Source organism: Plecotus auritus, assembly GCF_963455305.1.
Source record: "Plecotus auritus genome assembly, chromosome: 10".
Lineage (NCBI taxonomy): Eukaryota > Metazoa > Chordata > Mammalia > Chiroptera > Vespertilionidae > Plecotus > Plecotus auritus.
The window spans coordinates 20,260,607-21,252,564 of record NC_137785.1 but is presented as its reverse complement, the minus strand read 5'-3'; the positions used below and the strand labels follow the sequence as shown (position 1 = coordinate 21,252,564).

The 991,958-nt window shown below is 49.7% G+C and overlaps 25 protein-coding genes and 4 pseudogenes across 76 annotated transcripts; 13 read left to right on the top strand and 16 right to left on the bottom strand.

The window, feature by feature from the left end:
- Positions 1-29,159: 29,159 nt before the first annotated feature.
- LOC308235945 (eukaryotic translation initiation factor 1-like) lies at positions 29,160-29,489 on the top strand (annotated as a pseudogene). The gene has a single exon. The product of its transcript is annotated as a eukaryotic translation initiation factor 1-like (transcript).
- Positions 29,490-43,365: 13,876 nt separating this feature from the next.
- On the bottom strand, positions 43,366-280,963 carry CMIP (c-Maf inducing protein). Its single transcript, XM_080645754.1, has 21 exons — positions 280,518-280,963; positions 129,899-130,024; positions 120,347-120,397; positions 95,828-95,989; positions 91,224-91,265; positions 85,664-85,726; positions 83,243-83,323; positions 76,798-76,901; positions 75,197-75,301; positions 68,772-69,125; positions 60,638-60,703; positions 59,392-59,418; positions 59,079-59,127; positions 57,012-57,119; positions 54,693-54,809; positions 52,861-53,001; positions 52,037-52,084; positions 50,621-50,767; positions 48,934-49,039; positions 47,490-47,560; positions 43,366-45,249 (listed from the first exon to the last, which is right to left on the bottom strand). The coding sequence occupies exons 1-21, from the start codon at positions 280,815-280,817 to the stop codon at positions 45,196-45,198; spliced, it is 2,322 nt and encodes a 773-aa protein (XP_080501880.1). The 5' UTR covers positions 280,818-280,963; the 3' UTR covers positions 43,366-45,195.
- On the top strand, positions 208,677-960,862 carry SNRPA (small nuclear ribonucleoprotein polypeptide A). 5 transcript variants are annotated; one of them, XM_080645760.1, is made up of 8 exons: positions 208,677-208,945; positions 950,632-950,672; positions 951,086-951,180; positions 952,111-952,283; positions 955,370-955,549; positions 957,370-957,543; positions 958,156-958,244; positions 960,496-960,862. In XM_080645760.1, exons 3-8 carry the CDS (start codon positions 951,108-951,110, stop codon positions 960,653-960,655), a joined length of 849 nt encoding a protein of 282 aa, XP_080501886.1. In that variant the 5' UTR covers positions 208,677-208,945; positions 950,632-950,672; positions 951,086-951,107; the 3' UTR covers positions 960,656-960,862. The 5 variants fall into 5 exon arrangements, with proteins under 5 accessions (XP_080501886.1, XP_080501888.1, XP_080501887.1 ...); XM_080645762.1 differs by lacking the exons at positions 208,677-208,945; positions 950,632-950,672 and adding an exon at positions 950,705-950,953 and having other exon boundaries at positions 952,146-952,283; XM_080645761.1 differs by lacking the exons at positions 208,677-208,945; positions 950,632-950,672 and adding an exon at positions 950,898-950,953.
- Positions 332,154-392,223, bottom strand: GAN (gigaxonin). Its single transcript, XM_080645755.1, has 11 exons — positions 391,840-392,223; positions 358,300-358,414; positions 355,602-355,952; positions 353,704-353,921; positions 353,371-353,492; positions 349,855-349,967; positions 348,490-348,639; positions 347,502-347,638; positions 347,122-347,250; positions 334,938-335,047; positions 332,154-334,850 (listed from the first exon to the last, which is right to left on the bottom strand). The coding sequence occupies exons 1-11, from the start codon at positions 392,004-392,006 to the stop codon at positions 334,669-334,671; spliced, it is 1,794 nt and encodes a 597-aa protein (XP_080501881.1). The 5' UTR covers positions 392,007-392,223; the 3' UTR covers positions 332,154-334,668.
- Positions 379,882-380,356, top strand: LOC308236276 (large ribosomal subunit protein eL21-like; annotated as a pseudogene). The gene has a single exon. The product of its transcript is annotated as a large ribosomal subunit protein eL21-like (transcript).
- On the bottom strand, positions 417,195-459,664 carry BCO1 (beta-carotene oxygenase 1). Of its 2 annotated transcripts, XM_080644367.1 has the most exons (11): positions 459,393-459,664; positions 453,997-454,125; positions 446,984-447,113; positions 444,384-444,531; positions 442,377-442,524; positions 438,716-438,936; positions 435,667-435,924; positions 428,122-428,227; positions 421,474-421,568; positions 420,162-420,273; positions 417,195-418,278 (listed from the first exon to the last, which is right to left on the bottom strand). In XM_080644367.1, exons 1-11 carry the CDS (start codon positions 459,481-459,483, stop codon positions 418,040-418,042), a joined length of 1,677 nt encoding a protein of 558 aa, XP_080500493.1. In that variant the 5' UTR covers positions 459,484-459,664; the 3' UTR covers positions 417,195-418,039. The 2 variants fall into 2 exon arrangements, with proteins under 2 accessions (XP_080500493.1, XP_080500494.1); XM_080644368.1 differs by lacking the exon at positions 453,997-454,125 and having other exon boundaries at positions 417,200-418,278; positions 459,393-459,624.
- Positions 499,962-516,589, top strand: MAP3K10 (mitogen-activated protein kinase kinase kinase 10). Of its 3 annotated transcripts, none has more exons than XR_013959168.1 (10): positions 499,962-501,001; positions 505,101-505,281; positions 508,029-508,177; positions 508,613-508,788; positions 509,347-509,593; positions 511,851-511,967; positions 513,959-514,130; positions 514,224-514,336; positions 514,610-515,352; positions 516,010-516,589. XR_013959168.1 is itself a non-coding variant. In XM_080643879.1 (10 exons), exons 1-10 carry the CDS (start codon positions 500,317-500,319, stop codon positions 516,330-516,332), a joined length of 2,844 nt encoding a protein of 947 aa, XP_080500005.1. In that variant the 5' UTR covers positions 499,962-500,316; the 3' UTR covers positions 516,333-516,589. The 3 variants fall into 3 exon arrangements, 2 of the variants coding, with proteins under 2 accessions (XP_080500005.1, XP_080500004.1); XM_080643879.1 differs by having other exon boundaries at positions 514,672-515,352; XM_080643878.1 differs by having other exon boundaries at positions 514,594-515,352.
- On the bottom strand, positions 516,971-519,380 carry TTC9B (tetratricopeptide repeat domain 9B). The gene is made up of 3 exons (XM_080643779.1): positions 518,723-519,380; positions 517,982-518,164; positions 516,971-517,166 (listed from the first exon to the last, which is right to left on the bottom strand). The coding sequence occupies exons 1-3, from the start codon at positions 519,135-519,137 to the stop codon at positions 517,063-517,065; spliced, it is 702 nt and encodes a 233-aa protein (XP_080499905.1). The 5' UTR covers positions 519,138-519,380; the 3' UTR covers positions 516,971-517,062.
- CCNP (cyclin P) lies at positions 521,663-525,498 on the bottom strand (the record flags this gene model as incomplete). Its single annotated transcript, XM_080645186.1, has 7 exons — positions 525,466-525,498; positions 525,192-525,389; positions 523,764-523,853; positions 523,535-523,690; positions 522,801-522,959; positions 522,524-522,675; positions 521,663-521,828 (listed from the first exon to the last, which is right to left on the bottom strand). The coding sequence occupies exons 1-7, from the start codon at positions 525,469-525,471 to the stop codon at positions 521,663-521,665; spliced, it is 927 nt and encodes a 308-aa protein (XP_080501312.1). The 5' UTR covers positions 525,472-525,498.
- AKT2 (AKT serine/threonine kinase 2) lies at positions 529,527-581,938 on the bottom strand. Its single transcript, XM_080643548.1, has 14 exons — positions 581,709-581,938; positions 561,442-561,561; positions 552,416-552,544; positions 550,463-550,574; positions 540,072-540,225; positions 539,208-539,339; positions 537,663-537,728; positions 536,503-536,571; positions 535,665-535,787; positions 534,487-534,615; positions 534,078-534,292; positions 533,464-533,551; positions 533,254-533,356; positions 529,527-532,211 (listed from the first exon to the last, which is right to left on the bottom strand). The coding sequence occupies exons 2-14, from the start codon at positions 561,485-561,487 to the stop codon at positions 532,132-532,134; spliced, it is 1,446 nt and encodes a 481-aa protein (XP_080499674.1). The 5' UTR covers positions 561,488-561,561; positions 581,709-581,938; the 3' UTR covers positions 529,527-532,131.
- On the bottom strand, positions 600,259-619,301 carry LOC308235200 (uncharacterized protein C19orf47). Of its 4 annotated transcripts, XM_080643975.1 has the most exons (11): positions 619,148-619,301; positions 617,348-617,449; positions 614,737-614,788; positions 611,862-611,949; positions 611,633-611,747; positions 609,696-609,777; positions 606,695-606,832; positions 605,033-605,185; positions 603,220-603,290; positions 601,294-601,624; positions 600,338-600,635 (listed from the first exon to the last, which is right to left on the bottom strand). In XM_080643975.1, exons 3-11 carry the CDS (start codon positions 614,753-614,755, stop codon positions 600,547-600,549), a joined length of 1,086 nt encoding a protein of 361 aa, XP_080500101.1. In that variant the 5' UTR covers positions 614,756-614,788; positions 617,348-617,449; positions 619,148-619,301; the 3' UTR covers positions 600,338-600,546. The 4 variants fall into 4 exon arrangements, with proteins under 4 accessions (XP_080500102.1, XP_080500101.1, XP_080500099.1 ...); XM_080643973.1 differs by lacking the exon at positions 600,338-600,635 and having other exon boundaries at positions 600,671-601,624; XM_080643976.1 differs by lacking the exons at positions 617,348-617,449; positions 619,148-619,301 and having other exon boundaries at positions 600,259-600,635; positions 614,737-614,911.
- PLD3 (phospholipase D family member 3) lies at positions 619,388-639,477 on the top strand. 5 transcript variants are annotated; one of them, XM_080644779.1, is made up of 13 exons: positions 619,388-619,538; positions 624,553-624,676; positions 630,711-630,801; positions 630,894-630,968; positions 631,051-631,193; positions 631,638-631,821; positions 633,181-633,301; positions 633,374-633,501; positions 635,148-635,348; positions 637,010-637,149; positions 637,753-637,918; positions 638,799-638,898; positions 638,980-639,477. In XM_080644779.1, exons 3-13 carry the CDS (start codon positions 630,775-630,777, stop codon positions 639,165-639,167), a joined length of 1,473 nt encoding a protein of 490 aa, XP_080500905.1. In that variant the 5' UTR covers positions 619,388-619,538; positions 624,553-624,676; positions 630,711-630,774; the 3' UTR covers positions 639,168-639,477. The 5 variants fall into 5 exon arrangements, with proteins under 5 accessions (XP_080500905.1, XP_080500903.1, XP_080500906.1 ...); XM_080644780.1 differs by having other exon boundaries at positions 619,458-619,538; positions 624,471-624,676; XM_080644777.1 differs by lacking the exon at positions 624,553-624,676 and having other exon boundaries at positions 619,394-619,538.
- HIPK4 (homeodomain interacting protein kinase 4) lies at positions 640,388-646,397 on the bottom strand. The gene is made up of 4 exons (XM_080644776.1): positions 645,918-646,397; positions 643,459-643,815; positions 641,217-642,044; positions 640,388-640,694 (listed from the first exon to the last, which is right to left on the bottom strand). Exons 1-4 carry the CDS (start codon positions 646,380-646,382, stop codon positions 640,515-640,517), a joined length of 1,830 nt encoding a protein of 609 aa, XP_080500902.1. The 5' UTR covers positions 646,383-646,397; the 3' UTR covers positions 640,388-640,514.
- Positions 648,616-663,812, bottom strand: PRX (periaxin; the record flags this gene model as incomplete). Its single annotated transcript, XM_080645185.1, has 5 exons — positions 648,616-652,776; positions 653,414-653,610; positions 658,095-658,290; positions 660,474-660,599; positions 663,750-663,812. 5 exons carry the CDS (start codon positions 663,810-663,812, stop codon positions 649,072-649,074), a joined length of 4,287 nt encoding a protein of 1,428 aa, XP_080501311.1. The 3' UTR covers positions 648,616-649,071.
- SERTAD1 (SERTA domain containing 1) lies at positions 671,481-674,698 on the bottom strand. Of its 2 annotated transcripts, none has more exons than XM_080645026.1 (2): positions 674,573-674,698; positions 671,481-672,765 (listed from the first exon to the last, which is right to left on the bottom strand). In XM_080645026.1, the coding sequence occupies exon 2, from the start codon at positions 672,760-672,762 to the stop codon at positions 672,034-672,036; it is 729 nt and encodes a 242-aa protein (XP_080501152.1). In that variant the 5' UTR covers positions 672,763-672,765; positions 674,573-674,698; the 3' UTR covers positions 671,481-672,033. The 2 variants fall into 2 exon arrangements, with proteins under 2 accessions (XP_080501152.1, XP_080501153.1); XM_080645027.1 differs by having other exon boundaries at positions 674,582-674,698.
- Positions 687,532-690,921, bottom strand: SERTAD3 (SERTA domain containing 3). Its single transcript, XM_080644386.1, has 2 exons — positions 690,825-690,921; positions 687,532-688,761 (listed from the first exon to the last, which is right to left on the bottom strand). The coding sequence occupies exon 2, from the start codon at positions 688,753-688,755 to the stop codon at positions 688,159-688,161; it is 597 nt and encodes a 198-aa protein (XP_080500512.1). The 5' UTR covers positions 688,756-688,761; positions 690,825-690,921; the 3' UTR covers positions 687,532-688,158.
- On the bottom strand, positions 693,600-707,845 carry BLVRB (biliverdin reductase B). Its single transcript, XM_080644671.1, has 5 exons — positions 707,564-707,845; positions 699,132-699,296; positions 698,906-698,995; positions 697,533-697,661; positions 693,600-693,846 (listed from the first exon to the last, which is right to left on the bottom strand). Exons 1-5 carry the CDS (start codon positions 707,640-707,642, stop codon positions 693,689-693,691), a joined length of 621 nt encoding a protein of 206 aa, XP_080500797.1. The 5' UTR covers positions 707,643-707,845; the 3' UTR covers positions 693,600-693,688.
- Positions 709,179-792,929, top strand: SPTBN4 (spectrin beta, non-erythrocytic 4). Of its 4 annotated transcripts, XM_080645555.1 has the most exons (36): positions 709,179-709,303; positions 711,355-711,529; positions 724,774-724,925; positions 725,903-726,076; positions 729,819-729,910; positions 731,920-732,000; positions 733,140-733,255; positions 737,551-737,663; positions 737,758-737,945; positions 738,019-738,136; positions 739,009-739,167; positions 740,563-740,865; positions 741,674-741,824; positions 744,805-745,741; positions 747,033-747,170; positions 749,986-750,736; positions 752,162-752,364; positions 756,501-756,591; positions 759,994-760,140; positions 761,603-761,866; positions 775,485-775,709; positions 776,591-776,680; positions 779,049-779,327; positions 779,418-779,548; positions 780,020-780,224; positions 781,122-781,502; positions 782,702-782,946; positions 785,256-785,394; positions 785,488-785,572; positions 785,933-786,129; positions 786,719-787,329; positions 788,371-788,440; positions 789,039-789,337; positions 790,378-790,551; positions 790,703-790,745; positions 791,860-792,929. In XM_080645555.1, the coding sequence occupies exons 2-36, from the start codon at positions 711,370-711,372 to the stop codon at positions 792,016-792,018; spliced, it is 7,671 nt and encodes a 2,556-aa protein (XP_080501681.1). In that variant the 5' UTR covers positions 709,179-709,303; positions 711,355-711,369; the 3' UTR covers positions 792,019-792,929. The 4 variants fall into 4 exon arrangements, with proteins under 4 accessions (XP_080501681.1, XP_080501682.1, XP_080501683.1 ...); XM_080645556.1 differs by lacking the exons at positions 779,049-779,327; positions 779,418-779,548; positions 780,020-780,224; XM_080645557.1 differs by lacking the exons at positions 709,179-709,303; positions 711,355-711,529; positions 724,774-724,925; ... (13 more) ...; positions 752,162-752,364; positions 756,501-756,591 and adding an exon at positions 757,864-758,019.
- On the top strand, positions 793,295-804,298 carry SHKBP1 (SH3KBP1 binding protein 1). 2 transcript variants are annotated; one of them, XM_080644942.1, is made up of 18 exons: positions 793,295-793,432; positions 793,662-793,715; positions 793,822-793,867; positions 793,974-794,047; positions 794,327-794,385; positions 794,611-794,691; positions 795,652-795,813; positions 795,898-795,988; positions 796,078-796,268; positions 796,781-796,896; positions 797,725-797,812; positions 797,914-798,030; positions 799,926-800,096; positions 801,147-801,302; positions 801,634-801,730; positions 803,197-803,375; positions 803,668-803,782; positions 803,885-804,298. In XM_080644942.1, the coding sequence occupies exons 1-18, from the start codon at positions 793,347-793,349 to the stop codon at positions 804,114-804,116; spliced, it is 2,115 nt and encodes a 704-aa protein (XP_080501068.1). In that variant the 5' UTR covers positions 793,295-793,346; the 3' UTR covers positions 804,117-804,298. The 2 variants fall into 2 exon arrangements, with proteins under 2 accessions (XP_080501068.1, XP_080501069.1); XM_080644943.1 differs by having other exon boundaries at positions 793,298-793,432; positions 803,671-803,782.
- On the top strand, positions 812,849-836,654 carry LTBP4 (latent transforming growth factor beta binding protein 4). Its single transcript, XM_080643406.1, has 30 exons — positions 812,849-813,125; positions 816,538-816,729; positions 816,900-817,147; positions 817,254-817,356; positions 817,738-817,812; positions 817,912-818,034; positions 818,499-818,663; positions 819,541-819,690; positions 819,809-819,916; positions 820,510-820,641; positions 820,725-820,850; positions 821,679-821,804; positions 822,301-822,543; positions 823,240-823,365; positions 823,454-823,573; positions 824,591-824,719; positions 824,941-825,066; positions 825,422-825,544; positions 825,734-825,865; positions 828,234-828,365; positions 828,445-828,570; positions 829,852-829,998; positions 831,226-831,492; positions 831,701-831,772; positions 832,078-832,206; positions 832,392-832,538; positions 833,412-833,564; positions 834,490-834,870; positions 835,224-835,376; positions 836,322-836,654. Exons 1-30 carry the CDS (start codon positions 812,876-812,878, stop codon positions 836,474-836,476), a joined length of 4,659 nt encoding a protein of 1,552 aa, XP_080499532.1. The 5' UTR covers positions 812,849-812,875; the 3' UTR covers positions 836,477-836,654.
- Positions 863,820-900,365, bottom strand: NUMBL (NUMB like endocytic adaptor protein). Of its 3 annotated transcripts, none has more exons than XM_080643390.1 (10): positions 900,158-900,365; positions 896,639-896,723; positions 894,627-894,766; positions 893,494-893,568; positions 893,331-893,405; positions 891,095-891,235; positions 875,095-875,284; positions 870,442-870,747; positions 867,079-867,201; positions 863,820-865,434 (listed from the first exon to the last, which is right to left on the bottom strand). In XM_080643390.1, the coding sequence occupies exons 1-10, from the start codon at positions 900,179-900,181 to the stop codon at positions 864,803-864,805; spliced, it is 1,791 nt and encodes a 596-aa protein (XP_080499516.1). In that variant the 5' UTR covers positions 900,182-900,365; the 3' UTR covers positions 863,820-864,802. The 3 variants fall into 3 exon arrangements, with proteins under 3 accessions (XP_080499516.1, XP_080499517.1, XP_080499518.1); XM_080643391.1 differs by having other exon boundaries at positions 870,442-870,744; XM_080643392.1 differs by having other exon boundaries at positions 896,639-896,718; positions 900,158-900,360.
- LOC308235242 (protein FAM133B-like) lies at positions 875,995-877,192 on the top strand (annotated as a pseudogene). Its single transcript has 3 exons — positions 875,995-876,458; positions 876,694-876,844; positions 877,116-877,192. The product of its transcript is annotated as a protein FAM133B-like (transcript).
- On the bottom strand, positions 901,186-920,446 carry COQ8B (coenzyme Q8B). 13 transcript variants are annotated; one of them, XM_080643395.1, is made up of 15 exons: positions 920,358-920,446; positions 919,843-919,947; positions 919,588-919,707; positions 919,376-919,442; positions 917,920-917,997; positions 913,934-914,056; positions 913,707-913,792; positions 912,618-912,758; positions 912,452-912,533; positions 911,620-911,713; positions 909,223-909,364; positions 908,966-909,073; positions 906,188-906,253; positions 902,465-902,551; positions 901,186-902,039 (listed from the first exon to the last, which is right to left on the bottom strand). In XM_080643395.1, exons 2-15 carry the CDS (start codon positions 919,942-919,944, stop codon positions 901,737-901,739), a joined length of 1,599 nt encoding a protein of 532 aa, XP_080499521.1. In that variant the 5' UTR covers positions 919,945-919,947; positions 920,358-920,446; the 3' UTR covers positions 901,186-901,736. The 13 variants fall into 13 exon arrangements, with proteins under 13 accessions (XP_080499521.1, XP_080499531.1, XP_080499520.1 ...); XM_080643405.1 differs by having other exon boundaries at positions 920,340-920,438; XM_080643394.1 differs by having other exon boundaries at positions 920,382-920,438.
- Positions 925,201-941,790, top strand: ITPKC (inositol-trisphosphate 3-kinase C). The gene is made up of 7 exons (XM_080644159.1): positions 925,201-926,431; positions 931,376-931,475; positions 933,199-933,412; positions 934,871-935,075; positions 937,255-937,356; positions 937,951-938,022; positions 940,315-941,790. Exons 1-7 carry the CDS (start codon positions 925,301-925,303, stop codon positions 940,516-940,518), a joined length of 2,028 nt encoding a protein of 675 aa, XP_080500285.1. The 5' UTR covers positions 925,201-925,300; the 3' UTR covers positions 940,519-941,790.
- ACTMAP (actin maturation protease) lies at positions 943,817-950,797 on the bottom strand. 3 transcript variants are annotated; one of them, XM_080645757.1, is made up of 7 exons: positions 950,537-950,797; positions 949,231-949,814; positions 947,564-947,632; positions 946,934-947,058; positions 946,474-946,603; positions 946,314-946,384; positions 943,817-945,528 (listed from the first exon to the last, which is right to left on the bottom strand). In XM_080645757.1, exons 2-7 carry the CDS (start codon positions 949,560-949,562, stop codon positions 945,206-945,208), a joined length of 1,050 nt encoding a protein of 349 aa, XP_080501883.1. In that variant the 5' UTR covers positions 949,563-949,814; positions 950,537-950,797; the 3' UTR covers positions 943,817-945,205. The 3 variants fall into 3 exon arrangements, with proteins under 3 accessions (XP_080501883.1, XP_080501882.1, XP_080501884.1); XM_080645756.1 differs by lacking the exon at positions 950,537-950,797 and adding an exon at positions 950,011-950,366; XM_080645758.1 differs by lacking the exons at positions 946,314-946,384; positions 946,474-946,603; positions 950,537-950,797 and adding an exon at positions 950,011-950,213 and having other exon boundaries at positions 943,823-945,528.
- Positions 960,863-963,475: 2,613 nt separating the features above from the next.
- Positions 963,476-966,034, top strand: MIA (MIA SH3 domain containing). 2 transcript variants are annotated; one of them, XM_080645765.1, is made up of 4 exons: positions 963,476-963,866; positions 963,951-964,084; positions 965,463-965,573; positions 965,905-966,034. In XM_080645765.1, exons 1-4 carry the CDS (start codon positions 963,740-963,742, stop codon positions 965,926-965,928), a joined length of 396 nt encoding a protein of 131 aa, XP_080501891.1. In that variant the 5' UTR covers positions 963,476-963,739; the 3' UTR covers positions 965,929-966,034. The 2 variants fall into 2 exon arrangements, with proteins under 2 accessions (XP_080501891.1, XP_080501890.1); XM_080645764.1 differs by having other exon boundaries at positions 963,609-964,084.
- Positions 966,035-966,667: 633 nt separating this feature from the next.
- Positions 966,668-976,270, top strand: RAB4B (RAB4B, member RAS oncogene family). 3 transcript variants are annotated; one of them, XM_080645792.1, is made up of 8 exons: positions 966,689-966,877; positions 968,050-968,130; positions 968,402-968,516; positions 969,606-969,668; positions 969,748-969,902; positions 971,476-971,571; positions 971,657-971,787; positions 975,906-976,270. In XM_080645792.1, exons 1-7 carry the CDS (start codon positions 966,862-966,864, stop codon positions 971,770-971,772), a joined length of 642 nt encoding a protein of 213 aa, XP_080501918.1. In that variant the 5' UTR covers positions 966,689-966,861; the 3' UTR covers positions 971,773-971,787; positions 975,906-976,270. The 3 variants fall into 3 exon arrangements, with proteins under 3 accessions (XP_080501919.1, XP_080501918.1, XP_080501920.1); XM_080645793.1 differs by lacking the exon at positions 968,402-968,516 and having other exon boundaries at positions 966,668-966,877; XM_080645794.1 differs by lacking the exons at positions 966,689-966,877; positions 968,402-968,516 and adding an exon at positions 967,145-967,269.
- Positions 976,271-978,095: 1,825 nt separating this feature from the next.
- Positions 978,096-987,434, top strand: EGLN2 (egl-9 family hypoxia inducible factor 2). Of its 10 annotated transcripts, none has more exons than XM_080645901.1 (7): positions 978,243-978,317; positions 978,679-978,823; positions 979,379-980,469; positions 985,595-985,714; positions 986,133-986,269; positions 986,458-986,525; positions 986,789-987,434. In XM_080645901.1, the coding sequence occupies exons 3-7, from the start codon at positions 979,627-979,629 to the stop codon at positions 986,842-986,844; spliced, it is 1,224 nt and encodes a 407-aa protein (XP_080502027.1). In that variant the 5' UTR covers positions 978,243-978,317; positions 978,679-978,823; positions 979,379-979,626; the 3' UTR covers positions 986,845-987,434. The 10 variants fall into 10 exon arrangements, with proteins under 10 accessions (XP_080502033.1, XP_080502034.1, XP_080502029.1 ...); XM_080645902.1 differs by having other exon boundaries at positions 978,244-978,317; positions 978,763-978,823; XM_080645899.1 differs by having other exon boundaries at positions 978,246-978,317; positions 978,658-978,823.
- Positions 987,435-987,496: 62 nt separating this feature from the next.
- LOC308235942 (cytochrome P450 2F5-like) lies at positions 987,497-990,251 on the bottom strand (annotated as a pseudogene). Its single transcript has 5 exons — positions 990,200-990,251; positions 988,327-988,456; positions 988,067-988,142; positions 987,800-987,895; positions 987,497-987,748 (listed from the first exon to the last, which is right to left on the bottom strand). The product of its transcript is annotated as a cytochrome P450 2F5-like (transcript).
- Between the last annotated feature and the right edge of the window lie 1,707 nt (positions 990,252-991,958).

Genomic DNA, 991,958 nt, shown 5'->3' with positions numbered 1-991,958 from the left:
GGTTGGGAGCTTAATCCTTGGTAGGGATCATGCAGGAGGCAGCCCCTCAATGTTTCTCTTTCTCTTCCTCTCTCCCTCTCTCTAAAAAAAAATCACTGCACCGTCCACTTACATTAAGTGCACTTTTCTGTATTTTGTTATGCATCAATAACTACATTACGATGTAAGGCAGTTAGCTAAGGGGGGAGGAAGCATTTAAAATCTTATCATTTACCAGAATCGCTAACATGTATTGAATACCTACCTTGCACCAGGACCCTTCCTGTAGCAAACACATTTAATCAAGTTGGGAAGCTTGATTATTTTCATGTCTGTTTTACAGATGAGGAAACTGAAGCTCAGGGGCATTAAGTGACTCTCAGAGGTAACCCTGCAGTTGGCGGCACAGCTGGAATCGGAAGCCTGGAGCTTTCTTCTAGATCCGGAGTTATTTCCACTCCCACCGAGGACTCCCGCCTCTCCTGGGGGCTCTTGGGGAGGGCTGAGAGGCACACAGAGGTGCTGCACCTGCCAGCTGAACCAGAACCTCGGGGTGGGTCTTGGGGACCTGCGTTTTAAACACTCCCACCTTTACCCCGGGATTCCTTTGCAACTTCTAGTATGGGCACGAGTGCCTTCCGCTGAAACACACATGGTGAGCCTTCTCAGAAGTGACAAGCATTCTGGGCACTTTGGGCAGACGCAGGAAGGTATTAGCCATAAAGATAAGGAGGTTTTGCCTGGTAGCTTCCAGAAAGACCACCTCATAATGAATTCCTTTGGGGGAGTGGGCATTGATTAACTCTCCCCCATGGAATCTGAGACAAATTCTCCCTCAACACCAATTAAATAGATCACACAGTCACTCAACCCACCAGTATTTACCAAGTACCTACTATGTGTAAGTTGATACTCTAGGCTCTGAGGATAAGGGAAGATTCATTTTCTATCAGGAGGTCACAGCTGATGGGAGATGCTAACAAGTAAAAAAAAAATAAATAAAATGATTACATACCTGTTAAAACGGCTAAATCAAAAACTGTCAATGCCCAGTGCTGGGGAAGATGGGGATCAACTGATGGAAATGTGTGCAGTCACTTCAGGAAACAACTGGGCGGTTTCTTAGAAAGTTAAACATGCAGCCCTAGCTGGGATGGCTCGGGTGGTTGGAGCACTGTCCCGCACACCCAAAGTTCCTGGGTTTCATTCCTCGTCAGGGCACATACCCGGGATGCGGGTTTAGTCCCTAGTCGGGGCACATAGGGAGGCAACCATCAACATTTCTCTCACATCAATGTTTCTCTCTTTCTCTCTCTCCTTCCCTCCCTCTAAAATCAATTATGTAAATAAATAAACAGACACTTACTGCATGCCCCAGCAACATCTAGGCATTTATCCAGGAAAACACGTGTCCATGCAAAAATCTGGGCACAAATGTTGACAGTAGCTTGATTCATCATCACTGGAAATTGGAAGCAACCCAAAATGTCTTTCACCGGGTGAGTGATCAACATACACAGGAAGAGCACTCAGCAGGAAAAGGGGATGATCTCCTGACAGGCACACAGCAAGCGTGAACCTCAAGCGCATCGTGCTAAGTGAAAGATGCCTGACTCCGAAGGCTGCACAGGTGTGACGCTCCTGTGACATTCTGGAAACGGCAAAGCCATAGGGACAGAAAAGAGCCCACTGGTTGCCCGGGCTGCAGGCGGGAAGGGGGTTGACTGCACACGAGCATAAAGGAATTGGTGGGGGTGGAACTGTTAATAGTTGTGATTGTTGTGGAAATCATACAACTCCGTTCATTTGCCAAAACTCATAGCACTGTATATCAAAAGGACGGATTTTATTGAGAGTAAATCATATTTTACTTTAAAAAATAGGTGATTACTCTATAGGTGATAAGGCAAAGGGGGCTGAGAGAAAAGGAATAATTAATGCAGGTGTGGGAAAAGAAGGCGTTGACCCTTACACTGAGACCAGTGAAAGGATGAGAGTTGTCATGGGATGGGGGGGAAGAGGAGGGCAGGATTTCAGGCAGCGGGAACGGCATGCATGACACACGCTCTGGGCAGGACTCGCTTCTGCAAGAGCAAAGGGTGTATGTGCCCAGAAGGAAAGCAGGGCTTGGCTCATGCAGGGCCCGTTGGGTCTTGCAGAGTCATCGGAACTTTACCTGGGGGCAATGGGGAGCTACCGAAGGTCTTAGAGCGGAAGCAGGATCTGGACAGATTTCTGGTTTGGAAAAATTATTTCGTGGGCAGTGGGCGAGCAGGATGAGGGAGCCACGCCGGAAGCAGGAAGAATGGTCAAACCGTTCTTTCCCAATGGTGGTGCATCCTTGGCTGAGACATTTTGTCCCTCAACAGACATTAAGCAAACACTTGCCATGTGCCAGGTGCTGTTATAGAAACTGCGGATACCAAAATGGGCCAAGACTCTCTGTGGCTCTTATGTTCTATTTGGAAGACAGACCACAAATAAGGAAATACATGCCCAAGGTCGTTTTAGGTGGGGGTGAGTGCCCTGAAAAAGCAGATGACTGTAATGGGGGAGGGGAGGGAGGTATTTAGATACGGCAGCAAGAAGGCCTCTTGGAGTCCTGGCTGGTGTGCTCAGTGGTTAGAGCACTGGCCTGCCCACCAAAGAGTCAGAGGTTCCACTCCTGGTCAGGGCACATACCTGGGTTACTTGTTTGATTCCCAGCTCCAGTTGGGGCACATTCGGGAGGCAACTAATTGCTGTGTCTCTCTCACATCAATGTTTCGTTCTCTCTCCTACTCCCTTTCTCTCCTTCCCCTCCACTCTCTAAAAAAAAAAGTCAGTGGTGCCTGGCTGGTGTGGTCAGTGGTTGAGCATCGACCTATGAACCAGGAAGTCACAGTTCGATTCCCGGTCAGGGCACATGCCCATGTTGCAGGCTCAATCCCCAGTAGGGGGCATGCAGGAGGCAGCCCATCCATGATTCTTTCTCATCATTGATGTTTCTATCTCTCTCTCTCTCTCCCACTCTCTTCCTCTCTAAAATCAATAAAAATGTGTTTTTTTTAAAGAAGACATTACTTTAAAAATAAATAAATAAAGTCAGTGGGGAAAATACACTGGGGTGAGGATTAACAACAACAAATAACAGACGGCCTCCTGGAGGCGGTGACATCTGAGCAGGACCTGAGCAGGAAGAGGAGGGCTAAGTGAGGGCTGGAGCAGGAACTACTCCGGCAGCTGCAAAACCCCAGAGAGAAACCTGATTGCTTCTGAGGACCACCCAGTGGGTGCAGAACCAGAGCCCCTGAAATCCCCGGGGTGGGGCAGCTACACCCTCCCCGAGGTCTCCCCCAGCAGAGGGCGGAGCCTTCCCGTAGGAGGGCTGTGTCCACCTCCCGCACCCTCCCTGTTTGCGTGAATCATCATTTATGGCCCCCAGTGGAGAGAAGGCCTGAGTGCATAAACGCAGCTTTCCCCTTGGTTCCAAAGGTCACAGCTGTTGTCACTGTAAACAGTGCCCATGTTGACAAAATCACAGCAGCTCCAGACAGGGGCACTTAGGACACACCTGGGAAAGCCCATTTGGATTTTCAAATTAAAAAAAAAAACACACAATAAAAATTCTAAGAAGACCGGAGCAAGCAAACGCACATCAGTGTCTGATAACTCATCTGCTACCCGAGTCCTCCCTGCCGAGAGAGCTGGCCCTGCCCAGCCTGCTGGCGAGTCACTTCCCAGCCACACAGCCGTGTCCTCGGGAGCCGTTCTTTCACAGGTTGAACCTTTGCATCAAGTTTGCATTCAGCTGCCAACCAGCCAGCTGGACCACCAATTTGTAAGGGGCCAACATGTCACTGACGAGGTACATTCGTTTCCAGATGACCCTACCAAGTACCACTAGCTGGGTAGCTTAAAACAACTGAAACTTACTGATAGTTCAGGAGGCCAGAAGTCCAAGATCAAGGTGTCTGCAGGGTTGGTTCCTCCTGGAGGCTCTGTCCCATGCCTCTTGCTCACTCTGGAAGCTGCCAGCAGCCCTTGGAGGCCCTTGGTATGTAGCTGCAGGACTCCAGTCTGTGCCTGTGGGTCACCGGGCATCTCCCCATGCGTCTCTGTGTCTTCACACCATCTTCCCTCCAGGTCTGTCTGTGTCCTCTCTTCTTTTTGTAAGAACAACAGGCACTGGATTTAGGGCCCACCCTAACCCAGTATGATCTCATCTAAACTACATCGCCAAGGCCCCTATGTCCAAGTATGGTGACATTCTGAGGTTCTGAGTAGACATGAATATGGGTTGACTCTACTCAATCTGGTATACAAGGTAACGAACAAGATGGAGAAAGCTGGGCTACCACGGGCCTCTGAGAGAATAGGAATGGCCAGCTGGCCCAGCTTGCAGCTAAAAAGTTTACTGCCAAGGGTGAGGGTGAGACCTTCCCAGGATGTGTTTGGGTAAGAGTGGGTGGTGGCTACACTGCCTTCTGAGGAGGGCGAGTCTATTCAAAAGCCAGCTGTGGGCAACTGGATTTTCCAAGACACCTGTCCATCCCATCTGCTCTCTCACAGTGTGACATGACATTCCTCCTTTGGGAGATGGGTCCAGTTCCCCACCCTGGAATCTGTCCGGTCCTTGTCACTTTTCATAACTGACTCACTAGAATGAGGCAAAGGGGACAATGCGTGACAGCTTCCACCTGGCTCAGGACACATACCTCGGCAGCCCCAAGTTGACTGAAGAAGACCAGCTACCCTGAACTCACCATGTTGGAGAGACTGCATAGAGAGACTGCACAGAGAGATGCCTAGAGAGCCTCAACTGCTCCAGCCCTCTCGGGTCCATTTGTAAGGGGCCAACGTGTCACTAACAAGGTACATTCTGACGGTGGGAACAGCCTGTGCATAGGAGTGCCACAACCCAAGCACCACCAATGATAGTGAAGAAGCCTTTGACCCCTAGCTAGTTTGACTCAGTGGATAGAGCGTCGGCCTGCAAACTGAAGGGTCCTGGGGATTGAGCCTGCCAGGATTGCAGGCTCAATCCTCAGTGTAAGGCATGCAGAAGACAGCCAATCAATGATTCTCTTTCATCATTGATGTTTCTATCTGTCTCCCCCTCTCCCTTCCTCTCAGAAATTAATAAAAATATATTTAAAGAAAAAGAAGAAGCCTTTGAGATGACCCTAACCCTAAGTCAGCACCCACTTGCAACTGCTTAAGAGAGCCAGAGCCAGACTGCCCCACCATTCCCGAATTCCTGGCCCATAGAAACCATTAGAGAAAATCAATGTGTACTGTGGTTTTAAGCCAATAAGTTTGGGAATGGTTAGTTTTATAGCAAGCTAACCAATACAAGGGGTTTGCTTTGCTGAGTGGGTCTTGCAAGTTCGGGGCAGAGCAGAATTGTCCAGGGCAGCAGAAGAGAGGCTTTCCTGGGACCTCTTCTTCTGCTTCTCCTCTAAATAAAATCTGAACAAGAACTTTTAAATGTTCATTTGAAGGGACACTGTATGATCAAAACGCCTTGGAGGGGCCCATATTCCAGTGTGGCACTCCTATGCATAGGCCCTTCCCACCGTCAGGAAGTCTCTGCTTTCTCACTCTTTCTTCTGCCTGATGAATTCTGCTTCATCCCATAGGATTCAAATCATGATATTAAGGGGGAGAACAGGACAAATTCTACACATGCTATTTAAACTAACAGTTGAGAGTTGCTTTAAAGAAATAATGGAAACATGCGTATACATTTGCCATTAAATCTGAAATACATTAAAATTAAGATATGTTAATGATTGGAAAGAGACACAGATGGATAGAGATGTGATCAAACAAACACAGGAAAAAGGTCCTGGTGGCACATATGTAACACAATAATCAATAAAGAAATTTTTAAAAAAATGGTCCTGGTGGATTCATAGGTGGTAGTTATAAGGAGGGGTCCTGTACAGTTTGTTTATTTTTAATGTGTGTTCCAAAATGTTCATAATAAAATGTTGGGAAAATAATGAGAGCTAACAAAACACAGCAAGTACAATGGGCCAGGTATGCTTGTAAACTTAACCTCTGGGAACTCATTCAATCTTCAGTCCAACCCCGTGAGGGAGGCTCTATTATTATCCCCATTTTATTCATGAGAAAGCCGGGCAAAAAGAAGTTCAAACCAAGCCTAAGGTCACAAGGCTGGTAAGGGATACCGGTGGGACTTGAACCCAGGCTGTCAGCCCCAACGTTGTAGCCACTTAACCATGACAACACGTCACCTCTCACACAAGTACTGCTTTTCTAATCAGAAGAATTAATAAAATACACTTAAAGTTTTATGTCGTGGGCTTCTGCCATTCTTTGTCACTGCCCAGTGAAATTTGCCCTCCTATGTCTGTAGCATCCCCCCTGTGAGGCCCACCTTGCCAAGGTGGAATTCAGATCCTTGCTTTCCCAGGCTCCCTTGCAGCTAGGACATTTCCTATCAGTCAGGTGCTCCAGCACCAGGTTTGTGTTCAGAAGTTGGAGAAGCAGGTGACAGAGGGCACATGACTAGCGAAGGAAGTGGCAAAGACACTGGGTGTGCAGCAGCAGCAGGACAAAGGCTGAAGCCTCTGAGCCCAGCAGAACTCGGGGCACAGCTCCACTGGAGCCACCCCAGGCCTGGTTTTGCTTTGAGCCATGTAGACTAGACCTGGGTCTCTGCTGTCCTGGGGTCTGCAGGCCAGCTAACATCCTTCAGTAAATTGGTTTTTGCTAACACTAGAATGGGTTCCTGCTCCACCTCCTACAACTGATGAAGGTACACTGCCTCGTCAGGGTGTCCCAGCTGATAATGAAACTACACGGAGCTAAAAGGCTGGAAAGGAGCTGTTGACAACCGCTGAGTAGAATGGTAATATCCTACAAGGTAAGAGGAAATGGACACATGTCTATACATATCAACTATCTCTGAAAAATCACTAAGACAATGGTAACAGTGGCTGTCCTTCAGGAGGAGTTTGGGCAGCTGGGGCTCAGGGCAGATTTATTGTAAACCTTTAGAATGCTGTACCTTTATAAATATTACATGTCAATAAAATAAATTCATAATTGAATTAATTAAAAAGGAAAAAGAGCACAGGCTGGTGTGGCTCAGTTGGTTGGGCATGGTTCCTTGTACCAAAAGGTTGCTGGTTCGATTCCCAGCAGGGGGCGTGCAGGAGACAGCCAATCGACATTCTGCGCTAACATTGATGTTTCTCTTTGTCTCTCCCTCTTCCTCTCTCGCTAAAAATCAATAAAAATGTTTTTAAATAAATAATTAAAAGGACAAATAAGTAGGAAACAGGATTAAATACTAATCGTGGTGGTCTCTGGGTGGCTATTTTTCGACCTCTTTATACATTTCTGCATTTTTTCAAATATCTCAGCATGAGGCTGTATATGCTCTAATAATCAGGGGGAAAATGATACAATGAAAAAGAATTGGAGCCCACAGAATGGGAGAAGATATTTGAAAATTCTATATCTGATAAGAGACTTGTATCTAGAATATATAAAGAAGGCCTATAACTCAATAATAAGATGAATAACCCAATTTAAAAGTGAGCAAAAATCCAAACAGCCATTTTTCCAAAGAAGGTATCCCACTGGGCAATAAGCACATGGAAAGAGGCTCTGTGCCGATTGCCCGTCATCAGCCGTCTGGGAAATGCAAACTGAAATCACATGAGATCCCACGTCACACCCACCGGGGTGGCGAAGACACAGACAGACCACGACGAGCGTTCGCAGGACGAACGGGAAACGGGCCCTCGTGCGCTGCTGGTGGGGATGTAAGATGGGGCAGCTGCTTTGGAACACAACGGGGCGGTTCCTCAAAAAGTTAAACATAGAGTTACTATCTGACTCAGCAATTCCACTCCCAGGTGTACACCCAAGAGAGTTAAAAACATGTGTCCACACAAAAACTTGTACATTAATAGGGGCATTATTCATAGGGGCATTATTCATAAGAGCCAAAAGGTGGAAACAACCCAGATGCACATCAACTGATGGGTACATGAGCAAAATGTGCTCCCTCCATCCAATGGGATACAGTCAGCAACGAAAAGGAACGAGGAATGACACACGCTACAACATGGATGAGTCTTGAAAACACGAAGCCAGTCACGGAAAGCCACGTAGTGTCTCATTCTACTTACATAAAAGGTCCAGCCAAAACCGGTTTGGCTCAGTGGATAGAGCGTCGGCCTGCGGACTGAAGGGTCCCGGGTTCGATTCCGGTCAAGGGCATGTACCTTGGTTGTGGGCACATCCCCAGTGGGAGGTGTGCAGGAGGCAGCTGATCGCTGTTTCTAGCTTTCTATCCCTCTCCTTTCCTCTCTGTGAAATATCAATAAAATATATTTAAAAAAAAAAAAAGGGTCCAGAACGAGCAAATCTGTATAGACCGGAGATAAATTTGTGATTAAAGGTAGTTAGGGAAATGGGGAGTGACTGCTTATTGGGTACGGACGGGGTTTCTGTCTGGAGAGACAAAACATTTTAAAATTGATTGTGGTGATGGTTTCCCAATTCTGTGAATACACCTAAAAACCACTGAATTGCATTAAATGGGTGAATAGTGTGTAAATTCTATCTCAATAAAGATATTAAAATTTAAAAAAAAGAACTAGAGGAAAATGTCAAACAATGCCTTCCCCTGAGACTTCCTCTTTCTGTTTGAGGTGTATCTGTGTGTGAGTGTGTGTGTGTGAGAGATTTGTTTTCAGGGCCAGGCACAAAATGAGCCCAGCAAATGTGTGTTGAATGACCAGATGCGCAGATGACAAGCACTGGCTGGCTGCAGGTGACCCACCTCCCAGGTGGCCCCCGGTGGTCCTCATCTCTGGGTAGTTATGCCTCTGTGTCGCCTCCTCCAACCAAACAGGGGCTGACTCTGCGACTGACAGAATCCTGGAGAAGGGCCAGTGTGTGCTGTGCACGGCCAGGTTATAAGAGGCATTGCAGCTTCTGCTCTGGTTCCTTGGGCAGTTCTGGGGGAAGTCAGCCACCACGTGTGAGGGCCCGAGCAGCCCTTGGAGAGCTCGCGTGGAGGGGGCTGAGACTGCTCCTGAGTTCCTGACCCGCAGGAACCATGAGATGATAAATTGTTGTTGTTCAAACCATAAGTCTGGGGTCAGGAAGCAACAGATCCCTAATAGAGATTTCTAAAGGGAGGAATGGATGGATGGATGGATGATAGGTGGGTAGGTAGATGGGTGGATGAAAGGGAGAATGGAAAGGAGGGAGGGAGGGAGGGAGGGAGGGAGGGAGGGAGGGAAGGAGGGAGGGAGGGACGGAGGGAGGGAGGGAAGGAGGGAAGAAGGAGGGAGGGAAGAAGGAGGGAAGAAGGAGGGAGGGATGAAAGGAAGAATGGAAAGGAGGGAGGAGGGAGGGGGGAGGGAGGGAGGGAGGGAGGGAGGGAGGGAGGGAGGGAGGGAGGGAGGGAGGGAGGGAGGGAGGGAGGGAAAATGGATGGATAATAGAATTTTTCAATTTGGGTCCCTCTTAGAACTTTCTCTTTTCAGTCACCCAAAGAAAAGAGATGCAACTATGCCAACGTGACTCTTTTCCGAACTCTCCATTTGAGCATGGTTCAGGCTTAGCAACCGGCCATGCACAAAAGATGCGAGGTCCCTACACTTCCTACCACACTTCCTCTCCCGCGCCCCAAGTAGCAGCAAGTGGGGACGACTGGGATGTCTCCCAGGAGTCAGCAAACATGTGTAGAGGCCTGTGTGTCTGACCCAGGTCCCAGGGTTCCCGAGACGGACCAGACTTGGAAGCAAGACAAGGTGCCGGCTGCTGAGAGAACGACACTCTGCAGTAGACGCAGCTGGTCCGCTCCCTCGCCTGGGCCGCTCCCCTCATCTCTGTGCCCCCGGGTCCCCACCTATAAAGGGGGCCCGTGGCACCCTCCTCACGAAGTCCCACTTTTCAACCCCAACGTTAGTGCCAGTTTCACGGGAGCCTGGGACTCGGCTTCCTTGCCCCTACCTGGCTCCCTGTCCTCCGCCGCTCGTGACAGGGTATGGCGTGGGCACCAGCACAGGCTCTGGCTTCAGAGTCCCTGGGCTGAAGTCTAGGCTTGGCTCCTTCACTGGGTGACCTTGGGCAAAATACTGAACCTCTCCGTGCCTCAGTTTCCTCAGCTATAAAAAGCGAATGCTAACCATAGTAGCTGCCTCATAAGTTGGTTGTGAGGATTAAAGGCGATAACTTTACAAGTCACTTAGGCGAGTGACTGGCACGTAGTAAGCTCTCCCCCAATGCTGGCAATGATAACACCAAGCAACACACATCACTGGAATCCCGTCAGGCTCTGCCTGAAAGGCAGAGGGGCCGTGGCAAGTTGTCCGGGTGGCTAAGACTGACCACACATTTTATCTTATCTGACCCCCTCACCCAACAAAGCGGGGAGGAGGATTTCTAGCCTCACTTTACAGATCAGGGAACAGGGGCTCAGAGAGGCCAGGCAATTTTCCTAAGGACACACAGCTGATTCTTCTTCCTCCTACAGTTCCCTCACTTTGTGCTGTCGCCTGGTGACCTTTGTGAGGGTCACCCTTCTGATCGGGGCTGAGGAAGTCCGCTGGACTCCCGGGGAGGAATTCCCACCCTGCAGGCCTGGGACACAGAGGTGTTCAGTGAGTGTTTTTTAAAATGGAGTCCTCCCTTTTTCCATAATAATTATTTTTTAAATAAAAAGTAACAATGGAAAGAATTTTTTTCACAAGTACAAGGGGCCAGGCATTTTTGATATGTGATTCTCCTTGACCCCCAGGCCACACCCAGAGCAGGTGTTAGTGCTCCCGGGGCATCTCTGCAGATAGGTCAGACGGGCCTGGCCTGGACGGTGCTGGGAGAAGGAGGGTCCCCATCAGTGAGCTCCGCCGAGGGCCATGCCAAGCCCTTCACTACAGCAGGACCGATGCCTACCCTTACCAGGTCCTCAGGTGACGAGCTGTGAAGGGATGTGCATTACTTTGTGAATTTCCACTCACCTACCACCTGGTCTGAGGTGAAAGCGGAGGAATCACTAATGGGAAAGGAATAGAAAAGGAAGGGGGGGGGGGGGTTCCGGAGGCTTCCCTGTCCCCTCCTGTCACAGGTGGAGATGGCAACCGTAGAAGTGGGTCCCAAGGCCCGGGACTCCCGGGTCCGCCCCCAGGCATGGTCCCCAAGGACCGGTGTCCTCACCTGCCGGCTCAGCCCCCGCTGTCCTCTGGGATCGCCGCAGGCCAGCACCCTCACACCTGCCTACCTACCTCCAGAGGTGGCCCAGCCTGGAGCGCTGGCTGCTGCTCCAGGGACCAGGGTCATCTCATCTCGGCAGCCACCTCTCCTACCCGAGCCCTCCAGCTAACTCTCCTCAAGGTGAGCGCCAGCGCCAGCCCCTTTCATCCTGGCCCAGAGTGCCTCTTCCCGCCCTGCCATCAAGGCTGTGGCCTGTCCTCAGTCATCCACCCCCTCATCCCTCCATCACTGGGCCCCGACTGGCCCAGTCATCAAGGACAGTGTGATCAGGTCCTAGGAAAGAACTGGGTTCCTCCTGCCTGTGCCGGCCTGTGCCGGCCAGCCTGCTAGTCCGCATCCTCAGTTTCTCCTGTGGCCCTGGCTCCAGCCCTCCTACAGTTGGTCTAAGGCCGTGGTGGGCAAACTGCGGCTCGCGAGCCACATGCGGCTCTTTGGCCCCTTGAGTGTGGCTCTTCCACTAAATACCACGGCCTGGGTGAGTCTATTTTGAAGAAGTGGCGTTAGAAGAAGTTTAAGTTTAAAAAATTTGGCTCTCAAAAGAAATTTCAGTCGTTGTACTGTTGATATTTGGCTCTGTTGACTAACGAGTTTGCCGACCACTGGATAAGGCATCACTTCCTGGATTTTGTGGTCAAAAGCTTAAGCCATGGACGGGGCAAGAGGAACTCCCTCCAGATGGAGAGAGATTCCCAGAGAACCAAAGCGGGGGAAGAGACCTGAGTCCTGGGGAGGGACTGGGGTGGCTCCAAAGGGATGCTCCATGGAGGGGCCGGGGTGGTGATTTCGGGATCAGAGCGCAGCAAGAACACAGGTGCAACCAGTTACCAGCACTTCCTGGTGCCGGGCGCCAGCTCCGTAAATACTCTGCTCACCGCCACAGCCCAAGGCGGGCACCGCTCGGGGAACTGAAGCACAGAGAAGGTAAGCGACTTGCCACGGTCACACCACGGGGCTCCGCCGGGATCTGAACCCACAATGTCTGGCTCCTGACCCATACCTCGCTGTCTATGGCCAGAGGGGCTTCCCCCATGCTTGGGTCTCACTTCAAACCTCAGGACCCCGGGGCAATTCCTCAACATCAAACAAGTGATCCAGCAATCCCGCTTCTGGGTACACACCCAACACATGGAGAGCAGGGATGCGAATAGATTTCTGCACCCCCGTGCACACAGCAGCATTATTCACAAAAGCTGAGCTGTGGGAGTCCCCACATGTCCACTGACAAATGGATGGACAAGCACAGTGTGGTCCATACGTACAATGGACTGTTGTTACTCAACCATAAAAAGGAAGGAAATTCTGACATCTGCTACGGCATGGATAAACCTTGAGGACATTATGCTAAATGAGCCCATCACATAAAGACCAGTCCTGTATGATTCCGCTTATATAAGGCAGGTAGAGTAGCCGGATTCATAGAGACAGACAGGGTGGTGGGTGGCAGGAGCTGGGGGTGGGGGAGGGGGAGTTAGTGTTCAATGGGGCCAGAGTTTCAGTTTGGGAAGATGAGAAAATTCTGGAGATGGTGGTGGTGGTTGCACAACCATGTGAATGTACACTTAACTGTACACGTCCACACGGCCGAGATGGTTCCTTTCACGTTATGTGTATCTTACAACAAAAGCCACGCCGGGGCTTGGGCACAGCACTGGCTGGGCACACCCCACCAGTGACGGACACTGATATTGTCCCAACGGGCCAGCCAGAGCTGAGAGGCTGTACACGAAAGAAAGAAAGTGGTGTTACTTGTCAGCCCGAGCTCGAGGGCCATACCTGCGGCAGGCAGGAAGCCGGGGCTGCTGGGACAGGTGCGGGCGGAGACAGGACAGAGGCTGGGAGCAGACCTGGTGACTGTGAGTGGCTTTCCTCAGAGGGGCTGGGGTGGGGCGATCCTGAGTGGCTCAGGTCACTGCAGGCTCTGCCTGTTAATAGCTGACGCTGGTATTAAGCAGGTGCTCTGTACCAGCTCTGTGCTTAGGACAGTGCATGTAGCACCTCATTTATTTTTTTACCATAACTCTTAGAGATGTTATTACTTATGTCCATTGCACAGATGAGAAAACTGAGGCCCCGGGAAGAAAAGCAACCTGCCAAAGGCCCCCAGCTGACAAGTGGCAGAGCCAGGCCTGGAACCTGCATCTTTCAATGCACATCCTCTTCCCAGGCCTCACAGGCATTCATTGTTGAGGTGCCCAGGGCTGGGCTAGGGCTCCCGCCCAGAGCTGGGGTTCCTGCCTCCCTGGGCGTCCTGAGGGGTCCAGCTGTTTGGGCAGAGGTCCTGGACTTGGGCCACATCCTCCGTGGAAGTTGCTGGAAGCAGATTCAGCCCATGTGGAGCCCCAGGGTCAGTGTTTGCTGTTTGGCTGAGAGAGAGTTGGAGGAGCCTGCGAGCCCCACCCCACCCCACCCCGCTCTGGCTCTGGCTCTGGGAGGCCCTTGGGAGGAGGGGATGGGAGCTGAGGTGGAGGAGTGCCTTGGGCCCAGCTGGGAGCCCTTTCAGGAGCATCCGAGGCCTCCTCAGCCTCGGCCTGGACGGCTGCCATGAGTGCGGCCACAGCTGCCTCCACCCCAGGGAAAAGAGGAAGTGGTCAGAAGCAGCGAGAGAGAACCTTAAAAGAGGACGTGTCCCAACCCACACTGCCCGCCCCCCCTTGGGGGAAACGGGGACGACTGGCCCTGTGCTTCTTGGAACCTCCCACCGGGGAAGACGGAACCTACTTGAACCTCACAGGGACGTCCTGAAAACACTCTAGAATTCTGAGGCCTCCGCCCTGGGGAACCCCAAGGTCCAGGGGCCGGCACTCAGCAGGCCCAGAGGCCATGAGGTACCAGGAGTGGGGCCTCATGGTAAGGAGGCCCTCTGGTCTTGGGTTCAAATCCTGGCCCTGCTGCGTATTAGCTCGGTGGTCAGGGACAGGCTGCTTCCCTCCTCTGGGCCCCGTTTCCTCATCTGCAACCTCTAAAGGCTGCGGTGAGAATTCAGTGTGGTGTTGGATGCACAGTGCTAAGTGCCATGCCTGGTGTGCAATAGGAGTTTAAAAAATAGCAGCTGCCCAGCCGGTGTGGCTCCGTGGTTGAGCATCGACCTATGAACCAGGAGGTCACGGTTCGATTCCCAGGAGGTCAGGGCACTTGGCCGGGTTGCAGGCTCGATCCCCAGTGTGGGGTGTGCAGGAGGCAGTCGATCCATGATCCTCTCACTCATCATTGATGTTTCTATCTCCCTCCCTCTCCCTTCCTCTCTAAAATCAATAAAAATATTTTTTTAAAAAGTAACAGCTATTATTATTTTAGGGGCATCTCTGAGGACCCGGGGCCCACTGGCTGCCTCTCTTCTCTGGGAGGCGGGACCCGGCTGGCAGGTCCCACGGGGAAGGGCTTAGCCGCAGGAGGGAGCCAGGCGCAGGCTATGTCCAGAGATAAGCAGCCACGCTGCTGCCACAAATGGAGAGAGAATCAGAAAAATCTTCCAGACAAACGTGGAGGATCCCCATCTCTCCCGGGGTCCGCCCTGAACCCTCTCCGCTGGCACAGCCCAGTCCCCAAACACGTCCAGAGGAGGCACCGCCAACAGGCCACACTGCACAGCACAGGAGTCGGGACACTGGCTCAGGGGCTGAGCTCTAAGTCCGCTGCCTTGCCCTGGATGCAGAATTTCTGTGTCTGCTGCCGCCACCGTCCTGAGTCTAGTTCTGCAGAAATATCCATCGCACTCCAGCGTACGGTGCAGGAGCTGTTTACAGATCTTCTGTCAGTAAGAAGCAGGCAACAGGGCTGGGCCCCCAGTGAGGTGAGGTAAATGCCTGGGGCGGGGCCCTGTGAGGGGGTGCCCCCTGGAATCCTGTGTCCTTGAATTGGTGGTCAATCCCCAGTTCCCATCACTCCCCCCTCTTCCACACATCCATCTCCACTTTCAAGCTGTTCGCCGAGAACCAAACAATATACTTTACTAGAGGCCTGGTGCACAACATTCATGCACTGGGTTGGGGGGTCCCTCAGCCTGGCCTGCGCCCTCTTGCAGTCTGGGACCCCTTGAGGGATGTCCATGAGCCCGACTTCTGGCTGAGTGTGCTCCCCCTGTGGAGTGCACTGACCACCAGGGGGCAGCTCCTGCATTGAGCATCTGCCCCCTGGTGGTCAGTGTGCGTCATAGTGACCAGTTGTTCTGCTGTTTGGTCGATTTGCATATTAGGGTTTAATGATATAGGACTAGAGGCCTGGTGCACGAAATTCGTGCTCGGCCTGCATCCTCTCCATCCCCTCGGGGGATGTCCATGGGCCTAAACCGGCAGTCAGACATCCCTCCCTCAATCCGGGACCACTCACTCCTAACCACTTGCCTGCCTACCAGCTTGATCGCTGCCTAACCACTCCCCTGCCAGCCTCATGGCCCCCAACTGCCCTCCCCAGCCGGCCTCATGGCTCCCAACTGCCCTCCCCAGCCGGCCTCATGGCTCCCAACTGCCCTCCCCTGCTGGCCTGATCGCCCCTAACCGCCTCTGCCTCAGCCCCCACCACCATGGCTTTGTCTGGAAGGAAGTCAGATGGTAGGAAGATGTCTGGTCTCCCGGTCTAATTAGCATATTACCCTTTTATTAGTATAGATAAGAACATCCTAGATTTAAAAGAAGGGAAGGAATGGGAGTGATGCTTTTAGCAGGAAACTTCCTTACTTTTCAGAGCCCTTCATCTCACAGGATAATTCATTGCATTAAGTCTGAGGTGTTCTCTGCTTTATGTTCAGAAACCTCTTTTCCTAAATACCCTCATAAAGGAAGCATCAGAAATCTAAATAGAAATTCTTATTGTGAGAGACGATGCCAGGATTTTACATCACTTATGTGTGACAAAAGACCAAGGATCAGCAAATATTTCAGCAATTCACACATTGGCCAACTTAAAAGAAAAATGGTCAGCCTCAGTAATCTTCAGAGAAATGCAAATAAAACACTATTTTGACATTCTAGTCAAATAATTTGCTATCTAACTTCAGAAATAGTTTTCTAAGTTTGCTCAAACATATGTCTCTATGTGAATATATGCTTATAGCTAATTTTTAATGGGATCTTTTTTCTTAATTGGTACATTAAAAATATACACTGAGTAGCCAGATTATTATGATCTCTGAACGCATAATAATCTGGCCAGTCAGTGTATATCCTATATAATAAAAGGCTAATATGCAAATTGTCCCCTTGACCAGGAGTTCAACCAGCAGGCAGGCCGGCCAACCGCCCATGTCCCCTCCCCCTGGCCAGGCTGGCTGGACCCCACCCATGCATGAATTCATGCACCGGCCCTCATATATATATGTATGTATGTATGTGTGTGTGTGTGTGTGTATACACACACACATACATACACACACATACACACACTGAGGGGCCAGATTATTATACGTTCAGAGATCATAATAATCTGGCCACTTAGTGTAGACTAAAGGCCCTGTGCTTAAATGTTGTTGTGGTTGTGTGCTGGCTTCCGAAAAACACAACTAATCATAGGCGCACTTCAACGAATACACTCCAGACAGAAGTCAAAAGGTCAACAGAAATGACCGACAAGACAGGGCCACTGCAGACATAATTCCCTTATGTCATTCACACTTGCTGGAAAATGGAGTTTGAGATTATTTACAATGACACCAGTGCTCATGGAGGCTGAGTATCAAAGGCCTAAGAATCGTCTCTCATGTTTCCCAAGTAGTTTTCTGTGTCAGCTCTGAAGGTCAGTTACCACGACCAAACTCGTTCTTAACAAGTGGGAGTTTTATGTCCACTCAATCAGAGTCTCTTCCATCCTCTGGGCCTATCCCTTTGCGGAGTAGACACTGTACCTGGGTTCTTCATACCCTGCACGCACAGGTGAGGTCCCATCTGTCTATGCTGTCCAGTTTCTTCAGGGTGAAAGGAGTGACTTGAGGTAGGGCCACATGGATGAGGAAGTTCCGTACGGAGGAGAGCACGTCCTCGTGCATCTTCTGTGTCATCTCCTCGCGGTCCATCTAAGGCCCTCGATACCGAACATCGTGGCTCTGCCCCACCAGCTTCCAACTGCCGCTTTCTGGTCTTCTTGGTATTTTTGTTTTTTTACTTAACATACTGTGGACATCCCTCCAGGTCAGCAAATCCAACAAACATATACGTATCGGCCATAGCACCTTGTGTGGATGGAGCCCAGAGCGTGAACCATTGCTCTACTGATCTGTGTCTTTCTCTTACAAGCCACGCGTCTTTGCGCATGCATCTTTGAAAACTTGGGTGAGTGTATTCACAGAAAAAAAAAAAAAGTATGTGTCATTGTAAATGCTGAATCACATACCAAAACATATATGTGTAATTTAAATGTTGACAGAAATATCGAATTGCCCTCTAAATACTTTCCTGTTTGAATTGGAAACAACATCCATCTAAGAGTTTAATTTTTTTTAATTAAAAGAGCACTTTAAGATGTAAGGTTAGAGAGCTGCTACAAAGCAGCCCAGCTGAGCTGAGGGAAGAGGTTCTTTGGCTGAGTTAGCTCCTGGCCCCCCAAGTAAACCCCAAACCAGTTGTGCATGAGCCTGTAAATCAAAGCCGTGCTCCGGGCGCCCAGCTGACTTCTGTTTCCTGCCCGGAGAGGCCCGTAAAAGCAGCAGCAGGAAGACGGCAGGGCTGAAGGTCCGTGGGCACCAGAACCTGGAGGTCAGCCCCACCCTGGCCCTCCCCCCTGGCCCTCTCCTGCCACCTCCAGCCCTCAGCACTGGGGGAAGTCACCTGCGGGGTGGAAGGGCCAGGCTGGGTCACTAGGGAGGACTCACTTTTAATCCCAGCTCTGACTGTGTCTCACTGTGACTTCAGACAGGCTGCCAAGACTCCCTGAGCCGTTTTCCTGATCCGTGAAATGGGCCCGATCAAACCTGCCTGCTCGCTGGGCTGTGATGAGGATCAGATGTGGGAAAGGATGTGAAAGTAACTGGTTTTCCTTCCTTCTGTTTTGGGTTTGCTGTCCGGCCTACAGCTGGGGAATCGGGGAGCCCAGTCTGGGGTTTTCTGACCACAAGTGCTTTCCCCAAAATAGTCTTCTTTAAAGTTATTATTTTCTTATCTGAGTAGGTTATACATGCACATGATACAAAATTCAAAAGGTCTAAAAGAGTGTGAGAAGTGAGCCTCCTTCCCACCACACACACACACACACACACACACACACACACACACACACACACACACACACACTTGGCCACCCAGTTCCCCTCCCCAGAGGCAGCCTTAGTCACCTATTTCTTGTGTTTTCTTCCTAGGTCAGTCTTTTGTGCATTTCCACAAAAATGCAGCATTCTATGCATTTGGCTCTGCACTGTGTTTTTTGGTGTTATTTTTTAATTACCACTGTTTTTGAAGCTTTTCCCTTATAGCTACACTAGAGGCCTGGTGCATAGATTTGTGCACCGGTGGGGTCCCTCGGCCTGGCCTGTGGGGATTGGGCTGAAACCGGCTCTTTGACATCCCCCAAGGGGTCCCGGATTGCAAGAGGGTGGTTCTTGGGTGACGTAACCCAGAATCGGGCTCCCTCCTCTCTGGTTCCGGGTGCATCACCTGAGAACCGCAGCTGCCAAGTCAACACAGCTCAGCAGCTCCTGCATTGAGCATCTGCCCCCTGGTGGTCATTGAGCATCATAGCTGCCAGTTGGACGGTCAGTCACTTAGGCTTTTATATATATAGATATGGAGCCCATTCCTTTTACTTTGAAAATTTTCAGTATTAGTAAAGAATTGCAAGAATAGGAAAATGAACAACCACATTTTAAAACTTCGATTCACCAATTATTACTACATGCCACATTTGCTTTATCTGCTTCTCTCTCTTTTTTTCTAAATAACGTAATAAGCGTTAATATTTCAATCCTATATACTTCAGCAGGTAAGTCCTAGGAAGAAGGGTATTCTCCTACATGGCCACAATACAGTGATCACATTCAGGAAACTCAATAGTAGTACAATACTATTATCTAATACTAGAGGCCCAGTGCACAAAATTTGTGCACGGGGGGGGGGGGTCCCTCAGCCCAGCCTGCACCCTCTCTAATCTAGGACCCCTCGAGGGATGTCCAACTGCCCGTTTAGTCCTCACAATCCAGGACTGCTGGCTCCCAACCGCTCGCCTGCCTGCCTTCCTGATTGCCCCTAACCCCTTCTGCCTGCCAGCCTGATCACCCCCTAACCTCTCCCCTGCCAGCCTAATTAATGCCTAACTGCTCCCCTGCCAGCCTGTTTGCCCCTAACTGCCCTCCCCTGCAGGCCTGGGTCCCCCCCACAACTGCCCTTCCCTGCAGGCCCAGTCGCCCCCAACTTACCTCCTTTGCCGGCCTGGTCACCCCTAACTGCCCTCCCCTGCAGGCTTGATCGCCCCTAACTGCCCTCCCTTGCAGGCCTGGTCCCTCCCAACTGCCCTCTCCTGCTGGCCTGATCGCCCACAACTGCCCTCCCTTGCAGGCCTGGTCCCTCCCAACTGCCCTCCCCTGCTGGCCATCTTGTGGTGGCCATCTTGTGTCCACATGGGGACAGGATCATTGTCTACATGGGGGCAGCCATCTTGTGTGTTGGAGTGATGGTCAATCTGCATATTACTCTTTTATTAGATAGGATAGAGGCCTGGTGCATGGATGGGGGCCGGCTGGTTTGCCCTGAAGGGTGTCCCGAATCAGGGTGGGGGTTCCCTTGGGGCGTGGGGTGGCCTGGGCGAGGGGCCTGTGATGGTTTGCAGGCCGGCCACGCCCCCTGGCGACCCAAGCGGAGGCCCTGGTATCTGGGGTTTATTTATCTTCTACAATTGAAACTTTGTAGCCTGGAGCAGAGCCAAGCCTTCTGCTTGCTCCGTGGTGGCAGCCATTTTTGGGGGGATTTATGTATCTTCTATAATTGAAACTTTGTAGCCTTAAGCGGAGGCCAAAGCAGGCCAGGGTGTGCGGAAAGCTTGGCTTCCTCCATCGCCATGGGCAACCCTAGCCTCCTGCTCTTTCCAGCTCCATGGCTGCCGCTGCCATTTCTGTTTGGGTTTATGTATCTTCTATCATTGAAACTTTGTAGCCTTGAGTGGAGGCCGGCAAAGGCAGGCGGAAAGCTTGGCTTCCTCCATCGTCGGGGAAACCCAAGCCTCCCTCCTGCTCTCTGTGGCCGTAGCCACCTTGGTTGGGTTTATTTGCATATTTGCTCCTGATTGGCTGATGGGCGTGGCTTGTGGGCATGGCTTGTGGGTGTAGTGGAGTGATGGTTAATTTGCATATTACTCTTTTATTATATAGGATATATTGCCCATAGTCAAATTTCTCCTACTATCTACTTAAAAAGTCCTTTATAAAAAATCAGGCTCCAATTAAGGCTCACCCCTTGCATTTACTGATCATGTCTCTTTAGTCTCCTTTAATCAAGAACAGTTCCAAGCCTATTTTCTCTTCTATGATCTTGACATTTTTTGAGTGTCTATACCAGTTTTGCAAAATAACCCTCAATTTGGATTTCTCTGAAATGTTCCTCACAGATTTAGGTTAAACATGTTTTACAGGAATGTTGCATAGGTAATATCACACCTCACTATTTAGGTAATGTTACACCTCATTATTTTTCATGGCAACACAGTATCCCAGCGTATGGATATACCACAAGTTATGTTACTTATCCTCTATCCATAGATGTCTAGATGATTTCCAATCATATATTTTACAAACAGTGCTACAATAAATATTCATCTTTTGTCATCTTGAAGATCTAGTGCAGCCGTGGGCAAACTACAGCCCGTGGGCCGGATCTGGCCCGTTTGGCTGTTCTATCCGGCCCACGGAGCCGAAAGAGCGGAGGGTTCTCTTGCTCTCCCCTCTGCTCCTTTACTTTGAATTTATATTAGTTCACACAAACACTCCATCCATGCTTTTGTTCCGGCCCTCCGGTCCAGTTTAAGAACCCATTGTGGCCCTCGAGTCAAAAAGTTTGCCCACCCCTGATAGTGTGTCTGAAGGATAAATGCCAATAAGTGGAGGCACTGCACCTCCAGAAACTGCCCTTTCTACAGGATATCCATTCTTACTAATACTGTATGAGGACCGTGGCCGCAACAGCTTGTCTTACTTTAACTTCGATTCACTATGTCCTAGTCAGCAAGGTCGTACATTTTTGCTGAGCCTGTATGACAAGACTTCCTTACATTTTCCCCTGTGAGTTTTGGCTGGAATTGGAGAGAAATCCTATCTTCCAAAGACAACCTGCTCTTCCGGAGCAGAATTCTTGTTCTTTGTCACAAAACACATCTGTTTGCTCTGTAAGGTGCCACGATTCAAAAAGAGATTGGTTACGCAGTTAGGTGCGTTAAGCACTCGCTAGTTGCTTGATAGTTGTTACCAAGACTGTGAAGTGTGAATTACTAATATGCCCATTTTACAGGGAGATAAAGTGGCCAGTTTAAGTTGACCTTGAGTGAGGGATACCAATTCAGATCTTCTTGCCACCACAGAATGTGTATAGCTTTTATTTCCCTCTCTTTGGGTGCTGGGCGTCCAGAGAGACAAAAGCAAACCCTACACATTAACTATAATCCAAAAACTGTTACTCCCCTGCCTTGGCGTTAGGCACCCAGCTCACCAACACCTGGGTCTCAGACTACTTGAAAAGTACCTTCCTCAGAATGCACCACTCACATGCTCTCCCGGCTTCTGTGGACTACACCTCCCAGAATGCAGCATGTCCACATCCGCCAGTGAACTTCTGCTTCCGGCCTCGGTGTCTTCTGGGAGTTATGGTTTGGTGCTGGGGAGGAGGAGGCAAGGCCAGAAGGGGCCTGGGGCTTTCCAGGCCACAGCCCTCACGTGGTACAAGGGTGTCTCCTAGGACTGTGATCGGCAAACTGCGGCTCGCGAGCCACATGCGGCTCTTTGGCCCCTTGAGTGTGGCTCTTCCACAAAATACCACAGCCTGGGCGAGTCTATTTTGAAGAAGTGGCGTTAGAAGAAGTTTAAAAAATTTGGCTCTCAAAAGAAATTTCAATCGTTGTACTGTTGATATTTGGCTCTGGTGACCAATGAGTTTGCCGACCCCTGTCCTAGGAGCAGATGCCGCATTTCTAAGGGGCCTGAAAGAACTTTCTACCTCCCGTTAGCCAGAAGGCTGGCTTTGTCTGTGACCACACTTCCCCAAGGAGCCATTAATTGCGACTTTCTCTGACCGACTTTAGCAGTTAGCAGAAGTTTCTTTAGGATCCTGTCATTCACTTTACTGCTACAGTTTCGAGGGGTCATGAGGTCCTTTATTTTGGGACATTGTGTCGCCTCAGAAGCATACTCATGTTTCTCCTTGAGACACCTGCACCCTTCTAAGCAGTAAAGAAGAAAAAGGAAGGAAGCACCTTTTAATAGGCTATCTTATTCCGACAGACAGTCAAATCGTATTGCATGCAGGAAGCTCAAGAGTAAGGTCTGGCGGCTAAAGTCAGCTTCCAAATGAATGGCTGAAAGCAGAGCTTCTCAACCTATGGCTCTTTGTTAAGACCCACACCCCCATGCTAACCGGGATTCCCTGAATCAGAGTCCACACAAAGACCCCCCCCCCCCCGCTCCCCCCACCTGATTCTAACCTGAAGCCAAGGTCAGAGCCTCAGGGACACTGTGAAACCCTTGTATTCTAGATGTACCTACATTTTCCTATAGGACCTGCCCGACTGCCTACACTGCAAGCAATAGGTGTGCATCGTTTTCTCTGTATCCCATGAAGCAGTCCATACCGTCCACAACAGGGCGTGTACATGGGGTTGATAGCCACCTGGTATTTACCGTATGGTCAGTTGTCTGTGGCCAGTAGCCATTCACTGGTCAGTGCCCATGTCATCCTGGTTGTTAAATATTTTGAATACATTATTGGCTTTTCGTGTTTTGTTTTTGGGTGGAATTCAGCAAAATTTAAGCTGGGAGAGACAGAAGGTCAAAGGCAGAGATATTTAGGGGCAGCACTGAGGGTTACTGGAACTTAGGGGAAGAAAGATTCGTGTGGCTACCGGCCATCATGGGAGGTTTCTGGCAACCCCTTTCTTCTAGGTCAGCACCAAGTCGCATGCCCTTCCTGTCCAATCAGCGGGAAGAGGACGAGGAATGCCAGACCACAGATGGGCACCTTGGCGTTGGGTCAGGGAGGACAAAAAGGAACCCACACCACCACCTGTAGCTGGACACACCTCTTCTAGTTCAGCCCTGCAGTGGCCCAGATACAAAACCCAGCCCCTCCGCTAGGGTTCGTTAACAGCACGCATGTCAAACTCGCGGCCCACAGGCTGCATGCAGCCCACAACGAGTATTTTTGCGGCCCAGTCAATATAACAGTATGTAAGAAATGTTTTAATAAAAACTTCGTAACTTAATTTTTACAATATCCTGTTATACATAATTATTAACGAACTACAACGTTCGCTAATGACTGATTACTATAATCGCGTTGCATTCATTTCCCTTATGTGCCTTATGCACAGACGCACCATTTCTCTCCACTAATACTAACAGCGGATATTTTAGCAGCCGATGGCCACGTCATTAGTCTTGTACTGACTTGTTTGGTGTGAGCAACAGGAAATATTTCGCTTTCGGAGAACAAGAAAAAATAGGTTTATTTGTGTTACACTTATTAATTTGTGCAGTTATTCAGTGTCTGGTAAGTTAATGTTCAAGAAAAAATATTAATTTTTATTAAAATGTTCTATTATTCCATGTTAACGATTACTCATTTATTTCAGCCCTTTGTATTCAGCATGTTGCTATCTAAAGAAACCTATGTTTCTATGAAAATTGAAGCTTTTGTTTTTTTGTGGCCCACGTAAACTGAAACCTGGTTTGTTTGGCCCATGTTAGCCTTTGAGTTTGACAGGTTGATTCACAACAAGCGTTTAATGATTCCTGTACCCTTTACTGAACATTCATGGAACAATAGGGAAAAGGTTCCACCACACAGCATTCTTCCTGAAATTCATAACTAGTGTTGGGGTTACGATCAGACACTTTTGCTGTGGAAGAAGCAGCCCTTCCATCTTCCCTTCCTTCACACAGTGCCCAGTCTCGGCTCCTCCTTCCTCCGCTCAAAATTCAAATGCCGCTTCCTGCCGTTATTCACAGCGATCCAGTTCTTTCCCCGCTCCTGTTCCAGACTTGCCTCCTGGTTGTCACCCTCATCACCCTCCTTACTGCTGTGGGTGGAGTCTGTTGCCGTGAAATTGGAATCTTTTGGTTGCAAGTGAGAGGACAGTCAACTCAAACGGGCTTCAACCAAAAGGGAAATGGTCAGCTCGTGTAATTCAAAGTCCAGGGCTGCAGTCACGGCTGCATCCAGGTTCTCGCTGTCGTCAGGGCTTCGCTTCTCCATCTCACCCCTCTGTTTTTGGGGGGCTTGCCTTCAGGCAGCCTTTCTCTCACAAAAGCTTCACATTTCCTTTCTCCCAGCTTCCCATCCAAAAGGAGATAAGAGCTCCCAGTTCCATGAAAGCCCCGAGCCCAAGTTCGCATCAGCTCAATGTACAGGGTGTCCCCCAAATGCATGCAAAAGTCAACACCGATAGCTCGATTTTGAAAATGAAATGTATTTTAATAAACACTGCCTTTCTGATGATTCCAAGTGTGTGTATACATTTTTGGGGGACACCCTATATCTGTGGTGCCTATTCCCAAGCCCCGGTGGGAATGGAGATGGAATCTAGGCACTGGCTTAGGTGGGATTGAGGGACCACCCCTAGAGCTGTGGGGGTCAGGGACAGTCAGGAGTGGGTCCTCACCAGGCACCTTGGTCTTGGGCTTCCAGAACTGAGAAAGAAATGCCTGTTGTTCTAGACACACAGCCTGTGGGGTTTGCTATGGCAGCCTGAGCTGATTAATACAGCTGGGGGGCGAAGGGGTGGGAATTATGCCTTTTCCCCCTTCAAATTTGCTTGTTGATGTACTGAACATGAAAAAGTACAAAGGCTCCAAACACAAAAGAAAACAAGTATAGCCCCTTAAATACTCAACAGAATAGATTTTCTATCCCCACAGATATGAACTAAGTCACCCTGTACAGCTCCAGGTCAACACGAGCCTCGCGTTTCCTAAGTGCTCTGACCAACCCGGGAAGGGAGGCCCCATCCGCACGCCCTCCTCAGCGGCCAGCTCTGGGCACTAGTCCAGGAGACAAGCATGCAGCTGTGGGGTTCCCAACAGGGAACCCTTATTTTTTACAAGTATGACCATGTATTTTTTAAATTCTTTTAATTTTCTTTTAAAGATGTTTTCTTTATTGATTTTTAGAGAGAGAGGAAGGGAGAGGGAGAGAGAAACATCCACTGCCTCCTGCACAGCCCATCCTGAGCCCACAACCCGTGCATGTGTTCTGACCAGGAATCAAACTGGCAACTGTTAGGTGCATGGGACAGCACCCACATTTGGTTCTGATTGGTCAGTTCCTATGCCAGTCAGCATCTCTGGGCCTATCAACGGGGCCTGATCAGAAAGGCAGGGCAGATCAGCAGCCCCGGTGGAGGCCTGGAGAGAAATGGAGGCCCAGCTGCTGGCCAGACTGGGAGAGAAAGAGAGAAGCAAGTGCTGATCAAAAGCTGCCACAGAGGCAACAGATCAGTCCCTGCTTCTCTCTTCAGGCCTCTCTCTGGCCCTGATTTGCAGTCCCCTCAGCAGTCAGTGCTGGGGCACTGCTGACTTCCGGTTGGTCGAGCCTCAGTCTTTACTGGTTGTTTCGACCCAGGGTTTTTATATATTAGGATTTAACGCAGATGGTTAACTCTGACACATGCGTCCCCGTAAAACAGGCACTATGCTCTGCATAACAGTTGTACATTATCTTTGCAACTGTGTTGTTTTACTTTTTATTTAAAACTAGAGGCCTGGTGCATGAAATTCATGCATGGGGGGGGGGGGGTCCCCTCAGCCCAGCCTGCACCCTCTCCAATCCAGGACCCCTCTCACAATCCTGGACTGCTGGCTCCTAATCGCTTATCTGCATGCCTGCCTGGTCGCCCCTAACTGTCCCCCCCTGCCGGCCTGATCGCCCTTCACTGCCTCTGCATGCTGGCATGATCGCCCCTAACTGCTCCCCCCGCCCCCCGCCAGCCTGGTCACCCCACGCAGCCTGCTGTTCAGTCATTTGGTTGTCTCTCACTAACCCCCCTGCCGGCCTGGTTGCTCCACACAGCCTGCTGTTCAGTTGTTTGGTCATCCCTCACTAACCCTCCCTGCTGGCCTGGTCATAGGCAGCCATATTGTGAGGGTGTGAGGGTTAATTTGCATATCACATCTTTATTATATAGGATTGTAGTTATAAAATTTTTCAATATAACACAGTACACATACTGCAAGGCATGTGCTACAGTGAATGGTGAGTTTTCATGCTGACCCTCTCTTGCTATTCAGAACTCAATTGGCTGAGCAACATTACACCTTTATTTGCACTTTTAACTGAAATTTAGCATTTCCTTCCATTGTAACTGTAGGCAACTAAATGCAGGCGTGTCAGCGGGGCCTATGGCTTCCCCACCACAGGAGTCTCAGATGTGTCCACATCACATTGCGGTCCTAGCCGATATCTCAACACATCACTGACTCTCATCACTACTCGGAAAGTCTAATGTTATCAGACTTCCTGTCAGCTCTGAAGATCGAATGTGCTGATAACAAGCACAGGTATGTATCACAAATTTGGATTTTTATATCTTGATAACGGTATTCAATATAACTGGCTTACTCAAGACTTTTCTGATTTTTTAAAATGTACTTAAAAATATTATTTGGATGCCTGGCTGGTGTGGCTCAGTGGTTGAGTGTCTACCTAGGAACCAGGAGGTCACGGTTCAATTTCCAGTTGGGGCACATGCCTGGGTTACGGGCTTGATCCCTAGTAGGGGGCGTGCAGGAGGCAGCTGATCAATGATTCCATCTTATTGTTGATGTTTCTATCTCTCTCTTTCCTTCTCCTTTCACCTCTGAAATCATTAAAAATACGTTGGTTAAAAATATACATTATCTGGAGAAGAATGGCACAAGAACAGGCCCAGGGGAAGCCTGGGGGCAAACAGTTCTCTTTCTTGTCGCGGGTCTCAATGAAAAATCCCGAAAGGACCCCAAGGTCCTGCTCAGAGCAGGTAAGACTCACGCGGGGAACTGCAGGAATGCTGCTCCGGGGTTCCCACACACAGGCTGTGCCTCACGGCCTGAGGGGCCCCACCTGTGTGAGCTGCTCTGTGAGGTCATCAGCCCCCCAACACTAGTCTCCTTCTCATTGCCCCCACATCTTCCCAACACCTGCTCCTGTCCCCTCCAACGAGCTGGGCTCCCTGGAGCCAAGGCAACCTTTAGGAACATAAAACCAGATCGCTTCCCTCAGTCACTCTACATCCTGAGGCTCCCGTGGCCCTCGGGAGCCCTTTCCGACTCCCCCGTGGCTGACAGCGCTGACCTGCCGGCCTCGCCTTATTCCACCTGCCACCCATTCCGTCCCTGCAGCTCCACTGGCCCGGCTCCTGGAACACGCCTCGCTCCCTCCAGCCTCTGCCTGGGCGGTGCTGCCTGCTGCTCTTTGCCCGGCTGACCACCGGTCATCTGTGTCAGGAGCCCCGCCAGGAGACAGGCGCAGGCTGGTTCTTAGAGAGAATGCGATGTAAAAAACTGTTGACCAGGTACTGAGAACCAAAAAGATGACATGGAGTCACTAAGGCATCCTGGGCTAATAATGACACAGAGCAGCCGCGCCCCCCCCGCCCCCCGCCCGCCACCTCCCCTCCCCGAGAACTTAAGGAACAAGGGAAGCCGGTGGATTGTGGCAATTTAGAAGCTTGCGGAGGCCCCAGGCCTCTGAGGAGGGGCTGGCCTGCTTGTTAACATCACTTCCCTGGAAAGGCAGCCATCCTGGGAACGCCCCCCACCGGGGCACCTGTCCCCTCCCTCAGAACCTTGTCTGTAGCAGTGTTTGTGTGTGCCGGCTTCTGTCTGACCTCAGTCTGCCTCCCTGCCCTCTTCCCCCCGCCCCAACCACCAAGAGAAGTAATTATGCCACATTGTACGTCACTGTGCTAAGTACCACTGCTGAGAGAACCATCTCTTCCTGCCCTGACTGGGACTCTGCCAAGCTATCTCACTTCTCCTTGACCTTGAACCTGGGCTGGGCCAAGGCTCCTGGGGTGCAGGACTTAAGGTGGCACTCCCGCTCGGCCATGCAGGTGTGGGGTCAACCTGAGAGTGAGCACCACCTTAAGTGCTGCGCCCTGGGCCCTCACTGTCCCACCTTGACACTAGGCCCTGCCTTGAACACCAGTAAGATGTGCTTAGGATGAGTGAGCCCTAGCGTCTCTATCTTGCAGTGGCACCAGCCCACTTGGAGTAATGAATTCTCTAGGAGAAAGGCTAGTCTGCCTTTAAAAATCTAGCCCCACCCCTTCATGGTAAATTTTATGGTTTTTTTCTTTTTCAATTAAAAAACTTTTTTAATTGAAAAAAAATCCTGCCGGCAATAAGCCACTTGGTACAGTGAGAAGTGCCCCTGCTTTGGAATCAGGCTGCCTGAGTTCAAACGGAAGTGATTCCACTTCTGGCTGTGTGGCCGTGGGCAAGTCACTTTCCCTCTCCGAACTGGAGTTTCCTCACCTATAAACTGCAGCTAGGATCCCAGCAAAGCCCCAGCACCATACCTGGCACACAGTAGGTACTTTATACACGTTTGTTTCCTCTTGTTGTGAGACCTAATCACGCTCGAACACAGAGGACCTGCCCTGTGAGCGAGTGGGCCATGGACCCAGTGTGGGGCTGCGTCAAAACCAAAGCTGAGCCCCCGTGACTGAGCCGCCGCCACAGACTCAGCAACCTCCCCACTGAGCCCCCCTCGCTGCCGACGCTCCACCGCCCCTGCCCGCCTTCTCCCACCGAGGAAAAGGGAGAAAAGGGATTGTATGGTATGTCCGCTATCCAGAACCTCCACTCTTCTGAGCCCTTTGCTGATGCAAGAAAGGGTGATGACCTGCTTCCCGCTGGCACTGAGGATTGTATCCATATAAGAATTCAACAGAGAAACGGCAGGAAGACCCTCACGACTGTCCAAGGGCTCGTACGACAAAGGGAAGCTAGTGACGGCCTCTAAGAAGGAATTTGCCTGCAATGGGACTGTCACTGAGCTTCCAGAACATGGAGGAGTAATTCAGCTGCAGGGCGACCAGCACAAGAACATACGCCAGTTCCTCGTCGAGACCAGACTAAGGACGACCAGCTGAAGGCTCACGGCTTGTAAGTGCTTTGGGCTCACGGAAGCGTAAGTGAGGATTTCTTTGCAATGAGTAGAATTTCCCTTCTGTTCCTTGTCACAAGTCTGAAAACCTCACCGCTGGTATAATGTAACCACTTGGGGTCTGCTTGTAACTTGGACGCGTGTAACTCCTTCAGGCCATAAACTGAAGGGCCATGCTGTCTAGTCTTGAAGTCCCTCATTGAAACAGAGGTCAAGCCGTAGGCGCCTGGCAGAGTCCAGCCTGAAACAGAGCATCAACGTGATGTTCCAGCCAAGCCCATGTCGGCCAGGAGCAGCCTCCCCTGAAGCCGCGGAGGGCGGGGAGGCAGCAGCGGCGTGGGCACCACTAGGGGGAGCCGTCCGCAGTCAGAGATCTACAAACGGACCGGGTGGGTGGAGCCAAGGGCAGCTCGCCGTTCCCTCTGGTGAGGAGTAAGGACTTCCGGCTTGCCACCAAGGTCTTTTTGACCAGACATACCCTAGCTAATTGTTGTCCAAACACCACAATTTGAGGCCAACCTTCTATCAGAGTTAAACTTTTGACAGGGAACAAATTTCAAAGTGATGTGTCCGTCACGTAGTCACTAGCTTAGAGCTTGCTACTTACCAGCAACCGCTGCCCAATGCCATGTGCAGTAACAAAACGATCTCTGGGGTGTTCCCTCCCTCCTCCTTCAATTTCCAATGTTATGTTATGTATTTAAACCCTTATTTAAATAAAACTTGTTTTCAAGAAAAAAAAAAGCCAAAAACCCAAGCGGAGGGCCATGGGGGAACGGGCCTGCCTTAGGGGCATCGCTCGTGCTCCATGGGGCGAAGGGAGTATACGATCAGAGCTCTATTCAGACTTGCTTAGGCAAAATGGGAGACTTACCGTCTCACATAGTGAGAATCCCAGGCAGGAAACTGGCTCCAGGCTAGGCTGGGTCCAGGGACTCAACAAGACCTTCACCAGGTTGGTCTCGCCAACACAGTGCCTGGCCTTGCCTGACACGCATGCCACTTAGGGGAGGGCAGGGTTGGTGGCTGTGATTGACAGCCCCACTGCACAGGCTCCCAGAGGGAGACGGCTCGATGGCACCAGAGAAAAGGGAAATAAGACTAATAGTCACCTCACTACCTGCCACATGCTGTCCTAAGCACACACCCTTGTTAAGTCATTGAATCATTGTAACAACCCTGCAAGGCAGGTATCACTCTCATCACTGCCTTTTACAGATGAAGAAACTGAGGCACAGCATGCCTTAGGTCAGTTAGGGAGGGGCAGGGCCAGTATTCAGCCCCAGACAGCCTAGCTCCAAGTCTAAGAGCTTCCCCACTTCCCCACATGGCCTCCCCTCATCAAAGAGAAACAAGAGAAGGTTGTCACAGGGGCAGCCCCAGAAGAAGGGGTCCCAGCTCTCCCCTGGAGCTGTAGGGAGCAGCTGGGACCCAGGAGGCCCAGCCTCAGCATGAAGCCTGCCTTAAGTGCCTCTGTCTAGACAATGCTAGCGTCTCCCAGAGAACTTTCCAGAAATTGAGGACACTCCCAGGCTCTGCCTCAGGGGCAGAAGTCCTGGCCTGAAGACCCAGACAAACCAGCTGTGTGACTCAGGGCCCGTCACTCCCCCTCTCTGGGCCTGTTTCTTCCTCTTGCAAATGAGCAAGTTGGGCCAAATCCCCGTCACTCAGGGCCTGCGTTCTCTCTGGGGAAAAGCTGGGGGTGAACTGCTCCAGCTTGTGGTCACCCACAAACTGCTCTGTCTCCAACAGCCCCAGGTGCTAGGAAAACAAGGTGGGCCCCTCCCCGAGCCTGGCCCGAGCACATCACCGAGAAGGCCCAACTGTGAACCCCGCTTCCTCCCGACAGCTGCCCCCGTCCAGTGCCCCAGCCAGCACCTTGGGGCGGTGCCCACTCGGCTGCAATGCCCCCATCTGGCATCTTAGCCTCTTCAACGGGCATCAAACGCACCAGCTCTCTGCGGGGGTAATTTTGTCCCCAGGGAGCATTTCCAATTTAGCAAATAAAAATGCAGTCTCTTGGACTAATTAAAAAGTGAAGCATTGCTAACCTGGAATGCACATTTTAACTGAAATCTGTATTTTATCTGGTAACCTTCCACCAGGAGACATCTGTCCATGTCTGGAGAACTTTTATTTTTGAGACATTTTTGATTGTCATAACTGAGGGGTTCTATGGGTAGCTAGCAGGTCACAGGGACAAACACCCTACAATGCACAGGCCGGCTCTAGAACAAAGAACGACCCAGCCCCAAATGTCAACGGGGCCTGAGGGGGGAAAAGACCCTGACTGAGGTCCTTCCCAAGATGGACACACATACTCATTTGCAGTTGGAGGGAGCAGTGGTTATATTTATGTGAAAGCCAGGGAACAGGCACGGGTTAAGTGGCTTGTTCAAGGTCACACAACTGGTGCGAAGCAAAGTGGTCTCCCACCTGTCTGTGCCTTCTCCTCACTAATAAACTCATGTTCTTCTAGACCAGTGGTCGGCAAACTGCGGCTCACGAGCCACATGCAGCTCAGAAGCCGCGGTTTGCTGCTCTGTTGACTAATGAGTTTGCCGACCACTGCTAAGGCATTACCCTTACCCAGAAGTTTTGACTTCAGGTTAAAGACATTTAGTACATTATTAAAATGTTTTTCCCTAAGGCAGTGGTCGGCAAACTCATTAGTCAACATAGTGGCAAACCGCGGCTCGCGAGCCGCAGTTTGCCGACCACTGTTCTAGACACGTAAGCCATTCAAGGTCATCCAGGAGGTACAGTGGGGAAGGGGAGACAGGTGGAGCATTGCAGGGTCCACAGATCCCCAGGAGCAACTGTTCTGGGATCCCTGTGGGCAGACAAGCCAATTCTAGAGAGAAGATCCCGGGAGTTGCTAGCTGTGCTGTTGTCAGTTTTGCCACAAGGGGGCAGCAGAGTCTTTGAAATAAGTCAGCACGCCCAGGTCTCCAGGTCCCTCCCTGCTACACCCCCTCCACAGGAATTCTAATTCAGTGGGTCTGCAGTAGGCACCAGGCATTGTTTTTGTTTGTTTGTGTATTTTTATTGCTATCAGAGAGGAAGGAAGAGGGAGAGATAGAAACATCAATGATGAGAATTATTAATCGGCCACCTCCTGCCGCCCCCAACTGGGAATCGAGCTCGCAACCCAGGCATGTGTCCTGACTGGGAATCGAACCCTTACCTCCTGGTTCATAGGTCGACACTCAATCACTGAGCCAGGACGGCTGAGCGTGTTTTTTATTTTTTGTTTTAAACAGCTCCTGTGTGATTCTAATGTGCAGCCAGGATTGAGAACCACTGGTCTAAGGCTGCTGTTTTCATCCCTGACTGCACATCAGAATCACCTGGGAGCTTTGAAAATACTAATGTGAGACACCCAAATGCCCATCGACGACAAGTGGATAAACAAAATGTGGTATATGCAGGCAGTATTACTAGCCATGGAGGAATGAACTTTTGGCACATGCTACAACATGGATGGATCTTACGCTTCCACTTCTGTGAGGTACCCAGAAAGCTGAATAGAGGATATCAGGAGCTGGGGGAGAGAGGGATGGGGAGAACTTAGTATTTCGTGGGTCTCGAGTTTCCGTTTTTAATGATGTCAGAGATTTAGAGGTGAAGGCTGCGTCACAGTGTGAATGTACTTAATGCCACTGAATTGTACACTCAAAAATGGTTAATGGTATCATCAACAAATCAACAAATGACAAGTGCTGGCGAGGATGCGGAGAAAAAGGAACCCTCGTGCACTGCTGGTGGGAATGCAGACTGGTGCAGCCACTGTGGAAACAGTATGGAGTTTCCTCAAAAAACTAAAAATGGAACTCACATTTGACCCAGTAATCCCACTTCTAGGAATATATCCCAAGGAACCAGAAACACCAATCAGAAAGGATATATGCACCCCCATGTTCATAGCAGCTCAATTTACAATAGCTAAGATTTGGAAACAGCCTAAGTGCCCATCAGCAGAGGAGTGAATTAAAAAACTGTGGTACATCTACACAATGGAATACTATGCTGCTGTAAAAAGGAAGGAACTCCTACCATTTGCAACAGTATGGATGGAACTGGAGAGCATTATGCTAAGCGAAATAAGTTAGTTGGAGAAAGATAAATATCACATGATCTCACTCATTTGTGGAATATAATGAACAACATAAACTGATGAACAAGAATAGATCCAGAGACGGAGAAGCATCGATCAGACCGTCAAACCTCAGAGGGAAGGCAGGGGAGGGGGGGGGCAAGGAGGAGAGATCAACCAAAGGACTTGTACGCATGCATATAAGCCTAACCAATGGACACAGACACTAGGGGGGTGAGGGCATGAGCAGGGTGGGGGGTGGAGGACAATGAGGGGCTAAGGACACATATGTAATACCTTAATAAAGAAAAAGAAAAATTTTAAAAAATAGTTAATGGTAAATTTTATGTTATGTATATTTTACCACTATAAAAAAAAAGGTAGTAAAAACAAATGCTACAATTTATGATGAAAGTTTAAGATCTTCCACAAAACAAAACACAAATGTCCAAAGGTCTCCCAGACCAATCAGATAAGGCTGCCTGGGGTGGAGCCCTGGGCACTGGCATCCTGTAAAAGTGTCCGCGGCATTTAACATGCGGTCATGACCGGGACCTGCTCTGCGATTATCCTGACTCCAGCCTCCCGGGGGAGGAGCGAGTGCTCCATTCACTTCTCGACTGTGATGGTTTTTAATTCTGCTCCCAAATTCTCTGCTGCTCTTCCTCCAAGAGGTGGAGCCTAACTCCCCTCCCGCTGCGTGCGAGCTGGACGGAGCGCAGGCCTGTGCGCTGTAGGGTGTTCGTCCCGTGACACACAGATGCCCGTGGAACCGCTCAGTGTGCTTCCAACAAACAGGAAAAAAACCCTCAAGTGTCCACCGAGGCCTCCCACCGACTGGGGCCCCAGCCCCAACTGACATCTGATTGCAACAGAGCGAGACCTTGAGCCGGAACTACCCAGCGAACTCACTCCCAACTCCTGTTCCACATAATCAGTGTTTGCTGTTTTAAGCCACTGAACTTGGGGTTTACACAGCAATAGAAAGTTAATGCATCCATTGCTGAGTCATTGAACCATGCAATCATCCCTGTACACACCCACCCACCCACCCACCATTCATCCACCCATCCACTCACCCACCTACCCGTTCACTTATCCACCCATCTACCCACTGACCCACCCACCTAGCCAGCCAGCCATCCGCCCCAGAACACAGGCCCAGCACAGAGTAGACCCATGTAAATATTTGTCAAATGAATAAACAAACATTTTCCAAATGTCTCCGCTATGTCAGTGGCTGAGACAGCCAGGGGACTTACTGAGAAACAGGGCCCAGAGCAGTGTGGGCTGGGCCTGGGGCCTGGTCCTGCTGGATATGCCTGGACAGCTCAGGAACACACTCCGGGCTACAGACTGTTGGCCCCCAGGCAACAGCTTCCCCACCTGAGCCCATCCAGCTTCACTTCCTGCTGAGAACCACGCCCTTCCTCCCCACAAGTCCCTCCGCCTGCCTGATAGAAGACACCTGGTTTGCCCAGCCGGCGTGACTCAGTGGTAGATCACTGATTCCGGGTCAGGGCACATGCCCAGGTTTCGGGCTCGATCCCCAGTAGGGAGCGTGCAGGAGGCAGCCGATCAATGATTCTCTCTCATCATTGATGTTTCTATCTCTCTCTCTCCCTCTCCCTTCCTCTCTGAAATCAATAAAAATGTATTTTAAAAAAGAAAACACCTGGTTCTGTCTCTTCATCTTCCCTCCATCCTCCCAACCCAGGGTCTGCAGTGGTCGGCAAACTGCGGCTCGCGAGCCACATGCGCCTCTTTGGCCCCTTGAGTGTGGCTCTTCCACAAAATACCACGGCCTGGGCGAGTCTATTTTGAAGAAGTGGTGTTAGAAGAAGTTTAAGTTTAAAAAATTTGGCTCTCAAAAGAAATTTCAATCGTTGTACTGTTGATATTTGGCTCTGTTGACTCATGATGAAAGTTTAAGATCTTCCACAAAACAAAACACAAATGTCCAAAGGTCTCCCAGACCAATCAGATAAGGCTGCCTGGGGTGGAGCCCTGGGCACTGGCATCCTGTAAAAGTGTCCGCGGCACTTTGCTAAGGCCGACCACTGTGCTAAGGCCGCTAAGGCCACTGGCTGTGATTCTGGAGGGCCAGGCTGTCAGCCTGGAGAAAGGCAGACTGGGGGACAGCAGAGGCCTCACTGTCTCTTCGCTGAGAACATGAGAGGCCTGGGACCCCCCTGCCTCCAACACACACTCATATCCATCCTTCTCGTCCCTAAGTGCTAGGGCCACCGTTTTCTCATCTATACAATGGGAATAATGAGGGCAAGGGCGGGGGCAAACGCAGGTTTACAGTTGTGAGTACACGGAACACAGAGTTTATGCTTATGTCATTATTTATTAATCATTGTATTACTTTCCATATGAACAACTGTAAACCTGCTCCCCACGCCCCCCCCTCCCTTATTTTGGAGGTGAGACGACAGGGTGCCAGGAGGACCCTCAGCAAAGGGCAAGTGGCAGTGAATACTGCAGTGTGCCCGCTGAGCCGCCGTGAAAAGAGCGGAGAGTGACAGTAAAACCAAAGTCCTCCCAGCAGCTGGCAGGACCAGAGGTGACCAGCCCTCCGCCCTCCCAGCTTTGCTCACTCTGTTCCAGTGCAGCGTCTCCTTCGTTTCCCTACCATCCACGCCTGCTCCTACCTCAGCCTTCCCAGCGAGGCCTTCCCCGGCCCCCTTCCTTCTCAGTCTCCGTCTCTTATGGATTCAGGGGGCTGGTCTTGTTTGTTCACTTCTAGATCCCCACACCTACCAGGGGGACCAGCACACAATAGGCTTACAGATGGTTGGATAGATGATGGAGAAATGGATGATGGTGGGTGACAGATGGATGAGGTGGATGGATGGGTGATGAGGGGCCGATGGATGGATGAATACATGGTTAAAGTAAGAGGCTCTTCAGTGTTACTTCTCCAGCAGTCTTGAAATCAGCCTCTAGGCGAGTTCCCCACATTCTAGGCCAGGGGTGGGGAATCTTCTTTCTGCCAAGGGCCATTTGGGTATTTATAACATCATTCGAGGGCCATACAAAATGATCGACTTAAAATTAGCCCGCTGTATTGGGTCAGACATTTCATTAACTCACCCCTAATCCCTTGGCAGGGCCAGACCCAGCGATGTGGTGGGCCTTCTACAGCCTGAGGGCCCGATGTTCGCCACCCGTTCTAGAGGAAGCCAGAAAAGTGGGGCCAGACCCCAGGGCTTTTTAACGAAAGGTGCCAGGAAAGGCCCAGTTCTCCAGATAAAGCGTCCCAGCGCCAACCACAGGCTGGGGTGGGATAAGGGTGGAGAGAGGAGGGGAAACTCCCCTCCTGAGGCCCCAAGGTCAGCCCTGCCCTGCACCCACCCCCAGGTTAAGGCATTCGGTGCCAGTCTTCACGCTGCACTTGCCAGAACTAGGAAAGAGAGCTGGGAGAGGTGGCCGCGGCTTGTCAGGGCGCTGGGACTTTCTGGCGCTCCATGGGCCCCGGGAAGGAGGCAGGGCCTCAGCCAGCGTCCCAGTATCCCACCCAGAAGGCCTGGGCTCCAGGGTGAGGAGATCGCAGCAGGTTGCAGTGGGAGCTGTGAGGTGAGCCACCGGGGGAACATGCCACGGAGACTTCACCTCTGCCCCCACCCCACACGGTCCCCCCAGATCACACACCTGGGTTAACGTGTGGACACACCCATGGCAGCCAGAGACGCAACAAAGGCCAAACCAGGACAAAGACAACGCCAGTGAGCTCGGGACAGACCCTTCACTCTCCACCTTCCGGGGCGTGGGTGGGGGTGGGGGTGGGGGTGGGGGCGGGGGGGGGAAGGGACTCGGAAAAGGGAGGGGGCATGAAATGAACCTGAAATTGGGTGTGGGCTGAAGTTTTGGACTAGCCTGGACATTTCGCTACTGCAGGTGTCTCTCTTAAACATGTAAAGAAAGATTTCAGAGAACAAGGTTTAGAAACAAAGAAAGCGCCATTTCCTACGTGGGCTCCACCGAGTCCTGCCCCCCGGGGAGGCCAGCTAGGGTGCTGGGTCGCTGAGGATTACCTGAGCTTGGCAAAGCCTTTGAGACACTGCCTGGCACCAGGAGGTCTCAGTAAATGTTCCTAGAATGTAAGGGCATTGAAACAAAACAATGGAGCAAGGGGTGAGGGGTGGGAGGAGTCCCTCAGAGGGAGCCTGTCCGCCCTGGTGCTGCTGTGGGGAGGGCCAGGGCGGGCACCAGGCCTGTGCATGACAAGGATCTCCCAGGCTGCAAGAAAGGAGCTGGGGACAGGGGCAGAGGCCGGCTGGAGGGCGACGGGGGGCCCTGGAGCAGAGCCGCAGACCGGCAGGGCCCAGGTCAGTGCTTTGTGCTTCCCTCCACCCTGCGGAGCCTTCCCAGCCCGGGGGTCTCCAGCAGCTGCAATACGTGCTGCGGGAAGCCAGGTCTCCATGGCAACGTTGACGTCAAAGACCCGCTGCCTCCCGCCCCCACCCGCCGGCCTGGCGCAGTCCCAGCTGGGATCTGCGGCGGCTGGGACAGAAGGGGCATTGGAGCGGCCGCCCTGCCCTTCAATCTGCCCCGGCCACCAGGAGCAGACAGGTGTCGCCCAGGCCAGCCAGGCCTCACCTGCTTGCCACCTCCCGATTCCTGCTTCCTCCAGCCCCTAGTCCTCAAATTGCTCTCACCTGGCTGCTTGCTAAAGCTTTCTTCCTGTTTTGTTCACAGGAAGCCCCCTCCCAAGGAGAATGCACATTTTAATAGGAACGTGGGAGGTCACCCGCTGACCACTCTCTCCTACCCTCTGTTTCATTCCACAGTGAAGCCAGGGCATTATCACAGCTCCCACCACCACCACCACCCTGCCTCCGCCCCTGCAGAGCCGCCCTCCGCCCCTTCAGGGCCGCCCTCCCCCTCCGATAGACTCCACCCCTGCAGGGCCGCCCTCCGCCCCTTCAGGGCCGCCCTCCCCCTCCGATAGACTCCGCCCCTGCAGAGCCGCCCTCCGCCCCTTCAGGGCCGCCCTCCCCCTCCGATAGACTCCGCCCCTGCAGAGCCGCCCTCCGCCCCTTCAGGGCCGCCCTCCCCCTCCGATAGACTCCACCCCTGCAGGGCCGCCCTCCGCCCCTTCAGGGCCGCCCTCCCCCTCCGATAGACTTAAGGGCCTTGCCTCTCTCTGCGGATGCTGTTGCCCCACACCTCCTCCTCCTCCTCCTCCTCCTAGTAGTCTTACACCCAAGTGCGAGGCTCTGCCTCCGGGTCCCCGCACCTGCTTTTCCCCCTGCCTGGAAGGCTGTTCCCTTCTCCCTCCCCCCCTCAGGCTGTTCATGAAGGGCTCCTTCGCCAGATCTGGGCCCTGAGCTCAGGGATCCCCTCTTGGAGGCTGCACTCCAGCCTACAAACCCTTAGCTCTCTCCTCCGCCCTCATGAAAGATGGTGTGGGATTATGTTAAAGACTGCCTCCTCCCTCGGATGGTATGTGATGGAGGATGGCATTTATTTCATTCACTCCCGAGTCTCCTGTAGGTACTCAATACAGTTTTTGTTGTTGTTAATCCTCACCTGAGGATATTTTTTCCCATTGATTGTTTTAGAGAGAGTGTAAGGCTGGGAGGGAGATAGAGAGGGAGGGAGAGAGAGAGAGAAGAGAAAGAAACATCTATGTGTCTGTCTCACATCCATTGGTTGCCTCCTGCACACGACCTAGGCTTGAAACCACAGACCAGAAAGTGCCCTTGAATGGGAATCAAACCCGCAATCCTTCAGTGCTCGGACGGCACCCTAACCACTGAGCCACAGTGGCCAGGGCTCAGCGCATTTTTAAAAAGCAGCCTATTAGGATGTAGTTCACATACCCTACCATCCACCCGAGTGTACAATTGCGTGGTTTTTAGTATGCTGACAGAGTTGTGCAGACAGCACCAGTCACTTTTAGAACATTTCACTCACTCCCAAAGGAAACCAATGCCCTTTAGCTATCACCTGCATATTCTCCCGCCCCGCCTCAGCCCTAAGCAACAATTGATCAATTTTCTGTCTCCAAAGAGTTCCCTTTCATCTGAATGGAATAATATGTGGGCTGATGTGACTGCTTCTTTCACTTAGCACAGTGTTTTCAAGGTTCATCCATCACATTTTTGCTCTGTGAATGAATGAACGGATGATTTAATGAGTGCAAGGCCATGGGAAGTAAAGGAAGGCGCTTTCCTGGTAAGATGGCAGGCAGCAGGACCATGGACCCTGGGCCCACTGCGGGACCCAAATCCAACAAGGGACAAAGCTCCGAGTGCCTGTAGCCTGGTGGCCTCAGGTAAACACTTGATTGTCTTCAGTTCAAAGTCAAGAATCCAGTCTCGCTGCCCAAGTCCTGATGTTAGATGTAGGTCCAATGCCCAACCCACAGCCCTCATTTCATCAGCAATGCTGCTTTCCTTTCTCCACATCTGTTTTTCATTCATTCATTCATTCATTCATTCATTCATTCAGATTCCACAGAAATGCATGGTGATGATCTACAAGTCTTTCTCTAGTAAATGAATACAGGGTGTGGCAAAAGTAGCTTTCCAGCCCCCGGAGCCCATGCCCACGATGGATACTGCTGGAACTCCGGGGCTGTGAGGGTTTAAACTGCATTACTGCAGCCAGTGGGAGGGGGCCCAGAACGAAGCTGCTGTGACGAGTATCCTGTGCCCTGGGAGCTGCTGAGACTCCAGCACCCCATTTTCTGAGCCTCCTTCCCACTGGATCTGACAGCCTTCTCCCTGGCAAATCAGAGAGGAGACAAGCCTGGTGTTTGAGAATATCTGGCGGCCCCTACCATTACATTCAGAGGAAAAACTAACAGCCAAGAGGTCTGCGGCCAGGAACATGGTGGGGGCCTTCCAGGCCATCCTCAGCCCCCTGCCGCTGTGAGATGACCAGCAGTGCTTCGGTGAAGGTTTCATTGTTGGAAGTGGTTCCGAAGGGCAGGTTGAAATGTACTGGTGAGTAGAGCAGGGACCAGGTGGATTTCATCTCCCTGACAAATCTGAGCCAGGCCAGCCCAGGCTAGCCATACTCACATCAGAATGAGAACAGGTCCTAGCCGGTTTGGCTCAGTGGATAGAGCATCGGCCTGTGGACTGAAGGGTCCTGGGTTTGATTTGGTCATGGGCACATGCCCGGGTTGCGGGCGGGGAGTGCAGGAGGCAGCTGATCAATGATTCTCTCTCACCATTGATGTTTCTATCTCTCTCTCTCCCTTCCTCTCTGAAATCAATAAAAAGTATATATAAAAAAAATGATTTGAGGAAGTTTTTTTTTTTTTTTTAAAGAATGAAACCAAGAGGGAAGGTCAGCATTAAGTTTTTCAAGGCCCATCCCACCGAAAATAAAGCAAAGTCCCACATCCCACCACATACAGCCATGCAAGTTGAGCCAGGGCACCACATTTAAGGGAGTTTGTCTATTTATTATACAACCTTGTGTGTTTGTGTCAATGTTCCAGCAGATGGCAATGTAGTGTTTAGAGGAGGGGACACTTTAAAAAAACATTCACCAAGTCTTCATGACGCTGGACAAGAATGGCTGTGATCGAAGTCCTGGTGACATGGCACCACACCCTTCCAAGCCCAGACAGACAGGAGCAGCAACCAACTTCTCATTTAAAACATTGTTTTTTGATGCCACTTAAAAAAAAAAAAAAGAGAGAGAGAAAAAATTGCACCTTAGAAGAAACCAATTTAAAGTGGCATTTAGAACACTCACGATATTGTGCAATCACCACCTCTATCTAGTTCTAAAATATTTTCATCATTCTAACATAAAACCCCATTTTCATTAAGCAGTTACTCCCCGGCCCCTGGTAAACACCAATCTGTTTCCCCCCTCCCCCCGCTCTTGTTTTGCCTATTCTGGACATTTTATATAAATGACATCACTTACTATAGGGTTTTCAAGGTTCATCCATGTAGGAGCGTATCCATACTTTATTCCTTTTTATGGACGGATAACAGTCCATTGTCTGTTTCTGCCACTTTTAACGGCTGGGGCCGTTCGTTGATGGACATGTGGGTTGTTATGTGTCAACATGAGCCGTACATGGCACCAGTGTTCCGTGTGGGGCTCTAGGATGTGTACAGAGCACTGCACCACCAGAGGCTCCCTCCCACCTTCCCGTCGTTCACACACCCCCTCGCAGGTAACCACTGCTGTGGCCTCTGTGATCACAGACCGCTGTGCCTGCTCCTCCACTTCACATAAATGGAATCAGACAGCAAACCCTCATCTTGTCTGGCTCCTTTCACACAACGTAATGTCTACCCAGTGAACCCACGTCACTGCACACCAGCCGGTCCCTTCTCTCTGCAGGATCCCCTCATGTGGGCGTGGCGCCGTGCGTGTCTTCATGCTCCTGTTGACGGAGACACTTGCGTTGCTCCGCTGTATGACTAGCCCGCGGTCTGTTTATTCATTCTCTTCTCAGTGGACTTCTGGGCTGTTTCCACTCTTCGGCTGCTATGAATAATGCTGCTATAAACATTCCTGTGTCTTTTGGTGGCCGTGTGAGCTCCGTTCCCTCGGGCACACGCTCGGGAGTGGATATGCAGGGTCACAGGGTGGGCGGAGGCTTCGCTTTAGGGGATACGCTTTCCAAAGCAATTGAACCAATTTCTACTGCCACCGGGAGTCAGCCGCCACCCCCACCTCTGACAGTGTGTGCAAGCTGATTCTCGGGGCCCAGGTGCAGAGCCCTTTCAGCTCAGCGGGGTGCTGTCTCTGTGGCTGAGGCCCGGCAGGAATACCCGCCTTGGGAGGGTTATCCCAGCCTGTCAGGAAAGCTTGGCAGCATCAGCCACTGTCTTCCCCCGAGGCAGGCAGCTTAGGTGGAAAGTGGTCCCAGGAAACAGGAAAGTGTGCGTGTGTGTGTGTGAGGGGGGGGGGGGGGGGGCGGGGGGACAGGAAGTCCAACAAGCAAGTGGGCTCTGGGGGCAGCTGGAGGTCAGTCCCAGGGAGGGACTCCAGGAGCCAGAGCTCTCTGCCCTCATGAGGAATCAGGGAGGCAGCATTCCCACACCAGCCCTGCCTGCCGGGTGGAGAGGCTCATTCTAGGTGACCGCAGCCCGCCTCAGCGAGGAAGCCGAGACCCTGCATGTCACCCTGCCTCCTGTCGTCCCAAGCTCCATGTTCTGCAGTTCTGACTCCTAGGCTTTTCTTGAATCTTTGTCTGTGCAACTGGTCCCTGCCCTGGTCGCAGCCCCGCCCCAGCCATTCACCCAGCTTTGGGGAGACCTTCCCATAGGCCTGGTTATCAGCTTGTCCTGGTCCCCTTGTTGACCTTGACCAAGAGACCCAGCCTCTCCTGCCTCCCTCCCCATTCTTTTTGGGCACATCGAGTTTGCCTCTTGGGAACATCTGGGGGAGGGAGCTAGACGGATGAAACTTGGCGAGCCCTCCAGGAACCAGTCTGGAGCTCCTAGGAGATGCTGAGTCTCGGGCCCACAGAGACCTCAAGAACCAGAACCTGCATGTTTGAGTCCCCAGGTGGAGAGAAGGTGCGTCCATCTGACAGTGGGCAACATCTGGGGACATTTTCAGTTGTTTCTACTGGGGGCGGGTACCACTGGCATCAAGTGGCCGAGGCCAGGGATGCTGCTCAGTATCCCACGGTGCCCAGGACGCCCCCCACAAATGTCAGCAGTGCTGAGGATGAGGAGCCCTGGACACCCAGGCAGGTGACTGGACTCTGCTGTGAGCCCTGACTCCGGCCTGGGCTGTGCCCCGTCCCCCCGGCAAGACCCTCGGGAAGCCACACAGAAAGGCCAGAGGTCAATGAGTCACTTACAGTTTATTTTTGCCTGAAAGTATTTCACATCTCTGAACACAGCTACGTGACAGTAGTATAACCATCAGGAAAAGCAACAGTGCGAAGGGAAAAGGTGGCATGTCTCAGTTCTTTTTTTTTCCTTTTTAATTTTTTTTTTTTTTTTTTTTTTTTTTTGCTTCTGCTTCTTCCTGCACGAGAGTGCTATAAAGTATGGGACCACGGGGAGAGAATAAAACCAAACAACAGAAAACAACAACAACAAAACAAAACACAAAACAGAACACTCACACGCACACGAAATAAAACCTGGCACGTAAAATGAATTAAGACTGAAACCCAATTTCTTTTTTTTCCTTTTTTAAAAAAATGAGGGCATAGTCGGGGGGTAATAAAGTCTACCTAGCAAAGTATAAAACGACAAAAGCATGGTTTCCATTGAATAAGATTAAATATATATAAAACAATTACATTGACTGGGGGTTAGGTCTGGAGGTGCCGGAGGGGGCGTATTTGTGCTAAAACAACAGAAAAGGGGGCTTTGGGGAGGGGGGACCCCAAGTACTCTGTAAAGGGGCTGTTCTGTACAGTGAAGGCTTGTTAAGAAAAAGCCGCCTGTTTATAAAAGAAAGGAGGTTGGCTGTCCGGGCGGGTGAAACAAGGGTCTGTGCAGTGGTCACATTCATGGGGGCTGGGCAGTCAGGCTGGTGGAGGCGATGTCTCGCTCTCCTCCCGAGACCATGCAGGGAGGCGCATGCACGAGGAGACCACGGGCACGGGAGGGAGGCCACAGGTGCAGAGTCTTAGTCAGGGACAGGACAGCGGAGGCACGGGGACGGGCGCTCTCCAGGGAGAGGGAGAGGGAGAGGGTGGGCAGGTCCTCTCCGGGGGTGGGGGGACGACAGGTTAGCACCCCCCTCCAAATGTGTAAAAGGGGCTGAGAGAAAGCCAGAGCCTTGGAGGAGCAAGACCACAATGTGGGGACCCCACTTTCCTCCCCCAGCCTGACCCCCACCCCGTGAGGAAGTTGGAGACATCGGGGAAACGCACAGGGAGAGGTGGGCAGACAGACAGACGGACGGAGGAGAGAGCATTAGCATACAGAATCCATTACTACAAAGCAATTAATTTTCCAAGAAGGTTCTTTTTTTTTTGTTTCCTTTAAAAAAATAACAATAACACTACCACTCCCCTGACAGCCAACTGGTCTGTACAGTACTGCACGCCAGGGCAGGTGGGCGGCGGCAGGTGGGCGGGCGGGACAGACTTCATAAATAAGAGGCAGGTCCCAGACCTGCAGTTTGTCACGTTTCTTAAATAGGCGCATTATTTAAATCTTATGTACAACGAGAACCACTTTGCATAGCGATGGCGAGGACACAGGACGGGGTGGTGGGACTGGGCCTTCTGGGCCAGTGGCAGGTGAGCTCTCCACGGGACTTCTGAGGAGAAGCCTCCTTCTCGGCCCGGAGGCCCGCTGGATACGTGGTGGCGGCCTCAGAGTGGACTGTTCCCACACGGCATTAAACACAAAGGCAAAGAAATCCACAAAGGGCCCCCAGCCCCCCCCCCCACGCCCTCCCCCACCCGCTGATGCTCCTCTGGTTACTACAAAGTCCGTTTAGATCAGGTCAAGGTTCCAATTACGAAGCTAAGAGAATTAGACGGGGGCTGGGCGTGCTCATGACCCCCCCCCTCCCCCAGCGCCCTCTGCCCCCAGAAAGACCCCCATCTATCGCACAGCCAGGAGGCTGGGTGGGACCCAGGCCTGGCGCTCTACGGCTATTCGTCAAGAGTTGTGTGTTGCGGCTGCAGACTCCTTCCTGCGCGGAGCTTCACCAGGCCTCCGTGTAGCGGACGTCCACCTCCTTCAGGTTGGGGAGCTTGGCCTGTGGAGGAGCAAGAAGGATCCGGTCCCTTCCAGAACCTGGCCCTGCCCTCCCCATCCTGCTGCTCCCTGGAGGTCAGAGCGGGGTGACTTCAGAGAGAACAGAGCAGGTGGGGTGTCCCTGGCCCCAGAGAAAATGGCCTCAGAGGGGCTGTGGATCCCCTGCTGGCCGCATGGCCTTGGACAACCCCCTCCCAAACCTCCCGGAGCCTCCGTTTCCTCATCTGTGAGGCCAATCTGAATCCAGTCCCAGTCCCAGGCTCACGGGACGATGCCAGGGATCAAACACCTAACGCATGAGGCCCAGAGCCCCGTCCCACAGGGCCCTGTGCTCCGCGGAAGGTATGTCTCGCTTTACCACTGCTCACAGCCCCATCCCTCTCAGAAACCGGCAGGTGAACGAAGCGCGGTCACCTAAGCTGCTGGTACCAGGGGCCTGGTGGATGGCCCCCACCTGCCGTTCCTCAGGCAGCTCCCTCTCTCCATCCCTGCCACCCGGACGCCGCCTCTCTTCCTCCTTTAGGAACAGTTGGCTCCTTCCTGACAAGCCTGCACTGCATGGAGGCTGCCGACCCGTCTCCTGCCTTTACTCCCCCTTCCCAGCTCTCCTGGGCACCGGCCAGGGAGCTCTTCTACCACACAGACACCTCCTCACGGCTCCTCTCCTGTGCTCAGCAGCCCTCAATGGCTCCCAATGCAGAGGCCACACGCTAGGGCCTGCAGTCACAGGACAGCACTGTAAACAATACTTAAGCCAACCTTCCAAAATTAGCAGACTGCTCAGGACAAACTAGATTTCCAGGTTTTCTTGAAAAACGGGGAGATCTGGAGGCACTGGGTTGTGCACTTCATGGCCCCCCGAGTCCCCGAAACACGGAGGCTGGGAGGCACGGGCCAGTGCCATCCAGCTGGCACCAGGTGTCTCCCGAGTGTTTGAAAATGGAAGTGACTTCTTCCCACGGCTTACTACAGCCCCTGCAACTCGATCTGGGAGACCCTAAAACACCGCAGGTCTGAGGGCCCTGGAGTTGGCATTCCTGACAAGTGCCCGAGTGAGGCTGACGGTGCTGAGGTCTGAGTCCTGTGGGTGGGACCCAGGCTGGCTCCGCCCTGGCCCACCCTGCACCCCACTCCCCTCCCTGCATGCCCCTCAGGACCCTGTGGACGACTCTCTCTTCCGGCCAGCCTGGCAAACTGGCTTCTCAAGACTCCCTTTTGTGAAAGTTCTTCTGCCCCCGTGACTGGAGCTGCCTGTCCCCTCCCTAATGCCCCCAAGCCCTGTCCTGTCTGTTAGCTGTGCTTCCTCCTGCCACACTCAGTGTCCCCATCCCCAGTATGGGTCTGGCACACAGTAGGTACACCAAAGGCGTCTGGAGGCAAGGCCAGTGATAAAGCCCAGCTGCAGGTCTGGCTGAGCCGGAGGTGGGAGATGACAGGGGAGGCCTCGCTGAAGGGGGCCTCAGCCAAGAGCTGCTGGAGGATCTGTCCCAGCAGCCTCCTGCCAGCGCCCTGGCTCTCTCGGTGGCCCTGCCTGCTCTTTCTGGGGTAGCTGGTACTGAGCCCGGGATAACGGGGTGGCAGGAGGCTGCTGAAGGCCCAGTGCCTCCAACTCCCTACTCCCTACTCCCAATCAAAATGCCACTACTCCGATTCTCTTCCTTTCCCCAGTTTCATCTCTCCTATCTGGCTGCCGCCAGCTCTTACTGTGTGGCTGCACCAGCCTGTGAATGTTCTCCCTGCTTCTACTCTTGCTCATACTCCCTCTCAAAAATATCTATTTTCCACGTAGCAGCCAGAACAAGCTTTAAGCAGCTCACGGCCCTGTCGGAGCCTCTGAAGCTGTCTCCTGCATGTGGATGGGATCCAGAGTCCTCCCGTGACCTACGTGGGCTTACTCGGTCTGTTCTCTTTCTCACTCTCTAGTCACGTTTGCTACAAAGTCAGCTCCTGTGACCTTTCCGCCGTAGGACCTTCGCATGAGGCTTCCTCTTGCCCCCGCACTCCTGGCGCCTGCCCTCTGGGGTCTCAGCTCAAGGACTGTCCCCATCATCCCATGCCACACAGGCCCTCCCTTTTCCACTCCACCAGTTCACTGCTGGCCTGCTCTTTATCAGTTCTTTCCATCAGCCATTCTTTTCTTTCCTGGCTTATCGGCTGGGCCATACCCTTTTTCCTCCATGAGGGCAAAGCACCGCTATCTAGATGCTGGCCGGAGGGAGGAGGACGGAAGGAAGGAATTACCTTCAGATCTTCATAAGTGTCCGCTGAGAGCTTGGTGCTGTTCATGTTTAAACTGCAGAGACTCTTCATGGCTGTACAAGAACAGACAGACAGAGAGACAGTCATTAGGTCAGTGAGACCCCACAGGGGCAGCTGCAGGTAAGAGATGGTCAAGCTGGGGGACTGACTGCAGATGCCAAGGTCCCTGCTTAGGAGACGGGGAGGGAGCACAGCTGGGGGCTGCGTGGGACAGAATGCCTGTTTCAGGCACGTGCTGGTCGGAATTAGGCCCATGTTCTCTCCCTGCCCTCTGAACTGCCATCCCTTCTGGTCCCTCGTCTTGTCCTTCTTCTGCCTGGACCAGAGCTCGAGTTGTTTTGCCCCAGACAAGCCCCGATGGAATGTGGCTGGCTCTCCCCAAGGGAACCCCAGAAGCTGACCCAAGCCCTTGGTTCTCCAGAGCAGCCCTCAAGCTTCGGTTTGCGTCATGAGGTCCACAGGGAGCCTGTCAAAGACCTGAATGTCCTGTCCACTTCCAGAGATGTGAGGCGAGGGGCCAGAGCAGGGCCAGGGATCTGCACTGCTACCCAGGCCCCATCAACACTGATATCCAGCAATAATGCCATTTGCGGAGTGGCGCCAAATCTCCTCTGCCTCCCATTGACCCTGCCACTTGCCCCACCCCCTCCCTCCTAAGCACCTCGACAACAACCTTGTAGAAGTCATGGCCACTGTCTAGCACGCCTCCCTCTTGGCCAATTCCTACCTATGTCTTTCACACCCAGATCCAGTCACCTCCCAGGGAAGCCTTCCTTGGTTCCTCCCTTCTGAGGTGCAGGACCTCTCACCTACACCAATGGGACTAAAATGGGAAATGCAGGTCCCCAGGCTCAGCACCCCCCAGGATCTTCATTCAGTAGATGAGGGCTGGGCTCAGAAAATGCCATTGTGAGGTTCCCTGAGTATTGTGTGGCTCTTTGCATGAGGGCAGCGCTTCTCAAACTTCAATGTGCCAGGACTCTCGTAGGCATTTATAAAAGTACAGTTTCTGAGCCAGCAGGGCTGGGGCGGGGCCCAAGAATCTGCCTTTCTAACCAGCTCACAGGTGATGACTCAGGTGGACTGGGAGCACAGTAGCAATGCCCTGGAGCACTTCCTTGAACCTAACCCCCTGAGGCTATGACAGCATCCAGAGGGTAAGGGCTGGGCCTTACTCATTTTACTTTTTCCTCTAAAATTTAAATTCATGAGGGCAGGGAAATTTTCCCCCCTTTTGTTCCTAGCACCTAGAATGGTGCCTGGCACATAGTAGGTGCTCAATAAATGCTTGTGCTGGGGAGACATGTGCTGGGGAGACATGCTTGTGCTACATAGCACAGTGCATGGTGTCAAGTGGAATGAATGAATGAATGAATGAGTGAATGGAAGGGTGCTCCTCCCACCCTGGCAGCCCCTCAGTACTCACAGCTGAGGGCCAACAGGCCAGCATCGGTGACAGGCGTCTCGCACAGGTTCAGCACCTGGAGCATGGTGAGGTGTTCCGACAGGAGGCGCAGGCCGGCGTCTCCAAACTGTGGGGCACAGAACCTTTCAGCCCTGGAGACCAACTCTGGCCCCCCAAGGCAGCCCAGGAAATAACCCCGAGGTTGGGGCAGCTGTGGAGGGAGGTGACAGGGACAGAGCCCAGCTCTGAGGCCCACAGCCCTCCCAGCCTCGGGGTCTGGGCTGTTCTCACTTTTCTCCAAAGACTCAAATGCCTCTTCTGACCTCGGTTCCAATCCAGCTTTTGCTGGTGCGATGGGTCTGGCAAGGGCCCTCCCTGAAAACTGGTTTGGCCATCCGTCAATGGGGGGCTGTGAGTGGGAGGTGAGGTGGCCTTTTCCTGGGCAGGACAGGGGATGGGCTAAGGAGTGGAATATTGGGCCTGGAAGGCAAACGGATGGGTATGCCGATTTTCATTCTGTACAATGTGGCGATGGTGGGGCTGACAGGTCACAGGTGTGGACTGGAGACCGCTGTGCTGATCCATGCTAAGTGCTTAATAGTGCCATTGATCCTGAGCACCGGCAGCAAGCGTCGCTGTGCTGTGGCCATTATTACAAGGAAAAGGCCCACAGCTACCCACAGGCACAGGAGACCCTGCCTCTCAGCTCTGCCTGGCATGCCCTTGCCATGGACCTCAGCAACTCCAACTGTGAAATGGGCCACTAGGCTTCATGAGGTCCTACACCTCCTCTGCCTCTGGGAAGTGGCTGCTGAGTCAGGGAGGGGGTATGGTAATCAAGTGACTGGGCCATGGGCTCTGGGCAGAAAGGCCAGCCATGGAGGAGGGTACAGGGTATGGAGGAGGGTGTAGGGGGCAGAGAACAGAGGGCACAAAAGCAGGGTGCAGAGTGCATGGAGGAGAATGCAGGGCGTGGGCACAGGGTGCATGGAAGAGAACGCAGGGTGCAGGCGCAGGGTGCATGGAGGAGAGCGCAGGGTGCAGGGTGCATGGAGGAGAACGCAGGGCGCAGGGTGCATGGAGGAGAACGCAGGGCGCAGGGTGCATGGAGGAGAACGCAGGGCGCAGGGTGCATGGAGGAGAATGCAGGGTGCAGGGTGCATGGAGGAGAACGCAGGGCGCAGGGTGCATGGAGGAGAACGCAGGGCGCAGGCACAGGGTGCATGGAGGAGAATGCAGGGCGCAGGTACAGGGCACATGGAGGAGAATGCAGGGCGCAGGCACAGGGTGCAGGGTGCATGGAGGAGAATGCAGGGCGCAGGTACAGGGCACATGGAGGAGAATGCAGGGCGCAGGCACAGGGTGCAGGGTGCATGGAGGAGAATGCAGGGCGCAGGCACAGGGCACATGGAGGAGAACGCAGGGCGCAGGCACAGGGTGCTTGGAGGAGAACGCAGGGCGCAGGCACAGGGTGCAGGGTGCATGGAGGAGAATGCAGGGCGCAGGTACAGGGCACATGGAGGAGAATGCAGGGCGCAGGCACAGGGTGCAGGGTGCATGGAGGAGAATGCAGGGCGCAGGCACAGGGCACATGGAGGAGAACGCAGGGCACAGGCGCAGGGTGCAGGGTGCATGGAGGAGAATGCAGGGCACAGGCGCAGGGTGCATGGAGGAGAACGCAGGCGTGGGCACAGGTGGCCGTGTGTACCTGAGTGGACCACAGGTTCAGCTGCTTGAGAGAAGGCAGTTTGATGAGGTGCTCAGCGCAGGCACTGGTGACATTGGTGAAGGCCAAGCTGAGGTTCTCCAGGTTCCCGAAGGAGCCAGAGCTCAGCAACCGAGCCAAGTCTGCGTCCTGCAAACAGATGGGCAGGTGGGGTCTTAGGGGCGGCCGGGAACTCCCTGCGGCCCTGAGCCATCCACCTCCTGCCCCCAGCTCCTTTCCCCTGCTCCACAGAGAGCTGTTTTGGGGGGCAGCAAATCCCCAGGAGCGGAGGTGAGAGCATGGCCTGGCGGGCTGGGAGTGTCAGGGAGGGAGGGCTGTCCCTGTGGGTGGCGGTTGCCAGACGGAGGAAAGAGCCTTCAGTGCTGTGACTCACACCTGAGTCAGCAACTGGGGTGCTCTAAGGCCAAGTCCTCCCCACAGCGTGTATGTGTGCAGACACACCTCCCCTCCCATACCCACTTGCCACGTGCTAACACGAAGGCCCCCTCTCAACTCTCAGGACTGTGGAGGTTGACAAATATCTGAGGCCCAGGCTATGAGGTTGCTGAGGATAATATCCATTCTCCCTTCCATGTTTGTGATAGAATTCTTGAGTTTTAGCTGCCACCTGGCTGTCCTGAATTAAAGCTAATTTTTCAGCTGCTGGGGCCATGTGCTAAACCCGGACAATGATATACAAGTTGATGTGTCAAGTGGAACTTCTATGAAGGGTCATGTTCATCTTTGACCCTTCCTTCTTCCTGCTGGCCAGAATGCAGACAAGATGGCTGGAGCTGGAGCAGCCTTCTTTGGACCATGAGGAAGAAACCATGTGCTAAGAATGGTGGGGCAACGGGACATAAGAAACTAAGATCCCTTGCAAAATGGGGATGGTAAGAGGACCAACTAAGTGGATTGTTGTGAGGATAAAATAACACAGTATCCATAATAATAAAAGCATAATATGCTAATTAGACCGGACATCCTTCCAGACCACCTTCCAGACAAAGCTGGGGCTGTGAGGGCAGCCTGGGTCCCATGTGCCTGCCAGAGGGAAGCCCCGATCCCCGGTGCCAGAGGGAAGCCGGTGCCAGCAGCCAGGGGAAGGAAGGCTTACTCTTGCATGAATTTAGTGCATCAGGCCTCTAGTCTGGTATAAAAATGCTCAATGTACATTAGCTAATACCATTATTATTTGTAATAACGTAACACGTTTACATAAATAAGCAATCATCTTTTTCAAAATGTTTGGTTTCCTGTAACCTGGGTTCCCCCTAAAAAAGCTGGCTGTTAAAGTCCTATGGGTCCTGGTTCACCTCCCCCCACCACGTCCAACAGACACTCCCTGCCATCCCAGCAGGGAGGACCAGCGGCCTCTTCCCCCCGCCCGGCCCCACAGAGAGAACAAAACCAACTCACTGTGGACTTGGAGGGCAGTGTTAGCCTGGTGGGCCCGCCTTTCCTTTGCTGCAACAGAAACCACGCTGATTATGACCCATTCTTTCCCGAGTTTCCTCCCTGTGTCCCGCCTCTCTTAACACTCAGGGCACCTATTTCTTGGTTATAGAAGCACATGATGGTTGTGATCCCAAGGGCAGACCCAAGACAAGGTTTGAGCAAAGGCCGTTTATTCAAGAGGTGCTCCCAGAATCAGGGAGTAGGGAAGGGAGTCCATTAAGGCCCCTAATGGAAGGTGCTGCTATCAACCCAGCTGCCCCGGGGACCTCTGGGAAGTGGTGGAGGAGCCACGCCCCAGAACCACCCCTCCTGAGCAGTGAGAGAAGGGCTTTGCATACCCTCTCCCACCAGTCACTGGCTGAGGGCTCCTCCAGGGGACAGGGGGTGTGAACGCCCCGCCACTTCTGCTCTGCTATGCAAGCATGTGGACAGAGAGTTGTTTGGCCAAGAGATGTGCTGGCATTTAAAAGTCAAGGCCCAGGCACTGAAATGGGAGGTGGAGATGGGGGGCGGGGGGAAGTGGTGAGCAGATAGTAACTGCCTTGTATGGCTCTAGGGATGAGACAGGAGGTCGTCGGGCCAGGACCTGAATATGCTGTGTGACTTTGGGCACTGGCTTGACCTCTCTGTGCCTCTGAGAATCTGGAGAGTGGTGGGTGCTAATCATGATCTTTGGGTCTAGAGGGGGATCAGATGAGACAAGAGGTCCCCACTGGTGCAGAGGTCCCTGGGCTCTGCCCCGCTGCACCCCGTGCTCTTGCTGGCTGGCCTAGCCGTGGGCTCACCAGCTCCTTCAGCTCCCGCTGCCGGTCGCACAGCTGCTCGTACATGCGCTTCCCCACACCGGTACTCTCCAGGGTTGAGATGATCTGCAGCTGGGTGTCGTTGTTGTCGATGATGTTGTACTCCAGCATCAAGCACAGGATCTGCCGAGAGATGGGGAGCATGTTACCACTGGCTGCAACTCCGGATGGGCCCTCCCTGAAGGGGCAGAGGCAAGCTGCGAATCCCAACAGCCCCACGTGCCCTGAAAAGGGGGCATCTCTCAGTAAACTCAATACACCCCTTCTACCCTAAGGGCCTTATTTTGAAAATCAGCAGCCCGCTCTCCCGCTGTGTGACACTGTAAATCGCCTGCCCCAGCTTCCCACCTGCACAGGGGAGTGTTGGTGTATGCCCAGCTGAGTGCACAGCAAGCAGGCTTTTAGTAAATGCCCACGAAACGATGCACACCAGGCCCATGGACAGGACACCTCTTTCTATCCCTGGTTCCTGTCCCCGTGCTGAGTACACAGCAGGTGCTCAGACATGCTCCCGGAGCTGGAGCCTGGGGACCTGTGCCTCGGGCAGCCGCACACGCACTTTCCCTCCCAGGCCCCCCTGCCCGGACCCACAGGCTGACAGTCCTGCCTCTGAGACCCCCTTTCCCTTCTCACTCGCCCAGGAGAGCCAGCCCGGCCCTCACTCCATGGCTCCTGCTCTCCCCTCTCTCCCTGCCCCACACAAGGCACTCAGGACTAAGCTCCAAGCTCCTCACCAGGACCTGCGGGCACCAGGCTCTTCTCGCATGTCCGCCCGTATCCCGAGCCTCTTGCCCTGGACTCATTATGTTCTAGGGCAGCCGTAGGCAAACTACGGCCCGCGGGCCGGATCCGGCTGTTCTATCCGGTTCTCTTGCTCTCCCCTCCGCTCCTTTACTTTGAATTTATATTAGTTCACACAAACACTCCATCCATGCTTTTGTTCCGGCCCTCCGGTCCAGTTTAAGAACCCATTGTGGCCCTCGAGTCAAAAAGTTTGCCCACCCCTGTTCTAGGGCCTGGCCTCGCCTCTTCGCCCACCAAGCCTCCTGCTGCGGGCCTTGGTGGGTTCAGTCCCACAGCCTGGAAGGCTCCGCTCCTGCCTCTTGCTAACTCTTCTTTGTTCCTCAAGTCTCACCATCCCTCCCACTTGCTTGGGACACTCTTCCTGCTCAGAGAAGTCTAACCCTGTCCCCTTGACTGCAGCCCTGCCTTGGGGACTGACTTCCAGCGGGTGTGAGTGGCAGTGATGCCGCCTGCCTAACTTCTGAGGCTGAGCTGGGAAGCGGTATGGCTCTGGCTGGCCTCTCTGTGCAGTGGCTCTGGGGACTTTGGGGGAGACAGAGGAGCAGGGAGGTGACATGGGGGCTGCGACTGGTGTGTGCTCCTTGGTGAGTGGGAGCCCTCCTACCCCAGGCTGCTGCGTGGAGAGAGGCCCGGGAGCTCGGCCGGTGGAGTCCTCTTAGGCCAGAAGCCTTGGAGGTGAGCCAGCCCTCGATCTGACTGTGACCCCCTGAGAGATACAGAGTGAGAATTGGTCAGCTGAGTCCAGTCACCCCAAGCTCCGTGAGCAATAGAAAGGTAATTATTGTTCGAGCCCCATTTGGGTTGGTCTGTTACGGAGCAGACACTCCTGAGCCTTTGGGCGATGCCCATCACAGGTGAAAGGAAGAAACTGGTGGGCCAAGGCCTCCTGCCCGCTGAGCTCCGAAGGCTGGGACTGCCCCTGCCGGGCCCGCCGCTGTGTCCCCAGCTCCTGGAATAGCTCTGTGCTCAGAGCTCCAGCCGCAAGGACAGGGACTGGGATGGCTCCTCACCTCCACCATGGTCTGGTTGCCCCTCAGCGCCAGGAGCATGCAGGGTCCCAGCTTGTTTTCCGCCAGGGAGAGCAGGAATTTTTTGGTCTTGTAACAGGAGCCCATGAGGATGTGCACCTGTGAGGAGAGACGGCCCAGGTGAAGGGGCTGTGGCCTGTGGTGCCTGCTTCCGTGTGTGGAAGGTGTGTGAAACGAGAAGACACTGATCAGAACATGTCCTGTCTGGACAGAGAGATCCAACCTGATCACCAGCCCCCGCAGGGGCATTCAAAGGACCCCTCCCTGACACGTGCTCCCACGTGGGTGAACCTCGAGGACACACAGGACAATCCGAGGATTCCTCTCCCAGGAGGGACCCAGAGCAGTTAGAGACAGAAAGTGGATGGCGGGGCCAGGACTGGATGGGGCAGCAGCCCAGTGGGAAGATGAAAGTTCTGGAGAAGGATGGTGGTGATAGCTGCAGAACAGTGTGAATGTCCTTAATGCCACTGAACTGTGCTCCTAAACATGGTCAAGACAGTCAACTTCCTACCACATATTCTCTGCTGACGTTCGGCCCTCTGGGTCAGCACTGGTGAACCTGGCAGAAACCCCCGGGCAGCCCTCGCTCAGGGTGCCCGGCCTCACGGGACAGGGGATGGCACGGAGCCGCGCCTCCGCTTCCTAAGCCCTCTGTAAGCCCCGAAGGTATTGTGCGTGATCACCTGGCCCAGGAATGCAATAGGCAAATTCTGCTCCATCCTGGGTTAGAGGTGGAGCAGCCATTAAGGAAACTGCTTCTTTCTGGTTCCTGGAGACGGGGCCGAAGGGCAGGGGACCCAACCGACAGGGCTGGGCCCCAACACCTCGTTTGCTCTCCCCGACTTCACACAATAGCCAGTGCCCATCATGGTTGGAAACGGTGGCCTAATCAAGGGGACAACCTTCTTTGCCTGCATATCCGTGGAAATGACGCCTTGCCATCCCAGGGGCTGCCTGCTTCCTTCCTTCCCAAGTATATTTTTTCCGCTCCATCATTAACAGCTCTGCCAGCTCCCTGAAGTCTCTCTCACACAGGGGTGGGGACCACAGGGTGTTGCCATGGTGAAGCTGTGACGTCAGAGGAGCCGCAGGGAGAGGTGAGAGGAGGTGCAGGCAGGCAGGGCCAGCACTTCCAGGATACACAGGGCACTCCAAAGGGATGTGAGGAGTGGAGAGAGTGCATAAGAAAAACGACTAAAAATAAGCCCCTTTCTAGAAAGTTCCAGGGCAGCACCTGGCGGAGTCATCACTGCAGGATCTCAGCTGGGCTCACTGTGAGCCTCATGAGCGCTCGCCTGCGGAACCGCCGCCCAGCAGAGATGGGACTAACCACAGCCGTCCCTTCCGAGCACTGCTGTGCGCTGCGCTGCGCCCTGTCCTTGCTATCACACGTGATCCCCCGGGACCCCCCAAAAGACTACACTACACTCCCTGTTTCACAGACGAGGAAGCTGAAGCCCAGAGAGGCAGGTTAGCAGCCCAAGGTCATCACGCTAGTGAGTAGCAGCGCTGCCATCTGACCCGGCCTGGCTGACACTCTCGCTGTCTCAGGCTTGGGAACAGGTGTGATCTCAGAACTGAGTTGGTTTTGTCAACAAGTGGGACAACTGAGGTGGCCAGTCACCTGGAAGAGCATCTGGCCTGGGAGATGGAGTCTGTGCTCCTCTCAGGAGACAGACACTCTGTCACTGGAAGGAGGGGCCGGCTCTGGACAGCCTGGGCCTGGGTCAAGGGAGGACGAGAAGTCGGAAGGCCTGTGTGACCTCTGTGCCTCTGGGCCTACCTCCACACGGATGTGATTAAGGGATAGGGTTGCTGTGAGGACTAAGAGAGAGTGCACGTGAGGTGTCCGACACAGTGCACAAAGGCACCAAAGTCACCCCCGGTGCCGTTCATGGTCTGGTGATCTCACACCCTGAGTCTCCTTCAGCTCCCGACCTGGGCCTCCACTGCAGGATGCGACGAGCTGGCGGACCTGCGGTGCCTCCTACAGTCCCCATGTGCTCAGTCCCTGGACTTAACATGGCAACCACGATGAACTGTGTGAGCCTGGGCTGCTAACCTCGTCTTCAGCCTCCTCGTCTGTAAATGGGTTAACAGCGTCACCTCACACTGCTGAGTGAGACTGAGTGGGGCAGAGTTCAAGCCCCTAGCTGGGTGCCGGCTCGGGCAGGAGAGGAGAAAGTGACATGTGCTCTCACCGCCATCTTCACCAGCCTCACGCTAGCCTGGAAACCCCCGGGGGGCCCACGTGGCTCGGGCAGCTCTCCTTCACCGTGAGAGGTGACCCCCACGTACCATGCTGGCGAACAGCTCCCCATCGTCATCGCAGGCCACCCCTCCGGGGCTGTAGAGCTGAAACCAGCCGTCCTTGCCAGCCCGCACGCTCAGCAGGCAGGAGTGCACCTGCGGGAGGGAAGGCACAGGGTCAGTGCCACGCAGACCCACCCTAACGTTGAACCGCAATCTACACGCACGGGAAGGGCTTGGGCAAGTCCCGCAGTGAAACCGTCACGTATGTTCAGTCAGTGACCTGGCCTTCAACTAAATCCCAACTGTGGGTCCTGACCCTGGGGACTCCAGCACCAGCATCAGCCCGCGGGAGAGAGGCCGGCCCAGCGTGGTTAGTGGCCCTGAGTAACCCTGTGGCCAAACCAGGAGAGAGAGGCTCGACGCAGCTGCTCAGACGCAGCCCCCCTTTCCCCTGTGCCTTTTGGGGGACGAAGGAGCATTTCCCCCCCTTTTCTCTTTCTGGGTCTCTGTCCTTCTCTCTGCGTCTCTAACCCCTCAGACTTCCCCCTCTCGCTGCCCCATCACTGATCCTCACCCCTGGGTACCTGCCCCCCTGCCTCTGAGTGTCTGCCCTGACTTTCCTACTTCACCCTCAGGGGTGCTGTCCTCTCTGGGTCCCCGCCCTGCGCATCCCTCTCTCTCGCTGGGACTCTGCCACCCCCTCAGTAGGTCCCATCTGCACCCCCTTCTGATCTCTGTGCCTCTCCCTAGAAGGGTCTCTTTCCAAGGTGAGGGACAGTTTTAATGGCTGTCAACCTCCTTCCCAGGGTGGGTGGGCCGGGTGTGCACAGGTGCAAATACGGGTGCGTGTTTGGGCGGAACAAGTCCACTTCCACCCTGGCCACCACTGTGCTCGCACAGCGAGAGAAACAGTATGTCCTCCCCTCCTCCCGGCCTCCGAAGAAAGCGGAGAGAAGCGCCCAGTGTTTCCTTCAGGAGGGAAGGACAGTTTGCGGCCAAGAGTCCCTGACTCACAGATATTCAATAAAGCACAAGTAAACAAAACACAGAGGCAGTGGGCTCTGATTTTCCCTCTGCGTCGGGAGGACATCGAATGTTAACTTATCAGCTTCAAAGAACCACGGAATCAAGAGCATGAAACCTTATTCGACAAATACAGCAAAGAATTTGTAAGAAAACAACCCTGGCTTCATTTAGGAGGGAGAAAGCAGGAGTGGAGAGTGAAGGGAGAGGGAGGAAGAGAAACAGGAGAGAAAATCAAAGGAGGCCACAGGAGAAGGCGGGCGAGGCCCTCCCAGCACTTGGCTCTGCCTCTCTGCTCTGGGGCGCAGCTGGTACCACTTTTATTCTCCAAACTTCAAAGTTTGAAATAAAGGATCATTTTTCAGGGGATTCTGAGAATCCTAGAAACAAGGGAGGCCATCACTGGTCCCAGCCAGGTAGATGCTTCCTATCTGCCAGTCCTGCTTCTTCCCATCAGGCTCAGGACTGCTTTTGGATCAGGGTTTAGAATCATGGTGTTTTGGAACTAGATCTTTTTGGATCCTTCTGGAACTAGGCTTTACAGCATGGCCTGAGGAGAGTACATTTAGGCTCCATCAATAACTTGCTCTCTCCTTTGCATCCCAGAACCCAGGTGCACAGAGGAGACAGACCACCCCACATTCGGGAACCCATGTGCACAGACGAGGGGCCTCAGCTCCTCCGGGCAGGGCCAGCACCCTGCTGTCTCCGCAGCTCTTCCTGGCCCAGTGTGCCCACTGCAGTGCTGGTTACTGCACAGGCTCTGCAGCCAGACTCCCTGGGTTCGAATCCTGCCTCAGCCTGTACCAACTGCATGACCTTGGGGATGGAACTCAACCTCAGTTTTCTCACCTCCAAAAGAGGGTAATTTTGATGTAAAATGGGGATAAATAGAACCTACTGGTAGGATTATGAGGATTAAATGAGAACACGTGTGTCTGAGACAGGGTGAGCATGTTTATGCACACGGCAAGGAGCCTCTGTCAACTGCTCTGAATGCCCACGGGTGACAAGGAGGCCCTGACAGGGCCACAGACGGCGCCTGCTGGAGCCCTGATGGCCGGGCTGGGAGGAGAAAGCAGGCCTCACCTCTTGTCGTGGGTCCTCGGCGAACCTCTGAATCACGTACTTCAGTTCCCTGAAAGAGACAGGTGGGGACAGTCATGCCCAGGGTCCGAGCTTAGGTGGACGAGGACGGGGTCTGAGGGGAGCCAGCCCAGGGGAGCTGGCGGGATGAGGAAACTCCTGGATGGGCCTGGACGGGTGTGGAAGAACTTCCCAGAGGAGCCTGGCTGCCTCCCAGAATGCACGTGACGGAGGGAGGGCTGGCCGCTGGGATGACCTTGGGACAGAGGGCACTCGCACTAGAAGAAGGTAACGAGGGCACTGCCCAAATACTCACTTGGTGAACTTCTCGTGCGCGAGGGCTCTGCAACGAAAACAAAGGGGAGAGTGCGGTTAGCAGGGAGCTTCTGGAACAGGGCAACCATCCAGAGTTCTCTGGGGACGCTAGGCTCTATGGCTGACTCGAAGAATGGACAGGAAGCTGGGATGAAGCACCGACATTTTGTTCCTACTTGAAGCTGCAAAACAAAGCCTCCTTTGATGAGTGAGCAGACTGAGCCCCACGCCCCTCAGCCGCCCAGACCCACCCTGTAAGCAGGAGGGTGCTCGCTGGATGCGTGTGGTTTGTGTGTTTGCACGTGGACACCAGGACCCAGGGGTGTTCGTTAGGTGTTCGCACTAATTAAGGTGCGCACCAGGGCAGCATTCGGGGATGTTCTCCAAGCTAATTGCATCATGGGTCCACTGTCAAGTGTGTCCCTTGGGCTGTGGGGACGGTGGCTGCAGCCAATGACGCCACTGCTCTTGGAGACCAGCGGCTCTCAGGAGTCAGATTTCTCTGGTCTCGGGTCCTGGGGGCTCCTGGGGACCAGCCCAGCCAGCAAATGGGGCAATTACTGAGTGTAATGTCCCCCTCAGAGAGCCACATTTCATAAACACGGGCTTGCTAATCGGCTCCAGAGAGCCCAGCTGCCTCCAGAGGCCTGGCTCCTCCATGCCGATTGAAAGAGACCTGGAGGCATTTCAGAGCCTGGTTATTCAACACGACTTCTCTCAGGCCATCACCCTCAGCAGTTTTCTCCCTATTTTGTTGTGATAAATTCAATACAAGGAGTGGGGTAAGGGCCGGCTAGAGAGGCAGAGGGTCCATTTCTGGCCAACTCACTGTGGAGCATGAGCTAATGCTCATAATGGACATAAGAGAGCTTTCGGCATGTCGCTGTATGACATGTAAAGTGACTCCACATGCTTTTTTATGTTTTTACCATGGCCTCGGAGAGAGGAGGCAGGTATTACTGTTCCCATCTGATGCATAATCAAGATCATTAACTTTACTGCTTGAAGGCACGGTGGGGACAGCTGTTTGCACTCTCAACTCAGTGAATCCTAACAATGCAATGGAGTGATCTCCCCATTTCCCAGGGGGGCCTCTCTGAGGGTCTCGAAGCTGAGAACCACATCTCCATCTCCTGCTATCATCCACAATGTTCCCAGCGGGCCCATGGGAACAGGACTGGCCCCCTTAGGGACTCAGTGGATGGCTCAGGTTTTCCTCACAGGTGGGCGGTGGGCGTGGGACTTACTCTTTGGGGAATGGAATGGGTTGAAGCAAGCTGGCCAGAGACGGTCTCCAGTCATCGTAGTCCGACCTAAAATGAGAAGGAGTGAGGTCAGGCTTGGTCTGGAAGGGTGAGGTTTGCAGCGTGCTGTCACGGATGGCCACAGGCCGGGTGAGAGTCTGGCAGAGGCTCAGGTGGCACCAACTCTGCTCTGACATATCAGTGAGCAGGGAGCTGGGACAGCAGCTGGTGGCTACAGCATGGCTGCGAGACCTGGTGGACAGAACTGGCCCAGGGGCCTCCTTATGGCAGCCGAAGGGGCTGGCCATCCGCTCCCCAGAATCTCCTCCCTCCTGGCCTTGGAACTCAGGCCACGGGGTCACTGTACCATCTTTTGAACTATCAGGGGTGTTAGGGCTGAAATGTACCCCCCACACATTCATGTTGAAGTCCTAATACCCCAGCTCCTCAGAATCCAACTGTATTGGGAGACAGGGCCCTTAAAGAGATGACTAAGGTAAATGAGGTCACAGGGTAGGTCCCTTATAAGAGGAGGTGAGGACATAGACACTTGGGACAACCATCGACAGGCCAAGGAAAGAGGTCTCAGAGGAAACCAACCCTGCCCACACCTGGATTTCATAGCTCCAGCCTCCAGAACTGGGAGAAAATAAATGCCTGTTGTTTAAGCCGCCAGTCTGTGTAATTTTGTTATGGAAGCTTGGGCAGACTAATACAGACTAATACAAGGGGGATTAGGTTGGGAATACAAAGTCATTCTCATCTTTGATTAACCAGAACTGACTGATTCACAAAAAATAAAAATTATAGGCTATTTATTTGTTGTTTGGGTCAACCCTCCTGATATATTGGATACTGCTAGTGTATGTCCAGATAACAGCTTAAAAAACAAACAGTTACTGCTAATAGCAATAATAACACCAATGGTAGTAGTAATAATAATACTGAAAAAATAATAACAGCTACGACTTTGTCAACACATTGGACATGCACTCTGTATATGCCAAAAGCTTTACTCTGTTCATTTACTCTTCACAATGAAGATTATGATACTGTTAATTATGATACTGTTATTATAGAGTATGATTATACGAGTAGCCTCACTTAACAGATGGGGAAACTGAGGCTAACACAGCAGTGGCTGATGAAAAATCGAGTCCAGGCTGCCCTGACAGACCTCATTTGAGGTCTCAGGCGAGACCGAGTGCAGGAGGTCCCATCCCATTTGTGCGACAGCAGGAACAGCATCCGCCTGAAGGATAACCGCAGCTGCAGTTTGCTGAGCACGCACCACGTCGGGACTTAGCTCATGGAATCGGCCCCACGAGAGTCCCTGTCCCAGGTGAGAAGTGGTAAGGAACTGCCAGGTGACTGCAGAGCTGGGCCGTTCAAAGGGCCCGGAACGGCAGCAACGGCTTCCGGAGGCAGCTGTGCAGCCAGCAGGGCGGCTCCCCTCCCACCAGCACAGCTTCTTAAAGAAGCAGCTCTTTCTGCCAACTCCCCAGAGAAGCCAGGAGGGGCAGGAAACTTGGGGAACGGCAGCGCCTCAGCCTGAGGACCGACAGGCCTCCCCAGGCCCCGGAGCATTTGCACACAGCCAGGTTAGTGCACACACCTGATTCTTGGTCCTATGGCCCCATAACTCCTTCATGTTAAATTCAGTGTTTCTCAGCCTTCTTTTCATCTGGTACCCTCTGTCCCCTGTCCCAGGGCCCCCGCCCCAAGGAGCTCTCTCCTTTTTTTTTTCTTAATCTTGACCTGAGGACATAATTTTATTGAAGTGAGAGAGAGAAACATCTATGTGAGAGAGATACATCGATTGGTTGCTTCTGTACTTGACCAGACAAGGAACCGAATCGGTAACCCTTTGGTGTACGGGACAACGCTCCAATCAACTGAACCACCCGGCCAGGGCCCAAGGAGCTTTCTTAATGAATTCTCCTCATTGTTCTCCCAACATACTGTGTATGTTTATGTGCTCTATGTCCACCTGTGCTTTAGACCAAAAAAGAGTGAGAACTAGTATTTGCCCCCACCACCAAGGGATGGTTTCGCTAACTCCTGAGAGCTTTCCCACCCCACCTTCTCTAAACACATGGTGATCAAGTGTCCGCCTTCGGAACCCAGCCCACACCCTGCAGGGCTCGGAGGAAAGACTCAAACGCCGGACACGTAGGGGAAAATTCCTCCAAAAGCCTGGTTGCCTGAGCTGAGTCCTACAGTGCTGCTGGCTGAGGGTTACTGAGCACCTACCGGGCTGTGTGCTGGGCATGAACTTGCTTGCTTAATCCTCAGAACAGGCACTAAAGGACGAGGGAGAATCACACCTGCTTTACAGGTGAGAGAGCGAGACCCTGAGCACCTCGGTGACCATCTGAGTTCAGGCAGATAGGAAGCACGGAGCAAGGGCTCCGTGGATCCCAGTGCCCAAGGCTGGGCACACGCTCTGTGCCGTCCATGGGTGGCTGGGCACAGGTGCTCAGAGGCCTGTCAGACGCACATCAGGACATACAGCCCCCTTCTGACGGATACCTGTGTGCTTCTCTCCGGGGGAAGGGTCACCTTTTTGCAGGAATCCCTTCCCTCGCAACACCCATCTGCCACTGACTGACTCTTGGTTTCCAGAAAACCTAAAAGTAATAGCAAACATTGTGGATACACACATGGGTCAGGCCAGGTGTCCCTCCCACAGACTTGGCCCCATGCCTCAGACAAGAAAACTGAGTCCCAGTGAGGACACATGCTGGCCCAAGCTCAAGACCCTAGTTCCTGCGTCTGTGTTCCTCCCCACTGAGCTACATGGCACCGCGTATCCCCTGCATCTACCTGTGAAGGCCATTTCCCTTTATCAAAAAAGGCACTTACTAGTTTTCCTTTTGCTTTGAAATAATAAAATATGTTCTTTGTAAAAATGCCATCAATGCAGAAAACTCGAAGGCGACTTTAATCTCCCGTAATCAGTGTGGGTGTTGTCCCAGTGTGTGGGCACACGCTGGGCTCCATCCAGGGCGATGACACAGCCCGGCCCAGGTCTCACTCCTGAATGGAAAGGGATGTTGACAAGCCTGTCCCCTGTTCCCAGGTGCTAAGCTCAGTGGGAGGCGGAGGCCAGGGGTCTGGAAAGAAGCCCTCTCCCTCCTTCGTCTCTCCAGCCTGGAGCTTGGCCTCCCCATGGCTCACCCGGGATCAGGAAAGAGAAAAAGGGGGGAAAGAAAGGAAGAGGCAGACATTTTCTTCCTTGCCCCAGCCCAGCCCAGCTCCAAGTCTGCTCTAAACTCCGGGTCCGACCAGCTTGAGCATGTGCAATGGGTGTGCTGGGCAGAGGCTGGAAGGCTAGGTGCCCAGGGGCTGGCCAGGCCCAAGGAATGGAGAGCAGAGCACCTGCCATGAGCATCTGGAGAGCAGCGCCAGCCTCAGGGTTGGCGAGTCGGGCAGGCCGGGAGGGGAGGGAGAGCGGCAGGCCTGACTATGAGCAGCCTGACCACCCACCCCCATGAAGTAGACAAGACAGCAAGGCTTTCCCTGGCTCAGGGAGGAAAGGGAGAGGTGCCTCGAGCAATGTGAGGACCTCCGACAGCTTCAGGCTCCAGGCACCCAACATTCACTCCTCACGTTAATGGGGCCAGGCTAGCTCTAGATCCCCACTTACAGATGAGACAGGATTTCCAAGCTCCCAATCAATCCCCCTTCCCTGCCCTGAACTCCTGGTGTCTCTTTTCAGCGGAGCTGCGGCATCTGGCTGGGGCGGTTCACGGAGCGGACTATGCTGGGTGATGTACCATGTTTCCCATGTCCCCTCCTGGCACCTGCCTTCTACTTCTAGTTACACCTCCCTGCCATTAGGACAAGCCCCCCTTCATCCACATTTTCCCCAATAGCCCCCGATGGCTGGGGCATCTTCCAGCTAACCTCCAGACTGCCAGGCCTCTTTTAAAACCCAGGTTTTTGCAAAAATAACTATCCCGAGTTGAGCTGATAAAAAAGCGCCGAACTGTGCCCCTCTCCCTCACAATGGCTGCTCCCTGCTCTTCCTGTCTATGGCCTCCGTGTGGCCACCGGCTTCCCACTCCTTCCCATCGGCGGGCGGTGTCACTGCCTTCAGCAGTTGCTGCTACTAGATTCAGAGGGAGCAGCTGGGACCTCGGCATCTAGCAGAGCCTGGCCAGCTGAGGTGCGCAGTAAATGCCCAATAAAGGAGTGCATAAACAGATGGATAAATACGCGAATCGCATGCAGGTGCCCAGCCGGACTCCAAACCACCACAGACCCAGCTGCTCTGTCTAGCTCCCGAGTCCATGTTCTCCGTCAGACCACCCAGCCTGGGCCTCACAAGGGGATGTTTTCAGGGGCAACCTTGACCTGCATCTGGAATAGTCCTCCTTTTCAAGGGTCTCCAGGGAACTTTTTGAGGCTTACGTTCCTTTCAGAGGTGTGAAATTCTAACGATGTGTGGGCTTTCCTACACATAACCAAGGCCAGGGCCTTTTAGGGCCCAGGCTGTGTGTGTGTGTGTGTGTGTGTGGGGGGGGGGGGGGGCGTGATACTCACACTTGGGGACCAGCAGTGCCTGGTCTGATGAATAGGGCTGACAAGCTAGGCCAAGGTGCTAAGCCTGGCTTCCTTTGCCCCCCACAATGCCCTCTTAAGACCCCTCAGTTCCAATTAGAGCCTCCTCTTTCATTCCTTACACATAACTCTCATTCAGGGAGCACTCCTATTGATAACAGCAGTCCTCTCTTATCAAGAACCAGCCCGGTAAGGTCCCATGCCACTAAATTCTTAGAGCAGCTCCCTGAGAAAGATACCCATTTCACAGCCCAGAACACTGAGGGCGGGAGGAGCCAAGAATGCTGCACGATTACCAGCGGACTGCCATATACGCACTCCCTAAGTCCCCAGATGCATGTTTCTGGCCATCAGTGTGCTTTGAATGCCATATTGGTATTTTTTCCCTCTCAAAGTGTCCTTAAATCAACGGTGCATCTTACTCTCAACAGTGTCTTCAAAGAGAGGAAGCACAGCTGTACTCAGGAAGTGTAGTGACTCCCATCTGCCTGGTGTCTACACCTGCAAGGCGCCCAGAGCCATGCCCTCCACCCGTCCACTGCCCCGAGGCAGCTGTGACTCAGAGAAGAAGAGTAACTTGCCCAGGTCACAAGCGAATTCTGATATCTCTGTGGTCCTGAGCCCAGCAGACTGGCTCTGAACCTGCGCTCTTTCCCATGTTTCCCATGCCGTCGTGCTCTGAGGTGCTAGGGCTTGGGGGGCCCAGCGTGTCCGAGGCCCTCCAGTGGGCCAGTGACTCAAGCAGGCAGTGGAGATGGAGAAGGCAAGTTGCTCGGAAAAGAAGTTAGCAAGCCCACACTGTGTTCTGAAGCCCCCCTCCGCGCCCCCATGGTAACCCTGCCTTGTGGAGACACCAAACGGAGGTAAGGCTGCTCTGCGCATCCGTCAGAACACCTCCGGCTCCCAGTGGGTAGCCCCTGACCGGGCCCCTGACCCCCGTCGCGCCTTGGCAGCTGGGCCATGCGGGCAGGCAGGAGGTCTGGAAACAGATCAGGAAGAACAGAGTCTTCATTCATGAGCATGTTTATGAAGAAGAAAAAAAAAAATGTGTGTGAACTGCATGATGAAACTCAAACCCTTAGTGCTTAATGTGAGTCAGGGCCCGAGCCAGCAGAAGGCCTGGGAGTCCAGGTGCATGTGGCAGCCAGCCAGAGGCAGGCCGGGGTGGAGAGCAGGGCCATTTCTGGCCTGGGGGCCCTGCCTCAACCGGGCGAGGAGGATATGAGGGCTGTGGCCAGCGCGTCTCTCGGAGGGCGGACCACACTCCTGGGAGAAAGTGGGGCATGTTCTAGGACAGTGGTCGGCAAACTCATTAGTCAACAGAGCCAAATATCAACAGTACAACGATTGAAATTTCTTTTGAGAGCCAAATTTTTTAAACTTAAACTTCTTCTAACGCCACTTCTTCAAAATAGACTAGCCCAGACCGTGGTATTTTGTGGAAGAGCCACACTCAAGGGGCCAAAGAGCTGCATGTGCCTCGCGAGCCGCGGTTTGCCGACCACTGTTCTAGGAGATCTCTGAGCAGAATCTGCAATTTCCTTCGACCAGTGTGTGTGTGTGTGTGTGTGGGGGGGGGGGGGTGTTGGCGGAGGCGGGGGCGGGAGGGTGGAGTGTCGCTAGATGTGGCTGTGCCCTCACTGGCCTCTGCGGCTAGGACCAGGTGAGGCTGGAGCTGACCCCCAGGAGGCCTCACTCTCCTCTCTCAGGGCCTAGATAGGAGAAGAAGTGTCTGTGGATGTAGCATTTACAGTCTCCTTTCCAACCACACGAAGCCACTGCCTGATGTGTGTAGGTATGTGTATGTGTGTGTGCATGTGTATGTGCTTGTGTGCGCGTGTTCACCTTCACAGACACAACAAGCTCTGCTTGGAGAGCTCGGGGCACCTCCTAGGCCCCCCAGACTAGCTCTTGGCTCAGCAGGCATGGCAGGCTGCCTCCATCCTCCGGGCCCTGTGCACCCTCCAGACAGCAACACGTTCACCACAGAGGCTGAACCTGTGCTGCAGAGCCTGTAGCTGCCTTGGAGACCCCGTCAGCCCTGACGAGCCCCCGGAGCCAGGCCTCCCCTTGATCCAGGGGCCTGGTGCCCAGACTTCAGACAGGTGCCATACGCCCTCCCCCAACCCCTCTGAAAAGCCCACCACCCCACTGACTGCACCTGGCAATGCCAACCTCTGGACTTGGCCCTGAGGGGCCGAGCTCTGTTCTGAGGGTCAGGGCAGTGGGAGTGAGCAGCGAGGCATCTGCTGGATTCTCCCGCCAAGCTGGCCGTGGGACCACGGAGCCAGGCCAGGTCCCTCCACCTGGGGACCGAGGAACCAGGTGCATGAATTTGGGAGGAGTCTGTGTGGTACAAGTGTGAGTGGTGGAACTAGAAAGACTCATGAGGGTCAAAGATGCAGATCCCCACATTGTAGAGTCACACTGCTGAGGCTCAGGGAGGGTAGGGAGAGACCTGAAACACCCAGCGTAGACCTGGTCCCTGGCTCCCTCTGAGCTTTTCCCACCAGCCAGGACTGCAAGGGCCTGACCCGCAGGCGCCTCCCTGCCTGCCCATGAGAGCTCACAAGGAAGTGTCGTCCTCAGCACAACCCCGGGGGGCGCTTTCCAAAGATACACCCTTTACAGGAGACTGCTATATATGCACACACACAACCACACCGACACCCACAGGCACACACCCCAAAATAAAGCAGACCACCACACTGAGCACACAAGGCATGCACAGGTCACACAACACAAACACTCACACGCTGGCTCATGGACACACCTGCTTTCACACACAGAGAAACACACACACTGTACCTCTGTGTACAAATGCTCATACCCACATGTGTGCACTCATAGCCACTCATGCATAAAAGCAGCACAGTGACTACCAGCTGTGGGCAAACTACGGCCCGCGGGCCGGATACGGCCCGTTCGGCTGTTCTATCCGGCCTGCGGAGCCGAAAGAGCGGAGGGTTCTCTTGCTCTCCCCTCCGCTCCTTTACTTTGAATTTATATTAGTTCACACAAACACTCCATCCATGCTTTTGTTCCGGCCCTCCGGTCCAGTTTAAGAACCCATTGTGGCCCTCGAGTCAAAAAGTTTGCCCACACCTGGACTAGACACACCCACACTTGTGCACTTAAACACACATGGTCAGGGCAATCACACACATGCCATCACACCACACACCCAAAGCCATTCCCATATATAAAGACACTCACAAACTCAGAATGAGCCCACACCTTACACAATGTGCAGAGGTTCAGACTCACAGTCACACTTGGCACCCATGTGCTCATGCACACACTCACGCACACATATTCTCAAACTCATGCATACATGTATGTTTGTGTACATCCCTGTGCCCAGACACTCCAGCATACATGCATACACACCTAAAATGTGTGCCTCATACTCTGCATATGTGCACCCACACTCATGCGTACCCACACCCCAACTCAAGCGTGCACACTAAGCATGCCCACCCTTGCACACCTCGAGCCAGTGAATACGGACTACAAAGCCAAGTCCCCTCCCTCATCCCACTGGTGACAGGCACATAGAAGGGACACTCACAGCAGCTTGAGGATTTCCACGTAGCAGCCGAGCGTGCGGTCAGCCTGGGGACCCAGCTCGATGCTCATGGTGCTGCAGGCAGGGCTGACCATGAGGCAGTCGATGAGGTTGGGCTCACTGTCGTTGCCCGCGCTGGCCGTCAGCGCCGGCTTGGCAGTGCTGGTGTGCTCCACCTCCACGTGGATCTCACTGGAGGCCACGACCACCGACTTGAGCCGTGCCTCGGACAGCGTGGCTTCCTGAGACACCAGGTCCGGGCTGGGGTGCAGAAGGCGCAGAGGTAAGGTGGGCTTCCGGTCGCAGGGCTGCTGGCAGCCGTTCCGGATCTCCTTCAGGCTTGGGGAATTGTCGCGGCTGGGGGGAGAGACGGAGAGGGCATGAGAGTGCAGGCGGTGCCACGTGGCCCTGGAGTCCTAACAGCTGTGAGCTACAAGACCCAGTGAGCACTTCTGACCAGACAGGCTCCACCATGCTCAATGCTCCCTGAGCCCCCACGGCCCCATCACGGGCCAGTGAGAAAGCTTAGCCTCCACTCCTCACCTGGAAATCCACTTCAAGGGGATCTCAAACCCCAGAATCCCAAACTCCTGGGGCCTGCAGGTCCCTCCTGTCTGCAGCAGTCTCCATTACAGCACCCCCAAACACCAGGTGCAAGGTGTTAACAGGTGTTAACTGAGAAAGGGCTCTATGCATCACTGATGTCATTTGTTTGGAAAATGCTGGGCCAAACACAATGAAATTGGTGCCTTGAAGCTGGGTGAAGAACCTCCTCCCTGGGAGCTTCCAAGCATGACCAGGAGGCACACCTGCTGGAAAGTAACTCCAGCAACGGGTTTTCCGTTGGTTCCCCTGGGCTGGCACAGTGCTAAGTGCAACCACATAGACTTCTCAGACGTCTGTGTCTGGCAATACTACCATCTCCATGTTACGGGTGAAAAAAGCGCCAGAGGTCAAATGACCTACGCTTGATCACAGGGCTCCTAAGTGGAAGGGGCTGGGATTTGACACCATGGTGGCTTCCAAGATCCCATATGGTCCCATGCAGGTCCTCCTCCTCCATGAAGTTTTCTCTGATTTCTTCCACCTGCCACACTCACCCTGTCTTTGAATTAGACTGCAGTGGTTCTCAACCTTCCTAATGCCGCGACCCTTTAATACAGTTCCTCATGTTGTGGTGACCCCCAACCAACCATAAAATTATTTTCGTTGCTACTTCATAACTGTAATTTTGCTACTGTTATGAATCGTAATGTAAATATCTGTGTTTCCCGATGGTCTTAGGCTCTACAGCAGCGGTTCTCAACCTGTCGCGACCCACAGGTTGAGAACCGCTAGGAGGGTTGCCTAAGACCATCAGAAAACACAGATATTTACATTACAATTCATAACAGTAGCAAAATTACAGTTACGAAGTAGCAACGAAAATAATTTTATGGTTGGGGGTCACCACAACATGAGGAACTGTATTAAAGGGTCGCGGCATTAGGAAGGTTGAGAACCACTGAATTAGAGCTTTCCATCCCTGGCTGGACACCAGTGTCCCCTGAGGCACATCTAAACATCCCGAAGCCCAATCCGATCAGAACTCCTTGAGGAGCTTTTAGGGAGACTCAGAGCACAATGGTATGGTCACAAACAGCTCGTGCAGTCCCTCCCTAAATGTGCCATGCACATGTGCCCTGTACTTCCAAAGATGCACGTCCTCTTCGTGCACAAGGACTGGACTGAGCGCAGAACTCGGACCCGACGCACACAGAGGGCCTGCATTTATCCAGCACGTGCCATGAACCAGGCCTGAGCTGAGCCCACCAAGGATGCTTGATAAATGCATGTAAACTTTGCTGGGGAAAAACAAACGCCATGGGCTGAAGTCCGAAAATTCTATGGTTGTTGAAAAATTGTGTGTGGTCTGTGGGGGGAGGGCAGCGTAACTATCTCTATGGGTTCAGAGCTAATTTGCTGCTCAGATGCTCAACACTCCATTTCCCTTGGTTTGCCTTTGCTGGGATTTAGGAGTGGATTTCAAGGCTGTTGGCTCAGAGGGTGATTTTCCAGTGAGCCATTCTAACCTGGGTCAAGCTGTCTGCTCTGTGTGAGTACATCACGTACCAGTGGGAGCACCACGGATGGGCCCTGAGGACATCACGGAGTTTTATCTTCCAGGGACTGACCAACAGGGTGGGATGGACCTGAGCCCGGGAAAGGTCTCCCAGGATTGTGGCCCTTGGGTGATTTTCTGGAGGAACTAATGACATCACTTGGAACCCAAACCACTGTGGGCTCTGAGCGGGTACGTGCGCTTTAATAACCCTGTGCCTCCATCCTGGGCACTTGGTTATAACCACCGTTCGTGACTCCCCCAAGGTCATGCTTGCCCTCTCTCGTCCACCCTCCATGCAGCTGCTGCCAGAGGGGAATTTGGAAACTGACATCTCATCAAGTCCCTTCTTAACTGAAAGCCCATTAGCAATGCTAATGCTCTCTGACTAAAAACTCTGCAACTGAAACACAGGCACAGCTCTGCCACTCAACGCGTGGTCCCCGGCCAGCAGCATACGCATTACTGGGCGTCTGTTAGACAAGCAGAGTCTCAGGCCTGCCCTACACCTGCTGCGTCTGCACCTGCACTTAACACACAACCCCCAGGAGCAGCTCAGCACAGAAGGTTTGAGCAGCCAGCAGTCCATGGCCAGCCCCCTTCTCCAACATCATCTTTTGCTTCTCTTCCTTTCCGTTTCTCTGCTGCAGTCACAGTTCCCTTCACTGCCTCCTCTGCTGTGGCCCTTCATCTTTAGGATGCAGCAGGTCACCGGAGGAGCTTGCCAAGAATGCAGATTCCTGGGCTCGAGCCCAAAGTGGGACATCGAGGAGTCTGCTTTTTAAAGAAGCAGTTCAGGGGATCCTGAAGCAGGTGGTTAACCATAGGTAGAAAATGTGACTATAGGCGACTTCACCTGCCTTGCCAGGCCTTTGCACGTTCTGTTCTCTCTGCCTGCATCACCTCACCCTGCCCCTTACCTAGTTAACAGCTAGGAGGTCTCAACTTAAATATCACCCGCTGAAGGATCCCTTCCTCACCTCTCCCGGGAGAAGGGGTTCTCAACTCTGGCCATGAACTTGACTTGCCTTTGGAACAATCCAATGCTAGGGCCATCCCAATTCAATCAGAATTGTAGTGGGTGGGGCTCAGGCACCACTTTCCCCCCTTTTTTATGAAGCTATAACCAGCAGAATGCTGGTAAATGTCTAACAACTTAGTCTCTGGAAAAAGGGAAAAAAGGAAGCCCTGTTTTGTAGTGTTTGCCAATTTCCTTAGTGTAAATACTCCCACTGTGACTAAATTCAAGCCACCAATGTGCCATCACTGACTGTGGAACTGAGAAGAGGTGTGCTTCCAAGTGTAACAGGGCTCCAGCATACCCGGGTGTAACTTACACAGAACAGTCAGTGCATAAATCTGAGGTGCAGAGCTTCGTGCGTTTTTACACATTCCCATGTAATTGCCAGCCACCAGAACAGGACTTTTTGGCACCATGGACGTTTTGGCCGGATAATTCCGGGTTCTCTGAGGGGGTCTGCATGCTCAGCAGCATCCTTGACTTCCACCCACTGGATGCCAGCAGCACCCTGCCCTCCGCCCAAGTTGTGGCAACCCAAAATGTCTCCAGACCTTGCCACATATCCCCTGGAGGCCAACACTGTCCCCAGCTGAGCACCACCGGCCAAGATGTAAAACATTCCAGGAGCTCAGAAGTTTCTCTCATGCTTTTCCACCTAGCTCTGGCCCCCAAAGGTGACAACTATTCAGGTTCTATCACCATAGATTCATTTTGCCTGTTCTTGAACTTGAAGGAAAAATAATCACACCATATGTATCGCTTAGGTCTGACTTCTTTCACTCAATGTTACATCTGTGAGACTTGTTCATGGCTGCACGAGTTCATTCATTCCTGCTGCTTCATAGTCTAGCTTCTGAGAACAGACCACAGCTTAGTTATCCATTCTACTGTCAGAGGACATTGGAGTCGAGGCAGGTTCCAGTTTGGGGCTATCTATATATATAAAAGCCAAGCAATCGGAACGACGGAATGGCCCCTTACTATGACATGCACTACGGCAGCCAACCAGCCCAAAAGGGGCCCCAATTGAACCCCCCAACCTCCCGTGGCCCCTCCCCCTGGTTGGCCTCACCCCCAACTGCCCCCCCCCCCCACTCAGGCTGGCCCAGCCCTGATCACCCACCCCCCCACCCCAATCGGGGGCAGGGCCAGCTGGCCAACCTCCTGCGTCCCCTCCCCCCGCTGGCCTGGCACCAATGACCACCATCAGGGCGGGCCAGCCAGACCCTACCCGTGCACAAATTTGTGCACCGGGCCTCTAGTTAAAAATAATGGTGCTGTAAACATCCTTGTACAAGTCTTCAGATAAATATACCGGAAGCTGAGGAGCTGGGTCACAGAGCAGGTGTATGCTCAGGTTTACCTTCTGATTTTGTAAAGCCTCCCAGGTGACTGGTATGCAGCCAGGGTTGAGACTCCCTGCTGGAGACCATGCTAATGCCACCTCTGGCTTCTGCCATCTCAACCCTGACCTAACTGTACTGTACCCACTTACTTGCTCAATCCCTACCCCTCCATCTGCTGGTGTACCCTCTGCTCTGGAAGGGCAGGGGTCCCATCCGCTGGCTCACTTGGTGCCTTCCATACCTGGCACTTAATGGGCCCTCACTAACCGAGTACTGAGTGAATGAGGGAAGGAGGAAACCTGGTTGTTGCCGTCCCCAGCCCCTAACTGTGACAGTGTGCACGGTTCCTAACCCTGGCGCTTTCCACCTCCCCCCCCACCCCCCCGCCCCACCCCGGGACGGGAACTGGGGGAGAGTTCAAGCACCCTTGTCTTTCTGCCTCCTGCTCCCAGGTCAGGGAAGCCCTTCAGGGCATGCTGGAAATGCAGAGGGAAAACTCTTAGATGTGTGGGTTCCTGCTCCTGCCCCAACCCCACCTGAGTCCTAGCTTAGGTGTTCTGGGAGAGTGCCCAAGGAGGCTGAGATGAGTCAGAGGCTTCAGGAGGAAAAGGAGCCTGAGAATGAGTGTGTGTGTGTGTGTGTGTGTTTGTCTGTGTGCACGCGTGTACAAGTGACCACCTCATGCTCTTCCTGCTTCCTGAGGTGGCCTGAGTTTGAAAAACAAGCAGATCAGATTGGGTCCAGAGCTATGGCAGCGAGGTCAAGGGCAAGTACCACTGTGTACATAGGGATGCTGGGACGTGCACTACCCTCTGACCCTCTTCTTTACTTGATAGAACATGTTGCAGGGTATACATAGGCACTTGGGAACGGTCAGCATGGCATCTTCATGTTCGGGTCTCAAGGGCACTGTCACCTCTTTCTGAACAAGGTGGACATGGTCCCCTTTAAATGTCAGGACCTGGGGCTGAGGACATTAAAAATAGCCGTCCTCCCTTCTTAAGCCCTGTCATACAACACACCCCCTTACTGAGGCTCATTTGTGGCCCCTTCCCCAAGAACTCCAGTGCAGTGTTTGTTTAGAAGCCCCATGGGCAGGTTTTCAGGGACGCAGGGTCTCCACCGCCTTTTCCTTAAGGGCTGAAATATATTCCTGCTGGATCCCGACACATTTAGTGCCCCTGGAGTGGTGCTGTGTGCCACCTGATCAACTAGACCAGGTGGCGGCAGCCAATGCCACGTCTGCCCTGCACATCGTACCCTCTCCAGTGACCTCAGAGGTCACTGTTGAAAGTTCTACACAAATGGATGGCATTTGCGTCACTGCACCCCAGAAGCAATCCTCACTTACGGGAGCCTGGGAGCTGGTAAATAACTACAGTGGTGGCGTCACCCCCAGAGTAGTAACTCTGAGACTGTTCCCCGAAGTCTCCCAGGATGTCCAGGGGGGATGCACAGGTGCCCGCAGGCATCACCTGCTTACTAACACAGGTCTGGTTTCTTCTATCTGTCCTCGCGCCAGTGCTCCCTGGGGTTCACAAACACTTGCACACGCTCGCACAGTGCACACACAACTCCCATGCACACACCCACATGTGTGCACAAATTCTCCCTCACACACATACATGCATACACACTCATGCTCCAATGTGTCATACATGCCAGGTGGTGAGAAATATTCAGAATAAAACACTCGCTCCCAATTCCCAGTCAACACAACAGCCTTCAGATGCCGGGACTGAATCTCAGTGTTTGTTTTCCCAGCAAATCCTGGTTCTGGGCTCTGGAATCAGTGAGCACACGGGATCTGGCAAACACCCGGAGGCTGGCCTGGTGAAAGCCACTCCACCTCCCTGGCTGGTCAGGTATGTACAGGCCACCGTCCTTGGTGACCCGCCCTCTCACTGTCCCCAGCTTGGGGTGGTAACCCCAGCTCTTCCCGGTGGCGACGGTGACTGACCTGTTGATGAACTCTTCATAGCAGGAGTAGATGGCAGCCAGGCACACGGCCACCAGGTTGGGCAGGACCCGGGGGTGAGGGCAGTGCCCTGTGGGGCCGTGCATGCTGGAAGAGAGCAGAAGGCAGGGTGAGAGGCAGCTGCAGGAGTGCCACCATGGCCTGGAGGCAGGGGGAGGCCGGGCACAGCTTGAGGTGGTCATGGGGGCGCACACTGAGCCTTTTGTTGGGGAGTTGGCAATACCGGGATTGGGTCCTGGCTCTGCCATGTGCAGGCAGCAGAGAACCAAGGTCCAGCTGTGAGCTCCAAATCCTGGTGCCTGGGTTCAAGTCCAGCTGAGCGGTCTTGGCATACTGCTTACCTCTCCACTCTTAGTTTACTTAGCTATAGAATGGGGACTACGGTCCCCTTCTTACTGGGTAACAACAAGAATCCACTTTTCTAAGTCATGAGAAGACCTAGCATAAAGTGGCCATGCGGCCTGGGCAGACACATATATGCCTGGGAGGTTCTGAAATCTTTATTCACAACACCTCACTGTACTTTCAGAAGTGCCCTGCTTTGGAAGAAAAATTAACATGGTCACCCTGACCTAGCATGGGGTCTGAAACACAGTTGCTAAGGCCTCGGTAGATGCAGCAATTGTTATTAATCATGGCTATCTCTATGCCTCAGTTTTTTAACCTGTAAAATGGGACAGTTTGGGGCCTGGAGATAATACCTATAACATTCCTGGAAAATCACTGTGGCCACTGGGACTAACCTAAAAAACTCTGCAAATCTTAGCTGGATGCTTTAAAGGGACCCTGGAGTCACCCAAACTCTGGCAGAAGGACATGTCATTTGCATTTGGAAATGCTTTGTTGATGGCAGGTGAGTGTATCAGGAAGAATGTAACTTCAGAACTGGCTTACCCAGGATATTGTGATTTTCTTAAAAAATAATAAGAGTCATGACAGTGGCCACAAATCACATTCATGCCTTGTTCTTAGTGTTTGTGTCTTAGGTCACCAAAGCCCTCAACTGGATGAAGTGGGTATTGCGATTCTTACTTACAGATTAGGAAACTGAGGCACAGAGAGAAATATTTAAGAATCAAAGCAAAAGTAACTCCCCACTCAAACCCCAGGAGGGAGTAAGAACCAGAATACCTGGCTTCCTTTGAGCCAAGTTTGGGAGGAAGCTGTTAAAGTCCCCCGTGGTGACCCTCCGGGCCGCAGGGGGTCGTTTCCTACACGCCGGGCACCACAGCCCAGGGATGGGACCCGTGGAAATGCTCCTATTGCTCAGGACATTCCCACTTCCTGAGTTCCCACTGAGCATCAGGCATGCTAGGGGCTTCCTCATGTATCATCTTATTTGATCACACACCCCCCGTGTGGAGGACACAGGAGCAGAGAGGTACAGCACTTGGCTCAATGCCACGCAGTAAGTGCCTGAGACCACAGGTGGTCAGGAGGATCCAGGAGACCCTCGCAGAAGAGGAGACGCTCCTGGCCCCTGAACACGTGGCTGCTCTCCGGGCACCCAGGGAGGGCCTGGTTCTGGGCTGAAGGACAGCTGGCTCACAGGCCGGGGGGGAGGGGTCGGCTGGGAGACCCACCTCTGAATGAACTTCTTCACCACTTCCATCCCCGCGTTGAGTTCGTTCAAGGCAAGGATGTACTCCTGAGTAAACAGCCTCAGTCGCGGGCACTTCCCAAAGTCCTGCGGAGGGAACGGAGGGTAGGATTGGGACACGCTGCAGAAGAGGCAGGAGACCAGCAGGGGCGGTGGGAGCCGCTCTGCCCGGAGCCACTGGTGCGGAAGGCAGCGAGGAAACACCAGCCACCACCCCTTTCTAGAAAGCACACACATTCACATTTTCTTTTCAATAACTTGGCACTGTGACACTCATGCTTACACCCTGTGATGGCTGACAATAGAGAACATGGCCTGTCCTGTCACAGGCAGGTTTCTGGCATGTGAGTCACCCCTGTGTGGTCGGCGGGGTCAGCATGCCACAACGACATGGTCGGAAAACACTAACAGGGCCTCCCTCTGCACGGCCACGGGGGACTGCAGACATGGAGACAGGCCTCCCACCACACTCGGGGAGGCAGCAGACGTCTCTTCCGCAGCCACCTGATGGGCTCTGTGCCCGCTTTCCATGGGCTCTCACCTGCGCCACTCAGAACAGCAGAGTCAGAAGATGCCCCAATCTGGGGCCATCCATTCGGGGGTTGCTCTGGGACTCCTTGGGGTTACGAAGGAGGCAAATGCAGTGTCCAGACATCCTCAGTGAGGAGACAGCTTCTCCTGAGTGAGAGGACCGAGGCGGCCCGAACACCAGGTGTGGCCCCCAGTGGGGAGGGTTGCAGTCCAGGGCTCCGCAGGGGCTCCCCCTCCTCTTGGCTGACCCTAGCCACCCACTGTGCTCCACACTAGACTTAAGAGCGTCGATGACTCTGGCTATAAAAAAGCCACCCTCAAAAGGCACACAGGATCAGGTCACCCAGAGGATGAGCTCAAAAAGGCTGATGGAACAAGTAAGGGTGTGTTTGTGTGAAGAATGTGCAATGTGAGAGGAGTTGTGTGTGAAAAATGTGGGTATGAGAGGAGGTGTGTGTGAGAGACGTGGGGTGGGAGAGGAGGTGTGTGTGAGAGACGTGAAGTGTAGGAGTGGTATGTGTGTGTGCGAGAGAGGTGGCCTGGTAGGAAGGTCTGTGCGCTGGGTGGTGAGTGGGAGCGGAGGGAAGGTGGCTGATTTGTGGCTGCTGGTAGTGACGGGGCACAAACTGGAAGGAAGAGGAGGGAGAGGAGGAGGAAGAGGAGGAGGAAGAGAAGGAGGGAGAGGAGGAGGAGGAGGAAGAAGAGAAGGAGGGAGAGGAGGAGGAGGAGGAGGAAGAAGAGAAGGAGGGAGAGGAGGAGGAAGAGGAGGAAGAAGAGAAGGAGGGAGAGGAGGAGGAAGAGGAGGAAGAAGAGAAGGAGGGAGAGGAGGAGGAAGAGGAGGAAGAAGAGAAGGAGGGAGAGGAGGATGGGGAGGAGGAGGAGGAGGAAGAAGAGAAGGAGGGAGAGGAGGAGGAGGAGGAAGAAGAGAAGGAGGGAGAGGAGGATGGGGAGGAGGAGGAGGAGGAAGAAGAGAAGGAGGGAGAGGAGGAGGAGGAGAAGGGAGAGGAGGATGGGGAGGAGGAATAATCTGTTCAAGCTCAGCCCTGGGGGGAAGACTCTGTCTTCACCAACCAGCTCAGGCCAGGGTGCCTGTCCTACCTCAGCTGAAGCCTAATTAAGGGGCACTGAGCACAGACACCTTCTCAGCTCCCCCAGGGCAGCACGTCAACGTGGCGGGTGACAGGGGTCAGCTTGGAGAGAAAAGGCTGTCGGCTCCCGGACTCGTCAGAAGAGACAGCGGGAGAGAGGAGCGTCAGCCAGGAGTGGGCCTGGGGGTCTGCAGTTAGGGACCCGGAGGCTTCATTACTCCACGTCTAAAGCTGTGAGCTGGGTTTTGAACAGTCGGGAGGGGTAACCTGTGGTCACGAGGTTGACCACAAGACAGAGAGCAACCTGTGGTCTCCAAATGCATCTGTCCCTCCTACTGCCCCGTTCTGTGAAGCCCATTTAATAGAAAGCAACCTGAATCAGGACTCTAATCTTAAAGCCAGGAGACTTTCCTTAAGGACCCAATTGATCCCCCGGGCCATCACGTGAGCTGAGTAAAACGTCCCCCAGCGCCCACCGGCCAGGAGCATCTCCAGAGCTGCGGCTGCTTCACCTGAGTCAGGGTCCTCAGGACAACCTAGGGCTCATCTGATGACATCCTGTCCACCAGGATTGTGCCTTTACTTCAGTAAGCAGCAGAAGCCATGGAGAAATACACATGTGTACGCATACACTCATCCCTAACACGCATAGACACGCACACATATGGACACACATATATACACAAATGCACGTCCACATGCATGCACACACACAAAGCACTGAGCTGGAAGATGAGGTCCTTGCATGACTACAACACTGAAGCTTGATTGTGCTTTCAAGGTGAGAAAGATGCCCCGAATCCCTGAGTCCCTGGAAATGGGTGGCAGGAAAGCTTGTGGCCTTGGGCTGCCGGTCCTCTTTGTGTCCCCACCGTAAAATAAGGGTTGAAAGAACTGATTTCTAAACGCTTCTACCTCTAAGGTTTTATGATGCTATGAACCCTGCTAAAGTAACTACTGTTATCTTTGCTATTAGATTTCTGGATAGCCAAGGCCATTTCCTTGGAAATGAACACTACATATGGGCCTGGTGGCCTTTTGAAATGTGGATGCAGGCCCTGGTCTGTGTGGCTCAGTTGGTTGGGTATCATCCCATGCACTAAAAGGTTGCCGGTTCGATTCCCAATCAGGGCACATGCCTAGGTTTTGGGCTTGATCCGGGTGGTGGGTGTGCAGGAGGCAGCCAATTGATGTTATACTCTCACATCGATGTTTCTCTCTCTCTTTCTAAAAAAAAAAAAAATAATAATAAATAAATAAATAAATAAATAAATAAACTATTATTTAAAAAAAAAAAAAGAAAGAAAGTGAAGGATATTTTTCCTCTTTGGAAAAGTCAAATATGCTCCCCTTGGAAAGTAGGTCTGATCACTCAGTGGTCCACTGGGAACCACAGTCACATCTTCTTGCCTCTTGTGCCAAAACAAGAACACTCCAATGAGCAGTGTGTGCACACAGGGACCATGGTCATTCTAGGAGATACAGTTTAACAAACTGTTCAGAACCTACAAGGGAATATACCAAAGGACTGCTTCCATTGGAATCGAGTGTTCATTTCTGCCCCATGAGTAACACTCTTTGAGACTCTTAACCTCTCTAAGATTCAGTTTGCTTATCTATGAAATTGGGGCACATGATATATTTGCAGAAGATGCACTCCGAGAACAGGGGAAGCTCTGAAATCCCAGAACACCACTGTGCTGTATGATTTCCCCCATTTCCCCAAATGCCTCCTTAATGAGAAACACTGTACACAGGTGAAGAGAAGTCACACTTTACTGACAGGTATGTGGCTGGTGGCAGGCTAGGCATACTCACTAACTAACCAGTGACTAGACTCCCCACATCAGCTCAGAGGCCCAGCTCCAAAATGGTGCATCGGCCTAGGGCCAATTACCACTGAAGGAGAGTTAAATGGTGACATGGATGGTCTGCTCCGCTCTCTGCACCCGGTACCAGTGGCAATCACTGCTTCTCACACATCTGTGCTGCAGGAAGAGGGGCTCCCCTGTTCCGTCCACAGTTCTCTTACGACTTAGTGTGTAATGAGTAGTCGCTTTATAGCAGCTCCAGACTCCAGAGTCTCTTAGGGAAGTTCTTTAAAAGTGAAGTGAGAATTCGTGCCTGAGGGCTCCTGATGTCTGCCAGGCCACAACAGAGCTATAAATTCTGGATCTGCCCTGTAGCTGTTCTGATTTTTATCCAGAAAATTATTACATGGTCAACACTCCAGGCCCATAAAATTAGCCAAATATAAGGAAGATGTTGTATGGTTAAGCTATGGGAGGCTGCCTGAATTTTGAAATTTTTCCCTTTGAAATTAGATGTCCTAAAAAAACCCTTATTAGAGTCTATTGACTACCATGAAATAGGCAAAAGTGTTTATGTGCCTGGGGAGGCCTGGGCTGGGCCAAGTATGCCCTCGGTAAGGCTCTGTCCCTGGTAAATTGTGATGGGAAGTCCTTTGCAAAAGAAACTGCAGAACCTTTGCTTTGGACTCTGAAAGGATGCTGCCCCCTCCTCACACCACATCCAGTGACTTTAAAATCAACAATCAGAGACCCTTTCCTCCCGAGATAGCTAAGCCAGAGGGCCTTTGAAACTATTAAAGCCCAAATCAAGGCAGAACCTCCTTGACACCAAAAGATGGCAAGTTTCTTTAGTCCTGGAGAAAGAGTCAAATGGACCATCCCTCTCCTCTGTGCTCAGAAAATAAGAAATGCACTTATCTTAAACCAAGAAAGATCTCAGAAACAAGCAACAATTTAATTATGGAGTGTGATCACTCAGAATCACCAGATTCAAACAGAATTCGTATGGGACCAACACGGTTCAACTGGCAGCCGCTGGGTAGAGAGTCTTAAGCCACCTCTGGGCTCTGCGGGAAGAGTGCTGCACTTGATTAATGACTTCCACCACCATGCATTTCCATTCCTGACTGGGGGAGGGGGGTCATGTAATCTCCCTTAGGGGCATGTTGTGGAGACGGAAAGCTACTTCACAAAGTAAACTGTTGGCAGGTCACCCTTTTGCAGAGTCGTTTTCAACATGCTAAATCCCGACAGGGCCAGGGCAGCAGTCACGGGCACCTCACAATGTGGCCGACCTGCGCGGTGATGACAGAGATGCCTCCGGGTCACTGAGGTGAACCTCAGTCTGGGCTGGGAGCTGGCTTGGCAGCGCACGCTGGACACGGGCCCTCACTTTAGTCTGCCTGCTCCTCAGCGCCAGGAGCCCTCACGGCTGCTCACAGGTTCCCTAAGGGACCTTCTGGTCTCAGCCCTTCATCTGTAAAGGGAGGTCATGGACCGTCACAGGTGTGAATGACAATACACTTGAGGGTCACACTCTAAGGCTCTAAGGAGGTGTGACAGATGTGAGTCATGCTTCTGCCTCAGTTCCCCAGGTGTCATGTGGAGGAGATAATGATACCTGCTGTTCTCACTGGACCGCTCAGAGATGAATGGGGCCACACAGACTGCGAGCGCCTGGTCCACTGTAAGTGTGCAATTCTGCCACTGTTTTGTTTGTTTAAATATATTTTAAGTGATTCAGAGAGAAAGGGAGAGGGAGAGAGAGATAGAAACATCAATGACGAGAATCATTGATCAGCTGCTTCCTGCACGCCCCCCACTGGGGGATCGAGCCCACAACCCAGGCATGTGCCCTTGACCAGAATCAAACCTGGGACCCTTCAGTTCACAGGCTAATGCTCTATCCACTGAGCAAAACCGGCTATGGCTGGGCTGCCACTGTTTTTTTTTTTTTAATCCTCACCAGAGGATATTTTTTCACATTGATTTTCAGACAGTATGAAAGAGAGAGAAGAAGGGGGAGAGAGAAACATCAGTGTGAGAGAGACATATTGATTGGTTGCCTCCCACACGTGCCCTGACCAAGCCCAGAGATTGAACTTGCAACTGAAGTACATGCCCTTGATTGGGAATTGAACCCACTACCCTTTGGTCTGCGGGCCAGTGCTCTACCCACTGAGCCAAACCAGCCAGGGTGTGTTTTTTTTAAACTAACTAAAGCTCATACTTTATTCCAAGTTCCTCCGTTTTTCCCTAATGTCTTTTCTGTTTCAGGGTCCCATGCAGGGCACCACATTACACGTAGTTGTCGTGTCTCCTTGGATCCTCTGCACGGGACAGTTTCTCCGCCTGTCCTGTTTGTACTGACCTGCACAGTTTTGAGGAGCAGTGTCAGGGGTTTGCAGTATGTCCCTCAACTGGGACTGGGCTGACATTTTCCTCTTGACCAGACTGGGGCTGTGGGTTTGAGGCAGACCCCAGAGGTAAAGGCACAACCACAGTTGGCTGCTGACCTCCATCACCTGTGGGGACTGGTGATGGCTGCTGACACAGTTGGCTGCTGACCTCCATCACCTGTGGGGACTGTCAGGTTTCTCCCCGGGACAGTCACTCTGTCCCCCTCTCCATCCTGTACACTCTGGAGGGTCCTCACTAGGAACAGCCCCCAGCGAAGGAGGGAGGAGTTCCGCTCCCTCCTTGGGGGTAGAGTATCTCACAGACACCATGTGGGACTGTACACGGGAGACCATCTCTTCTCCCGGAGCCATCCCATTTCTGTAATTCTTACCTCCTGTGAAGAGATTCTTCCTGTCGCCGGAACAGAAAAACAAAGAACCAAAGGGGACAGGCCACACGCAAACCCACTTCAACAGAATCCCAGCCCCAGTCCCTGGCTGTCAGGGTGGCCAATCTCAACCCAAAATCTTTGTAAAAGTGAAAGGCCGGGAAGGTGTGCCCACCTCCCCGGCTTTGTGGTCGGTGCTGGGAGACTCACCATGTTATGCTTGAGGATTCTCTGGACCACGGGCGTGAACACCTCGATGACCACCATGGACCGGGGCCGCTCTCTGCAGTGCTGGGGAAACAGGAGGACATGGTCGGCACTGAGCCTGCGGCCTCTCGCCCAGGGAGCTCAGCACGGGGCCTGGGCTCCCTGCTGAACAGTGTTGCACAGCTCTTTGTTCATATTTTTGGAGGAAGAAAAGTGGGTGAGGAAGGAAGTTTAGTTTGCTTTTTATTCTGATCTTAAAGTCTGAGCGTGTATCTTGCGGTGCGGGAAGGCGCGGTTCTGACACGGCCCTTGCTTAGCGCGGTGAGACTGCAGCACTAAGACCCGGCGCAGGGCCTGGCACAGGAGCTCCACGTAACCACTGCAAGAACACCAGGGGTTTGATGTCTGGACACCAGTCTGGAAAACTGTGGCTTTTCCACTGCCGGCTTTGATAACCTGCAGCAGTCTGCAGGCCAAATGCAGCTCTGAGTGTTTCATCTCACGGGCATGGTGCTTTGATTTCCAACTGAAACTGAAGGCCTTCAGGTGGAGCAGACAAGAGCCCACCACGGCAGCACATGCACCGCCTGCCCGGGCCTGAAGGTGCTGTTTCCCAGCCCTGGAGGAGGACGCCGTACTTGGGATATTAGAAATCAGGGCTTTCCTGGGAAATTAGGATATATTAACTTTCCTCAGCTCTTGGGGTCCCAGTTTTGAAGTCTGGCAGGAGAGACTGCCCAGCGTGTCCAGAGCTGGTCCAGAGTGGATCTGGTGGGGCGGCTCTGTTCCCCTCAGCTCTCTTCTCTGGAGGGCTGCCTGGTAGGTGAGGCACTGAGGCTGTGGCTTTGGCCCCCTCATCCCCCAGGGGAAAACAGCCAGAAGGCTTACAGGCCCCCCTGGCTGGGACCCCTCGCTCCAGGTGGCAGGACAGCCTTCTGTTTTAGAATCAATGGAGAGTCCTACCAGGTGGTGCCCAAAAGGATGTTTTGGTCTCATCACTGTTTTTAAACTGCGCTACCATTTACTCCGAACAGCGGTCCATTGTGCTAGAACAAGTCTGTAAACCATGAGATCTGGGAGAAACCATACAGCTGAAAGCAGACAAAAGGCAGATCTGGATTAAACTCGACCAAATATCAAGAGAAGAGAGGACACCTGCTGTGACAGGTGAGAAGCCCACGCACTGGGTTATCTGACCCATCCTCTCAGGGGCAGGGAGGCCCATCTTGTCTGCAGTCTCACCAAGCTGTTGCTTCTTCCCCTCGTGTGCCCCGAGGGCGGGGCCTGGATACAGCACAGGAGCCTGACACCTGTGTGCAAGCACGCTCTTGCATACACACACACACACACACACACACACACACACACACACGTACAACTGTAGAGTTGGGCACTCATCCACTTGGACCACCTTACCTGCTTGGACTGGAGGGCACACACTGGCACGTGCCCACATTAAGAAATGTACCCTGGGCATTTCGGGCCAGCAGGCTGGCCCACCCTCTGCTCTGTGGGTCGCTGAAAAAGGTCTCCTGGTGGAGAGATAGGGCCAAAGAGGATGACACAATCCTGTCTCCCTAAACCTCGTGTCACCTGACAAACACAGAGAGAGCGCACTCTCCCTGGGTGAAGGGCCCAGGGATGAAGGGCAGGGATGGGGCAGTAGGTGAACCCCAGTGTCCTTTCCTTCAGAACCATCAGGCCTCCCAAGTGCCGCTTTGCCAGGCCACGTGGGAGGAAAGGAACGCAGCGAGGTGAGTCACCAGGAGAGACCAGGGTAGCACTGGGAAGCAGCAGACCTAGGCCCTCGCCTTTCCAAGGACATTAAATTATGACACAAAAAAATCACACTGCAAAGAACAAAAGCAGATTGTGTTCAGCCCCAGGCCACTGTAGTGAGCTGGCAGAATGAGGGATGCCTGGTCCCCGACGTGCCCTGGACATGTTCCGGGTAAATCCCACTGCGAGGCTGGCGCTGTGTCCCTGGGAGCGGGTGTCCCGTTCCGTGGCTCCTCCCAGCTAACCTGGCATCCCCTGACTGCTTTCCCTGCTCAGGAAAGCCCCACGGCCATGCCCCCACTGTGGGCCAGCTGGTGCTCAGAGGAGCCCTGGCTAAAAATAACCCAGCTGACGTCAGGAGCCCAGAAAATCTGCTGCAAACTTCTCCCAAGACAGCCACAAAGACATTCCAAGGAAAAGCTGGACACTCCTCCCTGACCCACTGGTTTGGACCCTGTGCCTCGATTATCACCTGTGTGACCGAGAGGGGGCTGCAATCCTAAGAACAGGGTACCTGGCTTGCCTTCCAGCTGTGTCCAGGGCGGGGCCCTGGGTTTTTAACAAATTGTGCCAAGCCAACCCGCAGCACGCACACAGGGAGGCAAGCTGGTCCTGCAGACGCAGGCCACTTCTGCCATGCCATACCTTGCAAAAGAATTCACAGAGATCTGGTGGTGGATGGTTGTTTTCCAGCAAAGGGGCGATTGCCTGAAAGACAATGAACCCAGCGTCAGTCGGAATCTCTAGAAGGAAACGTAAGGCGGGTGTGTCTACACAAGAGGGATGACTCATGATGGAAAGCACAACCTCCCTGTCACCCTCTCGGCAAAAAACGCCCATTCTCTAACCTGCATGCCGGGACTCTTAAACTGGGGGGCACATGGTTCCCTTAGAGAAGGTGATACAAACTCTGAGCTGCCCCCCCGAAACATGCACATACAATGATGCATGTATCTTTAGGGTTTCATGACCTGCTGGCATCCCCTCGGATTACAGTCCCTGACTCTGAGGCAGGATCGTGGCTTCGAGCCAGGCTTTGGGGGCAGAGTCCTGGGTGCGAGTCCTAATCCTGGTGCTCACTGCAGTGTAACCATTAGAGCAAGTTATTTCCTGTCTCTGAGCTCCCGGGCTCCAACCTGCAAAGTGGAGCAGAGTTGCTGTGAGGGTGAGAGAGGTCACATGTGCAGAGGCGTTGCTCAGCCTCGCCCTGCTGACATTTGGGCTGGTTGTTCCTATGGTGGCAGCTGCCCTGTGCACTGTGGGATGTCTAGCAGCATCCTTGTTCTCGACCCACTAGATGCCAGGAATGACTCCTCATGCAGCGGTGACAGTAAAAAATACCTCCAGAGACCTTTGCTTTATATTCAGGAAGGTTGCGATATTTACTGCCCCTTGAATTCATTTCTCAGGAGCCTTTGTAAGCCAGCTGGACAGTAATTACTGGTTCCACTGCCATTCCTATGCAAGGGTCCGCTGGAATGCATGGTGTTTGATTCTCCATTTTTCTGTCTCTTTCATAATTCGTTTTAATGAGTTTGCTAAACTTCACATTCAAATAAAATTTCTGAACAATTAAAAGGTGTGTCCTGATATTGCCAAATGCCCCGAGGGACAGAACTGGTCCCGGCTGAGAACCCCTGGTGCAAGTGCCTCTCGCAGAGCCTGCAACAGGCCAGCTCTCAGGAAATGTAGTTACTAATGGTTAATAGCCACGTGAAGTCCACTCTTCATCCTGTTTGCCACACTGGGCACGTTAGGAAACAGGAGACCCTGGACCCAGCAATGAGATTGCCAGGTTGTGTGACAACTCAACTCAACCTCACTGGGCATTAGACTCTAGTCCAGGTGTGGGCAAACTTTTTGACTCGAGGGCCACAATGGGTTCTTAAACTGGACCGGAGGGCCAGAACAAAAGCATGGATGGAGTGTTTGTGTGAACTAATATAAATTCAAAGTAAAGGAGCGGAGGGGAGAGCAAGAGAACCGGATAGAACAGCCGGATCTGGCCCGCGGGCCGTAGTTTGCCCCCGGCTGCTCTAGTCCATAAAATGGGAAAACTAGAGACACTGATTCACAGGTTGTTGTGGGAATTTGATGAGAGAAAACTCTAGAAGCTTTGGAGTCTCAGGGCTGGTATAAGCCCACTGCCTGGAGCACAGCATGTCACTGACACCATCGCACAGCAGCAAGGGGTGACGATTTTGCCCAACTCCCCAGGAAAGCTCCGTGATGACATGGCCTGTCCACAGCCCAGACTCTGCCTCCTTGTTTCAGGGGGTCTCCCTGATCTGCCCCCTACAGCGATGCCCTTGGATATGGGTAGGGACCTTGAAGTAAGGCCTTCTGCTTGTCTGGGACCATTAGGGAAAGAAAAGTATAACTGGACCCAAGTAGAAGGTGACCGTTGCCCAGTTACATAGGTGAGAGCCCCTGGGTGAAGAAGGAAGCCCCTGACATGGAGGTCATGTCCTGCAGCACCAACGATCAGGCCCATAAGAGCTGAAGACGAGGCCCGAATCTTGTTTATCCAGGGCTGTGCATGCACCTATTCAGATTTAACTGCTATGAAATAAACTATTTTAACTGAAATAAAATGTAGAATGCATTCCTCAGTCGCACTAACCACACTTCAGTAGCCACATGAAGCTGGTGGCTGCCATTCTTGATGGTGTAGACAGAGAACATTTCCACACTGAACATTTTCCTGGACAGTGAGTCAGTGTCGGACACCTTGGGGGCGGGGCCGGATTCTGCTGTCCCCCCCATGTGCTGGCCTGAGAGGAGTGAGGTCACAGCAGAAGACAGTGGGGCAGGGAGCCGCTGCCTGGCCCATGGCTCTGCCACATGCAGGGTGCATCCCCTGGGTTGAACCCCTTTAATCACATGAGCCCCTCTTTCATGGGAATGAGTTAAGGAACAGAGGAGTGGGAACAAATTGAACGTCCACAGGTGTGGGTTCTGTGCTTCCATAGCAATTCTCTCATTTGACTGCCAAACTCAGTGAGGTCAAGCAGTAGTTACTTCCATTTACACAGATGAAGAGACAAATGGTCAGGGAAGCTACAAAGCCTGCCCTAATCACAGAATGATAATTTTACAACATATAATTAATAAAAACGCTTATTTTTGTGTAGAATCTTTCTATGAGCTAAGCATAATAGGTGTATATTAGCTCATTTAACTCTTTCAGCAGGCCTATGTAGGAAAGGCCCTGTTGTCATACCCATTTCATAGACGAGAAGACTAAGGCGTCAAGTTAACCGAATGCTATCTGAATGGCTGCCTGGTTAAATAACAATATTCTTGAGCCTGTAGAAAGAATGGGGGTAGGCCAGTGGTCCTCAACTAGTGTGACTTTGCCCCCCAGGGGACATCAGCACGTGGTGACATTTTTTATTGTCACCACACCCCTGTGCTACTGGCATCTAGAGGGCAGTGGCCAGGGGTGCTGCTCAGCATCCTACAGTGCACACAGGACAGTCCTCACCACAAAGGATGACCCATCCCCAATGTCGCCACTGCCAAGGGTGAGAAACCCTGGGGTAGTTATGCACGAAAAGACTTGAGAGAATTTCCAGGATATTCGTTAAGTAAAAAAAACAAAACACAAAAATGCAGAACAACACACTCAACATGACATCATCGATGTTAAAAACAAAAAGCAAAAACACAACCATGTCTGTCTGTGTGACTTTGTCACCACTGGAAACCTCTAGGGCTACCTCTGAAGAGGGTGCTGGGATGGGGTAAATTTTTTCTTTTTACAATTAAAATACACTCATGAAATACTTGCAAAATCAAAGATAATTTTAATGAAATTAAATAAAATTTCAAGTTCTTCCATTACTCGCCCAAGGTCAGAGCTAGTATGGGGTGGTCCCAAGGTCTGCACTTGGCTCTGAACTTGAACCCACATTCGGCTTTAAAACCACTTTCTTCACCAGCATGGGGGAAGGCAGCTGGCATTTGGCCTCCAGGTCCACATTCACCCAGTGACACTCCAGCTGTTACCAACCAACAGTTACCTATTGCACGGATGCCTGACTGACGGATTGAATAAAGCCAACTCAAGTTACTTGTAAAAGTACTCATAAAAAATAAGTCCATAAAAAAAATACCAGCCCCGTTGGGAGAAGACTAATTGCCAATAGGCCAAATCAGATACTGTAATTGCTGAAATGAAAGGAGGCTGCAGAAGGCTTCATGGTAATGGACACAGCATTGGGAATAAAGAATGCTGAAAGGAGGGCTGAGGGCCAGACCCTCAGATCAAATTCTTCCCTGTTCTCAGGCATCCCCGCTGAGCAGGGAAGCTCAGCCAGGCCCAATTAAGGGGTCAGCCCAGCCAAATTAGCTGGCTAAATGCAGCCTGCATTTCTCGGACCAAAATGTCTTTCCCAGGCTTGTCCTAAGTCCAAAGCCCTTGCCCCTCCTTTCCAGGGCCGAGGCGCACAGTGAGACCCACAGGTGTTGTCAGAAGAGAGGAAGATGCCAACTCCTTGCCCGGCATATACTAGTACATTCCCACCTGCTTCTCCACTAGCCAGTCTCATCACTTTGCCTTTGCATGGACTGGGCCCCCTGCCTGGACTGCCTTTCCTGGGAGCACGCCTGCCCATCTGTTAAGACTCCGTTTGCTCACCTCCTCCGGGAAGCCCTCTGCCATCTTCCTCCCAGCACCCTCCCTGTCCTCTGTGCTCCTCTAACACCCGAACAAATTTGAACCTCTGACCATTACGTGATTATCTGTTGACCTGCCAGGTCCTCCCAGCTCATAATAAATCCCTCAATGGTAGCTTCATATCTATGGATTAGAGACTAGTGTCTGGCACATACTTGTATTCACATATCAACAAATGTTTGTTAAATTATATTGTTAATTAACAGTATACCAGAGAAAGGTGGTGGTGGGTGACTGGGGGTGCCCAGGAGGATGCTCCCTGGTCTGGCCAGAGATGGCTATGGGTGGTCACGCTGGAACACGGGAGAAACCTCTGTATTTTTAGCAAATACTCACTGAGTACCTACTATGTGCCAGACACTGTATCGGTGCTCCACAGAAATTGCTGCTTTTACTCTCAGCAATAAAAGGCCTAGGGCTTATCTCCTTTGGTGTCGATAGGACCCAGCTGGGGCCAAGAGGGTGACTGTCCAGACTGGGCTCATGAGGGCCAAGTAGTTGGGCATCCAAAGTCCTAATTCAGCTCAGAGGGGCATGGTGCTGGGATGTTGCCCTTGTTTCAGCGCTGGGACCTCTTGGGCAGGTGAGTGTTCCAGGTCCTGTCCCAGGTACACAAACCTCTGCCCCTCACTTCCATTTCAAGTTCTGCCTCCCTCCCTGCTTTCCACTTCCTTATGCTTTATGCTCCAGCGATGTTGATGTTTCAAAAAGATACTATGTTGTTTTAAATCTCCGTTTACATTTTATTTCCTCTCTCTGGAATGCCTTTACTCTGTTTTGCCACCTGGCAAACTCCTATTGATCCTTCAAAACCCAGCTCAGACACCAGGAAGTTCTCTGGCTTCTTTCCCAGGTGATTTTGTCACTCTACTCTCTACACAACATGCCTCTATTTTTGCAGTGATCTCATTTGTCTTCCTACAATAGATGGTGAATCCTTGGGAGCTGGGGCTGTCTTAGTTATCTGTGGATTCAAGTACCCAGCACAGTATTTTGTACCCAGTAGGTGCAATTTCATTTCTTTCTTCTCTCTAGTGAGAGTCATGCTTCATAGCTTAAAATCATCAAGGAAGATATTTTACCCCAGAGATGCTTACATCATAGTCAAGTCCCAGAAAATATCATCTCACTTTGCGTATCAGAGGAAATTAAAAGTTTCTATTTGTGGGTTAATTAGGAGACATGGCGTGGGCAAGAAAGAGACCGGCTACATTTCCACTAAGGGTTTTGCCTCTGAATAAGTTATATGGTCTCTGCTATCTCCTGCCTTCAACCCCCTCTGCAGACTCAGGCCAGAGGAGGCGATTAAGACACATTTGCTACAAACCTCAAAGACTGATAATTATATCCCCCCAAAATCAATTGGACTCTGAAATGTGCAAAAGCAGGAGCGAGACATGTCTGGCTTGATAAAGAGACAGCCGAGCCAGGTCGCTGTGTTAGTGGATGATGCTGGCGCCTCCAGAATTAACTCAAACTGGGCAAGAATTGTGGGCACTGGAAGAGGGATGGCGAGAGACTTACCACAATGATGTTTTCATGCTCCTGGGTCGTCAAGTTTGTGTTCTAAAGGATGGAACGCAGAAAGCAGGAGGAAGAAAAGGAAAACAAACAAACATTAATAAAGTGGAAGGTCCACAGTTTCAACTGCTTCCAGCCTCTCAGTGCACTGCTGTTGCCTGTTCTTAATTACACAGATCAGAAGCCCCTCAGAGGCAGGGTCGGGACAGGAGGAAAGTACACCCTGGGACAGGGGAATCAGGTTCCGAGTCCCTGTTCGCAGCCTGTGAGTCCTGTGATGCGGACAGACCACTTTTGAGTAAGACTCAGTTTCTTCTGCTGTACATGGGATCCTCTTTAGGCTGCAGGAACAGGATATATGCCACTTGGAAGCCAGAAGACAGGTTCATAATAAACACGTGAAGAACACTCTTCAGTCTTGACTCTCTGCTGGAGTCTACTAGGAGTGGCATATATATATTATCTCAGTGGTTCTCAAACTAGGTTCCTAGGGAACATTAGTGTTCCATGAGTTGGCCCAAGATGTGTTAGCTAAATTTCAATTCTAACAGTTAATTTTCAAAAAATAATATTAAGTTGAAGGGATTAAACTTGCTTCATTTTTAGGTTTTCCCCTCAATCTGGATATTTCTTTCACAATTGGTACCTGTACTGCCATCCTGTGAGTATGCGAATAAGGAAAGGAATGAATATGCAATAAATGAGAAACCATGGGAAAACTCAGAAACGGCCACTATTGTCTTTTTTGCTAGATTCAGGGCACGTTCTGCTTTGTCTGTCTTGGTAGACTCAGGCTCTCTTGGGTGTTAATTCGCATTTTTTAACAGAGTCACGTATGCTGCTCATAAGATGCCTCATCACTGGACAGGAATGGCAAGATCGACTGGTCTGGGTTCTAGAAAGAGCCCACGACACCCACCACCTGGACAGGTCTAAGGAGCGCTGGGATATCTAATGAGCTTACACCCGCTGAAGCAAAAGAAAAGCTAGCGCACTGTGAATCTGCTTTTGTCCAGCTGCCTAGGAATGAAGGCGGACACAGAACCAGGGTCAGTGTCTGAGCTCCACGAGGCTCCAGGTTCCCATGGAGACAGCCTGATCCGCGATGCTTAGAACCAGGGGACATTTGGGAGGATGTTTTATGGGTTCCAACGCCTTTTTCTTTTTGTGGCTGCTGGAGTTTGAGCAGCCCATTGAGGGCAGATGATTAAACTTCAGTCATTGTTCAGCTCAGGGTGGATGAAAGCCCCGCTTTGGTCTGGGCTTTGTTCTTGCTTCCCTGTGACTGACTGACTGTCAGTTCGCTATGCCTCAGGCACTGTGTGAGAGCTTTGTAATACGCATGCCACCCATTTCTCTTTCTCATGACCATTCTCCTACTATTTCCTACTATCCCAACAAATGAGCTACCTGAGTGAGACTCAAAGAGGTATGGCTGCTCACCAGGAACACAGCTAATAGTTGGTGGAGTGGGGATTGGACCCATCTGTCTTGATTCCAAAGCCTTTATCTCCCAGCACCGAGTAAGGGTGCTCAGCCCACGCAAACGGCAGTTCCCCCTTTCAGCTGCCATGGGACCAGCCTGTCCCTCACCACGCCCGCCACCTTTCCAGCAAGGGCCTTGGGCCAGCACAGCGGCTGTTTCCTTTGTCCATCACCGATGGCAGCCCATGCCACTCTGCAGGGACACTTTTCTGCATCAAGGTCATTTTCAACCCCGGGGGCAGAGCACTTACCAAGAGCCACTGCTTAGAGGGGCACTAAGCTGAGTGGCCACTCCACACACTCAACTCAACAAAGGCCTGGGAGGTAGGGGACACCGGCTTCACTTGGCCGGTGGGTGGATGGATGGTTCTTTCTCAGAATTGTTTGGCTACCCAACAGCCTCCTCTTTCCCCTCCATCCCGCGGGCTACTACGCACTTTCTGGTTGCTTAGGTGAGGGCTGGTGCCTCTTAGCAGTAGGCCTCAGGGACACTTGAGTAAAGAGAACAAAGAATCTAGCCCCATATATTCTAAGCTAAAAAGGGCAAGGAGGAGGGTGGATCTGTTTGCTTTTCCATTCATGCCACCTAGACAAGGAGCTGTCGGTACTGAGGCCAATGTCACAGACATCTCCCAGGACAGTAAAGTGTGACCATGTATCCAACGCCCCTGCCTGAGAGGCACGATGCTAGGCAGTGCTTACTTATTAGAGCATCGGCCCTCAAGGCTGTGAAACGGGTGCTAACCTTAGCCCTGTTCACTGATGAAAACTGGGTACTGAGAAGCCTAGGAACCTGCCCAAGGTCAGTTAGCGCCTGAGGGTGGCACTAGGCCTTTCTGACTCCACACATCTGCTCTTAACCACTGCCCCACACAAGGGGATCTCCCCCTCACTGAAAAAGGCTCCACCCAGGCCAGTTCATGCCACACCTAGGCATAAGAGCATGAGCTTCGCCATCCGGCAGGCCTGGGCGTGGGTCCTGGCCCACCACTTCTCCGAGTGACCTGGGTGGGCATCTTAACCTCTTAGAGCTTCTGGTGACCCTTCTGCACATTTTAATACTTACCTTGCAGGGTCTCTGGGAGAAACGTAAAAGTGAGCTATAAATGCCCGATAGTGATTGTCACAGAGCGTGTGCTGAAAAGGTGCTAGTGTCACTCGCAGAGGTGGAAGCCTTACTGGAGGAGGTGCCACCTGGGCTGCAGTCCTAGCTCTGTCCCTTACCAATGGCCGCGCCCCCTGGGCACGTAAGCACATGAAACATATCTGAGATGGGAAAGAAATCCCACCAAGCGGGTGGCCACAGTGTCATCAGCCACCTCTGCCATCCTCTTGACAATGAGCCTGACTTTATGTTGGTGGACAAGACTGGTGGGGTGGAAGGGGTGGGCCATGTGGTCTTGCAGTAAGAACTACACAGCCCCAAGCTGGAATGGAATGTCCAGCCCCACTGCATGCTTGGCAGGCTGGTGTCTCTGGGCCTCAGTTTCCTCATCTGTGAATGGAGACCGCAGGCTCACCGCTCAGGGAGAATGCGTTAAAGGAGATGTTGAGGCTGGCGCCTGGTGCCTGCCTAGCACAGAGCAGCTGCTTCCGAAAGATGAGCTGCCTTCCCTTCCCTACTAGGAAGCAGCCCCTGGACTGCTACCCTTCTCTTGCTCAGGACCGAAGCCTGGACTTGCAGTTGGGCACATGGCACCTGGCCTCCAGTTCCAGACCTTGACCCTCAATCCTTTCAGAGCCTGAGTCTTTAGGCCTCTGTGGAACACAGCTGGTGTCCCACCCGACGACACATCCTCTGCTCTTCTGCTTGCGACCGTCACTTCCCCTCGCCCCTACGTCCTCCCAGAGTGAGGGACCCTCTCAAGGCAGTAGATAGATAAGGCCTGGTCCAGTGTCCTGGACTGGCAGGCAGTGACCAGGCCAGGCCTGCAGAAAGAAGGCCAGTCTAGGCAGCAGGGAGCTTGTGTGCAAGTCAAGAGGTGTGTAGGAGTTGCCCAGGGAACCAGGGTGTCAGAAGACAGGGGCCACCCTGAAGGGGGAGGGGAGACAGAAAGAAGGGGACAGAAGCATCACTCTGGTGGCCATGCATAGTTTAAATCAGGAGTCATCAACTCTATAGTGTCCCCAGGGGACCAGGCAGGCAAATAAACAGGAGTATTTAATATTTGTGAAGTGCTTAGAATAGTGCCTAGACAGAGTAAACAGAAGTGTGTTTCCTAGCGGCCCTTGCCTTCTAACGAACAGTGTGCCTAGCTTCCTGACTGAGTCTCCCGTGTCTGTCCCCTGCCAGGATGTAAGCTCCAGGAGGGCAGGGGCTTGTCTTCACTCAAATGCCCAGAATGGCGCCTGGCCCACAGCAACACTCAGAGCGCTGGCCGACTGGCAAAGCAGACGGCTCAGGTGGGTGGCGCTAAGCATCACCAGCTGTAAATTGCTGCCGAATTTCCTGATTGTTTTTAAAGAAAACTTAAAAATTCTCATTTTGGTGTGTAATCTCCTGATTTTAAAAATCCTGTGCACGTTAAACAAAGTATAGCTATAGGCTGTGGGGGTGATTAGAGCAGAAAGCCATTTGCCTGGACCACTGGAGCTGAGGTGGGCCAGTGCTGGGGGAGATGGAGACAGGCCAGGACTTACCAGCCCAGCACCACGGGAGCAGGAAGCAAGGAGAGTGTGTGTGTGTGTGTGTGCGGGGGGGGGGGGGGGGGGAGGCGAGGGGAGGGGGCGCGCTTCCCGATGTGCTCTCTTGGGAATGAACTAGAGAATTCTGAAGTCAGCTATTACCACCACCACCACCAGCCCGGCCTCAGGACCACGACCATACCACCCTCTCTCCCTGCCATGTCCCATCCCCAGTTCGGTCATGGGGCATGGCAGGGGAGTGACAACTGTCCCTTCATCCCTGCCACAAGCCTGGGACAGCTTAGCTGGAAGCACTGGGCAAACCTTCTCAATACCCTTGGATGGCTGGGGGGAACCCCTCACTTCCTTAAAGCAACAGGAAGATAAACTCAAATCCAATCCTGGTTGAGGGTTGGTGTGCAGGCAAGTAAAAAGAAACAAAATCATTTAAATGGGGGTTCGGGAGGCGCACAATCCAGCAGGGGGAAGTGTCTTACCTCTGAGAGCAGTTTTGAGACAATTTCCAGTGGGGCTTGGTTGATGGAGTCATCTTGCAGGGGGGATGTCAGGGCCATGTCCACCAGAGTTCGGATCTCCTTTAAGACAACCTCCCAGCGGCTTGGGTTACTCAGGACTTTCTTATATTTGTAAATCTTTTTCTGGTCAGGAGAAAAAGATACAAACCTGTTATTGATATACTGAGGGCAGAAGATACAAGACGATCAAAGAATCAGACAGTTAGGATGCAAAAGGCCCCAAAAAACTGTAGTGTGGGCCACGCTCTGCCCATGAGAAAGTGACACCGGAAACAGGAAGAGTCTTGCCCTAAGTCACCGGTGCATTTGCAGACGTCCAGGCCTCCGGAACACAGAAGAGTAATTTCTATACCATTTCCAGTGACTTTAAAAAAGAAAAAGAGATTTCTCTTTGGATAATATCTTCTGCCAAACTTATTCCCCAAGTATTCAAACGCAATAGGAGTGGAAACATTCGCGGGTCCACAAAGGGACTTTATTTGAGTCAGAAGCACTGCTTCTGCTCATCCGATCCCAAGGGGTGCCCCTGAGGAGTGGGGTTCAGCTAAGAAACAAGACGGATAGGGTGGGGGCAAGGAATTCCACTCCAGCCAAGTGGGCAGGCAGCCCACAATGCCCCCCAGGAAATGAAGGCCATCTTCAGCTCCCACCTGGTGAGGAAGAGGGAGACAGGAGGGAGCATTCTCACCTTCCCTCAGGCGCTAATTGGAAGCTGGAGCCAAGGGCTGCTGCCTCCCTGGACTTGAGGCAGTTAGTTCCGCCTCTCTGACATCATGGAAACAGGAGCCCTCCCTCTGAAGGCGGAGGTCCCAGCCAAATCCCACCCCTTCCCTGCCCCAGCTTGCTGGGGAGCCTCTTTCTAACTGGATGAACTCCTTCATTAGAAGCCCTGCTCCATGGGGAAAACCTAGTTTAGTGTCACTGTGCCAGCAGCCAGCTGGGTGACATGCCCCAATCTCTGAGCCAAAGTCTGAGTGAGGAAAGGAAGGAGAAGAGGTCAGGGTCCTCCACTGGCCCCCGAAGCTGACCACTTAGCTTCTGAGTTAAGAATGACAAGGTGAGCCCTAGCCCTAGCCGGTTTGGCTCAGTGGATAGAGTGTCAGCCTGCGAACTGAAGGGTTCTGGGTTCGGTTCTGGTCAAGGGCACATGCCCAGGTTGCGGGCTTGATCCCCAGTGCAGGAGGCAGCCAATCAATGATTCTTTTTCATCATTGATGTTTCTGTCTCTCTCTCCCTTCCTCTCTGGAAAAAAAAGAAGAAGAAGAAGAAGAAGAAGAAGAAGAAAAGAATGACAAGGTAATTTTGGAACCCAATGCCTTAAAGAAAGTATTTGGGAACACAGTCCATATCAAACTGAGTAGTAACTTGTGCTGAGCACTGTGGTGGAACCACAGGTCCAGTCCGGAGTCGGGCACACCTGACTCTTTCTATAAAGTACTTCACTCACTGAGCCTCAGCTTCCTCTTTTGTAAGTTAGGCATGAAAATACCTTGCAGCCCCTTGAACTACGCAATCTTAATAAATCCTGGACCCACACGGTCCGCTCTCCGTATGCAGTTACATTAGAGAGCACTGTCCAAATAGGACAGCACCAGAAACAAAAAGGGGAATCCGGATACTTAACCAGTCTCTTTTGTAAAACTTTAAAAGGATGAAACATACAACCCACAGCAACACAGAAAGTATCCCATTTTCTTTCTCCCCTTTTCTTCACACTCCACGATTTTCTGGAGCCTCTCACTTGCTAATCATATCCCTATCACCGCCAGCATCACCCACACAGTTAACTCACAAAGTTTACTTCCCCCTCATCACCCAGATCTTTCCTGTGTAAACCAGCTTAGCTTGTCTCTCCTACACACAGCATTCATCCCCTCTTTCCCCATCTCCTTCGCTCTGTCTCTGTCTTACCATTCTCTGCCCGGTCACCCATTCCCCATCAAGCACTAGAAAGGGCCAGAGGGCCAGAAGGGCAGAGGAAGACAGCATAGTTTTCACCAGGTGGGGAGAGGAAAAGTCCAGGAACATTTCCTTGCCAGTCATTTTGGACCCGAAGAGGCGGGGCGGGTGTTTGGTGAGCAGTACATTCGTCCTTGATGAGGATGGTGAAATCCATGACGTTAATACAAGACGCACCACTTTTCGAGGCTTTCCTGGACTGTAACCAGCTCAGTCCTAGTTTCCATCAGCCGAGCCTCCCTGACTGATCTAAGCAAACACAGTGCCTGAAGCCTAATGCAGTGGAGACACTTCCCAAGGCAGAACCCAATCCATCCCAGGAGACAAATGCTCCTTTGAGTCCGGGACATTGCGGTTTCGCTCTGTAGCCAGAGAACTGCTTAATTTTTAAATGACCATTTAAACATGCCATATATTAAGCCCCAAAGAAAACCACAATGATGCACACCCGTGTCTTTCCACAGTAGATTCTAGGTTTAAACATGGTCTGAGCTTTAAGTGCATTCTCTTCTGATCACCTGCAAGTTATTTACTTTTGAAAGAATAAGGACTTCATCATTTTTTGAAAATGATGAATGCTTATTGTAAGAAATTTAAACCATGCTGAAAGCACAAAGGGAAGGATAAGTGAAAAAAGCCTCAAAAATCCCACATCTTAGAAATAACCACCATTAATCTTTGGTGAGCATTATTCCAGCCAACCCTCATTTAAATTTAACTGCCTACAGCCAGCCTGTGAGGTGGGTGGTCGTGAGTACAGTCCCCCACTGGCCACTCAGACATCACTGAGATGCAGGAGCAGCAAGACCCTGGCAGAAGGGTTCAGTGGGCGCCACCAGCCCCAATGCAGTTTCCAAGGAGCCCCTCGTGGCTGCACTCAGCCCCAGTGCTCACTGACAGCCCCTCCTTACAGCGGGGAGGACGACAGCTCTCCCACGAGTGTCTCTGGAACCCGAACCCTTGCTTAAGAGGCACCCCCAGAACAGTGGTCACAGAAGCTATCTTCAAAACTAGAAGGTCCCAGGGGCTTTAACCAGGGCTAAGATTTAATGAGCACGTACTATACACCAGGCACTGTGCTGGGCACTTATAGGCATCATCTCGTTCCATCCTCACAGTAACCCCAGGAGCTGGGGGCTTGCCACAGGCAGAGCAGCCCTGAGAGCAAACTCTAAGACAAGGCCCAGGTGCAAATAATTTATTTATCTGAGAGGCACTGAAAGATACATCAGTGCTTGGTGGGGTAGAGAGACTGGGAAGAGAAGGCAGTAAATTAGCAGGGCATCATCAAGCATTATGATGGGACAATTGGCAACGTTACCCACTGTGGGAAGGATGCTGAATCCACCGGGATCCCTAGGAGACGGTTAGATCATGCATTAGAGCTATCCACCTAAGGAGCAAGGAAGCTGCAGCATTTATCCACTAGTTTCCTGGACACCCCAGTGGCTGCCCTGTGCCCTGTGCCCCGGCCAAAGTGCTTCCACAGCCAGAAACACACATGCCCCTGGTAGAGTTCACAGTGAGCATGCTTCAGAGCAGTGATGCTGAGGGGGGTGAGGGGGAGCGCCTGCAGCTTCTGCTACAGGACTCTAGTATCCTGCTTACACACAAGGGTACTATCATGCCAGAGAGGTGACATGACTTGACTAGGGTCACGCAGCTAGAAAGGGCAATTCGAGAGTCAAAACCGGCTTTGGTAGACTTCAGATGCCCCCTCTTTCTAGCACATCAGCCAGGGCCGGCACAGATGGTGGAAAGGGACAGATTCGTCCAGAGACACTGTGAAGAAGGGGTCAAGAATGATGGTGGCATGGGGTGAGTGCCAGGAAGTCCATGAGGCTCTGAGAGCCAGGGCCCAGGTGACCAGGGAGCGGAGGAGCTGCAGGAGGGGCTGGTGGGAAAGCGGGTGGACAGTGAGGCTGTGATGTCATGGTCATGGGTATGGGCAGGCCACTGGTCCCCATAAGAGGCTTTGAACTTCAGGACAGGCTGCCACAGGCAGAGGGAGGCCTGTCCAGGACCACAGGGGCCCAGTCACTGCCTTGGGTGACAAATTAGTTCATCTCAGGAACTCTGGTGAGCTCATCTGGTAATGAATCACGGGGCTGGGGTGGGGACACCTCTGAATGCTGGCTTCCAGGCTCTCAGGAGCCTAGCCCTCAGCTTTGCAGGATGTTCCTCCCACTGAGCCCGCTTCCCCAAGGGGTGGGTTATCTCTTGCCACATCCAAAGTGAATGGGCTGCCGGAATCCTTTGACAGGGGACTTCAAACTGTCTCCCTACTTGTTTTTGTACTAAGAAGCCAAGAATGATCTTAAATTATTTAAGGGTTATGAAAAAAAAATGCAATAGGAACCAAATGTGGCCCACAAAGCCCCAAATATTTACTATCTGGCCCTTCAGAGAAAACGTTTGCTAAGCCCCAGCTGAAAAGGTCAAACCCCAGCCTAGCGGTAAATGCATAGTGCTGCTCAACATTATGAGCCATTGGGGGAACACAGGTCCAAACCATAAAGAGACACTACTTCACTTCCAGCAGGCTGTTATTAACCAGAAAGACAGACGATACCAAGTGCTGGCGAGGAGGTGGAGAGACCAGGATCCTTGTGTAGTGCTGGTGGGAATGTAAATTAGCTCAGCATCACGGGAAAAAAAGTTTGACAGCTGCTTAAATCATTAATCATGAATTTATCATGTGACCCAGCAATTCTGTTCCTAGAAATCTACTCAAAAGAAGTAGAAACAGACTTTATATAAAAGACAAGCATGAGTGTACACAGCAGCATTATTCCCAAGCTGGAAACGACCCGCATGTCCATCAACTGATGAATGGATAAGCCAGATGTGGTCTATCCAGACAATGGAATAGTATTTGGTAGTAAAAAGGATGGAACTACTCATTCCTGCTATAATATGGATGAACCTCACAAATGTCATGCTAAGTGAAAGAAGCCAGATACAAAGACATACATAGATTCCTTTTATATGAAATGTAAGACAAATTTATAGAGACAGAAAGTGGAATGGTCATTGCTGGGGAAAGGTGGATGGCAATGGAGATTAGGCTGCAAACAGACTTGAGGCACCTTCCAGGAGGATGGAGATGCTCTAAAACTGGATTGTAGTGATGGCTGCACACCTCCATAAGTTTGCTAAAATCACTGAATCACACACTTAAACCAGGTGAATTCTATTGTATGTAAATCAGACTTCAATTAAAGTATGTAAAGAAAATCCCAGCCTAGGAAGGCAGAGGAGGACACCAGACAAAGCCAGGGGCAGTATGGTTTAGTGGTTGAGTACACAGGTTTTGCCATCAGCAGACTTCAATTCAATTCCTCACTTTACTTCATCCATCCATCCATCCACCCACCCACCCATCCATCCACTCACCTACCTAACCATTCATCCATCCATTCACTTATCCATTCACTCATCCACCCACCTACCTACCCACCCATCCATCCACACATCTACCCATCCATCCATCCACTTACCTACCCATCCACCCATCCACCCATCCATTCATCCATCATTCATGCATACATCACCCATCCATCCATCTGTCCAACCAATCAAACAACAAAAATTATAGGGAACCATCGACTATAATGTACCAAGCACTGTGTTAAGTACTACAGTGAACAAAACAGGCCGGTACTCAGGGATTTTAGTCTATTATTTGTACCTACTTTCCTCATCTGCAAAGTGGGATGAGAATAACCAACATCAAAGGCATGCCATTCTACTCCATGAAATAATATATATAAAGCACCCAGTACCAATCCTGGCTAAACAGCAGCTCTCATTGTTATAACGTACCATGTCCTGGGAATGAATGGTCTAACGCAGGCAGGACTCAGGAGGGCTCCCGGCATCTGTGACTAAGCCCTACCAGCTCCTGAGACAACAGCCAGCAGAAGAGCCTGCTGCCTCCCAGGAGGAAGAGTCACTCCATTGCAGTTCTCACCCTCTTGTCAGGGAGGGGATGTTACCTTGGCAACATCCGCCATCTCTCCGGCAACAGCTTCTACAGCAGGCAACCAGACACCCGGGTTCTTTGGCCTGGGAGGGCAGAGCCTGCTGGCTCCTCCAGAGGAGACGAGCTGTCACTAGGAATGTGTCCCCCACCAGGGAAGGCGTGACTCAGAATGTGCTGGAAGCATGCCCCCCAATGACGGGCTGCTGCTCCGCTGCTTGCCGCAGCCTCCCAGGCTCAGCTCACACCAGCACGCATGCTCCCACCCCGTCATTAAAGGAAGGGCTGCATGGCGCTCCTGGAGCTGCAGAGAAAAACGAGCCAGGAAGGACCGACTGGCTTTCAGAATTTCTTTTCATTGAGATCCCAAAGCTTTGCTGCCACCATCCCCATGTGGTTACTTGCATTTAACTTAATTAAAGTGACCTACGACTAAACAATTAGTGCCTCGGTCCAACCAGCCACATTTTAGCTGCTCAACAGCCACATGTGGCCAGGAGCTGCCATGGTGGACGGTGCAGAGAGAGGACACTTTCATCACCACAGAAGTTCTCTGGGGCGGTGCTGTCCTCAAGTGTCTGAGTGCCCTCTGTCACCTCACCCCCAGAGGACCAGCAATATGCTGGTTGCTTCCTCCCATTGCTCAGGCAATGCTATTTGCTGGGGCCAGTATGTGAGCTGCACCCTGTCCTCCAGGTGTACAGGCTGCTGTCCCAAATGTCCCTTGCTCAATTAGGAAGAATGACTGGTTGGCGACTTCTCTGGGCTTCCCTGATTCCTGGACACCTTTGACCTGCTCACATCTTCAAGGCTCTGATGTTGCCAGGTAACTCACCATCCCACCAAGTCAGGGTGGGGGCGACATTTTTGGCCTTCTCTTTAGTCCTCCAGAAGGGCTTCCCCTAAATCCTTTTGGCATCAAAGATCATCCCTTTGTCTTCAGATACAACCCAGGCCTGTGAGCAGTCCATGTGTGTCAGCCCCAAATTGCCCATCTGGCCCTCAGGTCTTAATCATCAACCTCAGACTAGCTCAGAGCCTCTCAGCTTACCTTGTGGCCTCCCCAAAGAACCCCTAATTTACCCAGTACAATTTCTCAACTATTACCTGCTGGCCTAACCAATGGACAGAGGCACTAATCAATGATTACCCTCTGGGGACTTGGAGTTTTCAAGATAAGCATAGGGACACCTGCTCTGGGCATTGACTCTATGGAGGGAAAAGAAGTGGAGGAAACAACACAAAATGAGACCCAGCCCACCTGTCAACTGGAGCATATGGCACAGCTCAATTCACTCTAAGAAAGCCACTAATTACAGTAACACTGACGACCACTCATCCAGTGCTTACCGTGGTCCAGGCACAACCATAATGGATGCTGACAAGTGACATAAGAGCATAATTGTTAACACTTTTGGAGGGCTCTCCATAAGCCGGGCCCAATGCTAAGCACTTTGTATGAAATAATTTTCTTAATCCTCACAATGTGACTCACAATATGAATGGTATAGTTAGCCCCATTTTACAGAAAAGAAAACTGAGGCTCAGAGAGTTTAAGTCATGTAGCAAGAGCCAGAGCTATAATGAGGACCCAGATCTAGTTTTCAATCCTGAGCACCCAACTACCATGCCACTCTGATAGGCACACCGGAGTGCTTTCTCTGCCCTGAGGGATGCTGCTGCCTCCTGCTGAAACAACAAGAAGTCCTTTAATTGGAAAGTTGAACTCCAAAAATGTATATGGAACCAAAAAAGACCCCAAATAGCCACAGCAATCTTAAGAAAGAAGAACAAAGTTGGAGGAATCAGAATACTAGATATCAAGTTATACTACAAAAAAGCCATTGTACTCAAAACAGCCTGGTCCTGGCACAAGAACAGGCATATAGATAAATGGAACAGAATAGAGAACCCAGAAATTGACCCAGGCCATTATGCTCACTTAATATTTGACAAAGGAGGCAAGAGCATACAATGGAGTAAAGACAATCTTTTCAATAAATGATGTTGGGAAAACTGGACAGGTGCATGAAAAAAATGAAACTAGACCACCAACTTACACCATACACAAGAATAAACTCAAAATGGATAAAAGACTTAAATGTAAGTCATGAAACCTTAAAAAATCTTAGAAGAAACTATAGGCAGCAAAATCTGAGACATCTCTCATAGTAACATGTTTACTGATACATCTCCTAGGGCAAAGGAAACTAAGGAGAAAATAAATGGGATACATCAAAATAAAAAGCTTCTGCACAGTAAAAGAAACCTTCAGCAAAATGAAAAGGGAGCCCACAGAATGGAGAACATATTTGCCTATGATACATCTGATAAGAGGTTAATTTCCAAAATATACAGGGAGCTCATACAACTTAACAAAAGGAAGACAAACAATCCAATTAAAAAACGGGCAAAGGACCTAAATAGACACTTCTCCAAAGTGGACATACAGAAGGCCAAGAGACATATGAAAAAATGCTCAAAGTCACTAATCATCTGAGAGATACAAATCAAAACGACAATGAGGTACCATCTCACACCTGTCAGAATGGCTACTATCAACAAAACAACAAATGACAAGTGCTGGCGAGGATGTGGAGAAAAAGGAACCCTTGTGCACTGCTGGTGGGAATGCAGACTGTTGCAGCCACTGTGGAGAACAGTATGGAGTTTCCTCAAAAAAATTAAATATGAAACTCCCATTTGACCCAGTGATCCCACTTCTAGGAATATATCCTAAGAAACCAGAAACACCAATCAGAAAGAATGTATGCACCTGTATGTTCATAGCAGCACAATTTACAATAGCTAAGATCTGGAAACAGCCCAAGTGCCCATCAGCAGATGAGTGGCTAAAAAAGCTGTGGCACATTTACATAATGGAATACTACGCAGCTGTAAAAAGAACTCTTACCATTTGCAACAGCATGGATGGACCTGGAGAGCATTATGCTAAGTGAAATAAGCCAGTCAGAGAAAGGTAAGTATCACATTATTTCACTCACATGCAGAATCTAATGAACAAAATAAACTGATAAACAAAATAGATCCAGAGATACATAAGTATGGAACAGACTTTCAAACCCTAGAGGGAAGATGTGGGAGGGTGGGTGGGAACAGATCAACCAAAGAACTTGTATGCATATATGCATAATCCATGGACACAGGCAATAGGGTGGTGAAGGCCTGGGGTGGAGCAGGCTAGAAGAGGTAATGGGGGAAAAAGAGGGACATAGTAATACTTTCAACAATAAAGATTACTAGGAAAACAAACAAACAAACAAATTGAAGAGCTGAGCTTTGCCTCCCTGGCTGCCCAGTGACAGTTCCAGACTGGCTGCAGCTGGGTGTCCAGATGACATCTACCTGGAGAGCTGGGTCCTGGGGAGACAGGCAATTTGTTTGAAAGGGGAAAGTGCCTGAGCACTCAGCTCTCCAAGTGCCCACTAGAGGTGATGTCGCTGCAGTCATTACCACTTCCAAGGAAACAGCAGGAACTCAGCAGTGTCCATCTCTGGGCATCAGCTGGTTGCCCAGGCAACTGTGCATCTGGCTGGTAAGATGAACTGGCCTTGGTACCAGTCCCTCAGCTGGGTGCCACATCCTACCTGGCACTTAGGGCCTGCTGCACCCTTGGCAAAATCGAATCACCACATGGTTCTGTTAGACTACATTTAAAAATTGTATGTGACTGTTTTCCTCACTGACTCTCTGGGCTCCTTGGGGCCTTGTCTGTTTCTTTACTGTTTTGTGCAGTGACTGGAACTACTTAGGGCATAAGGAAGGTGCTTCCAGTGTTTGTAAAAGGGAGGAGGATAAAAATCAATAATAATGACTAACATGTATGAAGTACTTATGCTGTGTTAGGCACTGCACTAAGTCCTTTAGCCCTCCCAGTGCTCCTCAAAAGCTCCTGTGGGCAGGAACCATAGTGGGGAGATGGGGGAAAGAGGAGCCAGATTCCAGCTCAGAGTCGGTGGGGGGGTGGGGGTGGCTGGGAGTCTGCACTTATAAGTAGTGTCCAGATAAGAACGATTGGTCAGAATCCCATCTTCTTAGAAAGAGCTGGAGGGCAGCTGAGATCTTATTATTTTTGACTTTTCAGTGTTCTAGTAGATTATCTGGTTTTTGAAATAATACATGTTCATTGATAAACGAGGATCATACAGAACAGGGGTAGGGAAGAGATAAAGGGCACAGGAACTGTCATGTGAGCTTACAACCTGCACATTTGTATGCTGGTGGCGCCCCCCTCCCCCCACACACACACCAGTATAAAAGTGTACATATATTTAGCCCCTCTCATACATGTTGGCTTTCTTTAACTGCACCCCCGAATCCATGCTAACACTATGACATATATTGGGGTTCCACAACTTTTTCTCTGAAGGGCTAGGTAATAAATATTACAGGCTTTTCCAGCCACAACCTGCTGCTGTGGTGTGAATGGGTGGGGCCAGGTCCCCATAAAACCCTTTTTTAGAAAAGCAGGTGGTGGGCTCGACAGTTAGCTGACCCCTGGTACCTACCAGTTCAGATCTTTCTCCGCAAATATAATCAAACACAAGTGGACAGATTGATTTTGTCCTCAGCTTTGTGGCTTTGTTCCTCTTGTTTAACAAAACGGCCTCACATTATACCCAGGTCTCTGAATCTTTTTTTTCTCTAAACCTGGTAGAAGTCGATCTGTAGCAATTAATGTAGATTTTCCCATGCTGTGTTTCTGTAAACCACCTTAAATACCGCCTGGGAAAAAGGAGCATATACATTTAGAAAATGAAAACAAAGCAAAGAGAAAACCTACCCCCTGCCCTCAGCCTCTGTGCAAACCCTCGCAAAGGTCTTCCTGGCAGTCAGACGCTGAGGCCTTCAGACGCTGTGACCACGATACCTCAGTGACCGGGCACTCCCCTCTTTCTCAGGAGCCATGTCTGCTCTGAGTTAGCCCCATCAGTCCAGCACATACCTCCAGGGTCCCCAAGGACACGCACAGCCCACATGTCCTCCCCAGTCTTTCAAACATCCAGAGACTTGCCCTGCCTTGCCTTAATGATCAATGCGACACTGTCACTCCACACCCAAGGCGTGGTGGAGATCCCACATTCAAAGCATCCTGTTTAAGAAGATCCTGTTATTTTCCAGTGACGTACAGGGCTGGGAGCCCCGTGCAGAAACCAAACCCAATACTGAAGACTGCAGTGCAGACCTCTCATTAATCATTAATAGGAAATGCCATTTTCTGAAGAATCGCCCCCTTCCTAGTCCCCGAGTCATAGCAACCCACCAAATAAATTAAAAACACACCAATACTGTACCAGGGGCTGCTCTTCCTCTGCCATGTGGGAGACATCAGCCCCTAGTGAGCTCCGCTGTCCTGAGCTGCAGACACCAGCACAGGGCTGTCTCTTCCGGGCCAGATAAAAGGAAATCTGTATCCCAAATAAGGAGTTCCCGCTCGGCCTCAAGACGGTAGCGCAGTATATCAACGGGAGCCTCGGCTGTTTATTTGACTAAGAACTTTATCTAGTGCTTCCAGTACTTCCAAGGACATCCGACCTGCTCATCCCTGTGCTAGGGGAGCCTCCATTCCTCCTTGGGCTGTCTCCTCGCGGCTGCAGCCACGGTTCCTCTACAAAGGGCCTTAGTTTATGAGCGCCCTGGAAGAGGATCCAGTCCTCTGACAAATTCATTTACGGCTAATCCCCAATGTGAGTGTTAGCATGGATTCGGGGTGCAGTTAAAGAAAGCCAACATGTATGAGAGGGGCTAATCTAGGGTAAGGCATACACCGCCTTCCCGGGTGGGACCGGGGAGAGGCAGGGTTTGCAGGGGCTGCTCCTTCCTTGCTGAGGAAGGTCTCTCAGGCACACAGAGAACTCTACTTGCCCAGGGGAAGTCCAAGGTGGAGCCTGGGAGTAGGACTTGGAGGGTGTTCATCGTGGCGGTCTGTTACCTGCATAAATGGAGGAGATGCTCGCAGAGTAATCCAAAAGCTACAGGTGCAACCAGCCACTTATGCTTGACCACAGGTCCAGAGGGACCCAGCAACAGGGCCCGCTGGATACAGAAGGAGGCTCAGGCCTGGGTTTGAGTTCTGGCTCAGACACATGGGAAAATTTAGTCTAAGAGTCAGTTTTCTCATCTGTAAAATGGGGATATAATCGCCACCTCTCAGGGACATTGTATGGCCTAAATAAGATAACACAGATGAAAACCAGTAGGAGCCCAATGAATGTCTATTGCTCTTTCTTCAAACTATTACAGTGGTTCTTCATCTGGGCTATGTATCAGAATCACCCCAGGGGCATGTAAAACACAGCTTGCTGTACTCTCCTGCCCTACCTTTAAGTTTATGAAACTAAGATTTGTGTTTCTAGTAGGTTCCCAGATCCTACAGATGCTGCTGTTCTGAGAACCCACTTTGGGAACCACTGAACTGTCAGTTCAAAATCCCTGGGTCTATTATGGCGGGAGGCCTTGGAGAAGATGGGGACCATCCTGGATTGAAAGCTTAATGCAGACGTTGACAAAGCTTCAAGAGTCAATAGATAGATGCCAAAGGGCAGCTCAGGCTGAGTTGGCCCCTGACCTCCCACATGTGCTTTCTGGATTCCATGTGCTCACACCTGGACATCTGCTCCAGCCCAGAAATCAGATTTAGCTCATTCTGCCAAAGGGTCTTTTCCAAGCACCTGCCTGACCCAGCCAGCCCCTACCCAAAACAAACCACCTGGCCTTCCTGCCACCATAGTCAGAAGGCTCAGTCAGGGGGAGCGTCAGGTCCCTCTAGAGGGGCTCTCTGTCCATTTCAGGGTTTTCTGCAAAAGTATCAATTGGTTCTAAGAAGGCACCAGGGTCCCCTGGGAAGCAAGACTATGGTGGTTCTGCCTTTGTCTCCTGGTCAATTAGCGTCTCTCCCAAATACCTTTCCACCCGGAGACTTGAGCTGGCTGCCCCACTGGGGATTTTCTCATCACTGGGTGCGGCGAGGACCTAACTCCTCTGTGGGGACAGGCACTGCTCTTTTTGGAGTCTCTGTTTGGCTTCGTCGCCAAGCCAACAGGAGGCAGGAGCCTCAGGACAAACACAGAAGGGCAGGCCACCTTCCCCTCCAAGGCTGGATCCCTGCCATGGCCGCACCCTAACACCGACTGCACCCCCATCCTAGGGGTGCACTGCCCACCGCCCAGCTCCAAAAGGGACCCATTGCAGACTTCTGTAGAAGAACAAAAGGTCTTGCTAGTCAAGATGCTGCCTCATATTTATGTTTTAAAGACTTCTTTAAAGAGAAAGAGAGAAAAAAATTCTGCCTTAAAGGGCAGAAAACAAGTTCACCCACAAACTGTTTACGTGAAAAAACTTCCTTGTATGGTTCGTGACTCATCAGCCCCCATCAAGGCATGCGTGGGATGACATGCGAAAGCTCTGTCCCCCCCTTCCTTGTCTGGAAAAAAAGCAACTACCCACAATGCACTTCTCTCCTGGCCGTTTGAAGAGCCGGCTGTCATGCACCACTCCTGAGGCCCAGGAAGACCTTCACACAGGAGATGTGGGGGTGTCTGGGATATCCCTGAGCCCAACACTGGCTTTCTGGTGGGGGCTGGAGAAGCCCTGGCTGGGGCAGGGTGGTGCAGGGAAAGGTTTGGGTCCCAGTAACAGGGCACAGGCCCAGTTCCTCCACTGTGTCTTGAGGCAGCTCATTTAACCCTCCACTCCTGGCACCCTGGCTTCAAGTTCTTGACCTTTCAAATGGGGATGGTTAGAGGGACCCAAAGGGTGAGGATAAGGCAGCAAGGTGCCCCTTGTTGCCTGTAATCCATTGACGGTAGGTGTTCGATAAACGCCTGTCCTTTTTCTCAGAAACTTAGTTTCCCCATCGGGACAACAGTTGTTGTTGTTTTTTTTTTTATTGATTTCAGAGAGGAAGGGGAAAGAGAGAGAGATAGAAACACCAATGATGAGAGAGAATCATTGATCGGCTGCCTCCTGCACACCCTACACTGGGAATCGAGCCCAAAACCTGGAATGTGCCCTGACCGGGAATCGAACCATGACCTCCTGGTTCATAGGTCGATGCTCAACCACTGAGCCGTGCTGGATGGATTGGACAACAGTTTTACTGAAAGATCTAAAGTCCCATCCAGCTCGACCCCTGTCTGAATGGAACACTACAAAAGTGTGAAAAAGAAAGAAGGAGCTCTGGCCAGTGTGGCTGCGTTGGTTGCTGGTTTGATTCCTGGTCAGGGCACATGCCTGGGTTGCACACTCAATCCCCGGTAGGGGGCGTGCAGGAGGCAGCCGATCAATGTTTCGCACTCACAGCATGTTTTTCTCTCTCCCTCTCCTTTCCTCTCTCTCTAAAAATCAATAAAAAATCTTTTTTTTTTAAAGGAACAAAGGAGACCTGTACAGGTTGTTATGGAAAGCTCGCCACCATATGTAATTAAAGGGTGAAGAAGCAAAAACCGCAACAGTGTGGGAAATAAAACCTTAGGGGCCCCATGGGATGCTAACAGGTCTGCCTTTGGGAAAATGGACTTGGGGGAGGAGAAGACTGTGCTTTGTACATCTTTCTGTACTTCTCAGAATTACCACATACATGCATAACTTTTTGACTTAAATGTTAACAGAGGAGGCCTGGAGGAGGGAGGAGTGGTGACTGGAATGGGGGTATGAGGGAATTTTCTGGGGTGATGGGAATTTGGGTGGTGGTTACCCAGGTGAATACAATAGTCAAAACTCACCAGACCCAACAGTTAAGATGTGTGCATGTTGTTACATGTAAATTATAGATCGATGTTTTAACGCTAAAGTGTTAACAGAGGTTTATGGACAGTGGGAATTTTTTAAGTTCTCTTTGTCCTTTACAGTATTAAAAGAAAACCTTAATAAATGTGATTTTTTAAATACCCGTGCCTTGCGATTCTAATATACAGCTGGCTGGTGTGTAAATTAGGATCATCACTTTGGAAAACCACTGGGCAGCATCCATTAAAGGGGATCCTTTGCCGGCCCAAGGGTCTATGCTCAGGAGGATGTGGACATATGTTCGCCAAAAGGCATGTTTCTAATGGTTCTATTGGTAATAGCCAACTAGAAATATCTATCCATAACAGAATGAACAAATTAACAACCTAACCTATTCATTCAACAGAACACGGTACAGCGAAGTGAATGAATAAATGTTTGCTACACACAACAGCACGGATAAACATTATAAACTTAATTTTGAGCCAAAGGAGTCCAGCATAAGAGTTCAGCCTGTATTATTTTATTTGTACAAGGTTCAGATACATGAACACTAATCTATGTTCTAGAGGCAGGATTGTGGTTTCCTGTGGTGGGGGCTGGGTCGGGGCATAGGGACCAGAGGGGTGAGGGGACTCCTTGGAAGTGCTCTGTGTCTTGATCTGGGTGTCAGTTATCAATTCTGTGAGAATTCACCTATTGTGAGTGCACTATTCTTTTGATCTGTGCACTCTTCTCTATGTATGTTATCCTTTAATGAAAATTTATTTAAGAAAAACACAGATAAAAATGTTCCATGTGTATTGCAGAGCAGGGAAAGTGGCGATTGCTGCAAAGGCTTGATGCTTGCCTCTGCCTCTGTGGGGACTCCATGCCTACACCCCCACCCTCTCCAGGTCCACGGTGGTGCCACCTCCCATCAGCAGAAGGAGGCTGGGTTCAGAGACCCACCTCGCTGGTTCTAGCTGTGCACTGTGGACAAGCCCTTTGCCTCTCTGCTCCTCCTTCAAGATGAGTATAACTAAACTTTGACAAGGTTGCAAGAGACCACACATGAGAGCCCCCAGCAGAGCAGCTGGTGTTAGCAGTAATAACTGTTCTCTTCATCTGCAGTAAAGTGAGCCCACGAGAGCGTGAGCTCTGCTCCCCGGGCTGCCTGGCCCTCTGCCACTTGTTAGTTTCAATCCCTGAAGCCTGCCTTGTTATTAGTTACAGGGTCCCCGATGATGTACGGAAGGCCATGAGCTGTGCTGGGAGTGGCTGAAGACTGTGGCCGGCAGCCTGGGCCCCCGTGGCCGCCCCTGGGTCCCATGAGCATCAGTGCTGATGGGGCCTGGCTGGACTCGCCTCTGTAAGGCCTCTGCTTTCGGGCTCAGCGCCACCACCGGCTATACCTCCCGCTGAGGCCCCTCCAGAAGTCTTGGACTGAGGTGGGCCCCCTGCCTCTGGGGTAAGCCCCTTCTTTCATAGGGCTCCACAGAATCCCTTGATCCCCTCTGAGGGGGTCACAAAGCCGTCTTTCACCAAGCACCAGAAATTAATCTCAATGGGATTCCTGCCTTTCGACCTGGATGAAGCCGACCTGTGGCTGGGCCACCAAGAGCACTGAGGCCGCCTCTCCTCCGTCCATCCTTTCTTGCCTCCCTGCTTTACCCTCCTCCTCAGAGGCAGGACAGCTGACACTCATGACCACAGGACCAGGAGGTCACGAAAGCAGGGATGGTGGCAACTTTCACTCCCTCTATCAACTTCCTCTATCGAGTGTTGTGCTGAGAAAAGCTCTGTCTCAGGGGAAAGGAGTACAGTGATTGATTAGTGATGCCTGCCATGGGTGCCCTGGGGGGTGGGTGACACGGATGCTATGCACGTGCCCTTTCTCTAGAGCTGTTTCTGGAACCTTTCTACACAAAGGGAAACAGGGTCCTTAATAGTTAAAGAAGAATAGGATTAATTAACATTGATCTAATACTTACATGGCAGGTGATGTCCTAAGTTCTTTACAACTATTAACCCATTTAATTGTCACAGGAACATAATGAGCTTGGTCTTACTGTGAACCCCATTTTATTTTACTGGTCCAGGGTCACACCACCAGTAGTGGTGGTGGAGCTGGGATTTGAACCCAGGCAGTGTGGTCCAGAGCCCTCACCCTTAGGCATTACAAAAATTATTCTTTGGGAGCAAACTGGCACTATGTGGTAAGAGCCACCAGAAACTACCCCACCTCTGCCCACTGTTCTGGAAATCTGCCCTAAAAAATCTTCCAAAAGCCCTCACTGGTTCGGCTCAGTGGATAGAGCGTCAGCCTGCGGACTGAAGGGTCCTGGGTTTGATTTTGGTCAGGGGCACATGCCCGGGTTGTGGGTTTGATCCCCAGTGGGGGGCATGCAGGAGGCAACCGATCAATAATTCTCTCTCATTGATGTTTCTATTTCTATCTCTCCCTCTTCCTTCCTCTCTGAAATCAATAAAATATATACATATATGTGTGTGTGTGTGTGTGTATATGTGTGTGTGTGTGTGTGTGTGTGTGTATATATATATATATTAAATCTTCCAAAATAGGTAAAAGCTTTGATACAGGGTGGGGATAGTCATGTCTGCATTATGTATAATGAGAAAAATGGGAACAGCCCAAGTGCTCAACAAGAGCGAGTCCATGGAGGCTTGTGCTAAGGTGGACGAAACCTGGAAGGACATCTGCAAGAGTGAAGTCAAGTCATCGGGTGGGGACTGGCAGGAACAGAGCGGTGTTGCCCTTGATGTGGTTGTAAAGATGTCTTCATGACCAGTGTAAAAGGCAGCAAGAGAGCGGGAGACAGACAGAGGAGGGCTGTGGGGCAGAGAGGGGCGAGGCCACCACGGAAGTGGTAGAAGGGGCCACCGTCTTCCTTCCAGGCAAAGGGACATCCTGGCCCCACGCTGAGCCCAGCCAGGAGCTGCATGGGAGGGCGGCAACCCAGGGCCAAGGGAAGTTAGAAGAAAGGCTAGGTCCGGCACACAGAGCCTTGATGTGGAATCTGGGGACACCAGTGACATGGCGTGTTTGGGGCAGATGTGGAAGCAGGGTGGTGAGCTTGACCCTCTCAGGTGGGGGGCAGGTGGTCTGACAGTGTGCCACATGCACGATGGGTTAGGGCAATCAGCCCTTATCCAGGACAAGCAGGGGATCGCCAAGTCAGAGGTTAATTCACATAATCCCGAAGATGACATCTGTGAGACTTAGAGAAAAAATGTAAAGCCCTCCTGTAATGTCTCCTCAAGCAAAAATGCCCAGGCCCTAAACACGCAAGTCACAAGAAAGGAAAGGCGCCGAGGGGCTGGTCAGGGTATAAGGAACATCTGGTGTGTGCACATGTGGGTGCTCACACACATGTGCAGGTGGGAGCCATGTTCCCAGAGGTTAAGATCCCAGGTTCTGAAATCAGTTGAACTTGTATTCAAACCCATGCTCTGTCTGGCTGGTGTGGCTCAGTGGTTGAGTCTCAACCCATGAACCAGGAGGTCACTGTTGGATTCCTGGTCAAGGTACAATGCCTGGGTTGTGGGCTAGATCCCCAGTAGGGGGCGAGCAGGAGGCAGCCGATCAATGATTCTTTCTCATCACTGATGTTTCTATCTCTCCCTCTCCCTTCCTCTTTCTGAAATAAATAAAAACATATTTAAAAAACAAACCCAAGCTCTGCCATGTAAGAGTTGTGTGGCCTTTGGGTGCCTGGCTTAACCTCTCAGCTTGTCTCCACATCTGGGAAATGGGGAAATGGGAGGACGTGGTCCCTCTTTAGGGTTTTGAGGATTCAACAGGGAGGCACCTGCTTGGCACACGAGTGAGCGTCCGTCGAGGCTGGTGATGGCCACCTGCTGGCTTGTGTTGAGGGAGGGCTGCCTGCAGTTGCAGACTCAGGGCACGCGCCGGGGGACATGCGCTCAGAGGGGTTTGCAGTTGGGTAGAGAAAAGTTATCTGGGGGCCACAGTTACAGGACTAGAAGGAAAGGCCTTGGCCCAAGAAGGGATAGAGGGATGGGCCCAGGAGGAAGGTAGGAGTTGGGGATGACAGTACCCAGAGGGTCCCACCCTTCTCCCATTCGCTCCCCCTCAGGGGAGGGCATCAGCTCAAGGGCCTTTTGCTCTCTGCCCTGTTCCCTAGGAATCCTGGCCTTTTGCTCTCTGCCCTGTTCCCTAGGAATCCTGGCACCTGCATGAATGGGGGTGAGGGGTCCAGCCCTCCCGAGGGGGTGGCCCGATGAGAGAGAAGCTAGGCTGCCAGGCCCATGGTCTTCGCCTCTGAGCGCCTGGCTCTTCACCTGCCCACTGGGGATGCTGATGGTTTCTGTGCCTCAGTGGGGGCTCTGGGTACAGGATGGGCTCATCCAGGGCCCAATGTGGGAGCTAGATTGAGACATCCTGAGGAGCCAGCTGTCCTTGGCAATGTCCTCTGTCTCCTTAGATTCTTGGTCCCCTCATCTACGAGATGGGGTAGCAAAGACATTGTAGAGCTGTTACAAGACTGAGGTAGCTGACATGCCCGAAGTGCCAGGCACAGCAGTGCTCAAACCTGGTGAAACCCATGGCCCGCCCTGGGCAGGGTCTCCTCAGGGTAGACTTCACCTTCCTCAGTTCTTACAGATGCCACAGGGGGCACAGGAGGGGCTGGGAAGGGGCTGGTCCCACCCACCAATGCCACATAGGAGACACACCAATAAGGGTGCCTTCGATGCTCCCACAGCGGGGCTCCTTTCAAAATGCTTCACAAGTAACAAAGCATCCATCCTCACAACGACTCAATGAGCAAGGTACTAGTATTATCCCCATTTCACAGAGGAGAAAACCGAGGCCCAAATAAACACACTCCATACCCGATGCACTCTTAAAACAGTCTCTCTCTCTCTGTGTCTCTCTGTCTCTCTCTCTCTCTCTCTGTCTCTCTCTCTCTCACACACACACACACACACACACACACACACACACACGCACCCCACATTCTTTCACCCTCCTACTGGGTACAGAGGAAGGACGGAGCTGGACTAGGGGAGGGGGAACAACACGGGAGGCTGTGCTGCCCCAGGGACTTGGGAAACCCTGTGGGGAGGAAGAGGCAGTGTGGCCCAGGCAGATGGCCAGGAGGGATGCAAACCTGGCTGGGATTTTCCCAGAACTAAGGGCATTCCTCTGCCGGCAGCCTTGGGCCAGCCTTGCCTCACATAGTCTGCTCCTCTGCCCCCAGCACCCAGCCTCAGCCCCTGGGGCTGTTCTCTGTGATCCAGCTCCCCCAGGAGATGAGATCTGTTTAGTTTTCAAGACTTCTGGGCAATGGCTGAAGAAGCCCTTGACCAGGACAAGGCTGTTTTTCAGAGCTGGAGGCACCAGAGGTGCTGAGGCGGCAGGCTATCAAAGCAGGTGCATTTGCTACTTGGGGTTCCTCCATGGGCCTGGTACTGTCTCCTCCCAGCTGGTAATCTGGGCCTGTGGCCTCAAATCTTGGACATAGAAACAGGACAGTCTTCCCACAGCTTTGTACACACACACCCAGCTCTCACAGCCTGGCACTCACTCTTGGTCTCATCACACAAACCAGGCTGTTCCCTCACCGTCTTTACACATGGATAGGCCTGCCCTTCATGGCCTTGCACACAGACAGGCCTGTCCCCTCATGGCCCTGTGTACACATAGACATGCCTGCCCCTCATGGCCTTGTATACAGACAGGCCTGTCCCCTCGTGACCCTGTGTACACATAAGCCTGTCCCCTCGTGGTCCTGTGTACATACAGACAGACCTGCCTCTCATGGCCTTGTTCACAGACAGGCCTGTCCCCTCACAGCCCTGCGTACACATAGGCCTGTCCGCTTATGGCCTTGCACACAGACAGGCCTGTCTCCACAGGACCTGGCCTCTAAGGTACATCTCTGAGTCAGAAATAAGGCCTCATTAACGCTGTACAACTGTTTATGCTTCCATACCCTCAGGAATTGGCCTCAGGGGCTAAACCACCCAAACCAAACAGGGCTGGCCTCCCCAAGGAGCCTCGGGACACTGTGCCCTGCTCCACTGCATGCTGGGAGGGCTGGAGCTGCCATCACGCTGCCCAGAGTAACCTCGTCCCACCCTCCTTCCTTGTACCAGAGATGGTGGTTACCCTGCAGAGCTTTGAGGTGGGAGGGCGGAAGGCTAAGAGGAAGAAAAGAGCTGCTCAGAAGGTGGGGGGTGGGGGGTGCAGAGAAGGGGGTTTGGGGGGCTGGGACGTTGTGGGTCACATACCACTTCCTCTTCAGGCTGGCCTTGGGCAAGTGACACAAATGCCCTCACACTGAGACAAGATGATGCTCAAAGCATAGTGCCCCAAGCTGAGAAAACGCCCCGAATGGCCTGTGATGGCCTGTGACTATAGGTGAAGGTAGGTGACGGCAGGTGAACACACTGGAATTCAGAGCTGCAGCCATTAAGACAGAGGGGTTACCAGGACAGGGCAAGAATATTATAAGGCTATTTTTCTTTATTCCCAACACAGTGTGAGGTAGATGCCACAGCAGTGTTTCTCAACCTTTTTATGTTATTGTCCCTTTAAGGAGCCCTTTTAGACATTCCCATATCCCATATGCCCTCCTGCCTTTGAAATTAAATACTAAAAAATAAGACTTGTTGAACAGAGCTGAACTTCGGAGAGCCTCATGCTACTGTAGTAACTTAAGGTTTTTAAAGCCCCAAACAACCAGTTCTGGCCTCCTTGGGGGCAATGCCACCCCTTGTTGAGAATGCCCTAGAGACACCAGTACTTCTTGATAAAAACTAACCAATGGGAACACAGTATTTAAGAAGTAACATTCTTTACAAATGGAAGAATATATGCTCTATGTGAACTGCAGCTACAACATGTAAATACATATTGGTATAGGGAGAAAAAGACAAAACAACCTTTGGGAAATTTAAAAACTCAAGCTGAAGTTGTAGGATTTCTAAAGTCCTTAATTTTGATGTTCTATTGATTTTATTTTTTAGTTAAAGATATAGAAAAGGAAGAAAAAACCCCAAAAACGGTTGATGGTGAAAACGAAGGAGGGTGGCTGCATGCAAAAAGCAGATCACATCCTAAGTGGCTGCAGAGTCCAAAGCTCAGAATCAGCCCCACTGGATTAAACAGAAGGCTGGACAGACTGACAGATCTGCACTGAAATCTGCTGTGTGACTATGGGCAGATCACTACACCTCTCTGAGCCTTGGCTCCTTCATTTGCTAAATGACAACAGCACCCAGAAAAGCACCCAGCCATGCTTGGCACATCGTAGGAACTCAGTAACTGCATCTGAATTAATGAATACTTGCTAGAAACTATGCAGACCACAAGGCAAGTATGCTACAGAACCTGGATTTGAATCCAGGTCTCTAAGTTCATTTGGTTAGCCAGCAGTGCCTCCAAAACACCTGTTTCTTTGCCATTTTAAAAGGAAAGAGAACATGCCTCTTCCAATCTCATCAAAACTGGTGGCAAAGAGCCACAGGAATGAAATCAAGTTGCTGACACTGAGATACACTGCCACCTGGTGGCAGCATACCTAAAGTTTTGGAGGGAGGGGAGATGGGGTGGAGCAGGGGCAACTGTCAAGGGGAACAACCAGTATCTTACACATGCCCAAGACACACTCAGACACTTACACAGTGAGAACAGAAGTCATCATCTACCACCACCTGGCAGGAGGGGCCACAATGCCAGATGCTTGCTGGTTCCTTGACACTTTGACTTGGGTTTCCTGGATACTTTCTTCCCTTTTTTTTTTTTTTTAAATAAATTTAACTGATTAAATTTAACAACCATAAATAAACCAAGCACCATTAATTGAGTGCAGAACTTCATGGGAACTGCTAGAAGCCTGTACTACTTCAATCAATTATCTGAACCTCACATGCCATCCTTGACGGTTGAATGTGTCCATTTCAAGCTGCCACTTTCAGATCATCTTTCTAGCCAGTCAGTCTCCTGAAATCCGGCTTTCTATGCCCACCACCTCATTCATCTCTTGTAGCTGCATAACATTCACAAATTTCACAAGCTCTGCCCTTTAGATGTTGACATAAATCACTGTTGAAAAATATGCTGAGCAGGGCAGGGCAGAAAGCAGAGCTCTGTGGAATACACTAAAGACAGCCTCTCCCTCAACATTGATCTTGGCTACCTTTTCAATGAGGTGTTTTCCCAGCCTGTCAGGTAGGCTGTCTGTCTCTAAGTACTCTATGCCCTGTCCTGAGCTAACAAAAAGTAAGGCAACCACTCAGTGAGGGGCTCACATGGAAAACATGCATAGAGAATAAAGAAGGGGAGACTGGCCGTTTAATGGCTTCCTCCTTCAGGGAACCCCCCAACCCCAACCCCCATCATCATCCCTGTTATCTTCCCTCCCTCTCACCTGCTCTGGCAATTAACTCCCCCCCCCCCCCCCCCCACACACACACCAGCATGCCCTGCCTGTCCTGGGACACAGCCGCGAAGAGCCAGGCCTTAGAGACACTCTCCCTGGGAAGTTGAGCTCTCAGCAGTACCTGTTGACTCTGTGAGCAGGCATGTACCACCTTTCCTTTTCAGCTGCCACCCAGTGCTTTCCACCTATATTCAGACACCTACAGGTATGGGAAAATGTGGGCTTGAGCCCTGCCTCACGGCCCCTAACTATGGGAGCTGGCTCCAGTCTAGCCTCACCTTTCCCAGACATGAAATGGAAGCAGTGATAGTAACTAGCCATATAAGGCTGAGGCAAGGGTGAAATGGACAGGATGGGCTTAGCTGCAAGTTCCTGGCACACAGTTGGCGCTCAATAAATGCTGGTCCTTTCCCTAAGCAGCCCCAACGTGAAGATATGCTCAGCCTCTGAGACTGCCCTATAGGCAACCAGGCGAGAGGACCTGCAGCTGTCTGGGGAACCGAGAGGAGGGGCCCTCTTTGGGAACAGGAATGTAATTTTCCGGGGTTGTATTTCCGTCCTCAGCCTAGCTGTGACGACAGCCCCTCAGAGGCACGAGAGGAATTCTGAGTGTTCGTTCCCTTGGTCATTCCAAGATGGCATATGGCCTTCAACCCTGCACCAGGCCAGCCACTCACCCTTGTGGCTCTCCAGCTTACAGTACAACTGAAGCTCAGGGCATGCGCCGGTCATTCCAGCCATTCCCTGCTGCCTCCGCCCTTGTGGCCATCACAGCTTGTTCTAAACTAAAAGATCAGAAGACGGGAGGGCCAGGGAGGCGGGGCACGAGGGGAAGCTGCCTGAGCCAATGCAGGACGGCAGGGCGGCAGGGCGTGGACTCCCCAGAGCGTTGGGAGGACCCTCCTCAGCAGCTCAGGTCCCTGGGTCTTGAAAGTGACCAGGAGAGGAGGAATTTCCCTTATGTGCTAAAAGGTTCTGGGCCACCCTATGCAGAGCTCGAAATGGGAAATCAGGCCAAAGAACCAGGCAACTGAAGAATTCCTTATGGAAACGCAATTGGGCTTCTGAATCTCTGATAAATTTCATTTGGTGCCATTTTTGGAAGTTACTTTCAAGACAGAATCTTGAGGCCGAAGTCCCGCCTTCCCCAGCCCTGTTCTGAGAGCAGGAGGTCCTGCATCCCTTTGTAGGCAATGAGCAAAGCCAGGGCCCAAGGGGCAGGGCTGCTGCTCCGGTGCTGCAGGGGGAAAGGTATCAGAGGACAGCGGGGCGGGGGAGAGCAAGAGATCTCCGCCTTCATGCCTCTGGGTACAGACCAACGTTGAGCCAGGCCCAGTATGGAGGCGGCCGCCCTAAACAAGCAGCTGCTCCAGAACTTACCTTCCACTGCAGAGAATGGAACCACTGGTCCCGCAGGTAGCTGTTGGCAGCCTGCAACGACAAGAACAGGACAGCAAGGTCCGGTCACACACTTGTAGCATTTCAGAGCGTTTTACAGGCCAGCACACAAGCCCAGCCTGTCTGTCCAACAGTGTCTGCTCTGTGGTCCTAACAACCTTTAGAGGGATTCGCCAAGCTGAACCCTTTGGGTACAAGACCACAATAGAAGTGATAAGCAGGGTGACTTTTCTGAAATAAGACCTCACTTCCATTGTATGCTATTTTACTGGGTAGGAGTGACCTCAGACACTGGTGGCTGGGAAAGCTTTAACTGTACATGTATCCTGACTTATTTAGGATCATGGGAGGGGCCCAGATGAAGGGGAAAGCAGCATGGTCGTGGGATGATGGTGGGAGCTGTTTGGGTACTTCCTTTGTATCAAGCACTGCTCAGGCACCTGGAGGTTATTATCCACATATTCCGTCCTCAGCCTGCACAACAGCTCTGCAAGGTGAGTAACACATGCCCATTTCACAGAGGGAAAACTGAGACCCTAAGATCTTACATCAGCTAAGTACCTTCAAACCCAAGCAGCCTGTCTTCCAAGCCTGTGAGCTGAACCACTGTACCTCCTGCCACCTGTAAAAAGTCACGGGAGAAAGCAGCCAGCCAGCTTTGAACTCGGGCAGACCTGAGTTAGAAATCACTGTGTGGAAAGCAAAACCTTCTTTTATCCACACCACCCTAGTCCAGAGAACCTAGGCAGCTCAGCCTCGATTTTCTCATCTGTAAAGACCCATGGACCCACAGAAATGTCAGGAGCACTGGGACCGATTCTTGTAAAGCATCTAGAACAGCCGTGGGCAAACTACGGCCCGCGGGCCGGATCCGGCCCGTTTGGCTGTTCTATCCGGCCCGCGGAGCCGAAAGAGCGGAGGGTTCTCTTGCTCTCCCCTCCGCTCCTTTACTTTGATTTATATTAGTTCACACAAACACTCCATCCATGCTTTTGTTCCGGCCCTCCGGTCCAGTTTAAGAACCCATTGTGGCCCTTGAGTCAAAAAGTTTGCCCACCCCTGATCTAGAAGCATGCTGGGCACACAGCAGGTGGTCAAACAGAAATGCAGCTACTGTTATTATTATCATCACCATCACAGACTCCTCTCAAATTAAATGCGGCCTGAGGATGGCCCTGTGAACTCTAGGACGTGCTGCTGCTGCTTTCAAACCCGGTTCCAGCAGGTTTGCTAATGGTGAAAGCAGCAGTTGCGACATAGTTAACGCACGCCAGACCCAGACTAAACCCTATGTGTGGACTGGCTCATTCAGTCCTTGCAAGTCTATCCCGAGAAACTGGTACTGTCAGCAGTTCATTCCTACGGTACAGATGAGGAGACTGAGGCTCGGAAGCCTACAGACTCTCCCACGAGCTCACAGGCAGCCAGTGTGGGGCCAGGACTAGAAGTCAGGTGGTTGGATTCATGCTGTGAATCACAATATTATGGCAGTCTAAGTTCTCCACTGACCACCCCCAAGGACAGAAAGGCAGCATCCAGTCCCACGCGACCCCACGGCCCTGCACCAAGTGACCCTGACCCTGATGGTTAAGGGACTCTCACAAAGGCCAGGGCCTCCCTCTAAACCTGAAAGTCCACCTTTTGCCCGTCCCACTCCCGGGTGCATGCACAGCGTGTACAACTTTGGGTCTCTCTCTGTCAAGGAGTTCCAGGTCTCCCCACCTCCTCACCCTAATCACCATAGAAACATCAGCTCTCTGTCAGGACAGAATTTGGGGAAATCTCTGGGCTTGAATAAATGAACCAGTTCAGTGAGGAATCAGGCTCAGAGACTCATTCATACCACACCTGGAGGCAAGGTGAGTTGAATCTGCCCTGCATGGGGAGCAGACTGGGGCTCACCTGTGTGAGTGATGCAGGGACTTGTGCAGTAATGAGTCTCCAACAGACCTGGGTCAAGTCTGGAATCTACCACGGTCTATTGGTGTGACTGGAGCAAGTCCCCTGATGACACAGAGGCTGTGACAAAGGCGAGTCGGCTGCAGGGACCAGCAGTATCCCGAAGGGTCTGTGCTGGGTCACTTCCTCTCAGTGCTGACCTAGCTCTGTGGTCTCATGACAACTCTTGTTCATTAGGATGATAGAATACATCCCATGCTCAGGGACAGCAGCGCCAAGATCCCACGCATGAGAAAATCTATGTAAAACACTTACTTAGTGCAGTGCCCAGCATGTGCAAACACGCTACAGAGAGCAGCGATCAGTATCAGTGACAGCTGTGGCCATTGGTGTGCTGATAAATGTGTAACAACAGGCTCCCCGGGATAAAAAACAAAACACACCACAGTGATCACAGCATCTGCCGACTTCCATGCTGTGAGTGATGCCACCGTGGCTGATTCTGTCCCAGACCAGAACTGGAAAGAGAGGCACACGATGGGCTCTCAGGAGCCGGTATCAGATGGTACAAGTGGCTCCAGCATGTTCCTGGTCCAGTCATTTCTCTGCTTTTTAACACACCACAGTGGCCAGAGAAGGGAGCAGAGAAGGTGAGGAAGGCCAAATAAAGAATCCCCAAAGACTGTCTGCATCCTAATCCCCTATGAATATGACATCTTAGGGGGCCAAGGAGCTTTGCAAATGTGATTTAGTTAAGGATCTTGAGATGGGGAGGACGTTCTGATTATCTGAGTGAGCCACAAGGGTCCTTATGAGAGGGAGGCAGAAGGTCAGAGAGTCACAGATGGAAGGAGAGGTTGGAGTGATGTGGCCACGAACCAAGGGATGCAGGTGGCCACTAGAAGCTGGAAATGGCAAAGGAATGGATTCTCCTCTAGAGCTTTCAGAAGCAACCAGCCCTGCCAACACCTTGATTTTAGCCCAGTGGGACACATGTTGGACTTCTGGCCTCCAGAACTGTGGACAATAAATTTGTGTTACTTTATCTACTAAATTTGTGGTCATCTGTCACAGCAGCAGTAGGAAATGAACCTGGGAGGTATGGCCAAGCTGGTTTAGTGTTGATGTGGGTCATTCCATTGGTTCTGAGGGTCCACAGAAGGCCAGGGCAATGCCCAGAAGGTGTCACTGGTTGGACTAAATGACCAAGTGAAGACAAAAAGAGGGAATTAGAGAGGAAGATGGAGGAGAGGAAGAAGGAAAGGGACCCTCATCCCTCCCTCTTCTGTGCCACTGGCCCCACCCTCTAGCACCTGCCACTGCCTGCACTGTGCTCCTGTTTGTTACACGGTTTGTGTGCAACCAGCCCTGATGGTACCTGGCACTGCTAATCAGTGCTGGGAATTTGGGAGCTCATAGTCCACTCCTCAGTCATTCATTCAGCAGGTCTCGCTTGGTCACCTGATAATCAGACGCTGTGTGCTCTACCAGCCAAGCTCTCAGCTGACCCACCAGGGACAGGCAGCATGAGTGAGAAATAATTCTTTGCCGTCTTAAGCCACTTAGAGTTTGGGGCTGCTTGTCCCTGTAGCATAACCTGGCTTGTTTTGTTTTGTTGTATGGCTTTCACACAGAGTGTACATCCCACCAACATTCTGCCTTCACCCCTCCCTCACTGCCTACTGAATTATTTACACTTCAGGCCTCACCTGAAATGTCACTCTCCAGAATACCTGTCTTTATGGTGACTTGCCCCTCCCCATCCTTGACCCATCAGGTGATGGCACCTCATCTAACATATCGCACTATCCTGCGGTTGCTTGTTTCTTTCTTCTTCCTCTCCAGGCTGTGGGCTCTGTGAGGTCAAGGGCCATGTCTGACTTATTCACCACGATGTCCACAAAACCCAGAGAAACCTTTGTTAAATGAAAGGATGGTTAGATAGATAGATACATGGGTGGGTGGATGAGTGGATGGATGGATGGATGGATGAATAAATGGATGGGTGGGTGGATGGATGAATGAATGGATAAATCACCACTATACCCATTCTGCTCATTTAAAAAATGTCACATGTAATAGAATTTCAAACAAACTATTCATTCTTGATATCCCAAGCCAAATTTGACTAAGGCTCTAGAAATAATCATGGCAGCCTTTTCTCTGCACACCTGCTGTGTATCAGGTACAGTGCTAAGTATTTCCCATGTAGTATTGCTAATCCTCATGACATCCAGGGTCCAGTTCACAGACAATTTAGATGCCCAGAGAGGTAATTCCTGTTGCCCAAGGTTACACAGGTAGAGCATGTAGAGCTGGGCTGGGACTCAGGTCTGTCTGACCCCATAGCCCACTCTTTCTACTGTTCACCCCAACGTGAGAGACAGTGCCACACCTCGGCTCCATTGGGCTCCAGGAATTGGGCTGGGAAATCTGAATCTATTATGCTGATGACGAGGGAGGAAGAAGGATTTGGCACCTGATCCAATCAACAGGAGGCCCCACCTGGCAAACAAGAGGGTGGGGCCATAACTTTCCTCCAGACGGTAGCTATCGTGGGGTGCAGCCACTGCATCCTCACGCTACTTCCCCTCTCTTCAAAGGAGTCAGAGGTTGCAAAAGGGTGGGCTGTGAACTGCTTCTTCCTTCGGGTTGTCTAGTTTTAAAGAGACAGAGGCTGCTGGGGGACGTCTGGAACTGCTGTGCCGGCATAAGTGCCTGCCAAGGACAGGGAGAGAGGACTGGGCTGTGCCCGGCCTGGAGGAGCGGGCGCGTTTCTGCACAGAGTCCCAATACTGCAGTGTGGGCGGGTGAGCTGGGACGACCCAGACCTCTGGAACCCGAGGCTCCGCTCAGAGTCCTGAGGGTCACTCAGGGGAGACCGACTTAAGCATGGGAAAAAGGTCCTAGGAGAGGCAGGCCTGCTCAGGCCGGTGCCAGCTGCTCCCAGTGATAAATCTTTCGAATACTGAAAGGGCCCCGTTCCAGGCAAATTCTGCTTAATTTCCTCTTCGAAAGTTGCCAAGTTCTCTCTTATTGTTGCATTGTCTCAAGAGGTGAGAAAAACAGCCAAGGGTGCATGGGGTGGCTGTTGCCAAGTCCTCCTTCCCCGGCCCAACTTCTTAGGGAAAAAACAGCACGTGATCGCCAGACCGGAAAGGTCTTTCTCTCCAGCTTCCAGTAAGAAGGGAACCGCCCTGTCCCTGCCCCTGCCCCTGCTGCCAGTGTTTGGGGTAAACAGTTGCCCGGCCTCCTGGGGACTTTCCGGAAAGTCTGTGAGAGGAGCGGGTCTTGGAAACCCTCCGGGAAGGAAGCAGACACTCTCGGGGAAGAAGGTTCTCCTTGGTCTTGGCCACCCGCAGCCTTGTTTTCAGAGCAGTGGGCCCCGGCCACTACTCACGGATACGCGGAAACCCAACTGCGAGGCAGAAGTCCCCAAAGATGGTCTGCCCCACACGGCTCTTTAACGCCGGCCACCCTGCCTCGTGGGCCGCACCCCACGGGCGCTGTCACGGCACCTGTTATGTGCTTAAGCAGCTCCCTCCTCACAGTGGAAAGCAGCAGAAAGGGCACAGAGGAGAGAAGATAAACAGGTGCCTTCTGCACCGGGGATCCTAATGACATGGCATTAGGGAGCTCACGCTGAAAATCAGAGCATCCAGAAACACACCGACTGGACCCAGGCAGGAAGGCTGGCGCCTTTGTGTGGGACTCAGCCTGCTGGCAGACAGCTTAGCATCTCCGAGCTGGGGAGGAGGCACATTTGCCTAAGAGCGTCTCTTAACCTTCCTTGAACTCAGATAGGTCAGCTCCGAGTGAGACACGGATTCAAATTCCGACAAAGCAGCTTTGTAAGGAGGTCCCGTGGGAGAGGGACAGAGAGCAGAGGGAGGAATGGAGAGAGGAGAGAGATACAAAGAGAGTTAAGTCAAGATGCCCAGAGAAAAGGGCTGGAGTAGAGAGAGGTGTCTGGGGAAAGATACCAGAAAAAAAGAAACTGCAAGGTGGTGAAATGGAGCAAGTGATAAAGAACGAGAGAAGGGGTAGGAGGGAGACATGGAGAAAAGTATCAGAGAGACAGACAGGAAAAACGGACACACATGGATATGAAGAGCCTGAGAAAGGGGAGCGGGGAGAGATGCCAGGTAGGCGAGGGTAGGGACCCTACGAGCCCCTGACATCGCCGCTATGCAGAGCTGCTGTACCACATGTAGCAGGAGGGACCCTGCTCAGGGGTGCAGGGGTGCTGCGACCCTGCAGACCCGCCTGCATGCTGAGGCTAGTCCCCCCCTGGGAGCGGCCCGGTGCATGGAGCATGAGTCCAAAGGAAAAGTTCTACGGGCCAGCCTGCCACCAAAACTGTGGGTGGCAATGGCAACGTTCTTGATCTGCCCTGTCCCATACAGTAGCCACTGACTCCATGTGGCTATTGAGCACTCAAAATGTGTCTAGTGGATCAAGGAGCTGCATTCTTAATTTGATTTAATTAAGTTTAAAGGCAGAGGATCCTGTGTGGTGAGTGGCATCTGAAGGGACAGCGCTGCTCAGGGCATTGTCATCCTCTGACGACCCGAGCACTCCATGAAGCTCTCCAGGCCAGCCTTGCCCTGAGCACCCCTGGCTGCTTCTGGGCATCCCTTCCACCCGGAGCAGGGAAGACTGCTTGGTCACACCACGGCTCTGGCCCTGTCACCTGAATGGACCCACGGACGCTACAACGCAGGTGAGGAGGGCCCGGCCCGTACCTCGGGCCAACCACCCTGGGGCTCCCGGGCTCCCAGCCTCCCCATAACCACTTGGACCGCTCCACCTGAAGCCTATCTTCAAGATGACTCAGAACCCATTTATATAACATGACGGCCACATACCACCCGTGAATCACGGAAGGGAGGGCAGGAGGGTGGCAATAAGAAGGAAGCAAGGTAGCAGCCGATGGAAATGACAGCGAGAGAGACCAAGGCAGGCAATGGCGAGGTGCACCCACCTGGGCTCCCCTGGGTGACGGGGTGGAGGCTGTGTCTGCTTCCCTGTCCTAGCCGAGTCCAGCTCTGGATCCCAGGAGCTGCCGGCCGCCTCCTCCTCCTCCCTCTGCTCTCCTGCTCTAGCCTCTGGCCACTGGGCTGCACGGACTGTACTGTCCACTGCAGCAGGGGGCAGTGAGCAAGGGGCAGTGAGCAGCCACAGGCCCGCCCGTCTGTCAGCACAGTGGGAGAGCTCTGCGTGAGGCCACTGCCGGGTGCAGCCTCAGCCAGGCAAGTCATCACAGCCAGCCTGCAGCCACGACTTCAGTTAAAGGGATATTCCAGGCACTGCACAGTGACCCATACCCCTACAGACCTCACTGCCCCTCTACGCCCAGGGCAGGTGACACTCAGGGTACTTCCTTGAGGGGGTACTGTTGCCCCCTCCAGCTCCAGAAGTGATGATGCCCCCGCTGCTCCTACTGGCATAGAGACCACTACACCCAGGGCACTGGGGCTCAGGGCCTCCTTTCTCCAGCTGGACTATTTAAAGGTTTTCCCTTCTCCAGCCTCCCTCTTACACTCACATATCCAGCCCCCGCTGCCATGCAACAGGACTGATCCCTCTATTGGCCCCTTACTCCTTAGGAGCTTGCAATGGCTCCCTATTGCCCCCAGAATATAGCCACAGCTTCTTCATTCAGTTAGTAAGACTTATATGATCTGGCTGTGACCAAACAGCTGTAGACGCATCCATAAGGCTCTGAACCCTATTCCTCCCCTCTCTTGCAAAGCAGCTAATACCCCCTTGCCCTAAATTCATGCTTTGCTGAGTTCCCTCTGCCCAGCGCATATACCCCCCACCCTGGCACACTCTTACTCATCCCTCAGTGCCCAGTTCTAACGTCACCATCCAGGAAGCTTTCTCTGGTACCCCTAGGCTGAGTGAGTCACTCCCTGCTCCGGGATCCTAGTCCTCTGGGAAGTGCCTCTATTTTAGCTGTTATCTCTACAGTCATTTGTTTATGGCTCGGTCTCCCCAGAGGACCTCAGAGTTCTTCAAGGATGGGGCCAAGAGGCTTACTGGCCTTCCTCTCCCTCCCCTAGCACAGGGGACAGGCCAGCTCAGTGCTCTGTGATTCAAATGGGATTTTCAGCACCCATCTTCTCCCAGCTTTCCATGGAACCCTGCTGTGGCCTCCCTCCGCTGCCACCGCTGCTCTTCCCAGCCAAGGGGGCTGGAACTGACCCCTCTTTCCTAGACTCAACAGAAAGGCAGGCATGGCTTTGGTGTCCGTGAAGAGATAATAGTAAAGAACAGAATTTTTCTAAGGATGTTCAACTGTTCACTCATCTTGTTGAGTTCAGCATTCCTCAGGGGCCTAACTGCATTGTGCCTTTTGGCTCCACTACTGTTACACAACCCAGTGGCCGCTCATGAATCGGGTTTTAGGAAGCATCTCTTTAGGCTCAGAGCTGGTCTCCTCACTGGAGTGACAGAGTTAGAAAGAAAACGCCCCTAAAAGAAAGGCCGAGGCAGACTGTTCTCCCAAAGAAGAGAGAGTGCCCTCTCTCTCTAAATGAGGGGCTGCTGACTTGGAAACTGGGTATAGCTCTCTCTGAAATGATATAGAACACATCACATGTATGTCACATGTATGTATGGCAGCAGCCATGTTATCTTTTTTTGGTGGACCCACCTCTCCCGGTCCACGAGGTCCTGTAAGGCTTTCAGAGTGCACAGCTGCCTGCGGTCAAGGGTGGGTGTGTAATCCAGGCAGGGCCTTCCCTGGGGAGCATGGGGCTACAGCAGAACCAATCAGAACCATCCCTGAGCTTTTGCAGAAAGATGCTGGAGGGAAATGGGCTTGCACATTTTTAAGGATGACAAGCTCCAAGAATGTAACTTGAGACTGCCAGAATTCCACCTTTCCCACCACATGGAGAGACGCTGCCTGACAATGAAGCCAACAGAATGAGGCAGAGCCAGGAGATGGACAGACGGAGACATGGAGTATTAATGATATCATTTAACCCCTGGATGCAGCTACGCCTGAAGTCCTCTCTTAGACATCCAGTTACTTTAAAACAGTTACAGCATCATCAACTTCTCTTTTTCCTCAGATAGTTTGAATACTGTTTGCATCATTTCCAACCAACAGTCCTGACCAACACACACAAAATGCTCACTTTTCCAAGGGCACGGCTTATACTTCCATTGGAGTCTCAGAATATTCAGGTCAACAAGAAACAAGAAACCACCTCAGTCAAAGTAGAACAAAAGGTGACATCTGCTGCTCACTTGCTTCTTATCGCCTTTTAAGGCCTAACAACTGCCCGTATGCCTCAGTTTCCTCATCTGTAAAGTGGAGATCAGCAAACCTATGTTTCAGGTTTGTTAAGAGAAATAAAAGTAAGTACAATGCATAAAGCTTCTAGATCGTGGCAAGCATGTAGCTGGAGCTCAAACTGCGTGTATTCCCGCTCTCATCCCCCAGTAAGCCCTGGTTTATAATTTTCTTTACTTGGAGAAAAAAAAAAACAACAAAAAAAAACGCCTTAAATTAAACAACCTTCCCTTCTGATAGTTGGCCGTCTCCCTCCAAGGGAAAAGAGGAGGGCGAGTGAGTGGGGCTGGGAGAGGAAAGTGCTTGTTCATGTTTATTTCTCCTACCTGCAGTAAGACAGTTCCCCCAGGAATTGTGAGCTGTAAACAGTACTTCGGGGCATTCTCCCAGGACAGCAGCTGAACGTCTTCAATAGCGCTGTAGGAGACGGAGTTTTCCATGTACCCAGTTGGCTGCAGCAAAAACAAAAGAGAAAGACATGCATTGGTTACAGATCAGGCACAACGTCTGTGCCTCAGAAGAAGGTTCTGGAAAACATCCCCACTGTGGCAAGAAGCAAACCTAGCTGGAACAGACACCTGGAACCTCTAGGGACAAAGGAACTCCGTCTTTCCTCGCAGGCAGCGTCCAGCTGAAGGGCAGGAGCCATAGGGGAAACTTGCTCGTGTGTTTGTTTGGGTGTAGTTGGGACTAGACTGGGGGCACCTTGGGGGCAAGGCCTGTGCATTGTTCCTCTTGGCACAGCAGGGCGCAGCACAGCGGAGCCACCACCCTCTCCTGCCCAGAGAGCAGTCACAGCCCACCACTGGTCTCCCTGCCTCCTCTTTTCCCACAAATATGCCTTCTCCACTCAGTACCCAGGGCCACGTGCCACGTGGGCAAATCAACCCCCTTACTCTCCTGCTCAGCATATTTCCAACGGCTCCCAGTGGTCCGACCACGAAATCGATGTTCCCATCCTCCACTGACAAGCCCGCAGGTCTGGTCTCACTTCCTCCTCCAGACCCACCCTGCTTCTCTCCCTTTCCTGGCTCCTACATAGGCCTGCTGCCAGCACCACACTCTTACCCGCTCTTTGTCCCAGAAAGGCCGCGGCCCCACCCTGTCACTCTCCTCTTCTACTCGCCAGGTCTCAGCTCAACAGGCTTCTGGGGAGAGCCTGCGATCCTCCGGACCCCAGAACCGACCCGATCACACCCTGGCCTGAGCCCTCCATGCTCACCAGCCGGGTTAACTACTGTGGACTGATATTGTCTGTTATCGAGTTGATGTCTGCCTCCTGGCCAGCCTGCAGTTCAGGCCCGAGTCTGTCTTTGTGCCTGCTCTCTCTCCCCAGTGCCTGGCACATGGCAAGCATGCAACAACTTGTGTTTATAGAAAGAATGATAAAGGGCATCATCAGTCCTGGCGTGAGGGTGGGACAAGAGAAAGTCACAGTCACTCACTGCTCTCTGAGTTCTGCTATCACAGAGAGAAGGCACCCGGGGTCAGGTGGATGAACTAGCACTGGGTCCTCGCGATATTCTTGTTCCTCTGGCCCCTAGGAAGCCAGACTTCAGCACAGTCAGAGGTGAGTATAGCACAGCTGAGAATAACAGCTCACAGCTCCCAAACGCTGACATGCACCAAGCACCCCTGGGCACATGGCAAGTGCTGTCTCCTTTAATCCTCACAACTGTCCCATGGAGCAGGTGCAGGGCCATCCCCATTGCACAGATGAGAAAGCTGAGGCTGAGGCAGACACATGACTTGCCAAAGGCCACCCAGCTGGGGAGGGGCATGGCCAGCTTTGAACTAAGCTGCTGACTTGGAATTGGCACCCTGCCTACTAAGCCATACTGCAACAAAGGGTCAGATGCAATTTAAAATGTGTGACTTCCATTTGTTTGTTCATTTGACAGATTTGAGCACCTATGATGTTTCAGGCCCCAAACAAGGTGCTGGGAATACAGCAGTGAATGAGACAGGAGCCCAATGGGGCAAAGAGACAACAAACAAACAAAATTCCCAAATAATTAAACTAATGAGGAGCAACAGTGCTGCACCAAGAATCAAAATAGGGTATGGTGAGAACTGGAGCACTGTGGAAAGATGGAGGGCAAGTACATCCCAGAGCCCACGGCCAGTGCAAAGGGCCCAGAGGCAGCCAGAGGCTGGGAGAGTTCAGGGGGGAGCCAAAAGGCAAAGGGAGGGAGGGCTGGGTAAGGAGTGCCCTGGAGAGATGGCAGGCCACGGCAGGAGGCCTGGAAAGTGAAGCTGGGGTCCGGGATCACTCCCCTGGGGTGGAGTGCTGCAGGCGCTTTAGGCACGGTTCATAGCATCGCTGGGACTGCTGCAGAGCAGACACAGGAGCAGTGGGCAGAACCGCCTGGAGGCTCTGCACAGGCCCAGTGAGTGTCCGGGCTGCTCAGACCCCACGGGGAGACGGCCAAGTTCATCCTGTGGTTCTCACCAGCACATGGCCCACCCTGGGGCAGCAATCCAGGGGCCACCGTGGCTGCACACCCCAAAGGCAAACGTGGGATTGCCCCTCACCCTCTGCCCTATTCCAGCATTCCCTGCATGATGATGTTTTCAATATTCTGCAGTAAATGATTCAGCCCACAGCACATCTTGTCCTGAGAGTATCAGTGAAACCAGGGTGTGGGGTTGGCTACATGCTCACTTCCAAACCCACATTCCAATATTTATTGTTTGTTGCTGTCTGCCTCCCCTGCCAGTGTTTCAGCACCACGAGAGCAGGACTTCTCACCTGTTCCAAGTACTGAAACAGAGCCTGACGCTGAGGAGGTGATCACTTTCTTAGTAAATGAAGGAATAGTTTCCTAAATAAAAAAGTTCATCCAAGTATTACTTACAATCACTACACATAACACAGTTGAGAAGATGCTTTTTGGGTTATTATTTTTTTAAATTAAAAATAATTAATAATCCTTTTAAAAGTCAGCTTTAGGAAGCAATGACACCTGTGTGCCCGGATACGTCAAAGGCCTTTCCACCTTCCTCCCATCTCCACGTCTCTCCCTCTTGAAGGTCCAGTCGGCCTTCAAAGCCCGCTCGCTGACCCCTCGAAATGCACAGAGGCCAGAGGACATGGGCTAAGACATGGCCCTGGTGCATCTGGAAAATCGCTGCACCATGTCGAACAACACAGAGAAATAAAAACCCATTCCAAAAATCCCAGCAAGGGGATAGCGTGATCATACCGAGTTGGACTTGATTATCCAAACCAAGTGAATGGCCAGCTTCATTTCTTCAGAATCCCACCTTGGACACTAAGCAAAAGGCCTCGAGACTTCTATTTCCCACCACAGCCTCCTCAGAGACCCTGAGGCACGAGGAGACACTTCCCAGGGCCCACACCACGCCTGTGGAACACACTCCAGATGACCACTACTGACATGTGTGATCTTAGAGGAGGGAGGGCTTACTCACCACCTGTGTGTGCCTTTCCTATGTCCCTGCTTTAGCTGTCTCAATGTGGCCTTGATTTGAAGTTGCAACATAGGCAGGTTCTGGGGGGAAAGGTTGGGTATAAATGAATACATACTGTTTTTAATAGATGTATTGTTTTTCCATTGTTTGAAGAAGTCCTGGCTAAAAGCAAGATTTGCATAATCAACGAGACCTACGTTTGAGCCACTTACTGTGTGTCTTTACATAAGATACTGTACCTCTCTGAGCCTGTTTCCTATAATGGTAAAACGAAAATTTAATAGAATTATCAGGAGCCTTAAAGGAGATCCAATTTATCAGGGGCTTAGCATAGCATATGGAACATACAGAAAAGCTCAATAAAATCAATTATGATGAGAAGACTACATTTTATCTCTTGGGGTCTTTTTCCTCCAAACCCATAATTCTGATTGAACCATTAGAAAAACATCAGACAAAACCCAAATGAGGGACATTCCTCAAAACACCTGACCAGTACTCATCAAACACAAGGAAAGTCTGAGCAACTTTCCCAGCCAAGAAAAGTACACAGAGACCCAATGACTAAGTGTACTGAGGGATCCCGGATGGGATCTTGGGATAGAAATAGGACATTACGTAAAAACTAAGGAAATCGAATAAAATATAAGGGTTCACAATAGCATATGAAAACTGCTTCATTAGTTGTGACAAATGTCTCATGCTATTGTAAGATGTTCACAACAGAGAAAACGGGGTGCTGGTATATACGGGAACTCTCTGTACTGTCTTTGTAACTTTTTAAAATATTTTAAACTGTTCTAAAATAAAATGTTTAGTAAGAAAAATTAACTGCCGTCACTACCTCTGTTGTCACTATCATCATTATCATCATCATTGACAGAGCCTAGACAGAGCCCACGAGGTCTCCCAGGGCAATGGGACAGAGCGGGATCCAAAGCCCCCACACATGGCTCTCTGGTGGAGGCACGAGCTGCTGCTGACCAATGATGCCCTTCATCGGAGGTACTTTCACACTCTTGGGAGGACTTCACAGGTAACTGGTAATCCCCTGGTAATCTGAACACTGTGGTCAGAGCCGCAGTGGACTGGATTCCTGTGCGGGGCGAAGGCTGAATTAGACCAAAAAATAAAAATAAAAAATAAAAAATTCAATTCTCTTGGGGAAGCTGGGAAATGCAGTTCTAAGAGGTACTTTGAGGCGAACAATAAGCAGATTAAAAGTTATTTCTACATGTAAAAGCAATGCAAGACGTACTGGGGTTCCGTTGAAGGACATCCCAGAATTAGCAAAACTACAGGGATGGAAATCAAACCTGCAGTCGCCTGTGGCTGTGACAGTGGAGGAGACTTTACAGAGGGGCATGAGGGAATGTTTGGGGGTGACTGAAATATTCTAGATCTCAATTGTGGTGGTGGTTACTTGACTGTATATGTTTGTCAAAACTCACAGATCTGCGCACTAAAATGGTAAATTTCCCTGAATGTAAATCACAACTAAGAAAGGCAATGAGTGAATATTCAAGATAATTTGTAAGATGATGAATAGAATGAAATCTTTCAGATAAAATCTTACTAAAATCACTCATTAGCACTTTGGTATATTACCTTCCCGGTTATTTTTCATATGTAATTTTTTTTACAGAGCCCAAGTCATGTAGTATATATAATTTTGCACATCCCATATTCTGAATAATCTCCAGAACCGTCACCTCAGTGGCTATAAAATATTCGGCCACCATTTATTTATCACCGCTCCCCCTCCTCCCCTATGGGAAGTGTGGTGATTTCATTTTCTGCTGCTCTAAACAACTCCACAGTGAACATCCTTATGAAACATGTTTTTCTACCCTATATTTAGGATTTTTTTTTTAGGCCAGATTCCCAGAAATGGAATTAATGGGACAAAGGGTAAGAGCATATTTTAGATCATTGCCAAATTGCTCTCATTAAAGAGATATTAACGAGAACTGGGTGCCCTGGCGAAGACTGGGGGCTTCATCCTGGGCCCCCAGCTTGAGTGGGCCCTGCCAGCGCTATGCCTTGACGGGCTGCGTTCAGTGTGACCACCTGGTAGCTGAGTGCCTGCAACGTGACCACACTGCCAGGGTGCTGGAGTGGCAGGACTCTGCAAGTCAGGGTCCTGGCTCCTGGGGACACTGCTCTCCACAAGAGCCGGGAACAGGTCGGGGTGCCTTTGTCCTTTTGCTCTCAGGAATTGATGAGGGACATTTGGGGGTCTTGATATCTGTCAGACCAGGAAGAGAATACTCTCCCTCTGCTTTAGTTTCTGAGATGAGCTTCTTCCCTGGTATCCCCTCAATCACTGGATCTGGGCTACAGAAAGCAGGACCTAGAGGGGCTTCATCAGGTCCCCCAACAACCCCACAAAGCCTTCAGAGTTGATATTCCAACCTTCTTGGACATCCCATGAGTCAGACGGACATGGAGTGGGGTCACCAAATGCCCCTGAAACTGCCCCCTCCCCCAGTCTTCACTTCCCCTGCCTTTCTGGGGAGCCAGCTCCTCCTGCCCAAACCCGCCTGCTGGTTTCCATGGGGATTTCTCTAAAAGTGAATATGAATCGTGACGTCAGAGGCCCCCAAGCCGAGGCTGCAGGCTGACTCAAGGCACATGCAAACAAGATGCTGGCATGCTTCCTAGGGAGGAGGCTCTGGACCCCAAAAGGAAAAGCTGGTCTGGAAACACCCTCGAAGTGCTCGCTCTGGGGCGGGCGGCTGGGAAACCTTGGTCAGCTGGGGACCTGGGCTGAGACCAGCGGGCTGTGTGTCATGGGAGGGTTGCCACCCCGGCAGCCTGCTGAGTGTGCCTCACTGTGGACACGTCTCCTCTCTCCACAAGTGGAAGTCACCTGAGTCATCACACAGGGGGACCCACACTGCACAGCCTGATTCCATGGGGCCCGGCCCCACATGCAAGAGAAAGGATGTGCTCCTGGCCCCACACGTGAGGCCCCACACGTGATCCCCGGCCTCAAAGGAGAAATGTCAGTCAGGTCAGAGGGCAGGGAGCCCCTGCCAGCCCCACCTTAGACAGTCAACAGCAGCAATGACAGGAATAACAATGACGATGCCATGACCTCGGTGATGGTACAAGGGTGTGGCTCGTACTGGGGGAGTGGGCTTCAGCTCTCACCTCCCCCTGCTGCTTTTTAAAAAGCTGAGATAAAAGTCACAGGACATAAAATTAACCATTAACCATTTAAAAATTCAGAGGCATTTAGTGCATTCACAATGCTGTGCAACCTTTGCCTCAATTTAGTTCTCAGACACTTTCATCACCCCGAAAGGAAACCCATATCCATGAAGGGACCTCTCCCTGTGACCCCTGCCCCATCACCAGTCCCTGGTAGCCACAGTCCGCTGTTTGTCTCTCTGGATTTGCCTGTTCTGGAAATTTCCTTTCTACAGAATCAATCAAAACGTGGTCCTTTCTATCTGACACCTTTCATTCAGTGTTTTTGAGATTCATCTGCATGGCCACACGTACTTCATTTCTTCTCAGGGCTGAATAATGTTCCGCTGAGTGGCCATCATGCTGTTTTACTTACCCATCCATCAGTTGATGGACACGTGGGTTGTTTCTACCCTTTGGTGATTGTGAACAGCCTGCTGCATACTTTTTCAATGACAAGGAAGGACAGGGCTCTTCAAACACCCTTCATGAAGCCCCTCCCACACAGAAAGGCACAGGTGCCCTGGTTAACATTTACCAAGCAGTTACCATGTGGCCAGCACCACGCTGAGGCTGAGGGACTTGTAGTAAGTATTACCTCCTTTAACTGTACAACGCGCGGGGGGCACTGTATTTACCGTTTATTCACATGCTACAGAAGAAGACAGGGCTCCACGGAGAGGTGCTGGCATGTCACAGGCCTTGCTTTTTAGAGATAGATCTGGGGTTCAATCTGACAATCCTGAGCCTGGGATCTCCATCCCCACGTTCTGCCAATCTCCAATGTGCGTACCTGTGCGCATGCACACCACAAGTGCATTACAGGCAACAGAGGAGCCGGGATCAGAGAGGACAGAGCCAGACCTGACACAGTGTGGGGATGCAGGGGTGGGGGGGGGGTCCTCAGAATCTGCCAGTCCACTGCCACTCAGCCATAGGTGACCCCAGGCCACCTACGACTCCATTCGGCTTCAAGGGCAGAAACCCACACATCCTCATTTGGGAAAGGCCTGTCAAAATACTTTGGTGTTCTCTTTAATCCCCCAAAAGAAAGCCATACAGCAAAAGCAAGGTAGCAGGTAACCATCTGCCACGAGATGGGCCAGTCTGGGCCCGGTCCCAGAGCAAATCTCCTCGGATGCCTTTCGCACTCCTCTTCCCCTGGTTTCCGTAAGCCAAAGACTCCGAGCATAAGTCCACCTTCTCTGGTTGCCCCAGGGCCCTGGCTGTCATTGCCACTCTCCACTGGTGAGTGGTGCAGCCCAGCAATGCTCCTGGTGCCGCCAGGACAGAAAGCTGCTCGCTGCTGCACTTACTGGTCTCTGGTGAGGAGACCGTTCTGTACAGCGTCTCCAATCATTCTCTTGAGGCCAAGTGGCTGCTCCCTATGCTGCCAACGCACCTTCTCCTCAAAAGGTCACTGCTCCCTGTTGTGGCCTGTGACACCAGAGTGCCACGCTTGTGAGAATTATGTGTCAAGTAAAAGTAACTTGGGTTTTGAGCAAGAAAAACCTCTTAGGATAAAAATATGTGCATCTTGCGTTTTATGTTTGGTTTGAGCTTATCTTGGTGGTGGGGTGATTACTCTAAGTTCTTCATAGCATAAATCAGTCTCAGCAACCCACAGGCAGCTACTGAGCACTTGACATGTGGCTAGTGCAACGGTCCCTCGGGACTGAATTCATGCAGTCACTCAACAAGAGGAACCTCTCCCATGTGCAGCCAATGCCAGGGCCTGGGGACAAGACAGGGAAGGGGAGGGACACATCTGTATAGTCCAGGGGCTGACGAGTGGAGGAGGAGACAGATGACCCAGGAAGACAGAAGGTTAGAGGACAGAGGCTGTGTCCTCAGGGCATGGCACTTTCACCTGTGTCACTGGGCACCTCTGACAGCTGGGCAACTGATCAAGGCTCAGAAGGGGACCTGGAAGGGGCCTGGATGGAGGCCCACTGGAGCACCTGCTGGCTCCCTTCACCCACCCCCCGCCTCTGCATGGCCAGTCCCACCTCCACTAGCCCCCCGCCCCCTCACCCACAGCCCACCCGGAGGCAGGTATTGCTATCAACCCTCAACAGACCAGAAATGGAGGCTCTGAGCTGATAGCACCTTGACCAACTGCACAGAGAGCTTTTCAGGACAGACTGGGAAGTGAAGCCAGACCCTCAGACCTCATGCCCTGGCTCTGTCTATAACAGCCCAGAGGGTTGAAAGTCAGGGGGTCTGCATCTGTGTGATGTCACCACACCATCCTCCAGCAGAACTGCTGACCCTGCTGGTGAACCCTGGGCGGGACAGTGCTGAGAGATGCAGCAGGAGCTTCTGGAGGCCTGCTGCTGTCCTAGGTCTTGATTCCGATGGTAGTGGCATAGGGTGTTCTTGCTGTTAGGATGCATCAGGTGTGCACTTTCCAGTGTGTAAGTTAGGCTTCAATAAAAAGATGTTAAAACCATCAGAAGTTCTAGAGTCAAATCCAGCTCCACCACTTGCTGGCTGTGTGGCCTTAGGAATCACTTGGCCTCTGAGTCCATTTTCTCCCGTGTAAAAGTGAGATCATATTCACACTCACTAGGGTGGGCGTTATTTTTAAAAAGACATTACCAAGTGTTGGAAAAGATTGGAATCCTCGCCCTGGCTAGTGTGGCTCAGTTGGCTGAGCATTGACCCATGCACCGAAAGGTCACCTGTTTGATTCCCAGTCAGGGCACATGCCCAGGTTGCAGGTTCAGTCCCCAGTACAGGCAGCGTGTAGGAGGCAGCCAATGGATGGTTTTGTTTTGTTTTCTCTCTCTCTCTCCCTCTCCCTTCTGCTTTCTCTAAAATCAAATAAATGTTTTAAAAAAGAAATTGGAGCCCAGCCAGTGTTGCTCAGTGGTTGAGCATCAACCTATGAACCAGGAGGTCACGGTTCGATTCCAGTCAGGGTGCATGCCTGGGTTGCGAGCCCAGTACCCAATAGATGATTCTCTCTCATCATTGATGTTTCTATCTCTCTCTCCCTCTCCCTTCCTCTCTGAAATCAATAAAAATATATATTTTTTAAAAAACTTTACATCATCATTAAAAAAAAAAAAAATTGGAATCCTATACACTGCTGGTGGGAATGTGAAATGCAACCACTTGGGAAGACAGCCTGGCAGTTCTTCAAAAAGTCAAACAGTTTCCACATGACCCATGTGGGGAACTTTACAGTATGTGAATTAGATGCAATTAAAAAAGGTAACAGTATACCTATCTTAAGCGTGTTTGTGGAGAGTACTTAAGTATGTAAGGCTCAGCACCTCGTAAGAACTTGGTAATAAGTAACTACTCCTGCGGTCACCCCAAGAGAGTGGGTGGCCTGGAAGAAGGCCAGGAGAGGGCTGCCTGCGGGCAGGGACGCGATGCAAGAGTTCAAATCCCAGCACGAAGCCAGGTGCTAAGTAGGAGCTCATTATATGCAGGTGATTATTTTGAAAAAGCCACAACAAGAAGGAAGAAGGGGCTTTACACACGCTCTTGACATTCCTCCATCACCCACAGATGACTCTGAAAAGTCAGGACAGAGAGGACTGCACCGGTTCGGAGTCATCCCAGGAGGTGATCGCCCAGCTCTGGATGACCGATGACAAGCAGGTGTAGGGCCAAGCATTCCAGGAGCTTGGGGCCACACAGCATGGCCTGCTCTGGCTTGCCCACCTCCTCTTGTCCCATCTCAACCAAGCCCTGCCACAGACCAGCTGGGCCATGAGGTTAGGGCCAGTGCCTGGGGCAGGCCAAGGCTGTTCTGAGATGGTCAGGAGGCAAGTTCTGGCTCATTAATCATGAGTCCAGCCATGGCAGCTGCCCCCTTTTATGGCCAAATGGCTCAAGAGGTTTAATAATAGAGCGAAGGGCTGATATTTCCACATGCAGATCCTTCCAACCCCAGTCACCATCGCGGGCATGGGAAGATGAAACTCTGGGTCCCCAGTGTGCGGCGCTCGGCATCTGTGCCATCAGGCACTTCCACCATCGGGGCAGCTGATTGGGGCTCTAAGAGCCATGACACAAAGTCAGTACACTCCACCCACTGAGTCAGCAAACATTTTTAAGGACCCCAGCAGCCCACACGGATCAGGCAAATCCCACGTGCCAGGCCCTCGGGTAAGCAGTCCACAGGCACCATCTCACTGCTTCCTCATAAGGATCCAGGAGGCCCCGAACTAGCCGAGGAAGAAAGGGAGGCTCGGGGCAGTTAAACAGTGAATCCAGCTACAGCTGGTCAGCAGAAAGACCACGCCATTGACGTAGAAGCCAAGTCCGTACCCACTGCACCCTGTCCCCCACCTGTTCTATAAGACACTGGCCTGGGAGCCCCAAGACGACCAGGGCCTCAGGGGCCAGTGTGGTCCTGGCAAGGGTGTGGGGAGGAAACAGAAACTTACAAATGAAAGAACAGCATGATGTAACACTGAGGTGTGGGTACAAAGGGCAAGCACACTGGTGTGAGAACAGGGTGTTGCTAGATGAGACTGGGGTGCAAAGACTCTCCAGGAAGGCCTCAGACCTGGGCAAAGCCCTCAACTGCCCAACCTTCTCAAATTCTTGGATTCTCTCTCTCCTTTCCTACTTTTTTTTTTTAAATTGAGATATACTATATAAACATACGGTACATAACATGCAGATGTCTTAAGCGTTCAGCTGGGTTTATCTTTGCATACGCACAGACCTGTGTAACCACTACCAGGTCAAGAGTGGACCGTCTCCAACACCACAGACGGCTCCCTTGTGCCCCTCCCCAGTCCATGCTGCCTGGAGGTGCCTGCTGTTCTGACGTCCATCACGACGGGTCGGGTCTTGACCTCTTTACAAGTGGAAGCACACAGCAGACATGCCTTTGTGTCTGGCTCTTTTGTTTGGCACAGTATCTGCGAGGTGCATATGTCTGTAGCTCATTCTTCTTTTAATTTTAGAGCAGTGTTCCTTCCTATCTACCACTGTTGTTTATGGACCTTTGGTTGCTTCCAGTTTGGGGTCATTGTGTATAAAGCTGCTGTGAACATTTTTGTACTTATTTTGGGGGAGGGAGGACCAAGTACTCTTTTGGTAAGTACCCAGGAGTAGGATTTTCCTGGGCCACAGGGTGAAATGCTTACATTTAAGCCCAAGAGACACACATTTGTAAGAAATGCCAGGGAACTTTTATATAAAAATGAGCTCCTTTTTAGGGCCCACTCGTTCTCAGATACCTAGGCCTTTGGGAGAGCAAGGATTTCTGAGTTTGGGGGAAGGAATCAGACCAGCGGTAGAGCTCAATTTTCTCAAAAGGTGGGGTGAATTTTTCACATAAGGGGGCGTTTGAGACCCACAGGAGCGGCAGTACCGTTCTCAAAACTGGACTGAGAGAAGAGGTGGTGGCAAAACAGAAACTTTTTTCCTGGCTAATTGGCAGAAAGGGACATCTCTGCTCCCCTTCATGTTCAGCCTCCTTGCCATGCTCAGTACAGACGCTTCTACAAAAGGAAAGGGCATGTTTGCTCAAGATTAGAGCTCCGAGTTAAAGGCTAGGAACAGCAACTATATTTTTGTTAATATTAGTACTAATTAACTCCAAGATCACATGCCAATGTCATGCGGGCCTGCATCCATTAGGCGTTCCAGATGTAAGGACACCAGCAGGGATCTAATGGCACATTTTCAGGTCTTCAAAAACAGATGCTAGTCAATGGTGTAATTCAGCTGGAGGAAAACTGTGGCCTATGACAGCCTGCAAACAGCAGCACCTGCCTCTGGGGGCTCATTGGTCAAGGTACACCTCAACCCTGGACCTTCCCGGGCACTGTTGTCAGCTGCCTGTGTGCCACGAACTCCTGAAACAGGGACTGTGTGTTTTAGTCTATCACCTCAGCCCATGTCCAGAGTACCTGTCTTTTTTTTTTTTTTTAATCTTCACCCGAGGATATTTTTCCATTGATTTTTAGAGAGAGTGAAAGAGAGAGGGAAAGACAGAGAGAAATATCAATGTGAGAGAAACACATCTATTGGTTGCCTCCTGCAGGCGCCCCCAACCAGGGCCTATGCCGGGAAGGAGCCTACAACTGAGGTACGTGCCCTTGACTGTAATCGAACCCAGGACCCTTCAGTCCACAGGCTTACACTCTATCCACTGAGCCAAATGAGCTAGGGCCAGAGTATATGTCTTGATTAAGGTCCATCCATGTGCCTCTAATGAGGGTCAACTGCTTGCAGACATCTTCCCACTGACTCCCTAGAATGACCCCTGAGATGGATGCCACTGTGATTCCATTTTACAGATGAGAAAACCAAGGCCCAGGCAAGAGAAATAACTGACCCTAAATCATGCTCCCTGTTATTAATGAAGCCAGGATTGGAATGCTAGCCCTTTGATCAAAACCAGAGGTCAGCAAACGTTTTCTGTAAAGGGCCAGATAGTAAATCCTTTAGGCCTTATGATCACATGGTCTCTGTCATAATTCAACAGCGCTGTTGTGGTGTGAAAGCAGCCACAGACACACAAGTAACCCTGGCTGTGTTCCAATAAAACTTTATTTACAAAGACAGGCAGCAGGCTGGGTTTGGCCTGGGGGCCATAGCTTTCCAACTGCTGATTTAAACCATTCAAGAGGAATATAAATATGTGAAGGATGAATGGATGAACAGATGGATGAGAAAAAAATAAGTGGACTGTTTCCTTGTTTTCTTTCTAAGGAGTTATTAGCATAGAGCATTCAAAAGAAGTTTCAACGGATGGGTAGGTGAATGGATAAATTTGTTACTGTGTCCACCAGGGCTGGGTCCTACTTAGACGTCCTGAGATTGGCTCCATCAATGTCCCCTCTACGGACTGACCTTAGCCCTAATCCTAACTTCTGTGGACCCATCAGACAGGTCCCGCAGAATTTTCCTAGAAATTTGGTGAGAAACCCGTGGAGCCATCCTTGAATGACAGCAACTGACCCAGAAGCCAGGAGAGGTGGGTATTCTCTCCCAGAGCAACCCACACCCACTGGAGACATAAGGCTGCTAGAGATGACCGGAAGTGAGCTGACGAAACTCAGGCAGGGCAACCCCCCTCTTGCTCTTGTTCCTGAAACAATGGGAGTGAGATAGGCTGCAGGACTGGAGTCTCACTCAGAGAACCTCTCTGGCAGTGTAAAGAAAGCTGGGGACAGTGCCTTGCATCAACACGGCCTTCTAGGAAATACCAGGAGAAGGAGGGAGGGAGGAAAAGAACGAGAACGCTGTTTCGGTCCAACATGCATAAGGAAACAGGTTCAGAGAGGCGTGGTGACTCCCCAGGGTCACCCAGCTAGGTGTGGCAGACAGGAGATGGGACCCCAGAACTCTCCGAGATCGGAAGCCCAGCTTTAATCCTTCCTGAGGTGGGAACTAGACCTCAGGGTGGCTGAGTATCGCTGGTGGTGAGTAAACAAGAGCTTTGGACTAATCACCCACCAGACCCTGTGCTCCAAGGATGCTCTCTGCAACAGGTCCCTCCGTGTCCATCCAGCCTTCACCAACCACTTCTCCCCGCAGCCCCAAGTAGGATTCAGCACCTCATGAGATCACAGAAGACCCAGGCAAATGCCTACCTATCATCACATAAGCCGTCACATGTGGCAATTGTCTTTTCACTTACATTTTTCATTGAATAGATTCACTCGGTGCCTGGAGTTCACTCTACTCTCCAAGACAGACTGAGGGAGGAAAGGAGGAAGGGAGGAGGGCTATTTTCATGAAGCCCAAATAAGCATCAGTTCCTCTTCATTAGAACACGCTAAGGTGTGCAGCACTGCTCCTCCCATTTTACCGATGAGTCGATGAGACACCAAGGAGCACAGTCACTTACAAAGAAGCAGTGGAGCCCAGCCTGGAATTCTGCTTGTCCGACTCTCATTCTTACTGCTAACCCTGCAGTGATGGTAACAACAGTGCTGGCAACAACGAAAACCACTGAGCAAGCACTTGGCTGCGGAAAAGGGAGGAAGAAGGAAGAACGCAGAAAGGGGAAGGAGAGCTCTGGGGAATGCAGAGTGCAAGGCGTCACCAGGTTTTCCTGGACCGGAACCAGCCTCTGGCATTGGCCCGGCCGCCCCAGAGCTCACTCGGGAATCTGCTGAGGCCGCCCAGAGTCTGCGTCTGTCAGCACAATGAACAAGTAGAGGAACAAAAAATCCGTAATTAAAAGTCAGTACACAGTAAAAATGCGTAGCTGGCTGCTGGCCTGAACACGCTGCGAGACCAAAGTGGCCACAGACAACGCTGTGCTGGGAGCATGAACCCTGCGGCACAGGCCTGGCCCAGCCCAGACACAGGTCCAGCTCTGTTGAGCCCTCCTCTCCCCGTTGATTCATTATTTCCAGAAGGTGCCGCCCTGCACTAATTACACCAAATGGATGTGGCCATATATGGTCAGAGCGTCAAGGCTGGCCTTTCATAAGCCATTTAGGAGGGGATGTGGTCAGTTCAAGGCTCCAGGGCCACGTGGAGGTCACAGACGGCAGCAGTTTGTGCCCTGAGCCTGTTTTCAGCTACTGCCATCTCTTCTATGAGACACAGAATTGGGGCTTTTGATCTGATACGGGACAGGAACTTGGGAAGGTGAACTTTCTTCTTGCAAAGAAATACCAGTGTCCCTGTAGGCCTGGGCTGCAGGGAGCGCCAGCCTCTGTCGAGGCAGGTATATGTCTTAAGTTTCCTCAATCCAAGGATGTCCTTTCTCCTCTAGAATCCCCGTACACAGCAGTCACTCCCATCAGTAACTTAATTCAACTCAACAAGCATGTACTGAGCGCCTACTGTGTACTAGCAGCACCACAATGATTAGAAGAGACACTGCTGGAGATCCAGCCTCACCTAAAACCTAGATAAAATAGCCAATATCTAGGGCAGATATCCAGACAAACTCACTAAAACTGCGTTCTCCTGAAGTCAAATTAAAACCATCATGTAATCATTACCAGAATGGTTTAAAAACATAAATATAAATGTATATATTAAATCGACACCTTACACACATTAGGGTAGCCACAATCTGAACAAAAACAAAGGTCACAAAATAACAAGGAATGAAGAATTTGGAACCCTTGTGCACTGCTGGTCAGAATAAAAATGTTGCAACTGTTATGGAAAACCAATGGAGATGCCTCAATAAATTAAACATAGAACTGCCATATGATCCAGCAATTCCATTTCCATATATCCCAAAGGAATGGAAAGTAGTGACTTGTGCAGATATCTGTACACCTGTGTTCATAGCAGCATTATTCATAATAGCCAAAGTATCCATCGATGGGTGAATAAACAAAATGTGGCACATACGGACAGTGGAGTATCGTTCAGTCATTAAAAAAGAGGGGAAGTCTGACGCATGCTACAATATGGGTGAACCATGAGGACATCGTGCTAACTGAAATAAAAAGAGGCACATACTGCATGATTCCATTTATATGAGGTACTCAAAGTAGTCAGATTCATGAAGACAAAGTAGAATGGTGGATGCCAGGGGCTGGGAGGAAGGGGGGGATGGGGAGTTATTATTTAATGGGGTCAGTTTCATTTTGGAAGGTGAAAAGAGTTCTGGAGATGGATGTCTGGGGATGGTTGCACAATAATGTGTAGTATTTAATGCCACTGAACTGTTCATTAAAATTATGGAAATGGTAAATTCTATGCTATGTGTATTTTACCACAATAAAAAAACAAAACACTGGAGAAAAAAATAGCAGTATCCAGTGATGCACAGACGTGGAGAAAGCCGAGAGTTCCTGCATTGCTAGCGGGCGTGTGGACTGGTGCAGCACTCGGGAGAGTGACCCAGGCAGCATCCGCTGAAGCTGACTCCACCCCTGCCCTCTACAACCCAGCATCTCCACTGCTAGACGTCCCCAACAGGAATGTGTACACTTAGTCACCACGTCCCAAGATTCACAGCAGACTCCACACTGCCCATTGACGGTAAGATGCATAAATTATGGTGTATTCACCCAATGGGAAACTACATAGCAGGGAGAGTAAACAAACTACAAGTCTACATAGCAATATGAGTTTCACTGACAAAAGATTGCATACTCGTGGGCCCATTTATTTATTTATTTATTTATTCATTCATTCATTTATTTAATAATTTTGTTGTTGTTAATCCTCATCCGAGGATATTTCTTTCCCATTGATTTTTTTTTAAAAATATCTTTTATTGACTTTTTACAGAGAGGAAGGGAGAGGGAGAGAGAGTTAGAAACATCGATGAGAGAGAAACACCAATCAGCTGCCTCCTGCACATCCCCCACTGGGGATGTGCCCGCAACCAAGGTACATGCCCTTAACCGGAATCGAACCCGGGACCCTTGAGTCCACAGGCAGACGCTCTATCCACTGAGCCACACCAGCCAGGGCTCCCACTGATTTTTTAGAGAGTGGAAGGGAGCGAGGGAGTGGGGAGGAGGGATGAGAGGAGAGAGAGAAACATCAATGTGAGAGAGACATATTGTACCCTGACTGGGGCCAGAGACTGAACCTGCAACCCAGGTGAAGTGATGGCTGGAAGGGGATCAAGGAAGTTCTTGGGGTCTTAATCTGGGTAAAGGTTACAAGGACATATTGAATTTGCAAATTCACCGAAGCATATACTGAGGATGTGTGCATTTCTGTAGGTGTTTTATTCAATTCAACCAAGTTTTCTTTGAAAAGATGACATTCCTCAGGATCAATGGTCACAGATCTACAGATACAGACCATGGTGGGTGCTCGCAGAATCATGCAGTGATTTTTTGCACTTTGCATGCCTGCATCATCCGATTGACAGAGCTCACATGTGCCAGGCACAGGCCAGGCTGTGGGTATGCCAGGGTGTGTGAGACCCATCCCTGCCCACAAGCACAGCCTGTAAACAGAAAATACAGTATGTCTGTATATACATGTAGGAAGATGCTATTGCTATGAATATAAATTTGTTGAAAAGCAAGACTGAGTTCAGAATATCTTTATGGCATTTTACATATTTCTCAAAGTGTCATGGTGAAGAACCCAGGCTTGGGAGTCAGAAACCCTGAATTCATGCCCCAGCTCTGCCTCTTACAGGCTATGGGCCCCAGGCTAGACAGCAAGTTAGGTTTCTGGAACCTCAGTTTCCTCATCTGTGAAATGGGGATGGTAACAGAATCCAACTGGTGGGGTCACTCTGACAACGGAATGAGAGGATGCATATAGTTCACTCAGTATAGTGTCTAGCACATGGTGACTAATGTCAGTACATGCAGCACTGAGGACCTACTGTGTGCCATGAATGAACAACATCCCCGCTTCTCATGGAATTTCCTTTGTAGTAGGGGAGACAAACAGAAAACAGGATAAATAAGAAAAATACATAGAAAGTGAAATGATAAGTGCAAGTAAAATAAATAAGAGGGCATAGAGCAAAGGGATGTTGGGTTTTGGTATGGCCCTGTAACTTCACGGGAAAGTGGAGTATAATTTAACCATCACACAGAGCTAATAGTGGGGAAATATAGGTGATACTCCCCAAGGTAAATTAACCCTGGCCTGAAATGAGACCAGCAGTGGTGACATAATGGGACCAAGTTAACAAGCCCCTCAGAGCAAAGGATCTGCATTCATAGAAGCAGCTGTGATTGACAACTCTACCTAAAATCTCTTAAAGAGGTTTAATCCGGAGTGAGGAAGAAGAGAGAGAGAGAGAGAAGAAAGGCAGGGACAGGAAGGGATCTCTCCTGAAAGATAAAACTTGTGTGCTTTTCCTGGTCAGAAAACAAACACCATGCAAACTGTGTTTCCCTCCTGCCTTCTTCACAGAGAGCTCTGAGCCGCCAAACAAAGCCTAGGGTATACGCCCGTCTCTGGGGACCCAGAGGGGCTGCTCCATGAGATCCTAATCGCCTCATTCCACAGGGTATCTCAGCTCTGAAAGCCACAGTCCTCTCGGAGGCAGGCGGGGTATAATCTTAGACAAATAAACACAATAGTTCTTGGGAAGCAAGAGCTGGCAGCCATCACCAGGGCCTTTCAAATAAGAAGTGGGAAATCCCTGATTGTTCTTGGCTCAGATGTTGCCTGGGGGCTGTAGGCTTCCGAGGAGAGTTCCAGAACAAGGGAATTCTTACAGGCTGGCTGCTCACACACAGACCACAGGCCTGGTGATCTTTCTCCAAGGATGCTGGGCTGAAGGACCAGAACCATCCTTAAGGCCCATGCAAGCTCTTGCTCACCCTCCAGAGGCGGGACATCTAGAATCGCCATTAAAAATCTGCTCCTGAAAACACTCCACACAAAAACCCACGGGTGAATGTTTAGAGCCGCTTCATTTCTAACTGCCAATAACTGGGAGGAAGCAACCAAGATGTCCTTTAGTGGGTAAATGGATAGATAACAGTTGTTACCTCCAGACAATGGAATATTATTTAGTGCTAAAAAGAAATGAGCAATGAAACCATGAAAAACTGGAGAAACCTTAAATGCATATTACTAAGCAAAGAAGCCAATCTGAAAAGGCTACTGTGTGATTCAAACTATGACATTCTGAAAAATGCAAACCTATGGAGAGAGTGAAAGAGCAATGGTTGCCAGGGGTTAGCGGGTGGGAGAGATGAACAGGTGGAGCACAGAGGGTTTTTGGGGCAGTGAAGCTATTCTGTACGTGACTGTAATGGTGGGTACATGCCATTATACATTTGCCCAAACCTATGGGATGTACAATACCAAGAGTGAAGTCTCAGCTAAGCGGTGGGCGTTGGGAGATAATGATGAATCCTTGTAGTGCATCGATTGTAATGAATGTACCACATGCTTGGTGAGGATGTTGTTATGGGAGCGGCTATGAATGGTGGGGATTAAGGGCATATGGAAAGCTCTGTGCTTTCCCCTCAATTTTGATGTGAACCTAAAACTGCTCTAAAAAAATAAAGTTAACAAAAACAAACATCTGTTCCCCCAAGGCAGGAGAGGAGGCACACAGGCTCAATCACTTCAGGAAGCCAGGCAGGATAAAGGAAAGTTCTGGAATATCCCAGCTCTGCACCTCACTAATCAGTCAGCCGTGGGCGGCTGCCCCACCTCTGGGCGCCTCAGTGTTGTCACGGTCAAACAGACGATAATTGTGATGGCTATGACAATCTTTGTGGAAGCTTGGGTGGGAAGCCAAGGACTTTCTAAGTAGAGGCTCTGGGCACCCAGAGGCGAAGCAAGCCTCCGTGTCCAGGTGCCCACATGTGCACGGTGACATACATTAACCACCTCACTGCTCCTACCCACAGGCATCCCACTTTTTGAAATTCTGCCTACCAAACAAAATCCACCCATGACGTAATAAGCAGAAGTGAGAGTAAAAATATTTAGTATCTAATACAGCCTAGGAGCAGGCAGATCAGAATGGACGCCCGTTGTACAGAGCTGGTCCAACCCTCCAGGTGCATCCCACAGGGCCCTGCTCATGGCAACGAGTCACGCACGTCCCCTTTTCCACGAACAAAAGACTCTCTGTCCCTGTCCACCAGCATTCCAGATCAGTGCCACGTAAATGGTATTGCCAAAAGGAACTGAAGAGATCGCACTGAAAACAAAAAACAACCAACCAACCCCACAGAATTTACCTCACGCAGCTGTTCTTTATACTTTTCAAAATTAGGAAAATAGCTCATGGGTCCCAGTAGTTTTATGTGAAACCCAAGAATTGTGGAAACCCCCAGATTTGAATCCAGAGATCTCTCCTGTTTGACTTCTCTACCAGCTTGCTTCCTTTACCCAGCTTTACTAGTACATACCTACACAGATACCTCCTCACTCACTTGTCAAGCATGTGATCCAAGAAAAAACATAGTCCAGAATCTCTTCCCTAAAGGACCTCGTAGTTAAATGGGGAGTCAGAATGTTAGAATTTCAAATGTATGATTCCTACAAATGTGGAGACATGGAAGCCCTGGGGAAGGTGGACTGCTGTTGGGTCATTTAGGAAGCTTTCAGAGAGTATGTGATGATTGAGTTGGGTTTTGAAGGGTGAATAGGAGTTTACCAAGCAGAGATACAGAGGTTGAGGGACATTAATCAGAAAAACTGTTTAGATCCAAATAATGGAGAACCTTCAATGCAACACTGTAATCTTAGATTTCCATTGGATAACTGAGGGCAGTGCGGGCTCACAGGGATTCAGTTCCCCCAGTACACAAGACATCGTAAGCAAGCCAATGTGTGTGAGCAGGCCTTATAAGAGGGACTCAGGGACTGCCCCCAAGGGTCACTGTTGCTCTGCGTCTCTACAACGAGGGGAGCCTAGAACAACCATCCCTTTCCATTACCAATATTGCTATTATCAGATGCACAACAAGCCATCATCTCAAGCAACGAAAAGCCACATTACAGCTCCATTGGGTCTTACTTCTCAGGGACACTGGCCACAGTGTGATTTCTGCCATGTCTATAGCAAGCATTTCTAAACCTGTGTTATCAAAATGGAGGTATAAACGTTGCTTTTTCCACTTCAGCATCCATTTGGGTTCCAATGGGCCCAAAATCCCACCTCTAAGCAAGCCTGGCTGAGTTAGGACCTGAAGCTGGAAGGCTGGGTGTGAGGCGACACCATTCTCTACAAGTAGCTGTTCAGACCCAAACACACCCAAATCCCTTCTGGGAAAAAGATAGGAGCACACATAATGACATGACAAAGCACAGTAGGCCGGCAAGAGCAAGCAATGAAGTCTGAATGTGAGCATGCCACTCGTTTATTCAGCGGATCACTTATTCACTCAACACTCGCTCCCTGGCAGTGCCCTGTACTCTGTCCTCGTCTCTCATGGGGAATGGGGGACATGGAAGGCCCGAGACAAGGCAAAGGGCTGCAAGAGGATTACTGGCTCTCTCCTGGGGATAAAGAAGAGAAACACTGATTCTGCTCCAAATGGGTTCTGGAGAAACGGGTAGGAGTTTGCTGGGCCAAGGAAATGGAAAGGCATCCAGGGCAAGAGGAAAAACATGTTTGGGGAATGGTGGGAAGTGGGTGTGCACGGGGGAGAAGGTTGGGCGATGAGATCAGAGGGCTAGACTGGTTTGGGAAGAGCTGGGAAGGCCAAACTACAGGTGTGGGTTTTATCCTGTGGCTTTGGTCAGGCCGAGGGCGGGCTGGGGATCTGGGCACAGGAAGAGGATGGGAGGGGTGCTCCTCCAGTCGGGGCCTTGCAAAGGAACTGCCAAAGTCCAGGGAAGAAGACTGAGAGGTGCTATGTCATGGGGCGATCACAAATTCTGTGGTTTGACTTCTCTGAAAACTGGGATGAATTTGTACTGAACATGGATGAACCTCAAAAACATGCCAGACACAAAGGACTTCAAATTGTATGATTACATTTACATGAAACATTCAGAATAGGTAAATCCATATGAACAGAAAGCAGGTTAGTGGGCTGGGGCACAGGGACAGGGAATGACTATTAATGGGCATGGGGTGGTCCCTAGAAGTGATGAGAATATTTTGCAACTAGAGGTCACAGTTGTACAACTCTGTAAAAGTACTAAAGTATACTAATTGTAGACTTTAAAATGGCTAAGTCTCCATTAGGTGAATTTCATCTCAATAAAGAAAAAGTTCAAAATAAATGTAATGAATTCTGAGAATTCCACAGACTCGGGGACAGTGGTAGATGGAGTAGCTGGCTTGAAGTGTCTGTTCTTCCTTAACCAGGGGCCAGGGCTGTGAGAGATCACCCTCCTGTGCAGTGTCCAGGCCCAACAAGACTCCACCACAGCCAGCAAATGGCAGCATCCCTTCCCTGGACAGGGCGGGGGAGAGGAACCAGTGTCTCAGGGGACTCCTTCAGAGGCCATTTCAAGAGCTGAAAATCATCTCCTGGCATCTAGTCATGTGTTGATAAATCAGATGATGGATGATACTGGGCTGGTCTGTACAGAATACAACAGTTTATTTCCAAGATCACTGGCCTCCCCTGTAGGATAAGCCATGCCATTGTGTGTTGCTGCAATCAATCGATGTTGACATGCTCTTAACACCCGATCTATGGCCTCATCAATTTCCATGGAAAACTCTATGACCACTTCAGGTAAAAACAGCGTCATTCTTCTGGCAGAGAGAAGGATGATTTTACACACACACACACACACACACACACACACACACACACCCTGGTACTCAGCTTGAAATAAATAATCTAAAACCTAGATTAAGAGTCTGTTTCCTGAACTTCAAAACTCACAGTTTATTCATTCATCAAATATTTATTGAGCGCTTCCTGTACACTATGAAAGGGCTCCCAGCATGTTCTAGGTGTTGGGGACACATCATCAAACAAAACAAAGCTCCTCACCTTCGTGGAGGGCTTACACTCTGGTGACTGCCTGCTGGGCACCACCACCTTGATGCCCTCCAGGTTCCTCAGATCACCACCCCAGCTGAACCCACCTAATGGGTTCTCCCTGCTGTCTTCCCAAGTCTGGTTTGTGGCCACCACATCTACCAGTTGGCTGCATGCAAAGCCTCACTGTTTAGTCGTATTCAACAGCCTTAACCCCTGAATTCAGTTAGTCACTAGGGTCAGATCCAGTTGCTACTTGCCTCTTCAATGCACCTATGCTTTGCTACGCCCTCTGTTCTAGTTTCAACTCCTCTCATTTTCCTTCTAGAATATTGCAGAGGCCTCCTGTCTGGATTTCCTGCTTCCAGTCTTACTCTCTTCCCCTCTCTCTTAACCAAAACACTGCCATCAGAGTTTTCTTCCTGGAACACAACTCACTTGTCTAGTTCCTCTGCTCAATGACTACTTTGCCTTCAGAGGAAAATCCAGCCCCTGTGCCCTGTATTCAGGCTTCCATGAGGGTTCTCAGAGGCTCTGGTCTTCTCCAGAGCCCATGTGGGCACTACCTGTGCAAAGACAGAGGGGAGAGAGGAGCGTGGGTCCAAAGAAGAAGTACCCCCGGTAAGCTTAAATTGGGGGTAACAGTGAAAGGAAGGGATGCTGAGACAATGGGCCTTCTCTGGGGACTCTACTGCTCCCCTCCATATCTCTGACCTAACTGGCAAGCTCTCCTGACAACTTCCATTGAGTGCCCGACCCTCTCTCTGCCCAGAGACAAGTATTCCCAATGATTTATTTTAAAAAGCAAAATTGGGCACTGATTGAGAAAGAATTCAGATTTAGCTCAGGACAGTTGCTCCACAAACAACAAGAATAGACTGGTGGCCGATCGCAGTCAGGGTCAAAGAACAGAGCCTCCTTTGCTGCCCGCCTGGGACCACAGCTGTATGAGAGGCCCACAGCCCGACCTCGGGGCCGTACTCGTGACATGGGGGGACATTCACACAGACATGAGGCCCAGGCCTCTCCCAACGCTGCCTGCCGTCAGTGGGGAGACAAAGGGTCCAGGCAGCCCAGATGTTGGCAGGATCCCATTTGCAGCCCCAGCAACAATCCCCTCTTTCACTGCCTGGTCAGGCAGCCAAGGTCAGAGGCAACGCCAGCCAGAGCTTACCCTCTGAGCGCCAAGACTCTTTAGAAAATTTTTAATAATTTTAGATAGAAATGTCTCCTTTTTTTCTTGCTTTAAACAGACCATTCAGAATATCTGCCTTTTTCTGGATGGCACAATCATCATTCGAAGCATCCGTTACTGCACACTGCCACCATCAGGAGCTCCTGCGGCAGTGGCAAGCCACTGGCCCTGCAGGAATTGTCCCCAACGGCTGTGCATTTTGTATCTTTACTTCCTTTCCATCATTTCCCCTCTTCCCCTCCAGGCTGCCAGGTGTCCCTGCTCGCCAAGGATAGCATGTCAGTCCAGGAAAGCCCCCTCCCTCTTCCTGATTCGCTGCTCCTAATTGCCTGGTCTTGGGAACCCAAGCAGCACACCTGCCAGGGCTGTGCCCTGGTGCGAATGAATAAAGCCAGGAGCTTAGTGTGTGGCAGCTGCCACCTCTCAGAACGCTTCCTCCTGGGGTTCTAGGCTGTTTGGGATCGGTTGGAAAGTGGCCTCGAAGTAAGTGGGGTGTCCTGTTTACCGGCAACAAGGTCCACCACTAACTCCAAGAGCAGAGGCCCCTGCAACTGACAAGCATTTCCCCTGGATGCCAGGGCAGGCCTTTGATTCTAAGAGGAACACTTCTTGGTCCCCACCTCTCTGGCCCAGCCTGCCCTTCTCAAGCCCAGTCTGATAAGTGTCCTTATTTCTCATTATTATTTTTAATCCTCCCCCCAGGATATGTTTTATTGATTTTTTTTTTTTTAAAGAGAGAAAGAGAGGAGAGGAGAGTGAGACAGTGAGAGAGAAACTGATCAGTTGCCTCCCGCATACCCCCCAACCTGGGATCAAATTTGCATCCTAGGCATGAGCCCTGACCAGGAATCGAATCCATAACCTTTTGGTGTATGGGACAACGCTCCAACCAACTAAGTCACCTGGCCAAGGATGATAAGTGACTTTTCAAAGAATCACCTTGGCCCTGTCAGGCTCAGAGAGATGGTGCTGAGCTAGCAAGCTGGTAAACAAACTTCCAGGAGGGAATTCTGAGGGCACTGCGCCGAGTGCTCCACATACCCGTACGTGGGGAACGGCCCCTCGGTTTCCAGGCCCTCCAGGCAGGAGGCAGAGAACTGGAACGAAAGGCCCTGGGCTGTGGTGACCAGATTCCCTGGGTTCAAACCCAGCTATGCCACTTTGGAACTGCTTGATGTGAGGCAAGTGGTTCCATCACTCTATGCCTCAGTTTCCCCATCTGTATCTACTTCAGGGTGTTATGGTGAGGATTAAAGAAGACACTGTTCCTAAATATGCTAAGCTCAGCAATTCCCCTGCTAGGTATTTAGGCAAAAAAAATTGGAAACAGAGACTCAAACATAAATGTTCACAGCAGCTTACTCACAGTAGTCAAAAGGTGGAAACAACCTAAACATCCATCGATAAGACACCAAATGTGGTCTAGCCATTATCCAGCCATAAAAAGGAATGAGGCACTGACACACGCTACAACACAGATGAATCCGGAAGACATGCTGAGTAAAAGAAGCAGTCACAAAGACCACACAGTGTAGGACTCCATCTGTATGAAGTGTCATGAATAGGTATCATCATTGGGACAGAGCACAGACTGGTGGACACAGACTGGCTGGAGGCAGGGAACAAGGGAAGATGAGGAGTGGCTGCTAATAGCCACCAATTTCCTTTCAGGCTGGGTGAAAATGTTCCGGAACTAGATACAGGTGGTGGTGGCACAACATTGTGAATATATTAAATACCACTGAAATCTTCACTTAACATGGTTAATTTCTTATGTGAATTTTATCTGAATTTATGGCCAGTGTGCTCAATGGTTAAGCATTTGGCCTGCACACCAAAGGTTGCAGGTTTGATTCCTGGTCAAGGGCACATACCTGGGTTGCACGTTCTATTCCCGGCTCTGATAGGGGCACCTGCGGGAGACAACCAATTGATGTATCTCTCTCACATCAATGTTCCTCTCTCTCTCCCCCTCCTTCCCTCCCATCCACTCTTTCTAATGGAAAACTCAAGGGGAAAAAATATCCTCAGGTGAGGATTAACAACAACAACGAAAGGTCTTAACTCAGTACCCAGCACACAGACTCTGATGCCAGCAAACCTGGGCACCTCCCTTCACTGAGCCTCAGCTTCCTTATCTGTGCATGAATGGATTTGATGATGGTCATGCCCTCATGGGGTTGCTGAGGTGATGAAATGCATATGCTTAACACGATGTCTGGGGCATGATGATGAGGGTAGAGGTGAGAACCCCCACCTGCTAGTGGGTCTGGACAGGTGGGAGGGGGTGGAGAGAGGTGCGGCAGCTGCAAAGACTGGGTGTGGGAGCTGAAAAAGCAGGTGTGTCTGGAGGCAGGTGAGGAGGCCCCTCCCAGATCCCCACTCTTCCTTGATTTATAAGGATCCTAAGAAAAGGAACTCTTTGGAGCTCAGACACTGGTTCACTTCTACCAGAAACATCTGTTCCTTAGCAAGACAACCTGGGCATAGCTATGCTAACTTAGTGCTTTGCAAACCTGTCGTATCTTCTTTTCTTTTTTTTTTTTTTTAAGTGGCAACACATTATGCTAAGTGAAATAAGCCAGTCAGAGAAAGATAAATATCACATGATCTCACTCATTTGTGGAATATAATGAACAACATAAACTGATGAACAAAAATAGATGCAGAGACAGAGAAACATCAATCAGAACGTCAAACCTCAGGGAAGGTAGGGGACAGTGGGGGTAAGGGGGAGAGATCAACCAAAGGACTTACATGCATGCATATAAGCCTAATCAATGGACACAGACAACAGGGGGTTGGGGGCATGAATGGGAGGTGGGGGGTAATGGGGGAATAAGGACACATATGTAATATCTTAATCAATAAAGAAATTAAAAAAAAAATAAAGTGGCAAAACACTTTTTTCAAATGAAATCTTTGTTTGGAGTCCCAACAGATAAAACCTAAGGCTGGTGCCACTCAGGGAGAAGTGGTGCTTAGGAGGGCCTGGGCCAAGACCCTCAACCTCTCAGTGCCCTGCTCTGGTTCAGGAACAATTTCCTTCCATCTTCCTTGTGAGACCCAAGAACTAGCAGGTTTCTGCTGACTCCTCTAAGTAGGAGACTCAAGGTGAATCATCTTCACGAAGGGACTGAATTGCTTTTGAGTTAGAAACTGCCTTCCAACGACTAGAGGGCTGCTGGGAGGCAAGGAGCAGGGAAGGGGTCAGTGGGTGGCTCAAGTGAGCAGAGCGCGGTCCAAAGGGTGCAAGGTAGAGGGTGGATGTGAAGGTCTCTGGGCCCCTGAGAGCTGCCTGGTGGGCAAGGAGGCCCAGAAGGCCCAGCCACTGCCCTCATCTCGTTTGCCCTCCACCAGCCCTTCATCCGTGTTAAGAGGTGACCCCTGCAATAGCCGTATGAGACAGGTGGTACCATCCCCATTTCCGGGCAGAGAAAATGGAGGCACAGAGAGGTGAGGGTGCTTGCCCCCATGGGCAGCTAGAATTCCTATCTAGGGATTCTAGCAAGGGAAAAACAGGCTCAGGAGAGGGATGCTGCTTTCCTGAGCTGAAGGGGCTGAGCAAATCCGGAACAGTTGTCTACTAACTCTTAACCAAGAGCTCCTTCTACCTATCCCACCATCCAGCACAGAGGAGAAAAAGACGCAACTGCAGAGGTCAGCTGACACCAAGTGATGGGGCCTCGCAGGCCAGGGCAAGCGTGGATGACTCCAGGGCAGCAGGTGGCTTGAGCTTGCCTCAGCTATCATCCCTCCCTGAGGACCAGTGGGGAGGGAGGTCTGGCTTGCATGCAACGGCACCTCCCTACAGCCAGTGCAGGCAAGGAGCAGGTATTGCTGCTTCCAGGTCATGGTCCCCAGGGATGACAACCAACCATGCCTGCACACAGCCTTTTGTGACGTCTCCCACATGGAAAAGCCCAAGGTGTCCACATCCAACTGGTCAGGAAAAATACCCTGAACATCAGCCCATCCATGAAGATTTCATACCTTCCGGGCTAAAGGGATCAGGAGAAGGAAGGGGGAAATCCACAAGATCTAATGTGGGTTCCAAGATGAGATCATTTTTTGGACAAAAGAAGAAGGAAGAGAGGAAAGCAGGAAGGTAAGGAAGGAAGAAGGGGCAGACAAATACATCTGGAGAACTGTCTCTCTTTTATTCCCCTCACTGAGGTTTCCAATTCACAGTAATATATTAGAGGCACTGAAAAATCCTGCAACCAAGAAACCTACCTATACCTTTTCTACATCTACATCACAGAACCTTTGGTTTTTGTTTTGTCATTGTGACTATTGTTATTCTTCCTTCTTGCTAGTGTACCTATTAACATCACAGAAAAACTCATCTTAGGAAATGCCAGGCTAAGACATTTCTGGCACCATCAGGAAGGCAGAGGCTGAGGTGAGTGTGACCAGTTTCTTTATTTGGGAAGAAGGCCTTCTCAACTGCAAGGAAAAGGTCACTGCCCCTCTTAAGGAATTCTGGTGACAGCACCTTAGTTCTTGAGAAAAGTCCGAATCCCTCAGGGTGGCATTTGAGGCTCTCAACAACTGGGTGCTGGGCTCTCTTTCAATCTCACCTCCTGCGCCTCTCCTCTCCCTTCACAGGGGAGGACTTGACTGGTCTCTTAGCACTCCAAGCTCAGGATCCATCGTGCCTCTCACATCCCTTCAGAAAATGCCCTGGTAACAATCATCTAAGCTCACCAGGCCGAGGAAAGTTTTCGGAGAAGAAAAATCACATATTTATTCCCCAAAAGCGTACAAGAAAGAGGTGTAGTGAAGGAGGGAGGACAGCATGGGAATTGTGAGCTCAGTGTCATGGTGCTCGGTTCACAAATGAAAAATAGAGGCTGATACCCCATCTCAGAACTCTCTTGAACTGTCCTGGCCCATGAAAGCAACCCACAAGCTTGTTGTCAGGTCGGACTGAAGGCGCATGCTGCATTCTATCTTGGTGCTCTGCAAAGAGTCCATCGAGTGGCTTCTGCTCCTTCTCTGCACTCACGTAACTCTAAACACTATGGCCTGTTATTCCCAGCATGGGGTTTGAGCACTTAAAACATTCCCTTCCTTTCCTTTCTGAAGACAGGCATGGCCACGGCACTGTATGGACAATGTGAAGGCTACATGCTAAGGAAGACCCAGAACTCACAGGACTCAGAGCTGAGATAGTCACTGAAGAGATGGGACTCAAGTAAGCTGTACCCACTGTGACAGAGTCCCCAAGGAGAGCAGGGAAAAGACCTTACCAGTGATGTCTTTCACGCTGAATGAAGTGGTGGCGGTGGTGGTGGTGAGAGTGGTGATGGTGATGGTGACAGTAGTGATGATGAGGTGATGATGATGGTGGTGATAATGATGGTGCTGATGATGACAGCAGTGATGATGGTAGTACTGGTGGTGGTGGTGATGACGACGGTGGTATGATGGTAGTGATAATGATGGTGGCAGTGGTGATAATGTGGTGTGATGATGGTCATGGTGATGATGGTCATGGTGATGGTGGTGATGATGATCACAGCCTCAGTGGAGAACAGCCTCCACTGTGGCCAAGTGCTTCTTAAACTTCACCAAACTTAACCCCTGCTATGACCTTTCCGTTTTACAGCTGAGAATGCCAAAGCCGAGAGGTGTTGGGACATCTCAAAGCCCATGGCTAGTAAGTCATGGGAGTGGGATCCACAACTTGATCTGTTTACATATACACCTGTGCTCTTACCCACTGTCCCACACTAGGCTTACTTCACATGACTCTGCAGCACACTGCACTGGCTATGACATCAGGCTCTGGTAACAGGCTGCTGGGGTTTGAATCCTGCCACTGCCTCTCACTAGCTGTGTGTCCCTGAGCAAGTTACTGAACTTCTCTGTGCCTTGATTTCCTCATCCAGAATGAGCCTAATAATAATGCATTTCATCAATTCAAAGATGCACAGTTCAACCTCTCAAAGTTGACTAGGATACTAAACCTCTGGCCACATTCTTTTCTCTCTAGAGGTACATAAGAAAATGGAGTATCTTACAAGCAATGGGGGTCTCAGATCTGATGAAAGACGGTAGGGTTGTTTATGGAGACTAGGTGAGATAATATATACGGAGTGCCCCAGGCATGAAGTAGGCTTTTACAAGCATTTCTTCTTCTTTCAAAACATTTTAGAGTTCAGCCAGTCCACAAAATTTATGCAAGTGTTCATTAAGGGATCAATATGTTCAAACCTTGAACCAGACCCTGTGCCAGAAACACGCCCCTCCCCTGAGAGACCATTACAGACCCCTGCCCACACACATCCCTGTGAGAACCCAGGCTAACATGGCTAGGAAGGGCCAGAGGCAGGGCTTCAGCTCAGAACTGCTAACTGCCCTCACACGGCTCCAAACACGCTCTCATGCTGGCAGCAATTCAAGTATCCCGGGGGGGCAGGGAAGTAAAGGAGGGAGCAGGGTGGCATGTGCCGGCCCAGGCTGCAGCCTCTAGGGTGTCATCTCGGTGTTTACTCTGCACTAATGGATGAAGTCAGCCTCCACGTGGGACCTTCTTTCCTGGGGCCCAGATCATCACTCTGGAGACCCGCTGGCTATGACTATGGGGAGAGTTTTCTGTTCCCGGCAGCCTTGCATCGCCCCTGCTCTAAGCCTCCTAGAGTAGTTGGGCCAGCAATAGCTTTGGGCAAGGGCAAGGGAGTCAGTGCCAGGGTCAACTCAGTCCAAACTGGCTTCTCGGGAATGTTCTGAGCCTGGCACAGCTTCAGAGGTGGCCTGGAGACCCCCGTTCCATCACTGCACAACTTGGGCTCAACTGCCTGAATTTTCTGTGCCTCAGTTTCCACTTCCATAAAATGCGATGATATAACAGGCCTCTCAGTATCTTTGTTGTGAAGGTTAAATGAGATAATCAGGGTAAAGTGTTTAGCAAGTGGCTGGCATGTAGTAAGTGCTCAGTTAGTCTTAGTTATTATACTAGAGAACCAGTGCACGAATTCATGCACCAGTGGAGTCCCTCAGCCTGGCCTGCGGGATCAGGCCAAAACCAGCTCTCTGGCATCCCTCGAAGGGTCCCAGATTGTGAGAGGGTGCAGGCCAGGCCGAGGGACCCCACCGGTGCACCATCAGGGCTGGGGAGGGACGTGGGAGGTTGGCCAACTGGGGAGGGACCGTGGGAGGGCTCCAGGGCATATCTGGCCCGTCTCCCTCAGTCCCAATTGGCTGGACTCCAGCAGCAAGCTAACCTACTGGTCGGAGCATCTGCCCCCTGGTGGTCAGTGCATGTCATAGCGACTGGTCGACCAGTCAACTGTCTGCCCCCTGGTGGTCAGTGCATGTCATAGCGAGTGGTTGAGTGGCCTTAGGATATCATTAGCATATTATGCTTTGATTGATTAAATGGACGACCGGACAACCAGAAACTTAGCATATTAGGCTTTTGTTATATAGGATTATAAACAACTCTTCTCCAGTACATTCCAGAGGACTATGAATACCCCTCTCTAAGGACAAAATGAGGCAGAAATGGGAAAGATCCCAGAGATGACAACACCCTATACAACTGTTCCTCCAGCAACCACTTAATGGGCACCTACTGTGTGCTGGGCCCTGAGGACAACCAGGGCACAGCACAGTCCTTGCCCACATGACCTCACATTTGGTCCTTTCTAATACGCAGTATTGGTGGCCTAAGTGCCACTGAAGTGTGACTGTTTACTCATGTGTCTGTCTCTCCCCTGGCTCTATGAACTCGAGAGCAGGACGGTGACCTGTCCCCAGAGGTCACCCATGTACCACTGGCACCAAGCACAGCCTCTGGCATATCAAACCCATTCACAGATGGGGGAAAAAAATGAGCAAAGGTGAGGGACTATTTCAGGTCAAAATCAAAGCCTCTTTCTTACAGAACCACCACAGTCTTTCCCTGCCCCTACATTTTAGTGACTGAGAATTTCCCAATTTGTCCCATTCGAAAGTCTCCAGCAGCTCCGCAGTTTTTGCCAAACCACCACCTTTTCCTGATGGATTACGCAGACACCATGAGCCCAGGACAGGGCCCACCCAGTTCATCTGGGCCAGCAGCGCCTGGGGCCAAGCCTGGCAACCCCCCCACCCAGGTCCTCCTGCTGCCAGTGGGAAGACTCGGGAGCTGAGAAGGTTGTCGGGGCCAGGAGATGGGCAGCCTGGGATGGGACAGAAGGTGGCAGGCTGGAGTGGAGAGGGCGTCGAGGGGACAGCTGGCAGTCTGGACAAAGGGGTGAGTGGTTACCAGAAGACCTGCAGACAAAGGAAGATTTGAAGCCTGCAGCAGGACGCTGAGCAGCGGAAGTAAGGCAGGTGGGCTCCCCGGGCTCTCGGCTGGGCAGCCCAGCGGTGTCAACCCTCTAGACCAGCGGGGTCCGACCAACTTTCTGTGATGATAGAAATGCTTTCTACCTGCGCCATCCAATACGTGAGCCCCATGTGGCTACTCAGCCCTTGAAATGTAGCTATGACTGAGGAGCTGAATTTTTAAGTGGACTTAATTTTTATGTAAAATAGCCACATGTGGCTAGTAACTACTGTACTGGACAGCACAGATGTAGACCCTAGAGGTCTAACCTAGGATGTGGAGGTGAAGCTGCAGCCAGGGAGTTTGCAGAGAATGGAGGGAGAAGAAAAGCCTGTCAGGGTCCTGCTCTCAGACACATGGTCTCCTGTTTTCTCAAGAGGCTCAGAACACTCGGCCCGATTCACAGCCCTGAACTCTGGGCCAAGCACTACATCAAGTGCTTCACTTACATTAACGCACTTTAGCTGGCACAACCCGCAGGGAGGTGAGCACGATTAGAGTGACAACTTTGCAGAAGAGCAGACTGAGTTGGTGTTGCTTGAGGGGCACAGGATTTGAACTTGGGCCCGAGTATTTCAGAGCTTCAACCACTATCTTGTATTGCCCCAGTCTCTGCCCCCAGCACCGCCATCAGACACACACACCTGCTCCCGGGGCAGGGCTGCCTGCCTGCCTCCCTCCTACAGCAGGAGGGGTAGGCAAGTTCCTGTCTATGCATCTGAAAAATGGGGTGCAGAGTAATTGGGGGGGGTGCTGGGTGGTGAAGGCCTCTGGGGGTATCCACGGTTCCTCTCGGATAGCCCATTAGCTGCTTGGCCAAAACAGGAGAGAAATTCCATCCACAGTATGCTTCCTTCAACTTAAAGTGAATTTCTGATTCCTCATCTCCCCTCCGAGTCCTCACTCCTGCCAGGAGAAGAAAGGCTCGGCCTCCCATTGGGTGTGGGCTGCAGGTCTGTTTCTCTGACTTCTGGGAGCTAACCCCACTGAACCTCCTCATCTCCCTCCTCCCACTCCTGGAGCTCCCAACCCACAAAGCTATTTTCAATAAAATTAACAAATATATTATGCTTACTTAAAGAAACACACCCTCTTTTCAATTACGAAATTTGAGTCCTGGCATCCCCATTCAGACGCCTAAGCCAACACTCAGATTCCTCACTGCTGCTTCCCCACACCTGGGAGGATGAAGTAGCAGGTGCAGCTTCCCAAGAAAGCGCTTGCCCTGTGGCTTCATTCTAAGTCCTGGCTGTTCCTAGGGAGTGAAAAGACACTTTTTTTTACTTCTCTTTATAGCTCTGACATGAGGACAAGAGATCATTTCATTTTATTATTTTTTATGTCTGACTCTTGAAACTTGGATGGGAGGTGGGGTCACTGGCCATGCTGGTTCGCCCAGGACTTGGGGCTTTCCAGAGAGAGAGCCTCCCGGTGCTGGAAGAGGGGAGTCCCAGGCAGATGAGGACAAGCTGGTCACCAACCTCCATCAATGGTGAGGCTGATTCTCTGAGCAGTATCTCACTTTCCATGAGAAACCAGGTCGATTTAACAACCACCACCAGGGACCTTGGGCACCTCTGGCTGTGGGACTGTTAACCACCAGGCAAGGCAAGCAAGGGCCACCAAGGAAGAAGTGTAGATCTGAAATCAGACAGAATCGGGTTTGAGATACCAACCTGAACACTGCACGCTGGCACCCTGAGCACGTTTTTTTCCTGGAGCCTCTGTTTCCCTATCTGTAAAATAAGGACAGCAAGACTCCCCTCCCAGAGCTGTTGTGGGCAGAACAAAGACGTAAAAATGCCTGCACACAATACGTGTTCAACCAACACTGGCTCCTGCCTCTTCTTTGCTGCCACTATTAAAGGACCTGAAGACCAAGCAACTGTTCTGAATAATTCCAAGAAAGAACTCAAAATACCTTTTAATTAACATTCCACACTCTCACCCCACCCCATGAAACTTCTGGAGGGGGGTGGGGGGCTCTTCCAGGACTGGTCTCCCAAATCCCACCTTGAAATGGGGTTCATCCCATGGCCCAACATCCACAGGAAGAGTGGATGAGGGCTGCGTGCTGCTCCAAGCAGGGTCAGGGCAGACACCGCAGCCCAGTGAGAGGCCGATTTGATGGACAGAAATGGGAAGTTCAAATGGTGAGCTCAAGGTCTACGGAGCCTTGGGAAGAACATGCAATAAAGCCCCGGGCAGAGAAGGAGGAGAACTGGCCCAAGGACTGGCCAGAGCACTACATCAAAGTGTCCTGGGCTGGTGCCCAGGGTCAGGGCCAAGGACGTCCTGGTGAGTGAGTCCACCAAGGGTCTGATGGTGGAATGCTCTTCCCAACACCCTTCCTCCCACAAGATGAAGGCTGAGGGGGACTGGGGCGCAGAGTACCAGAGAAAAGGTCTTCCAAGTTCAGGTCCACCTGCTGGTAAGAAGAGGCTGGGAATTTTCCTGGGCATCGAGGGAAGGCTCAAGCCTCGGGAAGCACTCCTGGCTTGGGGGGCAAGGGGGGAAGGGGGGGCAGGGCTGCCATGCAGTCACCAGTTGAGGCAGGGTGTGACCAGCCAAGGCGACGAATGGGGCCCGTGCCAGCCTAAGTTCTGCTCCCTAAGTTCTGTGGTTTTCCAAGGAGGGGCCTAGGTGAGCCCACACCTCTCTGGATGGCTTTTTCTTTCTTTAATGGATCCTATTTTATAGAACAGTTTCAGATTTATAGGAAAATGAGGATGATAGCACAGAATTCCCATTGACCCCACACTCAGTTTCCTCTGTTTACATTATTGTGGTCATTTATTATAGCCAATGAAATAATACTGATATGTTATTATAACCAACATCCATGCTTTGTTCTGATGTTCCTTTTCTGCACCAGGATCCCACCCAGGATCCCACAGTGCATTTAGCCGTCGTGTCTCATTAAGCTGCCTCTGACTCTGAGTTTCCCAGGCATTCCTTGTACCTGAAGACCTTGACAGTGTTGAGCAGTGCTGTCAGCTGTTTGTCCTACGTTTTTCTCATGATTAGACGGGGGTCATGGGTTTTGGGAGGAAGACCCCGAAGCTAAAGCGCCCTTCTCATCCCATCATATCAAGGGCACATGCCTTCGCCCTGACTTACGTTGGTGTTGACCTTGATCACCTGGCAGAGAGATGTCTGTCAGGTTTCTCCACTGTAGTTACTCCTTTCCTTTCCATACTGTGCTCCTTGGCAGGAGGCCACTACCAGAGGCCCCTTAAGGTAAAGGCAATACCATCCCTAGCTCTTTACCAAACAAACTGCACCAAGGCTGGGCTGAAAGGTGGGGGGAGGTGAGGGGAACTCAGCATCTGGTTCAACTCCTGTAAGCAGGAGTGACCTCATCATGTGATCTCTGCTGCCATGCCCACGACAGGAAACCATTATGAGCTTGTTTTCTCATCTGCAAAATAGAGCAAAGTGGTTGCAGGGCAGCAGGGACCAGCAGTCTCACCTAAGCACCTGGCCCAGGGTAGGGCTCAGCAAATGTGTCCTGCTTGCTGGTGGCTGTGGTGGGGGGCTGATGACCGGAAGGCCTGAAAGTGGGTGCAAGGGAACTGGGACTCAGGGACATCCAGAAATGGGGAGCATGTGTTCTTCCTGCACCACATTTAGAGGACCCAGTCCAAACAGGTATTTTCACCAGGGAAAGCCCTTCCCTCATCCCTCCTCGCTTCTCCTCCGGCGCCTGCTGGAGCCTAAAGGAAGAAGGGGGTCCAGCTAGAGACTCTCCAAGTCCCCTGCACAGGGTCCAGTGCCTGGCCAGCCCAGGCCTGAGGCAGCAGTTTGACTGAATCCCTGAGAACACAATAAACCGTGAAAAAATTTCAGCATTGGCCCCTTTAACACCCCCAATTTAAGATGAGGAAACTGAGGCTCAGAACAAACATCACCAGCAAGTAGCCAGGCTGGGCTCAAGCCCAAGCTCTCACACCACACTTGCCCAAACAACAGTCGCACCGGAAGCACCAAGCCATGTCCTCTGACCAACACTGTGGGACACTAAGATCAGCTGTTGGAATGTAGGAGGCTCGGTGACACACCTGGGCATCATGGGCCTTCTCAAAGCCACCAGCCACCAGGTCAGGTGGACACACAAACAGATTCCTAACCAGGTGAAAAACCTGGCTGCCCTTGCCTCAAATCGTAGCAAATGAGGGTCAGGCCAAACCCCTCTGCAGAAGGGGCTCAGTTCCTCCCCAACCCCCCGCTAATTCTCTATGGAAGATTCCAGCACGGGCCTGGCACACAGCAGGCCCTCCAAGAGCAGATACTGATGGACCAAAGGACCGAGTGACTGAAAGCTGAATGAAAGAAATGCTGTGTGCACACAATACACTTTATAGCACCAACTAAGTGCAGGCACCATACCAAGCCCTTTACATGTATTCACCCATTTACTCCTCACAGCAACCCTATAAAGTGATATTATTCCCATTTCACAGATGAGAGCACTGAGTCTGAGAAGTGATTTGACCAAGATCACCCACCTGGAACATGATGGAGCTGTGGTGGTGAGAGGTGGGGTCGGCTCTTCCTGGCTCGTAGGAGCCAGCTATGCACATCTCTTCCCAATCTGCCCTTGGTGGTCTTGCTTTGGCCACAGTGGGAGAATTTACACTGCAGAAAGTGGCAAACACTACAAATCAAGGCTTCCCCCAAGAAAATTCATCACTCCCCAGAAAGCAGATTCACATGCATACCACTGATTCTAACCCAGGTAGTCTGACTTTCATCCGGGTTCTCCACCACCAGGCCACACTGCTCTGAGTGTATATACGGTGTGTGTGTGTGTGTGTGTGTGTGTGTGTGTGTGTGTGTGTGTGTGTGTGTTATTATAATGCAGGGCTCCCAGGCTTCAAGAGAAACCCACACTCCCACACTGAGGGTTTAGATATTTATGAGATGATTTTCGTCCCAATGAGCAAAAACACCAACCACCACCTGGTCAAGATATGGATATGCTTCTGTAACCCACTGGCCTACTTGGCAGGACTGTCCTGTCCAATCAGCCCATGCAGGCCACAGGTGCTGAAGGTCAATGTGAAGACCGGTGACGCCAGGACCACCTGGGACCCTGCCAGTGTCGTCTCCCTCAGAGAGCCGGCAAACAGTGGCCATAAGGGAGGTAGAAACATGGGGAGCATGCTCTTTGGGACTAGTTACCTCTGGTTCAAACTCCAGCTCTACTATCCACTGGGGGACCTCACCAAGTCACTTAACCATTATGAGCCTGTTTTCTCATCTGCAAAACAGAGCAATAAGCCATTCCACATAAGTTATTCAGAATGAGACAATATGTGCAGAATGCCTGATACACAGTAGGTGCTCATAAGTGGTGGCTACTAACATTCTCAGTGGATAGAGTACGAGGTTGGGAGATCACAGAATGAGGTCACCCAAAGAGTAACAATTTAGAGGAGGGGAATTATAGGCCCAGAAAGAGAGGGGCCACAATAGTGCTACAGGCACACCTCTTTCTTGAAAAATGCATTATCATATCTAAATCTTCGCTAGTTTTCCAGGTGAAAAATTGTATAACATGTTCTTGTGAATTTGTCTCCTTTTGATAACTGGGAGGTTGGGGTGCTTTTCATACCACTATTGACCATTGCACTTTCCCTTTTGTTCTTTGTACATTTTCCCGCTGAGGTGGTTTCAGTTTCTTATTGATTTACATACACTTCTTTGCATATTAACATTATTTAGCCCTTTATTTGTTAAATATGTTGCAACTGCGTTTTTCCAGATAATCATTTGCCTTTCAAATTGGTTTAAGGTGAAGCTGATTTGTTTGTCTATTTTCACGCTCGAGGGTCACATTTTATACAGCCAAATTCAGTTCTCCTTTTCCTTTGTGGTTTCTTGAACAAGAAAGAGCCAAAGTTCAGGGCTGCCGTTGATCTGTGAGGTTGATCCCCACCAACTGGCTTGAAAACAAGAAACAAATATAAAAGTTTCCACTCTCCACCCTCCTGCCCCAGGAAGCCAAGGGCTGTGCCCAGGCCTCCACTCTGTGGGGTCACTCCCCTGTCCCCTAGAGCTCCTGCCTGGCACGGAGAGAGAATGACTCACTCCCAAGGCACGGTGCCCTCACCCGGGGACCCAGCTGTGCCAAGACAGGAGACATGTGGCCCACATGCTACAGAGTTTTTGCTAAGCAGCCCCTCACACTGCGGGTGGGGGCATAGCTTCCTTCTAATACCCCCACTTCCAGTGGGCAGACATGTGGCCAGAGGCAGTGGGGGAGAAGGAGCTGGAAGTCAGAGAGAAAGGCAGAGTCGACAGACCATGCCATGGCCCATGGTTAATGCCAAGGGGTGAGTCCAGAGGTCTCCTCTTCCTCCCTTGCTGTCAAAGCTGCCCTCCTGGGCCTCGGTCTTCATACCTGCAAAATGGGCCTCCTTACTTATATGGTTACGTCCAGCTTAAAATAAAAATCTAATCTAACACTAAACAATCCAGTCTGTTCAGCTGTAAGCTCCCAGCATCCCTGGGTTAGTATACTGAGGTGTTATAGCCTCAATTTCACCCAAAAGAAAGCCTGGGGCATGAAAAGAGTAGGTGAACCTTCTAACAACTCAGTGCCGAATTAACAACTACTTATTAAGCACCTACTATGTTCTAAGGGCTGGGGTTACAGTAGTGAACAAAACAGCAAACATCCCTGCCTTCAGGGAGCTGATAGGAAGCAATAGGTGAATAAAACAAACGTCCTTTAGACAGTGATAGATTCTGTGGAGGAAACAAACAGAGAAAGGGTGGGTCGTGGTGTGGCAGAGAAGGAAGGCCCTAATGGCCAAGTGGCAGTGGAGCAAGAAAGAGAATTACAAGCCAAGCAAGGGGCTGTCTCTTCACACGGTCATCTACTGAGCGATTTTCACCTATCCCTTCAGTGCAAAGGGGCCCAGAGAGGCGACAGCCCTTGCCCAAACCTGCACTGTGAGATTTCCAATGCAAGTCTCTGTCTCCCTCCTCCAACCACAGGACTAGGACTTCAGGGTAAGGAAATGCTCCTGAGGCCGTGCTGTCTTCTTGACAGGAATGCCACATGCAAGTATGGAAAGAAGGGGTCCCACCCGGCACCAACAGTGCCCCCACACTGGGCACAACACACTGCAAGGACAATTAAGTCCCTCAAGGGACCGCAACTACAAGTTCAGCATGGCTTCCACGGGCACTTCTTTGGTGGGTTCTCCCACCAGGCGACAAAGCCCAGGGCTGTACTTTGGGCTTCCTCCCAGTAAGCATCCACAGCACGGTTAGGGCTGCAGGATCCTTCCCTCAGGGGGCGGGGGGCAGGGCGGTCAGAGGTGTTACTTTCATATGGTCACGTGCACTGATGGTATGCGCAAGCCTGATGAATGCTCGTGTGTAGACACACTCATGTGACCACCATCCAGCAGCCGGAAGGCTCCCTCATGGCCCTTCTGACCTCTGTCACTACTGGCTAGTCTGCCCTTGAACTACATATGACTGGAACCATGCAGTATGTACTCATCTGTGTCTGGCTGTGCAAGCAATGCCTGCAAGATTCATCTGTGGCAATTGTTATTCTTCATTGCTGTATAGAATTCCACTGTGTGAGTAATTACACCACAATTTATCCATTTTACTGTTGATGGATACTTGGGTTATTTCCAAATTTTAGGCTATTATTATGACTAAGGCTGCTCTAAACACTCTTGTTCGTGTCTTTTGGTGGATCGAGCACTCAGTTCTTTCGAGAAAAAAAAATAGGAGTAGAATTGCTGGGTTTTAGGAGAAGCAGGAATGAATACATAAGAGCTTCATCAAGACCTGGTAGGCAGGCAATATGAGCCTCATTGTATATATGAGGAAACAGAGGGTCAAATAAGTGCCCAGAGGTCAAATAAAGGACACAGCTAGAGGGTAGCAGAGCCAGGACACAAACCCAGCTCCAGCTCCACGCCTCCTCTCCCAGCCTCGCTTCAGTGGGCGCCCTGAGTAGGACCTGCAGGATAATGAGATGATGGAGAAAGGGAGCTCAGAGGAGGATAACACTCCTTCACTCCCTGGAAGAACAGTAAGGCCCCGATCTGTCCCCAGGAGGTTGGGAGACCAGGTACGGGGCCTGGCAGGCTGAGCAAACAGAGACGCATGAATGAGGCCTAAGTCCACCTAAACCCCAAGCACATAATTTCATCTGGAAGCCAACGCGTCCAGCCACCCCGGCGCGCCCTCCTTCTTGGGAAGAGGGCAGCCTCCGATCTGAAGCGCCTTTGTCTCCCCTGCAGTGTCCGAGACAGAGTGGCAGAAGCCTCGCTTATCCAAACAAATGACAGTCAACGGTCCCCCGTGTCCCCTGCTGCCCGATTTCAGCCTCAAAGGGCCAACTATTTCCCCCAGCCTCTCAAGTTTCTCGCCTGCAGTTTCTTTCCCGTTGGCGGTGAGTGCCCAGAGAGGACACACTCTGGTCCTAGTCCTGAAACCTGGAGGGGAGGTGGGGTGCAAAGTGGCACATACTCCTGTGTGGCATCTGTGTATGAGCCCCAATACAGGGCTGGGAGAGACGATGGGGCCAGCGCATCCTGAAGGAGCACACAGTCTCTGAGGAGATAAACCTAACAGATAAATGTATATTTAATGCTACCCTCCCATTGACAGAATGACTAGAGGGCTGAGGAATAAGATTCTGAAGGAGGCAACTGAACTCTTCCTGGGGTGAGGCCTGGGCAGCACAGCTACTGTCTCTGTCACTCTGCCCCCTTTAGAAAACTAAATTTCCCCTCAGAATGTCCTGCCCCCATTGGCTGTGGGGCTACCATAGGAAGCTGCCATGTGTACACTATGACCTCCGCTCCTGGCCTGGTACCAATGGTGACTTGTCTAGAGGCCCCTACATCTGACTGTCTGGGGTCCTTTCTTGGGAACCTGGAGACTAGAAGTGAGAAAGAGCAGACAGTCTCCTTGCCAGCGTGGAGCCTCGAAGTCTGAGCTGGACACATTGGAGGCCATGTTTTAGTAGGAGGGGTGCAGAAGCAGAAATGCACAGAGAAATGGAGGTAAACGTGCTGGGGCTTCCAGTCCCTGCCCCAACTGCTTCCTCACGATCTCTTGAGCTGTGATGCACCTGGAATGGGAAGATCATCTGGAGGGGGCGTATTTCAGTGGGACTTGGAGGATACACAGGAGTTTATAGAATGAAGACTAGGAAGAAAGGCTCCTCTCCTCTAAGTCAATTGGCACCCAAAGGGGCAAACGTCTCTTTGGGGTGGGGGGGGGTTCGGCCATGTAGCCAAAGGCCATGCCCAGCTGGGGCGCAGACTGTGGGCTAAAGTTCACAGTACTGCCCTGACCTTGTCCAAGTAGGCATTCTCTGCAGACTCCATGATAACCATCCCATTTCTGCCTCGCTCCCAGAACTGAGCCTATGAACAGCCAGAATGCCTGGAGCACCCTGGCCCTCACAAGGCATGCCCAAGCACCACCCCTTCATCTACCCATTCTAGAGGCCCCTATCCACCCCTGCTGTCCTGCACCCCAACCCATATACATGCACCCGGCACACGTGCATTTGCTGCTTTGAGATGCTCTCCCTTGCCGCATTCTCAGTTGCAAGCTCATTCTCAGCACACCCACCCATTAGCTTGTGCATGTTTTATTCATTTCTTCATATAAGTCTCTACTCATCAAATATTTATTGAGAACCTGTTACGTGCCTGACTTGCTGATTCTCTCCCCGTTACCCACTCTCTAAAAGGGTGATCTGCAGGGCCCCCAGCACCAGCGTCACCAGGCTTTCCTGTTCAAAATAAAGAGCGGCCCAGCCCTCTGCCATCATCACCCAAGGACTATGCCCTGGAACAGGCTCTGCGCTGCCAGTGTGCACCTGAGTTTGAGAACTGCTGGCCTCAGGGTGCTGCATAGCCAGCGTTGCTCCTTCTCCTCGTCCTCATTATTCATGTCGGCCCCCATCGACCCTCAGGGATTCCAGGAAGGGGCTCAGAACCATATTACATGGAGCCTGGATTCCTCTCTTAATAGCTTTGTGGTTTTATTTCTGCTCTGAGAGCATTAAATATATAATACACACAAAGATAGGTAGATAGATAGATGATAGATAGATGATAGATAGATGTAACACACACACACACACACACACACACACACACACACACACACACACACTTTTACATCGAGTCTCTGAAGATCTTCATGAGCACTTCTTAGAAAAGTTGCCCCAAGAAAGGAGACTTAAGTGGGGGTGCACAGGGCAATGCTGATGAAGGTCCCAGTGCAAACTAATCTTTATTCCTGGCCCCTCCTGGGCCACTTGAGTCCCTTGCATGTGTGAGCGCTGCATTCTTTTCTCCCCTGAGAGATTTATTTGGCCAATTAAAACCTGGGCTCCACAGTGATGTAACAGCCGCCTGCTTATCTCCCACCCACCTGGGGCTCTCTCAGACCACACTGATCAGTCCTAAAACTGCAGGGTAAGAGAGCCTTTGGGCCCTGGGCTGGGATCCTGCAGCTCTTTTGGCCTCATGACTCCGGGCTCTGCTCTGAAGGCCAGACCCAGACACCACCCACTGGACCCTGAGCCACACTGGTCCCAGCTTGCAGTCTATGCTGGAAGTTTGGCTCTTCAAGGCTCCGTAAATAGCCGGATAGCACTGACCGGCAGCAGGAGCAGGGCCAAAGGCAGATGCTTTTCTAGGTATTGATCTGTTTTCCAAGGCTTCTCATCTCTGCACCATGAATCACCAAGTATGAGAAGGGCGGCCCGACCGCACAGCTAATGAGAAGAGAGCATGCTGACCAAGAGCAGCCTACTGCTGGTGCTCAGAGGTACCTCGATTAACTTGAACTTCTCGCTTTAATGTGCACACGGATCTCCTAGGTCAGTGGTCGGCAAACTCATTAGTCAACAGAGCCAAATATCAACAGTACAACGATTGAAATTTCTTTTGAGAGCCAAATTTTTTAAACTTAAACTTCTTCTAACGCCACTTCTTCAAAATAGACTCGCCCAGGCCGTGATATTTTGTGGAAGAGCCACACTCAAGGGGCCAAAGAGCCACATGTGGCTCGCAAGCCGCAGTTTGCCGACCACGGTCCTAGGGAGTTCTGTGAAAATCAGGTTACAATGAAGTAGGTTGGACAGGGCCTGGGAGTCTGCATTTCTAACAACCTTCCAGGTGAGGCTGGTGCGCTGGCCCATGGAACTCAACTTGGATGGAAGGAGTAACTTATCATCACTCCCATTTTCACAACAAAAAGAAACTGCAGCTGATGGAATTCTCGACCAGCAAGGAGGCACGGAGGCAGAGCGGGGGTTTGTACTCGGGACTGTGGGCTCCAAGGCGAGAGCTCATGACCACGGAGCCAAGATGCCTGTCCCCATCACCCTCCAGGCCTTGCCACAATCTCGTTGTTTCTCTGTGTCTGCCATCACAGGTGCCAGCTGGACTGTGGGAAGAGAAAATGAACCCCCCTCTTAGCCAATGCAGGCCAGGGCCCGGGGAGCGGGGGAGCCTTTGTGCAAAGAACAAGATGCCCTTTCCCTGGGTGGGTCAGCGCCTCTCCAGGGCACATGGGATTCCAGCCCACTCAACCCTTGACCATGACGATGCCTGAAATTAAAACTGCACAGTCCTCCGTGTGAGGCCCTGCTCCCCAGCGCTTCAGCAGGAGGTGGCGGATCCTAGAGTGAAGAGCAAGGGCTTTGGATTCAAACAGACCTGAGTTTAAATTCCGTGATTACCACTTAGTGGCGACCTCAAGCAAGTGACTACACCTCTCTAAGCCTATTTCCACATTTGGAAAATGGGGAAATGCCCACCTGCCTCACAGAATTGTTGTGAAATATGGACTCAGAGCCCTTCGATGCTGGCAGATTGAGCACTGTAGATGAGCGAGCCAGCAGGGTGCTCAGGAGCTCGGCTGGGGCAGTCTGCCCGTGATGGGAGGGTGGGGTTGGGAAGGAAGGGGAGGACATGCTGATAGCCCTGCTTTGCCTCACGACTCAGCCCAGTGAGCACTGCCCTGGCCCAGGAGGCCCACACCAGGTGCCTGCAAGCACAGGCAGCACTACAGGTTGGTCCCAAATGGATTCACTTGGGGGCAGAAGGGTCTGGCAGCTCGAGGGTGGTTTCTGGGATGAGAGAACTGACAATAAGGTCTTCCTTGTGGCCAGCATCAGAGCCCAAAAGACCTGAGTTTGAATCCTGGTGCTCTGAGCCCTGAGCTGGGTGGGCCTGGCCGGCCATGTCCCTTGTGGAGCCTCACTTGTCAGGAGGCAACTAAATGGGGCTGCCGTGATTCCGGGAGCCTTGGGCATGGCACTCAGTCTGTGCCTGGCACAGACCATGTGCTCAGTGCAGCGTGAGTTAACTACCATCTGCACCTTTATCTCACCAATGGCCTCTCCACTCAACCAATGAGCTGCCCTCGCTTGCCTCTCCCACACATCTACATCCAACCCATTAGCAAGTCCTGTCCTCTTGACTTTCAAATAGGTCCTGAGTCTGACCAACGCTACCAAGTGGCCGAGGGTTAGCATCATCTCCCCTGGATCATTACCACAGCCCCCAGCAGATGCCCAGCGTGCACCCCCTTAGACAGCACTGGCCAAGGGAACTTTCTGTGAGGGTGGAAATATTCTGCATCTGCGCTGGCTAGTGAGTGCTTGAAATTTGACTATTGTGACCTACATTTTCAATGTTATTTCTTTGCAATTAATTTGTTTAAATGGTCACACACAGCTAGTGGCTATCAGATTGGAGGTTTAGACTATTCTCCGTCCAGCAGCTGAGGGATGCTTTTTAAAGCCAAAGTCAGATTGTGTCCCTGTTTGCTCACAAGCCTCCAGTGGGTCTCTTCTCACTCAGAAGAGAGTCGAGAGCCTTGGCCATGGCCTGAAAGCCCCGCCCCCAGCCCGTGACCTGCGGCCTCCACTCTCTCCAGCCTTAGCTCCTACCACCCTCTTCCTTGCTCGCTCTGACGAGCCCCACTGGCTTTTTCATAGCTGCTCAACCTGACAATCCCATCCTGCACAGGGTTGGGCATGTGCTGTGCCCACCACACAAACTTTCCCTAAATATCTTGTCGGTTCCCCTAATTTAAGACTCTGTTCAAATGTCTTCCTTGACCCCAGGAAATGACACGTTAGTCCCCTGTGCCTCACCTCCTATGCCTTGTTTCTCCCCAACACACATGGCCACCTGAAGTCTCATGTATGTGTTACGTGTTTATTCTCTCTTTCCTTACCAGAATGCAGGATTCATGGGAACAAAGACTTTGCCTGTCATGCTCACCACTGCATCTCCTCGATAAAGACAAATGAAAGACTCAGGGGTAAGATGCCCAGTGCCCAGCAGGTGCTCAATAAACGACCACTGTAGCTGCTGTAATAAGCAGTTTTCATCATTATTCCCGTCTCAGCCCCAACCAGTCCAAGTTCAGAGCCTGATATCACATTGCCTGGCCCACACAGCCAGGCCTGGTGTTCTCTTTAAATAAAAAACAACAAAGGAACAACACCCTCTCCTCTGCCTAGCATGCCCTGCCCCGGGTGCCAGGAAGGTGGAAGCCCCACACCAAAGAAGGAAGTCCTGGTGGCAGCTGGGCAGCAGGTGGGACTCAATGGCCTGGTTGCCGGGTAACCCCACCCCATCACTCACAAACATGGACAGCAAGGTTCCGCCGGGAAGGGCTGTGTGTTTTACATGGCCATCTTATCTGCTGGCCTGACCGCCGCGTCTGTGCCTTGCTTTCAAAAGGACAAAGCACTGGAGGAGCAAAGCTGACGGGGATCAGTCACGATCCACAGGCCTGGCATCTGCAGGGGGGAGGGACAGCGAGCTCAGGTTCCTGAGGCCTACTGTGCATGGCCCACTGGCAGCGAGCTCTCGGCCACCTTGTGGTGGGGGGGGTTTAAATGAGATAATGCAAGAGAGGCGCTTCCTGTGGCGCCTGGCACCCCGAGAAGCACTCGGTAAACATTAACTGCTGCTGTGGTTATTATTTCTATTCTTCTGGGATATGCCTGTCACAATTTCCAGGGCAGCCTGCCTGGCTGGCCCTGCCTCCACCTCTACAACCTCATTCCCTGTCTTGCCCTCCCTCCCTCACTCAAATCCAGGTTTCTCCGCCTCGAAACTGTTGGCATTCAGGGACGGATCATTCTTTGTGGGGATTGTCCTGTGCGTGGACGGCTGAGCAGCATCCCTGGCCTCCGCCCGCTGTTGGTGCCTCTGCCCACGCTTGCCCACTCCCTTCCATATAAGGCTGGCCTCACGCCATCCTCACGTCTCCACTCAGAAATGACTTCCTGGGGAGATGCTCACCTCAGTGCACAAAGCAGAGCCCACACAACCCGGAGCCCTAGAAAGTTCCCCGGGTTTTAGCACAATGAGGATTATTCAGAAAGACAACAAATCTTCAATGGATAAAAAGGAAGGCTAATGATGAAAAAGTGTGAAAGAATATACCACCCCTCAAAAAAAAATTGATCTTTGAGAGAGAGGGAGGGAAGGAGAGAGGGAGGGAAGGAGGGAGGAAGAGAGAGAAAGAGAGAGAGAAAGACCAGCACAGAGCCCTAACCAGGGATCAAAACTGCAACCTAGGCGTGTGCCCTGACCAGGAATCGAACCCATGGCCTTTAGCGCATGAGATGATGCTCCAACCAACTGAGCCGCACCAGCCAGGGCTACATCCAAAAATATTGCCAGTACCATCTCTGGGTTGTGGAATTCCAAGTAATTCCTGTTTACTTTGTTTTTGCTGCAACAGTTAAATTAAAAATAATAATAATAAAGGCATTTCACACAGAAAGAAAAACACTAGTATTATTATTAAGAGCCCAGTGAAGTAAAAATAAAAATCAACTTGAAAAAAAAACAAGCTCCCGGTGAAGGCAGTCGGCATTGAGAACTTTCAGGATCTTAAGTATGCCAAGACTGTACAGAACTCTGAGCCATCTTAGGTGCTGTTCCTTCTGCCCACACATTTCCCTTCCAGCAGGCCCTGACTTGCCTCAAGCCTCAGATTAACTAGCACTTCCTCCTGGAAGCCCTCCCTGACCACTCCCACCCAGACCAGACATTTCCCCCCTTTCAAAAACTCTTTAATTTAAAAAATCACTTTAGATTTACAGAAAAGTTGCAAAGATAGCACAGGGAATTCCAGTGAATTATGGTATACCTCTCACTCAATTTCCCCTAATGTTAACATCTTCATAACCATGGGACATTGGTCACAACCAAGAAATCGGCATTCAAACGTAACTGTTAACTGAAGTCCACACTTCATTTGTACTCCACTACTTCCCCACAATGTCCCAGTGCCCCACGTTACACTGGGTGTCATATCACCCTCTCCTCCTCTGGTCTGGAACAGCTTCTCGCACTTTCCTTGCCCTTAAAGATCTATCCAGTTTTGAGGAGCACTGCTCAGGTGATTTACAGAATGTCCTTCAATTTGCATTCCTCCTTAAAAAAAAAAAAAACTGTGATAAAATATATAACAGGATGTATGAATTTAACCATTTTAAGTGCACAGTTCAGTAGCATTAAATTCATCCACACTGTTGTGCAACCATCACCACCATCTGTCTCTAGAACTTTTTCATCTTCCTCAACTGTCCCATTAAACACTAACTCCCCATTCACCACTCCCCTCCCCCAGGTAACCACTATTCTACCTTCTGTTTCTATGAATGCAAATCAAAACCACAACCAGACGCCACGTTTATACCCATTAGAATGGCTATTATCAAAACAACAGAAAATAGCAAGTGCTGGTGAGGGTGTGGAGGGACGGGAGCCAGGCACTGCTGGTGGGGATGAAAAATGGTGCAGCTGCTGTGGAAGACAGTTTGGCTGTTCCAGAAAAATTACACACAGAATTCCTCTGTACATACACAAAGGAATCGACAGCGGGGGCTTGAACGAATGTCTGTACAGCCATGTTCAGATCAGCATTATTCAGAATAGCCAAAAGGTGGGAGCAACCCAAATGCACAGATATCACCTTTTAAAATAGGCATCTCCTTGAAACAACCAGTTCAACACCTGTCTGCCCCTACCTCCACCCCCAGGGCTGGGTCTCCTTGCTCCCTGGGGCACCCCAATCTTACAGGTGTCCAGCATGTAGAATGAGCCCCAGGAGGTGACCTGTGGCCAGGGGAGGGGCCTGCTCCACTCTTGAAGGCCTTGGCCTATACTGCATCAGAAGGCAATGCCATGCCGAAAATGCCAAGCAGGGCATTCCTGGCCCCAGGGCAGCTGCTGCCTTCCTGGAAGCCATGACTCGGTGGCTGCACTGGGCTGGGCCCACACCTTCCTGACCCTCTGGGCTGCCTCAAAGGCTACTGACACCACCTGGTGGCTCTGGAGAAAAGGAGCTCTTGGAGCAAAGGTGGAAAAGGGGGGCTCCCTTCCCAGAGGAGAGCTCTGGCAAGCAACCCCTCCCTCCCCAGCGTGAGCACACACCCGAAAAGTAGCAGCATCACCCACGAAGATAGCAGAGATAACCTGCTAACAGTGGTCCGCCCTGGGTACCCACAGTGTGCTGGGCGCTGGGCTACATAAACACTTGAGAAGATTTCTGTCACTTCGAAACAAACTGCAAGATTCATATACTAATCCCCCATTCTACAGCAGGGAAACGGGCTTCGGCAAGGGATATGACTCATTCAAGGTCACAGAGGTATCAGTATCAACCTGGTCAGCATGACTCTGGACCCCAAGTCTGACTCTAATGCAATGCCCCACCCCCTTGGGGGCGTCAGGAGTTAAGGCAGCCCATCAGCACAACTTCCAGTTCATCACTGGGTCTGCATTTTCAAGGGAACAAAGGCTAAAGACACAAAAGTTGGTGATTCGACCTAGTGGGGGACTGTACTCAAGTTTTAAGAGAAGTGAATGACAACTGCAAGGAAGTCCCTATTACTTATAACAAGGTTTACTTCCTAGTTGTCATCTTCACGGCTCCAACTGGTAGGTATTATTATTGACCCATTTTAGAGATGAAGAAACTAAGGTTTGGGGAGAACAATTACTTGCCAGGAAGCTTGCTCCCTCAGTGAGGGTAGACTGTGAACAGCCCAATGGCAATAACTGGCACTGGGAGTTCCTCCTCTGTAGTTCATGGTCGGAAGTATTAGGGCACAAGGGGGGGGGGGGTCATGGGGTCTGCAGTGGAGACAGCCGTTCTAAGGCCCTGGGGCTGGAGGGAAGGGCCAGAGAAGCAGCCCTTCTTTTAAAACTGATCCACATCAAAACTCCCTCCTGGATTTCACATTTCTTGTCTCTTAATTTTTGAGTTTCTTTCCTACCACCAGTTTTATTTACTCATCCATGGAAAGTTCCAGCAACGGTCCAACATGTGCTCCAAGGAGGCAACACAGCCCCATTGTACACGCACCAGCATTGGAGGTGCTATGTGACCTTGGGCAAGTTGCTTCACCCCTCTGAGCGTCAGTTTCAGCAATGTAGGGTGGAAGGCATCGTATGCACTGCCAGAGTCGCTGTGTTCCCTAAATGAAATTGTGGCTTGGGAGCACCTGGAGCGATGTCAGGCATGAGTGGCTATGTGGAAAGCTGGGGGGATCTGAACCAGTGGGCACACCAGAGGGGAAGGCTCCTGCTCCCAACAGGGGGCAAAGAAGATGAAGCACACCTGTCCAGTTATCACACCCAATAAGCTACACTAATGGCAGCATGAACCACGGAAGGACCCAGGCCTTGTTCCCAGCTCGGTGCCCTGCCCACACTCCCTATCTGGCAGGCCCTTTCCATTCAGGTGATCTGGGGCCTGCAGGGTCCCACTCAGATCTGCCTGGGACCATTACACCCCGGGAGGTCTGGCCACAATGTTAGTTAGGTCTGTGGGGTCACCATCTCCATGTGTCTCCCACCAGAGTGGAGGTCTGTTCCCCAAAGCTAAATCAGAAGGAAAAAGTGTTCTCACCTAGGCCCAGGGGAATCTTGCTTTCCGCTGAGCCGCTCTGACCACTCTGGAGAAAAGGGAACCGCGGGTATTTTTTTTCTGTGTTGCTCCGTCACGTTTTCCGCTCCCTGGGTGATGCCTGCTGCTTATTATAACTGTGATAACACGGGAAATATCTCTTGTGGGTTTCTACAAGAGGGGAAATGACAGGCTCTCTTCTTCCCCGTGTGGAACGCTGCAGACCTGAGATGAGGTCTTTCAGTGTGGGTGGATCCCTGGGGCAGGGAAGCAGGAATGCAGGGGTGAGGCACCCTCCCATGGTAGTGGTGTGCTGAGGAGGGCTTGTCAGAGACTGGGGAAGGCCCAATGCTGCCTGCTGTTGGGGCTTCAATCTGCTGAGGGTTTAGGGGAAATGCAAATGTATTTTTAAACTGCTCTCATTTCTTGAGTGCCCAGTAGGTGCTAGCAGTACTAAGTAAGTACTCTATGCTTTGGTTGGGTCTCTCGGAGTCTTGCCACATATTACAATTATCTCCACTCTACAGACAAGGAACTAAGTAAGGCCTTAAGAAATATAAAGTGTCCTGACCAGGGTCAAACGGCCATGAGGTGGCCACAGGAAGAAATATACCTGTAGGTGCTGGTGACGGAAGTAAATGAGAACGTGCCGTGTGACCACCCTGAGTCCGAGAGTAGACATTTGGAGGTCAGGGTGAGATGAATTAGATCAGATGGAGCTATTTGCAAACCACGTCTCAAGCACCTGGAAGTGTGTTGTGAAGAATTCTGCAGCTGCATCTGGGCTCGACAGGAAAGCGTGGTGATTGATTACTGATGTCTGTCCTGAACACAGTTGTGGAAGTGGTAGAACAGATGCCACATTTATCATCACTCATCTACCATGCATCCTCCTGACACAGGAGGTTTCTGCGAATCTTCCTGCTCCTTAGCTTCCCCTTGCATTAAATGAGCTCCGACGTAGAATAATAGGTAGAAATGCCTTTTAAAGAGGAAGATATTTTCTCTGAATGTTAAGCTAGGTAGTGGCATTTGTTAATTCAGAGGTAAAGCATAATTCTTATAGGAAAGTTAGTTTCATTAACCTATACTTATTAGGTACTGATTGTCTCTGTCCTCACTTAGGAAGGGGACAATTAACTTAATAGTTATTTAATATGGTTGCTGGGAACGCACCGAGTGAAAAGTACAGGGGCCACATCACACCCGCCAGCAGGGTACTCTCTCTCCCTGGTGAGGACTTGATTCTGACGTGGCAAATTACCTTCCTGTCCACAGCCCACTGGACACACTTGCACAGTGGCTCTGGTGCCCATGAGGGTGTTGGACGCTGAGGAATGTGGGGGCCTAAGACATAAAGGGGACTTTGGGAGGCTGCAGCACACGAAGCCAAGGGTGGTCCCTCTGCCAGCGATTTGTCTCTCTTTGCTAATTAGAAGCTCATGCCTCATTCTTTGATTTTCCTTCCCCAAAGAGGAATCTTGGCCATGCTGCCTATAGCTTTTGGCAAGGCGCGACAGCACAGGAAAGAGAAGACGCAAATGGCATCTCCAGGGCTGAGAGGGAAGGTGTGTTTGAAGCCGACAGAGTGCGCCCAGCTTTTATCTCTAGGCTGTACTTAGAGGTCTCGCTCTCCCCTTGGGTGAGCAACCTCACCCACCGCCTTGGGGGGGCCACGGTGTGTGACAGTCGCCTCCCCTGTTTGAGGCTGGCACCAGGACCTGCAGTGGGGTTTGTTTGGACTATATGTTCTTCATCAGGAGGAGTCTGAGACAATCTCCCTTTCTGGCCAGAGGAGGAGGAAGGCATCTCTGAGGCCAGCGCTTCCCCCAGTGCAAACAGCTGTACCCAGCCTGTCCGGCCCAGCTTTCAACTTTGTTGCTTTTGCAAATATGGTCCCGGGTCCTATTTCCCACATCCCTGCAGCCAAGTCCAGCCAGCCTCCGGGAGGCATGGCCGGCTCCCGAGCCAGAAACCAGGGAAGACCAAGGTGAGGAGAAAGCTGATCCCTCCCACCTTCTAGAAAAGCAGCAGGAGAAGGGGTGGGGAACAGAGAAGGTGCAATCAGGACAGACAAAGTGAGGAGTCACTGTCAGAAATAGAGGGAGCTCGGCCTGGGTGCTGGGACCAAGTGGCGAAGCAATCAATGTTTATAACTCTGATTCCCCGGTTCACTTCCCTAACACCTCCTCATTCCTCAATCACAGCTGACAAGTCACTCCTTGTCTCCCTGAGGAGACTGGGCCACCCGATAAATGTACCCATGAAGCTCCTGTTGACCATCGGTCTCCCCTCTGGAATAGACCGGCAGCTCCAAGAACACAGACTTCATCATCCCCAAACTCCACACAACGTCTGGCTGGAAACGAGGGACAATGGAGGTACAAGGGGGGCGGAGGGGAGGGGAGACAGAGAGATAGGAAGAGAGAGAGGGGAGATGGGAAGTCACTTGTTTCTCATTTTAGGGCCAGTCGTTGCAGCCCCCAAAAATGTCGTCATCCTAATCCCGGGACCTGTGCATATGTGACCTTACCTGGACAAAAGTCTTTGCAGATGTGATTAAGTTAAGGGCCTTGAGATGGGGAGATGATCCTGGGTTACCCACGTGGCCCATGTCATCGCAAGGTCCTTATAAGAGGGAGGCAGGAGGGTCAGAGGCAGAGGAGGAGATGTGACCACAGGAGCAGAGGTCAAAGTGATTCCACCACAAGCCAAAGAATGCAAGTGCCTCAAGCTGCTGGAAAAGGCAATGGACCAGATTCTCCCCTGTAGCCTACAGAGGAAACACGGCCCTGCTGACACCTTGATTTTAGCACAGGGGACCCGTTTTGGACTTCTGACCTCTAGAACTGAGATGCTAAATCCGCGTGGTTTTAAGCCACCAATTTTGTGGGAATTCGTCACAGCAGCCAAAGGAAACTAAAACACCCACACACCACACTCTTGGTACCTCTAATCAGTGATTATCAGCCCCACTGAACCCACGTTCGAGATACGACAGACATTACTAACAGCCACAGGGCACTGATTTCATCATTTCCCAGTATATGAAGGCCAAGCCATGGCGACATGACTGGTTCTGACCGATCAAATGTGAGCCCAAAGGACTGCATTGCCAGTGCTAGGCTCCAGTCCTCCACCCCTGCCCCAGAGACCCCTGAAGCTTTGGGTGGAGGTGAAGGCATCACCAGGTGGGAGAACCTCCGCTGGCGGCCCCCTGCACACGGCCCGTGTGGAGCAGGTGCCTGCTGACCCTCCATGAACATGATGGGCATGTCGACCAAGCAAGAGGAAACCTTCTAAGCCCTTGGGACTGGGGTCATTTTGCGGCAGCACAACCTGCCCATCCTGATGAGCGACCCATCTAGGGAAGCAGCAGCTGCCACCCACACGCATGTGGTGGACATGACCACTTGAGGGGTCTCAGCATCTCTGGAAGCAGACGCCCCCTTGGCCACATACCCCTAAATGTTCCCAGGGTCCCCTGGCAATTTCTACCTCGGACGGGGGAAGTTCTCCTTAGTCATGGAATGACCATGAAGTGAAATCACTTCTCCCAGACACATAGAAGGAAAGGGGAAGATGGCACAGCTTCCCAACCTCCCACACATACCCACAGCCACCCGCAGCCACCTGCCGGCGTGTCCAGTGTGGCCTGGTCCTTTGTGCCTCCTTCCTGGGGACGCACAAATGTCTCCTCATCTCTCTGTGTCTCTGCCATGCCCTCTGCCATGTCTGTGGCTGGGATTCCAGGAAGCCAATGGGTATTTTCAGAGCTTTATTGTCCCATTTGTCTCTTGCTAATTAGCTAGGAGTGACTAATCAGAAAACAGTGGGGAGGCAGAGAAAATACTCCCATTTTCTTGGCTTTTAGTTGCCTGTGGTTACTGAGAATGCTCTGGATTTATTTGATGGAGCTGGGGCGTGGGATTTTCTTTGTCCTGTCCTGGGCAAACACGGAGAACCCTGGGGGCTGCCACTAGGGAAAAAGGCAGCAGCTTCACATAAGAATGACAGTGCTGTGGTCACCAGTGGGCAAGCCAGGGTCTCCGGAATCTCTGACCTCAGCCTTCTAGTAATTTCTAACTCTGACCAGGCGAGCTGTGGAAGCACAAATAGCCCCAGTGAGTTCTGGCCTCTCCTGGCCCCGGAGGCCACATGACTGGGCCATGCCAAGAGCGTGGAGGGTGGTATAAGACCTGTCTCCGTGGTCCTACTCAAGGCTGCCAAGGTTTCAGAACCCAGAGTGGGAGGGGCAACTAAAGTCCCCGTTGCTCTCCCAAACCCCCAATGGCAAGGCCACGTCTCCCCAAACCTGAAAGGTCATGTCACCCATTGACTGCCCTTCTCCCAACTAGGCTCCCAGCCACACACATATATGTTACTCATGATCCTCAGCAAAACCCCTCCAAGTTCCTGTCTTTTTATTCTCCCATTTCGTGAATACTGAGGCATGACTAGCCTGAGGTTACACAAAGAATAACTAGAAAAGCTGGGTGTCAAACCTAGGTCTCTCTGTATCCACCGTGTGTGGGAAGGGGAGGAGAAGGGCTAACACTGGCATGTGCCAGGTGCCTGGCATGTATTATTTCTGTCCTACAACAATGGTGGGGAGTGAGGTACATAAGTGTACAACACACATGCATGCCACAGGCATACATGTGAACAGGCACACACACAGATACACATTTACACATGCATACACACGTTTAAGTAGTCACATAGGCACATAGGCACAGACATGCACATGTGTACATGCATACACACGGGCATATGCTAATATATACATGCATGCACACACATACACATATAGACAGTTTCTCAACACGGAGGGAGATGAGGACACAGTCACCCTCGAGGGAGGCAGCCAGCACCCTGTGACCAGCTGGCGCACAGGCCCTGCTCCAGCGCCGTCAGCCCAGACCGCCAGGTTTAGCAAAGTCCTGTCCTTGCCACCTCTGCCCTTTGGGGGTAATTTCATCACTGACGGTGATTTCCAAAGATAATAAATAAACAAGGAGGCCTCAGTCCTGCTTCTCAACATCCCCATCCCACGCCCACATATACACAAGTGTGTGTACACACATTCTGCAAAACCCAGCCCTGAAAGTCCCCTAGGTGGGACAGTTTCTCGGGGGGCACACAGCAGACCGGGGCTGGCCAGGAAAAGAGGGAGGAATCCGCTTGAGAATAATTTCCCAAAGGCCCTCCGCACGGCTCCTGACCTCTTGGTAATAAAAGTCCGATGAAGAAAGAGCAGATGTGAAACAAACGGCCCCGCGTTTGCAAGGCTGGCATTTTCCAGGGTAAAGTTCTGACTATCGAATGATTTACCAGCTCAGCCAGGTTAATCATTGCCTAAGAAGTACAAATGCCTCCCTCCAGCCCTCTAGCTGGTACCCTGGTGCTACTGCAGGTCAAGCATGTCAGGCACGTCAGGTACCAGCTGGGGGTCAGAGACCCTGCCCTCCCGCCCTCTGTTTCCAGCATGGAGGGTCTGGTTTGTGGACTGAATAGGCCCATGGTCAATCATCAAACCAGTCTTTTTCACTGACCATCTACTTTGCGCTCAGCCTTGGGCTAGGCCCTTTTCATCTAGGTCAATAATAACACCAAGTTAATGGCTGAGTGCCTAGGCCCAAGTAGACAGGCCTGGGTTCAAATCCCTGATACCAGCTGGTTCTTCGTCTGTAGAATGGGTTGCTACTAGAACAAAATGAGACAACGTGTGAAACAGGGGTTCCCAGTTGTGTGCACTTAGCAATGTCTGGAGATATTTTTGGTGGTCACAATGCAGGCAGGAGCTACTGGCATCTAGTATGTCCAGGCCCAGGATGCTGCTAACCCTACCATGCCCAGGACGGTCCCCACCACAGAGAATGATCAAGCCTCATATGTCTGTGCTGAGGGTAAGAGAGCCTGGTGTAAAGGATGGAACAGTGCCTGGCTCAAGGTAAGCCCTCGTTAAAGTCAGCTGCTATGCTTATCTCAAAACTGTCCCAGCAGCCCTAGAGGTTCCTGACTCTAGACTGCAGAGTAGGAAGTTGGGATTAGAGAGGCTGCGACTTGCTCAGGTGACAGGAAAGAGCAGAGCGGACCACCGCCTAAATCCACCTAAATTCCTTTGCCTTCCTTCTTTCCCATGACACTCGGAGCTGGGGCACAAGCTGGTCCCAGGCCTGAGGCCTTCAGCCCCGTGGAGATGCAAATTCCCCTTGCAGCCCCAGAATCACAAGCCGGCCCCTCTGCTCCTCCTCCCTCTGCAGCTCCACAGAGGGAAGGGGGCTGTTTCCTGAATTGTTTCCTTGCGCTCCGAAGGGACAGACGCCAGTGTCTGGACCCTGCAAATAGCTTAAAGCAGATACTTCCTTCCCCTTCGTCCTCCCCATCCCACCCCCCACCTACTACCTCCAGCTTTTGCCCAAGAAGGCAGTCTGTCTCCAAGGCCACCTTGTCCCCTAAGACAGTGGTCGGCAAACTCATTAGTCAACAGAGCCAAATATCAACAGTACAACGATTGAAATTTCTTTTGAGAGCCGAAAACCGACTTCTGCGCTTGGGCCATGAAGTTTCAATCGCACTGTACGTGCGCGCCTGCACGTGGTATTTTGTGTAAGAGCCACACTCAAGGGGCCAAAGAGCCGCATGTGACTTGCCAGCCGCAGTTTGCCGACCACTGCCCTAAGAGAAAGATGCCCACCCGGGCCCTGCAAACCAGACCCTCCTCTGAGCTGACTGTCCCTGGCTGTGGGCCTCTCCACCCGCACACCCAGGGAGGGGGTCTGTCTTGAGAGGTGGCAAAGGATCCTACAAGAGCCTGTATGGCCTACCTCCGGCACACACACTGCACTCACAGCCAAAACACACACACAAAGTCTGCGACCAGCCACACTGAACACCTCTGTCTCTCCAGCCTCTTCTAGAGGCCAAGCCTGGACACATGCTCCTCCTCCTTCCCAGGGTGCTGTGCCCCTGCCCTCTGCCACATACCTCTTCATGCAACTTAGACTTTGCTGAAACATCCCTGCCTCTGGGGGCCAGGCTTGGCTGCCCTTCTCTGTGTGCCCACATCTCAGAACACAATGCCCAGTGTGTGACAGAATACGCACTGGTCTTCACCCATTACTGCGAGACAGTGGACTCCAAGGGCAGAGAGGCTTTCTGAGCACTTCACGTTGCCAGCCTAGAGCAGCGCTATCCACACAACCTTCCTCAATGATAGAAACCGTCTGCATTTGTGCTGTGACACGGGAACCACTACCCATACGTGGCTATGGAGCATTTGAAATGTGGCTTGTGGCTTGAAGAATTGAATTTTTCATTTTAATTAAATTTGAATCACCACATGTGGCTAGTTGCCACCATATTGGACAGCGAAGGTCCAGAACAATGCATAGGGCAAAGGGCTCACAACCCACTGGATGAATGAACAAATGAATAAATCAATTAATGAGTGACGTTAATTTCCCAACTTTATTTCCCCATATTATAACTGTCTGACATCAATCTTCCCCAGTAGGTTGAGCTTCCTGAGGACAGGATGCATTTCATTTTTTATCATCACTATATTCCCACTGTTTTATATAGTTCTGGGGAGACTGGCCCTCAATAAATATTAATTGAATAAATGAATGCAAAAGTTATTCTATGCCCTCAAAATAAATAAATGCATGCATGAATGAGTGAGTGGATGGTCTGCACCTTGGACTCTTTTCTCCTTGTCCATGAAGCCTAAAGAAAACCGTGACACAAAGGAAAGCAGTCCTGTTCTGGGCTGATTTCTGAATACATTTCCAGCCCATTTCCTCCTCGCTAAAGTGACCGTCCGTCCCCCACATCCTGGATTCTGTCTCTCCTGGTGTCAGCAGTGAGCCTCTGCTACTAGCAAAGGAGGCATCCTTTCTCCAGTGTCCTTCCCTCGCCCCCCATGCTGTGCTTCAAGAAACAGCGAGAGTCTGTTTGTTCTACACTCAGAGGAAAGGATTGGGGCTCTTCATTCTTCTGGGGCTGCCATTCCCTGCCTCTCTGCTCAGGTGGCAGGAGCCCCAGGAGATTTCAGGAAAAATTATAACTCATAAGAATTAGGATGAATGTGAGATTCTATTATAAATCAAATGCCTTTCTTCCCTGACTGCTGGCTGCGATGTTCTCTTAACACTGTTATTCAATGCAAGCGTCATCTGTGCTGCTCCCCCCTCCACCCGACCCACTTCCTTCCGATGTAGGTCACGGTGGAATCTCCCTGCGTTCCCCAGGTATGCCTCCAGTGAGGGGGGGTGGCACCACTTAAAACAAAATTAGGAATTCTCTTACAAGCATATAAGGACACTGTGCTCTCTCGTGCAGCTGAGACCCAGACTTGCAATCGTATATGGAAATCCTGTGCAAGATCCTGGGGCACACTGGATGGGGGGCAGGCAGGCAGGCAGGGTAGCTCCTGTGCCCAAGAAAGTTAGGCAGCTGGAGCTTGAAAGCCATCATCACATGGAAACACTGCCAAGGAGGGTTTGGTGTCCAGAACAGAAGCAAATCAGTCAAGTGGGAACTGGCCGTACTTTATGGTGAACATCCTGGGCCCACCACATAATAACTGTGTGTGACCTGGGGCAAGTTGCTTCTCCTCCCCGAGCCTCATTTTCCACCTCTAAATGAGGTGATAAAGCCAGCATCCACATCACAGAGTGGTGTGGATTAAATGCATTCATAGAGGAAAAGTGCTTAGCATGGGGTGTAGCACAGAAAAAGCACGCAATACACAATATTATTATTGATGTTCTTTGCCAGAGTCTCTTTTAGCCACACAACATAAGCATCTCACTATGAACCTGAGCTTCCACTCCTTCATTCTGATGAGCACTGAGCATGGAGCCCCTATCAGGCACTGGGCCAGGTGCTGGTGATTGGTCAGACTCTGCACCTACTCTCAGGGCCAGGACATTTGCTGGGATGATGGATGCATGAAATCAAACACAATAATGCATGTGGAAAGTGTGTCTCGCAGGGGTAGGGAAGCCACGGAACCCAGCGGAGGGAGGACTCGGTCTGGGCTGTCCTGGGAGGTTTCACACTATGGGAGCTGGGCTGGGAAAGAGGAAAGAAAGGGGATCCTGGCGGTGGGCCTGGCATCTTCAAAGGTCTAGAAGTGTATAAAATCATGGGCTTTTGGGGCAAATACAAAAGGCTGTTTGTGGGGAGAAACCAAGATGGCGGCATAGGTAAACACCTAAACTGCTGCCTCACACAATTTCAAAACTACAACTAAAAGTCAAAACAGACATCATCCAGAACCACAGGAAGGCTGGCTGAGTGGAAATTCTACAACTAGAAGGAAAGAGAAAAGCATACTGAGACTCAGAGGAGCTGCAGGAGGCAGAGGTACTGAGACGTGCATGTGGAGAGGACTGGCAACTGAGTGCGCGGCTGGTTTTCTCAAGCGGGAGGGAGACAAAAGCTCCCGACTGCACTGAACTTCAGTTCTGGGCGAGACTCTGGGGACCCAGACTCATATGGGGTGAAAGTGGACCGTCAGGAAAGAGAAAAGCACACTGAGACTCAGAGGAACTGTGTAAGGCAGAGGTACCGAGGCGCACATGCGCAGAGAGGGCGGGCAACTGAGTGCGCGGTTGGCTTTCTCAAGCGGGAGGGAGACAAAAGCTCCCGACTGCACTGAACTCCAGTTCCGGGCGAGACTCTGGGGACCCAGGCTCATTCGGGGAGAAACTGGACTGTCTGGCAGCGGGCGGAACTCGAGGCCGGCTTTCTCTCAGAGGTGCTTGCAGCGATTACCACAGGACACTGAGACACAGGGGCCTATTAGGGCAGGGCTGACGGGAAACCACTGTTGTCTGCTCCGCCCTGAGACTCTGCCCCATCCAAGCTGAGCACAGAGGCTTTTGCAAGTCTTGTCTCATAAGGGTGTCTCCAGCACAGAAGTTCTCCCAGCGTAGACACAGCGGATCCTCACAGCCAATTGGCCTGGAGGTCAATTCCTCCCAGTGATACCAACAACATTCAAGGCTTAACTACAACAAGACTGTGCACACAGCCCACAAAGGGGTGCACCAAGAGTGTCCACCTCAGGTAACTGGGGAGGCTGAGCCACTGGGCCCTAGAGGACACCTACCACACAAAGCCACTCTATCAACTCAGGGAAGCAGCAAAAATGTGGAGACAAAGAAACAGATCATAAATGAAAGAAATGGAGGAAAGCAAATGGCTGGATATAGAGTTCAAAAGCACGGTTATAAGAATTTTCTAGAAAAGGCTGATAAATTTAGCGAGACCCTCGTGGATATGAAAAAGGACCAACTAGAAATTAAACATACACTGACTGAAATCAAAAATATTATACAGAGATCTAACAGCAGACTAGAGGATCGCAAGAATCAAGTCAAAGATTTGAAATACAAAGAAGCAAAAAACACTCAACCGGAAAAGCAAAAAGAAAAAAGAATCCAAAAATATGAAGATAGTGTAAGGAGCCTCTGGGACAACTTCAAGCGTACCAACATCAGAATTATGGGGGTGCCAGAAGAAGGGAGAGAGCAAGATACCGAAAACCTATTTGAAGAAATAATGACCGAAAACTTCCCCCACCTGGTGAAAGAAATAGACTTACAAGTCCAGGAAGCGCACAGAACCCCAAACAAAAGGAATCCAAAGAGGACCACACCAAGACACATCATAATTAAAATGCCAAGAGCAAAAGACAAAGAGAGAATATTAAAAGCAGCAAGAGAAAAACAGTTAATTACCTACAAGGGAGCACCCATACGACTGTCAGCTGATTTCTCAACAGAAACTATGCAGGACAGACGGGAGTGGCAAGAAATATTCAAAGTGATGAATAGCAAGAACCTACAACCAAGATTACTCTACCCAGCAAAGCTATCATTCAGAATTGAAGGGCAGATAAAGAGCTTCACAGATAAGAAAAAGCTAAAGGCGTTCATCACCACCAAAGCAGTATTATATGAAATGCTGAAAGGTATTCTTTAAGAAGAGGAAGAAGAAAAAAGTAAAGATAAAAATTATGAACAACAAATACATATCTATCAACAAGTGAACCTAAAAATCAAGTGAATTAAAAACCTGAGGAACAGAATAAACTGGTGAATATAATAGAATCAGGGGCATAGAAAGGGAGTGGACTGATAATTCTCAGGGGGAAAGGGGTATGGGGGGTGCAGGAAGAGATTGGACAAAAATCGTACACCTATGGATGAGGACAGTGAGGGGGAGGTAAGGGCAAAGGATGGGGTGGGAACCGGGTAGAGGAGAGCTATGGGGGGGAAAAGGAGAAACAATTGTAATAATCTGAACAATAAAGATTTATTATATTAAAAAAAAAATAAGGCTGTTTGTGGCTGGGGCAGAGGGTGCCTGGTAAGGAACTGGCAGGAGATGAAAATGAAAAGATTGAGCTGGGGCCAAATCTGGCCTTTTCTGCCAGGAAAATAAGGAGTTGAACTTTGTCCTGTGGATGATACAGGGTTTTCAGTACCATTCATAAAGTTACTCAACTCTGGAGACGGGGACCACACCCCCTCCACACATAAACAAATATACATGTACACACTCAGGGAGGCCTGGCTCCCTGCATTAAACCCAAAACAGAAATGGGAGCCCCTAGGCTCCAAGATACAGCAAAGAGGATGTGTTCTGAAAGCCACGTAGAGGCCTGGGAGGCCAGTTTCAGGCTGTTGGGAGGAGGAGATGTTTACATACAAGAGGTTTCCTGCACATGCACGCGTGTACATACACACATAGACTCACATACACGCATACCCCTTGAGGACAGGATAGTTCTACAGGTAATCCTTTCAAAGCACTGCCTTCTCAGGTCAGGTCTATCACATGTGCACCAAAGAGACTTTGAAATAAAAACCTAGTATGTTTCACTTTCACAACTTTCTAGCCTGGGCCTCGATTCAAAAAGAAACGCCCTCCCCACTCTATCACCCACATTTGAAAAGGAAGTGTGGGTCTGTCTCCAGGAATCAGAGCCACGGTGCAGGAAATGGAAGTGATCCGGGAACCCTGCGAAGGATGGAATCATCGGGGTGGGTAACTTCACATGGTGATGCCTGCATGTCTCTCTCTCTCCTTCCTCCCTCTGCTGAGCTGATGGGCTGCTTTTCGTTTGTTTGCTAATCCTCACCCGAGGTTATTTTTTTCATTGATTTTTAGAAAATGGAAAGGAGGGGAAGAAAGAAAGAGAAACATCAATGTGAGAGAGGATACATTGACTGGTTGCTTCCCACACACGCCCCAACCAGGGCAGGGATCAAACCTGCAACCCAAGTATGTGCCCTAGACTGGGAATCGAACCTGCAATCCTTTGGTGTGCAGGCTGATGCTCTAACCACTGAGAAACACCAGCCAAGGCTGATGGGCTATTTTCTAAAGAGAACGGTTACCCCAAGGAGACTCTTTCACAATGATGTCTTATGGCAGGTGGATGTAAATAAAAATCTGCTAAGTTGCAGTCCAAGTGAGAGAAACCTTTTCCCCTGCAACATGGTTCACACCAGCAATTAATTCAGCAAACCCTTTTCCTAGAGAGAAAGTAGAAGTTGAAATGGAAGGAACTTCAGGGGTCACAGCTGGACTGGAGGAAGTCAATTTTTAAACAATGAATTCAAACTTAGTTATTTCCTTGGAAGGAAAGACTGACTGAGTCAAATAAGGATTTCTCTTTGTCCCAGAGAATTAAACCCCATCTTGGTTAGGCCTGATATAGATGTCAGTAACTGTTCTAAAATAATAGCTTGTTTTATTCTCACACCAATTCTAGATGGGGAAACTGAGGCACAGAGCCAAAGCCAGAATTTGAGTGCAGGACATCTAGTTCCAAGGGTCAGACTCTTTCCCCATGACCCCACCTCCCTCTCAGCACATTCAGCCCTGTCGCTGTGCTAAGACAAGGCAGGACCACACACACACTCAGGGCCCAGGACATTGGCCGAGTCCTGAGCAGCCCTGAACTTTAACATGGAGATGGCTGGCCAACGCAATGTCTTAGCAGTAAGCAGCAATCTATGGGGGTGGATGTGATTGTTTCCAAACGTTCTCATGGGGCCAACCAAGAAGGCACTCCAGCTGTCGTGTGGTCTTGGCTGTGATGGAAAAGGGCAGGGGCGGACATCAGGGCGAGACGGACACGAAGCTTGACCTCAGGTGCCACTCTGTGCCATCTCAAAACAATACTGTCTTCAGACTCCCCAAGCCTGACCCAGCCATCTATAAGATGGGTACACTGAGGGCCAGAGAGGTGAAGCAACTTCTCCAAGGCCATACAGCAAGCAATACACAGAACCAGCAGTGACATATGGTCCTATGACACCAGGCCTGTGTCTCCCCACCTCACAAATCCAAGTCAGCGGGGATCAGAAAAACACTCTTGGGAATGACCCATGAGTTTACCTTTCACTAGACGTAGAACAGAAAATCCACCCCACCCCCACCCCCCAAAGAGCCAAACCACAATCTGCCCTGTTGTAAAACACATCTCCTCTGTTCTTCCACACTGGGGGTGGTGTTAGGACTGAACGTCTATGCGCGACCCTCCCACCCCACCCCCAGTTTATATGTTGAAACCCTAACCCCCAATATGATGATATTGGGAAGTGGGGCCTTTCAGAAGCCGTTAGGTTTAGATGAGGTCATAAGGATGGGAGCCCCCATGATGGGATTAGTGCCCTTATAAGAGGAAGAGGGGAAAAGCTCACTCTCTCCACCACATGAGAACGCAGAAAGAAGGCAGACATCTGCAAACCAGGAAAAGGGTCCTCCCCAGAAACCAGCCCTGCCGGCACTCCGCTCCTGGACTTCCAGCCTCCAGAACTGTGAGAAATAATGTCTGCCATTTGTAAGTTTCCCAGTCTAGGTATTTTGTTATGGCAGCCCCAGCACACTGAGACAGATAGAGAATATTATTCTCAAACTAAGGCCCAGAAAACCACACTCATGCAATCTACTCTCCCATGAAATAATTTTCTGCTTCTCAAGGCCCAGGCACCCCACGCTGGGACTCTCCCACTCCCAGGGCCTACACGGCCCCTGGCACACAAGTGGGGCTTGAGAAACGCTTGGTGAACAAACAGGCCTAAGCACTGAGTGAATATCTGTGCACTTATCATCTGGCCTCTGTGTAGCCCTCATTCACAGATAAAAGACTGTTCCTGCCTTCACAAAGCTCTGAGCCTGGAAGTCTGCAACTCCAAAACCACCCAGCGCCAGCCTCCTTTAGAATGAATAATGCCCACACAAGTAATTCTGCATCTCAACATCTTCCCACAACTGATCTGTGCACAGGAATCTCAGATAAGACGTCTGCTCCTGCGCTGTTTAAGAGTGAAAAACGAGAAATAACCTTTGCATCCATCAAGGGGGGTGGGTTTGGGGAAAGAACCATTTTATGAAATTTGATGTAGCAACCACAGCATGAGCTAGATCCACAACTATCAGAACCACTGGTTGGGTGCTGGACCCCAAATAAGGCAATCATCATTACAAAATGAAACAGACACGTTATTTTTACTGAAAACATGTAAAACGTGTATCTGCTCTTCATCTTTCATGGTTGGGTCAGGGCCTTTTCCTAGAAGATGACCCCCACCTCCAAAGTTTCCTCTGTCTTTCTCACATAAACCCCAAACACCTCGCAAATGACAATTTATAATTCCAGTTTCTTCAAAGACCTTCACAGGGTCTTTAATGCCATCTGACTATTATGGCTTTCCCCCACTCCCTCACAGTTCTCTCGCCACAACAGCTACTGTTTTCTAGCGACACTCTACTACTGAGCCTTTCCTAAGCATTCCACTGGGTTTCATAAAAAGAACCACTCTCTTTTCACATGCGTATTTCTTAAGTTGACGTAATCTTCGCAGAAACTGTGAAATTACAGGAACACCTGTACAGTCAGGCTTGGGAGAAGACACCACTGGCTCTTTAACGAAACACAGGGCAGAGGTTTCCTGCAGCAGCCTGAGCACCAGCCTGCACTCAGCCACAGGGACTTGCAGAGGGAGTGGAGAGCGGGTGCAGTGTCCTCGCCAATCTATTAAATAAGTCCGCCATTTAAAGTTAGAGGAGTGAGTTCAGGTAGCACAATGTATAAGGTCTTCTGAACTAACATGGTCACATTTCCAAAAAGTCTTAATTGAAAAAAAGGTAGATTACAGAAAGATATATACACTATGATTCCTTTTATGTTTAAATAACTCTTATATAAAATTATATATATATATATATATATATATATATATATATATATATACTTTCTATAGAACCATCTGTTTGAATATAAATATACAGAAAAAGACTAGAAATATGGAATGTGAGGTAGGAACAGGACTTGTGGTGGAGGAAAGGGAACTTGACACTTTTCTGTAAGGTATTATTCACAAGAATATATGGCTATATAAAGTATATAACTTTTATTTTTTTAATCAACAAGACTTAGCTCAGCACATAAAACCAATAAGCCCAGAGCCCGACAAGTATGCAGATTTAAAAAAATCAAAATAACACTGGAAATAAGAAACATTTAACTGGCTTCAAAGAAAGAGCTGTCTACCTCAGCCAGGGTTAGCAAGCATTCATGGGCTGGAGATCTTCAATGGGCAGAACTAAACACAGTCAGTGAATTCATCAAACCTGCATGTTCTGACCAGACACCAAAGTCAATGTACACACTAAGCTGCCGCAGCGACCAACTGTTTTTGGACGTTGGTTTGTCTCTCCATTTAGCCGGATATGCTATACCTCTACAAATTCACCGAGAAGCAGCACTCAAAAGGAGCATTCCAGGTCGCTGAGATTATTCTGTAAATCACACAACTACTTTTAGCCTCATTCACTGCAAATGTTGGTTTCCATCATTCATTCACCAATGATTCAGCAGGGGTCCTCAAACTACGGCCCGCGGGCCACATGCGGCTCGCCGAGGACATTTATCCGGCCCGCCGGGTGCCGCTGCCTGTCCTGCTTAGCAGCCGACTCGTCCCGGGCCCGCAGTGCGCATAGGAATTTGTTCATAGTTTTTTTTTTTAAATTATAGTCCGGCCCTCCAACGGTCTGAGGGACAGTGAACTGGCCCCCTGTTTAAAAAGTTTGAGGACCCCTGATTTAGTGGGTCCCCAGAACATTCTAGCCATGGTGCTTAGAGCTGAAAACAGAGCTGTGGACTAGGAGCTGGTGACCTAGCATTTTGGGACCCAAAACCACCAACAGAAAATTCATTATTTCATGTGAATTGTGTTCATGCTAAAGCCCTCAAAGAGGACTGCTATCCTATCCCAGATGGGGAGGGCGGCAGGGAGGACAACGAAAAGTTCCCCGTGGAGGTGCCACTGAAGCTGAGAACTAACTGGAAGGGAATTAGGAGGGAGGGAGTGAAGGTGGGAGAGACGATTAATCTTTGCAAGGAGAACCATGCGTCTGAGGTGGTCAGAAGGTTGGCTGGGTGAGCAAAGGAAATGGACTAGCTGGTTGGAGCTGGTGATGCCTGAAGAGGTGGAGAGACAGGTCCACGTGGAATCATGCCTAGCCCTGAGGCTTAGGTCAAGGATTATGAGTGTCTCCTAAAAGCAATGAGGAACCATGACAGGATTCTTGAGCAGAAGAGTGGAATTTCATTATGCAGGTGCCTTTCATGCCCAGCTGAAAACACTGATTTTGCAGCATGTGCTTCCAAATTGGCTTTCATTTTCTTCCATCACCGTGGCTTCCAGAAACATTTGTGTGAGGCCCCCTAGAACAGCAGACACTCTGCAGCTGCCCCCACCAACCCTCCCCCGACCCCCATCCCGGCCACCCTGGTTAGAAGCTTTTCACCATTCGGCACAAACCCTCAGAGTGCCGGGCTTATGGAAACATTCCCAAAACGTTTTGTTCTGTGCAATCGAGACGCCTGCTTGGAAAATCCCGGCTGCAAGCATTTCTCTTCCCCAGGCGGCTACACCCAACTGTTTTTGCTGCAAGATTCTGCGTCACGAAAGGGATACCCCAGCTAATGCGACATTCTAACGAGCTGGAGGATCTGGGCTGCCTGCATTCAGGGCAATCACGTCCCATCAGTGTGTGTCCTTCCTCTGAGTTATCTAATCGAATTTCCTGAGTGCATGAATATAAACACTGTTGTTCTGACCCATGATGAACTTGTAAACAGACTGATTATATCAGCTCTCATAGATTAAGGTTTCCAAACAGATGGGCATCATTACTTTTTATTTTAACTTAAAATGAACACAGTTTCCACTGGCTATAGATAAAACTAATGACCTCAGAAGGAATCAACTTGTCTGTGAAAATAAAAATCGGATAATCACATCACTACCCGAGATGGTAGCACAGTCTTCGTTTGAGATGTCACATGCTGTTTCCACCTTCATGCCTCTTCCCAATTTCTCGGAACGGGGCTATTCTAACACATTCTTTTGGGTGCACTCAACGTCAGTGCGACTTGGCTAAAATGGCAGAGGATAGATCATCACCCGAAATTACTGAAACCAAGAGAAATCCACAGGATCAAGACCAGACCAAGAAAAGCTTATAAAACGGTAATCAAATCAACTTCCACCCAAACCAGGCTCTTCTTAAATTGCAGTTATCAACTTACTCAGCTTATGAAGTAAGAATATGGAGATATATGCCAGCCTCAAGCAAATCCACTGAAAAAACTCCAGCTAACCCACAGTACATTCACTAATGATGATGAAATCAGTTTCCAGCATATTTCCACTTTGTTCCAACAACCCCATGTAGTCAGATACGGCAGCCTTTTCTCTGTGTTTACACTACTCAGGCTCCTGGCAGCAGGAGACCCCATCATTGGCTCCCTATTCGTGGGTGTCTTGACTCCATAGTTCCCACGGAATTGTGGGTGGACCACAGAGGGTAGTGGACCATAGAAGGTAGTGGCTATGGGTGAAGTCCACTCATGGAACTATGGGTAGTGGTTATGGGTAAAATTCTGAGAATGAGACTACTGAATCCCACCCTCCTGCCTCTAGGCACCAATCTAGGGTGAGTCATTTCACCGACTGAGCCTCAGTTTTACCATGTGCAAGTGGGTACAATGGTAGTGCCTACTTCATAGGGTTCTGGTAGGGATGCAATGAGATATACAATGTGGGCACAATGTCAAGTGCAGGGCGAGCCCCTGGCATGTGTCAATTATCACAGTGATTGTTCTATCCAGAACACCTGGGCTCTTCCTTGGACTCACCCTGACTCCCACAGGCACCCTTACGCTCCTGCATGCCCAAGACTGCACCCAGGGTTCCTCTCTCTGAGAATCCTCACTCACCCCTTTGGCTGACCTTGACTCTGTACTCCACGCAGTCATCTGTGACCACCAATATCTCACTGTCACTGAGAACACTGCAGGTCATTTCGCTGCTAAAAGGGAGTCACTCCTGAAACACCCAAGCCTAATTCCTCTCCTCAACGTTCACGAAGCCCCTCCTCTAGCCCTTGCCATCCAACTTTACTTCCCAAAATCCCCACCACAGCCCAGGCCAGCTCGACTCTCACATGCCTGCATCCGGCTTCTGCCTCTGACCGGCTCTGGGGCTCCAGCAAGTTACTTGCAAAGTCACACAAGTATCACGTCTGCAAAAGGCACCAAAAATCACACGTGCTGAATGACTGCACCTATGAGACACTCAGAGACAGGCAAGACCACCGATGCAAACAGAAGTCAGAAGAGCAGTTACCCCTGGAGTGGGGGATGCAAGGCAGAGAGCAGGAGGGCTGGTCATTATATTGTTTCTTGATTTGGGTGCTGGTTACATGTGTGTGTAGTTGGCAAAAATTCACTGAGCTGGATGCATGCTATGCTTCAATAACATTTACACACACACAAACAAAAGCAACAAAACCCTGTGCCTCAGTTTCACCATTTGTAGAGTGGGACATACTGGGGAGGTAATCATGCGTACTGCTAAGGTCTCTTCGTGCTGTTTCTCCCTCGGCCTCCTGCCCTAAATTCTATCCCCACTCATCTAAAGGTCATGAACCAGGTCCCCATCCTGGGGTCGACTCCAGGACTTCATTTAAGACGAACTATATAGAGTTCTGGAGATCAGCTGCACAACAATGAAGATACTTAACACTACTGAGCTATACACTTAAAAATGGTTATGATGGTAAATTTTACATTATGTGTACTTTACCACAATTGGGGGTGGGGGGAGGTAAACTACGTGGGAATATTCTAACCATGGAGATCAATTTGAAATGCCCCAGAGTTAATGACTGGTGAGAAAGGCACCAACGTTGCCTTTGGGCTTACATTTTTCAAATATCTTGCTTTAAGGCATGGAAAGATGAATAAATAGCAAAAGCTGTTAAAAGAGAACACAAAATATAAAATTTTATGTATTTGGAAAAAATACATTAAAATGCCCAGGGATTTAGATAAAGACAAAGAAAAATAGCCACAAGTAACAGGACTTATTGTTCTAGATAGCAGAATTCCTAATGCTTTTTCTTTTTCTATTTTCCTACACTGTGAATATTTTACATTCATATTTCTCAACCATAAAATTAAATGAAAATAAATAACTCTCATCTATGTTTCATGATCTAGCTCCTCCCTTGTGTAAAGTGGCTTTTTAGCCCAGTTTTATTTTGTATCTCTATAAATGCCTATATGTTATATCTCAGAGACATCACTGCCCCACTCCTCCTGAAAATAGGTTTCAGCCCCCTTTCCTGCTGAGCTCAAATCCAGCCGCAGAATCTCTCAACACAGTGGTCCAGGCGGTCCCACCTGATGAAGCACCTGCCACGCCCAATCATACTTGCTCTCTCTCCTCTTTTTCTCTTATCATTTCCCAGCACTGTCCTAATCCCCCAATGCAAATGTGGGGCCTTGGGGAACAGGAGCTGAGATTTATCCTTATTTTCCCCATCTCAGTTCTAAGCAGAGGCAACAAGAAGCCCAACAATCGCACTTGTGCTTGACCCCCTCTCAGCTAACACAACACCTCTGCCTACAGCTGAAAGCTCACTCTTAACTTAGTTCCGAATCAAGAGCAGCTATTTCCAAGTCAAGGAAGCATCAAGCATCGGTTTCCACAGACCATGACGAAGGATGGTTTCAACCTGACAGTTAACATGAACATGACCTGGGCTCGCCTCCCCACATTCAAGTTTCCAGGAATGCAGAGGGGACACTCCTCTGCCCTCGTGCCTGACATGCAATGGCGATGTCGGTTTCAGCAGCAAGCATGGAGGGCACTTCCAAGTGCCTTTGCTCATCAGCCTCCAAATGGGTTCGAGGAACCCGTTATTAGCTCTCACGGCAGCCAGTTCTCTCCTTGTGTAATTTTTAAGTAATTAAACCGTGTTTGATTTCAAGTTTTAAAAGGAAGTTAATCTGTATGCTGGCCAGTTGTGGCAACCTGGCAGACCTGGGGTGGGGGTGCTTTGGGTCCCTGCTTATGAGCTTATACTGCAACTGGTTCAGCTGACTCGGAAGTGCACACACCACAGACACTGCAGACACGAGATCCCTCCTCACTGAGATTCTCTAGGGCCTTGGGTGACATGACTCTCGGGGGGAGACCCAAGATGCTCTTACCACCTTGACATTAGAGTGGACAATTTCCTTCAAAAGCCAAGGACATGTGAATTGACCTAGCATCCTTGTAGCTCACAGGAATGTTCAAGTCTATAATTTTTTATTACTGTAATAGCTTGTCAGCCCTTTAGAGTTTGAGGCTATCTCAATAATTCATTGGGTGGAGGAGAGGTGGGCAGCACAGTCAAATAGCTGCCACTGGCAACATCCTGAAAATTGAAGGACATATGACTACAGTGAAGATGTACCTTACAGAAAGGCAATAACACTGATAGAAACAATTACTTGTATTATTATTAATAGATTAAGGGCTTTTATGTACCATATATGGCACTATGAAATTCACATGTATCAAATACTTATGACTAGCTAGCTCTTAGAGATAGAACTTACTAGGGCTGTTAAAAAAAAAAAAAAAGCATCCATCCCAGTGATAGTTCATGAGCAAATGTGATAATAATATAAGCAGAACAGGGAGGCATCATGTGATATGACCTATAAGGTCAAATACACTGGAAATTATATCTGTGTGAGATTTGGAGACACCATCTAGCTGTGTGACTTTGGGCAAGTTACTTGAACTCTCTACACTTCAGTTCCTCCATCTTTAAAATGAAGAAGCTCAACTTTAAAAAACTGTTAATCCAAAATAACTAAAACAACACAGTGCTGGAACACTGTGAAGCACAATAAATCAGTAGTAACAAACAGAAAGCCTGTAAGACTTTAGCACATGTTTGAAAATTTTAGAATATGGTAATAGTGATTTTTTTAAAAAATGTATTTGTGTTGATTTCAGAGAGGAAGGGAGAGGGAAAGATCAATGATGAGAGAGAATCATCTCCTGGGGATCAAGCCAGTAACCCAGGCACATGCCCTGACTGGGAATCAAACCATGACCTCCTGGTTCATAGGTAGACACTCAACCACAGAGCCACACTGGCCGGACAATAGTGATTATTTTAAAGCAGTGGAAAAAGGGAGCATACTCAGTGAATAATACTAGACAATTAGTTAACTATTTGGAGGGAAAGAACAGTATTATGCCCCTCCTCGTACCTTGTACCAAAAATTAATTCTAGAATAATTTTATAGCTATATGTTAAAAAACAACAACGGGAAACAGTTGTTCAATTTTAAATTTGAAAGCACTTTTTAAACCACTATAACATTACATTAAGAAGACACTAATTAAAATGCTCAGATCCAACAAGAGAAAAATATAAAACTACTATTCTAAATAATAAAAGCCTAATATGCAAATTGTTTGACCAGGATTTCGACCGCTCGCTTTGACGTGCACTGACCACCAGGGGGTGGCGCAGAACATGGTGGGTGTCGGCTATGCGGTGCTGGCAGCGGGCGACAGTGAAATCGCTGCTGGCCCTGATGGGCCCCGATGAGAGAGGGACCACAGCAGGACGGTGGAGCAGGCACCAGGCCAAGGCGGGTGCAAGTGGGGACCTGATCGCCCCAACAATCGCCCCACAGACGCGACCAGCAGAGGCAGCGGGGGCGGGGCCGCCACACAGCTCCCAGGTGCCGAGGCAGCCGTGCGGGGGCGCCCAGCCCCGATCGATCGCCCCACAGACAGGATGGTGGAGCAAGTGAGGTGGTGGCACCAGGCCACAGCAGGGTGCCAGGCTGGGCTGCAGGGCTGCAAGGCTGGGGGCGCAAGCTGGGGCTGCGAGCCTGGGGGTGTGAGCTGGGGCCCGATCCCTGCAGGCCACCCCAAGGGACCCCACCTGTGCACGAATACATGCATTGGGCCTCTAGTATATCAATAAATACTCCACACAAAATTAAAAGGCTATTGAATAAAAAAGTGGGAAGAGATAACAATTATTACATATGATTTGAAAAAGAATTAATAATTTTTCTATGTTAAAGATAAAATCCTTAAAAATTACTTTCTTTTTTTTTTAAGTCTTCTTGTTTGTTTGTTTTTAATATATTTTATTGATTTTTTACAGAGAGGAAGGGAGACGGAGAGGGATAAAGAGTTAGAAACATCGATGAGAGAAAAACATCGATTCAGCTGCCTCCTGCACACTCCCCACTGGGGATGTGCCCGCAACCAAGGTACATGCCCTTGACCGGAATCGAACCTGGGACCTTTCAGTCTGCAGGTCGATGCTCTATGCACTGGGCCAAACTGGTTAGGGCCAAACTACTTTCTTTAAAAGGCACATACCCCAATTAAAAATAAAACGCACAAAAATTCTGAACAATATGCAAAAGAAATGCAAATAGTTAATGAACCCATAAAGCAAGGGGAATAAATAGGGTTTAGGATAACAAATCCCTACTGAGAGTACCATTCGAGTTTCACAATGCTTCAAAGAGTTCAGAGTTCACTACAACTGGGCATGTGTGGCCTTCCTTGTGTGGTCAAAAGGGTATATTCCTGAAAGTCCTGGCCATGAGATGCAACCTGACCCCAGGCTGCCCAGGACGTGCCCGGATGCAGGAACCTCGACAGAGACAAGTGCCCCAGTCCCAATGTGATGGAGAGACACAAACCCAACACACACGTGGCAGTGGAGCTGTAAGCAGGAATCAGGCAGCAGGAAAAAGAAAACATTAGTCTCCAGGATCTTCCCCATCTGAGGCCCCAGTGGTTGCCCAAAGGATGCTCAAGGCTGATGGGCAGAGGAGGCCATGGAAGGGTTCTACCTGCTGCCTCCTTCAGACTAGCACTTCCTGCTACCCTGAACTGACTCTGGCCCTGCTCATGATCTGGGGAACCTTCAGATGCAGCCCCTTGGTTTTAAAGATAAAGCATCTCTACATATCTCTATATATAAAGGCTAATATACAAAGTGTCCCCTCGGGAGTTCGACCGGGAGACCGGGTGTTCAACTGCTCGCTATGACATACACTGACCACCAGGGGGCGGCACAGAATGAAGGCAGGCCCTGGCCGGCAGCCAGGGAAGGAAGGCCCCGGCTGGCGGCTGGAAGGCCCCCATTGGCCCTGATCTCTGGCCAGGCCTAGGGACCCTACCCATGCACGATTTTGTGCACCAGACCTCTAGTATAATAATAAAATAAATAATAACCAAAGTATCACTTAGTGAGTATCACTTAGTGAGTGTCTACTACACACTTAGCAGGCAGACTTCACTCCAATGAGCAAAGTGAGGCTCTGTGAAGCTCAATTCATTCATTTATTTATCATTCACTTACTCGAGAACTATTTATTGAGAATGCACATGTACCAGCCCTGTTGTAAATTCTGGGGATACAGTAGAGGGGGACAGAAAACAAACAAAAATCCCTGCCTTTCTAGCAGGAGGAAACAATCAACAAAATAAACATATAGTCTGTTCGACTATGGTAAGTGCAAGAAGAAAAATAAGCCAGGGAAAGAGAAATAAAACATTGGGGGAGGGGGAAATGTCAACATTGTAGATGGAATAGTCAAGGAAACTTCATTAGGTAACTTCTGAGTAAAGATAAAAGAAGTGAGGGAGTGGGCAGTGTGGCTATTTGGGCCGAGACACCCTAGACAGAGAAGCCAGTCAGGGTGACACCCTAGACAGAGAAGCCAGTCAGGGTAAAGGCCCTCAGGTGCAGCGTCAGGAATGTCCAAGCAGGCACCCCAGGCCACCATCTGTAAGCACATTGGTGACCTCCCGCTGAGCTACAATGCCTTTGTAGCGGGCCCAGGAGGCACTGCAGGTGCCCAGTCACATGGTTAATCATTGACAACACCATGGGAAAAGGGCACAGAGACCCACACTGGATGCCGAGCCTCTGCCCTCCTTCGGGGCTGGTGGAGAAAATGCCTGGGTCCCACTGATCCACTGCCAGGCATCGAGTCCCACCGCTCCCTCTGGCCCCAGGAAGCTTCTCCTGACTCGGCACTGGACAAGCCAAGGAGAGGACAGCCAGCCCCGGTCCCTGGGGAACCACAGACTATCTGCAGGATTTAAAAGGTACTTGAAGAGACTGCAAATAATCTCAGTGATTTATCTGTTGGGCTCAATTTATTGGCCTGGCGAGAGAGGTTGTTTAGGACATTTTTCAAAACTAGTGATAGTCAAGGTTTTTGAAGTCAGTTATACATATGCATAGGCCTCCTGCGCACACATGTGCACACACACATACATATGCATATGCATATGCGCACACATGTGCACACACACATACACACGCACTCGTCTACCAAACACAAATCCAAACATGAACACTATACTTGTTTTTCCTTTGCCATCTAATTGTAAAACTGTTGGCAGCATGAACACTAGCAGAGATGACCAATCTTATGTCAAAAAAACTGCAGTTTGAAAGCCAGTTTGCACGCATATGAGCTGTGTGACCTTGGACACCTAACTTCTTCAGCTGTCCTCAGCCTCAGCTTCCTCATCCGTAAAATGGAGCCCCCACCAAATTACTGCAAAAACTACAGACAATGTAAGTCAAGCAACCTACTCAGTGCCTGACAGTCGGAGCGCCATAAAATGGAAGCTATCAAATCACAATATGGTTTAGAACTATTTGCAATGCAATCATTTCGTTTTTAGAAGACAAACCAAACACACGTAAGCAAATTTATGAGCCATTTCTAAATACAAATGGCAACAGAGGTGAGATAATCAACAACTAGCCCCAACTAGTCATTTGCAACAGAAATGAATGTTTCTTAGTCAATTATCTCTCTCTCCCTCTCTCTCTTTTTTCTGGCTGTGGCATGGTTTGAATCATCCATCCAGTCTGGGAAAAGCCACAATACACAGTTTGACCTCTTGAAATTTAACCATAAATTGGAAGCCAGGGGAATGATTCTTAAACCCAATGAACCCAGTTCTCCAAGCAAAGGTCATTCAGTAGATCTGGGTTTGACTACATCTGCCAAGACCCTATTTCTAAATAAGGTCATGTTTCCAGGTCCTGGAGGTTAGGACTTGAGCATACTTTTGGGGGCACACAATTCAGCCCACAGTAGGGACCATCCCAGATAAGTTAGACGGGAAGAGGGCAGTGAATGGGTTAATGTGCTGGGTGTTAGGTTTAGCTTTTCCAATTATTAGCCCTGGGATGTTAGGAGAAAAAGTGTTTCCAATGCAGGGGCTGTCATGATCAAATAAGATAATGTACGTAAGGAAGAGCACAGTGCCTGCACGCTAGGCCACTTAGGATGCCACAACCGTGGATGGTGTCTGGAGGAGGCATACGGTTCCCTCACTTGGTGATATTTCCATTTCCCGGTGACACAGAAGCCATGGAGGTAGCAGTCACACAGGCCCCCAGCTACGGGAGAGACGTGGGAGGGGGGCGGAGAGTCTCCACTCTGCTTTGAGGGAGGATGAGGAGCTGAATAATGAAGCAGGCTTTTGTGAGCAGGAGGCAGCAGATTCAAGTGAATTGTCAAGAGTGTCAGCTGCAAAGGGTGCTGGGTGAGTCGCTGAGTCAGACGGGCTACACCGATCCCATAAAAGACGAATACTCCCACCAGGAGAAATCTGTTTGACTTTAGAAAAGTACAGGTTACAGTGATACTCACTAAACACCCCACCTTCCCGCTCCACAGACGGGAGGAATGAGTAATGGGAAATCCATCAAGGTCCCTGAGGGATCTGCCATTATCCCTGGGATTCCACCCCCTCTTCCCAAAAAAGAAGCTGGGCCCTTTTCACCTGATATTTGCCTGGGATGACATATCAGAGTTCCCAGGCAAAAAGGCTCAGTCGTCATCACACAGGGGACCCAGGTAAGAATGGGTCAGGACTGGTGAGTTCCTTGATCCTACATGAGGTTAATGTCCCCTGGTCTTAATCGTAACAATTGATCTACATAGGAAACCACTTATAGTTGCCTGATTGGAAAATGAACTCTCTAGGATGGTTTTCAAGTAATGGTGATGGTCTTACCATTCCTGGCCAAAAGTTTCCACCCCCCTTAATCCCGACCCTGTACAAAGGTTTGCTGGTGACTCTGCACTTAGCCAATATTTGTTTCCTAGGTTTGCTGTTAACAAATGACCGCAAGTTAGTGGCTTAAAACGACAAATTTATTTTCTTACAGTTCTGGAGATCAGAGGTCCAAAATGTGTCTCACTGGTATTAACAGGGCCACAGTCCTCCTGGAGGCTCCAGGGGCGAAATCTGATCCTGTGCCTTGTCCAGCTCCTAGAGGCCTCCTGCATCCCTTGCCTTGTGGCCCCTTCCTCCATCTTCAAAGCTGGCAACAGCATCACTGTACCTCTGTCTCTTCTGCCTCCCCTTCCTCTTTTAAAGACACTTGTAACTACGTGGGACCCACCTGGATAACCCAAGATCATCTTCCCATCTCAAGGTCCTTAATTCAACCACATCTAGAGTCCCCTTTCCATGTCAGATCACACATTCACAGGTTCTGGGAATTAGGATGTGGCATCTTTGGTGGGCCACTGGTCTGTACACCACACTCCATATAAAAGCCATCCCTGTGTCCCACAGCTTCACAGCCCACAATCTTTGGATAGCCCACAGGCCGCACCTCATCTGCCCTGCTGACCTCGCCCACCTGACCCCACACTCCACCCACCCACACTTGGTGAATGTGCCAGGCATTGCCTACCACTGCATCTCCCTCTATCAGAGAAACCAGGGGCCACTCTAGCCCTAACCCACCCTCCCTGGGCTGTCCCAAGACATCCCTAAGACAGCTTCAACATCACACCCTCCAGGCCTGATCCTCCTAATCTGGCCTACATACCTCTTTTTCCTGATCCTCCTAACCTGGCCTAGATATCTCTTCCTGCCCCCACCCCTTACTTACCCCACCCTACGTGTGACACTGTATTATGAATATCTACTTACTCATTTGTCTTCTCCAATAGGGGGTATTAGGAGAACCTCAAAGGCAAGGACCACAGTTCATTCATCTGTGTTTATCTAGCCCAAGGCCTGATTTACAATATGTGCTCAGTAAGGGCTGTGTGTGGGTGGGTAGGTGGATAGATGGACCAACAGACAGAAGGAAAGGAGAAAAGGAGAGTGGGAGGGAGAATGAGTGAGTGCCTGGCATAAAAGTACATGTTCAATAAGTACTTATTGAGTGAAGGGCATGAATTAGGGCCACCATCTATGCTGGGAGAACTCAGCTAAGCAGTGGCCAACCTGAGGAAGAAGCTCAAGACCTGAGCATCATTTGTGCTATGTCAGAGAGGGAGGTCCTGGTGACTAGGTAGCCGTGACCAGGAAGATGCCAGGAACAGGTACACAATCAACTAGAATTAGCCAACAGGCAATGAGCCATTTTAATTTCCCACTGACTCAAAAACACATCTCTCTGCGAAGCGTAGGAGGTGTCAGGACTTCCTCCAGGTCAGAACCAGCTCTGAGCCCACATCCACGTCATGATAACTCAATGCCAGAACACAGCTTCAAGGTACTCACTCAGGACCCCAGGTTCTGTCTACACCCAACTTTTTAAACTTTATTCAGGGCTCATCAGCATGGGCCCGTGGCAGAGGGGGAACCACAGGGTCACGGACATAGGGCTGGCCTTAGAGCTGTCCATAGTGAAGAGGCCAGGCAAGTGCCAATTTTAACCATTTTCCTTTAAAATCTCAGTTTTCTATATGTGAGTGTGAGTGACATTTTTCAAAATGTTATTATGAGAATTTTTCAAACATAAAGCTGAATACTGCTACAAACCCATCAAAATGGCCAAAATTTTTAAGAAGATTAACATGAACAAATATTGGCACGGATGTGAAGCAATCGGAAATCTGCTCCTGGGCATGTAAGCTGGTACAACCACTTTGGAAAAGTGTCTGGCATTATCTACAAAAGTAGAATCAATGCACACCATGTGACTACCAACTCCTTCCTAACTCTAAGCCAGTAGCACTTCATGCACACACTCCCCAAGAGATGTAAGCAGGAGTTATTCATAGAAACCTAGCAGTATTTTTCATAGAAACCAAAGAAGAGATACAATCCGAATGCCCACCATCAGTAGAATGGGTATATTCTTAAGATAAAATATTATCAAGCAAGAAAAATGAATAACCTTTAGTGATATACAAAATATGGATAAATCTCAGAAATGTAATATTGAGCCAAAGAACCCAGACATGAAAGAATACACACTGTGTGATTTCCTTTCTATAAAGCAGAAACTGTCCTACCCGGTTTGGGTCAGAGGATAGAGTATCAGCCTGTGGACCAAAAGGTCCCAGGTTCGATTCTGGTTAAGGGCACGTACCTTCGTTGCAGGCTCCTCCCCAGCCCAGGCCCAGGCCCTGGTCGGGGCTTGTGCAGGAGGCAACCAATCTATGTGTTTCTCTCACATAGATGTTTCTCTCTGTCTTTCCTTCTCTCTTCCATACTCCCTAAAAATCAATGGAAAAATATCCTCGGGTAAGGATTAACAAAAAAAAAAAAAAAAAAAAGTAATAATATAAAGCAGAGACCTAGGAACAATTATAAACATAGGAAGTTAACTTTGGGGGGGAGCAAGAGGTGGTTCATAAAAGGGGCCCGAGGGTGGCTTCTGGGGATGCAAGCGATGTTCTAAGCGACGTTCTAATCGATGGCCGCGTCATAGGCAGATGAGATGTGAGAATTCATGGATTCAGTTGTGTACCTCTGTAAATAAGTGATGCATCAATAAAAAGAAAGAAGAAAAAAGTTGAAATGATCTTACAGTGGGTCCCATACACTCATCACCCAGAATCTACAAAGAACATTTTACTATTCTTGCTTCTTCAGCTATCTATCCGTCCCTCAAGCATTATTATTATTATTATCGATGAGAAATGATATTTTGACATGCTGGCTATGAAGGCAGTTTCTCACACAACTTAGCCTGGCCTTCCCCACCAGGGCTTTTTGCCACGCCCCAGATACCTTGTTCTCTGGCACCTGCTTCCCTGTCCCATTTGGGAAGAAGAGCTGGAGAGTGGTGATTTTCTGAAGTGGGTGAAAACCAAGGAAACGCATTCCTCTTCGGGTTCAGACCTGTCTGGCTGAGTATTGTCTACGCTGCAACGTCACCCTACATGCTGCCTCCTTCAGTGAAACCAGCCCTGAAACTACAAAGCTCACACCCCCGTGTGCTCACTCCTGAGAGCCCAGATGACCTCAAAACATGTCCAAAGCCATCCCCCAAATAGAGAAGATTCCTGGTAATTCAGTGAAATTTCTCTTATCTTTGGGGGGTGGGAGTGGCTGAAAAGCAGCGAAGGCCCAGGACCCCCTGCTATCCCGCTGAAGAAACTGGTTCTCCTCCTTGGGGCTGCCTGGAAGCGATGACGCAACCCTGCGGCCGCAGCTAGTTCCTGCACCGGCCCTCCAGGGGCACGCTGAGGAGACGGGCAGCCTGTCTGCACTTGAGAGGGGGGGAAGATGACATGGCCTTCCTAACCATTTTTGGGCCTTGGAGTCCTAGGCTGTCTGGTGAAGAATCTGGACCCCTTCTTAGAGCATCTATAAAAGCACAAAATAAACTCATGGGCTTGCAAAGGAAACCAATCATATGGAAATATTTTGCAAGATCTAGCTGTAGGTCTGATAATTACCCTAACTTTGGAATAGTGACAAACGTTATGATATTCCAAGATATCTACAACGACAGACACATCTGTGACTTCCACTGGTGACCGAGTCACAAGTACTGCTAATACCACTGCAGTGCTGCCGCCTACAGTCGTCACTGAAGGCAATGCCACATTGCAGGTATAGGTTAGTGACCCTAAAGATGCCATTTATGTTCTCACATCCAAGTTCACAAATGCCCTGAATTCTATCTATGGACCTGACAATGAAACGCCTGGAAGTCTGGACCTTTCATTTTATTCCCTTTATCTTCTTCCTAGTGATAAAATGCTCCCTATACTTTCAGGGTATATACCCAAATAAAAGCAGAAGCTTAAATAGATACATGTATACAAATGTACATAGCAGAACAATTCACAACAGCCAAAAAGTGGAAACAACCTGAATGCCTATCAGCAGTGAATGGATGAATAAAATGTACACACACACACACACACACACACACACATATGGAATATTATTCAGCCATGTAAAGGAAGAAAAGTGTGACACATGCTACAGCATGGATGAACCTTGAGGACATTATGCTAAGTGAAACAAGCCAATCACAAAAAGACAAATACTGTATGATTCAAGGGACCTAGAGTAGTCAAATTTAGAGAGACAGAAAGTAGGATGCTGGGTAGTGGGAAGTAGGGGGAGGGAAAATGGGGAGTTAGTGTTTAATGGGGACAGAAGGGAAAGTTCTGGAAATGATGGTGGAGATGGTTGCACAACCATATGAATGTACTTGACGCACTGAACTGTGCACTTACAGATGGTTAAAATGGTAAACTTTATGTTAATATATTTGACTATGATAAAAATCAGTAAATAAAACCATTCTTTCGAGAACACGGAAGGCACTGTCGCTGGTAAGAAGAGGAATAGACTCCCTTCGGCTGGGGGTAGATTTGCCTGCTGGCCCTAAGGTTGGCTGGGTTGCCACGTACACGGGCCTGAGAGCTACTGTGCCACCACGGGCAGGTCACTTCACCTTTCTGGCCTCATTTCTTGCTCTATAAATGATGGCCATGGTCACAGCTGCAGCGACAGCACACTGGGCAGGGCGATGAGCACGTTGTCTCGCTGAGATTTCCCGATAATCCTGTGAGGTTAAGCAGTATGGTGACTATGCTTTCCCGATGACTCAGTTCACTCACCCAGGCCACCCAGCTGGGACTGGCAGGCGGGCTGACGGAGGAGCAGGGGCAGCTCTGTGTGCATCTGTCTGTTTACTGTCGCTCTCCCACAAGCTGCAGGCTCCAGCATGACAGGCACTGTCTCTGTTTCATTTGCCACGCAATCCCCAGAGCAGGTCGAGTGGAAGGCCCAACAAATACTGCTCAGTGACTGAAAGAGCTAAGTTCTGTCTGATCTCAAACTGGCTTCCCTCAGAAGCAAGCGGTGGTGGTATTGAGAGGGCCTAGTTGTTCAGGTGTCTATGTGATGTTGTGATAACCCCCCAGGTCACAGGTCAGTGATCTCCAAGGAGCCACTGACAGATGGGATGGGCGGGGGCCACAGTTAAAGGGGCAGGAAAATAAATGTACCCCACGGTGGAACGCCCACACACCCACACCGTCACAGGTACACACACAAACACACCTGGTGAAAACACTGATGACTCAGGAACCAGTAGTGGCGAGTTTCTGCCAGCGAGCAGGAGGCTGGCTTTTGGTTCCAGAGGCCCCGACGCTGGGAGAAAGCCGAGAGATGAGGTCAGCCTCACATCCAAGCTCTCGGTGAGGAAGCTGTGCCTGAGCTAACGTTGAAGGTTACCTGGTGTGACCCGGCTCAAGATAACTCGGGGTGCTCAGCTGAGTGACACTGGTGCCCAAAGCTGCTTTTCCAATCCTCCTCCCAAGGGCTCCAACCAGGAGCTGAGGGTGGTCGGAGAAATGGGCACAGCACTCTCCAAACAAAAGCATTGTCACACGTTTCCCTTCAGACAGAGTTCTAGGCCACAGTGCCCTTTGGGGGAGCGGGGGTTGGCAGTGGCCTGAATTAGGCAAACATGGCTAGGATGGGTGACTCGGGAACCTGGATTCACCAGCTGGATTAGTCAGCTGTTTGGCCAGGGACCAGGCAGGCCTGAGGTGCCATGAGGATGCCCTGCCTCTGGAGTCCAACCAAAATGGGGGTGGTGTGGGATAATGAACCCACCTTGCAGCTGAGTGACCACGAGCTCCAGATCCCCATCTATAAGACAGGGTAAAACTGTCCCCCATCTGGGGCCAGCACCCTGATAGAACAAGAGGGCAGAGAGAAAGTAGTCTGCAACAGTGAACAAAAATTAACTAGCTCTGTACGAATCAACAGAAGCGGGTGGGATCCCAAACACAGGAGCACCTTTTCTGCAGAGCAGAAAAGCTAGGTTGTAAGAGCGTTTTAGAAACATACGTATCGTTTATAGTTAAGTGTGTGTGTGTAAGAGTGTTTAAAGTCTAATGGAAAGATCCACACCAAATTTATCTGAAAGGGAACCTGGAAGCAGGTGGTGACCTAGAGGTGACTGCTAAGGTAATTATAACTTCTCCAACAATGTTTTATCCCTTTTACTTACAAAGGCAAAGCAAAGAGGACAAAATATTAATAATAGTGGATACCGAGTGGTAGAAATGTGAGGTTTTGACATGAGTCTTTGTTGCCTTCCATTTGTCTACTGGCTAACGTGAGTATCATCTTGCCATCTGTATGTGGCCAAGCACAAACCTACTGACCAGGTATGTCTCCTAAAGTGTGTATTTATTTAATTTTTATTCTCAAAATTCAAAAAGGAAAAGCCTCTCAGAGTGTGCAGTGTTCACTCAAAGTGCTTTCCTCGCCACGGGAATCTATAGTCTGGCACCCCAGGGCTTTGCTAGAAGCCACTCTTCTGACCTCTGGCTGCTTCCGGTGCAAAAGAAAAGTCTGTTTGGCCCTGGGCCCTGCCACTGACCCACCTGCCCTAGGACAGGCGCTTGAGGAGTTCTGTCTGTCCTGTAGTGGAGGCACCAGCACTAAGAGTCCAGAGGGCTCCCCAGCCCACCTCTTTCAGTCCAGGTATGACTACCTAGAATATGGCTCTGCTGGCAGGGCCCAATCCACCAATCACATGCCAGGAAACCCAGTGACATCACCAACCACCAATCAAAGGGCCAGACCTGAATGAGCAAATCATGTTGCCACACTGGGTTGACAGGATTTCAGCTAGAGGCAAAAACAATTGACATTTCCTCTCTCTTCAACAGCCTCCTCAAGTCTAAATGTACACTTTATAGACGGCACTGCCCAACACTGAAACCAGACAGCAGCCCTATGTCTACTCACACAGAGCGCCTACATTTCAGATTTACTCTTAAATTTTAACAATGTCCCTTGAATCCTGTTACACTTTCCCTCCCTCATTTCTAGATAAAAAAGAAATAACATTCTGTACACTACATTTCACTGTATTTACACTTCCTTTCTACTGAGAAATTTGATCTGTGATTTCAGATGCTTTCTACAGAGAAATTCGATCTGTTAAGATTTTGGATGCCAAAAAGGAAAAGAAACATTGAGGATACTTTTTTCCTTTCCCTGATCTCCGCCAATCCCAAGATGAAGAAAAACATCACATGCTTGAAAACGGTGCCATTTTGAAATCTGGATGCAAGGTATGAAAGAAGTTTTAAAAATCACTTGGTTCCTCTTGTTAGTCCACCACTCCACATCTGCCTGCAAACAGAGGTGGACCTGAGAGAAAAATTCATTCCAGGGAGCCTGCGGGAGGGGCTTTTGGGGGGAGTTCCTGCAGACCCTGCCTGTTGGATTCAGGGTCCACGTAAAGCCCCGCTGAGGTGCTCCTGGAGACACTAGGCCCCTCCCTCTCCCAGAAGCAGAACTGCCTCTGCACAGCCCAGGCTTTCCAAGAAGCAACAGTGGCATTGCGGGGAGGTGGTGACCTCAGGAGTCACCATTTTACAGAGCAGAGCAGCAGTGGGGGCAGTTTGTGTTGTGCTGTTCGGGGGGGGGGGGGGGGGAGGGGGGGCGTGCAGCAAATGCAGAGCCACCAGATAACTAAAACCTCTGCTGTCTTCCTGCTGCTGCCGACCATCACCATAGGAACCACATCCTGCTGCTACCATGGCAACCGCACAGTACCATCCGCTCAGTTAGCAATGATGCAGAGGCCACTCAAGAAGGCTTGTTGCAAGGCCCTAAGGTCCTGCGGTCCACAGTCGCAGGGAATGTAAAGAGACAAAGAGAAGCCTTCCAAAGCAATTAATTTTTTAGTTTAAAAGCCCTCCTCCTGCTCCTCAAGAATTAATTTACCCCAAAATTAAATCCTTTCTAAAGTACATTCCTGTTTCTAGACTGCAAAAATCTTCAGGGCAAAACACATCAGATAAGAGCCCAGTGGGTCCTTCTTTCAACACATGGCTACCACTCAAATGGAGAGGTCAGGAGGTGACCCAAAAGGGCTCCCACAGTAAAACCACAGCTCACTATGGCTGCCCCTACAGAGGCCAGGCACTGGGCGAAGTTTTTCCAGAAGCAGCATCTGATTTCCATCCTCACAAACCTACTTATAAATCTAACTTCCCACTTCCTACCTACATTTTACAGGAGAATGAGGCTCAGAGAGGTGAAGTGACCTGTCCAAGGTCACACAGCACACTGTTTGTCCCTCTGACCCTTGGACACTGAGAAATTCTGGTCAGCAGGCAAAGAGGCAGACCTGGGGTTCAAACTTGGCCAGCTGGACTCCAGCTGGGCTCTTGGCCACCAACTACGCTGCTTCTCAACTACATGAAACACAAACATTAGACCCTGGCCACCTAGCACAGCCTCCTAAGGCCCCCCACCCCTCACGGCTGTGCTTGTCACCCCACGACTCTGTTGGAAATAATCCTGCTTGGCCACACAGGAGCATCTGCCTCAGCACCATGCCGCGCGTCCCTGCAGCTCTCACCACACATCCGGCAAATGACAGCCTTGGTTAATGGCCCCCTTCAGTGCAGACAGGACCTTCCAGGGAGGCACGATTTCAATGCTCCCTCTTCACACTGAGGCAGTGATTTCAGAACTCACTTCCTGTTCACCACAGTCCAGGACGACTGAGCCCTCAACACCGAGGGCTCGCGGGGAAGAAGATGCATCTAGTAGCCCCAGCAGCTCATGAAGACATCTTCAGGGTGTACAGATTTGGTGGAGCCACATGAAATTGCCGTTTTGTAGGATAAAAGTGGTCAAATGCTGGTACTCTCACATGGTTCATCCTGCCCAAGGTCACAGAGAGAGGAAGTAGAAGACAAGAACTGGAGCCAGGTCTGCTGGAGAAGGGGGTTCAAAGTCAAAGTCCTCCCCTCCACCATGCAGTGCTCTTTCCCTGCCACCCTGGGCACTCGGAACCCCGGCCAGGGTGTGACTACGGGGGAAACAGACCAGAGAAGCCACTTCCTGTACTGCATGAGCTTCGAGTTAGGGGGCCAGGGACTAGGACTCTCTCTGGGGTACAGGCTCTGCTGTCCAGTAAAAGCAGGCCTGGTATAGTGGTGAGATTAGTAATCACAGGGGTTTTGTTTTATATTTTTAAATCAATACCAACAGACACAGAACACAGGATACAGGTAGACAGTTAATCAGTTTGAGCCCAGCTGGCGAGTGTGTAAGGGAAGATGCTGACACCTCCTGCACAGGGCTGTTTGAGAAAACAACACAATTATGTGAGCTGAGGGCCCAGCACCATGCCTGGTACATGGGCAGCCTCAGCATACATTACTTCCCTCGTCCATGCCTGGTCTGGACCTTTCGCCAAGCTGGGGGTGCAGCCCAGTCTCTGGTCCCTCCAGGGACTTCAGTAGAAAGCCTCTCCCAGGCCTGTCCCCTCCTTCTTCCCCAGACAGGTCTGGGTTTCCTGTAGTCCAGCCAATATGAGATGGCCATTGTTTTTATTCGCAATCCTAACACCTCTCTCCACTTCCCAACTCCATGGTATCAACAAACCCAGAGGACAGTCAGTGGGCCAGGTGAGCTGACCCCTTAGCAGATGGCAGGTCATGCTTTCAAAATCGTGACAGATTTTCTGTGCTCAGCTATCTTTCGACCAAAGGGAGAGCCAAATAGGAAATGGAGCAATGAGATAATCCATAGGCTTTAGCCATGAGGGTTTCAAAGGTGATTCAGGAAATAGCATCTCATTGGCTCAAGCCCTCCAAAGAACTGAGAATCCTCAAATAGCTGCATTACCCACTCTCTCCTGTACTGTGCGCATACGCGCGCACGCGCACACACACACAATTAACCAGGGTGGGTAGGGGTGGGGATCACTCAAAGGGATGCCTTTTATTTACTTTGCCTGCAAAGAAATTCCATAAATCCACTGGTATCCATTTTCTTCGAAAATCTAAGAACTATATAAGGTTCCCATTGTTGTGGCAGGAGGTCAACGTTGAAAATAGATGTTTTAAGCACTGCCAACTTTGTGCCATGGCTGTATCTTCCAAGCCTCCAGAGAATAGCTAACTCCAAAAGTGGCGCTCCCAAAGGACGGGATCGTTTCCGACACATTCCCAAGAGAGCTGCCACTGCTCTGAGTTTCTTCTGGAGAAAACGTCCCAGCTTCCCTGGTGTTCTGAGGAGAGATTCCTAGGACACACTGGCTTAAATATGGGGGTTTTCTTTCCCTTGATAGACAATTATTTATTTAGCAATTGCACAGATAATACATAAATGAAGCATTGTCACAAAAACTGGAACAGAAAGACGAAGCTCAAAAAGCATCAGAGTCCCTGCACCTGGATTCAATCTCACTCACTTTCCAGGGGAATCCCTTTTCCGGTTTGGGATGTTTCCTTGGAGTCATTCTCCTAGGCCTTTATGTACACGTAAGAAAAAAAATTGTTTTATAATTTTGCATAAAAATGTGTCTCAAATAACATCTTGAACATCTTTCCACAGCAACAGATTTTCTATTTACCTCATTCTTTTCCACTGCTGTATTATATTCCACACAATAAGTGTACTAAAATGTATTGACCTAGTCCAGTGGTCGGCAAACTGCGGCTCGCGAGCTGCCGTTTGCCGCTCTGTTGACTAATGAGTTTGCCGACCACTGCTGTAAGGCATTACCCTTACCCAGAAGTTTTGACTTCAGGTTAAAGACATTAGTACATTATTAACATGTTTTTTAAGTGTTTTTCCCTAAGGCAGTGGTCGGCAAACTCATTAGTCAACAGAGCGGCAAACCGCGGCTCACGAGCCGCATGTGGCTCGCGAGCCACAGTTTGCCGACCACTGACCTAGTCCATTGATGAACTTGGACGCCATCTCTAGCTTTTACTCTGCTTCCTTATACGTCTTTGGGCATGTCTCTAGGAACATGAGAGAGAATTTCTTTAGTTGCTTTGATATCTATTGTCAGGCCCCTGGACTCAGTGGTTACATAGCCAGACCCAGTCCCAGGCCCCATGGAGACATGAGCTCAAAGTGAGCTCAGCCATGAGACACCCAGGCTAGGGGAGGTGGCTGGCTTCCTCTAGTGGGAACATGTGAGCTGAGTCCTAAGACAGAGCTGGCCGAGATAGTACAGTTGTTAGAGTGTCCAGGGTGGGGTACTGGGAAGAGATTCCAAACCTAGCGAAAGCACGTGCCTGCAAAAGAAAAACTAACTTATAGCCTTGACCTGAAGTCAAGTGATGGGACTGGAAATTATGCAGAAGTTGGGACTGCAACAATTTGGGTCTAACAAAGACACTGAAGCACCTGGAGTGTATGCACTGAGGGGCTCTAATGCAGGGCAATGGGTGCACAGGGATGGTAGAGCTGAGAAGCCAAATGAGGCGACCCAGAGTCCAGCGCCAGCAGGAAACTGCTACCACCCTAGACCAGAGGGCTAGAGGGCGGGGTGGAGGTCCTGAAGCCCAGGGGCTAGAGATAGCACCCAGGCCCTGGGGGAAGGCAGTTGCTGTCAGAGAGACCTCCGGAGTCAGGGATGGGGAGAAAACCTCCAGCCTCCTCCCAGCTCCTCCCACTGGCTGAACCCAGCAACACGGGCACCTGGTACACCCAGCCTGCAGGGGTCACCCCCCATCCTTCCCTACCGAGCAGAGCAGAAGGGCCCAGGGGCAAGCAGGCCCAGCTGTGGGAGCAAACCTCCAGTACCTGGAATAGCGCCTGGTGTAGGAAACACGTTTGCTAAAAGAATAAATAAAGCCAGGAATGGCTTAAGAGCCCTCCCAGGCCTACAATTGATTTCCTAAGAGCTATGGAGGCTGCTCTCAGACTGACGAAATGCACCTCTCATATCCCTGACCCTGGCCGTGCACTGCCAAGCACTCAATAGTAAATCAATACTGTGTTCTCTGAAACAGCAGCCAAGTGGTGCCTGCCTGCCTGCCGGCCCTCAAAGCCAGGACCAGGCATGTTCCACCCCTCATGTCCCCGCACATGATGGCACCACCCAACCCAGGCTGATTTCCACATTTTAAGCAGGAGGGACCCCAAAGGTTTAAGGATAAAAACCAGTAGGCCAAGGGCTCTGTTCAGCTGTGAGTCACTTTGAGGCCTCCAAGCACAGGTGAGGGGATTTAGCCTCACCTGCCCAGTCAATCCTGAAATCCTGGTCAGGTTCTTTGGCACGTCCTGGCACAGAATGAAGGCTGGTGGCCAGTACGTTTCTCTCTACTAGACTCCAGCTTCGGTCCAGCTGGGAGAAGGCACAGAGAAAATGCTGAGGACTCTGGGGCTGCCCAGCTCTGCCAGGAACCGGCCATGGGTAGCCTCCAGATCTGAGAATAGAAAGGCTATGACCCTCCAGGGTTGTTGGGAAATTTAGTAAGATAGGGCCTGGTCCTCACATGATGATGTTCTGGTGACTGTTCACTGAATTTCTGTCACTGGAGCAAAGGGCCCATTCTGAGCCCGTGGCAGCCACATATTCACATTAATGTTACCTAGAGTGACAATGCCTAGCACTGCCCCAGCACCTACAGTGTCAGGCATTATCCTAAGGATTTCACATCTATTAAGTCACGTAACCTTCATATTTCCTGGGAAGCAGGAAATATTATTATGCCCATTTTACAGATGCAGAGTAAAGCACAGAGAAATTTGGAAACTAACCCTTGGATGCAGTTAGTTTATAAGTAATGGAGCCAAAACTCACTCCCGGGCACTCAGGCTTCAGAGCCCACACCATGATCACTACGCTAGTGCTCTCCATTGTGGCGTGCTCACCATGTGCCAGGAAGTATGCTAAGGGCTCTAGGTGGGCTTTCCCATGCTATCCCCACTCTGTGAATGAAGATATGGAGGCTGAGTACGGTCAAGCCACTTGTCCAAGGTCACAGACCAACAAGTGGCTACCTGGGTTAGAACATAGTTGGTCTCACTCCAGAATCATACTTCTGACCGCCAGGGTCAGCCTTGTTTTAAAGTCGAGTTGAGTTGCCCCTTCCTCTCTCCTTGTGCCATTTTTGGAAACTTCTCTCACCCTGATCCTCTGGGGGAGGTCACATGCCCCCCAAATAGGAAGCTTTCTTGGTCACTCTCCTCCTCTCCACCTGCCCCACCCCCAACTGCAGGGGCTGGAACACCTGGCCTCCTCGAAACAGATCCAGACACAAATCCACCCCTCAAATAGACCAGGAGTGTCACCGGATTCTAGCCTCTTATAGAGTAAATACATGAAGTCATTCTCCATAAACAAACACATTATTTTGGGGATGAGGATTCTCTGGATATCAACAAAGCTGAGAGCGGTTTTTTTGTTTTGTTTTTTTAAAACTAGCAGCAGCAACCAGAACAGATGCCCCATGGTCCCTTTTGGGGCCAAATCATAAAGCCATTCTTGAGCCCATGATTGTGCTTGGCCATGGGGACAAGAATGGGTTCAGGGGAGCAAAGCAAACATTGTTGGAGCAAAGACAACAGGGCAAAGGCTGCAAGTAAGTGGAGGGAGAACCAAGCCGGAGGTTCCAACAGTTGGAATTTTAAAAATTCAGACCCGGAAGGAATAGAGCTAATGAGTCAGGGGCCAGCTCAAGCTACGTCTACTATAGAGCAGCTCGGCCTGGAAAGCGGGTGGCTCCTCTCTGGGAAGTGTCCAGATCCCACGCTTGCCTCCCTGCCTGTGCCCCACAGGTCTGCACCCAGCCAGGCAGAAGGACGGGCAGCTCCCTTGGCAGCACCCTCAGCATGACCCTGGAGGTTTAATTCCCGTTCCACACACACTCAGCCCTGGAAAGGTGTCCTGTCGCTGCAGAGAATCAAAGGCCAGCTCTATTTGCAAGCTGGCGTCCCCAGAGAATCCCGGGGTGGAGAGGAACCCAATCGAGCCAGGTGGTGTGACAGATCAGCTTTCCATCCCTTCATTCACCCGACAGCCATTTCCGGAACACCTACTATGCGTGGGGCCCGAGCCAGCAGTGCTGGACTGCAGCCTCTGGCTGGGACCTTGGCAATGAGTCCAGAGAGAAAGGTGGCACCTATGAATAGCCCATTGGCAGGAAGCCCCCACGTCCTGGGTCTGGTGAGCATGATGAATGCAGGCAGGCCCCACTCTAAGAAGACTCCATCTAGAAGGGGAGTCTTCCGACAGCTACAAAGAGGAAAGGACTTAGAGACTCACAAAGGTTTTAAGTGAGGAAACAAAATCAGAGTAAAAGGCTACCACTGGCCAAAGGCAGGACAATCTGAACATCAAAAGAAGAGTAAGTGCCTGGGATTCACACTCATCAAATACAACTTTAAATCCATGAATTCATACTGAGTGAAAATTTTAAAAATAAACCTCTGGAAGATCCTACAAAATCAGCTCATTTCTCTAAAACTTGGGAAAAAGGGGAAAAAATGAAGCTTTTCCCCTTGTATATACTGAGCATCAGAATAATCAAGTAGCTGATAAAGTGAAGCCCTTTTTACAATAATCCCATCTAAGAAATGGAGACGGAAAGGTAAACTTAAAATGTCTTCACTTTGCATCCCTGATGAAAACATGGACCTGAGCAATGATCGCTGATGCCTAAGACAGCAGAAAAGCTGATGGATGGGTCAGGTCAGGTGGCCAGCACCTGAACCTGCTCACAAGTCACACCCAGGGACTGGACCCCAGGTAAAAGGGGCCCCTAGAGTAAGGCAACAGGAAGTGTCCAGGGCCACCTAGAAAGTATATATTTAACTCAATATATTCAACATATTATCATTCCAGCATGCAATCGATATAAGACACATTATTAGTAAGATATTTTACATTCTTTTTTTTTTTTTTTTCATTCTAAGTCTTCAAAATCCAGTATGTATTTTACACTCACAGCACATTTCACTTCGGACCAGTCACATTTCAAGTGCTCAGCGGCAGGAGCACAGGCACGGAGGAACATGCTCAATGCCACCACAAGGAAGCCGTCAGCAGAACTGGGAGTAAGGAAAATTCCATAGGACAGATGACCTGATTCAAAAAGAGATTTAAAAACCCTTCAGGACATAATTAAGCAAACACAATGCACAGACCATGTTTGGATTCTTATTTGAACAAATCAACAGAAGTTATTTAGAAAATAATTGGAGGAATATGAGAATGGCATTGCATTTATATTTCTTTTTTAGAGAAACCTACTTCAGTAATGTCTAATAAAATGACAGGCTGCCAGGGATCTGCTTCCAGATAATTCAGTGGCTGGGGGGTTCATTTTACTCTTCTCTGTTGTCAGTACATGTATTCAGATTTCCCCAGATAAAGATTTGGCTTCATTTTCTTTCTTTTTTTCTAAGAAAAAAAAGCCATCCAAAGTTTTACACTGGTCTGACCCAGAGGCAGCGAATGGTGGTAGAGAAGTGTCATTTTGAGGAGAGCCGGCTCTGAAACCACACGTCCAGGATTTAAATCCTGGCCTTGTCTCTGGCTAGTTGTGTGACTGCCTATGTCCCTTTGATTGTTAAACCTCTCTGCTAAGTGCAGCTAATCATAATAGTGTGTCCTTACAAGACTGCTATAAAAATTTAAAAAAATAATACAAGCTAAGTGCTTAACCATGGGTCCATCATGTTAAGTGGTAATATCGCTATCATTACTGGTTTCATCATCATCTTTAGAAAGAACATCGGAGACAAGGTGTCCTTCATGGACACGTTTCCAAGCTCAGCTCTGGTGTCCTGGTCCAGGGAAATGGAGACCCTGATACCTGGACTGTGTAGCTCTCAGGCAGCAAAGTCTGCTAATACCAATAGTACCTTGAGAGCCATAAATCACAGAGGAAGGAGCAGGCACGTGGTGGAAGGACCCTGATGACCATCAGAGACTCCATGACAGGGCCCTCACAGTAGGGCTTTGCCAAATGCTCCATCAGGGATACAAGAAAAGCATCCTCATCTGAAAGTATAATAAAATTTGACTGAAAAACGAGGTTCCATTTGCCAGTCAGATCCGACCAGTCACAATTCCTCTGGGGCTTCTAGGCGGAGAAGGATGCCTGGCATTCCAGACAAAGGCCCTCATCCCAGAGAAGACCCATCAAGTCATGCTCCCAATGGTTCCTGCCCACCTGGTTAGGGGAGACTGGAAGACAGCAGTCTTTAGGGGTCCTGGGTCCCAGATGAGACCCAGCACGTGGGCCCAAGAAACGGTTGGTCAGGCCATGCCCTTGGGTGGCCCGGACAGTATTTCGGAGCCATCCTGAAAGTTGCCTGTACCCTAACTCAAGGGAAGAGCTCAGGGTGACCTGCTCAGGATGACCGGAGGGAGATGGACAAACAGGGCAGGAGGGAAAGATGGCCAGACATAACTCCCTGAGATCCCATCCTATCATGAATGCCATTCCCATTCTTAGCACTGAAAGACCTCAGGCTCAGGAAGGTGCTGGAGGAGACACAGGCAGGAAGCAGAGGCGCCTCTATTTGAAACCCAGTGACTATTTCCAAAGCCCCGCTCCCTCCACTGCATGCTGCACTGCGCCTGGACAACAGGGATTAAACCCCAGAGGCAGCCAGGCGTGTAGGCCAGGGACATGCACTCTGGGTGGTCCTGCCTCGGCACTCCTCTCTGAGGGCTCTGGCTCCTCTCATAGGAGGCCGCCTTGGTGAGGGTGACAACCGGGGATGCAGGAAGAGGACCTGCAGGTAGGAAGCACATTTCACCTTCAGAGACTTGTCATGAACCTGCTCTTCATTGCAGTGTGCTCACTTTTCTCCCTGAAGAGTGACCTTTATTTGAAAAACAATTTTTAAAAAAGATAAAAACAGTAAATGATTCCCTTCAGGCTGAAGCAAAGTGAAAAGGAACTTGAATTTCATTCAAGAGTTCATTCCTGGGAGTGGGGGGACTGCACACTAAGCAAGAACAGGCTTTGTAGTGCAAATATCCAAATTCCGCTTCTTTAGTATCAATGCATCATGTGCCTAATTCTGCAAGTGGCCGGCCAGAAGGGCCAAAGGAGGCTAGCTCTGGGCTTGTTCTCCTAAGCATTCCCCAACCCACACTGCACAGCTGACAAAGCACATGTCACAGAAGGCTCCGGGATACGATGACAATCCCTGTCCCGGCACCTTCTCAGTCTGCATGCCATGCCAGGCTTCCGCAAGCTGCCCTGAGACCTTTCTCAGAGGGCACCTTCTCAGGGTAATTCAGTTTGGAAATATCTATCAATATTCCAAAGATGCCTAACCTTCGACCCAGCTATTCCACTTCTAGGAATTTATCCCAGAGACACCACTGCATGTCTCAAAGACACATGTAACATTACTTGAAAGAAACACACCCATCCTAAGGGAATGATTACACAGTCCACACAGTAGAATATTCTATAGCCACAAAGAGAAAATGAGGAAGCTGTACTGACAGGGAACAATCCCTTATTATTGTTCTGTGAAAAATAATACAGGAACGTGTGTGTAAGATTCTGTCATTTGTTTAAACAAACAAAAAGGGAAATCAAAATATGTATGCATCTGCCTGTGTGTAGCTAGACTCTCTATGGAGATGAGATGACTTTGTCCTTCAAAGACCCTCGAGGCTGGCCTGGTGTCTTGGCAGCAATAGGACGCCAGCTCCCAGCACTGTTGGCGCTGTCATTGCTAACCCTCCCTAGAACCAGGCATCTTGTTCCTCCAAGAAGCCCAGACGTAAAGAAAGGCAGAGCCTCAGTGATGTGCAGCCAACTGCCAGGCCATCTCACTCAGTAAGCTGTGTGAAGTTTGTTTTCCACTCCACATCTGCGCCAGCTCTAACAGCAAAATAATATTTTTTTTTAATATATTTTATTGATTTTTCACAGAGAGGAAGGAAGAGGGATAGAGAGTTAGAAATATCGATGAGAGAGAAACATTGATCAGCTGCCCCCTGCACACCTCCCACTGGGGATGTGCCCGCAACCAAGTCACGTGCCCTTGACCGGAATCGAACCTGGGACCCTTCAGTCCGCAGGCTGACGCTCTATCTACTGAGCCACACCGGTTTTGGCAGCAAAATAATATTTTAAATGACTCCCTAGTTAGACTGTTCAACCTTCCCCACCCCCCTCACCATATCTTCTTCTAAGATGGAAGCTTCCAGAAAGGAGCACCATGTTATAAATTGCACAACAGTTAAATTACTTAACCTTTCCACACCGCAAGTAAAATGTTCATTTTTAGAGGCTAAGCCATGTTTTAAATTACATATTAGTTAAATGACTTAACCTTTTCCCTCTGAAACAAGTTAAACAGATAGATGGGGAAGATATGATGAGTTAGCCTATGGTTCCTGGAATTCCTGACTCCCTGTGGGCTGCACGGACCCTCCGTATCTGCAGAAGGTGGGTACCCGGGACCCCCAGAGAGCCAGGGCTGAGCCAACAGCCATACCTTAGGGCACATTTAGGAAAAAGGCTTTTGAGCCATTTCAACTTCAAAGGCCCATTTTATTTTCCTCCCACTTAGTAATCTTTATGGTTGGAAAACATTTTCCCCCATCAAACTAGTGTTCTTAAGCCTTTACTAATTTTGTATTTCCTATATTCCATTTTCCAGTGTTATTTTCATAACACAAGGACAGTTTTTTAAGAAACAGTAAATATCAATAAAAGCAAGGATAAGGTTTCCATGTGTAATCAAATGTCTGAACTTAACCAGGATCCATCTCTCAAGGGTAAATGTCAAGATTCCACTGGGCTTTTAGAAGGTTTGAAAATTTATCTGGGGCCCTTTCTTTTTACTATCTTCTCAGACCCACCTCAGTAAGTACCATCAAAACTATTCGGAGCACAAGCTCAGAATCACTCAGACCTGGATCCAACCCTAGCTCAGCCAGTATCCAGCTATGTGCCCTCCAGAGAAAGTTCCTTAACCTCTCTAAGTCTGGGTTTCCTCATCCATAAAATGAGGCTAAGAATAGCCCCACCTACAGGGGTTGCCGGAGGATGAGTCAAGATAATGTGTAAATTGCTCAGCCCGGTGCAGCCCAGCATATAGTAAGCACTCAATACATGACAGTTCATCTTATTCCTGACTTAAATCAGCCACTGTTTCACCAACAAGAGACCTGAGATCCGGGAGGGGAAATTATCTTGGCCAAAGTTTCAGAGCAGTTTCCTGACATTGCTCATAATTTCTTCCTTCACACAGCCTGACGGAAGTAGACAAGACTCAGTTCCCAAACCAAGCAAGCACTAAAGTTATCCTCTAACCGGAACCAGAAAACTAGTCCAGAGGGTCCCATCTGATGCTCTGGGGCCCACAGACTCTGCCACCTTAGAAAACTGAATGCAGATCAGTAGCCCTAAGACCAAGAGAGCCCGTCCTGGCCCAGAAGACCAGCCACACCTGGGGGCAAGACAGGCATGAGTGTAGCAGTGCAGCTGTTCCCAAACAGGCATGGTCTCCTCCTTTTTCTGGGCACAGGGCAGGATTCCACTTCTTTCCCGCTCTGCACCCACCCCTTAAATCACAGGTCAGGCTGTGTGACTTGAGAAAAGTGATGTGTCACTTGCAGGCCCATGTACAAGTTTGCCTTTGCCTTCATGATGGTGCAAGCACAGGTTGAGATGGGATCTTCATCGGCCAGAGCTGAGCAAGCTATCTTGAAGTGCCCTGGACATTCAGCTTAAAAAAGAAATGAACTTCAGTTGTGTAAAGTTACTGATGGGTGGGACTGTTTGTTACTGCAGCATAACCTAGCCTAACTGGCTGATACAAGGGGTTAAAGAGCACAGGTCAAGGCAGCAGTTTTTAATCTACTGGTAAAAAAAAAAAGACCAGTTTTTACTTTTATTTTTAATATCTAATCCAGTGCAGATCAATACTTCTGAAAAACATATTAAAAATATCCTTGCAATGTTAAATTCCTAGAAAAGTTTCTATACCCTTACCCTTACTCTCACTCTCTGTGCTTATCTCTTCACCGATCAGCACGGATCCCTGGACAACACTTGCAGCAGCACAGTTTGTGGAGTGAGACAAAGACAGGCTCAAGACGCAACTCTGCCATTTTCTAACGAGGGGGAGATAATTTAACCTTTCCAAGTCTCAACCTTCCATTTGGAAGGTTAGGATTTTCATGCAGGGATTTAAATATAACGCACACAGGTGTGAAGAAGGTGCTCAATAAATGCCAGCTAATCATATACAGCCTGTCCTATTCCCAGGTGATCATGTCTATGTCACAGGCCTAACCATTAGCACAGGATCTAGAGCAGGAACACAGGTTTCAAGCAACCTCAGAGAACAAGGAAGTGGGCTGAGATTTGGAATTCACTGGCCCTGCGATGAAGTGGCCAGACTGACATCTAAAGGAGGCAGAGATACCTGGCAGACTGCCTGTGGTCCACTGAGACCAGAGGATAACATCTCCTGCCTCAACACCATGGAGAAAATCTTAGGATAATTTATAACCTTTATGAATCCATTACTGCCATTTTCGAGGTACCTCTGTGCTGGACTCTTCCCATAAATTATTAACACTCACAATTACCCTATGAGATAGGCACCATTAAGGCTATTCAGAGGCTCAGTGTGGCTAAGTAATGTACCTGCAGTCACAAAACAGAGCTGGATATGGTAGCCAGGACTGGCTTCACTCCAGAGTAGGGTAACCAGCTGTCCAGTTTTCCTGGGACTTGGGATTTTCAGTTTTAAAATGGGATAGTCTTGGGCAAGCTGGTTACCTACTCCAGAGCCAGTGCTCTTTAGCCACCTTATTTAGTGCATGCTGAACTAGGGCAGGTCTTTAATAAAACATCACCCGGGAGGCCAAAGAAGATCTTTGGCTGCTTCGCCATCTGCCTGGGAAAGCCACATCCCACAGCACACTGCAAACATATCTAAGGACAGAGAGACAAGGCAAAGATAAGCCAATTACCTGGCCTCCACAGGGCAGCAATGGCTCCACACAGACAGGGACTGGCCGCACCCTGAGGTCTTTCAGAAATGGAAACTTCTAAATACCAGTCACACAACCAGAAGCCTTTTCTTACTTGCGTGTTTATTTTTTAATTCAAACAATAGATAATCAGAATGTGCTCCTTAGTAACATATTACTATAATTTGCCAAACAAAGCAATGGGAATAAGGTCTTAGGTATGACTCCACTTCCCAGAGCTTCTGGCTGGGAAGTGGAATCTTGTCTCCCTCTCCCTCCTTATCACCCCCACCCCAGCATGACAGCCCTAATGCCTGGCACCGTGAGATGTGCCAGGAAAGGCCGGCGAGTGAGCTGATGGGGGAGGACAACTCCTGGCCCCCTAGGCTATACAAGCTGGGTCCTCCTCTGTGGCTGTGTCACCTCCCCCTTCACAGCTCCCACGGAGCCAGTGTCCATGATGTTCCTGGGACTTTCCTCAGTGCTCCACACAAAAGATGACCATGTAGTCTACCTCCAAACTGGGAGAGTTTAACCCTATCTAGAGAGGCAAGCCCATACACTGGGGCCAGACCCCTGATCTAAAGCCACCTACCAGCTGGCCAAGCTACTTAACCTCTCCGGGCCTCAGTTTCCTCATCTGTAGATAGGGCTAGGTAATGGATGCCTCACAGGGCTACTGTGAAGATTATACTAGTTAATATCTGCAAAGCCTCAGTACAGGGCTTTCTCATGTGATAGGTATACTATATGTGTTTATGGAATAAAAAAAAAAGTCCCCCGCCATCCCAAGGGAGTACTAGAATCATCATTGTTTTAAGAAAACTAAGGCACAGAGGGGTTATGTAACTTGCTAGTTAGTAGCTAGTTAGGTATCTTAACCACCTGCAGTTCTGCCCCGCCCCCCACCTTCTTAATAGCAGACCACTCCGAATGGGAGGTACAGATTCTCTGTCCCCATCCTTCAGGCATTCAGGACACAGCTCAAGTAAGAAGGGCAAGGCACCCTGAGCTCCACCTGGGCCCTAAGAGGCTGACTCACAGGAAGGGGTCGGGGTCCCCTGATGCTGTGTGGCATCTGCAAAACCAAGAGGCAGCTGCCCCAGAGGAAGAGCATTGCTGCCTGCGTCACAAGCCAAAGTTCCCTTTCTCTGGCTCGCCAAATTACTCGATCTCAGAAATTCCTTCGCAAAGCAAGACTGAAATGCAATCTCCAACCCCATCGGGCCCAGTGGAATTTCACCAACACAAACTGCCGAGTTCTCCAGGAAAACGGAGGAAGCCTGCCTGAAGTTTCAGTTTCTTGGTAGGTCTTAGAAAGCTCAGGCACTCGAGTGGCTCCTGGAAGTGGCAGGAAGTGGTTGGTCTTTGCTTATTTTCCGAAGGATAACCACCAGATTTGCTCATAACAACTTTTTAACCAATTGGCAGAGGGCACCTGCACAATCAAGTGATTTCTCATCTCCTTAGGGTTTTCTTCTCTTGTTAGTTCAATTTGTGGGGCTTTAAAGAAACCAGTGCTAGGGCTTGACACAGCACTAGGATGGAAGGAAGGAAAGGAAGAAGGAAGGAAAGAAAGAAGGAAGAAAAGGAAAAGAGAGGGAGGGAGGAAGAGAGGGAGGATGAGAGGAAGGGTTGGAGGGAGAGAGGGAGGGAGGGAAGAAGGGAATTTTGATGAAGAAGCAAAATTCACCAAAAGAAAAGCTACAAGAGTTCCATCAAAGCCCTGACTCCATACCCAGCAGTGCTCACATAGCACTGACAGTGAATTCTAACAGCGGTCAGGGCCTGAGGCTGGTACACACAGGGAGGGAGGGGAGCAGGAGCAGGGACAAGGAATGGCTGAAGATGGCTGGATGCCAAGGGAAGACTGGGTTCCTCCCTGGAGACAGATATGTTTTCAAGAAGGAAAGAAGGGGTTCTTCCCAAGGGGAGGCCAAGCAAGGCCGGGAGACAGGTAAGGCCAGAACTCGCTGGGGAGCCTAGCGCGTGAGGTCCAAGCCAAGGACACAGGAGGACCTGGCCCAGAAGTCTGGATGCTTCTGATGAAGCCAAAATAGGAGAGAGTCTCGCCCAAGCCAACAAGCCTAGACTTGAATCTGAAAGCAGCGGTGACAACTGCAGGCCCTGGGCAGGACTGGGAGACACTGACGCTGACATGGTTCAGATTCAGAGGTTCCTGCCGCGGTGGGGGTGGGGTGGATGGGTTAGGAGGGACTCGAGTGGCAAGGAGGGCTGCCAGGAAATGAAGGTCTAGAAGGAGGAAACGAGTTTTCTGCCGCCGACTCATGGGAAGCCTTAGACCGGTCACTTCTGCTCCCTGTGATGTGGCCACGTCCCCAGCCCAGTCCAGCATGGTATTCCCAGGTCCTGAGGGGTGGGGGTGAGGTCCTGTGTCAGCCGAGAAGATGCATGGGAAGGAAACCAAGTGGGGGCTCTGGCAGAGCTGTGGGATGCGGGGAAGGCAGCTTGGTTAGGGCTGCCTCCCACATGGAAGCCACAAACCAAGGACAGGGTAAGCATGGGTGGCCCTGGTGGGCGAGTCCAGACCTTCGGAATCACTTCCCTCTCTAACCTGGTGAATGTGAGGAAACAGAACAATCTAGAAAAACTCTCTGAGAGGGAGCTAAAGACTGGAATGAGGGTTGGGATAGAGGTGCAGGATATGGTGAGTATGTGTGTATGTATGTGTGTGTGTGTGACAGGTGTATGCATAAAGACATAGTATGTTTCAAGCAGGTGTGCCGTGTGTCCTTCCATACATATGTATGAGGCGTGTGCATCTGTGATCCTGAGAATGAATGCTCTGTGGTCACATATGCACACTGTGAGGGGCAGACGCCACACTCGCACACATTGACACGGTGAGGCTGGTACATGCATACGCACATTCACAGGAAACAGCATCGTGTCAGGGTTCGGAGCCTGGACTGGAGCAGGCTGGGAATGAATCTTGGCCGTGGCCTGTACTAACGTGTGACCTTGAGCAAGTGACCTAACTTGCTCAGCTTCCCCAGCTGGAGAATGGACCAAACAGTAGTCATACCTCATAGTGTTGTTGGGGGATTAAACAAATTGGTATTTGTAAAGCACTTAGATGGGGCCATAGTAAATGCTACATGTGTGTATTTAAAAAAAATACGCGTGCCAAAACCGGTTTGGCTCAGTGGATAGAGCGTCGGCCTGCGGACTGAAAGGTCCCAGGTTCGATTCCGGTCAAGGGCATGTAACTTGGTTGCGGGCACATCCCCAGTAGGAGGTGTGCAAGAGGCAGCTGATCAATGTTTCTCTCTCATTGATGTTTCTGACTATCTATCCCTCTTCCTTCCTCTCTGTAAAAAATCAATAAAATATATTTAAAAAAATAAAAATAAATAAATAAATAAAAAAAATACGCGAGTGTAGGTGAGTGGTTACCCAGATGGGCCTGGAACCTGTGTACAACTAGAGGAGTACACACACATAGAATAAATGGGAGCATGTGCACATGCAGGGGCAGGAAAACATGGGCTGGTGTGCATGGATGTACAAGAGTGAGGTGTATTGGGCCATTCACGCATGTGTGTGCTATGTGTAACCATGATGCCTGAGGGAGGAAGTGTGAGTGCCCAAGACAGATGTTGCTCATGGGTGAATGTACATGTGAGTAGATATGTGTACAGGCATGTTCTGAGAGCATGCATGAGTGTGGGTTGGGCCCACTTAGAGCGAATCATGGTGACATGGGCCTAATAACCACAGTGGGAAAGGCAGCTCTGAGAGCCTGGGCAATCTGTGGCCAGATGCCCAGAGGATCCCCCAGAGCTGCTCCAAGCCTCGGGCAGACTTTAAGTGGAGAAAGGTCAGGGAGAAAAACGTAGACCAGCAAGGCTGGCGACATGGGCCACATCTGACTCAACCCTGTGCCTCAGCAAGTTGTATAGGAAGGATGGAAAGAGAGAACGTGCATGGGCAAGGGAGGGGCACAGACACACAACATTATACCATCCACCCACTGGACACACTTGTGCCAGGGGCTCCACACATGTTATTTCATTTAACCCTCTCAACAGCTCTAGAAGCAGTACAATTCCCCCTTTTCCAGACAAGGAAACTGAGAGGTTAATTTGCTCACAGGCCCCCCACTGGGAGCAGGCGTTGCAAGCCAGCTTTGTCTGACTCTGTGACTGTCCTCAGTAACTGCACTGTTCTGAGAATGAATGAAGGAAGGAAGGAATGAAAAAACATGAATAACGAGCAAATAAACAAAGAACAATGAAAGGAAACTGAAAGTTAGTGCTCAGAATCAGGATTTAAAAAGGGAAGTGCTAGTGCAGCATTGGAGAAGCTTCTTGGGGGATAGGGCCCATTCCCCCAGGTCAGTGGTCGGCAAACTGCGGCTGGCGAGCTGCCGCTCTGTTGACTAATGAGTTTGCCGACCACTGCCCCAGGTGGTTTGAGGAGGACTCAGAACCCCAGGCTATGCAGGCAAAAGCCTTCTACATGAGCCCTGAGGCTGCCGGGGCAGAGGAACAGCCCAGGTGTGGGTCACGGCCTCCAGGTTGGCCCCCATCAGCCCGGAGTCAGAGTGCAGGTCTGGCAGCTTGACAGCAGGGCCTTCGGTGTAAATGCTGAAAACTGGCATTCTGAGCTCCACTCAAGTCCCATGGGATTCTGGATTAGCTAGATCCCAGCTGCCAAGGCCTGGGCACTCGGGAACCCAGCCTGCCGAAGCTGGATGTCACCACCAGGATGAGTGATCACCGTGATTTCTCAAAGCTGGCTGTGTCGTAAGGCCCTATAGGGCTCAAGCTAATGACAGTGAGAGAAAGTCCGCCACCCCCTGTCCCCCGAGAACCTTTCAAAGCTGCCAGCAGGTCTAGAAGCTCTTTGGAAATGGTTCCTTGAGCCCCCAGACTGCCATGCTTAGCAGTCCCGAACTTTAACTTGGCAGCTCCAACGGCGTTGGACATGTGATTCAACCTAGGCCAGCCCCTAGCTCTTCCCCTAGGGTTTATGAGTAAAAAGAACCCCATATAAGGTTGAAAGCACGTCTCATAAGACACGTAGCAGATCCTCCCACATAGTGGCTGTTCTTACAAATGGCAGCCATCATAAGTCCACAGCGACCTGTGCAGACAGGAGCCCCTGGCTGCTGGACCCCACAATTATGCGTGGTTAGGAATGACCTCAGGGTGGGCGCAGTGGGCTCTGCTTGCTGTATCTAGGAAGCCGTGTCCTCGCCTTCCTCTACACTGTCACCTTCCCACAGGCCCAGATACCCCTTAAGGGGCCCAGCGCCCAGTGCATCTCTGCAATTCATGGGGTGAGCACATGACCCCACTGCCAGGCTGCATGCAGGTATCCCCACTGCCTTCCAATGGTGGCCCTGGTTTTCCCTCTTAAGCCTGCCCTTTACTCCCTTCCCCCATTCTGTTTAAAAGAACATTCTAAGAGTCAGATCATTTTAAGTGGGAAGAGGCCCAAGAGATGGAGTGTCACTTTTCAAAGTGTGTTGTTCCCCTGGGCCTCTGAAGGAGTTGCAGGGGGCCCCATGGGGACTGACCCCCACCTCAGCCTGGACAGCATGTCTTTATAAACCTTCCTGCGATGGTGTCTGAGGAGAGTTGTGACACCAAAATAATTGAGAGCCTGTGGACAAAAGTTAACCAATTTAACATTGCAAATCCCTTCCCTGCAGAATGCCCGCCCTGCCCCCATAGCATGCATCATCATCCTACACATTTTACTCAGCCATTTCCTGTCTCTCTCTCCAAGTAAGGTCCATGGAGGTACAAGCTTTCTATTTTGTTCGCTGCTGTATCCTCAGCATAATAGCAGGCACAACACGTTGGTTTAGCATTTATTTTTTAATTAGTTAAATGCAATAATTAGTAACAATAACCAGAGTACTCACTATGGACCAGGCTCTGTTTATGTATTACACTAGAGGCCCGGTGCACGAAGTTCGTGCGGGGTGAGAGGGGGTGTCCCTCAGCCCAGCCTGCACCCGCTCCATTCTGGGACCCCTCGAGGGATGTCCAACTGCCCATTTAGGCAGTCAGACATCCCTCTCACAATCCAGGACTGCTGGCTCCCAACTGCTCGCCTGCCTGCCTTCCTGATTGCCCCTAACCGCTTCTGCCTGCCAGCCTGATCACCCCCTAACCACTCCCCTGCCAGCCTGATTGATGACTAACTGCTCACCTGCCAGCCTGTTTGCCCCTAACTACCCTCCCCTGCAGGCCTGGTCACCCCCAACTGCCTCCCTTGCAGGTCTGGTCCCTCCCAACTGCTCTCCCCTGCTGGCCTGATTGCCCACAACTGCCCTCCCTTGCAGACCTGGTCCCTCCCAACTGCCCTCCCCTGCTGGCCTGATCACCCACAACTGCCCTCCCTTGCAGGCCTGGTCCCTCCCAACTGCCCTCCCCTGCTGGCCATCTTGTGGCAGCCATCTTGTATACACATGGGGGCAGCCATCTTGTATGTTGGGGTGACAGTCAATTTGCACATTACTCTTTTATTAGATAGGATAAAGGCCTGCTGCATGGGGCGGGGCCAGCTGGTTTGCCCTGAAGGGTGTCCCAGATCAGGGTGGGGGTTCCCTTGGGGCGTGGGGCAGCCTGGGTGAGGGGCCTGTGGTGGTTTGCAGGCCGGCCACGCCCCCCGGTGACCCATGAGGAGGCCCTGGTATCTGGGATTTATTTACCTTCTATAATTGAAACTTTGTAGCCTAGAGCGGAGCCACGCCTCCTGCTCGCTCCGTGGCTGCCGCCATTTTTGTTGGGATTTATTTATCTTCTATAATTGAAACTTTGTAGCCTTGAGTGGAGGCCTGGGCCTGCCAGGGTGTGCGGAAAGCTTGGCTTCCTCCATTGCCAGGAAACCCAAGCCTCCTGCTCACTCCATGGCTGTAGCCATCTTGGTTGGATTAATTTGCATACTCACTCCTGATTGGCTGGTGGGCGTGGCTTGTGGGTCTATCGGAGTCATAGTTAATTTGCATATTACTCTTTTATTAGATAGGATGTGTTAACTCACCCACTGCTCACATCAACCCTTTGAAGTAGGAACCATTATTATCCCCATTTTATAGGTGAGAAAGTGAGGCTGAGCTTTCAACCCCAGATTTACAATGTCTTCAAGGCCCCTACCCTCAGTCACTGCTCTCCTGCTCGCCTGAGCCTGGAACGGGACCCTGCTGCCTGCATTCCTCCCCATTTGTCACTGTTTCTGCTCCTGCAAGTCTCAGAGCTGGGAGGAGCTAGGCGATTATCTCGAAAATATGTACATTTCAGAGATGAGGAGACTGAGGAATAAGAACCTCCTGTCTAAGTGGGGGAATACGGTAGAAAGAAAAAAATAGCCAACAGCAAATTAGATGACTGGGGTGAACTGACATTCCAGAAGGGATGGGTGCCTGCCACTGAGCTGTAGCAGGAGGCAACAGCTCTCAGAAATGCCTGGTTAGGACTGTCTCCTCCATCAGAAGCGCAACATGTCTCCAGGCCTCCAAATGAGAGGCCTTGGGGTCTTTGGAGCCTCAGCCATTCCTCCCACAAAAATCAAAGGAGGAAGAGCACAGAATATCTCAGAGTAGGGGACACACCTGCCCAGCCTCCACTAAGCTGGCCTGTGACTTCAAACAGCTCTGGGTACAGCCCCCAAGATAAGCAGATATTCCCCACACCAAGAGTAGATCACAGATAGCTAGCTGGCTTCCCCTCCCCGCTCCTCGAGCGGACGACACCCAAGCAGCCGGTCCATTCTTCCCATTCTTCCCTGGACACCAGAGCGGAAATCCATTACTTCCCTCCTCAGGAAAACGGAGCAGCAGGCCCGGTTTGTCGGTTCTCCTGCAGGTCCCTCCACCACCCACTCTCCCAGGCTGCTCCTCTACATGTCCATGCCTCCATCTGCCTCCCTTGGAAAAGCCTCACCCTTTTGGGTCTGCCTGGCTCCCACCTACCATGGCGCCCAACCTGGCTGGGGTTTCATCCATGGGGGCTCCTCCTCTGCTTCCTCCAAGCCAGAAAGTTCCCCTCTGAACTGTGCTCCTCCTAAGGCCCTGTGTTGTGATGATGATGGTGATGATAGCTGACACTGTGCCAGGCACTTAGGTTATTAATTCACACAACTCAAACCTTTCCCTTAGGGAGCATGATTAGGTCCATGTGTAGAAGAAGAAACTGAAGTTCAGAGAGGTCACCTAACTTGTCAAAAGCTTTAGAGTGCCCAGGTATAAAGCTTTAGTCAGCAGAACCAGTGAGTCCCATCTCTGACACAGGCTCTACAATATAAACTGGCTATGCAACTACTCTGTGCCTTAGTTTCCTCAGCTCTAAAGAGGGGGTAATGGTGGCCACTGTCACAGGCTTCTTTAGCAGGCTAAACAAGATAATGTAGGTACCTAGAGGCTCTCAATAAGTGGTCATTACTATCACTTACTCTTATTAAGAATATTCATAATAAAAGTCAATTCTGTGTTGTTTGGGGACAAGAATACCAAGTACCCAGAGGAACCTGGGCAACACTAGGGACTCAAAGGAGCCCAGGATCTGGAGTCTGAATGCTGGCCACACCACTCTGACCATGTGGCCCTGGGCATTGCGGGCAGGTAAGGACAGCAGCCCCTCTGGTCACAATGTGACCACCCAGAACCGTGCAGAGAAATGTATGCTGCGCTTGGCACAGGCGCTGCCCTGAACGCCAGTCCTGGGAAAGGAACCAGCCAGTACTCCTCTCTAACCCTCTCTTTTGATGTCAGCTTCCTGTGGGAAGTGTGTCCTGTTCCATTTCCTCCCAAGGTGAAAGGAGGGCTGTTTGGCCTTTCCTTGGAAAGTTCCTAAGAAGGCCCAGCCCAGTTCCAGGCTATGAGCAGGAGGCCCACCCTCTCCCAGGGCAGCCACGTGGCTCCTTTCCCACCCTTTGCGTCAATAAAGGCCGATTATGGAGAACCTTCTGCCCTTACATCTGCTCCGTTCTCAGCACACGTCTGGAATCACCCTCAGCTGATGGGGACCTGCTCTGGGTGCCCCCTCTCAGGGCTGGGGACACAGAAGAATAACACTGTAGTCAGCAGGCAGGTGTACGCGAGCTGCAAGGCTGATGTCGGAGGTGGCACACACTGCCCTCCTGCAGTGACACAGATGAAACCAGGGCCTGCCGAGGCCTAGAGACCCAGGAAGAGACAGCTCCAACTGCCTGATGCCAACCTAATCTTGCCCTTGCTTCCCTAGGTGACTGGTCAACGGGCAAGGATGGCGCCTGGAGGCAAGCTACTAGAACATTCCTCACCCAGGTGGACACGGCTGTCACCTTTGAGCCACGGACTCTGGCTCCAACCTGTCAGAACACATATGGAATCACATTTCCACACCCACACTGATTTTTTTTTTTTTTTAATAAAAAGATTTTTAAAAAACAGCTAACAAGTAAAGCATCTTTCCTAAGACTCCCTGAAAAGCTCCAGTTCACAGGCTGGGCCTGAAGAATCCTATCTAATAAAAAGGGAATATGCTATGTCACGCCCTCATAAATATGGTGGTGCCCACAGCCAATAAGGAGGGAATGTGCTAATTGACTGCCATGCCCTCAAAGATGGCGGTGCCCAAAGCCAAAAGATGGCAGCACCCAGTCTCCTCAGCCCCGCCGGGGCGACAGGTGCGCAGCACAGGCGGGCCCGCCCCCAGGCAGGTCCAGCCACTCCACGCACCTGCTTCCGGAGTCCCCCAATCCCCTCAGCCCCCCAGCCACCCAGGGCCGGACCGAGGCACAGGCAAGCCTCGGATGTTGGCTGCCCAGCCGCCCAGGGCTGCCCGAGGCTCAGGTAACCAGGGCCAGCCAAGGCTTGAGCTGCCGGCAGTGGCAGCAGCAGAGGTGTGATGGGGGCGTTGCCTTCCCCTGATCACTGGGTTGCCTCCTGCCCCTGAGCGCTCCCGGACTGTGAGAGGGGGCAGGCCGGGCTGAGGGACCATCCCTCCAGTGCATGAATTTTCATGCACCGGGCCTCTAGTAAAACAAATAAAATGTTGCACCGATCCACCTTCCACCTGGTTCTGTCACTTTGTGGCTATGTGGCCCCAGCAGTTCACTCCTCTTTGAACTTCAGTTGCCTCATCTGTCAGTTCTACTTTTTGGAGGACCACATATAGCACACATGCCTTGTGCATAGTAGGCCCTCAAAAACAGTTTGCTGCAGCCATTGTTACTATTTTCGTTATTACACTGACACTCGCCCTCAGAATCACCGTGCGCGAGGTGGGCACAACCCACCTAGCTGGCCGTGCTGCCAGAGGACCTGGGGTGGCTTCTTCACTCTGTCTTACCAACGCCGTCACTCCGTGGGGACACTGCCACCACTGGAGGTGGAACTGGGCCACATGGCTAGGAAGGGGCAGCGCTGGAGCAGAACCCGGGTCCCAGCTACAACCCATGTGCTTTACTTCTTGTTCAAATTTCAAAGGAACAGCACGGTCTACCGACTCCCTTCCCTCCTGCTCACACCCTGGTCCCACAGGGTTCAGAAGTCTTTCAAACCCCCAGAGATAGTAATGACTTCAGGCAAACTGCGCTTATTCATCTCCCCACCCTTCTCCCATTTCCTTTCCTTCTCTTTACTTTTTCTCTTTTCATCCCCTGCCATCTCTCCATCTCTCTCTCTCAGTCTCCCTTCCTATCTGACTCTCTCTCTCCTTCCCCCGGTCTCTCTGTCTCTCCCTCTGTTTCTCTGTCTCTCTGTGACTCAGTCTGTCTCTCTGTCTCTCCATCTCTGTCTCTCTTCCTAGGTGACTTCCCCCCCACCCCCATCTCTCTTTCCCCCTGTCTCTCGGTGACTCAGTCTGTTTCTCTGTCTCTCCTTCTCTACCTTCTCTCTGTGTCTCTCTCACAGGCACACACCCACCCCACTCAGACCCCTAGTCCCCCTGGTGTCCCTTTTCTCTGTCTCCATCTCTGCTCCCACCCCCTGCAGCAACTTCCCATTTCTCCTCTGCCACATCCTGCCTCTCAGCAGCGGTTCTCCTTTCTCCTTTCCTCGCTGTGTTTCCGGGGTCTATTTTTGCAGCTTTGTCTTTGCATCTCCCTCCTGTGTTTCTCCATTGCCCTCATTTCCCTTCCCCCCTTGCCTTATGCTCCCCAGGCACCTCTGTCCCATGCCCAATTCCTGCAGGAGCCCCCGCTTTTGTGCTTCCCCCACCCCTTGCTCAGCAGCCAGAGAGGAGGGGAATCCTGGTTGGTGGAGACACTGTCTCATCTTTGCTGCTAACAGCAGTGCTAATGGCTGAGTGATGAGGGACAGAAGGAGAGAGAACACAACCCGGGCTGAAAACACCAGGGCATGTGTCTCAAAGCCAATTGTTGATTAACAACACTCAACACTGCACCATTTTCAACCCACGAAGTTAATTTAAGAAAAAAACAATGACACCCAGACTTGACTCGGCTGCATTAAAATGAGGTTATTCGCGCTGCCAATGGCATTACAAATGGGCTCGACTCTTTTGGAAAGCAATATAGCCTCATCGATATCAAGTCATCAAAATGTTCATACTCCTTTGACCAACTAATCTCCCTCCTGGGAATTTTTCCAAACAATTATTCATCATCACAGGAACAGGGAGGAAAAGCTACAAGCACACAGATATTCACCATGGCATACTCTATTGAAGAAGAAAGGCTAGAAATGGCCTTACTATCTAACCAAAGGGAGACAGTTTCATAACACGGTGCAAAGACTATCAGGCAGCCACTAAAAGCACTGATTGTGAAGACTGTGCAAAACACGATCTATGCTGAGGACAGCAGAAGAAACAAGGAAAAAGAGCCTGCGTGTTCACACTGAATGACATAAAGGTATGGGCACATATGGACAAAAACCAAGAGGACAACTAGGAAAGCAATACAAGTAACTCTCGATAGCCAAATTCATTCAGCTCCTGAGTCCAGACACCGAAGGGCAGAGTTTGGAATAGCACGTAGCACCCGTTCTGAAAGTGCAGAATTAATCTGAAGACGCGTCCAAATCTATTCAGCTGGTGTGGGTTTAGGTAGGATAGGATATTCATGGTTATGCTAAGGTGGTAAAATTGCAAAAAAAAAGGATTTTTCTTACCTTTTTAAATTCTCTTTAATGTTGCTTTGATACTGTTTTCGCAATCAAACAAAGGGAAATCAAGGTTCTCGTGTACAGGGCTCTAGAGCGGACAAAAGGCTTTCTTGTATATAATCTTACTTGATCCTCACAAAATCTCAGGAAGGAAAAGAAGGTAGGGCAGGGAGTTTCACTGACCCCATTTTCACTGAGATGAAAATTTGGAATCAGAAAGGGAGAGTGACTTCCTCCGTGTCACACACATGGTGTCAGAGATGGGACTCAAACCAGGCCTTCCAGGCGGACATTGGGCCTTCCAGGAGGATCCCGGATCCCACACAGAGCCCTCTAGGCCCATCCTCACTGGGCTCTGCGAGGCCAACACCAGACAGCAGCGCTCCAACCCCTTGGATGTCTCTAACCACAACTGTCTGCCCCTGTGACACCTGACACAGCTCCAGGCCATGTTGCACATTAGCCCCCAGGGCTGCCAGCAGAGAGCCTCCAAAAGGTAACATCCCTGACCTGCAGTTGACCCAATGCCATGTTCCACACATGGTTCAGGATTGAGAGACCGACAAGTAAAAACCTCCACCACTGTCTCTCACCTAAGCCTGCAGCCAAACGAGGATGACAGCAGAAACGCGCATGCTGAGGCTGTGCAGGCAGCCTCTGCACGTTCAAATACCGACGCCTGCCCTCACTGGCTGTGCTGAAATCACCCTGAGCCTCAACAGGACCAATCCGTAAAATGGGAATTGTAACAGAGCTCCAACCCCTTAGGGTTACTGAATAAAAGGGGATGGTGTGTGTCATGTATTCAGTGTCCAGCCAGAGCCAGTGCTCCTCTGAGCCCCTTGCCCCTATCCTGTGTTCTCCCTTGGGCCTTGGCACTTGCTCCCTGTCTGGTACATTCTACCCAGATATCCATCCAGGTGGCTCACCCTTTACTTCCTTCCATCTCAGCTCAAGTCTTCTCCTGGCAGAGCTTACCTGTTCACATCATGGGCATTCCTAACCCCTTGCCCTGCTTTGGTCATCTTCCTGGCCTTGCCCACACCCAACGTGCTATGTATTCATCAGGGTAGTGTCAGTCCTCCCCGCAGCCACCGCCATGAGAACAGGGACTGTGGTTACTGTAGTGCTGTATTCTCAGCACATAGCAGGAGGTCAGGAAATGTTGAACTCATTAATTAATAAGTGGTGGTGATTTTTCCTGAGGAACAGGAACCTTTAGCCACACTTAACCAAAGGCCAATTTGGCCTTTTACAGCCCCCAAGGGGCATCAGACTCCCTGGGACACTGCAGGCCTCTGGCCAGGCCACCTTGGTATCCATGAGACTCATGCCCTCTCTGCTTCCCTGCCCATTCCCCAGGGACCCAAAGGGCACCGGACCAAAGGCTGGCACTGAGAAAATATCAAGAATCCTGCTGCCCAGAAATACGACAAATCTCCAGGCAGGGACTAAAAATTTCAGCACATCGCTGGATTCTGGAGCCCCTGGAGGAGACCAAAGCCCAATTCCTAGTGCTGGATGGCTGGGGAAGTTCCCTAGGTCTCTCCCTCCTCATGACTCCTCCTGCCAGGAGGACTCAACCAGCCAGGACTGGGACCCCAGAAGCATGCAGGAAACTCTCCTGTGCTGGGCACTTTACACACATCACAGCTGGGCTTTTCCCCCACCCTGAGCAAGGCTGCAGTGCCATTTCAGAGGAGAGGATGAAGGCTCCAAAAACCCAGATGAATAAGTCAATGCCACCCCAGGGACTGGGTCCTAGGGAAATGGCAGCCAGATGGGTCATTGGTAAAAACAGGTACAGGGTCCCAACCTGTACCAAAGGGCTTCCAGACTTCCGGGTCAGTGGCACATTTGGAATGGGAGACCCAAAAATGAGACCTCTAATGCTTGTCCCTCACCTAAGCCCCTGCATCTCACTATAGGTATTAGAAAGCATGACCCTGCCAGAGGTGTGGAAGCCTGTTCTCTGCCTTGGGGACCACGAGCCTTTGCAAGTAAGGTCCCCTCTACAGGGAACAAGCACCACTTTACTCGGCTGACTCCAGCTCCCTCCCCAGGTGTCCACTTAGATGTTACCTCCTCCAGGAAGCCTTCCCTGACTCCTCAAGTCAGCCACCAAAAGCCCCATGCCCAAGAATGAGGCTAGGACATAGCAGATACTCAATAAACTGAAAAATGAATGAATGACAAAGAATAAATAAAGAGAATGAATGAAAGCAATGAACTGAAACAGATCTGAATGAAAAAACTGAATGAATGAAGCATGAATGAAACATGCAAGAATTACTGAGAGGCCGACTCTCTCTGTGTGACTGCCCAGAGTCAGAAGTCAAAGTCAAGTATCAAATGACAGTAGTATGCATCTAGCTTTACAGTCTCACCTCATTGCCATGCAGGTCTTTATTCCTTGTCCCATCAAGATCACATTGGGTCTTACCCTAGCTACTGTGGCTCAGCTAGATGGAGCTTCATACCATACTCCGAAAGGTGGCAGGTTCGACTCCTGGTCAGGGCACATACCCAGATGGTGGGTTCAATCCCCAGTGGGGTGTGTGCGAGAGGCAACGGATCGATGTTTCTCTCTCACATAGATGCTTCTCTTTCTCCCTTCCTCTCTCTAAATCAGTAAAATAAAATAAAATGTCCCGGGGTGAGGATTTTAAAAATATTACATAAAAAAAAAAAAAGATCACACTGGGTCTTAAGACAACAGAGTGAGTCAAAGGCAAGGCGAGAGTTCCCAGAATGGGTGTGGAGGCTCCATGGCACTCCTGGAAGTCCCAGGAGCCATGCTGGGGCTGGGATATAGCAAGGGAAGATGATGATCCCTGGGATAGAGGGGGCCACCAAGGAGAAAGAACTGCGTATCACCCTTACAGCAATCCCAGGAGATGTCCCACTGTCCTGCTGGAGAGAACCAGATGCATAATCATACACCAATAGCTAACACAGCAGTCCCTCTGTGCATCAGGCCCTGTTCCAAGCACTTTACACCCATCACCTCATTCAATCCTCACAACAACCCTATTAGGTAGATAGTATTATCTCCACTTTCGAGGTTGGGGAACTGAGGCACAGAAACTCTGAATAAGTGGCCCAAGGTCACACACCTAGTAAGTGGAGGACCGGGAATTAAAACTCATGCAGACCGATTCGAGAATCTGAACTTTTAATCACTATGGTTAATGTCACTCGCTTTCAAGTGCTTTGGTCATATAGCCAATAATAATAACAATAATAATGAAAACAATAGTAATACAGCTCTCACATTTATTGTGCGAAGGTCATATAGCCAACAACAGTTATAATACACAGGGCATACCAAAGGCCCCTCCAGATTTGTATAGAGGGGCTTGGGACAGTAATTCAGTGAAACAAGGAATATAGGCAGATTGTCTAACAACTCTTGGCAGAACAGCCCATTTTTTATTTACTATGTGTGTCAATGCAGGTGGGGTGGCTATGCAGTGATACTGGGACTAAGCCCTCCCAAAACTACTGTTTGGTACCATTCAAACTTTGGAGCCAGTCACCAGGCTAATCATTTCATGGATTTCCTCCTTTGGTCCTCACCTGGACCCTCCAAAGAAGTGTAAGAATGCCCCCAGTTTGCAGATGAAGCAAGCTGAGACCCAGAGAACACTGACTTGCCCAAGATCACACGGCTAGGAAGTGCCATTTGAACTCAGCCTCTCTCTGACCTTCAAGCCCAGACCCTTGACCTCTGCTTCCTTGGCCTTCCGAGGGGAGGAGCTGCCCGGAAGCTAAGTGTTGTGGACAAGCCTGCCTGCCTGCCCATTCCCGCCAAGTCGGCTCCCTTGGCCTGCCACAGGCCCCAGAACCCCACACTTCAAAGTGATTCACCCTCGAGGACTGTGTGGTTTGGTCTGGACCTGGGGGGTGGAGGAGTCAGTGCCATGCTCACCCCTGACCACCCAGGTTTGTGCCGGCTTCCCCGGGACCTCAGGAATCCAGGTGCAGCTCTCGTCAACCGCCCAGTGGGAAAGGCCCTCCTCGGAGATGCCCACCAGCGCTCAGGAAGTCGGGTTCGGGCTTCCGAGCACAGCTGAGATGCTGAGGGGATAGAGAGGTGCCCCAAATCAGTGCCCCCCTCCCCCCAGCTGCTCAGCAAGTATTGCCTCCCTGTTCCCAGCAGGCCTGGACCCCCCATAGGTTGGAGGCCAGCCCCAGCCCAGCAGGAGCCCCTTCTGTTTCTGCAAGGCCTGGTGCGTGGAGGAATGCAGCTGTTTCAGCTGCCCTAGCCTCATGTCCCATTCTCCCTCCAGAACACTTCTCTTGTCTGCTCAGGGTCCCCCAACTCAGTCATCTCCTGCCTTATGTCCTGGAACCCCAGGAGGCTGGGGGAACACTGGAATGTGCGATGCCTGAGGTCAGAGCCCGAGTTTGATTTGAGTTGGGTTGAGATGAGGGGAAAATGGCCAAGAACAACTCGCTCATTTACTTCATTTCCAGACTTGGCGGCTGCCAGGGCTGGGCTTCCAAACCAAGCTGGCTTTGGCCAGGACATCTGCAGCAGTGCCGGCCACAAGGCACATCTGGATCCGCTTAGGGAGTTAAGAGCCATAAAGTCCCCTTAAGAAATTAGTTCCTGGGGAGCCTGGGTCTCTCTGGGGACGGGTAAGGGGCCTCCTTGGGCTAAGGACACCTGGAAACCGTCTGACTGGAGGTGGGGGACGTCCTGGTCTTAGAACCGCCCTGTATACTCATATGCAAAATGGCTTAGGAGGCCACACAGGCCCAGCCCTGGCACTTCCTGGCTGTGTGGCCTTTGGCACCTCCCCTGACTTCTCACTTCACCCCTCGTGGAGGACAGTGAACTCCAGTAAGGACTCAGTGCAATTTCCTAACTTGCCACTGTGTCTTGGAGCCTAGATCATATCTGGCCCACTCATGAGGTAAATGAGTGAAGAAACGCAAGGATGAATGAATGAGCCTTGGTTTTCTCATCTGTCAGATGGGGATAATAATTACCTTCTTCCCAGGGTTGTTCTGAGCACTGGCTGGTAGAACAGACGGAAGGCCCTGGAACACAGTGTATGTACACCTGTCCCTTAATTTTTAAGTCCATCAATCACATATCTCACAACCAGGGTTGTGGGAACTTGAACATCCCTAAGAAAGCCCCACTGTGGTAGAACTGCCTCATCTTCTTCCCCTAAGCACACTCATATAAAGGCTGACACGTGACTCACTCTGATCAAGCAGATGACAAGCGTACAAACCAATATGCAAAGAACACAGGGTGACAGCCTGGAGCATGACCTTCACTGAGCCCCTCTCAGATGGCCATGCTCACACCTAATGCCTCACCACTCAGCAGCAGGCTCAGAGCAGCTAAGCAACTTGGTGAAGGAAGCGCCTGGGACCAGATGAGACCCCAGGGCATCTACCTCCATAGGGTGGCACGAGCAATATAACCCCCAGCAACTTCTTTGGCCTCAACTTCCCCATCTGCATGGGGGGAATAATAAGAGTTCCCATTACATCAGATTGTTTCTTATCTGTGTGAAATGGCACCCACATTATAATATCAAAAATTCTCAAAAAAGTATCTGGTATATTACATAAGTGTTCAGTAAATGTTAGCTCTTATTATTATTTCCAATGGGCTGTCTAAGCATACAGCTAAATAAATAAGCCATCAGTTCCCACTGAGTCCAGAAGGACAAGAGACTGGGTTTAGAAATCACCTACAATCTTCTGAGTCTAGATCTCCTGGCTCCACCTGATAACCACCTGGGGAGAGACTGGACAATCTCTGGTGTCCCGAGGTAATCAACTACATTCCACAGGCACAGATAGTTGGCATTTCAATAGATAAGAATCATGTATGTTATTATCAGCTTTCCACAATTAGAGTTGTAAAATAGCTCAAAGACAATGAGAGGCAGAAATAGCTCTGATGGGTGAGCCAGACAAAACACCCAGGAATCTTTTCCCACCCATTTCAAAGTCATTTACGATTTTTCTTGACAGACAAGACTCACAAAAAGATGGATGTAGACTTTACTACAGTCGGAAAATCTGAAACAGCTCCAATGTCTGTTACGGGAATGATTCTGATACACACATGCTCTGCAGCTACGACAGCAGATGCTGTCGTAATAAAAAATGATGCCTGGGCCCCAACACACATCCAATGAATCCCAACTTCTGGGTGAAGCCCAGGGATCAGTATATTATTTTTAGCTTCCAGGCGATTCTAATGTGCAGCCCAAATTGCTGCTAAACCCCACCAGAGAGATCTTTAGAGGCTGCCTGCAGGCAGGACTGGCGGGAAGAGAATGAACCTGAACAGAACACATGCCCAGGAGGGAACAGAGGAATAAGGAAGCCAAGAGCCAACCTAAGACAGACTGATGGCTGAGGAACAAATTCCACACTTGTTCCAGAAGCCACCTGGTGTCTTCCAGGCCTGGCCAGAGCTTCCAAGCATTGGCTCTTCCCAATATCTCCATAGTCTACAGAAGTCCGGTCAATGGTCCTTAACTAACTAGCCAGGTCTGTGCCTATCCCCTGAGTTCCACTCCTGTCTCTGGACCGAGGGAAAGAAAAAATGGTTTTTACTGCGGGAAGGGAGGATGTCCATAACCAGGGAACCTTTCTTCATTAGAGTCAAGATGGAGTTTGACCTACACTCCCTTCAGGCTCCTTAAGGAGGCAGGTGAGGTGCTGAGGGGATAGAGAGGCCCCCAAAACCCTGGCCCAAGCTGGCCACTGAGTGCCGCAGGGCTCCTGCACAGGCAGTTTTTGCTTCTCGCACCTCCCGGAACTCTTCTCCAGGCTGGCTAGTGAGACTCCCCAGTTTTTCACCAAAACCCACTTTGCCAGAAGGAAGGTGGACCTTCACAAGGGAAGGACAGCTTCTACCAAGTGGGCCTCCAAGCTGACCTGGAGTGATTTGTGGAAAAGGATAATGTTGGAACACATCTGAAATTATTTCACCGACTTGTTTTCTTGCTTTCTGTAAAGTTACATAAGAGGGGGCAGTAAGGGTAGCTTCTTTGTTCACCACCAAACCTCACATCTAGCAGAAAACCCCCCACATGGTAAGTGTTCAACAAATATGAACGAATTCAGTAAATTTAAATAATTAAATATGTAATTGAGCTAAACAGGATGCTACTTTACACAAGATTCCAATGGGAGTCAAAAGTTTAAGTAAAAATATAATGGACAGGAAACATGAAATGCAGACAATCCTATCTACAGCCTTAATTTTTGTCCTCTGATTTGGATAAAGATTGCCATTATTTGCCTGGAGAGAGAATGTACTGCAGGAGAGACTGCGAAATTCTAGAAGCAGAGTTTGTAAATCACTGTGTTGTATAAATAGCAAAAGCCATATCATGACGCTGGCTGAAGGAAGGGATGCCTGAGTAAAGTCCCCATACCAGACTTCCGATGAGGCTGAACCCTGGGCTCAATCAGTGGGCCTTGATGGGCCAGTCATTCCCAAAAACAGAGTAGGCAGCAGAGAAAGGGAGGGGGAGGGGAGAACAGTCAGCCCCTAAGTTTATGGTAATTTGTTACAGAAACCATAGAAAACTAGCACTCTTTCCCCCTGCACCCTCAGCTCAAGGGGGCCTGCCCTGGCCTCAGTGTGGTCAAAACCCATGCAGATGCTCCCAAAACTTCCTCTTTCATAATTATCTGTAACTGGTTAGGAGCTTGCACTCTGAAACCAGGCAGCCCCATTCAACTTCAGCATAGGCTGTGGAACCTTGGAAATGTTTCCCACCCTCTCTGTGCTGCCTTTCTCCACCCTCACACAGGGCTACAAAGGGCCTATCTTCTATAACTGCTGTGAGGCTGGAATGAGGGAACTCTCACAGAGACAGGGCCTGGTACACTCAACTAAGAGTTTATCACTATGACCTGTAGCGTTGGCAATACCTCAGGATTATGGAGAATGGAGACTATGTCTGTCTTGTCCATCACATATCCCCAGAGTCCAAACAGTGCGAGGCTATCAGGCCTAAGTGATATTTATCCCTCAAACACAAAGGTGTGAGGGACAAACCATGTGACATAATACTCCTGAAGAAAACCAACAGCCAAACCATAGCCCTGGGCTTCTCCTGGGTCCATTCTAGTGGCCCCCCAAATATTTCAAAGTGGACAAAGGGAGTACTGACCACAGCCAAGGCCTTCCTGTAAAAACACCATGTCCAGCTTCAAGCCTGGCCCTCAGACTGACACCACATTGGCCAACCTTCCCTCTCCATGTTGCTGTGGTTGAGCCTTCCACAATAATGGCTGAGGAGAGAACTCTGCATGACAGAGTTCTAACGGAGCCCCACCTGTCTTTCCCCATTAATGTCTGAGCAAATCACATCCCTTCTAGTGCCTACTCATGGGGGAACTTATGTCATTATGGGAGTCCCCCAGCACGGGGTTCCTATAAAAGTAAAATGAGAAAAGGCAAATGAAGTGTCAGTGCCTGGCATACAGGTAGCACTCCATAAATGCTAGTGAGATTGAGTTTAATCATTTTATCCCATAGCATACATGAAATAACACACAACAGAACTAATTAATTAGGGGAGAGCAGGGCAACAGAAAGAGTCAGGTCAGGGCTCTGGATGGACTCAAAGATTTGAAGTTGAATGAGTTTGGGTAAGTTGCTTAACCCCCTGAACCGGTTTCCTCACCTATAAAAGGTAGGTACTATTAACTGCCCCAAAGGAGTATTACAACACAATGAAATAGTGCATAGAGTTATTCTCACGTCAGAATCACTTCAGGGGCTGTTTGAAAAAGGCCAGTGCCCACACCTGGCCTAGACCAATGCAATCAGCATCGTCAGGCTGGGCTCCAAGCATCAAGGATAATGAAGGTCACCAGGGTGATTCCATAGTACAACCAAAGCAGAGAAACATGGATGCTGATGTGGAGCTGGCACATAGTAGGTGCTCAGGAAATCCAAGCTTTCATCAACTGACAAGGGTTTTCTTACACTCATTCAACACACATTTGTAGAATGCCTAGTATATGCAAATTCACAGGTTTATAAACCCTATGCTGGTTGCTGAGGGTGGAGGTAGGGGGATGGGAGTAACTGTTAATGGGTATGGGGTTTCATTTTGGGGAGACAAAATATTTTGGAACTTGAAAGAGATGGTGGTTGTACAACATTGTGAATGTATTAAATGCCACTGAATTGTGCACTTTAAAATGGTTGATTTTATGTTACATGAATCTCACCTCAATAAATAAAAAGAAAAAATCATAATCCACACATAAAAGTAAATTACAAATACTATATGATTCTACTTTTATGAGGTCCCTAGAGCAGTCAAATTCAGAGGAACAGAAGTAGACTGTGGGTGCTAAGGATTGGGGTGGGAGGACAGAATGAGGAGTTAGTGTTTAATGGGCACAGTTTTGGTTTGGGAAGATGAGAAAGTTCTGGAGACGGATGATGGTGATGTTTGCACAACAACTGAATGTACTTAGAACTGCACATTTAAAAATTGTTAAAATAGTAAAATTTTATGTTGTGTGTATTCCACCACAATAAAAAAGGCCATATGCTGACAGACCAGAGACACCATCACCACCACATGAAGCTGCCTGGTCCCACCTGAGCTGTCCCCAGCACAGATTTCCCTCATGGAGATGACATCGTCCCAGTTTTCCAGGCGGGCAACTTCGAGTAACTGAACGCCCTCTTTACAAACAGGATGGAGACTGCATGTGTTTTCTCTCTGGGGCAAGGCCAGATTAAGCAAAGAAAACAAAGCAGATTCCTCTCCTCCCCCCAGGAAAAACCCTGCGGGGTCAATAGCAGAACTAACAGGGCTGGCGCACACTTTCACTTCCCACTGGCCCATGTCCCCCAGCTTCTCTGGATGTCCAGCAAAGCCCAGACTTGGGAGGCAGGTGCTGCCCTCTCAGCCTGCTCCCGGAGGACTTGTTTGCAGAGCTGCAGTAAACAAGGCACAGCCACGCCCGCTTCAGGAGGCAATTTCTGCAGCTCTGGTTCGGGAGGTGAAGGACCCACAGGAGGGACACTGGGTGGCTAAGAGGATCCTGAATCTCAGAGCCCTGGGTCTGCTGCCAGCCACAATGTGCACCTCTCGGCACGTCACTTCCCTGTCTGGCCCTTAATGTCCTCAGTGTCGAAGTGAGAGAACTGGGTTCATGCAGGAAAGGTGAATGGGTTTATCTTGTGAGCCACCCTCTATTAATAAGGGAGGCTCTAGGAAGGTTTCTCAGGTGGCATTTGGGTTCAGCGAGACACCAGGATGAGCTGGTGATGTCTACCATCGATGGGACAGGGGAGGGAGGTGACAACTCAAGGCCCATGTATTTGGCACCCCTGGAGGAGATCCCTTGGAGAGCAACTCTTTGATGGGGTTCCATGAACCTTCCTTCCAGATCTGGAACATACTCAGTGGCCTCCCTGACTGACACATGTCCATTCAACCTGTGCTCACACACCTCCTTTCTCAGCGAGCTCACAACCTCATCTGGCAGCCTATTCCTCCATGTACAAGAAGGAAGTCAAAATCTCTGCCTTCAACTCTTTCCCAGGGACCATGGCTCCAACTCTGGCACCATAGAGAAAAAAAGCCAGTTCTTTGTTCTACTTTACACCCTTGCCAGAGAAAACTAACTCCTTATCTTGGTTCCTGTTAAAGACTTAGTCCTTCCACTGTTCTGCATATGAGCAGGTTTCCAAAGGATGATCTGGTCTAGAAACATGAGGGGATGTCTGGCCCTGACTACATTTCCCAGACTCCCTTGCAGCTAGGAGAAGCCATGTGATGTGGTCTGGCCAATAAAAACAGAAGTCTCCATAAAAGGGTAGAAATTATTCTCCATTCTCTCTCCCACTCCCAGTTTCTGCTAACTGAAATGTAGATGTGATGGCAAGAGCCCACTTCCCACTAACTGGAATACAGATGCAATAGCAGGAACTTAAACAGGTACTTGCAACAAAATAGAACCAGCATAGGTCCATGCTCTGGCTGGCTTACTCAGTGGTTAGAGAGCTGGCCTGCAGACCGACAGATCTCGGGTTTGATTCCAGTCAAGGGCATGGACCTCAGTTGCAGGTTTGATCCCTGGTCCCAGTCAGGGTGCATGCCTTCTACTCACTAAAGATCAATGGAAAAAATATCCTCGGTGAGGATAAAAAAAAAAACACACACACACACACACAGACCAACCATACTTGTCCTGATATGATAGCCTATACCCTAGACTTCTTTTATATGAGAGAACAAACTTCTACTGTTTTTAAGTTGCTTTTTTAAAAAATATTATATGAACACTGAACCTAAAAATGCAAGATAAATCAAGTCTAATTCCAGATACTGCGAGAGCTTGACTATCTTCACACAAAGCAGAGCACCCTGCCATCTGCAATCGTAAAGAAGGTAACCCCACTTGCTAGGCACAGCTGATTTCAACATACAGCTCATAGCATGTCCTAATATCTGCCCCTAAGATATTCAGGGCCAACATTCTCAACGTTGATGTGTTCCTGCAAAATCAGTGCATGCACTGGTTATACCAGTGGATGAAAATACAACTGGCCACCATTTATCAAGCACCTACCATATGTCTCAAGAGCTCAGCTCAATTCTGCAGGAATTATTTTAGCCCAAGTTGGAAACAGCCCTATTACAGAGGAAGTCCAAAGACATGCAGCACATTGAGGCTAAAACCCAGGACTCCAGCCTGAGGTTCTTTCCATTATTCTTCAGTGTCTCCTGAAGATTCTCAGGAGGCTCCATGGACTGAACTTGGCTGCCCCTGGGAAGGGAGGAAAAGAGGAAGGGAGGAGTGGGGAGAGGATAAGTACAGGAAGGAGAGGGAGGTGACAAGGGGGAGAAATTCTCCCACTTCTGCAAAAGGAGGTGTTTATAAAGAACTCAGGGCAGAGAGAAAGGCAGGGGGTGAAATCCAAGAGGGGCACATGTAAGAACATCAGGAGTTGCAGCTAAAATGTTTTATTTCCTACATTGGTGGTTATATTTACATATTATTTTATATACTGCTTTGAACAGCTGAAATCGTTCAGCATTTTAAAAGGAAAGGGAGAATGTGCAGTTTATTTTATGTCAATTACACCTCAATAAATAGGGTGTTTTTTAATGCACCCAAAAAGAAAGAGAGAGGAGGGAGGAAAGGGTTAAGGCCTCTGAACACCATGGCTTCTCATCACAGCCCACGCTCCTCCCTGCCACAGGGAAGGCCAGTCACACTGACCACAGCAGCTCCATCCACGAAGCCACAAGTCTCCTGTGAAAAGGGCCACTTCACCTCCATGTTGCTGAAGTCTCCTTAGGTGAAATGACGTCTCAAAGCTTCCGAAATGAGTCACCCTCAAGCCTGACCACCCCTGAACCATGTTCCGCCCACCAGCAGTTGCCACAAAGACAAGTAGTGGCCATACACCCCGCTGCTTCCCCACAGTGGGACATAGGACAGCCAGGCTGGCAGGGCCACGGGACAGACACCATCCTGGACTTGCTCCCTGTATGGAGGTGGGCAACCCCAAGAAGGGGAGCCCCACAGGGAAGGGGCCTCGGGCACAGTGCCCTCTGCAGTTCCTTCCATGTGTGGGCCATGGATTCTCTGCCTCCCCCACTGCGTCCCTCCCACGGAAGTATGGCTGGCACCAGACAGGAGGCTGGGATCACCCTTCTCCTACGGCCTGAGTCAGTTCTCTGCCTGAGATCCTCACATTGCACCCTCTGGACAGAACCGAATCCTATGCAGAGAAGTGATGTGGGATCTGCCTGGTCCGGGTGGGCTCTGGGTGACCGTGGCAGCACGGGAGGGAGGGGTAAATCGGTGATAAATGACTCAGCGCAAAGAACAACAGTTTTACTCCTATCACCCATCCTGACCTCTCCACAGTCCTAGTCCCCAGGCCCAGGCCAGACAGGTAATGAACCTGATTACAATGGGCCAGGTGCAGCTGGGGTGAAGTGGAAAGCAAGTGCCCAGCCCAAAGGGGACAGCCACTACCAGCTCCCGCCCACGGCTGCCAGGCAGGAATGGGGGCACAGCCAGGAGCAAACTGGTACCCTGTCTGCCTCATTTCCCCCTGCTGTCTTATGGGGATAACAGTAAAGATACCTGCTCCTCAGAACTGTTCTGAGGATCAGAGGACAGATAGATATGTCACTTAGAACAGTGTCAGGCATATCGTAAGTGACACCGAGTGTTTGCTTTTGTTGTTATTATTAGAAAATGGAGATTCGGACTTTTTTAGGGGAACTCTCCCAATTTTTAAATTCGGACAACTTACTGAAGCATTTTTTTCAAAAACATCATGTAGGCCAAGGAAAATACATCGGCAGACTGGTCTTGGTCCGTGGGTCACTGCTTGTGACCTCTGCTCATCATGTTTCATGCTTCCCTAAGGCAAACCCAAGTCCTACAGGCATCGCGACCACCAGTTGGGCCTTGCAATCACCCCACTTCCAACGCCAGCTTCCAAGCCCATGAATCTCTTAATGGGAAATAAATGTTTAAATCAACCCCCACCCGACTCCCACACCAAAAGGACGAGAACTACTAATTCTTACCCACCACATCCAAGTTGCCAGTTTTATTTCATAGCAAAGGGGAAAAAAGACCTATTAAAAAAAAAAAAAAAAAGGAGAAAAAGAAGAAAGAAAAAGGAAAACCAACAAAAGCAAACTCGAAAATGTGCCGCTGTTGACTTGGGCAACAGCCCTGCCGGTCAGAGAGGAAAACAGCTCAGTTCTGAAACCCGTCCCAGACATGAAAATTATAGAGCAGCGTCGCTGACATACCCCTGCCCTTTCTGTGTCATTCACTCATGAGGAATGCAATTAAATACCCCTCCCCCACAACAAACAAGAAAGACAGAAACGTCAGCGCTGTGGGAGCTGAAAGGGACTGACCTCAGAGAAGGACATGGGGGAGGCAAGGCCACCAGGCAGGGTGGTAGGCGGAGGTTAGGGCTCCCATATCCATGCCCACTGAACAGATCAGGACAGAGGGCACACACAGGACATGGGATGTAAGCCTGGTCCATTGGATGCAAGGGGCATGGTTGTCCTCACACCCTCACAGAGAGCAATTCAACAGACCAGCCCCTAACACCCACTGTGTGGCTGAGCTCAGGCAGGTTCAAAGGGACAAGAGAAGAACAGGACATACAGTCCGTCCTTGATGCCTCTCTCACCAACCTTAGTAAAAGGTCATCAGATTTCATATTGCCCCTGCTTCCCAAGGCGCTCAATAAAATCCAAGCTCCTTGCTGGTGCTGTGGGACAGTCATGACCAGCCCCTGCCTTCCCACCTCAGGGCCTTTGCACTTGCTGTACCCACTACTCCTGACATGTTCTTTCCCATTTCCCCACAGGACCAGCTCCTCCATCAGTGTTGCCTCCTCTGAGAGGCCCTCCTTGACTGCTCTAATGTATGCTCCCACCGGACTCTCTCTGCTGCCTCACCCCCATCCCATTTTCATCCTAGCACTTGTGTCACCTCTAAAGGGGCCCTGGTGATTGCTATCTTGTTTACTGTCAACACCCCCACACACACACCCTCCCAGTTACCTCTAAGCTTCGTGAGAGCAGAGGCTGTGTTGAAATGCCCTAGAACAGTCTGTGGCACTGAGTTAACCCTCAGGAGTATGGAATGGGTAAAAGAATTCACTCTCTACTCTAATCAGGGGAACCACAGACAGGCCAAATCCTGCACTCATGGGCAAACCAGGTGCTGTGGGAACAGCACAGAGGGTGGGCCCGAGGCTACGCCATAAAGAACACTGAAAATCAGAAGAGGTTGTCTTAAGCACTCTGGACCTGGGCCTTGTGGCTAGGCTTATTTCATGCATTCTTTCACTGTGTCCAGCCAGACCATAATCCCAGGCCATAAATGCTGCTGCTGATCTCAATCTAGAGATGAGGAAACTGAGGCAGAGGTTATAGAACATGCCCCAAATCACACATACACCTAGTAAATTTGAATGCAAGGAGTGAAATGCCAAAGATGACCTCTGAAGATGTACACATAAGTACATGTGTATGTGTGTGTAGAGTATTCCATGTATGCTTATGTATGCATGTGTCCATGCATCCACCCATATGTATGTGTACTGTATATGTGTGTGTATATCTATGTGTGTACACGTGTGTGTGTGTGTGTGTGTGTGTATGCATACCAGTCATTATGTTCCTCTTTCCTCTTCGAGAAAGGCTTTCTTTTTGTCCTGATCTTAGTCTAAGAGCTACAGCAAAGAGACAACACCAGGAAGTCAGGAATTGTGTTTACTTACAAATTAGTAGGTTGACCTATGTGAAACCAATATTTACTTACTTTGACTTACAAAATCACAGTTCCTTTCCTATGGTCCCACATCTCACCAGGCAGCGCCCTTTGTGTGGCGTCTTAACAGGCAGGTGGTGGAGGGGAGAGCACAGGCCAGACTGTCCGGGCGGCCGGCAGGCACTGCACCACAGGTCCGGCCTTATCTTCAGCACTTTCTCCAGACACACCAAGGGGCAAAGAAAACGGCTCTGAGGTCAAATTTCTGAAACATCTGTCTCTGTGACCCGGCCTCTGTGTGCAGATGCCATAGCACACGGGACAGGAAACACCAGGCAGTGAGTGGCCTGGCAGCCCAGCCTCTCAGCCAGCAGCCTGGGTGTGTGAAGAAAGCTCTGAACATCAGCCATCTCTCAAACCCGAACCCGCTGGCCCCCCTCCCCTCCCCGCATCCCACAGAACCCAGAGGTGGCCTGTACGAACCATGGAAACAGCAGAGAGCAGGGGTGTAAGGTCGATTTATTTATCTAACGCTTCTCAACTTCTTTCTTTTTAAAAAAATTCTTTTCAAACTGAAACTGACAAAAGTTGTGCCTGATAAATCTGAAGGCTGTAGAGGAAGTGGTTTGTCCTTCCCCCTGTTCACGACTTCTACGAAAGATAACACACAGTCGGGCGGGTGAACTGTCAGGCCCAGCCAGGGCTCCCAAACGCTTTTCACCTGAGGATGGCTGTCTGCCAGCCTCTGGACAAGGTTATGGGTACAGGCTCCCGGGGTTCCCTGTCCCACACCTGTCTGTTGGGGCTGCACAGAGCAGGAGGAGCACAAAGAAAGCCCTGGCCCTCCCAGGCCCTGCAAAGACTTTCAGGAAACTTGATTCAAATAAAGCCTTGACCTGGCAGCTCTTACTCCCACAGCAGCCTGGGAGTTCAGCATGATCATCCCATTTTCCAGGTGAGACAACTAAGGGGGAGGAGGGTTACAATGTAAATAACATGCACAGTTTAATCTCAACAACTTGCCCAATGTCACAGCTAGTGACTGACAGACCCGAGCTTAGAAATATCATGCCACCTGCCCTAGGAAGCCCTTTCTGCCCCACCCCCCACCCTGGGCTCAGTCAGGCCCCCTCCTATGTACTCCTGGTAACAGCAGCAGTAATAGGAGTAATATAATAATAAGCGCTCTCTCCTTTCCGTGGGCACTTCTCTGTGCTGGGCACAGAGCTAGCACTAGGCAGGCACTGGCTCACTGAATCCTTTCACCCCATTCTGGCTCACTGAATCCTTTCACCCCATTCTACCCATGAGAAACAAGAGCTCAAAGAGGATAAGCCACTTGCCCAGGTCACACAGCTGGCAAGTGGCAGAGCCCAGGGGTTCTTTTCACCATGGAAGACTGACCCCAGCACTTCCAACACCAGACAATTCTCTCCACCATCTTGGCCTAGACCCTTCTGGTCCAGAATGACCTCAAGGACCAGCCCCTGTGAGTCTCTCCCTCAACACCACAGGTTGAGGGAGTCCATTTGCTCACTGACAATAAACTCAGCCCCACCCTGGTCACCAGCTCGGCCTTTCCCAGGTTCTCAGGCCTAAGAATGACCAAGAGTTGGGGCAAAAAACAAGGTGCTTTCAAAGCTGAGAAGGAAGAAACTAGACAGGGGTGTTCCAGGGATTCGGCTGCCATGTTCAAGTCCAAAGTCCTGAGCCCAGCATGCAGGACAGCTCACCCAGGCCCACCCAACTCAACACACTCCTGATGCAAGTAGAATTTCCCTCCCCGCAAAGTGCCACACCTCCAGGCTCTGCCAATGCCACTCTCAGCCCAGAATGCTATTCCCTGCATTCTCCACCTGGCCCCAGTCCACCCCTTCTCTCATCAGCAGCTTTCTCCTGGGGAACCCTGGTGCTTCATACAAGCTCCCCGTCACCTTGTTTATGTCAGTCACATGATGCATCAGATCCAACCATCCACAGCTCTCTCTCTTCTAGCTATCTCTGTATTCCCAACCCTTGGCATAATGCCTGGTACCCAGGAGGTACTCTGTAAGTGCATGCTTCAGGCACATGCCTAAACACTGAGTGAGAGCCCCTGACACGCCTGGAGGAGGCAGCACACAGGCACATGGGTCCATTTCCTCAGTGCATTCCCACCTTACCTTGTGCAGAAGGCTCCATACAGAGGAAACAGGGCAGGCCTGGGACTGGAAGCAAGGCCTGTGTGTGTGTCCTCTTTACTTCTAGGGCACAGCGCATCACCTGAGTGTGTGAGTGGGTGGGCGAGTAAGGGTTCCAGCCCACTTTAGTTCATTTCAGACATGGGAGCCAAGCTGACCCTGGGGAAAGGAGAAATTATGACCTCTCCCCACTCCCAGCCCCACCCAGCCTTTCCTTGTCACCTCATCCTCCAGAGAGCCACGAAGTACCCCCAGTTGTGTACATCAGAGTCTTGCTCACCTGGTCCCAGGCCCACAGGAGCAAAAAGGAAGCCCCAAGAAAGATAAAACACTAACTTCCTATTCTTCCCAGACCTGAACCTGGGTAGAAATGGCATTTTGAGGGGATAACATTCACAAATCTTCCCGCCTTCTCATGGGGGTGAGGGGGGGCACCCATGCTGAGAGGTAGCATCCTTGTTGGGGGGCAGCGTTGTTGAGCTGCTGTGCAGTAAGCCCAGCCCCGCATGTGCTCGCCCTGCCCCCACCTCCCTGACAAGGCCGGAGTTGCCATGTGCCTCATTTGCAGGTGGACCCAAGGCCTGGCACTCACCGACACTGAGGGATTCACCTGGGCCCCATGGTGAGTGGCAAGGACAGGCCCAAGTCCAACACTCACCCTCAGGCAAGGCCACATGGGCCAGGCAGCATCACGCAACCTCACCAAGCCCGTTGCCTGACAAACTAGAAACATGTCCCATTAAAGAAACTCTCTGTGCCCACGAAGGTCCCTGTCCCTGTCCTGGGAGGACACATGTGCCTCAGAGGGCAGTTTGGGGCTTCTGTCTCTGTTTATTTTCCTTTCTGCTCATGTCATCTCAAACGGCTAACCAGAAGACTGGCCCCAAAGAGGCACAGGAAAAGGGAAGAGCCGGCCCTGCCACAGAACTGCTGGAACTGGCTGCGGACACTCGCCGTGACTTTCCCAGAGCTGGGTGAGGGAACAAGGGCCTCTTTCAGAGCTGGGCCCTTTTGTTCCCGTTCCCAGGGAGGAGACAATCTGACGCAGGGAGGGGGTGCTGAACACATTCAGTTCAGCCACAGCATCGGGGAAGTGATGCTGTGTGGAGTATACACACTCGACACCCTACTAGCCCCTCTCCAGTGAACCAATCCATTGGACGGGGCCTGTTTTGTCACTTTAAAACCGTGCACAGGCAGCCTCATTATTCAGTGATTGCAGGTTCATAACGACAAGAGCAGCAAGCACTGAGCACTCTCGATGTGCCAGGCACTGTGTTCCATGAGCAATGTCACCGTGAAGCCTCATCAGAACCCCAAGAAGCAGGCACACCACTATCTTTCGTATACAGACAAGAAAACTAAGGCTCACGTAGCTCAAGATCATTGCCAAGATCACTGCTAGCAAGCAGCAGACCTAGGAGTCAAACCCCGTAACTGCACATACATCCCTGGCCGCCAATCGACCAAGAAACAGCCAACTGGATTTCTTTCTTTCTTTCTTTCTTTATATAGAAAGAGAGAAATGAAAAAAAGAGAAGAGAAAAAGAAAGAAAACATGTGTTTTTCTTCATCACATTTATTACTATACGAAATTACCATGTTCTTTGTGCAAGGGTGTCTCCCCCACTGGAATGTAAGGTCCTTGAGGGGGGACCCTGTTTTGGTCACCCCACAGCCCAGCCCCTAGCCAAGTCTCTGACACACATGACATCCTGTGCAAACGTCTGTGCGGCGAAACATGCACAGCCCTCTGTTGGGAGCAAACTGGACAACTTCTCAGGGACAGCCTCCGCTGCCGGACAGGCTCTGCCTCCCGCAGGTGTGAGCGAGGCTCGGAGGGCAACTCGCTGCGCCCAGGTACTCTGCCCAATGTGCCTGCTCAGGCTGTGGCCAAAAGGGTCTAGTCCAAGAGGACCCCATGCTACTCATCCACCTCACTTGTTAATTTCACTCGTTCATTTATCCAGCCATTTCCTTATTCACTCATTCAACAAGTATTTAGTGAGTGCCAACCACTAATGGGCACTGTGCTGGGCAGCCCTCCCAGGACTTAGAGAGTCTAAGTAGAGGGCAGATAATAGGAAAGAAATCAGGCAAAGCAGGACATGGCAGCCACAGACGGGGACGGACACGTCCTGCACCCACAAGGGATGCTTCCTGGAGGTAGTGAATATTCAGCTGGGTGGCCGAGACCAAGTGGCTCCTCCTCCCTCTATCCCAGTGCCTTACACAAAGATTTTTACATTTCTAAGTGAAGGTCTTTCTCACACTACCGAAGACTGTACGTGTACAACATAATGCCGTGTGAATAGGGAAAACAGTGCATGCAAATGAATGTCCTAGAAAATCTTGAGTGTTAACATTTTGGAAAATTTTCTTTTCTTCTTTTATGTGCATTTTCTAATTATTCTATGAGAAACCCGAGTTCCCAATGTAATGGGCGCGAGGGAGATGATCATCTTTGAAAATAAATGTCTTCTCCTAGGTATATATCCAAAAGGGCTGAAAGCAGGAACCCTAACAGACATTTGCCCCCAGGTTCATGGCAGCAGTAATCAGAGCCACAAGTTTCATAGAAACAACCCAAGTGTCTCTGAACAGATGAATGGATAAACAAAATGTGGTCTACTCATACAATGGAATACTCTTCAGCCATAAAAAGGAATGAAGTTTTGATATATACTGCAACGTGGGTGGACCTTGAAAACACTATGCTAAGTGACATAAGCCAGACACAGCAAGACAGTACTGTCTGACTCCACTTACATGAGGTGCCTAGAATAGGCAAATTCACAGGGACAGAAAGGAGAACAGAGGTAGCCAGGAGCTGGGGGAGCTATTGTTTAATAGTACAGGGTTTATGTTGGGGATAATGACAAGTTTTGGGTATAGGCAGTAGGAATGGTAACACAATACTGTGAATGTACTTAATGCCAGTGAATCGTACACCTACATGTGGTTAAAATGGTAAATGTTATGTATATTTTACCACAACAAATAAAAAATACTCAGAATCTCCAATGCCTAAATAAATAAGTAGACTGTGGTACCACGTAGTACATAAAGGGAGAAAACCAGAAATTTTACTGAGGGAGGGATGATGACCGGAGCAGTCTCTCTCCCTGGGACTCAGTTTGCCCAACCTCAAAATAAAAACATCAGGCTAGATCAGTAGTCGGCAAACTCATTAGTCAACAGAGCCAAATATCAACAGTACAACAATTGAAATTTCGTTTGAGAGCCTAATTTTTAAACTTAAACTTCTTCTAACGCCACTTCTTCAAAATAGACTCGCCCAGGCCATGGTATTTTGTGGAAGAGCCACACTCAAGGGGCCAAAAAGCCGCACGTGGCTCGCGAGCCACAGTTTGCTGACCGCTGGCCTAGATGATCTCAAAAGGTCTCACCAAACCAAACGAGGATTCACACCTGGATCTGTTCTTTAGTCTCCTGACACGGAGCTGATTCTAGTCTAGGATGATGCTGGCAGGTGCATTCCTCCAGCTTATGACACCAAACCGAAACACTCCTCTTCCAAGTAAACGGGCTATAAACACCTACTAGGAACAGCTCAGGCCCAGCCTGGCTACTCCTCTCATGATCTAAGTGGCTATGGCCAAGCCACCCTCCCCTTGGAGCTTCGGTTTTCTCACCTGTGAAATAGAGAGACTGATAAAAAAAAAAAAAAAAAAGCTACCTTCTCTGTACTCCCCTTCCTTTACATACTGACCAGGGCTGTCCTGGAAGGTCACATGGGTATAGCGGCTGGAGCTGGCAGCCTAGAGAAGACCACCCTAACCAGTGACCGGGGAGGCTGCTGAGCTGAAGAAACAGAATTCACTAGGCCTTTCTTTGTCATCCAACCAACGCCTACTTCTTTTTCCTTAAGTGGAATCTTACAAGGGCTGGGACATAAAGAACACCCAGGAAGTCCCTTGAGATCACAGGAGAAGCGTGGGGCTTAGGACAAAGCACATGGGCTCAGGTCAGCCTGACCTGCGTGTGAATCACAGCCTATGACCTGCAGCTGTGTGATCCTAAAGGCAAGGGTCTGTCCCCAATCCAGTAACATGGGGACAATGCCCAGCCCAGGGGATTGTTGTGAAGATAAGATGAGACACATAAGCCTCTGGACCTAGTAGGTACTCAAGAAGTAGTAGATTCATTATTTCACCCAGCCTAGGCCTTGACAACAGATCTTCAGGGAGGGGAGAAGCTTCCATGCTCACAGCACACTTTTAAAAACAAAGTTGATAGTCACACACACACACACACACACACAAAACAACACAACTGCATCCCACCAAACTGCCAAAAGTGGTGGGAGTACTGGAGCAAACAAAAGGGCAAGTTCAACTCCTTTTTTTGGCTTAAGAACACACAAATGCAAAATTCAGTGGCAAAGAAATCATACCAACAAAATTCCATGTCTAAACTTGAAATGGTTCCATGGAACCCTCTCTCTCTTGTCATTAAAATCATGCTTTATTTTAGGGCAGGTACAGAAGGGTACTGGCAAATGTCGGAAGAGTCAAAGACAAGGAAGGAACTCATTTATGGGCTCTTTTATATGCTACCAACCAAGGAAGGCCCTTGGTTTCTTTAGCAATGCTGGTCAGCCTCCTTAAAGTCTTCTGTTTCCAGGAGGAAGAAGCACCTCACACAGGACCTCTACTCACTTAACCTGATATGCCAGAAACACCAACCTCTTACAGTGCAAAGGATCCGTACTTCTGAGTCAAATTCAAGGCAATCACATTCAAAATCCACCATGGCCTTATACAATATTCTCGGGATTTTGTGTGTGTGTGTGTGTGTGTGTGTGTGTGTGTGTGTGTGTGTGTGCTGACTATTCTTTAATCCTTGACCACAGGGGTTTCTGTCTCCCAGCTTTACATACAGCTCAGGGAGGTGAGGTGGCCCATGGTCACTCTGCGTGCTCGGCAGGGCTGAGCGCTGAGCCACCATCTGCAATACGCCTGAGCTCTACCACAGCGAGCCTGCAGTAATGCACTCTGTCTTATCAAAAAGTGAAGAACTGTTCTAAATCTTAAAATAAACATTTTAGAGGCAAAAAGTGCCAACCTTGAAACTCCAGACTAGGATAAAAGAAAAAATATTTCACCATAACCAAGAAGACTAAACAACACAGCTCAACAAGCATTAGAAAATGCTACATGGGCAAATCCACTTGCCCGGCCAAAGGAGCAGAACTCGGTATAAAAACCTTGATCTTTCATACTTAATGAAACATGTTTTAATCATTTACGTGTTTATTTCCATGCAAAGTTCCATTTCCTGCTAGTTAAGTGTCACAGGGCCCCAGATTGTTTTATAACCTGGGGAGTTGGGGGGTGGGGGCCGCCATGAATCAATCCTTAGAATAACAGATGCCGCATTTTTTGAGCCTGGCATCTTACCATTTGCCAGCAGAAGGGTCCACGGCTTTCATCAAATTTTCAAAAGGAGTGTGTCACTCCAAAAAAGTCTAAGACCCAGTGTCCTGGCACATCCATTTCATAAAGAAGATTCTGTCACTTTTTTTGTTTGTGACTGACAAACTGACGCACTGACCAACTGCCCTGATATGAGAGTGGAAATGAGACCAGGAATGAAAGAAAAAATAAATTGCTTCCCAAAGCAAGTCATGAGAAGCATAAACAAGCTAAAATTTAAGTGAATGAGACAATAAAGTCGTTAAAAATATATTTTTTCAACTTCGAAAAAATAATAATACAATTTTGTAGGCCTCTAAGGAGGAAAGAGAAAGAAAACCAGCATTTCTTCATGAGGATAGCAAGCTCCCTGAGGGTGGGGCCTTGTCTACAAAGCTTCCCCACCACATGCCAGGCTAGTGGCCCCACCAATATCTGCTGGATGCTGAATAAACACTCCATGCCATTGATTCCTCACAATCCAGGGATGTACATATTGTAAGTTTCAGTTTCACAGACCAGATTCCAATAAGTCACGTGACTAGCCTGAAGTTACAACCAATAAGAGGCAGAACTAGAATTTAAATCCAGATCCATGCACTGCTAGGTTAAACCCAGGAGGCCCCCTACACCACACTTTATTTAGACATCAGACTTTTAACCCAAAGTCATCTCTCAACAGAGAACTCCCTGGTGTGGAGCAGGCTCCACAACCCTACTGGCTCCCTTGAGAGTCATTTAACTTCTCATAGTCTCAGTTTCCTCCTAATCTACACATGAGGGAGAAGTGTTACATGCCAACAACAATTGATTAGTAGTGCCTGTCTCCAGCTCACAGGGAAGGATTAATTATGCCAGGGTTGATTAGTAATGTCTACTCTGGGCAAGGCAATTAGGAGTGGCAGCACCTATGTCATGTATTTGCCATCCCAGAACTAGATGACCTGCAGGTTCTTTCCCAATTCTACCCGCCTCTGATTCTAATTATAAAAATTTTAAAGGGGGAGGGATGGAAAAAGGAAAGAACACACTAACATTTTCCAATACTGGCCATAGCTGCATTCAGCAAAGCCAAAACTGGCCGCACGGCCAGTCCTACGTGCACACAACCCTGCCACATGGGAGGAAGTGAACTCTGGAAAACATCAGATCTGCTGCCTGCACACCCAATATGACACCCGTCCAAGCCAGAGGCAGAAAAAGTGTGAGTTTTGTCTGCCTTGGCCTAGGGCAGTGGTCGGCAAACTGCAGCTCATGAGCCACATGCAGCTCTGTGGCCCCTTGAATGTGGCTCTTTCACAAAATACCACGTGCGGGAGCACATGTACAGTGCGATTGAAACTTCGTGGCCCATGTGCAGAAGTCGGTTTTTGGCTCTCAAAAGAAATTTCAATCATTGTACTGTTGATATTTGGCTCTGTTGACTAATGAGTTTGCCGACCACTGGCCTAGGTTGTAAACCACCTCATCAGGAAGCATAGTAAGCTCCCAGGGAGCTCCATCAGGTTCAGACCCTGGCCTGACCACTTGCCCATCCTAAGCCTTGGGCAAATTACTCCACCTCAGTAAGCCTCAGTTTCCTCATCCTAGAAAATCTTCATAGGATTGTCATAATATTTAATCCTAATAGTCTATCAAAATTCTTAATAAAACAAGCACATAGTAAGTGAGCAAATAAAGGGCCACTGCAACCATCATTGTCATTGTTGTCATCATCACATGTTTTTCAAGGGGACATATTTTCAGAAAAGAGTTCAAGTTTAAGAGATTAATTTATGTTTCCCATGTTTAGCATCACGGCCCATTTGATTACTATAAACTCTAAAAGAGACTCTGAAAATAATTTCATCCTGAAGCTCCTGGTGTATCAGCCAGGGCCCTGGGAAGAAACAGATGGCAGACACAAAATGGTGTCATTTGAAGAAATTGTAACAAAAGAACAACATAACAAGATGTGGGCAGAGTACAGTTAAAGCACATGAGATGGTATTTCTACCTAGGGTGACCAACTGTCCCAGTTTGCCTGGAACTGGGGGGTTTCCTGGAACATAGAACTTGAGTGCAAATACCTGGAACAGTTCTAGGCAAGCCAGGACAGTTGGTCACCCCATTTCTAGCTCATGTGTTCCTACCCCTAGGCTTGAAGGGACAGAAGCCTTGATCGGGGTAAAAGGACAGGAACTGTGGCCAAGAGACCCTGCCCACCCCACTCACGGCAACTCTGAAGAAAGCCCCTCCCTCCCTCCATGATCTCCACTGGCCACAGGGCAGAGAGATGGGCAGATAAGAATGGAGTGCTAATCCTTCCTGGGATGGCCTGCGGCTAGACTTCACCTCTTAGAAGGCTCCACAGGGAGCCTGAGGGGACTCCGAGCTCCCAGGCCTCAGCCAACAGGAAGGAGAGAGACCTCCGCCTCCTTTGGGATGGGAACATTGGGAAGAAACAACCAGACTCAAGCTCCAAGAAGCCACCTGTCAATGGGTTTAAATCTCAATATTTGGGGCTCTGAGGAAGAGGCCTCATCCCCTGGCAACAGTGTCTCCGCCGACGCTGTAAGGCCAAGACAACAAAGTGAGCTGCCCCCAAAGAAGAGGCCTCCCGGGGCTCTGTCGTCAAAGGAGGAAAGCCCACTCTGGAGCAGGGGACTTTGAAATATCCACACGAGTGCCTCCTGGAAGGGCTCTGGGTGGTGTCCCCACTGGCACGCTCAGACCAGACGCCACCATTCAGGCGCTGTGCATGTGTCAGGGACAATATCGTTGAGCAAATAAATGCAACTTTCAATTCTGTTTTTAAATCATATTTTCCGAGATCAAAATCTTATTTCCCAAGCCCTGCTGCTGAAAGCTGAGATGAAAACCACCACTAATATTTTAAGCCTTCCAACTGTGGATTTCTTTCTTGCTTGAGTCCAGTCATAGTAGCTGGGTTTGGGACCAGGGCTGAGGGGCCATTCCAGGTCTCGGTGTCCAAGATGCCTAAGATCACTCCCTGGAGGTTCTCCCAATAGGACAGCTTCAAAGTCACCAGACAGAGCAAGGGTTTCCAAGAAAACTTGAGACACTTTTACATCCTTTCAAAGACTGCAATGCCTGGGGCCCTGAGATGCCCCCTATAAGCAACCATACAATCGTCCCTCAGTATCCACAGGGGATTTGTTCCAGAACCCCTGAAGATACCAAAAATCCAAGGATACTCAGGTCCCTTATATAAAACTAGTGGCCCAGTGCACGAAATTTGTGCACGGGGGCAGGGGGGTGTCCCTCTCAGCCCGGCCTGCATCCTCTCCAATCTGGGCCCCTCAGGGGATGTCCGACTGCAAGTTTAGGCCCAATCCCAGGGATCGGGCCTAAACCGGCAGTCGGACATCCCTCTCACAATCTGGGACCACTGGCTCCTAACCACTCACCTGCCTGCTCGCCTCTAACCACTCTGCCTGCTGGCCTGCTCGCCCCTAACTGCCCCCCTCACTGGCCTGATCACCCCCAACTGCGCCCCCCACCAGCCTGCTCACCCCCAACTGCCCCGCCACCAGCCTTCTCACCCCCAACTGCCCCCCCAGCCAGCCTTCTCGCCCCCAACTGCCCCCCTTGCCAGCCTGATTGCCCCCAACTGCCCCCCCTGCCAGCCTGCTCGCCCTCAACTGCCCCCCACTGCCAGCCTGCTTGCCCCCAACTGCCCCCCCGCTGGCCTGCTCGTCCCTAACTGGCCCCCCCACCGGCCTGCTTGCCCCCAACTGCCCTCCCCTCCTGGCCTGATCACCCCTAACCACCTCTGCCTCGGCCCCACCACCATGGCTTTGTCCAGAAGGACGTCCAGAAGGTCTCCCAGTCTAATTAGCATATTACCCTTTTATTAGTATAGAAGATAGAGGCCTGGTACACGGGTGGGGGCCAGCTGGTCTGCCCTGAAGGGGGTCCCAGATCAGGGTGGGGGTCCCCTTGGGGGGCGGGGCTGGCCTGGGCAAGGGGCCTGGGGCGGTTTGCAGGCCGGCCACGCCCCCATCGGGGTGGGGGGGGTCCGTGCTGGGGGGTATGGCCAGCCTGGGCGAGGGGCTGAGGGCTGTTTGGGAGTGGTTTGCAGGCCAGCCAAGCCCCTGGCTTTGTCCAGAAGGTCTCCGGAAGGTCTCCTGGTCTAATTAGCATATTACTCTTTTATTAGTATAGATGGTATATTTGCATATAATCGACACACATCCTCCAATATACTTTAAATCATTTCTAGACTACTTAAAATACCTAATACAATGTAAATGCAATGTAAATAGTTGTTATACTGCATTGTTTAAGGAATAATGACAGGAACAAGAATCTGTACATATTTAGTACAGGTTCAACCATCACAACCATGGTAGGCGTAACTACACAGTACACATCAGCAACAATGTAAGATTTTTTGTCACGTATTTTCCATTAGTGGTTGGTTGAATCCATGGATGTAGATGCGGAACCCAGGGATATGGAGGGCAGAGTACATTCAGCCAAAGGCTCCAGTGACATCAGGTAAACCTGGGTGAAAAGGACCCTGCCTTCAAGAACTTCAATTGAGCAAGGAGCAGGAACATAGGCGGGCCGACGCAGTGGCCATGGTAAAATTCGTGGTGATGACGGAGTGGGCACTATTGAGCACTGATCCTATGCCTGGCACTCTACTAAAGAGTGTCCATGCCTCATCTCCTCTATTCTTAGGACAGTCTTGGAGGTGGCTACTATTATCCCCAGCCTGCAGATGAAGAAGCTGAGAGCTGGATCCCACCGCTGGTTACCTGGCCTAACATGAGGTGTCAGAATCCGAAAACACTGGACAGCTCCCGTAGGGAAAGGCTGACCTGGGGAGGCAGGGTCTTTAGCACCTCTACCTCCACCCAGGAGTTTCAAAGTGGGGGCAGGGTGTTTGCTGCTCCCCACTGTACAGCCCAGACCCTTTCAAGCAAGACTGCCCTGCATGCTGATCGGGTGTGTCCTACACAAGAGCACATACCCATGGCTTAGCCCCCCGGGTCAGAGGGCACCCGGCTTACCACTGAGGCATTAAAAGAGCCCCAGCCCTCTACTCTTTGCAACACTATCTGGCCCAAGACCCTCACCCCTTCACTGCACCTGCTGGCAGGACCCACACATACTTCAGAAACTTCCTTTCTATATCTTTCTTGGTGGTGTGGTTCAACTAGCTCCGAAAAGCAGAAGGGCTCAATGACAGCCCTGGGTGGGGCTTGAGTCAAGCAATTAAAGGTCTTTCTAGAAGAGCCACCTAGCCAGGTCGCCTACCCCAGCCCACTCCCTCTCTTCACTGTACCCCTTTCCCTCCTCCCCCAAATGCTTTAATTCAGACAGGATGCAAGAAGCAGGTTTCAAAGTCATTTTCCACACATCATAACTTTCTAATGCCGGTTTTTCTCTTTTTATTGGCATGATGCAATTCCCCTTTCAACAATCCAGATCTCTGAAGTCCTGAGTCATCAGACAAAGGCAGGGACAGCAGGGGGGCCAATTGGAGGTATCAAAGTGTGGGGAGCTTGTAATGCTCTGGCCAGTGGGATTTCCTTCCAGGGTCCCTGCTGGCTCTCAGCTCCACGCCACGCCACACAGAGATCAGGGCTCCTGCAGCCCCCCGCATACTTCCTGGTTACCGCCTCCGTGCCACTTTCCAAAGAAGCAAGGTGAAGGCGGGCAGGAGCTTGAGCTCCACGCTCGGCCCAGCCCATAGCCAGTGCCACTCTGTCCAGTAAAACCTCTCGGGGTAGGTGGGCTGTTAAATGAGCTACCACAGGGGTTCTCAATTGTGATGTTGCCCCCCCTCCAGGGGACACATGGCAATGTCTATGAGCAAAATATTTTTCTATTACAACTGAAGAAAGCAGTGTATGAACATCTAGTGGGCTGAGGCCAGGGATGCTGGTCAACATCCTACCCAGGGTGTTCCCCAATATCAATGGGGCCAAAGTTAAAACTCTTTGAGATAATGTATAAAAATGACTTAGCATTTATGAATAAGATCTCATCCCATGTATGTCATATGTACTCATCCATGAAAAAAGCATAGGTGGCTATTCCCGAAAACATTCATACGGGGATTTCTAGGTGGTAGGATTATGGGAGAATTTTTACTCCTTTAGTTTATGAGATCATCATTGTCCTGTGATTATTTGGGGTTTAATTTACTTGTGGAGGTGAAGAGCTAGTAGAGAAGACAACTGCCTGTATCCACCCCGCTGGGGAAGTACCATGCTGCGGGGAGCGAGCCCTCACTCCTGCTGGGGGTCTGGCAGGCTCCAGGGGCTGGTGGCCGCCACCAAGGCAGAGGGAAGAGGTGCTGTGCCAAAGCTCCAGGTGTGGGGCTGAATCACACAGCAGGCAGAGCATGGGGCATGCTCCTGGCGGACTCTGGACTTCACGTTCACTGTGGTCAAGTCATCACAGCCCGCTCTGACGGGCAGCTCCTCAGGGTCAGGCCGAGTCAGGCAAATAAACTGAGGTTCCCAGAAGCCAAGTTCATTACCCAAGATCAACAAAAGTGAGGAGCAAATCTCTGCTACAACTTTTCTAGAGATGGTTTTGCAGAAAAATGGCCAAACCCCCCAGCGTGAAACGCTCTGCTCTGTCCATACCTCCCTGTCCTACAAGGCCCTCCTCTCAGCGCAGAGCCAGCCCTGGCCACTTTGGGCCTTTCTGACCCTCTACTCTTAAGCCTTGCTTCCAGGCCACATGTGGTTATAGTATACTCTGGAGCCAGACGACTTGGGTTCAAATCCCAACTCCAGCATTATTAGCTGGGCAAGTAGTGACCTCTTCACTCTGGGCCTCAGTTTGCTCCTCTGTAAAATGGGAAAATGACATCTTACAGGGGCATCATGAGAATGAAACAAGCTCATCTACATGAAGGGCTCAGAATAGTAAGCACTGTGTTAGTGCTCGCTGTTGTTACCACCGCCTTGCTGGCAACTGTCCTTGCTGCCCAGGCTCCTGTGTCCCAGCCCTGGCCAGGAGGCATCCTGGCCTGTAGAGAAGAACGCTGGCTCTGGAGCCAGGTCGTCTGGGTTCATTGTGTAACCTGAAACTCCCAGAGCCTCCAGTTTCCCACCTGTATGTAAGCTGGAGCCTCAGGGGTTGGTGTGAAGATTAAATACACAAATATGCCCAAGGACTCAGCGTGGCTGGAGGAAATGACCACTATTGCCCTGCAGTCACCCCTGACCTGTCTGAACCCACAGGCTGACCCTACCTAGATCCCCAAGCCCGGTAGCCACCTAACTACTGGAACAGTTCAAACTCATTTTCCCAACCCCAAAGCAAGCCTCAGTCACAGGGTCACGAAATACAAGCCAATAAGAGCAACAAACAGACATCACATGTCTTTGCTCCCTTTTCCAACAGGGCCCCTGACACCGCACAGCTACCCGCCTCGAACCCCACTGCAGACACAAAGCACAGCACCACTCCGGCCCTGGGCCTTGGCCCCATGGTGCCACCTTCTGAAGAGCCCAAGAGCCAACTGGGCCTTCCCACAAGGCCTCCATCAAAGAAGGTTCCAGAAGGGGAGCCCTTTGAGCCAAAGCTCACAGTGGAGGTTTCAGGCCCGGGATTTGGCAAGTATCAGAGGCCTCTGGGGAAAGCTCATCAGGAGCTCCCCACTGGCTGGCCGGGCCCAACAGCCTCATGGCCACGGTACTGGGCCAGGACCTCTGGGGCCTGTGTCCACCCCAAGGTTGGCTATGTGTTCCAGGTGCCTGGCAATGCACAGGTCTACTGCACACACTCTCTCCTTTGGCCTCAGCAACCCTGGAGAAGGGAGTAGTGTGACATGCTTGGCACACGACGGGCCAGAGATATGCAGGGTTACAAGCAAGTGGCAGGTGGAGGTCTGGATGTGGCTCTTCCTTCTCCCCTTTCAACAGGAAGGACCTCCCAACTAGACACCTGCAAGAGCCTCATTCGTTCATTCCTTCCTTCATTCACCCATTCATTCAGCCAAAGAATATCTGCTGAAAGGGAGCCTCAGTGTCCCCATCTGTAAAATGGGGAGAGTAATAGGTTGTTGCAGGAATCACCTAGCACAGCTCCTAGAAAAAAAGGACACTCGTGAGTGGCTGCTGCAGTGGTCACCATTGTGACTAACAGCTGGCCTTGGTAACTCAGATCCCTGCACTGCCGAAGTTTCCATTCAGGGGCATCCCAGGCTCCCAGCTGCCAGCTGCTCCTTGTCCCTACACATCAAGACCAGGGTCCTCCTGACTCAAACATGCCTTGATGAGCCCAGCATTAACCTCACCTTGACTTATGGTGAAGCGATTCTACCTCCATCTTTATCTCCTACACTCTCTTATGGTGCCCAGGTGCCCACCGCTAGGGAGAATGTCACAGACCACCTGGAGCATGCCCAGTTGCTCTGGCCCCCTTCCTCTGATCACTGGTCTCCCTCTGCCATTCCCATCTCTGGCCCCATCTCTTCACATCTCAAACTATCTCTGTCTGTCCAGGTGTGTCTCTCCAATGAAGTCCTTCCTGAAACCACCTGCCCCCATAATAGCACCTTTTCCTCCCTCCAGACAGCAGACAAGGCATATGTACCCCAATGTAACTGTGAGCCTTTGGGGAGCAAAGATTATGTCTGACTTTGCAAGTGAAGCACCTGGGAGCACTCACTTTGTAAGCAGTCCAGTTGCAAGCCCAGTACCTGGGGTACTCACTTTATAAATGCAGTACCTGAGCCCTGACTGAGTAGGTCAGTTGGTTAGAGTGTTGTCCCAATACTTGCAGGTTCGATCCCGTCAGGGCACATACAAGAATCAACCAATGAATGCATAAATAAGTGTAACAACAAACTGATGTTTCTCTCTCTCTCTCCTTTCCTCTCTATGTCTCTAAAATCAATAAATAAAATAATAAATATACTTTTAAAAAGTAAAAATAAGTGCGGTATCTGGGAGCACTCATTCGCAAATACAGCGTACCTTGGAGCACCCCCTTTGCAAACGGAGTACCTGGGGAACTCCATTTGCACATACAGTATCTGTTACTCAATTCACAACCTAGTGCCTGGTGCTTACCCTTTACAAATACTTGGCATTCACTTTCCAACACCAGTTCCCTGAACTCACTTGACAAATTCACAAAGGAATGTCTGCCAAACATTGGCAAACACTAAACTGATAAGCCCTCTGATTTTCAATTAAGATGTTTCTGCAAGAGGCTGAAATCATTTATGTATATCCAACAAACGCACATACATCCATGGACACACATTCGAGCATGGAGCAGACCTGCCTTTGTCTCTGAACTCTACCTACTCCCAATCCAATCCTTCTTGTCTCCACTCCAGCATCTGCAAAATGGAGATAATAATACCTACCTCGTAGGACTGTATGGAAAATAAAGGAGCACTATGCCTGGCACGCAGCAGGTGGACAATAAATGTCATGGTAATCTGGAGTGCAGTGCTCCATCCCCTGCAAAAGATTCACTTATCCTATTCTATTCCCCACCGGAGAGAAGACTGCAAACTCTCCTGACCTGCCACCAAACTCAAACCCAGGAACCAGAAGAGACCATGTTGTTTGAATGCCCTTTCCTGTAGTTTGGAGACCTCCAGACCACTGTGGCATCACCCCTGTCCTCGGCGGGAGTTGTCATCAGGCCATGGTCTCCTTTGTCCTGGCACAGCTCACCCTGCCCCAGCCTCCAGGACACTGGGAGAGCTACAGGACTGAGCTGTGGCCAAGGGACCAGCCACACTCACAAATGGCTCTGCCTGGTGCTTGCTTCCTCTCCTCATCCCCCACTCAATGAGGCCCTACAGGGAGCAGAAACCCAGACTGGGAGGTGACATGAGCAAGCAAGACGTAAACGTGTTGCGTGAAGACAGCCAGCTGTGGGGGCTGGTTGTTACAGCAGTTAGCCTGCCCTGACTACACCCAGCCCCGTCCACACAGGTAGCGCCACTGTCCCGTTCGGTCCCACACCAGCACGTGCCAGCGATCAGACTCACTGGGCTGAATAGGGAGCCAAAACCAGAGGCAGTGGGCTCTCCCAGACTGTGTGCTCCCATTTGCAAACTGTGTGCTCCAAAAGCTTGGGACTGGCCCAGGACATCCAGGAAACTACTGCCAGCTCCAGTGTTATCTCCCCTCCTGATGACCCCATTTGAGCCAGCCCAGCCAGCCTCAGGGAAACATCAGCTGCCCTGCCTCAGTCCTCACGTCACCCTCCTGGGGACTGGAGAGTCCAGCTCTTCTGCTTCCCTCCAAAGTGAGTTTACTCAGCTAATCTGCTTATATGCTTCTGACAACCACTTGAAACTAAGAGAGCCAATGACAAAGGAAGGCACTGGAAGGTGCTGGGAGGCAGGAGTCCTGGGTGTGAGCCCCAGCCCTGCTGCTGAGTCATTTGTATGAGTGTTTGGGCAACACACTTCCCCTTACCCCCCCACCCCCGGAGGCAATTTCGATGGTCAGTGTGTTCTAGATCCTGGGACCCTTGCAATGGTAGGGACAAAAGGAGCTGGTTTTTAAAAGTTTTGCTGGGCTTTGTAATTTAAGAGTCTCTTAAAGCACTGCTCCAATGCTATTCTTCACTATTTACTGGGAGGGAGCTGGGTTAAACACACACACCCATCAGTAGCACTAGAATGAAAGCTCCATGGGACAGGGTGCTGCCTGTATACCCAGCACCTGGCACATTCTGGGTGCTCATGAGTATTTTTTAATAGATGCTCACAGCTCCTGGAAAGCAGGATAATGACGACTATAGAGCATTTATTCAGTACCAGCCACTTTAGTGTGTGATTTCTAAGTACCAGCCAACCTCAGGGCCTTTGCACTTGCCATTCTCTCTGCTTGGAATGCTCTCCCTCCAGATTATCGCCTTCTTCCCTTCCCTGACTACCATATGCAAAGCAACAAAGCTCCCAGTCCCCAAGCCCCAAACATGCCACCTGCCTGCCTGCTTTCTTTGCTCCAGGGCCCCTGTCACCCACCAGCAGTCAGACTCACATTTACTTGTTTAGTGGCTTACTGTCTGTCACCCACACCACCAACACAAGGTCCAGGAGAACAGGGACTGGTTTTCTTCAAAGTGTCTAGAACAGTGATATTTATCTGCCACGTTAATACTGAATGAACTGTCATGACTTACCTCACCTAAACCCTGAGGTCAATGCCAAAAGGAAGTTCCATAATCTGAACTTCACAGATAAGGACAGAGGGTTAGGAGACTGGCCCAAGGTCACCCACCAGCTAGGAAGTTGCAGGGGTGGGACCCTAGCTTGCTGATATGACCATTTCCCCCCTAGTGCACACCCCAGACGCTGGTATAAACCTTTCTGCACACCACAGGTACAAAGAAATGGTGACTAAACACAGGGACCAGCCCTAACTGGTTTGGCTCAGTGGATAGAGCATCGGCCTGCGGACTCAAGGGTCCCAGGTTCGATTCCGGTCAAGGGCATGTACCTTGGTTGCGGGCACATCCCCAGTAGGGGGTGTGCAGGAGGCAGCTGATTGATGTTTCTCTCTCATCGATGTTTCTAACTCTCTATCCCTCTCCCTTCCTCGCTATAAGAAAATCAATAAAATGTATAAAAAAAAAAAAAAAAGCCACACCAATATCCGCCTTTCAACAATGGGTGGATAACCAAACAGAAAATTTAATAAAGATATATTTCAACTGAATGACACTTTAAAAAAATAAATAAATAAAATAAAATAAATAAACACAGTGACCAATGTCAACACCAGAAATATTTTCTCTGCTGTCCCCTTTGCCTCAATATACACCGACACCTCCCCCATATACATGCACACACATGCACACACACGCACACACGCCTCATCACCCTCTGGTAGGACTCTGCTAATGTCAGCAAAGTTTCCTTTCCAACGCATCTGGCCTCACTCACTGCCCTGTTGAATGCACTAGGTGCCCTATCACCAGAGCCAAGAGCTGGGAAAAGGCATTCTCACTTCCTCCCTTTCTCTACCCCAGGGCCACTCGGGCTTGGCTTCCATCCTGGGGAAGCAGGAAGTCTGGAGACAAAAATGATGCTCTCAGGTGGAGCAGGAAACAGCTGTCCTGGGCTATGCAGACCCTTGTCCTTGGGGTAGAGGTCAATATGACTGGTCAGAGCCCCCCTGCTCACTTGTATTCAGCTCCTGGCGGGGCCAGGTAGCCAGACCCTCCAAGGGGGCTCCCTGACCAGTGACATTCAGCCAGACTGAAGCATGACTCCAGGCAGCAGTGATCTCAGACGAGGCACTCTGAGGGAGGGTCAGCTTGCCCTTGCAAATCAACTCTGGGACTAAATATTTTAACACCCACCAAAAAAGTAAGCAAAAAACATTCAAATTATCAAAACAGAAACAACAACTCAACTGAATAAAAATGGAAAGTTTAAAATAGAAAATGATTGGGACTGATCTAAATGCCCAGCAGCAGGGAATGGTCTGCCTACATTATTGTAGTGCCCCTCTACAATGGAGCACTATGCATCCGTGAAAAAGAACAGGGCAGTTGCATATGCACAGATCTAGAATAACCTCCAAAATACATTGTCCAATGAGAAACAATGGCTTGGGTCTGTGTGTAAATGCCAAAATGGTCAGCAAGGATACACAGGAATGGGTAACGGGGCTTGCTTAGGAGAACTAGGAGCTGTGGGGACATGAAATAAGAATGACGCTTCGTTTTTCCTTAAATGCCTTGTTGTACTCTCTGAATTTATTTGATGTGTGCATCACTGTTTCAATTTTCAAAAAAAGAAAAGAGTTATGTGGTGTGTTTTTTAAAGACACTAGACTGTGCCCCCTGAGGAATTTTTCTTCAACTGCTTTCAACAATTTCTTGCCTCCATGCATACCAGATCTGCTCAATAGCCCTAACTTTCCCAAATGCACTGCTCATCTCAAGAGACTTTTCTCTGGAGACTGCCCGTTTTTAAATAGCAATAACCCCTTCCACTTGTGCAGTTTCACACAAGCTCTCTCAGGGCAATTAGGAAAACATGAATTGGAATACTGGCCTCTTGTCACACCCCTACTCTATGCTGATCATCCTACTAGGTCCGTGGTCGGCAAACTGCGGCTCTTTGGCCCCTTGAGTGTGGCTCTTCCACAAAATACCACGGCCTGGGCGAGTCTATTTTGAAGAAGTGGCATTAGAAGAAGTTTAAGTTTAAAAATTTTGGCTCTCAAAAGAAATTTCAATCGTTGTACTGTTGATATTTGGCTCTGTTGACTAAGAGTTTGCTGACCACTGTTCTAGGTGCTAAACTGAATTCTTTCTAATCCTTATGGCAACCCTGTCAATGAGGTAGCATTGTCCCGCCCTCCAGAAGAAGAAGCAGCAAGGCCCAGCAAGGGAAAGCTTGTGCCAAAAGTCACACAGCCAGGAAGTCATAACCTCAGAATCCAGACCCAGGGTCAAGGGACCGCAAGCCCGGAGTTTGCTCTGCCCCATGGTGGAGGCTCCCTAAACCATTAGGCTGCCTCACTTAATCTCACTGAATCCTTTAATCAAAGGCATAACTCGGCTATCTCACAGATCCATTCTGCCAAAACACCAAGGGGCACCACCCACATGGCTAGGCCTGGAGGGAGACTGCATTTTTCCCCGAGACAGCTTTGGTCATGTGGCCACCAGGCTCCCCCTAGCCTTGCTGGGCACAGTGCCCCAGAAATGCCCTCCCTCTCTCACTGCCACATGAGTCAGCGGGCCCTGTGGAGAAGCCACCTGTGGGCCATGGAGCCCAAGCCGGAGGCACACATCCGCCTCGCTCACCTCCATCGCCAGCTCGGCAGCAAAGCCCAGCCACAAGCGATGAAACCCCTTCCACCTGGACTGGCACAATTTTGCCCGTGGCCAGAAAGGGCATCTCAGATTGCACCAGGCGAGTGAATGGCAGCATCAAAACATACTCCCTCCTTAAAATGCACTTATTTACCACAGCCTGGGGAAGGCAGGCCACATTTGTTGTTTACAGAGAATTTAGATTGTTTTCTCCTCCGTCTCTGCCCCTCCCCTCCACCATCTTCAATCAGACAAGTTATCCAGAAATAAATTTGATATATTCAAAAATCTTGTGACAAATGGCAATGAAAATAAAAATTCCTTGTGTTTACTAACTGCCACAATAAACATCACATAAATTAAAGGCGGGAAGCGGTGCATGATACAAAGTGAAAAAAGTCAACAAACGTGCGCGCGCGCACACACACACACACACGCAGACGTGTCCCCATGGGACACAAACTTTAATTCTCGAGTGGAAATCACACCGTTGGGATGAACTCTCCGATCCGCAGTAGACACCTAGATGCTTAGGAACTGCAAGTTCAGAAGAAGGCTCTCCCCACGGAAACATCGGACTAAAGGAACCTAATGAGAATTAAGGTGACTTCTTGCCTCCATGCATACCAGATCAACCACTGTTCCTCTCCGTGACAAGAAGGCCAGAAACATTTCAATCAGAGCAGCAGAGTGGTGAGAATTTAAAAACAAGTCGATGATGAATTAAGGCCTGAGAATAAAGAACACTGCTGTCACCTGTGCCCCCATCCCTGTTGGGTCAATGAATAAAAGACTTTTCAGACCGGATCCACCACGAGATGCCATGTGATGCGTGCACAAAATTAGGTGAAATAGAATGTAAGCAGCGTGTTTGTACTTCTTCGGTGCAGAGGAAACAAAGCACACAGACAAAGCCCTCTTCCAGTGGACAAACATGTCTAGCAGGTGATCAAATTCAACCTAGACACACAATAGCAAAATGGATTCTGGTCTCTCTGGACCTGGCTGCTTATGCAGAATGCCTGGCCGTCGGCTCCGACCGACAGCCACCACGAAGCCCCAGGGAAGCCCAGGGACTGGGAAGTCTGGATGCAAAAGGGGAATGAGGCGCCAGGGCCAGGCCACAGCCCGGGCAAGCGGGCCCTTCCCCCACAAGGTGTGGTCATGTGTACCCCAGGGAAGGTGTGGATGCCTCCCAATCACCCCCACACGTCAGCCAGGTCACTGTCGCCTTTGTGTTTCCTTCTTTGTTTATGAGCTTTCTGGATCCAAAGTCTCAAGCACAAAGTGCATCAGGCCCGGCACTGTCACAGGCCACGTCAGGCACACTGTTGGCTCTGCGAGGATTTAATCAGTAACTGGCCCAGGAGACAGGCACAGGGCAAGCGCCAACCTGACCCCACACAAGGCAAAGTTTACAGCCAGGCCAGGGAGTGAGGCTGCCAGTCCCTGGGGCCCCGTCTGAGCCCATCTCCCCAGCAGGGACTCAAGAGAGGTCCACCTGAGGGGCGAACCCAGCAGGAACTGCCACCCAGGTGGGCCTGGGAGCCCCATAGGCTTCCACCCTGCTCGAGACAGCTGTGATCCTGGTCTTTACCTCTGACAACAATCCAATTTATTGGATCAGTGTAGACAGACTCCAAAGACAATTTGGGCAAAAGAAGGTATTTAGTTTGTTTATTCATTTGGATCCAGATCAATCACTCACTCTTGTTCCTGAAGCCCACACAATTAACCATGTAATTACCCAACGGTTCTGAGTTGAGCTGTATATACCGATGATATACATTTCAAGAAAGGATATGAAACATACTTGATGTATTGGCAGCTTGAGACTGGGCAAGAGACACTACAAAGCCACAGGGTTTCACAGGGCTTGCTGTAGTGAACTGCACTCAAATTCACCTTTGTTTCATTTGGGCTAATATTTCTCAATAGAGTGCTTGGGCCGCACTATAAAATGCAGACAGATTACATAACGCCCAGGCCTCAGAAAAACCCCTCGGGGCTGCTTTGTTTCCTAGGGCCTGGACACCAACCAGGTGTCTCAGGATGAGGCAAGGTCCCCAGTAGCAGTGCCAACCCCACCTCTGCCCTGGAGGCAGCCGCTCGACTAGGCCTGCCTCAGCAGCCCCCCTCCATGCTCACAGGCCCTGGCACAGAGCCATGTACTCCCCTGGAGCCCCCCATGGGGAGATTTAAGGATACCCCTGCCCTACCCAAGGGCCTTGGTAATGACAGGCAGAGGAAGGGGAATTATGCCAGTTCATTGGACACTTGCTCAGAGTTTCTCCTTCCACATTTCCCAACGCCAGAGCAAGGCTCTGCTGAGACAAATCTTGTCCCACGGTTAGTGCTCAGTCCCCAGTCCTGAAAACCACAGCTCCTCTCCAGAAAGGCCTAAGCTACCAAAGTGCCACCCACCTTGGCTGGTGAAGGTGGGGCCAGGGCCTCTTTCTGGCTGCCCGGCTACAGCCTTTCCTCCTTTCCTCTCTCGCTCACGTATACATCTTGAGCAATCAGAGGTAAGTCTTGGGCCTTGAGCCTCCAAAGCTGACTTCCCCAAGACTGTGGCCAGCAGCAGTGGAGGACACACTCCTGGCTCAGCTTGTCCTTCCACAGAGGGTCACTGTGCCTCTCAACCATTTCTCCACACACACACACACACACACACACACACTCCCCTTCACTTTGAGGGGTGGCAGAAAAAAATAAAGCGCCCCCCCCCACCCCCCGCCATGAGCCAGGGGACAATTCTGAAGCCAGATTTGGAAGCTCCAGGTAGGTCCCAGGCAAAGAACTACTGAGGACACTAGTTCCTCCCCAATCTGAAATGGTGTGTGAGGGCAAATTTTCCAAGACTTTCCCTCCATCAAATGAAAAGCCAAACGCTAAGCCCTGTGGTTCTTAAACATGCATGAGCCTGAAATTGGGCCTGGGCCGCTTCTCCACAGCCAGTGATCCACCCTGAGAAAGCAGCCTTTGCAGACATTGCACCAACGTGCCCACAGGAAAGAAAAAATAGGTGTTCTCAGCACGTAGGACCCAAAATTCAGAATAAAAGTCCTCATGTGCTTCAAGGCTCTCAGGAGGGGGAAGTTGTTTCGAGGAGTAAGGTTTCTTCTGCTAACTTTTCCCCCTCCCCATTCCTTGGAGCATGTGTCACAGGCTGTGACACACTGCCAAGGGAACATGGATGCCGGGGAAATGTCTACACACGCTACACGTTTGTGACATGCCATGTAAGCGACACCCTGTTTCCTGGCTGGGTTTTCTTGGCACAGGTGTGAGCAGGCGGTGGATTCTGCCCCCCCTCCCCTTTAGTAAACAGGCTCACAGTGGCCCCAGGGGGGAGTGTGCATTCTGGGGAAGACCTGTCACCTCTCCATAGAGGAAGGAACCCTCTCAGCAAGGCTCAGGCCCAAGCAGATCTGGTGCTTTAAACTGTCCTTGTTTCTAAACACAAAGCATCCTGTTCAGGCTCCTGCCCGCCACCCCCGCCCTGCGACCCCACCACAGCTCTCTCTCCACCTTGCAGATTTGATTTCAGAAACAGATCAATGACTTCTCTTCTCCCTCTCACCCAGCTGACCCAGTCCCAACCACATATTTAAAAACAATAACAGTAACAAAATAAAACCCCCAGTATGGAAATACACGTCTACACACACTTCACAGACAATGCAAGACCAGAGCCCCACAAGTCAGCTTCCACACTAGAACTTGACCCTCAGCCCTGGGTGGGGAGGAGATAGTCCCGGACCCCTGCCCCCTCCCCCTCCACTTCCAGCCTCCCAATGTGCCAAAGAGATTTTTCAGAAAGGGAAGCACCCAGTTTTGCCTGCCAGCCCGGGCAGGAAAAAGAATAAAAGATGGGTACAGCAAAGATAGGAATTGGTTTCTGGAAATTCTTTGGGTTTGGGGGTTTTGAGGTTGTTGGGGGTTTGGGGTTTGGGGGGAGTGTTTTATTTTTTGGTTGGTTTTTTTTTCCCCGTCCACCGCAGGCTTTCAGAAAGGGAACCCTCACCACCATCAGGGCCCAGCCGGTCTATCCCACGGTCCCACCCGTAAGAAACCCAAGCGCTGGGCCTGAGGTCCCCAAATGCTCTGCCTGGGGTGGGCCAGATCCACTCCAGAATTCTAAGGGTCTCCCCGAACCGCCGGCCGGGCAGAGCTTCGGATTCCACAACCCAGCGCCGAGCCCAGGCCAGGAGCGGGGGGGCCGGGTTCTCCCCGCCCCTGACGCCCCCTGGTGCGCGGCAGGCCCCGGGCTCCTGGTGCAGCCGTGGGAGGGGGCGCCCTGCGGTCCCGAGGGGAGGCGCGGGGGTGCAGGCGCGCGGCCACGCGGAGCGGACTCACCGTGGCGGACGCCAGGCTGTTGTCGGCCAGCGTTAGGTGGTGCGGCTCCCAGCGCCTCAGGAATTTCGAGGTGAGGATCTTGCTGAGAAAGGTCCGCGGGTGCCGGATGACACAGACCTGGATGTCGCCCTCCTGCAGCAGTTTGTACCTCATCCCGTTGCACAGGAGAAGGGCCCGGCGGCAGGGCACAGCGCCCATCTTCGTGCCCTCGGGGGCCGGCACGTCGCCCCCCAGCAGCGGCTTGGTCTCCTCGATCTGCCGGGGGTCGCCGCCGCCGCCCGAGCTGCTGGTCAGATCCATGGCCGGCCGGGCCGGGGAGGGGGCCGGGGGCGGGGAAAGGGGCTGTCCCGGCAGCGGGGCGGCAGGGCCCCCGGTCGGCGGCCCGCACCCCCCCACCGCTCAGGAAGGTGGGGGGGTGTGGGGCTGGGGGCGCCCGCAGGGGAGGGGCCGGCGGGAGGCGGCTGGCGCGGCGGCGCGGTCCTTCCTGCGGAGCTCGGCTTCCTCCTAGCTCGTCGGGTGCATGCTCGCGCGGCCGGACCGGCGGGGCGGCGGGCGGGCGGGGAGCGGCAGCGCCGGGGGCCGGCGGCGGCGGCGGCGAGCGGGGGCCGCGCGGCGGGCGTGTCTCGGCCCCGCCGCCCGCTCGTGTGTACAGTACGTGTGTCTGGGCGGCCGTCCGCGGGCGAGTGTGCGGCGGGGGCCGCGGGGGCCGGCTCTGTTGAGAGATTGCAGAAGCCGCTCGGCGCCCGCGCGATTGGTCCCCGCGGGGTCATGTGCCCGCCCCTCTGACGTCAATGGCGGCAACGGCGGCGGCCGCGGCTTCGGCCTCTCGCAGGCGGAGTCGGGCCGGGCGGGGACGCGAGGGGCCGAGGCGCGGCCCGACGGGAGGGGCGGCCCCTGGGGAGGGGGCTGCGGCAAGCCAGCCCCAGCCGGTCCCGCCCGCCCCGCCCGGAATGGGAGGGGGCTGGGGCCGCGGGGGCGGGGCGCGTGACGTCACGCCCAGCCGCGCCCCCGCAGGTGCCCGGGCTGGTGCGGAGCCGCGAGGCCCACGGGCGGGACCTGATCCGGGACCAGCCGTGGTCCCCGCACCCCACGCTCCCCATCCCGGCGGCCCCGGTCGGAAACGTCAACGCCCGGAAACATGTCAACGCCCCGAAACATGTCACCGCGGACGGCCAAGGTGCGGCCAGGTGCAAACCCGAGGGACCGGGGCGGGGCCGGGCTGGGCTGGGCTGGACTAGGCCGGGCCAGGCCAAAGGGTTGGGGGCTGGACCGCCTGACCTCTGACACCCCCTCCACAGCTCAGGCTGCACATCTGGCTGGCCAGATGGGGCCATAAAACAGGGATGTTTCCTGGCATTGAAAATGCCCCCTCAATTATCTGGATAATGAGCCCACACTGCCCGTGTCAGCCCAGGGCCTTTCCCAGATGTCTACCAGCCTTGGCCTTTTGGGTTCAGAGCTGCCTTCGGAGAGGGTACAGGCTCGCCAACCCCCTCCTTTTTTCTGCCCCTGGAGTCTGACCCCTTCTAGGAACCTACACAACAAAGCCCCCCCCCAAAGGTACTGGACTGCCCCCTCCTCCTCCTGCACCCAGTAACTCCAGCTTCTTTACCTCTCCCCTCAGACTGGGACCTGGCCATTCATCTCTGCTTCACCCGCGGGGGAGCAACTCCTACTGGAAGAGCTTTGTGGAATGAACCGCAGTGTCACTCAGGACTAGAACAGAAATGAAACCGTTCCCTTTCTGCCATCAGGAGACACCTAAGGCCACCCAGCAAATGCTCCCCTCCCTCAGGCTTTCTCATGTCCACACGCTTCTGCAGTTAATACCTTCAAAACCCCCAGATTTTTGCCTTTTTGTTAAGTGAAGGTGCCCTGCAGTGAACACATGGGTGTGTGAGCGTGTGTTGAATCTTATCATGAATGCCGCAGTTTATCCACAGAGCCCCTGTGGTGGGATTATCTCCTCCCCATTCTCTCCCAGAACAGACAAGATGGAGGGGCTCCCCCTGAGCCTGGGTTGGGGAAGGGAGTGGAAGGCAGGGCCCAGTCCCTCACAGAAATGACTCAAAGGTTCAGGCTGCCCAGGAGATGGGCAGAGCTGTTCCTCCTGGTGCATGCTGAGGGAGGCACAATTTAGTAAGAAAGTGAGGTATTCAGCATCTCCCCACAATTTGCTGGCATTTCATTCAAGCTCTAAGCTTCAACAGCCTTGAGAAAACCATCAAACAAGAAAAGGGGCAAACCTGAGCCCCCACCTCATGCTGTAGGTGTGGGTGCAAGGGATGGTTGTGACCAAGCCCCTCCCCCCCAAAATCATTAAGGGATGGGTTTATTGAGCTCCTGCTCTGTGCTGTCGTAGGAGTAATTCCTATAATAGCCACAGTATCCTAAGCACTTCCAAGGTGCTACTAGTTGTACATGCATGCACCTTTCCTTTGTCACAGCAACCTTAGGACATAGCTGCTATTGCCATCCTCTCTTGCAGATGAGGGTACAGAGAGGCTGAGCTACTTGCACAGGCTCACGTAGATAGTCAGGATTGACCCAGGTATGGAGATCAGATAAAGGATGATAAAGACAATGACCAACCACACTTGAGCTCCAGGAACAGAGAGGGAACACATAACCCAGCAGGTGCTGGGGTACATGTCCTGACTTCAGGAGGTCTTTAGGAATCAGGTAAAGAGGAGAAAGGTGCTGGGCAGGGCGGGGCGGGGGGGGGGGGGAGAGAAGGCTTTGGTCACATACAAAGGTGGAATGGCACATACAAAGAGGTGGGAGGATGCTTGGCCTGTGCAGGAAACCAGCTGGTTTGCTAAGGCACACAGGGTACCCTGGGAATGCAGGGCAAAGGCCTTAGAGAGTTGAGAGTATTGAATTCAATCAGTCATCTTTAAATAATTGTTTTAAAATATGCTTTTATTGATTGCAGAGAGAGGAGAGATAGAAACATCAATGATGAGAGATAATTATTGATCGGCTGCCTCCTGCATGCCCCCTACTAAGGATTGAGCCCTCAACCCCAGGCATATGCCCTGACTGGGAATCGAACTGTGACTTCCTGGTTCATGGGTTGGTGCTCAACCACTGAGCAACACTGGCCGGTCTAAATTATTGTTAAGTTTTAATTTGAAAGCAGTGACATGGAGCCCCCAAGATGCTGTAAGAAGAAAAGCTCTTTGGGGAAGAAATCAGGAGTTCCTGGTTGACAGCAGAGCTGGCTCAGGGCCCGCACGGGGTCAGGGCTCAACAGACAATGACTGATGGTCACACTCACCTATTTCCTGGTACTTCAAAATGTGCCGACTGTAGGACCATGTCAGTAAGCTGAGACAAAATGAGATGGGATGTTATTAGTGTTCAGTTGGCGATAGTTGAGTCCCCAGCCTCCTAGACTGGGATTCATGTAACTCATTGCAGAGCCCCTCGCTCCCACTATTCCAGGTTCCTGACCTAGAAATAAATCTGAGTCCAGCTGTCAGATTCCATCAGAAGCCCCCTCCCCACGGGACCCCAACCTCTGTAGGAGACACAAGGCCATCAAGTCTCTATGGATGGATATGTATCCAAGTCATCTTCAATGCCATGGGAATCCAGACTCTCAAAAAAGAAATGGCCCCAGCCCCTTAGAGCTCACCTTCCTGGCATTGAACTTGAGGAGTTTGCGGAGCAGCAGAGAAGACACTGAAGTTCACAAACCTTTCACTCTCCTTGAGCTCCCATAGGCCAGTTTATTCAACAAGGTCACCAGACAAACCTGTCCTTTTCTGCATTCTTTGCTGGCGTTCCCTCCTTGTTTGAGCTCACTGCATCACTTGAGTTCAGCAACCACTAGGGGTTCACCCCTGGGCCACATTGGCAGAGAACCTACGCTATGTCAAGTGCCGTGCTGGGAGCTGGGGTTGTAGTGACCAGGCAGTAAACTGCCCTCATGAGCTCACATCTCAATTCCCACATCCCTGAAGTCTCCCCCTGAGCTAACTCAGAGGGGAAAGACAGACCTGCTGCCTTGCTGCCCTGCTGCCCACAGAGGAATCTGATAAAGTGGGGGAGGGGAGCATTGTGGATGGCCAGCCCAAGGAGAGGGCCACCTGAGCACCCTCTTCTAGCATCCCTGCCCTTTCGGCAGACACACCACACATGGGTGTCATCCTCCTCAGAGTGGTCTCTAGTGGAGACCCTCACCAGCCTTTCTCCGCTCCCTCCTTGCCCCGCCCAACACGAAATGGTGCAGGAACCCAACTGTACCCTCCAAAAGGGCAGGGTTCATTCCAGTTTGGCCCATCATTGTGTCCAGTGGTGTGCTGGTAAATGTTTAACAATCAGCGTGTTGAAAAAAAAGGAAAGCCCTGATTCACAGCATTTGACAATTTCCAGGTTATAAATATTCCTACTGTGGCCAATTCCAAGCTACCAACATGCATGCCTGGACGTGGAGTTGGAAAGAGCTGGGCCCCATTAGAGAGTATTTCCGCCCTACAGACAGCAGGCCGGGGGACAGCGAACAGTGGCGGGAGGGCCAGATTCAGCTCCTGGCCCGCAGAGCCTGAAACACTTACTCTCTGGCCCTCGTACAGAAGAAGCTTGGCGACCCCTGCAATAGACATAAATAACCTCCAGGACAGAGACACTAGTAAAACATAGAAGAATAATTAGGAAGTGATGCGTTTTATTACCTTTTAAAAAATATAATTTATTTCATGGTAACTGTAATTTATTCTTGTTTAATGGCTCTTTGACAACCAGCTTGCAAGCTTCCTGAAGAAGGAACAGTCGGCTCTCAGGAGCCAGTAGAGGTTAGTTAGCTCCAGCATGCCACTACCTGTTTCCCTACGGCCTGGCCCCGGGTGGTTATCTGCTGAATGGTTGGAAATCTAACTGCAATGCCAAGGGTCTTAAGCACTAGGCAACATTGCCCTGACCCTTCAGTCTTCCGTTCCATTCCATTAAACACCTCTTAGCACCTGCTGAGTGCAGGGACTTCATTGAGTGCTACAGATCCAGATGACACAACATCTTCTCCTCTTCGAGCGCAGAGTTAGGGTCGGGGGGACCAGACACCCTCTCCCCGCAAAAATCACCGCCCTCCCCCCCCAAAAAAACCCAAAAGCATGCCAAGAAGAAAATAACCTCTTCCCTTTTCCAACTGTGTATATCTTCGCTTGGTTTCCTATAAAGTGGGGTCCTAGCAGTACCTTTTTCCAGAGTTGAAGAAATTGAGGTAAGCGATGCCAAGACCACAGCCTGGCCCAGAGCGAGCACTTGGAATAAGCTTCGGCTGTTTCACGTCACCTCCGTCATTTTAGAACCCATGTTTATGCAGCCTTGGATATGGACCCTCCAGCTAGTCCACTTCTCTGGCCTTTCCCCGTGCACACTCCCGATCAACATCTCGACAGGGCTTCCAACCTTCACGCTACTGACATTTGGCACTAGATAATTCTTGGTGGCAGGCAGCTGACCTGGGCATTGAAGGACATTTAGCAGCATCCCGGCCTCTCTCCACAGATATGAGTGTCATCCCTAATTTGTGACAACCAAATTGTCCCAGACTTTGCCACGTGTCACCTGGGAGCCCAAACCGCTGCTGGTTAGATACCCGCATTTGAAGGAAGATGTTTCCCCGCCCTCGGTGGGTCCAGGCTGCTCCCCAGCCATCCTGTGGGCTGCAGTCTGGGGGAGATGATATTGCTCACACTCATGCAACAACACATTCCTCCTCAGACGCCACTTCTGAGTGTGATAAAGCACACTCACCTCCAGCTTTATCAGACTGTCCAGGGACAAGCAAGATGGAAAAAGGTACAACCTCTTTTAAGTCCTGTTTTTGGAGCCTATTTAACGACAGGAGGCCACACTTGTTTTAAAATGCCAAGCACCAAAAGCAGGTGACAACATTGTTTGTTCTCAAGTGGTCCCAATTTCACAGCTACTCATGGAGCTATTGCTTTGGGGGAACTCTCTGGAAGCTCTGTCTGAAAACTCCGTCTCGAAATTACCTCAGCTAGGAAATCATTCCCGAACCTCACGTTTACCAGGCATGAGACACCACCATAATGGAACACACGCTCTGTACTAATGGCATCTGATGTGCTGGTCACGTCGTAAAATGTGCTACTCTTTAAAGAGAGAAGTTGTGTTTTTATCCTAAAGTTGATGAACATCTTCCTCTTCTGAGCTGAGGTGAAGTCAGTGCATTTTCTAGGCTCATCAGCAGGGAGGGGGGCGGGGCGGGAGCCCTATTCTATTCATCAGCCTGCGAAGCGGGTAGCTGAGAGATCACTGTGCCACTCACCAACCTGCTCTGGTTTCGGGAGCAAGAGAACACATTAAAGGAACATGAAGTACCACCCTCTCCCCCTTTCTGTCTCATTTTCACCAGATGATTAAGTCTGAGGTTAATTTTTTTTTAAGTATTACAAAGAATTGGTAGTTTATCTGGAACTAATATTTCTTACACACAGCCGATTGATTAAGTTACATGCATGCACCAAACCCTGAATAGCGGTTAGATCTGGATAACCAAGATCAAAGTAACCAAGGCAAGATCAAGAGTTTGTCTAAAATCCCACAGCAGGAGAGTGGAATTACAGGTCATCCCTCCCCCACCCACCCCCCACTTTTAAACCAATGTTATTGAAGTATAATTTACATGAAGTAAAGTGTGCCCATTTTTAAAGAACAAGTTGACAAGTGATGAACGTACACACCCATGTAACTGCCACTGTAATCAAGATATTGGTATAGAACATTCCCACACCCCAATAGTTTCTTCCAGACCCAGCACCCCCTGATCTGCTGCTGTCACTATAGATGGTTCTTACTCCTCCTTGAACTTCATACAAATAGAATCAAATGCTGGGTACTTTTGCCCTGGCCCAGTGGCTCTGTTAGTTGGAGCAACATCCCATACACCAAAAAGGTTGTGGGTTCAATTCCCCGTCAGGGCCCATACCTAGGTGGCAGGTTCCATCTGGGAGGCAACTAGTCAATGTTTCTCTCTCCCTCTCTCTCTCCACGCCCCCTTCTCTTGCCCCACCCGCTTCCTCTCTCTAAAATCAGTAAACATATCCTCGGGTAAAGATTTAAAAAAAAAAAAAAGTTGTGTACTTTTGGGGGTCTGAGTTCTTTGACTGTACATAACAGTTTTCGAGATGTATCCATGTGGGTGCTGACTAATAGATCCAACATGGGTGTAACCCTGTTTGGGTAAATTTGGTGTTCTTTTTTATGCCACCCCCAAAGTTTCTACAATGAGCATGTATTGATTTGTTTTAATTTTTTTAAAAAAGATCAATGCCATTCATTGTTTAAAAATTCACAGGGACTTAATGAAGAGCCCAAATGCCAAGCTGCTGCCGACTCATAAGAACGATGCCTGGCACAGCCACACGGAGGACTGAAGGCCATGGATCACATTTAAAAAAATAAAAACCACTGTGTTTTTCAGATTAATTGCATCTCTCTCCCACACCAGCCTTTGCAGTGAGCTGCTCAAATTGACCAATTTAAATGTGACCTCCTTTCTTCTCCTCCATCCACTCTGAGTCAGTTGCTAAGAAGCAATGAAAGGAAGTGTGTGTGGGGTTGGGGAACGTGTGGGGAACATGAAGCTCTTCTGAAACTTACCCTCACCTCCCTTTGCATCGGCCACTTCAGACAACCTTCAGATGGGCAAGGGTGATGAATGGCCCCACCCCATTTCATAGATTAGGAAACTGAGGCAAAACCAAGGGTTTGTCTAAGATCTTACAGCAGGAGAGTGGAAAGATGCTACCCAGCAGCCCCAGGTAGGATGTCGAAGAGCTTGAAGGCACGAACTTTGGATTTAGATCCCAGTTGTCCACCTTCCTTAGCTGGGTTACACTCCCTAAATCACTTAACCTCTCTGAACCTCAATCTCTTTATCCAAGAAGCAGAGATCCAATCGTGATATTCCCAATGGAGCTAATGAGATAATGCATGGAAAGTGCTCAGAACAAGGCTTAGGAAGAAGTCGGTGCTCAATGAGTGGTAGGAAAAAATGGTTTCTCAACTCCTGGTCTCTTCTTTCTTCAACCACAGCACAGAACAAACCAATTGCAGCCTGCCTGAGCTGAAGGGAAAGGAGTGGACATTATCCTGTAACTCCAGGAAAATCAGTCTCACAGATGCAGAGAAATGAGAAGGCAGGCCCCAGCGTCCAGGTGTCGGCCAAGACACCTTGGTTGCAACAGAAACCAATTAGAGTACCTTCAACAAAGAGTGGAGCTGGGTCAGAAGGAGGCACGGTTACCTCACCAGCGCTCCAAGGGCATTGAGGTGTCCAGGATTCAGAAAGGGCCAGAAACCAGGGACCCAGGGGCCTTCTCTCTGCTTCATGTGTCTGCCTCTCTCTGCATCATCCTTCCCCACATCCTGGCTTTCTCTGTGATGTCACTTCAGCACGACAGAGGTGGCCATTTGAGAGACCAGCCGAGCTCAAACTAGGCTATATTTGGCCCAGTTCCAAGGGAAGGACTTGGTTGGCTCAGCTTGGGGCAGATGCCCAACCTAGCCAGTATCCAGTCCAAGTTATACAAATATGGCAACCATTCCCTAGAGGTGAGAAGTGGGTCATTGGGAGGGGCAGGCCCCCCATGAAATATCTTCTTACAAATAATAACTACTTCTTTCCTTGTGTTCCCCAACATTGTGAGTTTCTTTATTAATAATAAGAGCCAATGTCCACCAAGGGCTTACTGTGTGCCAGTCACTGGTGTAAGCACTTTGCATATGTTAACTCCTTTAAATTAGTCCTCACAAAATCGTTATGACTTTATTTTGCCCATTGTACAAATGAGAAAACTGGGGTGTAGAGAGGTTAAACAATTTGCCTAGGATCCCACTTGAACTTAGCCAATCTGGCACCAGATCCACTCTCTCCTGGTCGCCAGGCTGTGTTGCTTTATTTTAGCCCCAATCATGCATTTTTAAAAAATATTTTAATTGATTTTTAGAGAGAGAAGAACAGAGAGGGAAAGAGAGAAACATCGATGTGAGAGAGAAACATCTGCCTCCTGCACATACCCAACCGGGAACTGAGCCCACAACTGGGCACGTGCCCTGACCAGGAAGGAAACCAGCAACCTTTCAGGGCATAGGACAACGCCCAACCAACTGAGCCACACTGGCCAGGGCCCAATCATGCATTTTATATTTCCTCTGTTAGCCCATGTCTCTTAAAATGGAAAAAAAAAAAAAAAAAAAAAGATGAGGAAGGGGAAGAATGTGATAGCTGACATTTCACAACAGCATTTAACAGTTCACAGTGGAAAACGCTGGGACTCTGCTGGCTGACCTCACTGTTTCATTTTGAACTGGAGTTCAGGGAGCAGGCGTGGTAGCAAGCTAGTCCCCTGTAACCCTCCCTGGGCCTGGGACCATGTGGGGCAGACCTGGAGCCTCTCTGCCTCATGCCCTGCACCTGTACACAGCAGGCACTCCGTAAGGTTTGGTGTTGCTGAGAAAATGTGTCCTCACTTTGTTAAAATCTGGTCCCTGTGAGAACACAAGGACGGGTACAAGGAAACTATACACGTGAGAACCCAGACACCACTCGCCAGCCGGCCTGGGAGGTGCTGGGATCACAGCAGTTCTGCGCCAAGCCTCCTCTCTCCCCTCCATCTTGTCTCCTGGTCTCTCTGGGCGTCTGCTTGTGGACCTGGGGCTGGGCCCACAATGGACTCCTCGGCCCAGTCCCCAGGCTAGTTTCCCAACGCCACATGTCCAGGTAAGGGGTCTGATGGATCCGATCAGTCTTTGTCCAGCCAGGCCTCCGAGTTCTGGTTCCGGGCCTCAGGCTCAAAGAAGGAAAATATAGTAAGCTGCCCAGGTCTCCCAGCGAGAAGGCCGCCAAGCGGATTCTGGCCCGCCAGCCCCTGAATGAGTGACCTGGGGCTGCTGCAACAAAGCACCACAAACTGGGAGCTCGGACAACAGAAATTATTCTCTCAGAGCTCTGGAGCTGGAAGTTCAGAATCCAGGTGTCAGCGGGGTTGGCGCCTTCTGGGGGCTGAGAGGAGGCCCTGTTCCAGGCCCCGCCCCGGCTCCGGATGGTTTGCGGGCCATCTCCGGCTTCCCTTGGCTTGGAGACAGATGTCTCGCCCCAATCTCTGCCTTCATGCTCCAGGCGTCACCCTGAGTGTGGCTGTGTCCAAGCGTCCTCCTTTTATAAGGACAAGTCATACTGGCTCAGGGGCCCACCCTACTGCAGCATGACCTCATCTTCACTTACTACATCGGCAACAACCCAATCTCCAAATAAGGTCACATTCTGACGTAGTGGGGGCTAGGACTTTGATGTCTATTTTTTTTTTTTTTTTTTTTTGCTCTCTCTCTCTTTTTAAAAGTTTTTTAAAATTGATTTTTAGAGAGATGAGAAGGGAGAGAGAGAGGGCGAGGGAAACACTGATGCGAAAGCACATTGGTCTGCTGCCCCCCACGTACATCGAGTCCGCAAGCTGGGTATGTGCCCTGACCGGGAATTGAACCAGCCACGTTTCAGTACACGGGATGACGCCCAACCAACTGAGCCACACTGGCCAGGGCTTCCGGCATCTTTTTTAAAAAATATTTTTTTATTGATTTCAGAGAGGAAGGGAGAGGGAGAAAGATAAAAACATCCATGATGAGAGAGAATCATTGATGGGCTGCCTCCTGCATGCCCCCTGCTGGGGATTGAGCTGCAACCAGGCATGTGCCCTGACCGGGAATCCAACCCTGAGCTTCTGGTTCATAGGTTGATGCTCAACCACTGAGCCACACCTGCCATGCTGACATCTTTTTGAGGGACATAATTCAATCCATTACACAGCCCAAGGCCTGCCACAGGAATGCCCCTCAGTTCGGCCCCCAGGCAGTTCTCACCACAACACACCGCGATCCCAGGCCTCCTTTTGGCCCCAGAGGGTGTCGCTCATCTCGCTTTCTCTGGGACAGGCCTAGACGCAGGTCTGCCCCCCTGTCCCCACGCTCACACCAGAGCATTCATAGGGAGCAGGTGTGATTCCAGAGGACCCACTGTGGGTGCCCTGGGCGGCGCATGACTGACTCTGGGTGAGGCACTTCGGGAGGCTCCCTGCAGACGGACAGCCGGCTGTCTGTGGTGACCACACTCCAGGTCCACAGGCAGTTCCAGAGGCATCACCCCGAATAGCTCACAGTGGGCTAATGCAGTGGTTGGCAAACTGCGGCTCGCGAGCCACATGCGGCTCGCGAGCCGCAGTTTGCCACTCTGTTGATTAATGAGTTTGCAGACCACTGGGATAGGGGCTTAATCACAAGGAACAACAACAGCCTGTAATTATTGGAATCGAGAGTCTAGGTCAGTGGTCGGCAAACTCATTAGTCAACAGAGCGGCAAACCGCGGTTCACAAGCCGCATGTGGCTCGCGGGCCGCAGTTTGCCGACCACTGGGCTAATGAATTCCATTCAGTGCAGGCGACAGTGGCCCAGGAATCAAAGCCGGCTAGTGGAAACCTGGCCATGTGGTTGCACAGTGGCGGTGGTTGGCAGGTGGCTGGTCCTGGGCCAGGGATTCAGGCAGGTGGCTCATTTCTATATTTATTCAACTTTTCCCTTCGGTTGGGCTAAAATTATTAAGCAGATTTTAGTCAGAGGTTAACTAGCCAAGTCTGCCCTGAGGATCAGTTTTGAAAGCCCTGGATCTGGGTTCAGGATGGGAAGCCAGCCCCGCCCTTGCTTCAGCCACGGTAGACATTACTGGTCCATCCTGAAACGCTACCTAAGAGCCCAGCCAGAAGGTGGCAGGGTGGGGCCTAGAACCCAGAACCACATGCACTGGAGTTTGCATTCACTTCCTACTTTGATTCCGTGAGCCACAGTTTTGAGCGTTCCTGGGTTTGCCTTTTTTTCTTTTTTTTAATTTACTTGATATAATCTTTTATCCTCATAAGTTGGGATGGAATGTTTTCTAAACTAAATTACATTTCCATCTCTTAAAATAAGCCATATTGGACCAAATTAGTTGCGTCAGTATTTGTTGCTACAATATGAACTGGGATACAGAATCACAATGATAACTGGTAAGATCTCTTAGCGAGCATCCAAGAACTAGTCTCTGTCTTCGCTGGCGGGTCCTGAAAAACTGAGTAAGAAAGCAGAGACATAAAAGAAGGGCCAGGAAACTAACCAGTTTGGCTCAGTGGATAGAGCGTCAGCCTGTGGACTCAAGGGTCCCAGGTTCCAGTCAAGGGCATGTACCTTGGTTGTGGGCACATCCCCAGTAGGGAGTGTGCAGGAGGCAGCTGATCGATGTTTCTCTCTCATCGATGTTTCTAACTCTCTATCCCTCTCCCTTCCTCTCTATAAAAAATCAATAAAATATATATTTTAAAAAAGAAGAGGAAGAGAAGAGAAACCAAGATGGCGGCATAGGTAAACACCTAAACTGCTGCCTCGCACAACAATTTCAAAACTACAACTAAAAGACAGAACGGACACCATCCAGAACCACAGGAAAGCTGGCTGAGTGAAAATTTTACAACTAGAAGGAAAGAGGAAAGTTCACAGAGAATTGGAGGTACGGCAAAGGGGCTTTGTGCGCACAGAGAGGAAGGGCGGCTGAGAGCCTGGCTGACTTTCTCTGGCGGAAGGGGGAAGGAAGCTTCCGACCGCACTGAACCCCAGTTCTGACAGCACTGAACCCCAGTTCCGGGCGAACCCCTGGGGACCCACGCTCTTACGGGGGGAGTCTGGACTCTCGGGCGGAGACTCGGGAGCCGGGGAAGGCGGAGGACTGAAAGTGCCCGCGCGCGCGCGCCAGTGAGCACAAAGGCTGCGGAAGTTGCCACAGGCTTTCCCTAGTGGAAGGGAGTCAGAGGATTCTGACTGCACTGAGCCCCAGTTCTGACTGCACTGAACCCCAGTTCCAGGCGAGCCCCTGGGGACCCACGCTCTTGTGGGGGAGTCTGGACTCTCGGGCGGAGACTCGGGAGCCGGGGAAGGCGGAGGACTGAAAGCGCACATGCGCGCAAGGGCAAGGCTGACAGGAAGCCAAAACTGAGACTCCACCCCATCCAAGCTGAGCACAGAGGCTATTGCAATTTGGCAAGTCTAATCCTATAAGGCTGTCTCCAGCACCGAACTTCTCCCAGCATAGACACAGCTGATCCTTACAGCCAACTGGCCCAGAGGTCAATTCTTCCCAGTGATACCAACAACAATAAAGACTTAATTACAACAAGGCTGTACACACAGTCCACAAAGGGGTGCACCAAGAGTGTCCACCTCAGGTTAACTGGGGAAGCAGACCCACTGGGCCATATTGGAAACCTAGCACAAATATCTACCTTACCAACTCAGGGAATCAGTGAAAATGCGGGGTCAAAGAATCAGATCACAAATGAAAGAAATGGAGGAAAACAAACGACTGGATATAGAATTCAAAACCACGGTTATAAGACTTTTTAAGAATATCCTAGAAAAGGCCGATAAATATAACGAGACCCTCGAAGATATGAAAAAGGACCAACTAGAAATTAAACATACACTGACTGAAGTAAAAAATATTATACAGAGACCCAGAAACAGAATAGAGGAACCCAAGAATCAAGTCAAAGAATTGAAATACAAAGAAGCAAAAAACACTCAACCGAAAAAGCAAAAAGCAAAAAAAAAAAATCCAAAAAGTTGAAGATAGTGTAAGAAGACTCTGGGACAACTTCAAGTGTACCAACATCAGAATTATGGGGGTGCCAGAAGAAGAGAGAGAGCAAGATACTGAAAACCTATTTGAAGAAATAATGACCGAAAACTTCCCCCACCTGGTGAAAGAAATAGACTTACAAGTCCAGGAAGCCCACAGAACCCCAAACAAAAGGAATCCAAAGAGGACCACACCAAGACACATCATAATTAAAATGTCAAGAGCAAAAGACAAAGAGAGAATATTAAAAGCAGCAAGAGAAAAACAGTTAATTACCTACAAGGGAGCACCCATACGACTGTCAGCTGACTTCTCAACAGAAACTATGCAGGCCAGACGGGAGTGGCAAGAAATTTTCAAAGTGATGAATAGCAAGAACCTACAACCAAGATTACTCTACCCAGCAAAGCTATCATTCAGAATTGAAGGGCAGATAAAGAGCTTCACAGATAAGAAAAAGCTGAAGGAGTTCATCACCACCAAACCAGTATTATATGAAATGCTGAAAGGTATTCTTAAAGAAGAGGAAGAAGAAAAAAGTAAAGATAAAAATTATGAACAACAAATACATATCTATCAACAAGCGAACCTAAAAATCAAGTGAATTAAAAACCTGAGGAACAGAATAATCTGGTGAATATAATAGAATCAGGGGCATAGAAAGGGAGTGGACTGATAATTCTCAGGGGGAAAGGGGTATGGGGGGTTCAGGAAGAGACTGGACAAAAATCATACACCTATGGATGAGGACAGTGGGGGGGGAGGTAAGGGCAGAAGGTGGGGTGGGAAATGGGTGGAGGGGAGCTATGGGGGGAAAAAGGAGAAATAATTGTAATAATCTGAATAAAGATTTATTTAAAAAAAAAGAAGAAGAGGAAGAAGGGCCGGGATACTAACCTGATGACTGATCACTGCTAAAGCACATGATGGGACTTTGTGTGAGATCCTTGGGACCTGCTTTCTGAAGCCCAGGATCAGCTGGTGTTTGCCATCTTAAAAGGAAAAGTGCTAAAGGGGCCACCAACACATTCACATCCCAGCAACCTTGACCCTTCCTGCAACCGCAGGGGGCAATGACAGGACCATTTGCCTTGCCAGAGCTAGACCAAAACCCTAGGGGCCTTCTGAGCCACCATCCTATTTTGCAGTTGGGGGAAACTAAGGTTCAAAGAAAGACACTTTCCCAAGACCACACAGGCAATGGGTGACCCCTCCCCAACCCAGAGCTCCCCCCACCCATCTCCTGCTTTTCTTCTGCAGCAGCTGACAGAAGACGCCTGTACCTGTGTATTTCCATCTGTCCACTTGCTGTCCGAGCCTGTGCTGTCGGATCCCCAGGGAGGCTCCCCTTTCTCTTGCTCCATCTGCTCCAGCCCCTGGAGCCGGGCTGTGTGCTCCGGCTCCATCCCTAATGACTTGTATGTCGCTTGCACCCTTTCTTGGGATTTCTGTTGCTTTTCACACCTTCCCCAAGAGGCAGCCAATTGATGTTTCTCTCTCATGAATCTCTCCCTCTCTCTCTCTCTCTCTCTCTCAAAAAAAAAAAAAAATTAAAATAATCAGCAGGAAGAGAGTTGGGGAGGTAGAGATGAAACAAGATTGGCAGTTATCGAAGCTGTTAACAGGCTCATTAGACTATTCCTTCTTCTTTTGTGAAGGTTTGAAACATCCCATAATGAAGAGTTTATTTTTTAAAACCCACTCTGTGGGTAGATACCGTTATCTTGCAGTGGAGGAAGCTGTACAGGTCAGGTTATTTGCCCACGATGACCCAGCCGGTAGATCCCTAAGTAGGGATTGTTTTTAAAGCGTTCCTACCTGATATCTCATCACCCACACTTCACACTTCGATGAATATCCTTCTAGATTTTCTCTGCACAGAAAAGGATTTTGAAGTTAAAAAATAAAAATATATATACTGCCTGACTCCATCCCTGCACAACACAAATTACGTTAGTGTGTCCCTAAACATACCTCCACGGAAAAGGAGCTAACCAACCCATATGGAGCTCAGTAAGCTAAGCGCTCTCACCTGGGCGATTGGGGACGCGCGTTAATCCTCCGGCATTATCATTAGGTCATACCATTATCCCCACTGGTACAGAGGAGGAAACAAACTCAGAAAGGAGAGGTGGCTTGTCGGAGGGCACAGAGCCAGTAACTGATGGGAAACCCGTGCACGTATTTGATGATGTGGCTTCATTAAGTCCGCCTGCCCCTCTTGCCTGCAGCCTCCAGGAGGGCCTCTTCTGCGTGCCTTCCTCAGCAGCGCACCACACCTGCCCCGGGGAAGCAAAGCGCGCAGAATGGACAAAGGAGCGCGTGCGCAAAGAGGCGTGGCTGGGATTTGAATCCCCCCCCCGCACCCCCCCCCCCCCCAGTACCAATCAGCTACCATACTGGGCAACCTTCTTGAAAAAAAATTGTGGTAAAATACACATAACATAAAACTTACCATTTTGACCACTTTTAAGTGTCCAGTTCTATGGCATTAAGTATACTCACATTGTTGTACAACCATCACCATCATCTTTAGAACTTTTCATCTCCCAAACTGAAACTCTGTCCCCATTAAACACTAACTCCCTATTTCCCTCCCTCCCTCGCTCCTCCCCCCCCACCCTCCTGCTTTCTGTCTCTGTGAAGCGGAGTACTTTGGTACCTCCTGTGAGTGCAACCGTACAGAACTTGTCTTTTTGTGACTTATTTCACCTGGCATCGTGTCCTCAAGGTTCATCCTTGTAACATGTGTCAGAATTTCTAACATTTCATTGTATATACAGGGGAGAGCAAAAGTAGGTTTACAGTTGTTCACATGGAAAAATATATAATAGAATACAAAAAATAAACTGTTTCGCGTACTCCCAACTGTAAACCTACTTTTGCCCTCCCCTTTATATAAATCATGTCTTGTTTGCCCATTTATCCATCGATGGACATTCAGGCTGTTTCTACCTTTTCACTATTGCAAACAACGCTGCCGTGAACAGAGATACACACACATCCCTTTCTTTGAATCCCTGTTTGTTTGTTTGTTTGTTTGTTTAAAGGGTATATGCCCAGATGTAGGATTGCTGGAGCAAATGGCAATTCTCTTTTTCACTCTTCTGAATCATATCTTAGGCTGTGTTTTTTACCTAATTCTAAGCCTTTCTGTGTGGCCATGTTTTTGTAATTTGGGTGGCTACTCGTGGGTCCGAGAGAGACAGAGTGGTTCCTTGCCGACTTCATGCAGGCTGCCTCCTCCTGCACCTCCCCCCTCCTGTCTCTGCCTGGTCCACCGAGTCAACTCAAGCCCATGGCTCCAAGTCAGGGACCCAGACTAGCTGAGGGCCCTGGGTCACACCCGAGAGTTCTCCTCATGCCTTCGTCTGCATTGTGTGACCTGTGGTCACCACTTGCGGCACGTTCCCCTCCTGGTCCCTGCTCTCTCCCTCGGAGCCCATGTCTCAGTCTCTCAGTGAGGTTGCATGAATGAATGTTATTGAAATAATTAAGTAATTACCTCCTCTCCTGGGGGTTGTTTCCAACTTTTCAATATTATTAACACAGCAACAACAAAGAGAGGATTTTCTTCATGCTATTGAATCAGTTCCTGAAGATATTTCCCAAGAGTGGGATAGCTTGACCGTGGATTTGGGAGCAGGGGCAGGAAATGAGAGGAAAAGGCGGGCTGGGTGCCATTCACTGAGCTGGGGAGCCTGGAGGAAGCGTATGCTACTGAGGGAAGGATGGTTGAGGAGGGCTCCTTTCCCACTCATTTCACAGGTGGTCCCTGTAGCAGGCTGAATGGTGGTCCCAAACGATATGTCCATCTACCCTGAACCTGGGAATGTGACCTGGTTCAAAAAAAAGAGTTCTGGCCAATGTGATTAAGGACCTCAAGATGAGCTCATCCTGGATTGAGGGGGACCCTAAATCCAATGGCAAGTCCTACGAAGAGAACAGAAGGGGAACAGACACGGAGAGGAGGCCATGTGAAGATGGAGACGGAGACTGGAGTGATGCACCCACAAACCAAGGAATGTCAAGGATCGCTGACTGCCTCCGGGAACTAAGAGAGAGGCCCGACAGGTCCTCCGGGAGTCTCCAGAAGGAACCAGTCCTGTTGATACCTGGACTCCAGATGTCTAGCCCCTGAATTATGAGCATACAATTCTGTTATTTTAAGGCACCAAGTCTGTGGCAATCTGTTATGGCAGCCACAAGTAGCTAATACCGTCCCCATCTCTGTAGCCCCTGCTAAACGGACACAGCCCCCGCTGCAGGCTCCAGCCCCGAGGCAGGCACCCACATCACTGTGCTGAGGGCTCAGGCCTTTCAGAGGGGGAGCCTGGGGTGCGCAGTGGGTGTTGATGCCAAGGGACAGGATGTCCAGGCCGCAGCCCACCGGGGAAGCAGAGCATGGATTGGGGTGGGTGCCCCCATTGACACGCCAGGTGGGAAAACAAGATTAGATTCTTTTCATACATCACACACTCAGATAATTCCTGGTGGACCGAAGCCAAGATGTGAGAAACAAAACTTGAAATTATTTAGTAGAAAACATCAGAGAGTATTTCCATGACCTTCGTGTAGGGGAGGATTTCTTAAACAAGATAAGCCCTGGTGCTGGGAGTGTTTGAGTACATTCGAATGGAAAGCCTATGAGTCAAGGATACCACACTCTGGTGTAAAGATGAGATATGGACCGACAGGGGTGTCTTAATGCAGGTAAGAACCCAGGCTTTACAAAGAATTCCTGTAAAGTGATACGAAGGATACTCGTAACACCAACTGGAAAAAAAAAAAAAAAAAAGGGCCAAGGTAAACAGGGAATTCCTCGAGGCAGAAGCAAAACATATAAACTCAATCTCACTAAAACACTGGGGGGAGGGGGCAAATTAAATGACGTCCTGCTGGCAGATGTGAGTTGGTGCCACCAGGTTGGAAAGCAGTCGCCTCACTTGGTGTTAAAGGGTGAAGTGTGTCCCAACCCCATTCATATGTTGAAGCACTCACCCCAGCACCTGGGAATGTGACTTGCTTGGAGATAGGGCCTTTAAAGAGGTAATTCAGATAAGAAGAGGTCATAATGGTGAGCCCTGACCCAATATGCCTGGTGTCCTTTTAAGAAGGGGAGATTAAGATAGACAGACAGACAGACACAGACACACACAGACACACACACACACACACACACACACACACACACACACACGGAAGACCATGTGAGGACACAGGGAGAAGATGCTGTCTATAAGCCAAGGAGAGAGGCCCCAGAAGGAACAGCCTGCAGACACTTTGATCTTGGCCTTCCAGCCTCCAGAACCACGAGGAAAGACTTTCTGTGGTTGAAGCCACCTGGCCGGTGGTATTTTGTTATGTCGGCCCCTGGGGCACTAATACACCTGATAAAGTTAAAGATGCTCAGGCATCCTTGGGCAGTTTAACTGTTGGGTATACATCTTAGTGTGGTCCCTGGACCAGCAACATCGGCTTCACCTGGAGTTCGTTAGAAAGGCAGAAGAATCTTGACCCCACCCGAGACCTTCTGGATCGCAATGTGTGCTTTTAACTGTGACTTGTAAGTAGTGGTTCCTCTCAAGCTTTTCCATGCATACAGGTCCCCTGGGATCCTGTCACAATATAGATTCGGGAGCCTGAGACTCGGGGTTGGGGCCTGAGCATCGATATTCCTTAACGCTCGCAATGACCCTACAGTGCTGCCAGGATTGAGAGCACTGTCCTGGGGCAGGCGGATCCTCTGGGAGCCACAGAAGGGCAGAGACCCGGACACCAGTTCCCAGGTGTCTCACTCTGCCTGGAACCACCCACGCGAGGGCAGCAGCTCTCCAAGTTGAGTGTGATCAGAATCCCCTAGAGGGCTCCTGGAAACAGAGGGCAGGGCCCACCCCCAGGGTCTGACCAGCAGCGCTGAGGTGGGGCCTGGGCATTTGCACTTCTAACAAGTTCCCAAATGAGTTGATACAGCTGTTTCCCGGACCCCATGTTGAGAACGGCTGCTCTAGGCAGATGCTTGTACCTATTCCCAAAGAGACAGGTTAGAATAGTCACCAAAGCATTTTCAAATATGGAAAAATCATACATCATCTCCTTGGCCATTGTTATGGGTTGAATGGCATTCCCCCAAGGGTGTTGAAGTCCTAACCCCCAGGACCCGTGACTGTGACTTTCCTTGGAAATAGGGTCTTTGCAGATGATCACGTTGAAACGAGGTCATTATGACTGGGGTCCTCATATGCTGGAGGTAATTTGGACACAGAGACAGACATACAGCGAGAGAAGGTGATGGGAGAGCTTATGTAGAAGGCTCGGGAAGCTCTCAGGCTCCCAGAAGCTGGAAAGAGGCTGGAACACATTCTCTCACAGCCCTCAGAAGGAACCAGCCCTGCAGACACTCTGCTTTATGACCTCCAGCCTCCAAAACTGAGACAATGCATTTTTGTTTTTTAAGCCTCTCAGTGATATTTTTATTATGGTTCCCTAGCAAACTAATACAGCCATCAGCCAAAGAACGACTCATTAATTGTGGTACATCCATTCAAGAACATACTATAAGAGAGTGGACGCTATCAACAAAAGCAAGTTACAAAGTGCAGTATGATACCATTTACATGAAGTGTGAAAACATAAAAATACTATATCTTGGTTTTTAAAAATATGTGTTTTTTTTGTTTGTTTTTTTTTTATCTGAGGGAGGAAGGGAGAGGGAGAGAGAGATAGAAACATCAATGATGAGAGAGAATCATTGATTGGCTGCCTCCTGCATGGATGGAGCCCGCAATCTGGGCATTTACCCTGACCAAGAATCAAACCATGATCTCCTGGTTCATAGGTCAATGCTCAACCACTGAGCCAAACTGGCCAGGCTATATCTTGTGTTTTTGTTGTTTTTTTTAAAACATAAATCGGTAGTAATAGTCTAAAAACATGCCTGGGAAGAGAAACACCAAGTTTTATCCTAAGAGTGGTGATGTATCTGTGGGAGACAAAAAGACCTGGATACAAGAGTCTCCTGAAGTCAGGGCTTCAGACATATCTAGAATGTTATGCTTCTTTAGCCCTGGAAGGTGTGCTCAGTGGTTAGAGCATCGACCTGTGCACCAAAGAATCTCGGGTTCAATTCCTGGTCAAGGGCAGGTACTGGGTTGCAGATTTGATCCCCAGGCCTCTGTCAGGGCGGAGGCAACCAATCAATGTGATATTTTTTTCTCTCTCTCCCTCCCTGCCTCCCTCCCTCCCTTCCTCTTTCTCTCTCTCTCTCCACCCCTCCCTCCCTCCCTCCCACTCTGTCTAAAAATCAATGGGGAAAAAAGATCCTTGGGTGAGGATTAATAAACAACCCCCCCCCCAAAAAAAAGAATGTTATGCTTCTTTAAAAGGATGGAAAGAAATGAGGTAAAGTTCATGCATTCAATAAATATTGAGTGTCCACTAGGTGAGGGACAGGGGTGGAATCCATGCAAAGGAGCCCCCAAGAGTCTGGGTGCTTTTTCTTCTTTTCTAAAATATATTTTTATTGATTTCAGAGAGGAAGAGAGAGAGAGAAACATCAATGATGAGAATCATTGATCAGCTGCCTCCTGCACTCCCCCTACTGGGGATTGAGCCCGAAACCCAGGCATATGCCCTTGACCAGAATTGAACTTGGGACCCTTCAGTCCACAGGGCAGTGCTCTATCCACTGAGCCAAACCAGCTAGGCCTGGGTGCGTGCTTCTTAATTCACCAGCCCTCCCTGGGCACACCTCACCCCCTCTCCCTGCCTCACACTACAAGCATTTCTCCACACACAGGTGAGTTTCAGAAAGCAGCATTTTACCCATATTTGCCAGCATGGGCATGAACGCACACACACTCCCTCACACACACACACACACACACACACACACACACACATTCAAAAGAACAACACGGCATGGCAATTTTCTCTCCCTATTTTTTTCATAAAGAAACAGAAAATTCATCTTTCACATCATGGCAATAGAAAAGAACAAAAACATGCCAAGAAAGAAGCTGCCAGTGAGACAACATGAACCCAGTTTCCAGCGAAAAAAGTGTGCAACTCCCAGAGCCTGGAAACTTACAGGGCCCAGGAGGAAATTCAACGAGTAAATAAATTCATAGGAAATGTTGAGCCTCACGCTCGCTTCGGCAGCACATACACTAAAATTAGAATGATACCGAGAAGATTAGCATGGCCCTGGGCAAGGATGACACGCAAATTCGTGAAGCATTCCATAATTTTAAAAAAAGTAAAAGGAAACATTCAACCTCAGGAGGGGCCAAAATCCCCACCTCCACCTGCACATATCAGGGGCCTCGGGGGATGGGGGCTACGGGAACTGAGGGGGGTCTGGGAGTTCCCACCTGAGCTGGCCAACCCAGAAAGCCCTGAAAATGACAGGGAGCAAGTGCCCGTGAGAGGGTGTCTGCTGGGTGTGGCAGGAACCAGGTGGAAGAAGGTGGAGGACACCAGGGCCATGACGGGGAGGCCAGAGGCTTCCTGTGATGGTCTTTTTTATTATTATTAATATACTTTTATTGATTTCAGAGAGGAAGGAAGAGGGAGAGAGAGAGAAACAGGCTCCTGTGATGGTCTTAAACACAGACGGCTGGTGACTGCCTCTGCCCTGGGGCAGCTGACTAATCGTCCAAGAAACTATGAGTCCTGGCCGGTGTGCTCAGTAGTTAGAGCACTGGCCCATGCACTGAAGGGTCACAGGTTCAATTCCTGGTCAAGGGCATGTATCTGGGTTGCAAGTTTGATCCCTGGCCCCAGTCAAGGCAAATGGGGGTCTTTCTTTCTTTCTTCCTTTCTTCTTTCCTTTCTTTCTTTCTTCCTTTCTTTCTTTCTTTTTTCCTTCCTTCCTTCTTTCCTTCCTTCCTTCCTTCCTTCCTTCCTTCCTTCCTTCCTTCCTTTCTCTCTCTCTCTCTTTCTTTCTCTCTCTCTCTATCTCCTCCCCTTTCCCTCTCTTTCTCTTTCCCTTCCCCCCTCTCTTCCTTCTCTCCCTCCCTCCCTTCCTCCCTTCCACTCTCTCTAAAAGTCAATGGAAAAATATCCTTGGGTAAGAATTAACAACAAAAAAAGAAACTATGATGAAAGTGCCATTTTACCCCATGTCCAATTTTTTGAATAAGGCCCTGTTCTGGGAAGATGTGGCAAACTAGACCAGGAGAGCGGATGTGCGTGCAGGATCAGACCTGCCATGAACTCATGAGTGCCTATTTAGTGAGCACCTACTGCGTGTGGCCCAATTCTGGGCACTGGGGTGCCCCCTTGTGTCTGTGTGGGCGGGGTGAGGTCCCCAGTGTTTGACAAGCAGACGACCCCCCGCCCCCCACTTCTAGCAGCAGTGGATCAGGAAGAGAGGACAGGCCCTGGAGCTGGCGCCCGTGCACTCGGCTCCTTCTCTACTCACAAGTCTCTGTGGGGCAAAGCATCGTCCCCTCTTACTAGGCTGACCACCTCCTCCCAGTCTGCCTGGGACAGGCCTGGCTTTGCACCAAATGCTCCATATCCTGGGGATCCAGGGCTCCACGCTGGGTCCCGCAGAGTCCACAGTGGCCGGGTGGGGCAGATAAGAGAAGTCGAAGGCAGCCAGGTCACAGCGCTTTGAGTAAGCCCCCTGACATGTCTTTTTGATAAGTCTGGCTAGTCCTCAATGCTAGTCCTCAACCCTGTGTTGGTATCAAGCCAGCGTCTTCTTGGAAAAGCAATGTGGCAATTTGTACTAAGCCGTAAAATTGTTCATCGCCTGTGACTGACGAGTGCTGCTATGCTTAGAAATCTATCCTAAGGAAATTATCCTATCTTTTATTATTAAAAAGCTTTTGCAAAGGAAATGTTCTCTGCAGCACTATCTGGAAAAGAAAATACACCTAAGGAGCCCACATAGGGTGATGACTTTGTACATGGCGACCCAGCTGCCCGGGGACATGGTCGCTCAGGCACAGCAGCGTAGCGGATGGATGACTGTAGGAACACGGAACACTCTCACCAGGTAAGGAGTGTCTCCTTGGACAGAATAAAAATGATGTGTGCTGCCCTAGCTGGTTTGGCTCAATGGATAGAGTGTCAGCCTGTGGACTGAAAGGTCCCAGGTTTGATTCCAGCCAAGGGCACATGCCTGGGTTGTGGGCTCGATCCCCAGTAGGGGGTGTGCAAGAGGCAGCCAATCAATGATTCTCTCTCATCATTGATGTTTCTATCTCTCTCTCCCTCTTCCTTCCTCTCTAAAAATCAATAAAATATATTAAAAAAATGATGTGTGCCTTCTGCCTGCAGTTTTGCAAAATGCTTCTGATTGAGGACAAGGCTGGAAAGGGATACGCAGAGTGGTAGGGGTGCTGTGAATAAGGAACGGTTTTTAAAAATTAAAGGTGTTTTTTTTTTCTCCCCGCTCTATTGTCTTTTAAAAAGCAAGGAAGGGAAGCTTGGAATTTGCTACCCAGATAGGCTCGTGCACGTGGACAAAGACAGCACTTGCAAAGATGATCTTTGCGGCGCTGGCGGAAATAGGAAGTGCTTAGAAGCAACCTGAATAACCTGCAAGAGGGGAACGGTTAAAGAAAAAGCCGGTACATCCATGCAATGGAGTACCACGCGGCTGTTAGAAAGAATGAGGCAGCTGTCCAGCTCTGAGACGATCATTAAGATACAATAAGTAAGAAAGGCCAAGTGCAGAGGATGCTGCTATTTGTGTAAAAATGACACACGCACATACGTATGTACCTAGATTCCTACATAAGCACAGACTGTCTGTGGAAGGACACCCTGGAACTCTGTGAGGGGTCCGGGTGCCTGGGAGACAAGGATGGGAGGGCATGTACCTCCACTCCATGCATTTGATACCTGTGATGGGTTAAATGGTGCCCCTCCCCACCCCAACATATGTCCAGGTCCTAATTCCCAAAACCTGCAAATGTGACCTTATTTTTTTTTTTGGGGGGGGGGGGAGGGCGGGGAGGGGATGAGCCGATGTGATCAAGTTAAGGATCTCCAATGAGACCATTCTGGATTCCCTGGGTGGGGCCCAAAGTCCTTGTAAGGGACACAGAGGTGAGACGCAGAGAGAAGAGGCCACGTGAAGACAGAGGCAGAGATGGGCCACAAGCCCAGGACCACGTGGGGCCACCAGGAGCTGCATGAGGGGAACATGGCATCTCCCCCAGCGACTCCAGAGGGAGCGTGGCCCTGCTGACACCTCCGTCTCAGACTCCTGGGCTCCAGAACCCTGAGAAGATAAGTTTCTGTTGTTTTATTTATTTTTTAATATATTTTTTATTGATTGCAGAGAGGAAGGGAGAGAGATAGAAACATCAACGATGAGAAAGAATCATTGATTGGCTGCCTCCTGCACGCCCCCCCCCCCCCCCGCCCACTAGGGGGATGGAGCCCACAAACCGGGCATGTGCCCAGACCGGGAATTGAACCGGGACCTTCTGTTACACAGGTCAACGCTCAACTGCTGAGCCACACCGGCCGGGCAATTTCTGTTGTTTTAAACGCCCTAGCTTGTGATAATTTGTTACAATTACCCTAGAAAATGAACACAGCACCTTTTGGAATTGGGGCGGGGTGGGCGGGGGATGGGGGGCATATGATCACATTACCTGTTCAAAATAAATTTAACATATACAAAAATATTCATAGAAGCTTTACTCATAAACACACCAAACTGCAAACAACCTAGACATCTGCCAAGAGCGGAGGGGAAACAAGTTGGCTGTGGCACGTGAATACAGCGGGACCCTTAGACTCGGTGATGCGGCAGAACAGACGAACGGACTGTGATCTGCCGCGTGGGGAGTTGCACAGCTAGCGTGACCTCTGAGTGAAAGGAGCCAGACACAGAGGCACCCCGTGCGGTTCCGTTTGCCTGAAGCTCAGGGACAGACCTGCCGGTGCAGGTCAGCGCAGGGCTACCTTGGAGGGTGCTGACTGGGATGGGATTCGGGCAGGAGATTTGGGCTCAAGTTCCACATCTTGATCTCCATGGTAGTTTCTCCAAATAAACATGTACAAACCGTCATGGATCTGGACACTCAAGATTTGTTCATTTTAAGGTACATATGCTATACCTTAATTCAGGGGTCCTCAAACTACGGCCCGCAGGCCACATGCGGCCCGCCGAGGACATTTATCCGGCCCGCCGGGTGGCGCTGCCTGTCCTGCTTAGCAGCCGACTCGTCCCGGGCCCGCAGTGCGCATAGGAATTTGTTCATAGTTTTTTTTTTAAACTGTAGTCCGGCCCTCCAACGGTCTGAGGGACAGTGAACTGGCCCCGTTTAAAAAGTTTGAGGACCCCTGCCTTAATTTTAAGAAAGAAACAATAATGGTGGGGCAGGAGATCCCCTACGAAGAACTAGACCCCTCATTTTAGAATGCTCTGGCCTGGGACAAATCCCAAACTATGAAAGGCACAAGAGACCTTAAGGATCATCTGCTTCCAAATTCTCAGCTCACAGAGGAGGCCACTGAGGCTCAGGGAGGCTGCATCACCAGGCACACGTCCCTGCCGCTATGGAGCGACCCAGCAAGGAGACACCTGGTCGCCTGCTCACGACACAGCCCCTCCGCCATCACAGCTGGGGCAGGGCTCGTGGCTAGAAGCGAGGGAAGCCGTGGAGCAGACCCTGCGCTCGGTGAGGGGACACAGGGGCAGCGTGGTGCTGGCGCTGGACACCGGGCCTGGTGGACGTCAGCAGCCTCCTCACCATCTCAGAGATGATTGTGTTCCTGCCGTCTCCTCAGCTCCCTGCAGTGTGTCTGTAGCTACTTGGTTTCACAGAGCCCAGCCACGTGTGGGGCTCAGACATGTGGTCACCAGTGGGCCACAGGTCCAGCTGGCACTCCAGGGAGGGGCTTGAGAGCAAATAAGGGAGTAACGTGGACATCACCCTCGAAAGTCTGCCATCAGAGGAGGCCTGAATCACGGGCTCAAACACCGCAGCCGGCAGAGGCAGGGGCAGGGGCAGGGAGCAGAGCCTGGGGCTGGGACAGGAGAGAGCGGGTGGGCGGGAGAGAGGGGTGGGGAATGGCGTGAGGAAGCAGCATTGGAGAAGGGCCTAGAGGATGGGTCAGGGGGGAGGCGGTGGGGGTGGGAGAGGGGAAGGCCGGGAGGAGGGAGCGGGGGCGGGGTGGGCAGGGGGGATGGGGGGGCTGGAGTCCTCAAAGGGCAGGGTCATTGCTGCGGCTGGTGGGGCCTGTGGTTGAGGCTGATGGAAAGGGCTGGGGGTGTTGAGAGGGTGGTAGGGAGAATGGAAAATGCTTCCCTAGAGGATGTGAAGTTCCACATTTGTATCCCAGCTCCCTGCGTGACCTTGTGCACGTCCCCCAACCTCGCTGAGCCTCCGCTTCCTCATCTGAAACATGGGAATAAGAACACCTCCTGGACTGATGTGAGGATCCAGTGAGCTTAGCACAGAACCAGGCGCCACCACGAGGAAGCCCGTCTTTGACAGACATTGACTGAGTGCCTACTGCGTGCCCGGCGCTGAGGAGGACCTGGGGGTCGATGGTGAGGGGTGACGGTTCCTGGCTTTCTGGGGAAAGAGACAAGTTAACGAGGCTCTTGACGTGTGGTGGGCGGGATCAGGGTGGGCTTCCTGGAGGAATGACGGGTGCGTGGAGACCCCAGAAAGAGAAGCCCCTCCCTTGATGAGGAGAGAGGGAACAGCACTGAGTCAAGACCGGGTGTGGGGATGGCCTGACCCACGAGCCCATTTTCTCCGGGGGGCAGGAGTGCCCCTACCAGGGCTGGAATTGGTCTCAGTAACGTGTGTGGGAGCCATGGCGTTGGTGGTGGCAGTGGGCAGGGAGGCTAGACATCCCGCAAAGTGCCGGCCAGTCCCCCAGGACAAAAAACCAGCCCACGTCCCACGTGACCGTCTGACATCTTGCCGGGCGATCACGTAGGCCAGTGGTCGGCAAACTGCGGCTCGCGAGCGGCGGTTTGCCGCCTGTTGACTAATGAGTTTGCTGACCACTGATGTAGGTGAAACCCTGTTAGAGAGTATCTGCACTTGGAATCTCACTTCCTTTTACATATAAATGCAAATGTTCATTTCCTGGCCAGTTTTAATAGTCACTGCATTCCCGGGAGGGCAACCACCGTGTCAGTGGAGGGAAGGCTGCTCTTGGTTTTGTTTGGACGGTAACCAAGAGCCAGTCACCATTTCGGAAAATGACGTCACCCACGGCCTCACCCACAGGCACACCTGTGACCATCCGCACTGGTGGCCGTGGCCTGTCTGGGGCTCCTGGAATCCAAGCAAGGGTCTGATTCCTCCTTGATTTCTCTGAGGGGGTCTAGTGTTCCCACCTACGATTTCATGCAAGTTTCCTTCCTTTTTAATCCTCGTCCTTTCTATTTTAATGCAGGCATTATATCAATGTTTTGGAAATCACATGTACTCATGAATTATTTATTTATGACTTCAACTTCAGAATAGAAAGTCATATTATAAAATATCAGTTTTATTAAACAAAAAACAAAAACAAAAAAACACCGGGTCTGAATGCTTGTGAGCCCCCAAGTCAGGAGGTGGGAGAAGGGTTCGAGATGGTGAGCCAGGAATGGAGGGACCAGCCAGCCCAGGGCTCACCAAGAAGCTTGTATTCCTCAGGGATGAACCAGGAGAGGGGACCTGGATGCCACACCCCAGAGCAGCGCCCTCAGGGGGAGCTTAAGCCCCTGGCCTGCTGCTGACCCACCTGTGCGGGTCCTGGTGCGGACTGCAGTTCTGGGAGCAGCAGGCGGCTACCCCGGTGGGTCAGGAACGGGGAGGTTATTTTTGGGAAGAAGACTTTGAAGCTGAACACCCCCTAAGATGCAGCCAGTCTTGAACGCGTGTGAGTGACCGATGCTCCCCTCCGAGGAGGGCAGGGAAATGTCAGATGAAAGGCTTCCAGATGGACTGGCAGGTCACCCGGATAGAGTGCATGTTCTAAAGCCCTTGCGTTCACCACGAGAGGGATGGCCTCTACGTGAATAAGAAGGTAGTTTCCTGCTCGATAAATGTGAAAATATTTAAAAACTATCAAGAGGAGTGTGACATTCCCAACCTGCTTGGACCCCCCTGGTTGGGCCCTGGCTGTGGTTTACAGGCTTAGAGGATGAGCCAGCCAGGCATTGGCCCGCTGACCAAAGGCCCCATAAATCACGTCAGGAAGCTGGAACTTTATCCCAAATTTAATGGGAAGCAGTTGGTCAATGCTGAGCAGGGAGCAACGCAACCAGATTTGCATTTTAGAAAGTCGATCCGGCTTCAGGGTAGGCAAGGACAGGAGGGGCCAAGATCGCAGCCAGTTGGGAGCCTGCGGGTGTCCTGCAGGGGGAGGGACAGCGGCCCAGATCATCTAAGAGGCAGATGACAGTAGGGCCCTTGTCGAAGGAAGATGCAGGTGGCCCGACTTGTCTGGGGGTTCAGGGGACCAGAGGTGGCCTGGATCGTCCAGGGGAGAGATGACAGTGGCCTAGATGAACAAACGGGCATCGAGGAAAATGGTCCAGTGCCAGGCACCGCTCCGTGAAATGCTCGCAGAACCCCGACTGGCCCGGGAGCAGAGAAACCCTCGGCCCTGTGGGTGTGGGGCGCCCTCTGCTGGATACTTTCATCGCCCGCAGTCTGATGCCCGATCTGCCTCTCAGTCAGATAATTGGATGTTTGTGGCAGGGAGGGAGGGAGGGAGGGGCGGTGTGGGGAGAGGGTCTCCTTCCTCCGCACGTGGGCAGGGGGAAGCAGTCTCAAGGAGATGGCCGCTCCCAGGCGGATGAGAAAGAAGCCACAGAGCACAGGGGTCTACATTTTTCATTTCAATGCTGTGTCCCCATCACTAGGGGGTCTGCCCTGCCCACACACCGCACCCCCCTCCCCCCCGCTCCCGCCCCGGGCCCCACCATCCCTCCCACAGGCCATCTTTATGGCATCTCTACCTGGGATTCACAGTAACCCCTATAAGCACAGTATTAAAATTACTTTAATGGATATAACTGCCACTTCCATTTATTTATTAGATATTATTTAAATGGATGTACCTACTACACATTATGAATATTTTATTGGATATTGGGTATTATTTACTAGATATTGAATTCACAGTAGCCCACAATAATCACAGTAATAAATATTTAGTGACTAGAACTACTCCTACTTACTTATTGGGCATATGCTAGGACATTACCTAGTTTAATCCTCTCTCCTATTATCACGCCTATTTTTCTGATGAGAAAACTGAGGTTCCCAAAGATGAACTCCCATGCCTAACGCCACACAGTTCCTTCCGCAGGTGCACACCCCGGTGGACCCTGGGCTGGACTTGGAGGCCAGTGCTGTCTCCCCTTTGCTTTCCTGGTCCCTCAGCTGAGCCAGAGCACAGGCCCCCCTAACACATGGGGCCCCTTGCAGATCCTGGAGCAGAGGGAAAGTTCTAACCGGGCTCGAGTGCTCGCGGACAGCGAGCAGAGGGAAGCCGCTTACCTTCCGCCCTCCCTGAGCAGCTCAGCAGGTAGCTCCTCGCTTGAGCAGCAATGAAAGTGGTTGATGCCAAAGGCATAGGGCCTGACACGTGCGCACCCCGAGTTCCTGCGTGGCCTTCAGGGCTGCGGGGTGGACCCTTGGGGATCCCTAGATGTCCTGGAGCCCACCACTCCCGCTGGGGGAAAACAGGACTTTGTGGAAGTGAAGAGGCTTTGGGCAAATCCGTCTGTGTGACCAGGACTGTTGATTAAAGGAAGGTCATTTGTTGGTTGGGGAAGAACAGCCTTTTCCAATAACATCCTTTCAAAACAAATCCCTCTCGGCTCTGTGGGGCCAGTCCCGGACTACAGGCGCTTCGTGAAGACCCAGCGGGTCTGAAGGAGTCCCTGCAGGTTGTCTCTGGAGACACACCTGAGAGACAGTCACAGGAGGTGGGGGAGGAGGGGCAGGCGCAGGGTTAGTCCTCACCGAACACACCTGCTACCCGTTTGCCTGGCCCTGAGCTGGGTGTGTTCCATTTGCTCTCTCACCAGCTCTCTTCATTGCTCACCCCTGGGGAGACCGAGGCACGGAAATGTCAAACAACGTCCTTGTCACGTGGCTGGGGAGTGACAGGCCTGGGGTTTGAACTCAGACTTTTCGCACCCCAAAAACCTCAAGATTTCCCCCATCAGTGACACTTGTATTTGGCCTGTGGCCCACTTTGATTTCCAGGTCTTTTTCTCCTCCCTTTGTGCATGAGGCCAGTCCTACCCCATCTGGCAGCAATGTGTGGTATTTAAGTGCACAGGTTCTGGATTCAATCCTGGGCCTGCCACTCACTAGCACTGGGGAAACGACTTTACCACCCGGTGCCTCAGTTTCCTCATCTGTAAAATAGGGATAAAGATAACAGTACCTACCTCCAGAGGATCATGCAAAGATACATGAATTAATATTTATGTAGATGAAATCTTAGAGCCTGGTACAAGATAAGTGCTCAACAAATTTGGGCTTTTAAACACAGGGGTAGTTAGCCCTGGGAGCTTTAGAAAAACAGCAATCCGTGGGTCTCACCTTTAATTGGTCTCAGGTGGAGGTCAGGTGGGGTGGTTGCCAGAGCTCCCCAGGTGCATACAATACTCAAGCAAAGGTGAGATGCACGGGGCCAGAGTTTCCACGCAGGCAGGTGTCCTGGGCCCCGGGACAGTGGGCAGCACCCAGCAGTGTCAGGTAGGGCTGGGGTGCCGCTCAGGTGCCCTTTGGGTCTACATCACTCTATTCAGCATCGAGATCTCATCTCCCATCGGTGAGGAGGGAGGTCACCCACTCAGACTAAGGTCATCAGCGCTGAAATGAAGACAAGCCTTGTCCCATCCTGAAAGTCCCTAATGCAAACATGAAGTCATCCCGGCCCTGCCTCTGCCAAGGGCTGTGGCAGCTCCGCCCGGACTGACAGGCCGAGTCCCCGAGAATTCCCGAGAAGGGGCCCGCCCGTTTCTTTCTAAGTCACGTGCTGGACCCTGGCTTCCCTGGGACATGCAGGAGAACGTCAGCTCCTGGGAGGATGTGCGGGCTCGTGTCTCTGGTCCAGGCCCAACCCTTCCAAGTCACTCCCATTCTCCTCCCACAAAAGGGGACACATGAGGGCTCTTTATTCCATTTGACAAATGATTCCAGCTCTCTGGATCTTTATTTTCTCATCTGAAAATACCTCCCAGGTTGTCCTGAGGATTCAAACGATGGAAGACAGAGTGGGGCTGCAAGAAGTGGTGGCTCCACCACAACAGTCCTGCTGCCATGGTGACGGGTTCCGGGAGGTGGCCAGGAGCACCCTCCGGGAGGGGGCGCTGCCATGGCCCTAGCCCCTGGCGAGGAGCAGCTGGCAGTGCTGGGGGGAGGGCGAAGGGAAAGGGGAGCCTGCAGGGGCTTGAGGCCTGGGCCTGGCGAGAGGAAGAGTTAGAGGCCGACAGACAGCAGACAGAGAAAGTGCATCAGCACCAGTGAGACCCATCCCCTGCTCTCTAAAAGACAAGCATTTTCCTCACCACATAAAGGGACCACATTCCCGAGTTCCTCCACAGGCCAGGCATGGAGCAAGATGCGCCACAGGCAGCCCTTCCAGTACCAGCCTCTGTTCCCCTGTAAAGGCAGCTGGGGCACGGAGGGGTGAAGGGCTCCAGAACCCACGCCAGCTTGCCCACATGTGAAGCCAGACCTCGTCTACTCTGTTTGCAATGGGATGTGGCTGACATACCAGCCCGGGGTCTAAGGCAGCGCCACCGGTAGTCCGTGAGGCCCAAAAGGTTGGCGACCGCTGGTCTAAGGCACCTCCCTAAATTTAAAATAATGCGATGGCCCTAGTTGGTTTGGCTCAGTGAACAGAGCGTTGGCCCACAGACCGAAGGTCTGGGTTCGATTCCAGTCAAGGGCATGTACCTCGGTTGCAGGCTCCTCCCCAGCCCAGGTCCTGGTTGAGGTTCCTGCAGGAGGCAACCAATCGATGTGTTTCTCTCACACCGATGTTTCGCTCTGTCTTTCCCTCTCTCTTCCATTCTCCCTGAAAATCAGTAAAAAAATATCCTCGGGCGGGGATTCTCAATAAATAAATTAATTAACTAACTAATTAATTAAAAAATCACGATGGAAGAGGAGCCATAAGTCTAGGAAGCTGGTTCCCTTCAACACTCATTTACAACATTCTTTCAAAAGAGATTTCCTGAGCACCCACTGGGCATTGTATGAGGTACTGGGAACCCGACCGGGAACAAGACAGACAAGGTCTGTGGGTTAATGGAGCCAGCATTCCAGGGAGTGTGTGGGGAGTGGGATGAGCAGCGGAGAGAGACAAAGTAAACAAATAAACAAAGATGAGGAAAGATGATGAGCTACGTATCAGTTATCTATTGCTGCATAACGAACACCCCACGCACACAGCTTAAAGGAACCATCACTTATTTCCTCACAGTTCTGCAATCTGAGCTGGGCTCCGCTGGGCGGTTCTTTTGCTGCTCTTATCTAGGGTCATTCGTAGCCTCAATTGTCACCCTGGTGGCTCATCTGGGCCTGGAGGGTTTCAGAGGCCAAATGGCAAAGGTCATTCGGGGCCCAGCTTTGGTACCAGCGCAAGGTCACTTCCGCCACATTCTATTTGGACGGTGAGTCACAAGATCAGCCCAGATTCAGGAGATGGGAAAATGAACTCCCCTATGGCCATGCTTTTCAAGCCACCCCGGGTCCGAGAGACATTAACAAAGTGATCAATAGGACAGAAGTCAGACGTCAGGCCCACAGACATATATGCTGGTCTGAACAGTGTAATACTTTTTCTAAAAAAATTAAACTTTAAATACAGGAACCAGAGCAGTTCACATAAAACTCCAGCTTTGGGGGGAAATCAGGTCTGGCCACCCGGGGCCCACATTTCCACAGGGCAGCAGAGCATGTGCTGAGCGGTGCTGCCTCCGCCCGACGGGTGTCACGGTTCTGCCTCTCCCTACTGATTCCTAACCCTGAGGCTGAGTGTCCGTTGCCATTTAGGACTGACTCTTCAGCTATTGTTCTGACAGTAGCCCTCAGAGAAGTGAACGTCTCTCCTCCCCGGGCCTCCCTGGAAAGCGGAAAAGTGAAAGATGAGCTGAGAAGAGCCCGTGTTCGGTTATGTACGTTGTATGTTACTTGTATTTGTAGAGAATCAGCAGTCGATTCTCTAAGCTCTTCATCCCTTTGGAACCTCAGCCCTTTTCAGCATTTCAGCCTTTCTGATACAGAGTTGGGGAGAAGAGCAGAGAAGTCCCTTGGAACCAGGTGCCACTGATGCTTCACTCTGAAGGATGAGAAGCTGCGCCAGGATGAGTGTTAGACACAGCACGTGCCAATGTCCTGTGGTCACAGAAGCCCTGAGGCTGGAGGATGAAGTGTCCAGTGGCACAGAAATGAAGCTGGAGCGGTGGGTAAAACGTTTTGCAGAGGTTCAGAGGCCACAGTGCAAGGGCTGGGTTTCATTCTTAAGACAGCGGGACAGCAGCAAAGGGTTCTTAAGCTGCGGAGTGATGTGGTGGGGGTTCCACAAACTGAGAAAGCAGACTGTGAAGGGAGGGGGCTCGGTTTGGGGGGAGGGGTTTTTAGAAACGTTGAGAGGAATGGGCAGAGACTGCTGGTAAAGACAGCAGGTTCCTTGCCCTGGCTGCTGTCTGAAGGAAGCTGGGTAAAGGCCTCCAGGAAGTCAGCTGGGCCCAGGGACTTCTGCTGTCGCCTCTGTAGGTACAAAGTTTGAGTGGCTCAGATCTAGGGCAAAGCAGCGCCAGTGAGTCCCGGCTTACGAAAGCCGTGGCAATGCCCCACCAACCCTGGGAGCCAGATGTCTGAGATGTGGATGGTTCTGCACCGTGGCTGCACGTTAGCATCACCGGGTCCTGTTCCTGGCCCTGCTAGACTAATCAGATTCGAGCTTCTACAGGGTGAGGTTCAGTTTCCTGCGGCTGCTGTAACAGATGACCATAAACCCGGTGGCTTAAAACAACACACATTCTCTTACAGTCTGGAGGTCAGCAGTCCCACGTGGGTTACACGGGGCTACCCCAAGGCGTTGGTGGGCTGTCCTCCTCCTGCAGGCTCAGGGAGAATAGTTTCCCTGCCTTTTCCACCTCCAGGGGCTTCCCACATTCCTTGGCCTGTGGCCCTGCACCCCTCCAACCTCTGCGTCTGTTGTCACATCTTCTCTTTGACCTTCCTGACTCCCTATTGCAAGGACCTTGTGATGACACTGGGCCCACCTGGGTCACCCAGGATCGTTTCCCCATCTCGGGATCCTTAACTTAACCACACCTGCCAAGTTCCTTTTGCCACATCAGGGGACAGATTCGCTGATTCTGGGATTAGGACATGGGATATTGATTAGGATATTTGGGGGGAGAGGGGGTCATCACTACATCTACTAAGGGGTTAGGGCATCTCAAGTTTTTTTCCTGCAGAATGAGAATAAGGGAGTTCCCCGAGCACAGCTGGCCCCTCTGGCCATGTCTCCAGGGCTGGGTGCTCTGGGAACCTGCAAAACAAACTTATTTACTGCCCCTCCCACCGTATGGGCCTAATGACACAGAGATGGCATAAGGTGAAAGGACACTTGTAGGAAGAATGCAGCCCCAGGTATCACACAGACCTGGGTCCACTCCCCAGCTCTGCCTCAGACCAGCCATGTGACTTGGAGCAAGTGACTTAATGGTTTGTGCTTTCCTCACCTGTTAAGTGAGGGTCAGAATGACCTCACAGGCATGCTGTGAGGATGACAATTAGCAGCAGAGGACCCACCTTGGAGCCTGGGATGTGAAGTGTTAGGATGGGAGGAAAGACAGCTGACACCGTTCCTCCTCCCTCCCTGCCCTCCAGCTGCCTTGGGTTCCTCCTCCCTCCCAGCCCTCCAGCTGCCTTGGGTTCCTCCTCCCTCCCAGCCCTCCAGCTGCCTTGGGGAATCAGCAGCTCCAGGGGCTGGAGGAGCTGGCCGGCCTGGAATTGTTTGTCAGTTTCCCCTTTCCTGGCCGTAGCTGATAAGTATATCCTGCTGGATAAAAATACATCCACCCTTACGGTAAGATTCCCAGGCTGGGAATTCTCTCAGCACCCGCCTCCAGCGGGGGAGCCTTGCCCTGCAAACAGTTTAGGAGTGGCTGTGGTTCCTGGGCAGCACCGCGGGGCGGGGCTTCGCAGCCATGCCATGCCCCCTGCCGTGCCCGGAACGGAGAGGAGGCTGTGACTGCCCCTGGGGAAGCAGCAGCCTGGGCGAGGCAGTGGGCTGAGTGTGCAAAACACAGCTCCCGTCAGCCCCGTGTACAACCAGCAGCCCTGGTGGGGCTGAGACAAAGGCCTAGTGACCAGCACAGGCCTTAACGTGTGCCGGCCTTGGTTCTCGGTACCATACGGCAGCTCGTTTATTTCTCACCACGACCCTGTGGCCGGAGGGCCTGTCATTGTCCCCAGGAGACTGGGGTACAGGGGGTAAGGAACTAGCCAAAGAACGAGGTGGTGGTGGAGGCTGGATGTGAACTCAGCAGACTGGGATTGAACTTGAATGTAATTTAGAAAAGTAGTTCAAAAGGCTCTTTCTGTTTCCTGATGGTGTGGAGATCTGCTGGTCCCCCCAAACACTGGCTGACACACACATAGTGGCCGCGCAGAGAGCAGCCTGCCGGCACACACCAGACCCCTGGCCCCCTCCAGCCTGAACCTCGCCACCCAGGGCCGTCTACAGTACACAGCACCTGGGATACAAAGATGGATTCCCATTTCCTCCATTTTCCCAACCACGTGGCATCCAGCGTTGATCTTTTTTTAAAAAATCTTCACCCGAGGACATGTTTATTGATTTTGGGGTGGAGGGCTGGGAGAGAGGGAGGGACATTGATGTGAGAAACATGGATTAGCTGCCTCCAGCACGTGCCCGGACCAGGGCTGGGGACTGAACCTGAAACCCAGTATGTGCCCTGACTGGGTATCGAACCTGTAACCTTTCAGTGCTCCAACCAAGCCACACTGGCCAGGGCCCGAGTGTGGATCTTTTTTCTTATTTGCTCCCTTTGTTGATCCCTCCTTTTTTATGGAGATAAACGTCACAGAACACAAACCACTTACGGGTGTACAATTCGGTGGCATCTGGCACATTCAGTATTGTGCGAGCATCACTTCATCATCCCCAAGGAAACCCTGTGCCCATCAGCAGTCACTCCCCAATGCCCCCTCCCCTCAGGCCCTGGCAACCACTCACCAGCTGTCTCTGCAGATTTGCTCATTCTGGTCACTTCATATAAACGGCACCCTACACTGTGTCACTGTGTGGTCCTTCGTTCCTGGCTTTTCACTTAGCATCATGTGGTCAAGGTGCCTCCATGCTGCGGCCTGTGCTAGTGCCTCCTTCTTTTTCAGGAATGAACAATAGTCCACTGTATGGATGGGCCACATTCTGTGAACCCACTCATCCATCGCTGCATTTGTAGGGCTGGTTCTACCTTTGGCTAATGTGACCAGGGCTGCTGGGAACGTTCGTGTACTAGTATTTGAGTCTGTTTTCATTTCTCCTGGGTATATACACCTAGGATTGCAACTGCTGGGTGACATGGTAACCCTTAACTCGTTGAGGAACCGCCTCTGGGTGCAACAGTGGCTGCACCATCTTACATTCCCACCAGTGATGTACACGAGTTCCAATTTCTCCACATCCTTGGCAACACTTATTTTCTGTTGTATTATTATCGTTGTTGAATTATTACATTGTTGTTGCATTATTTTATTAGAGCCATCCTAGTGTGTGTGATGCTCTACCCCTCCCTTTGAAAGCGCTGGCTCAATACAATGAGGACTCACTACCTTTGTCCTCCAGACGAGGAAATCTAGGGATTCAGTCTCATTTTAGAGACAAGAAAGGGAGACGCTGAGGTTTCGCAGTGGGTGAGTGGGCCCGGCCAGGACTCCTTGGTGCTGCTGGAGGGAGGCCTGGGCACCTTGGGGCAGAGCTTCAGGCTCCCGACAGCTCCAACTACGCCTTCCACATGCAGCTGGTTTCTGGCTAAGACTTTGTTTAAAGTAAGTTCCACAGCAACAACCCTCCCACTCCCCAGTGATAAAAAGGCTGAGACCTTGCAACCTTGCTGTGGAAGGTAGAAGAAAATGAAAACCAACTTCCAAAACTGTATTACGCCCTGCCATACGACTAAAGCTGACTAACCCATTTCTTCTGGTTTTCTGTGATTTGGGAGTGATTTCAGGGGGTTTTCCTGCTGTAACTGGCCATCGCTGGGCGATTCCAGGTTCATGACCCTTGCCCGCAGCGGAGGCCGGCCTCTGACATCTGTTTTGGTGCCACTGTTCTTTGCAGGTTACAGTCTCTGGCAGGGTGGCCAGAGGAAATGATAGAGAATTCTACTTTCCACAGATGGAATTCTCCAACGTGTAACTCCACCCTTGACATTAAGGTTCTCTACTGCTCTTAAGTCTAATTTCTCTTTCTTCGGAGGAAAGGAATTTGACACTGTTCTGGGGGAAGACAGTGTGGAGATGGATTCTGATGGGGGGAGGGAGGGACACCCAGGCAATGACTGGAGTGTGGCTGCCAAGGATCCAGGGGGCTGACACCAAACTGTTTAGGTTGTGACATAAAAAAAGGCAACATTCCATTCATAAATCACGTCAAGCTGTATCGAGAACGCTGAGTTAGCAGGAACCACTGTAAAAATTAGAGCCAATTAGAATGCCTTCCCCATCAAATTGTTTTATTGGGTTAATTAAACAGCTTAAAGACGATTCATTTTGTTCTGTAACCTTCTAGAAAATATTTCAAGTTTTAATGAACTTCCAATACATAAAACAAAAGTACTTTACCATACACAAATTTCAGGTCAAAATACAACACTCTTGTCTGTTTTCTTACAGTTATAAAATCCAGTCAATACAAACTACATAAAAAAGATAAAACACTTTCACTGATCCTTAGTACAAGAGAACAGCACAATGGCAATTTGTTCCCAAAGCACAAAGTCCTGTGCCCAGAAAAGGGACCGACCCCACAGTCACCCCACGACAGACTGAAGCATGTAAACAAAGCACGTGCTAGGCATCGAAGGAAGTTAATATATCCTTTTTGCATCAGTATTACTTGTAAACCACAAAGCAACTTCGTAAGAAAGGTTACTAACTCAAAATTACTTCGACTTCGCTAAATTTCATACCAGCAAAGAAATAGAAAATTACTCCACAGAACAAGTAAGTACATTTGGACCCCAGGATGTCCGAGACACGACGTTTCACTGAATCACATCAGCACGATTTCTCTACTGCGCTACTGAAGTAGGGGAGTACAACTGTGCGAGTGTCAACTTCCTGGTACTTCAAATATTTCAAACTCTCGGCACAATGTCTTTCATTTAGCTTATCTATTTCTCATTGCAAACCCTGTTTTTCAGCAGCAGGCGTTTCTTTAAAGATCAGGATACCTTATCACACACAATGCGACCTAATCTGAACACATGCCTAAGTAGACTTCTCAACTTGGAATCTTACTAGATAATAAAAGCTGCAGGATTTAAATTTAAAACTATTCTGTTTATACCCCATCAGAAGATGTAGATATGTTCATTAAAAAAAGGTTTGTGTTTAACAGGATGACTTTTGATATGGTATTTTGGGAATTAGGTATTTATATGGTATTTTTAGAATTTTCCTTATGGTATTAAAAGCAACAAAATGACAAATCAAGAGGGCGCTAAAAACTGGTTCTTGACAAACAAGTGTGACTGATACATATTCGGCACCTGGTACTGCAGAGGCACCAGCCAATAGGAGGGACCCCGGCCATTCAGCCGGACCAGGGCCCACTGGGAAGATCGGTCCTGAGTCTGGGAGAGTCACATTGGATTTACAACCCTGTTTTCAGGAATTCCCTTGATAGTTTCCTCTCAGAACAGAAGACCGACATCAGTGCTAGAAAACATGGGCTATGGATGGGTCTCATTCACAGACCGATACAAGCATGTCTGTCACCAGGCACACACAGCGATGGAAACGAGGCTGCCCGAGCCTGCAGGCGCTTCTGCAATGGTTCCTGATGAGGACGAGAGCAAATGGGGAGAGAAGGGAGGTGCTTTTTTAAGTCTGCGGATCACTCCCAGTTCTATGAATACAAACTGCAGAATTGGCTGCAATTGTCGTTCAACATTTCTGCCAAAGCTGCGATTATTTTTTTGTGATTGTCACGGTTCACAAATGGTATGATTCAAAACAAAATGAGCATCACCACGCCACTGGTGACTTGCAGGGGTACAGGGGTGAGGAACCAAACAAAAGCTGTGTGACAGGTGAGTCAAAATGCAAAGATCCCGCCAGCAGAAAACGCCACGGATTAGTTATTAAGCAAGTTTCCCAAATAGTCTGTGCTTTTCTCAACTAAAGGCCACCAGACACATTTCCCACCATAAGACTATCTGCCCTATGGATTGGGGGTGATCTGTTTTCATGTAGAATGTGAATTTTGAGCCCCTCCCCAACCCCCGCCACAAGAAGAGGATGCTATGAACCCACATGAACTGAAGTTTGTTTTTAAAATGATGCTACCCCTCTGCTCCATGTACTACAGCCTACATAATTTTTACAAAGCATAGGAGTCCAATTGAATGAGCATATGCTAGATTAATAATAATGCATTTATTTTCTGGAGTTTGTTCTAAAGCAAAAATTCCTTTTGAAAAAATAGGAAGGAGGATCCAAGATGGCGGTGTAGGTAAACACCTAAACTGCTGCCTCGCACAACAATTTCAAAACTATAACTAAAAGACAAAACGTCTATCACCCAGAACCACAGGAAAGCTGGCTGAGTGGAAGTTCTACAACTAGAAGGAAAGAGAAAAGAGCATCAAGACATGCACAAGCGCTGAAAAGCTGAGGTACGGAGGCGCGCGATCCAGGCTGGCGGCAGGCGTTGCTTTTTTCAACCCGAAGGGAGACAAGCCCCCGATTACTCTGAACTCCAGTTTCTGGGGAGACGCGGGGGACCCCAACTCCTATGGGGAGAAGCTGGACTATCTGCCATCAGGTCGGAAAGTGAGGGTGGCTTGCTTGCAGAGCTGCATGCAGGAATAATTGTTTACTGTGTTGGGGCGCAGGACGTGGGGACGCGGTCAGAAACGCAGAGCCGGCTCACTGGCAGCCATCGCTGTTTGCCACGCCCTAGCCTAGTGACGCCCTGAGACCCTGTCCCGCACAACCTACAAACCCACCCAAGCTCCAAGCAGCGGCTTTAGCATATGAATGGCCTGCCCTATCGCAGCTTAACCTAGCAAACTTGCAGCCCAGGTCAGATAGCTCCAAAACCTCCAAACCCCAAGCAAAGAGGAGAAAACTGTAGTTCTCGCTGTAGCGCCTGCTGGGTGGCCTCAGACAGTAGCTGACCTGCACCCCATTGGAGATCCAGAAGCCAGTGTACCTAGTGGTCAGTGTGAGACACCAGATTGCAACTCCTCACATCCATAGTGACACATTCAAGAGGCAGACTCAGTGAGCACCAAAGCCCCACTGAAACAAGTCCTGCACCATAAGCGTGTCTCCAGGGCAGCAGTTCTTCCATTATAGACACAGCGGGTCCTCACAGCCAATTGGCCTGGAGGTTAATTCCTCCAAGTGTACCAACAGCAATCAAGGCTTAACTACACCAAAACTTTGCACTCAGCCCACAAAGGGGTGTACCAAGAGTGTCCACCTCAGGTGATTGGGGAGGCTGAGCTACTGGCCCTTATAGGTCACCTACCACACAAAGCCACTCCATCAACACAGGGAAGCAACCAAAATGCAGAGACAAAGAAACATGTCACGAATGAAAGAAATGGAGGAAAGCAAACTACTGGACAACATAGAGTTCAGAACCACATTTATAAGGTTACTCAAGAATCTTCTAAAAACCTCTGAGGAACTTAGTGAGACCTTTAAGGATCTTAATGAGGGTATAAAAAAAATGGAAAAGGACCAGTCAGAAATTAAGCATACACTGTCTAAAATAAAGAATATACAGAAACTCAACTGCAGATCAACGTACCCCAAGTCTCAAACCAAAGATCTGAAATATGAGGAAACAAAAAACACCCAACCAGAAAAACAAAAACAAAAAAAGAATCCAAAAATATGAAGATAGTGTAAAGAGCCTCTGGGACAACTTCAAACGTACCAACATCAGAATTTTTGGGGTGCCAGAAGAAGAAAGAGAGCAAAATATTGAAAACCTATTAGAAGAAATAATGACAGAAAACTTTCCCTACCTGGTGAAAGAAATAGACTTACAAGTTCAGGAAGCGCACAGAACCCCATACAAGAGGAATCCAAAGAGGACCACACCAAGACACATCATAATTAAAATGCCAAGGGCAAAAGACAAAGAGAGAATCTTGAAAGCAGCAAGAGAAAAACGGTTAGTTACCTACAAGGGAGTACCCATACGACTGTCAGCTGATTTCTCGGCAGAAACTATGCAGGCCAGACGGGAGTGGCAAGAAATATTCAAAGTGATGAACAGCAAGAACCTACAACCAAGATTACTCTACCCAGCAAAGCTATCATTCAGAGTTGAAGGTCAGATAAAGAGCTTCACAGACAAGAAAAAGCTAAAGGAGTTCATCACCACCAAACCAGGATTACATGACATGCTGAAGGGTATTCTTTAAGAAGAAGAGGAAGAAGAAGAGGAAGAAGAAGAAAAAGGTAAAGATAAAAATTATGAACAACACAATGACATCAAATACATACCTACCAACAAGTGAATCTAAAAATCAAGTGAATAACAAATCTGAAGAACAGAATGGACTGGTGAATATAATAGAACCAGGGACATAGAAAGGGAGTGGACTGACAATTCTCAGGGGGAAGGGGGTGTGTGGGGTGTGGGAAGAGAATGGACAATAATCGTACACCTATGGATGAGGACAGTGGCGGGGGGGGGGTGGTAAGGGCATGGGGTGGGGTGGGGAATCAAGTGGAGGGGAGCTATGGGGGAAAAAAAGAGGAACACCTGTAATAATCTGAACAATAAAGATTTATTTAAAAAAAGAAAAAAGAAAAAATAGGAAAGGCCTCTCTCTTACTGTAAATAATTCTAATTTCTGACTCTACGCAACCTGGAGAGCGGTGTTTTTCAGCCGGAGCCAAAGAAAAGGAAGCCCTGGCCCACTCTGCCCCGACGAAGCCAGCTGCAGTGGCGCAGAACAGCAGCCACACGGACGTCCTGCTCGGGCTGCAGACGCGTGGTGGAGCTTGTTTACGCCAGTTTCCACGAGCTGCCGGCCCTCAGCACACCTGTTGGACATTTGGGGCCCGCACAGGGCCTCCGGGCGGTGCCGAGGTAGTACGTGTGGCATTGGAGCCCCGTGTGCCCAGGGAGGCTGTCCTAGTCTACAGTTGTCTAAGGAGCCGACGTGTAGTTGGTGATGCTTCAGGTGGGAGGGGCTCTAGGCTGGTTTCTAACCTGCTGCAGACTCGGGGAGCGCAGGGCCTGGGCCCCAGGTCTGGCTCTCTTCAGCCAGGGTGTGCTGGCTGTGAAAAGTGCGAGTCACAAAGCCCAGGTCTGGGGCTCCCAGAAGAATGTCTTTGCAACAAATATTTTCAGGTTAATGGTCTGGGGAACTAGAAGATTCTCCCCCACCCCTTTTTTTGAATACATAAATCAAGCAGTTAAAACATCAGGTAAGAGAGGCATGGGATGAGGGACAGAGGGCAAGGTGGCATGCGATTGCCAAGAAAAAGGTGTAAAGAGAGTACTTGTAACGTGACCACAATAACCTCTTCCACCTTGGAAGTCCCTACACTGGCACAGATAGAAGTGCCAACTGGTGGGAGGGTCCGTTTTCTCACAGTCCACCTAGCAGTATCTTGGGGTTGCCACAAAAGGACATGGAAACAACACGGGTTCCAACCCAAGGCTATCATTAAGTGAAGACAACTTAAGAAACGGGGAGAAAACACGAATAAGAAAAAAAAACAGATGGCTCCCCCCCGAGGACAGGGGTGGGTGTCCCAGGTTCTGCTTGTTCCCTCTGATTCGGGGCAGATCTTTCGCAAGGCCACGGGGTCAGGAGAGACACACAGCGCTGGGCCCTCCCTCCCTCCTTAGCTGAGAGTGGACGGCACTGTGCCCTCACAGAAGAGAGAAAGGAAAACCGGGTCCTGTGGAAATTCCTCTCAAAGGATAGAATACAATTTTTACTTATCAGCTTCTGAAATCTGCAGAGATGCTAAGAGATTTAAAACAAAACATATAGCAAGCCGAAACCGGTTTGGCTCAGTGGATAGAGCGTCAGCCTGCGGACTGAAGGGTCCCAGGTTCGATTCCGGTCAAGGGCATGTACCATGGTTGTGGGAACGTCCCCAGTAGGGGGTGTGCAGGAGGCAGCTGATCGATGTTTCTCTCTCATCGATGTTTCTAACTCTCTATCCCTCTCCCTTCCTCTCTGTAAAAAATCAATAAAATATATTTTAAAAAAAACAAACAAAAAAAACATATAGCAAAAGAATCACTGTTCTAGTTGACAATATGGTTTAAGGGAAATCGCTAGAAATATATTTTTGGAAGTTCTGTTGAAGATACCGTAGCTGTAACTGTTGGCCAGTGGTTGCAATCAAGAGATGGTGAACTGGTGGGTAGCGAGGAATGGAGAGGAGCAAAGAACAGGGGAGAGAGGGCTGGATAAAGGAAACAAGACGCTCCTCTTCAAAGACAATGTAAAAGTTGAAAGTACGAACATTATTATTTTTTTCTTTTTTACTGTTTCCAGAATGCCTGCTTGCAAAGAGTGTTGGAGATGGTAACCAATATCCTGCCATAATGCAGAAATTCTCTCACTGACCTAGTCATGGCTGCGGGCATCCCCTTGAGAGCACTTTCAGAGATGAGCATTCAGAACCACAGAAAGCACCCATGGCGATTTTATCACAAGGCGATTCTATTTGAAAGTTCTAAAACTGACAAACTTCTGCCCATTGGCTTGAGCCAGGCATTCTGGAGCACACCCATCGGTCTTTCTAAAGACTTCCCTGCAGCCTGACTGGCGTGGCTCAGTGGTTGAGCATCGACCTATGAACCAGGAGGTCACGGTTTGATTCCCAGTCAGGGCACATGCCCGGGTTGTGGATTTGACCCCCAAGTGGGGGGCATGTAGGAGGCAACCGATCAATGATTCTCTCATCATTGATGTTTCTCTCTCTCCTTCTTCCTTCCTCTCTGAAATATACACACACACACAGACACACACACACACACATAAACTGAGTGGCCAGATTATTATGATCTCTGAACGCATAATTATCTGGCCACTCAGAGAGAGAGAGAGAGAGAGAGACAGAGAGAGAGAGAGAGAGAGAGAGAGAGAGAGAGAGAGAGAGAGAGAGTGTGTGTGTGTGTGTGTGTGTGTGTGTGTGTGTGTGTATTAGAGGCCCAGTGCATGAATTCGTGCATGGGTGGGGTCCGGCCAGCCTGGCCAGGGGGAGGGGACATGGGCAGTTGGCCAGCCTGCCTGCTGGTCAAACTCCTGGTCGAGGGGACAATTTGCATATTAGCCTTTTATTATATAGGATATACACTGAGTGGCCAGATTATTATGCGTTCAGAGATCATAGTAATCTGGCCACTCAGTGTGTATGACTTCCCTGCAGCCAGAGCCTCAGGCTTTCAAAGGTGCTGGTTACGGTTTCCGGAGTGCACACCACTCTGGCTGCTATCCTTGGGGTTGGGGGTAGGTGTGGGGGCTCCAGACTTGCTCAGGTCTCCCAAACGGTGGTACCTAGAACAGCAACTAAATGCAGCGGTCCAGGGGGGTAGCAATGCAGCCCGTGGGCGGATGGAAGAGCAGAACAGACTTCCTTTTCTAGCTACCAGGCCCCACACAAACATGTGCTGTTATTTTTAAAAACAATTTGGCTTATATTCAAATTATCAATGATCTGCTCCCTCCCCACCCCATTTTCTTTCTTTTTCAATGAGGAACTATCTTTTCTGAACCTAGACAGAAGACTTTATATTCAGCCATTATAATAGACTATAAAGAGCACTACAGACCCTAACACCTAATACTTAATCTCTCCCAGTATTTTTGTCTGCCTTTTATTTTTTTAATACGAGTAATAAAAATGTTAAAATTGGACACTGTTAGTGTACCTCATTCCACACGGACAAAGATCCATTCTTCTCAACACTGTCTGGGTGTGGTTAGTCAATCCATTTCTCAGCCCTTTCAACCCTATTTCTACTTCCTTTTCTCCTTCACAAAGATATTAAGAACGACTTTATCAAATGTCTTATTGAAATTACGATAAGCTGGGCATGTCACATACTAATAAATCTACCAGTCCCATAATCTGAACTGAAAAGGAAGTTTTATTGTAAAAGGATAAAAGGCTTAAGTAGCTCACTGTTGTATCTCTGTTAAATATCCTTCTTTATTTTTAAGGTACAGAAGTTCTACACACACACACGAACTCACACTCACACTGGTAACAAATTTTGTTTGTTTGCTTATTTTTAAATTTTGCACTGTATCCAAGTTACGAGAGCATAATTTAGGTCTACTGATCCCAGACAGAGACCTAGAAAATATCCAGTTTATTTGACCAATATTTTTGATATTTTAGGGAAAAAAAGAAAAATTCAAATTTGGTAAAAAGTTTTAAGTATTATTAGAGGGCTTCATGAGGCAAATTCTGAATCGAGAGTTATTCATAACAACTCTAAATATTCTAAACACATATTTTGGGATGTTTCAGCTACCCAGAGTCACCTTAAACTTAAATATTGGAGAAGTAGGAGAGTGGTAGCGTGGGTCTGGAAAGTAAACACTGCTATTGACACAGATACATTTACTATATGTCACGTGGCAGCAAGACCCGAGAATGAAGGACACACTAAAGCAGGGACATACAGCGCAGGGCAGCCTACCCCACAGGGGTGACAGAACCAAACCAGAGGCTAAGGTGAATGGCAACAGCAGCCACGGCCACCACGACCACCACCATTTGTGTGCCGGGCCCCAGGAGCCCAAGTTCTCACCTTCCCACTTCACTTTATCCTCACAGCAGCCCTGCCTGTTATCCCACTTCCAGGTAGGGAACCAAGCCTCAGCATTAAAGGGCCTCCGAAGTCACGGCCACCAGTGGTGGACGTCTTCACACCCCACGCACCTGGCACCACAGTCCGCACCTGCCCGGAACCACTAGGTTCGCTCAGGAAACTCAATGTTTGCGGATGTTTTCCTCAAAGTCATTACAATAAAGTTTGGGGCTTGAGAGGGGTGAGGCTTGGTTCTCTTGGAAACCACTAAGGAAATGTCTCAGCCTGCTGCCGACCCTCGAGTGTTGACCTGGTGTCAGCTGAGGAGAAACGGCCACTACTGTCGGAAGCAGTCCTGCGAAAAGCCTCTAAAAAGCACAAGTGTAAAAAGGAAACCTTAATGCACAGGACAGTTACGTTTTTAGGTTTTACCTCCTACATTATCCCTAGTATGTGTGTTTTTCAGGAATGGACATCACGCTTCTGAGCACTAGGGATAGTGGGCATTCCCATAACAAACAGCTCCCGAAGGGAAGGTCTGCCTACAGAACTGATGAGCCTCGCAGTCAGCTGGCAGGGCCCAGCGTGAGCCACGTGGAGAAGGCACGCACAAGAGGAAGGTGGGACATCTCACTGGCACAGCAACACATCTGATCACTCAGTTTTAAGTATAATGCAGCTCTATGTTGTTCGGCCAGCCTCAACCCTGCACCTGGGAAACACGTTCAGAGCTGCCATTTAAGATCCCAGGTTATCAAAACTAAAAGAATAGAATCTAGTAATGAGCCTAGATTTTCATCAAAAGTTCAGATTCTTGGGAAACAAATTCATGAAAATCCTTAAACTGCTCATGATAGCACCGTACAGAAAATGAAAAACAGTAGCCCCGAGCATCTAAGTTCCAAACAATGGGTCAAATTACAGATAGACACATTTCCTGTCTGATCCTAACAAGGATGGAAATGAAGCTCTCATTTCACACAGAGTGGTGTTTAAATATACTACTTTTCTACGTTATGGAAACATAGTCTTTTTGAGCTTAAAGTTCAAGTTGAGTTTCAAGTAATCGCTTTACAGCAGCTCTAGGAGAATTATTGTTCCTCCTGATTAGAAGCGCCTATTTTAATAAAAACAGTAAAATGGAAAATACGCCTTAGAGAATTGTGTTCCTCAAGGCCGCTGACTGCTTGCTTCCAGGCTTTTGTCAAAGGACAGAATGTGTTGAATTCTTCTAAACTGGCAGGGGATCAAGCACAACACCACATAATGAGGTAGCCGAGAACAGAGTTTTCCTATAAACACGAAGATCAAGGGAATGAGTGCATGTAATTCTCATCCGATTCAACAGGAAACATGATAAAGCAAGCTTCACATAGTTATATTTAAACCAAATTCATTGGTTTAATTTAAGAAAGTATGATACAAGGTTTTTAGGTACACCTTATTTGTAATAAAAATAAAGTACTTAAAACCTATGATTTGTTCTGAAATGCTAAAAATAAAGTTCTAATAAATATAATTCACTAACCAGAAAGCAAGATGAACCTACACAGACTTGGGATCTGAATGACTTGAAGTGGCCATTACCAGGGTCTGACGGACTGGCTCACGTCTTCCCACCTCTGCAGTGTGGGCCCAAAGTCCGGGCTGTCAATTTCCTCCTACTGGGACCTTCTCTAATTCACATCATAGTAACTGAAGAATTTACAACTTTGTTGGGCCATGAGGACAGTAATATAAAAAATTATAATTAGCCCAAATTTCAGTTGAGTGGCAATTTAAAAAGATTTGTTTTTATTTCAAAATAAAAGAGAAGGCTCCCTAGCCGGTTTGGCTCATGGTTTGGATAGAGCACTGGCCCACGGACTGAAGGCTTGTAGGTTTGATTCAGGTTAAGGGCACGTACCTCGGTTGTAGGCTCAATCCCCAGCCCCAGTAGGTCAGGGTGCATGTGGGAGGCAACCAATCGATGTGTCTCTCTCACATCGATGTTTCTCCCTCTCTATCTCTCCTCCTCCCTTCCACTCTCTCTAAAAATCAGTGGAAACTTATCCTCAGGTGAGGATTAAAAAAAGAGAGAGAGAGAGAGAGAAGGCAAGAGACATTTCTCACTAGATAATTATGCAACATTGTTTTAGGTATTTGATTATTTAAAACTTTGTTATTAGATATTTAAAAGAGACAGAATTTAAAAATACAATCCCATAGAGAACTTTAATGACAGAATTAAGAAAGAACAAGCTTTCTTAAAGAATATAGTCAGAACTGAGCGCCTCAGAGGTCACAGAAATGGGACTTTTGCAATGAGACCAAGTTGGTATGTTTAAAAGGAAAACAACAATAGAGTTCCTTCTGAAAAATACAAACATTTTTAAAAAATATTAGCTGGCTTGCAAAAAAAAAAAAAGTAAAAAAAAAAAAATCTATAGGTCAATACTACTGAGACTTCACTGCCAACAGGCAGGACAAACTCTCCGCCTGAGTTCATGTTCTCAAATATGGGCAAGTGGGCTATTCCTCACCTTACACCAGACATTTCTATAATTTCTGAACTGGCTAGAAAGAATACTTCACGGATTACTAACAAACTAGCAAAATACTTTCCTCAACATTCTAAAACACCATTTCTTTTCCCTTATTGATTACATGTGGTAAGAAAGGGAAGTATAAATGAAGCTTCAGCTCTTAAATGCAAAAGTAGCTTCTCTGTCAAACACACTTATTACTTGTTTTAGTAAATTCTGAAATTTCCTATAGCTAACTGACAAAGAAAACCTAAGATCTTTCATCTTATATCTGTACAACTTGCAAAAAATATAGTTGGGGGTTTCATGGTTATTATATGATTATAAAAATCCTTGTAGGCCTAGAAAGTTAAGTGATAGTCTACTAGGCTGAGGAGTGAAATGCTAATCCCAAGGCCTGGATTCTGCTGCTCTGCAGGGGAGCGAAGCTGCACCCACTGGGCCTCGGACTGCTCTCCGTCCAGTGGGGAGCACCGCCCTTTCACACAGATGCCAGGATCCGAGTCCCATATAAAGAGCAATAAATATAACCCAACAGCAAATGGGATAAGCGTTACCAGGTGTGCCAAGCAGAAGGTCTCAAAAATCCTACAGAACATGTGGAAACCACACAGTTGTGCATCACATGTCAGGCACTTGGCATTTTTTATTCTGTGCTAGTTTCCCACTTCATAAGACCAGCCATCTGTGCACAAACTTTCGCATTTAAAACCCAGAAAAATTTTAAGTCACTCTCGGAGGGTACTTTTCCATCCGGTGAAGAACATCACTTTGATCACAGCATACTATATTCACCTGTCAAACATTTATGGACTGCCTACTGTGTGCACACACTGGGATTCGCAGATGATTAAGGGAGGGCCCTGCCCACAGGACTTTACAAGCCAGAGGAAGGGCAGTGCTACATCTGCCTCACTCTTCTGCTCCCCAGAAATCCAAGCAGAATTGTTAGTAGGCGCTCAATAATTTGTTGAACAAAACCAGGGCAGGCTTTTCTGCACTAATCAGAGCCTCCTCCCTCACCAGCTCCCCCAAGGCTCGAAGGCTCGAGGGGCAGCCACTGAACAAGGACAACCTCACCCTACCCTTCCACCAGGTGCTTTTTAAGGGGGGCCCAGCACTCTTTAAATCGATGCAATGTGCAGTGTAAGTGCATCTTATTCTCTCCCCGGATAATCAAATGTCTTCATCTGACCACAGGAGGCCTCCTCTTGAATCAAGAAAGCCAACATTCTGGAAGGTAATACTGCAGTGTTTTTAGTGGTCGCTGAAAAACATTTTGGGATCCTGGTTTGGTACGCTGAAGTAGGAACGCTTCAAATGGAACCCAAATGGACCAAGGCAGCTAACGTATTTCTCTAAAAACCTAACTTACTGCCATGAGTAACGGAGGTACCATAGCAAAGACAGCCCTATTTTTACCATGTCAGCATAAAGAATGTATTTCCTGTACATCACCTAGGGAACCCCCCACACCTATGATTAAAAAGGCACTTCTAAAGCACCACTGAAGAAAGTGCCATATTAAAGTGGTAGTGCAATATAATAGAACACTTCAATACAGACAATACACTGTCCAACATTCCCCAAATGTCCCTTTTTGGTTGTTATAGTTTGAAAAAAGCCTACTGTTAGCTATTAACTCCTCGCAGCAATGAAAAAACAAATTAATGAAATACTTAATGAATTTAGAAATTTCTTAGGCCAAATCTTTAGCATACCAACTACTAGTTGATAAACATTGTTTTTAATCCCACTAAAGAAAAGAAATGCAAACACCAAGTAAAACTACAAATATATCAATATTTACACTCAACATGAGTTTAACACAGTAGTATAAACTGAAGGGCCACAGGCTCAGAATTTATCTGAAGCACCAGGAAACAGTAATATACGTAGTCTGGACTACAATTCAAAGGAAACATACACAAACAGACTTACCAAGTCACATAACACACACACACTCTCTCTCTCTCACTCTCGCTCTCTCATCCCTCTTCTCACACTTTTCCTCTCACAGGATATAAGTACTATCACAAAAAAAATCACACAAAACTTCACTGTAAATTAAACACTTAAAAATCTTTGAAAAAAATCTGCATTTGGATGTGTTAAACAAAGAAACAAACAAATCTACTTTAGACTGTAGCGTAGGAGAGATCCTTTAAATATTCACTTATTCTAACCTGAGACAACTTTCCTTCTGTTGGTGGGATAATGAAAATAAATTGCACTTCCCCCAAAGATATTATATTTAAAATTTTAAGATCTATCCTTAGCCGCCAATTCCAACATACGCCTGGTAAAAGTGCCTTAAGAAAAAAGAAGTATCAAAAATTTATCAAGAAAAGATGTTTCAAGTCATAAGTGGAATGTTAAAACACAAACCTGCATGAAATAAGTTAAAATTTATTTCACAATACTGAAATAACTGTAATTTACAAAAAAAAGTCATGGTTAACTTTGGAACATAATAAAGTTAAATACATCCCTACACTCCAACATAATATTTTTATATTTATATATAGTAAAAAACAGTTTGGCACTTAACAGCTTTTGTTAGTTGTTGCATCCCATATTATGTGGCAAGTTTATTTTATAAAACATTCCCTAATTTCTGCAGCAATAGTGTCATCAAACTGAATTAAAAAAAAAAACTTTATAAAATGAATTGACCAAGTCATGCAGGCACTGACAATATTACATCCGGGACTCATTCACACCTGGACAATGAACTGTTTCCTTGGAAAGGCCTGGCATAGACTGGGAAGAATTTTAAACTTCAGAAATTTAAAAAAAAGAGAGAACTGCTGATTGTCATGGCTTTAAGAAGATATCAATTACCACTTTAATGTACCTCAACTGCAGCTTCCGAATGTCAAAGTTGTGTTCTGTACAAGATATTTTACCAAAGAAAATTCATTTTTTCAGCAATTTATCTTCTCTAAAACTGATATCTAACTGTAAAAAGCAAGTTTTCTTTCTTTGCAGTGGCCATGGAGCTTGCTTTGATTAATAAATATCCAAAGTATCATTGGAAAAGTGTGCGGACAACAGCTGACTGGTACACAACACAAAGAAAAAAGACCGGCTTTGATTTACAGACTGAATTTGACTGTTCATAAATGTGTGGCAAACCTGGCCTCCTGCCCTGACCCAGAATATAAAAACCTCATACCTTCTTTTACCAACTCTCCTGCCAGAATGGAGAGGAAATGTGCCATATACAACATTCTTTAGAACCCCCACGGGCAAGGCTCCTTTCAGCAGCTTTTATAGCATTGTGTTGACTTCTAATGGGTATTAAAAACATAACAAAATCTCTCACTCTTTTTTCTGTGCATGATGGGAAAACACAAGCGACATTTCATATGCATGTTAACAACATACAAACATTCCATATAGCAGTTTCCTAAAAAAATTCCTGGTCTCAAATTTACAACCAGAGGAGAGATACATTTATACATTAATCTTTATGACAAAATGCTGTGCACAGAGCCATATTCTAGGAGAGAAAAAGCTGTAGAAAACAATTAAAAATGAAGAATTCTATATTCAATTGACTAGAAACCTGATATTGCATAAAATTCAAATGACGAAGCAATCAAGCACTTTGAAGTCCCTGATTTCACACTAAGGGGGTGTAATTTGAATGGGAAACAAAATATCTTTAAAGATAAATGCTACTAATGACAGACTTTCCCCGCATAGGAAGTGGGTAGAGTGGCATGGGAGTGAGAGATAGGAAAGGAGGAAAAGATGAATTTGCTCTGAACAGAATGAAGTTAGGTTGAGGTAGTGTATTCTACCAGCCAAACTTTATCGTAATTTGTCTAAAACTCTTACTAGTGAACGGCATTGAGAAAATCCTACTACAAAGACTAGATTCTGAACACATGTTCGCATTCTAAGACAAGTTTTCAAATCCTAAACAGCAGTAAACAAGACTGTGTGTGCTTTCAGGCAGATTTTTAAAAAGTTTTGATCCCTTTATATTTTTGCCTGGACAGTTTTTTTGTATGTTTTTGTAGTCACAGCAGACCTTTATTATTTGTCTGACTCAGGCCTTTCTTTTATAAAATCTCCTACTCTCTAATGGCTTCCGATTTATAAAACGGTTCTGATGAGCTGAAGGACAAGTGGCACTGCTGAGACCCTCCCCAACTCCACCAGTACTACCCCAGAAAGTATGGCATGACGTACCTTAATCTAAATTAACACAGAAGTTAGCAACTTCCTTTAAAGTCACATGAGGGCTGCAACTTGACTCATTCATTTATTGAGTCTACATTACTAAGATAGAATGTCACCAAACAGAAATTTTATCTTAGTTTCAATTCATCATAATATAGTTTAAAAATATTCTTAGCACAGAATACTAATAGTAAATGGAGACTAGGTGGCATACAGTCCAATCTAACATTTTAGGCACAATCCTTAATTTGTTGGGTAGGGTTAGGCATATTTCCTTCCAAGTGCAGAAGAAAGCAGTCTTGGTATATTTGGGTATGTTGATTTGCATATACGGATTTCTGTTTGTTTACCAAAGCCAGGTACACAGTAGTCAGATACGAGTTCCCTTCAGGGAAAATGCACCTTATTTTAACTTTAGTATTTTCCATTATGCCAATTCTCACTTCCCTCTTCCTTTTGACACTGACTAGCCTCCATCTGTCTATAGACACATCTACCTGGAGGAACTAATTCCTCCCAGGCAGTTTTTCAATAGTTACATGTTCTCCCAAACAAGAGCTGAAGCTCAAGCGTCTAAGCATTATAAAACCACCAGGGGTACCACTCAAAGCCCGGCACCCAGAGCAAGGTTTGGCTGTCATCTCTGTCCCCCTCGCATAAAGCCACCTTACGGTGTTTGGTCAGGAGCTCTGCTTCAGCTCTGCTTCCTCCTCAAGGTGAATGAACACGGATACGGAATAAGCCTTGTTGAAGCTGCAGGCGGAAAAGCTTGCAATTTGCAATACGTAAGGCTGCACACCCCGTGCGGCGGAGGTCAGATGGAAGGAGTGGTTTAGTGTGGTGCCAGGTTCCTGTGCTCCTTTTAAACTCACGCACGTAATCGTAATTGGTACCTAAACCACAGAATAAGCAGCGATGAGAGAACATGCCTCAGAATCACTAGGAAACAGTCCTGACAAAAGTCACCATAACATTCTTACCTGTGTCAAGATCTCCGATAACATAAATACTGGCTCCTATGGGTACAGCTCCATAAACAAAAGAGGAACTGGCAGGGATGCATAAATTCTGGTCATTAAGATAGATCCACCTGAAAATAAACAGAAGGACAAAATTAAGGAAATCAAAAGATGACCGCACATTTAGGAAGACTCCAGTGACAATAAAACTTGTTGAGCCTCCAACAGTACTGGGCATCACACCAGTAAATCTCAACCCTACACTCCACTTCTGGGTAACCACTGATTTTCTTTCTTTTTATTTTATTTTACTTCTTTATTTTTAATCCTCACCTGAGGATATGCTTTTATTGATCTTAGAAAGAGAGGAAGGGAGAGGGAGAGAAAGAGAAACATCGATGTGAGAGAGAAACATCGATTAGCTGGCTCCCGTACGCACCTGACCGGCAAATGAACCTGCAACCTGGGAATCAAACCTGCAATTATTTGGTGTGTGGGACAACACTCCACCAACTGAGCCACCTGGCCAGGACACCAGTGATTTGCTTTGTCACTCTAGATATTAGTTTTGCCTGTCCTAGAATGTCAGATATATTGAATCATAGAGAATATGCACTTTCAATCTGCTCCTTTTGCTCGGCACAATGTTTCTGAGATTCATCCATGTGCCGCCTGCATTAATAATTTATTTTCATTTCCAAGTAGTATTCCATTATATGGACATGCCAGCATGTGTTTACACATTCACCTGCTAATGCTCATTTGGGTAGTGTATAATTTTGGTTATTGCAATGACGCCATTTTGGACATTAAGAATGCAAATCTTTTTTGTGAGCCTATGTTATGGACTTGACTGGTTATATGGTTAAAGGTATATTTCACTTGATAAAAAAATGTCTCACTATTTTCCAGCATGTTGTGCCACTTTGCATTCCAGTTAGCAATGTGTAAGAAGTCCGTCTGTTTGGCATTACCACCAATCTTTGTCATTTTATCTGTATTAATGGTATGTGCTGCTCTGCAGACTAATGACGCTGAACGTCTCTGCATGTGCTTAATGGCCATTTTATATCTTCTTTTCCGAAATGTCTGTTCAAAGATATGCTAAAATTGGGTTTTCTGTCTCCTATTGACTTCAATATTCTTTATGTTTGTGGACACAAGTCCTTTATTAGATACTATATCACGAAAATTTTTCTCAGCATGTAGACTGTCTTCATTTTCTTAATGGAGCCTTTTGAAGAACAGAAGTTTCCATTTTGATGCATTCTAGTTCATCCTTTTTTTCTGTTATAGTTCATGCTTTCTGTGTCCTTCTAGGAAATCTCTAACTACTCCAAGGCTGCAAATATTTTCCTCCTGTGCTCTTTTCTGGAAATTTCATGGTGCCAACTTTTACATTTAGGTCTTAGGATACATTTCAAGTCCATTTTTGTGTATGGTATGAGGTAAGAAAGAGTCATAGTTCTTTTTCTTTCTTTCTTTTTTTTTTTTTTTTAAAATATATTTTATTGATTTTTTTACAGAGAGGAAGGGAGAGGGATAGAGAGTTAGAAACATCAATGAGAGAGAAACATCGATCAGCTGCCTCCTGCACACCCCCCACTGGGAACGCGCCCGCAACCAAGGTACATGCCCCCGACCGGAATCGAACCCGGGACCCTTCAGTCCGCAGGCCGACGCTCCATCCACCGAGCCAAACCGGTTTCGGCTTTTTCTTTTTTGTATATGTATCTAGTTGTTCCAGCATCATTTGCTGAAAAGATTTTCTTTCCTCTCTAAATGGCCTTGGCACTTCTGTTGAAAATCAATTTAATAACCACTAAAAGGATCTGGGGCTCCCTGAAGAAGGGGTTGGTTCCACAGCTGAGACAGAAAATACAAGATGAGCCTGGAGCATCCTGTGCTGGCAGAGAGGAAGTGCTTAAGTATGGATGGGGTGTGTCAGAGGGACCCAGGGGCCGATTCCCAATGGCCAGAGCTGGAACAAACTGCGCAACTAAGTAAGGTTCATACCAGATTTATAACTCAGAATAACATAAACACCAATGCGTCCACACTGATACAAATAATTGAATACATTAAAAAATAGAAAGAAGGGACACGTCTTCTTTAGGGAATTCCAGTTAATAAATGTAGAAAAAATGAGAGTAATAGAAAAATCATCATAGGCAAACACCACAGGAATAACTACTGCAGGCTAGTCCATTGATGGGTGCTAAATTAGGGGTGAGAGTTTAAGGAAAAACAATGCATGCATACTGATAAATTATTTCTTCTAAGATATCTATTAATTATAAAGGGAAAAAATAGCAACTTCATAGTGGAGAAACCCAACAGACACCATTTTAACCAGGTAATCAAGGTTAGCATCACAGTAATAAAACATATTTTAAAAAATTTTTAATTGATTTCAGAGAGGCAGGGAGAGGGAGAGAGAGATAGAAACATTAATGATGAGAGAGAATCATTGATAAGGCTGCCTCCTGCATGCCCTTTACTGGGGATCTAGTCCACAACCTGGACATGTGCCTTGACTATGAATCGAACTGTGACCTCCTGGTTCTTGGCCGATGCTCAACCACGAGCCACACCAGCTGTGCAGTAACACTACATATTGGTATTGACATCATGTTCTACCTGGTGTGGTGCAGAGAAGGACCTGGCACCACTGCTGTGGTATTCCTGCCCCAAAATGCCTAACACAGCCAAATCACAAGATATCATCAGACAAACCCAAATTAAGAGACAGCCTTTAAAAATCTGACCAATAATCTTCAAGAGTATCAGAGGGACACAGGGGCTGATTCCCAACGGCCAGAAGCCTGAAAGACCAGGAAGACTGGGGAACCATCACACATGAAAGGAGACTAAAGAAATGCAACAACCAAGTGTACTGTCAGACCCTGAGCTGGATTCTAGAGCAGAGGGAAAAAGAAAACAGTAGACAAGCTGGTCAAATTCAAATAAAGTCTGTAGTTTACTTAATAATATTATACCAATGTTAATACCCTGATTTTTATATCTGAACTGTAGTTATGGAAGATGTTAACGTAAGAAAAAGATGGGTGAGCCCTAACCGGTTTGGCTCCGTGGATAGAGCATCGGCCTGCGGACTCAAGGGTCCCAGGTTCGATTCCGGTCAAGGGCATGTACCTTGGTTGCGGGCACATACCCACTGGGGAGTGTGCAGGAGGCAGCTGATTGATGTTTCTCTCTCATTGATGTTTCTAACTCTCTATCCCTCTCCCTTCCTCTCTGTAAAAAATCAATAAAATATAAAAAAATGAAAATAATTTGAGCCACTGGAAAGATTCTTAAAAAAAAAAAAAAAGAAAAAAAAAAGAAAAAGATGGGTGAGTAGCTTATGGGAACTCTATTTTTGCAATTTTTCTACAAGTCTAAAATTATTCCAAAATAAAAGTTTGGGTGTTTTGGTTTTGTTTTGTTTTTGCTTACACACACACACACACAGCAGACTGCTGAATAATGATATTCACTCAAGGTAATCTAACCAATTTCCCTTTTATAGCTAAAGGCACAACCTGGTCATAGCAGACATTAGTCAGACCTTGGGAATGTATCTAAACCATTGAGAACCACCAAAGTCCAGGCCGACACCCATTGCTGGAGCATACAGATGCATGGGCATTGCTCCTGGTATCTCTAACTCTCTATGAAGTGTCTAATAAGCTAGAGGTGTAGTTGAGAGCATCTCGATGCTAAAAAAAAATGCAAAACTATCTCACTGAGAACAGCACCTGTATTTCAATGAATACTGCTAGTATTCCCAGATTGTTATACAGGAGTAACTTCCATAATTTTGAATTTCAAGAAACATGAAAGCAAAATGATTTGTCCAAGATCCTATACAAGTCAGAAGCAAAACTAATAAGAGCTGCCATATTTTTAAATACTTCATCTACCATTGAATCATCTAACACCTGAGACTAATATCCAATAGTTGGCTGGGACTGGGAACACAGTTTGGCCCAACTCTAAAATGCCTCTAATTAACAGAAAAAGTGAAAAATCTAAGAGCTTTCATTGAAAAGTAAAACAGGGACTTGAATAGGCCTTTGAGAGAAAAAGTTTGGAAATGTCAAACTACAATAACTAACTGGCTTATTCACATTTTGTGTCTTTAGGGCTAAACATAAATATCTAAACCCCGACATTTAATTTTTCACCAGGCTCTGAGTCAAACAAGCTGAAGAAAATCCCTATGCCTTGTCAGCAGCTGAAATGCACCGCAGGGCCAATCCCAGTGGAGACACATGCACTTTTCTGAACAAACCCATTAAAAGACCATGTGTGCTTAGCAGGTCAATGGTCACTTCTAAATTAAGACATTATGAGTACATTATCTGCAGAAAAAGCACATCAGGATACAATGTTTTGGAATAATTTTAGAGTTGAGAAGATAATCCTTCTCTGGAATAAGTAATGCTGAAGAAACTGGTCTATGTGGATGATGTACCAAAAGCAGATCAATAATTCAGACTTCCTGGGTTTCAGAAAAGTCACCCTGATCTATTTTACATAGTGCTGAGGCTTCAAATTAACTAAAACTAACACGAAAACTTAATTGGAGCACGTACTTGCTGTTGCTTATAAAACAGGTATGAAAGGAATATGGTTTTCCATTTCTTTTTCTACCACCTATCACCTCGTTGACCTGGGACACTTTAGCTAACCCAGTCTTGTTCTGTCATCTGTAAAGTAGGGACACCAGACACCATTACCAACCTCAAGTGACTGTTGTGAGGATGAAATGAAATTGCCAACATAAAGCACTTTGCATAGTGTCTAGTGCATAGCAGGCATCATTAAGTGGTAGTAGATTTTTATAATGGCCAAGGCAATGTTATGCCTTTAATTACAAGGTTTTTAAACACAGGCTTATTAGGATGTGGAGGCTATAATGATGAGTCTGCTGGTAACTCAGGATTAAGAATGCTCCCTGAGAACAACACTTTAAAATATAGCAGGGCTCAATAGCAGCAAGCTTCAGAGAGAGGAGGGGAAACAGTTAAGGAGAGGAGAGAAGGAAGGAGGGGGGTGGGAGGGGAAGAAGGGGAAATCAACTCAGGAGAGAAAAGGAAAGAGGGAATCCTGGCTGGTGTGGTTCCATGGTTAGAGTGTTAGCCCATGCACCGAAGGAAGTGTCTCGGGTTCGATTCCCAGTCAAGGGCACATGCCTGGGTTGCAGGTTTGATCCTCACCCCACTAACGGTGCATGTGGGAGGCAACCAATTGATGTGTCTCTCTCACATCGATGTTTTTCTTTGTCTCTCTCTTTCTCTCCCTCCTTCCCTCTGTCCCTCCCTCCCTCCTTCCCTTCTACTCTCTCTAAAAATCAAAGGAAAAAATATCCTCGGGTGAAGATTAACCAAAAAAAAAGGAAGGAAAGAGGAAGCTTTAGTGAGTGAGATTTCTGCTTTTAGGGAGGAAGGAACTTTTTTAAAAAAAAAACAAACATTTTTATTTATTTCAGAGAGAAAGGGAGAGGGAGGGAGGGAGGGTGAGAGAGAGAGAGAAACATCGATGAGAGAGAATTATTGATTGGCTGCTTCCTGCATGCCCCACACTGGAGATTGAGACTGCAAACCAGGCATGTGCCCTGACCAGGAATCGAACCGTGACTTCCTGGTTCATAGGTTGATGCTCAACCACTGAGCCGTGCTGGCAGGTTAGGAAGGAACTCTTAACAAGCTGATCCTCCTGCAAGGAACAGCTACAGGCTCTGGACAAAATACAACAAACAACTGCCTGAGGGCCTGGAGTGTGAGCAAAAGCAGGCAGATTTGGGGAAGACGCTGAAAACTGAACAAGCATCTCACGTGGAGTATATTTCCATTCTTTGGTAGCTTTACCGAGGGCAGTGGCTTGGGGTAGCTGAAACTCCGAGAGAAAACCCTGCTATCTTTCTGGCCATTGGAACCAGGGTAGACCAGTGGTCAGCAAACTGCGGCTTGCGAGCCACATGCGGCTCGCGAACCGCAGTTTGCCGCTTTGTTGATTAATGAGTTTGCCGACCACTGACCTAGACTCTCGATTCCAATAATTACAGGCTGTTGTTGTTCCTTGTGATTAAGCCCCTAATCCAATGGTCGGCAAACTCATTAGTCAACAGAGCGGCAAACCGCGGCTCGCAAGCCGCATGTGGCTCGTGAGCCGCAGTTTGCAGACCACTGTTAGAGCAACCAGAATCACTGAAGTGTGTGTGTGTAGGGGGGGGGGGGGGCGGTCTCAGAAAGATGAGAGGTAGAGAAGAACCCCTAAATTTATGGGCACTCACATCTCAAGTCTTTGACTGACCCCGGAATCACGAATGCTTGTAACTAAGGCTTGAAGGACAGACTGTGAGCAGCCGCCCGCTGTGGATGTGACAGCCTGCAGTCTGAGTCTAACCAAGTCCACTGCCTGCTAAAGATCTCAGAGCAGCACTCTAAAGCAATATGAATCCTCAGGGCCTCGACAACGCTCAGTTCACAGCGTTCAGGATGCAATCCAAAATTACTCAACAAAATAAGAGCCAGAAAAATAACTCATTCTCAAGGGAATAAATAATCAACAGACGCCAACTCTGCGATGACTCAGATGTTGAGATTATCTATCAGGCAGGGACTCGAACGCAGCTACCATGACTCTGCTCAGTAAGGGAGAGGAAAATGTGCTTATGATGAAACACAGGAGGTTTCAGCAGAGAAATAAAAAAAAAATTAAAAACTCTACCTGAAGAAGCTAGGAAAGGAGGAGCACAATAAACCCTAAGTAAAAGGAAAGGAACAACATAGACAGAAGCAGAAGCCAATGGAATGGAAAACGCACGATGGAGAAAATGAACATCAACAGCTGGTTCCTTGGAAAGATAAACGCAGTGGTAGGCTTTGTCAACAGAGGGTGCTGGAGGGACTGCAGGCCGGTCCTGGTGCTGAACATGGTTAGCTCGATTTGGTAAGCAATGGGGAAATAGGAAGAATCTTCAGCAGGAGATGATAGATCAAAGTGACATTACTCTTTCAGAAGCACAAGTGGGTGAGATGCATTAGAGAAGACAGGTTAGAAGGCTAATGACGCTGCATGGAGGAACGAGGATGCCTTGGAGTAGAAGCAGAGCAATAAAGGTGGGGTGAATGTAAAACATATTAAACAAGAAGATAAGACTTGACAACTGATGAGACGTGAGGCACGGGAGAGAATCAAAGATGACCTTTTTGAGTATGGACAACGGGGAGGAGGTAGCATTGGTAAAAGAATGGGGGCATAAGGAACAGGGGTAGAGACACTGTCATTCTGACAATGTTGTTCCTATGACTGAGTTTAACTTATGGCAATTTCTTTGCTCTCTTTCAGTTTGTTTTTTAGTCAGAAACACAGAAAATAATAAGATATGGCATTTTTCCAGGAAAATTTTAACCTAAAAATAGGGAACAAAGGCAGGAAAGACAAGAGATTATCTAAAAACAATAAATGGTCTCCGATTTTATACAGATTGTTCATCTGGCAACAGTTTCCAGAGAATGCAAATATAACATACTTGGAAACATCTGATCTTTTAAGGAATAAAAAAATGTTATTTTATTTCTATAGATGTTTATGGGAAAGCCTATGTTTTCAAGGCAAGATAGTATGGGAGCTGAGAAGGTTGACTCTGGGGCCAGAATGCCTGAATTCAAATGCAAGCTCTACCACTTGAGATCCGTGTGTCTTTGGGCACATACCTAACCTCTGTGTGTTTTGGTTTCCTCATAAGTAATAAAAGAAGTAAAAAGAGTACCTATATTGCAGAGGGTTGTTGTGAAGATTAAATGAGTTGAATGAGTTAATACATGGTGCTTAGTGGTACAAACGTGCTTAGTGTCATCTAAACAAGTAAGAATTCTATATAACTGACCCCCACACCCTCCCCTGTGGATGAAAATCTGTGTATAACTTCTGACTCCCCCAAACCTTACCTACTAATAGCTTACTGTTGACCGGAAGCCTTACTGATAACATAAACCAGGGGTCCTCAAACTTTTTAAAACGGGGCCAGTTCACTGTCCCTCAGACTGTTGGAGGGCCGGACTATAGTTTAAAAAGAAACTATGAACAAATTCCTATGCGCACTGTGGGCCTGGGACGAGTCGGCTGCTAAGTAGGACAGGCAGTGGCACCCGGCGGGCCGGATAAATGTCCTCGGTGGGCCGCATGTGGCCCGCGGGCCGTAGTTTGAGGACCCCTGAACCGTCAATTAACACATATTCTAACAATAAACTGCATTCTAACAGTAAACTAGAGAAAAAATATTAAGAAAATCATAAGGAAGAGAAAATACATTTATAGTACTGTATGTATTTATTGGGAAAAAATCTGCATTTAAATGGACCCACACAGTTCAAACCCATGTTGTTCAAGGTTGAACTGTATGCTATATTAACAAGAGAAATTCAGCTTTCTTCAATTTATGAACTAACATTGAAGAGCTTAGAAATAAGAAAACTAAAGATACATGCATTTTATTTAAAAGTGCTTTTAAATAGCAAGAAAGGAGCAATTATCTTATGTTTAACCATTATGAGCTGAAAGCAATACACTGACATTTAAAGCTTATCCTATCTAATAAAAGAGTAATATGCAAATTGACCATACCTCCACTACACCCACAAGCCACGCCCACGAGCAATGCCCACCAGCCAATCAGGAGGGAATATGCAAACAAACCCAATCAAGATGGCTGCAGCCACAGAGAGCAGGAGGGAGGCTTGGATTTCCCTGACAATGGAGGAAGCCAAGCTTTCCGCCTGCCCTTGCGGGCCCAGGCCTCCACTCAATGCTACAAAGTTTCAATTATAGAAGATAAATAAAGCCCAACAGAAATGGCGGCAGCCACGGAGCTGAAGAGAGCAGGAGGCTAGGGTTGCCCGCAGCGATGGAGGAAGCCAAGCTTCTGCAGCCCTGGCCTGCTTTGGCTTCCACTTAAGGCTACATAGTTTCAATTATAGAAGATACATAAATCCCAACAGAAATGGCTGCCGCCACCAAGCGAGCAGAAGGCTTGGCTCCACTCCAGGCTACAAAGTTTCAACTGTAGAAGATAAATAAACCCCAGATACCAGGGCCTCCACTTGGGTCGCCGGGGGGCGTGGCCAGCCTGCAAACCACCATAGGCCCCTCGCCCAGGCTGCCCCACACCCCAAGGGAACCCCCACCCTGATCCGGGACACCCTTCAGGGCAAACCAGCTAGCCCTCACCCGTGCACCAGGCCTCTATCCTATCTAATAAAAGAGCAATATGCAAATTGACTGTCACTCCAACACATAAGATGGCTGCCCCCATGTGGTCAAAGATCCTGCCCCCATGTGGACACAAGATGGCCGCCACAAGATGGCCAGCAGGGGAGGGCAGTTGGAGGGACCAGGCCTGCAAGGGAGGGCAGTTGGGGGCGATCAAGCCTGCTGGCGAGGGCAGTTAGGGGTGACCTGGCCAGCAGAGGAGGGAAGTTGGGGGTGACTGGGTCTTCAGGGAAGGGCAGTTGGGGTGACCCAGGCCTGCAGGGAAGAGCAGTTGGGGGGTACTAGGCCTGCAGGGAGGGCAGTTAGGGGTGACCAGGCCTGCAGAGGAAGGCAGTTAGGGGCAAACAGGCTGGCAGGGGAGCAGTTAGGCATCAATCAGGCTGGCAGGGGAGTGGTTAGGGGGTGATCAGGCTGGCAGACAGAAGCAGTTAGGGGCAATCAGGAAGGCAAGCAGGCGAGCAGTTGGGAGCCAGCAGTCCTGGATTGTGAAAGGGATGTCCGACTGCCCGTTTAGGCCCGATCCCAGTGGGCAGTCGGACATCCCTCAAGGGGTCCCAGATTGGAGAGGGTGCAGGCTGGGCTGAGCCCCCCCCCGCCCCCGTGCACAAATTTCGTGCACTGGGCCTCTAGTTAACCATAAATATGAAACCTGATAGAAATATAAGACTGAGAAACTTTGCAGCCTGATTTAAGTCCTATATACTCAAAACAGGGACAGAAAATGGTAAAATAATAAACAACCTTGATTATTCCAACCTTGATTATTATAGCTCTCTAGCTCGTACTATGTAAACAGTAATTCAGCCATTATAAGAAAAAAAAGCTTGTATCAATACTTTATCAGAAACCAAACACACTGACCACTGCTTGTTAATGAAATTGGGCAGACTATCTTGAGATTCATTTGGGCAGGAAATTAATATATTACTTCATACCTTGGACAGTCAACCCTCATAGTAGTAGTATGTTAAGGAAGAGAAATCTAGAAAAGTCTGAAATTTTGCCTCCCCAGCCCCACCATAGCAAACATCCTCTAAATTGCTCTCACACTTTGTCTAATAAATTCTCCTAAGATAGTTTACCCCTGTAATTGAAGGGGAAAAAAGGCTATGCAAATACACTAAATTTAAAATACATTAAGTTAGGTAATATTTTTATATCTTAATAAAATCTTGGTAAGTGCTCACTGCTTGCCCTAACCTAAAATTAAGAGCCCTGGCTGGTGTGGCTCAGTTGGTTGAGCAACATCCCCTGCACCAAAAGTTTGCCCGTTTGATTCCCGGTCAGGGCACATGCCTGGGTTGCAGGCTGATCCCTGGTAGGGGCCATGCAAGAGGCAGCCCATCAGTGTTTCATTATTACATTGATGTTTCTCTCTCTCTCCCTTCTTCTCTCTCTAGAAATCAATAAGAATTATTTTTAAAAAATATGAAATTAAACATTATATTATGGCACCCTCTTCTGGTAATATGACTGAAACACTATCACAAGATTAATTTTAGCATGGCAGCTTCCCTGCAGGATTTGAACATATTACTGCAATAAGAATACTGTTTAGTGGTTATAACAATAACAACAACAAAAAATACTACAAAAACAAAAACCATGTTAGAGAAGGGAAGGGGGGGAGGTTGGGAAGAATGCTACCTACTCCACAAGACATTTATGCAGCCTGTCAGAGGTAGTCTCTGACACAACACTTCACTCAGTTAATTAGCATTTTGCTGAGTGTCTAATACAGGCCAGTTTGCAAAGCTGAAGCTAGGATTTAAAGTTGGCATGGTTGGACCATGCCCTGATGGAGCTTACGGTGAACAATTACAATCCAAGAGTAAGACATGTACAGAGTGTTATGAAATCACAGACTGAGGAACCCAATCAGACCTCTAGAGAGTGATACATAAGCAGAGTTTTGGAACAGGCCAAATTAACTGGATAAATGTGGGAAGGGAAATTTTAGGCAAAAGAATAGTATAAAAGCACAGAACTGAGATAATCATGACATGTTTGGGGGGAAATGTACTGCGTTGAACAGTAAAAAGTAGCCAAAGGTCATACCACAAAAGGCCAAATATGCTAAGTTAAGGAGTTCAATATCAAGTATGCATTAGACATAGTTCCTAAATAGATGAGATAATTCTGTTAACGTTGTAATTAGCTACTTACTCATAGGAAAGGAGCAAAGGGAAGGCTAGACATTATAAGCATGGCTATCTGGCAGCTTCACCAGGAAGCTGCAACTTTACACTGGGAAGGGGTTCAACAGAGGGGAAGATGGATGCATGCAGAGTCAAGTTCGGGTGACATAAGGAAAATACTTGCCTGTCACTCTAACCTGGGAACAAAGATCACTGGCTTTGGGTAGAGCCAAAGCAAGCCCATGAAAATTTGGGAGTACAAAATCCCAAGACAAAGGAATTCTCTCTCTCTTGTTCCTCTGGCTTTGCTCCTGCTTCTTTGCACTTGCCCATGTTCTCTCCATGGCCAGGTGGCCCTAGAAGTCCCAGGCCATGCAGACCCCACACACAATGGATTGCAAATGGAAACACAAGCTAACCTAGCCTGATGCTGGACTGTGCAAATATGGAACAAAGGTTCTGGGCTGTGGCTTTAATCCTACCTCTGCTAAGATACAGCTGGACGTTTTTCCTGGTGGGACAAAGGGAGATGGGACCTTGGAAACTCGGGGGTTTAATTCCATGCAAATAAGTATCACTCATTCTCCTATGCGAGTCTCAGAAAATTCCTTTTCTCGTGACATCACAAGAAGCCCACTTCCACCAGCAACAGGTGGAGACACAGAGGACACCCCACCAATAACAATTCAATGAAGTAACTTGAAAACAAAACTAAATAAAGTGAAAACATGACTTTGAAAGGAAAAAAGAAGTTGCAGAACCTACGTGAAAGAATTCATCATTACCTTTTAAACTCATCATGGTAGAATTCAGACTTGCAAGTTACCATCTCACTACCCTGGATGTCCTCGCGACTTCTGACTCCCCCAAATACATACAGTTCCATGGCAACTCCACAGGCTACAGCTCCAAATCTGAAAGGTCACACAGAGCTGATTAGGCATTTGATTTACCACTCCTGACCCAATTCCCTAATTCCTCTTCCGCTTGTTTTAACTCTGCAATACTCAGTGTTTGATGAATATGCAGTTCTTCCTTTTTCAGGAAATGGATTATTTATTTAATTTTATATAAACTAAATGCCAAGTCAAATAAAAGGTTCATTTAAACAAAAGGAAGAGCAAAAGCCAGGTTCAGGGGAAAGTCCATATGCACATTCTTTCACCTTCTCTCTTTCAGCGGACATATAGCAGTCCATTGCTGGGTCCTTGGGTCATAACATTCCACAGATTCAAAAAGTTTTCCATATGACCCTCCACCCATGGCATAGATTTTCTTTTTCATAGCTGCATAGCAGCCAATCTGAAATAAGAAAGCAACAGTGGGGAGGCAACATTTATTATTGAAGTTTATAGATAGATTAATATTCACTTATCTAAGACTTCTAATAGTAAAACTACGGTATTTTCCAATATTACAAATGATTTAAAAATAATAAGAAGAGCAAGGTACTACACATATTGTTAATCCTCAGAAAAGAATTAACTTCATCTAACACTATTTCACTAAGATAATTAATAACCCTCTTATTCAGGGAACTTTCCAGTCTCTCTATCTTTTCATCACTATTGAAGATTCCAAGATTTAGATTCCATGAGTAAGATATCACTCAATTCCTGCCCAAATAATTTAGTTGAAAGGGCACAGACAGTGAGAGAACATATTATATGTCAGTACTTAAAGGTGTACACACCTAAAGCACTGGACAAAACTCTGGCCTGATGACAAACTCACTGCTATCCCAGAGAGTATAAATAAAGACAGATGCTCTATAGAGCCAATGTGACTATTTGTGTTTTTTTATTCTACCCAGTGAGCAATGGTAGTTCTTTACCTCAAAATTAATGTTTCTCCCCAGTCCTGATGATTAAGAAAATAGGTTTAGAAGATGTGGCTGCTTCCTAGGTTAGTGCACTAACAAAACATTTCTCAAGTGTCACCCTTGGACACAGCAGTGCCACACAGCCACTGTTAGGATAAACGCTCACACACCCTCCGCTTCCCACCTTGGTGTATGGCTGATGATAACAAAGGCAAGCTACCAACAGAGGCAGAATTCTGTAACACTATCAATTGTATTAAAAGGCTTATGCAGGAAATAAGAAAACATCAATTTTAAAATCCAGTTTGTAATCACAAGATACGGTTCTCACCTTTCTAACCATGGTCAAATCAGGTTGCTTTGTCCAGGTTTTAGAATAAATATCATAACACTCCATGGAAATCAGCTCTTTTTCACCATCCTCTCCTCCTAAAATGTACAGCATTCCATCTATCTCCACAATTCCAAAGTTATGTCTTGCCTGAAAAGACATCAAAGATCTTTGTATACAAAAGGCTGTCATACTGAAAGCCAGTATTATGGATTTAATAAAAATTACAGATATGTTCCAGCAAAGAAGTCCATGCTCAAAACCCTCTCTCTCAAATATTTCTGCTTTCCCTAGCAGCTCACTCTGTCTATCACAATAGATAGAGAACCCAAGCCTAGGAATTTCTCAAAACAAGGGAATTACCTGTATGGTAAATTCTCGGTCAGAATCAGTACTTTTTACTCACAAGAGCTCACAAAAAGAAAAACACACACATTAACTTCTTGTTCAGTGAGATTCTCTGTGCAAGTGTTTCCAAGTTGATGTGTGAAAGATAAGAACCACAGTAACAGGACTGCCAGCAGCAGAGAAGCAGTGTGGGAAACAGGTCTGTGCGAAGGCTATGGGCAATGACAGAAGCTTGAGGCATTTCACATTCATTTGTCAATATTTTCTTAGTGTCCGCTATACACCCAGCACTATTCTAGCACTGAAGATAGAATGCCAGCCAAACACAGACAAAATTCCCTGCCATCAAGAGTTTGTGTGAACGCTCTAATTGGTTTGACTCAGTGGATAGAGCATCAGCCTGCAGACTGAAGGGTCCCGGGTTCGATTTCGGGCAAGGGCATGTATCTCAGTTGCAGGCTCAATCTCCAGCCCTGGTCAGGGCATGTGCGGGAGGCAACCAATCGATGTGTCTCTCTCACATCAATGTTTCTCCCTCTGTCTCTCCCTCTCCATTCCACTCTCTCTAAAAAAAAAAAAAAAAATCAATGGAAAAATATCCTCAAGTGAGGATTAACAAAACAAAAAAACAGATTTTGCGTGAACTTTGCAGCATGTGAGAAGGTGTTACATGGTATGAAAATAAAGAAGGTAGTGTAGGGGGGACAGGAGAACTAAGGGGCCGGAGGAAAGGTTGCCCTGGGACAAGGTGCTGTATGGGCAAACATTGAAGGAAACAAGGAACATGGGTATCTGGCAAAGATCCTGAAGCAGGAGTATTTCTAGGTCTGAGAGACTGCGAGGAGATCAGACTGAGCAAGGGGATGGCACAGAGGAGAGCTGGGAGGGCAGGCACTGGCCTTAGGCAAGGGGGCCTGGCAGGGTTGCTACATTTTTTCTTATACCCAAATGCAAAACAAAAGTGCCAACGGAAAAAAAAAAAAACCATACCAAACAAATGAAAAAGCAATGTTTTACCTCGTTCATTGGTGGCAATGCAGTCCATGAATTTGCATCTGGGTCATACTTTTCTCCTGAGCTCAGGGTCTGCTTATTTTCATCTTGGCCTCCAAATACAAACAAAAATCCTTCTGCAAAAATCAAAGGAGACACACAAGAAAGTTGAAACAAATCTTCAATACCCACCTCTAGTTGAATATAAATGCCATAGCTGTAGAGAGAGAATGTGGAGAAACCTTCTCTGATAACAACAACAGATTTGAGATCTTTATCAGATTCCATTCCTTCCTTGGTGGGAGAGGAAGTCTGAGTCACTGACCATTTTACTTCACTCAGTATGTTTGAATGGATTCCCTCTACCATACAGCATAAAAGGAAGACACCACCCATTCAAGCCACCAAGCAGCTCTGGGTTATCTCAAGTCTTCTATTCTAGGAAACTATTCAATCTTTCTTTTAATGGCTTTCAGGGGATGAAAAAGACAAATCTAAACCCTAGGCCCACAGCAAATGTGCCTCTCCAAAGTTTTAACCCTCAGGATGAAGTCCAACCAGAACTAGAAACCAGATTTAAATCTTGCCTATCCAGGAAATCTCAAGATTTGAATTTGATTAGTAGTAATTCCAAATTAATACTGTACTCAGGTATACAAAGAAACTAGACCCTATGAAGCAGACAATAGGAGGAAGTCTTGCAAAGAATTCAAATTTCAAATATTGAAATAATCAAAAGACTTAAATATCAATGCTTACTATGTTTAAGAAATAATGACAAATTTGAATATAACTCTTTGGAAATGGGGCTATAGAAGTGACTAGCAGATTTGAAAAAGATTTAAAGAGAATTTCTAAAAATAAAAAATAAAGAACAGATAAAATCAAAAGTTCAATAGATGGTTTTAATGGCAGATCCATCATAGTTAAAGAGATAATTAATTAAATGGAAGATAAGTAAAAATAAGTTGCATAAAGAAATTGTATAAAGGAAGCAATACAGTGTGGCAAAAACATAAAGAACAAAGTAATGGTAGGAGGCAGAGGATGGAGTAAAAATGTCTAGCCATGCTTCATCTGACTTCCAAAATCAAAGGGAGAAAGGAGAACAGAGCAGAGGCAGTATTTTGAAGACATAATGAATAAGATCCAGATTCAAAAGGCTGAGCCACAGAGTCAAGATGCCCAACAATCCCCAAATATGGTAAAATGTCAAAGAAAATGTGCATGTAAGCACACTGTAATGAAATGGCAGAAAACTAAGAAAAAAATATTTTAAATACAATCCTGAGAAAAGATAGATTTTTAGGCTGACAACTTAACAACAATAACAGCCAGAAGTCAGTAGGAAAATATCTTCAATGTGCTGAAAAATAATAAATACCAACCTTAAATTCTATACCTAGCAAAAAATACCTTTTTTTAAAAAAATATATTTTATTGATTTTTTACAGAGTGGAAGGGAGAGGAGGGATAGAGAGCTAGAAACATCAATGAGAGAGAAACATCGATCAGCTGCCTCCTGCACGCCCCCCACTGGGGATGTGCCCGCAACCAAGGTACATGCCCTTGACCGGAATCGAACCCGGGACCCTTGAGTCCGCAGGCCGACGCTCTATCCACTGAGCCAAACCGGTTTTGGCGCAAAAAATACCTTTTAAAAATGAAGGCAAAGTAACGATATTTTCAGACAAATAAATCTGAAGAGTTTGCTACCAACAGAACCACACTGAAGGAAATTCAAACAGATGAACTTTAAAGAGAAGGAAAATGATCCTAGATGGAAGGTCTGAGGAGCAAGGAAGGAAAAACAAAGTGGTAAACATGTGGGTAAGTTTACACAATCTACCTATAGTTACATATATAAAACATAGGTTAATGAAACATGTGCATATGCAAATATTGTATTTATAAATGATCATGTATTTTAATACTACTAAACTGGAAAACATGAAAAATAGAGTATAAAAGTACTGATTAACTTTAGGCTTTGATAATAGGCTCTGGTTTCTAAGGAAACCTTCAAAGGAATATACACAAAGAATATAACTTCTAAACCAGTATAAAGGGAAAGAATAAATGACAAAAAAAGTCAATCAATTAAAAAATGCAAGAAAAGAAGAAATGCAGAAGAGGCTGGGCAAATAGGAACTACTCAATCATTTCACAACCTCAGTCCATACAACTGGACACAATTCCTCTCCTCATGGCTTCAAGTTTCTGAAATATCAAACTCTCTAGGAAATTTTTGAAAATTAGTGATATAGGAACCTAATAGTGTTATAGGAACCTAATGTAGGTGTGCATGTGAGAAAATTCTAAATATGTATATACATTATGGGAGGAAAATTTAAGGAAGCAAATTCTGAAAAGATAGAACAGAGAAATCAGCCCTACATCCTGCTGGCTATACCACTCCATCCAGCTGCTTATTATTGACAATAGTTTCAATTAACCTGGCACTCAGAAAATTATTCCATTTCTACACTATAGTATAGATTTAGCCATTTCTAGGACATGGTATGGTGTGATATAGCTTTAAAAATTTTTAAGGTAACATTAGTGGGCAAGCAGAGACTATAAAGTAAGGATCCCAGAAGGGCTGCTGACAAAAATGAGAATGAAGTGAAATGGTAGTTGTGGGGTGAACCCAAAAGGCAGATCCAAGATTAAGAGAAAGGAGGCCAACAGGAGTAAGGCAGCAAAGACAACCTTTTCTATCATTTCCTTGAGGAAGAGCTTTGAATACTATGGAGCTATTTTCAAACTTGTAAAGGTCAACTAAAGCATCCTTTCTGTGGTAAAATAACTTTATGCCATTGTTAAGTAATGTTTTCTAAAGTCTCATATGAAATGCCTGCTTTTACAATACACGCTTATTTTAGACACAGTTATAAGTTGTAATTCTAAATTGAATTTCAAAGATGATGGGACTATTACAACTCCAAAAAATTCTGTGTTCCAAGTATGGTCACACAGCTCATTGCTTTTCTATCAGTTAGGTCATCAAGTAAAATACTAAAGTCTGAAAAATTGCTATGTATTATAATTTGGGGACAACAAAGACTGACAGAAGACACTCTTCTTACCATAGTCTTAAAAGTAGAAATTCATTGAAAATATCATCACAGAGAGATAATAAAATTGTCTCTTTAAAAGGCTGTCAGCCCTGGTTGGTGTGGTTCAGCAGTCAGAACACCAGCCAGTGAAGTGAAGGATCAAAGGGTTGAGGGTTCAAATCTGAGTCAAGGGCATCTACCTCGGCTGCAGGTTCCATCCCTGGCCCCAGTTGGGGTGTGTGCAGGAGGCAACCAATTGATGTGTCTGTGTCTCTCTTACATTCATATTTCACTTTCTCTCCTCCCCAACCCCCCGCCTCAGCATCCCTTTTACTCTCTCTAGAAATCAATGGGAAAAATATACTCGGGTGAAGATTAACCAAAAAAATAAATTAAAAAAATGGTTGAGTTGTTCTGTACAACCCAGAAATTACACAGTACTTGATCGTGTGTTTAAGTAAAATTTCCCACAGAACGGTACCTGCTGAGAGCACTCCGTGGTTAATTCTTGGCATGCTTAAAGGGGCCAGTTCAATCCAAAGCTGCCTATTAGGGTCATAAAGAGGGCACATGCAGCGCATTGCTGCTGTTGGTTTCCGTGAACTAAAAAGGGAAATACATTAGCAGTTAATATGTTTTATGTAGTTCTGCTACAATAACTATGACTACTTTTACCGCTCTAAAAAATGTTTAAACGATTTAAAAAAATCTACTGCTATCATGCTTTAGATACTAAAAAATATTATGAATTCTTGTTCCCACAGAGATCTCTCTTCCCTTATACCATTTTCAAACAACACACACCCATACTTACACTCTTTCTTCTCCACCAACAGTCACAATGCACTCTGAGTAGCCCCGGGGTTTGAAATTGGCCAGCATTGCCTCTCCTTGCTGTGGCTGACTCAGTGGTATATTGCTGCACTCTTTGACAATTTCTCGTACTAATGGTTCATTCAGCATCTGTTCCCGTAAGTAGCTGGAGTCTAATCCTGAAACCCACAGTGCTGACATAACGTCCTTCATGTGGACCTGCAGAAGAGGGCAGAGAGGATGGGGAGGAAAAATGGAGAATGCAATACATAGCTTTTAGAATAGGATTTCCCAACTCATGGAACACTGAAATTGTAGATAGACTATCAAAAGGCAAGTTATAAGTGCTAGTACTCCGTGAATATGCTTACTAGCCCCTTTCCTTTCTATTTCCTATAGCCTTGATTTTTTTTAAAAGTTTAATTTAAAAAAAGTCATCAATTCACATTTATATTTGATGTATTATTGCAAAGTTTTAAGCAGCTTTCTTTATACCCTATAGGGTTCCCATAGCAATAAGAAAACTTGCAAAAACTCTGCTATAATTTGCTTGAATGTGCTGTGAATCAAATCACGTTTATAGAATTATATACAGTAATAGCTTGATACAATATGGTAAACCAGTTAATGAAAATGTTTCAACATTAATATTACATGAAAAAATTAGAAAAGACAAAGTTTAAAAAAATCCTGAGTACTATATAATTATTTCTTAAGTAATTATTGTTAAACATATCTAACATGTAAATATGCATTATATATTTTTCATGATCCATCATTAAATTTGAACCAAATGATTACAGCATTCTATATACACAAGGTGAAACTCTTTAATGACTAGTCTTTCTTGGTTTTGAAATAGTCATTTTAAGGTATACTCTTCTATACCCTGAGTATTAAAAGGCAACAGTTTTTACAGCATCATGTTCAGATTAACCAAAGGATGAAAAACTGCCTCTTGTTTCCAAAGCAGTCAGTTGACCTTAGCATCCTCATCACTTTCAGGCTAGAAGAGGGTAAGGGAGAAACTACTGATAGTGGTCTCAGCGAATGGCACAAGCTGGAAAATGTTCTATCTCCTTCCCTAACTTACCCAACTAATGTGAAAAACAGAACATCAACTGTGTAACTATGCTGAGACTACAAGCATAGTTTCTGGACATACTCATAGGCCTACAGAATTTACATAATTATACGATAATCATTAAAACGTAAGTCAATGGTTATCAAGAACTTAATAATGCAATTGTACATTTCAAAAACTACTCTAAAACCTAATGTAGTTTTCATTGTAAGTATAGTAATTAAAGCTAGCATCTAATTTTTAAGTACTGGACTTAAAGCCCTGTTATTTTGCTCCCTCCCCCAATGTAATCACAATTTGGATCTAAAGCCTGATATTCTTGAAGACCCTTCCTTCCCAGGCTCACTCCCAGAACCTTCCTATTTGGACCTGCATTGTCATGAAAACTTCAGAGTGCTCTCCTGCTTTCTCCCCAGTGGTGTCAAGCACTCCAGGGAGGGCCCACAGCCCTCACCCCTGTGCCAGAGCTCCAAGTGCCCCCCTTGCCCTGCTGCCTGCATCAGAGTTGCTGAAGAGGTTAGCCCAATGATTTAGGATGATGAAAGTGAGTCTGGGGACACTGCATTTCTATAATCTCCAGCTTAACCTTGAAATGCATTTTTCCATAAAGAACAACATATAGACGATATTATGTTCTGAAACATCAACCGCTTTAGTGATACTATGGGAAGATGTTTTACAGGTATCTTTTAGAACGTAACTTTGCAAGTCTTTCACGTTGAAGGAGAAAGACATCGATAACTTGGATTAAAAATAACTAAATCAATGAAATAAATAAAAAGGCAAAGTTAGACAACATTATAAACTACAAGTACCTTTCTCATTTCTGAATCATGTGCTATCCATCGAATTACAGCCTCAAATACGTATCTTTCATTGCCAACGTTTAACTTCTCAAGAGAAATAACTTCTTTAAGCTTCTGAGGACTCAGTTCTAGGAATTCTTCTGTGCTGCTGACATCTCGAAAGTGAGTCTCCAGGTATTCTGTGGCAAGGTAATGCACGTGGTGCAGGCAGTAATGAAGTGCAAAGTCACGGATCCCGATGCAGTTCTCAGCAGCAATGCAGCCTTCTAAGAACTCGCAGCACAGAGTTTTAAGATCCGTCAGCAGGAGCAGGTCCGCTGCCTGTACAACATCTTGGATGGTATCTTCATTTAGCCGGATCTGTCAGAATTCCATAAATATTTTACATTTGAATATATATGTTTAAAACCCAAACCACGAATCTATTAGGCTGAACCACATGAAAGCTCCATTTTTGTAGGTCAAAGATGATAAAATATTGGCAATTTCATATGGCTTAACATTGTACTTTTATCCAAGAAGAGTTTGAGGGCCCCAAGGAACCTTTGAACAGCATAAGCAGTGGGTGGCTGGTTAACTTTTCCTACCATGTCCCTTGCTTTACCAATGTTAACTACCAATAACTCTTCAAGGTGAACTGTCCAGTTGGCTTAATTCTATACTCAATTTAGAGAAAAACCTTAAATGATTGAAATGCTTAGGAAACTGAAATTTCTATATTCTATGGTAAACTGAAGATGATTTCTTTAAGTAGTAGCACCAGGACTATGGGAAATCTTGCCTCCAATATATTAAGTTCATGCCTTTGCCAAATGGTATGCAAACTGAATGTAAGCCCCTTGAAGAAAGGGGATCCATACTGCCTTAGAAGCCTCGTCTGAACACCAAATATTGTACTCGGGTTGGTGCAACAGATACAATTTGGTCCCAAAGCTACTTTCAGGAAAGAATCCCTTTTATAAGACTTTAGTAATAATTTTGAACATTTACTTATCCTTAATTTTCTTAGTTTTCTGGCTGATGCTTCTTCCTCCACCCACTTGACAGTTTTTCTAATCAACAGTAAGGCGACATAAAGAAACAGGCCTCTAAGATATTGCCATGATCACATGTGGTCCCAAGAATGGCATTCATCCTCCATTCGGAAACGGGAGGAGAGAGTTCAGAGTACAGAACAGCAAGAAACACTTTACTACACTTTACACATTTGTACCACAGATTTTAAAAAAAAAATGTATAATTGCCAACCACCTTGGAAAATGAGCAACAAAAGTAGAAAGAAGTGTATGGAGTAAGCGACAAATATAGAGAAATTTCCCATTTACATAACATTAAATTTAGCCACAAGACAGTGGATAGCTGTAGACTATTCAAATGTAGGTATGTAAAAAAAACAAAAACAACCCACTAAATTCCATCTCAGTAAAACTAAACTGCCATATCAGAAGTTTGCCATAACTTACCTTGTAACTATGATTTTAAAACCACAATTAATTTAAATTGGGAACAAAATCTGTAAATAAGGCTTCAGGTTTCAAACCGAAGCCTTAACTTGAGTAAGCTCTTACTGGCTCATAACTTGCTACAACTGCTGCTGAATCAATTTTACAAGTTAGATAAGAGATTGGTCCTAAGCCTGGTTTTCGCCAGAATTTTAAGGGCTGCCCTAAAATTAATTTAAATTCATTTATTTTAACAATCATACAACACATAACCTTACATCCACACACCCACCACTTAGTGTTTAGAGAAAAGGAGATAACATCATGAAACTAAACCAAAAACTTCAAAAAAGGATGACAATCACCGAGTTTGACTAGACAGAATGAATATATTTAGAGAAAGTAAGCACCACACTCAAAATATTTAGAAACATGTAGGAGACACAGCCTTTACAAAAAGGAAAAGTAACGTAAGATGAAGAAGGAATAAAGACAGTTAGAAACAAGCTCTCAAAAAGAGTAAAGATACAATGCATTCTCACTAACTTCTTCCCGTTAAAAAAAACAAAAAACGAGCCCTAGTTCACATCTAAGATTTTTCTTACGAGTCCTCATGCTATACTTTTAATCACAAAATAGCAGGCAGGGGGGTGGAAGAGGGCAAAGAAAAGAAGTCTACTCACTTATCACTTTCCTCCCCAGGTTTCATTAAACCCCCAGAAACATAAGTGGGAATAAAGGTAAATCCAGAAAGAAAGAATAGGGGTGGTGCAGGGATACTGGTCCTGCTGAGGCAACAGGACCAAGGCATCATGAATACAATGCAGGTGCCTGTCATTTGTGAGTCTAGAACTCTTTATTTCTAAATATCCCCCCTGCCCAAGGAAGTTCCTATTTCCATGCGATGGAGACAGAATGAGTTCCTCAACAGAATGGGAAAAAAGCAAAATTGGAATTAAGATTTAAAAAGACAGCAGTGAAGGGAGCATCCCACGTTCTTCACATCTCATACTAGAAGGTGGAGCTCAGGATGTAAAATAAAAAACTGGGACCGGGGAAGATCTTGCTCAGTCTGCCTTTCTGTAAAGAGCAGAGCCCCAGAAGAACACATGTGGGCGCCATTAACAGGAGCAGAGACCAGTCAAGCACATGGCGACAGAAGATGAAGATGAAGGTTACGTGGTCACAGAATGGATGAAAGCAGACCCTCACCCTGAGCTTGAGAAGCCTCTACTTAGTCTTCCTTCCTTTGTGTCTCATCATACCTGCCCACTGAAGATGTAATCCAGGATCTCTCTCATAACCATTACCGATATCCCTTCAAGTTCAATCTTATAGGTTGATCCATCATCTTTTGGAGGATTATAGTTTAACTTTGTCCTAAGAAAGGAAAAAAAATGTAAAATTTCTATGAAAGAACAAATAGGTATAAATAATTATGCACTAAATACTCTATAAAGTTTATGATAATTACCAGTATATGAACCCCACCTAGAAAATTCAGTTTGTTAACTTTAGATCAATATATGTATTTTTTATAACTTTTAACTCCTAAATATTTGTTCCAGGACTCAAAATGCTACTTCTTAAAAACACACACACAAAAAAAACCAAACAGACAAGACAACCAAATAAGATACATGTGAACAAGGATCTCTATTACTTCACCTTGGGAATCTCAGGTCTTTCAGCTTATTTTTTCATGTATTTAATTATCCAATTATTTTTTAATAAAGTAACTAGGACCCTACAAACGTACCAACCAAAACAAAAGCTACATACGATGCTGACAATAACCTGCTTCTAACCAATGTTCCTCTTCACCACTCCATGCTACTTCTGTCATCCGAAGTAACTATTACCCTAAATCTTATGTTCAATTTTCCCTTGCATTCTTTTTGTATCCATGAAATATATATGACACAATATTATTGTATTCATTAAATATATAATATATACATATTTATTATTGTATCCATGAAATATAATAATATAAACATCCATGAAATATATAATACGAAAATAAATGCATCTACATATCATTTTAAGTTGTTAATTTTGTAAAAGTTTCATGTTGTCTATAATCTTTTGGGGCTTTTTTTCATTTAATATTATATTGCTAAGAGTCACTTATATTGCTGCATATCACACTGGTTCTCTGTTCTTTCTACTGTATAATATTCCACTTTCCTGTGGATAAGCCTCTGGGCCATTTCCGGGTTTTCGGTATTGTGAACAGTATTGCTAGGACTATTCTTGTACATGTCTTCTTTTGTATTAGGCAAAACAAATTTCCCTTGGTGGTACCTCTGGGAGTAGAATTATGCAGTTATTCTCCAAAGTATGAAATGATATAAATGACTCTCCAAAGTAGTTAGAGAGCAGTTTATAGTCTCATCAGGTATGTGTAAGAGAACCTGTGGACCCACAAATTCTACGACACTTGAGTCTGTCATACTTCCTAAATTCTGCCATAGATTGAAATGTAATCTCTCATTGCATTATGATCTGCATTTCCCTCATAATCCAGATGCTGAACATCTCTTAAGTTTGTGGTCACATGTATTTCCTCTTCTGTGGGACACAAGTTCAGTTCCAATTTCTTCTTCAGTTTTACTGAGTACAAAGTCTTCCTCATATTGAGGTGGAGAAGTCCTTTATTATATTCTTAATATTAACCCTTTGGCAGACTTGACAACGTGATGAGCAATAATTTTTCATGGTCAATGCTTTTTTGTGTCTTGTTTTAAGAACCGGTACCTTACCCAAGGTCTAAAAGATACTCCTAATTTAGCCGAGGAAAGCTAAGACACAGTCTAAATTAAATTGCACTTAAGATCCCCCAAAGGATCGGAATTGGTAGTCTGAGGAAACTGTGAATAGAAGAGTAAAAGATGAGCTAAAAATAGAATGGACTGACAAAGTCTTAAGAAATAGTTGAATTCCCAGATCCTTCTTCCACATATACACACAACTCTCCTGCACAGTTCAGTAAGGCTCTCCCCAGTTCCAGTGGAAGATAAGTGGTTTATATTCTGAAATATAAAACTGAGGGTGGGTCTCTGGGCAGGGTGATATTAGGCTCATTTGAGGTAGGTGTACCACGCCAAAAACTGAGTTAAGAGAGTGTTTACATACTGAATGCTGAGACTACCAGTCTTTTTCTCCTCTCTGCTCCTAAAATGCTGAAAGCCAGACCTATGGCCTCCATGCAAAAAACAAAAACAAAAACAAAAAAAAACTGGAAGACTCTTTTGGAGGATTTGATCAGTTCAAAGGAAAGACTTAAAGATATAGACATAGATCTTGCCCCTAGAAAGCAACCTAGCTTGATCATGCAACAGTGAAACCCACAGTCAATAAGCCTAATGTACAGGCTCTGGGCTTCCAATACATTATGGAGCAGCACTTCTAAAACTTCTTCATGTCACACCACTCGTAGAAAATGTAACCTTACTCTGGGGCAGACAGATGAGGCTGTGTGCAGGCCAGGGGTGGACAGAGGCCCAGCCTCGCCAGATGCTGCCCAGACACTCTAGGAATGACACCATCATTATCTTCACACACTTGTAACAGATTTTTTGTTAATCCTCACTTGAGGATATTTTTCACATTGATTTTTAGAGAGTGGAAGAGAGGAGGAGAGACACACAGAGAGAAACATCGATGTGAGAGAAACACATCGATTGGTTGCCCTCTGCACACACCCTGACCAGGGTCAGGGATCGAGCCTGCAAACCAAGGTACATGCCCTTGACCAGGAATAGAACCCAGGACCCTATAATCCTTGGGCCAGTGCTCTGTCCACTGAGCCAAAACACGAGGGTTCTAACCTAGATTTTTTTTTTTATAACCAGCCAGACTACCAATCAAATGTCAGCAGAGAATAGGCAATTTCAGCTTCACAAGGTCTCAAAACAATTTATCCCCCATGAAACCTTTCTCAGAATAATGTTGGAAAATGTGTCCAACAAACAAGGCAGTGCATCAAGGCAGTGCATTTAGTATTCCCTGGATACTAAACAGGGAATAATAAAGGACGGGTTAGGATAACAGCTATGTACCAGTAAAAGGAAGCCAGTCAATTTTGGTGTCAGTAGAAGACCTCAAAGATGAAAACTGATGCAATATATAATGACCTGAAGGTATAAAGAGGATATTCAGTTAACTTTGTTTCCTCCCCATATTTCGTATCTGCTATTCCTGCCTCTATAGTTTCTACTGAACTGTTTTACTCAAAAGGTATTTCATTGTTTTCTTGTTGTACCCTAGCTTTATCTATATGCCTAACACTTTCATTAAAAGTGAAGAAAAATTTCAGTCAATTCTTAATCAAGAGAGAAAAATAATATAAGTGGTATGAATAATACCTAAAACATTAATATTTGGCTCTGAAATGCATCATGTACTATTTTGGCAGCAGACACGTCTTCTAATAATGTTTCACTTAGGATGTCATGACTATTTTTCAATCACTGTGCTGGTTATCAACGTATCAATTCTCGGATCCAAATTCACCCATTTATTTATTTATTTTTAATATTTTTTTATTGATTTCAGAGAGGAAGGGAAAGGGTGAGAGAGAGAGAAATATCAATGATGACAGAGAATCATTGATTGGCTGCCTCTTGCACGCCCCCTCACTGGGGATCAAGCCCGCAACCCAGGCATGAGTCCTTGACTGGAATCAAACCTGGGACCCTGCAGTTTGCAGGCCAACACTTTATCCACTGAGCCAAACGAGTTAGGGATTTATTTATTTATTTATTTATTATTTATTTATTTATTTATTTATTTATTCCTCACCTGAAGATATTTTTCCATTGATTTTTAGAGAGAGTGGAAGAGACAAGGAAAGACAGAGAGAAATATCAATGTGAGAGAAACACAACAATTGGTTGTCTTCTGCATGTGCCACGACCGGGGCCCAGGCCGGGGAGGAGCCTGCAACTGAGGTAGGTGCCCTTGACAAGAATCAAACCCAGGACCCTTCGGTCTGCAGGCCGACACTCTATCCACTGAGCCAAACCAGCTAGGGCCCAAGTTCACCCTTTTTGCAGGCTCTGTGAAAATGGATCTGAGCCTTTAAAAATTATTACCTTTTGTCAACTGGCAAGATGTTACGGTTTTCAGTAGAGGGCGCTGGAAGACACTAGAGGAGAAAGAGTTCGACTTCCGGGCTCTGGTACAGCATCTAGGTAGGTTGCTACAACATAGCCTGCATTTCAGCATCAGGCTCCGGCAGTACACAGCTACCTCCGTGTCCCCCAGAATATCCTTCAGGCAGTTCAATAGTAGAGTGTTTCTGGTGAGATACCTCTCCATGAACAGCTTTCCCAGGCACAGTAGAGACAGATTTCAGAGGGCTGGTTTAAATCAAGTCCCACCAGTGTGGCTTCTCTGCCATGCAGTGAGCCATGGCTGTGCCTGTCCAAAAAATTCTAGATCTCAGCCGGGGATGGTGGCTACTTCTTTTATCAGGGATTCCTGTATTTTCTAGTTTTCTTTACTTGTTATTAGCCAGTCCCTCATTACTCCAATCTCCTGCTCTAGTTCATAATTCTTTTTTTTAAAGTCCTCACCCAAGGATATTTTTCCATTGATTTTTAGAGTGGAAGAGAGAGGGAAAGACAGAGAGAAATATCGATGTGAGAGAAACACATCGACTGGTTGCCTCTTGCATGCACCCTGACCAGGGCCCAAGCTGGGGAGGAGCCTGCAACCAACATATGTGCCCTTGACTAGAATCGGACCCAGAACCCTTTGGTCTGCAGGCCGACGCTCTATCCACTGAGCCAAACCGGCTAGGGCAGTCCTTTCCAATCTTAGATGGTAAGAGTCACTCAAATCAATCATGAAAGCCCAGCTGGTGTTGCTCAGTGGTTGAGCATCAACTTAAGAACCAGGAGGTCGAGGTTTGATTCCCAGTCAGGGCACATGCCCGGATTGCAGGCTCAATCCCTGGTAGGGGACATGCAAGAAGCAACAGATCAATGATTCTCTCTCATCATTGATGCTTCTATCTCTTTCTCCCTGTCCCTTCCTGTCTGAAATCAATAAAAAAATATTTTTAAAAATTTGTGAGAGTCTTGGTTCATACCTATTGTTATTCACAGTTACTTCCTTCTTTCATTTCTTATTCACCATGCCTTTCTTACTTAGTAACCTCATAAACTTGTTTTATCCTCCCTTTTTGTCTTCCCTTTTCCCCCATCCCTTTAGTTCCGTTGCTTTACATTTCTTTTCTTCAGTGAATACCCTAATTTTTATATGCTATTTTCCCCCCAATATCTACCAGTTGGCTATTCTTAGCACTCCTCTAGCCCAATACATTCTCACCATAGCTTTTACCTTGCACATTGTCTCTAGCTCCTCTGCCAAATATAACTGAGATTTCAATTAACTGGACTAAATGAGTTAATGATTTTTTTTAAAAAGCTAAGCTAAAGGATTAATAACTGATAGCTTTGTTTCTAAAGTTAGCCCATATATATAACAGGAAGTATATATATACATATATATATATATATATATATATATAGGCTAACTCTTCTATGTTTTTCCATCTCTGCCCCAGCAAGCTATAGAGTCATATGTTAATAGCACAATGTCTTTGTTTTTATTATATGACTAGAGGCGTCCCTCAGCCCAGCCTGCACCCTCTCCAATCTGGGACATCCCTCTCACAATCCAGGACTGCTGGCTCCCAACTGCTCGCCTGCCTGCCTTCCTGATTGCCCCTAACCGCTTCTGCCTACCAGCCTGATCACCCCCTAAACACTCCCCTGCCAGCCTGATTGATGCCTAACTGCTCCCCTGCCAGTCTGTTTGCCCCTAACTGCCCTCCCCTGCCGGCCTGGTCAACTCTAACCACCCTCCCCTGCAGGCCTGGTCCCCCCTAACTGCCCTCCCCTGCAGGCCTGGTTTTCCCCCAACTGCTCTCCCCTACAGGTCTGGGTCCCCCCCCAACTGCCCTTCCCTGCAGGCCCGGTCACCCCAAACTTCCCTCCTCCGCTGGCCTGGTCACCCCTAACTGCCCTCCCCTGTAGGCTTGATCGCCCCCAACTGCCCTCCCTTGCAGGCCTGGTCCTTCCCAACTGTTCTCCCCTGCTGGCCTGATTGCCCACAACTGCCCTCCCTTGCAGGCCTGGTCCCTCCCAACTGCCCTCCCCTGCTGGCCATCTTGTGGTGGCCATCTTGTGTCCACATGGGGGCAGCCATCTTTGACCACATAGGGGCAGCCATCTTGTGTGTTGGAGTGATGGTCAATTTGCATATTACTCTTTTATTATATAGGATAGAGGCCTGGTGCACGGGTGGGGGCCAGCTGGTTTGCCCTGAAGGGTGTCCCGGATCAGGGTGGGGGTTCCTTTGGGGTGTGGGACTGCCTGGGCGAGGGGCCTGTGGTGGTTTGCAGGCCGGCCACGCCCCCCGGCGACCCAAGTGGAGGCCCTGGTATCTGGGATTTATTTATCTTCTATAATTGAAACTTTGTAGCCTTGAGCGGAGCCAAGCCTCCTGCTTGCTCCATGGCCGCAGCCATTTCTGTTGGGTTTTATTTATCTCCTATAATTGAAACTTTGTAGCCTTAAGCAGAGGCCAAGGCAGGCCAGGGCTGTGGAAACTTGGCTTCCTCCATCACCAGGGGCAACTCAAGCCTCCTGCTCTCTGCAGCTTTGTGGCCGCAGCCATTCTTTGTTGGGATTTATTTATCTTCTGTAATTGAAACTTCGTAGCCTTAAGCGAAGGTCAAGGCAGGCCAGGAAAGGCAGAAAGCTTGGCTTCCTCCATTGCCGGGGAAACCCAAGGCTCCTGCTCTCTCCGTAGCCGCAGCCATCTTGGTTGGGTTAATTTGCATGCTCGCTCCTGATTGACTGGTGGGTATGGCTTGTGGGTGTAGCAAAGGTATGGTCAATTTGCATATTACTCTTTTATTAGATAGGATTGTCCATTTACAAACTCCCTCCTAGAAAATGCAGCAATCATAAATATGACTTTCAGAATTTCATAACCCTCTTTGAAAAAATAAGAAATAATTAGGAGTATGATAAAATTGGGCCTCAGGTATTCAGATATAAATATCCATGCCTTTCACATTCTTCCCCACTCTTCTGTTTCTAGGGCAAGACATTCCCCTCTCGGCCCCTTTTCTCATTTATAAAAAGAAAAGAAGAGGTAAAATGAGGTGATTTGCGAGCTCTTCCTCTCTGAACATTTCTGGACTAACCTGCTGGAACAGGCTGTGTGCACTTACTGCAAAGACTGCTCCGCAGACATATCCTGGTGAGTCCTAGAGGACAGGGTCCACTCAACTCAATCAGTTACCTAGGATTTATGCCTTCTATCAGGGATGCGGTAGTTTATTATTTTCTATTAATGTTGAACAGAGGTGAAACAAAATCAATTTTCTTTCTTTGACAACACTAAAAAGTGGTTTTGTAAGAAAAAAGTTGTCAGCTACTAGCTGGTTAAAAAGTTGGTATTATTTTAAGTTTTACACCCATGAATGAGGTCTACAACTTTTAAATAAGTATAATAGAGCCAAAGTACTCTGTTGGTTATATATACAGTCCTGTTATTACTGGCTTCTAATTACTGAAAAAGTTCCATGTGTCTAAATGCCATAACAAACACCCCAGATAATCAGGCCTGGTTGTTCTCTTCCAAGAATCATTTTAGACATTACTGAATAGGATTTGATGTAACAGTGAACAAAGAATAAGTCTAAGTGACTTTTCTTCCTCTCTGATGCAAAAGTTTTCTCCAATAAAAGCAAGAAAACATAATCAAATAGTGAAAGAGAATTTAACATTCAAGAAGTCAAGGGTGATTTGTGGCATTACTCATACAGTTTCAAATGATTCCTATCACATCAAACTATGTAGCTACCAAGAGCAGGCTCATTGAGATATGTGCAGAGGGGCTTGGGCCCACCACTCCATTTACCCAGTTAGGCCTAAGTAATTATCTATGTTCCTTTACAGATGCCCCCACCTCCCTTTGTCTTCATGAGCTCATAAAAACTGTATCAAAAAAGGATCTTCAGACCATAGCTGGTTTGGCTCAGTGGACAGAGTGTCGGCCCTTGGACTGAAGGGTTCCGGGTTTGATCCTGGTCAAGGGCACACACCTCGGTTGCAGGCTGGATCCCCGGCCTCGGTCAGAGTACATCCAGTAGGCAACCAATAGATGAGTCTCTCTCACATTGATGTTTCTCTCTCTCTCTCTCCCCCTCCCTTCCACTCTCTCTAAAAATCAATGGAAAAAATATCCTCTGGATTAACAACAAAAAAGATCTTCAGGGCAGAGGATTTTTAGGGCAGTGAAACTCCTCTGCATGATACCATAGTGGTGGATACATGTCTTTATACATTTACCCAAATCCATAAAATATACAACACCAAGAGTGAACCCTAATATAATCTATGGACTTTGGGTGAGTGTTGGATCAGTGTAGATTTATCAGTTGTAACAAAGCTACCCCTCTGGTGGGGAATGTTGATAATGGGGGAGGCTATGCATGTAAGGGGCAAGGGTATATGGGAAATCTCTGTGCCTTCCTTTCAATTTTTCTGTGAACTTTAAACTGTTCTAAAAATAAAGTCTACTTTAAAAGTGTACTTCCTTAGTCCCCATTCAACTTAATAAAATATAAATTTGTAGGTAATATTTCCATCAACAGATGGCATCCTCTCATGTCAAGGCTTTTTATGGCCTGCTTTTTCCATCCATCTCACAGTTCCTGCCAACCAAGAACTCCATCTACATGGAAGAAGAGCATTTACACGGCTATGAGACATGATCGGAGCCCTAGAGGAAAGCCCAAGGAAGCCCCAGGCACATGGTGGGATATGGACCAGGTGCTACAGACTGACTTCTAGGGAAGCTCCCCTTCCATAGCACCTTCACCTACTCAGGGTAACTAATCATTGAGGCCCTCTTCCTACAGGGCCAACCAAAGCCTGGGAGCAGTGAGGAGAAGGAACCACAAGAAAGCAAAGGCACTATGCTATGTGACCCATTTGTGTCTGCCACCAGCCTAGTGTTGATACACTTTACATCAGGAGGTAGCCAAGAAAAGGTACAACTGGGGCTACATTCCTCCTTTTACATCTCTAATGGAAATTCCATACTATTGCTTTTCCTTCATTATTTTCTTTTATTTTCCTCTATTCATGACTCTCTGCCTCCAATTCTTTTTACCTAGAGATTACAGTTTTCACTTCTTTACCATCAAAACTTTCCCTCATATAGGTCCTGGAATGACTCATAAGTTGGAAAGGTTTTATGAGTAGCTCCCCAGCCTGGCCTCCTAGAATGTTCTGGAGAGCTTTTCCAGATCTGAGTCCCATCCCAGGCAAACTAAGTCAGGTTCAGGACTGTGTATATTTAAAAAGTTCCCCACCTAATTCTGATCCATTCCCTCCTCTTGGAATGTTCTCTCCACTTCCCACTCCCCTATCACCTGGTTTAACCCTTCACTGACTTCAGGTGAATGCTCTAGTAACACCTCAAGAGAGCAGCCCAGGTGCCACACTATCTAAAATTACACATATCCTCCCTTCCCTGCTTTATTCTTCTTCATAGACTCCATCACCATCTAAGAAACTGCATTTGTTTAATGTCAACATCCAGGAAAACAGGGACTTTGTTTTATTCACTGTTCTATCCCCATACACTTCTGGCACTGAATAGGCACTTGATAAATACGTATGGACATGATAACAGCACACAGCCAGGTTCTTGTGATGAGATGGAGCTGATGCATTTTTGGCAGAAACAATACCGAAGTGTGGTCATGCCCTCCTCCACATCATATCAGGAAGAACATGATGTCAATATGCATTATTACTGGTGATGTTAACCTCAGCCACTTGGCTATGGTGATGTCTGTTGGGTTTCTTCACTACAAAGAGAAATTTACTATTTCCCCCTTTGTTACAAATAAATAGTATATTGAAAGAAATAATTTGAGAATATACAAATGTCCTTTTTCTCCTCATACTCTGGCCCCCTAATTTTAGTATCCACTGGTGGATCTTGCCTACAATTATTACTATGGTGTTCAAAGGATGATTTTCTGTTCTCTTATTCCTTCTACATTTATTAATTGAAATTCATCTGTAAGAGCTGTCTCTTCAACCCCTTATTTCTTTATTCATCTTTCATTTATTTATCCCTAGATACATGGTTTATTTTATTCTATGGCTGATAATGCATTATTTTTATATATGTATATTTTTTATTGATTTCAGAGAGGAAGGAAGAGGGAGAGAGAGATAGAAACATCAATGATGAGAGAGAATCATTGATCAGCTGCCTCCTGCATGCCCCACATTGGGGATCGAGCCCACAACCCAGGCATGTCCCCTGACTGGGAATCAAACTGTGACCTCCTGGTTCATAGGTTGATGCTCAACCACTGAGCCACGCCGGCTAGGCTGCAATGTTATTGATACTCATTTTCTAGGTCAAATTATTGCAGGTATGGCCACTGGGAGTTCTTCCAGATTGGCTCCTATGTTGATCTTTCGAGCACCTCCTTCCTTTCTGGCACAAATACTACAGGTTCATGGTGTATTTCTGCAGCCATGTCTCCAAAGACAATTAGTTTTAAGCACGATCTAATTACATTCTCGAAACATCACTCTGGCAGCAGCAGGGTGGAACTGAGCATGGAGGCAGACCAACCAGTATTATCCTATAATAATTCAGAACTAATAAAAGTAGAATGTGAGCAGTGGCAATGGTGAAGAAGAGACATATTCCAGGGAGTTGAGAGGTTGAATGATAGGTCTTGGCAACAGTGAGATGCTGAGGAATGGAGGAAGAGGTGACATTCCCGAGGATCCCACATTTCTCCTGGGGAGCCTGGTAGCATATTACCCTCCTCAGTAAATGAAGAACAACCTTCTTGGGGGCAGAGGGAACTTGTCCTGCCTGAGTTTAGAGTGGCCGTATAGTGGGCTATCTATAATAATAAAAGGGTAATATGCTAATTAGACCAAACATCCTTCTGGGCATCATTCTGGACATCCTTCTGGACAAAGCCAGGACTGGAGCAAAGCAACCCGGGTCCCGGGCACCTGCCAGCGGAGGCTTGAGCAAGCCCCGGTCCTGGAGGAAAGCTGGTGCCAGCAGCCGAGGGAAGGAAGGTCTACTCTTGAACGAATTTTCGTGCATCAGGCCTCTAGTTGGATATAAAGGTCAGGAGAGAGGAGGAGGTAGAGGCATCTTTGGAGTGTATGAGATTGTCATGGAGAGTAGAGGGCAAGGACAGAATCTTGTGCCACACTGAGTATAGGGACAGATAAGGAGGAGAGTAAAAAAAGCAAACTATAGGGGAAATGGGTCAAAAGGCCAGAGAAACCCTGAGAGTCCAAGTGTCAAGAAAATGATCAAGAGTGACAAATATAGTAGACAGGTCCAGTAAGATAAACACTTAAAAGTTTTCACTTGATTTGGTGATTATACTTAGCAAATTTTTAAAGAACAGTTTTAATGGAGTGATAAGATAGGAGTCTAAGTACAAAGTGAAGGAAGAAACAGAAGGTGACTCTGTGGACAAGATAAATGTTTCTTTCAAGAATCTTGCTTGCAAAGTGAAGGAAATCATGTACTTAGGAAAGACACAGAGTCTGTTTGCTTGTAACAGATGCATTCATTCAACATTTGCACATTTCCTATATGTCAGGCACTGGAAAAGACTTAAGCATACTTTTATGCTACAGAAAGGAGCCAAAAGAGAAGGGGAAAAACAAAAAACACAGGAGAAGGATGAGGATATACGACAGAACAACATCCTAGAAGAAAAGGGAGAATATGGGTGGGTGAGCTGGGAGGTGGGGTGGAAGAAGGGTCGGGAAGAAATAGCCCTGACTTCCTATTCTACAGAAAACTGACATGCAAATCATTACATGACATTTAAACAGCATCAAAGTTGATCTTCAGAGTTAAAGTTTTTAGACCCAAATTTTTAAAATCTAATACTCCAAATCAATAGTAGACAAACTACAACCCACAGTCTGTTTTTATATGACCTTTCAGCTAAAAATGGTTTTTATATTTATAAAAGGTTTTTAAAACCAAAACAAAGAATGTGTAATGGAGACCACATGAGGCCTGGAAAGCCTAAAATATATCTGACTCTTTACCGAACAAGTTTGCCAAACCCTGCTCTAAATGTTTCTAAAATGGCAAACACACATTTTAAAATCCAGCCCAACATATGTGCAAAGTAACTACTTTGAGAAACCACTTGCAAAAGTGACAAGGCAGTGGTGAGAGATCTGAGGAAAAACACCAGATACACACTGCCAATTCCAGATTTTCTACTCAGATATGATTTTTCAGATGCCATTCATCTTCTTACAACCTTTATATGCTAATGTATCTTCCTAGACAAAAATCTGATTTCATATAATGAGAAGAAGTCTGTTTCTATCTTCAGAAACAGAAGTACCTGGGACACAGACCCCAAAGTCAGTTTCCTGGCACCCACAAAAATACAAACAAAATACCCCCCAAATTTTTTTCTGATTTCTTTCAGAAGAAAAGAGAACTGGAAATTAAAATGTCAAATCGGGGAATGATGAAGCAAATTATATGGAACAGCAATATGATGTAATAACAAAGAGCTATTAAAATGATTATGGGCATTATATTGAGATACAAGAGGGATATGAAATGACTTCAAGTGAAAAAATAATGTGTATATAGATCATAACTCTAATAATATATGAATACTCTGTTCAGAACCAGAATTAATTTTGGGTGACATAAATAATTTAACTCTCCTGTGATTTCCCATAAATTTTTTTTGTAAAAAAAATAGATGCTTAAAATTTAAATCTAGTTCTTGTAATTTTTATAGTAAAGCAGTCTATAAAATTTATGCCTTGAAAGACAAGGTCTGAAAATGCATGTTAAAAATTTTAAGATGAGTTCAAAGACAGAATCGTGATGCAGCAACTTGTGAAGTAGAAAATTCTTCTAGAATGAAACAAGCCTGGTTCCTTGTTCTGGTCACACCCTGACCTTTTGGAAATAGACATAAAAGAAAGATATTCATGCCTCGACCTGTCACACAGTTCCAGCTTTTTTACTTAGGTATGTTTTTTCAGATGCTATAAGGAGGCTCCTTCTATAACCTTAGACCCCATTCAAAGGATCATCTCAAGAGTAAGCCCCTTTGATTTTTGGGGGCACTCTTACAAGTCTTCTCTCTAATTAATAACTGGCTGATCTGGTTCTTTTTGCTGCTATATACAAATGGCACTAAATACTACAGAAGTTCCATATTTCAGAAGTAGGTCCATATTTCTACAAATTTTTCATTCTCTTTTCCCAGTGTAGAATTATAAGAAAGGTTCAGGCCCTTTCACAGGCAGAGGAAGTAGAGCTCCTGAATAAATTCACAGAAAAAGTAAGAATTTATATGAATTTTTTGTTGTCTTTGAATTTATCCTTTCAAAGCAGCTCAAACCAAAGTATTAAGTGAAGGTTAAGAAACTATCTCTTTGTTTCTTTTTAAGAAAGGAGAGGTGGGAGTAGGGAAAATAAAACCCCAAAATGGGGTGGGAGGAACAAAAACTACAGCTGAAGCACACCCCTTTCAGTTCCCTTTAATAAATGAGAGCAGCTCCTGTTTCAGCTTCACTTTAGCACTTTTAAACTCAATCTTAAAACCACCTTTTTGCTTCTGGCACTCCTTAATTTATAATCTACTGTCATAAACTTCTCTAAACAACCTGAAGCTGAAAAGTGCCTTCCAAAGTGTTGTCAAGGGGATGAATGCTTCTCAACGAATTCTTTAGTCGTGTTGTAACAAAAGCTCTCTCAGTGGAGCTACTACTTCTGAATAAAGAATTTGGTCCCTTCTTCTCCCGGTTTCTTGGCACCAGAAATGGACTTGGTAGGAGCTGACTGTACCATCTAAAATAGTCCAAAAGTGAACACTCTCTTGTTAGATGGTTTGTTTTGTCCCTCTCCCCCAGTCCTCAATTACATATTCAGCTACTAAAATGTTATAGCAAAAAGACTGATCCTATTTAGAAGCAGTGTGTATATAGCATCCTGAACTCTGATCTTACACTTCATCAGTACTTGCAGATTGCAGTCAACTCAACTCTCTTATGTACAGAATTTCCACTAATGGATTTGGTGCCTCTGGCCCTAAAGATAAAAAGATGAGGGCTTTAAAAGCATCCAGGCCATCTGTCTGTTCTATTTCTCCTCCCTGAATAGAAGACTGATCACTAAGGAACAGTGAAGGTACACAAACCACTCAAGCAGCCTGTGGGAGGGAGTGACTGTTTCACAGAATTGGAAAAATGTGACAAAGGAAGGGATAATGGCACAAGGTCCTGAAGGATGAATACAAATTGATATGCCAAAAAAGAGCAGGAGGTCAAGAAAGGCAGAGAGAAGAAGAAGAACATGCAAAAACAAACACACCTATTCATAAACACATGAAGTACTGCGTAGAATTTTCAAGAACTAGAAGAGTATAATTAAGGTGTTTTATACAGCAATTGTCACCTCAAATTTAACACATCAAAGACAGATTATCTTCCTCACTTTTCTTAAGCAGCCAGGTTCAAAACCTGTTATCTCTTCCTTCTTCCTCATATGCAAATAGCAGACAGTTGCTTTCTTCCCTAACCCCAGATATCAGACATTGGATTTAGCCATGCTCTGCTAATCTGAATTAGCAACTCCAGTCTCATCTCCTCCCAGTCCTGAGAACAAACAAGTTACCTCTTAAAATAGAGCTCCATTCACATTACTATCACTTTTTTATTTTTTAATAAATCTTTATTCAGATTATTACAATTGTTTCTCCTTTTTCCCCCCATATCTCTCCTCCACCCGGTTCCCACCCCACCTTCTGCCCTTACCTCCCCCCCACTGTCCTCATCCATAGGTGTATGATTTTTGTCCAGTCTCTTCCTGAACCCCCCAAACCCCTTTCCCCCTGAGAATTATCAGTCCACTCCCTTTCTATGCCCCTGATTCTATTATATTCACCAGATTATTCTGTTCCTCAGGTTTTTAATTCACTTGATTTTTAGGTTCACTTGTTGATAGATATGTATTTGTTGTTCATAATTTTTCTCTTTACTTTTTTCTTCTTCCTCTTCTTAAAGAATACCTTTCAGCATTTCATATAATACTGGTTTGGTGGTGATGAACTCCTTTAGCTTTTTCTTATCTGTGAAGCTCTTTATCTGCCCTTCAATTCTGAATGATAGCTTTGCTGGGTAGAGTAATCTTGGTTGTAGGTTCTTGCTATTCATCACATTGAAAATTTCTTGCCACTCCCGTCTGGCCTGCATAGTTTCTGTTGAGAAATCAGCTGACAGTCGTATGGGTGCTCCCTTGTAAGTAACTAACTGTTTTTCTCTTGCTGCTTTTAATATTCTCTCTTTGTCTTTTGCTCTTGGCATTTTAATTATGATGTGTCTTGGTGTGGTCCTCTTTGGATTCCTTTTGTTTGGGGTTCTCTGCGCTTCCTGGACTTGTAAGTCTATTTCTTTCACCAGGTGGGGGAAGTTTTCAGTCATTATTTCTTCAAATAGGTTTTCAGTATCTTGCTCTCTCTCTTCTTCTGGCACCCCCATAATTCTGATGTTGGTACGCTTGAAGTTGTCCCAGAGTCTTCTTACACTATCTTCAACTTTTTGGATTTTTTTTCTTTTTGCTTTTTCGGTTGAGTGTTTTTTGCTTCTTTGTATTTCAATTCTTTGACTTGATTCTTGTGTTCCTCTAGTCTGTTGTTGGGTCTCTGTATAATATTTTTTATTTCAGTCAGTGTATGTTTCATTTCTAGTTGGTCCTTTTTCATATCTTCGAGGGTCTCGTTATATTTATCGGCCTTTTCTAGGATATTCTTGAAAAGCCTTATAACCGTGGTTTTGAATTCTATATCCAGTCGTTTGTTTTCCTCCATTTCTTTCGTTTGTGATCTGTTTCTTTGACGCCGCATTTTCACTGCTTTCCTGAGTTGGTAGGGTAGATTTGTGTGCTAGGTTTCCTATATGGCCCAGTGGGTCAGCCTCCCCAGTTAACCTGAGGTGGACACTCTTGGTGCACCCCTTTGTGGACTGTGTGTACAGCCTTGTTGTAATTAAGTCTTGATTGTTGTTGGTATCACTGGGAGGAATTGACCTCCAGGCCAGTTGGCTGTAAAGATCAGCTGTGTCTATGCTGGGAGAAGTTCGGTGCTGGAGACAGCCTTATAGGATTAGACTTGCCAAATTGCAATAGCTTCTGTGCTCAGCTTGGATGGGGTGGAGTCTCAGGGCGGAGCAGACAGTCTTGGCTTCCAGTCAGGCTTGCCCGTGCGCGCACGCGTGCGCCTTCAGACCTCTGCCTTCCCCGCTCCCGAGTCTCCACCCGAGAGTCCAGACTCCCCCCACAAGAGCGTGGGTCCCCAGGGGCTCGCCTGGAACCGGGGTTCAGTGCAGTCAGAACTGGGGCCAAGTGCATTCAGGAGCCTCCGATTCCCTTCCACTAGGGAAAGCCTGTGGCAACCTCCGCAGCCTTTGTGCGCACTGGCACGCGCGCGCCTTCAGACCTCCGCCTTCCCTGGCTCCCGAGTCTCCGCCCAAGAGTCCAGATTCCCCCCACAAGAGCGTGGGTCCCCAGGGGCTTGCCTGGAACTGGGGTCTAGTGCAGTCAGAACTGGGGCTCAGTGCAGTCTGGAGCCTCCGACTCCCTTCCACTAGGGAAAGCCTGTGGCAACCTCCGCAGCCTTTGTGCGCACTGGCACGCGCGCGCCTTCAGACCTCTGCCTTCCCCAGCTCCCGAGTCTCCACCCGAGAGTCCAGACTCCCCCCGTAAGAGCGTGGGTCCCCAGGGGCTCGCCCAGAACTGGGGTTCAGTGCAGTCAGAACTGGGGTTCAGTGCGGTCGGGGGCTTCCTTCCCCCTTCCGCCAGAGAAAGTCAGCCAGGCTCTCAGCCGCCCTTCCTCTCTGCATGCACAAAGACCCTTTGCCGTACCTCCAATTCTCTGTGAGCTTTTCTCTTTCCTTCTAGTTGTAGAATTTTCACTCACCCAGCTTTCCTGTGGTTCTGGATTGTGTCCCTTCTGTCTTTTAGTTGTACTTTTGAAATTGTTGTGCGAGGCAGCAGTTTAGGTGCTTACCTATGCCGCCATCTTGGTTTCTCTACATATTACTATCACTTTTGTTTAGTAATTCAATAAAAATCTAAGTTAACTCGGCACTCTAGAACAGCGTCACCAACCTTTTGGACCTCACGGACCACCAGTGATCCATGGACCACCAGTTGGCGACCGCAGCTCTAGAATACTGTTCTTACCTGCCCGTCCATCCACACTTCCCACGATTCCTATCCAAGCCTCTAGTCCAGTCCAGTGTACCTACTGCACATACACCTATGATCCTGCACTTACACCTGTGTTCTACCTGAAAGATCCTCCTTGCCCTTCTCTTTATCTACCCACCACCAAGTACTTTTCCTCTCAAGGTCTTGTTCAAATTGTTTCCTCCAGGAAAGCTTATGCAATGACCCAAGTAGTTCTTCCTCCTCAGAACTCCCATAGCTAGAACTATTCATACAATTAAAATAGCTTTTGTTTCATAATTTGTTTTTTTTTTTTTTTTTTTTTTCACAATTAAGCTCTAAACTTTGAGAACAGGTTCTGGACTTCACAGAATATCTTTTACACTGTCCCTAGTTTAACACTCCCAGTGAGTGATGATAAGCATTGCTTACTGGTGATAAAGAACTTGGTGTTCCCTTTCTCTCACTGACAAGTCCTACTGCTAACATCTATAATCCAGTCACTTCACTCCAACTCCACTGACAAACCGTCATCCAAGGCATACTTATTTCCTGTCCGAATGACTGCAGTACCCTCCTAATAACACTACATATTCTTCTGAAAACCCAGTGCATGGCAGTGCCACACATAACCACTCAAGAGAAGGTTAGTGAATGAACGAGCATATTAAGGAACCTTAATCAAGAAACCTATGTTCTCTACTTTTAAAAAGTTGTTTCTAGAGCCTTGGCCAGTGTGGCTCAATTGGCTGAGTGTTATCCCCATCCTGTGCATCGAAAGGTGGCCAGTTCGATTCCCACTCAGGGCACATGCCTATGGCTCGATCCCCAAACTGCAGGAGGTAGCTGATTGACGTTACACTCTCAAATGGATGTTTCTCTCTCTCTTTTTCTCCCTCTCCTCTCTCTGGAAAAATCAATAAAAATATTTTTTAAAGTTGTTTCTGTAAATGTGATTCGTTGGGGTTACTAATATAGTGGTGAATGATCAGATAAATCATTTAAATATACTTTTAGAGCAGACTTTAAGAGTGTCTATTCCAGAATTAATGCTAATCTATTCTTTTTTCCCCCATTACTGAAATTCTGATATGACTACATACCACTAGGATATACAGTATTGAAAAATTGAGTGAACATCAAAATAATTTAAAAACCATTGGTTTTATATTTATTTCTTTTCCTAGCCCCTTAGAGGTAGAAGAAATAAGCTGAGTGATTTGGGTCTCCACGGCCTCAGTTCTGACACTGTTGGTGGGAGACCACTTGAACACACATTCAAATGGCAGCCAGCACACAGGAAGGAAAATGAAGTCATAACTCTCCGAAAACTACTGAAATGTAAACTCCTTGTCTGTCTCTTGTCACCACTGTCTCCCTAGCACCTACTGCTGCTGATACTGAGTATCTCCTGTGTATTTGTTGAATGAATGAAAACCTATAATCAAGCCCCCAGTCAACATTAATTACATAAGGTACCTTTACTGGGAACTACATCTGTGATGAATTAACATAGAGCACACTTTAATACTTTTAGACAATGCCAATTCTTGAACTGTAATTTATTAATGGTAAGCACATTCCCACCAGCAGTGATGACGTTTCTAAAGAATGTAGTATCAGCTGTGACAGTGGGGAATGTTTTCATAAACCCCTTTCTCATCAATCGGAGAGAAGATGGTAAACAAAGGAAGCAGACAACTACTCTGTTCCTGCCCCACTGCAGGCGTGACAAAAAAAAAAAAAAAAATGAGAATTTCATTCCCTCCCAGCCAACAGGGATTATAATTTCCACACAGGGGACAAAGCAGGTGGCTCTGCTCACACAATCCAAGCAGGAAAATAAAGAAGCAAACAAGCAAGCAAACAAACAAACCACACCCAAAGGGAAGTTCCTAACCTGCTAAGGTAAGTCTACACTTCCCATGCTAGCTTTGGTGTAGGGGGAAAGCTGGATGCTGGTGGGAAACTTCCTTTTTCTAACCAAATGAAAGGCTATGCAAAAAGATGTGGGTCCTGCTGGCCTTCAATTCCACCCCTGAAGTAGAAGTGGGCAATGGGAAGGGGAGAATGGAAACAATTATCAATGAACTTACTTTCTAAGGATTCTCACCACTCTTCACCATCCTACTTTCCTTAAACTTCTGGCTACTCCCTGTGAAAGAATGTGCTCTACATGCTAGAAGAGATTCTAACCAACCACATATCACATCGTAAATGTGAGGTTCCCTCCAATTCAGGGAATGATTGAAATAAAACTATGTTTCACAATATTTCTGCTTGCCTTACCATGTTAAGATAAAAATCACAAGCATCAAGTGGTTTTTAAAATCGTTCCTAAAAAGATACAGAAATACTTAATAGTTGAGAAGATTACAAAATACCTATAAGCAAAATTATGCATTTAAGGTTTATTCAACAGTCTATTTTTTAAAACCAATCCTTCCATCTTCCATTTATGATATACCCTGCTTCTCAAAGCTTTGTTGCTTGAAGGCTAACTCTTTTACCTAACAAAACATTTCACCAAGATCTTATCTTTCGTAAGTCTTCAATTTTTCTAATATCTCTCAATAGAGTAAGACATATTATAATGTATTCCCACAGAGAAATGGAAGCAGCAAACATTAGATCATCATTTTATGGCTAAGTCACTCTTTGGCAATAAATACTTAAGAGGACTTCACTCTGCTTTTCTGAGCACAGGGGTCAAGAGCCACAGCTGAGCCTTGAAGGGCATTTAGGTGGACACAAGACCTTTACCCTCCATAGAACTACAACTGTCACCTTTACCTGAGCCTTTGATGTCCTTCCTTCTTTGAACTCATCGTGTGTTAGGAGGCAAAGAAACCATGGGAAGCACTAAAATTCAAGGTTGCAACCAATAGCCTGCCACTTGTCACAACCCTCAGCCCTACATCTCCACCCTTAACCTAGAATTCTAACTTACAAATTATTCATTTCTATTGTACCTTCAGTACACAAAATGACAGACCCGTATTCTTCAGAAGGCTGATATAGCTTCCTAAAGGACTTAAGCATGGTACTCATAAGCCAAATGACTCCTTATTTGTCCTAATTATGTTTTCTTTATGGATTATAAATAGATTTTAAGCCTCGCTTTGATATCATGAGTTATCATGATAAACAGTTTAAACAATGGATAAGGTGGTTATGTAATCTGGATGCTCTCAGGCGTCCTCAAACTCTCAAACTACGGCCCGAGGACATTTATCCAGCCCACTGGGTGCCGCTGCCTGTCCTGCTTAGAAGCCAACTCGTCCCGGGCCCGCAGTGCGCATAGGAATTTGTTCATAGGTTTTTTTTTTAAACTATAGTCCAGCCCTCCAACGGTCTGAGGGACAGTGAACTGGCTCCCTGTTTAAAAAGTTTGAGGACCCCTGGTTGCCAACCTTTCGGACCTCACGGACCACCAGTGGTCCACGGACCACCAGTTGGTGACCGCTGGTCTACATAACGCAAATCTAAACCCAAAGAACCAGCGTTTCTATGTGGAAAAGCACTTTGCTTGACTCTCTAAAATACATAATAAAAATAACTCTAAGAACATTTAAAGGACTTATAGGGGAAAATATAGATGCAAGAAGAGGTAGAAGTGTAAAGGCACAGGTAAAAGCATGAGGACTTACCAGTTAGTATTCATTAGAGCTAGGTATTATTTTTATCACATTATTATTACTCAAAATAATCCTCAGAAAAGTTCTACAATAAATCTAAACATTCAATACTTCACTTTATGTTAAATTCACTAGTCTAACAAGAATTTTATTGATTTCTTTCATCATTTGAAACCTTCCAAAAATCTCTCCAGAATTAGAGCATTTGCTGCTATGAATAGTGGCACCACAATCTTGTATAAATAAACAAATAATTTAAAACTGAAATGAGTAACCTATATTAAATTTAGAGCTCCAATTTACAAGTGCTTTGTTTCCTTAGAAGCCAGAGAAAATACTTCTTTGATCTTCTGAAATGGAACATACTTTAATATCACTTTTGAAAAACTCACATAAGAACAGGGTTTAATCAAACACAATTGCAAATACTAGAAAAGAAGATAAGGAGGGGGAAGGAGAAAAAATAATTTTCAACCATGAGATTGTAAGCCCTTCAGGATAGATTTCCTCTTTTTAAGCAGTTAAGGTGGATACAGTAGGTGGATAAAAAACAAACAAGGCCCAGATCCATTAAAATATAATCAGGCCCCATTTATTTCCCATCACCGTAAGAGTACAGCAAGAGACAGGTATAGTTGATTTATTTTATTATTTTATTTTTTATTAAATTTATTGGGGTGACACTGAATAAGATCATATAGGTTTTTAGTGTACGTTTCTATGATACATGATCTGTATATTGTATTGTGTGTCCTCTATCCAGTCAAATGAAAGGGTCTTAGAACCTGGAGCTTCAACCTGAACCCTTGAACACTAAGAAACTTAGTTACAATTGCTATTCAAAATCCTTTTGACAATCACCTTTGGGCTGGAACCACCATCTTCCAGTAATTCGCCAAAATGACCAACACAAAGAGAAAGAGGAGAGGTACCCACTACATGTTCACTAGGCCTTTTAAAAAACATGGGGTTGTTCCTTTGACTACATGCATGGGAATCTAAAAGAAAGGTGATATTGTAGACACCAAGGGAATGGGCACTGTTCAAAAAGGAGTGCTCATAAATGTTCCCATGGAAAAACTGGAAGAGACTACAATGTCACCCAGCATGTGGTGGGCATTGTTGTGAACAAGTTAAAGGCAAGATTCTTGCCTGGAGAATTAATGTACCTATTGAGCATATTAAGCCCTCTAAGAGTTGAGATAATTTCCTGAAATGTGTGAAGGAAAAGATCAGAAAAAGAAGGAAGCCAAAGAGAAAGGTACCTGGGTTCATCTGAAGCGCCAAACTGCTCCACCCAGACAAGCACACTTGTGAGAACCAGTGGAAAGGAGCTGAGCTGCTGGAACCCATTCCCTGTGAATTCATGGCATGATAAGTAATAAGACATAAATAAAAGCCTTCTGTACTGTTAAAAAAAATTCCTATGACAATCATTCAGGAGCTGCTATCTACACAGGTGACTATAAACTCAAAGCACACGTGGAAGAAAGAAAACTTGGGGACTACTAGCATGCTCTGCACACAGCGTACAATACCAATGGACTTTGTGCCCAACAACTACAGGGCAAATTTCAGGTACCCAAAGAAAGGATGATAATTTCTATGTTATTATGAAACTTGGACTCCTGGAGAGATCATATTAGTCTCCTTAAGTAGTTTCAACAGCATCATCTATGAGTCAAACTTTATATTTAAACTAGAGGCCCGGTGCACAAAATTCGTGCGCGGGGGGTGTGTGTCCCTCAGCCCAGCCTGCACCCTCTCCAATCTGGGACCCCTAGAGGGATGTCCGACTGCCCGTTTAGGCCGATCCCACAATCCAGGACTGCTGGCTCCCAACTGCTCGCCTGCCTGCCTTCCTGATTGCCCCTAACTGCTTCTGCCTGCCAGCCTGATCACCCCTAACCACTCCCCTGCCAGCCTGATTGATGCCTAACTGCTCCCCTGCCAGCCTGTTTGCCCCCAACTGCCCTCCCCTGCCAGCCTGGTCGCCCCCAACTGTTCTCCCCTACAGGTCTGGGTCCCCCCAACTGCCCTTCCCTGCAGGCCCGGTCACCCCAAACTTCCCTCCTCTGCCGGCCTGGTCACCCCTAACTGCCCTCCCCTGCAGGCTTGATCACCCCCAACTGCCCTCCCTTGCAGGCTTGGTCCCTCCCAACTGCCCTCTCCTGCTGGCCTGATCGCCCACAACTGCCCTCCCTTGCAGGCCTGGTCCCTCCCAACTGCCCTCTCCTGCTGGCCATCTTGTGGCGGCCATCTTGTGTCCACATGGGGGCAGCCATCTTTGACCACATGGGGACAGCCATCTTGTGTGTTGGAGTGATGGTCAATTTGCATATTACTCTTTTATTAGATAGGATAGCAAAACAGGCTCATCAATAATTAGGCCCTGGAACACATCCAGATTAGCAGCATAAAATAAATGCTTGTTACAAAACAACTCTTCAGGGCTGGGTTTATATAGCAGAGTACCCAACCAAGGAGGCCTGTATGGCAGGGCAAAGGAAATGCTTTAATGTCAATGTATAACAAAACTTAAATGATACATTTGTTATATATTTGTCAATATATAACAAAACTTAAATATACATAATAACAAAACTTAAATGAACAGAAACAGACCCCATCCACACAGCATACACACACAAAACACAACAAAAATAGCCTAGAGCCACACAATTTAGACTTATAGGGGCTTTGCTATTCCTGTAGCCCAACCAACTTCACTCTGCATATGAGGAAACTAAGTCTCAGAAAAGTTGTCCAATATGACTTAGGCTGAATTCTAGGCCCAATGTCTCCACTCCACCCTCATCAGAACAGCTTTCCATAAAAACCTTGAGCGGGGGAGCGGATTGCCATTCTTGTTGGCTGACTCATCAAAGGATCCCAGGATCTTGGGAGTAAAGGAGATCTCTCCTCTACTCTGCAGTACTGAAAGCTAAACATTCCCCAGAAAAACTGAAACTCTCAAAAGTAAAAACAGGAATGGAACCTGCACAGAGCCACTATGTTACTGCAGAATCACAAAGCAATTCATTTTCAAATCCTTTTCGCATCCATTACTCCCTAAGAACCACAGCTCATGAGAGAAAAGAGTCTGAACTCCAAATCAGATCTATGGGATTGTGCCAGAAGCAGAAGAGCCTCGGACATGAGCAAAGCAAACTTTGCAATATTCAGAAGAAAGGGAAATTTCCTGTAAGCCTCAGGGAACCTTTCCCAGAAGGTCTCAGAGTTGCTGAGAATGGAAAGATTCTGTGGGTCGTTACGTCCATGCATCAACTTCATCATTCTTAAAGGTCATCAGCTACGTTTAGATTTAGTTTTCCCATTAAATCAAAGGAGAAATGTCATTCAGAGATCAAAATGAGGAAAAGCTGGGAAGAGGGTATGTTGGGAAAACAGCATCTCACTTACATGACGGACTACACAAGGTCCTGCCTGACTTCCCATAGCATCTGTATCCTAAGGCTATATGACATATCCTACACAACCTTTTTTCAGGTTATCAATTGGGTTCTGTTGCTAAAGTTGAGTTTTCTGGCTTTTTCCTTTTATACTGAAAAGCCTTTCTAGTGTGGTTTGATTGTTAAGATGATCAGGAGGAAAAACAAATGCTAAACCAAAGTTAAAGCACATGAAAAGATTAAACCAGTAAGTTAGGTTAAAAGACTTTCCTATAGTAAGTAGAAAGTACGCAAATGAGTTGCTTTAATTCCTGGTTTACAAAGTTGGATTGGTTCCTTTTGTTGAGCATATAGAAGCAATATACAACATTGTTTCCAAACCATATACCTTCAGAAGCTTATGACAGTTATTAAAACTAGGTTAACTATAGACTTTGAACAAAACTCAGATTTTTATAAAACTTTGGAAACTAGCAAACTTTTGAAAACCCAATCCATACATTAATGACATCACAGACCTAAATGCTTAAGGTTCAAAAGGGAAAGTAAGAAACATCAAATTCTGGAATATACAAATTCATTTTGTTTCAATATAATTCTTTAAAGTTCTATTCAAACATAACAGATCTATATATATATAAAACCCTAATATGCAGCCCTAACTGGTTTGGCTCAGTGGATAGAGCGTCGGCCTGCGGACTGAGGGGTCCCGGGTTTGATTCCGGTCAAGGGCATGTACCTTGGTTGCGGGCACATCCCCAGTGGGAGGTGTGCAGGAGGCAGCTGATCGATGTTTCTCTCCCATCGATGTTTCTAACTCTCTATCCCTCTCCCTTCCTCTCTGTAAAAAATCAATAAAAGATATTTAAAAAAAAAACACCTAATATGCAAATAGACCAAACGGCAGAACAACCAAACAACCGGTCACTATGAAATGCGCTGACCACCAGGGGGCACGCGTGGAAAATGGTGGGCGTTGGCAGAAGGTGGCAGAGCGCGGAACATGGCAGGCGTCGGGCATGGTGCGATGGTGGAACAGGTAAGCAGAGGTGCCAGACCAAGGCCGGGTGAGCCTCTGGTGGTTACTGAAAATTCTTTGCTCCTGCAAGCCGTGGTCCCGCCTGGTGCTCACACCTGCAGCTGGCGCTGGCCCCGCTCGCACCTGCAGCCAGCGCCTGGCACCAGCCCCAATAACCTCTCAGTGCTTCTCCACCTCCCCCTGCTCCTGAGAGGAGATTGGAGCCAGCAGCCACCGCTTGCACCTGCTGATAGCACCGAGCGATTTTAGCAGCCGCCTCTCGCACATGCTGCCGGCACCGGCCCCGCTCGCACCCGCTGCTGGTACTCAGCGCCAGTCCCAATCACTCAGTGCCATCAGCAGGTGCAATCTGCCGGCCCCAATCTCCCCTGAGGGCTTCTCCACCTCCTCCTGCTCCTAAGGGGAAATTGAAGCAGCAGCCGCCATTCGCATCCACTGCTGGCGCGGGCCCCAATCACTACGTGCTGTCAGCAGGTGTGAGTGGGGCCGGTGCCATCACCACGTGGGAGCAGCGGTGGCGGCAGGAGCGGGACTGCCGTCAGACAGGGGACCGGGGGCTGTGGCAGAAGGGGCCGGGTGGGGGCATGGCGGAGGGGCAACGAGGGGGTGCGGAGGATGGGCCGAGTCCCGCCCTTGTGCCCACTGCAGCCTTGCTGCCCACAGTTCCTTTCAAGGTACACAAATTCGTGCACTGGGCCCCTAATATATTATAAAAGCCCAATATCATTAATATTGAAAAATTACTAAACACTTTGTTCCTAAGCACAGGCAGTCCTCGGGTTACATCAGACTCGACGTATGTCGTTTCGTGGTTACGTCGCCATCTCCCATATATTTATTTAAAAAAAAAGTTCCGTCATTTTGACATATATACATATGTGCTTTATGTTTTTTATTATTTATTTACTACAAGTAAAGGTCAGGAATTATCTTTTTTTTTAATTTAATAAATCTTTATTGTTCAGATTATTACAATTGTTCCTCTTTTTCCCCCATAGCTCCCCTCCACCTGGTTCCCACCCCACCCTCTGCCCTTACCTCCCCCCCACTGTCCTCATCCATAGGTGTACGATTTTTGTCCAGTCTCGTCCCGCACCCCCCACACCCTTTTCCCCCCAAGAATTGTCAGTCCACTCCCTTTCTATGCCCCTGATTCTATTATATTCACCAGTTTATTCTGTTCATCAGATTTTTAATTCACTTGATTTTTAGATTCACTTGTTGATAGACATTTGCTGTTCATAATTTATATCTTTACCTTTTTCTTCTTCTTTCTCTTCTTAAAGAATACCTTTCAGCATTTCATATAATACTGGTTTGGTGGTGATGAACTCCTTTAGCTTTTTCTTATCTGTGAAGCTCTTTATCTGACCTTCAATTCTGAATGATAGTTTTGCTGGGTAGAGTAATCTTGGTTGTAGGTTCTTGCTATTCATCACTTTGAATATTTCTTGCCACTCCCTTCTGGCCTGCATAGTTTCTGTTGAGAAATCAGCTGACAATCGTATGGGTGCTCCCTTGTAGGTAATTAACTGTTTTTCTCTTGTTGCTTTTAATATTCTTTGTCTTTTGCTCTTGGCATTTTAATTATGATGTGTCTTGGTGTGGTCCTCTTTGGATTCCTTTTGTTTGGGGTTCCGTGCGCTTCCTGGACTTATAAGTCTATTTCTTTCACTAGGTGGGGGAAGTTTTCTGTCATTATTTCTTCAAATAGGTTTTCAGTATCTTGCTCTCTCTCTTCTTCTGGCACCCCCATAATTCTGATGTTGGTATGCTTGAGGTTGTCCCAGAGGCTCCTTACATTATCTTCAAGTTTTTGATTCTTTTTCTTTTTTCTTTCCCGGTTGAGTGTTTTTTTCTTCTTTGTATTTCAAATCTTTGACTTGATTCTTGCGGTCCTTTAGTCTGCTGTTAGGTCTCTGTATAATATTTTTTATTTCAGTCGGTGTACGTTTAATTTCTAGTTGGTCCTTTTTCATATCCTCGAGGGTCTCGCTAAATTTATTGGCCTTTTCTAGGAAATTCTTGAAAAACCTTATAACCGTGGTTTTAAATTCTATATCCAGTCATTTGCTTTCCTCCATTTCTTTCATTTGTGATCTGTTTCTTTGTCTCCGCATTTTCGCTGCTTCCCTGAGTTGGTAGAATAGCTTTGTGTGGTAGGTGTTCTATAGGGCCCAGTGGCTCAGCCTCCCCCAGTTACCTAAGGTGGAAACTCTTGGTGCACCCCTTTGTGGGCTGTGTGCACAGCCTTGTTGTAGTTAAGTCTTGATTGTTGTTGGTATCACTGGGAGGAATTGACCTCCAGGCCAATTGACTGTGAGGATCAGCTGGGTCTACACTGGGAGAACTTCTGAGCTGGAGACACCCTTATGAGACAAGACTTGCAAAATTGCAAAAGCCTCTGTGCTCAGCTTGGATGGAGCGGAGTTTCAGAGCGGAGCAGACAGCCTTGGCTTCCCATCAGCCCTGCCCCATGAGGCCACTGGGTCTCAGTGTCCCTCGGTAATCGCTGTAAGCACCTCTGAGAGAAAGCCGCCCTCGAGTTTCACCCGCTGCCAGACAGTCCAGTTTCTCCCCGAATGAGTCTGGGTTCCCAGAAACTCACCTGGAACTGGAGTTCAGCGCAGCCGGGAGCTTCCGTCTCCCTCCCGCTTAGAAAGCCAGCCGCGCACTCAGCTGCCCATCCTCTCTGCGCGTGCGTGCCTCTGGGCCTCTGCCTCCGCAGCTCCCCTGAGTCTCAGTGTGCTTTCTCTTTTCCTGACAGTCCAGTTTCTCCCCGAATGAATCTGGGTTCCCAGAAACTCACCCAGAATCGGAGTTCAGTGCAGTCGGAAGCTTCCGTCTCCCTCCCACTTTAGAAAGCCAGCCGTGCACTCAGCCGCCTGTGCACTCAGCCGCCCTTCCTCTCTGCGCGCTCGCGCGTCTCCATACCTCAGCCTTTTGCAGCTCCTCTGATTCTCAATGTGCTTTCCTCTTTCCTTCTAGTTGTAAAATTTCCACTCAGCCAGCTTTCCTGTGGTTCTGGATGGTGTCCATTTTGTCTTTTAGTTGTACTGTGTTTCCCCGAAAATAAAACATCCTCCGAAAATAAGACCTACTTACAGGTTCCCTTCTGAGTGAAATATAAGGCATCCCCCGAAAATAAGGCCCCCAGGCTCTGTCTCAGAATGAAAATTAATTTACCGTAAACTGGTCACTAGAGCCGCCCCGACTGGCATCTAGCAACCAGTGACATTACGCGGAGTCCTGACGTCACTGCTATGTGGAGGCGGAGCAGAGGTTGGAGTAAGCGGTGAGCGCGGGGCGGGAGAGAGGAGGAGACTTTCGCAGATGCGTGTAGAAGAACAGAAGGATTAGAGCGGATGGGACACAGTGAAGGTGGTGAGTGCTGGTCTGTCTCTGGTGACACTACCTGATGCTCGCGGTCACCTTCATGATGACTGAAGGTTCTCAGTCAGTGGCAGACCCTGCTCCAGCCCAGATCCAGGCCCCAGCAAGCCCAGTGACAGTCCCCAGGCAGGCCCCAGGGGGTAAATGTCTGATAAAGGGGTAGGGGGGATGTCTGGTGAAGGTGTTCAGTGGCACAGGGTTGGGGGGAGGGGGATCACTTAAAATGACACAGGAGGATCAGAGGGGACAATCAAAATGACACAGGAGGATCAGAGGGGACAATCAAAATGACACAGGAGGATCAAAAGGGGTTACTAAAATGGTAATCCCCCCTCTGAATCTCCTGTGCCATTTTGATTCCCCCCCGATCCCCCCTGTGTCATTTTGAGTGATCCCCCTCCCCCCACCTTGATACCCCAATTCCTTTTTTTTTACCCCTAGAAATGAGCGCAAAAAGAAAAAGCTACTCCGTGGAGTACAAGAAAGGAATCGGGGCCAAAATCTTACTGCTTTCTGCAAAGAGAAGATGTTGAGTATCCAATTGGTCCGAAAATGGCGAGCAGAGTATGGTAACCTCATTGAACAAGTGGACAAGGGAAATGCTAAAAAGCGCAAGTGTGGATCAGGTCGGCAACCATTATTTTCCGAGCTGGAAGACCTGATCTGTGAATGGGTTGTTGACAGGAGAGCAAGGCTTTGGTTGTGAATAGGGCTCAGATTCAAGAATTTGCCCTTGCAATGGCACCACAGTTTGACATAGCCCCCGAAGATTTCAAAGCATCACAACACTGGCTGGATAATTTCCTTCAGCGAAGTGAACTGTCTTTAAGAAGATCTACAACATTGTTTAGGTTGGAAGATACTCAAGTTATTAAGCGAGCACTTGCATTCAAGTCCTTTATTGATGATGCTGACTTCTCTAAATACAATCTTTCCAACATGATTGCTATGGATGAAACTGCAGTGTTTATGGGCCAATCATCTCAAACAACAATTCAACAGCGGGGTGCCTCCTTAGCGTACATCCCCTCCACTGCTTACCAAAGTGCACGTGTTTCCTGTATTTTGGCAATTCGTCTGGATGGCACTAAAATCCCACCTTTAATCATTTCTAAGGGCAAGAAGGAAAAGATTGAATGTGTTTTGGGCGTTTTTATTCTTGAAACTGAAAAAGCCTGGGCCACACAAGCAGTTACAAGGAAGTGGGTCGATTTAATGCTGCCGCTTGTTATGCGAGGGAGCCAAAGAGGTCTGCTAGTCTGGGATGCAGCCAGCACTCACCGCGCTAAAGACATGAAGACATTTCTTCACGAAAGAAAAATAGATCAGATAATGATTCCCGCAGGAATGACGGCCTATCTCCAGACTCTTGATATTGCAATAAACAAGCCATTCAAAGACAATTTGCGCACGGAAATTAATGACTACATTGAAAATAGAATGGAGAGAAATCAGCGTGGAAACTTTGTGAAAACTAAACTACAAGAAGTTGTGACTTGGGTGAAGAATTCATGGGAGAAAATCACTGACAGTTGCATTGTAAATGCACTGCGAGCAGGCTACCTTGACAAGAAGTACTCATTTAAAGACAGTGCTATTGCTAAACATGAGAGATTTGGTCCACTGATTCTGAAAGAAATGGAGTCACAAGAATTTCACCAGGAAATTCAGGAATTGGATTGTTATGATGATGTTCCAGAAGATGATGACATGATTGTCACTGAATAAATGAGTAAATTCTTGATACTGTAGGATTCACAGTTTGTCTGGTTTGTGTTGACAACTACCGTACTACCGTACCATATACAGGTAATAAATTTCCTTTATTTTCATTTAACAATAAATGTGTACCATATTCTTCTTCATGGAAAAATAAGACATCCCCTGAAAATAAGACCTAGCGTGTCTTTGGGGGCAAAATTAATATAAGACACTGTCTTATTTTCGGGGAAACATGGTAGTTTTGATATTGTTGTGCGAGGCAGCAGTCTAGGTGTTTACCTATGCCGCCATCTTGGTTTCTCCACCGGAATTGTTATCTTTCTTTTAATTTTTTTTTTCTGTTTCACTTCATTACTGCTGTGTATGTGCTCCATGTGAATGACATAGGTGCTTATGTAGGTGGGTTCCGATTTACGGCGAAAATCACATTACATCGCGCTGTAGGAACGGATCTCCGACATAACCCGAGGACCTACTGTAGTAATACAGACTAGTCAAATTACTTTTAAGTGGCCTTGAGATTAATAATTTTAAAAGACCCCCAAGAACATTCTACCACTTCCATAGCCAAATAAACTTAGAGCAATTAGTCACTGAAAACACACATACACACATTGACTGATTCATGTTTATCTGCAAAACCTCAAAAATATCCACCTGCCCTACCTACAGCACAAGATGGCTGAAAATGAAAATCAAGGTGCGCTCTTCCTCCCAAGAGCACGCCCACGCTGCCCCTCAACCTTTTTCCCCCCACGGGCATGCACCTCCTAAACTCTTAAGACCCCATGATGGGCAGCAGCAATTTGTCCCAGACAAACTCCCTGAACCTGTTCCCAAGGCCCCTTTTCTCTGACTTAATGAGCCAAAGCAGAGCAGCCTAGGCTCATTTCCTCAGTCCTTCCTTGTTTCACTGTCCCCAGCTTTCATAAACATCTTCTAAAATTCATAAAATCAAAATGAGACAGTATATGAAAGTACTTGATAAGCACTTGAAATCATAACATATGTCAGTAAGTAGCAGAGTATACACAAAGAATAGTTAAATACAAGTAATGCTCTAAGTTGGTATAGTAAACGAGTAGGAGACATGGTGTCATTAGCTTGGTATCTAATCTTAGTTCAACCACTAAGCACCAGTAACCTCATCGTAAGACAAGTCACTGATGCCCACTGAGCCCCATTTTCTTGTTGTGGAAAGCAACAGAATTGAACTGGATATCTGAAGTCCTTTTTGGCTCCGCTACTTTGATTAGTAATATTTCATACCTAAATTACTATGTTAAATAAATAGCATTTCATATAACTAAATATTCTCACTGTGTGCCACCATGTCACAAGTGGATACCCCAGCTTTCATAATTCAGCAGATACAGCAGAGAATACTACCACCTTTTATAGACTTATGTACAGACCTATGACATGTTCAACGCATTATTACATATTCCTTCACAGGATGGATCGAAGATTAAATGAGATGAAGATACATTTTATCCCTCACTTATCAGACTAGTGAGCTGAAGTCAAGATCAAGCCATCTACAACAACACACAGCTGCAAGAGTAAAAGCTGGAGGGAGAAAGCAGCTCCCACATCCTTCTCAGTCAGGGATAACTGAGCATCTGATGGGGAAATGTAACAGAGCCACCTTCTAATGTCTAATTGGCTGTGGCAGAAAAGCAGGCAGTCCCTCATTCACATTTGCTAAACCACTAGGCACTTGTTTTCTGGCTGCCAGAGACACAATAATGAACAAAAGAAAAATCCCTGGCCTCACTGAGCTTACATTGTGGTTGGGCAAGAGCAACAAGGTAAATGAGTAAAATATAGGGTATCTTACAGTGGTAAGTGCTATGGAGAAAAATAAAACATGAAAAGAGGGTAGAGAGCATGTGTTTGGGGATTTGCAATTTTCTTTTAAGCTGGCTGGATGCCACATAAAGAACTACCACAATAATGCATCTAGAATTGTTTTCCTAAGCATTTCCCCAAACAGGAACACTTTGGATACCGGGAAGACTCTGGCCACTGATTCCAATTTGAGATTGATTGCTCAAACCTCTGAAATGCCAGCTATGAGTTGTCATATCGGCAATCTAAACACCCTACTGACAGACTCCCACCACAACCCCACCTTTAAAATCACAAAGTGAAAATTTATTTACAAAAGAGCCCTGAGAAGTTACAAGAGCATTTGAACTGCTTGTGAGTTAGCACAAATGTTTCCTCATGAAAAGGTTCAAGTGTAGTTTGGGTACTGAGTTCTGCTAAGGCAAAGCACTAAGAATGCTGTACGCATCATTTTGCTTTTTCTGACTTGTCAATTCTAGTGAGTTCTCTACTATTAGTCTATATTTAACCAGCTTACTGGGAAGTTTCTCCAGCTTTTAGCAATTTTCTCTTTTATTAAAAGAGCAATCGACTTTGCAAGAAAGTTGCTGTAAGAAAGTTAACAGCTCCCCTGCAAGATCTGATACACTTGGTTAATCACTATCTCATCAACCTTTAACCAGGTTAATTGGAATGGCAAATCAGGTTAAGCTTTGTTTTACTGAAGTTTTAAAATGCTTTCTGAGTCGCTAAAATTTCTTGGTCCTCTAGTTGTAACTGCATCCTGAGAATTGCAGTAGTCTTAAAATTCTCTATAGCTTACTTGAACGTGTGTGTCTATAATGCACAGCCCTTCTTTTACACGCAGTTCCCACAAGGAAGTGGAAAAAACACATTGGACAGAACTTCAGGCTTGGCGGTCGGATCGCCAACCCAAGGAGAAGATCCAGTACAAGACAGTTTTCCCTCAGCCCACACCCGGCATGGAGCTTGTTTGGCTTCTCCGCGGGAGCGGCGCTACCGGCCACGGGCCCCGCCGACTGCGCGTCGCTTTGGAGGCGAGCCGCCGGCAAACTTCAGCCGGGATCCGCGGGCTGGGCCCGGCCGAGGGGCGGCTCTTCGCGGGCGCGGCCCCGGTCTGCTCGCGGGTCCGGGTCCCGGGACGGTCCGGGACGGCATCTGGGGGCCTGCGGGGTTCGGAGGCCCGGGCGAGCGCTGGGCTGTGGGAATCGGAGGAGGCCGAGGGACTGCGGCCCGGGTCCGGGGTCATCTACAGGGGGGCGAGGGTCCCATGGGGCTCGGCCTGAGGGTGGGCGTAGACACCGGAGCTGTCCCGGGGGCCCAACAGGGGTGTCTGCCGGGAGGGACCCAGGCAGCTGGGGCGGCGGGGGGGAGGAGGATGGACAGGGACTCCGGAGCCACGCCCGGCCGGCCCCGCCCCGCCCCCGGCCCCCTCCTCACCTGATGTACGGGCTGGCCGCCGCCAGGATGTTCTTCTGCACCGGGATCTCCTCCCCGTCGAGGACCAGGTGCGCGTCGCAGAAGCGGGACTCCTCGCGGAAAGAGCCGAGGGCTCGCAGCAAGCGCGCGGCGTGCTGAGGGTCACACACGGCGCTACCCTCGGCCATCGCGGCGCCCGTTAGTCAGCTGGCCAGTCCTGTTCCCCACGCCGCCTCGCCGGACCCCTTGGGCTGTCCGCGTCCGGCGCGCTCACGTCTACACAGCCCGCGCGCGCGCGCCCGTCCAGCCCGGCTATCCGTGATCCGTGAACAAGCGAGAGCCCTCGGACCGCGCCTGCGCCATCCTCGGCGCGAGGGGCCGGTACCTTTAAGGAGCCTCTGCATTACGTCATTTTTCCGCGACGCCCCCACGCTCTTGTTCCCTCCCTCTCGCCCGCCATCGCTGGAGGCAGCCAATCAGAAGCGTCGTTCCCCTGTAGGGCCCTCTGGTCGCCACCCCCGCGCCGTCAGAGGTTGTCCATCACCGGGAGGGATCTCTGCGACGCTGGAGGGCTGTGCGGCTGGCTGGGACTCGGTGGTTGAGCCGGCGTCCTCTGGACCCCCGAGTCTCGGCTCTTCCACTCTAGCTGTGTGACCATGGGCACGGTGCCCATCCTCACCTCTCCACCTGCAAGATGAAGATGATGACTTCTTAGTGTTGTGGACTAGCATGTAAGCAAGGACGCAGTAGGTGTAGTTTTCATCATGTTTGAGAGAAAAGCCGCTTCCCAAGTAAGAGCAGAGACGCGAGAAAACAGGCTCTGAAAAGAGCGTTTTGGTTGCGGCCTAGGGAGGAGATGTAGCGGATGAAGCTGGAGAAGTAAGCGGCAGGTCTTAAATTCTGCAGGGCCTCCTTGGCTGTGGTAAGGAAGTTAGTTGGTCTTGGTTCCTGTAGGTGTTAGGAAACATGAAAGGGCTTTGAGCGGGTTGCAGTTGTTTTTTATAAAGATCACTCAGCCGCTGCATGGAGAATATGTGTGTGTGTGCTCCAGAGACAGAATGATGCTTATATATTGCAGTACTTGAGGGAAGAGAATGGTGACCTAGATGGAAGGCTGATGATGGCTGTGGACAATAGTGGATGGCTTTAAAAGAGTAGATAGAATTGTGAGGGAAGTGGAGTCCAGGATAATGTTCTGGGTTGAGTAACTGCATGGATGTTGGGACCTTTCAGAGAGAGGGGGGGAACACTGAAGAGGCGGAAGCGAGAGAGGCCAGACATTCATTTGTGACAGGAAGCAACTCTGGGTCAGCTTGGCTTTTAAGGCAAGCCCTATACTGTCTGAGGTTTGCCCGTAGGCTGCTAAGGGCACATGGGAATGTGGAATGTAGTCACCATTTCGTACAAACAGGTACTCAATAAGCTTTAAAGAAATAGCAATTTTATGAGGACCAAGGACCAGAAGAATGTGATCCTCATTCAAGATAAGGCGAGATGTGGTTCTCACGGGATGTGGTTCTCTCTCCGTCTTTTCTTTCAGCCAAAGGCTCTGATAAAGTCTTGGGTCTTTACCCTGAATTAGCCAAGGCTTTGCAGTTGCTGGTAGGAATCGGAGTATATAACTCCTCTAGAGCCACTGGCAAAAGGATAGATGAGAAAAAGGATGCTACCAGTGACCTTAAAAACAACCCAGCTGAGAAAAAAACGACAAACACAAATAAACTAAAAATATAGAAATTTATAGTCCCTTCTTCAAACACAGCTCAATTTTTATGGGTGAAATGACAAAAATGTTTAGCATTAGCTCAAAACAAAAGGAAGGGATGGAGGGAAGCAGGTGGGGGTATAGGTGAATCAAAAGTGGTGATTGGTTGTTAAAGCCGGGTTATGGGTACATGGAAATTTGTTGTACTAGTCTCTGTATGTTTGAGTATGTTGTAAAATGTCATAAGCAGGAAAAAACGAGATAAGCAACTCAAGCCTTTCTTCACCGTGATACCTGCCCAGTATCCCAGGGAGCAATCAACACTCTGTTCTCCAAGTTGTTGCTGTGTTTTGAACATTGCTTTGGCAGGAAACTTACTGTAATGAGTTTATTTATTCATGTCACCTGCTAGCTTGTATATTTTAGTGTGTCTCTGTTTCCAAGTGCCAAATACAGTGCCAAGTAGTGCTCAGTGAATGTTGGATGGAGGGGTTAATATTTTTTAATTGATTTTAGAGGGTGAGGAAGGGAGGAGAGGGAGGGAGAGAGAGAGAGAGAGAGAGAGAGAGAGAGAGAGAGAAAGAGAAAGAAGACATCGGTATGCAAGAGAGAGACATCAGTAGGTTGCCTCCTATATGTGTCCTGACCTGGAATCGAATCCATGACCTCACGACCTTCTGGTACATGAGACAACACTCCAGCCAACTGAGCCACACTGGCGAGGGCCGGTAGATGGAGGAATCTAAAAATCTGTGAATACCAGGCAATTAATAAATGTTTTCTGAATCGCATTCTGTATTTTTAGTTTATTTGTGTTTGTCGTTTTTTCTCAGCTGGGTTGTTTTTAAGGTCAAAATGATACCCAGGACAGAGAGAGTTCTCTATACCATGTAGACATTTGATGAATTCTTATTGATTCATTGCTTGGCATGCTGGTCTACTCTTCAGATGTCAGAGGTTCCAAAACAAAACAAAGAGCTCAAATAACAGAATCACCCTCAGGTAACCAGTTATCCCGGAATGGAAGTGTTGCCTTAATTGAAGAGGTGAGTGGGGATTAGTCAGGCAGGCCCTTCCTGACAGGGATGAACCTTCTCTGATGTTTTGACAGAAGGAAGGAATGAGAGGGCCTGGTTAGCGGGTTGTAGACAGACCAGCATCACTCAGGTGCAAGGTAGTTGCTGGCTTGAGAGGGTTACCCATGCAACAGGCAGCTAATGAGCAGAAGAACTTGTATATGCTTTCAATACCACCCTCACTGCAGTATTCCCCACCAACCCACTTGCCTGAATAACTCACATTCAAAACCCAGCTCAAATGACCTTCAGGGAACCTCCAACCAGCTTTTCATGGCAGAGTCCCCATGCTAGGCCACGTTCATGTGTTCTGTGCTGCGCTGACTTCACTACACTGTAATTAACCGGTTTATAAGTTGGTTTGTGCTTCTCCAGAGTGCTTAGAGGGTGCCCCCTCATTCTTTTAGGTAATTAGAGGTAGCAAGTTGAGTAACTGAGCAGGAGAGGCAGGATATAACACAATAGGGGTAGGTGGGATTACAGGGAGCTGAAGGACACACACCCGTCTCAAGTGGGAGGATGCTTCTCAGCTGATTGCACATGCCCAGTGATGCCAAATCCAGCAATTTTTTAAGAGATCTGAACATTCAGATTCACATGTTGGATGTCCCAGTTTTTTCCAAAATTTGCCACTAATTCCATTTGGGAAATAAAGATGCAGCATATGTCTGCAGACAGGATCTGGTTTTAATTCATTCCCAGAGGTAATCAGAAACCCATCTTGGTTTACTGAGAAGGGAGTTAACAATCAAAGGGATGCTAAGCTCTCAATAGAAATTGTTGAGTTGAACTCAGGTGCCCCAAGAAAACTCAACCTAGTGCCGTAGGAAAGGAAGAAGGATTTTGCAGAGAGGGGCAGAACCTACCCTTCCATCTGCTGTAGGAGCCACTCCTGGTTAGGCAATGGACTGTTTTGCAGCCTTTCTTGATATTGCTCAAACTGAGCTGGGTTTGATATTGTTTATGGCCATCAGAATGGTGTATTTGGTGTTATTGTCTCTCAACATTCCATAGATGTAAAACACCAGCTATTGTGAAACATATAATCTAAGAGATCTGATATCATCCCAGCAGTTTCAGTCTCTGGTGACTATAACTGTCCCCTTCTGGTTTAGAGGCTAAACAACCCCCAGAAATAGGACTTGTTTTGTTTTATTTGTTTTTGGTCCAAAGGATGTTCACAAGATATTAACAGTAGTCACTCATTCAACAGATATTAAGCACCTGCTGCTATATGGTATATATTGCAGATAAAATGATGGTGAAAACATAGTTACCTCAGTGGTATCATTGTAGAGGTTTTTTACTCTCTGTGCTTTTCTGATCATGTATCATTTTTTACAATCAAAAAAAAATAAGAAAACAATTTCACTTGCAAAAAGAAAAGAGAACAGTTTTGCTTTGCTTTGAAAAAATGACCCCCCAAAGAAGAGAAGAATCACCCTGGGGTTTGGGGTTTTATTTTTTAGTGGCCCGGTGCGCGAAATTCGTGCACATTAAAAGGGGATTAACTAGAGGAAATAATTTAATATTGCTATTTGCCCTTTCTCTATAATAGAAGTGTCAGAGATGAAAGAAAATTAGTAAAATGTATATGAAAACCTTCCTCCTGTCAGAGTCTGGGGCGCGCCACGGGACCCAGAGTCAAGTCCCCGCCCGCCCACCCACATGCGCCTCAAAATCGTGTGAGACCCAGACCCAGCTACCCCCTCACCCCCATTGAGCTAGATCAGCCATGGGCAAACTACGGCCCACGGGCCGGATCTAGCTGTTCTATCCGGTTCTCTTGCTCTCCCCTCCACTCCTTTACTTTGAATTTATATTAGTTCACACAAACACTCCATCCATGCTTTTGTTCCGGCCCTCCGGTCCAGTTTAAGAACCCATTGTGGCCCTCGAGTCAAAAAGTTTGCCCACCCCTGGGCTAGATCCAGACCTGGCCACTTTTGTCAAGCCCTGCCGGGGCAGGGGATATAGCCTCAGGTCCCCTGGCCCAGCACCAGGACGGGGGTGCAGCCTGAGGTCCCCCCGCCTGGTGCCAGGGTGGGGGCGTGGCCGGAAGTCCCCTGTCAAGCCCCACCTGGTGGGGGGCATGGCCTGAGGTCCCCTGGCCTGGCGCTGGGGCAGGGAGAGCAGCCTGAGGTCCCCTAGCCCAACACCAGGACAGGAAGCGCACCTCAGGTCCCTGCTGATTGCTCGTTAAGGCTCCTTATGGGAACTTGGCTTCAGCTGTGGGTGCAGCCATCTTTGTGATGGAGTAATGGTCAATTAGCATATTCCCTCTTCATTAGATAGGATAAATGTTAGAAAGAGGAATGGGAATCCAGTAAAAGAACTAATACAAAGGAAAAAAATGAATAGTTTGAAAGCTCTTTATAAGTCATCAAATCCAATGGATTCATTTTATTGAAGTGAAAACTTAAGATGAGCAAACAGCTTGTTCAAGGTCATACATGTGACCTCATCGGGCAGAACAGACAGGCCTAAAGCTTCTGCCTTCCAGCCCTGTAAGCTTTTCCATTACACCAAGTTCACGCTTGGTAAACATTAATTTGGTTGAGACAGTCTCTTCTGATTCATTTTAAGGCGGTCTTCATATATTTTATTGGGGTAAATCTGCCATTTATCCAAATCTATATATAGCTCATTTCTTTCCAAAAATCTAAGCTCTTCCAAATTGCTGAGTCAGAGAACATCTCAGTATTTATAACTCTTTAGTTGCTTCTTTATATTCATACAATATTCAGAGAAGTGTCTCAGAAACCAGTGAACTAATTAAGTTGTAATGAAGGTAGTGACTATTTCTGTCTAAGTCGATGCACCCTGCACAGTGCCTGACACATAGTTAGGTGCTCAGTAAATACTTGCCAAATGAATAATGTTAATGGGTAGGAGAACTGAGATTTTTCTATCCATAAGGGATTACTTAAGAAGTTGTTTTCCAAAGTCCCCACCAAACTTTAAGCTGGTATAACCAATAGCCTACTTGACATCTTCAGTTGAATGTCTAATAAACACCTGCAACTTAACATGTCAGAGTTAAACTTCTGATTTTACCCCTTAAACCTAATCATTCCCCAAATAAATGGCAGCACCAAAGGACAGAAACTTAAGGACATTCTTGACCTATGTCTCTCACACCTTTCATCCAATTCACCAACAAACCCTGCAGCTCTTCCTACAGACTGTCTCCTGAATCCTGCCTGTCTCACAACCTCCACCAGTACCACCCTGGTCCAGACGCTAATTAACTCCACCCAGCCTCCTAGCTGCTCTCCCTGATTCTCCTCTTGCCCCTTAATCAGATCAAGTTAATCTGATTAAATTATCCCCCAGTGCAAAACCCTCAATAGTTTCCCATCAAACTTAGAAAAAGAATCCAAAGTCCTTACCATCCTTACAGAGTCCTACAGGATCTGGCCTGAACTTCCCTCTGTGACCTTGTTTCCTAACACACTCCCCTCCCTCAGTGTGCACTAACCAAAAGGGCGTTTTTGCTCTTCCTTGAATAGGCCTTGCATATGCCCACCCCAGGGCCTTTCACCAGCTGACTTCTCAGCCCAAAAGTTTCTTTCCTCATTCTCATACCTTGCTCTTTTCTTCTACTTAGATCAGAGCTCAGATGTCAACTCATCAGAAAGGCCTTCACCTATCCTGTATAATGCCTCCCCTTAACCTGTTCCATTTTTCTTCACTGCATTTAATTACTACCTAATATTATACATGTCTATGTAATGTGTTTCCTACTATACTATAGGTTTCATGAGGTCTGGCAGGAACTATTTTGTTTATCACAGCCTTTAAAATAATGCATGGGATATAATATGTACTCAATAAATATACTGAAAGGAAGGAAGAAAGAGAGGGAGGAAGGTAGGGAGGAAGAAAGGAGAGGAATGGGGAAGAAGAAAGAGAGGGAGGTGAGGGAGAAAGAAAAAGCTTACTGGACCTTTTCACCCCTTGCTGTCTAACCTGACATTGCCAACTTAGAGGAAGATGAATTATCAAGAATGATTCAAAGGACCTGAAAGGAAACTTCCAAACCTTAGAAGGTTACAGTATAACAGCTCTGGGCATAGGTTGCCCCAATAATGTCTTCCAAACTAAGTCCAGTGCAAGAAACTTTATTTCACTTCCTAAAAGTACACCACTTGGCACTTGTACTCTGTAAATTTGATTTGGGTGTTGGATATTGTTTATATACCCAAAAGCATGTAAAAGATAGTGAATTTTTGTCCTCCCCCTAAAATTCTAGCCAATACACTTAGATCTGTTTAAACGTCTGTGAAGTCATTTGAGTTTCTTTAATTCATTGGTTTTCCTCACTGCCTCCCCCCTCTTTCTTCTATCCTTGGAGACTCTGATTAAGTTACTCCCCTTCTTCAGTCTCTCCCTCTGTACAACTGGGGTAATCATAACAACTTCTAGAGAGTGGTTGTGAGGATTAAATGAGAGGATAGGAGTAGTGCTGACAACAGGGTCTGGCGTATAGTAGGTGCTCAATAAATGCTAAGTGTTGTTATGTTTATTATCAATCATCATTCTGGTTTTTAATGGCATTCTTGCCCAGCTTCAGTTTACTTTCAAGTAAAAAAAATCTAGTCTCTTCACCTCTATAGTCAGGGCCCCACCGGGTCTTAGTTTACAACCTCACTTCTTGTTTCTCCCTGACATTAATGCTAGGCTTTAGGTGAACTTAATTTATTTTCTAACTCCATCTGACATTTAAATTTCCTACTCCAGCCCTTTAAACACCTCATTCGATTCCTTTTCTTTCATGCTCCAGCCTTTAATTTTACTTTTTAACATTTAAATTCATCTGATATTTTCTGAAATATGTTAGACCTCTTTAGCCAGCATGCCCTGAAACTAATTAACTTTAACATTTTTAAATGTTTTTTAATGATTTTACAGAGAGGAATGGGGAAGGAGAGAAAGAAACATGGATGTGAGAGAAACATCGGTCGGTTGCCTCCCGTCAGCACCCCAACTGGGGACTGAACCCGAAACCTGGGCATATGCCCTGACTGGGAATCGAACTGGCAAACTTTTGGTGCATGGGACAATGCTCAACCAAATTGCCACACTGGCCAGGGCAACTTTTTTTAAATCTTAAAAAAAAAATCTTTATTGAGATATATCATGCAGTAAATTGTTCCATATGGATACAACTGTGAAATCACCAGGTGATTCACAGATAAAGATAAAAAACATTTCCAGTAAACCGAGAAGGTTCCCTCAGGTCCATTTCCAGTCAGTACCTCCCAAAGGAAACCACTGCTCTGACAATATTGCTATTGATTAGTTTTTATTGTTCTTTAGCTTTTCTCACTCAATACTATGTCTTTGAAATTCTTCCATTTTGCTGCTTGTGCATTTAGCTTTTCTCACTCAATACAGCGTCTTTGAAATTCTTCCATTTTATTACTGGGACTATACCATTGTGCAAATATGCCACAATTTATCTATTTTTTGTTGATGGATATTTGGACTGTTTCCAGTTTGGGGCTCTTATAATAAAGCTGTACGAACATCCTTAAACAAGTCATCAGGTGGATGTATGTGCTCTTTTCTCTTGTAGCTGTGCCCAGGTTCAGTTGCTGGGTCACAGGGTGAGCATATGTTCAGCTTTAGCAAATCCTGCCAAACAGTTTTCCAGAGTGATTGTATCCAATTATACTCCCACCAGTCACATGTGAGAGGTCCAGTTGCTCCACATCCTTAAGTAATTGGTGGTGTCAGTCTTTTAATTACCATTCTGGTATGTGTGAAGTGATATCTTGTTTTAATTTTAATTTCCCTGAGAATAATGATGTTGAGCACCATTTTATATGCTTTTTGACCACTTGGATAACTTTTTTAAAAGTATTTGTTCAAGTTTTGCATCATTTTAAAAAACTGAATTTTAATTTGATTTTTAGTAGGAGTGCTTTATTATATATATGGAAACAAAGTTCTCCTCCGATTCTGTGACTTGCCTTTTCACTCTCCTAATGATGTCTTTGATGAACAGACACTATTTTTTTAATTTTATTGAATTTATTGGGGTGACATTGGTTAATAAAATTATATAGGTTTCAGTTTTACAATTCTATAACACATCACCTGTTTTTTGTATTGTGTGCTCATCACCCCAGGTCAAGTCTCCTTCCATCACCATTTATCTCCTGCTTTCCCCGCTTCCACTCCCCCATCCCCTTTTCCTCGGGTAATCACCATACTGTTGTCTGTGTCTCTGAGTTTTGTTTTTTGCTTAATCCCTTCACCTTTTCCTCCCAACCTCCTAACTCCCTTTCCCTTTGACAGCTGTCAGTCTGTTCTCTGTATCTATGAGTCTGTTTCTATTTTGTTTTCTTAGTTTATTTTGTTCATTAGATTTCACATATAAGTGAAATCATATGGTATTTGTTTTTCTGTGACTGGCTTATTTCACTTAGAATACTACTGTCCAGGTCCAGCCATGCTGTCTTTTTTTTTTTTTTTTTTTATGGCTGAAAAGTATTCCACTGTGTAAATGTACCACAGCTTTTTTTATCCACTTATCTACTGATGGGCAGGCACTTGGGCTGCTTCCAAATCTTGGCTATTGTAAATAACGCTCCAATGAACATAGGGATGCATATATTCTTTCAAATTAATTTTAATGAAGTTTGATTTATCAACCTTCTCTTTCTTAAAATATTTCTTGATTTTAGAGAGAGGGAGGAAAGGAGAGAAAGGAAAACAGAGGTGGTGCTGGAGCAGCGAGCCTCCTCCATGTCCCTACTGGGGATCGAGCCTGCAACCCAGACACGTGCTCTGATCGGGAATCAAACTAGTGACCTTTAGGTGCATGGGACTCAGCTCAACCAACTGTGCCACACTGGCCAGGGCTCAACCTTCTCTTTTATGGTGAGTTCTGTTTAAAAATCTTTGCAATCATGATACTATCCTCCTATGCTTTCTTCTAAGCTTTTCTTTTCTCTTTCACATTTAGGTCTATGATCCACCTCAAATGTATGCATTTCTTAAAAAAAACCCACAACAACAACAACTCAAAATTCAGTTTTTCAGAGACTCATTCATTCTTTTAATCCCTTATGCATTTAACAGAATGTTTAATCGCCTACCGCATATCAAGCACTTGTGGGAGAACAAAAGCAATTAGAGTCAACATTTAAGGCACTCACTGGCCAGCAAAGGAAAGGGTGAGACTTGCACATAAACAACATCCAGAAAGTAGTAATTTAGTTGGAAAATACGAGATGGCCTAATTATTCACATGTGCTGCCCAGAGTCATTTTCTCTTTGAACACAAGCAGAGAGATGACATTTCCTACATGCCAGTGATCCTGTCTTTCTCGTCCTTCACTGGCCACCATGTCCTCCAGGTAAAAGTCCTAGTCCCTGTACTTGGTACATGAGATGTCCCACCATCTGGCCCCTCCTCAATCCCGACCCTCATCTTCTAGACCCCTCCATCCTCCATCCCACAGCCCCTGCACAGACACCTGAACTCCTGAGCAGAGCGAGCTGTTCATCCTGCCAGCTCTTTGTCTCTGCTTTTCCCTCCGCCTGAATTCCTCCCATGACACTGTCTGAAAGTCTGCTCACCGCTCCAGCACCACCTCTGTGAAGCCTCTCCTGGTTCCTTTCTATACCATTGTTGGTGCCTTGAAGTCTACCTCTGGAGCCAGACTGCTAGGTTTGAACCCCGCTTCTGTCACTTTCCAGCTCTGTGACCCTGGGCATGTTCCTTAAACGGCCAACCAAGTCTCAGGTTCCTCAGTGGCAATAATTGTGGATCCTGGTATGGATGGTTTTGTGCAGAATAAATGAGATTATCCAGGTGCAATTGTTCAACACAGTTTCAGGCACATAGTAAGGGCTCAGTAATTGTTTGCTTAAAAAAACAATAAAAAGTAGTTATAACCATCATACAAATGACATTTATCAGCTAAATCATAGATCACTTCCTTAATTTTTCTACAGTTGCCACTGGGACTAGTACCCACCTGTGTAGGTCCTAGTGCAGTTCTCTATGCAGGGAGCTTTATGTCCATTACCCCAACGAATCTTTACAGCAATTTACAAGGTAAGGACTAGGATCTCCAGGCTATGGTTTAAAAAACCAAGGCTCGGTCAGCTGGAACTCTGTCCCATGTCCCTCAGCTGATTCATTGAGGAATCAGGATTTTGACTCCCTGCTTCATTGCAAAGTTTGTGAGCTACTAATTACTTATCCCATCACATCACAGTGAGCTCATATTTGATGACTAGAATGGAGTCTAATAAACCCAGAACCTACCCAAGTTTGGTAAAAGGAGCATGGGCTTATCTGCACTGCTAAGGTCTCGAACGTGACCATCAGAGGCCAAGCAACCAGAGGCTGAGACCCTCCCGGCAAACAGATAGCATCTAGAGCAGTTGCTTTCCACTTTTCCCTCTTGGGAAATGGTGGTTTCATCATCAATAATTTATACTTTGTGACTTCAAGGTGTGCTCTTTAATTGACACAATGCTACCTTTCCAGAGGAACAGGTTGTCACTTTTCACAAAATTTGCCCTATTTAATGAAACTTTGTTGTCTAATTACAGACCATTTCTTCTATTGCTGTATCACAGTCCCAACCAGGAGTCTTAGGAAGATTGTTTTCAAACAGATTCTGGAACCTTGACCTCTCCAGCCCAATTGTAAAATGTCTTGAGAGCTGGGACCACATCGTACTTGTCTGTATCTCCCAGGCCACCTGACTTGGGTAGGCGGTAATTCAATAATTATCTGTTTACTGGTTTCATTCTGGGTACTGGGCTAGGCCTTGGGAGGGAGAAAGGAGGAAGCAGATTCAGATCTTGCCCTCCAAGAGCTTCTAGTCCAACACAGAAGATAATACTCAAACATAAGCAACAAACATCTGATATGGGAAATGGGGGGTGTGGTGGGCATTGTAGCAGAGAGCTACACTGGGGTACACCCCCGTCCCAAAGCATCACTTGTACTTCAACCGCTGGCATGGCTCAGAGGTTGAGCATCAACCTATAAACCAGGAAGTCACCGTTTGTTTCTCAGTCAGGGCACATGCCTGGGTTGTGGGCTCGATCTCCAGTGTGGAGCATACAGGAAGCAGCCGGTCAATGATTCTCTCTCATCATTGATACTTCTATCTCTCCTTCTCCTTTCCTCTCTGAAGTCAATAAAAAATACTTTTAAAAAAAGGTTGCTGAGGAATTTATTGCAAGTGTGGGCAAGTTACAATTCCATAACATATCATCTGTTACATGCATGCATTTTAGGTAAAACAAAGTTCAAGGTACTATGTTTGGTAGACCCTTCCTCCTAGGCTAGATGGCTCTCTCTCTTCTGTCTTTAGGAATGTTCTGGTGGGTGATGATAAGCATGACTGTTGGAATCAGGCAGAATTCGGTTTTCAATCACTTTCCAGCTGTGTGAGTTTGAACAAATGGTCTGAGCTCTCTGAACATGAGTTTACTAGTATTCGTGATTTTATGAGGTTTATGAGAATCAGTGTTTTACATAAAGCTTTTGTCATATACACAGTAGCTTTTATGCATGTTGTGAAGAAATGAATGTTCATGGGACAGATGGATGGGTGGACGGATGGATGGAGTAGAGAACAAGCCAGTCTGTTGCCATAGCAAAAAAAAAAAAAAAAAAAAAAAAAGGCACATATTCCCTTGGTCACTAATACTTTGCAATTCTATGGCATTTTGTACCCTTGAAGCACTTCTGTATTCACACAAAAATCAAAGAAAGTAGAGCCATCTCAATTTTGCCTCTGAGAAAAAAATGAGGCCTCAAGAAATGCCCAGAGTCTTGCCAAAACTGAGATTGGTCAACTTGAAACTGTACCTGGTTCAGCATCTTTAACACAATAACTTGGGGACTTGTTAGGGGGTGAGGATGAGGGGAAGGGGACATGCCTTTCAGATTACTGGCTTTCCTTTCTGAGCTGTGTGCAGCCTGCTAATTGAGCTACATGTCATGGGTCATAAAATTCCAGAATCCACACAGCTGGGGCAGGGCAGAAGTTCTTCACTTTCCCTGTTGAGAAACCGATACAAGCTGTGGACTCGATTCTCCTAACATACATACACACATAAATTCACATGCAACTTCAGGAAGCCCATGGGCACCCTGAAGACCCTCTACCATGCCCCCTCAGGTGCTCAAGACCCCTCTACAGCAGACATCCTGAGTCTGACCAACTGCAGAAACCACAAACTCATTAGCTCCAGGCAGAGTAGTAGAAACAGTACATCCAACGTAGCACACCTCAGCAACTTCAGCCAGGGACAGCCTACACTCCCAACTTTGCAATCATCTCAATTCTGAAAAGTTTATCTTTCAATAAATATCCAAAGCCAAGCCATCCTTTTCCCTACCAGCTTTTGGAAAATTTTGGTGGAAATCAAAATTGAGGTCATCTGTGTTTTAGAGATGAAAATTGCCAGCGTGTTAATGGAACAGGGTGGAGACTCGTGAATAGGATAACACATAGTTATCTAGAATCAACTGGCTTCACCACGGGCAATACCTTCACTGTCATGTAAGCCAAGATCAGGCGTGAAAGATAAAGAACCAGACTTGCTGCTGGAAGGAAACTTGTTAAGGTCATTCACACACTCGTTCAACACGTGTATTGAGCAGCTACTATGTGCTAGGCACTGTTCTAGACCCCTAGGATATATCTGAGACTAAAACAGAGAAAAATCCTTGTCCCACATATAATCATTGTGCTTATATTCTAGTGAGGAAGATGAACAAATACCCCTTAGTGTAATAAATAAATTGTACATTATGTCAGAAGGCAAAAAGGGCTGGTAGGAGGGGGAAGAAAGGAAGTCAATCAGGATAAAGGGATTAGGAGGTGTGATGGAGGAAGCAAGTTGCAATGTTACAATAAGGTTAAGGAAATATTCAATGAAGGTAAGATTTGGGTGAGGTTTGGGCAAGGCTTGAAGACGGGGAGGCTGCCGAGAAGATGTCAATAACAATACTAAATGGCTAATATTCAGGCATTCACTCACAAGTATTTATTGGGTGCATTAAGAACTGCTTGAGGTAGGCTGAATAATAGCCCCCAAACACACCCAGGTCCTAATTCCTGGAACCTGTGAATGTCACCTTTAGGGCAAAAGGGACTTTGCAGATGTCATAAAGTTAAGGATTTTTTTTAATTCTTTTATTTTTAAATGTTTTTATTGATTTGAGATAGAGAGGAAGAGAAACATGGATCAGAGAGAACCATCGATTGGCTGCCTCCTGCATGTCCCCCACTGAGGATCAAGCCCACAACCCGGGCATGTGCCCTGACCAGGAATTGAACTGGCAACCTCTTGGTGCATGGGACAATGCTCAACCAACTGAGCCACACCGGCTAGGGCAAGGTAAGGATTTTATGATAGGGATATTATCCAGGATTTTCCGGCAGACCCTAAATGTACACATTAGGGGCCTTATAAGCGGGAAGCGGAGGGAGACTTGACTATAGAAGGGAAGAAAGTGAGGTGACTATGGAAGGAGGGGGAAAAGGGTGATGTGATGTGAAGTGATGTGAAGCCATCAGCCAAGGAATGAGGAAGCTGGTAAAGTCAAGCAAACAGACTCTCCCCTAGAGCCTCCAGAAGGAAGCTTTCCTTCTGACACCTTCGTGTTATTCCCATAGAACTCATTTTGTACTGCTGACCTTCAGAAATGTAAGCATAAACTTGTGCTGCTTTACACCTCCACGTGTGTGGAAATTTGTTGAAGCAAATTACTACAAGTGCTATTGTAGACAAGGATATGGTAATGCGCCAAAGTGACAAAAATCCCTGCCGTGTGATGTCCTATGCTTGACCACTTGTTCTGTGCCCTGGATACGCAGAATCCCTTTGCACACCAGTGCTAGGAGATGGTTGTAGAGACCCTGTTCTTTAACCACCTGAGGGTCTGCTGGTCATGCCCGATTAGACTGGGTTTGTTGCTCGATTTGCTCACATCATCTCCGATGCCATTGGACTCCTGGGTGGATTGTACTACTCTGGGTGCCTGGGAAGCTAACCCCTTCCTCTCTCACCACACCAGGAGTAAGGCTCTTCCCAAAGAAAGGGTGACATCCTTCATTCAAGGTTATATGAATAGCATCCTCTGTGAATTGCCCACATAATCTTAGCTAACTCAGAGGTGGGACTATGTGGCAGGCACTTCTTCTATGGACTTTACGAACATAACTTTAGCCCTATAAGGTGGATTCTAATATTCTCCCCATTTCACAGATGAGAAAATACAGGCACAGAGAGATTAAATAACATGTCAAAGGTCATATGATCAGTAAGGTTTGGGAGCCAAGATTCAACCTCTTAACTGCTTTTAAGGCTTGTTAATAAAAATTAAATTTTATTGAGCATCTACTATGTGTCAGATACTCTTCATTTAAGCTTCAGAACAACTCTGAGTGAGAGAAAAGCACTATGTCTATTTTAGGGATGACGAAACTGAGGACAAAGAGGATGAAACCCAGGCTGTGAACCTGGAGCCCATTCTCACCTATTGTGCTGTCATTTAACTAAGCGCCCACTTTGTCCCAGGGACTGTGCCAAGTCCCTAAGGTGAAGACATGAATAAGATTAAATCAATAAAAGTAAACGGTTAAGAAGTTGAACTTTGTACTAGACCAGCCGTGGGCAAACTACGGCCTGCGGTCCGGATCCGGCCCGTTCAGCTGTTCTATCCGGCCCGTGGAGCCGAAAGAGCGGAGGGTTCTCTTGCTCTCCCCTCCGCTCCTTCACCAGCAGCAGTGTTAACATGGCAACGTCAGGAAACACGGCCGCAGCTCCTTCTTCTGAGTGGGCGGATTTATATCTGCCCATTCAGTAGAAGGAACAACCTCTCAATCTTCAGAGGCTCCTTGTAATGCCTGCGGACGTGTCCCCCGACATCACCCTGGGAATGCGTAGACATGTTATCGTGGTGATGAAGGGAGACACGCCCCTGGAGAGCACAGTATCAGAGCATTAGCTAAAAAGGAGACCAACAACACTGTTCCCACTGAAGTTGATGTTTTAAAGACCAAAAACCTTTCAACCCAGTCTACATTGCCATCTACATCTACATCCCGGGCATAATTTGGAAGTTGCACTAAAGAAAATGTTTAATTTACTGTTTACACATTTTGTTCTTTTCTATTTGTTTTAGTTTTAAATTATTTTATTATATTTAAGTTTAATTTGAAAGGCTTTTGTACCTTTCCTTTGTTAGGCAATTTTATTTTGCCTTTGCCATCTTCAATATAAGGTATGTTATTGTGCTATGATTCCTCCATTTTTTGAAGTTTCAAATTATAATAATTAGTGTTTACATTCTTCTTGTTAAAATGTTTGAAATGAATAAAACTATTGAAATAATAAAAAAAAAGACCGTACCCTTTTATGTAATGATGTTTACTTTGAATTTATATTAGTTCACACAAACACTCCATCCATGCTTTTGTTCCGGCCCTCTGGTCCAGTTTAAGAACCCATTGTGGCCCTCGAGTCAAAAAGTTTGCCCACCCCTGTACTAGACTCACTGGGATGATCACTTCGTAGGTTATACATATGTCTAATCATGGTAGTGTATACCTGAAAGTAACATAATACTATACATGTCAACTATAATTGAAATTTTAAAAAATTTTAAATAAGAAAATAAAAATATCCCCCACCCCAAACCAAAGAAATTGGATTTTGGAGTCGCAGGAACCATCTGTTTGATCTTGGACAAGTTACTTAACTGTTCTGATACTCAGTTTTCTCATCCATAAAATGGGAAAGGTACTAGGACCTACCTCAGGGTTGTTGTGAGGATTACATGAGAACCAGCATGTGAAGTGCTTAAGCACAGTGTTTGGCACAGCGTGAATTGTCAATACACATCAGCTGTTGTCATGTTATTGCTATTATTATTATTATTATTATTATTATTATTATTATAAGAAAGCTCAGTTTCTGGCCTTAAATAGAGAAGAATGCACCATCGATGTAGACGTTAATTATAATGGTAATGTAGAGAACCCTGAACTCTTGTTTACTCAACCCAAATGTCAGACTGAACGGGAAATCAGGGAACCCATCCATGTCTTTCACCTGTCCCGAAGACACCTGGAGTAGAGTAGGAGATCTAGGAACATTGGTCACTTTTAATCCTCTCGGAACACAGTGGATGTACTTTAAGCCTGGCCGGCGTGGCTCAGTGGTTGAGTGTCGATCTGTTAACCAGGAGGTCTCAGTTCAATTCCAGGTCGGGGCATATGCCTGGGTTGCAGGCTCTGTCCCCAGTTGGGGGTGTGCAGGAGGCAGCCAATCAATGATACTCTCTCATCATCGATGTCTCTATTTCTCTCTCCCTCTCCCTTCCTCTCTGAAATGAATAAAAATATGTTAAAAAAAAAAAAAGAAAGAAAATTCTAGAAAATCCCACCAGGGCGTATGACTCTGACTTGAGCACTTATATGCTGGACTTAACCTGGTGCTCCACCAGGACCCTGTGATGGAGGTGAGGACGAGTTCTAAATCTCCACTGCAGAAGGGGCCATGGAAACCACCACTGACAGAGGATTCCGTCTTGGTCTCCAGGTCTGTGAACCAAGGCTTTGCTGACACCAGTAGAGAACTGCCCCAGAGTTGTTTCTTGCTGGTTGAAGGAAACCTCTTCTAGGGAACGATGGAGAAATAGGGGCTACATTTTTTCCCTTCCTGGAAGATTTATAAACCCTAAAATGTGCCTTATGCTGGGACAACTAGATATCCATATGCAAAAGAATGAAGTAGGACCCCTACCTCGTACTGTATATAAAAATTAACTTGAAATGGATCAAAGTGCTAAATGTAAGTGCTAAAACTGTAAAATTAATAGAAGAAAACATAGGAGTAAGTCTTTGGGACTATAGCCTGAGCAACGGTTTCTTAGATTTGACACCAAAAGCAGAAAAGATAAAAGAAAAATTAGATAAATTGGACTTCATAAAAATTAAAAAATGGGTGTACTTCAAAGGGTACCATTAAGAAAGTGAAAAGACTACACACAGAATAGGTGAAAATATTGCAAATCATATGTTTATAAGGGACTTAAATCAACAATATATAAAGAACTCTTACAATTCAACAATGAAAAGATAAATACCTCAGTTTAAAAATGGCAACAGATTAAGAGATTAGCCAAAGAACTTACATACTTATATGCACAGCCCATGGACACAGACAGTAGTGTGGTGAAAGCCTGGGTGGGGTAGGAGCTGGTGGAGGGGGGCAAAGGAGAGGAAAATGGGGACATCTGTAATACTGTCAACAATAAAAATATATATTAAAAAATAAAAATAAAAATAGCAAAGGATTTGAGTGCATATTTCCCCAAAGACAATGTACAAATGACCAATAAACACATGTGAGATGTTCAACAGCATTAGTTATTAGGGAAATGCAAATCAAAACCACAATGAGACTCCATTGTATCTAGGACGACTGAAATAAAAGCAGCAGACAATAACAAATGAGGGAGGATGTGGACATCCTGAAACTCTCATACATTGCTGGTAGAATTGTAAAATGGTGTAGCCACTTTGAAAACCAGTTTGGGAGTTTCTCAAAATGTTAAACATAGAGTTATCATATGACACAGCAATTTCACTCCTAGGAATATACTCAAAGAGAACTAAAAACATATGTTCACATAAAAAGTTTACGCATGAATGTTCACAGCGGCCTTATTCATGATAGTCCCAAAGAGGAAACAACCCAAATATCTATCAGCTGACAAACGAATAAGCAAAATATGGCCTATTCATACAGTGGAATGTTACTTAGCCAGAAAAGGAATGAAGTGCTAGTTCGTGCGACAACATAGAGAAATTTGAAAACATTATGCTAAGTGAAAGCAGCCAGTCACAAAGAACCCAAACATTGTATGATTCAATGTATATGAAATGTCCAGAACAGGCAAATCCATATAAAGTAGAAAGTAGGTTTGTGGTTGCCTAGAACTGGGGAAGAGGGGTACAGAATAAGGGGTGGCTGCTAATGGGTACAGGGTTCCTTTTGGGAGGTGATGAAAATGTTCTAAAATCAGTTGCAATAGTTGCACAATTTAAAATATACTAAAACCATAAAATTGTACACTTTAAATGAGTGGATTTTTATGGTATGTGAATTAGATCTCAAAAAAAGGTATTTTCAAAAATGACTGTCTATCCTTGAAGAAGTCATTGGAGACTTCTCTTTAGTTAATGCCAATTCCATGTCACCTGAGAATAGATAAATTGGGGGTCTGGTTGGAACTTTTCTTTTCTATGGCCCACCTTTTTCAAGTTTCCCATGCTGTCTCCTGATTCCAGATCGAGGCACTGCCCGTTTTTTTATCTGGATCACCCATATCACCTAGCTACCTGGCACTATCCTTCACACGTCAGCCATCCCTGGCTCCCAACACGGCATTTTCTTAACCCCATTCCATTGAATTGTGTTGGTTTGTTTCCTTGCTACTGTGTCCTGTACTATGCCATTCGCTCCCTGAGGACAGTTGAGATACTGGTTTTGCTTACCATTACATGCCAACACGAAATTGAATGAATGAATGAATGAATGAAATGAAATGAATATATGCCTGAAAAAGAACAAGTATATGTATTGCGTGGAAAGATACAGAGAATAAGAAAGAATAAGAAAATTGAAGAAGGGGAGATTTGGACTAAAGTCATATTAGCATGTACCCATACCCAGTTTTTTTCTGTTTCTGAGAAGGATTTCTCAGCCCTGCAGCCACGTTGATCATTTGAGTCTCTCAGATTCTAGAATGGCAACTCGGTTTCCTATGAATCAAACCAAACCCATTGGTCTTTCAAAGAACACCCTAAACCTTGTTTTTCTAACTTTGGCTCAGAAATCCTAAATTGGGAATCTAGCCAAAGAAAATAACAAGCGCCTGAATACAGAGCCGGGGAGAGGGGTAAGCTCTTGAAACCCAGGCACAGAGTTACTAAATTGGAATTACTTGTAATAGCCAAAAACCACAAATAGCTTAAATGTCCAGCAGCAGGGTAGTACACATCATGTCACGTCCCAAAAATGAAGTAATATATACCCATTAGAAGAATTTAGTAACCTGGGAAAATGCGTGAATCATTCATTGTGAAAAAATGACAACAGGTTATTAACGGGCTAGTACAGTGGTCGGCAAACTGCGGCTCGCGAGCCCACATGTGACTCTTTGGCCCCTTGAGTGTGGCTCTTCCACAAAATACCACGGCCTGGGTGAGTCTATTTTGAAGAAGTGGCGTTAGAAGAAGTGCAAGTTTAAAAAATTTGGCTCTCAAAAGAAATTTCAGTCGTTGTACTGTTGATATTTGGCTCTGTTGACTAATGAGTTTGCCGACCACTGGGCCACTAGTAGATTAGAAAGTGATTGCTAATATGCAAACTGTGCATACAAAAAAAATTTAAACTGAGGAAAAAATACCCACACCAGAATGATTGAGGGGTTTCCTTTTTGTGGTGGGACAATGGGTGTCTTCCTGATTTTTTTTTTTTTTTATTGACTTTAGAGAGGAAGGGAGGGAGAGATCAAGAGAGAGAAAAATATCAATGTGAGAAAGAAACATCAGATCAGCTGCCTCCTGCATGCCCCCTACTGGGGTTGGAGCCTCATTGTCAGGAATCGAATGGGTGACCTTTTGGTACAACTGGCCCACACCAGCCAGGGCCTTCATTTCCTTTTCTTAATGTATCCAGGTGTTCTACAATGACCATACACGACTTTAATAACCAGGGTGGGCGGGGGGAGGAATCCCCCAGTTCTCTCACTCCTCTACTGTTTCTTAGGAAATTCACTCTCCACCTGCTTCGTTCAGTTAACCCACATCCACCTGCAAATCCTCGTCCTGAGCTGTACCCTCAGCCTACAAGGACTTTGCTGGGTGCTCCCTCCCGCCACTTCTAGGAAGCCTTTCCTGATCACCAGAAGGAGAAAAGGCTGGCTGGGGCCCCACAATGCCCCACATATCCCTTTGCTCACCTTGTCTGAATAAATCTCTAGCTTCTTGGCTGCTGCTTGACCTCAAGAGACCATTTCCTGATGCAGCCCAGCAGCTGGTGCAGCCAGGCCTGTGTGCATCTGCACCTGGCTGATGAGTCTACACCCCTAACCACTATGGAAAGCAGACTGGTGATTCTTCAAAATATTGAGAATAGAGCTAACATACAACCCAGCAATCCCTCTCCTGGGTATATACCCGAAAATCTTGAAAGCATATATTCACAAAGATATATGCACCCCTATGTTCATTGTAGCATTGCTCACGGTGACCAAGACATGGAAACAACCAAAGCGTCCTGGGATAGAGGACTAGATAAGGAAGATGTGGTTCATATACACAATGGAATTCTATTCAGCCATTAGAAAGGATGAAATAGCGCCATTTGCAACAACATGGATGGACCTTGAAAACACTATGCTAAGTGAAATAAGTCAGTCAGAAAAAGCTAAGAACCATAAGATTTCACTTATATCCTATCTAATAAAGAGGTAATATGCAGTTGGGAGCCACCAGGCCTGCAGGGGAGAACAGTTGGGGGGGGGGGGCAGGCCTGCAGAGGAGAACAGTTGAGGGGGGGCAGGCCTGCAGGGGAGGGCAGTTGGGAGAGACAAGGCCTGCCGGGGAGGGCAGATAGGGGTAACCAGGCCTGTAGGAGAGGGCAGTTGGTGGCGGGGGGAACCAGGCCTGCAGGAGAGGGCAGTTGTGAGGGACAAGGCCTGCAGGGGAGGGCAGTTAGGGGTGACCAGGCCTGCAGGGGTGGGCAGTTGGGAGCAACCAGGCCTGCAGGGAAGGGCAGTTGGGAGGGACAAGGCCTGCAGGAAGGGCAGTTGGGAGCAACCAGGCCTGCAGGGGAGGGCAGTTGGAGGGGTCCAGGCCTGCAAGGGAGGACAGTTAGGGGCAAACAGGCTGGCAGGGGAGGGCAGTTAGGGGCGACCAGGCTGGCAAGGGAGGGAAGTTAGCGGTGACCGGGCCATCAGGGGAGGGCAGTTGGGAGCGACCAGGCCTGCAGGGGAGGGCAGTTAGGGGCAACTGGGCTGGCAGGGGAGCACTTAGGCATTGATCAGGCTGGCAGGGGAGTGGTTAGGGGGTGATTAGGATGGTAGGCAGAAGCAATTAGGGGCAATCAGGCAGACAGGCAGGTGAGCAGTTGGGGAGCCAGCAGTCCTGTGAGAGGGATGTCTTACTGCCCATTTAGGCCCGATCCCAGGGAATTAGTGACTATCACTAAACAGGCAGTCGGACATCCCTCGAGGGGTCCCAGATTGGAGAGGGTGCAGGCTGGGCTGAGGGACACACACACACCCCCGTGCATGAATTTTGTGCACCGGGCCTCTAGTGTGGAATATAAAATAGAAACCCGTGAACAGAAACAGCAGTGTGGTGGTTGCCAGGGGTTAGGGGATGGGAGGTGAAGGAGGTCCTAATATAAGGTGACAGAAGATTTGACTTAGGGTGGTGGGCACATGGGTGCAATATACAGATCTTGTAACATAGAAACCCACACCTGAAACCTATATGTTCATGTTGACCAATGTCACCCCAATAAATTTAATTTAAAATTTTTTTAAAATGAACCCACAGAAGGAAGTTGGTGCTGAGGCCATGGTCTCACCATTATTGCTGAATAATGAGGAAGGTGGCAATGACTTTTCTTTTCTTTTTTTTTTTTTTAAATATTTTCTCCCATTTGGTAGGTTGCCTTTCTTTTCTTTCTTTTTTTTTTAAAATATATTTTATTGATTTTTTACAGAGAGGAAGGGAGAGGGATAGAGAGTTAGAAACATCGATGAGAGAGAAACATCGATCAGCTGCCTCCTGCACACCTCCTACTGGGGATGTGCCCGCAACCAAGGTAGATGCCCTTGACTGGAATCGAACCTGGGACCCTTCAATCCACAGGCCGACGCTCTATCCACTGAGCCAAACTGGTTAGGGCGGCAATGACTTTTCTGTATGCATGTCCTGATTTGCCATGGAAAAGACTTCTCATTTAAAAACCACCCAAACAGTCTTCAAACAACTTAAGAAGTGATCAAAGGTGTTTGTATTTAACCTGGACAAGCGACCTTAATGGAGTCAGCCCGACGCTCAGTAACTTTGGTTGGGAAGAAATGAACACGAACCAATACTGCTGATGTACCTCGAATGCACTTAGATTTTCTGTGAGTTGAGTTGTCTGGGTATATAGATCCAGCTTGATCCTGAATTGGAATCAACTTAGAGAAACCCTTGAAGGAAAAGGGGAGTGTGTCAGCAAACACTTGAGAGCTTGCCGTGTACCTGCGCTTCCATCTTAGAGCACTTGTGAAATGTTGTGGCTTTCCCAGAGCAATAAACAAAGCTGAGTGATTTTTCCTGTAGAGCTTCCTGGTCACGTACTCCACCCACCTGGAGCATAACAAGGAAGGCTCGAGGATAGGATGGATTGTCTTGTGGTGCCTTGAAGAAAGACGCATGCGTCTTAGCTCCTGCAGCATTTTGAGCTCATTACACTGGCCTGTGTATGAAATGCGATGGAATTAAGGTACAAGAAAAGTCAGATATCATGGGAACTGACCTTGGGTGCCTTTGAAACTGAGAAAAAAAGATTTGTTGTGCCAAGCTTCCTCATCAGTCTGGTATTTCACCTCTCATCTTAAACAAGGTAAACAAACCACCATGGGCATATTTTTCTTCCCCGCAGAACTGCGCCCTTTTTCATGATTAGGTCTGGGTGCTGTTTGGCAATGGGAACTTAGTAGAATGGAGGTGGGGAAGCATTTTTTCATTCCACCCTCTTCTCAAATATTTAAATAACGAGTAGGTGAGTGACTATCACTGTCACAACCCTTTTCCACTCCTGCCACCTGAATGCGGATCTGTCACCCTTTACTTCAGCCACCACAGATGGCCTTTCCTGATGCGCCCTGTCAAGACTGGGGGTGCCGAGACCTCTGGGGGAGAGTCTGAGGAAGATGGGATGGTCTTCATTCTGTCATCTTTAGAGTCCGGGTTTTTTAATGAGATCTGTAAGCTTTGCATGAAATGGAAATTCTGGGAGGACAGAAGAGGTTTTTGAGGGACCAATAGGGGAAGAGCGATGGCAGGAACCTGCATGGGAATTTTGTGTGTTGTCTTTGGGGTTCACGTGAACTGTCTTCCTCATCTTCCCAGGAGATCCTCAGTAAAATAAATATCCATTTCTTGTTGGTACATTATCGAGTTGAATCTGTTTATTGAGGGAATTCACTCATTCATTCAACAGATAGTTATTGAGAACCTGAACCTGTCTGCAGTATTCTAGATGCTGAGGATAAAGTAGTGAGTAAAACATACCCAACAAGGGAACAGATTGGATGAATCTTCAAGGAATTCTGCTGTGTGAGAACAGCTAATCCCCAAAGGTCCATTTTTCCATTTACATAACATTTTCAAATGATAAAATTTTAGAAATGGTGGTTGCCAGGGGTGAGGTATGGGAGGTGGTGGTGGGAGAGAGGTAGGTGTGGTGATAGAAAAGCAATCTGAGACATCCTTGTGTCAATGTACTATTCAATATCTTGACTGTAGTGCTGGATGCAGGAACTTATACATGTGATAAAATTGTATAGAACTATACACACACACCCCGCCCTGCTCCTCCCACCCCAGGTAAAACTGGAAAAATCCAAATAGTATCTGTGAATTGGTCTATGTCAATAGTCTGGTTGTGATATTGTACTAAAATGTTACCATTGGGGGAAACTTTCAAGTTCATGTAGAATCTCCTGTTATCATTTCTTAAAACTGCACATGAATCTATAATTATTCCAATAAAAGTTTAAATTAAAAAAATGTCCCTGACCTGATGGTGCCTACATTTGAGTAGAAACTAAGTATGGCTTCAGGGTAGCTGCAGGGCAAAAGCCAAGACCATCTGCCCCCTCCCCCTGTGGAGTATTCATGCACTGTCATGGGAGATTCCATCCCATCCTTGCGACATGTCATGAATCCCCTCCGGTGACTGAATGAAATCTAGACTCAGGAGTAGGCAGGTGCAATACTAAGGGTGGAATCCCAGGCCTCCCTGACCCCCTACCGTAGGTATCTGGGAACTATCAGGCCTGCCTTTGGTTCTCTAAACCAGGCACCAGGCACGTCCCTGGGGCTCCCAGTACTCACATGGGACCATGCTTGACTTGCTCCTAGTTTCCTACATCCCCCCCACCACTCTCCTTCCACCTCTGCCCCAAATGCCTGGTCTGTCCTAACAGCACATTCACCTTGGAGAACCTTCTTTCCTGTACACACGGGCGTGGCTTGCTGCCCTGGTTCTCAGCATCAGGCAAGTGCTCCTCAAGCCAGCCCTGGCCTGGGACTCAGTCCTGGATCTTGGCCCCTTAGCCATGGCCAGTCGGGTCAGTGTCCAGACCCTTAACCACCTCCTGTAAAAGGCGATTCCCACACCCATCTGTCGAAGCTTTGGCTGTACAATGAGCCATTAAGCTTGCTACCAACCATCTAGCCCTGCCACTGTATTTTATTGCCTTAGAAGAACTTCAGAGGAAAGAAGCCATGTAAAAATAAAATAAGGTCTGAAGAGACTTTAAAGTTTTTATTATTTTATATTATGCCATGCCTTGCATGGAATGACCACAAAGCAACATGCCTTCCTGGCCACATAATTTACTAACAGGGCATGGTGAGAAGGCTAGAACTCCCAGGCGTACAATCTAGTCCACTGGAAAGAACAGAGGGTGGAAAGGGAGAGAAGGGGATGGATGAAAAAGTAAAGATAAATGTTTATCTCTCTCTTCTCTGTCATTCTAAGAGCGATGAATACATGACAACATAATTACTGATTCAAGGTCACGGTCTTTATAGGAAAGGAGCTTTCTTTTCTTTTCTTTTCTTTTCTTTCCTTCTCTTTTCTTTTCTTTTCTTTTCTTCTCTTCTTCTTTTTTAATCCTCACCCAAGGATATTTTTCCATTGATTTTTAGAGAGAATGGAAGAAAGAGGGAAAGACAGAGAGAAATACCAATGTGAGAGAAACACATCGATTGGTTGCCTCCTGCGCACACCGACCAGGGCCCAGGCCAAGGAGGAATCTGCAACCAAGGTATGTGCCCTTGACTGGAATGGAACCTGGGACCCTTCAGTCCGAAGGCCGACACTCTATCTACTGAGCCAAACTGGTTAGGATGGAAAGGGGCTTTCTCAGAAGTGCTAGAGCTATCAATAAATATTTGATCAATGCTCAAACACGGTTTTTATGGCCAAAATGAAATGAAAGAAAGATACTGATAAGCTCTACCTCCAAACCTTTGTCTCAAAGCAAACACTGAAAGAATAAACACCAAATGAAAGGAAGGACCTGCCCTTCACCCAGAGGGGGATCACACCTGTGTCCCTGGGAGCCCACCCATGGGGCCGCTCACGCCTGTCCTGTCTGCGAGGCCACAGGGCAGTCTGAAGCCCTGTCCTGGACTTCCTGGGGTGGGGCCTGCTTCCTTGGGTCCCAGTCTGTGTCCGGGATGAATAACCCGTGGAGATCCAGGTGCATGTCCACATCAACATATGCGCGAGCTAGTTCTGCAAAACTTTTGGCATCCAGAATAAGCAGAAAAGGCAGCTTTTGGGGATCAGAAGAGACAATGGCCGATAAGAGAATTCCTTTGGGGAAACAAAAAGAGACACTTTGTAAAAGTGCAGCCTTGAATCTCCTCCAGCTGGAGGGACGAGCTTCTCAGCTATGTCTCCCCGTCCTCTATGAATGTCAGTATCTATCAAAACAGAAGGAAAGTGAATTTTATATTCTGTGTGAGCAGAAGAGAAAGATCAGGGAACTAGGACTCAGGAGACCTGCTTCCAGGCCTGACTAGGCCAGTCCCTTCACCTCTCTGAACCTCAGTCTCTTCATTTGTAGAGTGGGATAATGTCCCTGCCCTCACAGGCTTGCTAAGAGGACCTCTTGCATGATGAATTATAAAAGCACTTTGTAAATTACTGCATGTGCTGCAGAATGGCTATTTCCCTACTATTTAGAAACTGACTATAGAGAATTGGTTTCGATGCTGCATTTAGGCTAATATGCGTCACTTGGCTAAATTCAGACTAGTTACACTCAAATGGCATTTGAATGAGCCCAGTTCACCTCAAGGCAGCCTCAGCTTCCCCCTCTGTACAATGGGAACATTCTAAGCACTCACTCTCAAGGAACAGAGGGTTAAAAATAATGCACATAAACTTCCAGCAAACATTCGTGCTTCGTCCCAGGGCCTCCCAGGTTTCAGAGTGGCTGAGCATAATTGAAGTCAGATCGGCTTGGTCTCAAATCCTATCTCTATAGGCACTGGGCGTGTGACCGTGGGCAAGTTACTTCATTCTCTTGGCCTCTCCTTTGGTGAAATGAAGACAGTGCTACTTCCTGCCCACGGAGAAAATGCATGGGACACACTCTCATAGCCCAGTGGAAGGCCAGCCTCAGCAGGAGGTGGTACCCTCAACCCCCAGCCTCGGAGATGACAGTGACACGGGGTCCCCAGCCTGGCGCCATGCCATGCATGATCAGTAGGTAGAAAACCGCTCCCTTCTCACCTGAGGGAAGCAGCTGGCAGGCTCCGTGGGGCAGCCCCACCCAGGGTTCTTTGTTACCCTCCTTAGCACCCTCATGGGTGTAGGCAGGGCATTTCTGGGTCAAAGTCAGAATCAAGGAGGGAAAGGACCATCTGTCATGTGGAAATCCAGAAAAGCACAGTGGGCCTCAAACACACATTTCTAGGTGCTCCTCCCCCAAAAGTTACATGCTTAGATAATGAAGAACTCTGACCCTGCCATGAAAGTGAATTTTAAAACCAAGATTCTACACTCTGGGAAAGCATGGTGCTGCTCACTGGGAAGTGGGTTTTCGTGCAGCAAATAATTCAATGCTAGGGGGTAACTGCTAACCTGGGGCCAACCAGATAACCTACCCTCACAAAGGGGCTTAGATGGGAGCTTTAAGCCTGAGTCAGCTTGACCTCCAGAGGGGCTAAACTAAAGGTCAACCACAGTTACATGGCCAAGGCACCCTCCCTCCCCCTGCCTCCCCACAGGCTCGGACACCAGGCTCCGGGGAGTGTCCCTGGTCGGTGACACTCCACGAGTATTGATGGGAGAAGGTGGCATCCATGACTTTCCCGGAGAGAACAACTGAAGCTCCACGCGTGGAACTCTCCTGGACGTGGCCCCACACACCTCTTCTCTTTCAATCTGCATCCTTTCGCTGAGATAAACCATAACCATGAGAGTAACAGTTTTCAGTGTGTTCTGTGATTCCTTCTATTGAAACCAAGGGCGGTCTTGGGGACCACAAAACCCATAGTTGATGTCAGAGGTACGGGTGGTCTTGAGGACTCCCTAACCCTACAGTTTTAGATTCATACAGACTGGGGATTCAAAGCACAACTCCCCCAGCTGTGTGATGCGGGCGGGGCCACTGTCCCCAAGTGATGGCTCTGTCCGAGGATGTGATCACAGCAGAGTACAGTGGACGGGCTTCCCTTCCCGAGTCTTACCGTCATCCTCCTCTTTGGCACCTGGCGTGGACAGAAACACGCATTCCGACGGCCAGCAGTGCTCCTCTCCCCATCTTAAGCACGACTTTGTGAGAATGTCGTATTTTAGTATCTGCACATCCAAAGGGGGAAACATGGAGATGACTTGTTGGAAAGAATGCTTATCGCACAGAGAAAGCAAGCATGGGAGGCCCACAGAGAGAGGATCAAGCCCCTCCAACATAGACTCCAAAGTGACATCTTGGAGTCATGAAAGCAATGAGCTGCCTCCTCCAACTTGAAGCAAAGATCCTCCTGCCACCACATAGCTGACACCACACACTGAATTCTTTTCAAAACAAAAATCCTAAATTTCTCTGGTGCTTGGTATCACATTGCAATTTTTCTATAGTTAAATAAACTAACATATCCAATGCAAACATTTTAGAGTATAATACAGCCCTGGCTGGTGTGGCTCCGTTAGTTGGGCATCACCCCGGGCACTGAAAGGTTACTAGTTCAATTCCCGGTCAGGGCGCATGCTCAGGCTGTGGGCTTGATCCCAGTGGGGACTTGCAGGAGGTAGCTGATCGATGTTTCTCTCTCCCCCTCAACCTTTCCTCTCTCTCTAAAAATCAATTAAAAAATCTTTTTTTAAAATAAAATAAAGTATAATACAATTCTTTTGTTGTTTTAAAAGTACAGATCACTGGACTTCTCTTAATCACCAAGAGGCCAGTTTCCCTTAGGGTATGGGGTTAGTGGGGAGTGATTTGGGGGTGTGTGTACACGTGTGTGGAAAACTTAATTTTCTTAGTGTGTACTGTTCTACATGTACATTTTTTTCAAAGACTTCCCACTTTATTGATTAAAAATGAAGATAAGAGTGGTATCTGTACAGCACTTAGCCTATTCCCTGGGGTACAGCAAGTGTTCCACAAATAGCAGTTTGGAAAAAAACACAACTAAATCTTCCGAGTTTCAGCTATACCCTCCCTGCTTGAGAGACCCTGTATACTTCCTTATCGTCATTGCCTACTACCTTGTAGCTCATAGTTGGCATTCAAAAAACACGTCTGGAATAAAGAAATCAGTGCATAAACGCCAGCCATGGCCTCTTTCCTGAGCTTCAGCCCGCTAGGCACGGCTCCCTCCCTGGGCTCATCATTGCTTCAAATGTATTTGGTTCCAAACTGATCTACCTCCTGTCCCCCAGGGGACCTCCCTCTGGCCCTCCATTTTCTAATCAAGGTCACCCAGTCTGAGAACCTGAGAACTCAGCTTTGTAGACAGACAGAACTGTTGCAAGCGGTGACCCCCCAGGAATCAGTACCTTGTTTGGGATGGGAGTCCTTTGAACTTCAAAAGCAAAGACATACCGATATCGCTTCCCGTTGTGAGCGTAATTGATCTGAGGCAGTTCTAAGCCTAGAAGGAATGACACAGCTGACAAAGGCCCATCCTGAGGGCTGGGAGCATCGCCCTTTGTGCGGGGCTGGGCACCCTCTCCACGAAAACATCTCCCAGGCCAGCACCCTGAACGCCATTCAGGCCCTGGATTGGATCAGGGTAGTCACCAGGCAGGGGGAAGGAACCTCTGATAATTATTCTGGCTCTAGTAGAAGGTTCAGGAGCAAGGTACTTAAGTATATAAAAATCTTTAATTATCCAAGATAGAAATCAAAATAATTGCATGATTAAAATCAGAAGCCACTGCAATTTTTTAAAGCTCTTTTAAAAAAACTGCTCCTGTGTGCACACACGTGTGTGTGGGTGTGAAAAGAAACTTCTTAATCTGTGTAAAGGAGTGTCAATGGGGAATAATTAAATAAATCTATCGAATTCATATAAGAACCTTATGTTAAAATAATATCTACAAATTAATTTTAATAACATGGGAAAGTGTCCATATCATAAGATTAAGTGTAAAAGGCGGATTATATAATTATATCCACTATGCTAAAAAATAAAGAGAAAAGTTTAGAAGCATTGCTGGGGTGATAACTTCCTTATAGTTTATGTTTCATATTGTACACTAGGTTTCTCATTTTGTGAAATTTTCATTGTACTTATTGCTTTTATAAGTAAAAAAAAACACCTTAAAATGTTGTCTATGTAAATGTATATTGATATATGCCTGTTGTGTCAAATTAAATTTCTAAGGCTGAATACAAAAATGAAAGTCCCCCTCTGGTGAAATATGCCAGGTAGTTGCAGCCAACTGCTGATGAAAATATAATGTCCAAGAAAAGAGGAAGCAGGCATGGGCACAGCTGCCACAGAAAGGCCTCCTGAGAAGGACCAAGGCATAAATGCTTCTCAGGCTCACTGAGGAGTGAAGGGGAACGGATCCTGAGGTGGGAAGATGTATAATCTTACAGGTGAGTAACCACGAAACTTCCAAGGGACAGGTCATGATGAACGCGAGGAGGAGGGACCTCCCACATACTTAAATCGGAAAAAGATGCCCAAAGCCCAGCTGGTGTGGCTCAGTGATTGAGCGTTAACCTATGTACCAGGAGGTCACGGTTCAATTCCCCATCAGGGCATATGCCTGGGTTGCAGGCTTGATCCCCAGTAGGGGGCATGCAGGAAGCAGCCGATCAATGATACTCGCTCATCATTGATGTTTCTATCTCTCTCTCCCTCTATCTTCCTCTCTGAAATCAATAAAAATCCTAATATATAAACACCCTGGGTTATAATGACCAGTAACGACCGGAGGCTGACCAACTGGAAGTCAGTGCTGGCCCTGTCCCCAAGCAAGCAGTAAGGGTCAATCAGGCAGGCAGGCAGAGGGGTTAGGGGTGATCAGGTAGGCAGACCAGTGGTTAGGGGTGATCAGGTAGGCAGACAGCCCCTCGCAGGGATGGCCCTGCCCCCAAGCAAGCGGTTAGGGGCAATCAGGCAGGCAGGCAGAGGGGTTAGGGGTGATCAGGTAGGCAGGCAAGCAGTTAGGGGTGATCAGGTAGGCAGACCAGCAGTTAGGGGTGATCAGGTAGGCAGGCAAGTGTTTAGGGGAGATTAGGTAGGCAGACAGTCCCTCACAGGGCTGGCCCTGCCCCCAAGCAAGCGGTTAGGGGCAATCAGGGAGGCAGGCAGAGTGGTTAGGGGTAGTCAGGTAGGCAAACCAGCAGTTAGGGTTGATCAGGTAGGTAGGCGAGCAGTTAGGGGCAATCAGGTAAGCAGATGGCCCCTCACAGGGCTGGCCCCGCCCCCCAGCAAAGAAAGAGGGAGGCCCAGGACAGCCAAGCCATTGCACCCCAGCCTGTCGCCTGCAGAGGGAGGCCACCAGTGGCAGGGGAGGGGGGACAGCGCTGCACAGATGGCAAGCAGTGGCAGCAGCAGGGGTGGGGCCAGCTGCCTGCAGCCCGGGGAAGGAAAGCCCTGATAGGCCCTGATCTCAGGCCAAGCCTAGCGACCCTACCCGAGGGGTCCCAGATTGTGAGAGGGTGCAGGCCTGGCTGAGGGACTCCCCACTAGTGCATGAATTTTCATGCACCAGGCCTCTAGTATATCTATCCTATCTAATAAAAGAGTAATATGCAAATTGATCATCACTCCAAGACACAAGATGGCCGCCCCATGTGGTCAAAGATGGCTGCCCCCATGTGGACACAAGATGGCTACCACAAGATGGCTGACAGGGGAGGGCAGTTGGAGGTGACCAGGTTGGCAGAAGAGGGCAGTTGGGGGAGACCAGGCCTGAAGGGGAGGGCAGTTGGGGGGACCAGGCCTGTAGGGGAGGGCAGTTGGGGGGGACCCAGGCCTGCAGGAAGGGCAGTTAGGGGTGACCAGGCAAGCAGGGGAGGGCAGTTAGGGGTGACCGGGCCAGCAGGGGAGGGCAGTTGGGGGGGACCAGGCGTGCCAGGGAGGGCAGTTGCGGGGGGACCAGGCCTGCAGGGGAGGGCAGTTGGGGGGGACCAGGACTGCAGGGGAGGGCAGTTTGGGGGAGACCAGGCCAGCAGGGGAGGGCAGTTGGGGGGGACCAGGACTGCAGGGGAGGGCAGTTTGGGGGGGCCAGGCCTGCAGGGGAGGGCAGTTAGGGGTGACCAGGCCAGCAGAGGAGGGCAGTTGGGGGAGACCAGGCCAGCAGGGGAGGGCAGTTGTGGGGGGACCAGGCCTGCAGGGGAGGGCAGTTGGGGGGGACCAGGCCTGCAGGGGAGGGCAGTTAGGGGTGACCAGGCAAGCAGGGGAGGGCAGTTAGGGGTGACCGGGCCAGCAGGGGAGGGCAGTTGGGGGGGACCAGGCGTGCCAGGGAGGGCAGTTGCGGGGGGACCAGGCCTGCAGGGGAGGGCAGTTGTGGGCGATCAGGCCAGCAGGGAGGGCAGTTAGGGGTGACTGGGCCAGCAGAGGAGGGCAGTTGGGGGAGACCAGGCGAGCAGGGGAGGGCAGTTGGGGGGGACCAGGACTGCAGGGGAGGGCAGTTTGGGGGAGACCAGGCCAGCAGGGGAGGGCAGTTGGGGGGGACCAGGACTGCAGGGGAGGGCAGTTTGGGGGGGCCAGGCCTGCAGGGGAGGGCAGTTAGGGGTGACCAGGCCAGCAGAGGAGGGCAGTTGGGGGAGACCAGGCCAGCAGGGGAGGGCAGTTGTGGGGGGACCAGGCCTGCAGGGGAGGGCAGTTGGGGGGGACCAGGCCTGCAGGGGAGGGCAGTTAGGGGTGACCAGGCAAGCAGGGGAGGGCAGTTAGGGGTGACCGGGCCAGCAGGGGAGGGCAGTTGGGGGGGACCAGGCGTGCCAGGGAGGGCAGTTGCGGGGGGACCAGGCCTGCAGGGGAGGGCAGTTGTGGGCGATCAGGCCAGCAGGGAGGGCAGTTAGGGGTGACTGGGCCAGCAGAGGAGGGCAGTTGGGGGAGACCAGGCGAGCAGGGGAGGGCAGTTGGGGGGGACCAGGACTGCAGGGGAGGGCAGTTTGGGGGAGACCAGGCCAGCAGGGGAGGGCAGTTGGGGGGGACCAGGACTGCAGGGGAGGGCAGTTTGGGGGGGCCAGGCCTGCAGGGGAGGGCAGTTAGGGGTGACCAGGCCAGCAGAGGAGGGCAGTTGGGGGAGACCAGGCCAGCAGGGGAGGGCAGTTGTGGGGGGACCAGGCCTGCAGGGGAGGACAGTTGGGTGGGGGGACCCAGGCCTACAGGGGAGGGCAGTTGGGGGGACCAGGCCTGCAGGGGAGGGCAGTTGGGGGCAACCAGGGCTGCAGGGGAGGACAGTTAGGGGCAACCAGACTGGCAGGAGAGGGCAGTTAGGGGTGACCAGGCTGGCAGGGGAGGGCAGTTAGGGGCAATCGGCCTGGCCGGGGAGCAGTTAGGCATTGATCAGGCTGGCAGTGGAGTGGTTAGGGGGTGATCAGGCTGGCAGGCAGAAGCGGTTAGGGGCAATCAGGCAGAGGCAGGTGAGCAGTTTGGAGCCAGCAGTCCTGGATTGTGAGAAGGATGTCCAACCGCCCTTTTAGGCCCGATCCCAGTGGGATTGGGCCTAAAAGGGCGGTTGGACATCCCTCAAGGGGTCCCAGATTGGAGAGGGTGCAGACTGGGCTGAGGGACACCCCCCCCCCCATGCACGAATTTCATGCACCAGGCCTCTAGTATATATATATATATAAATGCCCATAGTTAGCCCTAAAGTAAACCTGAGACTTCCCATGATGCTCCTGTGCCCCTCAATCCTGATCTAGGACTCCATTCCCCCACACTGTAAATGGCCAACCATAGGCACTTGGTTACGTAAAGTCTGACTCATCCCAGTAAATTCTGCATGGCTATTAAAGCCACATTTTTGAAGAAGAAGCCATTTCAGAACATTCTAGACGGTACAGTATAGTACACATTCCTACACGCAGAGGTTAAGGGTTTTTGAGTCAGAGAAACCTGGGTGCAGATCCTGGCTTTGCTGCCTGTTACCATGTTGTCCTCAGCTTTGCTGTCCTCAGTTCTAAAAGGAGAAGAGGGCGTGCCAACACCTGCCTGCTGGAGTTGTTCTAATAATAACGGCTACATCTCTCGGACTCTCTCTACCCTGAGCTCAGCCCCTCGTGTGTGAACTCATTGAATGTGGATGACAACAGGATGAAGTGCTGGGATGAAAGGAGAGAACAGCTGAGCAGCTCCTAGAAGAGGGCCTGGCATCCGCCAAGCAGTCCATACACAAGAGAGAAGACTGGATGGGTATTTCCAAGGGTTGTCACCGGTGGAGGGATTATGAGGGATTTATTTATTGTCATACTTTTCAGTATTACCCACAGTTGCTATAATAAACAGGAATTCTCAGAAACAAAAGAACTATAATGTTTTAAGTCTCCATCTCCCACACCACATGGTGGATGAGAGGAAATGGAAGTGGATGCCTTAAGAATTAGAAATGGGCCCTAGCTGGTTTGGGTCCATGGATAGAGTGTCAGACTGCAGACTGAAGGGTCCTGGTTTGATGCTGGTCAAGGGCACATGTCTGGGTTGCAGGCTTAATCCCCAGTGGGGGGCATGGTGGAGGCAGCTGATCAATGATTCTCTCTCATCATTGATGTTTCTATCTCTTTTTCCCTCTCCCTTCCTCTGAAATCAATAAAAATATATTTAAGTACGATATGTACACATATAATACCTAAATAAAAAAATAAAATCTTAAAAAAATAAAATGGTATCAAATTAAATATATATATATATATATATATATATATATATATATATATATATATTTTTTTTAAAGAATTCGAAATGGCCATGGCCAGTTGCTCAATGGTTAGAGCGTCAGCCTGCGGATGGAAGGGTCATGGGTTCAATTCCTGGTCAAGGGCAGTTGGTTCAATACTGGCCCTGGTTGGGGCATGAGCGGGAGGCAACTAATCAATGTGTCTCTCTCACATCACTGTTTTTCTCTCTGTATATACTCTTTCTCTCTGCCTCCCTCACCCTTCCCTTACACTCTCTAAAAATCAATGGGGGGAAAAATATCCTCACTTTTTGGGTGAGGATTTAAAATATATTCTTTAAAGAATTAGAAAACGAGATCTGTATTTTTACTTTTAAAGACTCTAAGAGTCTGGGGTGCCCCACAGAACTGGTTGTTGGATCCATGGGACACTGTTTACAGAACTGATCGTTAGTGGTCAGATCTGAGGTCATCCTAGGAGAGTCCCCAGGCCGGCACCCTTCCAGAGCCTGGACCTGGCATGGGGCAGCCACCTGGGGAGCCACGCCTTGCCACGCCCGGAGTATCCTGGGCAAGCCCGTTCACTATGAACTCAAGCGTTGAGCTCAGACCCAGACTTTAGTCACATGGTGATAACACTGAGCACAAAAGCATGGTCCCCACCCCATGGACTTATTATATTCCAGGGCAGAGGTTCTCAATCAGGGCCATGGTGCCCCCCCCCCCCCCCCCCGTGGACACTGGCAATGTCCGGGCATGTTTCTGCTTGTTCCAGTTCAGGGTGGGGGTCCTACTGGCACCTGGTAGGTCGAGGCTTGGGATGCGGTTCAACATCCTACAATGCCCAGGATGGCCCCACCACAAAGAGTCACCAGCCCCAGGTGTCAGGAGTGCCAGGTGGAGGAGCCCTGCTCTAGTGGGTGTGACTTCTATTCGAGGGGTTTACGTTGTGTGTCTAGCTCAACCTTTCTGAGGCCCGGTTGGCTCCTCTGTGACATGCTGACAGCACCTGTTATGTGGGGTATTGTGAATGTGCACAGGTAGGGATCCACACGTGCTGTGCCTGTTAGTCCGCATTCAGAACAGCACAGCATTTGTGGGGGCAGCCATGAAAGTCACCAGGTCCAGTGACCAGCCAGTGCCTTCCTGGGTGGGGTTTGCGGACATATGAAAGACAACTGTCCCCCAAATGCTTTGCATTGGGGCATCCCAAAGAGCCTTCCTCTTTGTCTCTTGTCTGTGCATAGCATCTCAGAGTCAGAAGGAGGTAGTACCCAAAGAGGCCTGCGGGGCTTCATGAAATTCCGCTCTTCCCTAAACACGGGGATAGAGGATGTCGCTTACCTTCACAGAGCAACTCTGGTTGGCAGCAGACTTGGTCATCTTTTTCCTTCAGGGCTCTTGCTGTCGTGGATGCCAGTTTGATTAAATTTGAGCCCACTTCCGCATTCTGAAAGAATCAATTTTCCAACAAAAATGAAAACTTGTTACCCAGAGGAAACATTTGTTTTACTGCGTACATTTTTTTAAAAAAAAATGCTTCTGTGTATGTCATCTGGCTGTGTCCTCACATTACTCACAGGAAGCAGCTATGACGTAACGGGTATTCTCAGTTAAAAATGCGGATTGGTGATTGTAAGTGACTCCTCCAAGATCAGATAGCTGGTAGGCGGTAGGGCAGGGGCCACTAAAACCATGGCTCTTCTTTTCTACCGTGGGCCACCTTAACCCTCACAGGTGAAATTAATGTACTTTTTAAACACTGGATGATTCACCTGTAAAAGGCTGCATCAGTCATTAAAAGATTGTTTATAAAGAGTTCATAATAACATGGGAAATGCTCATGATAGAATACTGAGTGAAAAGAGCAGCAGAGTAAATTGCATACGCAGTCTGACCTCAGCCAGCTAAAATAATTACATTGAAAAGAGCCTGGGGAGAAATATACCGAATATTAACAATATAGCAGGCAGTGGCAGTGTGAAGACCTTAATTTCTTTTTCAATGTTTATCTATATCTTTGGTATATTCTCCTGTGAAAATGTATCACTGCTGAAAATAAAATAAACATGCAATAAAATTTACTTGGGAGAAAGATAGCTATCAAGGACATTCCTTGGTCTCAGGTTTCAATCAGACTTTGCTCTGTTCAGTGCCTTACTGCCATCATTGTAACCCAGGAGAGGGATTTAATAGAATTGATTGAATATTTATTGAGCATTTACCACTCCCTGTTTCTCCACATACTAGTTATGGGACCTTGAGTAAGTTACTTAGTATCTCTGAAATTCAGTGTTGTCACATGTATAATGAAGTATAGTATATGCATTGTAGGAATGGTATATGTGTCTCCGAATTATTGTGCAAATTAAATAACCCATGCAAATAATTTAAAGAGAGCCTGGTTGGCAGAAAGTGCTAGATAATTAGCTGCTGTTGATGATATGGTTGTTGTATTATTACCAATACTAGTGGCCCGGTGCACAAAATTCATGCACTGGGTGGGGGGAGGGTCCCCCAGCCGGCCTGTACCAGCTCACAGTGCGGGAGCTCCGCAATCAATCGCCCCAAAGAGGTAGGCCCCGCCCATCCATCCGGGGCTCCTCGATGGATTGCCCCAAAGAGGTAGGCCAGGGCCGGGGGTCCCACCTCTGCGGTGGGCACGGGGCCGTGGGACCCCCAGCAGAAGCCATGTGGAGCAGCCGCCAGGACCCGCCCCCAAGCCCTGCACACAGCATCAAGCCCCACCCACCCTGGTGATGAATTGTGACAGCGTGACGACCACCTAGGCTTTTATTAGTATAGATCACTCCTACTACTACATTACTGCCATTACCACTGGGAGAGAATGAGAAACAAGCCCCTGATTTCACAGAGTTTACTGGGGAAAATTATTGTTATGGTTGACTTTTCATTTAAACTTTTCTCTGCTTTCCAAAGTTTCCAAAATGGGCTTTTATAATGAAAACAAACCTATTTGAACAATAGCTGCTTTTGGCTGGGAAGGAGAGAAAATTTACTGCATCCTAGCTATTAAATGGCAGGGGCCCTTCAAGATATTTTTAGTTCAATCCCTCAATTTACAGAAGACTAAACTGAGGCCCAGAGAAGGAAAGTGTCTTGTCCAAGGTCACACAGAGGGAAGCAGAGCCTGAGCCCAGACCTTCACCTGGCGATTCTTCTACTCAGAAGCAAGAGCACTGCAGGCAGAGGACAAAGCGGGTGCAAAGGCAGAGGACAAAGCGGGTGCAAAGGCCGGAGGCTGGCCCGTTCCCGTCCCGCAGGTCTCAAGTCAACATCCCTTTCCCAACAACTCCATCTGCAGTGTCTCTGAGGTGTGTGTCCCAGCCTGCAATTATCTCCTTAGGGAGCTGCTTCCTTCTTTTATGCTCTTTCCCTATGAAGACAGGGACCAGATTTTGTTCAGTGCGTAGCACATAGCTCCCAGGGAGTAACTGCTGAATAAATGAGTGAATGCATGACTCAGGAAGCTTTCCCTTTAACTGCCAAGGGGCAAAACGTGCTTTGCCGAGTTGTTGTAAGAATGAAATGCGATAAAGTGCATTAAAAAGTCACTTAGCACCCAGCACTTCTATGGTTTCTTGAAACAAAAGCTCTGAATGCCTCCACCTGTGATGCACAACAAATTGGTGGGAGGGCCCCTCCTGGTGACTTGCTAGTCACATGACAGCAATAGGCCTCTTGTGCATGTCCTGGGCTTGATTCTTAGGGAGTCGATCTGCAGAGCCGTCTTATAAATCCAGCCTGAAACTGGTCAGACTGGTTGAGGGATAAACTGAATTTTTCCACACACAGCAGTAATGAACATGACTCGGCTGCTTTCAGTGGCCAACATGCTCAGCTTTGGGAAGAAATGGCTTTCCAGCCAGAATTCAACAAAATTCTGCGAGCTTACTTTGAAATCCTTAAATTCAAGGGGAGAAGAAGTCATCTCAGTAATTCCCCAAAACACTGACTTCGGAGTTCAGCAGCCCTGGGTGTGAAATCTGACTCCACAGCTTTCTCTGTGAACTTTCTCAGCCTCCCTGAGCTCGCTTCCTTGCTTCGCTTCCTCGTTTGTGAAACGGGGGGACCATTCGTGACTTTTGGACAGGTTTTTTGACCTGCATCTGAGAATAATGGCTAAGATTAAGTTAAATAATGGTTATGAAAACACCTGGTCCAGGGCCAGACCTATCATAATTAGTAACTGGGAGCCAGGCAGACATGCATTCAAATCCCACTGACAATTCTGAGACGTGGGGCAGGTGGCTCTCATCTGTAGTCACGGGATAATGAATCACTCAGAGGGCTGTCATAAAGATGAGGTGAGAAGCATGCAAAGCATGTAACCACCCCTAAAACTGCAGGACCCCAATGAGAATGAGGCCCACCAGCCGCAGGTCTAAACATAGCAAATGGTTAAGTAAAAGGCCGTTTTCTCCTCTGCCTTGGCACACAGACCTTCACAATGTTGTGGACTGGTGCTGTCCAATACGGCAATAACTAGCCACATGTGGCTATTTAACTTTAATGTTTAATTGAAATTAAATAAAATTTAAAATTCAGTTTCTCAGCTGCACTGGCCACATTTCAATAGCACATGTGGCTAGTGGCCAGTGGCTACTGCGTTGGGTGGACAGATAAGTGTTCCTTCATTGTAGCAGGTTCCATTGCATGTACTGGTCCCGAGTATGAATTTAGAATTCTAGGAACTCCTGGCGTCTGGAGCTGGAATAGGGTAGCAGAACGAGGGCCAGCTTCTAGGCCTGGGTTCTCTGCCCCTGCCCCTTTTCTTCGCACTGCATGGATGCCCCAGCCAGCACTACCATGCCAGCAGCCAGCCCTGGCCACCGCATGGGCCTGAGCAGGTGCTGCAAGTAGGCTGGGGTTATTTGGGCAGGAAATTCAGGGATCCAGGGTAGCCAGTTCATGGTTGGGGTGGGGGAGAGTCCCTCTGGGTGGCATAACTCCATAGCCCTTTAACTCCTCACCCTGGGGAGAAGGGAAACTGCTGGAGAAAGGCCAGATCAGGGCCCCCAAAGTGCCAAGGCCAGAGCAGGGTCCCCTCTTGCTGAGGTCTAAGAGCAGAAAAGTCATCTTAACACAGGGCCTGGCACACAGTCTTACAATATTGGGTCATTTTTGCATTTGGAGAAAAAACAGAAACCAAACCAACTGAGCCACCCTTTCTAGGTCCAAGATACCTACCCTCCTCCCACCCCCTGCCCGTGATGGCCCCTGTGTGTGGATGGCTGTCAGGAAGAAGTCAGTATTTACGAATCCACCTGCAGGACAAGGGCGGGGCGCCTGCAGGGACTGTCTGCACACGCCCACACCCCTCCCAGCCCAGCCCTGCCTTCCACAATCCCCACGCCACTCTACGTAAACAGGCCTCTCCTTCCTTTGACCCCAGCTGGCCCAAACACAAGAGAATCTGGGGCAGCTAGGAGGTCCCAGACTTCTGAATATACTTCACCATTCTCATTCTACAAGGCAAACACTTTCCACTTGGGAAATGTTCCAAGTGCTAAAGGAAGACCTTGTGCCCTTTTGGAGACCTTGATTCATGTTTTCATTCATTCATTCATTCATTCAAAAATATTTAAGAGCTTAATGAGAACTCTCTGAATGCCAGAAGCTGTAATGGGTGCAGGGGATAAACTGCTGACAAAACAGGGTCCTGGCCCTCTTGGAGCTTCAACAGGAAGAGGTGACTGAACAAGTTCATTACAAAGAGCTGCAGGTGCCATTAGAGTGTACAAACTCATCTGAGGGGAGTAAGGACCCTGACACCTGCAGGATGACCAGGAATTTGCTTCCCGGATGCGAATTAGAATCCGCTGTGGGCTCTAAGACCATGGCCACCCCTGGACCCCACTCCTGGAGGGTCTGGGCTGAGGCCCAGCAGGAGCTGATGTGGTCTCAGAGCCCCCAGGTAAGTCCGACCTGCAGCCAGGACTGGAGTGGAGATCTGATGGGAAGAGAATGGGGTTGCAGGCAGAGGGACAGGGATGTGCAAAGGCCCCAGACTGAAGGGCATTAGAGAAAGAGTGGCATCGCCTGCAGTTCTTCCCTAATAAGCCTTTGGATGGGATGAAATTAGAGCTGCTGGATCTGGGCATAGAGGCCACGTGCTCCTGCTTGATTTCCAGATCACAATATACAGGCGGGGCGACTTGAAAGTGAAGCAAGAAGACATTTTTTAAGGGACAATAAATAGCAATTAGAAAGCGTGGCCAGAGCTACCCTTCCCAGACTCACTCTTCTTTGCAAGTTTCAAAGCAGCAGATGGCTCACTCGGCGCCTTTTAAAAATATACGTGCTAAACTTCTTAGCTTGGTTCCAAGGAAGCAAATCATTTTCGAGCGTGATAAAAGGTTATAAAATACTGTGGTGTGTGGGCAGTGGGAGGGAGTCTTTCCTCTCTGTCTTTCCCCGGACTGAGGTCCACATGAGATGGGGCTGGGCCTCAGGAATTGCCACCTGTGAGCTTTGTGACACCCCCATTGCTTCCTGGAACCAGGAGCTGCGGTTTGAGGCCTTGCACTGAGGCCCTGCCCAGAGAAAGGGGCACAGAGGGCAGTGGCTCATGTGAAGATTATGTGGGACACAGCCAGTTCATTCAATAGCCCCGGGGAGAAAGCTAATTCCTTTTTCTCTTCCAAGCTTTCTGATAGGTCAAGGAACAAGTCTCAGTTAGGTGCCACTAGGTCTTTAACAGGTAATACATTTTGGAACTTTCTTATTAACAAAGACATTAAGTCTTGGCAAGCAACAATGTCTGGCTAGAGCGTAAGACCTCTGCTTTATGTCCATTTTTTTATGCTCATGATTACCTGCTATTTGCAGCAAGCAAGGCTGGCTTTCCATTGGGTAGTGATAGGTTTTCTTTCAACAGTGAGTGATTTAAACAAAAATGTGACTTGTAAGTGTTAAATAGAGGTGATAGGAAATATGGTATAAATCACAACAGAGATATGCAGATGGAGAAATGCCAGAGAGACAGGAACAACAAACATACCTGGTGTTCAAATGCAGGCCCTGCTCACTGGTTGGGAGGTGCCTAAACTCCGGCACTGAGGAGCCTGGCAGCGAGGGCGGGAGAGGTTCCCTGGGTGCCGTGCGAGTGTCCCCTACTCCTCAGGCCTGCAGAGCCCCAAGAGGCATCAGTGGGACCCATCGGGGGTTCTTTCCAGGAGTTATACCCCTTACCAGCCATAAGGATGGGTTTAGAGACAGGGTGGTACAGATAACAACCGTGGCTCTGCCATTCTGGGCTGTGTGACCTTGGGCACATCCTTTAACATCTCTGAGCCTGAGCTTCTTCATCAATTAAATGAGTCTAATATAAGGACCTCTCCCACCAGTTGTCTGGATCATTAAGTGAAGTAAGGAAAATAAAACGCTTAGCAAAGTACCTGGCATATGGAGTGCAGTTAGTAAATATGAGCCATCAAAATTGAATTGAAATGAATTTGGCTTCATTTAAATTAATTAAGTCATGAAGTCAGTGAGTTCTGGAGCCAGAAGCCTCTGTAGCCTCCAAACCAAGTCCAGAACTCTGGCAGCATCACCCTAATTAAGGCTAACATCTGATCTAGTGGTCATTTTTAATGCAAGAACAGTACCACTCAACAGCAGGGCACTGGGTAGGCAAACAGTGTTGAATCCCTGCCATAGGCTGTCAGGAAAATAGCAAAACGATGTTGTGGAAGAACATTTAATGTCATGGAGAGATATTTAGATATACAAATAGGTGGGGAAAGCCGTACACAAAAGAGAATGTACTCATTCAGCCATGTAAGGACACATACTACAACACAGATGAACCTTGAAAACATGATGCTGAGTGAAAGAAGCCAGTCACAGAGAACCACCCCTGTATGATCCATTTCTATGAAATGCCCGAGAAATACATCCTCAGAGACAGGAAGTAGAGTAGTGGTTGCCTAGGGCAGGGGGATGGAGGGATTTGGGAGGTGTTATGATTAAGGGGTATGAGATTTCTTCTGGGGGTAATAAAAATGTTTTAAAATTGATTGTGGTGATAGTTGTACAACTGTGAATATACTAAATGCCATTGAATTATACAGTTTAAATGGATGAAAATGGGTAAATTATATGGCATGTGAATATCTCAATAAAGCAGTTAGCCCTAGTTGGTTTGGCATCAGCCTGTGGACTAAAGGGTCCCGGGTTCAATTCTGGTCAAGGGAACATGCCTGAATTTCAGGCTCAATCCCCATTGTGGGGCATACAGAAGGCAGCCGATCAATGATTCTCTCTCATCATTGATGTTTCTATCTCTCTTTCCCTCTCCCTTCCTCTCTGAAATCAATAAAAAATATATTTAAAATAAACAAATAAATAAATAAAGCAGTTAAAAGTATGTACAGTGTGATTGCCTTTTGTAAAATTAAATCACACTTACATAATTTTAATCACTTGATCGAGATATATATATATCAATATGTATATAGTATATATAACATACATATACTGTATACATATATCAATTATGTGCATACACACACACACACATATATATATATATATATATATATATATATATATATATATCAATGTGTCTGTCTATATAGCTAGCTAGCTATGGAAAGAGAGAGAGAGAGGGAGAAAGAGAGACTGACTTGGGGGGCAATACAAATATATCTACAAGGGGTTTATGGGGGATTTCTTTCCTTTTTACTTAATCTATATTTTCTAGTTTCTACTATGACTATCTACTAACTATGGGAAAATAATGAAAACCTTTTTCCATCTCTCTTTAAGAACAGCTCATTTTGGATTTCAATGTCAACCAACTCAGCTTCCTACCTGGCACTCACGTTTTCCCAGAAATAAAATGGCCTTCCTTCAAGCCATTACCTTGTCCATGCAGAGGGGCACGGCGAACCTCTTGAGGGTGGGGACAGCGACCATCCTGGCGTTCCCTTCGAAGCCTTCTTTCAGGTTGGCCAAGTAGAAGCACTGGTAGAGGCTGCTGTCCTCATAGGCGATGACGTCAAACAGAAGGCAGCCGTCCTCTTCGTAGGCGTTGACGTGATGAAAGACCACCATAGGGTCCGTGTAAAACTTGGTGGACACAGGCTTCCCAGTCCTTTGGTTGACAATGTGAATGTAAGTCTGAAAGAAGAGGCACATCCAGGGTCAGCTCCCCCTCTGCTGGCCCAGCGTGGTGGCATCCGATACGGGACAAGACCCAGCCCTGCCATGTACTGGCTCATGCCCTGAGTGTCCCCTCCCCCTTCCCACCTTGTGTCCCACTCCAGAGTGCCAGCCACACAGAAGCACTGAGTATGTGGGGCTGTCACTTGCATGTCTGGGATCATCTCTTTCCCACGGAGAGGAAGTTTGTGGGCCAGGGCTTCTGTGTCACCAGGACAGTGTTTGGGGGAGGCCCCAGGGGGTGCACTGTTTCCCCTCCTTCACTTGGTTGTGATTCCAAGTGGGCGGCAACATGCCAGCTCCCTGGAAATGGCTGCGTTGGAGAGAACTGGCGAGGTGCCAGACCTCTAGGGCTTCCCAGGCTCCATCCACAGCCAGAGCCCCTAACACTCTGAAACCACACCTTCCTTTTTGGGTCCCCTCTCCAACCTGCACCACAGAGCTTGCTACAGGGATGCGGTTGCCACAGCAACACCCCTGCCCTGGAGGGCTGAGTGACCTGGTTCTAGCTAAGGATCCCACATGGGTATCTGCTCATGAGGCCGCTGCACACACTCTGGGTGTCACGAGGCGGTGTCACCCTGGGTGGTAATTAGCCATATCTGTAGCCCCGGTTGCCTAATCCAAAGGGAGGGGGGGTGGTTCTATCTTTTGGCAGCTCTCCTCCTGAAAAGGAGGGAGGGACCACTCCGGGCTGATCTTTCACCACCTCCTCCCTTCTTGCTTGCTTCTCTCTCACCTTGCCCAGAATCAAGCTCTGAATGTTGGGCAGGGTGCAGAGGAGAAAAGCTTTGATGGCAGAGTGGTGGGAGTCAGTAGGAGAGTGAGTACAGGGGTAATTATTTTAGGCCTTTTCTGCCCTAGGATCCCAATCCCTGGGTCTTTCAGAAAGTTCTCTTCGAAACGTATTCCAAAGCTCTCCCAGGGCTCTCAGCCTGCCCTCCAGAGCCGGGGGATCCCCAGGGGCCTCAGGGGGGAGGCGCAGAGGGCCCTGCAGCTCCTGCCAGTGGGATGCTCCTTGGGTGTTTGAGGATTTTTTGTTTTTGGTATGAGCACCCTCTAAGGAAGCAGTCTTTACGTGCATTTTAAGAGAGTGAACACATAAATGAAAAACACTGCAGGCAGGTGGACAAAAAGCTCAGCCCCTTTTTAATGGACATCCTGGGACAGAGTCAGAGACGTGGGGAGGCAGAACAATGGAATGCACACAAGAGACTTCCTCTGGTTCACCCTATGAATAAACAATGGGGCCTAACTTCGCCATTCCCAAGAAGTGTTTGGGGGATTTAACTGGCTCCCCTGCCGCCCCCTTGCCCCACTCATTCATTCCACAAATATTTATAGACAATTTCTCAGGAACTAGAGAGACAAAATAAAACCAAGCCCCTGCTTTCCTGCAATTTATAGTTCAGGTGGAGTGAGGCCGACAGCCCATGATCAAATATATCCTCTGTCAAGGATGATGAGTGCTACGGAGAAAAGTGAAGCAGGCCCGGGGATGGAGAAGCCTGGGGGAGGGTCTGCTATAGATAAGTTCGCCAAGGAAGGCCTCGAGGTCAGAGGGCTGGAGCTAAGACCTAGAGTAGTTTCCGGAGGAAGCCATGCAGGGAAGAATCTTCCAGGGGGTAGAAAACCCAAAGGTGCGGAGGCAGGAATGTGTGTGGCTGGTTTGAGATACAGGAGGAGGAGGGGTGAACAGGGAGCCACTGGTTGGGATGAGGTGTGAAGGGCTTTACAGGCCAAAGAGTGAGGCATTTGGATCCTATTCCAAGGAATATGGAAAATAACTGGAAGGTCTTAGTAGAGGAGGGACCGCACCTAAGCCCTTTGTTCCTTTGAACACCTTACTCTCTTCCCCAAGAAGAGCGAATAGGCCTTAAAGAGGTGGGGGGAACATACGTTTGTATATGTACATAAAGATGTGTGTGGTGCGTGGAAAGAGGAGCAGAAGGATGTCAAACGGCTATGGTAGTTCTCTCTGGAAAGGGCAATGGTTGGGGAGAGGAGTGGGGACGATGTGGGAGGGGGCCTGATAGGTTGGTTTCTATACTTCTATATTATTTGAATGACATGGAATCACTTGATATATTTCACAAGTAACAGCAGCAAAAAAATACATGCATACACATGTACATGCATACATATAGACATCCACACATTTATACACATATACACATGTGAAGACATATATACACATCATACCTACATGGACACACACACATGCATCCACACATACATACTTTGTGCACCCAGGTGTCCCTACATGGAAGGCGTTTCTGTTGTACCGCCTGGTGGAACACTATCATTATGATGTCTGAACAATCTATGGCCCCCCTCCCCTGACATTACACGGCGGCTGCAGGGGTGCTGAAAAGGCCTTGTCAATGGACAGCGGAGGCTGAAGGAGCCCAGATTTTGGTTAGGACTGAGGTGAGTGGGGACTGCCTTGGTTGATGAGGCTGCCTTGTCCAAGGTCACACACCCTCTCAGGACAGTCTTCTCTACTGACTTACTGAAATGGTGCCATAAAGGCCTGGCACCCTTGCCCTAACTTGGGACCTCTCTGAAGGACCACCCTAAGTTCAGAACTTTCTGGAAGGTTGGCTGATGCCTCCGGGGATGCTGTATGGTAGCTTACTTCCTCCTGTCCTAAGAAACCTCCTCCGTGTTGACCTCCGTCTCAGTGTCCAGGGACACCTCGCTCTGGCCGTCCTCATGTTGCGTGTCCTCAGGCCCAGCCAGGGCTTACCTTGTCCTCCCTGTGGAAAGACAGGCAAGAAGCCCAGCTCACTCCCCGGATGTACGCAGTTGCCATCTTGAGAATATCCAACTTGAAGGGCTGCTCGAGAAAAATGATGTAGTTCTCGGTGACACCGAAGCTGTGGTAATAGCTCGGGGAGAGGAGGGAGCGGGAGGGGATGGAGCAGAGGACCTCCGTGTGCTGCAGGGGGCTCTTCCCCTTCGTCCTGTCTGGAGAAAAGCAAGCCTCAGGCACCAAGCAGGGCCTGGCTGCCCAGACCACAGCACCATCACCTGTGGCAGAGCCCCTCAAACTGACCTGGTCGCTAAGAACCTTGGAAAAGGAGCTGACGAGTAAAGCAGGTGAAGGGGTGCTGCCTAGCTGATGCGGGGCACAGGCCCACCCCACTCTGAGACCTGGTTCTGCCATCTGACAACAGTGACCCACAGTCAGACCTCTGGGCCGGGGGTCCACAACCACAACCCGGGGTTTACCCCGCCTCCGCCTGCTTTGGGATGAAGGTTTATTGGAAACACAGCACGCTTCCTCCTTTATGCAGGGGCCACGGCTGCTTTTGCTTTCGAGCCACAGCAGCATTGTTGAGTAGTTGCAACAGAGACTACGTGTCTGCAAAGCCTCAAATATTGACTCTCCTAAATATTTACAGGAAAGGTTTGTCAGCCCCTGTTCTGGAGCAATGCTCTCAAACGCTGATGTGCACATGGATCAGCTGAGGAGTGTGATGAAACGTGGAGTTTGGCTCCGCAGGCGGGCTGGGCCTGAGGCTCCATCAAGCTGGCCCAGGGGAGGGGCCAGCTCCCAGGCTAATGCTTGGATATTTTGCTGAGGACCCTCATTGACATTGTGAGTTAATAGAAAAAATATATTTTGGCGTCTGCCCCCAGGCCCTGGCACGGGGCTCCTAAAACCTGTGTAGTTCCCTAAGTAGTGAGAGCATGAGGAACATCTCTTGTTCTAATGTTTGGTCTTTGACCCCGTCCATGACCCAGGGCTCCTGAAAGCTGTGTAAACTCCCAAGTGATAAGAGCATGAGGAACACCTTTTGAGGTGACTCTGGGTGGGCTCCGGGATGGGGGCTGGTCACCAGAAAGACCAAGTCATAATTACAGCTTGGAATTTTTCAACTCCATCCCACATCCTCCAGAGAGGAGAGAGGGGCATCCATCATGCCTACCTAAGAAAGCCTCTATAAAATCCCAACAGTAAGGGGTTCAAAGAGTTTACAGGTAGGCAAACACATGCACATTGGGAGCCTGATGCACCCCAACTCCACGAGACAGGCATTCCTGAGCCCCAGACCCTACCCGCTGCATCTCTTCATCTGTATATTCATGTGTATACTCTACTGTGGCCTTTAATAAAATGGCAAACGTGTTTCCCTGAGTTTTATGAGCTGCTCTAGCAAATTAATTGAAACGGAGGGGCAGGGCAACCCCTGATTTGTAGCCAAGTCGACAGAAGCTGTGGATAACCTGGGGACCTACTGCTTGTGATTGGCATCTGAAGTGGGGTAGGAGCAGTCTTGTGGGACTGAGCCCTTAACCTATGGGGTTGTCATGATCAAGTAGATAGCCTTAGGATTGAGTGAAATCATAGGACACCAGCGGGCATCACAGAGAACTGCTTGGTGTGGGGAACCCCTCACCCCGAGCCAGGGTCAGAAGTGTTGTGAGTGTAGTGGAGTGTCAAAGTGAAGGAGACACAAAGGTGGGGAAACTGGAGTTTTTCTAATACAGACATGTATTTCAGAGGGTTTCATGAATTTCTCTTGCCATTGCCCATTCTGAAACACTTGGGAGAGACTAAGTACCTGTGGTGATGAGGGGCTTTTCCATATATTGTGACCATCAAGGTAGGCTGTGTGATTCGCATTTTACAGATGGGAACCCAAGACTTGGTGGAATGATCTATATCATTATGGCCAAAGTTACAGGGTAAGCCAAGGAGACAGCCCCTTAGCCTGGCTGTCTCCTCTGCTATGTGTTAGGCGTCATAACATTCACAGCATGAAGGAAGAGAAAAATGAGATAATGGAGTAGTCCAAGTACCTCGCCCAGTGCCCAAACACGGAAGGTGCTCAGTACATGTTCGGTTTTCTTATTCCTCTGCAAGCGTGAGTCACCCACTGGCCAAAAGGCCTCCCCTCCCAGGCCTGGGGCTGGTTTCTAATGAGCTATCTGCAAGCGTCTCTCCCTTCCTTGTGGCCACCTGTGCACATTGTGAACAGCTGGCTGGTGGGAGGGAGGCTGTGGGTTGTGGGTTAGTTCTTTTTTACGCAAAACAAATGAAGCACAAAGCAAACTGAAATGAAAAGCACGCTGGCCTGGCAGGCAGGAGATGGGCGTGATCCTAGGGAAGCCACCAGCAGGGAGGAGGGGCTCCAGAATAGCTGCTTGCATGACGTTGCTGTAAGCTGTGACCATGGGCATGTCACCTGATCCCTTGGGCCTCACAGTCCTCTGTAATATGAGGTGGTAAACTCAAATGCCTACAGTAACCAGTGGTCGGCAAACTGCGGCTCGCGAGCCACATGCGGCTCTTTGACCCCTTGAGTTTTTAGCAAAGGCCAGCTTAGGAGTACCCTAATTAAGTTAATAACAATGTACCTACCTATATGGTTTAAGTTTTAAAAATTTGGCTCTCAAAAGAAATTTCAATCATTGTACTGTTGATATTTGGCTCTGTTGACTAATGAGTTTGCCGACCACTGGCCTAGACCATCCCCAGGTCTGACATTCTAGGATTCCAAGCTAGACCCTAGGTCCCTTTATTGGTTTAATTAATAGGAGTTCCATTTAACAAGAATACTCATTGTACCTTCTGACTTCAGGAGCTTGCTCACATCTGCCAGCAGAGCCTGGTAGCTTGCTTAGGAGGTCCTACAGGACTGTGGGGAGGGGGAGCAACAGGGAGCAGAGATGGAAACCACTTTTCCTAAACCAGGAGGTCAAGCCAAGCGCCCTCATAGTTCTGCCCTATCTCCAGCCACCACAGGAGGCCTGGTCTCCTGGGTGAGGTACCCAGGAGGGTCCTGGACAAAATAAGGCCATGAGCCCCACCTTCCTCCCCCTCAGGAACACGCAATCGCAATTGGTCTGGGCTTCCCTCCAGGATCCCTGTGCTAAGTGGAGAAGGTCCAGAAGGCCTGCAGAGCAGGGTGGGGAACTGGAGTTGATCCCAGCAGGGCTGAGCTCCCTGAACAACCCTGGGAACCTGGCTTCAGGGACTGGCATGAAAGTGGGTGGCACAGCCCTGACATACAAAAGTTGGTCAGAAGACTGAAAAAATGACAGGAAGGAAGGGAGGGAGGGAGGGAGGGAGGAAAGAAAGGGAAATGGGTAGATGAGAAATATATGGATGGATGTGTGGATGATGAATGGGTGGATGGGTGGATGAAGGATGAATAAATTAATTAATTAATTAATGAGCTGTAAGCTACAGAAAAGGTTAGAATAGTAAAGGATTCACTTTGTCCGAAAGGAAGCCCAGCAACATCTCTTTTCTCCTAAAGAGGGGAAATGAGCTCATGGTCATCTGGACCATCTGGAAGGGAGAGTATCAGATTGAGTCTGTGTCATGAACAAAAGTCATAATTCTTCAGAGAGAGCCACCTGGTGTCCGTGCTTCTTGTACTCCCAGGACGACCTACCTGGTGCTGTGGCAGGGATCTTAAAGATCACATATTTTGTCTTCCCCTTGTCCACAATGGATGTGCCTATGTTGAGAACATTTCCAGCCGAATCATAATGAGGATGTGCTGTTGCCAGATTTATAGCCACATATTTACGATAATCAACCTGAAAAAATATGACAGGCACCTGGTTTTAAAAAGGAGAGAAGTTGAAATCCTATGAATAGCTGACTGATTCTAGGTTCAAAGAGATGAAGGCTATTTCTGCACATTGTCTGATCTGAAAATAAGGCAGACTTCACCTTTCAAGAGAAGGTTTATTCTTGTGAACTGATATAACCTCATGGGGGGCCTCTACAGCAAATAGGTTGCAGGGGGTTAGTGAGCTGTGTGTTTTCTGTGGCAGTTTTTCAGATCCTGCTTCCTGGCCCTTTCGGGGGTCCTCGGAGGGAATACAGGACACCTCACCACAGAGAGCTCTAAGCAATGACCTGTGCAGAGAGGCAGCCATAGTGCTAATTTTGGCCACTGCTCTGTGTCATTCTGCTGAAGTCATTTAAACCATCTCCTTTTGCATTCCACAGAGGCAGAAATCTCCAGGCCTCTCTCATAGGATTATTCTGGGAATGGAGAGGTTACAAAAACATTTGTTCAGCCCTGGCCAGTGTGGCGAAGTGATAAGAGTGTCGGCCTGTGCACCAAAGGGTGGCAGGAGGCAATGAATCCATGTGTCTCTCTCACATCAATGTTTCTCTCTCTCTCTCTCTCTCTCTCTCTCTATCTCTCTCCCTCCCTCCCTCCCTCCCTCCCCTCCTTCTCCGCCCCTTTCCATTCTCTCTAAAAATCAATGGGAAAAAATCCTTGGGTGAGGAGTAACAAAAAATACACACATAAGACCAAAAAAAAAATTTGGTCAAAGTAAAATTCAACTAGCAAGCTCAATAATGGCCCACTCTGAACAAGCCACAACTGTAGAACAATGCGGTGCCCTGGGAACCTGCTGTATGCCCTTCCTCCCCAGAATAGCACAACACCCAGCTAAAAGTCAGGCAATACTCTGTTCAGGTAATACTCCGTTCTCTCCTAGTATTTCTTCTCTGCGACTTTGTGGAACTCGTACATCAGTTAGACCTATGCTACCTAGCTTAAAAAGAGCTGGATATAATTTCACAGCTAAGAAAAGCACTCCTTTTAACAGATCATTAAAATGTATGATGAAGTCATTGAGGCTTGGAACAGCCAGCTGGAAAAAAATTGAAAGTGGGTCTATTGATTTTGACAAAAATATTGACTTGATTCTGCCCAGGAAAGGTATCCGCTTGGGCATTTATTTTTGTACTCTTGCTCTCTGCCTAATGCCTCCCTCTTCAGGTCAATACAAGGTAGGGCCACTGCGATTCCTGGGAGGTCCGGCATAGCCATTCACTTAGACACTCATTGAGCTACCACTCAGAGCCAAGAATTATGGACTCTATTAAAGGTTGAGTTGTGGTCTTCCAAAAAGATATGTTGAAGTCGTAACTCCTGATACCTATATTTAGAAATGGGGTCTTTGTAGATGTAATCAAGTTAAAATGAAGTCATGCTAGGTGTGGGTGGCCTTCATCCAATGATCTATATCCTTAGAAGGGACTGGAGTGATGCATCCTATCAGCAAAGGAACACCAGGGATTGCTGGCAACCACCAGGAGCTGGAAGAGGAGGGAATGATCCTCCCCTAGAGAACACTGTCCTCCTTCAGAGAGAACATGGCCCTATGACACCTTGATTTCAGACTTTCAGCCCTCAGAACTGTGAGAGATCAAATTTCTATTGTTTTAAGCCACCTGGTTTGTGGTGCTTGCTATGGTAGCCCTAGGAATGAAAACAGCCACAAAAATAAAAAATAAAAAAAACATAGTCCCAGCCCTAAAGGAGCTTAGAATCTAGTGTAAGTGCCACGAGTTCCTGCAGGCCACATGGCCTCCCCTTAAGGGGTTCCTGTCTTGAGTCAAAAACTGATGCTGATTGTAAATTCACTGATACCTTTTCCAGAGTTTCCAGAGTCTGTGGGTTGATTTTCCTGATGTAATTGGTCTCCGTGGTCGCATAGAAGTCTTCTCCACACTTCATGAAGTTAATCAGGCAGTTGTCTGTAAAGTCTGGGATGGTGTGGGACAAGTAGGTAAAAGCTCTGGGGAAGAAAGCAAATCTATGAGTCAATGGCTGGGTCTACCCAGCTGGAAAATTCTGCTTGAGATGATTTTAGTTTTCCTAACACTTAAAATGTACTACTTCAACTTAAGGAAGAAACAGTGCTGGGTCCCAGAATGTCACTTGAGGATTCAGATACCAAGTGGCCAAAGGTATCACCATAATGAATAAACTAAGGAGTGACAATCAGCTGGACAACATGGCCACCAACTGAGCCCTCCTGGGCTCTCAAAAATCCAAATGTCTCCCGCACCAAAGCCAGAAAGAACTAGTGGGTTACTCTGAAGATTTTTAAGAAGCTCTGTAGAAACCATACATGTACCCATAATGGTTCCTAAAGACCAGCAAAACAACTAATCTTTTGGCAGGAATGTGAGTCCACACTGGTTACCTCAAATTTGTCTAGGAAATGAGTTTGGTTTTTGTTTTTTGTTTTTTTCAAAGAAAGCAAACTAATTTTAAGTTAAGAACCCATAGCTAATTTGATCAGAAGGCAAACTCAAGAGAGTTAAGGGGATAGAAAGTTAAGGGGATAGAAAGAGACTTGACTTGGGGTGGTAAACATATTACATACAGATGATGTATAATAGAATTGTATACCTGAAACTTATATACTTTTATTCATCAACATCATCCCAATAAATAAAAATAAATAAATAAATAAATAAAAAACACCAAAAAACAAAAAGGCAAACCCAAAGCAGGAAAAAAGGATCCTGGATTCCTGTATTGGTTAGTGCTCCCCCTACTGGCAAGTAATATAACAGCAAGGATGCCCCAAAGGTGGTTTTATATTCATTCCCTCCCCTCCCCTTTTCTTTGCTTCTTCTTCCCCCACCTGCAAATGTGAGTTTTGAGCAATTCTGGAAAAGCAGAAGCAATCATCCATATCTGGGCCCCTCCACCCCTAACACCTTTCATAATTATTCTATATATAAAGAGTACCAGGAAGGGGATACTGACAGCAAGCCCGATTCCGTGGCCAACAATTTAATTTAATTGTTAAATATGTAATACATTCATATGCATCATAACCCAATGATTTGAAATATATACAACTAAAAATCTTCCCCTAGCCCTAGCTGGTTTTGCTCAATGGATAGAGCATTGGCCTGTGGACTGAAGGGTTCCAGGTTCGATTCCGGTCAAGGGCACATGCCTGGGTTGTGAGCTCGATCCCCAGTGGGGGGCATGCAGGAGGCAGCCAATCAATGATTCTCTCTCATCATTGATGTTTCAATCTCTCTCTCCCTTTCCCTTCCTCTCTGAAATCAATAAAAATATATAAAAATAAGTAAATAAATAAATAAATAAATAAATAAATAAATAAATATCTTCCCCTATCCTTTTCTCCCATTTGCCGGTTTCCACCTCTTTTATGCATCTTTCCAGTTTCTTTTTGCATGTACAAGCAAAAATAAATCTATATTTCTTCCTGCCTTTTTACACAAAATATAGCATATTACTTGCTCTTTAAATTTTTATTTATTGATTTCAGAGAAAGGAAGAGAGGGAGGAAGAAGGAAGGGGAGAGAGAGAGAAAAAAAAAAAACACATCAATTTGTGGTTCCACTATTTATGCATTCACTGGTTGATTCTTATATGTGCCCTGACCAGGGATCAAACCCACAACCTTGGAATATTGGATGACGCTCTAATCAACCAAACTACCTGGCCAGGACTTATTTGCTATTTATATACCTTGATTTTTTTTTAACTTAATACATCTTAGAAATTCTCCCATTCGGTACATAGAAAACATCCTCTTTTTTATTTCTGCCTGGTACTTTTTTGTGTGTGTGTAGTTTTACTGTTACTAATCTAACCATTCCTCTGTTGGTGAACATTTGGGTTATTTTCAGTTCCTCATTATAACAAATGATGCAGCCATGAATAACCTTGTACGTTTGTCATTTCAGCAGGAACAAGTATGCCTCTGGACTGAAGGGAATGTGCATTTGCAATTTTGATAGATACTTCCAAATTGCTCTCCCACCAGCCATGTGGGAGATTACCTAATAATCTGTCATATGCTCTTTGCCTCTCTTGCTGTCAGTGACCGAAAATTGCACAGCGAAGATAGGCCAAGGCCGGTCACGTGACACTTTCATCTCCCCTAAAGACCTTTGTCAGACCAGCAAACACTGGTTGTTTTGACCATCAAGAATATCAGAAAGCATGACCAGATTCAAAATGGACAGTTAGCCCTGGCTGGTTTTGCTCAGTGGATAGAGCGTCAGCCTGCAGACTCAAGGGTCCCAGGTTCAATTCCTGTCAAGGGCATGTACCTTGGTTGCGGGCACATCCCCAGTAGGGAGTGTGCGGGAGGCAGCTGATCAATGTTTCTCTCTCATCGATGTTTCTAACTCTCTATCCTTCTCCCTTCCTCTCTAAAAAATCAATAAAATATATTTTAAAAAATGGACAGTTACTTGGAAAACACATTTTTGCTGGGGTCTGGATAGGCCATTGTTCCAAACTCTGACACCACAATCCTGTTTGCCTCCATATTGGCGTTGTAGGTGTCACTTCTCAGGTATCTGCTCCTGTAATAGACTTCGCCTGAAAGAGAAGAAGCAGAATCATCGCAGGCTGACACCTTCAATGGGCTTTCACATCGATTTCAGCCATTCCAGGGGTTTTACTGAGGGATATTAGGGTGAGCAGGACAGGCATGAGCTTTACCCCTGAGGAGATTCAAGTCTCCACATGGATATGAATCCTTGCTCCATCATCTACCAGCCATGCACTTCACCTTGTGTCACATGCAGGCTTAGTCCCCTTCACTGTGACATGAGGATCATGATACCTTTCTCACAGAATTACTGCGGCATTTAAGGCCTGTATAGCACTTGGCATTTAGTAGGTACTCAATAAAAGCTACCTATGCTATTGAGATGCAGAGTAGAGTGGGCAAGGCTTTGGGCCATTGTCACACATTGATAACTGATGGCTGCTGAAATTCTGGATTGTCCAACAAAATCCTGGAGGCAGAAGGATCAGTTAGAGTTTGGTCAGGCTACACACACTGGTATTCAACCAAATGCTACACAGAACCTGCTCTAGGGGCATCCTGGTCTCCCCTTGAGCTGGCCTGTTCTTTCCTGGCCTCTCTCCACCCACAGGCACTGGCTAAGGTGCTTTGGGCCCTGTGGTACTTTACTTAAAATGTTGAAATCTGTTTACTTGAAATGTAAACACCCAACCCAGGCGGCCCATTTCCTGTAAACAACCTGCCCCAGAGCACAGAGCACTTGGGGCCACAGGAAAATGTGTCTCTGGGATTGCTCAAGGCTGACATTAAAGAAGGAGTCACCCTCCACACCCACCCCCACTTCTGGAAGAGTCTAATTAGCCACATTCCTTCTAAAGGAACACAAGTAAACAGTCTTCTGCTTGGAATCTTCTAGAATAAGGTCTGGTTTGGGGGGAGAGGAATGGCTATATATATATACACAAACACACACACACACACACACACACACACACACACACACACATACACACACTAGTGGCCCAGTGCATGAAATTCATGCACATTAAAAGGGGATTAATTAGAGGAAATAATTTAATATTGCTATTTGCCCTTTATAATAGAAGTGTCAGAGATGAAAGAAAATTAGTAAAATGTATATGAAAACCTTCCTCCTGTCAGAGTCTGGGGCACACCACAGGACCCAGAGTCAAGTCCCCGCCCACCCACATGCGCCTCAAAATCACGTGAGACTCAGACCCGGCCGCCCCCCACCCTCATTGGGCTAGATCCAGACCCGGCCAGTCCCACCCTTGTCAAGCCCCACCAGGCAGGGGGCGTAGCCTCAGGTCCCCTGGCCCAGCGCCAGGATGGGGGGCGTGGCCTGAGGTTCCCCAGGCCAGACCAGGGTGGGGGCGTGCCTTGAGGTCCCCCGTCAAGCCCCGCCAGGTGGAGGACAAGGCCTGAGATCCCCTGTCAAGCCCCGCTGGGTGGGGGGCATGGCCTGAGGTCCCCCATCAAGCCCCACCAGGCAGGGGGGTGCAGCCTCAGGTCCCCCGGCCCAGCACCAGGAGGGGGGCGCAGGCTCAGGTTCCCCATCAAGCCCCGCTGGGCAGGGCCACAGCCTGAGTTCCCCCAACCCAGCACTGGGGGTGCACCTTGAGGTCCCCCGTCAAGCCCTGCTGGGTGGGGGACACGGCCTGAGGTCCTCTGTTAAGCCCAGCCAGGCAGGGGGGGCACAGCCTCAGGTTCCCTGGCCTGGTGCTGGGGCTGGGGATACGGTCTGAGGTCCCCCAGCCTGGTGCCAGGGTGGGGGTGCAGCCTGAGTTCCCCTAGCCCAGCACCAGGACGGGAAGTGCACCTTGAGGTCTCCTGTCAAGCCCCGCTGGGTGGGGAGTGCGGCCTGAAGTCCCCTGTCAAGCCCCACTAGGCAGAGGTCGAGGCCTGAGGTCCCCTGGACTGGTGCCTGGGCAGGGGGCATGGCCTGAGGTCCCCTGTCAAACCCTACGGGGGTGGGGGAGGGCATAGCCTCAGGTCCCTGCTGATTGCTCATTAAGGCTCCTGTGGGAACTTGGCCTCAGCTGTGGGTGCAGCCATCTTTGTGACAGAGTGATAGTCAATTAGCATATTCCCTCTTTATTATATAGGACAGTGGTCGGCAAACTGCGGCTCGCGAGCCACATGCGGTTCTTTGGCCCCTTGGGTGTGGCTCTTCCACAAAATACCACGGCCTGGTCGAGTCTATTTTGAAGAAGTGGTGTTAGAAGAAGTTTAAGCTTAAAAAAATTTGGCTCTCAAAAGAAATTTCAATCATTGTACTGTTGATATTTGGCTCTGTTGACGAATGAGTTTGCCGACCACTGATATAGGATATGTTGGTAAGCTAACTTTCCAAAAGATATAACAATCCTTGGAGCTATAACAATTGAAAAAGCTTGGAAAGGCTAAATTCTCAAGATCTCTTTTGTCTGTAAATCTTGGCAACTCTGGCTCTTAGCATTCCCATGTTCCTCATGGGATAACTTTGACTCTTATAAGAAAACTAGAGGTCCAGTGCACGAAATTCGTGCATGGGTAGGGTCCCTAGACGCGGGGAGTGTGGCGGGTGGGGAGGGAGCCCCCTGGTCAAACTCCCGGTTGAGGGGACAATTTGCATATTAGGCTTTTATTATATAGCATTATTGACTATATTGCTGAGGGAGACCTGGATTCATGCATCTCTATGCCTGCTTTATAAAATGTCTTATTTTAAAATCATTTTAGACTTTAGAGCACTCCTGGTATCATACCTTCACTGGCTTCCCTTGCTCCATTCTGCCTCTTTCATTCAAATCTTTGTTTTTTTAAAGCATTACTTCTCGGGCCTCTGCTGAAGGCCACAAGTCCTTTTTCTGTCTTTTTGTTTTCTTGCTCCAAAGTCTTATTCGTTTGGCATAACATAGGTTCTCCATGATGGCTGTATACTAGAATCACCTGGTGCTTTTAAAAATGTCAAGAGTCTGAGCGCCACCTCACAACACCCTGATAAGCTTGTCCAAATGCAAACAGCTAAGATGTGGCAGTGGTCAGATATAGGCTGGAGGTCTTCGGTGGAGGCTTTTCAAACCTCTGTGTGCTCAAGGTCATCTGGGAAACGTCTTAGAAACATGTTAGAAACAGATGCTCTGGCCCTACTTTCAGGATTATGAATCTCTGAAGGTGGTGGTGGTGGTGGTGGTGGTGTGTGTGTGTGTTTGCACCTTTAATTCGCATCCCAGGGGGTTCCAGTGCAGAAGGCTCACAAACCACCTTTTGAGAAATGCTGACTTTGTGTTCTCTACAAATCCAAGAGCCCCACTCGCTCAGTGAATGCCCTCTTGAGTCCTAGATAGTATATTTACCATTTTTGGTTTATATTTACATTGTTAGACAATGGGGAGCCATTGAGAGTTCTAGGGGAGAGGAGATGAGGCCAGACTGTGCCACACCAACACTGACAATCTGGCAGGCTCAAGAGGACTGGGCTGGGGAGTCGGGGAGAGATGGTAGCTGGCAGAATGGGGTAATGGGGGCAGAAGTGCATAATGATTGGGACTTGGGATTCTGGATATAGAGAGTATTGGGTTTTTATCTGACCACCACCACATCTTAGCTGTGTGCATTTGGACAAGAATCTTGGCCTTTCTGGCCTTAGACTCTCACTATCCTGTAAAATCGAGATAATAACAATACTACCTACTTCAGAAACTATAGTGAGGGCTGAGGTGTGAATGGGCTTGAAGCACTTAGGCCAATGGCCAGCAAGCACTTCCTGCAGTGAGTATTGAAGAGATGGGTGGGAAAGGATTGCTTCCTTTTACCAAAACAATCTTACTTCGTTTGTGTCATTTCAGCTCCATGAAGAGTTTTAAAGTGCCCCTCTGGGCAAGGGCAGGACAAGGGAAGAAACTGGGTGTACTCTCCATACTTCCCACTTTCCATCCAGTTCCAAATTACGAATAAAACTGTCTTTCATGCTACTGTATTATATCTATTCTCTCTAATCATTTAACTTTATTACTGTTGCACCATTTATACAATTACATCATTTCAATGCATCCAGGTGTATTATGATGTCTTGACATCTTAAAATACCTTTCTGGCTGGGGAGACACTGTCCTCCCTAGACTAGCCAATTCTTAGAGGTAGCATGTCTTTGATATGCAAACTAATTCAGAACCAGATGGAAGACAGGAGGCTCTATCTGGTTCTTACACCCCAGGAGAGAATATTCCTCTGCCTTAACCATCCCAGGGCTAGGTGCCAGGCAGCCAAAGACAACCACCATAGCCCAAAGTCCATTGAATCATTCATAACGAGCCAATCCTGCCCTGTCTTTCCCTCGAAACCCCAATAAAGGCTGTGGCCTAAGCATTTCCCCTGTCCTGTCTTCTGCCTCCTGGCCACCCTGGTGTTTTCCCATGTGGCCTTGTGTGATGTACTGTGCCTCCTGTCCCTAGGACCTGTAAGTATAATTACCTTTGTTTCCTGAGCCTCTCTGTGTCTGCTCTTGTGGTCACACCTGTCTGACCATCTCATAAAAGGATACAAAATAACTTCTTATCTTTGACAATGAATTTTTAGTTTGAAAACCTACTAGAAGCTTTTAGAAATTCTAAACAGCATAGGATAACTTTGGTCATTTGCCTCCTATTTATCCCATGCTTCCATAAGACAGCCATGGCTCGGCACTCCCTGCTGGTTCCCTTGTCCCTGGAGGTCTCTATGGAAGGATGCCAGAGCTACTGCTTGGTAAGCTGTGAAGGGGCCATTTAAGCAATCTGCTATTTCTCAGGTAGGGGTGTGTGTGGGGGGTGGGGGGTGGCTGCAAACTAAACTCCAGACAACACAAGCCTGACTTTGGATAAGTCACTCAACCTCTCTAGTTTCCATTTCTGCACCTGCAAAGAGGGGACCAGAACACCTCCTACAGCATCAGCATGAGCACCAGATATGGCCACAGAGATATGGCAGAGCCTCACAGAAAGGAAGCCACCATTTATGCACTTCATCCAGCACAGCATTTATTTCCCCCGGAATCATTGGTGACTTCTGTCTAGAAAAGGAGGAGACTGTTAGAGCTTGGGGCTATCAGGAAATATGGAACCACCCTCTCTGCAGCTGAGTCTGAGTAAAATGTCTAAGTTTTTGCAAACAGAGCTCATGGTTTTCACACATATTATCTCCATTCCTGAAATGTTTGAGCAAGTTGCTGGCACAGAGTCAATAATTGCTGACTGGCTTGGAAGAAATAGTAGTTATGCAAAAAATAATTGTTAATGTTTATTGAGTACATATTATATGCTGGACATTATACAAAGCTCCTTACACATATTAATGCCTTTAAATTCCACAGCAACTCTATGAGATATGCTACTGCTATATCTCCATTTTGCTGATGGGAGACTGAGACACAGAGAGGGTCAGTAAGTTGGCCAAGGTCACACAACATAGGTGCATGTTAGCTAGGATGGTGGAGCTGGGATTCAAACCCAGAAATAGTGATTATGGTTTTTAATCTACTGAGCGTCTCCCAGGTGTCAGGCCCTTGCTAGTCATCTATCCTTCTAAGCATCACAACAATTCTCCAGGGAGGATGATTATGCTGTTTTCACTGATGAGGCCAAGGGAGGTGAGTGACCACAGATCGCCCAGGCAAAAACACAGGGTTAAAGAAAAAGGTCACCGAGCTGAAGTTCTTGAACATGAATTTTCCCACCACGTGCCCCTGAACCTGTTAAAGCCTCATTCATGCAAGCCATCCTGGACCTCTTGGAGAACTCAGCTCATGCTGCTGTGACATAAACCATCCAGTGGCCAACAGCAAAGAGTTTACACTCCACTTTTTGTTGTTGTTAATTCTCACCTGAGGATATTTTTCCATTGATTTTGAGAGAGAGTGGAAGGGAGAGGAAGAAACAGAGAGAGAGAAACATCGATGTGAGAGAGACACATTGATTGGTTGCCTCCACACACGCTCTCCAACCAGGGCGGAGGATGGATCAAGCCTGCAACTGAGGTATGTGCCCTTAACGGGAATTGAACCCAGGACCCTGCAGTCTGTGGATGGACGCTGTATCTACTGAGCCAACCAGCTAGGGCTATAATCCACTTCTTGAGCCAGTACCCTGAACTCAGAATTTCGCCTTATCTGTGGCACTCTCTACTTTCTGCCCTATATTCCACGTCCACTCAGAGAGAGCTACTGAATGTATTACTTGAGTGATATGGCTCTCCTGAGCAATACATTCGACTTTGATCTTTTCAGCTCTGTACGCCCCCTATTTTGAGTTGATGCATGTTTGATTCCAAAGCCTGTAATCTTCTGCCTGTGGTTGCCCACCTTATAGAGAATACATACTATTTTGCAAGTTGAACTCTTTGAAAAAGAACCTTCGCCACCTTCCCAGGGAGGTTTATGCTTATTGTGGGCTGAATAATCATCTCCCAAGATGTCCATGTCCTAGTCCCTGGAACTGTGAATATATTACCTGACAGGGCAAAAGAGACTTCATATGTATAATTAAGGTAAGGATCTTGAGAGGGAGGATGATCATCACAATGGTCCTTATAAAAGGGAGATAAGAAGGTTAGAGTCAGAGAAGGATATGTGATTATAGAATCAGAGAGAGAGAGAGAGAGAGAGAGAGAGAGAGAGAGAGAGAGAGAGAGAGAGAAACACAGAAAGAGAGAGAGCTGGCTTTGAAGAGGGAGATGGGTCCAAAAGCCAAGGAATGTTGGTAGCTCCTGAAGCTGGATAAGGCAAGAAAATGGATTATCTCCTATAGCCCTGAAAGAATTCAGCCCTGCCAACACCTTGATATTAGCCCAGTGAAACCCATTTCACACTCCCAACTTCAAGGACTATGAAAAATATTTAATTTGTATTATTTGAAGCTACTAAATTCATGGTCATTTGTTACAGTATATAGAAAACTACTATAGTGCTTTTACCATCTCTAATGGTGAAGCTGTGGAGCAAGGCTAGGCCATCAAACCAATGGTTGTATCTGGTCTCCCCCACCGTGTGCATCCCAGGCCCATTTCGAAGCAGTGTTCCCCGTAGCCAGGTTGGAATCTTGCCTGTTAAGAGAAAGAATGATTAGTTTCCAGTTTCCATGTCTAAACCAAAAGCTAGGAGAAATGGACATGGAAAGGAACTGAGGCCATACCACTCACTACATCCATTCATTTACCTAGCACTCATTTCCAGAAAGTGTATCATATGCCTGATGTGGTGCCAGCACTGCGGATACCAGGATGACTAGGCATTGCCCCTGTCCTTAAGTTGATCTCCATCCATTGAGAGACAGAGACAGAAGAATGAACAGACAGTCCAAATAAACTGTGCTAAGGCAATGCTAGATTCAGCCAGGGGGTGAGGGGAGTGCAGTAGGGTGAGGGCTGCTTCCTAGGGGAAGCAACTTGGATGAGACTTGAGGGAAAGTAGGCCTGAGGAAAGAACATTTTAGACCGGTGCAATCCAGTATGGTAGCCTCCAGCCGCATGTGGCGATTAAACACTTAAAATGTGGCTAGTCCGAACTGAAATGCGCTGTAAGTAAAAAATACACACTGGGTTTAAAGGACTATGAAAAAATATAAAATATTGCATTAGCAATTTTTATAATATTGATTACATGTCAAACTGGTCATATTTTGGATATGTTTGGTGTGTAGAATAAAATGTACTACTAAAATTAATTTCACCTGTTTCTTTTTACTTTTCTGAATGTGGATATTATTAAATTTAAAATTGCACATGTGGCCCTAACCGGTTTGGCTCAGTTAGATAGAGCGTCGGCCTACGGACTCAAGGGTCCCAGGTTTGATTCCGGTCAAGGGCATGTACCTTGGTTGCAGGAGGCAGCTGATTGATGTTTCTCTCTCATCGATGTTTCTAACTCTCTATCCCTCTCCCTTCCTCTCTGTAAAAAATCAATAAAATATATTTTAAGAAATAATAAAATAAAATTGCACATGTGGCACGCATTGTATTCCTATTGGACAGCACTGCTCCAAAGACAGAGTGTTGTAGCAGATGATGTTGGTCCTCACCCACCTCCCTTGAGGGCTTTGTTCTCATCCAGGGAGCTGCTCTGCTCGTGTGCTGGACAAGCTGGAAGCACCTTGGAGAGCTATTGTCCCCCGGAGGCATCAGTGGGTGGGGAGTGAGGGTCAAATGCCACCACTTCCTTGCCCTGAGCTGGGACAATGTGAGGCAAGTGTTATACTGTGCCCAGAGGATTCAGCTCCAATGGTTCCCAGGGGTCAGTGTCTTGACAATGCTCCTTTTTTTGGCTTCCCTCCCAGTATTTCTTGGAATCAAGTCCCACATAAACTACTTACACCTGAATGCTTGTCTCTGGAAGAACCCAAACCAAGAGATCAAAGACCAGTCCAAAGACCTGGCGATGTGCCAGCTGTTGAGTGAGATTGGGCTGTAATTTTTGAGTGAGAACATCGTAAGTATTGATGTTAGAGAGGTAAGCAGGGGCCAAGTGACAAAGGTCAACAAGACCATACTCCAAGGGCTTTGATTTTATGTTCAGAAGAATGGGACACTTTTAACAGTTATAACAGGGAACAATAGGATCAGGCTTTTTTTAATCCTTATCCTAGGTTATGCTTACCCATTTTAGAGAGAAAGGGAGGGGGAGAAAGAGAGGAAAAAAACATTGATGTGAGAGAACATCGACAGGTTGCTTTCCGCATGCGCCCAGCCAGGGATCAAACCTGCAACCTTTGGGTGTTCAGGTCGATGATCTGATCAACTGAGCCACATTGGCCAGGGCAGGATCAGATTTTTTTTTTCAATTACAGAAAATATATGTTTTTATTGTTTTAGAAAGATAGGAAGGGAGAAGGATAGAGAGATAGAAACATGAATGAGAGAGAAACATCGATCACCTTGCCTTCTGCACACCACCCATTGGGGACTGAGCCTGCAACCTGGGCACATGCCGGCCTGGAATTGAACCATGACCTCCTGATTCCCAGGTTGCCGCTCAACTACTGAGGCATGCTGGCCGAGGTGCAATATTTAAAAAAAAAAAATCTTTATTGTTTAAAGTATTACATGAGTCTCCTTTTCCCCCCATTGACCTCTCCCCTGCCACCCCCATCCCCAAGCACAAGCCCTCACCCCCCTACTATCTGTGTCAATTGGTTTTGCTCATATACATGCATACAAGTCCTTTGGTTGATCTCTTACCCCCTCACCCCACCCCCACCTTCCCTCATAGGTTGGACAGTCTGTTCGATGCTTCTTGTCTCTGGCTCTATTTTTGTTCATCAGTTTATGTTGTTCATTATATTCCACAAATGAGTGAGATCATGTGATATTTATCTTTCTCTGACTGGCTTATTTTGCTTAGCATAATGCTCTCTAGTTCCATCCATGCTGTTGCAAATGGTAAGAATTCCTTCTTTTTTACAGCAGTGTAGAATTCCATTGTGTAGATGTACCACAGTTTTCTAATCCACTTGTCTGCTGATGGGTGCAATTTTTTTTTTATTCAGAAAATTCACAAAACATAAGATCCATCATTTTAAAGTGTATAATTGAGGGGTTTTTAGTATATTCCCAATATTGTGCAACCATCACCACTATCTAATTCCAGAATATTTCCATCACCCCCAAAAGAAGCTCTGTACCCACCCATTAATCATTCCCATTCCCCAGCCCCAGTCCCTGGGCAACCACTGATCTACTTGCTGTCTTTTAGGATCTGCCTCTTCTGAACATCTCATACCAATGAAATATGCTCAGATTTGGGATTTTGAAAGTTGTCTCTGGCTGTGGTATGGAGTGTGGACAGCAAAGAGACTTGGATGACAGAACTGATAGGATTGGACTAAATATGGAGGAAAGGGGAGGGGAGCATTAAAAAAAAAAAAGCCAGACAAGTCTCTTGCCTTGGGAAACTAAGTCCCCTTGGGGGGACTCTTCACACACACCCAGGACACAGGAGAAGGAGCAGGTGAGAGGTGAATTGGAGCATAGAGTTAATGTCATAGACATAAAATAGAGACAACCTTTATTGAGCACTATGCAATTTCCAAGGCAAATTCTCAGCTGAAAAGCTCCAATCTGACCTTCCTCATAAAGAACGCTCACTGTTTTTCCTCTCCTCGTGAAAAACATCCAGTTAATTTCTGCAAAGATGAACCTGCCCGTGAGCCTGAGCTGCCCCACACGCTGTTCTCAGAACACCGAGCAAGCGACCAGCTGGGTACCCTAGAGTTCAAACACAGTCACTAGCCTGTATGTAGAATCTAAACAAGACGATACCAGAAAGTCAAGTTGCAATGCAGAAGAGGAGAAAGCCAGAGAAATAAAGGAGACACAGGAATGGGTCTTTTGGCTCTGCAGGCACTCTATGCCCAAACCACCCCTGTGGTATCTGAGAGGACATCAAATCAGGTTCTCCGTGCTCTCTGGTGAGCACGTGCAGGAGTGGGAACTCACCCCACTTCTCGCACCACTTTGAAATTAATTCAGGATACACACATTTGCACAAATACAGCACCCAGTTGGAATGGTCCAAATTTTGCAGAATAATCCCGTTGTATATATGCCAGATGCAGCATTCCTGGGACTTTTCTCCTGGAAATAGTGAGGACAGTTCCCTCTCCTTGGAAACTGAGTTATCCTATCTAATAAAAGAGTAATATGCAAACTGACCGTACCTCTGCTATACCCACAAGCCATGCCCACCAGCCACGCCTACCAGCCAGTCAGGAGCAAGTATGCAAATTAACCCAACCAAGATGGCGGTTAATTTGCATATCCAGGAGTAGAGTGAAGACTGAAGACAGCGTAGAAGGAAGCCAAGCATTGCAGAAGGCAGCAAAGCTGCGGAGAAGCAAGCAAGTGGGGCTGCGGAAAGGGAGGGAAGCAAGCGGGGTGGGGGAGAAGGGAGGGAAGCAGGCAGGGCAGGGGAGAAGGAAGGGAAGCAGACCATCGCAGGAAGCCCTATTGTAGGAATCTTCCTGCAACGGGCCTCTAGTCCTATCTAATAAAAGAGTAATATGTAAATTAACCATCACACCCTACACCCACAAGCCACACCCACCAGTCAATCAGGAGCGAGTATGCAAATTAACCCCAACCAAGATGGCTGCGGCCACGGAGAGAGCAGGAGCCTTGGGTTTCCCCAGCAATGGAGGAAGCCAAGCTTTCCACAAACCCTGGTGGGCCCAGGCCTCCACTCAAGGCTACAAAGTTTTAATTATAGAAGATAAATAAATCCCAACAAAAATGGCGGCAGCCACGGAGCTGGAGAGAGCAGGAGGCTTGAGTTGCCACGGCAATGGAAGAAGCCAAGATTCAGCAGCCCTGGCCTGCCTTGGCCTCTGCTACAAAGTTTCAATTATAGAAGATAAATAAATCCCAACAAAAATGGCTGCAGCCATGGAGCGAGCAGGAGGCTTGGCTCCACTCCAGGCTACAAAGTTTCAATTATAGAAGATAAATAAATCCCAGATACCAGGGCCTCCGCTTGGGTCGCTGGGGGGCGTGGCAAGCCTGCAAACCACCACAGGCCCCTCACCCAGGCCACCCCATGCCCCAAGGGAACCCCCACCCTGATCCGGGACACCCTTCAGGGCAAACCAGCTGGCCCCCACCTGTGCACCAGGCCTCTATCCTATCTAATAAAAGACCAATATGCAAATTGACTGTCACTCCAACACACAAGATAGCTGCCCCTATGTGGTCAAAGATCCTGCCCCCATGTGGACACAAGATGGCTGCCACAAGATGGCCAGCAGGGGAGGGCAGTTGGGGGTGATCAAGCCTGCATGGGAGGGCAATTAGGGGTGACCAGGCCAGCAGAGGAGGGAAGTTGGGAGTGACTGGGCCTGCAGGGAAGGGCAGTTGGGAGGACCCAGGCCTGCAGGGGAGAGCAGTTGGGGGGGACCAGGCCTGCAGGGGAGGGCAGTTAGGGGCAAACAGGCTGGCAGGGGAGCAGTTAGGCATCAATCAGGCTGGCAGGGGAGTGGTTAGGGGTGATCAGGCTGGCAGGCAGAAGCAGTTAGGGGCAATCAGGAAGGCAGGCAGGTGAGCAGTTGGGAGCCAGCAGTCCTGGATTGTGAGAGGGATGTGCCAGATTGGAGAGGGTTCAGGCTGGGCTGAGGGACACCCCCCCACACACCCCCATGCACGAATTTTGTGTACCGGGCCTCTAGTAATACGTAAAAGCACACCTAGATTGTCACAGAGACGTGTCTGGATTATGGGTCATTTTCTCCCAGAAACTATTTTCCAGAAATAACTCATAATAAGCAGAAAAAAAAGCATACATCTAAACATCAAAGAGGAGCCAATCATTTATACAAAACACTCACCTGTCACTTTGGCCCTCACGGGCTCCAGTTGTTCTTTCTTATTTTTGCCAAATAGTACATCCATCGCACGGGCCCCGAGGGAGAGTGACATTGACAGTGAACAGACGCTCCTCTGTGTTCAAGGAGACTGCTCCCAGGCTCCTCCTTGCCTTCCCCTCGTGCTCTCTGCTCTCCGGCAGCTTCCCTCCCAGCGCGCCCTGTTTCTCCCTTTGCTTTTCCCTCTCTGAGGACCTGGTATCTCTTCACCTACCAGGGGAAGCTGCATCTGGGCTACTTAGGTTTGGTCAAAGGTCAATTCCCCAGCCACGTATCCTAGTTAATCTTTAATCCTCGTATTGTCTCGCTCTTTCCAGTTCCACTTTTGGTTTAACCGAGAAAAGCTATTTTTCTGCTGGGCTTAGATTGGAGAGATAATTTAGCAGTGCATTTGGCTTGGGTATGCTGTCTGAAATCATCCAACCAGGGGTTGGGGGTGGTTTATAATCAGGAGAGAGGCTGTCAGGACCATCAAGGACACCTGGAATCAATGATAAGCGCTCATATTGTCTTGAAGAAGAAAAAAAAAAGACACCTGGAATTAGAAGGTGCCAAGAGCACGCTAATCATGTGAATTCCTGCTGCACATCATGAGAAGTTCTGCAGAGACGGGAAAGGACTTTTTGGTTTGGTTTTAAATAAAGGTTGCTGAGCCTCCTACCCCACTCCCCATCCCCACCCCCCAAATCATACGTAAAGAGCAACTTAATTCGTATTTCTCTTTTGGAGAAATAAACATAAAATATTTTATGTACCCATTTAAACAATAAATGAAGGAAACAAAAAACAAACTTCAGCTCAACTTCCTGGCCTATCAAGAGGGAGAAACGATGCCTGAATTTGATTTTAGGGTCTCCCGATATTTGTGCATCGTGATGCGATGCCATTGCCTAAAATCTATATTCAGTTACTGTGAATGTTGGGTGATAAATTCGTGAACTCATCTAACTTGTGCTGCTTAAAGGAAGAACCAGCCACGCCCTCTCTAAGGAAAGGGGGTGGTGCAGCTGCTGAGTGGAATTACTGTCAGGCCTGGGCGGAGACTGTGTTCCAGTAGCTCAGAGCTCAGTCCCGACAGCAGCTGGCTGTGCTTCCCTCTTGGCTGCACATTCCTTTCACCTGGCTGGGCCCCCCTCCAGACCCATGATTCAGAATCCCTGAAGATGGAACCCAGCCACTTAATGTCCGAAAAATGTCTCTAGATGACGCTCCGTGTGCAGCAGACATTGAGAAGCCCAGATCCAGGGGCAGATGTACAAACTTGTGTTGATGCCGGATTCACATTGCTCCCTTTTCTGTGTGTCTTGTCTTCTTTGAACCTCTATTTCCTAAACTGTCAAATGGGGGCATAATGATATCAAAATCTCAAGGTTATTGTAGATCAAGGATCTGGCAAAAGCACCTGGCCCCAAACAGTTATCCATCAATGTTATTGCCTCCCTTTTCTGCCCCCTTCTCTCAGAAGACACTTCCCTTTGACCTACATTTTCCATTAAGCCCCGTAATACTTGCCAGTTTATTCTGCCATCTGGTCTAAACATGTGTATCCATGTCAGGGTTATTATTCCCAGGTTGTGAAAGCTGCATCCTTGTGAGGATTAAATGAGAATATCTGGCATACCCTGCGGGCTCAGGGGAAAAAAAGCACACCACCAGGGGCAGCCGCTCTGGTGCAGAAAAAAAGAGCTCAGGGCTTAGAAGTCAGAAGACCTGGTTTGGGAGTTCAACCCTGCAATTTAAAAACTCGGTGATCATTGCCACATGATCCCTCTGAACCTCACTTTGCAAAACAGGATGGCAATACCTATGTCACAGGTTTGTTGGGAGGATTATATTGAAATTATAAATGAAAACATGACATTCTCCTTTATTAAAAGTATAAATGAAAACTGACATGTTCTCCTTTCTTGTCCATTTTGTGTCTTCAGAAAAGCAATGCCCCCCCAACCATTGAGCTCATTCTCTGAGTCAAGTGCTTTGCAAAGCACTTCACATGTACCAGCTCGCTCTGGCCTTACATAATCGTATGAGATGGGTATTCTTAGCATCATTCTAGAGACGAGAAAGCTCAGGGAAGATAACCAACTTGTCTTAGGATACACAGCTATTAAGAGATTGAATTAGGAAGCCAAGCCAGGCAGTCTGACTTCAATGTGTACCATAATCTGTGACAATTCCACACAGCCCCAGTGCATGATGGATGTTTGCTAGATTTTTATTGAATGAAGTATCAGGTGGTTGTGTTGACGAGTGGAGGACCATGAGAGAGCCAGTCTTTAGTTGATATCATTGCCTTGTTACATAATACTGAGGTACCAAGGCAAGCTCTCTTCATTTAGGTCCCATCTGCACCCTGGGAACAAGGATTCAGAGATAAGGATTTTTTTTTTTAATAACTAGAGGCCCAGTGCACAGGTGGGGTCCGGCTGGCCCACCCCCAATTGGGGCAGATTGGGGCTTGGCCTGTCAAGAAGAGGAGAGGGCAGGAGGTTGGCTGGCTGGCCCACCCCGATCAGGGCCCAATTAAATTGGGGGGAAGGGCTGAGGGCGATTGGCCAGCGGACCCCACCCCCCATTAGGGTAGGGGGGCCAATTGGGGGTGGGGCCAGCTGTGGGGAGGGGCCATGGGAGGTTGGCCGGCCAGCCCCACCCCCAATTGGTGTGGTGGGGGCTGACTTGGGGTGGGGCTGACTGTGGGGAGGGGCTATGGGCAGTGGGCTGGCTGGCCCCGCCCCCAAATGAGGTGGGGGGCCCATCGGGGGCCAGTGGCCTGGGGGAGGGGCCATGGGTGGTTAGTGGCCGGCCCTGCCCCTGATTAGAGTGTGGGGGCCAATGGGGTGTGGAGCTGGCTGGGGGAGGGGCTGTAGGTGGTTGGCCAGCTGGCACAGCCCCCATTGGGGTGGGGGGCAATCAGGGGTGGGACTGGCCAGGGGGAAGGGCTTCGGGCTGATCAGGGTGGGGCAGGCCGATCAGGGGAGGGGCTGGCTGGGGGGAGGGGCCTCAGGAGGTTGGCCGGCAGTCCCCACCCCCCACTTAGGCTGGTTCACGGGCAGCAGTGGGCGTCATAGCAACTAGTTGTTCCAGTCCTTACAGTGTTACAGTCACTGGCTTTTTATATATATAGATGGTGATAATATATTGATCATAATGATAGATATCTATCTGTCTTAGTTTTGTAGGGCTACCATAGCAAAGTACCACAGACTGGGTGGCTTAAACAACAGAAACTTATTTACTTACATTTCTGGGAAGTCCAAGATCAAAATGTTGGCAGGGCATCTGAGGCTGTTCTCCTTGGCATGCCGATAGCCTCTTCTCACTGTGTCCTTACATGGCCTTCCTTCTGGGGGCCTGCATCCCTAGTGTCTCTTTGTGTGTCCAAATTTCCTCTTCTAATAAGGACACCAGTCAGGCCCAGCTACTATGGCTCAGTGGTTGAACTTCGACCTATGAAGCAGGAGGTCACGGTTCAATTCCTGGTCAGGGCACATGCCCAGGTTTCGGACTCGATCTCCAGTAGGGGGCGTGCAGGAGGCAGCTGATCAATGATTCTCATCACTAATGTCTCTCTCTCTCTCTCTCTCTCCCATCCCTCTCTCTCCCTCTCCCTTCTTCTCAGAAATCAACAAAAATATATTTTAAAAGAAAAGAAGAACACCAGTCAGATTGGATGAGGGCCCAACCTAATGGACTCATTTTAACTTAATCATCCCTTTAAAAGTGCTATCAGCTCTGGCCGGGTAGCTCAATTGGTTAGACTCTTGGTTAGGGCCTAGGAGATGTATTTGTAAACATATTGCTATGAGAGATGTCTGAGATTTTGCTGCTTATGGTTTCTTCTAGGATTTTTATGGTTTCCCAACTTATGTATAAGTCTTTGATCCATTTTGAGTTTATTCTTATGTATGATGTAAGTTGGCAGTCTAGTTTCATTTCATTTTTTTGCATATATCTGTCCAATTTTCCAAAAACCATTTATTGAAGAGACTGTCTTGACTCCATTGTATATCCTTGCCTCCTTTGTCAAATATTAATTGAGCATAATGGCTTGGGTCGATTTCTGTGGTCTCTGTTCTGTTCCATTGATCTATATGCCTGTTTTTATGCCAGTGCCAGACTGTTTTGATTACGGTGGCTTTGTAGTCTAACTTGATATCTGGTATTGTGATTCCTCCAACTTTGTTCTTCTTTCTCAAGATTGCTACAGCTATTTGGGGTCTTTTTTGGTTCCATATAAATTTTTGGAGTATATGTTCTAGATCTGTGAAATATGTTGTTGGAATTTTAATAGGGATTGCATTGAATCTACAGATCACCTTGGTTAGTCTGGACATTTTAATGATGTTGATTCTACCAATCCATAAATACAGAATATCCTTCAATCTCTTTCTTCAACATCCTGTAGTTTTCCAAGTATAAGTCTTTTACCTCCTTGGTTAAGTTTACTCCTAAGTATCTTAAATTTTTTGTTGCAATGGTAAATGGGATTGTTTTTTTAGTTTCTCTTTCTGAGAATTCATTATTGATGCATTAAAAAGCCATCAATTTTGGGGTGTTGATTTTGTATTCTGCTACATTGCCAAATTAATTTATTAAATCTATAGTTTTTTGGTGGAGTCTTTAGGGTTTTCTATGTACATGTCATCTGCAGATAATGAAAGTTTTACTTCCTCCTTTCCAATTTGGATGTCTTTTATTTCTTCTTCTTGTCTGATCATTGTGGCTAGGACTTTCAGTACTATGTTAAATAAGAGTGGTGAAAGTGGACATCCCTGTCTTCTTCCTGTTTGTAGGGGAAATGGTTTTTGCCCATTGAGTATGATGTTTGCTGTAGGTTTGTCATATATGGACTTTATCATGTTGAGATATGCTCCCTCTATTCTCACTTTGCTGAGAGTTTTTATCAAAAATGGGTGTTGGATTTTGTATAATACTTTTTCTGCATTGATTGATATGATCATGTGACTTTTGTCTTTCAAGTTGTTTATGTAATGTACTAGAGGCCCGGTGCATGAAATTCATGCATGGGGGGGGGTTGTCCCTCAGCCCAGCCTGCACCCTCTCCAATCTGGGACCCCTTGAGGGATGTCCAACCGCCCATTTAGGCCCGATCCAGGACTGTTGGCTCCCACTGCTCGCCTGACTCTGCCTGATTGCCCCTAACCGCTTCTGTCTGCCAGCCTGATCACCCATAACTACTCCCCTGCCAGCCTGATCGACGCCTAACTGCTCCCCAGCAAGCCAAATTGCCCCTAACTGCCCTCCCCTGCTGGCCTGGTCACCCCTAACTGCCCTCCCCTGCTGGCCTGATCACCCACAACTGCCCTCCCCTGCAGGCCTGGTCACCCCTAACTGCTCTCCCCTGCAGGCCTGGTCCCCCCCAACTGCCCTCCCTTGCCAGCCTGGTTACCCCTAATTGCCCACAACTGCTCTCCCCTGCAGGCCATCTTGTGGCAGCCATCTTGTGTCCACATAGGGGCAGCCATCTTTGACCACATGGGGGCAGCCAACTTATGTCTTGGAGTGATGGTCAATTTGCATATTACTCTTTTATTAGATAGGATCATATTTATTGATTTGCTATTATTGTACCAGCTTTACAACCCTGGAATAAATTTCACTTGTTCATGGTGTATGGTCATATCCTAATATATAAAAACCCAGGGTCTGTAACATCCAAAACAACTGAAGGCTCAACCAACCAGAAGTCAGTGCTGGGTTTCCGTGGTGACCCGGCACTGACTGCTCCAGCTACAGGCACCCCAACCCAGTGCTGACTGCTGAAGGGGCTGCAGATCAGGCCCGGAGAGAGGCCCGGGGAGAGAGAAGCAGGGTCTGATCTGTAACCTCCGTGGCAGCTGTTGATCAGCACTTGTCTCTCTCTTTAGCTCTGGGCCTGGCCAGCAGCTATGCCTCTCTTTCTCTCAGGCCTCTGCTGGGGCTGCTGATCAGCACCACCTCTCTGATCAGGACCATTGATAGGCCCAGAGACGCTGACTGGCATAGAAACCGACCAATCAAAACCAAATCTGGTGAAGTGTGAGGAGCCAATGGCTGCCTAGGAGGCGGAACTTTTGACACTGACTGGCATAGAAACCAACCAATCAAAACAAAGGATATAAAAAAATAAAAGAAACCGACCAATCAAAACCTAATCTGGATGAACTGAGAAAGCAGAACCTAAGGTGTGGGCTGAGGAGGGGTTTTAAGGACAATAGCTGTTTGGTGTAAGGTGTAAGAAAGTGGTTCAATTTTTTTAATGACCAGTTTGGCAGTATAGTGCATATGGCTGGCTATCAGTCCAGATATAGAAATTATGTATTTTTATCTGCCAAGAGCATCTCCTCCTGATGAAAAAGGCTCCCCCCCCCCATTTAAGCAATCCTATTCTATATAATCTATCTATACTACTAAAAGGGTAATATGCTAATTAGACTGGGTCAACCAGCCATCTTCCGGATGTCCAACTTCCTTCTGGACAAAGCCATGGTGGTGGGGGTCGAGGCAGAGGCCATTAGGGGTGATCAGGCTGGCAGGGGAGGGCAGTTGGGGGCAATCAGGCAGGCAGAGGCAGGTGCGATCAGGCCAGCAAGGGAGAGCAATTAGGGGCGATCAGGAAGGCAGGCAGAGGGGTTAGGGGCAATCAGGCAGGCAGGCAGGTGAGTGGTTACGAGCCAGTGGTCCCAGATTGTGAGAAGGATGTCCTACCGCCAGTTTATGCCTGACCCTTGTGGGATTGAGCCTAAATTGGCAGTCGAACATCCCTCAAGGGGTCCTTAATTGGGGAGGGTGCAGGCTGGACTGAGGGAACCCCCCCCTCATGCACAAATTTCGTGCACCAGGCCACTAGTATATATATAAAAGCCAAGTGACCAGAACAACTGGTTGCTATGACACGAACTGCAGCCGGCCAACTGGCCCGATCGGGGGCGGGGACAGCTGGCCAACCTCCCGTGGCCCCTCCCCCTGGCTGGCCCAGGCCCAATCCGCCCCAATCAAGGAGGGCCGGCCAGACCCCACCTGTGCACAAATTCATGCACTGGGCCTCTAGTTTTAATATATTGCTGGGTCTGATTTGCTACTATTTTGTTGAGGATTTTAGTGTCAATGTTCATTAGAGATATTGGCCTGTAATTCTCTTTCTTTATAGTGTCTTTATCTGGTTTTGGAATTAGGATAATGCTGGCCTCTTAAAAAGAGGTTGAAATTGTTCTGTCCTCTTGAATTTTTTGAAATAGTGTGAGAAGTGTAGGTGTTAGTTCTTTTTTGAATGTTGGGTAAAACTCCCATGTGAAGCCATCTAAACCCGTTGTTATATTTTATCAGTTGTTATTGGCCTATTCAGGTTTTCTGATTCATCCTGGTTCAGTTTTGGGAAGACTGTATTTTTCCAGGAATTTTTCCATTTCATCCACATTGTCCAGCTTGTTAGCATATAGTTGTTCATAGTATTTTCTTACAATTCTTTGTATTCTGTGGTGTCAGTTTTTACTTCTCCACTTTCTTTCTAGCTTTATTTATTTGGGTCCTCTCTTTGTTTCTCAATGAGTCTGGCTAATGGTTCATCAATCTTTTTTATCATTTCAAAGAACCAGTTCTTGGTTTCATTGATTTTTTGTTTTTGTTTTAGTCTCTATGTCATTTATTTCTGCTCTAATCTTTATTATTTCCTTCCTTCGACTTACTCTGGGCTTTTATTGTTTTTCTCTTTCTAATTCTGTAAGTTGTAAGGTTAATGAGTTTATTATTAATTTTTCTTGTTTTTTTTAGGTAAGCCTGTATTGCTATGAACTTCCCTCTCAGGACTGCTTTTGCTGTGCCCCAGAGATTTGGGTTGTCATATGTTCATTTTCATTTGTTTCCAGGAAGTTTTTTATTTCTCTTGATCTCATTGGTAACTTGTTCATTTTTTGATAACCTGCTATTTAGCTTCCATTATTTTTTTGGTGTTTTTACTATAGTTCATTTCTAATTTCATTCACTGTGATCTGAGAAGATGCTTGATATGATTTCAATCTACTTGAACTTGTAGAGACTTGTTTTGTGTCATAACATGTGGTCTGTCTTTATGAATGATCCATGTGCACTTGAGAAGAATGTATATTCAGTAGTTTTGGGGTGAAATGTTCTATAAATGTCAATTAAATCCATCTGATCCAGTGTGTCCTTTAGAGTCACTGTTTCCTTGTTAATATTTTGTCTCAAAGATCTATCCAGTGACATCAGTAGGGTGTTAAAGTCCTCTACAATTACTGTATTTTTGTCAATATCTCCCTTAAAGTCCTCTAGAAGCTTTGTTATATATTTAGGTGCTCCTATATTGGGTGCATATATGTTTAACAGAGTTATATCCTCTTGTTGGATCAATCCCTTTAATATTATGTTGTGACTTTTGTTGTCTCCTGTGATGAGCTTCATTTTGAACTCTATTTTGTCAGATATGAGTATTGCTACTCCAGCTTCTTTTTCTTTTCCCTTTGCATGGAAAAATTTTTTCCATCCCTTCACTTTCATCCTGTGTGAGTCTTTTGTTCTGAGGTGGGTCTCTTGTAGACAGCATATAATTGGGTCATGTTTTTTGTATCCATTCAGCTACCCTATGTCTTTTGATTGGAGCATTTAATCCATTTACATTTAAGGTATTATTGATAGGTACTTATTTATTTCCATTGTAATTCTGTATGCCTAGTTTTCTCTTTCTATTTCTTCTTTTCATTACTGCAGTCCCTTTAGCATTTCTTGTAATGCTGGTTTGGTGGTGATGTACTTCTTTAGTCTTTTTTTTTTTTTTTTTTTTTTTTGGTCTGGGAAGCTCTTTAGTTCACTATTTTGAAAGATAGCTTTGATGGATATAGTAATCTTAGTTTCAGATTCTTGCTTTCCAGTACTTCATTGTAGGGAGCGGTTATAGGATTAAGCCTCAGACTAACCTGCTGGCAAAGCCGCAAACAAGTCCCAGCTTAGAGGGCACAGCCCTCCTAGCATAATTAAGCTTGATCTTGTGACGCTCCCTAGATCTTTCCTGGGTAGCTATTGGGCTGTGGGAGGTGCAGCAAGTGCTGCCAAAACAAGTGAAACTCACAAGAACATTGTAACTATGGTGACCACTACCTTGTTTACCTCTGACTATAGAATAAAGCATCAGCTTGCAGTCTGGATCTGTTCTGTGGTCTCAGCCAGGCACAGAAGATCCACCTAGACCCAGCTTATTCTCTTTGTCTGTCTTTTCTTCATCCTTCGCTGGCCCCCTCAGACTTGCAGAACCCTTGGCTGTACTGGTGCAGCACGCTTCATGCCATTCCCTTCTGCCTGTAGAGTTTCTGATGAAAAATCAGGTGTCAGCCTTATGGGAGCTCCTTTGTAGGTAACAGTTTGTTTTTCTCTTGCTGCCTTTAAAGCTTCCTCTTTGCCCTAGCCTGTTTGGCTCAGTGGATAGAGCATTGGCCTGCAAACCAAAGGGACCCAGGTTCGATTCCACTCAAGGGCTCATACTTTGGTTGCAGACTCCTCCCTAGTCCAGGCCCTGGTCAGGACTCATGCAGGAGGCAATCAATTGATGCGTTTTTCTCACATCGCTGTTTCTCTCTTGTCTTTCCCTCTCTCTTCCATTCTCCCTAAAAATCAATGGAAAAATATCCTTGGGTGAGGATTAACAAACAAACAAACAAAAAATTTCTCTCTTTGTCTTTAATTTTTGGCATTTAAAATATGATGCGTCTGTATGTGGGCCTGTTGGGGTTCTTCTTGCTTGGGGTTCTCTGTTCCTCCTGAATTGTGTGAATTTTTCCTTTACCAGGTCAGGGAAGTTTACTGCCATTATTTCTTCAAACACATTCTCTATCCTTTTCTCTCTTTTTGCCTCTTCTGGCACACCTACTATTCGAATATAGTTATGTTTCATGTTGTCCCACAGTTCCCTTAAGCTGTCCTCCTTTTTTAAATTAGTTTTCTTTTTGGTTCTCTCATTGAGTGATTTTTTTCAACCCTGTCTTCTATTTCACTGATTCAATCCTCATGTTCCCCTAATGTGCTGTGTATTCCTTCCAATGTGTTCTTTATTTGTGCTATGTCATTCTTTATTTCTGTCTTCATAGTTACTATATCTTTTTTCATGCAGTTTAGCATCTTTACCATCATTATTCTGAATTCTATATCAGATAAATTTCTTATCTCCATTTCATTTATCTCTGCTTCTGGAGAATTCTCTTGTTCTTTCATTTGGGGATTGCTTCTTTGTCTCCTCATTTTGGCTGCTGTTGGGGTTGTTGACTATGTATTGGGTAAATCTGTTATGCCTATCAATCTGTGGTCAGTGTCAAATGCTGTTCCTGACTAATTAGATAAGGCAAAGACTCAAAACCTCCAGAGACTACCTCTGCCTACACAGTGATAGGATTCCATCTTGAATAGCCCTCAGGCAATCGTCCACAAGTATGGCAAGAGTTTTTTCAACAGGGTGGGGCAATTGCTTCTGCCTGGAGACTAATTGTTATCCTCAATCTCTTTTTGTTTAATATATTTTATTGATTTTTTTACAGAGAGGGATAGAGAGTTAGAAACATCGATCAGCAGCCTCCTGCACACTCCCCACTGGGTATGTGCGCACAACCAAGGTACATGCCCTTGACCGGAATCGAACCTGGGACCCTTGAGTCCTCAGGCTGAGGCTCTATCCACTGAGCTAAACCAGCTAGGGCTATCCTCAATCTCTTAATGGGCCTCAGAAACTCTGCAATGTGGGGCAAGATGTTTTCCAATAGGGTGGGTGTCAACTGTCTTCCCCTCTGGCAAGGCCCCCTCAATAGCAAATGTCTGTCTCTATGCAGTCTCCACTTTCCGTCCTTGGTTATAAGGGTTCTCTCCAGTGAATCTAGTGAGTCTTCAGTTGATTATTCAGGAAGTTTTTCTATATTTTAATTGTAATTCCAGTTTGGTCCTGGGAGTGTGTCTGTTCAGCATCCACTTACACCACCGCCATTTTTAATCTCCTGGCCAATGTATTCATTGTGGGGGCTTCCAGCCAGAACCATCCAGAGAAGCCAATTCCCCTGGATACCAGACTCACACAAAGTATATGATAAATGTTTCTTGCTTTAAACTGCCATTTTTAGAGAAAACATTGCTGTTGTGCATATGACCACCAGATGGCGCCTGGATTCCAAGGATGGAAATGTAAAGGCTGCCATTATGCGAGGTAAATTCAACATATTGTAGTCCTGAAGGCAGCTGATCAATGATTCTCTTTCATCATTGATATCTATCTCTCTCTCCCTCCCCTTTCCTCTCTGAAATCAATAAAAAATATATATTTTTAAAAAATAAATCAAAATGTATCACAGTCCTAATAAAAATGTCATCTGCCCTGACCGGTTTGGCTCAGTGGATAGAGCGTCGGCCTGCGGACTCCAGGGTCCCAGGTTCGATTCTGGTCAAGGGCATGTACCTTGGTTGCGGGCACATCCCCAGTGGGGGGTGTGCAGGAGGCAGCTGATCAATGTTTCTCTCTCACTGATGTTTCTCTCTATCCCTCTCCCTTTCTCTCTGTAAAATAAATCAATAAAATATATATATATTTTAAAATGTCATCAGACAATTTGATTCTTAGGTTAATTTGGAAGGATGATGGGCAAAAAAGGAGGGGGAGAAGTGAAGTGTTTTTAATACCAGATATTAAAAACAATACAATGTTATTGGTGCAGGAATAAACATAAAGATCAAGTGAAGGACTAGAAAACCCAGAAATAGGAACAATTGCTTATGGAAATGTATTATATGATTGTATAATAGTTTTTAATTTAGTGATAGACTTTTTTTAAATTTTTTTTATTTTTATTTCAGAGAAAAAGGGAGAGGGAGAGAGAGAGAGAGAGAAACATTAAGGATGAGAGAGAATCATTGATCGGCTGCCTCCTACACAGCCCCTACTGGGAATCAAGCTCTCAACCCAGACATGTGCCCTTGACTGGAATTGAACACGGACCCTTCAGTTCACAGGTTGATGCTCTATCCACTGAGCCAAACCAGCTAGGGCGTGATGGACTTTAGAGAAGTTTTTAATATAGTAGGGTCAGAGCAACTAAATAACCAAAAAGAAGAGCTTGAATCCATTCCTCACACTGGTACCAGATTAAATCCCAAGTGTATCAAAGATCTAAGTGAAAAAACACAACCTCACAAACAATAAAAGAAAATTCTGGTGAGTCCTGAAATAGGGTAAATTTTCCAAACTATTCATCAAAATCCAGAATAAAAGAGAATTTTGTTAAATGGCCAAACAAAAATGAAAACTTTGTGCTATTCCAAAACACAAACCCTCCAGACACAAGTTGAAAACTTCAGATAACAAAATAAGAAAAATATGTTCAACTTATATCACAAAGGACTAGTATTCCTAAAATGTGAAGAGCATCTAAATATTGAGTGGGAAAAGACCAAGAAATCTCTTTAAACTGGCAAAGATATGTGAACAGAGAGTTAGCTTAAAAAGAAATGCAAATGTCTCCACATATATAAAGATATGCTCAACTTCATTCGTAATAAAAAAAAATTAAAACTGTACTGAAATCCTTTTTCTCACCTATCTGACTAGCAAAAGTCCAAATGTTTGACAAAACTCCATTGGCAATGCTGTGGGGAAAGAGGGATTCTCCCACTTTGCTTGTGAAATGCAAAAAAGTAAAAAAATAAAAACAAAACAAACAAAAACCCTCATCTAGGATTCTATTGCAAAGACCTGCAGATGGAAAAATAAAATGCCAGCTATGGGGGGGGGGGGGGGGAAGAGGAACAATTGTAATAATCTGAACAATAAAGATTTATTACATTTTTAAAAAAGGAGCCCTAACCGGTTTAGCTCAGTGGATAGAGCGTCGGCCTGCGGACTGAAGGGTCCCAGGTTCGATTCCGGTCAAGGGCATGTTCCTGGGTTGCGGGCACATCCCCAGTAGGGGGCGTGCAGGAGGCAGCTGATCGATGTCTCTCTCTCATCCATGTTTCTAACTCTCTATCCCTCTCTCTTCCTCTCTGTAAAAAATCAATAAAATATATTTTTAAAAAAAAATTTTTAAAAAGGAAAAATAAAATGCCACATAAGTGTGCTTCTTCATTGCAGCACTATTTGTAATAGCAAAAAAACCTGGAAACTATTGATGTGTCTATCTATATATATATAAAAGGCTAATAGGCAAAATGTCCCCTCGGGAGTTTGGGAGACTGAGAGTTCGACCGCTTGCTATGATGTGTGCTGAACACCAGGGGTTGGCGCAGAACAAAGAAAGGCGCCAGCGGGCAGCCAGTAGCTGGCAGCCAGAGGCCCCCATCAGCCCTGATCACCTGCCAGGCCTAGGTACCCTACCCATGCATGAATTTCGTGCACTGGGCCTCTAGTGAATAATAAGGTACTGGTTAAATCAACTATGCACATCCACAGAAATAGAATACAATAGAGCTGTAAAAAGAAATATATTAGGATTATATATACACTAGAGGCCCAGTGCATGAATTCGTGCATGGGTGGGGTCCCTCAGCCTGGCTGGCAATCGGGGCCAATTGGGGCCGGCCAGGGGAGGGACCATGGGAGGTTGGCTGTGGGACCCCACTGACCACCAGGGGGAAGCTCCTGTGTTGAGCATCTGCCTCATGGTGGTCAGTGTGCATCATAACTACCAGCCAGTCGTCTGGTCATAATGGTTGCTTAGGGTTTTATATATATATAGATAAGGGAGGGGGGTAGTTACCTCCAAGATTCAGTAATTCCTCACTTAATATTATCAATAGGTTCTGTGTCTAAGCAAAACAGCTGATAATAAAATCATTTTACCATGAGTTAATTGATATAAACAAGCGTTAAGTTCTGAACATTATATAAAAAACAACATTGATTGAAATGATGTTATTCAAGGACCTGCTGTATAGTTAAGTGGAAAATAAAGCAAGGTGCAAATTGGTGTGCAGAGTATGCTATATTTTGTGTAATGACAATGTATAGCGCCTTCCCTCGTTGTCTGGGACCTGGCCCTGGGTGATTAGGACAGGTGGATAGTGGCCCAGAGCCTGATAGAGGAGGTGGTGGGGGTACGGGCTCTGGATTGGTTGGTTTGTACATGAAAAGCATACTCACTGGTGAATCATTTACTATCTTTAGGAATTGGCTAGTCCTGGCTGGGGCAGTATCTCCAGAGTCAGCAAGGCCCCAGATGTCAAAGCATCAGATTAGAGGAGAGGAAAGGGAGGCTCGTTAATATACCTCCTTGGCCTAGCCAGCATGGCTCAGTGGTTGAGCTTTGACCTACGAACCAGGAGGTCACAGTTCGATTCCCAATTCCTAGTCAGGGCACATGCCTGATTGTGGGCTCGATCCCCTGAGTGGGGCATGCAGGAAGTAGCCAATCAATGATTCTCTCTCATCATTGATGTTTCTATCTTTCTCTCTCCCTCTCCCTTCCTCTCTGACTCTCTGAAATCAATATATATATATATATATATATATATATATATATATATATATATATATGTATATGTATATGTATATATATATGTATATTTTAAATACACCTCCTTGGCCTCTATACTACATTTGACCCAGCTTTTTGAATCTCCCTCATTCCTCCCTTTCTATAACTCCTCACCCCTCCCACTCTCCTCCACCTACCCTGCCTGTCCCTTCTCAATGTCTATTCCTACAACACCTGGCTAGGGGATCTCCTTCTCATGCCACTTGTCTCCCTGGGGAGATGTGTCCAGGGGGTGTCTTGTGGGACTTGAGCCCTTCGCCTGTGGGATCTGATGCTAACTCCAGGTAGATCGTGTCACCATTTAATTGAGTTATAGGACACCCAGCTGGTGTCAGCAGAGAACTGGAGAACTTCTTGGTATGGGAAAGAAACCCACAAACTGGTAAGCAGAACTGAAGTACTGAGAGTAGAATGGTGAGGAGAGGGAGAAAGAGTTTTTCCTTTTCACTATCTATTAGCCAATCAGGGTGAAATTTCAACTTCAGCATAAAAGCCTCTTCAAAGTTATTTTCAGTTACAGCCCAGCCTCATCTTTGTTCCTGATCTTGATGTTCTGGAAATATATCAATCTATGGGTTCCTAAAGCAAATCATATTCTCAAGTTGCTAGACTTTGAATACACTATTCCCTCATTTGGATGAAAAGCACATAGAGCCCTTTTTTAGAAGAAAATATAAGGTCGGAATATGTGCTTCCCCTTTAAGAATGGAAGTTAGCTTTTTCAATCTGTGAAGTGTAAGCTGGATTTAAAGGCCAATGAAAATCTTAAAGTAAATGTATTTTTCAATTCCACGATATTTACTGTTCTTAACTCCTGACACCCAAGGGGGGAAAAAAGATAAGAACGCTCCCGGTGCTAATGAAACTTGTTAGTTTTTATTTCCTGTTAAAGGTATTTTTACTTGAATTCTCTTTAAGGCTTGAAACATTTTTAGATAAATTCCACAAATGAAAAGCGATAGTTGGTTTGAAAAATTAGACACGGTTTGTAAAATCATATCAGATGATGTAAAAGATTTAACAATAGTTTTCTAAGCTGGTTCTCCAGTTTGAAGGCCATAAACTTCTTGTGTGGCTATGTGTTAAGAGCGTGATTTTGCTTTCTCTCTCTCTCTCTCTCTCCCTCTCTCTCTCTCTCTCTCTCTCTCTCTCTCTCTCTCTCTCTCTCCCCTACTGCAATACTTTTTAAAAAATGAATCATGTGGTTTCTGTCCAGTCTTGTTTTTTCCCCCCGATATAAATTCCTTGTGAAGGCTTCCAAGGCAAACGGGGCTCTTTATAGGATCCCACTAGAATCAATACCTTTTTTAGTTGAATCACAGTTGTTTGCATGACTGTCTCCACTCTGCTGGTTCTCCTTTTGGGTAGTGACTGTGTGTTTTGGTCTTTGGACTCCATGTTTTTAGCACAATATCGTTCCTATGGTAGGCACTCATCAGACAGTTCTTGAGTGAATGCAACAGCATTTTTTATAAAAGTGTGTTCCAAGCCAGCCCAGCCAGTTCTTATTTAACCTTAGGCAAGTTCACAAAGTTCCCCGAGTCTCAGCTGACTCTTGAGTGAAAGGCAGAGTGCAGTGGCTGCGGTGAGCGCCCGCCACACTGCTCCGCCTGGCCCTGCCCATGGTGTGGTGCAGAACGAAAAATCAGAAACTCACACTCTGGTGAGGAGCGGGGTGTATGCCTGGTTCCGGCACCTTCTTAGGCGGGGCGGGGGGAGGGAGGGGGGAGGGTGGTTTTACTGGCGTATGGGAACCCAGGTGATGCTCTGCAACCCCGTCTGCGTCGTGGGCTGCGCACTGCCGGTGTGGCAGTTCTTCCGCGACCGGACAGAAGAGGAGGAAAACTCCTGATTCACTTCTCTGGCGAGGAGTACCTGGAGTATAAGAAGCGGGTGCCCACGGGCCTGCCTTCCATAAAAGGGTCAAGGTGGAACTATGACCCTCGGCGGCCGCGGTGCCTCCCACTCCGTGCAGCCCAGGACAAAACAGCCTCCGCCCGCCACTCTGCAGGATGGATTTTCTTAATCATTTTATTTTATTTATTTATTTTTACTTTCTTTTTTAATTTTTTTATTTAATAAATCTTTATTGTTCAGATTATTACAATTGTTCCTCTTCCCCCCCCCTCCCATAGCTCCCCTCCACCCGGTTCCCACCCCCCCCTGCCCTTACCTCCCCCCCCACTGTCCTCATCCATAGGTGTACGATTTTGTCCAGTCTCTTCCCGCATCCCCCACACCCTTTTCCCCACCCGAGAATTGTCAGTCCACTCCTTTTCTATGCCCCTGATTCTATTATATTCACCAGTTTATTCTGTTCCTCAGATTCTTTATTCACTTGATTTTTAGGTTCACTTGTTGATAGATATGTATTTGTTGTTCATAATTTTTATCTTTACTTTTTCTTCTTCTTCCTCTTCTTAAAGAATACCTTTCAGCATTTCATATAATACTGGTTTGGTGGTGATGAACTCCTTTAACTTTTTCTTATCTGTGAAGCTCTTTATCTGACCTTCAATTCTGAATGATAGCTTTGCAGGGTAGAGTAATCTTGGTTGTAGGTTCTTGCTATTCATCACTTTGAATATTTCTTGCCACTCCCTTCTGGCCTGCATAGTTTCTGTTGAGAAATCAGCTGACAATCGTATGGGTGCTCCCTTGTAGGTAATTAACTGCTTTTCTCTTGCTGCTTTTAATATTCTTTGTCTTTTGCTCTTGGCATTTTAATTATGATGTGTCTTGGTGTAGTCCTCTTTGGATTCCTTTTGTTTGGGGTTCTGTGCGCTTCCTGGACTTGTAAGTCTATTTCTTTCACTAGGTGGGGGAAGTTTTCTGTCATTATTTCTTCAAATAGGTTTTCAGTATCTTGCTCTCTCTCTTCTTCTGGCACCCCCCATAATTCAGATGTTGGTACGCTTGAGGTTGTCCCAGAGGCTCCTTACACTATCTTCATATTTTTGGATTCTTTTTGCTTTTTGCTTTTCCGGTTGAGTGTTTTTTGCTTCTTTGTATTTCAAATCTTTGACTTGATTCTTGCAGTCCTCTAGTCTGCTGTTAGGTCTCTGTATAATATTTTTTATTTCAGACAGTGTATGTTTAATTTCTAGTTGGTCCTTTTTCATATCCTTGAGGGTCTTGTTAAATTTATCAGCCTTTTCTAGGAAATTCTTGAAAAACCTTATAACTGTGGTTTTGAATTCTATATCCAGTTGTTTGCTTTCCTCCATTTCTTTCATTTGTGATCTGTTTCTTTGTCTCCGCATTTTCGCTGCTTCCCTGCGTTGGTAGAGTAGCTTTGTGTGGTAGGTGTTCTATAGGGCCCAGTGGCTCAGCCTCCCCCAGTTACCTGAGGTGGAAACTCTTGGTGCACCCCTTTGTGGACTGTGTGCACAGCCTTGTTGTAGTTAAGTCTTGACTGTTGTTGGTATCACTGGGAGGAATTGACCTCCAGGCCAATTGGCTGTGAGGATCAGCTGTGTCTACGCTGGGAGAACTTCTGAGCTGGAGACAGCCTTATGAGACAAGACTTGCAAAATTTCAAAAGCCTCTGTGCTCAGCTTGGATGGAGCGGAGTTTCAGGGCAGAGCAGACAGCCTTGGCTTCCTGTCAGGTCTGCCCTATAAGGCCCCTGGGTCTCAGTGTCCCTCGGTAATCGCTGTAAGCACCTCTGAGAGAAAGCCGCCCTCGAGTTTCACCCGCTGCCAGACAGTCCATTTTCTCCCCGAATGAGTCTGGGTTCCCAGAAACTCGCCCAGAACTGGAGTTCAGCGCAGCCGGGAGCTTCCATCTCCCTCCCGCTTTAGAAAGCCAGCCGCGTACTTAGCCGCCTGTGCACTCAGCCGCCCATCCTCTCTGCGCATGTGTGCCTCTGGGCCTCTGCCTCCGCAGCTCCCCTGAGTCTCAGTGTGCTTTCTCTTTTCCTGACAGTCCAGTTTCTCCCTGAATGAATCTGGGTTCCCAGAAACTCACCCAGAACTGGAGTTCAGTGCAGTCGGGAGCTTCCTTCTCCCTCCCGCTTTAGAAAGCCAGCTGCACTCTCAGCCACCCATGCACACAGCCGCCCGTCCTCTCCGTGTGCGAGTCTCCGTACCTCAGCCTTTTGCAGCTCCTCTAAGTCTCAATGTGCTTTCCTCTTTTCTTCTAGTTGTAGAATTTCCACTCAGCCAGCTTTTCTGTGGTTCTGGATGGTGTCCGTTTTGTCTTTTATTTGTAGTTTTGATATTGTTGTGCGAGGCAGCAGTTTAGGTGTTTACCTATTCCACCATCTTGGTTTCTTCCCTTCTTAATCATTTTATACTCACCATTTCCTCTTAGGGAACATCCCTCAAGACCAAATGGTCAGAAGCCTTACGACCAAAGGACGCCCCCGCCCACCCAACTTCCCGGAGGAGCAATCTGTTCTTGGTCTGAATGAAGAGACGGGATGAGGATGAAACATGGACAGGGAGCAAATAAGAGCAATATCAGCAGTGCGCTCCAGAGTACGGGGTGCGAGCCAGGCTGCAGGAGCCTAGGTGTCAGGCAGATGCCGTCCTTTGAGGCCTCGCTGCATTTAGGCTGTAACCAAGCCCCCCGCCCCCAGGGGAGGTGGACTCATTACTCCAAATCAGGTTTCTTCCTCCGGAAGGGCGTGGGCACCAGGGCTTTCTAGCCTTAGAGATACATTTTAACCAAAACACACAAGCAGCACAGCTCTAACCTCCTCATTCCCATCCTCGGTCGGCACCTGAGCATCTATCCAGTTTTAAAGACACTTCCTGATAAGGCTTTCCATATATGTATCCTATTTACATACCTGTTTTAATGAATGGCAGTACAAGTTCAGAGGGCCTTGGTGTTTACAGCCCCAACTTTTATGTGGCAGAAAAGAAGCATCCACACCCAGACGATCGATCGGCTGAGCGGCTTTGTGTTACCAGGGCGCCCCCGGGCCCCTGTGGCCTCCTGGCTCCTGCCCCCTGCCCTTCTCCACAGTGGGGGCTGTCATCAATGGCAGGCATGTCAAAGGTGTGACATTTGTCCTTTGTCCAAGAAACACTTACTGGACACCTGCTCTGTGCAAGGCCTTGTCAGACACTGGGAAGTACTGCTCTCCATCGATTTGGGCTTTATTCTTACTTTACCATAGCGTGTAGTTTTGTGTTTTGATTCAAATCTATTAACTATTGATTTCTATGTTCTGTTCTCAAAATTTCATTGTCCCTGATGCCACTTCAAATTGTCTTCCAAAGGGGTTTGAGCGCTCTCGCACAGCTACACAATGCAAGGCGACTCGTGAAAGTCTTAAATAGAGCAAATAATCCGTCTGAGATTTAGTCATATTTTTGTCTTTCCAGTTCAGGGAGAGTGGTTGGATTTAGGAGTCAAACAGATGAACTGTAAAGACCCTCGTTTACTTCTGGACTAGACAGGAGCATGATCTCTGTGAGATCCTTCCCCGCAGAGCTGCTGCAGCGCTGGGACAGGGAACGTGGAGGCGGAGCCGGGTGGGGCGCAGACCTGTGGCCTCCGAGGAGCTACTACCTTTCTGTGCCTAGACCTCCCCATCTGTAGAATAGGGTCAATACCGCCTACCTCACAGGGGTGCTGTGAAGAACGTCAAACGTTTTTAATGCTTAGATGAGAGAGGACATTGTGGAATCTATACTGTGTGAGAGTTGTGCAAAAATGGACATTCGGTTAACTGTACCAGATGCTGGAAATGTGTGTGCAAAAGAGCATTTTACCAACTCAAAATAGTATTAATCTTCTACACTAATAAAAGAGAAAGATGCAAAAGGACCATACCTTCGCAACGCCCACCAGCCAATCAGGAGTGAGTATGCAAATTAACCCAACAAAGATGGTGGGTTAATTTCCATATGAAGGTGCCAAGCAGCCAGGGCGGGGCCTCTGGGCAGAGTGGGAAGGCAGAAAGGCGGCTCCGGGCCAGAGCGAAGGCAGTGCCAGCAGCCAGGGGAAGGAAGGCCCATTCTTGTACGAATCTTCGTGCATCAGGCCTTTAGTTTCTAGATAAAAATAAGATACTCTGTGTTATTGTAAGCACTAAGTTTGTGGTGACATGTTACAGCAGCAACAGTAAACTAATACACTCCCTTGCCTGCTGGATATTTCTTTGAGTCATATTCCTCATGAGCTGAGAGAGCCACTTCCTTCTAAGGTGTAGTAGGGAAAGCCCTGGGTTGGGTCTTCAATCTACCTTGTTCATCTTTATAAGGAAGTCCCTTTTCCTCTTTATAAGGTTGGGGACAAGGAGATTGAAAACCTCTTGGGAGTTCTGGTGGAGAGGACTGGGCACTGGGCATCAGCATAGACGTCATTACTAAAATTAGGACAAAACAAGTGCCAAAGAACTGAATGGTAGTTCAACAGGCTGAGTCATTGACACAAATCATCTCACTTATTCTGAGAACAGCCCCAGGAGTTAGATAACTATTATCCCGTTTTCAAGCTGGAAGCCAAAGACAGAGAGGTTGAGTAACTTTCCCAGTCACTAAGACACTGAAATAAGAGCCAAGAGTCAAACCTCGGTTTTCAGACTGCTGAGAAGCACCCTTTGCTGATGGGAGAGCTCTGACCAATGGGATGGATCCATTCATTCACTGATCCCACAGATAGTTGGACCCCTGTGCCTGGCATTCAGGGTAGGGTGCTGAACAATTCGGGCCAGATTTCTGCAACATGGGAGTCAGGTTCTATCAGAAGGACACCATCAACTGAGAAGTAAGCCGATTATGATAACAATGATGTTGAACATTAAGAGAACAGGGTGAGAGGCAGCAGATGGGACTGGGAGGCTGCTCTTCATAGCAATATGTGGTTCTGAACTTGGTAGCCCACCTGCCTCTGAGGAATGTGATGAGCAAATTCATCATGTTTCCTATCTTTGTTTTCCTTGGCAATCCCCCAAATACAAGCCTATCCCGTCATCTCAGGTTCTCTCATTTCTATCATTTCCTGTGTTGTCTTTTGCTCTACCCAACTTCTCTCTCCCTCCATTCTTCCCAAACTCTTTCACTGTGACCCCTGTAAACATTTCACTGAAATTCCTTCTGTGAACCCTAAGGTCTAAGAAGGGCTCCTGGTGGCTACCTGAGCTCAAATGTTAACTAATTCATTCATTAGGCAATTAATTAATTAGCTAGCTAACAGAGCCTAACAGCCATTTCTGCTCAGGGGCCTCTCACACAAACTGTACTTCAAGGAGAAACCTCTGGGCTAAAACTGCCTGCCTGCACTGTTTCTGTGGCTGAGCCAAGCCTTATAAAGGAGTTCTGAGAGTCTTATTACCACCAATAGGACTGAGGCTTTTCCAGCCAATTGGAGCTGTACAGCACTGACTAATCAGAACAGCTCTATTCTGACCAATCAGGGGCCAGGGGCAGGGACTTCTGTCTATATAAGCCTGCTTACCTGTGGCTTGGAGAGCACACTTTCTACTGAAGGTAAGGATACACTGATTGGAGCTAAAACACCAAAGACATCAGGCCAGAGCAGGCTGGTGAGGGGCAGAGTGAAAGGGACCACGGTGGAGTGGAACTGCCTAGCTAAAAAGGGGCTGGCCAGGGATCAGTCTCACAGCTGTGCGGTTTTGTTGTTGGTGTTTAGAGAGACTGGAAGGAAGAAAAGGAAGGGGAGAGAGACGGGTGGGGGGCGGGGGGGAAAGAGAGAGAGAGAGAGAGAGAGAGAGAGAGAGAGAGAGAGAGAGAGAGGAAAAAAACATGGATGTGAGAAAGACATTGATTGGTTGCCTCCTGCACCCACCCTGACCTGGGCGGGGGGCCAAACCTGCAACCCAGGTGCATGCCCTTAACTAGACATTGAACCCATAATCCTTCATGTGTGGGCTGAGGCTCTAACCATTGAGCACATGGGCAAGGGCACCAGCTGTGTTATTTTCACAGCAGTGCTGTATTATTGTTGAGCTGTTTGCACTAAATAAAGTTTCCTTCACTGCACCCCAAATTGGGGATTCCTGTTGGCATCTGAATTGGGCCATCGTCCATCAGTTAGCACTTCCCACTTTTACCTTAACTAAAGCCAGCTCCTTCCCTGAAGATAATGACTACAATCCTAACTGAAGGCTCTTCATTCCCTGCACTTGCCAAACAGCTCAAGGTCCAAAGGAAGAGAGAGGTAGTATGCCCGCCATGTCCAACCCGTGTAGGCTGGGCTCTGCTCCAGGTCTTCACTCCTGGGCCCACTCATTCATGGGGCAGCCTCTGAAGCATTGCCAATCAAATGGCAGAGAGAAAAGACACATGGACAGCCATGAACTGGCTCTTGATGCTTTCACTCATGTGTCACTTAGGTTCACATTCCATTTCCTAAAGCAAGTCATATGTCTCAGGCTGATATCACCTGGTGAGACACAGCAAATATTGTGAATAATGATACACTCTGCCATCCCTTGGTACCCCAATGCTGTTTCCAGATGTTATTCCTTCTCCATATTCTTTTTTTTTTTTTTTTTAATGTCCTGTTTCCCATAGACAGGGCTCCCAGAATAACATGTAGACCCTCTCCTCTTCTAGCTCTTCACAGTCTTCCTACAAACCTGCTAAGTCACACTTTGCTCTTCTCTGTCCTGACCCCATATCAGATCCTTTAGGTCAGGATGTTCCAGAGCAGGGGTCCTCAAACTTTTTAAACATGGGGCCAGTTCACCGTCCCTCAGACCATTGGAGGACCGGACTATAGTTTAAAAAAAAAAACTATGAACAAATTCCTATGCGCACTGCGGGCCCAGGACGAGTCGGCTGCTAAGCAGGACAGGCAGCGGCACCCGGCGGGCCAGATAAATGTCCTCGGCGGGCTGCATGTGGCCCGCAGGCCATAGTTTGAGGACCCCTGTTCCAGAGTTTCTAAATCTGTCACTTTTCTCAGTCCCCACAAAAGCTACACTCTTCCAAGCCACCATCATCTCTCGCCAGAACTACTACTGCCACAGCCTTCCAAACATGATCCACCCAACAACCTGGGTAGATCGAGTCACACTACTAAATCCTTCTGTAGTTTCCATTGGCCTTCAGGGAGAGTCTAAAATCCTTACCCTAAAGAGCTCTTACGCGCAGGCTTCTGCTTGCAGCCTCAGCCCTGCCATAGTCCAGCCACTGGGCTTTTTCAGTATCTTCAACTGACACTTTAATTAGTTTAAGGCTTTGATAACATGGTTCTCTTTGCCTGGAACTTATTCTCTCACCATCCTCTTCATCTTTCAGGTCAACTTCCTCACTGGTGCCTTCAGATCTGGTTGGTTCTCCCTGCAGCGCCCTCTACTGCCCCTTCTGAAACACGCCACACTCCTGTCTGCGCATGCTCAGTGCCTCTCCTACCGGCCCACACTTGGGGTTGCATGAAGGGGGACTGTCCCCTTAACTGCTAAGCCCCAATTCAGTGATAGTGCTCAGTAAATATTTTTTCAATGAGAGAATGAATTTTTCATATGTAAAGGGTGGGGGAAGACATGAATAAAGGCTAACAGATGTAATAATCTGTGATTGAATTAGCCTCCTGACTTAATCAAGAGGCAGAAGAGGGCTGGGACACTTGTGCCACCTCTGAACCACTTGTTTCTAAACTCATCAGACATTACTCTCTTTCTGCATTTACCTCTATGTTTGCAGACCTCATAAAATGCCGTCTTCACCCATACCTATTGAAAGAAATCTGGTTTTATGAGATTGTGCTTCTTCCCTCTTCCCTCTTTCTAACTCCTGCTGCTCTCACCTCTCCTCCAGTCCTTCTCAGCACATCCCACAGCTCCTCTAAACTAAGTCATCTGGAAATGATTGTAACATCACCAAGATGTTCCTGTCCTCACATTCATTCTTGAGCAGAAGGACGTGAATGACACCCTGAAGAGAGAAGCAGAATGACGCATGATGAGATGCATCTTAGGCCTGGGCTGCTAAGTCTGTCTGCCAACCAGACTGTACTATGGGGGTGATGTGAACCGCTTTGGAAAGGCCCCCAGGTGCAACCATGGTTCCTCCCTCTAAGCTGAGATGGTGACTGAGATTATAGCATTGAAGACAATGTTAGTCTGTGCAGGCTACAGTAACAAAGTACCACAGGCTGAATGACTTAAGCAACAACAGAGACTTATTTTCTCACAGTTCTGGAGACTAGACATCCAAGATCAAGGTGTAGGCAGGTTTGGCTTCTGGGGTCTCTCTCTTTGGCACACACATCCCTGGCGTCTCTGTGTGCTCTAATATCCTCTTCTTACAAGGACACCAGTCTGATTGAATTTGGGCCCATCCCAACAGCCTCATTTTAACATAATCATATTGTTAAAGGCCCTGTCTCCAAACCTTAGGGGCAGAAATAGAATAGTGGGGACTAGCTATAGTTATAAGAAATATTAATCATGCTCTGTTAACCATAATTGTTCTGTCCTGATTAGAGAAAGAACATTCTGACCTTAGCTGAGAGTATGCCCCGGATATGGGAGTTAACCTTGAAATGCAGTCCATTCTCCTTTTCGGAGAACTGCCTATCATCATGAAAAGATAACAACCTTCTTGCTGAAACAATCTGGTTTTAGAGGTGCCTATCCTTTGCGACCCCCAACCTGCATTGACTGTAACCTATAACCATTATACCTTGTCTACTTCCTCATGCCTATAATTCCTACTACTTTCCCATGTAATCTTTGCCTTTCTACCCAATATAAGCAGCTGGCTTATTGGGGTGGGGTGTGGAGCTGAAGCAGATTTTCATGGATCACCTGCTGATCCCTCATACTGTCGACATTATTGGAATCAACGCTCATACATGATTCAACCCTGTCTCTGCCTAACTGGCTCAAGTAGTGACAGCACCCAGACCCATTGGTTGTCCAGTTTCACAAACACAGTCATTTTGAAGCACTGAGGGTTACAGCTTCCACACATGATTTTGTGTGTGAGAGTAGGGGGAGACGATTCAACCATACAGACATTCCTTGGTTTTAGGATTTACCAGTCTTTTGGGGTTCTCTGAATAAGGGCAGTAACTACTGGATGAATAAGTAAATGTATTTGTTGTTCATGAAAGCAAGGGACAGGATATAATTAATTTTAAAATGAATGGGTGCAATTAATTATATGTAAATTAGCTCTCTAATTCAATGAAGGACTGCAGAGGAGGCATGGTGCCCAGACACCCAGATTCTTCCTCTCAGCTGTCCCACTCTTCAACTACATCCTTACAGACTGAAAACAAGAAGCATGAGCCCAGAGATGTAAAGAGAGCTCTAGACTCATCACTCTTCCTGGGGTATCTGCCTTAAGCCTGTGCTAATAGGCCGTTCTCACAGAAGAAAAACCCTGGGACTCAAGCAGAGTGAGAAGAAAGGTCAGAGACCTACATAGAACATTCCAGAACCTGAAAGCCAACCCTCAGCTTGTATCTTTTATTTTTAACCTTCTTCTTGGAAAAAGATGGCGGTAAGCTGTGTTTGTCTCTGCCTTTCTAATGAGTAAAGTGAGAGCGTTTCCCCTGAGAATTCCTACTAGGTAATGGTAAGCCCACATTCCTGTGGGATTAGAACCTAAATTTGTACTACCTGTGTAGCCAGAAAGACCTCCAGGCAACATTTTAGAATGTTTCCAAGTCAGCTATTCTCACAGGTCCATGGCATAAGCAAACACTAACTCTATCCAGAGAAATACATTTTAAACCCAGACTTTAAAGAATTTCCACAGATAAAATCCCAAGGAACATGAGTTCCACAAACAACAAAAGCAGAAGCAATAAATCTCAGCCTCAGACCCACAAATGGCATAAATATTGAAATTATGAGGTACAGGATATAAAATAAATATATTAAATTTTAATTTTTTATTTTAATGTTTTATTTTTTTATTAATCCTCACCTGAGGATATTTTTCCATTGATTTTTAGAGAGAGTGGAAGAAAAGGAGGGAGGGAGAGAGAAACATCGATGTAAGAAAGACACATCAATTGGTTGCCTCCCACACGTACCTCAACCAGAGCAAGATCAAACCTGCAATCTAGGTACATCCTTGACCTGGAATCAAACCCATGACCCTTCCATGTGCTGGCTGACTCTATAACTGCTAAACCACCCCAGCCAGGGAAATATATATTAAATTTTTAAAGAAATTAAAGATGGAGTTTGAAAACTATTGAAGGAAAAGCCTATCAAGATTGATGAGGAAGATTTGAATAAGAAAAACTAGAAAGTACTGAAGTGAGAAATTAAAAACCCAGTAGAGCCTGGTGGACATGGCTCAGTGGTTGAGCATCAACCTATGAACTAGGAGGTCACGGTTCAATTCCCAGTCAGGGCACATGCCCAGGTTGCAGGCTTGATCCCCAGTGTGGGGCATGCAGGAGGCAGCTGATCAGTGATTCTCTCTCATTATTGATGTTTCTATCTCTCTCTCCTTTTCCTTCCTCTCTGAAATCAATAAAAATATATATATACTAGAGGCTCAGTACACAAAATTTGTGCATGGAGAGGGGGTTCCCTCAATTCAGCCTGCACCTTCTCCAATTGGGGATCCCTTGTGGGATGTCCGACTGCCATTTTAGGCCTGATCCCTAGGATCAGGCCTAAACCGGCAGTCAGACATCCCTCTCACAATCTGGGACCACTGGCTCCTAACTGCTCACCTGCCTGTCTGCCTGGTTGCCCCTAACTGCCTCTGCCTGCCAGCCTGATCACCCCTAACTGCCCTCTCCTGCAGGCCTGATTTCACCCCCAACTGCCCTCCTCTGCTGGCCAATTTGGTTCTGATTTGTCAGTTTCTATGCCAGCGTCAAAAGCTCTGCCTCCTAGGCAGCATCAGCTCCCCATAGCACCCAGATTTGGTTCTGATTGGTCAGTTTCTATGCCAGTCAGTGTCAAAAGCTCCGCCTCCTAGACAGCCATTGGGTCTCCACAGCACCCACCTTTGGTTCTGATTGGTCGGTTCCTATGCCAGTCAGCGTCAAAAGCTCTGCCTCCTAGGCAGCCATTGGCTCCCCACAGCACCCAGATTTGGTTCTCATTGGTCAGTTCCTATGCCGTCAGCATCAGAAGCTCTGCCTCCTAGGCAGCCATTGGTTCCCCACAGCACCCACCTTTGGTTCTGATTGGTCAGTTCCTATGCCAGTCAGCATCTCCAGGCCTATCTCTGGGCCTGATCAAAGAGGCGGGGCTTAACAACAGCCCCCTCCCAAGGCTGGGAGAGAAAAGCCTGGCTGCTGGCAAAGATCAGAAAGAAAGAGGGAGAGAAAGAGAGAGGTAAGTACACTGATCAACAGCTTCCACTGAGGCTGCAGATCAGACCCTGACTCACTTTCTGGATCTCAGCCACTTGGGCAGTCAGTGCTCGGTTGCCAGGCTGCAGCTGGGCAACCCAGCACTGACTTCTGGATGGTCTGCGTTTGGTCACAGGCTCGGCCCCTTCCCAAGCCTAAGGCCTCTGCCTAACCCCCCCCCCCTCCAATGGGCTGGGAGTGACCTGGGTGCCAAGGAGTTTCCCAGGACCCAGGTATGTATGCAAATTAACCGCCATCTTTGTTGGGTTAATTTGCATACTCACTCTGATTGGCTGTGGGTGTAGCGGAGGTATGGTCAATTTACATGTTTCTCTATTATTAGGTAAGATTAGAGGCCCGTTGCAGGAAGATTCCTGCAAGAATAGGGCTTCCTGCGGCCTTCTCCACCACCCGCCTGCTTCCCTCCCTGCCTGCTTCCCTCCCTTCTCCGCAGCCCTGCCTGCTTCCCCACCGCCCCCACTTGCTTCTCCGCAGCTTCACTCCCTTCTGCAGCACTTGGCTTCCTTCTACACTGTCTTCAGTCTTCACTCTGCGCCTGGGTATGCAAATTAACCACCATATTGGTTGGGTTAATTTGCATACTCGCTCCTGATTGGCTGTTGGGTGTAGCGGAGGTACGGTCAATTTGCATGGTTTTTTTTCTTAGATAGGATATTTTTAAAACCCAGTAGACAAATTAAATAAATTATATCACAGCAGAAAGGAAAAGAAACTAGAAAACATTAATATTTTAAGAAGTTACACAGGTTGCAGCACAGGGACCAGAAGGAGGGAAATTGCAAACAATGGGTTAAGAAATATGGAGCAGAGTGGGAAGGTCCAACATACATCTAATTTATGTGGGTATTTTTAATGACAGAAGGGAGAGAAGCACATTTGAAGAGATAATCTGAGAATTTTTTTAAATTGATGACTCTTCCTCAAATTTAGGAAATCCAATTAATCCCACACAGAATATTTAAAAATAGATCTACACAAGACATAGAGTAAACCTTAGCACACTAAAGGGAAAATCATCACCATAGCCAGAAGTGTTACTTCTTATTTCTCAATGGCAATGGGATAATAGTAGCCAGAAGACAGTAGAATGAGATACCAGAAGTGCTGAGAGTGCTGAAATAAAAGAACTGTCACTCAGAATTGTATGTGCAGCAAAACTACCTTTTGAGAGCAAAAATAAAATTATTGCTTAGATACATCAAAAACTAGGGAACAATTCCTAAGATACCCTCTTCCAAAGAACTTCTAAAGGATAAACTTCAGAAAGAACGAAGAAAATTTTAAACTGAAGGTATGAAACATAAAATAGCCTGTCCAGTTGCTCAGTGTTAGAGCATTGGCCCACAGACCAAAGGGTCCTAGGTTCTATTTCCAGTCAAGGGCACATACCTCGGTTGCAGGTTCCCCAGCCCTGGTTGATCAGGGCACATGTGGGAGGCAAACAATTGATATGTCTCTCACATCAATGTTTCTCTCTCTCTCCCCCTCCTCCCTCCTTTCCACTCTCTCTAGAAATCAATGGGAAAAATATTCTCAGGTGAGGATTTAAAAAAAAAAGAAACATAAAAATGAATGGAGAGGAAAAAAATAGGAAACCAAAGTGAACGATAAACATATATTTACTCTATCAAAAGTACAGCAATAACCCATGGACACAGACAATAGGGTGGTGAAGGCTTGGGGTGCAGGGTGGAGGTGGGCAATAATGGGTCAATGGGAAAAAGGGGGGGACATATGTATTACTTTCAACAATAAAGATTCTTTAAAGTGCAGCAATAATGTCCAATATTAGTGTTAAAAAAAGAACCACAATCAAAGAACTTATAAATGGAGAGGATTTTGTTAAATACACATAATGTTAGAGTAACCACCAAACGAAGAGAAACTAAGTATAAAACTTTCAATATAGTATAGAGGGGAAATGGATTTGTTGGGAAGAGACTCGGGCCAAACAAAGGCAAGAAGCAAAAGGAAAATAACAGAGAAAATGAAACAGGGGTGGATAGAGTGACTGGAGAACTGGGGAGCAGATGAAAGCTTCTTTGTTCAAGTTTAGGTGAAACATGACATTGTATGGTTGTTAAATGGAAGATCAACTATGTATAGAAAGGTATGTATGGATGCTGAGTAGTCAAAAGGATGGATGGACTGTGTAGGTTACCAATTCGTTGTTTCTTAGTCCAACCTCACCCATTTATACTGGGCATTGTGTTGCTGAGGCTGGGAATCTACAAATCACATTTCTCCTTTGCCAGATGGCTCCCTATTAGATTTTGCCAAAAGAGAGCACAGAAAGAGTCAAGAAAAGTTCCTGCTGCTTCCTGTTTTGCTCTCTGTTCCCGTCTGCATCATCCCATGGTTCTCGCCCTCACAGTGGCAGTTGCCTCCTGTTTTCTCCATACTCTCAGTCTCATTTTCTGTCCCTGACATACCAGTACTAGCTGTCCGGTGCCCCCTTGTCAGAGGTCTGGGCCTTGGCTCTACAGGAGTATCCCTTCAGCCTTCTAGATTCAATATCCCAACCTCATTTCTTTGTTGCCTCAGGCTTAGGGAATGAAAACTGACTTCTGAATTTATTATCTTTGGTTAATACATATTCCCACTTTGTCATCTCAGCATCAACTTAACCAACTCCTTATGTTGAAGTCTGTCTGCTGCTACTGGTAAATTGATTGGTTCAGTTTCATTTTTCTTTTTCTGACCAAGCCCTGACTGATACAGATATAAATATTTTTAAATAATAAGATAGCCCAGCTGGTATGGCTCAGCAGTTGAGCATCAACCTATGTATGAATCAGGAGGTCATGGTCAGATTCCCTGTCAGAGCACATGCCCGGGGTTGCAGCTTGATCCCCAGTTGGGGGAGTGCAGGAGGCAGCCTATCAATGACTCTCTCTCATCATTGATGTTTCTATCTCTCTTTCCCTCTCCCTGCCTCTCTGAAATCAATAAAAATATATTAAAACAATAATAAAATAAAATTTTGAAATATATAAACTAATACATTTCAAAATCTTGACAAAATGGACAAATTTCTGCAAGCACAGAAAATGCCAGTACTGAAATAAGAGAAAACAGTAAACTATGGCCAGGCTGATAACTATTAAAGACCTTGACATTTTAATTAAAAGGAGCTCCAGAAGGTTTAACAAGGGAGTTCCACCAAACCTTCAAGAAACAAATAGCACCTGCAACATACAAATCATTACAGGAGAAAAAAAAAATTATTTTATGAAGCTGGTATATTCTTGATTCCTAAACCAAATAGGGACAATTTGGGGAAAGAATATTAGAGGCTCATTTGACTGTCTAAATGTACATACACTTCCTAAATAAAATATTAGGTAAGAAAATAAAATAATGTATTAAAAATAAAACATCATCAAGTGGGTTTCAGTAAGCAAACATTAACAATGCAATAAATGCACTCCATCCTATCTAATAAAGAGGGAATATGCTAATTGACCCTCACACTATTGCAAAGATGGTGGCGCCCACAGCCATTAAGGAGGGATATGCTAATTGACTGTCCTGACCTCAAAGATGGTGGCACCCACAGCCACAAGATGGTGGCATCCAGTCCCCTCAGCCCCCAAGCCGCCCAGGGCTGGCCTGAGGTGCAGGCAAGCCACGGATGGCGGCTGCCCAGCTGCCCAGGGCCACCCAAGGCTCAGGAAACCAGGGCCGGCCGAGGCTTGCGCTGCCGGCAGTGGCAGCAGCAGAGGTTTGATGGGGCATCGCCTTCCCCTCATAGCCAGGTTGCCTCCTGCCCCTGAGGGCTCCTGAACTATGAGAGGGGGCAGGCCGGGCTGAGGGACCCCCCTCCAGTGCATGAATTTTCATGCACCAGGCCTCTAGTTATGGGATAAAAGAAGAAAGACACCATTTCCCCTAAGAACAGGAACAAGACAGGGATGCCCACTCTTACCACTCCTGTTCAACATAGTGCTGGAAGTACTATTCATTGCAATCAGACAAGAAGAAGAAATAAAAGGCATCCAAATGGGAAAAGAAGAAGTAAAATTGTCCTTATTTGCAGATGACATGATACTGTACATAGAAAACCCTAAAGACTCCATCAAAAAATTATTAGACTCAATAAATGAATTTGGCAATGTAGCAGGATACAAAATTAATGCCAAGAAATCTATGGCATTTCTATACACCAATAATGAACTTACAGAAAGAGAGACTAAAAAAGCAATTCCATTTACCATCGCACCAAAAAAATTAAGATGCCTAGGAATAAGTTTAACTAAGGAGGTAAAAGACCTATACGCGGAAAACTACACGACACTGAAAAAGGAGAGAGGAAGACATAAACAGATGGAAGAACATACCATGTTCATGGATTGGTAGAATCAACATCATCAAAATGTCCATACTACCCAAAGCAATCTATAAAGTCAATGCACTTCCCATTAAAATACCAACGGCATATTTCACAGACCTAGAACGAACCTTCAAAAAATTCATCTGGAATAAAAAAAAGACCCCAAATAGCTACAGCAATCCTGAGAAAGAAGAACAAAGTAGGTGGGATCTCAATACCAGATATCAAGCTGTATTACAAAGCCACTGTTCTCAAAACTGCCTGGTATTGGCACAAGAACAGACATGTAGATCAATGGAATAGAATAGAGAACTCAGAAATCGACCCAAATCACTATGCTCAACTAATATTTGACAAAGGAGGCATGAACATACAATGGAGTCAAGACAGTCTCTTCAATAAATGGTGTTGGGAAAATGGGACAGATACATGCAAAAAAAATGAAACTAGACCACCAACTTACACCATACACAAAAATAAGCTCAAAATGGATCAAGGACTTAAACATACGATGGGAAACCATAAAAATACTAGAGGAATCCATAGGCAGAAAAATCTCAGACATATGCCAAAGCAATTTCTTCACTGATACTGCTCCTAGGACAATGGAAACTAAAGAGAAAATAAACAAATGGGACTACATCAAAATAAAAAGCTTTTGCACAGCAAAGGAGACCATCAATAAAACAACAAGAAAGCCTACTGCGCCCTAACCGGTTTGGCTCAGTGGATAGAGCGTCGGCTTGCGGACTCAAGGGTCCCAGGTTCGATTTTGGTCAAGGGCATGTACCTTGGTTTCGGGCACATCCCCAGTGGGGGGTGTGCAGGAGGCAGCTGATCGATGTTTCTCTCTCATCGATGCTTCTAACTCTCTATCCCTCTCCCTTCCTCTCTGTAAAAAATCAATAAAATATATTTTAAAAAAAAGAAAGAAAGCCCACTGCATGGGAGAACATATTTGCCAATGATATCAACGATAAGGGTTTAATCTCCAACATTTACAGGGAGCTCATGCAGCTTAACAAAAAGAAGATAAACAACCCAATCAAAAAATGGGCAACTGATCTAAATAGACACTTTTCGAAAGAAGACAGAAGGAAGGCCAAGAGACATATGAAAACATGCTCAAAGTCACTAACCATCAGAGAGATGCAAATCAAAACAACAATGTGGTACCATCTCACACCTGTCAGAATGACTATTATCAACAAGTCAACAAATGACAAGTGCTGGTGAGGATGTGGAGAAAAAGGAACCCTTGTGCACTGCTGGTGGGAATGCAGACTGGTGCAACCACTGTGGAGAACAGTATGGAGTTTCCTCAAAAAACTAAAAATGGAACTGCCATTTGACCCAGGCATCCCAATTCTAGGAATATATCCCAAGAAACTAGAAACACGAATCAGAAAGGATATATGCACCCCTATGTTCATAGCAGCACAATTCACCATAGCTAAGATTTGGAAACAGCCTAAGTGCCCATCAGCAGATGAGTGGATTAAAAAACTGTGGTACATCTACACAATGGAATACTATGCTGTGGTAAAAAAGGAGTTCCTACCATTTGCAACAACATGGATGGAGATGGAGAGCATTATGCTAAGTGAAATAAGCCAGGCAGAGAAAGATAAATATCACATGATCTCACTCATTTGTGGAATATAATGAACAACATAAACTGATGAACAAAAATAGATCCAGAGACAGAGAAACATCAAACAGAACGTCAAACCTCAGGGAAGGTAGGGGACAGTGGGAGTAAGGGGGAGAGATCAACCAAAGGACTTATATGCATGCATATAAGCCTAATCAATGGACACAGACCACAGGGGGTGGGGGCATGAATGGGAGGTGGTGGGTAATGGGGGAATAAGGACACATATGTAATACCTTAATCAATAAAAAAATAAAAAATAAATAAAACCAATGGGCTAAACAAACAGAAGCACTTCCTAGAAAGTCAATTTGGAAATGTGGATCAAAATTCAAGTGAATTAGCTTTGGGCCGGGAGTTCCATGTCTGTGAATGTGTCCTAAGTAAACAGTCAAATAAGCAATTATGTTCACTGTAGTTGTTGATGCCAGGGGAAACCGGAACCAGCCTGCCCCACCATAAAGGGTTAGTGAAGTAAACCACAGTAATGTCAAACAGTCAGGGATAGCACTGTAGCCGTTAAAAACTATGTCTGTACATCCAATTCGGTGACATGAAAAGAAGGCCATAGCCAAATATTAAGTGGAGGGCAGGGGAAGCTCAGGAGAGGGCATGTATATTTATATGGATGTATATTTTATATGTCAGGGAAATAATAGTTTTAAAAACAGTGATTCTTCCTGAGCTCTGCAATTGGGAGTGTTAGAAAATTGTGTTTCAGGTATGACAGGTGTCCTTTGGTGTCCCATAGACACAGACATCCTTGCCTGTGGGACAGCCTGAACCTCTGCTGTGGCAATGGCCCAATCAGACATTCCCTTTTGGTTTGCTTGTTTATTTGTTTTCTTTATTTTATTATTATTATTTTTATTGTTTAAAGTATTACAAATTGTAGTGCATATGTCTCCTTTTTTTCCCCATTGACCTTCCCCCGGTCTCCCTTACCCCGCACATGCCCTCACCACCACCCCCAGTGTCTTGTGTCCATTGGTTATAAAAGGAGAAGGAGAAGGAGGAGGAGGAGGAGGAGGAGGAGGAGGAGGAGGAGGAGGAGGAGGAGGAGGAGGAGGAGGAGAAGGAGAAGGAGAAGGAGAAGGAGAAGGAGAAGGAGAAGGAGAAGGAGAAGGAGAAGGAGAAGGAGAAGGAGAAGGAGAAGGAGAAGGAGAAGGAGAAGGAGAAGGAGAAGGAGGAGAAGGAGAAGGAGAAGGAGAAGAAGAAAGACACATAGTTGCCTCCATAGATTGAAAAAAACATTTGGGGGAAAAAAGAAAAACATTTGATAAAGCTCAACATCTACTTATGATAAAAACTCTTGGGAAACTTGGAATGGAAAGGAACTTCCATAATTTGATAAGAACTCTCTACACCAAAAATCTATCACAAACTTCACACTTCACATAGAACCCTGAACTTGTTCCCTTTTTCAGGAAGAAGACACAGCTGGACACCTTTCGCTCCTGAGTGTTATGGCCACTGCAGTAAGTCATTATAAATAAGTATATAAGAAATGGGAGGGAGGATGACAAAATTGTCATTATGTATTCTATATAGATGCCATTTGGTATTCTATATAGAAAGTCCAAACCATTAAAACTCATAAGATATTCATCAAATTGGCAAAAAAAAAAAAAAAAGATAAAATTGGCAGCCTAGCTGGTTTGGCTCAGTGAACAGAGCGTCAGCCTGTGGACTGAAGGGTCCCAGGTTCGATTCCAATTAAGGGCACATGCCTTGTTGTAGGCTCGATCCCCAGTAGGGGGCGTGCAGGAGGTGGCCAATCACTGATTCTCTCTCTTTGATGTTTCTATCTTTCCCTCTCCCTTTCTCTCTGAAATCAATAAAAATATATTTTTTTAAAAAGATAAAATTGGGGAAACGAATAGCATTCCTCTATATAATAATAAACAACTAGAAACTCTAACAAAATATAAGATTCCATTCAGAATAGTAACAAAAGTTTAAAAATAATCTAGGGCCCTGGCAGGATGCTCAGTGGTTAGAGGGACAGCCTGCGCATTGAAGGACCATGGGTTCCATTCCTGATCAAGGGCACATACCTGGGTTGCAGGTTTGATCCCCTGCGCTGAGCGAGGCATGTGTGGGAGGCAACCAATTGATGTCTCTCTCTCTCTCTCTTTCTCCCTGCCTCTCTCCCTTCTTCCCTCCTTTCCACTACACCTAAAAGCAATGGGAAAAGTCTAGTTTCAGAATAAGCATCCTAACCAGAAGGAACAAGATGAATTATTAAAGGATAGCATTGGGGCCCTACCCAGTTTGGCTCAGTGGACAGAGCATCGACCTGTGGACTAAAGGGTCCTGGGTTTGATTCTGGTCAAGGGCACCTACCTCCGTTGCAGGCTCCTGGCCTGGTCTGAGTTGCATGTGGGAGGCAACCAATCAATGTGTCTCTCTGTTGGAGATCGGGTGTAAGCTGACAAGGTCCTTGCACCTGAAGGGATTAGCAAGGCTGTCCCCTACCCACACAGTTTTCCCAGGCTTGTTTGGATGGCGGTTATCAGTAGAATGAGAGCAACCTTTCATAGCTTACCAAGAAGTCTGTAACTATTTACTGAGATTTGCTGTACTGAGAATTTGTCCTTCTGCTCTGTCTCTCCCTTAGAGATTAAGATGAACAAAGAATACATTCCTCTTGACAGACCTCCTATTCAGTGTTTTGTGTATAAAAGGCATTACGCAGTTAATAAACTTGCTGCAGTCTCTCGATGACCTGTAGTCCTCCCGATCCCACTCTCCTGTCTTTCTTTTCTCAGTTCCCACCTCCCTACCTCAGCCCGGTTCAACCTGTCAGGCTTGCCCTGGCATCTCTCTCACATCGATGTTTCTGTGTGTGTGTGTGTGTGTGTGTGTGTGTGTGTGTGTGTGTGTGTGTGTCTCCCTCTCCCTTCCACTCTCTCTAAAAATCAATGGAAAAATATCCTCAGGTGAGGATTAAATGTGAGGTTAATGTGCAATTTTCTCCAAGAAGTTAATGTCTTGAAGCAATCAAGGGCCAGTTTTTCCACAATTAAAAGGGCAGCTTTAGAAATAAAAGACGAGCTTAAGGGGGAAAGTTGCTTATCTACGGAAAATATCTTCCTTCATGTCCACAGTGGCTTCAAAGACCATGATGCTTGCTACAAATAACGCTTTGCCATTATGGTATGTGGCAAAGCTGTGAATGCAGGTGAAGAAACTGCAACACATTTTCCCATATTAAAGTAACAGATTAATGGAGACTACACCTAGGATCAGGTTTTTAATTTTAACGAAAATGGTCTTCATTAGAAGTTAGTATCTCCAGACCAACATCTCCAAGTTAATATCTCCAGACAAGTCCTAGCCTTTAAGGTCACAAAGGGACAGAAGGTGTTGCTAAGAGCAAATGCCCATGGAAATGTAACTGTGCTAGTATTCCTATTGGAATCGTTCATATTTTTATAGTATTCTGATTACAAAGTTGCATACATTTTGAGCAAGCCATCCCTAATTTTATTTTTCCCATTGTGGATGAAAAGGTGGAGGCTATAATAAATCTAACCCAAAATAACCTCACAGGGTGATCTTATTATACATTCCTAACAAGGCAGATGATGGTGGGTAGTCAGTCACACTCAGGCATGTAACTTCTTTAGTAAAAGGTTTATCTTTGCCTTAGCAAGCCCTGTCCATTGTTTCTGTGCAGCTAGATTAACACACCTTTGAAATGCCTCTTTGTCCAGGCCCCTCTCTTCGGACCCCTCAGAAGGTAACCACCCTCAAGAGACCACATTGTTAACTATCCCATCTCTGCCTTGCTTTCTCCCACCTTCGTGTAATCTTCCTTAAGCTACCTCTTTAACTTCAAATGCAAAAAAGAAACTGCAAACTCATTCTAGGAAGCATTTTTCATTCTGTTGAAGTCTTGCTTCTAGGTGTATCCCCTCCCTGGCTCAAATAAATGCGAATAAGCTCTTTTAAAAATGTCACAGGTGTGGATATTCTTATCTTGCACTATAAAGCCTTATTTTGTGTTGCAGAACTTCCGTTGTGTTTTTTGTTTGTTTGTTTTTCAGGAACCGCCTGTACTCGGAATGAAGCAGGTCCTCTCTCCTCCAACAAGCATTCTTGATAGGGTCTGAGTCTCCCTGACAGGTAGCCAGTTGCCAGGTACCGGCTTCCCCCTGAGAGTGGAACAACCCCCCGGGGGCCTGTGAGGCAGTTCTCTGGAGCTTGGGCACCAGAGTCCATGGGACTTCCCCTGTTCTATTCTCCCTCCAGACCTCCGAGACCACTCAGGAGAAGCCAAGTGAAAAGACCCAAAGCTTTGACATTTATGAGCTTGAAGGTCTTGAGCCAGTCACTGACTGCTGAAGAGCTGTTTCCTCATTCTTTCAAGGGAATGGCATTTTAGAGGGGAGGGGTGTTGGGAAACACGGTTTAAAAAAAGTGATGGGATTAAGAAGTACTAATTGGTAGTTACAAAATAGGCATGAGGTGTAAGATAGAGCTAGGGAATATAGTGAATATAGTTGTGAGAATAAACAAGTAATCTTTTCTGTCAAAGAAGGGAGTTTAGGCAGACATCATTTTGGCCTGTGTGACTTGCAGCTCCCCTGGGGGTCGCCATTTTGAAATGGCAAAGGTCAACCCCTCCCTTGTTCCTTTAAATTAGCCAATCGCACAAGAATGTGAGCCTAAGCTCTGACCAATCAAGAGCGAGGGACATGCCCTAGCCAATTTGGCTCCATGGATAGAGTGTTGGCCTGTGGACTGAAGGGTCCAGGGTTTGATTCCAGTCAAGGGCACATGCCTGGATTTCAGGCTCCATCCCCAGTGTGGGGCGTGCAGGAGGCAGCCAATCAGTGATTCTCTCTCATTACTGATGTTTCTCTCTCTCTCTCCCTCTCCCTTCCATTCTGAAGTCAATAAAAAAAAATTTTTTTTTAAAGAGTGAGGGACAGGTTTGGTGGGTCAGAAATAAAGTCCCCACCCCAGCCCACAGTATGGGAGTTGCCAGACCCTGTGCATGCTCACCCTCCGGCAGGCCACAGTATGGGAGTTGCCAGACCCTGTGCGTGCTCACCCTCCGGCAGGAGTAGATATTTGCCTTGCTGTTTGGGTCCCCAATATCCTTTGTGTCCTACCAGGAACCCTGGTTCAGGGGCTCGCCTTATTTCTAACATAGTTAATAATACTGTAATAACTATTTATGGTGCCAGATGGGCACTTGAATTATCAGAGGGAACACTTTGTAACCTATTTGAATGTCTATCGTTATGCTGTACACCTGAAACTAATATTTTTAATCGAAAAATAAAATTAAACATAAATAAAACAAATGTGGTGGCATTTTTATTTTTATTTATTGGTTTCAGAGAGGAAGGGAGAGGGAGAGATAGAAACATCAATAATGAGAATCATTGATTAGCTGTGGAATGGCATTTTTATTTTTTATTTTTTTTAAATATATTTTATTGATTTTTTTACAGAGAGGAAGGAAGAGGGATAGAGAGTTAGAAACATCAATGAGAGAGAAACATCCATCAGCTGCCTCTTGCACACCTCCTACTGGGGATGTGCCCGCAACCAAGTTACGTGCCCTTGACCAGAATCGAACCTGGGACCTTTTAGTCCGCAGGCTGACGCTCTATCCACTGAGCCAAACCGGTTTTGGCTGGAATGGCATTTTTAATCATGTTTTTGTTTTCTAATTTAAAAATCTGCCTTTGATTCTTGCCTTGTCATTTATAGTTCTGGACCTGGACTTCATTCCTCTATGCGTCATCTGTAAAATGGGGCCTTTGCAAAGATTTAATGATACCAAGCATGCAAAGCACAAGTTGTACATTAAGCCCTCTCCATCCCCAAACCCTCAGTCGAAGTTCCTATTATGGGAGACGGGGATTGTCCAGGCCAGGGTATGAGTGCTGACTGCGGAGGTAGAGGACACCATAGCTGGAGAAGAAGGCAGAGGGGGCTGTGTTATCCCCAGGGGCAGTAAACACATCCTCCCAGCCCTGTCTTCCCCTCCGAGGCCTCAGCATTGTCCTGACTCGGAAACCCGAGGTTTGTGGGCTGCTCCCGCTGTGCGGGTCCGAGCGCGGACTACATTTCCCCGCGTGCACTTCGGCACCCCTTCCCCCGCCCCGCCCCGCCCCGCGCACGCGGCCGTCCAGCGGGGACCGTGTCCTTGCTTCATTAAGAGGCTTGAGGCAGTAACCATCATTTACGCAGCTCCTACTTTTCGCTTTGCGAAGGGCATCCGTCACCATTAACACCACCTTGGACCCCGGCCCCCCGCAGGGTCTGTGAGGCCCCCAGTGCTTTTACTCTCCTTCAGACGTCCGGCTACCGGGTCCTAGGGAAGATCCGAAGTCAAATTTATCTACCCCGGAGGGTTCCTTCGACCCACGAAATTCCCACAGCGGCCCGCGGCTGGCAGCGGGTTTCTGGGGTCTAAGGGACTGGGTCGAGCCTCGAAGCCGCGCAGCGGGAGACTACAACTCCCAGGCGGCACCGCGGCGGCGACGATCACGTCACTCAGGCACCGCCCGCGGCCCGGGGAAGCGGCGGGGGCGGGGCGGGGGCGCGGACGCAGGCGGGGGCGGGGGCGGGGGCCGGGGCCGACCCGGAGGCTGGTGCAAAAGATGGGGTCCGCCCGGCCACCCTGCGCGTGAGGAAGCCTAGGGGCGCGCCACCCCGTCCCGGGCGGGGCGGGCGCCCCACGGGCCCCGCCACTCCCGCCCCGCCCGGCAGTTGTGGCCCGGGATGCGGAGCCGGGGGCCGCCGGTGGTGCTTCGCGGGGTGAGAGGCGCCGGGAAGGGGGCTGCCTGCTGCCCTCTCCCTCGTCCCCCACCGGCGGGCCCCGGAAGGAATTCGGGAGCCGGGCGGCTAGGCCTTCTTAGCGCCCTGACGTTTGAGGGGGACCAGTGAGCCCGCCGCCTCACCCCCGCCCCGCCTGGACAGCTGAATCAGAGCGGCTTCTTCCTGCCTCTGCAGAGGGCCCCCAGCCATGGCCCCCAGGAGTCCCCTAGCACCTGCAGGGACTGCCCCCCACCCCGGCCGCCTGGGCCTGCCCTCTGCATCCCGCGGGCAGCCTGTGTGAGCGGCCTCCGCAGCCCCCGCCCCTCCCCCATGGAGGAAGCGGAGGGGGGCGCGGCGGCTGAGGAGTGGGGCACCACCCCCGCGGGGCCCGTCTGGACCGCGGTGTTCGACTACGAGGCGACGGGCGACGAGGAGCTGACCCTGCGGAGGGGCGACCGCGTCCAGGTGCTTTCCCAGGACTGTACGGTGTCGGGCGACGAGGGCTGGTGGACCGGGCAGCTCCCCAGCGGCCGTGTGGGCGTCTTCCCCAGCAACTACGTGGCCCCCGCCGCACCCGCCGCACCCGCCGGCCTCCAGCTGCCCCTGGAGATCCCCTTCCACGAGCTGCAGCTAGAGGAGATCATCGGTGTAGGGGGCTTTGGCAAGGTCTATCGGGCCCTATGGCGTGACGAGGAGGTGGCCGTCAAGGCCGCCAGGCTGGACCCTGAGCAGGACCCGGCAGTGACCGCAGAGCAGGTGCGCCAAGAGGCCCGGCTCTTCGGAGCTCTTCAGCACCCCAACATCATTGCCCTCAGGGGCGCCTGCCTCAGCCCCCCACACCTCTGCCTGGTGATGGAGTATGCCAGGGGGGGCGCACTGAGCAGGGTGCTGGCAGGTCGCCGGGTGCCCCCTCATGTACTGGTCAACTGGGCTGTACAGGTGGCCCGGGGCATGAACTACCTACACAATGATGCCCCTGTGCCCATCATCCACCGGGACCTCAAGTCCATCAACAGTAAGTGGTGTCATCCCCCAAGCCTGCATCCGTAGAACTTTAGGAGGCCAAGCCTAGGTGGTGGGAAATGGGAATACCAGAAAACACTGCCTGGGACAAGAAGGGGCAGCAGTAAACCTTCAGGGCGGGGTGAGACAGGCCTTGCCCCATTAAGGGAGGAAAGGGTGGCTCAGAATGGTTGAAGGACTCCCTGCCTCCCAGGCTAGAGTCACAGTAGCTCAATAAATATGTATCTGTAAACACTGTGACAGACCCTGCATTCCCAGTGTGAACAGGAATGCCCTCAAGGCACCCCTGCCCAACCAGGACACCAGAGACAGAGAGAACCTGGCCTAGAGTGAGGGTTTCTCAACATTGGCACTATTGACGGACGTCTGGGGAGGGTGATCATAGGGTCGGTCTTGTGTGTGGTAGGTTGTTTAGCAGCCTTCTTGGTCTCTACCCACTAGATGCCACTAGGCATTCCTCACTCCAACCCCACCTCCAGTTATGATAAGCAAAAATGTCTCCAGACATTGCCAAGTGTCCCCTGGGGGGGCAAAATTGCCCCTACTGGAGTCCTCCTCTGCCTCTGGTCCAGCTAGCTGAGGCACACTGGTAAAGATGAGGAAGGAGGAAAAGGAATGTGCCTTATGTAAAAGCTTCCGGGCTGCCAGGCCTATCACAGGCTCTCAAAAGTTGATTGGTTGTTGAATGAGGACCGAGGCCTGGTAGAAGGGAAGGTTCCCAAGGACCCACATCTAGATCAAGGAGCTTCTCGTGATGTCAGCAAATATTAACTGAGCACCTATCATGTAAGAGCAAAGCAGGGACGAAGATGGCCATGATTTCTGGTCTAATAATACCTACAAACGAGAGATTTCTTTCATTCCCAGATATTTCAGGAGCGCCTGTTGTATGCCAGACCCTGTTGTGGGTCTTAAGGATACAGCAGGGGCAAAATCCTACTCTCCTATCTTCCTCTGTCCTTTCTCACTTCCTTTCATTTCTGCATTTATTTATTCGTTCTTTAGTTTGGTATTTACTGGGCTGGATCATGTGCTAAGCTAGAGGGATCAATGAGAAATTAGACCAGCATGTTCCCTGCCCTCACATGAACTGTGAAGGGTTCCCCTTGACCCTCACATCTCATCTATTTCTGATCCCTGTCAATTCTACATCTTGAAATTTGTTTGAATCCATCCCACTATTTTTTATAAGTTTGTTGCTATGCCCCCACCACCACCTAGAACAGAGAGGTGAGTCTTCCTTACCTCCCAGGCCTGGCATTCATAGACTCAACAGAGAGCTACCAAGGGTTCAAGGTGTGCCAGGCCCCGAACCATGGCTGGGGAATGAAGCAAGACATAGATGGTCCCTGCCTTCATCGATGCTCATGCTCTACTCCTCTGAAATGCTGGGTAAATGGAGGCAGGACTACGGGCATGCTCCTCTTGAAGGCTAGGGCACCTTCTAGGTTCTTCCTCACCCCTGCTGATTTCACAGCCTGCAGCTGGGTATAAAGACACCGCTCCCACACCCCCAAGCTTTTGTGTAGCCAGTGCCACCTGGACAGAGGGTTGGTAAGACTCTCGGCCAGGACTTCCTGCTCTGACAAGGGGCCTGCTCCATGCCTGAGACAGAGGATACAGGGCCTCCACAGCACAGCTTCCCCCAGTCATCCTTCCCTAAGGAGCTCCTCATCTGATGTATCACACACATTGGTTCTTTCAACCAATCATTCTTAAGCAGAATTAAGAATACTAGGCACTGTCCGAGGTCGGGGATTACAGAAGTGAACAAGGCAAGATTCCCCCCTTATGGAAGTTACAGTCTAGTGAACAGAAATAAGTGATTGATATTTATAAATTTTTAAAAATATTTTTAATTTATTTCAGAGGGGAAGGGAGAGGGAGAGCGAGAAACATCAGTGATGAGAGAGAATGATTGATTGGCTGCCACTTGCATGTCCCCTACTGGGGCTCGAGCCCACAACCTGGGCATGTGCCCTGACCATGTCCTCCTGGTTCATAGGTCAATGTTCAACCACTGACTCACACCAGTGATTGATATTTAGATGAAATTTCAGAGAGTACTCAGCTCCGAAGGAAATAAAGCAGATTAAGGATGGGGCAGAGAGAGCTCTCAGCTGGTCAGGGAAGGCAGCATTTGAACAGAGACCTGAACCAAAAGGATCCAGCCTTACAAAGATGTGGGCAGGGCAGAGGACATGAGGAGGGAAAGAGTGTTCCTTGTTAGAGAGACTGCAAGACCCAAGGAGTTGCAAGAGTAGGAGTGAGGCAAAGGTGGAAAGGTAGGCAGGGGCCCGATCCTGTTGACCTTGGGGGCTATGGTGAAGACTTGGGGCATTTTATTCAATGTAGTGGATGCCATTAGAAGGTTTTAAGCAGGGGAATGACATGATCAAATATGTTTTTTTAAAGGGAACTGATTTAGGCCCAGCCTGGAAGGTACAAAAATAAAGTGACCATGGGGTTGTTCCCTCTGTTACAGGATCACTCCACAAACAGGAATGGTGGGGACCCAAGAAGGGAGTATTTCTGGTAGTTGAAGTCACAAGCTAGAGAGTCACGAGAGGCTGCCAGGAGGAGGTGGCATTTGAATCAGGCTTTAAAATATTGACAAGATTACCAACTATGTGACCTTGGGAAATGTACTGATCTCTCTAACCCCCAGTTTCTTCATCTGCCAAATGGACATGATGGTAGAATTACCTCAGTGTTATTGTGACTGGAGAAGTAACTGGGAAGGGTCAAAGATAAAGGTGGAGAAATAAGAAACAATTATGGTGGCATCACACACTAACAGTAATAGCTAACACTCTTAAAGGACCTACTGTTGCTTTAGGTAATAAATCTTTGCTACAACCCTATAAGGTAAATACTATTATTATTATCATCTCCATTTAAGAGAGGAGAAATCTTAGTGTTAATAAAAATAAATTGTACAAGGTTATGCAGCTAATAAGTGGCAGAGCTGTAATTCAAACCCAGGCTGTACACTGTACACTTTGGGGCCTTTGTTTGATAGAAGGTAGTAGAATATCATAGCAGTTAAAAGATTGGGCTTTGATGACACATCTGGGCTTTACCTCACCATTTTTAAGCTGTGTGATCTTGGCCAAGTGACCTCATTGCTCTGAGCCTTGGTTTGCTAGTCAGCAAAATGGGTTGCTTGCTAGTTAATTTATGTAAATGAATATAAGTGAAACACTTCATGTAATTCTTGGGGTGCTTAGCACTGTGCCTGCCACATAATAATGTCCTGATAAACGCCAGCCATGATTATTATTACTAGTATTGATGGTAGGCAGCAAGTAAGTTGGAACCATTCGGTATGCTTGGGGAATATATCAGTCAGATTTTGTCACAATACTGTTGTGTAACAAACCACCCCCAAAAACTCAGTGTCTTCAAACTCCTTGTCATTTATTACTGCTCATGCATTAGCAGGCCAGCTGGAGGGTAAATGATGTAGGCGGGGTCAGCTGGAGAGGCTTTGCTCTGAGGACCTCTCATCTTCCTTGGACCAGCAAGGCATGTTCTGCTGATGGCAGAAGTGCAAGAGGGCAAGCCGGCACATGCGGTCTCTTAAGACCTAGGCTTGGCACCCTCACTTCTGCCTCACTCTACTGGCTAAAGCAAGTCATATGGCCAACCCAGAGGAAAGGATGGGGAAATGCACTCTTCGTCTTTAGTGGAAAGATTTGCGAAGTCATGTGGCAAAAGAGTATGCACAGAAAGGAGTAGAATTGGGGCCATGAGTGCAGTGACCACAGGGATGACGAAGACAAAGGAAACCTTGTTCATCCCTTTGGCTCATGGTTTGTAGCTTCTGCTTCTGGGGAGGTTGGGAATTCAAGGCCTGGACCAAGGCAAACCAAGGCCTTGGCCATCGACCTTTTACTGAGCTCCCCAGCATCTAGGTTGGAGTCAAGAAGTACTCCGGGAAGCTGTAGGGATTAGACCGGCCGCTTGAGGTGGGGGACAGAAAACAAGTAAAAAGAAGTCCAAAAAAAAAAAGTCCAGCTGAGGCAGGGCCAGGACATGCAGTCTACAGCCACCAGATCTGGGGTGACCCCTTTCTTCCTATCCCACAGTCCTTATTCTGGAGGCCATCGAGAACCACAACCTCGCGGACACGGTGCTCAAGATCACGGACTTCGGCCTTGCCCGAGAGTGGCACAAGACCACCAAAATGAGCGCTGCAGGGACTTACGCCTGGATGGCCCCGGAGGTTATTCGTCTCTCCCTCTTCTCCAAAAGCAGTGACGTCTGGAGGTGCTGATGGGGCTTGGGAGGCCTCTTGGAAATGGGGGATTGAGCAGGGGTGAGGGCAGAGTTGGAGGGACAGTCTCCCACTGAAGCCAGGTTCTGGGCCTGGCAAAGTACTGGCCATGTCAGACCAATGGACAGGTACAAAGCAGGTCTCTGGTCTGATAGCAAAAGTGGCAGCTGAGGAGGACTTGGATTGCAGTAAAACACAAACACAAAAAAACAAAAGCAGAGATGTAGAGACTGGATGTTGTCAGCACTAAAGGCCCATCAGACACCATCCATTACACAGCCCCAAGTTGTCAAACAGGAAGTTGAGACCTTTGGAGACAACCATTCATGCATGTGCCCATCCATCCAACTGCGCTGGGTGCTAGGGATACAGCAGAAATAAAAGCAGACACATTCCCTGCTTGCAGGGATAGTAAATAAGTACACAAGAAGCTGAAAAAAAAGGGCTGTTTTTAAGAAAATTGTAAAGTAATATTAAAGGATAAGTTAATTCACCAGAAAAAGTATTGGATAGCATTATGAGCCAGGAGGTTGACAGAAAAGAACTCTGAAGGCTGGAGGACTTCTTGCAGAAGGCTTTTATGAGAAGTGATAATTGAGCTGCATCCTGGATGACAAGACAGAGCCAACTATGCAGAGTTTGGGGGAAGAAGCTTCCCAGTCAGAGGGATCAGCTCACACAAAGGAGGTACTGAGGTGAAAATAAGATTAGTGGAACCAGAAACAGCTGCGAGGACCTGCGTGGTTGGCTAGAGCAGACAAGGAGAAAAGTGGTAGGAAATGACGGAAAGAGAGCTGGAGGGCTTCTTGGATGAGGTGCCAGACTCGGGTTTTATTCGAAGCATAATGGAGCGCCATTAGAGGCATTTATGAATGATGCGATCTGATTCAGCATTGGAAAGGCTGCCTCCAGTTGTAGGGTGGAAAATGGATTGTAGGGGAAGGAATGGGAGTGAGAGGCCAGTGAGGAGGCTGTTGCCATCACCAACAAGACATTGTGGTGGCAGCAAAGCTCTTTAACCCAGGGCATTCATTTGTGGTCCCAGACATTTAGCAGAGCCATGTTTCAGTGGCAAGGAACAGAAACCCCAAAATAAAAACAAGGCTGACGTTTTTGCTGTCATGTGAAGCAAAGACTGATACAGTGTTAGAGCTCCAAGGTCCTATGTCAGGGTTCCTTAATGGGGGTGTCATTGACATTAGCAGGATAATTCTTACTTGTGTAATACTGTCCTGTACTTTTCAGGACAAAGGTATCCATGGTTCGAAGCAGCCCAACATCAGTAGCACTCCCCGGTCACTGTGACAGTCAAACATCCCCACAGGTTTCCAGGGACATAGGAAAGGTGGAGGATCATGCCGCCTCTAGTTATAAGCCACTCTTACGTTCCTCCACCTTGCATGGCCTCCATTCCCAAGTTCACTTCATGGTCCAGAATAGCTTCTTGAGCTCCAGCTTGTGTGTCCACATTCCAATCAATAGAAAGGAAAAACGATGAGGGGGCACCTCTTCCCTTAAAGGATACTTCCTGGAAGTTAGTTGCACACTAGATACCCTCCTACATCCCTCTGGCCAGAACCAATGTCATGTGGACATAATGAGCTGCAATGGAAAATGGAGAAATTATCTCAGGCGGCATATGCCCAGCACAAATTCACCAGCACTGCCGCTGAGAGAGAAGGGGAGGCTGTCAGCTGCATGAGGGCAGGGATCGCGTCTATCTTGTTCCAGCGCCTAGAACAATGTCTGGCACACTGTGGATACTTCATAGGGGTATGTTGAATGAATGCACGTGTGGATATGGGGGACATAGTAGGCCCTGCACACAGCAGTGGTCACGATCCAGAGGAGCACAGCTTACCAGAGAGGATGGGCACGCAGGTGGTTGCAGCACAGAGATGCATGCTCTGGTGCTGTGGAGCATGAAGGACATTGCCACGGGCATCAGGCAAACCTGAGGTTGAGAGTGGCTCTGCTGCTTACTGCTGTGTGACTAGGTGAGCAGCTTAACCTTTCTGAGCCCACAACTCTGCTCATCAGATAAAGTGGGGGTCATACCAAGACCTGCCTTCTGGGGCTGTTGTGAGGATTACTGAGCGAGCGCCTAGGACAGTGCTAGCCGTAGGAAGTACTTTATAAATGTTAAAGAGTGTTAATTTGTTTTTATGGGCAAGTGCCAGAGGTTCTATGGGAGCATAGAGGAGGAACCTCTAACCCAGCTTTGGAGGCTGTGGAATCAAGAAAGGCTTCCTGGGAGAGGGAGCACCTGAGTTGAGACTTAAGGGACAGTTACACAAAGGGAAAAGTGTTCTTGACAAAGGGAACAGCCTGTGCAAAGGCCAGATGTTAGGAAGAACAGGGCTTGTTCAACTCAAGTGTGGCTGCAAGATGAAGCTGAGGTAGATATGTAGGCTGAGAGTGCTTACAGGTGAGGCTGCAGCGGTCACCGAAGGTCAGGGCTAAGAAGGGTGGATTTGCTCAGTGGGCACGGGGGACCCACTGAAGTTTCCAGGCAGGGGCAAGGGAAGAGAGAGCAAAAGCAAGACATCAGAGAGCACCCTCAGCACATCTATTTGAGATCAGAGCAGTGGAGGTCAAATTAAGTTGTTGTGGCCTCAGTTTGGGTGGCAGGCTGGATGTTGGGGTGAGAGGGGCGCACCAGGGAACTGGAGGCAGGGCTGGGGTATAAGTGAGGATTGGGTGGATTGTGGCATCATCCCTCCCTCTCCCCCACCTGCAGCTTCGGGGTGCTGCTCTGGGAGCTGCTGACGGGTGAGGTCCCCTACCGTGAAATCGACGCCTTGGCTGTGGCATATGGCGTGGCTATGAACAAGCTGACACTGCCCATCCCCTCCACATGCCCCGAGCCCTTTGCCCGCCTACTGGAGGGTGAGCCAGGGCCCCGTGGAGAGGGAAGGTTCAGTTTGGGTGGCAGGGGCCCATGGGTCCAGACCTCGCCCCTTCACACCCGTCTATACTAGTCGGCCCAGGAGTGAGAGAGAAGGGGCTGGACCCATCAGACAATGACTCCCCCACAGTTGGCTCCATGGACCCCAGACCCTTACTCTGGCCAGCCCCACAGTTCTTCAAGGCAATCTGTTAGGACTCATTGGCCCTAGGATCCCTCCCTGATCCCTGATTCTACCAGCAGTCAGAGATCAGGTCCCAGAGTTTCAGAGTGAAATATTGCCAGGAGTTTGGGTTTAAATTCCTTCCCCTCGGCTCCATGGAAGCTGTCTGTGTACAGCCCCTTGAAGTCTTGCCTTTCACTGAGCAGGCTGATGCCCCAGAGCATGACCACTGACATCTCCACTCCCACCCCAGAGTGCTGGGACCCAGACCCCCACGGGCGGCCAGACTTCGGCAGCATCTTGAAGCAGCTTGAAGTCATAGAACAGTCAGCCCTATTCCAGATGCCACTGGAGTCCTTCCACTCACTGCAGGAAGACTGGAAGCTGGAGATTCAGCACATGTTCAATGATCTCCGAACCAAGGAGAAGGTGAAAGCCAGGGGGAAGGTGGGAGGGATGGACAAGACCCCTGAGTTCTGATGACTTGGGTGGGGTAGAGTCCCTTCCCAAGCTGGGGCCCAGAGACCCTTTTTTGTCTAAGACAAGACAGCCTCCTGTTAGGATTAATAAGAAAAAGGCACCCTGCCCTGAAGTACTTACAAGTGATACTACCTGAAATCTGGGATTAGTTTTAAATACTACAGCAAAATGAGTGGGAGAGAGGTGAGAAAGAAGAGGAAGATTTGCAAAGTACAGACAATTGTTGGATGACGGGCACATGGGGACATGTTTGAAGTTTTCTGCTTTCATGGATGTTTGAAGTTTTTCTAATTGAAGAGTTAAAAAATTAAAAATCAAAGAGAAAAAAAAAAAGACATTCTTTCTTTGGGCTAACACAGTCCCCGGCCCTGGCACCCAACTTTTGTGCCCCCAATTTGCTCACACAGCAGGACACTCTTGGCAGGGCCCCAGCCAGACCCCTCAGCCCTGGGTTCATCCTAGGGGCAGAGAAGCCAAGCCCCTCCCTCAGCCCCATCTCCTCTCCAGGAGCTCCGCAGCCGTGAGGAGGAGCTACTGCGGGCAGCCCAGGAGCAGCGCTGCCAGGAGGAGCAGCTGAGGCGGCGAGAGCAGGAGCTGGCGCAGCGTGAGATGGACATCGTGGAGCGGGAGCTGCACCTGCTGATGTGCCAGCTGAGCCAGGAAAAGCCCCGTGTCCGCAGACGCAAGGGCAACTTCAGGCGCACCCGCCTTCTCAAGCTGCGGGAAGGCGGCAGCCACATCAGCCTGCCCTCTGGTACTCCTGTCTATCAGCTTGGAGCGTCCCTAACCCAGAGCTTATTGCTTCCTCTTTTCTTTACTTTTTAAAATATATTTTTTATTGATTTCAGAGAGGGAGAGTGAGAGAGAGAAACATCAATGATGAGAGATAATCATTGATTGGTTGCCTCCTGCACCCCCCCTACTGGGGATTGAGCCCACAACCTGGGCATGTGCCCTTGACCAGAATCAAACCCAGGACCCTGTCCGCAGATGCTCTATCCATTGAGCCAAACCAGCTAGGGCTTTTTTAAAAAATATTTTTTAATGCTAAATATCACACACACATACACAAACACACACACACACACAACCACCAAAAAACTGTACAGCTTAAAGCATCATATAATCACCCCCACGAAAGCAGAGACCCTGCAGCCACCCAGGTGCCCTCCACGTGCCCCCTCCAACGCCCCTGCAGGCCCTGAGAGTAACCCGTCTTGACTTTCAGGGCAGTCACTTCCTTACTTTATAGTTTTGTCTCCCAACTATTTGCTTAACATCTTTTACTCTGCCTCTCCTTCCTCCTTGCCAATAATTTGTTGAGGATACATCATTTATCCTGTAGCATTTCCCACAGTCTAGATTTTGCTGCTTGAATTGCCTGGGTTTCACTTCACATGTCCCTATGTCTCCTGAATTTCCTATAAATTGGTATTAGGTTAAAGTTAAACCATGTGAAATTGCTGATGTTCAGCCATTTTTGATCTACAAACAGGTTTCACATGGATCTCAAGGCTTAATTAGATTCACGTTAAGTTTTATTTTTTTTTTCTTCAAAGACTGCTTCCTGGGTGATACCGGAAGGCTCATTATGCTGGTTGTCTCTCTGTGTTGTTACAGCCACAGTACAGTGCCTAGAACAGCACCAGCTCACAGAAATGCAAGCCACATATGTGATTTTAAGTTTTCTAATAGCTACATTAAGAAAGGGAAAGAGCCCTAACCGGTTTGGCTCAGTAGATAGAGCGTCGGCCTGCGGACTGAAAGGTCCCAGGTTCGATTCCGGTCAAGGGCATGTACCTTGGTTGCAGGCACATCCCCAGTAGAGGGTGTGCAGAAGGCAGCTGATCGATGTTTCTCTCTCATCGATGTTTCTATCTCTCTATCCCACTCCCTTCCTCTCTGTGAAAAATCAATAAAATATATTTAAAAAAAAAAAAAAAAAAGGGAAAGAGCCTGGCCAATGTGGCTCAGTGGTGAGTATCAACCTATGAACCAAGGGGTCACAGTTGGATTCCCGGTCAGGGCACATGCCGGGGTTGCAGGCTCGATCCCCAGTTGGGGGCATGCAGGAGGCAGCCAATCATTGATTCTCTTTCATCATTGATGTTTCTATCTCTCCCTCTCCCTTCCTCTCTGAAATAAAGAAAATTATATGTATAAATATGTATGCCGCAACCCACAGGTTGAGAACCGCTAGCAGGGTCGCCTAAGACCATCAGAAAACACAGATATTTATATTATGACTCATAACAGTAGAAAAGTTACAGTTATGAAGTAGCAACGAAAATAATTTTATGGTTGGGGGTCACCACAACATGAGGAACTGTATTAAAGGGTCGCGGCATTAGAAAGGTTGAGAACCACTGTGTTAAAGGAATATACTTTCTTTTTTTCCATACTAAATCTATGAAATCCAGTATGTATTTTGTATTTACAGTGCATCTCAATCCAAGGGCTGAATTTTCATCAAAAATACTTGACCTGTATTTAGACTTCATAAAATGTTGAAAAAGCAGATTTATACACCAAAGTTGTTCCATACATGCTTAATTGTTTCTAATAACCAAATTTGCATATTCACCTTTAAAAGTAAAATTCATTACAGTTAAATAAATAAAGGTAAAACTCTCCAGTTCCTCGGTTGTACAAGCCACATTTCAAGTGCTCAGTTGCCACATGTGGACACTCAGGCCTAGGTTCTTAGTGCGGCAGCAGCTCTCAAACCTGAATGTGTATCAGGGGTCCCAGGAGCTCTTGTTCCTCCAGGTAGATCGATGTGCCTTACCCTCAAGGCTGCTAATGCAAGAAGGGCCGGGAACGTGCATTTCAGGATGCTTCCACTCAGTGTTGATGCTGCGAATCTGGGAGCCAACTTGTAGAACCACTGCATTACAGAATACAAAACAGTGGCACTGCTTCTGTGCTTCTAGAGGGAACTGCCCTTCTGAACAGGGAACTGCTCGGGTGACCCATGGAACCGTTTGCTTAGGGAAGTTTCTGTTTTGCAGGCTTTGAGCACAAGATCACAGTCCAGGCCTCTCCAACCTTGGACAAGCGGAAAGGGTCTGATGGGACCAGCCCCCCCGCAAGCCCCAGCATCATCCCCCGGCTGAGGGCCATTCGCTGTGAGTATCACCCAAGGCCCTGACCAACCCATCAGTCAGCAGATTCTCTGAGCACATTCCTTGCACCAAGCAGGGAACGAGACAGGCAGGGTCCTCTCCCTCATTCTCATGGGGGAGAAACAGACAATGAACACATCAAGCAGACAGGGTCACTCTTTTAGGGATAAGCACTATAAAGGAAATCAGGGAAGGGAATAAAAGAGAAGAGTTGCTGTTTTCTATCAGGAGGGCCTGTTTGAGGCGCTGGGGTTTGAGCAGGGACCTAAGTGGTAAGGAGCAAGACAGACATGCAGGGATCTGGAAGAAGAGTGTCCCTGGCAAAGGGAACAGCAACGGCAAAGTTCCGGAGGTGGGAACAAGCATGGCATGTGTGTAGGCCCAAAAGGCCACTGGGATGGAGTAGAATGACTGGGGTGCAGAGCAGTAGCTGTGGTCAGGGGTTCAATAAGGGCCAGATCATGCTGGGCCTGGAGAGCTGGATAAAGAACCTAGATTTCATTTTAAAGGTGACAGGGAGCTCTGGAGGGCTGTGAGCAAGGCGGCAATGTGATAAAACATACATTTCCCTCTGGCTGCCATGGGGATGTGGATGGTAAAAGAGGGCAGGAGACAAGTGAGATGATGGGGCTGAACTAGGGTAGGGCCTTGGAGGGAGAAACGGTCACAGTAGGGGCTGCCTGGCAGAGGTGTAAGCGCATGGGTTTGCTGATGAATTGGAGGATGTAGGCTGACTCTCGACTCTGTTCTGCCCCATCATTCACCCCCAGCCTTGCCCCACACACTGTCTCCTGCACACCTCTTCATTCTCATGGGGGACACAAAGACAAATGACAGCCATGCAGTGGAGTCAGTACTGGTATCAGGGTGCATCCAAAGTGTGGTAGGAACAGAGAAGACGCAGCCTTCTGACTCTCCAGGGAACAAACTACTACAGAGCTGGAGGCTTGAAGGGCAAGCAGCCAACCCCGTCAGGGAAGGGACTGAAAAGGCACAGAATTCCCGGTGAAGGGAACAGCCTGTGCAAAGGCATGGAGGTGTGGAAGCACCCCCCTGGGAATCTGTGGACATGGGGTTCCAACCATGGCACTTACACCCGCTGCCTGCATATCTCGACTCCAGCTCTCCTCCCTCCCACCCTCCCTCCACACCAGCCACACTGGCTGTTCTGTGCACATTCCGTGCCGTCCAGTCTCGGGGCCTTGGCATTTGCTGTTCCCTCTGCGTGAAATGCTCCTCTCCCTTGTATCTTCTTGACTCACTCACCACCTGGTCTTTGCTCAGACTTCTCCTCCCACGTGAAGCCTTCCCCAGCCACCAGGCCCTTCCTACATCATGTTCCCTGCAGCACTTGCCACCTGCACAGGTGACTTACCTGTGGGGAGTCTCGTTGATCATCTGAGGGCCGGGGGTTTGTCTGCGCTGTCCACTCCTGTCTTTTCAGCACCTGCCACAGGTCTTGGCAGAACAGGTGCCCAGTAAACATTTGAGAATGAGTGGATGGTTGAAGGGTTAGGCTGTGAGGAGTGATGGAAATGAGGCTGAGGAAGTCAGCTGGGAATAACATGAAGGGCCTTGAATGCTGACTGAGGAGCCTGGGGAAGGATTTCGAGCAGAGAAGGGTCATGATTGGAGTTAGAATCCAAGATCCGCCAAAACCGGTTTGGCTCAGTGGATAGAGCGTCGGCCTGCGGACTGAAGGGTCCCAGGTTCGATTCCGGTCAAGGGCACGTAACTTGGTTGCGGGCACATCCCCGGTGGGGGGTGTGCAGGAGGCAGCTGATCGATGTTTCTCTCTCATCGATGTTTCTAACTCTCTATCCCTCTTCCTTCCTCTCTGTAAAAAATCAATAAAATATATATATATATATAGAATCCAAGATCCTTTGAGCTTCCAGGTGGAGGATGAATCCCAGGTAGGGAAAGTAAAGCTGGGAACCCAGCGGGGACAGACGTTCCAAGACCCAGTAACCAAGTGGCTTTTCTCGGCCCAGTGACTCCTGTGGATGGTGGTGGCGGCAGCAGCAGCGGCAGCAATAGTAGTGGCAGTGGTACCTGGGGCCGCAGCGGGCCCCCAAAGAAGGAAGAACTGGTTGGGGGCAAGAAGAAAGGCCGGACCTGGGGACCCAGCTCCACCCTACAGAAGGAGCAGGCTGAAGAAGAGAGGTATTGGTGGCTGGAGCCCACCCCGTGCCCCACCCCCAGGCTCATGGCCACCAGAAGGCCCACCACCCACCCCCAACTCTGGTTCCCCTGCAGGCTGAAGGCCCTAGGGGAAGGAAGCAAACAGTGGTCATCCAGCGCCCCCAACCTGGGCAAGTCCCCCAAACACACCCCCATCGCTCCAGGCTTCGCCAGCCTCAATGAGATGGGTAAGAGGATGAGGGTGCCTTCAAAGGGGAAGGGAGAGGACAGTCCCTGGCTCAAGGGGACACTGCCAAGACAAATGGGTTACCATTCCCCAGGGTTTCAGGGAGGGAGGGATTTCACTGGCCCGAGTGTAGAAAGCGTTCCCAGAAGGGGGACAGCCTGCCTCTGGGGTGTGGGCATCACTCCCAGGGTCAGGGGGCTTCGGGGGAAATAGAACCCACAGCCATGCTTAGAGGACTTGGTGGGCTTGCTGTTTGAGGGATCGTTGGGGGCAGTCCCTTGCCTCCAAGTCCCCAGGGACCGCCTGGAGTCCAGTGCCGGCCCTCTCCGGTTGCAGAGGAGTTCGCGGAGGCAGATGGAAGCAGCAGCGGGCCCCACTCCCCCCACAGCACCCTGGCCTACCTCGAGGTGCCGCTGCCTACCCAGCCCTCCCCTGGGGCGCCGCTGCCCCCCACACCCACCCGATCCGCGCTTGGCGCCCGGCGGAGGCGCTGTGAATTTGCGCTACTGGGCTGTGCCACGCTGCTGGGCGCGGTGGGCTTGGGCGCTGACGTGGCGGAAGCGCGCGCAGCAGATGGTGAGGAGCAGCGGCGATGGCTGGACAGCCTCCTCTTCCACCGCGCTGGCCGCTTCCCACGGGGCCTCAGCCCGCCTGCACGCTCCCCTGGACGCCCCAACGCAGCCTCCGCCGGCCCTGGCCTGGCGCCTTCGGCCACCCTGGTATCGTTGTCCTCCGTGTCCGACTGCAACTCCACGTGTTCCCTGCTGCGCTCCGACAGCGACGAGGCCGCGCCAGCCGCACCCTCCCCGACACCCTCTCCTCTTGCGCCCTTGCCCAACACCAACCCCCTGGTGGATCTGGAGCTGGAGAGTTTCAAGAAGGACCCCCGCCAGTCACTGACGCCCACCCATGTCACAGTCACTGCCACACGCGGTGTGAACCGCGGGCACCGGAGGACCCCGTCGGACGGCGCGCTAGGGCAGCGGGGGGCGCCAGAGCCCACAGGCCCCGGCCCTGGTGAGTGAGGCACCCTGTGCCCGGTGTGCAGAAAACGGCACTTCTTCCCTGCCCTTCCAAGGTCCAGTGTCCCAGTCCAGCTGCCACCCCTAAGATGCCAAGGTGGCCATCTGCTTAGCAGGGGGAGGAAGGGGCTGTGTCACTCTGGCCCTCACTGCTAGAGGCATTGTGGGGCCCCAGGTGACTGTGACACAGGATGAAGCAGAGGTGGCAAACTCTAATGCCCACAGGGGGCAAGCAGGTGACATTAATGACAGCAATAACTAGAGCTAACACAACAATCATAGCGTACAGTCATGCGCCAGGCCCTGTTCTCTGTGCCTTTGTTGACCCTACAAAGGTGATTGAAACAAAAGGAGTTAGGTACCTCCCAGCAGGCACTGAGCTGTTTCACCATTGTTATTTGACTTACTCCCCACCTATGTGGGAGGTGCTGTTATCCCCATTCAGAGATGCTGTCATTCCTCAGGCCCCTCCATAGCCCTGAGCTCTGTCTGACCTTAGCCCAGTGTGAGAGAGTTGGGAGGGATGAGGACTTTTTCTCCAGCAGGTTTTTTGGGAAAAGTCAGAAATTCCAATTTTCATGTCAGTGCTCCTGGCTTTTCAATACCACCCTCTGCTCCACCTCACTTACCTCCTCTGATCCTCTCTTACCAGGCCCTCGAGATCCCCTGGACTTCCCCCACCTGCCTAAACCCCAGGCTCTGTTTCACACCCACCTCCAGCCCCCTGAGTTTCCTGGCCGCCCCACCACCCTGACCTTCACCCCAAGACCCCGGCCTGCTGCCAGCCGCCCCTGCCTGGACCCCTGGAAACTGGTCTCCTTCGGCCGGACACTCAGCATCTCGTCTCCCAATAGACTGGACACTCCAGAGAGCCCCGGGCCCCCCAGCATGCAGCCCACACTGCTTGACATGGACATGGAGGGGCAGAGCCAGGACAGTACAGTGCCCCTGTGTGGGACCCATGGCTCCCGCTGAGGCCTGCCCACTGCCACCTGCCTGGGCAGCCATGAATGTAGTACCCCAGGCCCTGCCCCCGGCCACAAGGCAGGGGAGGCCCTGGGAAGGATACTCTATTTATTGGGGAAGGGGAGTGGGGAGAACACTTAATTTATTCCTTTGTACCCTGTGCTCGCCCTGCAGCATGGGGGGAAGGTGGGCAGGGATACTCAGGGACAGGGCAATGTGGGGGATTTGGCACAAGATGCAGCATTAAAGGTAACCCCTGCCCCCTGCCAGCTTGCTATGTATCTTTCCCTAATCCTGGCTCATCCCCAACGGGGTGCCCCCCCACCCTTGCTTCCTCCTAGGCCAGTGGTCGGCAAACTCATTAGTCAACAGAGCCAAATATCAACAGTACAACGATTGAATTTCTTTTGAGAGCCTAATTTTTTAAACTTAAAACTTCTTCTAACGCCACTTCTTCAAAATAGATTTGCCCAGGCCGTGGTATTTTGTGGAAGAGCCACACTCAAGGGGCCAAAGAGCCGCATGTGGCTCGCGAGCCGCAGTTTGCCGACCATGGTCCTAGGCCCCTCTGGATTTCTAAGGTCCAGAGGGTGAGGCCCAAGCCTATGTCCCCTCTCTGGTTCCCACAAGAACATCACACACAGAGATTATGATAAGTGCTTTACCAGTGAACACATGAGTCAGGAAAGTTACACAGTGAGGTGGGAGGGGGTGTAGGGGCAGTCCCCATAGGGTGGCCTCAGCCAATGACATCCCGAGGCTGGGCCCCACTGTCTTCCCTCTGCAGGCCGCACCGGCTCATCTTCAGCTGGGTCAACTGGATGTAGCGTAGGACATTGGTATCTGCAGGGACGGTGGGCAGGGCATTATCTGGGTGTCCTGGGTGGCGTCTGCAGCACCTCAGTTCATACCTCACTGTCCCCAGCCTTCAGTGGCTCCCCAGCCGGTATTGCCAGACCCCTTCTTCAAAAGCCCCAGCCCCAACAAGGGAGGGGCATGTCACACCTCCAGAATAGCTTTGCCATTCCCCTGCCAGGAATGCTTGGCTCAGAGATTCCCGTTCTGCTCTACTTGCCCTCCAGTGACATCTGCGGGAAGCCTGTTCCCCAAACCGTTTACCTGCTCCACTCCCACAGCCCAGGTCATTCAGGTTGGGCTCCTCTTCACTGGCTGTTAATACAAACCTCATATTGTTCCTCTCCACACCAAAACCCCAGAGGGCAAGGAGCAAGTCTCCAGCTCTGCCATCCCTGTCCCACCCCCAGCGAATGTCCTGCCATTTCCCACCCGGGGTCTAACTGCCAGCAAGTGCTTCACAAGTGGTGGCTGGGAGAACAGGTGGATGATAGGTGGGTGTGGGAGTGCGTCAGTGAGAGAGTGGATGGATGAATGTGTATTGGGGAGGGGCATGGAGTGAGTGCATAGGGAATGGGCTAAATGGGATGCATCAAAGTGAGTCGATAAATAGATGTGAGGTGGTGGGTGAATATCAAGGAAGCATGGGTGGGTGGGTGAGTGGGTGAGTAGGAGGAGGTGGAGAGGTGGAGGTGGGGGGTGTGATACAGCACTCCCTTGAGGTAGCTGTGCCCTGGCCTTCCTGCCCTTGTTTGCTCTGTTCCAGCCCCTCTCCCTGCTCAGCCCAGCAGCCACCCGCTCACCTGTGGGCTCCCGGTTTCGGGCCTCCTGCAGGTAGCGCAACGCATGCGCATAGTCACCCAGATGGTAGAAGGCAATGCCAGCGCGGTAGGTGGCCTTGAAGTTGCCCTGCTGCTTCTCCAGCACCTTGAGACAGTACTCGCGCACCCGCTCGTAATTCACCAGCTCCGACTGCAACAGGCAGGCTGCGGGGGCACCAGGACCGGTGCTCTCAGAGCCTGCCGGCAACCCCAGACTTCACATGCCCGAGGAGCATGGATTTCAGGCTGCCGACCCTTTCGCACGGCTGAGGCGGGCCTAAGGGCTTTTTCAGGCCACCAGGGGCTGCCGAGCCTCTAACCAATCAGAATGGAATCAACCTGCACTGCCGCTAGAGGGTGTGTGAAACAAACTAGAGCTCAGGCTATTTTCGTAGCGGGGGCAGGGGTGGGGGGGGGGTACTGAGGGCGACCTCAGGTGAGGGATGAGGCTTTAAATGGTGCATCCAGGGCAAGGCTTTCTCACCTGAGGTTCACGGTGGCAGCCCAAAGCCCATTTCCTGCATCCCAGCTCCTTCCATCCCCGTGGTCCCCTACTTCCCCAAGCCCTCTCTTTGATAAGTTCTGCTGCCCCCCCCCGCCCGACCCAAGCGCTGGTCCCTTCAAGCCTCCGCTCACCCCACCCCGCCCAAGGCTTCAGGATTGCCCCTCACTCCCACCCCGTCACATAAGCACCCTCTGCGCTCCCGACGGCCGGCCGCATACCCGTGAGAGAGTCATAACATTCCACCTCCGTGTTCTCCACCAGGCGCCGCTGCTCCTCGCTGAGGCGGGTTGGCCCCGGGCTGGTGGGGGGCCCGGGGGCGGGGGTGGGCAGGCCTCCAGCGCGGGACCCCTGCGCCGCCTTCAGCTGCAGCAGCGCGCGATGATACTTGCCAATGGCTTCCCGGAACTTCTTCTCTCGGTAACAGCGCTGACCCTCCGCCTTAAACGCCACAGCGGCCCGAAGGCTGCTATCGAGCGCCGCGCCCAGACCCCCCGACGATTCTGGGGCAGGACCAGGCCGAGCGGAGCCATGACGGGGACCCGGGCCCGGCGGGGAGAGTGCGGGAGGTGGACGCGGTGGAGGCTCCGGGGCTGCGCTGAGCATCAGCACCGGGGACAGCGCGCCGCGCTGCATTGTGGGAAACTCCTGCAGACCGCTGCTGCAGCTATCGCTGCGCCAGGCGCGGGCCAGTCCCCACCCTTTCTCCGCCCCTCACCTCAGGTGGCCGACTCCGGCTGCCCCCTATGGGTCTAGAGAAACCCCTCAAGACTTCCCCACTCTTTTCTTCAAATCAGCCCCAGCCCTCATTCTCCAGCCCACCTTTTCCTCCTCTCCACTCACCCCACTCCCCTACCCTTCTGCCTGCTCTCCTTCCTCGTGCCCAAAGCTCCCAAAGCTTTCTGGAAGGAAAGGGTACGCCTGGGGAAAAGAACAGGAAGATTTCAACCTCGTGAAAAGCTGGTTTTCAGCCCACTAGGCATTTGGCATGTTGGATAAGGATACAAGCTTTGGAATCAAGCTGCCCAGATTCAATTCCTGGGTTTTTCCTCACTAGTTACATATGACCTGGACAAATCACCTAAATTACCTGGGATTCTATATCCTCCTCAGTAACATGGAAGGGACAATGACAGCAACTTTGAAACTCATTTTTTATCTATGCAACAAGCAAATATTCACTGATATCTTTTCTGTGCCAAGCTTTGGGCTGGGCGATGCTGGGATACAGCAGGGAAGGAGGGAGCCTCAGGCCCTATCCTCATGGAGCCCCTAGTCCCGTGAGGAGACAAACCAGTAGCCAGTGACAGCCCTGAGTGGGCTAGCCTGGGAAGCTCAGGCAAAGTGGTCAGGGCAGGATCGGGGAGGTGCTGGCAGAGGGTCCAAGCCCCGGATAGAGGACACACAACAGGCTCTGAGGGCCCAGAGGAGGTGTCTGCCCTAGACTGTAGTGGGGAGTGAAGAAAATATTTGTCATGAATCAACGGATCTCCTAGAGGAGGGGATAACTATGAACAAGAGAGATCTGCTTCTTGCCCTCATTGAGCTCACTGAGTAGAAAAACCAGTGGGAATGCAGGTGACAGCCCAGAGTGAGTGGTACAAGCATAAGAATAAACAGAAAATAAAACGTGAGAACCTTTGGGAAGAAAAACTGAGGCTGAAAGAGATGGCTGTCCTTCAGCTCTCCTTAGCCACTTACTTAGCAGTGGGATCTTGGGCAAGCTCCTCACTCTGCCTCCACCTTGCCTTCCTTCTGTGCAATGTGAGGATTACAAGTGAGCTTGCTTCAGAGTAGTTGCAGGGACTGGATTATGCAGACAAAGCACTTAGCACAAGGCCTGGTACATACTGGGCAACTAACAACCTGTATTTCTTATCATCGGTGAGACTATGAGATAGGTGAGCATAAGTGTCTGGCTCTGAGTCAGCATCCATATTGGTTGTTGAATGAATGAGTAACTTTATGTATTACACCCCCCACCCCACAAGACCCTAGCTTGGTCCTCAGCCCCAAGAACCAAGCTTGTGTTTCCATTGTCCCTTTCCCCTCCCATCCCACATCTCCCCCAGGAGGTCCCACAGCAGGCCCCACACCACATTCCCAAACCTGAACAAGGCACCTTCCATTCCAACAGCAGCATCTGCTTTTACCTCTTATTGTACTTTGCTGAGTGAGGCTCTCCCCCATCCTGTCCAACCTTGAACATCTTAGGACAGAAACTTCTCTTCCCTGCACCTGCAAAACCTGACTTGGTTAAGAATCTAATATTCCTGAAGTTGAATTCCAGAGCAGTGAAGTCATCTTTCTGCGCCTCAGGTGTGTTTTAATTAAAAACATGGAGATCCATTGATTCATAACAAATATTTTTTGAGCACCTACTAAATGGCTAGGTGCCAGGGGTTTGGTAGACACAGGACCACTGCCACTAACTCACAGTCCTGCTAGGATGCAATGCTGGCACTTTCACAGCACCTACTAGGTGCCAAGCAATGTCCTAAAACTTTGTAAATATATTAACTTACAATCTAAATACACCACAATGAAGTTAAGTAAATCAGATCCCACTTATAAAACTCTTGCTATCAAAGACCCATAAAGCCACAGATGACCCTCGCAGGCGATGTGTTGGGCTTGTGCAACCATTAAAAAATATTGAATTAGTTGCCATCATAGGAAAGCAGAGATATTTAAGGAATTGCAGGTTTTCAGCTTCACTTGAACAAAATCTGAAAACCTGATAACATCTAGGTAGAATTCATGACTGGGGCAGACATTGTTTCCCATAGCCCATCCCTCCTAGATTCTTCCCAACTCTGAGACTGAGGGCCATTCGGGTTGCATTGGAATTTTCCTCTTCGCCTCTCTGTCCATCTATCTCCCACAAATGTTTGCTCTTGGGATCCCAGTTTGATCCTGCTGAGCCGTCCGGGCGGAAGCCCACCAGTGCCCCCTCGCGGAAGAGTTCGTAATTTTCATCATTAAGGAAGTTAGTGAGAACATCCAACCCAAGGGATAAGGCCCGGAAAGTAACCAATCAAAAGCAAGAGATGGACCAGAATTTGACCAATAAGGACAGAGAGCGCTCGGAATAAAAGAAACTCTTTTATTGAAGTGGGAGACAGACACACATTGAGTCTTTTTTGACGAGGTGTCGGGGCTCAGGGGGATCCCGGCTGGGGACAGCAGAGCAGGCGGGCAGCAAAGAAGCTGGTGCCCCCACGCTGTGGCCTCGCATACTTGAGGAAGATGGCAGCACGGCCGGGTGCGGGGCCTCGGAGCACCGCGCGGGCCATGCACGGCTCCAGCGGGTCCAACTCTGCGGAGCTGCAGAGGAAAGACGGAGAAACTAAGATGGATGCAAGGGGTGGCGGGGGAGATTACCTGTCCTTGGAGCTGGGGCTCGAGGAGAAGACACATTGACTTGGGTCCCCGGAAACCTTCCAGGGCACGTGGCCCATCATCTAGACTGGAAAGTGACTGGCAGACCCTCGATTCTCCCCACAGAGCGCAGTGAGAGAGCGCCAGGGCCCTCGAGGAGGGAAGGACTGGGGCTGAAGATGGACTGGCATCCAGCTCTACCCGGTGGGCACGGCTGGGAACAAAGACAATTCGCCCAGCCCCCTGGTGGCATGGTTAACAGGGATAGGAGCTCTAGCAGCTAAAGGGACACCTCATTTGCAGTTAGTGGCTAGCAGACCTCTCATTCTCAGCCCTGAAACACAGCTAGAGCATCTTCCGGGCTTGGGGAGATCCTATACTCCACCCTAGACAAGATTAAGGGTCCCCAAATCTGGACAATACCCCACTCTCTCAGACCCGCCCAGAGAAAAGCAAATGGGATAACAACCCAAGGCTAGGCAAATACCCCAGTCTCTCTTACACCCAGAAAAATCAAGTCTAGGTGTCATCGAGCCCTCCCCCCAATAATTATTTCTCACTCTCTGAGACAGTAAAGACAACGATCAGGAAGGCAGATCCTGAAGCCACCACCTGGGGGGGGGCCTCCTCTGTGGCCATACCTGTAAAGTGCCGGCTCCAACCCAGAGCCCGCCACGTGGAGCACACGGTGCGCCAGGCTCAGCGCCGCAGCTGCGCAGCGACTGGGCTCCCACCCAGCTGCCTCGACCTCCAGTAGAGACAGTTCCAGGAAGTAGGTGGCAAGGAGCATCACCTGCCAAAGCATCATCACCTGCCAGATCGTCAGGCCACGCCCCTAGCCGCACAGGCCACGCCCCTAGCCGCACAGGCCACGCCCCTAGCCGCACAGGCCACGCCGCTGCTCCCCTTCCCTCGCACCTGAGGGTTGCTCCCTGCCAGAGCAGCCAGTAGCTCCAGGCAGAGGAGCGGACCTGGGTGGTGCAGGCGGAAATCCAACCGGCTCAGGATGCGGCGCTCGGCTCGCAGAAGCTCGGCCTGGGAGAAGGAGCCAGCGCCCAGGAGGCAGAGGGAGGCGGGCTGCGGGAGAAAGAGGTGGGGGAGTCTTGGACCTTGGCTGTTACTCCCTGCCCTGGGTTCGGGTCCGTCCCCGTTCTGGACCTCAGTTTTCTGGTCTGTAAAACGGGACCATTGATTTGTTGTGTGGAAGTCTTAGGGAATATAGGCTTCAGAGTCAGAAAAACCTGGATTCGAGTTCAAACCCTACCACTTCTGCACTGTGTGACATGGACATTCAGGGCGCTCTGATACTCAGTTTCTCTATCTGTAAAACGGGGATATTGCTCCTACTTCACCAGGCAGTTGTGGTAATGCACTGAGTTCACACGTGTTAACTGTAACTACTCAGTAAGGATTATAACTACTGTAACTAAGTCCAAGTCCCAACTACTTGACTTTGGGCAAATGTCTTCCTCTCTCTGGGTCTTAGTCTCCTGTTGAAAGGACACACTGGCAGGCCCGACCTCATCATATTGTCTTGGAATCCCAGTAGATCTGAAGTGTTTGCTGGGCATGGTGCTTGGCACACAGTAATTCAACCCGTGACTGCTGCCAGGAGAAAGAGCTCCCCTCTCCTGGCCCCACCCCGGAAGTACCTCGGGAAGCACGCACTCTTCCATTTTGCAGGCCACGAACAGGCAGGCCATGCCCAGCAGCTGCAGGCGGTGTAGGCGCACCGGGCTGGAGCGCAGGTAGGAATCGAGCAGGTGCACGGCCAGGTAGAGCGTGTCCCCCGCCAGGCCCAGGTACTCCTGGGGAGGGGCGCAGGTTACAATCAGGCTGCCACACAGGCCCAGCCCCACCCCCTTCTTGGTACCTACGTACATGCACCTGGACCAGCCAGTCCACCACTAGTGCGCGCATTTCTGGGGTCACGGTGCGGGGCAGGGTCATCTGGGGCAGCGCAGGGCACACCTGGGGTTCGGTAGGGACGGCCTAACTCTCCACACCTGTGCCTCTGCCTCTCTCCTAAACGCCAGCCCTGGGTGCAGCAGCCTCCCCACACCAGGTGGAAGCGGATGAGTGCCACATGAAAGTGGCCTCCAGCGCTTCCCGATGCGCTCCTCTTCCGTCACCACCTAGAACCAGGGACTCTCTCCTGACGTTTCCCTGCCCACCCTCCCAGTCTTCAGCCCCTGCCACAGCATCTCCCCCTGCTTCCCAGGCAAATCCATCCTCCTCGGAACACCCGTTTTCTAAAGTATAAACCTGACAAAGGAACTCCCAGCTTACAACACTTCCTCGGCTTCCAGGACCCTCAGGAGAAAATCCAATTCCTCTCAGACTCTCCCAGGCCCCGTCCTTGCTCCAACATCACCTCTTCCCTCTCTCTCCTCACACTCCAGCTGCCCCAGCCTTCTTTCGGCCCTGGGCTATGCCAACTGTATCCCTACCCCAGTACCTATGCATATATGTACTATGCCCTCCCCCTGAAATGGTCCATCCCCAGCTCCTTGCATTGCTGACTTCTAGTCATTCATCTATCAGCTAAAACGTCCCTGACTCTTTCCATACTCCTCCCTGTCACAGCACTTTATTTCCCCCATATTATTTTCACTCTGGAGAGGGCTGTGTTTCATTGTGCATTTTGTTTGTCCAACGAGGCTGCCGGTACCACAAGAACAGGGATTTCTGTCCAAATCCCAGCTGTATCTCAGCTCGTAACAGAGACCCTGGCCCAGAAGAGATGTTCACAAGATGTGTGTTAAATAAATCCATCCCTTGAGTGTTTCCTCTGACAGCGTCTGTCACAGCCTGTGTTTCGGTCTTTATGGCCCTTCTGAAGATACCACCTACACTTGCTTGCTTGCCTTCCACAGTGAAGACAGACTGTAGCTGTTCATCACCACATCCCCAGCGCCTGAAGCATGCTCAAAAACATTTGTTCAAGTTACTTTGAAACTAATTTTTTAAGGCACAGGGAGGATAGAAAAAAACATTTGTTGATAAATTGCTAAATATTTGTTAAACGAATTAAGTGTGAGGGACGAGTAGGAGGGTTCTGAAGTACCAGAGGAGGAACTGCAAACAGCCTGGGAGGGTGGGAACAGTCATTCGAAGATAACTGCAGGAAAAACCAGCCAGGAACTTGGGGTGGGGTGGGAAGGGGCGGACAAGCTGGCCGGGAGGGAGTTCAGAAATGCCCATCAAACGGGCTCTAGGCGAGCCCGGCAGCTCTGGACTGGGCCAACCCACCCCCTCGCTGCCCTCAGGGCTGGGGCGGCTTCCAGGGAGTCTCCCCATCCACCTCACCATGACCTCGGCGAAGATGTCCCCAGCGTACTCGCGTTCTCCCTGCAGCCCCAGCGCGCTCAGAGCCTCCTCCAGCCCCGGCGGCGCGCACCGTCCCGCGGGCCTTTCCGGGGGTCCTGGGGAGGCGCTCGTGCCCGCGGGGACGTTGTCGGGGACTGGGGCGCTCGCAGGCTCTGGGTCAAGGGAAGCTGCCGGACTCTGCAAGGGAGAAGGATTGGGGTCAGCGCCTGGAGGGTCCCGAGCTGGGAAGGGGACCCAGGCTCCTGTAGCTCACCAGCATCTTTTAGGCTGGCGTCGAGGGCGAAACCAAGAGCCCACCTCTTCCTACTGGAGCGAGCATCCGCGGCCGCCGGCGCTTTAAACAAGTCTGGGCGCACGCGCGCGGAGTGAGCTTCACCTGAGCAGGTGGGCAGGTGCGTGGTCAATGGCGAATACCACTACAGACCCTCTAAGGTCAGGCAGCTGGGGTCAAGCTCTCATCCTCCACTTACCGCATGAAGAGGAGCTGTCTCTTGGAGCCTCACGTTCTTCAGCTATGAAGTAGGGATTGTTTCCATTGACAGTTGTCCCCAGGATTTTATAAGATTGTGTTTGTTAAGTGGCCAGCTCGGGGCTTAATAGAATCAAAGCGTAGTACATAGGACCTACAAGTCACTTCACAACTATGTAGAGAAGGCCTCTGCGCTCTGGGCAGTGGATTCGGAGTGAGCAAATCCCCTGCAGCCGCCGCCTGTAGGCCCAGAGCGGCGGGTGATGGGAAGGCGCCAGCGATCGCTGGGCCTGGACTGGTGCAGCAGCTCCTCACTGCTCTCCGTTCCGGACATGCCACAGGACCCTGTACACACCCGAGGCAGGTCTCACTTGGCCTCTGTTCAGAACTCCACTGCAGCTCCCATCCCCTCAAAGTGAAAGTCCACGAGGTTCTACATTATCTTCCCGCAGGTGAGCACACACCTGTGAGCTCATCTCCTATCCAACCTCCCTCATTCCTCCCTCTCCCGCCACACTGGCCTCCTGGCTCATCCTCAACCTCACCTCGGGGCCTTTGCCCGGGGCTGTTCCTCTGCCTGAAGTTCTCTTACCTCAGATACCCCTCACTTCCTTGAAGGTGTTTACTCAGATGTCACCCTCTCCATGAAAAGCATCGTCCTGGACACTTCCTGTCCCCATTCTCTATACTTATTCTCTCCCTCCTGACTAGAACGTGAACCCCATGAGAGCAGGCTTGTCTGTTTTTCATGGCTGTGTTCCCAATGCCTAGAACAAAGCTGGGCACGTGGTGCTAAGTAAATATCTGCTAAGGAATGAGTGGGAAGGCTGGGTTTGTAACTCAGAGATAGTTGTCTGGAAGGACCTCTTTGAGGTGACATTGGAGCTAAAATCTGGAAAAGGAGCCAGAAAAGCAAAGGCCGGGGAGATGCCCCAGTGGAGGGAACAGCCTGAGCAGAGGCCCTGCGGGAGGAAAGAGCTTGCTATTTGAGGCACTGCGAAGTCAGAGAGGCTGGCAACGCAAACAGAACGAGATGCTGGACCAATGGCTTCCTGTCATACATACAGTACAACCAAACTCCTCCCCCACAAGGTCCCGTTGGCCCTCTCTAACCTCATTTCCTTCTGCTCTCCATCTCCTTCCCTCCACTTGAGACACCTTGTCCTCTTTATGGTCCTTAAACACATCAGGCACCTGCCTGGCTCAGGGCTTTTGTGAGCTTGTGGTGAGAACCTGGATATTTACATTCTCCAAGTATCTCTATACAATATACTAACTACAAAGAGGACGTTGTAATGTGACGGGAGACACCTGACGAACGCCACCTTAACCATGGGAGTAGTCACCCCGCTCATGGGCTGTTTGGAATCCTCCCGGTAAGTTGCACTGAGAAGGGCACATCATTTCTGGGAATTCCTGTAAAAATAGCTTGAACATAGCCACAAGGAAGCATCAGGCAGAAACCCCTCATTGAGGGGCATTCTGCAAAGTAACTGCCCGTAAGCTTCAACCCTGACAACTGGGCTCAACAGGGAACCTGGACTGAGTCACCAGCCAAGAAATTGTTCCCTTTTTGGTACACAAGGACGTTAGTGTGACCATTACAAAGTCTGATGAAGGTCTGAGAAGAACATTGTTTCACTGTTAACTTCCTGACCTTGATCACTGGATTGTGGTTAAGACAATGTTCTCATTATAGGACAGATAAGTAAATGTGGAGGGGGGAAGGAATAGAGTAAATGTAAAACACTGTGGGGAACCTGCGTGGCGACGAGAATTACTTGTACTTCTTAAAATAAAAAAATTAGATTTATGAAAAGTTGCAGACATGGTAGAGTTCCCAAGTACCCCACACCCAATTTCCCCTATTAACATCTTATAATCACTAGAGGCCTGGTGTCCCTACGCCCGGCCTGTGCCCTCTTGCAGTCCGGGAGCCCTCGGGGGATGTGTTCAGTCGAACATCCTTAGCGCTGCCGCAGAGGCAGGAGAGGCTCCCGCCACCGCCACTACACTCACTAGCCGTGAGCCCGGCTTCTGGCTGAGTGGGGCTCCCCCTGTGGGAGCGCACTGACCACCAGGAGGCAGCTGCTGCATTGAGCGTCTGCCCCCTGGTGGTCAGTCCGTGTCATAGCAACCAGTCATTCTGCCATTCAGTCGATTTGAATATTAGCCTTTTATTATATAAAAGATTAGTGTGGTAATTTGTCACAATTTAATGAACCATAGAAATGTTACTCAAGTCCATGCCTTATTCAGATTGCCTATCTACCTAATGTCCTTTCTCTGTTCTGGGACCCCAGTGGTCGGCAAACTCGTTAGTCAACAGAGCCAAATATCAACAGTACAACAATTGAAATTTCTTTTGAGAGCCCAATTTTTTAAACTGAAACTTCTTCTAACGCCACTTCTTCAAAATAGACTCGCCCAGGCCGTGGTATTTTGTGGAAGAGCCACACTCAATGGGCCAAAGAGCCGCATGTGGCTCGCGAGCCGCAGTTTGCCGACCACTGCGGGACCCCATTCAGGATACATTACACTTAAGTCTCCTTGTCTCCTAAAGCTTTTCCTGGCTGTTTCTCAGGCCTTTCTTGTTTTGAACCACCTTGACAGTCTGAGAACTAGTGGCAGGTCTTTTGTAGAACATCCCAGTTGGGATTTGCCTGGTGTCTGTTTCCTTTTAGACTGGGGAATCTGTTCCAGAGGAAGGCCACCGAGACAGGGTACCATTCTCACTGCATCGTATCAGACACACTGCCAACATGACTGTCCCTGCTGTTGACTCTGATCACCGGCTGATGTGGTCTTTGTCAGGCTTTGCCACTCCTCCATGTACTCTTTGGAAGAAGTCGCTCTGCAGCCCACACCTAAGGAGGGGGTATGCTTCCCTGAAGGCAGAGCATCTACAGGAAGTAGTGGAGTTCTGTACAGATCTGTCTGTTTTCACCATTTTGGGTATAACCAATACTACACTATTTTGGTTGCTCGAATTGAGTTCAGCTCTGGCCACTAGCAGCTCTTCCCATTGGCTTCCGTGTCCCTTTACATGCCATTAGTGAGGTTTTTCTTTTCTTTTAGGTCCTTAATCTGGACACGACTGGATGCTCCAGGTTCATGCTGTGTATTTCCTGCTCTAACCCTAGAGTCATTTTAGCACTATTTTTAAAAGTTTCAAAGTTTTCTACCAGTCTGAAATTATTTCTAATCAATGTTAAAAATACGTGAATCACACTTTTTTGGAAAGCTATCGAACACATCAAAATGCAGCAACCCTGGAATGTAGGCCACAGAAATAAAATCACAAGCGCAGTAAAAGTGGATTGTTATGGTTTACTTCAGTACTGTGGGAGCAGCAAAAAGCAAGCAAAAAAACCTGGAAAAAGTAAATTCTTGTCAACAGGGGAGCAGACTCAGCTGAGGTGTGTCCACCCTGAAGGACCCTGTGAAGCAACTGGAAAGCATCACAGCCATGTCCACAAGGAGCTCCTCCAAATGAAGGGACTAAGAAAGAACCTCATCGTTACCGGTGACCCCACACGTCCTCCGAATGAACACGCGGTGATGGGAGTGTGGGTTCCATGTGGCAGGACACAGCCCAGGGGCGAGGCCTGATTACCTGGGAGGAGAGCTGTACAGAAAAGGAGGAGCCAGCCTTTCGCGATGCCACGCCCATCTGTGCAGAAGGTGACTGAGAACCTTCAGGGGCCAGGGTCTGGGATCGGGTGATTTTTACTTCCTTCTGCACACTTCTGTTTTGTTGCATTATTCTTTACATACACACACAAAACTTGTGACATTTTCTACATGCACATGACAAAAAACAGATGACTCAAAATTTAATTTTTCTAATTGGTAAAATTTTATTAAAATCTTTTCACCTAAAACTCCCAGTTTGGGAGAAGTCCTACAGGAATAAGAAGCACCACTGCATCTAAGGACATTAAGTTCAATGGAGGAAGCAGCTGATTAACCTACAGGAATCCGCCCAAGGACTGTGACAGGTCCCCAGGGACAGACCACACAGAGAGCCGTGACGGTTCTTGAAAGGACTCTCTAGCACCGGCCCCTCGATCCCTGACTGCGACCAGAGGGGAGAGGAAAAGGCTTTTCTTCATAAGCCTGTTTATCTGATTATCACCAAGGCATACTTTTATAATTTAAAAAATGTCCATATGAAATTAGGAAAAAATCCAAAAAATTCCTCAAGTCTTGGCTGTAGGTAACAAAGACTTCCTGGACTCAACTTTTCTGCTACCCTCACTTAAGATCTCAAAAACTCCGTGTGGGAAGCCCTAATAGCTTCTGGCAAAATCGGCCTGAAGTTCACCTTGTGCGTAACATGGCAGCCTTGGTCCCCAGGTGTGGGAAGAGTGACTCAAGCATGGCAACCAGCTGTCAGAGGACTCCCAGAACGAAGGGGCAGTGACCCAATCTGAGGTGCTCCCAGCTGACAGCCACCACAAATCCGTGGTATACCAAGGAATCTGTAGGGGAACTGGGGGCCTTGAGGCTCCCCAGTTTAGCATAAATGGGGGCTGGGGGGGGTGCAGATGCACAGGCAACGCCTGCTCTAGGGCTCAAGCACCTCAGGAAGTGAACATGCTCCCTCTCACAGTCCTGCCAGGGCTCAGTGACCCCTCACATATCCTCTTTGTTCAGAGCCACCTGGCCCTCCCGCCCCTGGCCCTCCACCCCATCTTTTTGCCTAAGCTGTTTCTGAGCATCTGGGTGACCTCTGTCCACCACAGGCCCAGAGTTTCCTAAACTCCTCAACAGCTTCCACTCCCAGCAGTCCCCTCCCTCTCCAGCCTGAGCTTGACACCACCTCCCACCAGGACGCCTTCTCTGCCTCCACAACTTAAAGGGCCCCAACAGCAATGGGAGTGGGAGGCAGCGGGCACTTGGGGCCACTCCATAAGCAAGGCAAGGCCCAGGTGGTGGGCCCGGTCTGAAACGAGTCTTTATTGCTTGTACCGTACAAATATGAGGAACAGGGAAAGGCCAGTGGGGAAGAAGAACTGTCAGATAAATGACATACACACACAAAAAGGAAGAGACCTCCCACCCCCCAGACCAGCCCCACCCACCCCAGATGTCTCTCTGTGAACTACCTAGTACAGGAGGTGGGAAGATCAAAACCACAAAAGTTATATTCCAAACACCCGGAGATGTTGGTGGGGAAGGGGGAGAGACAGTGCGGCAAGGGGACCTACGTGTGGCTCTCCCACTAGGCCAGCACCCCTCCCCCTGGGATGAAATGCTGGGGTTAGGGCCAGGGGCCCTAGTCCACACACATACGCACACACACCACACACCTGAGGCCGGGACACGCTTGCTCTCACACATACATATCCAGCACACATGCACACACACACCCCATGTGCACTCAGATGCACAAGGACACCAACAGCACACAGTCCAAGCACACACGCACACGAGTGCCCATAGCACTGACACGTTCACCTTAAGGCTGCAGAACGTGGGGCTGGGGAGGGGGTTGGCCTGGATCCTCCTTCTCAGAGGCCCCCACCCCGGCACGTACCAGAGACACCCTTCCCCACCCCCTCCTCAACCAAGTTCATGGGGCCCAATACTGTCTCGGTGCGAGATGTGTAACAGCCGAGGCTGGCACCCCTCCACCCCAGGCAGAGAGAAGGGGCAATGCTGGCCCCCATCCTGGGAGGGGCCAGGCCCAGGCCCAGGTCCAGCAGGAGGTAAGGCTGGCTGGAAGGAAGCCCTGGTAAGGCACGGGCTTGGGGTGGGCAGGCTAGGCCCCAAATGTTCCTCCTACTTGTCCACAGGGTCAGGAGAGCAGCGTGGGGCACAGGGAGGCAGCTCTGGGTTCCCCACCAGGTAACCGACCCCACCCCGAGGGAGCCCTAGACCTCTGCTCCTGCAGCTCCCAAAGGCCCCGCCTGGCCCTGGACATCACTGCTTTTCTGCTGCTGTGTGGGGAGGGGCTGGACTGTCCCCTCGCCAGGCCACTCGGAGCCTGATGACAGGCACGGAAGGCTGCCCCAGAGCGCTGTCCACATCTCTGAGGGCGGCACAGCACACAGCACGCAGCCGTGGGCACCAGCTGATATTCAGGCAGGCCCCCGACTTTCGCTCCCCACTGGGGCTTGTTGATCAAAAACCAAAATCTTCCCAACTGCCCAAAGGCCAGGTCCTGGGGCAGCGGCGAAGTCTTCCCAGTCCTGATCTGGGCCCAAAAGCGAGGGCAGACAGGGTCCTGGAGGCAGGGCCACTGGGTCCACTGAGAGGAGTTTGACAGGGGGCTGAAAACTAGAAATGAGGGTAAGGGGTGAGGGATGGAGATGCAAACAAAAAAGACCAAAAAAAAAACAACAAAAAGACAAAGCCCCCAGCGGCGACGACAGCCATGCATGTCCGTGGTGGTGGTGGTGGTGGTGGTGGCGGCGGTGGCAGTGGGCAGGCGGGCGGCACTGCTCACTCGCGGATGCTGGCCGAGTAGGAGAACTGGGGGAAGTGAGTCCGCTGGTCCAGGTCAAGAGAGCCCAGGCTGTCATCTGCAGGAGTCAGTGGAGGTGGATTGGGAAGACGGGCTTTCAGAGGGCCCAGCACCCCGGCCAGACTCCCGGGGAGGGAGGAGAGGGGAATGAACCTCAGGGAGGACTACAGGCAGAAACTCCAGCTGGTGAGGTGTCCACAAGACTTCCTCCCTGACAGAGACCCTTTGGTCATAGCCCTGGCTCCGAGGTCTCGGAGCTGCTCACTCAGCCACCTCAGCATCCCACCAGCTCCCTGCTCTCCTCCTCCTCCCCTTCCACACCTCAATCCACCTTGAGGTCTGCCCAGACCTCTTTTGCCCAGCTCCTGGCCACCACTCCCACCCACAACCAACCCTCCACATGCAGCCAAAGGTCTTTCTGAAGCCCTGATGCAACCCTGTTCCTCTGAAAAAAGCCCTTCCACAGCCCCTGTACAATCCCCACTCCTCCCAGGGGACGAGACTCTCCTGCTCACCCACGCCCTCTCCTCTCCCCTCCCCATCTACTCTGACCTCTGCAACGCTCTCATTTCTAGACGTCCCACAGCCATTCCTGCTGCCAGGACTGAGTCTCACTGCCATGTCTCCCCCTCCAGGAAGCCCTCCCTGACCTGCAGTCAGGCATTTCCTCTGAGTTTCCCCAGTCCCTGTGGTCCCACACACTGTCCTGACCACTCTGGGCTGTCACCCCACCTGGACTGAGCGCTCCTTGAGGGCAAGGCCCAGGGCTATCTGCCTTGTCTCCAGCAGAGCCCAGCGGGTGAGAGTAAGAATTCAAACAGCTACAGAGTCAATGAATAATCCGGCTACAAAGACCTGGGTGGTCTGCGAATACAACTATGATCTGCCATCTCAGTACCGACGACTCCCCAAGCATCTCCTACCCAGACCTCTGCCTGGACCACTGGGACGGGCTGGACCCAGTGGCTGTGGTGAGCTCACTGGGCCCGCAGACGACTAACAACAAAAGCCCTGTGAGCTTCCTCCTGGAGAACGGGGTCAGCAGCAGACGCCCTCCACCGCCCGGCCAGCCCACCGGATGCGGGGCCTCAGACACTCACAGCGGTCCGGGGGTGTGATTGTGATGGACTGGGCAGTGAACTCATCATCGAAGTACCTGGTGTCGACCTCAGATGTGACCTGAGGTTTGAAGGGTGGTGGGAGCTGTGGAGGAGAGGAGCCCAGGCTCAGGACCCTGAGGCCAGGAGGCTTTGGCCAAGGTCACCACAGGGGCCGAGCTCCTGCTGGAAGCAGTGGGTGGTGGCACTCACCTTCTTCTGTACCACATCCTGCCAGTTGATGCTGAGGAAGAACCTGTGCTCCATGACCTCCTTGGCATCGCTGGGCCCCCCGCCGAGCCTGGGCAGAGACGGCCATGAGCACCCGCCTCCCGGGGCAGCCAGGTTCTGGGAGACGCTTTCGGTGCAGGCCTGGGCCTGTGACATGCAGGCCCTGAACAGCCTGAACAATCCTGTCCCGGCCACAGACCTCCACCTCACAGAGGAGGAAAGTGAGGCACAGAAGGGAACTCGTGCCTAGGGCCAGAGCCAGGACACTGCAACTTGGGCCAAGACCAGAATGTGAATTGAGGGGGCATTTGGTCACCTCGCATCCCGGCTCTGCCACGTATGACTGGGCCATCCACGGCCAGGACAGGGTTGCCCTGCTCCTCAGCATCCCCATAAAACAAGGTAGTGCGGGCAGAGAACCAAGGACGGCCTGACCCCAGGGAGTGCTCCAAGTGCCAGCTGTGGGGACTAGCAGAGCTGTGGGGACCACTCAGCACACCCACCAGTGCGTGTGCCTGTGGACACCGCCCCTTTGGGCTGAGGGAGCAGCGGCAGCAGGTGGTGCTGGGCAGCGCAGGGCAGTCACCAGCCCTCACCTCTGCTTGGGGTCCTTCTTAAGCAGCCCAGCCAGCAGGGACTTGGCCTCGGGGCTGAGCGTGCGCGGGAAGCGGATCTCCTCCATGAGGATGAGCTCGAAGAGGCGCTCGTGGTCCTGGTTGTAGAAAGGCAGGCGGCCGCACATCATCTCGTACATGACCACGCCCAACCCCCACCAGTCCACAGCCCGGCCGTAGTCGTTGTCCTCCAGGACCTGAGGGAGAGGGGCAATGAGAGGCCAGGCCCATACTCTGGGGCCTAGGAGCTGACTGGTCCAGTAGGGACAAGGCCCTGCCTGGGGCTGGGGAGGGCAATCTAAAGAACTGGAGCCCGGCCCTCAGAGCGTCTAGGTGGGGGAAGCATCCGGTCCCGGGGCCCCACCTCCCTCAGCATCACAGCCCCAGACACCTCGGGTGCCAGATATTCGGGGGTCCCGCAGAAGGTTTTCATGGTGGCCCCATCACTGATGCCCTCTTTGCACAGGCCAAAGTCAGTGATCTTGATGTGGCCATCTTTGTCCAGCATGAGGTTTTCCAGCTGTAGGAAAAGTCAGTGTATCAGGAACATGTCTTCCCAGGTTTCCTGCCACCTCCCTGAAACCCCACATGCCCAGCCCTGCCCTGGAAGGGGCTGTCACATCATGGGCTCCATGCTGAGCTATGGGATACACCCCAGCACAAGGTGAAGCCCTCACCCTCTGAGGCTCACACCTCCCCAGTCCCTGGCCACCCTCAGGGGAGCCGAGTCCTGCCCCAACCTGCCTCCCCTCCCCCACTTTGGATGTGAGGGACAGTATCTTTCTCCTTTTTCCTAAACTTCACACAATGGGCCATTTAGTGGGTCTTTGTGCAACCTCCCCCAGGTCAAGACAAATCCCTTTCAGTCCCTCAGACACCCCATGTGCCCCTTCCCTGTTACTAGCCATTCCCTGCTCTGGACAGAGAAGTAATTTTACTTCCTTCTCTCTTTTGCAGTTTCTCCTGCCTATACCTACACCTGTCATCAACACAGACTTGTCCTGTCTGTCCTGGCTTTCCCACCGTCAGTCTGTGAGATGCATCCACACTGCTGTGTGTGGCTGAGTGTGGTCTCTTTAACTGCTGTGCAGCCCGTGTGCGAACACACCACCTGGACTTCATCCATATTCCAACAGCGGACTCCTGGGGTTAGGATGACTAATGCTGCGAGGAGTGTGTCCACACTTTGAGGTGCACACAGGTACCTGTTCCTGTGGTGCGTACGCCTAGGGCACAATGGCTGGCTCATAGGGTGCGCACACGTCCACTGCTGGTGGATGCTGCAAACTGCCTTCTAAAGTGTCTGCACCAATTTGCACCCTCCACTGCTCAGCAGCCTTTGCTCACAAGTGGCTCAGAAGGGACTTCACGTAGGGCTGCCTGCTGTGGAACCACTATTAGGGGCCAGAGCAGAAGGGTTTGAGCCCCAGAGGGAGCTAGACACAGGCACGTGGACAAGACAGACCCTCCCTGGGGGGGAAGCTCGGCCTCCCTGACTCCCAGGTGTGAGTCCTACATGTGTGCCCTGGGCCAGCCCGGGCCCTCCACAGGAGGCAGCCACACACTCACCTTGATGTCGCGGTACACCACATCCCTCGAGTGCAGGTATTCCAGGGCCGAGACGATCTCTGCACCATAAAAGCGGGCCCGCTCCTCCGTGAAGACGCGCTCCCGGGACAGGTGGAAGAACAGCTGCCGGAGGAGGGAAAGGGGGCAGGACATCAGGCCCCTGGCCCAGAGGAGGGAAGGATGGAACCCTGCCTGGCAGTCCAGTGAAAACATCAAATCTACTCCATGAACTGTCAAGTGACAACCAAAAAGGACCAACTGAGAGAAGAGTTCACGTGAAGGACTGACCGCAGGGAGAGAGGGGACAGTCCTGGGCCATCCTGCATGAAGGGGACAGTGAATGAGGGAGTGACAGCAAGCAAGCAGAGGACACGAGTCATGAGCAAGTGACCACAGCTGTGAGACCACAAGGGGCAGATGAAGCCCACGATCATGAGGCAGTGAGTCACATCGTGAGAGAGGAGTAAGGGTCATGGAGTGGGTGCCAAGGGGCTGACTGCTCTGCAACAGACTCGGGAAAGCAGAAGGCCTGCATATGCTTTCTTTGCAGGTCATCCTCTGAGAACATCCACCACACTGTCGTCCAACCTCCCTCACAGCCCTCTCTACCCCGCGGGACCTCGGTGTGTGTCCTACCCACTAGCTGTGTGAATCTGAGCAAGCCACTAACCTCTCTGAGATGTTTCCCCACCTGTAAAATGAAGATGGCAATGCCTTCCTCAAGGAGCAGAGAACGGGACCAGCTGACCCCCGGTAAGTCTCCCTCTACCCTCCATCTCACTCCCCCCACACTTGGGAACGAGACACCCAGAAAGCCAGGCGGGGCAGCGCAGCTCACCTCCCCACCATTGGCGTACTCCATCACGAAGCACAGGCGGTCATGGGTCTGGAAGGCGTACTTCAGCGCCTGCGGGGAAGGAAAGTGGCTGGGGCACTGGACACTCCCCCCCTGGCCTGGCCATAGGAGTCAGGCAGCGGGGTTCAAACCTCAGCTTCGCCTTTTAGGGTATGTGAGTGGGCTCATGGCTCCGAGGGCCGGGAGAGGTTACTAGGCTGAACAATCTGTCCTCTGCCTGCCACTGAGCTTCCAAGAAGCAAGGTCAGGAGAGAGACTATTTTGAGCAAGCAGAGCCATTTCACATCTCTCTTCCTCCTCTATTTTACAGTCAAATGCATTAAGCGCGCGCATGCTCTCTCTCCCTCCCTCTTCCTCTCTCCCTCCCCCCCCCCCTCTCTCTCTCTCTCACACACACACACACACACACACACACACACACACACACACACGAGGTCTGCTGGCTGGGAGTTGGAGCTGATCTCGAGCTGGAGCTGGCCCCAAAGACAGCTTGGACAAGCGATCTGCCAACGAAGAGTAGCTCTCAAACTGCTCTAATGAGCTCTAAAGAGGGTTGCTCAGAACCCTTCGTTGCTCCTCTGCTCACAACTCCACTGTTTTCTGTCTTCTGCATGGAAGTACCTCGGAAGATCTTATTTGAACAAGTACTGTGGCTTAACAGAACACCTAGAAAGCAACTGAGGTACAGAAACAACCCATAAGCCATCCTCAACCTGGTCCATTTAACTAACATCTATAGGCCTAAGAAACGTCTGCTCAGCGTAAGTTGACAGGCAGCACAATGATACATCTGCTTCTAGCATTACATTGTAAAATAAAAACAAAAAAATAACGTTCCCACTTTGACCAGCTGGGCTAAGTGCCTCGAACTCATAAAGATGGCAGCCATGCTCCCTGGGCCATCCTGCAATGTCACTGCGCCTGTCGTCTGAGGTGCTGACATGACGCCACTGTCTAGGAAGAAGCTGCCACCTCTGGGGTTTTGGTTCAGGCCACCTGGGGAGCCCAGCAACACCTGGCCAGTCACCTGGCCAACACTACGTCTGTGCTTCACAGCAGCAGGGCTGGGCTTGCTCCCAGACTGTCCAAAGGGGCTGGCCTGGAGGCTCCCATGTGCACAGGTCTGAGGGAGTACCACTCACAGTGAGGAACGGGTGCCTGGTGTTCTGGAGGACCCGGCTCTCGGTGACTGTGTGGGCAACTTCATCCTGCAGACAGACAAGAGGCCAGGTGAGGGGTTGGTGGGCAACAGCACGCATGCCCCCAACCTAAGGGATGGGGCCACATCTTGGTGAAAGACAACTCCACTCCTAGCCATTATGCAGAGCGAGAAGGGCAGGAGTGGCACGTTAACAACCACAAGCCCTAAGGAACAAGGGACCATGGCAAGGGACCACGCAGTGGCTTGCTCTCAAAACCAAAAGGCGAGAGGCTGATGGGGACTTTACAACGAAGGGATCAGGCTGTCACCTCCCGAGCCCACAGAACAATTTTAACATCCCTAAGAGGGAACAAGCAGACATCATGAGATCCCTGGGGCAATGTCACAGGCCAAGGGAATCACCACCTATAAATGTTCTTGCCAGAATAACAACTCGATCTAGAATTAGGACTCCAGGCTGTGGAGTAACGGTTCTGTGTGGTTCCCACAGGGGCAGCATCAGTGTCACCTTGGAACTGGAGAAAAGCAGATTCTTGGGCCCCTCCTCGGACCCACCAGAAACAGAGTGGGCCCAGCAGTGGTTGCACAAGCCCTCCCGCTGACTCTAACACAGGCTCCGCAGTCACCAAGAGCTGCTGACAGTCCTTAACCACCTACAGCCCAGACATGGCTCTCCCTCTGGGGAAGTCTATGCCCAGGGCATCATTGGTAACAATGTCTGAAGACATTTTTGATTGTTACAATTCAGGGGGAAGGGAGCTACTGCTTTCCTGGGTGGAGATGGGTCACTGCTCCATACCCACAGTACACAGCATGACCCCATAGCAGAGAACAGTCAGCCCAAATGTCTGAGGCTGAGAAACCCTGCCTTGGACAATGACATTGGGATTGTTCATCTTGTTGAACATGGTCACAGTACCACAATTATAGTATTTAAAATCTTCACCTGTGAAAGATACCTCTCTAAGTACGTATGGGTAAATTATACGCTGTCTAAAACGTGCCTTAAAATACTCCAGAAGGAAGAAGGGGGAGGGCAGAGCTAACAAAACAAGATTGACCAAATGTTGATCATTGTTGATGCTGAATGAAAGCTACATGGAAGTCCATTATATTTATTTTTCTTTTAAAAATTTTGTGTATGTTAGGAATTTTCCATTTAAAGAAAAAAAAAAAGCAGTAAAATTCCATTCCTGGCCCAGCCTCCTATTGAGACACCCTGAGCCAAGCTCCCACCCTCACGGCCTATGGGGACACCTCCTTTCAGGCCTTGACAGTGCCTGCTGGATGAGGCCAGTCAGACTCTCCACATCCCTCCGCAGGCGCCCAGAGTGGAGTGGGGGGCTCAGCAGGCAGGCCAGCCTGGGGATTTACAGGACTGAACCCAGAGGAATGGGTTGGTGGAGAAATGAGACGTTGGCAGCAGAAGGCACAAGTAAGTGTCGTGTGCGTGCGCGCGCGCGCGCGTGTGTGTGTGTGTGTGTGTGTGTGTGTGTATGTTAAGGGCAGCCTGGGGAGCACCCACCTTGGCGATGATGACCTCCTTCCGCAGGATCTTCATGGCATAGTAGCGGCCGGTGGCCTTCTCCCGCACCAGGATGACTTTGCCGAAGGTGCCCTTGCCGAGGAGCTTGAGATAGTCGAAGTCATTCATGGTCTGCCAGGGATGGGGAGAGAGCAGGGCCATCAGTGCAACCTGGCACACGGCCCGTGGAAGAAAATTTTCACAAAGGAAAAGGAAAATCAAAGGACACTGTTGCCAAAATGCTCCAGCATGAGCAGGAAGGAGGCTCTGGGCAGCAGCTGCTGGTTCTGAAGTGGCCTTCAGACCAGGGATCTCCCTCCCAGCACTCAATTCTCCCAGACATGAGGCCCTGGGAGGGCTCTGATGTGGGGTGGGTGGGTCTTTCTTGTTGTTGTTAATCCTCATCTGAGGATATGGATATTTTTCCACTGATTTTTTTTTTTTTTTTTTTTTTAGAGAGAGTGAAAGGGAGGGGGAGACACAAAGAGAAACATCGCTGTGAGAGAGACACATCAATTGGTTACTTCCCACACAAGCCTTAATCAGGGCCAGGGATAGAGCCTGCAACCGAGATATGTGCCCTTGACCAGAATCGAACCCAGGACCTTTCAGCCCAAGGGCAGACGCTCTATCCACTAAACCAAACTGGCTAGGGTGAGGGGTGGACAAGTCTTAATGACTTCTCAGGAGGAGGTGGGCACAGAGCAGCCCTGGGGCATCTACACCGTGAGATCACCCATGCTACAGGGCAGTCCCGGCAGGGCCGGGGCCCCTCACACTTGGCATGGAAACCAATGGTGATAGGGCCAACCTTCTAGGGGAGGCGTGCTCACAGACTGGCAGCTCTGCCCCCCAAGCACTTACCACCTTGGCCCGTGCCTTGCTAACTGCTACTTCCATCTCCTCAGCTGCAGAAGAGTCACTAGGGGAGCCACACTTGTATTCCATGGGGTCCTCGCCTGGGCCCCGCTGCTTGAGGCTGTTGGCGACCATCTGGATGGCCCGCATCCACTCTTCCCTGTGTGGGGACAGATCAGGGGAGCCATGAGTCCTGGGCAGGAAGGCCTGAGTCCCACCTTCTCCAAACACCTTTGGGCATTTTGGCACAATCTGTCTGAGCTGGGGAGCTGACAGGACCTCTGGGTGGGAGAGAGCAAGAGTGCAATAAGGACAGAGACCATCTATGTCCCAGGAATGGCCACCCGAAGTCAGGCAGCAATTAAATGATCAAAGAGGGGCAACCACCTTCTTTCTCAGCCCCCTGAAATGAGCTGCCACCCTGAGCCTTGAATGAAGAAGAGACAGTGCTAAATTTCTTCGGAACAAATGATAAGCTCAAGTGTACAAGTGACCAATGTTTTGTTAAAGAAAACCAAGAGTAAAAGGAAACATTCATTAGCCAGAGAAGCTAAAGATCTTAAAAGGCAAGAGCCACTGACCTAACTCCCTGGAGGGGGCTCTGCCAGGAGGACTGGTCAGGGACAGAGGTTCCCACTGGGGCAGGGGCGTGGAGGAGAAGGAAGCAGTCCCAGCAAAAGGGAGCCTGGCTTCAGAGCAACTAGCTAGTCTGTTGTTGATGATTTAGGATTCACTGGGGAAGAGTTTGCTTCAGATATTTGCAAACTGTTCTGTCTGGAGAGAGGGGAGAATAGGTAAAAGTGACCAGAGACCAAGAAGAAGAAGAAAAGGAGGCTGAACGAAATTGTCCACACCCCCCATTTTTTACCCACCCCACAAATTTTTTTTCACCCCACAAATTTTTAAGTGGCAGTATATGTTGAAACCCCTATGGATTTTGCTTCTGTCTATAAAACAGCCACATGAACAGTTGGAAAAACATAACATTTGCTAGGAATACGAGAGTTCAGAGAGCACAAGCAGGCAACCTCCCAAATCACAGCGATGTAAATAAGCCCGAGAACTGCCCTCCCCCCCCCCCCGCTCCCCCCACCTACCAGGCAGCATGTGTTACAGTTCTGTACTCCTGAGGCCCCTGCCCAAGGTCATGCAAAGCCAAGCCTGGGCCACCCTGCTGTGCTGCTTGCCTGGGAGTCTCCATTTCCACACATACCAAACAGCACGGCAGCTGACCCCTGACTAACCCCCTGAGCAGTTGAAAATCTACTCGTTAACTTTTTTTTTAATCCTCACTGAAGAATATGTTTTTACTAATTTTTAGAGAGAGAGAAAAGGAGAGGGGGAGAGAGAAAGGGAGAAAAACACCTATCAGTTGCCTCTAGTATGTGCCTTAACCAAGGATCGAACTGCAACCTAGATATGTGCCCTGAGGGGAACTGAATCTGCAAACGGAACCACAAACCTTCAGTGCAGGGTTGACACACCAACTGAGCCTCCTGGAGAGGGCCACGTATTAACTATTAACTCCCCAAAAACTTAACTACTAATACGAGCCTATTGTTGACTGGAAGCTTTACCAATAACATAGTTAATTAAAGCCTATTCTGTGTGCTATATGTATTATACACTATATTCTTACAATAAAGTAAACTAGAGAAAAGAAAATGTTTAAAAAAATCATAAGGAATCTTGGCAACATTATTGAGCTCACAGGGCTCTGTAAGGTGGAGAGGGAACATCCTGCAGCTGAAAGAATGAGGCAGATCTATTTGTGGACTTGGAATGACCTAAGATATCTTAAGTGAAAAAGGGAAGGTGCGGAGAGAGCACAGTACCATGCTATTGGAGTTAGAAACAAAACAAAAGGAATTTATGCACACACGCTCACATAAGCGCAAACACCTCATAAGCACAAACACCTCTGAAAAGGATGGTCTTGATACAAGGCCCTGGTTGCCTCTGGGAGAGCACTCACCCTTCCTCCTGCATTACACATGGGGAGCACACTGAGGCCCAGTGCACAATCAGAGGGAGCACCCCAAGGCCCGTTGCACACCCCGATGGAGCTCATTGAGGCCCGTGCACATCCCGATGGACCACACCGAGGCCCGTGCACACCCCGATGGAGCACACCGAGGCCCGTGCACACCCCGATGGAGCACACCGAGGCCCGTGCACACCCCGAAGGAGCACTCCGAGGCCCGTGCACATCCCTATGGAGCATACCAAGGCCCAGTGCACACCCCGATGGAGCACACCAAGGCCCAGTGCACACCCCTATGGAGCACACCGAGGCCCGTGCGCATCCCTATGGAGCACACTGAGGCCCGTGCGCATCCCTATGGAGCACACTGAGGCCCGTGCGCATCCCTATGGAGCACACTGAGGCCCGTGCACACCCCGATGGAGCACACTGAGGCCCATGCACATCCCTATGGAGCACACTGAGGCCCGTGCACACCCCGATGGAGCACACTGAGGTCCATGCAAATCCCTATGGAGCACACTGAGGCCCGTGCACACCCCGATGGAGCACATTGAGGCCCATGCACTCCCTATGGAGCATACCAAGGCCCGTGCACATCCCTATGGAGCATACCAAGGCCCAGTGCACAATGCCTCAGGCAGGCATTTCTCAACTTGTTTCACCCTGTGCCCTCTTGGAACCAATTACAATATAAATTCCTGTGCCTACATTAATATTTCTGTATTTTAAAAAATAATTTACTTTATCAGATCATAACTGTTTTCTTAGAAAATTAACAATGGGTTTTAAAAAAATCACCAGTCTCCTAAGAGATATGTTGATATATATTTTTAAAAATGTATATATCTCATACACAGAGACTGTTACATGAAAAGCAGCAAGTTGCTGACTAAGATGCATAGCTCACGCCGAAACCGGTTTGGCTCAGTGGATAGAGAGTCGGCCTGCGGACTGAAGGGTCCCGGGTTCAATTCCGGTTAAGGGCATGTACCTGGGTTGCGGGCACATCCCCAGTGGGAGGTGTGCAGGAGGCAGCTGATCGATGTTTCTCTCTCATCGATGTTTCTAGCTCTCTATCCCTCTCCCTTCCTCTCTGTAAAATATCAATAAAATATTTTTAAAAAAAAAAAAGATGCATAGCTCACTCTTGTCTTTGTTTATAAGGGAGAACACTGACAGCCCATCAACAGCAGCCTGAATAAATAAACACGCACCCACACCACAGGAGCTCTGGAAGCAGCTCCAAGGGACTCCCCTAGATCTACCTCTCTGGGCTGCCGAGTTGTTGATCAGGAGCATGGGATCCAGGGCCACACAGGCTGGGGCTCAAATGGTAATTCTGCCACCAGGCAAGCTCACCCCTCCCAGTCCGCGCCCCTGTGCAGTAGGCTGGGGACACTGCAATACTGGTGAGCTGCACGAGCAAAGCACCGCATACATAGAAAGTGCTCAACTCAAGAAATGTTAACTACATCCACCTTGACTCAGCTGCCCAGCCCCACAGGGATCTTAGGAACCCTCAGGGATACAGAAGGTTGGACAAGGGTAACTAGGGCTCTCCCAACGCCTGACAAGCTCCCCATCCTGTTCCAACTGGACTGAGGTTGCAAGGTTGCAGCACTCAGAATTCAGAGAAAAAGCAAGGGCCTTGGTCCAGGATATTCCTCAAGGGTTTGCAACATGATGTCTGGGGCAGAGGGGAGCTCCCACCCAGAGTTGGAGCTGATGTGCCTTCCACGCCTCAAAAGCTCCCAGGGGAACCAACCTCCTTCCCGCCAAGAGACATGAGAACAATAATAGCTCCACAGAAACCACCTCATTGCATCTCTCTTAAAAGCAGTGGAGGAATGGGCATGTTTCTGATGTGGAAACTGAGGTCCATGGTCACCTTGGAGAGCACACAGCCAGGCTGTGGTGGAGCCACCTGGCTCCTGGCACCACACCACTGCTCCCTGGTGAAAGCTACCGCTTCCCAGGAGAGGCCCAGGGAATGAAGCAGGGCACTCTCCCACAGGCTCGGGGAATAAGGAACACCATGTAACAGAACTCAGGAGCCAAGGGAAGGAAAGCCACGCCTTGGGACTTGACCTTTTCGAGAGGGACTCCCCCCGCTAGGCAGCAACACAAAGGCCTTCCACTCACACAGGTGCGCTCTATTTCTTTAATCCACACCCCAAGATATATGGATGTTTTTTTCTGGCCTGAAATTCACCAAGCCATGTTTTTTTTTGTTTGTTGTTTTTGTAGAGAGAGAGTAAGGGACAGGGAGAGAAACATCAATGTGAGAGCACAACATCAAATGGCTGCCTCCTGCATGCCCCCCTCATGGGGATCAAACCAGCACAGTACGACGCTCAACCAACTGAGCCACACTGGCCAGGGCAAGATATGTTATTTATTTTTTCCCCAGAGAGATAGAAAGGGAGAGGGAGAGAAAGAGGGAGAGAGACGGTGTGAGGGAGAGAGAGAGAGAAACATCATCGGCTGCCTCCCTTACACACCTAAACCAGGGGTCAAACCCACAACCTGAGTGTGTGCCCTAACTGGGAATCGAACCTGCCAACTTTCAATGTACAGGGCAATGCCCAATCAACTGGGGCTTCACTGTTTCTTTAATCCATGGTCGTACACACATAGTGAGCATTTTAAAATTTGTAAAAGGACACTTTACCGGAGGTAACCTCATGAGTCCTCCTGACACACCTATGAAGTAGGTATGAACCTCCTTCTATGAATGAGGAGGCTGACACACAGAGAGGCTGGCATGCCAGTTACACAGCCAGCAAGCAGAGGCCCAGGGACCCAGGGGGCCCTACCACCCCCAAAGCACTTCTCCCTTCAGGGGAACTATCAGGAGCCTTCCTATCCCTCACTTGGGCTCTGAGGCCTGGAAGACACATTTGGTGGATCCAAGCTCCCTCAGGCAGCACCAGCTGTGTGCAGCATAGACTTGGAAGCCGGGAGCCAGAGCCTGGAGCTCAGCTCTGCTGCAAACCAGCTGTGAAGGGGGCTGAGTGGCCTCCCTTCTCCAGCCTCTGTCTGCCTCCCACATATACTGGGCATCACACAGTGGCTGAGCACACAAACTCTGGACCGGGTGGCCTGGCATGATCTTAGCTCTCTGTCCCTCCCGGAGGCAACACTGGGTAGGTGACTTAACTTTCCTGTGCCTCAGCTGCTGCCACGTAGAGCAGGGACCAGAGGGTTGTATAAAGGTGCAATGCCACTAGACAGAAAGCATTAGGGCAGTGCCTAGCACAGCAAGTACCTCAAGGAGTGGTTGTAAGAATTGGCCCAGCCAGCCAGCAATACTTCCTGCCTTCTGGGCGCCAGCCTGGTTCTGGGCACTGAGGCTGCAGCAGAAAACAAGCCCCATGGAGCTCCTAGCCTGATGGAGAAGATAAGTGTATCAGGTTTCCAAGGCAGGGGCTAGAACAGAAAGCTCCTTCTCAGAGGGTGGTCTGGGAAGGCCTCTCCGAGGAGGTGTGTCTAAGCCAGGACTTGAAAGAAGTTCCTGGAACATGGGCAATCCCAGCACTGAGAACAGGCACTGGGCACCTGGCTATGAAATGACATGGAGGGAAGGAGGCAGCCATGCAAAGTGCCAGGAGGAAAAGGAAGCCGTGTGGCCCTGAGCAGGAGGGAGCCTGGGTGTCTGCAGAAGGCCCAGCAGGCGTACTAGAGCTGAGAGAGAGGGGGATGGAGCAGATGAGGGTAGGAGGGAGGACAGGCCCAGATCCCACTGGGCTGCATGTGCCGCTGTGTTAAGATTTACATCTTAACATCATGGGAAGTCACTGAAGGTTTACTAGGGAAGTCACTGAAGGTTGATTTCTGTTTTAAATCAGCAGCTGCTGTGTGGGGTACAGATTGGGGGCAGTGAGAGGGCATGAGTAGACTATAGCAGTTCTCCGGGCAGAGGAGATGGAGAAGAGAAAAGGTGCCAACAAGCAGGATTCCACGGGGCAGCCCCAGGCAGGCGCTTTCACATTTACTTCCCCCTTTGTTCTTCAAGACAGTCAGGGAACTGAGCCCCACTGAGAAAGTGGCACAGTGCTGGTCTGACTCCAGAGCCTGGGCCCCAACCCCGAGATACCCAGCTGAGCAGGATTAAGTGCACCCCAGAGGGAAGCCCAGTAAACTGGAAGTGGCAGGTCTACCCTCAGCACACAGGCCTGTCCTCTTCACAGTTTCAGGAGTAGCAACTCACTGCTGGTCTGATGACAGATGGGGGGGCCTCTCTCCCTACCAGGGCCATCCTCTGACCCAGAGTGGTGTTTACAGCTGGAGGATATCTGAAGTCCCTCTGTTCATAGATACCCTCAGATGGCTGAGTTGGTTGATCCAGACCCAGCCATGCCTGGTGGGGAAAACCCAGGCCCTTCAGCTCTTTCACTTATTCTATAATTCCCTATGTCTCCATTTCACTATCATTATCCCTGTTTAACAGGTGAGGAACTGCCTCCTAGAAATGTTCTGAGGATGAGTTAATATATGTAAAGATCTTAGAACAGGGTGTGGGCCAACAGAGAATTAGTTTTAGTTATCCTTTATTCATTTCACAAGCATTTACTGAACACCTATTCATGCTCCCAGCACATATAAATTTACAAGTGCTTTGGAGGAGGAAAAGCAGGGTAAGGGTAACAGAGATATGGGGCCAAGGCAGAACACTCTGAGAAGGTGACATTTGAGCAGAGACCTCATGGAGTCAAGGAAAGAACCATAATGATATCTGGGAGAAGAAGATTCCAAGCAAAGGGAACCACAAGTGCGAAGGTCCTCAGGTAGAAAGTGCGCTTGGCCTACTTAAGGAACAGTGAGGAGGCCAGTGTGGCTAAAGTGAGAAAACTAGTGGTAGGAAATGATTCTGGAGAGGGGGCCAGACCATGAAGGACTTTGTAGAATATAGTACTGACTTTGTAGTTTATTCCAAGTGGGACTAAAAGCCACTCAGCTTTCTAAGAAGAGAAATTACATTATAAGATTTACATTTAAAAGACCACACTAATGTAATACACTATTAAGCATACCTGCCAAGACTAGTGGTCTACAAACTTCTGTAAATCGCCAAACAGTAAATATTTTAGGCTTTGCAGGCCACATGGTCTCTATCACAACTATTCAACTATACCACAGTAGGGAAAAAGCAGCCATGGGCATGGTCATGTTCCAATAAAACTTTATTTACAAAACAGGAGGCTAAGCTATAGTTTGCCAATCCTGCTCCAGACTTAATTCCTGGTTTACAGGAAATATGGGTACAGAAGACCAAAGTAAACAGTGCCAAAAGTCAGTAAGATAACATGTCCATAGTGTGGCATTCTACAAGACAACTAGCCTGGTTTACCTAAAAAAAAAAAAAAAAATCAATGTCATGTGGGGGAAAAGAGAAAGATCTGAACTACATTAAAATAGGCCAGAGACAACATGTACCTTGAATAAATCCTGGTTTACAAAACATTTTGAGGACAATTGGGGAAATCCAAGTATGGCACGGCTATGGGGAGGATGTTACTAGATATCCTATATAATAAAAGGCTAATATGCCAATCAACGGAACCAGTCGCTATGATGTGCAATGACCAACAGGGGGGCAGATGCTCAATGCAGGAGCTGCCCCCTGGTGGTCAGTGCACTCCCACAGGGGGAGCGCCGCTCAGCCAGAGCCAGAGGTGGCAGGCGCCTCTCCTGCCTCCACAACAGTCAGACATCCCCCCAGGGCTCCTGGACTGTGAGAGGGCGCAAGCCGGGCTAAGGGACCCCCCTCCCAAGAGTGTACAAATTTCGTGCACCGGGCCTCTAGTATATTATAAAGAATCACCTCAGGCGTGATAATGGTACCATGATTCTGTAGGAGAACATCCTTATTCTTAGGAGATGCCTGCTGAGGTATTAAGGAGGTAAGTGTCATAATATGAACACAAGTTCAAGATTCAGCATGAGGCAAACATGGCAAATGCTGAATTGCTGACTCAGGGCACAGGAATCTGAACCTTCTTTTTTTTTTAATCTTTATTGTTGAAAGTATTACAAATGTCCCCCTTTTCCCCCCTGGACCTTCATTTATTATACTAAATGTGCATTAGAAATAAGTTGGCAGGGCGGGGCTCAGGGAATCCCTCTAGCTGACCAGGAGAGCCAACTGGGGAGCAGGAGAGGCTACCAGGAGCAGTGAGCAGGCCACTGCAGCATCTAGGCAAGGACCAGCCACCAGTGTGACCCCTCTCGGCTCTCTGTTGCTACCCCCCACCTCTCTCCAGGCTCGGGCCTATGTGGCTGGGGCAGTGAGGACAGCCCATAGCAGAGCAAGCTCCCTTTCACTGGGTTTCTGGCTCACGCCTCCCTGGGATGAAGGTCAGGAAGCTGGGGTTTGCTTTCAGAGCAGCCCCAGCCCCACCACCCTATCCCCCAGTCTTGAGAAAGGGACTTCCCCACACTGAAGGGCATGGTATCTTATTAAAATGAAAACCAGAGCAGAAAACACTTCGCCAGCTCCCCACTCCTCCTTTTCCAGGCTTGCACACCATGTGCCAGGTACTGCTGAATCAAGGGCTTCCTGTTTGTCAGCCCCCTGAACCTTTTAGCGACCTGTGACAAACCCCAACTACGTCACCACCCGCCAAGCCCCCTGGGGATCTCCACCTGGAGTCCAGGCCCTGGCTGAACTCACCAGCTTCAGGGTTCTCCCCTCCTCCCCTTCCAAAACCTCTGGTACTTGATTCTTTGGTGACACAAAACCCTCGATGTTCCTATGACAAGGTGTCCCTGCTCCAGGCCTCTCCATATGCTGGTCCCTCTTCCTGGAGTCACCTTCTCCTTCCTATCTCTGTGGCCAACGCCTTCCTACCTATACTTCCAAAACTCAGCCAACCCTCAGGTCCCATGCATTTATTGGTCTTAATCAGCTTTTACTGACAATCTGTTTTGGTTCCCAGTTTTCAGCTGAGTAACCTCAGCTAGCCTGAGATGGTAATTCTGTTCCCCTTGAAGGGGCAAATATATTTTTGATCTTGGGAAGGTATGCAACAATAATTACAGTATAGATTGTGGTATATGTCTTGTGATATTATTTTGTGTATGCTCCAGAAATGCACTGTCTAAGAGTATAGCCACTAGTCATATGTGGCTATTTAAATTTAAATTAATTAAATAAAATAAAGAATTTTATTCCTCAGTTGCACCAACCACATTTCAAATGCACCACGGGCACCCACTTGGGCACTGCAAGTATAGAACATTTCTATCATAGCAGAAAATTCTCTTGGATGGCACTGTTTTAGGGTTCTCCGGAGGGTCAGCTGAATCCTCACCCCAGAGACAAGTTAAAGGAGTATTTCTCAAAGAGAGGCTCAAAGGGACAAAGTGGGAGGAATATTTGCCACTCATTACAAAAGGCTAAGCTTCCTAAAGCATAAAGAGCTTTCAGAAATAAATAAGAAAAAGACTACCCAATAGAAAAATAGGCAAAGGGTATGAAGAGGCAGTTCAGAAAGAGAAATTCACATGGCCCTTGAATATATGAAAGGAACTCTACCCCAGAGGAAAGGCAAATGAAAACCACCCTCAGGTGCCATTTCCCACTGATCAGATTGGTAAAAATCCAAACATCTGAAAAACACAAAGCTGTGGATTCTTAGACATAGCCTAATAGAAACATTTCTCAACATTACAAATACATATATCCCCTATAACCCAGCAAGCCTCCATCTAAGAATTCATCTTACAAATTTAGCAGCACATATGCCAACAAGACAAACACAGGTACTGCACTGTGGCGTTGCTTGTAACGAGCCAAAGGTTGGAAACAAGCCCAGTCACCATCCATAAAGAATTGCTCTACAAACTTGGGAGCATACAAGTGCAGCTGTTTAAGAAAACAAAAATGCAGCAGCAGCTCACTATAGACGGAAGCAGGAGCATTCCCCAAGACAAATTAAGTAAAAGAGCTCAAGTGCATGTACAATGCTACCTTTTGTGTAACAACAAAAACCAGGGGAGTCGGGCGTGAAAAGCCCTATCGGAGTGAGTGAGCCCGTCCCCCCTGGAAGAAGCTCTTGGAGGGCACATAAGAAGAGCAGTTAACCTGGGGGTGGGGGTGGGGGTGGGGCGGGACAGAAGGGAGAGGGAAGCTAGACACCTTCCTTATACTGTGTGATTTTTAAACTAGGTAAACCTATATCATCTCTTCTGATTAAGTCTCTGACCGCCTGCCTCAAAAGCAAGGGAGATGCGCATTAACAATGTAGCTCCCTGACCCTCCACCCATCTCCAGATAATCAGAGGCCCTGATGTGGCCTGAGCTCCACCTGTTAAAAACTGGGGTACAGGGGAGTCTGTCCATCTGTACCCCTTCCCCTCATCAGGCCTGCCACTCTCAAAGGGCAGCCACACAGAGGCTCAGACTCGCCTCTCATCTGGAGAGTCTACATGGAAGGTCCTCTCAATGACTGTGGTCCACTGCAAGCAGCGTATGACAAACGTGTTGGGCCGCGGTCTCTCAGTCTTCATCAGCTGGCATTCTGTAGGCAGAGGAAGGACAGAGACAGGAGGGTAAGGGGACAGCCCTGCTGGCCTGCAGCCCACATCCCCTAAGCCAGTGGTCAGCAAACTCATTAGTCAACAGAGCTAAATATCAACAGTACAACGATTGAAATTTCTTTTGAGAGCCAAATTTTTTAAACTTAAACTTCTTCTAACACCACTTCTTCAAAACAGACTCGCCCAGGCCGTGGTATTTTGTGGAAGAGCCACACTCTGCCGACCACGGCCCTAAGCCACCTCCTATGTGCCAACTGCATGCCAGATGGTGTTAAGGACACCTTAGTGACAGAGACAGCTCTGGACTTACCCCCATGGGGCACAAGATCGTGTGTGTGTGTGTGTGTGTGTGTGTGTGTGTGTGTGAGAGAGAGAGAGAGAGAGAGAGAGAGAGAGAGAGAGAGAGAGAGAGAGAGGCTACTAGACAATGATGGCTCAGTGGTCAGAACTATGATGGGGGGCACCTAGGGGCATCTTCTGGAGGAAGGGGCATTCCTACACTGAACCCTGAAGGAAGAGGGAACATGGTCAGTCAGACAAAAGGGTACGTTGTGTACAGAGACCGGAGTTGCCAGAGGGCCCAGCATACTTAGGGAATGGCAAATTCTGTTCATGGTGTGAGGAGCAGGGAAGTGAGACTGGCTGGAGAGGTGGGTAGGGGCCCGCCTGCCGGGCTCAGGAGAATGGTGAGAATCTGGACTTTGTCCTGAGGGTAATAGGGGGCTATGGAAGGCTTAAATAGGGAATGGGCATGGATAGATTTAAACAGATCCCTCTAGGATGAGAGAGGACGGAGGCTGGGAGCCCAGAGAGAAGGCTGGGGCTGCACGGAGTGGAGCCATGGAGAGGGGAGGAAAAGGCAGATAGACAGGCCAGAGGGAGGCAGAGAGAGGCATCTAGGATGAGGCCGAGGCCTGTGGCCTGAGGACTAGGAGACAATAGGGCCCTCACTGAAAGGAGATAGGGAGTGGGAGGTTGGGGGAGGAAAGGGGAGACTAGATGGCCAATTTGGGACATGGTGGACCTAGGGGACACCCAGGAAGAAATGAGGAGGAAGCTGCTCAAGACAGGCTGGCAGTTCAGGTGAGAAGCCAGGACTGGCAGCAGCCATGTCAGAGTCACCAGCATACGGGGAAAGCAACCAGGACAAGGCTTAAGCAGGATAGAGGGGACCAGGACTGGGTTCCAGAGACAGAGGGTAGGGTGAGACTTGACAAGAGGCTGGAGCAGGTACTAGGTGGGAAAGAATGGTGGTCTGTGCTAAGGAGTGACAGTGGAGATGGGGGTGTCTTTGAAATGTGCTTAGGATGTGGTAACCAATCAGGTCAGCAGGGAAGGAAGGAAGCAGAGGGGGTAGGGCAGAGAGATGGAGGCAAGACTGTGGTTCTGCAAGATCCAGGCAAGGGCTTTGGGCCTGCCAAGCTTCCACTGGCCAGGGTCCAGCTGGTAGGCATCACTTCGGATACCACAGAGGGGATGGAGGATGCGGGGTTAGCCCTGCAATCAGCTGAAAGGGCGGCCATGGATGCCTCTAGTTTAGAGGGACAGAGAAACGGGCTGTTACCAGAATGCAGAGGCTCATGATACCAGCCAGACCCCAGGGCCTGGCCAGCAGCAGCTAGTGCTGCCTGGGGGAGAGGCTGGGGAAAATGTCTTCCCTCTTCTCACTTTACCTCACCCAACTGACACATAGGTGGAGCAGGGCAAGGGTAAGAAATAGGGCAAACAGTCCAAGAACAGCCGATCCCCATGTGCCCGCAAGACCAGCCAGTCATCCTTGGAGCACCCAAACTTTGGCCCACCCACCTGCCCTAAGACGTACCCGCAACGGAGAAGTTGTTTAAAGGGGGCAGGGACTGGTCAGGGGCCTCGGGCCGCTCCTTATAGCCAATGAAGGAACCATCACTCTTCAGCAGGAAGTACCGGGGCCTCCACGTCTTGATGTATTCACCTGAACAAAGGTAGAGGAGAGGGAGAGAGGTCAGGACAGACAGCCCGGTGTAACAGTACCTCACAAGGGGCACCTGGGTGGGAGGAGGGTGAATGAGGGTAGGCAGGAGAGTGCCTCTCCAAGAGAAACCCTTGAGGTAGCCCCTGCTGATGAAGGCTGGTGCCGGGCTGGGCCCAGTGATTAAGAGGTCATGCCTGGCAGGAAGGTGCTTGCTGCAGTGGCCCAGGGCACCAGCTGCCTCAGCGTGTGGCCAGCAGCAAGCCATCCTTGCCAGCACGTGGCCCAATCCCAGGAGAGGCCCAAGCTTCCAAACACACATGCCCTGTGGCCCTGTAAGGCCAAATCCCATGGGCTGGTATTCACCAGTACAGCCGTGCAGATGGATCAAATGTCAAAACACTGTGCCAGGCCGGGTATAACTGTTGCTGTGCCCTCCAAGTGTCCCTTGGCCTCTTCTATTTGTTCTAACTGTGAAAATCCAAGCACCCTGTGTATATATGTGTCCACGTGTGCATATCACGAATCCATTCCTCACAAGTCTGCTGAAGAGAATGAGATGGGCTGAGAAACAGATGAAGGAAATTAAGAGGCACAAACTTCCAGTTATAAAATAAATAAATCATGGGGATATAAAGTACAGCATAGGAGATACAGTCAACAAATATTGTAATTACTTTGTAAGGTGACAGATGGTAACTAGACTTATCATGGGGATCATTTCAAAATGTATGTAAATACCAAATCCCTGATATGCAACTGAAACAAATACGATAGTGTAAGTCAATTATATGTCAATAAAATAAATTTTTCAATAAAATAAAATGTTATTTAAGTCCTCAAAAGATAAAATAGAGATGGTGAAACAAAACTTGTACATAAATGTCCACAGCAACATTATTCATAATAGTAAAAAGTGAAAACAACCCAAAAGTCCATCAACTAATGAATGGATAAACAAAACATGGCATATCCACACAATATAATATTATTCAATCATAAAAAGAAACAAAATATGAACACACGCTACAACAAGATGAACCGTAACTAAAAGAACCATAAATTAGATGAGTATATTTATATAAAATGTCCAGAATAGGCAAATCCATAGACATGAACAGCAAGGTGTGACAGTGTCTCACAAGAGGCACCTGGGTGGGAGGAGGGAGGACAGGAAAGCAGGCAGGAGCACGGTAATAAAATGTATTAATATTAATTGTGGAGATGGTTGCACACTCTGAATACTAAAAGCCACTGAACTGTACAGTTTAAAAGGCTGAACTGCACCCGGCTGGCGTGGCTCAGTGGTTGAACATCAACCTATGAACCAGGAGGTCACGGTTCAATTCCCGGGCAGGGCACATTCCCAGGTTGTGGGATCGATCCACAGTGTGGGGTGTGCAGGAGGCAGCAGATCAATGATTCTCTCTCATCATTGATGTTTCTCTCTCTTTCTCCCTCTCTCTTACTTTCTGAAATCAATACAAATATATTTTTAAATAAGTAAATAAAAGGCTGAATTGTATAGTATATAAATTATATCTGAAACTGTTAAAAACTATGCGATCACTAGCATAAAGCCTCCAGCTTAGGGCTCAGCACCGCAGGCACTCAATAAATGCTCTTATCATCAGCCCACTTTGCAAAGAGTGTGCCAAACCCTCAACTCACATGGCACATGTGAAATAGGATGGCAGGGTGGGCTCTGGGCTATATTTGCTGTGCGGCCACCAGTTAAGTCACTTCACTTCTGAATCTTTGTTTCCTCTTAAGGGGCTATCCATTAAATGATACTGATGATGATGATGATATGAACATTATAGTGGTACTTCGTGCCACATACTGTCCTAAGTATATCTTACAGGTTTTAACTTACTAAATTCTTTCAAATTTAGATACTAAATGATTTCATGTATATAAAGTTCAAAAACTAGCAAAACCCCAAGTTTAACAACAAATTAAAAGGATTACACACCATGACCAAGTGGGTTTTATCCCAGAAATGCAAGGGTGGTTCAATATATGAAAATCAATCAATACACATTAATAGAATGAAGGAAAAAAGACACATGATCATTTCGATTGAGGCAAAAATAGCATTTGACAAAATCCTACAACCTTTCATGATAAAAATACTCAGCAAACTAGGAATGGAAGGGAAGTTCCTCCACATGATAGAGATCATCTGTGAAACACCCGCAGCTAACATCATACTCAGTGATGAAAGACTGAAAGCTTCCCCTAAGATCAGGAACAAGACAAGGATGTCCACTTTCACCACTGCTATTAAACATGTTATTGGACATTTTAGTCAGAGAAGAATAAAATGATAAAAGGCATCCAATGTGAAAGAACAAATATAACTATCTTTATTTGAAGACTAGAGGCCCAGTGCACGAATTTGTGCACCAGTGGGGTCCCTCGGCCTGGCATGTGGGATCGGGGCTCTCCAACATCCCCTGAGGGGTCCCGGATTGCAAGAGGGTGCAGACCAGGCCTAGGGACCCCACCGGTGCACGATTGGGGCCAAGGAGGGATGCAGAACATTGGCCTGCCGGGGAGGGACTGCAGGAGGGCTCCAGGGCATGTCCAGCCCGTCTCACTCAGTCCCGATCAGCCGACCCCAGCAGCAAGCTAACCTACCAATCGGAGCGTCTGCCCCCTGGTGGTCAATGCACGTCATAGCGACTGGTTGACCGGTCGACTGTCTGCCCCCTGGTGGTCAGTGCATGTCGATTGGTTGAATGGCCGACCAGCTGACCGAATACTTAGCATATTGGGCTTTTATTATATAGGACTAGTAGCCTGGTGCACAAAATTCATGTACAGGGGTGGGGGGTTGTCCCTCAGCCCGGCCCTCACCCTCTCCAATCTGGGACCCCTAGAGGGATGTTTGACTGCTGGTTTAGGCACGATCCCACCCTCTCGCAATCCGAGACCGCTGGCTCCTAACCGCTCACCTGTCTGCCTGCCTGATCGCCCCTAACCACTATGCCTGCCAGCCTGCTCTCCCCTAAGTGCCCCCCCGCCCCCGCTGGCCTGCTCGACCGCAACTGGCCCCCCTGCCGGCCTGCTCACCCCCAACTGCCCCCCCCTCCGCTGGCCTGATCACCCCCAACTGCCATCTGCTCCTGGCCTGATCGCCCCTAACCGCCTCTGCCTCGGCCCCACCACCATGGCTTTGTCTGGAAGCACATCCGGAAGGTCTCCCGGAAAATCTCCTGGTCTAATTAGCATATTACCCTTTTATTAGTATAGATGACATGATCCTATATATTTAGAAAATCACAAAGAATCCACAAAACCATTACTAGAGCTAATAAACAAATTCAGCAAAAGAACAGGCTAATCAGCTGTAGTTCTATACACCAGCAGTAAACAACCCAAAAAAGATTAAGACAACAATTCCACTTATAATAGCATAAGGAGGTAAAAGATTTATGCATTAAAAACTACAAAACACTGCTGAAAGAAATGATATACCTAAATAATTCAAAGACATCTTGTGTTCACAGACTGAAAGATTTGATATATTTAAGATGAAAACACTACCAAAGCGATCTAGAGTCAGCACGTCCCCTAACAAAATTCCAACATCCTTTTCTGCAGAAATTCAAAAGCCAATCCTCAAATTTACATGGAATTCAAATTCACATGGCAAGGAACCCCAAACATTCAAACAATATTGAAAAAGAACAACAAAGTAAAAGTACTCATACTTCCTGATTTCACTACAAAGCTACAGTAATTGAATCAATGTAGCATAAAGATTGACATATAGACCAATGGAATAGAATTGTCAAAAACAAACAAACAACAAAAAAAACCATGGTCAACTGATTTTCAACAGGAGTCTTAAGACCATTCAATAAATGGTACTGGGACAACTGAATATTCACATGCAAAAAACAAAAAACAAAACCAGAGTTGGATGCTTACCTCACACCATATCACAGATACAAAAATTAACTCAAAAGGATCTACTTAAATATAAGAACTAAAACTATAAAACTCTTAGAAGAGTACACTGGGGTATATCTTCTTGACCCTGGACCTGGCTGGGTAGCTAAGTGGGTAAGAGTGTTGTCCTGATACGCCAAGGTTGAGGGTTTGTTTTCCAGTCAGGGCACATACAAGAATCAACCAATGAATGCATCAGTAAGCGGAACAACAAATCAATGTTTCTCTCTCCCTAAATCTCTCTCCCTTTGGTTCTCTCTTAAAAAAAAATATCAATCATTAATTTTTTTTTAAATTCTCACGTGAGGATATGTTCTTCATTGATTCTAGAGAGAGGAAGGGCGAGCGGGAAGGGGCAGGGGAAGGAGAAACATCAATGTGAAAAGCATCCATCAGTTGTCTACTTGCCTCCCCTATCAGGGATAGAACCCACTCACAACTTGGGTATTGAACCTGTGACCCTTTGCTTCATGGGACAACACTCTAACCAACTGAGCCACACTTGCAGGGCTATAAAAAAAATTTTTTTTTTTATCTTCTTGACCTTGGATTTGACAATGGACTTTTAGATATGACAGCCAAAATACAAGCAACCAAAGAAAAAATAAAGTAGACTCACTGAAATTAAAAACTTTTATGCAAAGAACAATATCAAGAAACTAAAAAGACAAAAAATGGGCAAAAATATTTGCAAATCATATATCTGATAAGAGTTTAGTATCTAGAATACATAAAGAATTCTTATAACTCAACAACAAAAAGACAAATAGCCTGATTATACAATGGGCAAAGAACTTGACTAGACAGTTCTCCAAAGAGATAAAAATGGGCAACAAGCACATGAAAAGATGCTCAACATCATTAGTCATTAGGAAAATGCAAATAGAAACCATGAGATAAACTTCACACCCACTAGGATGGCTGCATTTAAAAAAAGAAAAAGAACAATGTTGGTGAAGATGTGGAGCAACTCAAACCTGGTGGAAATGTAAAATGGTGCAGCCATATGGAAAAGTTTGGCACTTCTTCTAAGTTATATATAGAATACACTGAAGATTATAAATATAGAATATATAACCCAGATTATTTACATCTACATGTTATCTAATTATATAGACTTTTAGTATATAAATATAGGATATTTGATCTAATTTGTGTAATTTACATAAATATGGATTATAAATATAGAATATATGACCCAGCAATTCCACTCCTAGGTGTATACCCTAAAGAACTGAAAACAAGTACTCAAATACTTGTACATAAATATTCACTGCAGTACTATAGCCAAAAGGTAGAAATAACTCAAATGTCCATCAACAGACATATGGATAAACAAAACGTTGTATATTTGTACAATGGAATATTATTTGGACATAAAAAGGAATGAAATACTGATCCATGCTACAGCATGGATGAACCTCAAAAACATTATGCTAAGTGAAAAATGCCAGACACAAAAGGCCACCAATTGTATGGTTCATTTATATGAAATATCCAGAATAAGTAAATCCATAAAGACAGAAAACAAACTGGTGGCTACAGGGGTCGGAGGGGGAATGGGAACTGAGTGCTTAATGAGCACAGGGCTTTCTTTTAGGGCGATGAAAATGTTTTGGAACTAGACAGAGGTAGCGGTTACACAACACTGTGAATGTACTAAAGGCCACTGAATTGTACACTTTAAAATAGTTAATTCTGTGTTATGTAAATTTCACCTCAATTTAAAAAAAATAAAACAAAACTCGAAAAACTCACTTATGCTATTGGAAATTAGGAGAGTTACTGCTTGGGAGTGGCAGGGGGCTTCTGGAGACGTCTTGTTCTATTTCTTGATCTGAAACTAGTTTGGGGGTGAGCTTATGATCCAGACACCTACAGTGTTTTATGCTAAGAACAAGCTAAGAAGACAAAAGAAACCTAGAAGGAAAGAAAAAAACATTCCCACAACAATTCCAGTTTACAAATGAGGAAACTGAGGCACAGAGAAGTTCCATTACTTGCCCAAGGCTCATTGCTGTTGACCAGAATAGCTAGGATGGAGACCGGGTTTGCTTTGTCCATGCTCTTGACCACCACACTGTCTGCCTCTAAACTGGCAGACAGGACCAGGCCCGGTGGAAAGGGAACCAGCACATAGCATGAGTCACTCCAATAACAGTGCTCTCACTTCACCCATTCCTTGAACAGACCTTGCCAGGTAAGAAGCAGCCTGTGGGTCAGGCCTTGAAAGCACTGGTCCAAAGTCAGAGGACGCAGCGCTGCCACCTTCTCAATGGAACATCCAGAGTCAGTCTTCCTGCTTAGCCTCAGCGTCCTGATAAGACGCCCGCCTCACAAGGCAGCTAAGAAAATGCAACAAAATCAAGCTTGCCTACAGCACAGCCCATGCCTGGCACAAAATGGGCACAAAGTAAACTGGGACTGCTATTATTGTAACCACCAGGGGTGGGATGGTGCAGGTGCCAAAACAGTTGCAGTCAGCAGAAGCCACCTTGTGTGGCACATCTCTGCCAGCTGCTGCTCAGAACAATGGGCACTGAGAGGCCCAGGAGTGAAACAATTATGTGAGTGTGGTGCAAACCCAAGGCAAGTGTGACCCAGGTAGGCCATCTCAACAGCTCATCTGGCCTCCCTGCAGCACAAACGAAGACAGTGAAGGCCTGAGAGGAGCTGAGATCCACTTACTGCTATCAGCAGACATGGACTAGAGACAACCCCCCACCCCCGCCACAGTCCTCCAGCCACCTCCAGGGCGCCCATACCCCAGTCCACATCCATGGGCCTTGGGAAAATCAGGAGCCTGAGACTCTGGCCCACAGACCACACTGGTCCCCTCACCCACCCCACCCCTAACCCACATACACACAATCTCAACTATTCATTCAACAATCAGTTACTGAGCACCTACTGCATGCCATGTCTTTTCTAGGCACTGGGGCTACCACAGCAAACAAGCTGGATCAAACCCCTGCCCTCAAGGAGCTCACAGCGTCAGAGGCCTGCATCGTTAACCCGTTTTACAAATGTGCAACCAAGACTCAGAGAGGTGACAGCTTACTCACAGTCACACTAAGAGGAAGTGGCAGAGCCAGGGTTAGCACCTTGACATCTGCCCAGGTTCAAAAGTTCCATCGATGGCCCCAAACACCAGGCCCAATCTGAGAGGTAGACTGACATGTCCTGAATGACACCCCTGTCTTTTGAGGGCAACAGGAATAGCTCTCCCCTGCTCAGTCTGATGGGGAAGGCCTGGCCCTGGGGAACTGCCTCTGCCCCTCATCACTGCTGTCTGCAGCCTGGGATAGGGCAGGATGGGTGGGCATTACTCCCTATTCCCTAAAGGCCAGCCCCATCAGCCTCCCTGCCCTCTTCAAACATGCCGGCCCACTCCCCTCTCCAGACTCACGGGCTGTCCCCTTCACCCTCATGCTCTTGCCTCAGTTAGCCATGGGATTCACTCCCTTGCCTCCCTCAGATCTTTATTCAAAAGGCCCGCTCTCAGCGAGGCTCTCTCTGACCACCCTATTTATGACAGTGTCCCCTGCCTGTTTCACAGCCGCTCCTTTACATGTTGCTTGGTTTTTCTCCATGGCACTTACCACCAGTGGACACAGATGCCTACTCCAGTGCCACTGCCCTCCCCATTAAATGTAAGACATGAACATGAAGGCGGGGATTTGCCTGTTTGGTTCACTGCTATATTCCCAGTGCCTGGAGCACGGCAGCTGCTCAATAAATGTCTGCTGAATGAATGAAAGTACACAAAGAGCAGCTATCAGCAGGCCTGAAACCCTCCCTCCCTAGAGGAAGATGCAGGAAGGCAGGACAGCCTGCCACCTTCCTCCTCAGTCTGGACAAGCCAGCTCTCAGCACATGCTTCTTCCCAGCTGCACGCAGCAGCAGAGCTGGTAAGTGCCACAGTTTTGTGGACAGGCAGCCTGGGACCTAGGGGTCTAGTCTCTTAGTCTTTACCCAGTAAATAACTTCAGTTCTCCGGCTTGGCTGCTCACCAGTACAACCAGATCAGGTCACACCACGACTCACAACCTCCTCGGCTTCCAATCACCTAGAGAGTTCCATTGTGCCACTTCCTCCTGCTCTCCCTCCCTCACTCTCTGCTCCAGCCACACTTCCACCTTTGTCCTTGCTGTCACCCTTACCCCGCTCCCTTACCTCTGTTCATCTCCTCAGAACGACTTCCCCTGACCACCCATCTCTCTCCAGCCCCTTCCCTCTCAGAGTTCCTATTTTCACAACAGTACTTATCACCACTACCATCACATGTCTGCATATTTGTTTGTCTCCACTTCCCAATGAAATGGAAACTCCCTAAGGCCACCACACTGTCCCCAGAGCCTGGGACATCCTGGCATACTCCACACATTCGATGAGTATTTGCTGAATGAGTGTGTTACTTCAATTAAGTGACTTCCCTTCTCTGAGCCTCAGTTTCTTTACCTATAAAATGGGGCTATGAATGAAATCACTAGTGCAGAAGCAGAGCTCAAGGCGTGGCCTGTGGGCTCATGCAGAGTATCTAGTAGACCTGGAGACTTGGCCCCAGGCAGAGCCACAGCTCCCCTGCCCAGACTACTGCTGAAGGATTTCATGAAATGGGTGGTAAAGAGCTTGGATGCTGGCTCTGGGGGGCTGTGAAGACCCTGCATCTCTGCTTCTCACAGCATCAGGTGTCAGGAAGAGAGGGAGATGGAGAGGAAAAGGCAGATGGAGATTGGAGGTGGGGAGATGGAAAGGGGGGTGGGGGGTGGGGAGAGGGAGAGCGAGGGAGAGAGGGAGAGAGGGAGAGAGGGAGAGAGGGAGAGAGGGAGAGAGGGAGAGAGGGAGAGAGGGAGAGAGGGGGAGAGAGAGAGAGAGAGAGAGAGAGAGAGAGAGAGAGAGAGAGATGCACTATCCCACAGGCATAAGCAGCCCCTTACCACGCTTGTGGAGCCAGCCTTCTTTGATGACAGACACCTCGTTCATGGTGGCAGCGTGACACGCTGTCACCTAGCTCAGGACAGTTCAGGGCAGCAGGACATGCAGGAACAGAGCACAATCTGCAAGACAAGAGAGGAGCTTATCAGAGTTGGAGGGAGATTGGGCCCCAGCCCCTTCCCTGGGGACCTCCAGGCTCTGAGGCCCCTGTGGATGCTGTTTGTTCTGCAGGTGGTGAAGCCAGTGAGAGTGGGAGAGCCCTGCTCCTGCGACCCAGTGGATGGGAGTGGGGGGGATATGGCTGTGTCCCCAGGGACCCCAATCTGGGGGGAGTAACAGGAAGGACACAACCCTGGCCACAAAGCCCTACTCTGCAGGGATTAGAGCTCCCTGCCTATGTGCAGGCCAGACCCTGTGCTCAACACCCACAACACCCACACTGAGCAGAGGCAGCCCATCCACCCACCCTCACTCCAGGCTGAGATGGTGGTAAGGGAGCTATGGCCCCGCCCCCAGCATCACTCCCATGCCCCAACACTGAGGTAACCTGGATGAATCAGACAGCCCTGGGCACCTGAGGGAGTGCTCAAAGCCAAAAGCATCTGCCTGTCACCCCCCAGCACACACACACTCTCACTCACTCTCTCCTTTCCAAACCAGGCCAACAACCTGCCATCTTTAGCAAACCAAGTACTCCCACTCCCCTGCGAAAGGCCACCCCATGTGGCTCGCAGCCTCAGGTCCCTCCTTGTCCCTATTTAAAAAAAAAAAAAAAAGAGGGCCTCAGGTGCTCCAGGAAAGCAACCTACTGTGCAGACACTTGTCTGGGGCCCAGGAGCCAGTCCTGAGGGCTTGATCCAGGCCCTGGTCCCTTCCCCAAGACCTCCCTTTCTGTCTTCAGGGACCAGCAGCTGATAGACTGACAGACGCCGAGGCTGCTGATTCTGTCTCAGGTTCCCAGGCGGGCGGGTGGAGGGGAGAAGGGCGGGAGGCAACCACCAGCTGGGCCCCTACCTGGAGCCACAGGCCTGGATAAGAGCCATGAGCCCAAGGCGCCTTTTCGCCTTTCCTGGCCTAGGGTTATTTGCGGACAGCAGGTCAGGAGCTACGGTGGCCCCCAGAGAAGTGGCAGCTGGCTCTAGGGACACTGTGGGCATCAGCTTTCTCCCGTGTCCCAGGGGAGCTGGTGGGCCGGACACACTACTGCCTGGCATGTGACCGTGGCAGACTGCCGGGCCGGGCAGAGGGAAGAAGGTAAGTGGTAGGAAGCAGGGGAAAGACAAGATGAACAGTGACGGGGAAGTAAACAGCGGGCTGAGAAATCATGTTCTGAACTCCAACCTGTAAAGGCAGGGCCAGAAACAGCAACAGGGGCTCCCCTCACCAGCAGGCATGACAGGCACCCCAAAGGACTCACACCCCATGAACCCAATACCCAGGACTGTCAGACCTTCAATCCTAAACATCCCACCAGTCTGTTTTAATCACTAACGTGACCAGTTTCTCCATCCAGCCCTCCCTGAGTCTGGCTCAGGTCCAGTGCTATCCTTTCCCAGCAGGGTCCCGCTATACCTGCTCCCTAGACTCCTCCCCCATTCCACAACTAGTAGGACCCTCAAACCTAACCCTGTCCTTTCCCTACTCAAAACTCTCCCATGGCTTCCCACTGGCCTCAGGAAAGAGACAAGTTCCTAGGCTTGGGATTCAAGGCCCTTCAGGACCCGGCCTCCGCCCGCCTGTACTCCACTGTCTCCTACCCTGCTGACCAGGGTGTCCCCACTGCCCAGCCACCCAGCTTCCTAACCACTTCTCCCACCGGGCCCACCTTCCCTCACCTCCCATCATCTCCTCTCCTCTCCCCTACCAGCCTTCTCCCTGGGTTCTCAACCTCTGCACTCAGCCCCTACATTCCATCTAAATCTGGCCTTCTCACCCTGTGAGCCAAGAGGCACCTAGAAAGCCCTCAGTAAAGGCTAATGACCATGACAATGATTATAGCTGGCACCACCTCCCCAACCCCTCTTCCCCCATCCTACTCTCTGCCTGCTTGTCACTTAGGCCCTTCCCTCTGGCTTCCATCCCCCACACCTTGGTGAGTTCTCCCTCCTTGAGGTCTCAGCTGAACCAATTCCTCCTCCAAAAAGCCTTCCTGACCTCAGAAGCTTCACTGGGTGCTCTCTGTGCACTTCCTCAACCAATTCTCCCCACACATGTTAGTGCTCACACAGTGAGCCAGCACAACGTCTGGCAACTATTGAGTAGACAATGAATGAATCCAAGTCTCCCCAGAAGACCCCCCACCCCCGTCCCCCAGCCCAGGACCAGACACAGCCACAGTAACACTTCCACAGTCTAATCATGCCACCAATTTTTTTGAGGGTGTCCTAAGCTCTAGAGACCATCCTGGGTGCCAGACATAGAGCATCACTAAGACATAGCCCCTGCCTCCATAAAGTTCACATTTCAGTGGGGGAAGCAGACACATAACAATGGCAGGTGGTGGGGACCCCGCAGAGAATAAAAATAAAGCAAGAGAAAAGGATGGCAGGGAAAGGCGCTATGTTAGCCACATGCTATGGGGGACATGTGAGCAGGGTGGGAGTCCTGATATATAGGGAAAAGAATGTCAGGCATGGGAACAGCAAGTACAAAGCCCCTGAAGCAAGAAGGAGCTTGGTGAGCATGGAGAACTGCCAAGGGGTCCACGTGGCTACGGGGTCGGAAGCCAGGAAAGGTGTGTGGGAGAAGACTTAGGCCTGGCAGCTGTGGTGGGAACTTAGGGAATTCCTCCCCAACACAGGGGCCAATATTGCACTTTCCCAGGAGGGAGTTCAGTTTGGAATAGTTCCCAAAGGGCTGGGATGGACCCAGAGTCCAAAGGAAGGGTGATGTGGAAGGAAAGGACAGGGCCTGGTGTCCAATCTCAGCACTCCTCTCCCCTCCCCTTCCCAACCCAGCAACTTCACCTCAAGGAGCCTCCATGATCCAGCACTGACGCACCCAGTGTGTACAAAGGTTCAGCCCGCACGCAGCCTAGCCCCCAAGAACCCCCGAACACATGGCTGCCATGATCGGAGAGAAGTGAAGGCAGCCACGTGTGACCTAGAGTGGTCAGGGTTGCAGAGTCCGGGAGTCACTGCCAGCTGGGTGGCTGTGAGCAGGGTGACAGCATTCCCTTAAATGCTCCCAACCACCCCACCAGAGAGGCAGTGACCACACCTAGGGTAGGCAGAGGCACAGAGAGGGAAAGCCAGTTACCTTGGGTCTCCCAGCTAAGCAGTGGTGGAGGCCCTGGCCCATGCTCGGCACACCAGAGTCACTTTTTACTTTCTCATTTCAGCGACTAAGAGCCAGCAGTAGCTTGGGCTAGGGCAGGGGGAGGAACTGGAAGATCCCTAGTTGTCCCGCCTGGATCCTGCCCTGTCCTCCCACTGAGTGGCGCCTCTGCTGAGGTGTTTGTGACGCAGTCCTGTGATGATGAAACACCAGGCACCTCAGCCAAGAGGATGGCCTGCTCCCTGCGGAGCTGCGATGGAGGTCAGCGACCAGCCTCTAGAGGCCAAGCGTCCGCACACAGGGGGCCTGCCCTGGCCAATGACTTGAAAGCAGCATGCCCCCCAGTGGGGAGTACCTGCATGGCCCCATCCCCACTCCCTGCTGTTCCCTAGGCTGTCCGGATCTGAGTCTGCTGAAGCCTGGGCCAGAGCAATAGCTGTCAGCTAGAGAACCACCTGGGTGAAAAGAACAAGGGCACCTCACAGGAAAGGACACCACACAACCAAGGAACGCTCCATCTCATTAACTACAGGGAAACACAAGTTAAACCCACTCACCAGGAGGGCTGACAGTCAAGTGCTGACAACCATGTTAAGGAATAGCTACTAGTTGGAGTATCAAAATGATCAGCCACTTTGGAAAACTGCTTTGCAGTAAGAACTAAAACTCAACATATGCCTACAACATAACCCAGCAATTCACAGCCCCCATAGAGATGAGTGTATTTGTTTACCAAAAACCATGCACTAGAATGTTCCTAGCAGCATACAGTGACCCCAAAACTGGGAAAAGATTGGGTGTCCACCACAAAAGAATGGATAAACAAACCGAGGTAAATTCATACAACAATAAAAAGGACCAAACTACTGACACATACAACAGGGATGAAGTGTAAGAATGATGCTGAATGACAGAAGCCAGACACAAAGTAACACACCAAGTAAGGGTTTATTCATGCAAGTGCAGAACAGGCAACGTGACACTGACTGTTTAGGGATGCCTTTCTAGCTTGTAAACTAGGCAGAAAGAAAATCAAGAACAAATATCCAAAAGTCAGGAGAGCGGTTAGATTTGGGAGTCACTGAGAGGGGGCGCTGTTTCTGGGAGCTGACGATGTTCTGTGGTGATCATACCAGGCTCTGCTTTGCAGTTACTTGTTGTATCATCCTGGATAAAATGCATTTAATACATTTTTCTGTATTTCCTTGGGGATCCAGAAGATACAGGGGAGCCAAAAGTGGGCCTCTTGGCTTCCAGGACTCCCCTGATTCCAAGGCTGGTCTGCCTGGATTTTCCCCTCAAGAAGGCTAGATCACCAATGAGTAAGGAGGAGGAATCTGGAGTCGAGGGTCCAAATTTCAACCCCAGGCTCTACAGCTTTTAGGTTATGTGGTTCCAGGCAAGTGCACCACAGTGCACCCATCTGTACAACGACCCAGATCCTGCTGGAGGAGGGACAGGCACCCCAGGAGGGAACAGGGAAGCCCAGAAAGGGGGCGGGGGAGTGCTGGAGTTTTAGGGAGTACATTTAACTTTGCACAGAAGAAAGCTGAATGGGAATGAGACTCGCCGTACTCTATGATCAGCTCTGAGCAGGGAGGAGGAGGTGACTGAACAGGGGGTTCTGACTGCACTGGCAGGTTTTATTTTTTTTATTTTATTTTTTTAATATATTTTATTGATATTTCACAGAGAGGAAGGGAGAGGGATAGAGAGCCAGAAACACCAATGAGAGAGAAACATCGATCAGCTGCCTCCTGCACACCTCCCACTGGGGATGTGCCCGCAACCAAGGTACATGCCCTTGACCGGAATCGAACCCGGGACCTTTCAGTCCGTAGGCCGACGCTCTATCCACTGAGCCAAACCGGTTTCGGCCAGGTTTTATTTTTTTATCTTTTATTTTTTTTTATTGATTTCAGAGAGAAAGGGAGACAGAAACATCAATGGTGAAAGAGAATCACTGATGGGCTGCCCCCTGCACACCCCACTGGGGACCGAGCCCGCAGCCCAGGGAATGTGCCCCGGCCTGGAACCCAAACCGAGACATCCTGGTTCATAGGCTGATGCTCAACCACTAAGCCACACTGGCTGGGCAGGTTTTATTTTTTTTAATATATTTTATTAGTTTTTTACAGAGAGGAAGGGAGAGGGATAGAGAGTTAGAAACATCGATCAGCTGCCTCCCTCACACTCCCCACTGGGGATGTGCCCACAACCCAGGTACATGCCCTTGACCAGAATCAAACCCGGGACCCCTCAGTCTGCAGGCCGATGCTCTATCCACTGAGCCAAACCGGTTAGGGCAGGTTTTATTTTTTAAAGCAGTCACTGAGTACATGGGTATCATTCACTTACTCTATCATTTGGTCTCAAACACTGTATAATTAATTATTTTAAAATTTCTTTAAGACATTTTTACTTCCATCTGTCTTATTTCTCAATGGTTTCCAAACTGTAGCTCCTGCAGAAGCTGTATCTCACAGCACTGGGGGTCAGATTCACGAGAGGCATTCCATAGGATGGTGCAGGGCCAAGCGGAGAGAGGCCCTGGATGACGGCTGCGTCCTAGCTGGCAGTCTTGGGAAGGGTCCGTCCAAACCTGTTTCCTCATCTGCAAAATTAGCTGGGTGGTTCCTGCCACTCAGTAAGGTTGTGAGGCCTAGATGAACTCTAGTGCTTCTGTCCTCACTCCTATAGTCTGGGATCCTGGGACCACCTGAGTCAGAGCCCATCCCTCCTCTGCTCAAACCCTCTGGTGTCCCCATGTAACCCAGCGTAAAAGCTGAAGTCCTTAACAGGAGCCCCAGGACCCTATGAGGTCTGCACTGTCACCCCTTTACTTCTCCAAACACATTACATTTCAGTGGTACCTGCTCACACCCCTACTTCTGGGCCCTTGCACATGCTGTCCCTCAGTCAGGAGGCTCTTCTCCAGGTATCCACATAGCCCCAGCCCACTTCCTTCAATCTCTGCTCGCTTTCTTTGAGAAGCCTTCCTAACATCCTTAGACAAAAGTACATCCATCCTACCTCCCCTTAACCTTTATTTTTCTCCATAAGCGCTTATCATCACTCACCACATTTACCAGTTTATCAGTTTGTCAACCTCTCCCCACTGTGATGTCAGCATGGTAAGGGCAGGAGCTCTGGTTATCTTGGGCAGCACTGGATCTCAAAGCCTTGCACATTACAGTGCAGGGTACACAGTGACCACTTAATATATATTTGTGGAATGAATGTGTACCAAGTAAAGCTTATGCCCAGAACAGGCTCAAAATAAATTAAATTCATTTCTTTGCCATTTGTCAGATCCTTTTTCTCTCGCCTCCTCTTCCTGACCTGTTTTCTACACAAGGCAGGACAGATGGGATGACGGAGGCAGAAGAGGAGGCTGAGGCTCTGCGTCTCCAGGCACTTGCGAGAGTAGGGTGAGAGCTCCTTCCTGGCGCTGGGATACCCTCCGGGAGCTCTTTCACCTGCCTCTAATCTGTGCCTCACCTGCAGCTCCCAGAGGACTTGCTCAGGAAATAACTTCAAGGATCAGCATCTGCTTGCAGGAACGGGGAGGAAAGGCACGCGGTGGGCAGAGGGAAATGACTCCCTCACTCTCCATCTGCAGCTCTGCAAACTGCTACCGTGTTTATAAGAGCACTTTAGCAAAACTGATCATGTGGAAAACACGCATGTCCTTGGAGGAACTTCTGCAGAAAATGCTTATGACAGAGCACAGAGGTGTTTCTCAACCCCAGCAATAATACTGTTTGGAACTGAGTAATTCTGGCTGTGAGACTGCTCTGTGCACGGCAGGAGGTTTAGCAGCATCCAGGGTCTCTACTTGCTAAAGCCAACAGCACACCCTCACCTGAATTGGGACCATCAAAAACGTCTTCAGACAATATCAAATACTCCCTGGGTCAAGCCACCCCTTTGGAGAACTGCTCTTCTGAGAGTATTCTTGCTGGACTCGTAAAACCCTGGAAGCAACCTAATGTCCACAACAGGGGTCTAGTATTGTCATAATGGTTCATATGATGTTAATACTAAAAAGAGGGAATGCCTATATAGCATTTACCACATGCCAGGCACACCTAAGTGCTTTGGACATGCAAATTCAACCCTCACAGCAACCCTGTGTCCACCCCCTGGCAAACACTTATACTATTAGCTCCATTTTAATGAAAAACTAAGTCACAGATGTGAAATGACTTGCTCCCATCACTGGATCAGAATGTACTGAGCTGGGTTGGGACCCCAGGCAGCCTGGCTTCCCCACCACAATGCACCACATCATGGCCTTTGGAGTTAGGCAGACTCAGACTCAAGTCCCTGCTCCCTGACTTTATAGCCTTCCCAAGTCTCAGTTTCCTCCTCTGTGTAATGGGGCTGTGAGCAGTGTCTCCTTCAAAGGCTCATTCATGGAAATCGCTCAGCACAGTACCCAGACCTCAATGAGGGTCCAACGGACAGAACACAACATAGCATCTCATGCACAAGAACCACTTGATGGGCTGACACTGATCATCAGCATTCCGTGTGCTCACAAAGCAACAGAATATCCAACCTGATCCCTTTTCTGAAACAAATGTCGCCTCAACTCTGACACTTATTTTTTCACCTGCTGGCATTACTGAGATTGACATGCATCTGACAATTCATGTATAAACTTCATCTAAAGCATCCTTTTCAGAAAAGCAGTTATACAATCAACAATGGAACTTATGGGAAACAGTATCAAAGACTGGGGGGCAAGAGAAAGTCTATGTTTAACCTTCACATGCATAGAAGGAATTGTGCCCAAGAGCCAATAGAGGAAGAGTTATAGGTACAGCAGTAAGTGATGTGGCCTCAGGAACCAAATGCATTTCAACCTCAGTTGTGAGGTTGGGCTGTGTGACTTTGGACAAATCACTTCCCCTTTCTTTGCCTCAGTTTCCTCATCTGTATATTAGATATAATAATAGTACACACTGCCAAGGCTGTTGTGAGGATTAAATGAGTTAATTCACATTAAGTTCGAATCTTCAAACAGAAGCCAATATAGCAACTGCTCAACACCTTTCCAGTACCACTATTTCCTCTGATGGGTGGAGACCTGAGGACCTTCACTTCCTATATTACACATTTCTGTAATATGTGAACTTTTTACCTATTCCACCTCCTTGGTAAGAAGGCAGCATTAAAGATACTTTTTTTCCTCTTAAACACCACACACTCCCCGCAGCTGCCCCATCTGTTTACTTGGAGCAGGTAGGACTGGAGGCAGACTGAAGATGTGGGTGGGTGGCAAATGATACCGGGACAAGAATAAGTACCAGAGCAGATTTCTTCTCTTCCCTGCCACCCGCCCCAACACCTACCCCCTCACCCTGCCACCCAAGGCCTTACAGCACCCACAGAAATTGTGTCAATTATTTAAGTCTACACATGCTGAGAGCACCAAACCACAGCCAGAGGGACCCTACAAACACTCTGACCCTGCCCCTCCCCTACTCAGGGATCACATCCCCGGCCTTTATGGAGGCCACAAAAGTCCATCTGAAAGGGCCCCTGCTCGTTCTCCAGCCTCATGGATCATTGTGCTCCCCCCACACACACACTTTACCCTCTCAGTCCCTTGAACACTCCTTGCTCTTGCTCACCTGAGGGCCTTTGCACGTACTAGTCCCGTGGTCGGCAAACTGCGGCTCGCGAGCCACATGCGGCTCTTTGGACCCTTGAGTGTGGCTCTTCCACAAAATACCACGGCCTGGGCAAATCTATTTTGAAGAAGTGGCGTTAGAAGAAGTTTAAGTTTAAAATTTTGGCTCTCAAAAGAAATTTCAATCATTGTACTGTTGATATTTGGCTCTGTTGACGAATGAGTTTGCCGACCACTGTACTAGTCCGTCCTCCCCCTGGCATATTGCTCACTCATCTTTACTTGCTAAATCCTCATTTCCTCAGGGAAGCCTCCCAACAGCCCCCTGGCCTACAACAATTCAGACTCTCAGAGCTCAGCCTTCCTGTCCCCTCATAGCACTGACCTCTACTGTGCTCAGTCACATGTATGATCATCTGAGTATCGGTCCCCCCCCCCGCCGCTCCTCCCCCCGCAATGGAGTGAGAGCTCCACAAAGTAGGGACAAGGTCTGTCTTGGTCCCCACTGTGCCCCTAGTCACACCCAGCACAGGGCCAGGCCCAGAGCATTCATTAATGCAAGGTAAAGGTGGCAAACAGAACCACAGCTTTTGAGCTCAGTGAAGGTGAAGCAAAAAATCCTGCATTCATTTATTTTACAAATAGGGCACCCTTGCTGTGTCAACACTGCTCTGGTCACCAGGGAGGAAGCAGTGACCAAAACAGAACTCTCTGTCCTGGGGGAGCTTACAGTACAGGGGTGGGGACGGGGATGGGGACGGAGGATGGACAGGCATTAAAATAAATAAGTAGGCAAATTATACAGTATCTCAGAAGTTAACAAATGCTATGGAGAAAAGCAGCATATGGAGGACTAGGGGTTGGGAAGGGGGCGAGGGTTTCTGATTTTGTATACAGTTATCAGGAAAGTCTCATGGAGATGGTGAAATCTGAGCAGAAACCTGAAAGAGACTGGGCAGCCATGTGGAGGCCTAGGAAAGAGTGTGCCAGGCCCAGGAAGAGCAGTGCCAAGGTGTGGCCGGCGTGAGACACAGTCAGGAGGTGGTGGAGGGGAGTGAGGCACATATGGCTACAGAGGAAGCTAGGGGCCTGGCTGGGCAGGAACTGGGAAGCCACCATAAGGGCTGTGGCTATTTCTGGTAGAGGGATGGGGAACTGTTGGCTTGAGGAGGAGCAGCATATGGAATCCCCTGACCCCAAGGAGGCAGGGGCTGTACCACAGCCTTCTTCTTAGGACTTGACCCCAAAAGAAGCCCTGTGCACTGGCCTGACACTCCCACCACCTGGCTCACCTGGGGACCATGAGGACGTACTCTCTACAGATGAGGAAACTGAGGCTGGGAAGGACTCAGTGAGTACCCAAGGCCAGGCAGCCAGGACACAACCAAGAAGACTGGATCACACTGTCCTAGCTGAGACTCTTCTGCCTCCCTCTGCTCTCACTCCCAAGACACCAAGCCCTCCCACCCCCTAGCCAGCCCCCCTTATCATCTCTGACACCCTGCAGACCTGGGCTGTCCCTGACAAACACATGTACATACGTACTTACGCACGTACACACACACATATACACATACACACACACACCCTGTTCCAGACAAACATGTACATGTACACACACACACACACACACACACACACACACACACACACACAGCGTCCCCAGCCTGGCTGAGGGGTTCCTCCCTCATAGGCACTGTGCCACAGCATCACCTGCTGCCTCCCTGGCCAGGAGCTCTGAGTCAGGGTCTGGTAGCCTGCATCCCATCCCATCAACAGGACACCTGGGAGCAAACAAGCAGGGTTCCATCCACAGCTAGCATTTCCCGAGTACTCACAACATGCCTGGTCTGGATTAATACCAACCTCACAGCAACCCTGAGAGGTAGATGCTGTTACTATCCCCATTCTTCAGAAGAGGAAACTGAGACCCAAATCACATGCCCAAGATCACAGGCGAATGCAGGAGATGGCTGATTCAGCCAACAGAACTTTCTGTAATAATGAAAATGTGGCTGCTATGGAGCAGATTTCTGTGGATGACCCGCTGTTCTCCCATACTGCCAGCAGTATTGGAATAAACACTCATATATTATTTTTTTTTAAATGTGGCTGCTATGGCTAGTACAACCAAAGAACTGAATTTTCAACTTTCATTTAATTTTAATTATTTGAACTTTAAGTGGCCAACAGATTAGAGATTAAACGCTATAGAACATCTGCTAATGAAGCAGCAAGAGGCTGAAGGCAGGAGGGGTGAGGGAAGGTGAGCACCATGATGCTCATGGGCTGGATGGGCCAAGGAGAAGCACCCACGCAACGGCATCCCTCAAGTCCTGACACACTCAGCCCAGCGAGCCCAAACCCACACTGGAGTCGGGTTGATTTGCATCCTGACTACTACTTCTAGGCTGCATGAGTCCCTCTGAACCTTAGCACCCTCATCTATGAAATGGGATCTTAATACAACCTGACCAAGGATATACATGTTATTTCAAAACATGTTTTTTCTTGCCCGGCCGGTATGGCTCAGTGATTGAGCATCGACCTCTGAACCAGGAGGTCATGGTTTGATTCCTGGTCAGGGCATATGCCTGGGTTTCAGTCTCCATCTCCAATAGTGGGCGTGCAGGAAGCAACCAATCAATGATTCTCTCTCATCACTGATGTTTCTATCTCTCTCTCCCTTCCTCTCTCTGAAATCAATAAAAACTTTTTCTTTTTTAAGATGGTTTTTCTTAACAACCCAGGGTCATCATGGGGACCCAATGAGTCATGCTTCACCCACAGCTGGGGATGAGGCCAGCATTTTGGAAGACAGGCAGCAATTACACAACGGCGAACTCCAAAGTCAAGGGACCACCTGAGCCTCAGTTAGTTAGAGCTATGGAAGTGGCAGCTCTGTGAATACTGTCACTAGTTGACTAAAAGAAATTATCCAGATGATTTACAACATGCCTATATTAACTTTTTGAAAATATCATCTAAATGAAAATACAGTTTAAAAAGTACACCCAAACCTGCAAACACTATCTCAAATCACATGCTCAACACCTGTGCGGCCACCCCCAGGTCTTTAGAAACCAGTTTGAGAAGCATGGCCCTAGGGGCCCCCAGACTGCACGCAGGACCTGTGCCCGGCCACCCTCCTCTTCTGCTCCAGCCACAGTAGACTATGCTAAGTGTTACCACCACATCGAGGTACCTTTCCCGTGCTGTAGCCTTGCCTGGCCCATTCCTTTGGGCTTTCATGTTCATGGCCTGATGCCTCCCCTCAGGAGCTTTCTCCAAGCTCCCCTCCTGCCAACCAAGGCCAGCTAGATAGATCTCTGTTCCCTTCCTCAGCCACACCCAAACTGAGCACTCGAAAGGCAAATGCTACTTCTCTGCCTCCTCCACTAGACTGTGTGCCACTCCCTGGCATCCAAAACTATACAGGGCACATAACAGGGACTCATAAACTATTTGGTGAGCAAATGGAATATACAAATGACCAAAAACAGCCAAGGGCTGACACCAGAGGCCATTCAGGAACCAGACGCCAAGGGCAGAAGGTGGGGAGTGCCTCCCACCCTCACGCCTTCCGCCTGGCTCTGGGGAAGGAAGGGACTGACCAAGGCCAGGGCTCTATGAGCATAGGGGGTGGAGAGAGGCAGCCGCATCCATCTCCTAAGCAAGCATCAAATGGAGCAAATTCAGTCATTTCTGGGACAACTGAGGCCTACTTTGTGTCAGCTCTACCTAGAAGATCTACCTAGAAGAAAAGAAAGCAAAACGATCACTAAAAATGACAGAAACAACCCCAGAAACAGTGATCATGACATTGGCAAGAGGCAGAAGAGTCAGTCTGACCCCAGCCGGATAGAGTTGGGTTCAAATTTTATGTCTGTCACCTATGAACACTTTGGGCAAATTCAATCACCTCCCTGGGCCTTCATGTCCTCACGGGTGAAATGGGGAGAACAGCTGTGCTGAGCTCCCTGGTTGTGGTGAGTACTGGTGAGAGCACCACATAAAACCTTGGAGCAGTGCCTGGCCTAGAGTATGTAGTTTTCTGTGCCACAGATTCCTATCTACAAAATGGAGGTGACTACTACCCACCTCACAGGCTACTGTGCGTCTGAGCTAACATGTACAAAGTGCTCGGAGCCATGTCTGGCTGAGCAGGGGCTCAGCAATGATTAATTTTTCTGTATGGTGCCCTCCCCAGCAGGAAACCTCAGCTAACTGGCCTGCCATCCCCTCCCAAGGCTCTAAGCACAAACCCACTCTGCCCACCAGCAAGCCCAGGCTGGTGCATCCAGAGCCCCTTCTGCTCTCAGGTGCCCAGCCTCACAATCTCCAACAGCAGAGGCAGCAGCAGCTCGGCTCCATCACGCACCGTCTCAGGAGGCCCATGACAGGCACTCTCTAACACGTTAGCTCCGATTCCTCCCTACAGCCCTGGCAGGAAGGGTCCCATTTCAGCTGAGCGAAATACACCTTAGAGCAGTGGTTCCCAACCTTTTTTTGGCCATGCCCCACTTAAGCATCTCTAAAATCCTGATGCCCCCTGTGACACACAATTCTTATTCAAAAAGTGAACTCCTATTCACATGGAAGAAGCCTAAAAGGCCATTAACTTGGTCTAAACAAGCTTCCAAAAACATGGCATCCATGAAAGAGAAAAATAAAAAAACGAAAGGATAAAGTACTGAGGAAGAAATCACTAAGAAATTGTTAAAAAAAAAGAATATGAAGTGATATGAAAAATAGCAAGTAAAGTTTCAAAACATAATAGAAAACTGAAATGCATAAATATGTCACAATATATATTTATATACTGTATATGAGGCCCCTAAAACCATAAGAAATGCAAAAAGTTCACTGTTAATAACTCATTCTCAAATTGCCCCCCTTAAAAATCAAATTGCCCCCCTGGGGGGTGCCCCACGTTGGGAACCACTGCCTTAGAGATGAAATAATGTCCCCAGGGATCCCCATCAACCAAGGGGGGAGCCAGGAGTAGAGTGCAAACCCAGGCTGGCTGCCCCCAGCCCAGACCACTTCACACTGAGCCACCATAAGAAGACGACCTGAAACCAGGCTGGGAGGGGTTAGGGAGGGGGGCAAGGGAGTGGCAGCCACCCAGTCCATTCGGAAAGGGCCCATGAGGTGACAGACCAAGACAGGCTTAGATTTCTGGCCTCACCCTTAGAACATCTGTGGACGAGCTTCCTGGGCAGGACAGCTTCCTGCAGGGACCTCTGACATGTCGTCTCCCCTCAGCCAGCTCTGGCTCGCTGTTCCCTGCTCCACAAGCCCAGCACAGCTGAGCCTTGCTATGGGTGCCGAGTTGGCAGTGGGTCCTGCCCCCAAGGGGGCCAGGCTGAGATCCCACCCCACCGCCCCTCCCACACCCGTTCCCTCTCTCCCTCCCTCCTGGTCCTGCTCCCAGGGCTGTCTCCCCAAGCTGGGCCTCTCACTGCTTGGCTGGTTGTCCAGAAGAGCCTGCCACGGAACCACCCCAGCATGCAGCCCAGAGGCCTGGTGGTTGGGAAGTCAAAGAGAGGCCCAGGAAGGGGTGTCCCTAGGTCCCCCAGAGGCTTGGAGATCAACTGCAAAGGACATACTTTCTCCATCCTCCCAATCCAAGGAAATTCTGATACCCCAAGCATGTGCTCTGAGGGGCTCTACTCCTTCCGGGAAGACATGCCAGAACGAGCCTAGGAAAAACAACAGCAAGGCTCTTGCTCACTGTGCTAAACCTTAGGATTGAGGCTCAGGTGCAGAACTAGAAGCTCTCCTCACCCACCGTTACCAAGAGCCTTCCTGGGCTGGGGGCACACTGTCCAAATTCAGAGCTTGGTCCCAATATTGCCAGGTTGGGGGACCCAGCACAAGTTACCGAGACTTTCCAGGCCTCAGTTCTCACCACTGTGAAGTAAGAATCATAGCTAATTCCTCTTTGATCTGAGGGGTCCTCATTTACGTCCTCCCATGGCTCCTTCACCACACACCAGTTCCTACCTACACGTCACCTCCTCCGGGAGGCCATCCTTGATCATCCCAGCTAAAACATACTATCAAAGAATAATAAAGAAAAAATTAAAAATGAAATCAATAAATAAAACATACTGATATACCCACTCTCCTTCCCCTGACCCATTCTCTTTGCTTTTCTAACACTGATTTCGACTTAATGTCCTATCACAGATTTGTTTGCTGGGCACCTGTCTCCACTAGAAGACAGGCCCACAAGGCCCGGTCTTCCAAGTTCTAGAGCAGCACCAGGAATGGTGCAGGCCCTCGAGCACAAGCTGAGTGGAAGGCAGAATCAGCTAGTATGGTTTTTATCAGGTATTACTATTGTTCTGCATTGTTACTTGATATTAGCCCAACTATCTGGGTTGGGGAGGGGTGGGCAGCAAATCAGCCCATTGAGCCTCCCCCCATCTGTCGTCCCTAAAGGGAACAGCCATGGGCCCTGGGGAACACAGTGTGAAAACCACAGAGGGAGGCGACCATCAGGCCTTCAGCATTTCTAAGGCAATGATTCTACTCAAGGGGGAAGTAGGAGGCATGTGAAACTCCCTGACTGGCTCTAAAATCTATCCCTGCCTCAGCCAGAAGCCTGAGAACCTCTCTTATGGCAAAAGGCACCTACTAACACTCTAAATCTGACCAAATTGCTCCTCAGGGTGGGCTGCAAGGCTCTGAATGACCCAGCCCCTGGCCTCCCCTCCCATCCCCTCCCTCACTCACCCTGCCCCTGCACCTCACCAAGCTTGACCACCCTGGGTCTGTTGTGTTCCCCCCCACCCCCCAATAACCCAAGGCTATTCCTTCTCCTCATGTCAATTCCTTCCCTGTCAATCTCAGAGGTCTTCCTGACAGCCCATCAGTCACCTGATTTTAATTCACTGCCCAGCCCCTTTCTTTCCCCTGCCCCTTGTTTATTCACCAAGGGTTTGTCTCCCCCTGACTCCGTGGGGGTAGGGCCTTTGTCAAGTACACACTGTATCTCCAACACCTGAAGCGATGCCTTTCCTCAGCTCCGCAATGCCTTCAGGATCAAATCCGTGCTTCTCGACTAGACCTACCAGGCTCTACGAAGCCTGGCCCAACTCCATGAACACTTCTCCAACTCTCCCTACCCAACCTTCCACCTTACAGCCTTCAAAAAGCCTATTCCTCATCTGGGCCAAGGCCATCCCCACCACTCCTGGTGGCTGTGGTGAAGACTCAATAAAAAACACATGTAAGAAGGAAGAGGAGTTAGCAGAGGCCAACATCTGGAAAGGAGCTGGAATTTTTACTTCGAAGGGGCTCTGGGCAGCAACTATGTGGAAGATAGATGGGCCCAGGGCACTGCATTTGCCAGTTTTTATTTGATTATATGTCCCTCCCACTCCCAACCCTCATCTTGAAACCGGAGATGCTCATTTTGGCCAAGTCCTCCTCCTGATGTTATCTGACAAGGCTCTGTAACCTGAAAAGGGCCTTCAAGATTCTAGCAGAAATAATAAGACTTACAATTGCTAAGATATCCTAGGGCTCACCATGTGTCATATACTCTTCTTCGATATGTTACTTGTTATGCCTTCCCAATTATGAATGCTTTCCACAAATTAACCCATTAAACCTTCACAACAACCTATCAAGGGAGAGTTATCATCATCTTATGACACAGATGATGAAAAGGGCTCAGAAGGGTTGAGGAACCCGCTCAAGGTCACACAACCAGCAAGTGAAAGGGCTGAATTTGAACCCTGTGCTCTGATTCACTTCAATGCAGCTCTTTATAGAGGTTACAGATCAAGACACCAGATTCTTGGATCCTAGCTGGGCCAAGCTGAAAGGCTGGATAGCAGGGTTTTTCTGCCAGAAAGAACTGAGAATGGGGGTGGGGGCATGGGGGGGTGGTTGATGCCCTTGGTACTGCTGACTAAGCATTTACACAGTGCCAGGCACTCTTGGAGGAGCTTCTCATGAATTAACTTCTTTAACCCTCACAATAGCCTGAGGTGGTTGCTGTTTTGAGCCCACCGCACAGAGATGATCACTGTGGCCCAAAGTCACACAGCCAGAACATGAAAGTTCCTGAACTTGCATACATGCCCACTATACCATCCTTGTGTAGAGACCTCTAACAAGGTGCCCTGGTAGCTGGGTCACTCCCTGCATATCACTCTGTCTTTCCCCAGTTCCCAGCACATACTCTTCCCTGGGTTAATAAATGTCCTGGCTCAAATCTGAAGATGGACCAACTTCCACCAGCAAGCCAGGACTGCTGGACTGGCTGCCAATAGAGGTGCTCACAGTAGCCCTAGGCTCTGCAGATGAGAGAAAGGAAATACCCACAGGTGCATCTGGCAGGGTCCAGGGCAGGAGCTTTGAGGTGACAGAGAACCACTCCAGCTTGGGACCCAGTGAGCTAGGAGTACATGACACCAAGACAAGCCAACGGGCATTCAAACCCCGGCTTGAGCCCCTAGGTCTGAAGGACGTAGGGCAGTGGTAGGCAAACTGCGGCTCGCGAGCCACATGCGGCTCTTTGGCCCCTTGAGTGTGGCTCTTCCACAAAATACCAAGGCCTGGGCGAGTCTATTTTGAAGAAGTGGCGTTAGAAGAAGTTTACGTTTAAAAAATTTGGCTCTCAAAAGAAATTTCAATCGTTGTACTGTTGATATTTGGCTCTGTTGACTAATGAGTTTGCTGACCACTGACCTAGGGCCGAAAACCGACTTCTGCGCATGGGCCACGAAGTTTCAATCGCATTGTTTGTGCGCGCCCACACGTGGTATTTTGTGGAAGAGCCACACTCAAGGGGCCAAAGAGCCGCATGTGGCTCGCGAGCCACAGTTTGCCGACCACTGACCTAGGGCAAGGTAATTCCACCTCTGAGCCCCAATTTCTGACTCTGCGAAAATGGACAGAAACACCATATCCACCCCTGGATACAAATAAACCAATGTCCCAGTTACTTGTTGACAAGAGGTTCACTCTGAGACCAAACGGCCAGGGATTTACATCCCAACTCTACCACTTCTGGCTGTGAGACCTGGGGCAAATCATTTCACTTCACAGCAGCTCAGTTTCCTCACCTGTAAAACAGGTATCACACTTCTCCTTACCTCATAGGGATCTATAAAATGGACAAACCAATACCCAGCCATAGAAGTATTTTGAGATTTAAATGAGATCATGTGTGTAAAAGGCCTGTCACATGCCTGACATATGGTGAATAGTCAATAAACACTGGCTATTCACTAGCTCTGGAAATTATCTGCCTCTCCGTGCCTCAGTTTCCCTGTCTAAAATGGATCATAACAACAGTACCTATGGTTCTAGGATGTGAGTAATTTATGGATTATTCAGCCAGTTAATCCATGTGAAGCATTTTGAACAGCATGTGGCACACAGAATGCTCTCCATAAATGTCAGCCATCAATCCCATGGTTATTGTTTTTATTGCTGCTGTTATCCCCATCAGGCAAACCCTCTAAAATTAGAAGGAAACCAGAGAAACTAACTTCTAGAGGAGAAAAATTCTACAGAGCCCCCACGGCCTTGAGACCTTGAACAGACTCAGCAACCATTCTCTCCCCAGAAACCACAATCCAGGAAAGCCCACCAGTTTGGAAGCTGATGCTGTGGACCAGAAGCAACCGCCTGTCCCTTTTGACCACAGCACCAGCTCACATTTGCTGGGTCAATCAGGGACTGCAGCCTGCCTTCAGGAACTCCAGACCCAAGTGCAAAGGTTACCAGGCAAGCCAAGGTCACAAGCTGGCCTGGAGAGAAGGGGCAGTGGCCTCCCATCTGGAGTTGGCTGCTCCAAGCACCCACCCAGCAGCCACAGTGAGAAAGCAAAGCTGTGGGGAATCTGGCTGTCCCAAGTCCTTCAAAAGAGCAGTCTTCCTCCCTGGCTTAGGCTGGGCCAGGGCACCCCCAACACAAGTCCCCTTGGCTATGCAAAGAGGAACAGCTGGGGACACAGTGCTCAGCCTCACTGCTGCCTAATGGTGAGGCCAACTGTTATCACCTGGTAGGGAGCCTAAACACGATGGGCGCCTGGAATGCTAACCAGGGAGACACAGTCTCACTGAGGACAGAGAGGCCCACTGTGTGGGTGGTGCCTGGTTCCCTCACATCCACCGTCAACCAAGGTCAAGCCCTGACTAAACTCCCCATGCTTGTCTGAGGCAGGAAAAAGGGACAAGATTGAATGGCAGCCCATGGAGGACCTAAGTACTCCGGTCCCCGCCTCTTGCTGAGCCCAAGCGGCCTCCAAATTAGAGGAAGGGGGTACTCAGAATCCCAAGGAGCAAGATGTCCCCAGCCACCTTGCCTTGGGAGAGAGGTGTCCCACCAAACACTCCTTCCTCCAAAGTCTTAAGCAAGTCCAGGAGTACAGCTCCTTAAATCCAAGCTCAAGACCCCTTCTGCTCCCTAAATGAAGCCAAAAGCTCAGAAAACTTCCAACAGTGGCTTCTAAGACGTCTCCCCACAACCCATAGAAAGATCGAACTTGCCACAGAGGTGTCTGTCCCGCACACCTTACCAGTAAAATAGTGTGGTAATATGAAAGGGTTCTGGGGTAGACAGCAGTTGTGTCCATCCAGTTCCCCACAAAAGTTCAGTTCAATAAAGGATGATATCCAGCTCAGTGTAATCCCCAAGCCCCACCCACCAAACACAGAGGTAGAAGCCCCTCCTGATCACTAGTGTTACTATCCTCCCAAAATACTGCCCTAACACCCACTTGAGCCTGCCCTGTCCCTCACTCAAAGACTCTAAACATCACAGTCCTCCTACTTTGATGTACGGCTATGTTCTAAGGATGGCTCCCCCGCAGCACCCAGTGGTATAACCCAGACGGCACTACCAGGACCACACTTGGTACAGCTCCCTCCCCAAAACCCCCCACCTCTCTCAACACGTAATTGGAACTGTTCCCACATCTCCGAGTAGGTACAGCCTCCTACGCTGGGTAAGGCGCGCCCCTACAATGGCTTAGCGCTCGCCCACCAGGCACGCTCTCACTTCACACCCCACGAGTTCAAACCCAAGCCCACACATGCTAGGGCGCGCGTCCAAGCCCTTCAGTGGTTCGGGCCTCGCACTTGGTAGGCGCCCCCTCGCCGCTTCAGTGGTACGACCCGCCGCCCCCGCCTCTGGCCCCTCAGGGCTAGAACTACCGCCCCCGCGCAGCCGCCCACTCGGTCCCGGAAGGGGGGGGGGGGACTCAAGGACCGCGATCCCCGCCCGGCAGGCACTGGTGGTACGGCCCAACACGGCACTGAGGGGGGGCACCGGACGAGACCACCGCGAGGGGGGGCGTTCGAGGACACGCACTGGCGCACTCACCTGTCACCGGCAGCCGCCCAGCCTCTCCGGCGGGGCTCTACTCCCGCCCATCGCCGCGCTGCGCTTGGTCCCGCTCCTGTGTTTCCTGTCGGCGGTGGCGGCTGCGGCAGCAGCAACGCCTTCTCCGAGCCAGACCCAACGGCTCGCGCGGCGCGGCCCCCCCGCCCCCTCCCCCGAGCCCCCGCTTACCGCCCCGTCCCACCCTCTGGCCGGAAATACCGCCTTCTCCCGCCACAACAGGAACTGACGTAGAAGCGAGAACTAGACTCGGAGAGCGCTAGAGCGCAAGCGCAAGGGAAGGGAAGAGGCGGACTCAGAGCCGAGCTCCTTCGTACAATAGGCGAGTTTGGGCCGGTGTGCGTTAGGGATGTGCCTCGCGCAGGCGCCAGACGGAAAGAACGGATGGGAATGAGCAGGCGCTGTAGCTGACTGACGCCCGCTTTCCCCAGAGGCTAGCCGCAGTGATGTTTCCCGGCAGCCCCTGTTCCTTATTTGCATAGGCTTTGATCTCGTTTTACGCGGCGCTCGCTTTTCTTCCTGGGTTCAGGGCTCTTAAAGAGCCCTGGACTTGGGGTCAGGAGAGGTTGCCTTTTCAGTATGTCCCTCATGGTTGAGCTCAGGCTCTGAAACCACACAAACCCAGCTTTGCGTTTTTGCTGGGCAGAAGGCTGGACTTTTTTTTCTGTGCCTCAGTATCCTCATCTGCAAAATGGAAACAATCATATCTACATAACTGGGCTATTGGACTATTTTATGTAAACAGAATAGTTTATATCAATTAGACATTCTAGGACTCCAAAATATTATCTGCTCATCACAGATGCAATTAAATATGGGATATCACTTTTTTATGGGGTAACTTAGACCTACAAAGGCCTTAAAATCACCCTGCAAGAGGAGAGTTGCACAAAATTCTGACCCATTTATTAGCTGACTAGAGGCCCAGTGCACGAAATTCGTGCACAGTGTGTGTGTGTGTGGGGGGGGGTGTCCCTCAGCCCAGACTGCACCCTCTCCCATCTGGGACCCCTTGAGGGATGTCCAACTGCCCGTTTAGGCCCAATCCCACCGGGATTCACAATCCGGGACTGCTGGCTCCCAACTGCTCGCCTGCCTGCCTGCCTGATTGCCCCTAACCACTTCTACCTGCCAGCCTGATCACCCCCTAACCACTCCCCTGCCAGCCTGATCGAGGCCTAACTGCTCCTCTGCCAGCCCAGTCACCCCTAACTGCTCTCCCCTGCAGGCCTGGTCACCCCCAACTGCCCTGCCCTGCAGGCCTGGTCACCCCTAACTGCCCTCCCCTGCCTGCCTGGTCACCCCTAACTGCTCTCCCCTGCAGGCCTGGTCACCCCCAACTGCCCTCCCCTGCAGGCCTGGTCCCCCCCAACTGCCCTGCCCTGCAGGCCTGGTCACCCCTAACTGCCCTCCCCTGCTGGCCTGGTCCCCCCCCCCCAAATGCCCTCCCCTGCAGGCCTGGTTCCCCCAAACTACCCTCCCCTGCAGGCCTGGTCCCCCCCAAATGCCCTCCCCTGCAGGCCTGATTGCCCCCCAACTGCCCTCCCTTGCAGTCCTGGTCCCTCACAACTGCCCTCCCCTGCCGGCCATCTTGTGCCCACATGGGGGAGGCCATCTTTGACCACATGCGGGCGGCCATCTTGTGTGTTGGAATGATGGTCAATTTGCATATTACTCTTTTATTAGATAGGATGTACCAGACAGCTGTGAGATATCTGACTCTCAGTCCCTTCTCTTGTACAGGTTGAATGGAGCATGTTAGATTGTGAATTTGTGTTCTAGTATACAAGTATACATTGGTTAGTGCATACTTCCTCTAGAAGGCCTGGTTGGGATTGAAGAATACTGGGTTCACCTAAGTGTGAGAGTGTCTTGCCCAAATCCTGCTCAGGGGTGAGCCTTAGGTAGACCTAATGCTGGAACTAGCCCTTAACTACGGGTTTCCAGCTTGGAACTCACTGCCCTGTATTCCTAATTCATGGTGTTGCCCCATCACAGTGTTGATAACTCTGACCAATGCTTACGCCACCACAGCCCTAACCATTTCAGTCTTACTATCTGGTGACAGGTTTCTCTCCTTCACTACAGAGTCCCAAGACTGAAAAGACCAGGACAGTCTCAGTCATCACTGTGTACTTAGCAAAGGGCCTGGCACAGAGTGGGCCCTTGGGGAATATTTGTTTCAAGAATTAGCCCTTCTGCTCCAATCTAGACTCAAGGTTACTGTGGCCTACCCTCTTTGCTCCTCTGCATGCTGAACAGCTCACAGCCCATCCCCTAGCTCTCAGTCTTCTTGGGCAACGCAAATCCCAGCCCCTCCTAGGGCACAGGATGGATTATCTCACTGAAAGCTCCAGTACACTTGTGTATAAACCTTTGGAGTCCTAGTAGTCAAAGGTAATGACTTTCAAACTATTGTAAGGCCTATTTTAATATAGACATATGTGTGCTTACAGTATAATGAAACAAAAGTCACCCAAGTACTATTTATCCTTATGAATGATGCTCTTTGATTTTTTTTCCAGTGCTGTTTGACACCCTGTTGAACTGATTTTCTGACCCACTATTGGGTCATACCATGAAGTTTGTAAAACCTCTAGTCTAAAGGTGAACAGTTCACTGGCTTTGGAGATGGACAGGCCCTAGTTATAATCATGCCTTTCCTATGTCCTTATCAAAATAACTTCACTTCTCTGGCCTGGCCAGTGTAGCTCAGTGGATAGAGCGCCAGCCTTCAATTCCTGGTCGGGGCACATGCCCAGGTTGCGGCTCGATCCCCACTTGGGGGCGTGCAGGAGGCAGCCAATCAAAGATTCTCTCTCATCATTGATGTTTCTATCTATCTTTCTTCCTCCCTTCCTCTCTGAAATCAATAAGAAGTATATATTTAAAAATATACATATTTTTTTAAAAATCACTTCTCTGAGCCTACCTTTCCTCATTGCAAAATATCAATAGAATTTATTTAGCAGTTGTTATGGGGCAGGTTCTGTTCCTAACATAGTCCTGCTGGTGCTATCCTGTTGCTATCAACATAATCTTAGAGGTTCGTGCAGCAGTACTCGCCCCACGACCACTTAGGGGTAGAGGTGGAACTTGAACCTGACAGTCTGATACAAGAACCTGTGTTTTGCACTTATATCATGCAGAACAATGGGAAGTATTGGCCCTACTCTTGTCCCCTGTGTTGCTTTGGGAAACCACTTAATTATCATACTCAGCCTCACTCTCTCAATTTCCACATCAAGGGTGATTGAGGAGAAAATTCCCTAAAACCACAAATTGTTCTCGACCCTCTAATCTGTTCTGTGAACTTCCCTCCCATAGCTATAAATATGGGCTGCCTGTGCATTTTTCTGGGGAGAAGGGTTGGTAACTTCTCATCTGAAGTCTACTCAAAGGCCTCTTAATTCAGAAAAAAATGACTTAAGGATCCTGCCTTGAGGGATAAAGAAGGCATCTCTTCAAAGCCCCCTTATATCCTTAGGGAGCAGACATGAGCCCCTGGAGTCCATTTCAACCCTTCTCACAAGAGATTGGGCTCCCAGTGGAGATTGGACAGGCTGCACGGACCAGCTCTTAGGATCCCCAAGTGGGGAGGCTCCTACTGCATTCCCAGGAGGTCTGGGGGTCCATCCCTGGCAGTGGTGGGGGTGGCAATGTGGCGGGAACCCTCCCTGACACGTGGACATACAGGAGATGAAAGCAAGAGGAATGAGAAGTCCCCTTTCTTCATCCTACACAGAGCTTTTTCAGGGGAGAAATCCCATAGCATTGATCAAATTCTCAAAGTCTGGCACTGTTAAGAAAAAATTTTTATTTAAAAGCGTTTCCTGCCGAAACCGGTTTGGCTCAGTGGATAGAGCGTCGGCCTGCGGACTGAAGGGTCCCGGGTTCGATTCCGGTCAAGGGCATGTACCTTGGTTGCGGGCACATCCCCAGTGGGAGGTGTGCAGGAGGCAACTGATCGATGTTTCTCTCTCATCGATGTTTCTAGCTCTCTATCCCTCTCCCTTCCTCTCTGTAAAATATCAATAAAAAATATATTTAAAAAAATAAAAAAATAAAAAAAAAAATAAAAGCGTTTCCTGCGTTATACAGAAATGTTGAAATATCTTTGACTCCCCAGCCAGAAGTTACTAAGTTCCACCCTAGATGCTACTGTTTTGGGAAGATCCTTTAAAGTCATTTTAAGTGTTTGGCAGAAGTACAGATAAGGCTCAGGGGTTCTGTAAATGTTGGTTCCAATTTTCTTTTTATGAAATATGGTTCTCTTTCAAAAATTGTAATAGAAGACACCATGCACATTCAACTTTTTAACACACAGGAGATTCCCAGGACATTTTGGTGGTTGTGCTATGCTAATGCACTTTGGGGCAGACCTTAGAATAGAACTCTTTCTACCCTCATTAGGACTGAACGACCTATGGATCTGCTCAAACACATAGATGGCTTCCCATCCCATGTGGAATATGAGCTAAAGGCTCATGTAATCTGCTCCTGCCTATCTTTCTAACTTCATCTTAAGCTACTCCTGCCCTGGACCACTGGCCTCTCCTATGCCCCTCTAAGAAGACAAGCTTATTCTCACCTCAGGGCCTTTGCACTTGCTGTTCCTTTTGCATGACTGGCTCCTCCTTGTTTTTTAGAACTCAGTTCAAATCTCACCTCTTTGGACTTTCCCTGGCCATCCCAAATCCAAAAAGCCAGGCTGTCACTATCTCTTTAGACTTTCTGAATCTCCTACCTAGCATTTAACACTAAATAATTTTTTGTCTATTTTGTAATTATCTTCCCCCAAACCAGAATATAAATTTTCCCAGGAGGACAAAGACCTTGTCTTGGGCACCACTGTCTTCCCAGCTCCTAGAACAATGCCCAGCACATAGTTAGGAATTGGGGATCAAGAAATATCAGTTGACTGACTGTGGTTTTTATTAGGAAGGTTAAAGTTCTGAACTGGGGTGATTTTTACTTCAAGTCTGAACTTGTCTACTCACAAAAAGTTGAACACATAGTAATAATCTCTTAACCTTCATTGAAGAACTCCTACATATTAGGCACAATGCTGGGAACTATACATGACCTTGTTAAATGTTCCTGCAGGTAGACGTCTCTGTAAAGCCTATTTTGCAGAAGTAAATTTAGGCCCAGAGAGGCCAAGTATCACACAGCCAGAATACTGTGGCGCCTAAATCCACTCCCAAAGATGTCTCAGGCTAAACCCACCCTTTAACCCACAGCACTGGACTTAGCCTGCGTGGGTCCAGAGTTGAGATTCAGTAAAGTCACTTTATAGTAAGCTAATGTATGTGGATTTGAAACAGCAAAGTACTTAAAACACAGTTTCCCAATTTATTAAGAAAAATTGAGATGATATGAGTATCATCTCTTTTTTAGGTCATCAGGAAGGGCATCATCGTCATTTTGTTGGAGCATCATCCTCATACCCCAAGATTGCCAGTTTGATCCCTGGCCAGGGTACATACCAGAGTCAACCAATGAATGCACAAGTAAGTGGAACAACAAAACAATGTCTCTCACTCCCCCCCCCCCGCCACTTCCTCTAAAATCAATTAATAAAAATAATGCCCAGCCGGGGTGGCTCAGTGGTTGAGCATCGACCTATGAATCAGGTCACAGTTCAATTCTGGTCAGGGCTGTCAGGGCACATGCCTGGGTTGCAGGCTTGATCCCCAGGAGGCAGCCGATCAATGATTCTCGTATCATTAATGTTTCTATCTCTCTCCCCTCTTCCTTCCTCTCTGAAATCAATAAAAATATATTTAAACAAACAAATAAGTATTTCATAGCGGCTCTACGAGGTGATGGATAAACTCTATTTGAGCTGTTGCCACAAGATGGCACCACATGCGCTAGTCATCCTGGCTGGAACCCCTGCTGAGTTGTAGGTCGAGTCTGCACAAGATGAGAGGCCTTTGCACTGTTATTTAAACATTCACTCTTTAAAAGTAAACTGAAACCACTCATAAGCAACACCACCACGTTTTGTTGCCAGTTTCTTTTGCTGTGCAGAAGCTTTTAGTCCCATTCATTTATTTTTGCCTTTATTTCCATTGCCTTTGGGGTCAAGTTCATAAAATCTCTTAAGACCAAGGTCCATAAGTTTAGTTCCTATGTTTTCTTCCATGTCATTTATTGTTTCAGATCTTATATTTATGTCTTTGATCCATTTTGAATTAATTTTCGTACATGGAGACAAATTATAGTCTAGTTTCATCCTCTTACATGTGGCTTTCCAATTTTCCCACAACCATTTATCGAAGAGGCTTTCTTTTCTCCATTGTATGCTTTTGGACCCTTTATCAAAAATTAGCTACCGTATACATGTGTTTTGGAGGTTTTTGTTGTTGTTGTTAATCTTCACCTGAGGATATTTTTCCATTGATTTTTTAAAATTTTAATTTAACTTTTTTCCATTGATATTTTTAAAGAGAGGGGAGAGACACAAGAAAGAAAAACATTGATTGATTGCCTCCCACATGTGCCCTGACTGGGCCCAAGGAGACTGAGCCTGCAACTGAGGGACGTGTCCTAGACCAGAATTGAACCCGTGCCCTTGACCGGAATCGAACCCAGGACTCTTCAGTCACAGGCTGATGCTCTATCCACTGAGCCAAACCGTTGGTCTCTGTGTGTTTTTCTGCCAATATCATGCTTTTTTATTACCGTTGCTCTGCAGTATAATTTGAAGCCAGGTAGTGTGGTACCTTTGGCTTCGTTCTTTTTTTCTCAGGATTGCTTTGGCTATTCGGGGTCTTTTGTGGTTTCATACAAATCTGATGATTTTTTATTCTATTTCTTTAAAAAACGTCATTGGGATTTTGATGGGATTGAATTAAATCTGTATATTGTTTTGGGTAATATGAACATTTTAACTATGTTGATTCTTCCAACCCATAAACACTGAAACAAAAAGGCAACCAACCGAATAGGAGAAGTATTTGCAAACAACAGCTCCAACAAGGGGTTAATACCCAAAACATATAAAGAACTCATATCACTCAGTATCAATGGGCAGAGAAAAAAAATGGGCAGAGGACCTGAAGAGACACTTCTCCCAAGTAGACATACAAATGGCCAATAGATACATGCTCAACTTCACTAGCTATCAGGGAAATGCAAGTCCAAATCACAATGAGATACCACGTCACACCTATTAGAATGGCTATCATCAATAAGGCAAGTAATAACAAGTGTTGGAGAGATCATGGAGAAAAAGAAACCTTCATTCACTGCTGATGGGAATGTAAACTGGTATAACCACTATGGAAAACAGTATGTAGGCCCCTCAAAAAATTAAGAATAGTGTTACCATATGACCCAGCAATCCCTCTTCTGGGTAGCTACCTGAAAATTTTGAAAACATTTACTCACAAAGATATATGTACCCCTATGTTCATTGCAGCATTATTCATAGTGGCCAAGACATGGAACAACCCAAGTGTCCTTCGATAGAAGATTGGATAAAGAAGATGTGGTACATATATACAAGGAATACTACTCGGCCATAAGAAAGGATGAAATATTGCCATCTGTAACAACAGTGAACTCTGGACATATTATGCTAAGTGAAATAAGTCAGTCAGAAAAAGCTAAGACCCATATGATTTCAGTCATATGTGGAATATAAAACTGAAACCCATAGGCACAGACAGCAGCATGGTGGTTACCAGAGGGAAGGGCGTGAAGGGGTAGTAAAGGGTAAAGGGAGCAAATATATGGTGACAGAAGATGGTTTGACTTTGGCTGTTGAGCACACGATGCAATGTACAGGTCATGTATCATAGAAATGTACACTTGAAACCTATATAATTTTTTAAAACAGTATCACCCCAATAAATTTCATTTAAAAATTAAAAATAACCAAAAAGAGCCAAAACCGGTTTGGCTCAGTGGATAGAGCGTCAGCCTGCGGACTGAAAGGTCCCAGGTTCGATTCCGGTCAAGGGCACGTAACTTGGTTGCGGGCACATCCCCAGTAGGAGGTGTGCAAGAGGCAGCTGATCGATGTTTCTCTCGCATCGATGTTTCTAACTCTCTATCCCTCTTCCTTCCTCTCTGTAAAAAATCAATAAAATATATTTTTTTAAAAATATAACCAAAAAGAGCAACATGTGATCACAATCAGATTCTGAGCCAGAGGGAAAAATGGCAATAAGGAACATTATTGGGACAATTAATGAATCTGGGGTTTAGATAAAAATATTTTATCCGCCCTAGCCGGTTTTGCTCAGTGGATAGAGCGTCAGCCTGCGACCTGAAAGGTCCCAGGTTCGATTCCAGTCTAGGGCACATGCCTGGGTTGTGGGCTCTATCCCCAGTGGGGGACTTGCAGGAGGCAGGCGATCCATGATTCTTTCTCATCATGGATGTTTCTATCTCTCTCTCTCCCTCTTCCTTCTTCTCTGAAATCAACAAAAATATATTTTAAAAAATATTTTATCCATGTTAAATTTCTTGGTTTTGATAGTGGTACTGTGTTTATAAAAGAGAATGTTCTTGTTCTTAGGAAATATGCACTGAAGTATTCTGAGGTAAAAGGGCAAGATATTCTCCAACCTAACTCTCAAATGGCTCAAAAACACAACATATGTATATGTACCTATGTATGTATGCATGCTTACAGAGAGGAGGAGGGGATAGGAGGGAATAAGGCAAATGAACAAACAACTGGCAAATCTGAATATAAAGTAGATAGAAAACATTTGTACTATTCTTGCTACTTTTCTATAAGTTCACAATTATCAATATGCAAATCGACCAAACGGTGGAACGACCAGGTCAAGCGGGCGGTGCCAGGCCAGCCAAGGCAAGTGCCAGCGGGCAGAGGGAGGGGACAGCGATGGGGAGGGGGATGGCGTGGCGATGGAGGGTGGGCCGGCCACTCACTCAGAGGGAGGTCAGACTGCAGCTTAGGCCTGCTCCCTACGGGACACAACCCAGGCATGTGCTCCGTAGGGAGCGGGCCTAAGCTGCAGTCTGACCTCCCTCTGAGTCAGACAGCCCCTGAGGGCTCCCACAATACAAGAGGGCGCAGGCCAGGCTGAGGGACTCCCCTGAGTGCATGAATTTTTACGCAGACCTCTAGTACAAAAATAAAGAGTTACCCAGCCCTGGCCGGGTAGCTCAATTGATTAGAACTCAAGTTATGGGTTCAATCCCCAGTCAGGGCACACATAAGAAGCAAACAATGAATGCATAAAAGGGTGGAGCAACAGGTCGATGTTTCTCTCTCTCTCTCTCTCTCTCTCTCTCTCTCAAATCAATCAATCAATAAAATAAAATAAAAGTTACCCAAAATGTTCTTTTTTTGTAGCCCATGAGAATGTCATAAAAGGGTTTCTTAGGTGGTGGTGCTAATTATTGCTGGAGCTGAATATCTTCCCTGAAAATCATCAATTTCAGAGATAAAATTAGATAACACTGTACCAGGCACTGTTTTAAGCCCTTCAGGTGAACTGACTCATGTAATCTTCACAATCACCCTGGGACGTAGGCGCTACTATTACTCCATCTTAGTGAAGTGGAAACTGAAGCAAAGATTACACAGCTGCAGAGGTCAAGCTCTTAATCCTAACAGATCATCAAGAAGGCCACACAATTTCCAGGACATCTATGCTGATCCCTTAGGAGCAAGCCCTGTGCTAAATATGAGGAGCAGAAAGGCAGCTTTAGGGGATAATTTTGGAACAAAGAATTAGGTTTATGTGCTCTGAACCCCTGCCTCAACCTGACATCAAGTCTATGCAAAAGTAACCAAAACAAAATAGAGAAATAAAGTGGCCGCTGATTCTGATGTGACTGAACCTGCTAGATGTTAACCCTGGAGGGGAAATTAGACTGTTCTTCAAACAACTCTGATTATTCTCAATATTTACTTTTAAATACACAAATGGCATAAATTCAAACTTATAAGACATAGGTACTCCCTTTTACCCTGCAATTTAACTCCTAGGTATTTACCCTATGGATATGTTCACACATGAGTAAAATACACGAGAGGCACTGTTTGTTTTAGAAAAAGACTTGGAAACTAAGTGTCCACAAAAAGGGACTGGTTTGATACATCAAGGTGCATACACACAGGGGAACACTACGCAATTACTTTAAAAGTCAGCTCTTTCCAAAAAGCACAGTAAACCACAGTAACATGGCCCAGCCTGTGTGACTCAGTGGTAGAGCACTGACCCATGAACCAAGAGGTCACTGGTTTGATTCCCAGTCAGGGCACATGCCTGGGTTTCAGGCTCAATCCCCAGTAGGGGGCGTGCAGAAGGCAGCCAATTGATGATGTTTCTCTCTCATTTGATGTTTTTATCTCCTCTCCCTCTCCCTTCCTCTCTCTCTATAAATCAATTTTAAAAACATATTTAAAAGATGTTTAACATCATTAGCCATCAGGGAAATGCAAATCAAAACCAGAATGATGCAATATTATTTCACACCAACTACGATGGCAGTAATAAAAAAAGACAGGTGGTGCCAAAACCGGTTTGGCTCAGTGGATAGAGCGCCGGCCTGCGGACTGAAGGGTCCCGGGTTCGATTCCGGTCAAGGGCATGTACCTTGGTTGCGGGCACATCTCCAATAGGAGGTGTGCAGGAGGCAGCTGATCGATGTTTCTAACTCTCTATCCCTCTCCCTTCCTCTCTGTAAAATATCAATAAAATATATTTAAAAAAAAAAAAAAGACAGGTGGCAAGGATATGGAGAACCCGGAACCCTCATGCACTCCTGGTGGGAATGTAAAATGGTGCAAACACTTTGGAAAACAGTCTGGCAGTTCTTCAAATGATTAAAAATAGAATTAACATTTGGCCCAACAACTGGACTTCTAGGTATATACCCAAAAGAATTGAAAATATGTCCACACAGAAGTTCACAGAGGCATCTTACCTAATAATAGACAAACATATAAAGTGACCATACCTCTGCTATGCCCACAGCCAATCAGAGTATGCAAATTAACCCAACAAAGATGGTGGTTAATTTGCATACGTACCTGGGTCCCAGGAACATCCTCGGCACCCAGGTCACTCCGAGCCAGCCATCGAGCCAGCCATGGGAGGGGCGGAGGAGGAGGGGGCCTGCCCAAGCCTAAAGCCTTGGGCCAAGCCGGTGATGGGAGGGGCGGGGGGGGGGGGGCGAGCCGGCAATGGGAGGGGCGGGGGGGGGGGGCCCGAGCCGGCAATGGGAGGGGCAGGGGGCCCCCTGCCCAAGCCTAAAGCCTGGGCAGCCCGAGCCTGCGATCAGAGGGGCAGGGGCCGAGCCTGCAATCAGAGGGAAGGGGAAAAAAATCAATGGAAACATCCTCAGGTGAGGATAAAAAAAGAAAGAAAGAAATGTCATATCCTATGGAAGACACATCTTGAAAAGGCCTAAAGAAAGTTGTCATTTTTTCATGGTGAAGGGACTGGAGTCTGTGTTGATGAAAATACCTTGGCAGCTGCAGTGACTGGCAGTGGCTGCAGCAGCGGGGTGATGGGGCTGGCACCTTCCCCTGATCAGCCCGGTCGCCTAAGCCATCAGTAGGACATCCCCTGAGGGCTCCCAGTATGTGAGAGGGGGCAGGCTGGGCTGAGGGGCCCCTCCCCAGTGCACGAATTTCATGCACTGGGCCCCTAGTTATTCATAATAGCCCCAAAGTGGAACCAACCCAAATATCCATCAATAAAATAAACAAACTATAATCTATCCACACAATGCATTATTATTCATCAATAAAAGCAAATGAAGTACTGACACATGCTACAACATGAACCTTCAAAACATGCTAAGTGAGAGAAGCCAGACACAAAAGGCTACATATTATATGACTCAATTTATAGGAAACATCTAGAAGAGGCAAATCTATAGAGACAGCAGATTCATGGTTGCCAAGGGCTTGAAGTGGGGGGACAGAGTATGGGAAGACTTGGGGAATGATGGTTAAGGAATGTGGGGTTTCTTTTTGGGGTAAAAACATGTTCTAAAATGTAGTGATGAATGCACAATTCTGTGAATTGTGTCTTTTAAGTGGGTGAATTGTCTGGTATGTGAACTATATCTCAAGAAACTGGGCTTTTTGTTTGTTTTTTTGGTGTGTTTTTTTGTTAATCCTCATCCGAGAATATTTTTCCATTGATTTTGAGAGAGTGGAAGGGAGGGGAGAGACAGGGAGAAACATCAATGAGAGAAACATCGATTGGTTCCCTCCCACATGAGCCCCGACCAGGGCCCGGGATCGATCCTGCAACTTAGGTAAGTGCCCTTGACTGGAATCCCTTCAGGCTGCAGGCCAATGCTCTAACCACTGAGCAACCGGCCAGGGCTTAATAAAGTGGTGTGTTTCGTTTTTTTAAAAAGCTCTTTATGCCCTAGCTGGTTTTTCTCAGTGGGTAGAGTGTTGGCCTGCGGATTGAAGGACCCCGGGTTCGATTCCCGTCAAGGGCACATGCCCAGTTTGCAGGCTCGATCCCCAGAAGGGGTGGGCAGGAGGCAGCCAGTCAATGATTCTCTCTCATCATTGATGGTTCTATCTCTCTCTCCCTCTCCCTTCCTCTCTGAAATCAATAAAAATATACTAAAATTTTAAAAAAGCTCTTTATGTGGTTGATACCAACTGACATTCCTACAGCAGTGTACATACTCCCATTACTCCACATCTTCCCCAACACTGAGACTTGGAATATCTTGCCCATCTACTGGGCACAGAACAGTCTTATTGTATATATCCTTTTGTACCTTTGAATTTTGTACTGTTTGCATGAATTAATTTAAAAAGCATTTAAATGCTAATAAATTATTGCTTTTCTGTTTTGCTTGTTTGTTTTTGCTTTTCTGTTTTAAACAAGCTTTCTATAATGGGTTTCTACATTAAATCTCATCCATAGTTCTTGGTCTCTAATACTATTCTACAATAAAAGGCACTAAGGCTCCTTGTAGGAATGGCTCACTCTAGGACCAGGCCAGGAAATACACAAGATGAGCCTGGAGTACCTATAGTGCCAGAAAGTAAAGAAGTGCCAACGAACAACCTCCCCCCCCCCCCCCGCAAAAAAAAATACCCACTACACAATGATGGAGGTATGTCAAAGGGACACAGGAGCTAACTGAAAAAACTCCCAATGGCCACAGCTGAAATAATGTAAACAATGAAATAAATAAGGTAGCACTGGGTTACAACCCAAAGTCTAAAATAAACATCCATAAGTCCATACTGATAAAAAAAAAAAAAGATTGAATAAATTAATACATAGGAAGAACAGACAAGTCTCCCTGGCAGAAGAATTCCAGATAATTCATGTGGGTTTTCCTTCAAGGAGGTAGAGCATGAGCCCCCAACTCCTACGTGAGGGCTATGCAGACTGACTTCCTTTCACAGAGTCCACATGGAAAGAAAGAACAACTTTATAGTATAGAAATGTGACAAATAAATGGTCGGTAATCAAGCCAGGTGATCAAGGTTAATGGAAACAGTGATAAATCATGTTGACAGTACGCACCCTAGACATGAAGTGATAAAATGGCACTTTACCTCTGAGCTCTTCCTCTGAACAACATGTAACCCCACTATAATCAGGAGGAAAAAAGTCCCAATTAAGAGCCATCCTATAATATAACTGACCAGTATTCTTCAAAATGTCAAGGTCATACAAATAACAAAAAATAATAATAAAACAAGTAAAGATTAAAAAACTAAATGTCAAGATCATAAAAAACAAGTCTGAGAAACTTCCACAACCAGGAGGAGACTGAGACATAACAACACCTCGTTTGTCAACGTAAATGTAACACAGTATCCCAGAACAGAAACAGTGTTAAAACTAAGGAAATCTGAATAACTATGGACTCCAGTTAATATTAAGGTATCCATATTGGTTCATTAATTGTAACAAATACATCATACTAATGTGAGATATCACTAATAGGGGAAACTGGATGTGGTGTACATGGGAACTTTGTACTAAATGTACTCTATTTTTCTGTAATTCTACTAAAACTGTTCTAAAAAATAAAGTCTGTTCCTGTTTGATGAAGTTTGCAAAGGCCTGGCTTGGAGTTCACAAATTAGATCAAGTTCAGGGTAGGTAATGGTCAGGCCTTCAAAGTCAGGTCTATAGGAGCAGAGCTCACCAAACTAAGTCAGCTGAGATCCCAAAGGTCACTGTGACCCAACTCCTTGCACATCTCACCAAACCAGGCTCAGACACTGGAGGAAGGGTGTTGGATCTGGCCAAGACCTTGCAGCTGCCGCAGCACTGCAGATTCCCATCTTGCTTTGCATCCACTGGTGGGAGCTGCCAGAAGAGGTAATGTGTCCAGAGGTAACCTCATCCAAAGACCACATTCAAAGACAATCATCCGCTGGCTCAGATCTGGCTTTGTGATTTAGCCAGAGCCATGGGCTCATTGCCCCTCCACTTCCATGTCTATTTACAGCATGAGAATATGAAGTCCCTGACTTTCATGGTGATCCCCTGGCCCTGAGGAGTCAACAAGTCCATCAACTTAGCAAAGCATTTTAGTACTTCCTGGCAGAAGTCAATGTTAGCTCTTAGCATCTCCTGCCCCGCTTCCTCCAGCACTCTCCAATTAAATGAGTCCAGCTGCTCTTAATTCCTTTGGGAATGGGGTGATAAATGTATAAATAAATCACTTGAAGAATGCCAATAGTTTTGGGGGAGAGCCTAGTTCAGATATGCTATTGATCCAATAGAGTATTTGCACTGAATTGCTATCATTAGAACTCTTCAATTTCACCACTGAAGGGACTCCACATGAGAACAAGGTTATTCCTATAGCATTTCACATAATAGCAAGAGACTGGACGCAACTTTAATTCCCTTCCAGAAAGAACTAGTTAAGTAAAGTAGGCCATTAAGATGTGAGTGCTTAGCCCGACTGGTGTGGCTCAGCGGTTGAACATTGACCTATGAACCAGGAGGTCACAGTTCAATTCCCAGTCAGAGCACATGCCTGGGTTACAGGCTTGATCCTGGTTGGAGGCATGCAGGAGGCAGCCAATCAATGATTCTCTCTCATCATTGATGTTTCTTTTCTCTCTACCTCTCTTCCTCTCTGAAATCAATAAAAATACATACTTTAAAAAAGATGTGTGTACATGTTCCTCTGCGTGTGTCTGTGTGTGTGTGTGTATGTGTGTGTGTGTGTGTGTGTGTGTGTGTGTGTGTGTGTGTGTGTGCTGGCGCACACATCTCTGACTGGAAGAATTACCAATACATTGGGGACAGTGGTGGCCTCTGAGGAGAGGACTTGAGGGCCAGAAGACTCAAGAAGAAACTTTTCACTGTAAAAGCCTTTTGTATCTTTTGCATTTTGAACCATGTGTATTATTTATGCTCAAAAATATTTAAGAGAACCAGAGGAAAAAATGATGCATCGCTGTGGGTCACAGCGGTTGGGCTGGTTTGGGAGTAATCACCAAATGAAATGAGTGGGACACTGGGGCTCTAGAGAGGCTGGCAGCAGAGGAGGCGTCCAGCTTGGGTCCCTCTGGCCAAGGGTGGCAGGATGGGATGTGACTCTCATGGCCCATGGCATACCAGAGCTGCAAATGCTTGAGGGCAAGTTGATCAGGCAGGGAACATAGAAAACTCTAGAAAATCCAAAACCACTCTCCTAGGACCACCCTTACCTTTTCCAAAAGGACCCTGTTTCAAATCTGTACTTGAGGCAGCACAGGGTAGGGGATATGGGGCCAGGATCCCGCTCTGCTCCCTGACGTCTAGCCCAGGCCTGTCACTCTGGCTGGGTGAGGACTTCCAGTCTACTTCCCTCTGAGCCTCTGTACAGAGCACAGTGACATGACTTAGCCACGCAGGCAAACTTCTCACGGTCAATGAGCTATACATTTGTTTACATCATCATAGTTCCCATTACACATCAAGAAAGTACCATGCTCTTAAATTTAGTAACTGAAACACTTCCAATTATCCTTGGCAGTTGCTAAAATTATCCATGAAGTGGGGCTGGGGTAGGGGGATGAAGAGCAGCAAGCCAAGTGCGTGTGTGTGTGTGTGTGTGTGTGTGTGAGCTCCTCCTTATGGCTCAGGCACAAGAGGGAGGACTCTGCAACCCTGGCATCACCACCACTTGCTGTCCCTCTGAGGTCCAACCTCAGTCCCATGAGGGCCAAGCCTGGGCCCTCACCAGGAGAGGGGTCTATAGCCGCTCTCTCTACCACTGTCCCTCATACTGAAATCCAGCCCTTCACACCCCAGGCCCAGTGCTTGGGACACTGCCTGACACACAGTAGCTTACCAATATGACATTATACCCCAAAAAACTAAAAATAAATGGGTGATGGGTTTGGCAAACAAAAATAGATCTGGAGATGGATGGTGGTGGTGGTGGTTATACAATGTGAATGTACTTAACACCATTGAACAGTATATTTAAAAATGGGCCTTGGCCGGTTTCTCAGGGGTTAGAGCATGGGCCTATGGACGGAAGGGTCGCAGGTTTGATTCCCAGTCAAGAGCATGTATCTCAGTTGCAGGTTCCCCAGCCCCGGTAGGGGTGCTGGAGGGAGGCAACCAATCCATGTATCTCTCTCACCTCAATGTTTCTCTCTTTCTCTCTCCCACTCCTCCTTCCCTTCCACTCTCTCTAGTAATCAATGGAAAAAAAATACCCTTGGGTGAGGATTTTATTTTTTTTTAAAAAGGTTAAAATGGTAATTTAAAAATATATATATATATTCTTATTGATTTCAGAGAGGAAAGGGAGAAGGAGAGATATATAAACATCAATGATAAGAATCATTGATTGGCTGCCTCCCCCACGTCCCACATGGGAGGATCAAGCCCGAAACCCAGGCATGTGCTCTGACTGGGAATCAAACCGTGACCTCCTGGTTCATAGATCAGCGTTCAACCACTGAGCCATGCTGGCTGGGCTAAAATGGTAAATTTTATGTTATGTATATTTTACCACGATAAAAAAAAAAAAAAAAATGGATAAAGCCTAATCTCATCTACACCTGCTCTACGTTCTCTTCCAAACTCCCCACCACTCCTTGGTGACCCCCTTATCAGATCTGTTCTCTAAATGGGAAAAGGGCCCCCATGCTCCTTCTGGGTCCTCCCCTCTCTTATGCTCCTTTTCAGCTGGTGTCGCCAAGCCCTTGGCTTTGAACACAACAGTACCCTCGGAATTCCCCGAAGCTGCTGACCTCCTGCCCAGGTAGCCCCAAGCCCCAGCAGCGTGCTCACCTGTCAAGGTGAAAGCCGAAAAGGTGAGTGCCCTCCCACCAAACCCACTCCTCCTTCCCTGGCCTCCTGGCCTCACAGAGTACCTTCCTCTAGGTGCTCAAGTCTCCCACCCAGGCGTGATCCATGCTTCCCCTCCTCCCCTACCCCAACGCCCAGTCTCTCAGAGCACCCTGAGGCATCCTGCAGCTCCTCTGAAGCACACCCGAGGCCATCCACTTCTGTCCTCCCCACCACCAACCTTTCTTTCTCCACAGGCTACTGCCTCCCTGCCCCACCCTACCCTTCCAGCAATTTATCCTCCTCCCAGGGCCACAGCCAGCTTCATAGAAGGCAACTCAGATCATTACTGCCTGCCTCAAACCCCCCAAACTCCTCAGTGCTCTGGGGGGTGATGTCCAAATTCCTCCCCCACAGTCGTAGAGCCTCAGGTATCTGCTTCTGGTCCACCACCCCCCGCACCACCTGTGCTGAAGGGCAGGTCCCTCACTCTGCTGCACTGGCCTCTCTGCGTTCCTTGTCCAAGGCAGGCCTTTGCCCAGCCGTTTCTTTTGCCTGAACACTCCTCTTGAACTTTATATAGCTGCTTTCTCATTCCCAGCTCAGCCTGTCACCTCCCCGAAAAGTTCTTCTTACCCCTAACATCTAAAGAGGCCTTGGTCTGCCCTAGCTGGTTTAGAGTCCGCCTGCGGACTGAAGGGTCCCTGGTTTGATTCTGGTCAAGGGCACGTGCCCAGGTGGCGGCATGATCCCCAGTAGGGGGCGTGCAGGAGGTAGCTGATCAATGATTCTCTCATCGTTGATGTTTCTATCTCTCTATCCCACTCCCTTCCTCTCTGAAATCAATAAAAATATATTTTAAAAAATAAAATAAATTAGTAAGAGGCCCTGATCACTTTCACTCATCCCTCAATCCCGTGGTCACTTCACTGCCCGTCTCCCTGGCTGGAGCAGTCAGCACACGTGGGCAGGGGCTTGTCTGTCTTGCTCACGGAGGTCCCAGCTCCCAGAACAGGCCTGGCACAGGGTAGGGGCTGTGCAGCAGCAAACAAGTGGAAATCAAACCCATGTGAATCCCTCACCTTCAAATGGAGCCTGCAACTTGGAAAGCCACCAGCAGAGAGAGAGACAGAAACAGGTGAAATCTAGGGAGGGGGAGGGCAGAGTGACAGAACCGAGGCAGCTTTCTGTTTAGGGAGGAGGCCCAACTGCACGCTGACCGTGGCCAGCACTCCCTTGGACTTGGGGCCTGCAGCAGAGACATGGCCCACATGTGTGCAGGGAGCCTGACATTCAGAGACAGAGCCAGCTCTTCATTGTGACCCCTCCATCACATGCTTTGTGTGAAAAACAATCCTGTGACTCACCTTGAAGGAGGGGAGGAAAACATTTGAAAGTCAAAAATATATTAAAACAGCTATTTTCTTCTCTCAGCACTGGCCTCCCTTCCCAGTGCCCCTTGCCCACCACCCGCCACTGCCTTTCAGAGAAAAGATGCCCAGGGCAGGAAGACGGAGGTGCCCCTGCTGCAGCCCAGGGTCTGGGGAGGTCCCTCCAGCCTGGGAGTGAGGCTGCTAACAGTCTCAACAGGCTCGACGCCACTGTCGACGAGGGGGCCGCTGGGAGGCCGGAGGTGCAGGAGGGTCAGGCAGGATGCAGCGGACAGTCGGGCCTTACCACATGGACAGAAAACAGAAGATAATGAATAGAGTGAAGACACGGAGAGAAAAAAAAGTTAAAGTTGGGGGGTGGGGGCCAGAGGAGTGATGGGAGGGAAGTCAGGAAGTGGCAGGGTCGGAGGATAAGGGAGACCCCCCGGGCAACACCTGCTCCTGGGGACCAAAAGGCCGAGAAGCTGGGGTTTGAGGCAGTGGATGCTGCTGAGAAGGAGAGAGGAGATATAGGAGAGAAAAAGGGCACTTGGCACTCGGGAGAGGTAGAAAAGAGGGCCCTGCCAAGGCCACAGTCAGAGAGGACAGAACAGAGGACACGAGAGAAGGGCAAGTCCCAGAGTGGCAAGGCCAGGCCACAACGACCATCTCAGACTCAGTAAACGGGATGCATCCCCACAAAGCTCGGGCCGGGCTGAATGCCTGAGGGAGACCCACAGTGCCATCCAAGGGTGGGCCCTGGCTAAAGACTGATGGAGTCAAGAGCCTGGAGAGGGGCCTGTGCCCCACCTGTGGGCTAGAATGTCCTGCGGCCCAGTCTTTTGAACACGCTCACAGTGCCTGCATGGTCCATCTGGGCACCCAGGCCCTCGCTGGAGCTGCTCCCCCGGGGCCCCAGAGTCCTCTTAATGGTGACCTTGACCTCGGCTGATGACTTACTCTTGGTGCTCGTGACCTGGCTGTCCTGGGCCTCAGGCACAGGGGCAGCCTTGCCCAGTCTCTGGATGATGCTGACTTTGGACAGGGACCCTGGGCGGGAGGGAAGGGCCAGGCGCCGCAATGTAGGGGTGTTGGCCGTCATCGCTGAGCTTGTGGCCTTGGCTTTGACAGTCAGCACCGGCTGGGGACTGGCCTTGGTTGGGCCCGGGCCTAGCTTCTTCAGGACCCCAGCATATTGTAGGACAGAGCTGCTGCTGTCATTGTCGCTGTCCCAAGCCAGATCCTCATCCATCTCTGGGGTAGCCCCCAGTCGGCTGAAGACTCCCGTGGGCTGTGGAGGTCAGAGACAAGACAAGTGAGTCATTTAGTCATTCATCATGTATTCATGGACAGCTGCCTCATGTGCCTGCTGGCCTCCGAGATTGAAGTTGGGAGAAACACCCATTGGTGACACATAGATATTGGCAGGAGCCATGACGGGGAGGTCCAGGGAACTGGGGGGAGCCCAGAGGAGGCTCCTGACCTTGGGTGGAGGTCAGGAAAGGCTCCCTGGAGAAGGGACATCTAAGATGAGATCTGAGAGTTGACCGGAAGTGGGTCTAGTAAGGAGGAGAAAGCACATGCCACAAAGAGGTAAGGCCATCAGCTAAGGTTTACAGATGAACAGGAAAGACAAATTTGGTCATGACTTGACAGATATTTTCTGAGTCCTGACTCTGTACCTGGCCCTGTGCTGGGTGGTGCTGGGGACACAGGGGTGCCCAAGACAGGCCTGGCCCTGTCCTCAGGGGGCTCACAGTCCAGAGAGGAAGACAGACCTGGTGCTGGAAATGACACAAGTAATTCTCTAATTACGACAGTGATACATTCTGTGGAGGGGAGGAGGGTGCTGGAGAGCAGGAGACAGGGAAGCCTCGTCTCTTCTCAGAGTTCAGGGAAGCTTTCGGAAACACCAACATTTAAGCCAGACCCTCAAGACCGAATCAGCAGCAAAAGGAGCAGCTAAGTCCCCAAGGCCGGAGTAAGAATCACGGCAGCACTCGCTTGGGCCAAGCTCTTGATGTGGCTCCATCTTCAAGCATATGATCCTGAGTGCCATTAGCATGCTCATGCCAAGATTCTAGGAAGTGAGAAAAGGCCAGGGTGGGTGAGGCCTGGTGGGTGAGGGGCTGAGGCAGGAAATGCAGCTGGTGACACTGAAGGGTGCTTACCATGCCCCAGACTCCATAGCACCATGCAGGTACCTCTCACTTAATCCTCATGATCACCCTATGAGGTGGCTACTATAGAGGAAACCAAGGTAGGGAGGGCATAAGTGACATGGCCAAGGCCATGCAGCCAGGCGGTGGCAGATTCACACTGTGCAGCAGGCCCAGGTGGGGTGCTCCTACGCACGCACCATGCCTAGGGCCTATGACTACAGGGCCAAGGGGAGAAGAGTGGGCTTGCAGGGGGCGGCAGGCGGCCTGTCCTGTGGCAGCACATACTGCTGCTGTGGGAGAAGGGCTGCAGGGGTTCTCAGTAGCTGCACAGTGACCAGTTAGGAGGCCACTGCCCTATCCAGACAGGGAGAGGTGGCAGAGCAGGCAAGACAGATGGCGCCATCCGTCTGGTGACTGCCTAGAATGAGGACCATGGGGCGTCCCTGAGACAGGGCCCAGGAGAGCGGTTGCTTTGGGGGATGATGCTGAAGATGGTTTGGGACAGGGCAGCATCCAGGAGTCAGCCAGACCCCAGGACTGGACATCGGGACAGGTCAGGGCAGAAGACAGGGAAGCCGCCAATGCAAAGAAGAGAACTGAGGCTGGAAAGGTAGGTGAGATGGGCCCAGGGTGTGCCAGGGTGAGATGTGGGAAGTGTCAGGAACAACACCCAGGGAGGACAAGAATTTGAGAGCCCCGAGTGGCTCCCCAATCTCCAACTCACTTTATTGCCCGTCGTTGTGTCTGCCTTGGTCTCGGCACCGAGGCGGTCGAACACAGACGTCCTGTGGAGACCTGGAGGGAAGCGAGGCCATCATTCAGCACCTGCTGAGTGGCCCCTGTGGCCCAGACCCGGGTGAATATGTGCAGGCAAGGGAGGGGACAACATGGCAGCCTGGACCCCAAGCAGCGCTGGTACAATAGGCACAGACTGGGCCCAGTTAGGCTAAGTCTACACTTTTTGGTTAACACTGACCTTAACCCACCAGCTCCTGGCTGGTGTCAACTGTGGGAAGGATGAACTAAAACTGACATATGTTCCTTGTACCTCGTACAAGTTCATCAAGTGTGTGTGCAGGAATTCTTGATCACTACTCGGGCCTCTCACTCTTTTTGGGGTCATAGGCCTCTGAGAAAATCTGATGAATGGTAACAAGTTCTCTCTCTAAATAACAACCTAAACAGTCACCAACAGAATGCTTGATACGATATATGAATGCTATGGAAATATTAAACAATCATTAGCAAGAATGAGCATAGCTGTTCCTCGGTATCTGAGGGGGACTAGTTCCAGTACCCCATGAATACCAAAATCCGCGAAGCTCAAGTCCCTCATATAAAATGGCACAGTATGTGCAAATCATCTCTATTTCCATGGTGTTAAAGCAGGGTACACCTACTTATCACTATGTCATTACAGGGATCAAGGGTAGCACTCAGCACGTGGCAAATTCAAGTTTTGCTTTTTGGAAATTTCTGGGCTTTTTTTCCCCCCTTAAATATTTTATTTTATTTTATTTTTTCCTTTTTTTGTTAACCCTCACCAGAGGATATTTTTTCCCATTGATTTTTAGAAAGAGTGGAAGGAAGACAGGGGTAATGGGGAGGGAGGGAGAGAGAGAGAAACATTGATGTGAGAGAGACACATCGATCGGTTGCCTCCCACATGCACCCTGATTGAGGTGGGGATCAAACCTGCAACCCAGGTACATGCCCTTGACCAGGAATCAAACCCGCAACCCTTCGATGCACTGGCCGATGCTCTAACCACTGTGAACACCAGCCAGGGCCTCCCTGAATATTTCCAATCTGCAGTTAGTTGAGTCCACGGATGCAAAACTCATGGATACGGAGGATGGACTGTAGATGTACGTACACTAAAGTGAAAAGATCTCAGTAGAAGAGTAATAGAACAATACCTATAGGATGATGCTACACATTTAGAAGGAAAAAAATGCCCATATGTGTGTGGACACATATACAGATGCAAGTTAAGTTCATGGATGTTAGTCTGGAAAAATTAGCAACAGGCAGGGAGATGGGAGGGAGGGAAACAGTCTGTTTTTACTGTATATGCTTCTGCATCATCTGAACGTTTTCCCATTAGAACACAGACTATATTCTGAGTCCACAGAACGCCATCTCCATACTGCCAAATACAAGCTGCAGCACTGGACTGAATCTCAACCAGACCCCTCGGGCTCATAATGACAGTTCCCACTTCTTGGGGCACCTGCCCTCAGACAGGCACAGCACAGCTTTAGAGGCAGCCATCACCAAATCCATGCCCCTGAACCCTCCCCACCCTCACCCGGTGAAGAGCGCCAGGCTGAGGGACTAAGCAGACCTGCAACACTAACCTCGGGACACAAGGGCAGAGGTGGTGACCTACCCCCTCCTCTATGGCTACCATCACTGTTCCCTTGGTCCAAGGTCCCCTGGGTCCCTTTAGAGCCTGCTTCTCAGCCAATGCCAGTGGGATGAGACCAAAAAGGAAACACAGTCTATGCCAGCGTACACCCCTGCCCGGCCAGTACCTTTCGCCGCCTGCTGTTGCTCAAGGATCTTGCGGGTCCGGGGGGTGGTGCCTTTGGGCATGTTGATGATGTATTTTCCCTCCATCTCAGCAGTGACCCTGCGGCGCTTGGTGGGAACAGTCAGGCTCTCCTCTTCCCGGCGGGCCACGGCAGCTGGGGAAGAAGGTGTGGCTGAGCGCCTTCTAGGATAGAATGTTCTCCCAGGATAGGGACCAGATGCCCTGCAAAGGGCACATATGTGCCCTTCATCTCCATGCATCCGCATGACTGGAACCCCTTATCTTCCCAACCACCCCTATCACCACTGACTCTGAACCACCGAGAAACTCAGATGAGAAACTCAGAGGTCTGAGCCAGACGGGGCAGAAGGTACTCGGAAACCCCAGGCTGCAGTGGGCCTCCCATTCTCTGCGGCTCTGTCCACCCCAAGCAGACTCACCTCCCAGCCCAGACTCCCTTCAGACCTGGGTTGGGAGGGAAGGTGACAGAGCCCCACCAGGTAGTGGTTTCACAGGTGTGCTCACCTTTCAAAAAGTAATCAAGTCGTAAACTTACAATCTGTATGTAACTAAATTTTAACTCCATTTTTACAAAAAAGAATCCCCTCAAATGTGTCGAGGGGGAAGAGTGCCAGTCCCTCCCAGGCTATCTTTTCAATACTTTAGAAAGTAACTTTAACTTTCTCATGGCATGCAAATCACAAGGCCAGAAGGGGGTTGAGGCACTTCCAAATGCCCCCAGCAAAAAGGGAGCATGCAGGGTGCGAAAGAGGTGGACAGGGCATGATGGGGCTGGGGGTCAGATTACGAAGCCCCCTCCCCGGGCCTCAGGTTCCACTTGTGCCAACATCATGTTATGGGATGGGTCCAACAAAGGGAGAAAGTGGCAACATAGAGAGGGCTTGACAGCCCTAAGGCCAGAGTCCCAATCCCAGCTTTCAAGCTGAGACCTAGAAGAGCAGAGGCCAGCCTCGGAAGTCTGCAAAGGAAGCACACTGCAGAAGAAGGGAACACGGGGCAAAGGCCCCACAGGGGGAAGGAGCCTGGAGGGGGCTGGAGGCAGCGAGCAAGGGAAAGGGACACAAGAGAGGAATCCACTTAGGACTGGATTTTATTGCTGGAATAATGGGAAGCCCTGGAGAGTTCCAGACAAAGGAGTGAAAAGATCTGGTTGAGGGTTCTGAAAGATCCCTCTGGCTGCTGAGAGGAAACAGTAGCTTCTTTACCTTTGACCCCAGGCATCAAGCACAGGGCCGGCACAGTGCGGGGCTCAGTGAACATCTGTTAAAAGACTGAACCACCTATAGTCAACAGTACTGCTGTGTACACTTAAAACTTTGTTAAGAGGGTAGACCTCATGTTAAGTGTTCTGACCCCAATAAAATAAAATTAAAAAGACTGAACCAAGCACTGAGTGAGAACCACAGTGCACCTGTGCTTACATACACCATCTCAAGTGCTTCTGACTGTCCTCTGGGTAGGGTACCCCAGCCCCATCCTACAGACGTGGAAAGCGAGGCCCCCAGAGGTGCAGTGACTTGATCAATTACAAACCCTTTGAACCTGGTGGCCTTCAGGCACTCACAACGCTGGGAACATGACCCCCATCTGCCAACCCACATTCACCTCCAGCTCCTCCCACCACCTGCCCCAGTCCCCTCACCAGCGGCCTTGGCACTCTTTGCTGCCATCTTATTGGACACGGTGACGGAGATCTTAGAGGTACTGGTATCTGGCCGCCTGGGGGGAGTTCCAGGTGGGGAGTCTCGGTTCAAGCTGTTGGCGATCATTCGGGAGGCGGCTGCAGGGAGGAAAGGGAAGAGTCCAGTGCAGTGGGAGGGAGGCCGGCTGGAGGCCAGCCTTGGGACTGAATGGGGAAGGAGCAGCCAGAGTTCCTCTGTGGCTGTGCTGTCCTCCTGTGTGGATGCCTGGGGGTTGGGTGGGTCAGTCTTTCCAGGAACTAGCCTACCCCTCCCTGCCCTGAGGGTCTTTCCTGAGACATAAGACCAGACTGGTCCCTACCATACTTCACCCATCAGTTAGTGATGCAGCCCGGCATGGACCTTGACCCTCCCCTCCACGCTGCACGCAGTTCCCGGAGTACCAACAGGTTTGCTCTGCCTCTTCACACAGGTCTCCTCTCAAATAGTCTCCTCAGAGAACAATTCCCAGACCACCCCATCAACCTGCCCTACACTACACTTTCTCTTTCTTCATAGCCTTTATTGCTGCTTGACATTAAGTTACATTATTTGTTTACTGGTGGATTCTCCCAGAGCATGCAAGCTGCCTGAGGAGACACTGCCTGTTCATTGCTGTATCCCAGTGCCCACAACATTTCTGGCACTTCACAGCCCTCGATAAGCATCTACTGAAAAGATGAACACTACCACCAAACCCCCAACATCTGTGCTAGACAGACCCTACCGATAACCAACTATACAGACAAGGGAACTGGGATTCAGAGTGGGGGTCACTCAGCCAGGCCTGGGAATGTGGGTCTGGCTCCAGCTGGGCTGGGGCAAGAAAAGCAGTGACCTCCCTCTGGGCGTGGGGGACAGTATCTGATGGACCTTGTTTTCTGTAGAGCAAGAGAGGGCAGTGGTCGGCAAACTCATTTGTCAGCAGAGCCAAATATCAACAGTACAATGATTGAAATTTCTTTTGAGAGCCAAATTTTTTAAACTTAAACTTCTTCTAATGCCACTTGTTCAAAATACTCGCCCAGACCGTGGTATTTTGTGGAAGAGCCACACTCAAGGGGCCAAAGAGCCGCATGTGGCTCGGGAGCCGCGGTTTGCTGACCACTGCCCTAGGGTGTAAGGTGAGAACTGTAGCATGTAAGGCTAAGTAGCAGAGGCCAATCCCAGAGTGGGAGGGAGACAGTCGGGGACACGTATAATCATGGCAAGTTAGCACCATTTAGGCAGAGGGAAAACAACTGTCTGTCTCTCCTGAATGTTAGCATCAGGTGCTTTGTGCTCTGACATCGCGACTGCTGCTCACAGACACATACACGCGATATTACCAAGTGTACACAAGTGGCCACATCAGGAATGCTGTTGTGGAGAACTCTTCCCCTCTTTCCTTCTTTGCCTGTTTCCTCTTACTATTTGATTGCCTATTTTTTCCACTAGTGTTTTGTTTTAATTAATTTTTAAAGTTTATTTTAAACTACTTAAGATATTCAGAATGGTACGAAGAGTACATATATCTATTTTCATTTATACAGACGTGAAAGACTAGCAAAACTGACCTATGCTGCTAGAAATCAGGGTGGTAGGCACCTGAGATGGTTGGGGTCACTGTCACGCTTGTTGCTGGATTTGGACGCTGCTGCCCACATGGAGTCGCGTCTGTGAAGTCATTCAGCTGTACTGCTGTGATCTGAACCCTTTTCTGCATGTAAGTTGTAGGAGGTGTTTACAGAAACAAACCCCCAATTTGTTCAGCCTCCCTGGACCATGCGTTTGGGCAGGCCCTGCCCACAATGACTCTGGGTTGAGCCATGTGACTGGCTCTGGCCAATGGGACAAGAGCAAATGTTATACAAGCAGAGGCTTGGAGGTGATTTGAAAAATGGGGGCTGCCTTCCTATGCTGCTTTTGGGAGTCCTGCAACCACCCTTGTACGGATGAGCCTGAGCTAGCTGCTAGAAAATGAGACTTATGTGCCCAAATTTCCCCTGTTGACGTCAAGCCAACCATCAGATGTGTGTTGAGGTCTCCTAGATCACCCATCGAGACCAGCTGAGCTGGCCCAGAGCAGAAATGACCAACTAAGTCATAAAACCATGGGAAATAAATGTTGGTGTTTTAAACCAGTTTTGGAGTGGCTTTCTAAGTAGCAAAGGCTAACAAATATGCATGTTACATTTTTTAGGTGGTTTTTTTTTTAGGTTTATTTTTTTTAATGTATCATAATAATAAAGAAACAAAAGTATAACTAGAGCCGGTTCTCACCATTCACTGATTCCATATTTTCAAATTCACCTCTTCACTAAAATTTACTTGTAACCCCCAAAACTAACACTCATAGTGCCTCTGTGGTCATTCACAGACATGCACAGAATGGAGAAAAACTTGAGTCACCCAACACCCACACCCCCAATTGAGGTCAAACAAGCCACACGCTGTGTTCTTGTTTCAGTTCTCATACTGTAACCAAGTGGTCTATGATTGTGCTGATTAAAACGGCCCCCTAAGCATAGCACTGAAGTGCTGTCTGTGCTCCTAAGTGCAAGGAGGCACTGATGTATGTGCCTCATGGGAAAAATACTTGTGTGAGATTAGCTCCGTTCAGGAATGAGTTATAGTGTTATTGACCAAGTTCAATGTTAATGAATCAACAATATATAGTAAATAAGGCGTCTTTAAATGGAAACTCGCATAAAAGAAAGTTCAGTATTGATCAGCTAAGGGAAAAATGTGGTGATCAGAGGTTTGCAGGAACCTAACCTTGTATTCCCCGTGGGAGCGTGATTCAGTGTTCACTAATTCAGTGTTCGCAGTGACCTTACAGGACAGAACTACCACCAGCCCCTCCTCACCCAGCGTATTTTTCCCTAAGAGAAGAGGGCCTCAGATGCCTTTACTGCCACCTCTGCAGACTCCAGGTGTGTTCCCTTCACTGCAGGAGTGTAAGAATGAGCAGATGGGACTCACCACTAGGGGTGCCTCGGCGAATCTCGCCCGGGACGGGGCTAGCGCTGCAGGGCACCGACTCAGTAGCAGCTTTGCACATGTCCTATAAAAAAAAAAAGTGCCTGGGTTACCAGGGGGATGGGGCATCAGGTGAGGGAACAGGGAACTCAGAAAACTAAACCAAACTAGGGGTATCAGAGCTGCTAGAGAAAAGATTTCAAGACATTTCACTCCTAACCAGGAGAAAACAGACAAACCCTAACTGAGGAACAGTCTACAAAACATCTGACCAGTGCTCTTCAAAACTGTCAAGGTCATGTCAAATCACTATGTCAACACCTGAAACTAAGATAATATTGTGTGTCAACTGTAAGTGAAAAATAAATTTAGCTCTGGCCAGGGAGCTTAGTTGGTTAGAGCCTTGTCCCCATAAGCTAAGGCTGTGGGTTTGATCCCCAGTTAGGGCACATCCACGAAGCAACCAATGAATGCATGAATAAGTGGAACAACAAATCAATGTTTCTCTTTCTCTCTCAAATAAATTGTTAGAGAGAGAGACAAAGAAGACATCAGTCAATGCAGTGAGGCATCCTGGAACAGGAAAAGGGTATCAATGGAAAATGAATGAAATCCAAAAAGTCTGTAGTTTAGTTAATGCTAGCACTCTAGTGTTCATTTCTTAGTTTTGACAAATGTACCATCACTATGTAAGATGTTAACATTAGGAGAAGCTGAGTAAAGGACACACAGAAACTTTCTGTACTATTGTTGGAACATTTCTAGAAATCAAAAATTATTCCCAAATTTAAAAGTTTAGCCCTAACCGGTTTGGCTCAGTGGATAAAGCGTCGGCCTGAGGACTCAAGGGTCCCAGGTTCGATTCCGGTCAAGGGCATATACCTTGGTTGCAGGCACATCCCCAGTAGGGGGTGTGCAGGAGGCAGCTGATCGATGTTTCTCTCTCACCGATGTTTCTAACTCTCTCTCCCTCTCCCTTCCTCTCTGTAAAAAATCAATTAAAATATATTTTAAAAAAATAGAAGTTTAAAGAAAAGAAGTGTTGCTCTGTGACCATCTCCGTGATAACTCAGAGAATGCCCCTGGCTGGAGAAAGCCCTCACTGCAGGGGCTTGTTCTGGATGGGGGAACTATGAAGACAATCTCTGGGATGGAGGGAGCTACTGGATATGAGAATAACCCACCAGCCGCTACATGTAGAGTGGAGTGCTGGAGTACAGCTCTGAAGCAAGTTTCCTTCTTGGTCAAGTGAAGGGAGGAGCAAATACGTATAAATGAGTTAATAAGTATAAAGGGCAGAGACAGCCTGGCAGGCACGGCAAGCACATGGTTAAGTGTTAGCAATCGTAACTTCACAAGCACTTCACTCCAAACCTGGCACTCCTTGCCACATACACTATTTGGTAGATGGCCAAAGCCACCCTATGTAGCAGGGTGTGCGAAAAGCCTGTTTCAGAGAGACTCAGGGAGGTGAAATCATTTGTCTAAGGACACTGTAACCAGAGGGGCCAACCAGAGGGGCCAATAATGAATGGAACCACCACACTGTTGGCCAAATCACCAACTGGATCCCACATAGGAAGCTTCTGTCCTGGGGACAGAGAAGAATCCTGGTCATGATAATTATATTAGTAAGATGACAACTAGTAATAATAACACGGAGAGCTCTTACTGAAGCCCTACTGTTTACACTGTACTAGGCTTTATACAATATAATATTTACAATCACCCTGCAAAATAGGCTTGCCTATGTGCATACTACAGATGGACAAAGGCTCAGAGAGGTTAGGCAATGTGCCCAATGTCACACAGCAAATGTAGAACCAGCCTTGGATCCCAGGTCTGTCTACCTTTGCTTTTAAGCCTCCTGTCAGCTCTGCCACTGCCCCTCCCCCCCCAACCCTAAACCCAGGAACAGAGAGATGGCACAGAGCACCCACCTGGCGGTGTACCACCTTGGCATGCTTGAGGATGGCAATGATGTCGCCCACCACAGTCACGCCCAGCTCATTCATGATTTCCTTGTTAAGATCCAGCAGCATGCTCTTCTGGATCCTGTAGGGGAGGGTCAGCAGTGAGGCCACGGTGGACCAGGGCGGGTGGGCCAGCCAGCTCCCTGTTTAACTCATCCCCTCCCCGAGTTTAACTCATCCCCTCGGTGCCCCTTACCTATTATCCACAAACATCACAGCGTAATTGACAGCAGGTCCCGGAGGAATGCCGGCTTCCTTAAAGAACTGGATCCACTCAGAAGTGGCTGGTGGGGTGGACAGGACTCATTACTCACATTGTTCTCTTTAGAGAACAGCCACAGCAAAACCACAACAGCAACGGCTCCCACAAATTAAATGCTTATCAAATGCCAGGCCCTGGGCTGAGTGCTTTACACAGATGATGGAATTACGTCTGCCTGACAATCTGTGGTTAAGCAGCATTGACTCCCCCACTTTGCCAATGAGGAAGCAGGTGGGTTGGGGGGGCCACCTCGCCCCTGGCTTACTGTTTCTAAACTTCCTTCTTGTTTTCTTTGGTGTGACCTTCAAATTGACCCTGCTCTGTTAGGCCAGGTGTTAGGTAAGATCACTGATTTCAAGTAAAATCTTTCTTTTCTTTTTTAATATCTCTGAAACCAGGATCTATCTCACAATTGATGGTGTGCCACAGTTGTCTTTTGTGGGTTTTTTTAAAAAATATATTTTTATTGATTTCAGAGAGAAAAGGAGAGGGAGAGAGACATAGAAGCATCAATGATGAGAGAATCATTGATCGGCTTCCTCCTGCACACCCCTACTGGGGATCAAACCCCCAACCCTGGCATGTGCCTTGACAGACCTGACGTGGAATCAAACTGTGACCTAATTCATAGGTCGATGCTCAATCACGGAGCCACCCCAGCCAGGCTGCCAGTTTAATTGGCAACATTCTTTTTCTTTCTCATGATACATAATATTACATCCAACATTCCATGCTACTTTGTTTATTTTAATCCTCACTCAAGGACATGCTTAGAGAAAGGAAGGGAGAGGAAGGGAGGGAGGGGGCAGGAGGAGAGAAATATCAAATCAAACCCAAAACCCTTCAGAGCATAGGATGACACTCCAACCACCTGAGCCACACTGGTTGGGGGGTGGGCAATGCTAGTTGAGATTAGAAAAAATCTGGTATTGCTGTGCTCATTTTGCTTGAGACAACTGAGGCTCAGTGCAGGAAGAGACACACTCCAGGTCAGATGTTTCATAGGTGGCAGTGCAGGGCTCGGCACAAACCCACAGCCACACCTCTCCCAAGGAGGCCCCTGCCCACCAGGCCACAGGCCTGCATCTCTAATTGAGAAAGGTGGGCTCCTGCCCAGAGGAAACAGTATCTTCTATTCTGCATGGGCTCTGGGCACCTGCTTAGCCAGGGCACCCTGGTTTCCATCAGCCAAAAGCAGGCACTTTTGTCTAAGTATCGAAAAGCACCACGTAATGATTCCATTTATATGAAACTAGAGGCCTGGTGCATGAAATGTGTGCATGGGGGGAGTGTCCCTCAACCCGGCCTGCACCCTCTCTAATCCCGGGGATCGGGCCTAAACCAGCAGTCGAACATCCCTCTCACAATCCGGGACCACTGGCTCCTAACTGCTCACCTGCCTGCCTGCCTGATCACCCCTAACTGCCCCCCCTGCCAGCCTGATCACCCTTAACCGCCTCTTCCTGCTGGCCTGGTCACCCCCAACTGCCCTCCCCTGCTGGCCTGGTTGCCCCTTACTACCCCCCCTACTGGCCTGGTCACCCCCAACTGGCCTCCCCCCCCCCGCCGGCCTGGTCGCCAACTGCCCCCTCCGCCAACCTGGTCGCCCCATGTAGCCTGCTGTTCAGTCGTTTGGTCGTCCCTCACTAACCCCCCTGCCGACCTGGTCACCCCACGCAGCCTGCTGTTCCATCGTTTGGCTGTCCTTCACTAACCCCCCCTGCCGGCCTGGTTGCCTCATGCAGCCTGCTGGTCAGTCGTTTGGTTGTCCCTCACTAAGCCCCCTGCCAGCCTTGTCGCCCCACACAGCCTGCCAACCTGCTGTTCAGTTGTTACTGTTACTGTGACAGCATCTCGGACAATTTGCATATTCCTCTATTATTAGTATAGATGTCCAGAACAGGTAAATCTAGAGATCCATAGAGGCAGAAAGTGGATTTGTGGATTAGTGGTGCCAGGGTCCAGGGGTGGAGGGAGTGACTGCTAATGGACATTGGGTTTTTGGGGGGAGATGAAAATGTTTTGAAATAAATCAATTGTGGTGATGGTTGCACAAATCTGTGAATAGAAAGAGATATGTAGCCCTACCCAGTTTGGCTCAGTGGATAGAGAATTGGCCTGTGGACTCAAGGGTCCTGGGTTCGATTCCGGTCAAGGGCACATGATTCCAGGCTGTGGGCTTGATCCCCAGTGGGGTGTGTGCAGGAGACAGCCAATCAATGATTCTCTCTCATCACTGATGTTCTAGCTCTCTCTCCCTCTCCCTTTCTCTCTGATATCAATAAAAATATATTTTGAAAAAAGAAGAAAAGAAAAAGATATGTACATAAACTTCTGAACTGTAGCCTTTAAACAAGTCATTGTAAAAATATGAACTATATATCAATCAAGCTCTTAAGGGGAAAAAAAAGTACCACATAGGTTGGGAGTAGGAACTGCAAAAAAAAAACTATGCTCAGGATTTTACATGCAATAACCTCCTTAATCCTTATTACATCCTAGGTTGTAGGAAGTATTAGTATCTCCATTTTATAGGTGAGAAAACTGAGACTCTGAGAGGCCATGTGGGAGATCTGCTGGACTTCAATACCCAAGTTCTTTATGGCTAAACGAGGCTGCAGGAGGCAAAGATACAGAGAAGAAGCGGGTAGGCCTTGAGCAGGCCTGGCCCCACCTCCATGGTCCTCACAGTACAGCTGTTCCTGCCTGTGACCGGCCCTCCCTCCCCCACCACGTCTTCCCCAACAAGGTCATACCTCAAAGAGGGCAGTGGGGAGAGGGGGCCCCGGAGAGAAGTCCACAGACTCACCCATTGTCACTGAGACCATTGTCGCCCTGGCCTTCACGCAGCTCCCTGGAGCCTGGAAGAGAGAACAAGGGGAGAGGGCTCATGAGTTGCCACCGGCTGTGAGTGCTTGTCCCTCTTGCGCTGCCTGTCTATCTGCCTGCCAGAGGAGAGTTCCTGGACTGGGGGCTCAGAGCCCAGGAATAGCCTGGAGCAGCTGGCAGGAAGTCAGCCTGGGACAGAGCTGCCACCACAACTATCACTTTTGCCTGGGACAAGGCCCAGGGACAGCAAATGTCCACAGCCCTATTCCACACACCTCAAAAGTTTCTAACTAGAAAAAGAGAGGAAGGAAAGAGAGAGGGAACAAAGACAGCCCCTACCCAAGACTTTAACCATAAATACTCCATTCATTCATTTATTCATTCATTCAAAAACTGTGTGCTTCACACCTACTATGTGTGAAGCACTGTTCTAGGATCTAGGGATACTGAGGTGAACAAAAACACGGAACCTGGCATTTAGGTAAGGAAAGGGGGAAGGGGAACACAGAGAGGAAACAAGCAGAACAGTTAAGATGTGGTGTGTCAGCCCGGCCGGTGTGGCTTAGTGGTTGAGCATCAACTGATGACCAGGAGGTCATGGTTCAATTTCCAGTCAGGGCACATGCCTGGGCTATGGGCCTGATGCCCAAAAGGGGGCATGCAGGAGGCAGCCAATCAATGTTTTGCCGTTTTATTCTCACATTGATGTTTCTCTCTCTGTCTCCCCCCGTTCCCTTCCTCTCTCTCTAAAAATCAATAAAAATCTTTTTTAAAAAAGGAAAAAAAAGGTGTGGTGTGTCAGAAAGCCTTTAGTGTCTCAGAGAAACATGGAGGGCCTGGGAAGAAAGAGGTTGCAATCCTAAAGAGGGTGATCAGGGAAGAACACTCTAAAGTGACATTCAGAGACCCAACGGTGGTGGAGGAGTGAGCCATGTGGTTTTACAGAAGAAGAGTGTTCCAGGAGAAGGTAAGCACAGTGCCCTGAGCCAGGAGCCCATCTGACATGTTGGAGGGGCGGCGGCAGCTGGCCTGGCTGCAGTGGAGTGAGCGAGGAGAGTGAGAGGAGACAAGGGCAGACAGGTGGGGCACCAAACCATAAGGGGCCTCAGAGAAGAAATGAAAAACCCATTTTCACCTAAGAGATTAGCAGGTGCTAGAAAGGTGTTAGAGATATATTAGCACCAATTAAAACTTTCTCTTGGACATAAATAGCAGCACTGAAAAGAAACTAACGGAAGTAACTTTCTCTCCTGATGATTCCATGCTATCTGACTCCAGGAACATCCATCCCAAACTTCCCACTTAGCCCTCATCCTCTTCTCTGACCCTGCCGTATCCACCATTTCCTCTGCCCTCATTCTTCACTCTGCTCCCTGCCACCCACCCCAGCCCCCGACTCTGATCCTTCGCCGTCATCCCCGTCCACCTCCTCTATGGGGTGCAGAAGGCCCTCTGTCCAGCACACTCAATCTGTCCCCATCCCCCCAGCATTCTGATGGCTTAACAGAAGCAGTAAGAGTAAGGACTCTGTAACCATACTGCAGGGTTCAAATCTGGCTCTACCACTTACTACCTGTGTGGCCTTAGCAAATTACTTTACCAGTCGAGTTTCAGTGTCCCCATTTGTAAACTAGGAAGATACAAACGTTCCTTACCTTAGGCAAATGCCGTGAGGGCACATGAGCTTCTATGTATGAAGCACCTGAGACACTGTCTGATGCTCACCAAGTGTGGGCTATTCTTAACTCCCGGGCTTCCCACCCCAGCCTTTCCTCTAACACTCAGGGGCTTTGCCTACCTCCCAGTTTTCACACAGAATGTCACTTGTGCCTGGAATGTTTATCTTCTCCTGTTCTCCTGGCAAGCCCTTCTTCACTCCGCCTTGCTGCTGCCTGCTTTGTGAAGCTTCCCCACACATGAGATTCTCTCCTCTGCCCCCAGCGAGGATTCATCCTGCCTTTCCCTGGCTCCTGCTGCATCCTTCACTGATGAACATGATCACCGACATCATTCCACCCTGAACTTGACTCTCTAACACCCACTTTCCCTCCTGGATTTTACTACTGGACCAGGATAACATACTGCATTTCTCAAAGGGCAGGGCAAGAAGAGGCTTCAATAAGTCAGGCGGAAAAACATCTCATACACCAGGACCAGAGCCAGGCATATACTGATGCCTCACAACCTCCTCATGAGTGAGGACTAGTATCAGACCCATTTTAATCAATGAAAGAAACCAACTCATTGAGGTGCAGTCATTTGCCAAATGCCACGTCTAGCAAATGGCTTTACTGGGATTCAAAAACAAGTTCTCTCCGATTCCAGTGCCCATGCAGTAGCTCCTACTGAACGTTCACGTGCCAGGGACTGAGTATATACATATCTCAGTAATTCCTCACAACCACAGGGGAAGAAAGTAAAAATGAGCCCCATGTTACAGGTGAGAATGGCAGCTCCAAGGTCACACAATAAGTAACTACAGGGCCTGGACTTGAACCCAAGTCAGTCCAATGGCTATGATAATGCTGGCCAAGGGCTTACTATGAGCCAGGCACTATGACCTGTCTTTGCAAGGTTTCAGTTATGCTTACCAGAAGCCTTGAAGTACTGGTATCCTCCTACAGCTGCAGAATTCCCTGCTGGACTCAGTTTCCTCTCTCCACCATTAAAAGCCCATCTCCAGCGCTGACTCTCTGAATGGTGAAAATTATAACATTAATAATAATGGAAAAATGACCACTCCCAAAACTCAAGTAATTACCATATACCAGATAACCTGTGCTAAGCCCTTAGAAGGCATGGATCCAAATCCTAATTTACCACTTCCTAACCCTGACTCGGGCAAATGGCTTAACCTTTCTTTCTTTTTTTTAAATTGGTTTCAGAGAGGAAGGGAAAGGGAGAGATAGAAACATCATTGATGAGCGCAGCCGGCATCGCTCAATAGTTGAGCGTCAACCTATGAACCAAGAAGTCACAGTTCGATTCCTGGTCAGAGTATAAGCCCAGGTTGTTGCTATCTCTCTCGCCCTCTCTTCCTCTCTGAAATCAATAAAAACATATTTTTTAAATAAAGAAACATCAATGATAAGAGAGAATCATTAATCAGCTGCCTCCCGCACACCCCACACTGGGGATCAAGCCCACAACCCAGGCATGTGCCCTGACCAGGAATTGAACTGTGACCTCCTGGTTCATAGGTTGACGCTCAACCACTGAGCCACGCCAGAGCCAGAGCCGGAGCTGCGCAGGCAGGGCAACCTTTCTGGATTTCACGTCCCTCGGTTATAAAATAAGAATGATGAGTATCTATTCTTAAAGGAGTAAATGAGTTCAAAAACACCAAGCACTTGGAATAATGCTCAACAGGTGATATGTGTATGAGTTCATAAACACCAAGCACTTAGAACAACGTTCAGCAGGTGATGTGTGCATTAAATAAAATAAATAAATATTCAGTGAGCTAGGAAAAGGAAAGGACAGTCACTGACTTATACCAGCCCTATGCAAAGTGTGAGCTGGGAACAGAGTATTAGGTAACTTGATGAGTTCCTGACAATATGGAATCACACTCAATTTAATGAACTGTTCTGCTTCCATTGTATTTCAGGTTAAGAGTTCCTTCTCATGGCCAGTTTTCATTAGGATAGCAAAGAACTTTTCCTTCTCAAGTTGACTGACTGGAGGAAAATGCATCAGTAGTTTTAAAGAAAAAGAAAAATCATGGGATTTGGAAAATTTGTAAGTGGCAGGATGTCGATTTCCCTGACTCCAGATTCCAAGTTGTTCCTGTTGCTGTCTTTGAGCTTCCTCCCTCCTTTTACTTCCTGGGAAGTCGCAGCTACAACAATGACTCTCAAAATCATTATTATGAGTCTACTGAGTTCTACTCAATACTGTCCCAGGCCCTGTGCTAGGAGCTTTACACGCACATTTCATCAGCATCCTGACAAGGACCCTATGATATTTGGACTGTTAGCCCTCACTGCATAAATAAGGTTCAGAGAGGTGAAGGCACAGGCCCACTGCTACAACGTGGAGCTGAGACTTGAACTGAAATCTGTTGGCTTCCAAGTCCAACAATCTTTCACGTTCCCACATCCAGACCTTTCCCGCCAAGCACAAACATCATCATCAAAACTAACAATAATAGTATATTAACGAGTGACCAGTGTGCCAGGCGCAGAGCGAGGGGCTCCGACAAGCGCGAGCTGACTTCTCATTCCAAACCAGATATAGTCATATACTGACCCCCACTCTACAGAGGAGGAAACTGAGGTTCAGAGAAAGAAGTCGTTTATCCAGGACCACAACGCAGCGCCAGTGGGCCTGGATGCCATCCATCCCCACCGTTTCCGGCCCAATCCCACCTCTCCCGGCCCACGCCTCACCTGGCCCTCCGGGCCCGCGCCCACTCGCGCCGCCCGCCCGCCCCTCCGGGCGGAACCAACTGTCAGAACCCCACCCCGCCCCTGGCCCGGAGGTCCATCTCGAAAGCACTACCCCTGCCGCCGGAAGCCGGACTGACCCGCCCGCGGCCGCTCTAGCCACCAGGGCCGCCACCAACGAGAGTGAGGCGGCAGCAGTCACGTGATCACTCACGGTTTCCCAGGCACTTCCCTCTGCTCTGCACTAGCGAGGAGCGCGTCCAATCAGAAACCCACAAGCGAGGCCCGCATTCCAGCCAGAGTGCGCCTGCGCACAGCGGGGGTGGTGGGGCCCAGCTCCAATACCGAGGGTTCGTGCCCGGCTGGGTCGTGGAGTGGGAGCCGGGCAGTGCAGGTACTGTGCGATCTGGGGGCGCGGCGCCTCCGCTGCCTCCTTGTGTTGTCACTTCGTGTCGGTAATGCGTCTCTACCCTTATGTTGTTCTCGGTCCTTTTATATCGCCATTCCTCCCGCTTAAATTGTCACCATTCCCCCTCTGTTGCTATCACCTTCCTTCTGTCGCCATCAACCCCCTTAACTCGCTGTTGTCCCCTTTAAGCGCCCATTGCCACCATAGCTCACAATTGCCCCTTGTAGTCGCCATCGGCTTCTTATGTCTCCGGCACTCATCTTTTGTTAATATTTCTTGATATGAAATCCTCACTTCTCATAAACTGTCATCATATACCCTTGTCACCTGCGCACGTCTCCTGTCACCCTCACTTTAAATCGCGTTCATGTTATCCTCGTCCCTGTGTCACCATCTCTCCCATGTCACGTTTGCTCCTCTAGCTGTCACTGTCCATGCCTCATGCTTCTGGTTTTCCCCCTAAGAAGCCACTTGCCTTACAGGGTTCTTTCCCTCCCCGTCTCCAGCATTTGCCAGTGTCACATACTCACCACCCTGCAGGGTAGAGCCCATTCATTACCTGGGGTGTGCCAGAATCCAGCTCCACCACTAAACTTATGGGTTACCTTAGCTACCAATCACACCTTTGCAATCCAAGCTTCCTCATCTATGAAATGCACACAGGACACCTACATCAGGGGTGATTGGGAGGATTCTGCCAGTTTATTCTTGTGTTATGTCCAGCTTGACATGGCGATTTGGGCTAATATTGTTAGTAACCATGTCACTCTCACCCTCGTCCAATCACCTTCGTCACCTCCTCATTGTTGCTCTCTCCCTGCCCCCACTTCTTCGTCATTGCTATGGCGTCAGTCACACACCATATACCATGCATGATACCCTCTGCCATGGCAGCCACCCACATCACATCTCTACATTGTCCTCACATCCACTTGAGGGGGTGGCCCATCAGCCATCACGAATCTTGCTCATGTAAATAGTTAATCCTTCTCTCTTTACCTTGTTGGATTGAGTGATCTCTACCCAAAAAAATTCGAGCATTTAGCTGGTGCAGTGGTGTGAGTTGAGGAGGGCATGGTGGGGGGGGGGAGACTATAGGTAGCTTAGACCCAGACCTCCCTTGACTTCTAGAATTGAGGGTCAGAGAGATGAGGCAGGTCCCACCACACCTCAGTCAAGCGTCAGCAACCCTGAGTCCCCAGGTGGAATGGTAAGGATCTTATTTAGTCAGCTTGCCTGCGTAAGCCTTGGAGGACAGTGGCTACAGTGTGTCCCTGGGGTCTGAAACACCCTGGTTCCCATCTTGATTCTAGCATTTATTTTTTTTCATATATTTTATTGATTTTTTACAGATAGGAAGGGAGAGGGATAGAGAGTTAGAAACATCAATGAGAGAGAAACATCAATCAGCTGCCTCCTGCACACACCCTACTGGGGATATGCCTGCAACCAACGTACATGCCCTTGACCGGAATTGAACCTGGGACCCTTCAGTCCACAGGCCAACGCTCTATCCACTGAGCAAACCAGTCAGGGCTATTTATATATGTGTGTGTATGTGTGTGTGTGTATATATATATATATATATATATATATATATATATATTATTTTAGAGAGGAAGGGAGAGGGAAAGAGAGATAGAAACATCAATGGTGAGGGAGAATCATTGATCGGCTGCCTCTTGTATGCCCCCTACTGCGGATTGAGCCCAAAACCTAGGGCATGTGCCCTGACCAGGAATCAAATTGTGTGACCTCCTGGTTCATAGGTTGACGCTCCACCACTGAGCAATGCCAGTCAGGCGATTCTAGCATTTCGTACTTAAATAGTTGCATGACCTGGGCAGATAGCTTAATGTGCCTGTGCCTCAGTTTCATTCCTGAAACACGGGAATGAAAACACAAGTTATTCACTCAGCAACTATTTAGAAAGCATGTTCTACATGCCCAACCCTGTGCTAGGCACTGGGCACACATCAGTGAACAAACCTAGAGATCTCTGGCCCCGTGGAGTTTACAATCTAGCAGGGAAAAGAGACAATCAGACAACAAGTAAGTAGATTGTAGGATGTTTTAGGAGGGGGGTTGGACTGCACGATAAAGGCTATAGTTTTAAATAAGGTGGTCAGAAAAGGTTTTCTGATATGGTAATGTTTGAACAAAGACCAGAATTAAGGGAGAGTGGCCTGGCTGTCCCTTAAGGCAGAGAGAACAGCAAATACAAAGGCCCTGAGGGGAGAACGTGGAATATTTAAGGGATAGCAAGGAGGCCAGTGAGGGAGGAGAGGGCTGGAGGATGAGGTCGGTGGAGCGCTGAGGGCCGATCTGCTTGGCTCTGAGTGAGGTGGGCGGGAGCCACTGGAGGATTTGGCGGAGGAGAGGGACACCATTTGATGTGACATGATGTGACCCAAAGCAGCAGCCAAGTACCAAGGATGGATTGGCAAGATCAGCCTGGTTGGAAGGAGAGCCAGAGTCCTCTTCTTAAAGCTGCACTCACTCCAGTATATCCTTTCTATTTGGAGGAAGCTTCTAATGGCCCTCTCAAAGATTGGGAGGGGGAGGGATATTGGTAGTTTTTGAAAGGCCAAACCCACCTCTGGGTTCATTTGCTGTTGGGGAGGGAGGCGGGGAGGGCATCTACAGAACTGCAGATAATAAACAACAGGAGAGGCACCTGTTGGCCCCATGGGCCTGAGGCAGACTGAGTTCAAATCCTGGCTCCACTGTTTCCTGGTTGTGTCCCTTTGTGCCAATGATTAATCTCTCTGGGTCTTTAGTTCCCTTATCTGATAAGTGGGGCTTTAAAAAGAAGAGTTAAATGTATAAAGTGCTCAGATCAGTGCCTGGTTTAATAAACATAAGGAGCCCTACCTTCTAGCGGCTAGAAAATTAGATAATCTAGCCCCACGTCCTGCACTTTCACAGGCGGAGGCCTCCCTCAGAGCTGCAAGGAACAGACATTCTGTTTCTTTTGTGCCATGAGTTGGTCTGTCAGTGTAGTATCCTGGAACAGAACTGAGCTCTGTTCAGATTCCCGGCCAGCAAACCGACACTATGCAACCTGGGTAGTAATTTCCCTGAGCCTGCCCCGCATCTGAAAACCAGGGATAATAATGCTTCCCCCCCCCCACCCCAGATATGTTGTGTTATTTTTGAATTCAGATATCCACCATTTTCTGTTGTAATGCCACCATTCTCCTCCCTGCTTTCTTTTTCTTCAAGACACATTTTATGTGTCACTCATTTATCTATTGTCTCACTCCCCCCTGCCCCCAAATGCCATCTTTACCAGGGATTTTGTTTCTGTTCTATGCTGTATCTTCAATTTCTAGACAGGGCTTGTCAGCAGGTAGTCACTGAATAAATACACGTTGAATACCTAGATGAATGAGCTGGCCACTGAGCACCTGCCGTGTACTGTCCCTGTGCTGGGTGGTCATGGGGACACAGACGTGACTGAGACAGCCTTGCTCTGCCCTCATAGGTTCCAGAGTCCAATGGCAGAAACAGCTTCATCACCAGGCAGTGACAGCCCAGAGTGGTCAGGGCTAGGATGGAGAACCTCGGGGGACTGTCAGAGCCCCAAAGGGGTACCTGAACCAACTACGGGGTGAGGGAGGGCTTCCTGGAATAGATGGTACTCGAGTTGATAGGAGTGAGCAAGATGAAAGGAGAAGCTGTGGGATGGTTGGTGGTGAAAGTGGTTTCAGTTCAAGGAACCGAAAGATATTAAAAATGGCTGGGTCATAAAGGATGGTGAGAGTAAGTTATTAGGGAAGATTGTTCAGGACTCGGATCCACAGTGAGGACACGGGGGAGCCACGGAGAGTTTTTGAGTGGGGATGGAAGACAAGTCAAACTGGGAGGGGGATTAGAAGGGTTGAGTGAAGGCTGGAAAGGAGGTGGCCAGGTTGAAGCCATGGGAGAGAAAAGGGGGGGTGGGAGAGACCCTCAGGAGGCCAAATGGACACATGGGGGGGTCTAGGATGAAGCCCAGGGCTCCCTCGGAGTCAGGGAGGGATTTCTGGAGGAGCTGGCACACAGGTTGAGACCTGCAGGATGGGTAGGACGGCTATCCTTGAAATGGGAACCCAGAAAAGGAGCAGATTTGGGAGAGATGCTAAGGGGAGTTGGGGACATAGTGGGTATAAGGGGATTGGGGACACCTTGAGGGAGGTGTCAGAAGGCCATGAGACTTGCAGAGCTGGAGTTCAGGGAAAAGGTGAGAGTTGGAGATGGCTTTGGTGTCAGAAAGGGGGCCTGAGTCTGCAATGGTGGGGTCCCTAGAGGACATGGCACTTTGTCCTGAAGGCAGTGGGGCCCATAGAGGGGTTTTGAGGAGGGAGGGGACAGCTTAGATTTTTGAGTTCCAAATCAGAAGTATTCACCATTCATGATGGGTTTTATTTTTACCTATTTAATTGTTTTTCAGACTTGGTACCTTCTAGGGAGGAGTCTTTGGAAATAAAGGTTCTGCTGCTAAAACAAAAACAAAAAAGTTTACAAAACCAATGCTCTGTTTTGTTTTCTGTAGACTTAACCACAGACAATTGTTCAGTCCAAAGAGGTCGGCATGATCAAGGGAAAATTGGCTCCTTTAAACACGAGAACATTTCCGTTTGAGCCACATGGAAGGTCCATGGGTTTGTGGGTGTTTCCTGGGGTGTGGCCTTTCCAGTGCTTCAGCAGCTACGTGGCCCCCACCCTCCTTTGCACTCAGATGGCTTGAATCAACCTTGAATTCTGCTCTCAGGTTGAGATGCCGTGACTTGCTCCTACTCCGTCTGTTCTGGGCTTAGAACACAAGCTGGTTATCACTGTATGTCAAACACATATCACAAGGTCTAGAGGGACAGCTAAGAAAATCTTTTCTCAGAGATTTCCGTTCTATTCCATTTCTTCTGTTTTTAACAGACATTTCTTTTGTGTACATATGCTGGGCACTGGCAGGGAGTGGGGGTAGAGGAACAAACCAGACCCAGACTTCGTGTTTCAGGGGACACACAGATTACCTGTGATCTAATAGAGGACATACAGACCTCACAGCCAGCTTGTTTCGGAAGTTTGCTGTGATACCTGCCTGCCGCGGATGGATTCATTGCCTTCCCAGCAAATGTGAGGTTGGTATATAAGTCGCCCACTGTCTGAGAATGAAAGTGAGGCTCCGAGAAGGGAGCCTCTTTTCCCGGTGACACCGAGCTGAGACCTGGATGCCGGGCTCTGGGACTTTGAGATCCACCCCATATACCATTTGGAGATCCCCCTGCCACTGTGCCCCAGACGGTGTCTAAACTGTAAGATGATCCCATTTTATAGATGAGGCCAGCAGTGCTCAGAAAAGTAAAGCCCCATGCCTGAGGTGACTCCCGAAGAAATTGACAGTGTGGGATTTGAACCCTGGACTCTCCAATCCAAAGCTGTGGAGGAGGGATCAAATCTCCTTCCCCAGCCCACCCCCTCACCTGGCAGTGGAGTGTTCGGGGAGCTGTACTAACGCGTCTCAAAAGCCTTGTGGGTTTTGCTTCCTCCTTTCCTGCGGTCTGTGGTGTCACAAGCAGGGAGGGCACAGGTCAAGGGGACAGGACATTCCATGGGCTGGAGGGGGGACGCTTGCTGGCAGAGGTGCAAGAAAGGGGAGCATAAGGACCAGCCTGGTCATTGCACCGGAGAGCCCCCCCCCCCCCCCGCCGCCGTGGGGGCTTCTAGGAACCTGGGGACACAGGAGACCAGCTGAGGACAATGCCAGCACCTGCCAGCCTGGCTCTGTGCGCCCTTCTGCTCCAGCCCTTCAGCTTCATCCTGCCTGCTCCCCCTGGGACCTGGGGTGGGAGTGCCGGATACTTCTCCAGCCGAACTCACAGTCCTTTTCTGAAGACTAGAATGTCGGGGGAGGGCACTCCAGCTAGGAGCCTGAGCCTCATATTTTAATTTCCATAGAAGCCCTATGTGCATTTTAAAAATTAAATAGCAACTGAACTGCAACCACCGTGGCTGGGGTTGGGGGTAGTAATGATGCCTTTTTTCTTTTTTTTTGGCTGTTAGCTTGACACGTCACATTTATTCAGAACCTCTTACATGCCTATTCTGTGCACTTGATATGTATTAATCCTTTAGTTTGAAGGACCCACCTGGGTAGATTTTTTAAAATATAGAGATAGAAACACCAATGATGAGAGAGAATCATTGATTGGCTGCCTCCTATATGCCCCCCACTGGGGATTGAGCCTGCAACTCAGGCATGTGCCCTTGACTGGAATCAAACCTGGGACCCTGAAGTCCACAGGCTGACACTCTATCCACTGAGCCAAACCAGCTAGGGCGATTTTAGACATCTCAAATTTTATATGTTCAAAACACTACATTTATTATCTATGTATCCATATATACACTGAGTGGCCAGATTATTATGATCTCTGAATGCATAATAATCTGGCCACTGAGTGTGTGTGTGTATATATATATATATTAGAGGCCCGGTGCATGAATTCGTGCATGGGTGGGGTCCGGCCAGCCTGGCCAGGGGGAGGGGACATGGGCGGTTGGCCTGCCGGTCGAACTCCTGGTCGAGGGGACAATTTACATATTAGCCTTTTATTATATAGGATATACACTGAGTGGCCAGATTGTTATGATCTCTGAATGCATAATAATCGGGCCACTCAGTGTATATTTTATTGATTTCAGAGAGGGAGAGAGAGATAGCAACATCAATGATGAGACTCATTGATTGGCTGCCTCCTGCATGCCCCCTTCTGGGGATCAAGCCCGCAACCTGGGCATTGCCCTTGACTGGAATCGAACCTGGGACCCTTCAGTCCACAGGCCAACGCTCTATCCACTGAGCCAAACCAGCTAGAACCATTCATTCTTTCTTTATTCCTGCTCTTTTCCTCAAATTTGCTCCTCCTTAATCTCCCCTAGCTAACCTACTGGCATCTCCATCCTTGAGTTGCTCAGGCCCAAACCCCTGGAGTCATCCTCAACTCCATCCTTTACCTGGATTCTGCATCCAATTGGATTAGAGATCCCATCAGCTCCACCTTTAAAATATAACCAGACTCCATCCAATCTTCTCCTAGGGGCTGTCCCCACCCTGGTCCTGTTCACCTTGTCTCCACCCTGGTCTCCCTGCTCCAGCCCCTGTACCCCCTTCCCCAAGTCTGTTCACCACACAGCCAGGGGGGACCTGCAAACCACACCAGTTGCCCATGGCGGTGGTAACAAGTTACCACAATCGGGGTGGTTTAAAACAACAGAAGTTTCTTCTCACAATTCTGGAGGCTGGAACTCCAAAATGAAGGTGTTGGCGAGGTCATGCCCCCCCTCCCCCAGGCTCTAGGGGAGGTTCTATTCCCTGGCTCTCCCAGAATCTGGTGGCTCAAGGCATATCTGGTTTTATGGCTGTGTCACTCCAATTGCTTCTGTCTCTCAGAGACACTTGTCCTTCGATTTAGGGCCCACCCAGATAATCCTTTTTTCCTATTTTAAGTTTTATTTTTCAATTACAGTTTACATTTAATATTATTTAGCGTTAGTTTCAGTTGTACAACCATATACTTCATCAAGTGTTCCCCTGATATTTCCAGTACCCACCTGGCATCATGCATAGTTATTACAATATTACTGACTATATTCCCTATGCTGTATTTTACATCCCTATTCTGTTACTACCAATTTGTACTTCTTTTTGTTTGTTTGTTAATCCTCACTGGAGGATATTTTTCCCATTGATTTTTAGAGAGTGGAAGGGAGGGAGGGGGAGAGAGAAACATCGATGTGAGAGAGACACTTCTGTGCACAGGCTGACACTAATCAATTAGCCACACTGCCCAGGGCCCAATTTGTACTTCATAATCCCTTCACCTTTTTCTTTTTTTTTTTTTTAAATAAATCTTTATTCAGATTATTACAATTATTTCTCCTTTTTCCCCCCATAGCTCCCCTCCACCCCTTTCCCACCCCACCTTCTGCCCTTACCTACCCCCCACTGTCCTCATCCATAGGTGTATGATTTTTGTCCATTCTCTTCATGAACCCACCATACCCCTTTCTCCTTGAGAATTATCAGTCCACTCCCTTTCTCTGGCAACCATCAGTCTGTTCTCTGTAAGGACCCTTTTTCTAGCTGTCACATTCACAAGTTCCAGGGGTAATCACATCAGATAAATCTTTTTTGAGGCCACAATTCAACCCACTACAACACCAAAGGCAGAACCCTTCTCTGCTCAGGCCCTATCCTCACCATGGTCCAGGTAACCTTGTATGGTCTGCTCCTGTCACCTCCCAGACTCATCTCCTCTGCCTCTCCTGCGTGCCTACTATGCTAAAGACACACTGGCCTTCCCTCTGCTTGGAACACTTCCCTAAGGAAGTCCATGTAGCTCCTTCCCTCCCCTCCTTGAAGTTTTTTTCTTAGGTATCCCCTTCTCTGAGAGGCCTTCCCTGACTTTAATTAAAATTGCAAACAACCCCAACCCCACCCTTACCCCTATCCCTCTTCCCTGATTCTCTATAGTACTTACTATAATTTACACATAATTTACTTGCTTTGCTTTTTGTCTGTCTTTCCTCAGGTCTGTTTTGTTCACAGCATTATCCCCAGTGCTTAAAACAATACCAAGTACACAGGTACTCAATAAATATGTGTAAAATTCACGAAGAACCTTATGAAAAGCAAGTGCTATTGTTACCATGCCCATTTTGCAGATAGAGAAACTAAGGTACAGTTGCATTGTCATTTTTCAAGGTCATACAGTCACATAAGTGTGGAGGCTCGTATATGAATCGGACATCTGGCTCTGGCACCCCCCTCTCCAGTACTAGTGTTTTGCTTTGATGAAAGTACCACAGAAGTTACAACTAAACCCCTCATTACAGAGCCTATAATCACTATAGAACTTGAAAGCCAAAAGGTCACTGACCATTTCAGTGAACTCCCTCTGTTTTCTCCCTAGTTTTGGTTTATTAGAGGCATCCCTAGTCTCAGTGTGTTCAGTCCTATCCCTCACCTCTCCAAGCCTCACTGCTCCCTCAGTTTTGCTCTTGTTCACCTCAGCTTTCCTAATTTCACATCTGCTGTTCCAACCCCTTAATCTCATACAGCATTTCTCACCAAGGCCTTTGCAAATACATAAAAGGCAAGTCCTGGCTGGTGTGCTCAGTGGTTAGAGTATCAGCCCACGGACCAAAGGGGTCATGGGTTCAGACTCAGGGTCAAGGCACCTACCTGGTTTGTGAGTTCGCTTCCAGCCCCTGGTGGGGCACATGCAGGAGGCAACCAGTCCATGTGTCTCTCACATCAATGTTTCTCTCTTTTCCCACTCCCTCTCTCGCCTCCACTCTCTCTGAAAAGCAGTGGGAAAAATATCCTCAGGTGAGAGTTAACAAAAAAATAAATAAAAGGCAAAAGTTGTTTCCTGCCCCATACCTCCTTCCCCACCCTGAAACCCTGCTACCAACCACCTCTAAGACTGTTGCCTCCTTGTTGTCTTCTGCTTCTGGTGATCGCAGAATAACCTTGGTCTGTTGCCATTTCTTGCTGGATCCATTTGCCCCGTCTCCATTTGTCTCCCTGCAATGAGAGGATGGGTCCAGCTGAGCTCTACCTTCCCCAACCTGGGATCCTGAAAATACAAACATATTAAAATGCAGTTCTCACCCACCCCCAAGTCCCACTCTCAAGGCAACCACGTCTGACGCTCTTCTCTCAAAAATATACTTTCCTGCTTTTATCTGTTAACTTCCTACCTGGCTGGGGGAGGGGATCCTGTCCCTCTTTCATTGACAGAAGTGGCTGGGGACGGGTTCTCCAATTTATATCTGCAATGATGGCCTTAATTCTCTTTGAGAGATATGGGACTGAGAGGTGAGAAACCCAGCCTATCCCGCTGGCCAGAGCCTGGATTCAGAAACAATTTTTAAAAAATCCCTATCAGTTGGCTTTTTAAAAAAATGATAAATCAAGTAAAATAGACTCCAACAGAAAACCCACCCTGCTCTTCCTACCCAGAGCGTGGGCTGTTACTCCACTTTGATGTCTCCATTTTATAAGTTTTTAAAACATTAACTTATGTATTGATGTTTGATTAGGCAATGCATGCCCGTGGTACAAAACTTCACAAGGTCTGTAGACGAGAAAAGGTGTATGGGGGGGGGGGGTCCATTTATTTTTTTATTTTTTTAAATTCTCACCCGAGAGTACGTTTCTCATCGATTCTAGAGACAGGGAGAGAGAAACATCCATCGGCTGCCTCCACAACGCGGCCCACCGAGATCAAACCTCAACCTCCTCGTTGTACGGCAGGAGGCTCTAACCAGCCCAGCCGCCCGCCGTGGACGTGGGGACCCTTTTTCTTTACCTGTGGCTTCCCTACCTAGTACGGGGGGTTCTGGGGTCGGGTGCAGCAAAGTCCATACCCCAGCCACGTACTCTCCCCACCAGGCCAGGTAGGCGGAACCATACCTGGGGCACCGGGCCCCCCTTGGCCCTGCGCAGACTCCCTGCTGCAGTAGGCGGAGCCTCCTCGGTCCCCGCCCCCGCCCCCGCCTTCCACTCGCCCCTGTTCAGCCTGTTGGGGCAGAAGCTGGGGCCCCGCAGAGTAAGCAGCTGCAGCTTGCCGATCAAAGCCGAGGCCCCTCCGGGGTAGGGTAGGGGAGGAGGGCTGGGGGGATGGGCTGGGAACTGGTGGGAGGCCCACGATGGTCCTGGGCTCCTGGCCTGAGCTGGCTGGTGGGTACCTGAGGGTCAGAACCAAGGAGCCACCTGGAAAATGCTCCCTGGGTAGGAAAGCCAGACACAAAGATTTGGGGCTCCGCCGAGCTGACCCCATCCGAAGCTGTCTCTTTGGGAATGTCGAGATTAGATTAGAGCTCAGAGAGGGAAAGGTGCTAGTGGATTGCAGAATGGACACTAAAAGGGCGGCTACCGCATATTGTAGGGAAGAAAGCAGAGGCGTTAGGGCTTGAGGCATTTCGAAATCCCTGTGAGCAGCGGTCTGCTTCCTCCTTTTGGGCTGGCGGGCTCCCTGCCAGTGACCCCCGTGATCATGGACAGAAACCCAGTGGATCCCGTGAGCCCCAAGCCTGATCAGCCTTCTGTGGTGTCTTCCGAAAGCCCAGAACATCCCCACACAGTGCCAGCTTTTGTTTCCACAGTTTGGAGACCCTGATACACCCACTTTCCTACCTGCACTCTGCGTGCCCCTGGCTGCCTGGCAAGATGAAGCCTAAACTGATGTATCAGGAGGTAGGTGGATGGGGCCCCAGTGGGGAGGGACTGGGTACAGTGGAGAGTAGGGCCTCCCATGTCACCCCCAAACCATCCTTGTTGTTCCCCAGCTGAAGTTGCCTACTGATGAGCCCGCCAGCGAGCTGCCCCTGAATGAGATCGAGGCATGGAAGGCTGCCGAGAAGGTAGGAGCCCACTGCCACCCTTGGTCTGTCTCAGGCGTGGGCTGGGCTGTGCCCTGGGCTGGCTGACCGCCTCTTCTCACAGAAAGCCCGCTGGGTCCTGCTGGTTCTCATCCTGGCTGTTGTGGGTTTCGGTGCCCTGATGACTCAGCTCTTCTTATGGGAATACAGCGACTTGCATCTCTTTGGAGCCAACCAGCCCCCAGCACCCTGCTATGACCCCTGCGAGTAAGTGGGGAAGCAAAGAGCCTGGGATGGTGGGGGGAGAGGCCCTGACAAGCCAGGGACACTCAGACACACCAGGAAAGGCCTGCTCTCGGCATCACCCAGTGCCCGTGATTGCAGACTCCCGTCACAGATTCTTCCCTCCATGCCCACCCCCATCCCCTGACACTGTTCCCATGGCAGCCACAGCATCATCTTCTGTCCAGGTCTGTGAAGAGACAGGCACACACAGACACACACTGCATCATCTGTCCACATATGAGGACAGTCATACACACGGACATCCACATACACACCTTCCTTTCACACCTCTAGGTAGACAAATGCATGCATTCAGAAAATCGACTACAGGCACACACAATATACAGTCTTCCATCCTGTGTGGGCAGACAGGTGAGCTGGTGGTCAGCTATGCCTGATACCAACCGCCCCTCCCCCGTCCTGCAGAGCAGTGCTGGTAGAGAGCATCCCCGAGGGCCTGGACTTCCCTGAGGCTTCCACTAGCAACCCCTCCACCAGCCAGGCTTGGCTGGACCTGCTCGCCCGGGCCCACAGCAGCCTGGACATCGCCTCCTTCTACTGGACCCTCACCAACCATGATACCCACACTCAGGAGCCCTCTGCCCAGCAGGTACCTGGCAACCCGGGCGCTGGTGGAAAGCAAGGGGGCAGTGGGAGGCATTAGGAGTGGGGGTGGAAGGGGCTTTCCTGCAGCCCAGGAGACAGGTAGGCATGTCTCATTCAACGGGTTGGACACAGGTGTTGGGAAGCAACTGTCTTCACATGGCCCTCTGGACCAGGGGTGTTGGTCACCGTCATCTGTAGCCTTTGAATGTCGGGTGTGGGTTTAGTTACTAGGGATTAGGCAGGCAGATGTCACTTACTCACAAGCTGCCCCGACCCTGTCACACCAAGAAATGGAAGAGCCGAGTGAGGAACAGCCCAGCCTCTAGCCAGGCTTCCGCTTCTCTTGGGCAGGTCACTTCAGCTCTCAGGCTTCAGTTTCCTCATCTGTGGAATGATGGGGCCAGTATGTAACACCCACCCCTTAGGAGGATGAAACGGGCTAATCCATGCAAATTATAGCGTGGCACCTATATAAGCCTTTGTTATTATTAGATTCTTGTTATGGTCTGCAGACAAACTTAAAAACCATAAAGCTTCAAGCTTTGAGAAGGAACAGTCTAGGTGGATCACCCCTTCGCTGAAAAATGCAGAAGTTTCCCCTTTTTTTCTCTTTCTGCTGCCTCTTTCTGTGAGAAATGGGCTTAAAGTTATTTACACTGTGGGGCTCCTTAAGCACTACCTGAAAAAAATTACAAAGGTTAGAAATGATAGGTACTCTCACTCCTTGCTGCTCCCACTGGAGTGGTTCAAAGCACAAGCACAGGCCTAGGAGGCAGACAGTCTGGGTTGAAGTCCTGCTTCACCATTGAATCCTCCGGCGCTGCTTCCTATCTGCACCTCGGGGATGTGACTCAGACTCACCTCCTCAGTGAGAGTGGTGAGAATTCAATGAGTTCAACATGAAGGGGCTTAGAACAGGCCCCTCTCACAGTAGGAACTAGGGAATCATGGGCTGTTACTATTACTGCTATTGGCATCACCAAGCCTCACCTGTACCTTCCCAGACCCCCAGCCTAAACCAAACCCTCAGTATCCTGTAAAGTGCCTGGAGGCCCCTGTGGTACCAGGCATTGATACTTCCAAGGTGGGATCTTGGGAAGGTCCCTGGGATGGCACAGGAGTGGCAGGGAGGCCCTGACGAAGCTCAGAGCGGCTAGTTATTAAAACAGATAAAGGTTTTAATATCTTAACCTGTAAAGCCGTCCCTAGGCATACTGGCTAATATAAAGCCGCTCACTCCTGATCTCATCTGGAAGCCCAATATCAAAACAACCCCATGGGGGTGCTGTGTTGGGTTGGAGAGCTAGCTGGACCAGCCCCTCAGAAGCTCTCCCCACCCCCAACCTTGTACCCCCTTCCCAAGGGTGAGGAGGTCCTCCGGCAGCTCCAGACCCTGGCACCTCGAGGTGTGAAGGTTCGCATTGCTGTGAGCAAGCCCAGCGGGCCCCAGCCTCAGGCGGACCTGCAGGCCCTGCAGCAGAGCGGTGAGTTAGGGGCAGCTGGGCTGGGCTGGGCTGTCCAAGCCAACCCCTGACCGCCACTCCTGTCGGTTGCAGGTGCCCAGGTCCGCATGGTGGACATGCAGAAGCTGACCCACGGTGTCCTGCACACCAAGTTCTGGGTGGTGGACCAGACCCACTTCTACCTCGGCAGTGCCAACATGGACTGGCGCTCCCTCACCCAGGTCTGCCTGCACCCTGCCCCCCCCACCTTTCCAGGCCACTCCCTGCTCCACAGGTGCCCAGCCTCCAACTACACCCCTCTTCAATCCCAGAGTTCTCTCTCCAGTCCTCAATGGCTTCCTTCCCACTTTCTACCAGGAAAGTCCCCAAATCCAGCCCTCTACTGCCCTCCACCTGTCATGGAAGCTTGGGGCTTCCTCTGGTCCCCAGTGACAGCGGCCAGGCCCTCTGAGGGCATTCAAGGCCCAGTCCACCCATTTGGGCTTCATTATTCATTCTCTGGATGCCTCCTCTAAGCCCAGCTCTGTTCTGGGTAATGCTGGGAACACAGAGGTAGCAGATGGACCTCTCAGAACTCCCAGCCCAGTGCAGAGTCAGGCCAGTCACCAGGCAGTGTCAGCCCAGAGGAGTCAAGGCTGGGATGGGGGGAGCACAAGCAGAGAGGTCTGAGCCAGGAAGGGGGCCCCAAGCTGGAGTACCAGAAAGGCTCTCAAAGGAGGCAATAACTAATCTGATAACGGAAGGATCTGTAGGAACCAGCACAAGACAGGATAGAGGGTATAGCTCAGGCAGTGATCATTTGCTCAGCCCCTAATCTCACCAACTCCTTGGAGAGATGCTGAACATACAGCTGTGGCTGAGACAGCCCTGCTGTCTTTCCTCCCAGTCCAATGGGGAGATGGGTTTGCCACCAGAGAGAGTGATGAGGGAAACCCAAGGGACCGTGAGAGCCCGAGGAATGCCTGAAGCAGCCTGGGCAGTCAGGGGAGGCTTCCTGGAGGAGGAAACTAGCAGCTGAAACCTAAGAATAAGCAGGAGCTCCCTCATTGGAGGGTAGAAGTGACAGCATATGCAAAGGTTCAGGAAACCTGGAGCTTTAGGATGACATTGATTTTCATAAAAATTTGACTAAAGAGTCAAGTTCATGCCCATTCCCAGGCTTTAGATGGAGGTCTGGGGGGTGGAGCTGAGGGGCAAAAAGAAGGGAGAGAGCCCAGCCAGCGTGGCTCAGTGGTTGAGCATCGACCTATGAACCAGGAGGTCATGGTTCGATTCCCGGTCAGGGCATGTGCCTGGGTTGTGGGCTCAATCCCTAGTGTGGGGCGTGCAGGAGGCAGCCAATCAATGATGCTCTCATCATTGGTGTTACTGTCTCTCTCCCTCTCCCTTCCTCTCTGAAATCAATAAAAAAATATACAGGCAGTCCTCGGGTTATGTCAGACTCGACGTACATCATTTTGTGGTTACGTTGCCATCTCCCATTTATTAAAAAAAAAATTCCGTCATTTCAACGTCTGTACATATGTGCTTTATGTTTTTTGTTATTTATTTACCACAAGTAAAGGTCAGGAATCGTTATCCTTCTTTCAAAACTTTTTTACTGTTTCACTTCATTACTGCTGTGTATGTGCTCCATGTGAGTGACGTGGGTGCTTATGTAGGGGGGTTCCGACTTATGACGAAAATCGCGTTACGTCACGCCGTAGGAACGGATCTCTGACGGAACCCGAGGACCTACTGTATATTAAAAAAAAAAAAAAAAAAAAAAAAAGAAAGGGAGAGAGGGGATTTTGAGGGGCATGGGAAGGAATGGGGGCTGCTGTGGACATGAAGCCACTACCCCAGGCCCAGCACTTCCCTCCCACAGGTCAAGGAGCTGGGCGTGGTCATGTACAACTGCAGTTGTCTAGCCCAAGACCTGACCAAGATCTTTGAGGCCTACTGGTACCTGGGCCAGGCGGGCAGCTCCATCCCGTCAACCTGGCCCCAGTCCTATGACACCCTCTACAATCAAAAGACACCAATGGAGATCTGCCTCAACGGGACCCCTGCTCAGGCCTACCTGGCGGTGAGTCTGAAGGAAGAGTGGCCTCTCACACCCTGGCCACGTGCCCTCACACACGGCCTCCATCCAGCCCTGCCCAGGGATTGGTGGGGAGGAGGTCCGGACCACTAGCCCTCACTCCTGCTCGCTCTACTTGGTCAGGGGCCTGGGCTATATCCCAACCTCACGAGGCCTCAGTTTCATCTAGAAAATGTTTACAACCTCTCAGGGCTTGCATGGACCAGCTCTACCTCCCCATTAGCCCTAAATCCAGTTGAAAATTCCCTTCCTCAGTCACACTAGCCACGTTCCAAGTGCTCAGCGGCCACATGCAGCAAGCAGCTACCTGCTGGAAGTGCAGGTACAGAAACATTTCCAGCGCTGCAGAAAGTTCTGTTGGACAGCGCCGGCTGTCTCTGTGGCAGATCCTGAGCGCTCTAGACAAGGCCCTGCTGTTGTGGGGTTTGTTTTGTTTTGTTAATTCTCATACAAGGATATTTTTCCATTGATATTTTTAGAGAGAGTGGAAGGGAGAGGGAGAGACAGAGAGAAACATCGATGTGAGAGAGACACACCGGTTGGTTGCCTCCTGCACACTAGGGATTGAGCCTGCAACCGAGGTATGTGCCCTTGAGCAGAATCAAACCTGGGACCCTTCAGTGCATGAGATGATCTCCAACCAACTGAGCCACACTGTTCAGGTCAAGCCCCTGCTCTTTTTAGCTATTGATATTTTCACTAGTTGGGGAGGCCAACCTCGTCCCCTTCAGTTCCCCCAAACAAGTCACCTGGCCAAGCCCAGTCATTGTGGGGGGCCATACAAGGTGTATGGATGCTGGGGTCCTATACTCCAGTGGTTTCCCACAGGGGATTGAGGGTTCCCCCTCTCAGAACCTGAGTTTGCTCACCTGTCCTGAGTCTGGAGAGAGTTGAGTAAAGGGCCTGGTGCGGCATGGGCACACAAGGGGTGCCCTCAAGGGGGCCTGTGAGTGAGTCAGGGATGAAAGCTTTTAGATCAGAGATCCTCACACCTGAGCGTGCATCAGAACCACTGGGAGTGCCCTAGCGGTTTGGCTCAGTGGATAGAGCATCGGCCTGCGAACTGAAGGGTCCCAGGTTCAATTCCGGTCAAGGGCACATGCCTGGGTTGCGGGCTCAATCCCCAGTAGGGGGCGTGCAGGAGGCAGCTGATCAATGATTCTCTCTCATCATTGATGTTTCTATCTCTCTCTCCTTCTCCCTTCCTCTCTGAAATCGAGAGAGAGAGAAAGAGAGAGAGAGAGAGGACCACTGGGAATGCTATTTCACCAGATTCCTGGGCTCCCCCTCAGCACCCTCATTCAGCATGCCATGTGTAGTGAGGCCCATAAACTTGAAATTCTAACAAGTTCCCACCAGTTGATGCTGTTAGTGCTGGATCAGGGACCTTTTGTCTTGAACCACTGGGTTAGAGCATAAATTCTGGAACCAGACAGCCTGGTTCAAATCCTGGCTCCATTTATCAGCTGTGTAACTCAGGCAAGTCACTCGCCCTCTCTGAGTTTCAGTTTCCTCACCTGTGAAATGGATGTCACAATCATCCTTCCCCTTCATGGAGACTGCGGATTCAGCGAGACCGCAGGACCTGGCTAGTGTACACGGGTCCATTGTGATGGCACATGTCTTACCTTTCCCCTCGCCCCCAGAGTGCGCCCCCACCACTGTGTCCGAGTGGCCGCACCCCAGACTTGAAGGCTCTGCTCAACGTGGTGGACAGTGCTCGGAGTTTCATATATATCGCAGTCATGAACTACCTGCCCACCATGGAGTTCTCCCACCCGCGCAGGTACTGCTGGTGGGTGGACAGGGAGCCACTGGAGTGGGAGAGGGGGTGAAGGGGCCCAGAAAGCAGGCAAGTGGAGCCGAGGCAAGGGGACAGATGGAGGTGAAGCGATGGGGAGAGGCAGAGAAGACAGAGGTAACAGGGAGAGGGGCCTGGGTGCTCCAGACAAGGGCAGAGGGGTCAGAGAAAAGGATGAGAATATTGGGGTTAGGGGGATGAGATGGGGACTGGAAGCCAGAGGTAGGGGGTGCAGGATTTCTGGAGATAGAAAGCAGGGAGCATGGGCTGGAGACAGATGAGGGCTTGGGGAATGGGGGCTAAGAGTTTTCAGGTATGGGGCAGCAGGGTTGGGGGGCTCAGAGAAAGTAGTAGCAGCAGCAGACATGATGATGGAAAGCCTGGGTTTGGGGGGCAGGAAGGGGAGCCAGAATCAGGGTGTAAAGGGTGTGGTATTTAAGGAGGCAGGAACAGGACTGGGAGTCAGAGATGAGTGGTCTTAGGGCTTGGGGGCTCTCAGAGCTGAAGCAGGGCCCAGGCCTAGCTCCATAAAGCTAAGAGTGAGGCTTGTGGATAAACCACCCTCTGTACCCTGCACCCCTCCCCAAGGTTTTGGCCTGCCATCGATGATGGGCTGCGGCGGGCTGCCTACGAACGGGGCATCAAGGTGCGCCTGCTAGTCAGCTGCTGGGGTCACTCTGAGCCGTCCATGCGAGCCTTCCTGCTCTCCCTGGCTGCCCTGCGCGACAACCACACCCACTCCGACATCGAGGTGGTAAGCACCTGCCACAGCCCACGCCTCAGCCCCTGTGCTGGGCAGTACTGGGCACATAGTACTTGTGGAGCTCACCTAACAGGGACAACCCAGAGTGAACCATGCGGTGATGGGGAGACCGTGCGTGAGGCCCAGATTTGGGGCGGGGGGGCAGGGTAGAGGGTGGGATGGGAGTGCCCAGAGGAAACACCTGCCCAGCCTGAGGGGTCACGGCAGGCTGTCTGGACAGTGGGACATCTGAGGTGGGACCTAAGGGACCATTCTAGAGGAGCCCATCTCAGAGTCATTCTAGAGCAGTGGTTCTCAACCTTCCTAATGCCGCGGCCCTTTACTACAGTTCCTCATGTTGTGGTGACCCCCAACCATAAAATTATTTTCATTACTACTTCATAACTGTAATTTTTCTACTGTTATGAATCGTAATGTAAATATCTGTGTTTTCCGATGGTCTTAGGCGACCCTGCTAGCGGTTCTCAACCTGTGGGTCGTGACAGGTTGAGAACTGCTGCTGTAGAACCTCAGACCATCAGAAAACACAGATATTTACATTACAATTCATAACAGTAGCAAAATTACAGTTATGAAGTAGTAATGAAAATAATTTTATGGTTGGGGTCACCACAACATGAGGAACTGCATTAAAGGGTCGCGGCATTAGGAAGGTTGAGAACCATTGTTCTAGAGGGAATGGTGGCAAATGAAGTAATTGGGCCCTCCCAGGCGGCGTTACCTGAAAGCCACCCTCCAGACCCTGTTCTGGCCCTGTGGGTTTCACGGATTCCCCAATCCTACAGACCTGCCCCCATTCTCCACCCCATTCCCTGGGGAGTCTCTAACCCACTGCACCTCCCACTGCTTTCCATTCTCCCCTCTCCCCCAGAAACTCTTTGTGGTCCCTGCCGACAAGGCCCAGGCCCGGATCCCATATGCCCGAGTAAACCACAACAAGTACATGGTGACCGAACGTACCACCTACATCGGTGAGTGTCCGAGCACCGCCAGGGGGGTGGGAGAGGGTCCAGGCACAGCCATAGGCCCTGACTCTGCCCCCTGCCCCGTAGGAACCTCCAACTGGTCTGGCAGTTACTTCACAGAGACGGCGGGCACCTCGCTGCTGGTGACACAGAATGGGGAGGGTGGCCTGCGGAGCCAGCTGGAGGCTGTTTTCCTGAGGGACTGGGACTCCCCTTACAGCCACGACCTCGACACCTCAGCTGACAGCATGGGCAATGCCTGTCGCCTGCTCTGAGACCTGTCCCAGCAGACAGGCTGAGGCCTTCAAGGCCCCCACAGACCCAGATGTCCTGGGTCATGGTCCCTGTCCCCATAGCCCTGCTTCTGTCTGTCCCATTGTGGCTCCACAGACCCCCTTGCTCTCCCACCTCTACCTTCACTCCCGGCGGCCTGACGCTGTGCCCCAGATCCCAGCTGAGCTGGGGGAGGGATCAGCCCCAGAAGAAGTGGGGATGCATGCTGGGCCAGTCCCCCGGCCTCCCCCCCTTCCCAGAGCAAAGAGGGCCCAGGTTCTCATAAGAAGTAAATTACTTGTCTGTACAGTCTCTGCCTGACTGAGTAGTGTGAGATGGGGTGTCGGGATCGGGGACAGCCAGCATGGGCCTCTGATGGGGACATGAGCATGTACACGAGCTCTTAGCATGTGCTAGAATGTACCTAGCACATAGCATGTAACTGGCATGTGCTGAGTCCTCAGCAGGTGGCCTGCCATTGCTGAGCATAAGCATGTGGCCCACTGGTTTAACATGTGCTGAGCTCTCAGCGTGTAACCACACAGGCTGGCATGTGTAACTGGCATGGGCTGGCATGTGCTGAGTATGCAGTGTATGACAGTGTGGTTGGTGTATGCTGAACATCCTGTAACCAGCATGGGTTAGTGTGTGCCATATACTCGGTGTGCTCCCAGCAGATGAACCATTGCCATATCCCAAGGGTGGACTCGAATGTCTGAACACTGGAGCATGCACCAAGTATGAATTTGCACCAGCCAAGTGCATGGTCAGCCTGTAATGACAAGGACAGGTAAACAGACATCTGGCAAGCTTGGATTGGCACCTGCTGAACACAGTGTTCTGAGGATGGTTCTCGTGTGCTTGTGTGCCAAGCACTTCGCCATATTTAGGGATTGGGTCAGGGTGCCAAGCACAGCCTGTCCCAGTGTCATGGTAGCCCAGCCTCCAGCCTGAGCCAATGGCCAACTGGGTGCAGCATCAGAGAGCAGGCCTGGGCACCAGCCTGAACACCCCCCACCCCCAGCACCAGGACAGGCAGGGAGGACAGGTGGGAGGCAGGGCTGTGAACAGCTCTTTATTGAAATAGGCAGAGACAACAGGGCCAAGACGTGCTCAGGGCCAGCAGGGTGCAGCGCCTTTCTGTGCCCCCCTGACCGAGGTGGCCACAGGCCAGACACCAAGGCCCTCCTGTGTTTGGGGTGTGTGTGCAGGCATGCACTGTGGGTGGGGGGAATGGGAATTTCTGGATAACTTTCTGTAAGAATTTGTGGATTCAGGGGATGGCTCTGAGGAAGGGAGGCCAGCCCAGCTAGCTCAGCCACCAGCGATGGGTAGAGGTGGGGTCACCATCAATGCTGCCCACCGACATGCTGCAGAAAGCTGGTGGCCCGGGGTGGACCATGTGGGTGGGTATGGCGGGTTGGGAGCCCCTGAGCCCGTGGGCCCCTGATGCCCTCCAGGGTCCAGTCTGGCTCACTAAGCCATTCTCCAGGACAGGTGCTGGGGTCGAAGAGCTCAGGGCTCGGCCTCTGTGGGGTAGAAGAGAGGGCATCAGCCAAGAAGCCACCAGCCTGCCCCTCATGGACACCCTCCTGTCCCACCTGAACCCTTGTCACTTCCTGAAGACGATTCTATACCGTTGCAATCCTCGTCACATCCTGGGGCTTCGATAGTGTGTGCTGAGATCACAGTGTGTCCTGAGGTGTGTTAGTGTCTGCTGGGGCTTTGTCACATCTTCCTGAGGGTGGGTGAGTATGTGCTGGGCCTTTATCACTTCCTCCAGGTGGATTACTGTGCCCTGCGTTTTAACACAGCCTGACGGCATGTTAGTATGTGCAGAGCTGCGTCACATCCTAGTTATATCCTGAGTGTGGGTTAGCATGTGTGGAGCCTTGTAATATGCTGAGGTTGGGCTAGTGTGTGTTGGACTCTGAACCAGTAACACGTGTGGGGAGCCAAGGCCAGGTTCACCCCCCACCCCCCACCCCCCGAAGCTCTGTGGGCATCCCGACCCCAGAACCACCTGCACGCTTCCGGCCCACCTGACTCACCTCAGCATCCATGTCCTTGATGTCTGGCCCATCCCCGTCCCGCTTCGGGATGGTGGGTGGCTTTGCAGAGGCGCCACGGTGCTCGCCCTCTGCCCAGCCGCTGCCCCGGCAGGGCCCCTCATCCTCAGGCGAGGCCTGGCTCAGCCGGATGAGGTTGCTGAAGTTGGAGTCGGACTTGGAGCCTGTGGGCGGCTTGCGGGCCTTGCGGCCAACCAGACGGCTGCCGTAGAAGGCCAGGATGGGCTCAGGGCCCGAGGTGGGCACCCGGAGGCCAGCCACAGCTGCCTTGAGTGGGGCCAGCGCACTGGGGATCTCACCCCACAGCCCATGGCCCGCCTCCTGCAGACTCAGGTCGTCCAGCTGGTCAATGGCCCTCTGCATGCCCGGTGCCTTCTCCTCACGGAAGAAGGGCCCACTGCCCGCCACGCTGCCAAGACCCACGGCCTCCTCCTCCTCCTCAGCCAGACGGTAGTAGGGGGGCCCATCCTCCGAAGCAGCCACCACAGGCGTGGGGGGCTTGCCCTCCACCTGCAGTGAGAGGCGGCAGCTGCGCAGCGACAGCTGGTAGTAGCGGGTGGTCTCATGGGCACTGCGCAGCTGCTGCATGGACACGAAGGGGTGGCGCAGGGCAGCACTGGGGCTGATGCGTTCGTGCGACTCCCAGGTCAGCATGCGCTTAATCAGCTCCACCATGCTCTTGAGGTCAGCGTGCTCGGCCAGCGCCTCCCTATCCTGGAAGGTTAGCCGCCCAGCTGCCCCGCCGCCATTCACTGTCTCAATCTGGTCCAGTGACTTGAGCATGTACTTGCGACGCTCCAGTGGGCGTACCTGGTGGGACACAGTGGACAGGGGTTGACACCACGCCTAGGCCTTGGGCCCCAGTCACTCCCGTAACTTCCAGCAGGCCCTGCAGTCTGGCCCAGAGCTCTCCTGCTGCTATGAAGTTCACACATCTGAATCCTGATTCCAGTTCTGCCTGTGATCTGACTTGAAGCCCCCTTGCTGCTGGGAGGGCCAAAACTGGTCCCTCTAGTCGAACCCAGAGCCCTGTTCCTGCTGGAAGTACACCTGCCTATGTGTTTTGGTCCTCCTGTCATCTAACCCAGGGTTATCACTCACTCAAGTTTCACACCTCATCCCAGACCTCCAGTCCTCCCCGGAGCTGTGGGCCCAGCCCCTGCCAGTGAGCAGCTGCCCTAAGCAGAGGAACTGCCCTAAGCCTCTAGTCCTCCTTGGAATCAAACCCAGGTCCCTTTTGCTGCTACAGCTCCCACACTCCATCCCAGGCCTCCGGGCCTCCCAGTGGTTGAACAGAGGTTGCCACACTAGTTTGGCAACCCCCAGGCAAGGGCCCTTAGAGGGGCTGCCACATCCTTTCAGTCTCATCTTTGGCCTCACCCAGACCCCTCTTGTGACAGGTCCTGCAGCTGACCCAAACTTCCAGCCCTCTGCTGTCTCACCCAGACTCTGCCCAGGTGCGCTGACTGTAGCCGCAGAGGTGGCGGATAGGCTGCCTTAAACGTCCAGTCCCACCTGGGCCTCATTTAGATCCCTCACACTGCACGAGTTTGCCTGACCCCAGATCCGGAGCTGGCAGAAGGGCCACCCTACCCTTTCTGTCACACTTGTGTTATAACCCAAATCCCTCTTGCTGCAGCAGCCCCCAGAGTGACCCTCAAACTTCCAGTCCCACCGTTGGTCTCGTCCAGATCTCTCTTGTGACAATCCCCACAGCTGACCCAAGCTTCCTGACCTCCCTGAGGGCTAACCTAGGAGGTAAATGCTATTCTCGTCTCATTTTATAGATGAGGAAACCAAGGCACAGAGAGGTCAAAGATATTTGTCCAAAGTCACACACCTTGGAAGACAGAGCACAGAGCTCAGATAGCTCAGATTCAGACGCTTACTAAATACAGGCACTTTTTTTAAGTGCTTTATATGTGTTAACTCTGTTTTAAAAATATATTTTTATTGATTTCAGAGAGGAAGGGAGAAGAAGAGAGAGATTGGAACATCAGTGATGAAAGAGAATCATTGATCGGCTGCTTCCTGCATGGCCCCTACTGGGGACCGAGCTCAAAACTTGGGTATGTGCCCTGACAGCCCTAACGAGGAATCAAACCATGACTTCCTGGTTCATAGGTCGACACTCAACCACTGAGCCGTGCTGGCTGGCTGGGCTAGATTTTTTTCTTTATGCAGCAGCCCCCACACTGCTGCCCTCATTGGGCCTGCCCCCTACCTTGGTCTCGGCCAGATAGTCAGCCGAAGACTTGAGCTGCCAGGGGTTGGTGGCATCAGGGTGGAGGTTGCGCTTGAAGAAGTGGTGGGCCTTGCGGGCGGCGTGCAGCAGGTGGGGCTTGGGCAGGCCCTGGGTCTCACAGATGTAGCGCACCTGGTCATACTCATTGTTGCCAGGGTAGAGCGGCCAGCCCAGGTGCAGCTCGGCCATGACACAACCCAGTGACCACACATCCACTTTCTCACAAAAGGGCAGCCCCAGCAGAATCTCGGGGGCCCGATAGAAGCGCGACTGGATGTATGGCTCCTTCACGTAGCGCACCTCGCTGAAAATGCTGGCCGAGCCAAAGTCGATCACCTGTGTGGAAAGGGAGCCCAGTGGGCAAGGCATGGGGTGGGGACAACAGATATGGGCCTCAGCGGGCATCTCTCCCCAGTGTCTGTCTGCGTCTGCCATCTGTCTGTCGCTGTCTGTTAGTCTTACCTCTCATGTCACTATCTGTCTCCTCCAGCCTTTGTCTCTGCTTTGTGTGTCAGTGTCTCTGTTTCTGTTCTCTCCACTAGAATGTATGTCTGTGAGCATTAAAACCCCTCTCTTGCCCTAACCAGTTTGGCTCAGTGGATAGAGCGTTGGCCTGCAGACTCAAGGGTCCCAGGTTCGATTCCAGTCAAGGGCATGTACCTTGGTTGCAGGCACATCCCCAGTAGGGAGTGTGCAGGAGGCAGCTGATCAATGTTTCTCTCTCATCGATGTTTCTAACTCTCTATCCCTCTCCCTTCCTCTCTGTAAAAAATCAATAAAATATATTTTTTTTAAAAAAAAACCCTCTCTTGCTCTTTCACCCCACACCTTGTCCATCAGCAAATCTTGTTGGTTCCACCCTCTGAACAGATCAAGAATCTGCCCACTGTGCATCGAAGCCACAGCCCCACCTGGTCCTGACTCCATCACTTCCTGCCTCGACAGCTCTCCCTGCTCCCGCCCTCTGCCCCCCAGTCTGTTCCTCTGAGAGATCCTGTGAACACCTAAGTCGGGTCACGTACCTCCCGGCTCAGCATCCTCTTGTGGCTTTACTACATCCTGTGATAAAAGCCAAAGTTCTCACCACAGGCCCGAAGGCTCCGGCAATCTGCCCATCCCATCTCTGCCCTCAGCTCCTCCCACTTTCCCCCTCACTAACCCTGCCCAGCCACAGGAGCTCTCACTATTCCTTGAATAAGCCAAATATATTCCCAGCTAAGGCCTTGGCACTGGCTGTTTCTTCTGCCTGGAATGCTCTTCCTTTGGATGTTCACATAGCGCCCGCTTCCTTCCTCAGGTCTTTACTCCAGTCACCTTCTCAGTGAGGCCTCCCCGCGACCATCCTATCAAAACCAGTACCCCTACCCCTCCTCGTCCCCTTCCGGGCCCTCTGCTTTTCTCCACAGCTCTTAACACCATTTCACAAACTATATATTTTATATTTTTATTGAGTTCATTGTTTTTTTAACCAACTAGTATTTGAGTCCCATGAGGACAGGATTTTGTCTGTTCACTGCTGAGTCCCTAGATGCCTTGAACAGCAACTAGCACAGAGCAGGAGCTCAGAATGAATGAATGAATGAATGAATGAATGAATGAATGAATTTTTTTAATCTATCATTGTCTTTTGTCTCATTTGTATCTCTTGTTCTTTCTTTACCACTTCATGGCTTGTCTGTGTCTCTCCTCTCTCAGCGTCTCTCTCCATGTGTCTCTAAGTCACCCACTAGAAAGACACCTCCCAGCAGCCCAGGTCCTCCTCATTCTCAAGCACTGTTAACACCCACACAGGTCTGACCTCCATCTAGCACTGACTCCACAGCAGTGCTGTGCTGGGAGAGGCCACGGGTACAGTGGTGACCAGAATTGCCTTGGCCCTGCTCTCACGGCACTCCTAGCTCCTATCATCAGGGGACAATAACAAACCCAGAAACAGACAGAAGGTCAGGGGTGGGACGGGGGAGCCCGGGAGCTCTGACAGGGTCAGGGGTGGGATGGGGGAGCCCAGGAGCTCTGACAGGGTCAGGGGTGGGATGGGGGAGCCCAGAACCTTGCACCCAGCACAGGGTCAGGCCCAGAGCAGGCATTTAGTAAGTGTTTGTTGACAAGCAAACTCACTATGACGAGGTATGGCACTGCCATCCTTCCAGTTGCTCAGGCCACCAGGCTTTTGTGCCCCCTCAAGTCCTCTCTTCCACTTCATATAAGATCCATCAGCAAACCCTGTTGTCTCCAGTTCCAAAATCTATTCGGACCCACCTGTGCCCCTCCTCCCACTACCCCCCCGCAAGTCTAGTCCTGCCCAGCCATGTCTCCCACCTGGACTGGTGCAGTCACCCCTCACTGTCTTCCTGCTCCTCACAACCAGAGCATCCAGGTCTGGGGAAGGCTGGGAGGAGACAGAACAGGAGATACTGCCACCCAGGGCAGCCCCTCACCTTGACCCTGAAGGGGCAGCGGGTCTGGTCCACCAGCATGATGTTCTCAGGCTTGAGATCGGCATGGATGATGGCCAGTTCCTTGAGCCGGGCCAGGGCTCTGAGCACCTGCAGGGTGACGGTGCGGATGTGGCGGGCAGGAAGAGGGGCAAAGTTGTTCTCCTTCTGAAATTCAAAAAGGTTTTGCTCCAGCAGCTCAAAAACCAGGTAGAACTTGAGGGCGTCGTGGAAGAACTCAAGGAAGCGGATGACATGGGCCTCCTCGGGGTCCAGGCCCCTCATGCAGCGCAGCAGCTTCAGCTCGTTCTTGATGATACGGTTGCGGTAGGCATCATTCTTGAGGATCTTGATGGCCACCATCTCGCCCGTGCTTCGCCGCCAGCCCTTGGCCACTTCCCCAAAGGTGCCCTTGCCCAGCACCTCGATGATGTCGTAACAGTCAGTCTCTGACTGGATGGTGGCCATGGTGCCCCGGCCGCCAGACACCACCCTGCCACCACCTCTGCCCCACCTCTGTCTTGGAGGCCTCCCGGCCACCCTCTGCCTCTGTCCCCGAGGTACCCCCAGTGGGGGAAAGAGAACCTCACTCGTGCCTACCCCTGTGAGGTTTGCCCTCACCTCCCGGGCACCTCACAACCCCCTGGGCCACACGGGGAATATGCCAAGAGTTGCACCCCTCCCCCAAAGCCCTCCTGGCTTGGGACGAGGGGCCCCAGGCCCCCCCAAATGGGTTCCAGCGTTGCTGAGTGGCTCCAGTTCTGTTGTTGGAGACCTGAGCCCCTTGCTGGAATGGGGGGGTGGGGTGGCAGGTCAAGCCCCCTCCCCCACCCAGTGGCGGAACCTTGAAGAGGTTGGACAAGTAAAGGATCCATTGAGAGGGGAGTCTGATGGTGGACCTCAGGCAGAAGCAAGGAACGTTCCCAGACAGAGGTGAGAAAAGGCAGGTTTTCCTAATGAAAGGGAAGTGTGTGTGTGTGTTTTCAGAAAGTACCTGCCCAGCCTGGGCTGACATGGGGGAAGGTGTGGCCGAGGTGGATGCAGGTTGAGTGCCAAGCTAAGGAGTTTGGACATTGTTCTGAGGGCACTGGGGAGTCACAGAGTACTTTTGAGCGTCAGAAAGCTACTGGTGTGAAGAAAGCTGAATTAGAGGGGGTGCGAGTGGAGGCCCTGAACCTGGATCAGGGCCAGGGGGCAGAGGTTGGGGAGACAGGGAAGAGGCTTGTGGATGAGACATTCAGGAGGCCAGGCCAAGGGACTGACAAGTTTTGGGGAGAAGGAGGGCGGTGTCCCAGAAATGGGGACATGGACAGAAGCACTTTGGAGGATGCTAAGGTCAGGTTAGGAAATTTAATATTGAGTGCTTTAGAAGCCTTATCCTTACAACACACATTTTATTTGTTTGTTTGTTTGTTTGTTTGTTTGTTTGTTGTTTTGATTGATTTCAGAGAGGAAGGGAGGGGGGAGAGTCAGAAACATCAATGATGAGATTCATCCATTGGCTGCCGCCTGCACACCCCGCACTGGGGATCGAGTCCAAAACCCAGGCATGTACCCTGACCAGAAATTGAACCATGACCTCCTGGTTCATGGGTCAGTGCTCAACCACTGAGCCATGCTGGCTGGGTATACCATACATTCTAATAGCTCCATTTAATTGAAGAAAAAAGTTGGGTGCCAGAGACAGGCTTTGACCTTGAGAAGTATGGCTCTGGAGCCAAGCTCTGAACCACCACCTCACACATCCTCCTAGTGCCCAGGAGATGTCCAGGGGAGGCCTGTGGAGGCCAGTGGGTCCCCTCGTGCACCCAGAAGAGAATTTGGGAACTGTCACCCAGAGGTGAGGAGCAGAAGCCTCTGGGAGGGTGACAGGCCTAGAATGGGTGTGGGAGTGGATGAGGGCCTGGGAGGAGCCCAAAGGGCTCAAGGAGAGAGAGGAGTGCAGAAGAGAGGGGAATGTTCAGGAAGGAGGAAGGGGCCTGAGAAGTCAGGACAAGGGAGGCAGAGGAAGCCCTTAGTGTGATCACAGAGAAGCCATTCAGACACTGGACCAGGTAGCCACTGTGGGAGGAACCCCCACATGCTACAGAGCTGAGCTGGTCAAGGGGCGTGTGTGCCATGAGGGCAGGTAACTCCTGCATGTTTGGCGGAGACAAAGAGAAAGCATGAGACAAGGTAGTGACCTGAGGGGGAAAGGCTTGAAGGGAGAAGGTAGTGGAGTAAGCGGGGGGTCTGTGACAACTCAAGGGCATGGCCCTTCATCCTCTGGGATGGGAACAGAGTGGAGGGGTGGGTATGGGAGCATCAGGGGGAGATTTGGAATGGGAAAGCATGTCTTCCTAGTAGTCTGGGGCATGGCACAGAAATGGGGGAGGGGGGGTGGTGTCTGTAGGCCCTGGCAGGAGCTTAGGGGCACAAATCCGGAGTGAGGTTGGGTCCCTGGGAGCTGAGATTGAGCACCCAGGACCTAGTCCTATGAGGCAACCACATGTCTTGAGTGGAGGCTCTGAACCCAGGAGCCTGGAGAGGGCCAGGAGAGGCCTTCCTGGGTGGGGCCGGCTGGACCAGGCTGTCAAACCAGCCAGACAGAACAGGAACAGCCAGGATGCAGAGGCGCACTTGTTGGTGGAGAAGTGGCCAGCAGAGGGCAGGTGGGTAGCAATCAGTCTGCTCTCTTAGGGCCCCTGGGGCTGTCCCGGCCAGTGTGGGGTTCCCCAGGGCAGGCGGAGTCCCCAGCAGAGGGGTCCTGCCGCTATGCTCTGCTGGGGAACTTCCCAGAGTCCTGCTCAGGGGCCCCTGGGATTTCTGAAGGCCCCCCTCCCACTAGGCCCATCCCAAGGCCTCCCTGACTCTCCTCAGACTAGAGGTGGCCTGTGTCTCCCCACACAGGCTCCTTCAGGCCAGGATCATGTCCCCCGCTCCTTCCTTCTCTGAGATTCTTTTCTCTGCACCCTTCCTTACTCCCCACACCCTCCCAATACACAGAGAAGACCAGACACAAGGCCACCTCTTGATTATTTATTCACATGGCTTGGCAAGATACAGACACTCTTGCCAATGAGCCAGGCAGGAGACCTCCACGGCTCCTGCCCTCTGAGGGTTAGTGCTGGTTAACTCACACACAAAGGGGTGGGGGATGGGGAGGCAGGAGGGGGCTTCAGATGACAGCAGTCTGAGTCCCCTCCATCCTGGTGGGGCCTGGAGCCCCTGTCTCCGAAAACCCCACGCTGGGCAGTCGGACCCGGAATCCACCCTCTTCGCGGTCCCTGCTCCCACTCCGGGCCTTGGGGCTTAGGGAGACCCTGGGGAACCGGAACTTGGGGGACTTCTCCCCACCAGGAGACTTGGAGGCTGCCTCACCCTCCTGCCCCCGAGAGGCCCTGGAAGAAGTAGCCAGGCCCACTCGAGGCAAGCGAACTCGTAGGCGGCCACGGCGACCAGAAGCCCCTTCCCTGCTGCCCTCCTCTTCCTCCTCCTCCTCCTCCTCCTCAGGGCTGGGGGAGCCTTCCCCAGCAACAGCCTCGCTCTGGCTGAAGCCCACACGGGGCAGCCTGAGTTTCGGGCTCTTGGCCTTCTCGCCCTCCTCAACCCCCTCCTTGGCCCGCACCAGGCCAAACCGGGGCAGCCGAACCTTGAGCTTGTGTCCAGCGTCTCCCTCACCCTCTACAACCTGGTACTCAGCATGGCTGCCCATGGCAGGAGGCGAGAGCTCCAGGTCGGGCAGTGAAAGGTGGAAGGATCGTTCGACCCCTGGGGGCTGGTCTCCAGGTCCCTCGACCCCAGCCTCAGCTCTGGCCCCCAGTGTGGGCATCTTCAGCCTCAGCCCACCCTCATCTGTGGCTGCCTCACCCACCTGCACCTCCCGGCTCAGCCCCACATCCAGCTCAAGCTGGGGCACTGTCACAGTGGGCATCTTGAAGACCCCCTCTCCCACCAACAGCTCACCACCCTCCCCCTTGGCTTCAGGCAGAGACAAGGTCACCTGAGGCACCTGCACCCTGTAGCCTGCTATGCCCTCTGCTGAAGGGGCTGCACTCTCAGCCTGCTGCCCCGAGGTTGCACCCAGGCCAGCCTCACCAAATCTGGTCAGCTCCACCTGAGGCAGAGAGATGCCCAGGGGCATCCTTAGCACCCCCTCCTGGCCCTCAGTGCCTGCCTGCCTGGTTGTGGACACTTGCAGGCCTGATAGCCGTGCCCCGCTGACGGCCACCACACCCTCCGCCCCCACTTCCTCCTGGGCCCCCAGAGTGACCAGCTCCACCTCAGGGAACTTAAGCTGTCCAGCCATCAATTCTGCCTTTTCTCCGGGGCTAACACGCCCACCCTGGATTTCTACCTCCTTCCCCCGAGCCAGCCCAAAGGAGGGCATCTTCAGTTTGGGCATCTTCATCCTCCCATCCCAACCCCAGCCCTTGCCCTCCAACTCAGACACCCCTGGCACTAGTTCTCCAGCCTCAGTGTCCCGAACTCTGACCCCAAACTTGGGCAGGGTAAACCTGGGACCCTTGAGCTTGAAATCGGCCCCTGCCACCTCCACCTTGCCTGTGGGCAGATGGGCATCCAGGCTGAGCTGCGGAATGGACAGATCGAGAGCGGGCAGCAGGCCTGCCTCCCCGACCCCTTTAGCTTCAACCTCAGTTCCCACCCGAGCCTTGGGGCGTGAGATGGCGAACTTGGATGCCTTCAGCTTGTTGGCTTGCCCAGCCCCCTCAGCCTCTGCCTTGGCCACCTTTGGCCCTGAGAGTCCAAACTTGGACAGGGAGAACTTGGAGGTGGGTTTGACTTTCATCTCCATCACCTCTACCCTCCCTTCCTCGATTTCCACTGTGGGCAGCTGTGGAGTGACGATCTCAACAGAGGGCATCCGGAAGGCCACTTCCCCAACCCCTGCTGCCACCTTGCCCTCTGCCCATTCCACCTTGCCCTCTGCCTGTGCTACCTTGCCTTCTGCTCGCTCCACCTTGCCCACTTCAGCCACTGGGACCTGCCCCTCCAAGCTGAGTGCTCTTGGCAGGTCTAGCTCCACGGCGGGCAGTGTGAGAGAGGGGACACCCCCACGAGGCTCGCTGTCCACCTCCGGCTGTAAACAGGGAAGTGTCACCAGCTTCCCTGAGACCTCAGCCCCTGCCTCGCCTGGCTTGCTTCGTGACGGGGACCCTGCCCTCCCTAATCTGGGCATGGTCATCTTGGGCATCTTGAAGCCGAATTCCACCCCCTCTACCTTCTCTGCCTTGGCAGCTTTTAGCTGCACTTCTGGAGCCTTGGGCAGCTTCACCTCGGGTGCCTTCAGAAGCTGCACCTCTGGGACCTTTGGCACTTCCATTTCTGGCAGCTGGATCTCTGACACCTTCGGCAGCTGCACCTCTGGGAGTCGCACCTCGGGCACCGCCATCTCGGGCACCTTCGGCAGCTTCATCTCTGACACTTTTGGAAGTGCCACCTCTGGGAGTCGCACCTCGGGCACCGCCATCTCGGGCACCTTCGGCAGCTTCATCTCTGACACTTTTGGAAGTGCCACCTCTGGGAGTCGCACCTCGGGCACCGCCATCTCGGGCACCTTCGGCAGCTTCATCTCTGACACTTTTGGAAGTGCCACCTCTGGGAGTCGCATCTCGGGCACGGCCATCTCGGGCACCTTCGGCAGCTTCATCTCCGAGACTTTCGGCAGCTGCACCTCTGGGAGTCGCACCTCGGGCACCGCCATCTCGGGCACCTTCGGCAGCTTCATCTCTGACACTTTTGGAAGTGCCACCTCTGGGAGTCGCATCTCAGGCACGGCCATCTCGGGCACCTTCGGGAGCTTCATCTCTGAGACTTTTGGAAGTGCCACCTCTGGGATTTGCACTTCTGGGAGGGCTGCCTCTGGCACTTTTGGGAGCTTGACCTCAGGGGCCTTGGGGAGCTTCACGGCAGGCCCCTTGACCTCAGGTGCCGAGACCCCAATGCCAAAGGAGGGCATCTTGATGGTAGGCAGCTTCAGCTTGCTCTCAACAACGGCTTCAGGGGCAGTGGGCCTGGCCTCCAGGAGAGAAAGCCCGAAGGTGGGCATTCGAAGTCTGGGCCCCTTCACCCTGACCTCAGGGCTGCCCTTGGCCACCTTGACCTCAGCTACTTCCTTTGCTCGGGCCCCAAAGCGGGGGAAACTGAGGCGGGGCATCTTCAGGGCCACCTCAGGCACCTCTTCTTGGGACTCCATCTCCGCACCCGGCAAAGCCAAGTCCACCCCCACAGTAGGTACTGCTACGTCCAGGGTGGGCACCGTCAGTGCTGCCATGGCCCCTTCCCGGGTCTCCAGACAAGGCAGTGTGGGCAGACTGGGCAGCGAGGGCAAGGTGGGCAGCTCCACTTGGGGAACCTGAATCCCTCCAGCCACAGGCTCCACAGCAGGTGCAGCGGGGGCTCCAAGCCCCAAGGTTGGCAGTTGTAGGGTAAAGCCAGTGGCTGCTTCTACCGCGGGGGCCTCCTTCCCCAGGCCCTTAGGGGCTGGGACCTGGGGGACACCCACCTCTGTGCTTGGCAGCCCAGGCCCAACCAGCTCCAGCTGGGGTGCTGGGAAACGGGCCCCTGCTGCCACCTCAGCCTCCGCTTTGGCTTTTCTGGGGGGAGGAGCAGCGGCAGCCAGCCGAGCTACCTGGGCCTCTTCGGCCACTTCTCGGACACGCAGCTGAGGCAGCTGGAGGCGCCGGCGGGCGGGAGCAGCTGGGACAGGACCCTTGACAGCCTCGGCTTTGAGGCCCCGACGCAGACGGGAGAACTTGGGGAAGGAGAATTCGACGTCAACGGGGGCCAGATCTGCAGGGACCCCCAGGGCCCCAGGCACCACCATCTTCTTCTTCTTCACAGGGGATAGACTCTGGATGTTCTGGGGAGAGAGGAGAGAGGCGGGAGGCAGTGGGACGGTGAGACCTAAGGTGGACAGGGGGAGCCCACCTGGCATTGTACCAGGCTGGGGATGAGATGGATTAAACATTTTGTCCCCAAAACACCATCCCCACTTCCTGCCTGTCATTTCACCGTACTGCCCCTGAAGGCGAAGATATTCATTTAGAATATTACAGTGAGTCAACAGGAATGTAGAAACTGGGACCCAGGACTTCTAGGTCCTCATTCAGGATTTTCCTCAATACCCTCATTCTAGAGATGGGGAAACTGAGGCCTACGGAAGAAAAGAAGCTTGTCCAGGGTCACTCAGCAGTGAGAAGCAGTCAGGCTGAAACCTGGAATCCTGGTTTGGAATCCCCTGGTTCAGGACCCCTCACAAGCCTGGAGCTGAAAGTGAGGATACCTCTCCAAAGCGGGTGAGGGCCCTGGTCTGGGTGGGTCCCCCACCCAGGGAGGAGTTTAGGGTCACAGAACAGGAGGCAAAGGGTGGGATTAGCGTTGGGTTAGTGACAAGACAGAGGGCAAGGCTGGCCCGCGGTGTAAGGGAGTAGGGTTCATGGCGCAGAGACGAGATCGCTGGGACAGTCCAGCGCTGGGGCCGGGCTAAGCACGCGTACCAGCTTGGCCACCTTGGCCCGTGGGCCCTTGATCTCGTAGCCAGACACGGTCCCAGGCCGTAGCGCCAGGTCCCCGGTGGGCACAGTGCGCTTCAAGCAGAAGGAGACCTTGTAAGGCTCGGCGCATTGCAGCAGGCGTAGTGCGTCCTCGTACTTGAAGTTCTCAAAGAACACGCGGGCGCTCAGCAGCTGGTCCCCTGCAGGAGGTGAGCAGGGCGTGGGCATCTCGCAGCTCCACCCACGCCTGGTTCCTCCCCTTCCCTGGAACCCGCGCGCGGCGAGGCCCCGCCCGAAATTTTGGCTCCCACCTATCCCAAGCGCAAGATTGAGCAGCAAAGCAGCTCCTCCCAGTTTGAAGTGCGGGGGGAGGGGAGCGGGGAGAACACTTAAGAAGAAGCCCCACCCCATGGCCTTAGCTCTGCCTCCCCACTGAGCAAATCCACACCCATTCAGGCCACGCCTGTCGCCTTTCCATTCCCCTCCCCTATCCTCACATTTCAGACCCTTTTTCAAACAGTTAAACTTTATAGTTACAATATTCTCTTCATCTTTTGCCAGGTTTAAAAATGTGTACAGAGCCAGGCAGGCGTGTGCCTCAGTGGTTGAGTGTCGACCTAAGAACCAGGAGGTCACAGTTCGATTCCCAGTCAGGGCATGTGCCCGGGTTCCAGGCTGATCCCCAGTGTGGGGTGTGCAGGTAGCAGCCTAACAGTGATTTTCTCTCATCATTGATGTTTCTACTTCTCTCTCCCTCTCTCTTCCTCTCCAAAATAAATCTATAAAACCCTAATACGCTAATAGGCTGAACAGTGGAACAACCAAACAACCAGTGGCTATGACGTGCACTGACCACCAGGGGCACGTGCAGAACATGGTGGGCAGCGGCAACAGGCGGCAGAGCGCAGAACATGGCGGACGTTGGCCATGGTGGGATGGTGGAGCAGGTGAGTGGGGTCGCCAGACCAAGGCAGGGCGCCGGTCGCTGTCATCAGGGCAAGTCTGTTGGTTACTGAAAATTCTTTGCTTCCCCGCACTGCGGTCCTGCCCGGCGCTCGCACCTGCTGCCAGCACCGGCCCCACTCGCACCCACTGCTAACACCTGGCACCGGCCCTGATAGCTCAGTGCTGTCAGCAGGTGTGATGGCAGCTGCCAGCCCTGATTGCCCTGATTGCCCCTCAGGGCTTCTCCAACTCCCCCTGCTCCTGAGGGGTGATTGGGGCCGGCAGCTGCCTCTCGCACCCGTTGCTGGCACTAGCCCCACTCGCACCCACTACTGGTGCCGGCCCCAATAGCTCTGCACCGTCAGCAGGTGAGAGCGGGGCTGGTGCCATCAGCATATGGGAGCGGTGGCGGCGGTGGGAGCGGGGCTGCCGGCAGACAGGGCCAGGGGCCATGGCGGGAGGGGCCGGGCAGGGGTGCGGAGAATGGGCCGGGACCTGCCCCTGTTGCAGCCCACAGTTCCTTTCAAGGTACATGAATTCATGCACTGGGTCCCTAGTCCTATATAATAAAACTCTAATATGCAAATCGACCAAACAGCAGAACGACTGGTCGCTATGATGCACACTGACCACCAGGGGGCAGACACTCAATGCAGGAGCTGCCCCCTGGTGGTCAGTGTGCTCCCACAGGGGAGTGTCACTCAGCCAGAAGCCAGGCTCATGGCAGCGCTAAGGAGCCTGGCAGGCAGGTGGTAAGGAGCAAGAGGTCCCGGACTGCAAAAGGGCCTAAGCCGGCAGGTGGACATCCCCCAAGGGGTCCCGGACTGCAAGAGGGTGCAGGCCAGGCTGAGGGACCCCCCTCAGTGCACGATTTTCGTGCACCGGGCCTCTAGTAAAAATATATTTAGAAAAAAAAATGTGTAGAGCTGTGAAGAGTGAGGAGATGGGATTGTCAGGGCACTGTTCTGGGGAGAGGGCTGGGCATTGGAGTTCACAGATCAATCAAGGGGTCCCCCAGCCTCTCTTCTGTGCCCTGATTTGGGGGACATCTGTCTACAGAGTTCAGGGCCCAGGGCCCTAGCATTTAGAGGGCACAACTGTCCGGAGAGGAACTACATCAAGCAGGAGGAGGAGAGGGAAAAGAACGAAGTTTCCATGCCCAGGCAGTGGGCTCAGTGGTTAAACGTTGACCTATGAACCAGGAGGTTTGAATCCCGGTCAGGGCACATGCCTGGGTTTCGGGCTTAATCCCCAGGTAGGGGGTGTGCAGGAGGCAGCTGATTGATGATTCTCTCTCATCACTGATGTTTCTATCTCTCCCTCTTCCTTCCTCTCTGAAATCAATAAAAAATATACATTTTTTAAAAGAATAAAGTTTCCATGGGTGGAGGTGGGAAAAGGGACAGTCAAGAGGCAAAGTTCTGGGGAGCCAAGACCAGGAGTTCTGGATCTGGATGTCAGTGGAAGTCAGCACCTCACCCCCCACTCGTAAAACTCTTCCTGACATGGTTCTTTTCCCTATAGGCTCAGGTTCCCTCTGGTCAGTCACCTTACGCATGGCCTTTCAAATTCTTCCTACTAGTGTCTGCCCAAGTCCTATCCCCCACTGTCCTCTCCATCTGCCCCTCAGCACAGCTGACATCACACTCTCCCCAACCTGTGCCATGAAGCCTTTCTCCCTTGCTCTCCTCCCCGCCACCTGCCGCCACTCCTTTCCCTCAGAACTGGCAGAGGGGGCAGGCCAAAGAAAGGGAATGGGCAACTGAGGGGAGAAGCTGTTCAGACTCTAACTTTGCTTCCTTTACTGAAAGAACAGAATCAGAAGACAACTTCCAGAAGCTTTCACCCCATTACTCACCCCCCGCCGCCCCCCACCGCTCCTGTGGTGATTTACTCCACTCTCCACCTGTTCCTAGGAATGAACTGTCCCACTCCTGGCTCAAGTCAATTCCTCCAGCAACTCTCCCACCCCACCCCCATCATTGTTTTGTCCCTCTCTTCTACATTATTCCTATCAGCATGCCCGTGTTTCTTACACATGAAAAGTTGTCTTGATATCACTCCACCTGGAGCTCCTGCCCATTTATCTCTCCATCTTAATGGCAAAATGCACTGGGTTGTCTATCTGCATTATTTCTACTTCTCCAGTCACACTTGTGATACCCCATCCCACAACCCTGAACTGTTCCTCTCAAGGTCCCAGGCAGTGACCTCTGAGTAGCCAAGTCCAATGGTCAAGTTCCAGCTTCCTAGGATGGTTCCTCCCCATCCTCCTGACCTCTTAAAGACACACTAACACAGAGTTCAGACCTTAAACCCCTTAATCCACATGGTCTACTCACCCCTTTGGGAAGCTCATCCAGATTTAGGAGTTTAAAGGTCATAAATATGCTGACAACTCCCAAGTGTATCTCTCCAGCCCAGCACTCTTCCCTCCATCCTAGACTTACATATCCAACTGCTCTTTCTGTCTCCCCCTTGATGTTCAAGAGGCATTTTTCATTTAACAAATCCAACCTGTTCTGGTCATCCTCCAAAGCTCCAGCCCCAGGATTCCCCATTTGTAAGACTACCATCTTCCTTGACCCCTCTCTTTCCAAAACACCCCATATCCAGTCGTGAAGGCTCCTCCTCCAAAATAAATCCAGCATCCAAACCCTTGTCTTCACCTCCACTAATATCACTTGGCCCTGAGCATCACCATCTCTTTCCTGGATAATCACAATAGTCTTTTTGTTGGCCTCCCTACTCCTCACCCTGCTCCTTTAGAGTCTCCTGCTAATATATTAGTTCAACACAGTCAATTCTCCACTCACAACCCTCCCAGATTAAAATCAAAAGTCTCACCATGGCCCATAAAGTCCTCTAAAAACATCCCTCCATCTCACCTCTCTGGCCTTATTTCTTAATTCCTTCTTCACGGACTATTTTGTCCACACTGGCTTCCTTTTTCTCCCTCCAACAAGCCAGGCACTTTCCCACCTTGGGGTGTTTGCACTGGAATGCTCTTCCAGATGGCCATACAGCTTACCGCCTTACCTCCTTCGGGTCTTTCTTCCCTTCCTGGCTCACCCTATTTAAAAATTCAGCTTCTTCCCTGGCATCTGTAGCACATATTGCCTCCTAACTTACTATATACTGTTGTTGTTTTTTTGCTTAAATACGTCTCTCCCCACTAGAATGTAAGCGCCCTATCTGTTTTGTTCACTTCAGTAACCCAAGCACCTAGAATACTATATGGAAATAAAAGGCCCTTAAATAATAGTTGTTGCATGACTAAATCACATCAGTCTCATCCATGTTACCTAAGACATCCCTTACTCAGCTACCCTCTCCACCCCTCCACGTTGTTAACTCCACCTCTTTTCTCCAGCCCAAACAACAAAAACAATAACTAGCACTTACATAGTGCTTACTATGTGCCACTTAGCTATGTGCTAAATGCTTTCAAATGCTGACTCATTTAATCTCCATAATAACCCTATGACGTAAGAACTAGAATTATTCCCAATTTAGAAATGAGAAAACCGAGATACAAAAAGATCAAAAACCAATAAACAGCAGCTCTGAGACAAGGAATCTCCACAGCCCACTATGAGCAGCTGCAGAGCCAAAACACAAAGCCCCGCCCCACGGCCTTAACCCCGCCTCTTGGTAGCCCGTCACGCTCGAGCCCCAGGGCAGATTCCTAACCCCGCCCCCGCGCGAAGGCCCCGCCCCATTTCCCGGCCCCGCCCACCTTCCTGCAGGCTCAGGTTCCTGGCTGCCGGCGAGTCCTCGCGCAGCTCGCGAATGTAGATTCCTTCCTTCCCGCCGCCCGCTACGTTGATGCCGCTGACCCCCGTCTGCGCCTCCGTCTCCACGATGATTTCCACCAACTCCGCCCGCCTCAGCTCCTGCGGAGGGCAGTGAGGGGTCGCTATGGGACGCCAGACCTCGCCCAGAGCCCGCCATCGCGCTTAAAAGCGTCTCTTAAACCATTCCTTAGGGCACACGTCCCTCTGGGAGGATCAAGCTGGTCATGCGGGCCCACCCACGCTGGCATCTCCCCTTTAAGGAAACCCGGGGGGTCGCTCGTTCAGTGGGGCTCGCGGAAAGGTTTAAGGGCTCCGCGGGCTCGCTGCTCTCCCAGAGTCCCTCCGGGAGGGGCGGGGCGGGGCGAGGAGCCGTGTGGGGGATGCTAGAAAACCCGAGTCCTGACCGAGGACGGCCTGATGGAGAGGGAGGGCTATGCTCTCAGTGGGCGTGGTCGGTTTGGGAGGGTGGGCTGTGGGGGTGGGGCTCCGTTAGAGAGCCCCTGCGGATAGAGCGCACCAGAGTGGAGGGGCCAAATACGTGGGGGGTGTTGCTAGAGTGTTTGTGGTGGTGGGTGGGGACCCACAGTCTCAGGAGCTATGGGGAGGGGCTTTAATAACAGCCGAACAGGGTTGGGGGTGAGGATGGGCTCCCAAATAATGGGGCTGGACCCTTAAGTGGTATGGCATGGAGGGGTGGGGGTGGGGCTGACCTCCTTGGAAACATGCATGTGCGTGAGACTGTGCCCTATTGTGGACTCTCTGACCCCAAGACCTGCAGAACGCCCATGGGAGAGGGAATCCAGTGAAAGGGGGGTGCGTGGGTAATGAGTGGTGGACAGGCAGACATGGTATTCTTGGTATTTACTGTCAGTGGTGCTGACCCGGCCCTGGCCCAGCTGCACACTGTGGGATTCACATCTGGACTTTCCCAGAATAGGCAGTGAGAGACCTCCGTTCCACAACTGTCTGGAAACCCAATCTGCTGTCTGTCTCTGGGAGAGAACTTTGCCCTCTCTGGAAAGTTGGGTAAGATGGGTGTACCAGAAGGAGTCTGGTTGTGAGCTGAGACCTGAAGCAACAGGCATCCAAACGGATGCTCTGTTGGGCAAGGCGTCCAGGTTGGTGAAGACTGGAGTTGAGCCCAGGGCTAGAGAGGGGAAAGCAAGTCTGGACCAGATGCCCCACAGCAGTGGCCCTGAGACTAGAAAGTTGGTAGAGAAGGGGTAAGAAGAGTTGTGGTGAAGGTAGCAGGGAGCAGGATAACCATCACCACCACTCTTCGGCTCTGGCCTAAGCATTTCCTATATGGGATCTCATTTCATCCTCCCCACAGCTTGGGCAGTCACAGGGGGGGACACAAAGGTTCAGAGAAGTGAAGTGACTTGCAAGTTAAGCCACTGGGCCTCAGCCTCAGGACTATGACCTCAGAGCCCATAGACTATTCTGCGGCAGTAACCTCCTTGCCCTTTCCCCCCAGCCTGCCCCCCCTCAGCCAGCTTGGCTCCTATAAAAGTGGACCCTCTCTGTGCCTGGCACCTGGTAGAATGCAGTCAATACCAGTGCTTTATCTACTTAACAGTGACAGCAGCTGAGAGGAAAGGAGGCTTCCTAGGTGCCAGGCCTTGTGCAAATGGCGTGTGTGAGTCCTCAACACCCTCAGAGTGGGGGGACCATGCCCCATTTCACAAATGTGAAAACAGGGTTAGAAAGATCAGGCCACCTGTTCAGGGCTGCACAACTGAAGTGGTAGGGTTGGAATTTAAACTCATGGGTCCAGCCCTGTCCGGTTTGGCTCAGTGGATAGAGTGTAGGCCTGTGGACTGAAGGGTCCCGGGTTCAATTCTAGTCAGGGGCATATGCCCGGGTTGCGGGCTTGATCCCCAGTAGGGGGTGTGCAGGAGGCAGCCGATCAATGATTCTCTCATCATTGATGTTTCTGTCTCTCCCTCTCCCTTCCTCTCTGAAATCAATAAAAATATATATTCATTAAAAATAAATAAACTCATGTGTCCTCAACCCTTGCACCATCCTGCCACTTTCGCTGAAGGGTTTCTGCTACATTTTCTTTAGTTCATGATTGGTATTAATTCCATTCTGCTCCAATGAATTAGCTGATTTGAATCTTGGTCTGTGCCACGCACTGTGCTAAGCACTTTACAGATGTCAATTTTTTTTCACAGTGACCCATAAAATAGGCCCTGTTGCTATTTCCATTTCATAGATAGGGAGACTGAGAAGTCTGGGAATGTTTCCTTGCTGGCCTAGTCTGTGCCCTCCACCCAGGCCCCACAAGTGCCCTTGGGGGACGTGTGGGCACTCACCTCAGCACTCCGGCTCCTGACCTCCATGGCGCTGCTAGGAGTCACCTGGGCCCCAGGCTCCTGCTTCCTCTCTCCCTTCTTCTGCAGGACCAGCTTCAGTTCTGCATGGAGCAGCTGCCTCTGAGCCTGAGGGGGACAGAGATGGAGGTTTGAGGTCAGGGGAGGATGAGGAGAAGAGGCTGGGCTTAGAGGGTGAGGTCAAGGTAGTATCAAGGGGAGAAGGGCCCCCCCAGCTGTCCTCTCACCGCTGCCTGGGCACAGGCACCCCCTCCTAAGAGGAGCCTAGCCTGGCGTACTGCACAGTCGTCTGTGGGACTCGCACCCTTTCTCTGGGGTCTTGCTGCCTGCCAAGGAGAGACAAAGGTGTGAAACTCCAGGTAGGCCAGGGAGGGGCAGGGAGGGGCATGTGGGGTCAGCCAGTGCTCACCTCAGGGTCACCTCCTTGGGCTTCCTGGGTCCCGGGCTCTAAGAAGAAAAACATGAGCATTACTATCAGCTAACCCCACGGATTGCTTCCTGAGGGCCTGACCCTTCCTCCACTCTGTCAGTACTTTATCTCCAGAGCACAGGTGGAGAAACTGAGCCTCAGGAGCCCTTACCCAAGATGACACGGTTGGCCAGCAAACAGTAAAGCCAGAACTAACTCCTAGCCTTTCTGACAGCAGAGCCCCTGAGGCCAAAACCTCAGTGGGCCAAGGGGGCCAAAGGCACTCTAAAATAATTATAACCATCCCATGCACTCCCCAGGGGCAAATCCCCACACCTCTCCGTGCCGCAGTTTCCTCATCTATAAAATGGCACGATTGAGAGCACCTCCCTTGCAGGGCTGTTGGGAGAGTCAAATGAGTTACTAACTGTAAAGTGTCAGGCACATGGAAGTCACTTCATAAGCACTTGCTGTTATTACTAAGAATTTCCTGTGGTCCTGATCTTGTGTCAAATGTTCCACAGCGGTTATTGCATGTGGACCTCAGAACACCCTTATGAGTTCAGTACACTTATCGAGCCCATTACAAAGAAGATACCTGAGGCTGGGAGAAGGGAAGCCACTTGCCCTAATCACAGACTTGAACTTGTCTGAAAGCTCCAGCCCCTTATTCTGATAATAACTAATGGTATTGAGTGCTCATTCTTTGCCAGTCCTGTGCTAAGACCTCTACTTTCCACCTCAGCCCAAGAACCTTGCTCTCGGTCACACAGAGCTGGATCAGTGTGTAGCCTTCCCTTAAGCCCTTCTGGGGGAAGGGGATTGAATATTCTGTTCCCCTTGTCTCCCCCCAGCTCTGGTCTTGTCTTCCCAGCCCCCACCTGGCATGCCAACACTCCAACCCCCACTCCCAAGGGAAAGGTCAGGCCTCACGCGGCACATTCCCTCAAACAATGGCCCATCTTCTGTGCCCAGTCACATTCCGCCCCTGCCCACCCACCCCAGCCACACAATGGCCCTTCATAGCCCACCAGTGGCCAGGAGGGAGGACACAGGGACCCCTTCAATGTTCCATCTATGCCCACTCCATTGGCTGCCCCCCACCAAGCCTGAGAGCTCCTTTCTGGCTGTGTTAGGGGTCTGGGTCTCCATGTCCTTTCCTGGCCTCTCCTCTGAGCCCCAAGTCCCTCCAAGCAGAGTTGGCTTCCATCTGGGCATTTCCTCTAAACTGGGCCCTGTGTTGGCACCCATAGACCTTGTAATCACCCAGGATGTGGTGGCTGTTTTAGGATTGGAAACAGGCTCAGAGAGGGGAAGTGACCTGTCTGGGGTCACACAGCTAGCATGTGTGTCCTTGACCCTAACCCGGCACCTTAACTAGCATCGGTGGCCCTGAGCACTGGAGGAGGCCCAAGGAGCAAAACACCTGGGGCAGGAGCAGGGCTGGGCAGGAAGTGGGGGTTGTGAAGGTGCCAGAAACAGGCACTTTTAGAGGGACCTCCGTGGTGCCAACCGAACTGGGCAGGCACTTTATAGACAAGGCCTCATGGTACCCCATTTTACTGATGAGTAAATGAGGGCTGAGAGGGTATCCCAGTGACAGAGTCGGGACTTGAACCCAGGTCTAAGAAGCTAACTCTGAGTCCCTGATGCAGTATAGCATCCTGGGTCGGGGGTGGGAGAAGCCTGGTCCTTGTAGGAAGTAGTGGAGATCGAGGAAAGGATCTCCTGGACCACAAGCTCCCTGCTTCAGGCAGAGCATCGAGGGTCACACCCAGAGGCTGGCACAGGAAGCTCAGCAGGGGTGGGGACACGAGAGTGCCCTACTCCTTCATCCCTGCCCAGGATAGCCGCCAGCCCAGGTTATATTTAGCCCCAACTGTCCCCTTCCTGAGCCACGTACCCAGCCCCCGGAAGGAAGCCCACCCCACCCCACCCAGGGCACTCTGTTCCCAGCTCTGCCCATCCTACTAGGCAAGGGAAGAAGCGGTGGGGAGGTTCCTTGGGGCATCCCTGGCTTGTGTTAGAGGAAGATCTAATGGGGCTCCCATGGTGAATCAAGGCAAGGCAGGACCCTCCTGATGCCAGCAGCCACCTCTTGAGCAAGTCCTCTGGTGCGATCCTGGTACATTCCTAAACTGGCAGAATTCCGAGTCCCCGTTTCTTGAGCACGTACCATGTGCAAAGATCCTTCCCTGGATCATTAAATTCTCACAATACCTCCCTGGAAAAGGTACAGCCTCGATGGCCATTTAAAATGCCGCTCATGCCCTTCAGAGTGGCTGGGGTGAGAGGCGCTGGGCCCTTTAGCTGAGCTGGGCCTGCTGAGGAATCCTCCAGCTTTGCCCTGTGCACCCTCTTATCCCTATGGCTGGGGACAACCTCATTCTCCCCACTTGGAGCCTCAGCTTCCCTAACTGCCAGCCATCTGGTGCCCTTGACAATGGGATGGGGATGTTGACCTGACCCATCCAGGACCCTAGACATAATCTGAGGCCATCTACTGAGGCTAAGGGAAGGCATGGCCTGCGGCTGCCTCCGTCAATCCCTGCTCCAGCACTTCTGAGGCTGGAACACCGGGGCACGGTCTCTCACCTCTCGGGGCCTCAATTTTCTCATCTGTCAAATGCAGCCAATAAGAATGGTTTTGAAAATTGGTAAGATAATTGCAGGTGCTTAGAATATAGCAGGTGCTCGGGTCATGTAAACTAGTCTCTGACAGCAAGTGAGATACTGTGCTTCTCAGAGTATCTCATCTCCAGCCTTTGCCCACCGGTGGCTCCGCACTCTTTCCTACCAAAGGGGAACTTGGGATGAGGACAAAATCCAGTTGGGGCATGACCTCCCACCAGGATCAGCGCTGCCTCCAGCACACTCTTCCGGGGACCACACTGCTGCTCTACCCCAAGCATTCTCGCCCTACAAGCAGCAGCTTATCTCCCTCCCGTCAGCCCTGTGAGGTGGCCTCGGGCAGCCCCTTTTAGAGAAGTAAAGTGGAGGTACAAAGGGTAAAGTGTCTTGTCCGAGGCTGCACAGCCAGAAAGAGAGGAACGTTGGGATTGGAAGCCAGGGTCTGGCTTCAAAGTCTGTACCTTCAACTCCTACAACACGCTGCTTCCTGAGCCCCAGGCACCTCCCAGCACCTCCCAGGACCCTGGGCCCCATTCCCGAGGCTTAGTAGCCTGGCCAGGAAGGGAACTGGCTGGCTGATCTCTTACCACTGGGCCTCCAGACACCTCCAGAGCAGCTCCCGTCCCTCGTCTGCTCAGCCCCAGCCCCAGGCTGGGGGGGAAAAGGAATGGGGAGGGAAGAAAGGGGTGACCCCAGCCATTGGCTGCCCAGGCATGACATCACCAGGGGTGGGGGTAGGGAAACAAACATCCCCCCCTTTCCCAGCTACATTCACTTGCCTGGGGGTGGGGAGCCACAGGCAGCTGTGCTCCCTTGCCTGGGGTGAGACTGCCACCATGAGCCCCTGCTCTTAGGATTTGCACAGCTACCGCCCCTTGGAGACTGAGCACCCCACCAGCATGAGTTCCTGGCTTTCAGAAACAAGCGTGGCCCCTCTGGTTCCTGGGGCCTCTAAAATAAACTTCCACTCCCTCTCCCAGCTCAGCCACCGCCTGGCTCTGTGACCCTCAGCTAGTAACAACATCTCTCTGGGCCTCAGTTTCTTCGTTGCTAAAACAGATAGTAAAAGTGCTCACCCTCATGGGTTTGTTGTAAAGATTAGATGAGTTAAAAGAGGCTAAAACCCTTTTAAAGAATCTGGCATAGAATGGATGCTACTTATAAGTATTTTGCATTCTTATCCATATAAATCAGGGGGCCGGCTAGCCTTGCCAGTGAGCTTTTGGCCTGAGTGAGACCAGGCACAGGGGAGTCCCACTACTCTGCCCAATGGAGTTGCCATTTGGGGGTACACCTACCTTGTGCTAAATACTGTGCTGGGCACCCAAAGCTCTGCTCCTGGAATCAAGGGTGCACGGTGGGTAAATTATACCCACTTTTTAGCTATACAGCCAGGAGTGGTGGATCTGGGGTCCAGCTCCATTTCTGTTGGACCCCAAAGATGCTGCAACACTCTTCTGTCCCCTCATATAACAGACAAACAGGCTCTGAGCGGACACCCATGACCACCCACAGCAGGTTGTTGGTAGCACTAGAATTTGAACCCAGACCTGACCAACTCCCAAACCAAGGCCTCACCCTGATACCCCAGCCCCCGGCCCCTGGCCTGCCCTGACTCACCAGGCCCTGAGGGGCGGCATAGGAAGCACAAGTACCCCCACATGCCCCTTGCACCCACCCGGCTGCTGCCTCGGATGTTCACAGCTCTCTGAGCCCAGGCCTGAGGCTGGAGCTGCTATGAGGCTGGGGATTACCCCCAAAATGCACATCAGCAGCTTCTGCCCCATTGTCCAGCCAGGCGAGGCCACCAGGCCCTTTGCTCAGTCGGCAGCCTCCACCCTCACCCCAGCACAGTGGGCCCTCTGAGGAACTGTCCCCTTGACTACACTGCATATCAGGGCATAGGGACCAGGTTGGCAGGACCCCATAGAACAGGTTGGCAAGATCCCAGAATGCTCGGGGCCTCCTCTCTTCTCTCCAAAATGCCCCCTGCCCACTCCTAGCCACCGGAGAAGGCAGGAATGTGCTGAGCTCTGGGAAAAGCTTTCCAGGCCTGGCAGCCAGCAAGGGTTGGGGTGTGGCCGAAACCCAGCCAGAACCCTCCTCCCAGGAGGGGTGGAAGGGACAGTGTGATCAGGGCTGCTGATGGGCCTGATGAGACCCTCAACCACTGCAATCTCTGCCCCCGCCCCGCACCCCTCACTTTCACTGATTTATTCATCTGCTCATGTATTCATTCAAAAAACATTTCCTGGGCCCTAGAGACACTGACACACCTACATTCACTCCGGGGTTGGGGGAGACTCAGGAAAAGATTCCTGGAGGAGGCGACATCTAAAGTCAAGCTGAAATAAAAATAACAACAACAAAAAAATAAAATAAAATAAATAAAGTCAAGCTGAAGGGTTGAAACAAGGGGGGCGGGTAAAAAGGTGGGCAGGGGCTTCAGGTGGAGGTACAAACACGAGCAAAGCACCAGCGGGGAGAAGGGAGCAGTCCTTTATCCCATGTCAGCAGTCTGTGAGCACCTGGTCCTGTGCCCAGCCCCACGCTGAATGGTGCTGTGGACACCGTATGACCAAGATAGCCCGGGCCCGAGTTCATAGAGTTCACAGCCCTCCAGGGGACAGACCCAAAATGGCCAGGGTTGTGATGGAGTCTCACAGGCAGAGAGGCCAATCAAGGCCTGACGCGGAGCCCAGGACAGGTGCCTGCTCCAGCCTAAGAAGGGAGGTCGGGGAGGCTTCCTGAGAAAGGGACATGTGAGCTGACACTTGAATGATTGATAGGAGCTGGACTAGAGAAGAGGGAAGGGAACAGTTGTATGGGCAGAAGGGACAGCCTGTGCAAAGCAGCCGAATCCAAAGGGAGCTCACACATAGGAAATGTCCAGGAGCTGAGAACTGTGTCCTTGCTCATAGCTGCCCCAGGACCAAACATGCCTTCTTTAGCACCTCCGCCTCAGTTATACTTTCACCAGCTACTAGCAGACACCTTCTCTGTATCTACCACTGGGCCAGGCAGTGCTGGGGACACAGGAGTGACAGTGACTGCCCTCAAGAACTCACAGTTGAAAGGGGACAGACATTAAAAAAGTGATCAATAGAATGAGTATATTATTACACACCGACTTAAGTGATATGAAAGCTGGATCTAGGTCTATATGAAGGGCCTGACATTTTGGTACTATCAGAATGATCAGGGAGGGCTTCCTGGAGGAAGTGACATTTGAACTGGCACCTGAAGGATATGTTGGGGAGCACAAGAGACTTGGTTGGAAAGTTGTAAGGAGGACATTCTGATAAAAGGGAAGTGTGTGGAAGGCCGCCTGTCCAGTTTATCGGAATTCCGACTTAGGGTAGTGTCCAAGGCAGCACCCCTAATTATTCCTTGACCTTTCCAAACAAGCCTGTGCATATGCAGACCCCTGGAATCCTTATGCTTAATCCCTGGATGCCCTTGTCTAAAGACAGTGTAAACATGTGTCCTCCCAGGATTACTCACCCTACTGATTATATCTGAAGATAAAAATTCCAGCCCTAACTGGTTTGGCTCAGTGGATAGAGCGTCGGCCTGTGGTCCCAGGTTTGATTCCGGTCAAGGGCATGTACCTTGGTTGTGGGCACATCCCCAGTAGGAGGTGTGCAGGAGGCAGCTGATCGATGTTTCTCTCTCATCGATGTTTCTAACTCTCTATCCCTTCCCCTTCCTCTCTGTAAAAAAAATCAATAAAAATATTTTTTTAAAAAAGATAAAAATTCCAATAAAGGCCTAACGAGGCAGGCAATAGAGGCGGCTCTGGCTACTAAAGCCAGGCCCCCCCCCCCAACCCTGTCTTGCACAGTCAAACTGTGTCTGAGTAATCTGTTCATGTGCCGTTCAGGGGCTGCGGGTCAGCCCCAACCAGGACACATAGGGATTCATGCAAAGCTGTGAGTGGTAGATAAATGAGGGTGGGTTTCAGGTAGAGGGAACAGCCTGTGTGCAAAGAGCTCCTTTGAGAAATTGGAGAGTGTGAGGGAAAGCTGAGGAGAGGTCATCAGGGTCATGAGGAGGGGCTGAAACTTTGTTCTGAGAGCCCTGGGTACCTACAGGAGGGACAAAGTCAGAGCTGAGTTTTAAGTTTTAAGCAGTTAAGGGTGGAGTCAGACTACTGGCCAGACTGGAGTGGGGAAGAAAATCCACCCTGTCTGCGCAGGGTCAGACAGACAAGGGAGTCTGCTGGATGCTATCCTGTTTCTCTCTGTGTCTCAGAGGGCAGATACCCTGGCTTGTTCCCATCACAGGTACCACGCATTCAGTCTTTTGTCTTCAAGTGAGCTGTGAGCTGCCAGCTGTGAGCTGCCCTTTAGCAGGTGAAGGAAGCTTCCTTCCCTGGTCTGCAGTGCTTTGTTGTCATAAATGGTATGTCTCTCTGTGTGCTCCTCTGTGTCTCTGTTTCTCCCTTTGTCTCTGTTTTCGTTTCTGAGCTCTGTATCTCTTTGTCTCATCATCTCTGTCTCTATTTCTTTCTCTGTGTCTCTGGCTTTCCCTCACCCGAGAGGGTGTGGCCATGGGAAGTGGAGTTTAGAAGTTGGCACCAGTGTCCCCGTTCTGGCCAAGGCCACCTCAGTAAACACAGGACATCCTGTAGGGCAGGGGAAGGAGGTGGATGCTTCTGCTCAGGGACCACCCTCTCCCCACCCAATCTGAGTTGAGCAGGAGCCAGGTTTCCCGGGGCAACCCAGGGAAACCATCCTCACCTCCGTCCTTCATGCCTGCTCCTGCCGCTGGCCCTCTCAGCTGAGCTCCATTCCCAGGGCCAAACCATGTGGATGCTTTGACACACCATGTCCCTCTCTGGCCTTGGTGTCAACTGCAGACCTGGCCCACCGTCCCCCAGTCTCCTAGCTAGAGCCGAGGTCTCGTCCTAGGCTCCTCCTCAATCACAGCTTATTAGTCCTCCACCTCTCCCCACACTGCTCCAGGCCTCCCCTCTGGTCTCCTGGCCTCCAGTCTCATCTCATCACTACGACATGCACATGGCAGCCAGAGAGATCCCTTTACCCTACTGCCTTCAGAGTGAAGTCCCTCACCCCTCCAGCCCCATCACTGACCTTATCACTTTCCCCCTCCTGCCAGTCAAACCCAGCAGCTGACAGGTCCCTGAAGAGGTTGTAAGGTCCCTCACCTCCTAACTCTTGCACACGCTGTTCCCTCTTCCTAGAATACTCTTTCCTCAGAACAGCTGCTTGAGGTGGGTACTGTTACGGTTCCAGCTTAGAGATGAGGACCCTGAAGCACAGAGAAGTTCAATACTTTGCTTAAGGTCACAAGCCACAGAATGGCAAAGCTGAGGTTCAAACACGGGTGGTCTGGCTCTCAACAAAACCACTGCTCTACGGCTTATTGCGCCAACAATCATTGACTACGCATCATTCGGTTTCCATGCTGGGACTGCACATCCTAGGTACTGTGCACAGGGGTGGCAGGCGAGCCTTGGGAGGTGCAGGGTTCCGGTCCTAGAGGACTGGGATAAATTCTGAGGGCCTGGAGCAGGGGAGAGATGTGGTCAGATTTTTCTTTTAGGTAGGGCCAGGCACATAGTAGGTACTCATAAATCTTTACTGAATGAGAGAAGGAAAGAAGGGAGGGAGGGATGAAGGGATGAAGGGAGGGAGGGTGAAGAAGACCAAGGACAGGAAAGACGTGCATGTGTGATGGGGGTCCCTGTGAACGTCCATGGAGGCCATGGAGGGGAGCTGGCCTGGGGAGTGTTGTGGTGGGAACACACAGAGGCTCTGTGAAAGGCAGCATCCGGGCCAGGGCTGGCAGCTCAGCGAGGAATGGTGTGGGCCCTGGAATCTGCTGGCTGAGGTAGTGTGGCTTCCCGGGGTTGAGCCTGAGGACAGACGTGCACACCAGAAAGTCAGGGAGCCTGTACAATCATCCAGAGGTCAGACATGGGGACAGCGGGGCAGGTCCTCGGGCAGGAGCTGTTCATAACCCTGAGGGCACCAGAGGAATGGGGACCACAGCTGATCTAGCCCATTTGGTGCTTTTGTACCAAAGATGTTCCCCTTCCCCGAGGCACTTGACCTCCATCTGCCGGGAAACCGTCAAAATAAACATGTACATGCACGGTGCCCACGACGTTTGCGGCAGTCACTCAAATACGGAGTCTTGGTGCAGTGCACAGCCTCTGCAACTGTACCCGAGGCTCTGGGGAGAGGGGAGCATCGCTGGCCAAGGAGGCACAGGGGGCAGATGGGGAGAATGGTTGACAGATGGGTGAGCTGTCTGCATCAGTAGGTATTACGGAGCATCCTGCCATTTGGCACTGGGAGACATCAGGAACAGGCCCCCACAATTTTGTAAACAGGGGGCATTGCTGACCCCACACTGGGGGATTCCTGAACCACTGGCCAGATCTCTGGAAAATCTCAGGCAGCGGCATCACAGACCCCCAGACTGGGCACCAGGGGGCATTGCTGAGCTCGCCTAAAGTCCCAGGAACTGGGTCAGGGTCAAAACTGAGTCGGAGTCCCATTCCCCAGAGGTTGGAGTCAGGCACCCGGAAGACCTTCAGCCTGGGCACCAGCTCCTTTCGAGCCATTTCCACTCCCCTCCCAGGTCGCCGCATCCACTTCCAGAAATGGGCACGACTTCCTCTGCCCCTCCAGGAAGCTCCGCTCTGCCCGCCCCTTCCCGGCCCCAAGCAGCCCGCCTCCCCCAGTTCCCTCCCAGCTTCAGCCTCCCTGAAGCCAGTAGGCAGTGGAGAGGCGTTGGTTCTCCACGATCCCAGTGTCCCTTCGCCGGCGTCTCCACCGTCGAGGCCCAGCCCCTCAGGTCACCGTCTGGCTTCTGCTCCTCCCCCTGGCCCTCCACCCAACCTCCCCTGCCCGCACCCCGGGCAGTGCCCTGCCCCCACGGCCGCCAGGAAGGACGCCGCCCGGGTCCCCAGCCAGGCCTCTGAGTGCGCGGCCCCTCCCAGCCCGGCCAGGAATGCGGCTGGACCGCGGGGGCGGCGCAGACACCCGGCCCTGGGGCAGCCAGCCTGTCCCCACGGGCAGGCAGGCAGGTGGCCTCAGCTCTTTGGGGCCTGAGTTTCTTCTTGAAGGAAAGAAAGCAGGACGCCTGCCAGTTCAGTCAGGCCTCCAAACCCAGTGGCTTTATTTCCGAGCTACCTGTTCGCTGCCCAAATTCAGATTTGAGACCTGGAATTTTGTTTTTTATTTTTAATATATATATTTTTTATTTCAGAGAGGAAGGGAGAGGGAGAAAGAGATAGAAACATCAATGATGAGAGAATCATTGATCGGCCACCTCCTGTATACCCCCCACTGGGAACAGAGCCCACAATCCCGGCAGGTGCCCTGAACGGAATCAACCTGTGACCTCCTGGTTCATAGGTCAACGCTCAACCACTGAGCCACGCCTGGCCAGCTGGGCAGGAATTTTATTTTTTAAAAGTTGCTGGAGTCTCCCTTTCTGTCACCGTTTTCCTGGAGAGCTGCCTCTGGGTGCTCCTTGGAGAGGCTCCATCCAGCCTCCAGCTTTGTGCTTTTATTTCTGGCTCATTCTTTTGGCCCCACCCCCACCCCCCAAGACACACAGGTAAGCACTAGACTTCATTATTAAAAGGTGGCCTGGGCTCCTCTGCGTCCACAACCATGATGTACAGGCACACCAGAGAAACCTGGCGCAGTACCTTCCGGGGAGTTCTCAGGCCAATAAAACGGTAAAGCTCATGGCTTGAAACCCACCTCAAGTGATGACTTCCTGGAGCCTGTTCTCAGCTGTGAAATGGGGATAATAAAAATGCCCATCTTGTCATGAGGAATAAATGAGTTAACACATGTCAAGTGCTTGGAGCTGTGCAGTACATAGTCCAGAGTCAATAAACGTTAAAGGTTATTATCTCACCCTTGCCTTAGCCCAGAGACAAAGAAACATACAGACTTGATATTTCCGAGGACTGGTTTTTAATTTCAAAAAACTGGTTGGGGTCTATTTCCACATCAGGGAGAACCATATTCCAGGCTATGACCTCAGGGGAGTCAGTCCAGCACTAGGCCTGGTCCAATCACAATCTAGCCACCGGGCCCTGCCATTCCATCATGAGGGCTGATCCCAGACTCCTCCCATCAGTCTAAGACCGTGGTTGGCAAACTGCGGCTCGCAAGCCACATGCGGCTCTTTGGCCCCTTGAGTGTGGCTCTTCCACAAAATACCACGGTCTGGGCGAGTCTATTTTGAAGAAGTGGCGTTAGAAGAAGTTTAAAAAATTTGGCTCTCAAAAGAAATTTCAATCGTTGTACTGTTGATATTTGGCTCTGCTGACTAATGAGTTTGCCGACCACTGGTCTAATAGAAGGGGACCAAGGTGAAGCTGCCCATGACTGATTCTGTCTCTCTGAAGCCCCCAACTCTGTCCTAGGGGAGCCAGCCATGTCTTTCCAAGGAGAGTTGGTTCAGCCACCAACTCTCAGTTTAGTCACCAGACACCCTCCCAGCCCTGGGTCAGCGCCCTGGCCCCGGTGGCCGCTCCAGTGCCTGTGTGCCCACCAGCACGTCCATGAGGTAGTCCAGCTCAGTTTCCTTCAGCTCAGTCTCCTTTAGCTCCGGAGCGTCCTCCTCGCCTGGCCCATCTACAGGGCCAGGTTTGAGGCCCTCAGAGGCTGGCGCCCAAAGTTCACTGTCGTACATGGAGGTGTCGATGTCCTCAAACAGGCCCTCGAGCCCATCGTCTAGCAGACAGCCAGTGGCTGGGTCCAGCAAGTCCAAGGAACCCAGGCTGGGTGGGGCTCCCCCAGTGGGGCGGCCCTGTGGCCCCTCTTCTGCCAGGGGCTGGGGTGCCTGGCTCAAGCCCTCAATATGGCTGAGGTCCTCCAGGAGGCTGGCCATGGATGCTGAGAGGGCGGCGTCTGAGCTGGCCAGCAGGTTGTCAGCCATGCCAGGGGCTGCAGGCAGGCTGGGCACAGGCGGCAGGGCAGCTGTGGGCACCATGGACGCCTGGATGCGCCGCAGAGTGTTCACCACCAGCACAAGGTGCCGCAGGTCTGGCTCACTCTGCCGCAGGCTGTGGTGGAGCTTGAGCACTGAAAGGTCAAAGAGAGAACTGGAGGCCACGGCCGGGGGTGCCTGTGCCACAGCTGGGTGGTCAGAATCCAGCCACCAGGTATCCACTGCCAGGGCTTCCTCCTCCTCCTCCTCCTCCTCCCGCTTGCGCTTCAAGCCCTTGCTCAGCATCCTCTGTGGGGAGGGAAGAGTCACTGAGTTATGGAAAGCCAATGTTAAGTTCAAATCCTGGCTCTGATGAATGCTGTGAGATCTTGGGCAAGTCACTTAACCTCTCTGAGCCTAGATTTTCTCAGGGAATCTTTAAGATATGAATGATATTAATATCTACTTCCTAGAACAAAACCACTATGCCCTGGCTGGTGTGACTCGGTTGGAGAGATGTCTCATACACCAAAAGTTTTCGGGTTTGATCCTGGGTTGGGGCATGTACTGGAGACAATTGATGTTTTTCTCTCTCTCTCCCTCCCTTCCCCTCTCTCTGGAATCAATGGAAACAAATCCTTGGGTGAGGATTAAAAACAACAACAACACTACAACAGTGCCTGGTATATAGCAGTTTCTCATATTAATAAGTACTATTATTAATAACTATTATAATTTATTTCTTCAATGAACCATATGAAGTGTTCAATATTCACCCCCTTTTTTTTTTTACTTACAAAAGGGGCTGTTTCACATAGTTTAATATTTATTGAGTACCATGCATTAGACAATAAACTAACAAACACAGGAAATGTACAGATGGTGCTAGGAAGTTCTGGGAAGTGGTCAAGAAAGGCTCCTCTGAGGTGAGCCCTCAAGCATAGAAGTCCCGAGAAATAACCAGGGGAAAACAATCTGGGAGGAGAGAACAACAGCAAAGGCAAAGAAAGACCCTGCCTGAGGCAGGATGAGCTTCAACTGAAAAAAAAAAAAAGGACCAGTGTGGTCAGTACACAGAAGTGACAAGAGTAGGAGTGGGGCGGGGCGGGGAGGTGGGTGGCAGAGACAAGAAGTTGGGATTTTATTGTGAGGGTGGTGGGAAGTCACTGAGGGGTTTGAGCAGGGGGAGAGTGGTGGTGTGAATTGATTAGGTTTCCAGAAGCTCCCCCTTGGCTACTTCAAGGAAGATGGGGGTGTGGAGAGAAGGGGGAAGAGATCCATTCGGAGGCTACTGCACTCTTCCGGAGGAGAGATGACAGTGGTCTGGAGTAGAAGATGGTAATGGATATGGAAGAAAGTTGGTCGGTTCAGGATTTATTTGGGAGGCAGAGTGGACAGAGCGTGCCAGGAAATCCTGATGGGCACGGGGATCACTGAGAGCAGTAAGAGGACCTACACTTCCCCCCGGGTGGGGGGAGGGTCCCTGGAATTCTAGAGCCCGGGCTCAAGCTGCTTTGTTGAGCGGGCAGCCGGCAGGGTCCAGTCCCCGGGCCCTTGTCCAGCAAGACCTTAACCCCTCACACTACTCAGAACTGAGTCCTCGCCTCCTGTCTAGTAGACCTGGGAGTCCCAAGCCGCAGGAATTTAGCCCCCTACTCCGACTCCGCACCCCGGTACCCGCGCCCCCTAGCGGCACCAGGCGGGCCTTCCTCCGGGGATTCCAGCCCCTTAGACCCAGGGACCCTCCATATCCCCGCGTCCCGGCTGTCGCTCTGCCGGCCGCCGGAGGCCGCGCAGGCCGGGATTCCGGGCGGGCTGTTCTGCGCTCTCTGCCTCTCTCGCTACCGGAAGGCAGTGGAGGCGGCTCCTCCTGAAGTGGCGGCGGAGGCGGGTGAGTCACGCAGCCGGAGCCAGGGAGCCGGCTCCTCCGCCCCCTTCTGGGGCTGCGGCGTGATTCACCCGGCCCGGCCGAGGCGGACGGCGCTTAGAGTCCAGCATGTTTCCCTCCTGGTAGCCCCGGCGCACACCTGCCGGACCCGGGGATCGAACCTGCCAAAGGCCCCGCTCCCGGTACCCCTTCTTTCCCCACCCAGACCCCTTCCCTTCATTTACATACCCAGCTCACCAGCTGCCAATCAGAAGGAAAAGGGAGCCACCCGCAGCCAATCAGGAAGCGGCGGCGGCACCATCGCTCTCTTGTTCTCCTCCTGCGACCGGCGCCTGGGTCGGGAGACGCAGTTCTGAATCCGGCGCAGGACTCCCGGCGCCTGACTACTCTTAGTGCCCGCCCCCTCCCGTGGCGGACCCGCCCTCCACCTGGGATTGGCCCTGGTCGGCGATGGGCGGAGCCTGTGGGCAGGTTTCAGGGAGGGGAGGTTGGCTTCAGGGAAGTCGGCTTCAGGGCGCATGCCCTGGCGGCTGCAAGAGGGGAGGAGAAATGGGAAGGCTACTTGCCCTGGCAGTGACAGGGAGGGGTTTTTAGCCTTCCAAGGTGCGGACCCCTCACACCTACCCATGAACCTGCCAAACCCCGCAATTGAGCTTCTTAGGCACCCGGCCAACAGGGGATCTGCACTCTAGGCCAGATCGGCCCTAGTTTAAATTCTAACTCACCACATGATGTGTGACCTTAGAAAGTCTTGACCTATCTGAGTCACATGAAGTCTGTTAAATGGGGATTTTCTTGCTTACCTCTTACAAAATTAAAATAAGATCGTATCTATAAGAGCACTGTACCAGACTCCACAAATGCTGGTAGATGGACTCAATTGTGGGAGTCAAAAGGCAGGAGTGGAAGGGGGAAGGGGATGCCACTGGAGTCACATATTAGGCTCCATTCCCTAAGTGGGCAAAGGTTTTAATTCCTTAGAGTCTCAATTTCCTCATCTTTGTTAAAATGAGGGAAATAGCGTTGGGGCAGAGGATTGTTGTGGATTAAGCAGAATAATTTGTGCAAAATGCTGAGTAGTGCGCATGTCCTTTTATTAGTAGTAATAGTTGTTGTAATAGCATGGGCAACTTAATTCAAGTGGGGGACACTCAGGGTGGCATAGAGATGACAGGAGTTTAATACTTGTCAGATAAACTGACAATGGGACTTACCTTCTTCAAGTAGCTCATTTGCTAACTCTTCTGGAGCTGTTGGGAAGAACTGTTAGTTGTGAATAACACTTCTGGCAAAGTAAGCTTTCACATATACTAACTATACTATGCAGCATTTTTTTACAAGATATGGAAGCAATTTAGGTGTCCATCAATAGACAAGTGGATAAACAGGATGTGGTAATATCCAACCTGTAGATAATTTTTATGAGTTTATTTGAACCAAACTGAGGACATATGCCAGGAAGCAAGATCTCAAATGTTCCAGGGAATGACAGTTTGCAGTTCCTTTTATACTTTTGGATTTAAGGAGAGAGCATAAGGAAGATTACATGAAGGTAGGAAAAAGCAAGGCGGAGATTGGATTACAGGATAGTTAGTTAACAATGTGCTCTCTTGAGGGTAGTTACACTTCAGAGGTGTCTGAAAAAGAGGCATTTCAAAGGTGTGTTAACCTAAATGCACAAGAACAATGGACAGGGCTCACTTAAGGCAAAGATAAACCTTTTATAGACCTGTGGTGTGACTATCCCCCATGACCTGTTCACTTTCTGTCACTGAACTTTGTCAGATTTATTACATAGCCCCCTGTTCATTACAGTTCCCCCTTTTGGTCATAAATCAATCTGAAGGACGCATTGATGACCAACCATTTTGTTGGGTAGCGTGGTCTAACAGTGCTATGAAGGCTCATTCCAGGAAGTTTCAATATCCAAGTTGAATTGTTGAAATGGTGAACCTTTGGCAGTAGAGCAATGCCCCAACTATGAGGTGTGAATTGAGGCTGAATTTTCCCAAAAGGGAAGGCAGGTAAACAGAAGGCACTCAGGTCTTATGAGCCTTTATTACAAAAAAAAAATTTTGGCCCTGGCCAGTATGACTCAGTGGGTTGGGCATCGTCCAGTGCAACAAAAGGTTGCCAGTTTGATTCGGGGCTCAAGACAGCTGATGGATGTTTCTCTTTCTAAAAATCAATTTTTTATTTTTTTATTATTTTTAAAGGAATATTTTTCTTTTTTAATACAGTTTTATTGATTTCATAGAGGAGTGAGAAGGAGAGAGATATATATAAAAACATCAATGATGAGAGAGAACCATTGATTAGCTGCCTCCTGCATGCCCCACACTGAGGGTCGAAGGAGCTGCAACCCGGGTACGTGCCCTGACTGGGAATCGAACCATGATCTCCTGGTTCTTAGGTCGACATTCAACCACTGAGCCACACCAGCTGGGCATCAATTTTTAAATTTTTTTAAAAAAACACTGGATCATTTCTTCTTTCTTTTCTCCCTCTCGTCCTCGTCCTCCTCCTCCTCCTCCTCCTCCTCCTCCTTCTTCTTCTTCTTCTTGTTCTTCTTCTTCTTCTTGTTCTTCTTCTTCTTCTTCTTCTTTTTCTTCTTCTTCTTCTTCTTCTTCACATAAAAATAAAATATTTCTTTTCAGTTATGACCCACCAATAAAAGAAAGTTAGGTTCACAGTTTTAGCTCTTGACACTAAGTGAACTGGGAGGCAAATTTACATCCATCAGATACAACTTTTTAAAGTTCAGGCTATCATGAAAGCTTGCAGGAAAAACCAAGATGGCGGCATAGGTAAACACCTGAAATTGCTGCCTCGCACAATCACTTCAAAACTACGACTAAAAGACAAAACGGACATCATCCAGAACCACAGAAAGGCTGGCTGAGTGGAAATTCTACAACTAGAAGTAAAGAGAAAAGCACACTGAGACTCAGAGGAGGATCAGAAGTAAAGTGAAGAGGTACAGAGGCACGCACATGGAAAGGGCTGGCAACTGAGTACGCGGTTGTCTTTCTCAAGCGGGAGGGAGACACAACCTCCCAACTGCTCTGAACTCCAGTTCCAGGCAAGACTCTGGAGACCCAGACTCATACGGGGAGAAACTGGATTGTCTGGCATAGGGTGGAACTCGAGGGAGGCTTTCTCTCAGAGGTGCTTGCAGCAATTATCAAGGGACACTGAGACCCAGAGGCCTCTTAAGGCAGGGCTGAAGGTTAGCCATTGCTGTTTGCCCCTCCCTGTTAATTCCCTGAGACCCTGCCCCACCTAAGCTCTGCGCAGTGGCTTTTGCATATGAATGGCCTGGCCCTTTGCAATCTAAAATTAGCTAACAAACTGCAGCTGGGTCAGAGAGACCCAGAACTTCCAAAAGAAGGCCCAAGGCCCCACAGCAGCTTGCATTGCTTCACAGCTGGGCCTTATCTGGGCACCACCAGACCCCAAACAAAGAAGAGGAATCTTCAGATCTCTCTGTAGCTCCTGCTGGGTGGCCTCAGGCAGAGGCTAAATTAGCACCTCCTTGGAGATCCAAGAGCTAGTGTACCCAGTGGTCAGAGTGGGACCATCCAGATTACAACTCCTCAGATCCATAAGGGACAGACTCAGGGGGCAGACTCAGTGAGCACCAAAGGCCCACTGAAGCAAGTCTTGTCCCATAAGGGTGTCTCCAGCACAGAAGTTCTCCCAGCGTAGACACAGCTGATCCTCACAGCCAATTGGCCTGGAGGTCAATTCCTCCCAGTGATACCAACAACAATCAAGGCTTAACTACAACAAGACTGTGCACACAGCCCACAAAGGGGTGCACCAAAAGTGTCCACCTCAGGTAAGTAGGGAGGCTGAGCCACTGGGCCCTATAGGATATTTAGCACACAAAGCCACTCTATCAACACAGGGAAGCAGCCAAAATTCGGAAACAAAGAAACAGATCACAAATGAAAGAAATGGAGGAAAGCAAATGACTGGATATAGAGTTCAAAACCACGGTTATAAGGTTTTTCAAGAATTTTCTAGAAAAGGCTGATAAATTTAGCGAGACCCTCGAGGATATGAAAAAGGACCAACTAGAAATTAAGCATACACTGACTGAAATAAAGAATAATATACAGCCGAAACCGGTTTGGCTCAGTGGATAGAGCGTCGGCCTGCGGACTGAAGGGTCCCGGGTTCGATTCCGGTCAAGGGCATGTACCTTGGTTGTGGGCACATCCCCAGTGGGAGGTGTGCAGGAGGCAGCTGATCGATGTTTCTCTCTCATCGATGTTTCTAGCTCTCTATCCCTCTCCCTTCCTCTCTGTAAAATATCAATAAAATATATTTAAAAAAAAAAAAAAAGAATAATATACAGAGATCTAACAGCAGACTAGAGGATCGCAAGAATCAAGTCAAAGATCTGAAATATGAAGAAGCAAAAAACACTCAGCCAGAAAAGCAAAAAGAAAAAAGATTCCAAAAATATGAAAATAGTGTAAGGAGCCTCTGGGACAACTTCAAGCGTACTAACATCCAAATTATTGGGGTGCCAGAAGAAGAGAGAGAGAGCAAGATATTGAAAACCTATTTGAAGAAATAATGACAGAAAACTTCCCCTACCTGGTGAAAGAAATAGACTTACAAGTTCAGGAAGCGCAGAGAACCCCAAACAAAAGGAATCCAAAGAGGACCACACCAAGACACATCATAAGTAAAATGCCAAGAGCAAAAGACAAAGAGAGAATATTAAAAGCAGCAAGAGAAAAACAGTTAGTTACCTACAAGGGAGTACCCATACGACTGTCAGATGATTTCTCAACAGAAACTATGCAGGTCAGAAGGGAGTGGCAAGAAATATTCAAAGTGATGAATAGCAAGAACCTACAACCAAGATTACTCTACACAGCAAAGCTATCATTCAGAATTGAAGGGCAGATAAAGAGCTTTACAGATAAGAAAAAGCTAAAGGAATTCATCACCACCAAACCAGTATTATATGAAATGCTGAAAGGTACTCTTTAAGAAGAGGAAGAAGAAGAAAAAAGGTAAAGATAAAAATTATGAACAACAAATACATATTTATCAAGAAGTAAATCTAAAAATCAAGTGAATAAAAAATCTGATGAACAGAATAAACTGGTGAATATAATAGAATCAGGGGCATAGAAGGGGAGTAGACTGACAATTTTCGGGGGGAAGGGGTGTGGGGGGTGCGGGAAGAGACTGGACAAAAATCGTACACCTATGGATGAGGACAGTGGGAAGGGGGAAGGGAAGAGGATGGGGTGGGAACCGGGTGGAGGGGAGCAATGGGGGGAAAAAAGAGGAACAACTGTAATAATCTGAACAATAAAGATTTATTTTAAAAAAAGAAAGCTTGCAACATATCAGATATTGCTGTGTATTCTCTAATGACAGAATACCAGCAATGGCTGACAGAAAGTGGAACGTGTGAAGTGTTTTAATAGCAGGTGTTTTCTATATGTTGCTAGAAATCAAGAGGTTTATAAACATGTTACATGTCCAGAAATGAGTTAAAATACTTGAAAGAATAAACACACTGACATAGGAGTACATAATGTACAATTTCAAGAGGAATCAATAGTTCACATGGACTAAATTAATACTAGTAAATAAAACTTCAGTTATTTCTGTAGCATGTCTGACTACCTTCTGAAATAAAAATGTCATTTAAAAAAACACTAGCCTCTGGGTAGCAGGTATGTTTGTGAATATAGAATTATATTAGACATTAGTACCAGCGCAAAACATGCTCAGCATCAGAAGATCCAAAATAACCAGCACAAGTTATTGGGTCATTTCCATCTGGTGAAATATCATGATCTGAGTTTTGCTGTCTGTCTCAATATTCACAATGGAATATTACTCAACCATAAAAAATAATGAAATATTAACATTTGCAATAGCATGGATAGACCTAGAGGGTATTATGCTAAGTAAAATAAGTCAGAGAAAAATATTTTTTAAAATATATTTTATTGATTTTTTACAGAGAAGAAGGGAGAGGGATAGAAACTTAGAAACATCGATGAGAGAGAAACATCGATCAGCTGCCTCCTGCACACCTCCTACTGGGGATGTGCCCGCAACCAAGGTACATGCCCTTGACCGGAATCGAACCCGGGACCTTTCAGTCTGCAGGCTGACGCTCTATTCACTGAGCCAAACCGATTTCAGCATCAGAGAAAAATAAATACAATATGATTTCACTTATTTATTGAATCTCAAAACAAAACAGGAACCCATGGATACAGAGAACAAATTGATGGTTGCCAATGGGAGGGGGGTATATGGGCAAAAAAGGTAAAGGGGACTAAGAAATACAAAGTGCCAGTTATAAAATTAGTCACAGGAGGTGAAGTATAGCATAAGGAATATAGTCAATAATACTGTAATCACTATGTATGGGGTCATTTTGTGGTGATCATTTTGTAAGGTATAATATAAATATCGAATCACTATGTTGTACATTTTAAATAATATAATATTGTATGTCAATGGCAACTGAAAAGAAATTTTTTAAAATGCTAACTATACTAGTTGATTCAAACCACCATTATCAATGGATGCTCAGAGCTTCGGGTGAAAGGTGAGTGGGGAACGGGATCTAGGCAGGCGCTCTGAGGCATCACTGCCCAGGTTACTTGCTAACTGCAAAGAAGGAAATACCTTTTTATGATGTGGAGATTCGGTGCTCACCACTTTAATCAGGCAATGAAACTGCATCCAGCACAGTGGACACCCTGACACTGGGGCCACCTGATGTGATGCATAGGAAGTACACAACATTCGCTGTGGAGTCTCCCTGTTAGAGTGCATCAACTGAATGTCATCCAGCCTCCAGACCCAGACTTCAGCTTAAAGGAAACAGGAACAAATTAAACATGAACATAGTCAGACAAATACAGAATGCAGGATTCAACTGGGCCAGTCCACCAAAAATTCAATTTTAAGAAAACACAAAAAGGGGTTAATGAGATTGGGGAGGATGTTCCAGAATAAAAGGTACTATATCTGCCGAAACCGGTTTGGCTCAGTGGATAGAGTGTTGGCCTGCGGACTGAAGGGTCCCGGGTTCGATTCCGGTCAAGGGCATGTACCTTGGTTGCGGGCACATCCCCAGTGGGAGGTGTGCAGGAGGCAGCTGATCGATGTTTCTCTCTCATTGATGTTTCTAGTTCTCTATCCCTCTCCCTTCCTCTCTGTAAAATATCAATAATATATATATATATATATATATATATATATTTTTTTTTTTTTTTTTTTTTAAAGGTACTATATCATTCGTTCCTTACAACCAAGTGAGCATGTGAGCCTTCCCTGAATCCTGACTTGGGGCAGAGGGGAGGGGGAAACAACTATAAAAGTTACTTTTAGGAAAATTGGGGAAATCGGAATATTGACCTGCAGTACATCATATTATGAAATTTCCTTAGATGTGGAATAGTATTGTGGTTGGTAGGTGAGTGTCCTTAATCTATTTTTTTTTTAAAAAAAAAACTGTTTATTGATTGATTTAAGAAAGAGAGAGGAAGGGAGAGAAACACCGATTTATTGTTCCATCTATCCATGCATTCATTGGTTGGTTCTTTTTTTTAATATATTTTTATTGATTTCAGAGAGGAAGAGAGAGGGAGAGAGACATAGAAACATCAATGATGAGAGAGAATCATTGATCAGCTGCACACCCCCAACTGGAGATTGAGTCTGTAACCTGGGCATGTGCCCTTGACCAGAATTAAACCCGGGACCCTTCCGTCAGCAGGCTGACACTCTATCCACTGAGCCAAAACAACTAGGACTCTTTTTTTATTTAATTTTTTAAAAAATTATTGATTTTTAGAGAGAGAGAAACACTGATTTTTTTTCTCCATTTATGCATTCATTGCTTGATTCTTTCTTTTTTTTAATCTCTGTTGTTGAGAGTATTACAGATGTCTTTCTTTTTTTCTCCCCATTACCCCATCCCAAGCCTTCACCACCCTATTGTGTGTCCACAGGTAATGCATGTAAGTTCTTCAGTTAATCTCTTCCTGCCCCCCTTCCCACTTCCCTCTGAGATTCTTCAGTTTGTTTCATGTTTCCATGCCTCTGGTTCTATTTTATTCATCAGTTTATTTTGCTCATTAGATTCCTTGTTCATTTATTTTGATTTTTGGATTCAATTGTTGGTAGCTATGTATTTATTGCCATCTTATTGTTCATATTTTTCTTCCTTTTCTTCTTCTGTTTCTGCTTCTGCTGCTTCTTACTAACTGCTTTTAAGATTCTCTCTTTGTCTTTAACCTTTGGCATTTTAATTATGATGTGTCTTGGTGTGGGCCTCTTTGAGTTCCTCTTGTTTAGGACTCTGTGCCTCCTACACTTGCAAGTCTGTCTTTCGCCAGGTGTTTTCTATATGTTGCTAGGTAGGGGAAATTTTCTGTCATTTCTTCAAATAGGTTTTCAAAACCTTGCTGTCTCTCTTCTCCTTCTGGCACTCCCATAATGCAAATGTTGGTACACTTGAAGTTGTCCAAGAGGCTCCTTACACGATCATTGCTTGATTCTTGTATGTGCCCTGACTTGGCATCGAACCTTGGTGTAAGGGGATGAGCTCCAACCAACTGAACTACGGGGCCAGGACAAATGTGTCCTTAATCTTAAGAGATGCCTGCTGAGCTCTTAGGGGTAGAATGTCATGCAATTTACTCTCCAGTGGTTCAGCAAAAGAAATGTATATATGCAGATAAAGAAAACTTAAAGTGATGCCGAAACCGGTTTGGCTCAGTGGGTAGAGCGTCGGCCTGTGGACTGAAGGGTCCCGGATTCGATTCCGGTCAAGGGCATGTACCTTGGTTGCGGGCACATCCCCAGTGGGAGGTGTGCAGAAGACAGCTGATCGATGTTTCTCTCTCATCGATGTTTCTAGCTCTCTATCCCTCTCCCTTCCTCTCTGTAAAATATCAATAAAATGTATTTAAAAAATATATAAAACTTAAAGTGTTAACAATTAAATTTAGATGGAAGGGTATTCAAGTGCTCTGAATACATACTTTCTAAAAAAAATATTTTCTGTGCTTGAAAATTTTCATAATAAAAGGAGGGTACAGCCCTAACCGGTTTGGCTCAGTGGGTTGAGTGTCAGCCTGTGGACCGAAAGGTCCTGGGTTCGATTCCAGTCAAGGGCTTGTTTTTGCAGGCTCCTCCCCGTCCTGGGCCTTGGTCATGGACCTGTGCAGGAGGCAACCAATGGATGTGTCTCTCTCACACTGATGTTTTTCTCTGTCTCTTCCTCTCTGTTCCATTCTAAGAATCAATGGAAAAATATCCTTGGGTGATGATTAAAAAAAAAAAAAATGAGGGTACAATGCTAATTAGAACCAGGCCCCCCACAAGGCAAATTTTTATAATTTTCCCCATAACCTATGTTTTTGGGTGGGGGAGGGGGAAAGCTCAGAGGCTTCCTCCAGGTCATACTAGTACACTGAGGAAGAGCTCACAGGAGTCATTTGATTAACATGTGTTTATTGAACACCTACTATGTGGTGAGCACTGTTGTTGATGATGGGGGTACAGCACTGGAAAAGGCTCACAAGGCTCACTTCTTATGGATTAGGGGAGAGGGCGGAGAGAGAAAGAAATATGAAAAGAGGTGACATGGAGTAGAGCTAGTAAGGCCCTGTTGGAAGAGTCTGTGCAAAAGCCTGAAGTGGGAGTGTGCTTGCTGCTGGCCAGGCAGTGAGACCAGTGTAGCTGGGTTGTATGCTGTCTGGAGGAGTCAGATAAGTTTCCAGGCCCTTCAGAGCACTCTGTGGACCCTTGTTTTTCATTCCGAGTAGGATGAGAAGACTCTGGAAGATGAATAAATGATTAAGATGATCTCTGCTTCCAGTCAGTGACTTGAAGAAAACAAAATAGGATGGCATTAATAGAGAGGCCTGGGGAGACGTGTCTGCAGCCAGGTGGCCCGGGAGAGGGAGAGCCGCCCTGAGGCGGTGACCTTGGAGCTGAGACCAGAAAGTGGAGAAGGAGCTAGGAATTCAAAGGACTGGGGGAAGGGAGAAGGAGAGTGGTGGGGCCTTGAGAAATGAAACCAGAAGCGAAGCCACCGGGCCCAGCAGGCCTGGGGAGGAGCCTCCGGCAGCTGGGGAGGGAGGGGTATAGGAGGAGCGCCCCGCCCCAGCGGCCTCCACCCCTCCCCCTCCCCATGCGGGCCTCTGGGGAGGAGGAGGCGCCGGGCGGGCTCCTGGAGGCCGCTGCCTCGGGGTATCCCGCCCTGGCCAGCCCAGGGAGGGGGGTGAACAGTGGGTAGGGACCTGCCTCCCTGGCCACGCCCGGAGGTGGCCGCGGCCCATCCCCCCACCTGGAGATGGTGGGGGAGGGTTAGAGAACGTGGACTCTGCCCTCAGGGACCCGGTTCTCTCTCCGCTGGGCCAGCCTTCCCCCTCTATCTCCAGTTCTTTGAACAGGGCAGGAGCTGGGCCTCTCTGAGCCTCAGTTTATTTATCTGTAAAGTGGGGTGCTGTTGACCTTACTGTGGTTATCGTTATGATAGTTAAAGAGACTCTATTTAAACGTGAGTCAGATCTGGTTCTCCTTCTGTCCAACACTGTCCCATCCATGGCTTCCAACTCACTCAGGATAAAGCTCATATCCATCCTGTAGGCCTCCCACAGACCCTACACACGATTAGTCCCCCTCAACTCCTAGTACTCTCCCCCTTGCTCACTCTGCTCCAGCCACACTGACATCCTCAGGGTCCCCAAACTCTCCATCCTGCTCTGACTTCAGGGCCTTCGCACTGGCTGTTTCCCCTGCCAGGATCAGCTCCGCCTCCCGTCCTCCGCCCCCCAGATTCACTTGGCTCACTTCTCACCTCCCTCAGGTCTTTACTCAAATCACACCTTTTCACTGATGCCTTCTCTAGTCTTCCATCCACATAGTGACACCCCCATCACATTCATGCTTTTTCTCTACATCATTTATCACCACCTGACAGACTGTACATGTTACTTATTGTGTGTATTTCAGCCTCCCCCCACTATAATGCTTTTTGAAACCAGGAACTGCCTGTTTTACTCATGTGCCAGGAAAAGTGCCAGGCCCACAGTAGCCACTCAATAAATTTGAGCAATTTTGAAAGTGGAATCCTTGGTGTGCATAGGCCCCCTTTTACACACTTTGCAGGATGGCTCAATGAGGCAAGTATTACTTCAGGTCTTGAGGTTTGGACATGCTGGTACGTTTAAAGGATGGTAGAGAATGATGTGGCTGGAGCATAGGAGCGAGGGAGGGAGTGTTGAGATGAGTTCTGAGAAGTGGGAGGGAGCGTTGGCCATAGCAAAGTCAGTTTATTTTTTTCAACAATAGCAAAAATAATTTTTTTGAGTGCCCACCTATGCCAAGCATAGTTCTGTGCACCAGGGATACAGCTGGACTCAGACCGACAAAACCCCTTTCTCTGAGTTTCCAGTGGGCCAGGACGTTAACCATAAACAGGTAATAAATAACTGGAGATTGGGAGGGTGCTACTAACAAAGTCAAACAGAATATGATGGGGTGTTGGGGCATCTGGACATCAACTCAGGGAAGGCCTCTCTGAGAAGCATCCTCTGGGGAGTTAACAGCAATGCAGAGGGCCCAGGGTCAAAATGAGTTTGGGATGAAAAGAGACCAAAATGGCTGGAGGTGAGGGAGGGCGGAGGGGAAAGCGGGCCAGTTAGGAGCAAGATTGTCAGGTCTCACAGGCTTTAGTGAAGTTGGGGTTTTATTCTGCGTGAGAAGTCACTGAAAGTTCCAAGTAAGACCGTATCAAGATGTGGGCATTATGTGCCTTCGTGAGGTCCTCGTGGCCCATCCTTTCTTGATTGGCACCCACCTATTAGTTACCCCACTGCTTTCAGACTTCGGTGTAATGCCCCTCTCAGGATTAGCATCTGGCTTTTAAGTCAGAAAGCACAGGCAAAATTCCCCTTTTCCTTGCCTGTGGACTAGGCCAGTGCGGTTCCTCCTTACCACCCTTCCAGAAAAGTCCCTAAAGCTGTGTAAACTCACTTGCTGCCCGTCAAGACTTTGTGGAGGCACAGCCAGTGCAGTAGCAATGTTATCACATTGTATCTTCCCTGGCCTTTTCCCCCTTCCTCTCACCAGCCTGGGCTTGTACCTCCCAATAAATCCTTAGAACCTTAACTTTAGCCTGGGCTGTGCTTCCTCGCCAATGCTATTTTTCCTCCTCTGGGCCTCAGCAGCACATTTCATACAACGAAAGGGTTGACTTTGAAGTGTCAGAAAGCCCTATCTTTTTTACATATATGTTCTTCTTATTGATTTCATAGAGGAAGGAAGAGGGAGAGAAACATCAGTGATGAGAGAGAACCATTGATCGGCTGCCTCCTGCACGCCCCACAATGGGGATTGAGCCTGCAACCCAGGTATGTGCCCTGACCAGGAATTGAACTGTGATCTGCTGGTTCCTAGGTTGATGCTAAACCACTGAGCCACACCGGCCGGGCTTTTTTTTTTTTTTAAATTCTCACCCAAGGAGTGAGGATATTTTTTCCACTGATTTTAGAGTGTAAGAGAGGGGAAAGGGGGAGAAGGTAAAAACATATATGTAACATGGGGGGCAGGGATCAAACCTGCAACCCAGATACATGCCCTTGACTGGGAATCAAACCCATGACCTTCCAGTGCAGGCTGACGCTCTAACCACTGAGCAAGCTGGCCAGTGGTTAGAGCGTCAGCCTGCACTGGAAGGTCATGGGTTTGATGTGTACCTTTTGACACATAATTCATGTGACTCAGTTTCTCCCTCCTGTCTACCCATGTGGCTGGGGAGTCTAAATCTACCAAGAAGCCAGTGAAGAACCAGGCTCTGGAGGTGTATGGAGTTTTGAGTCCTAGCTCCCAGCTCTTACTAGCTGTGTGACCCTGAACAAGTGACTTGGCCTCTCTGAACCTCAGGCTCCTCCTATAGTCAACGTGATTATAGTATCTACTTCTATATAACTGTGAAGATTTAATGACTTAATTCAAATAAAGTGGGTAGAACAGTGCTCTAACAAACACTCAATAAATATTACATTTAATGGTATACCTGCCCCAACTTTGACAGGGAAGGGTACAGGTGTCTAGGAACTTACCAGGTACCTCTCATTGATCCACTGTTTACAAACTTTAGGCAATACCATCCCTTCCAAAATACTTTTATTAAAAAAAAAATAATAATAATTACAATCAAAACCTACCCCCCTCCCCACCCCCAAACCACCACAAAACCCGCCTTTCTTTTAAATAACGCGGCACGGAGCAGTTTGGTTTCCACCTATTGCACGTGGTCCGGCCTGGTTATACATCAGGAGGCTGCTGGGACTGGGGTCCTGCCAAGGAGGTGGGGGTTCAGCCTTGGGGGAGGAGGCCAGCACCTCCTACTCCTTCCAGGTACAAGAGGCAGAGTCTCTGTCATTCTTTGACAGGCCCAGCTTATCTTCCCTGAGGCCCCAGTGGTCACAAAAGGAGTTAAGAACTGGAGGAGAAGGCAGAAGAAATGTGGCAGTGGGAAATCAGACTCCCAGAAACAGAGTCTCATTAAGGCATTTGGAACAGATAAATTAATTCAGGAAGACACACCTTCACAGAAGGCTTTGGTAACCAGACACGCACACACACACACGCAATACAGTTTATGGAACCCTGATATGGGAGGAAAGGAGGCCAGCCACTGCTTAAAGCCTCCACCAACACACACACACACACAGTTGCACCCAGGGATCCAGCTCACTGAGGCTGAGATGTGGAGGGAGCACCCTTCAATCATCCAAGTTTTAGGATCCCAGAATGATTTCCATGATGTGGTCTAGTTCATTCCACTCCCAGGACCCTGGGGTACAGAAGAAGTTGTGAGGAGGCTCCGGTGGGGCCAGTGCAGGCTCCTTCTCCACAGTGGATGTGTCAATGTCCAGAAAAAAGTCATCCAGACCTGAGTCCCCCAGGTATCGAGAGCTCAGAGCTTCTAAGAAGACTGGATCAGGCTGGGGCAGCTCTTCGTTCTGGGGACCTGGGGGAGCCACTGGATTCTGAGGGGTCTCGGTCTCGTCCATGGAAGTCTCCAGCTCCCTGAGAATAGAGCCAATGGTGGTTGACAAGGAGAAGTCCTCCTCACCCAGGAAAAGAGGCTCAGGGGGCAAGGCAGGTGCTGGAGCCAGACACAGCGCGGCCTGAAGCTGCTGGAGGGTGTTATGGATGAGGACATGCCTTCGGAGGCTAGGCGCTCGGGGCCCAAGGCTTCGCTGAACTTTGTCTAGGGAAATTCGGAGCAGGGCTTGCTGGTAGCTTCGAAGGCCTGCTGGACTCCAGTCCCACTTCTCATCCTCCTCTTCTTCCTCCAAGTCGGAGTGTTTCCTCTTCAAGCCTCCTACCATGGTGCCCTGTGGAAAGAAGGGAGGGGCAAGTCAGACACAGTGGGGCTGGTTCAAATCCTGAATCCCCTGCACGGTTGTTGTTGATTTTTAATGATCTGAACTTCAGTTTTTCATCTACAAAATGGAGATAGTATGAATCCCATTTTGTATGTGACTAAGACAAATAAGACCGGGACATAGCTGGGTTTGAATCCCACTTACTTGCCTCGGTCGCCCAGAATAGTGAGTTTTCCTTGAAACGAAATTTCCTCATTTGCAAGATGAGTATCCTAACTCAAATCCTTTTGAGCCTTAAAGCTATTCTTTCCACAGTACTCATTAAAAAAAGAAAATACTGATTGATTTTAGAAAGGGAGGAAGGGGAAAAGCGGGAGAAAAACACTGGTTTGTTGTTCCACTTATTTAAGCGTTCAAACCTTCAATTCAACCTTGGTGTATGGGAGTGATGCTCTAACCCACTGAACTACCCGGTTGGGGCTTCTACAACACTCATTTCTTCAAATGTGACACATACAAGACAGGTGTGGAATACAGAGACCTAGACTGGAAGCAGGGAACCCTCGGTTTAAATTCTACCTTTCACACTGCTCACCTGCGTGATTCTGGGAAGTGAGTGACATTACCTCTCTGGGCATCAGTTTCCTCACCTATGAAATGGGGATTGTAAAAATTCTCACCACATCAAGGAGACCCCACGTGTGATATGCACAGGGCTCACCACACAGGAAATACTTACTGAACAAGAGTTAGTTGCCATTTATTAATTCAATAATTTTACTTATTGAGTGCCTACTATATTCCAGCCACCGGGAGCCCTGTTTGGGTACCTCACCTATTTTTCAAGACTCTTCTTTCAGAGTATATTTCTATCCACGCCGTTTTCCTAACTGAATGAGCGCGCTCCCAACGGGAGAGAAGGGGCCTTCCTCATTCCCTCCGCCCTCGCCTTAGGCTTCCCCTGACTTGAGGCCCCATAGAAAAACTTGCTAGAACTCGATTTACGCCAAGCCCCACTCCTCCCGACCTATCCAACCAGACCTCGGTCCTCTACAGACCCCGCCCCCATCACAGAGCTCCCTTCAGCAGCCAGCCACGCCCCAACTTGGTCCTAGGACTTCTGGGAAATGTGGGCCCACAGCCGCCAGGTACACACGTAGACTTGAGCGTGCACTGCAACCCCCAGGGAGCTCCGCACGCCACAGGAAGAACCTCCCCCACCCTCCCCAGGGCATGCGCACAGACGCCCGGAGCGGGTGGGGGAAGGGAACCCGGACGTTCAGCTGCCTGGCGCCTGCAGGGCCCCGCCCTCGCTGCTTCCAGGGCTGCGGGTCAGAGCTCCGCGCCCGGAACACCCCTCCCCCCACCCAGACTGCAGTTCTAACATTGCTTTCTCCGGATCTTTCGGACCCCAGAAGGCCCTGGAGTCTTCCCCCAAACTGCTCTCGTGTCCAGGGACCCAGACGCCAACACATCGTTCAAAGACTACAAATGCTCTCCCATCCACTCCGTTTGGAACACTAGGTCTCTCAATTTTGAGACCTTTCGCCTATTCTCCTGTCTTTCAAACAAACTCTTGACTTCACCTCCAACTCCCACTCCCCCCGGCTCCAAGACCTGAACATAACTCTCCCCAGCACCCTCTCTCCCCCACTGCGTCTGGGAAACCAAGATTGCTTGCCCCTGGTTCTCCCGCTTCTCCAAATGCCCAGGATCCCAACCCCAACCCCTCCCACCTTTTCCAGAACACCAGAGCCTCGAATTCAACCCGTCAGGGATACCGGAATTGTCCCAATCTCCAGATTCCCTGCCCCAAAAGTTCCTTCCCTGGTTCTCTCGCTTCTCCAAATACCGCAGGTCCCAGCTTCAAACTCCCTCCACTTGAAGATCCTGCCCCAGCAACTTCGCCTCCAGTCCAAGATTTCGAATTCAGTCTCCGATCTCCAAACCCTATCCGTCACTCTGAATCTGCGCTCCCCACTCCCACCCAGAGTCCGCCTCCACAACTCTCGGGGTGCGCCTCCACCTCCCCCAACCCAAGGCAGTTCTCAAGCAGGGCAGACGCCCCTCACCTCGGCTGCCAGGTTCACTCCTGGCACATCCGCAGTTTTGCGACCCTCCAGTGGTGGGTAGGGGCCTCGCTCGCCTCCCGGGGCTTCTCGCTCTGGCCTCGGGCTCACCCAGCTCCGCCCCGAGCCGAGCCGCGAGCCGCGATTGGCTGGAATCCTGCCCGCCGCGGGGCGCGGACTGGCTGGGCGGAGCTAACCCTGTCACCCGGAGACGGACGACCCGCCCTCCCTTCCCTAGCGTCCGAGACCTTTTAAAGAATTCCGACTCCCCAGGGGGCGGGGCCACGTCTGTGGGGTGGAGGGTGGCGGGGACATCGAGACTGTTTCCTTCAAATCAGCGGCTGTCCTCGCTCGCGCTTGGTCAGCACTGCTCGCTGAAACCCTTTATGCCAGGTTTGAGCCCGTGCAGAGCAAGACGGGCTGCCGCGCCGCTTCGCTTCGCTTCCCGGGAGGGCGGGGCGGAGCCACTAGCCGAGGCCGCGAACCTGCGTTCCGAGGTCGGGCGCTGCGGGGAGGATGACGCCGCCGAAGGCCAGCCAATAGTTTCGCGCGGCGTACGTTGCCTGGGCGATCGCAGCCCCTCCTTTCGCTTCCCCTGTCCTCCTGCCCCTCTCGGCACTTTACCTCTCCACCCCCTTAATCTTCGGAACTCCTTCAGCCGGTCTCCTGACGGCCCGTCCGTCCCGCACCCGCCTGGCGCCCCATCCTGCCTCTCTCCGGATGGCACCTGCGCTGCTGGAGACTGGTTCACCGCTCCCCGCTCCCCTGGGTACAAAGTCCAAACTCCTTACTTTTGCCTCAAAGCCCTTCACGGTCTGGCCCGAGGCACATTCCTTGCTCCCTAGCATCCTGCCACACCAATTCGTTTTTTGAATTGGCTTCCGGTGCCCTCCACCACCATGAACACAGATATTTTGTGTGTGTTTTTCTCTTCTTTATCCCCAGTGCCTACAACAATGCCAGCTACATAGCAAGTACTCAAAAGTGAAAATTAAAGGGGGTCAAATGAGCACACCATACAGTATACAGATATTGAATTGTAATGTCGTACACCTGAAATTTACAAAATGGAATAACCACTGTTACCTCAATAAAAATCAACTTAAAAAAAAAGATTTCTGGATAAATAAATAAAAAAAGGATTTAAGAACATTTGTAATACTTCCAACAATAAAGATAAATTTAAAAAAAAGAATTGAAAAGAAAAAAGTTTCTGGACCTTTCAACTTGTTTCCCCATTCTGAAAATAGACCCTCAACTCCCAGGCTGCCTCTCATCAGAAATCATGTCAAAGGGTTCCTCTTCTTGGAAGCCCTCCCTGACGCTCCAGGGTGGGTTGGTTCTCATGGGATCCTGTTTTCCCCACTGAAACCCTGACCCATCTGCCCATGCCTCCCTCATCCTTTCCCTGGGCTGTCACCATCTGGACTGTGGACTCCCTGAGGATAGGTACCAAGGTTATCTCGGTCACCAACTGTATGGTCACAGCAACACCTAGCAGAGCGCTGGGCACAAGCAGGCATCCAGTGAAAAATAGTTAAATGCCCAGACAATGTGGCAGAATGAAATAGAGGGCAGGAATGCAACAGTGCCAGTGCCCAGAAAGTTTGAACGAGTAGTATCCCACCCCCCACAAACACACACACACAAGTTTTCACCAAGAGGAGGGGGAGGCAGTTTTCTCCAGGCTACCCCAGACCAGTTCTCTCTGGTTGGAATCTGACAACCAAGTCATCCTGCCGTTTGCAGAAACAGTGTAAGACTGGAATGGATTTTGTGAGTGGTGGACGTGGGGATGGGGTGTTGCGGGGAGCTGGGAAGAGGCTGGAGGTAGGAAGAGAGGAGCAGCTCTCACTCAGGCCTGGGAAAGGTGTCTCTGGGGAACAAAGGCAGGGACAGTAGATTCCATGGGGACATGATTAAGCAGGGACAGTTCTTCCCCCTCCCCCCTCCCAAACCTGTCCCTCCTCCAGGATCCTCATGTCAGGGAGGCCCCATTGTAACCTGGTCCCCAGGGTACAGCCTTGTTTCCTCCAGGTTGCCACCGTTCCCTCCCTCATGGCCGGTCTACTTAGGCTCTGCCCACTCTCTTCCCCTCAAGGTTTCTGCCTGGTGCCCCTGGGCTCCCAGCTTCCACTCTTGTCCCTCTCCCACCCACCTTCACACAGTAGCCAAGGGAAGCTTTATAAAACCCAAACCTGACTGTTCCCCCCGACTTCTCCCCTGTTCCAGTCCTTGCATAAAACCTCAGGATAGAGCTTAAACTTTTTACAATGACTCTGCACAATTTAGCATCCATGGAACAGCCTGTTGGGCTGACCACTCCTCACCACTGAGAAAAGTATTATTAACTGTAGTTCTTCATCTGCTGTCCAGCCTCCTGGCCCTTTGCTCATGTGGTTCCTTCTGCCCAGAAGCCATCACGCCTTAGGACCTTCTCCTGGCTCATTCTTACCAAACCAGGTTTCAGGTAGGATCTCCCCTCTTCAACAGAGCCTTATGTGCTCCCCAAGTTAGATCAAGTATCCCCTCTAGGTTCCCACAGCCCACTGTGCTTCCTCCATCAGAGCCCTGGCCACTGTGGGTTGTCACTTCAGACTGTGAGATATGTGAAGGCAAAGCTCACAGCTATCTTGGTCACCACTGGGTCCTCACAGTCACCACTAGGTTCCCAACACAGGGCCGGGTGCAGAACAATCAACTGCAACTGAGGACATGAAGGAATACCCAGAGAATCTTACACACAGGCAGACAGAGACACAGATACCCAAAGCCAAGTTGAAACTTCCAGCATAATCTGAAGCTCTTGGCTCAAGCTTTATTGCTCCATTCTCCAGGATGCTGTCCTCCTGGGCAGGGACAGAGCCCTAGTCATACTGGTGGGAAGGGTAGGTTCTGTGCCCATCATACTCATCGGTGGTGAGGCAGCGCAGCATGAAGTGGCCTAGGTCATGTTTGGAGATGACTCTTGAGGGCCCTCGTCCATCCAGGGTCACTGTGTAGGCCCCAGTCAGTGGCTGGTCTCCTGCAAAATAAAGATAGAGGGGCTAGTAAAGATGTTTTTTTTAAATATATTTTATTGATATTTTACAGAGAGGAAAGGAGAGGGATAGAGAACTAGAAACATCGATCAGCTGCCTCCCGCACACCTCCCACTGGGGATGTGCCCGCAACCAAGGTACATGCCCTTGACCGGAATCGAACCCGGGACCCTTCAGTCCGCAGGCCGACGCTCTATCCACTGAGCCAAAACGGTTTCGGCTGGATGTTCTTTCTTGGTTCCCCAACATGTGATCACTACGATGGCCCCAGGGGGCTTACAGTGTGCCCAGCCATGATGGTATTAAGAGCCATGTTATGTGAAACCCTTCCCATGTGCAGAGCACTAATCTATACCCTTTATTTAATTAATACGACAAATTCTGATGACCTATTATGTGTCAGGTGCTGGGCACCCAGCAAGGGACAAAGCAGAAATTCCTGCTCTCAGCATGTAGCCACTTGCTGGGTGAAGACAACTAATAAGAAAGTACAATACACAGTATGTTAGATGGGGAGAAATAAAGCAAAGAACGGGCTAGGAACTATTTGTTAATTCTATTTTATAAATGGGGACATTGAATCTTGGAGAGAGAAAGCCACTTTCAAGTGGCAAAGGCTAGATTTGCCCTGGGTCTCTCCATCTGGATGCTTTCCTATCTCCGGACCCCTCTGGAAGGACGGAGTGGCATGTCCCAGGCATGGGACTGGATTCTGTAGGCAGTGGAAGAACATATTTTTCTGACTTTGTGAATATGGAGTCAGTGTCCTGATGCCAGGGGTACAACTAGGTCTTTCTTAGACAGTGGAAACAGCAGACAGGCATGATGGGCAGTTACAGGGCATCTAGTGGCTGCATTATAATAATTAAAAAACAAAACAAAACATTTGCTGGTGACCAACTTAATTTAGGGATCAAAGGCAGCGTACCAGTACAGGGACAACCTGGAATCGTGTGCACTAAGAAACACACACCCTTACCCTCATGGCATTCCTACCAAAAATGTTTAATTTGCATCTGTGAGAACATAATCAGAAATCCAGAATGTAAGGCATTTAAAAAGACACCAGGCCTGGTTCATGTTACAAGAAACATAAAAAAAAAAAATAAAAAAAAAATAAAAAAAAAAAAAGATAAGAAGGACTGTTTCACATTTAAGATAACATAGCAACTAATCACAATGAGTGAGCCTCAATTGGATCCTGATTTTGGGGGGGAGGGGGAGATTAGAAGATATTTTTTGACAATCGGGGAAATTTGAATATGACATAGATACTAAATGGTATGATAGCATTCATGTTAATTTTCTTGGTTCAATAAGGTCCTTTGGCTTGTACACAAATGTTCTTCTTGGGAGATGTCGATGGAGGTTCTAGGAATGAAGTGTGACAATGTCTGCAACTTACTCTGAAATGGTTCAGTCAAAAATACTGTTATATATGTGTACGTGTGTATAACATTAGGTAAATGTGTAGATAATTGATAGATAGCCAGTTAGATATAGAAAAATAGGGCAAAATGCAAACAAGACAAAATGTTAAAAGCTGAACCTAAATAAAGAATTTGAGTATTCAGAAACATTTCATTCCTTCAACTTTTCTGGAGGTTTTATAGTTTTGCATGCACACATACAAAAAACTTTGAAAAGTACTCTGTGTTAAAATAACTTTTAGGCATGACCTCTCTAGGTACTTACTTCAAACCTAGCAGGTCAAGAAGTAATATGAGCCCTGTCTACAGACGAGGAATCTGAGACTCAGAGGCCAAGGGCTGGAGTTTTCACCCAGCTTCTCCACTGAGTCAAAGCTCAGGAACTTGGTATCTATAGGGTCCTGATACAATCCCTTAATTGAATCTAAACACTGAACCTTAATTGACCCTCTAGGGCAGTGGTTCTCAACCTTTGCAATGCCGCGACCCTTTAATACAGTTCCTCATGTTGTGGTGACCCCCGACCATAAAATTATTTTCGTTGCTACTTCATAACTGTAATTTTGCTACTGTTAATGAATCATAATGTAAATATCTGTGTTTTCCGATGGTCTTAGGTGACCCTGCTAGCAGGTCGCGACCCACAGGTTGAGAACCACTGCTGTAGGGCCTAAGACCATCGGAAAACACAGATATTTACATTACGATTCATAACAGGAGCAAAATTACAGTGATGAAGTAGCAACGAAAATAATTTTATGGTCGGGGGTCACCACAACATGAGGAACTGTATTAAAGGGTCGCGGCATTAGAAAGGTTGAGAACCATTGCTTTAGAAGGTTTCTCTGCACCCTGTGCATTCCTTCACTGTACCCTCTAGGGCCAGGGGTGGGCAAACTTTTTGACTCGAGGGCCACAATGGGTTCTTAAACTGGACCAGAGGGCAGGAACAAAAGCATGGATGGAGTGTTTGTGTGAACTAATATAAATTCAAAGTAAAGGAGCGGAGGGGAGAGCAAGAGAACCGGATAGAACAGCCGGATCCAGCCCGCGGGCCGTAGTTTGCCCAAGGCTGCTCTAGGGTATGTCATCCCTCACTCCTGTCAGCGGCCCCAGAAAGCAGAGGGTGAAGCAGAACTATTCCTCCAGGTCAGGCCTTTGGGTCTTTTCATTGCTGTTCCTCATCCCAGTCCTCTCTCCCTCAATGCAGGAAGCCACCTCCTTTACAGCCTACACTTCATAAACGGCAACCATTACACTCCCTTCACCGTGTTTGTTTCTTCACTCACTGTAGCACTGCCTGCCAGTAATATCCGGCTCTTATGTGGCCTGTGAGAGACAGTTTGAGCCTAAAGCAACTGGAAGGCAGCCGAGATCCCCTGCGGGTTTTGTCCTTTCTTGATCTCCCCCGCTAGAAATGTAAGCCTCATGAGAGCAGAGGCTCTAATGCCAGTGCTCGTCATGGTGGCCAGGGCCACAGTTCAAATGCAAGAGGTATCTATTGAATGAATGGCTCTCTCCCTGTGTCTGACTCTGTCTCTCAGTGTGGATTCCAGACCCGGTAGGGGGAAAGCGGGCACAGGTGAAGTTTACTGGTTCCCTCCACAACACCATCATGAGAGGAGGTTCCCTTGTATTAATTCACCCAACAAATATTTACTGTTCACCCAACAAATATTTACTGAGCATCTCCTATATGCCAGGTCCTGATCTAGGCACTAGGAACACAGCTGTGATCTAACCAAGACAAGATCCGTTCCTCCAAACAGTGGGCACCCTAGTGAGGGAGACACGCAATAAATAAGAAACGATGACATGTAGTGAAGTATAAGCCCCCTTCCTTTGACTCTGGGCCTGTCCTAGGAACTCGCTTCTAATAAACAGAAAGTAGCAGAAGCAGCACTGAGATCTGACGTTAGGGGAGGCTACATACTGGTTGCGTCAACCACCCGTGTGTCTGGGAGGAAGCCTTCCAGCAACTGGGCAGCCTCAGGTGCGAGCCTCCCTGAGCCTAGTCAGCTCTGGGCACTGAGTCAGAATAAATGAGAATGGGTTGTCCCACAGAGATAACTAAAAATACGTTAGAAAGGAGAATAAAATCAAGCAGGAAAGAGGACAGGAAGTGTGGAGGGGAAGGTTTGCAATGTTAGGTGAGCCAGGCAAGGCCTGGTAGATGTCCCCAGAGGACAGGAGGGGGCAGGCCGGTGGCGACCCTGCTGCTGGGTCCTGGCCCCACTCACCTATGTGGGGCGGCATCACGGCCACGTACTTCAGACCCGAATCCTGCAGCACCTTGTGCATCCGGATGTGGTCATTGGTCACATCCTGTAGTCGTGGGGGCACCTTGGTCGGGTCCCATAGCAGGAAGGCTGGGAGGACACAGGGCAGGGTCAGCTAAGGCAGGACAGCTTGGCCAGGCCCTCAGTCTGCCAGTTTAGTGTCAGGACAAAACCCCGCAGGGGCTCACCGCTGCCTTCTAGTTGTTTCAGGCTCAAAATCTCTCATAGGCCACATAAGAGCTGACCGCTTCCCACCCCACCTGCTTCTGTCTGCTGTTCTCCCTGCCTCTGCTCTCACAATCTGTTCCCTGAATGCAGCCAGAAGGGGCCTGTGAACACCCGGAGGGGTTGGAGCTCATCCATGGCTCCATCTCACTCAGGGTAAATGCAAATCCCCATCAGGGCTCACAAGGCCCCACCTGACCTGGCCCCATCAGACCTCGACCTCAACACTCGCCCCTTCACTAGCTCTGCTGAAGCCACACTCTGGCCTCACAGCCTCCACAACCAGGCTGATCCCTCTGCCCAGAGTCCCGCTATCTTACCATGCAGCCCTCCCTCATGTCACTTCCCACTCTGGGAGGCACTGGTGTGAGGAAACAGGTGAAGAATGTGGCTGGTGGAGACAAGACAGCTTGGTCTCACACACCAGCTCCGCAGCCACAAGCTGTGTGAACTTGGGTAAGCCATGTGCCGCCACAAGTGTACTCAAAAGAGTTTTGTGAGGATGAAGTGGCATTCATCTCTAAGGCACTGACATGGTGCCTAGCACACAGTAAGTGCTCAGGAAATGCTACCTGTTAGCATTAACTGCTCGTTATGTACCCTGAAGCCTTCAGTTTGGATTATTTGGGGCAACTGGTTTTTTAATGCTCATCTCCCATAACTGGAGAGCTCTGAAGGCAGAGATGTCGTCTGTGTATCCAGAGCTCTGTCACTTCCCCTAGAACTCTCCTTAACCTCATCTCAGGCTGTGTTAGTGCCTCCTCTGGGCTTGAAGTCCTCTAGGCTGCCCCCATCCTGGCCTTGACCTCTCTGCCTTGGCTGCCTCCCCCGAGTCGAGGCCCTGATAATTGTGGCCTGTCACTGTTTGATGACCGCTCTGTTTACCTCTTCCCTGTCATCTGTGAGATCCGGGAGTGTAAGGCCCAGGGCTGTTTTGGTCACCACTATGTCCCTGGCATCTCCCAGCAAGGTTTAGGCACACAACTGGTGCTCCATAAATGCACAGTAACTTGAGATGGCTCCAATGCCACCTTGCAAAGGATTTTGGGCTGCCATTTACCGCCCCCTCCCACACCCTTCAGCCCCATCCCTGTGACCCCACCACCCACCCGAGGTGCAGGCCACGACCTTGTCCACACCATGGGCCTTCATGGCCGCCACAATGTTCTGGGCACCCTCGGACATCACTGTGGTAGGACCTTAGAGGGGACAGAGAGTGGCTGTCACTGGTGGGTGGCGGCGGTGGTGGGGGTGGCAGAGGTGGGGCAGGGGGTGGGGGAGGTGCTGGGGGCCGAGGTGCAGGTGGGGGCCGTGGGCAGAGGGGGGGCCGAGTACTGAGGTCATTGCCGGTGCCCAACAGCACGATGACAGCGTCCTGCCCAGCCACAGTCTTGTCCACGTCGGCTGCCTGCCGAACATCGCCCACTACCACGTGGGCTGGCTGGGGCCCCTCCGAGGGCAACCTGGAGGAGTCCCGCACCAGCACTGTCACCTCATAACCTGTGGACAAAGAAGGGCAGAGAGGCAGGTCAGTAGGCTCTCGGGCTGGCACTCCTGGGCTCCTGGAGGGTTCCATGAGCCCTCCAATACATCCTTCTGGTCCCCTGTTCTGAGGCAGGGGCCACCAAACATTTTTGCTGGCATACCGACAGTTGATATTGAGGTAGTTGTTAAAATTGGGCCATTCCTTCATGCCAGTTCATAAATAACCTGCACTGATGCCTCCAAGGGCCTCCCTGGGCCCCCCAGACTTCTCCACCCTCTGGCAACTGAAGGGTTAATATCTGGTATCACACTGGCATCCATAGTCCTGGAAGAAACTGAGGCACAGAGGAAGACATGAGTTGCCCAAAGGTTGCCCAGTGCTGGGATTGGTGCCCCAGGCCTTATTTCTGCAGGGCCAGGCCCTGCCTTAGTGGTCATTAAAGATTTTGAACATTGCCTTGGCAGGTTTCCTCCCAAAAGAATTTTTGATAACTCGTGTCTCCCCTCCCCCACATACATACCCATTTTATTTTATTTTATTTTTTTTAAATATATATTTTATTGATTTTTTACAGAGAGGAAGGGGGAGGGATAGAGAGTCAGAAACATCGATGAGAGAGAAACATCGATCAGCTTCCTCCTGCACACTCCCTACTGGGGATGTGCCCGCAACCAAGGTACATGCCCTTGACCGAAATCGAACCTGGGACCCTTCAGTCCGCAGGCTGATGCTCTATCCACTGAGCCAAACCGGTCAGGGCTACATACCCATTTTAAAGTTCACAACCAACATAATTATCCTTTTCTTAAAACAATGACAAAGGAGGTTCGTGTTTGGGTGTATTGCAAATGGTGATATCTATATCACTATAAAAGGCTAACTAATATGCAAATTGTCCCCTCCTGAGCTGGACTGGGAGACCGGGAGTTTGATCGCTTGCTAAGACATGTGCTGACCACCAGGGGGCAGCGTGGAATGAAGGAAGGCCCCGCCTAATCACTGGCCAGGCCTAGGGACCCTACCCGTGCACGAATTTTGTGCACCGGGCCTCTAGTAAAAAAATAAAATGATTAATGGTGGGCTCTATTATGGACTGATATGTCCCCCCAAAGTGATGGTGTTTAGAGGTAAGTAGGTTTAGATGAGGTCATGAGTGTGGGCCCCATGATGGGATTAGTGTCTTTAGAGGGAGAGGAAGATAAACCAGAGCTCTCTCTCCATCATGTACGAAAGACATCTGCAAGCCTGGAAGAAGGTTCTCACCAGAAACCACATCTGTTGGTACCTTGATCTTGGACTTCCCAGCCTCCAGAACTATGAGAAACGCATGTATGTTGTTTAAGTCACCCAATTTTGTTACAGCAGCCTGAGTCAGCCTCTACATATCGTTCTCCTGAAAACTGAACCACAGCTCCTTGAGAAATGGCTGGTGGGCTGGGGCTGGGCAAGACGATCCTGGAGCGCGCACTGCCCCTGGGAGGGCAGTGCTAAAATGATGGGGCCATGAGCTCAATGGAAACACATCGAATATATAGAAATCTGTGAGTTCATAATGATACTAACAAAGAAACCTCACTGGTCATCACCTATCAGAGGATTAATCTCTTACTCTGAGAATAATAAAGGAAGAGGAAAAACAATGAATTTGTTGCATTTCTTTTGAAATCTGTCATCATCATTTCAAAAACAAACAGTGGGAGATTTACACTCTGGGCAATGATGATGATAATGATAAATAATATGTATAGAGTGCCGAAACCGGTTTGGCTCAGTGGATAGAGCGTCGGCCTGCGGACTGAAGGGTCCCAGGTTCGATTCCGGTCAAGGGCATGTACCTTGGTTGCGGGCACATCCCCAGTGGGAGGTGTGCGGGAGGCAGCTGATCAATGTTTCTCTCTCACAGATGTTTCTAGCTCTCTATCCCTCTCCCTTCCTCTCTGTAAAATATCAATAAAATATATTTTAAAAAAAATATGTATAGAGCACTCACTATGTGCCAGGTGCCAAGTGTCTTGCAAATATTAACTCTCTTACGTATTTAGTTCTCAAAGTAACCCTCAGCTTGAATTCCAGCCTTACCACTAGCTAGACATTGGGCAATTCACTTAACCTCCTTGAGCCTTAGGTCCTTCATTGGTAAAGTGACACAAGTAATAGTCTCTATCAGGGGTCCTCAAACTTTTTAAACAGGGGGCCAGTTCACTGTCCCTCAGACCGTTGGAGGGCCGGACTATAGTTAAAAAAAAAAAAAACTATGAACAAATTCCTATGTGCACTGTGGGCCCGGGACGAGTCAGCTGCTAAGCAGGACAGGCAGCGGCACCCAGCGGGCCAGATAAATGTCCTCGGCGGGCCACATGTGGCCCGCGGGCCATAGTTTGAGGATCCCTGCAGGGTTAAGTAATATTTACACAGCCATTTTGTACCCATTGAAACTAATGTTTCATCAATAAAGCACTATTGCTTAGGGGTTAAAAAAATAGAACTAAAAACTTAATGTACACAATTGATTTTTGACAAAGGTGGCAAAACCATTCAATGGGGAAAGAACAGTCTTTTCAACAAATGGTGCTAGAACAACTGGATATCCACATATAAAAGAATGAAGTTGGATTCCTATCTCATACCATATATGAAAATTAACTTAAAATGATTCAAGACCTAAATGTAAGAAGAAACATAGGCATTAATCTTTGTGACTTTGGGTTAGACACCTAGCTACAACACCAAAAGCACAAGCAACAAAAGAAAAAATAGATACACCATCGAAATTAAATATTTATGTACTTCTAAGGACACCATCCAGAAAGTAAAAAGACAACCCACAACATGGGAGAAAAGTTTGCAAATTGTTTCTCTGCTAAGGACCTTGTACTTAGAATCTTATCTAATAAAGAGGGTATATGCTAATTGACCCTCACGCCGTCGCAAAGATGGTGGCGCCCACAACATGGGAGAAAAAGACAGAAAGTAAAAAGACAACCCACAACATGGGAGAAAAGTTTGCAAATTGTTTCTCTGCTAAGGACTTTGTACTTAGAATCTTATCTAATAAAGAGGGTATATGCTAATTGACCCTCACACCGTCACAAAGATGGTGGCGCCCACAGCCAATAAGGAGGGAATATGCTAATTGACTGTCCTGCCCTCAAAGATGGCGGCACCTACAGCTAATGAGTAGGGAATATGCTAATTGACTGTCACGCCCTCAAAGATGGCAGTGCCCACAGCCACAAGATGGTAGCACCCAGTTCCCTCAGCCTTGCCGGGGCGGTAGGTGCGGCAAGGCCGGGCCCACCCGCCTCCAGAGTCCCCCAGTACCCTCAACCCCCCAGCCGCCCAGGGCCAGCCTGAGTCACAGGCAAGCCTCAGATGGTGACTGCCCAGCCACCCAGGGCTGCCCAAGGCTCAGGTAACCAGGGCCGGCCGAGGCTTGCGCTGCTGGCAGTGGCAGCAGCAAAGGTGTGATGGGGGCGTTGCCTTCCCCTGATCCCCGGGTCACCTCCCTCGCTGAGGGCTCCCAGACAGTGAGAGGGGGCAGGCCAGGCTGAGGGATCCCCCTTCCAGTGCGTGAATTTTCATGCACTGGGCCTCTAGTATGTGTATAAAAGAATTCCTAGGTCCTGGCCTAGTTGGTTGGGCTTCACCCCATGCACTGAGAGAGGTCGCAGGCTGATTCCCAGTCAGGGTACGTGCCTGGGTTTCAGGCTCCATCCCCAGTAGGGAATGTGCAGGATGCAGCAGATCAATGTTTCTCTCTCTTCCTCTCCCTTCCTCTCTCTCTAAAATCAAAACATTCTTTAAAATATATTTTTATTGATTTTAGAGAGGAAAGGAGAGGGAGAGAGAGACAGAAACATCAGTGATGAGAGAGAATCATTGATCGGCTGCCTCCTGCATGCCCCACACTGGGATTGAGCCTGCAACCTGGGCATGTGCCCTCAACGGGAATCAAACTGTGACCTCCTAGTTCATAGGTCGACACTCAACCACTGAGCCATGCCAGCTGGACTGAATTGTATATTTTAAAGGGGTGAATTGTATGGAGTGTGAATTGTATCTTAATAAAGCTGTCATAAAAATACAAAATTATAACTATGCCAGCCGGTGTGGCTCCATGGTTGAGCATGGACCCATGAACCAAGAGGTTATCAGTTCAATTCTGGGTCAGGGCATACGCCTGGGTTTTGGGCTCGATCTTCAGTAGGGGACGTGCAGGAGGCAGCCAATCATCCATGTTTCTATCTCTCTATCCCTCTCCCTTCCTCTCTCTCTAAAATCAATAAAAACGTATTTTTTAAAAAATCACATGATCTCATTCATAAGGAACAAAATAAACTGATGAACAAAATAGATCCAGAGACATAGAAACATGAAACAGACTGTTGAGAGGGAAGGTGGAGGTAGGTGGATGGGAAGAGATTAACCAAAGAACTTATATGCATATATGCATAACCCATGGACACAGACAAGGCCTGGGGGCGGGGGGCAAGCTAGAAGGGATAAATTGTGGGGGAAGGGGACATCTGTAATACTTTCAACAATAAAGATAAATTTAAAAAAATACAAAACTAAAACAAACGAAAAGTTTAGGAGAGTGCCTGGCATAGGGATGAGTGCTATATGGGTGCTGGCTGTTACTATGCCTTTTTTCCCTTACTATGCCTGTTAACCATCTCACAATGTATTTCCTGGCCTGGCGTAACCCTCCCAGGCTCTCCTGACCCCTGTCACGTCTTCTCCAATCCATATTCCACATGGCAGCCAGATAGAGCCTTCCACAGAAGGGCTTCCCACCCCCCTCCCCACCCCTCTTATCACTCCTGTGATACCCGTGCCCTGAGATGAAGTCATCATGGCAACCTTTAAGGCCCCCTCAGGATCTGGCCTGTCTTCCTTTCCACCCTGTGCTGGGGCCACTGTCCTCTTCAACCACTGCATGTCTTTCAGTTCCTCAAACACATGATGCTGCCTCCTGGCCTTTGCAAGCGCTGTCCCCTCCGCCTGGAACACCCTTTACCCTCTCTCCACAGGCCCCACCAGCCACGTGTGCTTCCTCTTTCCCGGCCCTACTTATGCTGACCCGGAATAAACCAAGGGTCCTATGGGTCCACAGACTGTGTCATATTTGCCACCACCTCCCTGACTTTTTATAAACACAAAGCATAGGTTTTACTGCCCCAAAGACCGGGGTTCAAACTCTAGTTCTGCCACTTACCGGCTGAGGAATCTCAGGAAACCCCTTTTAGTCTTCTCTAGAAAGTGAAGATCATCAATTTTGTAAGGTACCAGGCGTCCTCAAACTACGGCCTGCGGGCCACATGCGTCCCGCCGAGGACATTTATCCGGCCCGCCGAGTGCTGCTGCCTGTCCTGCTTAGCAGCCGACTCGTCCCGGGCCCGCAGTGCACATAGGAATTTGTTCATAGTTTTTTTTTAAACTATAGTCCGGCCCTCCAACGGTCTGAGGGACAGTGAACTGGCCCCCTGTTTAAAAAGTTTGAGGACCCCTGGACTATGCTGTATACCTGAAACTAATGTAATATTACTAGAGGCCCGATGCACAAAATTTGTGCAAGGGGCTCGGCCCTCGCAACCCCGGCTTCATCCGGAAGGTCGTCCTGACGGTTGTTCTGCTATCGATCTAATTAGCATATTAGCTCTTTATTATATAGGATATGTCAAGTGTAACTGGAAAATAAATACATTTTTTCTTAAAGAAAAGAAAGTTAAGACCACAATCCCCCAATGTCCCCATCCCATGTGACCACCTTTCATAAGGGAAGGACACAAAACCTGTGCTGCCCTCACATGCATCTGGGAGGGGCAAGGGCTTTTGCGTGCCAATGTGGGCATTGCTTAACTGCCACTGGATTGGTTAAGACAGATCCTGGTAAACTGTGGGTATTTTCTGGGGAAGAACAGGGTCTCACAGACAGTGAGAACTTTTGACACATGATCTCAGCACGAGGGTACCCATCAATGCTACATTATTGGTGATTAGTGACATTTGAGAAGTGCTGTGCTAAGCTCTTTCCACAGATAAATGTGGTTTTTCCTCTCAAAATTTTTAACACAACCAACATTTAAATTTAAATATAAGTTAGTGGCTACCATACCAAACAGTATGGGTTTACACTTCACAGATTTTACCCTTTACAAAGAATAAGAGCATTTGTAAGGTATTTCCCAACCTTTTTTTTAAATCTCTTTAGTTTTCTGTTTTTTATTTTGAAATAAATTCAGACTTATACAAAAGCTGCAAGACCTAGATTTTCATATTGCTTTTACTTTACCCTTCTCTATGTCTGTGTGCACATATGTTTATACAATATACTTATAACATACATAATTATATGTGTGTATATACATATATTTTTATATGTACATATGTAATTATACATAACATATATAGTGTTTTCCTAACTAGTTGAGAGTAAGTTTCAGAGATAATGCCCTTTTTAAGCTTTTTTTTATCTCAAACCTCAATACAAAATATATTTCACAGCCTAATCCTGTATATACAAACAAATGAAACCAATATTTAACATGTGATACATTCAGATATTGTTGTAACCAACTGCATATATGTAGAACTCACTATGACCCACAGTTTGAAAAGCACCAGATTGCAACAACCTTACAAGGTAGGTATTATTATAATGCCTTTTGAGGATAGGGAAACGGAGGCCATTTTAGGTAACCGGGCCAGGATCACACAGGATCACACAGCCATGATCTAAGTTCATTCAGTCAAGGAATGCTTATTGAGCACCAACTATGTGCTGGACATGGTTCTAGGCACTTTCCATATATTATATTATTTAATCATCACAAGACCCCAGGGCAACTGCTACTGGTTTCATCCCCACGGAACAAATACCTAGGTATGCAGACAAGGCATTTGGCCACACAGGTGGTTAAGTGGCAGAGTTGGGGTTTGAATGTGGGCAGGCTAGCACCAGGGTCCAGGCCTGTTAAGAACTCAGCCCCATAGAATCACTGGGCTAATAAAAGCCTAGCTCATTCAACAGCAAGGCTCTGAGCTGTGCAGGGTCTTGTCAGAGCCACCAAGAGAAGGCAAGGCCTCCCAAGCCCCAGCTCTCAATTCCCCACGATGCAGCCCCAATGGTGACCAGCAGGGTGGATGAGCAGACTTCAGTGGAATTCAGGATTAAGGAAAAGGTAGTGACACCGGAACCAAATCCTCAGAGTGACTCAGCACTTTCCCCCCTCCTTTAATTATTTTTTCCCTATTGACTCAGCATTTCTTACTTCTCCTCTTACTTCCTCCCCCACAATTGTTTATCAGCAAATTTGTCTCTCCCATCCCACAAGTTAAGATCCAAACTAGGGGGGAGGGCAGTGGGCCGCGTGGGGATTCTTCAGGCAGAGTGCCTCCAAGAGAGGGCTGGACTAGGAGATAGCAGAGAATGCAATCCTGGTGGCCTCCACCCTTTTGGGACACCCAGATAGTGCATATCTTCAGAGTCACCAAGACCTCCAAGGGTGGGGCCCTATATCTGGAAGTCTCAGGTCTAGCTGGGTGTTGGTGAAGTCTGGACAGTGGGAGCAGAAGGCTGCCCAACTATGCCCTTTCCCGGGGAACTCTGAATATTCAGCCTCACTGACTTTCAGGTGTCCCCAAGTCTTCACCCAAGTTTCTGTGACCCTCTCTCCATTAGATGGTCTCAGAACCCCCCCTCCCCCGACTTTCCAACCTCCAGTCTTGGTGTCCAAGCTAAGAACCAGTGGGCTTTTGGTGGTTATGAGCATGGGTTCAAATGCCAGCACTGACACTTTCCAGCTATATGACAATGGGCAAGTCACTCTCCTGGCCTCAGTTTTCTAATCTGTGAAGTAAGGTGATACTAGATCCCACCCCACATTTAGTGCTGTGAGATTTAACACGTGTGAAGAGAGGGAGGTGGTGGGAGGCAAGCGTTGCCAGGCTTAGTAAGCCCTCTCTGGGTATGCTAACCAGCACCACCACCACCACCACCTCCACCACCACCACCACCACCACCTGTAACAGCACATGTCATAAGTGCCTGTATTTAAACTTGTCATGAGTCCCCCAGCCTCCCAGGGCCCATTCCTATTCCTTGAACTCACAAAATAGGATCTCATAGCGTTCCCCACTTCTAACACTGTGCCCTTTGGGTCCTCACACACCACGGCACTGATGGCCCGCCCCAACCTCTGCCAGACCCCACCATGTCCCTTCCTAGTGCTCTGCCTGTGCACCCCGTGACATCTCCCACCCCCGCCCCAGCTCATGCCTGCTTGCACCGCCTGAGCCAGCGTGGTGAGCCCGGTCCTGCCGGTGGCGCCGAAGATGGCAATCTTCTTTACGGACATGCTGCGAGGTCGTGGGGGTGGGAGTCTGCGGAGCCTCAGAACGCGCGGGAACCGACTGGCTGCCGGGCCGCCCTCTGCGCCCTTCTCTAGCGGGAGGGGCGGGCGCTACGGCTGCGAGGACCACGCCTCAGCCCGCCCCCCGCTCCCCGTTCGGGCCAAGGGGCGGGGCCAACGGGCCACCCCTCTAGCCAGAAGACCAGAGTGGGCGGGCAGAGTGGGCTCAGCTCCGCCCGCCGCCCCGCCCTGCCCCTCCGCCCGCCTCTTAGACTGGGAGGTGTGGCCACTCCTGATCCACACGAAATTGCGGGCCCAGTGCCCCGCCTCCGCGCTCTGGACCCCAGGGTGGGGCGGGACCAGGGCGGGCCACGCCCATCGGACTCGGAGCTCACGCCCCCTCTTCCCTTTCCCAGAGCCTGGAGGTGGGTTGGGACTCACACTATGCCCCAGGGCCTCCACAGGGGAGGAAGTGAGGGAGGACAGAGTGGGTGTGCGGGTTTGACACCGTGTAACTGCGTGTCTTTGTGTGGGTGTGACTCTGTGTGACTGTGAGTAACCCCACAGGAGAGCATGGTTGTGGTGACACCTCTAGCCATCCTGTGTGTGTAACGCTGCATTACAGTGGGAGACTGTGTGTGACTCCACGTGTGGGAAGCATTGATATTGTTCTGTGTGACCTTATGGTGACACTCGGTGACAGTGTCGGCCTGTGATGCTTGCTACATGCATCCAGACCATGGGGGGCATGGTGTGAGTGTCGGACATGTGTGACATGTTATAAGAGTGTGCGACTGTTAGATTGTGACAGTGTGACACTGCATGTGTCATGTAAGGATGTGTGATACTGTGACCCCCTTTGAGTGTGGGGCTGTTACTGTTGTGATGCTGTTTGTGATCTCCTGTGATGTGATGTGTGAATGGGTGATAGTGCAGGGTGTGTGACCCAGGTGAGTGTGATAAGTCTGAGTGTGTACAAGGGTATGTAATACTGTGTGATTGTGAAGCTGTGCGTGACCTGAGTATGTAGCACTCTTCGTGACACCCACAGGAGTGTGGGACACTGTGTGACGTGTGCTGTGTGTGACACCGCACGGGGGTGGTGGTGGCACTACTTCAGTGACACTGTGTGGCGCTGTGGGGCACTGTATCCGTGGGACCCAGGGTGGGATCCAGTGTGGGACCCAGTGTGGGACCGGGTGTGGGACCCGGTGTGGGCCTGTGAGTTTGCATGTTGTACCCTGCGTGACCCCATATGAGGGGCGGCACTGTGAGTGTGGGGTGTGGATAGTGTCTGTGATACTGTATGAGACCCTGTCTGTGACTGTGGGAGTAAGTGACTGTGTGTGACGCTACCTCTGGCCCCCACGCGTGCACCTGTGTATCACACGCCGCGGCCGGGTGTGTGGCCACGCGTGGGCCCACGCAGCGGGAGGCCGGGCTGGCGGGGGACGCGGGCGGGAGAGGGTCCCGGGGGCGCGCGAGCGCGTCGGCCGCGCGAGCGGGGGAGGCGCGGCGGCGGCGGCGCATGCGGATCTGGCGGAGAATCCGGGCGGGCGAGGCCGAGCGGAGCGGGGCGGCTCAGGGCCCGGCCGCGGACGCTGACTGGGAGGGCGGTCGGGCGTCGCGAGCAGCGGGGACAGCGGCACCCGCGGCCGCGGGCCCAGGTGAGCACCGTGGGGGCGGAGAGCCCCTCCCTACAGCATCTCCCCACCTGCCCCAGCATCCCTCCCCCGCGCGCGCGCGCTGGCGGTGGCCTGAACCCTCAGGGTCTCCCTGGCTCGGGGGAGGCGAAGGGTCGAGGGCAGAGCGAACCCCCACCTCCCAACCTAGTGCAGCCTCCGCGCCGTGCGTGGGTCTTCCACCCGGGCCTTGTCCTTCCCAGGCCCTCCTCCTTGGGAACGGTGACTAGACTGCAGGGAGAGAGAGGCGCGGCCGCTGAAAGGTTAAAGCATCTGCTCCCACCTTCAGCCTTGCACCCCGCCAGCCTTTGCTGCGGCCACGGGACACTCCTTTCCACCCTCCACCCTCGACCCCCTTCCTTCTCCATTCAATCGCATAATGGCCAGGGCTGCTCCAGGACTGCTCCCAGGCGGCCTGACAGAGCTCACGAAGTGTGAAGTGCATCCCCATCCCTAAATGGAAAGAATTACGTTCACTATTTAACAGAGAGAGAAACAGGCCCAGAGAGGCCAAACTAGAAATACTGGGTTAAAGCTACAGCAAGAGTAAAGCAGGACTTGAGCTCATTTCTGTCTGACTCCGGCACAGGCACTTTGATTTGCTGTGTGACCAGAGAATGAAAATATTAGCAAGGACCATGTTTTGAGGGCTTGTAGGTACTAGCTCCCATGTTCCCTGCATTATGAACCAATTTCATCTTCAAACACCTCTAGGAAATGGGTACTATTATAATTACCGTTTTACAGATGAACAAATTGAGGCCAGAGGGGAAGTGATTTAGCCAAGGTCACACAGGTGGTAAGTAGCCATGTGCCAGCTTTCCAGGGAAGAAGGGGAGAATAACCATGGATTTTGGAGAGTCCGCAAAAGAGACAATCTCCACCACACTGACCAAGACTCAGACCCAGCTTCCCTACATTCTAGTGGGTTGGCAACTGTCTGAACCTTTTCAGAAGGGAGACATTGATTTCCTCCCAGTTCCCTCCTTTCTTAGTCCTGGCATCAAGCCTGGGGTCCCAGATGGCAGAGGAGATATATTGGATGTTGCCCACCCCCTTGAATTTCATGTTTACAATCTGGCCGTGTTCTAGAACACAGCTCCAGTCAGGCGACATGTCCGTTAGCTATTGCCACGATAATGCTGCATAAGAAACCACCCTCCAACTCAGTGTCTTAAAACAGTTAAGCATTTATGCAGCCACAGAGGCTGGGTCAGTGACTTAGGTTGGGTCCATCTGGCTTATTCACGTGTTAGGGTGGGGAGGGGGCTGTTGACTGTTGGCTGCTCTTGCTGGTTTGGCGGGAACACCTGGGGCTTTGGCCCTGGAGTAGCCTTGCAGTGTGTTTCTCATGGCCAGAGTCAAGCTCAAGCAAAAACAAGGTCTCTTGAGTCCTAGGGTCAGAACTCACCCAAACTTCCACCTAAATCTGCTCATCAAAGCCATGTGGCCAAACCCAGAGTGAATGGGTGTGGCATGCCCCTCACTTCACGCTTCCACGCCTCCCATTGCCACAGTAGGAGAACACTGAAGAGTTATATGACAAAGGGTGTGGCTATAAGGAAGAATTGGAGCCGTTAATGCAATGACCATGGGCAAGTGAATTGACCCCTCTGTGTCTCAGTTTCCTCCTCTGTATAATAGGCCTAATAATAGCCTATCTTTAGGGAATGTGTGGGAATTAAATAAGATAATGCACATAAAGGACTGAGTACAGTGCAAGTACTCAATAAATGCTAATTATTATTATTACTGCTTTATAGAGTTCTATTGCTAACAGTGTTATCATTCTATCAACAACAACAGTGACAATTTGCCAAGACCCTACCCTGTGCCAGCTTACCCAGGTGCTTTACCACAGCCCTATGGTGTGGTCAGGGTGAACATTATTATTGTCATTATTATTATGTCCACTTTAGAGACAGGGAAACTGAGGACGACAGAGGGGGCAGGACTCACAGCCAGTCACTGTTGGAAGTGGGATCTCTGAGCTCAGGCCCTGCTTCCAGCCCTAACCTACCTCTGCCCATCCCCAGGCCTCACCCTCCCCGATGGCACAGGTACCAGGGGAAGTGGACAACATGGAGGGCCTGCCGGCCTCTAACAACAACAACCCTGCAGCCCGCTGGGAGAGCCCAGATCGGGGCTGGGAGCGGGAGCAGCCCACGGCCCCCTCACTCTTCGAGTGCTCCCGGATCAAGGCCTTGGCAGGTACCTGGAAGAGGACTGGGGTGGGAGAAGAGAGGGAGGGGGCTTCTGGGTGTTGCCTGTATCCCTCAATATCTGTGTCCTAGATGGCCTGGAGAAGATGGGAAGACAGTTATAGACGCTTAGAACTTGAATCTTTAGACCAGCACTGTCCAATAGAACTTCCCATGATGATGGGAAAATGTTCTCTGTCTGGGTGTCCGATATACTAAACACTAGCACTTGTGGTTATGAGCACTTAAAATGTGGCCAGTGCCTCCTGATGAACTGGATTTGTAATTTCATTTAGTTTTATTAGTCTAGATTTAAACGTGGTCTGTGGCTGCTGTATGTAGCAGTGCGCTCTTAGATCCTTAGGGACGTGTACAGTCCCAGAAATGTGGGATTCCTTAGAATCCTGAAATGCTGAAATGCCAGGTTTTAGGACTTTAGAATGTCAGACTTGGGGATGCTTTGAAACTGAGACTTTTAGAAATGGAGGAGACTCTTGTAAATAAAATTTTATAGTCACAGACCTTAGGAATTTTAATCATTGACTCCTAGGACCTCAGACCCTTAGAAATCTAAACTCTAATATACATAGAGGGCTATAATCCTAACTCTTTAGAATTTCTGAATAGAAATGTGAATCCTGAGAACTCTGAGATAGAATGACCAAACCTTCCTGCTTTAGCACTGAAGCCCTCAGGGACAACTGGGATTGTTGGTTACCTACTCGACGTTTTAGAACAGCCGTGGGCAAACTACGGCCCGCGGGCCAAATCCGGCCCATTCGGCTGTTCTATCCGGCCTGCGGAGCCGAAAGAGCGGAGGGTTCTCTTGCTCTCCCCTCCGCTCCTTTACTTTGAATTTATATTAGTTCACACAAACACTCCATCCATGCTTTTGTTCCGGCCCTCCGGTCCAGTTTAAGAACCCATTGTGGCCCTCGAGTCAAAAAGTTTGCTCACCCCTGTTTTAGAACAATATAAACAAAACCCAGAGAATTATAGAGTTTTAGAATCTTAGAACCTTAGACCTTCGGAACTGTAGGCCCTTGAACCTTACGACTGTGTATTCACGTGTCTTTCGGACCTCGGAAGAGTTTAATCATCAGCCTTAAAACTTTATAAACAAAGACCCTCAGAGACGTGTAACTTCAAAGTCGTAAGCCTTGAAAACATTAGACCCTTAGCACCTTTGACCCTTGGGATGTTAATGTCTCAGAAACATGGACTGTTATACACATAAAATATATATTGTTATAGTCATAAAATCTTGAAACCCTAAAGTCAGAATTTTAGTAACTCAGCATTTAACAATCATGGGTTCTTCAATACTACGATTTTTGGAGCTTTAGAATTAAAATATGTGGAACAGGGTGTCAAATTCAAAGGCCTCTGGGGAAGCAAGTGACATAGATGAGTGAGGGGACTTGGGGCTGTGGTCAGCTAGCAAAAATATGCCCTGGATACCAGCTCTCCCCATGGGGAAATGCAGGCCCAAAGTTGCCAGCTTTGATGTTTATCTGCAATTTCCCAATTAAAAAGAACTTTGAACCAAATTCAAGCCATGGATTGCCAGCTTCCTCTGATTTTGGAAACTAGAATGATCTAAACATATTATTCATGAATCATACCTTTAGATTCTTAGAAGCTTAAAAACATATCATCTTAGAATTTCAGAACTTACTATTTCATCCACAAAATATTTATTCAGTGCCTGCTCTGTGCCTGGCCTTTGTTGGACAATATGAGGGACATAATGGTGACTGAGCCAGCTCTGGTCCTGCCCCTAGAGGGCTCCCAGTCCAATGGTAGAGTTAGATCTAGCTAGATAGTGATGACCCAGAGGGGTTAGGGCCGGGATGGGGGAGACACAGGCATAGAGCTGTGATGGGAAGCCCGGGGGCTGTAGGAGCCCAAATGAGGTGCCTGCTTCAGTCCAGAGAGTCAAGGAATGCTTCCTGGAGGAGGAGATGTCTAAACTGAGGCCTAAAGGGTAAAGAGTAGTGAACTCTGGGTAGAGAGTGCAAGATTATTCTAGGCAGAGGGAACAGCCTATGCAAGATCTCCAGAAGTTGGGAGCGACTTGAGTGAGGATGGTACAGATGGTGAGTAAATGATGATGGGAGAGGAGCCAGTAGGAGCCACATATTGAAGGGCCTTGCAGGCCACAATGAAGGGTGTGAGGACACAAGGGAGCAGTGGTAAGATTTTAAGCAGAGGTGGGATGTGGTAACATGAAGATCAAGGACTTTTCAAATCTTAGGATCATTGACTCACAGAACATCAATGCTGGACCTCAGACAGCATCTAGTCTAGAGAAATGTAGAGGTCCCCTTTAAGAAAAAATATACACTCCCTGTGTCTGCTTAAATTATTGTAACTGTAGTTTCTTAAATGCACACAAACACATAATTCTGTTTCTCTTATGCCTACATTTAGTTCTCTACAACTAAAACACATGATATCAGAATCCACACCCAAACCACAAAACCAGTAACATTCACATTAACAGTAACTTGGTGATGCTACTATTCTGTGAAACCTTGTTACTGCTCAAATGCTAATATGACCTAGACCAGCGGTCGGCAAACTACGGCTCGCGAGTCACATGCGGCTCATGAGCCGTGGTTTGCCGCTCTGTTGACTAATGAGTTTGCTGACCACTGCGTAAGGCAATACCCTTACCCAGAAGTTTTGACTTCAGGTTAAAGACATTAGTACATTATTAAAATGTTTTTTAAGTGTTTTTCCCTAAGGCAGTGGTCGGCAAACTCATTAGTCAACAGAGCGGCAAACCGCGGCTTGCGAGCCGCAGTTTGCCAACCACTGATAGACTCTAGGATACATTTCCATTTGCATCCCTTTGCCTGCTTCTCTCATAGTTTTTCTCTATTCAAACTAAGGCCAAACCTTTGAGCAGAGTCCTACGTAACATGTATGGCATGAAGACATTCAAGAAATTGTCTGAAATGAGGACATCTGTAATGGTGTCAATAATAAAAATAAATTAAAAAAGAAAGCAAAAAATTGTCTGGACCTGTTGCTCAGAGAGTTCCCTTAATCACTCTCCACTGTTGTGGCTCGTTGTCATTATCATCTGTTGAGGCCCCTCTCCTCTTTATCTATTCATTCACTCTCTTTTATTCCCATATCTCCCACCAATGCCTTCTTTCCTATAGGCGACCATTCTAATAATTTTAAAAAATATATATTTTGTTCTTGATTTCAGAGAGGAAGGGAGAGGGAAAGAGAGATAGAAACATCAACAATGAGAGAGAATCATTGATTGTCTGCCTCCTGCATGCCCCACACTGGGGATTGAGCCCGCAACCCGGGCATGTGCCCGGACCAGGAATCAAACCGTGACCTCCTGGTTCATAGGTTGACTCTCAATCACTGAGCCATGCCGGCTGGACCCATTCTAATAGTTTTTAATGCACATCCTTTCCTTCGCATGTGGATGATCTTTCAAAATGTGCATGGCTATTTAGTGTGTGTGCAGACATATATTTTAACTCTTTGTTAAAGTATGACATGCACACAGAAAGGCTGATCAATCACGAGTGTACAGCATTTCCACAAACGAGCACCATCTTTTTTTAAAAAATAAATCTTTACTGTTCAGATTATTACAATTGTTCCTCTTTTTTCCCCCTATAGCTCCCCTCCACCCGGTTCCCACCTCACGCTCTGCCCTTACCCCCCCTCCACTGTCCTCATCCACAGGTGTACGATTTTTGTCCAGTCTCTTCCTGCACCCCCCACACCCCTTCCCCCGCAAGAATTGTCAGTCCACTCTCTTTCTATGCCCCAGATTCTATTATATTCACCAGTTTATTCTGTTCATCAGATTTTTTATTCACTTGATTTTTAGATTTACTTCTTGATAAATATGTATTTGTTGTTCATAATTTTTATCTTTACCTTTTTTCTTCTTCTTCCTCTGCTTAAAGAATACCTTTCAGCATTTCATATAATACTGCTTTGGTGGTGATGAACTCCTTTAGCTTTTTCTTATCTGTGAAGCTCTTTATCTGACCTTCAATTCTGAATGATAGCTTTGCTGGATAGAGTAATCTTGGTTGTAGGTTCTTGCTATTCATCACTTTGAATATTTCTTGCCACTCCCTTCTGGCCTGCATAGTTTCTGTTGAGAAATCAGCTGACACTCGTATGGATACTCCCTTTTAGGTAACTAACTGTTTTTCTCTTGCTGCTTTTAATATTCTCTCTTTGTCTTTTGCTCTTGGCATTTTAATTATGATGTGTCTTGGTGTGGTCCTCTTTGGATTCCTTTTGTTTGGGGTTCTCTTTGCTTCCTGGACTTGTAAGTCTATTTTTTCACCAGGTGGGGAAGTTTTCTGTCATTATTTCTTCAAATAGGTTTTCAGTATCTTGCTCTTTCTCTTCTTCTGGCATCCCCATAATTCTGATGTTGGCACGCTTGAAGTTGTCCCAGAGGCTCCTTACACTATCTTTATATTTTTGGATTCTTTTTTCTTTTTGCTTTTCCGGTTGAGTGTTTTTTGCTTCTTTGTGTTTCAAGTCTTTGACTTGATTCTTGTGATCCTCTAGTCTGCTGTTAGATCTCTGTATAATATTTTTTATTTCAGTCAGTGTATGCTTAATTTCTAGTTGGTCCTTTTTCATATCCTCGAGGGTCTCACTAAATTTATCGGTCTTTTCTAGAAAATTTTTGAAAAACCTTATAACCGTGGTTTTGAACTCTATATCCAGTCGTTTGCTTTCCTCCATTTCTTTCATTTGTGATCTCTTTCTTTGTCTCCACATTTTGGCTGCTTCCCTGAGTTGATAGAGTGGCTTTGTGTGCTAGGTGTCCTATAGGACCCAGTGGCTCAGCCTCCCCAGTTACCTGAGGTGGACACTCTTGGTGCACCCCTTTGTGGGCTGTGTGCACAGTCTTGTTGTAGTTAAGCCTTGAATGTTGTTGGTATCACTGGGAGGAATTGACCTCCAGGCCAATTGGCTGTGAGGATTCGCTGTGTCTACGCTGGGAGAACTTCTGTGCTGGAGACACCCTTATGAGACAAGACTTGCAAAAAGCCTCTGTGCTTAGCTTGGATGGGGCGGAGTCTCAGGGCAGAGCAGATAGCATTGGTTTCCTGTCAGCCCTGGCCTAATAGGCCCCTGTCTCTCAGTGTCCCATGGTAATCGCTGCAAGCACCTCTGAGAGAAAGCCACCCTCGAGTTCTGCCTGCTGCCAGACAGTCCAGTTTCTCCCCGAATGAGTCTGGGTCCCCAGAGTCTCACCCAGAACTGGAGTTCAGTGCAGTCGGGAGCTTTTGTCTTTCTCCCGCTTGAGAAAGCCAGCCATGTACTCAGTTGCCCGCCCTCTCTGTGCGCGCGCACCTCGGTACTTCTGCCTTACGCAGTTGCTCTGAGTCTCAGTGTGCTTTTCTCTTTCCTTACAGTCCAGTTTCTCCCCGTATGAGGTCTGGGTCCCTAGAGTCTTGCCTGGAACTGGAGTTCAGTGTAGTCGGGAGCTTTTGTCTCCCTCCCGCTTGAGAAAGCCAGCTGCGCACTCAGTTGCCAGTCTTCTCCGCGCGCGTCTCAGTACCTCTGCCTCCTGCAGCTCCTCTGAGTCTCAGTGTGCTTTTCTCTTTCCTTCTAGTTGTAGAATTTCCACTCAGCCAGCCTTCCTGTGGTTCTGGATGATGTCCATTTTGTCCTTTAGTTGCAGTTTTTATAATTGTTGTGCGAGGCAGCAGTTTAGGTGTTTACCTATGCCGCCATCTTGGTTTCTCTCCAAACGAGCACCATCTTGTAACCAGCCAGCAGATAAGGATGCAGAATATGACAGCCCAGACAAGCCCCACGCTGGCCACCTCTCTATCATTGCATTTCAAGAATAAAATCTGTCCTCACTTCTAACAGTGCACATGCCTTTTGCTAGTTTTTGAGCTCCACATAAATGGAGTCATGCAGCATGCACTATTTTGTGTCTGGCTTCAGCCCCTCAACACTCTGCTTGTCAGATTCATCCACTTCTGCCTGTACATGTAGGTGCTCCTTCATCGCTGTACAGTGTTCCACGGTGTGACTAAGCCGTAGCCTATCCAATGCCCTGTTGATGAGCATCTGGGTTGCGTCTGGGTTAGGGCTCTCACAAACCAGACTGCTGCAAACCAGTAATTGCTAGTGTTACAAAGTGTTACAAATAAAGCTATTGCTGCTTTCAACTTCCTAGTACATGTTTTTGGTGGGTATACGCTCTCATGTCCGGATGGCTTAGACCAGGGGTGGGCAAACTTTTTGACTCGAGGGCCACAATGGGTTCTTAAACTGGACCGGAGGGCCGGAACAAAAGCATGGATGGAGTGTTTGTGGGAACTGATATAAATTCAAAGTAAACATCATTACATAAAAGGGTACGGTCTTTTTTTTTTTTTTAATTTCAATAGTTTTATTCATTTCAAACATTTTAACAAGAAGAATGTAAACACTAATTATTATAATTTGAAACTTCAAAAAATGGAGGAATCATAGCACAATAGCATACCTTATATTGAAGATGGCAAAGGCAAAATAAAATTGCCTAACAAAGGAAAGGTACAAAAGCCTTTCAAATTAAACTTAAATATAATAAAATAATTTAAAACTAAAACAAATAGAAAAGAACAAAATGTGTAAACAGTAAATTAAACATTTTCTTTAGTGCAACTTCCAAATTATGCCCGGGACATAGATGTAGATGGCAATGTAGACTGGGTTGAAAGGTTTTTGGTCTTTAAAACATCAACTTCAGTGGGAACAGTGTTGTTGGTCTCCTTTTTAGCTAATGCTCTGATACTGTGCTCTCCAGGGGTGTGTCTCCCTACATCACCACCATAACGTGTCTACGCATTCCCAGGGTGATGTGGGCGGACGTGTCCGCGGGCATTACAAGGAGCCTCTGGAAGATTGAGAGGTTGTTCCTTCTACTGAATGGGCGGATATAAATCCGCCCACTCAGAAGAAGGAGCTGGGGCTGTGTTTCCCGGTCGTTGCCATGTTAACACTGCTGCCGGTGAAGGAGCGGAGGGGAGAGCAAGAGAACCCTCCGTTCTTTCGGCTCCGCGGGCCGCATCCGGCCCGCGCGCCGTAGTTTGCCCACGGCTGGCTTAGACCCACCACGGAATGACATTATTGGATCCTAGGATAGGTGTATATCTAACTTTGGTACAAACATTGCCAGTTTGTAGCATTTTACATTCCCCTCAACAGTGTATGAGTATACAACCAACCAAACCTTGCTATGATCATTCTTTTTAATTTTAGCCATTCTGGTGCATGTGCATTCTAGTGTGGCTTTAATTTTCATTTTACTGATGACTAATAACAACTAATGAGGTAGAGCACCTTTTCATATGTTTATTGGCTATTTGGATATTCTGTGAAGTGCCTACTTTCCTGCCTTTTTCTGATTGCTTTTCAGGAGTTCTTATATATTCTGGGGCCATGTCCTTTGTCATATGTATGTGTTGTGAATATTTTCTCCCCTCTCTTGGCTCGTCTTTTCATTTGCTAAATGGTGCCTTTTGATAAACAGAATTTCTTAACTTATATGTAGTCTAATTTTATAATTATCTTCTGGATGGCTAACATTTTGTGTCTTCTTTAAGAAATATTTGCCTACTCCAAGACCATGGAGATATTATTTGATGTTTTCTTCCAAAAGCCTTATTGTATTCCTTTCACATTTTGATTTATAACCCAAAGGGTATTTATTATATTTATTGTGTTCAGTGTGTGTGGGTCAGGTCCCCCTGCCCACATGGATATCCAGTTGACTCAGCTCCACTTATTGAAAAGACTTTCCTTTCCCTCCTGAACTTCAGTGTCACTTTGTCATCAACCTGGGAGCCCTATATGTATGGGTTTGTGGGTGCAGGTATTGCTGACTGATACAAGTTTTGTCGTATTCTAGATTGCATCTTTTTGCATGATTTTCTCATTCAGCATTGTCTTAAGGCTCATCCATGTGGCTCTGTGTACATCTAATCTGTTGCTTCTCACTGGTGCATGGAGTCCTTGGTGTGTATTCATCATATTTGACCCATCCCTTCCCAGTGATGGACAACCAGGCGGTCTCCAACCCTGACCCTGCTCCTTGCCACCCCATCCCCACATAGCACTTCATTGAACATCTTTCTGTATGCTATGAACCAGTGTGAAAAACGTTTTGGGGATGCATAGGGGAAAGAATTGCCGGGTCATAGGGGTGTACACTAGTTTAATTGGACTGGTTGTTTTCAGAATGGATGCCCCAGTCTATAACTCGCACCAGCAGGCATGAGGATTATGAGATCCCATATTTCCACCAATACTTGGTATTCTCCAGCTTCCTAACTATTCCCAGACTAATATCAAAACATACCACTTACATATTAAGTCTCTCTGTATCCTTTCTCCTTAACCAGTAATGGATAAAGGAGTTCTCCCTCTGCTCCATGGAAGTGTCAATGTATTAAAGAGATTAATAAATCAAAGTCTCATTCTAAGGAAATGTATCTCACTTGTGATTGGTGATTGCCGCAGTGGAGAAGAGCATAGGAATGGTAACTCAATATGAGCACATGGCAGAGGTAGGACAATTGTGATTTGGCTCAGAGTCTTTTTTTTTAAAATATATTTTTTTATTGATTTCTTACAGAGAGGAAAGGGAGAGGATAGATAGTTAGAAACATCGATGAGAGAGAAACATCAATCAGCTGCCTCCTGCACACCTCCCACTGGGGATGTGCCTGCAACCCAGGTACATGCCCTTGACCGGAATCGAACCCGGGACCCTTCAGTCCGCAGGCCGACGCTCTATCCACTGAGCCAAACCGGTCAGGGCTTGGCTCAGAGTCTTGACAGCCCACAGGTACCCGTGCCAGCTAGATCCTGGCGGGAAGCAATGGCCCCCTCAAAGGGATAAAACAGAGGGGAGTTTAATGAAGGGCCATTTACAGAGGTGTGGGCAGTGGAGACCCCCAGGGGCTGGGTCTAGGCCGGCAGTGGTGAGATGTGAGAGAGGCCTCCCCAGTCGGAGCAGGGGATGCAGGAGAGGAGCCAGGCATTGCCAGAAGCTGGTCCTACGGGGAGGGAATACCTTTCTTGGCGTTTCTTCTCTCCTCTCACCTGCTGTCTAAACCCAACAGAAAGTCTGAGGCCTTTGAGGGCTGGCAGTCCAGTCACACAGTCCACTCAGAGCAGGTGCGGAAAAGTGGTGGGGGCACTGGCAGGGCAATGGAAGACACCCTGCACGCTAGCACTGATGGCAAACATTCCGTGTCATCTTAGGTTGGCAGTGCACACGGGGACATGTTTGGTTTCACCCCTACTGTATTTTATAAAAACGTAAATCGGTTGCAACATTTAAAAACAGGGAGTTTTTGTCTTTAAAAAATACAGATTTTTGGCTCCTCATGATGTTACATGATATGGCAGCACTGGGCCACCCTCTTAAAGACTCCAGACAAGGGGCCACGTGGCCACTGAACCCTTTGAGGAGGGCCTCGTTTTCTCATTTCAGATCTGCCTGGTCCCCATGGGCATTTCAGTTCAGTCAACTCAGCTCCATGATAAGATTGTAACACAAAAACCGAACTCTCACTGCATGGTCCTTTATGAAGTCGCTATCCAGGTGGTCCAGGATGTGTTCCTATTCATTTTCTTTATTTTTGTCATTTCATCAAATGAAATGACAAAATAAAAAATGTTCTCTTGGGTCCTTGTCCTCCAAGCATGAGTCCCCAAACACCCAAGATCCCCCAGGACCCACTGAAGGAACCCTCCTCTATTCCAAACCCCTTATTTGCAAATGGGAATATGGAGGCCCAAAGAGGAAGCCACACAGCTGGTCATCATAGCGAAGGGCTGAATCCAGTTGCCTCATTCCAGCATCACTCCGGGGATGCACTGAAGTTCCCTTTTGGCATCAGCATTGGCCAAATCTGCTGTGGGCCTGGGCATCAGCGTTCAAGAGCAGAATAACCAAACATCCAATTCTGTGTCTTTTTCTGTCATCACTTCCTCATATATGATCTTAAAAGGCTAAGCTGCTGTAACAAAGAGAACCAAACAATACAGCGCCTTAAAGGAGTTAGAAGCTCATTTCTCCCTCTTGCATCGTCCCTCGGTGAGCAGCCGCACTGGCAGAGAGGCGCTGTTCCAAGCAGTCAGTGTGGGTCCCAGGTTCCTTCTTCCACTCTGTGCTCTCTGGGCCTTGGTGTTCAAGCCTGTGGGAATCAGGGGAAGAGGGATGAAGGGCAGGCAGCAGTTTCCTTTTTTGATTAAAACTTCAAATGATGAAATAATTATAGATTCACAGAAAGTAGCAAAGGGATCACAGATGATAAAAAGACAAATAACCCAATTAAAAATGGGCAAAGCTTCGCATAGATATTTCTCCAAAGAAATACAAATGGCCAATAAGCATGTGAAAAGATGCTCAACATCATTAATCATTGGGGAAGTGCAGATCCAAACCATATCGAGACACCATTTCATACCCACTAGGAGGGCAATAATAATAACAACAATAATAATAAAACCTAGGCAATAACAAGCGGAGGCGAGGCTGTGAGGAAACTGGAACCCTCGTACATTGCAGGTGGGAATATATAATGGTGCAGCCACTTTGAAAAATAGATTGGCACTTCCTCAAAGGAGTGAAGGCAGATTACCCAGCCAGTCCACTCCCAGGTATATACTCAAGATAAACTGAAAACGTGCCCACAGAAAAACTTGCACCTGAATGTTCATAGCAGCATTATTCATAATCACCAAAGAGTGGAAACAACCTGAATGTCCCTTAACTGATGAATAGATAAGTAAAATGTAGTATATCCACACATGTGTTATTATTTGTCCAGAAAAAGGAATAAAGTACTGATACATGTGATAACATCAATAAACCTTGAAAACATTATGCTAAGTAAAAGAAGCCAGACACACAAAAGACCATCTGTTGTGTGGTTCCACTTATATAACATGTCCAGAATAGAGGAAATATATTAGTGGTACCTAGTGCTGAGGGAAGAGTGAAGGGGCAGTGACTGCTAATGGTTACAGGGTCTCTTCTTGGGGTGTTGGAAATATTCTGATATTAGACAGTGGTGATGGTTGCACAACTTTGGGACTATACTAAAAACCACACTTTAAAAGAATGAATTTTATAATACGTGTAGCTCATACTAAAGCAGTTATTTAAGAAATGAGTAAGAGACTCCCAAACCATTTCTTTGTAAGCAAGGGAGGCAGAAGTTGCACACATTCTTCCCCTCCCCTCCCATTGTTAGTGTCATCCGAGTGTAAATGAATCAGGAGGCCTTGCTAAAATTAAATGACAAAGTTTTATTCAAGGATCTTAAGATTTGCAATTCTGGCCGAAACCGGTTTGGCTCAGTGGATAGAGCGTCGGCCTGCGGACTGAAGGGTCCCGGGTTCGATTCCGGTCAAGGGCATGTACCTTGGTTGCGGGCACATCCCCAGTGGGAGGTGTGCAGGAGGCAGCTGATCGATGTTTCTCTCTCATCGATGTTTCTAACTCTCTATCCCTCTCCCTTCCTCTCTGTAAAATATCAATAAAATATTAAAAAAAAATATTTGCAATTCTGGCAACACTACTAGGACCCAGAGTGTTCCAAAGGAAAGAGGAAAGTTGAGTAAAAAGTACATTCTTGAGGAGAGTCAGTCCTGCATTCCTAGCTTCTGGATTGGTCTGAGCTGGTGACCTTCCAGGAGTCAAGTGTCTGGATGCATGAACATTTCCCCCCTAAGTTCTTCTCGTGAACATTCTTCCCTAAATTCTTTGGAAGGTTATCTATTGGACTTAAATCTATGTCTAGGCATTGATGCACAACTGAAACGTTCAAGAGTTAAGTCCTCAGGCTAGTTAAAGTAAAATAAAATCTATTCCTCACGTTTCAGCCCATCCTAATTTCAGTAATGTTGTTAGCTTGGCTGTGGTGACTCCATTTTGTTTTTTCACTCTTTCCTCTGTCGTCGCCCTCCTATTCCTCACCCTCAGGATGTCTAGCTGGCAGTGCAGTTGCTAGGGAGTGGCAGGCGGGTTCCTGCCCTCAGGGAGCATTCAGTGTAGCAGAGTCCTTCCTCTTCGTTCCCTACAGCCTGTCAGTTGCCAGGTTTTACTTTTTCATCTCTAAATACCTCCGATATGCCCTCTTCTCCCATTTCCACAGCTCTGCCCTCCTCCAGCTTTGACCTCTCTCTCCTGAGTCCCTTCCCCAGTCACCTCCCTGGTCTCCTGGCTGCCATTCTCGCCCTCTCTGACCACCGCCCCCCTCCTGAAACACAGCTGTCATCTTGTCCCTCCCCCAGGGGCACCTCCATGGCTCCCTAGTATATTATCTGTGCCCCAACTACACTGAGCTCTGTGACAGAGGACTCTGCCTTATTCAGAGCCTAGAACAGTGGGGGACACATGGTAGGTGCTCAAATATTTATTGAATGAATGAACAGAGCCAACTGGTGTAGAAAACAGGGAAGGCTTGTTGTGGATGTGATATCTCAGGAAAACTTTAAATGTATTTTTATTGATTTCAGACAGGAAGGGAGAGGAAGAGAGAGATATAGAAACATCAATGATGAGAGAGAATCACTGATCAGCTGCCTCCTGCACACCCCAGGCTGGGGATCCGAGCCCGAAACCGGGGCATGTGCCCTGACCGGAAATGGAACTGTGATCACCTGGTTCATAGATCAATGCTCAACCACTGAGCCAGGCGGGTTTTTTTTTTTTTTTTTTTTTTTTTTTTTTAAATATATTTTATTGATTTTTTACAGAGAGGAAGGGAGAGGGATAGAGAGTTAGAAACATCGATGAGAGAGGAACATCGATCAGCCGCCTCCCGCACACCTCCCACCGGGGATGTACCCGCAACCAAGGCACATGCCCTTGACCGGAATCGAACCTGGGACCCTTGAGTCCGCAGGCCGACGCTCTATCCACTGAGCCAAACTGGCTAGGGCGGGCCAGGCGGGTTTTAATGTATTTTTATTTATTTCAGAGAGGAAGGGAGAGGGAGAGAGATCTCAGGAAAACGTGAAAAGACAAAGGAGGCTGCCTTCAGGTGGGCAGCGGCGGGGAGGGGAAGGAGGCCCAGGGAGGAGGAGCCGACTGCGCAAAGACCTTACAGTTTTGGAGAGCTGGGCCTGAACAGCGGGCAGTGGGGGCCTGGGGTGAAGCTGGAAGGGGGAGTTCCTGGGAAGGTTCCTCGGGGAGACTGGGGCTCATCAGAGCCTGTCCTTCAGATGAGCGGGAAGCCGTGCAGAAGAAAACTTTCACCAAGTGGGTGAACTCTCACCTCGCCCGCGTCGGCTGCCACATCGGGGACCTCTATGCCGATCTCCGGGACGGCTTCGTGCTCACGAGACTCCTGGAAGTGCTGTCTGGGGAGCAGCTGGTGAGGGGGCGTGGGGGCTGGGGGAGGGGGTTGGCCCTGGGTCTCTGGCTGGGCTAGGAATGGGGCCAGGCTGAGGGATGCGTGGAGTTTTGATGAAGGTGAGGGCCGTAGTTGGGGGGACTCTGGGCTTGGGTGGGGCTCTGTTGGAATGGGCCAGTGCAGCAGCAGGGGCAATGGCTGTAAAACAGCAGAACTCTGTTGAGGGGTCTGTGGGTGAGGGTGTGGCCGTCCTCGGAAGGGGATGCCTTGGTCGTGGGAGTCGGGGGGCGGGGGACCCGACAGAACTCTTGTATGTGTGTGGCTTGTTGTGTGGGTTACGGTTGTATTTCTGGGCTTGGATGGGGCTTCATCGCGAAGGATGGGGTTCTGATAGAGCTAGAGATCATTCCAGTCCAGAGCCTGGAGCTCCAAGTCGTGAGGGGCATGGCTATAGGATAGAAACAAATGCCATTGGAAGGAATGGAGCGGGGCTTGATAGGAATGGGTGTGGCTCCAGCGGGTGCCTGAAAGGGTGTGGCTATGGAACTGGTGGCCAAACTTCGAGAGCCTAAGGCTATCTATTGGATAGTAGTCCAATGGAAGGGCTACAGGCCGGGGCAGAGCTCAACATTACGAAGTATAGTTATCAGCTGGGAGGTGTAGCTTTGGTAGAAGGGGGGACCGAACTGGAATAAGCCATGAAGGGAACTGGCTCTTGATAGGGTCTGGCTATGGGAAGGAGAGGGGTTCTTTTTTAAAAAATTTATCTTTATTGTTGAAAGTATTACAGATGTCCCTTCCCTCCCTTCTTCCCCCCACGGACCCAGGGGAGGGATTCTTTAGGATTGGATCTCGGGTCTTTGATGAGGCTGAAGGAGCATGGTCTGGGCTGGATATCCAGAGGCGTGACTATGGGGCTGACATCTTTGAAAGGGGTGGGGCCCGGGGCACAGGGTTCTAGGTCTGGTCCTCCATCTCCCAACGCCCCGCCGCCCTAGCCACGGCCCACACGCGGTCGCATGAGGATCCACTCCCTGGAAAACGTGGACAAGGCTCTGCAATTCCTGAAGGAGCAGCGCGTGCACCTGGAGAACGTGGGCTCGCATGACATTGTGGACGGGAACCATCGGCTGACCCTGGGCCTGGTCTGGACCATCATCTTGCGCTTCCAGGTGATCCCCAAGTGTCCCCTGCCCAGCCGGCCTCCATCTTTGTGACGGAGTGATGGTCAATTAGCATATTCCCCCTTTATTAGATAGGATAGGTTTGTTTATTGTCCATCTACAAAGGCAGAAAATCTACCTATTTTGTTTCTGAACTGGAGCAAAATTGTCGGAATCTGAATTCCAGCTGCACTACCAGCTGTGTGGCCTTGAGCATATTACTTCACCCCTCTGGGCTTGTTTCCTCACTGGTAAGATGGAATAGTAAATACTACTTAGTTTAGGGGGTTGTTGTATGTATTAAATGCCACATGCTTAGAACATGACTAGAACACAGTTAAACTATAAAAATGATGATCATAGTGATGCTGATGATCAAGTTGAGGCTAATTCCCATAAGGAGCTTTAACGAGCAATCAGCAGGGACCTGAGGCTACGCCCTCCCCCACCCCCGTGGGGCTTGACAGGGGACCTCAGGCCGCACCCCCCACCTGGCAGGGCTTGACAGGGGACCTCAGGCCATGCTCCCTGCCCTGGCATCAGGCTGGGGGACCTCAGGCCGTGCCCCCTGCCCCAGTGCCAGGCCAGGGGGCCTGAGGCAATGCCCCCCACCTGGCGGGACTTGACGGGGGACCTCAGGCCACGCCCCCCACCCCAGCACTGGGCCAGGGGACCTGAGGCTGCGCCCCTGCCCAGCAGGGCTTGACAAGGGTGGGACTGGCCGGGTCTGGATCTAGCCCAATGGCGGCGGGGGGGCGGGGGCGGTCGGGTCTGGGTCTCACGCGATTTTGAGGCGCATGTGGGTGGGCGGGGACTTGACTCTGAGTCCCATGGTGCGCCCCAGACTCTGACAGAAGGAAGGTTTTCATATACATTTTACTAATTTTCTTTCATCTCTGACACTTCTATTATAGAGAAAGGGCAAATAGCAATATTAAATTATTTCCTCTAATTAATCCCCTTTTAATTTTGTTCACCGGGCCACTAGTAAAAACATAAACAAGGGGTGTATGGGAAAAGTGCCAGTTCTGGGCAGAGAAGTAAAAAGAGCTATGCAGAAAAGATTATGATAAGTCAGTAAAGGATATAAAATATTAAGTTGATGGCACTGATATTTCAGACTGGGAGATCAGAGAAGGGCTCTCTGGAAGCTCTTTGCTGAATGACATATGAAATTGAAGGGAGAACACATCCCAGATAGGGGCACGGCAGATGCAAAGGCCCTAGATGGCATGATGGAAGTACAGAAAGACCAGAATGGCTAGAGAATAGGAGGCCAGGGAGGTGACTGAGGAGAGGACATCAGAAGGGTTGCCAGGGCCTAGGTCAGTGGTCGGCAAACTCGTTAGTCAGCAGAGCGGCAAACCGCGCGTGGCTCGCGAGCCGCATGTGGTGTTCACTGGCCTAGGTGATCTCTGATAAGCAGTTTGGATTTTATTCTGTCTGACATGGTAAGATTGGAGAGTTTTATCAAGAGGAGGGGCCTAGTCAGATTTAGAAGGATCCCTCTGGATTGGGTGGTCACCAAAATTGGGTGCTGGGAGTCCAGGGAAGAGTCTGGAGCTGGACCTGGGGGTGGGGCATAGACAGGTGAAAAGGAGGGCAGGTTGGAAAGAAGCTGTGGGGGCGGGTAATGGGGGGAGTGGGCATGCCATAGGGGAATGGGAAGGATGGGGAGCTGTTCAGGTCTAGACCCAAGGCTCTGGCCTGAGGACTGGAGGATGGTTGGGCCACCCTGAGACAGGCCAGGGAGAAAGATGAGGTTTGGGAGAGACGCTGAGGTCACTTTGGGGAATGGTGGTTATCAGGGTCAGGGGACATTAGTAGGAGGCACTTATGAACCCACTGGATACTGGGAATGGAGCTCAGAAAAATGGTGAAAGCTGGAGACAGGTATGGATGTCAGTACAGAATGAGGGAATGAGACCATTGGATTGGGGGTGGGGTGGGGTGGCTAATAGCTGGAGCCTAAAACCAGGGCTTGGGCTACCTAATTCTCTACATTGTATCTAAATGCCAAACTCAGCTCTCAAGTCCGGGGCCCAAGTGTCCAGCACCCCCCTACGTTTCTTGAACCTGCTCTTATTCTGGGTCCTCCAGGACATAAACGTCACATGGTACTGGAACTCTTACAGGGTAGTGAGCACTTTAGTCTACTAGGGGCACTGTAACAAAATGCCACAGACCAGGGGCTTAGGCAACAGAAATTAATTTTCTCATAAAGTTCAAGATCAAGGTGCCGGCAGTTTGGGTTTCTCCTGAAGCCTCTCTCCTTGGCTTGCCAAGGACCACGTTCTCGCTACGTCCACGTGATCTTTACTCTGTGTGGGCATGTCCCCAGGGTCTCTTCCTCTTCTTTCTTTAATACTCACCTGAGATATGCTTATTGATTGTAGAGAGAGGGGAAGGGAGGGAGGGAGGGAGGGAGGGAGAGAGGAGAGAGAGAGAGAGAGAGAGAGAGAGAGAGAGAGAGAGAGAGAGAGAGAGAGAGAAACATCAATCGGTTGCCTTCTGTGGGACCCCCACAGGAATCGGACCTTAACCCTTTTGGTATGAGGGATGACGCTCCAACCAACTGAGCCACACTGGCCAGTGCTCTTCCTCTTCTTTTTTTTTTAAAAATATATTTTATTGATTTTTTACAGAGAGGAAGAGAGAGAGACAGAGAGTTAGAAACATCGATGAGAGAAACATCGATCAGCTGCCTCCTGCACACTCCCCACTGGGGATGTGCCCACAACCAAGGTACATGCCCTTGACCGGAATCGAACCTGGGACCCTTGAGTCCACAGACTGACGCACTGTCCACTGAGCCCAACCGGTTAGGGCTTCCTCTTCTTGTAAGGACACCATTCATATTACATTAGGGCGCTACCCTTATAATCTCATTTAACCTTAACTAATTCTCTGAGGCCCTATCTCCAAATACAGTCACATTGGTGGTTAGGGCTTCAACTTATGAATTTGGGGGCAGGGGGACAACAACACAATTCAGTCCATAATGGGGAGACAATAAACCAGATGAAGAAATAAAATGTATAGATAATGATAAATGCTAAGGAGATAATAAGGCAGGGAAGGGGGATGTGCAATTTGGGTATACATATTGAGATTTAAAATCAGGTGGTGGGTAAAGTCCTCATTGAGAAGGTGACAAAAGTACAGACCTCAAGGAGAAGGTGGAGCCTTGTGGGGACCTGGGGGAAGGTTGTCCAGGCAAAAGGAACAGCCAGTGCAAAGGCCCTGGGGAGGGAGGACACTGGTGAGTTAGTGATGGGACAGAGATCTCTGGAGGAGTGCGTGCTGCTGAGGATGAGGTCAGAGACATACCGAGAGGAGATTGTGAGACTCTTATTTTTACCCAGAGTGAGCTGGAGCCATGTGTTGAGGATAGGAGGCACGTGATCTAATTGGGCTGTTCACAGGGTCCCGCTGTCACTTGAAGAACAGACTGTAGGGGCGGGGTGGGGAGACCAGCATGGAGGCCACTGCACTAGCTCAGGTGGGAAATGATGATGGCTGGGATCAGGGAAGCGGCCCAGACATCAAGGATGGCAGCATCCCTGGAAACTGAGACCCTAATCCACCACTGCCCCTCCGCCCCCGTTGTGGATGGCCTGGCCCACTCCTGAACCCCCACCCCTGCCTCCACCTACTGTTACCCACTACCCTCCCTGGCAATAGGGTCGGGGGTGGATTTCCCAGCTTTAAGCCCTCCAGGTCCCCAAAGGTGAGTTTTGTATCCTCACAGATTCAAGTCATCAAAATCGAGATGGAGGACAACAGAGAGACACGCTCTGCCAAGGATGCGCTACTCTTGTGGTGTCAGATGAAGACAGCTGGGTAAGCTCCCCCAGCCCCACTCAGGCTGGGCCCTAACCTTGGGGTTCCTTTGGGGATGAGTGCAAGGGACAGCTCAAATCCTGTGTCAAAAGTTACATGTGGAACTAATAGACTGTAAAGAAAACAGATCCACTCTTCTGACCTTGATGAATAAACCTGCATAACAACCCGGCTGGTGAGGCTTAGTGGTTGAGTGTTGACCTATGAACCAGGAGGTCACAGTTTGATTCCTGGTCAGGAATTCCAAGTTGTGGGCTTAATCCCCAGTGGGGGGCATACAGGAGGCAGCCAATCAATGATTCTCTCTCATCATTGATGTTTCTATCTCTCTCTCCCTCTCCCTTCCTCCCTGAAATCAATAAATATATATATATATTAGAGGCCCGGTGCACAAAATTCGTGCACTGGAGTGGGGGTGTCCCTCAGTCCAGCCTGTGCCTTCTCACAGTCTGGGAGCCCGCGGGGAGCGGGCCTAAGCTGTCAGTCAGACAACCCTAGTGCTGCCATGGAGGCAGGAGAGGCTCCCACCACCGCCGCTGCACTCACCAGCCGTGAGCCCGGCTTCTGGCTGAGCAGCGCTCCCCCTGTGGGAGCTCACTGACCACCAGGGGGCAGCTCCTGCATTGAGCGTTTGCCCCCTAGTGGTCAGTGTGCATCATAGCGACCTCTCCTTCTGCCATTTGGTCAATTTGCATATTAGCCTTTTATTATATAGGATATAAACACATGTGTGTGTATATATCTATATATATAAAAGCCTAAGTGACCCAATGACTCAACGACTGGTCAATCAGTCGCTATGACGCACACTGACCACCAGGGGGCAGACACTCAATGCAGGAGCTGCCCCCTGGTGGTCAGTGCACTCCCACAGCCAACCTCCCATGGCCGGCCAACCTCCCACCTCCGGCCAACCTCCCGCGGTCCCTCCCCCTGGCCAGCCGGCCCCAATCGCCCCAATAGGGACTGGGTGAGATGACCCCAATCGGCCCCGATTGCCGGCCAGGCTGAGGGACCCCACCCGTGCATGAATTTGTGCACCAGGCCTCTAATATATATATATGTGTGTGTGTGTGTGTGTGTGTATGTATTTTAAAGATAACCTAATTTAAAAAACACACACCTGTATAACAATCTGGAAGCCAGGTTCAAATTAGAAGTGGACTCCTCAGAGATCAATGCTGGAAAGTGGTGGGCTGTCCCCCGCCTGCTCCCTTCTCTTTCCCCCAACTCATCCTGCACCCCGAGAGGCCTCATGTGCACCTGTGTGGATCCTCCAGCTCCAGGTTCCAATCACTCTCCCTCCAGGAACAGCCACCTGTCAGGCTAGCAGGGCACACACCAGGGCTTGGGCGGCTGGTGTGGGAAACTCAGGGTCCTGGGTGCCTTCAGTGGGGTTGAGAAGGGGGTGCACAGATCTGCTGGGCATGGCCCCTGGACTCCCAACTCTCTGTCCTTCAGGGAGGACGGTGGCCTGTACCTGAAGGGCCCTCTGGTGAGCAGCCCCTGGAGGAAGGAGGAGCCTGGGCATTATCTCTCATCCTTCTGGGGCTTCTGTCTTACAGTGCAATCTGTTTCTCCCTGTGTCAGCGATTACCTGTATGTCTGCTTTTCTTTGTTCTCTCTCTCTTCCCCTCCCTATTTCTCCCTTTCTGTCTCTCTCTTCCCCTCCTTTCTTTCCCCATCTCTGTATCTTGCTCTCTCTGTCTCTCTCTCTCCATCCCTTCTTCCCTCCTTTCTGTCTCTTCCTTCCTCCCTCTGCCCCTCATTTTTCCCCCCTCTCCTGTCTGTTTCAATCTCTCTCTGTCTCTATCTTTATGTCTATCTCTATCTCCCTGGCTCATTGTATCATCTATCTATCTATCTATCTATCTATCTATCTATCTATCTATCTATCTATATCTATCTATCATCTATCTATCAATCCATCCATGTCTGTCCTCCCTCTCTTCCTCTCCCCTCCTGACTTTCTCCATCTCTGCCTCTCTCTCTCCCTTTCATGCTGCTAGTTACCCGGAGGTAAACATCCAGAATTTCACCACCAGCTGGCGGGACGGCCTGGCCTTCAATGCCCTCATTCACCGGCACAGGTACCACCTGGCCTGCGGCAACCCAACCCTGCCCTGCCCTGCCCCCTGCCTCAAGTTTCTCAGGTACATACCTGTACATATATGTATATAGACGATCACAGACACAGGACCTATTCCTTCACCTCTGTGCACATATACATTTCCCTTCACACACACACAGGTGCACACACCACATAGACCTCTGCCCAGGCCGCATACCCTGTGCACACATGGAAACATGCTAGCCTTCACACAGGTGTGTGCACACAGACACTCAGGATATACACAGCCTGTGCCTGCTGTCCCCAGGGTGGAGAGTTCACTCCCCTGTGGATGGTGCACCTGAGTGTGTGCACAGCACCTTCTCCCATCAAAGTCCTTTCTCTAGTTCACCCCGGAGATCCTCTGGCCCCTTGCATACCCATCTAGTCATACCTCAGAGCCTGGCACTGACCTGCTGAGAGGTGGGCACCCAGACCAATCACACCCACATTATGATCATCCACATGACTGATTGGGGAAACTGAGACTAAGAGGCTGGGAGGGACTTACTTTGGTGTGGCAGAAGCCAGAAACGCCCCCCCCCAACACACACACACTCATATACACATGGGGAGACCCAGCCACACCTACACACCCAGAAACTCACAAGTTGTAATGGTGCCCAGCTTACAGTGGTAACACATATTGAGTGCTTTCTGTGTACCCAGAATTGTTTTAAATGATTTCCAATAAGTCATTGAATAGTCAATGACCCTATGAGGCAGACGCTATTATTATCCCCATTTTACAAATGAGAATGACAAAACTGAGGCACAGAGAGACAAAGTAGCTCACCCAGATGACAGCCAGGAAGTGGCTGAGCTGGGGTGTGAGCCAGGCAGGCTGGCTGCAGACCTCACACTTCTGACCGCTACATGGAAACACACTCAAGCAGACGGTGTGCATCCTGACGTCTGACAGACACGTGTCCTCACACCTGCAGTGCTCACACCCACAGTAAGTGCTGCACAAACACGTGCCAGCACACACAGCTTTCCCCCGGCGGGCCAGGCCCTCCCGCCCTCGCCCTGGGTGGGACACACAGGGATGACTTTCGCCTGCTTGCCCACTGGCTCTGGAGCCTGCCTGTTGCCTGCCCACTCTGTGCCCCTGCTTAGGCCTGATCTCGTGGACTTCAGCAAACTCACCAAGTCCAACACCAACTACAACCTGCAGAGGGCCTTCCGCACGGCTGAGCAGCACCTGGGCCTGGCACGTCTGCTGGACCCTGAAGGTGAGCCTTGCGTGACCCCAGTCCCGACTCCCTCTTCGGGGCTGCTATCCCAATGCCATCTCAAACTCTATTCCATTCTACCCCAACACCACCCCAAATCCCAAGTTCTCTCCCAGCCCCCTCCCCTTCCTCTCCTCCATCCCCTCCCCCTGCCCATCCCCCTTTACTTTCTCCATCTCCATCTTAAACCCCAGCCCATTTCCATTTCTATCTCCCCTTTCTTAAATTCATCTTCAATCATCTCCCCTCAAACCCATCCCTCCCTCACCCCAGACCCAACACATACCCAACTCCAACACTGTCCCATCCCTAACCCCAAGCCCCTTCTCAACATTATCCTTCTCCCATCCATGAATCTCACTTCCTACCTCATACCTATCCCCAGCCCATTCCCATGTCTGTCCCATCCACAACTCTGTCCTCAGCCCCACCCCTTCCTACTTTCAGTCTATCCCTAGCCCCAGCCCAGACTTCGGCCTCATCCCCAACCCATGGTCACACTCCACACCAATCCCCCGTCTCTGGAATAACAGCTGCTCTCTTTTTCTGAGCATCTACTGTGTGCCAAGCACATGGCTGGGAATTTGATCAAAACTGTTCCCTTTCATCCTCACACTGACCTGGTTGGACAAACTTGATTAATCCTGTTTTAAAGTGATGAAAACTAGCCCTGACCAATTTGGTTCAGTGGATAGAGCATCAGCCTGTGGACTGAAGGGTCCCAGGTTCAATTCCAGTCAAGGGCATGTACCTTGGTTGCGGGCACATCCCCAGTAGGGAGTGTGCAAGAGGCAGCTGATAGATGTTTCTCTCTCATCGATGTTTCTAACTCTCTATCCCTCTCCCTTCCTCTCTGTAAAAAATCAATAAAATATATATATATTTTTTAAAAGAGTAAGACAAGAAAGTTTAAAAAAAAGTAAAAATAAAAAAATAAAGTGATGAAAGCTAAAGGGTGAGAGATGTAAAGTCACTTGCACGGGGTCACACTGAAAACCAGTAAATGGGACTTCTGATTCCAGACTTCATGGTCTTAATCATTCCGCTACTCGCCTTGTATAGCTGCATTTAGTGCTCAGTGCCTGGCACATGTAGCTCTTTAGTGAACATCAGTTTCACTAGGTGGGCGGAGTATAATGTTGTGTGTTCAATGCATTAATTAAAATGGTCATTAGAGTCCTAGCTGGTTTGGCTCAGTGGATAGAGGGTCGGCCTGTGGACTCAAGGGTCCCGGGTTTGATTCCGGCCAAGGGCACAAGTCCAGGTTGTGGGCTCGATCCCCAGTAGGGGGCGTGCAGGAGGCAGCCAGTCAATGATTCCCTCTCATCATTGATGTTTCTATCTCTCTCTTCCTCTCCCTTCCTCTCTGAAATCAATAAAAATATTTTTTTAAATAAATAAATAAAATACAATGGTCATTAGAATTTGTTGAGTTTTTCTTCTATGGCAGGCTATTCCTTATAATACTTACCGTCTTCCTAGGCGGCAGGCACTGTGACTATCCCTGCCGTGACAGTGGGAAAACTGAGGCTTAGAGAAGTTAGGTCTCTTTTCTTTCTTTCTTTTTAAATATATTTTTATTGATTTTAGAGAGGAAGGGAGAGAGAGATAGAAACATCAATGATGAAAGAGGATCATTGATCAGCTGCCTCCTGCCACCCCACAGTGGGGACTGAGCCCACAACCTGAGCATGTGCCCTGACTGGGAATTGAACCATGACCTCCTGGTTCATAGGCTGATGCTCAACCACTGAGCCACGCCAGCTGGACAGGTCTATTTTCTAAGGACATGCAGTAATTGGTTGAGCTTGGATTCAAGCTCATGCTGCCTTAACCTCAAACCTCATCAACCACTCATTCACTTAGTAAATATTTATTGAGCTCCTACTGTTCTGGGCATAGCAGGAAGAGTAGTTAGAAAGACAGGCATAGTTCATGTCCTCCTGGAGCTCAAACTGTAGATAAGGACATCCTATCTAATAAAGAGGAAATATGCTAATGGACCATCACTCCATCACAAAGATGGCTGCACCCACAGCTGAGGCCAAGTTCCCAAAAGGAGCCTTAACGAGCAATCAGCGGGGACCTGAGGCTATGCCCTCCCCTGCCCCTGTGGGGCTTGACAGGGGACCTCAGGCCACACTCCCCGCCCCAGTGCCAGGCCAGGGGACCTGAGGCCATGCCCCTCGCCCGTCAGGGCTTGATAGGGGACCTCGAGGTGCGCTTCTCGTCCTGGTGCTGGGCTAGGGGACCTCAGACTGCTCTCCCGCCCCAGCACCAGGCCAGGAGAACTCAGGCCACGCCCTCCACCAGGTGGGGCTTGACAGGGGACTTCAGGCTGTGCCCCCTGCCCCAGCACCGGGCCAGGGGACCTGAGGCTGTGCCCCCCTGCCTGACTGGGCTTGACAGGGGACCTCAGGCCATGCCCCCCATCAGCGGGGCTTGTCGGGGGACCTCAAGGTGCACCCCCAGTGCTGGGTCAGGGGAACTCAGGCTGCACCCCCACCCAGCGGGGCTTGATGGGGGACCTGAGGCTGTGCCCCCCTGCCTGGCGGGGCTTGACAGGGGATCTCAGGCCATGTCCCCCATGTGGCGGGACTTGATGGAGGACCTCAAGGCACGCCCCCCTGCCCCAGTCTGGCCTGGGATACCTCAGGCCACGCCCCCCTGTCCTGGCACCTGGCCAGGGGACCTGAGGCTATGCTCCCTGCCCAGCAGGGCTTGACAAGGGTGGGACTGGCTGGGTCTGGATCTAGCCCAATCGGGGGGCAGCTGGGTCTGGATCTCACGTGATTTTGAGGTGCATGTGGGTGGGCGGGGACTTGACTCTGGGTGCCGTGGTGTGCCCCAGACTCTGACAGGAGGAAGGTTTTCATATACATTTTACTAATTTTCTTTCATCTCTGACACTTCTATTATAAAGAAAGGGCAAATAGCAATATTAAATTATTTCCTCTAATTAATCCCCTCTTAATGTGCACAAATTTCATGCACCGGGTCACTAGTAATCACATAAGTGAATATCTAATTGCAAGGTATGATAAGAAATTTGGAAGGAACTAGTAGGAAATGATAAGATGCTCTGAGGAAGAACAACAGGAGACCAACTCTAGACAGGGTGAACAGGGAGGCTTGTCTGAGCAAATTTGCATTGAGCCCTGGAAGATGAGTGGGAGTTAGGCACACAGAAGAGGGAGCAGTGTTCCAGACAATCCTACATAATCCTCCTATATAACAAAAGCCTAATATGCAAATTGTCCCCTCAACTGGGAGTTCGACTGCTCGCTATGACATGTGCTGACCACCAGGGAGCAGCACAGAACATGATGGGCATCAGTGACCCAGTGCTGGCAGGGGTGGCAGTGGAGGCACTGCCGGCCCTGATGGGCCCTGACTGAGAGCGGGACCGCAGTGAGATGGGGAGCAGGTGAGTGAGCGGCGCCAGGCCAAGGCAAGTGTGAGCGGGGCCAATCACCCAGCTGATTGCCCCACAGATGGCGACCAGTGTCCATTACAGAGAAAGGGCAAATAGCAATATTAAAATATTTCTTCTAATTATTTTCCTTTCAATGTGCACGAATCCATGCACCAGGCCACTAGTAAGAATATAAGAATAGTGGGTGCAAAGGCCCTGAGGTGGAAGGTAGATTGGTGGGTCAGTGGTTAGAGCGTCAGCCCGAGCGCTGAAGGGTTGCAGGTTTGATTCTGGCCCAGGGCACATACCTGGGTTGCAGGTTTGCTCCCCAAGCATGCAGGAGGCAACCAATCAATGTGCTTTTCTCACATCTATGCCTCTCTCTCTCTACTTCCCTTCCACGCTTTCTAAATATCAATGGAAAAAATATCCTCTGGTGAGGGTTAACAAAATATAAAATAATAACAATAAGAGATACTTTCTCTATTGTGGTTTATGTGTGGCAGACACTATTAATCCCATGAGGTAGATCCCCGTTTGTCAAATACAAAAATTAAAGAACAGAGAGAGGTTGGTTACTGTGCCCATGGTCACACGGCTAGTGGGTTCTTGCCCTGGCCAGTAGCTCAGTTAGTTAGAGCGTTGTCCTGATATGCCAAGGTTGTGGGTTCGATCTCCGGTCAGGGGGTGTGCAAGGAGCAACTTATGAATGCACAACTAAGTGAACATCAAAATCAACGTTTCTTTCTCTCTCTCTCTAAAATTAATCAGTAATTTTTTTTAAAGAGTGGGTTCTCCCTCCTGCCCCAATACCTTCCATCCCTCTGCTCAAGTGCTTATTGTCATGCTCCCCCACTTTCCCTCCCCCCCCCCCCGCCAGATGTCAACATGGAGGCTCCGGATGAGAAGTCCATCATCACCTATGTGGTCTCTTTCTACCACTATTTCTCCAAGATGAAGGCTCTGGCTGTGGAGGGGAAGCGGATTGGGAAGGTATGAGGAACCAAGGAATGGGGTGGGTGGGAGCCTGGGAATCCCACGGGGCATACCTGCGGTGAGGCTGACCCCAGCTTCCTGTGTGGGCCAGGTCCTGGACCAGGTGTTGGAGGTGGAGAAGATCATTGAGCGCTATGAGGAGCTGGCGACCGAGCTGCTGGCCTGGATCCACCGCACTGTGGGCCTCATCAGCAACCAGAAGTTCGCCAACTCCCTGAGTGGGGTGCAACAGCAGCTTCAGGCCTTCATGGCCTACTGCACCCTGGAGAAGCCCGCCAAGTGAGGCCCAGCTTGGGAGGGAGGGCAGCAGGTGGAGGTGTGGAGGCGGGTTCCTGAGCTCAAGCACCCTCAGGTTTCAGGAGAAGGGGAACCTGGAGGTGCTGCTCTTCAGCATCCAGAGCAAATTGCGCGCCTGCAACCGCCGCCTCTACGTGCCCCGGGAGGGCTGTGGCATCTGGGATATCGACAAGGTGAGGCTGAGGGTGTGGGGAGGCAGCGTTGCCTAGGTTGTTCACTGCTCGAGGGAGCCGTTCCCACGTAGACATTGTGGATCTGATATTCATTCTGACAGTTTTCCAGCAGTTAAGATCATGAGGAAGCAACATGTTTTTTCCAATTTGCACAAAAGTGCCATTAGTCCTAGGAGTAACCTTAGACCAAGCATGTCAAACTCAAAGGCTAACACGGGCCAGATAAACAAGGTTTAAGTTTATGTGGGCCACAAAAAACCAAAAGCTTCAATTTTCATAGAAACGTAGGTTTATTTCGATAGAGACATGCTGAATACAAAGGGCTGAAATAAATGAGTAATCGTTAACATAAAATAATAGAACATTTTAATAAAAATTATTTTTTCATTAACTTACCAGATACTGAATAACTGCACAGATTAATAAGCGTAATGCAAATAAACCTATTTTTCTTGCTCTCTGAAAGCGAAATATTTCTGGTTGTGCACACCAAACAAGTCAGTACAAAACTAATGACGTGGCAATGGGCTGCTAAAATATTCGCTGCTGGTATTAGTGGAGAGAAATGGTGCGCCTGCGCTAAGGTGCATAAGGGAAACGAATACAACACAATTATAGTAATCAGTCATTGGCGAATATTGTAGTTCGTTATTAATAATTATATATAACAGGATATTGTAAAAATTAAGTTACGAAATTTTTATTAAAACGATTCTTACATACCACTATATTGGCTGGGCCGCAAAAATATTTGTTGTGGTCCACATGCGGCCCGTGGGCCGAGAGTTTGACATGCTTGCCTTAGACAGAGAGAGCCGGGCCATTAAACGAGGAGAGTTATTGGAGTCTGCCTGCCCTCTCTGTTTCCCTAGGCCTGGGGCCTGCTGGAGAAGGCTGAGCATGAGCGGGAGGCTGCCCTTCGGGCTGAGCTGACGCGGCAGGAGAAGCTGGGACTCCTGGCCCAGAGGTTTGACCACAAGGTGGCCATGAGGGAGAGCTGGCTGAATGAGAACCAGCGCCTGGTTTCCCAGGTACTGGGCATGGGGCTTGGGAGGGAGGATGGGGCTGATGCTCTGGGACCAGGGAGGAAGATTTGATTTTTTAAAAAATATATTTTATTGATTTTTTACAGAGAGAAAGGGAGAGAGACAGAGCTAGAAACATCAATGAGAGAGAAACACCGATCAGCTGCCTCCTGCACACCTCCCACTGGAAATGTGCCTGCAACCAAGGTACATGTCCTTGACTGGAATCGAACCTGGGACCCTTCAGTTCACAGGCTGACGCTCTATCCACTGAGCCAAACCAGTCGGGGCAATTTTTTTTTTAAAGACACTTTTTCTTTTTAAATATATTTTACTAGACACCCAGTGCATGAATTCGTGCACGGGTGGGGTCCCACCAGCCTGGCCCCAATTGGGATGGATCAGACGGGCCTGTCGGGAGGAGGAGAAAGCGGGAGGTTGGCTGGCCCGCCACCCTGATCACCTGATCAGGGCTGAGCTGGCTGGGGGGAGGGGCCACAGGTGATTGGCCATCAGGCCCTGCCCCCAAATGGGGTGGGGGAGTCGATCGGGGGCAGGGCCAGCTGGGGGGAGGGCCTGCAGGAGGTTGGCCGGTTGGCCTCACCACCCCCCTAATCTGGCCTGTTCACTGGCCTGTTCACTACCCATATCATAGCGACCAGTCATTCTGGTCATTATGGTGTTCCAGTCGCTGGCTTTTTATATATATAGATTGATTTCAGAGAGGAAGGGAGAGGTAGAGAGAGATAGAAACATCAATGATGAGAGAGAATCGGCTGCCTTGTGCATGCTCTCTACTGGGAATTCAGCCTGCAACCTGGGCATGTGTCCTGACTGGGAATCGAACTGTGACCTCCTGGTTCATAGGTCAATGCTCAACTACTGAGCCACACTGGCCAGGCAAGACTTGATCTCTTAAGCAACAGAGAAGTTTTGGATTAGGTGACAAGAGGGTAGGAAGGGAAAATTGTTCTCCTAAGTGATTGGTGTTGTTTGAGGGTTGGAGGGAGAGGCCTGATGTGCAGTGGAACAGGAGAGTGAGGCTCGTCTCCAGGGTAACTAGAGAAGACAGATTAGTATTTTTTTTCAGAGATAGGGAGAGTATTTAATTATCTTTTAAGTGACAAAGAAGGTTGTATCTGGTGTCCAAGGTAACTCAGGAGGATAGAACTGGTCTCCTAGGTAACAGGATAGGGTTGGCCTGGTCCCTAATCTCTAGGGAAATGGAAGGATGGGGCTTGTTTCCTAGGTAACATGTTGGTAACAAGTTTAGGATTAGAAATGTAACAGGGAAGGATGGGGCTGGTCTCCAGGGTAACAGAAGCAGGTGGGGAGTTTTCCAAGTTCACACTGGGCTGCTGAGGCAGCGTGGGTGAGTGTCTGCGGTCTGCCCTGCCCCAGGACAACTTTGGCTATGAGCTGCCGGCAGTGGAGGCAGCCATGAAGAAACACGAGGCGATTGAGGCCGACATTGCAGCCTATGAGGAGCGGGTGCAGGGCGTGGCGGAGCTGGCCCAGGCACTGGCGGCTGAGGGCTACTACGATGCCCGGAGGGTGGCAGCCCAGCGTGACAGCGTCCTGCGCCAGTGGGCCCTGCTGACTGGGCTGGTAGGTGCCCGGCGAACTCGGCTGGAGCAGAACCTGGCCCTGCAGAAGGTCTTCCAGGAGATGGTGTACATGGTGGACTGGATGGAGGAGATGCAGGTGGGGGCCAGACTGGGGCCAAGGGTGGGCGTGGTGGGCCAGGAGGGGAGGGAGGGATCTAGGCACTGAAAGGGCTACCAGAGGCACGGAGAGGGAAGGGGAGAGAGACGGAAAGATAAAGAGAAAGTCAGGGAGACGATGAGAAAAAGTGAGAGAAAGAGAGACAGAGGCAGAGAAAGAGGCAGAGACACAGAGAGAAGTAGATTAAAAAGACACAGAGACAGAGAGACAGAGAGAGACAGGGAGAGATACAGAGAGAAAGATTATTCCAGGGGAAGATGACAGGGGTGGGGGGAAGAGGGCACTAGAGAGAGTGGTAGAGAAGCAGACACCAAGTTAGCAATGGAAATCTCTATGGCTACGCAGAAAGACACATAGGAAGATGGCCTCCACTTGAGAAAGACCACACAGAGAGATACAGAGAGAGATGGGGAAAAGAAGTATGGAAGCAGAGAGAGAGACAGTGACACATGGAGATAAAGAAACAGGGATCGAGATAAAGACAGAGAGAGATGGAGACAGAAGTGTAAGGGAGAAAGAGGTGGAGGCAGAGAGGGGGGAGAGGTTAGAGACGGCGTAGACAGTAGGAGACAGACACCGTGACAGCCAGGGCCCCAACACGCGGAGACGACGAGTGATGGAACATTCAGGGAGAGACGTGAGGACAGAGACAGGGAGACCGAGACGACAAAGGTCAGAGTTCAGGTGATAGTGTAGGAGAGCAGAGGGCTGCCTGGGTCAGTGGGGGTGGCAGAGTGGCCTCAGGGCCAATGCCAAAAAAATAGCCTCAGTGCTGCCCCTCTTACAGGCTCAGCTGCTGTCTCAGGAGTGTGGGCAGCACCTGGTGGAGGCAGAGGACCTGCTGCAGAAGCATGGACTGCTGGAGGGGGACATCGCTGCCCAGAGTGAGCGGGTGGAGGCCCTCAATGCTGCGGCCCTGCATTTCTCCCAGCTTCAGGGTGAGTCTGGTGCTGGGACTTGGGGAGGAGACTTCCACAGCTGCTGCTGTTAGAAGCCGAGTGACTCCTGAGAGGGAGAAGGAAGGAGTGAGCGGCCCGTCTTTGGAGGCATCCAAGCACAGACTAGGATCCACTCCATCGGGGATATGTCATCAGGGAAATTAGTGCCTTGAGCAGGAGATTGAACTACACGACTTCTTCCTGCTTTGAGAGTTTGTAGCAATAGCTCCCATTTATTGAGCATTTGTTATGTGCTAAGCCCTTACAGCTGGGTCGCAGTGGCTATCATAAAAGGACTGTGTAATGTAATGTATTGTCAGGGCCTGTTCACCAGCAAGTGATGGAAACTCAACTCAGTGAGCATGAAGGAGGAAGAGGGAGTGAATGTCTTGGCTGATATAACTAAAATGTCCAGCGAGAGGTGAGATGGCGTCAGGAAGGGCTGGACCCAGGCATGGTTCAGTGATGCTTTTAAGACTATCTCTCTCTGACTTTATTCTCTATGTCTGTGTCACTCTTGGGCAGCCCTTTCCCTTGCGGTGTAGACCTGGGTTCACTCAGCCCCTGTTTACATTTCAGCAGCCCGCAGACGCCAGCAGAGTCAGGCCCCTTATTCCCAAGTTCTGACAAGAGGTCCAGGGGGAGCTTTCATTGGCCCGCTGTGGGTTCCATCCCCATGGCTCAGACAAGCAGAGTGGCCCTGGACTCTACAGTGATCTAATTGGCCATATCTTTGTGATGTACCCACCCCAGGGCCAAGAGTGGGGTCAGCTCCCTCCACAGACTTGGCCTGGGAGAGAGGAGGTGGGTCACCATTACCAGAAGCAGGGGCGTGAATGCCCATGGGCAAACTGAGGCTGACTCTACTAAAATTCTAATTTACTGATGTCATTTTCCTCTGGCCAGAGACCACCAGGAACCCCCTTCCGTCAAAACGAGCTGGGTTGTTGGCTCTTGCACGGACCTTGTGGAATCTCAGTAAGAGGCTGTTAAGAAGGGCTTGTTATAGGATGCGGCCTTGTGTCAGTGGCTTGGATGCTTTGTATAGTGTATCTTGCTACAGACTGGCTGCTGTCAGGAAGTGGGGGCAATGTGATGGTTCCACATCTTAACCATTTCTCGGGAATTCGAAGAAATCGTTCACCTCAGCTGGGTGAAGGGGTGACCTTGTTGCTGTGTGTGCCCGGACATCACGATGGAGTGATCGCACTTTGTCCCACTTGGCACAGTTGCAGACTGCCTGTCTGATGTTGTACGCTGTGTGTGCTACCCGTGTGCCCTGACATCAGCCAGAGCTGCTTTTCTGTCGCTCGGAGGCCCAGAGCTGCAGAGCCTATAACAGGGTTTTGAGGCTGGTCAGGACCTTATAGAATCCTGGAGCTTCCTTAGAAAAGGAAGAGCCTATAGGCTTGAGAGATGGTGGGGGAGTTGCTGACTCTCACAGGCTGGGTCACGTACTAAGAGCAAATGAGTTGTCCTTCCAAGCCCTGGTGAAGACAGCTCAACCCTGGCTCAGCCTCTCTCACCTTCATCAGAACCACAGGAGAGGTTGATGGTTGATGGTTGATGGGGCCCTCTCCTGTACCTTGGGGCTGTTTGTCCCCGGAGGCCACCGTCTTCTTATGAGATCTTGGTACTTGGTGACAACCAGCAGCACCATGAAAACAGCAAACAGGCTAGTGGGGGATGTGTGTTGTCATGGTGACAGGAGGCAGCACTGCCTGACAAGTGGTCCAGAGTATCTCAGCTGATCCTGGGCCAGCAGCTTCCCTCCCTGAGTCTCAGTTTCTTCATCTGTAAGATGGGCTAGTAAGGATGCTGACCTCATGGGGTGGTTGTGAGGGCTAAAGGACACTGTGACATTGGGCTGGATACATTGTTTCCATTTATTTTTTAGTTGAATGCCTTGGTATTTTGGTCAATTTCTGTGAATGTCCAGAATTATAGAAATCCTACATTCCATCTAGTAGTGCTGTGACCCTGTCGGAAATATGTTTACTCGTGACCCAGAGATCACACACACACACCAATGTTTTCTCAAACAATGTTACCCCTTACCTTGTGTATTGTATTCTGATGTATTTTTATTCATTTGATGCTATTCCATTAAAGAAATGCTGGCTGCAACCCTTTAATTTTGGGGGGGATCATAGACTAGAGGTCTGGGTGGAAAGTGAATTTTTTTAAAAAATATATTTTTTATTGATTTCAGAGAGAGGAAGGGAGAGGGAGAGAGAGAGATAGAAACACCAATGATGAGAAACAATCATTGATCGGCTGCCTCCTGCATGCCCCACACTGGGGATCGAGCCCACAACCTGGCATGTGCCCCAACCGAGAATCCAACCATAACCTCCTGATTCATAGGTCAGCAGCGCTCAACCACTGAGCCACGCTGGCTGAGCGAAAACGAATCTTTTGAAGAAAAAGGGAATTCAGGTCATCACTGGGGGTGAATAGGTAAGGCAACAGAGAATGAGAGAGGGAACCCAGAAAATGGCTTAAGAGTAGGGCAGTTTCATTTGATCCAGTTCTGAAGGAAACACAGTTTATACAAAATATACTGATTCTAGGACCCTCTGAATCTGTTTCCATCCATCATTCAGTCAATAAGTCACTATTTTCATTAGGCTGCTGCTCTGGGCTCCACCCTGTGCTGCACAATGGTGGGGACCAGATGTGATGGAGACAGCGCAGGCCCTGCCCTCGAGGAGCGCCCAGTCCAGTGGGGGAGGCAAATCAGGCAGTGATAGCCCAGAGGGCCCAAGGCCAGGATGGGGGAAGCAGAGAAGCCTAGGTGAGCCAGAGAAAGCGGCTGCTCCAGACTCGGGGTGTCAGGGAAGGCTGCCTGGAAGATGGGACTCATAATCTGGCCCCTGGTGAAGTTGAGCCAAGGGATGGTCAGGTAGCCGGCAGCACCCTCTCTTTGGTGCCTCCTTGCTCGAGCTCAACCCGGGATCTTCCCCTTCTCCTGGCTCAGGTTACCAGCCGTGCGATCCGCAGGTCATCTGCAACCGCGTGAACCATGTGCACGGCTGTCTGGCAGAGCTGCAGGAGCAGGCGGCGCGGCGGCGCGCGGAGCTGGAGGCCTCGAGGAGCCTGTGGGCGCTGTTTCAGGAGCTTGAGGAGGCCGAGAGCTGGGCCCGCGACAAGGAGCGCCTCCTAGAGGCGACAGGCGGCGGCGGCGGCAGCGGGGCGGGCGCAGCGGGTGGCGCCCACGACCTGTCCAGCACCGCGCGCCTCCTGGCGCAACACAAGATCCTGCAGGGAGAGCTGGGCGGGCGGCGGGCGATGCTGCAGCAGGCCCTGCGACGCGGCGAGGAGCTGGCTGCGGCCGGCGGCGCCGAGGGCTCGGGCGCCGAGGCGGTGCACCTGGTGGGCTTGGCGGAGCGCGCGGCGAGTGCGCGGCGGCGCTGGCAGCGGCTGGAAGAGGCGGCGGCGCGGCGCGAGCGGCGGCTGCAGGAGGCGCGGGCGCTGCACCAGTTCGGCGCTGACCTCGACGGGCTCCTGGACTGGCTGCGCGACGCCTACCGCTTAGCAGCTGCGGGCGACTTCGGCCACGATGAGGCGTCCAGCCGCCGCCTGGCACGCCAGCACCGGGCGCTCACCGGAGAGGTGGAGGCGCATCGAGGGCCCGTGACCAGCCTGCGGCGTCAGCTGGCGACACTGGGGGGCGCTAGCGGCTCCGGGCCACTGGTGGTGGCACTGCAGGTGCGCGTGGTGGAGACCGAGCAGCTGTTCGCGGAAGTGACCGAGATGGCTGCGCTGCGGCGCCAGTGGCTGCGGGATGCCCTCGCTGTCTATCGCATGTTCGGCGAGGTGCACGCGTGCGAGCTGTGGATCGGAGAGAAGGAGCAATGGCTGCTCGCCATGCGCGTCCCCGATTCGCTCGACGACGTGGAGGTGGTGCAGCACCGGTGAGCGCGCACTTGTGGGACTCCAGGGTCCTCTTCCTCACCTATCACCTTCGTTGGTCCAACAGTTCTTGTGTTATCTCAGCTGGAATCAGGGTTCCAGTACAATGGGAGTGATAGTCCCAGCCCCACAAGTTGTGGTGAACAATAAATGAGCAAGTAAGTCTAGAACACTTAGCAAATGCCTGGGGACAGGGAGCATTCCAGGAGCTTTTGCTATTATTGCTATGAGGCGTATATTTATCTGGCCCCAAATTAACCCACGCTTCTCCTGGGACTCCCACTACCATGTACACATGTCACCTCCCTCGCTAATAAATTAGCTCTGGCCCTTGTCACTTTCTTTGCCCTGCTTTACGTTTCTTCATAGCACTTACCACCCGGTGACATTAGCTACTGATTTGCTCATTGGCTGCCTCAGGAGTGAGTTAAGTTAGTGGATGAACCCTCTGCACCTCTTTCTCTGAGCGCCTTGTTTATCCATTCACTCCCTCGGCAGGCACTTTCTGAACTGCTGCTCTGTTCTAGGTCTTGTGCTGGGCAGTGCTGGGAACGCAGGTCTGGTCCCTGTCCTTGCTGTGCCCAGTTACTGTGCCACAGCTTTGGGTGTTGTTTTAAACCAGGGAGGACCTGTCCAGCTTTAAAAGGTCTTCCTGGCTGCTGTATGGAGGGTGGGTTTGAGGGGGTGACAGTGGTGGCTGGGAGCCCAAAGAACCAGCTGGGGTGGGGACCCAGGTAGGAGGGGACAGGACTAGACCAGGGCAGGAAGCCAAGTGGATAGGCCATGAGGATGGACAGGCTGGGAGTGGGGAGCTGTCCAAAACAGGGCCCAGGGCTCTGGCCTGGTGGCTAGTGGGGCTGTTCCTGAGATGGGGACCCAGAGGAAGAACAAATCTGGAGGGAGATACTGAAGTGAGTTTGAGTCACACTGGGAGTGAGGACCCCCAGGAGGTGTAGAGCAGGCTTTGAGGTTGGAGACAGCTCAAACGGAAAGAGGTTGGGGCAGGAGACTGAGATGTGGGGGTCATACGTTTGGGAGTGAGGACTGAGGCTGCGGAGAGGGTGAGGTGGCCCAGGCAGGGTGTGAGGGGAAGCGTAGAGGGCCCAGGACTGAGCCCTGAAGATCTGACATTCAAGTAGCAGGTAGGAAGAAGAGGAGCTGACAAAGGGACCTGCGAACTCAGGTGAGGTTGGAGAGTTAGAAGATCTGGGAGAAGGCAGTTTGATAAAACCAAAAAGTGGGCAGGTCCCCAGGGTCTAGGCCTCTCTGAAAATGGCCACCCTTCTTCTGCAGATTTGAGAGTCTGGACCAGGAGATGAACAGTCTGATGGGCCGTGTCCTGGATGTGAACCACACGGTGCAGGAGCTGGTGGAAGGAGGCCACCCCAGTTCGGACGAGGTGCGCTCCTGTCAGGACCATCTCAACAGCAGGTAGGGGTCTTTCCAGGTACCTCAAACCAGTTCTTCCCATCATTCCTTTCCTCATCCACTCGACCGTGGGAATCAAGAATGGACAATTTCAAACCTCTGAGATGATAATGGCCTGGTAAATCGCCCAAATTTGAGAGAGAGAAAAAAAAAGGTTAATTCCCAGTGCTAGTGATGACATGATAAAATGAGGATATAGTACATTTCAGTGGGCTATTGATTTATTTGTTCAGAAATAATTTGTTGTATATTTAATATCTTCTGGAAAATTTTCTAAGCATTTTATACACTTCATTTTAGCTCTCAATATTCCAGTTTCCATAGTAAAGATTCCAAAATCCAGAGCTCTTTAAAAATAGTAACAAATTGCCGAAACCGGTTTGGCTCAGTGGATAGAGCGTCGGCCTGCGGACTGAAAGGTCCCGGGTTCGATTCCGGTCAAGGGCATGTACCTTGGTTGCGGGCACATCCCCAGTGGGAGGTGTGCAGGAGGCAGCTGATCGATGTTTCTCTCTCATCGATGTTTCTAGCTCTCTATCCCTCTCCCTTCCTCTCTGTGAAATATCAATAAAATATATTAAAAATAAGTAAATAAATAAATAAAAATAAAAATAGTAACAAATTAATACCTTTCTGCCTAGAACACTACCAGCAGTTCTTCCAGTGTGGGTAGGGTTCAGACACAGACCCAGAGAGGTGAAATCCTTAACATGATTACTCACTCTAGTTAGTAAGTTGGAGTCAAACCCAGTTCTGTCTGAATCCAGAGCTGGGCTCTTGCTTGTATTTATTTATTTAATCCTCACCCAAGGATATTTTCCCATTGATTTTTAGAGAGAGTGGAAGGAAGGGGGAGAGACACAGAGAGAGAAACATCTATGTGAGAGAGACACATTGATTGGTTGCCTCCCGCATATGCTCTGACCAGGGCTAGGGATGGAGCCTGAACCGAGGTATGTGCCCTTGACCTGAATCAAACCCGGGACCCTTCAGTCTGCAGGCCCATGCTCTGTCTACTGAGCCAAACTTGCTAGGGCTTGATTGTGTTTATTCAGTCTTCCCAGCAACCCTGTAGGGTATAGATTACCCCGTGTTAAAAAGGAGGAAACTGGAGCTCAGAAAGGTGAAGACATTGGCCCACAGTCACACAGCAAATTAGAGAGTCAAGCTTGGATTTGAAATTGGATCTGTCTGATTCCGAAGACTGTGCTCTTAACTGCTGTGCTATAAGATAGCAATATCCAGTGATTGTATAGCCTTGTAGCCTGAACAATGTGAAAGCATCAGGGCTTAAAAAGATAAGAATGTTGCAGCCTTTAGTGAGATTATATGCCAAGTGCTTTAGCCACGTGATCTCATTAACACTCAGTGAAGTGGACATTATTATCCTGATTTTCTAGATGAGGAAAATGAAGATCATAGAGGGAAATGATTTGCTGAAGGTCACGTGGCAAATCTGGCCAGAACAGAACTTGAACTTGGGTCCTTCCGATGTCAGAGTCCTAATCTCTGCCTTTGTGGCATGTCCATTCTAGAGAGGGCATAAACTCATAAATGAACAAGCTAGTTAAAGAATTTTAAGGATTCGTGCAGGAATTAGAGGACAGTGATCTGGCAGTTAGCGCAGCTGAGGCAAAGCCCTGAGTCAGAGAAGAGCTTGATGTGTTCCAAAGAGCATCCTCACTCAGTAACAGTAGCAAACAGGTACTGTTTGAAGTATTTCCTAGATCAGAACTCATTTGACCCTCACAGCACCCCTATGAGGCAGGTGCTATGCTATGATTGTGTCCGTTTTACTGCTGGGGAAACTGAGGCATGGAGAGGGTTACTAGCCAAGGATACACACCTCAGATTTGACTCCAGGACACCCTGCTAGGATCCTATGCTTGTACCCGGACCACACACCATCTATGAAGGGGAACTGAGGCCCAGAACAGTGCCATCACTTGCTCGAGGACACAGAGCAGTACGTGATTTTTCCATTAATTTATTTTGGAATAAAAACAGGTTTTCCTTTTGCATCACTGTCCTCAGCGCCTGGTTCATGGTACCTGATCAATTACTTTTCGTTGAACCCAACATATCTAATTTCATCAACTAGCACTTCTCACAGGGCTGATGAGATGACTAATGGTGTGTGGACTCTGGTTTCAGAACCTCTTTACACTCTTACACTCTGTAACCCTCTTTACATGCTGTAACCCACTAAACTAAGTTATTTGGAGTCTTAACCCCAAATAGTTTAATTTAGTGGGTTATAGCTATCAATACTTACTATATTAGAAATTAATGCCCGGCTGTGTGGCTCAGTAAATAAATTAATATTGAGTAATTTAAAAATATTGTCATCTAAAAATAATAATCAACCTATTATGTTAATTTTTTTCATGAAAAAGCTATTTTTCAAAACAAAAAGTGTAGTGAGAAGAATGGCAGTATTTGACATTTTTGCAAATCTCTTTAATGTGGCTTAAAAGCAGGCAGCTGAGTTCTAGGGTCTGCTTCCGCGCTGGGTCTTTGTCCTGCAGGCTCTGGAAAACTCCACTGTGCTCCCTGGAGACAATGCGAGTGCAAAGGCAGATAGCGTCTTCGCGTTATGATGAAGATAGTTTGACCTCGCTCAGATTTCATTTCGAGAACCGCTGCTCTAAGCAGATGTACGGGTAGGGTTCCATTTTCACACAGGCAGAAACCGGGCTCCGTAATATCAAGTCTTTCCAAGGTCTCACAGTGGCTGGGTTTTACCCTGGGTCCCTCGGCCCTCCATACCCAAGAGTTGGCCCTGTGCCCCTCGAGCCACACTCCTTCCCTTGGGCAGGTGGAACCGCATCGTGGAACTGGTGGAACAGCGCAAAGAGCAGGCGAGCGCAGTGCTACTGGTGGAGAACCACGTGCTCGAAGTGGCCGAGGTGCGTGCCCAGGTGCGTGAGAAGCGGAGGGCTGTGGAGAGCACGCCCCGCGCCGGCGGCGCCCTACAGTGGCGCCTTAGCGGCCTGGAGGCCGCTCTGCAAGCGCTGGAACCGCGCCAAGCGGCCCTCCTGGAGGAGGCAGCGCTGCTGGCCGCGCGCTTCCCCGCGCAGGCTGCGCGACTGCACCAGGGCGCGGAAGAACTGGGCGCCGAGTGGGGAGCGCTGGCCAGCGCGGCTCAGGCCTGTGGCGAGGCGGTGGCGGCGGCTGGGCGCCTGCAGCGCTTCCTTCACGACCTGGACGCTTTCCTGGACTGGCTGGTGCGCGCCCAGGAGGCGGCGGGCGGTGACGAGGGACCCCTACCAGGCAGCCTGGAAGAGGCGGACGCGCTGCTGGCGCGCCACGCGGCGCTCAAGGAGGAAATGGACCAGCGCGAGGAGGACTATGCACACATCGTGGCGGCCAGCGAGGCGCTGCTGGCGGCCGACGGCGCAGAGCTGGGCCCAGGCCTGGCACTGGACGAGTGGCTGCCGCACCTCGAACTCGGCTGGCACAAGTTGCTCGGCTTGTGGGAGGCGCGCAGGGAGGCGCTAGTCCAGGCCCACGTCTACCAGCTCTTCCTGCGAGACCTACGCCAGGCGCTTGCCGTGCTGCGCAACCAGGTGCCAGCGTGGGGGTTCACGCGGGTCCGGGTCGGGGTCCGAGACTGTGCGGAACTGGCGCGACAGGGAAGTGAATGGAGGCGTGTGTTTGGGGGACCATTGGGTGGTCTGTTGGAGGTGAGTGGAAGTGGAGAAAGTATCTGGTATAGATAGTTGCATTTGTGAACATGTGTGGGCGTGCGTGTAACAGAATTTGAGGATTAGGATGGGAGGGTTGATGTCTTGGCTGAGGTGACTAAGTTTGTGGACCATCCTGAGTGAGTAATGCACTTGGCTATTCATTGGAGTGGCTTCCTGGGTTTGCGAATTATCTGGAAGGAAATAGAGTATGAGGATGACTGGTGATGATGGTTAATAGGGTTCAAAAAAAAAATCTTGGGGGTGGATAATCTTTATCCCAACAGAGGACAGAGGGTAAAAATTATGGAAGTAGGTAATTCAGGCAGAGAGATTATTTGGATCAGTGAATGATTGTGGATTATGAGGTTGTGGGTGCTTAAATTAGCAGATGATCTTCTTACTGGGGCTGGCAGCTGGCAGATTCTCCGGAGGCAGTAACTGTGTTTGTAGTCTGAGGAATCAAGTGTGCTGGTTCTCTGGGAACAGCGATCCAATTTTGAGATCATTCTGGCTTGGGAACCAAGTTTGGGATTTGGGCAAGATAGAACACCAGTTTTCAGATTGTCCAAGAGTAGGTACCAACTTCCGGGGATCATTTGAGAAAGAGTGACCACCAGTGCTGGTCACCTAGAGAAAGCTGACTTAGTGGGAGGATTACCTGGGGGGACAGATGGGAGCCCTTAGAATCATGGGGTTACTAAATATTGTAGCAGAGGTGGCCTTGAGAGACCTTTTCTGACCGCCCCCCCCCACCCCCGTTTTTACCAGTTAGAAAACCAACCCAGAGAAGAAAATAAGTTCCTTGAGGACACAGCATCCAGTTCCGTCTTTATCAATTAACCAAGTATTTGCTAAGTACCTTCTCTGTAGGAGGCACTACTGTGGGGCTGAGAACACATAAGGAAACAAACCACAAAATCCCACCTGCACATGGCTGGCATTCTAGTGTGTGTGTGTATATGTGGGGGAGGAGACAAATGAGTAAATGCACATATGCTATTATGTCAGATATATGCTAGAAATAATAAAGCAGGGGGAAGGGATATGGCTGGCGTGGGGAAGGGTGATATTTCTGGCAGAGATCTGAAGAAAGTGAAGGAGCCAGCCATGGGGATACCTGGAGGGACAGACTGCCAGACAGGGACCAGCATGAGCAAAGGCCCTGGGTGGGGTGGAACCATACCTGATGTGTTTGATGCCAGAAGCAAGTGGGAAGAGGGTGGTGTGGTAACCCAGGTTGGCCTCCTCTTCCAGGTCCTGGAATTGGGGGGTGGGAGTATCTGACCTGTGCACCACCCTTCCCAGGAACTGGCACTGTCGGGTCTGGAGCTCCCGGGCACAGTGGAGTCGGTGGAGGAGGCATTGAAACAACACCGGGATTTTCTCACCACAATGGAGCTGAACCAGCAAAAGATGCACGTGGCAGTGCAGGCTGCGGAGGGCCTGCTGAGGCAGGGCAACGTCTACGGGGAGCAGGCCCAGGAGGCTGTGACCCAGCTGTTGGAGAAGTAGGTCCTTCAGTCCCAGGGACAAGGGGAGGGGTGAGGCGGCCAAGGTCCTGCTCCTTTCTATCACAGTTTCTGCTTCTCTGCCCCTCTCTGATTTCTGTTTAATTCTATATTGCTTTTAGACTTTATTTAAATTGACATTTTGTGAAAAGGTAACTAACTGGTGGTTGTCAACCCAAAGAAACAAGAGGATATATGATGAAAAGTTTCTCAGTGTTGCCCTATCTTCCTGGATGCCCCGAATCTGCCCTGCTGTTCTGGCCCCTCCCTGGGAACCCTGGACATCCCCTGACTCCTAGCTAATGGCCACACATAGGTCCTGTCCCAGCTTTTCAGATGGGATGGTGTCCCCTGCTGTGCTGGTTGTCAAATATTGGGAAGGAACACCTGCTGGTTCTCTAGGAAGTGGTTTGCAGAGTGTGTGTTTGTGCGTCACCATCTACCTGTCACCACTGCCCTGTCTCTTGACTGTCCTTGTACTAATCATTTATTGAGCATCCACTGTGTGCCAGGCACTATTCTAGACCCTGAACAAAGCAAAACAAAATCTCAGCTTTCAAGTAGAGTCCTTTATAGGGTTTCCTCCAGACCACTTCCTTGTCACTCTCACTGTTTCTGCCCCTCCTGGTGACCCCAGCTTTCCCCTCTGCCCTGATCCAGGCTGGAAGAGGGCTCAGCGGCCCTCCTTGTGTCTTCTCATCTCTCTCTCTCTTTTTTAATATTTTTTATTGATTTCAGAGAGGAAGGGAGAGGGAGAGAGAGATAGAAACATCAATGATGGAAGAGAATCACCGATCGGCTACCTCCTGCATGCCCCCTACTGGGGACTGAGCCCACAACCCAGGCATGTGCCCTTGACCAGAACCGAACCCTGGACCCATCAGTCCACAGGCCGACACTCTATCCACTGAGCCAAACCAGCCAGGGCTCTTCTCATCTCTTTTTAAAAAAATATTTTTATTGATTTCAGAGGGAACGAAGAAGGAGAGAAAGAAACATCAGTGATGGGAGGAAAACATTGATCGGCTGCCTCCTGCACACCCCCAGCTGGGGATCAAGCCTGAAACCCGGGCTTGTGCCCTGACCTAAAATCAAATCATGACCTCCTAGTTCATGGATGGACTGACGCTAAACCACTGAGCCACACCGGCCGGGCCTGTCTTCCCATCGCTTGATGGAAAGCACACCTGTTTACCACCATCCACATCCCCAAGGCCCCAGCCTCCTTTTCCAAGGCTGGAGCTTGCTAAAGGAAACTTTTAAGGGAATTCTGGTCCTGAGGCCGAAAACTCATGATCTAGTGTCCCCCACTCCAGGCCTGACCCTTCCTTCCTTTGTCTCTTGTTTCTTTTGTTTGTTTGTTTGTTAATCTTCACCAGAGGATATTTTTTTCATGCTTTTCAGAGAGAGTGGGAGGGAGGAAAGAAGGGAAGGAGGGAAAGGGGAGGGAGGGAGGGAGGGAGGGAGAGAGAGAGAGAGAGGAAAACATCGACTGGTTGCCTCCCACACATGCCCCGACCACGGGGGCGGGGAGAGACCCCACAACCCAGGTACTTGCCCTTGACTGGGGAATCGAACCTGAGACCTTTTGGTGTGTGGGCCGATGCTCTAACCACTGAGAAACACCTGCCAGGGCTATCTCTCTCTCTCTCTCTCTTTAAAATATATGTTTTTATTGATTTCAGAGAGAAAGGGAGAGGGAGAAAGAGATAGAAACATCAATGATGAGAGAGAATCATTGATTGGCTGCCTCCTGCACGCCACCTACTGGGGATTGAGCCTGCAACCCAGAATCAAACCCGGAACCCTTCAGTCTGCAGGCTGACGCTCTATCCACTGAGCCAAACCAGCTAGGGAATGGGCTGTCTCTTATTTCTGAGTGTCTGCTGTATCCTGGGCTTTGCAGAACTGAGGAGGAGGAGCCTGAAGGATGGTCATTCTCTGCTTCACTCTTCATCCCTTTTCAGTCATTAGTTGCTCCTTTCATTCTGTTGTTTATTAATTAATTCTTCAGCCAATTGAACAGGTAGAGTCTGTACTGGGTTCTGAGCTCTGCTGGGCAGAGCAGTGACCAGTACAGGACACGATTCCTGCCCTCTCAGAGCTCACCCACTGTCTGACAAGGATGGCCCAGAGTGATCAGGGCCAGGATGGGAGAACTGCAAGGGGCTGTGTGAGCCCAGAGGGTGCATCTGCCCAAGGCTTGTGCTGGGTGAGGCTGGGAGCACAGCAGAAATTGAGACAGACCCAATTCTTGCACCCCCCCCCCCCCAACCAGGTCCCAGTTACTTACTGGTCTAGGGATGGTTTTTCCACCAGGTAGGAATAATAAAACATCCATTCATGGAGGGGGGTATTACTCTCCACACCAAAAAAATGGGGCACAACCATGCAGAGTGCCAGATCCTAGTCCCAGCTCCGCCCCTCAACCTGTGAGATTCTGGGCAAGTCACTTAGTCTGTCTGTGGGCCTTGCCTAGCCTGGAACCTGACCCAGCCGGGGTGCCGGGTGCTGTCCTTATCTGCATTTTGCACATGAAGCTTAGAGAGGGTCATTAATTTGCCCAAGGTCACAGCCAGGAAGTGGCCCAGATGGGATTTGAACCATGCCATTTTTCACCCTCCTGGAGGTTTTCCTCATCCCGAGGACTGATGGTTGACATGTTGACTGGTGATGGCCTGGAGGGATTGATTTCAGTTCATTTTCAGAGGCATTTGGTTGGCTTCTGAGCTGAGTCTGGGCATGAAAAAGTCAGTCCTTTGCTTGTTGGTCTCTGGCCCTTTCTATGCTTTCTTCCAACTGTGCCCTGGCTCTCTCTCTCTTTTTCTTGCCTGCTCTGTCTCTTGGCCTCCAGCCTTGATCTATCTGTGCATCTCTGTGTCTCTTTCCTTCTCGCTATCTCTCTCCTGTTTTTCTGCCTCCATCTGCTCTCTTCTCTCTCTCTCTCTCTCTCTCTCTCTCTCTGTGACACTTTATCTTCGTTTCTGTCATCTCTTTCTCTATGTCTCTTATTCATTCATTCATTCATTCATTCATTCATTCAACAAATATGTATTGAGTACCTACCGTGTGCCAGACTCTTTTCCTAGGCATTGGGGATACAGCTGTGAACAAAACAGACCAAAATTCCTGCCCTCACGGAATGACATCCTCCTGGGGGAGACAGACAAGATAAACAAATAGCATATACATTGTGCTAGTGTTAAATGCAAGGAAGAAACTTAAAGAAGGAAAGAAAGACAGAACATGTTGGGGAGAGGTCAGAAAGGGCCTCACTGAGAAGGCGACATCTGAGTAAATGTCTGGGAGAAGAGCATTTCAGGCAGAGAGGGCAGCCAGCGGCAGGCCATGGGGTGGGAGTGGCTTGTTCAAGGCGCAGTGAAATTAGATGCGCCCAGCCCCTCCATCAGGCCTCTTGGGCACTTAGCTCTACACTGTGGGCCTGGGGCCTGGGTCCAGCCTGGTCAGTTCACTCAGGCCAAGGGTCTGCCCCTCCTTGTTGGCACAGCGGCCCACCCTCCCTGTAGCTCCAGCCCCCCTTTTCCCCAGGCCCTGCTCTCTTCCCTCTACCCAACTCTGTTGCACCCTTCTCTCTCTCTCTCCCTCTCCCTCTCTCTCTCCTCTACTGCTGCCTCTCTTTCTATCTCTCTGGCAATAATACTGCTTCATTTCTTTCCTTTCCTTTTCCTAATTTCTCTACCTTGGTCTCTTTCTTTTTGTCCCTAGGTCTCTGTCAACCACTCCCCCTTGAGATCTTTGCTTATTTCTTTGTCTCTGGTCTTGTGTCTATGTGTGTCTCTGTTTTTCTCTCTCTAGGCCTTTACAGTCTCTCTCTCTGAGTCTGTCTCGCCCTCTTAATCTCTCTCTAGGTGTCTCTCACTAAGTTTTCTGTTATCTCTGTCTGTATCTGTTTCTTCCTAGATGTCTGTCTGTCTCTGTCTTTCTCTCTCTGCACCTCTCCACCTCTGTCCCTGGCTCTGCCTCACTGATGTTTCTTTGCCTCTTCCCCTATTCCCACCTTGCTGTCATCTCCTCCTTCTCCTCCTCCTCCCTGCCCAGCCCCATGCCCTCCCTCACAGCCCTACTGCCAGTGCTCCCACTCAGGTTTCCCCCAGTCCCTATCTCCCCATCCTTAGGAGCCAAGAAAACCAACTTCGGGCCCAGCAGTGGATGCAGAAGCTACGCGACCAACTTGAGCTGCAGCACTTCCTCCGAGACTGCCACGAGGTAGGAATCCAGCTGTGCTGGGCGCAGTGATTTCTTTCCCAGGGAGGAAAGTGCTCAGGGCAGAGGGGCGGTGGGGGTGGGGACGCCCCGTCTAAGTGGGTCGTCAGCCGAGGTTCACGCCAAGCCACCAGGAGGCACGCGGAGCCCGGCTTCCGTGCGCATGCTCCGTAGGTTCCTCCCCCGCCAACGCGGGCTTTGGGGAAGGAGGGAGGGATCCCGGGAGCCCCTGGCAACGGTGCGCGCGTCCGCGCTTTCCGGTCCCGCGGGATTCTGCGCCGGTCTCACCTTTCCTTTCCTCTGGTGATTTGCAAGAAGCGCGCTGCTGCCTGCAGGCGAGAGGAGCGAGAGACTGGAGGGGGCGGCGGGGTGGAGCGTGAGTGGACCAGCAGCCCGGAACGCAACTTCAGTCACAGATAGTCCAGAAACAAGTCTTTTGCCCCTTTAAAAGTGTCCAAGAATCAAGCTCTGCCCCTTCAGAGATGATCTATACACCCAAAAGGATCGCCCCAAATCAGATCTCTTCTCCATTCATCAGAGAAGGTTCAGGAGTCACACGGCTTCCCCCTCCTTCCCCTGCATCCCATAGAAACGTTTTGGATTCTGATCACATTAGAGATGGCCCAGGAAACACTTTTGTAACCCCCATATAGAGATCGTCCCGGTCTCATTCATCTACCTGACCCAGAATCATTGCCCTCCCCCCACATGATGATCCAGTACCTAAGTTTCCCCCAACCAAGGATGGTTCAGGAGCTAGGCCCTGATCCCCCCATTAAAGATGGTTAAACTGTTCTCTCCCATTTGAAACCCCCACTCCCACATTATTAGAGATGGGTCTGGGACTCAAGAAGCCCACTGAAAATGGAATCAGGAACTCCCCGTCCCTATCCTTCCCATTGGATATTATTCTGGACTGAAGTTTTATAGATGTTTCACACCCCTCCCCCCACCTTCTACTCCTGTGACTGACGTATCCCGGAGTCTGAGCCCCTTCCCATTAGAAATGGTTCAGGAGCCCATTCCACCCCACCCCATACTCCCCACCTCACATAGGTAGCCCAGGGCCTAGACCCCGCTCCCGACATTTCATTTGGTCCAGGAGTTCCCCCTCACATCGTGAGATTGTTCTGGACCAAGTAGCAACCATGTGAGAGGGCACAGAACCCCCACCCCCATGCTTCAGGGAGGGTGGTGATTGTTCCTCCACCCCCAACTGGGCCCCTGCAAGGAGGCTGGCATGGAGGCAGGCAGGGGGCGCGCGCGGGCGGGCGCGCTGCCGCGGTGCGCGGGCGGAGGCGGGGGCGCGCGCCCGCCAGAGCCTCTGTCGCCACCGCTGCCGCCGCCGTTGCAGTGAAGGGGCGAGAGCCCGCCCGCCCGCCTGCCCGCCTGCCCGCCGCAGGGACCCAGCCAACGCCGACGCCGCTTCAGGTCTCGGGGGCGCCGGGGGGGGGGGGGAGGAGGAGGGAAAGGGGGCTGATGCGCGCCCCCGTCGAGGCGGGCGGGGGAGGGGGCTTGGGCGCGTGCTCGCCCTTCGGGCCGCGGGAGGGAGGGACTCGGGGGCGCGTTGGCGGGACGCCAGGACCCTAACCCTGCGGAGGTACTGGGACGCCAGGAGCTGTCCGCGGTGCTGCTGCGGGCGGGACTGAGAGAACGGGTCCCAAGGGACTGAGGCAGAAAAGGGGGGACTTTTAAGGATACTGGGGTAGTGTGGACTTGTCCTGGGGGTTAGGGAGGTCTTAACCTCTCTAAGGTGCTCTTCTTTGGGTAATGAGGAATCGGAGATTATTCCTGGGGTTGGGAGATTCTCACCCTTTTGGGGTTTTTTTCCTTGGTTCTTTTGGGATCAGTATTAGCGTTAGATGATGGGGCGAATCACATTTGCGAGGGTCTGCCTTGGACGATGAGGGTCTTGGACTTGCTCTGGCTTTGAGAGGCTCTGGTTTGGGGGCCTTTCCCCTGGTTGTTGGGGACTGTCTTTGCCCTTGGTGATGAGGTCAATCACTTTTGGGGCTTTACCTTGATGACAGAGTACCATATCCTTCAGAGGCTGTGTCTTCACTGCGATCGGTGGCTGCCATTGGCAAACTCTTTCCTTGTGTGGGAACCGATGAATTGAGTCAGGGGTTTCAGCCTTTGACTTGGGTCTAGTGTGTGTGTGTGTTTGTGTGTGTCAGGCTGACCAGGACCCCTGGGAGCATATGCTCTGGGGACACGGAGTGGGGTTTGGCCAGTGGGGGATTTGTCCTTGGTTATGACTGCATTTGCCTCCTGGGACCGCTGAGCTAGAGTCCATGTTTTTTTGGTGGTTTTTTTTTTTTTTTTTTTTTTTTTTTTGGCAGGAGGGAGGAGGAGAATCTTGTGACTGGGGGAGGTGGAGAAGGGGGAGGAGCCAACTTTCTCAGGTGCCAGTTTTGGTCATGAGTGGGGAGGTTGGGGCTTAGGACACACCTCTTATGTGGGGGCTCAGAAAGCACCCTTGTGATTGGTCCTGCTCAGGTAGTGAGAGGGACCCACTCAGTGCTTGCATTTTGAATAACTGGTTTTGTTGGTGAGTGGGGAGACTAGAACTGCCTTTAGTCAGGGAGCGAGCTGTCTGTGGAGGTTCTATCTGGTCCATGTTGGGGAGTCTGAGCCTAGCTTTTAGGGTAGATTCATTTGGGGAGCTAGTAGGCAACCCTGTGGCTTGCATTGGGGGTTGACTTTGGTAGGGGGCTAGGACTGGTCATGATTTGGGAGAACTGTGGTCTTGGACTGGATCCTCATGGCTGGATTTAAGGAGTCCTGTGGGCTCATTAAGGAGGCTGGATATGAGCTGTGGGGATGAATCTACCCAAGATTGGAGGGCTAGTTTGGAGGGAACTAGACTTGGCAGCAGTTGGGGAATTGTTTAGGGATTCAGCTGGTCATATTGGGTGGGGGGGGGCTGGGGTAGGTATGGAGGCTTCACTTGATACCCTGAGGAGTGGGTTGGGATCTTGAATTGGTCCTTATTGGGGGTGGCTGAGACTGAATCAAAGGGTCTAAATGTTGCTGTTGGGGGGGGGGGGCGGCTCCAGGGGCTGACTTGAAAATGAGCTAAATTAGATTGGAGGACTGGGGCATGAGTGGGACAAGGCTGACTGGCTCAGGAGCCCTGCCTTGGGGCTTAGGATTTATGGGGAAGAGCTGCCCTGAGAACAAGGGGGATGAGGAATGGAGCATTCTGGGGACCCTTTCATCCATCCTCCCCCCCCCCACCCCACACACACACATATAAAAAAAGCTTCACTTGTGAAAATTTTCCATCCCTTCCTCCCCTGCCCCATACCTAGCAATCCTGGCCCTGAACTTGGGACTTCTGGAAAGGGGATGAGAATTATGCCAGGTTGGGAGAACCAACTGAGCCCCTCCTCCTGTCCACAGCTGGATGGCTGGATCCATGAGAAGATGCTGATGGCTCGCGATGGCACACGGGAAGATGGTCACAAGCTGCATAAGAGATGGCTCCGGCACCAGGCATTCATGGCCGAGCTGGCTCAGAATAAGGAGTGGCTGGAGAAGATCGAGAGGGTGAGGATGCAGAAGGTCCCTCTTCCTGTGCCAGGCACCGAAGGCCTCCAGGGAACCCACTTCTCACCACCAGCCTGCTGCTGTCACACCTGTGAACTGGTTCACATCATTGCCATGTTTGCTTCTAGCTATGTGGCCTTGAGCAATTTATGTAACCTCTTTGAGCCTTGATTGCCCATTTGTAAAATGGCAGCTTCTCTTCTCTTCATACCCTCCTAGCTTCTCAATACTAGGGAGGGCAAAAGTAGGTTTACATTTGTTCCTAGGGAAAAAGACATGCAGGTTATGGTTGCTACAGTAGCTTTATTTACCTAGAAGATAAATCATAATTGGTACAAAATAATAACAATAACAAGACAAATAATACAAATAAATGATAAAATAATGAATAAAGAAATAATAATACAAGAATAAAAGCCCCATACTCACAACTATAAACCTACTTTTGCCCACCCCTGTATTTCACTCTTTCCTGCAGCCTCCCCCAGCAGGCTTCCCTCCACACCTTTTGGAGCATCTAAGATAGAGCATCAAGTAGACAGGCGGGGGCAGCCCTAGGGAGCTAGGGTTAAAGTGGACTTTGCATTCCTACAACCCTGGGTTCTAACTGTGTCCTTGTGTGCTTGTTACCCGCTGTGTGTGCTGTGTGTTGGGGAGCTGTGTTAATCTCTTTGAGCCTCAGTTGGCTCTGCCTAAAAATTAAGGAAATAATGAATATAGCTGCTTCTCTGGGCTCCTGTGCACATAAAGTGCTTAACACAAGGCCAGGCACCTAGGAGCTGTAATTGCTCTGGTATTGTTATTTTGAATATGCTCCAGGCCAACATATATTGGAGTTTGACTTCAGTCTTGGCGGGACCCAGGCAGATTTTTGCTCCAAGTCTCAACCCCCAAAACTGTCCCCTACTCTGGCTGAACCCCTAGACCTACAGCCCTGGATATCCCCGCTCTTCTGACTCAAACAGAGACACCCAGGTGGGCCTTAAACTCTTAAGTGGCCATAGGTGCCCCCTAAATGGTGGCACATGGCAAAGCCACTCTTTTTGAGTTTGAGTTTAATGGACGTTCTCTCTCTCTCTCTCTCTCTCTCTCTCTCTCTCTCTCTCTCTCTCATCTTTTTTATGGCTTCTACCCATGTTTCTGGACTTATGGGAATGTCTCTGTGGCTATCACTTTATGACTGTCTCCTCCCATGTCTCTGTGCCTCTCTGTCTCCCTCCCCACACTTCTATCTATCTGCCGTCTGTCTTTCTCCTTGTCTCTCTTCCCATGACTCGGCTCCTTTAATCTCTTCACCTACCTCTGCATCCACCCCTCATGTCTGTCTCTCTGTGTGTCTCCAACTCCTTTCGGCTCTCTCCACATCTCTCCCTGCATCCCGTCCCGTTGCCCCCATATTTTCCTGTCCCCTCCCACCATCCACCCCTCCCCCTCACTTCCTGACTCCCACTGTCTGGGGCAGGAGGGCCAGCAACTGATGCAGGAGAAGCCAGAGCTGGCAGCCTCCGTGCGGAAGAAGCTGGGTGAGATCCGGCAGTGCTGGGCCGAGCTGGAGAGCACCACCCAGGCTAAGGCTCGGCAGCTCTTTGAGGCCAGCAAGGCTGACCAGCTGGTGCAGAGCTTTGCTGAGCTGGACAAGAAGCTTCTCCACATGGAAAGCCAGCTGCAAGACGTGGACCCTGGAGGGGACCTGGCCACCGTCAACAGCCAGCTGAAGAAGCTGCAGGTATGCCTGGCTGACCCTGGTGGGGGCTTTCTGTGCCACAGTGGGGCCTGAGCCAGGGTTAGACTTCGCTCGAGGTATTTCAGACAGAGGGGATTTAAGACAGGGACTTCTTTCAAATGTGTTAGAAGAACTGGAAACAGAAAGGGAAGACGGGGGCAATCCAGCTAGTAGTAAGTGTTGGCAGCAGCTAGAACCCCTAGGGCGTGGAGTGCAAAGGGGAGAGAAAGGATTCAGAGCCAAGAAGCAGTAGGTGAATAACTGGTACACTGAGGGTTCACAAGACCCTGACACCCACTTCCTGGACGGAGAAAAAGGCCCAGAGGGAGGGGAGTGCCTTTACACAGAATAATGATGACCTCTGTGTAGTGCTTCCTCTCCGTCTCCCTGCCGAGCTCTCACGGACACCTCCCACCAACCCTAAGAGATTGGTATTAGCATTATCCCCCATTTTACCGATGGGGAAACAAGCACAGGAGGTAAAGCACCAGGCCCAAGGACACAGCTGACCACTGTCTTCCTTACCAACTGGGGGGCTCTTAGAGAACAGACACAGCTGGTGGTTGCTCAGTATCTGACCACGTGACGTAAGTGGCAGGAGGTGCAAGTGTAGGTGTTGCCTCTCACCTCCCAAGGTGTGCCAGCTCCTGCCTTGGCATGCCAGGAACCATGCCTGACCATGACGGAAGAGAAACCGAGGCTCTGGGAAGTGAACTTACTGCCCAGGGTAGCAAGAGGCAGAGGCTAGGTTAAACCCAGGTCCCTATAGCCTTCACACTCCTTGGGATCCACCTTCTGCATGGTTATGCTTGTGAAGTGCTTGGCATAGGCTCTGGCAGGAAAAAGTTGACTCAAAATAAAAGTATAATGATGCCAATTGGTATGTAATTATTTATCTATGCAGCAAATCTTTATTGAGCACCTACTGTATCCAGATGCTTTTCTAGGTGCTAGAATATAGCAGCAGGCAAAACTGACAAAAATCACTGCCCTCAGGGGGCTCACAGTCTGGTGGGGGAGACAGGCAAAGGAGCAAAGAGACAACATCTGAGTTCGATACTAGTGGTGTCATTGATTTATATGCACCATTGGGTCTCAAATACCTTGGTCTCCAGGACCCCGCTACCTCTCATAAGCCATTGAGATCCCCAAAGCTCTTTTGTTTGTATGGATTATACCTATTTGATATTTACTACATTAAAAATTAAAACAGATATACTTAAATTATTGATTTATTTAAAAATAGCAATGATAAACCCAAAAGCATTAACCCAAAAGTCTTCTTTTAAGAAGAATAACTAGCCCTAGCTGGTTTGGCTCAGTGGATAGAGGATCGGCCTGCAGACTGAAGGGTCCCGGGTTCGATTCTGGTCAAGGGCAGATAGCTGGGTTGCAGGCTCGATCCCCGGTAGGGGGCATGCAGGAGGCAGCCAATCAATAATTTTCTCTCATCATTGATGTTTCTATCTCTCCCTCTCTCTCTGAAATCAATTAAAAAATATTAAAAAAAGAATAACTATATTTTCCAAAACGAAAGAAAATGTCGTCAGAAGACTGGCATTGCTTTCAGTGCTGCAACTCTCTTCTGTGTCCTGCTTAATAGAAGCCCTGGATTGTTCCCTGTGCTGCATTCGTTCCGCTGGAGGGCACGGGCCATATGGGCCCTGCAAAACCTGGTTCTACACTTGGGAGAGAATGATGAAGGCAAACTACACCTTAATGTTTTAATTAAAAGAGTTGTAACCTTGCAGACCTCTTAAAAGGATCTCAGGGTCCCCAGGAGTCCCCAGAGCACACTTTGAGAACCTCTGATGTACTTGCATGCCAGGCACGATACCCCTTCCTCCCCAGCAGCCCTATCAAGGAAGGGCTGTCCGTGGCCATTCAGGGCAGTGCTTAGTTCTCATCCACCCTCCTCCCTTGATACTCCCAGACCACAGCAGGGAAGGTGACCCTCTCAATGGCCTCTGAAACATGGAACATTGCCTGAGCTGGACTCCATGGGCTGGACAGGCAGTGGACACATGGGGATGACTCAGCCCAAAGTCTGCTCTGAGGGATTGCCCAGAATATCGGCTGAGGCAAGTGGTGGCTAGATGGTCAGACAGAGAAGGGAGCTGGCAGTACAAGCAGCCAGGGGCCGAGTGAGAAAAGTATGGGGAGGGAGGCAGACAGACTTGGGTTCAAATCCCAGCCAGGGCCCATGTTCCATTCCTCTCTGAGCCTCTGTCATCCACGTTAAGGCAGACTACATCAGGGCCTCCCAGAGCAGGTGAGGTTGTGCACTGAAATGGCACCTGGGATGTGGTGAGCTCCCAAGAAATGGGGGTCTGTGACGCAGGTTCCCAACCTGGAACAGAGGCATGCTCCACTGAGGTCAGTTTGAGGAGGGTCCTGACAGGGGTCTTGACAAAGGTGCGGGCAGGGAATGGGGAGGCCACAGAGATGGTGAGCAGGGTGGGGTTCAAGCCGGAGACTTTACCTCCCCTGAAGAGGCCAGGGGAGGAGAGGGAGGGGAGAGTCACCAAGGGGGCCCTTGGCCAAGAACGGCAGCCAGCCCTTGGCACTGCTGCAGGGCGGAGCCAGAAAATGATATCCCGGCTTCTCTCCGCTCTCTCCACCCGTCTCCTGCTTGTGCCCCATAGCCCAACCAGGGCCTCCTTCATGGGTGCATGCACTCCCACAGGCTCCCACACTTGGTTAAATGCTTGCTGTCGCTGTCTTAAAGTTCTTAATAATATTTGAACTAGGGGCCTCGCATTTTCATTTTGCACTGGGCCCCACCCCACCTGGAAGCCAGAGGGTAGGATGCATACAGTCAGCCCCCTGGGGCACAGAGCAGGGTGAAGAAGCTTGCTGGTGGGTCAGGAGTGGCAAACGAAGACAGCCAGCCCAGCAGCAACTATGACTGGGGTGATGGGTGGCCTCACCGTGATGACTGACTCTTCCCAGGCCGCTTACTGGGGTGGGTAAAGGCACAATCTCAGGACTCAGGCAGATCTGGGTTTGGGCCACTTACCAGCTATGTGATGTCAGGCAAGTGGCTTTGCGTCTTGCTCTGAGCCTCAAGTGCCTCCTCTGTGCATGGGACGGACCCCAGTGCTAAGCCACTCCTTGACAGCAGGCCTACGGAGGCAGCACAGCGTCACAGTCGAGGCCCTGGAGGCTGGAGCTTGGCCACCTGGTGAGAAGCCCTGGCTCTGTGACTTACCCTGGGAATTACTTCTCTTAGTGCCTCAGTGTGTTCTTCAGTAAAATGGGCGTGATAACAGAACTGACCTTCTGTGGACATTATCAAGATTACAGGATACAGTGCAGACAGTGGTTTCAGAATTGCTGACCCAACAAATCTAGGATTCAATATTTGTTTACAGGCTTTTCCATTTTAATGTCTTCAACCAGAGGGGATATCACTATACTGTGTTCTAAAGTTATTTGGGTTAGTTATTTCTTTTTTTTTTTTTTTAATATATTTTTATTGATTTCAGAGAGGAAGGGAGAGAGCTAGAGAGATAGAAACATCAATGATGAGAGAGAACCATTGACCGGCTGCATGTCCCCCACTGCGGGGGGATTGAGCCCACAACCCGGGCATGTGCCCTTGGCCGGAATCGAACCCGGGACCCTTCAGTCCGCAGGCCAACGCTCCATCCACTGAGCCAAACCGGCCAGGGCTGGGTTAGTTATTTCTTCATCTTCACAGTGGTTATGTTATTATGTGAAAGAGTTGTTTCATTTGTTTCTGTTTTTTTCCATGTGGGCATTTCCCCTATCTGTAGAGCTTTTTGTAAATGTATTTGGGGGGGGGTGATAATATGAAGCATTAATATAGGGCCCAGAGTTAGAACCGTCTTCAGTTCACTTAATCTTCCCAAACTGCCTGCTCAAGTGATGCTAATCAGGAGTTCCTGCTTCCTTCCAGCTTACCCATGCCTGATGCTATCAGACCTTTCAGATTTTTCCCATTCTCAAGGACAGGAAACGTATCTCACTGTGGCGTTTGCATTTGCATTTTGGGGGGGAACTGGTGAGCTTGGGCATCCTTGTCTCTCCTTTTGGCCATTCAGTTTTCAGAGGAAGGATTTGGGGCCTCCTAGCCAGCTCTTCCCTACCCCTGGGGTGCGGTTAGCCCCACCAAGCCCTGGAGAACATGAAGTGGGGTCCCCAGTATTTCAGGGAGAGCCAGAGACGGGGCGGGGGGGGGGGGCGTGGGGGCGGTAGTAGGAGACTGGCGCTCCCGGTCACAGAGCCTTGGGCGCTGGCGCCAGCAAAGGACGCCTGGCCTTTTTCCCCAGCAGAGGGAGCCTGAGCTCGAGGCAGGAGTGACTCAGTGGCCAAGGTCCCCAGATGGAGCCCAGCTGGGCCTCAGGAGTTGCCTCTGGGGAGGGGCGGGGCCTCCCAAAGCCCGCTGTCCTCTGGGGCCCTCGGGAGAGCACAAATACTGGGCGTATGCAGGAGGGAGCCGGTGGGGGGGGGGGGGAGGGAGTGGCCCAGCTGGACACATATCCCGGCTGCTGCACCGTCAGGATACAGGGCCAGGCTGGGCTGGGGGAGGTACTGGCTCCCGCTGGATGTGTGAATGATCCCTCTCCCCTCGGCCTTTCTCTGGGCCCATTTCTCTCTCTCCCTCTCTCTCTCTTTCTCTTGCTCTCTCGCTCTCTCTCTCTCACTCCCCCATTTCTTCTGTGACAGTTTCTCTCTGTTTCTGTCTCTCCCATCTCGGCCTCTCTTCCTTGATCTCTCTCATCACTGTGTCCTCCCCATGTCCCCACCCCAGGCGCTGCAGCAGACCCCACCTCCCAGGTCTAGGCCATGTGACCCAGAGTCCTCTCTCAGCACCTCCTGCCCAACTGTCCTTCTGGCTGAGGGGCCAGATGGTGGCATCCCAAGCCCCCACTTTCCCAGTCCTCAGGGGCCTGGCCAGCTGGTCTAGCTCAGCCACTGGCTCCTGCTTTGAGGGGAAACACTGATCTCCTGCCATCTGAGGGTCCAGCCAGGGAAACACGCTGGAGGCTTTGCAGCTGCTGGGCTGAGTCCCTGGGGACTCTATATCACCCTCCACCCTAAGTACAGCTCTTTCTCTGGCCAAGGAAACACCTTCCTCCCCTTTTTCAATTCTGTGTGCCACATTTCTTCATCTAGCTCGGCATGGCCTAGGGCTAGCATGTCAAACTCATGGCCGGCCCATGGACCGCATGCCTTGTTTGGCATGCAGCCTGCCGGCTTCAAGTTTGACATGCTTGGCCTAGGGCAGTGGTCGGCAAACTGTGGCTCGCGAGCTCCGCGGTTTGCCGCTCTGTTGACTAATGAGTTTGCCGACCACTGCCTTAGGGAAAAACACTTAAAAAACATTTTAATAATGTACTAATGTCTTTAACCTGAAGTCAAAACTTCTGGGTAAGGGTAATGCCTTACGCAGTGGTCAGCAAACTCATTAGTCAACAGAGTGGCAAACCACGGCTCGCGAGACGCATGTGGCTCGTGAGCCGCAGTTTGCCGACCACTGGCTAGGGGAACAGGCCAGGTTCGGGAGCTCCATAGTCCATTCCATACCATGTGACCAGGGGCAAGTGACCTCACCTTTGTGAGCCTCAAGGTCCTCAGTTACAAAGAAGCAGAGTGACGGAGAACCACTAGGGTTTTGTGGTCACATGATCCTGGGTTCAAACCTTGGCTCTGGCAGTTTTTAGTCGGGACCAGGGCCTACTCCTCTGTGAGCCTCAGTTTCCCTCTCTGGTAAATGGGAAGGCAGCAAGGTGGATCTGAGTAGGAATCAGGTCGATCTGGGGTCAGAACTGGCTGCGTCACTACCAGCCGGTGCCTGAGGCTTTTTTGGAAATAGGCTTTTCTTCTGAGCTTCCTCCTCCTCCTCCTCCTCTTACTTTTAATGTCTTAAATTTTTTCCTTTTTTATAAAACTGTTATCTGATTCCATACCATAAAGTGCAGTTCAGTGGTTTTCACTGCATTTGCAAAGTTGAGCAATGCTCACCACTAATTCCAGAATATTTTCATCACCCCATAAAGAATCCCTGTGCTCATCAGCTGCCTCTACTGATGTACTTTCTGCCAACAGACACTTGTCTGTTTTGCACATTCACGTAAGTGGAGACATACAACACGTGCTTTGTGTCTGGCTTCTTTCACTTAACGGTGTTTTCAAAAGCCATCCATGTTGCGGGATGTGTCAGTACTTCATGGCTCCTCTGGTTTTAACGTTTAAAGCTAGTTTAATGTTTTAATGTTAATCTTTAATGCCACCCAGCTAAGAGAGGCACAGCAGCAGGGTGACTAGTCCAACAAAGTCAACACACATTTGCAGAGACCTGCTCTGTGCAGGCACAGTGAACAAAGCAGTCGTCCCCTCCCTGCCTTCCGGACCTCATATGCTGTTGTGAGGAATACATGAGCTATTCCTTGTCTAGTGCTTAGAGCAGCGCCTGGCATGGAGCGAGCATCAGGATGTGTTACCTGTTATTGCTGCCATGGGAAGACCTTCAAGCAGAAGGCTGAAAAGGAAAAAGGCTTCCTTCCCCTCCACACACACAGTCACACTCTCCAGGGGTGTAACGGCTCCCCACGGTTTCTCTCTATCCTCCCAGAAATACTCTGTGCACACACACATACACATGGCGCACACACCATGCTGAAGCTTGCCTTTTCACTTGACAAAATACCCTCGGTATCCTTTCTTGTCACAAAATCTATGGCTGTACCATCCTTTTAAACTGTTGCATGGTGTTCCCCGGGCCAGTTCGGCAGTCTGTCTTCAACCAGCCTTCTGTTGAGAGACCTTTGGGCTGTTTCCAATCTGCTAGCATAAATAGTACTGCAACCTTCATCTCTGCCTGTATGTATTCGAGCCCATGTGCAAGTGTTTCTGTAGAAAATGGTCCTTAAAGTGGCATTCCTGGGCCAAAAGGTACATGCATTAAAGATAGATATTGCTAAATACCCTCCTGAAAAGGCAGGGGAAACACCTGCAGTGTGGCTGGCAGCATCCACCTCCCCTGCAGTCACGGCCATTAGGTATTGTCAAACGTTTTCATTTCTGCTAATCTGGGAAGTGACAAATAACTGTTCTGTAGTTATTTTAATTTGCTTTTCCCTGAACATTGAAGGAGGCTGAACGTCTTTTTGTGTGTATAATGACCAGTGTGTTTCTGCATTCTTTGCCAATGTTTGGAGGAAAGGATATACAGGCAGTCCTCTGGTTACGTCGGACTCAATGTACATCGTTTTATGGTTACGCTATCTCCCATTTATTTATATACTAGATGCCCAGTGCACAGATTCGTGCACTGGTGGAGAGGGCGTGGCCTGCGGAGATCAGCCGCTATGGGAGCATTGCTCATCCTGGTCAGCAGAGTGGCGCTCCCACTGTGGGAGCGCACTGACCACCAGGGGGCAGCTCCTGTGTTGAGCATCTACCCCCTGGTGGTCAGTGCACGTCATAGCGACTGGTTGGCCGGTTGTTCTGGTCATTTCGCCGTTCAGTTGCTGGGCTTTTATATATATAGATTTTAAAAAGTTCCATCATTTCGGCATATATACATATGTGCTTTATGTTTTTTATTATTTACCACAAGTAAAGGTCAGGAATTGTTATCTTTCTTTTAATTTTTTTTTACTGTTTCACTTCATTACTGCTGTGTATGTGCTCCATGTGAGTGACGTAGGTGCTTATGTAGGTGGGTTCCGACTTACAGCAAATATTGCGTTACGTCGCACCATAGGAATGGATCTCCAATGTAACCCGAGGACCTACTGTACATTAAATGGGTGTTCAAAATACGTGGCATTTTCATAGACGTAGAAAAGTGTCAATGTCTGGAATCATTCCATCTTAGGTCATATGGCCACTTGCTGGAGGTTGTGGACAGGTTTTCATTTAATGGGAAGTGGAACTTATAACTTTAACATTTCAGACTGCATTTAAGATTTTCCTGAATTCTCATTTTCATCTTCCTAGCAAAAAAGGTTTTTGGGGTTACTGTTTTATTTTTCTTTGATTTCTGTAGCTTATGATTAAGCCTTTTAAAAATTTCCATCTTAGATGGTTTTGACTTGTTATAGTTTGATTTTCACTCATTTTTATGACTCTTCCAGGATATGAACTGTATCAGCTGGGACTCTGGGGTGAAGTTCATAGGACTTAAACCCAAATTGACTTAGGCTAAGAAGGGACATGTTGGCTCCGGTAGCTGAAAGATTCAGAAGGTATGCAGCTTCTGGCATGGCTGGGTCAATTACTCAATTATGTCCCCAGGCATCTCTGTTTCCGTTTCTGCATCCCACTTTCCTCTGTGTTGGCCTCATTGTTGGGAGCCTGTTTCTTCATAGTGGCAAGATGGCCCCCAGTATGGCAGGTCTACATTCTATCAGCTCAGGAACCCCGTGGGAAAGAGAGCACCCCTTCTGAGCTCACACATTTTTTCAACAAAAGTGGAAAGAGTTTCATTGGCCAGTTTTAAGTCACATGCCATCTTTTACCCAACCCTTGTGGCCATGGTGATTCACTATTCTCATTGGCAGGCCTGAGTCACGTGACCACTCTTGGATCCACTGGATTTCATAAGCTCTTCTGGAAGCCAGAAGGGTCTTCTGGAAGCCAGAAGGGTTTTCTGGAAGCCAGAAGGGTTTTCATTGGCCCAGCATAAGTCACATGACCCAATCCCTGTGGCCAGGTTGATTTCAGTGTTCTGGTTGGCCAGGCTTGGGTCATGTGGCCACCCTTGGCCCTGTAGGTTTTATTAGTTGCCCAAGAAGCTCAGGACCTGAGAGTGGGATTTGAGGTGCTGGGAAGGAAGGAAGGGATGGGTGTTGAGCAGGCAAAACCAACTGCTCTGTACTAAAGAACGTTAGAACAAAAATCTTGACTTGGTTCTTAAATTTTAAGCTCTGGCTTACAGTCTTTTGCCCTAATCTGTTACCACTTAATTTTATTGTTATTTTGTTTTCTTTCTAGCTTCCCCCCCACCACCCATCTGTTTAGAATCACACAAGTCATATGTGTATATTACTTTGAGTAAAAGATCTTAACTAACCTACAAGTCTTCAGTGAAACAAAGCCTCCCTTCAGTATACCTCCCAGTCTCACACCCCAAAGAGAACCTCAATTATTATTTGGTATGCACCCTTCTTGACCTCTTTCTAGCACTTACAAATTTACGTATGTGGATTTTTAAATGTTTTTATTTTTGTTTTTCATGTTTAATTTAAAAATTTAAATACATTTTATGTTTCAGACATCAAAAAACCACCTTAGCCTGTTTGGCTCAGTGCATAGAGCATCAGCCTGCAGACCAAAGGGTCCCAGGTTCGATTGCAGTCAAGGGCACATACCTTGGTTGCAGGCTTGATCCCAAGCCCTGGTCGGCGCATATGTAGGAGGCAACCAATCCATGTGTACTTTCACATAGATGTTTGTCTCTCTAAAAATCAATGGAAAAAATATGCTCGGGTGAAGATTAACAACAACAACAAAAATACATTTAGCCCTGGCCAGGTGCTCAGTTGATTGGAGCGTTGTCCTATACACCAAAAGGTTGTGGGTTTGATTCCACTCAGGGCATGTACCTAGTTTTTGGGTTCGATCCCCAGTCAGGGCACTTACGGGAGGCAACCAATCAATGTTTCTTACATCGATGTTTCTCTCTCTAAAATCTCTTCCTTCCCCTCTCTCTCTCTTTCTCTTCCTTCCCCTCTCTCTCTCTCTCTCTCTCTCTTTCTCTCTCTCTCTCAAATCAATAAACATATCCTTGGGTAAGAATAAGTGGGGGTTGCCGAAACCGGTTTGGCTCAGTGGATAGAGCGTCGGCCTGCGGACTGAAGGGTCCCGGGTTCGATTCCGGTCAAGGGCATGTACCTTGGTTGCGGGCACATCTCCAGTGGGAGGTGTGCAGGAGGCAGCTGATCGATGTTTCTCTCTCATCGATGTTTCTAGCTCTCTATCTCTCTCCCTTCCTCTCTGTAAAAAATCAATAAAATATATTTAAAAAAAAAAGAATAAGTGGGGGAAAAACATATAAAAACCCTATGTGAAAAGTCTCTACTTCATCTTCATTGCCATTCACTACATTCCCATCCCCAGAATAGGTATCATCTGTTATTAATTCTTGTTTATTCCAGGGAAGTTTTTTTCTTTAATATTTTTTAAAAAATATATTCCACTGATTTTTTACAGAGAGGAAGGGAGAGGGATAGAGAGCCAGAAACATCGATGAGAGAGAAACATCCATCAGCTGCCTCCTGCACACTCCCCACTGGGGATGTGCCCGCAACCAAGGCACATGCCCTTGACCGGAATCGAACCCGGGACCCTTCAGTCCGCAGGCCGACGCTCCATCCACTGAGCCAAACCAGTTTTGGCTCTTTAATATATTTATTGATTTCAGAGAGAAGGGAAAGGGAGAAATAGAAACATCAATGATGAGAATCATTGATTGGCTGCCTCATGCACGCCCCCTACTGGGGATCGAGCCCGTAGCCCAGGCATGTGCCCTGACTGAGAATGAAACCACGATCTCCTGGTTCATAGGTGGATGCTCCATCACTGAGACATGCCGACTGGGCTATTCCAGGGAAGTTTTATGCATGTGCAATCCTCAACACATATTTATATGTATGTTGAAAATTGCTTTTCCTCTTGACTGTAAGTCTTGACTATCATTCAATACTATTATGGATTTGTTTAACCATTTCATTCCTAATGGACATTGAGGTTGTTTCCTATTTTTCCCATTATAAATTCTGCTATGATGAGATCCTTGGACAGACATCTCTGCTACAATGAACATCTTTGGACAGATATCTTTGCACAGATGTGCCAGTACTTCCTAAGATATATTCCTAGAATCAGATATATAGGTGCTGGATCAAAGCATTTTGACACAGTTTGCATTTTGATAGGACCTGCCAAATTGCCTTCCAAAAAGGCTCTATTCGTTTACACCACTGCCAGAGTGGCTGAGTGTGCTCGTCTCCCTGCGTCTTTGCCAACACTAGATATTATTGACCTTTTAATTTTTTTTCCTTTGGCAATCTGATGAATAGAAAAAGATACCTTGTTTAATTTGTATTTTTCTGCTCATTAGTGAGACTGGGCATCTTCTCATGCATTTATTTTTTCTTCTGTGTGTTGCCTCTTCACATATGATGTCCATTTCTCTTCTGGGTGGTATTTCCTTGTTGATGTCATTCATTTGTACCTCTAACAAATCAACAGTCGAAGGACGTGCTATGTGTCAGGCATATATACATAACCCATGGACACAGACAATAGAGTGGTGAAGGCCTGGCAGGGGCGGGGGTGGGCTAGAAGGGTCAATGGGGGGGAAAGGGAACTTATGTAATATTTTTATTTTATTTTTATTTTTTTTATTTTTTTTATATATTTTATTGATTTTTTACAGAAAGGAAGGGAGAGGGATAGAGCGTTAGAAACATTGATGAGAGAGAAGCATCAATCAGCTGCCTCCTGCACACCCCCTACTGGGGACGTGCCCGCAACCAAGGTACATGCCCTTGACTGGAATCGAACCTGAGACCCTTCAGTCTGCAGGCCGACACTCTATCCACTGAGCCAAACCAGCCAGGGCCTTATGTAATATTTTTAACAATAAAGATTAGGAGGGAAAAAAAAGAATAGGGTTGCAAAGCAAAACAAGCCCTAACCAGTTTGGCTCAGTGGATAGAACGTTGGCCTGGGGACTGACGGGTTCCAGGTTAGATTCTAGTCAAGGGCATACGGGCTCAATCCCCAGTAGGGGGCATGCAGGAGGCAGCCAATCAATGATTCTCATCATTGATGTTTCTATCTCTCTCTCCCTTCCTCTCTGAAATCAATAAAATATATATCCAATATAATAAAAGCCTAAATGGCATCACGCCCTCGCACGATGCCCTCGCACGACGTCCTCACAAGATGGCCGCCACAAGATGGCCAGCAGGGGAGGGCAATTGGGGGTGATCAGGCCAGCAGGAGAGGGCAGTTGGGGGTAAACAGGCCAGCAGGGGAGGGCAGTTGGGGGCAACCAGGCCTGCAGGGGAGGGCAGCTGGGGGTGAACAGGCCTGCAGGGGAGGGCAGTTGGGGGAGAGATCAGGCTGGCAGGGGAGGGCAGTTAGGGGCGACCAGGCCTGCAGGGGAGGGCAGCTGGGGGTGACCAGGCTGGCAGGGGAGGGCAGTTGGGGGTCATCAGGCTGGCAGGGGAGGGCAGTTGTGCATGATCAGGCCAGCAGGGGAGGGCAGTTGGGGGTGACCAGGCCAGCAGGGGAGGGCAGCTGGGGGTGACCAGGCTGGCAGGGGAGGGCAGTTGGGGGTCATCAGGCCAGCAGGGGAGGGCAGTTGTGGATGATCGGGCTGGCAGGGGAGCACTTAGGCATCAATCAGGCTGGCAGGGGAGTGGTTAGGGGGCAATCAGGCAGGCAGGCAGGCGAGTGGTTAGGAGCCAGCAGACCTGGACTGTGAGAGGGATATCTGACTGCCGGTTTAGACCCGATCCCTGGGATTGGGCCGAAACTGGCAGTTGGACATCCCCCAAGGGGTCCCAGATTGGAGAGGGTGTAGGCTGGAATGAGGGACACCCTCCCCCCATGCATGAATTTCATGCACCGGGCCTCTAGTATATATATAAAAAAGGAAAGCAAAACAAAAACAGAACAAAACCTACAAATAAAAACAGTTACCCGATGGTGGTCAGTGCTGTGGAAACAAAGGGAGTAGTATAAAGGGGAATTCTTTGATTATTAAAGACAGTAATTCCTTGCTCTAATACATATTAAATATTTTTCCAGTTTGTCATTTGCCTTTAACTACATCTAGAAACTTTGGTTGATGTGAAAGTATTTTATGTGGCCAAATTTGTAAATCTTTCCCATTATGGTTTTTGTGCTTGGAAAGATTTTCTCCATCTCAAGATTATAAAATCTTGCCCAGGTTTTCTTATTCCATTTACCTTGTGGATTTACTTATTCCATTTAATCCATCTGGAATTATTCTCAGCATAAAGAGTGAGGAAGGGATCCAGCTAAATTGGCTGGCCAGTTGGCCCATGACCATTTGTTGAATAATCCATCTTTTCCTTGGAGATTTGAAATGGCATCTATAAAACCTATGAATTCTCCTCTGCTTTTGCACTTTGTGCCTATCCTATATCACACCAACCATTTAAATCACGATAGCTTTGTATTTATTTTTGCAATTTGGAAATGTTGGTCCTTTGGACAGATAACCTAACTTCCCTGGGACCCAGTTTTCTCCTCTGTAAAACAGGGATACCATCAACCGTGAAGGTTTTTCTGAGAACTAAAAAAAATAATGGACGATTTTAGTCCAAGGGGTCAGGTAAGCCTCTTTGAGAAGGCAATATTTGATCTGAAATCTAATTGACAAGGAAGTACCTGCTTGGCAGAGGGGATAGCAAAGGCAAAGGCCCTGGGGCAGGAACTAGCTAAGTGGGTTGCAGGTCCGAGAAGAGGGCAGGCTTCTGGAGGGACTTGAGCAATGGGAGAGTGGAATGGTGGGCCGCAGTGAAGGCTTTGCTGTCACTATAAAGGTATTGGAGAGCCACAGCAGGATCGGGAGGGAGAGTGGGACCCATGACCTGACCTGTTCCCACAGTCGATGGAGTCGCAGGTGGAGGAGTGGTACCGAGAAGTGGGAGAGTTACAGGCGCAGACGGCGGCGCTGCCGCTGGAGCCCGCGAGCAAGGAGCTGGTCGGCGAGCGGCAAAACGCGGTGGGCGAGCGCCTGGTCCGCCTACTCGAGCCATTGCAGGAACGCCGCCGCCTGCTGCTCGCTTCCAAGGAGCTGCACCAGGTGGCGCACGACCTCGACGACGAGCTGGTGAGGCCAGGAGTGGGGAGCCGGGGCGCGAGCGGGGCGGAGCGTGAGGCCAGAGGCGGGCCAGCGGGCCAACGGGGTGGAGGCAGGGGCGAGGCCATGGGTCTTTGGCTGGTTCAAGGGTGGAGATGGCTAAGAAAGAGACCTGAGACTCAGTAATTCAATCTTTCACTCATTCATTCACTTTTTCACATTCATTTACTCGCTTTCAATCATTTATTCATTGGCTCATTCTTTTGTACTTCACTCATTTACTTGTTTTAATTTACTAGTATTCACTCATCATTCATCCACTCATTTCCTCATTCAGTCACTCATTTCCTGATTTGCTCATTCATTCATTCACTCACTAATTCGTTTTATCATTCTCGCCCCAGCCCTGTGCTTGGAAGATGCTGGAGTCACAGGGATGACCAAGGCAGACCGCTTTCCTGCCCACAGAGGGCTCAGAGTCTAAAGGGGAAAACAGACTTGTCTGTCCCCAGATAGTCACAGGGTGGTTAGGACTGTGATGGGGGAGGTCAGAGGGCTATGGGAGCTCAGAGGAGGCAACTGGTCAAGGTCCGAAGCCAGGGAGGGTTTCCTGGAGGAAGGGGTGTCTGCGCTCAGATGTGAAAAAAGAGTACACACATGAGCTTGCTGAGGGAGTAGGAAAGGAATTCCAGGAAGGAAAGCCTGCCTGTGCAAAGGCCAGAGATAGGCATGAGCCTGGCTTGAGTGCAGAGAGTAAGACGGGGCATCGTCCAGAGAGGAGGCCAAAGATGTGAGCAGGCTCTTTGGCAACAAAGGGCCTTGGATCCTGTGCAGGTGGCTCACAGTTTAGCCGGGATGCAGGGATCCTGGGATGCATTCTCCCCTTGACCTGCTCCCTGTATCATCTCCAGGCATGGGTCCAGGAGCGGCTGCCGCTGGCCATGCAGATGGAGCGAGGCAGTGGTCTGCAGGCTGTCCAGCAGCACATCAAAAAGAACCAGGTGAGCAGATTCTGGTTGCTGGAGGCGATTAGGACACATTTGCATGTGAGTGACAGAAAATGCTCAAGGTGGTTAAAGCCAAAAGGGGGGATTAATTGGGTCCTGTCGCTGAAAACACAGCAGGTACAGATGCGTCCAGGTCTTCCATGATGTCGTAAATTGCTCAGCTTCAGCGTCTTTGTTTGCTTGTTCTGCATTAGTTTTATTCTTAAGCCAACTCTCCTCTCCTGGTGGTTAGAGACCTCCAACAGATTCAAGTTTATATCCCACACAAAACTGAAGAAAATCTCTCTCTTTAAAAAGATGCCCAGTCTCACTAATCAGCAATAGTTCCAGGAATAACTCTTATTGGCTCAACTTGAGTCACGTGTCTACTCCTGAGCTAATCATGGAGGGCAGGGATTTAGACTGCTGGGATTGGCTTGGTCCCAGCTAAGGGCCCACTCTTGGAACAGCAGGTGGAATCGCCTTAACTTAATTACCTGTGATGAGACAGCAGCAAGGAGGTTCCCCAAAAGAAAGTCAGAGTCCCTTGACTAAAAGTAAGGGGAGTGGCTGTTGGGCCATGAAAAAGAAAAACAACAAATAAAAACTCAAAACACCCCCACGGAGCAAGAACAGAGAGGATCAGTGACTTCTGAGCTAAGCACCGTGGGGCTTTTGAGCCTCTAAAATCACTAGGTCTCTGCTGTACTCTCTGGGCCTCAGTTTCCACGTCTAAATAGTAGAGAGTTGGTCTAGAGCAGTGGTCGGCAAACTCATTCGTCAACAGAGCGGCAAACCGCGGCTCGCGAGCCGCATGTGGCTCACGAGCCGCAGTTTGCCCACCACTGGTCTAGAGCAGTGGTTCTCCAATCGCTTAGGAGAGGAAACCTTTGGTCAAAGCAACTCTTTTATCAAAGCTCAAAGTAAGGCACATAACAGAGGAATAATAATAATAATAATAATAGCAAAAATGCATTGATTAAAGATGATGTGCCAAGTACTATCCTAGGGGGTCATGTCGGTTATTTCATTTAATCCACACAATAACCCTCTGAAGTAGGTATTGTCAATACCCCTTTTTCAAAAAAAAAAAAAATAGTTGCAAGAATAAGACTCTGAAGGATGGTGCGGAGGTGGGTACACAAATTATTTTGAAAGGTTCATGATCATGCTGCACTAGATGGAGCTCATTAAGAGGCTGGAGTTTTTCTCACATTTTGTTTTTCCATCTTGATGAAATTACTCTTGGCTGTAGACGGCGCTGGGGACAAACAAAGCCGGCTCATCACTTTCAAGTGCACTGAATGTGTAAAATTGGAGCTCGGCCGGGTGTGAGAGTGCTGGGGCCACAGGGGCTGTTAAAAGAACAATCGTTGCTGATATTGACTGAGCACCCACTGTGTGCAGGCACAGTTCTAAGTGCAGCACGGTACAACACCCACACAGGCGGCCACTAGCCATGTGACTTTGCCATGTTCCTCAACCTCTTGGTGCCTTCGTTTCCTCATCTTTAAAAGGAGAATGGGGCCCTGACCGGTTTGGCTCAGTGGATGGAGCGTCAGCCTGCAGACTGAAGGGTCTGAGGTTCGATTCCAGTCAAGGGCATGTACCTTGGTTGCGGGCACATCCCCAGTGGGGCGTGTGCAAGAGGCAGCTGATCAATGTTTCTCTCTCATCGATGTTTCTAACTCTCTGTCCCTCTCCCTTCCTCTCTGTAAAAAATCAATTAAATATATATAAAAAAATAAAAGGAGAATGGGGTTGGAGTGAAGACTAGATGAGTGGCTATGGTATGTAAAGCCCTTACTTAGCAAAGTGCCTGGCAGGTAGCAGCCCCTCAATAAGTGCTGACTATTATTATTATCTCCATTTGTCAGTTGAGGAAACTGAGGCACAGGAGAGGTTAAGTGAGGTACTCCGCCAAGTACAGAGCTGGTTGAGGGAAACGTCTGGGGTGATAGAAGTGTTCCATATGCTGACCTGGGTACCCCTAAGATCTGTGCACTTTGCTATGTATAAGTTATACTCCAACTGTCCCTACGCAGCCTAATTGTCAGGCCTGTGTTTCAACCATTAGGGGGATCTTGTGTCACCAGGCGTCTTGGTTCTGGAGCCTGTTTTCAAATCCTGTCACCCCCCCTAGTAGCGACTTGTTCTCGGGGTGACTACTTCGCCTCCTGTGCCTCTTTTCCCACCTGCCACACGGGGTCTGAGTGAGCGAGCGAACGAGTAACGAGTAACGGCTTGTGTGGAACCTGGCACTGGCTGGTTGATGCGCGGGTGTTTGCCCGCCTCTCCTGGGACGTGCCAGTTGCGGAAGCGCACGCGTTCCTGCCTGGCTTCCCAACGCGGCTCTTCATGCACCCCCACCTCGCGTCCCCAGGGCCTGCGGCGGGAGATCCAGGCGCACGGGCCGCGCCTGGAGGAGGTGCTGGAGCGCGCGGGCGCGCTGGCGGCGCTGCGCAGCCCGGAGGCCGAGGCGGTGCGCCGCGGCCAGGAGCAGCTGCAGAGCGCCTGGGCCGGACTGCGCGAGGCGGCCGAGCTGCGGCAGCAGGTCCTGGACGCCGCCTTCCAGGTGGAGCAGTACTACTTCGACTTGGCCGAGGTGGAGGCGTGGCTGGGCGAGCAGGAGCTGCTCATGATGAGTGAGGACAAGGGCAAGGTGCGCCCGGGCTAGGGGTGCGGGGGTCTAGGGGTGCTGGAGCCCGGGGCCGGCCGCTGCTGCCTCACCGCGGGCGCCGTGTGCCCACAGGACGAACAGAGCACCCTGCAGCTGCTCAAGAAGCACCTGCAGCTGGAGCAGGGCGTGGAGAACTACGAGGAGAGCATCGCGCAGCTGTCGCGCCAGTGCCGGGCGCTGCTGGAGATGGGGCACCCGGACAGGTGGGCAGGCAGGAACCCTCCCTGAGGTCAGGAGTAGGAGTCACATCTGGGAGGCCTGGACCAGGGGTGAGATGTGAGAGGGGGCACAGGGCTAGACCTCCATCCACCCAAACCTGGAGATTGGTGCTGGAGGTGAGGAGGATTGGCTGTGGACTCAAGTAGGGAGTCAGGAGCCCCATCCAAATCACTGCAGGGAAGGGGCCTGGGGCCGCAGATAGAAAGGCTGTGGGGAGGGGTGGGGAGCTATGGGGCGTGTGGAAGCAGTGTTCCCTGAGTGCTGAGATGCTAGTACTGGGTTGACTCCAACACTTGAAGAAAACCGAGTCCTGTATGGAGGAGTCCCAGGGAATACTGCCCTGCCTGGAGGTTAAGAGGAGACACAGCCATGTCCTGAGAGGGTGTCTGGGGTGCCTCAGCTCCGTCCTTTAAGCCTCAGGGGCTCCATCTCTGCCCTGCCCTGTCCCCCATCAGTGAGCAGATCAGCCGGCGGCAGTCTCAGGTGGACCGCTTGTATGTGGCGCTCAAGGAGCTGGGCGAGGAGCGCAGGGTGGGCCTGGAGCAGCAGTACTGGCTGTACCAGCTCAGCCGCCAGGTGGATGAGCTCGAGCACTGGATCGCGGAGAAGGAGGTGGTGGCTGGGTCACCTGAGCTTGGCCAAGACTTTGAGCATGTCACGGTTAGTAATGACAATAACGCCAGTGGCTACTGTGTATGCTACTGAGGTCCTCCGGGCCTCAATTTCTCCATCTGTAATATGAGGCTGATAATAGCACTTACCTCATGACTCTGCTGTAAGCAAAACGAGTTAATATACAGTAGTCCTCCTTATCCACGGGGAATACGTTCCAAGATCCCAGTGGATGCCTAAAACCACGGGTAGTACCAACTCCTACATATACAATGTTTTTTTTCTATACATACATACCTTTTTACTTAAGGAAGCATTGTGCGACTTCTCTTTGGCATCTCCAAATTGTCAGCAATATAACTCTTGAGCTTTGGGGCCATTGTTAAGTAAACTAAGGCTTACTTGAACACAAGCATTGCGATAACGGGGGAGTCGAGATGAGAACCTAGGTGGCTGCTGACTACAGACGGGGAGTGTACACGTGGAGGAACGGCTGGACAAAGGGATGATTCATGTCCCGGGCAGGATGGAACGAGGTGGACTGAGATTGCATCATGCTACTCAGAAGGGCGACAATTTAAAACTTACAAGTTGTTTATTCCTGGGGTTTTCTATTTAATATTTTTGGACCATAGTTGGCTGCAGGTAACTGACATTTGGAAAGTGAAACCCCAGATACGGGGGGATAACTGTAACGCAGGCACTTAGGACAGTACTTGGCACACGCAATGCCTAACCCAGTGAGTGTTATTATTTCACCTTATTGTTTTTATTATTGTTTTCACAATTATTGCTACAAAGTGCTCCATAGATGTTAGATGTTATGTTTTATTATGACTCTTACTGTTATTACTGTTATTACTCTGACCTGCCGTCAGATGGTGGGCCGGAGGGACCTGGTATGTACACCTTTGCCCATGCTGTGCCCCCACTTCCCGGTGGCAGGTGCTGCAGGAGAAATTCTCAGAGTTCGCCAGCGAGACCGGCACCGCAGGGCGGGAGCGGCTGGCAGCCGTGAACCAGATGGTGGATGAGCTGATCGAGTGTGGCCATACGGCAGCGGCCACCATGGCTGAGTGGAAGGATGGGCTGAATGAGGCCTGGGCCGAGCTGCTGGAGCTAATGGGCACACGGGCCCAGCTGCTGGCTGCCTCTCGGGAGCTGCATAAGTTCTTCAGTGACGCCAGGGAGCTTCAGGGGCAGATTGAGGAGAAGCGGAGGCGACTGCCCCACCTGACCACCCCGCCTGAGCCCAGACCCAGTGCCAGCTCCATGCAGCGGACTCTTCGAGCCTTTGAACATGACCTGCAGCTCCTCGTATCTCAGGTGGGGTGACGGCGGCCAGGAGGGAGCGTGGGAGGGCCTGGGCAGCATGGCCAAGGGATGTGGGCAACACAGCAGGCAAATATCAGGCTGTAGAGCATTTCAAAATTAGATGGTGGAGCAGATACCACAGAACAGGCAGGAATTAGGTGGTGGGGCAGGTGGGAAACGGTGCCCAGAAATCAGACAGTGGCAGAAAGGAGTGGGGCAGTATGTCTGATCAGACAGTATTTTCAGTCAGGTTGGGCAGGGATTCTCCTCCAAACTATGAAGTGAATCTTACCCAAATTCAGATCGTCTAAAGGGGATTGTGGAAGGGTTCAGAGGAATTTGGCTGTGGGCAGATGGGAATTAGACAGCAGGTCTCTGATAGAAATTGTATGATTTTCCTTACATTTTTTTGATGGGGTCTAGTTAATGGAAATTACACTGGAGCTAATCAAAATCAGGTAGTGGGTCTGACAGGAGCTGGGAAATGGAGCTGAGAAATCATATGGAAATGAAACGGTGGGCCTCATAGAATTCAGACAGCAGAACTGAAGGAAACGGCGTTGCAGGCATAGTGGAAGGCAGAAATGGGACAATTATTTGTACCTAAATATATAGATGACTTCTGGAAAGCAGGCAGAGAGATCGATAGTGATTAAGTGGTGGGTCTGATAGAAATGTGGTGGTCACTCCAAAGTTGAATCAACAGAGAGTGAGTCCAACAGAACCCACACAGTAGAACCAGGAGCACTGGGCAGGAGACCTGCAGTAATCAAGTAGCCGTTGGAAAGGAGTTTGGGCCGTAGCAGGTAGGAAATGAGTCTGGAAAAAATGGACAGCATGTCTCATAAACATCAGGAGGGGAAGAGATTTCCTGAAAGAAATCAGATCAGCCTGGAACATGATAGAGGTGGGCCTGAAAAATGTCTACAGACCCACTAGACATAGAGCCTCAGACTGAAAGAAATGAGGGAGTGAACTGAAAGAAATCTGGTGGTAGGTCTAAAAGAAGTCAGAACCCAGGTAAGTCAAAAAGAAAGGCAACAGATAAGGGAAACCCAGTTGTGCTATCACCAGGGTGCGAGCTTCTTACACTGTTAAGCTCTGTACCCCGCCAGCAGAAGAGGGAAAGAGAGGGCAGAGCCTGGGCCCCATGGAGGGCTGGTGCTCTGGACTCCATGGAGGGCTGGTGCTCGACCTGGCGTGCCCCTCAGGTACGGCAGCTGCAGGAGGGGGCAGCACAGCTGCGGACAGTGTATGCAGGTGAGCACGCGGAGGCCATCGCCAGCCGGGAGCAGGAGGTGATGCAGGGCTGGAAGGAGCTGCTAGCAGCCTGCGAGGACGCCCGCCTGCACGTCAGCTCCACAGCCGATGCCCTGCGATTCCACAGCCAGGCCCGGGACCTGCTCTCGTGGATGGATGGCATCTCCGGACAGATTGGGGCAGCTGACAAGCCCAGGTGCTCCTCATCCCACCTCAGGCTTCCTGCCTGCCTCTGGGCAGCGGCCCCCAGCCCATCAGCAGTCCTGTTCCCATAAGAATCACAGTAGCCAATACCTGCATGGCACCTCTGTGTGCCAGGCACTGTTATAAATGCTTTATGTGTATTCAGACCCCTTGTTCGGCCTAGTGTTGGGGGCTCAGAGCACAGGGTATCTTCTGGCCTTCTCTCCTTCCCAGGGGCCCACTACTATCCCCACTGTGGGGGTGGCATGGAATGGGATGGGCTGCAACCAGGATAGGGGCAGGGAGGAGTGGACTGTGTGTGGCTTAACCTAGTAGACATTAACTTGTTGCTTACGTAATGGTTCATGTGGGTGTTCGGCAGAAGCCTGAACCAAGTGACTGGGAGCTAGGTCTTTCCATCACTCTGCCCTGCGAGTCATTTCCTGGACCCTCTGGCTCCAGCTGCAGATGAGAAAAAGAGGATCACATGGGAGGTTTTAGGAACTAAGCCTGCACTCACATGGCATTGTTTCTGTGACTGTGAAGCCTTGAGTCTACATTCGTTTACTCAACAAATATTTATTAAATGACAACTGTGTGCCAGATAGTGAGCAAGGCCACTAATGGGGCTCATATTCTGAGGGTGGAGACAGGCAACAGATAAGTAAACAAACATGTAGTGTTATTTCAGATAGTGATAGGTGCTCTGAAGAAAAATAAAGCAAGGGAAGGGGATGAGGTGCTAGCTGGCAAGGCTTTTCTGAGGATGTCAGGTCTGAGACCTGAATGAAGTGATGATGAGTTAGGTAAAGTTTGGGGAGAAGGGTTTTCCAAGGGCAAAGGCCCTGAGGTAGGTGGTGGCTAGGCATGTTTGAGGAAGAGCTAGACAATCATTGTGGCTGGATGGTGAGAGTGAGGGGGAGAGTGGAATGGATAGGAAATGAGGTTTGAGGGGCAATAGGCTGTGGTGAGGCGTTTGCCTTTTCTCTGAGTGAGATAGGCGCCATGGAAGGGGCTAGAGCAGGCGAGTGATATGATATGATGTACATCTGAGAACACTCTCGATGCCTTATGAGAAATAGTGTGGAAAGCAAGGATGGAAGCAGGTAGACCAGTTAAAAGGCTGCTGTATAAGCCAGTGAGAGATGATGGTGGCTTGATCCAGTGTGGTGGTTGTAGAGGTGGGGAGAAGTGATTGGTTTTAGGAATTTACAAAGTCTTTTTTATTATGAAAAATTTCAAATACATACAGAAGTAGCTATAACAGATAATGTATATATATAATGAACACCTGGCTTTAACAACTATCAACATTTGGCCAATCTTGTTTCATCTATATACTCCCTCCCCAACCCCTTGCTGAGTTATTTTAAAACAAATCTCAGGTGTCATATCATTTCACAAGGTGTACTTCAAAATTATAAATATCCAGTGTTGACTGATGAGTTAGCTTCAGGGGTGGAGGGAAAAGGAGTCATGGGTGAATGAGTTTACAGAGTTGGAGAATTTCAGAGGAGAATCAGATCATTCTAGAATCTAGAATCTAAGACAGTCTGAGTCTCAGGTAGAAATCATTACAATGTGAAACCTTCACAAATAAGTTTGGACATTTTAAGTCTTATAAAGCTATACTTGCTGACTGGTGGAACATTGGAATTTATTTTGGACACGTAACAGTGGAGAACAGCACTGTTCAGGAGTTATTCAACGCAAGCCACAGATGTGAACCACACGCATAAGTTAAGGTTTTCTTGTACCCACATTAAAAAAAGTAAAAAGAAGCAGGTGAAATGAACTTAGTAATTCATTTATTTCACCTGGTAAACCCAAAATGCTACACTTTAGTCATGTAATCAATCTTAAAATTATTGAGATATTGGATGCTTTTTTATAGTAAATAAAATACATCTCAGTTCAGACTAATCACACTCCCAGTGCCTATTTGCCACCACGGCTAGTGGCTAGTGTGTTGAACAGCACAGACTTAGAAGGTTAGAATCACTGGCCAGAGCAGTGGTCGGCAAACTCATTAGTCAACAGACCACTGGGCTAGAGGAACCTTCAGAAGCATAGCTTTAGAAAACTGGAAATTTTGGGATATCAAAAGCCTAACTTAGAATCACAAAAGTGTAACATAGTAGCAGCCTGGGAAAAGTTGGAATCATTGAACCAGGGGAGAACCTTGAACTTGTTCATAGGAGGTGGGAGTCTGGAGATGGTGTGGCACTATGGCCACAGGGTTTGGACTCCTCTAGAGCTGTGTACATGGGGTGGGCTGGGGGAGGCTGTCTGTGCTCAGACCCCTGCCACTGCCTGCTGTAGGGATGTGTCGTCGGTGGAGGTGCTCATGAACTACCACCAGGGCCTGAAGACGGAGCTAGAGGCACGGGTGCCGGAGCTGGTGGCCTGCCAGGAGCTGGGGCGCTCTCTGCTGCTCAACAAGAGTGCCATGGCTGATGAGGTTGGAGGGGTGCAGGGGGTTCCCCTCTGCTCTCTGTGCCCACTGGGGTGGGAGCCACCCTTGATGCCTCTCCCACCTACCCATCACTCCCAGATCCAGGCACAGCTGGACAAGCTGGGAACCAGGAAGGAAGAAGTGTCGGACAAGTGGGACCGTCATTGGGAATGGCTGCAACAGAGTGAGTGGGGGCCCAGACACATGTGGCTCAAGGGCACAGGGACCTTCTCCAGTGTGTTTAGAAAGGCCCAGAGGGTGACACAGGCATGCATTGCACACCATTCACAGCTCCCCAGTAGCAAACATGAAGGCCTGGCAGGATGGACAAGGGGGCTATCTTGCCATTGAAGCTCTCTGGTGGCAGATATTTAGAGGAGAAGCTGGTGCCCTCAGAAGTAGCCCAGCCTCATTCCTGCAGAGCTCAGAGAGGTGCAGGCTGGCATAGAGGGAGTCAGGGGCTGTGGAAGGGCAGAGAAGACAGCCACTGCCCGTGAAGGGCCCACAGGTGCCTCCAGCTCCCTTACCCCACGTCTCCCTTCAGTGCTGGAGGTGCACCAATTTGCCCAGGAGGCGGTGGTGGCAGATGCGTGGCTGACAGCTCAAGAGCCACTCCTGCAGAGCCGGGAGCTGGGCAGCAGTGTGGACGAGGTGGAGCAGCTCATCCGCCGACACGAGGCCTTTCGCAAAGCAGCGGCAGCCTGGGAAGAAAGGTTCAGCTCTCTGAGGCGCCTGACCACGGTCAGCACCCAGCCCCTGCCCAGCCCCACCCCACCCCTCTGTAGGAGACAGGCACCCTGGTTCTTGGTGCTCAGAGCTCTGTCAAGTGAGGTCCAGACAGATCCTCACTGGCTCCCAGTCTGGCGGAGGGGGAGGGGGTAGAGAGAAACCTGTCACCAGGCAGAGACAGTCCAGACTGGGCTGGAGAGCACAGAGGCTGTGGGAACTAGAGCACTTGGCCAGGCCTGGGGCGTCTCATCTGCCACTTAAAGAATGAGGAGAGACCATTGTAGTCAAAAGTCTTAAGGTCCTGGGAGGGGACCTTTAAGGAAAGGGCCAATGGGGGTCAGAGAGGCGCCTAGAGAAAGTGATGGTTGAGCTGATTCTTAAAAGACTACTAGGTGTTTGCTGGAGGAAAGTGGGGATTAAGTTCCTAGCAGAGATCAAAGCATGGGTGCAGGTGCGGACCAGGTTGCCTTTTCACCAATAAAAACTAATGAACTGGGTGGTGAGGCAGACAGCCCAGAGCTGCATCCTCCGCCCCCACCATCACACACACACACACACACCCCCCCCCCCTTCTACCTGACCCTGAGCCCTCCTTCCCCAGATCGAGAAACTCAAGGCAGAACAGAGCAAGCAACCGCCCACCCCTCTGCTGGGGCGCAAGTTCTTTGGGGATCCCACGGAACTGGCAGCTAAGGCGGCACCCCTGCTGCGACCAGGGGGCTACGAGAGGGGCTTGGAGCCCCTAGCCCGCCGGGCCTCGGACACGCTGTCTGCTGAAGTGCGGACCCGGGTGGGATACGTGCGTCAGGAGCTCAAGCCTGAGCGCCTCCAGCCGCGCATCGACCGGCTGCCAGAGGTCCCGGGGAGGGTGGAGCCCACGGCCCCACCAACCGCACCAGAGGGCTCGGTGGAGACCCCCCGGGCCCCAACGCCAGCGGAGCAGGTCCGGCCGCGGCCAGAGCGCCGGGAGTCGGCGGATCGAGCGGAGGAGCTGCCCAGGCGGCGGCGGTCGGAGCGGCAGGAATCGGCAGAGCCATCTGAGGAGACTACACGGAGGCGAAGGCCCGAGCGGCAGGAGTCGGTGGAGCACGAGGCGGCGCACAGCCTTACCCTGGGCCGCTACGAGCAGATGGAGCGGCGGCGCGAGCGGCGTTTGGAGCGGCAGGAGTCCAGTGAACAGGAGCCGCCCGCCAGAGGGGAGCTGGCCAGGGGGTGAGGCCCAGGGGTCCAGGGAGTGAGGGAAGGGAGGCCGGAGAGGTCCTGCAGCCGCGAGGCAGAGTGGAGAGGGCTTCCTGCTCAGACCTGCCCAAGGAGGGAGAGGCCTGGTGTCCGTTTTGCAGAGATGCATACTGAGCCTGCAGAGGGCAGGCGGCGTGCCTTTGCCCCACAGCCTCCGTTCTAACCGCGGAAGCAAAGGACAGTTAACCAGAGTGTTTTAGCACATCAGTCCAATCAGCTGTGTCCCCAGAAAGAGGTCTTTGGGTCAAATACATTTCAGTGACAATAACTTGATTTTTAACTTTATTGATTTTTGTTTTATATTTTTATTGATTTCAGAGAGGAAGGGAGAGTGAGAGATAGATAGAAACATCAATGATGAGAGAAGAATCATTGATCTGCTGCCTCCAGACCGCAACCTGGGCACATGTGCCCTTGACCGGAATCGAACTCAGGACCCTTTGGTCCGCAGGCCACGCTCTATCCACTGAGCCAAACCGGCTAGGGCAGTGACAATGACTTCTTGACCCTTTCTTAAATGTTGTATTTCATGAACATTTGCAGAGTACCTACCCTGTGTGTGGTATGTGCTGGGGAGAGCAGGGTGAAGCTTGCCTTTCACCAGGAAGCCTTTGCCTTGCTTTTATGGGGCTCACAGTCCAGTGGGGGAAACAAGCTTATCACCAGAGAGTGATGATGGCCCAGAGTGACCAGGGCTGGAATGGTGGAAGTTCAGGGGACCTGGGAGCTCAGGAGTGGGTGGGAACAGGCAACAGTAAGTTCAAAGGCTTGAAAGGGCCCATTTGCATGTTGCTCTTTCTGTTGCTTAAAACTCAAAAGGGAGAGAGGTTCTGTCCTCCATTCCGCAGCCATGTCCTGAGCAGCTGTGCTGTGCAGGCCAGCATCTGAGAGGCAGCTGCTGGAGCGGACAAGGGCCTGGCATCTTGGGCTGAGAGATGGCGACTGTTGCGGCCACCAGGCTGGTCCTTGAGAGAGGGCACCGGGTCCCATTGTGTCTTTCTGCCCCACCCCCAGGAAGGCCACCCTGGCGGACATTGTGGAGCAGCTGCAGGAGAAAGAGGCAGGACCAGGGCTCCCTGCTGGGGTAAGTTGAGCCTTTGGGATGGCGACTCCTCTCCTCAGAGCACTGGTCAGGATCCCAGAAACATCAGTGCCTGGCCCTGGATATCCCCCCATTTGAACCCTGCAGAGAGGCTCTCAGGGGATTGAGAGGGTCCAGATGCCCCCCTAATTTCTCCCTTAGATGAGGCCACTGACCTCAGAGACTCCTACCCCTGCGCGTGCCCGTGCACACACACACCCACACACCAGAGTCTTCCCACACCTGCCAGGACTCTCTCTCCAGGCCAGCGGGGGTCTCAAGTGTCCTTGTAGACAGCCACACTGAGAGAAGAAGCCTAGATCCCCCTACAGACATCTGGGACAGCCCCTGCCCGCATCCCGCCTTCGTGCCCCTCCTTCCCAAGATCCAAGGAATTCCAAACCTCGGGAGTCCTGGCAGACTCATTCCCAAGGCCCGAGGGGCTCCTAGGAGTTGGGCCTCCCGCCCTGACGTCCTCCCATACACGCCTTCAAGACACTTGGCCCACAGACAGATAGGGCCCCAGACCCGTGAATTACTCCAGACAGGTAGCCCCCACAGCCCACTCTGGACAGCACCCTCTCCCCCTCCCTTCACACAGACGTCGCTGCCTCAGTCTCGCGAACTTACCCCCGGCCGCCTGCCCAACGGGCTTGAGCCGCCGGAACGGACACCTAGGCCGGACCGGCCGCGGGCGCGCGACCGGCCCAAACCGCGACGGCGGCCGCGGCCCCGAGAGGGTGGCGAGGGCGGGGGCAGCCGGCGCTCGCGCTCCGCCCCGGCCCAAGGCGGTGCCACCCCCGCGCCCCCGCCCCCGGCCCCGCCCGCTCACACGGTGCAGCACGAGGGCTTCCTGCTGCGCAAGCGCGAGGTCGACGCTAACCGCAAGTCATCCAACCGGTGAGCGTGTGGGCGGGGCTTTTGAAGGCGGGTCCCCAGCTCAGGGTGTCCAATGAGTGAGGAGGCGGGCGTAAGGAGGGAGGGTGGGGCTAAGCGTCAGAGCGTCCAACCGGTGGCGGGGTGGGCAGGACCTTAAAGAGGAGACCTAAAATTAGTGTGGCCAATGAGGGAGCGGGAGGAGCTTAGAGAGGGCGGGACCTGAAGAAAATGCTCTAAAATGGAATAAATTGCGACCCAATCTCATAGCAACCAAATCAGGAGTTTGTTAAAGCTGAAAACAAGTTGGATGTGGGGTCTAAGTCTAGAGGGTTTTAATGACTTGTGAGGTGGAGCCCGGAGAGGTCCATCCAACCAGTGAGTGGGTGGGTCCATCCTCGAAGTTTAAAGTTGGGGGAATATCTGAGAAGGGCCCCGAGCCCAAACTCTTGAAGTCCGGTTCTGGTTGTCCAACCCTTTTTTGTCGAATGGGAGGCAGAATCTGGGAAGAGGGGAAGCTAAAAGGGTAGCGGCACTGGCCATCGAGCAGAGTGAAGTCTAGATCCATGACATGAAATGAGCAAACAGATTGAGAGTGCCTGTAGTCTCAGGTAGTCTTTCTTTTTTTGTGCTGAGGCCAAGGTGGGAATCAATGGGTACTTCGATGTATTTTGCTTCTCCTCGATTGGAGCTTTGGCTGAATGAGGAGACTAATTCCTCTTTCCAGGCAGTAGACCAATAGCTCTCCTTTCAGATGATTCCTTGGGAGGTAGAGGATTGGTAGGAACATGCCCAAGCAAAAGGCTTATAGAGGAGACAGCTTAAGTCTTGTCTTCTAGAAATTCAGTGTGAGAGTGGATTCAGAAGGGCAACCCCAGCAGGGCCAGCCTGGGCAAAGACTGGGTACTGAGAGACTTAGACCCTGATCTCAGCTCAGGAACACCCAAGGCATATGGCCCTAGTAGAGGAAAGGCCCCAAGGGATTCAGCACATGAAAGCTATTGATGAAGAGTGCCCAGGCAGAGTGCTGAAACTCTGCCTTGAGCACTGTCTCATTGCCCCAGGTCATGGGTGAGTCTGTACTGCGTGCTCAGCAAGGGGGAGCTGGGCTTCTACAAGGACGCCAAAGGCCCAGCATCTGGGGGCACGCACAGTGGGGAGCCACTGCTCAGCCTGCACAAGGCCATCAGCGAGGTGGCCAGTGATTACAAGAAAAAGAAGCACGTCTTCAAGCTCCAGTGAGCCCCCCATCTTTCCTCCATGGGCAAGAGGGAGGGATTCAAGTCCCAGCTGACCCCTCCCAGCAATCCCCTGCTCCCCTGGAAAATGTTTAGAAGGATGGGCATGCCCCTGCTCCAGATCCCCATAGTCCTGTTTCTCTTCCTGCAGGACCCAGGATGGCAGCGAGTTTTTGCTCCAGGCTAAAGATGAGGTGAGATCTGGCTCTTTCTCTCCCTGACTTGGATCTCAGGCACCACCTGTCTGACTGGTTCCATTCCAGAGTGATGGGACTGTGAGAGGGAAGCACAAACCAGAGTTACCAGGGCTGTAATGGGAAAGCCCATGGTCACAGAAAGCCCATAAGTTTCTAATCTAGCCAGGGGGGCAATGAGTGAGAGGAGAAGTGGAGGATCAGGAGGACTGTCTGGAGTTCTCAGGACCAAGTCTAACCCCTTGCCTCACCTATGAGGTGAGATTGGAAAGATAAGAGGAGGGAGTTAGCTAAAAAAGGAGGGGAGGGAGATGATACAGGTAGAGGGAACAGCAAGTACAAAGAACTAGAGGTGCAGAATTGCAAAGCATTAATTGTTCTTGAGGAAAGTTCAAGGAAGAAGGTTCCCAGGGGCTGGATCCTGTGGGCCAGAGGAGATTGGGTTTGTCCAAAGGGCACTGGAAGCCTTGGCAGAGTTTTGAGCAAGGGAGGGTTACTGTGGTGCATAAGAAAGATCCCTTTGGCTACCTTATGCAGGGTAGATCAGACAGGGTTACAGGGCAAGAGTGAAGGTGTGGAACCCAGGAGGTGGCCAAGGCAGGGACTCAAGTGGGGAGAGCACAGGCTGGACGTGGGCAGGCCTGTGGGAAGGGGAGGAGGAGGTGGGTGAGAAAGACAGGAATGTGAGTGGACCTTGGGACTAGGGCTAGGGGAAAGGTCAGGGGAGCAGGAGCAGGCATGGAGGTGGGTTGAAGAGATGTTGAACATAACACTTTTTATTTCATCTTCACAAGAGGCTATGAAATAGGCCTTTATTCTCTCCATGACTCCTTTACTTATCTTTAAAATGGAGATAAATTCATCCGGACATTCTAATTAAACACATTCTGCATTTTTCCTTTAAAAAACAAAAATATAAATGGAGATAAAAATAGTTTTTTACCATAGGGTTATTGTGAGAACTAAATAAATTGATCATGCACAGTACTTACAGGGCCTGTAAGTGCTCTCTCTATAGGTGTCTACTAATATTATTAATTATCATTCTGTAAGTGTCTGCTGATACTACTCAGGCTCCTGTATTCCAAATGCGGACTCTGCATCCTCTTTTCAGGAGGAGATGAATGGCTGGCTGGAGGCAATAGCCGCCTCAGTGGCGGAACACACCGAGATCGCCCGCTGGGGGCAGACACTACCTACCACGTCGTCCACAGACGAGGGCAACCCCAAGAGGGAGACGGGGGACCGCAGGGCCAGCGGGCGCCGGAAGTGACTTTCCACTCCCACGGACTGACACAACTCCCGCCCCTCCTCTCCGCACTGTGGGCACAAAGACACTTTCTCTTCCGCAGGGGCTGGAGCCCCTAGTTTCACCAACACTGCGGACGCGCCATGACGGGCACTGGAAAGGAGGGGACTTCTCCTGCACCCCAAAAAGTGGTGTGGAGATTGCTGCCCCTATAGCCATATCTCGGCCCCTTCCCGCTCGCCACCCCCACCCCAGGTGCTGGGGCTCCATTATTTTTATGCAATAACTGAGCTTGGGGGAGCGGGTAAGGGGTCCGTTGAGCCAAGCCCCTGCCCGGATACCCAGATCCTGCCCCAAGAAGCTGGAGTGGTAGGGGCGATAAGTCCTGCCCCCCTCTCCGCCCTAGGTATGGGTATGGGGGCGCTGGTGAGGTCCCCTGGACCATCCAGGGTGCTAGGGGGTGGGGAGGGAACGCCCCCTCCCCGCCTTTACCTCACTTCCAATGCTGCCTTGATCTTTGTCTGGGAAGGCGGAGTGAAGGGGCCCTAGACCCCGTACTCCGCCGCCTCAGTGCCATGCGGTTAATTCCTGACTTAGTTTATTTTTGCAAAACGTCGACTTCCTCCTTCCCCCCGCCCCTCCCCCCTCCGCCCCGCATCCGCGAAGGCTTTTAATGGGAGGTATGTCAAAGCTCAAAACTGTCTTCCTCTCTCCTCCCCCCTCCAGCTGTAAATGCCACTTCGCAAGGGAAGGGCGAGGGGAAGCCCTCTCCCTGCATGCTTCAGGCTGGAGCTCCTCCCAGGGGAGGGAGGGAACCGGGTTGTGGACCGCCCCCCACTCCCACGACCGCCTGGATGAGCCACTGGGGCCCGGGAGTGTGGGGCGGTGTGGCAGATGCATACTGTATGTACCTATAATAAATCTTTTGGCTTTGATGGTCCTTGCTGGTTTGTTCGCGTTTCACGGGCTGAAGCCTGGGAGGATAGAGGCGGGGAAAGACTGTAGCTGCATAGAACCTGTAAATGTGTCCCCCTTGTGTGGACTAATTTCGGGGTCTAAACACGTGCCCCGGACAAAGCACCTAGATGCCACTCCAAAAATGGGAACCCCAGAGAGGTGGAGAAATGTGTTGCTAACCCTCTTAACTTCCCCAAAGGAGCTGCAAGTTCCACCCCATCCAGGATAGGAAAGGTGGGCTCCTTTAAGAAGGCGGAGAATTTAACTGCGACGGATGAGTGCTTTGTCCAATCGCCAACGTCTCCTGGAGTTTCTAGCCCGACGAGCACGCGGTGGGGGCGGGGGCGGAGGTACACCCGGAAGTAGGTGCTTGGGCGGCCGGCTCGCCCGGAGCCATGGCAGCCGCGGCGCCTGCAGCGGAGGGGTTCCCAGGCCGGGGACCTCCGGGGGAGGTGATTCATCTGAACGTGGGAGGCAAGAGGTGAGAGCAGGAGATTCCTGAGGCCTCACCCTCGCGGGCGGGGAGCGGGGCTGGAGAACTCGCCTCCCCCGGGGAATCCTGTCCGCAAGGATTGCTCCGCCCCCTTCGGGAGGCGCGGGAGCCCCGACTGGCGCCCTGGGAGGGTAGGGAATCCACTGGGTCCGGGGTGGGGGGCAGAGAACCTCATTCTCCCTACATCATCTCGCATCCGCTCACTTTTTCCGCACAGATTTAGTACCTCTCGACAGACTCTCACCTGGATCCCAGACTCCTTCTTCTCCAGGTGATTGAGAGAGCGAGTTAGGGGCGGGGGTGTGGGGCGTGAGGGGAAGGTATGGGCATGCACACACCCCGGCCCGTGACACCTGCTCTGTGTCCCCTCCCTGCAGTCTCCTGAGCGGACGCATCTCGACTTTGAAAGATGAGACCGGAGCCGTGAGTAGGGCGAGACCTGAAATGCGGCGGCGGGTAGGAGGATGGACAGGATCTCCACTCAGCCCCACACTTTGCACCATCCATTTTCTGCACCCCTTCCCCGCAGATCTTCATCGACAGGGACCCCACCGTTTTCGCCCCCATCCTCAACTTTCTGCGCACCAAAGAGTTGGACCCCAGGTTGGCATGGAGGGTAAAGGGTAGTCCCCACATCAAGAAATCTCTTCTTCCCTTCAGAGTGTTCGCTTAAGCTCCTTGATCATATTTAAATTATGTGTCTTTAAAATTCCCCCCAACACACACACACACACACACACACACACACACACACACATTTTTCACCTGTCAAATTTTGCCACCTCTTGGAATTCTCTGTGCAGTTTTGAAAACTTTCTCATTAGAATTCTCTGCCCACTCTCACTACCCAGACGCTAACCCCTAGTCATTTCTACTACCTAGGGGTGTCCACGGTTCCAGCCTCCTCCACGAAGCCCAGTTCTATGGGCTCACTCCTCTGGGTAAGTGGGGGCCCCATTAGCATCCTAATTGCATAGAAAACCAGTTCTCTAGTGAGCTCCCTCACCCCTCTCTCTCCTGAAAGAAGGCTGGGTTAGAGCTGACAGCACTGGATTTGGTCCTGGGTTTCAAGGGAGTGGTGGTATTCTTTGGAGAAAGAGATGGGGAAGGAGGGAGGAATTGGCCTCAGTATCCCCAAGTCTCATCCTCAAGTTCTTCTGCCTCAGTTCGTCGCCTGCAGCTGCGGGAAGAGTTGGATCGATCTTCTTGTGGCAATGTTCTCTTCAATGGTTACCTGCCTCCACCAGGTGGGCACTACTAAGGGATGGGGTGTCTAGAATAAAGACTACATTTCCCATAAGGCTGCAGCCCTTGGGTGTCCATGCTATGAACCCTGAGACACTATGGGAGTTGTAGTTCTATATCAGATGCTTGGCATGATGCTGAGAAAGGAAGTAGGAAACAGCATTTCCAGTGAAGCCATAGGACCTCTTGAGGCTCTCCCATCGCATGCGCCAGAGTGCAATGGAAGTTGTAGTCCAGGTTTGATTTTTTTTTTTGTGGGAAGGCTTAGGAAGAACTGGGTCCTTTGCATGCATGGGAGAACTATTAAAGGGGATTTATTAACTAATCTCCATTAGACCTTGGTATAACCAGCCCACTGGCCATGGAAAGCATGGTTATTGGGAACTGTAGTCCATTAAGTCTTGCTGATTGGTAGAAGGAAACGAGTGGGGAAATTCAATTTATGGCTTTATTTCCCTAACCTCAGTCAATACCTACTACCTTAATGAAGTTTGCCAAATATGAAAACATATACTATTGTTTTCTTAACTTCACTTTACCCTGTTTTGTAAAAATTTATTTTAAATTGAAGCTTTATATCACTGCCTTTATACATACCATAAGTAGATATGAAAGTAAGATCCAAACATAAAATGCTATTAAACTCTGGTTAGATGCTGTTGTCTACCAAGCTTCCATTTTTTAAAAGGGAAGATTAGCAGATATTGGAGAAAATCAATATTATGGCATCACCAAACTGATTCTTCCTTTGTGATGGGATGAAAGAAACTGAAAAGGGAGTAACTTGCTATGTGGTTCAGTTTCACTTAATGCCGTGTCCCCGTTACCACCTAAATTCTTTTCGTCAGAAGACTGTTCCACACATGGGGAAATCAGTGTCAGCCATATCCTAAGGGCTTGCTATGTGGCCTTTATTACAGTTACTACAGTTATTGTCACTCTGCCCCTTCTCCCTGCCATAGTGTTTCCAATGAAGCGGCGGAACCGGCACAGCCTGGTGGGGCCCCAGCAGGCAGGGGGACGGCCAGCGCCTGTTCGAAGGAGCAACACCATGCCCCCCAACCTGGGCAACGCAGGGTTGCTGGGCCGAATGCTAGATGAGAAAGCTCCTCCCTCCCCATCCGGTATGCTTCTGTCTCCTGGGAGTCTGGGACAGCCAGTAGGGCCCTTGTGACCCTACCCTGATCCTCCTTGCTCTCCCCGCTAAGGGCTGCCGGAGGAGCCAGGGATGGTGCGCCTCGTGTGTGGACACCACAACTGGATCGCTGTGGCCTATACTCAGTTTCTTGTCTGCTACAGGTGCTTGGGGAGGGTGGTGGCAGGAGGCTTTGAGCCTGTTGATGGGGAGGGCTTGGGGTGAGGGTTGATGATGCCCCCCAATCCTACAGGCTGAAGGAAGCCTCTGGCTGGCAGCTGGTGTTTTCCAGTCCCCGCCTGGACTGGCCCATCGAGCGACTGGCACTCACAGCCAGGGTACTTGGTGGGGCTTTGGGTGAGCATGACAAGATGGTGGCAGCGGCCACGGGCAGCGAGATCCTTCTATGGGCTCTGCAGGCAGAAGGCGGTGGATCTGAGATAGGTATGGCACCAGAAGCCTCTGCCCTGCAGAATTCTCTTCCAACCTATGGTCTGTTAGACGTTTCTGCCCCATTAGCACCGTGGCCCCACTTAAAAAAGCCCCACTGTACAATTCTTATGCCCATAAGAATTCTTTGCGTTATTAGGATGCTCCCACCCTTTAGAATTCTGTATTCTGCTAGAATTCTGGTAAAAAATCCACCCACGTACAATTCTGTCTTCTGTCAGGATTCACTGCCCTGACAGATTTCTTTGCTTTGTTGCAATTCTTCATGCCAGTGGAGTCCCAAGCTGTGAGAATCTGTGTTCCCATTAGACATCTCTGACTTGTTAGCTAATCTGTTCCCTACCAAGGCTCGATCCTCAGGAGAACCCCTGTAATCCCTTCTGGAATCCTCCATCCTGTAAGGATTCTATGGCCAGCTCACTCCTCTGGCCCTCGGAACTCTTCCTGCCATGCCCCTTCTCACCTGTGAAGCAGGGCCCTGGCTGAGCGCTCCTTTCTCTCGACAGGAGTCTTCCACCTGGGGGTTCCTGTGGAGGCCTTATTCTTTGTAGGGAACCAGCTCATCGCTACAAGCCACATGGGGCGCATCGGGGTGTGGAATGCCGTCACCAAGCACTGGCAGGTCAGAGTGCTAGCTGTTCCTTTCCCAGGTATCCAGACTGTACAGACGAGGGAGGGGTTCCTTTATGCCCACCCCACCTGGAGAGAGCCAGCGAGCCCAGCAGGGGGCCAGAGCCTGGGTGCGTGTGTTAAAGGCTTAAGGAGCATCAGTGAGGCCTTCCTGGAAGAGGGGCTGCCAAGCTCACAGGAAAGGGGTGAGTTTGGAAAGGAGAGAGGATTCTCCAGGCACTGGATGGGGAAGCAGGTGAGAGGAGATGGTGTCGGTGCGCAGAAGTTCCCCCTGCATGTGAAACCCAGAGAGACGTGCAAACATCTGTCATTCTCTCTGCACCTCCCCCTAGCTGTGTCCAAAATGTAAAAAAAAAAAAAATACCCCTGCAGTATTGTTTTCTTCTGCCAAAGTGTGAGTGTTTGAGAGAGACAGACAAGCAGAGAAAGGAGGGAGGAAGAGACAGAGGGGGAGAGAACAGGCAAGGAAAGAGAGGATGTGAGAAAGAGGTGACAGAGAGAGAAGGGTGGGCAGAGGGGAACCAAAATGGAATGCCTGTGGTAGATGAAGGGACCCAGAGAGACAGACGGAGATGAATAGAGAAATGTCAGAGATATAGCTCCGAGGAGAGGCCAAGGGACATAAGCGTTGACCAAGGGACATTTAGAGACGGAGAGACACAGATCGAAATGGGCCTGGAGCAGGCAGGGCTGCAGAGAAACGGGCCTGGAAACTGTCGGTGGGTTCTGGAGCAGGAAGGGGAGGGCATGCCAGGAGTGGCCACCACAGAGGCAAAGGCAGGAGGGATCCAGAGCTACAGCCTGCCCTGCCTGCCTCCAGGTCCAGGAGGTGCAGCCGATCACCAGCTACGACGCGGCAGGCTCTTTCCTCCTCCTGGGCTGCAGCAATGGCTCCATCTACTACGTGGGTGAGCAGCAGCTTCCTGCGAGCCTCCCCTGGGAAGTGGGAGAGGGGGGCGAGGCTGCGCGTCTTGAACAGACCCGCTCTTGCCTGCCCCGCCCACTGTAGATGTGCAGAAGTTCCCCCTGCGCATGAAGGACAATGACCTCCTTGTCAGCGAGCTCTACCGGGACCCAGCAGAAGATGGGGTGACAGCCCTCAGCGTCTACCTCACCCCCAAGACCAGTAAGCTATTACCTGACTCCCCCCTGCCATCAGCAGCCACCCCAGTCTGCAGCTGTCTCCCCACTGCGTGTGTAGTGTGACCCCCTGAGACTTAATGGAAGAGGAGACAGATTCACCTGTCCCTTAGTCATTCAGCAAATGCTCACTGAGCACCATTTGTGTATAAGCGCTGTTCTAGACAGTGGAACTGGCCGGCCTCTCCGCCAGGGGCAAAATTGGCCACTAGGCGTCCATCTGTGGGTTTCTTTCCCATCTCTGAGATTAGGTCGTGACGGTTGCATGCCCGTAAAACAGAGGAGGCACGTTTTACAGTGGACGAAGCTGAATTCTCTCACTTGGGACAGTTTTTTTGTTTGTTTCTTTAACCTCATCTATAGAGAAATAGCTTGATTTTTATTGGTTGTTATTGAGATATCGTTCACATACCATAAAATTCACCATTTTAGAGTATACAATTGGTGATTTTTAGTAGATTCACAAGTTTGTACAAAACATCACTCCTATCTAATTCCAGAATCTGATTTTTATTACCCCCAAAAGAAACCTTGAACTCGTTAGCAGTCGTCCTCCTGAGAGCCCCTGAAAACCTAACCTACTTTCTATCTCTGGATTTGCCTTTTCCTGGACATTTCATGCCAAGGGAATCACGCCATAGACGACCTTTTGTGTCTGGCTTTTTTCACTTAGCGTAATGATTAATTATTTCATGGTTAGTGCTTTCTGGACCTTAAGATAGCTTTGCCTACCTCCAGGTTGTGAAGATTTCCCCCGATATGTTCTTCTAGAAGCTTTGTGGTTTTAGCTCCCACACATCGGTCTCTGTTTCACTTCAAATGACCTTGTCTGTAAGGTGGGAGGTAATGTTCACAGTACATTTTTTTCTAGCAGGAACAGATTACTATTAATTTCACAGCATATATTCATGTAAAGCCCCTTTTTTTAAAAAAAAAAAAAAGATTTACCTATAGTTGGTATATAATATTATGTTAGTTATATTAGTTTCAGGTGTACAATATAGTGATTCGACATTTTTATACCTTTCAGTATCTGTCACCGTGTAAACTTACCAAAATATTATTGATGATATTCTTCTTCACCTTTTCACTCATCCCCCATAAGGCCTCTTTCTTGTTTCATTCGTGTATCCCTTTTCTCCCCACTCTCTCCCCGTCATATGCCACTATTCTGTTATGATTAACATTTATCTTTTCACGTGTCTGTGTCCTTACATAGTGAGTGTCATGGAGACGTTTTGAATTTGCGTAAACGGCACTATCTCAATTGTCCTCTTATTTTGCTTACCTTGCCCCAAGCTTAATATCCATCCATGTGGTGATGCATAACCCTAATCCACTGCTTTTAATTGCTGCACAAAATATTACAACCATGTTTTCCCTATCCCCAGTCCTTCCGACGGTCCGTGGAGTTTCTGACACTCGGAAAATAACTTTTCCCATCTGGAAAGTTGGCGAGGGTGGGGTTTCCCTCAGACACATGGGCTTGCACTTTCTTGTCTTGCTGTCTGTTTATATATGTCCCTATTTTTTTGTGTTTCTCTCTAATTCCATCTCTGTTTATGTCTGTTTGTCTCTGTCTCTATCCCTCCTAATCACTCATTTTCTCAGTTCCTGTGTCTCCCCATTTCTCTAGTTTCTCTCTCTCTTCCCTCTCATGTTAGTTCTGCCTCTCTTCGTCTTAACTTCTGTCTCTGGTTCTCTTTCTCTGTCACTTTGTGACCCAGTTCCTCCATCTCCACATCTTCCTACTACCTCATCATCATCTCTCTCTCTTCCTTGCTTCCTGACTGTCTCATTCTTCATCTGTCTGTCTCTCTCTGCCTTGGTTTCTGCCTCTCTGTGACCCTGTTCCTCTCTTTCTCCTTGGTGCCTCATCAGGTGACAGTGGGAACTGGATTGAGATCGCCTATGGCACCAGCTCAGGGGGCGTGCGGGTCATCGTGCAGCACCCTGAGACTGTGGGCTCCGGGCCACAGCTCTTCCAGACCTTCACCGTGCATCGAAGCCCCGTCACCAAGATCATGTTGTCAGAGAAGCATCTCATCTCAGGTGAGCTTGTGGGCTGCCCCAAGCGCCCATTTCCTGCAGGAGGGGTGGCTTGGCTGGGAGCATGAAGCCAGGTAGATGAGGGTTTCCACTGGGGAGAGACATTGTGTAGGGAGAGAACTCTGCAGGGGAGAGAAGTTTGACCTGGGACAGTAATCACAGAAGTCAGAGGATACTATATAAAGGGGCCAGTCTAAGGGAGAATGAATAACTCATCAATTCAACAAATGGTTATTGAGCACCTACTGTGTGCCAGGCACACAGTGATGAACAAGACATGTCAAGTCCCTATCCTCATGGAGCTGGCTTTCTAGTAGGGGTGGCAGACAAATTAATACAAATGTAAATCGATACCAGTCAATGATGAGGGTCATGAAGAAAAACAAAGCTGTGTGAGTGGCTAGAGAGTGTCAGGGTCACAGGCCATGCATGGTTCCAGGAAGACCTTTCTGAGGAAGGATCTTTGAGCAGAAATGAGGGAGTGAACAGTGCAGATCTGTGGGGACAAGCATTCCAGGCAGAGGGAACAAACAAGGCAGAGGCTCTGTGGTGGGAGAGTTTAATGTATCTGAAGAAAAGCAGGGAGCCCTCTGCGCCCAGTGGGTAAGGGAGCGGGTGGATTGAAGGAGGCAGGTCGATAGGACCTTGTAAGCCACAAAGACTGTGTCCTTGAGCCTGACTCAGTGGCGCCACAGGAGGTCTCTGAGAGAGGAGGGCTGTGACCTTAGCAGGTGTGCACAGGCTCCCTCTGGCTGCATGTGGGACAGGCTGTGGGGACAGGACTGGAGCAGAGAATGGGGGTGCGGGGGGTGGGGGGCTGCTTCAGTCGTCCTGGTAGGAGATGAGATGGACAGGAGCAGCTGGAGGCTGCAGACAGGGTAAGGTGAGATCAGGCTCTGAATGATTTTGGAGGAGGAGCCAACAGGATTTTGGGCCATTTGGAATTCTGGGAAGAATTCTGAATCCTGACACCTTTGAAAGTTTGTTCTCCTGGGGCGGGAAAGGTTGGGCAACAGCCGCCCAGCCTGACCTGCTGCCATCCCTGCCCCTCAGTCTGTGCTGACAACAACCACGTGCGGACATGGTCTGTGACTCGCTTCCGTGGCATGATTTCCACCCAGCCAGGCTCCACCCCACTCGCTTCCTTCAAGATCCTGGCCCTGGAGTCGGCCGATGGGCATGGCGGCTGCAGTGCTGGCAATGACATTGGTGCTTCCTAGCCCCTGGCCTCCCACCCCACAGTCCTCATTGGCCTCCACTGACCCCTTATCTGACCCCTGTTGATCTCCCTTTACTCCCAGCTCCTCCTGTTTAATTCTGTTGCCCCCACTGATTCCTGTTGACTGCCACCTGACCTGGGACCACCCCCATCCCTGATGTGCCTCAACCCTGTTGACTGTTGCTGATCCCCAGCCCTCTCTGACCCTACTCAACTTCAGCAATCTAAGGATGGGGATTTAGTCCTGGGATGGGGCAGAGCCTTGGGGTCTGGAGGTCTCAGGGACCCAGCAGGCCTGATTCTCACCCCTGTCTGGCCCAGGCCCCTACGGTGAGCGGGATGACCAGCAAGTGTTCATTCAGAAGGTGGTGCCAAGCGCCAGCCAGCTTTTCGTGCGTCTTTCATCCACTGGTCAGCGGTGAGGATCATCCGTCAAGTGGACAGGGTGGTTAAAGGAGAAGACAGGAGGCCAGCTGGGTTATGGAGGCCAAGAGGATCCCAGCCGAGGGGCCCTTTAGGAGCAAGGGCAGGGAGGGAACATGGGCCTGGTCCATGTTTGGGGATTGGAAGTACCGAAGTATCAGAGGTGTGACACATTTGGGTGGGAGACAGGGGTCCTCAAACTTTTTTTTTTTTTTTTAAATATATTTTATTGATATTTTACAGAGAGGAAGGGAGAGGGATAGAGAGCTAGAAACATCGATGAGAGAGAAACATCGATCAGCTGCCTCCTGCACACTCCCCACTGGGGATGTGCCCGCAACCACAGTACATGCCCTTGACCGGAATCGAACCTGGGACCCTTGAGTCCGCAGGCCAACGCTCTATCCACTGAGCCAAACCGGTTTCGGCGTCCTCAAACTTTTTAAACAGGGGGCCAGTTCACTGTCCCTCAGACCGTTGGAGGGCCGGACTATAGTTTAAAAAAAAAACTATGAACAAATTCCTGTGCGCACTGCAGGCCCGGGACGAGTCGGCTGCTAAGCAGGACAGGCAGCGGCACCCGGCGGGCGGGATAAATGTCCTCGGTGGGCCGCATGTGGCCCGCGGGCCGTAGTTTGAGGACCCCTGGTGGAGAAGCTGGTGCCTGTGGTGGACCTCAGATAGAGACTGCCCAGTGTGGTCAGGGTGGGACAAGGGGCCTGGGCAGAGGGGTTGGGGGGCAGGGAGCTGTAAAGGAGCTGTTGGCTCCACCCTGGGAAGGAGGCCCTGGGAGGGTTTTCTTGAAGAGGAAACTGAGCAGAGACCTTGAAGATTAGGAATGAGTGTGCCAGGCTGGAAGGTCAGCTTGTGCAAAGGCTAGGAATGGCTAAGTAGGGTAGCCAGTGGAGTGCCCATGGTCTCTGGGGGCCGGAACACAGAACAAGATGAGCAGTGGGGCTGCAGAGGGGTAGGGCCTTGTCAACCGCATGGAGGCGCTGAGACTGTCCTGCCTCCATGTACTGGGAGCCATGGCAGCTGTGACGAGGAGGGACTGGAGTGTGGTAGGAGGCTAAGAGCCCAGCAAGGGGGCTGGGCAGGTGCCTGGCTGGAGAGGGCAATGCTTTGAGCAGGGAGGAGGGGCCATGGGAGAGATGCAGGCAACGGGGAACCGCCATGGCAACAGTGAGGTGAGGGAGGCACTTAGGATGAGCCTCCGGCCTTCCCTGAGGTGGGAAGAGGGGGAGCAGCAGATTTGAGGGAGAGCCCTGAGGCCCCCTTGGGACACCTGGCGAATGTGCAGGCAGGGCCCCCAGGGCCAGAACCCAAGAGAGCAGATTGGGGAAGGATGAAGAAGCTTGGGGGTGGAGAGACAGGAACAGAAGCCATAACAGTGGAGATTGCCCAGGAAGGGCCAGGCCAGTCCCTGGTGTGGCCGGGTGACTCCTCCTCCCTCCCTCTCAGGGTGTGCTCCGTGCGCTCCGTGGATGGCTCGCCCACCACTGCCTTCACCGTGCTCGAGTGTGAGGGATCCCGAAGGCTTGGCTCTCGGCCCCGGCGCTACCTGCTCACTGGCCAGGCCAACGGGAGCCTGGCCATGTGGGACCTGACCACTGCCATGGATGGGCTAGGCCAAGCCCCTGGTACTGCCCACCCCACTTCAATCCTGTCCCAAGCCATACAGACTCACCCTAAATGCTTCTCCACAACTTCTTTCATCATCATCTCCCTCCCCACACCCTTACCCTCTGGCCCCTTTGTCTGCCCCTCCCCCACCTCCTCCTTGCCCTTGCTTTTCAATCCCTCTGTTTCTGACCCCTGTCCCTTGACCTCTGCATCTTTTCTGCTATCCCAACCTCAATCCTTGCACATGACCTTTGCCCTTTGCCCTGTAATCCTTATCTTGCCCCCTGACCCCGCTTCTTTGCCCCTCAGCAGGTGGCCTGACAGAGGAAGAGCTGATGGAACAGCTGGAGCAGTGTGACCTGGCCCCGCTGGCTTCCTCCCGGGGCTCTCTTCCCAGCCCCTCACCCCGCACTTCTCTCACCAGGTAGGCATGACTCCACTTCCCCTTCTGTGCAATGGGGGAGAGGACAGACTATGGTGGCCTTGGAGGGGGGTTGGCTCAGCATTGACTCTCAGCACCCCTCAGTCTTCACTCAGCTTCCAGCAACGCCTCCCTGTGTGGCCACCGTGGGAGCCCCAGCCCCCCACAGGCTGAGGCCCGGCGCCGTGGGGGAGGCAGCTTTGTGGAACGCTGCCAGGAACTGGTGCGCAGTGGGCCAGAGACCCGACGGCCACCAACACCAGCCCCCCGGCCCTCCACGGGTCTCGGGGCTCCCCTTGCACCCCCCAAGATGAAGCTCAATGAAACTTCCTTCTGAACGCAGCTGCCATGGTGCCTTTGAATGCTCAGGTCCTAGAGACTCGGGTGCCTGCCCGCTTCCTGTCAGAGCCCTGGGTTCAGGGCCAGGGTCTCCTTGGAATGGTCACTGTTACTAGGTCTCCCCTATCTCCCTTTTTCTGGGGCCAAAGTTATCCTCTCCTAATAAAGTTCTCACTGCCAACACCTTGCTTACATTCTTAGAGGATTGGGGACCCGGGAAAGGGTGGGAGAGATATGGGGCCCAACCAGGCTGTGGATTCAGAGACATCTGTATCTCCTGGTTTAAGCAAAGAAAAGAAATGTACAGGTTTACACATCAGCTTCAGGCATGGCTGGATCCAGGGGTTCTCAGTCAGGTTTTTCCCTGTTGTGCCAAGCTAACTCCAGGAAGTTCCTTAGCAACTTTATTTTCTCTAGCAGCCACAAAAATCACAAGACTGATTCTCATTGGCTTGAGTTGAGTCAGATGGCCATCCCTGAACCAATCACTATGGCCAGTGGATGGAGGTCTTCCCTTGTTCCAGGGGTCATGTGACCTCACTAGCCAAGAGGTGACTTCAGGCCCACATTGACAGTAAAAGAGGAGTTTCTGAAAGTTGAATCAGGGTTTTGTTACCACAAGAGGAGATGAATGGCTACAGGTTGGCAGAAAAACAGATGTTGCCACATCCTGAACATTTGTACCCAAAATCTCACCACTGCAAACATCTGGCCCACGTCCCTGTCTGCGCAGTCTTTCATCCCTTTTCTGCCCACACCTGAGAGGGTATGTGGGACAGATTCAGCTCACCCCAGCCGGACATCCTTGGGATTTCCCCCAAATAATGCCTGTTACTATGGCAACTCCTCAGGGAAATTTTCAGCATCTTTTCTTTGGACAGATGAAGAGGAGAGAGAGTGGGCCAGACTAGCAGCAAGTGATTTTAGGATATGCTAATTGTAGAATCCCAGTTTCTGAAATATCAGGGCTTCTGTAATATGGTGAGAGGGGTCTAGAATGTTAGGGAATCTAGAACATAGGAATATTCTAGTGGGTGAACAATGTTAGGGTTCTCTCCTGCATTTCAGAAAATCAAGTCTGTAAAAGTTTCTTGACAAAAGGACCTGGAAAGTTAATAATTCTAGAATGGGAATGTTCTAGAATGCTTATGAATTTATACCAGTAGGAATATTTTTCATGCCGGGAATTATGAATGCTGAGAACTCTAAAACACAGAAGCCTGGCCAGCGTGGCTCAGTTGTTGAACATGGACCTATGAACTAGGAGATTACAGTTCGATTCCTGGTCAGGGCACATGCCTGGGTTGCAGGCTCCACCCCTGGTAGAGGGCATGCAGGAGGTGGCCGAGCAATGATTCTCATCATTGATGGTTCTATCTTTCCCTCTCCCTTCCTCTCTGAAATAATAATAACATAAAAGATCTGGATTGCTAGGATACCTAGGGCATAGGGATATTCTGGAATGGCAACCTATTTAGACCACTAGAGAGTTTGTTTGCATTCCAAGCAATCCATAATGGTGGGGGTTCTAGATTGTCAAAGAATCTAGAACACAAATGGTAGGTCTAAAAGGTGAGTGATTCTAAAAGTGTTCTGGAATGCCTTTGATATTCAAACTGTACATGTTTTTATATGCCAGGGCATTCAGAACACAGGGATGTTTGAATGTTAGGAAGTCTAGAATATAGGAGGGGGGTTGGGATGTTAGGGGATCAGGGGATCTAGAATACGAAGGCATTTTGTAATGCTTGTAGATCTGGAATATTGAAATAGCTTTTTCAATGCCAGGGAATCCAGAATACATGTGTGTGGAATGCTGATGATTCTAGAACTGAGAGAAATTGTCAGAAAATCTAGAACACTATGGAGATTTTTGTTTGTTTATTAATGCAAGGGATAAAACAGTGTGTGTGAGCCCACACTGGGAGGAAGCTTCTGGAATGCCATGACTTTAGAACTCTGGGGGTTCTGAAGAGTTGAGAACAGATAAGGATCCAAGGGGTGATTGGCTGTTACTAGGTGAGGAGCATTTGAGAATTTGCTTCCCAGTATATGTCGTCAGTTTAGCTCAAATAAATTCATGAAAATTCAAAAAGAAAGAAACAAAAAATCCTGGGAGATAGTGGCACTGATAGGGATTGAGACTGGGGACTCCAAATGTGGGGGCGGGGGGTGGGGGAGCCGCAGCCATCCCCGGAAGTTACAGTGGTGAGCCAGAAGCTGTTGCCTAGCAACAAGCATTGACGATGTCCTGGATCCCAGACAGAAGGGAGAAATTTCGGCAGCGCCCCCAGCAAGTGCTCCAGCCACAGGGTAGGAGGAAGGGAGAGGGCAACAGAGGTCAGGGACACACTGTCCTGCATGGCTATGTTCTCAGGGATCGAGGGGTATTTACAAAGACCGGGGCACGGAGCACATTCAGAGAGCAGAATCAGGCACTCCACCATCACGCTGGGACAGCCCACGAATGCCCGTGAGTGGGGCCCGAGTGCCGTTGTTGCTGCTTTAAGAGGCTGTGTGTCCCAGGACGGTGGGTGGACCCAGAGTTCTAGGTGTCAGAGTGGGGTGGAGGTGTGGATTGCTGTAGGTAGCAGTAACAGTGTGAGTGTGCTGAGTCAGGCCAGGTGCCTCACTGTAACCGGGGAGGGTGAAGGGGTCCCCTGTACTCCTGTACACCTTCCATTGGAAGAAGTAGGAGGAATGAGGGATGAAGAAAAGCTGGATATGTTGCTTTGTTAGTGTGGAGTCAGCCCTATGGTCAGGGCGGGAGGCTAAGTTCTCTGTGTGGGTGAAGCCTCGCGGTGGGGCTAACGCTACAGAACGGGAAACCTTAAGAATTAAACTGCTGAGTGAAGTGAGCTGGGAGGCCCATCACCCGGGGAACCCAGCCCATTGGCCCACATGCAGGTCGGGCTTGAGTGAAGAGGCCAGGTGGGAGCAGGGCCCCGGGCAGCTTGGCCCTTGGTAAGGGTGCCCCCGGGTGAGGCCTGGCTCCAGTGCCAGATCCCTGAGGGTGCTGTGGGCAGCCTGCTCTGAGGGGCACATTCACACCTGGCCTCGCTGAAGGTGGAGTTCACCTGCTCAGATGAGCCCAGTGGATTTTATAATAAAGGCTGAACTTGTCAACTTCAAAAAAAAAAAAAAGAAACTGCTGTGAGATGGACCTGGAAACCCTGGAGGTGGGGCAAACTTGAAGGGGTGGGGCTTGGAATCCTAAGTGTAGGACCACTCCCCAATTCTCTGTGGGAAGGAGTGTGACCTGAAAGTTAGAGAAAGGGTTTGTAATTCCAAGGAAAGAAGGTGGGGCCTTGAATTTGTAATGAAGGGAAGGGGCTGGGCTTGATACCCTCTGAGGGCCAGAGCTGGGCTTGGAATCTGGAACCCTTTAAAAGGGGATGTGTCTGGCCTGTGTGGCTCAGTGGTTGAGCGTCCACCTATGAACCAGGAGGCCATGGTTCGATTCCCGGTCTGCAGGCTTGATCCCCAGTAGGGGGCATGCAGGAAGCAGCCAATCGATATTTCTTTCTCGTCATTATGTTTCTATCCCTCTCTCTTTCTCCCTTCCTCTCTGAAATCAGTAAAGATACATTCTTTAAAAATAAATAAAAGGGGATGCAAGTGGGGCCTAAGATACTCTGTGGCTTGGGGCTCCTAAAGGTAAAGGTCCCTAGGAAGGGAGGGGACTGGAAGAGTCTGCAATTCTGGAAGTGGGAGGGGTGCTCTTGGAAGTCCTTAAAGATTCAGGCAGGAAAAGGGGTCTCCTAACCTCTAGGGGTGGCCAGGCGGGGGAGGGTGTCAAGGAGGAGAGCAGAGCCAGCTGCTCTGGGAGTGGAGTCTATGGGTCAGGAGCGGAGCCTGGGTCCTCTGGGAGGGGCAGAGACTACAGCCTTCTGAAGAACCAAGCTACTGCTTGTTGAGTCTGGAACTCCTGAAGCACAGGGCCTGCAGAAAAGGTAAATCCTTTGGGAAGGTCCAGAATGGGCCTGGAACCCTCAGAGGGGCCGGACCTCCAGTGCAGGATGCTCCGTCCTCAGAATCTTGAGTATCTCGCGTGAGAAGTGGACACCTGTGGGAGCTCCCAGCATCTACACCAGTCAGGGAGCAAATTCTGATCGCATTCCCCCACAACGAGTTGAGGGATGAGGCCTGCAAATGGGAGTCTGGTTTAGGAGACCCTGCCCACGGCCTCCACATCGCTCCCAGTCATGGGAGGGGTCACAGCACCTCCACACTTGGGTCTCTCCTTCACCAGAGGGTTCAACCGACTCCCTCTGTTCCCCTTCCCTCCCCCCACCCCCCAACACATACACATACAACACTGAGAACTCCAGGCAGGGCCCAGCGCCCCCCGCCCAACACCTGTCCCTCTAGCCCCGCCCCTACCGCCTTCCGATTGGTCTCGGAGGCAGCGCCCCTGGCGGCACCGGGCTCTGATTGGCGAGAAGTTCGAAGCCCGCGACTGGGACTTGGAGAAAATGAGTTGGCCTCGGGCGGGGTCGTGGGGCTGGGCGGCGCAGAGCCGGACCCACTGGACAGACTGCCGGCCTGGAGCGGGACTCCACACGGGACACGATGCGGTGGCCTGGCCTCAGCGGCCGCCGCCCGCTCCCGCTGGTGCTGCTGCTGCCGCTCTTTGCAGCCGCCGCCTCTGCCGCCAGCCCCAGCCCCAGCCCCAGCCCCAGCCAGGCCGTCGAGGCTGCGGTGATCCCGGGCCACCCGGCCGGGTAAGCCCTGCTGCAGCCCCCTCTTCCTTGTACCCCCCTCCACCTAACAGGTGTGGTGGTCCAGGAGGCCAAGGACTTTTCTATATAAGGGGAATCGAGCCCACTGCTTCGGGTGAGGATGAAAGAGCCAGAGCGCTTGGATTTATTAGGGCCCTTTATTTTGTAGGGGTTAGAATCCCGGGAGCACTGAGATTTTGACGGCAGTGATTCCCTTCTGATGTGTGTGGTAGAGATAGATGTGGCTCCAGGGAATTCTAGGGATTTTTCTCGGAGAAGGGTCCCAGTTTATATGGGGGCAGGGCTTTGGGTTCTCCTAGGATGATAGATGGGTGGGGCCCTCGAACTGGGATCGGGTTCCCCAAGTTTCTTGGGTGCTCAAGGAGCAAGAGTATGGGCGGTTACAAAGGAAATTTATGAGGGATTTAAGATGTCTTGGTGTTCTAGGGTTTGGGGGCGCCTGGATTAATTAAAAGGGACCCTTGAATTTTCCTAATGAGGAAGACGTGAACTTTTGAGTTGATGGCGGAAGGACTTGCGGGGAATTGTGCCGGTGGGGGTGCTCCCCAGGTTTCATGAGGGTTGGAGATGCTGTAGTTATCCTAGAATTAAAGGAGTTCAGGCTTGAATGAGGTACCAGTGATTTCGCGACAAGAGACCCAGAATTTCCTAGATTTGGGGGTTGTAGCCACCCTTCCTGTCTACGGTGACGAGATCCAAGGAAACAGTCTGCCCAGCACCCCCACCCCCTACCCTGAGCCCAGCGCTCCGTTACAAAGGCCCCGGGCTGCGCTCCCGCCACCGTCTCTGCGAATACGTTTAGTAACCCGAGCCGCACCGGGGGCGGGGCCGGGAACGGGTTAACCCGGAGAAAAGGCGGGAGGGATGACGGCAAGATCGGGGGTCCCGGAGGTTCCCACCCGGCGGCCTCCTTCCCCACTGGGCCCCTACCGTCTTGAAAAGAGTCCACGCGCCTGACGTCCCCTTGGTAGCATCCCCCCACTGCCCTTCTCTCAGGACCCGCGCGCTCTCCCTCTCCCTCGTCCCCCTTAGCCTGGCAATAATGGATTTGTCTGGGGGGCCCCTTGGTTTCGACGCACTTGCGTCTGAGCTGAGGGCTCCACAACCCAGAATCTGAGACCCCCTGGGCGCGGAGATTTCTCCAAGAACAACTCTTTCCTCCTGGTCAGACGGGAAACCGAGGCTCAAAGACCAGGAGACGCTGGCTCCGGGACACACGAGCTTGCAAGGGCAGGAATGGGCTAAAACTCAGCCTCGGGATTCCCAGTCCTGGGCTGTGGCTTCTTCTATATCCCCCTCCACCTCCGAACCCTGCTGGACCCACAGTCGAAGGACTTTCCTTCCCAGCCGCTGAGGCCTGTGGAAGTGGCGCCACCTACCGCCCATGCGCGGGATGACATCTAGTCCAGGACAGGGATGTCCCGGGAGGTCAGGATCCTAAATTCCCAGACTGTCTGGGTTGGGAAATGCACTTAGACATCCTCTTTGCGTTTTTTTAATCGCTTAAAAAATACTTTAAAATGTCTTTTCCAAGAATACTTTACGTCTAACAACTTCAGAAGACAAAGTAAAAATGAGGTTGCTGTGACCTTCATCCCTAGAGAGACTAAGCCAATTTGCCTCCCATTGTATAGATAGGGAAACAGGCATCCAGCGCAGTGCCTCAAATGTGCGCCACATATTTATTTCCAGCACCCTCAAGTTTTATCTTGGTCCCCCCATCCTCATTTTGCCCTCCTTTGGGGAGTTCTAGAACCCTAGGGACCTGAGTGACTCCCACCCCTCTGTTATAGTGTTGTTGCTTGTCGCTGCTGCCCAGCCTGGTCACTCAGGAGGAGCCGCTGCTTCAGAGGTGGGTTCTCCTAGGTGGGGTACAGGTAGGGGTGACATGGAGTAGGAACAGAGGGGCTGGGGCTCCCTTCCCCACCCCTCATCCCAGTTGAAGATCTGGATGCACCTGATGGAAAGCGGGACTTGGTCCCCTCCTACACTTAGTCCCTGTCTGTCTCCGAAGCCTCCTGCAGGGTCCAGAGCTGCTCACCCGCAAAGTGTGCAGGCCCTCAGCGGTGCCTGGCACCAGAGTCCTCTGCACTGCTGAGCCCCAGCCCCAGCCCCACCCCCAGCGTGAGGAAAAAACAGGTGTCCCTTAACTGGCAGCCACTGACGTGAGTGTGCAGTCCCTCCCCTACCAAATGCTCAGGAGCTCCCAGCTCCTCCACCATTTCTGGCACATCTTTCACTCTACTCTCTGGGTCTCCTCCTCTCAGTTGTTCTCTCTCTCTCTCTCTCTCTCTCTCTCTCTCCCTCTCTTCCTCCTTCCCTCCCTCCACTATCAACTTGTATGTTTCTATTTCTCCTTTTCCTCCCTATTGCAGTCTCTGAGCCTTTCAGTCTCTATCTCTCTGTCTCCATGTTCCACTCTCTGTATTTGTTCTTTCCATCTCTGTCTCCTTCTGTTTCTCATTGTTACCTGTTTCTCTTCCTCTGTCTCTCCTCTTTCTCTTTCTCCCTTCCTCATCTGATTCTCCCACAGTCTTTGTCTCTGTTTCTCCCCAAGCCTCTAAAGAAGGCTCAAGGCCTGGTCCCTATAGTGGGGTGGGGGTGGGGGTGGGATAGAAGGGTGGGCAGAGAGGACACTGGAAGACCTCCTGGCTAGAAGGCTCCTTCCAGCTGGGGGCGGGGGTGTCAGCCTAACCGTAATGACAGCTCTTTCTCTGCCCCCTCCCACCCAGGCTGCAGGAGGCCCGAGCTCTACTGAGACGACGGCGGCCCCATGGGCCAGGGGGCCGGGCACTGCTGAGTAAGAGGCCCCCACAGCGCACTCCTGCCGGCCAGGCCCGGGGTAAGAACATCCGCCTTTCCCCTGCCGCCGAGGGGGGAGGGTTCCGGGCCAGATAAAGCCGTCTGGTTCCCACGGCCCAGCCACTGCCTAGCTGCCCCCCATTGTAGCCCAGTACCCCACCCCAGGACACGGCCCCCTCTAGGGACCCTGGCGTCCGGCCTTGAGAGGTAAGCCCAGGACAGGACCAGACGCTAGCCAGAGGCGCTGATCTGCGGGGGTGGGGCCGGGAAGCCAGGCGTCCGGGCTCCCCGCGGCCAAAGAGGGGGGCGCTGTCCCGGCAGAGAGCGCAGCTGAACTAGCCCAGACAACAAAAGCAATTGTGCGGGTTGGCGCCTGCCCGGTCACTGAATGCCCAAAATCGCCTGACGGCTAGAGGCCAAAGGCCTCCCCTTGCTTCCCTTGCTCTGCTCTCGCTCCAGCTCTCGCCCTGGGCTAGCACACCCCCTAGTTTTAACTACCCTCAAAAGTGCCCCTCCTGCTGTGGCCTTCAGCCCAGATGTGTCCCCTCCTCCCTAAAGTCTTCCAGATGTGGGCCTCTGGCCAGATGTGAGGACCCCCGCCCACAGCCTCAGTTCCCCGTTTCCCCTTATTCATTCTGACTTCTTTTACCAGGTGTGGGGGTTTCTGGCCAGATGATAGTGAAGCCCCCCCCCAGCGTCCTGCACACCATCCAGACCCCCAATTCCTTCATGTGCCCAGGTGCAGACCCTCCTCTCCCCCAGATTGCCACCTGGCTGCCCAGATGTGCCGTGACCGTCCCCTATCCATATGAAGCCCCGTTCTCTGTACCTAGGGCAGAGAATCAGCCCTTAGCCGCCTCCCCAAATGCGGCCCCCACTTCTCCTTCCTCTTTATGGATTCAGGCCTGTCTGGGGAAAATGAGCCCGCCCCCACCTGTTCCCTTCCTCGCCGCTCCCTCGTGGGCCCCATTCACTTGTTGAAGCGAGGAGGGACAGAGGGGGCGCCCCCTCCCCCTGTGAGTCTAGCGCCCAGCCTGCGCGCCTCTGGCTGCGCGCCCAGCCCCACGCGCCCCCGCGCGGCCGCCGGGGAGGGAGTGGTGAGGAGGGGGGGCCTGAGCGGGGGCGCGGCCGTCCTCCCCCGCGGGCGGGCGGGCGCGGCCGGGCCCCTCGGGCGGGCTGGGGCGGCGGCGCGGCCGAGCGCGGCGCTGCAGCCATGGCGGGCGGCGCGCGGCTGCTCTGGGTGTCTCTATTGGTGCTGCTAGCGCTGTTCGGGCCACAGCCCGGACACAGCCAGCCGCGAGAGCGCCTCCGCGTGCGCTTTACCCCAGCGGTGTGCAGCCTGCGCTGCGTCCATGGGCCCACCGGCCCTCGCTGTACCCCGATCTGCGCGCCCCGCAACACCACCAGCGTGGACAGCGGCGCGCCCGGCGGGGCGGCCCCGGGGGGACCCGGCTTCCGCGCCTGTGAGTGCGGGGTGGTGGTCCCGAGGGAGGGGTTCCCAGAGGGAGGAGAAACCCCTGGGGATGGTGGAAACAGTCCCCCAGGGAGAGGGAGCCCAGATTCCCTGTGCTGGGGGGATCCCTGGTTACTTAAGAAAGGAAGCTTCAAATTCCTGGCTTTTGGGGTTGGGTCCTGATTTTTCAAGCAATGGGGGTTCTCAGGGACCTGTGGCGTCCCACGTGAGGGAATTGGGTCTGATGACTTTCCAGCCTTTGAGTCAATCTTGGTGATACCAGAATTGAGGGCCCTGGGAACTTGGGGAAAGGGGGCTTGAATTGAGACTATAATGGGTCCCTAAAGACCAAGGGAGAGTTTCAGGGCTTGTGGCGGGGCAGGGGGGCGGGGGGGGGGTGTCCCAGTTTCTGTGTCTATGAGTGAGAGGGATTAGGAAAGTCCAGGATGGGAGTGCCTGTGTGGAGGGGGATTGACTGGGATGAGGAAAGTTGATTTGGAGAGCTGAGAGGGAACCGGTCCATAGAAGGAGGGTTTCTGCAGGACCCTGAGTTGCAAGGGTCACACATGGGAGAGAAATCCAGATAGGAGGCCTAGGGGATGGGGTGCCCTTGGGGACAGAGGGAACAGAAGGAGGGTGGGCACCAGGCACCTCCTAGAGATGGGGAGTCCCCAAGGGTTCAGGTGAGGTGGGAGAATGGGCCACCTGTTTGCTACAGGGTGTGGGGATGGGCTGATTCTCTGGTTGGGGCCTACCTGCTCCCAACCCAAGAGGCCCTCTGGAGTGGGGAGTGGGGGCCCCTGGCGCCGAAAACTCGCCCAGCCTGGCCCCCAGCCAAGCCAGCCCTGGCGGCGTGAGCTCATCTCCCGCCTGAGCCCCGCCTGCTGCCACTCCTTCTCTCCTCCCCTTCCTCCCTCCTTCCATCACTCCCTTCCAGCCCAGCCCCAAAGCACCCGTGCCAAGCGCCGTGCCCAAGCGGGTGCCAAGCCCCTGGAGGCACAAGGAGGAGCATGTGAAAGGGGGCTGACCTCGGCAGGACCCCGATGTCCTCAGCTCCTCACTCCTCCAGGGGCTTAGGGGGTGGAGTTGGCCATGCCCATCTAGCAGCTTGCCCTGGCATGGGAGCCTTCAGGGAGCTGGGTGGGGGGCCTACTTTCAGGCCAAGAGAAGGTGGAGAAATGCTCTGAGGCTGGAAAGTGCACCCCCCCCCCCCCCCCCCCGCCGCAAGACGTAGCTTGATTATCACAACCCCCAGCAGAGACCTTTCCTATCCTAGGCCTATTATTAAGGATCCCTATTAGAGCAACCTGGAATCCTGGCCTAGCTCCCCTAACTAGTGGAACCAGAGTGTCTGCCCTCAGATCCTAAGTACCATCCCCACCCCATCAATAAACTAGAGAAAAGCCCCTCAGGTGAAGTTTCCTCCCTCCCATTCTTCTGATGTAATCTACCAAATTGTGCCTGCCACCAGAGAATTCTGTAGTATTTTCCCTCCGCTATTGTTCCCCACTCTCCAGAGGGGCCCCAGATTACAACCCTGTACACTGATAACTCCACTTCCTAGCTGATTTCTTTTCCCACAAAATACTACCATTTTCTTATATTTCCAATGGAATCCCATCAGAGATTCCTAATTCCTATCTTTCCAAGTCCTTCTCTTTCAGTTGACCCCCTCCCCAGGAACTTCTGACCCATCTATCTTCAGAGAATCCCAGAATTGGCCTTGATCAACTGATTAGGACTCCAACACTGTGCTCTCCCCAGGCAGCATTAAACAAAAGACTTGGGCACCCAATCCCTTAGCTGGGAGGAGAAGGAGGATTGCACAGCCTCTCAGAGTCTTTCCAGACTACTGATGCTCTCATGTGCTGGGGACTCCCAGAAATCCCACTTCTTCTAACATTTTTCTCAGCATCTTCAAATTGGCCATCCCCTGAGCCTTCTCCAGTGCTCCCTAGAAGGCACTAGAGTCCTCTTTTCTAGGTAATTCTCTCCAAAAGGACTTAATGGATTCCTGTTGAATGGGTGCCTCAGGTCCTCTGAGCTAGGCTCGTTCCCTTTCCATTCTAGAAAACTTGAGTCTTTGAACCCCAGAGTATTGCACTTTAGCTGGTCTCCCAGGAGTCCAGTCTCTTTACCCTTCAAAATTGAGGGGGCTCTCTATGCTTTCCTCTCTTCAGTGTGTGGCTCAGAATACCACACACGCCTTCCTGGACGGCTCTGGCCGCCTGCTCCCTTCCTCCCATCCACACAGCTGTCTCCAGCTGTTCTCGGTCGCCCCTGGGGAGAAAGGGAGGGGGTGCCCTCGAAGCACACGTCCGGCCTTCTTTGGCTCTACGGCCCCCGGGGCTCCCCAAGGATCGGGAATGCGGAGCCACCGCCCTACCCCCGCCGCGCCCCTCTCTTTGTTTACCCCGCCGCACAGCTGGCAGTGCCCCGCCCAGAGGTGGCCTGGGGCCCAGCGAGTGCGCGCCGAGAGAGGAGGCGCGTTCCCGTTGTTGGCTCCGCCCCGGGGTACTGGAGGCGGGAAGGCAGTGCTAAAGTCTGAGCCAAAGGGGAGGTGGGCGGAGACAGTGCGCTGGGCGGAGCTAAGACGCCCGTCCAGATAGCTGGGAGGCGGGGTGGGAGGGGCTTGAACAAGTAAGCCCGGGCAAATCAGCGTAAGGAAAGGAGGTGGGCGGAGCTAAAGGCAGCGAGTTGGACAACTAGATAGGCGGAGTTTAGAATCCCGCGGGAAGAAGGTGATGTGGGCGGGGCTGCAAGGGGGGAGTGATGCCAGGGAGTGACTAAAATGTGGTTTTAGTCAATGCAAGGGACTAGCTGGGTCTTAAGGGGCTGGAACAGCAAAACTCACAGTCAAAAGATGAGATGGGCAAGGCTAAATGCTTATGGAAAGAGGGCCAAATATTTGGTAACGGAAGATAATTTGACTTTGGATGGTGGACACAGGCCATGTATCAGAAATGTGTACTTGAAACCTATATGATCTTATTAACCAGTTACCCCAATAAACTTAATTTAAATAAATAAATAAATGCTTGTGAAAAGCTAGAGTGGGCGGGGCTTGGCCCCGGGATAGCGCTATGTGGGCGGGGCTGGTACACCCGGGACTCAGTCAGAAAGTGGGGCTGGAGAGGGAAGGTGAGATAACATGACAGTGAATGAAGAGCCGCGGGCGTGGCGAGCCAACCCAGTGGGCGAATCTATACCACAGAGGTCTGGACAACTGGACCGAGCCACTGCTAGTAGCCAAGGTTTGGTGGAAGTGGTACATGACAGCTCAAGGTGTAGCGACTTAGCACTGAGTGATAGCTTTGAGGGTGTAGTTAAAATGTTAGGGACTGAGCTAGTTTGGGTAAGCTGGCCCCGGGGATGCCTGCCAGAAGGGTTGCTGACTCTGAGTGTCCTCGCTTTCCCCCCAGTCCTGTGTCCCTTGATCTGTCACAACGGCGGTGTGTGCATGAAGCCTGACCGCTGTCTCTGTCCCCCGGACTTCGCTGGCAAGTTCTGCCAGTTGCATTCCTCGGGCGCTCAACCCCCGGCACCGGCCATGCCAGGCCTCACTCGCTCAGTGTACACCATGCCACTAGCCAACCACCGCGACGATGAACACGGTTAGGAGAGTGCGGCCGGGGTCCTCTCCTACCTCTCTGTCCACCACCCCTGACCCCACCTTTCCTGTCTTCCCCTGAGTACCCTTCTCCAGTGCGCCCTTTCACCCCTTCCTAGCCCCACTCCTTAAGAACCCGGTATGCACCCCTTTGCCCGCGATGCCTTCCTCCAGGTGTGGCATCTATGGTGAGCGTCCATGTGGAGCACCCGCAGGAGGCGTCCGTGGTGGTGCACCAGGTGGAGCGTGTGTCCGGCCCTTGGGATGTGGCGGACGCCGAGGCAGTGGCGCGGGCGGAGGCGGCGGCGCGGGCGGAGGCGGCGGCTCCCTACACGGTGCTGGCACAGAACGCTCCCCGCGAGGACAGCTACTCGGACGCCTCGGGCTTTGGTTACTGCTTTCGGGAGCTGCGCAGAGGCGAAGTGAGAGGAGGCTGGTGGGGAGGCCCTCCCCGTCCCCCTTTCCACCCCCCCCCACCCCCGAGCGTGCCACCGCGCTGAGGCGCACTCACTAAACACTTCCCCACAGTGCGCGTCCCCGCTGCCCGGGCTCCGGACGCAGGAAGTCTGCTGCGGAGGGGCCGGCGTGGCCTGGGGCGTTCACGACTGTCAGTCGTGCTCGGAGCACCCGGGTAAGCAAGCCCCAGGACGCCCCCGAGGTGCTCGGAGCTGGGGAGGGGTGAGAACCCCCTCGCACTCTGCCCGGCGACAAAACTGTTCTCAAAATAGCCACGCCTGCCTGGTTGTGGGATCACTTCCAGTCTAGCCTCATCCAGATGTTCTGGGACAGCCTGCGCCACTTCTGACTTTGGCTACTCTGCTCTCACCCTGCCTTTGTGCCATGGCCCCAGCCATGCCTGTCTGAAACCGCCCACATTATCTTCTGTCAGACTGCCAACTGGGCGCCGACCCGAACTCAAACACCCAACACCTTTTAGTCCCTTCCACCCACTTTCGTCCCGCCCACTTCTTTCTCGATCCTCTCGCCCTTGGCACGCCCCTCTCCTCCACAGGGAACTCCGACCCAGTGGGAGCCCCACGTCGTCCATGTCCAACTGGCTTCGAAAGGGTTAACGGGTCCTGCGAAGGTGAGCCGGGACAGGGGTGGGAGGGGCTTGGCCCTAAGGGCGGGGCCGGCGGGGAGGTGGTCCCTGACACCACTAGGACCACTCCGTCCCTCCCCGCAGATGTGGATGAGTGCGCGACTGGCGGGCGCTGCCAGCACGGGGAGTGTGCCAACACTCATGGTGGGTACACGTGCGTGTGCCCGGACGGCTTCTTGCTGGACTCATCCCGCAGCAGCTGCATCTGTGAGCCACCCAGAGGGGCCGAGGCTGGGTCCCACGTCCCTCTGTGCCCTCAGACCTATCCCAGCACATCTGGACCTTTGATTTCCTTAAACACCCCCAGATCCTCCAAGACTCCCAGGTCTCTCATTAGATCCACCTCAGACTTTCTGGACCTTCTTCAGCCATTTCTAAGAACCCCTGTTGTCTCCAGATTTCCAGCCTTCCTTCAGCTCCTCCCGACCCCCAAATCCCTTCACCTTCCCTCACCAGAACTTCTTCAGACCCCGAGATCCGTCTCGGACTGTCTTATTCACCCCTCAGACTCTCCTCAGGCCCCAAACATTTTCAGGCCTCGAGACCCCTCATTTCTGCCTCAGACCTCTCCTGAAAGTCCCTCGAATCCACCAAACCCTCCCTGGATACCTCACCTCGCAGATCCCCTGCCCTCCCAAACCCTCTCTGAAATGTTCCTCCCCCTCCCCCAGCCCAACACGTGATTTCAGAGGCCAAGGGGCCCTGCTTCCGCGTGCTCCGCGACGGCGGCTGCTCGCTGCCCATTCTGCGCAACATCACCAAACAGATCTGCTGCTGTAGCCGTGTGGGCAAAGCCTGGGGTCGGGGCTGCCAGCTCTGCCCACCCTTTGGCTCAGGTGAGCACCTTCGGCCCCCCCTAGACTTTTTTTTTTAATTTTATTTTTTTAAATTGTTTGAAGTATTACAAATAGTAGTACATATGTCTCCTTTTTTTTCCCCATTGACCTCCCCCCGGCCTCCCCTACCCCCCCAGTACATGCCTTTACCTGCCCCCCCTCCCCCAGTGTCTTGTATCCATTGGTTATGCTTATACTACCCCTAGACTTGACTCGTAGTGTCCACTTTAGGCACCGCCCCAGACCCCGCCCCCAGGCTTTGAGGCTCACAGCCCTCAAACCTGTTTGAGCCCTAGTCTTGGCCACTTCCCCAGCCTCTGAGACCGGCTACCCTCAGACTGAACTCTGCCCCAGGCCACAACCATCCTTGGCCACATCTACCCCTGAGACACACTACCTTCTTCTGAGCATCACCTCCAGCTTTGGCCACTCCTAGCTCTTTAGATACTCCACCTGTCCATCCTGTCCCCATGCTTTAGCCAAGTCCCCAGCTCCTGAGACACTGCCTTCAACATAGGCTCCACCTTAGGCCCCGCCCCACACATGGCCCTCCCTGAGTCACCACCCTGGAAATCTAGCTTCTGCTTAAAATCAGACCCCACAAGGGACTTGTTTCCTGACCTTCATCCTAGTCTCTGTAGACCCCAAACCAGACCCCACCACCATCCCAAATAGGGAAAACCATCCTTGGTCCCAGTCTTTGGCCAGGGTCCAACCCCATCCCAGCATCTAATCCAAACCCCTGACATACTCCCAGGCCAACCCTCATCCCCAACCAAGGTTCTCTCTCACTCTCTCTCTCTCTCTCTCTCTCTCTCTCTCCTTCCCTGCTTTTATACCCGCTCTTTGCCCCTCTCCCTTCCTTTCCTGTTCCCAGAGGGTTTTCGGGAGATCTGTCCTGCTGGCCCTGGCTACCACTACTCTGCCTCTGACCTCCGCTACAACACCAGACCCCTGAGCCAGGAGCCACCCCGAGTTTCCCTCAGCCAGCCCCGTGCCCCACCCTCCACCCCTCGGTCACCCACAGGTGAGCTGGCTTCTGGAGGAGGGTGTGTTGTCTCTAAGGGGCTGCCCCAGCCCCACAGGGAAAGGAAGTGGGGCACCAAAATCCAGGTCTCCACTCAATGATAGCCTCTCTTTACCAGGCTTTCTGCCCACCCATCGCCCAGAACCCCGGCCTGAGCCTCGGCCGGGCCCTGAGCTTCCCCCACCCAGCATCCCGGCCTGGACTGGTCCTGAGGTCCCCGAACCAGGTTTGGTAGAGGGAATCCAGGGCATTGATGGGGTATTACAGATGGGGGTCTTTGAAGGAGGTTTCAAGGATAGGGCAAGCAGGGATGCCACAGCCAGAGGAATTAAGGAGGGTAAAAAGAGATAAAGGTATGGAGGGTTGGGTGGTGGTTATGTCAAGAGCTGGAGTCGACAGCCTGGCTTAAAGTTCTTTGTTAATTGGGCAAATCATTGAGCCTCAGTTTCCTCATTTGTAAAATAGGAATCATTGTGAGGATTCAATGAGCTATCTCTGAAGGGTCTGGCACATAGTAAGTGCTCAGTTAATGTTAGGCAAATAATTATTTTCATGAGGGCACTAGGAACGCACCTGAGGCAGATAATTGAAGAGCAAAATATTTAAAAATGGAGACTTTAGAATGGTATTATGGGTAAATTTAGGGATAGGATCTGATGAGAACCTCCCACCATAAAAGAAATGGTCACAGGTGAAGACACGGGGCTGAGGAGGGACATCCATAAAGGTGTTTTAGGTAGAGGATCTGAGAGGATTGTACTGGGACAAATGGGACGGAGATGTAAGAGATGGGGGAACCCTGGCTGACTGGATCCCCAGGTCCCTCCGCGGGCATGTGTCAGCGCAATCCCCAGGTCTGCGGCCCGGGACGCTGCATCCCACGACCCAGTGGCTACACGTGCACGTGTGATTCCGGTTTCCGGCTCAGCCCGCAGGGCACACACTGCATTGGTGAGCTAGACAGAGTGGGTGGGCGGAGGCGGGGCGGGGGGCTGTGCCGGCCACCTCCTGACCGGCTCCCTCCGTGCTCTCAGATGTGGACGAATGCCGTCGCATGCCCCCGCCCTGTGCTCCTGGGCGCTGCGAAAACACGCCAGGAAGCTTCCGCTGTGTGTGCGGCCCCGGCTTCCGAGCTGGCCCGCGGGCTACTGAGTGTCTGGGTGAGAAATCCGCTCCAGCCGGCACCTCGGCATGGACCTCGCGCTGCTGTCCCTGCAGAGCAGTTCCCGCCCTCCCCCGCTTCCCCAACCCCTTCGGCCCGACTCTAGCTCCCCAGCCCCGGGCCCGCCCCGTCCCGCCCCCAGACTAGCTCTCGTTCACCCTTAGGCCCCTCCGCTGCCTCTTCCCGGCCAGCATGTCCTTCCCCCCCGCCACCGCCCCCGGGCGGGTCCCTATTCTGCTGCCGCTCAACCTTTGTCTGGCGACCAGGTCCAGGCTTCGCCCTCCCACTCCCCCCCGTCCCCCCGTCACATCCCAGATTCCAGACCCTTGCCCCTCCCTTCCATGTGCCAGACTGGCTCCCGCCCGCCCCCAGACCCCCCTCTGTCCTTCGACTACCGAAACCTATTTACTAGCCATGACCCCTTATTTCCACCCTGCCAAGCCAGTGCCCCGTTCCCAAATCGCCCCTTCCCTCTCTCCTGCCACCCCTTTGCTCGGTCCCCCGAACTTTCCTTCCCTCCCTCGCCCTGCCCAGGCTCTGCTCCTCACACCTTGCCCCCTACGCGGTTCACCTCTCAGCCCTTCCCCTAGTGGGGTCCCAGATCCGGTCCTGATCTCGCCACTCAAGCTCCGCCCTCGTCTTCAATCTACCTACTCCGAACTCCCTACGCCCCTGCCTCCCGCCCAACCTGGCTCGGGTTTAAGCTTGGCTCCACCCCTGCCCTTCCCACTTCCCGCGACTGCCGGGAGGTGGTGGTGGTGGGGCGGGGGGGGGGGGGGGGGGGGCGTGTCTGCCCCAGTTTCAGCCTCCCGGTTTGTGCCCGCAGACGTGGACGAGTGCCGACGCGTGCCGCCGCCCTGTGACCGTGGGCGCTGTGAAAACACGCCAGGCAGCTTCCTGTGCGTGTGCCCTGCTGGGTACCAGGCTGCACCCCACGGAGCAGGCTGCCAAGGTGAGGGACTGGAAGGGGCAGAGGGGAAGGGGATATGAGGGGGGCGGAAGGGCAGAGCTGCAGTGGTGAGGAGGGAGACACTTAGCAATGGAGCTGACTGGGGAGACAGAGCCAGGTTCTGAGAACCAGACGTGCAGCCTGATGGCTGTAGAGACAGTGACATGCGGGGGACAGAGAGGCCAACTGGTGGGAAACAGAAGGACTGAGTCTCGGAGGTTGGGTATGTCAGTCATGGTGGACAGAGTAGAGGGAGGCCCACACGGGTGGGGACTAGAAAGGCAGAGTTCCAGGAGACAGGCAGGCAGCTTAGAATAGGGATTGAAAAGATAGATGGAGGATGAAGAGATAGAATGATGAGAGACAGGGTGACTGAAGGATGGAGTCAAGGAGAAAGAGGGAGGGTGGAGGGTGGAACATCAAAGCAATGGAGGTCAGGGAGGCAGAGTGTAGCATGGGGGCCATAAAGGAGGTATGACACCGGTCCCTGCCCTCTCAGATGTGGACGAGTGCATCCAGAGCCCTGGCCTCTGTGGCCGAGGAGCCTGTGAGAACCTGCCTGGCTCTTTCCGCTGTGTTTGCCCGGCTGGCTTCCGAGGCTCAGCGTGTGAAGAGGATGTGGATGAGTGTGCCCAGGAGCCACCACCCTGTGGGCCGGGCCGCTGTGACAACACCGCGGGCTCCTATCACTGTGCCTGCCCTGCTGGCTTCAGATCCCGAGGGCCAGGGGCCCCCTGCCAAGGTGAGGGTGCTGAGTCCAAGTGCACTCCACCCCCATTTGCTGGGGGACTGGAGAGAGACATGATTGGCGGGGGGCGGGGGGTAATACAGGGTGATGGAGCTCAGTGGTGGAAGACAGACACAGAAAGGTGGGGGAGACTGAGAGGATAGGTGGGTCTGACTACAGAGTCTCCTCCTCTTTCTCCAAATATGAAGCTGTTCTCCATTTTACATCCCTTTTTGTTTTTGTTTTTGTGTGTGGGGGGGGGGTTGGTAATTTTTCTTTTTTTTAATATATTTTTTTATTGGTTTCAGAGAGGAAGGGAGAGGGAGAGAGAGGTAGACACATCAATGATGAGCATGTGGCTTGACCAGGAATCAAACCAAGACCTCCTGGTTCATAGGTCGATGCTCAGCCACTGAGCCACACCCATACCGGCTGGGCTTTCCCTCCCTTTTCGGAGGATACTCTTTTGCTTGTGGGACTCCTGAGGTGGGGACAGCTCTGAGGCAGGAGGGCCACATGCAGGAGGTGGTGTCCAGGCCCCACCCTGGCAGCTGTGAAGGGACCATTAATGGGGAATCAAGGGAGGAGGGAGCAGCCTGGGCCAAGTCCAGGAGGCTGCCTCCAGACTGCAACGCCGAGGCTGCGGTGGGTGATGGCAATGGAGATGGGTCCAGGCTCCTTCCTCAGCCCCACTGGTCCCCTCTGCCCCAGATGTGGATGAATGTGCTCGTAGCCCCCCGCCCTGTGCCTATGGACGGTGTGAGAACACAGAAGGCAGCTTCCAGTGCGTCTGCCCAACAGGCTTTCAACCCAGCCCTGCTGGCTCCGAGTGCCAGGGTGAGGCCTGGGAGGGAGGGAGGCCTGTGGGTGGGTGAGGGGGCTGTGAGAGCACTCCTTCCAGGCCATACTCTCCCCTATCCTTCAGATGTTGATGAGTGTGAGAACCACCTGGCGTGTCCTGGGCAGGAATGTGTGAATTCACCCGGTTCCTTCCAGTGCAGGGCTTGTCCTGCTGGCTACCACCTGCACCGTGGCCGATGTACTGGTAAGATCAGGTTATGACCTTGGACCTGCATTATAACTTCTGACCTAGATGGTGACCCCTGTCCTGGACTGCAACCCAAACCCGGTCCATAACCTCCTGACCTGGACCTCAATTCCCTTACCTGAACCACACGCCCCAGAGCCTGACTGTGACTTTTAACATAGACTATGGGCCCCTGACTCAGACTGCAGTTCCTGACCTGGACTACAACCTTTGACCCTGAATGTGACTTCTTACTCTATGACTCATGGACCTTCAACTTGACATTTGACCCTAACCATGATCCTTGCTAATAACCCCTTACCACAACTCTATAGCAAGTGTGACCCTCCTGACCCTGCCTGTCCTTAGTTCTGTATGTGACTTGTGACCCCTGAACTTGACTTTGACATTTGACCTAACCATAACTCCTGACCATAACCCTGCTACAACCCCTGATTCTGTGTAACCCTTGAAACTCTCTCTTTCACTGCCCCTGTCTCTTCTCAGAGTCCCTTCCCTGGGGCCTGATTGGGTTCACATCCCCAGCCCCAATCCCTGACTAGAGGCAGAATTCTGGACCCTGACTATAACACCTGACCCTAATTGGTCTCAAATCCTCCAGTTCACTGACTCGGACCCCTGCTTCATCAGAAAGTCATCCAGTGATTCTGGTTTACAATACCTGACCCCCTACCCTAATTAATTTATGTCCCCTGTACCAGTGCAGAGTCTCTTCACCTGACCCCAGGATCCTGGCACAGGGAGTTCCCAAAAACCCAAACCCGCAGAACCCCCAATCATGGTCCCCAGAATCAGAGAACCCCGGTCTCCCTAGCCCACTTCAGCCATGGAGCCTTCTCATATCCAAACCAAGACACTGCCCACCACCTCTTGTAGACCCCTTGCCCCAACGGAATCCGTCCAGTGTGTCTCTACACTGGACCCCTTCTTTATTTTTTAAAAATCTTTATTGTTGAAAGTATTGCATAGGTCCCCCTTTTTTCTGGACCCCTTCTGAAACCCCCATTCCCACAGATGTAGACGAATGCAGTTCGGGCGCCTCCTGCGGCCCCCATGGCCACTGTACTAACACCGAAGGCTCCTTCCACTGCAGCTGCGCTCCTGGCTACCGGGCGCCGCCTGGCCGGCCTGGGCCCTGCGCAGGTGGGCAGGATGGGGCCAGGGCCGGAGAGCCTGAGATGGGCATGGGCTCCTGGGTGAAGCCTGTTGGAGGTTTGGAAGCTGGACAGAGGAGCTGTGGGTGGAGCGTAAGAGCCCACCCAACAGGGCATGCGGCTTGGGGGCGAGGTGGCCGCTTTGTGGGCGGGGCTTGGGTCTCAGGGGCGGGTCCGGTGACCCCCCCAGCTCTGTCTCACATACCCTAGACGTGAACGAGTGCCTGGAGGGCGACTTTTGCTTCCCCCACGGCGAATGCCTCAACACCGACGGCTCCTATGCCTGTACTTGTGCCCCCGGCTACCGGCCCGGACCCCGCGGAGCCTCTTGCCTCGGTCTGTACCCACGCTGGGCCCGGACCCGGACCCGGAAAGGGTGGTTTTATACCAGGAAAAGGCAGGACAAGGAATGGGAGTCTGAATTCTGGATGGAGTCGGGACGCATTTTGGGGGCGGAGCCTGTGGGGCCTGGGGTTGAGATGGAGGGGAGGGGTTGGGAGAGGAAAGGGGAGAGTAGAGCCTGGGTAGCTGGGCAGTGGTTGGAAAGGAATGGCTTAACCCCGTCGGAGGGGTGGGGCTTGAGAAGGGGCGAGCCTAAGACCGGTCGGGGCGGGGAGAGGGCTGTGGAGGGCGTGGCCTGGGAGATGGAGCGGAGAAGGAGGTGGGTCGGGTTTTGGATTCTGTCCCGCAGACGTGGACGAATGCAGCGAGGAGGACCTCTGCCAGAGCGGCATCTGTACCAACACCGACGGCTCCTTCGAGTGCGTCTGTCCTCCGGGACACCGCGCCGGCCCGGACCTCGCCTCCTGCCTCGGTGAGAGGCCCGACCCCTCCTCTCTCCCTCTGCCTCCAGTCTCCCCTCCTCTGTCCTCTTTTCTTGCCCTCTTCTCCGCGTCCCCGTCCCCCGCCCTGACTGTCATCTCTCCTCGACTCCCCCATATGTCCTCCTTTGCCTCCCTACCTCCCTGCTTCCCCCATCTGATCGCCCTGCCTCACCTCTCAGACGTGGATGAATGTCGAGAGCGGGGCCCGGCCCTCTGCGGCTCCCAGCGTTGTGAGAATTCCCCCGGCTCCTACCGCTGCGTCCGAGACTGCGACCCTGGCTACAACGCGGGCCCTGAAGGCACCTGTGACGGTGAGACTCATGCCTTCGCCCCTAAGTTACTGGGGTTGGTTCTTTTGGGGACCGCCTGCCTCACAGACTTGTGGGGAGGGAAAGGGCCCCAACCAATGCACTTAACTCTCTCCTCATTTCTGTGCTGGAAATTCTTTCTTTCTTTCTTTCTTTCTTTCTTTCTTTCTTTCTTTCTTTCTTTCTTTCTTTCTCTCTCTCTCTCTCTCTCTCTCTCTCTCTCTCTCTCTCTCGATTTTAGAGAGGAAAGGAGAGAAAGACAGAGATAGACACATTAATGATGAGAATCATTGATCGGCTGCCTTCTGCACGCCCCCCACTGGAGACTGAGCCCACAACCCAGGCATGTGTCCTGACTGGGAATCCAACTGTGACCTCCCAGTTCATAGGTCCGTGCTCAATCACTGAGCAACACCAGCTGGACTATTTTTTTTTTAAAATTTTTTCTTTAAACATTTTTAATTTGTCAATTACAGTTGACATTAAATGCTATTTTAATTTAAAAAAATCCTAGTGTCACCTGGCCAGCGTGGCTCAGTGGTTGAACGTCGACCTATGAACCAGGTGGTCACAGTTGGATTCCCAGTCAGGGCACATGCCTGGGTTGAGGGCTCGATCCCCAGTGTGGGGTGTGCAGGAGGCAGCCCATCAATGATTCTCTCTCATCATTGATGTTTCTATCTTTCTCTTCCTCTCTCTCTGAAATCAATAAAAATATATATTTTAAAATACTTTTTTAAAATCTTAGTGTCTTGTATTTTCTTGGGGAGGGAGGTGGGAGTTTGGGGGAAGTCACTACTATCAGGACCCAGGACACGCCTTGCTTCCAGAAGCAGCCCGTGCCCCCTCTGCCAGTTGAGTTAGTCCAGCAAGTTATCTCCTAACCCAGGGGTCCTCAAACTTTTTAAACAGGGGGCCAGTTCACTGTCCCTCAGACCGTTGGAGGGCCGGACTATAGTTTAAAAAAAAAACTATGAACAAATTCCTGTGCGCACTGCGGGCCCGGGATGAGTCGGCTGCTAAGCAGGACAGGCAGCGGCACCCGGTGGGCCGGATAAATGTCCTCGGCGGACCGCATGTGGCCCGCGGGCCGTAGTTTGAGGACCCCTGTGACCTAACCTAAGAACAGTTAGCCTCTCTCCCCCTTTCTTGTTGGATTAAAACTCCCTGTTTTTCCCTCTTCAGGCTCCCTCTCTTTGGACCTGCCTTCTTCCTACCTTCCACCACTCACTCCACTTCCAGCTGTCCCTCCAAAGAGGTGCAGCCCTGGTTGTCCTGGGCCCCATCCTTTCCCAATGCCAAATTCACCAGATTTCTCCAAGCACTGACCTGCCCACTTAAAATCCACCCCTTTGAAGTGTTGTTTGTCTCTCCAGATTGGGTCCTTTGTCTTTCCTCAGACTTCTCCGGGCCTTGGGAACTACAGGTCTATACCTTCTGGTCTCTGTTCCACCTTCACACCACCCCTTGCCTACTCTTCTCATTTTCCATGCCTTCCCACCCCTCCATGCCCCCACCTCACCCCTCACCTTCCAGCCCTCCTGCCCCATTCCCCCAGCAGCCTTTGGCAGGGGACTTGCTGAGACAGGAGGCTAGGACTAATCCAGGTCCTTGTTTGGGATGGAGTGTGGATCAGCATTTTGTGGAGCAAATGAAATGACTGTGGGATGCCATTGGCTCTTTGGTTGCCACAGCTCTGGCTCAGAGAAACCTGGTTTCAGGGGCTCTCATTCACTAATTCTACAAGAATACACTAAGCACCTGCTGTGTGCCAGACATTGGGGGGCAACAGGCTGTATGTTAAACAAAATTCCTGCCTTCATGGAGCTGCCATGTGGCGGGGAGGACAGACAATAAATAGGTAAATTCATTCAAAACTCACTCAGCAAACCATTTGGGGCACCTACTGTATGATAGGTACTGTTCTAGGCCCTGGGAATACAGTGGGGAAACAAGACAGACACAAGTCCATGCTGTTGTGGAGTTTGCATTCTAGGGAGGTGGTTATAATATAATGTCAAGTTTAAGAAGAAAAATGTAGCAGAACAAATGGACAGAGACGACCGGGCAGTGGGCGAGCGAGTGCTAGGAGGGCTTGACCTAGACTCTTGAGTGAAGTGAAGGAGGACGCCATGCAGATAGCTGAGGGAAAAGTGTTCCTGACAGAGGAACAGCACCTGCAAAAGCCTGAGGTGAAACTATGTTCGAGGCCTTTGCAGTTTTCACCACTGTCAATCTTAAGAAGCTCAGCCTCCTAGAATCTAAGATTCATAGAAACTTCTCAGTCCTGAGAACTGAGTGTCATCAGGAACCTGTGAATCCAGGCCTATAACTCCCCTCTCCTTCCCTCACCTTGTCCCCACTCTTGCAGATGTGGACGAGTGCCAAGAATATGGCCCGGCAATTTGTGGTGCCCAGCGCTGTGAAAATACCCCTGGCTCCTACCGCTGCACGCCTACCTGTGACCCTGGCTACCAGCCCATGCCTGGGGGCGGATGCCAGGGTGGGTGTCCTTCGGGCATTGGGTGAGCTGTGGAGGAGACAGAAGGCCCAGCAATGGTCTGACTGTCTGCTGGTTGCAGATGTGGATGAATGCCGGAACCGGTCCTTCTGCGGGGCCCATGCCGTTTGCCAGAACCTGCCTGGCTCCTTCCAGTGCCTCTGTGACCAGGGCTACGAGGGGGCACGGGACGGGCGTCACTGCGTGGGTACGGGGCTCCAGGGGGCTGGGGTGGGACCAGAGGGTGGGGAAGAGGTCGGTCAGGCCCAGCGCCTCTCCATAGATTTGAACTATGTGAACTTTGGGGGTTTGGAATTTAAACCTTGGGATATAAGATCCATCTTCAGGAAACCCTCTTTCATTCAGATTTTATGTGGGGGATGCTTTAAAAATCATGCCTAAAGTATGTAAAATGTACTAATCTTAAATGTACATAAACATTATTTTTCCCAACTTTTTTTTTTTTTTTTTTTTTTTTTTTTAGAGAGAGAGAGAGAGATGTGAGAGAGAAACATCGATAGGTTGTCTCCTCTATGGATCAGGGATCAAACCTGCAACCGAGGTATGTGTCCTGACCAGGACTAGAACCTGCCACCTACAGGATGATGCTCCAACCAACGGAGCCACCTGGCCAGGGCTTCCCAACGTTTTATGAAGACATTTTCTAAACATACAGCCTGACCATCTGATTATACTTGCTTCCTCATACATCTATCCATGAATACAACTAATTTTTTTTGATAGATTTAAAATTAAATTACAGGCATCAATACACTTCTTCCTAAATTCTTCAGTATGCATATTATTAACCAGAGTTCAATATGTGTTTATCGATATTTTCATTTGCGATTCAATGTACATACAGTGAAATGCATGGATTTTAATTATACATTCTCTAAGTTTTGACAGATGCCAACACAACAGGCTACCTTTCTTTAAAGGGAATTAAAATTGTGAAGCCCTGGGATATAGTTGAACTTCAGGCACACCTGCATCCAGGCGTTATAACAAGGCTGTTTCCTCTCGGCTCTGCTTCCCTCTGCTGCATTTGTTTTCAGGCAGACTCTCTCTTCACAATGACAAAGGTGGTCTTGGCACCTCTAGCTAACATCCTCATCTTGGCAGCCCTAGCTACAGACGGAGGCTCTTTCTTGATATTTTCAGCCAAAGTCTCAGGGCTGGCTTTGCCTGGCCCAGCTTAGGCACTGCCTGTCTCTGAACCAGAGAAACACAGCAATCTGGTTGGCAGTGCCTGGGACTTGTTCCCACTTCTGGGAGTCGAGGTAGCCCCACTCAAAACACATGGGCTGGAAATAGAGGAGCAGAAGGCTCCCAATGGAAATTCGGGGTTTGTCACCAGAAGAGAAGTTGATGATGGGGGCTGGGCCATTAAAAATACCAGTTACATCTGGAAGTTCCGACTTTTAGACTCTGGGAATCAGAGTTGACCACCACCGACTTCCTCTCCCCTGTTGTCTCCTGTTCACAGATGTAAATGAATGTGAAACGCTACAGGGCGTGTGTGGAGCTGCCCTGTGCGAGAATGTGGAGGGCTCCTTCCTCTGTGTCTGCCCCACCAGTCCTGAGGAGTTTGACCCCATGACTGGACGCTGTGTTCCCCCACGGACTTCTGCTGGTGAGACTGATGTCAGTGTCTATTTAACTGATGGCTGCTTGCCCCACAGAAAAATGATGCGGTCTAACCATTCCTGATGTGGACAGCTGCCACTAGTTAAATGCCATTGTTTTAAACAACAAAAAACTTCAGAACTTGAGGGTTAATCTGGGTAGTGGGATTCAGAGTCAGGAGAACTAGAGCCTGCCCTGCCTGACTTTACCAGCTCGCTTCAGGCAGCAAATGCTCATAGGGCATCCATTGTGTTTAGTCCCAGAGAAGTCACTCTGTTTTGAAGAGACTCACAACAGTGGGGGCAGGCAGATGTAACACTAGGCGGTGACAACCCAGAGGAATCAGGGCGGGCTGAGGAAACGCAGGCCGGAGGGAAGGAGCCCAGCCTGAGAGAAGAGGTAGGGAGGGCTTCCTGAAGGAGGGGATGTCTGAACTGAGAGCATTAGGATGAGTAGTGGGTGAAGTAGGGGAGGGTGACATTTGGGGCAGAGAGAGCAAGGACCAAGGCAAAGGTCTGGCCAGGCAAGAGAGGGCCTGGCATGTTGGAGGAGCTGAAGTAAGTTCAGGGAGGCAGGATTTACAGAACAAGGGAAGGAGTGGGGAGAGAGGCTGCAGGAGGCTGGTGCCAGGCCACACTGACTCACCGTGGTCAGGAGGCTAGACTTGTCCTGAGGTTACCCTGGCACCATGGACGGGTTTTGAGCAGAGGGGAGGTGTAATCAGATTTTGAAACCTCTTTGGCAGCCATGTGAAGGTGGGTTGGAGGAGGTGACCCTGGGTTCTGGGGGGCAGGGACTGGGCAGAGAGGACAGGACTAGATCAAGGCAGCCCCGCCCCACCCAGCCACAGGAGGGGAAGAGAGGGCAGGTGGGAGAACACGCAGGAGGCCAAGCAGCAAGCGGTGGGGCTGCCTGGGTTTGGGGATGAAGACTCTGAGGCCAGTTTGGGACCCCTTGGATGTGAGAGCCCAAGGAGGTATCCTGGAGGTCAGGGAAACCCCCTTCTGCTACAAAAACTGCAGGTGCCATATTGTGCCAGATGTCTGGGAGAGTGTGAGGTGGGAAGGCAAGAAGTGGAGAAATGACAGGAGGTGAGAATAGGAGAAAGGGACAATGACAGTGGAGTCTAGTTCTGCCAATAATGGCTGGGAGCCCTTTGGGCCTCAGTTTCTCCACTCATATCATGGGGGCTGGAGGATCAGCCCACACCAGCTAAAGCCTCTTGTCTCTCCAGGCACATTCCCAGGCCCACAGCCCCAAGCACCTGCCAGCCCTGGTCTGCCAGACAGGCCACCCCCTCCACACCCTCCCCGCCGGCCCAGCCCACCCAGGCAGGGACCCGTGGGCAGCGGCCGCCGGGAGTGCTACTTTGACACGGCAGCTCCAGATGCGTGTGACAACATCCTGGCTCGGAACGTGACGTGGCAGGAGTGCTGCTGCACGGTGGGCGAGGGCTGGGGCAGCGGCTGCCGCATCCAGCAGTGCCCGAGCACTGAGACAGGTGGGCATGGGTCCTGGTGGACACAGGGCTGAGGGCTGGGTGGTGTGCATGAGGCTGAGAGGTGGGCACAAACAAGCATGAGGGCTGAAGACTTCGGGGGTGAAGGGTGGGCATGGGGCCAGAGTAAGCACTGAGACTGGTGGGCGTAAGCAGGTCGGGGCGGGGCTGGAAGCGGGGAGTCTGGGCTTAGCCTTGTCTCTGTGTGCAGCTGAGTACCAGTCACTGTGTCCCCATGGCAGGGGCTACCTGGCGCCTAGCGGAGACCCAAGCCACCGGAGAGGTCAGGCCAGGCTTTAAGTTCCACCCACCTTCAGCCCCCAGGCCAGCCCCCTCCCACCCTGTCTCTGTTTTCTTTATTTCCCTCTCTCATCCTACCTGTTTCTCTGTCTCCTCCCACCCACCCCACCCCCATCTCTCTCTGTCTCCATCTTTCCCTATCTCTACCTCTGGCTCTCTATCTCCATGTCTGCCTCTCTCTTCCCTGATTATACCACACAGCCTCCCCCTCCCAATCCAGCCCACCCCAAACCCTGGCCTCCACCCATCTCTCTTGGTGGGGCACGCCTCTGACCATCCTTCCCGCAGATGTGGATGAGTGCCAGCTGTTCCGAGATCAGGTGTGCAAAAGTGGGGTGTGCGTGAACACGGCCCCAGGCTACTCGTGTTATTGTAGCAACGGATACTACTACCATGCCCAGCGACTGGAGTGTGTCGGTACGAGCCCACCCTCACCATCCCCAAAGAACTCTCCCCAGCCCCGCACCGCCTCGGAACAGGGTCACCGCCAGTAGGAAGTCTTCCCGGAGTCCAGACTCCATCCATCACTGCCAATGCCCTGGGGGAACCGGGAAAGGGTAGAGGCTGCTTCTTAGCCACTCTCCCCTCCCCCGCCACCCTAGATAACGACGAGTGCGCGGACGAGGAGCCGGCGTGTGAGGGGGGCCGCTGCGTCAACACCGTGGGTTCTTATCACTGCACGTGCGAGCCCCCGCTGGTGCTGGACGGTTCGCGGCGCCGCTGCGTCTCCAACGAGAGCCAGAGCCTCGGTAACCCGACCTCGAGCCTGTCCCGCCCCGCCCCGCTGATCACGCCCCGCCCCGCCCCGCCCCGCCCCCCAGTCCTGCCCAGCCGATCACGCCCCGCCCCAGTCCCGCCCAGCTGCCTTGCCTCCTGAATCCCGGCATCCTTCCTGCACACTGAGTGAATCGTGCACACTGAGTGAATCGTGCACACTGAGTGAATCGTGCACACTGAGTGAATCGGCAGGGGCCCTCCCTGCCTTATAAGACGGTTGTGAAGAATTTTATTTTTAAGGACAGAACAGGACCTGGTCTGAGTGCTAGAGGCGTGTTCCCTTTATTTCCCTGTGTATCTCCGACTCCATCTTTCTGTGGGTTTCTTTCTTTAGGTTTTTCTCTGACACTTTCTGGGACTATCATTGTTTCTAGGTCTGTTTCTGGGTCTGTCTCTGCATCTTTGCTGACCCATTTTTCTTAGAATCCCTGACTGTTTGAATGTGTTTGTCTCTATCTCTTTGGGTTCTTTCTTTCTCTTTTTTTTTGCCCACAGACCCAAACTCTGGTCCTACAACATCCCCAAACACTTCATTCAAACAGTGCTCAGAGAGGAAAATCAACTTCCTCAAGGTCACACAGCCCTCCAGAGGCCAGACTTGGATAAAGTCCTCCCAGCTTCTAGCACCCAGTCATTGGAACCCCTCTGCTCTCGCCTCCTATGACAGCCTCATGCCAGACCAAGCCCTGTCCTCAATTCAGAACCTGGGAACGACCTCAGAGGGCTTCTGGGAGTCAGACCACAGCCGATGAGGATCTGGTGATAGGCAGAGGTGGCCAGCTGCTCCAGCAGGAGAGGAGGCCGAGGGTCAGTCCCACCCTGATGCATGCTGTCTTTGCCCTCAGATGACAACCTGGGAGTGTGCTGGCAGGAAGTGGGTGCTGACCTCGTGTGCAGCCGCCCTCGGCTGGACCGCCAGGCCACGTACACAGAGTGCTGCTGCCTCTACGGGGAGGCCTGGGGCATGGACTGTGCCCTCTGCCCTGCCCAGGACTCAGGTACTGCCATCTGCCTGGGCTGCACCCAGAGGTCCTGCCCCTCAGGCTTCAAATCCAGACCATTAGAGCTCTTAATGCAGACCCAGTGTTAGCCTACCAGATCTCCCCAAACTCAGCCCACAGACCCCTAAATCTTAGTACCCTAGTCCCCAAGTCACATCCCAGAGACCTCCCGGTCTTATCAGCAGGTCCCATAGGGCCCTGAGGTCTGGTCTATCTGACCCTCACTCCTGGTCTCCAGAACCCCAGAACAGCCCATGGGACCCTCCCCTCCTCCACATCCAGGCCCTTAGACCTCCAGTACCAGGTGCTCAGATCCCTCCATCCTGGCCCACCAACTCTGGTCATAACCCACAGGCCTCCAAGTTCCATTGCCTTGGATACCCATATTCAAGCACTGAGGCCCCAGTTCTTGCCTCTTAAAACCCTTGATTCCCCCAATCCTCAGCCCTTGGGAACCCAGCCCAGCCCCAGGCCCAAAGACCCCATCCTTGATCCTCAGACCTCCAGGTCCAGTGGGTCAGATCCTTTCCCAAGCATCCTGGCCCCCAGAACTCCAGTAGCAGTTTTTGGGAATTCCCAGTCCTAGTCCCTAAAACACCAGCATCCCATACCTGTAGACCCCTAGTCTGAGTTCCCATGGAGCCCCCAAATTCCAGAACATTGGACCATAATTTCTAGCTGCAGTCCTTAGTACTCCTGACCCCAGCACCTTGGAATCCTAGACTCAGGCCTTGGACACTCAGTCCTGGCTCCAGAACCCCTGACCCCCACCCTGCAAGCCAAGTCCCCTCCTCTGAAGCCCCTTCCACGCCTCAGCCCAAGGCACTCCTCCCTCTCCTCTGGGTTCTTCCCACAGGGGGGACATGCATGGTGGGTGCAAGGCAAGCAAGGAATGACTGTTAGGCTTGTCTCCTGTTTACAGATGACTTTGAGGCCCTGTGCAATGTGCTGCGCCCCCCTGCATATGGCCCCCCACGACCAGGTGGCTTTGGACTCCCCTACGAGTATGGTCCAGACCTTGGTCCACCTTACCAGGGCCTTCCATATGGGCCTGAGCTGTACCCACCACCTGTGCTACCCTATGACCCCTACCCACCGCCACCTGGGCCCTTTGCCCGCCGGGAGGCCCCCTATGGGGCGCCACCCTTCGACATACCCGACTTTGAGGATGATGGTGGTCCCTATGGTGAATCTGAGCCTCCTGCTCCACCCGGCCCGGGCACCCGCTGGCGCTATCGGCCCCGAGACACCCGAGGCTCCTTCCCAGAGCCCGAGGAGCCACGTGAAGGCGTAGGCTACGCTGGTGAGCACGGGACTCGGGAGGATGGAACTGTGCAGATAGGCAGGGAGGGAGAAGGGAGAGATGCAGAAAGGAAGAAGCCAGGGGGAGAGACAGGCACAGAGAGATATGAAAACACAGATGCGGTCAGGGAGAACAGAGATACACCTGTAAATCCACCAAGGAAGGTGAGGACCGGGACGGAAGGGGCGGGGCGGGGGGGTAACTAGTGAGCACAGCCAGATACACTTCCTAGCCCCACAGCGCCCCCTGGAGAAGGATGGGTGGTTCAGAAAGGAACATACAGAGCAGCCAGGGGCAATGAGGGAGAGAAACACAGACCCTGAATGAGGGAGTCCCCGCACTCTCCTCCGCAGGCGCCCTGGCTGGGCCCTACGAGGGGCTGGAGGCGGAGGAGTGTGGGATCCTGGACGGCTGTGCCCACGGCCGCTGCGTGCGGGTCCCCGAGGGCTTCACCTGCGACTGCTTCGACGGCTACCGCCTGGACATGACCCGCATGGCCTGCGTCGGTGAGGGGCTGGCCAGGGCGGGCCTGGGGATAGGGCGGAGCTTAGTGCCGGCTAGGGGCGGGGCCAGCCCAGAAGGCGCAGCCTGACTTGCCGGAAAGCAGAGCTGGGCCTCAGTGCCGGCTGGGCCGGAAGCAGGTAGGAGGGTAGGGTCCTGCAGGTGTGACGTCTCAGGACGCCTCGTGCTGCCATGGATTAATTTTCGGGACCTCTTTGGAGAGCCTCAGGCTTCCCGTCTGCGAAGTGGGAATGGGAATCATGTTTGCCCAATTTAGAGAGTAGTAGCACAGGACTCTGGGGGCGTGGAGAGACCTCAGACTTGCTGTGTGACCTGCCCAGGGAGCTATCCCTTGCTAAGTTTTTCTCATCTCAAGTGACCGTAATCATAGAACTTCAAATAATTGTGAACATCATTAATACTGATTTACAATGACACTGAGGCCTATGTGTAAACTGAGGCTCAGAAAAGAGAGTTGAGTTCCCCAAGGTGCCACAGCCGAGAAACAGCAGGGCCCGGGCACTGAGAGCTGGGCTAAGAGCCACTGAGCAGAGGCTTGGCACGCCGGCCTCGGCTGGAACTTATGTAAAAGGGAATCAGAGCCTACTCCACAGGCACCAGGAGGAGACAGTTACTGCGGTAACGTGCTTAATGCACGTCTGGTTTGGAGTAGGCATGTACCCTGGTTGATATCATCATCAGTATTATTTTCCTAACAAAAACCTAGTGGCGTGGGGCTACCGCACCCATCTTACAGAACCGAGCTGAGGCACAGAAGTCCCGCCACCTGTCCGGGCTCACACCGCCAGCAGGCGGCAGGGGCCAGGCTCGCGCTCAACCAGGAGGCTCTGCGCGCACCCTCCACCCTCGGCCCCGGAGCCGCAGGGGACCGGGGCTGAGCTCCCCGTCCCCGGCCGTGAGTAGCAGCACTCCTTGTACCCCCTCCCCAGACGTTAACGAGTGTGAGGAGGCTGGGGCGGCGGCTTCACTCTGCGTCAACGCGCGCTGCATCAACACCGAGGGCTCCTTCCGCTGTATCTGCCGCCCTGGATTCGCACCCACGCACCAGCCACACCACTGCGCGCCCGCCCGCCCTCGGGCCTGAGCCCGCGCCGCCGGCCCCGCGCCTGCCGCTCGTGCGCATGCGCACATGGAAGCGAACAGAGTGAACGACTGATGGACAGATGGAAGTGGGGACGCCTTTTGCCACCCCCAGCGCCGCAGGCCCGCGCCTAGCCCACGGCCCCCTTCATATTTCCGTTCCTTTTTATAAACATTTTCAATTTAAAAACACCTACTTTGTACCTGCTGCCTCTGTCTGCCCATGATTCTCAGTCGGGCTCCAGAGTTTGTTCTTTGAGCCACTAGATTACACCCCTGCCCATCCCTGGCTCCTTGGCTCTTCATTCCCGAGCCTCCGTCGCTTATTCTCTCTGTCTTTCTCTGTCTATTTCTCTCTTTGTTCTCTCTTCTCTGTCTCCTTTCTGCTGCGTTTTCTCTGCCTGCTTCTTTTAGTCTCTGTTTCTGCCTTTCTCTTTTTCCCCTCTGTCTATTTCATTCTCTAATGTCGGTGTAGGTCTTGCCTCAGGAATTTTAACTACAGAACTGACTCTCCCAATAAATACCGCAGGAGCTGTCTCTTCCCCCTCCCAGGAAGGAATGGGATGGAGTAGCCAGCCAGAGGGTACCCCAGATTTCCCCATGCTCCCCAAAGAAGTAAAAAGCTACTCTGGGACTAGTGGGACATTGAGGCAGGACTGCCTGGAGGGGTAAACCCAGGCCCGGGCCCCAGCTTTGGCTGTGAAAAGCAGAAAGTGGCAGTCCTGGGGGAGGCTGGAATGAGCTGCGTGTGAGGATTGAGTACCCAGCATGGTGTCCCCAGTGCCCCTGCCTACTTCCTGGCCATGTCAGGAGTCCAAAATACACCCCCCAAAAAGAACATAAAACAGCCTGTTGGGCATTAGCTCAGGGGACAGAGGACGGTCAGGAATGGGGGATCCTAGGCACTGAACTGCGTCTTCTCCACCCACCTGTTACTGTCAGGGTCTCAAGTGCAAATGCTCATGGGACCAGGTGAATGAGGTAGAGAGTGCAGGATGAGGCAGGTGCAGGATAAAGGTGAGGGTACGCAACCTGCTTAAGGGAGCGAAACAGAGAGGGAAGTCTCCCGATTTAAAATAATCTTTTTTTTATAACCACCTTGTGGGTCATATCTGGCCCATGAGCCACCAGTTTTAACCTCCCAGGTACAGCTCAGGCTGTGTACATGCAGGACGGGGACTCCCTCCTGGCCAGACCCCTGTGCACCTCCAGAGCTTCAGGAGGAGTGGCCCTCCCACGGGGCCACGTGGAGGCTTATCCGAACAGGGCCTGGTCTGCAGGCGCGTTGGTGGTGGTAAATGACTCGTCCCCTGTGTCAAGTGCTTAGAACTGCACTTGGCATAGCAAGTGCTCAGTGACTGTTAGCATAACCCTGGGCCTCCCGGGAAACGGCGAGCCCTGGGGTTGGGCAGATAGCAAGGGCAGAGGACTAGGTCCTGTTCTTTCCTGATCTCCCTCCTGGCTGGGGAGGAGCCAGACTCTTCCCTTCGATGGGACAGTGAGAAACACCTGGCACAGGGGCCTTGGTGGGGAGGGGTATCGGACTGTGAGCGGCTCAGGACTCCACAAAGGGCGGTAACTGCACAGCTCTGTGCTGACAGCCATTGCCCTGCACACTGTAAATGAGTGAGTTGTAGGGCATGTAAAGTACAGCTCAACAAAGCCATTAAAAAGAAAAAGAAAACTCTAGAAAGAGGGGCCGGGAAGCGACCCTCCAGCTGATCAGGGAACCTGGCCCAGACATTGACCCCTCAGTCATTCATGCAACAGATGTTCTCTATATCTGCTTTGTCTTAAGTGAGTGTTTGGAACACAAACTTTAAACCAATCTTGGGGGTAAGAGCCAGGAAGGCTCTTGGTGGGGGAGATCTCTGAGCCGAAACCTGACCGGTGTGGGAAGATGAGCCACATGAAGTCGTGGAGGAGGGTGTTCCAGGTGGAGGGAACAGCATCTGCAAAGGCCCAGAGGTAAGGAAGGCCAATATCCTTAAATATCTTTTTTTTTTTTTTCCTTTTGGCATGTCAGTCCCTGTGTTGGACAATGCTGGTGGCATTTTTGGTGCATAACTAACCCCTGGTCCCTGCCTTCATGAAGCTTCAGTAAGCGACATAGACACATCACTGGACATGATCATCTGTGCTCAGGCGGGGAAGGCACAAGCAGAGTGTCAGGGCGGGATGGAGACCATCAGAGAAGGCACCTGACCCAGTCTGAGAGAACATCAGGGAAGGCTTCCTGGAGGAAGAGATAGCGTTCCAAACAGTTTCTGGGGTTCTAGATCCCTTGGAAAATCTGTGGACATTCACAGAAGAAAATACACAAACATTGTAGGCAATTCTCAAACATTCCCACGGTGGGCATCCCATGACCCCCTTGTGTATAAATGTCCCGGGAATGGGGACAGGGTGGCCAGCAGTGCAGGAAAACGTTGAGGTGTGATTTAAGCATCCTGGGAGTGGGCTGGGGAGAGGTTTTGAGAACCCCAAATATCCCTCTCACTCCCCCACCGGACCTGGTGGTTGTGCCAAGGATCTGGCTTTTATCATGCCTACCCCCCCCATCCTCCCCACCCCCCTACACACACACACACACTAATCTCCAGCTCCGGTGCTGCAGGGCCCTTGGAATGTCCAGAGGGAAACAATCCAGGAAGTCACCGCGCTTGCAGCACATGCGCCACAGCTCCCCTGCCCGTCATCTCAAGCCCCAGTGCCCGATGCTCAATTGTCAGCAAGACCTTCCAGCCTTTGGTCTCCAGACTAAGGTCATCGCCGTAGTTGTCGTCGTCATCACATATCACCATCATCATCACTGATACGTCAATAGCGCTTCCTATGTAGCAGGTATGCATGTGTAGCTCACCTCATTTTATCCCATCAGGCCTATGAAATGGGCATTATCATCATCTCCATTTTCCGCACGTGAAGCACAAAGCAGTTAGGAGACTTTCCCAAGGTCACACAGCTACTCACAGCTACTAGGGGCAGAGTCTGGCTCTGGAGCCCTTTTCTGAGGACTCCGGATCAAAAGTAATCATGAGCCCTAGTTGGTTTGCTCCGTGGATAGAGCGTCGGCCTGCGGACTGAAGGGTCCCAGGTTCACTTCCAGTCAAGGGCACGTGCCTGGGTTGCAGCTTGATCCCCAGTAGGGGCATGCAGAAGGCAGCGGATCAATGAATCTCATCATTGATGTTTCTATCTCTCCCTCTCCCTTCCTCTCTGGAATCAACAAAAATATATTTAAAAAAAATAATCATGAAGCAAAGTAATACAACTGCTGGGGATTGCTGCAAAATAACCCCACAGAGCAGCTGGGTCACAGTGAAAAGAACTTGGGCCCTGCCAACCTGGGTCATTCACACCTGGATTATATGTGAGAGCAAACTCCTTTTTTAGTTTAGTTGTCATATTTTGAAGTCTCTTTGTTTTTATTTTTATTGAGTTCAGAGAGGAAAAGAGGGGAAGAGAGAGATAGAAACATCAATGAGAAATCATTGATCGGCTGCCTCCTGCACTCCCCCTACTGGGGATCGAGCCCGCAAATCAGGCATGTGCCCTTGACTGGAATGGAACTCGGGACCCTTCAGTCCGCAGGCTGATGCTCTATCCACTAGGCCAAACCAGCTAGGGCTAAATTCTCTTTGTTATAGCGACTTAGCTTATATCCTACAACGAGGCCATCAGAGTCACCGGAGGGCTTGTTAAATGACAGATTGCTGGGCCCCACTCCTGGAGAAGGGATGAAGAACTTGTACTTGAAATAAGTTCCCAGGGGTTGCCGCTGATCTGGGGACCACACTGTGAGAGCCACTTCCTAAACGATGCAGGTCCTCACCATAGGCTGCTTGTATGCCCAGCATCACACTTTCTCTTTGGGAAGAGTTTCCTTCACTGAGTCCGGGGGTTGACCCCACTGGAAGACTCCAGTGAGTCCCTTCCTTTGCGCCTTTGCTGTTGGTTCAGGGATGGCCATTTCCCAGCAGCCGGGCCTATGAGAGGCAGCTCTGGGACTATTGCTGGACTGGTGGGAGGGACCTCCGATGCTTGCTGTATTGGAGGAAAAGTTATGCTATAAATTAGAACATTATTGGATCAATGACAAAACTGTTATACAATAGATTAGAAAAATGGCGTGTATTGTTAAATTTATTAAAGTTAGTCATTGTACTGTGGTTATATAAGAGAACTAGAGGCCCGGTGCACGAAATTTGTGCACAGGGGTGTGTGTCCCTCAGCCCAGCCTGCACCCTCTCCAATATGGGATCCAGGACTGCTGGCTCCCAACTGCTCGCCTGCCTGCCTTCCTGATTGCCCCTAACCACTTCTGCCTGCCAGCCTCATCACCCCTAACCACTCCCCTGACAGCCTGATTGATGCCTAACTGCTCCCCTGCCAGCCTGATTGCCCCTAACTGCCCTCCCCTGCAGGCCTGGTCCCCCCCCCAACTGCCCTTCCCTGCAGGCCCAGTCCCCCCTAACTGCCCTCCCCTACAGGCCTGGTCACCCCTAACTGCCCTCCCCTGGAGGCTTGATCGCCCCCAACTGCCCTCCCTTGCAGGCCTGGTCCCACCCAACTGCCCTCCCCTGCTGGTCATCTTGTGGTGGCCATCTTGTGTCCACATGGGGACAGGATCTTTGACCACATAGGGGTAGCCATCTTGTGTGTTGGAGTGATGGTCAATTTGCATATTACTCTTTTATTAGATAGGATAGAGGCCTGGTGCACGGGTGGGAGCCTGCTGGTTTTCCCTGAAGGGTATCCCGGATCAGGGTGGGGGTTCCCTTGGGACGTGGGACGGCCTGGGCAAGGGGCCTATGGTGGTTTGCAGGCTGGCCACGCCCCTGGGCAACCCAAGTGGAGGCCCTGGGATATGGGATTTATTTATCTTCTATAATTGAAACTTTGTAGCCTTGAGTGGAGGCCTGGGCCTGCCAGGGCAGGCAGAAAGCTTGGCTTCCTCCATTGCCAGGGAAATCCAAGCCTCCTGCTTGCTCCATGGCCGCAGCCATCTTGGTTGGGTTAATTTGCATACTCTCTCCTGATTGGCTGGTGGGTGTGGCTTGAGGGTGTAGTGGAGTGATGGTTAATTTGCATATTACTCTTTTATTGGATAGGATATCCCCATTCTTAAGAATACACATCCAAGTATTTAGGAGTAAAAGGCTATGGTGTACATAACTTAGCCTCATGGTACAGGAAAAAACAAGGGGAAGAGGGAGGAAATCAAAAAGTAAATGGAGAAAAAAAATGTTAATAGAATTTGAGTAAAAAGTGTATGTGTTCTTTGTACTATCTTAGTTTTGCTTTTGTCTGTGTGTATATTTGAAATTATCTCCAAATAAATAGCTATTTTTTTTTAAAGAAATGAGAACTGTAAAAGTCTGGACAACAATCTCAATATAAGTAGAACTGGGGAGATAAAGATAAGATAAAGGGCTCTGGCCTGGCCAGTGTGCCTCAGTGCTTGAGTATGAACCCATGAACCAAGAGGTCCCTGGTTTGATTCCTGGTCAGGGCACATACAGGGGTTGTAGGATAGATCCCTAGTGGGGGGGGGGGGGCATGCAGGAGGCAGCAGATTGATGTTTCTCTCTCATTGAAGTTTCTACCTCTCTATCCCTCTCCCTTCCTCTCTTTCTAAAATCAATAAAAACATATTTTGAAAAAGATCAAGTACTCTATAATCCAGGTAGTGTTCGGTATGATGATTCAACTATGGGTTAAACTTAACACCTGACTTTTAAAAGAGTGTGTGGTATGCCAGAGCCGGTTTGGCTCAGTGGATAGAGCGTCGGCCTGCGGACTGAAGGGTCCCAGGTTCGATTCCGGTCAAGGGCATGTACCTTGGTTGCGGGCACATCCCCAGTGGGAGGTGTGCAGGAGGCAGCTGATCGATGTCTCTCTCTCATCGATGTTTCTAGCTCTCTATCCCTCTCCCTTCCTCTCTGTAAAATATCAATAAAATATATTTAAAAAAATAAAAATAAAAGAGTGTGTGGTAGAATTTCAAGGATTACTACTGAAAGAATAGAAATCGTGCATAGATCACAAACTAGTAGAAGGAAGAGAGCGAGGAAGAAATCACAAGACAAAACAAAACAAAAAAATGTAGCCACTTCAGAGAAGTTTCAATGAGAGGGAGAAATGCATAGAGAAAATGGGGACAACAGAATCACAAAGTAAGAAGATAAGAGTAAATTCAATATATCACTAAGCACCTACAGAAAAATGCCTTCTGAAGCTAAACACTTCTGGCTCCCGCCCTAGCCAGTTTGGCTGAGTGGATAGAGCATCGGAACCTGCAGAAGGGTCCTGGGTGAGATTCTGGTCAAGGGCACATACCTCGGTTGCAGGCTCCTCCAGGGCCCCAGGCCCTGGTCAGGGTGCACGCAGGAGGCAACCAATCAATGTGTTTCTCTTACATCAATATTTCTCTCTGTCTTTCCCTCTCTCTTCCACTCTCTCTAAAAGTCAATGGGAAAATACCCTCAGGTGAGGATTAAAAAAAAAGTAAACACTTCTGGCTCCCACCCTGCCTCCTACCCTGCCTCCCTCCAGGGCTCCCTCCCTGCCTCCCACCCTGCCTCCCTCCATGGCTCCCATCCTGCCTCCCACCCTGCCTCCCTCCATGGCTTCCACCCTGCTTCCCTCCATGGCTCCCTCCATGGCTCCCACCCTGCCTCCCACCCTGCCTCCCTCCATGGCTCCCATCCTGCCTCCCATCCTGCCTCCCTCCATGGCTTCCACCCTGCTTCCCTCCAGGGCTCCCTCCATGGCTCCAACCCTGCCTCCTGCACTTGCCCCCAGGAGCTCTTCTCTCCTACAGCTGAGGGACTCAGACTTCCCAGGTCAGATCCAGCGCCTCCCCTGCTCAGAACCTTCCTGTGGCTCCATCTGACTCAGAGTGAAAGCCAGTCCCCACTGTGGCCTGTGCCCCTCTCACCTCATCGCCCCATTCCCCACCTGGCTTGCTCCTCTCCAGCTACGTGACCCTCCCTCCCGGCACCAGACACGTCCCACCTCGGGACCTCCGCACTGGCTGCTCCCTCTTTCCGCTCAGCTCACGCCCCACCAGCGGGGAATGGGTAAGTAAATTAGGCAAATCACACAGAGGAATCATGCACCACCATGAGAATAACCTGTAACTACACACAAAGGAGTAACTACACACACTAACAGGAATGAGTCTTTAACTGTGTTAAGTGGAAAAGGCCAGACATTAAAGAGAATATATTTTCTGATTCTATTTATACAAAATTCAAGACAGGAAAAAGCAATCCGTGCAGCCAGAAGTCAGAATGATGGTGAATTTGAGGGGAGGGGTTTACATTGAAGGAGCCACGAGGGGACTGGCAGGGGGGCTAGGAATGTTTCTTGGTCTGGGAGTTGGTAGCACAGGTGTGTTCAGTTGGTGAAAAGTCACCTCACTCTGCATTTGTGGTTTGTACTGGTTTGCATGTGCATCTACTTCAAGAATCAGTTTAGAAAAAAACAAAAACCAAAGAAATGAAACTCCATGTTCCCAGCACCCAGCTTAAGAAGCGGACGTTTCCAGCCAAAACCGGTTTGGCTCAGTGGATAGAGCGTCGGCCTGCGGACTGGAGGGTCCCGGGTTCGATTCCGGTCAAGGGCATGTGCCTTGGTTGCGGGCACATCCCCGGTGGGGGGTGTGCAGGAGGCAGCTGATCGGTATTTCTCTCTCATCGATGTTTCTGACTCTCTGTCCCTATCCCTTCCTCTCTGTAAAAAATCAATAAAATATATTAAAAAAAAAAAATTTGAAGCGGACGTTCCCGCACTCAGGCCCCTCTCCATCAAATGTGTTTTTATAGTTGCACATCCTGCTACCACTTCAGTTTCTTCCCCCCCCCCCGACTTATAAGCACCCCCGCCCCCCACCGTGCGTTCCAGACAGCAGGCACGGGTTCCAGGGGAGAACTCAGGCGCCGTGGGGGTGAGGGTGGGAGGGACTTCCCCATGGAACCAGGGCAGGAGGAGGTAATGTTAATTTGATGCCCTGGCCCTAAATCTTGATGAGGGGGGGGGCTTTGTAGGGCACCCCTAAGTGTTCAGGGCCCCAGTGTCTGCAGGGGGGACTCAGGGCTGAGCCTTCCTGTAAAGCAGTCATTGGCAATGCAACCTGCTGGCATGCACTCTCCGTCTCTCTCCCTCCCTCTGCCTCCTTCCCTCCCTCCCAACCTCTCTTCAAGAAAGGAAAAAACCTCACAATTATTTACATAAAGTTTTATTACAGCAAACTGTAACCAAAGGATCCACATTCAAACTTTGAATCTTTCAATAAACTTTGAATAAATAGCAGTGCATTTTTTCTCTTTTGTACTGTAATGTTTATTTTGAAATTCTTTTTTTGCCGGCATGATTTCATATGAATGAGGTTCGAGAAAAGAAAATGTTCACTGCCTGCATTTTTTTTCTGGCCACTAATGTTGTTCATTTCACTTCCTGGTTGTTACTGGGAATAATTTTGTCATATAGGGCCTGGAGGGGCTCGGCAGGCCTCTGTGATATCCGGGGAGGGGGGAAAGGGAGGGTGTGGGTGGCTGAAGGGGAGTGGGTCCCAGAGGACACAAGGGTAGAACAGGCTGGGGGACTCTGGGCTGGGGGAGGGGCACTGAAGGTAGTGTGGGGGTTGGCTGTGGGGGAGGAGGAGGGGGAGGGAAGGGGACATGGAGTGCTGGCTGCTCTGTGTGGGCCTGGTGCCTGGACAAGGGGATGACTTAGCCTGCGGGGGGGGGGGGGGGGGGGGGGGGGAAGGCGGGGCTTAAATAAAGAAGAAAGAGCAGGTCAGAGCAACCTCTGTGGTTGAGAGCTTCCTGGCACCTTTCCTAACGCACTGGGTCCTCACAGCACCACCTCACAGATGAGGAAACTGAGGCTCAGAAAGAGGAGGCCATTGCCTGGCCGTTGTGGCTCAGTGGTTGAGTGTAGACTCATAAACCAAGAGGTCACCAGTTTGATTCCTGGTTGCAGGCTGGATCCCCAATAGGGGGCATGCAGGAATCAGTGGATCTATGTTTCTCTCTTTCATTGATATTTCTTTTTTTTTTTAAATTGATTTCAGAGAGGAAGGGAGAGGGAGAGAGAGTTGGAAACATCAATGATGAGAGAGAATAATTGATTGGCTGCCTCCTGCATGCCCCACAATGGGAATTGAGCCTGTAACCTGGGCATGTGCCCTGACAGGGAATCGAACCGTGACCTCCTGGTTCATAAGTCGATGCTCAACCCTGAGCCATGCTGACCAGGCCCTCATCGATGTTTCTCTCTCTCTACCCCACACCCTTCCTCTCTCTGTAAAAAAAATCAGTTAAAAATATTTTTAAAGGTTATTAAAAGAAGGCCCTGGCTGGTTTGGCTCAGTGGATAGAGTATAGGAACCTGTGGATCGAAGGGTCCTGGGTTTGATTCCGGTTAAGAACACGTACCTCGGTTGGAGGCTCCTCCCTGGTCCAGGCCCTGGTGAAGGCGCATGCAGGAGGCAACTAATTGATGTATTTCTCTCACATCGATATTTCTCTCTGTCTTTCCCTTGCTCTTCTTCCACTCTCTCTAAAAATCAATGGAAAAATATTCTCAGGTGAGGATTAAAAAAAAAGGTTAGAAAAGAAAGAAGAAAGAAAGAAGAGAGAGAGAGAGAGAGAGAGAGAGAGAGAGAGAGAGAGGAAGGAAGGAAGGAAGGAAGGAAGGAAGGAAGGAAGGAAGGAAGGAAGGAAGGAAGGAAGGAAGGAAGAGAAAGAAAAGAAAGAAAGAAAGAAAGAAAGAAAGAAAGAAAGAAAGAAAGAAAGAAAGAAAGAAAGAAAGAAAGAAAGAGGAGGCTTCAAGATGGAGAGCGGGGCTGGAGGTCTGGTCTTCTACACAACCCTGTTCTTCGATATCTTAACTTCAGGGCTTAAACCACCTTTGATTATTGATTTTTCTCCCATTAGAAAAACAAATACAGAAACATGAAACCAAATACATGTACTAGTAACTACAAAGCCCGAGGAAATTTTTGGAGTGACAGACTGCCATGAATCTGCTTGCGGCGGTGGTTACATGACTCCATGCGTTTGTCAAAACTTACAGAGCTGTGCACACACCCATAACTTCTACTGTTTGTAAATGAAAATAATAATAGAGAGAAACCAAAATGGCGGCATAGGTAAACACCTGAACTTGCTTCCTCACACAACCACTTCAAAACTACAACTAAAAGACAAAACGGACATCATCCAGAACCACAGGAAGGCTGGCTGAGTGGAAATTCTACAACTAGGAGGGAAGAGAAAAGCACACTGAGACTCAGAGGAGGTGCGGAAGTAACATGCAGAGGTACGGAGGCGCGAGCGTGCTCAGGGAAAGGGCTGGCAACTGAGGACACTCTCGACTGCTCTGAACTCCAGTTCCAGGCGAGACTCTGGGGACCCAGACTCATACGGGGAGGCAGGGGGAGGGGGGAGACTGGACTGTCTGGCCGGAATACGAGGGCGGCTTTTTCTCAGAGGTGCTTGCAGCGAGTACCGAGGAACACTGAGACCTGGGGGGCCTCTTAGGGCAGGGCTGAAGGTCAGCCATTGCTGTTTGCTCTGCCCTGTTGATTCCCTGAGACCCTGCCCCACCCAATTTACAACCCCACCCCAGCTGTGCGCAGAGGCTTTTGCATATGAATGGCCTGGCCCTTTGCAATCTAAAATTACCTAACAAACTGCAGCTGGGTCAGAGAGACCCAGAACTTCCAAAAGAAGGCCCAAGACTCCACAGCAACTTGCATTGCTTCACAGCTGGGCCTCATCTGGGCACCTCCAAACCCCAAACAAAGAAGAGGAATCTGCAGATCTCTCTGTAACTCCTGCTGGGTGGCCTCAGGCAGAGGCTAAATTAGCACCTCCTTGGAGAGCCAAGAGCCAGTGTACCCAGTGGTCAGAGTGGGACCATCCAGATTACAACTCCTCAGATCCATAAGAGACACACTCAGGGGGCAGACTCAGTGAGCACCAAAGCCCCAATGAAGCAAGTCTTGCCTCATAAGTTGTCTCCAGCACAGAAGTTCTCCCAGCGTAGACACAGCTGATCCTCACAGCCAATTGGCCTGGAGGTCAATTCCTCCCAGTGATACCAACAACAATCAAGGCTTAACTACAAGACTGTGCACACAGCCCACAAAGGGATGCACCAAGAGTGTCCACCTCAGGTAATTAGGGAGGCTGAGCCACTGGGCCATATAGGACACCTAGCACACAAAGCCATTCTATCAACACAGGGAAGCAGCCAAAATGTGGAGACAAAGAAACAGGTCACAAATGAAAGAAATGGAGGAAAGCAAATGACTGGATATAGAGTTCTAAACCACAGTTATAAGGTTGTTTTTTTTTTTTTTTAAATATATTTTATTGATATTTCACAGAAAGGAAGGGAGAGGGATAGAAAGCTAGAAACATCGATGAGAGAGAAACATCGATCAGCTGCCTCCTGCACACCTCCTACTGAGGATGTGCCCACAGCCAAGGTACATGCCCTTGACCGGAATCGAACCCGGGACCTTTCAGTCCGCAGGCCGACGCTCTATCCATTGAGCCAAACCGGTTTCGGCTAAGGTTGTTTTTTTTAAAAAATAAATCTTTATTGTTCAGATTATTACAGGTGTTCCTCTTTTTTTTCCCCCATAGCTCCCCTCCACCTGATTCCCCACCCCACCCCATGCCCTTACCCCCCGCCACTGTCTTCATCCATAGGTGTAAGATTTTTGTCCAATCTCTTCCAACACCCCTTTCCCCCTGAGAATTGTCAGTCCACTCCCTTTCTATGTCCCTGATTCTATTATATTCACCAGTCCATTCTGTTCTTCAGATTTTTTATTCACTTGATTTTTAGATTCACTTGTTGGTATGTATGTATTTGATGTCATTTTGTTGTTCATAATTTTTATTTTTACCCTTTTCTTCTTCTTCCTCTTCTTAAAGTATACTCTTCAGCATTTCATGTAATCCTGGTTTGGCGGTGATGAACTCCTTTAGCTTTATCTTGTCTGTGAAGCTCTTTATCTGACCTTCAACTCTGAATGATAGCTTTGCTGGGTAGAGTAATCTTGGTTGTAGGTTCTTGCTATTCATCACTTTGAATATTTCTTGCCACTCCCTTCTGGCCTGCATAGTTTCTGCCGAGAAATCAGCTGACAGTCTTATGGGTGCTCCCTTGTAGGTAACTAACCGTTTTTCTCTTGCTGCTTTCAAGATTCTCTCTTTGTCTTTTGCCCTTGGCATTTTAATTATGATGTGTCTTGGTGTGGTCCTCTTTGGATTCTTCTTGTATGGGGTTCTGTGTGCTTCCTGAACTTGTAAGTCTATTTCTTTCACCAGGTAGGGAAAGTTTTCTGTCATTATTTCTTCTAATAGGTTTTCAATATCTTGCTCTCTCTCTTCTTCTGGAACCCCAAAAATTCGGATGTTGGTACGCTTAAAGTTGTCCCAGAGGCTCCTTACACTATCTTCATATTTTTGGATTCTTTTTTCTTTTTGTTTTTCTGGTTGGGTGTTTTTTGTTTCCTCATATTTCAGATCTTTGGTTTGATTCTTGGGGTACGTTGATCTACAGTTGAGTTTATGTATATTCTTTATTTCAGACAGTGTATGCTTAATTTCTGACTGGTCCTTTTCCATTTTTTTTTGGCATTCTCATTAAGATCCTTAAAGGTCTCACTAAGTTCCTCAGCGGTTTTTAGAAGATTCTTGAGTAACCTTATAAATGTGGTTCTGAACTCTATGTCGTCCAGTAGTTTGCTTTCCTCCATTTCTTTCATTTGTGACATGTTTCTTTGTCTCCGCATTTTGCTGCTTCCTTGTGCTGATGGAGTGGATTTGTGTGGTAGGTGACCTATAGGGGCCAGTAGCTCAGCCTCCCCAATCACCTGAGGTGGACGCCTTTGGTACACCTCTTTGTGGGCTGAGTGCAAAGTCTTGGTGTAGTTAAGCCTTGATTGCTGTTGGTACACTGGGAGGAATTGACCTCCAGGCCAATTGGCTGTGAGGACCCGCTGTGTCTATAATGGAAGAACTGCTGCGCTGGAGACACGCTTATGGTACAGGACTTGTTTCAGTGGGGCTTTGGTGCTCACTGAGTCTGCCTTTTGAATGTGTCACTTATAGATGTGAGGAGTTGAAATCTGGTGTCTCACACTGACCACCAGGTACACTGGCTTCTGGATCTCCAATGGGGTGCAGGTCAGCTACTGTCTGAGGCTACCCAGCAGGCGCTACAGCGAGAACTACAGTTTTCTCTTCTTTGCTTGGGGTTTGGAGGTTTTGGAGCTGTCTGACCCGGGCTGCAAGTTTGCTAGGTTAAGCTGCAATAAGGCAGGTCATTCATATGCTAAAGCCACTGCTTGGAGCTTGGGTGGGTTTGTAGATTGTGCAGGGCGGGGTCTCAGGGCATGACTAGGCTAGGGCGTGGCAAACAGCGATGGCTGCCAGTTAGCCAGCTCTTCATCCCGACCCACCGTGTCCCCGCGTCCCGTGCCCCAACACAGTAAACAATTATTCCTGGGTGCAGCCCTGCAAGCAAGCCACCCTCACTTTCTGACCCCACGGCAGACAGTCCAGCTTCTCCTTATTGGAGTTTGGGTCCCCCGCGTCTCCCCAGAAACTGGAGTTTGGAGTAATCGGGAGCTTGTCTCCCTTAGGGTTGAAAAAAGCAGCGCTCCCAGTCGCCCGACGCCAGCCCAATTCGCGCGCCTCCATACCTCAGCTTTTTAGCACTTGTGCACCTCTCAATGCTGTTTGCTCTTTCCTTCTAGTTGTAGAACTTCCACTCAGCCAGCTTTCCCATGGTTCTGGGTGATAGACATTTTGTCTTTTAGTTGTAGTTTTGAAATTGTTGTGCGAGGCAGCAGTTTAGGTGTTTACCTATGCTGCCATCTTGGATCCTCCACAGTTATAAGGTTTTTCAAGAATTTTCTAGAAACCACCGATAAATTTAGTGACTCCCTCGAGGATATGAAAAAGAACCAACTAGAAATTAAGCATACACTGACTGAAATAAAGAATAATATACAGAGATCCAACAGCAGACTAGAGGATTGCAAGAATCAAGCCAAAGATTTGAAATACGAAAAAACAAAAAACACCCAACCGGAAAAGAAAAAAGAATCCAAAAATATGAAGATAGTGTAAGGAGCCTCTGGGACAACTTCAAGCGTACCAACATCCAAATTATGGGGTGCCAGAAGAAGAGAGAGAGCAAGATATTGAAAACCTATTTGGAGAAATAATGACAGAAAACTTCCCCTACCTGGTGAAAGAAATAGACTTACAAGTCCAGGAAGCACAGAGAACCCCAAACAAAAGGAATCCAAAGAGGACCATACCTAGACACATATAATTTAAAATGTCAAGAGCAAAAGACAAAGAGAGAATATTAAAAGCAGCAAGAGAAAAACGGTTAGTTACCTACAAGGGAGCACCCATACGAACGTCAGCTGATTTCTCAACAGAAACTATGCAGACCAGAAGGGAGTGGCAAGAAATATTCAAAGTGATGAATAGCAAGAACCTACAACCAAGATTACTCTACCCAGCAAAGCTATCATTCAGAATTGAAGGTCAGATAAAGAGCTTCACAGATAAGAAAAAGCTAAAGGAGTTCATCACCGCCAAACCAGTATTATATGAAATGCTGAAAGGTATTCTGTAAGAAGAGGAAGAAGAAGAAAAAGGTAAAGATAAAAATTATGAACAACAAATACATATCTATCAACAAGTGAATCTAAAAATCAAGTGAATAAAAAATCTGATGAACAGAATAAACTGGTGAATATAATAGAATCAGGGGCATAGAAAGGGAGTAGACTGACAATTCTTGGGGGCAAGAGGGTGCGGGGGTGCGGGAAGAGACTGGACAAAAATCGTACAACTATGGATGAGGACAGTGGGGGGTAAGGGCAGAGTGTGGGGTGGGAATCAGGTGAAGGGGAGCTATGGCGGGGGGGGGGGAGAGGAAAAAGAGGAACAACTATCATCTGAACAATATAGATTTATTTAAAAAAATAAAATAAAATAAAAAGCAACTACTGGTAAAAATAATAATAATAATAATAATAATAATAATAATAAACCAAAAGACCGGCAGGCATGGCTCAGTGGTTGAGCATCAACCAATGAACCAGGAGGTCATGGTTCCATTCCTGGTCAGGGTGCATCCTGGTCAGGATGTGGGCTCGATCCCCAGTAGGGGTCGTGCAGGAAGCAGTCGATCAATGATTCTCATCATTAATGTTTTTATCTCCCTCTCCCTCTCCCTTCCTCTCTGAAATCAATAAAAATATTTTTAAAATAAATAAACAAAATAGAGCCCTGGCCGGGTAGCTCAGTTGGTTAGAGCGTCATCCTGCTACTCCAGGGTTTTGGGTTCCATTCCAGATCAGGGCACATACAAGAAGCAACCAATGAATGCATAAATGAGTGGATCAACAAATAGATGTTTCTCTCTCTCTAATCAATAAATAAAAATTAAAAAATATAAGAAGAATTTGTTGTTTGTTAAGCACAATTTGAAAAATACAGAAAACTGGAAAGATAGTACCTCTGCCTCCCCCCACCACATGGCCCCCGTCCCACATCACTATCGTACTTAACATTTTGATACATTTCCATTCAGCCTTTTCTATTTTACTCAGCCTTTTAAAAACATGTGTGTTTTACATAACTGTATGAGCAAATTGTTTATACAGTCCTGCTTTTTCCCTTAAAACATAAGCTGTTCCCCTGTTCCCGGTCCTCTCTGTGTAAACACAATCTCTAGTGTTTTCACGATGTTTACTCAACGGGGCAGTGTTGCCAGACATTGAAGCTGTTTCCAATTTCCTCCCATTATAAATAATGCCTCGATGCACATCCCTGTGAGTCCCAGAGGCGGGATTCCTGGGCCAAAGGGTGCGGACCCTTTGGCAACTCACAGTCAAAATTGCCTTAGAGTTTCTGCCTGACCCAAAGCTGAAATGACCTCATACAGTTAAAGTGAGATTTCACTGCTATTTGTTATTTCCTAAAGGTTTGATTCATGACTCACGTTCATGAGAGGATGTCTTTTTTTTTTTTTTTTTCAACTTGCAGGAAACAGAAATCCATTCACACTAGCCTGTGTTAAAAGGAGGTTGATCAGTCAGCGAGTAAAGCTAATATTCAGCTCGGACAAACTATCTTGTTATGTCGATTGTTGAAATACTTAAACATTTTGTTATGTCGCTTGGTAGATCGTGCTGTCCCACCGGACTATTCCAACCACTTGGGTCCCTTCCCCAGGACTTCCCAGACCTTCCCACCCTAACACCAGGCACAACTCAAACCATTCAGTGCCCAACATACTGGTGGTTAAATATTTTATTTTATTATTATTATTTTTTAAATATATTTTATTGATTTTTTTACAGAGAGGAAGGGAGAGGGATAGAGAGTTAGAAACATCAATGAGAGAGAAACATCGATCAGCTGCCTCCTGCTCACTCCCCACTGGGGATGTGCCCACAACCAAGGTACATGCCCCTGACTGGAATCGAACCTGGGACCCTTGAGTCCGCAGGCCAATGCTCTATCCACTGAGCCAAACCTGTTAGGGCTAAATATTTTCTTTAGTCTTTGATGCAAGTAACAGAAGAGCTGACTTAACTGGCTTAACTTCTAAAGGAAATGTGTAACTGGGAAACAACAGTACAGCAAGGTCCCCATTACTTTTCAACCTTCTGTCAACCTAATAAAATAGTCATTTTACCAGCAAAAATTAGTTTATTCGAGAATACTAGAAAAATTGCAATTCAGAACAAGCAAACTATCGTGAACCACAGGCAAGTCTGGAGAACAAGAGAGGAGCATTATTTCATAGAGAAAAAGGGGAAAGTTGGGAGGGGTGGTTATGAATAAAAGTCCATTGGAGGAGAGAGACAGAGACAGAGAAGGAGACAGAGTGTGTACTCAGCGTGGCAGTGGCTTTTCATTGGCTGGGCTGTTGCTAAGCAAGAAGAAAATCTTCCTTCCTCCTGCTGTGGTAGCAAAGTAAGTTTCTTTCTGCACCGACTTGTAAATTAAGCTGCCATGAGTAGTACCTGAGAGAGAGCTCCCCATTCAGGGCTAACTCCACTTTGAATGAGGTGGGGTTTTAACATTTTTTACACCTCTGTTTTACCGGTATCTTTTCCAGTGATAGCTCCCAAGATGGCTGTGGCTTGTGGCCACATGGAACCTCATTCATATACCATAGGTGAAGGAGAGCACTTTTATCCCAGATTTTCCTGCCAAAGTAATGAGACTGACTCTGATTGGCTAACTGAGTTCCTGTGCCAGAACCAATCACTGTGGCCTGGGGGACCTGCATGCTCTGATAGGCTGAGCCAAGTCACATGTTTCTCACTGGTAAGGTTAGTGATTAAAACTCGCAGCTGAAGCCACAACCAGGTTCAAATTTCATTCTTAGCCAATCCTGCAGTCCTTTCTGCCCTGTTTCCCATCCATAAAAGAGATAATAATAACACACCTCCTAGGGTTGCTGTGAGGACTAAATGAGTTGGTTGATATCAAGCACTTAGAATGGTGCTCATACACAGAAAGCACTTAAATGTTAGCTGCTCCTTTTGTCATTATATGATCATCCTTAGCTACCAAGGCTCTGGCTCTATCAAGCTCCTTATTTTTTTGCACATCATCCTCTTTCTAGTTAGTGTTGTGGGGTAAAAGTCACCCCAAAACACGGTGGCTTAAAACATCAGTCAGCCAGGAAACAGTGACTCTAAATGACACACTATATCAGATGGATTAAATTGACATTTATAGAACATTTCACCCCAAGGCTGCTGAATATCTATTCTTCTCAAGTGCACATGGGTAATTCACAAAGATAGACCACATGTTAGGACATAAAACAAGTCTCTACAAGTTTAAGATTGAAATCATATCAAGAATCTTCTCAGATCACAGTGGAATGAAATTAGAAATTAACTACAGTAAAAACACCCCAAAACATTCAAATACATGGAGGCTAAATAGCATGTTATTAAACAATGAATTGGGTTACCAATGAGATAAAAAAAGAAATTAAAATATTCCTGGAAACAAATGAAAATGAACACACAATAACCCAAAATCTTTGGGACAAGCAAAAGCAGTCCTGAGAGGGAAGTTCATAGCACTACAGGCATACCTCAAAAGACAAGAAAAGTTAATGATAAACTATTTGACCGTACAACTTAAAAAATTAGAAAGAGAACAACAAGAAAAGCCCAAAGTAAGTAGAAGGAAGGAAATAATAAAGATTAGAACAGAAATGAACAGAGACTTAAAAATAAAAACCAAAACACACACAAAAAAATCAATGAAACCAAGAGCTGGTTCTTTGAAAAGATAAACAAGATGGATGAACCGTTAGCCAGACTCATCAAGAAACAAAGAGAGAGGACCCAAATAATTAAAATCAGAAACAAAAGTGGAGAAGTAACCATTGACACCACAGAAATACAAAGGATTGGAAGAAAATACTATGAGCAACTATATGCCAACAAGCTGGACAATGTGGATGAAATGGATAAATTCCTAGAAAAATACAATCTCCCAAAACTGAATCAGGAAGAATCAGAAAACCTGAATAGGCCAATAACAACTGAGGAAATAGAAGCAGTCATCAAAAAACTCCCAGAAAACAAAAGCCCAGGTCCAGATGACTTCACAGGGGAGTTTTACCAAACATCCAAAGAAGAACTAACACCTATGCTCCTCAAACTAGTCCAAAAAATCCAAGAGGAAGGAACACTTCCAAGCTCTTTTTATGAGGCCAGCATTATCCTAATTCCAGAGTCAGATAAAGACATTACAAAGAAAGAGAATTACAGGCCAATATCCCTGATGAACATAGATGCTAAAATCCTCAACAAAATATTAGCAAATCAGATCTAGCAATATATTAAAAAGATTATACACCATGACCAAGTGGGATTTATTCCAGGGATGCAAGGCTGGAACAATATTTGCAAATCAATAAACATGATATATCACACAAACAAATTGAAAGACAAAAATCACATGATGATTTCAATAGCTGCAGAAAAAGCATTTGTCAAAATCCAACACCCATTTTTATTTTATTTTTTTATTGATTTCAGAGAGGAAGGGAGAGAAAGAGAGATAGAAACATCAGTGATGAGAGAATCGTTGATCAGCTGCCTCCTGAATGTCCCACACTGGGGACCGAGCCCGCAACCCTGGCGTGTGCCCTTGACCAGAATCAAACCTGGGACCCTTCAGTCTGCAGGCTGATGCTCTATCCTCTGAGCCAAACCAGCTAGGGCCCAACACCCATTTTTGATAAAAACTCTCAGCAAAGCCCTAGCTGGTTTGGCTCAGTGGATAGAGCATCGGCGTGTGAACTGAAGGATCCAGGGTTCGATTCTGGTCGAGGGCACTTATCTAGGTTGCAGGCTTCTCCCCGACCCGGTGCTGGTCCCGGCACGTGCAGTAGGCAACCAATTGATGTGTCTATCTCACATCAATATTTCTCTCTGTCTTTCTCTCTTTCTTCCACTCTCTCTAAAAATCAATGGAGAAACATCCTCGGGTGAGGATTAAAAAAACCCACGACTCTCAGCAAAGTGGGAATAGAGGGAGCATATCTCAACATAATAAAAGCCATATATCACAATCCTACAGCAAACATCATACTCAATGGGCAACAACTAAAACCATTTCCTCTAAGAATAAGAACAAGACAGGAACGTCCACTTTCACCACTCTTATTCAACATAGTACTGGAAGTCCTAGCTACAGTGATCAGACAAGAAGACGAAATAAAAGGCATCCAAATTGGAAAGGAGGAAGTAAAACTCTCATTATTTGCAGATGACATGATATTGTACATAGAACACTCTAAAGACTCCACCAAAAAAACTACTAGATTTAATAAATAAATTTGGCAATGTAGCAGGATACAAAATCAACACCCAAAAATTGATGGCTTTTAAAAATATATACTTCGTTGACTTTTTTAGAGAGAGGAAGGGGGAGGGATAGAGAGATAGAAACATGGAGGGGAGAGAAACATCCTCAATCGGCTGCCTCCTGCACACACCCCACAGGGGATCGGGCCCACAACCTGTGCATGTGCCCCAACTGGGAATCGAATCAGTGGCCTCTTGGTTTCTGCCTCGATGCTCAACCCCTGAGCTACACCAGCTGGGCTTGATGGCTTTTTTAAAAAAACACATATTTGTATTGATTTCAGAGAGTAAGGAAGAGGGAGAGAGAGATAGAAACATCAATGATGAGAGAGAATCATTGATCGGCTGCCTCCTGCACACTCCTCACTGAGGATTGAGCCACAATTGGGGCATGTGCCCTGACTGGGAATTGAACCATGATCTCCTGGTTCATAGGTCGACGCTCAACCACTGAGTCACGCCAGCTGGGCTTGATGGAGTTTTTATACATCAATAATGAATTTTCAGAAAGAGAAACTAAACAAACAATCCCATTTACCAGCAACAACAAAAAGAAATTAAGATATTTAGGAATAAACTTAGCCAAAGACTCAGAAAACTACAGGATGTTGAAAAAAGAGATCGAGGAAGATATAAACAAGTGGAAGAATATGCCGCGTTCATGCATTGTTAGAATTAACATCATTAAAATCTACAGATTCAATGCACTTCCCATTAAAATGCCAATGGCATATTTCACAGATCTAGAACAAATACTCCAAAAATTTATATGGAACCAAAAAAGACCCTGGATAGCTGCAGTAATCTTGAGTAAGAAGAACAAAGTTGGAGGAATCACAATACCAGATATCAAGTTATACTACAAAGCCACCGTAATTGAAACAGCCTGGTACTGGCACAAGAGCAGGCGTATAGATCAATGGAACAGAACAGAGACCCCAGAAATCGACCCAAGCCGTTACGCTCAATTAATATTTGACAAAGGAGGCAAGAGCATACAATGGAGTCAAGACAGTCTCTTCAACAAATGGTGTTGGGAAAATTGGACAGATACATGCAAAAAAAAAAAAAAAGAAAAAAGAAAGAAATCAGACCACCAACTTACACCATACACAAGAATAAACTCCATATAAGCATAACCAATGGACACAGACAGTAGGGGGGTGAGGGCATGTGCTGGGGGGAGGGAGCGGCCGGGGAGAGGTCAATGGGGGAAAAAGGAGACATATGTGACACTTTAAACAATAAAGAATTTAATTTTTAAAAATATTTTTATTGATTTCAGAGAGGAAGGGAGAGAGAGATAGAAACATCAATGATGAGAGAGAATCATTGATCACTTGCCTCCTGCACGCCCCCTACTGGGGACCAAGCCCACAACCCAGGCATGTGCCCTTGACCAGAATCGAACCCGGGACCCTTGAGTCTGCAGGCCGACACTCTATCCATTGAGCCAAACCAGCCAGGGCAGAATTTAATTTTTTTTAAAAAAAGAATAAACTCAAAATGGATAAAAGACTTATATGTAAGTCATGGAACCATAAAAATCCTAGAAGAAACCATAGGCAGCAAAATCTCAGACATTTCTCATAGGGATATGTTTACAGATATATCTCCTAAGGCAAAGAAAACTAAGGAGAAAATAAACGGACTACATCAAAATAAAAAGCTTCTGCACAGCAAAATAATCCATTAACCAAACATAAAGGGAGCCCAGTGTATGGGAGAACATATTTGGCAATGATACATCTGATAAAGGTTAATTTCCAAAATACATAAGGAACTCACAGAACTTCACAAAAGGAAAACAAACAATCCAATAAAAAATGGGCAAAGGACCTAAATAGACACTTCTCCAAAGTGGACATACAGATGGCCAAGGGACATGTGAAAAAATGCTCAAAGTCACTGGTCATCAGAGAGATGCAAATCAAAATGTGTATAAGGTATCACTTCACACCTGTCAGAATGGCTACCACCAACAAATCAACAAATGACAGTGCTGGCGAGGATGTGGAGAAAAAGGAACCCTAGTGCACTGCTGGTGGGAATGCAGACTGGTGCAGCCATTATGGAAAATAGTATAGAGTTTCCTCAAAAAATTAAATATGGAACTACCATTTGACCAGTGATTCCACTTCTAGGAATATATCCTAAGAAACCAGAAACACCAATCAGGAAGAATGTATGCACCCCTGTGTTCATAGCAGCACAATTTACAATAGCTAAGATCTGGAAATGGCCCAATTGCCCATCAGTAGACGAGTATATAAAAAAGCTGTGGTACATTTGCACCATAGAATACTATGCAGCAGTAAAAAAGAAGGATCTCTTACCCTTTGAGACAGCATGGAGGGACCTGGAGAGCATCATATTAAGCTAAATAAGCCAGTCAGAGAAAAACAAGTATCACATGACCTCACTCATATGTGGAATCTAATGAGCAAAATAAACTGATGAACAAAATAGATTCAGAGACATAGAAGCATAGAACAGACTGCCGAATCTCAGAGTGAAGGCAGGGAAGGGTGGGTGGGAGGGAAGAGACCAACCAAAGAACTTGTATGCATAGATGCATAGCCCATGGACACAGACAACAGGTTGGTGAAGGCCTGGGGGTGGGGACCCGGGGGCTGGCTAGAAGGGGTCAATGGGGGGAAAAGGAGGACATATGTAATACTTTCTACAATAAAGATTTAAAAACAATAAAAAAGAAAAAACTAGATGGCTTATTCTCTCTCACCATGATTGTGGGCAGATTTTGGGGACGGGCCTATCAGGGCTTCTCCGCACGGTCTAGTCTCTCCACGCGGACTAGTTTGGGCTTCTCTCCGGGCGGTGGCCTCAGGGCAGTCCGACTTCGTGCCTGGCAGCTCAGGCACCGGGGCCAGCGTTTCAAAAGAGGCAGAGGCGGCCTCACCTCTTCTGTCCTAGCCTTGGGAGTGATGCAAGGCCACTCTGCCACATACTATGAGTTACAAGCAACGCACAAGCTCACCCAGATGCAAAGAGAGGGCACACAAACCCTGCCTCTGAATGGGAGGGGTCTCAAGGTTAAGAAAAATATGTGGATGGACATTACTGCAGCCATCTTTGGAAATCACAGTCTGACTCCACTTGGTACTAACGTAAGTTCCACCTCTGTACAATCAGTGCCCCCAACCATCTTACCTGGTCATGGCCTACAAGGCCCAATTCTAAATGGAAATCATTTATTGACAAGTCTCAGTTCCTTGGGATGGAAAACATGATACAGTAGTCCCCCCTTTCCACTGTTTCAATGTCTGTTGTTTCAGTTACCACTATGATAAGAAACATTAAACGGGGAATTCCAGAAATAGGGAACGCATGCTTTAAATTGCATGCCATTCTAGATAGAGTGATGAAATATCTTGGCATTTGACTCTCCGTCCAGCGTCTCCATACTGCACACACTACCCACCTGTTAGTCACTTAGCAGCCCTCTTGGTTATCAGCTTGACTGTCACAGGATGGCAGTGCTTGTGTTCAAGTCACCCTTATTTACTTAATAATGACCCCAAAGTGCAAGAGTAGTGATGCTGGCAATTCGGAGGGGCCAAAGAGAAGCAATAAAGTGCTTCCTTTAGGTGAAAAGATAGTATGTATGTATGTATGTATGTATGTATGTGAAAAAACATAGTAAATATGTTTAGGTTTTTAGGCATTCCACAGTTTTAGGCATTCACTGAGGGTCTGGACCAGGTCCTCCATGGATAAGGGGGGACTTCTATATTTCCCTGTTTGACTGCCCCCACCTGCTATCTATGCTAATTTTCTCTTTCCTTCTGGATGAAGGCTACAGGGAGCCTTCATGACAATTTCACCAGATTCTCATTCATTTTAAAACTCAGTCTTGGATATTAGATCATCCTTTGAAATGATTGCTCCTGTTTGTAGGTGTGACAATGGGTGAGAGGATGGCCTAGTTCTGAGAGGACACATGGGGACGTATTTAGGAGCCAGCACTCAGGATGACTCAGCAGATATCGATGTGTGCATTCGTGTGTGCATGCGTGTGTGTGTGTGTGTGTGTGTGTGTGTGGATTTAGAGAGAGAGGGGGAAAAACAAACATAAAATGTTAACAACTGCTGGTTCTAGGTGGACTGAACCCTGATTCCAAGCTCCAAGGGGAGGGAACGTTCTCCTCTCTTGAGAACTCTACTGTCTGGCACTCCTTTCTCCTCCCCACTCTTTTCTGAGGTGTGTGTGGGGGGCGGGGGGGTTAAAATTGGGCTTGCCCTGTTTGAGTTCTTTGGGTAGGTGGCTGGTTCCCATGGCTGTGACCTTGAACTTAGGCTGTGGGGTAGTTGGCCACTTTTGTCCTCAGCTTTGGCCCTAGTGGCAATTCTGCAGGTCCTGGGAAAGTCCAAGTCAACATCCTATTACCGAAGTCTGAGGGCAGACTCCACTTGGCGCCCAGCAGCTGATGGCTGTGATTCTCACCCAAGGGCGCGCTGGGGGACCTTTGGAAATGTGCGGGATTGTTTGTTATTGCCACAGTGACTCTGGGAAGGGCTGCTTTGGGCAGCTGTTCTCTAGCTTTTTGACTTCATTTCCGCCTTCTCCATCCCTGACAACTCCAGCCCTCCAGCCTGCAGTGTGCTCCCAGCACTGGCTGTTCCCCCTGCCAAGGAACACGGCTCCCTCAGACATGGGCTGGACTCCTGCCCTTCAGTCAGGTCTCTGGTCAGGGCTGGGGTGCCACACATTGTGTTGATGGGGCGAGGTCACCTGCTAGGGCAGGGATGTTAACTCTGTTGTCCCCGGGTCTACTGACGTTTCTTTTTTTTTCTTTCTTTCTTTCTTTCTTTCTTTCTTTCTTTCTTTCTTTCTTCTTCCTTCCTTCCTTTCTTTTTTTAAATACATATATATATATATATATTTTTTACTGATTTCAGAGAGGAAGGGAGGGGGAGAGAGAGACATCAAAGATGAGAATCACTGCTTGGCTGCCTCCTGCATGCCCCCACTGGGGATTGAGGTGCCCCGACCAGGAATCCAACCGTGACATTCTGGTTCACAGGTCGATGCTCAACCACTGAGCCATGCCCTCCGGGCTCATCATTGATGTTTCTCTCTCTCTCTCCCTTCCTCTCTGAAATCAATAAAAATACACTTAGAAAAAAACCCACCAAGAAACAAACAGGCAAATCTTATGAGATGTGTATTATACTTCAATTAAACTATTAAATAAAACAAAGCAAATATGGGTTGAGGATGTAAATAAACGCTCTCAGGAGGTGCCCTGCGGCACCTGCCTTACTCTATGCCCTGCTCTGGCGACATAGTGGTGACCAAGACAGCCCTTGTCCCTGGCCTCACAGGCCCACATGACAGCCCAAGTGGTGGGGCCTGGAGGGGGTAGGCACAGGCAGAGGGGCTCGAGCCGGGAGGGGGGAAACAGAGACAGAAGGAAGGGTCAGGGCTGCGATAGGGGGAGGGGAGCTGGACGCAGGAGCAGTCAGGGAGAACTTCCTGGAGGAGCGAACGGCGGAGCCAGAGCCTGAAGGTTCATGCTGCTCAGGACGGAGGCTCCAATTTTAAAAAACACTCCTGCCTTAGCATCCGTGGGGGGACTCTCGGCTGGAGCCACGAACGCGGTGCCCCGAATTACCGAGGACAGAGCCACAAGGGGGTGCTGTTCTGCCGCGCCCGCCGCAGCGCCCACGTGGCCTGGCAGCGCCGAGGGCTGAGGGTGCTGGTGCCAAGAACGTTTCCGAAGACGCTGCGGCGGCGACGTGGGTGGCGAGAGCAGCTGAACTGGAAAAGGGCGCCCAACCAGGCTGAGGCGGACATCCACCCAAAAATGAGGGCGGGTTGGGGTGCTGCACATTGCGTTGATGGGACGAGGTCACCCGCTAGGGCAGGGACGCTGACTGGGTTGTCCCGGTCTATTCCGAGTCCCTGAGCCCCGGGGGAAGTGGAGGGTGGGAGGCGAACCCCTGATCTGTGGTGTTAGTGGAGGAGAAGCACCAGAACTGGGGGTGTCTCCATTGGGCGAGGGAGGGAGGTGGGGAATTGGCTCAGGGAGCGCCGCGGACCAGAACATTTGCATCTGTGGGACTGTGGGGGTTCGGGGAGCCACCGAGAAGGGCCACCCTGGGCACAGGGGAGGTTTGTGTAAAGATCAGCCTCTGGCAGAGAAGAGCTTCACTCCGTCCCTGTTGTCTGTGCGCTGCGTGGCCTTTTCCCCATCCATCCAATAGTGCAGGCATCCTCAAACTGCGGCCCGCGGAGGACATTTATCCGGCCGCCGGGTGCGCTGCCTGTCCTGCTTAGCAGCAGACTCGTCCAGGGCCCGCAATGCGCATAGGAATTTGTTCATAGTTTTTTTAAAAAAACTGTAGTCTGGCCCTCCAACGGTCTCAGGGACAGTGAACTGGCCCCCTGTTTAAAAAGTTTGAGGACCCCTGCAATAGTGGGATCATCCCTGCCCAAGCCTTAGGTCTTCCTGGCCCTCACTCGCCAGTGTCTGCAGAGGTCAACTGCTGAGATGCCTGGCTCTGCGCTGGCCCCACACCCAGCCCTCACTCACAGTCCAATGGGGCACCAGGCAGTGACTGCCCTGGGTGGGTCAGGGCTGGGATGGGGCAGCAGAGGCAGAGGAGTCAGGGCCCTTAGGATCCAAGTTCGGGTGGGGGTGGGGGGGATAGTGCTCCTGACCCAGCCTGAAGGGTCAAAGGTCTTCCTAAACTTTAAAAGGATTGTCTGGGGGCGGGGCCTGGGAAGAAGGTCCACTGGTAAGAAGAGGCTACTTGGCCCCAGGCCTGAAGGAGTGGGGTCCACAGCTGATGGACTATAATGCAAACTCCTGAGGGCAGGCCCTAGACCAGCCTTGGGCAAACTATGGCCCGCGGGCCGGATCCGGCTGTTCTATCCGGTTCTCTTGCTCGCCCCTCCGCTCCTTTACTTTGAATTTATATTAGTTCACACAAACACTCCATCCATGCTTTTGTTCCGGCCCTCCGGTCCAGTTTAAGAACCCATTGTGGCCCTCGAGTCAAAAAGTTTGCCCACCCCTGCCCTAGACTGTTTCCTCTCAGCCGGTGGTTAATAACTGGCCTTCAGGCGCCCCCACTAATCAGGGGTACGACCGTGGGAGAGTGACAGAACTTTCCCATCCCTCAAATGGGGAGATAACATTGGGCTTCACCAAATCAATCACCTCATTTTAAAGAGCTATAAAGAGTTAAGCATATAATTTATATATTATATATTTAAAAAATATATAAGGTAGATTATATCAAGGGGCCCCAAAACAAGACAGATTTACAACATGCTGCCACATCAAATGACACTTTGGTCTGTTACAGAGAATACAACCGATGACACAAGAATTGACCAGCTCATACTATTCCAAACCTCGTTAACTTGAAGGGATTTTAATACTGAACTTATTAGCAGCAGATTAGAATTCCTGGGTTCAAAATCTTAAGTATCAGAAATGGGGTGATTAATCGTGGGCACCCTTTACTACTCACCTCTCCGTGCCAGGCCAGCTGCTACCTGCCGCTATGTTCTGACTCGGGTTATCATGCAGGGAGACCCTCTTGCTTTAGGGGGCGCCTCAGGAAGAAAGGCTGTGACCTCACCGTCCCTCCCAGACACACACCCGCTTTCCTGAGGGGCACCAGTATATTCTTCCTTTATTGGCTATCCTGGTATAATACAAATCTGCAAGTTTAGATACAAAAAAACCTGGAAATAAAAGATAGAAAAGTTCCCGCCAGACACCCCTCCCCCTTCCTCTGGGCCCCTCCCTAGGGGGCACCAACGTGAGGTAACTGAGCATCTCCTTTCCCTCCCCCCAAACTCACTTCCTGGGCCCCCAACTTGGCCCCTGCCCTCAAGAGACCTTGTCCCAAGGAAGATGTGGGCCCCGAGTGGGGGAGCGGGCTAATAGGGTGAGCACAGCATTGGCAGTGAACGCAGCAGGTGGGCAGAGGGAAGCCCTTTGCTTGTGCTGTGTGGGGGGCCAACCATGGGGGGCCCAGGAGAGCCCCTAAATGGACATCACTCCCGCATCCCACCCAACAATGGGAGGTGGAAGGTCAACGACAGAAACTGAAACTAGCTTGAACCTAGGACACTCCGTGGGACTGCAGCCCTCGGTGCCTCGGCGGAGGAAGGAGCATTGCCAGGCTGGGTCTGTCCCTGAATTCCACCCTGTGGAAACCTGGGCGTCACATGTCGCTTCTATAGTGGTTGTGGGAGCGGTCGAGAGGAGGAGTTAGAGGGATATTGAGGGGCGAAGCCCCAGGGAGCAAGATGAGGGGAGAGGCGGGCCTCCACTCCTAGGTGTGGGGCACCTAGAGGTCATGGGGTGGGCAGGGCGGCTGGGGCTACAGTTCAATCTCGAAGGTCTTTTGCAGGTCGCCCGAGAAGGGGTTAGAAGGCTTCTCTACAGCGGGTTTGCCTTCTAATGCTGCCCACTGGGCCTCAAAGGGGTCCAACTCAGGGGCTGGGGTTGGTGCTGGCTCTGGGGGCCAGGGAGCCCCATTGGGGCGTGGGGGGGCCTGGCCCCCAGGGGCACTGGGCACAGCAGGTGGGGGGAAGGCTCCAGCTTTCCCAAGCAGGGCGGTGGGCTGTGGCTGGAGCTGGGCAGCTGAGCAGAAGGCGTTGGCCACCATCTGTGAGGGTGTGATGCCCACCACGGGCACGCGGGGCATGGGCGGGTAGCCCAAGCCTGGGTAGGTGGGCACAAAAGGGGGCTGCATGTGTGGGGGTGGCAGAAACAGGGCCACCTGGGCAGGTGCGGCATCGAAGGGCCCCACGGGGGCGGGGAAGGGCTGCAGGGGAGGGGGTACGGCAGGCACCGAGGACACTTGCTGCTGCTGCTGCTGCTGCTGCTGCTGCACTTTGGCCACCTGGGACACCTCTTCCAGCCACCTCTCGGCCTCCGAAGGGGTCCGCTTGTGCCCAGGCTGGAAGGCGGCTGCTGGGGACACGGAGGGCTCGCCCCAGGCAGAAGTCCCTGGACAGAGGAGAGGGCAGGTGAGGGCAAGGGCTGCGTCAGAAGGAAACCGAGGCTGGGACCGGACTCTGAACTAGGCCTGAATACATCCTGGACCACATAAGCGTTCTGCAGTGCTAAGAACATCCAGTTCTGGGATTCTAAGGCCCCAAGATGGAAAAATATAGGCAGGACTGACAACCAATCACCAGGCCGGCTTCACTTACGGTGGGTGAGTGCCAAACCTGTTATTACCTGTGTTTAATAGCACCCTTGGCTCTAACCCTTTGAGGGTGTTTGTTTTAGGAGGCTAAGACTCTAAGGCTCCATAGATCTTTCTCATCTAACGTGATGAGTAAGGTTCGATGTTTGTTTTTTTTAATATATATTTTATTGATTTTCTTACAGAGAGGAAGGGAGAGGGAGAGAGAGTCAGAAACATCGATGAGAGAGAAACATCAATCAGCTGCCTCCTGTACACCTCCCAGTGGGGATGTGCCCACAACCAAGGTAAATGCCCTTGACTGGAACCGAACCCGGGACCCTTCAGTCCACAGGCCGACGCTCTATCCACTGAGCCAAACCAGCTAGGGCGGTTCGATGGTTTTAAGTTTCGGTTTTCTAAGAGCTTTAAACTGACATTGTTTGCAAGTCTAAGGTGCTCTGCTGGTTCTAAGATAAGCCCGTGAGGCTGAGGTGATTCCGCTGGTCTAAAGCTGTGAGACTCCAGGGTCATGGCCCCAAATCTGTCAGATTCCAGTATCCTGATGTGCTAAGGCTAGAGGTTTCTGACTTTTATTATCCTAAGACAGGAAGTCTTTTTAAAAAATATGTTTTTATTGATTTTTTAGATATAGAGGAAGGGAGAGGGAGACAGAATCATCGACGAGAAACATCCATCGACTGCCTCCTACACACCCCCTACTGGGAATGGAGCCTGCAATCCGGGCCTGTGCCCTGACCAGAACTGAACTGGTGGCCTCTTGGTGCACGGACGACATTCAATCCACTGAGCCACGCCGGCCGGGCTAAGACAGGAAGGTTTAAAAATGATCCCATGGCCCGGCTCGTGTTGCTCAGTGGTTGAGCATCGACCTATGAACCAGGTCACGGTTAGATTTCCAGTCAGGGCACATGCCCCAGATGTGGTCTCGATCCCAGTGGGGGGCATGCAGACGGCAGCCAATCAATGATTCTCTCTCATCATGGATGTTTCTATCTTTCTCTCCCTTTCCCTTCCTCTCTGAAATAAAAACATATTTTAAAATAAAAAAAAAAATAAAAAGGATCCCATTGGGCCCTGGTCGGGTAGCTCAGCTAGTTGGAGCATCGTCCCATACACCAAGGTTGCGGGTTCGATTCCTGGTCAGGGCACATGCCTAGGTTGCAGGTTCAATCCCTGGTAAGAGCATGTATGGAAGGCAACTGGTCGATGTTTCTCTCTCTCTCTCTCTCTCTCTCTCTCCTCCTTCCTCTTTCAAATCAACATATCTTTGGGTGAGGGTTGAAAAAACAAAATGATTCCTTGGTTCTAAGGTCCTCCCGGAGCTCTAAGATGACCCATGGTCCTAAGCCTGTGGGATTCCAAGATCCCTGGAGTCCCTGAGGTGACCCTGAGTGGAGCAGGAAGATGCAGGGAGGCACCCCAGGAAGGGCTGGGCTCACCTGTTGAGGCAGGCGGCGGTCCTGGTGCTGGTGCTCCAGCACTGGCAAAAGATGAGCTGATCTGTGTGCACAGAGCATTGATGCTGTCGCTGTCACTGGCACCAGGCGGCTCCATCTCCGGCACTGGGAGGTCAGGGAAAGGCGGAGGTCAGTGATAGTCCCAGACCCTGTTCTTGACTCCTTTGCCCTCAGGTGCTCCTCTCACAAGGTGTGTGGGTTGGTGGTAACTAAGTGGCCATGGTCACAAAAATGACAACTCTGTGCATATGTGTGTGTGACATCTGGGTGGTGCAAGTAGTGTGGCACTGGGGTAGGGAGAGACTACAGCTTGATAGTCTGGACTGGACCCACAAGCCAGGTCAGGGCCAGAACGGAGACTGCTTTCTGTAAATCCCCTCAGAGACGGTCTCCTCCACCCCAGGTGTGCTGTTCCTGGAACAGGTCATCGCCGGCCCTAGGCAAGCATGTAAGTTGTTTTCCCCTTACCTGGGGCAGGTCACACCCCGTACCCCTTCCATCCTGCCCTGTCCTATATAACCTCTTGGCGCCTGCCATGTGGCACAGAGGATATTCATGTCATCTTGCCTCTGCCCACGATGTGCCTCGTAAGTAAATTCCCTTAATAAACTCCTGGTGTAGTGATGGAGTCATCACCTCTTTCTCTGGTCTCTTGGCCCTGGGAGATTTTCCCAGCTGTTGGATGGCAGTCACAGGGACCCCAAATCAAGGAGGACCTCAAGGGGGACCTGTCTGTAGCTACAAACCAGAAGAAATATTTAAACTGTTTAAAAACATATAGCGCCCGGCCAGTGGCACAGTGGTGGAGCATCAACCTATGAACCATGATGTCACGGTTCAATTCCAGGTCAGACACATGCCTGGATTGCGGGCTTGATCCCCAATAGGGGGCATGCAGGAGGCAGCCAATCAATGATTCTGTCTCATTGATGTTTCAATCTCTCCCTCTCCCTTCCTCTCTGAAATCAATACAATTATATTTTTAAAAATAAAAACATATATTAATTTAAAAAATATATTTAACCACATAGTAGATGGCAAGGGCACTGACCAGTCAGAATGGACGTGGGCCACACTGGCTGGGATCACTTGTCCTGCTTTGGGTGGCAAAAAGGGGCCCTGTCCACCCTGGCCTATAACACATACCACGAGGGCAGAGACACATCTGTGCCAGGAAGACAGTGAGCAGATGCGGGGGCCTCAGAGCACTTGAGATGAGCAAAGGGACCATCTGAATAAACAACAGTGTGGGCGACAAGTGCCTGTGCCATCTCAGCAAGCAGGTTCGACGCTCCGATGAGCGTGAGGAAGAAACTGACTGCAGGAGTCAGCAGGTGGGACGTGGGGTGGGCAGGTGGGAGGGTGTATGGCTTCCGGGTCATTTACATGAATAGTGCGTGTGTTATTCCGAATGAGCGTGCAGCTTCTGAGGATGTGGCATGTGAGTGTGACGGAAACCCAGTGTGTGGTGACCTGACTGTGATTCCCAAGTGTGAGCCAATCTGCCTGCATGATGTAGGAACACGTTTGCAAGCATGGATGACACTGCATGTGTGACTTCCAAGTGTGCATGAGTGGGGGGGGTGTAACTGCAACTTCCAATTATGTGTGATTTTGGTGTGCACATGACTGGAGTGTGTGTGACACCTGCAGCAGACTGTAACATCTGTGTGAGTTGTTGAATTTCTGTGTGGCAAGTCACGTCTAAGCAAATGAGCAATTGGCTACAGGAGTGTGAGGCTTCCAAATAAAGGCTGGGGAGCCTGTCCCCTCCAGGGAGCGTGTGACAGCCCCAGGGGTGATCTTGGTGTCAGGCTGTAAGAGGACAGCGGAAAAGGGATGCCCAGCAGGCACCCTCTGGAGCAGCCCAGCCTCCTGGATACCAATCCACACCCCACACCAGTCCCGAGGCCGTGAGGGTAGGTGTCTCAGATGAGGTGTCTGGAGGCAGGGGAGCAGGCCAGACCACATGACTTCACCGACAGCTGGGAGGAACGGCAGCCTCCTGCCTGTCTCCCTTGCGCAAAACGTGTACCGCACCACCTCTCCTCTCCCTTTCTCACCGCAGATGTTGCTTTATTTTTTCTTTAAATATATTTTTATTGATTTCAGGGAGGGGGAGGGAGAGGGAGAGCGATAGAAGCATCAATGAGAGAGAATCACTGATCAATTGCCTCCAGCATGCCCCCTACTGGGGATTGAGCCCACAGTGTGTGTGACATCTGGGGGGTGCAAGTAGTGTGTGGCACTGGGGTAGAGGAGAGACTACACCTTGGTAGTCTGGACTGGACCCACAGTGTGTCCTGGGCATGTGCCCTGACCGGGTTCAAACCATGACCTCCTGGTTCACTGGTCGACGTTCAACCACTGAGCCACACCGGCTGGGCCAGACATTGCTTTACATCATGACATATACCATCTTTCTCCTTTCCTGGGCCCATCGCAGACATTAGTAATCAAACACAATGCACCTGAAATCTTTGCTCACCTCACCCCTCACCTGGCTCTGGCCTCTACAGGCCAAATCCTGGAAGACAGGGCTGATCCTTGTGACTCCATCTTCCCTCCAAGCACAACAGGACATTTAACTGCCTCTCTCCTAGCATCACCCATGGCAGACATTGCTAATCAACAATGGTGGGTGCTGCCTTGGCCCAATCCTTTGCCCTCAGGTGACATCACCACCATGCTCCCTGACCCTGTGATTCCCGCGCTCCCCTGTGCCCTCCATTTCATGTTTCCTCGGGCCCAATTCTGGCAGTCTCTCCGTGGTGAAAACGTAGCACTCCTACCGCTCTCCTTTCTCCCTTGCCCACAGCAAACGCTGCTAATTATTCACATGGTGTGCCACCTTCTCCTTTTTCTTGCTCATGCAGACACTGGAAGGAGACCATGATGTAAGCCATCACCCTATGCTCCCTGCCTCAGGCAGACACTATTAACCCATCACAGTCCTCTGTGACTCAGCCTGAATTCTTCCCCTGGCCGATCTCATGGCTTCACTGGCAAAGGCTGGTGCCTCAGTCTCCCCCTGAGCAAAATCATAGCATTGGTGCCGCTGCCCTCCTCCCCTTGTCCACAGCACTTCGCTAATCAGTCGTGTGGGCCACCTCTTGCATTTCCCTAACCATAGCAGACAGAGCTAACTGGTCATGATTTGTGCCACCTTTCTTTTAAACTTCGTCCATAGCAGACACTGCTAATAGCCCCTGGCAGACACTGCTAATTGATCACCGCGTGTTCCACCTCTCATCTTTGTGCACGGTAGACAGTGCGAATCCATCATGGTGGCCACCCCTGTTCTCTGTCTCGAGCACAGACAGTGGTATTGATCCCGGGGCTCACCTGTGCTCTTCACCTGGAAGTCAGTGCGGCGCTGCAGCGTGGATGGCAGCTCGTTCAGCCTTAGGCTCAGCTGCCGTTTGAATGGCGAGTTCTTCTGGCTGAGCGCCGGGAACCCACGGAAGGAGCCCTGGCGGACCAGCTGCTCCAGGGGGGCATGGCGACGGGGGATGGCAGCTGCGGTGGTGCCTGCAGCCACTGGGGTGCCTGCCTCACCCTTCTCACCAGGGGATGTGGTGGCTGGTGTCGGGGACACGCGCCCAGGCTGGGCAGGGCCGGGAGCCGCAGTGGGGGCAGCTGCTGCCTCTGCTGGAGACACGGGAGATGGAAGTCAGATACCTCAGCCCGGCGTGGGAGGCCTCCCACCTGGTCCCCTTGGTCATTCCCACAGCTGCCTTCCTCGCCCAATGTATCCTGCCCTCAAGACAGGCTGCTCGGGGCCATGAATGCCCCTCACCCCCACCCAAGTCAAGACCACTTTCCCCAGGAAGCCACTGAGGAATTTCACTCCAGCATAACCTTGTGTCTTGCTAGCTTTCTGCCACCAATCTCTTTCCTCTGCTGTTCCCCCCCGTTTTCCCTTTGAGACCTTCTATCTCCTTTTCTGACTAATGTATTGGACACTTGTTTGGTGCATGACCAATGAATCAGGCCTTGTTCCAAGTGCCTGGCAATTATTAACTCATTCAATCTTCAAAACCACCCCTTGAGGTCAATACTACCAGTATCCCCATTTTAGAGAGGTGAAAACTGAGGCCCAACAATGGCAAGTGACTTGCCCAAGCCACAGTGCTAGCAAGAGGCAGGCTGGCTCTGGAGTTGGTGGTCCAATTACCCTAACCCAGTGGTCGGCAAACTCATTAGTCAACAGAGCCAAATATCAACAGTACAACAATTGAAATTTTTTTTGAGAGCCAAATTTTTTCAACTTAAACTTCTTCTAATGCCACTTCTTCAAAATAGACTTGCCCAGGCCATGGTATTTTGTGGAAGAGCCACACTCAAGGGGCCAAAGAGCCGCATGTGGCTCGCGAGCCACAGTTTGCCGAACACGGCCCTAACCTGTCTCTCCCTCTGGCTTGGTCTCTCCACGTCATGCTGCCTTCCTCTATCATTCGTCTGTTCTCTACATCTCTGTACCTCCCACCATTCTTCCCACCTCAACTAACTCCTCCCTTCCTCCAGTTGCTACCCATCCTAGACCCAGCTTGACACACTTCCTCTGGGGAGCTTTCCAGATCTCTCCAGCCCTTCAGCCTGGTCTCCCTCCACTCTGGGACTACCCAAGGCCTGCTCTTCCATGGCAGGGTCCCCTCACCCCTGCCAACACACACACACACACACACACACACACACACACACACACACACACACCCTCCAATCAGGGCCTCACTCAGCTGTAGCCTGAATGCCAGGGAGATTAAACTCAGGCCCAGAGTGGGCAGGGAGGTCACCTGGCATTTCTTCTTCCATCTTCCAGGTTGAGGCCATGAGGCTCTCACCCAGGCCTGGCCAGGTGACAGCCTGGGACAGGATGGAACCAGGAACAACCTCTATCCCACCCCCAACCCCCTTTAGGGACCTTAGGAAGTCCCCCCGGCTCTCTGGGCTCCAGCTTCTGAACTATGAATCCCCCACTGGGCCTCCTGAGAGGGTCAGTTGAGGCAGTAAATGTTCCATGCTTTTCCTTCCTCTCTGAAATCAATGAAAAGATATTTTTTAAATAAAGAATGCTATTGATAAAGCAATAAAAATTAGTTAAAAATTTGTTTTCCTAACTTTTTAGTTAGAACTATTTTAAACTTACAGAAAAGATGTTATAATGGAAGAATGAGTGTGCATGTTTCCTATCTTTTTTAAAAAATATGTTTTTATTGATATTTAGATAGAGAAAGAGAAAGGAGGTAGAAACATGGATGAGAGAGAAACATCAATCGGCCGTCTCCTGCACAGCCCCTACTGTGTATCGAGCCCACAACCCAGGCACGTGCCCTGACCGGGAATTGAACCAGTGACCTCTTGGTGCATGGGACAATGCTCAATCCACTGACCCACACCAGCCGGGCAAGCGTGCAGGTTTTCTTAACCTAAGGTCCCCAGTGTTAACATGTTATCATATGTGCTCTCTCCATCCTTCTATAATTTTCCCTTACCATTTAAGAGTAACTTTCAGTGTGGCCAGCATGGCTCAATGGTTGAGCCTTGACCTATAAACCAGGAGGTCACGGTTCAATTCCCCATCAGGGCACATGCCTGGGTTGTGGGCCGATCCCCAGCAGGAGGCAGTCAACCAAATGATTCTCTCTCATCATTGATGTTTTTATTTCTCTCTCCCTCTCTGAAATCATTACAGATATACACTGATCTCTGAATTCATAATAATCTGGCCACTCAGTGTATATCCTATATAATAAAAGGCTAATATGCAAATTTTCCCCTCGACGAAGAGTTCGACCAGCAGGGAGGCCAGCCAACCACCCATGTCCCCTCCCCCTGGCCAGGCTGGCCGGACCCCACCCACGCATGAATTCATGCACTGGGCCTCTAATATATATATATACTGAGTGGCCAGATTATTATGCATTCAGAGATCATAATAATCTGGCCACTCAGTGTATTTTTTTTTAAAAATATATTTTATTGCTTTTTTACAGAGAGGAAGGAAGAGGGACAGAGAGTTAGAAACATCGATGAGAGAGAAACATCGATCAGCTGCCTCCTGCACACCTCCCACTGGGGATGTGCCCGCAACCAAGTCACGTGCCCTTGACTGGAATCGAACCTGGGACCCTTCAGTCCACAGGCCGACGCTCTATCCACTGAGCCAAACCGGTTTTGGCCACTCAGTGTATTTTTAAAAAATAAAAGTAAGAGATGTTATTCTAAAAAAAAAAAAAAAAAAAAAAAAAAAGAGTAATTTTCAAACAACTTAACCCCAAGCCTTCAGCATGTACCTTTAAAGAACAAGGACAGTCTCCTACACAACTGCAGCATAATTTCTCACTTGGGGAATTGACCATGAGTACAATACTATTAGCCAGTCTACGTAGGGGTAGGGAGCGGTTATAGGGTTAAGCCTCGGACTGACCTGCTGGCAAAGCTGCAAACAAGTCCCAGCTTAGAGGACACAGCCCTCTTAGCATAATTAAGCTTGATCTTGTGACTGCTCCCTAGATCTTTCCTGGGTAGCTAATGGGCTGTGGGAGGTGCAGCAAGTGCTGCCAAAACAAGTGAAACTCACAAGAACATTGTAAATTACCTTGTTTACCTCTGACTATAAAATAAAGCATCAGCTTGCAGTCTGGATCTGTCTGTGGTCTCAGTCAGGCACAGAAGATCCACCTAGACCCAGCTTATTCTCTTTTTTTTTTTTTTTTAAATATATTTTTATTGATTTCAGAGAGGAAGGAAGAGGGAGAGAGATAGAAACATCAATGATGAGAGACAATCATTGATTGGCTGCCTCCTGCATGCCCCTCACTGGGGATCGAGCCCGCAACCCAGGCATGTGCCCTTGACTGGAATCGAACCTGGGACCCTTCAGTCCGCAGGGCGATGCTCTATCCACTGAGCCAAACCAGCCAGGGCCCAGCTTATTCTCTTTGTCTGTCTTTTCTTCATCCTTCGCCGGCCCTCCCTCAGGCTCGCGGAACCCTTGGCTGTGCTGGCGCGGCACAAGTCTACAGTTCGTATTCCAGTTTCCCCAACTGTCCAGATCATGTCCTTTATAGATGTTCTTTTTTACATATATGCAGGACCACACACTACATTTAATAATACTTGTCAAATCTCTTCAGTCTCCTTTAATCTGGAACAGTTCCCAATTCTTTTTTCTTTTCTTTTTTAAATATATCTTATTGACTCTTACAGAGAGGAAGGGAGAGGGATAGAGAGCTAGAAACATCAATAAGAGAGAAACATCGATCAGCTGCCTCCTGCACACCTCCCACTGGGGATGTGCCGGCAACTAAGGTACATGCCCTTGACCGGAATCGAACCTGGGACCCTTCAGTCCGCAGGCCGACACTCTATCCACTGAGCCAAACCAGTTAGGGCCCAATAGTAAATTATTTGTCAATTTTAAGCAGTGTTTTCAAAAAATCTTAAAACTAGAATCGCAGCAAAGAAAAATTAAGTCACATTGTGACTTAGCATATAATACACTTACGTTGAAATTTTTTTTTTTTTACAATTTACAAAGGTATTTGCCAGTCACCTAGAATGTTAGAGTCTATCAGATATTTATCAAACTTTCTTGATGGCAACCAGAGTAAGAAATACCTTTACATGATAACCTATTCCACATACAAACATACACAAAATGAAGTAAAGATATCGAGCTATACTTATCCTTACTGCATTTGATGACGCTGTATTTTCTTTCATCTTTTCTGTACACGCTTTGGAAAGCCGGGGAACCTCCCTGAGTTGGCAGGCAGCAGAGCCATTTGTGAACTTTGCTGGGATCTGTGCCTACAGAACACTGCCCAAAGGACTCTCTAAACTAAATGAGCTTTAGAAACTGGAACCAAACGTTGTGGTTGGCGCTCTGCTTTGTAAACTGTGGAGCCCCCGAGCCGCTGCAGCTTTCCCTGCAAACCGCACCCCTCGCCCCACCGGGGCCCACTCTGTGCCTGTTGTCTGGGCAGCACCCACCTTTCTTTTTGTCCGGGGCTTCTCGGTCAGTGGGCCGCCCACCCCCAGACAGGCGGAAGGAGCCCTCGCGGGCAAAGCTGGTGCGGCTGGCATCGAAGGTAGCCGTGACCCCACATTCCTTCTCCCGCCGCTGTTTCCGCTCCAGGCAGGCAGCAAACGCACAGCCCACAGCGTGGCTCAGCCTCTCGCCCTGTGAGAAGAGGGGTGGGGGGGACAGGGTTGGAGACGCTGAGTTGTGCACCCTGGACACCAGGAGCCCTGGGTCCCAGCTCCCAGGTGCTGGGTGACCCCGGACAATCCCTCTGCCTCTCCGACCTCAGTGAACACTTGCCCTGAGGGACACAAATGACAGCCCTGAGTGAAAACAAAAAGCCAGCAACAAGGGTTCAAGACGATGGAGATTCCTCAAAAAAATTAAAATCAGAGCTGTCATACGACCCAGCAAAGTCCACTTCTGGCTATTTATCCAAAGAAAACAAACAAACAAAATAAAACAGAAACAGACCTATAGATATATAGAACAAGCTGATGATTGTCAAAGAGAAGGGGGTGGGGGTGGGAATAAAAAAAGAGTGCAATACTGGATACCTCCATTTATATGAAGGTTTAAAATAGGCAACACTAATCTATGGTGAAAAGAGTCAGAACAGTGGCTCTTTCTGAGGGGGTGGGGTGGGGATGGACTGGGAAGGGCAGGGCTGGTTGAAGTGGTTGTCATGTTCCAGAGCTTAACAGGGGTTTGGGTTCCACAGGTGTATGCAGTTGTCAAAACTCAGCAAAAGTCTACCTAAGGTTTATGGTCAATGTGTGTGTGTTTTTTTTTTCTCAAAATAGAAAGAGCTGAGAAGCCTCTCTGGTTGCTCCACTGGCCTGGTCTCCCTGGGTGCTGAGCCCAGCACCATGGAGAAATGGGACAATCATGAGGCTTATAGAGTCCCAAAAGCTATGGCCAGTTCAAAGGGTTCAACCCAGTCTTCAGGGTCAACGATCCAAGTTAATTACCGGAATCAACCAAGGCCTACCTGGAAAGAAGTGAAACAACTACTAGAAAAGAGAAAGAAAGACTCCAAGGAATTGGCTGAATTTGAAGAAAAAATGAATGAGAACTGGAAGAAAGACCAAGAAAAAGACCAGGGAGAAATAATTAAGTGGAAATGGGAGCTCAGCCAAAAAAAGACAGAGCAAGAAAAAAGAAAAGAAGAAATCTGGTGGGTATTCATCTTCTTCTTCAAGCTCTGATTCTTCCAGCAGTTCTCCAGATTCTGAAGATGTGAATTTAAAAAAATAAAAAGAGCAACCATTCACATTAATCTATAGAAAGTGCTATGTTAGAGAGTGAGTCAGACAGAAAGGATAGTTTAAAATAAAAAAAAGTAAAAAGATGCAACTGAGCCTGGCAATGTGGCTTGGATGGTTGGGCATTGTCCCATGCACTGGAGGGTTGCTGGTTTGATTCCAGGTCAGGGCACATACCTGGGTTTCAGGTTTCATCCCTAGTGGGGTTGTTCAGGAGGTAGCCAATCAATGTTTCTCTCTCACATCAATGTTCCTCTCTCTCCCCCTCTCTCTCTAAAAAGAAAATCAATAAACTATCTTAAGAAAAAAAAAAAAAAAGATGCAACGGAGAAAGGAAAGGACATTCAAGGACTTGGCAAATAGAGAAAGATGTATCCTGAAGGTAAACCTTTATCATCTGAGTCCTTATCAGAATCAGATAATATTGAGGAGCTATAAACAAAAAAGAAGAAAGGCCCTAGCTGGTTTGGCTCAGTAGATAGAGCTTCGGCCTGTGGATTGAAGGGTCCCAGGTTTGATTTAGGTCAAGGGCACATACCTTGGTTGCAGGCTCTATCCCTGGCTCCGGTCGGGGCACGTGTGGGAGGCAACCAATCGATGTTTCTTTCTGTCTCTCCCTCTCCCTTCCACTCTCTCTAAAAACAAATGGAAAAATATCCTCAGGTGAGGATTAACAAAAAAAAAAAAAAAGAAAAGAAAAGTGGTGAAGACAGAAAAAGCAAAAGAGAGAGAGAGAGAGAAGCATAAGAAACACAGTAAGAAAAAGAAGGTTGCTAGTTCAAGTCCTGACTCACTATGGTAACATTATGAAAAATCAGGATTCTGATTGCATATTAGAAAACAGCCCCTGAAAAAATGGTGGAAGCTACACTGACACTATCCCAGGACCAAATTGGAAGTACAACTAAAATACTGAAAAACTACCCTAAAATATCAACTGAAGACTAGCTGGAGAGAACCCTGATAACCAAGGGTAGAAAGTGGAGACCCATAGAGACTGGTAAGAAGTACAGAGATGCCACAGGGCTGGCCAGGTTCCCACAGACAGCAGCTAAAGGGAGGGATATCTCAGCTTTGGGGAGCTCCCACTGAGAACTCTGGGGTTTAAACCCCAAGCTGGGCTCACCACCCCAGAGAACCAGAACTGAGAAAGGTGCACACAGAATATCGGGCTGTGAAAAGCAGTAGGGTTGCTGTCTGCCAACCAGAGACGTCTAGAAATGTAGGCACCCTCTTAAAGGGCCAGCACACAAAATTTCATGTGCAGCCACTCACCTTGGGCTCTGGCAGAGGGAGGGCAGAGTGGACTGGAGCTGTGTGAGTAGAGTCCAGGGTTGGAGACTCTGGGGGTGGAGCTCAGAGCACAACCCCGATTTCATGTACTGAGTCATTCCCTCATACTGCAGAGGACAGCTTTCTCCCACAGGTCTTACCTATACAAGTTTTTGCTTGGGGTGAAGACAATTGCCCCACCATGTTGGAAGACATCTCGCCCCACCCTGTGGTCTATAGCTTGAGGCAAATCAAGACTGAATGTCAACTGAACTGCAAGCAGACTTTGAGTCTGCCTGATCTTCTGGGCCCAGGTCTAGGAAAAGCAGATCCTGGTGTAGAATCTTGTTCCTTTCCAAAGGCACTCAGCCCCAGCAGAGGGAGCCATAGCTGTGGATTGCTGATAGCCCCAAACAGGGTTCTCAGGGCCAGTCAGAAACAGTGTCTGACATTATCCTGCACCAGATTGGGAGTTGTAGCAGATCTACCTAATATAGACACAAATCCAAACAGGCAGCCAAAATGGGGAGACATAAAAAATTAACCCCCAAATGAAAGAACAAGAGAATTACCCTGAAGAAGAGCTAAATGAAATGGAGATAAGAAATTTATCTGATATAGAGTTCAGAATAAGTATGGCAAGATGCTCAAGTCCCCTACTATGACTGTGTTACTGTTGATCTCTCCCTTGAAGAAAGGAGAAAAGGTATAGTAACTATGAAAAAAGACCAGTCGGAAATAAAGAATGACATAGCACTAAGAAAGAACACAATGGAATAAATACACAGCAGACTAGGGGAAGCCGAGGATTGGATCAGTGACAGGGTAGAAAAAAATTACTCAGAGAACCAAAAAGAAAAAAAAATTATGAAACAGGAGGACAATGTAAGGGACCTGTGGGACAACATGAAATGTAACAATATTCACATAATAGGAGTACCAGAAGAAGAAGGTGAACAAAGGATAGAGAACATGTTTGAAGAAATAATGGCAGAAAACTTCCTAACCTGGTGAAGGAAAATGTTGCACAAGTCCAGGAAGCACAGAGAGTCCCAAGCAAGAACCCAAACAGGCCCATGCCCAGTCATATAATAATTAAAATGACAAAAATTAAAGACAAAGAGAGAATCTTAAAGGCAGCAAGAGAAAAGCAAACTGTTACCTACAAAGGAGCTCCCATAAGGCTGTCAGCTGATTTCTCATCAGAAACTCTACAGGCAGAAGGTAATGGCATGAAGTATTCAAGGTAATGAAAAGCAAGGATCTGAAACCAAGACGACTATAGTCAGCAAGGCTATCATTCAAAATAGATGGTGACATAAAGATCTTCCCAGACAAAAAAAGGCTAAAGAAGTTTATCACCACAAAAACAGCACTAAAAGAAATGCTAAAGCCCTAACCAGTTTGGCTCAGTGGATAGACCGTCAGCCTGCAGACTGAAGGGTCCCAGATTCGATTTCGGTCAAGGGCATGTACCTTGGTTGCGGGCACATCCCCAGTAGGGAGTGTGCAGGAGGCAGCTGATCGATGTTTCTCTCTCATCAATATTTCTAACTCTCTATCCCTCTCCCTTCCTCTCTGTAAAAAATCAATAAAATATATTTTTTAAAAAAGAAATGCTAAAGGGACTGCTGTAGTGAGAAGAAGAAATATATATGCATGACAGCATGATATTAAACAATGAATGGGTTACCAATGAGATCAAGAATTAAAATAGCAATAAATAAGTACCTATCAATAATAACCTTAAATGTAAGTGGATTAAATGCTCTAATCGAAAGATGTAGGGTAGCTGAATGGATAAAAAAATGTGACCCAATTATATGCTTCCTATAAAAGCCCCACCTCAGAACAAAAGACTCACACAGGATGAGAGTGAAGGGATGGTAAAAAATTCCCCATGCAAATGGAAACAAAAAAAGCTGGGGTAGAAATACTCACATCTGACAAAAAAGACTTCAAAATGAAGGCCATGAGAAGAGACAACAAAGGTCACAACATAATACTAAACTGATTGCTCCAAGAAGAGAATATAACCCTGGTAAACAAATATACACCCAATATAGGAACACCTAAATATACAGATAAACTTCTAGAGGACTTCAAGGGAGAGATCAACAGCAACACAGTCCATAGTAGGGGACTTTAACACCCTGCTGATTTCACTGCATAGATCTTCCAGACAAAAATTAACAAGGAAACAGTGACTCTAAATGACATACTAGATCAGGTGGATTTACCTGACATTTATAGAACATTTCACCCCAAAGCTACCGAATATACATTCTTCTCAAGTGCACATGGGTCATTCACAAAGATAGACCACATGTTAGGACACAAAACAAGTCTCTGTAAGTTCAAGAAGACTGAAATTACATCAAGCATCTTCTCAGATCACAGTGGAATGAAATTAGAAACCAACTACAGTGAAAATCATTCAAACACATGGAGGCTAAATAGCATGATATTAAACAATAAATGGGTTACCAATGAGATCAAGAAAGAAATAAAAAACTTCTGGAAACAAATGAAAATGAACACACAACCCAAAATCTCTGGGACACAGTAAAAGCGGTTCTGAGAGGGAAGTTCATAGCACTACAGGCTTACCTCATAAGACAAGAAAAATTAATCATACACTATTTAACCCTACAACTTAAAGAATTAGAAAGAGAACAAGAAAAGCCCAGAGTAAGTAGAAGGAAGGAAATAATAAAGATTAGAGCAGAAATAAATGACATAGAGACTAAAAAAAAAAACACAAAAAATCAATGAACCCAAGAGCTGGCTCTCTGAAAAGATAAACAAGATTGATGAGCCATTAGCCAGACTCATCAAGAAACAAAGAGAACCCTAGCTGGTGTGGCTCAGTGGATAGCACGTCAGCCTGTGGACTAAATGGTCCCGGGTTTGATTCTAGTCAAGGGCACATGCCCGGGTTGTGGTCTCAGTCCCAAGTAGGGGGCGTGCAGGAGACAGCCAATCAATGATTCTCTCTCATCATTGATGTTTCTATCTCTCTCTCCCTCTCTGAAGTCAATAAAAATATATTTTAAAAAAAGAAACAAAGAGAGTGGACCAAATAAATACAATAAAATCAGAAAAGAAAGCAGAGAAGTAACAACTGACACCACAGAAATACAAAGGATTGGAAGGAAATACTATGAGCAACTATATGCCAACAAGCTGGACCATGTGGATGAAATGGATAAATTCCTAGAAAAATACAATCTCCCAAAACCGAATCAGGAAGAATCAGAAAACCTGAATAGGCCAATAACAACAGAGGAAATAGAAGCAGTAATCCAAAAACTCCCAGAAAACAAAAGCCCTGGTCCGGATTGCTTCACAGGGGAGTTTTACCAAACATTCAAAGAGAACTAACACCTATACTTCTCAAACAATTCCAAAAAATCCAAGAGGAAGGAACACTTCCAAGCTCTTTTTATGAGGCCAGCATTACCCTAATTCCAGAGTCAGATAAAGACATTACAAAGAAAGAGAATTACAGGCCAACATCCCTCATGAACACAGATGCTAAAATCCTCAACAAAATATTAGCACAGCAAATCAGATCCAGCAATATATTAAAAAGGTTATACACCATGACCAAGTGGGATTTATTTCAGGGATGCAAGGCCTGAGGTGTGTGTGTGTGTGTGTGTGTGTGTGGAGGGGGTGGTGGCGCAGGGGTTGGCTAGAAGGGGTCAATGGGGATAAAAGGGGGACATATGTGATACTTTCAACAATAAAGATTTAATTTTTTAAAAAAGAGAAAAATCAGGATTCCCTTATAAAGAAAGTGTAATGTTGAGGAAATTTCAACTGTGAGAATTATAACGTATCTACCAACATGCATAAATTTTTTTGTTTTTTAGAATTATTCCTGGACTGCTCTGTAGCCACTCAGATGTTGCCATGTGAAAGGGTCATAAAAGTTGCCAGGGGCTTGAATATCTGTCTTTTTCTCTTCTATTTCCTAATAATTCTGGGAGATAATGCACTGCAGTCATACCTAGTGACTGATAGTTGGGAATAAGCTAATATTTTGACAAGAAGTATCTATATATATAAAAGCCCAAGTGAACATTTGACCGTTAGCTATGATGCGCACTGACCACCAGGGGGCAGATGCTCAATGCACAGGCATGGAAACATGGAACAGACTGATGAATCTCAGAGGGAAGGGGGGAGGGGGAGGGTGGAAAGAAATTAAGCAAAGATCTCATATGCACACTAGAGGTCCGGTGCACAGATGCGTGCACTGCTGGGGTCCTTTGGCCTGGCCTGCAGGGATCGGGCTGAAACCAGCCCGGTGCATGGATTCGTGCACTGGTGGGGTCCCTTAGCCTGGCCTACGGGGATCAGGCCGAATCTGTGTCCCGGGCCTCCAACATCACCCAAGGGGTCCTGGATTGCGAGAGAGTGCAGGCCAAGCCAAGGGACCCCACTGGTGCACGAATCTGTGCACTGGGCCTCTAGTCTAATGACAAATCAACAGAAATCTAGTCTGGACCCATTATTAACATGTAAACAGAATTGAGCGGGTGATTTCAGTTAACATTTCTGAAGTAGGGATTACATTGTCATTTCAAAATCCTTACTCTGTAGATAAGTGTATTTTAATTTTTTCACCTTGCATACTTTTATTTACCTGGGGAAGGAGTTTTTAGGGTTGGGTGGTAGTGGTTTGCTATTTCTGTAACTGTGCCTTTTATCCTCACACAGCCTGTTTCTGGGGACACAGTAGCCATGCTTTGGGAGGTCAGAGCTGGGTACGGCAGTCTGGTGCTTCGCCCAGCTTAGTGACATCCTTGGTCTCTGTCATGAGTGAAACAGCCTTTTACAGCATAAGAAAGCCCAGAAGCTCTGGGATTTACCTCTAATTCAATAAATACTGAAGGAATTTTAGCATTAAAATGTGTTATAACATTTGAATTAATTTTGACTACACTTTGGCTTTGGAGAAGATAAGAGACTGGTTGTTCCACTTATTTATGCATGCATTGGTTGACTCCTGTGTGCTCTGACTGGGAACCAAACCCAAAACCTTAGCACATCGGGAAGATGCTACAACCTACTAACCTGGTCAGGACCTAGACACTGGTACCTTTTGAACTTGACAGCTAAAGATTTTAAAGTGCATGTTTTATACTGTTAAGTTTTCACCAGTCAGGAAATTTTTTATATAACTAGTAATAGTTATTTTTTGTATGAATTTTATTTAGGTTGTGATGTTTAGCTTTTTATTAACTTTAATTCTTGCTATCTTAAATTCCTTACTGCATTTAACAGCATTCTTGCCAAGATATTTAGCATGTGAAAAGCAGGTTTTAGGTTGTGGGTTTTTTTTTAATAGCTTCATATTGAAGCTGAGACATCACACACAAGTTGAGTGGCAGGCCTGGTATGCTCTGTCTTGTTACATAAAGCTGTTGCCAGAATCTTAGCAAATATAACATTTTAAAAGATTGCCTTTGTATATTCATAACAAAGTATGACAAGTTAAATTTATGTGAAAATTACATTATTACTTTTTCTGTGTCATTTTACTAAGATTTTGTGTCTCATGTCTCCTGCTGAATTGGTTACTAGTAATGTTAAAAGGAATTGAAATAATTTTCACTTTGCATTTTTATATACTCAGGTAACATGTAATATAATTTGATGTACAATTTTGCCTGTTAAGAGGATGTGCTCATACAGCGGTATACCCTCAAAACATTTTGTCATGACAAGAGACTGAATAAGTAGCTATTTTACTTTAAAAAAGAGCTGGAAAAATATAAATTCTACTTAATGGTATGCATGCTGAAGTATGGGGGAAGTGTTCAGGTATCTGCAACCTTAAAATGCATCAAAAATGAGCTCTAGCTGGTTTGGCTCAGTGGATAGAGCGCCAGCCTGGGGACTGAAGGGTCCTGGGTTCGATTACAGTCAAGGGCACATGCCCGGATGTGGGCTCGATCCCCAGGAGGGGGCATGCAGGAGGCAGCCAATCAATAATTCTCTCTCATCATTGATGTTTCTATCTCTCTCTCCCTCTCCCTTCCTCTCTGAAATCAATAAAAATATATTTTAATAAATAAATAAATTAAATGCATCAAAAATGAAATGAACAGATAGGCACTAGAGTGACAAAGGCAAATGTAAATGGCAGGATCTAGGTGGTATGTGTACAGGTGACTGGTTACTGTACAAGTCTTTTGACTTTGCTGCGTGCTTGAAAACAATTTCTAATAAAACATTGGGAGTAAAAAACTGCAGTCACTATTTCCTGAGTGTCTACTTGAGAGGCTCCAAGGCCAGACGGCCTGGATTGATGCTGGCTTCCACTTCCCAGCTGTGTGGTCTCAAGAGTATCACTTCATTCTCAGTGCCTGAGCCTCATCTGTAAAATGAGGTGCTTGCTAACAGCACCTACTTCACAGGGTTACTGCAAGAATCAGGTAAACTAATATATGCAAGGTCTGCAGCACAGAGAACCACCACATGATCATCAGTGTAAATGTATCCAGCCCAGGCTGAGCCCTGACTTGCATCCTTTTATGAAATCCTCATAACAATGCCAGGAGGTGCACACTCTTTTTTTGTTGATGCTGTTAATCCCCACCCTCCTCACCCAAGGATATTTTTTCCATTGACTTTTAGAGATAGTGGAAGGGAGGAAGGGAGACGAGAAGGAGAGGGAGAGAAACATTGATGTGAGATAAACATATAGATTGGTTGCCTTCCACACACTCCCCAACTGGGGCCAGGAATTGAAGCTGCAACCAGGTACCTTCCCTTGACTGGGAATTGAACTCATGACCCCTTGGTATGCGAGCCGACGCTCTAACCACTGAGAACACTGGCCAGGGTTAGGTGTGCACTCTAATGAACCTGTTTTACAGATGAAGAAACTGCAGCTCAGTTAATACACCTATCATAATGAATGGCAGAATTAGGATTCTCATGATATCTGTCAGACTTCTGTTTCCTAATCAAGATGCTCAGCCACCTCTTAAAGTTACACTTGGGGACAAAAATCCTCAACCAAATACTAGCAAGTGTATTAAAATACCAGAAGTGTATTAAAATGATTATGCACCATGATCAAGTAAGATTTATCCCAGGAATGCAAGATTGGTTCAACACATGAAAATCAATCAATGTAATATATACACTAATAGAATGAAGAAAAAAACCCACATGATCATCTTGATTGATGCAGAAAAAGCATTTGACAAAATGCAACACTTTCATGATAAAAAAAACTCAACAAACTTGGAATAGATGGGAACTTCCTCAACTTGACAAAGGATATTTATGAAAAAGTCACAGCATCATACTCAATGGTAAAAGATTGAAAGTTTTTCCCTAGGATCAGGACAAGACAAAAATGCCCATTTTCATCACTTCTATTTAACACAATACTGGAAGTGCTAGCCAGAGTAATTAGACAAGAAAAGGAAATAAAAGGCATCCAAATCGGAAAGGGAGAAGTAAAATCATCTCTATTTGTAGATGACATGATCTTGAATATAGAAAATCCTAAAGAATCCACAAATTATTAGTGTTAATAAATGAATTCAGCAAATTTGTAGGATATAAAAGTGACAAAAATCAGTTATACCTCTTTACACTAGCAGTGAACAATCCAAAAATGAAACTAAGACAATAATTTCATTTAGCCATAGCCAGTTTGGCTCAGTGGATAGAGCATCAGCCTGCAGACTGAAGAGTCTCGGGTTCGATTCCAGTCAAGGGCATGTACCTTGGTTGCAGGCTCCAAGGCGCATGCAGAAGGCAACCAATTGATGTTTTTCTCACATCGATATTTCTCTCTGTATTTCCCTCTCTCTAAAAATCAATGGAAAAAAACCCTCAGGTGAGGATTTAAGAAAAAAAAAGTTGAAAAGCAAACAAGTAAATAATAAAATAATTTTAAAAAATAATAATTTCATTTATAATAGCATCTAAAAGAGCAAAATGGTTAGGGATAAATATAACCAAGGACATGAAAGACATATAAGCTGAAAAGTACAAAACATTGCTGGAAGAAATTTATAAAGACCTAAATAAATGGAACATCTTGTATTCATAGATTGGAAGACTTCACCTTGTTAAGATAGCAATATTTCCCAAAGTGATCTACAGATTTAATTCAATCCCTATCAAAATCCCAATGGACTTTTACAGAAATGGAAAAGCTAATCTGAAAATTTATATGGAATTGCAAAGGACCCAGAATAGCCAAAACAATTTAGAGAAAGAACAAAATATTATACTTTTCAACTTCAAAACTTACTCCAAAGCTACAGTAATCAGAACAGTGTCATACTGCCTGGCCATTGTGGCTCATTGGTTGAGCATTGACCAAAGAAGCAGGAGGTCATGGTTTGAGTCGCAGTTAGGGCATATGCTGGGGTTGTGGGCTCTATCCCAGCAGTGGGTGTGCACGAAGCAGCAGACAGAAATACAGACCAATGAAATACAATTGAGCACCGAGATATATAGTCAATTGATTTTCTTGGCAATATGGGTGCCAAGACTATTCAGTGGGAAAAGGATAGCCTCTTTAACAAATGGTGCTGGGACTACAGATAAACACATGATAAAATGAAGATGAACCCCTACCTCAAACCATTTACAAAAACTAGCTCAAAATGGATCAAAAACCTAAATATAAGAGCTAAAACTATAAAGCTCTTAGAATAAAGCATGAGGTTTTTGAAATAAAACATGGATCCTTAGATATGACAACGGGTGCACAAAACAACAAAAGAAAAAAAACAGATAAATTGAACTTCATCAAAATAAAAAATGTGTGTTTATCAAAGGACACTATCAAGAGAGTGAAAAGACAACCCACAGATGCGAGGAAATTTTTGTAAATCATATAATTGATAACAGTCTAGTATAAAGCATATATGAATAACTTTTACAATTCAAAAATAAAAAGACAGCCCTAGCTGGTTTGGCTCAGTGGATAGAGCATCAGCCTGCAGACTAAAGGGTCCCATACCGGTTGCGTCTTGATCCCTGGCCATGATCAGAGCGCATGTGGGAGGCAACCAATGGATGTGTCTCTTTCACATCGATGTTTCTCCCTGTCTCGCCCCCTCCTTTCCACTATCTCTCTAAAAGTCAATGGAAAAATATCCTCAGTGAGGATTAACAAAATAAAAAATAAATAAAAATACAATTAAAAAATGGGTAAAGAATTTGAAAAGACATTTCTCCAAAGAGGGTAAACGAATGTCCAATAAACACATGAAAAGATACTCAACATCATTAGTCATTAGGGAAATGCAAATCAAAATCTCAATGAGATAACTACTTCATACCTACTAGGATGGCTATAATACAAAAAAATTTTTAAAAAGTGTCGATGAGGATGTGGAAAAATTAGAAATTTTGTACATTGTTAGCAGGAATGTAAAATAGTGCAGTCACTGTGGAAAACAATTTGGTAATTCCTCAAATAGTTAGACATAAGTTTACTCTATGACCCAGTAATACCCCCCAAAATTATAAAGAGGTTCTCAAACAAATACCTGCACACAAATGTCCATAGCAGCACTATTTACAAGAGCCCAAAGGTGGACACAACCCAAATTTCCATCAATGAACGAATAGATAAACAAAATGTGGCTAATCCATACAATGGAATATTATTCAACCAAAAAACAATGCCCTAATTGGTTTGGCTCAGTGGATAGATAGAGCGTCGGCCTGCGGACTGAAGGGTCCCAGGTTCAATTCCGGTCAAGGGCATGTACCTTGGTTGCCGGCACATCCCCAGTAGGAGGTGTGCAGGAGGCAGCTAATGGATGGTTCTCTCTCATCGATGTTTCTAACTCTCTATCCCTCTCCCTTCCTCTCTGTAAAAAATCAATAAAATATATTAAAAAAACAAACAAACAAACAAACAAACAAAAAACAAACACAATAAGGATGAACCCTGTAAACAATGCTAAGTGGAAGAAGCCAGACACAAAAGACCATGTACTGTATGATACAATTTGTATGAAATGTCTAGAATAAGTAAATTCAGAGACAAAAAACAGATTAGAGGTTGCCAGAGGCTTACTGTGTGTGACGGGGCAGGGAGGGTGTTGCAGGGAGTAACTGCTTACTGGGCATGAGGTCTCTTTGAGGAGTGATGAAAATGTTTGGAACTAGATAGAAGTGATGGTTAAACGGCATTGTGAATGTACTAAGTGCCACTGAATTGAAAATTATTAATTTAATGTAAATTTCACCTAAAAAGAATTAAACTTGGGGAATCCTGGGAATTCCACTGTTTAATGTTTATAACCTGAAGCTCAGAAGCAGGAAGGATTCGCCCAAGGCCACACTCTACCCAGAGGAGATGGCCCTGCCCTTTTCTTGCTTTGATTCTCATCCCTGACTCCTTTTCAGATGACAGCAACTGTTCCTATTTACTAGCCCCTTATTACAAGATTCTGTTTAGAACTTTCTGTGTGTGGCCGTAATGAGAAAGCTTCCCCAACAAACCTGTGAGGAGGTGCTGCTATGACCCCGCATTCTATGAAGGAGAAAACTGAGTCCTGGAGAGAGGTCACTTGTGCCTAAGGTCCCAAAGCTAGGTGGTTTGACACCAAATCCACACTAATCAGATGGCAGTGTATTTAAAAAACAAACAAACAGCTGCAACAAATTTCTGGCCCCACATGCCCTTCCAGACCCTGTAATTACCCCATCAGAGGTGAGGCCTATGTTCTCTTCCCTGAGTCCGGGAAGACCTCTATGACTGTTTGGACACAGAGAGTAACATGGAAGCAATGCTATGGTTTCCAAGAACAAGTCCAGAAAGGCAGCACAGCTTCCTCCTGGCTAGTACTTGCACTGAAGCAATTTCTCTCCCGCCCGCCCCCCGCCCCCCTTGTTTCGGATCCCTGTGCCATTGTGTAAGAAATCCAGCTTTCTGAAGCCTCCATGCCGGTGAGACCCTGTGCAGTGGTTCTCAACCTTTTTAACGCCGCGACCCTTTAATACAGTTCCTCATGTTGTGGTGACCCCCAACCATAAAATTATTTTCGTTGCTACTTCATAACTGTAATTTTGCTACTGTTAATGAATCGTAATGTAAATATCTGTGTTTTCCGATGGTCTTAGGCGACCCTGCTAGCAACCCACAGGTTGAGAACCGCTGCTGTAGAGCCTAAGACCATCGGAAAACACAGATATTTACATTACGATTCATTAACAGTAGCAAAATTACAGTTATGAAGTAGCAACGAAAATAATTTTATGGTTGGGGGTCACCACAACATGAGGAACTGTATTAAAGGGTCGCGGCGTTAGGAAGGTTGAGAACCGCTGCTGTAGAGACCCTGTGACTACATGAAGAGAGCGACGTCTGGCCGGTCTCCTGTGCTACAGCTCCACACACCACTTGGTTGCCACTGTGTGAGATCCCGGAGGCAGATCTACTCAGCTGAGCCTTTCCCAAACTCCTGACCTACAGAAACGTGAGGCATAATAAGTGATTGATATCTTAAGTCGCTAAATTTTGGAGAAATTCGTTACGCACAACAGATAACTGATACAACTACTCTGCTATTTCTCCGGAAATAGCCATTGCTATGGGCTCTGCATTTCAAATATCTCCACGCTAGTCCCTGGCAGTACCAGCCCCAATTAGTACTGACTAATCAATACTGACACCCTCAAATTTGTTTTCTATACTCCTGGTTTCAGGTCTAAAATTGTGTGTGTGAGGAAATCTGGGTATTGACTCGTTCCGGGGGCTCAGAGCTCTCTGCAGTGGGAATTTCTCAATATGAAGGAATCGTTGAGTGGAGATGGCTAAGGTCTGCAAGGTACAGGTGTTATTTTACTTGTCCAGTTTACCCAAGAATCCCGTTTGGGGAACTCCTTTACAACACTGGGTAAAGCAACCTGGGTGCCCTCCCTTCCCCTGGCCAACGGGAAGACGGTGACCCGAGCCAGGCCAATCCCATGCCCTCTCATCAGAATGTGAACCCAAAGCTTTAGGGGTTGGGTTCACCTCACAATGGTTCCCTGAAGGACCTGTCCCCTGTTGCCACGTCCCCAGGATGTCCTGCTCTCTGCCCTTCTGTTACTTACTGCTCTGACTGCCCTTTGATTTTGTGAGATTCCCATAGCCTTCCAAGAATTTTATTTTAGGCTTAAGTTAGCCAGATTGGTTTCTCTTGCCAGCAACCGAAGAACTGGCTAATGTAGGAGGCTGAGATTGTGGCTTTCTCCCAAGTTGGGTGGGGGACTGAATTCAGGGTCCAGGTGACAGGGCAGAATAAAGACTCTACTTTCCACTGTCTTTTGCAGGTAGGGATGTCCATGTGACTAGGTTCTGACCAGTGGGATGCAATTAGAAACGACACGCAGCTCCCACAAAGGAGAGGACATGCCCTCTTCACGCGCCTCTCCATGCTGCGGGTGGAGGAAGATGTGAAGGCTGGAGCGTGCGCATCCGTCCTGGGTCAGGAAGTGAGACTTCCTTCAGCAGCAGGATAAAAGGAGCTGTGGCCGGCTGAGTGGAGGGGAGCCACACCAGTGCTGCATTGCCTGCCTCTGGGTCTTTCCCGTAAAACAGAAGGAAACGTCCATTTCACTGAAATCACTGGTATCTGGGGGTTTTCTGCTACTAGCCTCAGAGAAAATACGACGGAGAAAACAGCCCATTTGATGCTTTCACTTGATTCTCAGAGGGGACCTTGACCCCCCCCCAAAATATAAAGAAACCCAGGGGAAATGAATCAAGGCTGAAGGAAGAGTGAGGAAGGGATATTGTTTGAGAAGGGCCTGAGGGAGCCTGCTGGGGGTAGGAAACCCCAAACTTGACCTGGGTGGGGCTTATCCATAAACAAAAATTCATGGAGCTGGACAAGGAGTGCACATGTATGTATACGGTCCTCAATTAGAAAAGTCAGAGAAACATGAAGAACTACTGATAGTAAGGAGGACGGTAACCAGTGTTTTCCTGAGTGTTTCCCATGTGCCAGTCATTATTCTAAAACCTCCTCAAGCCCTGGCCGGTGTGGCTCAGTGGATAGAGCATCGGCCTGTTGACTGAAGGGTCCCGGGTTCGATTCCAGTCAAGGGCACATGCCGGGGTTGTGGGCTCGATCCCCAGTGTGGGGCGTGCAGGAGGCAGCCGATCCACGATCAGTGATTCTCTCTTATCATGGATGTTTCTATCTCTCTCTCTCTTTCTCTCCCTTCCTCTCTGAAATCAATAAAAATATATTTAAAAAAAAATAAAAAAATAAAACCTCCTCAAGTCTACAATGTCCTCTCAGTTAGGGGCTCTGAGTACAGCCCTTTTCTGGATGAGGACAGCAGGCCTGGAGAGGAGAGGTGAATGGCAGGCCCGGGAAGGGGCTGGGATGGCAGGGACTGGGAGAGGAGTCAGCAGGCTTTGGGCTCTGGCGATACTCACGGAGTCCTTGAGTGCCAGGAAACAGTGGCAGATCCAGCGGCGGGTGGTCCCGTCACGGCAGATGTAAGAGAAAGCCTTGTCCAGGTTGCGGTCAGGAGCACAAAAGGAGACCTTTTCGATGGTCTGATCCACCAGCAGGTCCTGGGAGTGGCCGGGGAGGCCGAGAAGAATGTGAACTGTCTTTCATGTATTCATTCAACATTCCCTTAGTGTCTGCTCTATATCCCATTCTGATTGGGGTAGGCACCGGGCAGGCAGTATGCATTCTGTTGTGGACCCTACGGGCATGGGGCCCCCAGTTTATCGCAGAACCAGACCCATCACCAGGAGAGAACTAGGCTGTAATGAGGGAGGTACAGGCAGAGAGATCACAGATGGGATGGGGAAGGCACAGGGGTTTGCAGGAGCCAAGAGGAGGTGCCTGACCCAACTTGGATATATCTAGGGGGTGGAGTCAGGCAACGCTTCCTAGAAGCAAAAAGCAGGGAACAGTATTTCAGGCTGAGGGGCTGCCTGTGCAAAAGTGTCAATACTGTTCTGTCATTAACTAACTCTCATCGTGTGCTGGCTGCCTCCTCTGGTGGTCTCTGGGCTGGAGGCAGGGAATTCAAAAGTGAGCAAACAGCCACCCAGATCCTGGCTCCATGGCACTCCTCTCTGGCTGGGTAGACCGACAACAAACACAGGACAGCTAACATTCATTGATCTGAACACTTACGCTGTACCAGGTGATAAAGACCAATAGCAGCTTTAAGCACATATACTTAGTTGGGAGGGCCTATAGGAGGAGCTAGGGCTTATGGAAGTTCTCACACTCTATGTAATCACAAGAACCCTACCTATATACATAAAAACCTAAGCAACCGGAACAACAGGTCGCTATGACGCGCACTGACCACCAGGGGGCAGACGCTCAACACAGGAGATGCCCCTTGGTGGTCAGTGCGCTCCCCACAGCCAGCCTCCCCTCGCTGGCCAACCTCCCACAGTTCCTCCTTGCCCGCCCGCCCCCCCCCACCCCCGCCGCCCCCAGCCAACAGGCCCCGTCTGGTTATCGCACCCTGAGCTGGGACGGGGAACTGGGGGTGGGTGGCGGTGGACATGGCCCCTTTCCCAGAGGGGCCAAGGCCGGCTCCCTCCTCAGGGCCAGTGGCCAACCTCCCACACCTTGTCCCTCCCCCAGGCTGGCAGGCCCCAATCAGCCAGCCGCCCGCTGAAGTGGTGGCAGGCAGTGAGGGAAAGAGGAAGAGGGGAGGCATTGGCAGCAAGTGTCCGTTCCTTCCATGCCCAGCCTGGCAACCGTCACCTCCTCTCCCGACCCTGCCAGGGCCTTCAGGCCCCGACTGGCCTGACCCTGATCACCAGCCAGGCCTAGGGACCCCACCTGCGCACAAATTTCGTGCACCGGGCCTCTAGTGTTTATAGTAAAAGTCTATATTCTAACTTCTTCCCTTAACTTCCTCTTCCCTTCTATAAATACCCCTCCATCTTGGCACGCAGGCCAGCCTGTGCATGTGGCTTCTTTTGTCTGCAAGCACTGGGTTGCAACCGTTTCCCTTTCCCGAATAAATCCTTTTTGGTGACAAAACAACCAATCGGTATTATTTTTCATTTGACATAGGCACAGTTTTAAACTGTGTGATACCCTTTCTCAGGTAATGGCAGGGTCTTTATTATGCCCGTTTTACAGATGACACAACTGAGGCACAGAAGGGTAACATCTCATACCCAGGGTCACCAAGCTGGTAAGTGGGTGAGCTGGGATGGGAGCTGAGGCAGCTACTCCACAGTCTGTGCTCTTGCCCACTATCTATGCCAGCTCACAAATAACCACAGGACTCAATCTTGAATTATGACTGGGGTGTGCCATGATGTTGCAGGAGCACATGGTCTAGAACAGTGGTCGGCAAACTGCGGCTTGCGAGCCACATGCAGTTCTTTGGCCCCTTGAGTGTGGCTCTTCCACAAAATACCACGTGTGGGTGCGCACGTACAGTGCGATTGAAACTTTGTGGCCCATGCACAGAAGTCGGTTTTCGGCTCTCAAAAGAAATTTCAATCGTTGTACTGTTGATAATTTGGCTCTGTTGACTAATGAGTTTGCTGACCACTGGTCTAGAAGGTCCCTGAGAGAGGGACGTCCTAGAGGTGGGTGGGAAAGCATCCTCAGCCCCATTTGAGCAGGATGAGGAGAGGGGCCCTCTGGTGCCCTCTCCTAACCCTAAAGACCTCCTACCTTGGTCTTGTCATCCACCACTCGGAGCCCATCGGCTGACACCCACAGGACCGACTTCACGGACTTCCGGCCCATCTGGTGGGGAGGTGAGAATAGAGGGCCGGATGAGGACTGCCTCTTGGGGTCTGACCTTGCCCCCTCTCTGCGCCAGCCCCTCACTCACCGCCTTCAGCTTCTTCACAGCATCCTCACACACGTGCATCCCCCTGGACTCCTCCACCTCCACGTGACCCAGGTACTTGGAGGGAGGAAACAGGACATGAAATAAGCAGAGTAATCAATAATTCCTAGTGTTCCCTGAGCAGCTGTGATGCTCTACACAATGTCCTAAGCACAACACATGTATTAACTCATTTACTCTGCACCTCAACTCTACAAGATGGGTACCGCATTCCCATCGCAAATACACAAACGAGAGTGTGCGGCAGTGATTCCCATCCTGCCTCTATTCCTGGGCCTTAACAACATCATTCTTGTCCTGAGTGCCAGCATCTGCATCTGAGCCTGAGAACTGGCCCCAGCAATAACTGATGGGATTTGGGGTACACATGCTCTAGCTCCCTCCCCTTGTGGGTAGATGGCTCTATTTCCCAGAGTCCCCATTGGCATTAAGCACAGTTGCCCACAGCTGCAATTTAGTAACACACCATTGATTGGCTGCCTTCCCTTCCTCATTTCCACCAGCATTTCCCATACCGCCCAATGGTCTGCATCTAGGGGAATGGACCAAGTTGGTATTTAAACCTGAACCTGCTGTCTCCCTTATAAATGTGTAGTGTGGATTGTAAAGGGTCATAAAAGGATTTGAAAATGCTACAAAATCTTTGTGACTCTCCAGTGCCCTCTGGAAATTGTGAGCTCCCACAAAATGGGGGGACCCAGGCATGACGTCCCCCAGGTAACACTTTCCTGGTACAAGAGAACGCGTGTAGTTTTTTAAAATATGTTTTTATTGATTTTAGAGAGAGAGGGAGGGAGAGAGACAAAAACATCGATGTGAGAAACATCAACCTGCTGCCTCCTACACGCCCCCTACTGGGGATCTAGCAGACAACCCACGGGAATCCAACCAGGGACCTTTGGTGCACCTACAACTGCACAACACCAGCCAGGGCTAGGTTTTTAATTCCGACTGTGAAGGACTCAGGCAGTAGGGTCACGCTTCGGCAGGCTCCACAGTTCTTTGTGGATACGCTGCCTCCGCCACACAGGACAGAACCTCCTCAGCCAACTGGGACACGCATGCGCTGCGCCCCGCCCCCGCCCGCGCCCGCGCCCGCGCCCTTGCTCACTCACCCTGACCGGGAAGCTGCACGTGCCCTTGCGCACCGCGTCCTCGTCTGCCTGCCACTGGTGCGGGCGAGACGCCTCAGGCATGTAGGCTGGCTTCCGCCGCCGCAAGCTCTGCCTTAACTTGTTCATTGTGCCAGCCCCGTCTGCTGACACAGGACAGGGAGTGGGTCAAGGGCCAGGGCCAGAAGCATGGGGCTCAAGGAGGATGGACACAGAGCTCGGGGAGCAAGGGGGTGAGATAACAAGGGAGTAGGTTTAGGGGGTCACTGGGTTAGGACCAGCAGCAGTGACAGGGAAAGGGGGTGATGTATGGCAGGGGAGTGCAAGAGTCAGAAGACATGGAGCTAAGAGATAGGGAGGTCTGGGATAGGGGTCACTGCGTTTAAGGGTCGACTCTAGAGATTGGGGATGTGACAGTCTAGAATCATGAGAATCCAAAGTAATGGGAAGTCAAGGCATTGGAAGGTCCCAGGATTACAGGGCATGGAGCCAGGGGTCATGAGGTCAATGGCTTTAGGGGAATGAGGTCAGGGGGTGAGGTGGTCAGAGGGAACAGGAGTTGGGAGTTACATGGGTCCAATGCGTGCAGCATGGGTCCAATGTGTGGGGGCCTTAGAAGGTCCAGCGATTGAGGTCCAGAGCCAAGGCAGAGGGTATGGAGAACAAGGGCTTGTCTCTGTGCCCCAGGGATACCACCCCTCTAACAACGGTGTCTAGTCTAAGGCAGGAGACCCTGGGGCAGTGTGCACCTGTGACTGTCAGAGATAGGGATGAGGGTGGAGGCAGCCAGCTACTAAGATAGTCTTCATTGACTAAGACAGTCTTCACTGACTGACAAGCCATAGTGGCAGTCCCAGGAAGAGGATGAAGGCACACCGAGGACAGAGCACCAGCAGATGGGGATTGTGTGTGTGTGCAAGCAAGTATGCAGGTGGTGTTCCTGAATGGTGTCTGTGAGGGTGTCTACATGCATATAGAGAGTCCCAGCCTGCCTAGGCACTGTATTTCTGAAGGCTGTACAAAAGGAAGTGGGTCTGAGAATGGCTGTTTCCTAGAGTATGTGTCTGTGCAGGCTGGCCACGAGGGGATCTATGTCCAAGAGTGTGGTGGTTGTCTGTCAGTGCAGGTCCTCAAAGATTGTTGCTGAAGGGGATCTATGTGTGAGAGTGGTTGTGAGTGTGTGTTAGGGAATGTTGCCTGTGAGTGTCTCTGAGCAAGAAGCTGGTGTCTTTGAATTGTGTGTCTGCATGAGGGTGTGGCTATTGTCATTGATGACTGCTGCCTCTGACAGCATATGTATGACAGTTACCCAAGAAACCATGTCTATGTCCAAGACTGCAGTTGTTGTTTGGAAAGGTAGGTCTGTGTCAGAGCATGTGGTTGTTATAGAATTGGGTCCAGGAGTGTTGTTCTGAGGATATGCCAGTATGCACCCATGAGGTTGTTGCCTTTGAGAGTTGTTTGTGACTGTTATTTATGAGGATGTGACTACGTGGGAACATAGCTGTTGTCGATGAGTGCTGGGTATTATTGTGAGACTTCTGTATGTAAAAGCGTAACCTTTATGAGAGAATGGGTCCACAGGTACTGTCTGTGAGGCAGTGTCTGTCTCCTTGAGAAAGTTTGGCTGTTGTCTATGAAAATGTGGGTCTGTACATGCAGTCTGGCTGACTGTGTGCAAAAGTGTGTATCTAAGAGTTGGTATTTGTAGTCACCTGTCTGAGGGAGTCTAGGTATAGTCTGGGAATGTGTCTGAATGTTTGTGACCCTGCACTTGTGTGTGTGGGGAGGTCGATGTGTGTCTGAGTGTCTCAGTGTGTATAACATGGTCCAGGTACGTGTATCTGTGCACGAGTCGGGCTTGGATGGTCACTGCGTGTACAGGGAAGAGGTTTGAGGGTATCTGCTCATGAGTGTGATTAGGCCTGTGTGACTGCAGGGACACTTCTGCTAGGCATGCTAGGCAGACCCACCCACGCACTCAGTCCTGGTCCTGTTCTTAGCTGCTCACTCACCTGACTCCGTCCTGGAGGTTTCAGGGGGCCCCGGGGCCCCACAGGGGGCTGGGGGCAGATGCTGCTCAGGCCTTCTGGGTCTGCCCTGCCCAAGGGACAGAGGAAAAGGTGAGAGGCTGGCTTGGGATGGGCATACTCCCCTACCTTACCCCCTTTTTGGGCATCAGCTATCCCTCCTCCATCTCAGGCTCCTGCTGATAGCCTGGTTGTCATAGCAACTGTTACAAGGGAAATGAGCCACCTGGTTGTGTTTTGGGGACATTTCTTAGGGGATATTCTGGGCTCATGAGGCTCTTAGTACCCACAGGGATGGTGTGAGTAGGGGAGTAGCCTTGTCCTCTAGACATGTGTTCAGGGATACACAATCACGTGTATGATGCAACTCATGCCTACAGTTATCCCTAGGACCGGGTCACAACTCTGCACATTTAGTTTTACACAGATACAACCACAACTATACATACCAGGTCACACAGACTTACCTAAACAGTCACAGCCACCACAAACATCTTGTCACATAGCCATGTTCACAGATACACACAGTCTCCACTACAGACATATGTCTACATGCATATAGAGTCCCAGCCTGCCTAGGCACTGCCACAAACACCTGGTTATGCCAGCTACTGATATTTGGCCACTTCTCTTTTTTCAGCTACATACAAAGAGCTGAGCCCAGGCATACCCACCAGAGTGGCATACGTACAGCCACACCCAGTGACAGTTACGTTTCCTCAGGCAGCCACCCAAGATACTCACATCACAGACCCACTCACGTAGAATCACACCCAGTCACACAGATGAAATCACAGACATAAACACTTATCACACCTAGCTCCACTGCTATGTGTTGACATCTGACATCTGGTCATAGCATCACAGAGAAACACCCAGTCTCTCTTCATGCAAACACACAAGTCACACAGACATACACACAGCCACACCCAGTCACAGCCACTTGTGTTTAATCATCTATAGGCACACAGCTGCACATAAACATTCAACCCCTGGTATCAGTCACACCGGTACACCTTTTTGGTCACACACACATTGTCACACAATGACACATACCCAGTCATAGGGGCTCACATTTAGTCACAGTACCAACTAACTTATATGGACAGTCCTCCATCCCCAATCAGACAGAGACACTGATGGCCGTGGCCCATGCATTATAAAGAAACAGGCTGGCACACTCAAGACATGCATACAACCACCCAGAGACAACTGTCCCCAAGGATGGCCACACTCAGACACAGCCAGACAGCTGGTGTCCAGAGTCACAGCCATACACATTTCAGAACTGGTCATGTATGCAAAGTCACACAACATCAGTGTCCATATTACCCAACCATACAGTATATCACAGTCATAATTTCATCACCCAACATCCCATACCCAGCTGTACCATATCATAGCATCACAGAGAAACACACAGTCTCTCTTCATGCAAACACACAAGTAACACAGACACATGGCCACATACAATCACAGCCCCATGTAGTCAGACACATATCTCACACATAGAGACATGAGCACACAATTTCCACTTTACACACTACACGCACACAGTCAGGTGCATGCTCAGAAATACAGTGACCCAGGCATAGCATTTACAGCTGCGTTTATGCAGAAGACACAGCTCCTGACAGTCATGCTGTCACCAAATCACACTCAAACACAAGCAGTCGAGCATACACACAGACACACACACACCAAATAGTCACAAGCTACAGACATGCTCTCACAGCCCATGACACAGACACAAGTACTTATAGTCACCCAGGGTCACAAACATGCAGGTCACACAAATATAGAAGCCCAGTCACCTACACTCCCTCCAACACACACCGTAGCCTGGTGCCATCAGACACAGACACACCTACATCTTGAGTCAGATACAGTGAAATAACCCACTATTAATGGTCAGCCAGAGTTTCAGACCCCAAGTCAAGTACATAACCCAAATCACATATTCGCAACTGTAACTACACACAATCACTGAGTATCAACACACAGCTAGATACAGTCATTTATATAACCCTGGTCACATACACAGACCAGTCATACAAACATACAAGTCACAGTGCCATCACACAAACCCAGTCACATAGGCACAACGTGACTGACTTCATATACAATGGCAGTAACATTGTGTGCCACAGACCTATGTGTGACACAAATATAAAACCAGACACAACCACAAACGTTCACAGTCATTGGGAGAGTTGCACATGGACAGTCATAGACACAACTCCATTTACACACAATCGCAACTCCACCCACATCTTCAGTCAACCACACACAAGTCCAACCCCAGACTCAACATATGCACTTTCACATACCCAGTTATAGTTACCAAGGCACACAAACACGGGGTCACTAAAGATGGAACCACAGACACAACCCCACAGTCACAACCATGCACACACGCAAACATAGACTAAAAAGTACAGGGTTCTTTTAGAGCAGCTGTCATATACCAGTACACATAGTCACACAAATGCTGGGGTCACTCACAGACACAACCACAAGCACAAAACACAGACACACACAGGATTCTTCATAGTCACCAGCACAGATACACATAGCCAGTCACGTAAACAGGGGGTCACAGGGCACCCCCCATCGCTTGCTTCCCCCTCCCCCCAGGTACCACACACAAAGCCGCCATCACCTCAGACGCTGCAGACTGACAAGACTAGAGCCAGTCTCTGGGAAGCTGCCCCCACCCCTTCCAGCATGAATCCTGGAGCCTGGGGGACCAGCGCATTATCCGAGGGTGGGGCCACTCCCAGGCAGCTGGGCAGCCTCAGGGACAAAGGGGGTGGCCCCGAGGACCTGAGCCCTGGGACCCTTGACCAAGCAGAGAGGGGAAAGGGGATGTGCCTGAAATTTCTCTAATTTTATTCAGGCTGGGGTGGGGGTGGGGTCCCAGGCACTGGGACCTTGTTTTGAGAAGGGGCTGTTCCTGGGACGCTGCCCGAGGATTGGGGGAGGGGGTAAGGGATGCTGTGCCCAGGACGCCTCTGAGGGACAGATCGTGCCTGGAATCCCCCCAGGTCTTGGGTTGGTGGGGAATCGGTGCCCAGGGACCCCACCAAGACCTTGCCTAGAGGGTTGTTGTGCTCAGAGATCCCCTCAGGCAGGGAGGAGTCGGGATGGCGTCTGGTCTGGAATCGCCTCCAGGGGGCCTTGGCTTCATCTGGGGGTTGTGTCCCGGACCTATCCCCAAAACCTTGCCTAGGGAGTTGTACCGAGAATCTGTCTTGTCCTTGATTTTTCTGAGGTGGAGTTCTGTGTCCGGGACCCCTATCTCTAGGGCCTTGGTAAAGGAGGGCCTGTGGCGAGACCCCTGTCTCCCAAGCTTTGACTTGGTGGGGGCCTGTTCGTGGACCCCCACCCAGGACCACACTCTCCAGCCTTGGCACCCTCTCTCCACCGGGGTGCATCCCACCCTCCGCCACATCAGCAGCGGCGCCGCCCCCCACCCGAGCCTCACTCTCCCGCCCTTCTCACGCTGGCTGCCGCGCTGCGGGACATCCAGGGCCCGGGCGCCCCCGCCTCCCGCGGTCCCGGCTGGGCCCGGATCCCCGACTGCTGCTGCTGCTGTGACGGCGGCGGCAGTTCTGACGGACGCTGGCCCGGGATGCAGACCCGCGGATGGTGCGGGATGCACACTCTCTAGCTCGCTCCGCTCCCGTTGATTTCCGATCCGGGGGCGGAGGGAGCGCCCCTCCCGCCTTGCCTCCCCGCCCCGGCCCCGCCCACTGGCCCGCCGCCGGCTGGATACACAGAAAGACCCCGCCCCGGCCCTGCGCCTAGGCCGGCACTAGCGCCGCCCCTTGGCCACCAAGTCACGCCCACACGCAAGTGTAACCCCGCCTTCTCTGGTGCGGCCACCGCTCCGCCACGCCCATTAACCAGTACCTGACTGGATGTGCACAGTAGCCTCGCCGACTTTCCCTCCAGGTCCTTCGAGGCCTGCACTCCCTTCCCCTCCTTAACCACTGACCTCAGCTCTCCTTCAGTTCCGCGTCCGAAAGAGTTGCTTCGAGAAACGCCTCCCGCCCCACATCCTCAAATCTTCCAGCTAACCCCACGGTTTTCCCAGCCCAACGGGGGCAGGAAGAAGCGGTGACGAGGCACTTTTTGCCAGGAATGGGAGGGGAAATGAACAGACCCCTGCGTCCTAGTGCGGATCCGTTTTGCAAAGGCTGTGGGGGCGCCGGCTGGGACTAGGGCGCGGTTCTGGCCGCCGCTGCGACCTCCGCTCCCTCCGGATCCTGTGGGTTTGGCAAAGCAGCTGGCAGGGGCATAAAGGCCCATTAGCAAAGGCGAGGTTGGGGCGTCGGGGTGGTGGTGTGGGGGAAAGCCTTCTCAGCTGCCACAGTCTTGTGAGCAGGTGGTCAGCACGTGCGGGAGGAGTTGGGGGTGGGAGAGAAAGGGGAGAAGGAGGATCCTAGCAACAGATGGCCCGGGCAGAACTGGGGCTTTCAGACAAGAGGGTAGGAAGGGGCTGGCCATCTGCACCTGGAGGCCGTTCTCATCCTAGACTCCTTCCCCTCCGCCCCAGCGCAGAGAAAAGAGCTGGGGAAGGGGAGGGTTGCTTTTATTCAGACTGAAGGTTCAAACACCCCCAACCCCTCCCTAACACAGAGAGGATGGACAGGGAGAAGGCAGCTGGTGAAGGGGTGAGGGAGGCTGCCTCCATCAACCACCACCCCTACCCTCTCATTGGCCTGATCTGGGGGAGACCTGAGGCATAGGCGAAGGGCTCCCCTCTAAATGATTCTGCATCTCCACTGTGGCATGCAGAGAGCCTGAAGCCCTCTCAAATGTTGGCAGAAATAAATCAATCCCTGGAGTAGAGTTCCCAGATGCCCACTGTGGGGAGAGCAGGATATGGGAGTGTGAAATGGGGAGTTCCCTAGCCCCAGGGTTCCCAGGGAAGGGTGCTAGGCAAGAATGGGAAGCCTGGGTGGGGTCCCCAGACTAGAGCAGAGTGGGAAGGAGGCATCTTGGGAGGATGGCCCTCTACTGGCGGGATTCCCCAAAGGGAAGCTGTCTGAGTGGTCTAACCAGACCTCCCCTCTGGTCAGGAGGCTTCAGGCAGTGGCTGAGACTGGCGACTGGCCCAGTAGCGGTGGTAGGTGTCCTGGAAGAGGTCCTGGCAGTTGATGTGGGCACGGAGGCGGGCACAGGCCAGGAAAGCCCCTGCCAGCTTACGGTGCAGGGCATAGGTCTCCTCAGGCGGTGGGCGGAGCCGGTGCTGCAGCAGCACTGGGATGAGGCCCTGCACACGGCGGGCAGTGTCACCTGCCCCAAAGTCATATGGGCCCTGGGTGGCAAAGGGCTCTCCCAGGATCATCACAGCCTCCACATGGGCATCGGAGAATGCCTAGGGGTGGGGGAGAACAGAGGCACAGCCCTTCTCTTAACTAAGAACCAACAAGCAGCACTTAGCTCCCCAGTTTGGAGTGTAAACACAAGCCCCAGACTCCTTCCAGAGCCCCCAGAAAATAAGTAGCCCCTTACTCCTCCCCCCCAAAATGGCCCTTCACTCCCTCAGAGCCTCCAATAGACAAGCAGACTTCACTCTATAGTACAGAGAAGCAGCCTCCATTCCCCCACTCCCTCCATCTAGAATAGGTAAGTGGTGCCCATTTTCCCAGGATTACTGACAGGCCAAGTAGTCCCCATTCTCCCCTAGTCCTCCCCAGAGTCCCCCAGTATAGATCAGCAGTTCCCTAATTCCCCCAGAGAGTTAAGCAGCCCCCATGCCCCCCAACAGACACCAGCCCCTACTCCTCTATGTCTCCCAACCTTGGTTTCAAAGCCTGTGAGGAGCTTGAGGTCCTGGGATTTCTGTAGGACCCGGTCTCTGTCTCCATTGGCTGCAGCCATCACTACCTAGGGAGACAGGTGTGGAACACAGGGTCAAAGGGCAAGCAGGGTTCAAGGAGGGGTCTGGGAGGACTAGAGACAGGAGGTGGTAGCCAGGTCCTCCCTGTACCCAGTTCCCTTCTCATCTGCCTAGGCTTCTTTCGCCTCACCTTGCCCAGCTGTGTCTCAAAACTGTTCCAGAGCCTGGGGGGTCGGGATGGCCAGGGGTTCTGCCCACCTGGCTGGGAACACAGAGGCTGCTGGAAGCTAAACAGTGAAACAGCACAGGAGGGTAAATGTCAAGTGCTTCCCCTGGGTCCAAACATTCATGTGGCCAAGGATGTGACCATGACCTAAAACGGCATTGGAGGTTGCCACTGGGCCATCTCTGGTCATCTGATGGATGTCTGTCTCCTGCACCGGATTGGAGCCCTGAGAGAGCAGGGATCCCAGATGCGTTCAGTCCCATGGAGTACGAGCTCCGGCTCCCAGGAGGCCTTTGATGAACCTTTGTTTGGCACATTAGTGTGTGGAGCTAAGCACCCCTCCAGCCATGAGTGCACGTGGCAGTGTGACTTGAGGGCATGTGGGCAGACAGAGGCGAAAGCCAGCCTGCCTGGGCTCAGTCCCAGCTCTGCCACTTGCTGGCTGACTCTGGGCAAGTTGCTTTGCCTCAGGCCTCTACTTCCTTATCTGTGAAGTGGGGATGATGAAAATAGCTTCCTTATGAAGTTGTGAGGATAGAGGAGCCAACAGCTGTGCAGTGCTGAGCACTATGCCAACATGTAGGAAGCACCATAAATATTATAAACTACTATTGTTATTAAGAGGTGGACATGAGGATCCCAACTTCATAGAAGAGAAAACAGGCTCACAGTGGGCAATAGAAAGGTGAGGAATGGAACCTGGGCGTTCCTTTAACCAGTGAGTTTCTTGGGAAGAAGGGGAACACGGGGTTAAATCTGGCAGTTCCTTTCTGTCTTGGCTTCCTTGCCCAAGCCTGTCTGGCCATCTGTCAGACTTATGGTCCTTGGGGCCGGTGTGACAGGGTTTTTAAAACTGGAAACGGCTGGGGAGGTGGCAAGAAGGCCATACTAAAGTCAGGGGGCGGGGTAATGAGATGTCCCAAATACCCAGAGAGGCCGCCCTGTGGTGCCTCAAGTGGCCTGCAGAGAGGGCTCAACCCAAAGGGCCTATATATGTGGTAGCCAGGGGTGGGTCCAGCTGCTCCTTCCTGTTCCCATCTCAAGGGTGGCCCCACTATGCCCAGTACCCAAGCCAGAGCACTGGGCCTTGTCCCAGACACTATTCTTCCCCTCCCCACAGCCTCCCTGGGCTCCCAGTCTCCAGTCTTAAAGACCCCTCATGACCTGACCAGTGTGGCTCAATTGGTTGGAGCATTGTCCCCTATACCAAAAGGTGGCAGGTTCCATTCCTGGTCAGGGCACATACTCAGGTTGCAGGTTCCATCCCAGGTCGGGGCATGTATAGGAGGTAACTGATCAATGTTTCTCTCTCTCACACACTCTTCCTTTCTTTAAAGTCAATTAAAAAAAAAATAAAGACCACTCATTATTCAGAGGGGGTTTCCTAATTCTGGCTGTGCCCCTCTCCTGCTCAAGTCCCTCCCATGGCTCCCCAGGGCACCCATATAAAGTAAAAGCTATAGCCCAGGCGGCGTGGCTCAATAGTTGAGCATCGACCTATGAACCAGGAGGTCATGGTTCGAGTACCAGTCAGGGCACATGCCCAGGTTGTGGGCTCGATCTCCAGTGTGGGAATTGCAGGAGGCAGCCAATCAATGATTCTCTCTCATCATTGATGTTTCTCTCTCTCCCTCACCCTACCTCTCTGAAATCAATAAAAATATATTAAATAAATAAAGTACAAGCTACAAAGCATGGCTTCTGAGACGCAGAATGATTTGGCTCCAATCTCATCCCTGGCTCCTGCTCTGCCGCTTACCTACCCACCCAGGTAGAACATGAACTTCCTCTTGGTCCCTAGGACCTTACTTCTCAAAGTGCGGTTCTTGTACAAGCAGCTTTGGCATCACCAAGGAGCGTGTTAGAAATGCAGCATCTGCCCTGACCGGTTTGGCTCAGTGGATAGAGCATCGGCCTGCAGACTCAAGGGTCCCAGGTTCGATTCCAGTCAAGGGCATGTACCTTGGTTGCGGGCACATACCCAGTGGGGAGTGTGCAGGAGGCAGCTGATCGATGTTTCTCTCTCATCAATGTTTCTAGCTCTCTATCCCTCTCCCTTCCTCTCTGTAAAAAAATCAATAAAATATATTAAAAAAAAAAAAAAAAAAAAAGAAATGCAGCATCTTATGTCTAACTCCAGGCCAGAATCTGCATTTTCACAATGTCATGGGACGGGGGGTTTCACACACACTCTAAAGTCTGAGAAGTGCTGCTTTAATGGGAATATCTCTTCTTGCCTCTTAGCCTTTGTACATGTCCATCTGGAATACCCTCCTAGCCTCTTCCTGATTGGTCTCCTCATCCCTCAGGTCTCAATTCTGATGTCTCCTTTAGGAAGCCTTTCCTGATTCCACAGGCTGGGCCAGGCTCCTCTGAGCTCCCACAATGCCCTGTGCTTCCCCCTCCCAACCGTGACCACTCTGGGTCCTCACTGCCGGTCCTCACTGCCTGTTCCCCCACTGGACTGTAAACTCTTTGAAAGTGGGGTCCTGGATTGGTCACTATTGTCCCCAATATTACCCAGAATAGGGTTGGGAACAGATATGGTATCAAATTGATGACTAAATGATTAGAAAACCCAGGTTGACTGTCCAATCTCACCAATTAATGAATGAGATAGTGTTCTCTGTGGCCTCTAAGACAAATTACCCAGTTAACTGCCACGCGTCCAAAACGGAAACTATCCCCACATGCCATGGTATTTTGAATTTAATTGCGTCTATAGATGCTTATGGTGTACAAAGGGTTAACCCCAGTTGGTGGTAGGGACAGACAACAGGCGAGGAAGCACTTTCTGAGGACAGAACAGCTCCCCCGGAAGCAGCGCCAGGAAGTTATGTGAGGGCAAGGCTGGACACCAAGATCCTGGACAGTGTGGGGTGTGGGATGGTGACAGGAAGAGTATCATGGGCCTTTCTCTTAGGAGAAGGCTAGTCAGTGTGGGGAGCATGAGCTGTGGACCCAGTCATCCTGAGTTTGAATCCCAGGACTGCTGTGACCTTGGGCAAGTGACTTAACCTCTCTGAGTCCCAGTTACTTCATCGATAAAACAAAGCTAAGAATGTCCTTACCCCATGCAGTTGCTGTATGGTTTAAATCAATTACCAAATGTGTAACACTTAAAACCACACCTGACATAATATTAAGTGCTTGGTATTTGTTAACTGCTATTAATATTATTATTATTTTTTTAATTTACTTATTGGTTTCAGAGAGGAAGGGAGAGGGAGAGAGAAACATCAATGATGAGAATCGATTGGCTGCCTCCTGCACGCCTCCTACTGGGGATTGAGCCTGTAACCTGGGCATGTGCCCTCCAGGTTCATGGGTCAACTCTCAACCACTGAGCCACACCGGCCAAGCTATTTTTTATTTCTTAATTCGAGATACTATATTTTTCCTTCTCACCCTTGCCTCAGTAAATGGCCCTTCAGATCCCAGGGTTGGGGGCACTCACCTCAATGTAATTGTCTGTGAATTCAGTCCCAAATTCCCGGCTTGCACCAAAGTCCAGCAGGGTCACCTGGGAACAAGGATGGTGAAAGGGATGCTAGGAGTCTAGTAATGCTCCCCATTGTCTATTTGGAGTGGCCAGGGTCACCCTTCCTCCCTACACCCGTCTCCTCCTGCCAGAGTCCCCGCCCACTGTGTCCCTGGGCTCCTAATCTCCTGTCACTACAATTCCAATCCACCCCCACACAAAGCTGAAGGGACTTGGCTTTTTTTTTTTTTTTTGCTCCTAATGGTTTATTTTTTTAAAAAATATATTTTTATTGATTTCAGAGAGAGGAAGGGAGAGGGAGAGAGAAATTGAAACATCAATGATGAAAGAGAATCATTGATTGGCTGCCTCCTGCACAGCCTGCAACCTGGGCGTGTGCCCTTGACCGGAATCGAACCCGGGACCCTTCAGTCCACAGGCCAATGCTCTATCCATTGAGCCAAACCAGCTAGGGCCCTAATGGTTTTTATAATAACATGTTTTAGGCACAGAAAGAAAATACAGGGAATAAAATATATGGAAGAGTGAACACAAATCTCACCATGCTTAAAATATAAAATAGCTCTGACCGGTTTGGCTCAGTGGATAGAGTGTTGGCCTGCAGACTGAAGGGTCCCAGGTTCAATTCTGGTCAAGAGCATGTACCTTGGTTGCAGGCACATCCCCAGTAGGAGGTGTGCAGGAGGCAGCTGATAGATGTTTCTCTTTCATCGATGTTTCTAACTCTCTATCCCTCTCCCTTCCTCTCTGTAAAAAATCATTAAAATATATTTAAAAAAAAATATATATATATATATATATAAAATAATACCAATCCAGGTGGGGTCTCCCATATACCCTGGACTGATCCTACCAGCCCCACATCCCCACCCTCTTTTCTAGGGTCACCACTTTCCTGAAATTATTATTAAATTATTATTTCCTGAAATTACCATGTGTGTATTTCTACATTTTCTCCTACATGTTTGCACCCATAAACGATAGTCATGTTTTGTGTATTTAAACTTCACATAAGTAGTATTTATGATAGTGATCCTGCAACTTGTTCCTTGTGCCCAACGTGATTTTTTTATTTATCCCCACTGCTACGTGCAGCTCTCTCATTCATTCATTTCTCACTGCTGTGAAAGGACTTCACTGTGTGGATATATCAGAGCATTTATCTGGTTGATGGACAATGTGGGTGTTTCTGGGTTTTGCTATTAAAAACAGTGCTCGATGAATGCATGTGTAGGAGTTTCTCTAGGCAGTAGAGTTGGGATTATTGATTACAACCCATAGTAAGAAATGCAGAATATACTGGGTACCAGTGCCAATGCCACATAAATATAAACAAACAAAAGTGTCCTAAAACAGAGCTCCCTCCCATGTGTGACACAGTGATATTTTCTATTCTATGTCTTTAAAACAAAAACAAAAAAATGCAGTTGAGACCCAATAAATTGACATCAGGATGCAGGACATGTATTATTACCTACCAGGTCAGAAAACCCCTCCTTGGGGTACCAGCCTAGGAGGGGTGCACAGTGTACTTGGGGGTAAGGCAGTGGCAAGGGACTGAAGCTGGAGACTCAGGGGGGCCACTTCACATTTGGCAAAGGACTTAGACTTAATCCTGAGGGCGCTGGGGCACTCTGGAAGGGACAGTGTGGCCAGATCTGTATTTGAGAAAGATCCCTCTTGGGATAAAACGGGGACAGACCACGTTGGAAAGCCACTTGGCAACCACGCACGCTGAGAGTCTTTCCATCCAAACTCTCATCCCCAGGCCTTTGGACACACTGCTCTGCCAGGAACGCTTTTCCTTGCCCTTCAGATGACTGTCTTCTTCTCATCTTTCTGGTTTCAGCTTTAACGACACTTTCTTCAAGACTTCCTTGCCCAGCTGGTGTGGCTCAGTGGTTGAGCACTGACCTATGAACCAAGAGGTCATGGTTCGATTCCCAGTCAGGGTACACACCTGGGTTGCGGGCTCGATGCAGGAGGCAGCGGATCAGTGATTCTCTCTCATCATTGATGTTTCTATCTCTCTCTCCCTCTCCCTTCCTCTCTAAATAAAAATAATTTTAAAATTTAAATATATATATATAATTTCCTTGACTCTACATACCCAGACAGGTCAGCCACTTTACCTGGCTTCCCACAACCCCCTGTACCTCCCTCACCACTGACAACCCTGGCCTGTGTTTCTCCATCATGGTACTAAGTACTCTAGGTCACCGCTGGTGACAGGTCCTGCCACTGGGCCAGGAACTCTGAGAAGGTGAGGATCAGGATTGTCTTGGCATTGTTGTCAAGAGGCAGCGGCTGCTTGGTGTGTTCCAAATGAGTGAGAAGTGCGGTAAAGATGACTAACTGCCTTCTGTAAGTTGTGTTCCCTCTTCTATACTGTCACATTGCCACTAGGAAGCCACTGCCTAGCCAGGGACTGTTTTTCCCAGCATCCTTTGCACCTAGACAAGTTGTGTAAACAGCTATCAGCAGAATGGTAAAAGGAATGATGTGTCACTTCTGCTCAAAGCAGTTAGCAGGGGATTATACTCTCAATCTCTTTCCTTTCCTGGGATGGCACAATCACAAAAGGGAAGGCACCTGGGTCTCCAAATCACCATCTGGAGAACTACCCCAGCCTGTCAGGTGGGTAATAAACTACTATTGTGCTAAGCTACTGAAATATTGGAAAGTATTTCCACAGCAGTTAATGTACCCTGTCACACATCACAGGAAACCAACCTGGTGGCTGGAGGCATCATATAGGAAGTTGGCCCAGTTGGGGTCCGTTTGCATGAATCGGAACTCAAACAGCTCCCGCAGACACAGCCTCAGCAGCTGGAAGCAGATCTGGGGTGGAGAGAAGGAGTAACAGACACCTCGGAGTCCTCTGCCCCTGTCAAGCCCTCTATGGCCTGGAGAGGGACTATGGGTCTGGCCAGCCCTGGTGGCCCTGCCTTGTGGCAGCACCCTCCCTGCTGTCCTACGAGGCCATGTACCTGGTTTCGGATGTCCTGGCTCAGGCTCTGGCACTGGTCCAGGGGGACCCCTTCAGCCAGCTCCATGCCCAGCACCCGTGTAGTGCAGAGATCCTTAATCACTGCCGGCACCCGGAAGAACGGGTCATCTGCCAACAGCTGCCTGGGGCAGAAGGGAGGGGTGGGGATGGGACTTGGCTTCAGGCCACTATGGCCCAGCTCAAGGACTCCTCCTCCTCTGAGAAGTCCTCCATGCACAATCTATGTCTCGCCTTCCCTCCTGCTCTCCTCTTGCCTCTGTGTGCCCTGAGTGATGGCCAACACCTGGCTGGACTGACATTCATTCAGACACTTTATTCATTAATTCATTCAACAAACATCTCCATAGGGCCTACTCTGTGCCTGCCCCTAAGCTGGCTGCTACAGACCCAGTTACCACTTCCCTACCAGAAATACTTCCATGATATGCAGTTGCCTCATGATGAGTTTAATGTGTTAAGCTCCATGAACATTATTTTTTTCATCAACTTATTAATTCATCCAAAAAAAAAAACAAAAACAGTCACTGATATACAAATCTTCGAGTCTACAGTGATACTCATCGCTACTCCTTGAAGTCATTACTGGGAACACTGGTTAATTAGGGGAAAGAGTCCTCAGTGTCTGTCCCTGTGCTGGGCCATGCTGGGGACAGAGCAGTGGATGAACTCCAGGCCTGCCCCTGACATACACCAGAGACCAAACTCGAACAAACAAATAGACCCGTAGATTGAGATAAGAGTCAATGAGTGAGGCCTCTGGTTGGGGACCTGTGGGATGGCTGGAGTAGAGTAAGTTGGGGGGCAGGGAGATGAGGAGGGACCAGAGGAAATGATGTAGGTTTTATTCTAAGGGCACTAAGAAATCCTGTGGGAGAGTGCTCTCCCCAGATCCCACAAGGAGCACTCTGGCCCAGTCTACACCTCGCACCCCCCTCCTCCGGGTTCTGCTTCAGGCTTGTATTTTTGTCCTTGTTTATAAAATCTCTGATGTTTGAACCACTCCTGGTGGGCTAGGCCCTGTGCTGAGCATTTAATCAGCACAGTTCCCTTTTCACTGCCCTGTGAGGACACTCTCCCAAGGCCACGGTGCAGAGTCAGGGCACCAGCCTAAGGGCTGACCTGGGGCTGGATCCCACATCCGTCTTTCCAGGCCCATGCCCCTAACCACTACCTTCCACCACCTTTTCTCTCACTCTGTATTTATAGAGCTTGGCTCAATAAATGTGTGGGCTTGTAGGGAGCGGGCTCTAGGGTCAAGCCTTGGCTGACCTGTGGCAGGGCCACAAACGAGTCCCAGCCTGGAGGGCAGAGCTCTCCTAGCATAATTAAGCCTGACCTTATAGTCCTCCCTAATTCCTTCCTAAGTAGCTAATGGGCTGTGGGAGGTGCAGCAAGTGTTGCCAATACAAGAACATTTGTATACATGTTAATCTACCCTTGTTTTAATCGGACTACAAAATAAAGCATCAGCTTGCAGGCTGGGTCTTTTGTGTCCTCATCCAGGCACAGGAGATCCACCAAGCCCCAGCTGTATTCTCTTGTCTGTCTTTTCTTCAATCCTTCACCGCCCCTCCTCAGGTTCACCCTTGGCCGTGCTGGTGCGGCACATGGACTAACCTATGAAGGATCTCACTGAGGTATTTGCTGCATATCACGATGCTTCTAAGAGACAACCACACTGTTCCCAGTAGCTGTGATTCATTTGTTTTCGCTGCTGTATGATATTCCACTGATGAATATCACATAATTTATTTAACCACCCCACTGGATAAATTTCAAAGGTTTGGGTTGTTTCCAATGTGGAGCTATTACTACTCTGAGCTTTCTAGAAAAGTCTGATGGTGTATACTGGCATTAGTGACCCTAGAGCAATTAGCCAGGAGGGCGACTATTGGGATGTATGTGAATATCCAGCCTTATTATATGATGCCAAACTGGTCTCCAAAAGGCTTATCTCAAATCTCCTCCTGCCCTGGCGGAGAAGAAATGCCCTGGAGCCCTGTCCTCTCCAACTCCTGACGCTGTCAGATTGCTCTAGCTTTGTCAGTGCAGCAGGTGTAACTCATTCTGTGACTAAGTGTCTACTGACAAGATCATCTCCCTCACTGGACTGAAGAGGTTACCCAACCCATTCCACAGATGAGAAAACTGATACTTAGAGAGAGGAAGCAACATGCCCAAGCTCACAGAGAACACAGCGGATAAGTGAAGGAATGAGTGAAAGGATGAATGGATGAACAAACGAATGAAGAGAAAAAGAGTTTGCCAGCTTCATTTCAGGGCTCCACTTCCACTCAGCCTGGGAGGGAGGGAAGGAGGGGCGCTGGAAGGAAGGGGTCCTGGAGGGGCCTGCAACCACCTGAAGTCTTGTGCTCACCTGAAGTTCTGGGCACAAGCCGCTTCCCGACGGTAGTCACACTCCCAAGCCAGCTCCTGCTGCAAGGCCTGCAGGCTCTGCTCCGCAAACAGGCCTGAGGGGAGCAGCCGTGTCAGCCAAGGAAGGTCACAGGCTGTCCACCCACCGCCCAGCCCCTCAGCTCCACTCATGAATGTCTCCTCTTGCCGATCCTGTCTCTCACTTGTCCCTCAGGCCTTCTGCTCCAAGCCTTTTACCCCAGTGTCTGTCCACACACCTCCCCTCAGTCCTCATATAACTCCAGGCTCTTCTGAAGTCTCTCTACTGGGGTCTCTTTCACAGGCATGCACACCAGTCCCGAGGCATCTTTTTCATAGTCACGCATGCCACCTATTCCACCTTTTTCATACTGTCTGAATCTTACTTCTGCCTCTGCCTCTCTCTCTCTCTCTCTCTCTCTCTCTCACACACACACACACACACACACACACACACCCTGATCCACCTTCTTTAGGCTCTTTAACACATGAGGCCCCACTTACACTCTCTTTCTGCTTCTGTGGCTCTTTTTCAGACCAACAGTCCCTCTCTGCGTACCTTCTGTGTGTCTGTTTCTGGATTTTGGTCTGGGCTTCTGACTCTCAGTATCTCTGTCAGAATCTCTAAGTCTCCTTTTCTTACATGCTTGTACTCTACACTCTCCCTGCCTTGGCATCCCTTCTTTCCGTCTCAAACACACACTCACACCACTCAGACACAGGCACACCCTGCCCCAGCTGGTACTCTCTGGGCTCTCCCTCCATTCATCCCCACTTCCTCTCTTCAGGGTACCAGTCCTACATGGGCACCTCACCCTCGGGCAGAGCCACGCTCATCTTCAGCACCGCCAGCAGGTTCTGGACATCACTCTGGATGCTCTGGGCAACACCTGGGTACTGTGAGGGGAGGGGTGGGGAGAGAGGAGTCATCCTTCTGGGACAGCAGGATGCCCACCGCCACCTGTCCATCCCCCCTCTCACCTGGATCTTCACGGCCACCTCTGTCCCATCCCTCAGCATTCCCTGGTGCACCTGCCCAATTGAGGCGGCAGCAAAGGGCACCTCCTCCAAAGAGGCCACCTTGGCCTGCCAGTCCCTTCCGAGCTCCTCTTCAAGAACTCTCTAGGGAGAGCAGTGGTAACAATCATCACCATGATTATAGGCAACTGAGTTCATTCCCTGTGTCAAGCACTTTACAAGTTAATAACTCCAACTCTTACCACATGCTGGGCCCTGGGCTAAGCTCTTGGCTGCTACCCCACTTTACAGATGAGGAAACTGAGGCTCAGAGAGAAGTCTCTCAGCCAAGGTGAACCAGGCACTGGCAGACAGGGAGGCCCAGCCCAGCTGGTATTAACTCAAAGTTAATGAGATAGGTAAGAATTAAAATGTAAGGACTTCCTGTGGGCTGGGTGCTGTTCAGAGTGGCTCAGAAAGCAGCAATAATTGCCCAGGGTCACATGGTGAGTGAGCAGAACAAAGATCAGAAGGCAGGGGGCTGGATTCTGGATTCCATACCCTTACACAGTAATTGGAAGAACAGCGCCTGTCTTGGGCTCTTAGTGCCAGGTGCTATGCCTACCGATTGACAGACACACTCTCCTCTAATTAAAAAAAACACAGTTAATAATGACAGCTAAAACTTGCATGTCACTCATGCAAACCCTTCTAGGTGCTTTCTGTATACTAATTTATGTAACACTATGATGTGGGGCAGCTATCACTATCACCATTTCACAAATGAGGACACTAAGGCACAGAGAGGTCAGGCCGCAGGTCTGAGATCACACAGGTAGGAAGTGGCAGAGCCAGGGTTTGAATTCAAGAAGCCTTACCCCTAACCACTGTGCTCACTGCTACTTTAACAGCTCACTGAGCCTGCCAGGGACTGGACTAAGTGCTCTGCACCACCCTTATTTAATCATCACAACAATCCTATGAGGAGTGTGCTTTGGCGATCCATTTTACAGATGGGGAAACCAAGGCCCAGAGTCTGACAGGGAGTAGAGCAGTAAAGCCAGGAGAGACAGGCAGGTGGAGCCCACCTCCCTTCTCCCACTGGGCACTCACCAGCATCTGCCAGCGGGGCATGAAGTCAGCGCTCTGGCGGACCCGCTCAAAGATCCGCTGAAGCTGGGGGCTGATGAAGCTGTTGTCTTGGGAGACAGGGAGACAAGAAATAAGGGAAGCAGTGAGGGAGGAGGTGAGGGGGGCCCCTGTGGAAGTACCTGAAGTCTGGGATTGTTGGTGAGGGGGTAGGGTAGAAGTGAGATCAGGGGTCAAGGGTCATGCTGTACCCTGGATGCTGAGCATTTGGCCAATCTTGAGGGCGGCCCCCCGAACTGTACATAAGGTCTGAACAATCCGCTCAGCATTGGCCTCCGACAAGAAAGGGCTGGAGCCAGGCTGGAAGCTGCCCTCTGGGGTAGAGAGAATGATTATTAGTATTACAACCACAAAAATAATCAGTATAACACCACTACACACCCACCAAAACGGCTCAAATGAAAAAGACATTATCAAGTGTTGGCAACGATGTGGAGCAGCCTGACTGCCAACACTGCTGATGGGTGATGACAGTGCCACGGTAAAAGCCCACGGGAAAACAGTGGGGAAGTTTCTAGTCAAGCACATGCCTGTACTGGATGCTATTTCTCTCCTACGTATGCCCAAGAGAGATGCATCAATGTGTCCACTGACATATATTCCAAAAGGTGTCATCGCAGCAAAGCTCATAAAAGTCCCAAACTGGAAACATCCCAAATGACCATCAATACAGTGAACAAAGGAATTGTAGAACAGTCAATGAATGACTACTGCAACAAGGAATAAGCCATCTACATCCACTCACAGCAAAATGGATGCCTTTCCCAAACAATGCATGGATTCAAAAAACCAGATGCCTACGAGAATACACTCATTACATTGGTGTAAAGAGCAAAAAACTAGCAAAAGTAAGTTTGGGGTTAGTAGCCAAAACAGTGGTTACCCTTGATGGGGAAGTGCCCAGGGTGGGGTATTGGAGAAGCTTCTGGAGAAGGTATTTTCAGGGGATCCCTGAGGATCCTCGAGATCCGTCAGAGGGTCTGTGGGATCAAAAATGCTATCATAATAATATTAAAGTTATTTGCCCCTTTTTACTCTCATTCTCCCACAAATGTTCTGTGGAGTATTCCAGAAGCTCCATGACCCATGATGATACCACTGCTCCGATGGCTGACGAAATGTGTGTGTTCCTGTGTTTTAAAATTTCTCAGTTTTGATCTCTAATACAGTGAGCCCTAGCTAGTGTGGTTCAGTTGGCAGAGCGTCGTCCCCTGCACTCAAAGGTCACTGGTTTAACTCCTGATCAGGTAGTGGATTTGGTCCCCAATAGGGGTGCATGTGGGAGGCAACCGATTGATGTTGATATTTATCTCACATTGATGTTTCTCTCTCTCTCCCTCCCCCTTCCTCTCTCTCTCTAAAATCAATAAAAACACATTTTTAAAAAAATCCCTAATACAGTGAATATCCATAAATATAACCCACATAAACAAGCTCTTTGGGGTCCTCATTCTATTTTTTATTGAATTTATTGAGGTGACATTGGTTAATAAAATTATATAGGTTTCAGGGATACAATTCCATAATACATCATCTATATATTGTATTGTGTATTCACCACTCCAAGTCAATCCTCATTCTATTTTTAAACAGCTTTATTGAGAGATAATTCTCATACCATATAATTCACCCATTTAAGGTATATAACTCAATGGCTTTTAGAATATTGAGAGTTGTGCAACTATGACTACAACCAATTCCAGAACATTTTCATCCCCCAAAAGAAACCCCTTCCCTATTATTAGCAATCATGCCCAATCCTGGAAACCACTAATCTACTTGCTGTCTCCACAGATTTCGCTATTCTGGGCATTTCATGTAAATGGATTCATACAATAAGTGGCCTTTTGTGCCTGGCTTCTTTCACTTAGGATACACTGTAGCAGGGAACAGCACTTTATTCCTTTTTAATGGCTGAATAATATCCCATTGTATGGATATACCACATTTTTATTTTATTTTTCAAAAATATATTTTTATTCATTTCAGAGAGGAAGGGAGGGGGAGAGAGAGATAGAAACATCAATGAGAGAGAATCATTGATTGGCTGCCTCCCGCACGCCCCCTACTGGGGATGGAGCCCACAACCCAGGCATGTGCCCTTGACCAGAAATGAACCCTGGACCCTTCAGTCTGCAGGCCAACGCTCTATCCACTGAGCCAAACTGGCCAGGGCGATATGCCACATTTTAAAAAATCCATTCCTTAGTTTTAAGGGTATATAGGGATCCTGAGACTGAAAATCTTGAGAAATGCTGTTCTAGGGTTTCTTTATTATTATTATTATTATTATTATTATTATTATTATTGTTAATCCTCACCTGAGGATATTTTTTCCATTGATTTTTAGAGAGACTAGAAGGAGGAAGGGATGGGGGAGGAAGAGAAAGAGAGAGAAAAACAACCATGTGAAAGACACGTGTATTGGTTGCCTCCCACACTGTGACCTTTTGTTGTTCAGGCCAACATTCTACCCACTGAGCCATACCAGCCAGGGCTCTTTTGAAAACAAAAAATCCATTCCTCAGTTTTAAGGGTGTACTAGCATAGGGGTCCTGAGACCAAAAAGCTTAAGAAATGCTGTTCAATCAGCTGCCTCCTGTGCAACCTCTACTGGGGATCAAGCCTGCAACCCTAGCATGTGCCCTGACTGGGAACTGAATCAGTGACCTCTTGGTGCATGGGATGATAGTCAACTGAGCCACACCAGCTGGGCATGTTCTAGAGTTTCTTGATCTGGGTGCATCAATGTGTCCACTTTGTGAAAGATGAACCAAGCTGTACATTTGTGATGTGTAGGCAAGTCTACATGCAAATTATATTATTATTTAATAAAGTGCCAATATACTTTTATTTATTTTATTAAAAAATTATTGAGCTTGTCCTGGCGAGCTCATCATTGATTTTTCTATCCCTATCTCCCTCTTCCTTCTTCTCTCTCTAAAATTAATAAAAACATATTTTTAAAAAATTATTGAGCTCTTTATTGAGGGCTCACCCTGTGCCAGGCAAAATTCCAAGTGTCTCTCTGGATTCTCTGGCAGAATCCCTACAATCACCCGAGGAAATAAAAACTACCAATGTCTTAATTTTCAAGGCAAGGAAGCAAGAGATTGAGAGAGGTACACTGCCCAGCCCTGGGTCACACAGCACAGAACTGGCAGAGCGGGGTATAGACTCAGTTTGGCCTTACCCGAAAGCCTAATCCTCCACCTACTTCCAACTTTTTATTTTAAAAAAATCCAAACAGACAAAAAAGTTGCATCGTGAACACATGCACACCTGATTCAAACATTTTAATATTCTGCCTCCTCTGCTTTATCTGTGTGTGTGTACCCAAACACTTATTTTTTTTTTGCTGACCCATTTGCATGGAGTTCCACTCAACCTGTGCTAAAAATAAGGAAATTCCCCTATACAATCACAGTGCCATAATCACCCCTAATTAACACTAATTCTCTAATATTTACTATCCAATCCATATTCAGATTTTCCTAATTGTCCCCAAAATTCTTTTAGTTCTTTTTTCCTTTTAATTTTGTAATTTTCAATTAGAGTTGACATTCATTATATTAGTTTCAGGTGCACAGCTTAGTGGTTAGACATTTACATAACTTACGAAGTGATCACCCCGTAAGGCTAGTACTTGCCTATTATACATAGTTGTAACAATATTACTGACTATATTCCCAGTGCTGTACTTTATATCCACACGATTTAGTTACTTTTTTTCCAATTAACATTCAATTATGGTCCTCACATTCCATCTGTCAGTTATCTCAAGTCTCTTTTTAATCTAGAATATCCACCCCCATTTCTGTTTCGGCCATCGACTTGTTGGGGAATCCTACCTACAGAAGCTGATCTCCATACACCTTGTTCCATCTCTGTTGGACACAGACTCCCACTAGCATGCCTATTTTCAGCCTTCTCCTGCTCAGGGTGAAGAACTCAGCTCCGGATGGCTTAAATTTTTTTCTCATGATCCGTTTCAATCCATCAGGACCCTGACAGTGGCTCCACCCTGTTCTGAGCACTTTACAGGGACCCTGGAAGTGGGTATATTATCATCACCTCCACTGTCCACATGAGGAAACAGGCTCTGAGAGGCGAAGCCTCTTGTCCCCGGGCACACAGCCAGGCCAGGGCCCGAACCCAGGCAGTGTGGCTAACTCACCTGACTGCAGGTATTCTCCTGGCAGGGACTTCTTGACCATCTCAGCCAGCGCTCCCAGCCCCAAGCCCACAGCCAGTCCTGAGGAGAGAAGAGCCTGAATGCCCTCTTGCCCGGGGCATTCTCCCGGACCCTCTCTCCTCTGTCTCTAAGCACAGGTGTCTCCCAGCTCTTTGTACCCAACTCTCTGTCTTTAGCTCAGTCACTTACTCCCTCTGCTTGGGTTTCCCTTCAAGGCGAGGCCAGCTCTCTCTATTCTTCTCTATAGGTCTGTCTCCTGTGTTAGCAGTTTTCACCACTCGCTGCACATTTGGGTCGAGTAAGGAGCTTTTGTAAATACAATGTCCAGGTCCCACCCCTGAGGTTCTGACTGAACTGGCCTGAGATGAGGCCTCAGGATTTATCTTCTTATTAAGCATCCCAGATGATTCCCGTGTACAGCCAAGGGTAAGAAGACTGCAAAATGGTCCCCCCAAGTCTCTCTGTGACTTCCTATGATTCCTGTTTCTCTGTCCACACCTCTTCTTCATGTTCACCTTTCCTAAGTCAGCTATTTCTTCATCTTCCCCCTCCCCTACACTTGACATATCTATCTAGGCCTCTTTCTCTCTCTTCCTCCTTTTGATGTTCTGGACAACTGATGTCCTCTTGTCTCCTTGTCCCTAAAGATAGCTTGAGTCTCTCTGCCTCTTTCACTAGCACCATAACCAAATAACCAAAGCTGGCATTTTCTGAGCACTCTCTACATGCCAGGAACCATTCCTAGTGGGTTATATGCTTTAATTCATGTTGTCCCCATACCCTCATGTAATAAGTTTTATAGAAAAACTTCCATTTTACAGGAAAGGAAATCAAGGCTCAGAGAAGTTAAGTAACTCATTCAAAGTCACAAAGTGAGGATGTAGCAGAATCACCCCTTGAACCCCGTGGCAGCACAGTGCCAAAGCTCTAACCACTGCACTCAACTTCCTCTTTATACTGTGAATTGCTGTCTTTAAAGCTTGAACCAGGAGGAAGATATTTGCATTATAACCGGTAGGTACCAATATACCTGTAAAGTTTCATGAAAAAATATTTTCCTTTACTAGAGTAAAGGTGAACTGTTTTCCATTCTACCCTTTTTAATTATTTCATGCAGATTGTGACCTGAAGTGTGAACAATTCTGCTGCTAACCTGAGGTCAAGTCACTTCACCTCTTTTAGCCTCCATGTCCTCATCTATAGAATGGAAATACGCAATCATCAACTCGGTGCCGATATCACATGTATGGGGGGGCCTTGCACCGAGTTCTCAATAAATATTCCCTTCCCTTCTATTTCTCTTGGTTTTGCAGGCCTTTACTTTCGTCCTCTTTTCATCTCTCCCGCCTCTCTGTCTCTGATTCACCCTCTCCCTTACTTAATTCTGTAAATGTTGCTTCCTCTGACCTGAGTCACAATCTCCCACAGTCACACCTACCCCCAAAGTTAGCCAAGCGGCTGATGCGGGAGGCAGGCACCTTGCGTTCTCGAGAGCGGTCACTCAGCTGGAAAATGGGGAGAAGGTCTGAGGGTGGGAAGGTGGGTACAGTGCCCAGGAAGTCCAAACAACCTGCCACCACACTATTCCCCAAGCTCGGGGGGCCAGCTGCCTTAATGGGGTGTTGTTGGTAAGGTGGGAGGCAATGATACCTGGGGCCGAGGTGTCTTCCTGAGCTGGGCCTCCCGGGCCTTGCAAATGTCCTCCTCACTCAGGCCTCGGCCAGACCCACCCTGATGAAGCTTTTGGGCCCAAGAACCCTTACGTGGCCCCTGCAAGAGATGTGGACATTGGTAAGGAGTGGAAGACATGGGGTCTGCCTGGCCCTTTGGATTCCTCCCTATCCCTTTACTTACTGACGATTCCCTCGGGCTCCTCACCTTGGAGACCTCTCCCCAGTATCTTACCCACCAGTGGGGCCCAGACCCCAGGGCCCCATAAGGCAGACCAACAGTCCGGCCCAGCTGTCCACAGGTCCCCCGCAGTAGGCCCCCCACTTCCAGCCACATCGCCTGGGGGAGAAGAGGAGGAATTATTCGGGCAGGAGTTGTGGGGCCGACCTCTTGCTTTGCTCCACCCACCCCAGCCTTCACAGTCGTCGTGTCTGCCCTAAGACTCCCACCCAGCAGACTTCCTCCCCTGATAAAGGCCCCTCCAGTTTCTCCTGGTTCCCTCTGGTTGCTAGGCACCCATAGCTGTTCCTGCTTTCCTACCAAAGCTCACTTTCCCTGTCCCACTTCCCCGCCGTTGCTAGGGTCCGCTCTCATTGCTAGACACCCACAGATCCTCCAGGCTACCTCTCCCCTTCTCTGAGCCCCCCTCGTCGCCAGGCACCGCCTTCACCTCTGTTGCTAGGCACCCACAATTCCCCCCCCACACACACACACACCTCCCGAGTACCCACCACCCCGTTATTGGGCACCTCCCCCTGTTGCTAAGCACCCACAGCTCGGGGCTCCGGGTCAGTAATGCGTGGTGGCTTCTAGCACTTCCGGGAGCCTCCACACGCCCGCCCTCTCCGGTCAGCTAACCAATGGCGGAGCAGCAGTTCGCTGACTGGCACAAAGGACTCCTCGCTATGCGTAGGGGCGGGCCCAGGGCGGGGACGTTGGGGACGTTGGGAGATTACCCAGGCAAAGCGGGGAGCGCACACGTGCGCTTTTTGCACTTCCACTCATCTCAAAGTGCCTGTTGTGCGGCGGACCTTTCTGTTTCGTACCCCGGCTTCTTTGCAAACATCCCTCTCCCTAACAAACTTCACACCTCTCCTCTGCACGAACATCTTGCGAATCTCATTTCTACCTCCAGCATGTTCAACATCTCTCCTTTGAACACACGTCTTCCCTGCAAACATTTCCCATGTACATGGAGCCCATCCACTTTGCACATCCACCCTCTGCTTCAAGCATTCACATCCTGGCTCCCAGCCTCCTCCCTTGCACATATAAACTCCCTTCTTTACTTGGTAATTGTCTCCCTCAGCTCTCACCCCTGTACATAAACCCCTCACACTCAGCTCCTTGCACACTGGCCCTGGTTCCCTCATATTCCCTGCTCTCTCTGCTCCCCGCCCACCTGCAGGATAGCCTGAGTGAGACCCCTCTGTTTCCCGTAGGCCTGACATTTCCCAGAACGCACTGAGCCAAAATTCCCAGTGCTGAGTCAGGAGACTTGGCATTCCAGAAAACCAGCTCCCATCCCATCTGGGTGTGTGTGTCTTGGGTGGGGGTGTGTAGGCCGGCTTAAAGCCTGCTCCCCCCACAACAGGCTGACTCACCCCTCTTCTCACAGTCTGGAATAGAAGCAGCTGGCTGGGTCCTCTCTTCCACTGCTGGGAGGACATATGACACTTCCCCACAGAACCCTTGCCCCTGTTTAACCTTTTGTCGGGAATCAGATATTCATGTCTCTGTCCCTGTGCTATGTGACCTCAGAAGAGCCTTGACCCTTTCTGGACTTCTTTCCCAGCCTGTATGATGTGTGAGGGGGTCTCTGCTATGACTTGTCATTGGTCTGTGAAGAGATGACTCATTTTAGATTCCTGGGCCTGGGCCCAATGCCCCTCCCACAGGTGACTCAATTTCAAGACAAACCATCTCCTGTCCCCCTTCAGACATGAGGGTCTGACTCAGGAGCTGGGTGACAGTTCACGCTTGAAGGTAAAAATATGTAAAAGTACCTATGACAATAACTAATTCACATGGTTGTGGCAGGTGGTGCCAAGCCTGCTGCCACATGCACAAGGTCATATAAACAAAGGCTAGAGGCTGGTAGATCTCTGAGCCTCAGGGTCCCCATTTGTAAAATGGGGCTGTGTCAGCACCTCTTGCTCAGTGTTAGTGAGAGAGAGAGAGATGCAGTGAAATAGTGTCCATAAAGAGCAGAGCGCCCTGCCCTGGCTCAGTTTTTTGAGCGCCATTCAAATGATCTAAAGGTCACTGGTTCGATTTGGTCAGGGTACATGCTCAGGTTTTGGTCTCAATTCCCATTAAGGGGTTTGCAGGAGGCAGCTTATCCATGTTTCTCTCTCTCCCTTTCCCCTCCTCTCTTTCTAAAATCAATAAAAACAGCCCTAGCTGGTTTGGCTCAGTGGATAGAGCGTTGGCTTGTGGACCAAAGGGTCCTGGGTTCGATTCTGGTCAAGGGCATGCACCTCCCTGGCCAGGGCCCTGGTTGGGGCTTGTGCAGGAGGCAAGCAATCAATGTGTCTCTCTCACATCGATATTTCTGTCTTTCCCTCTCTCTTCTACTCTCTCTAAAAATCAATGGAAAAATATGAGTGAGGATTAAAATAAATAAAATAAAAACATATTTTTTATTATTTTTTAAAATTATTATCACTATTTTTTATATATATATTTTATTGATTTTTTACAGAGAGGAAGGGAGAGGGATAGAGAGTTAGAAACATCGATGAGAGAGAAACATCTATCAGCTGCCTCCTGCACACTCCCTACTGGGGATGTGCCCACAACCGAGGTACATGCCCTTGACCGGAATCGAACCTGGGACCCTTCAGTCCACAGGCCGACACTCTATCCACTGAGCCAAACCGGTTAGGGCAATAAAAACATATTTAAGAGAAGAGAGAGAGAGAGAGAGAGAGAGAGAGAGAGAGAGAGAGAGAGAGAGAGAGAGAACAGACGGCCTGGTACAGAATGAGAATCTATACACAAGAGCAATTTCTTATGGAGAAATTCTTTTCAAATTTCTATTAAGCACCTATCATGTGCTTTTCTAGGCACTGGGGACATAGCAAGGAACAAAACAAGCAAAAATCTTTGCCCTCTTGGTCCTGGCTTCTGGTGAGGGCACAATCCTATTCTATATAATAAAAGCCCAGAATGACCAGTCGACCAGTTGCTATGATGTGCACTGACCAACAGGGGGCAGACGCTCAACGCAGGAGCTGCCACCTGGTGGTCAGTGCGCTCCCATGTCTCAGCTGACTAAGATGAGCAGTACTCCCACAGTGGACGGATCCCTGCAGGCCACGCCCCCACCAGTGCAGGAATCCCCTGTACCCGGCCTCTAGTAAACAAAATAAATAAGTACAGACATACCTTGTTTTATTGTGCTTTGCTTTATTGTTCATTGATGATATTGCCTTTTTTCTTTTCTTTTTTATATTTTTATTGATTTTATAGAAAGAGGAACGAAGATGGAGAGAGAAACATCAACTGGCTGTCTCCTGCATGTCCCCTACTGGGGATCGAGCCTACGACCCCAGGCAAGCACTCTGACTGGGAAATCGGACCAGCAATCTCTTGGTGCACGGGATGTCGCCCAACCAACTGAGCTATACCATTCAGGCTGAGGAGGAAACTGGTCTTGCAAGGCATGTCAGGCCATGAAAACTGTGAACAATGCACTGCCCTGGGGGGGGGTCGTTATCCCTGGCCCCAGGACAGATCATCAGATATGGCCTGGGGACCCCCAATACCTGGGGGCCTTCCTGTAAGCCCACGAAAGGGGGCGGAACCATATCTGCAAGACAAAGACCCCAGAAGGTTATAAAAAGTGAAGCCCTCTGCGTGTTTCTTCACTCTGATTTGGAAATTATTCCCAGAGTCCACTAGTGTTAATAAACGGGGTCCCTCCCTTTCTCTAGGAAGCGTGCTTGGTATTTCTTTGGTCTTCTGCAACAAGGCCAATAAAGTACTTTTTTATAGGGTATGTACATTGTTTTTTTTAGGCATAATGCTATCGTACACTTAATAGACTACAATATAGTGTAAACATAACTTTTACATGCATTGGGAAACCAAAAAATTCCTTGACTTACTTTATTGCTGTATTCACTTCATTGTGGTGGTCTGGAATCAAACCCACAATATCTCTGTGGTATGCCTGTATGTTTAATAAGGTGACATGTGTTAAAGAGAAAAATAAACCTGGGAAGGGGGTCAAGGAGAGGAAGGAAGAATGTGAGATTAAATAGGATGTTCAGAAAGACCTCACTGAGGAGATGACATTGAAACAAAGACTTGAAGGAGGTGAAGGAGGGAACTATTCCCGAGGGAAGGGTGTTCCAGGCAGAAGGATCAACCAGTGCAAAAGCCCTGTGGTGGAAGATGTCTCCGAGAAATAGCGGAGGCCAATGGGCAGAATAAAGGAAAAGAGAGGAGATTTGGTTTGGGAGATAACATGGTATCTACATGATAGAGCCAGATCATGTAGAATATATGAGTCATGAGGAGGACTGTGGCTTTTACCTAGTGGGATGGGAAACATGGAGTGTTCTGAACAGAGAAGGGTTATGATCTGATTTAGAGAAAATACTCTTACTTCCAGCTCCTCCTCCAACACCCCAGCCTCAAAAGTAAGTTATATCACCCAGTAGGGAACAAAAGCTCAGATTAGGTTGGCCTGGGTTCAAATCTACACAATTTAGATATGTGATCTTGGATTTTGCCTTTCTGTGCCTCTGTTTCCCTGACCATGGATGATGGTAATCCCTACCTCAAAAGGTATGGGGTAAGTACAGTGCATGGCACAAAGCAAGTACACAAATGTATTATGTTGCTGTAAATAAATAAAAATTCCCATAACCCGGTGAGGAAATTATCATTGCTATCCCCTTTTTACAGATGAGGAAACTGAAGCTCAGAGGATACAAGTCTGTTGGAGCCAGGATTTGGCTAGGTATGCTAGCTTCAGAGTTAAGGCCCTTGCTTTGTCCCTCACCTAACCTCCCTTTGACCTTAGACAAATTCTTTCACTACTCTGGGCCTCAATTTCCCTGTTGGTAAAGTGCTTGGCTTTTGTGGCATTGAACACATTTTTTCAAAACAATCAAATAATATTATGTACCCTCATTTTACAGGTGACAAAATGAGCCCGGGTAGGGAGCGTAAGTCACTCGTTCAAGGTAACACAGCTGGGAATTGGCAGAGGTGGGTCTCAAACTCACACATCCCTGGGATCCCCAAGTCTTTGGAACGCAGTCCCTGCGTGCGTGAAGAAGCACGCTGCTGGACTCGTCCCCGAGAGTTATAGGCGGCTTAATTGGTCACTCAAAGTGTAGGGAGGTTAGATTAGTCGCGGGGTTCTAGGGAGGGGCCCCACTGCCCTGCAAGCAGGATCCCAGGGGGCCTACGCTTTACCAGGACGAGCTTGCGGCGCTTGGGAATCCATCCCTTCGCGGGAGGAGGGCAGAGACAGGCAAGGTCCCGCCCCCCTACGCCACGTCCTGTGGGCGGGGCCTCGGGCTTCCCCGGAGGTGGAGTATCGGTTAACCACTGTGTGGACTGGAGATCCGCGGGCCGGAACCCGCGTGTCGGGGCTCCCCCGCCACACCCCTCTTGGGATTTAAAGGGCCAGGAGGGACTGTGTTGGGCCGAAGTCCGAACTAAGGGAGCGGGCATGAGACGCTGTCCGTGCCGGGGGGGTCTGAACGAGGCAGAGCCCGGGACGCTGCCGGCAGCGGCCCGCATGGGGCTGGAGGCGCCGCGAGGGGGGCGGCGGCGGCAGCCTGGGCAGCAGCGACCTGGGCCCGGCGCCGGGGGCCCGGCTGGGCGGCCGGAGGGGGGCGGGCCCCGGGCCCGGACCATGGGGTCCTGCCTCCACTCTGAACGCGAGAAGGTCAGCCTCGGGCCTGAATCGGGCACAAACAGACAGACTGAGCCTGAAGCAGCCGGCCTCGGAGCGGAGACAGAGCGGCCCAGTCAAAAGACGGAGCCAGGCAGGTCCAGCCTCCGGACACATCCAGAAAGGAGCAGCCACTGGTCAGAGCTAGAGACACCCGGCCCCTGGACGGAGGATACTGGCACAGAGGGATTTTGTACTGACCCACGCAGGCCCGGCCTCCAGTCTCAGCCACAGAGGGCCAGGCTCTGGACACAACCAAGCGTTGATGAGGCCTGGACAGAGTCAGAAATACATGGGTCACAGACCCAGCCAGAGAGGTCCAAGCCCTGGACGGATAACCTCTGGACCCACCGGAAGAGCTCTAGCCTTCAGACTCAGCCAGAGGGGGCCTGGCGGGAACTATACATTGATGGCTCCAGGACACAACAGGATCCTGAAGGCCCCTGGACAGCATCTCACACTGATGGCTCCCAGATACAACAGGATACTGAAACAGCCTGGAAACAGGTTGGCACTGATGGTTTCCCAACACCACAAGCTACTGATGGCTCCTGGACACAGCCTGGCACTGATGGTGCACAGACACAAGATACTCAAAGACCCCAGACAGAGCCTGGGACAGACTACTTTTTGGGGGAGCCCAACCAAGATGGCCCATTAGCGGAACCAGAACCTGGACAGTTGGTGACTCACCTGTACTCTCACCTGGGGTATAACTCCCTGACCCCTGTGCCCCGCCTCATCATCACTCCTGAAACCCCTGAGCCTGAGGCTCAGCCAGTGGGACTCCCCTCCCGGGTTGAAGTGGGCAGTGGAGGCTTCTCCTCCGCCTCCTCTTTCGACGAGTCTGAGGATGACGTGGTGGCCGGGGGTGGAGGTGCCAGCGACCCTGAGGACAGGTCTGGGGTGAGTGGGACCCATCTTGCCCTTAAGCCACATCCCTCCAAACCCCTTATTCCCCTGCCTTTGCTTTGAGAAGTTCTCTAGCACCTATCAGCAATTTCATCTCCAATTTCATTTCTTCCATCCATTTACCTTCTCCCTCTGACAGCTGGGTTACTAACCCTCTGCAGGGACCCTCCTAATCCTCTCACCCCCTCACCCACTGTCTCCCCTTTCCCGCTCATCCACTGCCTCCAGTCCTGAAGTCTCAAATGGACAGCCACTGGCTGACTTGTTGCCCAGGAATCATATGATGGTGTGAGTCGGTGTGTATATGCACTTTTTTTCCCAGCAAGGGTCCATGACTTCTGTTGGATCCTCTGAATTGTGATGTGTGACCCCAAAATCTGAACAGCAATAGTATAGGGGGACAAAAGGTGCACTTTCTACCCCACATTTCTTAGTCTGGGGCTGTCTTAAGGTGTCCTGAAACTTTACCACCCTTAGCTCATTCACTTTTGTAGGGTGTGAACCCCCACCCAGCTTTTATTAGATTTTCAAAGGGCTATGTAAACCCAAAATGCTCAGGGACACACACACACCCAACCTAGCCAGGGACCCTTCAGTCTCCCCATTGTCCCCAGGGGGCCCCGGCAGATTCTTGTTTACATCCTCTGCCCTCACCCCCAGCTTGGGTGCGGCTCTCTGCTGATGAATCAGGAGGGCTGGCAGGGCAGGTTCAGGAGAGAGTCAGCAAAGAGTCAGGTGTGAGAGCCTCCCATGGGTCCGCCCACTTGGTAGTCCCATTGTTCTGGGGCCCATGGCGGGAGTCCACCCGAGCCCCCCTCACCCCACATGCCTCCCTGAAGTACGTGCTCACACATGTGGCCACAGATGTGAAAGACAGACCTGCCTCAGCCTGCCTATGCCAGAGCAAAGGAGTTGACCCATGGGCTGTCTGCCATTGCTGTTCCCTCTGCCTACTCTCACCTCTGGCATCTCAGAACACCTGAGCTGGAAGTGGGTGAAAAAAACCCCATTCATGTCCAGCCCTATAGTAAGTTTCTTGCTCATATTAACTCATTTAATTCTCATACAGCAGCCCTAGGAGGTAAATGCTATTCTCGTCTCATTTTATAGATGAAGAAACTGAGGCACAGAGAGGTCAAAGACACTTGTCCAAAGTCACACACCTTGGAAGACACAGAGCTGAGATTCAGATCCTTACTAAATACAGGCACTTTTCTAAGTGCTTTATATGTATTAACTCTTTTTAAAAATATATATATTTTTTATTGATTTCAGGGATGAAGAGAGAACGAGAGGGAGAGATAGAAACATCGATGAGAGAGAATCATTGATTGGCTGCCTCCTGCATGCCCACTACAGGGGATTGAGCCCTGACCATGAATTTAACTGTGACCTCCTGGTTCATAGGTTGATGCTCAACCACTGAGCCATGTTGGCCAGGCTGTGTGTTAACTCTGAATCCCTATAACAGCACTATAAGATTGGGATTATTATTATTTCCATTTTACAGATCAGGAAACTGAGGCCTAGAGTGGTGAAGTCACTTGCTTAGGTTGGCCAAGTCTGGTTGGAGCCAGACCTGAGGATTTTAAAAAATATATATTTTATTGATTTTAGAGACGAAGGGAGAAGGAGAGAGAGATAGAAACATCAATGATGAGAGAGATTCATTGATTGGCTGCCTCCTGCATGCCCCCTACTGGGGATCGAGCCTGTATTCCAGGCATGTGCCCTTGGCTCCATTGAGCCAAACCAGCTAGGGCAAGACCTTAGTATTTTAACTCAATTCTGGCTGAGTTTAAAACTCAGTTTTATCTATCTATCTATCTATCTATCTATCTATCTATCTATTTTAATCCTCACCCAAGGAGTGAGGATATTTTTTCCACTGATTTTTAGAGAGAGTGGAAGGGGAGAGAGTGAGAGGAGAGAAAGAAACATCAATCTGAGATTGACACATGGATTGGTTGCCTCCCATACATGCCTTGGCCAGGAGTGGGGATCGAACCTGCAACCCAGGTACATGCCCTTGACCATGAATAGAACCTGAGACCCTCCGGTGCCCAGGCCAACGCTCTTACCACTGAGCCATGTTAGCCAGGGCTGAAACTGAGTCATTTTAACCCCTGCGGTGTGTGGATCCTCCCTAATTTACTTTCCTCCAGGTCTCCTGTCTCCAGCTTTTTCTCATTCTTCCAGAATCTTCCTCCATGGCTCACCGATGATCAACTTTTGAACTTTGCCTGCTCCGGCGCCTCTGAAGGCTCCCCAGGGCCTTCCTGATAGCGATCAGGAGTTCAGTACTGTGTTCAGAGCTTCCTGTCTCCAGGCTCCTTCCCATGTTCAGCTTCCCTTCTCCCCCCACCCCCCTGCTGTAACAAAGCCGAAGTACACACTGTTCCTCCAACACCCTGCCGCCATCCTGCCTCCACTCATTGCTCAAGCTGTTCCTGCCGTGCAGAATACCCTTGCTTCCTTCTCTCTTCATTTTGAAATCCCATCTGACCTTAAAGGTCCAGCTACTTTCTTCTTTTCCTCCCTCCTCCCTTCTCACATCCATTCCATCCTCCTACTCAGACAACAAACAGTCCCTGAACCTCTACAATGTGTCAGGCCCTATGTTGGCTTTGCTGGGGACATAGCAGTGATCAAGACACACCTCATGGAGCTCTCAGGGCCATGAAGGGGACAGACCCCGCCACCAGGCTGTGACAGCTCAAAGTGGTCAGGGCTGGGATAGAGAAAGCCCAGAGGGTTGTGGGAGTCCAGAGGAGGTGACTGGTCAGAGCTGGGGTATCAGAGAGGGCTTCCTGAAGGAGGGGGCATGAAACCATCTGAGAAAGTTCAGATTAGCCATCAGATCTAAGAAAAAAGAGAAGATATGAAATCTGCTTATGATAAAAAAAAATAAAAATAAATGGGTGCAACCAACCTCCTTCAATCCAAGCAACATTTTTGGAGCGCCTGTTGTGTACCAGGCCATAGGCTGGGACACAGTCATAATCATGACAACCCAGTCCCTGCCCTCAGAGCTTGTAAGCAGGGTTGCAGACAGGCCTTTGGGGGATCTTGTAATCCAGAGGGGTGTCAGACCAGAGGTAGATAGAACTGTGTGTTTTAGGCAAGTGACTACATCCCTCTGAGCCTTTGTTTCTTCCTCTGTAACAGAGTCAAGAATTCTCCTGGGGTTGTATGTTTAGGATTAAGTAGGTTATGGCACACTGAGTCTTTGTCATTATGCCTGGAATGTTCCAGGTGCTTAGTAAACAGGAACCTTTATTAATCACCTCCTCTCCACTCCTGTGAGCTGGAGGGGGTAGGGGCTAGGGAAAAGGTCTTCCTGAATCCTGCAGTCCAACACCCTGACTCTGCTTGACCTTCCCACCTCAATTAGATGTCTACTAGGGAGCTGGGCTCTGAGGGGATGGGAGAGAGCATGCCCTTGACCCTGGGATGGTGGGGGATAGGAGGGATGAGCACACAGCCTCTCTGGAGATGCTCCATTCTCCCAATACTTGCTAAGGGTCTGCTGTGTGCTTGGAGCAAAGAATGCATTTGTGTGTGCGTGCACAAGTGAATCAGACACACAGTCTCAAGAAGCGCTTAGTTGAGGCAACATGATACAACTATCTCCATGTTACAGATGAGGACACTGGGCCCAGTGAGGGAAAGTAACTTGCCCAGGGTCACTCCCACATAAAGAGCAGAACTGTTTGCTTCTCTGATTTTCTATTACTCTCTGTTCTCTGCTTCTGTCTTTTTCTTTCTCTGCCATTACTTCGTATCTGTCTCCCTTTCTGTGTCTTCTAGTAACTCAGTGCCTGTCTCTGTGTTATTCAGAATAGGTCAGGATTTGCTGTAGTAACAAACAACCCAAAACTTAGTGATTTGGAGAAACAAAGGATTATTTTTGTTCATCCTTCATGTTGACCATGGTCAGTGGTGGATGAGGGGGCTGAGGAAGTCTCCATTTCTCTTTCCACTCTTTCTACAATAGGGAAAAGAACATAGAAAGTCACACAGTGGCTTTAAGGCTTCCACCCAAAAGTGACACTTCTGCTCATATTTCATTGGCCACAGCAAGTCAATAACTCCAAGTTCAAGAGGGAGGGGAAAAAAAAAAAAAAAGCACAGGAACAGCATGTCCAGCATGGCTCAGTGATTGAGTATCTACCTGTGAACCAGGACGTCATGGTTTGATTCTCAGTCAAGGCACATGCCCGGGTGTGGGCTCGATCCCCAGTGTGGGGTGTGTAGGAGGCAGCTGATCAATGATTCTCTCTCATCATTGATGTTTCTCTCTCTCTCTCTCTCTCCCTCTTTCTTCCTCTCTGAAGTCATTTAAAAAAAAAAAAAAAAAGAGGGCAGGGATGTGCCTGTGAGGGGAAGGGCTGAAGCTATTGGGTGAGCAGCACATGACTGCTGCAGTCTCTGTCTTTGTCCATGTCTCTCTGTCTCTGTCATCACTTTGTCATCTGTCTCAGTTTCTTCTCTCTGTGATGTGGCCTCCATTCACCAGCCCCTGCCTCTGTCATTTTCCCTGTAAGGTCTCACTTGGTTTTTGGACAGAAATGAGGCTTCTGAGCTTTTGGTGTGTGTATGTATGTGGGGGGAGGCTTGGGGGTTGCTTGGTACTGCAACAAAAACAGGCCTATCTTTACTCTTTGGAGGACAGAGAGACACAGATACAAAGGAAGTGATGACAGGAAGAAATGGACAGAGACTCTTCCCCACCTTTGTGGAGGCCTTTGAGGGATATTGTGATTATTGGAGTAAGTGGGCTTGGCTCACCCCAACCATCTTGGGGGTATTAATCTCAGGAAGCCCCTTGGCCTTGGAAAGATCCCAGGTCCACCTTCATTCCTTTTCATGGCAATATCTGCATTCCCTTCCCTTCTCGGCCTCAGTCTTGACCCCACCCTGCTCTGCCCCACACAGAATAAACCCTGGAAGAAGCTGAAGACAGTTCTGAAGTATTCGCCCTTCGTGGTCTCCTTCCGAAAACACTACCCTTGGGTCCAGCTGTCCGGACATGCTGGTGAGAGCAGGGGGCAGTGGAGGGCAGGGGGCAGACAAGGCTGGGCAGAGACGACGCCTAACTGGGGACAGAAAGCTACAGAGCTACTCCCTGTAGTTTAGTTTCCCCATCTGTGAAATGGGCTTTGTGACAGCCCCCATCTCATGGGGTTGTTATTAGAAGTGCTTAGGCCTGGGCTGGGCGATTTATACATCAGAGTTAAGGGCTGTTCCCTGTTATCCCAATATTGGTGTGTGTGTGTGTGTGTGTGTGTGTGTGTGTGTGTGTCCTTGACCCTGGGGACAAGTGGGCCTGGACTTAAATCCTAGTTCTGCTTTTTATTTGTGAGTGACCCTGGGCTAGTTACTTTCCGTCACTGGGCCCAGTTTGCTCATCTGTAACATGGAGATAATTGTCCCTCCCTTGCAGAGTTAACAGAAGGGTTAAAATAAAAATGTATATTGAGACTGAGACACAGACCCCTCATGTATGGAAATTATCATTCCCTGTCCTTTCCCGGTGTCCAGAGCTTAACATGTGTGCCTGTGTTCCAATAAGACTTTATTTACAAAATTGGGCAGTGAGCTCGATTAAACAAACCTTACCCAGCAGCAAAGAGAGACAGTAAGAGAACTCATCTACCTTATTCATCCTTAGATCTGAGTCAGAGAAAGGCAAGGCCCCCTTCAAACTGTAAACACTGGCTTGCCATCAGTATGTGTTCTAGTTACTATTACTGACTTTAAAATAACTCAAAAACCCACAAAACTCAAAACTTAGTGGTAGTTAAAAAATTAGTGAAATAAAAGTACCATATTATTACACTCATAGGTTTTGGTGTTGGGAATTCAGACAGGGCATGGCAGGGATGGCTTGTTGCTGCTCTGTGATATCTGGGAGCTCAGCTAGGACAACTTGAAGGCTGCAAGCTGGAAACTTTTGGAGGGTTATTCACTCACATGCCTGGCAGTTGATATTGACTAGTGGCTGGGTCTCAGTTGGGACTCCTGGCTGGAAAGCCTGGTTGTGGCTTCTTCGTGTAGCTGCTTGGGCTTCCTCACAGTATGGTGGCCTTGAGAAGCAAAATTTTTTACATGACAGCTCAGGACGGCAAAGTGTCTCTGCCAACAAAGTGGAAGTTGCATCTCCTTACATGACCTGGACTATGAGGTCACACAGTGTTGCTTCTGCCATAAGCTCTCCAAGATTCAAGGGGAGAAGAATGAGATTCCACTTCTTGCTAGGTATTGGCAACATTCTAGAAGAGTATGTGGGACAGGAACTATTGTTGTACCATCTTTGGAAAATATAACCTGAAAATATAATCTGCCTCAGTAAGAATTGTAATTCTAATCTATACCAAGTATCTGCATGGTCCAAGAAATGTCAGATTTGTAAATTAACTTTAAGGCCCCAGAAGCAAATGCATATCTGCTCTGGAGAGTCAGGTTCTGGACTCAGATCTCACAGAAATTCCCACAGCTTATTGTGAGCATATAGTCCCAAATTACAAGACAAAGGAGGACACAGTCTGCTGTGAAGAGGACTTTGTCTAAACAAAGAGCAGAAATAGGCTCCTCCCTTGTAACCCCTGGCCACGATTTTGAGAATTGCAGGGAAGGAGAGAAAGTGCTGCAGAACTGCCAGGCAAAATGACAGTGTCCAGGGTCTGATATATGCAGGAGATGGGGGGCTCTCTTGCTGATACAGTTTCTGACTCTCTCACTGACTGTGCCGCTCACAGGGAACTTCCAGGCGGGAGAGGATGGCCGGATTCTAAAGCGTTTCTGTCAGTGTGAGCAGCGCAGCCTGGAGCAGCTGATGAACGACCCCCTGCGGCCTTTTGTGCCAACCTACTATGGTGTGGTGCAAAGGGATGACCAGGCCTTCAACCAGATGGAAGATCTCTTGGCGGACTTCGAGGGCCCCTCCATCATGGACTGCAAGATGGGCAGCAGGTGAGGTCAGGGACAGCCCTGAGGCAGAGGTGGAGGGTCAGGAGTGGGCATTTCCCCCCCCCCCATTGATTTTTAGAGAGAGTGGAATCGGGGGAGAGAGAGAGAGAGAGAGAGAAGGAGATGAAGAAACAGAAGAAACATTGGTTGGTTGCTTCCTGCATTGCCCTGACCCGGACCTGGGATCATTGAACCTGCAACCTAGGTACATGCCCTTGACCGGGAATCGAACCCGAGACCATTTGGTGTGTGGGCTGATGCTCCAACCATTGAGCAACACCAGTCAGGGCAGGGTGGGCATTTTTTTAAAAATATTTTTTATTGATTTTTTTACAGAGAGGGAGGGAGAGGGATAGAGAGTTAGAAACATCGATGAGAGAGAAACATTGAGCAGCTGCCTCCTGCACACCTCCTACTGGGGAAGTGCCTGCAACCCAGGTACATGCCCTTGACCGGAATCGAACCTGGGACCTTTCAGTCCGCAGGCCGACGCTCTATCCACTGAGCAAAACCGGTCAGGGCAAGGGTGGGCATTTTTTAAGTTAGTGCCAAGTCAGCTTTTAAAGTGGTTGTACGTACATTCCCACCAGCACTGTGTGAGAGTTCCAGTTATTCCATCTTCTCACCAACACTTTATGGTTTTATTTCTATTTGGTGGCCTTGAGAAGCAAAATTTTTTACATGACCAAAGAAGCTGAGTTTTGATTGGCCATTTGAAAGGTGCCTTTTTGAATACTTTGCCCATTTTTCTGTTGGGCTATCTTTTTCTTTTTGACTTGTAATTCTTTTTTTGTTTGTGTAATTCTTTATATGTTCTGGATACAAGTCCTTTGTTGGAAATATACACACACCTAGCCCTAACCAGTTTGGCTCAGTGGATAGAGCGTCGGCCTGCGGACTGAAGGGTCCCAGGTTCGATTCCGGTCAAGGGCATGTACCTTGGTTGCGGGCACATCCCCAGTAAGGGGTGTGCAAGAGGCATCGATGTTTCTCTCTCATCGATGTTTCTAACTCTGTATCCCTCTCCTTTCCTCTCTGTAAAAAAATCAATAAAATATATTTTTTAAAAAATATACACACACCTACACACACATTCTCCAACCTCCCATTTCACTCTCTTAGTACTGTCTTTTGATAAAGAGAATACTTTTAATTTAGTCCAGTTTGTCAACTTTTTTCATTATGGTTGGTAGCTTTGTGTTGTTGTTTTTCTAATATATTTTTATTGATTTTATAAAGAGGAAAGGAGAGGGAAAGAGAAAGAAACATTGATGATTGAAACATTGATGATGGCTGCCTCCTGCTGGAGATCCAGTCCACAACCCGGGCATGTGTCCTGACCAAGGATCAAACCAGCAACCTTTGGTGCATGGTAGAATGCCCAACCACCTGAGCCACACTTGGCCAGGGAGCGCTTTTTGTTTCAGAAATGCCTACTTTGTCACATCCTCTGTGTCCCAGGACCTACCTGGAGGAGGAGTTGGTGAAGGCTCGAGAACGGCCCCGGCCCCGCAAGGACATGTATGAGAAGATGGTGGCTGTGGACCCCAGGGCCCCCACCCCTGAGGAGCATGCCCAGGGTGCCGTCACAAAGCCTCGCTACATGCAGTGGAGGGAGACTGTGAGCTCAACCTCCACCCTGGGCTTCCGCATTGAGGGCATCAAGGTGAGGTCCAGGAGCTGCTAGCCTGTCGCTCGAGGACTATATCTAGGCAGGGCTTCTCAGGAAACACGGGTGTCAGGGAAAACAGGAAAGAAGCGAGATCTGGAAAGAGAGTAGGAAACTGCAGAAGATGAAAAGATGGGGCTGGGAGACTCCTGCTTCTCTCACCCCCACATCCATCCGTGACCAAGTGTTGTTTATCCCTCTGCCTGAGCATCTCGATTCCCCTTCTTTCCTCCCCATGGCCCTGTCCTAGTCTGGCCCTGTCTTCTCCTGCCTCAGCCTCCTCTGATCCATCATCCAACACAGCAGCTGGAGCGTGCATAAGCCCTCCTCACCATACTGTGAGGAAGCCCAATTTTTCCCCCTGATGGAGAAAGATTTTTCTCTTTCCTTCCTTCCTTTTTTTTCTTTTTGTAAATTAAATCTAATTTTTTAAATAAGTAGTCACACCATTCAAAAGTCAAAATTATGTTATAAAAGGGTGTGCAGAGGAGATCTCTCTGCTTACCCTGTGGCTATCCTTCCCATTCTGTCCCTCCACCCCCTACCTACTCACAGGGAATCACTTTATAAGTTTCTTATTTTTCTTCCTGCAAATGCAAACAAATGCAATTGCATATCCTAAAAATTCCACCCTTCTTTACACAAAAGGTGGCATAGTCTTAGATAATTTCCATATCATTCCATAGAGAGTTTCCTCTTCCTTTTCTTTCTTTCTTGAACTGTAATAGCTTTTTGTGGATGTGCCATAGTCCTCTATAGATGGCCACCTGGATTGCTTCCATTTTTTGCCATTACAAACAACGCCTCAATGGATCACTTTGAACATACCAGTAAGACATTTTGCAAGCTTGAGATTTAGCTGTAGACTAGATTCCCAGAAGCAGGACAACTGGGTCAATGATGAAATGCATTGGGAATGTGGCTAGAGGTTGCCGAACCCCTTCCATAAGTGTATTATTGTGCATTCCACCAGCAATTTTTGAGAGTGCCTGTTTCCCCATGGCCTCCCCGGATAGAAGTCTATCTGGGTGTGTCATTTTCCTATTCGAAACCCTTCAATGGCTCCCTAGAACCCTCAAGAGATGTTCCCTGGCCTAGGGGGCCCTCCATTGTCTAGCCTCATTTCTCATCCCTCTCTTCCTCCTTGTTTACCTTCAGGCTACAGTGAAGCTTCATTTCCTTGAAAGGGTCCTGCTCCCCAGCCACAGAGCGTCTGCACATGCTGTTCCCTCTGACAGGACTGTTCTTCCCTCTCCTGTTCCCCCAGTTGGCTTCCAGTCATTTTTCTGTCTTTCCACTTCCTCATTACCTCCTTATAACTCCCTGTACTCCTTCATTATACTTTTTTTAAAAAATATATTTTATTGATATTTTACAGAGAGGAAGGGAGAGGGATAGAGAGCTAGAAACATCGATGAGAGAGAAACATCTATCAGCTGCCTCCTGCACACCCCCCACTGGGGATGTGCCCGCAACCAAGGTACATGCCCTTGACCGGAATTGAACCCGGGACCCTTCAGTCCACAGGCCGACGCTCTATCCACTGAGCCAAACCGGTTTCGGCTCCTTCATTATTCTTATCTCCCTTTGTGATGCTCTTATTCAATATCTGTCCCCCTCATCTGACTGTGTCTATCCTGTTACCTCCATGTTAGCAGTGCCCACCTGGTACCTGGCACAGCACAACAGTACGACTCAAGTGATCCTCTCAGAGATAAAAAATAGCATTAGTCTCATTTATTGAGTGCTTGCTTACTATGTGCCAGGCACTGTGCCATGCATCCTACATACCAGATCTCCTTTATTCCAAACAGCTTTAGTACAGTTCCCATTTCCTAGATGAGGAAACTAAGGTTGAGACAGGTAAAGTGACTTGCTTAAAGCCACCCAGCTAGGAAGTAGCAGAGTCACAATTCAAAGCCAGATTTACCCCCCTCCAGAGCACATCTGGCTAGACTGGCTCAACTAGGGGGTTCAGGTTAGACTTGGAAGGACTAGCTGCTCAGGAGTGTGACTTGGGGCTGCGTTGATCTGAGCTGGGCAGGTGGGCTGGCTTCTGCTGAACAGCAGGTGAATGTGGAGGCAGGCAGGTGGCCCCAGGAAGTGCCTGGGGCTGATTGGTGTTGGGCATGGGAAGGAAAGTTATGACACTGGGCCTTCAATCTTTGTCCTGCAGAAAGCCGATGGGACCTGCAACACCAACTTCAAGAAGACACAGAAGCTAGAGCAAGTGACAAAGGTGTTGGAGGACTTTGTGGATGGGAACCATGGAATCCTGGTGAGTGGGACACCTGTGCCCCAAACTTAGCAGTTCAGGGCCACCACCATCATTGTTGCCCCTGTGTTTTGCTTAGGGCTGAGGTTGGCTGGTACTGGCTGGTGTTGCTCACCATCTGGGTCAGCGGGTGGCTGGGCCAGAGCTGGATTTCTAGGATTGCCTGCTCCTGTATCTGGTAGCCTCAGATGATGACTCCTCCCCTTGTCTGTAATGATCCAGCAGGCTAGTCTGGGCTGTTCTCACAGTAGAAGCTGGTGGCCAAGAGAGCAGATGAAAATGCAAGGCCTCTTGATGGCTAAGACACCCTCATTTCTGCCATGTTCTATTGGCCAAAGAAAGTTATGACCAAGCCTAGATTAGAGGGTCACAGACTCCACCTCTTTATGGGAGGAGCTGCTGGGAGTTATGGGTACTCATGTAATCTAATAACCTTACCCTTGTCTATGCCACCCCTGTGTTTCCAACCTCACCTCCCATTTTCCCCATGGCTCCCCTTTTTCCATCCTGGCCAGGTAGAGGACGAGGTCAGATCTCAAGGTGGGTAAGGACCCACAAAGTCCCTTTGCTAACCAAGAAACTCTCCCTCTCAAACAGAGAAAGTACGTGGCACGCCTAGAAGAACTCCGAGAAGCTCTGGAGAACTCCCCCTTCTTCAAGACCCATGAGGTGTGAGCCCCGGCCCCCAGGGGAGCAGAGGGCCCTGTGTATGTGTGAGGTGGGAGTGGGTTGGGGTCCAGGTTGCACTGTGGAGAAATCACCGGCAGAATTAAGGCTAAAGCAATTTAAAAGGAGACCTATGTTTTGGGGTTTGCCTTTTCAGAGTAGGCAGCACAGGGGATTTCAGGGAGGTGGGACAGCTAGGAGCATGGACTCAGCCAGGCGGCCTGGGATGAGGCTGGCTCTGCTGTTTGACCTCTCAGGCCTCAGTTGTCTCCTAAGATAGGGAGGAACAATATCTTCCTTAAAGGGCTGCTTCCTTACAGGTGTGAGACTAGCAACTGTTGAACACCATTTGGAGCATAAAAGCACATTTAACCCCTAGCTCTTACAATTACTTTATAATCATAATTATTTACAACTAGTAGCCCTGTGCATGAATCCGTGCGCCAGTAGCTCTCCGCCCGTTGCCCCGCCCTCCTGTAGCTCCCTCCCCACCTTCCCCCGCAACCCCCCTCATAGCTTGCTGCCCTGCCCCCTCCTGTAGCTCTCCGCCCCACACTCCTGCTGATCTGGTCTTTAGCGGGTTGGTCGTTAAGCTTCAGGGCGTAACAGATAATTAGCATATTCCTCTCTTATTATATAGGTTTATTGTTACCTGCATTCTTTGTTCAGTGGCTCTCTCCCTCCCGCTCTTCCTCCCTTCCGCAGCCTGTCTCTTTGAAAGCATTCATCTCTTTGGGGCTGTCTCAGAAAGTCTGGGAAGTGGTGACAGCATCCTGTGCATCCTCTCCTCCCCTCCTCTGTCCAAGCTCTTCCCTCCCCACGCCCAAGCCCTCTCACCTTCTCCTGGCTATCACTAACTTCTGGGAGAGCCCTGATCTGGGAGTCAGGCTGGTCTGGGTTTGGACCCCAGTTCTGCAGGCCTATCTACTGACCTGCAGGATGGAATAACGGAGCGCCTGCCTCCTAGGCAACATGAAGGTTAAGTGGATTAATACAGGGACAGTGCAGCCCATAGTAAACCTTCAGTATGTGCCAGCTGTTACTGTCAGGTCTCTTACCAAACGTCACCCTCATCGTCATTGTCACTGCCTTTGGGCTTTACACACAAGTCGCAAAGAGGAGGCCTGGGGAGCGCATCTCATCTGTCCTGGTGTTTGGTTTCACCCGCTTGGTGACTTAACTTTAAAAAAAATGTATTTTTATTGACTTCAGAGAGGAAGGGAGAGGGAGAGAGATAAACATCAATGATGAGAATCATTGATCGGCTGCCTCCTGCACGCCCCCTACTGGGTATCTAGCATGCAATCCAGGCATGTGCCCTTGACCGGAATCAAACCCTGCACCCTTCAGTCCACAGGCCAATGCTCTATCCACTGAGCCAGCTAGGGCATGACTTTACATTTTAAAAGATGAGTTGCCAACATTTAAAACGTGGACCTTCCCACCAAAATCAGAGTTTCCAGTTTCCCTTGGCACATTGGGAGATGTGGCAACACTGGGCCACTTGCCACATGCCAACAGCCGTTTAGAGCAGAGCAGCATCTGCTTCTCCTCAGAAGCGCCCACTCGCCTGCCCCATCATCTAGGTTCCCTGGGGAGAGTGCAGTTTGCAATCGTTTAGGAAAAGGGAAGGGTGTGCAAATTTGGAGTTAGATGAAGGCAAGCAAACTGCTATTTCTCATTAGAAAAACAAAACCAGCATCTCTGAAGGCTGCATTCCAACCTCACAGGCAAGTGTGTAAATCATAGAATGCTGCCAGTGATCCCAGGAGGTAGGGTTGTGACCACCACCCCCATTCTATAGATGAGGAAACCGAGGCTTGGAGAAAGGAAGCCACTTGCCTGGGGTTATCAGCAGCAATTCGCAAGTGGAAAGCATGATCTACTTTCTTAGTCCCCACTGGGCTCCCCTGATCCATTCAGGATCCTGCAGGCATTCGAGTTTATGCTCAGCTTGAAAAACAATACTAGTTAACATCTGTTGTACATTTGCTATTTTGCAAGTGTTCTAAGTGCTTTATATGATTAATTCATACATGTAATATGCACAGCAACCTTACAGGTAAATGGTACTATTATTCCATTATTCCCACTTCGTATATCAGGAGACAGAGGCAGAGAGGTTAAGCCACCTGCCCAAGGCATAACAGCCTATAAGTAGCAGAGTCAGGATTTGAACTCAGGCAGCCTGGTTCCACAGTATATGCTTAGAGCCACCCTGCTCAGATGCCCCCTGGGGAGGAGACACTGGCCAGTGCTTGCTTTGCCCCTAACCTCCTGCCTGTCTCCCTGCAGGTGGTGGGCAGCTCCCTTCTCTTTGTGCATGACCACACTGGCCTGGCCAAGGTTTGGATGATCGACTTTGGCAAGACAGTGGCTCTGCCTGACCATCAGACACTCAGCCACCGGCTGCCCTGGGCTGAGGGTAATCGTGAGGACGGCTACCTCTGGGGCCTGGACAACATGATTCACCTTCTTCAGGGGTTGGCCCAGAGCTGACCCGCTTGCCTTCTGTGAGGATTCTTCATTGGATGGTACCCAGCTGGCTGGAGGAGCCTTGAGGGGTGCAGGGGCCTGAGTTCAGCCACGGAGGCACTGACCTCTGGGACAGGAAAGGTTGTTGCACACCACTCAAGCCCAGTGTGGAAGATCTGAAGGGCCCTGGAGACCAAGTAGCATCCAGCCCTTTCATGATCCAGGGGTTGTAAGGACTGGAGAGGGGACATGACATGGCTGGGTCCCACTGTGGGTCAGAACCAGACTGGGTCCTCTGACCAGCCAGGAAGGTTCCAGAGGGGCTGCTGGAGGCCACAACTAAACCATACATCCTGAAAGAACACCATTCAGATGCTGTAGGCTACAGGCCTGACACATGCCTGTCACGACAGGAATGACTGATGACTACTCCTTGTCAGCCCCCTCCGGCTACAAGCTGGCTCTGATGCCAGGGACCAAGCAGCTTCATCTGTGGTGCCCCAGGACCTGACCTCATTTGTGAGCCAATGCAGGAGCTGCCTGTCTGCCTGGGAGCATTATGGCCCCATCTCTTCTGGGGGCCCTTCAGGTGCTGACAGAGGCTCTGAGAAGGGTGTGACACCATGGGACCAGGCTGAGAGCTGACGCTGCTGAGCAGAGCCCAATTCACCCTGTCCTGCCCTCCCATGGCCCCATGGGATCCTCCCTGCTCCTGGGAGAGCTCTGCTGACCGCCTGCCGGCCAAAACCACGGCCACATCCTGTGCCAGCACTGTGACCAGCACAACCTCATTCCTCTGGCACCACCTCAGCTTTGGGACTTCCTCCTCTTACCCTGTTAGGTCCCCTTCCTCCCAGCTGACTGAGGTGGCAGGGGCAGGGAAGCTGGCTCGGGAACCAGAGCTGCCTTCCTTTGGTGGCCTGCACTGCGGCCCCTGAGTGAGAAGTGCCCTGCTTGAGTCAGAGGCTTAGGGTGGTGGGGCTGCTGGCTGTGACCCCAGGCTCACAACCTGGTCCAAACCAAAGCCCCTCTTCCCTCTCCTCCTGTACTTGTAACTGGCTTCCTAGCCCACAGGGCTGGGCTGGGGAGGACAGGCAGCTCCCTCTTTCTGAGTCAAAACTCTAAAGTAGTCTTCCAGGGCTCAGGAGGCCTGTTCCTTTTCTATGGACCTTTATACTTATTTATACAAGAGAGACAGGTAGTTGTTAGATGGGGCAGTGTTCGGGAACTGGAGGCAACATCGCTTCACTGCCTTCCCCCGACAACGACCCCCTAATAAACAGGACATTCAAAGCCAACTTTGTGGAATTTTTTTTTTTTTTTTTAATCTGGCGAGTGTGGCTCAAAGCTCAGGACAGTGATTGGTTTGGGGTACAGATGAAGGCTTGGAGTGTTCACTGAGCTTCTCCTCTTGTGCCTCACTGCTGGATAAGGCAGGATAACTGGTGACCAAGACAAGTGCTGAGCCCTCCCTGGACAGTTCACCAGAGTGCCAGTCACTGCTGTCAGGGCTGCAAAGGGGAAGTGCAGGTGGAGGGATTAGGGCTGGGATGGAGGATTCCCCTCTTCTAATTAGAAACACTATACTACAAAAACAAAAAGCACTATACTTATACTATATAGTCTCTCTAAAGTCCCTTTGCACTGAAGACACAGCAGCTATCAATGCAGATCTGTTCCTCCCCTTTCCGAGGGGAGGCAACAGGTATTCATTAAACTAATCTCTCTCTAAAAATACGGATCTACTTATCTAGCTACTCGTGCCCATTAAAAGGGAATTAATTAGAGGAAATATTTTATATATTTTTTTATTTTTATTTATTTATTTTTTAAATATATATTTTATTGATTTTTACAGAGAGGAAGGGAGAGGGATAGAGAGTTAGAAACATCGATGAGAGAGAAACATCGATCAGGTGCCTCCTGCACACCCCCTACTAGGGATGTGCCCGCAACCAAGGTACATGCCCTTGACCGGAATCGAACCTGGGACCTTTCAGTCCGCAGGCCGACGCTCTATCCACCGAGCCATACCGGTTAGGGCTAGAGGAAATATTTTAATATTGCTATTTGCCCTTTTTCTATAATAGGTCAGAGATGAAAGAAAATTAGTAAAATGTATGTGAAAACCTTCCTCCTGTCAGATTCTGGGGCGCACCACGGGACCCAGAGTCAAGTCCCCCCCACCCACGTGCACCTCAAAAATGCATGAGACCCAAACCCGGCTGGCCCTACCCCCATTGGGCGAGATCCAGACCTGGCCAGCCCCATCCCCGTCAAGCCCCACTGGGCAGGAGGGCGCAGCCTCAGGTCCCCTGTCAATCCCTGCTGGGCGTGGGGCACAGCCTCAGGTTCCCCGGCCCGGGGTGGGGGGGCGTGCCTTGAGGTCCCCCGTCAAGCCCTGCTTTGTGGGGGGCACAGCCTGAGGTCCCACCGGCCTAGCACCAGGGCAAGGGGCATAGCCTCAGGTCCCCTAGCCCAGTGCTAGGGTGGGGGGCGTGGCCTGAGGTCCCCGGGCCTGGCACTGGGGCAGGGGGTGTGGCCTGAGGCCCCCCACCCTGGCCCAGTGCCATGTAGCCTCAGGTCCCTGCTTATCACTCATTACGGGAACCCCACCTCCGCTGTGGGCGCAGCCATCTTGTGACAGTGTGAGGGTTTTCATATTACCTCTTTATTATATAGGAGGATTTATATCTGTGTAGGTACTGTCTGATTTGAATCCTGACCCTGCCATTTGCCAAGCTATGTGACCTTAAGCCAGTGACTTCACTCCTCTAAGCCTTAGTCTCTCCATCTGTAAAATGGGGAGAACCTAGTACCTTCCTTACAGGACTGGAGGATTTAGTGAGTTAACACAGGTAAAGGGGTTGGCACATTTAACTGTTCTTAGAAACATTTCTTCTTTGTTTTTAAAGAACAGAGGTGGGGGAGGGGCTTAGTCCTGACTGAGGGAACCTTCCTTGCGGAAGTGATAATGAGCCAAGATGGTGTAGGGGTTCAGACCAACTCACCCCAAGATGTGCCTCTGTGGTATGTGGGTTGTTGTGAGCTAGGGCAACCAAGACACCACAAGCTCAATGAAACCTCTGCCCCACCCACCCTTAACTACCTAGAAGAATTTGAATTCAAGGTCTTGCTCATAAAGACTGAGATAACCTTTTCTGACCTAACTACAGGGCAGGGTAAACTAATTGCTGAACATCTGCTCTTATCATCCTGTAATGACCTTCCTCCCTCTGAAGCCCCAAGATTATCCTTAGCTCAGAATGGCATATATACTTCATTTTCCCTGTCTTGTTTTAACGTAAAAACATTCAAATCTGTAAAGAATTTTTGTGAGTTTATTTGAGCCAACCTGTAGACAATTGCTGGGAAGCAGAATTTCAACAGATTGGAATAATGCTCCAGAGAATAGTTTTTCATCTATTTTTATACATTGCAGTCACAGGAGGGGACGTAGGTGGGTTACATGAAATCCACTGGTGATAGATTAGAGAGGCGGGAGAAAGCAAATCAGGGAAACCTCTGGGATTGGATAAAAAGTAAAATGATAAAGACACTTAGGTGGGTGCAGCATAGTTAACAGTCAACAATTAACATGATAACAATAACAATGAAGAAATTTATGGTCTCCTGTCCTGGCACCCAGGGCATTTGTTTGTGGCCTGAGGGGTCCAGAAAAAAGGGAAGTTACAAGTTACTTTGACATTTCAAGGATATGTTATCATAGATGCAAAAAGACAGATAGGCTGTTAAAGTAAAGGTTGACCTTGTGAGTGAACATACCTGCCCAGGACATAGCTACCCACCATAATTGCTCTTAACGTTTAATTTCAGGCCATCTTTGTGTTACTTTAGGTCTCTGAGTTTGCAAGACTGCCATGCAGGCCTTCACAGAGTTCGTCAGGTTAGCATGTGGCCCCTTTTGTCCACACTTGGTATCTCTCGTGTATGTGGGGTTGCCATGTGTATGTACTAAATTTGGTTACTTTGTTGTTAACCTGTCTCATGTAACCTCATAAGAACAGATGAAGGAACCTTGAGGGGAAAGTGTCTTCCTCTCCCACACTGCAAAGTTGAGTTCCGGTCAGCAGAGGGCTGCAGTGGGGTTGCACCAGGGACCTGAGAGGTCAGTGTGGCTGGTGGCAGGAAGTGTGAGGAGGAACAGCCTGGGATAAGGAGAGGTGAGCTGGGGCTGGGAGTTTAGTTCCTATTCTGTGAGGAAACAAGAAGCTGCTAGAAGTTTCTCTGGAGAACTAGTTTGTTTCTTTGGTGCTCCCTCAGCCCTGACCCCATGTGAAGATTCTGGGGGGCAGCAGGGAACCCAGTGAAGCTCTTGCAGATGTCCAGAGAGATGTCGATGGTTCAAAAGAGGGTGGCCACCAATGAGAAATGAATGGATGCAACATTTCAGGTGGGGTGGACAGGACACAGGGTCTGAGCTGTTGTCAGTCTCTCCCCTGGAAGAGGGAGCTTGTCTGTCTTGCTTCTGGCTCTAAACCCAGCCCACACAGTAGGTGCTCAATTCTGAGGGGATGTAGGAGCTGGGAGGCTTAAAAATGGACTGGAGGGGATCCTGCAAAAAGGACCTCTGGCTGAAGGTCCTCAAGAGATCCAGCCCAAACCCTGGGGTGGTTACACAAAGGGAGAAGCTGGGGTCTGGGCCCTATCACCCCCAGTTCAGGGCAGCAGCAGGCTAGGGGCTGGAGTCCTATGGTCTGAGGAGCAGGGCCTGGCCACAAAGGCCAGCTCGTACCCCACCAGGAGGAACCACATACACCCGGCCATCAGCGGCCCGAGAGGGTGAGAAGTCCGTCAGCTGTAGGTTGCTATCCTGGACTTGGTCATAGTCCCACAGCTGGTAGTGCCAACTCTTGCCCTGCTTGGAAAGAAGGTAGACTGCTCCCAGTGAGCCTTCCTCTGGCAGGGATGGTAGTTGGTGGGGCATGCTGGGCACTGGGTGAAACAGGCCTGGCAGCTCAGGGTCCTCAGCATAGCCGGGGCTTGGCACACCCTGAACACCCAACAGGACCCCTGCGAGGAGAGGGGGAGGCTGTGAGTGGGGGCTGAGCCCTGATGAGCTGGGGCTCACTGTGTTTTCCCCCACAGCCTTCCAGGGAAGGTGCGGCCTAAGAGAAATCAGTGGGGGCCATCGGGCACACAGATGGGCTGGGATTTGGAGCCAGTATGTCTGGCTCCAGAGCTTCAAGCATTTTAAGTCCTGCCTCCTACAGCCTGTCAGCACTAGGAGGTGGAGAGGAGACATTAAACAGAGCAAACATTGTCACCCAGTCGTCTCCAGCTGTCCAGGTGGGAGACGCTGGGAGTGGAGCTCTCAGGCCAGAGCCAGGAGAGGGCTGAGCAGAGACTTGATCCAGGCCACCTGATGGACACAAATCCATCCCTTTTTCCAGGCAGGTGGGATGATGACAGTGCTAGTCACAACTAAAGCCTACTGAGATGTGCAACGTGCCAGGTACCACCGTTCTAAGGGTTCCCCGTGCTCTGCCAACAAGGCAGCCCTATGAGGTGGGTACTACTGTCACTTCAATTCCTAGATTGGCACATGGAAGCCCAGAGTCAGAGCTGGAAGTGGCAGGACTGGGCCTGGAGTCCAGGATGTTTGATCCAAAAGTCTGCACACTGAGCTTGTTTTTAGAAACCCCAGTTGGCAGATACTGAGGTACCTGCTACCGGCCAGGTCCTGTCTTGAAGAGTACTGGGGAGGTGCCAGTGCCAGGGTGAGACTGTGAGGGGGGTGACGGGGGAGCTGGGGAGATCCAGGGTGAGAACACAGGGACACAGGAGAGGGGACCCACCTGTGCTCACTGCCCAGTGGGCCTTGTGGCCCTTCCTCCGACATGGTTCATGGTTGAAGTCTTCATCGTAGCTGATGCTGGGGTTAAGGCCAAAGCTGTGATGTGGCGCTGGGGCCCACGCTTCTCCACCCCACCCTGTTCCCTTCCTGTCCTGGGATACGGGATGAGCAAGGGATGTCCAGAGACAAGGTGCTGCAGCACACGGCCTCTGTTGGGACCACCCAGGCCTCCACGGAGCAGCTCAACTTGGCAGCCCAGTGCCTCCTCAGCCAGCCTGCCCATGTTGGCCACTGCATGGACAGAGCACAGAGAGAGCAAGGGATCACTCTGTGCTTCTCACCATGTCAAGGGTTCCCTGGGGATCGATGCCTCTAATCCTTCCTGTGACCATGAAAAGCATAGAGAGGGTCAGGGTCCAGGGGCACATAGTAGGAAGTGGCAGCGTTGGGCTGGGAACCCAGACAGCCTTGCTCCAGAGTCTACCTTGTAACACTGGGTGGGGGAAGGACCTGAAGAATGGAAGAAGGCCCTCCCATACACCTGGCAGTGTCTCACCCAGCCTCTCCAGTCCATTCCTGGTGAAGAAGGCCAGACTTGTGACCCTTCTGCACCCAACTCACCAGAGAACATCTCTCCCTGGGCCGTATAGCCTCTCTCCACGGCCATCTGCACGAGTCTCTCCAAGGGGATGCCGCTGGGGGGTACCAAGAGAGTGCCTGCCATCCACAGGGCCACCAGCCCACACCTAGAAGAGACAGACCCAGCCCCTCAATCCCTAAGTCAGGTCTTTACTGGCCCCCTCTGCCCTGGAAGCTGGAGTGTGGGGAACAGGATGGCTGCCCTGGGAGAGTTCCCCTCCCCTCTCCAAGGCCAGGTAGGGAGACCTGATACTCTTTCATGGCAGGGAGGCTGACCAAGTACTGAAGATGAGGGAAAGGGAAGGTGGGGGGAGATGTCACCTGGGATTCCAAGATGAGTAGTTGCCAAAGTAGAGTTAGAGATAATGGACCAGGTTCATCTCCTCACTCACTTGTTCACTGATTCCAACTCAGTTTACTGTGCATGTGCTCAGGACCCTGCCCTGGTAAGTTCCCAGTCTCCTCCCCCCCCCCCCGCCCCCCTGCATCCTCCCCAGGCTGCTGAACCCACTCCTCCCACCCTCCTGGGTCAATCCTCTTTAAGTGCAGCAGAGGCAGAGGCTTGGGACACACGGCTGGCAAGGGGTTGAGGTTCCGGATCAAGGTACATACTGAGGGCCTTCTTGGATGAGGGAGGGCAGGTCTGCACAGAAGAGGATCCACTGCAAGTCACTTCTGAAACTGAGTAAGAGCCGAACTCAGGTCACCCAGCAGCCAGCCAGCTCCTAGAGTCCCCCCTGAGGTCTGGCTGCAAGTGAAGGGGAAGAATAGAGTCCCCCCTGAGGTCTGGCTGCAGGTGAAGGGGAGGAATAGAGGCCCAGCAGTCCCCAGGCCCGAGCATGGCTCCTGGCTCGGTCACTGACTTCCTTCGCCCCTGATAGGGCACTTTCCCTGCCCAGCCTGTTTCTTCATCTGCTCAGTGGGAATGACCCAACCAACTACTGCTCCCTGTTCCTTCTCTTAGTTACTGAAGGGGCAAAGAGCAGATGTGCTCAAGTTTTGCAACTAGGAGCCAAAGTGATTTATTCGAGGAAATTTCTCGAGTGTCTCTATACCCTCCTCAAACCTGTTTCTCAGGCTGTTAAATAAGGTGAGAATTCCTTAACTCAGCCTTGACTAAAACCAGGTAACATGCTCCAGGCCTAGAGATCACCTTGATAAAGAGCCCTTGAAGGACTACCAGCCCCACCCTCCACTCTGGGAGGTCACTCAGAGTGGTGGTGATCCAATCAATTCTTCCCCTCCACAGGAGGGCAGGGAGATGCACGTGTGCTTAATTTCTATTTGAAGGCCAGTGAAAGGGGCGGCTGGTGGTGGTGGTGGGGTACCCTCCTGATGGCAGGAGATGACACACAGCATGGCGCCACACTGCCAGAGTTCAAACAGCTCTTCCTCTGCTAAGCACTGTGGCTGACTTCACTGCTATGAGCATCAGTTTCTTCATCTGGAAAATGGGATGATAGTTCCTACCTCCTGGACTTGCTGAGAGGATTAAATAAGTATTTAAAAACACAATGCTGGACATTTGCTAGGCACGTAATAACGGGTGTTTTCCTCTGCATTAAATTTGTCTCACTATGGTTGGGGCATTTAGGACAGATTATCAACTTGCCTAGAAAGCTGGAAGTCTTTTATGAATCTGGACTAGTCACTTCCCCCTCTTCCCCTCAGCCGGACACCTGTCAAATAAGGTCTCCACCGCCCAGCCAGGTCCAGCCCTCTCCCCTGCTCAGGTCCCTGGTGTTCCCGCTTCCTCCCGCCCCGAACTCCAGACTCACTACCTCCACCATGGCTCTCCCAGGACCACAGGGCAGTCTCCGTGCTCAGTGCCCGCCCTGCCCACCTGTGAAACCCCATTCTTGCCACTTTCCCTGTCACATTAGGAGCACCTCTTCATTTCACCATGGGGCCCCGCACAGGCTGCTCTCCCGCATAGCCCTGAGGGTACCTGCTCCGGAGCACACAGGGGTCCTCCCAGGCAGCCCCACCGACTCCCAGCCCCAGCCGGGGCGCCGCACTGGCTCTGGGCTCCCTCAGCAGTGCCTGGGGCCGCCACATCGGGTGGAGGGAAGGATCCCTCACTGACTAGGTGCCCGTGCGGGCAGCATCTTCTTCGCGGCTGAAGGCACCCCAGGGAGGGCGTGTCAATAGGGGGCTTACGTAGTAGGCTGTGGGGCCTTGAGGAAATGGAAAACCCCAGGAAGAAAGAGAGGAAGCCATTTGGGGGCAGGTGGTCTGGTGAGACCCGGGGCGGGAGGGGTGGGGCCCAGAGACCCTACCGGTCCTTGTGAAGCTTTAGGAGCCTCTTCACGTCTTCTCTGCTCCGGGGGACCGGGCCGGCCTTCTCCAAGGCCTCTTTCAGAAGATGGCTCTTCTCCAGGCCGAAGACGTGAGGGGGAGCGGCACCCGCGGCAGGGGGTGGAGGTGGCAGGGGCGGTGGTGGGGGAATAGGTGCCTGGAGACTTGAGGGAGAGGGTGGAAAGGCTAGGCCCGGAAGATGTGGGGCTAGGGGCGGAGGCGGAACGACGGGGGCCTGGGATGAAGGGGTCCTTGTAGGAGAGATTGGGGACTCTAGCGGGGAAGAGCATGAAGAAATCATTTTGGAGTCCATGGCAGGGGCTGGAAGAATGGGAGAGAGAATGATCCTTCAAAATGGGCTGGTCTCAGGGATGGAGATTTTGAAGGTTTTAGGACGGAGGTCCGGAAGTGGGAGGTAGAGCAAGGGGGTTGAAAGAACCGGAGCTAAACTTGGAACCATGGGAGCAAGGATTGGGATTGACTCAAATCAGGAGGGCTCTGAGGGTAACAGGGCGACGTCCTTTGATTCGGAACCAGATCTGTGGCATGCAGTTGGGTTGCAAGGCTGAAAGAGGGAGATGTAGTAGTTAATTTATTATTCGTTGCTAGGTTTGGAAACTTGGGTCAGTTTTGGGATGTGAAGACCTGGGGTGAGGCACCTAAAGGGTGGGATTTAGAGGCCCAAGGCTAAAGATCAGGTAAGAATTTAGGCTCAGTCCCCCCTCACATCCCAGGCCCGAGTTTGGAACCTTCCAGCTGACCTTTGAGTCAGAGGTCAAGAGGTCAGAAGGACACCAGGCAGGAAAAATGGCCTAGTTGTGGAGAAGGTCTTGGAGTCAGAACGCAACAGGAAAAGTCTGTGGTGGGATGGGAAGGCTCAGAGATCGGAGGCCGTCGGGAGCCGCGATTCCGGTGGGATAGGGAATGGAGTCAGAAAGTACAGCGCACTTCCCTTTCCCAAAATGGCGGCCGTCGCACACAGCCTTTCCCATCTCACGTGTAGGCCTTGCGTGGGTCCCCGCCCCTTTAGCGACCACGTGACAGAGCGCAGGCCCGCTGGGGAGAGATGGGGCTTCCAAAGGACGCCTCCGAAGAGACCACCGCGCGAGCCGCGACACTATTGGCCAGAAACGCACTCTTCACTGATTGGTCTGAGGGCTTGCGGGGGGAATGGCGGAGTTTTTCTCCTGAGGCGGGAAAACAAGTGCCCTTTTGATTGGCAAATTTTGGGTCGAGATTGTCAAGGTCTGTCCCGAGATTTGATTGGCAAGGTCGGGCCCGACTTACTCTGATTGGTCAAGCTACCAAATTTCCGCGCGCGGATTGGCTTGCAGAACGATAAAGGCGGAGCCAGGAGAGAAAGCGTCGCGCTCGGCATTCAGAAACGCAGAAGCAGCCACTAGCCGGACCTGTAGCTCCATTGGTAAGTAATTGAGGGCGCAGGCGGTCATTGTGGGCGGGCGGAGCGCTTGGCGCCCGTTTCTTCCTGCACCTCGTGTGGAGAAATTATTTTCCTGCTGCGCGTGGCCAAGGCACCACAAGATCGCCCCTCCTTTAACTGGCGCTTACATCCGGGTTCTTTTTCCTGGGAGCGCCTGGGCCAATGGGAATCACCGCTTAGTACGCTCAGCCTATTAAGTCGCGTAGAGCATCCTGGGACTGGAAGTAAACCTCGATATTTCCCCTCAACACGCGGGAGAAGAGGTGTCCTGCTTTCGCTTTGTTTTCCAAACTGTGCTCTTGTCTTCCCTCCTCCCCGGGGAGCCTGTTAAGCCCGCCTTCGGTCAAAGGATTTTGAGAAACCCGGGACTGAAGTTACCTTTTTCATTCTTTCAGCCCTACCGCGGCACCTCCCTCCATGGCAGTTCCCGAGACCCGACCCAACCATACTATTTACATCAACAACCTCAACGAGAAGATCAAGAAGGATGGTGAGTTCTCCAAGGAGACCAGACTCCAGGCTATCTCGCACGAGCCGGCCCCTCTTTCATCCCCAGCATCTACTTATCTTCTGCAGCCATCTCTTTCAGGCAAAATACTAGGGTTAACACCTCTGTCTTTGCACATGCTGCTTCCTCTTGCTTTAACACTCCCCCAGTTCATCTTCCATTCTGTCCATTAACCTTGTCACTGTCGCTCATCCTTAAAGGACCCCTCCCCCAGGAGCCCTTCCCCATCTTCTTTCCCCTCAGATGCTGTCTGATTTCCTATAGGCCTTGCCTCCTCTTCCCACATCCCAAGCCCTGATGGTTCTGGGCTGTTAGAGAGCTGTCTCTCCACTGGCCTGTGAGCTACAGGAAAGCAAGAACTGGTACTGGCTTAGACAGTGTCGTGTTTTCAATGAACAGCCCACAATGAAAATGTTTCATTTCAAAATGAAATGAATAATGGTGAATAACACTCTATACCAGGTGCTGATACATGTCTTAATTATATTTAATTTTCACAACTCTACAGGAAGTAGTTATTGTTCCCATTTCTCAGATTAGGGAACTGAGACTCAGGGGTGATGTGACTTGCCCAGGGGTCACTCAGTAAAGAAAAGTAGTTGATGTCACCACTGGAATTCTGCTTAGGAACTTGATTCTTTTTTTTTTTTTTAAATATATTTTTATTGATTTCAGAGAGGAAGGGAGAGGGAGAGAGATAAACAATGACGAGAGAGACTCATTGATCAACTGCCTCCTGCACGCCCCTGCTGCTGGCTCTTGCGGGATTGCTGACCCATGGTATTCTGGGCATTCTTTGTTGGCTGATGTTTCCCTTCTGGGCTGCACTTTCCTCTGAAAACGGGAGCTTAAGACCCAGGCGTGGTACCAAGGCCTCTAGTCACCCATGGACCTTTCTTCCCCCCACTGTAGAACTGAAGAAGTCCCTGTATGCTATCTTCTCCCAGTTTGGCCAGATCCTGGATATCCTGGTGTCACGGAGCCTGAAGATGAGGGGCCAAGCCTTTGTCATCTTTAAGGAGGTCAGCAGTGCCACCAACGCCCTGCGTTCCATGCAGGGTTTCCCCTTCTACGACAAGCCTATGGTGAGCACTGTGGGTATGGAGGGTGTGTGTGCCCTTGTGTGTGAGGTGCTAGAGGAGACAGGATGGGCCTGGATCTCCTGTCACCTGTATTCCAGTTCCTTAAGGACAGGAGTTTCTCTTGCTGTTCCTCACATTTACTGTTCACTGTGCTAGGGTGTGGGTCACCCAGTACCTAAGGGAACCCTAGCCCTGCCCTCTCAGGCTCACAGTGCTGTGAGAGAGACAAGTCTGTCACCAGATGGTGACAACTCAGGAGTCGGCTGGAATTGGGGTTGTGTACAGAGCTAGACAAGGTTAGGAGAGGCACCGCAACCAGGCTGGGGGTTCAGGGAAGGCTTTTTGGATGAGGTGAGACTTGAAGAAGTGTTAGGGGAAGTAGAGGGAAAAAGAGTGTTAGGCAGAGGGATCATGTGGACTAAGGCCCAGAGATAACCAAGAGCATATGTAATTGAGGAAGCGAGTCAAGTTCATTTGGCTGGAGTGATGGCAGGAGGAGTGGGGAGGGCATGGCCTGCAGACCATGACCAAAGTTTGTCCTGAAAGTGGAAGTGACTCCCAGGGTGCTGCAGAGCCATGGAAAGGTTTAGGCTGGGAGATGCCTGTGGCTCTTGGATAGAGTAGATTGGAGGAGAGAATTTAGGGTCCAGTGTGAAGGAGAGGCTGGGTCAGGCTCCCAGGCAGGCTGGGATGAGAGAAAGGTGGCTGGATTGCACATGTTCACAAGATCAAGTGGATGACCAAGGAGGCTGCAGTCTGGGAGGTAAGGAGTGGCATGAGCTGCAATTTCTGCCAGATTACTGGCAGACATCTTTGGTTCACTGGGCCATTTTCCTTGTTCCTTAATAGATTTTTCAGTTTGACTTGGTTAGAATGTGCCTCCCTGAGCCATTTTCCTTGGGGAGGTGACAGCATGTGTCAGTGCCTGCAGGTCCCAGGCAGGTGACCTCAGTGGGGGAGGTGGGTCATGTGGAAGAGTGTCTGCTGGGGCAGCAGAGAAGCCTGTAGCCCTCATCTCCATTGCTTTGACTCCTGTCTGTTTTCACCTCTGGGTCTGTGGGTCCAGAGTTGCCATATCTTCCAGCTACCTTTCTGGAGCAGCTAGGAATTTGTGAGATATAAAAACCATAAACCTTTTTGTGTTGACCCTTCTCTTTTTTTTCTCAAGTACTAACTGCTTGGACCATATCAAGCGCTCAGGCATGTGTGAGTTTTTTCAGGGAGTCTTGTCAACTCTACTTTCTATATATATATATATATATATATATATATATATATATATATATATATATATAATTGATTTTTTTTTTTACAGAGAGGAAGGGAGAGGGATAGAGAGTTAGAAACATTGATGAGAGAGAAACATCAATCAGCTGCCTCCTGCACACCCCCTGCTGGGGATGTGCCTGCAACCAAGGTACATGCCCTTGGCTGGAATCGAACCTGGGACCCTTTGGTCTGTAGGCCGATGCTCTATCCACTGAGCCAAACCGGTTAGGGCTCAACTCTACCTTCAAAACACCCACCAGCTGTCCCCAACCTGGGCCCAGCCACCACTCTCCCTAGTTCGGACTGTGGCAGTGGCCTGCCCGAAGGTCTCCCTGCTCCAACCCCTGCTCCCCACAGGCTGTACCATGGCCACACTGCTCCTTGTGAAGCGCCTCATGCTTATAATATCTATAGCTCCTAGCTTTCTTAGGAAAAGACAGAATCCTCCCTACAGTCCTCAGTGTTCTTTTGCTTCTGTGACCTTTTCTCTTCCCTCCTCATGTACATTGGCCTCCTTGCTGTTCCTTGAACACCTCATGCACACCTTAGTTCTTTTTTTTTTTCAAACTTTAGTTCTTTGATGACTGTTTCCTTTGCTAGAACACTCTTTCCCTAGATGTCCCACAAGGCTCCCTCTCTCCTCTGCGTCTCTATACCAGTGTCACTTCATTTTCTTTTCCTGGACACCCTCTCTGAAAATTTGAATTCTTACTACTCCTATTTACTTCTTTTTAATTTTATTTTGTGTTTCTATTGATTTCAGAGAAAGAGAAACATTGATGTGAGAGAGAAACATCAATTGGCTGCCTCCTGCACACCCTCACCAGAGATGGAGCCCGAAACCCCAGACATATGCCCAAATCCACAATCTTTTTGGTGCACAGGACAACACCCAACCAACCGAGCCACACCAGCCAGGGCTCCAGTTCACTTCTTAATCTTCCGTCTTCTCTTTCCCACTGAAGAAGCTAGATGAGGGGCAGGGCTTTTAAAGATTCCAAACATTGAGTGAATGTGGTTTAGCTTGGGGACTAAATGTAGGGAGTTGGCTGGAAACCCCTGCAGAGTGCTCTTGTCCTGGCTTGTCACCTGGAGCTGCCACCTGTGGCCTGATGCTCAGTGCTGTCACATTTTTCCTTCAGAATTCTAGCATCCCACTAAATGCTAAACATGAGTCAAGTAGTGTTCAGAGCACTTTAATTCATGTAGTCCTCACAGTCATTCTTTGAAGTGGGAAATACCACAACCCTGTGTTACAGATCGAGGGTTGAAGCCCAGTGATTTCTTTTTAAAAAAATGTATTACTGATTACAGAGAGGAAGGGAGAGGGAGAGAGAGAGAAATATCAGTGATGAGAGAGAATCATTGATTCTCACCTACACGGCCCCCACTGGATATCAAGCCCGCAACCCAGGCATATGCCCTGACCAGGAATTGAACCGTGACCTCCTGGTTCATAGGTCAACGCTCAACCACTGAGCCACACACCAACTGGGCCCAATAATTTTTTTTAAAAAATATATTTTATTGATTTTTCACAGAGAGGAAGGGAGAGGGAGAGAGAGTTAGAAACATTGATCAGCTGCCTCCTGCACACTCCCCACTGAGGATGTGCCCGCAACCAAGGCACATGCCCTTGACCAGAATCGAACCTGGGACCCTTGAGTCCGCAGGCCGACACTCTATCCACTGAGCCAAACTGGTCAGGGCCCAATAATTTCTTTAACGTTATTTACTGAGGTCCTGGTAAGGTCTAATTTTGTACCCAGGCAATTGACTCCAAAGTCCACTCTCTTAACCCTTTGGCTCTCTGTTGGCAGCGTATCCAGTATGCCAAGACCGACTCGGATATCATTGCCAAGATGAAGGGCACTTTTGTGGAGCGTGATCGTAAGCGGGAGAAGAGGAAGCCCAAGAGCCAGGAGACCCCAGCTGCAAAGAAGGCCGTGCAGGGCGGGGCAGCCACTCCTGTAGTGGGGGCCGTCCCGGGGCCTGTCCCGGTAAGCAAAGGCCCCCTCATCACCAGGCCTTTCTCTGCTATGTAGCCTGTCTGGGGGAGGAGTAGGGGAGGGATCTCCACTTGGGGATTCAGACACCACCCCCCTTCCATTTCCTTATGTAGGTTGCGTGCCTGTCTCTAGATGATGGTGTTTCCACTTCAGAAATACCGTCCCTGCTTGCGAGATTCTTCCTTAGGATCTTTCTTTCTTTGTGTCTCAGGCTCTTGGTTTCTCTCTCCATGACCTTGATGTTCTCTGTGTAGGAAATCTAGAGGAATTTACTAAGCAACAGTTGGGATTAATAAGTGGATTTAATTTAGCAAGGTTGACAGTTGTAAAGTCAATGTGGAAAAAATAAGCTTTATTTCTATATGCTAGCCACACACATGTAGACTTCAAACAGAAAATAGCTCTGAGGAGTCAATCCAACAAAAGGTATGCAACCCTCCCCTTACACACACACTACACTACACTACACTACAGAACACTGCTGAGAGAAATCGGAGACGGTCTCAGCAGATGGCTGGAGAAGCTCCCTGTTGTTAAGATGTCACTTCTTCCGAGATTGATCTAAAAGACAACAATTCCAATCAGAACCCCAATAGGAATTTTTGGGGACACTGACAGCCTGATTCTCAAGGTCTGTGGGAAGGCAAAGCAAGATAGGCGAGGAGAATAAAGCTGGGGGAGGTGGTGTGGTATTGGAAGACCAGTGGGGCAGAGTAAAGTGCAGACCCAGATCCACACATTTGCTTACTTAACATATGAAGCTAATGCTGCAATTGGTGGGGAAGGGATTTTTTTCCTAGTAAATGATGCTGGACTAATTGGATATCTGTAAGGGGAAAAAATTACTCTACCTCAGCTAGATATAAGTTAATTTGAGACTAATCATATACCCGAATGTGACAGCTAAAACAATAAGGTTTTGGAAGAAAACAGGAAAATGCCTTCATGACCTTGGTGAGGCATGAAAAATAGAAGCATCCTGTTTTCTAAACAGGATACAGAAGCACATAGTATGAAAGAAAAGATGATGAATTGCATCCACTGTAGGTCTTCAAGTCTCTACGTGAGCTTTCCTGGTGGCTCACTGATGCATTTGTCACCAAATCATGTATTTGTCCTGTGTGCACCGATGGCATCAGGAATGGTGTTTGGTTACTGTCCAGCTTCCCCACTCTTACCTGTCCCCTCTTCTGTGTCCAGCTTTCTGTCCATCTTTCACTGTCAAGGTGTGATTCCCGCTCCCGCAGCCCTGTCCCCTGGGTGCATGTGTTGTGTCATCCGGCTGTCTGCTTTCTTCCCCTCGCTGCCACCCTTCTCACTTCTTTCTGTACCTGCCTTGACCATCCCTGCCTTCCATTGTTTCTTTTTTCTCTGTGGGATTCTGGATCTATTTCTTTGGTTTTTCTTTGAAGTTTATTCTTAGATGCGAAAATATAGCGTTCTCATTACAGTGTTTATTCCCACTTCTTTTAGTTAACTATTGTTAATACTTTGAATTTTTCCTGTTTCTTTTTTTTCCATGCTTGTATCTATAGACAAAGTTAGGTTGCACTAATTTTTTTTATATTAAAAAACTTTCTTTTAACTTTCTTATTTGACATTCCCATTGACGCTGGGTCTGTTTTGCTCCATTTGTTTCTCTTGGTGTCCTTTGCCTTTTTTACCTCTTCCTAAGTCTGGGCTTTTCTCCCTGTGTCTTACACCTGCATTTCCTCTAACGATCTTTTCTCCACTGTGCTTCCTAATGACACTGAAAGCAAGTTTCCTCCCCCTGTCAACCACCCACTCAGTCCAGCTCTCCCTCTCCACAGGGCATGCCGCCGATGACTCAGGCGCCCCGCATCATGCACCACATTCCAGGCCAGCCTCCCTACATGCCACCCCCTGGCATGATCCCACCTCCAGGCCTCGCACCTGGCCAGATACCACCGGGGGCCATGCCCCCACAGCAGCTTATGCCAGGGCAGATGCCACCTGCTCAGCCTGTAAGTGTCTAGTCCTCCTGGGGTCTCGTATAAATAGAACGTGGGAACCGAAGGGGCGCTGTTTTAGTGTGGGTGGTCTGGGAAAGCCTCCCTGAGGAGGTGCTGTTGGAGGATGAGCATGAGGCCCTGGAGCAGCAAGGGATTGGCGTATTTGTTGGAGGAGCTTTGGAAGGTCCGGTGAGGCTGGAGCAGCAGCCAGCACCTGGATTCATGCTCAGTGATCTTATGACAAGCACCTGCTCTGGATATAGCAGTGCTTTCATGTGGCTCACGGTTGCCGGGGTCCTCAAACTTTTTAAACAGAGGGCCAGTTCACTGTCCCTCAGACTGTTGGAGGGCCAGACTATAGTTTAAAAAAAAACTATGAACAAATTCCTATGCGCACTGCGGGCCTGGGACGAGTCGGCTGCTAAGCAGGACAGGCAGCAGCACCCGGTGGGCCAGATAAATGTCCTCGGCGGGCCGCATGTGGCCCGCGGGCCATAGTTTGAGGACCCCTGGTAGAGGGTGCGAAGTAGAGAAAGGATTCAAGCAGGGTGGGGGTGGAGAGCAGAAGTCAGCAGACACCCCCCTCCCCCATTGGACTCACGGGCTCCTGTCTCTTCCCTGTAGCTTTCAGAAAACCCACCAAATCACATCTTGTTCCTCACCAACCTGCCAGAGGAGACCAATGAGCTCATGCTTTCCATGCTTTTCAATCAGTAAGTGGGGCCTGTGGTTGGGCAGGGGCCAGAGGGTGATGGCCAGAAAGTGGTACCATGGGGACAGGCCTCAGAATTCTGCTAGCGGAGTCCTGTGTCTGCTTAGGCTTTGCAGGTGGGACAGGGACCGGATATAGAGAAAGAAGAGGCTGAGGTCAGGCCCCACAGCCCATGGGGTGTGGTGATGATAAGGCTTAGGGTCATCAGTGGCCAGAGTGTGTGTGCTGTCCTCCCCCTTCGTGGAGATGGAGAGGCTCTGGGCCTAAGCTTTCTATCTGTAGAATTCAAGGTACATGTAAAAAAGACCTCATTGAACCCTGGCCAGACTTGCAAAAATCAGTATGCCAGCAAGCTTGGGAGGTGGGGAGGTTTGAACCTCATGCCCTGCTGATATCATGTAGACTCTGCAATCATTGTGCAGGGTAACCATTCACTGCTTAGTGAAGTTCAGGGGTGTGTCTTCATCCAAAATGTGTTTATTGGAGTGGTTCCCCACTCATCTTGATTTAGATGCTTTTATTTATTTATTTATTTCTATTTTAAAAATGTTTTAATTGCATTTTAGAGAGAGAGGAAAGGAGAGGGAGAGAGAGAAACATCGATGTGAGAGCAGAATAACAATCAGCTGCCTCCTGCACAAACCCCAGTGGGGATCCAGCTTGAAACCTGGGTGTGTGCCCTGACCTGGAATTGAACCAGCAACCTTTCAGTGCACGGGGAGATGCCTAACCAGTTGAACCACCCTGGCCAGGGCTGATTTAGGTGCTTTAGTGCTGCTCTCTTTTGGAGGAGCCTCCTCTGTCAGCCTTGCTTTTCCTCCTATATGTTGACAGCACAGTGGAACAGCCAGCGCACACACTGGCTAAAGGCAGTGGTGATTTTACAGCATCTGGACATTTCACATCCATGAAATAAGAACTGGGCTCTGCACCAGGCACTTCTTGTGTTTCCTCCTCTCTTCTGGAGAGGGATGAAGAAGATCTTTAACGAAAGGCATGTTATGGGGAGGTTGTCACTGCCAGAAAGGCCCTAAAGAAATATTTTTTAATCCTTACCTAAGGATATTTTTTCCAATGATTTTTTCCTTTTTTTTTTAAGAGAGAGTACAAGGTAGAGGAGGATGGGGGGAGAGAGAGAAACACTGATGTGAGAGACACATTGATTAGTTGACTTCCCCATGCGCCCCGACCTAGGTACTTGCCCTTGACCGGGATGCGAATCCGAAATCCTTCAGTCAGTGGGCTGATGTTCTAGCCATTTAACAACACCAGCCAGGTCCCCAAAGAAATTATTTTTGTTTTTATTTATGTGTGTGTGTGTGTGTGTGTGTGTGTGTGTGTATGTGTATGTATGTATGTGTATGTATGTATGTATATATGTTTATTTTACTGATTTCAGAGAGAAAGGGAGAGAGCGAAACAATCAATAATGGGAGAGAATCATTGATTGGCTGCCTCCTGCACACCCCTTACTGGGGATCGAGCCCACAACCCAGGCATGTGCCCTTGACTGGAATCAAACCCAGGACTCTTCAGTCCTCAGGCCAATGCTCTATCCACTAAGCCAAACCAGCTAGGGCAAGAAATTCTTAACATGAGTCCCAAGGGGTATAGATGGGACATACCTCACAATGGTCATGGTGGGGAATTAGCCTGTGCAAAAGGAGAAGTCAAAGGTGATGCTCACCATGGTGTCTGTGCAGCATTAGAAGGAACAGAGTGCCGCAGGCATGGTTCTTTAAAATAGTGCTGAGAGGAGATTTTGAGAAACTGGATAAAACAAGCAATACCACATGTTTACCATGTCCACAGAACAAAACATAAGAATACTGATGGGTAAAAGGATACCCAGTCAACATGAGGATGGTTGCCTAATGGGGAAGGAAGTAGGGAATGAGAAGAGGGAAATGAAAGAAACAGCAGATCCTAAAGGTCAAGGGAGTGGTTATTTCTGGAGCAAAGAAAGGTTGGTTATGAGAGGAAGAAGTAATGGCTTGATCTAGGATATGGTTGTGTAGGAGTTCCTGTTAAAATTTCTCATTAAATGATATGTTCACAGTGTGTGCACTTGTTTATATTAGGAGTTTTCAACTTAGCATTATATATATTTAGGAATGGGTAATTCTTTGTTATTATGGCCATCCTCTTTATTGTAGGATGTTTAGCAACATCCTGGCCTCTGCCCACCAAATGCCAAAATGTTAGGAGGAACTGCTGATTCTAGATCCCTGAGATCTGTTCCCTTCTCTCAGGTTCCCTGGCTTCAAGGAGGTCCGGCTGGTCCCAGGGCGGCACGACATCGCCTTTGTGGAGTTTGACAATGAGGTTCAGGCAGGGGCTGCTCGCGATGCCCTACAGGGCTTTAAGATCACCCAGAACAACGCCATGAAGATTTCCTTTGCCAAGAAGTAGCACCTTTTCCCCATGCTTGCCCCTACTTCCTGTTTGGGGGCCTTCCCTCTTCCCCTTGGCTCGGCCCCCTGAAGGTAAGTCCCCCTAGGGGGCCTTCTTGGAGCCATGTGTGTGAGTGAGTGGTCACACAGCATTGTACCCAGAGTCTGTCCCCAGACATTGCACCTGGCGCTGTTAGGCTGGAATTAAACTGTTTTTTATGTTTGATTTTCTACAACAATTTGTTGTTTTTATTTTCTTGTCCTCTATGGTTCCCTTTTCTGTATATCAGAGTAGCCTGAATTTTTAGACCTCATCTGCAACCTCGGGAAAGCAGAGTATGTAATGATATTGTCCGAGTTGAAGTCACCTTTACTGCCTTGGCAGATTTCTGTTTTGTCTCAGTCAGCATTCAGTGCAGGAAATTGAAACCCAGGCTACCATGTACAGTTGGACAGGTTCTATACTGCACCAGGATGCCACCTTAATGGCACACCACTCACTTTGTAGACCATTAATTTTCTAACGTGATAAGAGCGTTAAGGAAGACGTTTTTCTTTGCCTGTTTCTAATCTTCACAAAGTGCCTTCTGTTACAGCAACAGTCCCACCCTGGGTACTTCAGGAAGAAAGAAGGGAATTAATTAGGTGCTCATGAAATCATCGGAAGGATAGTAGGAGAGGCACACTGGGTTTGAGACACTTGAGTTCAAGTTTGTAACCCCTGATGGAGCTTCAAGTCTAGAATTCAGGAAGATGCCACTGCTACTAACAGGAGGCCTAGACGGACTTGATCACACATGGGAAGCTATCGACCAAATGTTGGCACAAACACAGCTGACTCCCTTGTTGGTCAGCTGCTGCCAGCCAGAAGACTCAAATTCCTCTTCAGTGCTCTAGTTGCAGGGGAGTCTGGGAAATGTAGTCTCTGGCTAGACAATCATTTTTGCAGCTGAAGCTATGGATAAAGGAAGATGGAATGGAGGGGTCTTCCTTAACTCTGTTACACACCTAATCTGGAGAATTTTATATTGACTAAAAAAAAAAAATACTGCTTCAGACCCTTTCTCATACCATATAGATGGGAAAATAAGATTATTTGACAGAAGCACAAAATGAACCACAAAAACAAGTGCAATAGGACATAGGCTTACATTCTCTGAATATTTTTCCTGCCAAGGCTAGCCCACACCTGTCTCTCCTCTGGTCTTATCATTAAAGAAGAACATCAGTGAAGTGATGAGCCCTGTAACATCAAATGCAGGCTTTCTCCCAGTAAGATCTGAAAGATTGGAAGAAGAAAGAGATGGTCCCCTTTTCTGTAAGACACAGTGTTATTGCAGATGGCAAGTGGAAAAATCTTGCCCACCACACTGGTTCTGTGGTCAGCAGATCCCAGTCTCTGCTGTCTGCATGGGGACATGCAGACATTCCTAGCTATCCCTTCACCCACTCAGTCATTTTCTTGTGTAAAGGAATCTATGTTAATACTGGGATATTGTTTGTACTGTCCCTCTCCACTGCCAGACACTTAGCAAGCACTCAATTCAGCAGATACTTGCTGAGTACTTTTTCCGTGCTAAATACTGTTCTTGGTATAGGATATACAGTGGTGAATAAAATAGACAAGCTAATTTCAGGCACTGTGTACCAGCAAAACGTCATAGATTGATGAGAGGGTGAGGCTGGGGAACTGATTGCTGGGTGATTAGGGAGGCCCCTTGGAGGAGCTGACATTTAAGTAGAGCTGTTGAATGTTCTCATGATACTTGTTGCTCGGTGATGGGTATGTTTTACATGCCCTGATGAATTCTCCACTCGAGACTGTTTATCCTCTTCTCCCCTAAGAAAATTTGGACATGCTGTCCCAAAGGTGAGAATGCCTGGGGAAAGAGATGGATGCCCAGGAGAATGATCTCACCACATGGCTGTCTGATTTGAAGCACAATTTAGAAGTGAGCCTTGAATTCAAATTCTCCACCTTCTTATTCTAACACTGGGCAACTGAACTCCAAACTCAGTATGGGCCTGGAGCCAAATCTGGCCCCTGCACTTCCTGGCTCTATAACCTTGTGGACAACTTTAAGGCTCTATGCTTTTTCACACAAAATGGGGTATTCATTGGAGTCAATAAAAGTACATACCGTATTTTTCCGTGTATAAGACACTATTTTTCTAAAATCGTTAGATTGAAAATCAAGGGGCATTTTATACATGGAAGTTAGTCGAGGAGAGCTATGTGGGTGCATAAATACCGGTAAGCGATTGTCACTCGGCAAAATTCAAACTGAATGTAATTAGCTATGCAAAAGAGCATGGAAAGAGAGCTGCAGAGAGACAATTTGGACCTCCCACTGAGTGTATGATCAGACAGTGGAGAAAGCAAGAATTACAACTCCTTAAGAGGCCAAAAAAGAAGGCCTTAAGAGGAAGACCAGCAAAATGTTTAAAATACTGATTTCTTAATTTTGGGTTGGAAAAGGGGTGTGTGTGTCTTATACACGGAAAAATACGGTAATTAAATGGTGAATGCTTTATAAAGAACTATTAGCTTTTATTATCTCTATTGTACAGATGAGAAAGGTAAGGCTTCAAAAGGAGAATATAGCTTAGCCCAGGTCACTCAGTCAGGAAGTGACTGGTGAGGATTAATGGTCATGGCAGCATACATCTAGCCTAAGGTCCAACATACAAGGTTCACTCAGTACTTGAGAGCTGGCGCTATTCCTGGCAATCAAAGGGCTGCCTGTTCTGTCCCTCAGCACAGGAAATTCCAAGCTAGGTACCCAAGCCAACGGGAGAAGATGGAATTGAATATCTCAGCCTGCCTGTCTGGGCCTCTGACTGCTGAGGGGGTAGCTATCACTTAGAGTGGCCTGGGCAGCTTTGGATCTCTAGGCATTTCCTTGGGTGGGAAACCCTCACCCTGTCCTTGAAATGGTTCTGGCTAGGTAGCAGCCTGTAGGTGGTGTGGGTGAAATTTGGGACTGATTTAGGGCAGGGACAAGACCGAGAACACAGGATTCCTTGTACTGCTGTAAAGAGGGAGGGCAGGAGGATATTGGAGACCCCATTCCCTGCTTAGTCACTCTCCGGCTCATAGTCCATGATGACTTGGTCCAGGTTCCTCGGTGTCATCATCTTGCTGTCTGCCTTCTCAGGACCTACTGTTGGGGGCCGCCCCATGCCCAAGCTGGCTGACTGGAAGCTGTGTGCTGATGAGGAATGCAGCCGTAAGAGTTGGGGTTGGGGGTTGGGGGGCTTGGATTGCCAGCCTGAGTGGAGGGTGTTATCATTCCCTTATATTCCTTCCCCAGACCCCATCTCCATGGCTGTGGCTCTTCAGGACTACGTAGCCCCCGACTGCCGTTTCCTGACCATACACAGGGGCCAAGTTGTGTATGTCTTCTCTAAACTGAAGGGCCGTGGTCGGCTCTTCTGGGGAGGCAGCGTGAGTCTTGGGAGAATAGAAGAAGGGGTATGGGACTGGTGTGGGAGTGCACCCTAATTTTCCACATAAAGGAAAAATTTGAGAGGTGAACTGAAATAGAGTTTAGGGGTACTATTGTGATCTACTTTTACTTTGTTTAGCAATAATTATAGGGCACCTCCTATGGTGCCAAGTTCTGTTCTAGGCACTGAAGATATAATCCCATGTATAAAAGGCTAATATATGCAAATTGATTAAACAGCAGAACGACTGGTCGCTATGATGCACACTGACCACCAGGGGGCAGATGCTCAACACAGGAGCTGCCCCCTGGTGGTCAGTGCGGTCCCACAGGGAGAGCGCTGCTCAGCCAGAAGCACTGAGCTGGCCTCAGCTGGTGAGCACAGTGGTGGTGGCGGGGACCTCTCCTGCCTCCATGGCAGTGCCAAGGATGGCTTAGGCCCGCTCCCTGGGCATCCCCCGAAGGCTCCTGGGCTGCGAGAGGGTGCTGGCCAGGATGAGGGACCCACACCCCACCCTGAGTGCATGAATTTCGTGCACTGGGCCTCTAGTCTAATAAAAGCCTAAGTGACCATTCTGGAAGAATGACCCGAGTGGCCGGTTGCTATGATGCGCACTGACCACCTGGGGGCAGATGCTCAATGCAGGAGCTGCCCCCTCGTGGTCAGTGTGCTTCCACAGGGGGAGTGCTGCTCAGCCAGAAGCTGGGCTCATGGCTGGCAAGTGTAGCGGCAGGAGAGGCTCCACCCTCTGTGGCTGTGCTAAGGATCCCAGACTGCAAGAGGGATCCCGGAGTGCAAGAGGGCGCAGGCCAGGCTGAGAGAACCCCCCTCCCCCCCAGTGCATGAATTTGCACCGGGCCCCTAGTAGCAAATAATCCTCATCCAAGGAGTGAGCATATTTTTTCCATTGATTTTTAGAGGGAGTACAGAGGAGGTGGGGAGGAGGGAGAAACATTGATGTGAGAGACAAACAGATTAGGTGACTTCCAAACGCTCCCTGATCAGAGCTGGGAATCAAACCTGTAACCCAGGTACCTGTCCTTGATCAGGAATTGAATCCTTGATCCTCCCAGGCACAAGGCAGTCTAACCACTGACCTTACTGGCCAAGGTGCAAATAATCCCATTTATTCTAATGGAAGAAGACAAATCATCAAAGATATCAGCAAATGTGCTTCTTTGAAAATGAATGTGAGTGAATAGGTGACTACATCAGGTGGTCAGGGAGGCTTCAGAACAGGTGACTTTAAGCTGAGATCTGATTGACAAGGATGGAGCCAACCACGTGGAGATCCCTGAAGAGCTAGTACAAAGATCTTTAGCAGTTGCGAGCTTGCCATTTTCTCAGACCCAGGCTTTTAACCCCCTTTTCCCCAGGTTCAGGGAGATTATTATGGAGACGTGGCTGCTCGCCTGGGCTTTTTCCCCAGTAGCATTGTACGGGAGGACCAGACCCTGAAACCTGGCAAAATCGATGTGAAGACAGATGTGAGTGTGTTAGGGGCTGGCAGAGATCTGGAGGGAGGATCCTTGGGTTTTGATAATGGGCAAAAAGGCTTCTGCCTTTGGCTGCCTGGAAGCCTAGCTGTATATATTGAGACAAGTTTTCTGCCTCAATTTTCTCATCTGTAAAATGGGGCATGATTTCTAAGTCCTGTTGCAGTTGAGAGGTGCAAGATTACAGGGCTCCGGGCTATTTTGCATTGCACTTGTGTGGCCAAAATTGGCCCCTAAGGCTACAGCCTTTGCTAAAACCCCTCGATCCGTTGTGGTGTGACCACTGGTTTTGTCCCCACTGTTTTCCCTTTCTCTTTTCCAGAAATGGGATTTCTACTGCCAGTGAGCTCAGCCTACCGCTGTCCCTGCTGTTTATTTCTCCCAGCTTTATGCAAATACATCAACCAAGTACAAACTGCGAGTCTCTGTGGTCTTTGTGGTGGGGATCTACTGGTATAAAGAAAATGGGTCCCCAGGTTCCTGAGTCTGGCCAACCACCCACTGACTGCGGTAACGTCAATGGTTGCTAGGTAGAGTTTCACTGACTAAAAGCATTTTGCTCTAAGCTGGGTACCCGAGGTGGGCTCCTAAATTTAGATGTCGCACACAATCTGAACAGCCCAATAGGGAATTGTGTCTTCTAAACCAATAAATGGAACGATGTGAAACTATTGGGAATGAGCCAGTTGGATCTTGAGGAAGACATCAATCGCAGAGCAGAGGTCTTCTTGGAAGATTATCTGCAAAGGGAGGAGGGAGGTGGTTAACCTGCGCGTATCCCCCAATATTCATACTTCCTGCCTTTGAGGTCAGAAATCGTACTTGCTTGGCTCTTTAGTCAATCCGGTCCTTACCCCCTTCTTTGCATCCATATCCCCGCCCCCAAGTCCGCTACTACCCAATGTGGAGTCTCGACTTGGACCCCCAACTCCTGACCAAATCCGTTTCTTCGCTCGGCTAAGCTTCTGCACCGCCCCTTCCCACTTGCTCCGCCAATCGCTTGTCTTGGTCCCGCCTCTTTCGGCTCGTCCTCTCTCACACCGTCAATCCGTGCCTTAATGTCCCGCCCCCTGACCGCCGAATCCGCCAATCCCTGTCTTTGGGAAGTGTGGCCGGGTATCCTGAGGCCCTAGGGGTCGCGCCGGAGGCGGGTGGAGGCGGAAGTGGTGGCGCCGGGCTCCAGGAGTAGGAAGAAGCCGGGGCTGCAGCCGGAGTGGAGCGACTGGAGCAGGGGCGGTCGCGGCGCCATATTGCGGCCCTAAGCGGCCACGACCGAGTCATGGCCGAGACCTACGGTGAGGATTCTGGGCGTAAGCTGCGGTCGGGTGTCCGGGCCCAGGAAGGATGCGGCCTTCGGGATGGGGCGGGGCTTCAGTCAGGGGGCGGGGTCTGGTATTATGGGGCAGGGCCTAGTGGGTGCTGGGAGGGGTTTAGTGGGTCTGAGGCTGAGCTTAATCGATTTGGGCGGGGCCTGCGGGTCTGGTTATGTGTTTAATAGTTTGGGGCGGGATTTGAGGGAGGCCAGTCATGATGGATCAGGGTGGGCATTGAGGGAGAGGGTGGGCCTTAAAGTGTCGGGGCGGAGCCTCCGTGGTTGGGGCAGGGCTGAATAGCAGGGATCGAGTTTGATGGGCTAAGGGTTTCCTGAAGGGATGCTCTGGACCCTGTGACTGCTCTGGCTTGAGAGGTCTGGAATGGGGTTGGGGGTGAGCTGTCTTTGAATTATGGGGTGGGACTAGTGGCAAGGGGTGGGCTTCAAGCTTGAGAATAGGGGCAGGGCCTTGGGTAGAGGGAAAGGAAGGAGGGACTTAGAATTGGAAAATCAGGATGGATGGATAGGAGGTGGAGGGTCAGGGTGCAGTAGAAAGATCACTGGTTTAGGAGTCAGAGGGAGCAGCATTCAGTTAACAAATAGAGAGAAGCATAGGCAACAAGTGCAAAGACCCTGAGGCGGCAAGCAGCTTGTCATCTTCTGGGAGTAGATTGAAAGCCAGAGGCTAGAGTGGAATTAATGAGTCAGAGTGGTAGGAGGTGAAGTCATGAGGGGCAAAGGTGAGATTGTAGTCCTCGATAAAGGAGGCCTTAGCAATGTAATGGCTAAGATCTTGGACTCTGGAGCCAGTTGGCCTGGGTTTGATACCGGCTTTGCCTAGCTGGGGGGCCTTGGGCAAGAGTTAGCCTTTCTGGCCTCGGTTTCCTCATCTGGCAAATGGGGATAATTATTAGTACAACTCCCTCATAGAATTTTCCCAAGGATTAAGTGAGTTGTTGATGTAGGTAAAGAACTTTAGAACTGTGTCTGGTACATGGTAAACATTATATAAGAATTTTGTATTATTGTTGTTACCCACTACTCTGCTTGTGTTTGTTTCTCTCCCTGTAACTGTAATGGTCTCTTGGGTTCCATATTTTCTCCTGTATGTTTCTCTTTGTCTGGATTTTCCTGATTTTGGCTCCATCTGCTCAGACTTCCTCTTCAAATTCCTGGTGATTGGCAGTGCAGGAACTGGCAAATCATGTCTTCTTCATCAGTTCATTGAGAATAAATGTGAGTGTCTGGGAGTGGTCCCGGGAGCACTGAATGATGGGTATGGGCATGGTGTGAATAAGCGGGCAACGGTTGGATGGGCAGGGGCAGAACTGCCCATAGATACAACTCCAGTGCTGGCTGCCTGGTCTTTGCTATAGTGTATGCTCTTTGCTAGTTCCTCCTTGAGCCTCAGTCTCCCTAGCAATGAGAATGGGTTGAGGGGGCCTTGGAGGACAGGGAATCCTCTGAGCCCCTACACTGCCTCTTTTTGCCCTCCCACTACTCCCAGTCAAACAGGACTCCAACCACACGATCGGAGTGGAATTCGGATCTCGGGTAGTTAACGTGGGTGGGAAGACTGTGAAACTGCAGATTTGGGACACAGCTGGCCAGGAGCGGTTTCGGTAAGTGGGCTGGGCTCCCAAGGAGAGAGAGAATAGGGGTGGGGGTGGGGGAGGAGAGAGGAGAGGAAATGGGAGAGAGAGGTGTGCAGAGACACTTGGAGATACAACAACGATAGGAGCAAGGGGATACTGAGAGGGCAGGCAAGGCAGAGGGAGAGAGAAACTGAGTAGCAGGTATATACAGCCAAAGAGAGGAGGAGCCTGGAGAGAGGATGATAGAGACAGAGAGAACAAAGACAGGGAAAGAGGGACAGGGATAGCAGAGAGATGGAGAAACCTCTGTGTTGGGGCAGAGAGGGTAATGAATAGAGCTCGGTGCACAGTGTCTTCAGGAAATGTGTGGAGAAAGGTGATAGACATATAGAAACCCTGAGTCTGAGGAAGAGACAGAAGAGAAACAAGGGAATGCAGTCCATGAAGAAGAGCTGCTAAGTTAATAGTCGTGTGTTAGTGTACTGTGTGAGCCGCATAGACGCCAGGCCAGAGACAGCGGGCGAAGGAAAGGCAGGTGTGCGACACAAACTGGGTTTGCAGTAAGTGCTCAATAAATGCTGCAGAATGATTGCATGAGTTCTAGAGGACCCAGACTGGTGGCACAGGGAGATGCAGACCGTTGGCCACACTGGGAAGGGGGCCTCCCCCAGACACAGCAGAAGAGGGATAAGCAGATGTAGTTGCATAGCATCTGGCCAGGACTAGGCAAAAGGGAGATGACAGAAAATGTTGAATGAATGAATGAATGAATGGTGAGCATGAGTGAGACAGACAGAATAGAGATTTAAACACACACACACACACAACAGAGACAGAGAGAAAGACACAGACCAATGAAGGAATACAGAAAGACAGGGACACAGGAAAGTCAAAGACAGAGAAAGACTCAGAGGCAGACAAAGAGCTTAGTGATGTAGAGGTTGAGGGAGATAGTGACTGTGAGACAGAGAGGCATTGTGAGACCAGATCATGCCAGGTTTTGGGGGAAGGGCTAGCAGTGAAGGGGGCCTCCAAACCACCAGTCTCTATACAGAGGGGGGCAGTCTTGGGGCAGACCCCAGCTTGTGAGGTGACTGGGTCTCCCTGGCCCCCCAGGTCTGTGACACGGAGTTATTACCGAGGGGCGGCTGGAGCCCTGCTGGTGTACGACATCACCAGGTAGGTGTATGAAATGGATGGGGTAGGATCTGGGTGGCCCCTCTCCTGCACCTACCTCCCTTTTTTTCCTTCTCCACAGCCGGGAGACTTATAACTCGCTGGCTGCTTGGCTGACAGACGCCCGCACACTGGCTAGCCCCAACATTGTGGTCATCCTCTGTGGCAACAAGAAGGACCTGGACTTGGAGCGTGAGGTCACTTTCTTGGAGGCCTCCCGCTTTGCCCAGGAGAACGGTGAGAGCCATAGGGTGAGCGACAGGGGTGGGGACAGTCCCCTGGGGCCGGGGACCTTCTGGCTCTCTGTGGCCGTGTCCAGCAGGAGAATGTTGAGGTTTAGAGAGGTCTGAGTTCAAATCTGAGTGTTGCCACATGTGTATCATGTGACTGCTCTGGTCCTCAGTTTTCTTGTCTAGAAAGTGGGGTCACAATGTTTCTGTCTCACATCGAGCATGATGGTTAAGGGGCATGGTTCATGGAAAGCCTTTAGCACCACCTGGATGGAGTGGATACTTGATAATGCTGGCTGCTAAGAAGGTTTCCACCACCATGGCGAGGGCACAGGGTATTGGTGTAAGCTAGAAACTGCAAACTCCAATGGTCCTAGGGGACAGGCATGTTTTGTGATTAAAGGAGATAGGTTGGGCTTGACCCACGTTAGCAGGCACTGGCATCAGTGGAGTGTACAAGACTGACAGCCTGTTAAAAGGTATGCAAGCCCTCACCGGTTTGGCTCAGTGGATAGAGCGTCGGCCTGCGGACTACAGGGTCCCAGATTCGATTCCGGTCAAGGGCATATATCTTGGTTATGGGCACATCCCCAGTGGGGAGTGTGCAGGATGCAGCTGATCGATATTTCTCTCTCAATGTTTCTAACTCTCTATCCCTCTCCCTTCCTCTCTGTAAAAAACTAATAAAATAGCCCTAACCGGTTTGGCTCAGTGGATAGAGCGTCGGCCTTTGGACTGAAGGGTCCCAGGTTCGATCCCGGTCAAGGGCATGTACCTTGGTTGCGGGCTCATCCCCGGTAGGGGGTGTGCAGGAGGCAGCTGATCGATGTTTCTCTCTCATCGATGTTTCTAACTCTTTATCCCTCTTCCTTTCTCTCTGTAAAAAAATCAATAAAATATATTAAAAAAAAACACTAATAAAATATATATATATATATATATATATATTTTTTTTTTTTTAAATAAAGGTATGCAAGTACAAACCCATTTGAAAATATTGTGTTGGCCCAATGTCTGCTGGCTTAGGGACTGTTCATATTCTTCCAATTTGTAACCTCCAGGGTTAGAGGAGGTTTTGCCATCAGAAAGATGCGAGTTTCAGTCCTGGCTCTTAATTTACTTTGAGGCCTTGTCATATGACTGACGGGTGAACTATAGTGGACCTGGGCCTTGCTAGATGGTGCTAAGGACATGGTGATGAAGACAGCCGTGGGCCTAGCTCACAGTCCAGTGTGGGGTAGTGGGCAGGCAGGCACATTTCCAGACAGTGATAACCCAGAGGGATCAGAACCAGGCTGGGGGAGACACAGGGGCCCATGGGAGCCTGAGGAGGCACCTGACCCATCCTGGGAGGTCAGGGAGGACTTTCTGGGGGAGGAGATGTGTGATCTGAGCTCTGAAGGAAGAGCTAGGTGAGCACCTGGGGAGAAGGGCACTCATGGCAGGGGAATGGTGTGTAGAAAGGCCAGGAGTGAGGGCAAAGGTGGCACGTGTGAAGAACAATGAGAGGCAGCAGGTCAGGGTTGGAGTGGAGGATGGGGATTGGCTGAGGCCCTGACCTTCTGAGTGTCTGCCCCCAGAACTAATGTTCCTGGAAACCAGTGCTCTCACAGGGGAGAACGTGGAAGAGGCTTTCCTGAAGTGTGCCCGCACCATCCTGAACAAGATCGACTCAGGTGAGGCCCAGAGTGGGAGTGGGAGTGGAAGATAGGGGCCAGAGGTTTCCAAGGGACCCATCCTGATCTCTCCCCTCGCTTCCAGGTGAGCTCGACCCCGAGAGGATGGGCTCAGGCATTCAGTACGGTGATGCTTCCCTTCGCCAGCTGCGGCAGCCTCGGAGTGCCCAGGCCGTGGCCCCTCAGCCCTGTGGCTGCTGAGACCTGCGGAGCCAGGTGGGATACTGGGGACTCAGGGACTGCAGGGGTGGTCTCCTGGCAAGGGGGAGTATAGTTCATCAAATATTCATTGAGCATCTACTATGTGCTAGGCCCTGTTTAAGCCACTCATGAAACACAAAATCCCTGCCTTCAGCCCAGCCAGCATGGCTCAGTGGTTGAGCATTGACCTATGAACCAGGAGGTCATGGTTCGATTCCCGGTCAGGGCACATGCCCGGGTTGTGGGCTAGATCTCCAGTGTGGGGTGTGCAGGAGACAGCTGATCGATGATTCTCTTGCATTCTTTCATCATTGAAGTTTCTATCTCTCTCTCCCTTTCTCTGTGAAATCAATAAAAATGTATTTTTAAAAATCGCTGCCTTCATGGAGGAGACAGACAATGAACAAGATACATAAGTAAATTATATAGTCATTAGGGAGATAAGAACTATGCAGGGCAAGGAGGGGTGGGGGGTGGAGGAATGGAATTTTGAACAGGAAGATAAGGCAAGGCCCTACTGAGAAGGTGACTTTTTTTTAAATCCTCAACCAAGGGTATTTTTCCCATTGATTTTTCTAGAGAGAGTGGAGGGGAGGGAGGAGGGGGTGGAAAGAGAGAGAGAAACCTTGATGTGAGAGAGAGATAGTGATTGGTTGCTTCCCTCACACGCCCCAACCTGGTTGGCGAGTGAACTTGAAATCCAGATAATGAGCCCTTGACTGGGAATCAAACCCAAGACCTTTTGGTCTTTGGGCTGATGTTCTAACTACTGAGCAAACCGGCCAGGGCGAGAAGGTGACATTTGGGCAAAGACTCAAAGAAGGTAAGGGAGAAGGTTATATGGGGATCTGGGGAAAGAGTGTTCTAGGCAGAAAACAGCTGGTGCAAAGGCCCTGCGGCAGTGCTATGCCTGGCATGAGTGAAGAAGACCAAGGAAGCTAATGTGGCTGGAGTGGAGTGGAGTGTGTGTGTGTGTGTGTGAGCGCGTGCGCATGTGTGTGTTGAGGGGGTGGTACAGCAGGAGATGAGGTCAGAAGTGGAGGGAAGCAGATCAATTAGGGCCTTATGAGCCACAGGGAGGACTCTGGCTTATACGCTGGATAGGGTGGGAGCCATAGGAGGGCTCTGAGCAGAGGAGGGATGGGATCTGATTTGGGTGTTCATAGGGTCCCTCTTACTGCATATAGAGGGGGACTGTGTGGAGGGCATGACCTGGAAGACCAGTGAGCAGGTGAGAGATGATGGTGGACAATACCATCATCTGGGGGGGAGGGGAGCAGAGGAGGTGTTGAGGTGTGAATAGGTTCTGTATCCTCCCTAGTTTCTGTCTCCAGTCTTGTGCCCTCTTGATGTAGCCATTGGGTCTTTCTAAAGCACATCCTATCCTGTCCCTCTTGCTTAAAACCTTCATGGCTCCCAGGGTCCATGGGACACAGCTGAAGCTCCTCAGCCTGATGTTTGACTCTGCATCTCTTTCCACCTCTCAGGCCACTGTAGCCGCACTAAAGTTTTTGTATATTTCTGGGTCTTTGCTCATTTTGCTCCTTCTGCCAGGAACACTGTTCTTTTCCTCCTTTGCATACTAGCTTCCTCCCTCTCCTTCAGGAAGCCTTGTTTGTTTGAAACGACTTGACAGGCTGGCAAGATCCTACAGGATTTGGTCCCATCCTGACTTCTCTAGGGGTGTGAATGTCTTCCCAGTGCTCCCCTCTGTACTTCATGCCCATTTCCACTCCCAGCCATCGGCAGTTCCGGAGTGGCTGTGGGGAAAAGGGGTTATACTGGATATGCTTTGAAGGCAAAACCAACGTTATTTCCTGATGAATGCGTATGGAATTTGAGAGAGGAGTCTGGGTAAGTTCTTTTTTCCATCCAGGCCTTTCCATCTGCTGTGCCTCGGTTGTGCGCGCCTTGTCCTCCTGCCTCCTTTCTTACACCAGCTCCTCCTCATCATCTGGTCTCTGCTAACATGACTCGTCCTGCAGGAACCTTTATTCCAGACAGGGTCACTCCCTCTGGCTGGTGGTCTCAACTTATTATTTGTACAGCATTTGTCTTCTCCATCTGAGAAGGAAAGGAGGTGACACATCACAGACTCCAGAGCCAGGCTGCCTGCATGTAAACTCCAACTCTGTCACTTCACAGCTAGGTGACTCTGATTTAACCTTGTGCCCTCATTTCCTCAGTAACAGTATATGCCTCATGTGGATGTTAAGAAGATAAATAGTTAATTCATGTAAAGTGTTTAGAACAGGGACCTACACTTAGTAAAGACTCATAAACAAGGCTGCTTATTCTTTTTCTTCCTTTTATCCCTTTAAAGCAGGGGTCCTCAAACTTTTTAAACAGGAGGCCAGTTCACTGTCCCTCAGACCGTTGGAGGGCCGGACTATAGTTTAAAAAAAAAACTATGAACAAATTCCTATGCGCACTGCGGGCCCAGGACGAGTTGGCTGCTAAGCAGGACAGGCAGCGGCATCCGGCGGGCCGGATAAATGTCCTCGGCGGGCCGCATGTGGCCCGTGGGCCGTAGTTTGAGGACCCCTGCTTTAAAGACTCTATGCAGAAATGAATGAGTATACTCTTCACCCTCCCTCCCCCAGGGCTTAGCCCAGGGTCTGTTTCAGGGTTTGCTCTCAGGGAAACAAATATAGTAAGATGATGCTTTTTCACTTTGTTGACTGCAATCTGCTGGAGGAAATATATGTTGATCTAATACAGTCACACACATATAAAACTGAAACACATGTTTTCTTAGCACCAATATTCTTTTTTAAAAAAATAATTGAGGTGATATTCATTCATATAAGATAAATCTAGCCATCTTAAAGTGTGTCATTCAGTACTTGCACAAGATTGTGCAACCACCACCTCTGTCTCATTCCAAAACATTTCATTACCTTAAAAGGAAACTCCTTACCCATTAAGCAGTCACTCCTTATTCTCTCCAGCCTCTGGCACCCACTCATCTGCTTTGTATTTCCATGGACCAAGCCTATATAATGAAAATCTAATATGCTAAGTGTCCGACCTTTCAACCAGTTGCTATGACATGCACTGACTACCAGGGGGCAGACGCTCCAATCGGTAGGTTAGCTTGCTGCTGGGGTCCAGCAGATCTGGACTGGGCAAGATGGGCTGAACACACCCTGGAGCCCTCCCGCTGTCTCTCCCCAGCCTGATCGTGCACTGGTGGGGATCCTGCACCCTCTCACAATCCGGGACCCCTTGGGGGATGTTGGAGAGCCGGTTTGGCCCGATCCCTGCAGGCCAGGCCGAGGGACCCCACCGGTACACCCAGGCCTCTAGTTATTACATATGATGCACTCTGATATTTTCTGTGTATTACATTTTATTCTTTAAAAAAATGTTTTTATTGATTTTAGAGAGAGAAAGGGGGAGGGATAGAGAGATAGAAACATCAATGAGAGAAACACATGGATAGGCTGCCTCCTGCACCTCCCCTTACTGGGGATTGAGCCTGAAACCAGAAATCGAAATGGAGACCTCTTGGTTTATGGGTTGATGCTCAACCATTGGACCACACCGGCTGGGCTCTAGGGCTCTGTTTTATTCTTTTTCAATCAAAGATTGGTCAAGGCCCACCAAACTGATTTCCCATCCCATTAATCCAATGTGCAGCATTGGATTAATCACCTGGAGATCTGTAAAAGCTACTGATGCCTGGGCCTCACCCCAAAGATTCTGAAGTGATTACAGGATTCCTGGAAGCTCCCAGGCATTGGTATCTATAACAGAGCAAGAACCACTGACTGAATGTGTCTCCTCAGTTTAGAAAGCTCTAGAATAAGACCTGGAGTCTGGGTGATCCAGGACTGTAGGAGTTACATAGATACAAAGGTGGGGACATGAAATTTAGACACTGAACTACCTTTTTACAGACTCAAGGGGAGAGCTCTCTGAGGAAACAAGGAGAAACCCTCATAGAGAATGCCACAAATTACATGCAGATGAGATATAGAAAGTCAGATAATGTAGAAACTCTGAGAGAGAGAGAAAGGTATGGAGAGTCAGACACTGATAGGAGGGCAGAAAGATACCCAGAAATGAGACAGACCCACCAGCTGGGCAGAGCCAGGATCCTTCCAGTTCACCTCACACTTTTCTTTCAGCTCACCTGTTCTCCAGGACCAGCCCTGTCCTTCTGACTGGGGTCCAGACCTAGGCCCCGGGAGGCCAAGTCCCTCACCTGGCCCCAGAGAAGCTGCCCTGATACCTGTTCCCCTTCCCTGGCCTGGTTGGGCCTGGCTAAGGGGCAAGACTGAGCCACGGGGGAAGGGGGAATCCGTACCTGCTGCTGCTTCCTCTGTCTTGGCTACCCCCTACCCCCCTCAAACTCCTAACCACTCTCAAAGAGTTCCCAAAGCCTGTGACCAGGGCCATTTGGCCCCAGCTCCCCCGGCCCTGCCATTGCGAGTACGAGTTATTTATTACCTGAAGGCTTCTCCACTCCCATAAAGCATTGTTTATACCCGTGTCTTGGCCTCCATCATTTTGGGATGGCAGGGAGGGAGGGGAGGCAGAAGAGATATCTGATGGAAGAATGAGTGTCATGGTGCTTGAGGCCATGTTTCTGGGTCAGACATGGTGTGGGGATACACCATGACTCCATGACTCAGGTAGGTGCCTGTTATAGAGGGAGTCTGTCACTGTGTGCACATTTTAGGACGGTGTGCACTGGAGGCCTACATAAATAACACCGATGTCCCTGTGTTTGTGCCATTACTGATGGTATCTGTCAGAATATGTGCTGCTTGTGTGTGTGACACTGTTTGTGATAATTCTGTGTCCTCAGTGATTGTATTCATGAGACTGTTTGGGACATTGAACAAAATGAATAAGAATTCAGGCCTTGCCCTGACCGGTTTGGCTCAGTGGATGGAGCATCGGCCTGCGGACTCAAGGGTCCCGGGTTCGATTCCGGTCAAGGGCATGTGCCTTGGTTGGGGGCACATCCCCAGTAGGGGGTGTGCAAGAGGCAGCTGGTTGATGTTTCTCTCTCATCAATGTTTCTAACTCTCCCCCTCCCTTCCTCTCTGTAAAAAATCAATAAAATATATTTAAAAAAAAAAATTCAGGCCTGTGGGTGATACCTATACATGCCTGATGCCTGAAAGCCTGGGCAGTGTCTGACTTGCACGTGTGCCTCTTAGGTCTTTGTGTGTGTGTGTGTGTGTGTGTGTGTGTGTAAATATATTTTTTATTGATTTCAGAGAGGAAGGGGGGGTGGGGAAGAGAGAGATAGAAACATCAATGATGAGAAAATTGGCCACCTCCTGCACGCCCCTCACTGGGGATGGAGCCCACAACCTGGACATGTGCCCTGACCAGGAATCAAACGGTGACTTCCTGGTTCATAGGTATATGCTCAACCACTGAGCCATGCCCGGCGGTCTTTGTGTGTTTTGATGTGAATTTGACTCCTTTGATACACCTATATGTGACCATGAACCCTTTCTGTGTGTATGTGGGGCTTTGTGCAACCTGGACTAACGTGCATACTGAATCCAGTCCAGTATGTTATCTTGTGTTCAGGTGAACCTAGGACACCTCATGCTCTGCCAGAGATAAGTCCCTTCCGTACACTCCCAACTGCTTAGCCACACTCAAGTCTGCTTTCACCCACACTGGGAAGGCCTGCGTCTCTGTTCCACCTAGGCGAGGCGGAGGGGGTGGGGCATTTAAATGGACCTCCCTTCCGTCTGGGTGGGTGACAGCCCCCAACACAATCCTCCCAGGCTCAGTCGCCTAAAATGTTCTTGAAAGACGAGGCTGTCATGCAAATATCTTCGCTGCATGGCTTTCCTAGGTTACTTTATTCTGACTCGAACACTTGTCTCGAGGGGACAGGGTGGAGTGGGGCATATGTCTGCACATCCCTTCTAGTCCGAGCTCCCTCCTCTCAAGGACATTCCGCACGCAGTTTTCCTCCGTTATATAAAGGCCTTATGTAAATTATTGCTGGCGTATTAATTTACATATATTTCCCAACTACCTGCGCCGACATTACTCAATGTCTCATCCCTATTCTTGAGCTGTGAGAAGGTGGAGCTGTAAATGACATCGATGATTTGCGTGGCACATCCCCACCCCGCTACTCCTTCCGCAGCGCTCTCGGCTCTGAGAAGATGGGCTTGTCCATGTAAATAGAATTATTTGCATACCCCTCCCGTGTCCTTTGCATAATGTTTGCAGAAACTTCCCCATTCAGCCCTTTCTAATCCTGTGCCTCCGCTCTCGCAAAAGGGGCGGGGCGTAGAATTCAAATGAGCCTCGTGTCGGTCGGCCCACCTCCCCTCTTTAGAGTGTGGCTGTTCTGAAAGCCCATGCCCCGCCTCGCGCGGCTCGCGCCTGCGCACCGTCTCCTCGGCCCGGGTGCGGTCACGTACCCACCCGGAGAGGCGGGGGCGGAGCGTCAGGGGCGGTGGGGGAGCGTCAGGGGCGGTGGGGGCGGGGTATGGCGAGCTGTGCGGCGCAGGGCGGCTGGAACAAACGGCGGCGCCGGGGTCGGAGGAAAAAGCTCGGTGAGGAGAGCTCGGGGACCGAAGGGAGCGGGGCGGGGAGGGCGCTGGAGTCGGGGCGCCGGCGCGAGCCGGGCAGGGCGTGGGGGCGTGCTCCGGCCAGTGGTGGCGGAGCTAGGCGACCCTGGGGAGGGAGGAATGGGGGTGGGGCGTGGGGGAGGGATCGCGCGACAGGCACGTTGAGTGCCTGCCGTGGCGGTGGTTGAGGTGGCAGCGGGGAGCGCGAGCCTGGCGGAGGGGGAGGGGAGTGGGCAGGGGTCCGAGCGGCCTCAGGCCCTACCTCCGTCGCCAGCTGCGCCCCGACGGGGCCTCAGTGCTCGCACCGACGGGAGTTGGTTGGTAGGGGGCGCTCGTTTTTCCCTAGTCCGGTCCCCGAGTGCGTGAACCCTTATCCGCCCTTCTCTGTCGCTGTGGAACCCTTCTCCTGCGACTCCCTTCCGTCCGTCAGTCTCAGGACCTCCCTTCCGTCTGGATGTGTGTCAGCCTCCAACAGGCTTCCTCTCGTTGGGGTAAGGTCGACCCCTCCACCCCGGTTTGTCCGGCTCTCTTAGGCCCTCCCTCCCAGCTTTTCTCCGGTTTTTCTCTGTCCTCCCCCTCCCCTCCACCCCTCCTGTACTTTTTTGTCTCTGGACTCCTCAATTTCCTCTGCCTGTGTACCCCCACATTCCCTGTGTGTCTCTCTGGAACTGCCCGGCAGATCACCCCTATCGGTCTCTATTCCCCACTCTCACGGTCCTTTTCTACTTCAGGCCCCTCCCTCTTTTCTGTTTGTCTGTCTCAGTCTGAGCTTCTCTCCCCTTGCCCCACCGCAGTCCTCTGTCTTGGGTCATCCACCCAGCTTTACTCCTCCACCTGTCCTCACTGACTCTTATCTGTCAGTGACCCGCCTTTCCCCCCAAATTCCTAGGGTCTTCCCCCCCTAGTTGGCTCAGTTTTTTTTGTCTCAACAGTCAAGTTTCTCTGCCTTTCTACTGCTCCTCCATCCTTCACCCTTTCCCCAGCCGCTGCCTCTAGCTCCTCAAATATCTCTCTCTCTCTCTCTCTCTTTTTTTATCTCTCTCCAGTAACCCTGACAGGTCCCTTCCCAAGACCCTAGGGACAGCAGAGGACTTGGGGACCAGCGAGCACCCCCAGGGCACAAGAAGAGCTGCTGCCACCTGCCCTGCTTCACCCTGCCCCTCGCCAGGCCCGGCCGGCCCTGCCGCCCCGGCCCCCAGCTGCATCAAGTGGAGGAGAAGGAGGCAGCGGAGGAGGGTGGCATCATGGGCCCAGGCCGTGCCCTCCATGCCAGGGGGATGAAGACGCTGCTACCATGGACAGCCCGTGCCAGCACCAGTCCCTGAGTCAGGCTCTCCCTCAGTTGTCGGGTTCTGTGTCAGAGCCCTTGGAGCCTGGCCGGTCCAGGATGGGGGTGGAGAGCTACCTGCCATGTCCCCTGCTACCCTCCTACCACCGTCCAGGAGCATCTCCTGAGGCCTCAGCAGGGAGTGGGATCCCCAGAGCCACAGCCACTTCCACCTCAGCCAGCCCCCTGCTGGAGGGCTTTGGTGGGCAGGGTGGTGGCGAGCTGCAGCCACTGCAGAGTGAGGGTGCTGCGGCACTGGTCACCAGGGGGTGCCAGCGACTGGCAGCTCAGGGCGCCCGGCCTGAGGCCCCCAAGCGGAAATGGGCAGAGGATGGTGGGGATGCCCCCGCACCCAGCAGGCGGCCCTGGGCCAGGCAGGAGAACCAGGAGGCAGAGGGGGAGGGTGGCCTGGGCTGCAGCAATGGCAATAGCCATGGCCGTGGTGAGGCCAGTGCCCGCTTGAGGGCGGAGGAGCTTCCTGCTGCACCTGAGCGCCTGGCCCTGGACTATATCGTGCCCTGCATGCGGTACTATGGCATCTGTGTCAAGGACAGCTTCCTGGGGGCGGCACTGGGTGGCCGAGTGTTGGCTGAGGTAGAGGCCCTGAAGCGGGGTGGGCGCCTGCGTGATGGGCAGCTAGTGAGCCAGCGGGCTATCCCACCACGCAGCATCCGTGGGGACCAGATTGCCTGGGTGGAAGGCCACGAGCCAGGCTGCCGAAGCATTGGGGCCCTCATGGCCCATGTGGACACTGTGATCCGACACTGCACTGGGCGGCTGGGCAACTACGTCATCAATGGGCGCACCAAGGTAAGGCTGCCCAGCACACATTGATTGGATGCCTCATCCTCTGAGCACCAGTGCGTTTGGGGACACTTCTGGGGTCACAGAAGGGTTTAGGCAGCTTCAGTGGAGGGGGTGTTAGAATTTGCTTTGGGCTTTCACTCCCTATGGGGACTCTAGAGATCTGTGTGCTTTCTTCCTGTGGGCCATAGCTGTGCACCTATAAACCAGGGTTTTGGCCTGTAGCCGCAGTGCTTTTTGATCTTACCAGGGATTCTCTTAAAGAACCTGAGAGATGCTAACATTCATAGCCCCACACATGTGCATGGGCCCTGGTGGGGTTCACAGGCTCCTGATGTCTGTTCATGGGCCCCAGACCAAGAACAGTCCATATAGATGTTCCTGCCTTCGTCTGTCTATCCACACCTGTCCCTGTCTGCATCTTTTTCTGGTCCCCCATCCTTTCATCTATCACTATCCGCTGGCTTGTCTGTCTCATCCATTCTGTCCCCATCTGTCTCTGGCCGTCCACTCAGTCTCCCAGCCAGGAGAACCAGGAGTTGGAGGGTGGAGGGTGGCAGTAGGTAGTGAGGTCAGTGCCAGGCTGAGGGAGGAGGTGCTGCCTGCTGCTCCTGGTGCTGGACTGCATTGTGCTCTGTGTGCCATAGTGTGGTATCTGCATCAAGGACAGCTTCCTGGAGGTGGCACTGGGTAGCTATGTGCTGACTGGGATGGAGGTCCTGCCCCATCATTCCCATTTCACCCCATCCTAGTCCCTGTTCATCCTATCTGCCCATCACTGTATCCCTGTCTGGCTCTGATCTGTTCCTTGACTACCTGCCTTTGTGTCTCTTCTTGGTCCTCTTTTCTTTAGAGTAGTAGTTAACACTTTTTAGCGCCCTGAGCCTTTTTGAGAATCTGCCATTTTACATTATTTTCTTAAGAACAATGTTGATTTGGTTGGAGTTCATGGGCAGTTTTCAGGGCCTCCTGGGCCTCCAGCTGCCCATTCTGGAATCTGGGCCAGGAGCTCTGCACTGGACAATGGTCCATAGGGCCTTTCAGGCCTGCTGACACGATAGTTCTCTTCATGGAGGGTGTGAGGGCCCTGGCCTTGAGCCCAAGTCTTGGTGTCATTTGGAAAAGGCTCTGTAGGGAGTGCCCACTGCATAATACCAGTGATGCCTGGCTGATGGCACAGGCTGGCTGTATTCTGCCCTTTGGGCATGAGGCTGTGCTCCTGATGTCCCCTCCCTTCTTTCTTAGATCCCATCTCCAGTTCTGCCTCTGTGCAGCTTCCCTCTCAGGCTAGAGCTCGCTCCGGAATCAGGGCTCCCCTGGGGCCAAGGCCAGTATCCTCTCCACCCCAGCTGGAACTTGTCCTACTTCCCTCTCCCTCCTGTTACTTGATAGCTGGAGAGCCAGAGGCGGCCCCTCCCTGGGCTCGCAGAAGAGATTAGCAGGAGTTTCCCTGACCACAGGGTGCTCAGCAGCCTCACATCAGGTTTCCCCATCCTTACAGGTTGGGGGTTAAACCATAAGAGCTGAATGGCCCAGGGTAGGACACTGCTGGGAGCCTTTTCTCATCCACAGGATAGGAAAACGAGGTTAAGCCTCCAGCTAGTCTGTGATGTTTTAGGGGGGGAGGCGGGGTAGAAAGGACAGATCTCTTCCCGTTTGGTGCCTTGGATGTGATTGTAGACAGGGCCCTGGCTAGAATTGGTGGGTGGGTGACTCCCAGGAGGTAAACCAGGGAAGTTTTATCCTGGGAGGTAAACCAGGCTAGACTGAGAAGGGAGGGGAGGAGAGCTCCTCTCAGACCCTCCCCTGCCCCAAAGAGACAACCACTGCAGGCTTCCAGCTTTCAAGGACAATACCTGGGCTCCCTCCCCAGGCTCTGCAGAAAGAGGTGTAGGGTGCTGGGATGGGTGGCCACAGTGGTGATGGGGGCACTGATTGCTCTGGATCATTCTAAGTGGAGCTCCTGTGTTCTCCGGTCTTCCCTCCTCTTCCTCTCTGGTCCCTCTGCTCAGTTGGCCTGTAGGTGGGAGAGAGTTGACTCCCACTGGCATCAGGGACTACCAGAGAGGGCCTGGCCGCTTTGATTTGCCCCTTTAAGAGCAGCTTGGGGGTGGGGCCTGCTGTCATTGGCTCAGTCTCCAGCTTCTGATTTGAGTGTGTGAGTGTGTGGAGGGGCTCTGGGCATGTGGTTACCAATAGTCTTGAACTCTTCAGTTTCCTGGCTCTGATCCCAGCTGTCCCTTCCCTGAGGTGGAAGGGTGAGGAACAGATTTCCACATTTCCATGTCACTTTGCTTGTTGTCCCTTTCCCTTGTGGGGGAGGAAGTAGATGCTTCTCTGGGGCCAGAGTAGGCTTCCATCCTCCACTCCCTATGGTGTGTGTATATGTGGGGAGAAGGGTGGGGCCTTAAAGGGCCTGTTTCTGTGCCCAGCCTTCGTGTACAAGTCCTATTCCATGCCAGACTCCAGGGGGTGTCCCTGCTCCATGGTGGGAGGTCCTGTGTGAGGTGCACAAGGCAGGAGGCATGAAGGCTCTGAGGCCCAGAGGAGTGCTTTCAGGCAGCAGCTTCCTTCTGGGCACTGGGGAGACAGGCTGGCCCTGGGGCTTCCACGGGGCTGCCTGTTGGGCCAGTACTAGGTAAACAAGTACCACTCCGGAGGGATGGAGTGGAAAATCAGCCCAGGTGCCTTTAGCTAGAGTACTCCAGGCAGGCCCGAGGCCTTGGGGACAGGGTTGGCCTGGTCAGAGAACAGTCAGGAGGCCGGAGAGGTTGGAGCAGAGTGAGCTGAGGTTGGTGTCTTTGGAGGCTGTGGTCAGGAATTTGTATTTTTTAAAAAATATATCTTTATTAATTCCAGAGAAGAAGGGAGAGGGAGAGAGAAATAGAAACAGTGACTCACTGATTCCCGGCCACCTGGGCCACAGCTTGCTCTTTCCTCCTGGTGAGGTGCTTGCTCAGAGCGCTGACCCATGTGTGTGGAGTGAACAGTGCAAAGAAGGTACTCCTTCTGAACCTGGGCCTGCTCACTGCTGTGCCCCAGTGCCACCCGAAAGAAGAGTGCTCTCCACTGCTGGATGGCCTACCCTACCTGGTGGCAGCTCTTCTGGCCTCTTCTAGGGCAGGTGCTGTGGTGGATCAGGTGCATATGTTCAATGCAGAGTGGTTTACAGTCATGCTGGGTGCGCCCTGGGAATGATGTGTTGGGAGGAGGCCTCGGCAAGCTGTTTTAGCATCAGACACATCCTTTTTTGTTGTTGACAATCCTCACCTGATATTTAGAGAGAATGGAAGTGAGGGCGAGAGACACAGAGAGAGAAACAGATACATCGATTGGTTGCCTCCTGCACACACCCTAACCCGGGGCCAGGGATTGAGTCTGCAACCAAGGTACATGCCCCTGACTGGAATCCAACCTGGGACCCATCAGTCCACAGGCCGACATTCTAGCCACGGATCCTTTTTTTTTTTTTTTTTAAATATTTTTATTGATTTCAGAAAGGAAGGGAGAGACAAACATCAATGATGAGAATCATTGATCGGCTGCCTCCTGCATGCCCCCCACTGGGGATTGAGCCTGCAACCTGGGCATGTGCCCTTGACTGGAATCGAACCTGGGACCCTTCAGTCCGCAGGCCGATGCTCTATTCACTGAGCCAAACCGGCCAGGGCACCACTGATCCTTTTGATCAGGAATGTTTATCTCAGGGCTGTCTTCCCCTGTGTGGCCTATAGGTTCAGCTAGTGTTAGTGGGAGTAGCAGCCAGCAGTCTCACCCGGCCTCTGAGTCGAGATGTCAAGACAGATGGTCCCGAGCTGGGGAGGAGCTGGAGGGTCTTCGTGTCAGTGCTTCCTTATTTGCCTCATCCAGCCCTTTTAGTGGCTTTGGGCAGAGGGTAGGACTGGGACTTTTTTTTTAAATGTGATTTCAGCCTGTGCTTTGGCTTTCTATCATGTGGCAGGCACCATGCTGGGTGCCTTCTCATTTATGTCTTGTTCAGTTCCCACAACAACCTGTGAAGGAGCTGTCAGTTCCATGTCATGGATGAGGAACCTGAGACCACTCTCCCTTCCCCCTTCCCCTCACATCCCAGCTCGTGTGGCAGCTCTAAATGAACCTGTGTGTTAGGTCTGTAGGGACACCTGGGCCCTTTACTCACACCACATCCACCTTTTTCCTCAGCTCCTTGATGAGAAAAACAGGCCCTAAGTGGCTGGCTCAGGGCTCAGCATGGTCAGGGCTGGCCAGGGCAGGGGCAGCCGTCAGGGAGAGGAGGTGAGAACCTTGTGGCTAGCCCTGTACACACAAAAACCTGTACAAGACCTTGAATTAGTCCTATTAGATCTGTGTGGTCAGGAACCTCCAAAGTTAGATTCTCAGAGGGGTTAATGCCATTGTGCTGTAAACAGAGCAGGTATTATTAGCCCCATTATATAGATGAGGCAGTTGAGGCCTGCTAAGGTGATAGGACTATCTAGGGTTGCCCAGCAAGTTATCCTTGTAGTTGGGATTAGATCTCAGGTTCTAGTCACACTCTAGGTTTTAACACCTGTTTAAATATGTAGGAGACATAATTTACTTAGCAGGCATTCTTTGTGGTCAGGCGCAGTGGTTCTCAGCATTGCTGTGTATTAGAATTACCTGGGGAACGTTTAAAAATTCCAGGCTCCGCATACATGAGAACTTTTAAGGTAGGCCTGGCAGTGTCCCAGGTGGTTCCACTGCAGCCAAGGGCGAGAACCCCTGGTGTGGGCTATGAGGCCACTTCGCTGCACGCCAGAAAACGCTGACACTGGTTTTATTCTGCTGAAATGTCTGAGGTGGGGTCTGGTTATCTTTAAAAATGAAACCCTCAGTTCCTCATTAAGCCCTTCTGGGTGCCAGCTCTGGGGGTGGTGGGGGTGGTGGTGGTGGTGGTGGTGTGGTGTGGTGTGGTGGTGTGTGTGTGATGGGCTGTTGAAGCCCTGGAGCTGTGGTTTCTGGTGGATGGGGGCTTGGCTAAAAAAGGTGAAAGTTTGGACACCTGAATCAGAGATGAGGAGCAGGGAGAGTTGAGAAAGAGGAGGTAATGGCTGCTTCCCCAAATGTCTCTGCTTAGCCCCAGTAAACTACTTCAATCTGTCTCTGCCAGGCCATGGTGGCGTGTTATCCAGGCAATGGGCTGGGGTACGTGAGGCACGTTGACAATCCCCACGGTGATGGGCGCTGCATCACATGTATCTATTACCTGAATCAGAACTGGGACATCAAGGTAGGGTGTGGGGGTGGGGATGGGGGTGGTATGGTGTGCATCCACTTGGGTTTCCACTTGCAGCTCAGCTTCTAACCTTCTCTGGTTCCTCTTCTCTACCCACATGGGGGTGGGGCAATCTGGCCCCTGGCTCCTCCTGGAGAATGGCACCTCCTTTCCAGCTGTGTGGTAGCAAAGGCCCCTCCTTCGAGGAATGGTGCAGTCGGCCCTGGCCCTGGCATAATGACTCCTCCCCTCTATTTCCTGTCTTCTTTAGTAGCTTCCTGCCCATCTCCATGGTGATGCAGACTCTAGGTTGGCATTCATGTTTAAGAGGCTGAATGGTGGGAGGGAGTGCTGTGTGCAACTGCTATGCCCCTGGTGGGCTCCTGGGACAGTAAGTGCCAGCCTCCTGCCTCAACCTCTGGTCTGCCCTCAGGTGCATGGCGGCCTGCTGCAGATCTTCCCTGAGGGCCGGCCTGTGGTAGCCAACATTGAGCCACTCTTTGACCGGCTGCTCATTTTCTGGTCTGACCGGCGGAACCCCCATGAGGTGAAACCAGCCTATGCCACCAGGTATGACCCATACTTCTGGGATATGCTCAGGAATACCCCCGAATGACTAGGACATGGTGAAGTACTGAGAGGGGACCTAGGTGGGAACAGAACCAGGCTCAGGGTAGGCTCTAGTGTCACTGGATATGGTGGCTGGAACTGAAGAAAAGTGATCTCTAACTGCCTTCCGGCACTGCTCTGGTCCTCAGGTACGCCATCACTGTCTGGTATTTTGACGCCAAGGAGCGAGCTGCAGCCAAAGACAAGTATCAGCTAGGTACCTGCTTCCCAAATGGTGTCCCCTCCCAAAAGTCCTTCCTATTCCACAACTTCACCAGGGCTCTAAGCTATCTCATCCACTTCCGTTTTTTACTAAGTTCCGCTGCCTTTTTCCTTACCTCTGCCCACCTTCCCAAGTCAGCCACTCTCCTGCATGAGCCCCATCTCTTCTGGTCCTCTCCTCCTCTTCCCAGCTTTTTCATAGCCTCTTAGTCCTATCCCTGTTGACTCATTATCTCCTGTCCCCCTCCCTCCCACCAGCATCGGGACTGAAAGGTGTTCAAGTACCTGTATCTCAGCCGACTACACCCACCTAGTGGTCAGCCCCAGAGCTGCATGGACAGACAACTTGCCTTGATTTCAGGAGAGCCCTGGGCTGGTGCTCCCTGGCCAGCGGCCTACCAGTCTTGGTGCCTGCTCCTACCCCGCCACCGCTGCTGCTTCCGACTTTGCCTATGTCCTGCCTGGTGTGAAGGGTTCCCTTAGTTGCTGAGGACCAAGCAGAGGAGAGACCTGTGCTGCCCTGTGATGGGAGTTGGGGCTGTGACCTGGGCAAGGCCAGTGCCGGGGGGCTACCATTACTGGAGCTGGGACCTGTGTCTTGCCCTGTCTAGTCGTGCCCCTCTCAGATGGGGAGAGCTGGAAGGGGGCATTGTCACCTCCCACCAGGATGCAGGATTTGGGATTGAGGTGAGTCATGGCCTCTTGCTGGCAAAGGTTTGTGGGGGGAGTATCTGCAAGCCCCCTCACTCCTCCAGCTTAGAATGTGAAATGACTCCCAACCCTCTTGGCCATGGCACCCTTTGGACTAGGCTGCCGCTGCTTGGGCAGGTAAAAGGTGCTGGGAGGAGTATGGGTGTTAAAGTCCTGTCAGCCAAGAAATAAAAGTTTACCTCAGAGCTGCACATATCTGACTCCCCCTCTTCCTCTTGGCAATGACATGTCTCCATCTGTAATTCAGGGCCTTTGTTAAACAAAGGGGGTAAGAAGGTCTGAGAGTGGCTGAGTCGGGCCTCGGTGGGGGACATTACCCAGGCCTGATGCACTGCAGGGTGAGGTCTTTGTTGGTGGGGCTCCCCATAAGGAGCAGAAGAACTGCTGCAGAATGGTGGTGAAGAAGAGGAGGATCTCTGATCAGGCCAGGCCTGCACCCAAGTACATCCACTTTCCTGGGAACACAGACTCAGGGTAAACACCCCATGTATCTAGGCTCTGCCCAAGCTGGCCCCCTTTCTGTGTGGCCCATAACTAGGGCAAAGGGCATGAAGAAACGCCCTTATCCAGAAAGTTGGTGGAGTTGAAACAGTATGGACTCAAATTGGATAAGGTCCCCTGTGCAGACACAAGCAGAGAAATCATGAAGGTGCCCTAAGGGGAATGTGCAAGTGCCCATGAACTTGGTGCGATAGCCTTTCATGTAGAAGCCACTGGGAAGGGGAGCTTTATTTCTTGCTCCCAGGGCTGCACATAGGCTCACGTGTGCTGTCAGTCAGCAGGAGCTCCCCAGCCCTGTGCACAATCCGCAGGCTCGGTGAACACCTTGGGCAGGAAGTGGCCGTGCAGGTGGGTGTTGCAGGTAAGGCACATGACAGTCCCAAGGGTGGCCCTTGCTCTTCTGTAACAATGTGTTGGTGTATGGCAGGCTTGGGAAGTGTGCCAGACCTACCATGTGTCCAGCTTCCCCTGCACGTGGGCTGGGTCCAATGAAGTGTGAGCCACACACACACCCCACTCCACCCCTAGCCATTCCTAAACCCTAACCCTCTCAACTTGGGCTTTCCTGCTGGCATACATGCCACCTCTGGGAACTAGAGAAGGGGAGAAGCCAGTAGGTCAGGGTGGTGCTTGTGGTCTCTGTGCTGCCGAAGAAAAGGTTATGTGTGGTCATCAACAAAGTTTCCTCCTGGAAGTAACTGAGTCTTTCTGTTCCTGCGAACAGAGGAGAGGGGTACTGCTGAGTGCTAGGTGCCTCCTTGTGGGTGGCATGGATGGAGTTTAGGACAGCAGGGGCCTGCACCTTATCCATTTGGCCTAGGAAGCAATCCATGAAATCATAGGGCTCCCCAGGCTGCCGTGTCCCCCAGGTGCCACCGGGTTTGCTCAGAGATGAAGACCTGAAGTTCCGGTGGTGTAGGCCAGGGAGCCAGTCCAGGAGGGAGGGTAAAATGTACACCTCGGGGACAGGATCTCAATAGGACGAGCAAGAAAACTAATTTCCCTCCAGGGAGATTGGATCTGATGTCATACATTCTGTAACTCCTGTTCCAAGATTCTCAGTCCTATTCTAATGATCCACTCTAGGCAGGTTTATGTGCTCAGGATTTGGCATAGGTTGGGCTCCCGAGGATTGTTGGGCTGGCCCTCTCGCCCATCTGGAACTCATGATGCAGAAGTTGTCATTGAAGTCCGGGAGCCTCAGAAACTGGGTCTTTGTAGTCATAGCGGTTCCCCAAGAGCAGGAAACATAACATTAGAAACCCAGGCATTATCTAGTAGCCGCCAGGTTCTAACAGGGCTCCTGGTAGTGAGAACACAACCAGATTATAAAGCTGCCTCCAGCTAGCTCTTGGACTTAACTGGCTTTTTCCATTCAGCAGCCTCTTCCGACCATTGGCTACACTTACACCAGGCCCATCTCCTCTCTGAACAGGCTGCAGCAATGGTGGCTCAAATTCGCCAAGCAAACAAGCCACCTCCAGGACACACTCCTCCATCACGGGTACCCAACTCGTTTAAGCACTTCTAATGCATATTTGCTCAGTGTCCTCCAGGGCCGCCCCATAGAAAACACGATGCCTAGCCTGGCAGGTGTGGCTCAGTGGTTGAGCATGAACCCATGAACCAAAAGGTCACTGGTTCTATTCCCTGTTGGGGCATATGCCCGGGTTGCTGGCTCTTATCCAGTACGGGGCATGCAGGAGGTAGCCAATTAATGTTTCTATCTCCCTCTCCTTTCCTCTATGATATCAATGAAAATATATTTGAAAAGAAAGGAAACCGGATGCCTGGGGGTGGGACAGAAGGGGGCGGGCTGGGAGCTGACCCTGACCCTCTGGCAGCCAGGCGGACTCCCAGGTATCCCTTGGCTCAGCTGCTTTCCAGACCCCTTGGCTGCCATCCCAGCCTTCCCTGCCCTCTCTACACATTGGCCCCACCTCTGCTGGTCCCGATCCCTGACCGAAGCTTGCTCTCTCTGGCTCTTGTATTGCTGCTGGAGCAACCAGCCCCCGGACTGGACCCTACACTTTAGCTCCGCCCCACCTTCTCACCATTTGCGCTCCTTAACATTGATTTTCTATTAGGCCTCGCCCCACTCTCCCGCGCCCCCCCCTCCCCTTTATCACCCTGACCGGATGCCCAGGCCTGCTCTTCCGCCTCCTGAACCTCACGCTTCTGCAAAGCGTTTAATGATTGCTATGGCCCTAGCCAGTTTGCTCAGTGGATAGAGCATTGGCCTGCGGACTGAAGGGTCCCGAACCAAGGGCACAGTCCTCAGTTGCAGGCTCCATCCTGGCCTTGGTGGGGGCTCCTGTGGGAGGCAACCGACAGATGTGTCTATGTTTCTCTCTGTCTCCCCTCCCTTCCACTGTAAAAATCTATGGAAATATAGCCTCGGTTGAGGATTAACCAAAAAAATAAAGACTGCAATGGCCCTGCGGCCATAGGAGGTACCCGCGGGCAGCACTAATGCGCCCCCCAGCGCTGCGTGGCCGCACAGCACCATTGCGGGGCGCGGGCCCAGCCGCACTGTGAACCGGGCCTGAGGCCAGAGCCACAAGGAGCGGCGCTCAGCGGGTCCTTGGGAGCTCCTCCCCCCGCCACCCCCAGACCCCAGAGCCCGCCCACAGCTCCTTCCTGCTTCAGACACTGGAGTTCCCGTCTCAGCCTCTCATTCAAGGCTTAGGAGTTCACATCGCCAGCTTCTTCCCTCAGACCCAGGAGTCCAGGCTCCCTCTTTCTTCTTCCCTCAGGATCTAGAAGTCCAGCTCCCCAGTCCCCTGCACCCACAGAACTAGGCATCTGGGCCCTCAGTATCCACCCCTTCCCCCCCCCCTCCCCACCCCAGCCTTGAACCAGGAGAACCTCTGCTCCCTTCTCTTCCACCGATTGCTCAGGCTCCTCCCTCAGGGTCCAGGAATGGAGTTGGGGATAGGGTAGTGCAACTCCGCCTTTAACCTGGAGCTCAGGCCGACTCCCCCCACCTCACCTCGCTCCTCTTCCCAAACTACCAGAAGTCCAGGCCCCACCCAGTGACCTTTTTCTGAACGCCAGATTCCAAGGCCGCAACCTTCCCCAGGACTCATCCCTCAGCTCTCTTCATTCGGAGAACCAGGAGTTCCAGCTCCCAGCCCCACCTCCGCGAATCCAGAATTCTGTACCAGCACCCACTGCCAGGACTGCCTCTACGAGGGCAAGGTCTGTCCGAGCTCCAGCTGCTGCAAGTTCCCCAGCAGGGGAAGAAGCGTGGGGCGGGGCGAGGGGGTTGTGGGGGGGAGGGCGCTCTCTGTCAGTGCTCGCACTTCAACCTCGCCTGCCTAGCGCCAGCAGCAGGAGTAGCAACAGCAGCGCTGGGATTCTTCTTGTGGTCACCGTGCCCTTGATCTTCAGTGCCTGCGCCCTGCCTCTATTTGATTTCCTTTGGTCTGAGGGGGGCGGGCGGGGGGGCAGGAGAGCGGGGCGGGGCGTCTGTGACTGCTCCTTCCCGATTCCCCAATCTAAGGGCATCTCACCTCTCAGCCCTAGCACTGCTGTATCTTACACTTGGCCTTTATTTTTATTATTATTTGTAATTGATTTTAGAGAGAGAGGAAGGGAGAGGGAGAGAGAGAGAGAGACATCTATGACAGATAACATCCATGGGCTGCCTCCTGCAGGTCCCCTACTGGGGATCCAGCCGCAACCTGGGCATGTGCCCTGACCTGGAATACAACTACTGTCCCCTGGGTGCATGGGTTGATGCTCAACCACTGAGCCACACTGCTGGGCCTTAAATTTTTTTTAATCATCACCCGAGGATATGTTTTTATTGATTTGAGAGAGAGAGAGAGAAAGAGAGAGAGAGACATGAATGTGAGAGAAAAACATTGATAAGTTGCCTCCCATATGAGCTCTGACCAGGGATAGAACCCACAACCTGAGTATATGCCCTGATCAGAACGGAACCCGAGACCTTTAGATGTGCCAGACCACGCTCCAACCAATGGAGCCACATCAGCCAGGGCTGCCTGGTCTTTCTGTACCAGCCCCAGTCTGCCTATTTGGCAACTTTCATGCACCAGCATTTCTGTGTCATTACATTACACTTGGCCAACAGGTGCACTTTCTGAGCCCTTAGCACCTTCGGGTCCATCTTAATTTGGCCTGTAGGAGTGCATTCTTGAATCTTCCTGGGCCCATGACCCCTGAAAACTGTACCCTGTACAGACATGCA

Coding starts and splice junctions, on each gene's coding strand:
- TTC9B (XM_080643779.1), bottom strand. CDS start 519,137: ATGCAGCGCGGCGCGCTGTCCCCGGTGCTGATGCTCAGCGCAGCCCCG. Junction 518,165..518,722: donor ATGTTATGACTCTCTCACGG/GTATGCGGCCGG, acceptor GTGCCCCCGCAG/CCTGCCTGTTGCAGTCGGAG. Junction 517,167..517,981: donor CCGAAACCGGGAGCCCACAG/GTGAGCGGGTGG, acceptor CCGTCCCTGCAG/ATACCAATGTCCTACGCTAC.
- SNRPA (XM_080645760.1), top strand. CDS start 951,108: ATGGCAGTTCCCGAGACCCGACCCAACCATACTATTTACATCAACAAC. Junction 955,550..957,369: donor CCGTCCCGGGGCCTGTCCCG/GTAAGCAAAGGC, acceptor CCCTCTCCACAG/GGCATGCCGCCGATGACTCA. Junction 957,544..958,155: donor AGATGCCACCTGCTCAGCCT/GTAAGTGTCTAG, acceptor TCTTCCCTGTAG/CTTTCAGAAAACCCACCAAA.
- COQ8B (XM_080643399.1), bottom strand. CDS start 919,944: ATGTGGCTGGAAGTGGGGGGCCTACTGCGGGGGACCTGTGGACAGCTG. Junction 912,759..913,706: donor TGCCCCGCTGGCAGATGCTG/GTGAGTGCCCAG, acceptor TGCTCTCCCTAG/AGAGTTCTTGAAGAGGAGCT. Junction 902,552..906,187: donor TCACAGACAATTACATTGAG/GTGAGTGCCCCC, acceptor CTGTCTCCCTAG/GTAGTGATGGCTGCAGCCAA.
- BLVRB (XM_080644671.1), bottom strand. CDS start 707,642: ATGTCCGTAAAGAAGATTGCCATCTTCGGCGCCACCGGCAGGACCGGG. Junction 699,297..707,563: donor GGCTCAGGCGGTGCAAGCAG/GCATGAGCTGGG, acceptor CTTTGTCCACAG/GTTATGAGGTGACAGTGCTG. Junction 697,662..698,905: donor GGTCGTGGCCTGCACCTCGG/GTGGGTGGTGGG, acceptor GTGTCCTCCCAG/CCTTCCTGCTATGGGACCCG.
- SPTBN4 (XM_080645555.1), top strand. CDS start 711,370: ATGGCACAGGTACCAGGGGAAGTGGACAACATGGAGGGCCTGCCGGCC. Junction 747,171..749,985: donor CAGGACCATCTCAACAGCAG/GTAGGGGTCTTT, acceptor TCCCTTGGGCAG/GTGGAACCGCATCGTGGAAC. Junction 785,395..785,487: donor AGAGTGCCATGGCTGATGAG/GTTGGAGGGGTG, acceptor CATCACTCCCAG/ATCCAGGCACAGCTGGACAA.
- BCO1 (XM_080644367.1), bottom strand. CDS start 459,483: ATGTCACTCTCCCTCGGGGCCCGTGCGATGGATGTACTATTTGGCAAA. Junction 447,114..453,996: donor CAGCTTCACCATTAGAGATG/GTAAAAGCACTA, acceptor CTTCTCTTTCAG/GCGAAGTCTATTACAGGAGC. Junction 418,279..420,161: donor TGCCAAAGAGGAGGATGACG/GTAAGACTCGGG, acceptor GTTTCCCCAAAG/GAATTCTCTTATCGGCCATT.
- MAP3K10 (XM_080643878.1), top strand. CDS start 500,317: ATGGAGGAAGCGGAGGGGGGCGCGGCGGCTGAGGAGTGGGGCACCACC. Junction 508,789..509,346: donor ATCTCCGAACCAAGGAGAAG/GTGAAAGCCAGG, acceptor TCTCCTCTCCAG/GAGCTCCGCAGCCGTGAGGA. Junction 511,968..513,958: donor CCGGCTGAGGGCCATTCGCT/GTGAGTATCACC, acceptor TTCTCGGCCCAG/TGACTCCTGTGGATGGTGGT.
- PLD3 (XM_080644779.1), top strand. CDS start 630,775: ATGAAGCCTAAACTGATGTATCAGGAG. Junction 633,502..635,147: donor ACTGGCGCTCCCTCACCCAG/GTCTGCCTGCAC, acceptor TCCCTCCCACAG/GTCAAGGAGCTGGGCGTGGT. Junction 638,899..638,979: donor CGAACGTACCACCTACATCG/GTGAGTGTCCGA, acceptor CCTGCCCCGTAG/GAACCTCCAACTGGTCTGGC.
- LOC308235200 (XM_080643973.1), bottom strand. Junction 609,778..611,632: donor CCAAGGTGGTACACCGCCAG/GTGGGTGCTCTG, acceptor TTTTTTTTATAG/GACATGTGCAAAGCTGCTAC. Junction 605,186..606,694: donor AAAGAGTGCCAAGGCCGCTG/GTGAGGGGACTG, acceptor CTTCTTCCCCAG/CTGCCGTGGCCCGCCGGGAA.
- ACTMAP (XM_080645757.1), bottom strand. CDS start 949,562: ATGGACTCCAAAATGATTTCTTCATGCTCTTCCCCGCTAGAGTCCCCA. Junction 947,633..949,230: donor CTAAAGCTTCACAAGGACCG/GTAGGGTCTCTG, acceptor GCTCTTACTCAG/TTTCAGAAGTGACTTGCAGT. Junction 946,604..946,933: donor CCAGGGAGAGATGTTCTCTG/GTGAGTTGGGTG, acceptor CTGTCCATGCAG/TGGCCAACATGGGCAGGCTG.
- NUMBL (XM_080643390.1), bottom strand. CDS start 900,181: ATGTCCCGCAGCGCGGCAGCCAGC. Junction 894,767..896,638: donor AACCTCCAGGACGGAGTCAG/GTGAGTGAGCAG, acceptor CTGTGTCAGCAG/ACGGGGCTGGCACAATGAAC. Junction 867,202..870,441: donor CTTCCAGGTGAAGAGCACAG/GTGAGCCCCGGG, acceptor CTGACCTCCCAG/TGCCGGAGATGGAGCCGCCT.
- AKT2 (XM_080643548.1), bottom strand. CDS start 561,487: ATGAACGAGGTGTCTGTCATCAAAGAAGGCTGGCTCCACAAGCGTG. Junction 537,729..539,207: donor AGGAGGTCATCATCGCCAAG/GTGGGTGCTCCC, acceptor GTCTGTCTGCAG/GATGAAGTTGCCCACACAGT. Junction 533,357..533,463: donor AGGATGTGGTACAGAAGAAG/GTGAGTGCCACC, acceptor TCTCCTCCACAG/CTCCCACCACCCTTCAAACC.
- SERTAD1 (XM_080645026.1), bottom strand. CDS start 672,762: ATGCTGAGCAAGGGCTTGAAGCGCAAGCGGGAGGAGGAGGAGGAGGAG.
- CMIP (XM_080645754.1), bottom strand. CDS start 280,817: ATGGATCTGACCAGCAGCTCGGGCGGCGGCGGCGACCCCCGGCAGATC. Junction 49,040..50,620: donor TGAACCTGTGGTCCACTCAG/GTACACACGGCC, acceptor TGTGCCCCACAG/TTTGGAGACGCCGGCCTGCG. Junction 45,250..47,489: donor ACACTTATGAAGATCTGAAG/GTAATTCCTTCC, acceptor GCTCCTCCACAG/GCCAAGCTCCCCAACCTGAA.
- GAN (XM_080645755.1), bottom strand. CDS start 392,006: ATGGCCGAGGGTAGCGCCGTGTGTGACCCTCAGCACGCCGCGCGCTTG. Junction 355,953..358,299: donor ATTACATCTTCAGTGGGCAG/GTATGATGAGAC, acceptor GAATTCTGACAG/ATCCGGCTAAATGAAGATAC. Junction 335,048..347,121: donor TACCATGATGAGTTTAAAAG/GTAATGATGAAT, acceptor GTTTATTTTCAG/GTGGATCTATCTTAATGACC.
- ITPKC (XM_080644159.1), top strand. CDS start 925,301: ATGAGACGCTGTCCGTGCCGGGGGGGTCTGAACGAGGCAGAGCCCGGG. Junction 926,432..931,375: donor ACCCTGAGGACAGGTCTGGG/GTGAGTGGGACC, acceptor TGCCCCACACAG/AATAAACCCTGGAAGAAGCT. Junction 937,357..937,950: donor ATGGGAACCATGGAATCCTG/GTGAGTGGGACA, acceptor CCTCTCAAACAG/AGAAAGTACGTGGCACGCCT.
- MIA (XM_080645764.1), top strand. CDS start 963,740: ATGATGACTTGGTCCAGGTTCCTCGGTGTCATCATCTTGCTGTCTGCC. Junction 964,085..965,462: donor GGCTCTTCTGGGGAGGCAGC/GTGAGTCTTGGG, acceptor CCTTTTCCCCAG/GTTCAGGGAGATTATTATGG. Junction 965,574..965,904: donor AAATCGATGTGAAGACAGAT/GTGAGTGTGTTA, acceptor TCTCTTTTCCAG/AAATGGGATTTCTACTGCCA.
- RAB4B (XM_080645792.1), top strand. Junction 968,517..969,605: donor GCTGGCCAGGAGCGGTTTCG/GTAAGTGGGCTG, acceptor CTGGCCCCCCAG/GTCTGTGACACGGAGTTATT. Junction 969,669..969,747: donor CTGGTGTACGACATCACCAG/GTAGGTGTATGA, acceptor CCTTCTCCACAG/CCGGGAGACTTATAACTCGC.
- EGLN2 (XM_080645903.1), top strand. CDS start 979,627: ATGGACAGCCCGTGCCAGCACCAGTCCCTGAGTCAGGCTCTCCCTCAG. Junction 985,715..986,132: donor ATCAGAACTGGGACATCAAG/GTAGGGTGTGGG, acceptor GTCTGCCCTCAG/GTGCATGGCGGCCTGCTGCA. Junction 986,526..986,788: donor CAAAGACAAGTATCAGCTAG/GTACCTGCTTCC, acceptor CCCTCCCACCAG/CATCGGGACTGAAAGGTGTT.
- SHKBP1 (XM_080644942.1), top strand. CDS start 793,347: ATGGCAGCCGCGGCGCCTGCAGCGGAGGGGTTCCCAGGCCGGGGACCT. Junction 796,897..797,724: donor CCGTCACCAAGCACTGGCAG/GTCAGAGTGCTA, acceptor GCCTGCCTCCAG/GTCCAGGAGGTGCAGCCGAT. Junction 801,303..801,633: donor CAGTGCTGGCAATGACATTG/GTGCTTCCTAGC, acceptor TGTCTGGCCCAG/GCCCCTACGGTGAGCGGGAT.
- SERTAD3 (XM_080644386.1), bottom strand. CDS start 688,755: ATGGTAGGAGGCTTGAAGAGGAAACACTCCGACTTGGAGGAAGAAGAG.
- LTBP4 (XM_080643406.1), top strand. CDS start 812,876: ATGGCGGGCGGCGCGCGGCTGCTCTGGGTGTCTCTATTGGTGCTGCTA. Junction 819,917..820,509: donor TCCTGAGGTCCCCGAACCAG/GTTTGGTAGAGG, acceptor CTGGATCCCCAG/GTCCCTCCGCGGGCATGTGT. Junction 824,720..824,940: donor CCGGCCTGGGCCCTGCGCAG/GTGGGCAGGATG, acceptor CACATACCCTAG/ACGTGAACGAGTGCCTGGAG.
- HIPK4 (XM_080644776.1), bottom strand. CDS start 646,382: ATGGCCACCATCCAGTCAGAGACTGACTGTTACGACATCATCGAGGTG. Junction 643,816..645,917: donor GCTGCCCCTTCAGGGTCAAG/GTGAGGGGCTGC, acceptor CTTTCCACACAG/GTGATCGACTTTGGCTCGGC. Junction 640,695..641,216: donor TCAAGGACATGGATGCTGAG/GTGAGTCAGGTG, acceptor TCTACCCCACAG/AGGCCGAGCCCTGAGCTCTT.